The sequence below is a fragment of the Microcaecilia unicolor genome, chromosome 6, assembly GCF_901765095.1.
Source record: "Microcaecilia unicolor chromosome 6, aMicUni1.1, whole genome shotgun sequence".
Lineage (NCBI taxonomy): Eukaryota > Metazoa > Chordata > Amphibia > Gymnophiona > Siphonopidae > Microcaecilia > Microcaecilia unicolor.
In genome coordinates this window covers 191,655,401-192,808,833 of record NC_044036.1, presented here as the reverse complement: position 1 = coordinate 192,808,833, position 1,153,433 = coordinate 191,655,401, and the positions used below count along the sequence as shown (strand labels likewise).

The 1,153,433-nt window shown below is 44.2% G+C and overlaps 4 protein-coding genes across 4 annotated transcripts; 3 read left to right on the top strand and 1 right to left on the bottom strand.

Moving 5' to 3' along the window:
* Positions 1–341,594: 341,594 nt before the first annotated feature.
* BORCS6 (BLOC-1 related complex subunit 6) lies at positions 341,595–425,790 on the top strand. The gene is made up of 4 exons (XM_030206693.1): positions 341,595–342,044; positions 381,805–381,953; positions 407,767–407,850; positions 423,463–425,790. The coding sequence occupies exons 1-4, from the start codon at positions 341,753–341,755 to the stop codon at positions 423,586–423,588; spliced, it is 651 nt and encodes a 216-aa protein (XP_030062553.1). The 5' UTR covers positions 341,595–341,752; the 3' UTR covers positions 423,589–425,790.
* A 27,147-nt stretch (positions 425,791–452,937) lies between these two features.
* On the top strand, positions 452,938–835,200 carry LOC115472284 (cyclin-dependent kinase 17-like). The gene is made up of 17 exons (XM_030206503.1): positions 452,938–452,973; positions 513,950–514,130; positions 530,459–530,606; positions 598,066–598,199; positions 624,252–624,377; positions 639,906–639,962; positions 648,066–648,180; positions 683,962–684,056; positions 703,596–703,658; positions 725,447–725,570; positions 743,922–744,042; positions 762,783–762,880; positions 773,584–773,689; positions 800,200–800,242; positions 811,758–811,848; positions 820,162–820,239; positions 832,815–835,200. Exons 3-17 carry the CDS (start codon positions 530,480–530,482, stop codon positions 832,850–832,852), a joined length of 1,416 nt encoding a protein of 471 aa, XP_030062363.1. The 5' UTR covers positions 452,938–452,973; positions 513,950–514,130; positions 530,459–530,479; the 3' UTR covers positions 832,853–835,200.
* A 9,262-nt stretch (positions 835,201–844,462) lies between these two features.
* GNAT1 (G protein subunit alpha transducin 1) lies at positions 844,463–940,590 on the top strand. Its single transcript, XM_030205538.1, has 8 exons — positions 844,463–844,568; positions 856,621–856,663; positions 862,080–862,221; positions 871,342–871,499; positions 880,960–881,088; positions 906,631–906,760; positions 929,392–929,545; positions 940,400–940,590. Exons 1-8 carry the CDS (start codon positions 844,463–844,465, stop codon positions 940,588–940,590), a joined length of 1,053 nt encoding a protein of 350 aa, XP_030061398.1.
* A 29,723-nt stretch (positions 940,591–970,313) lies between these two features.
* AMT (aminomethyltransferase) lies at positions 970,314–1,152,913 on the bottom strand. Its single transcript, XM_030205537.1, has 9 exons — positions 1,152,714–1,152,913; positions 1,087,476–1,087,643; positions 1,086,771–1,086,851; positions 1,076,730–1,076,861; positions 1,063,446–1,063,524; positions 1,038,367–1,038,512; positions 992,311–992,491; positions 971,962–972,117; positions 970,314–971,029 (listed from the first exon to the last, which is right to left on the bottom strand). The coding sequence occupies exons 1-9, from the start codon at positions 1,152,852–1,152,854 to the stop codon at positions 970,851–970,853; spliced, it is 1,263 nt and encodes a 420-aa protein (XP_030061397.1). The 5' UTR covers positions 1,152,855–1,152,913; the 3' UTR covers positions 970,314–970,850.
* Between the last annotated feature and the right edge of the window lie 520 nt (positions 1,152,914–1,153,433).

The window sequence follows — 1,153,433 nt, the reverse complement described above, 5'->3', positions numbered from 1 at the left end:
CCATATTTTTTTTTTGCAGTTCAGTTTAATGGGCTTACTGGCACGATAACAACTTGGCTTTTGCCAAAGTTATTGCAAATATTTATTAAAATATGAATCTCAGTCCTGTCTTCTCTTCCTCTCTCCTCTCCCCAGCTCCCTTTTCCTCAGCTGTTTTCCAGATGCTTGGCTTCACACCAGCTCAATGCAAACACATTCTTTTGATGCCTCCAATTTTCCAGCCCTCAGTGCCAAAGGCAGCAAGTGCTGTCCAGGTTAAAGGCTAAACTGGTTGCTTTGTCCTCAGCCTCTTGCTACACTCCTCCTGGCAGCATCCACTCCAGGGCTGTTAATAACAGGACTTACTGTTCAGATGGCAACCGAGAGTGTGAAAAGAGCAGATCTGTAGAAGTCCAAGTTCAAGAAAAAAAAGAAAGCCAAATCTGTCACAATCAGGTAACTCTTGACCACAATAAGGTGCGGTGGTATTCATTCCGCATCCTGGAGGGCCAACAATGGGTCAGGTTTTTTTTTTTTTCATTTGTACCCTGCGCTTTCCTACTCATGGCAGGCTCAATGCGGCTTAGGTACTTATTTGTACCTGGGGCAATGGAGAGTTAAGTGACTTACCCAAAGTCACAAGGAGCTGCCTGTGCCTGCAGTGGGAATCTAACCCAGTTCCCCAGGACCAAATTCCACCACTCTAACCACTAGGCCACTCCTCCACTCAGGATATCCCTAATGAATATGCATGAGAGAGATTTGCATAGAATGGAAGTAGTAGGTATACAAATCTCTCATATATATGTTAGGTATTATTATGAAAGGAATGGAAAACAAAAATGAGGATGCTATAATGCCTTTGTATTGCTCCATGGTGCGATTGCACTTCAAATATTGTGTGCAATTCTGGTCACCGCATCTCAAAAAAGATATAGTGGAATTAGAAAAGGTACAGAGAAGTGCGACGAAAATGATAAATGACTTCCCTATGAGGAAAGGCTAAAATGATAAGGGCTCTTCAGCTTGGAGAAAAGACGGCTGAGGGGAGATATGATAGAGGTTTATAAAATAATGAGTGGAGTGGAATGGGTAGACGTGAATCGCCAGTTTACTCTTTCCAAAAATACTAGGACTAGGGGGCAGGCAGTGAAGCTACAAAGTAGTAAATTTAAAACGAATTGGAGAAAGTATTTCTTCACTCAACGTGTAATTAAACTCTGGAATTCGTTGCCAGAGAATGTGGTAAAAGCAGTTGGCTTAGTGGGGTTTAAAAAAGGTTTGGATAGTTTTCTAAAAGAAAATTATTTAAATGGACTTGGGAAAAATACACTGCTTATTTCTAGGATAAGAAGCATAAAATGTATTGTACTGTTTTGAGATTTTGCCAGTTACTTGTAACCTGGATTTGCCACTGTTGGAAACAGGATTCTGGGCTAGATGGACCTGTTCCAGTATAGCTACACTTATGTACTTATTTATAAATGTTTATACTATTTTTGTGTCTGAAATCATTCAAAATGGTTTACATACCAAATATGTCAAAATACAAAAGAAACAGAATGAAATATAAAATCACATCTTATTCATACCTGAAAATTAAAAAAAATTTTAAAACTCTTATGGAAGGACAATAGAGTTGGAATTTGTCTTAACACTGTAGGGCGTTTGTTCCAGCTCAAGGACCAGCTGCTCTAAATGCTTTTAATAATAATGATAATACATAATTTTTATATATTGTCTGGTACCGTGAACTCTAGATGGTTTATAAAGCACAGAACTGAACCTAAGGTATATAAACCACAAAAAAAACAATCAATGAGAGTAAAATCATATAACTTACCTAAAAACCAAGGGGTCCTGTTACTAAGCTGTGGTGAAAGGGGACCTGCACTAGTGTCAGTGCGTGTTTTTGACGCGCACTGATGCCCCCTTTTACCATAGCGGGTAAAAGGAGTCTATCAGCCTTATTTTTGAAAGTGATGGGTGCCTGTATTTCAACCCAAATCGGGAGATAGGCGCCCATCTCACAAAGGTGCCCAAATTGGTATAATCGAAAGCCGATTTTGGGTGTCTTCAACTGCACTGTGTCGCGGGAATGAACAAAGTTGACAGGGGCGTGTCGGAGGAGTGGTGAAGGCGGGAGTGGGGCGTGTATTTGCCGAGCAGAGATGGGCGCCTTTGGCCAATAGTCGAAAAAAATGGGCGTTTTTAGCGAGAATTTAGGTCACTTTTTTGGACCCTTTTTTTTCACGAACAAGTCCCAAAAACGTGCCCTAAATGGATAGATGACCACCGGAGGGAATCGGGGATGACCACCCCTGACTCCCCCAGTGGTCACTAACCCTCTCCCACCAAAAAAAAAAGAACTTTAGAAACATTTTTTTCCAGCTTGTATGCCAGCCTCAAATGCCATACCCAGCTCCATCACAGCAGTATGCAGGTCCCTGGAGCAGTTGTTAGTGGGTGCAGTGGACTTCAGGCAGGTGGACCCAGGCCCATCCCCCCCACCTGTTACACTTGTGGTGGTAAATGGGAGCACTCCAAACCGCCCCAAAACCCACTGTACCCACATCTAGGTGCCCCCCTTCAGCCATAAGTGCTATGGTAATGGTGTAGAGTTGTGGGCAGTGGGTTTTTTGGGGGGGTTGGGGGGCTCAGCACCCAAGGGAAGGGAGCTATGGACTTGGAAGGTATTTTACTTTGTTTTTAAATTGTTACAAGTGCCTCATAGGGTGCCCGGTTGGTGTCCTGGCATGTGAGGGGGACCAGTGCACTACGAACCTGGCCCCTCCCACGACCCAATGCCTTGGATTTGTTCGTTTTTGAGCTGGGCGCCTTCGGTTTCCCATTATTGCTGAAAAACGAAACCGCCCAGCTCAAATCTACACAAATCTGATTGCATTTGCAAGGCACAAACTGTATTATCGAAAAAAAAGATGGGCGCCCATTTTTTTGAAAATACGGTCTGTCCCGCCCCTTTACGTACCCGTTCTCGGACATAGACGCCCATGGAGATGGGTGTTCGCATTTGATTATGCCCTCCTTTGTTTCCCAAAATGAAATGGCTGTGCAGTAAGTGAACCACTTGCTGCATGGCCATTTTGTGTGTGTGTGTGTGTGGGGGGGGGGGGGGGGGGGTATGACACACCGCCACCCATTGAGGTGGCAGTAAGGGCTCCCGTGTAATCTAGCGGAAATCGGGCAGCATAAGGCGATGCCTGAATACCGCCAGGTAAGCACCGGCGCTATAAAAATAGAAAATATTTTTGTAGGCACCGTAAATGGCATGTGCTGGGGGTGAGAACTATCACTGGGGCTCCTGTGGTAGTCCAGCAGTAGCTTCGGATTGGCACATGGCAAGCCTGTTGCCTCACGCCAACCCTTTAGTAAAAGGACCCACAAGTTTTAAATATCTATTGAAGTGCATGTGATTAATTCTACAGGAAGAGAATTCCACAGTTGTGGAGCCACAGCTGCAACTAATTTCTTATGAGAAGTGAAAGTTGAATTTGTGAAAGCAATGACAGATCTGATTTATTGAATACAATTGTCCACCTGGTCTATTTTGAGAACAAAAAGGAAGCAAACTAGCCAGGTAAGTTGGACTCATTCCATTCAAGATTTTGTGAACAAACACAAAGGGCCCTGTTTACTAAGCCATGTTATAGGAGTGTTAACGTTTTTAACGTGCGTTAAACATGTATGTGTATTAACCGTGTACGCGCCTACATGGTTGGCGCACGTGCTAATTGTAGGCATGTTAAAAACATTAACGCGCCTTATTAAACAGGACGTAAAACCTTTAACTCAATACGAGGCTCTGGTAACCAATGTAAAGATGTCAATAATGGAGTTATTCTATCAAACTTCGGTTTAAAAGGAATTATTCTTACATTACATTACAGGTCTTATAAACTGCATGTGCCCAAAAGGGTCAATGTGGATAACATCAAAAATACCCAGAGCATACCCTGGGAAATACACTTTCCCCCCTGTTTACTAAGCCGTGCAGCAATACCAACATAGTCCAGTCCAAAGTGAACGGACTGGGTCGGCATTAGCGTAATGTTTATAAAGTGGGAGTGCCATTTTTTCAGGAAATTCTCTACCTATGCTGTCTGCTTTGTGAACGGCGTGAAAGTAAGCAATGATGGTGGAAGTTAATTTCTACAGATTTTGGATTACAAGGTGCCATTCTTTTTCCTCTTTTCTTTACAGATTCTTTGACTGGCTGACCCTGATGCAGCTAATGAAACGCTGGCCATCGTTGGTCACGGTCTGGTTACTATAACAGCCGGAAGAAAGAGACTAGAAGCTAAGTATTTAGCGGTATTTTTTTGATAAGCACTCATTTGTTGAATTTCATAATTTGCAATAACATTGTTTAGGGAGGTTTTTTGCCTATGATGAAATCCTGCTCCTTTATTTGTTAATTAGGAGCTTCTTGAGGCTTTTTCCTCCATTTCTTTAACTTTAGTTTTTGCTTACTTACAAGAATTTTTAAAGAAACCTTCTTGTATATTTTTATGGCATTACTGCACCACCAGCCGCTAGCACGGCGTAGTAAACAGGGGGGGTTAATTTATCCATCCCAATACCGAGCAACAGTGGCGTAGCCACAGGTGAGCCTGGGTGGTCTGGGGCCCACCCACTTAGGGGCTCAGTCCCACCCAACAGTAGCACATGTTTAGCAGTAGCTGGTGGGGATCCCAAGCTTGGCCAGCTGAAGACTTCCCCCTGATGGTAACAAAAGCGCTACTCTCCATGATACCGACACCTGCGCATGCTCAGTTTTCAGCGCATGCCTGCTGCAGAATGCCAGATGGAAAGAAGTGTTTTCTCACCAGCTGAGATATTTTTTTTTTGGGGGGGGGGGGAGGGGGAGAACACTTGGTGCCCACCCACTTCTTGCGTAGGCCCACCTAAAACCTGTTGTCTGGCAATGCCCCTGCCGAGCAACACCGATCTGTAAGCAAAACGTACTTCTTAAATAAAAAAAGATTTTAGCCGTTTCCTTAATAAAAAATAATTTTGGGACAATCTGATTGATGAGGGAAGAGAATTCCAAACTAAGGCAGCTTTTTATGACACCATAAGTGCTTTAAAAATGAGAGTACAAAGTTTAAATTGAACTCTTGCCTTGATAGGCAGCCAATGAAGTTTAAGAAAAAAAAGGGGTAATGGGTTCATGTTTAAATGTGGAAAAAAATTAGTTGAGCAGCTGAATTCTGAACCAACTGCAACGTATTTCTTTAACCCTTTGAATAACCAATATACACCACATCTACACATACATTCTTGCAGTCGTATTTTGAATTAATTGTAAACAGGACAATGAATTTTGCGTTAGCGCTAAATACACAACATTACAATAATCCAAGACAGAAAAAATTAGAGCATGAACCAATTCGTGTCGATCGCTCACAGAAAAATAAGACCAAATCTGAAGGAGAAAATTAAACTTTACAAATGAAATTGCCATGAGATGGCATATTTGAGACCCACCATATAGAGTTGAGTCCAACAAAATTCCCAAGTTGTTACTACAGTCCCATCTAGTTATAATTCCGCTGATGGAACTGGATAGGTTTTACCTTCCATCCACAGTATTGTGCTCTTTTTTATATTCAGTTCTAACCTATGGACCAGCATTTTTCAAATGGTGTGCCATGACACATTGGTGTGTCACAGTTGATCTCCAACTGTGTCACAGGCCAGCTTAATTGTACCAGAATGGAGTAAGTTATCTCAGTGGTGTTCCTTGTTGGTTGCTACCCGGGGCGGATCGCTGCTACGCACCCCTCCTGGGTGCAGCATCATCCCCCCCAGTGCATCACCTCCAAGCTCCTCCCCGGGTACATTGTTCTTACCTCCTGGGATGCTGGGAGCAGACACCCGCTGTCGGCTCCGCTGGTTCCCTGCTCCCTCTGCCCCAGAAGAGGAAGTAACATCAGAGGGAACAGGAAACCAGCGGAGCCGACAGCCACACAGCTCCTCCCTGCACCCCTCCTGCAGAGTGCACCCGAGGTGGACCACCTCCACCGTCCCGCCCTCAGTACGCCGCTAAGTTATATTGTCTCTAGCGGTCGGTAGCAGGGACTGGGGGCTGAAAAGGGGACAGGGAGAAGTGGCTGGGGCTGAGCTCGGGACTGGTGGGAGAAAAGGGCTGGGGTTTGAAACTGGGGGCTGAAAAAGGGTCAGGGAGAAGTGGCTGGGGGCTGAAGTTCTGGACTGGTGGGAGAAAAGGGCTGGGGCTGGAACTGGGAGCCGAAAAGAGGGGGCAGAGAGAGAGGGAGAGGGGGGGGACAGATCCTGGATAGAAGGGGGAACGAGAGGGAGGGCAGACCCTGGATAGATGGGAAAGGGAGTGCAAATGGTGGATTGAAGGGGCAGAGAGAAAGGGTAGACAGCGGATGGAAGGGATAGAAAGGGCAGACAGTGGATGGGAGAGAAAGGGCAGATGGGCAGATGGTGGATGGAAGGAGTAGAGATAGAGGGGATTGGAATGGAAGGGAGAGAGAGGGCAGACAGTGGATGGAAGGGGACGGCAGAGAGGGCAGACACTGGATGGCAGAGAGAGAGCGAAGACAGATGCTGGATGGAAGGAAGACAGTGAAAAGAAGATGAGAAAGCAGAAACCAGAGACAACAAACTGTAAATAAAATATATATTTTTTGCTTTAGGATGAAGTGTATGGTAGATGTGTTAATAAATGTTTATAAATAGAACATGTAAATAAGGTAATCTTTTATTGGACTAATTTTAATACATTTTGACTAACTTTGGAAGAACAAAACCCCCTTCCTCAGGTCAGGATAGGATACTGTAACAGCACTATACTGTATTGACCTGAGGAAAGAGGTTTTGGCCTCTGAAAGCTAAATGTATTAGTCCAATAAAATGGTATTATTTTATTTCTATATTTGTGTTATTTCTATTTGTTAATTTGTAAAGTGGTGATTAGTATTTGTTAGTTTTTTCAAATTTACATCTGCTGTCTTTATATTTTGCACAGTACTAGGGGACAGTTTCTGTTTCTGTGGTGTTGCATTGTATGCAGAGTCTGTCATCTTGGGGGTTCAGTTTAATTCTTGTCTAAATAGAAAGTTTATGATTACTTATTCTATAGTGGATTAGGGTGTATCTGTGTTTGTGAAAAAGACATGGCTTTCAGTTGGCACTGACTGTGCAGGATCGATGATCTATATACTATTCTGTCTGGTTTCATTTTACAATAGGTGAATTGATGTTCTAGTGCTCACTGCAGTGTTTAAGATGCTTTCCTTTTCCTTGTAGAAATTACTGCTTATGGTATGGTAGAATTGCTCTATAGGTCCTGAGTGTTTTGTATTCTCGGTATGCCTAGTACTGGATTTTGGAGGGGGGGTGTTAAAAAATGACCAGCCCCGGGTGTCAACTACCCTAGGTATGCCGCTGACTATTTGTAAGGGTGGGGGGAGAAGGTAAATGCTGGACTGTATGTGAAGGTGCGGATGGGGGGGGGGGGGGGGGGGGGGGAAGAAGGTAAAATGCTGGACCATGTGGAAGTGGAGTAGAAAATGCTGGACTATATGTGGGGGTGTGCCTTGACAATTTTAGTGCCATGTAATTGTGCTGTGAGACAAAAAAGGTTGAAAATCTCTGCTATAGACAATCATCCATTGGGAAACCTTAAGAAAACAATCATTAATTGAAGAAGGTATAGAAAAATCATTTGGACATCACCCACATACATATAATTCCCCGGATTCTATATAACGCACCTAGAGATCCGTGCTGAAATTGACGTGGATTCTATAACAATGTGCATAACTTAATAAGCTAATGAGCACTGATTAATAGCACTTAACAAGCAATGAGAACTAATTGGCACTGATTAACGTTTAGGTGCACATTGCTAAGCGTATTCTGTAACAATGTGCACTGAACTTTTAACACATGTAGGGCAAAATGGGACGTGGTTATAGGCAGGGTTATGGGCATTTCATGGGTGTTCTGAAATTTACTTGCCTATCTATAGAATATGGCCCAGTGCGCCTAAATCTACATGCTGGGATTTACGCCATATTTTCGTTGGTGTAAATAGATGCACGTAGATTTAGGTGCTGAAATATCAAGTGTATTCTATAAGCGGCACCTAGGTTATAGAATACACTTAGTTGGCGCCAATTTTTTCTGTGCCATATATAGAATCTACCCCAATAGGATGATTTTAAAGAACAGAGTAGACCATGCAATGAACTAAAGAACACATTAAAAAAGTTAGGGGGGGGGAGCCCTGAGGCACTCCACAGTCCAATTTCCAGAAAGACTAAGTTAACCTATAGTATTTATAAGTTCAATTTTTTTTAATCCGAGGAACCACTTTTCCACAGCAAAATAAAAGTGGAACCTCTAGTAGTTTGCCTTGAGATGATCGTAAAATCCTCCTAGGATGATCGAACTGTATCCTCTGTAAGAAATCCAGGGGATTTCCTCTCTGCATTACTTTAGAAAGCATAACCAACAGCTTAATTGACAGCATTCCTTAACAAGGAGCCAACGCAAGCTAAGCCAGTAATGGGCAGGCACTCTTCAAATGTTTACCCTCCCAAGAGTATTCTCGCAGCTACATTTTGGATCATTTAGTACATAAGTGCATAAGCATAAGTACATAAGCATATTTGAAGCATATTTAACTGTTTAGGTCGGACGGTGTAAAAAACGTTAAAGTAGTCTAGCATGCTCTGAACCAAACCTTGCATCATGATCTTCAGAGCTTTCAAATCCAAATATATTTTTATTTACTTACTATCTTTAGGTTGCAAAAAGCTGAATTAGTAACATATGCAATCTGTTCATCACCAATTCCTTTGGCACCAATAACAATTCCCAATGACCTAACTGAATCTACCCATAATAAGCCTCCAAATCCCGATCTTAGGGAGGACCAGAAGGGAATCATGATGTACAGCTCCTAACCCTAAATAAATAGTTTTAGAAGGGTTGATTACCAAACCGTTAGTATCAACAATTCCTATATCACATCTTCTTTCAGTGGACACGGTAGTTGTATGTCATTGTGCATATATGAAAATATCCACTCAACTGCCTAATTAAAGCTCCCAATGGTTTCACATAGATGTTGAAAAGTAAAGGAGGTAATGGGAACCCCCTGAGATACTCCTCATTTCCACCTATACAATCGAGATTGTTTATCCTGGAAGCAAACTTGTCATTTCTTTCCAGTTAAGAAGGAAGTAATCCAGTTCAACACTACCACCAATCCCATTCTGAACATATATTTAATAAAATGCTAGCATTGAACAAATCAACGCCGATGACAAGTCCAATGATATCAACAATACAGGGACCTTTCTATCAAAATACCAATAAATCTGATCTAACAGTCCTCTAAAAATCTACTGATTTGACTATTGACCTTTTTCTCTATTAGTTTAAACAGAGTATCCAGATTAGAAATTGGTCTGTAGTTCTCCTCCTTCTTCAAGACAGGAGTCTCTTGCTTCTTTCGACCTACTAGATAAACATTCTTCAGATAAAGAGGCATTAATCAAGTGAAGAAGCCATCTTATCACATCATCTCAACAAACTGTAAAATAAAAAAGGTCACCTGCATATTCGTTACAGATATCCTAAAAACCTGACCCATTGGTGGTTCTCCTTCTTCCTTAGAGTATACAGAAATGCCAAGTTACATAGTTGCAGGCTGGAGATTTTGAGACAGTCCTGGTTTTGAACTTACACCCAAAACCAGTATGGGATTTGGAGTACCTGATCCTGCTCTTTGAAATCAGTGCTACAGGTCCCAGAACTGTCTGTTTTTGGCGCGTGCCGCACCCTTATTGTACCGTGTCTGGAAAAAAGGGATTATTTTAATGGGGCTGGAAAATGGTTGTGTGGCCAAATGAAAACCAGCAGGCGTCCATTTTCGGCCTGAGACCTTACCACCACTCATTGACTTAGCGGTAAGGTCTCACACTCTACCCGGATGGTAAGCATACAGCGTGTGCCAACTGCCATTTACCACTGGGTAGGGCGGCATGCGGTAGCCGGATGGTAATGCCAATTTGGCGTACACTGGATGCACATAGGCCCTTACACACCTTTGTACAGTTGTAATGCATGTACTACATAATCTTTTACCCCGATGCAGTACACTAATGGAATGTGAATTACAGTGGTGTTAAGGAAACCCAGTGCATACTATCACAGTAAGCTGCAGTGGTTTGCTACATTGGGGATGAAATGTCTCCCTTCCTGTCAGTGTGAGATTAGGAACTGGCTTGCACACTGACAGGAAGGGAGATATATTTTTTAATAATATAATTTTTATTGTCATAAAAATTGCAGCAAAAATAAAACAATGCAGAGAACAACAAAGTTTTTCAGATTTTTGAATTACTGCTCCCCCTCCTTTATAACCCCCACCCCCACCCCCACTGTAACCCTTCCTGGATCCCTCCCCCCAATTCTGCAAAGCAAATGAACAGTACATCCAGACTTGGTGGACTTTTATCCAAGCCCGAAAGTGTACATAATGGCAAAAGAGTAGAGTGTAACTACAAGGATATATTAACAATTTAAAAACCAACTATGCGCCCTGTGTGGCATTGAGGTATTTTTTTTTTTTAAGGCCAGCTGGACTCCCGTCTCTTACTCCCTCCCTGCAAATATTCCCTGGTTGCCCACAGAGCCCTGCAGAACCCTGACTCACTTTTATAAATTCACTGGTGGCTCAGTATGAACTACACACCTCCAACCCCCTTCTAAACCCCCTGATCCAACTCCTTCCAGACTAACTCCATGGCCTCCCCTCCCCACTGGGGCTTTCTGATCCTGAGCATCCTGGCTTGGGCACCCGACACCCCCCTCCCCCCAACAATTATACTTACCTGGTCCAGGTCCAGGGAGGGATCCAATGGTGTCCTTTTCTTCATGCCACCATTTTCTTGGGGGGGGGGGGGGGGTGATCTGAGATGATACTTCTCAGCACTTATGGAGTCTTAGGAGTATGTTTACCAAGGTGTGTTAGCATTTTTAACATGCCTTTAAAGTTAAGGCATGTTAAACGCTAAAGCACCTATACATTTCTATGGGCACATTAGCATTTAACGCGCGTAAACCATTAAAGTGCGCTAGAACCGCTAATGTGCCTATTATACCTTAGTAAACATAGGCGTTAATGTCTTGTCAGTTAAGCAATGGAAGGACTGTGTTTAGGGCATCAGATGGCCTTAATCCGGCCCTGTGAAAGAGGATTTCATTACCCTGAATGACTCCTTTAACACTCACCCCCATAACTCCAATTCTCTCTGCCAGCAGTAGTCATATTTCCTCTTTAGTGTGGACACATGACTCATGTTCCAAGATACACATGAATGGGCACTGATTTTCAGTTTCTCTTTCAAAGTTCTTCTTCCTATGGAAGGGTTCTAGGCCAGTTCCCACTTGGACAGTCCCCCCCCCCCCCAATTCCAATCTGGACAATTCCCACCTAGGACAATTCCCACTGAATCAGTTCCCACCTCCACACCAGGGAGGGCAATTCCCACCCATAACCCCCCAAAATACAAAACACTAGGACAATTAATCTCTTTCCCTTTCACCTTCCAGACTGTTTGGGGTGGGGGTGGGGAGAGACAATGCTCCCCCAAAGCCCTCAAACATTACCTTTTACACATCCCTTTCTCCTCCCACCCCCACCCCCAAACAACACCCTCACCAGCACAGAGAAAAAACATACAAATAAAAATATGGTAATACGAAAAATATGGTGACATAAGAGAAAAAGTTGCGTTGACAGAATAAAAAGATAAGATACAAATGCACATGTGTAACTAACAAAGCATAGCTAACCTAAGCAGTGATGATATAACAGAAATGTGCACATATGTAATACTTGATGATACAAGATAAAAGCAGATCACATAAAAACCACAGAAACGAGTGAATAAAAAAAGAAGTGGTTTATTAAAACAGTTACCTGATTTTTTCAGTTATTGTTTGAAAGTTTTGATTTGTAATGATGCTGTAGACCCAATATGTATGTGTTTATTTTGTAGTTTTTTACCCCTGACGCAGCCTGAGGGCGAAACGTGGCCACGTCAGGTAACTGTTTTTATGTGATCTGCTTTTATCTTGTTGATTTCTCAGTAGGTAGATTAGCGCCTCTTGTTTTTGTTTTTGTTATACCTGATGATATATAAAGCGATACAGAGATAAGCCTGAATTTAAAAACGAGGTGTATTATTGTAAAAGCTCCACTAACAACAACCACATTATCAAACATATAAAAGAGAAGTGACTGACTCACCCGCAAATGCGCAGTAGACACTTCCCTCTCTGTCCCACCCTCACGTCAAGACGTGATGACGTCAGAGGGTGGAACAGAGAGGGAAACGGACGCTGCTGGCCTGCCGCTGGAGAGCCTGGAGACGAAGGAAAGGAACATCGCCAGTGCACCAACCTCCACCCTGCCCCCCATCCCCGACGTCGTCGCTGCTCCCTCCCCCCTCTGTATCAGGCCCCCTGCAGTGACATGACAGCGCCTCTCACCTCCTTCTGGAAGCGCTGCAGCGCTTTCACATGGAGGTGAAAGGCACTCTCATGTCAGTGCAGGGGGCCCGGCATGGAGGGGGGAGGGAGCAGCGGCGAGGAGGGTAGCTGGACATGGGGGGAGGGCAGGGGGGAGAGAGGAGGGTTGCTGGACATGGGGAGAGAGCAGGGCAGAGAGGAGGGTAGCTGGACATGGGGGGAGGGCAGGGGAGAGAACAGGGTGGGGGGAGGCCAAGGGAAAGAGGAGGGTTGCTGGATATGGGGGAGGGCAAGGGAGAGAGGAGGGTCGGTGGACGGGGTGAGGCCAGGGGAGACAGGAGGGCTGCTGGACATGGGGGGGAGGGTAGGGGAGAGAGCAGGGCTGCTGGACATGGGGGATGGACATGGGAGAGAGCAGGGTTGCTGGACATGGATCAATGGAGGGAGGAGAGGGGAGGGCAGGGGAGAGAGGAGGGTTGCTGGACATGTGGGGGAGGGCATGGGAGAGAGCAGGGTTGGTGGACGGGGGGGGGGGGGGGGGGGGAGGCCAAGGGAAAGAGGAGGGTTGCTGGATATGGTGGGAGGGCAGGGGAGAGAGGATGGTTGGTGGACGGGGGGAGGCCAGGGGATACAGGAGGGCTGCTGGACATTGGGGGGGAGGGCAAGGGAGAGAGCTGGGTTGCTGAACATTGATCAGGGTAGGGGAGGGCAGGGGAGAGAGGAGGTTTGCTGGATATGGAGGTGAGAATTACAAATCTTGCCCGTTTTAACAGGCTTAACAGCTAATACTTATATAAGTGACTGATGGTACATTGAAAAACAAACCATGAAGTAATTTAAAATAAATTATACTGCTTATACAGACCAAGTGGCATCTGATGGCAAACTTACAGCAGCAGCAACTCAGACTGATAACTGGCATCACTTAATACCATTGGACTTCCAGCTTTCACACGCCACAACCCCAGGACTGATCCTTCCTATGACCATATTAAAAAAGCAGCGCCACTAACTCAACGAGATGCAATGCATTGTGACGCACCACCAGGACACAATGCAACATACTGACAGGACACACTGGGGCTCATTGGCATTTACTCCAAAAAAGAAAAACAATCATGATGGCAGAAAGAAAAGAAAAAGAAGACACAGTAAAAAAAAAAAGGATGGGGGGAATTGTCCTGGGGGAACTGTCTGGTTGAGAACTCGCCGAATACCTGTGGAACCTGCAGCCAGGTACGGTGTGCTCACTGGTAAGCCACATGCAAATGGTGCATCAAGGCAGAAGTTTATGAACAGCCAGATTCCTTGTGCAGCAAAAGCAGTGATGCCAGGCACTGACAGGCAGAGAGGCACCTCTCATGCACTTTGCCCTTGACCTCGTTTTGTAAGACAAACATCAGCACAGGTGTTCCAGGGCCTCTGAAATGCAGAATCCCAGTTAGGAACATAAGAGTAGCCATACTGGCTCAGACCAATGGTCCATCTAACCCAGTATCCAAAAACCCAAATCTTGGCAACACTTCATACTACAAATCCAGGGCAAGCAGTTGCTTCCCATGTCTCTCTCAATAGCAGACTAGGGACTCTTCCTCCAGGAATTTGTCCAATCCTTTTTTAAACCCAGATATGCTAACCGCTGTTACTACATCCTCTGGCAAAGAGTTCCAGAGCTTAACTGTTCGTTGAGTGAAAAAATATTTCCTCCTATTTGTTTTAAAAGTATTTCCATGGAACTTCCTCGAGTGTCCCCTAGTCTTTGTACTTTTGGAACGAGAAAAAAAAATCAATTTACTTATACTCGTTCTACACCACTCAGGATATTGTAGACCTCAATCATACCTTCCCTCATCCATCTCTTTTCCAAGCTGAAAAGCCCTAACCTCTTTAGCCTTTCCTCATATGAGAGATGTTCCATCCCTACATCATTATAGTCACTCTTCTTTGAACCTTTTCTAATTCCGCTGTATCTTTTTCAAGATACGGTGACCAGAAATGAAGGCAATACTCAAGGTATGGACGCACCATGGAGAGAATAAAAAGGCATTACAGTATTTTCGTTCTTATTCACCATTCCTTTCCCAATAAGTCTGTCACCTGAACAGATTATCTCTCCCTTATCCAAGCACTGGCCCACAGTCAAAACTGCTTATCAGGCTTCTGCTAAATCTAACTCTTCCATCATTCTCACAACCTCTTCCTGGCCTGCAGAGAAAAGGAAAACCAGCCTCCCACCATCCGCTGGATATAGCTACAGAACAAAAATGCCCTTATCTTTCTCACAGTGCCAAAACAAGCAAATCATTAATGCTCTTTTGGGGAGCTGATCTCTAGAACTGGGAGGGGAAATGGAATTTTGCATATTTAAATCATTTATCCTGCTCCGGGCACATCATTTTAATCTCATTTAATCACAAGCTGGTGGACAAAACCAGATTTTATTGCTTGCTTCTAAGTTTCGGAAGAGTTGTTGATGCGTTTTTTGGGCAATAGAAAAATGGACTACAACTCCTAGAATTCTGAGAGATTAGAGTTCAAATAACAGGACTGAACTCACTAAAGAGCTGTTTCCAGGGATTTCCCTGGGAAAGAATGAGGGGCCAATGCAGAAACCTTGCATTAGAGCTGTGTTCTAATGCTTAGAACATAAGAACAGCCATCCTGGGTCGGACCAATGGTCATCTAGCCTAGTATCCTGTTTCAAACAGTGGTCAAACCAGGTCACAAGTACTTGGCAGAAACCTAAATTGTGGAAACTTTCCATGTAGAACCCCAAAGAGTAACAAGATTCCATGTGGAATCCCAAACAGTAGCAACATTCCATGTGGAATCCCACAGAGTAGCAACATTCTATGCTACCAATTCTGGGGCAAACAGTGACTAGCATTGTATCCAGTTTTAGAGGCCATATCTAGCTAAGATTTGAAGCAGTTCAGAGGAAGGCAACTAAAATGGTATGGGGTTTGTGCCAAAAGACGTATGAGACAAGATTTGAAGACCTGAATATATGTACCTTAGAAGAAAAGAGGTATAGGGGAGATACCGACATTTAAATACTTGAAGGGTATTGATATACAAACACGTTTCCAGAGAAGGGGAAGAAGTAAAACCAGAAGACGTGATTAAGGTTGCAGGGGATAGACTTAGGAATAACATCAGAAAATACTTTTTCACGGAGAGGGTGGTAGGTGCCTGGAACAGTGACTGGATTTAGAAACGTGTGGGATAAACACAAGGGGTCCTTATATAAAAAGAGCAGGAGTCAAAGCAAAACTAAATGTGCTCAAGCTTTAAACAGAGCAAAGAGGGGTGTAAACTACCAAGAGGAGCAGGTATAACTTTGGCCGCAATTAGTGTGAATTGCCATTTCTCTTTTACCAGTGGAAGAGTCAGCCCACATATTTTATAGATCAGGAGCAAGGGCAAAGCATGGAGGAAACCTTGGGACATGGATAGAATGGGGGGGGGGGGGGGGTGGAGGTTAGGGCTCTTCAGTTTGGAAAAGAGACAGCTGAGGGGAGATATGATTGAGGTCTACAAAATCCTGACTGGTGTAGAACGAGTAGAAGAAAATCATTTTTCACTCGTTCCAAAAGTACAAAGACTAGGAGACACTCGAGGAAGTTACATGGAAATACCTTTAAAACAAATATAAATAGGAGGCAATATTTTTTCAGTCAATGAATATTTAAGCTCTGGAGCTCTTTGCTGGAGCATATAGTATGTCACGACTGTGGTCGTGATCCCTCTCTGACTCACCTTTGTCTTGATGGTCAGCTGCTGTGCTGGCTACTGTCTGTAGGGTTTCTTTCCTGTGTGTTTCAAGCCTCACTTTGGGTTCTGTGTATTTCCTGCCTCTGTCCTGTAGGGTTTCCACTTCCTCTGTGTTTCAAGCCTCACTTTGGTGTTCAGTGTGTATTTCCTGCCTCTGTCCTCTTTATAAGGAAATGGTGCACTTTCATTCAGTGTCTTTGCAATGCCAAAGGTATCCAGGTTAGTCCGTGCCGTGTGCAGTGTAGCACTTCTGCCTTGTTCTAGTCTGTATGTCTGTGGGCACTTCTGCCTTGATTTCTTCTTGCTTTGTTCATAGCCTGTGTGCCTGTGGGCACTTCTGTCTTGATTCTTTGGTTAGGGTGCCTGTGTACACTTCTGCTTCTGTTCTTGTCGGTCTGTTTGTGTGCTAGGTTCAGCCTTCAGCCATAGTTCTGTTGTTTGTCTGTGTGGGTCAGCTTTGTGTCCTGCCTAGTCTGCCTTGCTTGTTCTAGTCCCCTCTATCTTAGCTTCAGCCTTAGTTCTGTTGTTTGTCTGTGTGGGTCAGCTTTGTATCCTGCTTGTGTCTGCCCTGTTTGTCTTCAGCTCCAGTCCCCTTCCTGCTTGTCTCTGCCCTGTTTGCTTTCAGCTTCTGTTCCTGCCAAGCTTGTCTGAAAATCCTGAATCCTGCTTGAGTATCCTGAATCCTGTTCCAGCCAAGCCAAGTCCATCCCAGCATCTGGTTCCAGCCAAGCCAAGTGCATCCTGAATCCTGTCCAGTCCTGCTTGGGGGGTTTTGCCTCCTGCTGCCACTCGACGACAGTAGGCAAAGGGCTCACGTTGTTCCAGAGTTCGTGACTGTTTGTTTAAAGCCTGGGATTGTGACATAGTAACAGCGGTTAGTGTATCTGGGTTTAAAAAGGTTTGGGCAAGTTCCTGGAGGAAAAGTCCATAGTCTGCTATTGAGACAGACATGGAGAAGCCATTGCTTGCCCTTGGATTGGTAGCATGAAATGTTGCTACTATCTGGGTTTCTGCTAGGTACTTGCGACCTGGCTTGGCCACTGTTGGAAACAGGATATCGGGCTAGATGGACCACTGGTCTGACCCAGTATGGCTACACCCATGTTCTTATGTTATGGCTCATTTTGGGACTAGTGCTTTAACACCAGTCTCAGTCCATAGAGACATCTATGGTTTGTACGTACACATTTACAACAGTTCTAGAAAATAATCAGAATGTTGTCAGCTTTTAGATATTGTATCATCATCATTTATTCCCTACTGGGTCAGACCAATGGTCCATCTAGCCCAGTCTTTGGTCCTGAGGAACTTAGTTCGAGTCCCACTTCAGGCACAGGCAGCTCCTTGTGACTCTGGGCAAGTCACTTAACCCTCCATTGCCCCATGTAAGCCGCATTGAGCCTGCCACAAGTGGGAAAGCGCGGAGTACAAATGTAACAAAATAAATAAATATTGATCATGGATTCGACACAGAAACTGTGGTACGGCCTGCTTCAGGAGTCTAAAAACAAATACACATTACATACAATAAACATAAAATCAAATACATATTGCATACAATAAAATACAACCAATAAGATTACAATAGAAAAGAATATGTATTACTAGAAATATCTATACCAATTTTTAACCTGTCCGACAAAATTTGTACTGAATCGGAGACCAGTTACTTTTACTGTCACTGACACTTAGACAGGTGTACTGCTGGTAACCTAAATATATTTCCTGAAAAACTATTCTCCCTGATTATCTAAAAAAAAAAAAAAAATCCTCCAGTCTAAATTATAGTCACTTAACATTTCCAACCTTATCTAGTAATATCTACTGCTATGGACTATGGTCACTGATCCCTACAGGCCTTTACTACTGTTATGTCCATCTGAAACTCATAGTTAACGTTTCTGAGAGTCGTCATGTAAATTATACTGCTTCACATTATGTACGGTGAATACTGACATATCTCTAATAGGAGCTACATTTTTGTCAACAATAAAGAGAGGAAAGGATGTGTATTTGGTCTGTGGCACCATGGCTTCTGGGTTGAACGACCTGAGCTGGGAAAGAATCTCCTTGTGTTGTAGTCAGGGTAATAGCACTGGCATCCATCTGTTAGCAAAGAAAAACAATAGACTTTCTCACCAGTGATAAGAACTTCTTAGTTTAAGGGAGAGACCTTGGAGAGGGGCATACAATCCCCAGCCATAACAGAAGCAAGGCTAAATCCTACCTCAAGAAACTGAAGTCACTGCCAAAACAGGACGTGTCAGATATTTCTTAACCCCTAAGAAACCCAAGATATCACCAAGCACACAAATCCTATGGCTTCCCTATCCAACAACTTCTAAATTTACTTTTATCATTAAATCTAGGCCCGAGCTAGATCATTCACAAGGAGCCCATGGAAACATTGATGTGTTGAGGTAGATGCCAGGGGTCAGGGCAGAGGAAAGAATGTGAGAAGTGCAAGGGCACAAGTAAATGCAGTCAGAGCCAGATTTATGATTTTGGTGCCATACAGAAGACCAGACAGTAGGTCCCGGAGCATGAGGATCAGGGAAAGACGGTATCAGAGATGCAGAGGAAGGCAACAGAGGTGGCCCTTTGAAGCACAGCCCTGGCAGGCTTGGGAAAAGAAGATGTCATTTGATATAACAGCCTTTGAGGGTTAAGTGACTTGCCCAGAGTCACAAGGAGCTGGAGTGAGAATTGAACCCACTTTCCCAGGATCAAAGTCTGCTGCACTAACCACTAGGCTACTCCTCCACTGGCAACATTCTGTGTGCAGAATCTCAAATAGGGAAAGGGAAATGGGGACTTGATACACTGCCCTTCTGTGGTTTTTACAACTACATTCAAAGCGGTTTACACAGTATATACAGGTACTTATTTGTACCTGGGGCAGTGGATGCTTAAGTGACTTGCCCAGAGTCACAAGGAGCTGGGGTGGGAATCAAACCCAGTTCCCCAGAATCAAAGTCCGCTGCACTAATCACTAGGCTACCACTGCCTTAGGCTGTTGCCTATGCCTAAATCCAGGCTTCCCTGAAAAAATAAATTACAACAGCTGGTTGTTGGTCCATATTATCTATGAACTACAAATAGACAAAAAGTGTTATGCACCATCTGTTTCAAATAATTAAGGGGCCCTTTAACTAAGCTGTGCTAAAAGTGGCCTGTGTTATGACTAGCATGTGGGTTTCACATGTTCTGAGGCCACGTTTAGCACGGCTGTAAAATGGCCGTATTAATCACCGTATTTTTCACACTATAAGACGCACTTTTTCCCCCCCAAATTTGGGAGGAAAATGTGGGTGCATCTAATAATCCGAATGTAGCGTACCTGCTCACTGTGGGGGGGGGGGGGGGGGCGACCAGGGCCGGTCTTAGGCCGAGGCGAGCATTGCGACCGCATAGGGCCTCGCGCTCAAAGGGGCCCCGCGCAGCGCGCCTCAACTCCGCCCAGTGCTCGCCTTCTTGTCGCTTCCCTTCCCCCTCAGCGCGTCCTGCCTTCCTCTGATGTAACTTCCTTTCTGTGAGGGTAGGACGCGCTGAGAGGGAAGGGAAGTGACGAGGAGGCGAGCCTGCCTGCCTGCTGCTCTTACTTACTGCTGGTTCGCCGCGACTTCTGGTATGTAAATTAAAGATTTCAAGGCAGGGAGCACGGTTGCATGAACAGAAAGTCAGGGAGCTGAGGGCGGACAGGCAGGCGGGCGGGCAGGTGGGCGGGGGTTTGAACGAATCACTAGACATGGGGAGGGGAGGAGAATTGCTGGACATGGAGGGGAGGCGAGGGCAGGGGAGAGAGGAGAATCGTTGGACATGGATGGCAGGGGAGGACAAATTCCACTGCAGAGCCACACAGGTTGTGCAAAACTGCTGTCCCCATACAAGAGTGTTGCACAACCTGTGGTCCTCCAACAGATCTCCACCACACTTTTTGCTTCAAAATTTTTTTTCCTATTTTCCTCCTCCAAAACCTAGGTGCATCTTATAGTCCGAAAAATATTTCCCCATAATAGCTATGTGCTAATTTCCCCATTAGCGCATGAGCCCTTATGCTTATTTTTAGGCGGTAAGGGCTCCTGTGCCAACCATGCGTGCGGTGATGTAGTTGCACTAACCAATTAGTGCTGGACACGCCTACTCTCCACCCTCAAATACACCCCCAGTGCTAAAAAAAAAAGTCTTTTTTAGCACACGTGAAGCACATGCTGATCCAAAAGCAACCATGGAACACCTGAGCACATCTCACGGTAGTGCTTTTTAGCCTGCGGTCCGCATGCGTTAGCGCTTACCATGGCTGAGTAAAAGGGCCCCGAAAATGTTAAAATAAATGTGCATATTAGGCGATACTAAGCGGTCTGCAGCATTTGCACCCTTTAGCCACTTCCTCTGCCACCGTTAAGGCAGGGTATTATAAAAAAAATTGAGCTATTTTACTCAATGAGATCTGGTGCTAAATGTGTGGTAAAATAATCCTTCTTAATTTTTTGTTTTAGTTACATTTGTACCCTGCGCTTTCCCACTCATGACAGGCTCAATGCAGCTTACATGGGGCAATGGAGGATTAAGTGCCTTGCCCAGAGTCACAAGGAGCTACCTGTGCTTGAAGTGGGAATTGAACTCAGTTCCTCAGGACCAAAGTCCACCACCCTAACCACTAGGCCACTCCTTAATGGTAGCCCAGGTTGATAATTTCCTCCCTGAATGGCTTTGAAGATTGGAAATAAAAAGATTTTCACCTTTACACTCTGAGCGTTTACCTGCTAATCGTACTGTTTTTGGTCTCTTCTTTTCTATCCACTCCCTGCCTTGGGAGGCCCAGGATCTGTTGATCCTTGGTTGTGAGGGGACCTTATATTTTTTGTTTGCTGGACTCATTCCTCATCTTGGGAGGATCTGAATCAGCTGCCTTTCATTCTCTGAGAGGCCCTTCTACTAAGCTGTGGTAAGAAGGGCCCTGCGCTAGCAGCAGGGGCCACTTTTGCCGCACATTGACGCCCTTTTTACCGTCTCATTTCCGAAATAAAGAGCCCTAAGCACTTTAACCTTTACTTTTAGCGTATGCTCTGGTGGATCCTCCTCCTCTTCTATCCCGCTGTCAGTTGGTGTACCTCAGGGATCTGTCCTGGGACCTCTACTCTTCTCCATCTATACTTCTTCGCTTGGTACTCTGATCTCATCCCATGGTTTTCAGTATCATCTTTACACTGATGACTCCCAGATCTACCTCTCTACACCAGAAATCTCAGCAGGCATCCAGGCCAAAGATTCAGCATGCCTGTCTGACATTGCTGCCTGGATGTTTCACCACCATCTGAAGCTAAACATGACCAAGACTGAGCTTCTTATCTTTCCACCTAAACCGACCTCTCCTCTCCCCCCTTTCTCTATTTCTGTGGATAATACGCTCATCCTTCCTGTCTCATCAGCACGTAACCTCGGGGTCATCTTTGACTCCTCCCTCTCCTTCGCTTCACATATTCAACAGACTGCTAAAACCTGTCGTTTCTTCCTCTATAACATCACCAAAATTCGCCCTTTCCTTTCTGAGTATGCAACCAGAACCCTCATCCACACTCTTATCACCTCCCACTTAGACTACTGCAACTTGCTTCTCACAGGTCTCCCACTGAGCCATCTCTCTCCTCTTCAATCTGTTCAAAATTCTGCTGCACGACTAATAGTCCGCCAGTGTCGTTATGCTCATATTAGCCCTCTCCTCAAGTCACTTCATTGGCTCCCTATCCGTTTCCGCATTCAGTTCAAACTCCTTTTAGTGACTTACAAATGCATTCACTCTGCAGCTCCTCAATACCTCTCCACTCTCATCTCTCCCTACACTCCTCCCCGGGAACTCCGCTCACTGGGCAAATCTCTCTCATCTGCACCCTTCTCCTCCACCGCTAACTCCAGACTCCGTTCATTCTATCTTGCTGCACCGTATGCCTGGAATAAACTTCCTGAGCCGGTACGCCAAGTCTCATCTCTGGCCATCTTCAAATCTAGGCTAAAAACCCACCTCTTCGATGCTGCTTTTAACTCCTAAACCTAAACCTTCAACTGTCCCCTATCCCTGATATGTCCTGTCTGTCCTAACCCTTCTCCCCTTACTTGTCCTGTCTGTCTGTCATAATTAGATTGTAAGCTCTATTAAGCAGGGACTGTCTCTCCATGTTCAAGTGTGAAGCGCTGCGTATGTCCGGTAGCGCTATAGAAATGATAAGTAGTAGTAATTTCTGAACTAAAGAGCCCTAAGCACTTTAGCCTTTGCTCATACGAGAGGAGTTCCATCCCCTTTATCATTTTGTTCGCTCTTCTTTGAACCTTTTCTAATTCCACTATGCCTTTTTTGAGAGACGGCGACCAGAACTGAATGCAATACTCAAGATGTGGACGCACCAAGGAGCAATACAAAGGCATAGTATTTTCGGTCTTATTTACCATCCCTTTCCTAATAATTCCTAGCATCCTGTTTGCTTGTCTGGCCTCCGCCGTACACTGAGCAGATCTTTATTAATGCTTAACATAGGAGCCAATTTTTCAAAACAATTGGGGGTGCTAAACCCAATGGAAATGACCCTTCCCTGGACACAATCAAGGAGTTTGCTCAATATTGGTGGTGCTCAAACACCCACAGAGCTGGCTGCTATATCCCCTGCAGGATGAAAACTAAGTATTGTAGTTATGTATTCATTACACCCAGAAGTCTCTCAGAAATACGCTGTTGATCTTTACAAGGTCCAGAGAAAGAATGTTAATCCACACCCATCTTTATTTCCCTTCTCAGCCCCTCCTCTTTCCTCATCCTGTCACCTGTTTGGTGTCAGTATGATAAAGAGTATCACAGCTCAATCAAAATAGAAACCCTGCTCTGCTTCTGTTTGTCTAGCCAGGCCCAGCGGAGTAACTTATTTCTAGAGGTCACACCTGTCTTCTTCAAGCTGTGACAACGTTATGAATCATTTCTTAGAAGGATAACACATCACTACCTCCTATGACTGCAAACACTGGAAATTTCAGTGCCAGGCTCCAGCTTGGGAATCCACAATTCCAGGAATATCATGTACAGGAATATCATGTATAGAATGTTTGTACGTTTGGGAAGCTCGCCAGGTGCCCTTGGCCTGGATTGGCTGCTGTCGTGGACAGGATGCTGGGCTCAATGGACCCTTGGTCTTTCCCAGTGTGGCATTACTTATGTATTTATTTATTTAGCACATTTATACCCCACCTTTTCCCACGTGTGCAGGCTCAAAGTGATGTACAGCTGAAAGCCCTGCTAAACTGTCAGTCAGTCATCAGTCAGCTAATTAATGAGAGGCAGCATTTTTTGTTCCACCTTACTGGTTTAGGGGACCTTTTACTAAGGCGCGCAGGAGCCTACGCCCATCCAACGTGCACCAAAGTGGAACAACCGCCCATCTACTGCGTGCTCTGGGTGGTAATTCTATTTTTGACGCGCATCCAAAACACGCGGTAGAAAATATTTTCTATTTTCTACTGCGTGGCGCTTACCTGGTGTTAATCGGCGGTTTACGTGCGCTGGCCGCTTACCGCCCAGTTAGCACATTAGACCTTACTGCTAAGTCAATGGGTGGTGGTAAGATCTCAGGCCGAAAATGGACATGCGCTGGTTTTAACTTTTCGGCCACACAAAAAAATGCCTTTTTCCAGGTGCACTGAAAAAATGACCTGCGCGCGTCGAAAACACTCACCTACACCAGTGCAGGTCACTTTTAGGCACACATTAATAAAAGGGCCCCTTACTGAGATAACTTTGTAGCGTGGTGTATATTATATTGTTTTAATGACTGGGCTTTTATGTATGTAAATAAATATTATTATTATTATTAGCATTTGTATAGCGCTACCAGCTGCATGCAGTGCTGAACACCTGATACAAAGAGACAGTCCTTGCTCAAAAGAGCTTACAATCTAAATAATACAGACAGACAAGACAGTTACTGGTGAGGAAAGTAATGGGAACTAAAAAGCAGCAGTGAAAAGGTGGGTTTTCAGCATAGATTTTAAAACAGGTAGAGATGGAGCTAGACGTATAGGTCCAGGAAGTTTATTCCAGGCATAAGGTGCTGCGAGAGAAAAGGAGCGAAGCCTGGAGTTAGCAGTGGAAGAGAAGGGGGACGACAAGAGAGATTTGTCTAGTGAGCGGAGTTCACGGGGAGGAATGTAGGGAGAGATGAGAGTGGAGAGGTAATGGGGGGGCTGCAGAGTGGATGCATTTAAAGGTCAGTACGAGAAGTTTAAACTGAATGCGGAAGCGGACAGGGAGCCAGTGAAGTGACTTGAGGAGTGGGCTAGTGTGGGTATAACGATTCTGGCGGAAAATAAGTCGTGCCACAGAATTTTGGACAGATTGGAGAGGAGAGAGATGGCTGAGCGGAAGACCTATTTATTTAAATAAATCTAATATAATAAAACGCACCGTGAATGTTCTGAAGACAACGTTCTGAAGTCACTCAAACACTCCCTGAAGGGTTCGTGGATTCGTGGTGTGAAGCCAGCCAGGCTGCCAGCCGTCTCTGCCCCGCCCTCGCGTAAAACGTCATGACGTCCAGGGCAAACGTCATGACGTCGAGGGCGGAAAAAAAAAACAAACAAAGCGCAGCGTCAGGGAAGGAGGCGGCGCTCCCAACGTCTCTAGCCTTCCCTTCGCTGTGTTCCGCCTTCTTTTGATGTCATCCTTGATGTCATCCTTGACGTCAGAAGAAGGCGGAACACAGCGAAGGGAAGGCTAGATGTCGGGAGCGCCGCCTCCTTCCCTGACGCTGCGCTGCCGGAACCGCCGCCACGGAGGTAAATTTAAAAAGAAAAAAAAAAAAGGGATGTTGGGGGAAGAGAAGAGGGTGGGCAGTTGAACAATGGGAGCGGGAGGGCAGAGGAGAAACGACAGCAAGGATGCGAAGGGGGGGGGGAGAAGAGGGCGGGACAGGCTAGGACATGGGAGACAGAAGAGCATGGATGCGAGGGGGGGTCATGGAAGGGAGAGAGGGGAATTGCTGGAAAAGGATGAATGGAGGGGGCAGGGGACAGAGGAGCATGGATGGGCATGGATTGGGATGGCAGGGCTCAGGGAGAGAGGGGAATTGCTGGAAAGGGATGAATGGAGGGGGCAGGGGACAGAGGAGCATGGATGGGCATGGATTGGGAGGGCAGGGCTCAGGGAGAGAGGGGAATTGCTGGATAGGGATGAATGGAGGGGACAGATGGGCATGGATAGATATGGATTGCAGGACAGGGCTCAGGGAGAGAGGGGAATTGCTGGATAGGGATGAATGGAGGGGGCAGGTGACAGGAGCATGGATGGGCATGGATTGGGAGGGCAGGGCTCAGGGAGAGAGGGGAATTGCTGGATAGGGATGAATGGAGGGGACAGATGGGCATGGATGGATATGGATTGCAGGGCAGGGCTCAGAGAGAGAGGGGAATTGCTGTATAGGGATGAATGGAGGGGGCAGGTGACAGAGGAGCATGGATGGGCATGGATTGGGAGGGCAGGGCTCAGGGAGAGAGGGAAATTGCTGGAAAAGGATGAATGGAGGGGGCAGAGGACAGATGGGCATGGATTGGGAGGGCAAGGCTCACACTCTCTCTCTCATATACAATGTCTTTCTGACTCTCACTCTCACACACTCTGTCTCACAATGTATCACATTCACTCTCTATGTGCCACACAGTCACTCACACACTCGCTTGGTCTCATACACTCACTCTCACAGAGAATCTGTGTCTCACACACACTCTCTCTCTCGCACACACACACACACACACACACACACACACACTCTCTCACACTGTGTCTCACATACACACTTGCACACACTCTCATTCTCACACACACACTCTCACAAACACACTCACACCCAAACTCACTCTCTCTCTCACACACACACACACACTCACACTTTCACTCTGACTCTCACACAGTCACTCTCACATACACTCTCCCAAACATACACACTCCGAGGAAAACCTTGCTAGCGCCCGTTTCATTTGTGTCAGAAACGGGCCTTTTTTACTAGTATTTATATAAATATATATAAATAAATAATAACCTGGCACGAGACCAAAGAAGACATTGCTATACACCACCATGTCCCTTCCCATTCAGGAAGCAAATAGCATTTTCATACTTCCTCAGTTTGCTGGAGGGAGGGGTGGTCACAACTCCCAGCATCATGGGTGGCAGCTGTGGATTCCCACCAGTAATACTCCGTCACACGAGATTTCAATAGGGGGGTCTCATTTTAAAGCTGCAGCCCTCTGGCTCCAAACCAAAGACTCTCCCACTGAGGAAATGGTTTTAGTTTAGTTAAACATGGTTCCTGGGTTAAACTTCCTGCTGGAATTTCAGAGTCTATCTTCATTCAGCATTGCCACGTTACCTAGTTGAGGGAGTCTTTTGGCCATTTCTGTTTTTGAATGTACCTCCCCAGTGTATTGGGAGAATTATAATCCTGCTCTTCCATTAGAAATTGGCACAATGGACACCAAAATGCATCAAGATGGGGAAATCTAAACATGATAACTTGAGTAAAGTCTTCTTCAAAACTCTGTGTTTCATCACAGCCCTGGAGTCACAATGGCAATTTTTTGATTGCAGAAAAATTATTGTTCATACATCCATAGGAGTCAACTTTTCAAAGTGTTTGGGGGTGCAAAACCTAGACACAGTCAAAGAGTTTGATAAATATTTGGGGTGCTCAAGCACCCATAGTACCACAGAGCCAGCTCCAATGCATACGTCCCTACCATGGTGATTGCTCGTGCCACTGTGGTATTTGCCACACAACCATATTAGCAGCCCAGAATCCCCTGGCTATCCTGCCTGTTCCTCCTTTAACTTCAGGCTGGATGTATGTAGTGTATACAATGTTGGGTAGACATTTAACCAGATACATTGCAATATTGTTCTCTTTTCAATGCAGAATCAGACCCAGGGGTCTCTGTGGGACAGCTGCTTTTTAACATATTTATAAATGGTCTAAAGATGGGAGTAACTAGTGAGGTAATTAAATTTGCTGACGACACAAATTTATTCAAAGTTGTTAAATCGCAAGAGGATTGTGAAAAATTACAAGAAGACTTTATGAGACTGGGAGACTGGGCATCTAAATGGCAGATGACGTTTAATGTGAGCAAGTGCAAGGTGATGCATGTGGGAAAGAGGAACCCGAATTATAGCTACGCAATGCAAGGTTCCACATTAGGAGTCACCATCCAGGAAAGGGATCTAGGCGTCGTCGTTGATGATACGTTGAAACTCTCTGCTCTGTGTACGGCGGCGGCGGCGGCTAAGAAAGCAAATAGAATGTTAGGTAACATTTAACTCCTGGTCAGCTGAATAGCCTTAAGTTGAATAAGCGCTAATATTTAGCGTGAGCAACCAGCTATCTCAGTTGACCGCTTAGTGGCCAGCCCGGTCACTGGCTATGTTGTGTGACATAGCTGGTTAGCGCCAATATTCAACAGCTGACCAGCTAAGTTTAGTGGCCAGAAAGACCTGTGGAAATAGCACATCTATCTTTGGCTGCCATAACTTAGCCAGTCAGCCGATGAATATCGGCTTAACCAGCTATGTTTTTAGCGACCCAAAAACATGGAAATTCAGTATCAGTTGCCGGATATTTATTTATTTATTTTGCACTTGTATCCCACAATTATCTAAAAACGAGTTTCGGTTCAATGTGGTTTACATTTAACAGTTGTCAGAGATTACATTGATTCAAGTACATTTACAAGGTTGTATGATGCTGTGTTCTACAGTGGTTGGCAAGATAACTATTAGTGCGTACGGAATAGCCATTGGGTTTCTTGAGATTATATGCAAGATTTAGTTGATTTACCACCCACGAACAAATCTAATACCACCAGATCTTATTTTAACCTACACTATCCAGACTGTTTTGGCCTCAAATACAAATCCACATATGCCTCCAACTTCCCTTTCCTGGGTACTCGACTGTGGAATGCTTTACCTAAACTTTATTTATTTATTTAGATCATTTATACCCCGCTTTATACCACACAAAGCAGCCTCTAGTTAAATCAACCCAAAATTATCTAAAGTTTAGAAAAGTATTAAAGTCCGTACTATTCAAAAAGGTTTACCCTCCAAATTCAACATAATCAGCTTAATCTCTTTGGTTTCAAATAATCCAGAAACACTTGAATCTACTTTCTTTACTATTCTAATGTTGAATATTATACCAAACTTTAATTTACTGTTTGTACTGTTTAATATGCCATTAATATTGTATTCCTGATTTAGCTTATGTAAGCCACATTGAACCTGCATCCAGTGGGAAAATGTGGGGATATAAATGCTTTTAAACAAACAAACAAACAAACAAACAAATAAATAAATGTCTTGGTTCATTTCTTAAATGAAAATATGTGTTACAGTTACAGGTTGTGTTGTGTATTGTTGTTCCTGAGTGATTAGTGCATAGTTGGATATGGCCTTGGTATTCAATTCCTGGGTTCGCTGCTGACCATGAGAGTTAACCGAGCTCCCTCCTGTATCAGCCCCAAGGTCTTTATCTGCCATCATTGATTGCTTTTGACTCGTAACCACTTGTAACCACTCGCCTCCACCTACCCTCCTCTCTTCCTTCCCGTTCACATTAATTGATTTGATTTGCTTACTTTATTTATTTTTTGTCTGTTAGATTGTAAGCTCTTTGAGCAGGGACTGTCTTTCTTCTATGTTTGTACAGCGCTGCGTATGCCTTGTAGCGCTATAGAAATGCTAAATAGTAGTAGTAGTAGAGGTTACCTTCTGTTGGAGTTGACCATCATTTTCTACATTTCATTTCATTCGGAAACAAAAGCCTATCTGTAATGCTCAGTCCTGCTGCAGTATTCATTGAGGGGTCCTTTTACTAAGCCACGGTAAAAAGTGGCCTGCGGTAGTGTAGGTGTGTGTGTTGGGTGTGCGCCGGACCAGTTTTTACCACATCTATAAAAAATGTTTTTTTTTTAATGGGATGGGAAAAGGATCTGCGGTAAAAATGAAACCAGCACGCACCCAAAACTGGCCTGAGCCCTTATGCCACCCATTGATTTAGCGGTAAAGGCTCACACGCTACACGTGCGGTGACTGGTTGCAAGCGCCAAGTGCCGATTACCGCCAGAACAGGCGCACATAAATAAATCATCCACGTGTTATGGGCACGTGCCAAATCTGAAATTACCACCAGGAGGGTGCGCTGGCCTGGTGATAGTCTCATTTGGGCATGTGCTGCCTGCGCGTAGAGCCTACCGCAGCTTAGTAAAAGGGCCCCTGAGTGCTGCTCGTGTAAAGGACTAAGGCAGGGTGAGTGTTGATGTTCCTGGACTCGGGGCAGAGTGAGCTAGTGCTGAGCCCCTTGAGCAGTTTGCTTAATTCCTGGGAGGTTGTGGAAGTTACAAACATCTTCAGTCTTAAAGGAAACTGGAATTGCTCAGTGGCGTAGCTGGGGGGGGGGGCGCCAGGGGAGCGGCTGCTCCCCCAAAATGGAGTTCTGCCGGCACCGGTGCCTATTTTTTTCTCAATGTGTTGCATTGAAAATGTGCGCTGGCGTCGGTGGAGGTCCACTCTCGCTCCCCCTGTTCAGTCAACCTGGCTCCGCTTCTGCAATCACTATGCTCATTACGTTGGTAAAGATGGGAATTATGAGAATGAATTGAAACCTTAAGCTCAAAGGATGCAGGGGAGTTCTACCCGGTGAGGGGGATCAGCACCAGTCACAAGAGGTTTGCCTGGAAAAGCTATGGAGAAGCAGTATGATTTAAGGGGACAGTTTTCATATGAAAAGGTCTTTTTAAACGTCTAAAAAGCCTTTTATCAAATTGCCCCAGGGGTTATGCATGGAAAAATAAGCTCACAGCCAAGAAGATATGTACATTTATGTGACCAGCATGTAGGCTCGCTCAGGGGCGAAGTTTGGGTGGGACACAGACAAAGCCACAATTTCCATATGCTGTTTATACAACATGAATGTATGCACAGACTTTACCAGTGAACATTTATAGCTCCTCATGTGCAGGCATCAAAATCTGCAACTTCAGTTCAGGCACGATTTCTGCCACTTTGCCTCTACCATTTTATTACACACATAGGCTAAAAATATGTGTCTTGCTGCCCTCCAGGTGCCCTGTTATTCTAGTTTCATTAATTTTACCCTCCACAGGCCTAAAGCCTTACTCTGAATAGCTTATGTGAAGGTGGAATAAAATCATCACTGAGTCGTTGATTGAATTGTCATAGATAGGCATAAATTAACACATCATAAGTACATAAGTATTGCTATACTGGGACAGACCAAAGGTCCATCAAGCCCAGCATCCTGTTTCCAACAGTGGCCAATCCAGGTCACAAATACCTGGCAAGATCCCAAAAAAGTACAAAACATTTTATACTGCTTATCCCAGAAATATTTTCCCTAAGTCCAATTTAATAATGGTCTATGGACTTTTCCTTTAGGAAGCGGTCCAAACTTTTTAAAAACTCTGCTAAGCTAACCGCCTTTACCACATTTTCTGGCAACGAATTCCAGAGTTGAATTACACGTTGAGTGGAGAAACATTTTCTTGGATTCATTTTTAATGTACTACTTTGTAGCTTCATCGCATGCCCCCTAGTCCTAGTATTTTTGGAAACAGTAAACAGATGCTTCACGTCTTTCCTCCAAGCTGAAGAGCCCCAGCCGCTTTAGCCTTTCCTCATAGGGAAGTCGTCCCATCCCCTTTATCATTTTCAATGCCCTTCTCTGCACCTTTTCTAATTCCACTATATCTTTTTTGAGATGCGGCGACCAGAATTGAACACAATATTCGAGGTGTGGTCGCACCATGGAGCGATACAAAGACATTAAAACAGCCTCATTTTTGTTTTCCATTCCTTTCCTAATAATACCTAACATTCTATTTGCTTTCTTAGCTGCTGCAGCACAGTTCTCAGTTTTTCTGTTGAAGCTAGGATGAAGCTTTCTCCAAGTTAAAATGACCCTAGAAAGACAGGGAATATTCAGGGCCATTAGAAGAGGCAGATGAGACAGGTGCCAACTCGGGACTCCAGGCCAGGGCCCAGCCTGTGTCTCAGTCCCACTTACTCACCAGACAACCCCTTGCACAGTTTTGTAATATGACAGTCCTGGAAGGCTGGGAGTAGTAACACATTTATTCATGAGCTGATCGGAAAGAAATAACTTGAAACCTCTGATCTCTGTGGGATGTGGAAAATGGACACCGATTTGCTCTACACATGAGATGAGAACCGTGCCAGTGTGAAAAAACAACTCGATGGGACCTTCCTGTGTAGATAAAGCAGGCTTGTTTTGAACCACAGCCATGGGAGTTGTCTCACTTTTTCCTGTCGTCACACAGGATAAGCTGCTTTTTGGAGAGGACTGGCCATCCTTATTTGGAGTGAGAGATCACCCACAGTCCCACTACACTACCTTGAGAAAAACCTCTCATCCTAATCAAGATGAGTTCTAGTAAAAGGAAACCAGCAACACATATCTTTTTATGTACCTTAGTTGTGAAGGGGGGCAATAATCAGACTGCCCACTTTGCTGAAAACTCAGCGGTTACTAATCAAAGTAATTTAAGTTGGCAGGGGAGTCTTCTGCCTGCTTAAACTGCCTACAAAATTCAGCGGCACTTTACCGGGCAGTGCCACTGAATACTGCGCTAACCAGCCATGGCAAATCCGGGCAGCAGAAGGGAGGTTCGGGGGTAGAGTTGGAGAAGAGCAGAAAGTTAAATACAATGTCAGGGTCTGCATAGCTAGGCACCCTGATACGTCCACATAAAAGGCTGTCCTATCTTTGGGAACTTAGCTATGTGGGTGCTGGCACCTGCATAACTTCCGGGTAGTGGCCTGAATCATGCATCCCATCCAACCAGATCCAATCCACCTCCTGACCCCTCCATCAAAAGCAGACACCCCTGAACATGACTCGACCCCCTCCCAATCCCACCCAAGAGAAGTCCCCATCCCACATCCCAGCAGGCCCCCTGGACCTACCTGAACATGCGCCTATGTGCATAACAGAGGTCATGGTGGCCATTTTTCAGCAGGAACCTCCAGAGGCAGGAATGAGTGGGGTTTGCTCCCACCCAGATGACCTGCTGGGCCACCAGGGATGTTCAAGTAGACCCATGGGACCTGCTGGGAGGAGGGAAGGGGGGCCTACTCATGAGGGGAGATTTGGGAAGGTTCACTCATGGATGGTGGGGGGGGGGTCAGCAAGGAAGTTGGGGCATGTTTGGGGATGCTTTACTTATTCAGGGTTCTGAGAAGGGGATTAGGTCATGTATGGGGCTGCTTTACTTGTTGCAAAGGGGAGTAGGGAGGAGGATTGGAATCAGGGTTAGGGGGAATGAAAGATCACCTTTTGTAGGTCCTGGCTGATATTCAACTGGGACCTGCATAAGTCTTTTCTTACCATCCACACCTCCGGGGTGCCATGAAAATGTGGCACATCCTTTTCTGCTTGTTGATATTCTATAAAAAGTGGTTTATGTATGTTCCTGCTGCCTAAAACTATGTGGTTCCTTTTAGGATATGTGCTGATCTAAGCCTTCCCCCAATCATTTTGAAAAGTTGGATCCTATAAATTCACCTGCTGAGATTTGCTCCTGGTCTCTCTGTGGATAATTTTTTCAGGCAAAATAAAAGTTTATTGTTTTCTAAATCCTACATGACACATGTTCTTGCCTTCTCAGTGATTAGGAAAAAGTGTGCATACTGTTAAGTTCTACCCATGTACAAGGTGGGACCACCTAAAACATGCCATAAGAACAAAGGAACATAATAACATAAGAATAGCCATACTGAGTCAGCCCAATGGTTCATCTAGCCCAGTATCCTGTGGCCAAGCCAGGTCACAAGTACCTTGCAGAAACCCAAATTGTGGCAACATTCCATGTAGAACCCCAAAGAATAGCAAGATTCTGGAATCCTAAAGAGTGACAAGATTCCAAACAGAATCTCAGAGTAGCAACATTCCATGTAGAACCCCAAAGAATAGCAAGCTTCTGGAATCCTAAAGAGTGACAAGATTCCATGCAGAATCTCAGAGTAGCAACATTCCATACTACAATCCCCAGGGCAAGCAGTTGCTTCCCATGTCTGCCAGGGTCCTTTCCACTTATTGCACAATACTGCAGCACAGTTATCAGGGGGATTAGGGGCTAGAGATCATGTTTCCCCCATGTTGAAGAGACTTCACTGGTTGCGTATTGGATTTCATAGGATGTTTCAGATGTTTGCATTCGTTTTAAATTAAAACAGGGATTAGGACCAAAGTATATGTTCAATTTTTTAGTGTTCTATACTCCAGTTAGCAAATTAGAGATCGACACAAGGGGATTTGTTGTGTTTCTCAACATTGAATTTAATTTAATATGGCATTTTGTACCACTTAGCCAAGAAAAAGAAGCACATTTGCACATGGCCAGAATATGAGGTTTTTCACTGGTGACACGGGGGCTTTGGAAACGGGTACTAGAGGCGTTTCTGGAAAGGAGCTAAAGTTTGGTCATGGAGTCAAGAGTTAGGGATGAATAAGATAAATAAAAAATGATGAAATCTGTTCCCTCTATTTATTCAACATTTTTTAATAGCCTGCCTCTCTACAAACCTAGGTGGCTTTACAAAATCACATTAATAACATAGTAACATAGTAGATGACGGCAGAAAAAGACCTGCATGATGTGCTACTTTTTGAGTAATAATAGTGACAAAAGTAACAAGAAAAAAATAAATCATCATCATAAAAATAATAAAATTATAAATGTTTAAACAAAACTTCAAATAAAAGCCTGTTGGTATAAATATGTTTTCAATTCTTTCTGGAATATAAGCAAAGCCTCCTTTTTCCCCTACCTTTACCTTCCTCCCTTCTTGCCCATCTTACCTATCCATACCTAATCAACCACCCTTTACTCATCAGTTTATAGCTACATCCACCCTATGTTACTCTGTTTACCTGATATAATATGTAAGCCGCATTGAACCTGCTATTGAGTGGGAAAGTGTGGGGTATAAGCATTACAAATAAATAAATAAATAATGCAGTCTGTTTGCTGTCCTTCGTTTATATGCTTAGGGACCCTTTTACAAAGCAGCGGTAAGCCCAAGAAGCGTATACCACACGCTAATCTGGAGTTAACGTTGGCCTAACATGGGCACTGGCGGAAGTTTCAGCCCCAGTACACGCCATTTCCTGTGCTGGGGAAAATAGGGCTGTATTTTTTTAGCGCGGCACTAACCCAGCAGTAATCGGGCAGCACTGCGCCCTACCCAGTTACTGCCGGGTTAGTGTGGGAGCCCTTACCGCAGTAAGAGCTATTTTCAGCCTTTTTTTTACCTGCTACGCTAAAAAGGGCCGTAGTCATGACCTTTTTTACCACAGCTTGGCGTTGCTTATAGAATACGCTTAGGTGGAAATGCTTACCATGCAGATTTTCTAGGCACCATAAACAGAATCTGGTCCTTAGTGTATAGCAGTTAACCGGCTGTATCGCATTCAGTGCTTTGATGGCTACGTTCAGCGGCCAAATCGGATCGCCTAAATAGAAGTCACATCTTTGGCTGCTATAAACTTAACCGGCCAGCACTGAATATTAAGTTGGCTGGTTACATCTGAGCCACCAAAAAACCCCCCAAAACCAGGATATTGAATTCCAGTCGCCAGAAACGTCCCTGGGCTCAGTACCAATCAGAGCATTTAGCCGGCCTGCCTTCCACCGGCTGAGTATCGGCCAGTATCAGCAGACTTTCGATAGTGTGTAGTTTGCAGGTGGGGGCACACATGGATGGTGTATGATTCCAGCATGAGCGCATACCACTGGAACCTGGAAATGCACATTTACACCAACTCCATGGCTGGCGTAAGAACTCATGCCAATGCATAAATGTGTGTATATATATATATATATATATATATATATATATATATATATATATATATATATATATATATATATATATATATTTATTTATTATTAGCTGCCTTTATGAAGAGTTTCACCCAAGGTGGTGTACAGCACGTACAGTTTAACATAAAACAGAAAAGACAGCTGAGGGGAGATATGATAGAGGTCTATAAAATAATGAGTGGAGTGGAAGGGGTAGACGTGAATCGTTTTTTTATTCTTTCCAAAAATACTAGGACTAGGAGGCATGCGATGAAGCTCCAAAGTAGTAAATTTAATACAATCACAGAAAATGTTTCTTCACTCAACATGTAATTAAACTCTGGAATTCGTTGCCAGAAAATGTGGTAAAGGCTAACCGCTTAGCAGCGTTTAAAAAAGGTCTGGATGGCTTTCTGAAGGAAGAGCCCATAAACTATTATTAAATTGACGGGGGAAATCCACTGCTTATTTCTGGGACAAGCAGCATAAAATGTATTGAACATTTTTGGGATCTTGCCAGGTATTTGTGACCTAGATTGGCCACTGTTGGAAACAGAATGCTAGGCTTGATGGACCTTTGGTCTGTCTCAGTGTGGCAATACTGATGTACTTATGTTAAGAGCATAACAATAGTAAAATAACCAAGAATAAACTAAATACAATAAATGAAGTAAACTTGAAAACAACAAATTGAAATCTAATATTAGCTTGAAATCAAGATCAGCTTGAACATCATGGACTCTTGGGCAAATGCATTTCAGCTAAAATTAAACAAAGAAAAAACACACTGTCTCATCCTCTGATCCGTACACAGCGCGGATAACCCCACAATTATCAACACCCCAGATTACACCCTCCATTTCTCAGACAGCCTGAAAATCCTCGGCGTTACAATGGACCGCAACTTAACACTAGAGAGCCAAGTGACATCCACAACAAAGAAAATGTTCCGCTCAATGTGGAAACTCAAACGCGTGAAACAATTCTTCCTGAGGGGAACATTTCGCAACCTGATACAATCATTGGTACTAAGCCATGTAGACTACTGCAATGGAATTTATGCGGGATGCAAAGAACAAACCTTAAAGAAACTTCAGACCGCTCAAAACATGGCAGCTAGGCTTATCTTCGGAAAAACGCAATTTGAAAGCGCAAAACCCCTTCGCAAAAACTACACTAGCTCCCAATCAAAGAATGCATTGCTTTGAAAATCTGCACTCTGCTTCACAAAATTATCTACAGTGAAGCTCTGGGATACATGACAGACTTGATCGACCTACCAACTAGAAACACATCCAAATCAACACGAACGTACCTAAATCTGCACTACCCAAGCTGCAAAGGACTCAAATACAAATCAACCTACGCATCCAGTTTTTCCTACATAAGCACACAACTGTGGAATGCATTACCAAAAGCCTTAAAAACTACATACGATCACCTAAACTTCCGGAAAACACTAAAAACTAACCTATTTAAAAAGGCATACCCTACCGATCCAACATAAACGCCTGATAACCACTCGCCCCACCTACCCTCCTCTCCTCTTTCTTCCACACATTAATTGATTTGCTTGCTTTATTTTTGTCTATTAGATTGTAAGCTCTTTGAGCAGGGACTGTCTTTCTTCTATGTTTGTGCAGCGCTGCGTACGCTTTGTAGCGCTATAGAAATGCTAAATAGTAGTAGTAGTAGTAATATCTGCAACACAACAAAACTAAAGTTAGTTAGGAATTCTCTTTTTGGCATTTAATAGCATAGTTATCAATGTGGCCACCTTTAAGACATGTTATTTTCCCCCAAATTCTATAAATGGCGCCTTAATTTCCACAGGGAATCCGAAGCATATTCTATAACAATGCATGTAACTTAATCAGTTAACTAGCTAATCAGCGCTGTCAACTGGATGTTAACAAGCAATTATCAGCACTAATTGGCATTAATTGAGATTTACGTGCGCAACTCGTACAGAGTCAAGAAACTAAATATTGTTTATTGACAGAACTTGAACCATGAAACAAAAAAGTGCAATCAGCAAACAATAACAGGTAACTGATATGTGGATCAATTATAACACTAACTAAACATGTGTTTTCTTTCTAAAATGTACCTGGGGAGATCAGGAAATATAGCTGCTTATGAGTTATCAAATATAACTGTTTTTTTAAAGGGCTTCAGCAAAGAGCTCTTGCTCTCTCTCTCTCTTCTCCCAGGCTGAAACGGGGGCAAAAGCCAGTACAATCCAAATGAAATTAAGCTCCTGGGCCAATCAGAGCCCACACAACAAGTTTTAAAAGTATACTGTTCATAGTACTGTAGATCACTTCTTCACTGAGTGGAACTAAAAGAGGAAGCATTCACTTTTCTGTATCAGCTTTAACATAAAACATGCACCACCTGCTGGCCACTAGAAGAAATACACTTCAGGAATTAATTAAGGCAGTTTTACAGGCTTAAAATACACTGTTCTATCACATACGTGCAGGGATTTATGCCACATTTTCATTGGTGTAAATGTAACGTGGAGGGCGCCGGCGAAATACATGGCCGGCGATGTATTTTTGCGGCGCTGCAAAGAGCTGGCCAAAACCGTATTTTCGAAAAACATGGTCGGCCATCTTTTGTTTCGATAATACGGTTCCGGCCAGCCAAATGCATTGGATTTGGCCGGGGTTTGAGATGGCTGGTTTCCTTTTTTAGCGATAATGGAAAGTTATGTCAGCCATCTCAAACCCGGCCAAATTCAAGGCATTTGGCCGTGGGAGGAGCCAGCATTTTTAGTGCACTGGCCCCCCTGACATGCCAGGACACCAACCGGCCACCCTAGGGGTCACTGCGGTGGACTTCAGAAAAGCTCCCACGTGCATAGCTCCCTTACTTTGGGAGCTGAGCCCCCCAACCCCCCTCCAAAACCCACTACCCACAAATGTACTGCACCCACTAAAACTGCTCCAGGGACCTGCATACAGCCTCTAGGACTTATTGCTGCTGTATAACTTTGGCACACCAGTTCACACCTGAAGACTAATCTCTCTGAAAAAGTCCTTTCTTGGCATAACTACCTTTCCTCGCAGTTAACTGCAGATCAGAGGTTGTGCCCCACTGGCAAAGAATCCCCTGGTACTAAGATTAGCAGTAGGTCAGAGCTGGCACAAGGGTGTACAATGCCCTCTTTCAGCACCATTCAAGGTAAGAACTATGTTCTCTAACATGGGTAACACAGGAAAGGGATCTAAAACTATCTTACAAAAATGGCCACTACCGCATGGACTACAACAGGAAACAAAACAGGGCACACTCTGACCCAGTAAGCAGGGGGAAAAGCACCAAGGGAGTAGAGCCCACTACCCTACACCCACCACAATGCATTGCTGATGTGACTCTGCAGTGCAAATAACAGAAAAGGTGCCACACTCACCCCAGAGCCACATCACAAGCAGGAAAAGGCTGTCGGAGGACAGAACACATTCTGCTATCATGGAGGTGGGTACGGAATTTGAGGCTGGTGATAGAGGCTGGCAAAATATGTTTCTAATTGATTGTTTTAAGTGGGAGGGGGTTGGTGACCACTGGGGGAGTACAGGGAGGTCATCCCCAATTCCTTCTGGTGGTCATGTGGTCAGTTGGGGCACCTTTTTGAAGCTTGTACCTGAAGAAAAAAGGGACCAAGTAAAAGTGGCGAAATGCTCTTCATCGCCGCTTTTTTTTCCATTATGGGCTAAAGCTGGCCATTTCTTAACCCCGCCCATGCCCGCCTTCGCTTCGCTGTCAACACGCCCCCTTGAACTTTCGCCGGCTCTGCGACGGGAAAGCGGCGATGGTGTCAAAATAGCGGCTTTTGATTATACCGATTTGGCCGCTTTTGCGAGATCGCCGGCCATCTCCCGATTTATGGCCAGCGATCCCTTTTGAAAATGAGCTGGATAGTAACATAGTAGATGACGGCACAAAAAGACCTGCATGGTCCATCTAGTCTGCCCTACAAGATAAATTCACGTGTGCTACTTTTTGTGTATACCTTACCTTGATTTATATCTGCCATTGTTAGGGCACAGACCGTAGAAGTCTGCCCAGCTCTAGCCCCGCCTCCCAACCACCAGCCCCGCCTCCCACCACCGGCTCTGCCACCCAATCTCCACCACCTCCCGCGGGAGGGCATTCCAAGCATCCACTACTCTCTCCGTGAAAATGGATGTGTAGTTTTAGACGCTGGGATATCAACTAGGTGTATTCTATATACCGTACCTAAATCTTATAGAATATGCTTAGGCGAAAATGATTTCCATACAGATTTTCCAGGCACCATTTATAGAATCCCCCCCATAGTGGCTAACTGGCTATATCACGCAATATAACTGACTAGCCGCAAATATTCAGCACATCATCGACTAAGTCTGGCAGCCAAATTGGGATAGCAGGCCTATCTTTGTCCGCTATAAACTGAACTGGCCAGCGCTGAATATTCACTTGGCCGGTTAAGTTTAACGTCACAAGAAACGTCCCAGCATTGAACATCCAGGCTCAGCACCAGTCACGGGATTTAGCTGGCCTGTCTACCGCCGGCTGAATATCGGCCAGAATGTAAACATTTAAATTGAAATGGTTTGTAATTCCCTTTCTCCTTACTGAAATTTCTCTCCATATAGGTTTGCATGCAGAAGAAAGGATAAGAACTTATTCTGTCAAGCCGTCATTTACATTTAGAAATTCGGCTTTTAATAGCAAAGACTTTTAATTTGGAACATTATTATCTTGCCTTAGACTTGATAGTACACCTCAGATCCTGTAATGGAAAATCACTCTCCCTTCTCCCTCAAGTTGGAGAACCACACCTAGATTTGCAAACAGTCTGTAGGACTTAGCCCTGGAACTGGGTGAGCCCCTGGTCTCTAATGAGTACCCAGAAGAGGGGCTAAATGTATAGTCTTACACACACACACACATATGCACAAACACACACTTGAGGTGGATGATATCCAACATATGCAAATTTATTTCATGTTGAAAAACAACTTGGCTAGAAATGGTTTCAAGACAAAGTTGGGAAACACTGGCTTAATCACAGTTTAACCTTGGATGCTTTAATGATGTAGTGTCATATCAGAAGACTGCAGAAGTCTAATGTCACAGCTGTTTACATTCAGAGAAAAGTCCAATTTGTGATTTAAATGCTCGGTGCTGGAGTCATTTGGCCTTGGGTCTCACAGCTACCAGGGACACAGCTGATGCAAAGGAATTAGGCACACAAGGCAAACCTTTAGCCCTATATCCAGGGCCGGCAGGTACACACCTAGGGCGTGACTGAATAGATAGGGATGGGCTGGAGTGTAAATTTTAAGGGGCTTCGATGTTAGCTTCAGAACTTAGTACAAGAACAGTACTGGGCAGACTTCTACGGTCTGTGCCCTGAGAATGTCAAGGACAAATCAAACTCGGGTATACATATAAAGTATCACATACCATGTAAAATGAGTTTATCTTGTTCGGCAGACTGGATGGACCTTACAGGTCTTTTTCTGCCGTCATTTACTATGTTACTATGTTAGAATTTGGGAGGCAAAGGGCTGGTTCTGGTACACAAAAGAGACTTCCACCACTTCCCTTCTCTATAGCAAACCTGCTGCTTGGAAGAATAAACAAGCATCAGCACTGCATGGGTCCTTTAAGCCAGGTTTAACTCTGAAGTGCAACTTAGTCTCACCCCTCTCTGAGGCACACTTCCTGTTGGAGGGGAGCAGAACAAATGCATTGTTTCAATATGCATCTGTGCTTTATACTGCAATCTTTGAGCAGGCCCAGGAGGAGGTAGGGAACCTGGCGGTGAGATGGGAAGGGGGAGATTCTAGATGCGCGATGGGGGTAGGGAAGGAGAGATGAGAAGATGGCCAACTTAGGGGTATTGGTGTAGAGGGGAAAAGGGAGATGCTTGACTGGGGGGGGGGGGGGGGGGAGAGGCAGAGTTGAAGATTCACCCAGGGTATCTGATACCCTTGGACTGGCCCTGCCTATATGCTTCCTCTATCCACCCATAAAATCTTGATAATTAAACTAAGAATCATGATCACTCTAACTCCTCCCTTCCTACCATGTTCCTTAAAAATGAATTATTGTATATCATACCCAACTTCTTTTCATGTCCAGTGTTCTTCAATGCAAGGTCCGGGGGCCATTGGTAGCCTCTGGGGTGGCCCTCATTGTCATTCTGGCTTTTTTCTGCTCTGCTCTCTACCCAAGCTCACAATAGAAAGGGGGAAGTGGATGAGAGGAAGAGCCACATGCTTGATGGACTACTACTACTACTTATCACTTTTATAGCGCTACAAGGCATACACAGCACTGTACACCATACACAAAAAGACAGTTCCCGCTCAAAGAGCTTACAAACTAAATAAGACAGGTAAACAGACAGAACAATTAATAGGGAAGGGAATAAAGAGGTGGGGATAAAAGGACAGGGTTAGGAGTCAAAAGCAGTGGCAAAGAGGTGGGCTTTTAGTCTGGACTGGAAGAGAATTTGAGGTTTATCTTCTGAATCTTGTCATGGAAGAACTCAGCTAGGGTCTGGGGAGATAGTGAGGGGGGAGTTGGGGGTGGAGGCACCTTGAGGAGAGAGTTAAGTGTGGTGAAGAGAAGTTGAGGGTTTGAGCCAAGAGAATTAGTCAGTTGGACGTAGTAGTCCTGTTTGGCAAGCAAAAGAGCAGATTGGAAGGCGGTCAACATGAACTTGAAGTGTGTGAAAGCAAGGGCACGAGATTTCAGCCAGAGACGTTCTGCAGAACGGGTACAGGAACATAGGTAGAGGATTTTAGAGGTGAGCCAGAGCTGGGGTTTGGTACGTTTTATAGGACGGGGCATGAGAGGTGCAAGAGTGTCTAAGGCAGAGGATAGAATAGTATTGTAGGAAGAGACGGCATCATTGACAGATTTGGATGGTGCAGTGGTAGAGAAGAGGTTCGAGACATTGGAGGATAGGGTAGCAGGGTCAAATGCCTGGAGATTCCTAGATAAATTGGTCAAGATTGGACGGGATTGGGCAGGAGGTAGTTTAAGTGTGAAGATTATTAGATGATGGTCAGAGAGGGAAAGATCTGAGGTAACAGAATTGGAGGGAGAGCAATTATAGGAGAAGATAAGATCAAGACAGTGACCATTTTGGTGAGTAGGGGAAGTGGAGCATAGTTGAAGATTGAAGGTGGATGTTAAGGCGAGAAACTGGGAGACGTAAGAGTTGGAGGGATCATTAGCATGAATGTTAAAGTCGCCAAGGATGAGGGAGGGGGAAGAAGGATCATGAAAGAAGGAAAGCCAAGCGTCAAAGTCGCTGAAAAAGGATGAAAGGGACTTATCAGGGGGACGATAAATAACAGCTATTCGAAGAGGCAAAGGAGTGAATAGGCGGATGGAGTGGACTTCAAAGGAAGTAAAGCAGAGAGACTGGGGTGGCAGAAGAGATTGAAATTTGGAAGAGGGTGAGAGTAATAGACCAACACCACCACTGCGGCCAATAGGGCAAGGAGTATGGGAAAAGAGATAACCACCATGGCAGAGGGCTGCGACTGAAGCAGAGTCATCAGGGCAGAGCCAGGTTTCTGTTATCGCGAGCAGATGGAGGCTACAAGAGATAAAAAGGTCATGGATATAGGAAAGTTTGTTACAGATGGAGCGGGCATTCCATAAGGCACATGAAAAGGGCAGAGAAGAGAGGGGGGGAGGAGAGGAATAGAGATGAGATTGGAGAGGTCACGGTGTGAACTGCACAAATATGATAAGAGTTGGTGAGGGGGGCCGGGATTGGGATTGATGTCTCCAGCAGAGAGAAGAAGAAGGAGTAAGAGAGTGCGGAGGAGAATAGGAGAAGAGTGGCATTGAAGGCGACGAAGGTGAGATGAACTCAGATAGAATGGGGAAGGTACGATGGAAGGGATGAAGTGATGAAGGCAGAAAGCAAGGAGGGAGGAAGAGGACAAGAGAGATGGTGAGGTAATAAAATGAACGAAAGGGCAATGTATAGCTGTAGTGCATGGTGGCTTCGAAAGGTCCTCCTCCTTGAGGATACACCCCCCAAAAAGCTGGGCTGGTTAGCAGTGTCGTGGCCCCACATGGGAAGATATTAGGTGGCTCTTCTTCAGCTCATTTGGATCCAAAGTGGCCACAACTTAAAAATTAGCAAAGGCCACTGATGTATACATGAATAGGAACTATTTGAAAACTACCCACCCTCTCTCCGAGTTAAAGTACATGCTGATGGTTCTCTGCATTTGTGAGACTATGAAGCAGAAGCATAGCCATGGATGGGCCTGGACCTGTCCATGTCCACTTGTCCCAGGCCCTTGCCCAGCAGTGGCCAGCCTAGCTGGCAGAACAGAAAACCAGCCATGGTTAAGTGCCGGCCGATCGACAGATGCAAGTAGCGCTCCCTCCTCCATTGCTGCTGTGGCTTGCGTCCAGTTGCCCCAGGACCTGCAGCGGTGATGTTATCCTCAGGAGGCAGTGCAGGACCTCCTAGCCATGTGCGCACTGACAGCTCTGCAGTGTCCTGCCCTCCTAGGACACTGACTTCCTGTTTCTGTGAGGGCAAGATGCTGCAGTCCCATCAGCACGCAAGTTGCTGGGAAGTCCCCCACTGCCTTCTGAGGATGACATCAGTGCTGTGACTTCAGGTGAGCTGACGGCAATCACTGGTAAGGGGTTAGTGGGGCTGTAGGGAAGGGAGCTGCCGCAGGAGACAGTAGGATTTGGAGAACTAAATGGAGTACATGGGTGGAAAATAAGGACCCAGACGAAAGATGCTAGGGCACTTGGAAAAGGGATGGGGGAAATAAGGGCACAGAGAAGGTCAAGGAAATAGAGGAGTGGGGGGACGATGTAGAGAAGGAATGCTGGACATGAAGGAAGAAATAGGAAGGGAATGTCTGGACTCAAGGAGCAACAGGGCACACAGAGGACATGTTGGACATGAGAGAAAAATGGGGGGGGGGGGGTTCTGGACCCGGAGGAACAGGTCACAGAGAGGGCATGCTGGACATGAGGGAAGGCATGGGGAACATTCTGGATACAGGGAAAATTGCACACAGAGAGGGGATCATTGCAGACACAGGGAGTGACAGGACACAGAGCATGCTGGACAAAAGGGAAGGAATGGGGGAGGATATGGATAGAGGGAAGGACTGGGCACAGAGGGGAAAGACATAAGGGAAGGAACGGGAGGAGATTCTGGACACGGGGAGAACAGGACACAGAAGAAATGCTGGGCATGAGGGAAGGGATAGGAGAGACTCTGGACATAGGGGAGGGGTCACAAAGGTGACATGCTGGACATGGGGGAGGATAAAAACAAGGACACAGAGGTGGGATGCTGGACACAAGGGAGGATAAGGACAGGGACACAGAAGGGATTGTGAACATAGAGAGAGAAGAAATTGGAAAATGAGTTAAGAGAAGACAGAAGAATGCAGAAACCAGAGGCTAGGACAATGTGATTAGAAAAATAAAATGACCAAAGAACAAAGATAGAAGAATTTTATTTTCTGTTTTGTGATTGGAATACGTCACGTTTTGCAAATGTGCAGAGCTGGTATTAGATAGGGCCTGTCATCATTTGTTGTTGTTGTAGATAAAATGTTTTTCCTGTATTGTGGTATGAGTGGGTGTTTTATTATGTTGATTAGTGTCGTGTAAGCATTCTGGTACTTCAAAGTGTTGTCAACTTTTCTCTCATTCATGGCTACACCGTGGGGTGTGGTTGCTTAACAGGTTGCTACTTTCAAAACTGATCTGATTTTGTCCTCTCCTTCTCTTAATCTGTGTTTCCATGTCCTTTTTTGGCCAGTGTGGTTGTTGTACCAGTTGTCCTACTGTATTCAGGCACTCCTGTTTTTAAAAAAAGTTGTCTAATGACCTGCTTAAATAAGAGATCAGACAAGGAAGAAAGAGTCCGACTAAATTTCATGCATGACATATGTGGGCAGGGCCGGTCCAAGGATATCTGATGCCCTTGGTGATCTCCCCTCAACTTGGGGTGACTCAAGTTCCTACCTCCCATGATCCAGCACATCTACCCTTGCCTTCCCTACCCTTGTCAAGCATTACCCTATTCCTTTTTCTATCGCTCGCCAGATGTCCAGCATCTTATCTCCCCTTCCCCAATCCTCTATAGTATAGCATCTCTCCTTCCCCACCTCCCGTGTCCAGCATATCCCTTTCCCTTCCTAACCACCTTTAAGGTGTCCAGTATCTCATCATCCCTTTCCTTCCCTCCTCCTCCTCCTCCATCCCAATTCGAGAATCTCCTCCGTCTTTCCTTCCCCCCTGCTGGGCCCACTGCTCTACCTCCACCCAACCCAAACTCTGCATGATGTGAGGCCTTGAGCACAGGCCTGTGCCCAAGTCAAGCCATATTCTAACCCCTCCAATGCAAACTTCACTACTCTAGCCAAACATTATCGGTCATCCCATTGTTCTGGCAGATTAGTTTTGGACATATAAATAAGGCACTCTGGGCCCTTTTACAAAGGCATGTAAGGGCCTACACATGTCCAACGCATGCCAAATCAGCATTATCGCCCATCTACTGCATGCCCTGGGTGGTAATTCCGAAGTTGGTGTGCACCAAAAACATGTGCTGCATGCCTACTGCCCAGGTAGCACGTGAGACCTTACCGCTAAGTCAATGGGTGGCTTTAAGGTCTCAGGTCAACAATAGATGCGCGCTGGTTTTCATTTTGCTACAAGTTCATTTTCCGGCCCATTTTAAAAAATCCCTTTTTTCCAAACGCAGTAGAATAAGGATCTGGCGCACGCCAAAAACACGTGCCCACACTGCCACAGGCCACTTTTTGGTGCGCCATTGTAAAAGGGCTCCTCTTGTTTTAGTGTCCTTGTACAAATCAAGGACACTAAAACAAATCAAAGACACTTGTACAAATCAAGGTAAGGTATACACAAAAAAATGGCACATGTGAGTTTATCTTGTTGGACAGACTGGGTGGACCGTGCAGGTCTTTTTCTGCCGTCATCTACTATGTTACTATGTTAGTGTCCTTGCCCCTTACCTATAGATATTTGATGTCCTCTCAAGTTTGCCTTAAATATGCACTATTTTCAGCAGGCATTCCAGCATCTATGAGTGAGGTGATTATTTTAGTGGAGCAAGGCCTGGTGTCGTTCATGGCATCCAGCACTGTCTTGCTAATGTGTTTTATGGCCCTGTTTACTAAGTACGCTAACCGTGTAGGAATATTATGGGCATCTACATGGTTAGCACACGCTAAGAATGTTAGCATGCCTCTAGCACGGTTTAGTAAACAGGGCCCCTAGTTTTTAACTGTTCTGGTCCTCAGACAGATTTATATTTTTAACTTTGTAAACGAAGCCTCGTATTGTTTCAGTTTTGTCTTTTGCATTTGATTATTGAATTGTTCATTGTAAACCGTTTTGATAAATTTATTTTAGAATACGGTATATCAAAATAAATTGCTAGTTGATACTCCTTATCAGCTGCAAGGAGCAGGTAGGATAAAACAGTTCCCTTTTTTTTTTTTTTTTTTAGATCTAGTGTGTGTTTATTTGAGTATTTAATATACCGCCACTTCTAATTACAGGTCACAGCAGTTTACAAAATAAAATAATATAAAAATACAAACTAGGAAAGGAACACCAAAGGGTAGATAGGACAGAAGCATGTAACAGAGAATTAAATCTGCAGCAGACCATCCACAAGCCGCTTATCATATCCTTGAAGAACTGGCCCCCAGCCTACACTGTTCCCCCCACATATGATGCCACCATTTTACCACTCACAGATTTTGCTGATGCTTGGTCTGCTAAATTTGACACCCTCAACAGTCTCTTCTCCCGCTTCCCACAGCACCTGGTGCTGCTTCATCTTCCCCTTCATCTCCTCTTTCCCCGACTGTCCTTTATTGAACAAACAATAAATCATTACAACCATAAGTCTGTGTGAATTTTTCATTTTTTCTTCCCCCCTTTAACCCCTCCCTCCTCCCCAAAACCTCTTGTCTTATTCTTCTTTGTTACAGCATCCTTTCTTCTTGTATATTAACAATTTCAATAGAACTCCCTTCGCTATAGAATTTACATAATAACTTTATGATTAAAGAAGCTCTTACGTGCAGAACTAGTCCCTCTTTATGTTAAATCTGTACATATATGTCAATTTTTTATTAACTATTCTTCCCTACCCCCTCCCGTTTCCTTCCCTCCCCTTTCCCTTACCCGTACTTCCACTCCCTTCCACTCCCCCCCCCCCCCCCCCCCCAGATAAGGGGTCAAGAATTCTGTATACTGAGATTGACTGTCACCAGCTTGTAGCAGATATTACTCCCTCTTTCATTAAAGGTTCCCTAATCGGTTTAGCACAAAACTGCATGCTCGTGGAGCCAAAGCTTGTATGTATGGTTTCCAAACTAAGTAAAACTCTTTTTGTCTTTTTAATTTCCATTGTACTTCTCGGAGTTCCATTAATAGTAACACATGCAGTCTATTACGCCATTGCCAATATGTAGCAGCCTCTTGGTGAATCCAATTGGCTAAAATGCATTTTTTCCCTATTAAAAATTCTCTATATAGCAGGAGATTATGATGGACAGCACCAGTACCCCCCACCGTCTCCCCTCCCAACAATACCTGTTCTGGGCCCACTGATATATGTTGATTCATTATATGTGCCATGAAATTACATATCTTTTCCCAAAATTGTTTTACCACTGGGCAATCCCACATGGCATGAAAGTATGTACATTGCAGCCTCCGCATTTTCCACAGTTTGGTGAATCCTCCCATTTTATACAATCTAAATTTGGAGGTATATGCTCAAAACAACACTCTACCCTGACACTCTCTCAAGTCTGCATTGCTTATTTTCTGTGGGATTTGTCTCATGCTGCATAACAACCTTTGTGCAGTGATGTTTTTTTGTAAGTCCGCTGTCCATTTTTCCATCAGGTGTGGTAGTGTTCTGTGTATAGTGCTGTGCATAAGCCGTTTCTGTATTAAGAAGATAGATATGGGTTCCTCATTGGGCACTTCAAACAGTGTTTCTATCATGCTAGGTACATCAATAGCAAGAGATTGGCGTGGAAGGCTGGCAACATAATGGGATATCTGCTGGTATGCAAATTTATCCATCCACATCATATCTCCTATTCCCAAAGACTCCAATTTTTTAATGCTACCATCAGATTCAATAATATCCTTTAGGAGAATAAGCCCCGTTTGCTGCCATCTTTTAAATCTCTGACCCTCTATACCCAGGAGAAATCCTCCATTCCCTACTATTGGTAATAGTGTGTTGTGGTGCACATCAAACTTCAAAATCTGGCCCAAGTCCCTCCAAACCAGTCTAAGGGGACGAATCACTATGTTCCTCTGTAGGTGTGTTGGTAGTTCAGTTAACTTTGCCTGTAGCACGTAATGGAGTTTCAAAGGGTGTACCCACTCTTCCTCCATCATCCTCGGTGTATAGTGTGCTGTTCCCAAAAGCCAGTCCCCTAAACAGTTCCCTTTTAAGACTGGCTTCCACCTACAGTTCTGAAGACTGCTGCTGTAGAAGCTCAGGTACTGTAAAACATTCTGAGGCAGGTCTTGGTTCACTAAAGATCTATGAGGATTTGTTGGAACCCAATACACGTAGTGGACGATTTCTTCTTCAATCTTTACATGTTCCTGAATAACAAGGCATGTGCTCAGGGCACCTTGCTGGAAAATATATATAACAATAGCCCAGTCTTTCCTTCTCCTCGGTGTGAACAGAAGGGATGCAGAGCCCCCACCCTCTAACACCCAGAGATTGTGATAAAAGCAGTTAGCTTAGCGGGCTTTAAAAAGGTTTGGATAATTTCCTAAAAGAAAAGTCCATTGCATGTTCTGTTTTGCTCTTTTGGGATCTTGTTAGGTACTTGTGACCTGGATTGGCCACTGTTGGAAACGGGATACTGGGCTTGATGGACTTTTGGTCTGTCCCAGTATGGCAATGCTTATCTTCTTATGTTTTTAATGCGAGAGTTTTAATGTGGCAGCTCCGGATTAATATTTAACGCACCCAGGCAGTAACAGTTAACACACGATATTTCATGTGTTAACTCTTTACCGCACTTTAGTAAAGCATCCCTTTGAGATCTCAACACTTAACATCAGGTCTATGGCTGAATGAAGAGCTCATTCCTAAAATCTAGATGAATATATGCCCTGTTGGCTAGTATTTTATACTGGAAAGTAAGGCACCTATGTTCCTGTACTAAACGAGTGGGATGACTACAGATTGATCCTGCACACTCACTCAGTGCTAACAGAGTATTGGGCCTCTTCCACATAGGCAGAACACAGAAAGCATCTCACCAAGGGACCCTTTTACTAAGCCGTGTACGCGTCTACGAGCGCCCAAGTGCCAAAATGGAGTTACCGTGTGGCTCTTGCGGTACTTTCATTTTTGGCATGCGTCCAATATGCACTTCCAAAAAATCATTTTTACTTTCGGACGCGCGCCATGTGGCATTTGATGTGCATAGGTTACTGCGTGAGACTTTACCGCTAGGTCAATGGCTGGCGGTAAGGTCTCAGACCCAAAATGGCCACGCGGCAATTTTCATTTTGCTGCACGTCCATTTTTGGCAAAAATTTAAAAAAAGCCATTTTTTGCAGGTGTGCTGAAAAATTATTCTGCGAGCACCCAAAACACGCGTCTACACTACCGCAGGCCATTTTTCAGCACATCTTTGTAAAACAACCCCCAAGAATAGAACAGGTAACCGAAAATTACAAATTGAAATATGTAGACAAAAATTTAACTGAAACCCCAAGATGCCAGACTCTGCAGCACCAAAGAAACAGAAACAACGAAGCATTTCCCCCTCTGTACTTTTGAAAATATGAAGAAAGCAGATGCAAATTTCAAAAACTGACAAATAATTACAAAATAAAGTGGTCAGTATTATACTATTGAATAATGCATGTTTCATGAATTACTAAACAGTTGGGAAGTAGCTCAGCATCCAGAGTTAGGCTCCAGCTGCTGATGCCTCTTCCTTTCCTGCTCTCTTGGACATAAACTTCCTGTTAGAGGGGTGGGACCAGCACAGCATGCAGCACACAAGTAGTCAATAGCTGCTGCCATGCCACTTTCTGTTTTTTGCCGTAAGCGCAGGTGGCAGCGGTAAGATGTTTCACTGAAGTGGGAGGGTCACAATTGGGGATGAGGAAGTTTAGCCTCTCTAACAAGCGCTAATGTTTCCTGATCTCATCTTGTTGGATTTCCCAGAGCACAAAGTGCACCCTGGGGCTTTTAATACACCAGCTGACTCTTCTGGCACAATTCTCAGTCCCTGACATTATTCTAATCAGAAGTTTATTCTACCTGGGCCTCTGGTCCGTAACATTCCCTGTCCACATATAGTCCTCTAGCATGACTTTAGACCAAGGTGTATTTATAATGGCACCGCAGTTACTTCTTCCAGCTTGTATAGCACATACCCTGGCTTAGGAATGAGATTCATTCCTTTCATGGTATGTGCAGAACTAAACCATTTGGAGATATTGTCCCCACATAGACTGTCTATCCAGACCAGTGGCGTAGCCACAGGTGGGCCTGGGTGGGCCACGGCCCATCCACTTAGGGCTCAGGCCCACCCAACAGCAGCACATATTTAGTGCTAGCTAGTGGGGATCCCAGGCTTCGCCAGCTGAAGCCCTCCCCCTGATGGTGCTGAAAACACTGCTCTCCACTTCAGCAGTCTAAGCTTCCTAAGCTGCTGATACTGGCCTCATTGCATTGGAGGGGGGAGGGGGAGAACACTTGGTGCCCACCCACTTCTTGACTAGGCCCACCCAAAATCTGCTGTCTGGCTACGCCCCTGATCCAGACACTTTTAAATGCTAGGTGAATACTTCCCTACGGCTTCTAATCAGACCCTTCACAAAACAAACACATTATTGTTCTTCCAGTGCACAAACCCTGGATAGTTCCTTAATTATTTAATCCATAGTCTATGACAGCATTCCTCAGCTCAGTGTCTGAAAATGCCACCTCTCATTTCTCTCTTTGCAAATCACTTTGCTTGCATTATTCTATCCATTCCTTCTGCCTCTCCACTAATTGCCGATTTTGCAGTCTGAACTTTTTTGCCCTTTAGCAACAGACTGCTAAACAGTTCCAAAAACTCCATTTCCTCGATCTGTATTCTGAGCACTTGCTGCTTTCCTAATGCATCTCCCAGGCTGCTTGTCTCTTAATGTGAGCTCACTTTCTGTCAGTTTAGGACTCCCAGAGACTACAACTCCCAGCCTTCTCATGAGCTCACTTTCTCTCAGACACCTCCTACATCCTCTGGAGCTTCTTCAAGTGCTAAACTGATGTGACAGATTGTTCAGAACATCAGTAGCAGTCAAATTAAGCTTCAAATAGTTGCATTATTATTACATCTTAATGAAAAGACTTATTAATGGTGATATTAAGATAGCAAATACAGCCTGCTATTCAACCATAATTATATATTGGGGAAGAAACAGGGAATGCTGGTTGCTCTAGGAATTAAAGGGAAAATGACATATTTAGCCACTTTTCTGGCCTTTCAAAGCCATGAACATCAGGAGAAATAATATAAATAGTAAAGTGAAATAATTCAGAAGTAAGATGTAGAAAAGTTTTCTTGTAAGTGTGGCACCATTACATGAGTCTGGGGACTACCTGGAAGGAGGCCCCCTTGGGCAGGCACCATTGGTCCCTGAATGCTTGGTGCCTGGTCCCCTCCACCTAAGGACAAAGAGTGTTAGAGGGTGTGATTTCCCTCCCTTTCCCTAGGAACATCAAAACAAGGATGACTGAACAAGGCTAGTAGGCCATATTTAAAAGTTTATGCAACCTCTCCAGCTTCAGTGCATCCTGGGGCTGTGACTCCACTGCTTCTGAACTGCTGGACTTCCCTCTGCCTGGAGGGTTCCCTGTTGTACCATCTCTCAGCTGCTTCCTCTTACCTGGAAAGGTCACCACTGTGGTTCTGGTCTTTCCTCTAGCAGATCCATCTTCCTTGAAAGAGGTTTCCATAAACATGGGTTGCCTCCAGCTCTCGGGTGTTCCAACTAATAGAAGCCATGGTCTGCAGATCAGCTTACCCGGTGGAAAAAACATCTTTCCTCTCAACCAAAATGCTAAGGACTAGGCAGAGATTAGAAAAACTTAATGTAAAAATCTTCACCAGTTTTTTTAAATATTAGGTTGCTCTGAAGCCAGGTGCTGAGGTGAAATCTTACTTTTTCTGCCATCCCCTTGCTGCCATCTCCTTCCAATATATATCTATATCTGTCTATCTATTTATCATATAATCTTACCCTTAAGCTTTGAATGTTATTATTGTCTGTGGTAAGAGTGTGAAATTTGCATATCCCACCCCTGCAGTTCTCTCTAGTCAAGGTACAATTGTTGCCTGGTTATCCACACATGGATCTTGCTCTCAGAGTTTATTGTATTTATTTATTTGTAACATTTGCATCCCACATAATAGCCCTTTCTTTTACCTTTAGGCCAGCAAGATAATCCTGCATCACCCCAAAACCCCAGGGGAAGGGAGGGCGATAAGGATACCAAATGCTGTTTTAATGCTAATTTTAGATATGTTCCAGAAGTCACTGTTACTTCCACCCAGTTTAGGAGAATGGAATTATTATGACATCAACGCTGAAGTCTTCTCCTAGGCAATAGGAAAAGAGGCTTTGTGATATCACCTCAGCCTTGGTTACCAGAGATTAGAATTCTTCAAGCTTACATTCCGGAGAAGACGGGCAACAGTTTGAATAAGGTTGCCCCTGATCTTGGCCCCTCTTCAACAGTAAGGTAAGAAGTAGAGAATGCTGCATTTTGTAAATATCTTGGATTAATCCAGACGTGTCAAACTCATGACTAATGATGGGCCACTAAAATAAGTGAAATAATAGTTATTGATAAAAGACTAGAGTAAAAGTAAGTTAGGCCATAGTTCCTGTGCATATGCTATGCTAACATGTCTGGTTAAGACATACATAGATGACAACAAGTAGGATCAAGAGAAATGTATTTCAGACCTGCCAAGTATCCTGCATTCAGCTGTAGACTCCCGCATTGTAGGGCCATCTCCCGCCCTCCCGCCAAAGCGGGAATGTCTCCCGCTGAGATGTAATCGTTTTTTCTTACCACTGCTGCTGCTTCTCCCATTGCAGCAGTGGCAGAAAAAAAAAAAAAAAAAAAAGCAAACGTGGAGCCACAGCACTGCCGGTCCTCTGCCCCCGGAACTTGAAGTTGACGTCAGCGGGGGCAGAGGACCAGCAGAGCTGACAGCGCATTCCTGAAGACTGCTGCAGCCCCACATTTGCTTTTTTTTGTCGCGGTTGCTGTACAGAGCAGAGGATGCATCTTGGAGGGAGACTGTCGGGATGAAAAGTTGAAGCCAATGGTTGGTCTCCGTTTCTTCTTCAACAAAGTAAGCAAATGGTAACCTCTGAGCTGCTGCATCCACGTTGTCATCCTTATGCAAATTATGATGGCTCATAGAGGAACCCTTTTATAAAGGAGCGAAAGGGCTAACGTGTGGGTAGTTTGCACCCAATTGACAATACTGCTAGGGTAGCTCATGCACCCAATGGTCATTCCAATTTTGGCAGGCGCTGAATCCCATGGTAGAAAATAATTTTCTATTTTTTACCACGGGGTGTTTCCAGCAGTAACCGGCAACGCCCCCACATTGGCATGTGCTGCATGGTTACTGTGTGGGTTGGGGTGGACTGAGAGTGGTCTGGGCCCCCCGCCTGGCCACTGCCCGATGCCCCCCTACCACTGCAGCTGATGCCCCCCACCACCACCGCATCCTACCCGCTGCACTGCTGATTCTCCCCCGCCCAAGATGCAAATTTCAAAAACTGACATATTTCAATCACTATACTACAGGTTAACAAATACACATATAACAAAAAAATGGAAAATATGATGATACCAATTTGTTGGATCAAATATATTTTTCATTTAGCTTTCAGAGGCCAAAACGTCTTTCCTCAGGTCAGGACAGTATATTGCTATTAAGGTATTCTGTTCTGACATGAGAAAGGACGGTTGGGTCTCCAAACATTAGCAAAAATGTATTAAAATTAGTCCAATAAAGATATCATCTTATTTTCATTTTCTTTATTAACACAGCTAACACACTACTTTATACTAAACTAAAAATAAAATTCATTTTTCCTACCTTTGTTTTCTGTCCGTTTACGTTTTTCTAATTGTGCTGGTCCCAGTCTCTTGTTTCTTCTTTCCGCAATCTCTTCTTAACTCTCTCCAGCGTCTATTCCTCTCTCTCCCCCCCTTTCCATCCAGCATCTGCTCCCTCCCTCTCCCCTTTCCGTCCAGCATCTGCCCCCTCTCCTCCCCCTTTTCATCCATTGTTTCCCCCTTTCTCCCCCCTTTCCATCCAGCATCTGCCTCCTCTCTTCCCCCTTTCCATCCAGCATCTGCCCCCTCTCACCCCTTTCCATCCAGCATCTGACCTTCTCTCTCCTCACTTCCATCCAGAGTCTCTCCTCTTTCTCTCCTTCCTCCATCCAGCATCTGGCCCCTCTCTCTCTTCACTTCCATTCACTCAGGCCCCTCTCTCCCCAGTTCCATCCAACATCTGCATCCTCTCTCCCCTTCATCCAGTGTCTGTCCCTCCTCTCCCCATTTCCATCTGGCATATGTCCCTTCTCTCTCCCTCATCCAGTGTCTGTCCCTCCTCTCCCTCTTTCCATCTGACATCTGTCCCCTCTCTCCTCATCCAGCATCTGTCCTCCCTTCCCCCTCCATCCAGCATCTGTCCCATCTCTTCTCCCTTTCATCCGGCATCTGTTCCCCCTCCCCACTCCATTCTCCATCCATCGTCTGTCCTTCCCCATCACTCATCATCTGTCCTTCCCCATCATCCAGTCACCCTGTACCTGGGGTTATCCTTATTCCTGCTCAATTTATATGTCCCCACTATCACCCCACCTAATCCCCAAATCCTCACTCTTCCACCCTAGCCTCACTTACAACCACACCCTCCCCCTTCCATCCAGTGTTACAGTCTTTTTTATAGCCCCACCCAACACCCAAACCCTCTCCCCCCCCCCCCCCCCCCACCAGACACCCCCACTACTACTGGCACACCAGGACCAGGCTATTCCCACTCCCACCCAATACCCCCCTGCTGTGGCCACCACTGCTGCTGTTTCAGCAGTGGCGGCAAAAATAGAAAAAAAAAGATCGCGGGGCTGCACCATTCCCTTCCCGCTCGCAGCTGACCGGCTCTGCTCTGGAACAGGAAATTGTTAGAGGAAGGCGGGACCGGCAGCCGCGAACAGGAGGAACAGTGCAGGTCCGCGATCTTTATTTCTGTTTTTGCTGCCACTTCTGTAACAGCAGCAGCAACGGTGGTGGCAGCAGGAAGGTAGTGTGTGGGAATGGGGAGAACAGTGGGGAGAACGGCGGGCATCCGAGCAGAGCCTCTGGGTCCTCGGGCACTGCCTGGTTGCCGGAATGGTCAGTCCGCCCCTGGTGTGGGTAGTGTGTGAGCCCTTACCGCTAGGTCAGTGGGTGGCAGTAAGGTCTCAGGCTGTAAATAGACATGCACTAGTTTTAATATTAGCGCAGGCCCATTTCCCGGCACATTAAAAAATAGCAAAAATATTTTAGAAAAAGTAATGCACTGAAGAACAGCAAGATGAAATAATCAAAAATTCCTCCTTCTTTTTTGGGTCCCTCTAGTCAGGTCAGGAAACATCTGAAACATTCAACAACTAAGGGGCCCTTTTGCTAAGCTGCGTAAGCGTCTAGGCGCACCCAACATGCGCAAAAATGGAGTTTCTGCCCGGCTACCACATGGCTCTTGTGGTAATTTCATTTTTGGTGCATGTCCGATACGCGCATTCGAAAAATAATTTTTATATTCGGACACACGCCCATATTTGCCGTCGTCCATTTTCTCAAAAAGTTTTAAAACAGCATTTTTTGCAGGTGCGCTGAAACATGATTTTGCACACACCCAAAACACACAACTAGACTACCGCAGGCCATTTTTCAGCTCATCTTAGTAAAAGGACCCCTAAGTCTCTTTTTCTGGAACAGTTTGGTCTTTAGAAATTTCTTTCTTCTCAGTTGGTAAATAATAAATACGAGAAATAGGTGGTAATGACTTTTCTGACACCAAAAGCACCTCCTTAAGATATCGTATATACATTTCTCTTGGAGAAATAAGTGGTAGCTTTGGAAAATTAATTATACGAATATTGGAACATCTAACTGCATTCTCCAACCTCTCCATGTTACCCCTCAAAACTACTACTACTACTATTATTTAGCATTTCTATAGCGCTACAAGGCATACGCAGCGCTGCACAAACAACAACTTTGACTGCGACTTCTTAGCCGGAACTTTGGGACTCACCAGGAATGACTGTAGCGGGGGTGAATGTAAGTCGGGCATCAAGGATAATTCAGAGTTGAAGCTACACGTTGCCCCTCCTGGCAGTGGCGTTGAAGCAGCCGACAATGCACCAACCACCGAAGACATTGAATCTGACCGCCGAAGGTAAATATCCATTGGGCCTGACGCAGTCGAAGGTTGGGGTTGAGGATCTGACGAGTTTGCTAAACCCTGAGGGGGAGAGTCAAGATGCCGGTAATGATGGTTAAGAAAAAGGGAAGGGTGAGATCTTTGATTCATCTGCATGGGCAAATGTCCATTTAAAGAACCTCTGTAAACAGAAATTGTTGTTTTTACCTCTAAGAGAGTTACCATCCCACTGATTTGGTTTTCTTTCCTGCTGTGTAAACATGCCCTCAAAATTTTAAACAAACTCACCCCATAAAAGGTGTCTGCCTCAGACTTCATGCAAATTAAAAAAAAAAAGGTGTCTGCCTCTCTTCATTGCCTTCACAACAGGTCTCCTGCTTTATTTAGCATTACTGATGCTCCAGACTTCTCTAATGTTTTGGCCCAGCTTGCTTTGCATGATCTCCAGCCTGCTTGCCTAACCTCTAGCCTGCCTCGCCTGCCTTACCTGACCTCCAACCTGCCTCCGCTGCCTTGCCTGATCTCCAGCCCACCTTGCCTGACCTCCAGCCTGCCTTGTCTGTCACCGGCCTGCCTTCCTTGAATGCCTAGCCTCTCTGCCTTGCCTGAATCCAGCTGGCCTTGCCTTGCCCTGTCTTGCCTTCATTCCTGCCCTCATCCCTGTCTTGTCTTATGTCCCTGTCTCAGTTCCAGCCTTATCTTCAGTCTTCATCTTTGTCTTCTGCTTCTGCTAGCCTATCTCTGGCTGGCTTTTGCACCTAGTCCCATGCCTTGTCTTGTACCTAACTCAAGTGACTTGCCTGCTGCCAGTTGGGTTCTGACTAAGCTTCGGGTTGATCAGGTAGTGCTAACCTGGATGCGGTCTACGGGGCTGACCTTCCCTGAGTTGTGATTATCTGCCTTCATTCTTCTATGTTTCTAACATCATGTTCAATATCCTGTGGTATGAGTCACATTGGAATGCATCACACACGGCTAAGAAAGCAAATAGAATGTTAGGTATTATTAGGAAAGGAATGGAAAACAAAAATCAGGATGTTATAATGCCTTTGTATTGCTTCATGGTGCGACTGCACCACAAATATTGTGTTCAATTCTGGTCACCGCATCTCAAAAAAGACATAGTGGAATTAGTAAAAGTACAGTTCCTCATTGATCTAGAGAAATTCATTCGTAAATTACAATTGAAGATATATTTTGAAAAGAAAGTGGATATGACAGATCACATGTCTTTTTGAAACCTAGTTGGACGCCCCCTGTTCCCCTGTGGTCAGGGTATTTAAACAATTAGTCATCAAGGACATCTGACAGATGTTACACAACAAAAAGATACAAACAAAAAAGCAACACTGGGCCTTCAAAACTGAGACAACAGGAGTCTTTATTTCACGGGCCGTGTCGGGTCATTTGTGAAATAAAGACTCCTGTTGTCTCAGTCTTGAAGGCCCAGTGTTGCTTTTTTGTTTGTATACTTTCTATGTATGCTGTATACCCTCTCTGGTTAGTTTGTGTTTACACAGCAAAAAGATGCCATTTGGAGACAACCTTACACAGGAGGAACGGGCATCGATTCACAAGTTAAAATCTCATAATTTGGTAATCAAAAAAACTGACAAGGGGGGAGCCATTGTAGGCCATAATCGAGCTGACTATATACATGAGGTCGAGTCACAGCTGACTGAAGTTCAGGTCCCCTAACAATCATCTTTTACCAGCCTGCTGACATCAAGACTGTGGGGCATGGTGTCGGCAGACTGGTAAAAGATGATTGTTATAGGACCTCCTTGATAAACATTTGTGAAACACGTGCCATGTCGGAGCACTGTACCCTTATTGCCGACTATATAAGAAGCTTTCATCTTTAAGATGAGTATTATTTAAATTTAATCAATTTAATAAGAAAGACAAGCTATTCAGTTTTCTTTATATTGTAACATAAATCAAGCATTTGAGAATGGTGGAGGCTGTCGCGCCGATGACAAAGCGAGTGCATAAGTCTCTGCGTTAGAGTGTGTGGACGCAGTGTGGCACGGCTGAGGTTCATAGTCTAACACTAAAAAAACTTTTCTTAGCTGGACTCAATCGATATTCAAAAAGATAGATTGGATATCTAACAGGGTTTCAATCTCCTCCGGGACATATTAAATGCTGCAGTTGCAAAACTTGCCATATTATCATTCAAAGTAACAGCCATTCAAAGTAACAGGTCTGTTAATCCCACAGACCACAAGATCTATCGCTCAAAAATGAGGACCAACTGTAAATCTGTCAGTGTAGTCTATGTTTTAGAATGTCCATGTCACAACATTTATGTTGGCAAAACTATCAGAAGACTGAACGTGAGGATGAATGAACATAGAAATAGTACCAGCCAGCAATGCATAGGAGCACCTCTGGTGTCCCATTGTCTTGCTGGGTGATAGATGCCGTTTCTCCCAATGAATGGGGGGGGAGGGGAAATATTTTTTTATTTTTATTGCATTTGTACCCCGCGCTTTCCCACTCATGGCAGGCTCAATGCGGCTTACATGGGGCAGTGGAGGGTTAAGTGATTTGCCCACAATCACAAGGAGCTGCCTGTGCCTGAAGTGGGAATCAAACTCAGTTCCTCAGGACCAAAGTCCACCACCCTAACCACTAGGCCACTCCTTGAACAGCGTTGGATTCATCGGCTAGGATCTGTTGAGTCCGAGGGTTTAAATGCTATGATTGAATGGTTAATCTTATTAATTAGACCCAATTAATAGTGTGGGGAATCCTCTCAATCAATCCATATGTAATCCCTAACACATATATTTTGTATCCCGTATTATATCATTCCAAGTAGTGATATCTTATACATGTTAATCCAACATTTAATTTGTTATTTTTTACATGTTTTAATATATTTATCTTTTCGGGGGTCTTCAGATATCAAATTCATTTCCACCATATAGAGGATTTTTCCCCCAAAATTCTTAATGGTGTGTTTCAATTCTTCATTGACCAACCCGATTTTTATGATTTTATTCTTATAAATATTATCTTATACTATCTAGTACTTAATATTACTTAGCTTCAGTTTCAGTTAATAGACAATGAAGCAGCAAATTTTCTTTCCATTCAAACCTCCGCCGACTTGGCCAGGTTTCGTTTGTACTTCGTCAGGGAAGAGGTTTGCATTGTATATTCACTTCCGTGTCCCAAAGAAAATGGCAGCCATTTTCTTTGGGACACGGAAGTGAATATACAATGCAAACCTCTTCCCTGACGAAGTACAAACGAAACCTGGCCAAGTCGGCGGAGGTTTGAATGGAAAGAAAATTTGCTGCTTCATTGTCTATTAACTGAAACTGAAGCTAAGTAATATTAAGTACTAGATAGTATAAGATAATATTTATAAGAATAAAATCATAAAAATCGGGTTGGTCAATGAAGAATTGAAACACACCATTAAGAATTTTGGGGGAAAAATCCTCTATATGGTGGAAATGAATTTGATATCTGAAGACCCCCGAAAAGATAAATATATTAAAACATGTAAAAAATAACAAATTAAATGTTGGATTAACATGTATAAGATATCACTACTTGGAATGATATAATACGGGATGATTGAATGGTTGGCACTTTTTTTATTTTGCTTTTTGCTGATTTGTTCTTTGGCTGACACTGGCACTGGCATTGCGCACGTGTCGGCATCCTTTTAAATGCTGATGCCTTTTTGCACTCCTTGTGCTAGAGTAGGTCACAGAGAACATGCAGGTCACATGTCGAAACTCATACCAGGAAACTGTTGCTACTAGGGGATTCCATTATCAGAGGCATTAACTTTGAAATGCAGTTCAAGGGGCCATGCAAAGTGAAATGCCTTCAGGCTCCTCAGCTACCAGGAGTACCAAGCAAATAATCTTTATAATCAGAGAAGAAACTAAGGAGTCAAACACTGATGTTGTTATCCACCTGGAAACAAATGACTTGTCCAGTAAAACCCTACTTGCCATGCAGAGAGCTTTTCAGGAGCTGGGAGAGGGGTTAAAACTTTGATACTACTACTTATCATTTCTATAGCACTACAAGGCATACGCAGTGCTGTACACCATACATGAAGAGACAGTCCGAGCTCAAAGAGTTTACAATCTAAATAGGATAGACAGACAGAACAAGCAAGAGGCAAGGAAATTAAAGAGGTGGGGACAAAAGGTACAAACAATAGCTTTCTCTGAAATACTACTTACCTTTGGAAAAGGACAGAAAAGATTGCAAAGTACTGAGAATTTCAATAGCTGGCTCAAAGCCTAGTGTCACCAAGAAGGATTTAGGTACATAGGAGGATGGGGCAATACATGGAAAAACAAAAGACTATATTGTAACAATGGGCTGCATCTCACTGTGGCAGGAAAAATAATCCTTGGGGAGAAATTCAGACAATGTATTTCTAGGCATTTAAACTAGAAGACGGGGGTGGCATATGGAGGCAGTTCACTTCAAGTGGTCACCCCCAGCTAAACCTAAAGACAAGATACGACAGTAGAAAAGAAAGCAATGAAAACAACAATCTTAGCAAATCACTTCTTACAAACACAGCAGGAAGTGAGACTAAACAAGAAACTAAACAGAAGATAAAAATTCCACTGAAATGTAGATGGAAAGTGATGACCACAAATGCTCGCAGTCTAAGCAATAAAGTTCATGACCTTCAAGTCCTGATGTTGGAGGCAGACTTAGATGTTGTTGCAATCACGGAGACATGGCTCAATGGTTCCCATGGATGGGATGCAAACATACCAGGCTATAATCTATTTAGGAAGGATAGAGAAGGTCGTAAAGGTGGAGGGGTAGCTCTGTATGTGAGAAATGATATCGCAGAGACTGAAATGATAGGGGCCTAGGGAAAGGAAGAAACGATATGGACCACGTGGGTGTTGTCTACAGACCTCTGACACAATCGGAGGAACTAGATAAAATCTGATCACAGATATTCAAAAGTTGGGAAAGAAGAGAGAGGTGCTGTTGCTGGGAGATTTCAACTTGCCAGATGTAGATTGGAAGATTCTGCGGAATCGGAAAGAAGTAGAGAGATCGTGGATGCTTTTCAAAGTGCTCTGCTCAGACAAATGGTGATGTAACCCATGAGGGAGGAAGTGATGCTGGATCCAGTGCTCACAAATGGGGATAGTGTGTCAAATGTCCGAGTGGGTGCCCACCTGGGCAGCAGTGACCATCAAACAGTTTGGTTTGATATAACAGCTGAAGTGGAGGGCGGCCACTCAAACCTCAAAGTCCTGGATTTCAAGCATGCTGACTTTAGTAAAATGGGGGAATACCTGAGGAAGGAGCTGATGAGCTGGGAGGACGTACGAGAACTGGAAGGACAGTGGTCCAGGCTGAAAGAAGCTATAAATATGGCCACAAACCTTTATGTAAGGAGAGTAAATAAAAGCAAGAGAAAAAGGAAACCGATATGGTTCTCCAAGCAAGTGGCTGAGAAAATAAAGGCTAAAGAGTTGAAACTTATGTGAGCAGCACACTCCATCTGGACGGCACTCCCAAAGCTAAGTACCATCACGTTAAATATTACAGAAGTACTATCAGAAGTTAAAGGCAGGGAGGGAGGTCAGTGCTGTGATGCGCTAGATGGTGTTATGATTATCAGCTGCTCCATAGCTCAATACAAGCACCTGGTTCTGAGCACGGTTTACAAAACAATTTATATATTCTTATCACAGCCACAGCCACATTTCTCATCAGCACAATATGAGATTTATCACATAAATGTTTGATGTCAGTATGAAAGTTATTAGGTTTCTGTTTCTAAGTCTATTGAAATATATTTGAAGAAACCATATGTGAATAGAACCCCAGATTATTTAAATTAAGATACAAATCAAGGTCAGGTGTACACATAAAGCAGCACATATGAGTTTATCTTGTTGGGCAGACTGGATGGACCATATACAGTAGGTCTTTCTCTGCCGCCATCTGCTTTGTTACTATATATTTGTTGGTATCCTGTAGCATCACGTTTAGTCCTCATTCTATATCACTAGAATAATATTGTTTCACAGTTATGATTTTTGGTAGCCAGGTGAAACAGCTCCCCGTTGGGATCACGTACACTGCCCAAGCTAAGTACAATTTCTTGGTATATACATCCAGTGGAGTAACAATATTTTGTTAGAATTTCATATGATTATATTTTCACATTTTGGGAGAATGTAATCAAAGATTTTGATTTGAACTGAATTGAGTATAAATCCTATATAATAATTCTCACCTCCAACATTCTGAGGCTGCCTGGAACTGTGGATCCCTTGGAGGTGGTCTGGATCATGTTGTAGTAGATAATAGTGACGTCACACAACCCACACCAGATTGGCCAGTAGAAGGGAGAGGGGCGGAGCCACGATACAGAAAGTAGCAAATCAGCACAACACGGGGAATGCACAGCAGCAGGAACAGAAGTCTCTCTCACACAGTCACTTTCTCAAACATACACACTCAGAGGAAAACCTTGCTAGCGCCCATTTCCTTTCAAACAGAAACGGGCCTTTTTTTTTTACTAGTTTTATATAAGTTTTCAAAGTCTTTATAGACCAATGATTATACTCTGAACTGTGGTGTGGGAAGTTTTATCCCCGGATATGGGGTGCTTTTAGCTCCCTTTGAATGCTGAGCCACAGTCTGTTGAGGTCTTTTTCCTCCTTTACTCCTTTCAGTTTTATGTGAAAAATTCAAGTTGTCAAAGCTACATTTTAAAAAATATTGAAAAATCCTTTAAAAAATTTTTGTTTGAAAAATTGAAAAGCTGAGTGGATATTTTAGATTGAGTGTATGCCACTTTTTTTTTTTGTTTGTTTTGCACTTTTGAAGTGGTTCTGGTTTTTCACTTTTTACCCATGACATATAGGAAGACATTAAAATGCTTCAACTATTAAGAGTGCCATGATGTCAAGCTTATTACCATTTATAACCAAACTGATAGTATAGGATAGGGCCTGCATGCCAAAAGCAAGGACACCATTCACAAATCTCAGTATGTATAAGAACATAAGAATGGTCCAGACCAATGGTTCATTTAGCCCAGTATCCTGTTTCCAACAGTGGCCAAGCCAGGTCACAAGTACCTGGCAGAAACCCAAATAGTAGCAACATTCCATGCTACCAATCCCAGGGCAAACAGTGCTTTTGCCATGTCCATCTCAATAACAGACTACGGACTTTTCCTCCAGGAGCTTATCTAAACCTTTTTAAAACCCAGATACCTTAACCGTTGTTACTACATCCTCCAGCAAAGAGTTCCAGAGTTTAACAAGTCGTTGAGTGAAAAAATATTTCCTCCTATTTGTTTTAAAGTATTTCCATGTAACTTCCTTGAGTGTCCCCTAGTAAGAAATTGATTTACTTCTACTTGTTCTACACCACCTAAGATTTTGTAGACCTCGATTGTATCTCCCCTCATCCATCTCTTTTCCAAGCTGAAGAGCCCTAACCTCTTTGGCCTTTCCTCATATGAGAGGAGTTCAATCCCCTTTATCATTTTGGTCGCTCTTCTTTGAACCTATTTCTAATTCTGCTTTATCTTTTTTGAGATAGGGCGACCAGAACTGAATGCAGTACTCAAGGTGAGGTCACACCATGGAGCGATACAGAGGAATTATACTATTTTCGGTCTTATTCACCATCCCTTTCCTGATAATTCCTAGCATCTTGTTTGTGTTTTTGGCCACCGACGCACACTGAGCACAACATTTCAATGTATTATCTATAACGACATCTAGATCTTTTTCTTGGTTGCTGACCCCCAAGGTGGACCCCAGCATTAGGTAACTTTGGACCTAATTTTGCTGGTGACGGTCAGTGCTTTAAAAAACATTGACCGCTGACAGCTGAATATTGACCAGAATGTGTGTAGGTTCTGCCTCCTTCAAATTCCGCATGTTAATGATCCAGCACAAGATAAATAGAACGGTTTCTGTATAATTTCAGCCACTTCCAGTATTCAGAACAAATAAATTCTTCTTCCTGACCATTTCCCTGGTTCATTTTCACACCAAGGGTGACAAATGATGGGAACAGCAGACAATGTTGAAGCTTTGTTGCAACATCCGAGACTCGACATGAGTCGTGTTTCAGCCAAGAAAGACCTTCCTCAGGAGTCTTCTATTGGATGTATCAAATTGTTAGATGTCTTCTATAAAACACATGTAATGTCTTATACCTTGCTGTTAGAACTTCTCAAAAGAATTGTGAGCGCTAAAACGCTACACAGTGCAAATTGCTGTGTTTGACTTGTTTGTGTGATTGCAAGGGTTGCTGTTCTGTCTTTTGCCGTGTCATTTTCACACCAGGCATTAACTGGAACATCTGTGTGGTACTTTCTTGGGCACAGGAGCAGTTAATAAGAATATTTATAATCCAGTTGGGATTAAAACTGAGGCACAGGGAGGTAGTATTGTCTAGGATCACCAAGAATTAGACCTGACATATCTCTCTATGTCGTTACTTGGTTTTAATCTACGATTCCACCCCAAGTAACTTGGTAGAACTAACGAATCACACTTACGGCTGACAGCTGCCCAGTACTGTAATTTAGACAGCAAAAAGGGTAATATTTCAATGAATGACACGCCAACTCCAGTCCTGTTCTGCCTCATAGCACCCGGCCGCTGAAATTTTAGTTAGTCCCACATTGCCAAGAATCCTCCTTGATCAGTCTGCACCGATTCAAATATACAAAGCCCTGGGACACCCAGATACCCTACAAACCTACAGGAGCAGAATGTGAGAAGGCTTCTCTTAAAGCAAAAGTGAAGATTGATCAGAAGATCATTGCAAACTTAGAAGAATCATAATTCAGTGCCGTGCTTCTCAACCCTCTCCTGGAGGCACACCAGGCTAGTCAAGTTTCAGAATTAGCACAGTGAATATGCATGAGGTATATAACATATATAAGCAATCCATTGTATGCAAACTCTAAAACAATCCACTAAGATAAGCCTTTGAAGTTATAAAGATAAGATGCTTTGAAATTAACACAAAAGAACTTAACAAACATCTGGGTTTCCAGCACATTATATTACCAGATGCCCATTTATAGAATTATCCACCCTCCCCCCCCCCCCACACACACACCCACACACAGTTCTTCTCCTTGGGTTAAATCCCAGGATGCACTGGGCAGGGCTGTCAGCGCTGAAGAGGAGGGAGTATGCTACCCCTTCCTCTACTACTACTACTACTATTTAGGGTTTATATAGCGCTACAAAGCATACTCAGCGCTGCACAAAGATACAGGGGGAGAGGGGGCCGCTAGACCATCAGGTGGGGGGGGGGGGGGGGTTGGGCTTGTGGCCCACTCAACCACCAGGGTCTTATTCTTTGATTGTGACGGGTGGGTTAGGGGGGCTGGAGATCCATCATATCTGCAGCCTTCGTGCCCCTGTGTCGGGGGGGGGGGGTCAATAGGAAAGCTCCCATGTCGGGGTGGGGGGCTTGGGGATCCTGCAGAGGGCTCAGGGCTCCTGTGGGGGGATGGGGAAGCCTGCTGGTATGCAAATGCATGCTGAACAGAGATCCCCATTCCTCCCCAATGCTCCACAAACCCTAACGCTAGCTCTGAGCTGGTGTAGGGTTTGCTGCAGGAGCAGCGCCAATGTTTGGCATGCTGCCTACAGAGCATTGGGGTTGAATAGGTAATGCCCTGTTTAGCATGCATTTGAATGCTCATTGTGTTCAGAGCCAGCGAGCACATTGTTGCATGAGCTCGTTAGCTCTGATCATCGGGCAGAAGCAAATGCAGGTGATAGTACGGCATTATTGGCCTGTAGCGCCCGTGCTTGCTTCTGATCATTGGCCCAAAAGATAGTGTAAGTGCCATGTCACCACTGCTGTGCACATGGTAAGAACGAGATATGCTATTTTGGATACACAGCGTGGCAATTGCATGCACTCTGGGACCAAGCAGGACACAGGCAGTACGAGAAGGACTGTGCTGTCTCAAACTGGCATCACAACCTTGTCTTCAATAAAATGCTACTGTCAGACATCCTAAGAGCAGTAGTTTGGGACACACCCAGCCAGTCAGGTTTGTAGGGTATCTACAATGAATATGCATGAGAATCACTGAAGATATTTCTAGGTATTCTTCATCACACAGTTGGTTTTGCTGCTATCTGATTCCAGCAGCTCTTCTGCAGTTGGATGACCATCCATTTGCTTTTCCAATATCCATTCAGCTTCCCTTTCTTAGTATTTATTTTATTTTATTTTATTTATTTGTTACATTTGTATCCCACATTTTCCCACCTATTTGCAGGCTCAATGTGGCTTACATAATACCTTAAAGGCATTCGCCAAGTCCGGTAGAGAAACAATACAAGGTGATATAGTCGAATATAGGTACATGTGTTTCAGGTACAATGGGGATCGAGGAGAGGAAGGTTATATTCAGGCTTATTTTCGAAAGTGATCGCCGGCCATCTTCTGACATAAATCGGGATATGGCTGGCGATTTCGCAAAAGCGGCAAAATCGGTATAATCGAAAGTGGCGTTTTTGACAGCATCACTGCTTTCCCGTCGCCTCGCCGGCGAAAGTTCAAGGGGGCGTGTCGGCGGCTTAGCGAAGGCGGGACATGGGCAGGCATGGGCTTGGCTACCAGATGGCCGGCTTTCGCGGATAAAGGGAAACAAAAGCGGCATTAATCAGTATTTCGCCGGGTTTACTTGGTCCTTTTATTTTCACGACCAAGCCTCAAAAAGGTGCCTGAACTGACCAGATGACCACTGGAGGGAATGGAGGATGACCTTCCCTTAGTCCCCCAGTGATCACCAACCCCCTCCCACACTAAAAAAATAAAAATAAAAACCTTTTTTGTCGGCCTGTATGCCAGCCTGAAATGTCATACCCAGCTCCCTGACAGCAGTATGCAAGTCCCTGGAGCAGTTTTTAATGGGTGCAGTGCACTTCAGGCAGGCAGACCCAGGCCCATCCCCCCTACCTGTTACACTTGTGGTGCTAAGTGTTGAGCCCTCCAAACCCCCCTAAAACCCACTGTACCCACATGTAGGTGCCCCCTTCACCCATAAGGGCTATGGTAATGGTGTAGAGTTGTAGGGAGTGGGTTTGGGGGGATTTGGGGGGCTCAGCACCCAAGGGAAGGGACCTATGCACCTGGGAGCTATTTGTGTATTTTTAAAAATTTTTAGAAGTGCCCCCTAGGGTGCCCGGCAGGGGCATAGCCACAGGTGGGCCTGGACGGGCCCAGGCCCACCCATTTTCCCTCCAGGCCCGCCCATCCTTCACACGCTGTCGCTGCCCTTTTGTCCCGCGGAGGCAGCGTTCAGTGTTTCCTTCCTGCCCTGTCTTCTCCCCAGGCTCCGCTGCATTGTCCCTGCCTGCAAGTGGAATCGTTTTCCTTTTCGGCCGTCGCGCTGCGCTGCCATACACACAGGCAGCTTCACTCCTCCCCCGCCGCGTTCATTCTGGCCCTCTCTGATGCACTTCCTGTTAGGGCCGGATGAACGTGGCGGGGGAGGAGCGAAGCTGCCTGTGTGTATGGCAGCGCAGCGCGATGGCCGAAAAGGAAAACGATTCCTCTTGCAGGGACGATGCAGCGGAGCCTGGGGAGAAGACAGGGCAGGAAGGAAACGCTGCCTCCATGGGACAAAAGGGCTGCAACAGCGCGGGAAGGATGTGGATTCGCGGGCCTGGGGGGAAAGTGGCTGAGCTGCTGGGACATGGGAGGGAGAGGAGGAAGGGACTTGAGGGAAGGAAGAGAGAGCTACTGGGACATGGAAGGGAGAGGGACTGGAGGGAAGGAAGAGAGAGCTGCTGGGACATGGGAGGGAGAGGAAGAAGGGAAGGGAGAAGCTGATGGGACATGGGAGGGAGAGGAAGAAGGGAAGGGAGAAGCTGCTGGGACATGGGAGGGAGAGGAAGAAGGGACTGGAGGGAAGGGAGAAGCTGCTGGGACATGGGAGGGAGAGGAAGAAGGGACTGGAGGGAAGGGAGAGAGCGTCTGGGACATGGGAGGGAGAGGAAGAAGGGACTGACGGGAAGGGAGAGCTACTGGGACATGGGAGGGACTGGCGGGAAGGGAGAGAGCTACTGGACATGGGAGGGAGAGGAGGAAGGGACTGGAGAGCTGCTGGACAAGGGAGGAAGAGGAAGAAGGGACTAGAGGGAAGGGAGAGAGCTGCTGGACATGGGATGGAGAGGAGGAGGGGATTGGATGGAAGGGAGAGAGCTGCTGGACATGGGAGGGAGAGGAGGACGGGGCTGGAGAGCTGCTGGACAAGGAAGGAAGAGGAAGAAGGGACTAGAGGGAAGAGAGCTGCTGGACATGGGAGGATAGGGAGAGAAAGAGGGGAGATGGATGAAAGGATGCAGAGAGAAAGGGGAGAAACTAGAAGGATGTGGAGAGAGGGAGGAGACTGAACAGAAAAGGGTAGAGAGATAGACACTGGATAGAAGGAGAGGGAAGATAGAGACACTAGATGGAAGGATCAGGAGAGAGGGTAGATGAGTGGAAGGATAAGGAGAGAAAGAGGGAAGACACTGGATGGAAGGGTAGGGAGAAAAAGGAGACGCTGGATGCAAAAGAAAGAGGGGAGCTGCTGGATGGAAAGAGGGAGAGGACAGAGTAGGGAAAGACTGGAGAATAAGAGGAAGGGGCATGTGGCGAACAAGGGTGAGGAAAAGATTAAAAGCCATAGGTGATGAATGGACAGGAAACCCTGGTAAGAGAAAGACGAAGGAAAGCAGAATCTAGAGACTGGGAGCAACACAATGAGAAAAGGTAAATGGCCATACAACAAAGGTAAAGAAAATAATTTTATTTTTAATTTAGGATAAAGTAATATGGTACCTGTGTTAATAAAGTTTCAGAGACCAATACTTCCTTCCTTAGGTCAGGAGAGGATACCGTAACAGCATTATACTGACCTGAGGCAGGAGGTTTTGGCCTCTGAAAGCTCACTGAAAAGTGTGACTAAATATTTCCTGGGGGAGGGGGGTAGAGAGAAAATTTTGTGCCCACCCACTTTGGGTTCAGGCCCACCCAAAATTGGCAGTCTGGCTACGCCACTGGTGCCCGGTTCGTGTCCTGGCATGTCAGGGGGACCAGTGCACTACAAATGCTGGCTCCTCCCATGACCAAATACCTTGGATTTCGCCAGGTTTGAGATGACCGGCATTTTTTTCCATTATCGCTGAAAAATGAAACTGGCGATCTCAAACCCGGCAAACTCTGGCATTTGGCCGGGCTAAACCGTATTATCGAAAGAAAAGATGGCCGGCCATCTTTTTCGATAATACGGTTCCAGCCAGCTTTAGCACCGCCGCCAAAATAGTTCCCCGGCGACATTCGATTATGCCCCTCATAGTGTCCATTACAATGGGGATCGAGGAGAGGAAGGGTATATAGTGTCCATTACGATCTTTGGTTTTGCTGTGTTGCAGTGTGTAGGTGGTTATGTTGGGTAGGTGGGGTATGCCTTTTTGAACAGGTTGGTTTTTAATGATTTCCTGAAGTTTAGATGGTCATATGCTGTTTTCACAGCTTTCTACCCAATAGGATGTACGATGGGTTTGATAACATATTTTCCTTAAAGCTGCCTCCATTGGCACTTAAAAAAAATAGAAAGACATGTAAGCTATTTACCTACCAACAATATTTATATGTGTTGATATTTGAAAGCAGGAATATTTAAATCCGGTGATAATGAAGGCACAAGACCCAAATTTATGCGCATTCATTGTGGAGATCCTGAAAACCTGACCAGCTGAGGATGTCTGAGTACTGGCTTGAGAACCGTTATATTAGCTTTTTCTTTAGATTAAGGGGAAAACGTCATGGGGGACTTGTGGCATTGATTTATGGTGCTTCATTTTCCTTTTAAGTATTAGCATCCAGTCAATATAATATGGAATTTTTTCTTTGTCGATTGGCTTTTCAACAATCCCAATTTATTTTCTGTTGTTATATTGCCTCCCAACCCCCCATGATGCCTTCTGATCACTGGAATTCCAAAGTTGAACTCATTCTAGACTTAACGGTACAATATTCCCATTCGTGCATTTTGGGAAATTTCAATGCTCATTTTGATTTGAACTTTTGCCAGTGCCTCTGAGGAGGCAGAACAGACTCAGAAGGGTTGGAGCTGCTTACTCTGACAAAGGATTGCCTACATGGTCTTGATTTTTGCACATTTCCATAGCACAATCAAACAGGCCATGAAGGAGAACAAAGTCGAAGAGACATGATGGGGCTCATTTTCAAAGCACTCAGACAGACTTACAAAGTTCCATAGGTTCCTATGTAACTTTGTAAGTCTAAGTGCTTTGAAAATTCGTCTCTTGATGCACTGAATGCCCATCAGCTCTACTGCTTCTCCCACTGCCAGGCATGTCAGCTTGTTATGTTGACTTCCCAGCTCCCACTGCCTCTGCTGCTGGTGACCCCACTGTAGGAGGGGAAAGGGGTAAGAGTGAGGAGATACAGTGGGGTGTGAGTGATGAGGGGATTGGTGGGAAGACATGGAAAGTGAGGCAATATGAGGGAAGTTGCTGTTTTTCTCATGTTATACTATAAGTGGTTTAATGCTATTTTATGAATTTTAACTAATAAATACATAAGAAATCGAGGAAGTGCAGGGGTGACAGAGACTGTGGGGTACGATGAGTAAGAGTGGCAGAGTAGGCTGTGAGTGAGGGAATCAGATGAGGCGCAGGAGGATTGCAGGAAGTGGGGAAAAAAAGTACATGAGATCAGAGGGGCTGTGGTTTTGAGCAGATCGAAGGGTGTGTGAATGGGAAGGAAGAAGAGCATCTTTTCACTTGAGCAGACAAAGTCAGGTTGTGTATTTGAATTCCAGGCCTGCTCCACTTCCCCCTCCCCCCCTTGAATGAGACTGAGCAAAGTAGGCTGTGAGGGCCAGTTCACTCCCATATGACAAAGCAGATGAAAGGAGCTGATAAGAGCTGGTCTGTTCCTTACTGTTTACGGAGGGAGGGAAAGGAGTTTCAAAGGCCCAGTAAGCTCTACAACAATTCAAGTAGAAAAAAAGACCATTACATGAATCATGAGGAGGCTAGGGGTGGAAGATCACTGGGGTAAGGAAGAGGGTGCTGTTTATAGGAGAAGACTTGAGAGTGTGTTTGGGAAAGTTCAACAAATTAAAGCATGGTAAGAAGGATGACTTGGAGAAATTGCTCATGCCATGTCCAAAGATGTCATGTTGACAAAATGATTTATCAAACCATATGAAGGGACACCTCAAGCAATATCACCATTCAGAGCAGGATGTGACTCATTCTGACAGGTCCAAACTTCATGCATCATGTAGAAAGAATGGGGAGAAATGGATGATTGCAATGACCAAGTGTGAGGATGAAAGAAAGAAAAATGGAAGAGAGAGAGAGTGAGCAGAGACAAGGAACAAGAAGTGAGACTTACAAAAAGGAAAAAATAAACAGAGAGACGGGAGGAAACAAGCTAAAGCACATTATAGGCAGAAAAGAAGATATGGGAGAGAAAAGGAAAAGGGAAATGAAGGGATGAGAGGAAGGGAAATAACAGCATTATTCTGAATGAGAAAAAGGAAGCCACAAGAAGGTTGTGAAAGGACCTAGTAAATGACTGCAGAGCATTCAACAAGGTCATTTTGCAGTTTAGCTGCGTTAATCTTTTACAAGGAGTCTGCAGTAATTGCTTGGCTTTCTCCATCTCCTCTTTCTGTAGCTGACTAAACTTGGCCTGTTTTTGCCACTGTAAACTGTACATTACGAGTCGAAGGTATGTTAGAAAAGGATCCTACATAGCATAGCTTTCAACCTCATTTTTATCAGAGAGAAACTGAGGAGTGTTTTTGCAAGTTTCAGAAAGGTTGTATATCCTCCTGGATGTTCTTTATTTTGTAGTAGGAGAATAATCGTATTTTTACAGCTTTCCGATGACCTTTAGCAATTGAAACTATTTACTGTAGTGAGTAAAGTAATACCATTAAAAGCCAAACTAGGAAGAAAAGACATTAACACTGATTTCCAGGCATTGCAGGGAAAGGACTAAAGGGTGTGTGTGTAATAAATCTCAACCTTTAAGGTCATTCGCCTGCAGTAAAAGACAAAGCAGTGATGGAGTTCAAAAAGGCATGAGAGAAAGATAGAGGATCCCTTAGGGGGTATTTTAGAAGTGTTTTGTGTGCAGACAGAGGGTCACTTTTACAAAGTGGCAATAAGCCCAACACGGGCTTACCGCTCACTAAACAGGAAGAATTGCTGGGCTACCGCAGCAGCCTGGCGGTACTTCCCACCCCCAGCACGCCGTCATATCCGGTGCTACAAAAATATGCCACCTGGTTACCGCTGGGTTAGTGCGGGAGCCCTTACCACCACCTCAATGGGTGGTGGTTAGAGGTCCCCCCCCCCGAAATGGCTACGCGGCAAGTGCTTTACCTGCCATTTCCTGCCAAAAAGAAAGACTTACCCTTTTACCCACTACATGTGAAAAACACGCGCCGATGATGCCCCCTTTTGTAGCAGCTTGGTAAAAGGGCCCACAGACACTTAGAAAACTGTCTTTGAGGTCTACACACATTAAAGTATGTGCTGTGAATGCACAGTGCATCATTTTATACAGAAAATATACCCCCCTCTTTACTAAGCCGACGCGGCAATGCCAAGATAGCTCATGTAAAGTGAATGGGCTGTGTCGGCATTAGCGTGTGGCAGCCCCCAGCGCAGCTTAGTAAACAGGGGGGGGGATAGACATTCCTGTAGGCAGATATTGAGATGGAGTTGCATGATAGGTTGACTGAAACTCACCTTGAGCTACTCAGAAAAGGTGTGAGCAAAATCCAAATAAATAAAATAAAACTTCAGACTTAGGTGGAAAAGTTAGGATTGCCTTGGAGCTGGGGTAATTTGAGGCACCCTGTTACAAAATGAATTACCCTCTAAGGGGCAAATTCTTTTTAAAGAATTTTTCGCCCATAAAGACCTTTTTATAGGCCTAAAAGAACTTTTGTAAAAGGACCTCAGAGACTACATACGGTAACAACAAGACACATATTATTACACGACCCACGTGTTCACAAGTTCAGGCACACAGTTGGGGGGACTCATGATATGTGCACAGTTTTAAAATATTTTATTTATTTTAGTAACAATTCATAAGCATCATATTGTACAACCACAGATGTAATGTTAATATGTGTTTCTTCCTTACATGCAGAGACCAATGAAGCAGAGCATATAACATAGTAACATAGTAGATGACGGCAGAAAAAGACCTGCACGGTCCATCCAGTCTGCCCAAGAAGATAAATTCATATGTGCTACTTTTTTATTTGTACTGTCCTCTTCAGGGCACAGGCCGTATAAGTCTGTCCAGCCCTATTCCCGCCTCCCAACCACCAACCCCGCCTCCCATCACCAGCTCTGGCACAGACCGTATAAGTCTGCCCAGCACTATCATTGCCTCCCACCACCGGCTCTGGCACAGACCGTATAAGTCTGCCCAGCACTAGCCCCGCCTCCCAACCACCAGCTCTGCCACCCATTCTAGGCTAAGCTCCTGAGGATCCCTTCCTTCAGCACAGGATTCCTTTATGTTTATTTCATTCAAGCTGTCCTAATCACAGTAAGCATACATTTCCCCACAGTCTTCCCTAGGGGGCACTGCAGTGGATGTCACAAATTGCTCCCAGGTGCATAGCTCCCTTACCTTGGATGCTGAGCCCCCCAAAACCCACTCCCCACAACTGTACAACACTACCCTACCCCTAAGGGGTGAAGGGGGGCACCTACATGTGGGTACAGTGGGCTTGTGGTAGGTTTTGAAGGGCTCACATTTACCACCACAAGTGTAACAGGTAGGGGGGGCTGGGTCCGCCTGCCTGAAGTGCACTGCACCCACTAAAACTGCTCCAGGGCAGGGCCGTGCCGACACGGTAAGCGAGGTAAGCATGGCAGGAGGGCGCCATCCTCTGGGGGGCGCCCCGCCGCACCATGCTTACCTCGCCCTCTTCTCCCCAGATCCTTGTCCTTTTTTTTTTTTTGTTTAAATTTACCTCTCTGGCACGTGGCAGCATAGCGTTAGTGAGGAGGCGGCGCTCCCCCGCCCCAACGTGTCAGTCTCTTCCCTTCGCTCGGTTCCGCCTTCTTCTGACGTCAGAAATGACGTCAGAAGAAGGCGGGACACTGAGCGAAGGGAAGAAGACACGTCGGGGTGGGGGAGCGCCGCCTCCTTCTCACTAACGCTACGCTGCCGCCCGCTGGAGAGGTAAATTTAAACAAAAAGAAAAAGGATCTGGGGAGAAGAGGGCAGGTAGTGTAGCGATCGTTTTCGGGGGGGGGGGGGCGCGCCGGCAGGGCCAACTGCAGGGGGGCGCCGGAGACCCTAGGCACGGCCCTGCTCTAGGGACCTACATACTGCTGTCAGGGAGCTGGGTATGACATTTGAGGCTGGCAAAAAATATTTTAAAAGTTTTCTTTTGAGGGTGGGAGGGGGTTGGTGACCACTGGGGGAGTAAGGGGAGGTCATCCCCGATTCCCTCCAGTGGTCATCTGGTCAGTTCGGGCACCTTTTTGAGGCTTGGTCGTAAGAAAAAATGGACCAAGTAAAGTCGCCCAAGTGCTCATCAGGGATGCCCTTCTTTTTTCCATTATCAGTCAAGGACGCCCATGTGTTAGGCACACCCCAGTCCCGCCTTCACTATGTTTCCGACACACCCCCATGAACTTTGGTCGTCCCCGTGACGGAAAGCAGTTGAGGATGGCCAAAATCGGCTTTCGATTATGCCGATTTGGGCGACCCTGGGAGGACGCCCATCTCCCAATTTGTGTCAAAAGATGGGCGCCCTTCTCTTTCGAAAATAAGCCTGATAGTGTACAAACCCTTTTCCTATAGTTTTAAACTGAAACCTTTTCTAGACGTAGAAACTAAACAGCCCAAAACTCTTGTTCTAAAAGGCAGTTATTTTCTGTTCCTTGGCTGACCTCAATTAAGTGTTAATTAAGGTGTGGGGAAGTAGAATACTTGCATAGGTTGCTGAGTCAGCTTCAAAGAGCCTGTTTAAAAAAGGCCCCTTAGATTCAAAACTATATAAAGAGGAAAGGTCCCACTGAACTTTCTTTCTGAGAAGTTCCAAGAGAAGAGGACATTTCTCTGGTAAGTGAACACTATTTTGCTTTGTGCTTTGGGAACTTAAAGATTGGTGTTTAAAGGAGGAATTGTAGGTTAGTGATAGGCAAAATAAAAATATAAAAGCAAATTTTATCAACTAATCTCCATAGTCTTTTCCACTTAGTTTTAAAAACTTTGTACCACAGCATTAACAGATAGAATCTAGCAGGCACTGCAGGATCTAGTTTAGTATTAAGGGGGAATAAAAAGAGAGAGAGAGAGAGCGGGAAAAGCAAGCAGGACCTAGTTTAGTATTAAGGGGAGAATAAAAAGAGAGAGAGAGAGAAAAGCAAGCATCATTAACTAGTTGCCGTGGAGAGGCATAATCGAACGGGGACGACCATCTCTAAGGGCGCCCATCTCTAAGGATGTCCCGGGAAAGGGGCGGGGAAACCCATATTTTTATTTTATTTATCTGTTTTAGATTTTGCTCACACCTTTTTCAGTAGTAGCTCAAGGTGAGTTACATTCAGGTACACTGGATATTTCTCTGTCTCAGGAGGGCTCACAATCTAAGTTTGTACCTGAGGCAATGGAGGGTTAAGTGACTTGCCCGAGATCACAAGGAACAGCAGTGGGATTTGAACTGGCCACCTCTGGATTGCAAGACTGGTGCTCTAACCACTAGGCCACTCCTCCACTATTATTGAAACAAGATGGGCATCCATCTTTCGTTTCGATAATACGGTCGGGGATGCCCAAATCTCAACATTTAGGTCGACCTTAGAGATGGTCGACCTAAATGTTGAGATGGTTGACCTTAGAGATGGTCGTCCACGGTTTTTGGCCATAATGGAAACCGAGGACGCCTATCTCAAAAATGATCAAATCCAAGCCATTTGGTTATGGGAGGAGCCAGCATTCATAGTGCACTAGTCCCCCTCACATGCCAGGACACCAACCAGGCACCCTAGGGGGCACTGCAGTGGACTTCACAAATTGCTTACAGGTGCATAGCTCCCTTACCTTCGGTGCTGAGCCCCCCAATCCCCCCCCAAACCCACTCCCCACAACTGTACACCACTACCATAGCCCTAAGGGGTGAAGGGGGCACCTACATGTGGGTACAGTGGGTTTATGGTGGGTTTTCAAGGGCTCACATTTACCAGCACAAGTGTAACAGGTGGGGGGGGGGGGGGGGTGGGCCTGGGTCCTCCTGCCTGAAGTGCACTGCACCCACTAAAACTGCTCCAGGGACCTGCATACTGCTGTCATGGAGCTGGGTATGTCATAAGTACATAAGTAATACTACTACTAACTAGCATTTCTAAAGCGCTACTAGGGTTACGCAGCGCTGTACAATTTAAACATAGAAGGACGGTCCCTGCTCAAAGAGCTTACAATCTAATACCACACTGGGAAAAGACCAAAGGTCCATCGAGCCCAGCATCCTGTCCACGACAGCGGCCAATCAAGGCCAAGGGCACCTAGCGAGCTTCCCAAACGTACAAACATTCTATACATGTTAGTCCTGGAATTGTGGATTTTTCCCAAGTCCATTTAGTAGTGGTTTATGGACTTGTCCTTTAGGAAACCGTCTAGCCCCTTTTTAAACTCTGCTAAGGTAACCGCCTTCACCATGTTCTCCAGCAACGAATACCAGAGTTTAATTATGCATTGGGTGAAGAAAAATTTTCTCCGATTTGTTTTAAATTTACTACACTGTAGTTTCATCGCATGCCCCCTAGTCCTACTATTTTTGGAAAGCGTGAACAGACGCTTCACATCCACCTGTTCCACTCCACTCAATATTTTATATACCTCTATCATGTCTCCCCTCAGCTGTCTCTTCTCCAAGCTGAAAAGCCCTAGCCTCCTTAGTCTTTCTTCATAGGGAAGTTGTCCCATCCCCGCTATCATTTTAGTCGCACTTCGCTGCACCTTTGAGGTTTGGCATTTGAGGCTGGCAAAAAAATTAGAAAAAAATTTTTTTTTAGGGTGGGAGGGTGTTTGTGACCACTGGGGGAGTAAAGGGAGGTCATCCCCAATTCCCTCCGGTGGTCATCTGGTCAGTTTGGGCACCTTTTTGAGGCTTGGTTGTGAAAGAAAATGTATCAAGTAAAGTCGACCAAATGCTCGTCAGGGATGCCCTTCTTTTTTCCATTATCGGCCGAGGATGCCCATCAATTAAGCACACCCCAGTCCTGCCTTCGCTATGCCTCCGACACGCCCCTGTGAACTTTGGTCGTCCCTGCGATGGACTGCAGTATTTGGGCGACCCTGAGAGAAGGATGCCCATCTCCCGATTTGTGTCGGAAGATGGGTGCCCTTCTCTTTTGAAAATGACCCTGATAGTGTACAAACCCTTTTCCCATAGTTTTAAACGGAAACCTTTTCTAGAGGTAGAAACTAAACAGCCCAAAACTCATGTTCTAAAAGGCAGTTATTTTCTGTTCCTTGGCCAGGATGAACAGATAGATGTAGAAATGTTAAAGGAAATTAGGAACGCAAACAAACTGGGCAACACAATAATAATGGGTGATTTCAATTACCCCGATATTGACTGCGTAAATGTAACTTCGGGGTACGCTAGGGAGGTAAAATTCGTTGATGAAATCAAAGACAGCTTTATGGAGCAGTTGGTACAGGAGCCAACGAGAGAAGAAAAAATTCTAGACCTAGTCCTTAGTGGCGCATGATCTGGTGTGGGAGGTAATGGTGCTAGGGCCGCTTGATACCAGTGATCATAATATGATCAGATTTGATATTAGCTTTGAAGTAAGTATACATAGGAAATCAAATACCTTAGCGTTTAACTTTAAAAAAGGAGACTATGATAAAATGAGAAGAATGGTGAAAAGAAAACTTAGAGGAGCGACTGCGAGGGTCAAAAATTTACATCAGGCTTGGATGCTGTTCAAAAACACCATCCTGGAAGCCCAGGCCAAATATATTCCACGTATTAAAAAAGGAGGACGGAAGACCAAACGACAGCTGGCGTGGTTAAAAAGTGAGGTAAAGGAAGCTATTGTAAATGGGATACTGAAAAAATAAAATTAATGTCTGCCCCTTTAAGGGGCTTATCGGTGCTCCGGGGTCTGCTGGACAAACCCGGGGTCTGGATTTGTGCCCTGGGTTTCTTCTGACCCTCGTATGGGTCTGAGGGATGTTTTCGGGTGTTTTTTTTTAGCCCACCCGGGGCTTCCTTCACTGGTGCCCAGCGTTCTGCAGGCTTCCCCAGGCTTGCTCCGGCGTTCTTGGGTCCCGTTTCGGGACCGGAGCAAGTCCTGGGGCTGAAGATGGCGGAGGAGAGAGGCACCATCCAAAATCAAGCCAGAGGAGCTGGGGAGAGAGAAAAGTCGGCTGCCTCCGGTGCGTGCGCACGTGTGATTAAGCTAAAACGCTGGTAGGCCAAAAAATGCAGTCTGGGCCTCGATTTTGATTTTTGGCCCGAAGAAAATGAGGAGGAGCATTGGAAGGGGAACTGGACCCTCTGAAAGTGAAAGGACCCCAAGATGGACGTTAGAGGGGTAAGGTAAAAGATCCTATGGCCTTATTTTGACTTAATTGGGGTTTATTTTTGAGTTATTTGGAGTGATTTTTGTCGGGCCTTCCCTGAATTTTTTAGGAATTTTATTTTTATGGTTGGGGGTCTGGGGGGTACGTTTAGTCGGACTGGGTACTTTAAAAATTTTAAAGTTGATTTTGAAGGGGTTTTTGGGGGTATTTTTGGTGCGGAGCATCGTGCGCTGCTCTAATAAAGGTTATTAAAAATCCAACAATGGGGTTTAGGAGCGCACATGTTGCCTCACATATGTGGAAAGTTTTGGGAAATTCCATTAATTTTTAATGGGGTTTTTATGTAAAAATAATGTGAAATGGTGCCTATTAATGGTTTTTAAAAAAATAAAACATGGATGGGATTCAGGAAAATGTGACCTGGATGATGGTATAATTTTTATTAAAGTGTAATGTAATTTACCTTGTATTTTGTATGGAAATCCATTTTCCCATACACTTTAATGGAAAATTGGATTTCAAAATGGAGATTGTGAAAAGTTTCCAAACTGTAAAAGTTGGTTAACATCCCACAAGCTAGCGTCTGATTGGTGCTGCTTGGTCAGATGGCCAAGCTGCAGTCCTGTTGCTAGGGGGGGACGGAGCTGGTGACCAAGGTGGCCAGATGGGTGGTTTTCCCGCCCAATTGGGCGGTTTTCCGCGACCCGCTGCGGGAAATTTCTGACCGCTGTGGATTGCGTTTTTTTGGGCTGCTTTTTTTCCCGGGTGGGTTTTCTCCGCCGGCGCTGCGGTATGGAGGCGTGGTTAGTGACATTGGGGGCGTGGTTAGTGGCATCGGGGGCGGGGCTGGTGACAGCGGGGGTGTGGCTGGTGACATCGGGGGCAGGGGCTGGTGATGGCGGGGGTGGAGCTGATTACGGCGGGGGTGGAGCTGATGACAGCGGGGGCGGGGTTGATGACGGCAGGGGCGGGATGTGAAATTTTGGGCGGGTTTTGACACTGGTTAATTGGCAACATTGCTGGTGACCAGGTCAGAGGAACTGAAAACCCCACAGTGAACAGACCTGTGTGAGAGTTGCTCTGCTAGTGTGTGTGAGAATATTTGGATATGCACAGGGGAGAGAGCTTAAACTAAAGGTTGTCTGACTATAGCAGAGGAACTGAAGACACAGAGAAGGACAGACCTGTGTGAAAGGTGCTGTGCTTGGGAATGAGTGAGAATTGATTTATACAGGAGAGAAAACTTAAGTAAAGGGGTGCTTGATGAAAGCAGATGAACTAAAGACACAGGAGGAGACAGACCAGTGAAAAAGGGGCTCTGCCTGTGTGCTAGAGAACCAGAGCTGAACCAGAGCTGCTGGTGAATTAGAGTGAGTGGAATTTTGTGGAGCAGAGGAGCTAAAGGTACAGGGTAGACAGACCTGTGAGAAAGGTGATCTGCCTGTGCATGTATAAGAAATTTGTGTGAATAGACAGGCTGATAATCACATTGAAAATCAAAGAGGGGCATAATCGAACGTGAACGCTCATCTCCATGGGTGTCTATGTCCGAGAACGGGTACGTGAAGGGGCGGGACAGACCGTATTTTTGAAAAAAATGGCCGCCCACCTTTTTTTTTTGATAATACGGTTTATGCCCGGCAAATGCATCGGATATGTGCGGATTTGAGCTGGGCGGTCTCGTTTTTCGGTGATAATGGAAACCGAAGGCACCCAGCTCAAAAATGAACAAATCCAAGGCATTGGGTCGTGGGAGGGGCCAGAATTCGTATTGCACTGGTCCCCCCCACATGCCAGGACACCAACCGGGCACCCTAGGGGGCACTTGTAAAAAGTTAAAAAAAAAATTTAAAATACCTCCCAAGTCCATAGCTCCCTTCCCTTGGGTGTTGAGCCCCCCAAATCCCCCCAAAACCCACTGCCCACACCTCTACACCATTACCATAGCACTTATGGCTGAAGGGGGGCACCTAGATGTGGGTACAGTGGGTTTGGGGGTTTTTTGGAGGGCTCAACATTAACCACCACAAGTGTAAGAGGTAGGGGGGGATGGGCCTGGGTCCACCTGCCTGAAGTCCACTGCACCCACTAACAACTGCTCCAGGGACCTGCATACTGCTGTCATGGAGCTGGGTATGGCATTTGAGGCTGGCATAGAGGCTGGAAAAAAAGTTGTTAAAGTTGTTTTTTTTTTTGGTGGGAGGGGGTTAGTGACCACTGGGGGAGTCAGGGGTGGTCATCCCCGATTCCCTCCGGTGGTCATCTGGTCATTTAGGGCACTTTTTTGGGACTTGTTCGTGAAAAAAAGGGTAAAAAAAAAGTGACCTAAATTCGCGCTAAAAATGGCCATTTGTTTTTGATTATCGGCCGAAGGCGCCCATCTCTGCTCGGCCGATAAACACGCCCCAGTCCCACCTTCACCACGCCTCTGACACGCCCCCGTCAACTTTGTTCGTTCCCGCGACGAAGTGCAGTTGCAGGCACCTAAAATCGGCTTTCGATTTTACAGCCTAGCAACCTTATAACATTCAATGGCCTTTTTCTTCAGGAAGCCGTCTAAACCTTTCTTAAACTCTGCTAAGCTAACTGCTTTAACCACATTCTCCAGGAACGAATTCCAGAGTGGAATTACGCTCTGAGTAAAGAAAATTTTCCTGTTATTTGTTTTAAACGTACTGCACTCCAGCTTCATCGCATGCCCCCTTGTCCTAGTATTTTTGGAAAGCGTAAACAGACGCTCCACATCTATCTGTTCCAGTCCACTCATTATTTTATATACCTCTATCATATCACCCCTCAGCCGCCTTTTCTCCAAGCTGAAGAGCCCCAGCCGCTTTAGCCTTTCCTCATAGGAAAGTCGTCCCATCCCCTTAATCATCTTCGTCGCCCTTCTCTGCACCTTTTCTAATTCCATTATATCTTTTTTGAGATGCGGCGACCAGAACTGAACACAATACTCTAGGTGCGGTTGCACCATGGACTGATACATTGGCATTATAATATCCTCATTTTTGTTTTCCATCCCTTTCCTAATAATACCTAACATTCTATTTGCTTTCTCAGCTGCAGCAGCACACTGAGCAGAAGATTTCAACGTATCATCAATGATGACTCCCAGGTCCCTTTCTCGTTCCGTAACTCCTAACGCTGAACCTTGCATGACGTAGCTATAGTTTGGGTTCCTCTTTCCCACATGGATCACTTTGCAATTGCTCACATTAAACATCATCTGCCATTTAGACACTCAGTCTCCTAGTCTCGCAAGATCTTTCTGCAACTTTTCACAATCTTCCTGTGATTTGACGCATGCTCAGTTTCATTAAAACGAGCATGCACAGCGACTGACAACAGAACAGGGCGCCAGGCAATGTAAGACCAGCATGCAGCAGGAGGGCGGCAGTAGCGACCATGGGGGGGGGGGGGGGGCACAGAAAGGGCAGCAGGAAGGCAGCGGCATGGAGGTGGGTCAAAATGAGCCCCTCACCTTGGAGTCCAGCCCCCCCTCCCATCTAGGTCTGGCTACACCCCTGATCCCCAATGAGTAGTGGAGTGCCTCAGGGATCAGTGCTGGGGCCCATTCTGTACAATATATTTGTGAGTGACATTGCCAAAGGGTTAGAAGGTAAAGTTTGCCTTTTTGTGGATGATACTAAGATTTGTAACAGAGTGGACACCCCGGAGGGAGTGGAAAACATGAAAAAGGATCTGCAGAAGCTAGAAGACTGGTCTAAGGTTTGCCAATTAAAATTCAATGCAAAGAAATGCAAAGTGATGCACTTAGGGAGTAGAAATCCACAGGAGACGTATTTGTTAGGCGGTGAGAGTCTGATATGTACGGACGGGGAGAGGGATCTTGGGGTGAGGATCTGAAGGCGACGAAACAGTGTGACAAGGCGGTGGCCGTAGCCAGAAGATTGCTAGGCTGTATAGAGAGAGGTATGACCAGCAGAAGAAAAGAGGTTTTAATGCCCCTGTATAAGTCGTTGATGAGGCCCCACCTGGAGTATTGTGTTCAGTTTTGGAGGCTGTATCTTGCTAAGGATGTAAAAAGAATTGAAGCGGCGCAAAGAAAAGCTACAAGAATGGTATGGGATTTGCGTTACAAGACGTATGAGGAGAGATTTGCTGACCTGAACATGTATACCTTGGAGGAAAGGAGAAACAGGGGTGATATGATACAGACGTTCAAATATTTGAAAGGTATTAATCCGCAAACAAACCTTTTCTGGAGATGGGAAGGCGGTAGAACTAGAGGACATGAAATGAGATTGAAGGGGGGCAATTTAACGACTTTGAATAACTTTGTGTCATCAGCAAATTTAATTACCTCACTAGTTACTCCCATCTCTATGTCATTTATAAATATGTTAAAAAGCAGCAGTCCCAGCACAGACCCCTGGGGAACCCCACTAACTACCCTTCTCCATTGAGAATACTGACCATTTAACCCTATTCTCTGTTTTCTATCTTTTAACCAGTTTTTAATCCACAATAGAACACTTACTTACTACTACTTAACACTTCTAAAGCGCTACTAGGGTTACGCAGCGCTATACAGTTTAACAAAGAAGGACAGTCCCTGCTCAAAGGCGCTTACAATTTAATGGACAAAATGTGCAGTCAATCAAATTGGGGCAGTCTAGATTTCCTGAATAGAGGTATAATGGTTAGGTGCCGAAGGCGACATTGAAGAGGCAGGCTTTGAGCAAGGATTTGAAGATGGGCAGGGAGGGTGCTTGGCGTATTTATTTTATTTATTTATTTATTACATTTGTACCCCGCTCTTTCCCACATACAGCAGGTCCAGTGCGGCTTATATAGTAAAAGAAAGCATCTTACATGGTAAAGAATACAGTAAAAACAAGGAAATGTAGGAACAGTATTATAAATTGTGATGATCATAACTACTTACATTATGAAAGGCATTACAAAGGACATGTGAAAAGAACGTAATGAACTAGAATAGGGAAGGTAGACAAGGATATGATAGGTGAAAGGGGAGGAGAATGGGAGGGAAATGGTAAAGGATGGCGGGAAGAAGATGAGGGATTGAGTATAACATTGGGGTCAGAGTAAGCATCGACGTCTTAGCAGGAGTATCGTAGGTGATCTGGTGGAATTAAGCTGGTCCATTAGGGTAAACTTGCTTGAAAAAATGGGACTTTAACATTTTCCTGAAAGATAAATAGTTATTAATAGCTCAGATGGGTCTTGGGAGAGCATTCCAAAGTTGACTACTCAGAAAGGAGAAACTGACACCTTTGCAGTTTGAGAGGTGTAGATTGAGGTATGTTCGCGATGACATTGTTCTATTTCAAATTTCAAATGATATGATCTTATGGATCATTGTATGGACCTTGAAGTATATTCTCTCTTTGATGGGGAGCCAGTGAAGCCTTTCTCGAAGGGATGGGCTCAGGAAGTTTATTCCAGGCATAGGGAGAGGCGAGGTAGAAAGGGCGGTGCCTGGAATTGGTGGTGGTGGAGAAGGATACAGAGAGGAGGGATTTGTCCTGTGAGCGGAGGTTTCGGGTAGGAGCGTAAGGGGAGATAAGGGTAGAGAGGTAATGAGGGGCTGCAGATTGAGTGCATTTGTAGGTTAGTAGGAGAAGTTTGTATGCGGTACCTGATCGGAAGCCAGTGAAGTGACTTGAGGAGAGGGGTGATATGAGCATATCGGTCCAGGCGGAAGATAAGACATGCAACAGAGTTCTGAACGGATTGATGGCTAAGTGGGAGGCCAGTGAGGAGTAGGTTGCAGTAGTCAAGGCGAGAGGTAATGAGAGAGTGGACGAGAGTTCGGGTGGTGTGCTCAGAGAGGAAAGGGCGAATTTTGCTGATGTTATAGAGAAAGAAGCGACAGGTCTTGGCTATCTGCTGGATATGCGCAGAGAAGGAGAGGGAGGAGTCGAAGATGACTCTGAGGTTGCGGGCAGATGAGACGGGGAGAATGAGGGTGCCATCGACACTATCTCCTATCCCATGACTCTACAATTTCCTCTGGAGTCTTTCATGAGGTACTTTGTCAAACGCCTTCTGAAAATCCAGATATACAGTATCAACCGGCTCCCCTTTATCCACATGTTTGTTCACCCCTTCAAAGAAATATAGTAGATTGGTGAGGCAAGATTTCCCTTCACTAAATCCATGTTGGCTTTGTCTCATTAATCCATGCTTTTGAATATGTTCTGTAATTTTGTTCTTTATAATAGTCTCTACCATTTTGCCCGGCACCGACGTCAGACTCACCGGTCTATAATTTCCCGGATCTCCTCTGGAATCTTTTTTAAAAATCGGCGTTACATAGGCCACCCTCCAATCTTCTGGTACCATGCTCGATTTTAAGGATAGATTACATATTTCTAACAATAGCTCCGCAAGCTCATTTTTCAGTTCTATCAGTACTCTGGGATGAATACCATCCGGTGCAGGAGATTTGCTACTCTTCAGTTTGTAGAACTGCCCCATTACATCCTCCAGGTTTACAGAGAATTCATTAGGTTTCTCTGATTCATCAGCTTCGAATACCATTTCCGGCACCAGTATCCCACCCAAATCTTCCTCGGTGAAGACCGAAGCAAAGAATTCATTTAATCTCTCCGCTATGGCTTTGTCTTCCCTGATCGCCCCTTTTACTCCTTGGTCATCTAGCGGTCCAACTGATTCTTTTGCTGGCTTTCTGCTTTTAATATACCTAAAATTTTTTTACTATGTGTTTTTGCCTCCAACGCAATTTTTTTTCGAAGTTCCTCTTAGCTTTCCTTATGAGCGCTTTGCATATGACTTGACATTCCTTATGCCGTTTCTTATTATTTTCAGTCGGTTCCTTCTTCCATTTTCGGAATGATTTTCTTTTAGCTCTAATAGCTTCCTTCACCTCACTATTTAACCATGCCGGATGTCATTTGGTCTTCCGTCCTCCTTTTTTAATACGCGGAATATATTTGGCTTGGGCTTCCAGGATGGTGTTGTTGAACAGCATCCACGCCTGATGTAAATTTTTGACCCTCGCAGTCGCTCCTCTAAGTTTTCTTTTCACCATTCTTCTCATTTTATCGTGGAGGGGCATAATTGAATGAAAACGTCTATCTCCATGGGCGTTTATCTCCGAGAACGGGTCCGTGAAGGGGCGGACCGAACCGTATTTTCAAAAAAAAATAGACGTCCATGTTTTATTCGACAATTTGTGAGCTGGGCGTTTTTGTTTTTCAGTGATAATGGAAAATGAAAGCGCCCAGCTCAAAAATGAATAAATCCAAGGCATTTGTTCGTGGGAGGGGCCAGGAGTCGTAGTGCACTGGTCCCCCTCACATGCCAGGACACCAACCGGGCACCCTAGGGGGCACTTTTACAAAAACAAAAAAAAAAATGTAAAAGAGCTCCCAGGTGCATAGCACCCTTCCCTTGTGTGTTGAGCCCCCCAAATCCCCCTCAAAACCCACTGCCCACAAGTCTACACCATTACTATAGCCCTAAGAGGTGAAGGGGGGCACCTACATGTGGGAACAGTGGGTTTGGGAGGGTTGGACGACTAAGCATTAAGCATCACAATTGTAACAGGTAGGGGGGGGGATGGGCCTGGGTCCACCTGCCTGAAGTCCACTGCACCCCCTAACAACTGCTCCAGGGACCTGCATACTGCTGCCAGGGAGGTGGGTATGACATTTGAGGGTGAAAATAAAAAGTTGTGAAACATCATGTTTTGTGGTGGGAGGGGGTTAGTGACCACTGGGGGAGTCAGGGGAGGTCATCCCCGATTCCCTCTGGTGGTAATCTGGTCATTTAGGGCACTTTTTGGGGCCTTATTCATGAAAAAACAGAGTCCAGGAAAAGTGCCCTAAATTCTAGCTACAAACGCATACTTTTTGTCCATTATCGGCGAAAGGCGCCCACCTCTCCTTGGCCGATAACCACGCCCCAGTTCCACCTTCGCCACGCCTCCGACAAGCCCCCGTCAACTTTGTACGCTTCCACGATGGAGTGCAGTTGAAAACGTCCAAAATCGGCTTTCCATTATACCGATTTATTCGTTTTTGTGAGATAAACGTCTATCTCCCGATTTGGGTCGAAATCTAGGCGTTTTTCTCTTTCAATTATAAGGTGGATAGTCTCCCTTTTTAAAGTTAAACACTAACGTATTTGATTTCCTATGTATACTTACTTCAAAGCTAATATCAAATCCGATCATATTATGATCACTGGTATCAAGCGGCCCCAGCACCATTACCTTCTGCACCAGATCATGCACTCCACTAAGGACTAGGTCTAGAATATTTCCTTCTCTCGTCGGTTCCTGTACCAGCTGCTCCATAAAGCTGTCCTTGATTTCATCGAGGAATTTTACCTCCCTAGCGTGTCCCGATGTTACATTTACACAGTCAATATCAGGGTAATTGAAATCACCCATTATTATTGAGTTGCCCAGTTTGTTTGCGTCCCTAATTTCCTTTAACATTTATGATTTGTCTGTTCATCCTGGCCAGGCAGACGGTAGTACACTCCTATCATTATCCTTTTCCCCTTTACACATGGAATTTCAATCCACAGTGATTCTAAGAAGTGTTTTGTTTCCTGCAGAATTTTCAATCTATTTGATTCAAGGCTCTCCTTAATATACAATGCTACCCCTCCACCAATTCGATCCACCCTATCACTACGATATAATTTGTACCCCGGTATGACAGTGTCCCACTGGTTAGCCTCCTTCCACCAGGTCTCAGAGATGCCTATTATATCTAATTTTTCATTTAGTGCAATATATTCTAACTCTCCCATCTTATTTCTTAGGCTCCTGGCATTTGCATATAGACATTTCAAACTGTGTTTGTTGCTCCTATTTACAGCATGCTTAGTACTTGACAGTACTAATTTGCAATCTTTTGTCTGATTTTTATTTTTATTTAGGGACACCTGATCTACCATGGTCTCTTTTGCAACCTCACTATCAGGATACCCTATCTTCCCTGTTTTGGTGATATCTTTGAAAGGTAACTTATCCCAAACCATGCGCTTTTGAGCGACTGTCGGCCTCCCCCCCCCCCCCCCCCCCCCAGTTTCTAGTTTAAAAGCTGCTGTATCTCCTTTTTAAATGCCGATGCCAGCAGCCTGGTCCCACCCTGGTTAAGGTGGAGCCCATCCTTTCGGAATAGGCTCCCCCTTCCCCAGAATGTTGCCCAGTTCCTAACAAATCTAAAACCCTCCTCCCTGCACCATCGTCTCATCCACGCATTGAGACTCCGGAGCTCGTGGAACAGGTAGCATTTCAGAAAATGCTACCCTAGAGGATCTGGATTTGAGCTTTCTACCTAAGAGCCTAAATTTGGCTTCCAGAACCTCTCTCCCACATTTTCCTATGTCATTGGTACCCACATGTACCAATACAGCCGACTCCTCCCCAGCACTATCTAAAATCCTATCTAGGTGATGCGTGAGATCCGCCACCTTCGCACCAGGCAGGCAAGTCACCAGGTGATCCTCACGTCCACCAGCCACCCAGCTATCTATATGCCTAATGATCGAATCACTAACTACAACAGCTGTCCTAACCTTTCCCTCCCGAGCAGCACTTGGAGACATAATCCTCAGTGCAAGAGGATAGTACATCCCCTGGTGGGCAGGTCCTAGCTACAGGAGTACTTCCTACTTCACCAGGGTGATGCTCTCTTCTAGGAGACCTCCCTCCTCCAAGGTAGTACAAGGGCTGCCAGACTGGAGGTGGGACGTCTCTACAACATCCCTGTAGGTCTCCTCTATGTACCTTTTTGTCCATTATCGGCGAAAGGCGCCCATCTCTGTTCGGGTGATAACCATGCCCCAGTCCCGCCATCACCACGCCTCCGACACGCCCCCGTCAACTTTGTACGCTTCCGCGATGGAGTGCAGTTGAAAACGTCCAAGTTCGGCTTTCGATTATACCGCGTTATTCGTTTTTGTGAGATAAACGTCCATCTCCCAATTTAGGTCGGAACTTGGGCTTTTTTCTCGTTCGATTATAAGCATGATAGTATATTGTATGATTTAGTTAGTGTTTCCTTAGATGGTAATGAAATGTATTTAAAACTCTATAAGAGTACTCCTTGCTTGTTACCTTAATTACAATAACTGACTATAAATGAAGAGTTGTCCTAGGGGTGGGCGGGAAGACTAAACTAGATCCTGCCGTAGTGCCTGTTAGATTCTGTTAATGCTGTGGTACAAAGTTTTTAAAACTAAGTGGAAAAGACTATGGAGATTAGTTGATAAAATTTGCTTTTTATATTTTTACTTTGCCTAACACTAACCCACAATTCCTCCTTTAAACCCCAATCTTTAAGTTCCCAAAGCACAAAGCAAAATAGCGTTCACTTATCAGAGAAATGTTCTTTTCTCGGAACTTCTCAGAAAGGTGATAGAAAAATGGTGATAGAAAGAAAAATGCTGAGGCCTGAGTTGATTCCCACCTAGCTCTCGAGGGAAGTGGAATTACCAGCCTATTATCAGTAAGTGAGCATAAAGTTCGCAAGGGTGTGTATGGAATAGTTAAGTTTGCAAGATATGATGGTGTCGCTAAGTATAGCGCTTTAAATGCAAGGATAAGAACCTTAAATGAAATTCTCAGATAGATCGGGATCCAATGAATTTGGTGTATTAAAGGCGTAGCCTTATCATATCTTGAGGCTCTACAAATTATACGAGTGGCTGTGTTTTGAATAGTTTGTAGGCATTTCAAATTGAGTTTAGTAATGCCCGCATAAATGATTACAATAATGAAGGCATGTTGTAATGTAAGCATAAGCCAAAATACACAATGAGTTATTGTGTATTGTATTTCTGATAGAATGTAATTGTCTTAGATGAGAAAAGGATTTTTTTTACTACATCTGATATCTGATCATTAAGCGATAGACCTGAGTCTATAATCACACCTAAGTATTTGACAGATTGTACCAGGACAATTTGCCTGTCAAACAAAGTAGAGATTAGAGTTGGTATTGAACTATGACCTGTTATCCAACAGGCTATTGTCTTTTCAGGATTTAGTAACAGTTTGTCCTTAAAAGTCAGCTAGCAACCTTGCTGAGACATTCTTATATAGGCTTTAAATCTATGTTTGATAGATCTACATAATGAATCATCAGCATAAGAATATGAACTGATACCCGATGATTGAATAAGCAGTGCTAGTGGACTGACAAATAAACAATAGCGGTGACAGCAACTCTTATGTCCTTATGTTCTTATGACAGCATTTTTTTGACATTAGACCCCCCCCCCTCCTTTTAAAGGTATAGGTGTGGGTCAGTAGCAATTATATTTTGCAGTGATCTGAGTACCACTGCTCTATATGTTAGGTGGGAAGGCTTGACAGGATGCTTCTGCTCACATTGATTGGTGCTTATGAGAATGTAAAGGAAAAAAAAAAGTCTCAATCTGGTCCAGGACCGCTTAGCTTTTTATTTCATTTGCTGTTTCAGTGGAGATGTGTTCTTCTTTCACTGCTACACAGCGACCCGGTCTGGACCAGGACTGCTTGTGACAATGTGCCATCAAGCATCTATTTCTTCTCATATAGACCCCAGATCGGCTGCCATTTTTGGGAATCCAGGCCAGGAGCTGATCCCTGCGTAGTTCTCTCTCTGCCAGAGCTTCAGTCCCAGATACTTCAAGCCACAGCAGGTTTTGTACTGTTGGCTGTGTTTGAAAACTCTCCCATGCCCTTTCTTAGCTTGTCATCTGCTTTCACCCAGAGGTGCATGAGTCTCGTGCTTGTAGCAACAGATGACATGGAGATATTCTGACTCCAGTTGTGGGAATGGGAGCAAGGAGGAGCATAATATCTCAGACTCAGCACCTCCACCCTTCCGTGGAATCCCTGCCAGCTTATAGCAGATAATACACAGGAACACTCAACCCTACTACAAAGATCCTTCTGTTTTATGACTGGAATCAGATTACTGTTTTTGTATTTCCAGAACTAAAAACCAGGGCACTGTGTAATGACCACAATGAGCAATGCTGAGGGTTAGAGTCAAGTTAATTGTTGGCTCCATGTCATTTGGAAAGAGCAAGCTAGGCCTGGTTTTAATCCGATGTGTCCATGCAATCAGAGGCTAAGAGAAACAACAGTAGGGATATAATTAAGGTTACTAACTAGCTCCATGTAATAAAACGCAGAGTCACCCAGTCCTGATTTTACTGTTTCATTGAAATAATCGGTTCCTTAAGACAGAAAGGAGAAGAGATTTGATATACCACCTTTCTATGGTACAGTCAAAGCACTTTACATATTATATATACAAGTACTTTTTCTGTCCCTGGTGGTGGTGGTGGGGGGGAGTTGTACAAGGTGCAATGGAGGATTAAGTGACTTGCCCAGCCTCACAAGGAGCTGCAGGGGGAATCAAACCTGGTTTGCTTGGTTCTTGGCCTACTGCACTAACCATTAGGCTACTCCTCCAGTGCAAATAAATCAGCAAGCCAAAATGACAACCTAAGTGTCCAGCAGCACCCCTGATGTCCCACAATTCTGACACTGCGGGAAGTGCCACAAACGTCAACCCTTCTCATTGAATTGGTTGGATTCTACAAAATCCTGCAGGAGACCAGATGTCCAAGCAAGGTTGGGGAACTGATGCCCTTGGTACATTCCTATCCACTGCCTCTGCAGACTACTACTACTACTACTTAACATTTCTAAAGCGCTACTAGGGTTACGCAGCGCTGTACAATTTAACATAGAGGGACAGTCCCTGCTCAAGGAGCTTACAATCTAAAAGACAAGTGAACAGTCAGTCCGAAAGGGGCAATCAAATTGGGGCAGTCTGGAATACTGAACGGTAAGAGTTAGGTGCCGAATGCAGCATTGAAGAGGTGGGCTTTAAGCAAAGACTAAGATGGGCAGGGAGGGGGCTTGGCGTAAGGGCTCAGGAAGGTTGTTCCAAGCATGGGGTGAGGCGAGGCAGAATGAGCGGAGCCTGGAGTTGGCGGTGGTGGACAAGGGTACTGAGAGGAGGGATTTGTCCTGTGAACGGAGGTTTCGGGTGGGAACGTAAGGGGAGATGAGGGTAGAAAGGTAGTGAGGGGCAGCAGACTGAGTGCATTTGTAGGTAAGAAGGAGAAGCTTGAATTGAATGCGGTATCTGATTGGAAGCCAGAGAAGTGACCTGAGGAGAGGGGTGATATGAGTATATCGGTTCTGGCGGAATATAAGACGTGCAGCAGAGTTCTGAACAGATTGAAGGGGGGATAGATGGCTAAGTGGGAGGCCGGTGAGGAGTAAGTTGCAGTAGTCAAGGCGAGAGGTAATGAGAGCGTGGACGAGAGTTCGGGTGGTGTGTTCAGAGAGGAAAGGGCGAATTTTGCTGATGTTAAAGAGGAAGAAGCGACAGATCTTGGCTATCTGCTGGATATGCGCAGAGAAGGAGAGGGAGGAGTCAAAAATGACTCCGAGGTTGCGGGCAGATGAGACGGGGAGGATGAGGGTGTTATCAACTGAGATAGAAACCCATATTAATTGGGTTGTAAGAGAAGGAGAAGCATAACTGCAGCAAATCATGACACTGGCCTCAAGGAGCAGACGGGAGTACACAGCTTGAAGTGCTAAGTGTTTACTGTCCCTTCTCCTCACAAGTAGAATGGAGTATGAGTGATGGAATCAGAGAGAAAAATAGTGAGGGGAAGAATAGTGAGGAAGGGGATTCGAGGGATAGCAGGAGAGTGAGAGTGTCATGGGGAGTAAGGGGTTTGAAGCAGTTGTGGATTTTGTGGAGGAGAAGAAGGAGAATGAATGAGGAAATGAGAGAGGTTGCAAGGTGTGAGTGAGGAGCTCAGAAAGGTTTTGAATGGACAGTACAAAGAGGGAATGGTGACAAGCTCTGAATGGGCCCCCTATAACACAATCTCTCTCCCAGTAGGGGGGGTGATGGTGGTGGTAGTGGTGGTGGTGGTGGGAGGGTAAACCCCTTCAGAGCTCCAGTAAACAAATCTTGCAAAAGCAAACACATTCTTTCTCCCCTTTTTGGTCCTGGTCTCTGTTTCTCTGTCTTCCCTCCATTTCCCCATGAGCAGTATCTCTTCTCCTCTCTCTCCACTCCACTCTCTCCTTGTCCCTATGCAAGTCAGGGATTTCTTTCTGTTGCTCCCTCCCCCCCGTATGAGTTCAGAACCTCTTTCTGTTCCTCCTACCCGCTTGTGGGTCTCTCATCTATCTCCTACCCTTCCGTGGGTCCAGAATTTCTCTGCTGTCCTCTCCCCCCCCCCCCCACCCCTCCATTAGGATTCTACAGAGTTCCTGTGGTTGACTGGCTGGGCCTTTTCTGTGCTGTCCTGCCTCCTGTGATGTCACTTCCGGTGGACGGAAGAAGCCACAAGAAGTGATGTTGGCTTTTGCCAGTCATCCATTGGGACTCTGGAGGACCACCGGGGGGGGGGGGGGGGGGGGAGTAGCCACAGACTGATGCTGGCCCACATACTGGACACCCAGGTTGGGGGGGGGAGGGAGGTGTCAGGAAAGGAGACAAAGAGGTGACAAGTGGAATGGACAGCAGAGAGCAGAAGGTGGCTCCCAGCACTAGGCAGCCCACTCAATGGTAGCCATGGGGTGTGGGGAGATCTGAGAGACTATGGAGTATGATCAGGATCCCCTCTTTCTCCTTCTCTTTCCATGATCTCCCTCCCTTTTTCTTCTACATTTTTTGCTTTCTGATTCTCCCTATCCTCCCTTCCCTCTGCATTCCTTCTCTCCATCCATCCCCTTTCCCTTTGTCCAAGAACCCTTCTCTATTTCTTTGCTCTGAGATCTTCCCAATCCTTTCCTCTTCCCCTATTCACTATCCCCCTCATTCCTTTCTGCAATCACTTTTCCCAAAAATAAAACCAATAATGAACTGGGCTCACAAGACATGCCAGAAAATGACTTTATTTTTACAACGTTAACAGAAAACAGCACATTAATATGCAGCACATGCCAATGTGGGCGTGCTGCCGGTTACTGCGAGGAACGCCCCCACGGTAGAAAACAGAAATTCTTTTCTATCGCGGATTCGGCATGCGCCAAAATCAGAATGACTGCTGGGTGCAAGCACTATCCCAGTGGTAGTGTAAATTGGACATGCCCTACCCATGCGTTAGCCTTCCCACGCCTTTATAAAAGGGCTTCTCTATGAGCCATCATAATTATCTGCCTTTATCAGTGGTAGGAGGCTGGTCTCTAGTTCCCCGGTCAGGGCTGAGATTTGAGTATCGCAGTCGAAGGCAACTATGTTGCTTTTCCACCTTTCCGATAGGATATTGGTAATTTTGATTACCTTTTGTTCTTTTTGATTTTCTACTTGTCTTTCCTTCCCATGATGTCACAGACTGTGGACTATGTTTGATTTCCTAATTTCAAATAATGTTGTATTTTTGATTGAGTAATATTATTTACTTTTATGTTTTTAGTACTTCCATACAAGTAATATTCTTTCTATGATAACTAAACATTACAATAAAAATAGAAAAATTAAAAAAATAATCTGACCTTTCCTGAAGTTTGCGACAGCTACCTGACTCATTGTCTGTGTATAGTAATCTCTTCTGTCATATTCTGCACTCAGGGCAAGTAACAAAACCACCCTAATAGGAAATGTTAAAAAGCTGCTATCTTTATGGCCTAGTACACATTGCTGCCAAAGGTGTTATACAAAAAGGTAGAATGAAAGTTGTACCAGGCACAAATGATCTAAATATGTGCCATAGAGCCCTGAAAGTGAAAAATGTGTTAACGTCCTATCGGTGAACTAAAAATTTAGGGGTCCTTTTACTAAGGTGCGCTGAAAAATGGCCTGCAGTAGTGTAGGGTGCTTGGAGAGGAGGAGCATGTGGCTTGTACCTGCTCAGTTACTGTTGTGAAGCTCCACCTTCGCATCGACTCAGCCGGGGATCGCCGGCATCCCTTGCACCAGCTGTTCAACGGGGGTTTCCCGGCTTGCCTTGCTGGTTCTGGTTGCTGTGGGGAGATGGCAGCCTCTGCTCCGGGCAACATGGGCGGTGTTGTTGCTGGGCCCGTTGGCATCCTGGGCCCCTCCTTCTTTGAGTGCGATCCGTTGATCCGCTCTTCGATCGTTGATCGCTGCAGCTGGGCCGTTGGGCCTTTTGGATCTGCGCCTCCTGGTTGCTGTGCCTGACGTCTGGGGAGCTGGTCTGGTCGGTTGATGGGCAACTTTCGTCTTCTCCTTCTGCTGCCTGCAGTTTTGACTCGGCAGCTCTCGTCACTCACTCGAAGAGTCATGGCCTTCTCATCGTCGGAGTCTGTACAGGCAGACTCAGAGATTCAGCCTATTCCTGTGCTTCATCATAACGCCTGCAGTCATCATATTTGCGGACCATCTTTATCTGTATTTTTTCTGTTTCTTCCCCTCCCTTCTTCCTCTGTGCCTTTTTCTCTACTGACATTGTAATTGCTTCTTCAGTTCTTTGTAAGCCGCTTTGAGGCTGCTTTCAGTGGTATAAAGCAGGGTATAAATGTTCTGAATAAATAAATAAACACTTGTTTTGGGCGTGCGCAGAATTATTTTTCAGCGTACCTACAAACAATGCCTTTTTTAAATTTTTGACGAAAATAGACGCGCAGTAAAATGAAAATTGCCACATGTCCATTTGGGGTCTGAAACCTTACCGCAAGCATTGACCTATCAGTAAGGTCTTACGCAGTAGCAGGGCGGTAATGGTCTATGTGCATAAAATGCCACTTGAAGCCTGTAGCTGCCGTGCGTCAGAAAATAAAAAATATTTTTCGGACACATGTAGTGGACGCGCGCCAAAATTTAAATTACCGCAAGGGCCATGCAGTAACCAGGCAGTAACTCCAATTTGGTGCATGTTGGACACGAATAGGCTTAGTAAAAGGGCCCCTTAATGAAGGTAAATCACTAGGCATTTCTTTGCCGATGCAGAACCAGGGGTGTCGCTGCTATGGGGCCACGGGTGCCTGGGCCCCCGTAGATTTGGCCCTGGTCCCCCTACCGATGACCCTCTCAACCCCCCGCCCGCTCGCCTGCCCGCTTGCTTGGCGTCGCCGTCGCCTACCTGTGCTGGCGGGGACCCCATCCCCCGCCAGCCGAAGTCTTCTTCCTTCCTTCCTTTCAGGTTTCTGTCTGATGTCCTGCACGTACAGCACAGGTAGGCAACGGCGAGCGGGCAGGCGGGCGGGGGGGTCGAGAGGGTCGGCGGTGGTGGTGAGGGTGTCAGCAATGATGATGGCGGCAGCGGGGGGTGCCGGCGGGAGGGGGGCTAAAATGTGCCCCCTCAGCTCGGCTCTGGCCCCCCCTACCGCTGAAGGTCAGATACGCCCCCGCGCAGAACGCACAAAAAAAAAAACAGCATGTGAGACAGCCTACAATACCTTCAAGCTATTACAGATAGCAACAGATTAGAAACTAGTGTGAAGCACAAAAGCCCCCAGATTCTATATATCACACCTAGAGATCTACACTGAAATCTAAGCATATTCCATAACAATGTGCGTAACTTAATTGGCTTAACAAGCTAATCAGCATTGCTAACAGGTCTTAACGAGCAATGAGTACTAATGGGCAATAATTAGAATTTACACGCACAACTCACTAAGCGTATTCTGTATCACAGTGCATCTAAGTTCTAACACGCACAGGCAATATGGGGGGGGGGGGTGTTTATTGGCGGGGAAATGGGCGTTCCAAAATTTACGCACACTGTTATAGAATATGGCCTTCTGCACCTAAATCTATGTGCCCGGATTTACACCATGTTTTTGTTGGTGTAAATGGAGGCATACAGATTTAGGTGCTACGATTTCCGCCTAAGGGTATTTATTTTATTTGTTTATTTATTAGGATTTTTTTACTGCCTTTTTGAAGGAATTCACTCAAAGCGGTGTACAGTAAGAATAGATCAAACATGAGCAGTAGGCAATTACAGCAGTAAAAATATTCAACTAACAATACGAAGTATGGCATGGTATTTGCAATATGCACAACTGTGGCAAAAGGCGGGGTATAAATGGCCTAAAATAAATAAATAAATACTAAACTCATACAAGGGGAAAATAAATTAACTAAGAGCACACGTCTTGTATACTATTTTACCACCGTACTCTTTTTGATTTTTTCAATGGATTAATTTTTTTATGACATAACACACACATAAATATGTGAGGGGTAAAAGGAGCGATCAAGGAAGACAAAGACGTAGCGGAGAGACTGAATGAATTCTTTGCTTCGGTCTTCACCGAGGAAGATTTGGGTCGGATACCGGTGTCGGAAATGGTATTTCAAGCGGACGAGTCGGAGAAACTTACTGACTTCACGGTAAACCTGGAGGACGTAATGGGGCAGTTCAGCAAACTGAAGAGTAGCAAATCTCCTGGACCGGATGGTATTCATCCTAGAGTACTGATAGAACTGAAAAATGAGCTTGTGGAGCTACTGCTAGTGATATGCAACTTATCCTTAAAATTGAGCGTGGTACCAGAAGATTGGAGGGTGGCCAATGTAACGCCCATTTTTAAAAAAGGCTCCAGGGGAGATCCGGGAAATTATAGACCAGTGAGTCTGACGTCGGTGCCGGGGAAAATGGTAGAGGCTATTATTAAAAACAAAATTACAGAGCACATCCGAGGACATGGATTACTGAGACCGAGTCAGCATGGCTTTTGTGTGGGGAAATCTTGCCTGACCAATTTACTTCAATTCTTTGAAGGAGTAAACAAACATGTGGACAAAGGGGAGCTGGTTGATATTGTGTATCTGGATTTTCAAAAGGCGTTTGACAAGGTACCTCATGAAAGACTACAGAGGAAATTGGAGGGTCATGGGATAGGAGGAAATGTCCTATTGTGGATTAAAAACTGGTTGAAGGATAGGAAACAGAGAGTGGGGTTAAATGGGCAGTATTCACAATGGAGAAGAGTAGTTAGTGGGGTTCCTCAGGGGTCTGTGCTAGGACCGCTGCTTTTTAATATATTTATAAATGATTTAGAGATGGGAGTAACTAGCGAGGTAATTAAATTTGCTGATGACACAAAGTTATTCAAAGTCGTTAACTCGCAACAGGATTGTGAAAAATTACAAGAGGACCTTACGAGACTGGGAGACTGGGCGGCTAAATGGCAGATGACGTTTAATGTGAGCAAGTGCAAGGTGATGCATGTGGGAAAAATGAACCCGAATTATAGCTACGTCATGCAAGGTTCCACGTTAGGAGTTACGGACCAAGAAAGGGATCTGGGTGTCGTCGTCGATAACACACTGAAACCTTCTGCTCAGTGTGCTGCTGCGGCTAGGAAAGCGAATAGAATGTTGGGTATTATTAGGAAAGATATGGAAAACAGGTGTGAGGATGTTATAATGCCGTTGTATCGCTCCATGGTGCGACCGCACCTTGAGTATTGTGTTCAATTCTGGTCGCCGCATCTCAAGAAAGATATAGTAGAATTGGAAAAGGTGCAGCGAAGGGCAACTAAAATGATAGCGGGGATGGGACGACTTCCCTATGAAGAAAGACTAAGGAGGCTAGGGCTATTCAGCTTGGAGAAGAGACGGCTGAGGGGAGACATGATAGAGGTATATAAAATAATGAGTGGAGTGGAACAGGTGGATGTGAAGCGTCTGTTCACGCTTTCCAAAAATACTAGGATTAGGGGGCATGCGATTAAACTACAGTGCAGTAAATTTAAAACAAATCGGAGAAAATTTTTCTTCACCCAACGTGTAATTAAACACTGGAATTCATTGCCGGAAAATGTGGTGAAGGCGGTTAGCTTAGCAGAGTTTAAAAAGGGGTTGGACGGTTTCCTAAAGGACAACTCCATAAACCGCTACTAAACAGACTTGGAAAAATCCAAAATCCCAGGAATAACATGTATAGAATGTTTGTACGTTTGGGAAGCTTGCCAGGTGCCCTTGGCCTGGATTGGCCGCTGTCGTGGACAAGATGCTGGGCTCGATGGACCCTTGGTCTTTTCCCAGTATGGCATTACTTATGTACTTATGTACTTATATCCTATACCCTTCTATGCAGTACTTGGAACTCTCTCATTCAAACCTTTCACTTCACCATTCAGCCACACTACAAATCACTGAAGACCTATCTCTTCAACTAGACATACCACAATGACCCATATTAGGAACTGTAATACAACACAACACCTCTCACTTGATATCCAAATGTTTTCTCCTTATGCTTATTGTTTAGTTCTTGTAGATCATCTATATTCTCTGTATCATACAAACTGCATCTATACTCTGAAATGACGTGCTATTAATCTATCTGTTTAATCTACCAGGTCATCAATATTCTTTAGGTAATGTCGATATCTACAACAAAAATGCTTGAAACAGATTTGCATACACTGTTTCCAGGGATCTATTGTAGTCACCAGCAAAGCACTACTAACAGCCCTCATAAAGCAAAGAGCAGTCAGGAATACCATAGTGTTTGCAAATCTCTCATGCATGTTCATTGTGGATATCGTGGAAACCACACTGGGTGTCAGTTCTCTTCACAAGTTTGTGAGCCACTGGAATTAGGACTTATTCCTTTATCAGTTTTGTCTGACCAGAAACTGAATCTGTTCAGTGGACCTAGGGGTTGATATTCCTTCTTACATTCACACAGTCCTTATGTATAGAAAATCAAGATGTATCAGTTTCTTCTTGGCTTTATCATGGGCTCCGAGTTGTCTTGACAAACACATTTCAGGTGTGGTAAAAAGGACTTTTCTTGTTGCGTCAAGATTCGCTCAGTGAGATGTTACTTGGGCTTAGCTTCGGTTCACACTCTTCTCTATGCTTTTGTCCTATCACGTATTGATAACACTATTTATGCTGGTCTTCCTAAATTTCAATACCCAGTGTACCTGAATGTAACTCACCTTGAGCTACTACTGGAAAAGGTGTGAGAAAAATCAAAATAAATAAAATTATGACATTTACAAACTCTTCAAAATTTGGCAGCGAGAATGCTTCTTACGGCTAGACGTTTTGACTCGGTCACCCCTCTGCTTTTTAAACTTCATTGGCTGCCTATTTTTTTGGCGTGTTCAATCCAAAGTTCTTCTTTTGACTCAAGAAATTCTTCATTCTAGAGAACTTTCTTATTTGTCTGTGCCACATAAACTTTATCTTACCACATCACCACTTTGTATTTGTTCACACCGGAGTCTGCAAACGCCTCTTCGGTACTATGTAAGCCACATTGAGCCTACAAAAAGGTGGGAAAATGTGGGATACAAATGTAACAAATAAATAAATAAAATTGTCTCTTTTACTCTGTAATGATGATCCATTATGTTATTCACTTAATCTATTATGTCATCCTGTTCTCTATTTAATATCAACTGTACCTTTGTACTCTGGAGTGGCAAATGCCATGAAGGAAAATTGTAAGCCACATTGAGCCTGCAAATAGGTGGGAAAATGTGGAATACAAATGCAGCAAATAAATAAATAAATAAATATAGGAGTTAAAGCTTTAACCAATATGATCCAATTGCCCAATTGCCCCCAAAGCATTACAAATATTGTTGTGCAGGATAAATGGATAAAGCAGCCATGCTCAGCATTTGTTAAAAAGGATGTTTGGGCCAATGTTAAGGGATCCTTTTAATATGGTATGCTGAAAATGGCCTGCGGTAGTGTAGGCGTGGGTTTTGGGCACGAGCAGATCCATTTTTCGCGCCAGCAAAAGGATTTTGTTGAAAATGGATGTACGGCAAAATTAAAATTGCTGCACGTCCATTTTGGGTCTGAGACCTTACCGCCAGCCATTGAATTAGCAGTAAGGTCTCTCGTGTTAACTGTGCGGTAATTGCTTACGCACATCAAGTCGGAGTCACTACATGATTTTTGCCATGCGCCAGTAAATTAAATATATTTTCTGGTGCGCATAGCAGGCACGCTTAAAAAATGAAATTACTACATGGGCCATGCGGTAGCTGGGTGGTAACTCTGAAGTGGCGCATGTTGGGTGCGCGTAGGCACCTACACAGCTTAGTAAAAGGGCCCCTAAAAAATTTTTGAAAAGCATATGCTGGATAATCAGACATGCTCAGCATTTGTTCAAAAGGATGAAAAAATTTAATTGCACAATTAATTGTGATTAAAATTTGTAATTATTGCCCACCTCTACTTTTTATTTGTCTCAATAGTGCTGGTGCTCAGTGGCATACCAAGGGCGGGGCGGTGGGGGCGGTCCACCCTGGGTGCACGCTCCTGGGGGGGGGGGGGGGGTGCCGCGCGCCTGTTGGCTCCGCTGGTTCCCTGCTACCTCTGCCCCGGAACAGGTTACTTCCTGTTACGGGGCAGAGGGAGCAGGGAGCCAGTAGAGCCGAGAGCCGCACGGCTGCTCCCCACAGCTAAAGATGCACCCGGGGGGGGGGGGGGTGTCATTTCACCAGGGGGGTCGTGCTGCACCCAGGGGGGGGGGGTGCGCATCGGTGATCTGCCCCAGGTGGCAGCTGACCTAGGATCGTTACTGCTGGTGCTCCTGCAATCTCAGGCACTGCATATAACGTAATGCCTCTGTAGTAACCTTCTGCCCTGTGTGATAAATGCAGGTAGATGATGCTATACCATATGCATTCACCGCACAGCCTTTGCACTTTCTTAACTGTAATTTTGGGGCCCTTTTACTAAGCAGCGGTAAGCTTACTGCAGGCTTACTGTCAGGTTTTCAAGGCAGAAACTAGGTTCGTGAGCCCTTGGGCCACTGCCGAGGAGCAGCAGTGGCAGGCAAAACCACCCCTAAATCAGAGACAAGGCAGAACTCTGACAGGAACAGCTAGACTACACCTGCACTTGACCGCCGTTCCTCAGGAGTTGAGCCCCTGGATGCAGGCGGCCAGCAGGACTAACCGGACAGGGCAGGAACTGGATACCAACTAGGCTGAGCAGAGACTGAGGGTCAGAGGGGAAAGGAATCTACATAGGCAGCAAGGCAGGAAACTGGGCTAGGACTCACAGACAGACAATACTACACAAGGCAGGAAAATGGACAAGCTAAAGGACAAGAACTGAAAGCTGCCAAGCAGCCACTGAAACAGGGTACAAATACTGACAGACAAGAGACAGGACTGAAAGCTGCAGAGCAGCCACTGAGCAAGAGACACAGACAACCAAGAACTAGACACAGAAATACAAACAAGAAACAAGACTAGGAAACAAGCAATAAACCTAAGCTAAACTACACACAGACTAACGAAACAGACAAGGAACTATACAAGAAACCAGACTAGGCAGAAGTGCAACAAAGCAACAATAAACCAGGGACCTTAGACGATGCAAAAGCAAACACAGAAGTTTCCAGGTGATTAATAAAGCCCATCAGCTGCTGAAGTTCAGCTGCAGGAATCACACGGCAGCTACGGGTGCTCTTCAGGCACAAACAAGAGAAGCAAGTCTGGTAGCCTGAAAGATCCGGACCGGGCTGGGCTGAAGTCTGGAATGTGTGACAGTTCATAGCAGCCACCGGTTCTGGCCACCAGAAGGCGAGGTGAGCACAGACAAGGAAACAGTCACAAACGTGACACTTACTGTGTGGCAATTTGGAACTACCGCTGGAAAGTCCACCCCCAGCAAGTGCTTTTTCCAGTGCTAGGGAAAATAGGTCCCTATTGTTTACTGCTGGGTTAGCATGGGGGCTCTTACCATCACCTCAGTGGGAGATGGTAAGTGCTCCCCACCTATGGCCACACAGTAAGTACAATCTTACTGCATGGCCATTTCTTTTTTCGACTTTATTACCCACTGCGGTTAAAAGGCCCTCAGTATGCGGCAAAAACGGCCACTGATACTATTGCAGAGACATTTTACTGTAGCATAGTAAAAGGACCCCTTTTTGTATTACACAAATAGAGAGGGTAATACAGCATACATAGAAAGTATGCAAACAAAAAAGCAACACTGGGCCTTCAAGACTGGGACAATTGAAGTTCTTTATTGATGAGTGACCTGACACGGGCCATGTTTCGGCGTTAAACAACACCTGCCTCAGGGGTCAAAGAATAGTTCTATGACATACACGTGGTGTAGGTTCAATGCCCCAGAAATGAATAGTTGTGATCGCAGTTCGCCGCAGTTGCGAAGGTAAAGCTCTATAGAGAGCCTTCTCGTTTACACCATGTGGTAAGTGCATATTTTATTATACTTTAGTAAAAGAACCCCTTAGGTAGAAAGGCCCTGAAGTAATACATCCATGCATAAAAATGTAGCAAATTTGACATAAAATTATGGAAATTATAAATGAAAAAACAATAATCAATATTCTTAAGATATGCAAACATTTATGAATAGAATACAAATACAAATTTTTTAACATACATTTTTAAAATATTGTATTATTTTTATTAACATTTTTCTTTATTTTGTGCTTTTTATTTTATTTTTCATTTTTTCATGTAGGGTTCCTTTTACTAAGCCAGGCTAGTGATTATCAGTGCACTTAATTCCTATGGGCTTTGTCACATTTGGCATGCTGTAATCATTACTGCGGCTTTGTAAAAGGGGTATTCAATGGGCTCTGTTTACTGACATTTTTAGCACACACCTACAGGGCCTAATGTGGGTTTTTTCCATTTTATTTTATATTTCTTTTTGCAATTTTATAGCTTTTTTTGTTTTCTTGTTTTTTCTTGTTTTTGTTTCAATTTTTTATTTTTTTATTGTTTTAAAGTAGTTTAATATATGTTTTCATCTATTTTAAAGATTTTTATGTTATTTTTATTTTTTATAATTATTTTTATTATTGAATATATCATTTTATATTTTAACTATTTTTTATGTTTTACTATATTTTTTGTATGTAATATTTCATTCATTTCCAGATATTATATTTTGTTATTATTTATTTTGGGCACTATTTACTGGGTGTGTGCTAATTTTTAGTGTGCGCTAAAAAGTTTGCGCACCTACAGTGCCCTTTATATTTTATTCTTATTTTTAGTTTTTCAGTTTTTATTTAATTTTTTTAGATATAAATTTTATAATTCAATATAAACTAAATAATGATATATAATGTACAAAATCATCCATTTGTTCATTGTTTCCCCAAATTTCCTTTTCAGCTGTATGCTCCTCTTTCTCATTTAGATCCTCTGATGACTTCTTTATTTCATTTTGGGTTTCATTTTCATTCTCATCCTGCACTTCAAAGATTGATCATTTCTTTCTTTCTTTCTCTGTGTCTTCTTTCTTGTTCTGCTCTTTTTGCTCTTCTAAATAATGAAAAGATTTTAGAACGAATGATGAGCTGTTGGTGTTGCCTTTTTAAAAATTATTTGTAGAATATTTGAAAAATGTAAAAGATGCACCTATCAAGAGGGCAACTTATCAAAGGGGCCCTTTTACTAAGCTGTGGTAGCTTTAGCTGGTGTTTCTGATGTATGCTGAGGCCCCCTTTTACTGCAGCATGGAAATGGCCGTGTGGTAAGTGAAGCATTTAGGGGTCCTTTTACAAAGTGGCGTAACCTTCACTTTCCACATGGCCGTTTCTTTAAAAAACAGAAAGACCTCCCTTTTATCCACTGCAGTAAAAGGGGGCCTCGGTGCATGTCAAAAACCTATGCTGACACCAGCACAAGCCCCAGCTTGCTGCAGCTTCATAAAAGGACCCCTCACTGCATGGTCATTTCAGGGAGGAGCCCTTAATTATTGCTGCAGTCTTTGTAATCAAGCAGTGTTAGGTCTGTTTAAATTACATTAAAGGCCAAATAACACAACTTAAAGCCCTAACTCTTGCTGAATGCCCCCCCCCCCCCCCACCAATAGCATGTGCTAACGATTAGTGAGCGCTAAACACTAAGGAGCCCATAAGTAGAAATGGGTTTCTTAGCATTTAGCATGCACTAAATCTGTTAGTTCACCTTAGTAAAAGGATCCCTTAGTATTTCAAGTTAGTCACTCTTCTGGTACATGAATAATGCAACATGTGATGAACATCTCAAGCTGTATTATTCATAGTGCTCTGAAGCATGGGCTGCTATTGCACAGCTTAAAGGGGCCAACCAGAAAAGCTTAATGTGTTCTGTTCCCTGACAGCCTTGCACTAGTTCATAACGTGATCCTAAAATGTGTGTAATGTCTTTACTGTTATTCTCATTTCTAAGAACTTCGCTACTGCAGTCTCTCATTGTAAAGATATATGAGCAAGGCACTGTGGTTAATGTAGTTCACAGGCAGTGCAGCCACACTTGCTTGGTTGTGCAAGAGTTGTTACCACTGGTTGTAAGGCTGCCTGGACCTCCCCTCTCTCTCTCTGCCAAACTTGGCTCCTCTGTCTCCCTGCTACCATTTCCTGTTCAGCCTTACTATCTCTGTCCTAAGAGGTCAGCCAGGTATGACCTTTCCTTCATATCTCTAGGACCACCCCTTGCCACCCGATGGCAAGCTCTGTTCCCATTGGCCTCTATCTGCACCCCCCCCCCCCCCCGAGCCTGTAAAAAGCCCCATCACCTCTTTGTCCTTTCAGCCATGAGGTATGCTAACACCATCCAGCCAGGGGCATGGAGATGACCCCATCTCGCTCCAGACAGCTCTGTCCTGCTGAAAATGCCTGTAACGAACCTGGATTTTTTACCCTGTAAATATCTTCTTCTAAATGAGATATCGCACATTGCAGTCACCCAGCTTTGGACTATTTCTACCTGTTCAACTACTTTCCCCTCCCCCTGCAATACAACTACCTCTCTTCAGATCTCCACCTCCCACAGCCTCCAGATTAAGAAGTCTCTGTATCCTGAACATCTATCTGTGAGTAAATTATCTGTGATTTATTCAATAAGAGAGACTTTATAAAATAATAGAGACTTCAGGTGATTGCTGCGCCAGGGTTATGCTCCATGATATTGGGGCTTCTAATTACCAAGCTCCAAGAGTCATGACATAATGTCCTCGTTCCCTCAAAGTGCCCTCACAAATACATCCCTCATCTCAATGTCCCATTACATCCCACCTCCTGAAACCTCCAAATTCCCTCCCCCAAAGACTCCCTGCAAACACATCACCCCTCCTGAACCCCCCCTCCCATTAACCCCTCTCCAGTGTGACTCATTTCAACACAAGCTGCATCCTCATTTAGCCCCCCCCCCCCCCCCCCCAAGGCCTGCCTGGTAAAATCCTTGGTGTCTAGTGGTTTGGGCCAGAAGTAATCCCCAGTCACTCCTACCCTGCTGGTCCTGGGTTCAAAATGATGCCAGCAACCCTTAGCAGTAATCTCACAGTACTACTATTAGAAATCAATCTGCAAATAAGGAGTGCTTGCCCTTTTTTATCAGATTGGCCTTTTTTGCAGTATGCAAAACCCTGCATGTTAGCTTTCAAGCTAGGCCTCACCCTATCTCTGCCCATAAAATACACGAAACAACATGGAAGTTTTACTGTACTGACTGCTTTTAGCGTGTGGTAGCCATTGGCACAGGTTTGCACTAATACCCACTGTAAGGCACCAGTTAGGTCCTATCATTTACATACATGTTACACACGTAATATGTTTAGAATACTTGCACACACATGCATATGTGCAGCCACACGCACAAAGGTGCACACTAGAGATGGGCATCCATGTAACGATATGGGAAAAGTCAATGACGTATCTCATGTCACTGGATGTTATTATCAAATGAAAATGAGCAAGAAAGAACATGAAAATTAATGTTTTCTCACTTGCTAATAATAGTGTACACTCTTTCATGCCTATTGCCAACAGCCTCCCTATGCACTATTCTGTAAATACACACCTATCTTGCAGAGCACCTATTTGCAGGGGGGGGGGGGAGCATACACATGAGTGTTTCATGGGCATCACAGAATACTGCAAATCTGTAGAATTTCGGTGCCCGTAGGCTGCTCTAAGCGCTCGCGCTGAGGGAAGATATGATAGAGAATGAGTGGAGAGGAACGGGCAGACGTGAATCGCTTGTTTACTCTTTTCAAAAATACTAGGACTAGGGGGCATGCAATGAAGCTACAAAATGGTAAACAAAATAAATCGGAGAAAATTTTTCTTCACTCAGCGTGTAATTAAACTCTGGAATTTGTTGGAATTTATTTCTAGGATAAGCAGCATAAAATGTATTGTACTGTTTTGGGATCTTGCCAGGTATATGTGACCAGGATTGGCCACTGTTGGAAACAGGATGCTGGGCTTGATGAACCTTCGGTCTGTCCCAGTATGGCAATACTTATGTACTTATATATATTAACAGCAAGCCACCACCTTCAGGCCTTCCTGCAGGTATGAATTCGGCTAACCCTGGATGGGCCCTTCCCTGTACACAGCACTCCCAGAAGCAGACTCCCAAAATATGCTTAAAACCACTTTATTCCATCAGCAAGGCCAAGACATTTCCTCTTCCAGACATAGTCCTTGGTTACAGCACATATCACCCCTTGTTCCTTCCCCCCACCGGCCACAGTTGCTGGATACAGTTTAAATCATTCACTGCTTCCCCAGCATGGCCTGATTCCTGGACACAGTTTTAAGTCACTCACTGTTTCCCCAGCATGGCACCACTTCTGGACACAGTTTAAGTTACTTACTGCTTCAGGGCATGACTTCTGGACACAGTTTAAATCACTCAGTGCTTCCCCAGCATGGCATGACTTCTAGACACAGTTCAAGTCACTACCTGTCTACCTGTTTCTCCAGCTGGGTCTGACCTCTGGCCACAGCTGAAATCATTCACTGCTTTACAGCACTGCACCTGTCTGCCCCTTGAGTGGAACAGCTGTTTAACTCTTCCTCCAAGCTTCCCTCAGACTTGAAGGTTTGTTATGAAGCCTTTCAACTTTTTCCCATGTACCTGAGCTACAGCAGCAAACTCCATGGGCTCACTTCCCCAGTCATCTTGGGCTTGGATCTCCTATCCAACCTCTTTCTCCACCTCCCATTCCATGGGCTCCTCTCTCTTTATGGTTCCCAGCTGGTCCTCTCCCTCCTGATTATTCCTCCTCAGCCAATCCCCATCCTGGGACTTGTAGTTCCCTTGCTGCTCCCTTTGCTTGCCCCCAGGGCTTTGCAGGGATTCTTGGGAACTATAGTTCTCCTCCCTTCTCCGGCTCTTGGGAAACGTATGCCTCCGTAGGGGCATGGCTTCACAGCCCCTAGGATCCTGAGACTTGTAGTTGGAATCCCGGGTATGAAACCTACCCATCTTGCTCCTCTCCCGGATCCCTTCTTCCCTGACCCTCAGGGGTTCCTCACAATATACAGCTGATATTCTATATAAGAAAGCAGGTGCCCTGTTATACGACTGCTCTTTAACAGGTCCATAAGAATGCTATTAGAGGGACATGGTTCTCTTACCAGTGATTATTTGATTTTTCTTCAATTCTTCATTACTGCAGAGAGAAAATTAATTTGCATTAAGAGCACAATCAATAGCAGAAAAAGATCCTTTGTAGAACAAATGTGTAAGGTCAACATATTTATCATAATCATCATCAACAACTTTATTTGATAAACCACGAAGTCAAAAAATAAAAAAAATCTAAGAGGTGGTGCTTGGTATTTCCAGAATCAGTCTTAAAAACTCAGTGGTCATATTCAAATCCTAAACCTTAATGTATTCAGGAGTCTTTTAAATCTTAACCCCCTAGACCACCAATGATTGATATAGTATCTTATCCCAGTTGTGCATGCCATGGTAACATCAAGACTGGATTACTGCAATGCACTGACTACAAAGGGCCTGCACCAGCTCCAGTTGATTCAGAATGCTGCAGCAAGACTCATAGAAGGTTGCAAGCGACATGACCACATCACACCATTTCTGCAAAAACTTCATTGGCTACCAGTACAATACAGGGCTAAATTTAAAACTCTATGTTTGATCTTCAAGGCCCTGAAAGGGAATGCCCCCGAATATCTGAAGAACAGGATGATCCTCCACACACCGCCAAGGACACTAAGGTCCTCCCAAGGCCTTTCACTAACTACACTCTCTCAAAAAGACATTACACGATGTGATACCCGCAAGCGAGCCTTCTCCGGAGTAGCCCCTACACTCTGGAATGCATTGCCTGAAAGGCACCGCTTAACACAAGACTATCTCTACTTCAGGAAGCAGGTGAAAGCTTGGCTCTTCAACCAGGCCTTTAATGGAAGAAGTAACTAACGTGTTAGTCTCATTCACACACATAAGGAGTGATTCAGGCTACATATACTACAGTAGGAGATGTTTACCCACTCCTACCCTAGCTGAGATAATATTTAAAAATCTCTCTGACATCATATGCAACTTTCTTCAAATCAATCACCTTACTTTCTAATTTTTCCTGCTTTCTTACCCATCTATATGTTACAGCTTTGCCTTACCCTTCACTACCAATTAAAATGTTCTATTATTTATTGTGTTGACATTGCAAGTAGTATACCATGCCATACTCTGTATTGTTAGTTGAATATTTTTACTGCTGTAATTGCTTATTGCTCATGTTTGATCTATTCTTACTGTACACCACCTTGAGTGATTTCCTTCAAAAAGGTGGTAAATAAATCCTAATAAATAGTAGGCCCTTTTGGGGGTCTAGGGCTATTTGGGGGTGGGGGGTGGGGATAGGTAGGGCTTGAGCCTTGTAGGGGGTGCGGAGGGGGCGACTGGAGCCTTTGGGGGGATGAAGCTTGCCCGGGTAGGGGGAGGGGCTGCTCTGCCAGCTGGAAGCTTTGCTGTGTTAAGGAGCTTTGTAATATTTTCGCAATTAGAGCATCGTAAACTTAGCATTAACTGCTTTTTCTATCAAGGGGCATGGGACAGGTGGAGAATACGTGTGGAAGATGTTTGGCAAACAAAGCATTGCATTTATCAGGTTAACTCCCTAATGCAGATGTGAGGGAGTAGTTGATCCAAGGTGGGGTTTCCTTAGGAATATTCCCTCATGGAATCGGAGCCACTTTAAGACTAGGTATGTTATCTTGTCTAGTCAGGAGGCAGGGCTCCAGCTGAGAGTAAGAAGCTAAAGGCCCCATTTACCACTGGCGTCGGTGTGTGTTTTTGATGCGCTGAGGCCCACTTTTACCACAGTGGATAAAAGGGAAGTCTCACTTTCCTACTACTATAAATCATTTCTATAGCGCTACCAGTCGTAACCAGCGCTTCACAATTGAACATGAAGAAATGACAGTCCCTGCTTCCTGCATGAAATGGCTGTGCAGCAAGTGACGCACTAGCCGCGTGGCCATTTCAGGGGGGAACCCTTGAGGTGGCGGTAAGGGCTTCTGCGCTAACCTGGCGGTAACTGGGCAGCAAGCAGCACTACCTGATTACCACCGGGTACACTCTGGTGTTACAAAAATAAATATATTTTTGTAGCACCAGATATGATGGCACACTAGGGGTGGGAGCAGATACCACATGTTCATCTGAATGTTTACGCTCGACCTGCCACACAAAATAGTGAGAACATCCCCAATTGCGGCCGCATTAACATTTACAGCTACTTAGGGAAAAAAATCCCGCGTTCGACTGCAGTAACTGCAAATTTTACCATGGTTTAGGAAAAGGGCCTTTAAGTGTTTTGAAAGTTTGTTTGTGAAAAAGCAAATGAACAAACTTTTGGAAATTGATTTCTATTGATAGTGTTTTGAAAGAAATTTGTGCTTCAGTCGCAAGCCAATGTCATTTCTTAAGAAGAGTAAACCTTAGTGAAAGGGACCTTAGGCGGCAAAGCCATTATAAATTTCACAGGTTAGTAAATCAGCCTTTAAAGTGGAGTGGAGGAGTGGCCTAATGGTTAGTGCAGTGGGCTTTGGTCCTGGCAACCTGGGTTCAGTTCCCACAGCAGCTCCTTGTGATCTTGGGCAAGTCAGTTAACCCTCCATTGCCCCCCCCCCCCACCCCCCAGCTACAAAAACATAGATTGTGAGCCCTCTAGGGACAGAGAAAGTACCTGTATATAATGTCTAGTAGCACTATAGAAATGATTATTAGTAGTAAAATGGCTCCCTCTCTAATGCTATAAATCAAGCTTTTCTTACTCACTTATCCTTCTCTTTCAAGGGTTCAACTTTTCTCTTCTGCCACCTCTTGAAATGTGAAGGCTGCCTGTGAAAGAATTTCATAATCGGTCAAGCACACTCACTGGTCAGGTTCAAATTCAGACTAAACATCTATCTTTTTAGGAAACTTTCTTTCTAACAAATACCAGATCTGCCAAGGAGTCCCCATTTTTGAGAGGGAGATTTTAGTACACGCCCCAGCCATGCCCACTCTGCATTGGCTCCACCCACTCTGGCTTGACCCCGCCCACTCTACCTTATGTCATCTTGAATTTCTTTTGATGTAGACAGGCATAGGGGAAAAAAAGATTTTAAATGCTCCTAGGTTTCAAACCAATTCATGTTTAATATGGGACAGAAATTATATAAATAAGTAAATAAATAAATAGAAACTCTGAATGTTGAACACCTGATTCTCATAACATGACGTCTGTTTTAGAGGCTGTTTACCTTGAGCAAAAAAAAATCTCTGCAAAAATATAACAGTGCTAGGGTGTCCCTATAACCAGCCCTCCAGATGATACACTGGTTACACTTTCTAACAAATTACTACTCTACCTATGAAAAGTTATTCCCTTATTGTACTTCGTCTGTACATCTATATAAAGCTCAAGTGTCCCGTTCCGGGTCCTTACCTGTGCTCCCGCGGCGGGGAGCGATGATCGACGGGGGCCGCGGGCTCCAGTGCGGCAGAGACAAGCCGCCGACGGGGCCAGCGCTTCCGCGGGTCGGCCCGAGGCTGGCGACCCGCGGGAGCGAACGCCGGCCTCAGGGAAGGGAAGGCGCCGGCCAAGATGGCGGCGCCGGCGTCGTCGTCTCCCCGGCCAGAGCTAACCAGCGAGCAAGTCCCGCCCACTTGCGCCGGATTGGCGCATGGAAGGAGGAACTCCGCCTGCGAGGCAGGTCCACCTATCCAGGCCCTCCTGGCCTGTCAGGGCTGAAGGGATTGGCTCCTCTCCAGGGAGGGGATGGACTGGCGGGGGATTTAAACCCCGGAACAAGAAGGGCTCAACGCTTCCGTTTCTATTGTCAGGAGCCGACACAGTGGAGTACGGAGCGTTGCCCTTCAGAGACTGTGTTCCTCTTCAAGCTAGCCGTCCTTGCTAGCCACCTTCAGAGACTGTGTCCTCTTCCAGCTAGCCGTCCTTGCTAGCCACCTTCAAAGACCGTGTTCCTCTTCAAGCTAGCCGTCTTTGCTAGCCACCTTCAGAGACCGTGTTCCTCTTCAAGCTAGCCGTCCTTGCTAGCCACCTTCAGAGACTGCGTCCTCTTCCAGCTAGCCGTCCCTGCTAGCCACCTTCAGAGATGGTGTCCTCTTCCAGCTAGCCGTCCTTGCTAGCCACCTTCAAAGACCGTGTTCCTCTTCAAGCTAGCCGTCTTTGCTAGCCACCTTCAGAGACCGTGTTCCTCTTCAAGCTAGCCGTCCTTGCTAGCCACCTTCAGAGACTGTGTTCCTCTTCCAGCTAGCCGTCCTTGCTAGCCACCTTCAGAGACTGTGTTCCTCTTCAAGCTAGCCGTCCTTGCTAGCCACCTTCAGAGACTGTGTTCCTCTTCAAGCTAGCCGTCCTTGCTAGCCACCTTCAGAGACTGTATCCTCTTCCAGCTAGCTGTCCTTGCTAGCCATCCTCAGTGACTGCATTCCTTTTCTGCGATAGCTGTCCTTGCTAGTTGCCCTTCCGAGACTGTGTTGCTGACTACCCGCCAGGCCGGCCGTCACCCCGCGGTTCCAGCAGTCCTGCTGGCCGCCTGCAGCTGGGGGCTCAACCCTCGGTGAACGGCGGTCGCCGCGGGTGAAGATTCGGGGTGCACGGCGGTCCTCTGAGGTCTTGCGGGCCTCCGGGAACCTAAGGGCTCACCAATAACCGAAACAGGACAGGAAACGGAAGCCATGAGCTCGCCTACGCAGCCCGATCTACGGGACCTGGCCAAGGTACTTCAGCAGCAGCAGGAGCAGCTGAACGCCCTGTCGGGGGCGCTCCAGAACGTATGCTCTCAACTTTCAACGCTTCAGGTACAGAACCAGGCCGCTGCGGTCCAGGGGGCCGCAGCGGCTCCCCGTTCGGGAGGGTTCCGCACGGGACCTCGGTTCCCTGAGCCGGCACGATATAATGGGGCCCCCGGAGGTTGCCGGGGGTTCCTCAATCAGTGCAACTTGGCCTTCCGGATGCAACCGGAGACATTTGCTTCGGACCAAAGTAAAGTGGGATATATCATGGGCCTATGCGAAGGGAAGGCCCTGGCCTGGGTGGCCCCACTTAACGAACAACAGGACCCTATCTTGGATGACTATAATGAATTTCAGCGCCGGTTCCGTATGGTGTTCGACCTTCCTGGGAGACCATCTTCCGTGGCGTCGGAACTGCTGCGAATTCATCAGGGTGAGGGGACGGTGGCCGATTATGCCATTCGTTTCCGGACTTTAGCCACGGAGCTCCGTTGGAACCCGGAGTCCTTGATGGCCATCTTTACGGAAGGGTTACAAGAACGAATCAAGGATGAATTGGCAGGGCGAGAGGTCCCAGGCCAATTGGATGCCCTGATTTCGCTCTGTATCCGAGTAGATACCCGGTTCCAGGAGCGAGCGAGAGCCCGGGCGGAACAGCAGAAGTGGGCACGGGGAACGTCCCGGACTACTAAGGGCCGTCTCCTCGCCGTGGGAACCGGGACTCCAAGGAGAATGGGGAGGAGCCGATGGTGATGGGCCGTCAACGGCTGGCTCTTTCCGACAGGAAGAAACGCTTGTGGGACGGACTGTGCCTCTATTGTGGTGAGGCCGGACATTTTATTCGAGCCTGTCCCTCCCGGGCGGGAAACGTCTTCCCCAAGGCACCTTGAGGGGAGGGGTCTTGGGGCATTCCGCTCCCCTACCGGATTCCCTGATCACACTGCCAGTAATACTACGGTGGCACGAGACTGCGATCCAGACCCGGGCCCTAGTGGACTCTGGGTCGGGGGGCAACTTCATCGGGCACAAACTGCTACAACAGATGGGCTGGCCCACGCTCCCGCGGCGGCCGGCGCTGCAAATAACCTCCATCCAGGGAACTACATTACCACAGCCGGTCACGGAGATCACCTCCTTTTTGGAATTGCAGGTGGGGGAGGATCACCGGGAAGAAGTCCAATTCCTGGTACTATCCCGGACCATTCATCCAGTGGTTCTAGGATTGCCCTGGCTACGGAGTCATAGCCCTGTTATTGACTGGACCGAGGGAAGTATCTGAGCTTGGGGTAGTTCCTGTCGGGAGAATTGTTGTAAGGGCCGGACCGGCAGCTGCCCTGCATTTACTAGTATGCCCGGGGGGGCGCGGATAGAGCTGGGCTCCCTGCCCATGGACTATAGGGACTTTGCAGATGTGTTTTGTCCAATGGAGGCAGACGTTCTACCGCCTCATCGGTCGTTCGACTGTGCCATTAACTTGATGGCAGATACCATACCACCGCGGGGCCGACTGTATACCCTGTCCCGAGGAGAGTCCAAGGTAATGCAGGAATACATCCGGGAGAATCTGCGGAAAGGCTTTATCCGGCCCTCTACGTCCCCGGCCGGGGCCGGATTCTTTTTTGTTACTAAGAAGGATGGCTCCTTGAGGCCCTGTATTGATTACCGGGGGTTAAATGCCATCACGGTAAAGGATCGCTTCCCTCTACCGCTCATTCCCGAGCTCTTTGACAGGCTGCAAGGAGCCCAGATGTTTACCAAGTTGGACCTGCGGGGGGCCTACAATCTAGTTCGAATCCGGCGCGGGGACGAATGGAAGACGGCTTTTAACACCCACGAGGGACATTTCGAGTATCGGGTGATGCCGTTTGGCCTATGTAATGCCCCGGCGGTGTTTCAGCGACTTATTAACTTTGTGCTCGAGGATTTGCTGAACTCCACGGTGATTGTATATCTGGACGACATCTTGGTTTTTTCCAGAAACCCCGCGGAACATGTGAGTCATGTTCGCGCAGTGCTACAACGGTTACGGCAATACCGCCTGTTCGCTAAGCTCAGTAAGTGCGCTTTTCATCAGCGGTCGCTGCCATTCTTGGGACACATTCTGTTACCCGGGGGGCTACAGATGGAGCCGGATAAACTCCGGGCGATTCGAGAATGGCCGCGACCGCTGGGTTTGAAGGCACTACAATGCTTTTTGGGATTCGCAAACTACTATCGCCAGTTTATTCCTCAGTATTCACAACTGATGGCGCCGTTGACAGCGCTCACTAGAAAAAATGCGAAGGTCCGGGACTGGCCGCCCGAGGCGCAAGTGGCTTTTCGCCAGGTAAAAGAGGCATTCAACTCAGCGTCCATTTTGGTAGCCCCGGATCCAGAGAAACCCTTTATTGTGGAGGTGGACGCGTCCGCATTGGGAGCCGGGGCGGTCCTCTCTCAGGTGAATCCCAAGGGCCGGCGCCAACCTTGCTCTTTCTTCTCTCGGAGATTCTCCCCGGCAGAATGTAACTATACAGTAGGGGATAGAGAGCTCTTAGCATTGAAATTAGCCCTGCAGGAATGGAGACATCTGCTGGAGGGAGCGGAACACCGGTTCACGGTGATCACTGACCACAAAAATCTACTGTATCTTCAAGAGGCTCAACGGCTCAATCCCCGACAAGCCCGGTGGTCATTGTTTTTCGCCAGATTTAATTTTCAACTGGTCTTTCGGGCTGCTGCCCAGAATACCCCTGCGGACTCTCTCTCCAGAGCATTTGAGGTTCCAGAGGAGACCAGGGAGATCCATTCCATGTTGGATCTGGCATGCCTCAGCGCGGCCGTGGGAGAGGTCGCTCCTACGAAAGAACTAGTGCCGGCCGCTGATCGAGCAAAGGTAATGCAATGGGGGCATTCGTCCCGATGGGCAGGACATTTTGGGTATCAAAAGACTCTGCGTCTCATTGCCAGACAGTATCAATGGCCTCAGATGAGGCGGGACATTCTTCAGTTCGTCACCACCTGTCCTGTCTGCGCCCGAACGAAACCGGTAATCGGGACCCCCATAGGGAAGTTGCAACCGCTGCCCATACCGGCAGGCCCCTGGACAGAGCTCTCCATGGATTTTATCACCGACCTCCCCAGTTCCCGGGGACACACGGTGATTTGGGTGGTGATTGACCGTTTTTCCCGGATGGCCCATTTTGTTCCCCTGCCGGGACTTCCTTCGGCGGCCGCCTTAGCCCAACTTTTCATTCAACACATTTTTCGACTTCATGGGTTGCCTCTTCGGATTATTAGTGACCGAGGCCCCCAATTCACCTCACGTTTCTGGAGGGCCTTATGTACAGCTTTGGGGGTGAAGACCCATTTTTCATCAGCATACCATCCCCAGACCAATGGGATGGTCGAGAGGACGAATCAGACATTAAAAGGGTTCTTACGAGCGTTTGTCAACAAGCGTCAAGATAACTGGGTCTCCCTACTTCCTTGGGCCGAGTTTGCATATAACCACAGCGTCCACTCGGCCTCGGGAGATTCTCCATTCTTCTTGGTATATGGACGACACCCTCGGCTGCCAGCACCTTTCCCGTCTGGATCTCCGACCCCCATGGTTAATGTAACTCTGACAGAGTTGCAAAGGGTCTGGGAGATGGCCCGAGAACAACTGCAGAGGGCAGCTACCAAATACAAGGATTTCGCAGATCGTCATCGGCGAACCGCTCCCGTCTTGCAACCAGGACAGAAGGTATGGTTAAGCACGAAATATCTCCGACTCCGGGTGCCCTCTCGGAGATTGGAACCTCGGTATATTGGACCGTTTGCAATCCAATCACGAATTGGAGCTGTGACATATCGGTTGCGATTGCCTAGGACCCTGCGGGTGCATAATGCCTTCCATATTTCCCTATTGAAAAGTTTTCGAGGATCTCGATGGCACCCCCAACGGCAGGAGACCGAAGATCTTGAAGCAGATCCCGATCCAGAGTATGAGGTGGAGGATGTTCTGGATTCAAAGAAGCGGCGGGGAAGGCTATATTACTTATTGTCCTGGAAGAATTTTGGCCCCGAAGACAACTCCTGGGAGCCCGCGGCGAATGTACATGCTCCAGAGTTGGTCAAAGCCTTCCACGCCTGGTATCCTTCCAAACCCGGGCCCGGGGGAAAGGGGGCACCCGGGGAGGATACTGTCCCGTTCCGGGTCCTTACCTGTGCTCCCGCGGCGGGGAGCGATGATCGACGGGGGCCGCGGGCTCCAGTGCGGCAGAGACAAGCCGCCGACGGGGCCAGTGCTTCCGCGGGTCGGCCCGAGGCTGGCCGGCCTCAGGGAAGGGAAGACGCCGGCCAAGATGGCGGCGCCGGCGTCATCGTCTCCCCGGCCAGAGCTAACCAGCGAGCAAGTCCCGCCCACTCGCGCCGGATTGGTGCATGGAAGGAGGAACTCCGCCTGCGAGGCAGGTCCACCTATCCAGGCCCTCCTGGCCTGTCAGGGCTGAAGGGATTGGCTCCTCTCCAGGGAGGGGATGGACTGGCGGGGGATTTAAACCCCGGAACAAGAAGGGCTCAACGCTTCCATTTCTATTGTCAGGAGCCGACACAGTGGAGTACGGAGCATTGCCCTTCAGAGACTGTGTTCCTCTTCAAGCTAGCCGTCCTTGCTAGCCACCTTCAGAGACTGTGTCCTCTTCCAGCTAGCCGTCCTTGCTAGCCACCTTCAGAGACTGTGTTCCTCTTCCAGCTAGCCGTCCCTGCTAGCCACCTTCAGAGACGGTGTCCTCTTCCAGCTAGCCGTCCTTGCTAGCCACCTTCAAAGACCGTGTTCCTCTTCAAGCTAGCCGTCTTTGCTAGCCACCTTCAGAGACCGTGTTCCTCTTCAAGCTAGCCGTCCTTGCTAGCCACCTTCAGAGACTGCGTCCTCTTCCAGCTAGCCGTCCCTGCTAGCCACCTTCAGAGACGGTGTCCTCTTCCAGCTAGCCGTCCTTGCTAGCCACCTTCAAAGACTGTGTTCCTCTTCAAGCTAGCCGTCTTTGCTAGCCACCTTCAGAGACCGTGTTCCTCTTCAAGCTAGCCGTCTTTGCTAGCCACCTTCAGAGACTACGTCCTCTTCCAGCTAGCCGTCCTTGCTAGCCACCTTCAGAGACTGTGTTCCTCTTCCAGCTAGCCGTCCCTGCTAGCCACCTTCAGAGACCGTGTTCCTCTTCAAGCTAGCCGTCTTTGCTAGCCACCTTCAGAGACTGTGTTCCTCTTCAAGCTAGCCGTCCTTGCTAGCCACCTTCAGAGACTGTGTTCCTCTTCAAGCTAGCCGTCCTTGCTAGCCACCTTCAGAGACTGTATCCTCTTCCAGCTAGCCGTCCTTGCTAGCCATCCTCAGTGACTGCATTCCTTTTCTGCGCTAGCCGTCCTTGCTAGTTGCCCTTCCGAGACTGTGTTGCTGACTACCCGCCAGGCCGGCCGTCACCCCGCGGTTCCAGCAGTCCTGCTGGCCGCCTGCAGCTGGGGGCTCAACCCTCGGTGAACGGCGGTCGCCGCGGGTGAAGATTCGGGGTGCACGGCGGTCCTCTGAGGTCTTGCGGGCCTCCGGGAACCTAAGGGCTCACCAATAACCGAAACAGGACATCAAGCCAGCAATGTTTGAAAATATAAGTGAGATAAATAAAAACAAATGCTACCAACAATATAAGGATGACAACGTGGATGCAGCAGCTCAGAGGTTACCATTTGCTTGCTTTGTTGAAGGAGAAACGGAGACCAACCATTGGCTTCAACTTTTCATCCTGACGGTCTCCCTCCACGATGCAGCCTCTGCTCTGTACAGCTACCGCGACAAAAAAAAAAGCAAACGCAGAGCTGCAGCAGCCTTCAGGCATGCGCTGTCAGCTCTGCCGGTCCTCTGCCCCCGCTGACGTCAACTTCAAGTTCCGGGGGCAGAGGACCGGCAGAACTAACAGCGCATGCCTGAAGGCTGCTGCAGCTCCGCGTTTGCTTTTTTTTGTTGTTTTTCTGCTGCTGCTGCAATGGACAAGTGGCAGCAGTGGTAAGAAAAAACGATTACATCTCATCAGGAGACTTTCCCGTAAATCACAGGCTTCAAAACGGGCTCTTTCCCATGGATAAAGGAAACATCTTACTTACTCCGATACCAAAAGATGCTAAGAAAAGTACAATAGACCTAACCAATTATCGCCCAGTAGCATCTATCCCGCTCATAACCAAACTAATGGAGAGCATAGTGACGAAACAACTCTCTGAATACCTAAAGAAACACTCAATTCTACATGAATCTCAATCAGGATTTCGGTCAAATCACAGTACCGAAACTGTACTAGTTTCCGCAATGAACTCATTCAAACAAGCAATTGCAACTGGTAATAACATACTCCTCCTACAATTCGACATGTCCAGTGCCTTCGACATGGTTAACCACGAAATACTACTACACATACTAGAATACTTCGGAGTAGGAGGTACAGTTCTCAAATGGTTCAAAGGATTCCTGACTACAAGATCATACCAAGTAACAACGAACGTGGACATATCAACCCCATGAATACCTGAATGTGGAGTTCCTCAAGGTTCCCCCTTATCACCAACTCTCTTCAACCTAATGATGATACCTTTAGCTATACTACTAGCCAACCAGAACCTTAATCCCTACATATACGCAGACGATGTCACGATTTACATCCCGTTCAAACACAATCTAAATGAAATCACCAACGAGATCAACCAAAGCCTACAAACCATGCACTCCTGGGTGGATGCATTCCAGCTAAAACTCAACGCGGAAAAAACACAATGCCTTGTACTCACCTCACAACACAACAAAAACAACTACTCCACCATAACCACACCATACTGCTCCCTCCCCATTGCACAAAACCTAAAAATTCTCGGAGTTACCATTGACCGAAACCTCACACTCGATGCCCACGTGAAGAACACAACGAAAAAGATGTTCCACTCCATGTGGAAACTCAAACGAGTAAAACCTTTCTTCCCGAGATACATATTCCGTACCTTAGTACAGTCAATGGTAATAAGTCATCTGGACTACTGGAACACACTGTACGCTGGCTGCAAAGAACAAAATATTTAAAAACTCCAAACAGCTCAGAATACCGCCGCCAGACTCATATTTGGAAAAACCAAATATGAAAGTGCAAAACCCTTAAGAGAGAAACTTCATTGGCTCCCACTCAAGGAACGCATTGCGTTCAAAATCTGCACGATTGTACACAAAATCATTCACGCAAACACCCCAATCTACATGCTAAACCTTGTGGACCTGCCTCCCAGGAACGGCATACGATCATCCCGCAAATTTCTCAACCTGCACTTCCCCAGCTGTAAAGGACTAAAATACAAGCTGATACACGCCACCACCTTCTCTTACATGAGTACGCAGCTGTGGAATGCATTGCCTACAGCCATGAAACCAATTGACGAAATAACTAGCTTCCGCAAATCTTTGAAGACTCATCTCTTCAACAAGGCCTACTAAGAGAACCCCCCTGCCTCACAACATTACCTCACCAATATTCCCAATTATTAAAGTCCACCTTCCATACCATCCGAATAACACCTTCCTTCTTTCTTCCTTTACTTAATCTCAGTACAATACTAAGTGTTTTTGTCATCATGAATTGACTATACCATAACAAACTATGTAAGCCACATTGAGCCTGCAAATAGGTGGGAAATGTGGGATACAAATGCAATAAACAATAATAATAATAATAAATGCCAGGCCACCCTTCAAGGGTGGGGTGATCACTGAGAGACCCACCCCACAATACCCAGGCTCCCCTGCAACTAGTCACAGAATGTATGACAAGGCAGAATTGGTTTGTAGAGCCTGAGCTGTTTCATTAATACTTGGGGTCCATGGGTCAACTTTAGCAGACAATGGAAAAGGTGCCAGTACTCAGTACCCCCAAGTACCCTTTAAAAAAGCCCTGTAATTCCCACACGTGGCTACCTGAAGGAGGTGAATTCCATGGTTGTATTATATTATTCTCTAGGGGCATAGAAGCAGGCCCAGCCTAAGAGGGCCATTTGGTGCTGGAATTTTCCAGCTGTTGTCTCTGCCACTCATTCCTTCAGAATTCCTAACTGCAGCTCTCTGAACTTAAACCTCTAGTTGAGATTTTGCAAGTTTGGGTGGCAGAGCCGGTAGTGGGAGGTGGGGATAGTGCTGGGCAGACTTATACGGTCTGTGCCAGAGCCGGTGGTGGGAGGCGGAGCTGGTGGTTGGGCGGCGGGGATAGTGCTGGGCAGACTTATACGGTCTGTGCCCTGAAAGGGACAGTTACAAATCAAGGTAAGGTATACACAAAAAGTGGCACATATGAGTTTATCTTGTTGGGCAGACTGGATGGCCCGTGCAGGTCTTTTTCTGCCGTCATCTACTATGTTACTATGTAAGGGCATCCATCCATCCTAGGAATCCCCAGAATGTAATGGAGAACCTGCTTCTGCTTTGACAAGGAGGGCTACACATATCAAGGTTGAAGGTTCATTTTATTTGATATATGAAACTTCCCAAACATATTCATAAATTCTTTGACTTCCCTTCTATATATGAAAGATACTGGCATCAAAAGTAGATTTCTATGTTCTTTGTCATTATATTTTCCCTTCATTACTTCCTTTGGAGCTTGGCCACAAATGTGGTTTTGTTATAATGAAATGAAGCAGTGGGGTAATTGAAGTGTGGGCAAGGAATTCTGGCTTGTTGCCCTTAAAGCTTGGTGAGATCATGCCAGGAGCAGAAATCATATCACTTCTGCTGCTCATTTCCAGATGCTAGGGATGTTGCAATTCGGCATATAGGGAAAGAGGCAATGGGGCTTTTCACAACGTTATAGAGCTGATAAAGGTGCTCATTTTCAAAGCACATAGACTTACAAAGTTACACTGAAACATATGTAACTCAGTGGCATAGCTATGGGTGGGCCTGGGTGGGCATAGGCCTACCCAATCTTGGCTCAGGCCCACCCATCTGCAGCTCCACACTGCTCTCTTCCCCCCTCTCCTCTGCAGCATCCCGGCATCTGTACTCTGGTCTCTGAACCCCTTCCCTCCCTGATGTCGGTACAGGTGTCCTCGGCTCCTGCAGTGATTCATTCTCTCTGCTTGCGCCAACCCTGCAGGCTTCCATCTGCTGTGTTCTGCCAGACAGGAACAGGCAATGACATCAGCGAGGGTGGGACATGACAGATGGAAGCCTGTACCGAATGAATTGCTGCAGGCACAGAGGATGCCTGTACCGACATCGGGGAGGGACAGAGTTCAGAAACAGGAGCACAGATGCCGGGATGCTGCAGAGGACAGGGAGAAGATGTGGGGTAGGTGAAAAAACCCCTCATGTTCTTCAAAAATATCTCCAGGAAGATATATGTGGTGTGTGGTTAGGGGGTGGGTGGGGGGAGGGTCATGTGCATGTGGAAGGGCCCATCCAATTCACCTCTGGGCCATAGGCGTAGACTGGGGGGGCGAGGGGGGGCAATGCCCCCCCAAACGACGACGAGGCGCCGCCGCGCCATTAGTTTTTAAAAAAAAACCACATGCAGGCACCCGCTCCTCTCCGTCCGCTTGGCTTCCCTGCCCTCTCTGTCTGCGTCCCACCTTCCTCTGACATCAGAGGAAGGCGGGACGCAGACAGAGAGGGCAGGGAAGCCAAGCGGACGGAGAGGAGCGTATCCGTCTATCCCTCTCTCTTCCTCCCTCCCTCCGGCGCAGGCAGCAGTCTTTTTCAGCATTCCTGGCAGCGGTAGCGATGTACACGCTGCCTTCGGCTCTGCCCCAAAGCCTTCTCTTCAAGTTCCTGTTCCCGCATAGGTGGGAACAGGAACTTGAAGAGAAGGCTTCCGGGGCAGACCAAAGGCAGCGTGTACATCGCTACCGCTGCCAGGAATGCTGAAAAAGCTGAAGACTGTTGCCTGCGCCGGAGGGAGGGAGGAAGAGAGGGGTAAACGGAGTCACCATCTTGGACCTCGCGGGGGGTGGGGGGGTGGGGAGCAGAGGGAAGATGGATGGTACTGGGAGGGGTGGGGAGCAGAGGGAAGGAGCAAGAGATGGATGGGACTGCGAGGGGTGGGGAGCAGAAGGAAGGAGCAAGAGATGGATGGGACTGGGAAGGGTGGGGAGCAGAGGGAAGGAGCAAGAGATGGATGGGACTGCGAGGGGTGGGGAGCAGAGGGATGGACCAGGAGATGGATGGGATTGGGAGAGGTCAGGCACAGCAGAGGGAAGGAGCAGAAGATGGATGGGACGGAGGGATGGTGAGCAGAGGGAAGGAACAGAAGATGGATGGGACTGGGAGGGGTGGTGAGCAGAGGGAAGGAGCAAGAGATGGTTGGGACTGGGAGGGGTGGGGAGCAGAGGGAAGGAGCAAGAGATGAATGGGACTGCGAGGGGTGGGGAGCAGAGGGATGGACCAGGAGATGGATGGGATTGGGAGAGGTCAGGCACAGCAGAGGGAAGGAGCAGAAGATGGATGGGACAGAGGGATGGTGAGCAGAGGGAAGGAACAGAAGATGGATGGGACTGGGAGGGGTCGGGAGCAGAGGGAAGGAGCAAGAGATGGATGGGACTGGGAGGGTGGGGAGCAGAGGGAAGCCTACTGGAAAGAAGACACTACATAAAACAGAAGACACTGGGACCAAAGCAAATAGAAAAACTAAATGATCAGACAACAAAGGTAGATAAAAGTATTTTATTCATAATTATTAATTGAAATGTGTCAGGTTTTTCAAATGTGCATCTGTGATATTTTGCCTGTAAATTTCAATTACTTCCTCCATATTAGCATATTCATTTGCATATGTATAAATGCAAATGATATGCTAATATGCTCCGCCCATTCTTTGCCCCCCCCCCAAATGAAACAGTCAAACTACGCCTATGCTCTGGGCCCATCCATAATATCGAGTGGCTACTACTCTGATGTAACTTTTGTAAGTGTATGTGCTTTGGAGAAGAGACGACTGAGAGGAGACATGATAGAGGTATATAAAATAATGAGTGGAGTGGAACAGGTGGATGTGAAGCGTCTGTTCACGCTTTCCAAAAATACTAGGACTAGGGAGCATGCGCTGAAACTACAGTGTAGTAAATTTAAAACAAATCGGAGAAATTTTTTCTTCACCCAACGCATAATTAAACTCTGGAATTCGTTGCCGGAGAACGTGGTGAACGCGGTTAGCTTAACAGAGTTTAAAAAGAGGTTAGACGGTTTCCTAAAGAACAAGTCCATAAACCGCTACTAACTGGACTTGGGAAAAATCCACAGTTCCAGGAATAACATGTATAGAATGTTTGTACATTTGGGAAGCTCGCCAGGTGCCCTTGGCCTGGATTGGCCGCTGTCGTGGACAGGATGCTGGGCTCGATGGACCCTTGGTCTTTTCCCAGTGTGGCATTACTTATGTACTTATGTATTACAAGATTCCAAGCAGTGACCACCCACATAAAAGTGTCTTATGCTGCTTTCTCAATATGATATTTTAATAGGCCAAAACAATCTTAATGGTGGAAGAGTATATAGAAATTAGAAAAAGCCTACACCAAACAATTTCATAACCTATTCACCAGTATTCTTTTAACAATTTAAAAGAATTTTTTGGGACCATCAGAAGCGGCTCTTTACTTCAACATCATGCCACTAAGCTTCCTCATCGATCTATTTTTCAAAATGATATTGTCAAAATCTCCTTTTAAAATGTCTTTTCGCACAAGAGGGATGTATATAGTGGAGGAGTGGCCTAGTGGTTAGGGTGGTGGACCTTGGTCCTGGGGAGATGAGGAACTGAGTTCGATTCCCACTTCAGGCACAGGCAGCTCCTTGTGACTCTGGGCAAGTCACTTAACCCTCCATTGCCCCAGGTACAAATAAGTACCTGTATACAATATGTAAGCCGCATTGAGCCTGCCATGAGTGGGAAAGCACGGGGTACAAATGTAACAAAATAAAAATAAATATACAGTGGGGGAAATAAGTATTTGATCCCTTGCTGATTTTGTAAGTGTGCCCACTGACAAAGACATGAGCAGCCCATAATTGAAGGGTAGGTTATTGGTAACAGTGAGAGATAGCACATCACAAATTAAATCCGGAAAATCACATTGTGGAAAGTATATGAATTTATTTGCATTCTGCAGAGGGAAATAAGTATTTGATCCCTCTGGCAAACAAGACCTAATACTTGGTGGCAAAACCCTTGTTGGCAAGCACAGCGGTCAGACGTCTTCTGTAGTTGATGATGAGGTTTGCACACATGTCAGGAGGAATTTTGGTCCACTCCTCTTTGCAGATCATCTCTAAATCATTAAGAGTTCTGGGCTGTCGCTTGGCAACTCGCAGCTTCAGCTCCCTCCATAAGTTTTCAATGGGATTAAGGTCTGGTGACTGGCTAGGCCACTCCATGACCCTAATGTGCTTCTTCCTGAGCCACTCCTTTGTTGCCTTGGTCTATGTTTTGGGTCATTGTCGTGCTGGAAGACCCAGCCACGACCCATTTTTAAGGCCCTGGCGGAGGGAAGGAGGTTGTCACTCAGAATTGTACGGTACATGGCCCCATCCATTCTCCCATTGATGCGGTGAAGTAGTCCTGTGCCCTTAGCAGAGAAACACCCCCAAAACATAACATTTCCACCTCCATGCTTGACAGTGGGGACGGTGTTCTTTGGGTCATAGGCAGCATTTCTCTTCCTCCAAACACGGCGAGTTGAGTTCATGCCAAAGAGCTCAATTTTGTCTCATCTGACCACAGCACCTTCTCCCAATCACTCTCGGCATCATCCAGGTGTTCACTGGCAAACTTCAGACGGGCCGTCACATGTGCCTTCCGGAGCAGGGGGACCTTGCGGGCACTGCAGGATTGCAATCCGTTATGTCGTAATGTGTTACCAATGGTTTTCGTGGTGACAGTGGTCCCAGCTGCCTTGAGATCATTGACAAGTTCCCCCCTTGTAGTTGTAGGCTGATTTCTAACCTTCCTCATGATCAAGGATACCCCACGAGGTGAGATTTTGCGTGGAGCCCCAGATCTTTGTCGATTGACAGTCATTTTGTACTTCTTCCATTTTCTTACTATGGCACCAACAGTTGTCTCCTTCTCGCCCAGCGTCTTACTGATGGTTTTGTAGCCCATTCCAGCCTTGTGCAGGTGTATGATCTTGTCCCTGACATCCTTAGACAGCTCCTTGCTCTTGGCCATTTGTAGAGGTTAGAGTCTGACTGATTCACTGAGTCTGTGGACAGGTGTCTTTCATACAGGTGACCATTGCCGACAGCTGTCTGTCATGCAGGTAACGAGTTGATTTGGAGCATCTACCTGGTCTGTAGGGGCCAGATCTCTTACTGGTTGGTGGGGGATCAAATACTTATTTCCCTCTGCAGAATGCAAATAAATTCATATACTTTCCACAATGTGATTTTCCGGATTTAATTTGTGATGTGCTATCTCTCACTGTTACCAATAACCTACCCTTCAATTATGGGCTGCTCATGTCTTTCTCAGTGGGCACACTTACAAAATCAGCAAGGGATCAAATACTTATTTCCCCCACTGTATAGGTACGCAAAGAAACTTATAGTGCAACTCTCATAATTGGACACTCTCCACCAATTTAGAGCACTCTTGCAAGCTGATCAAAAAGTCTTCCATAGCATATGGTCCAAAGTCTCCAATCCATTTGTCCAAAATAAGTGATAACTATGAAAGCCATCATAATAACTACCCATCAAGTCGCCAGTTGGGGCTAATGCTCATTAAAGCTGTATTCCTCAAAATCAATCCGAGACAATCAAAACAATGAATGTACATAATGGTGTAACAGTCTATAAGTATACTAGTCCCGAGACAAAAGCCCAAATTGTTGCCGTAGCGATTCAAATGAAAGCATCATGGGCTCATCCTGTTCAAGAACTCAATGAAGTAGTGAAATTCCTTTATCCGCCCACCACTGAAAACTGCTGCAATGCGACTCTGGAAGAAGGGCGCCTTATCCAAAATTGAATGGGCATGCAAATGAAAATGCTGGCGAATATAATTCCAGCTGGTGGAATTGTTGGAAATTACTGATTTACCCACACCAGGTTGATTAGATTGAAACCCATATATTTTTTATTGAATATAATTCCATGCCCAATGCAATTACTTCAATAACGAATGCTTTCTCAACCAGGGAGATAAATGCTTATTTTTTACATGAAATAAATAACCCAATGACCAATCCACATGAATCTATCTTTCATGCAAATAATTACAAAACTCCAAGGTGCCATAGACCCAATCCCAAATCTGTCATAAACGACAGGCTATATTATATGCCTTCAAGTCTAATAAACCCCAAACCTCCATCTCGGCAATGAAGCTGCAGATGGTGCAGAGGCACAAGAGACTTCTTCCCCCCCATAAAAAGCACCTCAAAATAGTATTCCAGCTGCGCAAATCACTGGTTTCAAAATAAGAGGCAAATGTGAAGAGGAAAGAGCCACTTTGGAAGAAGAACCATCTTAACAAAATGGATCCTTTCCCACAGTGACAGAGGCAAGTAAGCCCAACGGGAACATAAGATCTTGGAAATCTGCAACAAGGCTGGTACACTAGTCTCATATAAACAGGCTGGATTACTAGGAATGTGTAGACCCGGATACTTCAAAGTTGATTTCGCCCAACGCAAAGGGAAGGTACCCAACCAATCTCTCGCCTGCCCAACCCTTAAGCTGAGTACCTCTGATTCATCTGTAATTATCTAAAGTCCCATATGTAGTAAATCAAGTGCTTTAGGTAAAGTGCTTTAGGTAAAGTGATAGCTGGGTTAACTAATGCAGTCAAATCATCTGCATAAGCACTACTTTAAAATGATGGGCACCCACAGGTACTCCCTGTATTTGTGGGTCTTGCAAACATTTTTGTGCTAAAGGGCATAACTGCATTTAGGCATTCTTCTATAAAATTAGCATCTAAATGCTGAACCCCTGAATTCTATATAGCATGCTTAGAGATCCGTGCCAAAATCCAGGTGTATTCTATAATAATAGGTGTAACTTAATTGGCTTAGCAAGCTAATCAGCATTGATAACAGCACTTAACAAGCAGTAATAATTATTAGAATTTATTTAGTTTATTTATTTATTACATTTGTATCCCACATTTTCCCACCTATTTGCAGGCTCAATGTGGCTTACATAGTACCATAGAAGTATTCGCCAGTTCGGTAAAGAAACAAATATAGGTGATAATATGGTTGAGTAAAGAACATATGTTTCAGTTACAATCGGAATCAAGGAGAGGAGAGATTATTTAGTGTCCGGTACAAGCTTTGGTTGTGATTTACATGCACAACTTGCTAAGTGTATTCTGTAATGAACTGCGCCTAAATTCTAATGTATGCAGTTCAAAAGAGGTGTGGCTATGGGTGGGGAAATGTGCTTTTCGTGACACTCCCAAATTTACGTGCATAGTTATAGAATATGGCCCAATGTGCGTAAATCTACGTGCAGGAACGTACGCCACATTTTTGTTGGTGTAATGGAGGTGCATAGTTTTAGGTGCTGGGATATCAACTAAGCATATTCTATATACCGCGCCTAAATCTAGGCACCGCTTATATATTACACTTAGGTGTAAATATGTTTACCGCATGGATTTTTTATACACCTTATATAGAATCTGGCCCATAGTGAACAAGAGGGAGTACACATGGGTGGGTCATGGGTGTGTCTTCCAGTTGCACGTGTAAGTTATAGAATTCTAACTTACGCATGCAACAGCCAAGTGTAGGCGCAATCATTTATATCTCTCCTCTGTATCCCTAACCCTATGCTTCCTCCATGGTCTGCATTTCCTTTTTGTGTCCCTGTCCCTCCCCATGTCTAGCTTCTCCCTTCTCTCTTCCCTTTCTCCTGCACCTGTACCCCTGGTCCAGCCTCTCCCGCTCTCCTTCCTTCCACTGGTCCAGCATCTCTCCTCCTTCTCTCTCTCCTTGGTCTAGTCTCTCTCTCTTTTCCGTCTACCACCTCCCAAGTCTAGCATTTATCCCCCCACCACCACCGCTTTCTCTCCTCCTCCCCTTTGCATCAGGTCTTTCTCTTTCTCACTTCCCTCTGTTCTTCTCTATAAGTTACACATCTTCACCCTCCCATTTGTTCCTGGCCTTTCCCTCTTTTTCTTTCCTCTTATTCCCCCCTCACTTTCAGCATCTCTCTAAAATCCCCCTCTCCCTGTGCAGGCATGGCATCTATCTATCCTCCTCCCTCCCACCGCATTGGCCCGGCATCTCCTGCGGTCCTTAAAATGTGAATGAAACATGTGTGGTCACCGGTAGAGGCAATGATTGAAACAGGCTGCCTCTGCCTGACCCCAACTGGGCCTTTCCTGTGCCACTTCCCACCTGTAGGAAGTTACATCATAGAGGTGGGATTAGGGTTACCATATGGCTCCAGAAAAAGGAGGACACATTGATCCAGTCTGGGTTTTGCTTCCATTGAAAGCAATGGAAGTAAAACCCATGCTGGCTCAATCTGTCCTCCTTTTTCTGGAGCCATATGGTAACACTAGGTGGGATGCGGCACAGGAAAGGACCAGGAGGGGGCAGGCAGAGGCAGCCTATTTCATTTGCTGCCTCTACTGGCAGCCCGTGTGCATTTTGAGGACCATGGGGAGGGGTAGTAAGAGAGAGATACAAGGCCACAGGGGAATGGGAGGAGGGTTGGAGAGACACTAGACCTGTGGGCAGGGGTGATGATGGTTGGTGGCTAAGAAAGGTAGGGATGCCAGATTTGCAGTGGGGGTTCATCACCACAGGCCTTTGGGTGGCCTGGGCAGCTTGCTGGGCCGCTCAATAGTAGCTACGCCCCTGGCACCAAGGCAGCTAGAAATGTGCACATGTCCGAGTAAAATGAAAGGGTCAGCATACATTCTGCACATAAATACCAACCTTGCAAAAATTTCTTGCACATAAAATTTATGGACAGAACAACATTCCAGTACATGTGTAGATACAATATTTTCGGATTGAACCTGTGCACAGAACTGCCGCCTCCCATTCTGATTTACAAGTTGCATATACTGTTATGCTCTCAGCATAAACAAAAACAAACAAACAAACAAACAAACAAACTTCGCATTAAATCCCCAAAACTGGACATGGCACAGCATTAAATTTCTGGGGATAAAGCTGGCAACAGCCAAATAAATGCTAACCATGCCAGCTGAATATTTACCCCTTAATATGCATTAGAACATTTTAATGTTGCATTAATTCCTAGGTTAACGCATATTAAATCAATTCAGTGCACACTACTTTATATTTTTAAAAGTGTGCTAATGAACTGAATAGAACATAAGCGTAGCCATACTGGTCCTTCCAGCCCAGTACCCTGTTTTCAAACAGTGGCCAAGCCAGGTCACAAGTACTTGACAGAAACCCAAATTGTGGCAACATTCCATGTAGAACCCCAAAGAACAGCAAGATTCTGGAATCCTAAAGAGTGACAAAATTCCGCTCAGAATCCCAAAGAGTAGCAATATTCCATGCTACCAATCCCAGGGCAAGCAGCTGCTTCCCATGTCTGTCTCAATAGCAGACTATGGACTTTTCCTCCAGGAACTTGTTTGAAACCTTTTTAAAACCCAGATACACTAAAATGAGCAGCAATGAATGCATATCCCTAATCCATATGTAGTATTTTATAAAATGCCACCACAAATGAAAACCTGTAAGGCAAGGGTTCTCCACTCAGTCCACAATGAATAAGCATGAGATACATTTGCATAGAATACATAGTAACATAGAGGGGTATAATCGAACATTGCCGGAGATCTATTTTGGCAGAGGCGCAACAGCTGGCTGGAACCGTATTATCAAAAAAGATGGCCAGCCATCTTTTTTTCTGATAATATGGTATAGCCCGGCCAAATGCCAGAGTTCGCCGGTTTTGTTTTTCAGTGATAATGGAAAAAAATGCCGACCATCTCAAACCCGGCGAAATCTAAGGCATTTGGTCATGGGAGAAGCCAGCATTTGTAGTGCACTGGTCCCCCTGACATGCCAAGACACCAACCGGGCACCCTAGGGGGCACTTCTAAAAATGTTTAAAAAATACAAAAAAAAGCTCCCAGGTGCATAGCTCCCTTACCTTGCATGCTGAGCCCCCCAAATCCCCCCCAAACCCACTTCCCACAACTCTACACCATTACCTTAGCCCTTATGGGTGAAGGGGGGCACCTACATGTTGGTACAGTGGGTTTTGGGGGGGTTTGGAGAGCTTAACATTTACCACCACAAGTGTAACAGGTAGGGGGGGGATGGACCTGGGTCTGCCTGCCTGAAGTGCACTGCACCCATTAAAAACTGCTCCAGGGACTTGCATACTGGTGTCAGGGAGCTGGGTATGACATTTGAGGCTGGCATTCAGGCTGGTAAAAAAAGGTTTTTATTTTTATTTTTTTAGTGTGGGAGGGGGTTGGTGACCACTGGTGGACTACGGGGAGGTCATCCCCGATTCCCTCCAGTGGTCATCTGATCAGTGGGGGCACCTTTTTGAGGCTTGGTCGTGAAAATAAAAGGACCAAGTAAACCCGGCGAAATACTGATTAACGCCGCTTTTTTTCCATTATCCATGAAAGCCGGCCATCTGGTAGCCACGCCCATGCCTGTCCATGTCCCACCTTTGCTAAGCTGCTGACACGCCCCCTTGAACTTTCACCGGCGAGGCGACGGGAAAGTGGCGATGCTGTCAAAAAAGCCACTTTCGATTATGCCGATTTCGCCGCTTTTGAGAGATCGCCGGCCATCTCCCGATTTATGTCGGGAAATGGCCGGTGATCACTTTCGAAAATAAGCCTGATAGTAACATAGTAGATGACGGCAGAAAAAGTCCATCCAGTCTGCCCAACAAGATAAACTCATATGTGCTACTTCTTGTGTATACCTTACCTTAATTTGTATCTGCCATTTTCAGGGCACAGACCGTAGAAGTCTTGCCCAGCACTAGCCCCGCCTCCCAAACACCAGCCCCACCTCCCAATCTCGGCTAAGCTTCTGAGGATCCATTCCTTCTGAACAGGATTCCTTTATGTTTATCCCACGCATGCTTGAATTCCGCTACCGTTTTCATCTCCACCACCTCCCGCGGGAGGGCATTCCAAGTATCTACCACTCTCTCCGTGAAAAAATACTTCCTGACTTTTTTCTTGAGTCTGCCCCCCTTCAATCTCATATCATGTCCTCTAGTTCTACCGCCTTCCCATCTACAGAAAAGGTTCGTTTGCAGATTAATACCTTTCAAATATTTGAACGTCTGTATCATATCACCCCTGTTTCTCCTTTCCTCCAGGGTATACATGTTCAGGTCAGCAAGTCTCTCCTCTTACGTCTTGTAACGCAAATCCCATACCATTCTCGTAGCTTTTCTTTGCACCGCTTCAATTCTTTTTACATCCTTAGCAAGGTATGGCCTCCAAAACTGAACACAATACTCCAGGTGGGGCCTCACCAATGACTTATACAGGGGCATTAAAACCTCTTTTCTTCTGCTGGTCACACCTCTCTCTATATAGCCTAGCAACCTTCTCGCTACGGCCACCGCCTTGTCACACTGTTTCGTCGCCTTCAGATCCTCAAATACTATCACCCCAAGATCCCTCTCCCCGTCTGTACCTATCAGACTCTCCCCGCCTAACACATGTCTCCTGTGGATTTCTACTCCCTAAGTGCATCACTTTGCATTTCTTCGCATTGAATTTTAATTGCCAAACCTTAGACCATTCTTCTAGCTTCTGCAGATCCTTTTTCATGCTTTCCACTCCCTCCCTGGTGTCCACTCTGTTGCAAATTTTAGTATCGTCCACAAAAAGGCAAACTTCACCTTCTAACCCTTCGGCAATGTCACTCACAAATATATTGAACAGAATCGGCCCCAGCACCGATCCCTGAGGCACTCCACTACTCACCTTTCCCTCCTCCGAGCGAATTCCATTAACCACCACCCTCTGGTTTCTGTCCGTCAACCAGTTCCTAATCCAGTTAACCACTTCAGGTCCTATCTTCAGCCTGTCCAGTTTATTCAAGAGCCTCCTGTTGGGAACTGTGTCAAAGCTTTGCTGAAATCTAAGTAGATTACGTCTATAGCACGTCCTTGATTCAATTCTCCAGTCACCCAGTCAAAGAATTCAATGAGATTCGTTTGACACGATTTCCCTTTGGTAAAACCATGTTGTTTCGGATCTTGGAACTTATTGGCTTCCAGGAAATTCACTATCCTGTCCTTCAGCATTGCTTCCATTACTTTTCCAATAACCGAAGTGAGGCTTACCAGCCTGTAGTTTCCAGCTTCTTCCCTATCACCACTTTTGTGAAGAGGGACCACCTCCGCCATTCTCCAATCGCACAGAACCTCTCCCGTCTCCAAGGATTTATTAAACAAATCTTTAAGAGGACCCGCCAGAACCTCTCTGAGCTCCCTCAATATCCTGGAGTGGATCCCGTCCGGTCCCCTGGCTTTGTCCACTTTTAGGTTTCCTAGTTGTTCACACATACTCTTTTCTGTGAACGGTGCTAAATCCACTCCTCTCTCATATGTACTTTTGCCAGTCCATCGTGGTCCTTCTCGAGGATTTTCTTCTGTGAAAACAGAACAAAAGTATCTATTTAGCAAATTTGCCTTTTCTTCATCATTATCTATATAGCGGTTCGCAGCACCTTTCAGTCTCACAATTCCCTTTTTAGTCATTTCCCTTTCACTAAGATACCTGAAGAAACTTTTGTCACCCCTCCTTACCTTTCTGCAAATGGCATTGTGGATATCCTAAATACCTGACTGGCTACATGTCCTGAGGACTGAGTCTAGTAGCGCTATAGAAATGATAAGTAGTAGTAGTTGAGAACCCTTGCTGTAAGGAGTGGAAATAGTTACAAAAATAACCCAAAAAAGAATCAAATCCTACTTTGTTCCAGCATGGATCTAAACACTAATCTCTTTACATAATAGATTAATTATGGAAACAATGAACTATAATGCAGCACTTTTTTTTACTTCTAAAATGGCTCATATATTATAATTACTGGTCTAAATCTGCTTTCTTTTATAATAAATACAGAAGTTTTATTTTAAGAGCCTTCCGTGCAAAGCGTGAGTTGCTGATTCAGGAGACACATAAATGACCTATGGAAAGACCAGTTTGTAGTTTACAATGTTAAAATGCATCACCTCTGATTGGCAGAATTATTTATAACTGTAGAGACCCTTAGGGCCCCTATTACTAAGCTGTGTGAAGGCTCTACATGCGCCCAACGTGCACCAAGATAGAAAGAAAGAAAACAGAGAGTAGGGTTAAATGGTCAGTATTCTCAAATGAGAAGGATAGTTAGTGGGAAAGGGAAAGGGGAAGGGGAATACTGCCTTTCTGAGGTTTTTGCAACTACATTCAAAGTGGTTTACATATATTCAGGTACTTATTTTGTACCAGGGGCAATGGAGGGTTAAGTGACTTGCCCAGAGTCACAAGGAGCTGCAGTAGGAATTGAACTCAGTTCCCCAGGATTAAAGTCCACTGCACTAACCACTAGGCCACTACTCCCCAGGGCTCTGTGCCGGGGCTGCAGCTTTTTAAAGATATTTATAAATGACCTAGAGATAGTAACATAGTAGTAACATAGTAAATGACGACAGATAAAGACCTGAATGGTCCATCCAGTCTGTCCAAGATAAACTCATTTTATATGGTATGTGATACTTTATATGTATACCCGAGTTTGATTTACTATTTTACTACTACTATTTAACATTTCTAGAGCGCTACAAAGTGTACGCAGCGCTGTACAAACACAGAAGAAAGACAGTCCCTGCTCAAAGAGCTTACAATCTAATAGACAAAAAGTAAAGCATTTAAATTTAAAATATTTAAGCAGTCAAGCACAAGAGAACAGTTACAGAAGGACTGAAGATGTTGAAGGGTGGTCAGTGTGATTAGATGTAACTCTGGTTGGAGTAGTGGGAGAAGGTGATAGAAGAATAGAAATGGGTGAGGTAAAAGTAATGAGTGGGTTGATAGGGAGGTTATGTAAGACATGTCACTCTAGGGGTGGGTGGGTAGAGGGGTAAGTCTAAAGCAGGAGAAGGTATTCTCTGCAGCCTATCTGTGAGATGGAAAAATGCTCTCTGAAGCTGCTGCTATAAGTTGTTAGTTTTCTCTCCCTGAAAGAGATCCAAGCCACACCCACGAAGTTCAAACTGTTGTGTTCAGTAACACAATCCTGAAATCTTCTGGAATTGCTTTTCCTCAGTATCTCATTATTTGTGATGTGATCTCGATAAGTCACATCTAAGATTTTTCACAGGCATCGCTGGTGAAATACATACAGTTTCTTTCCTGTCTTGGTTGATACCTTCCCAGGTTTCACTGGCATACAATGCAGTTGGCAAAACAATGGAGTGGTACAATTTTGTTTTGATACTGATCGATTTTGCTGACTATATTGAGCGCAGTTGACAAAATGCTGCTGCCATTTTTCCAATTCTACAGTACGCATCTGCCTTGATGTCACCATTGTTTGACAATATACTGCCGATAGGAAAATCGTTCTATATCCTCAAATGGTGTCTTCCCAATAATTATTTGTCTGTGGCTACTAATTCTAAACTGCATATTCTTGTTTTTTTTTTCACTATTTATTATCAATCCTACTTTTCCAGCAGTCTCTTTTAATCTAGTTGTTAAGATTTGTAAACTCTCTCTCCCCCAATAAAGTTGTATCAGTAAAATCCACATCTGTAAGTCGATCCAGTCCGTGCCATTGGACACCATTGTTTGATGTGTTTGTTTCACGAATGACATAGTCTATCACCATGAGGAACTGGAAAGGTAAGATTTATTCCTGCCTTTCTCAGGGCACAGACGGTAGAAGTCTGCCCTGCACCGGTTTTATTTTCCAAATACTAGCGTCACCACCTAATGTCTGCTAAGATTCCATAGATCCATTCCTTCTAAACAGGATTCCTTTGTGTTTATCCCACGCATGTTTGAATTCCATTACCGTTTTCATCTCCACCACCACCTGCAGGAGGGCATTCCATGTATCCACCACCCTCTCTGTGAAAAAATACTTCCTGACATTACTCCTGAGTCTGCCCCCCTGCAACCTCAATTCATGTCCTCTAGTTCTACCACTTTCCCATCTCCGGAAAAGGTTCGTATGCGGATTAATACCTTTCAAATATTTGAACGTCTGTATCATGTCACCCCTGTTTCTCCTTTCCTCCAAGGTATACATGTTCAGGACGGCAAGTCTCTCCTCGTATGGTTTGCAACGCATACCCCAGATGGGAGTATAGTGAGGTAATTAAATTTGCTGACGACAAAGTTATTCAAAGTAGTTAAATCGTGGGAGGATTGTGAAAAATTACAAGAGGACCATACGAGACTGGGAGTTTAAATGGCAGATGACGTTTAATGTGAGCAAGTGCAAAGTGATGCATGTAGGAAAGAGGAACCCGAATTATAGCTATGTAATGCAAGGTTCCACGTTAGGAGTCACATACCAAGAAAGGGATCTAGGTATCAAATTCAAACATATCACCACCGTGGAAAGCAGCCTGCGGAGTACCTCAAGGATCACCACTATCACCAATACTCTTCAGCATGATGATGATCCCACTGGCAAAGTCGTTATCCAGTCGAGGACTCAACCCGTTCATCTATGCAGATGATGTTACAATCTACATTCCCTTCAGACATGCCTTGACAGAAATAACCAATGAAATCAATGATGGCCTGAACATCATGGACTCTTGGGCAAACTCATTCCAATTGAAACTGAACACTGAAAAAACACACTGCCTCATCATCTCATCTCAACATAACAAGTACAAACCCGCAACCATAAACACCCTAGGACACACCCTCCCTATCTCAGACAGCCTAAAAATACTCAGCGTCACAATCGACCGCAACCTTACTCTCGAGAGCCAAGTAAACACTGTAATAAAGAAAATGTTCTATTCAATGTGGAAACTCAAACAAATAAAACCTTTCTTCCCGAGGGAAACTTTTCGAAACCTAATACAATCAATGGTCCTAAGCCATGAAAATTACTGCAACAGAATTTATGTGGGATGTAAAGAACTCACAAAAGAACTCCAGACCGCCCAAAATACAGCAGCCAGACTGAGCTTAACCGAGATTGGATAGCAGAGCCGGTAGTGGGAGGCGGGGCTGGAGGTTGGGAGGCGGGGATAGTGCGGAGCAGACTTATACGGTCTGTGCCAGAGCCAGTGGTGGGAGGCGGGACTGGAGGTTGGGAGGCAGGGATAGCACTGGGCAGACTTATACGGTCTGTGTGTCAGGCCTATACCACGATCTGTGAGCCCCTGTGCCAAACAATGTCTGGCAGCCAGACAGTTCTGATCTTACCTGGAGAATCAGGACAGGAACTTCCTAAGGAAGGCCGGTACTGGACACAGGATGGACAGCAGACAGATGGCAAAAGGCAAGGTCCAGGTCCAAACAAAGGTTCAAGGCAGGCGGAAGGCAACAGCAAAGTCCAGGTCCAAACAGGTTCAAGGCAGGCGGCAAGCAAAAGCAAAGTCCAGGTCCAAACAGGTTCAAGGCAGGCGGCAGGCTAAGGCAAAGTCCAGGTCCAAACAGGTTCAAGGCAGGCGGCAGGCTAAAGCAAAGTCCAGGTCCAAACAGAGGATCAAGGCAGGCGGCAGACAAAAGCAAAGTCCAGGTCCAAACAGAGGTTCAAGGCAGGCGGCAGACAAAAGCAAAGTCCAGGTCCAATCAGAGGTTCAAGGCAGGCGGCAGACAAAAGCAAAGTCCAGGTCCAATCAGAGGTTCAAGGCAGGTATACAATCCAAACACACAGAACTCAGGAATCCACACAAGCAGAAGCCGAAGCAAAGAGTTCTGCCAGCGTCTGTACTTAAATAGCCCCCTCCATCAGGAAGACAACCATCAGCTGTCCGGGGGTGGAGCCTACAACCAGCCCCAGGGCTCTGGATAGGCTGGTCACAGAGAGAGGGCGGAGTCCAGCCGCGACCAGCCAATCCGGACCCAGAAGGGGCGTTCTCCATGCTCCCGGGTCCAGCGCCCGGAAGAGACTCTCCAGCTTGTGAGCGCCGGCGCTGCCAAAATGGCCGGCGCTCTCCAGCCGCCACAGCACTATAGCGGCGAACCGGCACCGTCCAGGAGGCAGGCAAGATTCCCTGAACACGCCGCCCGTAGCCAGCGATACCCCGCTCTCTCCTGCTCGCGGAGCGAGGCATCACTGTGGGCAGGGCGGCACAGGTAAGGGACGTGACACTGTGCCAGAGCCGGTGGTGGGAGGCGGGGATAGTGCTGGGCAGACTTATACGGTCTGTGCCAGAACCGGTGGTTGGGAGGCGGGGCTCGTGGTTGGGAAGCGGGGCTAGTGCTGGGCAGACTTATACGGTCTGTGCCCTGAAGAGCACAGGTACAAATCAAAGTAGGGTATACACAAAAGTAGCACACATGAGTTGTCTTGTTGGGCAGACTGGATGGACCGTGCAGGTCTTTTTCTGCCGTTATCTACTATGTTACTATGTTACTATATTTGGTAAAACACGATTCGAAAGTGCTAAACCCCTGCGAGAAATGCTGCACTGGCTCCCAATCAAAGAACGGATCATCTTCAAAATCTGCACTTTGGTCCACAAAATTATCTACGGTGTAGTCCCAGGATACATGACAGACCTCATAGATCTACCAGCCAGAAACAGAATTGGATCATCGTGATCATACCTAAACCTACATTACCTAAATTGCAAAGGACTTAAATACAAAACAACTTATGCATCCAGCTTCTTCTACATAAGTGCACAACTATGAAATGGACTCCCAAAAGCTGTGAAAACAATCCATGACCACCTAAACTTCAGGAAATCACTAAAAACCCACCTCTTCAAAAAGGCCTATCCCACCGATCCAACGTAAATCCCCACACCCAGCAACACAGCATAACTAATGATCGTACTGGACAATTTACAATCTTCATTCCCTTCGACCCTCATGACACCTGATTCATACCTACCTCATTTGACCACAATATAACCTTGTATTTGTTATCAACCGAATTGGCAAACACCTTTACGGTACTATGTAAGCCACATTGAGCCTGCATATAGGTGGGAAAATGTGGGGTACAAATGTAACAAATAAATAAAATAAATAAATCATTGATGATACGTTGAAACCTTCTGCTCAGTGTGCTGCTGCAGCTAAGAAAGCAAATAGAATGTTAGGTATTATTAGGAAAGGAATGGAAAACAAAAAGGAAGATGTTATAATGCCTTTGTATCGCTCCATGGTGCGACCGCACCTCGAATATTGTGTTCAATTCTGGTCGCCACTTCTCAAAAAAGATATAGTGGAATTAGAAAAGGTGCAGAGAAGGGCGACGAAAATGATAAAGGAGATGGGACGACTTCCCTATGAGGAAAGGCTAAAGCGGCTAGGGCTCTTCAGCTTAGAGAAAAGGTGGCTGAGGGGAGATATGATAGAGGTCTATAAAATAATGAGTGGAGTTGAACGGGTAGATGTGAAGCGTCTGTTCACGCTTTCCAAAAATACTAGGACTAGGGGGCATGCGATGAAGCTACAACGTAGTAAATTTAAAACGAATCGGAGAAAATGTTTCTTCACTCAACGTGTAATTAAACTCTGGAATTCATTGCCAGAGAATGTGGTAAAGGCGGTTAGCTTAGTAAAGTTTAAAAAAGGTTTGGACGGCTTCCTAAAGGAAAAGTCCATAGACCGTTATTAAATGGACTTGGGGAAAATCCACTATTTCTGGGATAAGCAGTATAAGATGTTTTGTACATTTTTGGGATCTTGCCAGGTATTTGTCACCTTGATTTGGCCACTGTTGGAAACAGGATGCTGGGCTTGATGGACCTTTGGTCTTTCCCAGTATGGCAATATTTATGTACTTATGTAAAATGAACTTACAGCCCGAGTACCGCGTTCCTCTTGCGGTAATTTCATTTTTGGCCTGCGTCCGCTACGTGCATCTGGAAAATATATTTTATTTTCAGACGTGTGTAGTAGACACGCGCCAAGTGGCATCTGATGCGCGTAGGTCATTACCACGCATATTCCTTACCGCTAGGCCTATGGCTGGTGGTAAGGTCAGACACGCAAAATGGATGCGTGGCAATTTTGATTTTGCTGCATGTCCATTTTTGGCAAAAATTTTAAAAAAGGTATTTTTGTAACATGCACTGAAAAATATTTCTGTGTGTGCCCAAAACCCACGCCTACACTATCGCAAGCCACTTTTTACCGCAGCTTAGTAAAAGGACCCCCTAGGTTCTGCCCCCAGAAGGAACAGCAGAGACCTCTAGTGACGCTACTAGGAATAGGTATGTGACCTTTTGACTTAGAATACTCGGGTGCCGATGCAGAAAGGTATCGCAAGTAGAAGCGTGTGGTTACCGCGAGGTGTACATGCGCATTACTGGGCACACAGTGAGCAGAGGAGTTCAGCAAAGGAGTTAACATGCTCTACACATTGTGAAGAGTATGAGGGTATGGAGTGGGAAATGGCCAGGGAAGGGGAGAGAAGGGCTCCTTCCGGGTGGCCTGAGTCCGTCAGTAGGGGTGGTCGCAGTACATTCCGGTCCCCAAGGATCCAGCATGTTAGGGAAAGCAGTTGGTCACCTTCCTCAGAGGAAATAGCGAGAGCCAAAGACTACAATTCCCAGCAGCCCCTGAGGGAGACAGAGTAGAGTCAGGGACTACAATTCCCAGCAGCCCCTGAGGGAGACAAAGAGTAGAGCAAGTAAGAATTATTCACACTACCAGTCCCAGAGGGCTAAGGGGAAGGAGGAGACTCTGAATAAGTTCAATCAGGGGAATGAAGAGCAGCTGGGAGGAGGTAGGGTAGAAGAACCCATGGATTGGCAATCAGGGGATGGTGGGGAGAAAGAGAGAGAGGAGAACCTGGAAGAGGAGCCCATGGATATGTCAGCTCTTGCTAAAGCAAAAGGTAGAGAGTTAAGGGGGCAGATGCATGGGTGTAGTTTGGGGGGGGCAAGGGGGGCAGTGCCCCCCAAATGAGCTGCTCCTACCCAAACCTCTTTGGACTAACCCACCACTATCTTCTCTTCTCCCGGCTGCTGCTATGGCAGCCTGGAGGAACCGCAAACTTCCATGCTCTTCTCTTTCCTTCCCTGCCTCTCGCTCGCTCACTCACTCACTCACTCCCCCTCTCTGGCAAAGCATAATGCAAATGTGCGCGGGGCCATACTCCTGCTGTGCATGCTGCTGCTGGCCTCCCTCCTTTTCCCTCACTCGCCTCATAAGTTCCTGTTTTCGGAGAAAGGAGAGAAACCGGCAGCGGCGCGCGCAGTAGGAGTACGGCCCTGCACGCGTTTGCATTATGCTTTGCCAGAGAGGGGGAGGGAGTGAGTGAGTGAGCGAGCGAGTGAGAGGCAGGGAAGGAAAGGGAAGAGCCTGGAAGTTTTTATTTTGTTTTGTAGCAGCGTAGGGTGCGGGGGTGATGGAGAGAATGAGTGAGAGAGAGACAGGAAAGGGCAGGGTAAAGCACAGAAGCTTGCAGTTCCTCCTGGCTGCCATAGCAGCAGCCGGGAGGAGTAGCTAGTAGTTTGGTGCCTATGTCCCTAACCTTGCTTGGGGGGGCGGGGTAGAGAGTGAGTGAGAGGACAGGTGAGGCAGGGAAGGGGAGTGAGGGAGGACATTGATGAAGGGGTGAGGCAGAGATGTTTGATGGAGGGATGACGCTGGATGGAAAGGAATGAGAGAGAGATGGAAGATCCTGCAAAGGGGAGACAGAGAGGGGGAGATGCTGAATGGAAGGGGGAAGAGAACACAATGGATAGGAATGAGAGAGAGAGAGATGGGAGATGCTGCCAAGGGGGGGAGAGAGGGGGAGACGCTGGATAGAAGGGGGAAGAGGATGGAAAGAAACAGGATGGGCAGGGGAGAGAGGAGAATTGCTGGACATGGATGGATGGAGGAGGCAGGGGAGAGAGGAAATTTGCTGGATATGGATGAATGGAGGAGAGGGCAGTGGAGAATGGAGAGCTGCTGGACATAGATGGATGGAGGGAAGGGCCAGGGAGAGAAGGGAAATCGCTGGACATGGAGAGGAGGGCAGGGGAGAGGAGAATTGCTGGACATGGATGGATGGATGGATGGATGGAGGAGGCAGGGGAGAGAGAATTTGCTGGATATGAATGGATGGAGGAGATGGCAGGGGAGAGAGAGAAATCGCTGGACATGGAGAGGAGGGCAGGGGAGAGGAGAATTGCTGGACATGGATGGAGGAGGCAGGGGAGAGAGAATTTGCTGGATATGGATGGATGGAGGAAAGGGCAGGGGAGAGAAGAGAAATCGTTGGACATGGAGAGGTGGGCAGGGGAGAGAGGAGAATTGCTGGATATGGATGAATGGAGGAGAGGGCAGGGGAGAATGGAGAGTTGCTGGACATGGATGGATGGAGGGGAGGGCAGGGGAGAGAATAGAAATCACTGGACATGGAGAGGAGGGCAGTTCATGTGCAGATGTGGGGCTGCCACTTTGGTTTTGTTCGACCATCTGCACAATGAAGCTACCTCATTGCAGAACCTTTATGCACATGTGTCCAGCAAGCTTTCCCTGATCAGCGCACAAGTTCGGCACACTTTGAATTTACATCTATTCATTAGTCTTATATGCCGTCACTTCCATGAAAAAGATCCCACCAGGTAAGCACCAGTGCTAAAAAAGTAGAAATTATTTTTGTAGCACTGGAAATGGTGCACACCGAAGCCCGGCGATAGTTTCGGATTGGCGCATGGCAACCCTTTAGTTAAAGGGCCTCTGTTAGGAGGTTTTTCTGGCCAATGATAGAAAAAACGCTGGTGTTGTTGGGACACGGAATAAGCTCCCAGATCTTGAAATATGTTTTTCAAGCTGAAACTGAGGCCTTTTCCTCCAACAAATTTGAAATGTTTATATAAATAGAGTACTTGAGTACTTGGGGTTCCTCACGGTGAAGAATAAAAGTTGTTCCACTATTGTGCAAGTTGTATAGTAAAATGGCCTTAGTACAGGGGTTCCCAAAGATTTTAGGTTTATGGCACCCCCCCCCCCAAAGATTTTCGGTTCAAGGCACCCCCCCCCCCCCCCAGCTACGTGGGTTTCTGCACTCTCCCGGTCCAGCCATATGGGTCTCCGCAACCCACCAAGCCACATGGGTCTCCACACCACTCCCGCCACATAGGTCTCTCTTTCCCTTTCCGGCAGCCCCCTCCTCTCACACCAGCACACCTTCCCCAAATCCAGCATAGCTCCTACCTTCCTGCAGGTCCAGGATCTTCTCCCCCCCCCCCCCCCCCCACATAGGTCTCTCTTTACCTTTCCCTGCAGACCCCTCCTTTCCCACTAGCACAGCTTCCCCAAATGCAGCATCGCTCCTATCTTCCTGCATATCCAGGATCCCCCCCACCACCACATAGGTCTCCCTTTCCCTGAAGCCCCCTCCTCTCACACCAGCACACCTTCCCCAAATCCAGCATCGCTCCTACCTTCCTTCCTGCAGGTCCAGGATGCCCCCACCCCGCCACATAGGTTTCTCTTTCCCTTTCCTGCAGCCCCCTCCTTTCTCACCAGCACACCTTCCCCAAATCCAGCATCACTGCTACCTTCTCGCAGGTCCAGAATTTTGCCGCTTCCTTTTCCTTCCCCCGCCGCCGCAGTGCTTTTACAGCTTACATTTTCGGGTTGTCCGCGATTTGCACAGGCACCCCGGGGCCTTCCCAGTCTGCCACATCCGTCCCTCTCTGATGCAATGTCCTGTTGCGAGGGCTGGACGTGGCAGAGGGAAGTTCCCGCAGTGCCTGTGTGAATTGCCGACACCCAAAAATGTAAGCTGCAAGCACTGCAGCGGCGGCAGGGCAAGAAACAGGAAGTGGCAGATGCCAGATTTGTGGGAGGAGAAATTAGGGAGCAATATGCCACGGCACCACTGAGAGCGGTGCACCAGGGTGCTGTGGCACACAGTTTGGGAACCTCTGTCTTAGTGCATGGGAAAGACCCGTGTAGGAGAACATTACAGCAAATTGTTACCGCAGCTTTCTAAAAGGATCCCAGAGGGAATACTTTCATGGATTGTAGGAATAGCGTATGAACCATCTTATTGCCTACAAAATGGGAGGTGGTAAGGCACATGCAATAAAAGTTTGTAATGGCTGCACACTAATGGCAACATCACTGCATGCTCAAAAACATTTTTTATAGGGCTGCAAATAAAAAATACCTGACAACTATCAAATGATATATCAAAAAAACTTTATGCCAGGGTGAATGATTTAAATAACTGCAAACAATTTGTAAAAACAAATTAGTGAAATGTGCTCGAAACCAGGGGCCCTTATTGGAGGAGCAGCCTATCAGTCTACTAAATCGTCTCTGATGTTAAACAAGTCTCACGATCAGTAACATAACAAGGGTGGGGCGGTGGGGGTGGTCGGTCCCGGGTGCAGGCAGCAAGGGGGTACATAGAGCAGGTGTGCAGCTGTCTGTTCTGCCCAAGGAGGTTCTCAATCTAACCTCCTTGGCTCTGCTGGTGCCCTGCCCTGCCTCCTCTGACGTTACATCCTGTTCCCGGGCAGGGGTCCGGCACAGCCAAAAGCTGCGTGCCCTTCTCCATGCACCCCCTTGCTAGGAGGAAAGGTCAGGTGATCCATTTCGGAGGGTCTGGCGTGCTTTAGGGGGTGATGCACCAGGGAAGGGCGCAGCGGTGACACGCCCTGAGTGGTGAACAAACTAGGAACGCTACTGCTCCTATTGACCAGTATATTGTGCAATCAACGTCTTGTTGGTTCTTCCAAATTTTTTATGATCCACTGTTGTCTGAACTTCAATAATTACAAGTATATTATAATCCAAAAGTGAATTTATCTTGATAATCCTTTCCTGATGGAGCTCCTTGCTGGTATGGCTGTGATCTTCACTCCTCCATGATTTAAACCCCAAAATCTTGAAGGAGTCTACCCGCTTGTCTATGTTGATGCCCTCTTTTGCCTTGGTGCTTTGCTTGCTAGCATTTTGGGTGCTGAATTTTTTTTGTTACATTTGTACCCCGCGCTTTCCCACTCATGGCAGACTCAATGCAGCTTACATGGGGCAATGGAGGGTTAAGTGACTTGCCCAGAGTCACAAGGAGCTGCCTGTGCCTGAAGTGAGAATTAAACTCAGTTCCCCAGGACCAAAGTCCACCACCCTAACCACTAGTCCACTCCTCGTTTGCAATCTGTCATCTGTGGCTGCAATAATTTGTTTGACTCCTGAAGCAGGTGCATGTGGTGCTGAAACGCAGGACTGCGTCGAGTCATTTTAGACACCATTCTTCAACAAGCCACCTGGTCTGCTCCTCCTTTTTAAAAACTGCCTCATAAAAGGGCTTTCAGTCAAGGAGACCATCCTATCCCAATGCTTCAAGCGGCAGCTGTTTACTAACAGTTAATGCAGGAATCCAGCTTTGCCCTTTTGAGACATGACAGATCCTTCCCTGTGCTCCATCCCCACCTTAACCAGAGCTGTTCCTCCCAGTTTCATGTCTTACTAATAGATGGAGACCTTTGTTCCTCTTTCCAGCCTGTAATTCATTGTCAGAACCTTGAGTCTAAAGTCTGCTCTCTATAGCATTTGAATTAGCAAGAAGTAATCAAGTAGTAAACAAAACATATCCAATGTTATTTTTCAGTCACTATAGTGATATATGCTAAAAGACCTTGTTCACATTTGTTGAAAATGATAAATTCGAGATATGCAGAGTTCTTAAGTTATTCGCTAAGAACTCTGGACGTTATCTTGAAGCTGATGATGAGATGAGCAAGGCACTGGGCTGTGTCTTAGTGTGAAATGAGCCGCGTTGGGTTTTGTTTATATTTGTTTATATTTTGACACGTATACCTCTGTGGCTTGAATTCTGTGGGACTATCAATCTTTGATTTATATTTATGTTGACGACATTACTGTCATGATCCCTGTTTACCAGACCATAAGTCAAGCTACTTTGCTAGTTGATAAATGTTTAGATCTTGGATATTGAATCACAAACTTAGATTAAACACAGAGGGGCCCTTTTGCAAAGCCACGTAAGCGCCTATGCGTGCTCAATGCACAGCAATTCCGAGTTACCGCCTGGCTACCACGTGGCCCATGCGTTAATTTCATTTTTTTATGTGTGGCCACTGCGCGCACTGGAAAACATTTTTATTTTCTGGCGCTTGGGCGGTAATCAGGTGGTAATCGGCATTTTACACACGTAGACCATTACCGCCCAGCGTGAGACCTTACCGCTAGGACAATGGCTGGTGGTAAGATCTCAGACCCAAGATGGATGCGTGGCAATTTTCATTTTGCCGCATGTCCATTTTCGGCAAAGATTTTAAAAAGGCATTTCTTACAGGTGCGCTGAAAAATGATTCTGCGCACATCCAAAACACACATCTATACTACCGCAGACCATTTTTCAGTGCACCTTAGTAAAAGGGCCCCAGAGAAAACTAAACCCCCCCCCCCCCCCCCCCATTTACTAAGCCATTCTAGCGGCTGCTGTTTGGTAATGCCGACACAGCCCATTCACTTTGAATGTCGGCATTGCCACACGGCAGCCGCTAGTACAGCTTAGTACACAGGGGGTAAGTTTGTGCTGCTGTCTAATAACCCTGATCCTTTTTTGGATTATATTTAGGTTATGCAAACCAAATATACTTTTTCTTCTATAATTAAGATTTTAGGGGTTTATATTGATTGCACTCTTTTTCTTGACTCGCATATCAATGTTTCGTTAAAAGCTCATTTTTCTTGCTTAGAAAACCGAGGAGAGTAAGAAGTTTTTTTTGAAATAATAAATTTAGACTCTTGGTCCAAGCACTGATATTGTAGAATTTAGATTACGGTAACCTAACATTTTTGGGAAATGCAAAGCAAAAGTTAAAAAGGCATCAGACAATACAGAATACAGGGCTGAGTCTAATTTTCTCTTTGAGAAAATCAGATAATGCATGAAAGCATGGTCTCAAATCAAAAAAATGGTTCCTTTGCTGCAAAAGTGGGGGCCCAGATCCAAAAATTCATGCGTAGAAGCACAAGCTCATATTACAAACAGGAAAAGAAGCCATGCGCTTCTTAACTCGGATGAGGGGTGCATGAAGGAGTATCAGCTGCACCGCAAGGTTCCCTTGCAGAGAAGTAGAATCTCGGTTCAAAAATATGGCTTCCTTGCAATGCGTGAGGCCGAAAACCAGGAAGAGAAGCTGAGCGCTTCTTAACGGCAACGTAATGATGTCACGAGGGGGCCTGATGGATATGCTGGATGGTCAGATTAGTGGAAGTCAGATAATCGAGACTGTACTTAATTATGATGACTACATTTCTCATTGAAATTCAAAGCAGTTGCTGAGAAAACAGCTAATGGCCTCTATAGGCATTTTAGAGAGGCTACCGCAACAGGCAGGTGTGAGTGGACATCATTCCTGCCCATTTCTCCACTGGACCAGCAGGGCAACGGGCAGGTAAGCACATTACCATTGGTTGGGCGTTTACAGTTCTGGGGCATAGGGGTGAGGGGGACAGGGGAAGAGAAAGGTAGAGGGAGGGGTTTGGGGAAAGAAAAGGAAAAGGATTACGAGACTAGAGAGAAGGCAAAGAAAACAGGAAAAATATATTTACTTTTACTTAAGTAATAATTTTTCAATTTGTACTACTTTCACTCACTTACATCTGATGCAGTTAAAAGTAAAAAGTAAACGCAGAAGCAAGATGTAAATGATGATTCCTCAGTAAACCAAATGATGCAACAAAACTGAGAACAGGATTTTGCAATTTCAAACCTCGGCACACAAACAGTGAATCGTCTCTTCTTAGTAACATAGTAAATGACGGCAGATAAAGACCTGAACGGTCCATCCAGTCGGCCCAACAAGATAAACTCATTTTACATGGTATGTAATACTTTATGTGATACTTTATATGTATACCTGAGTTTGATTTGTCCTTGCCTTTCTCAGGGCACAGATCGTAAAAGTCTGCCCAGCACTGTTCTTGTAGTAAATGTTCTGAAGCTAACGTCGAAGCCCCTTCATATCTATTCAGTCACGATCAGGGCACAGACCGTAGAAGTCTGCCCAGCACTGGTTTTGCTTCCCAATTACCGGTGTTGCTACCCAATCTCCACTAGGATCCATTCCTTCTAAACAGGATTCCTTTGTGTTTATCCCACGCACGTTTGAATTCCATTATCGTTTTCATCTCCACCACCTCCCGCGGGAGGGCATTCCACGTTATCTACCACCCTTTCCGTGAAAAAATACTTCCTGACATTACTCCTGAGTCTGCCCCTCTTCAATTTCAATTCTTGTCCTCTAGTTCTACCGCCTTCCCGTCTCCGGAAAAAGTTTGTTTGCGGATTAATATCTTACAAATATTTGAACATCTGCATCATGTCACCCCTTTTTCTCCTTTCCTCCAAGGTATACATGTTCAGGTCAGCAAGTCTCTCCTCATACGGTTTGCAACGCAAATCCCATACCATTTTTGTAGCTTTTCATCTTAAATTTTGCTGTTCAGTGGAGTTCGCTGTGTGTGTTTGAACTAGTTACTGGTCTCCAGAACAGTGATGATTGGGTCACTTTGAAGCAGAGATAAAGTTGAATCTGGTTATAATTCTTAATGAACAGACATATCTTTATCACATCCGACTGCTGGCCATCCTGCGGAAAATTCCCATTGGAATGAGAGGATGTCTCCTTGTCTGAACTTATGGATTCCCACACATTTGACATTCTCGCATTGATATTCAAATTGTTTGCTATCAGAAGAAAATTTGTTAGAACAACAACAGACAATGATTCCAACTTTTTTTTATATTTGCATGAAGTCTTTATTAACAGGTTAAACATTCAATAAAAAGAAGAAGGGAAGCACCAAGCTACATAGGCCATACTTCTCTGTTATAAGACAATGATAACGACGAAGAAGATAAAATGTAAGTGATGATTTAGACAGCACTGCTTCTAAAGCAGATGTTGAAATGATGATAAAGCATTCTTTGCCATAAGGAAATCAAGGGCTTCTTTACAATGCCGCGCTAGCGATTCCCACGCAGCAAATGAGAGGAAGCCCATAGGAATTGAATGGCCTTTCATTTACCGCACAGGGAACCGGAAGCGAGGCTTTGTAAAAAAAAAAAAAAAAGCCTTAAGTGTTTAAGACAGAGATTCCCCTGATCAATACCTGCAGACTGATGTCATTAATATTGCAGCCTGGCCTGATTTGAAGAAACTTTTATTTTATTTTTTAATCAGACTGATCAATCCACATCCTGCTAGTTCAGATGATGAACCTTTTTAGCTGTGCTGGTTTAATAATGACTCACAGGCACACTCTCATGAGTGACAATTGTTTTCAAGTTTTAGTTTTATTGAAAGCAAAGTGGATTAATGCAGTTCTTTTATTTTTTTACTAAAAAAGTATTATATTAGGGTCTCTTTCATCAAGTCGCGGTAGCGGTTCCCATGAATGGGCTTTGTTCGCATTACCACACCGGGAGCCGCTAGTGTGGCATGATAAGAGACCCTTGGGCAATAACTTTTTTACTTTCACTCAGTAAATTTTTTAATGTGTTGTTCACTGTAGTTTTACTTTAGCATTAAAATTTACATTCATTTTTACTTAAGTACTTCGACCAACTCTGCTCAAAGTAAGTCAGATATTTAGATTTTGCTCACACCTTTTTCAGTAGTAGCACAAGGTGAGTTACATTCAGGAGAGTATTTTTCTGTCCCTGGAGGGCTCACAATCTAATTTTGTACCTGAGGCAATAGAGGGGTAAGTGACTTTACCAAGATCACCAGGAGCAGCAGTGGGATTTGAACGAGGAACCTCTGGCTGTCAAGACTAGTGCTCTAACCACTGGGCTACTCCTCTCTATATATCCACAATGGACATATTGAAACTAAATTAGCATACTTTGGTGACTCAGAATATGTAAATTTATCTCTTGTATATTGTGGATATCCTTAAACCCTGAAAGATTGTGAATTAACCAGGACAGGTTTGAGGAGCTCCAGATTAGGCTTTTGCAAGCTGATTCTCAAAGCCTATTGCTGGCGGTAAGGCCAATTAGCGTGGAAATAGAGCACAGATAAATCTGGGCAGAACACTTAGACGGTTTTAGCGTGGGAAACCACATACACAGCAGAGAGGGCCACACATTGTATTTAAATGTAGCCAAATGTATTTTAATGGCTTCATTTGCTATACCTTCCCAATGCTCAGAGAACAGCGCACAAACAAACCCTTCTCATCACCGTTAAAATAATGCCAGCTCAGAGCTGGTAGTGGAAGGTTTGAATAGAGGATTTCTTTTGATTTCCAGTTTAAAATCTGCCGGTTTTAATCTCTTTTGGAAGTGGAATGAAGCTTGTGCGCGCCAGTACTGAGAAACAAATGTGCGCTGAAACTAAAAGCACACACTGGCGCCTGTTTTCTGTGCTTTCATATAAGTCTTCCAAGTGAAAAAAAAAGTTGAAAACCTTAAAGCGCAGGAAGTGGCGCCAATGTGTGCTTCATGGGTTTGCCTGGTGGATGCACACAAGGGCTGCACTTACTACAAAACTCTGCTGAGCACGTTCCTCCCCTTTGCTTTCGGTTCTACAGTGCGCATACAATTTGAATATCATTTCCTTCGAGCACTGCAGAGATATTTTTCTGCACTGTTCCGGCAGTATGGGATCAGGTTTGTTGACTTTACCACAAGAGTTCTGAGAATTTATTTATAAAAGCTTGGTATACTGCCAAATGTCAAAATAAATGGCTTCGGGGCAGTGTACAATATTTATTTATCGGCCTGTTAAAGCATTAGCATTTTTTCTATTAGAAATTTCCAACATGTACTGCAATGAATAGACACAGTTTCAATCATCCTTTAGGTCTTGCTGGAGTCTGAGCCATGTACCTCAGCCAAGACTTCTCTTGTGGTTTCTTTTGCATTAATTACATAAACAGAGCTTCACACTGAAAAATTCTTACATTTCCTGATATTAGTAGCAGGGATTCATTACCTCATCGGCAGTGGTGTAGCTTGGACTGAATGGGTCTTGGGTGGACAAATTAACATGGGTCCCTATAACACCATCTCTCTCCCAAGGTAGTAGGGATGTGGGCGGGGGGGAGGGGCTTCAAAGCTCCAGTAAAAAAACCTTGCAAAAGAAAACACTTTCTAGACCTATATAGAAAGCATAAGTACTGCCATACTGGGACAAAACAAAGGTCCATGAAGCTCAGCATCTTGTTTCCAACAATGGCCAATCCAGGTCACAAATACCTGGCAAGATTCCAAAAAAGTACAAAACATGTTATGCAGGAAACTGTCCAAACCTTTTTTAAACCCTGCTAAGCTAACTGCCTTTACCACATTCTCTGGCAACGAATCCCAGAGTTTAATTGCACGTTGAGTGAAGAAATTTCTCTGATTCATTTTATATTTACGACTTTGTAGCTTCATTGAATGTCCCCTAGTCCTAGTATATTTGGAAAGAGTAAACAGATGCTTCACATCTACCCTTTCCACTCCACTCATTATTTTATAGACCTCTATCATATCTCATCTCAGCCGTCTTTTCTCCAGGCTGAAGAGCTCTAGTCTCTTCAGCCTTTCCTCATAGGGAAGTCATCCCATCCCCTTTATCATTTTCGTCGCCCTTCTCTGCACCTTTTCTAATTCCACTATATCTTTTTTGAGATTCGGTGACCAGAACTGAACACAATATTCGAGGTGCGGTTGCACTATGGAGGTATTACAATGTCCTCATTTTTCAGCACACTGAGAAGAAGGTTTCAACGTATCATCAATGACAACACCTAGATCCCTTTCTTGGTCGGTAACTCCTAACGTGAACCTTGCATTACATAGCAATATTTCAGGTTCCTCTTTCCCACATGCATCACTTTGCACTTGCTCACATTAAACGTCATCTGCCATTTAGACACCCAGTCTCCCAGTCTCGTAAGGTTCTCTTGTAATTTTTCACAATCCTCTTGTGATTTAACAACTTTGAATAACCTTGTGTCGTCAGCAAATTTAATTACCTCACTAGTTACTCCCATCTCTAGATCATTTATAAATGTTAAAAAGCAGCGGTCCCATCAGACCCCTGGGGAACCCCGCTGACTACCCTTCTCCATTGAGAATACTGACCATTTAACCCTACTCTCTGTTTTCTATCTTTTAATCAGTTTTTAATCCACAATAGGACACGACCTCCTATCCCATGACTCTCCAATTTCTTCTAGAGTCTTTCATGAGGTACTTTGTCAAACGCCTTTTGAAAATCCAGATGCACAGTATCAACCGGCTCACCCTTATTCACATGTTTATTCACCCCTTCAAAGAAATAGATTGGTGAGGCACGATTACCCTTCACTAAATCCTTGCTGGCTTTGTCTCGTTAATCCATGCTTTTGAATATGCTCTGTAATGTTGTTCTTCACCGATGCCAGGCTATAATTTCCCAGATCTCCTCTTGAACCTTTTTTTTTTTTTTTTAAATCGGCATTAAATTGGCCACCCTCCTATCTTCTGGTACCACACTCAATTTTAAAGACAAATGACATATTACTAACAATAGTTCTGCAAGTTCATTTCTCAAGTTCAGTATTCTGGGATGGATACCATCCGGTCCAGGAGATTTGCTATTCTTCAATTTGTCAAATTGCCCCATTACATCTTCCAGGTTTATAGAGATTTCATTGTTTCTCCGACTCATCAACTTTGAATACCATTTCTGGCACCAGTATCTCTCCCAAATCGTCCTCGGTGAAGACCGAAACAAAGAATTCATTTAATCTCTCTGCTATGGCTTTGTCTTCCCTGATCGCCCCTTTTACCCCTCAGTCATCTAGCAGTCTAATCGATTCTTTTGCTTGCTTCCTGCTTTTAATATACCTACAAAAATGTTTACTATGTGTTTTTGCCTCCAACACAATCTTTTTTTTTGAAGTCCCTCTTAGCCTTCCTTATCAGCGCTTTGCATTTGACTTGACATTCCTTATACTGTTAATTATTATTTTCAGTCAGTTTCTTCTTCCATTTTCTGAAGGATTTTCTTTTAGCTCTAATAGCTTCCTTCACCTCTCTTTTTAACCATGCTGACTATCGTTTGGTCTTCTTTCCTCCTTTTTTAATACATGGAATATATTTGGCCTGGGCTTCCAGGATGGTATTTTTGAACAGCATCCACGCCTGGCATAGTAACAGAAATAGAAAGTGAAATACAAGATATCAAAGATGCACATTTCTCAAAGCTGGCATACTCTAATACATTCAGAAAACTTTATTTGTCCACCTTTGTTTTCTGAGTATTGCTTTTGTCTTTGTGTCTCTTTTCTGCTTTTCCTTAACACTTTCCAGGGTCTTCTGTCCTTTTCACATTTCTTTTGTATGTTGACCATTCATCTTCCCTCTGCATCCCTTATCCGCCCTATCCAGCATCTCCCTATCCCTCCCCCTGTGTCCAGCATTGCCTGTGTCCCCTGTCCCTGTGCTTCCTCCATGCCCTGCATCTCATCTCTGTATCTCTGTCTCTCTTATGCCCAGTTTCTCCTCTCTCTTCCTTTCCTCCTACATCTGACCCCCACCCCAGGGCCAGCATCTCTCACCCTCTATTCCTCCCCCTTTTGGTCCTGGGCTCTGTTTCTCTGTCTTCCCTCCATTTCCCTACTAAGTCCAGTAACTCTTCTCCTCTTTCTCTACTCCATCCCCTATTCCTATGAAGGTCAGGGATTTCTTTCTGCTGTTCCCTCCCCCTCTGAATTTGGCACCTCTTTCTGCTTTCCCTCCCCACAGGGTCTGCATCACCCTATAGCAACCCCCCCCCCCCCGGATCCTTCTCTGCTGTCCTGCCTCCTGTGATGTCAAAGGGCCAGGGGCAGGGAGAAGTGTTTACATTGCTGCCTCTGCCAGTTAGCCACCGGGACTCTGGAGGACCACACAAGGCCACAGGCTGATACTGGCCCATGTTCTACACACTCAGAGGGGAAGGAAGGTGTCAGGAAAAAAAGACAGAAAGGTGACATGCAGGACAGAGAGCAGAGGGCAGCAGGCAGCCCCTACCATTGGGCGGCCCTGGGCATTTTGCTAGTCTTGCTCAGTTGTAGCTACATCCCTGCTCATTGGCTTAATTCTAACCACGTACCCTGGACTGTTGTAGTAAGTGTGTAACCTTATCTAGGGCTTTACAAATATTGGCCTTGATATTCACAGTGATTTAACTGGGGAGGAGATGCTTCTGCCTAGCTAAATCACAAGCAGTACTGCGTGCTGAATATTGGCTCTGGTCACCACACCAGGGTTGCCAGGTGGAAAATTTTTTTCCAGCCTAAAGGAGCCCAAAATCCAGCCCAAAACCCGCCCAAACTCAAACCCCGCCCCTGACACCCCCGCCCCCGCGTCATCACCCCCGCCCCCGCCGTCATCAACCCCGCCCCCGCCGTCATCGGCCCCGCCTCCCCCGTCATCGGCCCCGCCTCCCCGTCACTAACCCCGCCTCCCCGTCACTAACCCCGCCTCCCCGTCACTAACCCCGCCCAGAAACGTCATTAACCCCGCCCACCGCGGCCGAAAAAAGCCGGCGAAAAAACCGCAAAAGCCGGCGAAAAAACTGCCCCGAAGCCAAAAAGGAGCCCAAAAAACCGCAACCCGCCGCGGGCAAAAATTTCCCGCGGCGGGTCGCGGAAAACCGCCCAATTGGGCGGTAAAACCGCCCACCTGGCAACACTGCACCACACAGTTAGTGTTAGGGTGGTCTGTGGGCAGAGCCAGGAAGGCACCAATCATATTCAGTGCTGCTACCTGCATAGCTAAATAGCCAGATAGGACCTCACAAAAGGCGGTCCCATTTTTTGCCTGCTTAGCTATATATGTGCTGGCATTGAATACTGGCTGGTACCTGCATAACTTCTGCATAAGTGTCACTGGCCGGATCTATCTGGTGATTTTCAGCAGCACCAGCCGGATAGTGCTGGGGGGTGGGGGGGTGGAGCAAGGTCAGCTCCTGGATAGCTATTTAGCCCAATATCTTGATAATTAAGGATAGCAAAATGCTTGTACTAATTTGTCTGAATACCTCATCCGGATAGTGAGTTGAATACCACTACTATCCGGATAATGACACCCGTCGTGGCTCTATCTCAGGGTTTGCAGAGACAGGGAAGTAGCGTGATCAACAAGACACCTTCAAAGATCAAGGAGATGAGGAATAAAGTTGTTTAATGGTGCATAAGATTCGACACGGCACCATGTTTCAGCGAACAACGCCTGCCTCAGGAGTCTGTACTTGATAAAAGCAAGTTGATGTAACTGATGAAAGAGTGAACCAAATACAGCCTTTAAAAAGGCTTGTAATTGGTAGGAATGCAAGGGATGTGGATCGAGAAAACTTGAATAATACTGCAGAAGAACGTGCCAAATGGGGCACAGTGATATTCAACTGGTGTTTATCATGTACAGACTCCTGAGGCAGGCATTGTTCACCGAAACACGGTGCCGTGTTGAGTCTTATCCACCATTAAAGAACTTTACTTTATTCCTCATCTCCTTGGTCTTTGGGAGTGTATTGCTGATCACGCTACTTCCCTGTCTCTGCATTGTCCCTCGTAGCAGATCCAGTTTCTCCACTTTGGAGGTTGCCTTCTATCTCAACACACCAAGCCAGTTGGGTTTTCAGGACACCCACAATGAATATGCATGAGATAAATTTGCATACATTGGAGGCAGTGTATGCACATGTATCTCACAATTATTCACTGTGGATAAGCCTGAAAACCAGACTGGCTTGGTGTGTCCGGAGGACTGGGTCGAGAACCCCTGCTCCATCAAGAAATACAGCACCGGCCACTATCCGAATACTGCACTAAATATCTGGATTTTTTAAAAAATTGCTGCAGCTGAAAATCAGGCCACAGAAATGTTCAGAACTGAAATATTGTTCATGTACCTTTTTTTATTTTTTTATTATTTATTTAATTTGACAATTTACACGAATATACATATTGTATCAGGAAAAACAGAGATAGTAAAATTCAAATAAAGAATTCTCTTTCATAAACCAAGCAATTATACATCATAATTTCTACTCTTCCTTAGATCACTACATGTGGGGGGTTAGTCTTTTAACCAGGAGAACATAAGATATATATAATAAAGAAAAATGGCCTGACTCATATTCTACCCTCTTATCCCTTGTTAACAGTGTGTTCAAACTATGTTGGATTCACATTGGAGAGCTTTTTCTGTTCCAGAAAAAACTTTAACTGATCTGGTTCAAAAAAAACGTATTTTACATTCAGATATTTGGTTAAACATTTACATGGGTACGCCAACAAAAAAGTGGCTCCTAAAGCCCTGGTTTCTTCCCTCAGTGATAGAAATGCTTTTCTCTTATCCTGTGTAGTCTTTGTAACGTCCGGAAATATCCAAAGCCTTGAGCCACAGAAAATCTTCATAGAATTCTTAAAGTATAGTTTTAATAATGAATTCTTGTCTTGTTCGAAGACAAAAGAAATTAAAAGTGTTTGACGCTGAGATATCACTGACAAAGATTGTTCCAAGAATGCTGTTAAATTTTGTAAACTATTTCCAGCTTCAGCTTCAGTTTCTTCCCTCAATTCCCCCTGACTTTTCTTTTGCAAGAATATATAAAAGATTTTGTTCAATGGAGGTATAAGTGAAGGGGAATATTGCAGAATCTCAATTAAATATTTTCGAAATAGTTCCATTGGAGCAATGCCATCTACCACTGGGAAATTCAAAATCCTTAAATTTAAACGTTTATTATAATTTTCAATTTGCTCTATTTTCCTCATTAGCAACGTTTTATCTTTTATTATAGTCATATTAACTGCTTTCAGCGTTGTTAAATCTGTTTCAATTGACTCAAACTTTGTTATATACTCAATTTTTACTTTCTCCACAATTTCTGTTAAGGTATTTACTTTACTCACTAGAAGTCTGGTCTCCCGGGCAGTATTCGTCACTATTTTTGTCAGGGCCTGAATAGCCTTCCAAATTGAATCCAACGTTACCACCGGTGGGGTTGTTAACTCCAAAGATAATTCCTCTGCTCGGTCTGGGGTGGCGCCGTCATTTTCGGGCCTGTCTCCGTCGTCTTCCGATGAGATCAGGTCCAACATCCCCCCTCTCTCACGAGCAGGACACGGCGGGGTGTTACACTCCGGCGGTGAAAGAGATGTTTCAACAACCTGGAATGGTGTCGCTCCTTCAGCATCATTCACAGCGGCTTGCACCACGCCGGTTCCTCTAGGGCAACTCGAAACAAAACGATCCAGCGTTGTCTGGAGAGGCGTAGAGGTGAGGAGCACCGACGGCGTATTCCTCACCACGCCTTTTCTCTTAGTGTGAGGCATTAGATTTTTTTCCGATTTGTATTTTCAAGGAAAGATAACAACATCCAGCAGCACCAGAGCGTTCAGCCTCGAGTGTGAGTCGCCATCTTGGACACGCCCCCGTTCATGTACCTTTTGACCTGTTGATTGAGCCGCTGTGGCTGGTGTTTTTTTTATTTCAAACACCGGCCACTGTAGTTAGGGGTCCTTTTATCAAGCTGCGGCAAAAGGGGGCATGTGCTAGCATCACCGTGTGTTTTTGATGCACGCTGAGGCCCCTTTTTACCTCGGAGGGTAAAAGGATGTCTTTTTTTCGGCAAAAGAAATAGCTGTGCAGTAAGTGAAGCACTTGCCATGTGGCCATTTCAGGGAGAAGCACTTATCATCACCTATTGAGGGGGCGGAAAGGGCTCCCACGCTAACTTGGCGGTAACGGGAAGCACTGGCATTACAAAAATTGTAAGCATTTTGTAGAGCTGGAATTGGCGCGTGCTGGGGGTGGAAACTACAGCTGGGCTTCTGCGGTACATCCAGATTGGCTTGTGCAACTCTTTAGTAAAAGGGCCCCTTAATAACTTTCTGACTATTCTGAATCAGTATCTGGCACTGAATACCTGGATAAAACAGTTACCCACAGCGTTATCCAGCCTTTTTGCTGTCCTTGAGTTGTCCGGATAACTTTTCATGAGCGTGGAATGAGTATTGCTGCTGTATGAAGACTCTGTGAACTACCCATGCCCTCCTCATTCACATACATGCTTAGACCAATGGCATGTATGCGTGTGTACGGCTGCACGGACGAGAATAACCCCTAAAGTGTTTGATTTATTCTTACTGTACGCCGCTTTGAGTGAATTCCTTCAAAAAGGCGGTAAATAAACCCTAATAAATAAATAAGGGCAGAAAGAGCGGGAAAAGAGAAGAAAGAGAGGAAGAATTGGAATGAGGAGAGAGGCAGAAAAAAGGGAGTTGGAAGGAGGAAAATATTCAGAAAAGAAAAAATGCAATGAGGAGAAAAATAGAAATATTTAAAGAGAAGAAGATTTGGAACAAAACTGAGAAAGGGAAAGAAAAGTGAGGAAGATATGTGAAGGAGAAAAACAGAGAAGGAATGAAAGAAAGAAAAATGTTTATTTTAGGGAGAGACGGCAGCCAGTTGAAGGAACGCCCTGTGCTCCTTCTGGCTGCAGATGTCATTTCCCTTGGATAGAGCCCGTTCCAGCAGTTTCCAGATGGTCCTGCCTGTGGTGCATCTCTTCTCTGCACTGTCTATGGTTTGTTCATTAACAGGGAGGAGACGTCCTCGCTAAGTGCTGGTGCCAGGAGCTGAAGGCCCCAGCTTGGCAAACCCTCCTCGCTCTTTGGCTCTGCTGCTCTCTGATTAGTTTCTCTGTCTTTGTTGGTCAGCCAAAGCCCTGTGCTAATGTATACTACAAGTGTGTAAAAAAGAGGAAAGAGAAAATTACAATCAGGAAAACCAGAAGAACAGTATGAGAGGTGGAGGACCAATTTGATATTGTGTGTGTGTGTGGGGGGGGGGGGGGGGGGGGGGGGGGGGGGGGGGGGGGGGGGGGGGGGGGGGGGGGGGGGGGGGGGTGGGGGGGGGGGGGGGGGGGTGGGGGGATATTCAGAATTACAGCTCTCTCCTCCCCCCCCCAAACACTCTGCTTTTTTTAAATTTCAGTTTGCTTTACATGCAATGTGGTTATAATATAATCACATGGTGCATGAGCATACCATTTCCCCTATATTATCACTTTGATTTCTATCTCTCCGCTCCCCTATTTCAGGATCTTTCCCTTCTCCATATCCTGCCATCCCTGGTCTTCATCTTCTTCTTCTCCACCTGTCCTTCTGTCCTCATTGTCACCCTTCCCTCCCTTTGTTCTTATCCTCCCTTATTCAACCATCTCTCTCACTTGTTATCCCCTTTCCCCTGCCCCTCTTCCTCTCCCTTCTCTCCCACAAAGCTTGCGCTCTCCCCTCACGCCCCACTCTGCTCCCTCCTTCTGCTTATCCATCTCACTTCTACTCTTACTTCCCCTCCATCAAATGCTCTGCTCTTCACTCTCACTCTTCTCTCACCAAACTCTTGCTCTTGCTCTCATGTTGCCTTTCACTCCCTCCCCTTCTTTGCTCCTCTATTCCCAACCTAACTGTCCCTTCTTGCTCCTCCCACTCTTAATTTAAATACTTACATTCAACTATTTATCCAGAATGATCTCTGCTTTCACTCTCATACAGTGGTGTTCTTAGGTCGGTAGCCACCTGGGGCAGATCACCACTGTGCACCTCCCTGGTGCATCACCCCTTCGACGCATCACCCTCCCCCCAGCACATCACCTCCAGGTGGCTCCCAGAGCTGCCAAGGGGTCCCAATTTTTGAGATGGAGATTTTAGTACACGCCTCCAGCTCCGCCCTACTTTGCCTTGGCTCCACCCGCTCTACGTGGCCCTGCCCCCTGTAACACCTCAAACCCACCGCCATTTCAGAATATATTTTATTTAATAGCCTAACACCCTTTTTAATTAGCTTTCAGAGGTCAAAACCTCCTTCCTCAGGTCAGTATAATGCTGTTATGGTATCCTCTCCTGACCTGAGGAAGGAAGTGTTGGTCTTTGAAAGCTAATCAAAAATGTTTTAAAATCAGTGAAGGTATCACCTTATTTTCTATTTTGTGTTTTATTTGCATTTACTGAACTTTATTAACACAGCTACCACATTACTTTATCCTAAGTTAAAATTAAAATTATTTTCTTTACCTCTGTTGTCTGGCCATTTACATTTTCTAATTGTGTTGCTCCCAGTCTCTTGATTCTGCTTTCCTTCGTCTTCTCTTAACTCTTTTGCCAGGGTTTCCTGTCCATTTGTCATTTTTTCTCTCCTTTTCTTTGTTTCGTCAATATTTTTCTGCCTCTCTTCCTGTCCAGATTTAATTCATTCTTACTATCCATTCTTTAATTTCCTTCTTTTTACTTCATCTACCTATGGCTTTTCATCTTTTCCCCATGCCCTTTCCTGTTCTTCTCCAGTCTTTCACTACTCTGTCCTCTTCTCTTTTCCATCCAGCAGCTCCCCTCTTTCTCTCCCCATCCTTCCAGTGCCCCCCTTTTCTTTCTGCATCCTTCTATCCAGCGTCTCCTCTTTCTCCCTACCCTTACATCCAGTGTCTTCTCTCTTTCTCTCCCCATCCTTCTACCCATCTACCCTCTCCTGATCCTTCCATCTAGTGTCTCTCTATCTCTCTACCCTTTTCTGTTCAGTGTCCCCTCTCTCTCCACATCCTTCCAGTCTCTCCCCTTTCTCTCTGCATCTCCCCTCTTTCTCTTCCTATCCTTTCATCCAGCGTCTTTCTCTCCCCATCCTTCCATCCATCCCCCCTCTTTCTCCCTATCCTTCAATGTCTCTTCTGTTTCTCTCCCTACCCTTCCTTCCAGTGTCTTCCTTCTTTCTGCTCTCAGCCAGGATCCCTCCCTTTCTCATCCTTTTCTCCAGCAGCTTCTCTCTTTCTCCAGCCCTTGTCCATCTCCCCTCCTTCTCTTCCCATCTTCCCACTCTCTCTATTTTACCTCCTGCCTCCCGCTCCCCCTTCCACCCAATATTCGTTTCCTGGCCACTGCTTCTTCTCTTGTTGAGCAGCAGCAGCCGCAAAAAAAAAAAGAGCTAACAAAAAAAATTTAAAAAGCAAGCGTGGCACCGCAGCAGCCTTCAGGCATTGGCTGTCGGCTCTGCAGCTGCTCCTCTCTCCGTCCCCAGAGGAGTGTAGCAGGAATCGATCTCAACTTCCTGCTTCAGGGGCTGCGCTTGCTTTTTTAAATTTTTTGGTCATGGTGCTGCTGCTCAACAGGAGAAGCAGCAGTGGCCAGGAAATGAATACCAGGTGGAAGAGGGAGCTACCGCCATGCTGTCTCAGCAGGAGACTTTCCTGCTTTGGTGGGAGTGCGGGAGATGACCTGCCAAAGTGGGAGTCTCCCGCTGAATGCAGGAGACTTGGCAGGTCTGGTCTCCACCCCCCTGGCACATCACCTCCTGGGGGTGCAGGGAGCAGCTGTTGGCTCTGCCAGTTCCCTGCCCTAGACCAGGAAGTAATGTCAGAGGGAGCAGGGAACTGGTGGAGCCAACAGCCATGTGGCTAGTCCCTGCACCCCGTTGCAGCGTGCACCCGGGGCGGACTGCTCCCACCACCTTGCCCTTGGTACGCCACTGCTCTCATATACACAGTCTCTTGCTTTCTCCTCTCACTGTCCCCTCCACACACAAACACTCTCACTTACTGTCTCCGCTCATTGCTTCCTACACTCTCTCCTTTCCCTCTCTTTCCCGGACTCATGTTGCTGATTGACTCACTCAGCTGATTAGAATAATGAGAGGTGTGACACAAGCAAATAATGTTCTCTTAGGGTTGCCAACTTTTTGACAGAGAAAAAACACATCTGGAGTTTGGGGTGATTTTAGGGTCTAGGATGGGTCTTTTTGGAAAATCCTCAATGGAGGATATGTAGGGGAATTATTGTTAATTTTCTTGAGTGGTTTCAGTAGAATTTATTTTATTAAGAAACTTTGGAAGACGGCCTTAAATAAAGGGTCCTTATAAAAACTAAAAGCATAGGTCGGTGAGTAAAGATGTGCTTGGGTGGCACAATACATTTGAACTTGTTTGATTTAACTAGAAGTTTTGTAAAAATGTCATTTTCTCATTATTTCTTGTGGGAAGTTTTTAAAACCAAAATGGAGTTTGGAAGGTTTAGGCAGGGTCCCATGAGAAACAGGAGGAAAATATCTGATTGGTTAATGTTGGCAGGTGGTGCAGCCAAGCCAGGGTTTCCATACAGTGTTGCCAGGTGGGCGGTTTTCCCGCCCAATTGGGCGGTTTTCCGCGACCCGCCGCGGGACATTTTTGCCTGCGGTGGGTCGCGGTTTTTTGGGCTTCTTTTTTTTCTTTTCCGCGGTTTTTCGGGCGGTTTTTTCGGCCGCGGGGGGCGGGGTTAGTGACGTTTTGGGCGGGGTTAGTGACGTTTTGGGCGGGGCCGATGACGGCGGGGGTGGGGGTGTCAGGGGCGGGGTTTGAGTTTGGGCGGGTTTTGGGCTGTTTTTACGCTGGATTGGGTGGGAAAAAAATTTTCCACCTGGCAACACTGTTTCCATAGCAACACTATCTGTAAGTGACTCAGAAGAGCCCTGGAAGTTATATGTGATGGGGATAAATGAAAAAATAGACTTTTACTTCAGCAGATTTAGCCCATATGCAGCAGAGCTTTAGAAGTGTTAACTCCCATTTTTTTGTTCTCTCTCTCTCTCTCTCTTTCACACAGACTCTTGAATAAAAGATTCAATTACTCTCTCTTCTTTAACTTCCAAACAAAATGATGTTTACTTACAGTTTCTTCAGATAACTATTTACATCATACTTGCAGTAGACATGGTAAAACTACTGAATACAAAAATTCTGTCAGTTGGTTATCATACAGCTTGAAGAGAGATTGCTAATACCATCTTATGCTGACACAGACTGACTCACTCTCAGAGCAACTAGAGTGACTCAGACACACCCACAAGACATTACACTATATCCAATGACATCATAGCTCATAGAATTGTTGACAGTTAATGCATGCAGCACGTGTCTTTCACATATTCCTACATACCCCTTCACATGCATTATTGTCCAACAATTCAATTCTTATATATTTAGTTATATACATACAGTCCTAGCTTTTCTCGTAGATTTTCAAAAATTCTTACAGCTAGCGGTTTCGTTAAGATATCAGCAATCATTTGGCCAGTTTGTTTATATTGCAAACTTATTACTCCTTGCCTGGACAATTCTCTGACATTATGGAATTTTGTTGCAATATGTTTTGTTCTAGACTGTACCCTGTCATTTATTGACAACCTTATACAGCTTTGATTGTCTTCAAAAATCTGTATCGGTCTCTGTTGTTCTATACCAAAATCTGTACATAGTTTTTCTATCCACATTAGTTCACGACATGCTTCAGACACAGCAACATATTCTGCTTCTGTGGATGATAAACTTACAATAGTTTGTTTATGACTTGCCCATGAAATAGATGTTTTTCCATACATAAACACATACCCACTTGTGGATTTGTAATCTGAATGATCTCCAGCCCAATCAGAATCACAGTAACAAATCAATTTCTGATTACTATTTTCCGGAATCACCAATTTACAGTCAATTGTACCTTTCAAATATCTTACCACTCTTTTTACAGCAGTCCAGTCAGTCTTAGTAGGCTTGTTCACTCTTCTACTTAAAATTCCTACAGCATTCGCTATATCAACTCTGTAAGTGGTAGTTAGATACAAATGTTTTCCTATTGCAGATCTGTATAGAATATTATCTGGTAATGGTTCCCTTTCAGTTTCATCCCTCTGAAAATCTATGGTCATAGGTGAACCTACTGAGTGTGCTTCCTGCATACCCATACTTTCAATAAGATCATTAATCTTTTGTTTCTGACTTATTAAATAAGACCCATCTTTCTGTTTTTCAATATTCATACCTAAATAGTATGACACATTTCCAAGTTCAGTTATTTCAACATTCTGATTTAAACACTTTACAATGTCTTTATACTCTTTTTCACTTTCACTTGCTATAAGCAAATCATCTACAAATGCTAAAATGTACACACAATGACCTTCCTTTTGTCTAGTATACAAGCATTTATCTGCTTCTCCTTGCTTAAAATCTAAATCAGTTAACATTTCATGCATTTTCTCATTCCAGCATTTTGCACTTTGCTTTAAACCATATAAACCTTTGTTCAGTTTACACACTAAATGATTGTTATTTGTATCTATGAAACCTTCTGGTTGTTTCATATACAAGTCTTCAGATATATCTCCATGAAGAAATGCTGTTTTAACATCTATGTGTTTCACTTGCATTTTCTTTGATGCAGCTATGCTTAGGAGAGTTCTGATTGTTGTGTGTTTCACTACTGGTGCAAATACTTCATCATAATCTTCACCATATTTTTGAAGATAACCTTTTGCTACCAGTCAGGCTTTATATCTTTCTACTTGTCCTTGTGCATTTCTTTTCAACTTAAATACCCACTTGCATCCTATGGCCTTTTTGCCATGGGGTAATTCAGTTAAGTTCCATGTTTTGTTTTTATGCAACGCGTCGATTTCATCTTGTGCAGCTTTTTTCCATTTTTCTGCTTCTTTTTCAGACATTTGATCAATTTCATCCCAAGTTAAAGGTTCTTGTGCATCATCAGAAGTTGTTAAATAAGATAGTCTTTGGGGTGGATTACCTCGATTTTCTCTGGATTAGCGTCTGACATTTTGTTGGTCTGACCTCTCCGTGTCATCTGAGATCGAGATTCTATCTCCAATCATTTCCCCTTCATCAGTGGTACTGTCTTCAGTATAAACACTTTCTATATCTATTTCATTTTCCTGTTCCTCATTAGAATCAGAAAAATTATTATCAGACAATTCTGGTGTGTTAGTGTTTATAATCACCGGGATATTGATTATTGGTTTCTTTTCATATTCTGGATGATAAGGTTCATTTGGAATTTTCCAGTCTTTATCAATTTTTTTATTTTCATCAAAATATGTGATGTGTTTTACACCAACAAATCCAGTGTTTAGATTTAGAATTCTATAACCTTTGTGACCTGAATCATAGCCCACTAGAATTCCTTTTTCTGTTGTGGAATCCAGCTTATGTCTCTTCTGTTTCGGCACATGAGCATATGCTGTACTTCCAAATATTCTTATATGTGACAGATTTGGCTTTTTACTATGCCACATTTCATGTGGGGTGCGATCAGTCCCTTTTGTAGGTAGTCTGTTCTGTAGGTATACTGCTGTGAGAATTGCTTCTCCCCATAATCTCTTTGGAAGATTACTATCAGATAGCATACATCTTGTCATTTCTACAAGCGATCTGAACTTTCTTTCAGCTACAGAATTTTGTTCTGGTGTATATGCAACTGTCTTTATGTGCTGAATAACCTTCTTGTTCTAGAAATGTTTGTATGGTATGTGAAGTAAACTCACCACCGTTGTCAGTCTGTAGAATCTTTGGTTTTTTATCAAATTTATTGCTTACCAAGGCTACAAACTTCTTTAACATATCAGCAACTTGATTCTTTTCTTTTAATAGATAGGCCATACAGTATCTAGAGAAATCATCCACAAATATTAATGCATATTTGTTATTCCCTAGTGATGGAATATTAAATGGTCCACATAAGTCACTATGTATCAAGTCCAGTATTTTACTACTTCTTTTTCCTTTATATGATGGAAATGAGGGTCTTACCCCCTTTTGAGTAATACAATCTATGCATTTTTCCATCTTACCATTACTGGCACTTATTTTTATGCCTGTTGAAAGTTGCTTACTTTGCAGCTCCAAGATCACCTTTGGATCTCTGTGTCCCATTCGACGATGCCAGGTCTCAAGATTACATTCTGTATTCTTCTTTGTTTTTATAAGATGTGATGATTCACCTGTAATGTTTAACTTATAGACATTGTTATTCATATAACCTTCAGCATAAATTTCATTACCATCAGAAATTGTACATTTACTATTTTCAAAATGAATTGAAAAACCTTTCTTGTCTAATGCTGATACACTGAGCATATTACAAACTGCTCGTGGAACATATAAGACATTTTTACAAGAGTTTTTTTGACTCCATCTGATACTATGCATTTTAAATGTCCATTTCCTTTTCCTTTGATCATTGTTGAGCCAGCATTTGCTGTGTGAAGACTACCATCTTCTGGTCTCATATCTGTGAAAAATTCTTTATTATTGGTTATATGTTTTGTGCTGCCAGAATCTAATATCCAACTATTTTTATCTGAAGTGTTCTTCATTATATTAAAAGATTTTTCTGTCATTATACAGCTCTTATTCTTACTGTTGTCATGGTCATAATTTTTTCTTTGACCATGCTTATTCTCCATTGGCTTAAATGAGCTAGAAGGGGTGTGGTTTTTCTTGTTACAGTATTTTGATTCACGTCCCTCTTTACCACATGAATAGCAAATCAGCTTGTTTCTGGGCAGGCTTTTTTCATTATAGCTCCGCCTCCTACTATGCATTGCTGAGAAAAATGTTTCATTCTGGTTAATCTCTCTTGGTGAACAGATCTCCTCTGTTATAATACATTCTTGTCTAAGCTTAGAGACAGCCTGTTCAAAAGATTGTCCTTCAATTGCTTCATTCACTGTCCTGAACACTTCAAAACTTTTAGACAGAGATGTAAACATAAAAGCTCTCTTTAAAGCATCGCAGATAGGTATACCCGATAATTCTAGCTTCTTAAATAATGACATTAAATGTGTTATATGATCATTACATTTTTTCTTCTCATTCAACTTCAATTGAATTATTTCTGATAACCATATAGGCTGTTGTTTTGTATATGAAGTACCATACATGGTTTTCAATTTTTGCAATATTTCTTTTGAGGTGTCTGTTCCATCAATCAATATTGCCTGTTTCTCTGTCAGAGCTTCATATAGCATACTTCTGACATAACAGTCTGCAGTATTCCATTCTTCAAAATTGTCAGCTTTTCTTACTTGATCCAAACATATATTTAGCTTCTTTGCTTCAATAATACATTTAAATCTCATCTCCCACTGAATATAGTTATATTCATTCAGTTGGGGCACTTTGAGAGAACATAGTAATGGTGCAGCTGCCATCTTGTCTTTTGTGTGGAGAGATAAAAAAAAATTTCTTAATGTTTTCTTTTTTTTTTTTTATTTTAGTGGTCTGGGCCCATAACCCAATATGATGGGGAGAAATGAAAAAATAGACTTTTACTTCAGCAGATTTAGCCCTTACGCAGCAGAGCTTTAGAAGTGTTAACTCCCATTTTTTTGTTCTCTCTCTCTCTCTCTTTCACACAGACTCTTGAATAAAAGATTCAATTACTCTCTCTTCTTTAACTTCCAAACAAAATGATGTTTACTTACAGTTTCTTCAGATAACTATTTACATCATACTTGCAGTAGACATGGTAAAACTACTGAATACAAAAATTCTGTCAGTTGGTTATCATACAGCTTGAAGAGAGATTGCTAACACCATCTTATGCTGACACAGACTGACTCACTCTCAGAGCAGTGTTGCTTGCCAGGTGGAAAATTTTTTTCCCACCCAATCCAGCACAAAAACCGCCCAAAACCCGCCCAAACTCAAACCCCGCCCCTGACACCCCCACCCCCGCGTCATCACCCCCGCCCCCGCCGTCATCAACCCCGCCCCCGCCGTCAACGGCCCCGCCTCCCCCGTCACCGGCCCCGCCTCCCCGTCATCGGCCCCGCCTCCCCGTCATCGGCCCCGCCTCCCACGTCATCGGCCCCGCCTCCCACGTCACTAACCCCGCCCAGAAACGTCACTAACCCCGCCCCCCGCGGCCAAAAAAGCCGCACAAAAAACCGCCCTGAAGCCCAAAAACCAGCCCAAAAAACCGCAACCCGCCGCGGGCAAAAATTTCCCGCCGCGGGTCGCGGAAAACTACCCACCTGGCAACACTGTCTCAGAGCAACTAGAGTGACTCGGACACACCCACAAGACATTACACTATATCCAATGACATCATAGCTCATAGAATTGTTGACAGTTAATGCATGCAGCACTTGTCTTTCACATATTCCTACAATATGACATGAAATTACTACTACTATTTAACATTTCTATAGCGCTACAAGGCATTCAGTGCCCGGTGACCCCGGTTTATTTTTGGCTGGTTTAAACATAACCAGCCAAGCCGATATTCAGCACTGGCTGGATAAGTTTAAACCGGCCAAAGATATACCTGTTATTTTGGCGGCCTACTTTGGCTGTCAAACTTACCTGGTAGTGCACTGAATATTAACGGATAGGTGGTTAGATCACGCGATATAATTGGTTAGCGCTAGCTGGCAATATTCAGCAGGAGATAACCAGCGATCTCCCGCTGGAAAGCTGGTTAAATGGTTTTAAATATCCGGTGGTATATAAATACAAGAACAGCATTATACCAAAGAAAAATAAGAATGATGAGCTTGACAGAATTGTGGAGAAGCAAGAAGTTGTGATCACTTGGCACATTCCCAATCCCACAATAAAAAGTTTGGTACAAGAAAACCAGATATTGTGGTAAGAGAAAAGCACAAGAATGGCATTACTAATGGAAGCGTCTCAACCGAGAGACTGTTCTGTATCATGTGAAGAAAGATAAGTTCCTGAGGGGTCCTTTTACTAAGCCACATTAAAAAGTGGCCTTCGGTAGTGTGGGTAAGTATTTTGGGTGCATGCTGGGCCATTTTTTACCGTGGCTGGGGAAAAGGCCGGGAAATGGGCCTGTGCTGAAATTAAAGCTAGTGTGTGACTATTTATGGCCTGAGCCCTTACCGCCACCCACTGACTTAGCTGTAAAAGCTCACACGCTGCCCACCTGGTAACCATGCAGAGTTCGCCAACTGCTGATTACCGCCGGGAACTCCCTCCATGTTAGAAAATAGAAAATTATTTTCTACCATAGGATTCGGCATGTGCTGGGCGCACGCAGCAAGGAAGTGAAAGGAGCAGTTGTGCGGCTGTCAGCTCCGCTGGTTCCCTGCCCCCTATGACATTACTTCCTGTTCCGGGGCAGGGGACCGTCAGAGCCAACAGCTGTGCGACTTCTCCATGCACCCCCAGTTGGTGAGGATGATGCACTTCAGAGGAGGGAGAGGTGGGTGATGCGCTGAGAGAGGGGTCATGCACCAGGGGGAGGGGGGCAACCTAGGTACGCCACTGGTGTAAAGTTATTTCATTTGGAGACACTGACCCCACACATCTAAAAAGTGCTTACAGGTGAACAGGGCTGAAAGCCGAAAGCAGTATCACAGATCCAAAATTTTTAAAATATGACACATGGAAATAAGGAAGCAAACAAATGATTATGACAAAATGTTACATCTGCTATTTGAGTTAGTGATGGAAGCCAACAGACCATTCCTGCCCGATAGTGATGAGCTCTGTGGCAGCTGGTGATGACATTTTGCACATGTCCAGTACCAGCTGGAGCCAGACCCTATCAGCTCCCCTTTCCCCACCTTATCCCTTGAAGTAGCTTAGACCCAACAATATTTCAAATTCCTCCTCTGCTTAGATGACACGTGTTTGTGCCGCATCCACTCTTCGCATCCCAGCATTTGCTTTTCCAATTGCTCTAACTTGGCAATGATTCATCTGTAACAGATTCAAGGCAAGATGGACTCTGGGACATTAGCAGAAAATAAAGAAAACAGAAGGAAAAGGAAAAGAATAACACAAATAACAAAATGAAGAAAATGTTACCTTTGTTGACCCACCCTATTCCTTCAGGAACACTGAAATCATTTTTCTTCTGCTTACAGGGAAGATTACATTATCCAAAATACTGAAGGAAGAATCCCTCCGATATGCAGTGTTATTTAACTGGTCAGAAATGGTCGCTGCCCGGTTAAATAGCATTTTTGCAGCTAACCGCAAGTGTTCAGTAGGAGATAACCGGTTATCTCTGCTGAATATCCACGGCTAGCGTCTTACCACTAAACTGGCATTGGGGCTCATTTTCAAAAGAGAAAAACGTCCTAAAAATGTTGCATAAATCTGCATTTGGATGTTTTTCTCACAAAAAAACGTCCAAACTGTATTTTTGAAACCAATTTTTAGATGTTTTTCAATGAAGTCTGTTCAGATCACAAGGGAGCGCATCAGAGGTATGTTAAGGACAGAATCTTGGCGTTCCTAACACTTGAATGTTTTTCTGCCATAATGGAACAAAACAAAATGTCCACAAAAAAGTGCCCTAGATGACCAGATGCCCACTGCAGGAATAAAGGAATGACACCCCTTTACTCCTTCAGTGCACTGACCCCCTCCCTCCCCGCAAAGATGTAAATGCAACAGTACATACCAGCCTCTATAACAGCTTCAGATGTTATGGCCAGGTTCCTGCAATAGGCTAGCGGTCGATGCAGTGCACTGTAGAGAAGGTAACCCAGACCCCATAGGCGGTCGGTGGCCCAACTGTTTGGGGAGGCTAAAGGGGGTGGGATTAGGGGTGGGGCCAGGGGTGGAGCTTACATCCATAATTGTCTGACAACACAGAAAAAAAATAAGTAAAAATAAAATAGTTACAATTAATACCTTTTATTAAATTTAGATATTAGATATGTATCATATGTCAAAGAATAAAGTGGTTGTTCAAAGCATATACTAACCACAATCGCAACTTTTTTTTTTTTTTTACATCCACTACTCTAGGCTATTACAATAGTGTACAGCGTGGATTGGATGATATTTTAGATAAAATGAAGAAAATGTAGTGTATTGTAGGCATTGATTAGTAATACTGCACTCTTGCTACTCATTATAATTCTAAATGACATAAGAGGAGAACTTGTTTATCTAAAACTCTATAAACTTATACAAAAGGTAATTTGTTTTGTAACAGGTTCTTGTTGTGTCTTGCAAGGCGCAACTGTTAAAGACGCTTGCTCACTTTGCATATATAAACATTTAAATTTAATACTTAAAGCCATACATCAAAACATTGTATAGTGCCAGTAGCTGAAAATTTGTTACTATAATATTTCAAAAGCTACCAATGAACAAAGATTAATTTATTTTCTACACAGTAAAACTTGTAGATGAACCCTTTCACATGCAGCGTGATTCATTAAAACTCGTTTGTGAAGTACTGGGAGCAGAGAATGGAAATTCACCTCATCAGATTTCCAGAAAGCCTTTTCTTCTTGTTTGAATCTTTTTAACTGATTCCTAAATTGTGGAACAATAAAATCCTGCCAGAAAACATTTTCTTTTAAATACACATGTAAATAAAAATGTAAAACAGTCATATTTACAGCAATTTGTTCAACCATTGCATTTGTACGTCTGGATTTCTTATGTTAGTGCTCTATTTATTTGATGTTTTTTTTTTCTATTTTAAGCATCCGAGGCCAGTTCTAAAATTACCTAAACATAAGTTGCCTATAATAATGGGGGAAGGCCAGGAACAGGCTGTATATATGGAAGCATTTCTGAAGAGAATTCCTTCCTAACAAGCAAAATGCACATGATAGATCTCTTAGGGCTTCCTCTTAGCCGAGTATTTTAAAATCATTTTCGCTAGCAGAAAATCTAGATGGTTGCAAAAATGTTCAGTAGCTTGTTTATTCCAAGATGACAGCAAACTCGGCAGGCTTGCTGAGTTAGGTCAGCAGCCTGTTGCTCAACCTGCTCACGTGTGATTTAAAAGGCTGTGGGTGTGGGCGTTATGTCACAATTTGTTTTATCCAAGCTGGCATAAATTCCACGTCACAATTAATTCCGAGATACTGATTTCCACCATGAATTTCAGCCATCAGCAATGTACAGCCCTAGTGGTTTTGTTTACACAGGTGTAGTTTGGAGTGCACAGGTGTGGCGAGTATTAATGATGAAATGGTTCCCCTGTCCCACCGCCAATATGTTTATGTTTATTACAACTTTTGATATACCGTGATTTCCAGCAAGAGGATCAAAGCGGCTTACAACACATAAAATAAACAAAATAAAGGAAAGGAATGCCATCACAAAATAGGCTTTCTTACCCTTTGCCCCCTCTCCCCCTTCCACACACCAAGCAGGCAAACTACACCGATGCTTCCCAATCATTTCATAAGTCATGATTTATGGAGAGCTTCAACATCGAATCAGATTTTGCTTCTGAAAACATTTGATAGTTCAAGAATCCAAGTAAGTTTTTTTAAAGATTTTTTTTATTATGCTGGCTATGTCATTCTTAGTTGTAGCATTTATACAATATAGCGAATCACATTTATCAATGCCATAATCACAGTCAGTGATCGTTACTCGTTACAGATAGGAATTGACAAGGAAACAAAACTATTTGAGTCTCTCCCCTGTCTCTCTCTCTCTGCTTTTATTTCCTCTTCCCCTTCACTCTACCGGAACTTAAGTGGCTGCTGCAGGCATTCTGCATAGGTGCGTCTTCTGACTCTGCTGCTCTCCCGGGAGAGGAAATGACGTTCGGAATACGGAGAGGCTGACAAAGTCAGCGGATGCGTGAATACAGGATGCGAGTGTGACCCCGCGGCTCTCTTTTACTATTACTCGTCGACGTCATACTTCTAATCCGGCAGCAGTGGCAGTCAGAGTTAGCAATGGGAGGAAGGTAGAAGTCATCATGGTTGGGGCTCCCCAAGCCTCTTATACCGGGCGCCTATGCCAGGCCCATAATCCACTCTAAACTATTACACTTGTGGTGGAAAGTGTCAGCCTCCCCAAAACCTACTGTACCCACATATAGGTGACACCTGCAGCCATAAGCACTGTTGTAGTGGTGTGCAGTTTTATTATTTATTTATTTAGATTTTGCTCACACCTTTTTTCAGTAGTAGCTCAAGGTGAATCACATTCAGGTACACCGGATATTTCTCTGTCCAAGGAGGGCTCACAATCTAAGTCTGTACCTGAGGCAATGGAGGGTTAAGTGACTTGCCCAAGATCACAAGGAGCAGCCGTGGGATTTGAACCAGCCACCTCTGGATTGCAAGACCAGTGCTCTAACCACTAGGCCACTCCTCCACTCCAGTAGGTTTTGGTGGGTTTTGAAGGGCTCACCATACAATATAAGGGGGTAAGGATGAGATGTGTACCTGGGACCTTTTATGTGAAGTCCACTACAGTGCCTTCTATGATGCCTCAGTGCTTTGCTGAGGTGTCTGTGTGGTCAGTCTGCTAAGAATGCTGGCTCCCCCATATATCCCAATGACTTGTTTTTTTGTGTGTTTTTCCCTTGGATTTTTCCTTTTCTGAAAATGGTCCTAAAAGATGGACCAACTGAGCACAACAATCATATTTAAATACCTCTGTGATAATTGACATGAAGCTCTGGATTGAAGGGGCATAGGATGAAGGTGAAAGGGGATAGACTCAGGAGTAACTTAAGGAATGGCTTAATAGAAAGGATGGTGAATACATGGAACAGTCTCCCAGTAGAGGTAATGGAGACGAAAACTGTATTTGAATTCAAGAAAGTCTGGGACAAGTGTTCATAAGATCTCGAAGGGATAGTAGATGGTATAGATGGCAGACTTGATAGGCCATATGGTCTTTATCTGCCTTCATTTTTCAATGTTTTTATGTTTGTATGAGTGCCCCTTTCATTCCTTGATGAGCTAATGGTCTAACCAACTCCTTCACAAACATCTGGCTTCTAATGTACCTGAAAAAGGTTTTAGTATATGTGTTTTGGCCTCCAGGGCTAGCACCTTTTCAAATTCTCTTTGAAGATGATCTTGCTCTTAGAGAAAAGATGGCTGAAGGGAGATATGATAGAGGTCTATAAAATAATGAGTGTAGTGGAACAGGTAAACGCGAATTGCTTGTTTACTCTTTCTAATAATACTAGGACTAGGGGGCATGCAATGAAGCTACAAAGTAGTAAATTTAAAATGAATCAGAGAAAATATTTCTTAAACTCTGGAATTCTTTGCTACAGAATGTTGTAAAAGCAATTAGTTAGCAGGGTTTAAAAAAGGTTTGGGTAGCTTCCTAAAAAAAAGTCCATAAGCCATTATTAAAATGGGCTCAGGGAAACTTATAGAATAAGCAGCATAAAATATTTTGGGATCTTGCCAGGTACTTGTAACCTGGATTGGCCACTGTTGGAAACTGTTGGGCTTGATGGTCCTTTGGTCTGTCCCAGTATAGCAATACTTATGTATTTATAATAGCCTCTTTCACCTCACTTTTTAACCATGGCAGCTGGTAAAGTAGTCCGGAAAGGAAACATGCAAATGGAAGAAAAAAATAGCCAATATGGTAAAATAGGGAGATTTGTTTTATGAGTCCAAACTTTGCACTAAGCAAACAATAGAAATTGACATCATAGGGGCTTTCCTCAGTTAACTGGTTTGTTTCTCCACCCCTCTAAGTTGTTCTCGGCTCTCGGTCAAGTTTTACTATTGAAAATTGCACCAGAGTGCTCCTCCCAGAAGTTGCCCTCACACAATAACAGCTTTAGACATGCCAGAAATTTTTGCTTCTTAGTTGGGTGTTCCTTTCTGTGCATTGCATGGAACAGCTCACTGTAATACATTTGCACTGGATTATCATTAGAGGCTGTGGCAAATGGTTAAAGCCATGCAGAACCCTTTTGTGTATTAGACACTAAATAACATAGAAACAAATACACAAAAGGGTTCTGCATGGCTTTAACCATTTGCCACAGCCTCTAATGATAATCCAATGCAAATGTATTACAGTGAGCATGACGGCAAATAAAGACCATATGACCTATCCAGTCTGTCCATCCTCTGTAACCCCTAACTCTTCCTTTTCCTAAGCGATCCCACATGCTTATCCCATGCGTTTTTACATTCTGGAACAGTCCTCGACTGCACAACCTCCACCGGGAGGCCATTCCATGCCTCCACCACCCTTTCTGTGAAATAGTACTTCCTTAGATTACTCCTAAGCAGTGGCGTAGCAAGGGGGGGGGTCGGGAGGGGCGGTCCGCCCCGGGTGTCAGCTCAGGGGGGGGGTGTGCTCCCTGCCAGCTCTCCCCCCTCGGCGCATCGACACCCCCCCCCCCCGACCAGCTCCCGCACCCTACCTTTAAAAAGAATATCGGAATCATAGGCAAGGCGCAGCACCTCGCGCCTGCCCTGCATGTAAAAGAAATGTGGACCGTCGGGCCTTCCCTCACTCTATCTGTCCTGCCCTCCACTGACGCAACTTCCTACTTCCGCAAGGGCGGGACAGATAGAGCGAGGGAAGGCCCGACGGTCCACATTTCTTTTACGTGCAGGGCAGGAGTGAGGCGCTGTGCCTCGCCTCGGATTCCGATATTCTTTTTAAAGGTAAGGTGTGGGAGCTGGTCGGAGGGGGGGGGGGGGGAATGTCATCGTGAATGTCATCGTGCTGCACCCGGGGGGGGGGGGGTGCAACGGCGAACCGCCCCGCCCTGGGTGGCAGCTCCCCCTGCTACGCCACTGCTCCTAAGCCTGTTCCCTCTTAACTGCCCCCTCATTCCAGAGCTCTCCTTCAGTTGAAAAAGGCTCTCTTCCTGTACATAAATGCCCTTGAGATATTTAAACGTCTCTATCATGTCTCCTCTCTCCCTCCACTATTCCAGCGTATACAGGTTGAGGTTCATAAGCCTGTCCTCATAATTTTTGCCTTCAAGACCGCTTACTAATTTTGTAGCCGCTCTCTGGACCGACTCCATAACATTCGCTTTAGACCGTCTCCAACCGGTATAAAGCAAACATTGCAAGCATAGTAAGCTTTGTGCATCTGGCCTTATTCCCTCAGATTTGATCATATTTTGATCCCTATTTCCAAGCAGACCCAACACTTTTTCCCAGTGGGGTGGCTAGGACTGAATAGAGGGAAGAAGATGCACATTTCCTAAAACTGACATATTATAACTCATAAATTCAGGAAAAAATACTTTTTTCTACGTTTGTTGTCTGAGCATTGCCTTGGTCCTGGTGTTTCTCTTATTTTTTATTTTATTTATTTTCAGTACTTGATATACTGCAAGTGATCCCTGAGGTGACTGTTGGGCTCATTTTCGAAAGAGAAGGACTCCCATCTTTCGACATAAATCGGAAGATGGATGTCCTTCTCCCAGCGACGTCCTCCTCCCAGGGACGTCCAAATCGGTATAATCGAAACCCGATTTAGGACGTCCAAAGTTCAAAAGGGCATGTTGGAGTCATAGTGAAGGCGGGACTTGGGCGTGCCTAACACTTGGATGTCTTTGACCCATAATAAAAAAAAAACAAGGACGTCTGTGACGCACACTTGGACGTTTTCACCCGGACATGTTTTTATTACGAATAAGGCACAAAAAGGTGCCCGAAATGACCAGATGACCACCGGAGAGAATTGGGGAGGACCTCCTGTTACTCCCCCAGTGGTCACTAACCCCCTCCCACCCTCAAAAAACATCTTTAAAAATATGTCATGCCAGCCTCTGATGTCATACTCAGGTCCATGACAGCGCATGCAGGTCCCTGGAGCAGTTTTAGTGGGTACTGCAGTGCACTTCAGACAGGCGGACCCAGGCCCATACCCCCCCCCCCCCCCCCCCCACCGGTTACATTTGTGGAGGAAACAGTGAGCTCTCCAAAACCCATCACAAACCCACTGTACCCATATATAGGTACCCCCTTCACCCTTAATGGCTATGGTAGTGGTGTACAGTTGGGGATAGTGGGTTTTGGAGGGCTCAGCACACAAGGTAAGGGAGCTATGTTCCTGGGAGCAATTTATGAAGTCCACTGCAGTGCCCCCTAGGGTGCCTGGTTGGTGTCCTGGCATGTCAGGGGGAACAGTGCACTACAAATGCTGGCTCCTCCCACGCCCAAATGGCTTGCATTTGGACGTCTTTGGTTTCAAAAATTGCCGAAAGTCAGAAATGTCCATGTCTAGGGACATCCAAATCTAGGGACGTTCAAATTTAAGGATTTGGACGTCTCTGACAGTACTTTCAAAACAAAAGATGGACGTCTATGTTGTTTTGAAAATACGGGTTTTCCCGCCCCTGGATTTCGCCGTTTTGCAAGGACATCCAAATCGCAACTTGGATGTCCCTTTCGAAAATGCTCCTCCACGCGGTTTGCAACTTCTATTACAGGTACTTTACTGTCCCTAATGGGCTCATAATCTAAGTTATATATTGTACCTCCTTTTCCCTGTTTCTGTTTTTCTTCTGCTTTTCTCTAGTTTTTCTTAACTCCCTCTAATGTCTATTATCCTTTTTGACGTTTATCTCTCTATGTTCAGCATTCATCTTTTCTGTGTGTCCCTATCTGTCCTTTCTAGCGTTTGCCCCTCTGTGTCCCTGTCTCTTTGTCCCTGTCCCTGTTCCCTCCATCTCTTCTGCGTCCCTATCTGTCCCCATGTTCAGCTTCTCTCTTCCCTTCCTCCTGCACCCCTGACCCTTTCCTCCCTCCCTCCTTCTGTTGATCCATCTTCTGCCCCTCCACTCTCCTCTGGTCGTCCCTCCTCTCTGCTCCCCCAAAGTCCAGCCATCTGCCCCCCCCCCTCAGTCTAATCTCTGTCCCTCTCTGGTCTAGCACCAGTCCTCCTCTACTTCCCTCTCAATCAGATCGGCATAGTAACATAGTAGATGACGGCAGAAAAAGACCTGCACAGTCCATCTAGTCTGCCCAATACGATGGTACATGCTCCATGTCTCTGGCTAGGTGGTGTTGGAATGCCTCATTGCTGAAAGGACAAAGAGGTGTTGAGGCTTCACACGGGCTCAGGGAGGAGCAGATAGAGAGCAATGGGGACAGAGCCCGCCATCGGGTAGCAAGGGGTAGCCCTAGAGGACGGCTCTTTATTGGGGGGAAAGGTCATACCTGGCTGACCTCCCAGGACAGAGATACTGAGAATGACCAGGAAATGATAGCAGGAAGACAAAAGAGCCAAGCTTGGCAGAGAGAGGGAGGAGGTCTGGGCAGCCTCACAACCAGTGGTAACAGTTCTTACACAGCCAAGCAGGTGTGGATGCACTGCCTGTGAACTACATTATCCACAGTGCATTGCTCATGTATCTTTGCAGTGAGAAAGTGCAGCAATGATAGTCCTTAGAACTGAGAATAACAGTAAAAGCATTACACACATTTTAGGATCACGTTATAAACTAGTGTGAGGCTGTCGGAGGACAGAACAATGGCCCACTATCTTTCTTTCCTTTTCTGGTGGCCTTCTGCAAAATACTGACCCTTTATAGGAAACTTGTTGAACTTCAGTCCTGGAGGGCTGCAAACAGTCCAGATTTTCAGGATAACCAGCATGAGAGAGATCTCAGATGTGCATACAATAAAGGTAGTGGACAAGCAGATCCCTCTTAAGCATATCAAATAGGGATATATCCTGAAAATCTGGCCTGTTTGCAGCCCTTAAGGACAAATCTGCTCTATAACACTAAAGTTTCTGGGATCCTTCTGGACCCTTGGGTGCTGCTGGTGCAGGGGTTGAGCATGGATGAAAGACTAAAAGGTTAGAGGTAGTGGTGTAGATTCCACCCAAGCTCCTCTGCCGTGCAGGGGGTCTCAGGGAAGGAGGGGACCTAGTGATAGTCATGCCTGTCCCTGCTCTGGAGGCCCTTTCTGATATTTTGCTTCAAGGCCCTTATATGCTGTCAGCTACCTGCTCTTGCTGAGTGCTGCTCATTCATAGGGTTAACGTATGTCCTCTTTTTGGATGTCTTCAGATATGTCCTCCAGGATTTTTAATTTTTAGGAAAACATCCTCTTTTTCTTTTATGTACCTATGAACAACTCACCTACCTGCATACCCCCTGTTTACTAAGCCACAGTAGTGGCTGGTGGTATGCTAATGCACTTTGAATGGACTGTGTCGGCGTTGCCACGCGGCCTAGTAAACGGGGGATAATGAGAGAAACCATCTCTGGCCTATTAGTCCATCTGGACACATAGAGGTGCTAAGAAAAAGAATGGCCTTACTGATTTGTTAGGAACTGGGCAACATTCTGGGGCAGAGGGAGCCTATTCCGAAAGGATGGGCTCCACCTTAACCAGGGTGGGACCAGGCTACTGGCATTGGCATTTAAAAAGGAGATAGAGCAGCTTTTAAACTAGAAATGGGGGGGGGGGGGGGGAGGCCGACAGTCGCTCAAAAGCGCATGGTTCAGGATAAGGTATCTTTCAAAGATATCACCAAAACAGGGAAGATAGGGTATCCTGATAGTGAGGTTGCAAAAGAGACCATAGTAGATCAAGAGGCATATTTTCAAAGCACTTTGGGAGGCTAAGTTCCATATGTTTCTATGGAACTTTGGGAGGCTAAGTGCTTTGAAAATAAGCCTCCAGGTGTCTTTAAATAAAAATAAAAAACAGACAAAAGATTGCAAATTAATACTGTCAAGTACTGAGCATCATGCAAATAGGAACAACAAACATAGTTTGAAATGTCTATATGCGAATGCCAGGAGCCTAAAAAATAAGATGGGAGAGTTACAATATATTGCACTAAATAAAAAAATCCTATATAATAATTTGCACCTCCAACGTTCTACGTCTGGATGCCTGGGTTCGTAACATCCATAACCACTCATTGCCCCGCCCTCAAAACGTAATGACGTCCGAGGGCGGAACAGTGAGAGGGAAGGGAAGCCAGCCAGCCTGAGAACGTTCAGGTACAAATCGAGGGGAGGAGAGAATTGCGGGAGAATTGCCCCCCTCTCCTCTGAGTTCCAGGCCCCCCTCCCTCCCTGTCCTCCGAGTTCCAGGCCCCCCTTCCTCCCTCTCCTCCGAGTGCTAGCCTGACCTGAGCTGCCTGCCCTCTTCTCCCAGTCCTTTGCCTGTTCCTCGCCTTCCTGCGTGCAGCACAGAATTTAAAAGTTCTTACCTTGGGGTCCGGCGGCAGCAGTGAAAGGCAAGCAGGCACGGCGCTTCAGCCTACCTTCCCTTCTTTCTCAGCTCTGCCTACGGTCCCGCCCTCATTTCCTGTTTCCGCAACGGCGACCTTCCCTCTCCTTGATCCCCATTGTACTGAAACACATGTACCTTTATCCGACCACCATATCAACTTGTATTTGTTATCTACCGGACTTGGCAACTGCCTTTACGGTACTATGTAAGCCACATTGAGTCTGCAATTAGGTGGGAAAATGTGGGATACAAATGTAGCAAATAAATAAAAATAAAATAAATAAATACGTTAGCATTTAACTTTAAACAAGGAGATTATGATAAAATGAGAAGAACGGTGAAAAAAAAAACTTAGAGGAATGGCTGCGAGGGTCAAAAATTTACATCAGGCATGGATACTGTTCAAAAACACCATCCTGGAAGCCCAGGCCAAATATATTCCATGTATTAAAAAAGGAGGATGGAAGACCAAACGACAGCCGGCGTGGTTAAAATGTGAGGTGAAGGAAGCCATTAGAGCTAAAAGAAAATCCTTCAGAAAATGGAAGAAGGAACTGACTGAAAATAATAAGAAACAGCATAAGTCAAATGCAAAGCACTGATAAGGAAGGCTAAGAGGGACTTCGAAAAAAAGATTGTGTTGGAGGCAAAAACATATAGTAAAACTTTTTTTAGGTACATTAAAAGCAGGAAGCCGGCAAAAGAATTGGTTGGACCGCTAGATGACCGAGGAGTAAAAGGGGCAATCAGGGAAGACAAAGCCATAGCAGAGAGATTAAATGAATTCTTTGCTTCGGTCTTCACCGAGGAAGATTTGGGTGGGATACCAGTACCAGAAATGGTATTCGAAGCTGACAAGTTGGAGAAATGTAGTGAATTCTCTGTAAACCTGGAGGATGTAATAGGGCAGTTCTACAAACTGAAGAGTAGCAAATCTCCTGGATCGGATGGTATTCATCCCATAGTACTGATAGAACTGAAAAATGAACTTGCGGAGTTATTGTTAGTAATATGTGATTTATCCTTAAAATCGAGCATGGTGCCAGAAGATTGGAGGGTGGCCAATGTAATGTCAATTTTTTAAAAAGGTTCCAGAGCAGATCCGGGAAATTATAGACCGGTGAGTCTGACGTCGGTGCCAGGCAAAATGGTAAAGACTATTATAAAGAACAAAATTACAGAGCATATTCAAAAGCATGGATTATTGAGACAAAGTCAACATGGATTTAGTGAAGGGAAATCTTGCCTCACCAATCTACTACATTTCTTTGAAGGGGTGAACAAACATGTGGATAAAGGTGAGCCGGTTGATAATTGTGTATCTGGATTTTCAGAAGGCATTTGACAAAGTACCTCATGAAAGACTCCAGAGGAAATTGGAGAGTCATGGGATAGGAGGTAGTGTTCTATGGCGGATTAAAAACTGGTTAAAGGATAGAAAACAGAGAGTAGGTTTAAATGGTCAGTATTATCAATGGAGAAGGGTAGTTAGCAGTGGCGTAGCTAGGGGGAGTGCGCAGGGGGAGTGGTCACTCCCCCAAACAGGCTTTTAGAAAAAAATGGCACCTATGCGCCTCTACTGCCCACTCTCCCCATCCGCATGGTCACTTTACTGCCCTGAAGCGCCGTTCTCGCTCTGGCACTGGCGAATCCCATAGTCAGCCTTCTGCAAGCGTTGGGGCCTCTCCTCAGGCATGTCCCACCTCTGCGGAAAACAGGAAGTTATATTAGAGTAGGCGGGATGCGCCTGAAGAGAGGCCCCGACGCTTGCAGAAGGCTGACTATGGGAATCGTCGGTGCCGGAGGGAGAACGGCGCTTCAGGGCAGTAAAGTGACTGCGCGGACAGGGAGAGTGGGCAGGAGAGATGCATAGGTGCCATTTTTTCTAAAAACTCGGGGAGGGGATGGCGAAGTCCACTGTAAGCAAGGAAGCCCATTTTGTTAATCTGTTTCCATTTCCTCCCCCACCCCCGCGCAGCCAACATTTCAGGTCACTCAAAACAAAGCAAGCAAACTTAAAAGGTGGAAGAGAAAAGAAATAACAATTGAATATCATTAAAACAGTTTCAAAAGTTATTGTAGCTGGTAGAAACTGCAATTCTAAACTCTAGTTTGTGCTCATTTTTCTTCACTGTTCTTATATATAGATGTCCACATTTCAGTGAGGCTATCCTGTTTCCTGGTGGGTTCATCTTAACTGTAGTTGTAATCTGCCTTCGGAAGCCTGGTGCTATAAAGATAATAGAATATATTGAAATTAAATGGAAGAAGAATTAAACTCTCCTTTCATTGGGGCCCATGGAATCACATCTTCATCTGTTTTGTAGACGTTTACCTTTTAGATGCACAAAGGGATTATTCTGTGTTGAATGTGTTTCAGGGGCAAGTAGTTTTATAATTCAAAATACAAATAAATATTTTGTTTCATGCAGATCTCTTTTGTTTAAACATAAATGGGCGATAAGCCCCTAATTCAGTCCATTGGTTTTCTTATATTTTGTTCTTGTGATGACTTATATTGTGCCAAAACTGAAAACTCTTACCTCTATCTGGTCGATAATAAAAGGAACACTAGCTGCCCTAAAAAGTTGTTTTGTGGTTCTACATGAGGAATTGTGATATTGAATAAATGTGTTTGTGCCCCTAGTCATGCATCCTACGTTTATATAATCCTTTCAAGAAATCCAGTTAATTGTTTAACATTAGTGGAACATAGCCACAGAGGCATGGTATGGTTGCATTTTAATATGGTAATACTAGGGCCCAGCTAAGAAACAGGTTATTTTGAGTTAGTCTTCACTGGACCAAACTTGCTTTCCTTGTGCCATCACTATCCAGCAGGGTAGGCAGGGTCTTAAAAGGTGGAGGATAAAGGTTAACATGGGGAGAGAGAAGGGTAAATGCTGGACAGGGTGGGAGAAGGACACAGAGTCAATACTGGACAGGGAGAGGAGAGGGACATTGGAACGCAAAGAGGCAGTGCTGGAAAATGAAGAAATGGGGACACAGGGGCACTACTGAAAAGTGTGGGGGGGGGGAGATAAGGGCTCTACTGAAAAGGAGGGGGATAGGGACACACAGGGGCACTACTGAAAAGGGGAGGAGGAGATAGGGACACAGAGGGGCACCACTGGAAGGGGGAATGGTGAAAAAGGGACGAGATGGGGACAAAGTGGTAATGCTGGAAAAGGGGAGAAGATGGTAACACAGGGGTAGTGCTGGAAAATTAGGGGAAGATGCGTACACAGGGCAATGCGAGAAAAAGGGAGAGATGGGGAGACCAGGTAGGCTTGTGCTAGAAAAGGGGGCGATAAGGAGATCAGGTAGGCTTGTGCTGACAAAGTGGGGGAGATGGGGGACACAGAAATGGCAGATGCTGAACTTGGGGGTAGGATAGGGCCAAGGGACACAGAAGGGAGATGCTGGACAGGACAAACAGTGGTGCAGAGGAAAGAAGGATGGTGCACTTGGAGACAGAAGAAATGTCAGATGGACAAAAGACCCTGTAAAGGCAAATGAAACAGAGAAAAACAGAAAAGAGACAGTGGGACCAAAGCAAATGAGAAAATAAATTGTTCAAACAACAGTAGAGAGGTCCAAGTGCATTTTCTTAAGTCATTTTAGATGTACTGCAGTACAGATTTTGATGGGTAAAACCAGGGACTGAAATTTCATATGAATTTGGGATGTGAGTTCACACTAGGACTGGTTGAAAAAATCTCCCTTCTGGAACTGGATCACTTGGCAGCTCTATACACAGCTATTTGATAGTGGGGACGTAAAATGCAAGATCAGTGCCAAACAGATGTAGAGAAGGAAAGGAAGAAGACAAGAGGCAAGAGAAGAAATGGAAAGGCCAACCTGGAAAAGAATTTGTAAGGCTGACTCATGGAACATGGAAAAAAAGACTGGGACCAGCCAAATTCCCAGACAACAAAGGTAGAAATTTTTATTTAATACTTTGTAAAGACTGAGATGTACCTGCTTTGTAAAATGTACAGGAGAAAATGCATTTCTGTCTCTCTCTTTTTTTTTTTTTACCAGTATTGTACTGTTTATAGAGAGAGAGTGTGTGTGTGTGTGTGTGTGTGTGTGTGTGTGTAGGGGGGGGGGGGGTCTGTATTTCAATTCTGTTGTTGTTTTTTTTTTTTTGTGGCTCCCTATTCTGTATTAGATTGGTAGAATGGAATGTTGTCACAATTTGGGTTTCTGCCAGGTGCTTGTGACCTGGGTTGGCCACTGTTGGAAACAGGATACTGGGCTAGATGGACCATTGGTCTGACCCAGTATGGCTAATCTTATGTTTATCTAGATGAGGGTCTGTCCATGTTCTGCATGTGTGACTGAGGTGAAGGATTCTGCTAGCATGTAGTGTCTGTGTAGGCATGTGTAACAGTGCAGTTTATTCCAGTTTCCCAATAGTAGGTATATTGGTGCTCCACAATTCGGTGTGATGGCACTCTCAATTGGATTAAGGGTTTTCTAACCACAAGAACATATCAAGTGAAATCAAAAAGAAACATATTGTCACCGTGGAAACCAGACTGCGGAGTACCGCAAGGATCACCACTATCACCGATCCTTTTCAACCACATGATGACTCCACTAACCAAGACCCTATCCACCCAAGGCCTCAACCCATTTATCTAAGCTGATGACGTTACATTATACATCCCATACAAACATGATCTGGCGGAAATCACCGACGAAATCAAGCTAAGCTTAAACACCATGAACTCATGAGCAAATGCATTCCAACTAAAACTCAATACAGAAAAAACACACTGTCTCATTATCTCATCCCAATACAATACTTACAAACCCACAAACATTAACACCCCAGGATACACCCTCCCTATCTCAGACAGCCTGGATATTCTCGGAGTAACAATCGACCGTAACCTATCACTAGAGACCCAAGCGAAATCCACCATAAAGAAAATGTTTCTCTCAATGTGGAAACTCAAACGCATAAATCCATTCTTCCTGAGGGAAATATTTCGTAACCTGGTACAGTCCATAGTACTAAGCCACGCAGATTACTGTAATGGAATCTATGCGGGATGCAAGGATCAAATCATAAAGAAACTCCAGACCGCCCAAAACACAGCAGCCAGGCTTATATTTGGAAAAACACGCTTTGACAGCGGCAAACCACTCAGAGAAAAATTGCACTGGCTACCAATCAAAGAACGCATCACTTTCAAAATCTGCACGTCTGTTCATAAAATTATTTACGGTGAAGCACCGGGATACATGGCAGACCTCATCGACCTGCCAACCAGAAACACTACAAAATCTGCACGATCATACCTAAACCTCCATTACCCAAGCAGCAAAGGACTCAAATACAAATTCATCTATGCAACCAGCTTTTCCTACCTAAGCGCACAACTATGGAACGCACTGCCAAAAGCAGTAAAAACTATGCTCGGCCACCTAAATTTTCGGAAAGCACTAAAGACAGACCTGTTCAGAAGAGCATACCCCACCGACCCAACATAAAAATGGCTGTTCACTTGCGACACAATGCAACCAAAGACTGTAACGAACATTACCTGACTCTTCTTCCCCCTTTTCCTCTCTAGGTTCCCTCAACTGTGCCTACCATACATGTACCTCATTCTACCACAATATCACTTTGTATTCATTCATACCATGTATTTGTTCAGACCGTGATCGGCAGCGTCATTGTCGGTTATATGTAAGCCACGTTGAGCCTGCAGGAGGTGGGAGGGTGTGGGATACAAATGTAACAAATAATAATAATAATAAAGTAAGGGTAGTCTTGTTTGGTCAGAACTAGTAGGGCTTTAAATTCACATCCTTTTCCTGTGGCTGTTCTTCTAATTTTCCTGCATCCGTGCTAGTATTTACTGAGAGGGTTATAGGGTGATGACATATTATAATGCTTTAAAGGATTGAACAAATTAATCTGCACTTCCTGCAGGAGAACATATGTGCAAGCTCTGTAGGTGATAAACATGCCCTGTATTGAGCAAGCGCTTTCACTGTGTCCTGGGAGGGGTCATTTGTATTGTTTGGTATCCCCCAATCACTTGGAAATACTAACACACATGCAGTCAAACACATTGAACACTCACTCCATGGAGAAAGGAAACATTTTCCTTTAGAACATCTGCAGAGCTGGTGGAAAAGAAGCTGCTGTTGCAGACTGCAGTCCTGGACCCTGCATGAGTGCTCTGGTCCTTACAGCAACCGATGTGAGTTGCTGAGTATAAAGATCACTAAACTCCTGGTACGTTACTGGGTCTATAAATAAGGGGCAGGAAGGCATGGTGCTTGCAGTGCAGCATACACGTCTTTGAGGCTTGTAAGGTCCTCTCATGGAGCATAGTTGTACCCTTGTCAAAAGAAATTGCAGGTTGTGATGCCTTTGGTTCAGGAAGCAGATAAAAGCCTGGCTCTTCTCCCTTAATATTTAATATTGACTATCCATTCACTTCACACCTGGTCTAACTTGCCAACATGTCCTATAACTTAGACCAGTTCCTCATCTTATTCAAGTGCACATATAATTTGCCTTCAGTTTTGATTAATTGCCGTCAATTTGAAGCTGACTCCTGAGGACAATATAGATTGCCTTTCTCCAGAACATCCTGTTTTCTATTTGTGTGCAGAGGATTTTTAATTGTCAGTCCAGCTTATTGCCTTCTTTTTCCTTCACGCTTTTGTAGCATAATTGCTTTTACTAGGGTCTGACCCTCACATATGGCCAAAACATGATAGTTTCAAAGTAGTCATGTGAGCCTTCAGTTTAGCCATCTATCTATTATATCCCTGTGACTTTCTACTACCTATCGTGTCCTCTCTATAGATACTAAGATGCTTATTACATTGTTTGACCAACGCTGGCATCATATTTATTTACTAGTAAAACAGGCCCGTTTCGGACACAAATTAAACGAACGCTAGCAAGGTTTTTGTCGGAGTGTGTATGTTTGAGAGAGTGTGTGTGAGAGTGACTGTGCTGACTGTGTGTGTGAGAGAGAGATTGAATGTGCGAGTGTGTGTGTGTGACAGAGAGTGAGTGAGACCCTCCCTCCAGCCACCCAGCGATTCTCCTTTGTCCTCTGCCCCCCTCCAGGCACCCAGCGATTCTCCATTTTCCCTTGCTCCCCCCCTCCAGGCACCCAGCGATTCTCCTCTGTCCCCTGCCCCCCTCCAGGCACCCAGTGATTCTTCTCTCTCCCCTGCCCCCTCTCCAGCCACCCAGCGATTCTCGTCTCTCCCCTGCCCCCCCTCCAGCCACCCAGCGATTCTCCTTTGTCCTCTGCCCCCCCCCTCCAGCCACCCACCGATGCTCTTCTCTCCCATGCCCCCCTCCAGCCACCCAGCAAATCTCCTGTGTCCTTCGTGTGTGTGTATGCGTGTAAGTGAGAGAGGGTGGGGTGCACTGGGAGGTTGGTGGTGAACTGAGAGGGTTTTGGTTTAAGAGGGGGGGGGGGGTTGGGGGATGTCCCGTGCTGGCAAAGTGGGAGGAAGTGGCGGGTGGCTTTGTGTGTGGATATTGTTGCAGGGGTGATATATATATATATATAGAGAGAGAGAGAGAGAGAGAGTGTGTGTGTGTGTGTGTAAGTGAGAGAGGGTGGGGGGGCGACTGGGTGTTTGGGGGCGAATGTCTGTGTGTTTGTGATATTGTTTGTGTGTCTCACAGTGACCGAGGGGGGGCCGGGGGGGGGGGTAAATTGAGAGGTTGTTGAAGGGGGCTTGGAGGGGGGTCAGCGTTTGTTGAGGTGTGGAGTGGGTTTTGCCTGTGTTTTGCTGGCTCATATTAGTGTGTTTCTGTTTTTTTTTTTTTTATTGTTTTGGTTTTTGAAGTGGGGGGGGGGGGATTGGGGGATGTCCCGTGCTGTCAAAGTTGGAGGAAGTTGTGGGTGGCTTTGAGGGTGGTGGAGAAATGTGATGTTGTGGCTCGGGGCTTGGAGGGGGATCAGCGTGGGGGGGGGGGCTGGGGGGAATTCATCCTCACTTACATCGTTGGTGTTACTGTGGTTGGCTGCAGCGGACCAAAGTGTGCAGACTCGGTCCTTTTCTCTTTCATGCCCTGTTTCTGCAAGGGCGGGACCAGAGCTGACAGAGAGTGAGAAGGGCCGAGCCTGCAATCTTTGTTCAGCTGTTTCCGGCCGCCGTAACACCTCCGATGTAAGTGAAGATGTCTTTTCAAATTTGGAGGGAGGGTGCCTGGTACTGGAAGGGAGGGAGAGAGGGAGTAACGGAGGGATGATGACCCTGGAACTCGCGGGGAGAGGGTGGGGTCCTCTACGTCCAGAGACAAGTCGTCACGGGAGGGGGGAGAGTATGGGGGGGTTGAATGGTGACTCGGGAGGCAGTTGGTTGGGGAGGAGGGGGAGGGCGGGGGTCTGAAGTCTTAGAGGAGAGGGAGGTCGCCAGGAGTGTGCATTGGGGAGGAAGGTGGGTGAGGGGGCTGTGTGCGGGGGACGGAGTGCAGTGGTGACTCGGGATGGGCGAGGGAGAGAGCACCGTGGAGGCAGGGGGGGGGGGGTGTTGTCGAAAGTGTCGCTGAGGAGGTTTTCCCGGCGTTACTGGCAGTGTTGACGCCGGCTGTTTGTCATTGACGTTTGGGCACGCGGGTTGGGCGCTGGTGTGTCTTGTGCTGCATCCAGTGGTTGGTCACAACTGCGTGTGACGTACCCGGAAGTACGTGACGTCAATACTGGAAATGGGTGCATCCTTACAGAGAGTACGAATGCTTCAGACTTCTCTGCCACGGAGTCAGCTTCAGAATGTTGGAGGTGCGTTTTATTATATAGGAGATTTGTTACATTTGTATCCCACATTTCCCCACCTATTTGCAGGCTCAGTATGGCTTGCATAGTAGTACCGTAAGGGCGTTCGCTGATTCCAGTATGAACAAATACAGTAATGTTTTGGTACAACAAGGTTCAAGTATAACAGACACTTTAGGAAATTTTATAGAGGAAGAGGATTGTAGAGAGGAAGAGTTCTTATGTATTCATTACGAGCTTTGGTTTCATGGTGTTGCAAGGTACCGACATTTAAGTTGGGTTGGTTCTAATGCATGCGTGATACGGTGTATATCCTTTCTTGTGTATTGTGCTGACATTGAGTATCATATCTATACTAAATGATGTTTTCCATGCTATCTCATTTTTTATTATTTATTATTATTTATGCATTATTCTTTGTTATGTATCCTATACAGTTTATTGTAAGCCACATTGAACTCAAACTTGTTTGGGATAATGTGGGATATAAATGTCACAAATAAATATATAGCACTGTCTTCTGACAGGTGGGTTAGGGCTGTTATGGTGTGGTAGGTTTTGTGTTCTAGGGCAGTTCTGGAGTACAATGATCACAATATGATCAGTTTTGAAATTGGCATTGAAGGAAGTGAACTTAGGAAATCAAATATACTAGCGTTTAACTTTAGAAAAGGTGATTACGATAAAATGAGAATAACGGTGAAAAAAAACTAAAAGGAGCAGCTCGCAGGGTGAAAAACTTGCATCAGGCGTGGATGCTGTTCAAAAACACCAATCTACAGGTACAGGACAAATATATTCTGCGTATTAGAAAAAGAGGAAAAAACACAAAACGTCAGCCGGCGTGGCTAAGCAGTAAGGTAAAGGAAGCCATTAAAGCCAAAAAACAATCCTTCAGAAAATGGAGAAGAGAACCAACTGAAAATAATAAGATAAAACATAAGGAATGCCAAGCCAAATGCAAAGCGGAGATAAGGAGGGCTAAAAAGGACTTTGAGAAAAAGTTAGCTTTAGAAGTGAAAATACATAGTAAAAATTTTTTTAGATACATTTAAAGCAGGAAGCCGGCTAAAGAATCGGTTGGGCCGCTGGACGAAAGTGGTGTTAAAGGGGCAATCAGGGAAGACAAAGCCATAGCGGAGAAATTAAATGAATTCTTTGCTTCGGTCTTCACCGAGGAGGAGTTGGGAGGGACACTGGTGCCGGAAAGGGTATTTGAAGCAGGCGAGTCGGAGAAACTAAACTAATTCACTGTAAACTTGGAGGATGTAATGGGTTAGTTCTGCAAACTGAAGAGTAGTAAATCACGAGGACCGGATGGTATTCATCCCAGAGTATTAATAGAACTGAAGAATGAACTTGTAGAGCTACTGTTAGTAATATGCAATCTATCCCTAAAATCAGGTGTGGTACCGGAAGACTGGAGGGTAGCCAATGTTATGCCGATTTTTAAAAAGGGTTCCAGAGGAGATCCGGGAAATTATAGACTGGTAAGTCTGACGTCAGTACCGGGCAAAATGGTAGAGGCTATTATTAAGAATAAAATTAGAGAGCACATACAAAAACATGGGCTGATGAGACAAAGTCAGCACTGATTTAGTGAAGGGAAGTCTTGCCTCACCAATCTACTGCATTTTTTTGAGGAAGTGAACAAACATGTGGACAATGGGGAGCCGGTGGATATTGTATACCTGGATTTTCAGAAGGTGTTTGACAAAGTGCCTCATGAAAGACTCCATAGGAAACTGGAGAGTCATGGGATCGGAGATAGGGTATTACTATGGATTAAGAGCTGGTTGATGGATAGGAAGCAGACAGTAGGATTGAATGGTCAGTATTCTCAATGGAGAAGAGTAGTTAGTGGGGTCCCTCAGGGGTCTGTGCTGGGACCGCTGCTTTTTAACATATTTATAAATGACCTAGAGATGGGAGTAACTAGTGAGGTAATTAAATTCGCAGATGACACAAAGTTATTCAGGGTCGTCAATTCGCAGGAGGAGTGTGAAAGATTACAGAAGGACCTTGCGAAACTGGGGGATTGGGCGTCCAAGTGGCAGATGAAATTCAGTGTTGACAAGTGCAAAATGATGCATGTGGGTAAGAGGAACCCGAATTACAGCTATGCCATGCAAGGTTCCGCGTTAGGAGTCACAGACCTAGAAAGAGATCTGAGAGTCATCGTTGACAAGACGTTGAAAACTTCTGCTCAGTGTGCTGCAGCGGCCAAAAAAGCGCATAGAATGTTGAGTATAATTAGGAAAGGGATGGAAAACAAACACGAGGATGTTATAATGCCGTTGTATCGCTCCATGGTGTGACCGCACCTCGAATATTATGTCCAAGTCTGGTCGCCGCATCTCAAAAAAGATATAAAGGAATTGGAGAAGGTGCAGAGAAGGGCGACGAAAATGATAAAAGGGATGGAACGACTTCCCTATGAGGAAAGGCTAAGAAGGTTAGGGCTCTTCAGCTTGGAGAAAAGGCGGCTGAGGGGTGGTATGATAGAAGTCTACAAAATAATGAGCAGAGTAGAGCGGACAGATGTAAAGCGTTTGTTTACACTTTCAAACAATAATAGAACCAGGGGACACAAGATGAAGCTAGAATATGGTAGATTTAAAACAAATAGGAGAAAGTTTTTCTTTACTCAGTGTGTAGTTGGACTCTGGAACTCGTTGACGGAGAATGTGGTGGCAGTGGCTGGCCTTATGGAGTTTAAGAGGGGTTTGCACAGATTCCTGAAGGAAAAGTCCATCGAACATTATTAATTTTTTTTTTTTTTTATTTGGGGGGGGGGGGGGTTGCCAGGTTCTTGAAGCCTGGATTGACCGCTGTCAGAGACAGGATGCTGGGCTTGATGGACCCTTGGTCTTTTCCCAGTAAGGCGGTGCTTATGTGCTTACCCCCTTGCCAGTCACCACACAAACAAAAGCCCATCTGATTTAAACAAGGTGTCTAGCAGTGGAAGGAATGTGTGTGCTATTCTTGAATATTTTTACTTTGTAGTTAAGAAGACAGGTTGCCTGCTCTGGCCAGCCCAGGGACCTCTTCTGCGTCCTTCCTCCTGATGTAACTTACTGTTTCCTTGTAGGAAGGACGCAACAGAGACAGCCTGTATTAATCATTGCCCACCATAGCACCTGAGCAACAACACAGACACTGCTGTCTAGCTGACACCAACCGGCGCCTATTTTATAAAAGTCTGCTCCCCCTGAGATCAGAACCTGGCTACGCCTCTGGAAGTTAGTGGGGTTCCCCAGGGGTCTGTGCTGGGACCGCGGTTGTTTAACATATTTATAAATGACCTAGAGATGCTGGTGAGGTAATTAAATTTGCTGATGACACAAAGTTATTCAAAGTGGTTAAATCGCGGGAGGATTGTGAAAAATTACAAGAGGACCTTACGAGACTGGGAGACTGGGTATCTAAATGGCAGATGACATTTAATGTGAGCAAGTGCAAAGTGATGCATGTGGGAAAGAGGAACCCGAATTATAGCTACGTTATGCAAGGTTCCACGTTAGGAGTCACAGACCAAGAAAGGGATCTAGGAGTGGTCATTGATGATACGTTGTAACCTTCTGCTCAGTGTGCTGCTGCGGCTAAGAAAGCAAATAGAATGTTAGGTATTATTAGGAAAGGAATGGAAAACAAAAATGAGGATGTCATAATGCCTTTGTATCGCACCATGGTGCAACTTCACCTCGAATATTGTGTTCAATTCTTGTCGCCGTATCTCAAAAAAGATGTGGAGGGGCATAATCGAACAGGGCACCCAAGGGATGAGGAAACCCGTATTATCGAAACAAGATGGGCGTCCATCTTTCGTTTTGATAATACGGTCGGGGATGCCCAAATCTTAACATTTAGGTCGACCTTAGAGATGGTCGTCCTTAGAGATGGTTGTTCCCAGTTTTCAGCGATAATGGAAACCGAGGATGCCCATCTCAGAAACGACCAAATCCAGGCCTTGTTTTGTGGATTGCTTGAACAAAGAAAAGAAGCAACAAAGAAGGAGGAAGATAACATCTATGCAGCCTTAACCCTTGTCCCTGAGGAAAGTGATTGAAACCCCGCGGAGTCGGGCAGTTCCAGGGGAAGGCAACTGATAAATGTTTCAGCAAGGCAAGATAGTTCTGCCTGGGAGGCAAGAACTCAAAAGATAAGTGCACAGTTTTCACCTAGTATATACTATTTTAAAAGTAACAAGTGATTTTATAGCACTGTGGTGATTGGGACGCATAAAAAAATGAGCATATGTTGCTCTCCCAAAAAATTGTTAGAGTTACCTAATGAAAGAAGTGCTATGCCACTTTTTAGCAGCATTATTGACTGCAGTTACAGTGGTTTATATCTGAGGGTACTCTATACACATAAATTATATATCTGCCACATTATACTGGTGTGAACTGTTTTGCTAGCACTTTCTTGAAGTTGGTGGCTAAGAGTCCTGGTTTGTGTACACAAGTTGTTGAATGTTACCAGAGACACTGATATTGTGAATTCGCTTTCTGTTGGTGGACTTCCTGTTCCAGGGCAGGGGCAGCCGCATGCCTGCTCCATGAACTCCCTTGCTGGGAGGAAAGGTCAGGTGATGCGCTTTGGGGGGTGTGACAAACAGCGGCAACCCGCCCCAGGTGGCAAACAAGCTGTCAAGAGCTGTTTCTTCTTTGTTTGAAATCTTTTACACAAGTTTCTGTAAAATGGTATTTGTTGCTGCTTCTGTTTCTGTTCCATTTGAGGCAAACTGGGATTGATAAGTGATTAGTCCTCCTTTCCCCATTGCCCACTGCTTCCAGGCTGACTGGACTGAATGTTAAAACAAGCAGCGCTTCTGTTTCCTCAGACTTTAAAGGAAAATGAATTAAAAGAAATACATCATTAGCATTGTCATTTTATGTCATTTGAAAGCTCCACAAAATGAAACAGCCTGTTGTGCTGTAGTTCTCATTTTGTTTTCAAATAAAGGCACACCCATAAAGAAAAAAAATATACGGTAATACAGAAAAAGACAGAACCAGAAGGAATACAGCAGACCATTAGGTCAAACACAACAGGAGAGCGTTTAAAAGCAGGAAAACAGTTTCCTGTCTTCTCTTCAAAATACCACAAATATTCAGACTGTGATAAATAGGCCTATTGCTCTGACCCTGACCTACCTCTATTTGTTATGAAAAGCAGGAATGTTGTCAATTTATGGTGACTGTCCCTCCTTCACTAGTCAGAGCTGTAAAACTCCTGCGTTGGAGGTCACCTGAGGGCTCTACGCCACAACTAATTTCTCAGATGAAGAGGTGAGCTGCACATTCAGGTTCAATAATGGCTCATAAGGGTGCCAGGTGACTCCATTCCTCCATGACAAATTGATCCAGTAGCTGTTTTATCATTATTGCCTGTATACATTTGCAGTTCTGATTTCCCTATGAAAAAGAGAGCTATAACCAACCATGTAGTATGCGTGTGAGTAGTAGTGTAGTATACGTGGGGAACGACTAGAAGTGCCTCACAGGCTGATCCAGTCCAGCCTTTCCCTATTGAATGCAGGGAGATGTTACATTAATTTCTTGCTTGGGTAGACTTTTCCCTGCCTTCCTTTGGATAAACAAACTAATGGGCAGATGATTGAAAGCCCCGCTCTGTTCTAAACAGCGTGGGGCTTTACAGCCCCTATGATCAGAGATAATAGCATGCAAATTTAAGCACAATCCTCAGGCACAATCCTCCCACATTTGTTTGACAGGTCTAGGCTGTCAAAAACCCAGATTTGTCAAACACAGGGGCTGGAGGTCCATGGGACCACCAGATCCCAAGTACCCCCACCCTGAGCCAATCGACATGGTGAACTGGAGGTCCAGCGGATCTCCAGTCCCCCGGACACAAGTTCGGAGATCTGGTAGGTTTCCAGCCCCCCCTAGCATCCCCTCACATAGAGCCCTGGTGGCTTAGTGAGCGTCAGTCAATCCCCCCCACCTGGTGGTCTAGCAGTCCTTCCCCACCCCCTACCTTCATTGGAGGAGGGAGGCTGCCCCACTCCTCTTCCATCGGCATTGCCTTGAAAATTGCGGTGCCCAGCCCTGCCCAGTGCATCTTGGGATGTGCTGGGCAGGGCTTCATACCATGTAAGGGAGTTTCTCTGTCAGGTTGGGGTTCCTACTCCTGTGGGGGGAGGGGCTGCTGCATTGGGGGGATTGGGGGGCCTGCTAGAATGCAAATGCATGCTGGAAAGGGCTCACCATTCCTCCACAATGGTCTGCAAACCTTAACGCCAGCTCTGAGCTGGCGTATGGTTTGCCACAGCCAGCGAGCCAATGCTTGGAACTCTGGTCACTGATCATTGGGGAGGAATAGGTTTAGCATGCATTTGCATGCTACTTGTGCTAAGAGCCCTGTTTTGCGTGCATTTGCATGCTAGTTGCGTTCAGAGCTCACAAGCACTAACAGCCTCTAGTGCCTGCATTTGCTTCTGATCATCGGCCCATAAATTCATACCAGTTTTGGAGGCTGTATCGTGCTAAGGATGTTAAATGACTTGAAGAGGTGCAAAGAAAAGCTACAAAAATGGTATAGGATTTGCCTTACAAGACATACGAGGAGAGGCTTGCTGACCTGAACATGTATACCTTGGAGGAAAGGAGAAACAGGGGTGACATGATATTCAAATATTTGAAAAGGTATTAATCCGCAAACAAACCTTTTCCGGAGACGGGAAGGTGGTAGAACTAGAGGACATGAATTGAGGTTGAAGGGGGACAGACTCAGGACTAATGTCAGGAAGTATTTTTTCACGGACAGGGTGGTGGATACATGAAATGCCTTCCTACAGAAGGTGGTAGAAATGAAAACGGTAATGCAATTCAAACATGCGTGGGATAAACAGAAAGGAATTCTGTTTAGAAGGAATGGCTCCACGGAATCTTAGCGAAGATTGGGTGGCAAACACAATTGATTGCAGGGCGGAGCTTGTGGTGATTCCACCTCCCAGCGAGCCGATATTTAAATTCAAAGAGAAAGTGTGTAAGAGCATGGAATATACATTCCCTGAAGACGCCTGTAATGGCAAAACATGGTCTCACGTTGGGAATGACACTCAATCTTCAGAATCGCTTTTTAAATCACAAAGCACAGACACGGTGAATGATAGCCACAGCCACTAACAGCACAACACCAATACAATACAATTTACATCGGAAGCCCTCTTTTGTGGATTTGAGATAAGTGGACAGAATTATTTGTTTTCTTATTATATAGAACTAACAGCATTTAACATAGGTGGCAAAGGTAGGTAGGCCCAGTGCTGTGATGTTTTGAAGTTGAAGTGCTGGTTAGTTACCATGGCAAATGGTGTAGGCACAGCAACACATACTGAGCACTGCATAATAAAAATACTTAAAAATAGTATAATAATAAAAAATCCTTTTGAGGTAATGCATATATGTAATTCTGGTGTTAATTGAATAGTTTATTCATTAAATTTTAACTGCCAGACCCTCGACCATTCTTCTAAGGTTTGGAGATCCCTTCTCATCGTTTCTACTCCCTCCAGGGTATCCACTCTATTGGCTATTTTTGTATCATCCGCAAAAAGGCACACCTTTCCTTCCAACCCTTCAGCAATATCTCCCACAAATATATTAAACAGAATAGGCCCCAGCACCGACCCCTAAGGAACTCCACTGCTCACCTTTCTTTCCTCTGAGTGGATTCCATTTACCACCACCCTCTGCCACCTGTCAGTCAACCAGTTTCTTATCCAGTTCACCACTTTCGGGCTTAAGTTCAACCCTTTCAACTTATTCATGGGTCTTCTGTGGGGGACCATATCAAAGGATTTGCTGAAGTCCAAGTAGATTACATCTAGAACACGTCCTTCATCCAGTTCTTTGGTCACCCAGTCAAAGAAGACAATAAGATTCATTTGGCAGGATTTTCCTTTGGTAAAGCCATGTTGCCTCAGGTCCTGTAACCCGTCGGCTTCTAGAAAGTTAACTATCCTTTCTTTCAGCAGTGACTCCATTATTTTTCCTACCACCGACGTGAGACTTACTGGTCTGTAGTTTCCCACTTCTTCTCTGTCTCCACTTTTGTGAAGAGGGATCACATCCGCTCGTCTCCAATCCCGCGGAACCTCTCCCGTCTCTAAAGATCTATTAAATAAATCTTTAAGAGGTCCCGCCAGGACCTCCCTGAGCTCTCTCAGTATCCTGGGATGTATCCCATCCGGCCCCATAGCTTTGTCCACCTTCAGATTCTCAAGCTGTTTATAAACTCTTTCTTCCGTAAACTGCGCAGTATCCAATCCATTCCCAGACGTTCCCTCGGCAGCCAACCGCGGTCCTTCTCCAGGATTTTCCTCCATGAACAGTGAAGAGAACTAATTGTTTAGCACGTTCGCTTTATCTTCATTACTCTCCACATAGCCATTCTCATTATGTTTCAGTCTTGCAATTCCATTCCTATCTCTTCTCCTTTCTCCAATATATCTGAAAAAGGTCTTGTCACCTCTCTTTTACACCTTTAACCATTTTTTCTTCTGCTTGCGCTTTCGCTAGCCGTATTTCCCTCTTCGCTTCTTTCAGTTTAATCCAATAATCTTTTCCGTGATCCTCTCATTGCGTTCTTTTGTATTTCTTGAACAAAGCCTCTTTTGCTCTTATTTTTTCAGCTACTTGTTTGGAGAACCATATAGGCTTCCTGCTTTTCTTGTTTTTGTTTACTTTCCTCACAAAAAGAATATTCGCCATATTTAGAGCAGCCTTTAGCTTCGACCACTGTTTTTCCACATTTCCTGCGCCTTCCCACGCCAACAGCTCCTTCTTCAGGTATTCCCCCATTTTATCAAAATCAGTACATCTGAAATCCAGTATATGTGTCCGCACTCCGCCTTTATATCAAACCATACGGTGTGATGATCACTATTACACAGGTGGGCACCCACCCGGATATTGGAAACACTACCCCAATTCGTGAGAACTAGATCCAGCATCGACCCTTCCCTCGTGGGTTCTGGATTTTCAAAAGGCGTTTGACAAGGTACCTCATGAAAGGCTACAGAGGAAATTGGAGGGTCATGGGATAGGCGAAAATGTCCTATTGTGGATTAAAAACTAGTTGAAGGATAGGAAACAGAGAGTGGGGTTAGTGGAGGAGTGGCCTAGTGGTTAGGGTGGTGGACTTTGGTCCTGGGGAACTGAGGAACTGAGTTCGATTCCCTCTTCAGGCACAGCTCCTTGTGACTCTGGGCAAGTCACTTCACCCTCTATTGCCCCATGTAAGCCGCATTGAGCCTGCCATGAGTGGGAAAGCGCGGGGTACAAATGTAACAAAAATAAATAAATAAAAATGGGCAGTATTCACAATAGAGAAGGGTAGTTAGTGGGGTTCCTCAGGGGGTCTGTGCTAAGACCACTGCTTTTTAATATATTTATAAATGATTTAGAGATGGGAGTAACTAGCAAGGTAATTAAATTTGCTGATGACACAAAGTTATTCAAAGTCGTTAACTTGCAACAGGATTGTGAAAAATTACAGAAGGACCTTATGAGACTGGGAGCTAAATGGCAGATGACGTTTAATGTGAGCAAGAACCCGAATTATAGCTACGTCATGCAAGGTTCCACGTTAGGAGTTATGGACCAAGAAAGGGATCTGGGTGTCGTCGTCGATAATACATTGAAACCTTCTGCTCAGTGTGCTGCTGCAGCTAGGAAAGCGAATAGAATGTTGAGTATTATTAGGAAAGGTATGGAAAACAGGTGTGAGGATGTTATAATGCCGTTGTATCGCTCCAAGGTGCAACCGCACCTTGAGTATTGTGTTCAATTCTGGTCGCCGCATCTCAAGAAAGACATAGTAGAATTGGAAAAGGTGCAGCGAAGGGCGACTAAAATGATAGCGGGGATGGGACGACTTCCCTATGAAGAAAGACTAAGGAGGCTAGGGCTTTTCAGCTTGGAGACGAGACGGCTGAGGGGAGACATGATAGAGGTATATAAAATAATGAGTGGAGTGGAACAGGTGGATGTGAAGTGTCTGTTCACGCTTTCCAGAAATACTAGGATTAGGGGGGGCATGCAATGAAACTACAGTGTAGTAAATTTAAAACAAATCAGAGAAAATCTTTCTTCGCCCAACGCATAATTAAACTCTGGAATTCGTTGCCAGAGAACGTGGTGAATGCAGTTAGCTTAGCAGAGTTTAAAAAGGGGTTAGACAGTTTCCTAAAGGACAAATCCATAAACCACTACTAAATGGACTTGGGAAAAATCCACAATTCCGGGAATAACATGTATAGAATGTTTGTACGTTTGGGAAGCTTGCCAGGTGCCCTTGGCCTGGATTGGCCGCTGTCGTGGACAGGATGCTGGGCTTGATGGACTCTTGGTCTTTTCCCAGTGTGGCATTACTTATGTACTTATGTTCCGTCACCATTTGTCTGAGCAAAGCACTTTGACAGGCATCCACAATCTCCCTACTTCTTTCCGATTCCGCAGTCGGGATGTTCCAAGCCACGTCAAACAAATTGAAATCTCCCAACAGTAGCACCTCCCCTTTCACACCAATCTTGAATATTTTCTATCAGATCCTTGTCTAACTTCTCCGTTTGCGCAGGAGGTCTGTAGATAACCCCTGTGTGGATACAGGTTCCGTCTTCCCTTTCCAGGACGATCCACAAAGCTTGTTCCTTTCCCCAGGTTCCCCGCATTTCAGCCGCTCTGATATTGTCTCTCACATACAGAACCACTCCTCCACCTCTTCGGCCCTCTCTATCCTTCCTAAAAAGATTATAGCCCGGTATGGTCACATCCCATTCATAGGAATCGTTGAATCACTTCTCCATAATAGCAACAATATCCAAGTTTTCTTCAAACATCAGGGCTTGCAAGTCTTGAACCTTTTTCTTAGACTATGAGCATTTGTGCACATAGCTTTCCATGTGCTTAGTGAGTTTAGGTGGTTTACTATATTTACATGACATTTCCCTCTGCCATCATGTTTTGTTCTGGGGGTGACTTTCTGAAATCCCTTGTTTCCTTTTGTCACCCCTACCATCTCGTTTAAATGTCTAGAAACATATTATCCCATAGCACTCATTCTGCTATGGGAAGCCTGTTCAGTTTGTTAAGATGAACTGAAATACTAGTATACCTATTCAATCTATATATTAATCTAGCAGCTGTATTCTATATGATTTGCAGTTTTTTCTGATATTGACACTTAATACCAAGAAACAGGGGCGTAGCCAGACACCCAATTTTGGGTGGGCCTGGGCCCAAGATGGGTGGGCAGAAGAACCCCACTCCATTCCACATGTGATTTGGTCTCTCCTCTCATTTGCATGCCATATGGTCTCTCAAACATCCTCCCTCTCCCGTATACCTTTTAAATAGCAGATTTTCACCAGCAGCAAGCAGCAACTAATACACACTGTTAATGTTGGCCCCACAGCCTTCCCACTGATGCAAATTCCTGTTTCCGCATAGGCAGGAACATGTCAGAGGGAAAGCTGTGGGGCCCGTGTCAGTAATATGTATCAGTCGCTGCTTGCTGCAGGCAAAGGTCTGCTATTTACAAGGTATACAGGAGGGACAGTTGTTTAGAGTTTTCAGCTGGTAGGGCTTGGGAATCCCAGTCAGCCACATCATAGATGTGTTGCTACTTGGTGTGCCTGAGCCCAAAGTGGGTGGCTACTCCACTGCCGAAAAATAGAATTTTACAGTTATTCAAGGTAGGACTAACATTTGGCCTAGTAGTGCAAAAGCTTTTTGGTTGAAGAATGATCTAACTAGACGTAGCTGTCTCATTTTGAATCATATTTTCTTCCATAGCTGGTTAATATGGGAAGAGAAGGCAAGTGAAGAATCAAGCAAGACCCCTAGTACAATGGTTTCAGACTTGACCGTAATAACACTGCCCTGAAATGGCAGCACACAGCACATGATAAAATCAAAGCATGTAGTCTGCAATCAAGTGACACAACGTACATCAGCTTCCCGCAACCAGCTGCTGTGCAAACGTCTGGAGGCAGAATCAGAAGCAGAGTTATTTCTGGCCTTGTGCCAGCTCTACTTAAACTTGCATTTATCATTATCGAGTATGCGAGGAGTGCAGGTACCCAGCAGCACCAGGAGAGTTGTTGAACCCTCTCCTGAGGCTATTCATCATCCTCCCCCTCTAAAAAAAAAAAAGCATGATCTGCTCATGATCTCTCCTCTCTCTATTTGGTTTTCAGGTTCACCCCTCTCAGATGCTTTTCTTCATCTTAGAAAAATAAGGTGTTTGTAGTGAAAATGAAAAGAAAGAACCCAGTTCAGACACAGCAGTGCCCTATTCCTGCACCATAAGTATTGCCACACTGGGACAGACCAAAGGTCCATCAAGCCCAGGATCCTGTTTCCAACAGTGGCCAATCCAGGTCACAAATACCTGGCAAGATCCCAAAAAAGTTCAATACATTTTATGATGCTTATCCCAGAAATAAGCAGTGGATTTTCCCCAAGTCAATTTAATAATGGTCTATGGACTTTTCCTTTAGGAAGTCATCCAGACCTTTTTTAAACCCTGCTAAGCTAACCGCCTTTACCACATTAACTGGCAATGAATTCCAGAGTTTAATTACACATTGAGTGAAGAAAAATTTTCTCTGATTCGTATTAAATTTAGTTTTATTGCATGTCCCCTAGTCCTAGTATTTTTGGAAAGAGTAAACAAATGATTCACGTCTACCCGTTCCACTCCACTCATTATTTTATAGACCTCTATCATATCTCCCCTCAGCCATCTTTTGTCCAAGCTGAAGAGCCCTAGATGCTTCAGCCTTTCTTCATAGGGAAGTCGTCCCACCCCCTTTATCTTTTTCGTTGCCCTTCTCAGTACCTTTTCTAATTCCACTATCTTTTTTGAGATGCGGTCACCAGAATTGAACACCATATTCAAGGTGCAGTCGCACCATGGACCAATACAAAGACATTATAACATCCTCATTTTTGTTTTCCATTCCTTTCGTAATAACACCTCACATTCTATTTGCTGTCTTAGCCACCTCAGCACACTAAGCAGAGTATTTCAACGTATCATCAACGACGCCGAGATCCCTTTCTTGGTCGGTGACTCCTAACGTGGAACCTTGCATTATGTAGCTATAGTTCGGGTTCCTCTTTCCCACAGGCATCACTTTGCACGTGCATCTGCCATTTAGACGCCCAGTCTTCCAGTCTCGTAAGGTCCTCTTGTAATTTTTCACAATCCTCTTGTGATTTAGCAACTTTGAATAATTTTGTGTTGTCAGCAAATTTAATTACCTCACTAGTTACTCCCATCTCTATGGGAGGAGGCAGCAGTACTCTCCAAGCCAGGACAGAGGTCAGGGGCATTCCCTGAATGTGATGCACAGCGTTATCTATAGCAGGACCTGCTCATGGGACTTTTGTGAGAGCAAAGGAACTTGCTCCCACTGTTGTGAGGGATAAGCCAGTGAGACAGGCTTTTGCTGCTCTTTCCCTTTGGCGCTAGTTGGCTCTGTTGCAACAAGAGATCTGATCCGGCAGAGCTGGATACGTCCTGAATCCGCTCTCCACGCCTGAGGTAGAACTGACCCACTGAAGGCTGCTAAATAGTTCCTCCTCCCAGAATTGTGCATGAATTGTATATTTATGCCTCTGTGTGTCTATGTGGTCAAGTACCTGTGAAGGAATCCATGAGTCTCTGTGAACTTGTATGTTAGGGCAGGTCTGAATGTGCATGTATGTGCAATATACTAGGTTTGAGTGTCTTTATGGTCTGTGTGTAATATTTGTGTGAATGTATGTGTTTATGTGGTTGTACATACATTTCATCTGTGTATCCAGGTGTCCACGTTATGCATTTAGGGGTGAATTCTATAAATCGCAGCTAAAAAAAAACTGCTGCCGAAATCCCTCTCCGCTTTAGCACTATTCTATAAGCCGCACCTAAAGTTAGGCACAGTGTATAGAATAGCGCTGAAATCCTGGGGTCATGTGTAAATAAAACGTGGTGCAAATGTCCCCCCCCCCTAAATTTACATGCGAAACCTCTTTATTCTATAATTCCACGCATAGAATTTACATATGGCACTTAAAAAAATTGGCGCTGAGGGGGAAGAGTAGTGGGGGGGGGGGGGGGGGAAGGAATGCCCATTTCCCCGCCCAAACCCACGCCCCTTTTTGCCTGCATGCGTTAGAAGTTTGTCTGTCTGTATTATTTAGATTGTAAGCTCTTTTGAGCAGGGACTATCTCTTTGTATCAGGTGTTCAGCGCTGCATGCGTCTGGTAGCGCTATACAAATGCTAATAATAATAATAGTAGTTACAGAATACGCTTAGCGAGTTGTGCACCTAAATTCTAATCAGTGCCAATTAGTACTCATTATTTATTTATTTGTTACATTTGTACCCCACATTTTCCCACCTATTTGCAGACTCAATGTGGTTTACATAGTACCATGAGGCGTTAGCCACCTCCGGTTAAGTGCTGATATCAGTGCTCACTTGCTTGTTAAGCCAAATAAGTTACGCACGGTATTATGGAATCGGCACCTAAATCTAATCACAATATATAGAACCTGGGTGATAACCCCAAGCCACGCTCATGATCTGCCTCAAACAGCCCATGACCCTCCCATTTGTGTTACCCCTTTTTGAAGACGCACATAAAATTTAGGGGCAGGTCACACATCTAATTTACATGTGTACATATTAACTGATTCCAATTAGTGACAATAATTACTTGTTAAAAAGCCAATTACTGGCACTATTTGGCTCATTCAATTAAATTGTGTATGCACTTGATTAATTAATGCATGCATAATTTTTGGCAACTTTTATGGGGTTAGTGTTTGATTTTCTAATGATCCTTCACTGAGTTAAAGCTTCAGTCATTAAAGCAATGCATCCCCCAGACTCCAGCAATGACATATCACACAAATGTTACCTTCTGCATTTAAGGAGTGAGTCTGTACAATCCAGGCTGACAGACAGGTTTATGCCTGCTTGACAAATGTTTAACAAAATATTGAAGTAACCTTTCCTCCTGACTTCTGTCTGTTTCAGGAGGCAGGTCCCTAGGCAATGCATATTTTATTCCTGCAGGACACAATTCAACTTGCAGATGTGTGGAACATCTGTGCACATTCGCTGCAGAAAAATACAAACAGGGAACAAACTTTACCCACTGGAAGCTCTGCGAGATCACTGTAGCAGAAAAACTTTGGGATGGCGATCATGCTTGAATTATAGAAAAGAATGAAGAAGTTGGGATTACCCAGGAAATTCTCATTCCCTCCAATAAAAAGCTTAATGCTAAAAAGAAAACAGACATCGTGATAAAGGACAAAAACACAAGAATGACATTAATAATCAAAGTGACTGTATCAAATGTACATTGTAAGGAAAAAGAGACCACCACCAAGTGCAATCTTGACCAGTGCAATAGTATTTATCAATATTAATATCAATTTATTGTTTGCATACCGCTGTATCCCCTAGAAGGGTTCACAGTAAATTATCCTAGGCAGTTGCATACTATTGCATAAGGCATTCACCAAACAGTACAAGCGATTAAGATAAAGCTTTTATTGTGTCTCAAGACATATAGAATGGATCAAAGCTGTGCATCGGCCATTAGTTGTCCAAAAGGAAGGTTTTCAGTTTTTTTCTAAAAGCAGAGTAGGAGGGCTCGAGGCGGTTTGTGGTGGGTACAAATACCTGGCAAGATCCTAAAACAGTGCAATACATTTTTATACTGCTTATCCTAGAAATAGCAGTGGATTTTCTCCAAGTCCATCTTAATAACAGTTTATGGACTTTTCTTTTAGGAAGCTAGCCAAATCTTTTTTTAAACCCCGCTAAGCTAACTGCTTTTATCACATTCTTTGGCAACAAATTCCAGAGTTTAATTATAGGTTGAGTGAAGAAATATTTTCTATGATTTGTTTTAAATGTACTTCTTTGTAGCTTCATTGCGTGCCCCCTATTCCCAATACTTGTGACCTGGATTGGCCACTGTTAGTTGTTTTATCGCTTGTAAAAATTTAAATGGTTATAAATTAAAAATTAAAAAAAAAAAACAGGATACTGGGCTCATAGGAGCCAACATTTCAAAATTATTGGGGGTGCTAAACCCACTGGAAATAACCCTTCCCTGGACACATAGAAGGAATTTTCTCAATATTGGGGGTGCTCAAGCACCCACAGAGTCGGCTCCAATGACTGGGCTAGAAGAACCTTTTGTTTGGCCCAGTATGGCCATTATATTCTTAACCAAGAGTGAAACTTGGTTAGCAATTTAAAGAAATAAAATTTTGAAGCCTTTTCTTTTTTTTTTTTTTTTAGGGATTGAATATTTCTCTATCACCCGTTATGAAACAATCTATCCATGGAGATTTATTTTATTCTTTCCTGTCTGTTGTGAAGCTTTTCATTTGGACTGATCTGAGGTGGTGCCCTTTGATTTTAACCTGAAAGGGTAAAATGGTTAGTGGGAGGGGTTTGATTTAGATTGTAAGCTCTTTTGAGCAAGGACTGTCTTTTCTTCATGTTCAATTGTGAAGCGCTGCGTACGACTGGTAGCGCTATAGAAGTGATTTGTAGTAGTAGTAGGAGTTTGTGGGAGGTAGGGTGGGGAGCATTTGCAAAGGCAGCCCTCTGAGCTTTCTTTTTTTTTTTTTTTTTTTTTTGCTCTGAACCTGGGCCGTGGCTGGAATTAAATTGCAGGCCTTCTGGTAACTGCATTATTTCTGCAGGCAACTGAAATGATTTTAGGAAGATTACACTGAAAGCTGACACAAACTTCAGCCCTTCGACCTTCTGGCATTAGAACTGAGCACATCTTCTGAGCAAAATTTCTATCATGGTTTGAAACAATTTGCTGTATAAAGCAAGCCCATAAAGCCGGAATCTCCTACGCATGAAATATCTAAGCTGGAAAGCCCCAGCCATGCACGAGTTGTGGCTGGGAGCCATTCATCCTGCATCAATAGCATATAAATAAAATCACTATTGCTTGTTCTTCCTACTACTCTGGGCCTTCCAGGCGGCTACCATGGCACCGTATCTGACCACGCCCACCGGCTGAGCCACAGCAGTGCTCTTCCGCAGCCAATCAGGCAGCAGGAACGAAACACGCGACAGAGAAAGAATGGAGCACGTGACGGTGCTGATCCGATTCTTCTTGAGGAGCAAATGAAACGGAGCGTAACCCGACTTCTGAATCAGTGGGGCTTGTTCAGGCTCGGTCAGCTGGAGTTCCGACACTACAAATCTTTTAACCCTTTTCTGAGGGCAACTGCTCTCTGGCCAGCACAGTCACATTCTAGGCTCTCTTTTCATTCGCGGAGAGGGAGGGGGCAATGAGCTCTTAATTGGAAAGCTTCACAACTATTGGAAGACAAAGCAAGAGGGAAAGTAAAGACAACACTGAATGAGAGAAAAGTAGAGGAAAAAGAAAAGAAAGTTCCGATAACAAACATGTAATGAAGTTTTTCCTTTTGACAATGAGGAGATGGGGATGGCTGTTTGCTTTCAGGACAAAAGAGCTGGGGCGAACATTAAAAGACTGCTTTTACTACTACTACTACAAATCATTTCTACACCGCTACCAGTCGTACTTTAGGAAAATAAGACCCACAGATCCCTTTATTTGTTACACTGCTCGAGCTTCCTTTTATTACACAAAATAAGATAAATTGGGTGGGGGTTGGGAGAGAGGATGGAGCAGAATAAGGATACAGGCCTTTCTTTATACTTGAATGTAGACACACAGGGAGGTCTAGGATAGACACCTGAGGAGCTGTTCCCAGCCTCACCATTTAACATCCCCTTAGAAGCAGGTGTGCCCTCCAAAATGTGTTTTTAACTCTTGCATTTTCGCTAGTACAGTGTAATCTGCTTAAGTGCCAGTGTCTGGGACCAAAGAAATACATGCAGTTAACCGGAGCATGCACTTAACCATTGTGACCCAAAGAAGCTTGACATCTGATAAACATATGTACAGTCCTGTTTATTATACGTAGAGTATACAGTCTCCGTTAACTGACGTTATACAGTCTCTGTTAACTGACGTTAGGCTTACTTGAAGTAATCAGTCATAGTCCTCTGTACACTATTGTGTCTGTGAATTCCATAGACTACGTCTGCCAGACGGTAAAAACCGTCATAGCACTGACATCCAGTGGCCTCCAGATAGGCCCGCACAGTGTTGAGACTCTCCAGTGCTCTTGCAAAAGTGACAGGAGGTTGTTGAATTTCGTCAGTATGTGCCTCTGTGCTCATTTTATCATCAGCCGTTGCCTGCATGTAGGCGCATATCTCGACATCAGTGCTGTCAGCTGTTTGTAGATCATAACAGCTACTTAGTGATGAAGCTCCTCTTCAGTAACACCGGCTGGGATGTCAATAGCCTGTTCATCTGACGTGTTTGCAACAGCTGCACCTGTTTCGTCCCTCTCCAGATCCTTAGCAAAGCTTGCCCGCTTGCAGCAGTTCACAATGGTTGCCTGTGTAACATGATTCCAGGCTTCTTTCTGCATGTGTAGGGAATCCAAATGGTGATAGATTACGAGCCAGTTCAACAGCACGTTTATCCTTGCCAGTCTGGTCATCCATAACGCTCATCTGACGACGTAGCACAACAGCCTGATAATGTTTTTTGAAATTGGCTATTATGCCCTGATCCATAGGTTGGATCAGAGAGGTATTTGGTGGCAGGAAGACCACCTTGACATTAGACAGCCTGACATCATCACTGGGTGCAGCACAATTATCACAAAGCAACAAAATCTGACGCTTTTGTGCCTGCATTCTAGTGTCTAACTTCTTTAGCCACTGCTTCCAAATTTCCCCAGTCATCCATGAATTTGCGTTAGCCTCGTATGACACAGGAAGTCGCTTAACATTCTTGAAGCAATGGGGCTGTTTGCTCTTTCCAATGATGAGTGGTTCCAACTTCTCACTCTCATCCATATTGCAGCAAAGGAGGATCGTCAGTCAGTCCTTTGACGTTTTACTTCCTGTAGTTTCAGCTTGTTTGAATGCAAGTGTTCCATCAGGAATCACTTGCCAGTAGAGACCGTTTTCATCAGCATTGAAAATGTCACGAGGTGCAAACTCGTTCAAGATGGTAGGAAGAACTGAAACAACCCAATTTTAAGCACCAAAGTCATCAGCGTCTTGTTTTTTCACCATGCTGTTTCTTGAATTTTATGTTGCTCCACTCCTTCCATCTTTCCAAACATCCAACAGTGGCTTTGAATTCAGTTAGTCCAAGACTTTCAGCTGGCTGATTAGCTTTCTCCATAAGCAGTGGATCACTGACAGGAAACTGCTCCTGACTTGAGAAAACCCCCGAAGAAGAGCATCTTCTACATCCTCAGCTTTTCCCGCCCATTTACATTTCCGGTGTGGATTTGTATTGTTTTGCCAGTCTTCCAGAAGCTGATCTTTCTGTTTCAAGATATGTGAAATTTGACTGGGATTGACACCATATTTCTTTAGCAATAGATGCTTGACTTTTTTTTCTAATTTGTTAAGAACTTCTGTTCATTCAGCCAGTGTTAAAGTCTTATAGTTGCACGATGACGACGACGACTCCAGTGCACACTCTAACAACTTTCTTTCGCTTATTCTGCCTGTGGCAGTTAACCAACAAGATTTCAAATTTACTGCCTCTTTGTCATATGCCAATCGGCTTCCATATTCCTTGTGTGCGCTTATGCGGAGTCTTTCCTGCAGAGGAGCGGTCTTAAAGCATGCATATAAGTGAATCTTGCACTTATCAGTGGTGCGCTAAACCGAAGTTTGTCCCCATAGAAATTGATGGCGCCAAAAACGGGACCGAAGTACGGCATGCAGTTAAACAGAGCATGCGCTTATCCGACGTGCACTTAAATGGAGTGCACTGTATTTGCATTTGACCTGAATCAGCAGCATTATCAGCCTGTTTCTGCTGCTGTCTCTGACATATTTAATACCTGAGAATTCACATCAGATATCAAAGTCTGCAGAAAAATTCAAAGGGAAATCTGCAGCATGCACCATTGGCCTCAGAGGGTGACAGGATTAACCCTTTGGTGAGCCCTAGTCAGAGAAGCATGTTGGGCTCCCCACTATGAAAACCACCAGAAATGTATGAACCAGCCTCTACACACAAGTCTCAAGTCTGTCCTGGGGGACCACTAGTCAGTGAGGTTTTCAGATGCCTGAAACAATTCTTCCCGAGGGACACATTCCGCAACATGATACAATCAATGGTACTAAGCCACGTAGACTACTGCAATGGAATTTATGCAGGATACAAAGAACAAACCTTAAAGAAACTCCAGACCGCTCAAAATACAGCAGCTAGGCTTATATTCGGAAAAACTTGATTTGAAAGCGCAAAACCCCTCCATGAAAAACTGCACTGGCTCCCAATCAAAGAACGCATTGCCATCAAAATCTGTACCCTGGTCCACAAGATTATCTACGGTGAAGCCCTGGGATACATGACAGACTTAATTGACTTACCAACTAGAAACACATCAGAATCAACTCGGTCATATCTAAATCTGCACTACCCAAGCTGCAAAGGACTTAAATACAAATCAACTTACGCATCCAACTTCTACATAAGCACACAACTATGGAACACATTGCCAAAAGCCTTGAAATCGACGTATGACCATCTAAACTTCCGGAAATCACAAAAAACTAACCTGTTGAAAAAGGCATACCCCACCGATGCAACTTAAGTGCCTGATCCCTGCAACACAACAAAACTAAAGTACGTAATGGACAAAACGCAACTCTTCCGATGTACATTTCCCTAATGTGGTCATGCCACATGAACTTCATCTTACCACAACATCAGTTTGTATTTGTTCTCACCGGAGTCTGCAAACGCCTCTCCAGTACTATGTAAGCTACATTGAGCCTACAAATAGGTGGGGAGATGTGGGATACAAATGTAACAAATAAATAAAAAATAAATACATATCCACAATGAATATGCATGAGATCGATTTGCATACCAAGATATGCAAAGTATGCAAATCAATCTCATGCATATTTGTTGTGGATATCCTGAAAGACTGCCTGGGGTTCCCCCAGGACAGATTTGGGAACCACTGATAGAGTATATGAAATTATTGCAGTGATTAAAAAAAAAAAAAAAGACACCGAACAAAATCTGCCCCGCTGCATCCCCAGATCTCAGCAAACACTGTCCCCAGCCCTCAGCATGCATTTTCCCTCTTCACTTTTCCAGATCTTGGGAAGTCCTCAGTAAGCACTGTTTCTCTACTCCATCCTAGATCTTAATCACTCTTCTCCCTCAGTGTGCCCAGCCTCTAAAACTCCTGCCACCTATATGGCTGCTCTCTGCTTCTTGCCTTTCAGCTGCTGTGAGCTTGCTTTGCCTGGGACACATGCAGGAAACAGATGATGTCACAGGTACTGGATTAAGGCATATCTTTATCTAGGAGGGCCCTCGTAAACCTTTGGGTCCTAAGCATATCCTTAGTTTACTTGCATCTTAAAACTACCCTGGAATTAAGTGGAGGATGTATTTGGAGGTGTGTTCTGCAAGTCTTTCTGCTGGTCTTCAGTTGCCTTCTTGTTTTTATGCATTTCCCCTTTTAATGAACATTGCTTAACCTGAGTAAAACTGGTGAACCAAATCGTATACTAAAGAAATAAGAATAAGGGAAGAGGAAAAAGCATACAAATAATACAAAAAGGACAGAATACATACAGTGGGGGAAATAAGTATTTGATCCCTTGCTGATTTTGTAAGTTTGCCCACTGACAAAGACATGAGCAGCCCATAATTGAAGGGTAGGTTATTGGTAACAGTGAGAGATAGCACATCACAAATTAAATCCGGAAAATCACATTGTGGAAAGTATATGAATTTATTTGCATTCTGCAGAGGGAAATAAGTATTTGATCCCCCACCAACCAGTAAGAGATCTGGCCCCTACAGACCAGGTAGATGCTCCAAATCAACTCGTTACCTGCATGACAGACAGCTGTCGGCAAAGGTCACCTGTATGAAAGACACCTGTCCACAGACTCAGTGAATCAGTCAGACTCTAACCTCTACAAAATGGCCAAGAGCAAGGAGCTGTCTAAGGATGTCAGGGACAAGATCATACACCTGCACAAGGCTGGAATGGGCTACAAAACCATCAGTAAGACGCTGGGCGAGAAGGAGACAACTGTTGGTGCCATAGTAAGAAAATGGAAGAAGTACAAAATGACTGTCAATCGACAAAGATCTGGGGCTCCACGCAAAATCTCACCTCGTGGGGTATCCTTGATCATGAGGAAGGTTAGAAATCAGCCTACAACTACAAGGGGGGAACTTGTCAATGATCTCAAGGCAGCTGGGACCACTGTCACCACGAAACCATTGGTAACACATTACGACATAACGGATTGCAATCCTGCAGTGCCCGCAAGGTCCCCCTGCTCCGGAAGGCACATGTGACGGCCCGTCTGAAGTTTGCCAGTGAACACCTGGATGATGCCGAGAGTGATTGGGAGAAGGTGCTGTGGTCAGATGAGACAAAAATTGAGCTCTTTGGCATGAACTCAACTCGCCGTGTTTGGAGGAAGAGAAATGCTGCCTATGACCCAAAGAACACCGTCCCCACTGTCAAGCATGGAGGTGGAAATGTTATGTTTTGGGGGTGTTTCTCTGCTAAGGGCACAGGACTACTTCACCGCATCAATGGGAGAATGGATGGGGCCATGTACCGTACAATTCTGAGTGACAACCTCCTTCCCTCCGCCAGGGCCTTAAAAATGGGTCGTGGCTGGGTCTTCCAGCACGACAATGACCCAAAACATACAGCCAAGGCAACAAAGGAGTGGCTCAGGAAGAAGCACATTAGGGTCATGGAGTGGCCTAGCCAGTCACCAGACCTTAATCCCATTGAAAACTTATGGAGGGAGCTGAAGCTGCGAATTGCCAAGCGACAGCCCAGAACTCTTAATGATTTAGAGATGATCTGCAAAGAGGAGTGGACCAAAATTCCTCCTGACATGTGTGCAAACCTCATCATCAACTACAGAAGACGTCTGACCGCTGTGCTTGCCAACAAGGGTTTTGCCACCAAGTATTAGGTCTTGTTTGCCAGAGGGATTAAATACTTATTTCCTTCTGCAGAATGCAAATAAATTCATATACTTTCCACAATGTGATTTTCCGGATTTAATTTGTGATGTGCTATCTCTCACTGTTACCAATAACCTACCCTTCAATTATGGGCTGCTCATGTCTTTGTCAGTGGGCAAACTTACAAAATCAGCAAGGGATCAAATACTTATTTCCCCCACTGTAGGAATAAAAATGAATTAGAAATAAAGATAACCACCTTGAAGTAGTAAAAAACATATAGTTAAGTACAGCAGTGTGAAGCTGCAACTAGAAAGCGAGAGGAAGTCTCAATGTAAACCAATGGATAAGGCAAGAAAAACTACCCCAGCAAGTATAAGACCAACTTAGAAAATAAATCCAAAAAACGAACCAACTACAAATGCTTCTTGAAAAAGAAACCAAAGTGTAAGTAATATTTGATACAGAAATGTGATGTGCAATACTACTATAAAATTATAGAAATGAATCGCTAAAGTAACGAGCCTGTGGGACAGTAGTGCTTGTAAAAATATGCTTACCTTTTAAAATCTGAACTGCCAAAGAAGTACTTTGTGCCACTCAAATGTGTGGGAAAAAAAGAAAGACCCATTAAGTGGTAACTTTTAAACGAACAACCGCAGAGAAAACAGGAATCCTGATCGAGGCACAAGTGTGAAACCAGCGAAAACTAACACGAAGCTTGAAAGTGGAATGCCTCTGAAAAATGTAAAAGTGAGCCTACAAATAAAGATATACTAAACTGAAATAAAATAAAGTGGGTGTACAGCAAAACTGCCAAAAGTGTATGTTAAGAAGAAACACCACTACTACATACGGAGAGAGGGGACAATCAATAATCATAACGAACCTAATCAAAAGAGAAGAATGAATGCATCTCAAAGTACTTCATCAAGAGTGAAGTTTTATATATAAAAAATAAAACATAAATAATGATGTATATAAAAATAAAGAATAAAGAAATAAAAGATAAAAAATAGCCAGTATTTTACAGTGTCATATGATAAAAAAACATAACAAGTAAAACATATGAATACCATAGTGTAAACTGTATGTTTCTTGCTACCAACTAAATCTATGGTACAATCAACCTCGGGACAAGCGTCTTTTTTAGTCAGTCGGCGTCTCCTCCCTACTCTTTTTGACCTGCGGTTTACCGTAGGGCTTTTTTCCTCTAGAATGAGGGGGCATACAATGAAGATAAAAGGAAATAGACTTAGGAGGAGTCTAAGAAAATACTCTTTCACGGAAAGAGTGGTACATGTGTGGAACGGCCTCCTGGTGGAGGTTGTTGAGACAAGGACTGTGTCAGAATTTAAGTGTGGGACAGGCACATGGGATCTCTTAGAAAAAGGAGGAGTTAATGGTTACTGAGGATGGGCAGACTGGATGAGCCATTTGGCCCTTATCTGCCGTAATGTTTCTATGAGGAGCCTTTGCTTAAAATACTAGAATTTTTTGCATGTACTGACTTAAACATCAGTTTTGTGATTGAAACAACGTATAAAACCAGATTTTCACCCATGTATGAAAATATAAATGACTTTTTATGGATTTAAATTCAAGAGACAATGCATTTCATAGTATGGGCCCATGATATCTAAAACTCAGCTTCCTTATGCCTTTGCTGGGAAGATCAAAAAGTCCTTGGTGGATTCCAATAACTGCTAAATTTATAAATTGATGAGAATACAAGTAAGCCTCCCTCAGGGTTTTGGTATGATGCTGACATAAACTGAGGGGAAATAATATTATTGAAAGTTCGGGTACCTGCAAACAGGAAGAAGGAAAAGGATCATATTGACTATAAGTAGATTTCATTGAGGCCATGATTTTGGATAAAGAAACAAGAGATTAACTTTGAAAGGAAGACCACATAGAAGAGCCTACCTGAGCAATGAAGTTATCAACGTTGGCCTTCGTCTGAGAGGTGGGCATTAGTGATGGAGATCGTGGAGAGTTAGAAAAGGATTTCTGAAGATCCTGAATCTTGTTTGTAAAGAACGGTCAAAGATCTTCGGCGGCATAAGACTGGACAATTTTTCTTTTTTCCGAGAATTCAGAGTCTGCTGAAAAATAGAATAGAGATCTTTATCAGCAATATAAGCTTTTTTGGCTTTCTTGAGTTGGAAATTGTATTCACAATGTAACTTCTTACAGTGGTGTAAATCAATTAAAGGCCTAGTCTTTTTCCAGTGCCATCACCTGGAAGTTGTCTGGACAGGGTCATTCAATGCTGGTGCCTGGACAACTTACTGATCACAGATGACTTTTTTTTTTATTCAGTCCTATCTGCCCAGCACTGTTCCCTCTAAGCTGAGTGGAAGTACTCCAACTGCATTGCTGCCAGTGGGGGGTGGTAGTGCTTCCCAGCGAGGGTTGGGAGTGGGCCAGTGAAATAACACAGACAGACAAAAGGGTTGAACATGAAAATAAGTATTTATTCAAAGGTATCCTTGGGTCTGTGCCTTCACAGGGCTGAGACATAGGGTAGGAAAACCTCTGCAGATCAGAAGAACACGCTATTAAGCAGGCATAACACAGTCTGTGACTGTTGGGGTTGCCACGCCCAAAACACAGCCTATAAGTTCTCAGGTTACTTCCAAGGTCCACCTGAAAGCAACATTTGCAAGATTCAGTCCAACAGTAACAATGGCTTACCTCAGCCAGGTCGCAATACTGGGACAGGATGTTCAGCAGCTTATAGTGGGGATTCAAGTCTTCCCTCCCTGGGCCTCCTTAAACCTCAGCCTGGTCCTGTCTTTTATACTTCCTGGTATGGGCTGTACCCCCCCCCCCCCACCCCCACTCCTGGGGCGAGACCAATGCTCTTAAGATGGCCCAGGCTGGTTAGAGAGGGACTTCCCTTAAGAGTGAGAGGTAGTGTTCTATAAACCCCTTCACGATTGTGTTTTTAATCACTAGGGACAGGCAGGTTCCCTGGAGTCCTGCAGACCTTGCCTGTCCTTGACTATTGAAAATGTGATACTGAAACACGACTTACTGGAAGGACAGTAGCTGGAGGACTCCCACTCAGCTGAGAGGGAACAGTGCTGCCCAGTTAGCTATCCAGGCACAAGCACTGAATATTGCCCTCAGCTAACTGGGCAGTTAGGACCAGGATAGTGCAGGGGTGATCAGTGCTGATTTTCAGTGGGACTACTCAGTTAAGTGTCACTGAATAACAGCGGATAGCTGGGCACGCAATGAAGCTACAAAGTAGTAAATTTAAAACAAATTGGAGAAAAGATTTCTTCACTCAATGTGCAATTAAAATCTAGAATTTGTTGCCAAAGAATATGGTAAAAGCAGTTAGCTTAGCGGGGCTTAAAAAAAGCTTGGGTATCTTCCTAAAAGAAAAGTCCATAAGCTGTTATTAAAATGGACTTGGGGAAAATCCACTGCTTACTTCTAGGATAAGCAACATAAAATATATTGTACTGTTTCGGATTTTGCCAGGTACTTGAGACCTGGATTGGCCACTGTTGGAAACAGGATGCTGGGCATGATGGACCTTTGGTCTGTACCAGTGTGGCAATGCTTATGTAACTGGCCAGGAGCCTCTTCTGCCCATTTAATGTGCTTTAAATAGTGACCCCTAAGTGAATATTGGAAAGGAGTTGTACATACCTCCTGCTACCCACTGTAGTAAGACTTAGGGAATAGAGGAGTTTGGCTTTCTTGAGCTGTGAAGTTAGGTGTATCAAGCATTAGAGACACTGTAAATAAAAGCCCACCTTTTTGATGCTGCTTTTAACTCCTAACCCTTATTCACTTGTTCAGAACCCTTATTTTATCATCCTCACTTTAATATTCCCTTATCTCTTGTATGGACTTTCTGTTTGGCCTAATTAGATTGTAAGATCTGTCGAGCAAGGACTGTCTCTTCATGTTCAAGTGTACAGCACTGTGTACGTCTAGTAGCACTTTAGAAATGATAAGTAGTAGTAGTAAATAATCTGAGTTGCCACTTGGTGCCTTTCACTTTGTGTTTGCCCCAGTCACATTGTCCTTGTTTTGCTAAGGACAGATTTCAGTAAATAGTTGGTTCAGAACAGCTAGAGAATGACACAGGGACAAAGTTTATCTCCGTCCCCACCCCATCCCCGCAGGTTCTGTCTCCGTCCCCGCAGGTCCTGTTTCTGTCCCTGCCCCGTCCCCACAGGTTCTGTCCCTGTACTGTCCCCATGGGCTCTGTCCTAATCTGCAGAAACCTCAAACAATTATGATTTTATATTTAAATCTTTTTATGAAAGTATAAAAAGGAATAATATGCTGTGCAACTGTTGTGTATAAACTGTAAATAGAAAACAATAATAACAGCAAGCAGCTATAATAACCCTCCTCACCACTACCCTCTACCCTTCCAACCCCAACAATAGTTTATTTCTACTATCTCAAGGAATCCTAATCCACCTTGTTAAAATGTCCAGGGGTACAAAATACAATCCATTTGTATGCCCTAATGGGGGAGAAATATGCCCTATGAAGCACTGTTATGATTTTTTAATCTGTGGATGAATAAGAAATCAATAATCTCAGGATTGAGTCTAGCTCTCCTGTCTTCCACAGTCCCTCCTGCAATAGAAGATGTCTTCTTAGAAGATGTTCTGGTAGCAGGATGTACAGGATCCCCCATGCAAATTTTGCTAGTTGTGGCCAGCATGTTTACTTGTTTTTCCAAAAAATAAATCAAAATATCGTTGCCTGCATCACTCAAACATAAATAACAGTCCAGTTCATTAACAGGCTTCAAAGTAGAAAATGACATGGGGACAAAATTTGTCCCCGCCCCCATGGGATCTGTCCCTGTCCCATCCCCACAAGTTCTGTCCCCGTCCCCATCCCCGTGGTTACTGCTGATCCCTGTCCTCATGTTATTCTCTAAGAACAGCTCTAAAGTTGCTTATGTACGTGAAGAGAAGGAAAGAGTGTGAGAAGCTGCCTATGGCCTCTCAGAAGATTCTGGTCCTGGCCCTAGTCCCAACCAGCTAAATACTGTTTATGTAAGAGTGTTATATAGACTCCGGTTACACTATGGGCAACAACCCCCATTACATATTATTTCCTGTTCTAAAATTACTACTTATAAATAATTCCATTTTACACATGTAAATAGGCTTTAGACACATATACACAGGCATACCTTTTCTACAATCACCTCCTTGGGACAGGGTCATTTGTTTTCTACCCATCCTGGAGGGTATAGGGGCTCGTGAAGAAGCATCTAAGCACATTAGATGGGTCTCCAAGGGTCCAGGAGGTCTTAGGGATCTGGTGAGAAGACCAGGGCCTAGGAGAAAGATGGTAAGGAGTTGAAATTCTTCTGCTGGAGAACAGCACTGAATACAGCTGAAGCCTGGAGAGCTGAAGAGGGACAAGCTTGGACGAGACACTAAAAAACTGATCTGCTGAAGCATCACAAAATCTGTGTTTTGTGTGGGCTTTTCTTTGATAGATTGGATCCACATGATTAAAAGGTTTGTACAAATTCCTGGAGGAAAAGTCCATAGTCTGCTATTGAGACAGACATGGGAAACAACTGCTTGCCCTGGGATTTGTAGTATGGAGTGTTGCCATGATTTGGGTTTCTGCCAGGTACTTGTGATCTGGCTTGGCCACTGTTTGGAAAACAGGATACTGGGCTAGACAGACCATTGGTCTGACCCAGTGTGGCTACTCTTATGTTCACATTGGAAAATAAGTTCTTCACCCTCACCCTTGCCAGAAACAATCTTTCTAGCCTGAATTCCTTCCCTCTCACCCCCATCCCACTTTATCTGACATATCCCCACATTCTTGTTCATCACCTTCTCACATCCTTCAGGTTTCTCTCAGTTTCTTGAGGTACAGTTATGTGAGTAGAGTTACCAAATAGCCAGCATTCAGTTAAGAACATAAGAAAATCCATGCTGAGACAGGTAAAGTCCATTGAGTCCAGCATCCTGTCTTTGGCAGTGACTAGTCCAGGTCACAAGTTTCTGGCAGACCCCTTTTTAAAAACCATTGTTAAATTAGTCATCCTCCACTCTCAGGTATTGTGGCTATATTGAATGCTAGGTTACAGATTTACAGTAGCAATTCTAGACTCTTTCAGGACTCTAAAGTAAATATCATGTAGTCTTGGTAAATTTTGCTTTTGAATTTGTCAGTTTGATCTGCTATATCTTCTAGGCTTTCAACCCCAAGATTGCAAATATTTTTGATACAATATAGAAAAAATAAAACCAACAAAGGGAGGATCAATGTTCAGGCAAGGGAAGTCTTGCCTCACCACGTTTCAGGTACATTAGAAACAGAAAGCCTGTGAGGGAATCCGTGGTTAATGGAACAGAGTTAGCATGGGTTCAGCCAAGGGAAGTCTTGCCTCACCAATTTACTTCATTTCTCTGAAGGCATGAATAAACGTGGATAAAGGTGAGTATACCTAGATTTTCAAAATGCTTTTGATAAAATTCCACGAGAGATTCCTGAGAAAATTAAAGAGTTATGGGATAGGAGGCAAGGTTCTGGTGTGGATTAGGAATTGGTTATTGGACAGAAAACAGAGGATAGGGTTAAATGGTCATTTCTCTCAATGGAGGAGGGTGAATAGTGGAGTGCCACAGGGATCTGTACTGGGACTGGTGCTATTTAACATATTTATAAATTATATGGAAATCGGAACGATGAGTGATGTGATCAAATTTGCAGATGACATAAAACTATTCAAGGTTGTTAATACACGTGCGGACTGTGGAATATTACAGGAAGACCTTAGTAAATTGGAAGACTGGGCATTTGGAAGATGAAGTTTAACATGGACAAATGCAAAGTGATGCACATTGGGAAGAATAATCTGAATCATAGTTACCTGATGCCAGGGTCCACCTTAGGAGTCAGCACTCAAGAAAAGGATCTAGGTAGCATTGTAGACATTACACTGAAATCTTCTGCCCAGTGTGCGGTGGCAGCGGCCAAAAAAGCAAATAGGATGCTAGGAATTATTAGGAAAGAGATGGAAAATAAGAACAAGAATATTATAATGCCTCTGTATCGCTTCATGGTGCAACCTCACCTTGAGTATTGCATTCAATTCTGGTCGCCGTATCTCAAAAAAGATATAGCAAAATTAGGAAAGGTTCAAAGAAGAGCTATCAAAATGATAAAGGGGATGAAACTGCTTCCATATGAGGAAAGGCTAAAAATGTTAGGGCTCTTCAGCTTGGAAAAGAGACAACTGAGGGGGGGGGGGATATGATTGAGGTGTATAAAATCCTGAGTGGTGGAGAACGAGTAGAAGCAAATCAATTTTTTACTCTTTCGAAAAAGAAAGACAAGGGGACGCTCAATAAAGTTACATGGAAATACTTTTAAAACAAATAGGAGGAAATATTTTTTCAGTCAAAGAATAGTTAAGCTCTGGAACTTGCTTCCGGAGGATGTGGTAACAGTGGTTAGTGTATCTGGGTTAACAAAAGGTTTGGACAAGTTCCTGGAGAAAAAGTCCATAGTCTGTGGACATCAGGGAAGTCACTGCTTGCACCGGGATTGGTTGCATGAAATGTTGCTACTAACTGGGTTTCTGCCAAGTACTTCTGACCTGGATTGGCCACTGCTAAAAGCAGGATACTGGGCTAGATGGACCACTGGTTTGACCCAGTGTAGGTTTCTGTGTTCTTATGACCAGAACAATACATGGCTAACCAGGTTGTAACATTGCGGTGAATATTTTTGGCTAGAAATGGACTGTTTCTTTAGTGCCACAACTGTTTAAACATTAAGTTAAAAGGATGATTCTTTCAGGATGTGATTTGAGGTTAAGCAGAAGCAGTTTAATGTGAGGAGTCTTACTCTGTCTTCCTTCCGCAGTGACAGTTTCTCCTCCATTAATGCTGCTATTGTTGTTGCTTGGAAGGATGAACATCTTCCTCTGCTCTCTGCCCAATCCTTTGAAAGTTAATGAAAGGAAACAATACAGCAACGGGTAGCCAGACTTTGAGCCCAGTGCCAGAGCTCAGAGGCAGAGGTTTAATCTGCTGGAACGCCCCTTGCTCAGCTCCCACACACAGTCGCCCCCTTTGTACGCTGGTTCTACAGAGCTATGCTCAGGGCTCTGTCAGTTTTTAACTTCTGGAGGTGCCAAAACATTCCTAGTTGACAGGTGTAGAAGATGTTCTCAGCCTTTCATGGTTTTTGTAGTCAGTTAATAATCATAACGGCCTTAATGGGGTTTTTCCTTTAAAGAAAAATGAAGCATTATTAGAAGCTCGTTTTGTTACATGTGAAACCCAATTTTGTATGAGTTCGAAAATAGATATTGCCAGGGGCAAGCCGGCCGTGATGCTGATAATCCCTTCGCTCACAACACAAGTTCACGGAAACAGCTCTTCCAGCATCAAACACCAATTTTATTACACTTTTTCCAAAATAGAATACAGACTTAACAAGTAGTGGAGTTAGCCCAGCAGTATCCAAGGTAGTACATTCATTACTACAGCAGACAGCCCCTTTCTCTTTATGGACATTACATTCACCAGGCATCTGAAACAGCTTTTTCAGACCAGGTTTCCCTTGTCTCAAGGACTGCCATGCCTCATGCCAAGTTCCGCTCCTGCTGGGCATTTGCACAAGCAGAGAGGAAGGCTCCTTCCTAATTCCCTTTACACTCCGGCAACCCTCCTCCCTTCCTTACACAGCAAAAAAAAAAAAAAAAACCCACAGGATTCTGCTTGCCCTTGTCTTTCAAACCACAGTCCAAAATTTACCTTGAGCACAGCTCCCACTCTCGGTGCATCTTGCCCAAGAAACAAATGTCCCAAAACATTTCAGGGAAAACCTTGGATAATATCTTCATGAGGTCACACCAGGCCACTCTGTTTCAGGCTGGGTCTCTCCTCACACTTTCCATCAGGCTAGGTTTTGCCACATTCCTAGCGTCCCCTCCTTCCTTCCTTCTCTCCGTTTGTCTGCAAATCCCTTTTCTAGGGCTGGGGACTGCCAGGTGCTTCTAGAACCCCACCCTTCTCCTGGCCCAGGGAGCTGACATCATCAGCCCTCTGACTTTCTGTGGGGCATAGGGCTAGACTACAATTCCCAGAAGACCTAGCCCCATTCCCCAGACTCTAGCTACTGTGGAGTTCCGGAAGCCTATTTGCCCCTTCCCCATTGGTCACAGACATACAGCTTTCTCCTATTACATGATTATCATAATTGAACAAGTACATGGGTGGAGGTTGCAGGCATTTGTAAACACATTGATTTACTATGATGTTTTGTGTATATTCTCTGTTTTACCCCTAGATCTTTGTTGACCTTTTCAGTAATTTATGTTGCTGCTAATGTTGTTAACCATGTTTTTTTGAATTTATCATTTGATAATGTACCATTTTTTAATATGTTTCCATTTATTCATAGTTTATGCTTTCTTAGACTCCTAAGGCAGGCGCTTCAGCGCCGAAACACAGTGCCAGTCTTTTTGGTGTACTTTGAATTAATATAAGGATCATCTGATTTCCCTTGTATTGTTGGAAGTACTTACTGGTGTTTCTCCACTTCACGTTGCTGATCTTCTTATTTTAGGTACAAACACATAAACAAAAAGCTCAGTAATTCTCTGGAACTCTGCATGTGATCTTTGTCCAGCCTCTCCATTTGCATCGGACGTTTGTAGATGACACTCATGTCGCGCATAGGAGCCAACGCTGTGGGTGCTTGAGCACCCCCAATATTGAGAAAATTCCTTGTATGTGTCCAAGGAAGGGTTATTTCCACCGGGCTTAGCACCCCCAATAATTTTGAAAAGTTGGCTCCTATGCATGTCGGAATAAAACATATAAACGGGGATCTTGCCAACCCTCACTTGTTAGCGTTGACACGTAATGTGCAAGTGGCAGGTTTTACAAACCCTCATTTCAAGGGAGACAATTAAGGAGCTGAGCTCCTAATCTCAAACTTTTCCAATCTCCAGGTGGATTTTAACTCCAGCGAGGTAAGCACTAATCCCCCATGCCCACCATCTCCACTCCCCGAGCTCTGCTTTCAGTCTGGGGGAATGCTATGTATTCAGCAGTGCATGTGAGGAGGAATGTGAGAAACTGTGATGCGGAAGGAAATCACTACCTGGTCTTCCTTTTTCCCTCTCTATTCCTTTTTCCCTCTCTCGTGTAATTCTCTTAACTGCTCCTCCTCATCTATGGACCCGTGGCCAGCATTTTTCTTCAAACGTTTATCTACACATCTTATCCCTTTTCTCCCCCCTCTTTCAGCTTAGCCTTTCCGAGAGTTAGGGTCCCCTCCTCAAAAAACCCCACCTTGACCTCTCTCTCCTCTCCAATTTCCATCCTATATCTAACCTTCCTTTTTTCTCTAAAATTCTGGGGAAAATTGTTTGTATCCAATTCAAGCAGCATATTGAGAACACCAACATCCTCTATCCTTTTCAAGCAGGCTTTTGTTAAAATCACAGCACTGAAACTCTTTCTGGCCTTCAATGACTCCATCCTTATTTCTCTCGATCAATATCACTCAGTGGTCGTGGTATCTTTGGATTGCTCCTTGGCTTTTGACTTGGTTGATCATTTACTTCTCTTGCAACGCCTTCACTCTATCGGTATCTCTGGTACTGTACTTTCCTAGTTCTCCTGCTCTCTGGGTGTACTTATCAGCTTAATTTTACCCACTTTACCACTCTTTCCTTTGACCTTCTATCTGGTATTCTACCGGGCTCTATTCTCACCCCTAAATTTGTCAACATTTTTCTCTCTCCTCTTCTATATGTCCCTCTTATCTTTTTTTAAAACTGCTCCACAGGATATAGAGTGGCATTTTCGATATGACATCTAAGGTGGACTATGGACGTTTTGAACTAAACATCCCAAATCCAAATAGGAAATGTGAAAGGGCATTTTCAATATGGCGTCTAAGTTGAACTTTGGATGTTTTGCACTAAATGTCCCAAATCTGACTAGGAAATAAACTCATTTTTAAAAAACATCTATCTTTTTTTCGAAAATACCATTTCAAATAAGGTTTTGTGCTTCGTACATTTTTTTGGCCATAAAAAAAAAAGTACAAATGCAACACATACAGAATCAAGCTGTTGGAATGTAGGCGGGGCCAGCTTTCTTAGTAGACTGGTTCCAAGACATCGCAGCAGAGCAATGGGGCACCCTAGAAGGCACTTCTGTGGACTTCATATAAATGCTTCCAGGTATACATCTCACCATTGCTCCCTTATCTTGTATGCTGAGCCCTCCAAAACCCACCTAAAACTCATCACCCCCAATTGTACTTCACTACAATAGCCTTTATGGTTGAAGGGGTTACCTATATGTGGTACAGTAGGTTTCTGGTGAGTGTGGGATGGCTCACACTTTCCACCACAAGTGTAACAGGTAGAGTAGGGTATGCATCTTTGGGGGTGGGGGGAGGGTCAGTGACCACTGGGGGAGTAAGGGGGTCATTCATGATTCCCTCCATTGGTCACCTGGTGATTTAGGGCACCTTTATGTGCCTTATTCATTCTAAAAACAGGTCTAGATCAAAACATTGACGTTGTAGCCCTAGATGTTTTTATTTTGTTCTATTATTGTTATAAAACGTCCAAAATGTTAGGAACATCCTAAGCCCACTCCCAACATGCTCCTGACATGCCCCCATGTGATTCTGACACACTGCAGATGAATTGCATAGATAAGTGTCTGCACAATAGGTTTTGAAAATACCAATTTGGACATTTGAGAAGAAATTCGTCCAAACGCTGCTTTATAATACTTTTTGTACACTTTTCTCTTTCAAAAACAAGCCCCATGGTGTTATGGCTTGTAAAATGTATTAATCTTAAGTTGCAGGAATGTTTATATCTGGACACAATAGCAGAAATAGTACTTATTTCTATACCAAAGTCATCTGGAATAGACCTTACAGTAGTTGATAATTATAGACCAGTGGCTGGTATTCCTTGGCTAGCCAAGTTACTTGAATTTGTGGTTTATCCTCAACTTTCAGACTTTATATTTTTTAATGATTCTTTACATTTTTCACAACATGGCTTTCATCCAATGTATAGTATTGAATCATTGTTATTGATATTATAATCAGAAGTCAAGGAGATTTTGAGTAGGGGGAAGTAGGTAGTCCTTCAGGTTGATATTTTGGCTGCATTTGATGCGATAGATTATTCTTTGATGTTGTACAGATCCAAGATGGCCGCTACATGCTGAGCTCCAGCAGCCTACCCCCTAAAGACCCCAGATTTCGACTGCCCAGACGCTCCATTTACCTGAAAAACAATTTGGCACAGAGCATGGCAACACCGGAGGCCCTATTCAGCTCAGCTGCATGGTTCTCTCTCTCTAAAGTGAAGCATATACCCATAGAACTGGTGGTGGATGTTCGTACACCTCCTCCAGCGATCAGAGTGGTGCTCTGGTCTCGTAGGATGGTGGAGAAGCGGGGCACAATAAAAGGAACCATGATGGCTGGAGTGGGTTGGCCGTGGGGCATGGAGATGCACCCAGTGGGCGGCAGGAGCAGAGGGGCAATGTCCTGAAAACGTCAGTGACCTAGAGAATGACAGCACTACAGTACCGGAGATTGCAGCATGTGCGGCTGTGTAAGGTGAGAGCCTTCCTGTGTACATGCAGAACTGTTACTATAGGAGTGAGAGACCGATGGATCCACCACTCCTCGGGCCTTTCTCCCTTCCATCACAGTGCTTGGAGCAAGATTTGAGCTGGCGCTGGAAGCTCAAGCCTCTAGCGCTAATCTGCTCCTACTCTGTCCAAGGAAAGGCTACGCAACTGTATTTTCCCTCATTCATGTATATCCATTGCTGGAGAAAGGAGGTTTTTTTTCTCTTCTTTACCAGGAGCACAGACGGTCTTTTCATTCCCATGGAGTAATGGAGGAGATTTGCACTAAGGATTTCTTGTGATACAGATTTCTTATGAGGACAGATTCTTGAGATCCTGAACAGATACCACAACATGATAAGAGCGGATGTCAGATGCCGTGGGATCAGCAAGCCCAACAGAAGCTGTCCGCCATTCCATTCAACTTCCCCAAGCCACAAGCGACCGGGTGAGGAAGCCCCCGCCCACACAGTGGAAGGCAGATATCATGGGATCAGCGAGCCCAGCAGAAGCTTACCGGGAGCCATAGATCTTCCACATGGGATCCTCATTGGCTGCCCACTGTTCCATCTAGCTTCCCAAGCTACAACCGACCATGAGAGGAAGCCCTGCACATACAGCAGGTGTCGGATGTCAAGCGATCAGTGGGCCCAGCAGAAGCCAGTCAGAAACCGTAGCTCCTCCACGTGAGGTCCTCCCTGGCTGCCCACCATTCCAACAAGCTTCCCCAAGCCACAAGAGACAAGGTGAGGAAGCCCCACACATACAGCGTACGCTAGATGATGCGGGATCATAACCCTAGCATGTGCTTTTGTTTCATTGGGGCAGTGATGCATCTGCAGACTTTTAGCCCACATCTAGACCCTCCTGAGAGTTATGACTTGACCTGCAAACCCTAACCTAGCCAGGGATCCACAGCATCTTAGAACATGCAGGAGGTCCTCAGCACCCAGGAGGGAAGCTTTCACCTACAGCGCCTGATGCCATAGTCCTTATGCCGCAGTTTGTCAATATCGCTGACTAGCACGGAGGTGTGAGAGCTTACTCCAACTTCTACTTAAGTGACTTTACCTATTTCCTTCCAGCACTCAGCAGCAAGCTGCTTAAGACGCACGCCAAGGGTTGCTTCTTAATGTGCCTCTTTACGCAGTGACTGGGCAAGAAATTTGAGAAAGGATTGAAACAGGATTTGATTGATCAAAGCATTAGATGTTGTGGTTAAAGTACAGTTCTCAAGTCATTATGTCAGTGTAGTCCATCCCAGTGAGAACTGAATATGGCCGGTATGGGGATTTAAACTTTTTCCTCCACCGAGGTCTGAACGATGCTTAGTCAAAGTACCTGTATCTAAGCTGGGAAAGGCTCCAGGCCCTAAGAGCTATAGATTCACTCTTTTGAATGTGCGTTAAGTAAGAAACAAAGTTACCATCTTATTTGACTTAGGGAAGGGGGATATGATATTGTATGTATTATGGAAACATGGTTGTTAGCAGAAGACATTATGATTCTAAATCATATTTGTCCCTCTGGTTTCCATGTCATCTCCCAGCCCTGCCTTGACAAAAAGGAAAGTGGGGTTCTTGTGATCTTTAAAGACTATTAATTCGGTAAAAAATGAGATCTCAAATATTCCTGGAATTGATTTACTGGCATTGTCTTCTAAAAATGTATGTATCTTATTTTATGCTATTGTGCTCTGGGGACTTTGAGTACTAGCTACTGTCCCCTAATAGCTTAAATTGTGTCCCATCCAACACAGTTATCCTAGGAGACTTTAACCTCCATGTAGATTTCAGTGGCACTGACAGTAAAGCTGCTGAATTTTTAGACATGTTTGAGACTTTAGGGTGGCAACAGATTGTCTCGCAAAACAATCATAACAAGGGTCATACTTTAGATAAAGATTCTACTGCTTTTAGTCTACCAGATAACAATGTTATGCATGTTGCCTGGTCTGACCATGCATTGATAAGTTTTAATGTGAGAATTGGCAGAAAACGGATACATAGAATGACTGAAAAAATTATTGAGAAACGAGATGCATTTGAAATGACCAATTTAAGCTCTTTAGTCAGTTCAAAAATGGTAGGACTTCATGAAAAAATGTTTAGATGATGCTGTTAAAATCGTGGAATATTGTCTTGTCTGATTCTCTAGATGAAATTGCACCAATGAAGCAATTGTGATAAGACAATCACATTTTGTACTTTGGTTTAATGATGGCTTGAGAAAGATAAAAAGAGAAGTTCGTAAATCTGAGTGTGAATGGAGGAAAAAATCCATCTAGTATTTCCCTAGAAGCATATAATTTGAAATTAGACTTACAGTGGTGGAAATAAGTATTTGATCCCTTGCTGATTTTGTAAGTTTGCCCACTGACAAAGACATGAGCAGCCCATAATTGAAGGGTAGGTTATTGGTAACAGTGAGAGATAGCACATCACAAATTAAATCCGGAAAATCACATTGTGGAAAGTATATGAATTTATTTGCATTCTGCAGAGGGAAATAAGTATTTGATCCCCCACCAACCAGTAAGAGATCTGGCCCCTACAGACCAGGTAGATGCTCCAAATCAACTCGTTACCTGCATGACAGACAGCTGTCGGCAATGGTCACCTGTATGAAAGACACCTGTCCACAGACTCAGTGAATCAGTCAGACTCTAACCTCTACAAAATGGCCAAGAGCAAGGAGCTGTCTAAGGATGTCAGGGACAAGATCATACACCTGCACAAGGCTGGAATGGGCTACAAAACCATCAGTAAGACGCTGGGCGAGAAGGAGACAACTGTTGGTGCCATAGTAAGAAAATGGAAGAAGTACAAAATGACTGTCAATCGACAAAGATCTGGGGCTCCACGCAAAATCTCACCTCGTGGGGTATCCTTGATCATGAGGAAGGTTAGAAATCAGCCTACAACTACAAGGGGGGAACTTGTCAATGATCTCAAGGCAGCTGGGACCACTGTCACCACGAAAACCATTGGTAACACATTACGACATAACGGATTGCAATCCTGCAGTGCCCGCAAGGTCCCCCTGCTCCGGAAGGCACATGTGACGGCCCGTCTGAAGTTTGCCAGTGAACACCTGGATGATGCCGAGAGTGATTGGGAGAAGGTGCTGTGGTCAGATGAGACAAAAATTGAGCTCTTTGGCATGAACTCAACTCGCCGTGTTTGGAGGAAGAGAAATGCTGCCTATGACCCAAAGAACACCGTCCCCACTGTCAAGCATGGAGGTGGAAATGTTATGTTTTGGGGGTGTTTCTCTGCTAAGGGCACAGGACTACTTCACCGCATCAATGGGAGAATGGATGGGGCCATGTACCGTACAATTCTGAGTGACAACCTCCTTCCCTCCGCCAGGGCCTTAAAAATGGGTCGTGGCTGGGTCTTCCAGCATGACAATGACCCAAAACATACAGCCAAGGCAACAAAGGAGTGGCTCAGGAAGAAGCACATTAGGGTCATGGAGTGGCCTAGCCAGTCACCAGACCTTAATCCCATTGAAAACTTATGGAGGGAGCTGAAGCTACGAGTTGCCAAGCGACAGCCCAGAACTCTTAATGATTTAGAGATGATCTGCAAAGAGGAGTGGACCAAAATTCCTCCTGACATGTGTGCAAACCTCATCATCAACTACAGAAGACGTCTGACCGCTGTGCTTGCCAACAAGGGTTTTGCCACCAAGTATTAGGTCTTGTTTGCCAGAGGGATTAAATACTTATTTCCCTCTGCAGAATGCAAATAAATTCATATACTTTCCACAATGTGATTTTCCGGATTTAATTTGTGATGTGCTATCTCTCACTGTTACCAATAACCTACCCTTCAATTATGGGCTGCTCATGTCTTTGTCAGTGGGCAAACTTACAAAATCAGCAAGGGATCAAATACTTATTTCCACCACTGTACACTGCTTGATGTTCCCTCCTTTAAGACTTTCTTTCAAGATAAATATAGGAATTCAAATGTTCTATATTGCTGGACCTAGATTGTGGAATTCCCTACCTAATCAGCTCCTAACCTTATGTAATTTAGGCAAATTTAAAAAAGCTCTAAAAACCGCCCTCTTTCAACAAGCATTTGTGATCCCCTTCTAAGAGTAAATTTTAAACCATTTGCATAATGCTGATGCAGATTTGATTATGATGTATGTCTGTACAATGGCGATTTGATTATGATATATGTCTGTTTTGAATACTGTGAAAGCATATTGTATGTCTGTACAATGTCTTTTCGATTACTGCGAATGTATATTGTCCCCTGCTCAGGATTGTAGATGTGCGGGTTATACTTTTTAAAAAATAACAATATATAAAATAAGCCTCCAGCATGGGACCCAACTGGGACTCCAGTAAATGATAAAATTCACTGGAGTAACCATCGGGAACTGCTGATTTTCCCAACTTAAAGAATCCTATAACTTGCTGAATTTCTACAGCTGAGATGGGACTGTTTAACTGGTCTAAATCTGCTTCAGTGATATTTAGGCAATTGTAGTCTTTGAAAATTAAAACAGCCAGCAGTGGGATCAGCCATGCTGGTGCCTCATATAGATGGCTAAAAACTGTTGAAAACAAAGGACTTATCTGTTGATGTTCCTCTATTCCATGATGACAGATACAGGACTGCTCTCACCAATGAAACAACAAAGCACCATTTCCCAACTCGGATCCAAGTTTCACCATATAAAAGTGGTTTCTTCAGGGGTTAATAACTGTTGCGCCCTCAAACACTCCAAGATGTCATCATCGGTGAGAGTAGTCCTGCATCTGTCATCATGGAATAGAGGAACATCAACAGATAAGTCCTTTGTTTTTCACTGAAATCCTATAAAAGTTTGAACGATTTTGAAAGACCATATGGACAAGGACTTTAGCTGTGCAATGATAGATGGCAGTGACTAACAGATGTGTTTTTATACACATTTTTTGTAGTCACATTTTAGTTCTGAGCACATCACATTCATATATATTTTATGCATTTTAGTGTTGATAGTTTGTTATATTCTCTGGAAACAATTAAAGCAGTATGACAGAATCATTTATAACTGGGAAATGTCTTTTCTTTGTTTGATTAAAAACCCAGTCTGTCTTGTAACTCTGTAGCTACTCAGTGAAAGAGAGATCATAAAAAGGAAGAAAAACATAAAGAGAACAGCTTTTGAGTGACAGGCAAGGAACAATGGAAACAAAGAAAGAACGGAATCAATGGGAGCCAACTTGCAGCCCTACATACCTGTTTCAAAGGTGATCAGATTTCATGGCTCCAGATAATCAACAAAATACACTTCTTTAATTAGCGGCTTCCTCAGAAGTACCCTGCAAGATAACAATACAACTTCCAAACACATCAAGCTGGCTCCACCATAGAATAATATTTATACACCTTCAGACTAGCGAAGCAACATTTCACAAAGTCATCCAAAGATCACCTGTTGTGTTTCTTAGGATATATGGTGCCATTCTGACACATCTAAGGCACACGTGAGGAGAGACCCTGAAAGGAAGAAAGAGAGGCTAACAGCGCTCCTTGCTGTGGAGCAGGAAAGCTGATGGGATGGGGTGAGGATGAGAGAGGAACCACACAGGATGCTAACCTGTCTACAGACAACAGATTTCATGAAATAGGTTCAGAAGCAATTTGCAACCTCCCATTAGAATCCAGGGAATTTTTGAATTAAAAAATAAGATATCCTCAGACTTTGAGATTGTGGAGGAGTGGCCCAATGGTTAGTGCAGTGAGCTGAGAACCTGGGGAACCGAGTTTCATCCCCATTGCAGCTCCTTGTGACTCTGGGCAAGTCACTTAACCCTCCATTGCCCCAGGCACAGAAACTTAGAATGTATGTCCACTAGGCTACTTTGGTTGTACCTCAAAAAAGCAGTATATCAAATCCATGACCCTGAACCTTTTATCCCTTAACAGGACTCAGCCTGTGGAGGTAATTTTTTAAGAGGGCACCAAGGTAGGGATGACACATAGGTACTTGTGCCATACCTGCTTTATAATGCCAATATATTTGCCTATGTGCCCTCATAAAATAGCCTTCCGAAAGCTTTTGTATAAAGTTTCACCTGCTCTTTGTATATGTGCCAGTAGGCTGTAGCTCCTGTGATGGCGTCTGTTCTAAGCCATTTTCTCCCTGTTTGGTGCTGGCTACAATGGGGAAGAAGAGAGGACAGATACATACCTACATGTGGGTGCAAAGTTCTGTTCTTGAGCAGATTCAGACCCATGGATCCACTATAGTGCCTTTGGAGGGCCCGACATTCAATGAATTGGACCTTAGTGCAGAGTGGGTGTCTTTGAGCCCAGAAGATAGACTGGTTCCACCGAGATTTGGAAGCAGTTTGTTGGCTTTTGCACTGCCTGCGAAGGGGCAGAAGTGAGCCTCATCGAAAAGGGAGCCAGTGTTTGGAATGCCCCATCCCCCCCTCACCCACTTTTTGAGACGGCTGGGAGAGAAGTTATCAGGGATCAAGGCTTGACACTGCAATAACTTCTGGTGCTGCTGGGTTCAGCACAGCATAGTGCCATCCTTGGTGATTTACAGAAACCAGCAGCAGTCTACTGGGACACCATGTGGGACGCCATCAAGAGGCTGGACCTGGCCTTATAGCAAATTGTGAAGATATCTTCAGGGAAGTCTGGGGTTATCCAGGCTAAGGTGTTTAGATCTATTCTGGAATTCGTTGCCAGAGAATGTGGTAAAGACGGCTAGCTTAGCGGGGTTTTAAAAAGGTTTGGATGGCTTCCTAAAGGAAAAGTCCATAGACCATTATTAAAATGACTTGGGGAACATCCACCGCTTATTTCTGGGATAAGCAGCATAAAATATATTGAACTTTTTGGGGGGATCTTGTCAGGTATTTGTGACCTGGATTGGCCACTGTTGGAAACAGGATGCTGGGCTTGATGGACCTTTGGTCTGTCCCAGTGTGGCAATACTTATGTACTTGCGTACTTGTACGCTGTTAGTAACCTTTTGCCCTGGAACTGGGCAGAAATTTGGTGTTATATAATTACCTCAGATATATGCATGAACAATTTCTGGGTTCTAATGTTTATCTGTTTTCCTAATTTTTCTTTGGTGGCCCCAAGGCGCTGTAAGGACCTTTTTGGGATTTTGCCCAAGACTCTCGGCAATGGGGTCATTTTACTTGTTAAAATTTCCTGTTATATGTCATGTTATATGATGACCTCAAGCAGCATCTGGCTGAGGTAGGGGCTAACTTGAGTCAAAGTGTGTTGATGCTGCAGTTGATAAGTGGAGAAAATGGCTCCAAGCATGAGTATATACCAACAGGTGGCCATTTTGAATATTTGCTGTAAGCTTATTGAAAATTTACTTGTTCTCCACCACATATGATCAAAATCACCTTTCTCCAGACAGCCCCTCTAACATGAGTCCGGTATGTCCCCTTGGATCTGATGAAGTTTAAGAGGTGTGATATACAACCTAAATAAAATCTTGTACTGTATATCTAAATATGACAAACATCTGGTACTTTTGGGAACAGCAGACCAAAGCTCCACCCACTCCCCTTCAGAACATTCCTCATCATTCATTTCCCATAATTGTCAGTAGGGAAGTCCTCTTTGTGTACAAGGTCCATCTAGTAACATATATTGCTGCAACCAATCCCTTTCCTTTATGTCCCTGATATAAAAACTCTTCTAAAGTTGAGAGGACGCTCAAAAAATCCCATTGATGTGTATGTAGGTAATGATATACCTGAAGGAGCGTAAAAATCTTGGGTACTTTTCCCCTGCTACTACATATATCCTCCCTTGGATGAAACCGCCTGTGAAGTACAAAATCAGAAACCCTCTGAAAACTCAAGTCTTGCACCCATTGAAATCTCCTAGTGTCTATACACTCAGGTACAAACCCCAGGTTACCCAGTATATCTTTTATGGGGAAGGAAGCTGGGTCAAATCCCATCATTTTAGCCATACAAAACCAAATTTGTAGAGTTGGGCCAACCAATTTATGCTTTTTTCCAATGGTGGGGAAGATGCACCCCTCTCAAAAATAGAAGTGAGGAGACATGCTCCGCCTCCATGGAACTCCCTTCCATCTGAATCCAGTGCTGATCTTCATGCTCGTGTATCCAATAGTAAACATTACGAAGTTGAGATGCTTGATAGTACTTTTTAAAATGTGGCAAAATGCAAGACCCCCCCCCCCCCCCCCCTGAGTGATTGGTAATTTGAGAATATGTAACATGATTCTGGGCTTTTTACCACTCCAGAGGAATTTTGAAACTATGGAGTCTGAGTGAAAAAGTCCTCTGGAATGGAGCAAGGCAGCATCATAAATAAAAAGAGTAGTCTAGGTAAAAGGTTCATTTTAATCATGTTAATTCGGGTCAGTAGTGAGGGGGGCCAGGTACCACCACCTCCACAAGTCTGCTGTTATGGTTTCTAGCATGGATGGGCAGTGCACTGAATACATCTCTGAAAGGTCAGCTGTCACTTGAACCCCCAAGTAACAAATCCTATGATGCCATTGGAATGGTTATAACTGTCGAAGCTCCTCCCTAAATTTTGCAGAGATATTGAGAGGTAGTATGATAGATTTGGAAGTGTTCAATTTATAGCCTGATACTTGACCATATCTAAGACAAATATCCAAGAAAGCTGTGAGAAACTGCCTGGGATTTTGAAGGAAGAGCAAGGCGTCATTGGCATTTAAGGCCAGTTTATGTTCCATATCCCCCAACCATATTGTCTGGATGGTCCGGTTCTGGCGAATAGCCTCTGCCAGAGGTTCCAGGGAGATTGCAAACAATAATGGGGACAGTGGACACCCCTGACGAGTCCCGCGTCTGTGGACGAAAGAACTCGTAAGGAATCCATTTATCTTTAATCTAGCCTATGGGGCCCAATATACCGCCCTAAGTATACCCACTGGGCCCAAAATTTAAGGCCTCCAACAGGGCAAATAGGAAAGGCCACTCGACCCTGTTAAAGGCATTCTCTGCATCCAAGGCCAATAGCAAGGTTGGAGACTGCAGGTTCACTGCTACCTGCTGAATGACATTAAACTTCAATACCACTTTTTGTAAAACTGATGGAGAGCATGGTGACGAAACAATTTACAGACTATCTTGACAAGTTTTCTGTTTTCCACGAATCTCAGTCTGGGTTTCGTTCCCTTCACAGCACCGAAACAGTGCTCATCACTTTACTTAGCAGCTTTTGGCAGGAAACAGCTCACATCAAAAGTCTACTGTTAATACAGTTCGATATGTCAAGTGCTTTTGACATGGTTGATCACACCATACTACTGAACCTTCTTGACAGCCTAGGAATCTGCGGACATGTTCATAACTGGATCAGGGGCTTTCTCTCTTCCAGAACTTACCAAGTAATCACCAATTCAGATTTATCGCAGCCATGGAAAGCAACTTGTGGAGTCCCTCAAGGCTCTCCGCTATCGCCAACTCTCTTCAATATTATGATGATACCACTGGCCAAGACCTTAAGTAACTTAGGACTTAACCCGCATATTTATGCAGATGACGTTACTATTTATATTCCCTTCAAAAATGACTTGTCCAAGATCTCTAGAGAAGTTAACCGCTGTTTAAATACGATGTACTTTTGGGCATCTTCTTTCAAATTCAAGCTGAATGCTGACAAAACACACTGCCTACTATTATCATCTCAGCACAACAAGTACAGACCTCCCACATTAATTACCCCCACCTTACGTCTTCCCATACTGGATAGCCTCAAAATTTAGGAGTCACCCTTGACCGCTCACTTTCACTCGAACAACATGTTAACGCCACCACAAAGAAGATGTTCTTCTCGCTGTGGAAACTAAAAAGAATAAAACCGTTTTCCCCCCGAGAAGTCTTTCGCAACCTCATACAGTCCATCGTATTATGCCATCTGGATTACTGTAACGGAGTGTTTGCTGGATGTAAACAGCAACTAATTAAGAAACTGCAGACGGCCCAAAATACAGCAGCCAGATTGGTTTGTGGAAAGTCCAACTTTGAGAGTACCACGCCCCTCCGAAAGACATTACATTGGCTCCCTGTCAAACATCGTATCACCTTTAAACTCTGCTCTCTAGTTCACCAAATCCTATACGGTGAAGTACCTGGCTATATGATAGATCTCATCAACCTACCGCTTCAGAATTCGTTCCGACTCTCCTGTTCATATCTTACCCTTCATTATCCAAACTGCAATGGCATCAAGTACAAGTCCACGTATGCTACCTCCTTCTCTTTCATTAGCACTCAGCTTTGGAATTCTTTGCTGAGGACCATAAAAATCATCACAGATCATCTAACTTTCCGGAAATCTCTGAAGACCATGTTGTTCAGAAGTGCTTATCCCACGGCCTCTTCCTGTGTCTCCACTGCTGGAAGCACGTCGATCTAGAGACATTTGGACACATCCCCCTTCCCTCTCCCCTCAAAGTTTCCCTTCACCTTCTGTCCATTCCTACTCTTCCCTATTATCTCTTGTAGGTTTTCTGCTGTATTAGCTTCGTTTTACTGCAGTGGCGTCTGCCTCTGTGGTGCATTGTAAGCCACATTGAGCCTGACACTGTTGGGAAACTGTGGGGTACAAATGAGATAATAAATAAAACACTCTCCGGACGTTATCAGAAGCATTCCTGCCCCTGACAAAAACAGTTTGATCTTTATGTAAAATCCTTCCCACAACTTCATTCAGACATGTGGCTAATACCTTAGTAAGGAGTTTAGCGTCAACATTCAATAAAGAAACAGGGTGGTATGAGCTGCATAATTTAGCATATTTCCTTGGTTTGCGCAGTATTGTGATATTGGCTTGGGAAAAGGAATCTGGTATCGCCCCATCTTCCAGAGCCTGATTGAGGACTCAAACAAAAGGACCTCCAATTATATGCTAGAATTTCTTATAAAAATGGGCAACCCATCCGGCCCTGCCGCCTTACCAGGAAGGGAGGACTTGATCACTACTACTACTACTACTATTTAGCATTTCTATAGCGCTACAAGGCGTACGCAGTGCTGCACAAACATAGAAGAAAGACAGTCCCTGCTCAAAGAGCTTACAATCTAATAGACAAAAAAGTAAGCAAGCAAATCAATTAATGTGTACAGGAAGGAGGAGAGGAGGGTAGGTGGAGGTGAGTGGTTACAAGTGGTTACGAGTCAAAAGCAATGTTAAAGAGGTGGGCTTTCAGTCTAGATTTAAAGGTGGCGAAGGATGGGGCAAGACGTAGGGGCTCAGGAAGTTTATTCCAGGCGTAGGGTGCAGTGAGACAGAAGGCGCGAAGTCTGGAGTTGGCAGTAGTGGAGAAGGGAACAGATAAGAAGGATTTATCCATGGAGCGGAGTGCACGGGAAGGGGTGTAGGGAAGGACGAGTGTGGAGAGATACTGGGGAGCAGCAGAGTGAGTACATTTATAGGTTATAGCCCAAAGCTCCAGCCCCTGAATTGGGGTTTCCAAAGTTAATCTTATATCCTCAGGTAACTGTTTTGAAGCCAGCAGAGAGACGAAACCTCCCTCATGCGGCCTTGTCCCAGATTCTTCTGATGAATATAATTTTGAATAATAATCTACAAAGCAATGAGCTATTCCTTTCCTGTCCACATGTGATATACCACTCTCATCAGTGATCTTCTGTATCGAATTTTAAGCTATCCTCTGCTTCAATTGAGATAATGTGTGAGCCCAAGTTTCCTATGGATCACTTCAACCTCCTCATCAACTGCACAATTCATCTTCCTTCGCAACTCCCCTACTCTATTTGTCCAATAGAAGCATCTTTTTTTTGCATGTACTCCGCTTCCCACAGGGCTTTCCTGATCTCATTCTTCCTACGAGATTGATCTTTTTTCGCCCTCGTTCCCAGTTCTATGCACTCCCCCTTAATACTGCTTTCATTGCATCCCAGAGAGTATTAGCGTGCACCGCCCCCCCCCCCCCATGTCATTGTGCCTAAAATAATCCACCAGACAGCTTTCAAGTTCCCTCACGCACTCCAGCCAACCTAGAAGACATATATTCATGGGCCACGCCACCTCCGCGCTCTCCCTCCTCTCCCCTGCCCCAAGGCCAAGGCGAATGGGTGCATGGTCAAAAACCCACTATATTACCAATGGAACCTGAGTGCACTAGCGCATTTAACTCATATTCCACTAGGAAAATATCAATACATGAATATGTATTATGACTGGCTGAGTAGCACGTATAATTCCATTGTTGGAAGTGATGGGAATGGCATACATCCAGCAGACTAAACTCCTGACACAGATTCTGCAGACTACAAGCGGGGGGACGAGTGGCAACCACGGGGGTAGATCTGTCCATACAAGGGTCCGTAACCCAGTTAAAATCCCCCCGTAATAGGATGGGCAATCTGGACCACCCTTTCAGTTTGGAAATAGTAGTGTTAAAAAAAGTCCACCTGACCCTGTTTGGAGCATATATATTAGCCAGGCAAATCATATATCCAGCCAGCTTCAGTTCTGCCACCACCAACCTTCCTTCCTGATCCTGCCAAATCCTTTGTATCCCCCCCTGTCACTCCCTTCTGCAGCAGTATAGCTACCCCTGCACTATGGAGGAGCCTCCAGAATGATAAGCTTCCCCCACCCAGGAACCCTGTAGCTTCCAGATGTCACCCCTCATCGGATGCGTTTCCTGAATAACATATACGTCCACTTTGAACTAGTTCAAGAAGCATTTTCCTTCTTTTAGACGGGGTCTGGAGGCCTCTTACATTATAGGATAAAATTTGCAGTGTCATCTTCCCCTACCTATGTTCCCAAGCCACTAAAGCATAACCAGTCTCCAACGTATAACAGCAACCTCCACCCCCATATTCAACCAATCCCTCCCAAAAAACCCCACCCCCTCCACTCATTCTCTCAAGCATAAACAATTAAAACTATAAACCAGTAGAACAAAATACAGGGCCTTGCTTGAATCGTCATCATCACTCAGTGAAGCTGACTAGCCAGGTCCCAGAGGAGGTGTCAGGATCCCAACTTCTCTGTGTGGGCCCCTGTCAAGTGTGAGACCAAGACCCTAATGTCTCTTACAGTCTGAGAAAGTAAACGTCTCTCAGTCACGTCACCATGCATGCTCCTGCTCCCACGGAGAATTAGCTTAGAACCCAGGCAACTCAACCAGCCATAACTGGGTTACTCCCCACCTCTCCAGAACCACGATCGGGGTTCAGCGCATCTCCCTGCTTTCATCCAGATATTTTAGGTCGTGCAGTCTCCCATTGTTGATCTTTGCCTCTGACAGGCTAGGAATCAAATGGCAGATCATCAGGGAAGTGCAGCCATAAAAATTTCTGTACTTCCTTAACAGTAGAGAAGATTATCTGTTCCCCCATCCACCAAATCTTTAATTTGGCTGGGTATAGCATGGCTAGCTGAATATCATGAGAATGTAACCGGCATTTAACATCCCTGTAATCATCCATTTTTTTTTATCAAGTTCTGCACTGTAATCTCGGAACACCCAAATAATCTGATCCTTAAACTTCAAGCGGTCTTCCTTCGGATCCGGTTCAGAATAAGTTCTTTATGTCTGTAGTTAAGCAGCTTAAGTAAGTCCTGGAGGGGGTTGTTGATGAGGCACCCTGTGTGCCCGCTCCACCACCATCTCACTTGGTAAGGCAAGAGATGAGTAGAAGCTGTGTAACAAAATCCACTGGATCATTACACTCCGAACCCTCCGGGACCCCCAATAACTGTAAATTGCAATGACTGGCCCTGTTTTCTAGATCATCAATTTTCTTTAGCAATTTTTAATTAATAAGGCCTTGTGCACCAGCATCCTGCAGAAGCAGCTGTAAATTACTATTACTACTACTATTTAACATTTCTAAAGCGCTACTAGGGTTGCACAGCGCTGTACAATTAACAAAGAAGGACAGTCCCTGCTCTAAGGAGCTTACAATCTAAAGGACAAAAAGTGCAGTCAATCAAGATTGAGGCAGTCTAGATTTCCTGGATAGAGGTACAATGGTTAGGTGCCGAAAGCGACATTGAAGAGGTGGGCTTTGAGCAAGGATTTGAAGATGGGTAGGGAGGGGGCTTGGCGTATGGGCTCAGGAAGTTTATTCCAAGAATAGGGTGAGGCGAGGCAGAAAGGGCAGAGTCTGGAGTTGGCGGTGGTAGAGAAGGGTACTGAGAGGAGGGATTTGTCCTGTGAGTGGAGGTTACGGGTAGGAGCGTAAGGGGAGATGAGGGTAGAGAGGTAGTGAGGGGCTGCAGATTGAGTGCATTTGTAGGTTAGTAGGAGAAGCTTGAACTGTATGCGGTACCTGATCGGAAGCCAGTGAAGTGACTTGAGGAGAGGGGTGATATGAACATATTGGTCTAGGCGGAAGATAAGACGCGCAGCAGAGTTCTGAATGGATTGAAGGGGGGATAGATGGTTAAGTGGGAGGCCAGTGAGGAGTAGGTTGCAGTAGTCAAGGCGAGAGGTAATGAGAGAGTGGATGAGAGTTCAGGTGGTGTGCTCAGAGAGGAAAGGGCGAATTTTGCTGATTTTATAGAGAAAGAAGCGACAGGTCTTGGCTGTCTGCTGGATATGGGCAGAGAAGGAGAGGGAGGAGTCGAAGATGACTCCGAGGTTGCGGGCAGATGAGACGGGGAGGATGAGGGTGTTATCGACTGAAATAGAGAGTGGAGGGAGAGGAGAAGTGGGTTTGGGTGGAAAGACAATGAGCTCGGTCTTGGCCATGTTCAGTTTCAGGTGGCGGTTGGACATCCAGGCAGCAATGTCGGATAAGCAGGCCGATACTTTGGCCTGGGTTTCCGCAGTGATGTCTGGTTTGGAGAGATAAAGCTGGGTGTCGTCAGCATAAAGATGATATTGGAAACCATGAGATGAGATCAGCGAGCCCAGGGAAGAGGTGTAGATTGAAAAAAGAAGGGGTCCAAGGACAGATCCCTGAGGAACTCCAACAAAGAGCGGGATGGGGGTGGAGGAAGATCCATGAGAATGTACTCTGAAGGTACGGTGGGAGAGATAAGAGGAGAACCAGGAGAGGACAGAGCCCTGGAACCCAAATGAGGATAGTGTAGCAAGAAGTAAATTATGATTGATAGTGTCAAAAGCGGCGGATAGGTTGAGGAGGATGAGGATGGAGTAGTGACCTTTGGATTTGGCAAGGAACAGGTCATTACAGACTTTAGTGAGTGCCGTTTCTGTCGAGTGTAGAGGGCGAAAACCGGATTGAAGCGGATCAAGGATGGCATGAGAGGAGAGAAAATCAAGGCAGCGGCTGTGAACGGCGCGTTCAAGTATCTTGGAGAGGAAGGGTAGGAGGGAGATGGGGCGGTAGTTGGAAGGGCAGGTAGGGTCTAGTGATGGCTTTTTGAGGAGTAGTGTGACTACAGCATGCTTGAAGGAGTCAGGGACAGTTGCAGTGGAGAGAGAGAGGTTGAGGATATGACAGATGGGGGGGGGGGTGACAGTAGGAGAGATGGTGTTTAGTAAGTTAGTGGGGATGGGATCAGAGGAACAGGTGGTGCATTTCGAGGAGGAAAGAAGGTGGGCGGTTTCCTCCTCAGTGATATCAGGAAAAGAGGAGAAGGAGGCCTGGGTTGGTTGGTTGAGGGAGTGGATTAAAGGGTGAAGAGGAAGAGGTGGCTTGGTAGTGAATTCGAGGTTGATCTTCTGCACCTTGTCGCGGAAGTAGTCAGCCAGTGATTGAGGAGAGAGTGAGGGGGGGTGGGAGCGGAGGGCACTTTGAGGAGGGAGTTAAGAGTGGCGAAGAGACGACAAGGGTTGGAGCCGAGAGAATTAGTCAATTGGGTGTAATAGTCCTGTTTGGCAAGGAATAAGGAGGACTGGAAGGAGGATAGCATGAATTTGTAATGAATGAAGTCGCTATGGGTGCGAGATTTTCTCCAGAGGCATTCAGCAGATTGGGCGCAGGAGCGAAGGTATCGGATGCAAGGGATCAGCCAGGGCTGGGGATTAGTACGCCTTGTGGGACAGGAGATGGATGGTGCAAGGGTGTCCAGAGCAGAGGATAGAGTGGCATTGTAAGTAGAGACAGCCTTGTCGACAGACTTGGAGGACATGATGGACGGGAGGAGATTAGAGATACTAGAGGATAAGGTGGGAGGGTCGACAGCCTGGAGATTCCTGAAAGTAGTGGTTAGTGTTGGGCGGGACTGAGGGGGAGGGTGATGAAGTGTGAAGGTGATCAGATGATGATCTGAGAGAGGAAGAGCAGAGGCGCAGAAATTGGAGGGTGAGCAGGTAGAGGAGAGGACGAGGTCAAGACAATGGCCAGTTTGGTGAGTAGGGGTGGTGGAGCTCAGCTGGAGGTTGAAGGAAGATGTCAGAGTGAGAAACTGAGAAGCGTAAGAGTCGGATGGGTCGTCAGCGTGTATGTTAAAGTCTCCAAGAATGAGGGACGGAGATGAGGGTTCAAGAAAAACGGAGAGCCAGGCATCGAAGTCGGTAAGGAAGGAAGAGAGGGACTTATCAGGGGGGCGTTAAATGACTGCAACTTTGAGTGGCAGCGGGTAGAATAGACGGATAGAGTGAACTTCAGAGGATGAGAAGCAGTGAGACTGCGGTAGGAGGAGAGGTTGAAAACTGCAGGAGGGCGAAAGTAGTAATCCAACACCGCCACCGCGGCCAACTGGGCGGGGAGAATGGGAGAAGAGATAACCTCCATGGTGGCACCTAGAGTGGAGGCCCTGAGTGGATCGGAGTGGACCTGGGAGTCACCCCGGAGAAGGCTGTAAATGATATGCAGATGAGCTGCAAGTCCTCCACAGCACCTGAAAGGCAGCCGGTGGTAGAGCTGGGCACCTCTCAGCTGAGGAAAAGGCTTACCAGGGGTTAGGCCGAAGCCAGCATTCCACCCCCTGAGGGTCGCCTGATCCTTTTCTGCCGCCACTACTCGTTGTTTCGAGTGTTCCACCCACTCTGCTTTTCTGACCACCGAAGTAACCTGTGCATCAAAACTCAAGAAGAGTCCAAAAGGACACCTAATACTTTAGACAAAGTATCTATCTTAAAGATCATAACATCAGGTAGATGAATAGAAGTTGGAATACTATCCCTTTTCAAACTGAACCACAAAAATTTCATCTTCTCAGTATTGAGCTTTAAATGAGATGTTAATGGCCACCGATGAACCTGTTCCATAACTTCTAATAGCCTATGAATGAACAATTTCTTTACAAGAACTGAGGCGGTAAAAGTCTCAAATAGCTGGGTACTGAAACTGTCCATTGAGACGAAATGACAGGTGTCGTTCTAAGACCTCCAAAATTATAGTATTTTAATTTTTTAGGGGCTCTTTTACTAAGCGGCGGTAAGCACTAACGCGTGCTTACCACATGCTAAAAGGCACAACTGTGGGGCGCACTCAGGCATCCTGCGGTAGTTTTGGAATCGGCATGAGCTACCCACATGCTAAAAAATAGGTTTTATCGTTTTAGTGCAAGGGGCGTGTTTGGAGACGGAGAGTAGGCGGGTTGTGCAGGTAAATCGCTGTGTGCTGCACGATTAGCGCAGAGTTAGTGCGGAGGTCCTTTCTTCCTAGTAAATAGGTGGCAGTAAGGGCTCACACGCTAATTAGGAAATTAGCGCATGGCCATTTCACAGCCGCTCTAAAAGTGGCCCCAGTACGGGAAACCCATGCACACATTTTAGCGTAGCTTTGTAAAACATAAAAAAAGAAAGCCTTCCCCACCTCCTCCTCCCTTTGTAAAAAGTTCAAATTATAGTCTTCTAAGCATCAGTTTTGGAAATGCCCTCCACAGTAGAGGAGGATCTAGGAGTAGCTGCAAGCGGAACCCCTTCTAAAGAACATAAGAACAGCCATACTGGGTCAGATCAATGGTCCATCTAGCCCAGTATCCTGCTTCCAACAGTGGCCAATCCAGGTCACAAGTACCTGACAGAAACCCAAATTGTGGCAACATTTCATGTAGAACCCCAAAGAGTAACAAGATTCTGTTCAGAATCCCAAAGAGTAGCAACATTCCATGTTACCAATCCTAGGAGAAGCAGTGGCTCCCCCCCATGTCCATCTCAATAACAGACTATGGACTTTTCCTCCAGGAATTTGTCCAAAACTTTTTTTTAAACCCAGATACACTAACCACTGTTACCACATCATCCAGCAGCGAGTTCCAGAGCTTATCTATTCTTTGAGTGAAAAAAGATTTCCTCCTCTTTGTTTTAAAAGTATTTCCATGCAATTTCATTGAGTGTCTCCTGGTCTTTGTACTTTTTGAAAGAGTGAAATATCGATTCACTTGTACTCGTTCTACACCACTCAGGATTTTATAGACCTCAATCATATCCCTCCTCAGCGTCTCTTTTCCAAGCTGAAGAGCCCTAACCTCTTTAACCTTTCCTTATATGGGAGCAGTTCCATCCCTTTTATCATTTTGGTCACTCTTCTTCCTTGGGAGTTCCCCTCCAATGTAGGGAAGAATTTTACATCATTGTTTCCCCCTCCTCATTTTAGAAGTTACAGTGATTTAGATAACTGTAAAATTGTCTCTTTACAGAGCACTATCCTTATGCAGGCCCTCTTCACTCCTCACTCCTCATCCCTTCCCCCCTTGCAACCAAAAACGTATCCTTTTCCCTCTTTGCTTTCTCTTTCTCAAGTGTGGTTTACTGGTGAAAATATCTAAATATTGCTGACTTCCGATTAAAATTATATACTTCTAAGGATAAAGTACAATTAAGCAGTTTCATAGTTTTTAAACCCAGCTATCCAGAAATTCCTTCATCTTTCTCTCACGCTGTATGCCTGTCTAGATATATAAGATTCAAGAAACGTTACTGGGATGGTATTTTGTGTAAGTATTTTCAAAGGAATCCATAAACTGGGAAAAGGAAAGAATTACACACTAGAGAAGAGACATAAAAAGGCTAAGTGTGGGGTTCTTGTGTTTGTGGTCAGAATACAACTCTGGTCTGGGGCCGGAGCCAGTGTATGTTTTTGCTGTACTATACTATAGTGGAATTAGAAAAGGCACAGAGAAGGGTAACGAGAATGATAAAGGGAATGGGATGAGTTCCCAATGAGGAAAGGCTGAAGCAGCTAGGCCTCCTCAGCTTGGAGAAAAGACGGTTGAGGGGAGATATGATAGAGGTCTATAAAATGATGAGTGGAGAGGAACGGGTAGACGTGAAACGCTTGTTTACTCTTTCCAAAAATACTAGGACTAGGGGGCACACAATGAAGTTACAAAGTAGTAAAATCAAATTGGAGAAAATATTTCTTCACTCAACATGTAATTAAACTCTGGAATTCGTTGCCAGAGAATGTGGTAGAAGCAGTTAGCTTAGTGGGGTTTAAAAAAAGGTCTGGCTGGCTTCCTAAAGGAAAAGTCCATAGACCATTATTAAAATGGACTTGGAGAAAATCCACTGCTTATTTCTAGGATAAGCAGCATAAAATGTATTGTACTGTTTTGGGATTTTGACAGGTACTTGTGACCTGGATTGACCACTGTTGGAAACAGGATACTGGGCTTGATGGACCTTCGGGCTGTCCCAGTATGGCAACACTAATGTACTTATGTACTTACACCTCCTGATATTGAGCAAAAGGCCCATCGCCAGTGTTCAATCCAGATATTCAATGCTGGCCTGTTTCCAGCGACCGGCATTGAATATCCGTTTTTGCAACGCCGGCTAGCACATGACCGGTTAAGTCAATATTCAGACTTACCCGGCCATGGCTTTAACAAGCAAAGATAGGACCTGCTATTTTTGCAATCTTATTAGACCATTAAGCCTGGACAGTTAAGTTCCGAATATCGGGACGTAACCAATCACGCCCCTGGAATGCCCCCAATATTGCCGGCTTTATTTTTGGCGCAAATCGGGCATTGTCAGTGGCAATAACCGGTTAAATGCCATTGAAAATGACCGATTATCTACTGACATGTGAGTTTAAACAGTCGGCGGCCATTCCTGGCCAGTTAACTTGTGCTGAATATCAGCCAACCTGTTTCTCCTGGGATGAAACAGTTTCTTGCTCATCCCTTTGTGGAATGTCTTTTAATTGATATCAGCTTTGGGAACCAGGTATCCTTTATATCATTGCATTTTGTACAGTACAGGTGAAGTATAGTTTCTGTATAAGAATCTGTAGCCACAGCTCCCAGTTTCTTGTGATACTGTGACTGTGGCCTACAAAATCGGCAGGTTTCCTTTCCTTTTCTTTGGGTTAAAAGCTGATAGGGTTTTGTCTCCTATAATGCAAAAGAACAACAACAACAAAAATCAGATCAATATAATGTATTTCATTAGAGCTTGAAGATATCCCTTAGCGGTAAGGTATCACGCATTAACCGGGTGGTAATTATCAGCGAGCGTACACTGCACTAACTGAGGGCGCATTGCCTGCCCTGCTCTTCCCCTCACATCGTGTACACTGCCCTGGTTATTATTTATTATTATTTATTGCATTTGTACCCCACATTATCCCACCTTTTTGCAGGCTCAATGTGGCTTACAGAGTGTTGTTATGGTGCAGTCATTACATTATCTTAAATACATTCAATAATCGGTTGAGGTTTATGGTTTAGATGTAAGGTGCTAGGTAAGGTATTGTGAAAGGTGTTTTGATGCACCTGAGCAGTTTGAGGAATGGTTTATTAGGATGTATTTAGTAGGCTTTGTTGAAGAGATGTGTCTTCAAAGCTTTGCGAAAGCGGTGTTAGATTGTCCATAGTTTTCAGGGCCATGGGTAGTGCATTCCAGATCTGTGTGCTTTTATACGCAAAAGTAGTAGCCTATGCCTGTTTGTATTTAATTCCTTTGCAGCTGGGGAAGTTCAGATTAAGGAATTTGCGGGCCGATTTTTTGGCATTTCTAGGCGGTAGGTCCACTAGGTTTAACATATAGAGTGGGGCATCTGCGTGGATGATTTTGTGGACGGTTGTACAGATCTTGAATTCAATTCATTCCTTGAGTGGTAGCCAGTGTAGTTTCTCTCTTAGAGGTTTCGCCCTTTCGTATTTAGTTTTTCCAAAGATGAGTCTGGCAGCGGTGTTCTGGGCTGTTTGGAGTTTTTTAATGGTCTGTTCTTTACAGCCTGCGTATAAAGAGTTACAGTAGTCCAGGTGACTTGTCACTAATGACTGTACTAGGGTGCGGAAGATGTTTCTTGGGAAAAAAGGTTTTATTCTCTTAAGTTTCCACATCGAGTGGAACATTTTTTTCGTTATATTCTTCACATGGGTCTCGAGTGTGAGGTTTCGGTCAATAGTGACTCCAAGAATTTTCAGATTTTCTGAGATGGGAAGTGTGCCGTATGGTGTGGTTATGGTAGTGTAGTTGTTTGTGTTGTATTGGAAAGTGAGAACTAGACATTGAGTTTTTTCTGGGTTCAGTTTTAGCTGGAATGAATCCGCCCAAGAATGCATGATTTGGAGGCTCTGGTTGATCTCGTTGGTTATTTCGTTTAGGTTACTTTTGAACGGGATGTAGATCGTGACATCATCCACATATATGTAGGGGTTGAGGTTGTGATTGGCTAGAAGTTTGGCTAGTGATATCATCATAAGGTTGAAGATAGTTGGTGAAAGGGGGGATCCCTGGGTAACTCCACATTCCGGTGTCCAAGGTGGTGATCTGTCATTATTCGTTGTTGGTAGGATCTGGTGGTGAGGAATCCTTTGAACCATTTGAGAACTGGGCCTCCGATTCCGAAGTATTCTAACAGGTATAGTAATATTCCATGATCTACCATGTCGAAGGCACTAGACATGTCGAATTGTAGTACGAGTATGTTCTTGCCGGTTGCAATAGTTTTTTTGAATGAATTCATTGCAGACACTAGTACAGTTTCAGTACTATGATTTGAGCGAAATCCTGATTGAGACTCATGTAGAATTGAGTGTTTGGTTAGGTATTCTGTGAGTTGTTTTGTCACTATGCCTTCCATCAATTTTGTTATGAGCGGGATAGAAGCAACTGGTCGGTAATTGGTTAGGTCCATTGTGCTTTTCTTAGCGTCTTTTGGCAGTGGAGTGAGGAGGATATTTCCTTTGTCCGTGGGGAAGAGACCATTTAGGAGTCTGTAATTTACTTGGTTCGTGAGGTCTTTTTTGAATTGTTTGGGGGCGGCTTTTGCTAGACTAGTAGGGCAGGTGTCAAGTTTGCAATGAGTTTTGGCATATTTTCTGAGCCAGTGTGTGAATTCATCAACTGAGATCAGATCAAAGTTGGTCCATGATCGATCGGCTGGATATTCCACGGGTTTGGGGTCTAAGCATTCAAGGATGCTTGTGTACTCAGTGGTATTGCTTAGTATCATGCGTCGGAGTTTTATGATTTTTTCCTTGAAATAGTTCGCTAGGTTGGTTGCTGATGGGGTTTCTATGCTATTCGAAGTGACCTGTGTGGTGTCTAGGAGATTGTTTACAAGTGAAAAGAGTTTATGCATATCCTTGTAATTTGGTCCTATTATAGTTCTGTAATACGTTCTTTTGGTTTGTCTGATTTTGTATTTGTATTTTCTTTGTAACTGTTTCCACTCATTGAGTGTGTGTTCGTCTTTTTTTTTGGTCCAAGCTCTTTCTAGTCTTCTAACCTGTGTTTTTAGTTCCTTCAGTTCTTCGTTGAACCAAGGGATTGAGTTTTTCCTGTGTGAAGTTCTAGTTTGGAGTGGTGCTATCTTGTCTAGAACTGTTTTGCATCTGTTGTCCCATTCTTGTAGAAATTGGGGTGAGTCTGTAGTTGTTGTCCATTCGTCGGTGTATATTTGTTGCCAGAATGTTAGAGGGTCTATTGTGCCTCTTGTAGTGTATGTTCTTTTTTCTTGTTTTTGTTGAGTCTCTTTTGTTTTCCAGAGGAGGGAGGTGTTTGCCTTGTAGTGGTCTGACCATGGTGTGGCTGTCCATTTTGTACCATTGATTGTGAGGTTCGCTTCTGATGAAAATTTGTAGGTTATAATGTCTAATGTGTGTCCTTTCTTGTGGGTGGGTTGCATATTAGGCCAGTGGATCTCCCAGAGTTGAAGGAATTCCTTGCATTCATGTACATTGTTTATGTTAGTGTCTTCAAGATGAAGGTTGATGTCTCCTGCTATAAGAATATTTTGGGAGGACATACAGGTATTTGAGATGAAGTCCATGAAGTGTATCTGGGCATCTTGCCATTTAGCTGGGGGTCTGTAAAATAGGATTATATTTAGTTGATCATGCAGGTTAGGGTGGTTGATTCTGACTGAGGCTATTTCGAGATTGTGGAGGATGGATTCAGCTGTTGTTGTGACTGTGAATTGGGATTTGTAAATTATAGCTATGCCTCCGCCTCTTTTTCCTTTTCTTGTCCAGTGGGTGATTTTGTACCCTGGTGGGCAAAGCTCTAGGATTATTGGGTCCTTAGAATCATGTATCCAAGTTTCGTTAATGAGAAGGAAGTCAAGGTGATCTGCTGTTATCCAATCAGTTATCGGTGTGGTTTTTTTGATTATTGATCTAGCATTAGAGTAGCCCATTTGTATTAATTGGTATTGCTCCCTTGGGTTCGGGTTTGTGGTGATTTTCATCAGTTGTCTGTTTTCTTGATGTGTGGGTTTGGTATTTTCTTTTTTTGATATCCCTCGTTGGTGTCTATGGGTATTAGGTTTGTTGTGGTCTTTATTGTTGTTCTGGAAGGGCATGGTTTGTACGTGTGTGGTTTGTGGTTTGTAGGTTGTGAGGTTGTTGTTATATGTATTGTGGATTGTATGTACGTGTATGAGTAGGATGAAACAGTAGTTAGTTAAGGGTATTTGCTGGGGTTCATATCAGCATTTAAGACTCCACAGCAATTTCTAAACCAACAGTATATAGGATGTAGAGTACAATATGCACCTACGGCACGGTGTCTATAACTGGGTCCCTGTAAGCAGTGCACAAAATATAGCCGTAGAATTTAACACGATATCTACAATAGGGTACGGTATCTATACAGCACGGTGTCTACAGCTGGGTCCCTGTAAACAGTGCACTAAATATAGCAGTAGAATTTAACACGGTATCTACAATAGTGTCCATGTAAGCAGTGCACTAATCTATTTCAGCCAAATTTAGATCAATATACACATTGCGTTCAGAGCAGAGCAGCATCTGATTCAATAAAGCAGTGCACTTATAAGCAAATTTCAATTGCAGTGAAGGTTCATGTAAACAGTGCTTTCAGAGCAGACCGGCATTTAAATCCATAGAGCCGTGTGCTTGGAAGCAGATTTCACTTGCATTGAAATGGGGTGATGCAAAGTCTCATATGCGGTAAACATTGTGTTCAGTTTTAGTTAGAAGTAGTTTTAATCATTACTATAATCGGTGCGGTCAAGCGAAGCAGTTCAATTTAGGTGCAATCAAGCGATGCAATCAAGTAAACACTGCCCTGGTTAGCGCCATGCAATAGAAAATAAAAATATATTTTCTGCCGCGCATATCGGACACACATAAAAAATGGAATTACCGTCCAGGGCACACGGTAGCTGGGTGGTAGTTCCAAATTGATGCTCGTTGGACGCACGTAGGCACCTATGCTCCTTAGTGAAAAGGCCCTTTACTCTCTGTATAACTGTTTCAAAAAGTCCCTGAAAAGAAAGCTTTAATGTCAGTCAGGCTACTCTCAGGCCTAGGAGACAGAAATTCTAATTTTGCCAATACAGAGGAACCCAGGCCCTGATGCTCAGAAGCAAATGTGGACGATAGAGGCCCTTTACCAGCGCACAATGCTCAGAGGCCCTTACCGCGGGAAACTAGGAGCTCAGGAATGAGCAGTGCTAATCGCATGCTAATGTGATGTAGATAAGGTCATTTCCTATTCCCCCAGTGCTCAGAGAACAGCAGAGTTAATAAGGGCACCCCTGCCGCAGAAAAATCTGACTGACGAAGCAGAGAAGCATTTTTTGGCAGTGATTTCAGGGCAGAGCTCTTCACCAGGGGCGTATCTGGACTCCGGCGGTAGGGGGGGGCCAGAGCCAGAGGGAGGGGGCACATTTTAGCCGACCCCCCTGCCATTGCCAGACCCCCCCGCCACCAACGACTCCACCCCCTTTCCCGCCGTCAACCCTCCCCCGCTGCCGTTGCTTACCTTTGCTGGCGGGGGACCCCAACCCCCACCAGCCGAGGTCCACTTCCACCTGCCGCTGCCTTTAAAAATATTTCTTCAGCTGGCGGGGGACCCCAACCCCTGCCAGCCGACCCGAGGTCTTTAAAGTTCTTCTTCGTCCTCTGTGGCCGTGCTGCTGTTGAAAGCTGTTGAATCCAGTTCAGTCGTTTCTGAGATGGGCGTCCTCGGTTTCCATTATCGCTGAAAACCGGGGACAACCATCTCTAAGAATTACCATCTCTAAGGTCGACCTAAATGTTGAGATTTGTGCGTCCCCGACCGTATTATCGAAACAAAAGATGGACGCCCAGCTTGTTTCGATCATACGGGTTTCCCCGCCCCTTCGTGAGGACATCCTGTGAGGACGCCCTCAGGAAAACTTGGGCACCCCGTTTGATTATGCCCCTCTTTGCCATCATCCTGCATTTTTTGCAGCAACTATATACAGGTACATCTTTAGTACAAGTTTTTAATCTTTATATTTAACACAATTCATTTAGTTAACAAAGCTTCCATGCTTAACATTTGTCTATATTTTTTTCAGCTACATTTGAAGATGTGTGGTTACTTCCACTTCGGTTTTCTAAACATTTGAATTTACCAATTAGTTCACCAACATTTAAATATACTAATGTGAGCCCTTGAGCCAAGGCCGAGGCCTAGAATAGGTGTTAGGCCAAGGCCGGGGTGGACCGAGCAAGCGCTACACACACTACTCCAGATACCAAGTCCTGCACACACACGCAGCAACCAACTTGCACCTCCAGAAAAGGGAAGATAGGGCATTCAGGCGGGCATCACGGCCGCTTGGGAACCCATTTATTCAGAGTTCAAGCATGTTGGCCTCACGGCCTAACCGGAACCGACTCATACGTAGGGAGGGGAGAAAGAGGAAAAAACAAGGAGGTCTCCACGGGAACTAGAGCAGCAGCACACCTACGGTGCTGGCTAAGGACACATAGGAAAAGGAACTGACAGACATATCTACAAGAAACACAAGGCAGTGCCCTAGGCAATCAGGGAGAAAAGGAAGCACACACAGAAACACGTTAAGCAGTACCCCACCGCACACAAAGGAAATGAGGGACTGCGAAATAAAGATACTGTAAGCAGAGATCCTCGGCGGACAGCGGACAGGAGAGGGAAAAGTCAGCAAAACGGAGTGTGGTGCATAACACCCCCCCCCCCCCCCCCCCAGCACAGAGAGGAACAGTGCTCAGCAATACAGAAGATAATTACAGCAAAGAAAGGACTGACGGTCACAAAGGAAAACTGCACCAAGCAGACAACTGCCAGAAGCAGGGAAATTCTGCAGACAAAGGGTTAAACCAAGCTCAAACACACAGCTATCACAGGCAGGGAACACTGCAGACAACGGGTTAATCGGAGTACAGGAAAAGAGCAAACAAACAACCCCCCATGGGGAGAAACAAAGGGTCCCGAGCCTGCTACAAGGGCAGGACATACAAATCAGAATACAAACACAACAACAAAGGAAGGGGAACCAAACAAACTGGAACGGAACGAGGTAGGAACTCACCACACAGCACCACAGCCAAACAGAGAGAATCCCAGGTACAGTGTAGAGAGGTAATTAGACACACACTAGAAGCAGCCAGCAAACAGAGACAGAGGAACAGAAACTGCAAGCAAGGTAAGGAGTAATCAAACCCCATGAAAGCACCCTATACTTGGAATAAACTTCCTGAGCCCTTACGCCAAGCCCCCTCCCAGCCCATCTTCAAATCCGTGCTCAAAGCCCACGTCTTCAATGTCGCCTTCGGCACCTAACCTTTATACTTATTCAGGAAATCTTGACTGCCCCAATTTGACTGACTGTACATTTGTCCTTTAGATTGTAAGCTCCTTGGGCAGGGACTGTCCTTCTATGTTAAACTGTACAGCGCTGCGTAACCCTTGTAGTGCTTTAGAAATATTAAGTAGTAGTAGTAGTAGTAGCTAATAGCTCAGACAGCGCGCAGGTAAGGCTTCCTTCAGAAGAATAGGAATAACGCTAAAGCAGGGGTTGTAGGGAAAGGTAAGCTTACGTAGATCAGACTGACATCAGCTCAGCCCCTGACAGACCAATCAGGAGCGATTCCAAGCATTCCCCTGTCTGACTAGCAGAATTCTAACAGAATCATAACATCACCCATATAGTAACGTGAAGGGGCATAGTCCCGAACCGTATTATCGAAACAGATGGCCGGCCATCTTTTGTTTCGATAATACGGTTTGGGCCGGCCAAATGTCAGAGATGGCTGGGTTTGAGATGGCCAGCATTGGTTTTCACCGATAATGGAAACTGATGCCGGCCATCTCAAACCCGGCCAAATCCAAGGCATTTGGTCGTGGGATGGGCCAGCATTTGTAGTGCACTGGTCCCCCTGACATGTCAAGACATCAACCGGGCACCCTAGGGGGCACTGCAGTGGACTTCAAAAATTGCTCCCAGGTGCATACCTCCCTTACCTTGTGTGCTGAGCCCCCCCAAATCCCCCCCAAACCCACTCCCCACAACTCTACACCATTACCATAGCCCTTATGGGTGAAGGGGGCACCTATATGTGGGTACAGTGGGTTTTAGGGGTGGGTTGGAGGGCTCCCATTTACCACCACAAGTGTAACAGGTAGGGGGGGGATAGGCCTGGGTCCACCTGCCTGAAGTGCACTGCATCCACAAAAAACTGCTTCATGGACCTGCATACTGCTGTCAGGGAGCTGGGTATGACATTTCAGGCTGGCATAGAGGCTGGCAAAAATATATTTTTCTTATTTTTTTGTTGGGTGGGAGGGTTTGGTGACCACTGGGGGAGTAAGGGGAGGTCATCCCCGATTCCCTCCGGTGGTCATTTGGTCAGTTGGGGTACCTTTTTGAAACTTGGTCCTGAAAAAAAAGGGACCAAGTGAAGCCGGCGAAATGCTCGTCAGGGCCAGCTTTCTTTTTTCCATTATCGGGCGAAGCCGGCCATCTCGTGACCACGACCCCATCCCGCCTTTGCTACCCTACTGACACGCCCCCTTGAAGTTTGGCCGGCTCTGCGACGGAAAGCAGTTGGCGCCGGCCAAAATGGGCTTTCGATGATACCGATTTGCCGGGTTCAGGAGATCGCCGGCCATCTCCTGATTTGTGTTGGAAGATGGCCAGTGATCTCCTTCGAAAATGAGCTGGATAGTAACATAATAGATGATGGCAGGAAAAGACCTGCACGGGCCATCCAGTCTGCCCAACAAAATTAACTCATATGTGCTACTTTTTGTGTATACCTTACCTTGATTTGTATATGCCATTTTCAGGGCACAGACCGTAGAAGTCTGCCCAGCACTAGCCCCACCTCCCACCAGCCCCGCCTCCCACCACCGGCTCTGCCACCCAATCTCGGCTAAGCTTCTGAGGATCCATTCCTTCTGAACAGGATTCCTTTATGTTTATCCCACGCATGTTTGAATTCCGTTACCGTTTTCATCTCCACCACCTCCCGCGGGAGGGCATTCCAAGCACTCTCTCCGTGAAAAAATACTTCCTGACATTTTTCTTGAGTCTGCCCCCCTTCAATCTCATTTCATGTCCTCTAGTTCTACCACCTTCCCATCTCCGGAAAAGGTTCGTTTGCGGATTAATACCTTTCAAATATTTGAACGTCTGTATCATATCACCCCTGCTTCTCCTTTCCTCCAGAGTATACATGTTTAGTTCAGAAAGTCTCTCCTCATACATCTTGTAATGCAAATCCCATACCATTCTCGTAGTGTTTCTTTGCACCGCTTCAATACTTTTTACATCCTTAACAAGATACTGCCTCCAAAACTGAACACAATACTCCAGGTGGGGCCTCACCAACGACTTATACAGGGGCATCAACACCCCCTTTTTTTCTGCTGGTCACACCTCTCTCTATACAGCCTAACAACCTTCTAGCTACGGCCACCGCCTTGTCACACTGTTTCGTTGCCTTCAAATCCTCAGATACTATCACCCCAAGATCCCTCTCTCCGTCCGTACCTATCAGACTCTCCCTGCCTAACATATACATCTCCCGTGGATTTCTATTCTCTAAGTGCATCACTTTGCATTTCTTCGCATTGAATTTTAATTGCCAAACCTTAGACCATTCTTCTAGCTTCCGCAAATCCTTTTTCATGTTTTCCACTCCCTCCTGAGTGTCCACTCTGTTACAAATCTTAGTATCATCCGCAAAAAGGCAAACTTTACCTTTTAACCCTTTGGCAATGTCACTCACAAATATATTGAACAGAACCGGCCCCATCACCGATCCCTGAAACACTCCACTACTCACCTTTCCCTCATCTGAGCGAATTCCATTATCCACCACCCTCTGGCGTCTGTCCGTCAACCAGTTCCTAATCCAGTTCACCACGTCGGGTCCTATCTTCAGCCTGTCAAGTTTATTCAAGAGCCTCCTGTGGGGAACCGTGTCAAAAGCTTTGCTGAAATCTAAGTAGATTACGTCTCCATGATTCAATTCTCCGGTCACCCAGTCAAAGAATTCAATGAGATTCATTTGGCACGATTTACCTTTGGTAAAACAATGTTGTCTCGGACCTTGCAACTTATTGGCTTCCAGGAAATTCACTATCCTTTCTTTCAGCATCGCTTCCATTACTTCTTCAATAACCGAAGTGAGGCTTACCGGCCTGTAGTTTCCAGCTTCTTCCCTATCACCACTTTTGTGAAGAGGGACCACATTCGCTGTTCTCCAGTCCCACGGAACCTCTCCCGTCTCCAAGGATTTATTAAACAAATCTTTAAGAGGACCCGCCAGAACCTCTCTGAGCTCCCTCAATATCCTGGGGTGGATCCCGTCCGGTCCCATGGCTTTGTCCACCTTTAGATTTTCAAGTTGTTCATACAACTTGGGTGGCAGAGCCGGTGGGGGGAGGCGGGGCTGGTGGTTGGGAGGCGGGGCTAGTGCTGGGCAAGACTTCTACGGCCTGTGCACTGAAAATGGCAGATACAAATCAAGGTAAGGTATACACAAAAAGTAGCACATATGAGTTTATCTTGTTGGGCAGACTGGACGGACCGTGCAGGTTTTTTTTTCTGCCGTCATCTACTATGTTACTATCCAGCTTATTTTTGAAGGAGATCGCCGGCCATCTTCCACACAAATCAGGAGATAGCCAGCGATCTCCTGAACCCGACAAATCGGTATAATCGAAAGCCAATTTTGGCCGGCGCAACTGCTTTCCGTCGCGGAGCCTGCCAAACTTCAAGGGGGTGTGTCGGTAGGGTAGCGAATGCGGGATGGGGGCGGGACAGGGGCGTGCTCACGAGATGGCCGGCTTCGCCCGATAATGGAAAAAAGAAAGCTGGCCCCGACGAGCATTTCATCGGCTTCACTTGGTCCCTTTTTTTTCAGGACCAAGCTTTAAAGAGGTGCCCCAACTGACCAAATGACCACCATAGGGAATCAGGGCTGACCTCCCCTTTCTCCCCCAGTAGTCACCAAACCCCTCCCACCTAAAAAAAAATATATATTTTTTGCCAGCCTCTATGCCAGCCTCAAATGTCATACCCAGCTCCCTGACAGAAGTATGCAAGTCCCTGGAGCAGTATTTAGTGGGTGCAGTGCACTTCAGGCAGGTGGACCCAGGCCCATCCCCCCCTACCTGTTACACTTGTGGTGGTAAATGTTAAGCCCTCCAAAACCCCCCAAAATTCACTGTACCCACATGTAGGTGCCCCCCCTTCATCCCTAAGGGCTATGGTAGTGGTGTACAGTTGTGGGTAGTGGGTTTTGTGGGGCTCAGCACACAAGGTAAGGGAGCTATGTATCTGGGAGTAATTTATGAAGTCCACTGCAGTGCCCCCCTAGGGTGCCCGGTTGGTGTCCTGGCATGTCAGGGGGACCAGTGCACTACAAATGCTGGCTCCTCCCACGACCAAATGCCTTGGATTTGGCTGGGTTTGAGATCGCTGGCATTAGTTTCCATTACCGGCAAAAACCGATGCCGGCCATCTCAAACCCGGCCATCTCTGACATTTGGCCGGCCCCAACCGTATTATCGAAACGAAAGATGGCCGGCCATCTGTTTCGATAATACGGTTCGGGACTACTCTTTGCGGCACTGGTCAAATAGATGGCCGGCCATCTATTTGGCTGGCGCCGTTCGATTATGCCCCTCAAAGTTACAAAACGAACGGCACTAGTGGGAAATTTTCAGTGCAATTAGTTTTGGTTAACAGTTTTTGGCGGGATTGCTGACACTTGTCTTTCAACTTCAGTTTTTTCAGTGTTTCCGCTAGCTCCAGAAATAGCATGCACTGGAGATGGAAATTCCACAGGCACCCAGGTTGGGCTGGCAGCAGTTCCGGGTTGCTGCATGGCAAGCCCATTGCCACACAACAACCCTTTTGTAAAAGGGCCCCTACATGAGCATCGGTATTTTTAGGTGCCAAGCAGGGGCGTATCTGACCTTCAGCGGTAGGGGGACCAGAGCCGAGGTGAGGGGCCACATTTTAGCCCCCCCCCCCCGGCGCCGGCACCATCATCATCGCCGACACCCCCCACCGCCGCCGACCCTCTCGACCTCCCCGCCTGCCCGCTCACTCGCCGTCTCCTACCTGTGCTGGCGGGGGACCCCATCCCCCGCCAGCCAAAGTCATCTTCCTTCCTTTCAGGTTTCTGAATGCATGCAACAGAACAATGTCTTTTTTGCACTGACTACAGGACGAAGAGGACATCGGCTGGCGGGGATTGGGGTCCCCCGCCAGCAAAAGCAAAGGTAGGCGGTGGCGGGGGAGGGTTCGCGGGGGGGGGGGGTCAAGAGGGTCATCGGGAGGGGTCCAGGACGAAATCTACAGGGGCCCAGGCCCCCTCAGGCCCCACATAGCTACGCCACTGGTTTATACAAGCACCTATGCCTAGGTTGGAGATGTATGTATGTAAATCAGAGTACTATATCATTTAAATGTGTAACTCTCCACCCTGCCCACATTCTGCCCAAATTCTACCCGTATGAAAGCCCTCCTGCAAAGTACATGCCATCGAAGAGAGGCATGTACTTACAGAATGTATTTATGTGTTCTTGTATCCCACTATTATCGAAAAACTAGTTTTGGTTCAAAGTGGCTTACAACTGCGTTTTGGTGGCGTTACATTTGTGCTTTGCAGTGTGAAATGGACGTCTGTAGTTTGTGTAGTTATTTCATAGAGTTTGTGGGGAGATAGATTTAGTGGGGAAGGAAGGTAATTGGTAGTTTTGTAGTTAGCTGTAGAATTTTTTGAAGAGATAGGTTTTCAGTTCTTTTCTGAACTGGAGGAGGTTTGTGATGCTTCTTATGACTTTTGGTATTGAGTTCCACCATTTGGAGCCCAGGTAGCTTAAACCTGTTGTGAACAGAGAAGTCCAGTATCTTTCTCTGCATGGAATTTGGACTGTGCATGAGGGGGAGATGAGAAAGTGCCTCTCTCCGCTTGGAGTTAGTTTGGTGTGTATGTGAGGGGAGCAAGCAATGAATGGTATTATAAACTTATCAGTGATCATCCCACCGTATAGCTCAAAACAAACCCTGGGAGAATGGCACTGGAATGTTTCCCATATTTCTACATTATACAAATTTCAGGGAGGGTGCTGGCTTAAGTATGGGAATTTATCTGTGGTCCTTTTCTGTTATGTTACTATTAGAGGCTCATTTTCAAACCACTCAGACTTACAAAGTTCCATAGGTTGCTATGTAACTTTGTAAGTCTAAGTGCCTTGAAAATACACCTCCAAGTAACTTTGTTAAGTCTAAGTGCTATGAAAATATGCCTCCAAGTAACTTTGTAAGTCTAAGTGCTATGAAAATACACCTCCAAGTAACTTTGTAAGTCTAAGTGCTATGAAAATATGCCTCCAAGTAACTTTGTAAGTCTAAGTGCTTTGAAAATACACCTCCAGGCCATAGTCTTGCCACTAAGCAGCAGGGCTGGAATATTTAGCACAGACTTAGGGGGGAAAGCCCCTGTAGTTTCCTGTACAGTTTTTTTTTGCCAATTGGAGTTTTTTTGGTATTTGTTACAATTATAAGTATTTTTTTTGTATTTTGGTCAACCTCATTTTTTGTGATAACATAAATAATAACACCTCCATTCAAACATTTGAGTTTTTACATTTTCTCCCCCCCCCCCCCCACACACACACACACACATATCAGATGCTACTTAACTGAAAAGGAAATATGCATAACCTATTTCCAGTTCAACACTACCATAATGGACGTCACAGAATAAAGTTATTAACAAATAATAAATCTCACTGTTTTTCCCACTCTTATTTTACACCTTCAGGGTGTTCAGCTGTACATTATGCAATCTAGATGTTAATGGAGTTCAAGAAAGGCTCCCAAGTCTTTCTATATATTTATTTATTTATTTATTGGGATTTATTAACCCCCTTTCTGAAGAGATTCACCCGAGGCGGTGTACAGCAGGCACAGTTTAACATAAAACTTACAATTTTGTTAACAGCATCAACAATAGTAAAATAACCAAGAATAAACATAAATACAATAAACGAGGTAAACTTGAAAACAGTAAAATGAAACCTAATAGTTTTCTGGGCAGATTGGATGGGCCATATTGGACTTTATCTGCCAATATTTACTGTGTGTTACTGGACTGGATGGATCAGAAACCACAAAAGAAACCAGGCCTGGGTTAGGATCAAGAATCAGAGGATAAACCAGACATGGATCAGAAACCTGATGAGGAATCAAGACAGGACCAGGAACCAGACCAGACCAGACCACTAAATCCATGAGATGATCCCGAACAGAAGTGTGGCTCATCAAGTGAGTGTCCTTTTGACTTTATATTCAGACCTGGACTGAAAGACACCCATTGCTGCTCCAGAGGGAACTTTTGGCGGCGATACCCTAAGAGAAAGACTTTGCCCTTTTGGGATATTCTATGCTGGGGGGGGGGGGGGGGGGGAGATTAATCATATTGAAGGTCTCAGATACCTGTGCAGGCATATTTTCTATCACTAATATGCAATTGTATTTATTTATATATTTTTAAAATATTTATTTCTCCATTTATTCCCCACATTTTACAATCCAGTTGTCAGTTCGATGTGGCCTGCATTTTGATTTCAATAGATCAGTTACAAAGCTGCTGTAGTAGATGCGGGCTTAGATCAGAATCTGTATTGTTCGGTCATTTTGGTGTGTTTGTTGGAGTTCTGGTTGGTTATGTGGGTTCTCCGACAAAGAAGGTTCTGTAGACGTGAGCTTTCAGGTGTTTCCGAAAGTATATGAAATTATTCTGTAGGCCAGTGAGCATATCTTGAAGTATATACGTGATTTAATGGGTAGCCAATGGAGGTTTTGGAGCAATGGTTTTGTACTTTCAAATCATTTTTTTCTGAATATTAGTCTTGCAGCTGTGTTTTGAGCTGTTTGCAGTTTCTTTAATAATTGTTCCTTGCATCCAGCGTACACTCTGTTGCAGTAGCCTACATGTGACAGGACCATGGATTGGACTAGTGATTGGAAAATATTTCTAGGGAAGTAGTTTTTTTTAATGTGTTTTAGTTTCCACACGATTTGCCATACTGGGAAAAGACCAAAGGCCCATCAAGCCCAGCATCCTGTCCCCGACAGCGGCCAATCCAGGACAAGGGCACAAACATACAAACATTCTATACATGTTATTCCCGAAATTGTGGATTTTTCCCAAGTCCATTTAGTAGCGGTCTAAGGACTTGTCCTTTAGGAAACCATCCAAACCCTTTTTAAACTCTGACAAGCTAACCGCCTTCACCACATTCTCCGGCAACGAATTCCAGAGTTTAATTACGCGTTGGGTGAAGAAAATTTTCTCCGATTTGTTTTAAATGTACTACACTGTAGTTTCATCGCATGCCCCCTAGTCCTACTATTTTTGAAAAGCGTGAACAGACGCTTCACATCCACTTGTTCCACTCCACTCATTATTTTATATACCTCTATCATGTCTCCCCTCAGCCGTCTCTTCTCCAAGCTGAAAAGACCTAGCCTCCTTAGTCTTTCTTCATAGGGAAGACGTCCCATCCCCGCTATCATTTTTGTCGCCCTTCGCTGCACCTTTTCCAATTCCACTATATCTTTCTTGAGATGCGGCGACCACAATTGGACACAATACTCAAGGTGCGGTCACACCATGGAATGATACAACGGCATTATAACATCCTCATTTTTGTTTTCCATTCCTTTCCTAATAATACCTAACATTCTATTTGCTTTCTTAGCTGCAGCAGCACACTGAGCAGAAGGTTTCAACGTATCATTAACGACGACAACTAAATCCCTTTCTTGGTCTGTGACTCCTAATGTGAACCCTTGCATGACGTTTCTATAATTTCGGTTTCTCTTTCCTACATGCATCACCTTACACTTGCTCACATTAAATGTCATCTGCCATTTAGCTGCCCAGTCTCCCAGTCTCGTGAGGTCCTTCTATAATTTTTCACAATCCTCAGAAGCTTAGCCGAGATTGGGTGGCAGAGCCGGTGGTTGGGAGGCGGGGCTAGTGCTGGGCAAGACTTCTACGGTCTGTACCCTGAAAATGGCAGATACAAATCAAGGTAAGGTATACACAAAAAGTAGCACATATGAGTTTATCTTGTTGGGCAGACTGGGTGGACCGTGCAGGTCTTTTTCTGCCGTCATCTACTATGTTACAAAACTAACGAACAGCACTAGTGGGAAATGTTCAATGAAACTAGACACATACAAATGACATCACAGTGTACATCTCAAAAAATAATGCATGGACCTCTCGTGTGTACCTCTTTGCATATAGAAAAAGAGGATGTTAAATAGCTAAAATGGCCATATGTTAAAAAAAAAAAGATATAAAAAGTGTAAAAATAAAGCAGTCTATGAACTGAGCCCACACTCATTATATGAAAGTACTTTTAACTTAGATCCCTGTATGACTGCGAGCAAACTCAGAGTCTTAACCCTGAGCTTATAATTATCCCCACCTCATAAGAATCCAGACCTAGAACCGTGTTTGAACGTATCATTCTCGGATTTTGTTTAGGGCAGAAAGATATGTGAACTGATAGTATTGAATATAATGCTAAAAGTATGGACCGGCAAGGAGGCAGGTAAATCACGGCACTTACGCATACCAGGGTACAAAGTATATCGTAGTGATAGGGTGGACCGGACTGGTGGAGGGGTAGGATTGTATATTAACGAGAGCCTTGACTCAGATAGATTACAAATTCAGCAGGACACAAATCACACCTTTGAATCATTGTGGGTTGAAATACTATGTATAAAAGGGAAAAGGACGGTGATAGGAATGTACTACCGTCCAACTCGCCAGGATGAGCAGGTAGACGCAGAAATGATAAAAGAAATCAGAGACGCAAACAAAATGGGCAATGTGATAATAATTGGTGACTTCAATTATCCAAATATAGACTGGGTAAATGTAACATCTGGACACGCTAGAGAGGTACAATTCCTTGATGAAATCAAGGACAGCTTTATGGAGCAGCTGGTGCAGGAGCCAACGAGAGAAGGAAAAATTCTAGACTTGGTCCTTAGTGGAGCGCATGATCTGGTGAGGGACGTTATGGTACTGGGGCCGCTTGATAACAGTGATCATAATATGATCAGTTTTGATATCAACCTTGAAGTAACTATACACAGAAAGTCAAAAACGTTAGCGTTTATCTTTAAAAAAGGAGACTATGATAAAATGAGAAGAATGGTTTAAAAAAAACTTAGGGGGGCAACTGAGAGGGTAAAAACTGTTTAACAGGCATGGATGCTGTTCAAAAATACCATCCTGGAGGCCCAGGCCAAACATATTCCTCGAATTAGAAAAGAAAGACGGAAGTCCAAAAGACAGCTGGCATGGTTGTAAAGTGAGGTGAAGGAAGCTATTAGGGCTAAAAGAAACGCCTTCAGAAAATGGAAGAAGGAACCGTCGGAAAATAACAAGAAGCAGCATAAGGAGTGTCAAAGCAAATGCAAGGCACAGATAAAGAAGGCCAAGAGGGATTACGAAAAAAAAGATAGAATTAGAGGCAAAAAAACATAGCAAAATTTTTTTTTTTTGGTATATTAAAAGCAGGAAGCCGGCAAAAGAATCGGTTGGGCCGCTGGATAACCGAAGGGTAAAAGGGGCTATCAAGGAAGATAAAGACATAGCAGAGAGATTGAATGAATTCTTTGGTTCAGTCTTCACCGAGGAAGATTTGGGTGGGATACCGGGCGGTGTCGGAAATGGTATTTCAAGCGGACGAGTCGGAGAAACTTGCTGACTTCACGGTAAACCTGGAGGACGTAATGGGGCAGTTCAGCAAACTGAAGTGTAGCAAATCTCCTGAACCGGATGGTATTCATCCTAGAGTACTGATAGAACTGAAAAATGAGCTTGCAGAACTACTGTTAGTGATATCCAATTTATCCTTAAAATCGAGCGTGGTACCGGAAGATTGGAGGGTGGCAAATGTAACGCCGATTTTTTAAAATGTTTCCAGGGGAGATCCGGGAAATTATAGACCGGTGAGTCTGACATCGGTGCCGGGGAAAATGCTAGAGGCTATTATCAAAAACAAAATTACAGAGCACATCCAAGGACATGGATTACTGAGACCGAGTCAGCACGGCTTTAGTGTGGGGAATCTTGCCTGACCAATTTACTTCAATTCTTTGAAGGAGTAAACAAACATGTGGACAAAGGGGAGCCGGTTGATATTGTGTATCTGGATTTTCAAAAGGTGTTTGACAAGGTACCTCATGAAAGGCTACAGAGGAAATTGGAGGGTCATGGGATAGGAGGAAATGTCCTATTGTGGATTAAAAACTGGTTGAAGGATAGGAAACAGAGAGTGGGGTTAAATGGGCAGTATATACAATGGAGAAGGGTAGTTAGTGGGGTTCCTCAGGGGTCTGTGCTAGGGCCACTGCTTTTTAATATATTTATAAATGATTTAGAGATGGGAGTAATAAATTTGCTGATGACACAAAGTTATTCAAAGTCGTTAACTCGCGACAGGATTGTGAAAAATTACAGAAGGACCTTACGAGACTGGGAGACTGGGTGGCTAAATGGCAGATGACGTTTAATGTGAGCATGTGTAAGGTGATGCATGTGGGAAAAAAGAACCCAAATTATAGCTACGTCATGCAAGGTTCCACGTTAGGAGTTACGGACCAAGAAAGGGATCTGGGTGTCGTCGTCGATAATACACTGAAACCTTCTGCTCAGTGTGCTGCTGCGGCTAGGAAAGCAAATAGAATGTTGGGTATTATTTTATTTATTTATTTACAGCATTTATATCCCACAATTTCCCACCCATGGGCAGGCCCAATGTGGCTTACAACAATCTACATAAACACACAGCAAGTCAGGGTCAATTAATGTCCTAGAAGTATAATGGGGAAAAGGCAAAAGTGAGGTAAAGAAAAAGAGAAAGGGCAGCGGTGAGTAATGTGACACCGGGGTAAAGACAGATCAGAAGGTAGAGATGCCTGGCGGGAGTGGTGCATACGCTTTGCCAAATAGAAAGGTTTTGAGGCGCTTTTTGAAAGTAGGGTGATCAGTAGTAAGTTTCACCAGTTTAGGCAGATCATTCCACAGATGAGCTCTAGTGTAGCAGAAAGTTGATTCGTAGGTGCTTTTGTATTTAAGTCCATTATATACTGGGTAATGGAGGTTTAAGTACGTTCGTGCGGATCTGAGGGAGTTCCTTGGTGGCAAGTTGATTAGGGTGTCCATGTATGCAGGGGCTTCACCATAGATGATTTTATGCACCAGTGCGCAAATTTTAAAAGTGATACGGTCTTTGACAGGAAGCCAGTGCAGTTTCTCTCGCAGAGGCCTTGTACTTTCAAATCTAGATGCACCATAAATTAGCCTGGCAGCTGTATTCTGAGCTGTCTGTAGTTTTTTCAGGAGCACATCTTTGCACCCTGAGTAGATGCCATTGCAATAATCAAGACGGCTAATGACCAGTGATTGTACTAAAGTGCGAAAGACGTCTCTAGGAAAATATGGTTTTATGCGTTTAAGTTTCCAAAGAGTGAAGAACATGCTTCTGATGGTAGAAGGCGTATGTTGCTCTAACGTTAAGTTTCGATCGACTATCACTCCTAGGATTTTCAGGGATTCAGAGATTGGGAGGGTAAGCTCAGGAGTAATTAATGCTTGCGGTGCGTATTTGGTATAAGGGGAGGAAAGAATGAGGCAATGGGTTTTCTCAGTATTGAGCTTGAACTGAAAGGAGTCGGCCCAATTGAGCATGGTGTGTAATCCAAGTCTTATTTCCGCATGGATCTCGCTAAGGTCTGTTTTAAAAGGAATAGAGATAGTGATGTCATCAGCATAAATAAACGGGTTAAGATCAAGTTTGGATAAGGCAGTGGCCAGAGGGACCAGCATGATGTTGAAGAGAGTCGGCGAAAGGTATGTAAAACAGGTGTGAGAATGTTATAATGCCGTTGTATCGCTCCATTGTGCGACCGCACCTTCAGTATTGTGTTCAGTTCTGGTCGCCGCATCTCAAGAAAGATATAGTAGAATTGGAAAAGGTGCAGCGAAGGGCGACTAAATTGATAGCGGGGGTGGGACGACTTCCCTATGAAGAAAGATTACGGAGGCCAGGGCTTTTCAGCTTGGAGAAGAGACGGCTGAGGGGAGACATGATAGAGGTATATAAAATAATGAGTGGAGTGGAACAGGTGGATGTGAAGCGTCTGTTCATGCTTTCCAAAAATACTAGGACTAGGGGGCATGCGATGAAACTACAGTGTAGTAAATTTAAAACAAATAGGAGAAAATATTTCTTCACTCAACGCATAATTAAACTCTGGAATTCCTTGCTAGAGAACGTGGTGAAGGCAGTTAGCTTGGCAGAGTTTAAAAAGGGGTTAGACGGTTTCCTAAAGGACAAGTCCATAAACCACTATTAAATGGACTTGGGAAAAATCCACAATTCCAGGAATAACATGTATAGAATGTTTGTACGTTTGGGAAGCTTGCCAGGTGCCCTTGGCCTGGATTGGCCGCCATCGTGGACAGGATGCTAGGCTCGATGGACCCTTGGTCTTTTCCCAGTGTGGCATTACTTATGTACTTATGTACACTTCCCATGTGAAACAAGTCGCCACTGAGGTACAAAGGAGTTATGTTCTTCACTATCTTTAAGGAGTGCTGGATGTTGGAATGATTTGATATTAAGACCTCCACTCTATTCAAATTTATACTAACCTGGCGGTCATTTTCGCAATAACCTCAAAGTCCAACTTTGGATGTTTTGCTGAAAACGTCCAAAACTCAAGTGAGGGATACAGCCATTTTTAAAACAGAAAAACATCTATTTTTTGTAATGGCTATTTGCTAGATGTTTTTGTGCTCTGTGCATTTATGTTTTTGGTCCATTAAAAAAAAAAGGTCCCAAGTGAAAAACGCACAAAATCAAGCTATTGAGATGTAGCACTCTTAGTAGACTGGCCACACAGACATCCCAGGAGAGCAATGGGGCACCCTAGGGGGCACTGCAGTGGACTTCAAATAAATGCTCCCAAGTACACATCTCACCGTTGCTCCCTTATCTTGTCTGCTGAGCCCCCCAAAACCCACTACTCTCAACTGTACACCACTACAATAGCCCTTACGGGTGATGGGGGCAGCTATATGTGCATACAGTAGGTTTCTGGCGAGGGCTCACAGTTTCTACCACAAGTGTAACAGGTAGAGGGAGATATGTGCCTGGGTCCACCTGTCTGCACTGCATTGCACCCACCACTAGAATACTCCATGGACCTGCATGGTGCTGGGACAGAATGTTTCACCCAAATGACCTGCAGTACATCTAAATTCCAGTACTGACGTCCAACATCTATGTCTGCCAAGGTAGAACAATCCTAACCAGCAGCAGCTGAACCCTCACCCTTGGTACTGCCATCGTTCCTCAGCTTAAATCTCGTTCCATGCTTCTTTCAGTCCTGTTTGTTGTTGTGAGCTATTGACAGAGCTCTAGTTACTTCTCCAGCTTGCCACATTCTTAGATTTCTATCCAGTTTACAGTTTCCTCTTGAATTAGTGTGGTGTCCGATATGTGGCAGGAGCTGGGCTCTCTGTTTGGATTGCAGGTGTGCCTCTGATAGGTTTCTCAGAGCTCCTACATCTGCCCTCCAAATGCCTTGAAGATAAAAACACTCTGGCCTTCATCCAAAGTTTAAAATAAACCTCCCCATCTGTATCATACTGTCAATTAAACTAAAACAGACACAAATCTACAAAGCTGGTTATGCTGATAAAAGCAACTGTGAAAATAAGATGAGGGCACCATGTGTTTTTGCTCAGCTAATTTATATGGTTAAAAATGTTGCATTTTTCTATTATTACTGCAGAGTGAAAGTGGCCTGTAACAGCTCAACTGTGTTCCCCCTTTGATTTTGTTTATGGCATCCTTGAACATAACACATGGAGGAGTAACCTAATGGTTAGTGCAATACCCTAAAAACCAGGATCGATTCCCAGTGCAACTCCTTGTCTTATTTCAATAAAGGACTCCTGTTGTCTCAGTCTTGAAGGCCCAGTTGTGCTCTTTTTTCTACTATAGGATAAACAGTATAAAATATATTGTACTTTTTTGGGATCTTGCCAGGTACTTGTAACCTGGATTGGCCACCATTGGAAATAGGATACTGGGCTTGATGAACCTTTGGTTTATTTATTTATTTATTTAGATTTTGCTCACAGCTTTTTCAGTAGTAGCTCAAGGAGTTACATTCAGGTACTCTGGATATTTCTCTGCCCAAGGAGGGAAAAAAACAGACAGAGAAGGTAAACAGCATACATAGAAAGTACACAAACAAAAAAGCAACACTGGGCTTTCAAGACTGAGACAACAGGAATATTTTATAAGACTGAGACAACAGGAATATTTTATTGACAAGTGACCCTGTTGTCTCAGTCTTGAAGGTCCAGTGTTGCTTTTTTTGTTTCTGTCCCAGGAGGACTCACAATCTAAGTTTGTACCTGAGGCAATGGAGGGTTAAGTGACTTGCGCAAGATCACAAGGAGCAGCAGTGGGATTTGAACCAGCCACCTCTGGATTGCATGACTGGTGCTCTAACCACTAGGCCATTCCTCCACTCCAGTATGGCAATACTTATGCCTTTATTTTTGAGGACAGGGTTCTGGAGCCTGTTTAAGGATCACTGACTTAATTACTTATAGTAATTACTTATAGTGCTGGGAAGACTTATACGGTCTGTGCCAGAGCCGGTGGTGGGAAGCGGGACTGGTGGTTGGGAGGCGGGGATAGTGCTGGGCAGACTTGTACGGTCTGTGCCAGAGCCAGTGGTTGGGAGGCGGGGCTGGTGGTTGGGAGGCGGGGATAGTGCTGGTCAGACTTATACGGTCTGTGCCCTGAAGAACACAGGTACAAATCAAAGTAGGGTATACACAAAAAGTAGCACATATGAGTTATCTTGTTGGGCAGACTGGATGGACCGTGCAGGTCTTTTTCTGCTGTCATCTACTATGTTACTATCCAGCTTATAATCGAACGAGAAAAACGCCCAAGTTCCGACCTAAATCGGGAGATGGGCGTTTATCTCACAAAACCGAATAAAGCGGTATAATCGAAAGCCGATTTTGGACGTTTTCAACTGCACTCCGTCGCGGATGCGGACAAAGTTGATGGGGGCGTGTCAGAGGTGTGGCGAAGGCGGAACTGGGGCTTGGTTATCTGCCGAACAGAGATGGGCGCATTTCACAGATAATGGGACAAAAGTATGCGTTTTTAGCTAGAATTTAGGGCACTTTTCCTGGACCCTGTTTTTTTCACGAATAAGGCCCCAAAAAGTGCCCTAAATGACCAAATGACCACTGGAGGGAATCGGGGATGACCTCCCCTGACTCCCCCAGTGGTCATAAACCCCCTCCCACCACAAAAAATGATGTTTCACAACTTTTTATTTTGACCCTCAAATGTCATACCCACCTCCCTGGCAGCAGTATGCAGGTCCCTGGAGCAGTTGTTAGGGGGTGCAGTGGACTTCAGGCAGGTGGACCCAGGCCCATCCCCCCCCTACCTGTTACAATTGTGCTGCTTAATGCTTAGTCGTCCAACCCCCCCCCCCCCGAACCCACTGTACCCACATGTAGGTGCCCCCCTTCACTCCTTAGGGCTATAGTAATGGTGTAGACTTGTGGGCAGTGGGTTTTGAGGGGGATTTGGGGGGCTCTACACACAAGGGAAGGGTGCTATGCACCTGGGAGCTCTTTTACCTTTTGTTCTGTTTTTGTAAAAGTGCCCCCTAGGGTGTCTGGTTGGTGTCCTGGCATGTTAGGGGGACCAGTGCACTACGACTCCTGGCCCCTCCCACGAACAAATGCCTTGGATTTATTCGTTTTTGAGCTGGGCGATTTCATTGTCCATTATCGCTGAAAAGCAAAAACGCCCAGCTCACAACTTGGCGAATAAAACATGGACGTCTAATTTTTTCGAAAATACGCTTGGGTCCGCCCCTTCACGGACCCGTTCTCGGAGATAAACGCCCATGGAGATAGGCGTTTCTGTTCGATTATGCCCCTCTATGTTACTTGACTCCATGGCTAGAAAAGTATTCTTTGGTAGGAGTGTCCTTATACCTTAGTTTTTAAGGACAGGTTACTGGAAACCTGTTTTAGGATCCCTGATTTCATTACTTAACTCAGTGGAAACCAGGCAGAATCCATCAGGTAGGTCTGTGTGCTCCTCTTTTCTATCTAGCTGTGCCATGATTCCGCATCAGTACACGCTATCAATGGAGGGAACCGAGGGTAAAGCAGTTCCTCATCACTCTCACTGAATGGTGTATCAAACATATATGAAGTGATAGAGAAATATCCAAATCAGCAGTTGAAATGCCAGTCCCCAATTTTACAGCTAAAAGCCATCTCCAACATACTCTGGCGCAGCAGAATGTTGTGATCTAAAGAGCCACACAGAACACCGTAAATAAGGGCCAGAGGCCTACTACAGATTGATGCTATGAGGACACTCGGACATGCAAAATAAGATAGCAGTATAGAGCAAATGCTCTCTTTGCCTCACTTGTATTCTGCCTTATTATCAGACAGAACTAAATTGCTCTCATAAACCGGGAACTAAAATATTGATGTAGGCCCCGCTCTCAAGTTTAAGCCAGGCTCTACAGAAACTTATGCTGTTAGAATATTTTATGTGTACATTAGAATATTTTATGTGTACGTTTCACAAACTTGTAATGTAATATATAGTTGTTGGAGGGATTAGTTATAGCTCAACATATGACTACTATATGTCAGTTCAGCCCCGAGGTCTATTCGTAAGTTTTAAATTTATTTGGACAGTCATGCTTTTGTACTTTGCATGGGGACCCACAAGGCACTGCAGCACAAAACCCTCAACCACGAGCCAGCCTTCACGCAGGAAGCGGTCAATCACATTACTTAGTAACGTCCCTCAGCACAGCAAACCGAAATGACAAAGAGATGCATCCACAATTTAGGTAGACGAATAAAGACCACCCAAACACACCTGCAAGTACATGTACTCACTTCTGAATCATAAGTGTACTGCAAAATGGCCAACATAAAAGCATGGGTTTTCTATTACACAATAATAACGTGGATATTGGGAATACCAGCAGCTACTCCTAAAAAATGGAACAAAATACCAGTATGCATCACAGGAAGAAGACGCTCACTCCAACAACTGGAAGAGCCCAATCACAACCTAAACAGCAACAGAGGCCAAACAAACAACCAGCACCATGAAACCAAACTTGAACAACATGCAACAAAACCACAACATTAAAATAGACAAACCACACAGACTACTACAAACTGTGGAAACCACCAACATTAAACACGACATGTATGTTCAGATACCCATAGACTATATAAATGCAAGATCAGCAGTTAACAAGACAACAGTACTAAGAGACTGGATAGACACAGAACAACTAGGATTACCGCACCTCGAGTATTGTGTTCAATTCTGGTCGCTGCACCTCAAAAAAGATATAGTGGAATTGGAAAAGGTGCAGAGAAGAGCGACAAAGATGATTCAGGGGATGGGACGACTTCCGTATGAGGAAAGGCTGAAGAGGCTCAGGCTCTTCAGCTTGGAGAAAAGGCGGCTGAGGGGAGATATGATAGAGGTCTATAAGATACTGAGTGGAATGGAATGGGTTGATGTGGCGCGTCTGTTTATGCTTTCCAAAAATACTAGGACAAGGGGGCATGCGATGAAGCTGCAGTGTGGTAAATTTAAAACGAATTGGAGGAAGTTTTTCTTCACTCAATGCGTGATTAGACTCTGGAATTCGTTGCCGGAGAAGGTGGTTGGGGCAGTTGGCTTAGCGGAGTTTAAAAAAAGGTTGGACGGCTTCCTGGAGGAAAAGGACATACCGTGTTATTGAATGGATGTAAGAATAATCCACTATTTCTTGGATGGGAGGGACGAAATGCTTGTTCTTTTGGCCACTGTCAGAGAAAGGGTGCCTGGCTCGATGGACCCTTGGTCTGTCCCAGCATGGCGATGCTTATGTCTTATGGCTGCGCCTAAAAGACAACCCTGCACTGCTGACCTCTGCCCACCAGGTTACAAAAAAATACATATCAACAGAACCAAAAAGAGGGGAGGCGACTTAGCAATAATATACAAACCCTCCTTCACAGTAGAACCAGTCGCTAAACATGCAACTTCAGCAATCCTAGCATGCAGAACCACTGACAAAACACTAACCGACCAACTGTGCATCATGCTACTCTACTGTCCCTCAGGAAGCTGGACAAACACAAGATGAGTTTATGGATTTCGTATCAAACATCTGCACCAATCACCCAAATGCCCTACTAATAGGAGACATAAACCTGCACCTAGAAAAACAAAGCGATGCAAGCACCAGAACCCTAATGAACTTCTTAAACCAATGGCATTTCATAAAGCACAAGGCGGTTCATCGCACACAAAAGGACACTTACTAGACATACTAGCTCATAGACTCTCAACACAAAACAACCACATACTAATAAACCTCAAATGGGAAGAAGTACCATGGTCAGACCATAGCAAACTCACTTTCACACTACAATGTAAAGAAAGTGGCAAGAAAAGAGAATCAGGAACTCCACACACAATCACAACTAGAGGGAAAGTGGACAACAACGATAAATGAACACAGCAACTTCTCACCCAAAGACAAACACTTCATGAGAAACTGGGATGTAGAAAGCAAAAATACACTAAACAAAACAGAACCACTCAAAACGAAAACAAGAAACGTCCATGGTTTAATGACAACCTACTACATATGAAAAAATTATGCAGGAAACTTGAAAGAGCATGGTCCAAAAACAAAACAGACACAAACAAAACCATGTGGAGAAAAGCGATAACATACACAAACAGCATGAAGAAAGTGAAAGCAGAATACTACAGCACATATACGAACCCCGAACAGACCAACATGAAAAACCTATACGTACGCTTGAACAAACTACTGAAAACCCACAATGTACTGGCGACAACCGAAACACCACTAACCGCAGATGAGCTTGCATAACACTTCAAAAACAAAAGATCAAACACAAGATCAAACCTTGCGAAACCTCAAACAACCATCGCAAACTATCTACAAGACTGCAAAACAAACAACCACACTGCAGCAGACAGAATATGGACCACTTTCACACCACCCCAACTAAACACAGTAAAATCACTACTGACAAAATATGCACCTGCATATTGCCTACTAGACAACTGCCCCAACTACATGATGAAAAACCCACCGGACTGGTTCATCGAGTACTTCACCAAACATACATCACATATGTGTTTAAATTAGGCCAATTCCCAACAGACAAAGGCGCCATAGTACTCACACCTAACCCCAAAAACGCAACTATCACGATCAACTATATCAGAAACTACAGACCAAAACTATGGAGGGTCTTGCAAGACAACTATCTGACAAAATTCTCAAAACTCCGTAAGTCCCAATCAGGTTTCAAGCCACAATACAGCACTGAGACGGTCATAACCAGCCTGATAACGAAATTCAGAAGCATAATATGCCAAGGACAACATGTACTACTACTACAATTCGATATGTCGAGTGCATTTGACCTAGTAGACCATACTATACTAATTACACTACTCAACAACAAGGGAATTAGTGGAACAGTGGCAACATGATTCAATGGCTTCCTAGTGACCAGACCCCTATATTGTCAAGATGTCTAACCAGATATCTGCCCCATGGATCCCCAAGTGTGGGGTACCACAGGGATTGACAATATCACTGATACTGTTCAACATAATGATGGCGCCACTCGGTAAAAAACTGGATCTAATGGGGCTCAACCCATTGATATGTGCAATTTTTTAACGCCCATTTTTAAAAAAGGCTCCAGGGGAGATCCGGGAAATTATAGACCGGTGAGTCTGACGTCGGTGCCTGGGAAAATGGTAGAGGCTATTATTAAAAACAAAATTACAGAGCACATCCGAGGACATGGATTACTGAGACCAAGTCAGCATGGCTTTTGTGTGGGAAATCTTGCCTGACCAATTTACTTCAATTCTTTGAAGGAGTGAACAAACATGTGGACAAAGGGGAGTCGGTTGATATTGTGTATCTGGATTTTCAAAAGGCGTTTGACAAGGTACCTCATGAAAGGCTACAGAGGAAATTGGAGGGTCATGGGATAGGAGGAAATGTCCTATTGTGGATTAAAAACTGGTTGAAGGATAGGAAACAGAGAGTGGGGTTAAATGGGCAGTATTCACAATGGAGAAGGGTAGTTAGTGGGGTTCCTCAGGGGTCCGTGCTAGGACCGCTGCTTTTTAATATATTTATAAATGATTTAGAGATGGGAGTAACTAGCGAGGTAATTAAATTTGCTGATGACACAAAGTTATTCAAAGTCGTTAAATCACAACAGGATTGTGAAAAATTACAAGAGGACCTTACGAGACTGGGAGACTGGGCGGCTAAATGGCAGATGATGTTTAATGTGAGCAAGTGCAAGGTGATGCATGTGGGAAAAAAGAACCCGAATTATAGCTACGTCATGCAAGGTTCCACGTTAGGAGTTACGGACCAAGAAAGGGATCTGGGTGTCGTCGTCGATAACACACTGAAACCTTCTGCTCAGTGTGCTGCTGCGGCTAAGAAAGCGAATAGAATGCTGGGTATTATTAGGAAAGGTATGGAAAACAGGTGTGAGGATGTTATAATGCCGTTGTATCGCTCCATGGTGCGACCGCACCTTGAGTATTGTGTTCAATTCTGGTCGCCGCATCTCAAGAAAGATATAGTAGAATTGGAAAAGGTGCAGCGAAGGGCGACTAAAATGATAGCGGGGATGGGACGACTTCCCTATGAAGAAAGACTAAGGAGGCTAGGGCTATACAGCTTGGAGAAGAGACGGCTGAGGGAGACATGATAGAGGTATATAAAATAATGAGTGGAGTGGAACAGGTGGATGTGAAGCTTCTGTTCACGCTTTCCAAAAATACTAGGACTAGGGGGCATGCGATGAACTACAGTGTAGTAAATTTAAAACAAATCGGAGAAAATTTTTCTTCACCCAATGTGTAATTAAACTCTGGAATTCGTTGCCGGAGAAAGTGGTGAAGGCGGTTAGCTTAGCAGAGTTTAAAAAGGGGTTGGACGGTTTCCTAAAGGACAAGTCCATAAACCGCTACTAAACGGACTTGGAAAAATCCAAAATTCCAGGAATAACATGTATAGAATGTTTGTACGTTTGGGAAGCTTGCCAGGTGCCCTTGGCCTGGATTGGCCGCTGTCGTGGACAGGATGCTGGGCTCGATGGACCCTTGGTCTTTTCCCAGTATGGCATTACTTATGTACTTATGTACTTATGTACAAATGACATCACCATCTTCATACCTTTTCACAACAGCACAAACATACTGCACAAAATTTTTAAAAGGCCTGAACCTCAAGGAAGAATGAGCAACAACTTTCGAACTAAAACTGAACAGAGACAAAACCAAATTCCTGGTCCTATCCAGCCCATACAACCCCACATCCTACCAATACTTCTCAATCAACCAACATACTAAATCGAGACACAACTAAAAATATTAGGAATCATCCTTGACAAACATCTAACATTGGACAAATATCAAATATCAGCAGTTACAACAAAATGCTTCAGAACATTCAGAACTGAAAAGGGTAAGAGACTACTTCCCTAGACACTTGTTCAGGATATTAGTCCAATCCACGATATTATTGCAACTAGACTACTGCAATGCAGCATACGTAGGGTGCAAGGAAAACACACAAACTCCTACAAACAGACCAAAACACAGCAGCAAGACTGATCTTCAAGAAATCAAAATACGAGAGAGCAACCCCATTGCTTCACAAACTACATTGGCTACCAATCAAGGCAAGCCTACTTTTCAAAGCATGTACCCTAATCTTCAAAATACTATTTGGAATGGCACCCGAATATATGCTGAACATGATTGAGTTATCCACAAGAAATGCAAACCCAGAAAGCAGAAGCTACCTACTTCTACATCTACCCAACTGCAGAAACATTACCTAAAAAAATCATCTACACAGCAGGATTTTGCTACCTGGCCTCCAAATAGTGGAACTCAATACCAAAAGCCATTAAATCTCAAATCTCCTTCAATTCTGGAAAGAAATGAAAACCTATCTCTTCAATAAAGTTGTACTGCTAATTACAAAGATACCTACACCTTTTGTCCCCAAATTGACATGTCAAAGAAATGAATACATAACTCCAAAGACTATACCAATAATGACAAAAGCTACCTTTTCTCATCTTCACACTGTAAAGCATGATTGTAACTCCACCAAAATGTAAATTGTAAGCCACTTTGAACTGAAACTTGTTTTTGGATAACAGTGGGATCAAGAATGCATAAAATAAATAAAAATAACAAATTAACAGAATAGGATAAAACTTGGCAGGTAGGGAAAACCAGTGAAAAGACACTGATTTTGAAAATGGGCCAAATATAACCAGGAGTTCCAGAGTGATGAACCTCCCAAAATACAGCCCAGTGCATTCCAGTTCCACTTTTTATAACGTAGAAACTTAGAATGAAGTGTAGCAGAAAATAGAGCATGACAGTTTAAAAGGTGGAATTCCCTACTCTGCCAAACCCCTAAACTGCCCCCACATCCCAAAAACTACCCCTCACAACTGTCATACCACCCCACAAACTGCTCCACCCCCAAAACTACCCTGTTGCAATTCTCCCACCCTACCACAAATTGCCCTATCCCCAAAATCTAGTCCCTGCAACTGCCACACTAACCTGCATACTGCCCTCAGATCCCCAAAATACATCACAACTGCCTTCACCCTTTAAAACTATCCCCCGCAACTGCCTCATCATCCTGCAAACTACCCCACTCCTTGGGGGGGGGGGGCAGGGGTAACAGGAGAGAGAGATGCTGGTCCTGGCGGGGGAGAGTGCAGGAGGAAGGGAGGAGAGAGGGGAGAAGCTAGACATGAGGAGGGGCAGGGACACAGAAAACAGGTGCTGGGCATGGAGGGAGCATGGGGACAAGAACACAGAGGCTGGACATAGAGACTGTTCTGTCCCCATATTCATAGAAGCAGGGTGATTGTTGTTTACATGTGTCCCTGCGGTCTTTAAGTAGTAGGATAGGATTACAAAGTGATGTAATTGTAGTTCTCTTCTGATAGGCTCTTCCTGAGCACCTGTCCCTGTTCCCTATGCCTTCTGGGACTTTTCCTATTGGCTGGCCTTGTCCCTGTGTATATGGGCTATAGCGTGCCCATTCTCTTCCCATTTTTGGGGTTGAGAGTGTGCTTGCAGCATGGTTTTCTAAGAACTGTAAGCTGACTTTGCTGTTCCTGTTGCATACTCCCCTTTCAAGCTAAAGTAAATGACCAAGTTTTTGTTTAAAAGTATTCACAGCATTTACTCCTGCCTCCTGTGGTATACAAGGTGAACTGGAACAGATTCCCAGTTCTGCAAGGCAGAGACTCTTGTCCAGCATATCTAACTGTAAGTTATTTCCTTTTATTTGAATTTGCATTAAAGAACACACCACCCGAACTCTCGTCCATGCTCTCATTACCTCTCGCCTGGACTACTGCAACTTACTCCTCACCGGCCTCCCACTTAGCCATCTATCCCCCCTTCAATCTGTTCAGAACTCTGCTGCACGTCTCATATTCCGCCAGAACCGATATACTCATATCACCCCTCTCCTCGTCACTTCACTGGCTTCCGATCAGATACCGCATTCAATTCAAGCTTCTCCTTCTTACCTACAAATGCACTCAGTCTGCTGCCCCTCACTATCTTTCTACCCTCATCTCCCCTTACGTTCCCGCCCGTAACCTCTGTTCACAGGATAAATCCCTCCTCTCAGTACCCTTCTCCACCACCGCCAACTCCAGGCTCCGCTCATTCTGCCTCGCCTCACCCTATGCTTGGAACAACCTTCCTGAGCGCTTACGCCAAGCCCCCTCCCTGCCCGTCTTCAAGTCTTTGCTTAAAGCCCACCTCTTCAATGCTGCGTTCGGCACCTAACCCTTACCGTTCAGTGAATCCAGACTGCCCCAATTTGACTGCCCCTATCGGACCGACCGTTCACTTGTCTATTAGATTGTAAGCTCTTTGAGCAGGGACTGTCTCTCTTTGTTAAATTGTACAGCGCTGCGTAACCCTAGTAGCGCTCTAGAAATGTTAAGTAGTAGTAGTAGTATTTCCCTTTATTTGAATTTGCATTAAAGAAGATTTTGGTTCAAGAGTTCTGTGTCTTCTCTGGTTATCTGTATGCTAATCTCTTGAGTAGAGAGAGCCTATCAGGAGAGAAAGCAGAACAGACACTCAGGGGAGATGCTGGACTGAGCAAGGTAAGAGATACTGAGTAGAAATGCTGGACAGTGAAAATAGGGATACAGAGAGGAGATGCAAAAATGGGGGGAGGATAGGGACACTGAGAAGGCAGATGTGGAACATGTGGGGAGGATAGGGATAGGGCCACAGAGGGGAGATGCTGGAAAAGATGGATAGGGATGCAAATGGAAAATGGATGGCGGACATGGAGAGAAAAAAATGTCAAATGGATAGAAGACTCTGGAAAGAGAGGTAGGAAAAAACAGAGAAAAGCAGAAAAGAGACTCTGGGCCTGATATTCAAAGCAAATTAAGTGGGCAGGAGAGGCTCTGGCCTGCTTAAATCACCCAACCCTCAATATTCAGTGACACTTAACCGGGCAGTCACTGAATATCAGCTCTGACTACCAAAAAAATGTATTGTGGCAGCCATTTTCTTTAGGCAGCCGTAAGGGGCAGGAATGAGTGGACTTTGCTCCTGCCCCAATTGCCCCAACCTAGGGTTACTATCCAGCTTATTTTCGAAAGAGAAGGATGCCCATATTTCGACCCAAATCGGGAGATGGGCGTCTTTCTCCCGTGGGCGAACAAATTGGTATAATCGAAAGCTGATTTTGGTCTTCTTCAACTGCACTCCGTCGCAGAAACGAACAAAGTTGACGGGGGCGTGTCAGAGGCGTGGTGAAGGCGGGACTGGGGCGTGGTTATCGGCCGAGGAGAGATGGGCATGTTTAGCTGATAATCAAAACAAGAAGGGCGTTTTGGATGAAAATTTGGTCCGCTTTATTTGGACCCTTTTTTTTCAGGTCCAAGTCCCAAAAAAGTGCCCCAACTGACCAGATGACCACCGGAGGGAATCAGGGATCACCTCCCCTGACTCCCCCAGTGGTCACTAACCCCCTCCCACCAAAAAAAAACCCACTTAAAAACTTTTTTTCCAGCCTGTATGCCAGCCTCAAATGCCGTACCCACCTCTATGACAGCAGAATGTGTTCTATCCTGTGACAGCCTTTCCCTGGTTCTGATGTGGCTCTCGGGTGAGTGTGACACCTTTTCTGTTATGCGCACTGCAGAGTCACATCAGCAATGCATTGTGGTGGGTGTAGGTATTGGGCTCTGTGATTCCACTAGCTTGTGTTAAATGCTCACGATGTTGGTAGTTGGTAGGCTCTACTCCCATGGTGCTTTTCCCCCTGCTTACTGGGTCAGAGTGTGCCCTGTTTTGTTTCCGGTAGTCCATGAGGTAGTGGCCATTTTTGTAAGCCAGTTTTAGATCCCTTTCATGTGTTAGCCACGTTAGAGAACTTAGTTCTTACCTTGAATGTTGCTGAAAGAGGGCATTGTACAGCATTCTGCCAGCTCTGACCTACTGCTAATCTCAGTACCAGGGAGACTCTTTGCCAGTGGGGCACAACCTCTGATCTGCAGTTAAGTGTGAGTAAACGTGCTTATTCCAATAAAGGACGTTTTCAGAGACATTAGTCTTCAGGTGTCAACTGGTGTGCCAAGGTTATACAGCAGCAACAAGTCCTAGAGGCCTGCGTGTATGCAGGTCCCTGGAGCACTTTTAGTGGGTACCGCAGTGCACTTCAGGCAGGCGGACCCAGGCCAATCCCTCCTACCTGTAACACTTGTGCTGGTAAATGGGAGGCCTCCAAAACCCACTGTATCCACATGTAGGTGCCCCCTTCACCCCTAAGAGCTATGGTAGTGGTGTACATTTGTGGGTAGTGGGTTTTGGGGAAGGGGGGTTGGGGGCTCAGCACCCGTGGTAAGGGACCTATGCATGTGGGAGCATTGTCTGAAGTCCACCGCACTGACCTCTAGGGTGTCCAGTTGGTGTCCTGGCATGTCAGGGGGGCGAGTGTACTACGAATCCTGGCCCCTCCCACGACCAAATGACTTGGATTGGGACGTTTTTGAGCTGGGCGTTTTGTTATCGCTAAAAAAAACAAGCGCCCAGCTCGGAAATGACTAAATCCATGGCATTTTGGTCCGTACAAACCGTATTTTCGAAACGAAAGATGGACACCCATTTTTTTCGAAAATACGGTCTGTCCCACCCCTTCGTGTACCCGTTCTCGGACATAGACGCCCATGGAGATGGGCATTTGAGTTCGATTATGCCCCTCCACATGTCCGGATTTACCCGGACATGTCCTCTTTTTGAGGACATGTCCGGGCAACCGGGCGGGTTTTTTCCAATCTGCCCGTTTGTCTGGATTTCTGGACAAACAGGCAGGCTGGTGGGCAGGCCGTCCTATAGAAATCCAGACAAACGGGCAGATGACTAGCCTCCCCTCCCCTTAGTTACTACTGCCCTGGTGGTCTAGTGACCTCTTCCGCCTTCGGGGCAGGAAACAGCCCCCTCTTTCCTGCCCTGCATGCATGCATCCTTCCTGTTGGTGATCTCGGCACCGATTCAAAATGGCCGCCGAGAGTTGAAGTGACCTTCAACTCTCGGCGGCCATTTTGAATCGGCATCGAGATCACCAACAGGAAGGATGCATGCATGCAGGGCAGCGCTCCGGGCAGGAAAGAGGGGGCTCTTTCCTGCCTCGAAGAGGTCACTAGACCACCAGGGCAAGTAGTAAGGTAAGGGGAGGGGGGTGACGGGGTGTGTGACAGGGGGAGGGGAAAATGTGACAGGGGCGGAGCGAGGGCGTGAAAGGGTGGGGTGGGTGTGGTGGGGCGGGGCATGTGTCCTCCTTTTGGGGGGACAAAATATGGTAACCCTAACTATCATGGATGGTGTTTTGGGGGCACATTTTTATTTTTTTGCCCAGGGACTATTCAGTCCTAGCTACGTCACTGGTCATGCCATTCTGAAATGAACTCCTCCAGCATGAAACATTCCAGCACAGGCTCTCCAGCTCCAGCCCACTAGCAGGAAATGCTGCCATCTTTGAATTTACTCCCATTTTTATGCAGAAGCCAGAAAAATGTCCAAAACCAAACAAAAATACAGGCATTTCTCCAAATATAGCAATTTCATGTTAAGCATGCTAACTGTCCTATCTACCTGCTCTCTGCCAGAACAGAGTCCGGACCAGGTAATCGTTCATTTTTCTTCTGCTTCATCCCCAAACAGGTTTTACAAGGTTTGGCTCTCTGCCACAATTTTACAGTCTTCTGTCCCAAAAGTAGACAGTGTGGATTTTTGTTGCTTATAATGTTCCTGTTCAGGCACCTTTATGTTAGGTAGATCCCAGAGTATGCCTTGAGACTATATGTTGGGATCTTTCACATAAAGAATTTATTTTTTTGGGGACCACAGCCGGGACTGACAAATGCCAGGAGGCTGAATGCAGCTAGGGTCCTTTTACCAAGCTGTGATAAAAGGGGGCCTATAGTAGCGTTGGAACGTGATTTTGCAGTGCCACACGGCCTTTTCGGGGGGGGGGGGGGGGGGGCTTACAGCCACCTATTCAGGCAGTAAGCCCCAGTGCTACAAAAATACAAAATATTTTTGTAGCACCGGAAATGGCATGCAATGGGGGTGGGAATTACCGTCGTGCAGCAGTAGTCCCAATTCGGCGTGCAACAAAGTGTCTGTAAGGCTATCACCGCTTTGTACAAGGGCCCCTTAATGCATACATGCTGCACTCTCCACACACTTGATAAATCAAACCAATCCAGCACTGGTGTTCTGAACCAAAAAATTAATTGAAAGTCTATACTGGTAAATAGATGGGACCACAACAACAGAACAACAGCAGATGCAGTCACTAAGGCACAGGCAGCAGCAAGGGATCTCCAGCAAGAAGAGTACATCAAATGCTTGTGAATCAAAAGTACATCCTCAGAAAACTTTAAAGGACAGTCCCATCTTGGCTTTCCTGTGTTTTCTCTAGGCTCTGACCATTTCAGATTTTCCCCACATGTGGAGTATTAAACTTACAAAGCTACTAGCAGCACTGCAGGAGGGTTCTCCCCTCTCAACTCCGGGGAAGGCTCACTCTTCCACAACCTTCATATACAAACTTCCTTCTTCTAACTGTAAATCTCTTTGTGACAACAGCTCGTAAATCACTGGCAGGTCTGGTGGTGTGACACTTGCACTGCCTTTCAGCAACTCTGATCAATAGAGGCATTGTACTGCACTGCCTTCTGGGTAAGTGAGATAAGATGTCAACCACAACAGAAGACCTATAGCTCTATGAAAATTAAGTCTATGTGGTGTAAAAGTACAGAGCATGGTTTCAAAAGCAACCCTGACATTTCAGGAAAGCAACAAATACTTTAACAGATCTTCTGAGTTGAGAGGGTGGTCAGGGAGAGAAAGGCAAGACGGACACCTCCCCTGAGGCCAGGCACTGCTGTATCTTGGAAGATTTTACAGAACTCTTTCGGAAAGTAGGATCTACATAGAAGAACTAAAAAGGAAGCTATTGGACATGCAGATGACTAAGGGGCTCATTTTCAAAACAGAAAAAATGTCCAAAAAGCAGCAGATGGATGTTTTTTTTATGCCAAAATGTCCAAATCGCTGTTTTCAAAACATATTAACAAAGAAATGTTTTTCCTAATGAAAAAATTGAGATGCATGCGAAGTTATTTTGAACAAGATCATTTTAGAATACTAATTCAGTCTCTTTTAGTTTCTCAATTTGGATTATTGTAACCGGGTATGTTTAGGATGAAACAAAAGTTTGGTTGAGGAGATTGCAAACGATACAGAATACAACAGTTTGAATGATTTTTCGATTGTCCATATTTGATAGGATCACTTGCAGCTATTTATCGTTACACTGGTTGCCTATTGAGACTAGAATCTATTTCAAATTGGCATGTTTTCTCTTCAAACATGTACATGGCTTGACACCAGACTATTTATATCCACATTTTATATTCATTTATGCTTTGAGAACAAGATGTACTGGTAGTGTAGGTTATTCTTTTCCATCATCAAAAAGTAAAAAGAGATTACACCTCTTTGAATTAGGGTTAGCATTTCAAGCAGCAAGATTATGGACTATGATTTCACCTATATTTAAATCTTCTCAGTCCTATATTCGTTTTAGGAAAAATTTGAAAACCTTCTTGTTTCAGAAATATGTATCTCACGCTAATTACTGATCTCACTATTTTTTTCCTTCTTAAATATTTAAATTTATTATTATGCCCCTTCTTCCCAGTTAAATGAAACTGTCTTCTTAAAGAACTGTAACATGCTTAGAACTGCGACGTAATAGCGAGGTAGAAAACTGATTTACCATTACCATTTTTAAGACATTTTTCCATGTACTGTATCCGCCATGCGTCCAATTGGCGTTTAGTGTCCTCCAAGAGTTTAGTGATATTGACTGCATATATATCCCTAGGCTACACCCCAAGTTGAACCCCCAGGTACCGAAAGCTGGTATCCGTCCAGCATAGGGGAAAAGGAAAACCCCACAATCTTTTAACACAAACTTCCAAAGGTAGAGCCTCCAATTTCTGAAGGTTAATTCATTATTTATTTTACGCATTTATAGACCTCTTAAATCAAAGTGGTTTACAAAAGGAAAACATACAAACCAAAAATACTAGTAACACCAAGAATACAATCAATAAAATACAAATCATGTACTACCATTACTGTGTCATATCCACAACTTGCACCACAACTGTGCCAGCCAAAATTACATAGGTTCAACCTGAAGCCCACAAATTCACCGTACTTGGCAAAGCAATCCAAAAGGGTGTTGAAAGAACCCCGTCGGTCCAGCAAATGCACATGCAAATCATCAGCGAAAGCTGCTTGCTTAAAAACCTGGACAGGCGAGTATAGTCACGCTCTGAAGGGTATAAGACCCGCAATAAATCTATTAAATTTAACACACGACAAAGGTGTGGCAGGCCCCTACCCTCATTGATACATTCCTTTTGTGGATTGTGAAACATCCATCTGCGGATCCCCCACCACATTGAAATCCACAACCAGAGGCAAATTATCCAGCAACATCTTATAACATTTTTTAATAAACTGATTTGGAGCATATGTACTACACAGAACAAACTGCTTATGCCTAACAGAACCTTAACACAACACTACATGTCCCTCAGGATCCACATAAAGATGTTGACAATTCTCCGACCCTTCATGGTCGGTCAATTGTATTTTAATGGAATTCAAACATGCGTGGGACAAGCATAAAGGAATCCTATGCAGAAGGAATGGATCCTCAGGAGCTTAGTCGAGATCGGGTGGCAGAGCCGGTGGTGGGAGGCAGGGCTGGTGGTTGGGAGGCAGGGATAGTGCTGGGCAGACTTATACGGTCTGTGCCAGAGCCGGTGGCGGGAGGCGGGGCTGGTGGTTGGGAGGTGGGGATAGTGCTGGGCAGACTTATATGGTCTGGCCAGAGCCGGTGGTTGGGAGGCGGGGCTGGTGGTTGGGAGGCGGGGATAGTGCTGGGCAGACTTATACGGTCTGTGCCCTGAAGAGCACAGGTACAAATCAAAGTAGGGTATACACAAAAAGTAGCATATATGAGTTTATCTTGTTAGGCAGACTGGATGGACCGTGCAGGTCTTTTTCTGCCATCATCTACTATGTTACTATGTTTATGAAACAGAATTGCCACACCCTTTAAAAAAACTTTTTTTTTATTAGGGATTGAGGCTGTAACACAGTCAGCAACTCACCATCTTTTCAATTTTAAATGTCCCACTGCTGACAGGTGTGTTTCTTGGAGCAGTGCAATGCCAATTTAAGTCTTTGCAAAGTTTGTAAAATTTTTGACTTCTTAATGGGGAGAAAAAAATACCCCCTACACTCCAGGTAATTATTTTAACCATTAAATAATTCCATCAGGGAAGCTAATCTGAGCATGATAACATGATAAGAAGATCCCCATGGTCTGTCCCAGCCAGCAGCCCACCAAGGAAAAGAAATCAGGTACTTGAAAGAAAAAATAAAAACTACGATGTCCCCCAAGGGCTCCACTAAGAATTATTCCCAGGTATACTGTGTCCTCCAACCCCCCTTCCTATCACAACCACTCCCAAACTCTGAACCCGCTCCAATCGTTCACACCCCTCCCAACACCAACCTCAGAAAAATGGCTCTTTAAAGAAACTGATCACTTTCAAATGCCCTTCCCCCAGCCATCCCACTCTTTCAAAAAACAATATTCCTCATCCAACAGACAACCCCCCCCCCTAAGATACAGACACTCGTCCGTCAACCACAATACCCTTTGAGTAGATTCATATCCCCATTACACATCAGTCATAAATGAATAAATACATCTCTAGCCTGCCATTGACAGGCAAAATTGGCAAACATGTAAGACTCAGAGACTATAGAAATGAAAGCCTTGACCAGTAAAAGGCTAAGGGACTGAAAGTCTGTCCAACTCCCACAAGTAGGGACAAGGATGAAAATTGGCAGTATGGTTAGCACTCGGGTATCCCCATACTTGCCAACGTCTCCCTCAGGCAGGCAAGGCGCTGTGGTCCACTACTGCCAAAGGCCTGCTGCTCCACCACAGACCTTCCAGTGTCACCAACCAGTGACTCTGGGCAAGTCACTTAACCCTCCATTGCCCCAGGTACAAATAACCTGTATATGCTATGTAAACCGCTTTGAAAGTAGTTGCAAAAACCACAGAAAAGTGCTATATCAAGTCTCATTCCCTTAGCTGTCTCTCTTCCAAGCTGAAGAGCCCTAGCTGTTTTAGCCTTTCCTCATAGGGAAGTCGTCCCATCCCCTTTATCATTTTCGTTGCCCTTCTCTGTACCTTTTCTAATTCCACTATATCTTTTTTGAGATGCTGAGACTAGAACTGCACACATTATTCGACATCTGTCGCAGGAACGGATAAAGTTGACGGGGGCGTGTCGAAGGTGTGGTGAAGACGGGACTGGGGCATGTTTATCGGCCGAGGAGAGATGGGCGCCCTTGGCCGATAATCGAAAAAAGAAGGGCGCCAGAAGCGAGAATTTGGGTCACTTTTTCTGGACCCTTTTTCTCACGAACAAGTCCCCAAAAAGTGCCCCAACTGCCCAGATGACCACCGCAGGGAATCAGGGATGACTTTCCCTGACTCCCCCAGTGGTCACTAACCCCCTCCCACCCAAAAAAAAGAACTTTAAAAACTTTTTTTTTTTCAGCCTGTATGCCAACCTCAAATGTCATACCCAGCTCCATCACAGCAGTATGCAGGTCCCTGGAGCAGTTGTTAGTGGGTGCAGTGGACTTCAGCCAGGTGGACTCAGGCCCATCCCCCCCTACCTGTTACACTTGTGCTGGTAAATGGGAGCGCTCCAAACCGCCCCCAAAACCCACTGTACCCACATCTAGGTGCCCCTCTTCAGCCACAAGTGCTATGGTAATGGTGTAGAATTGTGGGCAGTGGGTTTTGGGGGGGATTTGGGGGTCTCAGCACCCAAGGGAAGGGAGCTATGGACTTGGGAGGTATTTTAAATTTTTTTTAATTGTTACAAGTGCCCCCTAGGGTGCCCGGTTGGTGTCCTGGCTTGTGAGGGGGACCAGTGCACTACGAATCCTGGCTCCTCCCATGACCAAATGCCTTGGATTTGTTCGTTTTTGAGCTGGGCGCCTTTGGTTTCCATTATCGCTGAAAAACGAAACTGCTCAGCTCAAATCCGCCCAAATCCGATGCATTTGCCCGGCACAAACCGTATTATCGAAAAAAAGATGGATGCCCATTTTTTTTTTTTTCCGAAAATACGGTCTGGCCCGCCCCTTCACGTACCCATCCTCGGAGATAGACACCCATGGAGATGGGCGTTCGCATTCGATTATGCCCCTCCACGTCTCCTTTTCTCTTTCCCTCCTGCAATCTTCCCCTTCTCCGTGGTCCAGCATCTCTCCCTCTCTCTTCCCTCCTGTTTTCCAGCATCTCTCCTTTCCTTCCTACTGCCCCTAGGTCCAACACATCTCCCTCTCTCTTCCCTCCCTCCCGTTGTTCAGCAACTCTCCCTCTCCTCCATCCTAAGGTCTGACATCTCTTCTTCCCTTTCTCCCCACCCAAAATCCAGCATCTGTTCCGCCTCTCCCCCTGCCCATAGTCTGTCATCTCTTCCTGTCCCTTGCCATCTCTCCCTCCACTCCCCTCCCCTCAGCATCTCTCTCTTTCTCTCAACCCCCCTCACCAATCACTACCAATTTGTCTGCTAAAGGTTACTATCAGTGACAGGGTTTCAAACTTGCGGCCTGCCCTAGAACCTTCCCTCTAATGCATCAAGCCCACATGGAAACAGGAAGTTCCTGGGAGGTGGGAAGCAGAACTTGGGTTGCATCTGGGTTTACCCCAATGCATGCAGTTTATTTAGAACTTGCTACCACGCCCAACAGTAATACTAGCTAGGTGGCTTACAGGCTATAGAAAGAAAGATGAGAAAACAGAGAAAACAACGATGGACAGGATATTAGAGGGCGAGCGGGAGAACTACAATAAACATGAAAGGAAAGCAGGGGGATATAGGAGCACACATAAGGGAAGGGAATTTCCCAGGCTGTCAAAACTGCCGCAATCGTAAGAGGTAAATGTTCGAAAAAGATGGGTCATCAAGTCTATTTTGAGTGACTGGGTTTGTAACAGAAGGACACAAACCCCACTGATCATAAATTAGTACCTAACAATAACAATCGGAAATTCAACGTTGGCCAGGAAACATCAATTTTTTTGTCTTGAAAGAGGGGGACAATGGCTCCCACCAAAAAGGCAGTTCTACAAAGTACATGCCCACAGTTACACACCAGTTATATGCATATATCATCAGAATAACAGCATATACATGTGTATGTGTACCCATGCATGCATAAATGCCAAAATTTTGCCTAACTGCTATTTTGTAAATGCACTCATGTCTTCCATAGTGCGTATTTTACAAGTAGGCCTAAACGTAGGTGGAGTCTGAGAACAGCATGAGCAGGACTCACACGTGCATAACTTACAGAATACAATAAATTATATGTGTATCTTTGGCACTTAGGTTCACACACATAAGCTACCTCTGTGGCTGGTGTAATTATTCAGACCTATCTTATGATAAGTAGGGTTACCATATGGCTCCAGAAAAAGGAGGACGGATTGAGCCAGCCGGGTTTTACTTCCATTGCTTTCAATGGAAACCAATGGAAGTAAAACCCGGCTGGGCGCATATTTCCACTCTTACACTAGGATTTTACCTCTGACAAGGGGGAGAGGTGCTTGGGTCTCTCACATAGCTGCACAAGAAGTAGCCATTTCTAAGACGTGTCATTCAGCAAAATTTTGTAAGACTAAGGAATCAGTAATAGCATCCATTTTATAAGTAATGCACACAACCTAGTAACTCATTCTCTTGAGCATAAGGGCTTCTTGTACTATGTGGTCCTTTAAAGCTCGTGTCCTAGAACGTCTTTTCAGTAGATTGTTTACAAGGAATTACAAGCCACCAAGACACAACCTTATGTGCAAAGCATGCTGTGTTAATTCTTTCTTTTGTCTGTGTCACCCTCTGCTGGGAGTTAGGAGGAACTGCTGGAGCAATTATTGGTAAATAGAGCATCTGAGGGCCCGATGCTCAAAGCTAACACCAAGTTACACACAAGCTATTGTGTGCCAAATGCTCTAATGTTTTCAGCGTGGGCACTTAAATGCTTAACACAGACTGCATTTAAATGTGGTCATTTATTAAACCACACCAATTCCCTTCCACCTAAAAAAAAAAAAAGTTTCTCCGGCATGTTTAGTGCCAGAAACTTAACATCAGGTCTGGGGCAGCATTGGAAGTGTTGGTTGAGAGAAGAGGTGTCTAGTGGCACCCCTTCCCTCCCTCCAACTTGACCACCCTGCCCTGGATGGACTATCTCCTCCCCCAGACTTAAAAAATGGCCTTGTGGTCTAGTGGACCCCCCGCCTCCCTTCTGACCCCTTACCCCTTCATCTTAAAAAACAATACTTGGGGGTCCACTTTACCCCCTGGCCACCACTCTCACAGCCTCTCCTCCCCCCTCCCCCAAGTCTCTTAAAAAAAACCCTGGTGTCTAATGGTACCTAACCCTCCCCCAAGGTCCTCAGATCCACTTATCTAAAAAGAAGCAGGAGCAATGCCCACTCACTCGATTCTAGGCGCCATCATCTTCAAAATAGTGGGATGCACCACGTGGAGCCTGTCTACCATATAAGGGGGTAGATAGGATCTACCTGGTGCATCCCAGGATGCACCGAGCAAAGTTGGGCACCGCCACTTTGAAAATGATGGTGCCCGGTCAGTAGCAAGTGGGCATCTTTTGAGGCAAGGGGATCTGGGGGCCTTGGGGAAGGCTTGCAGAGGTTTTGGGTGCCACTAGACACTAGGGATATTTTGGAGGGGGGGGGGAAGAGGAATCGGGATGCCACTAGACACCAGGATTATTTTGAGGGACTGGGGGAGGGAGGGAGGGTCCGAGGATATTTTGGAGGGACCTGGGGGGAAGGAGGAAGGGAGGGATAAGCTATGAGAGTGGGGGTTGGGAGGTCCACTAGACCACCAGGATTTTTTTTTAATATTGGGGAGAAAAAGGGGGGTTGGATATGTGGAGCCAGGGTGGGTGCCACTAGACACCAGGGAAATGTTTGCTGGGGGGGGGGGGGGGGGCAGGAACAGGTATCAGGTTGAGTTGGGTTTTTTTTTTTACTGAACTGTCAACTTTCCTCCTGTCAGTGCCTGGGTGCTGATTGGCTCAGGCACTGACAGGAAAGTTAGCACAGAGTTCTAAGCAGCAAATTACTGCTGCAATTTAATGAGTGACCAAAAAGTAACTTACAAATAGCAGATACTGACAGATAGGCCATTATCACATCAGTCATAGAAAATATTCCTCAAATCATCAACTCATGATGTGATGAAGAGAAGAGGGACTTCTTTTGTGAGAGCAATTATTAATGACTTCATCGGCCTGAATGAAAGTTGAGCTGTATTGTTGGGCTGGTTATGAAAGGATGGCTGCCCTTTCATTCAGTCCCCCTGCATGAGAGCAAAACTGTAACAAGCATAGAGGTTGCAGTGACTCACTGAACTTTCACCCCTTGCCCTTCTCCTCCACTGTCCTCAAAACCACAGTTTGTATCCAGTCCCAACTGGAATTAGCTGGAAAAAAAATACCTAATGTTGATTTAATTAGTAGTTTTCTGCTTTTAAGAACACAACATTCTTTTTATCTTGTTGCAATATGAAAAACTTGAAGCACAAAATGCAGTGCGGGAGACGAATGTACTGCTAACTGCAGGTAATAACCCTGCCGAAGAAAGCTGTACCCAGCACTAGGTGTTGGATCCGCAGAAAAAGCAGTGGTACCACTCTGTACCAAGTGGAAAAAAAGTACTTGAAGTTAAATGTAAAATTCTTTTAAGTTCCGTCCCAGAATAATCGGTTCAAAACTCTGCTGCCCGTCTCGTCTTCCGCCAGGGTTGCTTTACTCATACTACCCCTCTCCTCAAGACCCTTCACTGGCTCCCTATCCGTTTTCGCATCCTGTTCAAACTTCTTCTACTAACCTATAAATGTACTCACTCTGCTGCTCCCCAGTATCTCTCCACACTCGTCCTTCCCTACACCCCTTCCCGTGCACTCCGCTCCATGGATAAATCCTTCTTATCTGTTCCCTTCTCCACTACTGCCAACTCCAGACTTCGCGCCTTCTGTCTCGCTGCACCCTATGCCTGGAATAAACTTCCTGAGCCCCTACGTCTTGCCCCATCCTTGGCCACCTTTAAATCTAGACTGAAAGCCCACCTCTTTAACATTGCTTTTGACTCGTAACCACTTGTAACCACTCGCCTCCACCTACCCTCCTCTCTTCCTTCCCGTTCACATTAATTGATTTGATTTGCTTACTTTATTTATTTTTTGTCTATTAGATTGTAAGCTCTTTGAGCAGGGACTGTCTTTCTTCTATGTTTGTGCAGCGCTGCGTACGCCTTGTAGCGCTATAGAAATGCTAAATAGTAGTAGTAGTAGTAGTAATAATCACAGAACCTGCTGCACAGCAGCTATGAGAAGCTTGACAGAAATGGCTTCCCAGAAAAAATTCTGATTGGTTCATTTAGAACCAATCAGATTTAAATGTAAAATGAGGACATTCAGGGGGTATTTTTGCACATAAAAGGCTACTTATAAAATTATTCCATATGTAAAACTGTGCACAATCAACCCCAAAAAGACACCAGGGAAAACATTTAAAAGCCAGAGGAAAGATAAATCAAATGCATGAACCTGCAGCCTATAAACCTCTATCAATGCGTAAACTCAAAAATTTCATAAATTGAATCATGGTAAAATAGAAGCTCACAGATTGATTTCTTTGTATCTCTTTAATTTGCTTTTGAAGATTCTGGTTTAGGAATACAACTTTATTGAACAAGATAAGTAAAGTAAAAGTTTGTTGTTATTTCACAATTAAAAACATTTTTGTACTTCATTTCTTTTTACTTCACATTGAACTTTATTTGACTTTCACTTAAAGCATAGGACTGCAATGCTTACACATAAATTGAGGCTATAAGTTATGATTGTATATGTAAGAATATGTAGCCCAGTATCCTGTTTCCAACAGTGCCAATTCAGGTCACAAGTACCTGACAGAATCCCAAACAGTTTCCTCAAAAGAAAACAAGGGAAAACATACCATTCCAAAATAAGAAATTGAAACAATGAAAAGGAGTGTTCTAATCAAAACCAAGCATGCGTGACATTAGTGGGAAAAGCAGCCACAGGGCAGGCAATGCAGAGGAGAACAGCACTGGAGGTACGGCTTCTTCTGGTGGGGCTTGGGAACCCCTGCCAGCCAAGGTATGTGAAGTTGCGGCGGGGGGCAGGGAGGTAGGACAAAATGTGCCCCCCCCCCCCCCCGATTTTTGTAGTCTTCTGGCTATGCAGCGGTCCAGGGGAGAGGGACAGCAGCAGCAGCCCTGCCCTGGGCCCAGCTCACTCAGTGGCACTGGTACTGCATGGAATTCTAGAGACCGCACCTTCAAAAAGATATAAACAGGACAGAGTCAGTCCAGAAGAGAATTACTAAAATGGTTAGTGGGGTCTGTTATAACGCATATCGGGACTAAGATCTAAATATACTTACTTTTGGAAGAAAGGTGGGAAAGGGGAGATATCAGAGAGACATTTAAATGGTATAAATAGGTAGAAGGCAGACCTCTTTAAATTTAAAGAATGCTTTAGAATGAGGGAGCACAGGATGAGAATGATAGGGGGCTGACTCAGGAATAATAGAAGGAAATATTTCTTTAAGGAAAGGGTGGTGAATGCATGGAACAACTTCCCAGTAGAGCTGGTGAAGATGAGGACAGTATTTAACTGGAAGAAAGCGCAGAACAAGTACAGAGGATCTCTCAGGGAGAGGAAAGGATTGCATCACTCAGTATTTGGTGTAAAAGGGCAGAATGGATTGGCCATATGTTCTTTATTTGCCCTCATTCCCTGTGTTTTATGTTTCATTTAAGCCTGCTTGAGCACATAAAACGCTGTTCTAAAATACTAAGGAAGTCTTTACACTACATTTGCTGGGGATGGGTGAGAAAAGCCCCAACGTCATTAATAACCCTCAGAAAGGTAAGATATCAAATACCCTCATAGAAAGGGGAAAAAAAGAGTAACACCTGGAGAGCCTTGTATACCAATGCCCGAAGTATGGGAAACAAATTTCTAGATCTAGAGATCACAATGATAGAAGCTGACTTGGGTTTAGGGGTGGTCACGGAGAACCATGACTGGAATATAGTTATACCTGGCTATCTATTCAGGAAGGACAGGGTAGGAAAAAAGGTGGAAGAGTAGCATTATGTGTTAAGAATAATAGTAAAGTGACAAAACTGCAGGACGTATGGGGTAAGGAAGAGGCACTGTGGGTTAAATTGATAAGAGGGAATGGAAAAAGTATTTACATTGGTGTAATATACAGGTAACCTTCGAAGTAAGAAGAAATGAACAGAGACTTAATTGAAGAAATCCACAAAATAGCTAGAAAAGGGGAAGTACTACTGATAGGTGATTTTAATGTCTGATGCTGATTGGACCGTCCCAGCTGTGAGATCATCTAGAAGCAAAGAGATCTTCGATTCCCTACAGGAAGAATTGTTTCAGCAACGGGTAACGGAACTGACATAGGACGGAGCTATTCTAGACTTGGTGCTTACAAACAGGGAGAATATTTCTGATGTTATGGTTTGACATCTAGTGATCACTGAATGGTGTGGTTCAATATTAAGACAAAGGAGGAGAGGGCTTATTCAAGATTGAAGGTCCTAGATTTCAAAAGAATTAACTTTGCTGAGATGAGGGAATTTCTCAAGGAAGAATTAGTTGGATGGGAACAGTTGAAGGAAGTAGAAAATCGGTGGACAAAACTGAAAGGATCAATTTGAAAGGCGACAAACCTTTATGTTAGAAAATTGCATAAAAGTAAGAGGAAAAGAAGGCCACTCTGGTTCCCAAAGGTAGTAGTTGAAAAGGTAAGGGGGAAGAATGTTAGCTTTCAGACGTTACAAGATGACTCAGAAAGAAGATGACAGGTTAAAATACCTCGAAAAGCTAAGAGAAGTTGGGAACGCTGTCAGGAAAGCGGAGAGACAAATGGAACAAAAAACAGCCGATATGAAAATTGGGGGAGAAGACATTTTTCAATGGACAGGAGGAAGTACCCAAATAGCATTGTAAGGCTCAAAGCTGAGGGGGAGGAATACATAAAAGCAGATAAGGCTAAAGCTGAACTTCTTAACAATGATCTCTGTTCTGTGTTTACAGATGAGAGGGTGGGTGTAGGACCACAGAAAACAAATGCTAATGGGATGGATGTATGGTAGACCAGGACCAATTCTCAGATGACTGTGTTCGTGAGGATCTAGCTAAACTAAAAGCTGATGAAGCGATGGGGCCCGATGGGTACTCAAGAAATCTGGAAAAGTTCTGGCAGCTCCACTGTCTGAGCTCTTCAAAGCTTCCTTAGAGTCTGGAGTGGTCCTGGAGAACTGGAGAAGGGCGGATGTGGTCCCTCTGCAAAAGAGCGGAAGTAAAGAGAAGGTTGGAAATTACAAACCTGTCAGTCTGACCTCAGTGGTGAGTAAAGTGGAAGGAGACAGACAGTAATGGTAAATTTTTACTATGTGTTTCTGCCTCCAACATAGTCTTTTTTTCGAAGTCCCTCTTAGCCTTCCTTATCAGCGCTTTGCATTTGACTTTAGGATGTAATGGGGCAGTTGTACAAACTGAAGAGTAGCAAATATCCTGGACCGGATGGTATTCATCCCAAAGTAGTGATAGAACTGAAAAAAGGACTTGTGGAACTATTGTTAGTAATACGTAATTTATCCTTAAAATCGAGCATGGTACCGAAAGATTGGAGGGTGGCCAATGTAATGCCAATTTTTTTAAAAAGCTTCCAGAGGAGATCCGGGAAATTATAGACCGGTGAGTCTGACATCGGTGCCGGGCAAAATGGTAGAGACTATTATAAAGAAAAAAATTACAGAGCATTCAAAAGCATGGATTAATGAGACAAAGTCAACATGGATTTAGTGAAAGGAAATCTTGCCTCACCAATCTACTACATTTCTTTGAAGGGGTGAACAAACACGTGGATAAAGGTGAGCCGGTTGATTTTGTGTATCTGGATTTTCAGAAGGCGTTTGACAAAGTACCTCATGAAAGACTGCAGAGGAAATTGGAGAGTCATGGGATAGGAGGTAGTGTTCTATTGCAGATTAAAAACTGGTTAAAAGATAGAAAACAGAGAGTATTTATTTATTTATTTAGTTGTTGCATTTGTATCCCACATTTTCCCTATTTGCAGGCCCAATGTGGCTTACAATTTTCTGTCATGACCTTTGCCATTTCAGAGTACAGATACAATTGGTAATATATATAGAAACATTGATGATATAATGAACAATCAGGTAAAAAAGGGAGAACATACAAATGGTCAGTATTCTCAATGGAGAAGGATAGTTAGTGGGGTTCCCCAGGGGTCTGTGCTGGGACCGCTGCTTTTTAACATATTTATAAATGACCTAGAGATGGGAGTAACTAGTGAGGTAATTAAATTTGCTGATGACACAAAGTTATTCAAAGTCATTAAATTGCGGGAGGATTGTGAAAAATTACAAGAGGACCTTACAAGACTGGGAGACTGGGCATCTAAATAGCAGATGACGTTTAATGTGAGCAAGTGCAAAGTGATGCATGTAGGAAAGAGAAACCGAAATTATAGAAACGTCATGCAAGGGTTCACATTAGGAGTCACAGACCAAGAAAGGGATTTAGTTGTCGTCGTTAATGATACGTTGAAACCTTCTGCTCAGTGTGCTGCTGCAGCTAAGAAAGCAAATAGAATGTTAGGTATTATTAGGAAAGGAATGGAAAACAAAAATGAGGATGTTATAATGCCTTTGTATCGCTCCATGGTGCGACTGCACCTCGAATATTGTGTTCAATTCTGGTCGCCGCATCTCAAAAAAGATATAGAGGGGCATAATCGAATGCAAACGCCCATCTCCATGGGCGTCTATGTCCGAAAACAGGTATGTGAAGAGGCGGGACAGACCGTATTATCGAAAAAGATGGGCGTCCATCTTTCATTTCGAAAATACGGTTTGGACGAACCAAATGCCATGGATTTGGTCCCTTTTGAGATGGGCGTTTTTTTTTTTTTTAGCGATAATGGAAACTAAAAACGCCCAGCTCAGAAACGTCCCAATCCAAGCCATTTGGTCGTGGGAGGGACAAATGTACAACACTACCATAACTCTTAGGGGTGAAGGGGGCAACTACATGTAGGTACAGTGGATTTTAGAGGCCTCCCATTTACCACCACAAGTGTTACGGGTGGGGGGGATGGGCCTGGGTCTGCCTGCCTGAAGTGCACTGCAGTACCCACTAACAGTGCTCCAGGAAGAGGACTTGTTGCTGGTGTATAACCTTGGCACAGCAGTTCACAGCTGAAGACTAATCTCGATGAAAACGTCCTTTATTTGAATAAGCACCTTTACTCACAGTTAACTGCAGATCAGAGGTTGTGCCCCACTGGCAACGAGTCTCGCTGGTACTGAGATTAGCAGTAGGTCCGAGCTGGCAGAATGGTGTACAATGCCCTCTTTCAGCAACATTCAAGGTAAGAACTAAGTGCTGTAACGTGGCTAACACATGAAAGGGATCTAAAAGTGTCTTACACAAATGGCCACTACCTCATGGACTACCGGAAACAAAACAGGGCACACTCTGACCCAGTAAGCAGACGGAAAAGCACCATGGGAGTAGAGCCTACCAACTACCAACATCGTGAGCATTTAACACAAGCTAGTGGAATCATGGAGCCCAATACCCTACACCCACCACAATGCATTGCTGATGTGACTCTGCAGTGCCCTTAACAGAAAAGGTATCACACTCACCTGAGAGCCACATCAGAACCAGGGAAAGGCTGTCACAGGATAGAACACATTCTGCTGTCATGGAGGTGGGTACGGCATTTGAGGCTAGCATACAGACTGGCAAAAAAAGTTTGTAAAGTGGGTTTTTTTTGGTGGGAGGGGGTTAGTGACCACTGGGGGAGTCAGGGGAGGTGATCCCCGATTCCCTCCGGTGGTCATCTGGTCAGTTGGGGCACTTTTTTGGGACTTGGACCTGAAAAAAAAAGGGTCCAAATAAAGTGGACCAAATTCTTGTCAAAAACGCCCTTCTTGTTTCGATTATCAGCTAAAGACGCCCATCTCTCCTCAGGCGATAACCACGCTCCAGTCCCGCCTTCACCACGCCTCCGCCACGCCCCCGTGATCTTTGTTCATCTCCTTGACGGACTGCAGTTGAGGACACCAAAAATCGGGTTTCGATTATACCGATTTGGGCGCCCACGGGAAACGGACGCCCATCTCCCGATTTGGGTCGAAATATAGGCCTCTTTCTCTTTCGAAAATAAGCTGGATAGTGGAATTAGAAAAGGTACAACTTATTTGGACAAGAATGTGTCTTATTTTTCACCTGCCAGAGACTACTACGCTTTCTTATGAGGTTGTGATCTTACGAGCCTCTTGTCCTAATATCCTCCTTCTGGAGTCCGATAAAAAGTTGTTCAACATACTGTTAGCTGTTGCTCTGCATTTAATTGTCTCCAATTGGAAAAATAATGTGTACCTCAATTATAATGAATGGTGGAGTTACGTTTGTGTGATTAGGAAATATGAAACCATTTTGGCCCATAGACGTCGACGAATTAAGTCTGTTTTGAAGACCTGGGCTCGTTTAGATCACTTTTGTAAGGAGCCGCATAGCACCACTTGATTTTGTGTATCCATACTGTGTGTTTCCGGGTATTGCCATGGCTCTTTGATCTTCCTTTGTGTTTATTTGCGGGGGGGGGGGTTGTTTGCTTTTGTGTTTATTTTTGAGTTTACCTTTGTATTATCGGTATGAAAAAGCCTTTAATAAATATATTTTTAAAAAAAAAAGGTACAGAGAAGGGTGACAAAAATGATAAAGGGGATGGGACGACATCCCTATGAGGAAAGGCTAAAGCAGCTAGGGCTCCTCAGCTTGGAGAAAAGGCGGCTGAGGGGAGATATGATAGAGGTCTATAAAATAATGAGTGGAGTTGAACGGGTAGATGTGAAGCATCTGTTTACACTTTCCAAAAATACTAGGACTAGGGGGCATGCGATGAAGCTACAATGTAGTAAATTTAAAACGAATCGGAGAAAATGTTTCTTCACTCAACGTGTAATTAAACTCTGGAATTCGTTGCCAGAGAATGTGGTAAAGGCAGTTATCTTAGTGGAGTTTTAAAAAGTTTTGGACGGCTTCCTAAAGGAAAAGTCCATAGACCATTATTAAATGGACTTGGGGAAAATCCACTACTTCTGGGATAAGCAGTATAGAATGTTTTGTACTTTTTTGGGATCTTGCCAGGTATTTGTGACCTGGATTGGCCACTGTTGGAAACAGGATGCTGGGCTTGATGGACCTTTGGTCTTTCCTAGTATGGCGTACTTATATCTTTTGGTACACTCCTCTGTTCAAGTGCTGCCCTGTCCCTCCCCTTCTGTTAGGCAGTTTGTGTCAGAGGGGAAGGCAGAGCTGCCAAGGGATTCTGATTTTTGAGAAGGGAGATTTTAGTACATGCCCCCAGTCCCGCCCCACTCTGCCTTGACCCCACCCACTCTCTCATGGCTCCACCCCCTGGCACACCTCAATCCCACAGCCATTGCAGAAAATATTTTATCTACACCAGTGACAGCAGGGATGGGTAAGAGGGAGTGTTTCAATTCACTCTATTATACCCCCCCCCCCCCAATCCAGCATCTATTCCTCCCCAGGGGCATAACCCCAAGTGGGTTTTGCCCCCCCCCCCCCCACTTTGAGCTTAAGCGCACTCCAAAATTGTGGCACTGGTTGAATTGCTGGCGGAGCTGCTTGAGCCCTGCTAGTTGAAGAGTTCCACTGCATGAGCCCCCTACTGTGCTGTTTGTGCAGTTCAGCAATCAGCAGCGTGCTTCAGCCACCGATGCCGGCCCTCTCGCATATACTCAGTTCAGGCATTTGAAAATGGAAAATAAGATGATACCTTTTTATTGGACTAGCCTACCTTTTTCAATTACCTTTCAGAGGCCAAAACCTCCTGAGGCAGGTTAGGTTAAGACAGTGTACTGCTGTTATTGTATCCTCTCCTGATTTGAGGTATCATCTTATTTTCTATTTTATTTGTATCTATTAACCTTTATTAACACAGCTACCATATTACTTTATGCTAAATTCATAATAAATTTATTTTTTTCTGCCTTTTCAAGTGGTATGTTGTCTAACCATTTACTTTTGCCATTTGTGTTGGTCCCAGTCTCTTGATTCTGCTTTCCTTTGTCTTCTCTTAACTCTTTTGCCAGAGTTTCCTGTTCATTTGTCATTTTTCTCTCTCTATGTCTAGATTTAATTCATTCTTACTATCCACTCTTTAATTTCCCTCATTTTACTTCATCTACTTATAGCTTTTCATCTTTCCCTCGCCCTTCTTCTTATTCTCCAGTCTTTTGCTAACTTTATCCTCTCCCCTTTTCCATCCAGCATCTCCCCTCTTTCTCTCCCTATCCTTCCATCCAGCATCTTCCCTCTTTTTCTCCTTATCTTTCCAGTGTCTTCCTCTCTTTCTCTCTGCATCCTTCCATCCACTGTCTTCATTTTCTCTCCCCATCCTTCCAGTGTCTTTCTTGTGCGTCCTCCCATCCAGCGTCTCTCCTCTTTCTGTCCCCATCCTTCCAGCATTTTCCCTCTTTCTCTCTCTCTCCTTCAGCATCTCCTGCCTCTCTCTCTCCATGCCCCTCCTCCCCCTTTCACGTGGTATCTTCTGTTTCTTGGCCACTGCTGCTTTTCCCAATGAGCAGCAGCGGCCCCAGCAAAACAACGCAGGCATGCACTGTCTGCTCTGCTGGTCCTCTACCCCAGAATGGGAAGTTGACATCAGCGGGGGCAGAGGACCGGCAGAGCAGACAGTGCATGCCTGAAGGCTGCGGCTCTGTTCTTGGTTTCTGTTGTTTTGCTGCTGCTGCTGATTGGGAGAAACAGCACCAGCGGTGCAGTGGTAGCAGTGTGTCTCAGTGGGAAAATTTCCCACTTTGGCAGGAGTGCGGGAAATGACCCGCCAAAGCGGGCATGTCCTACTGAATGCAGGATCAGCAGCTCTTGTGTGGCCTGTAGTGAAAGGCCCACCATTGTGCTAAGTGCCATAACTGTTTTGAGCTGGGGGGGATGTAGAATGGTTGGAGCAGGCCCAGAAGGAGGAACGTGCTTATACCAGGGTGGGGGCAGGGGAGTTGAAGGAAGAGAGATGAAATACTGGACACTTACAGGCTCATTTTCGAAAGAGATGGACGTCTATCTTCCGACATAAATTGGCACTTGGACGTCCATCTCTCAGTGACGTCCAAATCGGTATAATCGAAACCCGATTTTGGACATCTCTAGCGGAAGTCCGTTGCAAGGACGTCCAAATCTGAGGAGGGAGGGCGTATCGGAGGCATGGTGAAGGCAGGACGTGGATGTTCTTAAGACTTGGACATCTTTGAGCCATAATGAAAAAAAGCAGAGATGTCCAAGACTAAAACAGATGTTTTCACCCGGACCTGTTTTTATTGAAAATAAGGCACAAAACGATGCCCGCTATGACCAGATGACCACCGGAGGGAATTGGAGATGACCTTCCCTTACTCCCCGTGGTCACTAGCTCCCTCCCATCCTCAAAAAAACATCATTAAAAATATACTGATTGCCAGCCTCAGATGTCATACTCGGGTCCATGACAGCGCATGCAGGTCCCTGGATCAGTTTTAGTGGGTGCAGTGCACTTCAGACAGGTGGGCCCAGGCCCATACCTCCCCTACCTGTTACATTTGTGGAGGAAACAGCGAGCCCTCCAAAACCCACCAGAAACCCTCTGTACCCACATATAGGTGCACCCTTCACCTGTAAGGGCTATGGTAGTGGTGTACTGTTGGGGGTAGTGGGTTTTGGTGGGCTCAGCACACAAGGTAAGGGAGCTATGTACCTGGGAGCATTTCATGAAGTCCACTGCAGTGTATCCTAGGGTGCGCCATTGTTGTCCTGGCATGTCAGGGGGACCAGTGTACTACAAATGCTGGCTCCTCCCACGTCCAAATGGCTTGCATTTGGATGTTTTAGACTTGGATGTCTTTGGTTTCAAAAATTGCCGAAAATCAAAGACATCCAAATCTAAGGACGTCCTTGGTATTTTTGAAACAAAAGATGGACGTCCATCTTTTTTTGAAAATGACCTTTTCCCCGCCTCCGAATTTGGACATTTTACAAAGACGTCCAAATTCCAACTTAGACATTTCTTTCGAAAATGCCCCTCTTAGTGACATAGGGAATGGAAGGGGAGATGCTGGATACCTTTGGAAAGGACAAGTAGTGAGGGAAAAGCAATGAGATACTAGTTGAAGACAAATCCCCCCAAAATCTCTCTGTACAGAGAGAAAAAGACTGGAATTCTTTAAAAAAAAAAAGCTCTCTCAGTCCAACACTATCAAACAACTGGCCTTGTATCAATTAGCATCATTTCATTTATTTGCTAAAAAAAAGCAAACAAATTTTTTTTGATTAAACGGACACTGAAGAGTCTCTTTAAACAAAAAATGTTGTTTGCTTTTTTAGCAAATAAGTGAATTGATGCTAACAGTTTCCCAATTGATAAGAGGCCTGTGACAAAATAAAAAAGAATGAAGGGATGCCTGAAGTCCCTGTATATCTGAGCAAAGGAGAAATAGAATCTCAGATGGACTCAGTTCCCCAGGAGAGATTCCTGCCACCAATAAAGGAAAGGGGCATCTATACAGTCTAAGGGCCTCTTTTATCAAGCCACACGGCAATGCCGATGAAGCCCATTCAAAGTGAATAAGCTTTGTCGGCATTACGTCCCCAGAGACTGCTAGTGTGGTTTGATAAAAGAAGCCCTAAATCAGCAAAAGCCACAGGAAGCTAACTGCTGGGCTTAGAAAGGCATGAGTTGAGAAGAGTGAAAGGAATAACTAAAGGCCCTGTTTACAAAGACATGCTACCATTTGTTGCACACACTAAAAATTAGCATATGTGAACAGTGTAGACACCCATAGGAATATTATGGGTATCTATACAGTTAGCGAGTGCTAAAAACGCTAGCGTGCCTTTGTAAACAGGGCCCTTAACCTTCAAGTGGAGAGAAGGGGGGCACATAGCTGAAGGTTTGCCTAGGGTGTCCAATACCCTTGGGCTAGTTCTGGGAATGATTAGGTTCAGATTTTAAAAATGGCCTCCAACAGGCCTTTTTGAGACTGGAATTGAATTGAATGTAGCAGACTTTGGTCTTGGGGAACTGGGTTTGATTCCTACTTCAGCTCCTTGTGACTCTGGGCAAGTCACTTAACCCTCTATATTTTGGGATCTTGCCAGGTACTTGTGACCTGGATTGGCCACTGTTGGAAACAGGATTCTGGGCTTGATGGGGACTTTCGGTTTGTCCCAGTATAGCAATATTTATGTACTTATGAATCTGTCAAGAGAAGGAGCATGGCACCCAGGTGCAAAACGCAAAATATAATGCTACTCACCAAGACAATTTACAATTGTGCTGCTCCTCTAAGCACGTTCAATTTCAATTATTATTTTTATCAAGTGATAACCACATTCTGCTTTCCAGTCCTGATTCTGCTTTAGTGCCTGGGTGGCAGTAATTATTCTCTCCCCTGTGGTCACAATTGGTCGAGGGATTTGCTAAAATAAGTAATAATTTACTATAAATTATTGTTTTGTTTGAGTAAAAAGAAGCAGAGTGAACAAGCAACCAGACTCTTGAATGGCTTCATAGCACCTCCCCCTGTTACTGTACAGTTTTAATAATTCAGCCCATTCTGCAGCCAGTCAGTCTCTCACAGGATCTGTCTAGCAGCCATAATGGAAGACAAATGTCTTTTGTTTGATAAGGTGGCTATCATCCAAGGAAAAGGACACAATAACCCAACCCCCCCCCCCCCCCCGCCCCCATCTCAGAGCACCACTAGGCTTCCAAAATTCCATCATCCCCTCTCACAATACAGGCTATTGTTACAAAGCCTCCGGTCAGACTTGTATACAAAGCTGAATAACCTCATACAGTGATCAACAACTGCTTCAAGAATTTGAGGAGTAGAGTGTTCTCAGGATACCCATGCCTGACCTTTCACCTCTTGTTGAATAACAAGTGTACATGGTCAGTATCGGGCATCTTTCTTCTTGTCACAGTCAGTGCTTAAAAGAACTTGGGAATATTTAGGAGAGCTTTCTATGATCCACAAACTTCTGGAGGCCACGAGAGACGTGTTCTGTCAACCACAGGCACTTATTAGTAGACAGAAGATTGAGTAAATAGGAATAAATCAATTAAAGCCTTCACTCATTTCTCCCACTGTTTCCCCTCCCCCGTATCAGTGTGCCACTCATTTGAAGTGAATAGGACTCCCTCTCATCCATAGTCATTATTCTCATAGATCTCTAGACATCCAATCTTCTCTCCTCTCTTTCCTTACCTTTTCCGTGCCATTTTTTTGGTATCTATCTGTACTCACTGTCATAATACCTTCAAACCCCCCCCTCTCCCATACACACACACCACACATCTGCTAGTCTACCCTCTTCATGCACTCCCTCCTTTTCCCCTTTTTATTCACTTTTTCCTTGCCATGTAAAACTCATATTTGGTTCCATTCCCCCACCCTCCACACCTTCCATGTGCATCTCTTGTACACTGGCTTGTCCTTCAGGAGTCCTATCACTCCCATTTACATTTCCCTCATCCTTCAATTTTTCCTACATATCTACTTTTTCACGTCCTTTATGTAAGGATCTTTTCAGGTTCCTCATTAACCTAGTAAGCTCCTTCATTCATGGCCATACCTACTCAGTGTAGAAAGTAGGTGTGTACCATTTGTTTACAACATCAACATCCCCCCCTTCTGGGATGGCTCCAACATTTTGGAGGGGTCGGGGTCGGTGCTGGGGCCAATTCTGTTCAATATATTTGTGGGAGATATTGCTGAAGGGTTGGAAAGAAAGGTTTTCCTTTTTGCGGATGACACAAAGATAGCCAATAGAGTGGATACCCTGGAGGGAGTAGAAACAATGAGAAGGGAGGAACATGGTCATGATTATGTTACGCATGGGGACAACGTTCCGTATACCCCACCTGGATAGTAGACTCAATGGTGCGCAGCCAGCTTGATACATGGTTCCTCCTGATGAAGTAATCCATGAAATGCGGTCTCGCATTGAGGGCCAGGAAGATTTAAAGACATGCTGTTGAGCTGATTTTTGCAATTTCTCCGGTAGCCTTCCCATTGCCATATAGTGTTGCTACGCAGACTAGCAGGAATACAGTTTGTGCAATAACTTCCAGCTGAATATTCAGTACTCATTAATAGTTTCTACTTACAATTGGAGCATTGGACACTGAAACAGCCATCATTGGGCTATTAAATTGTGGCCATCTTTGAGTGAGAGGCCGGCGAAAATGATCCAGGAACCTTAGGAGTACTTTAAGTGAGTTAAGTGAGTTAAAATTTAATGCCAAGAAGTGCAGAGTGAAGCACTTGGGGTGCAGAAACCCAAAAGAGAGATACCAATTAGGAGGGGAGAGATTAGTAAACTCGACTCAGGAGAGAGAACTTGGGGTGTTGGTGTCCGAGGATCTGAAGGTGAAGAAACAATGTGACAAGGCGACGGCTGTGGGCAGAAGGATGCTAAGCTGCGTAGAGAGGGGTATAACCAGCAGAAGAAAGGAGGTGTTGATGCCCCTCTACGAGTCGTTGGTGAGGCCCCACTTGGAGTATTGTGTTCAGTTTTGGAGGCCGTATCTTGCTAAAGATGTAAAAAGACTGGACGTGATACAAAGAAAAGCTACAAAAATGGTATGGGATTTGCGTTGCAAACCGTACGAGGAGAGACTTGCTGACCTGAACATGTATACCTTGGAGGAAAGGAGAAACAGGGGTGACATGATACAGACAGTCAAATATTTGAAAGGTATTAATCCACAACCCAACCTTTTCCGGAGAAGGGAAGACGGTAGAACTAGAAGACGTGAATTGAGGTTGAAGGGGGGCAGACTCCGGAGCTGTGTCAGGAAGTATTTTTTCACAGAAATGGTAGTAGATATGCGGAATGCCCTCCCGCGGGAAGTGGTGGAGATGAAAACGGTAATCGAATTCAAACATGCGTGGGATAAACACAAAGGAATCCTGTTTAGAAGGAATGGATCCACAAAATCTTAGTGGAGATTGGGTGGCAACACCGGTAATTGTAAAGCAAAACCAGTGCTGGGCAGACTTCTACAGTCTGTGCCCTGATTGAGACTAAATAGATATGGATGGGCTTGAGTGTAAATTTTAAGGGGCTTCGACATTAGCTTCAGAATTTTTAGTACAAGAAGAATGCTGGGCAGACTTCTACTGTCTGTGCCCTGAGAATGGCAAGGACAAATCAAACTCGGGTATACATATAAAGTATCACATACCATGTAAAATGAGTCTATCTTGTGGATGGACCATACAGGTCTTTATCTGCCATCATTTTGTAGGGGTATTTCCCTGTGTGTCTCACCTTGCTGGTCTGGGCCTGCATAATCTTATGACATCAAGATGGAGTCTGCAACCTATGACCTGCACACCAGTGATTTAGCTAATTCAGCTTTCTGGGAAATCACTAGCAGTCATGTAACACCAAGGACATGCTGTGGGCAAACCAGCCCCCCTTTATCTCCCTGAGAAGCTGAAAGGGAGTGAGACATGGCTCCAGCAGGCCAGGTGAGAAACAGAAAATGCATACCACATTTGAAGGTCAAGAACAACGGACTCTTCTTACCATGCAGTGAGCTGAAGAAGATACAGATTGGGTTCCTGCAGTCACCTGACCGAGAGGTACTGGGAAAAGCGGGAACAACGAGAAATCAGTTAGTCGGAATCCTGGGAAGAAGGTGGAAGCTGGAAAGAAGACCAGAGAGACCTGATAAGGTCCACCATCTTATGAACTGTGTATCGGGAGAAAAGTACCGTTTGGTTCCGCTACCTGCACGGAGTGACCTGTGCCCTCCATGTCTGCTGTAGAGTACCTGTCCTTGCTCTGACTAAAGACTCACTGGAAACTCAGCTTGAGTCTGGGAAGTATCCTGTGCCAACTCCCGAGAGACTGCCATGAAGGTCAGCCTGGTGAGAGATACAGTGATTTATTTCCTATTAGTCTGGGTTTAGTGAGTGGTAATTATCTGAGCAAAAGACTGGTTATAGTCATACTGTGATCAGGAGATAAGCTGCTAATAACCATGCTACCTCGTAAAATAGTTGTAGTATTACCATTCCGTTGTGTAATGTTATCTAGTAACCAGTAAGAATCAGAGTGTTTAGTAGTGTGAGAATATAGTTGGTAATTTTATCAGCCAGTATTTTTGTATTCAGCTAAAGCTTTGCCAGAGTGGTTTATTTTATATACCTCTTTATATATATACCTATAATAAAAGCTAATATGTTCCAGCCTGCTTTCTCAGTTTCATTTCTCTCTATCGGAGGTATTGGCTAGGTTCCAATCCAAGGTCCTCCCCCCCTCCCCTAGACCGAGTACAGAGTATTTTGCTTGCAGATAGTTCTGTTTGGGGACCTTGGACGCAGGTGACATTGGAGGGAGATTTCTCCGACAAGTAGCACCTGTGATAAATACCTACAATTTACTATGTTTTACTATGAGACCCTTACAGGGCGTTGTGGGATTTTTCTGGTGGAATGTGTGTGCTTAAGGTTCAGCCTTTGGGCCCATTCAATATATGTTGGGGGCCATTTCTCTAAATTACTACTACATAAGTATTGCCATACAGGGAAAGACCAAAGGTCCATCAAGCCCAGCATCCTGTTTCCAACAGTGGCCAATCCAGGTCACAAATACCTGGCAAGATCCCAAAAAAGTACAAAACATTCTATACTGCTTATCCTAGAAGTAGTGGATTTTCCCCATTTAATAATGGTCTATGGGCTTTTCCTTTAGGAAGCCGTCCAAAACTTTTTAAAACTCTGCTTAGCTAGCCACCTTTACCACATTCCCTGGCAACGAATTCCAGAGTTTAATTACACGTTGAGTGAAGAAACATTTTCTCCGATTCGTTTTAAATTTACTACATTGTAGCTTCATCGCATGCCCCCTAGTCCTAGTGTAAACCACCTGGTGGCAGAGCAAGGTATTACAATGATGGTACCAAATATGTCACAGTGTTTCCCCAAAATGACTCAACACCAACCAGGGAGTTTAACAATAAAAAGAAAATATTTTTTTATTATTTGAATTATATTTAAATGTTAATGAAATTTTACCAACTTGCAAATTTAACATATGTATTTCAATTAGAGGTTTGCAACACAAATCAGTTTAGAAACACTGGGAGCATTTTCAGATAAGTATAAATATTAGGTACATAAATCATTTAAGCACATTCAATTTTACAAAACACTAGATTCTTTAAACTTTCTTTTCTCGTGTCTTTCAGATTTCCAGAGACCTTCAAGGATCTCAACATGTAAGTTTTCCTCTACTCTTTTTTTTTCTTCTTCTTCTTCTTTTAGTTATCTCTCACTTATTATTCAGGTTTCCTTTACTATTTTCTCTTATGTGCATTTTTAAAAAATAGTTTCAGTCACTTAGCTGCTCTCTTTGTTTTCTCTCTCTGGCTCTCTTGAACGGTGGGCGCCTTTTCTTTCAGGTGATGATCTCCAGCATCAACTTTCTTCCAGTCTTTTCCTAGTAACATGTTCTCACCAATACAGCTCCTTCCCAACTGCCAGCCTGAGCTGTTTGTCACTCTCCTGAGAGTTCCATCAGCATGCGGAACACTCAGCGCATGCACACAGACTACTCAGTTTCACTGCACTGCTCACTGTCTCTACACCAGATCTAGAAGGAGCCAGGTAATCTTTTCAAATTTAACCCATAGGGTAACATTCGGGCTGGCAAAATAAAAAAAAATTTATATAATAAACTTTTTTTCCAAACACCACCCCAAAACCAACACCCCCTTAGACAATCCATATATCCAAGCACACCATTCCATCTACATTTGTCTAATGAATACATCTTCAACTATCCCCAACATTACAATTTCCATGCACTTTACCCACATATACATTTAATTTTTACATGCCACCCTTTTTAACTTCAGTTTTTTTCACAATTTTTTTATGTGGTGAATATGTTTCAATATACTTTTCTTTTACTACAAGCACAATAATTAATTACATGTTACCTCATGTTTGCACAGCCTCTAGCATAAACTGACAATGTTGTTTCTGGGTAACCCCCAGTACTCCCCTCAGGTCAGAGTCACCTCTCAGTTACAAAATGTCTCTTCTTTTTCCTCTTCTTGAAATCATAAGACTTTCTTTCCCTGCACCTTCTTTCATGCTTCTCCGCCTTACACTCTCTGGCTGGATCTCTCTGACTGAAGTCCAATTCTCCATCTGTACCTTTTCGTCTCGCAGGCCAGGAAAACAGCTGCAGTTCTTGCCCTGCAACAGACTCTAGCTGCATCTCTGTCCATTTATTCTGGCCCCTTACTTCTCTTTGCTTTATTGCTTTAGTGTCTTTCCTGATCACAATTTTCTTCAATTTGATCTTGTATTTATTTCCAGATTCTGGTAACTTTTTCTTCAGTACCATTTCTTTTCTTACTGAACTGACTGTCCATTCAATCTCTTCTGAATTTGCTGATTCATTTATTTTCGACCATACTAAATTTTCAGGACAATCGCTCTCAGGATTTTTTTTCTTTACCTTATCAACATCTGCCTGGAGTTCTCTGTTTTCCACAAGGGGTTCAAAAATTTCCTGCCACTCCAACATCTCCTCCTCCAGAGAATTCTGCACCTGGAGCTCTTCCTCTTGCACAGGTTCCCTGTGTGGTCGTATCACCGGAGGATCCTCAATTACCACTTCTTCTTCTGGCAGCTTGATTTCATCAGAGTGAGATAACAATATTGATTTAGGAAGTGATTCCACCAACTCCGGAACTGAGGCTTCTTCATTTCCATTCCCCTCTGCCACTGGCCGCTCTTCTTCAAACACCAGAACCTGTGACTCCACGTCCTGCTGAACACCCAAATTTTCCACAACTTCCTCCTTTTTCCTTCTTTCTTCCTCAACCAACTTTTCAAACGCCCTCTCAATCTTATCTAATTTTTCTTCCATCAGTGCTAGTAGCTGAGCTTTCTTCTGTCTTTGAACCAACTCCTCAGACGAGAGGGTCAGGACCTCAGTGGTCTGATAGACCTGGCACCACTGTGTTCGACTAGACCTTGAAGTATCTATACACAGGAAGTCAAATATGTTAGCGTTTAATTTTTAAAAAGGAGACTATGATAAAATGAGAAGAACGGTTAAAAAAAACTTAGGGGGGGCAACTGAGAGGGTAAAAACTGTACAACAGGCATGGACGCTGTTCAAAAATACCATCCTGGAGGCCTAGGCTAAACATATTCCGCAAATTAGAAAAGAAAGACGGAAGTCCAAAAGACAGCCGGCGTGGTTGAAAAGTGAGATGAAGGAAGCTATTAGGGCTAAAAGAAACATCTTCAGAAAATGGAAGAAGGAACCGTCTGAAAATAACAAGAAGCAGCATAAGGAGTGTCAAAGCAAATGCAAGGCACAGATAAAGAAGGCCAAGAGGGATTATGAAAAAAAGATAGCATTAGAGGCAAAAAAACATAGCAAATTTTTTTTTTTTTGGTATATTAAAAGCAGGAAGCCGGCAAAAGAATCAGTTGGGCTGCTGGATGACCGAGGGGTAAAAGGGGCGATCAGGGAAGATAAAGACGTAGCGAAGAGATTGAATGAATTCTTTGATTCGGTCTTCACTGAGGAAGATTTGGGTGGGATACCGGTGTCAGAAATGGTATTTCAAGCGGACGAGTCGGAGAAACTTACTGACTTCACGGTAAGCCTGGAGGACGTAATGGGGCAGTTCAGCAAACTGAATAGTAGCAAATCTCCTGGACCGGATGGTATTCATCCTAGAGTACTGACAGAACTGAAAAATGAGCTTGCGGAGCTACTGTTAGTGATATGTAATTTATCCTTAAAATCGAGCGTGGTACCGGAAGATTGGAGGGTGGCTAACGTAACGCCGATTTTTAAAAAAGGTTCCAGGGGAGATCTGGGAAATTATAGACCGGTGAGTCTGATGTCGGTGCTGGGGAAAATAGTAGAGACTATTATCAAAAACAAAATTACAGAGCACATCCAAGGACATGGATTACTGAGACCAAGTCAGCACGGCTTTTGTGTGGGGAAATCTTGCCTGACCAATTTATTTCAATTCTTTGGGGAGGCAAAGGATGGGGTGGGGCATATTAGCATATTCATTTGCATGTATCATACATATTCATTATGATTATTCCCAAAAAAGCCAGCTTTCTCCCTTCCTTCCTTCCTTCCTTCCTTCCTCCTTACCCAGCACTCCCTCTTCCTCTCTAGTAGTATTTTCCCATCCCCTTTCCCATATCATGCCAGTGTAGACCTTAGAAATGCATAAGCTCTATATGTAGATCCTTCAAGAGGTAGTGTGTCATGATTTAGGCTGTAAAACCCTTTCTGATGTTTTGGTGCCACCTCAGTAAGGCCAACACACAATCTCTCCACTGCAAAACACTATACACAAACTTGTGCAAATACACACTCATAACCTTACCAAACCATAACAGCGCCAATTCCAAGGACAGGACGAGCTACAACCTTATGTGTGGAAACGCAGCACTGTAATTACACCAGGCTCTAAAACACCAATACACTACCTCGTCAAAATACAAAAGGGGCTGCAAATACTACACGCTAGCAGAATACTGCACCTTGATCACACATGAAAGACACATAACACAACAGATATGGCACAAGGAACTAGAAATCAAAAAATATGAAGGCAAAATACTGAACTGGAAAGTTGCCTCAAAAAGTTAGACTCGGCATGCAGCAATACTAGAAAAATTGAAACTTACATGCAAAATATCACTGATGCAAATTTCCAAAAGCTGGCATATTCCAATTAATAAATTCTGAATAAAATACTTTTTTTCTACCTTTGTTGTCTGAGCATTTAGTTTTTCTATTCACTTTGGTCCCAGTTGTCTTCTGTTTTATGCAGTGTCTTCTTTCCATTTGATATTTTTTCTCTCACCATGTTCACCATCCTCCTGTGTCCTTATGCATCCTGTCTACCATCTGTAGCCCTGTCCCTATCCTTCCTTCAGTTTCAGCATCTGCCTTCAAAGTGTTCCGATCCAGTCCTTAAATTCAGCATTCCCCTCCATCCATAACCAGCATTTCTCCTCACTCCCCTCCCCTCCATCCATGTGCATCTACTTCCTCTGTCTTCCCTCCCCTCCATCCATGTCCAGCATTTCTTCTCTCTCCCTTCCCCTCCATCCGTGTGCACCTTCTTCCTTTGTTTGTTTGTCTTTCCTTCCCTCCATCCTTGTCCAGCATTTCTTCTCTCTTCCCTGCCCTCCACTCCATCCATGTCCACCATTTCTCCTCTCTTCCCTCCCCTCCATCCATCCATGTCCAGCAACTCTCCATTCTCTCCTCCATCCATATCCAGCAAATTTCCTCTCTCCCCTGCTCCCTCCATCTATCCATGTCCTGCAATTCTTCCCTCTCCCTTGCCCTCCCCTCCATGTCCAGTGATTTTTCTTCTCTCCCCTGCCCTCCCTTCCATGTCCAGCAATTCTTCTCTTCCCACCCCTCCTATTGTTTATCTTTCTGCCCTCTCCCAGGTATAGAGGGCAGAAAGATAAACAATATCCATGTCCAATGATTCTCCTTTGTTCCCTATCCTCCCCTCCCATCCGTGTCCAGTGACTTGCCTCAGCCATAGGAACCAACATTTCAAAATGATTGGGAGTGCTGTTTTTTTTTTTTTCTACAGGTGGTGCATTTCCCCCTTCCCCTCCTTGTCCCCCCTCCCCATCCCCCTTCTCCTCCCCCTCCCCTCCCCCTCCCTCTGAGTTCCAGACTAGTAAGTCCATCTTTCACAGTGTCTGCTTCTTCATCTTCCATTTTACTGGGACTGGTGGACCGCTTGCCTATCTGTTTTTAAATCTAAATAAATAAATAATTAGAATTTACGTGCACTATTTGCTAAGCGTATTCTGTAAAGTGGTGCACACAAATTCTAATGCACACTGCCAAAAAGGGGGCGCGCATGGCCATGAGCATGGAAAAAGTGGGTCATGGGTGTTCTGAAAATTTACATGCAGGGTTATAGAATAAACTTGCTCCGCACCCAACTTAGGCGCCAGTATTTAAACCAAAGTTTACTTGGCGTAAATGGAGACGCCTAGAGTTAGGTGCTGACACTGTTGCTCGGTGTATTCTATAAACCCGCTAGGCATATTCTGTAAACTGCACCTAAATCTAGGCGCTGTTTATATAATGCACCTAGGTGGAAATCTTTTCAGCACCGATTTTTCAGGTGCCATAAAGAATCTAGTCCATAGGGGGTAACCATGCGAAATAACTGGCTAGCTGCGAATATTCAATGCATTACCAGCTAAGTTTAGCAGCCAAATAGGAATTCCTAAAAAGCAGTCCTATCTTTGGCTACTACAAACTTAAACGGCCAGCGCTGAATATTAACTTGGCTGGTTATTTGGGCTCAGCGCCAATTACAATACTTAGCCGGCCTGCCTCCCGTGGGCTGAATATTGGCCAAACTGTGTCCTTAGAAACAACAAACTCCCTCAAAGCCGAGAAGGCCCTATGGCTTTCCTGCGAGGTGCAAGAAATATCAGAAAAAATAGAAATAGTCGATCCCAGTGCCAGTACCTGAATAACTAATAGTCCTAAAAAACAGACAGGCAAGCGGTCCACCAGTCCCAGTAAAATGGAAGATGAAGAAGCAGACACTGTGGAAGATGAACTTACAAGTCTGTATTGTAGAGAGCAGGTAAAATGATGCCTGACATGGCCATGTTTTGCCCAGAAGGCAGGGCCGGTCTTAGGCAGAGGCGACGAAGGCGGCCGCATAGGGCCCCGCGCTTAGGGGGCCCCCGCGCAGCGCACCTCAACTCTGCCTCACTCCGACCGACCCCTGATCGGACAACCACATCATGATCCCGCTCGGCCGCTGCCGCTCCACTCCCGCCACGTTGTGGCACGGTGCTCACCCCCCCCGCTGAGCCCGCCGTCAGCAGCCTTCCGCCTCCCCGGACACTGACAGTTGCACCGACGGCCCCGACAGACAGTTGCAGCGCCAGCACGACGGCACCCAGCTCCTGACAGAGAGTTGCAGCGACGGCTCACCCCAGCGTTTCACTTCCCGCTGAATGTCCCGCCTTCTGATGAGGTATTTCCTGTTTGGCGGGCGGGAGTCACTGAGTGGGAAAGCTGCCTGGAGCCTGGTCGGAGGTGAGCCGGTGTGTGAGTGTGATTTAAAAATAAATAAAGACAGTCAAGTGGAGCTCAAGCTGGAGCAAGTTTGTGCCACTGCCATTCAAAGGCAAGCCAGGTATGATGATAACTTTTCTTATAAGGAAGAAGGAAGTTTCAAACCCCTTTTGTGCCATTTTAAAGGTAAATACTTTTGCAGTAGTCTATTATTCTCCCATCAGTGATAAAGTCAAAATTCAGTGTTTTATGAAGGGCAGTGACAGGAAAAGATCAAGAGGTTAGCTAAAGTGGTGCGTGTACTGTATGTGAGGGGTGGTGACAGGGGCAAGTGGAGAGGGCTAGTAGTGTCAGACTTTACTGTTAATTTGCCCAAAGTTATTGAAAACCTAAAGAATCCCAAGTGGGCAGACTAAAAATTGTCCATCTAAAGGTACTTATCTTGCTAAGCTGGCCAGATCATGTGTATTTAGGAGAATTTGAGTTTCCAAAGCAAATAGCATTGTAGCCTCAAGAAAGAGGGGCATTTCTCTAAGCATGTTCAGCTTAGGAGAGGAAAAGAGCACATATAAAATCCATTTCCAAGGAACCTTTTTAAATTAAAAATAGGGGAATTTGAAAGTACTGGATCTTTTCTTAGTATTTTTCCTTTATTCTCCTTTGTTATGAGAATTGGAACTACTAATTGTAGTGGACTTGAACTGAATTTCTGGGGAGGGGGGGTTCATGATAGTATTGGGCTTATTATTTCAATCAGTTTTTTTGTACAAGTTGTACAAGTTTAGCTTCATTTGTCTTTATTTGAAATTGCATAAATAAAAAATTTTCTAAAAATGGAATAATCTTACCAATGGGGTGGATCTAGGATGGGGGCGGGGCTAGGGTGGGGAGGGGCTAGGATGGGGCCCCACCAAATTGGTCTGCACAGGGCCCCGCACTTGCTAAGACCGGCCCTGCAGGGCTGCTTCAGGGGCAATATAATACCTGAAGGAGTTATCCTCTCACTTTCCCCAAGGTAGGAGAACAAGGGTGTGGTGTAGCATCAAAGAAACTGAAAGTCTCTGCTGGGCAAAACACGGCCGTGTCGGGCATCCTTTTACCTGCTCTCTACCAGTGGTGTACTGAGGGTGGGGCGGTCCGCCCCGGGTGCAACTCGTTAGGGGGTGCTGTCCTCCATTGATGTCTTCCCCTTCCCCCAACTGGTGCGGTGTTGCTGCATGTGGTGCTGCATAGGGTGTCCCGGCATCTCCCCTCCCCCTCGACTAGTGCGGTATCGCTCTCCCCCCTCCTCGCTCGCCCCACTCTGCTGGTCTTTAAACTTCGAGGTCTCCTGACAGCATCAGCAATGTGAGTTTTGCCTTCGGCCAGCCCTGGAAGCATTCTCTGTACAGCGTCCCACCTACGCGGGAAGTTATATAGAGGAGGCTTCTAGGGCAGGCAGAAGACAGCATATTCATTGCTGAGATGCTGCTGGCGGGCCTGGAAGCTTGGAGGTATGCAGAGGTGGAGCGGAGCGGGCATGGAGTGAGGAGGGGGAGTGCAATACCGCACTAATCGGGGCGGGGGGAGGACGGAGGGAGAGCGATTCCAGCCAGACCAAAGGGAAAGGGGGGTGGAGAGAAGAGGATGGAGAGATACTGGCCCTGGGGTGGGAGTGCAGGAGAGAGAGAGAAAGAAGGGTGAGGAACATGGGAAGGGGACACAGAGGGCAGATGCTGAACATGGGGCGCACAGGGATGGGAACACAGCCATCAAATACTGAACATGGGGGGAATGGGGATGGGAACACAGAGAGCAAATGCTGAATATGGGTGGAATAGGGACAGGGACACAGAGGGGACAGGGGAGGTTATGGATAGTAGAGATAGTAAGTCAGAGGGAATGACAGTGGACATGGAGAGAAAAAAGTCAAATAGGAGGTAAGCAGAAGATGGATATGGATTGGGAACAGAGAGAGGAGAAATAAAGATGGGGGGGGGGGAAATACTGGAAAGCATATGTAACAAGAAGAGGGAGACACAGGCAGAAGGGAAAAAAAGGCAGGCAGTGGATGGAAGGGGAAGAGAAAGCTGGCAGACGCCATATGGAAAGGGGGAAAGGGCAGACAGTGGATGGAAGGGACAGAGAAAGCAGACAGACGCTGGATGAAAGGGAGAGAGAAAGAGAGCAGATGCTGGATGGAAGGGAGAGAGTGAAGAGAAGACGAGGAAAGCAGAAACGAGAGACAAAGGTAGAAAAAAATATTTATTTATTTATTTATTTATTTGCTTTAGAATTAGTAAAAATGATCCTGCCAACAGAAAACCATGTCTTTTTTACAAACATAGAACACAGATACATCCTCACCAAGTATAGAATAAGTAACCACAAACTAAAACAGAAATATGTAGACAAAAATTAAACTTAACCCCCAAGAGGCCAGATTCCACATACAATGCAACATCACAGAAACAGTGATGCATGTCCCTAGTACTGTGGAAAATATAAAGATAGCAGACGTAAATTTGAAAAAAAAAAACCCTGACAAATACCAATCACCACTTTACAAATTAAAAACCAGAAATAAAACAAAACATAGAAAATGAGATAATACCATTTTATTTGACCAATACTTTTTCAATTAACATTCAGAGGCCAAAACCTCCTTCCTCAGGTCAGTATTGTATTGTAGAGAGCAGGTAAAATGATGCCTGACATGGCCATGTTTTGCCCAGCAGGCAGGGCCGGTCTTAGGCAGAGGCGACCAAGGCGGCCGCATAATCGGGCCATCCTCAGGTCAGGACAGATACAGATACTGCTGTTATGGTCCTGTCCTGACCTGAGGATGGAGGTTTTGGTCTCTGAAAGTTGGTCAAAACTGTATTACAATTAGTCCAACAAAAAGATCACCTTATTTTCATTTTCTATTTATCACCACAGCTACAATACTACTTTTATGTCTTGTTTAGTATTACAATGGGTGTATTGATGTTCTAGTGCTCACTGCAATGTTTAAGATGCTGCCTTTCCTAGGTACACCCTTGTTGTGTGACTCGTGGATTATTAGTAAAAATAATATTTTCATATAGAGGAGGGGGTGTTAAAAAAATGATGGGCCCCGGGTGTCAAATACGCTAGGTACACCACTGCTCTCTACAATAAAGACTTGTAAATTCATCTTCCCCTTGCCTGAATAATTAATTGCATCCCCCCCCCCCCCCCCCCCCCCACCATCAACACCAAATTCCCTGCCCTGTGTCTCCCAGAAGTCAACAATCCAAGCCAGTGGCGTTCCTAGGGTGGCTGACACCCGGGGCGGATCGCCGATGCGCCCCCCCCCCCCCGGGTGCAGCGCCCCCCAGCGAAAGGACGGACACCTCCCCCTGGTGAAAGGACACCCCCCCCCGAGTGCATTTTACCTGCTGGGGGGGGGGGGGTGCCGCACGCCTATCGGTTTCGCTCGTTCCCTGTACCCTCTGTCCCGGAACAGGAAGTAACCTGTTCCGGGGCAGAGGGAGCAGGGAACGAGCAGAGCCGACAGGCGCGCGGCACCCCCCCCCCCCAGCGGCATGCACCCGGGGCGGACCGCCCCCCCTTGGTATGCCACTGATCCCAGCTCAGGGACTCTTTTACTAAGCCGAGTAGATGCATGCGACCAACATGTGTCAATTTGGACGCATGGCCTGGGCGGTAATTTCATTTTTTTACATGCGTCCACTATGCACGCTGGAAAATAATTTTTATTTTCCATCACGCGGGCAGTAATTGGCATTTGAACACGCGTAGACCATTACTGCTAAGTGAGACCCAAAATGGATGCGAGCCAATTTTCATTTTGCCGCACTTCCATTTTCGTCCCCCTCCCAAAAAGGCATTTTTATAGGTGCGCTGAAAAATGGATCTGCGCGTGTCCAAAACACGCACCTACACTAGCGCAGGCCATTTTTCAGCGCACCTTAGTAAAAGGACCCCTCAAGACTTGTCTGTGCTACAGCAAGTCTTCGGATTCTCCTTTGACTCCTGGCTGTTGTACAGGAATGAACAGTTAAAGTGTGCAGGTGAAATGCTGTGAAAAGCCAATGTCATGATTCTACACGGTCTATAGACAATTGTCAAACGTTTGGAAATTTGCTTTCTAGAAGAAATTGTCCATCTAAAAACAGGGAAAATTCTTTGTTCACAATGCATTAAACAGTGTCATCAAGTGGTAAACTAGAGGTATTGCATCTGCAGCTTCACTTTAATCCCTTACATAAGTGAAAATAAAGGTCAACATGGGAATACTTTTTATTGAATACATTTTTAACTAGCTTTCTGGGACTATATTCCCTTTATCAGAGTGAAACAGAATCAGCAGCTAACGGCAAAGGATCAGAGTTCCAGATTACATTATTTTGCTACCTATCACTTCTATGGTGATCGGAAGGAGGAAGGGTGTGGGACAGATGACATCTTAATGGAGTGATGAGAAATATGGACGTGGGTTTCCTTGCCCATTGAGTCATTTTGAGGATCATTTTATCACAGGTTATCAAACTTAAAAAGCAGATATCCATCTGCTGCTAGCCTGGCCAAATATTTCAAGGAAAAAATTGAAACATTACAGAGTTCCTTACCTCTGAAAACTTCTAGCGTAAGTGATTTCATCAATGGCCTGGATCCGGGTCCAGTAGAACACCCAGCTGACCACTCTTTCTCAGACTTCAAACCACTTTCTGTGGATTCAGTCAAGCAGGAGCTCCACAGATTCTCCAGGAAGTTTTGCAAACTAGATATTTGCCCGACTTACTTGCTCCAATGTGCTCCTAATTGCTTCCTTGCAGATTTAACACTTCATATTAACTATATGCTAGGCAGTGGAAAGTTCCCAGAGAATTACAGAAATATCTTACTTACCCCGATTCCAAAGGATGCAAAGAAAAAACGCGACGATCTTACCAACTATCGGCCGATTGCTGCTATCCCGCTCTTCGTGAAATTAATGGAGAGCATGGTGAATAAGCAGCTCAATGAGTACCTGGACAAGTTCAATATTTTGCACGATTCGCAGTCGGGATTCCATCCACTTCATAGCACTGAGTCCGTGCTCGTCACACTCATGACCAACTTTAAGTGGGAAATAGAAGTCGGGAAGAGTATTCTACTATTGCAATTTGACATGTCCAGCGCTTTTGACATGGTTACTTTGGCGCCAGTGGAAACGTATTAGCATGGTTGAAAGGTTTCTTAACATCAAGAACCTATCAAGTGCACTCCAGCTCAAGCTTATCTCCTATCTGGAAGGCAGCCAACGGTGTGCCACAGGGCTCCCCACTTTCGCTGACTCTCTTCAACATCATGCTGGTCCCTCTGGCCACTGCCCTATCCAAACTTGGTCTTAACCCGTTTATTTATGCTGATGACATCACTATCTCTATTCCTTTTAAAGCAGACCTTAGCGAGATCCATGAGGAACTACGACTTGGATTACACACCATGCTCGATTGGGCCAACTCCTTTCAGTTCAAGCTCAATACTGAGAAAACCCATTGCCTCATTCTTTCCTCCCCTTATAACAAATACGCACCGCAAGCATTAATTACTCCTGAGTTTACCCTCCCAATATCTGAATCCCTGAAAATCCTAGGAGTGATAGTCGATTGAAACTTAATGTTGGAGCAACATATGACTTCTACCGTCAGAAGCATAAAACCATATTTTCCTAGAGAAGTCTTTTGCACTTTAGTACAATCACTGGTCATTAGCCGTCTTGATTATTGCAATGGCATCTACTCAGGGTGCAAAGATGTGCTTCTGAAAAAACTACAGACAGCTCAGAATACTGCTGCCAGGCTAATTTATGGTGCATCTAGATTTGAAAGCACAAAGCCTCTGCGAGAGAAACTGCACTGGCTTCCTGTCAAAGACCGTATCACTTTTAAAATTTGCGCTCTGGTACATAAAATCATCTATGGTGAAGCCCCTGCATACATGGACACCCTAATCAACTTGCCACCAAGGAACTCCCACAGATCCTCACGAACGTACTTAAACCTCCATTACCCAGTATATAATGGACTTAAATACAAAAGCACCTATGCATCAACTTTCCCCTATTCTAGCGCTCATCTCTGGAATGAACTGCCTAAACTGGTGAAACTTACTACTGATCACCCTACTTTCAAAAAGCACCTCAAGACCTTTCTATTTGGCAAAGCGTACGCATCACTCCCGCCAGGCATCTCTACCTTCTGATCTGTCTTACACCGGTGTCACATTACTCACCGCTGCTCTTTCTCTTTTACTTTACCTCATTATACTTCTAGGACATTAATTGTTTGACCCCTGACATGCTGTGTTTTTATGTAGATTGTTGTAAGCCACATTGGGCCTGCCCACGGGTGGGAAATTGTGGGATATAAATGCTGTAAATAAATAAATAAATAAATAAATAAATTACATCAGTTATTAAAAGGAAACTGCCTTGCTTTTTCAAAATTACCTCATGGAAAATGCATGCACACATCCTGTTTATGTATTTTTGACTTCAGATACTTTTGTAGGGTGCCTTGTTTTAAAACACGTTTACTTTTGTAACATATTTTTAAGATAGGTCATGGGTTTACCATATGTTGTGCACTCTTCATTGAAGTGATTTACTGGAGTGATTTGCACACAATGGAGATCTTTCTTTGGCAGAGATATCGATGTATTTTCTACCCTGCCATGTTTATTTTAGACTGTTATGACTTCGACTTTGGATATCTTTGTAGGGTGCCTTTGTTAAGTATGCGTAAACTTTTTATATCTTTTTAAGATGATTTATGGGTTTGCCTTATGTTTGTGTACTCTGTAGACGCTAGTTTTACAACCAGCATATGCGACGTTGTTCATTTATTTTTTCTTGTCCCCTTTCTTGATTTTTTAGTCCTGTGTTTTTAGTCTGCCTTAGAATCAACATTTGATATTTATACTTTTTTTATGCAACACATCTAATGCCATTATTATTTAGAATATCATAATGTATGTTCTACACATCTTTTTACATAGCCTAGAACGTAGATACACTAGCTTATACATCTACTAGTAAAAAAGGCCCATTTCTGACACAAATGAAATGGGCGCTAGCAAGGTTTTCCTCGGCTCCCCTGCAGCCACCCATGTCCAGCGACCCTCCTCTCCCCCTGCGCCCAGTGCAGCCACCCATGTCCAGCGACCCTCCTCTCTCCCCTGCCCCCCTCCTGCCACCCATATCCAGCGACCCTCCTCTCTCCCCTGCCCCCCCTCCAGTCACCCATGTCCAGCGGCCCTTCTCTCTCCCCTGCCCCCCCTCCAGCCACCCATGTCCAGCGACCCTCCTCTGGACATGGATCAGCTGTGAGGCATGTTTTTTTCCTCCGGATTCTGAAGTTGGCATCATAATGGCTACGGTGATGTCAGCCTGATCTACTGAGCCTAGCAGACCAACTCGGAATGAGCCACGGTCCCAGGCAAGTCAGAACGCTGGAAGTACATAAGTAATGCCTCACTGGGAAAAGACCAAGGGTCCATCGAACCCAGCATCCTGTCCACGACAGCAGTCAATCCAGGCCAAGGGCACCTGGCAAGCTTCCCAAACGTACAAGCATTCTATACATGTTATTTCTGGAATTGTGGATTTTTCCCAAGTCCATTTAGAAGTGGTTTATGGACTTGTCCTTTAGGAAACCGTCTAACCCCGTTTTAAACTCTGCCAAGCTAACCGCCTTCACCATGTTCTCGGCAACGAATTCCAGAGTTTAATTATGCGTTGGGTGAAGAAAACTGTTCTCCGATTTCTTTTAAATTTACTACACTGTAGTTTCATCGCATGCCCCCTAGTCCTAGTATTTTTGGAAAGCGTGAACAGACGCTTCACATCCACCTGTTCCACTCCACTCATTATTTTATATGCCTCTATCATGTCTCCCCTCAGCCGTCTCTTCTCCAAACTGAAAAGCCCTAGCCTCCTTAGTCTTTCTTCTTAGGGAAGACGTCCCATCCCCGCTATCATTTTAGTCGCCCTTCGCTGCACCTTTTCCAATTCTACTATATCTTTCTTGAGATGCGGTGACCAGAATTGAACACAATACTCAAGGTGCAGTTGCACCTTGGAGCGATACAACGGCATTATAACATCCTCACACCTGTTTTCCATACCTTTCCTAATAATACCCAACATTCTATTAGCTTTCCTAGCTGCAGCAGCACACTGAGCAGAAGGTTTCAGTGTATTATCAACAACAACACCCTGATCTCTTTCTTGGTCCGTAACTCCTAACGTGGAACCTTGCATGACGTAGCTATAATTTGGGTTCTTTTTTCCCACATGCATCACCTTGCACTTGCTCACATTAAACGTCATCTGCCATTTAGCCACCCAGTCTCCCAGTCTCGTAAGGTCCTTTTGTAATTTTTCACAAGCCTGTCGCGAGTTAACGACTTTGACTAACTTTGTGTCATCAGCAAATTTAATTACCTCGCTAGTTACTCCCATCTCTAAATCATTTATAAATATATTAGAAAGCAGCGGTCCTAGCACAGACCCCTGAGGAATCCAACTAGCTACCCTTCTCCATTGTAAATACTGCCCATTTAATCCCAATCTCTTATCCTTCAGCCAGTTTTTAATCCACAATAGGACATTTCCTCCTATCCCATGACCCTCCAATTTCCTCTGTAGCCTTTCATGAGGTACCTTGTCAAACGCCTTTTGAAAATCCAGATACACAATATAAACCGGCTCCCCTTTGTCCACATGTTTGTTTACTCCTTCAAAGAATTGAAGTAAATTGGTCAGGCAAGATTTCCCCACACAAAAGCCATGCTGACTTGGTCTCAGTAATCCATGTCCTTGGATGTGCTCTGTAATTTTGTTTTTAATAATAGCCTCTACCATTTTCCCTGGCACCGACATCAGATTCACCGGTCTATAATTTCCCGGATCTCCCCTGGAACCTTTTTTGAAAATTGGCGTTACATTGGCCACCCTCCAATCTTCCGGTACCATGCTCAATTTTAAGGATAAATTGGATATCACTAACAGTAGCTCTGTAAGCTCATTTTTCAGTTCTATCAGTACTCTAGGATGAATACCATCTGGTCCAGGAGATTTGCTACTCTTCAGTTTGCTGAACTGTCCCATTACGTCCTCCAGGTTTACCGTGGTCAGTAAGTTTCTCCGACTCGTCCGCTTTGATAGTCTCTCATATAACTATAAAGGACATTCCAGGATTCTAATACATATAAGAAATTTTTATTCATTTGGTTGAGTTTGGGGAGAACTGAATGAGATGAGAATGAAAGCTGACTGAAAAGAAGAAAACCTCTGAAGAATCCAACAGAAGATGAATAGATTATGAAAGGGATTTTAAGTAAAAGACAATCAATAGAAATAAAATAAAACATAGAAAAGAGAATAAGATGATAGCTTTTTTATTGGACATAATACATTTTTTGATTAGCTTTCAAAAGTAGCCCTTCTTCGTCAGATTGGAAGTAAGCAAATGTTGGTAGATGACAATATATATAAGTGAAATATCAAAGCATTTCAGGGAACTTTAAAACAATACAGGAACGTAAGACCTTTGAAGTCAATGATTAAATATTTTGACACTCACCAGACAAGACTTAACAAAGATTTTCTAGCCCGTTATAAAGCATAAAATTATACTGCTTTGTCATCCTCTTATCTCCCTGTCCCTCATCCACCCAGCTATCCCTGTCTCTCACCTGACCCACCCTCATCCTGTTAGACTACTACTACTACTACTTAACATTTTTAGAGCGCTACTAGGGTTACGCAGCACTGTACAAATTAATAACTAAGGACGGTCCCTGCTCAGAAGAGCTTACAATCTAAAGGACGAAATGTCAAGATGGGGTAGTCTAGATTTCCTGAGTAGAGGTGTTATGATTAGGTGCCGAAAGCGACATTAAAGAGGTGGGCTTTGAGCAATGATTTGAAGATTGGTAGGGAGGGGGCCTGGCGTATGGGCTCATGGAGTTTGTTCCAAGCATGGGGTGAGGCGAGGCAGAAAGGGCGGAGCCTAGAGTTGGCGGTGGTGGAGAAGGGTACTGAAATGAGGGATTTGTCTTCAGAGCAGAGGTTACGGGTAGGGACGTAAGGGGAGATGAGGGTAGAGAGGTAAGGAGGGGCTGCAGAACAAGTGCATTTGTAGGTTAGTAGGAGAAGCTTGAACTGTATGCAGTATCTGATCGGAAGCCAGTGAAGTGACTTGAGGAGAGGGGTGATATGAGTATATCGGTCAAGGCGGAAGATAAGACGTGTGGCAGAGTTCTGGATGGACTGAAGGGGGGATAGGTGGCTAAGTGGGAGGCCGGTGAGGAGTAGGTTGCAGTAGTCAAGGCGAGAGGTAATGAGAGAGTGGATGAGAGTTCGGGTGGTGTGCTCAGAGAGGAAAGGGCAAATTTTGCTAATGTTGTAGAGGAAGAAGTGATAGGTCTTGGCTATCTGCTGGATATGCGCAGAGAAGGAGAGGGAGGAGTCGAAGATGACACCGAGGTTGCGGGCAGATGAGACGGGGATGATGAGGATGTTATCAACTGAGATAGAGAGTGAAGGGAGAGGAGAAGTGGGTTTGGGTAGGAAAACAATAAGTTCAGTCTTGGCCATGTTCAGTTTCAGGTGGCGGTTAGACATCCAGGCAGCAATGTCGGATAAGCAGGCCGATACTTTGGCCTGGGTTTCCGCAGTGATGTCTGGTGTGGAGAGATACAGCTGGGTGTCGTCAGCATAATGATGATAGTGGAAACCATGAGATGAGATCAGGGAGCCTAAGGAAGAGGTGTAGATTGAAAAAAGGAGGGGCCCAAGGACAGATCCCTGAGGAACTCCAACAGAGAGCGGGATAGGGGAGGAGGACGAACCATGAGAGTGTACTCTGAAGGTACGATGGGAGAGATAAGAGGAGAACCAGGAGAGGACAGAGCCCTGGAACCCAAAGGAGGACAGTGTGTCAAGAAGTAGGTTGTGATTGACAGTGTCAAAAGCGGCGGATAGGTTGAGGAGGATGAGGATGGAGTAGTGACCTTTGGATTTGGCGAGGAACAGGTCATTGCAGACTTTAGATAGTGCCATTTCTGTCGAGTGTAGGGGGCGAAAGCCGGATTGAAGCGGATCGAGGATGGCATGAGAGGAGAGAAAATCAATGCAGCGGCTGTGAACGGCGCGTTCAAGTATCTTGGAGAGGAAGGGTAGGAGGGAAATGGGGCGGTAGTTGGAGGGACAGGTAGGGTCAAGAGATGTTTTTTTGAGGAGTGGTGTGACCACAGCATGCTTGAAGGTGTCCAGGACAGTTGCAGTGGAGAGAGAGAGGTTGAGGATATGACAGATGGTGGGGGTGATAGTAGGAGCGATGGTGCTAAGTAGGTTGGTGGGGATGGGGTCTGAGGAACAGGTGGGGGATTTCGAGGAGGAGAGGAGATGGGCGGTTTCCTCTTCGGTGATATCAGGAAAAGAGGAGAAGGAGGCCTGGGTTGGTTGGTTGAGAGAGAGGGTTATAGGATGAAGAGGAGGAGAAGGTTTGGTGGTGAATTTGAGGTTGATCTTCTGGACCTTGTCACGGAAGTAGTCGGCCAGAGATTGAGGAGAGAGTGAGGGGGGGGGGGGGAGCAGAGGGCACTTTGAGGAGGGAGTTGAGGGTGGCGAAGAGACGACGAGGATTAGAGCTGAGGGAATTAGTCAATTGGGTGTAAGAGTCCTGTTTGGCGAGGAATAGGGAGGATTGGAAGGAGGATAGCATGAATTTGAAGTGAATGAAATCAGTATGGGTGCAAGATTTCCTCCAGAGGCGTTCAGCCGAACGGGCGCAGGAGCGAAAGTATCGGGTGCAAGGGGTCAGCCAGGGCTGGGGATTGGTACGTCTTGTGGGACGAGAGATGGACGGTGCAAGGGTGTCTAGAGCAGAGGAGAGAGTGGCATTGTAAGTGGAGACAGCTTTGTCAACAGATTCGGAGGACATGATGGAAGGGAGGAGATCAGAGATACTAGAGGATAAGGTGAGGGGGTCAACAGCCTGGAGATTTCTGGAAGTAGTATTTAGTGTTGTGCGAGAATGAGGGGGAGGGTGCTGAAGTGTGAATGTGATTCATCCCCTTTATCATTTTCGTCGCCCTGCACCTTTTCTAATTACACTATCCTGCTTATAATCGAATGAGAAAAATGCCCAAGTTCCGACCTAAATCGGGAGATGGACGTTTATCTCACAAAAACGAATAAAGCGGTATAATCGAAAGCCGATTTTTGGACGTTTTCAACTGCACTCCGTCGTGGATGCGGACAAAGTTGATGGGGGCGTGTCAGAGGTGTGGCGAAGGCGGAACTGGGGCGTGGTTATCTGCCGAACAGAGATGGGCGCATTTCACCGATAATGGGAAAAAAGTATGCGTTTTTAGCTAGAATTTAGGACACTTTTCCTGGACCCTGTTTTTTCACGAATAAGGCCCCAAAAAGTGCCCTAAATGACCAGATGACCACTGGAGGGAATCGGGGATGACCTCCCCTGACTCCCCCAGTGGTCACTAACCCCCTCCCAGCACAAAAATGAAGTTTCTCAACTTTTTATTTTCACCCTCAAATGTCATACCCAGCTCCCTGACAGCAGTATGCAGGTCACTGGAGGAGTTGTTAGGGGGTGCAGTGGACTTCAGGCAGGTGGACCCAGGCCCATCCCCCCTACCTGTTACAATTGTGCTGCTTAATGCTTATTAGTCGTCCAACCCCCCCAAACCCACTGTACCCACATGTAGGTGCCCCCCTTCACCCCTTAGGGCTATAGTAATGGTGTAGACTTGTGGGCAGTGGGTTTTGAGGGGGATTTGGGGGGCTCAACACACAAGGGAAGGGTGCTATGCACCTGGGAGCTCTTTACCTTTTTGTTTGGTTTTGTAAAAGTGCCCCCTAGGGTGCCCGGTTGATGTCCTGGCATGTGAGGGGGACCAGTGCACTACGAATCCTGGCCCCTCCCACGAACAAATGCCTTGGATTTATTCGTTTTTGAGCTGGGCGCTTTCATTTTCCGTTATCGCTGAAAAACAAAAACGCCCAGCTCACACATTGTTGAATAAAACATGGGCGTCTATTTTTTCCCAAAATACGGTTCGGTCTGCCCCTTCACGGACCCGTTCTTGGAGATAAACGCCCATGGAGATAGGCGTTTTCGTTCAATTATGCCCCTCTATATCTTTTTTGTGATGCGGCGACCAGAATTGAACACAATATTCGAGGTGCAGTCGCACCATGGAATGATACAAAAGCATTATAACATCCTCATTTTTGTTTTCCATTCCTTTCCTAATAATACCTAACATTCTATTTGCTTTCTTTGCCGCAGCAGCACACTGAGTAGAAGGTTTCAACATATCATCAACGACGACACCTAGATCCCTTTCTTGGTCCATGACTCCTAACGTGGAACCTTGCATGACGTAGCTATAATTCGGGTTCCTCTTTCCCACATGCATCACAAGAAAAACAATTTGTCAGGTGAATTGCTGGATGTGAAAATAAAGAAAGTCATCACCTTTCAAGTACAGTATCTAGAAAATATCAGAACCATACTGTAAATCAGAAACATAAGTCAAAGCTGTTAAGTAAGTATTTAAGTATTGGACATATAGGAGTCCAAACTAGACCATATTTTAAGTGCCAATGGAGAAAGATCTTTCTTATCTATTACTGAGATTTCAAATTGATGAAGTTGGAATACAGATTGGCACCAGAAATGAATATTTAACAGACAGTTATCTTTCCAATTGGATTTTACAGCAACTGCTAATAAAATGTTGAGCAATTTAGAGTCATGTTTATCCAGAGAAGTGTCCAATTCCAGAGAACCAAAAATAATCATTTTCCAGGAGATTGGTTGTTGAATATGTAGAATTTTGGAAATAATGGTCCATGTCTTTTTCCAAAAGGCATGAGTGAGACTGCACTCAAAAAGAAGATGTTTCAGAGTTCCAGGATATGTCTTACATGAGCAACAGAGATTTTGAGGTAGTAGACCTGCAACTGCTAGTTTTTGTGGAGTCCAGATGGCTTTGTGATGCAAAAAGAAAAGCGACTGGATCATGTTAGTGTAGTTCCCCTATGGGTGAGGTATGTAACAGATGGTTAATGTTTGTGATCACGGTGGAAAGGCCCCACACCCAACACTCACCAATTAGGGGAAATACAGGAAAAAGTAGGGAAATTCTGTATTCTGTATTTTATGTAGAGTGCAACCCAGAATTTTGATAAATGTGTTTCCCTTAATGTTGGTTAAGATTTCAAAGTGAAGACAATGTTGCACCTTAGTAGTGAAATTAAAATAATTTATTATGCAAGGTGTTTTTAAAGATTTGATAAACAAGTGTAATAAATTAAATAAACAGCTGCATCAATGTGCATTCAATACATATGGCAAATCTTTTATCTATATCCTCAGAAAATATAAATGTCAGTAATTAATCAACACATTTCTACATGCCAGTTTTCTTCAACTAAACCAATCAGATAAGTATAACTAATACTCAACTTCTCTTTCGTTCAGAATTTATTTTATACTGTTTTTTAAAAGAAATTGATTCTTTGTGGGGGGGTTTTCTAACAGGATCTTCTTCAGTCGGACGCCGGGTAAGTATGTTTTTATATCTTTTTAACACTTTCTTTCATTTACAGAAAACATGGAAGGATACTGTTGTCGACTTTACTAGGACAGTTCTTTTCTCTTTTCTTTTTTTCCAAACGGTGGGTACCATGAAGGGATGCAATGACACGATGATCCCTGGCCAGGGAGCAGGAACCAGGAACAGCACCTACTACACTATGCTTTAAAAATCAATAATAAAATCCTAAACCCTAACTAAAACAAGTAGCCCATTTCCACGAAAATTAAAGGGTCACTTCCCTACCTAGCTTTTCCCAAAAGAAACGTATAATTATTTAACCCTAATCTATTCCCGCCCACTTTTAATTATTCTAAAGGAGAGTGAGTGACAACTTTTTCCAACTCTTTTTCCAACTCTCAGAATTCTAATAAAAATAAAAGTATTTTAGGATTCAAATAGCTTTCAATTTAGGTTATCTGGTGAACTTAATCACTCTTTTCAATGGGCAAGCTTGTAGAATTCCCTTGTCACTCTTTAGAATTCTTCAGAGACCAAATCTATTAAAAAAAAAAAAAAACTCCAAAGAGCATCACAGTCAAAACTTCTGCTAACAACTTGAAGTGACAGCACAATAATTGTATAATTATTCTTAGCCAACCACACTTTCAGTTTTTTTACTGGGGTCTATAGAGCTATTTATCTAATAACCCCCAGCTTGTTAAACAGCTGACAGCTCTCTCTCTCTCACAGCCAGAAACACCGCGGGCTGTTCATAAAGTTCAGTAATTTACATTAGCCACTCTCTCCATACACCCTAAATATACTTAAAATACACAAAATCCTTTTTAAACAGGTTTGTTTTTAACCAACTATCTCCAGACCACTGACACAGGTCTGTACAGTTCAGTGCTTACCTCCCAACTGAACTTACTGACAGTCAGGGTTGCCAGGTGGAAAATTTTTTTCCCACCCAAACCAGCCTAAATCCAGCCCAAAACCTGCCCAAACTCAAACCCCGCCCCTGACACCCCCACCCCCACGTCATCACCCCCGCCGTCATCGGCCCCGCCTCCCCAGTCACTGGCCCCGCCTCCCTCATCATCGGCCCCGCCTCCCCCGTCATCGGCCCCGCCTAGCACATCACTAACCCCGCCCGAAACGTCACTAACCCCGCCCCCCGCGGCCGAAAAAACCGCCTGAAAACCGCCCAAAAGAAAAAAAAGAAGCCCAAAAAACCGCAACCCGCCGCGGGCAAAAATTTCCCACGGCGGGTCGCGGAAAACCGCCCAATTGGGTGGTAAAACCACCTACCTGGCAACACTGCTGACAGTTTGGAATTCTTTAGCTAACATCCCCTGAGCTCGAGCCACCAGCACGAGCCCAACATTCTAAATTCCCCCAGCACACAAACCCAGCGTTTAAAAATTAATGATAATATTAGTACCTGAGTGACGCTTGAGCCCCAAAACTCCACCGGACCCCAGAACAGGTAAACCCCTATAAAGGGGCACTGATCATTTTTATTTTCTTTTATTACCCCAACTACATTAGCTGAGGTTACTGGTCGTCCAAGAAATGTCCAGAAGTCATGCCATTGTTCTGATGTTAGTTTGTGTTCCAGATCTAGTTCCCATGAATGCATGAGGCCAGATTCTGAAGATGATTCTTTTGATATCAAAAATTTGTATATATTAGAGGCCATATGACCAGTACTAAATAGTTTCTCAACAAAGGAAATTATAATTGGTTGTAGTGAAGAAAGTGTCTTCATATTTTCATTTCTGGTAAGGCAATGCTGCAATTGCAACCATCGAAAAAACTGATTAAAGGGTAATAGATATTTACTCTGCAATGTTTCATTGGATAATAATTGATCTATATAATATATGCCTTTGTTATACCAAGTTAACCAGAATATATATGATTTATTGATTTTAATAATGGGATTACCCCAAATTATGGAGTATAATGAGTTCTCACTAGGGGTTTCCATAAATTTATCTAGTTCAAGTAAGCATTTATGAGATGAAACGATAGCAGAATTATCTTGTAAGTATTTTGGTATACAGAAAGGAATATGTTGTGGGTGTAAGTATTGAGACCATAATTCTTTTTCAATTTTCAACCATATAGGTTCATAACTGGAATGTGTAGCAATCCAATAACATGCTTGTTGTGTTATGAAAGCTTTGTGACATGTCCAGAAATCTGGAAAAGCAACACTAGCATGTTCTTTAGGATTTTTTAATGTTTTAAAAGCAATTTTTGGGACTATGGAAGCCCACAAAAATTGTGATAGTTTATCTATTTGTTGATAAACAGTGCGGGGAATAAAAACTGGAATCATACTTAAAATAAAGTTGATTTTTAGCATTACTACCATTTTTATAGACTCCGATCTTCCCCACCAGGAAAGGTGCAACGGGCTCCGTGTATAATCTTTGTTGCACAGTTGTTTGTATTGAAAACTAATAAAAATATTAAACAAGAAGAAATAATTTTCTTTGAATTAGATGTCATAGTAGATTCAAGATCTGGTAAGAGATCTAATCCAAGGTAACAAAAGCCACTTGATGACCAAACATGATGCCCCTGTATAAGTCGTTGGTGAGGCCCCACCTAGAGTATTGTGTTCAGTTTTGGAGGCCGTACCTTGCGAAGGATGTAAAACGAATTGAAACGGTGCAAAGAAAAGCTACGAGAATGGTAAAGGATCTGCGTTACAAGACGAATGAGGAGAGACTTGATGACCTGAACATGTATACTCTGGAAGAAAGGAGAAACAGGGGTGATATGATACAGACGTTCAAATATTTGAAAAGTATTAATCCGCAAACGAACCTTTTCCGGAGATGCGAAGGAGGTAGAATGAGAGGACATGAAATGAGATTGAAGGGGGGCAGACTCAAGAAAAATGTCAGGAAGTATTTTTTCACGGAGAGAGTAGTGGATGCTTGGAATGCCCTCCTGCGGGAGGTGGTGGAAATGAAAACGGTAACAGAATTCAAGCACGCGTGGGATAAACATAAAGGAATCCTGTTCAGAAGGAATGGATCCTAAGGAGCTTAGCCGAGATTGGGTGGCAGAGCCGGTGGCGGGAGGCGGGGATAGTGCTGGGCAGACTTACACGGTCTGTGCCCTGATAAGGAAAGGTACAAATCAAGGTAAGGAATACACAAAAAGTAGCACATATGAGTTTATCTTGTTGGCAGACTGGATGGACCATGCAGGTCTTTTTCTGCCGTCATCTACTATGTTACTATCCAGCTTATAATCGAAAGTGATCGCCGGCCATCTTCCGACATAAATCGGAAGATGGCCGGCGATTTCTTAAAAGCGGCGTAATCGGTATAATCGAAAGCGGCATTTTTGACAGCATCGCCGCTTTCCCTTTGCTTCGCCGGCGAAAGTTTAAGGGGGCGTGTTGGTAGATTAGCGAAGGCGGGACATGGGCGGGCATGGGCGTGGCTACCAGATGGCCGGCTTTCGCCAATAATGGAAAAAAAAAAGCGGCGTTAAGCAGTATTTCGCCGGCTTTACTTGGTCCTTTTATTTTCACGACCAAGCCTCAAAGAGGTGCCCCAACTGACCAGATGACCACTGGAGGGAATGGGGGATGACCTCCCCATACTCCCCCAGTGGTCACCAATCCCCTTCCAAACTAAAAAAATAAAACTAAAAACCTTTTTTCCAGCCTGTATGCCAGCCTCAAATGCCGTACCCACCTCCATGACAGCAGAATGTGTTGTATCCTCCGACAGCCTTTCCCTGGTTGCGATGTGGCTCTGGGGTGAGTGTGACACCTTTTCTGTTAGGTGCCCTGCAGAGAGTCACATTAGCAATGCATTGTGGTGGGTGTAGGGTACTGGGCTCTACTCCCATGGTGCTTTCCCCCCTGCTAACTGGGTCAGAGTGTGCCCTGTTTTGTTTCCTGTTGTAGTCCATGCGGTGGTGGCCATTTTTGTAAGCCAGTTTTAGTTCCCTTTCCTGTGTTACCCACGTTAGAGAACGTAGTTCTTACCTTGAATGGTGCTGAAAGAGGGCATTGTACACCATTGTGCCAGCTCTGACCTACTGCTAATCTTAGTACCAGAGGACTCTTTGCCAGTGGGGCACAACCTCTGATCTGCAGTTAACTGTGAGTAAACGTGGTTATTTCAAGAAAGGACTTTTTCAGAGAGATTAGTCTTCAAGTGTGAACTGGTGTGCCAAAGTTATACAGCAGCAATAAGTCCTAGGGCTGTATGCAGGTCCCTGGAGCAATTTTAGTGGGTGCAGTACATTTGTGGGTAGTGGGTTTGGGGGGCTCAGCTCCCAAAGTAAGGGAGCTATGCACGTGGTGGGAGCTTTTCTGAAGTCCACCGCAGTGACCCCTAGGGTGGCTGGTTGGTGTCCTGGCATGTCAGGGGGGCCAGTGCACTAAAAATGCTGGCTGCTCCCACGGCCAAATGCTTTGAATTTGATCGGGGTTTGAGATGGCCGACATAACTTTCCATTATCGCTAAAAAAACAAACCCGGCCATCTCAAACCCGGCAAACTCCACGGCATTTGGCCGGGCTAAACCGTATTATCGAAAAAAAAGATGGCCGGCCATCTTTTTCGATAATACGGTTCCAGCCAGCTGTAGCGCTGCCGCCAACATAGATTGCCGGCGATCTATTTGGCTGGCGACGTTCGATTATGCCCCTCTATGTTAAACAAAATCAAAATGTGAGCTAATGGTTAGAGTTTAAAAAGGGGTTGGACGGTTTCCTAAAGGACAAGTCCATAAACCGCTACTAAATGGACTTGGGAAAAATCCACAATTCCAGGAATAACATGTATAGAATGTTTGTACGTTTGGGAAGCTCGCCAGGTGCCCTTGGCCTGGATTGGCCGATGTCGTGGACAGGATGCTGGGCTCGATGGACCCTTGGTCTTTTCCCAGTATGGCATTACTTATGTACTTATGTATTAAGGGGTAGTAACTCAGTTTTTTGTTTATTAATCTTGTAGCCTGAAAAATAAGAGGAAGTTTCTACCAGTTTTAAAACTTTTTCTATAGATTGTATAGGATTTGTGAAGAATAGTAGAATATCATCTGCATAGGCTGCTGCTTTGAACTTCATGCTTTGTAATATAATTTTTAATAGCATTTTCTCAGTTATTACCCAAATACAAATAAAATTATGATGTTAATTATATGACTGTATCTGCCTCATATGGTAGTTAGGATAACCTGGTCCTGGAGTTACCCAAGGCAGTCAGGTTTGTCAGGATATTGACAATAATATTCATGAGAGAGATTTGCATACAGTGGAGGCAGTGCTTGTTATGAAATGCTTTGAGTCCTACTGGTCTGTACATCTGTTGTGTTATTTTGGTGGGTGGAAACAGTCATGTGGGCTTATAGGGAGGGAGGGAGGGGAGTACGGGAGGGGAAGGGTTCTTGGCTAAATAGTAGTAGTAGTAGTAGTAGTATGTTCTCTGTAAAAGTTTTTATTGTGCCATGTTGGATTGTTTACTGTTTTTTCTTGTTCTGTATAAGGCTTATCAACGCTTTTAATAAAGATGATTAAAATATAAAAAATAAGTTTGGATGTTACTGAATTCTATTATTCTGTCTCACTGTATATCCAGTTTTGGCACAGTATAAGCCATCACAAGAACAAAATATAAGAAACCCAATGGACTGCATTAGGGGCTTATTGCCCATTTAGTTATGTTTCAACAAATGAGAGCTCTGTTTGACAGAAAATATTTTTATTATTTTGACTTATAAACCTAAAACATGCTCAAACAACAGAATAATCCATTTGTGTATCTAAAAGGTAAACTTCTACAAAACAGATGAAGAAGTGATTCCATTTGCCCCAATGAAAGGAGAGTTTAATTCTACTTCCATTTAATTTCAATATTTCCATCATCTGTATAACACCAGGCTTCCCAAGGCAGATTACAACATTTAAGATGAACCCATCAGGAAACAGGATATCCTCACTGAAATTTGGGCATCGGTATTGTATACAGTGTATTTATTTACATAGTAACATAGTAGATGATGGCAGAGAAAGACCTGTAGGGTCCATCCAGTCTGCCCAACAAGATTAACTCATATGTGCTACTTTATATGTATACCTGACCTTGATTTGTATCTGCCATTTTCAGGGCACAGAATGTAGAAGTCTGCCCAGCACTAGCCCCGCCTCCCAACCACTAGCCCCACCTCCCCTCCCACCACCAGCTCTGCCACCCAATCTCCGCTAAGCTTCTGAGGATCCATTCCTTCTGAACAGGATTCCTTTATGTTTATACCATGCATTTTTGAATTCTGTTACCGTTTTCATCTCCACCACCTCCCGCGGGAGGGCATTCCAAGTATCCACCACTCTCTCCGTGAAAAAATACTTCCTGACATTTTTCTTGAGTTTGCCCCCCTTCAATCTCATTTCATGTCCTCTAGTTCTACTAACTTCCCATCTACGGAAAAGGTTTGTTTGCGGATTAATACCTTTCAAATATTTGAACGTCTGTATCATATCACCCCTGTTTCTCCTTCCCTCCAGGGTATACATGTTCAGGTCAGCAAGTCTCTCCTCATATGTCTTGTAACGCAAATCCCATCAATTTTTGTAGCTTTTCTTTGCACCGCTTCAATTCTTTTTACATCCTTAGCAAGATATGGCCTCCAAAACTGAACACAATACTCCAGGTGGGGCCTCACCAATGACTTATACAGGGGCAACAACACCTTCTTTCTTCTACTGGTCACACCTCTCTCTATACAGCCTAGCAAACTTGTCACACTGTTTCATCACCTTCAGATCCTATCACCCCAAGATCCCTCTCCCCCTCTTTACATATCAGACTCTCACCGCCTAACACATACGTCTCCAGTGGATTTCTACTCCCTAAGTGCATCACTTTGCATTTCTTTGCATTGAATTTTAATTGCCAGACCTTAGACCAGTGGTGGCGAACCCATGGCACGCGTGCCAGAGAGGGCACGCAGAGCCCTCTCCCTTGGCACGCGCGCCTGTCGCTGATCCGCCCACGCTCCCTCCCTCCGAATAGTTCGCCGCCTCCCGCCCTCTCCAACCCAACAAATATCAGGCCGCCTGCCCGTCCTCCCTCCCTCCCTCCCTCCCAGCACCAGGAACCTCCCTCCTCCTGTGAAATTTTAAAAGCCTACCGTTCCTCGGGGTTAAAACAGCGTGCAGCGCCGGCAGCGAAGAAGCGCATGATCTTCGCTCGGCGCACCTTCGGCCTTCCCTTCGGTTTCTCAAGCTCTGGTCCCGCCCCCTCATAGGCGGGACCAGAGCTTGAGAAACCAAAGGGAAGGCCGAAGGCGCGCCGAGTGAAGAACACGCACTTCTTCGCTGCCGGCGCTGCACGCTGCTTTAACCCCGAGGAACGGTAGGCTTTTAAAATTTCACAGGAGGAGGGGGGTTCTTGGTGCTGGGAGGGAGGGAGGACGAACGGGCGGGCGGCCTGATACTTGTTGGGTTGGAGGGAGGGCGGGAGGCAGACCTGGTGCTGGGTGGGAGGGAGGCTTGGTGCTGCTGGGTGGGAGGGCCTGCTGCTGCTGCTGCTGAGTGGGAGGGCAGCCTGATGCCTGGTGCTGGGTGGGAGGGTGGCCTGATGTTGGGTGCTGGGTGGGAGGGCGGCAGGCCTGGTGCTGGGTGCTGGGAGGGAGGAGGGCAGGCCTGGTGCTGGGTGGCCTGATGTTGGGTGCTGGATGGGAGGGAGGGCTGGTGGTGGGAGGGAGGGAGGGCAGCTGCCTGCCTGATGTTGGGTGCTGGGTGGGAGGGTGGCAGGCCTGGTGCTGGGTGCTGGGAGGGAAGCCGGCAGGCCTGGTGCTGGGTGGCCTGATGTTGGGTGCTGGGTGGGAGGGAGGGAGGGCAGCTGCCTGCCTGATGTTGGGTGCTGGGTGGGAGGGCGGCAGGCCTGGTGCTGGGTGCTGGGAGGGAGGCCGGTAGGCCTGGTGCTGGGTGGCCTGATGTTGGATGCTGGGTGGGTGGGAGGGAGGGCTGGTGGTGGGAGGGAGGGAGGGAGGGCAGCTGCCTGCCTGATGTTGGGTGCTGGGTGGGAGGGCGACAGGCCTGGTGCTGGGAGGCCGGCAGGCGTGGTGCTGGGTGCTGGGAGGGAGGCCGGCAGGCCTGGTGCTGGGGGGTGCTGGGTGGGAGGGAGGCCTGCTACTGGGTGCTTCTGCTGGGTGGGTGGGAGGCCTGATGTTGGGTGCTGGGTGGGTGGGAGGGCAGCTGCCTGCCTGGTGCTGGGTGCTGGGAGGGAGGGCAGCAGGCCTGGTGCTGGGGGGTGCTGGGTGGGAGGGAGGCCTGCTACTGGGTGCTTCTGCTGGGTGGGTGGGAGGCCTGATGTTGGGTGCTGGGTGGGTGGGAGGGAGGCTGGGTGCTGCTGGGTGCCGGGAGGGAGGGCGGCCTGGTGCTGGGAGGGAGGGCAGGGGGAGAGGAGGGTGGCTGGACATGGGTGGCTGGAGGGGAGAGGAGGGTTGCTGGACATGGATGGAGGGCAAGAAATGAAGAAGAAAGGAGGAAAGTAAAGAAATGAAAGGAAGACCTGGAAACGGAGTTAAGAGAACAGATAGCAGCAGAATCAGAGACTGGACCAATATGGATAGAAAAACAAAATCACCAGACAACAAAGGTAGGAAAAAATCATTTTATTTTCATTTTAGTGTTTAGAATATGTCCAATTTGAGAATTTACATCTGCTGTCTTATTTTGCACTGGGTATACTGGAGCTGTAACAGCTTACAGAAATGATTTATTTATTTATTTTTTTTTCCAAATCTAACCGTTTAATTTGCTAATCAATACTTATAAGAATCCCCCCTTGTACCGAACCCCCTTTTTCCCTCCCCCCCCCCCCTCAACAATGGAGTTAAAGAAGAGTTTGCCTAACCGTCTCATAAGGTTGCCAAATTTTATGGAATATATGCATCTGACCTTTTCTCATCGCCGTTAGCCTAGACATCACATGTAAGTAATCAATTCTAGCCAATACTTCTTTGGTAGAGGGCATTGTCACCCTTTTCCAGGCTTTTGCAATTGCCATTTTTGCAGCCACTAACATCTGGATCGCCAGTTTATGCGTAAATTTTTTGCTACCCGGGGGCCTAGAGTGTAATAAACAAATTTCTGCTTGCTGTGGGTATTCTATTTGTATAGCTTTTTTCACTAATTCAATAATTTGTGACCAATATTTCTGGGCTTTTGGGCAATCCCACCAAATATGCATGAATGTGCCCCGCCCTCCACACTCCCTCCAGCAGTTTGCTGAGACTCGGGGATATATTTTATGCAGTTTCTCTGGTGTATAATACCACCAGTATAATATTTTATATCCATTTTCTATTGTGGCCTGAGCGATGGAGGGCTTTAACAACTGTCTATAACTACTCTGCCACCATTCCGAAGAGAAATTCTTCTGCAGGGCACCTTCCCATTTCTCAGTGTAATGGTCCTGTGGTGTAGTGAGGAGTTGCAATGCTTTATAGATCCTAGTAATACTTCCTTTATTACCACCTCCCCTCAATGCCCTTTCAAGTTTTGTTTCCGCGAGTTCTAACTCATCCTTTGCCCTACGAGCAATATAGTTCCGCAGGCAGTTGTAATAGACCAGATCCCTATTGGCTAGCTCATATTCCTCCTGAAGTGTTTCGAAGGATTTTATATCTCCATTTTGCCAAACTTGATCTAATTTATATAACCCCTTATATGCCCATTGTTGAAATGTTTTCTCTGATTCTCCTAGCCGGAAGCCCGGGGCACTCCTAATCCCCATTTGTAGAAAGTATCTTCGTTCTGGAAATACCTTCCTGCGTAACTGTAGCCAAGTGCTCAATAGGTGACCTATCCCTCTAGGGATCCTACGCTGGATACTCATTATTTCTTTTTCTGGTTTCCATAATATGTCTCCTAGAAATCGTGTGCCTAGCCATGCCCGTTCCCAGTGAAGCCATTTCTTTACAATCATCGGGTCCCAATCCGCCAATATACGCATTTGGGCCGCCTGATAATAAAGATAAAAATTTGGGACTCCCATCCCACCTTGAGTTGGTGCTTGTAACATCACTGCCCTGCGCACTCTAGGAGGTCGTTTATTCCAAATGTACGCAAACACTTTTCTATTAAGGCGTTGAAAAAAGATGCGAGGTATTGGTACTGGCAGTGCCATAAATATATACAGTAGTTTAGGCAGTAGCATCATCTTTATGGCGTGAACTCTCCCCAACCAGGATAAATTAAATCCCTCCCATCTATCCAATTCTGCAAACATTTCTTTCACCTTTTGTGGGTAATTTGCCTGGTAGATCTGATCTATTTTTGGAGTAATCATCACTCCTAAATATCTAATGCCCTTAGTTACCCATTTAAATGGAAAATCCTTCTGGATTTGCTGGATCTCTAAGTCAGATGTAGTAAGATTGAGGAGTTCGGATTTAGTGGCATTAATTTTAAATCCCGATTTCAAACCAAATTGTGTTATTGTATGCATGACATTCGCTAATGAGATCTGGGGACGTGACAACGTCAGCAGAACATCGTCTGCAAATAACATAATCTTCTGCTCTTTCCATCCCCTTGTCACCCCCGACACTCCCTCATGTTCTCTAATCCTTTTGGCCAATGGCTCAATGGATAAAGCAAACAGAAGGGGCGACATTGCGCATCCCTGTCTAGTTCCCCTTCTTAAATGTAGGGGTTCAGAGTGAGAGCTATTTATTTTTAATATTGCCAAAGGATTGGTGTATAGTAGTTGGATCCATCCCAAGTATCTGCCCTCTATGCCTATTTGTTTTAGCGTCTCGAAAAGAAACGACCACTCCACGCGATCAAACACCTTCTCGGCATCAACTGAAAAGAGGATCATTGGTACTGCCGTATTCTCCTCTGCGTATTGAACAACATGCATCAAACTTCTGACATTATCAAATGTCTGTCTCCCTGTTATAAATCCTGCCTGATCCTCATGTATAAGCCTAGGCAAGATTCCCTGAATCCTACATGCCAAGATTTTGGTGAAAATTTTGTAGTCTATATTTAACAAGGAGATTGGTCTATAGGATCCACATTGGGACTCATCCTTTCCCGGCTTCAGGATGAGGATCACCTCCGCCACCCTCCAGGAATATGGGAGCTCCTCCAAATCTTCAAAGGAATTAATCGCCTTTAATAAAACCGGGGCCAACCATTTATTAAATATTTTATAGAAGCGCGCGGGAAACCCGTCTAGTCCCAGAGCCTTATTAGTGGGGAGGGCCTCTATTGTTTCAGTTATCTCTTCTAGGGTAATATCCTGTGATAGCCTCTGCAGTTCTTCTCCTGTAAGTTTCGGTAGTGCCGTCTCCTGTAGGTAATTTATTATATCTCGAGGGGATGCTTTTTGTTCTGATTGGTATAATTGTTCATAAAATTGGCTAAAGGCTTCCTGAATCTGTTCCGTTTGTGTGCATCGAGCCCCCTCCTGGTCTATAATACCCGATATCCAATTACGCTGTGCCTGTTTCTTAAGTTTGTGTGCTAGCAGTCTACTGGCCCTATTTCCGAATTCAAAATGTTCCTGTTGAACCCGCTGGAGTTGAATAGTGATCTCTGCTAATTGTAGTTCATTTAACTGTAGCCGAGCCTGATGCAACTTCTGTTCAACACTAGGATTATTTGGGTCTGCCTTATGGTCTCTCTCCAGCTTTTCTAGCTGTTGGCGTATCGCTGCCTCTTGTGCTTTTTGTTTTTTAGAAAGGTGTGTCTGAAGTGCTATTAATTTACCTCGCAATACTGCCTTTAACCCCTCCCAAACACTCGTAGGGCGCACCTCCTCCGTATCATTTATCTCAATATATTCTCTTATATATTGTTCTACTTGTGTGATATTTTGTGGGTCTAAGAGAAGGGTTTCGTTTAACCTCCAATATTTACGTTTTTTATGTTCACCCCCCATCTTCAGGGTCAGTGCCACCCACATAAGAGTGGTCTGACCAGCTACATGGCAATATCTCTATTTTCCTTAATGAATCACTCAGTTCTCCATCGCCCATCCAAAAATCAATTCTGGAGTATGACTTGTATTGAGGAGCATAATAGGTATAGTCTCTTTCACCCCCATGATGGGCCCTCCACAGGTCCCGCAAATTCCAACGATTTAACCATGCCCTTAATGCTAGTCTATCACTCTTGGCATACTCCACCTTCCCGCCAGAGTTGTCTACCCGTGGATCCATAGTTAAGTTAAAATCACCTCCCACCAAAAGCTGACCTTTTGCATGATTTTGAATAATCTTCTCCAGGGATTCCAGAAACGTCTTATGCCCCTCATTGGGGGCATATACATTTATCATAGTATAGTATCTATCCTGTATGGACGCTATTATCAATACATATCTACCCTCTACATCTTTGATCACTCTATGTATGACCCAGGCAAATTTATCTGAGAGAGCCACCAGTACTCCTCTTTTCCTTTTTCCATCTGAACTAGATGCGCAATATATCTCAGGATATCTCTTATGGCACATCAGGTGCTCATGATTGCGTTTTAAGTGCGTCTCCTGTAGGAAGACAATGTCCGCCCCCAGGCGAAGCACATCTCCAAATAGCTGTTTTCGTTTTTGAGGAGTATTGAGGCCTCTAACATTTATAGTTATACATTTGCATTCCATCTATACATATTAAACAGGTCAACCTTATGTTTCCAATTCCACCATCTAAAGAGACCCTCTCTCCATACCCTTCCCTTCTTCCCTTGTGCCCTATAATCCCCTCTTCTTAACTCTTGCCCCTTATACCTCCACCCACTAATCCCCTTATTGTTAAATTCTCCCCCCCACCGTTTCAACCTTTGCGCTTCTTCCCTATGGAATTGGCGCTTCATGAGAGGAAGTGCGGTCTTGTCCAACAAATGCTAAGTAAAGAGAAAATCCCAACATTAATTCCAGTCTTAACTTGAATGCAACCAGAGCGTACTGCCTTGCTTCACTCCGTGTGCAGGACCCTCGCTCAGCCCATCCGTTTGGAACCATCGCCTTTTCTTCAGGTTAGGCGCTGAGCTGACTGTTGGCGCTCCAACCTCTTGCGGCCCACCCTTTGCCACTTTGAGTGAGGTCGATTTCCCATAGATGATTTCTGTGGTCTGGTTCTCGCTGGTTCCTCCGCTATTTCACCCTCCGGGATTATCACTCGGGCCTCCTCCAGTGACTTAACTTGGTGTTGCTGCCCATCTTTATAGAAAACCAGCGCAAATGGGTGCCTCCAGCGATAGCGCAGGCCCAACTCTCTCAATTTGGCTGTGAATGGCTTAAGTTCTGCTCGGCGTTTTAGTGTCGCCACTGCCAGGTCCTGATAGACTTCCACCCGGTATGTATCCCATTTAAAGTCTTCCTTCTGACGGGCGGCCTTCAAGATTCTTTCTTTTAATTTGAAGTCTCTGAAGCAAGCTATAATATCTCTCGGGAGGTTATTTCGGGTGGGCCCCATGGTTCGGTGCGCCCTCTCCAGTATCACCTGATCCGGAGCCATCGGGGCCTCAGCAGTCGAGAGTAGGGAGCTGACAATTTGTTGTACCACCGTTTCTGCCTCCTGGTAGGTGGGGGTATCGGGCAGCCCGCGAAATCGTAGATTGCAGCGACGGCTGCGATTCTCCAAGTCCTCAAGCTGGCTGTCGATACGCTGCTGCCCGATTTGCAAATCAATTATTTTTCTGTCCATCACCCCCATATCCTCTGTACAATCTTCCAGTCTGGTCTCGACCTCCTCCACTCTATGCCCAATCTCTGCTATCTCACCCCTTAGCTCCTCTCCCAGAGATTCCAGCTTTGTCCTCACCGCTTTTATATCAGTGCGCATTTCTTTTAACCACGCTCGCAGCTCCGGAAAGCCCTTCTCCGCTTCCTCTACCGAATCTTGTGACAGGGGCTTGCCGGTGTTCGCTTGCTCCTCAAAAAGCTCCGGCGTGTTGTAGACTTCGTCCTCCATATTTGCCATGCGTTTTGGGAGGCCGCTGCCCGAAAACGCGTACTGAGAAAGATTAGGCAGTTCGCCCCGCTTCTCCATCTTCTCGATCGATTCCAATGTTGTTCAGCGTGCAGTTCCTGCTTTTTAAGCCGTTTTCGATCGCTCGCAGAGAAGGATTATTGCTTATTTTACTTCAGGACTATCGGAGCCAGGCTTTCAAGCAGCCATTACCTCCGATGACGTCACTTCCTCCCAGAAATGATTTATAATGAAAAAAAATCATGTTATTTTTTCCTTCTATACTAGTATAATATTTTCAGTGATGTCTGTTTATATGCGCCATGGCTGGTGTAGGGGGTGTGGCTATCATAGGGGTGGAGTCATATGTGGTAACCCCACCCATAATGAGTACCGGCACTTTGCGATAAATAATTCGATTTTGGGTTGCTGTTTGGGCACTCGGTCTCTGAAAGGTTCGCCATCACTGCCTTAGACCATTCTTCTAGCTTCTGCAGATCCTTTTTCATGTTTTCCACTCCCTCCTGGGTGTCTACTCTGTTACAAATCTTAGTATCATCCGCAAAAAGGCAAACTTTACCTTCTAACCCTTCGGCAATGTCACTCACAAATATATTGAACAGAATTGGCCCCAGCACCGATCCCTGAGGCACTCCACTGCGTCACCTTTCCCTCATCCGAGCGAATTGCATTAACCACCACCCTCTGGCGTCTGTCCGTCAACCAACTCCTAATCCAGTTCACCACGTCGGGTCCTATCTTCAGCCTGTCAAGTTTATTCAAGAGCTTCCTGTGGGGAACCATGTCAAAAGCTTTGCTGAAATCTAGTTTTTAGTGTAGAAAAATGAGCACAAAATACAGAGTTTAAAATTGCTGTTTCTACCAGCTGTAATTTTTAAAGCTGTTTTAGAGATATTCAATTGTTATTTCATGATATTTATATTTACATATTTATTGATTTGTTTGCTTTATTTTTTGTCTACTAAATTGTAAGCTCTTTGAGCAGGGACTGTCTTTTTTCTATGTTTGTGCAGCGCTGCGTATGCTTTGTAGCGCTATAGAAATGCTAAATAGTAGTAGTAGTACATATGGGAAGCTTTCAAATAAATTAAGAAGCTGTCCAATAAGTAAAAAAAAAAAAAAAAAAAAAACAACTTTTGTCCTCCACGTTTTAAGGCACTGCCTATCCAATTGGAACAGCTTTAGACTTGTTACAGGTGGCCCAACAATTAAAAAACGACAATGTGGTTGCACTAGCTCATAGGTTTGTTTGCTTTATTTTGAGTGAATGGGGATGACGGCTGCGCTGGGAAGGGGAAACTTATATAGTCCTAATTGGCTTCCTAGCTCACAGTGGACTAGATAGGCTCACTTCCACTCCTGTTTATTAACCCTCCTTGGTTTAACTTCCGCGCGGAAGTCTTAGGCCTCCGCCAACCAATCGCTGCAGCAGCTTTTCGTTTTCCGCGCGCCGCTTCCGGTAGAAGTTGAGCTGCTGGGTGTGAGGCTGGGTTTGGGGGCTTGGCTGGCTGTTCCCCATGGGGTTGCGGACCGAGTGGGTCCCAGTATGGACGCTAATGCTGTCTCACACCACGTGATGGCTGAGGTGCGCCGGCCTGTCCCGCTGGAGGTTGCAGCTCAGGATAAGATAGCGGGTCGCTTGCAGGACAGCCGGAGCCTGGACGGTATCAGCCAGGCGTACGCCAGAAGCCGGGAGGCCAAGGTAGAGGGCCGCAGAGCAACCATCTCCAGTGCCTTGGAGCTGGAGGGCACCGTCAGTCATGAGGGTGACGCGACACACTTCGTAGCTAACAACCTGCAGCTGAAGATCAAGATGAGTTCCCAACAGAGCCTGGACTGTGAGTTGTGGCGGGGATAGAGAATTTTTATAAGGAAGGAAGGGGTAGATAAATGGACCAATGCAATAAGGCGGGGTGTAAAGGAGGCGCTATATCTAAATGGGATTGGAGAAGGATTTGGAGGGAAGATGGGAAGGCAGCTCCTATGTTTGGTCCAATGTACTACTTACCACTTCTATAGCGCTACAAGGCATACACAGCGTTGTACACCATACATGAAAAGACAGTCCCTTCTCAAAGAGCTCACAATCTATCTAATGAATAGAAGTAAAATAAGATACTTTTTTTTAAAATCCATGGTGTCTAGTGACACCCTCCCAGCCCACGTTCCTTACATGTGGGTAGGGGGGAGGAGGGAGTCTCTACACAGGACTGTAGGTTTGGTTCAGGGAGGGAGATTTTTTTTTTTTAATGTCACCCTTACTGTCGGTGCATACACTGACAAGAAGCATGACATTTAATGAGCAGCTGACAAAAGCTGCTGATTAGAGAGTTGCAAGGGGACAAAAATCTGACCTGTTCCCGCTGGAATTTTACCCATTCCCATCCGTCCCCACAAGAATTTAATGGTACCTAAAAAAAAAAAAAAAAATGGTCTCTCTTTGGGTTTGAGCTACAGTGCTGAAGACAAGGAAGGAACAGAAGTTCGAACTTGGAACACACTGGTGTGCACATGTAAGACTTGTCTTTGATTTGCTGGCACTGTGTGCTGAGAGGTCGCCACATGCATGTGCAAGTAGGTCAAGTGACCTCTGATGCTCATGCCTGTGTCAGAGTTGATGCCTGCATATCAGCCCAGGACAGAGAGGATTAATGGAAGACTTTCTGCATCTGTACTTTTAAAGCGAGGAGGAGGCGGCACTCAAGGAACTTGGTACTTGGTATGTGAGAGGCTGTTGCAGTTGCAGCTTATGCTTCTACAGGAACCCAGCGGGAACTGCTTCTATCCTCGTGGGAACCCAGCGGGAACTGCTTCCGTCCCCGTGGGAACCCTGCAACCCCGGAGGGGATTCCCAGAAACCCCATTCTTGTTCAGGTCTCTACTGCAGATTACTGCCGCGATTTTAATGTGGCAGTAATTTGCATGTTAATTGTATCCCACGGCTTTTTCTCAGCGATAATTTTGTGGTAGAGCTGTGGCGCTACCATGAGATTTTCTTCATTTTCTCCCTTGTGACTTTACCACCAACCTCCAAATTATTTTCTAAAATGGAAAACTGCATTTTAGAGATTCAGTAGCCTTTCTTCATCTGCTCCATTGTGACTTTACCACCAACCTACAAATTATTTCTATTTTTTAATTTGCCAGAAGTCTTTATTGATAGTTCAAACAAGTGGGCAAAACATACAACATGTCACTTGCAGCATTATACAATCTTGGCACATCCAATTGTCAGTTAAATGCACAAAATAGAAGGGGGCACAAGGTTCAACAGAAATGCCTTCTCCACAATCCAAACTAGCGCAACATTGCTCAATCAAACTTCTTGAGATTTTTGTTTTCCATTTTATTACCTAATGAGTTAACTGTAATGAGTTACCTGTAACCCTAGTCCCCTCCCCCCCCCAACCCTACTCTGTTATCCAGGTAGACTAATAATTTCCCAGACCATAACATAGTAGATGACGGCAGAAAAAGACCTGCACGGTCCACCTAGTCTGCCCAACAAGATAAACTCACATGTGCCATTTTTTGTGTATACCATACCTTGTTTTGTACCTGTCTTTTTCAGGGCACTGACCGTATAAGTCTGCCCAGCACTATCCCCGCCTCCCAACCACCAGCCCCGCCTCCTACCACCGGCTCTGGCACAGACCGTATAAGTCTGCCCAGCACTATCCCCACCTCCCAACCACCAGCCCTGCCTCCCACCACCGGATATCATTGTGGATATCCTGAAAACAGGACTAGATAGGTGTGTTCCAAGGACTGGACTGAGAAACCCTGGTCTTAAGTGTTGGTTAAACAATATGCATTGGAATTGGAAACTGGGAGGCCCTTTTACTAAGTTGCTTTAGGGCCTACGCGTGTGACGTGCACGCCAAAAACAAGACTACCGCCAGGCTAGCACACCACCCCAGCAGTAATTTCAGATATGACACGTGCTCAGTCCGGCAGTAGAAATTATTTTTTTATTTTCTACCACACGCGGTATTTCTGGCGGTAACCGGCAGTTGGTGTGCGCACTGAAAGTTACCGCGCATGTAGCGTGTGAGCCCTTACCGCTAGATCAATGGGTGGTGGTAAAGGCTCAGGCCATAAATAGGTGCGTGCTAGTTTTAATTTTAGTGCATGCCCATTTCCCGGCCCATTAAAAAAAATGCCCCTTTTCCCAGACGAGGTGAAAAAATGACCAGGTGCACACCAAAAACACGCACCCACACTACTGCAAGACACTTTTTACCTCAGCTTAGTAAAAGGACTCCTGGGTGCTTACCAGAAAACATCTTTTGCATACAAGAGTTAAAAAAAATTGTGCAAAAGGGTTGCGTAATATCTTGGCATGCTTTTTGACTAGAAGATATTCTGTCTCTGAGGTAGCATATTTTCCACATACTGCTGCAGTTTTCATGTTTAATGTTTACTTTATATAGAACAGCATTCTAAATCATCACATAAAACCCACATAAAAGGCATAGGGCAAACTAGGGTTGGGCTTGAGCATTTTTAATACACACCCTTCCTTTCCTTAGCATGGATAATTTTCATAAGTAGACTCATTCATTTTCTTTCAGATTCAAGCCTATGTTTTATCACAGGTAAAAAAAAAAAAAAACATAGCAGAGATTTTACTTAGGCATTCACCACATTTCCCTAGGCCATTATGGTATACCCTTGTGTAATTGAACTTAAATAATGGCTTATGGACTTTTTGTTTAGGAAATTATCCAAACCTTAGCAGGGTATAAAAAAGATTTGGATAATTTCCTAAACGTCAACAAACCATTATTAAGATGGACTTGGGAAAATTCACTTTCCAGGATAAGCAGCATAAAATCTGGGATCTTGTCAGGTACTTGTGAGCTGATTCGCCACTGTTGGAAACAGGATACTAAGCCTGATATACCTTCAGTCTGTCCCAGTATGACAACGCTTATGTTCTTATAAGGTTCTAATAATTACAGGAACAGGAGGATATGGATATATGAATCCCATTTTCATGGCATGGCTGCGTTGTAGAATACTCTGGTTTCTTGTTAGTGCTTTGGAACAGAATACAGGAAATGTGTTGTTCAGGCTGGAGACAAACAGACCCATTTATGGCCATACCCATTTTTGGAAACCTTAGTTTACTTGGTATGATTTATCAACTTTTTGAAGAATTTACCTAAGGCAGTGTACAGCAAAAATAAGCAGAACATGAGCAACAGAGAATTACAACAACAAACACATTCAAGTAACATTATACATTACAGCATAGTGCGCTACTTACAACTTCAAGACAAGACCCACTAAAACATCTTCATAGACTGCATAATCAAATCTTTTTGTGGCCATGACCCCATAATAGAGGCCCTACAATACTCAGACTGTGCAATGTGAAATAAAAGGTTCCCACGTGGCTTCCCATTTATGTATCTGGTGCCGACGCTCTGCTAAGAGCTGCTCCATTTCACAGATATACCACAGTTTATTAAGCTACTTCGCCAATGGAGACAGTGGCGTACCAAGGGGGGGGGGGGGGGCGGTCCGCCCTGGGTGCACGCCGCTGGGGGGGGGGGGGGGGTGCTGCGCGCCTGTCTGCTCCGCTCGTTCGGTGCTCCCTCTGCCCCGGAACAGGTTACTTCCTGTTCGGGGGCAGAGGGAGCATGGAATGAGCGGAGCAGACAGGCGCGGCACCCCCCCAGCAGGTAAAAATGCACCCGGGGGGGGGATGTCCTTTCGCCGGGGGGGGGGGGGGCGCATCGGCGATCCGCCACGGGTGTCAGCCACCCTAGGAACGCCACTGAATGGAGCCACTGAATTCTGCTTCCAATGCGCAGCCGCTATTAACATGGGCCGCACTCATTGCATACCTTACCAAAACAGCATTAGCAGGTGCTAGACCTGGAATATTTTTAGGGAATAAAAAATAAACTGGTGCCCAAGGCAGAGAGAACCCCAGCCATATCTGTAACCTACAATGTATTGCTTTCCAAAAGGCTCTTACTTTTACTCAAGACCACCATGTGTGGCCCATTGTGCCAGCTTCTCCACATCCCCTCCAACAAATGCCCGACTGCGCTGGGTAAATGCGCCAGAGTCGAGCAGGTGTTAGGTACCAGCGAAATATTACTTTAACAGCATTTTCTCTAAGAGGCATGTGAAGAGACACCTTCGTTGAGGCCCTTTCCATGGTCCCCCACTTGTCTTCCCTCAGCTCCAGTCCCAGCTCACGGCTCCAATTCCTCCTATGAAGGGTATACACTGGAGATTTTGAGCAAATATGCTTATAAAGACAGGTTATCAAGCCTCTCGTGGACCTGGAGTCTGCACATAAGTCTTCCAAGAAGGAGTCCTCCCTCGTTACCAGCGAACAAATAGATTTCCCCCCTCAGGAAGTGTGAAATCTGGAGATAAGCAAACCTGTCGTGTGCAATACATGGATACTCCTCTTTCAAAAGAGAAAATGCTTACAGAGACTCCTCGAACATCTGACCCCAGGTCTTCAGGCCCTCCCTGTACCATCTAGTGAACACACCCTGCACATTCCCCGGAGGGAAAAGAGGATTATAGGCTATAGGCAACAAATGAGACAGATTGCTCTCCAGGCATGCAAAAAATGTGTCCCAGTAATAAAAGGTAGTGTAAATCGATGGGCACACCCCTGATCCCAAAGACCTATGCTTTTGGGGAAGCCACACTAACGCCCCAAATGGCCTGGTACTCAATGAGAGTTGTTCCAAATGTACCCACAACTTGTGTGGCAATGCATGATACCACTCTATTGCGCGCGCCTGAGCCACCCTGTAATACCAATAAATATTTGGGACTCCCATCCCACCCTTTTTCCTGTCTTGGTATAAGAATAACCGAGGGAGTCGCACTTTCCTTCCCATATGAAACGCATTATGTGGTCTTGCAGAGTAGAAAGAGTCCTCCTTGGTATCTGCAATGGGAGTACCTGGAACAAGTACAGGAGACGGAGTAATATGTTTATTTGTTACATTTGTACCCCACATTTTCCCACCTATTTGCGGGCTCAGTGTGGCTTACATAGTACCGTAAAAGCGTTCGCCAGTCGGTTGATAACAAATACAGGTTATATTGTGGTCAAAGTGAGGTAGGTGTGTATGAGGCACCGTGATGATGGAAGGGATGAGGATTGTATTTCCTTGTCATCAGTAGCAGATGAATCCATTACGAATGTGTTGTGTCCACCTACCAGCAGGGGGAGATAGAGAACACTGAAAACCATAGTGCCTCTTGGAGGGCTAGCTCCATCTGCCTCTCAGTATTTCTCTATCTCCCAGCAGGGTTGGACGCAGCTTGTTCAGCTCCTTGAAGATTCTGCCTTTGGTGGCTCCTGTGCTTTTGCCAGTTGTAGCAGGGGTGTTGTGGCTAAGTGGAGCCCACTTTAAAGGCACATAGGTTTGCCCTTTCCCTGACTTACCCTTCCCCCTGTGTGGATGCAGGCATATAGGTTCGCCCTTTCCCTGCCTTTCCCACCCTCTTCTGCCTCCGGAGTGCCTCTGTAGCTGTTTACCTCCAACTTTCCTCACAGCATTAAAAAAAAAAAAAAAAACTTCCGGTGACGTCACTGTCCTCGATGGAAGCTTGATCCCGTTGCTCCCGCCCAACCCAGCTAATATAGCAAACTTTAGCGCTTCAAACGTCGAAATCTTTGCCTCTCTTGCGGACTGAAACTTACCTGAAGTAAGGGACGGTACGATGTCTCAAAAATTGAAAAGTTCGGAGGCCAAAGGAGGGGGACGTAGCAGTCAACGCGTGTCTAAAACTCCATCACGCCATGTTTCGCCGCAGCCTGAGGAGGCCTCAGATTTTGAATCTGGGAGATCAGAGGAAGAAACAGGTGCAGTTAGAAAATCGCAATCCGCACGATTGCTCCTTGAGCTTCGAAAAGACCTAGCGCATATGAAGGCGGATATTGTTGAAAGAATTGATAATTTGCGGGGAGAGCTTAAGGAAGTGGGAGCACGTATTGAAGACTTGGAACTGCGTATGGATGAGCACGTGGAATACGTGCAGCAAATGAAGCAGCGAGAGGAGGGAGTTGAAACGCAGCTGACTGACTTACAGTATAAACTTGACGATATTGAAAATCGCAGCAGACGCAAGAATCTGCGATTTCGAGGAGTGCCAGAAACAGGGGCCCAGGAAGAAATCCTGAGAATTGTACAGGAGATTTGTGGGCAATTATTAGCTGCAATGCCTGACACCCCTATGCCAGAAATTGAACGGGCACATAGAGCTTTGGGGGCTCCCCAGAATAATAAACCGAGGGACATAGTTGTCAGGTTTTGGAAATTTGCTGAAAAAGAAATTATACTTGCTCAAGCACGTCAGCAAAAAGAGCTGCGATATAATGAATCTTTGATTACAGTATATCAGGATTTGTCAGCACATACGTTGCAATGGCGTAGAGAGATGAAACCAGTATTGACAACACTGAACAAACACAACATCAAGTACCGATGGTCCTTTCCATTTGCATTATGTTTTGCCATAGCAGGAAAATCCCACCGGATGCGTACTGTTGCAGATGCGAAGCAGTTGCTACAAGAGGCAGGTCTGATGGAAATGGAAGCTGAAGATACTACAGTGGCAGACAAGGCTCGGGACAAAGTTCGTCAATGGCAGCAAGTGTTTAATAAAGCGAAGAAGCCACGACTGGCGGCAGCACGACATGCAACTTGAACTGTGATTGACACAGGGTTGTGCTTTATCTCTCCTTCTCGGGCTGACAAAGCCACCAGGAATACGAGAGGAACACTGTTATTTCTCTTTGTAACTACATCAGGTTTGAAGATAGGTTTCTGGGTGTGGGGGGGGGGACGGGATGGAAGGCCGGGGATGAGGCTGTTGGCCTTGTTGGGAGTTCAGTGTGGTAGAGGGGAGAAGGTCTTTCTCTCTCTGCCACATAGAAAATATTGTTGGGGAAGGGAGGGGGGTGGGGAATATGTTTGTTTCCAGAGCCTAAATGGGGGGAAGTTCTATACCAAACAAGATTTAATGATTATACATATAATTTGCTTTTTTTTTTTTGAGAAAAAACGAAGATGTCTGACTTGAAGATACTTACTTTAAATGTTAAGGGTTTAAATGCTCCAAGAAAAAGACAGTTGATATACCAAGAACTAGCTAGAATGCGACCGCAGGTGGTAATGTTACAAGAAACACATTTGAAGCGTGCACATGAATATTTGTTTCGTCCAGCATATTACTCAAAAATTTTTTTTGCCTCTGATATCGCAAATAGTAAGAAACGAGGAGTGGCCTTGCTTTTTCATGATAGCATACCTATACAGATCCAGCAAACCAAAAGAGACTCAGCTGGCCGTTTCCTGTTTCTCCGGGGAACACTGGAGTCTAGGGAATACACTTGGGGATCTATTTATGGGCCAAATATGGGCCAGGCCTCCTTTTTTAAAACATTGAAGAAAAATGTGAGATCTGTACAGGGAGGCTATCTTATTTTTGGGGGCGACTTTAATGCCACCATGAACCCTGAGATGGACCGTTCGGGGACAGTTTCTCGGGCGGACAGAACACTGGCTGAACATCTGGCTTCCTGTGTTGAAGAGATGGGGCTTTTTGATGTTTGGCGAGATGAACATCCGCTTGATCGAGACTATTCCTTTTATTCTTCAGTGCATGCTTCATACTCTCGCATTGATTTTCTATTTGTTGATAAATTACTGGGGGGACATGTGAGAGATGCAAAAATAGGAAACATAACTATTTCAGATCATGCTCTATGTACAGTATTGCTTTCTGTTCCTAGTGAAGATGGCTCTCATAGGCAATGGACCTTGAATAATAATATGCTTAAAGATGAGCAGATTTGTAGGAACTATGTGAAAGTACTTAAAGAATATTTAAGCTTTAATCTGGGATCTGGTCCCTCCATTGCTGTAGTATGGGAAGCTTTGAAAGCAGTCTCACGAGGACATTTTATGACAGTGGCGGGACGCCTCAAACGGCAGAAAGAATGCCTGAAGCGGTATTGGAGGGACCAGATTGTAAATCTTGAAGTTCAACATAAACGCACAGGCTCCCCTATGATCTATAGATCACTCCAGAAGGCGAGACTGCAGTTAGATGCACTGCTCGCTAAGGAGCTAGATTTTGTTAATGAAAAACTCCATTTACATGCTTATAAAGAGAAAAATAAAATTAGTCGTCAATTGGCACTTAGGTTGCGTAAGCTCAGGGTAGATAGAAATATATTTAGGATCAAAGATAGGGAGGGTAAGATTCTCTCCACATCTCAAGCTATCAGAAGCAGATTTCAGGCTTTTTATGCTGAATTATACACTAATGACCCCTCTATTCAAAATGCTGCTATTCAGGCATACTTAGAGAAAATGAATCTCCCATCCTTACAACAGGATCATTGGGATATGTTGGAAGCTAAGATTGAGGTTAAGGAAGTACTCACAGCTATTAAGTCACTAAAGACAGGTAAATCGCCGTGCATGGATGGATATATGGGGGAATACTATAAAGCTTTTGCCCCATATCTTGCACCAGTGTTGACTGAGGTCCTAAATTATGTACGGGAAGGAGGAAACTTACCCCCTACCATGAAGGATGCGTGGATAGCAGTTATCCCTAAGCCTAACAAGGAGGTGACCGAGTGCGCATCTTACCGCCCGATTTCTATACTTAATGTTGATGTACGTATTCTGGCCAAAGTAATGGCAGCTCGGTTGGTGAATGTCCTACCAACCTTGGTGCATTCAGATCAAGTGGGTTTTCTTTTGGGAAGACAAGCTTCTGACAATATTAGAAGGACGTTGGATGTGCTATACTTGGCGAAGCAAACACGATCCTCATGCTGTTTACTTAGTATCGATGCTGAAAAAGCATTCGATAGAGTGCACTGGGCCTTTTTGCATATGGTATTACAGAGGTTTGGCTTTGGACCTATGTTTAGAGGCTTGATTCAGGAACTATATGCAGCTCCTAGGGCATGTGTCAGAATTAATGGCTGCACCTCTCCCTTTTTTGAACTACATCGAGGTACACGCCAGGGGTGCCCTCTTTCCCCTCTTTTATTTGCCCTGGTAATGGAACCCTTAGCGTATAACATTAGGGCTAATCATGGAATCCAGGGGGTGAAGGCGGGTGCCTGGGAATCAAAAATTGCCCTCTTTGCGGATGATGTTTTGCTGACACTTACCTCTCCCCTGACATCAATACCGGCAGTGTTTGCTGAAATTGAATTGTATAGCTAAGTCTCGGGTTTCAAAATTAATTATACAAAGACTGAGGCGATGGCAGTAGGGATGAAAGAGAGAGAATATCAGACCTGTCGCCAGCTTTACCCGTTAATTTGGGTCACCCGGGGAATAAGATATTTGGGTGTAACACTCACACGCAAGATGGAAGATATGAGTGCAGTCAACTATCTACCCCTAATAAAGGAACTGGGCAAAGATCTAGACAGATGGAATCCACTATATTTGTCATGGTTTGGGCGAATAGCAACAGTCAAAATGAACATATTACCACGATTGTTATATCTTTTTCAGTCTATCCCTCTGCCAATTGATGACCGTATGCTTCGGTCGCTACAAACCAAGCTTCAACACTTTATATGGCAGGGTCGTAAACCTCGACTTCCCAGATCTATTTTGTATGTAGCCCGTAAAGGAAAGGGTGGATTGGGTGTACCACATTTGGGGTTATACCACAGAGCAGCCCAGGCAAAAGCTGCTATTGAATGGTTTCATGAATCAGATCATAAATTATGGATTAAAATGGAACAATTTATGATTCGTAGCCCCTTAAAGTTAGGACAATTACTCTGGTTGGCGCCTAAAAACAGATATCTTCCCCAGTCTCTTAACCCTATCATACAATATACTTTTTCATGTTGGGATAAAATAGAACGTGTGAAAGGATTTCATGACTCACGTTTGACACCTATAGCATATAATGCTACGTTCCCTCCTGGATGCTCCCCATCCCCTTTTATTAAGTGGCGAAAGAATAGGTTGATATGGTGGGGACAATTAATGAAAGAAGAACAGTTTATTACTTTTGGGGAACTAGCAGCTGAGTATGATTTACCTCCACAGGATAGGTATGCGTATAATCAGATTATTCACTTTCTTCAGACGTCATGTCTAAAGAGTAAACTAAGGGGAGAGGTTACTTTGTTAGAGAAAATGTGTGTGGAGACGGAAGAAACTAAGGGATTGATCTCTAAATTATATGGTCATATGAGGGATTCATTAGAGGTTAGCAGTAAGCACCGTGATAGATGGGAAAAGGAACTGGAGGTGACTTATACGCCTGAACTTTGGCAGCAGATGGAGCGGGCATCAGTCCATAGCTCTAAGGCAGTCAATATTCAAGAGAACTGTACAAAGGTTTTATACAGATGGTACCTCACTCCGGTGAGGTTACACCATATGTTCCCAGGGGCATCAAAATTATGCTGGAGGGGATGTGGACAGGAAGGCACAATGGGGCATATTTGGTGGACCTGTAGAAAAATAAAAGCATTTTGGAAGTCGGTGCAAGGAAGGGTGCAGGTGTGGGTGGAGGGACAGATCCCTTGGGATCCGGCGGTGTTCCTATTTAATAGATCTATTGCCGGGCTTAGTGCTGGCAGAAACTTGTTGGCCAAGCAATGTTTCAATGCAGCTCGATTGTTGATTGCACGGATGTGGAAAAAGAATGAATGCCCTTCAATTCGCCGTTGGTATAATCTGGTTAGATATATAAGTGACATGGAAAAGCTACTGGCTAAGGAACATAAAACCCTAACAAAATGGGAACAGATATGGACACCTGTGATACAGTCATTGAAGTGAAAATGTTGGATAGAATTCCTCTTCATGAAGGGGTGAGGGGCGGGGAGAGGGAGATGGGGAGGGGGGTTTTGGAGGGGAAGGGGTAACTTTGAAAAGTTTTAAATGTTACAAGAAAAATTATTGCTGTGATGTGAAGGTTCTCAGTAGAGAAATGTATGTATACCAGATGTTTAATGACAGAGGACCTGTATGCTTTTTTTTATTTGAACAGCTTCAGTTGTTATACATGGATTCCTATAATAAAGATTCTTGTTAAAAATTTAAAAAAAAAAAAAAAAAGTGCTGCTATTTCTGAGGCTTTTCCTGACTGCAGCGTGACTGGAGCTCGTGGACTCTGTCCTTTAGGTAAGAGCTGTACTCAGCTCCTCCGGGGAGGGCCCGCTGATGGCGTTCCGATCGGGGTGATTTTGGCGCGAAGCCACCATTTTGTATTTTATTCCGCTGTTTTTCGGCGATGGCTGCTGAGGGAGTTAAGCGCTGTTCCTGTTGTGGCAAGCGCAGATCAGCAGCGGGGCTCTGTAAAACGTGCTGTATAGACGGTAGAGCCTGGCAAGCGATGAGTCTTCCCACTCCATGGAGTTGGCAGTGGGCACCATCTTGGAAGCGCCGCATGGCTCAACCCTCACGGTTGCGGAGGAGTCTGTGAGCAGAGGGGCGCCTTGAGCTGAGGCAACCAGAGGAGCTCCGTTCCCCGTAGCTCCTAATTCGGAGACAGGAGGTCAGGCTGAGTTTTTCTCCCCTGAGTTTGTGCTTATTTTACATAAAGCCTTCATGCTGAAAAGAGCTCTGCCGCTGGTGTCTGATACTGCGTTGCTATCTGGTCTCCCTCAGACTGATGATGGCCCAGGGCAGATGTCAGAAGTGGATGCCCCTGAGCGTTGGATGCACGCAAAACATAGACGGGTAAATTCCCCGTCGGAGAGTGGCGCATCTCCCCCCCCCCCCCCCCCCCCCCCCCCCCGGTGGTTGGGCTGTGGGGACGCTGAGGGATCTGGCAGGCCTTCGTGGTCTGAGGAGCCAGAGGAAGGTGCCGGTTTGCCACTGGATCTGAATGATCCCACTGCGGTTCGGATTTTCCACCGCGATGAGCTGCCAGCGCTTATCTGTGATGCCTTACAGGCCCGCTCTATTGATGATCCTGTTCAAGGCAAGGCCTCCTCTGGTAATCCGAGGATGGCGAGTACTAAGAAGCCTGCTCGAGCCTTCCCTTTGCATGACTCCATCCAAGAGCTTATTTTTGCTCAGTGGGCTGACCTAGAGGGGCCCTTGAAAGTGGCCAGGGCGATGGGGCATCTTTACCCTCTGAATGAGAAGCACTTGGCCCGTTTTGGGATGCCTAAAGTGGATGCCTTAGTCATGGCTGTGACAAAAAAGACCACCCTCCCAGTAGAGGGAGGGGTCGCGCTGAAGGACATTCAGGATCGGCGGCTGGAATCAGTGCTATAATGGTCCTTTGAGATTTCGGGCCTAGCCTTAAGGGCGTCTGTTTGCAGTTCTTATGCTGCTCAAGCCTGCCTTTCTTGGTTACAACAGGCAGTGGAACAGCTCGTGGATGGTGCGGAGTCCTTCGCTGAGGTTGCATCGCGTATGGAGTCAGCCTTGTCATTTTTAGCTGACGCCATCTATGGTCTGGTCAGAGCTTCAGCTAAACAGATGTCTGTGGCGGTGTCCGCCAGCCGCCTTCTATGGCTACGGCGTTGGGCAGCTGACATGGCCTCTAAGCAAAGGCTGGTGAAGTTGCTCTTTCGGGGACCTGTTATTTGGAGAGGAGTTGGAGAGGATTGTTAAAGACCTGGGGAATGCTAAACCCCAGCGGTTACCTGAGGATAGGCCGCGGCCTTCTTCCAAGGGTCAGGTGGTTCCCTCTTCCTCTAGACCTCGCTTCCGTGAAGCTAGAAGGTATCGCCTCGGGTGCTCTGCTGGGTTTACTCAACGTGCCCGTTTTCAGCAGAGGAACTCCTTTTGCTCGGATGAGCGATCCGCAGCGGCCGGTGCTAGGCCTGGAGTTCAAGGGCAACCCTCTGAATGATGGGGCGCCGGTCCACGCCTCCTTTACAGCTGTAGGAGGACGCCTTTCCCTCTTTCTAGAGGAGTGGACCAAGATTACCTCGGATCAGTGGGTCCTGGACCTGATCAGGTTACAGATTGGAATTCAATGCCCTGGTGAGAGACGTGGTTTTGGAGACCCGATGCGGTACTGCCGTCAAACGGGCGGCGGTAGAGGAAACCCTACAAGTCTTGTTGCACCTTGTGCCTCCCGTCGAACACGGCTGCGGTCGTTACTCCATTTACTTTGTGGTGCCACGAAAAGGCGGGTCTTTTTGGCCCATTGTCAACTTGAAGGAAGTCAACGAATCACTGAGAGTGCGGCATTTTCACATGAAAACCCTGCGCTCTGTAATTGCGGCGGTATAGCCAGGAGAGTTCCTCGCGTCTCTGGACCTAAAAGAAGCTTACTTGCACGTACCTATTTGGCCCCCGCACCAACGGTTCCTCCGATTTGCGGTGTTGGGAAGACATTTCCAGTTTCGGGCCTTGCCTTTTGGCCTCGCCACAGCTCCCCAAATCTTTTCAAAGGTAATGGTGGTAGTAGCAGCCTTTCTCAGGCGAGAGGGTATCCGGGTTCACCCGTACCTAGACAACTGGCTCATCAGAGCGGACTCGGCAAAAGAGAGTCGTCATGTCACAGCCAGAGTGCTCTCAGTACTGCAATCTCTGGGCTGGGTTGTCAATATACCCAAAAGTCACCTGACCCTCTCTCAATCTCTAGAATATTTGGGGATCCGGTTCGACACGGCATCGGGGTTTGTTTATCTACCCGAGCAAAGGCGGTGCAAGCTTCAGAATCAGGTCCGTCTGCTCCTGAGGATGCCTCGCCTGCGAGCTTGGGACATTGTCCAGTTGTTGGGGTCGATGACGGCCACCTTAGAAGTGGTGCTATGGGCGAGAGCGCATATGAGACCTCTGCAGATTGCCCTGCTTCAACGATGGTCTCTGATGTCCCAGGATTGTCAACGCAGACTCACGTGGCTCCCTGCGGCCCGACTCAGTATGGAGTGGTGGCTCTCAGACAGCATGCTGCGGCGAGGAATGCCGCTAGCGCTTCCCAATTGGTGCCTGGTGGTAACGGATGCCAGCCTGAAGGGCTGGGGAGCACATTGCCAGGGAAGCTATGCCCAGGGTTTATGGACACCCGAGGAAACGGGGTGGTCCATCAATCGCTTAGAACTGAGAGCGATATTTCAGGCCTTCTGGCCTTTCACAAAACCCTGGAGGGACTGGCTGTCAGAGTTCTGTCGGACAACACGACATTAGTGGCCTATATAAATCGACAAGGCGGCACTCAGTGCATAGCACTGGCTGCGGAGGCCGCTCTAATTTGCCACTGGGCCGAGCTACATCTGTAGCTTCTGTCAGCAGCTCACATAGCAGGTCAGAGCAACGTGCAAGCTGATTTCTAAGCAGGCATCAATTCGACCCAGCGGTCTGGGAACTGACAGACGAAGTGTTCCTTCAGATCTGTGCCAAATGGGGAAAGCCCGTAATGGATCTTATGGCATCAAGCACAAATGCCAAAGTCCTGTCCTTTTTCAGCAGATGGAGAGATCCTCGCTCGGCGGGGTTGGATGCCTTGGCTCAACCCTGGCCTCCTGTATGTGTTCCCTCCTTGGCCCTTAATAGGGCGGCTCCTCCTGCGAATTCGGCTACATCAAGGAGTGGTGATCCTCATTGCCCCGGATTGGCCCAGGCGGCTGTGGTATGCGGACCTCTGGCAGATGCTAGTGGAGGCTCCCCTTCCTTTGTATCTGGTTTTGAACCTGTTGACACAGGACCCAGTGACCATGGAGGATCCATGCTGCTTTGGTCTTATGGCATGATTATTGAGAGGGCGCAATTGAGAAACAAGGGCTATTCCAACAAGGTCATCTCCACTCTCTTGCAGGCCCTATGCTCGGATCTGGCGCCAGTTTGATGCTTGGTGTGCTTCTAAAGCGATCACACTCATGTGGGCTTCTGTCTCGCCGATACTTGACTTTCTGCAGGATGGTTTACAAAAAGACTTGGCCTATAATTCCCTGCGTGTTCAAGTGGCAGCAATGTCATGCTTTCGAGGGAAGGTCGCTGGCCTCTCCCTGGCTTCACATCTGGACATTGCACGGTTTCTGAGAGGGGTGCTTCGGCTCCGGCCTCCCATGCGGGCCCCTTGTCCGGTCTGGAACCTGGGGCTAGTATTAAAGGTTCTTCAGTGTTCGCCCTTCGAGTCGCTGAAGCGAGCTTCGGAGAAGGATGTGACTCTAAAGACGGTCTTTTGGTGGCCATTGCATCGGCGAGACGGGTATCTGAGCTCCAGGCGCTGTCCTGTCGAGACCCTTTTCTGCAATTCTCAGAGTCCAGAGTAACGGTACGTACTGTGCCTTCCTTCATGCCTAAGGTGGTTTCAGCGTTTCTCCTAAACTAGCCTATCTATTTGCCCTCCTTTACTAGGGAGGAGTTTCCAGAATCCTTTGGGCAGTTGCACCTCCTGGATGTGCACTGGGTTCTGTTGCAGTATCTGCAGATGTCAAATGCTTTCAGGACCTCTGATCACCTTTTTGTATTGTTGTCAGGTCCTCGCAGAGGGTCTCCAGCGTCTAAAGCCACTATAGCCCGTTGGCTTAAGGAAGCCATTTTTTCTGCATATCTGCTGCCTGGCTGGCCTCCGCCTGACGCCTTTAAGGCTCATTCCACAAGAGCGATTTCCTCCTCTTGGGCTGAAACTGGTGCACGCTCTCTTCAAGAGATATGTAGTGCAGCAACTTGGGCTTCTAAGCTTTCTTTTACCCGACATTACAGGCTGGATGTGGCTGCCAGGAGGGACGCGCTTTTTGGAGCACAAGTGCTTGCGCGTGGTGTGGCTTGTTCCCGCCCTATCTAGGGATTGCTTTGATATATCCCATTCGTAATGGATTCATTTGCTGCTGATGACAAGGAAGGGACAATTAGGTTCTTACCTTGATAATTTTCTTTCCTTTAGTCACAGCAGATGAATCCATGATCCCTCCCTGATTGACTCTGTTTTGTGTTCAGTTTTTCCTGCAGACATGTTCCCTCATAGGGAGAAGTTGGAAAACAGTCTTCAGGATTTCTGTTCTTCTACAGGAGGTTGAGTTCGCCCCTCCTTTGTGTTATTGCTCCTGTTCTGGGGCATTCGTTCGCTGTGAGGAAAGTTCATGTTATGCTACTTTGCGGTTTAACACTGCTTTGGAAGCTTCAAAATACTGAGAGGCAGATGGAGCTAGCCGTCCTAGAGGCACTATGGTTTTCAGTGTTCTCTATCTCCCCCTGCTGGTGGGTGGACACAACCCATTCATAATGGATTCATCTGCTGTGACTAAAGGAAAGAAAATTACCAAGGTAAGAACCTAAGTTTCCCTTCTTAAATTTGTACATGATGTAATGGACGTGAGTGACTTGCCTAAGGGTCACAAGGCGAGTCAGAAGGATTTGAATAGAGGTTGACTGAGTTTCGGTTATGGTGCTTTCTGCCACTTTTACTGGATTTTCCTCAGTATCTGGAAAATCTTTGGCTATGGCTCTGATCTTGGAGACATTCCAGTGGACTTGGACTCTTACTAATTTATCTTGATCCCCAGGCAGCAATCATAATGGATAAGCTGTAACCCTCTGTTTCAGTCTCTGAAACATTCTTTCTAGCACTAGTGTGCCTACACTTAGACTTGTTTAAATGCAAGTCACATAACTCGGGATAAGACCATTTTTTATATTCTTTTTCTAAATTTGTGTCACATTTTTTTACAATTAGCCCATGTCATTAAATCTTTAAGCATACCTTTTATTTCTGTATCATGAATATTTTCAATCTATATATTTCTAATAAGTCATTAAAAGTTGTACATCCTGTCTAACTCTGCTTCAGTCTCTCTAGATTTAGGCTCAACCCACTATTAAATTGCATCATGTTTTTCCTCGTCACACTGTCTAGTTTATCCACTGTGTCTGGAAAAACAAATTTTTGGTTTTTTTATTTTTTGCGTTGTCCCTGAATCAGTTGTTTTCAATTTGGGAAGTGTATCAGAATTTCTGCCACTGATTCCCCCTTCTACATGACAGAAAAAGATCTACTATAACTTCCTCTGTATTATCTTCTGCATGATAATCAGGAGGAAGTAGAGAAGACGTGCATCTCTATTTTGGAAAAAAAAAAAAAAATCAGCTTTATTTTTAACTTCAGCCAATTTTCTTTTTATTTCACCTTTTAACTTCATCAATATATTTCTCCATTGTATTTTTCAATCCTGATAGAGAGTGTACTTTATTATGTTGTAAACATTCCTCATACCATTTAAATGCTACTACTGCTTATCATTTCTATAGTGCTACTAGATGTACGCAGCGCTGTACACTTGAACATGAAAAGACAGTCCCTGCTCGGCAGAGCTTACAATCTAATTAGGATAGACAAACAGGACAAATAAGAGATAAGGGAATATTAAAAGTGAGGATGATAAAATAAGGCTTCTGAACAAGTGAATAAGGGTTAGGAGTTAAAAGCAGCATCAAAAAGGTGGGCTTTTAGCTTAGATTTGAAGATGGCCAGAGATGGAGCTTGACGTACTGGCTCAGGAAGTCTATTCCAGGCATATGGTGCAGCAAGATAAAAGGAACGGAGTCTGGAGTTAGCAGTGGAGGAGAAGGGTGCAGATCCATCTCCTAAAAGTTGCCCCAAATATTTTGTTGAAGACCTGACTGACTTGCTACCTAAACTTCATTTTAAGTTCAGGTTCTTTCCCGCCAGGCCATGGTAACATTCTCCTCACCCCCATTCTGAAGAACCTAATGATCAAACCAGATGTTATCTCTAACTATTGCCCAGTGGCTTCAATACCCCTGGCTACCAAGTTAATGGAGAGTATGGTCAACGTCTAGCTCAACAAATTCCTGGCCGACTATGATATTCAGAAAAGTTTAATGGGACCCACTAAACTTTTCTGGCGCTCTTACTCCCTTGGTTTTTGGTCTGTTTTGGTTTACCTTCCGCCATTTTTTGTGGTTTGTTTCGTTTTCACGGGAGATTTGGACCTTTCTTTTGTGTGTGCGACTATGATATTCTTCACCACTCGCAGTCCGATTTCCGTGCACAATATAGCACAGAGACTGTATTGGTCACCCTCTTATCAAACTTTAAACGAGAGCTATCCATTGGACGAAGGTTCTTTTGCTTCAATTTGACATGTCCAGCGCCTTCGATATGGTGGACCATGATCTCTTACTACATCTACTGGACTCTTTTGGCATAGGAGGGCCTGTTTTACACTGGTTTGAGGGCTTCTTGACTACTAGAACTTACCAGGTCACAGTGAACTCCGCCACTTCTGCTCCATGGAAGGCCTCTTGCGGGGTACCACAGGGCTCACCCCTTTCACCTACCTTATTCAATATTATGATGATGCCTTTAGCCTCGGCTCTCGCCAAATTGGACCTCAATCCTTTCATCTATGCTGATGATATTACCATCTACATCCCCTTTCATACCACCATATCAGAAATTGCTAATCTCATTGAAGCTTGCTTCTTCATTATAGAGCATTGGGCTCAGGTGTTTCACTCCAAATTAAACAAGGACAACACTCAGTGTCTCATACTCTCGTCCACCCACACCCAAATAACTGACACAATGCTTCCAGTATTGGGCTCTGCTCTTCCAATTGCCAACAGCCTGCGACTTTTAGGAGTGCTCCTGGACATCCACCTCCAGTTGGATAATCATGTGCACTTGGTCTCCAGAAGAATGTTTCATGCTATGTGGAGGCTCCGGCGCATAAGATGTTTCCTTACCAGAGATCTGTTCCATACACTTGTGCATTGCTCGTCCTCTCTCACCTGGATTATTGCAGCGGAATTTATGCGGGCTGCAAGGCTTCTTTGCTGAAAAAGTTCCAAACAGTTCAGAACACTGCCGCGAGACTCATCCTGGGAGAACAACATTTTGCACATGCCGAGCCCCTGCGCTTCAAACTCCATTGGCTGCCTGTACAGGCGCGTATTACTTTTAAGCTCTGCTCCTTAATCCATAAAATCATCTATGGGATTGCTCTGAACTATATGCTCCCCTTGATCGACCTTCCATCCAGGAACGCCAGTCCTGCTGCTCGGTCTTATCTCCATCTACACTTCCCAAACTGTAAGGGTGTCAAGTATAAGAAGATTTTCACCTCTTCTTTCCGCTACTGGTGCCCTAAACACTGGAATGCTCTCCCGCAGCACCTTAAAACACAAGCGGACCACATCCTCTTCAAGAAGTTGCTGAAGACTCACTTCTTTGCTAAAACTTACTCCCCTATTTACTCTGCTGACTGATGCACCCTTCCTGACCCTCACCCTGCTTAGTTTCCCATTGTTAGCTACTGTTCCCCCTGTCTGTTCTTTGTACACTTTTCAATATTTTTTACATTGTAAATTTACTTAATTTTCTGTAAGCCACATTGTGCCTGCATGAGTGGGAAAATGTGGGATACAAATGAACCATAAATTAAATAAATAAATAAATTAAGAGAGATTTACCCAGTGAACGGAGTTCCCGGGGAGGAGTTTAGGGAGAGATGAGAGTGGAGGGGTACTGAGGAGCTGCAGAGTGAATGCACTTGTAGGTCAATAAGAGGAGTTTGAACTGTATGCGGAAACGGATAGGGAGCCAGTGATGTGACTTGAGGAGAGAGCTAATATGAGCATAGCGACACTGGCGGAAATACTGGGCTCATTGACCTTGTGTAATCTTTTTATGTTCTAAAACTTCTCTAAAATGCATAACTAATTCAAATCTAAAGGATCCTTGTTGGAAGCACAAAGTGGGATTATTTCTGGTGAAATTATTCCACTTATCCAAATATTTATGACTTAACACCATAATTAGTAAGCCGCTGGCCCTGAAAATAGGATCCCAGACTTACTTTTATGGTTTCCCATAATTAATATGCTGAGTGGCATCTCAAAAAAAACACTTTTGCTACCGTTTCCCTTCCCCAGGGAAAGTTTACTGACCTCATCCTTTGGAGTTCAGTTCTGGTTCTCCTCCACTTTGAGTACTGGTCAGAATGAGCCTCCTTTTGCTCAATTCTTATCAGATCCTGACTCACAAGATCTGTAATCTAGCTCCAAGCCAGATTAGTTTAGACCCACTGAGCTCTACAAGTTTCTGTCTTTGGACTTTCCGTGCCCTAAGCAATTTTGAGCTTCCACTCTACATATATATTCCCAAAGATGTCCTTTAAATCAATGTTATATAGAGAGATTTTTTCATACAGTATTCACTTCACCCACAAGATGGCAATGTTGATCATTACAAATAGTTCACAGACCTTTAAACAACAGAGAATGACTTTAAGGAAACAGAAAAGCTGTTTATGTAGCATGTCTGAGCAACAATTTATCTCTCAAAATTTAAAGCAGGGTACCAGTACACACAGACACCAGACTAACATACAGAACACAACACGTATCTCTGGGAAAAAACCCTCAAACAGACCTTTCTTAACTATAACAACTGTTTGTTAATTATGTATTTCACAACTGGGACCCAGCACTTACACTGAGAGAATTCCTGATCATTAAAAAAACAAAAAAACAAGGCTCTTTACTCCTAGAGAGCCACAGAAGGTATCTCAATGCATTCAGAGGAAAGTTTATGACACGACCATCAACAACCACGCCAGTTTTCCTCTCATGAGCCTCTTGTCTGATTAAAAGAGTGTACAAGATTATTTAGGCATTAAAAAAAAGCTTACATCAGAAGGTCAGCTAACATTCAGTTCTATTCAAGGAAATCAATAGGTTAGCAAAATAACGAACGAAAAGAGATTTTGACTGTTAGATAAACATGATTTGAAAACAGAAAGATACATCTTAGATAATGTTTTCTCATCCATAGATAAGAGAGAGAACAATTACTCATGTCTTCTTAGCTAAATCATTCTTTATGCAGCATGTGAACTGGAAAAGAGAACAATTGTCACTAGCACCTTGCCTTAAGTTTACTGTTTTTCATAGGGCCTCTAAACTACAAATAGTCCATTTCACATTAATTTTGCCTTCTAAGGTCAGTGGAAAAGCCAAGAGCAGTACATTTCTCTCATGTAAACTAAAGATAATCTTTATTTCAGACTAGAATGTTAACCTTTAAGTTTTGAAGATCCACAATGTCCAGCTGTATATTGAAGGAGGAAGGAAGCTGCAAGTATGAGGTGGAATATATGGAATTAGGAGATTTGCAATATAGTCTGGTGTGCCTCATTGCAATCCTTTATAAACAAGGGAGAGAAGTTTAAATTGAATTAAGACATTAAGAAACAGTTTATGGTTTTCTAACCAAGAGAAAACTTTACTTAGACATGAGTAGAAAGAGATCAATGGTGTCAAATCTGTGAGTGTAAAAGATTTGTATGTTGTCAATGTAACAGTAAGAACTGCAGCCGGAATATTGAATTGACGTGATTAAGGGTACTACGAAACAATTAAACAAAAGAGGGGCAAGGACAGAGCTTTGAGGAACACCACAATGGTTAATGACTGTTTTACAGAGGGTATTAAGGACAGAGATTGGATAGGTATGATTGAAACCATGAAAGAACAACAGACACTAAACCCATTGAGGACAGATGGTGTAGATAGAAGAAGGTCATAGTTAATCAGATCAAAGGCAGAAGAACGGTCTGAAGAACCACAATTACGGGTGCATTGTGATCTAAAGCAAGACAGATTTCATTGTGAAATGCACTGAGTAGAGTGTTTCAGTGCTATGGGCGGTGTGAAAATTGGCTTGTCTGGGATGTAAGGCAAACATTTTTTCAGAGAATGATGTTAGCTGGCTCAATGCTATCTTTTCTAATTCAGGTTTTTTCAGAATAGGTATAACTATTGAATTCTTCCAAATATCTGGTACTATTCCGGTTTTAAGACTGAGTTGAATATAGGGCAAGAAGTGTGGTATTAGTAAGGAAGCAAAACGCTAAGCTAGATGTCCATGAGGTTGAAAGGTTAGGAAGAAAGGCGAAGGGTATGGAATGTATGAAGTAGTTCTGAAAGTGTTGGGAATATTGAAGGAATCCCATTGGGTGGTGCATAAGAGAGGTATTAGGGCTTAGAGTTGGTGGAGGGACGTGGTTGTAAGTGAAAGACAAAGGTAATGAATTTTATTTTCCCAGGCAGAAATAAATGCATCCAAAGGGGGGATGGGGGAATTTGATTAAGAATCTGAAAAAGGTTTTGAGGTTTGTTGGAGGCAAAAAGTATGGTCTTTATAGTATCGCACACACAGAAAATATAAAGAGAAAAGAAGTGACCACTTACCTGTATTCAAACTTGTATAATGCTGTCAGTGCTGAGAAATACATTATGCAAGTTTGAATACATGTAGTCACTTCTTTTCTCTTTATTTAGAAGATTTTGCACAAAGTTTATTACTGTATCTTAATAAAGTTGTATGCAACCAGTGGAAGTTTTTTGACATATGATAAGGACAGTGCAATTAAAGGCACAGGTTTGAAATAGCTGGCACTATAGGAAACCCTATGCCGTTTGCCTCATGTGAGTTTTGATTTCTTTTCTCCCTCCAGTTTGCTTTTATGATTATATTGGCGAGGTGATTACCATTTTGTCCTTATTATGTTATTTTTTGAGTAAGGAAGTTTTCCTTTTGTTTCTTTTTGCTACATTAATATAGTATTCACATTTGGCAGCGAAGATGGCTAAATAATATTTTATACAGGTACTTTAAATCAGTGATTGAAATTTGCGCCACTTGTGTTCAGCGTTGTGTAACTGAGCCTTAAGTAGGTGTAGCCCAGGATGATACCAGGGGAAGGATTAACGTTTAGGTGTAGTTGAGTGTTTGAGGGAGGCTGAACTGGTAAGGGCATTTTGACTTGTTCATAAAGGGGTAGAGAGTCAGGTGGAGGCAGGAACTTATGAAGGGCCACAGAGAGTTTAGTTGCTTCTGTTTTGGTAAGCATGAATGCAGTTGAGGTTATAGGAGAGTGAATAGAACGAAGGTGGAGAAGAACTTGAAATGGTCCAGGGAAGTAGATAGAAGAAAAACTGGACGGGGCAAAGAAAGAAGAATCACATGTTAACTTGTTGGGAGAAGCCAATGTTAAATAAAGAGAGGTCAGAATACTGGCTAGTAGATGGTAGATTAAAATCTCCAAGAAGCAGAACTGGCAGGTAAGTAATAACTAAGTTCGGAAATAAAGACTGACAGTTCTTCAAGGGAAAGAAGAGAAGGGGAGGATGATGAATAATTAATGCTGCATAAAATGTGAAGGTAGGAGTTGAAAAATCAGATGATAATGGATATCGGAGAGGGCTAGAGGATTGACCACACATTTAAAAATGTGAAAGTGGCCAATGTAACGCCAATATTTAAAGGGTTCCAGGAGTGATCTGGGAAATAACAGACCGGTAAGCCTGACTTCAGTGCTAGGCAAAATAGTGTAAACTTTTATAAAGAATAAAAGTATGGAACACATAGACAAACATGGTTTAATGTGACTGAGACAGCATGGGTTCAGCCAAAGGAAGTCTTGCCTCACCAGTTTGCTTCATTTCTTTGAAGGCATGAATAAACGTGTTGATAAAGGTGAGCTAGATTTTCAGAAAGCTTTCGACAAAGTTCTTCATGAGAGACTCCTGAGAAAATTAAAGAGTCATGGCATTAGGAATTGGTTATTGAACAGAAAACAGAGGGTAGGTTAAATGGCCATTTTTCTCAATGGAGGAGGGTAAATACTGGAGTGCCACAGGGTCTGTATTAGGACCGGTTCTATTTAACATATTTATAAATGATCTGAAAATAGAATGACGAGTGAGATTCAATTTGCAGATGACACAAAACTATTCAAAATTGTTCAAACACATGTAGACTGTGAAAAATTGCATAGATACCTTATAAAATTGGAAGACTGGACATCCAAATGGCAGATTAAATTTAATGTGAACAAATGCAATGTAATGCACATTGGGAGGAATAATCCGAATCATAGTTTCTTGATGTTGGGGTTCACCTTGGGGGTCAGCACCCAAGAAAAAGATCTAGGTATCATTTGTAGTCAAAACTCTGAAATCTTCTGCCCAGTGTGTGGTGGTGGCCAAAAAGCCAACAGGATGCTAGAAATGATTAGGAAAGGGATAATGACCGAGAATACTATAATGCCTCTGTATCACTCCATGGAGTGACCTCACCTTAAATATTGAGTGCAATTCTGGTCACTGTATCTCAAAAAAGATATAGTGGAATTAAAAAAAGGTACAAAGAAGTGGTCAAAATGATAAAGGGGATGGAACTCATATGAGGAAAGGCTAAAGAGGTTAGGGCTCTTCAGCTTGGAAAAGAGACAGGGAAGACAGTATTTTGAGGTTTACAAAATACTGAGTGGTGTAGAACGGGTAAAAGCGAATCGATTTCAAAATGTTCATAGACATGCGAGGAAGTTACATGGTACTAAGCCTAGGTATTTGGCAGAGTTGTTGCATTATATCCCTTCTAGAGTATTAATGTAACAGGATTAAGCATCGTTATTGCTTCCTCCTCATTCCTCGGCTTGTTTAATTTCTACGAGGGAAGGTGTTTTTTTCTTGTATGCCCCATACTTTTGGAACCAGTTGCCACTGTACAGTGGTGGAAATAAGTATTTGATCCCTTGCTGATTTTGTAAGTTTGCCCACTGACAAAGACATGAGCAGCCCATAATTGAAGGGTAGGTTATTGGTAACAGTGAGAGATAGCACATCACAAATTAAATCCGGAAAATCACATTGTGGAAAGTATATGAATTTATTTGCATTCTGCAGAGGGAAATAAGTATTTGATCCCCCACCAACCAGTAAGAGATCTGGCCCCTACAGACCAGGTAGATGCTCCAAATCAATTCGTTACCTGCATGACAGACAGCTGTCGGCAATGGTCACCTGTATGAAAGACACCTGTCCACAGACTCAGTGAATCAGTCAGACTCTAACCTCTACAAAATGGCCAAGAGCAAGGAGCTGTCTAAGGATGTCAGGGACAAGATCATACACCTGCACAAGGCTGGAATGGGCTACAAAACCATCAGTAAGACGCTGGGCGAGAAGGAGACAACTGTTGGTGCCATAGTAAGAAAATGGAAGAAGTACAAAATGACTGTCAATCGACAAAGATCTGGGGCTCCACGCAAAATCTCACCTCGTGGGGTATCCTTGATCATGAGGAAGGTTAGAAATCAGCCTACAACTACAAGGGGGGAACTTGTCAATGATCTCAAGGCAGCTGGGACCACTGTCACCACAAAAACCATTGGTAACACATTACGACATAACGGATTGCAATCCTGCAGTGCCCGCAAGGTCCCCCTGCTCCGGAAGGCACATGTGACGGCCCGTCTGAAGTTTGCCAGTGAACACCTGGATGATGCCGAGAGTGATTGGGAGAAGGTGCTGTGGTCAGATGAGACAAAAATTGAGCTCTTTGGCATGAACTCAACTCGCCGTGTTTGGAGGAAGAGAAATGCTGCCTATGACCCAAAGAACACCGTCCCCACTGTCAAGCATGGAGGTGGAAATGTTATGTTTTGGGGGTGTTTCTCTGCTAAGGGCACAGGACTACTTCACCGCATCAATGGGAGAATGGATGGGGCCATGTACCGTACAATTCTGAGTGACAACCTCCTTCCCTTCGCCAGGGCCTTAAAAATGGGTCGTGGCTGGGTCTTCCAGCACGACAATGACCCAAAACATACAGCCAAGGCAACAAAGGAGTGGCTCAGGAAGAAGCACATTAGGGTCATGGAGTGGCCTAGCCAGTCACCAGACCTTAATCCCATTGAAAACTTATGGAGGGAGCTGAAGCTGCGAGTTGCCAAGCGACAGCCCAGAACTCTTAATGATTTAGAGATGATCTGCAAAGAGGAGTGGACCAAAATTCCTCCTGACATGTGTGCAAACCTCATCATCAACTACAGAAGACGTCTGACCGCTGTGCTTGCCAACAAGGGTTTTGCCACCAAGTATTAGGTCTTGTTTGCCAGAGGGATTAAATACTTATTTCCCTCTGCAGAATGCAAATAAATTCATATACTTTCCACAATGTGATTTTCCGGATTTAATTTGTGATGTGCTATCTCTCACTGTTACTAATAACCTACCCTTCAATTATGGGCTGCTCATGTCTTTGTCAGTGGGCAAACTTACAAAATCAGCAAGGGATCAAATACTTATTTCCACCACTGTATATTCATAAATAAACATGTTAATAAAGGTGAGCTAGATTTTAAGAAAGCTTTTGACAGAGTTCCTCATGAGACGCCTGAGAAAATTAGAGTCATGGGATAGGAGGTAATGTCTTTCTATGGATTAGGTTATTGGACAGAAAACAGAGGGTAGGTTAAATAGCCATTTTTCTCAGTGGAGGAGGGTAAAATCTTATTTGTTTGGAATATTTTGGGGAGGCTGAGTTTTCTTTTTGATTCCCAGGCAGATGACCGGTAGTAGCTTGAATGTTGGCTGCTTGTTCTTGGAATGAATTGCTTTACTTTATTATTGGAGTTCTTTTCAATCTTTGATCTTAGCTTTCTTTCTGAGAAGTTCTGAGAGAAGGCATTTCTCTGGTAAGTGAACACTATTTTGCTTTGTGCTTTGGGAACTTAAAGATTGGGGTTTGAAGGAGGAATTGTAGGTTAGTGATAGGCAGAATAAAAATATAAAACAGCAAACTTTATCAACTAATCTCCATACTTTTTTCCCCCCTAGTTTTAAAACTTGAACTTTGTACCACAGCATTAACAGCCTCTAGCAGGCACTGCAGGACCTAGTTTAGTGTTAAGGTGGGGTGGGGGGGGGGGGGGGGAGAGAGAGAAAATAAAATACAAGCTTTATTAACTAGTTTCCATAGTGTACAACCCTTTTCTCATAGTTTTGAACTGCAGGACCTAGTTTAGTATTGGGGGGGGGGGGGGAGAGACAAAAGGGCCAGCTTTATTAACTAGTTTCCATAATATACAACCCTTTCTAGAAGTAGACATTTTTCCCATAGTTTTAAACTGAAACCTTTTCTAGAGGTAGAAACTTAACAGCCAAAAAAAAACTTTAAAAGATAGAGGGAAAGCTCAAATCCTGTTCTAAAAAGACAGGGCCAGATGCACTAAACCTATTGAGCCAGCAATGTGGGTTTTAAACTGGTTCTAGCCAGTTTAGAACGCAAGTAGTAAACCGGGGATATGCACAAAAGGGCATTTTCCTGTCACGGTAGCAGCCAACGAAAACGGTGTGCAAATGAGCACCTTCAGCCTTCCCTCTGTCTCTCAAGCTCTGGTCCCGCCCTTGCGGAAACAGGAAATGTGGGTGTGACCAGAGCTTGAGAGACAGAGGGAAGGCTGAAGGCGTGCCGAGCCTGCACGCTTTTCACTACTGCTGCCGCTGCCTTCTTAACCCCGACCAGGTAGAGAGGGGTGCTATCCAGTCTTTTGCATTGAGTGTCACAAGTATGATTATCTTCCAGTTGGTGAGTGGTTATATGTGTGTGCCCGATGCAAAGAGCTCCTAGCTCTCAACGTGTCCGTTCTCTTGAGGCTAGAGTAGCAGACTTGATGGAACTGAGGGAGACAGAGAGGTACATAGCGGAGACCTACAGGGACGTTGTAGAGAATTCCCACCTCCAGTCTGGTAGCCCCTGTGCTACCTTGAAGGAGTGAGGTCTCCTAGAAGGAGAGCATCACCCTGGTGAAGTAGGAAGTACTCCTGTAGCCAGGACCTGCCCACCAGGGGATGTACGGTCCTCTTGCACCGAGGATATGTCTCCAAGTGCTGCCCGGGAGGGAAAGGTTAGGACAGCCGTTGTAGTTGGTGATTCGATCATTAGGTATATCGATAGCTGGGTGGCTGTTGGGCGTGAGGATCGCCTGGTGACTTGCCTTCCTGGCGGACCTCACGCATCACCTAGATAGGATTTGAGATAGTGCTGGGGAGGAGCCGGCTGTCTTGGTACATGTGGCTACCAATGACATAGGAAAATGTGGGAGAGAGGTTCTGGAAGCCAAATTTAGGCTCTTATGTAGAAAGCTCAAATCCAGAACCTCTAGGATAGCATTTTCTGAAGTGCTGCCCAAGAAACAGGCAGAGCTCCGGAGTCTCAATGCATGGATGAGACGATGATGCAGGGAGGAGGGTTTTAGATTTGTTAGGAACTGGGCAACATTCTGGAGAAGGGGGACCCTATTCTGAAAGGATGGGCTCCACCTTAACCCATTAGTGCCCAGTGTAACAAATCAATTTGTGGGAACATTGGGCACTAATGGGTTAACTGGGGTGGGGACAGGCTGGTGGCATTGGCATTTAAAAACGAGATTAAGCAGCTTGTAAACTAGAAACTGGGGAAAGGCTGACAGTCGCTCAAAAGCGAATGGTTCAGAATAAGGTATCTTTCAAAGATATCACCAAAACAGGGAAGATAGGGTATCCCGATAGTGAGGTTGCAAAAGAGACCATAGTAGATTAGGTGCCCTTAAATAAAAATAAAAATCAGACAAAAGATAGCAAATTAATACTGTCAAGTACTGAGCATGATGTAAATAGGAACAACAAACATAGTTTGAAATGTCTATATGCGAAAGCCAGAAGCCTAAGAAATAAGATGGGAGCGTTAGAATATATTGCACTAAATGAAAAATTAGATATAATAGGCATCTCTGAGACCTGATGGAAGGAGGATAACCAGTGGGACACTGTCATACCGGGGTTCAAATTATATCGTAGTGATAGGGTGGATCAAATTGGTGGCATTGTTTGTTAAGGAGAGCCTTAAATAGATTGAAAATTCTGCAGGAAACAAAGCACATCTTGGAATCACTATGGTTTGAAACTCCATGTATAAAGGTGTCACGTCCCTCACCTTAGTGACGCTCCCAGGTGTGAGCGCCGGTCCTCGGGCTGTTGGGTGGCCATTGTGAACGGGGCCGCGGGTCGCCGGCTATTCCGGTCACGGCCTGTCCGGTACCGCTGCTCCATCGCTGACCTTCCGGGAAGTACTGTTCTGATCGACGGCCGCGCCAGAGACCTGCCCCGATGGCCAGCCATTTGGGGCAGCGCCGCGGTGGCTGAGAAGATGGCGCTAGCGTTCGCTAGCAGTCTTCGTTACCGGGTACTTGGGGGCGCAGCGTCACCGTGCTATCTCCTGAGTGGCTGGGGGCAGCCGGACTCCACCTCCTGGCTCCGGTGAGAGGATCCCACAGCCGCCACTACTATGACGGTCCCGGTAGTACTTGCCTGCTTCAGCTGACAGTCGAACCTCTGATTGCCAGGACTATTTAAGGACTCTGTTCCTCTGCCTCTTTGCTTTGGCTTCTCGTTTGAGGACGTAGCTCCCGAGCGTTGTCTCCAGACCTCTCTTCGGATTGACTTGTTTGACCTCTGCTTGTTCCTGACTCTCCTTGCTTGCTGCCAGCCCCGACCTCTGCTTGTTCCTGACTTGCCTTGTTTGCTGCCAGCCTGTCTGCTGCCCGGTCCCAGTCCTCTCTCCGCTTGGCCAGTCGGCCAACCCCTGCGGTTCCTGAAGTCCCGTTGGCCGCCTGCAGCTGGGAGCTCAACTCCCGGTGAACGGCGGTCGCCGCGGGTGAAGTCTAGGGGTTGTTCGGCTGTCCTTTGGAGGGCTGCGGTTCCTACCTCCGCCCTCCAGTAGGACCCAAGGGCTCACAGGATTCTCCAACCACCAACCAGGACAAAAGGGGAAAAGAATAGTGATAAGAGTGTACTACCGTCTGCCTGGCCAGCATGAACAGACGGATGCAGAAATGTTAAAGGAAATTAGGAACACAAACAAAATGGGCAACACAATAATAATGGGTGATTTCAATTACCCTGATTGTCCCCAAAGGGATAGTAGAATATAATCAACAGTAATAGCAAAGAAATTCTACTAAGATACAACCGAGTATTGGAGGTGTACAATCGCTAGTAAACATGAAATGTGGAGAAAAAAAGACTTCAGAAATCCTGGAGAATACTCCTTATGTAAGAATCACCTTTCAATTTTCGAGTACTCCTGTTCTTCAATCATTAGTCTTCACAAAAAAAAACTCCACTCTTCTTATTCATGAAATACATGCACATACACCTTCCACAATACTCAATGGTAAAGGCTTATACCAATTATACGCATTCGGTGAATCAAATGTTACTTAGCTTGAATGTTCATAAAGCTGTCAATCCAAACTGTCTTCCACAGCATACAGCGTTCACAAAGCCCAACAGGAGACCCTGTTTCGCCACAATTAGGCTGTTTCAAGGGCCAGAACTTTAGTACAGACAGCTATCTTCCATGTTCCTTACTTCACCGCATCAAACTGCCTCTCATCGGCCGAGGGCTGCTTCCTCTGCGCTGGCCCCGCCTCTTCAGAAAGAGTATCGGAGAAGAGGCCGGAAGGAAGCAGTCGCAGCAGCATACAGACAGCCCTGGCAGCGTGCGGATCCGCTGCAGATAAGCAGCAGAAGAACTAACACCTCTGCCAGACAAAGATGACAATGGAGGGCAGCAGCGTAGCGGCAGGACGGACCCGGTGCCGTGCAGCTTTGCTGTAGTGTTAGACTGCGCTGCCCGAAGGGGAGGGAGGGGAAAGAAGGCCTGCAGCGTGCTGGCGGCGGATCTTCCCAATTCTTTTGGCGTCTGCACCGTTGCTGGGTGGGCCTGAGCCCAAAGTGGGTGGGCCCAGGCCCACCAGTGGCTACGCCCCTGATGTGAAGCGTCTGTTCACACTTTCCAAAAATACTAGGACTAGGGGGCATGCGATGAAGCTACAAAGTAGTAAATTTAAAACGAATCAGAGAAAATTTTTCTTCACTCAAGATGTAATTAAACTCTGGAATTCGTCGCCAGAGAATATGATAAAGGCGGTTAGCTTAGCGGAGTTTTAAAAAGGTTTGGACGGCTTCCTAAAGGAAAAGTCCATAGACCGCTATTGAATGGACTTGGGGAAAATCCACTATTTCTGGGATAAGTAGTATAAAATGTTTTGTACTTTTTTGGGGATCTTGCCAGGTATATTGTGACCTGGATTGGCCACTGTTGGAAACAGGATGCTGGGCTTGAATGACCTTGGGTCTGTCCCACTATGGCAATACTTATGTACTTATTGTAAACCATTCTGACTTGTTCGCACATAAGAGTGGTATATCAAATTGTTTTAAACTATTAAACTACTACTTTTAAAATGAACAGGACAAAATATTTTTCTCTCAGTGAATTGTTAAGCTCTGGTTAGTGTATCTTAAGTTCTTGTGATATGATCCTTGCTTCGTACTAGGAAGCATTCAACTTCTGTTGCCTGTGCTAGAGTCCAGAGAAAGTTTGAGGCACGATGTACCAATAGGACTGTTTCTCTTCTCCTGTCATTTGATTCAGATTCTAGCCTTTCTGCAAGATGGCTAAGAAAGTTTGGCCTTTAATGCTGTTATAGTTCAAGTTGCAGTGCTAGCTTGTTATACTACTACTACTACTACTACTACTTAACATTTCTAGAGCGCTACTAGGGTTACGCAGCGCTGTACAATTTAACAAAGAGAGACAGTCCCTGCTCAAAGAGCTTACAATCTAATAGACAAATGAACGGTCGGTCCGATAGGGGCAGTCAAATTGGGGCAGTCTGGATTCACTGAACGGTAAGGGTTAGGTGCCGAACGCAGCATTGAAGAGGTGGGCTTTAAGCAAAGACTTGAAGACGGGCAGGGAGGGGGCTTGGCGTAAGGGTTCAGGAAGGTTGTTCCAAGCATAGGGTGAGGCGAGGCAGAATGAGCGGAGCCTGGAGTTGGCGGTGGTGGAGAAGGGTACTGAGAGGAGGGATTTATCCTGTGAACGGAGGTTACGGGCGGGAACGTAAGGGGAGATGAGGGTAGAGAGGTAGTGAGGGGCAGCAGACTGAGTGCATTTGTAGGTAAGAAGGAGAAGCTTGAATTGAATGCGGTATCTGATTGGAAGCCAGTGAAGTGACCTGAGGAGAGGGGTGATATGAGTATATCGGTTCTGGCGGAATATGAGACGTGCAGCAGAGTTCTGAACAGACTGAAGGGGGGATAGATGGCTAAGTGGGAGGCCGGTGAGAAGTAAGTTGCAGTAGTCCAGGCGAGAGGTAATGAGAGCGTGGACGAGAGTTCGGGTGGTGTGTTCAGAGAGGAAAGGGCGAATTTTGCTGATGTTAAAGAGGAAGAAGCGACAGGTCTTGGCTATCTGCTGGATATGCGCAGAGAAGGAGAGAGAGGAGTCAAAGATGACTCCGAGGTTGCGGGCAGATGAGACGGGGAGGATGAGGGTGTTATCAACTGAGATAGAAAGTGGAGGAAGAGGAGAAGTGGGTTTTGGTGGAAAGACGATAAGCTCGGTCTTGGACATGTTCAGTTTCAGGTGGCGGTTGGACATCCAGGCAGCAATGTCGGATAAGCAGGCCGATACCTTTGCCTGGGTCTCCGCGGTGATGTCTGGTGTGGAGAGATACAGTTGGGTGTCATCAGCATAGAGATGATACTGGAAACCATGAGATGAGATCAGGGAGCCCAGGGAAGAGGTGTAGATTGAGAAGAGAAGGGGTCCAAGGACCGATCCCTGGGGAACACCAACAGATAAGGGGATGGGGGTGGAGGAAGATCCATGAGAGTGAACTTTGAAGGTGCGGTGGGAGAGATAGGAGGAGAACCAGGAGAAGACAGAGCCCTGGAACCCAAATGAGGACAGTGTGGCAAGAAGTAAGTCATGATTGACAAGTGTCAAAAGCGGCGGATAGATCCAGGAGGATGAGGATGGAGTAGTGGCCTCTGGATTTGGCAAGGAACAGGTCATTACAGACTTTAGAAAGTGCTGTTTCTGTCGAGTGAAGAGGGCGAAAACCGGATTGAAGCGGATCAAGGATGGCATGAGAGGAGAGAAAATCAAGGCAGCGGCTGTGGACTGCGCGCTCAAGTGTCTTGGAGAGGAAGGGTAGGAGGGAGATGGGGCGGTAGTTGGAGGGACAGGTAGGGTCTAGTGATGGTTTTTTGAGGAGTGGCGTGACTACAGCATGCTTGAAGGTGTCGGGGACAGTTGCAGTGGAGAGAGAGAGGTTGAGGATATGACAGATGGAGGGGGTGATAGTAGGAGAGATGGTGTTAAGTAAGTTGGTGGGGATGGGATCAGAGGAACAAGTGGTGCATTTTGAGGAGGAAAGAAGGCGGGCAGTTTCCTCCTCGGAGATATCAGGAAAGGAGGAGGAGGAGGTCTGGGTTGGTTGGTTGAGGGAGAGGGTTGAAGGGTGAAGAGGAGGAGGTGGCTTGGTAGTGAACTCAAGGTTGATCTTTTGCACCTTGTCGCGGAAGTAGTCAGCCAGTGATTGAGGAGAGAGTGACGGGGGGGTGGGAGCGAAGGGCACTTTGAGGAGGGAGTTAAGGGTGGCGAAGAGACGACGAGGGTTAGAGCTGAGAGAATTAGTCAATTGGGTGTAATAGTCCTGTTTGGCAACGAATAGTGAGGACTGGAAGGAGGATAGCATGAATTTGTAGTGAAGGAAATCTGAATGGGTGCGAGATTTCCTCCAGAGGCGTTCAGCAGATCGGGCGCAGGAGCGAAGGTAACGGATGCAAGGGGTCAGCCAGGGCTGGGGATTAGTACGCCTTGTGGGACGGGAGGTGGATGGTGCAAGGGTGTCCAGAGCAGAGGAGAGAGTGGCATTGTAAGCGGAGACAGCCTCGTCAACAGACTCGGAGGACATGATGGAGACAGAGCTGCAGCACAGCCAGTTAATCTGTAAAAAAGGTGGATTTCTCAAGAAAAACTGGTATAGAAGGCTGCCCCTCTAACAGAGAATCAGGTCACACCCACTAAGTTTGAATTTGTGGGGGAGATTCAGAGACAGAGCTGCTAAGTCTAAAATGTACAGACAGAGCTGCAGCACAGCCAGTTAATCTGTAAAAAAGGTGGATTTCTCAAGAAAAACTGGTATAGAAGGCTGCCCCTCTAACAGAGAATCAGGTCACACCCACTAAGTTTGAATTTGTGGGGGAGATTCAGAGACAGAGCTGCTAAGTCTAAAATGTACAGACAGAGCTGCAGCACAGCCAGTTAATCTGTAAAAAAGGTGGATTTCTCAAGAAAAACTGGTATAGAAGGCTGCCCCTCTAACAGAGAATCAGGTCACACCCACTAAGTTTGAATTTGTGGGGGAGATTCAGAGACAGAGCTGCTAAGTCTAAAATGTACAGACAGAGCTGCAGCACAGCCAGTTATAGAGGATGGCTGCATAATTCCTTGTTAGCACACCCAAGTGTGATATTAATAATGTTATTATTACATCAAACTTCTATACCGCTAAAACCACAAGTTCTAAGCAGTTTACAAAATCAAGATACCAAGCTATTTTCTAAAAAGTACAGTATTTCTAAAATAAAGACTGGTCAACATAAACTCGTAATGGTGGATATTCTGTTTGATTTACTAAAAATATGATCTACTAAAGGATCTGGATTATAATCCAGTAACAAAAAATTTAGTTTGCTCAGCATTCAATTTTGTGTGTGTTTTTTTGAAGGCACTGATCAGTTGAATTTCCCATTTCGTTTGGCTTGTCCAAAGTATAAGGCTCTACAAAAGCACCCTTTGAGCCTCTTAAGAAGGCTACCTTTAAAGACTCATGCTGAATTTTTTATTTTTTTTTTTCTGGTGACTATAACTATGGCAAGATGAATTTCAAAAATCCAGGCCCTTTCCTTTAGGGATTTGTGAAAGCAGGAGTTTCTATTTAAACTGTCCCATGCTTTCTGCCCAAAGTCATTTCAGCATTCCTTATGAATTAGCCATTATTTCTTCCTTTCACTGAGGACTGTGGGCAGGATTTTCCTCCTTTGAGATTTTTAAATGTTTGTCGAACTCTCATCACTTGCTTTAGCTGTCCTGATCACTTTTTTGCTGGTGGCAATAAAGGGCTGCCAGCTTCAAGCGACTGTTGCTAGGTGGTTGAAGGACATGCTTTGGCTTATGTCCTGGTAGGGAAGCAGCTATCTATAGGTTTGAAAGCTTATTCCACTAGATGCCTAGCCGCCTCCTAGGTGGAGTCTCCGTGGATTAGATTTGCATACCATTGCCAGAAATTACAGGCTGGATGTGTTTGCCAGAGAAGATGCTTCGTTTGGAACATTGGTTCTTTTAGCAAGTGCTTCCATATCCCTCCCATCTTGAGCATTGCTTTGTTACATCCCTCAAGTTCTTGACTTATCTGTGGGACAATAAGGAGAGAAACGTTTGTGTCTTACCTTTCATTTAGTCCCAATAGATCTGCCAGAAGCCCACCCTTTCTCTTGTCACTAGCGCTTGGGACTAGCAGGCAAATCTAAGTTCTAAAGGAAGATATTATTTTATAAGTCTCTTGTGTGTATGTTTTCTGTTACATATTTCCTTTCCTATACTCTGTTAAGCTATAAACTGTTAAGTGTATAAATGCTAACTTCATTCTAGCTTGGCATTCAGTATTACTTTGACAGTGATCTGCTGAAAATTCCCCTAAATCTTGGACAACTGAACCACAATCAGTTTTGGCCGCTGCCAATATCAGCCTGTACCAATGGTTGTTTAGGTTTGCATGGATTTTCTTGTAGTCCACCCAAGTTGCACCCAAGGATGGGAACCACGGGAAATCTGCAGTATTGGTGACAAAAGATCCATTCTGGACAAAAGATCTCGTGCTGGAGATGGGATAGAGATGGATCTAAACAGGGGCCAGTGGGGATGGGGGCCAAATTTTGTCCCCTTACACACCTCTAGTGTCAACTTGGTGGAACAGCAATATCATTATGGAATGTGATATTTAAGAAAATGGCTTACATAATGGTACTTGTTTACTTAAGTTTTTACTTACTTGCTTAATATGTTTGTTTGTTTATTTGTATCCTGCCTTATATCCAACATAACATACACAAGTGGAGGAGTGGCCTAATAGTGCAGGAGGTTGGAGGCCCTGGCGATTCAGGTTTGATTCCCACTGCTGCCTAATGGTCAGCAGTGGGTTAAGATCTTGGAGAACAAGGTTCAATTCCCTCTGCAGCTCCGTGTGACCCTGGGCAAGTCACTTAGTCCTCCATTGCCCCAGGTACAATATACTTAAGATTGTGAGCCTATCAGGGACAGTGCAAGTACCTGAATAGTTATGTGTAAACCGCTTCGTTTTGTGCTTCAAAAGAGGCGGTATATCAAATTGAGAAACTTAAATTTAATAGCAACACAATAACATACACAATAATATTTTAAAAAACACAACTATACAGGCTAATTAATACAATAATGAAGTGTTAAGAATCTGTTTTTTGGAGGTTTATTATTTTTTTAAATTACAAGATCACTCAAACACGGGTTGGGTGTGGGCATAGTGAGGGGACAGTAGCAATATGAGGAGGAATGGGGAAGAAAATGCAGGGATGACATCGGGATGGGGGTGCGAATGGATCCAAACTCCCTGGGGATGGGGACTAGATAATGACCCTATGCACACCTGTATCTATGACTGCACACCAGCTAATGCTTAAGAACTGGAAAGGTAAAGAAAGGGACTAAGTAACAGAACTGTAGACCTGCTAATGAATTTCCTGTGTATATTCCACTGTCACTCCATCTTTCTCTAGTTGTTTTGTCATGATTACCTGTTATGTCTATTTGCAGCTGGTGCTGAAGTGAACTTGTCACTGACATATTTTCAGCACACATCGGGCCACTATGTCATCATTGGCCAAAAACCTCCTTGAAATTTTTACTTTTTTATCTTCAAAATTAGTGACAATATCAAACTCTGTGTCCATAAAAGTGTAGAATAACACGGTGCAAACCTTTGACAACAAAATAATTAAATCATTAGAATGACTTAGCTTGAGTTATGTGGTTCAACCCATCTTGTTCATCGGATCCTTTTCAAAATACCGACGGCTTTGTCAAGGGAGAAAACAAGGCGCTCTAAAAAAATAAACATAAAAGATGTTGGAAAACTTCTATTAGCAACATCAGAGCCAGGTAGACAAAGCACAATCAACACTCATCATCTTTTCAAGGATAAAATTAGATCAGACACTTTTCAAAATGGCGCCTCAATTTATATAGGACATCGTCATTAATTCCACTAATCAGCAACCAGTAGCGGGTGCTATGGAATTCACAATGGAACAAAAATTAGAGAAAAGCAACCCATTCTACCATTGTATTCAAACCCTTCAGTTCGAGTCTGCAGACGATGAATCCATTGTTATTTGCATTGTCTTAACAGACGATTATGGTCACCACCACAGCGAGGTGCTCCAATTTGAGATATACGAAGGGAGGGGGGAACAGATGGCAAAAATTATAAAAAAAAAAGAACTGGGATATCATATAGGCACATCCAGTGTTCCATCAGCACCAGCTGCGGATTGTGTTCTCTAGAGGATGCAATCTTAAATAACTTTTGAGTCCAGCAGATTTACCAGCAATATCAATTTCGAATTCAACAACTAGTAGTGGCCATTTCAAATGCGGTGAATGTAACATTTGTGAAATCCCCTTGAATGTAGAGAATTTATAAATCCGATATGACCAGAATGTATACCAGTTGCAATCTAGAACTAATTGTCGATCAACTGGTGTAGCCTACATCTTTAGGTGCCCCTGCAACAAATTTTTGTTATCTGTTAGCTGTACTCCAACCCCGTTCGTGAGCCCTTGAGCCCAGACCCCCCTTACTCCTCCCCCAACAGTAAGGAAAGTCAAGGGGAGCCCAGGGTAGACTGAACCACAGTAGCAAGAACCCGCCCTCAGCATACTCACCAAGGACACCAGCTTCGAGGAGAGGTGCAGGCTTCCTCACAGGTAGAGAACACAGGAACTAGCCGGCAGCGACTGGCACTCCCCAAGGAACAGCAGGCACAGTGAAACTGGGGCAGCTAACCGTCTTCACCTGCACTTAGTCGCCGTTCAGTAGGAGTTGAGCTCCTACCTGCAGGCAGCCGGTAGGGCTCAGGGACTCCAGAAACAGCAGCAGAACAGGAGAAGCTGAACCCCACTGAGAATCAGATCTGGGCAGACAGTACCCAGAACAAAACAAAGAAATACAAGCCAGAGGAAAGCTCTGAACCAAAGGGTTAACACACTCAAGCTACAGGGAAGGGGAGGAGCCACAACAGGGAAACGAAGAGAAAGTACACAGCAAAACACTGCTCCGGCACCAGAGGACTAAACCCAGCTGCAAGGAGAACTCATTAACCACCTCCCCGGGAGACCAAGAGAGAAGGGAAACAAAACTCAGCACAAATATAGACACACAGCAAGGGAACACAAAACAGAGAGAGAGGGCAAAGCAGAACTGCCCCTCCTCCACAGCACAAGCTTTGCAATCAGCACAAATACAGACACACAGCAAGGGAACATAAAACAGAGAGAAAGGGCAAAGCAGAACTGCCCCTCCTTCACAGCACAAGCTTTACAATCACAGAGACTACAAGGCTAAAGGCAAGCACAGAGCTCAAACGCCAAAGCACCGTTTACCTGGAGTAGCAGGTAAAAATAGATCCTGGATACTGACGTCTGAGCTGCAGACATCAGCTATAACTCGACTGACCAATAGCAGGTAAGTCCCTCCCAGCTACTCTAGCAGAGAGGTTCCCACCCCTCCCCAGCCTGCTAGCAGAAGCGTAACAATTTTATGTAGGGAAGACAATAAGAAAGCTACAGACTCGAGTTAATGAGCATAAATCTTGTCTTTCCCAGAATAAAGAAAGAGCACCTTTGGTTATTCATTGTAGGAAGATGCAACATACCTTCAGGGATTTGAAATATTTTGAGAGACAACAAATTAGAGCATCTCGCTATGGTGGTGACCATGATCATCTGTTAAGACAATGCGAACAATGATGGGTTTGTCATTTGCAGACTCTTGAACCGAAGGGTTTGAATACAATGGTTGAATGGGTTGCTTTTCTCTAATGTAAAAAACACATTTTTGTCCCATTTTGAATTCCATAGCACCTGCTACTAGTTGCTGATTGGTGGAATTAATGACGGCGTCCTATATAAAATGAGGCGCCATTTTGAAAAGTGTGTGCTATAATTTTATCTATGAAAAGACAAGTGTTGATTGTACTTGTCTATCTAGCTCTGATGTTGCTCATAGAAGTTTTTCAACATGTTTTATTTTTTAGAGTGCCCTGTTTTCTCCCTTGACAAAGCTGGTGGGCGAAACGGGTCCCCATCGGGAGTTTGGGAGTTTGAAAAGGATCCAGTGAGTAAGTTAGGTTGGAGTCCAAGTCGCTGTAATGATTATTTTGTTGTCAAAGGTTTGTACCGTGTTATTCTACACTTTTATGGACACAGAGTCTGAAATTGTCACTAATTTTGAAGATAGAAAAGTAAAAATTTCAAGGAGGTTTTTGGCCAGTGACAACAGTGGGCCGATTTGTGATGAAAATGTGTCGGTGACAGGTTCACATGAGCACCGAGGGTCTTTTGAGGTCTTTTCCTCCTGTTTTATTTTTAAATGAAAAAAAGTCTGAGCAACATATATTGAGGTCTGCAGTTTGTTGAGTAGAACTAATTCATATATTCTGTAGAAGTTTGATTTTTGAAGGTGAATGCTTGCCATTATTCATGCCCCTTAGTTTCTCATAAAGCTGTATACTTTTGTTCAAGGCAGTTTGAAAGCAAAAAAAAATTTGAGGTTTGGCTTTCGGCTAAAATAATGTTACATGAAATAGTTATTTGCCCTGTTTTCGTTTCGTTTTTCAGCCGAAAATTCTGTTCGATTTCTACAAAGACATAAGGCTGACATCCCTCCCATAGACCCTGAGGTACTAAAGGACTTGGAGCAACATACTGAGGATATAGCTCATAAAGTCAATCAAATGATGAAGAGTTTAAATGGGACCATCCAGAATGTGAGTTGCAGTGAAAGCTAGCTGAATTTCTGTTATGTTATTCTCTCACTGTCACTAAATCTTGTGATACTATAATTACTTTAATGTTATGGTTATTATTCTCTCTAAGCCAGTGGAGGTTGGAAAGAATTATACAGAATATCTGTCTGTTTGCAAAATAGCTCTCTGAAAATGTAACAGAATGGGATGAAAGTTGGCACGTGGGGGATGAGAAACAGTAAAAAGGCACAGTTTGAAAATGAGCCAGATCGGGCCAGGGTTTCCGAAGAAATGAGCCTTCCCCCCCCCCCCCCCCCCCCGCCCCCAAATATTTTTGGCTCAGTGCATTTCTTTTGGAAAAGGAGTTCCAACTTTACTTTACATTATATTCCGCTCACACTTCAAAAGGTTCGAAGCACATTATAGTACAATAGTGAAACAAAATATTTACATAGTAGAAAAGCGTTAACAGTAGTCTAATATATTACAAGGTTCAGTTCCCTAATAACTAACACATTTAACTGGTTGTATATTTAGACCTGTTCTTGAGAAGATTATGACAACACATGTTTCTTAAATGCAGTTTTTAAGATTTTACGAAACAGAGCATGGCAATTATGTTGGCATAGAAACTTTAGAGTGAAACAGAACAGTTGGAGAACAGGGCAACACAGTTTAAAAGGTAGCATTTCCTACTCTTCCTTACCCTCAAACTGCCCCCCCATGAAGAATTACACCCCACATCTGCCACACCTCCCTGAAAACTGCCCCATCTTCAAGTACTAACCCCCTGCAACTGCCTTGCACTCAAGAACCATCACCTGCAACTGACACACTGCCCCCGTTCTAGTGATTGTGCAGGATTTCTGCAAGCAGCTGTTGTCGGATGGTGGAGAACTAGCCCCATTGGACATTGAATGGGCACATTGAGCACTTGGCTCTGCAGTGCATAATCGCCCAAGGGATATCATTGTGCGTTTTGCCCACTACTAGGTAAAAGCTTACTGAAAGAATGCCAGGGAACTGTTTTGAAATTTCAAGACGCTCCGGTGCAGGCTTACCAAGATGTTTCATTGTTTACGTATGCTAAATGGCAAGAAATGAAGCCAGCTTTAGACTGTTTAAATAAGGAGAAAGTCAAATATCGCTGGACCTTTGCCTTTGCTTTGCTGTGGCTGGTAAATTACATCACGTCCGAACCCTGGAGGAGCCTTGGATGCTGGTCTTGTGTCTGTTTTGGTGCCTCCATCTGCTGGATCCTCCTCTGCAGTGCCTATGCCGGCTTCTAAGCTGAAAGCATTCCATTGGCAGCATGTATCTGATAACAGGAAGGGCCTTAAGCAGTTTTTGAGCACTTGAGCTTCAGCTGTTCTGGTCTGGCTTCTACCTGGTTGCACTGAGTTTCCTTAGCCAGGTTTTCTTGATTGATTGACTTTTGCTGCCTTATTATATATCTGTCTTTGCTGTTGAACTTTGACATGTTGATCAGTGCAGAGAGTGTGTGGGTGAGTGTGTGCTCCAATTGTGTGGCAGTTGGATGTATGTGTTAGGTTGGGGGGGGGGTCAATGTGAGAGGAGTGTGTCTTGGGAGGGCTCTGGGTGGATGCCTGTTGTACCTCTGTAGACCTCACATGGTGGAGGGCATAGATGGTTCTTTTTTGGGTGGTTGGGAGGGTTCTTTTGCTGGGTGGGTAAGGTGGAGGGTGGATTTGTTTTTGTCATACACAGCTAGTTTGTCTTGCCTTGATAGAAGGTAATTTTTCTATGTTTTTCGTGGCACTTATACTGCGGTGTTTGAAGGGTACTTCTGTAATGGCTGCTTTATCTGTTTTGACACTTAATGTAAAGGGCCTGAATTCTCCGGGACAGAGGCAATGGCTCTATGTGGAGCTGCGCTATCAAAATTTTTTTTTTTTTTTTTTTTTTTTTTTTGCAGGAGATTCACTTTAAACCGGGGCATGAATGGCTTCTTCACTATAGTTTATATCCAGTTGTTTTATGTGCTTTTGAATGTTCTGGCACCAGAAAGAGTAGGGTGGCTATCTTAATATACAAAGCTGTGCAGGCTCATGTCCAAAAAGTTAAGGCTGACCATGGTGGTTGGAACCTTTGTTCTTCGCAGTTGGGCTTTGACCAATATTTATGCTCCAAATGTGGATGAACATTTTTTTTTTTTCAAGCTTTGGCACCTATGCTGATCCCTTTTCAGGTGAGCCAGTTTCTTCTTGGGAATTTTACTCTGCTCAATCCTGCTTTGGATACTGCGGGGGGGGGGGGGGGGGGGGGGGGGGGGGACTTGCGCAATTCACGGCCTCTTAAAGCTTTTCTAGAAGAACTGGAAGTCTATGATGCTTGGAGGGAGGTCCAACCTGCCAATAGGGATTATACTTTTTACTCCTCTCCCCATGCTGGAGACGTCCAGATTACATCGTCTTGGAGGTCTCCAGCATTGTCCCACTGCTAATGGATCTATCACTCTGATCATGCCCTTTACAACTAATTCTGTTCCTTCAGCCCAATCATTGGCCACTTATTTTCAAACTGATTTCAAACTCTGCTTCGTCTCCAAATCAAATTTCCATGTTACCAACTAGTACTTGTCTACATTTTCCATCCCTTCATCTGTAGAACTTAATAGAATTATTGCTCAGATGAGACCTACCACTACACCTCTAGATCCCCTGCCTTCTCTTTTAGTGAAAAAATACCAGTCAGTATTTCTTCCTTTCTTCCAGTTTGTGATCACTCTGACTTTTGCATCCGAGCTGGTCCCTCTTCCTTTTACCCAAACATTAAAGATCCTAAACTTTCCCCTAGTTATCCCTCTGTTGGCCTTTAGCTAATTTGTCCTTTCTCATCAAGATCATAGAATCTATAGTTCACTCACAGCTTACTACTTTTGTCTCTAAAACCAATGTGTTACACCCCAACCAAACTGGTTTCCACTATCACAGTACTGAAACAGCTGTGTTAGGTCATACTAATATTATTCGCTACTTTTCTTGATTAATCTCACTCAGAGCTTCTATTATCTCTGGATCTTTTGACTGCTTTTGAATTAATAGATCACCCCTCTCTTCTTGCTCTTCTACGTTCTATAGGTATAGCTGATTCTGCTTATCAATGGTGTTCTTCATAATTAGAAAATAGGAATTTTACTGTCCATTCTTTTGACACTCAGTCAACTCCATTCCAACTTCCTGTAGGTGCTCCTCAAGGGGTCAATACTTTCTCCTTCTCTCTTCAACATTTTTTTAATGTCCTCTTTTCACTCTAGCCCAGTCTGACATTCAACTGATCAGTCTGATTGACCCTACAGATAAAGAAGATACATCCACCATTAATTCCAATCTTAATCGCTTGGCTCTCTGATAAACTTTTACTTTTATCCTGAGAAATCAAAGTCCTTATTATTTCCTCCTCTGATCAGCTATTTTTTCAACTCCTATTCTTCTGAATGGTTTCCCAGTTCTCCAGATCCATTGTACACATATTATTGGATTTATTGTTGACACAAACCTTACTTTTCAAGATCAGATTAGTAAAGTGGTACAACAGTCCTTTTATAAATTACGTCTTATCAAATCCATCCAACCTTTATTACACCCCCCCCCCCCCCCAGCCCTCAATATTCTGATATATTCATTGGTAACCTCTCAAATAGACTATAGTTACTCTATTTTTCCATTTCTGTTTATTGATTTTTATATTCCACATTATCCAAATGATATTTGTCAAGGGATTTGATTTAAGGTTCATCATTGTATACAGTTAGTCCAGAACTATCCAGGTCATACATAGTTTGAAAAATATGACCATGTCACTCCTCACCTAAAAATGTGTTGCTGGCTTCCTGGTTCTTACTGAAATAACTCAGTTCTCAGTTCAGGGGCTCAAACTCTGGAACTCCCTGCCTCCTCTTCTCGGACAAATTACTTATCTACCCCTTTTTAAAGCAGAGCTTAAAACTTTTCTTTTTAGGGATGCTTATTTTTAAGACCTGCAGCCTTTGGATGCAGCTGTCTTCCCTCCCCCTTTCCCTTTCCTATATACAATTGTAGTTCCTCCCCCTCTCCAGTTGTGTCTTGTGAATGTGGTTATTGTCTATTTTATCTCTTTCCTATCATATAGATTGTAAGCCACTTGGTTGTACTGTTGGTAGTAAACTTGAAACTTATCCCACAAGTAGGTTCTGATCCCAGTGATCGGTGCTGTCATTGAATGTTGGACTTCTTCAGCATGAACAAATTCTTGAGCATTGTCGGGCTATCCTTAAGGAGTATTTGGAGTTTAATCTGAATTCTGGACCATCCTTGGGCGTACTATGTGATGTGTTAAAGACTATTGTTAGGGTTTTAAAAAAATTTGTATGGCCTTTCAGAAGAAACTAAAACTTGGTCAGATCTCACAATGGTGTGCTCATGTAACACAGCTTGAGGCGCAACATAAATCTACTCCCTCATTGAATTTACTTGCCCAACGCCAAAGGACCTGGTTGCACTTGGAACAGCTTTACGAAGACAATATTGACCATCAGTTGTTGGGTTTTGAAGTTAACTTGGAATGAAGGTTGCTCAGGCTTAGCGCTCAGTTCATAAAGTGAAGGATGTGAATGGCAGTCTCCTTGTTGATTCATCCACTATTCAGAAGCGATTCTGTGCATATTACTTTATACTTTTGATTCTGCCATTCAAATGTCAGCTTTTATTTAGATAGGGTTCCCCTTTCCAAGCTTGCTGAGGCTCAAGCTGCATTACTGGACTGTCCGGTGACTTTGGAGGAGGTTTTTTTTTTTTCCAGCAATAAAAATAAGTAAATAACATTTTAGAAAAACCTTGCTTTCTCATAAATCTCTAGAACTTGATGGCCGCCTAAATGAGTTCTATCTTAAGTTTACACCTGAATTGGCCCCTTTGCTATGAGATTTTATCAGCGTGGTCCTTGGTGGTGACCCTTTGCCAGAGCTGATGATGGGGGACTGGAGGAACAAAAAGACAAAACAGATTGCTCTTCTTACCGTTCGATTTCTCTTCCCATTTCAGATGTTAATATTGCGGCAATGTGGTTAGGTGCTGTGCTGCCACCGCTTATTCACCCTGAGCAGGTTTGGTTTATCCAACAGACAGGCGGCAGACAATATTCAGCTTATGATCAATCTTAATTTTATTATGCAGCGAGAAGCGATACTGTCTTGTCCTCCATAGTTTTGACGCTGAAAAAGCCTTCGATAGGCAACCATTCTTAATGCGACTTTGGAAAAATTTGGCATCCCTCCTCATTTGTGGACTTGGGTGCAAGCCCTGTACATGGCTCCTAAGGCTTGTGTACATATTAATGGTACCAGTAAAATGAAACTGTAAACCACTTAGATCAAAAATTCTTCTATGTTCATGTTGGGTAGTGGCATGAGGGAGGGGTGCCCCCTTTCTCTTCTCCTTTTTGCCCTTTCAATGGAACCTTTTACTGCAGCTGTCCGTTCCAGTCCGGATATTGTAGTAGTTGGGGCAGGCCCTCATGATTATAAGATTGCTCTCTTTGCTGATGATGTCTGTAATCCAACCTTTGATTTCTTTTCCTAATCTGATCCTGGAGATGCACGAGTATGGGGTTGTGTCTGGCTTAAAGTCAATATGGCTAAGGTGGAGGCTCTTAATTTATTGTTGCCTTTGGAACTAGTCTCCACTCTGGGCTCCCTTAAGTACTTAAGGGTACACTTTACAATATTAAAATGATTCGCCTGAAAAAGGTCTTATCTATTGAGCGCCTTCCAGGCTGATTTAAAGCATTGGTCTTTGTTTTCTTTATACCTAGTTACTAGGATTTCCACTGTTGCTGTGAATATACTATCTCACCTGATGTATCTTTTCCAGGTGCTTCCCATTGCTTCTCCTCAGAAATTTTTTGTATCTTTGTGTGATGAAATATTTCACTTTAACAAGCTCCCTATATTGTTTTTGTTTTTTGCCGGGCCCATAATAGGGTGGATTAGGTGTCTAACTTTCATTTGTACCACCAGGCTGGTCAGGCTCGTGCTCCAGAATCACTCCTCTAAATTATGGATTCCCTTAGAACAGTAACCTAAGAAAATACTCTTTCATGGAAAGGATGGTGGACGCATAGAACGGCCTCCCAGTGGAGGTCGAGGACTGTGCCTGAATTTAAGAAAACATGGGACAGGCATGTGGGATCTACTACTACTACTACTACTACTATTTAGCATTTCTATAGCGCTACAAGGCATACGCAGCGCTGTACAAACATAGAAGAAAGACAGTCCCTGCTCAAAGAGCTTACAATCTAATAGACAAAAAATAAATAAAGTAAGCAAATCAAATCAATTAATGTGAACGGGAAGGAAGAGAGGAGGGGGTAGGTGGAGGCGAGTGGTTACAAGTGGTTACGAGTCAAAAGCAATGTCAAAGAGGTGGGTTTTCAGTCTAGATTTAAAGGTGGCCAAGGATGGGGCAAGACGTAGGGGCTCAGGAAGTTTATTCCAGGCGTAGGGTGCAGCGAGACAGAAGGCGCGAAGTCTGGAGTTGGCAGTAGTGGAGAAGGGAACAGATAAGAAGGATTTATCCATGGAGCGGAGTGCACGGGAAGGGGTGTAGGGAAGGACGAGTGTGGAGAGATACTGGGGAGCAGCAGAGTGAGTACATTTATAGGTTAGTAGAAGAAGTTTGAACAGGATGCGAAAACGAATAGGGAGCCAGTGAAGGGTCTTGAGGAGAGGGGTAGTATGAGTAAAGTGAAGGGTCTTGAGGAGAGGGGTAGTATGAGTAAAGCGACCCTGGCGGAAGATGAGACGGGCAGCAGAGTTTTGAACTGACTGGAGAGGGGAGAGGTGACTAAGTGGGAGGCCAGCAAGAAGCAGATTGCAGTAGTCTAAACGAGAGGTGACAAGGGTGTGGATGAGGGTTTTGGTAGAGTGCTCGGAAAGAAAGGGGCGGATTTTACGGATGTTGTAAAGAAAGAAACGACAGGTCTTGGCGGTCTGCTGGATATGAGCAGAGAAGGAGAGAGAAGAGTCAAAGATGACCCCAAGGTTTCGAGCTGAGGAGACAGGGAGAATGAGAGAGCCATCAACAGAAATAGAAAATGGGGGGGAGCGGGGAGGTGGGTTTGGGGGGGAAAATGAGAAGCTCGGTTTTGGTCATATTTAATTTCAGGTGGCGTTGAGACATCCAGGCAGCAATGTCAGACAAGCACGCTGAAACTTTGGTTTGGATGCAAGGTGAGATATCAGGGGTAGAAAGGTAGATTTGGGAGTCATCAGCATAGAGGTGGTAGGAAAAGCCATGGGATGAGATTAATGAACCAAGGGAAGAAGTGTAGATAGAAAAGAGGAGGGGACCAAGAACAGAACCCTGGGGTACGCCGACAGGCAGAGGGATAGAAGTAGAAGAGGATCCACCAGAGTGAACACTAAAGGTGCGGAGGGAGAGGTAGGAAGAGAACCAGGAAAGGACAGAGCCCTGGAATCCAAGTGAGGACAGGGTATCGAGAAGTATGCTGTGATCGACAGTGTCAAAAGCAGCGGAAAGATCAAGAAGAATGAGGATGGAATATTGACCTCTGGATTTAGCCAGTAATAGGTCATTGGAGACTTTAGTAAGCGCAGTTTCGGTTGAGTGGAGAGGGCGAAAACCAGATTGTAATGGGTCAAGAATAGCATGTGAGGAGAGAAAATCAAGGCAGCGGCGGTGAACAGCACGCTCAAGTAATTTGGAGAGAAAAGGAAGGAGGGAGATGGGTCGGTAATTAGAGGGACAAGTAGGGTCAAGTGAAGGCTTCTTAAGGAGAGGTGTGACCACAGCATGTTTAAAGGCAGCAGGGACAGTCGCAGTGGAAAGTGAGAGGTTGAGAATGTGACAGATAAAAGGAATAAGAGTAGGAGAGATGGCATTAAGAAGGTGGGTGGGAATGGGATCAGAGGAACAGGTGGTACATTTTGAGGAAGAAAGGAGAAGTGTAGTTTCCTCAATGGTAACTTCAGGAAAGGAGGAAAGGGAATGAGGGGAAGGAGAGAGAGGGGAACGGACTAGTGGAGGGAGAGCTGGTGAGGTAGAGAAAGCAAGGTTTATCTTTTGAACCTTGTTGTGAAAGAATTCAGCAAGGGTCTGAGGAGATAGTGAAGGGGGAGTTGGGGGAGGGGGCACCTTGAGGAGAGAGTTCAATGTGGTGAAGAGAAGTCGAGGATTAGAGCCAAGAGAGTTGGTCAGTTGGATATAATAATCCTGTTTGGCACGTAAAAGAGCAGATTGGAAGGAGGTCAGCATGAACTTAAAGTGTAAGAAATCAGCAAGGGCCCGAGATTTCCGCCAGAGGCGTTCGGCGGAGCGGGTACAGGAACGTAGGTAGCGGATATTAGAAGTCAGCCAAGGTTGGGGTTTTGTACGCCTTACAGGGCGGGTCATCAAAGGTGCAAGAGTGTCTAAGGCAGAGGATAGAGTATTGTTGTAAGAAGAAACAGCCTCGTTGACAGACGTGGATGGTGCCACAGTAGAGAGGAGGATCTCTTAGAAAAAGGAGACATTAGTGGTTACCGAGGATGGGCAGACTGGATGGGCCATTTGGCCCTTATCTGCCGTCATGTTTCTAATGGTTAGTGGTTTGTTCCTCTATCCTACTTAATCTGGCTTTTGCCAAAGCAACGGCTGCTCCATTGATGACTTTTCAGGCTTGGGACTGGATGAGCACCGATTCCCAGTTTCATATTTTGTGCTACACCCCTATCATGTTTAACCCTCTGTTTTTGCCTGAGCTGATGCCTGGTACTTGTCAAATTTGGAATCAACAGGGCGTGGAACATCTGGGACAGCTTTTTGACGATGACTAGCTTATTCCTTTTGAAACATTGGCTCATTATTCCTTATCTCTTACTCATCGCTGTGCCCACCTGCAACTGTTGCACTTTTTTTTTTTGGCTGCTGAGCGGTTGAAAGAGTTTGTGTTCCATGACCCTGCATACGTACAGGATCTATGTGATGATTATTTACAAAGGAACTTGTTTCTGCTTTGTTTTGTTTATTTATGCCTCCAGAGCCCGGTGCCAATTGCCCACCGGCGTCACTGGGAGCAAGTACTACTACTACTACTTAACATTTCTAGAGCGCTACTAGGGTTACGCAGCGCTGTACAATTTAACAAAGAGAGACAGTCCCTGCTCAAAGAGCTTACAATCTAATAGACAAGTGAACGGTTGGTCCGATAGGGGCAGTCAAATTGGGGCAGTCTGGATTCACTGAACGGTAAGGGTTAGGTGCCGAACGCAGCATTGAAGAGGTAGGCTTTAAGCAAGTACTTATCCTGATGCTGACTGGGTTAAAATGGAAGTTACAGGCCATGACAAAGGCCTTTGAACCTTCAGGAAAATGCTCTGAAAGTTCTTTATCGTAGGTATCCTACCATTCCTTAGTGCCAGTAGCAGATGAATCCAGAGGCTACTGGGGTTGTGACCATCTACCAGCAGGTGGAGAAAGAGGGAACATTCCTAATGATACCTAACGTTCTATTTGCTTTCTTAGCTGCTGCCGCACCCAGAGCAGAGGGTTTCAACATATCATCAACGATGACACCTAGATCTCTTTCCTGGTCAGTGACTCTTAATTTGGTAGTTTGGGTTTCTCTTTCCCACATGAATCTCTTTGCACTTGCTCACATTAAACGTCATCTACCTTTTGAATGCCCAGTCTCCCAGTCCCATAAGGTCATCTTGCAATTTTTCACAATCCTCTTGCAATTTAATAACTTTGAATAACTTTGTGTTATCAGCAAATTTAACTACGTCACTAGTTACTCCCATCTCTAAATCATTTATAAATATGTTAAAAAGCAGTGGTCCCATTACAGACCTCTGGGGAAACCCATTATCTACCTTACTCCATTGAGAATACTGACCATTTAACCTTACTGTCTGTTTTCTCTCACTTAACCAGTTTTGAATCCACAATAGGACATTGCCTGCTGTCCCATGGCTTTCTAATTTCTAATCAGCGGGGTGTTGTCCAGGACACGCAGTTTTGCCCTGCTCTGCTCACAGTTGTTTGAGCAGAAAATTTGCACTACTGTATCCTGCTCGGTTTCACATTATTCATGGAGGCTAGATGCAGCTTTTTGACACTGTTGAAGAAGCCAGGCGCAATGTGGACATTTTGCCTACTGATGAGGCCCCCCTGCCCTGTTCTGGAAGTGAATGCTGATTGCTTTTCTTGAGTCGATCTTCCAGTTGAGACTGATCAAATGAGATTGCCCCTTAAGAACATAAGTGTTGCCATATTTGGACAGACTGAAGGTCCATCAAGCCCATTATCCTGTTTCCAGCAGTGGCCAATTCAGGTTAGAAGTACCTGGCAAGATAGCAAAACAGTACAATACATTTTATGCTGCTTATCCTAGAAATAAGCAGTGGATTTTCCCCAAGTCCATCTTAATAATTACATTTGGACTTTTCTTTTAGGAAGTTATCTAAACGGTTTTTAAAAACCCTGCTAAGCTAACTGCTTTTGCCACATTTACTGGCAATGAATTCCAGAGCTGAGTGAATAAATATTTTCTCCTATTTGTTTTAAATTTGCTACTTAATATCTTCATTGTGTGCCCCCTAGTCCTAGTATTTTTGGAAAGAGTTAACAAACGATTCACGTCCACCCATTCTGTTCCACTCATCAGTTTCCACACCTCTATCGTATGTCCGCTCAGCCTTCTCTTCTTCAAGCTGAAGAGCCATAGCCACTTTAGCCTTTCCTCATAGGGAAGTCGTCCCATCCCCTCTATCGTTTTATCAAGGTTTTTCAAGCTCCTACATGTCTGTGATAAACCGCCAAACTATGTTCCCAAGCGATTGCTTCGCTCACAGAGTGAGACACGTTTTGTTTTGCCCTCTGCTAAGGCTCTTCTGTTGGGATGTGCCCAGGCATGAGAGTATTCAAATTTTTTTGATTTGGTTATAGAATAGGTTGCCTTCTATTATAAGATCGGTTTATGATTTATTGGGGTTTTTGAAAGGCTGTAAAAATTTATCTATTTTAATTGTGCTGAGGATCTTTAAGAAACCTGTGTTTGACTGTTTTTATTATTAACTGTTGTTGTGAATGTTATTTTTGAAACCCGATCTAGGCATTGTTGGGAGAATGGACTAAAAAATTGAGTAAATTAATAACTACCTTATTTTATTTTATCATCCTTACTTTAATATTCCCTTATCTTTTGTTTGTCCTGTTTGTCCTAATTAGATTGTAAGCTCTGTCGAGCAGGGACTGTCTCTTCATGTTCAAGTGTACAGCGCTGCGTACGTCTAGTAGCGCTATAGAAATAAGTAGTAGTAGTAGTAACTATTATTATTATTACATTTGTACCCCGTGCTTTCCCACACAATGCAGGCTCAATGCGGCTTACATAGTAATTTGAAATACAAAGTTAATACAATTTTAATAAAACAGTAGTAAAACAATGTAAAGTTGGGCTTAGTGTATGATAAGTTGAGCTAGATAATATATGACTAGGATAAAAGAGGGTAGACAGGATAGGATAGTGTAATTTGGGAGAAAGGGTAAGGAGGGATAAAAATTAAGAAGAGATGGAAAGAGAAGGATGGGAGGTTGGTATTTAAGTCAGAACAGAATTGGGGGTGGAAGTTGGCGAGATTAGGTTGGGGCATTTGGGTAGGCTTGCTTAAAGAGATGAGCTTTCAGCATTTTTCTAAAGGGCAAGAAGTCGTTTATTAATCGGATTGGTCTGGGTATAGAGTTCCAAAGCTAGCTGCCCAAAAAGGAGAAACTGGATGCGTTGTAGGACTTGTATTTAATTCCTCTACAATTGGGAAGGTGTAGGTTAAGATAAGTTCATGAAGAAATAGATCTGTTTCTAGCAGGGAGGTCGATCAATTAATTCATATAGCTAGAGGATTCACCGTGGATGATCTTGTGGGTCATTGTGTTGATCTTAATGTAACCCTATGGATTAAATTTGAAAAGATTACCTGGCTCCTTCTAGATCTGGTGTAGAGACAGTGAGCAGTGCAGTAGTCTGTGTGTATGCGCTGAGTGTTCCACATGTGACAAACAGCTCAGGCTGGCAGTTGGGAGAGAGCTCTATTGGTGAGAACATGTTACTAGGGAAAGACTGGAAGGAAGTTGATGCTGGAGATCATCACCTGAAAGAAAAGGCGCCCACTGTTCAAGAGAGCTGGAGAGAGAAAACAAAAAGAGCAGCTAAGTGACTGAAACTATTTTAAAAAGTGCACATAAGAGAAAATAGTAAAGGAAACCTGAACAATAAGTGAGAGATAACTAGAAGAAGAAGAAAAAAAGAGTAGAGGAAAACTTACATGTTGGGATCCTTGGGGGTCTCCAGTGGTCTGAGGGACAGGAGAGGGGAGACTTTGAAGAGTCTGGTGCTTTGTGGAATTGAATGTACTTAAATGATTTATGTAACTAATATTTATATGTATCTGAAAATGCTGTCCATGTTTCTAGAGACTAAACTGATTTGTGTTGCAAACAGTGGCATAGCCAAGGGTTTGGGCTCAGGCCCACCCAGTAGCAGCACACCTATGAAGTGTCTGGCAGGGATTCCCAAGCCCCACCAGCTGAAAATTCCTGTCCTTCCTGCATACCAGCCTTCCCTCTGATGTATTCCCACCTATGCGGAACAGGAAGTTGCATCAGAGGGAAGGCTGTAGTGCCAACATGAGCAGTGTGTATTATTTGCTGCTTGCTGCCAGTGAAAATCTGCTCTTTAAAAGGTATGGGGGGAGGGGGATGTTTAAGAGGCCATATGTTATGCAGGTAAGAGAGGGAGAGACCAAATCACTCGTGGGACAGGGTGGAGTTCTGCCCACCCATCTTGGGCCAGGCCCACCCAAAATTGGGTGTCTGCCTACGCCCCTGGTTGCAAACCTGTAATTAAAATACATATGTTAAATTTGCAAGTTGGTAAGATTTCATTAGCATTTAAATATAATTCAAATAATAAAGAAAATATTTTCTTTTTATTGTTAAACTCCCTGGTTGGTGTTGAGTCATTTTGGGGAAACACTGTGACATATTTGGTACCATAATTGTAATATCTTGCTCTGCCACCAGGGGGTTTACATTAAAATTTATTCTTTCTTTGATGGGGAGCCAGTGAAGCTTTGCTCGAAGAGGTGATGCACTTTCGAATTTTGATTTGCCAAAAATAAGTCTGGCAGCCGTGTTTTGGGCAGTTTGGAGTCTCTTCAGTATTTGGGTTTTGCATCCTAAAAAGACACTGTTGCAGTAGTCGGCGTGGGTAATAACTGTAGATTCCTTGTGATCAAGCAGATGAATCCATTACGAGTGGGTTGTGTCCATCAACCAGCAGGGGGAGATAGAGAGCACTGAAAAACCATAGTGCCTCAAGGCCAGCTCGCTCCATCTGCCTCTCCAGTATTCTCTATCTCTCCAGCAGGGTGCATAAGTACATAAGTAATGCCATACTGGGAAAAGACCCAAGGGTCCATCGAGCCCAGCATCCTGTCCACGACAGCGGCCAATCCAGGCCAAGGGCACCTGGCAAGCTTCCCAAACGTACAAACATTCTATACATGTTATTCCCGGAATTGTGGATTTTTCCCAAGTCCATTTAGTAGCGGTTTATGGACTTGTCCTTTAGGAAACCGTCCAACCCCTTTTTAAACTCTGCTAAGCTAACCGCCTTCACCACTTTCTCGGCAACGAATTCCAGAGTTTAATTATACGTTGGGTGAAGAAAGATTTTCTCCGATTTGTTTTAAATTTACCACACTGTAGTTTCATCGCATGCCCCCTAGTCCTAGTATTTTTGGAAAGTGTGAACAGATGCTTCACATCCACCTGTTCCACTCCACTCATTATTTTATATACCGCTATCATGTCTCCCCTCAGCCGTCTCTTCTCCAAGCTGAATAGCCCTAACCTCCTTAATCTTTCTTCATAGGGAAGTCGTCCCATCCCCGCTATCATTTTAGTTGCCCTTCGCTGCACCTTTTCCAATTCTACTATATCTTTCTTGAGATGCGGCGACCAGAATTGAACACAATACTCAAGGTGCGGTCGCACCACGGAGCGATACAACGGCATTATAACATCCTCACACCTGTTTTCCATACCTTTCCTAATAATACCCAACATTCTATTCGCTTTCCTAGCCGCAGCAGCACACTGAGCAGAAGGTTTCAGTGTATTATCGACGACGACACCCAGATCCCTTTCTTGGTCCGTAACTCCTAACGTGGAACCTTGCATGACATAGCTATAATTCGGGTTCTTTTTTCCCACATGCTTCACCTTGCACTTGCTCACATTAAACGTTAGCGGCCCAGTCTCCCAGTCTCGTAAGGCCCTCTTGTAATTTTTCACAATCCTGTCGCGATTTAACAACTTTGAATAACTTTGTGTCATCAGCAAATTTAATTACCTTGCTAGTTACTCCCATCTCTAAATCATTTATAAATATATTAAAAAGCAGCGGTCCTAGCACAGACCCCTGAGGAACCCCACTAACTACCCTTCTCCATTGTGAATACTGCCCATTTAACCCCACTCTCTGTTTCCTATCCTTCAACCAGTTTTTAATCCACAATAGGACATTTCCTCCTATCCCATGACCCTCCAATTTCCTCTGTAGTCTTTCATGAGGTACCTTGTCAAACGCCTTTTGAAAATCCAGATACACAATATCAACCGGTTCCCCTTTGTCCACATGTTTGTTTACTCCTTCAAAGAATTGAAGTAAATTGGTCAGGCAAGATTTCCCCACACAAAAGCCGTGCTGACTTGGTCTCAGTAATTCTTGTCCTCTGATGTGCTCTGTAATTTTGTTTTTAATAATAGCCTCTACCATTTTCCCCGGCACTGACGTCAGACTCACCGGTCTATAATTTCCCGGATCTCCCCTGGAGCCTTTTTTAAAAATCGGCGTTACATTGGCCATCCTCCAATCTTCCGGTACCATGCTCGATTTTAAGGATAAGTTGCATATCACTAGCAGTAGCTCCGCAAGCTCATTTTTCAGTTTTATCAGTACTCTAGGATGAATACCATCCGGTCCAGGAGATTTGCTACTCTTCAGTTTGCTGAACTGCCCCATTACGTCCTCCAGGTTTACCATGAAGTCAGTAAGTTTCTCCGACTCGTCCGCTTGAAATACCACTTCCGACACCGGTATCCAACCCAAATCTTCCTCGGTGAAGACCAAAGCAAAGAATTCATTCAGTCTCTCTACGTCTTTGTCTTCCTTGATCGCCCCTTTTACCCCTTGGTCATCCAGCGGCCCAACAGAATCTTTTGCCGGCTTCCTGCTTTTAATATACCGAAAAAAGTTTTTCTATGTTTTTTTTGCCTCTAATGCTATCTTTTTTTCGTAATCCCTCTTGGCCTTCTTTATTTGCGCCTTGCATATGCTGCTGCTTGTTATTTTCAGACGGTTCCTTCTTTCATTTTCTGAAGGCGTTTCTTTTAGCCCTAATAGCTTCCTTCACCTCACTTTTCAACCAGGCCGGCTGTCTTTTGGACTTCCGTCTTTCTTTTCTAATTCGCGGAATATGTATGGCCTGGGCCTGCAGGATGGTATTTTTGAACAGCGTCCACGCCTGTTGTACAGTTTTTACTCTCTCAGTTGCCCCCCTAAGTTTTTTTTTTTTTTTTTTATACCGTTCTTCTCATTTTATCATAGTCTCCCTTTTTAAAGTTAAACGCTAGCGTATTTGACTTTCTGTGTACAGTTACTTCAAGGTCGATATCAAAACTGATCATATTATGATCACTGTTAACAAACGGCCCCAGTACCATAACGTCCCTCACCAGATCATGCGCTCCACTAAGGACCAAGTCTAGAATTTTTCTTTCTCTCGTCGGCTCCTGCACCTGCTGCTCCATAAAGGTGTCCTTGATTTCATCAAGGAATTGTACCTCTGTAGCGTGTCCCGATGTTACATTTACCCAGTCTATATTTGGATAGTTGAAGTCACCCATTATTATCACATTGCCCATTTTGTTCGCGTCTCCGATTTCTTTTATCATTTCTGCGTCTACCTGCTCATCCTGGTGAGGCGGACGGTAGTACACTCCTATCCCCTTTTTTTCCCTTTTATACATGGAATTTCAACCCACAATGATTCAAAGGTGTGATTTGTGTCCTGCTGAATTTGTAATCTATCTGAGTCAAGGCTCTCATTAATATACAATGCTACCCCTTGCAGCTTGATCAAGCTCCTTCAGAAAATCTGCTTGGGGTGGCTCCTGTGCTTTTGCCAGTTGTAACAGGGGTGTTGTGGCTGATGGTGCCCACTTTAAAGGCAAATAGATTAGCCTTTTCCCTGCCTTACCCGGCCCCCGATGTGGAAGTAGACAAATAGGCAAGCCCTGTCCCTGTCTTTGCCCACGCTGTGGATGCAGGCACATAGGTTCGCCCTTTCCCTGCCTTTCCCACACTACTAATCTCCGGAGTTGGAAATTTGCGTCTTTCGCTGTTGCCTCAAACTTCCCTCATAGCGTAAAAAAAAAAAAAAAAAGTCGCATCGCGCTTTGGCGCTGCGAGTCCAAAAAAGAGGTTTTCTTCTGATTGTGCAGCATGACCGGAGCTCGAAGACTCGGTCTGGTGAGGTAAGAGCATTTTGTAGCTCCTCCGGGGAGGGCCCGCGGTCGGGACGATTTTGGCGCGAATCCGCCATTTTGGATTTCCGCCATTTTCGGCGATGGCTGCTGAGAAAGTTAAGCGCTGTTCCATTTGTGGCAAGCGCAAATCTGCAGCGTGACTCTGTAAGGCGTTCTTTTCAGACGGTAGAGCCAGCCTGAGCATGGCGAGCGATGTTCCTTCCCGCTCCGTGGAGCTGGCAGCGGGCGCCATTTTGGAACACCATGGTGCGACCCCCGCTGTGGCGGAGGGGTTTGAGCCTCGAGGGGCGCCTCATGTAGAGGCTAATAAAAGAGCTGTTTCCCCCGGATTGGAACCAGGAGGCCAGGGTGAGCCATTCTCCCCTGAATTTGTTTTATTGCTGCATAATGCATACATGTTAAAAAGAGCTCTTCCGCAGGGGTCCTTCCTGTGGAGTCTGGCCTTGGATTACCGTCAGGCACGTTTTCCCCTGACAGATGGCCGCAAGACAACCGCAGAAGGGTGGATTCCCCTTCAGAGAGTGGCGCACCCCCCCCCCCCCCTGGTCGGGATGTGAGGACTCTGAGGGGTCTGGCAGGCCTTCGTGGTCTGGAGAGTCAGAAGAAGGTGCAGGATTGCCCCCGGATCCAGATGATCCTTCCGCGGTGAGGATTTTCCACCACGATGAGCTGCCAGCGCTTATTACTGATGCCTTGCAGGTCCTCTCTATAGCTGACCCTAGGAGTACTCCGGTAATCCGAGGATGGCAAGTACTAAGAAACCTGCTCGAGCCTTTCCTTTGCGTGACTCCATCCAAGAGCTTATCACGGCTCAATGGGCTGACCCCGAGGGGCCTTTGAAGGTTGCCAGGGCTGTGGGGCAATTATACCCTCTAAATGAGGAGCATTTGGCGCGTCTAGCAGTGCCTAAAGTGGATGCCCTGGTCACGGCTGTGACAAAGAAAACTACCCTCCCAGTGGAAGGAGGAGTTGCCCTGAAGGACATGCAGGACCGTCGCCTGGAGGCAGCTACGAAACGGTCCAGGCCTATCCTTACGGGCGTCTGCATGCAGCTGCTATGCTGCCAAAGCCTGCCTCGCTTGGTTACAACAGGCAGTGGAACAGCCCGGAGATGGAGCGGAGTCCCTTACGGAGCTGGCACCGCGGATGGAGTCGGCCTTGTCATTTTTGACTGACGCTCTTTATGATCTGGTCAGAGCTTTGGCTAAACAGATGGCTGTAGCGGTGGGGGCTCGCTGTCTTCTGTGGCTACGGCATTGGGCAGCTGACATGGCCTCTAAGCAAAGGTTGGTGAAGTTGCCCTTTCAAGGCCTTCTCCTGTTTGGTGAGGAGTTGGAGAAAATTGTGAAAGGCCTGGGGGGTGCCAAACCCCAGCGCTTACCCGAGGATAGGCTGTGGCCTTCTTCCAAGGGTCAGGCGTTTCCCTCCTCTTACAGACCTCGCTTCCGTGAAGCTAGAAGGTACCGCCTGGGGCGTTCTGCTGGGTTCACTTCGCGTGCTCGTTTTCAGCAGAGTAACTCCTTTTGCTCGGACAAACGTTCTGCAGCAGCAGGCTCAAGACCTGGAGTTCAAGGGCGACCCTCTCAATGATGGTGGGCCAAGATTACCTCAGATCAGTGGGTCTTGGACCTGATCAGAGAAGGCTACAGAATAGCATTCCATGCCCCGGTAAGAGACGTGTTTGTGGAGTCCCGATGCGGTTCTGCTGCCAAACGGGCGGCGGTAGAGGAGACCTTGCAAGGCTTGATTCACATAGGGGCGGTTTTCCCCGTGCCTCCCGCCGAATGCGGCTCTGGCCGTTACTCCATTTACTTCGTGGTGCCGCGAAAAGGCGGGTCTTTTCGGCCTATCCTAGATTTAAAAGAAGTCAACAAATCTCTGAACGTGCGGCATTTTCACATGGAAACCCTGCGCTCCGTCATAGTGGCGGTACAGCCAGGAGAGTTTCTCACGTCTCTGGACCTGAAAGAAGCTTACTTGCACATACCAATTTGGTCCCCGCACCAGAGGTTTCTGCGTTTTGCGGTGATGGGAAAACATTTCCAGTTTCGGGCCTTGCCTTTTGGCCTCGCCACAGCTCCCCGAACCTTTTCCACGGTAATGGTGGTAGTAGCTGCTTTTCTCAGGCGAGAGGGTATCCGGGTTCTCCCGTACCTAGATGACTGGCTCATCAGAGCAGACTCTGCAGAAGAGAGTCATCAGGTTACAGCCAGAGTGGTCTCAGTACTGCAATCTCTGGGCTGGGTCGTCAATATAGCCAAAAGTCACCTGATCCCCTCTCAATCTCTAGAATATTTGGGGGTCCAGTTCAACACAGCCTCGGGGATGGTCTTCTACCCGAGCAAAGGCGGTGCAAGCTTCAGAACCAGGTCCGTCTGCTCCTGAGGATGCCTCGCCCGCGAGCTTGGGACATAGTCCAGCTGTTGGGGTCGATGACGCCCACTTTGGAAGTGGTGCCTTGGGCGAGAGCGCACCTGAGACCTCTGCAGTGTTCCCTGCTTCAACGATGGTCTCCAATATCTCAGGATTATTAATGCAGACTCGCGTGGCTCCTTGCGGCCCGGCTCAGTATGGAGTGGTGGCTCTCAGACAGCATGCTGCGGTGCGGAATGCCGCTAGTGCTCCCCGATTGCTGCCTGGTGGTAACAGATGCCAGCCTCAAGGGCTGGGGTACACATTGCCGGGGAAGGCATGCCTAGGGTCTTTGGACACCCGAGGAGTCGGAGTGGTCCATCAATTGCTTGGAGTTGAAATTGATTTTCCAGGCGCTTCTGGCCTTTCAATTGACCCTGGAAGGATTGGCTTTCAGAGTTCTGTCGGACAACATGACAGTAGTGGCCTACATAAATCGCCAAGGAGGAACTCAGTGCATAGCACTAGCAGCGCAGGCCGCACAGATTTGCCACTGGGCCGAGCGTCATCTGCAGTTTCTGTCAGCAGCTCATATTGCAGGTCAGAGCAACGTGCAAGCCGATTATCTGAGCAGGAATCAAATCGACCCAGCTGAGTGGGAACTTGCAGACGAAGTATTCCTGCAGATATGTGCCAAATGGGGAAAGCCCGTAATGGATCTTATGGCGTCAAGCGCAAATGCCAAAGTCCCGTGCTTCTACAGCAGACGGAGAGATCCTCGCTCGGCAGGGTTGGATGCCTTGGCTCAACCCTGGCCTCAGGGCCTCCTGTATGTGTTCCCTCCATGGCCCTTGATAGAGCGAGTACTCCTGCGGATTCAGCTACACCAAGGAGAGGTGGTTCTCATTGCCCCGGATTGGCCCAGGAGGCCGTGGTATGCAGACCTCCGGCGGATGCTGGTAGAAGATCCCCTCCTGTTACCTCTGGTACCGAACCTGTTGTCACAGGGCCCGGTGACCATGGAGGACGCCTGCCACTTTGGTCTTACGGCATGGTTATTGAGAGGGCGCAATTGAGAGACGAGGGATATTCCAGTAAAGTCGTTTCCACTCTCCTACAGGCCTGCAAGCGTTCCACTTCCGTGGCTTATGCCAGGATTTGGCGCCAATTTGAAGCTTCGTGTGCTTCTAAAGCGATTACACCCATTCGGGCTTCTGTCTCGCCGATACTTGACTTTTTGCAGGATGGTTTACAAAAAGTCTTGGCCTATAATTCCCTGCATGTTCAAGTGGCAGCCTTAGCATGTTTTCAAGGGAAGGTCGCTGGCCTCTCTCTGGCTGCTTGCCCGGATGTGACACGGTTTCTTAGAGGGGTAACCCTAGTAGCGCTTTAGAAATGTTAAGTAGTTAGGGTGCTTCGGCTCCATCCTCCCGTGCGGGTCCCGTGTCCTGCCTGGAACCTGGGGTTAGTTTTAAAGGCCCTTCACTGTTTGCCCTTCGAGCCGCTTAGGTGAGCTTCAGAGAAGGATGTGACCTTAAAGATGGTCTTTTTGGTGGCCGTGACATCGGCAAGACGGGTATCTGAGCTCCAGGCACTATCCTGTTGAGACCCATTTCTGCAATTCTCAGAGTCCGGAGTAATGGTACGTACGGTGCCTTCCTTCATGCCTAAGGTGGCTTCAGCGTTTCACCTAAACCAGCCTATTTTCCTGCCCTCCTTTTCTAAAGAGGAGTTTCCAGAAGCCTATGGGCAGTTGCACCATCTGGATGTGGGAAGGGCTCTGTTGCAATATCTGCGCATGGGTTATGACTGGGGATGTGAGCCCTTGTGCCCCGACTGAGCACGGCGAAGATGGAGTGCACCGCACTTGGTCAGGCAGCCAGACAACCCCTAGCATCACCTGCACTTAGCCACTATTCCCCAGGAGTTGAGCCCCTGGGTTCAAGCGGCCGGCAGGACTTCCAGAATCGGCGGGGTTACAGGACCGCAGACCCAGTCCAAAAGCCAGGAAAACAGTAGAGCTGAGAATAGTCAAAACACAGTCCAGGGTCAGAGGCAGGCAGCAACGCGTGGTCAGGAAACAAACCAAGGTCTGGAACACCGAAAATACTGGAAACAGGAACCAACAAGGAACACGGATCTGGACCACAACCTCTATGCAGCAGAAGCCGAAGCAACGAAGGGCTGGAGGCAGTGCCTTAAGTAGGGAAGGAATTAGGCTCAAGCATGAGCAGCTGATCCAAGATGGCTGCCCCATCAGCAGAGTAGCACAATGCCCAAATATGGGCTTCCTTCCTGTTCTCGTATACAATATGGCTGCCCCCTCATGAGCTAGCCAAGATGGCTTCTGTCCTTGATCCAACCAAGATGACGGCTGCCAGAAATAGGAAACAGACCCGTCCTGGATAAACCACATCCAAAATAGCCGGCTATCTCTGCCGGACCGCGCCTCGCCGGCGAATCGGCCGCACAGGCCTGGAACCAGGTGAGGAACGTAACAGCATGTCAAATGCCTTCAGGACCTCTGACCATCTTTTTGTTCTTTTGTCAGGTCCGTGCAGAGGGTCTCCAGCGTCTAAGGCCACTATAGCCCGTTGGCTCAAAGAAGCTATCTTTTCAGTATATCTGCTATCTGGCCGGCCTCCGCCTGAAGCCTTTAAGGCACATTCCACAAGAGCGATTTCCTCTTCTTGGGCTGAAACTGGACTCTCTCTCTTCAAGAGATATGTAGTGCAGCTACTTGGGCTTCAAAGCTGTCTTTTGCCCAACATTACAGGCTGGATGTGGCTGCCAGGAGAGACGCGCTGGCACGTGGTGTGGCTTGTTCCCACCCTATCTAGGGATTGCTTTGATACATTATGTTCAGTTTTTCCTGTAGATACATTTCCTCATTGGGAGAAGTTGGAAAACAGTCTTCAGGATTTCTGTTCAGTTCCAGGACGATGAGTTCATTCCCTCCTTTGCTTTATAGCTCCAGTTTTGGGGCGTTCATCCGCTGTGAGGAAAGTTCATGTTATTATGCTTTGCGGTGTAACACTGCTTTGGAAGCTTCAAATGCTGAAGAGGCAGATGGAGCTAGCTGGCCATGAGGCACTGTGGTTTTTCAGTGCTCTCTATCTCCCCCTGCTGGTTGATGGACACAACCCACTCGTAATGGATTCATCTGCTATGACTAAAGGAAAGAAAATTACCAAGGTAAGAACCTAATTTTCCCCTGTATCAGGTTCCGGAAAGTGTTGAGTGGGAGATATGGCTTCACTCGTTTCAATATCCACATCATATTAAACATTTTCTTCGTGGTGAGTTTAGCGTGGTTATCAAAAGATAAATGGCTGTCTATCGGTTACTCTCAGTATCTTTAAGTTGTCAGATATGGGGAGTTTGACATCAGGGGTGTTGAGAGTAGTTGGGAGATAAGGGGAGTATTGGGAAGAGAGAACCAGGCACTGCGTTTTTTCTTTATTTAATTTCATTTTAAAAGCATTAGCCCAGGAGGTTAGAGTGGTAATGGCAGTATTGATTTTGTTGTGGATTTCAGATAGATTGAATTTAAAGGGGATATATATGGTGACGTCATCGGCGTAAATGAAAGGATTTAGACCATGTTTGGTTAGTATTCTGGCCAAGGGGATCATCATAAGGTTGAAAAGTGTCAGGGAGAGTGGAGATCCCTGTGGTACTCCATATTCTGATGACCATGGGGATGATAGATTTGTAGCTCCTTTGACTTGATAGGATCTGGTAGTAATGAAGTTATTAATCCAGTTGATAATGTTTCCACCGTTCCCAAGTTTGTCCAAGAGTTTGGTAAGGATTGAATGGTCAACCATGTCAAAAGTGCTGGATAAGTCAAATTGTAAAAGGATGATGATGTATCCGTTTGCTATTTCAAGTTTGAGTTTAGATATTAAGGTTAAAAGAACCGTTTCATTGCTGTGGGCAGGTCGGAAGCCCGACTGGGACTACCTACTATACTTGAGCCTACCAATGAAAGTTGTGAAATAAATATCATAAAATGATGAAGAAACAGACTTGGGGTTTTAAACTCACTGCCAGACACACAAAAGATGACAAATGGAGTAAAATTATAAATTTAAATCAGAATTTCCTTCATACCACTACTGTGATTATAATTGGTGATGCACTTTTAGTTTCTGACAAAATTTATTTATCTACTGTACTTGTATCCCACATTTTCCCATCTATTTGCAGGCTCAATGTGGCTTACAAAGATCTGTTATGGCATCGCCATAACAGGGTCAATAATACATAGTAATATAGTAGATGACAGCAGAAAAAGACCTGCACGGTCCATCCAGTCTGCCCAACAAGATAACTCATATTTGATGCTTTTTGTGTATACCCTACTTTGATTTGTACCTGGGCTCTTCAGGGCACAGATCGTATAAGTCTGCCCAGCACTATCCCCGCCTCCCAACCACCTGCCCCTCCTCCCAACCACCGGCTCTGGCACAGACCGTATAAGTCTGCCCAGCACTATCCTCACCTCCCAACCATCAGCCCTGCCTCCCAACCACTGGCTCTGGCACAGACCGTACAAGTCTGTCCAGCACTATCCTCGCCTCCCAACCACCAGTCCCGCTACCCACCACCGGCTCTGGCACAGACCGTACAAGTCTGTCCAGCACTATCCTCGCCTCCCAACCACCAGTCCCGCTGCCCACCACCGGCTCTGGCACAGACCGTACAAGTCTGTCCAGCACTATCCCTGTCTCCCAACCACCAGCCCCGCCTCCTGATCTTGACTAAGCTCCTGAGGATCCATTCCTTCGGCACAGGATTCCTTTATGCTTATCCCACGCATGTTTGAATTCCGTTACCGTTTTCATTTCCACCACCTCCCACGGGAGGGCATTCCAAGCATCCACTACTCTCTCCGTGAAAAAATACTTCCTGACATTTTTCTTGAGTCTGCCCCCCTTCAATCTCATTTCATGTCCTCTCGTTCTAACACCTTCCCATCTCCGGAAAAGGTTCATTTGCAGATTAATACCTTTCAAATATATGAACGTCTGTATCATATCACCCCTGTTCCTCCTTTCCTCCAGAGTATACATGTTTAGTTCAGCAAGTCTCTCCTCATACGTCTTGTAACGCAAATCCCATACCATTCTCGTAGCTTTTCTTTGCACCACTTCAATTCTTTTTACATCCTTAACAAGATACGGCCTCCAAAACTGAACACAATACTCCAGGTGGGGCCTCACCAACGACTTATACAGGGGCATCAACACCCCCTTTCTTCTGCTGGTCACACCTCTCTCTATACAGCCTAACAACTTTCTAATTAGAGAGAGCAAGAGGATCTGGTCAAGGAGTTGTAGAGTAAGACAGTCTGAATAGAAGCTGTTTAGGTGTTGTGTTGTATTTAGTTATGGGTTCTCATGGTAAGCCTTGTGGTAGGCCTTTGCTCTAGCTTGATCATTTTGATTAGACTTGAGGAAGGGTATAGTGCTCCCAAAGCCTAGCCATTATGCTAGTCCATTAAAATGTTAATATAAGAACATAAGCGTTGCTATATTGGGACAGACCTAAGGTCCATCAAGCCCAGCATCCTGTTTCAAACAGTGGCTAATCCAGGCTACAAGTACCTGGCAAGATCCCAAAACAGTACAATACATTTTATGCTGTTTAACTTAGAAATAAGCAGTGGATTTTCCTCGTCCATCTTATTTTATGGACTTTTAGAAAGTTATTCAAACCTTTTTTTTTTTTTAATCCTGCTAACCTCAACAAACCTCCATCTGAGAATGAATGTAATTTTTACTGCAACAAAATAAGGATTGATGTAACACAAAAAGCCAGACACATCACCTTATGATAGGTGAGATATAAATAATTAAATTTGTAGAAAAAGCAGCTGAGAATTTAAAGCAAACAGATGCTGAAAAACTAAAGATGTTGGAACTGTCATCATTTATAAAGGTAATAACCCAGAACTGCAGTGCAAGCTTCCCTAACATAAAAACACATACAGACACACTTGTCAGCTTGTACTGGGTGTGAACCAATGACTTAATGCTACTGTCTTTTAATTCTGTATCTGTGCCTGAGCCATCCCGTCCCTCTGTAAATAATTTAGAATTGAATGGCACAGATTGCAAGTTTTTCCTTCTCCTAATACAAATCTAGTACACGGGTCTTTTGCAAGAGTGCCCGCTGTCTGTTTTCAATGTACCACACCAGAAATGTGAAAAATAACTATCACTGGGAGGCAGCATACACATATACACATTTCTTTTAAAAAACACAGCTTACCCTTTAAACATACTGAATCTTTTTTTTAACATAATGAAAAAGAAAATTGTGCTGTACACTCCCACTACCCTTCCCTCCCAAAGAATGTTTAGAAGCGTTTTTTTTGTTTTTGTTGTTTTTATCTAGATTGTAAGCTCTTTGAGCAGGGACTGTCTTTTTGTGTATGTACAGCGCTGCGTATGCCTTGTAGCGCTATAGAAATGATTAGTAGTAGTAGTTATGTGAAGATTAGTGGTCTCAGTAATGAACTGTGGATATAGGCTGGTTGTGTGATTATTTTCAAGTGCATTTGGATTATTTTGGAATATATTTTCAACCAGTTTGAATATTTTTTAAAAATTTGTTGTGTACTGTGATATATACTTAGTTGAGTTCCAGTTTCTTTAATCTTTTTGATTTGTGGAAGTCTCTCAATTGTTAAATGAGCACAAAAATATTTTTCATTATATTAAATACAGCATTTGAGTATATCATCTGTGAGTACATCTGTTCTACATTTGCTTGGTATTGGCCAGATGTGTGTTTGTGTTCAGCAGTGACCTGCCAATTAAATTATTTTTTCACCATTTTAATGTACTTTTCCCTTGCAGATGACGGCACTCAGTGTTGGCTATATTCAAACTTACAGAGATTCAGTGGATGGTCTTGGAGAATCTGTAGACATGAGTATCAAAGTAAGAGAAGCCACTAAAAAGTTAATGATTTCTGTTGTGCACCATGCACTGGAAGTTGAAATCAAACTAAGTGCCACATGTTAATGCAGCTTGAGGAAGGAGAATAGCTAAGAATAATTGAATGCACATCATTGGTGTTTGTGCGGCTTCATCTCCTGCTGTTGCATTTCCCATTGCTGCTACCATCGCTTCTGAGCCACATTTGAGAGAGATGCTACACTGTTGGGGAGGAAAGGGGAGATGCTGCACAGTTAGGAAGGGGAGAGAGAGGGTACAGGGAGAAATTTTTTAGATGTGTTTAATCACATTAATCAGTGTGTAATCTTCCTATTAATAATTGCTCATTCAGGATTAAGATTTTGTCATGTTCAGGCCTAATTTTTATGCTAACTGAAATTCACCGGGAGATGGTTATGTAATCTTTTCACTGCTGCTGCTCAACCTCAACACTTTTCTCCTACCTCTTTAGCCCCTCCCAACTTTCAGCTTCACTGATGTTAGTAGCATCCTCCTTAGAGTTGTGCATGATGTGCTGTCTTCTGGATACTGCAAGCTACATTCCCAATGACTACCAGACTCTCATAGTGAGTGCCCGTGCCCATGCACACATCACCGCCCATAAATAGACAGACATCACTTTCTGCACCGTAGTGTGTAGTTCTGAGAAATAAATTAACACTTTAACTACAAGGGCTGGACAGCTGTATATTGCATATCTATAAAATAGCGTTCCTAAGGGGGGGCGGTGGGTGCGGTCGGCCCCGGGTGCACGCCGCCGCCGGGGGGGGGGGGGGGGGTGGCCGCGCGCCTGTCCTCTGTTGTTCCATGCTTCTTCTCTGCCCCGGAACAGGTTACTTCCTGTTCCGGGGCAGAGAAGAAGCATGGAACAACGGAGGTCAGGTGCGCGCGGCACCCCCCGGCGACGTGCACCCGGGCGGGGGGGGGGGGGCGCATCGGCGATCCGCCCCGGGTGCCAGCCCCCCTAGAAACGTCACTGCATCTATATACATACATTTATCAGAACTGGGCCTTGTAGTTAAAAACACTGATCTGTGAAAACTGAAGCCTTAAATATCAGTTCATCGTACTTTATGCCATGGACAATGAGGTATTGAATAAGGCTTGTAACTTTGTATACTAATAGTAAAAGAAAAATGTGTCCTAGTTGAAGAGCACTTTTCCAGATCTCGGTCCATTTTTTTTGTCAGTTTCAAGTTATGAGATTAATTTACAAGTTTATTACGGATTTATACCTCACCCATCAAATAATGTCTGAGTGGCCTACAATATTAAAAAGAATGAAAGAGGATAGAGTGAGGAGATAATAGAGGGGAGGAAATAGAATGATCAAAGGAAAGCTGGGGGGGGGGGAAGCACAAAGGAGTGGGGGAATTGCAATGTTTGTCAACACAAAATTAATTTACTGTAGCTTATTCCTGTGCCAAAACTCACTAAGTCCCTGATGCTCAAAAGCAAATGCATAAGCTAGAGGCCAGTAGCGCCACACTAGCACCCGTATTTACTCCTGCCAAATGCTCAGAGCCAACGAGCACATCAAACTCAAGCTTGCTGGCTGTGGGCGCAATGAGCATGTAAATGCATGCAAAAGAGTGGCTCCCACATTCCTCCCCAGTGCTCAGCAGGCAGCATGCCAAACAAGAGCACTCCTCCCAAATCAAGCCCTACACCAGCTCGGAGCTGGTGTTAAGATTGTATCATGCCGTTGAGGAGGAGCGGGGAGACCGGTAAGGGTTGGGAATCACTCCTCCCCAGGATGTGAGGGCTTGGTGATCTGGTGGACCCCAGGCCTCCCACTCCCCAAAAGATGTGAGAGTCTGGTGGTGTTGGGGGGGGGGGGGCACTGCTAGATCACCAGGGCTAGCCTTTGGGGGGTTCCCACTGGACCCACCAGGGTTATATATCTTTTTGGGGGGGGGGGAGGGGGCCTGAAGTCCACCGGACCACCAGGCCCTCACGTCTCTGAGGCCAGGTCACCAGTAGGATGAAGATGCCCAGAACCTACCATTGGGCTATAGGTTTACGTTGGTAGAGCAAAGAGGAGCTGATGATTTCTGAATCTCAATGAATGCAGAATAGAATGAGATTTTAAATGATCATGATCATCTCTTCATTGGATTGAGGTCCTATTCTGTCAAGAACTGTGTGAAAGGTGGTGTGGAATAGCTTCTCTAGAATAAGTGAAGCCTCACAAAAGCGTTTTTCGTGGAAATGTCTTGAAGAATGTACTAGAAGATGATTGGCAACCAGCTGATGATTGTGAGGTCTGGAAGTTTCTTGCCATGAACTGGCATAAATATAGTAAATGCAAGAAGATTTTATAACATCTTGGATAAAGCAGTCCATAATTAAAGAGCTTAGTTCCAAAACCTGTTAAAAACATTTTTTCCAAAAATGAGTTTCTACCGGAAACAAACTATCTTCATAGCTATCCATAGGATGTGTGAAATTGGCACTAAAAGGCCAAATTCTTATGTTGACTAGATAAAAATGTTCGTTTTTGCACTTTAATAAGTTTTGGAACTAAGCTCTTCAATTGCTGTAAAGCTGTCTGTAGGGGCTAGGCCCTGCCTATATAGGTACAAATAGAGCTTGTCTAACAATTTCCTATAGTTCGGACAATGCTTCAAACAGTATTAACTTTTTGCCAAGGCCTACGTTTCAGCAGGATGGTGTCTGTGACCTGCTTTGACTGATGCAAGCAGAGGGCAATCCTTGTATCATGGATTCTTGTTCAAAGAACTTCTGGTCAACCCAACCCAGCCGCTTTGGGAAAGGCCTCAGAAATAATGTCGCAGAGTCCTGTGTTCCAAGAACTGCATCTTTGATAATGTAAAATGAACATTCTTTTGTTTTGTTTTTCAAATCAGAATGAACAGAATAAATTGTTTACCTTCAGGAACACTGGATTTATTAACAGCCTTTATAAAGGGATTCACCCAAGGCGGTGTACAGTAGGTACCAGGGGCGTAGCAACGGGTGGGCCCAGACCCACCGAATCACCAGACCCACCCAGTCTCAGCGCTCAGAAAAATGGGCATCGAGACCTGCTCTGGTACGCAGTGGCGTACCAAAGGCTGGGCGGTCAGCCCAGGGGGGGGGGGGGGTGCTCCGCTCCCGCTGCTCCCACCCAAAAGGCCGCTGGCGCTGCAGTCCCCACCTGCCTGCCAGCTCCGTCAACAGACGACAGCCCTCTTCTCCTGCCACCACCCTGCCTTTAAAAAAAATCTGTGAAGCGGCGTTGCAGGCAGCACCTCCGTCTGCCCTGCGTGTAAAAGAAGCAAATCGCCTCGTCGTCATTGGGCCTTCCCTCACTGTGTCTTGCCCTCCTCTGAGGTAACTTCCTATTTCCACGAGGGCGGGACACAGTGAGGGAAGGCCCGATGATGACGAGGTGCCGCTTCACAGATTTTTTTTTAAAGGCAGGGTGGTGGCAGGAGAAGAGGGCTGTCGACGGAGCTGGTAGGTCGGGGGGGGGGGGCTCAGATGGGCAAGGAGGAGGGGGTCTGAGATGGGAGAAGGGAACTGGGGTAGGGAGGGGGGTGCTCAGATGGGAGAAGGGGGCTGGAACTGGGGTCTGAGAAGGAGCCATCAGGTAAAATGGGGGCCATGCCTGGGGCAGGTGGAAGAATGGGTCTGGGGCTGAAAAGGGGGGCCCTAATGCAAGGCATATGGATGAAGGGGGCTGGAACTGGGGTCTGAAAAGGAGGGTAGGTGGGATAAGGAGGCTATTATTGGAACTGGGGGCTGAAAAGGGGCAGGGGTTGAAACTGTGGGGACTGGGGGCTGAAAAGGGGACAGGGAGAAGTGGCTGGGGGCTGAAGCTCGGGACTGGTGGGAGAAAAGGGCTGGGGGCTGAAACTGCAGACTGGTGGGATTGTGGAGCTGAAACTGGGCGCTGAAAAGGGGGGCAGGTGGGAGATGTGGGTTGGGGCTAGAACTAGGGGCAGATGGGATAAGGGGGCTGAAAAAAAGGGGCAGAGAGAGAGAGGGGACAAATCCTGGATGGAAGGGGGAGCGAGAGGGAGGGCAGACCCTGGATGGATGGGAGAGGGAGGGCAGACCCTGGATGGATGGGAGAGGGAGGGCAAATGGTGGATTGAAGGGGCAGAGAGAAAGGGCAGACAGTGAATGGAAGGGGGAGAAAGAGAGGGCAGACAGGGGCAGATGGTGGATGGAAGGGGCAGAAATAGAGGGCAGATGTGCATGGAAGGGGCAGGGAGAGAGGGCAGACATTGGATGGGACAGCAGAGAGGGCAGACACTGGATGGCAGAGAAAGAACGAAGACAGGTGCTAGATGGAAGGAAGACAGTTAAAAGAAGATGAGGAAAGCAGAAACCAGAGACGACAAACTAAATAAAATATATATTTTTATTTTTTTGCTTTAGGATAAAGTAGTATTGTAGCTGTGTTAATAAATGTTTATAATAGAACATGTAAATAAGGTAATCTTTTTATTGAATTAATTTAAATACATTTTGACTAACTTTCGGAGAATAAAACCCCCTTCCTCAGGTCAGGATAGGATACTGTAACAGCACTATACTGTATTGACCTGAGGAAGAAGGTTTTGGCCTCTGACAGCTAAATGTATTAGTCCAATAAAATGGTATTTTATTTTCTATATTTGTTTTATTTCTATTTGTTAATTTGTAAAGTGGTGATTGGTATTTGTTAGTTTTTTCAAATTTACATCTGCTGTCTTTATATTTTGCACAGTATTAGGGGACATTTTCTGTTTCTGTGGTGTTGCATTGTATGCAGAGTCTGGCATCTTGGGGGTTCAGTTTAATTTTTGTCTAAATAGAAAGTTTATGATTACTTATTCTATAGTGAATTAAGGTATATCTGTGTTTGTTTAAAAGACATGGCTTTCAGTTGGCATTGACTGTGCAGAATTGACGATCTGTACTATTCTGTCTGGTTTTGTTTTATAATAGGTGAATTGATGTTCTAGTGCTCACTGTAGTGTTCAAGATGCTTTCCTTTTCCTTGTGTGACTCGTAGAAACGACTGCTTATGGTATGGTAGAATTGCTGTATAGGTCTGGAGTGTTTTGTATTCTTGATATGCCTAGTACTGGATTTTGGAGGGGGGGTGTTAAAAAAAAAATGACCAGCCCCGGGTGTCGTCTACCCAAGGTACGCCACTGCTGGTATGCATCTGTATTTACCTCTGTCATCAAGGCTGCTGCTACTGCATACTGGTAGCTGTAGCCTGCACACACAGCGCCAGTGTCTCCCCTCGTGGCCCATACACATAGCGTCTATCTCCCCCTGCAGCCCGCGCACATAGCACCACTCTTTCCCCGCAGCCCACGTACACACCACCTATCTCTCCCTGCGGCCCACATACACAACGCCAGTCTCTCCTCGCAGCCTGCACACACAGAGCCTATCTCCCCTCACGGCCTGTGCACACTGGTCTGTCACGGCTCAGGTCTTCCCCATACCAAGAAGACAGTGTGTAAGTACCGAGCAATATGCTCCTAGAAACCAGACTCCTATGTGCAGAATCATCAGGAGCAGTAGACTTCTATAGGAAGCTCAAGGCCAGGTAACAACAAAAAAAAGAGTTTTAATATGTGTATTGCTGGTGGGCTACTGGGTGGGGGTCGGCTTTGCACTACCCAGATTTTTAAAAAAGTGTTTAAATATAAAACTTTTTTTTTTAACCTGGGCATTGTAGAGCTCACTTCCACCCAGAAATCCACCAACATTAAATATAAATGCTGGTGGGTTTCTTTCTGGATGATGCAGGTGGATTCTGTAGTACCAAGAATGTGTGCATCAGGATGGGGAGGGGTAGAGAGATTTGGAAGGGCAGAAGAGATGCCAGACTATAGAGGATGGGTAGGGGGCAGGGCTTGGCTGACGCTAGGCTACTGGGAGAAGTGGGGGGATAGGGTAGGGCAGATTCCTGATTGGGGAGGTATAAAGGAAGGGAGGACTGATGTTGGGCTACAGGGAGAGATGGGGGTATAAAGGGAAGGGTAGGGCTGATGCTGGGCTACAGGGAGAGATGGGAGGGTAGGAAGGGAAGAGTATGGCTGATACTGGGCTACAGGACAAATTCAAATTTTTGGTCCTTTATTCTGTAATTAATGATGGTTGATCTGTGTTCTGTATGTGACCAAAGTAAGAGATTCTTCTGGCATGTGATGTTTGTGGGGATCATATTTCTATTGCCTTTTTAAAGGTGCTGTTATTGGTATTTGAGTGTTCAGAATTGGTGGTTTTAAGGTTTGCAACATAGGTCCTGAATATGTATGTGGTTTATGTTGTTGTAGGACAGCTGTTGGGCAGACTGTTAAAAATTATTTAGGATCCCCAAAAAAACTACTCACACCTATATATACATAGTGCCCACCCATATTAGCTCTGGGCCCACCCAAAATGTGAGGTCTGGCTACACTGGTAGGTACAGTTTAACATCAAACTTACAATTTGTTAATAGCATAACAATAGTAAAATGTACAAGTATAAACATAAATACAATGAAAGAGGAAAACAGCATATTAAACAGCACTGAAAGTCAAATAATAGAGATATAATACAAAGTAAACAATAGTGATGGAATATCTAATTAGCACACAATTAGAACATTTATATAACTTTGCTATGATGCTAATGCTTTTCTACAATACAGCTTACCATATAGCTGAGGGACCGAATTAAGATATATAGATGAGGACAAGATGCGTGGTTCAGAGTCAGTTGGGATAAATAGATGGGTGGCTAAACTAAATGGGTGGGAAGCAATTAGTTGCTAAGAGTCTGATTGAGGGAGGACCATGACTCAGAGCTACTCTCCCCCCTCCCATCTCCTCTGCTCATTATCTTATCACTGAAACCTGATCCAGTACTGATCTCAACAGCTTGAAAGGCTGACCCTAAGTCAGTGAAGAGAGGGAAGCAACTGCAAGCAAGTCCCATCACAGCTTTCATACTGAGTAGTCTCTACACCTCTAGCCTCTCCTCATAGAAGAGCAGACTCCTCACCTAATCAACAAACAAACAAAAGCGACCGGTCAGAGCAGCTGGCAAGAAAATCAATGGCAGGATCTAAGGGAATTTCGAACCGCAGATCAAATTCATCAACTGACGAGGCAGACAACGAAAGTGGCCCAAAACAGCCCAACCAAAAGGCAACACACAGCCACACATCGCCTAACCCAAGGAAAACATACTGAGAAATAGTGCAGGCAGACAAGATCTCAAACAGTCATACACAAACAAAAACCAAGTCACGCACTAACCTCATGCACACACACATATATAACCCCATGATATTAACCAAACACTAAGCCTGAAATAACACACAAGACCAGAACACCAGACCCCACACCAAAGAAAAAAAAGTCTTATCACGCACCCAGTCATCAAAACTCGGTGTTATTAGTAGCCCACAGCGAAAAGAAACCAAAATGAATACCTTCAATCTACTCCTTAACACTGATCCACTTAACACTAACCACCCCTCTTGCAGAAAGTAACATTGTACGCATACTATACAATCATCAAAGATTGATCAGATACACCACACCTCATCAAACTGACAATTTAAACAAAGGAAGAACACCAACATGTGGACAACCACCACAGAATGCAAAGAAGGGTCCAAACAAACTCATCTCAACAAAGAAACGACAACTAATAAAAGTCCACACAACACCAGACACAGAAGATCCATTCTAAACAATCCAAGTGGGCTACATCAATGCCAGATCCGCAGTAAACAAAACAGCAATACTAACAGACTGGATCATGGCAGAAGACCTTGACCTATTCTTCATCAGTGAAACCTGGATCCGCAACATAATCCTAGACCTGTGCCCTCCAGGATACAAAATCACACACTGGACCAGAAAGGAAAAGAGAGGCGGAGGCATAGCACTAATCTATCGATCCCACTTTACCACCAAAACCACTGCCGAGTCCATGACACCTCAACTTGAAATTGCCTCAATCAGAATCCACAACAAAACCCTATGCGATCATTTGAATTGTCTTGTTTTACAGACCTCCAGATAATTGGAACGAAGGCCAGACTGACTTTATGGACTTCGTTTCAAACACATGTGTAACCAACTCCAATGTTACTAGTATTAGGAGACATCAACCTTCACTTAGAAGACCCAAACTCAATCAACGCACAAGAATGTAAGGAATTCCTCCACCTATGGGATCTCAAATGGCCACAAATGCAAGCAACCCACGTCAAAGGGCACACACTTGATCTCACACAAACTTTCAACAGACCAGAACCTAATAATAACAGATATTAAATGGACAGAAACACCCTGGACTGATCACTACAAATTAAATTTATCCCTACACTGGCAGAAGAAGAGATTACACCAAATACAAGAACACACAGCACAAGAGGTCAAGTAGACACAAAAACATTCCGGCAACAGATATACAACAATGAATGGACAGCACAAACAGACTCCATATATTACCTTGTGGAATGGGATAAAAGATGCAAATGCATACTAGATGAAATAGCACCCTTACGAACAAGAACTTCACGTAAGCATAATTTAATACCATGGTTCAATGATGAACTGAAAAAGCTAAAAACACAATCCAGGAAACGCGAACGAGCATGGAGAAAAACAAAAGATGAACACACACTCAATACATGGAAACAATCACAAAGAAAATACAAATAGGCAATAAGACAGACCAAAAGATCATACTATAAAACTAAAATAGGGACAGATTACAAAGACACGAAGAAATTATACCAACTCGTGAACAAACTCCTAGACACCAACTTGGTCACTACATCGAATACAGACATCCCATCTGCAGACAAACTTGCTAAGTATTTCAATGAAAAATTTGCAAACCTACACAACATGCTACCTCGACAACACTGACATCGAAATCTTCCTTAATGAGTTGGACCCAACTACAGGAGAATACCCAGCTGACCGAACCTGGTTAAACTTCGCCCTCCTTACCGTTGATACAGTTACACAGGCAATCAGCTGGTTCTCCAACACTCACTGCAAAATAGATACCTGACCCAACTACCTAATGAAATCCACCCCTGACCACTTCATAGCAGACCTCACATCCCACCTAAACTACATGCTTCAGCAAGGTCTCTTACCTAAGGAAAATGGCAATATCCTACTCACTCCGATACCAAAAGAAACCAAGAAAAAAAACAAATGAAATCACTAACTACCGTCCAGTAGCATCCATTCCGTTGTCAGTCAAACTGATGGAAAGCATGGTAGCCAAACAACTTACAGACTATATAAACAAATTTTCAATATTACACGAATCACAGTCAGGTTTTCGCCCCCTCCACAGCACAGAAACTGTACTACTCACTCTCCTAGCCAAATTCAAGCAGGAAATAGCAATAGGCAAAAACATCCTCCTCCTCCAATTCGACATGGTAAACCATAATCTATATATATATAAAACTCACCCTCAACGTTCTATTGTCTGACGTCACTGAAGCCAAGGTTCGTAAGTTCGAAGCTCTGAAGCCACGAAAATCACAGTCTCGGGGCCCCGTCCTCGCATCAAACGTTATGACGTTGAGGGCGGAGCAATTCACTCACATCGACGGTGGCCAGGGCGGCACAATGGGCCACCCACTGACGACGAAGATGCGTTGTGTGTGTGTGGGGGCAGAGTCACACATTGACGGCGGCCACCCACAGTGGCGCAATGCCGTCACTAACAACGAAGGTGCGTTGGGTGGGTGGGGGGGGAGGGGCAGAGGAAAGCCTTGCTCCAGAAACGGGCCTTTTTTTTAAACTAGTATATTAATAAGATTACTAGATAAGTTCGGGATTAGTGGAAACATACTTAGCTGGATCAAGGGTTTCCTAACCACAAGAACATATCAAGTAAAATCAAACTCAAACATATCATCACCGTGGAAAGCAAACTGCGGAGTACTACAAGGATCACCGCTATCACCGTTCCTCTTCAACCTAATGATGACCCCACTTGCCAAGTCCTTATCCAACCAAGGCCTTAATCCTTTCATCTATGCAGACGATGGACTCTTGGGCAAATGCATTTCAACTAAAACTCAACAAAGAAAAAACACAGTCTCATCCTCTCATCCCTACATAGCGTGGATAACCCCACAATTATCAACACCTCAGATTACACCCTCGAAGGTGGCAGTGGTGGCTCATTTGATGTGCCAGGGTGTCGCGGTACATCCTTACCTGGATGATTGGTTGATCCAGGCTGACTCAGAAACATAGTACAGGGAGGCCACTGCTCAGGTCATTGCTCTCCTGGAGGGTTTAGGTGGTGAATTATCTGAAGGTCCTGTTGTACTTGTTGGTTCAATTCAACACAGCTCGGGAGGATGTTTTTTCTGTCGGAGGAGCAAACAGCAAAGCTACATGCTCAGAAAAGCAGATTCTGCAAGCTACCAACTCCCAAAGTTTGGGACTACTTTCAGGCCTTGAGCTCTATAGCGGTAACCTTGAAGGTGATGCCTTGAGCGGGAGCACACTTGCGGCCTCTTTGGTCAGCCTGTAGCCCAGGTTGGACTCTGGTCTCTCAGGACTTCATGTGCTTGCTGCATTTCTGCCAGGGCATGAGCCAGTCTGGACTGGTGGGACTGTCTGGGTCACCTCCTTGGGTGGGGGGAGCCCATGGAAGCACCTCAGTGAGTGGTGGTCACCATTGATGCGAATCGTCTTGTCTGGGGAACACATTTCCTGAGCTTGGATGACTGTCAACCACCTGAAGACACAGACAGTATGCCTGTCCTTGAAGGAGTTCTTCTCCTGCTTCGGGGAAAAGTGGTCCATGTGATGATGGACAATACTACAGTGGTGGCTTACATAGCTCCAAGTTTCCAAGTTTATTAAGAATGTAGTTGCATCCATCCCTCTTGTAGTCAAATTAATGGAAAGCTTAGTAACTAAACAACTTAATGATTACTTGAGTAAATTCTCAGTATTACATGCGTCTCAATCTGGATTTCATGCTAATCACAGCACTGAAACAGTTTTTATAACACTCCTAACTAAATTCAAACAAATTATCGCAGCTGGCAATAATGTTCTACTCCAATTCGACATGTCTAGTGCGTTTGACATGGTTAACCATGGTGTTCTATTAAACATCCTTGAATACTTTGGACTGGGTGGAAACGTATTGAACTGGTTCTACAAATTCCTAACTGTAAGATCTTATCAAGTGATATCTAAGTCGACCATTTCCTCACCATGCAGACCTGGATGTGGAGTGCCTCAGGGCTCGCCGCTTTCACCAGTTCTCTTTAATTTAATGATGTTGCCACTAGCCAAATCACTATCCAATCAAGACCTAAACCCATATTTACGCCGACGACATCACAATATACATTCCATTCAAGAGCAACTTATCAGAAAATACAGATAAAATTAATACCAGCTTCCAAATCATTAACTCATGGGCTGATACTTTCCTACTTAAACTCAATGCAGAAAAGACTCAATGTCTTAATCTTATCATCGCAGTTTAACAAGACTAATTACGCCAATATTAATACACCATGCCACACTCTCTCTATTGTGAATAACTTAAAACTCCTGGGTGTTACTATTGATCGAAATCTCATCCTTGATTGCCATGCGAAGAATGTGACAAAATGTTTTTTTGCTATGTGGAAGCTGAAAAGAGTGAAACCTTTTTTCCCAAGGGAAGTATTCCGCAAACTAGTGCAATTGTGAGTACTGAGCCACCTGGATTACTGATAACTCCATTTTTGCAGGATGCAAAGAAAAAACCATTAAGAAACTCCAGACTGCCCAAAATACCACAGCTACACTCATATTCGGAAAGGCGAAATATGAGAGCGCCAAACCCCTCAGAGAAAAATTACATTGGCTTCCACTAAAAGATCGAATTGCATTCAAGGTTTGCACCTTAACCCGTAAAATCATCCATGGAGAAGCTCCATCACACGTCAGACCTAATTGACTTTCCTGCACGAAACATCAAAAGTTCATCACGTACCTTTTTAAATCTCCACTACCCCAATTGTAGAGGACTCAAATAGAAATCACTACACGCAACTACCTTCACATACCTCTGCACAAAATCATGGAATAAACTACCGAATGCTATAAAAACAACACATGACTTGACAACCTTCTCGAAGTTATTGAAGACACACCTGTTTGAAGAGACTTACAATTAATCCTCCTTAATGACTTGATTCCATTCTACATCAAAACCAACTAATACTGATCCCTTCTAATTTGAATATGTTAATCACATCACTATTGGTCATTATATCTTACCTGTTTTATTTTGTGTTATGTAAATAATTCTACTGACCTATCTACCTAATTTCTTACACAGTAATATGTTAAATTAGACCCATGCCTTTTACTCTGTTTATGATTGTACCTTTTGCAACATAGTGTAAGCCACATTGAGCCTGCAAATAGGTGGGAAAATGTGGGGTAAAAATGCAGCAAATAAATAAAGGCAGAATACAATTTAAAATTGAAATGGGGAAGACAGACTTCAAACCAGACCAGATTATACACAATAGGAAAGAAAGGGTAAAAGATAAGGTATTCTGCATTGTCTTGTGGCTCTGCAGTGATCTCACCAAGCTTAAAAATCTAGAGAATATAGAGACTTATGGGTTAGTGGAAAAGATATCTTGAGATTTAAAAGTAGCGAGAAATTGGCAGTGTTGCAAATGGTTAGGCAGTGAATTCCAGAGTTCAGAAGCTTGAATAGAAAAAAATGGCATGTTTGGTGAATTTCCCTGTATGATGGCAAGGACAAATCAAACTTGGGTATACATATAGAGTATTGCATACCATGTAAAATGAGTTTAAAACTTGTTGGGCAGATCGGTTGGACCATACAGGTCTTGATCTGCCGTCATTTACTATATTACTATGTAAGATGTAGGAGTTTTGCGGATCTAAGGGCACGGGATGGAACTCCTCTCATATGAGGAAAGGTTAAAGAGGTTAGGGCTCTTCAGCTTGGAAAAGAGATGGAAGAGGGGAGATATGATTGAGGTCTTCAAAATCCTGAGTGGTGTAGAACGAGTAGAAGTAAATTGATTTTTTTTTCTCAGTCCAAAAGTACAAAGACTAGGGGACACTCGAGGAAGTTACATGGAAATACTTTTAAAACAAACAAGACATAAGCATCACCACATTGGGACAGACCAATGGTCCTTCTAGCCCAGCACCCTGTCTCCGACAGTGGCCCATCCAGGTCACAATCACCCGACAAGATCCACGGAGCAAAGCATTTTGTACTGCTTGTCCCAGGAATAGTGGATTTTCCCCTACGTCCATTTAATAACATTCTATGGCCTTTTCCTTCAGGAAGCCGTCCAAACCTTTCTTAAACTCTGCTAAGCTAACCGCCTTAACCACATTCTCTAGCAACGAATTCCAGAGTCGAATTACGCGCTGAGTAAAGAAAAGTTTTCTCTTATTTGTTTTAAACTTACTGCACTCCAGCTTCATCACATGCCCCCTTGTCCTAGTATTTTTGGAAAGTGTAAACAGATGCTCCACATCTATCTGTTCCACTCCACTCATTATTTTATACACCTCTGTCATATCACCCCTCCAGCCGCCTTTTCTCCAAGCTGAAGAGCCCCAACCGCTTTAGCCTTTCCTCATAGGAAAGTTGTTCCATCCCCTTAATAATCTTCATTGCCCTTCTCTGCACCTTTTCTATATCTTTTTTGAGGTGCGGTGACCAGCATTGAACACAATACTCTAGGTGCTTTCTTAGCTGCAGCAGCACACTGAGCAGAACATTTTAACAAATACTTATTCTCTGGAACTCTGTTGGAGGATGTGGTAACAGTGGTTAGTGTATCTTGGATTAAAAAAGTTTGGACAAATTCCTGGAGGAAAAGTCCATTGTCTGCTATTGAGACAGACATGGGAAGCAACTGCTTGCCCTGGGATTTGTAGTATGGAGTGTTGCCACGATTTGGGTTTCTGCCAGGTTTTTGTGACCTGGCTTGGCCACTATTTGGAAAACATGATATTGGGCTAGGTGAACCATTGGTCTGATCCAGTATGGCTACTCTTATGTTATGTAAATATTGTTCAAAATATTGTGATATGAATTTTGAATACCAATAGCAATAGTTTATATGTAACATGATGCATTATAGGCAGCCATTAAGCTTTTTTGAGATGAGGTGCAATGTGATTTTTTGAGACCGTTGGTGAGTTTTATGGCTGTATTCTGAATAATTTGCAATCTTTGATAATCTGTAACCCTGAGGCCTATGTGTAAAGAATTACAGTAATCTAAAGGACAACCAAAGAGTTCATTAATATGTTCAGGGCAAAGGGGTAGATTGGACAGACCTAATTAGATGGCGTTATAGACAGAATGCTACGCTGTTCCGGTGTTGTTTTTTTTGGCACTGTTCTGTACAGCACCGGAGTTTTGATCACCGGGGTATAGGTGCTTTAGAATCTTTATGGTTATACAGCATTCCTCAGCAAAGGGTCTGATACAAAATAATCGGAGGATATAGTTTTGATAAACTTCCATACGTGCTTCAGTGAGTTACAGCAACCCTTTGACTTTGCTCAGTGGAAAGAAGCTGTCTTGATGGCAGCAAAATCAAACATATTAGCCCAATTGTGGGAAAACATCCTTAAGGTGCCCATGAGATAGTATCTGACTCCCCAGTGAATACATAGATTCTCACGGAATATCTGCAGATTATTGGAAAGGTTGTGAAATCAGGGGATTGTACGTCGTATGTGGTGGTCTTGCATCAGAATTAAACCTTTCAGGGACCAAGTTATAGAAGCTACTAAAGCTGTAGTGGGTATACAAATGCATATTTCACCAGGGCTTTGCTTTCTCTATATGGGGCTGTGTTGTTACCCATTTTATCAGTATAAGATTATTTTAGATTGCTTCCTTGCAGCAAAATGTACTGTTGCGAAACAAGTCTGCCTTTCCACCATCAATTCTGGACTGGCTCTTTTTGAAGGAGAGGCTTAGTATATAGGAAGAATACAATACAAAAATACCAAAAATGTTGGCCCATGGTGCAACAATATCTTGTTTCTGCTCCGTTAAATATTAATGTTTTACTTAACTTTGAAATAATTTAGTACATAATCCCTGGGATTCTATATATTGTGCCGAGATTTCCGCACAGCTGTGCTACACTGCGGGAGGGGGGAGAAGGGGGAATCTCTGAAGATTTCAGTTACTTTTCTAAAGTGTTTTTTGTTAAATGCTCAAATTAACGGTTAACCCTTTGTATAGAAAGTCTTGCTTTGTATTCTGACTGCTATTCTGAGTGTTAAGGTACGTGTAACATTGAAATTTAATTTTAAAAAATTACAGATTTAAAAAGAAATGAAAATATATTAAATGTCTGGCTTGAAATGGGTAACTTTGGTTTATTAGTGAGTAAAATCATATAGTATGTTCTTCTTTGTCTAGAATTTCCTGTAATTAGCATTGTTTAAATTGTAGTCTGGGATGTTATGTTCCCTACTTTTAAAGACTTTTGTAGTCTGCACTAAGCCTATTGGCAAGTAGCAGAATAAAAGTTGTATTTATATTCTCTCTTCTTTTTTTCCCCAGGGCATGTATACCCTGATAGCACGGTGTGAAGAGCTGGATGGATCCATGCAGCCCATTCATGACTTGGCAAAACAAATACGGGAGCTTAAGCGGACCCTGGAAATATTTGAAACTCTATGCAAATAACCAACAGTGGGAAACGCTGAATGACTCTTAGTTGGTGCAAGGCACAGCCTGTCAGAAATCAGAGTTTTGAAGATTTTAAATGACCATTCAGCATAGGCAGAAATGGTTTTGCAAGGTGAAATTCTACCATTTCAAATACACAGATTTTTCCCAGCAGTAAGTGTAATGCTTCTCAGTGGTGCCAGAGCTGTGATGAATCTGCACCTAAGCTCTCATGCATTTTTGCTCTGTGACTGCTTTACTAACAGAAGGGCCTTTTGTTTGTTTTGTAGTTATCAACAGTTCAATGAGCAAAAGTTCCTTTTATGAAGTACAGACCAGATTTTAAAAGGATTAATTATAAAATAAAGGAGAAGAATATTACCCTAAAATTTAAAATGTCAATTTTCACAGCTTAGCGTTTTTTTATGGTCCTAAATTGTAGGCAGCAAGACTTAGAGATTTTCAACCAAATTTAAGACTCTAACGCTCCAGTTTACTAAGCCATGCTAGCGTTGACACAGCCCATTCACTTTGAATGGGCCGTATCAGCATTAGCGCACAGACAGCCACTAGTACAGCTTAGTAAACAGACCCTTAAGTGTTTGGTTAAATATTGTCCTATATCTAGAAGTCCAGACCCTAACTCACCTAAGTATCTACAGTTGAAGGTCTGTACTAAGCACCTTTATTTTTTTTTTCATCACCCCAACTTTGCCCTCTTTTTAGGAATCTAAATTTTAGGTATATTCACCCTTGACGGTTTTCAAAAGAGCTGATTTAGGAGTCTAACCCCCAAAGTAAGGTACCTAAATCCTTTAAATGATTCCACATTGAGGGCATCTTGGGTTATATGAGCACTGATCATGGGGCATATGGGCACTAATGGAGGGGTATTGACAGATGGTGGGCATTGGCTTAGAGAGTTCTTGATAGGGGTATACCAATAAATAATCTTAAAATCTTATAAATGATGCATTAACATTGGAAGGATTGTAAATGTGTGGTAATATCAATTGCACATTGCAAGCTGCCACTGTTGTTGGTGACTCTCTACTGGCTGTTTTCTCCCTGATTTTGCCGCAGCTGCTTGGATTGTGGCCCTTCCTCTACAGTGGCATTGATAGTTTGCAGGCCCTATACCAGCACTCTGTTCTGCTTCACTGTTCAATACAGGATCTCCAGCGGAAAATAACAGGTCTGACTATGTCAAAGGTGCTTATAGCTGTCTCAGTTTGATTCATTTACTTTACATCCAGCGACTGAGTTTTCCATGTCTCAAGAAAGATGGAAATAGAACCTGACTTTCCATTTCAGCAGAATAATCACTGCGTTGGCCATAATGGAGTGTGCACAATTGGTAGAATCATTATTATTAATTTATTTAATATGCGCAAGTGAAATGGGAAAATTATGGCCTCACTGTGCTTACTTTGTATCCTTATGAGGTGGTGTGTATGGCTTTTCTGTGATGGTTAAGCAAGGCAAGAAGTTGAGTCAGTGACTGTTAACTGTGGATGTGATTGATGCCAAAGAAACATTCCTGGCTCGAATATCTATCCTGAAGAGTCCTTACCATATACCAGACAGCAACTGCAGAGTTATTTACTGCTCTTGAAGAGAGACCATGCAAGACATGGCCAGACTTGGTTTATGCTATAACAGCTTATGACCAACAACTATATTCTGCTGAAGTAGACACAGTATTCCCTAATGTATCCTATGATACTTTTGTTTATAACAGTTATTACATATAACTAGTGTTGCCCTCGGACTGCAGTAATGTTCACTTGGACTACACAAGATCTAGAGTCTATATTATTTCTACTGGCAGTGGAGGCAGCAGCCTGCTTTAGGGCTGTGCTCACCCAGGTGGCAGCAGAAAGAGTTTGGACAATAACTCATTGAAATGTATCCAGATTTACCAAGACTTTCTGTTCTAGCTGTCAAGAAATGATTCTGGAGGGTGGGAGAAATACATTGTAAAAGATTACCAGCTTTCCTTGCTTTCAGTTAATATTGTGAAATCGGCTTTTCTGACGTAAGAGCTGCTGTCTGGAATTTTGCTTAAAATAAGCTTATTACAGAATACTGTAGAACGGAAGATGACCTTTGGCACTTTATAGCCAGGGGTTGCTGTGTGTACAGACTGAACTTGAAACAATGGACTTTTTTTATTTAGAATATTTGTTGCAAATTAACATTTTATAATAAAATTTCTTAAACGGCTATTTGAAATACAGCTTTCTTTTTTAGAATCCCTCTTACAGTGTGTAAACTTCCAAAGTCTTAAAGCACAAATGCTTTTACTGCTATCTGAGCGCTTACTCACACACACCTCTGTTCCAGTAGTGAAAATGCATTCACTCTAAGCTCACTGCTGCCTGTCTAGATTAGAGAGCATAACTCATTGTTCCCAGTGAGCTAGTTTTCACTCCTGGATTAGATATTCTAGGAGTAATTAATGGTGGATTAACCTGTTACTAAAGCTGTAAAGACAACTTCAGACGTAAGTTTCAAAAGAACAAGCTATTCCACATTTTATCCCAAAGCTGTGTGCAGAACGTGGTCTGAAACCAGAGCTGAGTATTGTATTATTAACAGAAACCTAATCTAATCCAGTGTTTATATACCACCCAATCCAATAGGTCCTGAGGGGTTTACAATCAAAATTTAACAAAACAACAGTATCTGAAAAGATAATCTAAAAATCATAAAACAAAATTATGAGATATATAAACAAAATCCTCAAATTATGTAGACAAAAATTTATCAAACAAGTTAGTCTTCATACTCTTTCTGAAAGAAAAATAAGAAGGAACCAACCTAAGTTCTAGTGAAAATTCATTTCAGATTGAACCTGAAAAGACTGGAAAAGTAGCCTTCCAGTGGCTGTTGTATTTTACACCCAAAGGCGAAGGAGTAAATACATGACTTTTGAACAGCAAATGTTGATACTGGATGAAGAAATGAAACTAACTTGTTTAACCAAAGAGAAATATAGGGTTCAATATTCTAAGCAATTGCTGGGTAAATTGCCTGTTCAGTTCTAACCTCTAATTTTAAACAGCACATAACCCGGTTAGTGGCACTGAAAATAACCAGATAACACCAAATTTTGGGGGCGTTCCCGGGGGGAGGGGGGGGGGGTTGAAATAAGCACTTGCTGATATTAACACTTAATTGGCCAGGTTAACCATGTAAATAGGACTACTTAAAAGTCAGTCCTATCTTTAGGTGTTAATCCATAGCCTGTTAAGTGCTGAATATTGCACTTAACTGGTTATGCATTAGCTAGCACTGGAAATAGCCCAGTATTGAATTTACAGGTTTAATGCCGGTGGCGGTCAGTAAAATGCTGATCGCTGCCGGCTAAATATTGGGCCCATAGATAATGATGGCATATAAAGACCATATGGCCTATCATGTCTACCCTTCCATACTGCTTACTGTCCTTTCCTTTCTTTTAGAGATCCTACGTGCTTGTCCCTATAAAATCTGTTTTACTGTTTTGGGGTCTTGCCAAATACTTATGACCTGGATTGGACATTGTTGGAAACAAGATACTGGGCTTGATAGACCTTTGGTCTGTCCCAGTATGGCAATGCTTATGTTCCTTCATGAGTTCAGATACCATCTTTGTCTCCACCATCTCCACTGGTAGGCCATTCCACACATCCACTACCCTTTCCATAAAAAAGTATATCCTTAGATTACTCCTAAGTCTGTCCCCTTTCACCTTCATCTTATGCACCCTTATTCCAGAGCTTCTTTTCAACTGAAAGAGACTCACCACCTGTGCATTTATCTCACAGATGTATCCCCTCACGCCTTAGTTCCAAAGTATACATATTGAGATCTTTAAGTCTGTCCTTATATGTTCTTTGATGATGATGATGATGATGATGATAGGCTTCTCAGTCTGTAATTTCCCAGATCACCCCGGGAACCCTTTTTAAAAATCGGTGTTAGATTGGCCACCTTCCAATCTTCAGGTGCTATGGATGATTTTAACAAAAGGCTACAGATCACTACCAGCAGATCAGCAGTTTCATGTTTGGGTTCTTTCAGTACCCTTGGGTGCATGCCATCCATTCCAGGTGATTTACTACTCTTTAATTTGTCAGTTTGGCTCAGTACATCTTCCAGGTTCACCGAGATTTCTTTCAGTTCCTCCACATCATCACCCTTGAAAGCCATTTCTGGTACATGTAGATCTTACATCTTCCATAAAGACTGAAGCAAATAATTCATTCAGGGGCCCTTTTACTAAGGTATGTATAACGTGTATAAAATTGGAACTATCGTATGGCTACCGTGTGCCCGGGCCGTAATTTTCAGATAGCCTGAAAATTCTCAGAGTTACAATTGACCGAAATCTCACACTAGAAAGCCATGCGAAAAATACAACAAAGAAACTGTTCCATTCAATGTGGAAACTCAAAAGAGTAAAACCTTTCTTCCCAAGGGAAATATTCCGCAACCTGGTACAATCAATGGTGCTAAGCCACCTAGATTACTGCAATGCAATCTATGCCGGATGCAAAGAACAAATCATTAAGAAACCCCAAACTGCCCAAAACACAGCAGCCAGACAAATATTTGGAAAAACGAAATACGAAAGCGCCAAACCCCTAAGAGAAAACTACACTGGCTCCCACTTAAAGAACGTATTGCGTTCAAAATCTGCACCCTGGTTCATAAAATCATTCATGGCGAGGCCCCGGTCTACATGTCAGACCTCATAGACTTACCAACCAGGAACACAAAAAGGTCAAGCATGCACATTCTTGAATCTCCACTACCCCAGCTGCAAAGGACTAAAATATAAATCAACATATGCATCCAGCTTTTCCTACATAAGCACGCAACTATGGAATTCACTACCATACGCCATAAAAACAATGCACGGCCTAACAAACTTCCGAAAATCACTAAAAACCAACCTGTTCAATAAGGCTTACCATAATGATCCATCCTAAATACCAGACAACGAAACATACCAGAACTGGACAAAACCGAACTCTCTTTACTTGACTGCTTCATCTACTTGTCACAAGTGAACTTTAACGCAATACCACTTTATTTCTCATACCGGAAATGAACTCTCCATACTTGACTGCCTAATTTACTCTGTCACTATGAACTTTAATGCAATACCATTTTGTATTTCTCATCCCGGAAATGGCGATCGCCATTACGGAATAATGTAAGCCACATTTAGCCTGCAAATAGGTGGGAAAATGTGGGATACAAATAAATAAATTTTATTTTTGATGCACGTCCAAAACACACGGTAGACATTTCCTGATGATTAGCGCCCAGTTAATGTGCAAGACCTTACCGTTAAGTCAATGGGTGATGGTAAAGTCTCAGGTCGAAAATGGACGCGTGCTGGTTTTAATTTTGCCGTGCATCCATTTTCAGCCACAAAAAAATGGCCTTTTTTGCAGGCAGGCTGAAAAATGGATCTGCGCACGTGCAAAACACATGTCTACACCAGTACAGGCCATTTTTCGGCGCACTTTAGTAAAACAGCCCCCATTCTAACTGCTGTGGCCTTGTCCTCCCTGAGTACCCCTTTTGCGCCTTCATGATCTAACGGTCTCATGGATTCCCTCATAGGCTTTCTGCTTCTGATGTACCTAAAATTGTTATTGTGAGTTTTTGCCTCTGCGCACGTTTTCTCTTCATGTTCTCTTTTAGCTTTCTTTATTGGTACTTTGTATCTAACTTGTCAGTGCCTATGTTATCTTATTTTCTTCATTTGGGTCCTTTTTCCATTCTTTCAAGGATGTTCTTTTTTTTTGTTGTTGTTGTTACATTTGTACCCCGCGCTTTCCCACTCATGGCAGGCTCAATGCGGCTTACATATACAGGTACTTATTTGTACCTGGGGCAATGGAGGGTTAAGTGACTTGCCCAGAGTCACAAGGAGCTGCCCGTGCCTCAAGTGGGAATCGAACTCAGTTCCCCAGTTCCTTAGGACCAGAGTCCACCACCCTAACCACTAGGCCACTCCTCCACTCCACTTTTGGCTCTAATAGCCAAATACTTGAAGCTGTTCCGGAAAAAGTGACAAAAATGATATGAGGTTTGTGTCACTAAGCGTATAAGGAGAGACTTGAGGAGCTGAACATGTGTACCGTGGAGGAAAGGAGAGATGGGGTGATAAGATAGACGTTCTAATATTTGAAAGGTATTAATCTACAAACAAACCTTTTTCCAGGTGGCAGAACTAGAGGACATGAATTAAGGTTGTAGGGGAGCTGACTCAGGAATAATGTCAGGAAGTACTCTCTTTTTTTTTTCACAAGAGGTGGTGATGAAAACACTAATAGGATCAAAAATGTATGAGATCAACCCAAAGGAGTCCTGTATAGAAGGTATGGAACTAAACAAGTTAGCGGTGATTAGTTGGCAACACCAGTAATAGAAGCAAAGCCAGTGCTGGGCAGACTTCTATGATCTGTGCCCTGATCTTGGCTGGACAGATTTGGATGGGCCAGAGTGGGGCTTTGATGACAACTTTAGCAGTTGGAGAACAAGGCCTGTGCCTGGCAGACTGCTAAGGTCTGTGCCCTGAAAATGGCAAGGACACATCAAGATCAAGTATACATCATACTTTATGTTATGAGTTTATCTTGTTGGGTAGACTGGACCATACAGGTCTTTATCTGCCATCATCTGCTATGTTTATCTTTCACGTCACCTTTTTATTTATTTATTTTTGGCATTGGGCATGGTTTACTTGCTCATAAAGCTTTTGCTAACCATACCTATTCACCCATGGTACTTGTCTGCATTGACCCCACAGTGCAAAAAAGTGAATAGACTATCTTTTTGGTGGACTGCATCCTAGAATTAGTGAGTTTAGTTATTTGAAGTTGTTAAGGGAGTAGAGGCACATAAACTAAGCATAAAGTTCTAAAGAATATTCAGTATATTTGTCGCGTCCCTCACCTGTGGTACGCTCCTCGCGGCCGACCCGCGCTCTGGCTCCACCGTTGTAGGGGAAGCGTCGGCCATGCTGGCTCAGCCAATGCTCTGATTTCCCCCCATCACACCTGGCTTGCCGCCGGCCGGTGTTCCGCTCGTGCCCTGCTGCTGTTGGGGAACGCCGGCCATTTTGGCAGTGCCGGTGGCCCAGGGGGATTGCTTCTCTTCTGGGCACGGGGCCCGGGAACTCAGACGCCCGGATTGGCCACTCGTGGCTTGACGCCGCCTCCTTCTACTGGCTGGACAATCTGGGCTTCCTTGCCTGCTGATTGGTTCCTGTCGTCCTGCCCTGGTTGCCCTGCCTCCTACCAGCTGATACCTGTCTCCTTGATGGTAGGGACTATTTAAGAAGCAGTGTTTCCCCATAAGCCTTGCTTCGGCTTCTACTTCGGTAGGTTTGCTTTTGCTGTTGGATTATCAGTCTTACTCACTACTTGTTGCCTGACCTGACCTTTGCCTGGATCTTGACTACTCTCTGCCTTTTGCCTGGATCTTGGCTACTCTCTGCCTGCTGCCTGACCTTTGCCTGGATCTTGACTACTCTCTGCCTGCTGCCTGACCTGACCTTTGCCTAGATCTTGACCACTCTTTGCCTGCTGCCTGACCTGACCTCTGCCCGGATCTAGACTACTCTTGCCGCCAGACCTGATACCTGCCTGAATCTTGATAACTTTCTGCTTGCCACCTGACCTGATATCTGCCTGCATCCTGACATGATACCTGCTTGAGTCCTGTTCACGTGTGCTCACGGCCTGATCTGGCCCTGGCCAGATTCCTGGTTACTCTCTGTTTGGTGCTTGACCTAACTGCTGCCTGGACCTACTCTGCTCCTTGCTTGTTGCCTGTGGCCGTCTGCCCCCTGCCTTTATCCGGAAGTCCTGTTGGCTGCCTGCACCTGGGGGCTCAACCCTCGGGGAACGGTGGTCCTCAGATGAAGCCACGGGGTTGCTTGGCTGCCCAAAAGAGCGCAGGTTTAAGGCTTCGCCTCTGTGTTCCCATTGGGCACAAGGACTCATGTACACGACAATATTTTATGTTATTTTGTGTTTGCGTCTTAACTGGAAATAATCTGTTAAGGGTTGATAAGAACATAAACATTGCCATACTGGGACAGATCAAAGGTCTGTCAAGCCTACTAGTATCCTGTTTCTAACTTGGGGACAATCCAGGTCACAAGTACCTAGAAAGATCCCAAAGAGTAAAACAGATTTTATGCTGCTTATCCTGGAAAAGCACTGGATTTTCACAAGTCCATCTTAATGGCTTATGGGCTTTATTTATTTTTTTTTCTGTTAGGAAATGAGCCAAACCTTTTTTAAAGCCCTGCTAAGCTAACTGCTTTTACCACATTCTCTGGCAATGAATTCCAAAGTTTAGTTACACATTGAGTGAAAAAATATTTTCTCTGATTTGTTTAAAATTTTGTGCTTCGTAGCTTCTTGGCATGCCCCCTAGTCCTTGTACTTCTGGAAAGCGTAAACAAACGATTCATGTCTGTCTATTCCACTTCATTCAGTATTTTATATACTTCTATCATATCTCCCCCTCGGTTCTCTCTTCTTCTCCAAGCTGAAGAGCCCTCGCTGTTTTAGCCTTTCCTCATTACGGTTTCACCATGAAACAATACAAAGGCATTATAAATTATTTTTGTTTTCCATTCCTTTCCTAATAATTCCTAAAATTCTGTTTGCTTTCTTAGCTGCCGCTATACACTGAGCAGAGGGTTTCAAAGTATCAACAATGAAACCTAGATGTTTTGTTTGGCCAGTGAATCCTAATGTGAAACCTTGCATCATGTATCTATAGTTGGGGTTCCTCTTTCCTACATGCATCTCTTTGCATTTGTTCACATTTAATGTTATCTGCCATTTGGATGCCCAGTCTCTCAGTTTGTACGGTCCTCTTGCAATTTTTCACAATCCTCTTGAGATTTAACAACTTTGAATAAGCAAATTTAATTATTTAATTATTGTTACCATCTCTAGATTATTTATAAATATCCCTTATTCTTTTTTTTTTTTTAATTCTTTATTTATCAATTTTAACATTCATAGTATTTACTTATGAGTGATAATACACAAGTATGAAAATTACAAAGAAACAAATAGAGTCTGCAAATTAACATTGCGAAAATAATATTCATACTAACGCCCACAATTTAGGTAATCGATCCAAGACATTAGGAAATACAATATAATACCAAAACATGTTAAATCCAAAAGAACAGCTTATTTCCCAATCGGGTGACTCAGCTCTACCATACAGTGTTGCATATGTGACTAAACTTGTACATTTACCTCTTCTCTGCTTATCAAAAAATCCTCCAACTGTTTTGGGTCAAAAAATTGATATTGCTTAGACTGAAGTTTTATCCTACATACACATGGGAATCGTAAAAGAAAATCTGCGCCTATAGCATTAACTCTAGGACGTAAAGATAAAAAAATCTTACGTCTCTGTTGAGTATCTCTAGCTAAATCAGGGAAAACTCTAATCTTTGAACCCAAAAACATGGAGTCTAAATGCCTCAAAGAAAGCTTAAGGACTGCGTCCCTATCCATTTCCATCGCAAAAGTTACCAATAATGTGGTTCGTTGAGTAATAACCTCTAAAGAGGACTCTAGGAATGCCGTAAGATTCATTGCATCTTGTTGTAAATTTTCTGGTGGTTTCCCACCAGTTTGAATATAATAGGCACGTGTTATAGGTGGCAACGAAGTCTCCGGCATTCCCAGAGTCTCCATAAAGTATTTTCTAACCATTTGAATTGGTACCACCAAAGGAGACCGAGGAAAATTTATAAAACGCAAAGTCAATCTTTTGGATTGATTCTCCAAATACTCCAGGCGTCGTGAGGTAAAGTTCTTGTCTTTAATCAAGGATTGGCCCAAAAGTTCAAATTTTTCAGTTTTCTCTGTCAATTTTTTAACCTCAGAAGCTTGGGTTATATTAGTTTGTATCTGAATTAATGCTGTCTCTGAAAGAACTTTTATGGTCTCCATATTTTTCCGAATTAAATTTTCTAAAGCTGATTGAGTAGTCGAAGTTAAGTCCCACAGTGACTCTAATGTCACTACAGCAGGTTTTTTAATATTCCCAACCAAAAAATCCGGAAGAGGGGCCTTAGAAGCTTGCTCCAAGGTACTCACTGTTTTTTCTAACATCTGAGCAGCTGTTAATCTTGGACGAGCTTGGGCTCCAGTTGTCGGTTCGTGCAGGCTCCCTCCCTGTTCGCCCGGCTCTTTTTCTGTGGCCCTGGCTCCAGGACTTGCTTCGAACGCTTCACTTCCGGGTTGCGGGGGTGCTGCACGCTCGACGGGGCTCAAGGAAGCCCCGTCTACACTGTTGTCTAGCGCCGAAGCGCCAGTACGGGGAGAAGGAGTCGATGCCGACATGGGACCGGACCCAACACAGAACTGCTCCAGCGTCGTCTGGCGTGACTGGGGCATCCCGCCCGATACATGGGGAGCCTCTCGGACTTTGCCTCTCCTCTTACCCATTTACAATCGGGTAAGGTTCACCACCAGGTTAGCTCACTAGCAGGTCAGGAGTGCGTCCGTTTAGGCTGTTCAACAAGTCGCCATCTTGGATCAAGTGTAAATATCCCTTATTCAAATGCCAGGATGAATGGTATAGCCAATTGTACTAATGCACATGTGCCTGTCCGGCAGAGTAGGCCTGAGAATTCTTCCCCACAATACCACCACACATCTGCTCTGGCCATTTTCAGGTTTGAATAGTTTCCACAAGCCTGCTTCCCAGTCACAGTCATCAAGTGTGTGCATGTGCATAAGACTCCCACCTTCCTGGTTGCCCCTTCCCCCCATCTTGAGAGACAGGCTGAATGGTTCCCATGGCCTGGTAAGAAGACTGGTGGCATGCGCATATCTTTAAGGCTTAGCGCCAGAAACAGCAGTGCCAGTGATTTACAGGAGTCATTTCCCCATGCTCCTTCCTCCTGAAACAGAGCCCACATACACCTCATGGTATTGGGATTTGAATTCCACCCCAAAGGAAAAGGGGTAATGCGAACCATCGGCCTACCTGAGGAACATGCATAGCAATCACTTTTGTTCAGACTTGCCACTGTAAATGTGACCCCTTCAACCCAGGCATTTATCTCCCCATATCCTATTTCTATCTCAAATGTTTGTCTCAAATCCTTCACCTCTATTACTTGCATTACCTTAGGATCATTTAGAGGTGGTCGAAATGGCTTTATTATAGGCATATTTGTTGCAATCGGAATATCCTGAACCTTCTTTTCCACAATAATCTTTAAACAGCATGCTAATGAGTCTCTCTTCCTGATACATCTATTCCCATCCCAAGCAGATTATTATGTATGTCCTTTAACATCTTCTGTCCACTTTGTACCAATGATTGTCATGAAAACAGCATTACACTCCTTATCCTTACAATCAGACTGAGATGGTCCTTTAAGGATAGAGATCCGGGGCTTAGTTATTTTTGTGTCTTCCCCACTAAGTGTAGCAGTTCATCCCTGTGCCTGTGTAGTCCACAATACATAATACCAAGTATTACAGGGTGCATCTAAACACATATACTTGTCTTCCCTGCTATATTTTCTCTGTGCTTTTAAATCCCCACAGTCAGTTAGGTTGCACATATCAAACCTAATTACCTGGGGTTTAGTGGTTTCATTTATTCTTATTGTAAGCTTCACAGACTTATTCTGAATAAGATGAAATAACTTTGGGAAAGTGGTGTATGTGACCATGAAAGCATTAACATGACCCATTAACATCAATATTATGATTACCAATAAGGAAAGGCTGAGACCACTCATGTTAGACAAATTAGACCTTGTACCGGTTAAAGGTAACCAATTCCAAATCATCTCCTTCATCCCCCTTAGGTCTCCCCCAAAACCTTTCCTTATTTAAGCAGCAGAACAAAACTAGTCCTACAAGTTGCAACAATACTATCACTGCTATTTCTTTTTCTTCTATCTGCATTTGAGAGAGGATATATGCACTTTATTCAAGGGAAAGGGACTGTTATAGCCCCTATACTAATGGAAGACAGTCTTCTAATCTTAACAAGCCTAAACAGTTCAATAACTCTATCCCCCCTTTTTCTGAGAAAGTAACAAGGTTGCCAACCCCCTCCCAGTATTTCATATGTAATGAGCCAAAACGTTACCAGTTCCCCTGTGTTGGGTCGGGGTAGTGATAAGTTTCCATGTTCACCCATAGCACACCCATAGAATATGTCCCTGGCCCTGTAGTCCAAGTGTCTATTAATGGTTCACACAGTCTACAAAACCTGGTCACAGGATCTCTGGCAGGATTATCATCAGGGCCTGGATCCCAGCTCAAAGCAGGTCTCTTGTAGGAATTGTTCATGCAGCATTTTTAGTCTTTCTTTTAATCTTTATCTTATCAGTAGAAATCAAACAAAATAAAACATAGAAAAGAAAATAAGATGATACCTTTTTTTATTGGACATAATACATTTCTTGATTAGCTGTCGAAGGTTGCACTTCGTCAGATCGGAAATGCAATGCACTGTGGGTAATGTAGTTCACAGGCAGTGCAACCACACTTGTTTGGCTGTGTAAGAACTGTTACCCACTGGTTGTGAGGCTGCCCAGACCTTCTCTCTCTCTCTCTCTGCCAAGCTTGGCTCTTTTGTCTTCCTGCTGTCACTTCCTGTTCAGTCGTACTATCTCTGTCCTCAGAGGTCAGCCAGGTATGACCTTTCCCTCCTATCTCTAGGACTACCCCTTGCTACCCAATGGCAAAATAATGTATATTTCCGAGACGGCCTCTGTGCATCTTGGTCTGTCACAGGTGCATTGAAGGCCTTGCATGACTAACGATCGGATAGGCGAATCGGAGTCAACATAAGTCCAACTGTTATCAGACGCCTGCCGGCCTGACCTTCCGCTCACCAGACATAAGTAATGCCACACTGGGAAAAGACCAAGGGTCCATCGAGCTCAACATCCTGTCCATGACAGCGGCCAATCCACGCCAAGGGCACCTGGCGAGCTTCCCAAACGTACAAACATTCTATACATGTTATTCCTGGAATTGTGGATTTTTCCCAGGTCCATTTAGTAGCGGTTTATGGACTTGTCCTTTAGGAAACCGTCTAACCCCTTTTTAAACTCTGCTAAGCTACTACTACTACTACTACTTAACATTTCTAGAGCGCTACTAGGGTTACGCAGCGCTGTACAATTTAACAAAGAGAGACAGTCCCTGCTCAAAGAGCTTACAATCTAATAGACAAGTGAACGGTCGGTCCGATCGGGGCAGTCAAATTGGGGCAGTCTGGATTCACTGAACGGTAAGGGTTAGGTGCCGAACGCAGCATTGAAGAGGTGGGCTTTAAGCAAAGACTTGAAGATGGGCAGGGAGGGGGCTTGGCGTAAGGGTTCAGGAAGGTTGTTCCAAGCATAGGGTGAGGCGAGGCAGAATGAGCGGAGCCTGGAGTTGGCGGTGGTGGAGAAGGGTACTGAGAGGAGGGATTTATCCTGTGAACGGAGGTTACGGGCGGGAACGTAAGGGGAGATGAGGGTAGAGAGGTAGTGAGGGGCAGCAGACTGAGTGCATTTGTAGGTAAGAAGGAGAAGCTTGAATTGAATGCGGTATCTGATCGGAAGCCAGTGAAGTGACCTGAGGAGAGGGGTGATATGAGTATATCGGTTCTGGCGGAATATGAGACGTGCAGCAGAGTTCTGAACAGACTGAAGGGGGGATAGATGGCTAAGTGGGAGGCCGGTGAGGAGTAAGTTGCAGTAGTCCAGGCGAGAGGTAATGAGAGCGTGGACGAGAGTTCGGGTGGTGTGTTCAGAGAGGAAAGGGCGAATTTTGCTGATGTTAAAGAGGAAGAAGCGACAGGTCTTGGCTATCTGCTGGATATGCGCAGAGAAGGAAAGAGAGGAGTCAAAGATGACTCCGAGGTTGCGGGCAGATGAGACGGGGAGGATGAGGGTGTTATCAACTGAGATAGAAAGTGGAGGAAGAGGAGAAGTGGGTTTTGGTGGAAAGACGATAAGCTCGGTCTTGGACATGTTCAGTTTCAGGTGGCGGTTGGACATCCAGGCAGCAATGTCGGATAAGCAGGCCGATACCTTTGCCTGGGTCTCCGCGGTGATGTCTGGTGTGGAGAGATACAGTTGGGTGTCATCAGCATAGAGATGATACTGGAAACCATGAGATGAGATCAGGGAGCCCAGGGAAGAGGTGTAGATTGAGAAGAGAAGGGGTCCAAGGACTGATCCCTGGGGAACACCAACAGATAAGGGGATGGGGGTGGAGGAAGATCCATGAGAGTGAACTTTGAAGGTGCGGTTGGAGAGATAGGAGGAGAACCAGGAGAGGACAGAGCCCTGGAACCCAAATGAGGACAGTGTGGCAAGAAGTAAGTCATGATTGACAGTGTCAAAAGCAGCGGATAGATCCAGGAGGATGAGGATGGAGTAGTGGCCTCTGGATTTGGCAAGGAACAGGTCATTACAGACTTTAGAAAGTGCTGTTTCTGTCGAGTGAAGAGGGCGAAAACCGGATTGAGTCGGATCAAGGATGGCATGAGAGGAGAGAAAATCAAGGCAGCGGCTGTGGACTGCGCGCTCAAGTGTCTTGGAGAGGAAGGGTAGGAGGGAGATGGGGCGGTAGTTGGAGGGACAGGTAGGGTCTAGTGATGGTTTTTTGAGGAGTGGCGTGACTACAGCATGCTTGAAGGTGTCGGGGACAGTTGCAGTGGAGAGAGAGAGGTTGAGGATATGACAGATGGAGGGGGTGATAGTAGGAGAGATGGTGTTAAGTAAGTTGGTGGGGATGGGATCAGAGGAACAAGTGGTGCATTTTGAGGAGGAAAGAAGGCGGGCGGTTTCCTCCTCGGAGATATCAGGAAAGGAGGAGAAAGAGGTCTGGGTTGGTTGGTTGAGGGAGAGGGTTGAAGGGTGAAGAGGAGGAGGTGGCTTGGTAGTGAACTCAAGGTTGATCTTTTGCACCTTGTCGCGGAAGTAGTCAGCCAGTGATTGAGGAGAGAGTGACGGGGGGGTGGGAGCGGAGGGCACTTTGAGGAGGGAGTTAAGGGTGGCGAAGAGACGACGAGGGTTAGAGCTGAGAGAATTAGTCAATTGGGTGTAATAGTCCTGTTTGGCAAGGAATAGTGAGGACTGGAAGGAGGATAGCATGAATTTGTAGTGAAGGAAATCTGAATGGGTGCGAGATTTCCTCCAGAGGCGTTCAGCAGATCGGGCGCAGGAGCGAAGGTAACGGATGCAAGGGGTCAGCCAGGGCTGGGGATTAGTACGCCTTGTGGGACGAGAGGTGGATGGTGCAAGGGTGTCCAGAGCAGAGGAGAGAGTGGCATTGTAAGCGGAGACAGCCTCGTCAACAGACTCGGAGGACATGATGGAGGGTGAAGGGAAGTTTGAAGCTAACCGTCTTCACCACGTTCTCCGGCAACAAATTCCAGAGTTTAGTTACGCGTTGGGTGAAGAATAATTTTCTCTGATTTGTTTTAAATTTACTAAACTGTAGTTTCATCGCATGCCCCCTAGTCCTAGTATTTTTGGAAAGCGTGAACAGACGCTTCACATCCACCTGTTCCACTCCACTCATTATTTTATATACCTCTATCATGTCTCCCCTCAGCCGTCTCTTCTCCAAGCTGAAAAGCCCTAGCCTCCTTAGTCTTTCTTCATAGGGAAGTCGTCCCATCCCCGCTATCATTTTAGTCGCCCTTCGCTGCACCTTTTCCAATTCTACTATATCATTCTTGAGATGCGGTGACCAGAATTGAACACAATACTCAAGGTGCGGTCGCACCATGGAGTGATACAACGGCATTATAACATCCTCACACCTGTTTTCCATACCTTTCCTAATAATACCCAACATTCTAACATTCCTAATAATACCCAACAGATAATCAAAAGGCAAATACAACCCTGGCCCGCCAGTCACTTGACCATTAGGTGGATTTAATCCCAATCCAACTCAGGACGAGCCGGTAAGGAGCAGAACCAGGGCTGATCAAGTATTGGCACTTTTGCTTGCGAGACACTAGTTGGTGTAGCGCCGAATCGTTGGTACAATAAACGGAGGAGCTGTAAACGGTGTAATAACTACCGAGCACTAGTCAATCTAACATTCCTAGGGAAATATCATCACGATGAATATCGCTAAACTACTCTTTACTATCTACTCATTTACCCTTATCCACCACATACTAACCACCCCCCTATCGGAAATCAACAGCATTTCTACAATACACCTGCCTTATCGACCATCCAAACACAATACATACCGCTATAACAACCAAAACAATGGAATTATTACCTCACCTGAACAACATCAATACAAAGGAAAAAATGGACATAATAAACCTCCACTACCATCAAATAGACAACTAAGAAAAATCAACATAATCTCCAGTTTAACTGACCCCTTTCAAACAATACAATTAGGATACACAAATACCAGATCATCTGTTAATAAGGCAAGAAAAATAGCAGATTGGATAACTGAAGACAACCTGGATCTATTAATTATCAATGAAACCTGGATTCGCAGTCATAATGACCCAATAGTACTAGATCTTTGCCCTCCAGGCTACAAAATTATTCACTGATCAAGAAATGGAAAGAGAGGAGGAGGCATTGCACTAATTTACAAATCTTATTTTACAGTAACAACTACATCTGAATCCATTACACCGCAACTTGAAATTGCTTCACTTAGGATCAACCACTCTACGTTGCTTGACCATCTAAACATCATTTTGTTTTATAGACCACCGGGAAAATGGCAAGAATGCCAACCACAACTCATGGACTTCATTTTGAATGCTTGTGTATCTAATTCTAATCTTATACTAGGGGACATAAATTTGCACCTAGAAGACCACAATGCAAAAAATACACGAGAATGCAAGGACTTTCTCCAATTATGGGAATTTAATTGGACTAATACTCAAGAACTCGAGGATCACGTGATGTGTGGAGAGGAGCGGAAGCAGAAAAGCTCCTCTCTTAGGCCGAACCCTCCCCCGCATCGCTCGTAAGTGCCGACCCGACCCCTGATACCGAACAAGTTCGATAAGAAGGATCCGCGAGTGCATGGACCAATTTGTCACAAGATTGGAGCCCAAAATGCCACCAAAAACCGGAAAAAAAGAGGCGGACAAGCCCCGCGTTTCGGATCCCAAGATGGTGGCGGGTCCTTCGCTAGACGGGCAGGTGGCGATGTTTTCCCCCCCGCAACTTCAGCAACTAGCGGAGGCTGTGAAATTAGCCCTACAACCAGATCTACAGCAACTCTCAGGGCAGCTAGCGGCAGTGAACCTTCTGGCGGACACGACGAGACGCACAGGAGAGTTAGAACAGCGAGTGTCCGCCACTGAAGACGAGCAGGCCGGAAGGGCAGCAGAGCTTGAAGACTTGAAACGGACAGTGCGAAAACAATCGCTGCTACTGGACGACCTCGAGAATCGGTCTAGAAGAGACAATCTCCGTATAGTAAGCGTCCCAGAAACAGTGCCAGAACGTTCGCTATCCAGCAGATTAGAAAAATGGCTGCAGGCGGAATTTGCGCTGACGGACAGTATCGGAGCTGTATGCCTGGAACGTGCCCACCGAGTCGGTAGGAAGAATAACACCGATCCAAGGCCTAGAGCGGTCATGGTAAAAGTTCATAATTTTTTCCACAAAGTGGAAATTCTGAGAGGAGCGCGAATGAAACGAGAGACACTGACTTTTGAGGGATCATCCGTCAGAATTTTCCAGGACTACTCACTGGCCCTACAAGAGAGACGGCGGGCCTACGGGAGGGTGTGCCAAACGCTGGCAGACTCTAGCCAAAAATTCATGTTAACATATCCGGCCACTCTGCGGATCAATCATCAGAGCAAATGGCATGCCTTCTACTCTCCAAAAGAAGCGCAAGACTGGATGGCTGAGAACTTAAATCTCAACTTAGACCCTAATAGCCACCAAAGCAAGCCCAAGTGAAGTAGAAGGTGAACTGAAGCGAAAGATATTGGGGCCTGGGAGTTTGCCATTTTCCATTGAAGGTATGGGGTAATTAAAATAACATTGGTGGGGGAGGGGGAGACCTCACTTCATTGATCCCACTGTCCTCCCTGTAGACATCAGAAGGGGGATAGAATGGAGACTGGAGGGAAAGCGAAGGGATTGGGAGGGGGGGAGAGGGACAGGGAAAGGGAAAGACTTGGCTGTCAGAAGGAAATGCAGACCACAAGAATAGGGAAGTCATTAGTAATGTCCAGAGTAGGTTGCATGGATGAGATGTGCCCTTTGCTGAAAGGGGGGGCTGGGAGGGTACAGACACCAATATACCCTTGGGCGAGGCTGGGCACCCAAGGAGGCAACAGTCAAGAAGCGCTGGAGTACATACACCCATAGGAAAACCTTAACATTAGGTCTATAAGGTTCGCCTCCTGGAATGTGGGAGGTGTTTCCACCCCGATCAAGCGGACAAAAATTTTAGCGAGCCTTAAGCACCATAAGGTCGATATAGGTTGCCTTCAAGAGACCAGGCTCACACCTGAGGAACATGATAAATTAAAGAGGCAGTGAGTAGAAGAAGTCCAAGCCGTGTCGTCAGGGGACCGTAAAGCCAGAGTGGCAATATTGATTCGCAGGGGGTTGGCCACAAAGTTGGAGGTAATTGAAGCGGACCCAAATGGGCGTTATATTCTTTTTTTTTTTTTTTTTTTTTATTTATAAATTTTACAATTACATTTATGACATTTACTCATAAATTCACATATTAGAAATAAACAACCCAGGAAAAAAAAAAAAAAAAAAAATTAGGCATACTATCTTAATACATTTAGTCCACAATTAGGTGATCCAAGATCTAGGAAAATTCTTAATTTCAGATGAATTAACTCAAATATTAATAATCAAAGCTGAGAGAACCTAGCAGTCGCAGCCGCGATCAAGCACTTAACAATCAAGAACTACTACAACAATTATTCTTTAGAAGTAATAAATTCTAATAGTTTCCCTGGGTCAAAAAACATGTAATTGGTTAAATTTAAGGAAACACAACATTTACAAGGAAACCTAAGTAGGAAAGTTCCTCCTATTCGGAGAACTCTCTCCTTCAACAGCAAGAATTCTTTTCTTCTTTTTTGTGTTTCTCTAGCAAAGTCAGGAAAAATCTGTATCTTTGCTCCAAGGAAATTTGAGTTCATGTGACGAAAATAAAGTTTACATATATTATTGCGGTCTAATTCCAGAGCAAAAGTGACCAGCAGTGTAGTTCTTTCGGTTATAATCTCCATTGAACTCTCCAGAAATTCTGTTAAATTGAGATCAGACTGAGGAGGATTAGGTAAAGTTCCCGTTCCAGCACCAGAGATATATTGCATTTTAGTAATAGGTGGGAAACCCTCAGGAAGGATACCCAATGTTTCTCTGAAGTATTTTTTTAACATCTCTAGTGCTGGAATCAAAGGAGATTTGGGGAAATTTAAAAAACGTAAATTGTTTCTCCTAATCTGATTCTCCAGATATTCCATCTTACGCTGATGGAGGTTATTACTTTTTATCAAAAAAATAACTGAGGAATTCACTGCTTTTAAATCCTTATCAAAAAGTTCCATTTTGTAGTTTGCTCTGCTATTTTAATTGTGGTCGTTTCTTGAGCCTGCTTTAATTCAGTCACATCTCCCCGTAGAATACCTGAAATCTGTTGTAGGCTGGAATTCAGTCCTTGAATTGCTTCCCATAGTTTATCCAACGTTACAGTTACTGGTTTTATCATTATACCACTTCCGAGGGACGAATCGCCGTTTTCTCTCTCAGGCATCAATCCTGCCTGAGACGCTGTTCCTATCGGCGTCGAAGAGGCTGCGGGGTCTCCACTCACAGTCGCAGGGGTCCGACTTCCGGGCTCCAAACTCTGCGCACTCGCTGCTCTCAATTCGTCCCCAGGTCGTGGAGGAACTGTAGCGGGAGGCGGACTAAGCGATACTCCCTCAGCGCTCTGGTCTAGAAGATCTCCCGGACCTCCCGAAGCGAACAGCTGGGCTCCCGGCACTCGTATCCCCGACTCCTCTAGTGTCATCTGTCGCAGGAGAGGTGGAACTGTCCTGCCTGTGGAGGTAGGCAGATTAGACTTTCCTTTCCATTTACCCATTACGGGTTCGAGGAACCTCTACTTTGGCAGAGTTTAGAGGTTATCAGAGGGTAGTTCGCGCACGTCAGCTTTAAGCGCCATCTTGGATCGGTTTCATGGGCGTTATATTCTGATACGGCTATGGGTGCATCAAAGAGACCTGTTAATATTGGGGGTATATGGACCCAACACATTTGACCCAAAGTTTTACCCAAACTTAGTGCGGGTGTGCCTCCCATATAAATCTGCTCATCTCTTAGTGATGGGAGACTTCAATTTGGTGATGGATCCTGGTGCGGATTGCTCTAACCCAGGGGCAGCTTCAAGAAGGGGGCCCAAAGCACATGCACTCTCTTATTTTCAAAGAGCCCTCAACCTTATTGACACATGGCGATGTTTACACCCAGGGGAACGCGATTATACACATCTGTCTAGGGCCCATGGAACGTATTCCAGAATAGATTATATCTTTATTACCCAACCTGCCTTCCCCTGGGTTCTGGCATCCAAGATCAGACCGGAGGAGATAACAGACCATTCGTTGGTCTGGATTGACGTGGAGGTACCAAATTTTTACCGGCAAGCCCATAGTTTGCGATTCCCAGGTTATCTCTCACAAAATAGCGAATTCCAAGAATTTCTTAGACAAAAGTGGGAAGATTACCTTCAAAATAATAGAGAGCACTTAGGTCAGCCTGAAATGCTGTGGAGCGCTGCCAAGGCAGTTATAAGGGGTGAGATAATCGCTTACGTACATGCAAAAAATAAAAAGCAGACGATAGCCATAGTGAGGCTAGAGCAAGATTTACGAAAAGCAAAGGCCCAACATATTAGGCAGCCAACTGCAGAGACAAGAGAGCAGTTGAAAGCTATTCAAGTAACACTTAACGCGTTAATACATGAGAGAGGGCAAAAATACCTAGCCTTCCAGCAATATAAGTTCCACAGGTATGGAAACAGATCAGGAAAGATGCTAGCGCAGTTATTCACTGCATGGGGCCCCCGTCGTCCAATATTGACACTTAGAGACGAGCAAGGGCATATTCAAAATAAGAGTGAAGAAATAGCTCAGATCCTCACCAAATTCTTTGCAACTTTATACAAAGCAGGTAGAGACCCAGATGAAGAGCAGATAAAAAAATTCCTGGATGGGGTAGGGCTGCCGAAATTGACCGAGGGGGAACAAGAGGAATTGGAGGCACCCTTGGAGGCCAAAGAAATACAGGAGGTAATAAAATCACTGCCCATGGGATCCGCGCCCGGACTAGATGGGCTTCCTGGAGAATTTTATAAGGCTCTGCCCACCTCCTTCATCTCAGTGATCAGTGGTTTCTATGAACAGGTGATCGATAATGGCCGGTTCCCAAAACATGAAAACACTGCATCCATTACATTGATTCAAAAACCTGGGAAACCAGCCGATCAGGCAGATTCCTACAGACCCATTTCCCTGATTAACGTCGACTTAAAGATATTGGCGAAGATCCTCTCCAACCGACTAGTTAAGATATTACCAAGGGTAATTGGAGAGGAGCAAGTGGGATTTGTTCGGTCTGGGCAGGCAGCTAGGAATGTTCGCAGACTATTATTAGCTATGGCAACAGCTCAAATATCTGAAACACCAGCCTCTCTGTATGCCCTGGACGCCGAGAAGGCATTTGATCAGGTGGGGTGGAAATACCTATTTACAGTCTTGCGATATATGGGTGGTGGGGGTTGGTTTTATAACGCGATAGCTGCTCTGTACACGGAGCCGAAGGCTTTAGTGCTAGTGAATGGAGTGAGCGCCCAGCTTTTTGAAATTGCCAGAGGTACCAGATAGGGCTGCCCTATGTCCTCGGCCCTGTTCATACTATCCCTAGAACCCTTTAAAGCCTGAGGGCTTTAAAGAAAACAGACAAAATTCCTGGGGTGGGGGTGGAGAGCGCAGTTATTAAAACTCTAGCATTTGCAACTGACTTGCTGATTGCCCACTAGATTCCTTAAATCATATGTTGCAGCTTATACAGGAATTTGGTGAACTCTCAGGCTTCACTCTAAACATCAAAAAGTCCTTGGTCATGGAAGTATACCCAGATAAAGTGCAGCCGGGAGTAGCCAGCCCTTTGACAAGGGCAGATGACAAGATAAGATACCTGGGTACCACCATTCCGCAGAACTTGACGCGGTTGTATCAGGAGAATGTGGAACCTTTGTTTGAGACAACCCGCACTAGACTACGGCTCTGGGAGAATTTTCCATTGTCTTTAATGGGTTGCATTGCAGCTTATAACATGCTGATTGCGCCCAAATGGATGTACACATTCCAGACCCTCCCACTTTTTCTCAAACAAGCAGATGAAAAACGTCTAAATAAACTTATACAGAGATTTTTGTGGAGAGGGCGCAAAGCCAGACTTTCAATTGCAATATTGCAAATCCCACGAGAATTTGGGGGCCTGGGCCTGCTAAGTATGAGATATCTCACCATAGCCAGTGGCATGCGACATATCTCGGACTGGTATAGAGCAACCTCAGATTTCTCGGACACTCCATTGGAGATGACTTTAACTCAAGGAACGCATTTTAGTTACCTGCTGCACATGGGAAGGGGACCTGTCCCCCAGGTCTTGCAACAATCACACATATTGCCTACGGCGCGAGCAGTGTGGAGGTGGGTCTGCAGATATCACCACTTCAAGAGTAAGGTCACCCCCTTTTTGGCTATTTGTGATAATCCGGCCTTCCTGCCAGATACTATCCACGGAGTTTTCCGCAGGTGGCAGGGTAAAGGCCTTGTGCACCTATACCAAGCTTTAACTGCAGAAGGGCAACCAAGATCATTTGAGGACCTGCAGGCACAATTTTCCCTCCATTCGACAGATCGCTTCCACTACTGGCAGCTGAGGCATTATATTAAAAGCCTGCCATGGGAGTGTCTCACGGAGGATGTGCAGGAAGAATTATCGTCAGCCTATTCTCTACAATCTCAGGACAGAGTATCTCTGACAATGCACCATCGACACCTCAGAGATATGGCGGTAGAGCCTGATTATGAGACTCTGTCCAAGAAATGGAACAAAGACTTGGGCACAAATTTGACATCAAGAGACATGCAAGAGTTTATATACAAGATACACAGCTCATCCAAGATGGTCATGTACAGTGAAATGGAATATAGACTAGTAATGAGAACACATATCCCCCCAAGACGGGCATTCCATATGGGAATTTCCCCAGATGGCGCTTGCCCCAAATGTGGAGCAGAGGGAGCGACACTTGGCCATATGTTCTGGGTATGTCCTGGTATCCGAAGATTCTGGAACTCTCTCATACAGTCGACATCCAAGATGTGGGGGGCAACTTGGAAGAACGGTCCACAGATGTTGTTCGGGCGGCCGATACTTGTGTGTCCCGTTCCTAGGGGCTTCAGAAACTTTACTCATAGGACTACACTAGTAGGGAAAAAGTTAATTCTCACTGAATGGATTACAAATAAAGTGCCAACTTTGCAGTAGTGGCGTTGCCTGATGATAGAGTACATGAGATTCGAAAAGAAAATGGCAGACTGCAAAGGGGACCGGAAATTTACGGAGAAAGACTTCCATAAGATCTGGACGCCATTTTGGCAGACCATTCCCTCAGGGGGCAGAGGGCGCATCCTGAACATGTAAGCCGGACATTTGGACATGAGAAGTGAATTCTCTGAGAGACTTTCCCTGGGTGGGGGTGGGCAGGGGTGGGAGGGGGGGAGGGGGGTTTTCTAGGTTAGTAGGAAGGACAACAAACGGCCAAGGTGCAAGTAACTCATGGCAAGACATGGAATGGACTATAGTAGTGTAAGTAATGCTTTTCATTTAGCCAGTTAACTTGTGTTTTAGGTAGTGGTAGATGAGTTCCTTGATAGGATTAAGCTGTTTAGGGGCAATGTAACATTATGTATATTTGAAACTCAATAAACAAATTGAAAAATAAAATACTCAAGAACTCATGTTAAAGGTCACACGCTTGACCTCATCACACACAAATTCTCCACAGATCAAACCCTTATAATAGATATAAAATGGTCAGAGATACCATGGTCAGCCCACTTTAAACTAAACATATCCATGCAATGGCGGATAAAAAAACCTTGTCCAGAAACAAGAACGTAAAACTTATACTACAAGAGGTCAAATTGTTCCAGCACTATTCTGGCAACAGTTCTATATGGACGAATGGACAGTTCAATTAGATTCCAATCAATACCTCTTAAATTGGGACAATAGATGCAATATACTTGATACAATAGCACCATTACAAACAAGACCCTCGCGCAAACATAACTCACTACCTTGGTTTAATGATGAACTGAACAAAACTAAAAACTCAAGTAAGGAGACTTGAACGCGCATGGATTAAAATGAAAGATGAGTGAACATTTAATCCATGAAAAAAAATGCTAAGAAAATATAATTATACAATCAGACAAACTAAAAGTTCATATTACAAATCCAAAATTGGACCTGACATCAAGGACATACATAAGATATTCCAACTCATACATAATGTTCTTGACACCTCACTGGTTACCTCAACTAATACAGATACCCCATCAGCAAACGATCTAGCCACTTCAACGAGAAAATTATTAAATTACAATCTACATTACCTATTAACTCTACTGAATATGAAGAATTCATTAACGGTTTGGACCCAACTACTGATGAATATCCAGCAGACCAAATGTGGATAAATTTTGACTTACTGAAAGAGGAAACAGTCACCCAAGTGATCAACAACTTCACCATGTCCCATTGCAAATTAGACACATGCCCCAGTTACGTAATAAAATCAGCTCCTCAACGTTTCATAACAGATCTCACCTCCTACTTAAATTGCATGCTTCAACATGGATTATTTCCTCTGGATAAAGGCAATATAATACTTACACCAATTCCCAAAGACCTAAAGAAAAAATTAAATGATATAACCAATTATCGCCCAGTTGCATCCATCCCCCTTGTAGTTAGGTTAATGGAAATTCTAGTTACTAAACAACTTACCGACTATTTTAACAACGTCTTAGTCCTACATTCATCCCAATCTGGATTCCGAGCTAATCATAGTACCGAAACAGTACTTATAACACTCCTAACCAAATTCAAACAAATAATTGCAGCTGGCAATAATGTTCTGCTCTTACAATTCAACATGTCCAGCGCGTTTGACATGGTTAGCCATGATATTTTACTGAACATTCTAGAATACTTCAGAATCGGAGGAAATTTACTGAATTGGCTTCGAAGCTTCCTAACAGCAAGAACATACCAAGTGATATCAAAGTCGATTATATCATCACCATGGAGACCTGAATGTGGAGTGCCTCAGGGATCGCCGCTTTCACCGATTCTATTTAACTTAATGATGCTACCATTAGCCAAGTCACTATCCATCCAATCCCTAAACTCATATATCTATGCTGATGATGTTACGATATATATTCCTTTTAAAAACGACTTATCAGAAATCACAGATAAAATCAACCAAAGCTTCCAAACAATGAACTCATGGGCAGATGCATTCCAACTAAAGCTCAATGCAGAAAAGGCACAATGCCTTATCCTTTCATCGCAGTATAATAAAACCAATTATACCAATATAAAAACACTAAACCACAATCTTCCAGTTGTGGACACACAAACTCCTAGGAGTTACAATTGACCGAAACCTTGCCCTAGATAGCCACGTGAAAAATGTAACAAAGATGTTCCATGCAATGTGGAAACTTAAGAGTAAAACCTTTCTTCCCAAAAGAGGTATTTTGCACTTTGGTGCAATCACTGGTACTAAGCCATCTGGACTACTGTAATTCCATCTATGCCGGATGCAAAGCACAAACTATTAAGAGACTCCAGACAGCCCAAAACACTGCAGCTAGACTTGTATTTGGAAAAACGAAATATGAAAGCGCCAAATCCCTGGCTCCCACTGAAAGATCAAATTACATTTAAGATCTGCACCCTGGTTCATAGAGTCATACATGGAGAGGCCCTGTCATATATGTCAGACCTCATAGATCTACCAGCAAGAAATACAAAAAGTTCAACTCGAACTTTCTTGAACCTCCATTACCTCAATTGCAGAGGACTTAAATACAGATCAATATATGCGTCTAGTTTTTCCTACCTCTGCACGCAGCTGTAGAACACACTACCGAATGCCATAAAGACAATGCATGATCTACTAACCTTCCGGAAGTTACTAAAGACAAACTTATTCAAAGAAACTTATAACAAGAATCCTTCATAAAAGACTTGACATCAAAAATGCACCAGAACAAACCAACATTGATTCCTTTATTCTGGTTACTTTAATTACATTGACATTATTGAACGTTTTACATTGTCCTTGATCTTATATACCTGTTATGAATTATTTATTTATTTACTTCTAATTCACTTATCTTTACCATCTAATTTGCTTGATACTCTTATATACCTTAATTGTAACTCTTTTCTATACTTATCATTCCGTTAATGGTTATCGCCATTGCGGCATAATGTAAGCCACATTGAGCTTTAAATGTAACATAACATAGTAGATGACGGCAGAAAAAGACCTGCATGGTCCATCCAGTCTGCCCAACAAGATAAACTCATATGTGTATACCTTACCTTGATTTGTACCTGCCTTTTTCAGGGCACAGACCGTACAAGTCTGCCCAGCAGTATTTCCTGCCTAAAATGTGGGATACAAATGCAGCAAATAAATAAATAAGTATGGTTCTTACATAGGGAGGTGTACTCACTATCAAGGCTCCCCCAAAGGTGAGCTTCCAGCTTTCTTCTACCAAAACTGTGGTGTCTGCCACTACTTGGACACAGCTGGGCCACCCTCTGGAAACAGGATCCAGCATTTTTCAGAGATATGCTACTGGGTGTTTTTTCCCTCCCCATGTCTATGTAAGAACCCCCAAAGCCACCCCATCATCTACTGACACAAACAAGTGAAAAGGTTTTTCCAAGGATGGCAGGGCTAGCACAAGGGCATGGATTAAATCTTCCTTTAAGCATTTTATCCATTCTGCAAGTAGCACATCTAGAAGCGTGTTGTCACTAACTCCTATACATTAGTGTTATGGGGCGCATGGTAATGTGTGTGGCTTTGGCGCGTGACAAAACATCTGGCAGGGAAACGTCCCTTTCAAGGGAATGGTGTACTGGGAAGGCTGTGCGATGGCAGCGATTGCTTGGGGGGGGGGGGGGGGGGTTGTCATCAAGCTGTGTGTGTGTGAGAACATAGTAACATAGTAAAATAGTAGATGACGACAGAGAAAGATGTGTACGGTACATCCAGTCTGCCCAACAAGATAAACTCATGTGTGCTACTTTATGTGTATACCTGACTTTGATTTGTATCTGCCATTTTCAGGGCACAGACCGTAGAAGTCTGCCCAGCACTAGCCCCGCCTCCCCCCACCGGCTCTGCCACCCAATTTCCACTAAGCTTCTGAGGATCCATTCCTTCTGAACAGGATTCCTTTATGTTTATCCCACACATTTTTGAATTCCGTTGAGAATGTCACATGGGCAAGGCAGGTATTTGTTATTTGTTAAAACATGCAAAACTAATGGATGGGCACAATGTCCATATTATTGAAGGCAGCTCAAAAGAGGAGGGCGTGTGATACTCCCTCTGCCTAAATGGAGGGATGGGGAGGGCTCAACTACATCATCAGGTTGGCTGAGGGTTAGAGGTAGGAATCCTTTAGGGCCACCTATGGATTTGTTTGGTGTGTGGGGGGAGGTTAGGGGTGCTAGAGATCCATTGGAACTACAGTCCCTGTGACCCTTGCAGGGGGGGGGGGGGGGTGGAATAACTTCCATATGAAGTACAGCTACCTCAGGCAGATGCTCTAAAAAGAGTGCTGGAACAGCACGGGGCTTTACTTCACCTATGATCAGAGATAATTGCATGCAAATTTAAGCATGCAGTTCTCTCTGATCATGGGGTAGAAGTGCGGGAGGATTGTGCCTGAGCGTGCGCTCAGGAACAATCCTCCCGCACTTGTTTGACAGGTCTGGGCTGTCAAAAGCCCAGACCTGTCAAACACAGGGGCTGGAGGCCCATGGGCCCACCAGACCCCAACTACCCCCACCCAAGCCAAGCGAAATGGGGCTGGAGATCTCATGAACCCTCCCGACACAGGTTCGGGGGGGGGGGGGGGGCTGGAGATCCGGTGGGTCTCCACCCCCCCCCCAACCCCCTCCCCACCATCTCACTGATGTCCCTGATAGCCCAGGGCTGTGGGTAAATCCCCCCCCCCACCTGGTGGTCTAGCAGCCCTTCCCCACCCCCCCTAGCTGCAGTTGGAGGAGGGAGGTTGCCTCCCTCCTCTTCCATTGGGGCTGCCAGCAAAATGGTGCAGCCCAGCCCTGCCCACTGCATCCTGGGATGCGCTGGGCAGTATGGTGTGTAGCCTTGCCCAGCGCATCCCAGGATGAACTGGGCAGGGCTTGTTGCTGTTATTTTGCAGGCAGTGCTGATGGAAGAGGAGAGAGGCCACCGCCCTCCTCCAACTGCAGGTAGGGGGGGGGAAGGGCAGATAGACCACCAGGTGGGGAGGGGATTTATTTTTATTTTGACTTGCCCCTGAAACATATTCAAAACAGAATAATCCATTTGTGTATCTAAAAGGTGAACTTCTACAAAACAGATGAAGATGTAATTCAATGTGCTCCAGTGAAAGGACAGTTTAATTCTACTTCCATTTAATTTCAATATATTCTATCATCTTTATAACACCAGGCTTCCCAAGGCAGATTACAACAATGAACCCCTGGCCATCTGTATTGTATAGAAGAACAGTGAAGAAAAATGAGCACATTTTTGAAGCTGTTTTAGTGATATTCAATTATTTCGTTTCTCTTCCACCTTTTAAGGCGCTGCCTATCCAACCGAAACAGCTTTAGACTTGTTACAGATGGACTAGCAATAAAGAACGACAACGTGCATGCAGCAGCTCATAGGTTTGCTTGGTTTGTTTTGAGTGAATGGCAATGACGGCTGCGCGGGGGAGTGGAAACAGAGATTAACCAAATTGGCTTCCTTGCTTAGAGTGGACTAGATAGGCTCACTTCCTTTCCTGCCTATTGAACCTCCTTGGTCTAACAGTACACGCCCCATCGCACATGTGCTGGAAACAGGAAGTTACGTCAGAGGAGGCGGTATGCCGGCGCCGGAGGAGGAAGTTGTTGCTTTAGGTACTCTGTGTGAATTGCTTTTGTCCGACTCCGCCTCAAATTCAAGTTTGAAGGTAGGATATGTGCATGGGGAGTTTGATAATGAGGGAGAGGTGCTAGACAGCGGGAGATGAGAAAGGGGGGGGGGGGTCTTTGAATATGCGTATGGTGTTCGGTGTATGATCATAGTCGGAGTTCCTGTGACTTGGTATCGCTGGATGTTTAATTGAAGACAAGAATGGCAGAGCTCGCTGTGTTCCTGGCCATGGGAGCGGCTAGAGATAATTACCCACCCCAGGCTGAGAGGTTATCCAGTTCCAGGAGAGGGATTGCGGGTCAGTTGAATTTCTGACTACCCTATTATGCCCTGAATTAAATGGGTAGAATTAGGGAATATCAATCTGATACGTCTTTAGAATGTAAATTTAAAACCAGGACTGCCAAAAAGTCTTGCCTGGAATTGGGTAATCTTGGTAGCTGTGCTGGGAGCAGCAGGGGGTCATTGCCCTGTCCCTTGGGCTTGCTCAGTGTTTGGCAGTCACTTTCTCTTTTGGGCTCTGCTACTGCTGCGTTGCTTCCTTTCCTGATTGCTGTTGTATGGTATAGAGCAGAGCCATAGCACGAAGATTCAGTGGTGAGTAGCCGCAGAGCATCTCGCCGACAGAGTCGGGAGACGACTCGTTTCCTGCTTTAATACTGCTATTTAATATTTCTATAGCAGTCCGAGAGTCACATTAAGATCACTTTATTCTGGCATGATTAAAACAATCTCTGAAACATCCAATTGAATGGGCTCGCCTACAGATTATGTGGTGACTTCTGTTGTTTTTTTCATAGTACAGGAACATGCAGTGATACAACCCTCCCCCCCCCCCCCCCCCCCCCCCCCCCCCCCCAATATCTCTATTAAACAGACGTGATTTTCTATTGTAAGCTAAAATAAAGAAACAAACTGTAACTGTCATGCACAGGTGGAAAACATGACATGCAAGGCTGGTAGACGTTTAGACCCCAGAGCAGAAACCAGGGAGGGGCCCAAAAGCTGGCTTCAACCTATGACTCCTTTAGCTTGAGGCAGGTTTGGTGCCCCCTATAGTATGGGGACCCAGGATAATTGCCCTGTTTGCCACCCCCCCCTAACGCCGGCACTGATCAAATGGCCTCACTGGGTGCTCCACCACCACTTATTATTGGATTGAAAGTGGAGGAATGATTTCAAATTAGTAAGATGTTACATATGAGATGAATGAACCTACACACAGATTGGGTGCCCTACAGTAAACTAAAATTTTGAATGCGATCCAGCTTTCAAAACTGTGTTAAATGGCCACCTCTTAATAGCATAAGAGCCAACTTTTGAAAATAATTTGTGCTAAATTTAATTCAGATTACCCATCTAGATATGGTGAAGGAATCAATAGAAACTATAGTATTCTGCCCAACCAACAGATGAAAACCTTGCTGAGGACTTCTCTGCAGTCATAATTCCCCAAAACCCTGAGAATTCTAGGGTGTGCTGCTGTCCACCTTTTCTTATGTGCCCCCTCCCCCCAACTTAACAAAGCTACTCCTAACAACCACTTTAAGAGTATCCCATAGAATCCTTTCACTAACATTTCCAGTGTCTAAATTGTCTTGGATGGTAACTTTAACTTCTTCACAAACTTTTTTTATCCCCTAATGAATTTTCATTTAATCTCCAAAAACCTTACCTCACAACCCCTCCAGGGTAGTCCAGATTGGAGTATGTTCAAACTGAATTCTTTTAATATCAGTCTATCGCCTTCCTTCACATGTTTCTGTGACTTCATAGCAGATCTGTCTGGGTATATGTAGCTTTGGTATGTGAATAAAATGTGTAGGGGATTTTTTTTTTATAACATGTTGAAGACTTCATATGGCACCTACCTCTAACACTTTAACTCTGATAAAGCTTTCTGATGGAACATACTATACTTGCCTCCCCCTCTAGAATGATCTATTCCTTAGCACAGACAGCAGATGAATCCATCAACCAGCAGGTGGAGGTAGAGATTACGAACTTAAGTGAGTGGTATTGGATGACAAGCCCCTCCATAAGCTAGTATATCTCTGTCTCCAGCAGGTGGTGGGTGTTTCCTTACCAGCTCCTGTATTCTTCTATTTTGGGACTCCTGGGGGGCATACTTCTTTGTGATCACTGCCTCACCCCGTGCCCCCGTTGCCTCCCTGCCTTGCCTGATTGCTGTTTCCTTCCTCACCATATTAAAAAAAAAAAAAAAAAAGAAAACAGTTTCAGGGCTAGTTCTACAGCTACTACTGTTTAAAAAAACAAGAGGGAGCAGGAACAGCATACTCACTACTGATTTTATGCCTGTTTTTCCGGCGGTTTTGCTCTGAAGGGCTGCCTGTGCGGTTTGCAGCGTCGGGTGAGGGAGCTGCTTTATTTTCTGTTGCCATGAGGTGAGTATCGGCATGACGGCTGAGTCGGTTAAACGCTGTTTCCACTGCGGAAAAAAGAGTTCTGCAATGGTACTTTGGTTGGCTGTACTAAACCTTTTGCGACTGAAGCCACACCCATCACGGAGTCCTCTATTTCCGGCGCTGAGGGGAGATATGATAGAGGTCTGTAAAATGATGAGTGGAGTGGAACGGGTGGAAGTGAATCGTTTTCTTTGTCTTTCCAAAAATACTAGGACTAGGGGGCATGCGATGAAGCTACAAAGTAGTAAATTTAATACGAATCTGAGAAAACGTTTTCTTCACTCAACGTGTAGTTAAACTCTGGAATTCGTTGCCAGAAAATGTGATAAAGGTGGTTAGCTTAGCAGGGTTTAAAAAGTGTCTGGATGACTTCCTAAAGGAAAAGTCCATAGACCATTATTAAATTGACGGGGAAAATCCACTGCTTATTTCTGGGATAAGTAACATAAAATGTATTTTCTGGGATCGTGCCAGGTATTTGTGACCTGGATTGACCAGTGTTGGAAACGGGATGCTGGGCTTGATGGACCTTTGGTCTGTCCCAGTGTGGCAATACTTATGTACTTACGCCATTTTGCCTTCTTCCCCCAACGCGGCTTCTGCCAGTCATCTGTTGCTGGTTTTGGAGCCTTTGCCCGCGGCAGCGCAGTTTTCTTCCAATTTGGAGCCCTCTTCTTCTGCTTTGTGTCTGACTGGGGAGGTCCTTTCTACGCCTGGGGGCACCAGGGAACCATTCTCCCCATAATTTGTACTCTTATTACACCAGGCTTATTTATTGAAGAAGACTGTCTCGCATCCTTCCTTGCAGGATTCTTTGCTGCCTGTAAATACCTCTATTTCAGGTTTTGAGCAGAACTGCCTCTTTTTCTGATGGGGCATCTTTGGGCCCCATTTCCCCTTTGCCTTCTATTGCTGTGTTGTCAGGGGACTCTGTGGGAGTATTTACCTGAGATCTCACCTTTGCTGGTCTTGGCCTCTACAGCCATTGCTACAGCTTGTGGCCTGTATGTATCAGTAACCAGCTTTGTCAAAGGAACATTACTGCTGAGCATAGCAAGATGACTTCATCCAATGACATATTCTGTGTTGCAAACTAGCCAGTTATCTCCTGGGAAGATTGGATGAGAGAGACACACATGGCTCCAGGAGTATGTGAGCAGACAGGGAGGTTTGCATGCCTTCGATAAGTTTCATGGCTAGAACAAAGGCGCGCTTCTTGACCATGAAGCTGGCTGGACATTATTATACCATCTGTGATTGGTCCACAGGTATCATCTGATCCTTGGATACCAAAAGTTTGGACTGAAGAGGAGAAGGAGTAAGGCGACAACCGGAAGACTTGCAGGTGGATAGAAGGCACGAGAATAGCCAGAGACTGATTTTCCTAAACACCAGTGAACTGCATACCCTGTAACAAACTCACAAGGTTGGCTCAGCTATAATATACGGCCTTATCTAAAGACTGTGCCCTCTGCATCCAGAATACAGATATCGGACTTTATTCCTGGACTGAGAGACTTTCTGAGGTTTCAGCTTGAGTCTAAGAGGAGGAATCCGCTTCTTTCCCATTGGAAGTCTGCCACAGACTGCAGGGTGAGATACCAGGATTTACTACCTATGGTCATGGGGATAATTAGTCCTTGGCTTTTGTCTGAGACAGATGGGTTGTATGTCATGACTTATGGTCAATGAATTTAGCTGCTAGCTGTATTTTGCATAAGACAAGTTCTCATAATAATCATTAGGATATCAGTATTATGATTGGTTGTGTAATCACTCATATAGTTAGTCCATTAGGATAATCATATGTCATTATCTATATTTTGGTGATAATCTATTTTTATAGCAAGTTATTTTGTATTTTGCTTGGCATTTTGCTTCAGATCTATCTATCTATCTCTCTATCTATCTATCTATCTATATATATATATATCTTTACCTAATAAATAATGTATTCCATCTGTGGCATTGTTCCTTTTTCCAGCACAACTAGCTAGTCATTGGGCTACAGAGGTACGCTTCCCCTAGACACGAGTCCAGAATAATTGCTATTTCCTTGTCATCAACAGCAGATGAATCCATTAACTGATGGGTTGTATCTGCCTACCAGCAGGTGGAGATAGAGAACACTGAAAGACACTGTGACAATGGACATCCAGCCCCTTCTGCCTCAATATATCTCTATCTCTCAGCAGGTGTGGACGTCGCTTTAGCAGCTCCTGGATTTCTGCCTGGGGAGGCTCCTGTGCTTTGCCAGTAGAGTGGGGGTGTTATGACTGGTGGTGCCCACTTTGAAGGCATACTTGGTTTTGTTCCCTGTCCCTGCCTTACCCCATACCCCCATCCTCCCGGAGTCCCTCTGTTGCTGCCTGCCTCCAACTTTCCTCACAGTGTAAAAAAAAAAAGTGTGCGCTTGTACAGCGCAGCTATTCTGAGGCTTTCTCCAGAGATTCTGGTACTGTACAGAGTGACCGGAGCTCATTGACTCGGTCTTCTGAGGTGAGAATGATGTTCAGCTCCTCCATGGAGGTTCTTGCGGACAGTGTTCTGAGGGGGGGGGGGGGGGGTAAGTTTTGGTGCGAAGCCGCCATTTTATTTCTCTTTTTCCGTCCAGGCGGACGATGGCTGCTGAAGGAGTTAAGCGCTGCTCCCGCTGTGGTGAACGCAGGTCAGTAGCGGGGCTTTGCAGTACATGCTCTTTAGACGCTCGTGCTAGTACGGGCGTGGCGAGCGGTGATTCTTCCCGCTCGATGGAGCTGGCAGCGGGCGCCATTTTGGAAGCGCCGCATGACTCGACCCTCGCGGTTGCAGAGGAGTCTGAGTGCAGGGGGGCGCCTCGTTCTGAGGCTACTAGAAGAGCTCCTTCCTCTGCTTCTCCTAATTCGGGAGCGGAGGGCCAGAGTGAGTTTTTCTCCCTGGAATTTGTGCTGCTGATGCCCAAGGCCTTTATGTTAAAAAGAGCTCTGCTGGAGGCGGCTGACGGTTCGTTGCGGACTGGATTCCCGCCTGGTTTTTATAGCCCTGTGGTGGCTGCTGATTTTGCTTCTTCCCCCTGACGCTAAACGTAGATGGGTAAATTCCCCGTCTGAGAGTGGCGTTCCTCCCTCCACCCCCCCACCCCCCCCAATCCAGGCCAAGGGCACCTGGTAAGCTTCCCAAACGTACAAACATTCTATACATGTTATTCCTGGAATTGTGGATTTTTCCCAAGTCCATTTAGTAGTGGTTTATGGACTTGTCCTTTAGGAAACTGTCTAACCCCTTTTTAAACTCTGCTAAGCTAACCGCCTTCACCACATTCTCCGGCAACGAATTCCAGAGTTGTTGTTGTTTTTTTTTTTTTTTTCAGTAAAGGTAGAAAGAAATATTTTATTCTGAATTTATTACTTAGAATATGTCAGGTTTTGGAAATGCTCAGCTTTGCTATTTTGCATTTTTTAGGTTTAATAATTTTTTATTGATGAATGCAGATAGAAAACAATTCCATGCCCATCAGTATCACTCTGGCCATAAACATTTCAAACCTGCACTAATACAGCTGAACTGCTATCATCAACTTTTCTTGCATTTCTCCTCTCTAACCTCCCCCCCTCCCCTCCCCCCTTACGTAGTACTATATTGATTAACATTGGCATATATATGCAAAAGGTTTGTACAGAACTATTAATAAATCTGCATATTAACTTTAAGATGTCTCAAATAGCAACCCGAACATTATGCAACAAAATTTAAAAATAAATATAAACTACTGGTGCCATTCTGTGGTCTTGGTTTTTGTTTCATTGCTCTATTGTACTGTAGTTCTGCCAGTCTGCAAATTATCACCCACTTAGCAGGAGAATCATGTCGCATCTATATGGTGCCACTTTCTCTGTCAACCTACCCCCCCTATACTATACCTACCTCCTCTTCCCTTCCCCCCCCACCAACCCCCCCTAAGGTATCTTCTAGAATTAACCCACCTATAACCCATGCCCTACGAATTCCAGAGTTTAATTATGCGTTGGGTGAAGAAAACGTTTCACCGATTTATTTTAAATTTACTACACTGTAGTTTCATCGCATGCCCCCTAGTCCTAGTATTTTTGGAAAGCGTGAACAGACGCTTCACATCCACCTGTTCCACTCCACTCATTATTTTATATACCTCTATCATGTCTCCCCTCAGGGGTCTCTTCTCCAAGCTGAAAAGCCCTAGCCTTATTTTTTTATTATTACATTTGTACCCCGTGCTTTCCCACTCATGGCAGGCTCAATGCGGCTTACATGGGGCAGTGGAGGGTTAAATGACTTGCCCAGAGTCACAAGGAGCTGCCCTTAGTCTTTCTTCATAGGGAAGTCGTCCCATCCCCGCTATCATTTTAGTCGCCCTTCGCTGTACCTTTTCCAATTCTACTATATCTTTCTTGAGACGCGGCGACCAGAATTGAACACAATACTCAAGGTACGGTCGCAACATGGAGTGATACAACGGCATTATAACATCCTCACACCTGTTTTCCATACCTTTCCTAATAATACCCAACATTTTATTCGCTTTCCTAGCCGCAGCAGCACACTGAGCAGAAGGTTTCAGTGTATTATCGACGACGACACCCAGATCCCTTTCTTGGTCCGTAACTCCTAACGTGGAAGCTTGCATGATGTAGCTATAATTCGGGTTCTTTTTTCCCACATGCATCACCTTGCACTTGCTCACATTAAACGTCATCTGCCATTTAGCTGCCCAGTTTCCCAGTCTCGTAAGGTCCTTCTGTAATTTTTCACAATCCTGTCGCGAGTTAACGTCTTTGAATAACTTTGTGTCATCAGCAAATTTAATTACCTCGCTAGTTACTCTCATCTCTAAATCGTTTATAAATATATTAAAAAGCAGCGGTCCTAGCATAGACCCCTGAGGAACCCCACTAATCACCCTTCTCCATTGTGAATACTTCCCATTTAACCCCACTCTCTGTTTCCTATCCTTCAACCAGTTTTTAATCCACAATAGGACATTTCCTCCTATCCCATTACCCTCCAATTTCCTCTGTAGCCTTTCATGAGGTACCTTGTCAAACACCTTCTGAAAATCCAGATACACAATATCAATCGGCTCCCCTTTGTCCACATGTTTGTTTACTCCTTCAAAGAATTGAAGTAAATTGGTCAGGCATGATTTCCCCCCACAAAAGCCGTGTTGATTTGGTCTCAGTAATCCATGTCCTTGGATGTGCTCTGTAATTTTGTTTTTGATAATAGCCTCTACCATTTTCCTCGGCACTGACGTAAGACATGCTGGTCTATAATTTTCCAGATCTCCCCTGGAACCTTTTTAAAAAATCGGCGTTACATTGGCCATCCTCCAGTCTTCCGGTACCACGCTTGATTTTAAGGATAAATTGCATATCACTAACAGTAGCTCCGCAAGCTCATTTTTCAGTTCTATCAGTACGCTAGGATGAATACCATCCGGTTCAGGAGATTTGCTACTCTTCAGTTTGCTGAACTGCCCCATTACATCCTCCAGGTTTACCATGAAGTCAGTAGGTTTCTCCGACTCGTCCGCTTGAAATACCATTTCCGACACTGGTATCCCATCCAAATCTTCCTTGGTGAAGACCGATGCAAAGAATTCATTCAATCTCTCTTACACATGTTTAGCAAGATACAGCCTTCAAAACTGAAAACAATACTCCAGATGGGGCCTCGCCGTCAATGACTTGTACTGGGGCATCAACACCTCCTTTCTTCTGCTGGTTACACCTCTCTATACAGCCTAGCGTCCAGGCTACAGCCTCTGCCTTGTCACACTGTTTTGTCGCCTTTAGATCCTCAGATTCTATCACCCCAGTGTCCCTCTTCCTGTCTGTGCATATCTGCCTCACTGCCTAACACATACATCTCCCTTGGATTTCTACTTCCTAAGCACATCTGCACTTTGCATTGAATTTTAATTGCCAAACAGACCATTCTTCTAACTTCTGCAGATCCTTTTTCTTGTTTTCCACTTCTTCCAGGGTGTCCATTCTGTTACAAATCTTGATGATATCTGCAAAATGGCAATCCGGAGCACCTAACCGTTCGGCAGTGTCGCTCACAAATACATTGAACAGAATTGGCCCTAGCATCGATCCTTAAGGAACTCCACACCTTTCCTTCCACCACGTGAATTCCATTAACCACCACCCTGTGGCATCTGTTTGTCAACCAGTTCCTAATCTAGTTCACCACTTTGGGTCCTAACTTCAGCCTGTCAAGTCTATTGAAGAGCCTTCTATGAGGCACCATATCAAGTCTTTGCTGAAATCTAAGTAGTGCATGTCCTCGATCCAGTTCTCTGGTCACCCAGTCATGGAATTCAGTCAGATTCGTTTGGCGTGATTTACCTTTGGTAAAACCATGTTGTTTTGGATCTTGTAATGTATTGGATTCTAGGAAATTCGCTATCCTTTCCTTCAGCAGCACTTACATTAGTTTTTCAATAACCGAAGTGAGGCTTAACGGCCTATAGTTTCCAGCTTCTTCTCTGTCACTACTTTAAGAAGAGAGACCACATCCACTTTTCTCCAATCTCATGGAACCTCTCCCCTCTCCATGGATTTATTAAACTTATCGTTAAGAGGACCCTCCAGAACCTCTCTGAGCTCCCTCAATATCCCGGGATGAATCCCGTCCAGTATGGCTTTGTCCACCTTCAAATTTTCAAGTTGTTCATAAACACTTTCTTCCATGAATGGTGCTATATCTGCTCCATTCTCATATATGCTTTTGCCAGTCACTCTTGGTCCTTCTCCAACATTTACTTCCATGAACACAGAACAAAAGTATTTTTTTTAGCACGTTTGTTTTTTCCTCATCATTATCCAAATAGCGGTTCACAGCATTTTTCAGTCTCACAATTCCATTTTTAATTTTCTTCCTTTCACTAATGTGGAGTGGAGGAGTGGCCTAGTGGTTAGAGCACCAGTCTTGCAATCCAGTGGTGGCCGGGTCAAATCCTACTGCTGCTCCTTGTGATCTTGGGCAAGTCACTTAACCCTCCATTGCCTCAGGTACAAACTTAGATTGTGATCCTTCCTGGGACAGAGAAATATCCAGAGTACCTGAATGTAACTCACCTTGAGCTACTATTGAAAAAGGTGTGAGCAAAATCTGAATAAATATACCTGAAAAATTTTTTGTTGCCTCTCCTTACATTTCCAGCCATATATTCTTCTGCTTGTGCTTTTGGCAGATGTATGTGTCTCTTGGCTTCTTTCAGTTTCATCCGGTATTCCTCTCCATGTTGCTCTTGAGGTTTTTCTGTATTTCATGAACGCCAACTCTTTAGCCTTTATTTTATTAGCCACTTACTTGGAGAACCATATCTATTTCCTTTCTCTTGCTTTTATTTACTCTCCGTACATAAAGGTTTGTAGCCATATTTATAGCTCCTTTCAGCCTGGACTACTGCCTTTCCACTTCTTGTATTTCCTCCCAGACCATTAGCTCTTTCTTCAGGTATTCTCCCATTTAACGAAAGCCAGCATGTTTAAAATCTAGGACTTTGAGTTTTGATTGGCTGCCCTCCCCTTTAGCTGTTATATCAAACCAAACTGTTTGATAATCACTTCTGCCCAGGTGGGCACCCACTCGGAAATTAGACACACTTTCCCCATTTGTGAGCATCAGATCCAGCGTCGTTCTTCCCCTTGTGGGTTTGTCACCATTTGTGTGAGCAGAGCACTTTGAAAGGCATCTACAATCTCTCTACTTTTTTCCAGTTTCTTAGAATGACCTTTCCAATCCACATCTGGCAAGTTGAAATCTCCCAGCAACATCACCTCATTTTGTTTCTTTCACAGCTTTTGGATATCTGTAACCAAATCTTTATCTAGTTTCTTCGATTGTGTTGGAGGTCTGTAGACACAATACCCTTGTGGACAGAGGTTCTATCATTTCTTTTCAAGGTGATTTATATTGCTTCTTCCTTTCCCCAGGCCCCTGGCATTTCAGTTGCTGTGATACCATTTCTCATATACAGAGCTCCTCCACCTTTATGACCATCTCTGTCTTTCCTAAATAGATTGTAGCCTGGTATGTTTGCATCCAATTCATGGGAATCATTGAACCATGTTTCTGTGATAAAACATAAGAGTAGCAATACTGGGTCAGACCAGTGGTCCATATACTGTTTGGAAAACAGTATCCTGTTTTCCAAACAGTGGCCAAGCCAGGTCACAAGTACCTGGCAGAAACTCAAATTGTGACAATTGATGATAACAACGTCTAAATTTGCCTCTAACATCAGGGCTTGCAGATCATGAACTTTATTGCTTAGACTGTGAGCATTTTTGGTCAATATTTTCCAGCTACATTTCAGTGACAGTCTGATCTTCTATTTAGCTTTTTCTTTAGTTGTTGGTAAGAAGTGATTTGCTAAGATTGTTGTTTCCATTGTTTTCTTTACTACTGTCACACCTTGTCTTTAGCTATATGTGGACCTGTGCAGCCAGCTGAACCTCAGTATTCTCTCTATCTAGCAGGTGGAGGGACTTCTCTGTGCAGCTCTGGTTTGATCTGGCTACTGGTGTCCTTTTGGGCCTAGTTTAGCACAGACAGGAGTTGAGTGGCTGTTTGCAACTTGTGGTGTGCACCTGGTGGTCCCAGGTCTCTCCTGGTCTCCCCCTAACTTCCCTCCGTCGCCCGGGGCTGTTGGCCTGATCGTGTGTTTCCTTTCTCTCCTGACTAAAAAAAAAAGGTAAGAGACTTTGTTTTTGTTTAATCATACGGAGGAACTAGACGTTCTGCCGAGTCAGTTTTGGGGCAGGCGTTTGTGGAGCATGTTGATTGCCTTCTGAGGCGGCTAAGTGCTGTTCCCGGTGTGGGGGCTGGAGAGCAGCATCTGGGGAGTGTGAGTCCTGCCGCCATCAGCTCGCAGCGGGTGTTCAGCGCAACGGGCGTCAGGCGTCCGGTGAGTCAGAAGCGCAGGGGATAGTTTTGGCGGTTTCCTCGGGGCAGTTGTGCAGGGCGCATTGGCGGGTGCCATTTTTTCCTCTCAGGCGCGACCCACTCCGCACGTGGCGGTTGATAGACAAGAGGTGCAGCGCGCTTCTGTGGCACAGGCTCCGATGGAGGGAAGCAATGTACAGTGAGCAGGGGAGTCCCTCGCAGTTCCTTTTTCCCTGGATTTTGTTTTATTAATGCACAATGCCTTTCTTTTGAAGAAGTCAGGAGCTTCTCTTCAGGCAGCCCATCTCTTCCTCAGCAAACTGGTTGCTGCAGCCTTTCAGTCTTTCCTGCCAAAACATCCCCAGGTGGAGATTTTGGATCCCGAGGCGCTATCTGACACAGATGGCCCGGTTTTGTCTCTGAGCTCTCCCTCAGAATCTTTGGATTTGGCAGATGAGGTCACCCTGCCCTCTGAGGAGGGGGATGATCCGATGACTGCCCGCCTTTTTCACAGGGAAGAGCTTCACTTCCTGATTGTTAGGGCTTTTGAGGTTTTGGCCATTTCCCACCTGAATCGTCAGGGGAAACAGGTCCGGTGCCCTCTATTATGCCTGGCACCAAATGCCCACCTCGTTCCTTTCATGTACATGAGGCCATGAAGATCCTTATTTCAGCGCAGTGGGATACGCTGGACAGTGGGCTTATGGTTGCTTAGAGCTATGTTGCATCTTTACGCGCTACCTTCTCCTGACTTAGACTTGCTGAAGGTCGCTACGGTGGATTCCTTAATCACAGCAGTCACTAAGAAAATCACTCTTCCTGTTGAGGGTGGCATGGCGCTCAAGGACCCTCAGGATCATAAATTGGAGACTTGCTTGAAGTTGTCCTTGAAGTAGCGGCCCTTTCCCTGCAGGCCTGAGTTTGTGGCTCCTATGTGGCATGGGCATGCTTATCATGGGTACAGAAAGCCTCCTCTCCGGAAGATCTTGTGGCTGTTTTGCCGGCCTTGGAGTCCGGGTTAGCCTTCCTTGTGGATCTTCTTTATGATCTTTTGAGGGCTTCGGTGAAGGAGGTTTCCCTAGCGGTCACTGCGCATTGCTGGCTGTGGTTGTGGCATTGGGCTGCATACGTGGCCTCTAAGTGACGTTGAGCAAGGCTTCCTTTTAGCGGAAAGCTTTTGTTTGGGACAGACTTAGAACAGATTGTGAAGGACCTCAGTGACTCTAAGGGCCAGTGCCTCCCAGAGGACAGGTTCAAGTTTGTACGACCGGCAGGACCTAGACCTAAGTTTAGGTATACACGGCGTTACCGTCCAGGTCGCGGGGCCTCTTCTCAGAGAGCAAGGTCTTTTCATAGGCCTCGGCCCTTGCAAGCTGACAGGTGGGCCTTCCTTTCTGGTAACAGAAACCAGCCCGCAGCCAGGTCCGCCCAATGATGGAGCCCTTGTTCATGTCCAGCCAGTTATTGGGGGCAGACTTTCGCTATTCCTGGTGGAGTAGACCAGGGTAACATCCAACGAATGGGTCTTTGGAGGTTATCAGAGGCGGCTACTTGTTAGAATTGGCTCGTCCAATAGTAGACTCTCTTTTCTGGAATCTCCTTGCAAATGTCCCGCCAAGGTGCGGGCCATTCGACACACCCTCCTCAACTTACAATGGCTGGGTGCTGTCCAGCCTGTACCCCCAGCAGAAAGAGGGTGCGGTCGATACTCCATTTATTTTGTGGTGCCAAAAAAGGGCGGTTCTTGGCAACCCGTCTTAGATCTCAAGTGCGTCAACAGATCCTTACGGGTTTGGCTTTTCCACATGGATCGCAGTGATCGCAGCAGTACAGCCAGGGGAGTTTTTGACCTCTCTCGATCTCAAAGAGGCCTATTTACACATTCCAATCTGAACTCCCCACAGGCACTTTCTTCGCTTTGCAGTGCTCGGTCATCATTTTCAATTCAAAGTGATTCCCTTCGGCCTAGCCACAGCGCCTTGGACCTTTTTCAAGGTCCTGTTAGTGGCGGCCTATCTCAGGAAGGAAGGGATTCAGGTCCATCCCTATCTAGACGACTGGCTTGTGCGGGCGTCTTCTTTTGAGGAGAGTCGGCGGGCAATCGACAAAGTGGTTGGGTTGCTTCAGTAGCTTGGTTGGGTGATCAACTTCCCAAAGTGCAGCCTAACGCCTTCCCAAACACTGGAATACTTGGGGGTGTGCTTTGATACCTGAACAGGGATAGTTTCTCTTCCTTCAGCTCGAGCACAGCGGTTACAGGCTCAGTTACAACGCTGTTTCAAACTCTGAACCCGCGGGCTTGGGACTATGTACAAGTTCTAGGTTTCATGGCCTCCACCTTGGACCTGGTAAAGTGGGGCAGAGCTCACATGCGCCCCCTCCAGTGGCACCTTTTGAGCTGTTGGTCTCCGCTCTCGGAGGATTATGAGGTTCGGGTGCCGTGTTCGGCCCGTCTTCACACAATCATGCACTGATGGTTCATTCAAAAGAATCTGGTGTTGAGTATTCCTCTGGTAACCCCGGACTGGAAGATAGTGACCACAGATGCGTCACTGTCTGGCTGGGGGCTCATTACCTGCCACAGACAGCCCAGGGCGTTTGGACTTCGATGGAGGTGTCATGGTCCATCAACCGCTTAGAGTTACGGGCAATTCGTTTGGCCTTTCGGGAGTTTCTGTCTCTTCTCCGCGGTTGCCCAGTTCGAGTTCTTTCAGACAATGTGACGGCGGTCGCCTACGTAAACCGTCAGGGGGCACCAGGAGTGCACCCCTAGCAGGCGAGGCGGCTCTGATCTGCCGTTGGGCAGAGACTTCTCTCTTTCTTGACAGCGGCTCATAAAGCAGGGTCACAGAATGTGCAAGCGGACTTTCTCAGTCGCCACCAGTTGGAGCCGGGGGAGTGGACGCTTTCCCCTCTGGCCTTCGATCAGATAACTGCCCGTTGGGGGATGCTAGAGATGGAAAGAAAATTATCAGGTAAGAATTAATTTTTCCTTTTGTTTTTCCATGTATTGCTCCATCCTCCTATGTACTTAAACTTCTTGATGACACCAGGCTTTGAGCCACCTATTGAAATTCTCTGTATTTTGTAAACTTTTCTTTCCCTTTCCAAAAGAAGGTAGTACTTCAGAAAAAGCTACTGTTTGTACCAAAGGTTTTAACCCTTCCCTCAGCTCCTGGAAAGCTCTCTGTGCTGCATATGGGATATTATTGGTCAGGTCATTCGTTCCCAGGTGGATAACATCAGCGTTAGACTCCTTAGTTTCTTCTCTGATTTTAGTCAGTATTTGCCTGGTACTTCTGGTAGCTGAGCAGCCTGGAAAACATTTCACTTTGCTGGACCCCTTGAACTGTGTTTCAAAGTTAATGCCTAGTTTCAATAGTTTTCTGGTATGAGATTCTTTATTAGTACTTTGGGGGTGTCTTTTCTCTTGGGACACCTTCATTGCTTTTTGTTCCACCTCAGTTCTATATTCTGGAGCATCACAGTGCTGTAATGGAGCAAAATAATTCTGTAGGGGCAACAATTGAGGATGGATGCTTCTGTTCCACATGTCATAGTTTACCTGAGCCTACTGTGGTCCATTTATTCTTAGGTGGTTTTATTCTTTGAGGCAGTGGTGAGAAATTGGTATGATTCTGTGCAGTGATAGAAGCTGCTTTCCAATTCCTGCTTTAGTTTCCTGAGCTCCTTAAGCCTCCAGATGGTGTGCCTTGGAACTAAAGCACCACAGTTGTTACACAGAATGAAAGTCATCTTGATTGGTTGGAATGGGTATGAACAGGTGTACTATGATAGGGTTAACAGTCTGCAAGATTGCCTGTGTATGACTGAGGATTTTGGGGTTGTCTATATGAGTAGACAACCTTGATGTAGATGGGTGAGTCAGCCAAAAAAAGTTCTGTAGCAGGGGCAAGAAAAGACACAATTTGATACAACAATCAAATTCAGCTAGAAACTAAGTTTTCTCCTTTAAATCTAAATATCCCGATAATTATAACAGTTGCAGCAATGTAAATGTGAATTAAACAAGTTTTAAGACTAAAGCTGCTTTTTTTTTTTAACCTAGGACTGACAATGGAAAATAAACCTGGCAAGCTTGTCCACAGTATAGTAACCAAGGTTAGAATACCACAGCAAGAGTTAGCAGGGTGAAGGACAAGAAGCAGTTTTAAAAGCCTATTCTCTTTACTGTCAGAGCAGAAAAGGAGAGAAAGTGTGTTTTTAATTGTTTTGTCTTTTTTTTTTTTTTTTGGGGGGGGGGGGGGTCTGGGTTAGAAGACAGAGAAGTACACCACAATACAGATTCACAGGACAAATTAATTAAACAATAAGTGTTAAAGTCTAGAGAATAGATATGCAGCTAAACCTGCAGCCAGAAAGTTGAGAAATTAAGAATAAAATATCAGAAAACACTTAACAGTATTATGGTTCAGGTCCAGCACACGCTGTGCTGTGTTTCCCTATGCAGAGACCAGCCCCCCTCCTGCTTTGTAGGTGATTTCCTCCTAGTGAGTCAGCCTCTACCGAAAAGGATGGCTGTATGCCTTAATTGAGTGGGTCTGACAACATCTGGGAAGAGCACAATTCTCTGTCAAAAAAAATGACACTTTTAGTAAAATATGCTTTCAAATTAGCTTTTTATGTTCTTCCAATTGAAAAGAAACCAACAATGTGACTCTTAGTGATAGGTTCCTGTGAAGACTCAAGAAATTTAGATATATCTCAACTATCTGGCGAATTCAAAAATATCACAAGCTCCTTCCTCTGTACTTGGCACCTTTGAGGACCTAGGCAAATATTGTGATTGTTAATAATTTGTATTCTCTTCAGGCAATTGCAATATTTCCTTCATATAAATTTTAAAAACCTCTGATGGTGTAAAAAATGAGTACAGAGAAAATTAAGCAGTCTGAAATTATGAGCTTTTGATAAATTCTCAAGATACTCAATATGGAGGTGTAAAGCAAGACTGTCTGTCTTTCGCTGAGGCAATGGTAGCTGCTTGGCTAGAAATAATTTGGGAATCCACCTTATCCATACACATTTCTAGATTGACAGTGCTTGATTCTTGATCATTAAATTTCACAACTACTTCCTCTGTAAATTTGCTTAAACACTGCAAATTCTCCTGCAAAGTTCTCTCAACCCTATTAATGACAGTCATAATATCTTTCTTGCAGATTGTCAGAGACAGAGGAAGAAGTAAACTTTAGAGAAACTGGTGATGGTTCTTTTAATTTAGAAGTCCCAGTATTATACTGAGGAGAAGGAAGTTCTGGTGGGAGAGGACCCAAAGGATCAACAGTGCTCATTGACTAAGTTTGTGGCACCAACTTTCTTCTGCAAATTTGCAGTTAATGGTAAACAGTAGCCATTGCTTGCTGCAAATGATGGTCCATAGGTCCCCTCCTCCTTTTCATTTCCCCATGCTCCTATCTCCAAAGGAGCTTCAAAGGGGCAGGACCTGCCCTTTTGTTTCCCCTTCAGACATGCTGACTTGTACCCATTGAATTCCACAATTTAGTTGATAAAATAGCCAAACGTAGAATCAAAATAATATTTAAATTGAATCCTATTTACTGTTGGGAATGCTAAATCTAATGTGTAATATTTGGGTAAGAAATAAGATCTAATGGACATGTGCCATAAAAATTTTTATGAAACAAGCAAATCAATTTAAAATCCATTCTGGCAGTTACCGGCAACCAATGCAACTCCCTAAATAATGGTGTCACATGATCATTTATTTATTTATTTTTATTAAGGATTGGTTGTGCTGTACAGTTCTGCAACATTTGGAGTCTCTTCAGATAGACCGTATTCATCTCTGCGTATAGGAAGTTACAATAATCCAACTGCGGCATAATCACTTCCTGTATTCTATATTGAGTTGGAAAGTAAAAGGATCGTATTGTTCTCTGTTGTCTGTTTAAAGAATATTCTTCTACTTAAATTGTTTACTTTTTTTTTAATGTTAATTGTGTGACCAAGATGAATCCCAGCATTCTAGATGATTTCTCAAAATTCAGTTTCTCTCCCGTACTAAGAACCAAATTTTGTGGAATTTTAACCAAAGTATTATCAAATATAATAACTTAGTTTTAGATGTATTCAACTTCAGTAGATTTAATGTTGCCCATTTCTCAGTCCTAAAAATGCAGTCAGAGATAGCAGTTTCTGTGTTCAAAATTTCACCAAATAAAGGTGTCGGTATAAAAATATCATCCACATAAGAATGAATAGAACAATGTAGAACTTAAGAAATTACCCAAAGAACTCATAAAAATATTGAACAACAGGGGCGAGAAAGGAGAATCCTAGGGCTCTCCAAACTCCGTAATCCAAGAGTGTACAAAATCCCATTTTCTAACTATGTTTCCAAGGAAGTTTTCAAACCATTCTAGAACTACAACCTCCCACTCAACCAATTCCTAACCCAGTCAATCAGTTTAGTACCCATACTGAGGGCACTCAGTTTATTAGTCATCTGTGTGGATCTGTGTCAATGGCTTTGCTGAAATCTAAATATACCCCCTCTAGTGCTCTCCCTCAATCCAACTCTTTGGTCACCTAGTCAAATAAATTAATCAGATTTGTGTGACAAGACCTGCCTTTAGTGAAACCATGTTGTCTTGGGTCCTCAAATCTATTGGATTACACACAATAATCATTGAGGTCAGACCATAGAACGATGCAGAGGCATAATAATTTTGTTTTATTTTCTGTTCCTTTCCTAATGATTCCTAATGTGCCATTTGCTTTTTTTGGCAGCCACTGTACACTGAGCAGAAGATTTAAATGTGTTTCCACGATGACACCTAGATATTTTTTTCTTGAATGTTGACTGCTAAGGTGGAACTTTGCAACAAGTAGTTATAACTTGGGTTATTCTTTTCAATGTGCATCACTTTGCACTTGTTCATATTAATTTAATTTGCCATTTGGATGCCTAGTCTTCCAGTCTTGTAATGTCCTCTTGCAGTTTCTCACAATCCGCATGCAATTTGAGAACTTTGAATAGTTTTATGTCATTAGCAAATTTGATTACCTCCCTTACTGTCCCACGTTCGATCACCTCACTTATCGTCCCAAGTTCCATCATTTATAAATATGTTAAAAATCACCAGTCTCAATACAGATCCTCTGGTTCTCCATTATTCACCTTCCTTCATTGAGGGAATTTGGCCATTTCACCCTACTCTGTTTTCTATCTTTTAACCAGTTGCCAGTCTACAGCAGAACATTGCCTCCTATCCCATGGCTTTTCAATTTTCTCAAGTCTCTCATGAGGGGCTTTGTCAACATCTTTCTCAAAATCTAGGTACACTACATCAATTTGCTTCAAAAGAAAATGTAACAAATTGGTGAGACAGGATTTTCCTTGACTGAAAATCATACTGACTCTGTCCCATTAAGCCATGCTCGTTTTCATCATTTTTTTCTTTATAATAGTTTCTATCATTTTGCCTGGCATTGACATCAGGCATACTAATCTGTAATTTCCAAGATCACCCTGGAACCTTTTTTATTTAAAATTTCTTTTTATTAAATGAAGAAACCACAGTACGAGAGAGAAAAATAGCAGGAGATAACATACCATGTTCATACGTTCCAAAAATATAATAAGTAATTCAAAATGGAAACAGCTCCCCAAACCAATCCCTGCACCCTCCCCCCTCCTGCATGGACAATGTCAACAATGGGATAGTGGAACAGGTAGAATAATCTATGATATAGGTTTACACAGCCAACTCGTTCAGAACTTTGCTTCTCACCCTTATAGACAACGACTGAACATACACCTCCGAGATAGACAAAATAAATTTCCTTCTTTTGAATGAAATAGGGGCATCCCTTCCTCCAAAGTCATGAATGCATACAGCTTATTTTTCTAGCACCAATATGAAGGTGGGACTGCACCCACCCAGTGTTGCATAATACATTGTTTTGCTGTGATACTAGCTTTAGCCAGCAGCATCTGTTCCCCTTTAGTCAAGAAACTATACTCTGATGCCTTTCCAAATAGGAGGCCCAGCGGTGACAAGTTAAGAACCTTTCCCATCAAAAGAGAACCGAAGACCAAAATCTTTGTATCTTGATACAAAGCCATAGGCCATGGGACAATAATCCCCTGACCCACATTTAGGACAATTTGGAGAGAGGTGCCTGTCTTTGACCCCTGAAAACTTTATAAAAAATCGGTATTACATTGGCTACTTTACAATTTTCAGGTATCATGGATGATTTTAATGGTAGGTTATGAATAATAATAAGTGTTGATTGGGGCATCCATTTTGTGGGGAGAACTGTTGCAGCAATTGGTAATGGGACCTATGTGGTATGTGGCCATAAAGGACTTAGTGCTTATGAATGGGGAGAGTGTTTCTGATCATCTGACAGCCAGTGATCACTGCATGGTGTAGAAAGGGTTCATTCAAAAGTGAAGGTCACTTACTTTGCCAAGGTGGGGGGAATACCTCAAGCAGGAATTAGCTGGATGAGAACATCTGGGAGAAGTAATATAGCAGTGAGTAAAACTGAGAGGAGCTATTTTAAAGGCAACTTACCTTTTTGTAAGTAAATAAAGTAAGAGAAATAGAAGGCTGCTTTGGTTCTCAAAATTAGTAGCTGAAAAGGTAAACAAAAAGAGGTTAGCCTTCATAAACTACAAGAGATCACAGAAAGAGAAAGACAAGCAACAGTATCTGGAAAAGTTAAGAGAAGCTGGTAAAGTAGTCAGGAAAAAAAGGTCCAAATAAATATGGTAAAATGAGGGGACAAGACTTTTTTTTTTAATTAGTTTGGGATAGGAGAATGTACAAAAGTGGCATTGTAGGACTCTAAAGGTAATGTGGAGGAATATGTAGAAGCTGAGAAGGCTAAGGCCAAATTACTTAACAAATATTTCTGTTTTCTGTTCACAGATGAAGGGCCATGAGTAGGACCACAGAAGAACATAAGAGTAGCCATACTGGGTTAGACCAATGGTCCATCTAGCCCAAAATCCTGTTTTCCAAACGTGGGTCAAGCCAGGTCACAAGTACCTGGCAGAAACCCAAATCGTGGCAATATTCCATACCACAAATCCCAGGGCAAGCAGTTGCTTCCCCAAGTCGTCTATGAACTTTTCCTCTAGGAATTTGTCCAAACCTTTTTTAAACCCAGATAATGCTAACTGTTACCACATCCTTGGAAAGAGTTCCAGCCTTATTAATTGAGTGAAAAAATATTTCCTCCTATTTGTTTTAAAAGTATTTCCATGTAACTTCCTCGAGTATCCCCTAGTCTTTTGGAACGAGTAAAAAATCGCTTTACTTCTACTCATTCTACACCACTCAGGATTTTGTAGACCTCAATCATATCTCCCTTCATCCATCTCCTTTCCAAGCTGAAGTCCCAACCTCTTTAACCTTTCTTCATATGAGAGGAGTTCCATCCCCTTTATCATTTTGGTCACTCTTCTTTGAACCTTTTCTAATTCCCTGTATCTTTTTTGAGAAACAGTGACCAGAACGGAATGCAATACTCAAAAATTCTCTCACAGACCACTTTTTGCACAAAAGGTCCAAAATTATTTTGTCTAAGTTGCACAGATCTGTCTACAGACTTTCAGTAACTTCTACATTTCTTTACTTCAGGAAACACACACACACACACACACACAAAAGGAGTGACTCGGGCTGCACATACTGCAGCAAAACATGTTTCCATTTCATCAAGCAGATCAATCCATAGATTGGTGGGTTGTGTCCATCTACCAGCAGGTGGAGATAGAGAGCAATCTTTTGCCTCCCTATAGGTGGTCATGTGCTGCCGGAAACTCCCCAGTATGTTTTCTATCTCAGCAGGTGTGTGGTCACACAGCAGCAGCTCTGGCTAGGTCTCCAAGCCTAATTGTTTAGGTTTTATTGAGTACCTGGGGTTGAGGGCTCTTCTTGAGCAAGTGAAACCTGGTGGTTCCAGGTCCCTCCTTTTCTCCCCCCCTCCCGCTGGCTCCATTTAAAAAAAACAGAAAAATAGACGTCTTTGAGAGAAAAACATCTTTGGTTGCCGCTGCTCACTGGGACTCCAAATCGTTGCAGTTCGGAGCGAGAAGCAGGTAATTTTACCTTTTACTAGCGGGCAGGCGGTTCCACAAACGGTCTCCATGTGGCTATGGCGTCGGATGGCAAGGGCGCGAAAAGACGCTCCCCGGACCGCGTGTGCGCGTCTAACGGGGAAGCGGGGGTTCAAAGGCAGAGATGCCTTTTTGGGCGCATTTTCAGAGTCGGGAGAGTTCCCTGGGTTCTCTGGTGAGGCGGTTTTTCCCGCCTTACGCGCCCATCCCCCGCTGGCTGCCCTCCCGGTTGTGGCCGGCCACGCTGCTCGGACGGCTTCTTCTTGGGCCGCCCTTGAGGTGGGAGACATTAATAGTATGGTTGCCCTTGACTCGGGCGACAGTAAAAAGTTGGCAAAATTAAAGCGCCATTCTTCCCGCGCAGCTGCTTTACGGAGTGTCGCGGCGGACGCCATTTTGGATGCGCAGCGCGCCTCTCCCCTGCTTTTGGGAGCGCAGGTTGAGAGTGCCTCTATGGCCGTTGCCCAGGCTGCAGAAGTGCACAGACTGGGGGTTTTTTCCCCCTGAATTCATCTTGCTGCTGCATAAGGCTTTTCTTATGCAAAACGCTGCCCCTGCTCCCCTGTCTGATAAGGGTGATGAGGCCTCCATGATCAAGCGCCCTCGGGTGGATCTCCAGGCCCTAGGGGACTCTGTCTCCTCTGATGTGGATGAGGGCAGCGTATCTGAGTTCTCCCAAAGGTCCTTAGGGGATTCTTTGGAGGAGACTGATCCTCTCTCAGATGGAGCGGATGACCCCTCTGCAGCGCGGCTTTTTCGCTCAGAGGATTTGCCCAACCTGTTAGTGCAGGCCATGAGCATTTTGAAAATTTCCTTTCTGGAGGAAGGCCCTCTCTCAGCCTCAGCTGGCTCAGCCAATATGCTGGGAACTAAGCGCCCGCCTAGAACCTTCCACGTTCATGAAGCCATGCAGACTTTAATTTCGGCTCAATGGAATTCCCCTGAAGTGAGCCTTAAAGTAGCCAGGTCTATGTCCCGTCTGTATCCTCTGCCTGAGGGGGAACGGGAAGCCTTTCTCTGGCCTACAGTGGATTCTTTAATCACTACGGTGACTAAGAAAACGGCTCTGCCGGTGGAAGGTGGAAGGACGCTCAGGACAGGAGATTGGAGGCGGCCTTAAAGTTGGCCTTTGAGGCGGCCGCCCTAAGTTTGCAAGCCTCGGTTTGCGGCTACTATGTGGCCAAGGCGTGCCTGACTGTTTTGCAGCGGGCTTCCCCCTCGGATTCTTCCTTGAGGGCAGACTGGCCGGCCCTAGAGTCGGGCTTGGCCTACTTGGCAGACTTGCTGTATGATGTCTTGAGAGCCTCAGCTAAAGGTATGGCTCAGACAGTCTCTGCCCGGCGGTGGCTCTGGCTTAAGCACTGGTCGGCTGACCATGCCTCAAAATCTCGCCTAGCCAAGTTGCCTTTTAAAGGCAAGCTGCTCTTTGGGGACGAACTGGACAAGATTGTGACGGAGGGAGGTCAGGGTATGGGCCAGCAGTGCTCGCCATGGTTCCTCCAAGGGCCAATTTCAGGAAGCCTGTCGGTATCGCCCAGGCAAGTCGACCTCCTCTTCCTTCAAGCGGAACTTCTCGCCCAAGCAGCATTCCTTTTGCAGGGACCGCCGTCCCAGAGGTTCGTCCTCCGGCCCTCCCCCAGGGTCTCATACCCAATGACGGGGCGCTGGTCCATGGCCCAGAGCAGATAGGAGGATGGCTGTCCTCGTTTCTGAGAGAGTGGACCACGGTAACTTCAGACGCTTGGGTTCTGGAAGTCATCAGAGACGGCTACAAGTTGGAGTTCTGCTGGCCCTTGAGAGACGGGTTTGTGAACTCTCCCTGCAAGTCTCCAGTCAAAGCAGCGGCAGTGCAGCAGACTTTGGACAACCTGATCCGCCTGGGTGCGGTGGTCCCAGTGCCAGTAGATCAACTTGGCAAGGGACGTTACTCCATTTATTTCGTGGTGCCAAAGAAGGGAGGTTCTGTTCGGCCTATTCTCAACCTCAAGGGAGTCAATCGGGCCTTGAAAATACGGCACTTCCGGATGGAGACTCCGCTTTGTAAAACCTGCGGTGAAAAAAGGAGAATTCCTGGCATCCTTGGACATCAAGGAAGCTTACTTACATATTCCCATCTGGCCGCCTCATCAGCGCTTCCTGCGCTTTGCAGTCCTGGGCCGCCACTTCCAGTTCAGAGCCCTCCCGTTCGGGTTGGCTACTGTTCTGTGGACCTTTCTCCAAAGTAATGGTGATCATCGCGGCTTACCTCCGCAAGGAAGGAGTGCAGGTCCATCCCTATCTGGACGACTGGCTGATCCGGGCCCCCTCTTATGCAGAGTGTCGGAGAGATACGGACAGGGTTATTGCTCTTCTGAGTTCCCTGGGATGGATCGTCAACTGGGAGAAAAGTCAGCTGCGCCCGACCCAGTCCCTGGAGTATCTGGGAGTTCGATTCGACACCCAAGTGGGCAGAGTGTTCCTGCCAGACAATTGGAGCATCAAGCTTCGGACCCAGGTGGACCAGTTCCTAGCATCCTCTACACTTCGGGCTTGGGACTATGTGCAGCTGTTGGGCTCCATGACGGCCACGATGGAGGTAGTGCCCTGGGCCAGGGCCCATATGAGACCACTACAGCACTCTCTTCTGCGGCGGTGGACTCCAGTTTCGGAGGATTACGCTGTACGCCTTCCCTTGGATCCAGCGGTGCGCAAGGTGCTGAGTTGGTGGCTGAGGCCAGACAAGCTGTCTGCAGGAATGCCTCTCACGACCCCGGAGTGGGTTGTCGTCACGATGGACGCCTGTTTGACGGGCTGGGGAGCCCACTGCCTGAGAAGGACAGTGCAGGGGCTCTGGTCTCTTGCAGAGGCGAAGTGGTCTATCAACCTCCTGGAACTCCGAGCAATTCGGTTGGCGCTTCTAGAGTTTCTCCCGGTCCTGGTGCTGAGGCCAGTATGGGTTCTGTCGGACAATGCCACGGCTGTGGCCTATGTCAATCACCAGGGAGGTACCAGGAGCGTCCCTCTAGCCAAGGAGGCCATGAAGCTATGCCTGTGGGCGGAAGCGAATCTGGAACAGCTGTCGGCGGCCCACATTGCGGGAGTCATGAATGTCAAGGCGGACTTTCTCAGTCGCCATACTTTGGATCCCGGAGAGTGGCAGCTGTCGGCTCGGGCGTTCTTGGACATCACGATGCGCTGGGGCTAGCCGAGCCTAGATCTGATGGCGTCCTCGGCCAATTGCCAAATACCGCGGTTCTTCAGCAGAGGACAGGACCCTCGATCTCTGGGAGTCGATGCTTTTCTCCAGCAGTGGCCAGCACAGGAACTTCTCTACGTGTTCCCGCCCTGGCCCATGATGGGCAGAGTGCTAGGCCGGGTGGCAAAGCATCCGGGCCGGGTGATCCTGCTGAGTCCGGATTGGCCCAGACACCCCTGGTATGCGGACCTAATCAGGCTCTCAGTGGACGGCCCTCTGAGGCTGCCAGCGGAGCGGGGCCTTTTGCATCAGGGTCCTGTGGTGATGGAGGATCCCTCCCCCTTTGGTCTTACGGCCTGGCTCTTGAGCAGAAGCAGCTGAGGAGGAAGGGCTTCTCAGACAAGGTCATCGCCACTATGCTGAGAGCGAGGAAGCGTTCTACTTCTACTACTTACGCCAGGGTTTGGCGTACCTTTGCATCGTGGTGCGAGGTAGGCTCTCTATCACCCTTCACTGTTCCAATGTCTTCAGTGTTGGCGTTCCTGCAAGAGGGTCTGGAGAAAGGCCTGTCACTCAGTTCACTGAAAGTTCAGGTGGCGGCTCTAGCTTGCTTCAGGAGCCGTTTGAAGGGTGCTTCCCTGGCTTCGCAGTCAGACGTGGTGCGCTTCCTCAAAGGAGTTAATCACCTGCGCCCTCCTCTGCACTCGATAGTGCCTACGTGGAATCTCAATCTGGTGCTACGGGCCTTGCAGAAGCCGCCCTTTGAGCCCTTGTCGAGGGCATCGCTGAACGACCTGACGTTGAAAGCGGTCTTTTTGGTGGCTATCACTTCAGCCAGAAGAGTTTCCGAGCTCCAGGCACTCTCATGTCGAGAGCCGTTCCTGCGGTTCACTGAGGCAGGAGTGTCAATTCGCCCAGTGCCTTCCTTTCTGCCCAAGATTGTTTCTCGCTTCCATGTGAATCAGCAGCTTTGTCTACCCTCCTTTCATAGGGAGGAATACCCAGAGGAGTACCCTGCTCTCAAATGTCTGGATGTGAGACGACAGCATAAACAAGGAGGTAAAAACCGTCACGGAACCGTGAGATATAGAAAAAAAGTGAGGAGGACGAATGAGGATACCAAAAAATTGTATTTATTCATATAAAATGACCCGACACGGCTGTGTTTCGGCCCAAAGGCCTGCCTCAGGGGTCTTTAACGATCTGGAGTTGTATGATGTGAAACATACACGGTGAAAATATAATATGGCAGCTCTGCTGCTACCTGCAGCGCTTCCACACGGAGGTGAGAGGCGCTGTCAGGTCAGTGCAGGGGGCCCTATACGGAGAGGGGCGGGAGCGGCGGCGGGGATGGGGGTGGGAGGGTGGAGGTTGGTGCGTGTGATGTTTGTTTCCAGGCTCCAGCGGCAGCAGCAGCGGCAGCGTCTGACAGTCAGACTCTGTTTCCCTCTCTGTTCCGCCCTTTGACGTCATCACGTCTTGACGCGAGGACGAGACAGAGAGGGAAGTCTCTACTGCGATACAAAGGCATTATAGTATTTTCAGTCTTATTCACCATCCCTTTCCTAATAATTCCTAGCTTCCTGTGTGATTTTTTTTTTGGCCGCCGCCGCACACTAATCAGAAGATTTCAGCATATTATCTACAGCGACACCTAGATCTTTTTATTGAATGCTGACCCCCAAGGTGGAACCTAGCATTAGGTAACTATGATTTGGAATATTCTTTCCAAGGTGCATCACCTAGAATTTTCTACATTAAATTTCATCTGCCATTTTAACAACCTTGAATAGTTTTATATCATCTGCAGATTTTATCATCTCACTCATCGTTCCTATTTCCATATCATTTATAAATATGTTAAATAGCACTGGTCCCATTACAGATCCTTGTGGCAGTTCATTGAGAGAAATGTTTTCTGTCCAATAACCAATTCCAAACCCACACCAGAAACTTGTCTTCTGTCCCATGACTCGTTAATTTTCTGATGAGTCTCTCATGAGGAACTTTATTAAAAGGTTTCTGAAAATGTACTACATCAACTGGATCACCTTTATCCACATGTTGTTCACACCTTCAAAGAAATGAAGCAAATTGGTGAGGCAAGACTTCCCTTGGCTGAACCCATGCTGACTCTGTCTGTCCCATTAAATCATGTTTGTCTACGTGTTCTATAATTTTGCCCGGTGTTGACTTACCGGTCTGTAATTTCCAGAATCACCCCTAGAACCCTTTGGGGGTGGCCAATGTGGTGGCAATTATTACAATCTTCAGGTACTTCGGACGATTTTAATGACAGGTTACATATTACTACAGCAGATCAGCAATTTCAAGCTTGAGTTCTTTGAGTACCATTGGATGTATGCCATCCGGTCCAGATGATTTAATACTCTTTAATTTGTCAGTTTGGCTCATTACATCTTCCAGATTTCTTTCAGTTCCTCCACATCATTATCCTTGAAAACAATTTCTGGTACAGGCAGATCCTCTTACATCTTCTTCCATAAAGACAGAAGCAAATGATTCATTGTTTCCCTGCTTTGGCTTTGTCCTTCCTGATGGGCCGATGATCAGAAGCACACACAGGCGCTAGAGGCTGTTAGTGCCATACTAGCGCCTGCGTTGCTACCACCCCATGATAAGAGCCCCCCACTTCTACCCTATGAGCAGCGAGAATTGCAAGCTTAAATTTGCATGCAGTTATCTCTGATCATAGGTCCGGTAAAGCCCTGTGCTGTTCCAGCGCTATTTTTAGAGCACTGTTTGGAACAGCGCGGGGCTTTTGATCCCTCGCTGGCTTTCTGCTTCTGATGTACCTGAGTTTTAGCCTCTGCGGCAAGTTTCTCTTCTTATTCTCTTTTAGCCTTCTTTATTAATGTTTTGTATCTGACTTGCCAGTGTTTATGTTGCTTCTTATTTTCTTCATTTGGATCCTTTTTCTATTCTTTGAAGGACATCATTTGGCTTTAATGGCCTCTTTTACTTCACCTTTTAACCATGAGAGCTATCGTTTTCTCTTCTTTTTACCTTTGCAAGTATGTGGAATGCATCTGGACTGGACTTCCAAGATGGTATTTTTGAATAACGTCCACACCTGATTTAGTGTCCTAACCTTAGCAGCCAATCATTTTAGTTTCTTTTTAACCATATTCCTCATTTTATTATAGTTGCACTTTCAAAAATTAAATGCACGTAAAGTAGATTTCCTTTGCAGGTTCATCCCAGATAGTAGCTTAAACTTGATCATGTTATGATCACTGTTTCCCAGGGGACCCAACACCACCACCTCTTGCTCTATGCCCTGCACTCCACCAAGGAGCAGATCCAAAATGGCTCACCCTCTCGTCGGTTCCTGGACCAGTTGCTGCAAGAAGCAATCGTTTATTACATCTAGAAATTTTATCTCCCTGGCATTCCCTGATGTAACATTTATCCAGTCAATATCAGGGTAATTGAGATCACCCATTATTATAGCATTGCCCAGGTTGCCAGCTTTCACCCATTATTATAGCATTGCCCAGTTTGCCAGCTTTCCTAATCTCTGTAAACATTTCTTCATCCATCTATTGATTCTGTCATGGCGGACGGTAGTACAGCCCTACAAGACTACACCTTCCCTTCACACGTGGAGTTTCTATCCATAATCATGATCCATCCAAGATCATGTATGGTGAAGCTCCAGAATATATGCTCAATCTCATTGATCTACCATCTAGAAATGCCATATTATCTGCAAGGTCCTACCTCATTCTCCATTTTCCAACCTGCAGGAATGTTAAATACAAGACTCTTTTTGCATCATCCTTACCTTACATCAGTCCGAAATATTGGAATGTCCTACCAAAAGAATTTAAGGAGCTCGCCAACCACCAACTGTTCAAGAAGTCCTTAAAGACGTTCTTATTCGACAAGGCTTACTCCACTGGCAACTGCACTGCTTAACCTCTCCCACTGGCCATCGCTTCACCCCTGTCATTTACCCTGTGTTATCCGCTGTTCCTACCCCTCCTGTCACTTTCTGTTTCTGGGCCATCGTTGTCTTGTTTTGTATCCACTTGGTTTATTGTAAGCCACATTGCGCCTGCTCATGTGGGTAAATGTGGGGTAGAAATGTACTAAAATAAATAATGATTCCACGCTGCTATCTGTTTCATGTGGAATGTTTATTTTATTTGACTTGATTCCCTCTTTAACATATAGCGCCCACAGTCTGGTTCCATCCTAGTTAAGGTGGAGCCCATACTTTCGGAACATTCTCCCCCTTTCCCAGAATGTGGCCTAGTTCCTAACAAAGCTATATCCCTTATCCCTGCACCATCATCTCTACCACGCATTGAGATTTCGGAGCTCTGCCTACCTTTTGAGTCCTGCGCATGGTGATAAGAGACGGGAGCCAAATTACTTGCTGAAGAGAACATAACATAAGAGTAGCCATACTGGGTCAGACCAATGGTCCATCTAGCCCAGTATCCTGTTTTCCAAACAGGGGCCAAGCCAGGTCACAAGTACCTGGCAGAAACCCGAACTGTGGCAACACTCCATACTACAAATCCGAGGGCAAACAATTATTTCCCATTTCTGTCTCAATAGCATATTATGGACTTTTCCTCCAGGAATTTGTCCAAACCTTTTTTTAGACCCAGATACGCTGTTACCACATTCTCCAGCAAAGAATTCCAGAGCGTAAATATTTATTGAGTGAAAAATATTTCCTCCTATTTGTTTTAAAAGTAGTTCCATGTAACTTCCTCAAGTGTTCCCTAGTCTTTGTACTTTTGGAACGAGTAAAAAATCAATTTACTTCTACTCATTCTACACCACTCAGGATTTTGTGGACCTAAATCATATCTCCCCCCCATCTGTTTTTTCCAAGCTGAAGAACCCTAACCTCTTTAGCCTTTCCTCATATGAGAGGAGTTCCATCCCTTTATCATTTTGGTCGCTCTTCTTTGAACCTTTTCTAATTCTGCTATATCTTTTTGGAGATATGGCGACAAGAACTGAACACAGTACTCGCCATGGAGCGATACAAAGGCCTTATAATATTTTCGGTCTTATTCACCATCCCTTTCCTAATAGTTCCTAGCATCCTATTTGCGTTTTTGGCTGCTGCCTCACACTGAGCAGAAGATTTCAGCATCATATAGACGACACCCAAATCGTTTTCTTGAGCGCTGACCCCCAAGGTGGGCCCTAGCATCAAGTAACGATTCAGATTATTCTTTCCAATGTACATCACCTTGCATTTGCCCACATTAAGTTTCATCTGCTATTTGGATGCCCAGTCTACCAATTTCCTAATGTCTTCCTGCAATATTTCTCAGTCTGCATGCATTTTAACAACCTTGAATAGTTTTGTATCATCTGCAAATTTGATCACCTCACTCGTCATTCCGATTTCCATATCATTTATAAATATGTTGAATAGTATCGGTCCCAGTACAGATCCCTGCGGCACTCCACTGTTCACCTTCCTCCATTGATTGAAGTAACCATTTAATTCTTCCCTCTGTTTTCTGTCTAATAACCAATTCCTAATCCAAATCAGAACATTGACTCTTATCTCATGACTTTTTAATTTTCTCAGGAGTCTCTCGTGAGGAACTTTATCAAATGTTTTCTTAAAATCTAGATACAGTACATCATTGAGCTCCTGGTGCTCCTATTCCTGAGGCACAGGGGGCAGAGTTTGGAGCACCAGCACCATTGACCCCAATAAATGTCTTCCTCAGGGCATGGAGGACCATAAGAGCACCATATGCAAGCACCATACATTGGCAGGGTCGTGTGCACTGAGGTCCCTTTGGTGTTTCAATATTTGTAATAGCTGTTTTTTAAACTGCTTTGATACTAAGGTATAAGGCGGTATATAAAATCCAATCCAAGGAAAAGCAAAGCAGTGCTAAGCTGACAATGTAGAAACTATGTATTGACAAGTAATTATGGGGGCCCCCCTCCACTAAGCATGCTAAGCTAAAATGAGGACTGCACAGATCTGCACCCCTTCCCCCACCAGCCTGGCCAACGCCTTTATAATGATGGGAACTGTGGCATCAGCTCACTAAAGTACATTGAGAAGCCCAAATGCACACCTGCCATAGCCCACTTCCCATTTCCACCTTTCAGCTACAGTGCACATGTTGCACAGAAAGGACACCATGCCACCCTCTGGCCCCATGGCCACCTCAGGTCACACAAAACTTGTGCCCATGTAATGCATATCCACCCCCCTCAGCCCCGCCTGTTGACATCTGTCACAGCCTATGTGAGGAGCATTGCACAACATATCTTAAAAAATAAGGATATGAAGACAAGAAGGCCCATCACCCAACCCTGTTTCCATCAGCTTGTTTTGCAGGCGTTTTGGGATCCATTGGGTGTGTCCAAAGGGAGGAACCCACATTAATCAGGTGCATGTGCGAGTGCCTCTGGGCCTGACGTAAGTACCACAAACACAGCACCCCTATAACACCTCTGTCCCTGATCAAGGCCTGAGGATGCAGCTACCCTTCATACAGTGTGCCTGCAAACCCCTTGTGTTGCACCCACTCCTGCAGATGACATAGAAAGGAATGGGGGAGAGGGGAACCCTTTGGTCACCAGCCACCAATCCAAAAGGGCTCAGCATAATACACACACCTACCTAGCACATTGCAGCTGCTACAGCAAGATAAATAAGAGTAACCACAAACATCCACAGTGGTAATTGAACCCACGTCCCCTGCATTCAGGGAACACAGCCCCTGTGCCAAACACATATCTGACATAGGAGTGTTCAAGGAGGACAGTACACTGACCACATATCGACCTCACAGCATCAGTTGCCCCCCAAATGGAAGGTCTCTCATGCCTTCTAACCCACACTCATTGGGTATAGCAGTGTAAGCTCCAAATGTCAGCATGCTGCCCTGTGAGACATCCCTCTGAGACTGAGGGAACCTGAAATATCCACATTAGGGTGCTCCCACAACCCATGCTGTGGGAGCGTCCATCTATATGTATGCTTCCCTTCCCCTGGGCACCCCCAATGTCTGTCCATGAGTAATATCAGCCCCTGAAACCAGCTACCCCACAGATAACCCCAACCCTAGGATTTCCACCTTCATGCAAAGAACGGCCATGTTCCTTCCTATATAATGGAAATCGACATATAATAAAACATACATAATCATTATAACATTTCTTTATAATAACTCATCTGTGATAAATATATTACTGTGTACTGGCCTTGTGATCCACTTGCTAAACAACATTCAGCTTACTGGACCAAAGGCCTGCTGAAATAAAACACTGACTTAAATTGGGATATAGATTGCAAAGAATGAACTTGATAAGACAGTTCATTCCATGCCTTAGGCGCAGCTATGTAAAAAATTTTAGATCTTAACACTTCTAATCACACGAAAAGAGCAGTCAACGATCATAAGCCGGCATAGAGCTAAAAGGTATAAATGTATTAAATAAATAAAAGAGCATCCTTCAAAGAATGGAGAAAGGATCTGCATGAAGAAAATAAGGCGCAACATAAGCACTGTCAAGCTTGGTGCAAAGCATTGATAAAAAGGCTAAAAGAGAATATGAAGAAAAACTTGCCGTGGAGACAAAAACTCATAGTAACAGGACCTAGATCCAAGATGGCATCATAAACCTGACATGAGTGGAATCTCTGCCGCTTCTTTTCACTGTTTTCCTCAGAATGCTGAAGCGTAAAGAAAGGTTGGCTGTTTCTGCTGCCTCTTGTCAACCTCACACGCCAGCTGCTGGTAATTTGGATTTGTTTCTGCGGAGAACTGGAGTGCCGATAAGGTCTGAGAGCAGCCCACTTGTGACCGCGGTGAGTGGAGACCTCGACCATAGAGCGCTTTCCCCGCAGCCACAGAGCACTACTTCTCCGTTGACAGCGTCTTCCCCTCTGCAGCCAGGAAGTGCAGCCATTCAGTGTTGGAATGACATGAGGCACAATTACATCCAGTGAAGGACCGGGAGATTCCAGCTTCTCTGAACTCCCAACTGGCTACTGTGGGATCATCTGACCCTGTGGGAAGTTCTTTGACTACAATTGGTGACCTTGAGTGCTCTTTCTTTACCAGTTCAACAGGTACAGACTTCACTCTTTCCTGCTTTTCTGGTTGAGAAACTGACTGAAGTTATCCTTGACAATCTATGGCTCTAATTGTAAATATGAGTAAGACTTTGTGTCCCCAGATTCAGATATTGGAGCAAGAAACACTCTCTCTTAAAAAAGAAACTGGAAACTGTTGTTTCCGATATTAAGACTGAAAAAGTAGAGAAACAGGAAAAAGAACTGGATACTGTACAGAAAATTCAAACTGTTCACCGCCGCTGCCTTGATTTTCTCTCCTCACATGCTATTCTTGACCCATTACAATCTGGTTTTCGCCCTCTCCACTCAACCGAAACTGCGCTTACTAAAGTCTCCAATGACCTATTACTGGCTAAATCCAGAGGTCAATATTCCATCCTCATTCTTCTTGATCTTTCCGCTGCTTTTGACACTGTCGATCACAGCATACTTCTCGATACCCTGTCCTCACTTGGATTCCAGGGCTCTGTCCTTTCCTGGTTCTCTTCCTACCTCTCCCTCCGCACCTTTAGTGTTCACTCTGGTGGATCCTCTTCTACTTCTATCCCTCTGCCTGTCGGCGTACCTCAGGGTTCTGTTCTTGGTCCCCTCCTCTTTTCTATCTACACTTCTTCCCTTGGTTCATTAATCTCATCCCATGGCTTTTCCTACCATCTCTATGCTGATGACTCCCAAATCTACCTTTCTACCCCTGATATCTCACCTTGCATCCAAACCAAAGTTTCAGCGTGCTTGTCTGACATTGCTGCCTGGATGTCTCAACGCCACCTGAAATTAAATATGACCAAAACCGAGCTTCTCATTTTCCCCCCCAAACCCACCTCCCCGCTCCCCCCGTTTTCTATTTCTGTTGACGGCTCTCTCATTCTCCCTGTCTCCTCAGCTCGAAACCTTGGGGTCATCTTTGACTCTTCTCTCTCCTTCTCTGCTCATATCCAGCAGACCGCCAAGACCTGTCGTTTCTTTCTTTACAACATCCGTAAAATCCGCCCCTTTCTTTCCGAGCACTCTACCAAAACCCTCATCCACACCCTTGTCACCTCTCGTTTAGACTACTGCAATCTGCTTCTTGCTGGCCTCCCACTTAGTCACCTCTCCCCTCTCCAGTCGGTTCAAAACTCTGCTGCCTGTCTCATCTTCCGCCAGGGTCGCTTTACTCATACTACCCCTCTCCTCAAGACCCTTCACTGGCTCCCTATCCGTTTTCGCGTCCTGTTCAAACTTCTTCTACTAACCTATAAATGTATTCACTCTGCTGCTCCCCAGTATCTCTCCACACTCGTCCTTCCCTACACCCCTTCCCGTGCACTCCGCTCCATGGATAAATCCTTCTTATCTGTTCCCTTCTCCACTACTGCCAACTCCAGACTTCGCGCCTTCAGTCTCGCTGCACCCTACGCCTGGAATAAACTTCCTGAGCCCCTACGTCTTGCCCCATCCTTGGCCACCTTTAAATCTAGACTGAAAACCCATCTCTTTAACATTGCTTTTGACTCGTAACCACTCGCCTCCACCTACCCTCCTCTCTTCCTTCCCGTTCACATTAATTGATTTGATTTGCTTACTTTATTTATTTTTTGTCTATTAGATTGTAAGCTCTTTGAGCAGGGACTGTCTTTCTTCTATGTTTGTGCAGCGCTGCGTATGCCTTGTAGCGCTATAGAAATGCTAAATAGTAGTAGTAGTAGTAATGTAGTGAATTTGAAGAGAAAAGCTGAAACTTTTGAAAATTCGTCCAAGTAATAATCTACATTTCTTAAATTTTCCTAGATTTTTTTCTATTACTTCTAGGGAAATGCTTAGAAGATATAGCAAAGAAATATTTGGAGTGTTAGAGGAATCTATTCCTCTTTTCTCTCAACATATTATGTACGAGTAAACCGGTGGAAGGTCAATTGACAAGAAAAAAACGATGTTCCTTTAGATGTATCAGCAGTTTTAGAGTATTTGGACTCTGAAACAGCAGTTGCATCAACCTTGTTTGACTCCAGATAAAGATTGGTTGATGAAAATGTACTTCAAAAATAAGGATAAGGTCTTCATGGGATTTAAAATTCAAGTTTTCCCAGATGTGTCATGAGAAACTCAGAAGAGGTGTCGGTAGTTCTTATTACTTAAAGCAAGGGTTCTTCACATTGGTGCTACTTTTTACTTACGCTATCAGTGTAAATATGTAGTCCATTACCAATCAAATGTGTGGTTTTTTTTTGAGCCTTCTCATCTTACCGACTTTTTAGTAGCCAAAAGACTCATGGGGGCTAGTTAGTATCACCATTATTATTTGCTCTAAAATGTAATAAGGCATTCTGTAATCACTCAGGTTTAATTTCTTTCCTATAAAATATTTCCACTTGGATCTGCAAATAGTGGACTTGATATCTAATATTTTTATTTTGCTTTTGTATGGAATTTTCTATTTTGAATTATTTGATAATTTTACCTTACTGTACGATTTGAAAACAATAATTACCAAAAAAAAAACCTCATAGTAACTTTTTCAGGTACATCAGAAGCAGAAAGCCTGTGAGGGAAGCCGTGGGACTGTTGCATCATGAAGGATCAAAAGGGGCATTCAGAGAGGACAAGGCCATATTGGAGAGATTAAATGAATTGTTTGCTTTGGTCTTTACGGAAGAAGATGTAAGAGATTTACCTATACCAGAAATGGTTTTCAAGGGTGAAGATGTGGAGGAACTGAAAGAAATCTCTATGAACCTGGAAGACTTACTGAGCCAAATTGACAGTGATAAATCATCTGGACTGGATGGTATATACCGCTCAGTACTGAAAGAATTCAAACATGAAATTGCTGATCTCTTCCCCCCACCCCCTTCTTCCCTGCCTTTCTCATATGCTTTGTGGAATGCCTGCTCAATCTGTAACAAACTTTCCTACATCCACAACCTCTTTATCTCTCATACTCTCCATCTGTTTGCCCTAACTGAAACTTGGCTTTACCCTGAAGACTCTGCTTCAGTCGCTGTCCTGTGCCATGGAGGTTATCTTTTCTCCCTGTTGGCCGTGGAGGTGGTATCAGGCTGCTGATTTCAACCTCTTCTTCCACTTCAGTCTCACAGCTTTTCTTCCTCGAAGTCCACTCCATCCGTCTATTCACTCCTCTGCCTCTCTGAGTAGCAGTCATTTAGCAACCCCACTAATGAGTCCCTTTCTTCCTTTCTCACTGACTTTGATGCCAGGCTTTCCTTTTTTCTTGAACATTCATCTCCTTCCCTCATTCTTGGGGATTTTAGCATTCATGCTAATGAACCCTCTGACTCTTATTCTTCTCAGTTTCTCGCTTTAACATCCTCTTTCAGTCTTCAACTGTGCTCCACTACCCCCACTCACCAGAATGGCCACTGTCTTGGTCTAATATTCTTCTCAAATTGCTCACTCTCCAGTTTCTGTGCCTCAGCTCTTCCCCTCTCTGACCATCATCTGATAACTTTCACACTTAAACACCCTCCTCCTCAGTCCCGTCCAATCTCAACCAACACATTTAGGAATCTTCAGGCTATTGACCCTTCTACTCTGTCCTCCAGTGTTTCAAATCTCTTCTCAACCATTATGTAATCCAAGTCTGTCAATGAGGCTGTCTCTTATAATATTATTCTCTCCTCTGCTCTGGATACTCTCGCTCCTCCCATTCCCCGTTCTGTAAGGCGTACCAAACCCCAGCCTTGGCTGACCTCTAGAATTTGCTACCTGTGTTCCTGTGCCCGCTCTGCTGAATGCCTTCATACATTTCAAATTCTTGCTGACCTCCTTCCAGTCTGCTCTTTTACTTGCCAAACAGGACTACTACATCCAGTTGACAAATTCTCTTGGCGCAAAACCTCGACATCTCTTTTCCACACTGAGCTCTCTCCTCAAAGTGCCTTCACCTCCAACTCCCCCATCACTTTCTCCCCAGACTCTGACTGAATACTTTCATGATAAGGTTCACAAGATTAAACTTGAATTCTCAACCAAGGTACCTCCACCTCTCCTTCCCTTAGCCCATTCTCTCAACCCTCCAACCCCTGCCTCCTTTTCTTCCTTTTCTGAAATCAGTGAAGAGGAAACTGCACATCTTCTTTCCCCCTCAAAACTAACTACCTGTTCTTCTGATCCTATTCCCACCCATCTTCTTAGCACTATTTATTTATTTATTACATTTGTATCCCGCTCTTTCCCACATTCAGTAGGTCCAGTGTGGCTTACATAGTAAAAGAAAGCATCTTACATGCCATAGTCACACCACTCCTTAAAAAACTTTCATTGGACCCTACCTGTCCTTCCAACTATTGCCCCATCTCGTTCCTCCCTTTCCTATCCAAGATACTTGAACATGCTGTTCACCGCCATTGTCTTGACTTTTTCATCTCAAGCTATTCTTGAAGCACTTTAATCTGGCTTTCGCCCTCTTCATTCAACTGAAACAGCACGTGCTTAGGTCTCCAATAACCTGTACCTGGCCAGATCCAAAGGTCTACATTCTATCCTCATCCTTCTCGATCCTATCTGGTGCTTCCAACACTGTTGATCACAGCTTACTCCTTGATATGCTGTCGGATTTCGGGGCTCTGTTCTTTCCTGGTTTTCTTTTATCTTTTCCATCATATTTTTAGTGTATGCTCTGGTGGATCCTTCTCCACTTCTATCCCACTATCAGTTGGTGTACCTCGGGGATCTGTCCTGGGACCTCTTCTTTTCTCTATCTATACTTCTTCCCTTGGTACTCTAATCTCATCCCATAGTTTTCAGTATCACCTTTACGCTGATGACTCCCAGATCTACCCCTTCACACCAGAAATCTCAGCAGGAATCCTGTCTGATATTGCTGCCTGGATGTCTCACCACCATCTGAAACTAAACATGACCAAGACTGAGCTTCTTATCCTTCCCCCTAAACCAATCTCTCCTCTTCCCCCATTCTGTACTTCTGTGGATAACACTCATATCCTCCCTGTCTCATGAGCTCATAACCTTGGGGTCATCTTAGACTCCCTTCTCTCCTTTTGTGCACATATTTAGCAGACTTCTAAAACCTGTCGTTTCTTTATAATATCACCAAAATTTGCCCTTTCCTTTCTGAGCACACTACCAGAACCTTTATTCACAGTCTTATTACCTCTCGCTTAGAATATTGCAACTTGCTTCTCACAGGTCTCCCACTTAGCCATCTCTCTCCTCTTCAATCTGTTCAAAATTCTGCTGCACTACTTATATTCTGCCAGTGTTGCTATGCTCATGTTTGCCCTCTCCTCAAGTCACTTCACTGGCTCCTTATCCATTTTCGCATACAGTTCAAACTCCTCTTATTGACCTACAAGTGCATTCACTCTGCAGCTCCTCAGTTCTCTCTCCCTACACTCCTCCACGGGAACTCCGTTCACTGGGTAAATCTCTCTTATCTGCACCCTTCTCCTCCACCACTAACTCTAGCTCCGTTCCTTTTATCTTGTTGCACCATATGCCTGGAATAAACTCCCAGAGCCGGTACGTCAAGCTCCATCTTTGGCTGTCTTCAGATCTAGGCTAAAGGCCCACCTTTTTGATGCTGCTTTTAACTTCTAAACCTTACTCATACGTAGGGAAGACATTTAGGAAAATAAAAGTCAGAATGATCGAACACCACAGCAATATACGGAGAGGCAATTCATCAGCACCACTAGTGCAGCATTGTATAGATCACTTACACAGTTTTTCTGATCTTAAATTCTTGGTTTTTAAGGTAGTAAGGCTATCACAGTGTGGAGGAAATCTTGACAATCTATTACTAAAGCAAGAACAGAGATCAATTTTTGAATTAGAGACAATCTCGCCCGCAGGTCTCAATGCAGAAATAGACCTTTCAGTGTTTTTATAAAATGTTTTTGATCATATTTTTTATTTCACTACACTAATACGGTCCATGGTCATATCAAAATTGACACATTTCTAACTGATTCATGCTTATATATTGAAGATTATAATTAAAAAATTACACATCCGTTTTTCTGTTTACATTGAAGTTACTGTTCATAGGGGGTATTTGGTTGTGGTTGACAAGGTTTCCTCGGATTACATCAGTAACTCATATTTTTCTTCCCACTTTTTTGCATGTGATTTAATATAGCTGTATATTTGTTCATTTAATTATCAGTTGTGAAAATACTCTGCATTGACTGAACCAATACTATAGATCCGTTTGTTTTACATATTTGTCCATGTTAAGATTTTTTTTCCAACACTTTTAATATTTTTAATGTTCTTTGCAGAATTCTTTTTGATGTATCGTTTAACAGAGATATATGATAGATTAGTATATGTTTTCATATAGGACGACTTGGAATTATATATCCCCTTATTATAAACTACATTTAACTTCTGGTTATTTTATTTTATTCAACGTTCTGCACACACATTTGTAATGACACAATAATCCAAGAGATACGAAGGCGGTAGAACGAGAGGTCATGAAATGAGATTGAAGGGGGGCAGACTCAAGAAAAATGTCAGGAAGTATTTTTTCACGGAGAGAGTGGTGGATGCTTGGAATGCCTTCCCCGCGGGAGGTGGTGGAGATGAAAACGGTAACAGAATTCAAACATGCGTGGGATAAAGGAATCCTGTTCAGAAGAAATGGATCCTCAGGAGCTTAGCCGAGATTGGATAACAGAGCTGGTAGTGGGAGACGGGGCTGGTGGTTGGGAGGTGGGGATAGTGCTGGGCAGACTTATACGGTCTGTGCCAGAGCCGATGGTGGGAGTCGGGGATAGTGCTGGGCAGACTTGTATGGTCTGTGCCCTGAAAAAGACAGGTACAAATCAAGGTAAGGTATACACAAAAAAGTGGCACATTTCTTGGGCAGACTGGATGGACCGTGCATGCAGGTCTTTTTCTGCCATCATCTACTATGTTACTAAACTGTCAGATTGTAAGAACGGACTTTTTCTAATCTCAAAAGGAAAATACGTGATTCTTACCTTCGTTGTATTTATATATTTATTTAATCAAATTGCATTACGTCATGATCTCTGTCCGTTTCTTAAGCACAGCACTGCGCATTTTACGTTTTGTTTGGCGGGTTTTTTCAGAAGAACAGTGACAGCGATCGAAATGATTCTGGTAGTCAGCTTGAAAAGTGAGTAATAGCGATTTGAGCAGCGTATATTCAAACTGCATTTATTTGGATTCCTCCCATATTTTTACATTTGAAAGGTACCGGTTGTTTATTTGGTTAGAGAAAATGAGTGCTGTGTAATTGAAAGGATACATGGGTTTGCGCGGGATTTACTTCCTCATTTGTTAATACTATGTTTTTTTCGAAACGAAGCGCAAGCAAGCAAGTAAGTCACAAGTGCACATTTAAAAAAAAAAAAAAAAACAACATTAGTGGAAACATTAGCATTAAATCATTTGGGATATTGACTATATTTACAATATGGACAGGGTTTTTTACTTTATTATTTTTTAAATTTCATTTTACACATTAGAAATGTTGGATTTTAAAATATATTTTTCCCAAGTGATGACAATAGTTAAAAATTCCTTTTGAATCTAATTATAGTATATTCGAATATCAGAAATAACTCAATATGGCTGAAAAATAGTAATAAAAGGGTTACGCACATTTTGGTTTCTAAGCTCCGTCTTGTTAATTTTACTGCACCAACACGCAAATGAGGGACCACCATCATTACGTCTTTGTTTTGTTATCCTGTTGCAGCTTGACAAGACTTATTGAAGGATTTGGAACCTGACTTCACCACTTTTTTTCATTTTAAATTGGGTAGATATAAATGCATAATGAAACGTACATCTATCATCACTTTGGATACAAGGATTATTGCAGAATGGACATAACCATTTATACACATATAGAATATAGATTTAATTTGATCTAAAACTTCATTCTTTTAACTTGTGATGTGCACGAATCTGTTTCTATCTATAATCTCTGATGTATGTGATAACTCTACACATGCAATGATTACATTAAGAGATATTTCACACAAGGATTTTTATAACAATAAATATGTCTGGAATTGGGATTTGTTTTAACACACTGTTTATGATTTGAGAATGCATATTTCATTTGTATGTACATTGATTTTATAGATGTCATGTTTATGTATTTTTATTTTTTTTGTCAGACCCCTGAGGCAGGCGCAGTTGAGTGCCGAAACATGGCCCGTGTCGTGTCTTTTTCCATTAAAGATTGTACCATTGCTCCAGTTCTTGAGGCCCTTTTGTGCTTTTTTGTGTCATTTGTTAAGTACCCATATTTTATTATTCCCACCTTTATTATTCCCTTATCTCTTATTTGACATGTTTGTCTGTGTAAGCTCTGTTGAGCAGGGATGGTGTCTTCATGATCAAGTGTACAGCACTGCGTACATCTTATATATAGCGCTATAGAAATAAGTAGTAGTAGTAGTAATTAAAATTGTCCGTAGTACCTGAAGATTGCAGGTGGCCAGTGTAATACTTTTTTTTTTTTTCAATGGTTCCAGGGGAGATCCAAGAAATTTCAGACCACTAAGGCTGACGTCAGTGCTGGGGAAAATAATGGAAATTATTGTAAAGAATAAGATTACAAAACACATAGGCAAATGGTTTAATGGGACAGAGTCAGCATGGGTTCAGCCAAGGGAAGTCTTGCCTCACAAATTTGCTTCATTTCTTTGAAGGTGTAAATGTGAATAAAGGTGAGCCTGTTGATGTACTGAATCTAGAGTTTCAGAAAACTTTTGACACAGTTCCTCATGACAGACTCATGAGAAAATTAAAAAGTCATGGGATAGGAAAGAATGGCCTTCTGTGGATTGGTTATTTGATAGAAAACAGAGGGTAGGGTTAAATGGGCATTTTTCTCAATGGAGGAAGGTGAATAGTGGAGTGCCACAGGAATCTGTACTGGAGTGCTATTTTAACATATTTATAAATGATCTGGACAATGGAACGTTGAGTGAAATTATTACATTTGCTGATGATGCAAAACTATTCAAAGTTGTCAAAACACATGCGGATTATGAAAAATTGCAGAAAGACCTTAGGAAACCGGAAGACTGGGCATCCAAATGGCAGATGAAATTTAATGTGGACAAATGCACATTGGGAAGAATAATTCAAATCTTAGTTACCTGGTGCTAGGGTCCACCTTTAGGAATCAGCACTCAAGAAAAAGATCTAGGTGTCGTAGATAATATGCTGAAATCTTCTACTCCGTGTGCGGCGGCTTCCAAAAACAGCAAACAGGATGCTAGGAATTATTAGGAAAAGGATGGTGAATAAGACTGAAAATACTATAATCCCTCTGTGTCGCTCCATGGAGCGTCTGCATCTTGAGTATTGCGTTCAGTTCTGGTCGCCGTATCTCAAAAAAAATATAGTGGAATTAGAAAAGGTTCAAAGAAGAAGCGTGACCAAAATGATAAAGGGGATGGAACTCCTCCTATATGAGGAAAAGCTAAAGAGATTAGGGCTCTTCAGCTTGGAAAAGATATGGTTGAAGGGGTCTATAAGATCTTGAGTGGTGTAGAATGGGTAGAACAAATTGATTTTTCACGCTTTCAAAAAGTACAAAGATTAGCGGATACTCAATGAAATTACATAGAAATACTTCTAAGACCAAATAGAAGGAAATATTTTTTTCACTCGAATATTTAAGCTCTGGAACTCTTTGCCAGAGGATGTGGTAACAGCGGTTAGTGTATCTGGGTTTAAAAAAGGTTTGGACAAGTTTCTTGAGGAGAAGTCCTTAGTCTGTGGTGGAGATGGAGAAGCCACTGCTTGCTCCGGGATTGGTAGCATGGAATGTTGCTACTAATTGGGTTCCTGCCATGTATTTCTGACCTGGATTGTTAGAAGCAGGATACTACACTAGATGGACCATTGGTGTAAAGACCATATTGGTTGATGCAGGTGCAAGGATGCCACAATAATTGGATAAATGTCATTAGTCAAAACTTGAAAACCCAACAGTAAAATTTTAAACTGAATTCTATATTCAACAATCAATCAATGCAACTGCATCAACACAGAAGAAATATGATCAAACCTATTCAATTCACACAAAACTGAGCCACAGAGTTCTGTGCCAATTGAAGAGACATCAAATTCTTTGGTAGCCCTAACAACAAGGCGTTACAGTCAAAATATGGAATTATTGTACTCTGAACAGCAGTATAAAAACTCTGTACTAATAATCTTTCAATCGTCGAACCACTTTGTCTAATAGTCTCCAGAGTCTCTGAGGAGCGCAGCCACCTTCACTGAGGGCCATGGACATATTCCCCCCTGGTGTGTTTTTGGAAATGCTTGATACTATAAAGTTTGAATAGTTTTACATACAAAGGTCTGTTTCACCACTTTGTACAAAAGGTGTTGATATCCTGATATGCAACTGATAAATGTTATGGTGCCACCACTACTAGGCAAGCCCTGGGAAAGGGAGACTGCAGAATCTGGGGTGAGGGGGAGAGAAACGTAGACCTGCAGTCTCCCTTACCACTCCTTTCTCATTTGTCATCGCTGTAAGGCATTGGGGGGGGGGGGGGGGGGTTACGGTTCCTGAGCTGAGGCAAGATACTTGTGTGCCAGGTTTTAGGGCCAGGTTGGCCCCTTATTTGGAAAGGAGATGGTCAAGACAACTGTCTGAGAGACAAGTGCAGGGAATGTTGTTGCTGCATGCATATATGGTTCCATACAGATTCCTGGCCCAGCTTTTCACCAACTGGGGGGCCAGCTGGTTTCCAGGACCGGCAGACAAATATCTGGATTTTTAACTGTGCTCGGGAAGGGTACCACCTCCAGATACCCTATACCCATCAGCTCAGCCATTGTCCCTCTGGGGATTAGGGGAATATCTGGAAAGTAGAAGCATTAAAGGAAATGATCCCCATTGTCAGTACAGTGACTTGGACATAAGACAAAGCAGGTCAAAGTATGGGTAGACCTCACCATTGAACTCTGTAGTCATCTGTCCCTTGGGGGTAAATTATTTGGCCCTTCTGCAATAGCTGATATCTGTTCTGAGGGAATGCTGGGTTGATGGGGCTGCATGGTCTGTGAAAGAAGCATGGGCGGGCACCTGTCATTCTGGTCCTATGCTTCAGACTGGAATCTGCTAGCCCTGGGTAGGGGGCCACGTGCTGATGTGGCCCACAGTTATCCTACTCTAAGCATATCCCTGTCTGTTGCAGATAGCTTGCAGCAGAAGAGCAGCCTCATAACCCCCCTTCATCCTGCAGTCCCACACCCTTTGGATACACTACTACTTAGCATTACATAGAGCTGCTCAAATAAAGGTATGTTGTCTTGCACTAGGCACCTGTCTGTCTACATATCTGTTCAACATGCTTCTTTACCCACAACCAACATGGCTGAGGGTTTGGAAAGACATGCAAACAACAGCTTCTTGTGTACACATTTACAGCAACGGTGTACATTAGTGAGGAGGAAAAGGAATCAACCATGGGGAATATATATGTGAGTGAGGAGGCAAAGGAACCGTTAGACATGTTTATTTTATGTTAATGTTATATTCCCTTCACACCTTGATTAGGTTGGGAGTGGACCACAATAAGAAACCAGTTAAAACCTAACTGGGAACATTCCAATATCTAAGCAAATTTACATGCTAGTACAAATAAATTCAACTAATTAGAGAGTACAATCTTTTAAATATGTGTTTGGCAGGCCAGAGGAAAAGTGTAGGCACCATTCTGGAGCAACGTGCAAGGGATGAAGAGCAGGAACTTACTGCATGCCCCCCCCCCCCTTTGGAATATGGAGATGGGCCTTTAGAGGGTAAGGTACCCCATCTCTTGCCCTACTGAATATGGTGTTCAGGACAGGGGGAAGGTGTCAAAATGCTGGAATTCTGAGGATTGTGAGTTCATTTTTCTGGAAATGACAGTGCTCCCCCTCAACCCTGAGCATGGGTGGGCACATGAGTAAAGTTTAATGGGGTTTACCACACAAATAGAGATGGAGCCAGCTGAAGAGAAACACGAGGTGCATGCTGGAGAAAATCCAGATGGGGACCCCGTGACTGATTTCTGTGGACAACATGGTGCACAGACCCATTCCCAGGCCTCTCCCCGCCCCCCCCCCCCCCCCACCACCACCACCTTATGTATCTACTAACCAAGGACTCCTTGCTTTTTGCAGGGCCTGGCTGCAGGACAGAATAGAGCACAGGCACTAGCAGGTATACAAGAGACAGCAATGGACTTTGAATTAAACTTTTCAGCCTATGTACACATTGGGCTCATTTTCAAAAGAGGACGCCCATCTTTCTACATAAATCGGAAGATGGACGTACTTCCCCCAGGGTTGTCCAAATCGGTATAATCGAAAGCCAATTTTAGACGTCCCCAACTGCACTCCGTTGCAGGGACAGCCAAAGTTTAAGGGGGCGTGTTGGAGGCATAGCGAAGGCGGAACTTGGGCGTGCCTAACGGACGTCCTTGGCCCATAATTGAAAAAAAGAAGGGCGTCCCTGACGAGCACTTGGACGACTTTACCTGGTCCTGTTTTTCTTACGACCAAGCCACAAAAAGGTGCCCACACTGACCAGATGACCACCAGAGATAATCAGGGATCACCTCCCCTTAATCCCCCAGTGGTCACTAACCCCCTCCCACCCTCAAAAAACATCTTTAAAAATATTTTGTGCCAGCCTCAAATGTCAGCCTCAGGTCCATCACAGCAGTATGCAGGTCCTTGGAGCAGTTTTAGTGGGGTGCAGTGCACTTCAGGCAGGCGGACCCAGGCCCATCCCCTCCTACCCGTTACACTTGTAGTGGTAAATGTGAGCCCTTCAAAACCCACTGTACCTACATCTAGGTGCCCCCCTTCACGCGTAAGGGCAATGGTAGTGGTGGGTTTTGGGGGGGGGCTCAGCACACAAGGTAAGGGAGCTGTGTTCCTGGGAGCAATTTCTGAAGTCCACTGCAGTGCCCCCTAGGGTGCCCGGTTGGTGTCCTGGAATGTGAGGGGGACCGGTGCACTACAAATGCTGGCTCCTCCCATGACCAAATGGCTTGCATTTGGTCATTTCTGAGATGGATGTCCTTGGTTTTGATTATCGCTGAAAATCAGAAACATCCATGTCTAGGGACGACCAAATTTAAGGATTTGGACGTCCCTGACGGTATTTTCGAAACGAAAGATGGACGTCCATCTTGTTTCGAAAATACGGGTTTCCCCGCCCCTGGATTGGGACATTTTGTGAAGACGTCCAAATCAAAACTTGGACATTCCTTTTGAAAATGCCACTCCATGTATTGGTTTAAAACTGACATGATGGGACAGTGGGGATACATGTAGCTGTGAATGTATTGGAGACACCCAGTTGTGGCCACCTCCCCTTCCTCCAGGGCTTGCTGATGGGGAGCCATGTTGGGCCCTTAGATGATTCTACCGGCACAGGCGCCAGGTGCTGTGCTTGCCAAACAGGCTTCTGGCCCATAACTTCCAGCTGGCATACTACTGCCAGCAGAAGCTGCAGCTGTGCCAGGAGGGGGTGGGATTGCAGAGGAATGTTGTCCAGTGGATGAGGGACATGCAGGAGGAGAGCTGGCAGAGAGGCCAGAAAATCTGCCAGCTTTCCTCCAGCAGCATCTCCAGGCCTACTCAACAGCCTTTACCTCTGCACAACGCGCACAGCAGACAACTGACCATTCACCTGCCACCAATGAGGCTTGAGAGCTGCAGTGCAGAGACACAAGCACCACCCACCAAACAGCGGAGAATGGGCCCCTTTGCACCGCAGGCAGACTCCTAGGTGACCTGATTTTCATAGGGGAGCCAGGGATGCTGTGAGGACAGTGAGAGTCCCACAAAGGAGGACTTGCACACAGATTTTACTGTCTCCAGGCCCAGGTCATCCCCAGCTGCTCGGGGACGGGGTGGGAGAGGGAACAGGGAAGTACATAATTGGCTTTCTGTGGTTGTTTGTGCTAGGGGGAGGGGAGGGGATGTTAGAGGTGTTGCATAGAAATAAATGATACACGTACCTTCACTGAAAATTTGTATGAGTCGAGTGTGGACCTCCACCTGGTGTGCGCCCCGCTTAGCTCTGTGGGCATGAGGCAGAGGGGGGAGCGCCTCATTCTCTGTGTCTGGTAGCGGTTGCTGGCTTCTGTGGCAGGGGCAATCTCCTTTGGAGAGCCAGGTTATGCAGCAGGCCATGAAGATTTTGGCCACTTTTTCAGGGCTGTAGAAGAGCTCCAATCTGGAAAGGTTGAAACATCGAAATCTGTTTTTGAGCTGTCCAAAGGTCCATTCAGTGATGTTGCAGGTGGTCTTATTGTAGTCCTCCTCTGTCTCATTTAGGGGTAGACTATGGGAGTCATCAGCCATGTTCATTGGGGGTAGCCTCTGTCACCTGTGGGGGGAAGCAGAATCATAGGCATGGGTGTGTGTTGGCCGGTATGATGACCTTGTGGAGGTGGGGTAATAGTTGTGGGTTCTAGAGGTATCTTGAGGAAGGGAGAGTGGGGAAGGTAAGGAGGGGGGAGGGTATATAGTGTTTGGGAATCCCTGTACTGCTTACCTAGGAGTTGGTGATTTCCCCTCGGTCAAACCTGTGGCACCATGGGTGGCCCCTGGGTAGTGAGCACACATATTCACAATCTCCCTTTGGGATCACACACAATCTGCATATTCATTTAGTGAAAGGCTTTTCTATTTCTATGGGTCACTTCGTGTGCCTCTGGGGGTGGAGGTGTCTGAGTGCGATGTGCGTGCAGTCCATGACACCTATCACCGAGGGAAAGTGGTCTATGGCGTAGAAGTGAGCCATATTGTTCTGCAGTGCCTGGGCAGAGGTGGGGAAGATGAAATAGTCCAAGGTGTGGGTGAGGAACACATCGTGGAACTGGGACAGACAGTTGGAGATGGCAGGCTGAGTGAGGCCTGCGTTCACTGCTATCACCTACTGGAAGGTGCCTGTGGTCAGAAGGGTGATGGAGGTGGAATGGCACTGGATTATTCTTGTGAGTCCTGGACTGTAGCAGAAGTTGTAGCTGGTCACAGAGGTGCTGTATGGGTGGTCTTGTGAAGCCGGTACCTAGTCAGGCATTCCTGGTCACTGATTTCCATGAAGCAGGTGCTGGGCCTATGAGAGATGGATATTTATTTATTTATTTTCTGCACTTGATATACTGCAAGTGATCCATGGAGGCGACTATGCGGTTTACAATATAAAAACATTCGGGGGGGAGGGACACGTGATGCTAGGCGAGGGGTAGGACGCCGCAAGACAGAGCTCTGAGGCCCCGATGTAAGATCGCCCCCCTAGCAGCTTAAATCGGCGAATTTGAAATCGGCAAAAGAAGGAAAGATAGACGAGATAGCCCAAACTAGCGAACGGCGGAACTTATAAGGTGGAAAAACATCAATATGTCCTCCAAGGCGCCGCGGAAGGACGGAACACGAGGGAGAACGGGAGAAAACAAAATGGCGGATCCCGGCCCCTCGGGGGAAACAGTAAGTTCCGCTTGGGCAAATGAAATTGCAATGGAGGTTTCGCAATTATTAGAATCCTCCGTAGACCTGAAACTGCAGAAAATCTCTGAGAAACTCGATGTTATGGACGAGAAATTAGAGGTTCTAAAAACTGATCTGACCGGATTCCAACAACGGCTATCGGAGCTGGAGGATAAGAATACCCAGCAGGAGGGTCAGTACAAAGAATGGCAACAAAGGATTACCCAGCTGGAGTCAAAAGTGGATGATCTAGAAAATAGATCACGAAGAAACAATATCAGGCTGGTGGGGATCCCAGAGACTGTAAGGGAAGTAGATCTGCGGGCCGTGTTGGAAGCATGGTTGCCGAAGGTGCTTGAAGCGCAGGAATTGATAAACAACTTAAAAATTGAAAGAGCACATCGGCTGGGTCAACTGAGACCCGAAGCGCAAAGACCTCGAGTGGTAATTTGTAAAATACTAAATTACCACCACAAACAAGAGATTTTGAGGCTATGGCGATCGCAGGGCATGGTGAATTATGATAAGCATAAGGTGTTATGCTTTCAAGACTTTTCGACGGCAGTGGCAGCACAGCGAAAGCAATTTGTAGGAGCATGCACTGAATTACATAACAGACGGATTAGGTTTGCACTGCTCTATCCAGCTAGACTGAGGGTCCAGCATGAAGGCCGGACACGTTTTTTCGACACCGCTAAGGAAGCATTGGAGTTTGCCAAGCAAATAAAAGGAGGCATGGAGCAGTCTGCTGAGGAGGGGGTGCACTGAAGAAGAAGTGGATACCATTGCAAGGTCGAGGGCTTGAGAACTTGCATAGTGTTTTGCCGAAGAGGCAGAAGATATTCAAAGCAGTAGCGGGAGCAGAGCCTTGAAAGCGCTACTATTATTGTGAGACACTTAATATAATGGTTTAAGTTCCATATGAGTTGGGGATTTGTGGGACAGTAAAAAGTTAAATATGTATAATAAGTTATATTAAGAGATAGGATTGAGATTTCAAGTGCAGGTTAATTGAAAAGGGACGCTTCAAATATGTTTAAGGGGGGAGGGAGTTTTCAAGATAAAAATGTTGTACTTTGAATGGTGTGTGTAAGGGGTCCCCCCGAATATGTTAGTGGGAGTAGAGAGTTGGTAAAATAACAGGGCTTAGGGGAGTGGGACCTGAACATTTCGATAAAGAGGAAGCTGCAGGGGGGAGGGGCAGGGCGCTAACGTGTCTGGTTCTTAGAGAACACAATGTGTAAAGTTTGGAAGAGGGAGAGGGAGGGGGGGAGGGAGGGGGAGAGGGAACAATGGGTAGAGGAGAAGGGGTCCTTCAAATTGTTTTTTCATTTGAGATGTATTTGGTTTATGGACTATTATTTTAAAGTTTCTTTTTCATTACTGGAAACGCGCGCTGGAGAACGGCAGGGGTGGTTATTTTGGATGAAGAGAGGGGTGCCTAAGGGCTGGGAGGTACGCCCTCTGATTAACAGGAAAAGGCTGAGACAATGGAAATGGATGCAGTGGAGTGATGGGGTCAGTTAAATTGTTATCATGGAATGTAGGGGGAGTTTCTTCGCCCATAAAACGGAAAAAAATTTTGCAGGCTTTGCAACGCCAGGCGGCCGATATAGTGTTTCTTCAGGAAACACATCTGACAACACAAGAGCATGATAAATTTCAGCAGGGCTGGGTGGGCGCGGTAGTGGGCGCTCCTGCACATAATAAAAAGGCGGGAGTATTGATACTAATTCGAAAGGGGCTGTCAATATCTATAAAAGCGGTTAAGAGGAGTGCAATGGGTAGATATGTCCTGATAGAGATGGAGATGGGGGGAACTCCTTACGTTCTTTGTAATATATATGCACCGAATGTATATGAAAAAAGTTTCTATAGAGAGCTGGTGGACCTGTTGACTCCATATCAGATGGGAAATGTGGTGCTGGGAGGAGACTTTAACATGGTATATGACCCAGAGCTGGATAAGACTAGCAAGGGAGGATTGGGGCCTCGGCATTATCAAAGGGGGCTGCCATTCTTGTGCTCTACATTGGAATTGGTGGACGCTTGGAGGGTACTACACCCAGGCTGTAGGGATTACACTCATTTATCTCGGGCACACTCTTCACTATCTAGAATAGATTATATACTTATATCACGTCCTCTTTTTGCCAAAATAGTGGAGGCAGAAATTGGTCCGAGTGAAATCTCGGATCACTCCCCCATATGGACAAGGTTGGAATTGAGAGGGGACTGGAGTGGGTATAGAGGGTGGACCTTTCCATTTGAGCTGTATAAAGATGCGAAATTCCGGGAAATGTTACAGAGCAAGTGGAAAGATTATGAACACAATAACAAAGAACATAAAGACCAATACGGGCTGTACTGGGAAACAGCAAAGGCAGTCCTGAGAGGAGAAATTATTAACTATAGGGCGTGGACACGGAAGCGAAGAGATAAAGAAATATTACGCTTAGAAAAAGAGGTCCGTACACACAGGCAGAAATATGGGGCTACACAAACGGAAGAACAGAAGTTAATATATTTGACAACCCAGAGAGATTTAAATGAGCTCCTACATGAGCGGGCTAAGAAGTCTATAATGTACTACAAATACCAGTTGTTCCAGTATGGGAACAAGGCAGGAACATTGCTGAGCCGATTGGCTAAAGGGAAAAAAGGGATGACTCGTTTACTACAAGTAAAGCGACAGGATGGCACAGTAGTCAGACGGGAAGAAGACATAGTAGAGAGTTTCCGCAGATACTATGCGGACCTGTATGGGGAGCCATCGGGGGTAATACCAGACAGCACATTGTTTTTGGAAAACATTGACATGCCACGGATATCAACGAAACAGGGGGAGATCTTAGACGCCCCTATTGAGGAAGGAGAGCTAATGTTGGCCCTGCAACAGAGCGAGATACATAAGGCACCAGGACCCGATGGCTTTAGTATAGCTTTTTATAAGATTTTACAGGAACAGGTGACTTTACCGTTATTAAATTTATTTAACTCTATGGCTAGTACCGCCAAGATTCCAGAGACTTTTAGACTAGCCAAAGTTATTGTCCTGCCTAAGCCTGGCAAGGATCCAGGGGACATGGGATCATATAGTCCGATCTCCCTACTAAACTGTGATGCCAAACTGTATGCAAAAATTCTGGCAAATAGGTTGGCCCAAGTACTACCGGACTTGGTGGCCTCTCCACAAGTTGGGTTTGTGAAAGGTAGAGCGGCGGTGGGTAATATCAGAGCTCTTATTGCTTCCTTGGAGAAAGTGAAGGAGCAGCAAAGGCCTTCTCTGCTAATAAGTTTTGACGCGGAGAAGGCCTTTGACCGGGTGGTATGGCACTTCATATTTAAAGTATTGCAGAAAGTAGGTATTGGGGATTTTTTTAGGAGGGCGGTGGGGGCTCTCTACTCGGATCCCCAAGCGTATATGTGGATAAATGGGGTAGGGTCGCAACCGTTTTCGATAAGGAGGGGAGTGAGGCAAGGGTGTCCTCTCTCGCCGCTATTATTTGTATTGTCCTTAGACCCATTAATACGAGAGATTGAGTCCCACCCGGAGATAGTGGGGGTTACCTGGGGTTCTGTTGACTTTAAAATATCTGCATTCGCGGATGACCTATTAGTACATCTCACAGAACCCAAGAGGTCGCTAGGAGCCCTATTGGAATTGTTTCAAGAGTACGGAGACTTTACTGGTTTTAAAATAAACTATTCCAAATCTCTGGCACTCACAGATACAGATAATGTAAAAATGGAGTGGGGGAATGATTTTCCGTTGAAGTGGGCTAGGGAGAGCCTCAAATATTTGGGAGTACAGGTGGCCATGAACACAAAGGCTTTTTATGCTCTCAATTTTACTAAACTATTGGATAATATGAGACTCCGGTTAAAGCACTGGGAGGCCTTGCCGCTAACGCTACACGGGAGGATCCAGTTGTTCCGCATGATGGAGTTCCCCCGATGGCTTTACACATTACAGGTTTTACCGTTACGATTAAAAAATAAAGACATTAAGCAGTTCCATAAGTATTTAAGACAGTTTATTTGGGGGGGGAGAAAGCCTAAATTGCCTTTGGACATATTGGTAGGCCCCTGGAAATTAGGAGGTATAGGGCTCCCAGATATCAAAAAATATAATCAAGCGTGTTTGTTGAGGCATCTGGGGGACTGGTTATTGGATAAACAAGACTTTACCCCGTGGAAATTGGAACAGGTTCATTTCTTGCCATTTCACCCACATTATTTATTACATGAGGCGGAGAATAAATTACCAAAAAAATTTAAGGGAAGTTTGCTATTGGATCCGATGCGGGCGATTTGGCGGGATCTTAATAACTATTGGGGGCTGGAAGGAGATATGACGGATATAGTGCCACTACAGGGTAACCCAAACTTTCACCTGGATCAGAGAACAGGGTGTTTCAAAGGTGGGCTTTACAGGGGATTACGAGGTTGGAACATGTATTGGGGACTAGAGGAGGGCTGTTAAATTTGGGTGCTTTAGGGGTGGGCTTTACTATTAGCCACACATTCGCTTACCAGCAGTTAGCCCATTATATTAGATCATTAAATGCTGAAAAGCTGGCTAGTGGCCATGGGAAAAAAATTAGGGAATTTTTCAAAACAATAACGGGGGAGCGGTTCACAGTATCGAGACTGCATAAGGCTCTGTGGGCGATGAGCCCACAGAAAAAAACTGAAGCAATTACCGCACGTTGGGCACGAGAGATGCAGAAGCCCAGTTTAGCGCTGGATTATAACCAGCTGACATCTCGTATACCTGAGATCTCGATTAATGCGGCATTGCGGGAGTGTCAATATCGGATTTTATATCGAGCATATATGACCAAACTACAGGTATTTAAGATGGGAGGTGTGCCGGACCCACTATGCTCTAAGTGCCGGCAACGTGACAGCACTTTTTATCATGGCCTATGGGAATGCCCCGGTGTGCAAAGATTTTGGCATAATATAATACAATATCTGGAGGGGTTAGTGGACTCTCGAATTAATTGTTCTTTCATGGGGATCATCCTCGATAAACATGAGCTCTTTGTCCTCCAAAGAGGAAGCCAGAGGACACTGGTACGCAAAGCCTGCATGTTGGGGAAAAAATTGATTATGGCGGGGTGGTTGAGTGTGGACCCGCCAGAGTATTGGCATTGGAGGAACAAAATTCATGAGCTCTTAATGCATGAACGTAGGGCGGTAGGAACTTCCCCGAAAAAGAGAGCACAGTTCCTGGAGATCTGGAGACCTTACATTCAATCCCTGACGCCGAGTGCGCGAAGTTTAATACTGAATAGCTTATAATGGGTTTTTTTTTTTTTTTTTTTTTCTCATCTTCGTCTTACTATGTAAGAGGGGCTTAGTTCATGATATGATATATGGGGGAGGGAGGAGGGGGCTGGGAAGATGAGGGGGGAGAGTGGGAGAAATTGATAATCTATTGATGAGGATAATTTAGAAGTTTGAATGCAAGTCTAAGAAGATACTTCAACGCAATATGTTGATTTTTGCGATTTTGTTAAGCAGCATATCATCAATTAAATTTGTTAGATATAACAATAGTAAATACCGCACAATATGAGATATAAGCTGAAGTAAGCATTTTATTTTGCTGCTTATATAACAGTACAAAAGCAAACATTTGGGTTATAATGAAAGGGTTGAAGGGGAGGGAGGGAGAAAAGGATAAAATATTGATGATAGACTTTAATGATGTATAAATACAAGTATGATGTATCATTTAAAATGTCAAATTTAATGGCTGTGTTTTAAAATGTTGACTCATCAATAAAAAACTGTTGAAACATAAAGTCAAGAACTGAAAATTAAAAAAAAAAAAAAAACATTCGGGGGTAGAAGACAAAAGGGGGTACTGGACTAGGAAGATGAACAAGGATTCAGAAAACAAGAAGTTCTTGAGTAATAATTTAAACTTAGAGGTTTGGACATGGAGGTGAGATGGGAGTGAGTTCAGAGGTTGGGGCCTGGAAGCTGAAACTGGTCTCTCAAGAGATAGAAAGATGAAATGAAGGAAGGAAGGAAAGGGACAGTGAGGCAATTACCAGAAGAAGAACGAAGAGGGATGTAAGGGGTAAGCCTTCACCTCCACCAGGGTGCAAGCCACAAAACCAGTAAATCCATGCTTACCATACAAGTGTCTCACCACAAGTTCGACCCGCTGACCCCAGAACCACTGCTGTGCATATCTCCACCTGCTGCACCGTGTGCCCCCACCCTGACACAGTCGTGAGACATACGTACCCACTGCCCAAAACACTCACTCTCCCACCACCAAAACACAGTGGCAGCACAAAGCCCTCACTCTCTTAGCAACAACAACAAACAGTCATGACAGACCCAACAGCACAAAGCATTCGCTTTCCCAGCAACAATAAACAGTCCCCGAAATCGGTATAATCGAAAGCAGATTTAGGCTGGCTCCACCTGCTTTCCGTTGCAGAGCCGGCCAAAGTTAAAGGGGGCGTTTCCACAGGGTATGGAAGGCGGGACGGGGGCATTTTTAAGACATGGCCAGCTTCAGCCGATAATGAAAAAAAGAAGGCCAGCTCGGACGAGCATTTGGCTGGCTTCACTTGGTCCATTTATTTTTAGGACCAAGCCTCAAAAAAGTGCCCCAATTGACCAGATGACCACTGGAGAGAATCGGGGATCACCTCCCCTTACTCCCCCAGTGGTCACCAACCCCCTCTCACCCCCCCAAAAAAAATTTTTGCCAGCCTCTATGCCTGCCTGAAATGTCATACCCAACTCCCTGACAGCAGTATGCAGGTCCCTGAAGCAGTTTTTTGTGGGTGCAGTGCACTTCAGGCAGGTGGACCCAGGCCCACCCCCCTACCTGTTACACTTGTTATGGTAAATGGGAGCCCTCCAACCCCCCCCCCCCCAAAACCCAGTGTACCCACATGTATGTGCCCTCCTTCACCCATAAGGGCTATGGTAATGGTGTAGAGTTGTGGGGAGTGGGTTTGGGGCGGATTTGGGGGACTCAGCACACAAAGTAAGGGAGGTATGCACCTGGGAGCAATTATTGAAGTCCACTGCAGTGCCCCTTAGGGTGCCTGGTTGGTGTCCTGGCATGTCAGGGGGACCAGTGCACTACAAATGCTGGCCCCTCCCACGACCAAATGCCTTGGATTTGGCTGGGTTTGAGATGGCCGGCCTCGGTTTCCATTATCGGCGAAAACCGATACCGGCCATCTCAAACCCGGACTTCTCTGACATTTGGCCGTCCCCAACCGTATTATCGAAACGAAAGATGGCCGGCCATCTTTTTCGATAATATGGTTCGGGACTGCTCTTCGATTATGCCCCTCCACAGCAACTAGTTAATAATGCTTGCTTTTCTCTGTCTCTTTTTATTCCCCCCTTAATACTAAACTAGGTCCTGCTTGCTTTTCCCTCCCTCTCTCTCTTTATTCCCCCTTAATACTAAACTAGATCCTGCAGTGCCTGCTAGATTCTATCTGTTAATGCTGTGGTACAAAGTTTTTAAAATTAAGTGGAAAAGACTATGGAGATTAGTTGATAAAATTTGCTTTTTATATTTTTATTTTGCCTGTCACTAACCTTCAAGTCCTTCTTTAAGCCCCAATCTTTAAGTTCACAAAGCACAAAGCAAAATAGTGTTCACTTACCAGAGAAATGTCCTCTTTTCTCGGAACTTCTCAGTATCTTCCAAGGCCTGCAAGATCTTCCAAGTGTGGGGCACCCCCTCAGTGGGTCTTTTCACCACTCAACTCAATCACAAGGTCCCTCAGTTCTGTTTCAGGCTTTAGGCCCACGACAGACTAGCGACATACGCTTTCCTTATTCATTGGGAAAAATTGTTGAAACTCATGCAAGACCGTGGAACCATGAACCCGATCGCACCTTACTTGGCCGCGTCAGATTTGGTTCCCCTTTCTTCTGGAGTCCTTTGAACAACCGTGGAGATTGGCTTGTTTTCTGACCTTCATCACGCAGAATGAGGGGTCACTTCTACATCCCAACCTCCAGTCTCTGGCTCTCACAGCCTCGATGTTGAAAGCCTAGAATTCGCTTCCTTAGGCCTTTTGGAGGGTGGCTCCTGGGTCTTGCTGGCTTCCAGGAGAGATTCTACTAAGAGAAGTTACTCTTTTAAATGGAGGAGGTTTGACGTCTGGTGTGACAGCAAGGCCGTAGATCCTCTTTTTGTCCTACACAGACCCTGCTTGAGTACCTTCTACACTTGTCAGAATCTGGTCTCAAGACCAACTCCATAAGGGTTCACCTTAGTGCAATTAGTGCTTATCATCGGCGTGTAAAAGGTAAGCCTATCTCTGGACAGATTTTACTTGTTCGCTTCTTGAGAGGTTTGCTTTTGTCAAAGCCCCCTGTCAAACCTCCGCCAGTGTCATTGGATCTCAACGTCGTTCTCACCCAGCTGATGAAAGATCCTTTTCAGCCACTGAATTCCTGCCATCTGAAGTACTTGACTTGGAAGGTCGTTTTCTTGGTGGCTATTACTTCAACTTGTAGGGTCAGTGAACTTCAGGCCTTAGTAGTGGATGCACCTTGTACTAAGTTTCATCAAAACAGAGTAGTCCTCTGCACACATCCTAAGTTCCTACCGAAGGTGGTGTCTGAGTTCCATCTGAACCAGTCGATTGTCTTGCCAACATTTTTTCCCTGTCCCCATGCCCACCCTGGCGAAAGCAGCTTGCACACCTTGGACTGCAAGAGAGCGTTGGCCTTTTACATGGAGCATACAAAGCCCTTCAGACAATCCGCCCAGTTGTTTGTCTCTTTTGATCCCAACAGGAGGGGAGTCGCCATTGGTAAATGCACCATTTCCAGTTGGCTAGCAGATTACATTTCCTTCACTTATGCCCAAGCTGGACTGACTATGGAGGGTCATGTCATTGCTCATGATTTCAGAGCCATGGCTGTGTCAATGGCTCACTTAGTCAGTCTCCATTGAAGAGATTTGCAAAGCTGCAACGTGGTCTTCAGTCCATACAATCACATCTCATTACTGCCTTGAGCAGGATACCCGATGAGACAGTCGGTTTGGGCAGTCAGTGTGGCAGAATCTGGTGTTTAGAATTCAACTCCACCCTCCTAGGCCAGTTTTGGTCTGTGCCAGGCTGCACTCTCACCTAGTTTGTATATAGTTTCAGGTTAATCTATGTTATGTCCTCGCCGTTGCAAGGCCCAATTGACCAATGTTTGTTGTTTTGAGTGAGCCTGGATGCTAGGGATTCCCTACTTGTGAGAATAATGCTTATCCTCAGAGAAAGCAAAGATACTTTCCTGTAGCAGGTATTCTCTGAGGACAGCAGGTTTATTATTCTCACAGTCCCGCCCACCTCCCCTTGGAGTTGTTTCTTTCTAATTTTTTCTTATGTTGTTGAATTAAACTGAGGAGCATGGTTGCGTGACGGGCGGGAAGGTGCTCCTCGCATGCGTGGTGGGCATGGCACGCGTGGCAGAAGGCTCTTGTGAGAATAATAAGCTTGCTGTCCTCGGTGAATACCCGCTACAAGTAAGTTTCTTCGCTTTTCCTGCTCTTAGAAATTGCCCAGTTATTCGTTATTGCATAAAGCCATCTAGATTGTAATGCCACCCTTGGCACGCCCACACCTTCAGCCCATTCTAAAGATGTTTTATTTGAGATGTCTAGCTTAGTATTGGAACACCTATTGCGATTTAGACATTTTTACCACTAAGATGTCCTTCTGGCCCTTTTGAGATGTCTTTCTGCTTTGAAAATGAGCATCATTAAATAATCTGTCCTAGAATTTGAGATCTTGTATTTTTGTTTTAAAATGAACAGATAATTGTGTTGTAGTAGAGAAATCAATTAGTATTTGTTAAATGATTAATTGTCCACAATAATTTTTTTGTATCTATTATATCTTGTCCTATTAAATTGCAGTAATATTCTTGTCATATAAGGATGCAAGCATGAGGCGTTCAGGCATATGCCATTTTTTTGGCCACCTTGCAGTGGACCACCATCAGCAGGCAGGAGAAAAGCACCCAAAGGCAGCGTAAAATTAGACAAGTCTTCTTTAACTAGGGATTCCCTAAACCTAAAGAAAAGAAATTAAACTGCATTCCCTAATTCTTTGTCTTCCTTTCAATTCAAGAATTTATGTATTGTATTCATTACTACTGAATCAATAAAAAAACAGTATTTGAGATTTATGTTCATTTTGTCTTTTTGTTGTTTTATGCCTTTAATAGTCTGGTAAGCAAAATGTGGAAAAATTCAGTATTCATATAGAAGACAGTCTAGTCCAAATTAGGACTGTACATTTAATGTGTTAATAATGCGATTAATGCATTAAATGTTTAATATATGTTAACATCTCACTCCCTGATTGCTCCCTTTATTGGCTTACTTGGGTTACAAAGACCAGCTACTGGGTCCTGGTCCGGATTGGCCCTGCTGCTGTGCTCCCAAGGCGATACTATCAAACCAGAGCCCGCTCGAATCTGACTTATCAGCAGTAATTAATATATCTTCATTTGAACTGACATCTGATCAGAATCAGCTTTTGCATCTAGGCTTGGGTTTTGTTCCCATGACGTGTTATGATTCTTTTGCTACTCGAGTGGGGCTTTATAAAATTTTCAGGAAACTTCATTTGAAAAAGTTTTTTCAGGATCATCCGAGGCATCCAGACATCTCCATTGTTAAACATAAATCCACTTGGATGCCCTTTGACAGTCTGGATCCTTCGATTTTGGCTTTTCAAAAATGTGTCCTGCATGAACTGGAACAGTTGGAAAATCAACTTGAATCAGAGTTTAAAGTACAGAATTTATCTAAACAGTCACGAGATGCGTTGATTTCGCTACAGAACCAATCTGATGTATTGATACTAAAAGCTGATAAGGGTGGTGCGACAATAATATGGGACAAGCAAAAATATCTAGAGGAAGGTTGAAAACAGCTGAGGGATGATACAACTTATAAGAAATTCCCGTCAGATCCCACTGAGAACTTAAAAAAGGAGATAAAAGTATCAGAAGCACTGGAGATTTTGATGTTGACATCGAGGGAGGCACATTTTTTAGTGGAAGAACATCCTAAAATTCCAAAGATCTATTTCTTACCTAAAGTCCATAAAAGTGTACAAGATCCCCCTGGTCGCCCTATTGTTCCCTTATGTAACACTGTTTTAGAGCCACTATCGAAATTTTTAGATGTTTTTTTGAAACCTGAGGCAGTTAAGGTACGATCATATCTTCAGGATACAACAGATTTTTTACGTTGCTTATGTGCAACAGAAGTGTCAGAGGAATCGATTTTAGTAACAGTGGATGTAACGTCACTATACGATTATTCCTCATGCTGATGCTTTACAGATCATAGATGAAGTTTTGGAACAATGTCCGCCCTCTCAGCATATATCTAAATATTTTTTGATGAATCTTGTCCAAATGGTGATTGGTCGCAATTGTTTTTTTTAACAAATTCAGGGAGTGGTGATGGGGGCATCGTTAGCTCCTTCCATTGCCACTCTCTACATGGCGAAATTTGAAGAACTATTTGTATACGGGTTGGAAGAATTCAAGCAAATCCCGCTATGGAAGCGGTTCCTCGACTACATATTTTTTGTCTGGAACGGTTCTATTCAACTGCTGCAGGAATTCATGTTGAAACTCAATGCTTATCAGTGGAATTTGAAATTTACTTTTAAGTATCATTCCACTGGCATTGAATTTTTGGATGTGTGGATATATAAGCAGAATGGACAGTTACATACTAATTTATATCAAAAGCCAACTACACGTAATACGCTGTTGCATTTCTCCAGCTTCCACCCTTATCACCTTAAAAGGAGCTTACCGGTATGCCAGTTTTTGAGGGCTAGGAGGATATGTTCAGAAGATGTAATGTTTGACATTCAAGCATCAAATAAGGCGGCGCGCTTTTTGCAGAGGGGTTATCCCAAGGCAATTATTAAAAAGGCATATTTAAGAGCTAAATACTCTTGTCGTGACCTGCTGTTACAATATAATACGGGACAGGAAGATTTTACAGATTCATTCTTGTTTTGTTCAACATCCCATCTGTGCATTTAAAAGGGGTAAAACTGTAGGGGAAATGTTGTCATATAAAAGGTTGGATTACATCATGGAACCCACGAGTCTTATGGGGCACTTTAAATGTGAAGCTTGCCAATGGTGTGAGCGTACCATTGAAGGAGCAACATGGACACCCCCTTGATCCTCTCGCCCGATTATGGCATGATCACGTACTACGTGTAATTCTCACAATATTGTATATGTTATAATATGCCCATGCTTGAAGCTATATATAGGGCGTTCTAGTTGCCCGATTAGAACCAGACTTAATGAACATAAGTCACGAATTAAGAACAAGATTTTATCTGCCCCGATAGTACAACATTGGCTGGATGAGAATCATCAAATAGAAGATATGAGGTGGCGAATCTTAGATCATGTACAGTTGGGTTGGGAGGGTGGTAATGCTGGATTGCTATTAAATTACAAGGAGCAGATGGATTTTTAAACTCCATACATTGCAACCTCAAGGACTGAACTTAGAGGTAGACTGGTGGTCTCTCATCTGATTGGTGGGAGTAAGAGATATGTTGTCCTATCAGATTCAGAGTTTTACAATCAGCTGTAGCTTATTTAAATGTTAGTATCGGCGCAGGACGCCGCAGCCATTTTTCTCTGTATGTTGGAGTGAATTCAGTGATGGTAAGATCATGGCGTGACAGACTATTATGAAAAAATTGGTAATGATATATGCACAATTAAAAGTAATTATATTCTTTTCCTCAGCATGCCTCTTCCCTGAAGAAGATTATCGAAACCTGGCCATGTTAAGTGTCTGGGATATGTTTTGAACTGTTGATTAAGCTAATCCCCACACTATAAGAAAAGGGTCTTTTGAAATTGAGTGCTCCCAAGGCTGCCAGGGAAGGTGGAGCCATGCACCCACAACCCGGAAGTAACTGCCGAGGTATGAATCCACTGCACTTCAGGTCCGGGACAAGGCTGGAGAGGCTCTAGGCTGCAGCATTGGGGCCTGTTGGAGTGAAGGGCTTATGGACCGCATTTTCTGTCTTTATACCTGCTTCTCTCGGCCCTCCGACTTTGTCTTCAGCACTGCTTCTTTCAGCCGCCCGAAGCCTCTGTAGCATCCTGCCTCCTCTGACAGAAATTCCTATTTCTAGGCGGGATGCTACAGAGAAAGCCTTCAGGCGACTGAAAGGAGCAGCATGCCTTTAGTGCTGTAGCGCTAAAGGCAAAGTTGGAGGGCTGAGAGGAGCAGATATAAGGAGAGAGAACATGGACCATGGAGAGGGAGGGTTCAGGAGTGCAGAAAGATTTGGGAGGGGGAGAGAGAGAGAATGGGGACCACAGAGGGGGGACACAGGAAGATTTGCTGGGAGAAAGAGAGCAGAGAGAGAGAGAGAGATGTTTGAGAGGGACAGATGCTGGAAATAGGAGATGGAAAAAAAGGGAGACTGTGCCTATAGAGTGGAGGGGAGAGGCAGTGCCCATGGAGAGGAAGGGAAAAGGAGAGAAGAGAGACAGGAAGAGATGGTGCTCAGGGAGGGGAGGGGAAGGGGAGAGAGGACAGACAGGTGGATACTATGCCAGTAGAGGGGAGGGGAAGGGAAGAGGAGAGAGACAGGAAATGACGGTGCCCATGGAAGTGAAGGAATGGAAGAGAAGTGAGAGGAGGAGACGGTGCCTAGGGGAGGGGAGAGAGACAGGAGGAGATGGTGCCCAGGAAAGGGAAGAGAAGAGAGAATGGAAGAGATGGTGCCCATGAATGGAGCAGAAACAGGGAATGAGATAATTGGGAAGATAAAATCACCAGACAACAACGGCAAGATAAATGATTTTATTTTTAGTTTAGTAATTGAACTATGTCAGTTTTAAGAACTTACATCTGCTATGTATATATTGCACTGTACAGGAGGAAATGTGAGGGGGGGACGCTTTATGCGATTAATCGTATGATTAAAATTTGTATTTGATGCCTGCCATTTCTAAAAGAAAAAAAAAATTTAAAAATCTTGTAGATTAATATATTTGCCATACTGTACTCTCTAAACCTATGAAGAATATGAATATGAACAGACAGCTCAGAATCAGAAATAATTCACATTATGTTGCACAGTGAATTTGCAAACTAGCAAATTTCCCACTAGCAGCTGCCATATACTAAGTCCAACACAGCCCATTCACTTTGAATGGGCTGTGTCGGTATTGCCGAGCGGCTTAATAAACGGGTGTAAGTCAGTCCACACCTGAACCCAGACTGGGAGGAATGCAATGAATGATATGAAACCAAGTAAGATGGAAGCTGAGAAGCTAAATCAACTCCATCAGCGTTGCTACCAAAGGTAGGTTAGCCATAAGGCGATGTCCTTCACATAAGGCTAAACCAGTGCTGCCTTTTATAGGAATTGAGGTCAACATTATGATCCCCTTCTACCACACTGTGGTAAAAGGGGGCCTACAGTAACGTTAGCTCGTGTTTTTGACACATGCCGGAGCCCCTTTTACTGCAGTAGGTAAAAGGCCGGGGTTTTTCTTGGGGAAAGAAATTGCCATGCAGTAAGTGAACCTCTTGCTGCATGGCCATTTCTGGGGGGGAGCCATTACCGCTACCTATTTAGGTGACGGTATGGGCTCTTGTGCTAACCTGGTGGTAACTGAGTAAGTCCCAGCACTACAAAAATGCAAAATGTTTTTGTAGTGCCAGAAATGGTGCTCGCTGGGAGTGGGAATTACTGCCGGGCTCCGGCAGTAGATCAGAATTGGCGTGTGGCAAGCCTATTGTAAAAGGGCTCCTATGTCAGCTAAATTCACCTTCCACCAGTATATGGCTCACAAATTTCCCTGCGCTTTATGGAACCTGAAGCAGATAGCAGGGCAGGGTTCCAGAGCACAATAGTACAAATGGCAGAAAATGTTTCCATATATAATTCACCCAAATCAATCTCCTTCTTGTGTATCCTCTCCTAGTCAATAATGTTTATAAATACTGTAGTATTAAATGGCATACTGAGTTTGCTGGAGTTAGTTTAGAAGGCTCATTGGTCTTATCAGATTCTAGAGGATGTATCAAATATTCACAACTTCTTTGGCTTATTCTGAGTCAACTGTGTAACACATACCTTCCCTGCAGTTTTAACCTGCTTGTAGAACCTAACCTGTAAGCGCCACCATATTCACAAAAGAGGATCCTCCATCCCCCTCCACTGGCCAAGTGCTTAGAAATTCATTTCTGCTTTTATTACTATACTGTAAACCAGGGGTTCAATTGCTTCCTCTCAATAGCTCTGAACATTTATGGAGCTACTCATCAGAACATAAGCATTGCCGTACTGGGACAGATGGAAGGTCCATCCATCCCAACATCCTGTTTCAAACAGTGGCCAAACCAAGTTACAAATACCTGGCAAAATCCCAAAACATTTTATGCCGCTTATCCTAGAAATAAGCAGTGGATTTTCCCCAAGTCCATCTTAATAATGGCTTATGTACCTTTCTTTCTCCGAGGACAAGCAGGCTGCTTGTTCTCACGACTGGGTGACGTCCGCGGCAGCCCCCACCAACCGGAAGAAGCTTCGCGGGCGGTCCGCACGCAGGGCACGCCCACCGCGCATGCGCGGCCGTCTTCCCGCCCGTGCGCGACCGTTCCCGCCAGTCTTGTTTTTTCCGCGCTGGAGAGAGTCGTGTGTCGCCGCTCTCTCTTGTTCAGCCCAAAAAACCGTCGCGTTTTCGCGAATTTTCTTAGTTTTTTGTTTGTTTCTAGGCGCGTTCTGGCCTTTTCTTTTTCTTCAAAAAAAAAAAAAAAAAGTGTGAACGCGCTTGTTTTCCCTCGTTTTCTAGCGGGGGCATTGTGTTGCGGCCGATTTATTTTTCGAGGTGTGATTTACCGCCACCATCGACGACTTTAATTTCGCCGACGCGATTTTTCCGTCAATGTCCTCGAAGGTCCCGAGTGGATTTAAGAAGTGTGGTCGGTGCGGCCGGCCTATCTCGCAGACCGACACCCAAGCTGGGTGCCTCCAGTGCCTCGGGCCGGAGCACAATATCAAGTCGTGCTCTTTGTGTCTTGGTCTCCGGAAACGGACTCAGGTTGCGAGGCAAGTTCTACGGGACCGTCTTTTCGGAACTTGCGCCGGCCCCTCGATGTCGACGGCATCGGTATCGACGGCCGGTTCTTCGGTACCGGTATCGATGCCCGCGAAATCGGCACCGATGGCATCGACCCCAGGAGCACAGGTCCCGTCGGCCCGCCGGTCCTCCGGTGAGGGTAGGGGTGAGAGGCCGCGTGGGCAATCGGCCCCGGTCACTCCCTCAGCCCATGGCCCTCGGGACCGAACCCTGTCTGACCCGGTTCCTCGAGACCGAGGGGGATCGACCTCCTCCTCCTCCATTCCACCTGGCACCGATGACGGGCACCGCAAGAAATCTAAGAAGCACCGTCATCGGTCGCCTTCGATGCATCCGGCTCTCGGTACCAGCGAGGAGTCGACGCCGAAGCGTCCGCGTTGAGAGGAGAGATCCCCTTCGGTAGTGGAGGTACCGACGCGTCAGGGTCCCAGCACTTCGGTGCAGTCTCCTGGACCCGAGCAGCTTCCGGCACCGACACCTCTACCGGCCCCCCCGTCTTTCCCGGCAGCGGGCCTGGACGAGTGCCTCCGAGCCATCCTTCCGGGGATCCTGGAAGGGCTGATGCGTCAGGCTGTGCCGGCGCCAGGGGTGCTTGCGCCCTCGGCACCGTTGACTGTGGCGCCGGCGAGCTCTAGCCCGGTGCCGAGGCTGTCGACACCGCCGCCGCTTGCGGCGCCGGTCTCGACCGCCACGCAGGTGGAGTCTCCGTCGACGTCGATGGAGGGAGCTTCGTCCCCGCCGGCGCGGGAGTCCACCGCTCGACGACACCGAGGCCTCGATGCCTCGACGTCGAGCCGGGCCCGGTTAAGGACTCAGCTACATGAGCTTATGTCTGATACCGAGGAAGAGGCCTCGTGGGGGGAAGAGGAAGACCCCAGATATTTCTCCTCAGAGGAGTCTGCGGGTCTTCCCTCGGACCCCACGCCTTCACCAGAGAGGAAGCTCTCGCCTCCTGAGAGCCTCTCCTTTGCCTCCTTTGTAAGGGACATGTCTATTTGCATTCCCTTCCCCGTGGTCTCTGTGGATGTGCCGAGGGCTGAGATGCTCGAGGTCCTCGACTATCCATCACCACCTAGAGAGTCCTCCACGGTGCCGTTGCACAATGTCCTCAAAGAGACACTGCTTCGGAACTGGATGAGACCACTATCTAATCCCATCATTCCCAAGAAAGCAGAGTCCCAGTACAGAATCCACTCAGACCCAGAGTTAATGCGGCCCCAATTGCCCCATGACTCGACGGTCGTGGATTCTGCTCTCAAGAGGGCACGGAGTTCGAGGGATACCGCCTCGGCGCCCCCGGGGCGGGAGTCTCGCACTCTGGACTCGTTTGGGAGGAAGGCCTACCAATCCTCCATGCTCGTGACCCGCATCTAGTTGTACCAGCTCTACACGAGCATCCACATGCGGAACAATGTGAAGCAACTGGCGGACCTGGTCGATAAGCTCCCGCCGGAGCAGTCCAGGCCTTATCAGGAGGTGGTCAGGCAGCTGAAGGCTTGCAGAAAGTTCCTGTCCAGGGGTATCTATGACACCTGTGACGTGGCATCTCGTGCTGCGGCCCAAGGTATAGTGATGCGCAGGCTCTCATGGCTGCGTGCCTCTGACCTGGACAACCGCACCCAGCAGAGACTGGCCAACGTCCCTTGCCGGGGGGATAATATTTTTGGTGAGAAGGTCGAGCAGCTGGTGGACCAACTGCATCAGCGGGAAACCGCTCTCGACAAGCTCTCCCACCGGGCGCCTTCAGCACCCACCTCAGCAGGTGGACGTTTTTCCCAGGCCCGGCAGGCTGTGCCCTATTCTTTTGCAAAGCGTAGGTACACCCAGCCGGCCCGAAGGCCTCGTCAGGCACAGGGACAGCCCCCAGCGCGCTCGTTCTCGTCAACAGCGTGCGCCTAAGCAGCCCCCTGCGCCTCCACAGCAAAAGCCGGGGACGGGCTTTTGACTGATCCACGGGAACATAGCCGCCCTCAAAGTGTCCGTACCGGACGATCTGCCGGTCGAGGGAGGTTAAAAATTTTCACCAAAGGTGGCCTCTCATAACCTCCGACCAGTGGGTTCTCCAAATAGTGCGGTGTGGATACGCCCTGAATTTGGCCTCCCTGCCACCAAATTGTCCTCCGGGAGCTCAATCCTTCAGCTCCCATCACAAGCAGGTACTTGCAGAGGAACTCTCCGCCCTTCTCAGCGCCAATGCGGTCGAGCCCGTACCACCCGGGCAAGAAGGGCAGGGATTCTATTCCAGGTACTTCCTTGTGGAAAAGAAAACAGGGGGGGATGCGTCCCATCCTAGACCTGAGAGGCCTGAACAAATTCCTGGTCAAAGAAAAGTTCAGGATGCTTTCCTTGGGCACCCTTCTGCCAATGATTCAGAAAAACGATTGGCTATGTTCCCTGGATTTAAAGGACGCATACACTCACATCCCGATACTGCCAGCTCACAGACAGTATCTCAGATTCCGCCTGGGCGCACGGCACTTTCAGTATTGTGTGCTGCCCTTTGGGCTCGCCTCTGCCCCACGAGTGTTTACAAAGTGTCTCGTGGTGGTAGTGGCGTACCTACGCAAGCTGGGAGTGCACGTGTTCCCATATCTCGACGATTGGCTGGTCAAGAGCACCTCGGAGGCAGGAGCCCTCCGGTCTATGCAGTGCACTATTCAACTTCTGGAGCTGCTGGGGTTTGTGATAAATTACCCAAAGTCCCATCTCCAGCCAACACAGTCTCTGGAATTCATAGGAGCTCTGCTGAATACCCAGACGGCTCAGGCCTTCCTTCCCGAAGCGAGGGCCAACAACCTCCTGTCCCTGGCTTCGCAGACCAGAGCGTCTCAGCAGGTCACAGCTCGGCAGATGTTGAGACTTCTGGGTCATATGGCCTCCACAGTTCATGTGACTCCCATGGCTCGTCTTCACATGAGATCTGCTCAATGGACCCTAGCTTCCCAGTGGTTTCAGGCCACCGGGAATCTAGAAGATGTCATCCGCCTCTCCACCAGTTGCCGCACTTCACTGCTCTGGTGGACCATCCGGACCAATTTGACCCTGGGACGTCCATTCCAAATTCCGCAGCCCACGAAAGTGCTGACGACGGATGCATCTCGCCTGGGATGGGGAGCTCATGTCGATGGGCTTCACACCCAGGGTCTGTGGTCCCTCCAGGAAAAGGATCTGCAGATCAACCTCCTGGAGCTCCGAGCGATCTGGAACGCACTGAAGGCTTTCAGAGATCGGCTGTCCTACCAAATTATTCAAATTCGGACAGACAATCAGGTTGCAATGTATTACACCAACAAGCAGGGGGGCACCGGATCTCGCCCCTTGTGTCAGGAAGCCGTCGGCATGTGGCGTTGGGCTTGCCAGTTCGGCATGCTCCTCCAAGCCACATACCTGGCAGGTGTAAACAACAGTCTGGCCGAAAGACTGAGCAGAGTCATGCAACCGCACGAGTGGTCGCTTCATTCCAGAGTGGTACGCAAGATCTTCCGAGAGTGGGGCACCCCCTCGGTGGACCTTTTCGCCTCTCAGACCAACCACAAGCTGCCTCTGTTCTGTTCCAGACTACAGGCACACGGCAGGCTAGCGTCGGATGCCTTTCTCCTCCATTGGGGGAACCGCCCTCCTGTATCCTTATCCTCCCATACCTTTGGTGGGAAGACCTTACTGAAGCTCAAGCAAGACCACGGCACCATGATTCTGATAGCGCCCTTTTGGCCCCGTCAGATCTGGTTCCCTCTTCTTCTGGAGTTGTCCTCAGAAGAACCGTGGAGATTGGAGTGTTTTCCGACTCTCATCTCGCAGAACGACGGAGCGTTGCTGCACCCCAACCTTCAGTCCCTGGCTCTCACGGCCTGGATGTTGAGGGCGTAGACTTCACTGCGTTGGGTCTGTCTGAGGGTGTCTCCCGTGTCTTGCTTGCCTCTAGGAAGGATTCCACTAAAAAGAGTTACTTTTTCAAGTGGAGGAGGTTTGTCGTTTGGTGTGAGAGCAAGGCCCTAGAACCTCGCTCTTGCCCTGCACAGAACCTGCTTGAATACCTTCTGCACTTATCAGAGTCTGGCCTCAAGACCAACTCAGTAAGGAATCACCTTAGTGCGATTAGTGCTTACCATTATCATGTGGAAGGTAAAGCCATCTCTGGAGAGCCTTTAGTCGTTCGATTCATGAGAGGCTTGCTTTTGTCAAAGCCCCCTATCAAGCCTCCTACAGTGTCATGGGATTTCAACGTCGTCCTCACCCAGCTGATGAAACCTCCTTTTGAGCCACTGAATACCTGCCATCTGAAGTACTTGACCTGGAAGGTCATTTTCTTGGTGGCAGTTACTTCAGCTCGTAGGGTCAGTGAGCTTCAAGCCCTAGTAGCTCATGCTCCATATACCAAATTTCATCACAACAGAGTAGTGCTCCACACCCACCCAAAGTTCCTGCCGAAGGTGGTGTCGGAGTTCCATCTTAACCAGTCAATTGTCTTGCCAACATTCTTCCCCAGGCCGCATACCCGCCCTGCTGAACGTCAGTTGCACACATTGGACTGCAAGAGAGCATTGGCCTTCTACTTGGAGCGGACACAGCCCCAAGACAGTCCGCCCAATTGTTTATTTCTTTCGACCCTAACAGGCTAGGGGTCGCTGTCGGGAAACGCACCATCTCCAATTGGCTAGCAGATTGCATTTCCTTCACTTACGCCCAGGCTGGGCTGGCTCTTGAGGGTCATGTCACGGCTCATAGTGTTAGAGCCATGGCAGCGTCAGTGGCCCACTTGAAGTCAGCCACTATTGAAGAGATTTGCAAGGCTGCGACGTGGTCATCTGTCCACACATTCACATCACATTACTGCCTCCAGCGGATACCCGACGCGACAGTCGGTTCGGGCAGTCGGTGCTGCAGAAATCTGTTTGGGGTGTAAATCCAACTCCACCCTCCAGGACCCGCATTTATTCTGGTCAGGCTACACTCTCAGTTAGTTGTTCTTCGTAGGTCAATTTCTGTTGTATCCTCGCCGTTGCGAGGTTCAGTTGACCTGGGTTCTTGTTTTGAGTGAGCCTGAAACAACTTACGCAACCAGCTTCTCCTACATAAGTGCACAACTATGGAATGGGCTCCCAAAAGCTGTGAAAACAATCCACGACCACGTGAACTTCAGGAAATCACTAAAAACCAACCTCTTCAAAAAGGCCTACCCCAACGACCCCACATAACCCTCTTCACCTACCAACACAGCATGACTATGATCGAACAGGACAACACGCAATCTTCATCCATTCCGACCCTCCACTTATACCTCATACGATCACTATACAACTTTGTATTTGTTATCCACCGACTGGGCAAACGCCTTTGACGGTACTATGTAAGTCACATTGAGCCTGCAAATAGGTGGGAAAATGTGGGGTACAAATGCAACAAATAGACCTCTATCATATCACCCCTCAGCTGTCTTTTCTCCTAGCTGAGGAGCCCTAGCCGCTTTAGCCTTTCATCATAGGTAAGTTGTCCTATCCCCTTTATCATTTTTGTTGCTCTTCTCTGTACCTATTTCTAATTCCACTATATCTTTTTTGGGATGCAGTGACCAGAATTGCACACAGTATTCAAGGTGCAGTTGCATCATGGAGTGATGCTAAGGCATTATAACGTCCTCATTTTTTCTATTCCTAATAATCCCTAACATTCTATTTGCTTTCTTAGCCGCCGCAACACACTGAGCAGAGGGTTTCAATGCATCATCAATGAAAACACCTAGATCCTTTTCCTGATCAGTGACTCCTGATTTCATCAAGGAATTTTAACTCCCTAGTATACCCTGAGTCACTATTGTGATAATTGAAATCACCCATTATTATTGTGTTGCCCAGTTTGTTAGCCTCGCAAATTTCTGATAACATTTCTACATCTGTTCATCCTGGCCAGGTGGAAGATAGTACACTCCTATCACTATCCTTTTCCTGTTTACAGATGGAATTTCAATTTATAGGGATTCCAAGATGTGTTTTGTGTTCTGCAGAAATTTTAGTTTATTTGATTCAAGGCCCTCCTTAACATACAGTGTTACCCCTCCACCAATTCGATCCACCCTATCACTATGATATAATTTGTACCCTGGCATGACAGTGTCCCACTGGTTATCCTTTTTCCACCAGGTCTCAGAGATGCCTATTATATCTAATTGTTCATGTAGTGCAATATTTATTTTTTTGTTGCATCTGTATCCCACATTTTCCCACCTATTTGCAGGCTCAATGTGGCTTACAATGTATCGATATTGGTAGATAATAGATTGGAAGATAACAATTAGTGTTACACAGAGAACCTGAATAACATAATAGAAATTAAATAAGCAGATATAAGAAAAAAACAGTTCTAATTATGGGTAAGGTGGAGATGTGTTACATTTACAATTGCTGATCTTTGTGGTATGCCTTGTTGAAGAGGTGGGTCTTCAGAGATTTACGAAAGTTAGTTAGTTCATAAATAGTTTTTAAGTTGAGCGGTAATGCGTTCCATAACTGTGTACTCAGGTAAGAAAAGTTTGACGCATGCGTTAGTTTGTATTTTAAACCTTTACAGCTGGGGAAGTGAAGATTAAGGAATGCGTGGGATGATCTTTTAGCGTTCCTGGGTGGTAAGTCTACAAGGTCTGACATGCAGGCTGGGGCATCTCCGTGAATGATGTTATGAACTATAGAGCATACCTTGAATGCGATGCGTTCTTTAAGTGGAAGCCAGTGTAACTTTTCCCTTAGGGGATTAGCACTTTCATATTTTGTTTTTCCAAATATAAGTCTGTCTGCAGTGTTCTGGGCAGTTTGAAGTTTCTTGATGATTTGCTCTTTGCAGCCAGCGTAGAGTGCGTTGCAGTAGTCTAGGTGACTAAGTACTATTGACTGTACCAGGTTGCGAAAGATGGTCCTTGGGAAGAAAGGTCTTACTCTTTTTAGTTTCCACATTGAATGGAACATCTTCTTGGTTGTATTTTTCACATGACTTTCAAGTGTAAGATTTTGATCAATGGTAACTCCAATAATTTTCAGGGTGTCTGAAACGGGAAAGGGACAAGTTTGGTGTGTTTACAGTGGTGAATTTGCTCGTATTATGTTGTGAGGTGAGTATAAGACATTGTGTTTTTTCTGCATTAAGTTTCAACTGAAATGCATCCGCCCATGAATGCATGATGTGGAAGCTTTGGTTGATGTCGTTGGTAATTTCCTTTAAATCATGTTTGAACGGGATGTAAATCGTTACGTCATCTGCATATATGTATGGATTGAGGTTTTGATTGGATAATAATTTGACCAAGGGTGTCATCATTAGGTTGAAGAGAGTTGGCGAGAGGGGGGATCCTTGAGGGACTCCACATTCAGGTATCCATGTGGCTGATGTAGTTGAGTTAGATACCACTTGGTATGATCTTGTGGTTAGGAAGCCTTTAAACCAATTGAGAACGTTGCCTCCGATTCCGAAGTATTCTAGGATGTGTAGTAGTATTCCATGATCAACCATGTCGAAAGCACTGGACATGTCGAATTACAGTATAGAAAAAGTATGTTATTGCCAGTTGTGATCACTTGTTTAAATTTAGTCAAGAGAGTAACTAGTATTGTTTCAGTGCTGTGGTTAGACTGAAATCCTGATTGGGAGTCGTGAAGTATTGAAAATTTATTTAAGTAGTTGGTGAGCTGTTTGGTCACCATACCTTCCGTTAATTTGGTTATCAGAGGAATAGATGCTACTGGGCGGTAGTTGGTTAAGTCACTTGTACTTTTCTTTGCATCTTTGGGTATAGGGGTGAGTAGAATATTTCCTTTTTCCTTTGGGAAGAGTCCGTTTTGTAGCATATAGTTCAAGTGTTTCGTGAGGTCTGATATGAATTGTTGAGGGGCAGACTTTATAAGGTTGTTAGGGCATATGTCTAATTTGCATTGAGACTTGGCGAACCTTTTGAGCGTTTGGGAGATGGTATCATCCGATAGTGTCTCGAAGTTGGTCCACGTTCTGTCCGCTGGGTGTTCACCAGGGTTTGGGTCTAGACAATCAAGGAGTTTTGTGTAGTCGATGGTATTGACAGGTATCATGATTCATGAGTCATAATTTTATGATTTTCTTGTTGAAGTATTTCGCAAGATTGTCTGCTGCTTGTGTGTCTGTGCTGTTAGAAGTCACCGGTGTAGTATCTAGTAATTTGTTCACGAGCTGGAAGAGTTTATGTGTATCCTTGAAGTCTGATCCAATTTTAGTTTTATAATATGATCTTTTAGTTTGTTTAATGGTGTATTTGTATTTTCTTTGAAGTTGCTTCCAAGCGTTGAGTGTGGGGTAATCTTTCTTTTTATTCCATGCTCGTTCTAACCTTCCAACTTGTGTTTTTAGTTTTTTTCAGTTCTTCGTTGAACCATGGTATTGAGTTCCTTCTGTGTGAGGTTCTGGTTTGAAGTGGTGCTATGTGCTTCTGCATCTATTGTCCCATTCTTGGAGAAATTAGTTTGAATCTGTCTTTGTAGTCCATCCATTATCGTAGAACTGTTGCCAGAATGTTAACGGATCTATTTTGCCTCTCGTGTTATAGGTTATTCGAATTTGTGTGTAATGATGTCAAGTGTGTGTCCTTTAGTATGGGTTGGCTGCGTATTTGGCCTATGAAGATCCCATAGTTGGAGGAATTCTTTGCATTCTTGGGCGTTTGTTGAGTTAGGATCTTCAAGGTGCAGGTTGATATCCCCTATTATAAGAAGGTTAGAGGTAGAGACACATGTGTTCGATATAAAGTCCATAAAGTGTGTTTGGCAGTCCTGCCAGTTACCTGGCGGTCTGTAGAGCAGGACTACGTTAAGGTGTTCCTGCAGGGTTGGATGACTGATTCTAACTGAGGCAATTTCAAGTTGGGGCAGTATGGATTCGGCTATGGTTGTGATGGTGAATTGGCATCTGTAGATTATGGCTATTCCTCCTCCTCTTTTTCCATTTCTTGTCCAGTGGGTAATTCTGTAACCTGGGGGGCATAGATCTAAAATTATGGGGTCTTTAAGGTCATGAATCCAGGTTTCAGTAATGAATAAGAGATCAAGTTTGTCTGTTGAGATCCAATCTGTTATTGTTGTTTTGTTAACTACTGATCTAGCATTTACATAACCCAGTTGGATTGGTTGGTAGGGTTCGATTTGGGACGAAGATGTGTTAATTTTTATTAGTTGTCTATCCTCTTGGTACCTGGTTTTGTTGTGTCCTTTTTTCCCTTTCTGTTGGTTGTTTCCGTGTGTAGTTGCTTTTCCTTTTAATTGGTTATTATTCTTTTGGCCTGGTGTACTGTAGTTGAGTTGTCTGTAGGGTTTGTGTGCTGTGGGTAGATTGTTGTCTGTGTGGGGGGTTGTCCATGTGTGGTAGATTAGGGGGAGAAAATAGATTTTTAAAAGCAGCTTGTTAGTGTTCATATTGGCATTGGCGTTGGTTAATATGGTACAGTAAGCTAATTAAAAGTAGTGGTCGGCAATGTGAAGCGGTGTTGGCTGATGAAATTTTACAGTCAGTAGTGCAGTATGGTGTAGTGTAATAGGTGCATTTAGAGTGGTCATTGGTTAGAAGTCATCGGTATAAGTTAGTATTACAATTCAGAATGATTCAATACTACTAATACAGAAAAATGCTATAGGATGCAATACAAGCATTAGAGGTCTAGAGTCAGCAAAATGATTTAGACTTTGGTTAGTCTCTGTTTCCACTCTCCTGCATTGTTGTCAGACCTCTGGGATCAGTTCCTTAGGAGGAGTTCTTTTTTGATTTCATGCAGGTGGTTTACTCACGGTTAAATGTGCAGAGGTGTTATTCTAGTCACTGAAAATTGAGACCTTCTTTTCATCTAAAGATCTGAATACAAAGCCCAACTAGTCAACGTTCAGAAGGGTTATTCCAGGCTCTTTAATTCTGAGGACTGTGTCCGTGGTCGGGTTAGGATCTCCGGTGAGGTTGCTATAGTGCAGGGTGAGAAGATAGTCGAATCAGTTATGCACAGGAGTTCCTGCTTCACAAGGATGGTGATCCAAGTTACTCGCTCGATTCCACCTGCGGATGCTATCCTCGTGCAGCCGCATGCTCAGTTCTGGACAACGGGCCTGTCGGGGGTTGCTCTTCTGCGCTCTCTAGCAGCGACAGACAGACGATACTCGGTGAGTGCTCCAAGTTTTAGGTCTGCTCGGGGTGACAGGTCTAGCCCGCTTGGGATCAACCAGTTCGCTCCAGGTCCGCTTCCGGGAGTCTCAAGGCGCGGGCGGTGGTAACAGCAGGTCAGCTGCCCTTATCCACCGGATCTCCGTCGGCGCAGTTCAATTCGCCTTTTCACGGAGATGATGGTCACAGCCTGGGGATGGTAATCCGGCCCTGCGGTGGTAACTGGAGCAGCAGGGTAGCCACCCCTCCGGTGGAAACTTCTAATTCTCCCATCTTATTTCTTAGACTTCTCTGGCATTCGACATTTCAAGCTATGTTTGTTCCTATTTACATCTTGCTCTGCAGTTGCCAGTGATAATATGCAATCTTGAAAATCTGCTTTTTATTTAAAGATACCTGGTCTATTGTAGTGTCTATTGCAACCTGACTATCGGGATGTCTTATCTTCCCTGTTTTGGTGATATCTTTGAAAGATACCTTGTTCCGAACCATGCACTTTTGAATGATTGTCGGTCTTCCCCCAGTTTCTAGTTTAAAAGCTGCTCTATCTCCCTTTTAAATGCCGATGCCAGCAGCCTGGTCCCACCCTGGTTAAGGTGGAGCCCATCTTTCAGGAACAGGCTTTCCCTTCCCCAAAATGTTGCCCATTCCTAACAAATCTAAAACCCCTCCTCCCTGCATCATCACCTCATCCATGCATTGAGACTCAGGAGCTCTGCCTGTCTCTTGGGCCCTGTGCATGGAATGGGCAGCACTTCAGAAAATGCTACCCTAGAGGTTCTGGATTTGAGCTTTCTACCTAAGAGCCTAAATTGGCTTCCAGAATCTCCCTCCCACATTTTTCTATGTCATTGGTATCCACATGTAGCAAGACAGCTGTCTCCTCCCCAGCACTATCTAAAATCCTATCTAGGTAACACGTGAGGTTCGCCACCTTCGCACTAGGCAGGCATGTGACCAGGCGATCCTCATGTCCACTAGCCACCCAGCAATCTGCATACCTAATAATCGACTTGCCAACTACAACAGCAGTCCTAACCCTTCTCTTCCGATGAGTTATCATTATTCTTACTAATCCATCTTCTAACACCTTTATTACGAACTGAACCTGAGACCATAGATTTCCTACCATTAAGTGGACACTGAATCACCCTTATATCTCTATGTGTTCAATAATTTTGTTCATAAGAACATAAGAATAGCCATACTGGGTCAGACCAATGGTCCATCTAGCCCAGTATCCTGTTTTCCAAACAGTGGCCAACTCAGGTCACAAGTACCTGGCAGAAACCCAAATCGTGGCAACACTCCATACTACAAATCCCAGGGCAAGCAGTTGCTTCCCATGTCTGTCTCAATAACAGTCTATGGACTTTTCCTCCAGGAATTTGTCCAAACCTTTTTTAAACCCAGATACACTAACTGCTGTTACCACCTCCTCCGGCAGAGTTCCACAGCATGACTATCCGTCGAGTGAAAAAATATTTCCTCCTATTTGTTTTAAAAGTATTTCCATGTAACTTCCCTGAGTGTTTCAGTGTCATTATTTAAAAAGACGTATCTAAGTAGCAGCTGCTACCCACATAAGTCCCACTAAGCCAGATATTCGGTGGTACTATCCGGACAGTGCCGGAGTAGCCTGGAGCAGACAGCAGTTATCCAGGATGTACAATTTTCAACCCTGCTACGCGGATGACTATCTGGATAACTTAGGACAGCAAAAAAAGCTATGCTTGGTGTATCCAGATGAGCTATCTTGATAATGACTGAATATCACAATTACCAGGATAGTGCTGGGTGCTCACTACAATATCTAGATAATCAGTGGCAGCTACTTTCTGGATACTACCACTGAATGTTTGGCTTTTTTGAGGGAACATTAGTGCAAAAAAAACAAAAAGAAAGAAAAAAGAAAAATGCCCTAAATGTGCCACATGAAATCTGGGCTTGGTGCATGGGAAAATCTTGTGTTACACCATGCGAAGCCCAGATTTTAGCGGACTTTAGTAAAAGAGCCCCTTAGAGAAATATTTTTGGGATACATGAGCAAAACGATTACTTTTGAAATAGGGAGTTGCTGAGTCTGCAGTATTTATTTTTCAGCTGATAAATCAAAGGCATTTCGCCTCTATTTTTTATTATTTTATAAGACTGCATTTCTGAAGTAGGCTGTGAAAATTGTAAGGGCCCTGTTTACTAAGCCGCACTGTTTTTAGCACGTGCTAAAAAGTGTGCACTAACACTAACTCCTTACAGTAGTTTCTATCATTTTGCCTGGCATGGACATCAGACTCATCAGTCTGTAGTCTTCTGGGTTATCTCTAGAACCCTTTCTAAAATCTGGTGTAACAACTGACTATGAAGCCAGTAGTGAAATCATAAAGCACCAGAAGATAAGAATTGAAAAAAATAAAGAAAACAAAAGCACTATAGTGAAAAGTCTTTAATAATGTTAAGTTAATTTGCTGGTAGAAAAGTCACCTGCACAAGCCGGCCACATTTCAGTTTATGCCTGCTTCAGGGGCATGTGATGATATCTTAATAGGGAATCTCAAATTTAATTGTCAAGATTTGAAAATGTCCAGCAATGAGATCTAGTCAATTCCTTTCTGCAGTTCAAAGAATCTATGCTGTGTGAGCCGTGTGGGAAGGCCCATTTGCTCAAAAGATTCTTTGCCACCCACATGCATGCTCTTCAGGGAAGACCCCTAGCGGTACTACTCACTAGAAAATTCCCTCCTTTGCTGCCACTCGCCATGCACTAGCACACGTGGAAACAGTCTTCTGGAAGATTCATGGAATAGTCTAAGACCTATTAAGGTAGACCTGAGGAAAGCTACTGCTTATCCATGGGGGGATAGGTAACATGGAATATTGCTATGTTTTGGTATTATGCCAGATATTTGTGATCCAGTATGACAATTCTTATGTCTTAAGTCAAAGCAGGTTACATATTTGGTGTAGGGATTCCAACCTGTCATGTTTTTCTTTCAGGACTGCTCTGTATTGCACTGAATGGATAGAATGAAGATCATCAAGAGGCGGCTCTCCATGTCCTTGCGTAGTAGCCGGCCTGTGGATGACTCTTTATCAGAGCTGGCTGAGCAGATAAACCTGGATGAGAGTGCTGGGAAAGACAATGGTAAGCGCTCTGGTGCTTTGGTTTCGTATTGCTGGTACTGACATGACAGCTTCATTGTGATTCCATCTGCATGGCCTGTGAGGCTTAATCTCTAATGATTCAGCTTTGGAGAAAGCATATGATTAACATGCTGTAACATTATAATCATTGTTTACATTGGCATGTTAACATCTGGGCCCATTACTTACTAGAGATTGGACCACAGGAACTGAAAAGTCTTCCATTTCTTTACAATGATTTTCTTGCTGTTCTGTTACGGTAGAAATACATTTAATTTTTCTCATGGAATCTGAATTTTGAAGTTGCTAGTAGTTTTGTTGAATTATTCTAGTGTCTATAGTATATTGGCTGGCTTTTAGTATTTGGATGCAAGAGAAATCTAACTGACATTGTTCTTCATTTTGCAATTTCATGTGCTAATGATTGTGATGCAGGAGGTGGTAGATTATAATTTCATATCTGGGTTTGATATTTATTTATTTATATTCCACCTAAACACTAGGTGGATCACAATAAAACATCCATAAAAATTTATACATACTCAATATCAACATTAGACATAAAACAAAAAAAAATGCAAAACTTTCCCACACTGGTGTAAACTTTAACTGGATAAATTTCTGCCTCTTTTCCCTCATTGGTAGCGATGACTTATCTTGGTTAGAAGAAAAAATGTTTATTAAGTTGTTAAATTTAGTAATTGTGAGCACCTTGCTTGTATGAATTAAAGTAAGTTCTCTCTTATGATTAAGTCTAACTACAGTCAAACCAGTTTAATATCACATTCAACGGATTGTTCAAATCATGTGACATTAAGCAGAGTTGACATTTACAGGAATAGACATGTACAGTGTACTAAAAGGAGAGAAGGCAGACCCAGAGGTTTGTTTTCATATTTCAGCTTTTATTCAATGGAGTTGACATGCTATACAGTACACGAAAGGGTGGTAACATTCAAATCAAATACACTGATCTGCAGCAGAAAAAAAATTGTGTGATTTATACGCTGTTAATTAAGAAGTTCTGAATACAAGCTATAACATTGGAAACATCCTCCTGTATATCTGTCAATCTAAAGAAATGATCACTGTTACACTTGCCCAGTCTGTGACTGCTTTCAAAATGGTATGTGCTTTTATTGGCAAAGGTTGTTTTTTCTATTTCATCTTCAACACATTTTGCATCCTCCAGAGCACAGCTGTCATTGCTTTTGCAGCAACTTGCAGCAATTTCTTCAATGGACTATGTTTCTGTTCTGATCATCAGCTATTACAAATTGTTCACATATCACTGAACCATTCGAAATTGCAGACCACTCCTCATCGCTCAGTATGGGTAAAAGCTTATTAGTTTTGATTGTGCCACTAACATTTTCAGGCGCTTGTGATGAATCAAACTGTGCATTGCAAAAACAGTTGTTGATCGTCACCTGGCTAATTGAATTCCATGCAGCATGCTTGAAGTCGATGGCAATTTTGACATCAATGTAAGCTGATCTCTACTGTTCAATTGCATGCAGAATATACTGCACAATTTGCTTTCTGTATTGTTGCTTGAATGCATAAATGATACACTGGTCACAAGGTTGAATCACACTGATTGTGTCTGTTGGCAGAAAGACTAGCTAGCATTGTTGCAGTCAGGTTACTGATGTCAGTGTGCGCAACCACCCTGTCTTCAAATAGTTATTTATTTATTTATTTATTGCATTTGTATTCCACATTTTCCCACCTATTTGCGGGCTCAGTGTGGCTTACAATACATTGTGAATGATGGAAATACAATTTGTTACAGTACGATTATGGGTTCCATTGTGAGGAGTTAGGGGAAGACAAAGTCAAAGTCAAAATATCATTTGGGGAATAGAACAATGGAATTTAACAATGGGGAAATGATAGGGCGATAGAACAAATAGCATGAGAACATTAGGGTAAAACAATTTTATCTGTGGTAGAGTTTTAAGTGTGGTTAGGGTATGGGGAAAGAGAATTCAGAAGAGAGTGTATTGATGCATTTTATTAGTGTGTATGGACTTCATGTGTTTTGATCCTTGTGATACATTTTCTCAAAGAGATGAGTCTTCAATAGTTTTGCAGAAGTTGGTTAATTCGTAGATCATTTTCAAGTTGCGTGGTAGTGTATTCCAGAATTGCATGCTCATATAAGAGAAGGTTGATGCATGCAGTACTTTGTATTTTATGCCTTTGCACTTAGGGAAGTGGAGATTGAGGAAAGTTCGTGATGATCTTTTAGCGTTTCTGGGTGGCAGGTCTATTAAATCAGACATGTATGCAGGGGCTTCACCGTGAATGATTTTGTGAACTAAGGTGCATACTTTAAAGGTGATACATTCCTTGAGTGGGAGCCAGTGTAGTTTCTCACGTAAGGGTTTTGCACTTTCGTATTTTGGTTTTCCGAAGATGAGTCTGGCTGCTGTATTCTGGGCTGTTTGAAGTTTCCTCAATATTTGCTCTTTACAGCCTGCATATAGTGAGTTGCAGTAGTCCAGATGACTGAGTACGAGTGATTGCACTAGGCTGCGGAAGACAGATCTTGGAAAGAATGGTTTTATTCTTTTCAGTTTCCACATGGAGTAAAACATCTTTTTGGTTGTGTTGTTCGCGTCAGTCTCAAGTGTTAGGTGGCGGTCGATAGTGACTCCAAGGATCTTTAAAGTTTCTGAGATTGGCAGATTTAGTTTAGGTGTGTTAATAGCGGTAAATTTATTTGTGTTGTATTGGGAGGTAAGTATGAGGCATTGAGTTTTTTCTGCGTTCAGTTTCAATCGGAATGCATCTGCCCAGGTGTTCATGATGTGTAGACTTTGGTTGATTTCATTGGAGATTTCATTAATGTCTTGTTTGAAAGGAATATATATCGTTACATCATCGGCATATATGTATGAGTTAAGGTTATGGTTTGATAGAAGTTTTGCTAAGGGGATCATCATTAGGTTGAAAATAGTTGGCGAGAGGGGGGATCCCTGTGGTACTCCACACTCAGGTGTCCATGCAGCAGACGTAGTTGAATTTGATGTGACCTGATATGAGCGTAAGGTTAAGAACCCCTTGAACCAGTTTAGGACATTGCCTCCGATGCCAAAATATTCAAGTATGTGTAATAGGATTCCGTGGTCAACCATGTCAAAGGCACTTGACATGTCAAATTGTAAGAGGAGTACATTGGTGCCGGTTGCAATCATTTGTTTAAATTTGGTCATTAGGGTAATTAATACTGTTTCGGTTCTGTGATTTGACTGGAATCCTGACTGGGCATCATGCAGTATTGAGAACTTGTTGAGATAGTTTGTGAGTTGTTTGGTTACCATCCCTTCAGTTATTTTGGTTATTAGTGGTATAGATGCTACTGGTCTGTAGTTAGTTATTTCGCTTGCGTTTTTCTTTGTGTCTTTAGGTATTGGGGTAAGATTTTTCCTTTTTCCTTCGGGAAAAGTCCGTTTTGTAGCATGAAGTTCACGTGGTTCGTTAGGTCTATTATGAATTGTTGAGGAGCTGATTTCATGAGGTTGTTTGGGCAAATATCTAGTTTGCATTGGGATTTGGCAAATTCTTTGAGCGTTTTGGAGATGAGGTCCTCTGACAGTGATTTGAATTCGGTCCAGATCCTGTCTGCTGGATATATTCCGTCTTCTGGGTCTAGACAGTTTAGGAGTGTGGTGTATTTAGTAGGGCTGGTGGGTATTTTAAGTCGTAGTTGTATGATTTTCTTCTTGAAGTATTTCGCGAGGTCGTCGACCCCTGGTATATCTTTGCTGTTGTTTGTAACTGGTGTGGTGTCTAGCAGCTTATTTACAAGGTAGAAGAGTTTGTGTGTGTCTTTGTAGTTTGGTCCGATCATTGTTTTGTAGTGTAGTCTTTTAGTCTGTTTTATGGTATATTTGTATTTCCTCAGAAGTGATTTCCAGGTATTCAGTGTGTGTTCATCTTTCTTTTTGTTCCATGCGCGTTCTAGTTTTCTGACTTGTGTTTTGAGTTTTTTCAGCTCTTCGGTGAACCATGGATTTGATTTTTTTCTATTTGATGTTCTGGTTTGCATTGGGGCAATTGTGTCTAATGTTGTCTTACATATGTCATCCCATTCTTGGAGGAATTGAATGGTGTCTGTGTTTGTTGACCATTTGTTTTGGTAGACCTGTTGCCAGAATGTTGTGGGGTCTATTTTTCCTCTCGTGGAGTATGTTGTTCGTTCATGTTTGTTGACTGCGTTTCTGTGTATTTTTTGCCAGTGGAGGGAGATATATGCTTTATGGTGGTCTGTCCATGATGTGGGTGTCCATTTTGTGTCTGTAAGTAGGAGAGTTGAGTCTGGGTTGAATTTGTGTGTAATGATGTCTAGTGTGTGTCCTTTCTTGTGTGTTGGTTGAGTGTTTGGTGCGTGTAAATCCCAGAGTTTTAAGAATTCTTTGCACTCTTGTGTGCCTGTTGAGGTGTCGACTTCGAGGTGTAGGTTGATGTCTCCTATTATGAGGATGTTTGAGGCCGAGACACATGTGTTGGAGATGAAGTCCATGAGTTGCGTCTGGGAGTCTTTCCATTTTCCTGGTGGCCTGTAGAATAGGATTGCGTTGAGGTGTCCTTGTAAGTTCGGATGGGAGATTCTTGTCGAGGCAATTTTGTTGCATGTTTGTTTGCCTTGAGCTCACTGGAAGGCTTTTGACATTTTTGAAACAGTGTAGATTTTGTTATTTTTCCTATTGCAAGCAGTGGGCACTTGTCAGTACATGATATGATGCAGCCAATTGTCGGTCTGGTAACAGTTTGTAAAAGACACCAGTTCCATCTATGTTGAACACATCATCTGGTCTTTAGCCCTCCATTATTTTTGGCAAACGGAAAAGTCAATCATTCACTGCCTCCTGCTCTACACTGGCACACTCATCAGCAGCAACCTTGAACACGATGTTATGGCATTTTTTTAAAGCATTCAAGGAATCAATTTGAGCATTTCCCTTCAGGTAAGCCCATCTCTTTAGCCAGATGTTCAGAAACCTCAGTTTTGCCCACTGTTTTCCAACTTCTTCCAGATGTTCCCATACAGAAAGCAATTCCTTGAGGTAATCCCCTATCTGAACAAATTTAGTTTTTTTTTAAATCTAGAACCATCTGGTGATCACTGGGTGCCAGATGATCACCTACTATAACATTCAATTCCATTGCTTATATCTCGCTTAAATCAGCCAAGGAATCAAAGTGGGTTACATAAAAAAATAAGAAAAGGAACCCTAATATTTGTCAAACAGGAATATTATTCCAAATTTTTCAAGATTGGTACACAAATTTTATGGATTTGTTATATCGCACATTAACAGATGGAAAACCAAGTCTTAAAAAAGAGGTAGAATGAACCATCATTCTGCCTGAAGGATAAGTTAATAACTGACTGTGAGAAACCATGCAACTACGTGTAAAGATCTTATACACTAAACAAGCCACTTTGAAGTCTACTCGAGCCTTCAATGGTAGCCAATTAAGTTCTCTTAAAATAGGTGACACCTGATCATATTTCTTACATCCAAATATCAATCTAGCTGCAGTGTTTTGCAACAACTGTAGTTGACTTAGCAAATTTTGATGTATACCAGCATACAGAGCGCTGCAATAATCAATATGAGAAAGAATTATCATTTGTACATCACACAAAACTTAAGAATGCATTGACGTGAATTAAAATATATTCTTTTTCACATGGTATTTATCTGACATTAGTTGTGTATCAAGTACAATACCCAATACTCATGATGATGTTTCAAACTTATGTATCTCTTCTGAATTTAAAATAATAGTTCTTGGCATATCCAATAATATATTGCAAAAATAGAGTAATTTTGTTTTATCTGTATTAAGCTTTAGATAATTTTTCAGATTTTGTGTCTTATTTATACAATTTAGTCTCAGTTTATGACCCTCTTTGAATCCAGAAGTTATTGGAGCTAATATGAAAATACCATCCCCATAAGAAGAAACATAAAGGATTCAAATAAGACCCCAATGAAAAATTGGGGACAAAGATGACCCATGCAGAACTCCTTAATTAGGTGACCAACTACTGGAAAAGATATTATTCTTTTTAACTCTATACCTTCTGTTTTTCAAGAAACCTCAAAACCAGTTAAGAACTGTCCCAGACAGTCCTAGTTCACTTAGGGCCCTGTATACTAAGCCGCGCTAACGTTTTTTTGGCTCATGCTAAATGCTAGATTCACCCATATATTCCTATGGATGACTTAGCATTTAGCACATGGTAATCAGTGTGCACTAAAAACGCTAACATGCCCTTAGCACTGCTTAGTAGACAGGGCCCTTAGCTTACTCAACAATGCAACACTGTCTACAGTGTCAGAAGCACCAGATATTTCAAATTGGAGTAGGACAGATGGTATCTTTTGACTTAGAAACCATTTCACCGTCGACACTAAAGTCAACAGCAATGTACTATGCACGGGTCTAAAAGCATATTGTGTATCATGCAAACATAGAAATTTATCCAAATAAATCATTGTTTGAGTTACAACCAAAGATTCAACACATTAGCCATCCATAGTATAATTGCTAGTGGATTAAAATGGAAGGAAATTGTTAAACCTGCTCCTTCTGATTTTGGAATAGGTGTTAGGAGAAATAATTCTAACTCAGAAGGAAATATTCCTTCCCTAAGCAGTGAATTAACAAAAATAGTTAACCAACCTACTACTTCCTTAGGGACACTCTTTAACAAATAAGAGAGGCAATAATCATGCAAATAAGATTTTTTAGTGAGAGACTCTAATTTAGCTAATACCTCGCTATCCTGAATTATTTGAAATGAGGTCCATGTTTGATCAACTGGGATATCACTTCTACTCTCAGTATCATATACAGTAACTGCACCTGGCAGAGAAGATCTAATTTTCTCTACCTTATCTCCACAAAATTTGCTGTGTTTCAGGAATTGCAGTAATCTTTGTAGTATTGGGAAGACCATTAAATATCCTAAAACGCATCTTCATGTTGGAATTATCATCATCTATTAACTTTTTATAATATAACCTCTTACCTTCTGCAATCACTGATTAATAAGTTTTAATAGAAGATCACCATCATTTTTTTAAATCTGGAAATAATGTGACTTATTCCAAGGGGGTTGTTTACTAAAACTTAACTTGAGTTATCTGCAGCAGGGCCCATTTTATTCCTATGGGTCCTGCTGCAGATAACTCGAGCTAAGCTTTAGTTAAAAAAAAAAAAAAAAACCCCTAAGCCTTTTTAAATTTTCTACATGTTTTTTTTTCAATTCTCTTAAATGATTTGAATACCATGCTGGCTTAATTCTCCTTGATTTTAATTTTGCCTGTACATAAGTATTGCCACACTGGAACAGAGCAAAGGTCCATCAAGCCCAGCATCCTGTTTCCAACAGTGGCCAATCCAGGTCACAAATACCTGGCAAGATCCCAAAAAAGTACAAAACATTTTATGCCAATTATCCCAGAAATAAGCAGTGGATTTTCCCCAAGTCCATTTTAATAATGGTCTATGGACTTTTCCTTTAGGAAGCCATCCAAATGTTTTTTAAACCCCACTAAGTTAACTGCCTTTACCACATTCTCTGGCAAAGCATTCCAGAGTTTAATTACACGTTGAGTGAAGAAACATTTTCTCCAATTCGTTTTAAATTTACTACTTTTGCAGCTTCATTGCATTCCCCCTAGTCCTAGTATTTTTGGAAAGAGTAAACAGACGTTTCACATCTACCCATTCCACTCCACTCATTATTTTATAGACCTCTATCATATCTCCCCTCAGCAGTCTTTTCGCCAAGCTGAAGAGCCCTAGCCACTTTAGCCTTTCCTCTTCTGGGAATTGATAAAAGCATCAAAAACTCTCCTATTCCATTCCTTGAGCACTACACCTGGTGTTGTCACCCATAATCTAAGTTATTTTGAATATACGTAATTCCAGAATTTGTCCTCTTCAGTCTTTGTTTGAGGACACAAATTCTAAGCTAATTGTTGTCTTATCGCTTGAGAAGAAAAATAAAGTGTAAACTTAGCAATGTAGTGATCTGTCCAGAGAACCTGTGACCAATCTCCCTCTGCTTAGATGATACAGCAACTAAATCTAGAGTATGATCCTTCTCATAAATTGGACTACTGTTCTCAAACTTATATTGCAAAGATTCTAAAAAACCTAATAAACAAGATGTATCAACACTCTTTTCTTCATCAAGATGAAAATTCATATCACCCAATAACAATATATATGAAAATGTGTAGAAAACTGTGTTATTAAATCAAAAAACTTTTCTTGAACAGAAGACCAACTACCTGGGTGTCTGTGTATCAAAGTTATTCCTAATGAACCAACCATAAAATCTATCTGAGTTTGACAGACATGGAGGGGCATTTTCGAAAGGGACGTCCAAGTTGCGATTTGGAAGTCCTTGCAAAATATTCGAATCCAGGGGCGGGGAAACCTGTATTTTCGAAACAAAATGGACGTCCGTCTTTCATTTCGAAAATATCATCAGGGACGTCCAAATCCTTGAATTTAGCTGTCCCTAGATTTGGACGTCCCTAGACATGGACATTTCTGATTTTTGGCAATTTTTGAAACCAAAGACGTCCATGTCAGAAATGACCAAATGCAAACCATTTGGTCATGGGAGGAGCCAGCATTTGTAGTGTACTGGTCCCCCTGATATGCCAGGACACCAACCAGGCACCCAAGGGGGGCACTGCAGTGGACTTCATAAATTGCTCCCAGGAACATAACTCCCTTACCTTGTGTGCTGAGTCCCCCCCCAAACCCCCAAAACCCACTACCCACAACTGTACACCACTACCATAGCCCTAAGGGGTGAAGGGGGGCACCTAGATGTGGGTACAGTGGGTTTGTGGTGGGTTTTGGAGGGCTCGCTGTTTCCTCCACAAATGTAACAGGTAGGGGGGGATGGGGATGGGTCTGCCTGTCTGAAGTGCACTGAACCCACTAAAATTGCTCCAGGGACCTGCATGCTGCTGCTGTCATGGACCTGAGTATGACATCTGAAGCTGGCAAAGAGGCTGGCACAAAATATTTTGAAATATGTTTTTTGAGGGTGGGAGGGATTGGTGACCCCTGGGGGAGTAAGGGGAGGGTATCCCTGATTCCCTCTGGTGGTCATCTGGTAATTTCAGACACCTTTTTGTGCCTTAGTCATAAGAAAAACAGGTGCAGGTGAAAACGTCCAAGTGCTTGTCAGGGACATCCTTGTTTTTTTCGATTATGGGTCAAGGACGTCCAAGTGTTAGGCCTTCGCTACGCCTCCGACACACCCCCTTGAATTTTGGCCATCCTTGCGACGGAGTGCAGTTGAAGACGTCCTAAATTGAGCTTCGATTATACTGATTTGGACGTCCCTGGGAGAAGGACGTCCATCTTCCAAATTATGTCAAAAGATGGACATCCTTCTCTTTCGAAAATGAGCCCGATAATCTCTAAACCAGGAACAAATATCAATTCAACTAGTCTCAGATCTAAAAAAGCTTTGACTATTAAACACAAACCACCACCTTTTTTCTTCATTCTAGGACTGTTTAAAACGTTATACCCTGAGGAACATAAACTAACCAACATAGGACTATTTTTATCTGTAATCCAAGTTTTGTTTATAGCCAGCCCTACGTTTGGTTCTTCTATCATCTCCTTTAAGATGGTTAATTTGTTACAGATCTAACAACAAGGAACAGGCTGTAACATCACTTCTCACAGTGTAATCTGTTGAAACTTTCTGTAAAGTTCTGTTTCTGAACTCATTCCCTTTACTTCCAGGTTTCTTATAAGGTTTATTGCCAACTATCACTTCTAGTGAATTAATACCACAAGTTTGCTAGTCTATTGGATCAAAAAATAGTTTAGTCCCTGCTTCTACTCTTGATTTCCGTGAGCTTTATACGTACAGGTAAAGTAAAATATTAATTATTCCTCCTCTCAAACAATTCATTAATACCTTTTACCTCTCTCAGGCAGATAGAATATATATTAACAATAAACACTCTCCCCATTAGTAAGCATTAAGTCCAGTTTTGCCCCTTCTCTTGTGGGTTCCATTACCAAATGCTGAAATAGCTCCCCCTGTAGAGAATCCAGGATTTGCCTTCTTCTAAAGGGTCCCGCAATAGAGATAGCTCAATCAACATCTGGCATTATAATGTCACCTGTTAGTAGAACTTCCCCTTTCAGAGCTATATTTTTAATGTCTTCAATTAAATCTCTGTCCATTTCTTCTGTCTATGACGGAGGGCCTGTATTATTTACCCATTTTGATATTTATCAACCCATTTGGGGTTCTTTTTTTTACTTTGTAATCTGCTTTGCACTGTTAGGTTAAAAGTGGAAGAGAAATGGTTTAATACAATATAATACAACAGTGTAAATACATTTGCCATTCCCTCTTTCCATGTAACATATAATTTATTTATTTGTTTCATTTGTATCCCACATTTTCCCACCTATTTGCAGGCTCAATGTGGCTTACAATGTTCTGTTATGGTATTCGCCATTCCAGAGTAAAAGTTAAGTTGGTGTTACATAGAGAATAGGATGACATGATAACATTAAAATTAAGCAGACAGGCATAGAAAGAAACCAATCAGAGTAAAAGGTTAAGTGGTGATGTGTTGCAGTTACAATTAATAATCGTTATGGTATGCCTTGTTGAAGAGATATGTCTTCAGAGATTTGCGAAAGTTAGATCGTAAATTGTTTTTAAGTGACGTGGTAATGCATTCCACAACTGCGTGCCCGTGTATGAAAAGCTGGACGCATGTGTTAGTCTGTATTTCAGTCCTTTACAGCTGGAATGTGCGGGCCGATCTTTTAGCATTCCTGGGTGGTAAGTCAGCAAGGTCTAACGTGTAGGCCGGGGCATCTCCGTGAATGATTTTATGAACTAGTGTGCAGATCTTGAACGCGATACGTTCTTTAAGTGGTAGCCAGTGCAGCTTCTCTCTTAGTGGTTTTGCACTTTTGTATTTTGTTTTTCCAAATATGAGTCTGGCTGCAGTGTTCTGGGCTGTTTGAAGTTTCTTGATGATTTGCTGTTTGCAGCCAGCATAGAGTGCATTGCAGTAGTCAAGGTGACTCAGCACCATTGACTGTACCAGGTTGCGAAAAATGGCCCTTGGGAAGAAAGGTTTTACTCTTTTAAGTTTCCACATTGAGTGGAACATCTTCTTAGTTGTATTTTTCGCATGACATTCAAGTGTAAGATTTTGATCGATGGTAACTCCAAGAATTTTCAGGGTGTCTGACACGGGAAGGGAAAAGTTTGGTGTGGTTATAGTGGTGAATGTATTTGTGTTGTGTTGTGAAGTGAGTATAAGGCATTATAATAATGCCACTCCTCCTCCCTTTCTTACCCTGGCTTTCCTGAACAGATTATAGCCGGGTATAACTGTGTCCCAGTCATGGTTCTCTGTGAACCATGTTTCTGTGATTACCACAAAATCCAAACTGGCTTCTTAGTAGTATATATATTGTCCAAAACATTTTTTGTCAAGGGAGAGCAAGCTGCACCACCTCCTTAAATAAATCAATATTTATTTATTTATTAGGATTTATTTACCGCCTTTTTGAAGGAATTCACTCAAGGCAGTGTACAGTAAGAATAAATCAAACATGAGCAATAGGCAATTAGAGCAGTAAAAATATTTGAACAATACAAAGTATGGCATGGTATACTACTTGCAATGGCAACACAATATGTACTAGAACATTATAATTGGTAGTGAAGGATAAGGCAAATTTGCAACATATAGATGAGTAAGAAAGTAGGAAGAATTAGAAAGTAAGGTGATTGATTTGAAGAAAGTTGCACGTGAGGTCAAAGAGATGGTTAAATATTATCTCAGCTATTTATAAATGACCTAGAGATGGGAGTAATTAGTGAGGTAATTAAATTTGCTGATGACACAAAGTTATTCAAAGTCGTTAAATCGTGGGAGGATTGTGAAAAGTTACAAGAGGACCTTACGAGACTGGGAGACTGGGCGTCTGCACTTGCTCACATTAAACGTCATCTGCCATTTAAAGTGATGCATGTTGGAAAGAGGAATCCGAATTATAGCTACATCATGCAAGGTTCCACGTTAAGAGTCATGGACCAAGAAAGGGATCTAGGTGTTGTCGTTGATGATAGGTTGAAGCCTTCTGCTCTGTGTGCTGTTGCGGCCAAGAAAGCAAATAGAATGTTAGGTATTATTAGGAACAGTGCGTTTTTTCTAGCAAGAAAAGTGCCAGTACTCAAATGCCAGACCACCCTTCAGGGGTGGGGTGATCACTGAAGGACCTACCCCACAATAGCCAGGCTCCCTGCAACCATAGAATCTATGATAAGGCAGAATTGGTGTATAGAGCCTGAGCTCTTTCATTAAAACTTAGGGACCATGGGTCAATTTTAACAGACAATGGAAAAGGTGCCGGTACTCAGTACCCCCAAGTACCCCCTCAAAAAAAGCCCTGATTAGGAAAGAAATGGAAAACAAAAATGAGGATGTTATAATGCCTTGAATCGCTCCATGGTGCGACCGCACCTCGAGTATTGTGTTCAATTCTGGTCGCCGCATCTCAAAAAAGATATAGTGGAATTAGTAAAGGTGCAGAGAAGGGCGATGAAAATGATAAAGGGGATGGGACGACTTCCCTATGAGGAAAGGCTAAAGCGACTAGAGCTCTTCAGCTTGGAGAAAAGATGACTGAGGCGAGATATGATAGAGATCTGTAAAATAATGAGTGGAGTTGAATGGGTAGATGTGAAGCGTCTGTTTAAGCTTTCCAAAAATACTAGCTGCAGTGGGAATTGAACCCATTTCCCCAGGATCAAAGTCCGTTGAACTAATCACTAGGCTACTTTATGGTGCTGGGGACTATGGGGGAGGGATAGAGATGCTGTAGACCAGGAGGGGTTGAGAGAGAGAGAAGGAGAGAGATGCTGGATAAGATGGGGGAAAGGGAGTAGGGAAGAAGAGAAACAGTTGATACCATGGGTGGGAGGTTGAGAGGGAGAGAGGGGAGGATAGATATATTGGATGCCTTAGGAGGGTAGTAGGATGGTATAGAAGGTTTGGTGGTAGAGGTTGGGCACCCCCAAACTAAAAAGCATTCTTCTTCCCCCGCTTTACCAGATTTGAGGTATTGAATTGCCATGAAAATCAGGCTGAGTCATGTTCTCCAGCGAAGCAAGACTTCTGTCTTCAGCATTCAGACCTTGTGGCGTCTGTGGAAATACGTGTTTCTTGGCATGACAGACAGTACTCCAGGCCATTCAGGGAATGAGAGACAGCTTTAGCCTAACTGAGCCACTGATTCTGGTCTGTGCAGATTGACTTGAGGTATCCCTGACACTGATTTTGCAGGAAGGAAGTTGGAAAACAGCTCCTGCCACTACCATATGCAGAGAATGAGAATCAGGAGCCGCACTAGACAACTTTTGTCACTGGGGTTTGGGTCTCTGTGATATATCAAGATACTGTAAATAAATAAATAAATAAAATAAGTTAAGGTATATGAGGTGGTTGCAGCCACTGTAGTCCCTGCTGCTGGGACATGCAAGAACTGAAAGGCAGTTGCGGGCCATGACAGTATCCCAGGGATGCTTAAGCTAGGATCACTTCTCCCTCCTGTTTGATGGAAAATCACTAAATTAAAAGATAACATAAGATGTAGCAGGGCCATAAGGTGATTTAAAACCTATTTCCTGGAACTTGGTTACTGATAACTGGTGCCTTGTTGCTTTTGTAAAACTAATAAGAGAGATGAAAATTTTTGTCACATTGCCAGCTGATATATTTGCCATTCTGTTCTCGTTTGCTTCATAGTTCGATTGATTCGTTGGAGGGTTCTTTAGGATGCTGAAAAGGCCAGGAAGCAATATGAATAGAATTTGCATTGCTCCAGAGGGTTAGGTGTTTAGATTGAGTCGTAGAAGAGCTTGAATTCATTGCAATGACTTGCTCCTTCAGGTGTGTTCTTTTTTCCTGTAGGTATCTCTTCAGGAAAAGGAAACTCCTTGGGGATACTTCAGTCCTCAGTCCCTGCTTCTTTGAAGTCTGGGTGATGAAGTAATTAAATAGTTTGCAGATCTTGGTAGTAACTGAGCAAACACTTTTGAATTTGAATTTGAATTCTCCTTTTTTTTCTGTTTACTACAAAGATAGAAGCAACATTCAGCAAGTGTTTCTGCCATATTGCTGTATGTTGCTATCCTGCTCCTGTAGCATTGCAGTCTTTTCCCACTAACCTGCTGTTTAACTGTAGTTCACTGGCATTTTCCTGCTTGTTTTTCTTTCATTTCATTCTTTGCCTCTGCATGTGCTTCACTTTCTTGTTCAGTTGATTGAAAGAAGCAAAGCCATTTTTTATCTACTTAAGCTGTAAAAATGGTTTAAAGTATGACAAATACAGCATACAAATGTTTTCTTTAGGACTTGTCTTAATAACATAACCTAAAAATACATTTGGAAGCTTGAAGGGGTAGAGCTGGAGATCTGCTGTGTATAACGTGCCCCTCTGATATATTCTCTGTGATTACAACACTATCCAGAGGAAGCTGTGTGCTACAGAAGCCTTCCAATGTAGACATTTCAGGATGTCTGTTATCCCAGACACATGAGACAAAGCATGCCACAAGCACAGCCGCAGCATTTATTGGGATTCTTTGTTGTCAGTGTTTGTATGTCTGTGTGGATTGTATAGGTTTATATTATTTTCTGAATTATAATAGGACTACAACACGCATAAGAATACTAAAAATTGAGATTGAGCCTGTCAGCCACTTTTCTGACTTGCTCTCCGATCCCCTTCTTAGACAGTCAAGGGAGAATTCTATAACAGAATGCCTGGTAGGAGCCTATTCTATGAAGGAATATAGATACCTATCTTCATTTATTTATTTGCTGCATTTGTATCCCACATTTTCCCACCTCTTTGCAGGCTCAATGTGGCTTACATTATGCCGCAACAGTGAACGCTATTATCGGAATGAGAAATACAGAATATTATTGCGTTAAGGTACAGAAAATGTAGTAGAAATTAGAAATGAGTAGATATACATTCATTTCAGCTCTTTGAGAACAAGGATAAAGTATAAACATTCAATAATATCAATGAGATTAAAGTAAACAAATAAAAAAGAGTTCAATGTCAGCTTGCTCTGGTAAAGTTGTGACGATAGTTCATTGAGACAGGTCCAAATGATAAGACTCTTTGAACAGGTTATTCTTTAATAGTTTCCGGAAGGCTACCAAATCGTGCGTTGCTTTTATGGAACTTGGTAATGCATTCCAAAGTTGCGTGCAGATCTAGGAGAAGCTAGATGCATAAATTGATTTATATTTGAGGCCTTTGCAGTTGGGGTAATGGAGATTCAAGAATGTGCGTGATGATTTTTTTGTATTCCTTGCTGGTAGGTCTATGAGGTCTAACATATAAACCGGGGCCTCGCCATGAACAATTTTATGAACCAGGTTACAGGTTTTGAATGTAATTCGATCTTTTAATGGGAGCCAGTGTAATTTTTCTCTGAGGGGTTTGGCTCTTTCGTATTTCGCTTTTCCAAATATGAGTCTGGCTGCTGTGTTTTGGGCTGTTTGGAATTTCTTAATAATTTGTGCTTTGCATCTGGCATAGATGAAATTGCAATAAATCAATTGGCTCAACACCATTGACTGCACCAAACTGTGGAATACCTCCCTTGGGAAGAAAGGTTTTATCCTTTTGAGTTTCCACATTGCGTGGAACATTTTCTTTTTACATTTTTCACATGACAATCTAGTGTGAGATTTCGATCAATAGTGACTCCCAGAAGTTTCAAGGTGTCTGAAACAGGAAGAATACTAACCTAACCAGATATTAATGTACCTAACATTTAGGCATGATCATTCTTTTCTGTGGACAAGCAGGATAGCCTATTATCACAGATAGATGATGACATCTGATTGAACCCTCGCAGAGATGTAGTCCAGCTTTTAATTTTTCTATAAACTTTTAGCAACCTTCCCTGACTCGTGTAAGTGGTATGGAACCTTTCTCTGTTTCCTTTCCTTTGTTTTTCCTCATTAGTCTCTTAGTTTTTTCAGCATTTTAAAGTGTTATTTTAATTTTCTGTGGCTCTCTGACCCACTTAGGCCTAAACTCTCCAGCCAGTTTATTCTCCTGTTTTTCTGAGAATTGAGCCATTTGATTTTGCTGTGGCTGTTTTTCCTCCAAGGTCTCAAAAAACTCCCAGTGGTTAAAAAAAAAAATCATTCTTGGTGCAGAAAGGTCATTACTGTGACTGACCCTTACAACTGGTGCTTGCCGTACCTTGGACCTGACCACAAGGCCTCTAATTTTAAACTCTGAATGCAGAAAAGGACCCTTAAGAGTCAGTAGGTGCTGCACGAGAGATGTTTTGGTGCTTCTAAGGTTCATTGGAGGCATCGATTCCCATGACTCCCGGAGCTGTACTGGACACTGAGAGCATCTGGTATTGAGGAGATCTCTGCCTACTTCAATTTTGGGTGTCGATCTGCCCATCAAGATTGAGTATCCTCAAATTCCACATCGGGGACACAGCAAGATTCAATGTCATCCAAGTTGGCATTGAGAGATTCCAATGTTGTGTGTCGAACAGAGGTGAAGAAGCATCTACATCAGACCTCCTTGAAGGAACTCCAGGACACTAGTATAGAAGAGAGTGGGATGTTTGACCACAGACAAACACAACCTGGAGAGATGAATGTTTAAAATGCTTGTTTATTGATGAGAAAAGACTCGACACAACCGTTGTGTTTCGGCCGTTAGGTCTGCATCAGGAGTCTACAAAACACATATATAAACATAAACATTTGAATAAAAATACAAACAAAGAACTCAAATATTGAGATACTAAACAGTTATAAGGTGAACAAGGATAAGATGTTACAATAATCGAAAAGCATATGTAAAAATACAGTTGTCAACAATAAAATGTTACTCAAATGTTGAATCTCAAATATACATAAGTATTGAATAAAAACACAAACCATATCTAGACGGAAATGCTGAAACATTTGGAGGTAAATGATATTTGAAAATGACAAATAAATATAATAAGGTGTAACAGCAATAAAAATATATAAAAATGCAGTTGTATATGCATTAGTTGCTTTATAGAACAACAATATGTGTATAAACATGTGAAATACTTTTTTTTTTAAAGTAGAATAATGACATTGCATAAAAAATAACAAAAGTTGAATATTAAGTAGATATAGAGATTGTATATATAATGCACGGACATTAATCTCTTTCTTCTTACCCAAATGTATATACGTGTATGCATTGATGTATATCTGTGCACATATTACTTTGACAACCTATGCATATCGTATATATCTGTATACCTTCTCAGGGAAATATAACTTGTGTCTTTTAAATTAAAATAGATAAGTGAAAATGTTGGTGAAGTCATTAAATGGATGTGAAAACAATGGTAATAAACCTTAAAAAAAAGGGGGGGGGGGAATGAAAAAATTAAAACAAAAAATGTTTTTGAAAAATGGGTGGGATGCGGGGAAGGGGGATATAGACATTACAAGTTCATATATAGGAAAATAAATAAGGAAGATAAATGAGATAAAAAAGGAAGGACAACTGATGATGAAAAAAAGGGGGGGATAATAAAAGGACAAAAAAATAAATAGACAAATAAACAAATGAAATGTATTCAAAAAACTGTAAAAAAAATAATAAATACAAAATAATAATGATAAAACAATTGAAATGATGGGAAAAATAAAAAAGGAAAAAGGAAAAGATGGGGGGAAGGGAGGGGGAGAAGGGGGGGGGGAGGAAAGTGAGAGGGAAAAAAAGGGGGGTGGAAAAGAGGGCAATGGATATAGTACTGGAGGATCTAACAGAGAAACAGATGAAATAATGTGATCCAAAAAACATAAGGTGAATATGAAAAGATATGTCAATAAACTGGTCCAAGATATGCATAAATTATGTGGGCACTTATAGATGCACACATCAGTGTGTGTGCCCAGATGACTAACGCTTCCTGAATGGCTGATAGCATAATTTGCTGATATAGACAAGGTGTATGGGTGATTAAAAACATCAAAATGCCTTAACTGGTTACATTGATACTGACCTCGCTAGGCATGTGGTGGGTCTATGACAACAAAAAAGTGAACGATGAATATTGTAGTGTACCGCAGTAGGGGAATATAAAAATAAAGAAAAAACAAAATCAGAATAAGGAAACGGGCTGCAAAAGGAAAGGCACATTGTGAACCAAAGGAGGACATTGCACTGAAATGTGCATGGACATATAAGTAAAATACTGACCTCAAATACCGAAGTACAGCTGATGATTGCGTTAGGAATCGCACGACGTGTAGATCTATAAAGTGGGTCTGTTATAAAACGAAGGAAACAATATTCAGTATAAAAGGAAGAGAACAAAAAAAAAAACTAAAGTAAAACGTCTAATAGAAAAAGAGAGCGTGACGCTGCTGATAACGTAATGAGGAAAGTTAGAGAATCGGAAAAGTTACCTTTAAAAAGACCTTTGCGAAATGACTTGCTCGTAGACAATAAAAATGTCAGCGTGAAGCATGAAAGGATATGTTGTGTGTGGAAGGTCCCTTAAAAAGGTTATTAAAGCGCCAAAACGAATGGAAATTATGTTAATGGCAAAAGAAACTGAAGGTGAAAAAATAAATGAAAAAAATAGAGTAACAAAATGAAGTTGCAAATTTGGAAAAAACAAATATAGAGACGAAGTGCTGTGCTGAGAAGTTAGACCCGCAGTGCAAAGATGAAATTCTAAAGTACTGTCTGATTGATCAGCTGATTGGATGACGTAGTGAATGAGAAAAAGATGACGGTGCTGAAAAAGAGAGACTATATGGAGATGACGGTGCTGTGAAACGAGGAATTTATAAATAGATAGTAGTACTGTCAAATAACGAGAACCAGGTAGGATAATGCTAAATTGAAAAATGGGAAAAAATGTACAAAAGAAAAAAACAAGCAACCATATTAATTGGTAAATGCAAAATGTGAAAGTATAAGTATGGAAATGAAGTAAATATGAAAGTCGATTAACAGAAAAAGGGGGGATAAAATAAAAGACAAATGGTATTGGATGAGAGGAGAAAAAAAAGGAACAGCAGAAGAAAACAAAAGGAAAAACATGGGAGAGGAAGGAAAGAGAAGAGTAACAATGACATAGGAAAATGTGAGAGGGAGGTTCTGGAAGCCAAATTTAGGCTCTTAGGTAGAAAGCTGAAGTTCAGATCTTCCAGGGTAGCATTTTCAGAGATGCTTCCTGTTCCAATTCTCCGAATTCTCAATGCCTGGTTGAGATGATGATGCAGGGATTTAGATAAGGAACTAGGCCACATTCTGGGAAAGAGGTAGACTGTTCTGAAAGGATAGGCTCCACCTTAACTGGGATGGAACCAGGCTGCTGGCGCTAACTTTTAAAAAGGAGATAGAGCAGCTTTTAAACTAGAATAGGAGGGGAAGCCAGGAGCGCATGGTTCGATGTGGAGTATCCTTGAAGGATACTATTGAAACAGGACATTTAGGGAATCCCAGTAGAGAGGTTTCAACAATGCTGAAAGTAAGCCATGTGTGCTTAATGAGAGAGCAGGATAAAGGATGCACATTATCCCCTTCAACTTCTAAGCAGCTTGTAGATCAAAGGAAAAAACACATTTTGAAGTGCCTGTATACAAATGCTAGAAGCCTAAAAAATAAGATGATAGAATATATAGCACTAAATGATGAGGTAGATATAATAAGGATCTCAGAGACTTGGTGGAAAGAGGACAATCAATAGGACACTGATCAAATTGGAGGGGGGGTTGCACTATATGTTAAAGAGGGAATTGAGTCAAAATAAACATTCCAGATGACACAGATTGCAGTGTGTAGATGACATAGTAGATGACGGCAGAAAAAGACCTGCACGATCCATCCAGTCTGCCCAACAAGATAAACTAATGTGTGCTACTTTTTTTTGTATACCTTACCTTGATTTGTATCCGCCATTTTCAGGGCACAGACCGTAGAAGTCTACCCAGCACTAGCCCCGCCTCCCAACCACCAGCCCTGCCTCCCACCATCGGCTCATTATGGAATCATTATGGATAGAAATTCCATGTGTGAAGGGAAGGAGTATTCTTGTAGGTATATACTACCGTTTGCTGGGACAGAATAAACAGACGGATGAAGAAATGTTTATGGAGACTAGGAAAGCTGGCAAATTGGGCAATGCTATAATAATGGGTGATTTCAATTACCCTGATATTGACTGGATAAATGTTACATCAGGGAGTTCCAGGGAGATAAAATTTCTAGATGTAATAAACGGCTGCTTCTTGGAGCAGCTAGTCTAGGAACTGACAAGATGGGGAGCCGTTTTGGATCTAGTCCTAGTCCTTGGTGGCATGCAGGGCCTAGTGCAAGCGGTATTGGTGTTGTGTCCCCTGGGAAACAGTGATCATAACGTGATCAAGTTTGAGTTACTATCTGGGATGAACACACAAAGGAAATCTACTGCAGCTGCATTTAATTTTTGAAAGGGTGACTATAATAAAATGAGGAAAATGGTTAAAAAGAAACTAAAAGGATTGGCTGCAAAGGTTAGGACACTAAATCAGGCGTAGACATTATTCAAAAATATCATCTCGGAAGCCCAGTCCAGATGCATATTTGCAAAGGTGGAAAGAAGAGAAAACATCAGCCAGCATGGTTAAAAGGTGAAGTAAAAGAGGCCATTACAGCCAAAAGATTGTCTGTCAAAGAATGGAAAAAGGATCCAAATGAAGAAAATAAGAATCAACAAAAGCACTGGCAAGTCAGATGCAAAGCATTAGCTGCATCCATCGTCTGAGGAGCTGGAGCGGACGGTTGAGGAGCAGCTTTCAACTTCTGCGCCCTTCTTTTTCGACTTGGCCTGTCCGGTCACTCTCATCTCATCCTACCACGGTTGGGTGGCCGGTTGCCACTGTTCAATCCAACTGAATTAAAACCTTCTCTACCATCAGAGACTGGCACAGACAGCAAAAGAGGGTTCAGCCTACACCTTGACCTCAAAATATCACCTGAAGTCCTTCCTACCAACATATTTATGGACCATTTTGGACTTTTTTCACCTTTCCTTATTGTCTGTTTTTCTCGTGGATGCTTTCCAAAGTGTTTTGCTCAGACAAATGGTGACGGAACCCACGAGGGAGGGAGCAACGCTGGATCTGGTGCTCACAAATGGGGATAGCGTGTCAAATGTCTGAGTGGGTGCCCACCTGGGCAGCAGTGACCATCAAACGGTTTGGTTTGATATGACAGCTGTAATGGAGGGCGGCCACTCAAAACTCAAAGTCCTGGATTTCAAGCGTGCTGACTTTAGTAAAATGGGGGAATACCTGAGGAAGGAGCTGATGGGCTGGGAGGAAGTACAAGAAGTGGAAGGACAGTGGTCCAGGCTGAAAGAAGCTATAAATAGGGCCACAAACCTTTATGTAAGGAAAGTAAATAAAAGCAAGAGAAAAAAGAAACCGGTATGGTTCTCCAAGCAAATGGCTGAGAAAATAAAGGCTAAAGAGTTGGCATTCCAGAAATACAGAAAAACTCAAGAAGAGGAACACGGGGAGGAATACCGGATGAAACTGAAAGAAGCCAAGAGAGAGATACGTCTGGCGAAAGCGGAAGAACAAATGGCTAGAAATGTAAGGAGGGGTGACAAAAATTTCTTCAGGTATATTAGTGAAAGGAGAATGACTAAAAAGGGAATTGTGAGACTAAAAGATACTGCGAACCGCTATGTAGATAGTGATGAAGAAAAAGCAAATTTGCTAAATAGATACTTTTGTTCTGTTTTCACAGAAGAAAATCCTGGAGAAGGACCGTGATGGACTGGAAAAAGTACAAATGAGAATGGAGTGGATATAGCACCGTTCACGGAAGAGAGTGTGTATGAACAACTTGAAAAGCTAAAGGTGGACAAAGCCATGGGACCGGACGGGATCCACCCCAAGATATTGAGGGAGCTCAGAGAGGTTCTGGTGGGTCCTCTTAAAGATTTGTTTAATAAATCCTTGCAGACGGGAGAGGTTCCGAGGGATTGGAGAACGGCGGACGTGGTCCCTCTTCACAAAAGTGGTGATAGGGAAGAAGCTGGAAACTACAGGCCGGTAAGCCTCACTTCGATTATTGGAAAAGTAATGGAAGCGATGCTGAAGGAAAAGATAATGAATTTCCTGGAAGCCAATAAGTTGCAAGATCCCAGACAACATGGTTTTACCAAAGGGAAATCGTGCCAAACGAATCTCATTGAATTCTTTGATTGGGTGACAGGAGAATTGAATCAGGGACGAGCTATAGACGTAATCTACTTAGATTTCAGCAAAGCTTTTGACATGGTTCCCCACAGGAGATTTTTAAATAAACTGGATGGGCTGAAGATAGGACCCGAAGTGGTGAACTGGATTAGGAACTGGTTAATGGACAGACGCCAGAAGGTGTTGGTTAATGGAATTCGCTTGGAGGAGGGAAAGGTGAGTAGTGGAGTGCTGAGGCCGATTCTGTTCAATATATTTGTGAGTGACATTGCTGAAGGGTTAGAAGGTAAAGTTTGCCTATTTGCGGATGATACTAAGATCTGTAACAGAGTGGACACCCCGGAGGGAGTGGAAAACATGAAAAAGGATCTGAGGAAGCTGGAAGAATGGTCTAAGGTTTGGCAATTAAAATTCAATTAATAAATATAACAGAAACCTTCAAAACAATTTTAAACAAAAATTATCACTCTCATTGTTCATATATATATAATTATTTTTAAAATAAAATCCAATAAATTATAGAAAATTTTTTTATGTTGTGCTCAGTTTTTGGTGTATTGCTGTGGACTGATAATCCAGGCTTAGCAGGAACACCACCCTTACATCATAGCACATCCTACCTCCATCCTAATAGTATTGTTCAATAGATGGGCAAAGTCCAAAAGAATATAATAAACTTGATGTTCAAAAAATATATAAATAGCAATTACTTAACTTAAGTAGAGATGTGCAGAAAAAAATCTTCTTCCTGCCAAGTTCTTGTCCACTGCAATGCTTTTTTCAAAAAAATCCCTCTGTGCAAGATGTAAGACCATAAAGGTCACAGTTCAGCAGTTTCAATTCCCTACATGGGCCATGTTTCGCCAGACTAATGGCGTCTTCAGGGGAACTGATCTGAAATGCAGGTTAAAGATTTTATAAAACCTAGCATTTTACCATATCTAAAATAAGTGCAAAACAATCTCACAAAACTTAAAACTTAGAGTGTATTCCATTATAGTGGAAAATTCAAAATGTAACTCACTGTTCAGCAATACCAGGGAGGAGCCCCACTCTGTCCGGTTCACAAACCTACTCGAGAACGCCCACACATGCGCAGTATAAATGTCAGGCATCAGCTGTTTTCAAACGGCGGGAAAAAGCATTAAATGAGAGCTTGCCATTCTATTTCTCTATTCAGGCCACTAGAGGTCACTGTTTGCCAACGAAAAAGAGTTAAATGAGAGCTTGCCATTCTATTTCTCTATTCAGGCCACTAGGGGTCACTGTTCGCCAACGAAAAATAAATTCTTGCTCTTTCTGAAGCAACAAACGAGGGACATCTCCACCCAGAGGTAAAACAATCTGGAAAAGTACAACAAATTTCAAATCTTTGATGTCATGATGTGCCTGTAGCCAATGATCTACAAGTGGAGCTTCATGTTTGCTGTTTCTTAAATTACTCAAATGTTCCCCAATCCGCTGTTTAATCCGTCTTGTGGTGTGCCCAATGTACCATTTATTACATGGGCATACTATCCCATAGACCACTTGTGACGAATTACAATCCATAGATTTATTCAAAAAAAATGGTTTGTTCGTCCAGGGATTGATGACTTTCATCGTTTGCCAGACATGCTGGCAATAGACACATCTACCACAGCTTTTATGACCTTTTGTCTCTGGGACAGGGACAGTCCACAATCCTGGATTAACAGATGACAATATCTCCCCTAAATTATGATCACGCATATAGGCAAATGTAGGTGTTTGGTCAAATCCAAGGGTGGTCAACATAGACCAATGTTTGTTAATAATATTTTTTATTTCATTCGTTTGGCGAGAATAAGGCAGCACACATACTATTCTGTCATTTGTGTAACATAGTTTAGATGGTGGATTGACCAACCACTGACGGTCAGCATTCATTGCTCTCTTAAAAGCTTTTTTGATAATCCTATTGGGGTATGCACGAGCTTTAAGTCTGCTGTATAAATCCATAGCCGAACTCCTAAAACTTTCTTGCGATGTGGATAATTTCTTTACACGCAAAAATTGGCCCACTGGAATTCCATTTTTTGATGCTGCTGGGTGAAAACTTTGATAGTGGAGTAGCGTATTAGAGTCAGTGATTTTACGATATATTTCTGTAATGAGACGCCCCTCTTGCATCCGGATGGTCATGTCAAGAAAGTTAATCGATTGCCCTCCAATAGATGATTCAAATTTAATATTCCTATCTACTGAATTTAAATAGGACAAAAAGCAATGAAGCTCACTCAGATCACCAGTCCAAATAAGAATCACATCGTCAATAAAACGCTTCCATAGTTTGATATTAGAAACAAATCTTGATGGATATAGAAATTTCTGCTCAAAATCTGACATATAGAGGCATGCGATGGTAGGTGCAACAGTAGCACCCATCGCAATGCCATGTGTCTGAAGAAAAAATTGATCACCAAATCGAAAAAAATTTTTCTTAATGACAATTTCTGCCATTTGATTTAGAAGAGTCATTTTATCCAAAGATATTTCAAGTTGTTCCAGATGAAAATTCACCAAATCACAAGCATCAGTATGTGGAATACTGGTGTAAAGAGATATAACATCTAGTGATACCAGTATAGCAGGAGTCTCTATAGGTTCAATATTTTGCAGAATCTGTAATAAATGAGCCGAATCTCTGAGATAGGAAAGGGTTTGAAGCACCCTAGGTTGTATGTAATAGTCCAAATACTGAGAGAGAGGCTCATTAAGAGATCCACATCCAGAAACTATAGGGCGGCCCGGAGGTTGTCGTAGCGTTTTGTGAATTTTCGGTAGAAAATATATAAAGGGTGTACGAGGATATTGTTTGAATAAATATCGATGTTCTTTGTTCGTTATGGTTCCAGCTCGAGCAGACTGCAATAGCATATCATTAACTAACTGTTGAAATGACGGTCCTGGATCATGGTCTAGCTGTTGGTAAAACTTTGTATCCGACAACTGTCGGAATGCCTCAACATGATAGTCAGTAGTATTCTGAATCACTACCCCTCCTCCTTTATCAGCCCGCATTATCTTAATGCTAGTATCTGATTTTAATTCTTTAATAGCTTTCTTTTGTAATGTCGTTAAATTTGGGGGTACAAAATTCAATTTATTCTCCATATTATCAAGATCCCGCAAAACTAGCCGTTGAAATGCTTCCAATAATACATCAGGTGGCCCTGGAGGCAGCCAAGAAGAAGGTAAACGATGAGATGACATAAAAGTTTGGGATTCTTCCTGAATATCAATTTTTTCTTGTTGACCAAAATATGCTCTGAGTTTCAATTTACGAAAAAATCTATAAAGTTGTTTACGGTTATTGAAACTATCATACCATGAAGTTGGGACAAATGATAGACCAAGTTCCAGGACACTCATCTGAGATGCTGTTAAAATCCTGTCTGATATATTGAAAACTACTCTCTTGTCCCCCGTAGTTGTCGCCGGCCTCTGCCTGACTTGCTGAGACCTTGTTGTGCATTGAGTTGACTGGCGGGTTCCTGGGGTAAAAAAGATTCTAAAGATGATGGAGCAGTTATCACAGTAGTTGTCGGAACATTATTCAATGATCTCACATTCATAGATTCCTCACTCGAAGAATCACTTGAGGTGAATTAAAATTCAATGCCAAGAAATGCAGTGATGCACTTAGGGAATAGAAATCCACGGGAGACGTATGTGTTAGGCGGTGAGACTCTGATAGGTATGGACGGGGAGAGGGATCTTGGGGTGATAGTATCTGAGGATTTGAAGGCGACGAAACAGTGTGACAAGGCGGTGGCCGTAGCTAGAAGGTTGTTAGGCTGTATAAAGAGAGGCGTGACCAGCAGAAGAAAGGGGGTGTTGATGCCCCTGTATAAGTCGTTGGTGAGGCCCCACCTAGAGTATTATGTTCAGTTTTGGAGGCCGTATCTTGCTAAGGATGTAAAAAGAATTGAAGCGGTGCAAAGAAAAGCTATGAGAATGGTATGGGATTTGCGATACAAGACGTATGAGGAGAGACTTGCTGACCTGAATATGTATACTCTAGAGGAAAGGAGAAACGGGTGATATGATATAGACGTTCAAATATTTGAAAGGTATTAATCCGCAAACGAACCTTTTCCAGAGATGGGAAGGTGGTAGACCGAGAGGACATGAAATGAGCTTGAAGGGGGGCAGACTCAAGAAAAATGTCAGGAAGTATTTTTTCACGGAGAGAGTAGTGGATGCTTGGAATGCCCTCCCGCGGGAGGTGGTGGAGATGAAAATGGTAACGGAATTCAAACGTGTGGGATAAACATAAAGGAATCCTGTTCAGAAGGATTGGAACCTCAGGAGCTTAGCCGAGATTGGGTGGCAGAGCCGGTAGTGGGAGGCGGGGATAGTGCTGGGCAGACTTATACGGTCTGTGCCAGAGCCGGTGGTGGGAGGCGGGGTTGGTGGTTGGGGAGCGGGGATAGTGCTAGGCAGACTTATACGGTCTGTGCCCTGAAAAAGACAGGTAGAAATCAAGGTAAGGTATACACAAAAAGTGGCACATATGAGTTTATCTTGTTGGGCAGACTGGATGACCGTGCAGGTCTTTTTCTGCCATCATCTACTATGTTTGTTTGTTTGTTTCTATCTAATCAATTTCTGATTTCATTGTACTTGTATCTCCTCTGATCTGGCCAAAGCCTTTCAGTGCATTTTCCCTTCCCTTCCCTTTTTCCTCTGATCCTTCTACCCTCTCTACTGTCATTGTAATTGTTTCCTCAGTTCATTGTAAGCCGCTTTGAAGCTGCTTTAACTGGTATAAAGCGGGGTATACATGTTCTGAATAAATATGAAGAGAAACTTGCCGCAGAGGCTAAAAATCACATTAACAACTTTTTCATGTACATCAGAAGCAGAAAGCATGTGAGGGAATCTGTGGGGCCATTAGATCACAAAGGAGCAAAAGGGGTGCTCAGGGAGGACAAGGAAACTGATTGAATTATATGCTTCTGTCTATGGAAGAAGATGTAAGAGATCTGCCTGTACTGGAAATAGCTTTCAAGGGTGATGATGTGGAGGAACTGAAAGAAATCTTGGTGAACCTGGAAGATGTACTGAGCTAAATTGACAAATTAAAGAGTAGTAAATCACCTGGACTGGATGACATATATCCAAGGGTACTCAAAGAACTCAAGCATGAAATTACTGATCTGCTGTTAGTAATATGTAATCTGTCATTAAAATCGTCCGTAGAACCTGAAGATTGGAGGGTGGCCAATGTGATGCCGATTTTTTTAAAGGGTTGTAGGGGTGATATAGGAAATTATAGACCCAGTAAGCCTGATCTCAGTGATGGGCAAAGTAGTGGAAACTATTACAAAGAATAGAATTACAGAACACGTAGACAAACATGGTTTAATGGGACAGAGTCAGCATGGGTTCAGCTGAGGGAAGTCTTGCCTCACCAATTTGCTTAATTTCTTTGAAGGCATGAATAAACATGTGAATAAAGGTGAGCCAGTTGATCTAGTGTATCTAGATTTTCAGAAAGCTTTTTATAAAGTTCCTCATGAGAGACTCCTGAGAAAATTAAAGAGTCATGGGATAGGAGGCAAGGTTTCTGGTATGGATTAGGAATTGGACAGAAAACAGAGGGTAGGGTTAAATTATCATTTCTCTCAATGGAGGAGGGTGAACAGTGGAATGCCGCAGGGTGCTATTTAACATATTTATAAATGATATGGAACTCTGAACGATGAGTGAGGTGATTACATTTTCAGATGATACAAAACTATTCTAGGTTATTAAAACGTGCGAACTGAGAAATATTGCAGGGAGACCTTAGGAAATTGGAAGACTGGGCATCCAAATGGCAGATGAAATTTAATGTGAACAAATGCAAGGTGATGCACATCGGAAAGAATAATCCAAATCATAGTTACCTGATGCTAGGGTCCACCTTGGGGGTCAGCACTCAAGAAAAAAGATCTGGGTGTCGTCGTACATAATACACTAAAATCTTCTTCTCAGTTTGCAGTGGTGGCCAAAAAAGCACACAGGATGCTAGGAATTATTAGGAAAGGGACAGTGAATAAGACCAAAAATACTATAATGGCTTTGTATCGCGCCATGATGTGTCCACACATTGAGTATTGTCTTCAGTTCTGGTCGCCGTATCTGAAAAAAGATATAGCGGAATTAGAAAAGGTTCAAATAAGAGCTACCAAAATGATAAAGGGGATGGAACTCCTCTCTTATGAGAAAAGGCTAAAGAGGTTAGGGCTCTTCAGCTTGGAAAAGAGACGAATGAGAAGAGATATGATTGAGGTCTACGAAATCCTGAGTGGTGTAGAATGAGTAGAGTAAATCGATTTTTTACTCATTTCAAAAGTAGAAAGACTAGGGGACACTCGAGGAAGTTACATGGAAATACTTTTAAGACAAATAGGAGGAAATATTTTTTTCTGTCAACGAATAGTTAAGTTCTGGAACTCTTTGCTGGAGGATGTGGTAACAGCAGTTAGTGTATCTGGATTTAAAAAAGGTTTGGATAAATTCCTGGAGGCAAAGTCTATAGTCTGCTATTGAGACAGACATGGGAAGCAACTGCTTGCCCTGGGATTTGTAGTATGGAGTATTGCCACTACTTGGGTTTCTTCCAGGCAATTGTGACCTGGCTTGGCCACTGTTTGGAAAACAGGATACTGAACTGGATGGACATTTGGTCTAACCAAGTATGGCTACTTTTATGTTCTTGTGAGCCTCCACTTGAAGAACTTAGTGCTCATTGTAGCAGAGTTTGTGAACACTCCAGCCCCAGAACCATCCTGCACAAGTACCTTGTCAAAGAAAAATCCAGGATGGTTTCCCTGGGCACCCTGCTTCCTATGATTCAGGCAAACGATTGGCTATGCTCTCTGGACCTAAAGGATGCCTACACCCACAAACAGATATGTCCCAGTCACAGGTTGTATCTTAGATTTTAAGTATGAAAACACCCTTACCAGTATCGCATCCACTCTCATGGTCCCATGGTCTTCACAAAATGCCTTGCATTAGTTGCAATGTCACTACCCAGAATGAGCGTGCACGTATTTCACAACCTAGATGATTGGCTGGTAAAGAGCACACCAAAGAAGGATATTCAAGAATTAATGTGGCAAATTATTCAGGTGCTGGAACTGCTTGAGTTCTTTGTAAACTACCCAAAGTCTCATCTCCTCTCAGTTCAGTGGTTAGAGATCATAGGAGTCCTGCTAGACATGGTTCAGGTTTGAACCTTCTTACCAGCTTGAAAGGTGGATGCCCTGGTCAGCATCACCCATTGGATTTGGCAAAGCAACAGATCACAGATGTTGAGGTTGTTAGGCATGTCACACCCATGGCACACCTCCATTTATCAACAGTCCAAAGGACTCTAGCTTCCCCGTGGTACCAGGCCTTGGAGATCTTAGTGGATGTCATCACTGTCACCATGGATTTCAGGGAGTCGCTCTTGTGGTGGACAATTTGGTAAAATCTGATTGTTGGACAGCCATACCAAATTTCTCCTCCACACAAGATGCATCCAACCTTGCCTGGGGGTGGGGGCTCATGTGGATGGCTTCACACTTGGAACAGCTCCACATCAATCTCCTGGAGCTTTAGGCCATTTGAAATGCTCTAAAGGCTTTCATATATTGGCTGATGTACAAAATCATTAGTTAGGTTGCAGTGTACTATGTCAGCAAGCAAGGAGACATGATTTTGTACCTCTTTTGTCAGGAGGCTGTCTGGATGTGGCTCTGGACATCCAGTCAAGGCATGGAGCTTAGGGCCACATACCTATTGGGTAAGAACAGCAGTCTGGTGGACAAACTGAGTAGGGTGATGAAACTGCACAAGTGGTCTCTCAACATGGGTGTTAACTGGGAGATCTTCCGAGAGTGGGTCACCCCCTTGGTTGATCTCTTTGCCACTCATCTCAACAACAGAGTTCCTCAGTTCTGCTCCAGACTGAGATCACACAGCAGACTAGAGTCAGATGCCTTTCTCCTTGATTTGGGAGAAGGGTCTTCTGTATGTATATTCTCCCATACCTCTGGTGGGAAGACCTTGCTGAAACTCAAACAGGACAGAGGGAGCATGAGCCTCATCATGCCCTATTGGCCACAGCGGATATGATTCCCTCTACTTCTATGGTTGGCCTCCGAAGAACTGTGGAGCCTGGCTGACCCTCTTAACTCAGAACAAGGAATTGCTTCACCATCCCAGCCTCCAATCCCTGGCCCTCACGGCTTGGATGTTGAGAACTATCATCTCTTCAACTGCTTGAGGATGTCTCCAGTCCTACTTGCTTCCAGGAAAGATTCCACTGAAAGGTCATGCAATTTCATATGGATGAGTTTTTGAATCTGGTATGAGGGCAAGGCTCTAGACCCTTTCTCCTGTCCTACACAAAAACTGCTTGAATACCTTCTACACCTTTCTGAGTCTGGGTTGAAAACCAACTTAGTGCAATTGCTGTTTACTATCACCGTGTGAAAGGTAAGCCTTTCTCTGTACAGCCTCTAGTTGTTTGTCTTACGAGAGGTTTGCTTTGATGAAACCTCCAATCAGATCTCAGACAGTGTCATGGGACCTTAGTGTCATTCTTACCCAGCTGATGAAAGTTCCTTTTGAGTCACTTGACTCTTGCCACCAAGTACTTGCCTGGTAACATCAGCACACAGGGTCAGTGAGCTTCAGGCCAAAGTTTCATCACGCATATATCTTAAGTTCCTTCCTAAAGTAGTGTTGGAATTCCATTTTAACTAGTCAGTTTTCCTGCCAACATTCTTCGCAAAGCTTCATGTCCATCCTGGTGAAAGCATAGGGCACAGGTTGGACCTCAAGCACAGGTCGGACCTGGAGCATACTAAAGCCCATAGACAGTTCAACCCGAACAGGGTAGTGGTAGCCATCTGTAAACGTACTTTATCCAGTTGGCTAGTAGACTGCATCATCTTCACTTATGTCTGGGCTGGGCTGACTCTGGAAGGTCATGTCACGGCTCATACCATCAGAGCCATGACAGTGTCAATAGCCCATTTAAGGTCAGTCTTCAATGAGAAGATTTGCAAAGCTGCAGCATGTCATCAGTCCACACATTCACATCTCAGTACTGCCTAGAGCAGGATTCCTGATGTGACAGTCGGTTTGATCAGATAGCTCCACCCCATAGGCCCTTTTTTATTCTATTTCAGGCTGGAACCCCCTCCCCCCCCCCCCCCCCAAAAAAAAAAGACAGAACAAAACAGAATTCCTTTACTTGATTTCTTGTTGGCCTTGCCTGTCGCAGGCCCTCTGTTACCTCTTTTTTTGGTTTGTTTTCGGTAAGCTTGGTAGCTAAGGATTTTCATCTGTGGCAATAGGTTGTCCTGGTTGTCTTCAGAGAAAGTCAAGTTACTCACCTGTAGCAGGTGTTCTCCGAGGTCGGCTGGGCACATTACCACATACCCCCCCCCCCCCTCACCTCCCTTAGGAGTTGTGTTCTCAACTTTCTTTATTCTACTGAATGGTCCTATGCATCGAGGCGGGTGGGAAGGTGCATGCACATATGTGGTCGGTGTTGGGGCACTGTTGGATGATATCACCCATCTGTGGTAATTTGTGGTGTGCTGTCCTCAGAGAACACCTGCTACAGGTGAGTAACTTCACTATATCTGCCATAGAGTTGGTGTGTTAGTGCCTAAATATCACAGACATGCATGTAGCTTGTAGTATTCTATAAATTGTGTGTTTAAGTTTGGGTCCTGCCCACGCTCCATTCGTGTTTATACCCACTTTGCATATAATCTCTATGTAAGTTAAGTGGGAATTTGCAAAATAGCATCCAGGTAGCTGTTGATATTCTAACCTAGTCCTCAGGGCATACCTTCTCAGTCACATTTTTGAGAACATCCACTATGAATGTGCATGAGATGTGCACACCAAAGAGGCAGAGAATGCAAAATCTTTCACATGGTTGGGCCCTTCAGAGTGCAAGGTTAGCTGTGGTTGTACAGCACAGCTTATTCTGAATAATACCAGGAGGCAAAGTCCTAAAGAAAACACAATTACAGTGCTCAGATCCTGATTTTGAGTCTTAAGTGGATCAAAATGGCCACCTGAACTTTAAGTAAGTTTTAGTGTGTGTTATAAATGCTTTCCTTTCGTTTCCTCTTTGTATCACTTTTCTGTTTCTTTTTCTACTTTGTTTTAATTGCTACTCTGGGATTTCGCTCTTCGTGATGACTAGAGCCCATCGTGAAGACTGGCAAGCCTTCTTCCTCCCTCAGCATGCACTCCTTCTTCCAGCAGTGCATGGGCTCTTTCAAACTCACCCCGCTTTGGCGGCCTCGCAGCATCAGCGGAGCCAGCGTTAGCTCCTACCTGTCCTTGACCAGGAAAAGTACACTGGGTGAATATGCTGCATTCCTTTTTTATGCTTCCATTGTGTTATTGCACTTTTGTCAAAGGAAATTGCTTCTGACCTTCAATTACAGAAAGTTGTTTTCTACTTTTTCGCTTTGTTATCCTGACCTAGTTGGAATTTATAGTTACCTGGCATGTAGAGTTTTATTGTATTTTGAGGCACAACCTTAACATTCTTGGTTTATTTAGACTCTGTTTTTGTTTCTAGTCTTTTAAACCTAACTGTCAGTGCTCCTCTTGGACTGAAAAAGAAGAAATATTCGGGAAGAAAGTATTTGATATGGCAAAAATGACAAACTAAAAAATCCTGTTTGCACCAATATAACAACTTTGTTATATATTTCAGTTGAGATAATGTCTCCAAATAGGTTAATTTTGCATATACAATAAGGGGAGATATGATAGAGGTCTATAAAATAATGAGTGGAGTGGAACGGGTAGACGTGAATCGTTTGTTTACTCTTTCCAAAAATACTAGGACTAGGGGGCATGCGATGAAGCTACAAAGTAGTAAATTTAATACAAATTTTAGAAAATATTTCTTCACTCAATGTGTAATTAAACTCTGGAATTCGTTGCCAGAGAATGTGATAAAGGCAGTTAGCAGGGTTTAAAAAGTGTCTGTGCTGGTTAAGGTCCCTCCTTTTTCTCTTTTGTGCCTATCTCTTTTCTTAACTTAATTGTAACCCTAGATATGGATAGTTACTTCTTACATGTGAGCTCTGGTATTGCCTTACTTTGTAAAATGTTACTTATTGTTATGTTGTGAGCTCTTGATTGTATTTGTCTCGAAAATCAATAAAAGAAATTAAACTTAAAAAAAAAAAGTGTCTGGACAGCTTCCTAAAGGAAAAGTCTATAGACCATTATTAAATTGACTTGGGGAAAATCCACTGCTTATTTCTGAGATAAGCAGCATAAAATGTATTGAGTTTTCTGGGATCTTGCCAGGTATTTGTGGCCTGGATTGGCCACTGTTGGAAACAGGATGCTGGACTTGATGGACTTTTGGTCTTTTCCAGTGTGGCAATATTTATGTAATGTAGAAATGAACCTCTTTCCTATGCCAGAATATGCTGAAGATGATTCCAGTCTCAGATTCTTTGCTAGTGTTTGTCTCAGCATTGTATTGTGCCAAAGAAAGCTGCCTCCTAGAATTCATAAGGTGTAATGTTCATGGGCAATGTATCAAGATTTGCTTGCAAATTTTTTTATCAGACTGGTGGCACACAATACAATTGAGATAATCTCTGTATCTTTTCCTTTCCAACAAAAGACATATGAGAAGAGAATTGATGATCTGAATATGTATAGAGGGGATGTTTAGATACTTGAAAGGTGTCAGTATACATACAAATATTTTCCAGAGGCAGAGAAGTAGAAGAACATGGACATGGATTGAGATTCTAGGGTGGCAGATTTAGGAGTAATGCCAGAAAGTATTTTTTCATGGACAGGGTGGTGGATGCCTGGAATGTCCTTCTGAAGGAGGTAATGATGATAAAAAAAAGGTGACAAAATTACAAAATCCTTATATGGAAACCTAATCAAAGCAAAAACTTGTTGTTACTTAGATGGCAATTTCAGTAATAGGGAAGTAAGACGAGTACTGGACAGTCTTCTAAAGTCTGTGTCCCAAATATGGCAAATCAGGGTAGACTTGGATCCTCAGGAGCTTAGCTGAGATTGGATAACAGAGCCGGTAGTGGGAGGCGGGGCTGGTGGTTGGTAGGCGGGGATAGTGCTGGGCAGACTTATACGGTCTGTGCCAGAGCTGATGGTGGGAGGTGGGGATAGTGCTGGGCAGACTTGTACGGTATGTGCCCTGAAAAAGACAGGTACAAATCAAGGTAAGGTATACACAAAAAAGTGGCACATTTCTTGGGCAGACTGGATGGACCGTGCAGGTCTTTTTCTGCCGTCATCTACTATGTATGTGACCTGATTATGGTGTGCAGGAGTGAGCTTTGATGACAAGTCTAGGGATTTGGGAAGTAGGGCCAGTGCAAGGTAGACTTCTACATTCTGTGACCTGAGGATAGCAAAAATAGATCAAGAACAAGTATACATTTTTTGTGTCATATTCACCTAAAGTTTGATAGCAAGTAAAATGTTAGTTTGCAACATTGTTGGATTGCTTTATTCAGGTATTGACAATGAATGTGACTATCATCGTGTGACTGCCCTATTTGTCATGTCAGTATTTGATCATGATGGAGTGTAACTTGGCTCTGTCTGCCTTATTGGGCAGATCAGATGGACCATGCTGGTCTTTATCTGTCATCATATACTTCGTTACTATGTTGACATATTCTTGGTCTCTGATAACATTTGTTAGTACTTGAGGATCTTCTCTTTCTTCATTTTTAAAGACAGAGTAAGTTGCTGAATTTTATCCTCTAACTTTAGTGCCTTCATCTGACCATCTCTCTCGCTCCAGACTCTGTGTGGTTTCTTGCCAATAGCACAAGATCTGCCAGTCATGGCTTTTCCAGTCCTTTGAATGGCACTCAGACTGCAGCTGTGTAGCCAGATAAGACAGTTTCTCCACAGAAAAAGTTCAGTTCAGAGGAAACTGTAATCTCTTGATCCCCGCAGTCATATGATGCCATTGAGGAATGGGCACGAGAGCTCCCCTGCTAAGACTCTTTAACATAACCGTGATCATTCTGCCCTTATTAGTGGCTTCCTTAATAATATCCTGCAGTAATTCCTTGTCATTATGCTCCTTAGAACTAATAGACCACATTGTCCTACCTGAGAGATGATCTGTTGATGTTACCCAGAGAGGAATTGAGTCACAAGGCACAAACTGTTTGCTTGGGAATCTCACCAGTGCAAGCAACTCACCCTTCTCCCTTCCTTGAGAGAGGTCAAGGAAAAGAAAAAGAACTCACAGATTATAGTCATTATATAGCAAACGCTTTTGGGAGAGAGTCACAGGTTCTACTTAATTACGAAATTGGAAGACTGGGCATCCAAATGGCAGATTAAATTTAACATGGACAAATGCAAAGTGATGCACATTGGAAAGAATAATCCAAAACATAGTTATCTGATCCTAGGGTCTACCTTGAGGGTCAACACCCAAGAAAAATATCTAGGTGTTGTTGTAGACAATACACTGAAATCTTCTGCTCAGTGTGTGGTGGCAGCCAAAAAAGCAAACAGGATGTTAGGAATTATTAGGAAAGAGATGGTAAATAAGACCTAAAATACTATAATACCTCTGTATCGCTCCATGGTGTGACCTCACCTTCAGTATTGCGTTCAGTTCTGATCGCCATTTCTGAAAAAATATATAGTGGAAATAGAAAAGTTTCAAATAAGAGCGACCAAAATGATAAAGGGGATGGAACTCCTCTCATATGAGGAAAGGTTAAAGAGGTTAGGGCTCTTTATCTTGGAAAAGGAGATGGATGAGGGGCGATATGCTTGAGGTCTGCAAAATCCTGAGTGGTGTAGAAAGAGTAGAAGTGAATTGATTTTTTTACTCATTTCAAAAGTACAAAGACTAGGGGACACTTGAGGAAGTTACATGGAAATACTTTTAAAACAAATAGGAAGACATATTTTTTCGCTCAACGAATAGTTAAGCTCTGGAACTCTTTGCCAGAGGATGTAGTAACAGAAGTTAACATATCTGGGTTTGAAAAAGGTTTGGACAAGTTCTTGGAGAAAAAGTCTATAGTCTGCTATTGAGACAGACATGGGGAAGCTACTGCTTGCCCTGGGATTTGTAGCATGGAATGTTGCCACTATTTGGGTTTCTGTCAGGTGCTTGTGATATGGCTTGGCCACTGATGAAAACAGGATACCCAGTATGGCTTTTCTTATGTCCTTATTGACTGTCCTAACCCACTTAGAAAAGCATTAAGTCATAGGTTAACAGGTCAACAGTTTGCATCGTATATCATAGCACAAAAGCTACTGACGATCATCCTATATAATAAAACGCACCTCCAACGTTCTGAAGCCGAGAAAGTGAAGCCTTGAAGCATTCGTGTGCTCTGTAAGTTGTGTTATGTGCTTTGGTTTCGTTGGTGTTGCATAATTAAAGGCACAAGATAATCGGTGTTTCCCTAGTCCAATCCTGGAGTACCCCTTGTCAGTCAGGTTTTTAGGATATCCACAATGAATACGCATGAACTTTATTTGCATACACTGCCTCCATTATATGCAAATCCCTTTCATGCATATTCATTGTGGATATCCTGAAAAGCTGACTGGCAAGGGGTACTCCAGGACCTGACTTTGGAAACACTGCCATACATGATAAACATAACACCTTAAAATGTATTCTGGCTTGAACGGGGAGCCAGTGAAGAGCTGCAAGCAACAGGATGACATATTTATACTTGGACCTATGGAACAACAAATGTGCAGCAGTGTTCTGAAGCAATTGAAGCTTAAATAAGGATTTTGAAAATAAACCCAAGTACAAGGAATTACAGTATTCAATTCTTGAAAAAATAAGAGCCTGTACAATTTTTTTCAAATCATCCATTGGAAAAGAAAGCATATTTGATGCTTCAGGTCACAGATACTTGACAGAATCCCCAAAAGTAGCAAGATTCCCTGCTATGATCATAGGCATAAGTAATGGCTTTCCCCATGTCTGAACAGAGACCAAAATGATAAAGGGGATGGAACTCCTTCCATATGAGGAAAGGCTAAAGAGGTTAGGGCTCTTCAGCTGGGAAAGCTGAGGAGAGATATGATTGAAGTCTGTAAAATCCTGAGTGCAGGGCTGCTGAGGGGGGAGGGGGGCTGCCCAGAACCCAGATGATTGTATTAACGTGATATTGTTTAATATAATCATCCGGGTCCAGCAGTTATTTATCGTCCCCCTGATAAATCTCTTTCATCCTTTCTCAGCGACTTTGATGCTTGGCTTTCCTTCTTTCATGACCCTTCCTCCCCCTCCCTCATCCTTGGCGACTTTAACATTCATGCTAATGATCCCTCCAACTCTTACGTCTCCCAGTTCCTCACTTTAACATCCTCCTTCAATCTTCAACTATGCTCCACTTCCCCTACCCACCAAAATGGTCACTGTCTTGATCTTATTTTCTCCTATAACTGCTCTCCCTCCAATTCCTTTACCTCAGATCTTCCCCTCTGGAGTTCAACAACTGGAGGTCCTCCACTTTTCCTTTAACCTATTTGACTCTCCTCAGCTTTCTTTTCTGTGTTTATTTGCTTTGCTCTGCCAATGTAGCTTGAGCGGTCTAGAAAGTTTGAATAAACCATTACTAACAAGAAGTTTCATAAATTTATCAGCATAGATGGAAGTTCAAAAATAGATCCAATAACAGACAAAAATATGACATCAAAATGAGTAGTAAGAAGCGAATGTACTTTGGGAATCATATGTAACACAGGAATAAATTGATCTTTATTACATCAATTAATCTCATAAACCTAACAATTATTGTCTAAAATCCCCATATACATCATTCATTCATCCACTCACACAAATTCAAATCTGTAAAACTAATATCAAAAATTTTATTTATCAAACACTATAACATTACAATACCCGGAATGATTGTATCACTTATAATTTTGTAACAAAATATACTATTTTCAATGGCAACGTTGGTGTGAAACTTATTAATTACACTGTCAATCAAAGCACCTTTTCTTCATTACGATCTTCACTTGATCCATTCGTAACCAGATTGTAAACTCTCTGTAGCTGTGTGAAGATCAATCCATTATTCATGTCAATTACCCTCCACAGCAGGCTTAGATCAAAGTTTTATATTTCAACGTAAACCACAACTGATTTACTGTTTGCTATTATGCTGTATGACAGTCTAGTACATAAAATTTCATTCACCGTGACTCCAATCTTCACGGAACTAATGTTGAATCTTTTCCTTCAATTTCAAACTGCTTCTCTGAAGCTGTCCTCTCATTTGTTTACTGAGATAATTTTGCACAGACCCTACACGATCGTGTTTCGCAAAATTTGCGTCTTCAGGGGTCAGTAATCTGAGTAAACAACAATAATAACATACATTTATATTTCACAAACATTATTTCAACCCTTTTGAAAACCAATATTGTAAACTCTTACCGGCTCTACAGGTGGCCAAACATTCAACAATCCTGGATGTGCCGGTGGCTACGCCTCAAAAGACGCCCACACATGCGCATACCAAGGCTTCAAAGAGACTGAGTTTAAATACCCTCTCACAAGTTTAACCACTCTACTTCCTTGTTTAACCCATTAGGGCTTACAGTGTTCCAAAGGTAAATTAGCCTTTGTTCTTTTCTCAATAACATGCGAGGCACATTTCCTCCCCTTTCAAAACTAATTTGACTCAAAACTACAAAACGAAGATCCTGGACTTCATGTTTAACATCTACCCAATGTGAAACAAGTGGGGCTTCCATTCGTTTTGTACGAAGATTACTGAGGTGCTGTGCTATCCTAACCTTAATCTTTTTAGTGGTCAATCCAATATACCATAATTCGCAGGGACATTTTATACCATACACACAATTTGCAGTGTTACAATCAGTATGAGCCTGCAGACGATATATTTTCCCTGAATGAGGAACACTCACTTCATTAACTTGCATAGCATAACTGCAATATACACACCGATTGCAACTTACATGGCCAAAATCTTCATGTCTTACATTGCATGCAGTATTATGCCCTGCCAGTTGTTCACCTAAATTCCTACCTCGAGAAAAAGCAAAACGAGGGAATTGCTGGAAAACCTTATGCATGCCCAATATGGACCAGTGACGTTTCATAATATGTATGATTTGACTAGATGACTTAGTGTAAGGTAACACACAAGTCAACGGATCACTTTTTACCGATTTATATTTCTGTTTGTCACATAATGGTTGCCATTCATTATGATTATTAAACGCTCTCTTAGCCGCTTTTTTTTAAATTTTATCAGGATATCCTCTACATTGAAAACGTGAAATCATCTGAAAAGCTTGATGAGTATATTCTTTACTTGTTTCACATTGGGTAGATGTTAAACATGAAGTCCAGGATCTTCGTTTTGTAGTTTTGAGTCAAATTAGTTTTGAAAGGGGAGGAAATGTGCCTCGCATGTTATTGAGAAAAGAACAAAGGCTAATTTACCTTTGGAACACTGTAAGCCCTAATGGGTTAAACAAGGAAGTAGAGTGGTTAAACTTGTGAGAGGGTATTTAAACTCAGTCTCTTTGAAGCCTTGGTATGCGCATGTGTGGGCGTCTTTTGAGGCGTAGCCACCGGCACATCCAGGATTGTTGAATGTTTGGCCACCTGTAGAGCCGGTAAGAGTTTACAATATTGGTTTTCAAAAGGGTTGAAATAATGTTTGTGAAATATAAATGTATGTTATTATTGTTGTTTACTCAGATTACTGACCCCTGAAGACGCAAATTTTGCGAAACACGATCGTGTAGGGTCTGTGCAAAATTATCTCAGTAAACAAATGAGAGGACAGCTTCAGAGAAGCAGTTTGAAATTGAAGGAAAAGATTCAACATTAGTTCCGTGAAGATTGGAGTCACGGTGAATGAAATTTTATGTACTAGACTGTCATACAGCATAACAGCAAACAGTAAATCAGTTGTGGTTTACGTTGAAATATAAAACTTTGATCTAAGCCTGCTGTGGAGGGTAATTGACATGAATAATGGATTGATCTTCACACAGCTACAGAGAGTTTACAATCTGGTTACGAATGGATCAAGTGAAGATCATAATGAAGAAAAGGTGCTTTGATTGACAGTGTAATTAATAAGTTTCACACCAACGTTGCTACTGAAAATAGTATATTTTGTTACAAAATTAAAAGTGATACAATCATTCCGGGTATTGTAATGTTATAGTGTTTGATAAATAAAATTTTTGATATTAGTTTTACAGATTTGAATTTGTGAGTGGATGAATGAATGATGTATATGGGGATTTTAGACAATAATTGTTAGGTTTATGAGATTAATTGATGTAATAAAGATGAATATAATTGTAACAGTTGTTGAGTATATTATATGAATTCAGTACAACTATTTATTGAAGGATACCCTAGACAACATTGAGGAATAAATTGATGAGAGAGGTTCAAAAACAAAAATTCTTTATTGGTAATAAAATCTGCAAAAGAAAGTGGTTTTAAGAGAGTTTCAAATTATCTATAAAATGTATCATCAAACTACTAGGATTTGAGCTTAGCTATGTAGAAGGTACAAGATATCCCCCCCCCCTCAAAAAAGAACAAAAGAAAAACAGATCCTGTTTTATCAGCTGGTTTCATAACGTAAGTAGCAATTAAACTATTTTTCAGTTGAGTTTTTTTTTTAATGCGAATAGTCCTGAAGTATATAGTGTTTAACATTGACAATAATAGGATCTTCAGAACCAGAAGGAGTCCAACAAACCTGATCACGCAATATAGAGAGATTAGGGCTGCAAGTTCATTGCACTTAACCCTGCGATTAATGTATTAATTATTAATTGCAATTAAAAAAAATAATCACATCTCTGTCCAAGGCCTTTCAACTGCTACTGTTACCTCCAGCTCAGCTAAACTTGTGATCTCATAATCTGTGTTTCCTAACTAACTGCTTAGTGGCTATTTCTAATTGATATCTGTATTCTATGTAACTGATTTTAAAACTGCTTATTGGCTATTTGATAGTTGATAATCTAGGAACTGGATTTAACAAGTGCTTTAAAATCAGTAGTAGTTTCTCTTGTATTTTTTTTTCCCTTCTGCTTCCATTCTGTGTGAAACTCCTCTCCTCCCCCAGCTGCTTTTGTTGTAAGGTAATTGCATAGCACAGGTGGAGCTTCTCTCTCCACGTGGTTTTTGTCTCTACACAGAACAGAAGCTGGACGGATTTGGGTGCTCTCAGATAAGATTATTTTCTGATTCCCCCTACCTTACACTTGTGGCTCTGGGCATTTCAATGCTGATCTAGAGATAGGTTACAGCAAACACATTCCATAGGTCTTACGCTTAAGCCCACCCACCCCGCCCCACAACCCACCCACCCCAAGACTGACACTTCCTATATTGCTTTACCAAATATACTACATATCATAAATTAACCCCACCCTAATTACAACCCCATCATAGTACACCTGTTCATACCCATTTCAACAAATCAAGATGACTTTTATTCTCTGTAATAATTATGGTGCTTTAGTTTCAAGACCAAGCTTCTGGAGACTTAAAGCTTGTCCTATCTGTCTTCAGCTTGCTAGTTTAAAACAGGAGCTCAGCAAAGTAAAACAGGAATTGAATGCACTTAAAGCAACTTCTAGGACTGCACAAAATCATACTGCACAGAATCATACCAAATTCTCACCACTGCCTCAAACAATAATACCACCTAAGAATAGATGGTTCACAATAGGCTCAGGCAGGCTTCGTTATGTGACACAGAAGCATCCGCCCTCACAAGTTTTGCCCCTACAGAATTCTTTTGCTCCACTACAGCACTGTGATGCTCCTGAAAATAAAACTGAGGCGGAAGAGAAAGAAAAAGCAAAGAAGGTGGAACAAAAAGATATGAAGGTACCCAAAGAGAAAAGACACCCCCAAATCACTAAAACCAAAACACATACTTGGAAATGTAGATGGAAAGTGATGACCACAAATGCTCGCAGTCTAAGCAATAAAGTTCATGACCTTCATGCCCTAATCTTGGAGGCAGACTTGGACATAGTTGCAATCACAGAGACATGGCTCAATGGTTCCCATGAATGGGATGCAAACATACCAGGCTATAATCTTTTTAGGAAGGATAGAGAGAGGCGTAAAGGTGGAGGAGTAGCTCTGTATGTGAGAAATGATATCACAGCGACTGAAATGACAGGGAACTGGGGAAAGGAAGAAGCGATATGGATCACCTTAAAAAGAGAGGATAGAACCTCTGTCCATGTGGGTGTTGTCTACAGACCTCCGACACAATTGGAGGACCTAGATAAAGATCTGATCGCTGATATTCAAAAGTTGGGGAAGAAAAGAGAGGTGCTGTTGTTGGGAGATTTCAATCTGCCGGATGTAGATTGGACGGTTCCATCTGCGGAATCGGAAAGAAGTAGAGAGATTGTGGATGCTTTTCAAAGTGCTTTGCTCAGACAAATGGTGTCAGAACCCACGAGGGAGGGAGCGAGCGACACTAGATCTGGTACTCACAAATGGGGATAATGTGTCAAATGTCCGAGTGGGTGCCCACCTGGGCAGCAGTGACCGTCAAACGGTTTGGTTTGATATGACGGCTGAAGAGGAGGGTGGCCACTCAAAACTCAAAGTCCTGGATTTCAAACATGCTGACTTTAGTAAAATGGGGGAATACCTGAGGAAGGAGCTGATGGAATGGGAGGAAATGCAAGAAGTGGAAGGACAGTGGTCCAGGCTGAAAGAAGCTATAAATAGGGCCACGAACCTTTATGTAAGGAAAGTAAATAAAAGCAAGAGAAAAAGGAAACCGATATGGTTCTCCAAGCAAGTGGCTGAGAAAATAAAGGCTAAAGAGTTGGCGTTCCAGAAATACAAAAAAACTCAAGAAAAGGGACACGAGGAGGAATACCGGATGAAACTGAAAGAAGCCAAGAGAGAGAGATACGTCTGGCGAAAGCGCAAACAGAAGAACAAATGGCTAGAAATGTAAAGAGGGGTGGCAAAATTTTCTTCAGGTATATTAGTGAAAGGAGAATGACTAAAAAGGGAATTGTGAGACTAAAAGATACTGCGAACCGCTATGTGGATAATGATGAAGAAAAAGCAAATTTGCTAAATACTGTAGATACTTCTGTTCTGTTTTCACAGAAGAAAATCCTGGAGAAGGACCGCGATGGACTGCAAAAAGTACAAATGAGATTGAAGTGGATAGAGCACCGTTCACGGAAGAGAGTGTGTATGAACAACTTGAAAAGCTAAAGGTGGACAAAGCCATGGGACCGGATGGGATCCACCCTAGGATATTGAGGGAGCTCAGAGAGGTTCTGGCGGGTCCTCTTAAAGATTTGTTTAATAAATCCTTGGAGACGGGAGAGGTTCCGAGGGATTGGAGATCAGCGGATGTGGTCCCTCATCACAAAAGTGGTGATAGGGAAGAAGCTGGAAACTACAGGCCGGTAAGCCTCACTTCGGTTATTGGAAAAGTAATGGAAGCGATGCTGAAGGAAAGGATAGTGAATTTCCTGGAAGCCAATAAGTTGCAAGATCCGAGACAAAATGGATTTACCAAAGGGAAATCGTGCCAAACGAACCTCATTGAGTTATTTGATTGGGTGACAGGAGAATTGAATCAGGGACGAGCTATGGACATAATCTACTTAGATTTCAGCAAAGCTTTTGACACGGTTCCCCACAGGAGGCTCTTAAATAAACTGGATGGGCTGAAGATAGGACCCGAAGTGGTGAACTGGATTAGGAACTGGTTGACGGACAGACGCCAGAGGGTGGTGGTGAATGGAATTCGCTCGGAGGAGCAAAAGGTAAGTAGTGGAGTGCCTCAAGGATCGGTGCTGGGGCCGATTCTGTTCAATATATTTGTGAGTGACATTGCCGAAGGGTTAAAAGGTAAAGTTTGCCTATTTGCGGATTAGATACTAAATCTGTAACAGAGTGGACACCCCGGAAGGAGTGGAAAACATGAAAAAGGATCTGAGGAAGCTGGAAGAATGGTCTAAGGTTTGGCAATTAAAATTCAATGCGAAGAAATGCAAAGTGATGCACTTAGGAAGTAGAAATCCACGGGAGACGTATGTGTTAGGCGGGGAGAGTCTGATAGGTACAGGCGGAGAGAGGGATCTTGGGGTGATAGTATCTGAGGTTTTGAAGGCGACGAAACAGTGTGACAAGGCGGTGGCCGTAGCTAGAAGGTTGTTAGGCTGTATAAAGAGAGGTGTGACCAGCAGAAGAAAGGGGGTGTTGATGCTCCTGTATAAGTCGTTGGTGAGGCCCCACCTAGAGTATTGTGTTCAGTTTTGGAAGCCGTATCTTGTTAAGGATGTAAAAAGAATTGAAGCGGTGCAAAGAAAAGCTACGAGAATGGTATGGGATTTGCGTTACAAGACGTATGAGGAGAGACTTGCTGAACTAAACGTATACTCTGGAGGAAAGGAGAAACAGGGGTGATATGATACAGACGTTCAAATATTTGAAAGGTATTAATCCGCAAACGAACCTTTTCCAGAGATGGGAAGGTGGTAGAACGAGAGGACATGAAATGAGATTGAAGGGGGGCAGACTCAAGAAAAATGTCAGGAAGTATTTTTTCACGGAGAGAGTAGTGGATGCTTGGAATGCCCTCCCGCGGGAGGTGGTGGAAATGAAAACGGTAACGGGATTCAAACATGCGTGGGACAAGCATAAAGGAATCCTGTGCCGAAGGAATGGATCCTCAGGAGCTTAGTCAAGATCGGGAGGCGGGGCTGGTGGTTGGGAGGCGGGGATAGGGCTGGGCAGACTTATATGGTCTGTGCCAGAGCCGGTGGTGGGAAGCGGGACTGGTGGTTGGGAGGCGGGGATAGTGCTGGACAGACTTGTACGGTCTGTGCCAGAGCCAGTGGTTGAGAGGCAGGGCTGGTGGTTGGGAGGTGAGGATAGTGCTGGGCAGACTTATACGGTCTGTGCCAGAGCCGGTGGTTGGGAGGTGGGGCTGGTGGTTGGGAGGCGGGGATAGTGCTGGGCAGACTTATACGGTCTGTGCCCTGAAGAACACAGGTACAAATCAAGGTAGGGTATACACAAATAGCAGCAAATATGAGTTATCTTGTTGGGCAGACTGGATGGACCGTGCAGGTCTTTTTCTGCCGTCATCTACTATGTTACTATGTTACTATCTCTGCTGCCTGTGAGTGCCCTGCAGTGTTCTGGTCTGTGCTGGACCACTATTTAGGTCTGTGGCAATCAGGTGTTTTCTTTGCCCTTATGTGATTTTTCTGGCCATTTATTTTAAAGAACTCCATGTCATACAGTGGAAGTGAAGTCATCCGCCTTCCCCCGGTTAAGAGGATTTGATAATGTAGACTTATGTTATTGAGGAGGATTATTAGGCAGAACCTAGGCACAGAGAGCAATCACCACATGTTGCTTTTTATTAAGAGTATCTAATTTGACATATCTGCCATATGGATTGAATAAACGACATGGATGTTCTAGTAACCAATGATTATTTTGTTCTGAAACTTAAGAAACTGGTCCTCTTAAGAATTAGCCCTTCCTCTCAGCCTGATTATTCTGCGCAGTCAAGGATGCCTTTTGGTGACTAAATTATTTCTGTCTGTCCTCTTGGCAGGGCTGCTGAAGTGTAAGCCTGACTGGCCACATCTGAGATTATACAGCCTAACAATAAATAATTGTCATCAGCTGAACCTGTAACAAAAGAATAGCATTATGCTCTGGCACTGCTTTGCATTACACTGAATTTGTGATTCTTTGTAAAGCCTTTTGAACAACTCAGGTTTCACCCTTGGGCTGGGACCAGTTCTTGCACTTTATTGTGTAGATTGGCAGCATCTATGAACACTGGATCTCCTCTGTCTGTCTCTCTTTCTCAGCTTCAGCGTTTGATATTTTTTTATATTATTCACAAGTTTTTGCTGCTGCATCTCATATGTTGTGCAAGATATAATGCTCGGGAGCACTGAGGGAATTCACAGAGAGAGGATTTCTGTAGGCAGGCATCCCTCTTTTGAATCCTCTTGGGTGCTTAAGGCTGGCTGTGAACTTTGCTCTAGTGTATACAGGCTGTATGGGATTGAAAACTGTGGTGATGGGAATTAGTGGTTGTCTTATTTTTATTAGCTTATAGCATCCCCCCACCCCACCCCTCCCATGGTGAAGCATTAATTCTAATCGAGAAAAGCAGAGACTTTCTCCATTTCAAATGCTGACAATGCTGGAAAATTTGTAGGCTGTTGTAAACAGAATAGGTGAGTAAGAACTCTCTTGAAAATTAGGTTAATTTTAAAGTTAAATGTGAACAAAGGCTGCCTTGATTAATAAAATGGAGAAAAGGGCAAAAATATATTTTTCTATGCAGATACAACTTTTTGACTAAATATTGCAATGTTGGACTAAAAATAATGATTATTGCTAAAGCATCATAACTGATCATAACTGAATAGATATGGATCGGCTGAAGTGTAAATTTTAAGGAGGTTCAATGTTAGCTTCAGAGTGCTGGGCAGACTTCTACGGTCTGTGCCCTAAGAATGGCAAGGACAAATCAAATTCAGGTATACATATAAAGTATCACATATTAAGTATAATGAGTTTATCTTGTTGGGCTGACTGGATGGACCGTTGAGGTCTTTATCTGCAGTCATTTACTATATTACTATGTTACAGTGCTAGTTCAGAACACTAACTTGATTTTCTGAAAAGGTAGTGTGTTTTCTCAGTGCTTGAGATTTCAGTAATTTACAGGAAAACTTTGCTACTGCTTAGTAGAGCAATGTGTCTGGCGTGTTTTCTTATCAAGAAGCAATAGTGACCCTTGCTTTATTCTGAAGTTTTAGAAAATGTGATTGTTATAAGTTGTTTTTTTCCTCTCTTAATATTTCATGTCTAGAAACATTGTAATAAAAATAAGAAGCTTATAGGTTGCAAAGATACAAGACAGTGTAGTAAATTTAAAACAAATAGTAGAAAATTTTTCTTCACCCAACGCATAATTAAACTCTGGAATTCGTTGCTGGAGAACGTAGTGAAGGCGGTTAGCTTGGCAGAGTTTAAAAAGGGGTTGGACGGTTTCCTAAAGGACAAGTCCATAGACCGCTACTAAATGGACTTGGTAAAAATCCACAGTTTCGGGAATAACTTGTATAAAATGTTTGTATGTTTGGGTAGCTTGCCAGGTGCCCTTGACCTGGATTGGCCACTGTCAGGGACAGGATGCTGGGCTTGATGGACCTTTGGTCTTTTCCCAGTATGGCATTAGTTATGTTCTTATGGCCTATATCAAGGAAGTCTCTTAAATGTTTGAAATGAGCAGTACTTTGATAAAGAAACTGTAATCCAAGAGACTTTACGTAAGCTGTCACAGGCAGTTCAAGGAGGATGGTGTACTTAATTAGACTTAATTGTACATCCATACTTCTTGTTGAGGTGCAGCCTTTCCATAGTGCCTATTATCACAGACATGTAGATAGTTTGTTTTATAATATTAAAAACAAAAATATATCTTAAAATATTTGTAGCAAGATAAGAAAAATAAACAGATGGTACAGTACAGTCTTCATTATCTGATGTAAACGGGACCGACTTGTTTTTGAATAAGTGAAAAGTCGGATAATACAGAAAACAATGGTAACCCTCAAACAATGCATGGAAAACATACTTTATGCATGAAGAACAGGCATCGGGTATCTTTAATTTAAAAATATTATTTATTAATAGCAACAAAAATAAATGAAAAACATTGTACAACAGGCAATTTGAGCCAAATAGGGAGCAGTATGCACAGAATAGCAATTGTACAGCACGCAATGTGAACAGAAATACAGTACTGCACAGATACAGAACCGAGCAAGGGAATCCATTTTTATCAACTGCATATAGAGAAATACAGAATCAAGCAGAGCCCTATTTCTCAAGATCACTGAATTGTCTTCTCCAGTCAAAACCAGTATGAAGCAGAAAATCAAGGCAGCAGAACAGAAACTGGAAACCCTCTGGATCTAAGAATGAGAGTAAAAATAGAAAGTGCTGTAAATGTAAATGAACAAACAGGAATACAGTAGGTGTACGGTACTACATAAAACTCATTGTGCTTAAGAATGTTACCATGCTTTTGTTTCTGCAAAAGCATGGCCTTGGATCAAAAATGGATCCCTGGCAGGAAAAGCAAGATCTCGAGTGTCTGCTCAAAACATTTTTGCAAAAGCACGGTCTGAAAATAATTGGGTCTGCCACCTCCGTTGGGCAGCGGAAGCCATGGGCTTTCTACTATCCTGAAGAGGATTGCATGTTCCCTCCAAATAATTACCCCAACCTTGTATCTGCTCATGACAGTTTTACACAGTCTGGGCAGTAGCAAGCTCAATAATTAGAAAGAAACCCAGTATTCAATAGATACAGTAAGATAGTTTATTAGCATCAGTATCTCACCCAAAGGCAGTACAGGCAACCAGGTATTCATATGGTAGAACAGCACGACACGTCTACAGCCTTCTGGAATCTCCTGAAGTCTTCTGATCTAATACCCTCTAGGGTGCCCTTTTTATACCATTTTGACCCTATTGATTCCAATGGACCCTAGCTTTCTCACCAGAGCTCTTAGCCCTTATCAGTTGATAAGAATGACTTCACATGTCCCAAACTCTAAGTATAAACAAAATATGTTTATTTATTTATTTATTAACTTTTCATAACTTTACAAGCATTATACTTGCAACATGAAACACAGATATGATTAATACACAACATCCAAATAGGAATAAAATTATTCTAAAGAAAAACATTAATGTTTCATCATATCTTCCTTTGACCACAATTAGAGAGGAAGGAGTCAAAATTGTTCAGGGGAACATAAAAAAAGAAAAATTATAGGAAAAGGCCTAGCCTTAAATACCACCATAGAATACTTTATGTTGGTTTTATCATTTGACAAGTTTTTTCATATTTATAAATTCTCTCAATTGTGTTGGTACAAAAAACACATACTTTATGTTTAGATATTTTATAACACACTTGCAAGGATAAGCAAGTAAAAAAGTTGCCCCTAAAGACCTGGTTTCCTCTCTCATTTCCAGAAACTGTTTTCTTCTTTCTTGAGTGATTTTAGTCACATCAGGAAATATCCATAATTTCTGTCCACAAAATTGTTGCTGTGTATTTTTAAAATAAAGTTTTAATACAGCATCAAAGTCTTGTTCAAATACAAAAGATACTAAGAGGGTAGCTCTGGTTACAACCTCGGTCAAGGAGTCCTCCAATATCTGTGAAATGTCCTTCAATTCTTCAGCTTCCTCCAAAACAGCTTCTCGATCTTTTTTTGTAGGTAAAAAATAAATCTTATTTATCGGCGGAATATTTTGAGCTGAAAATTTTAAATTCTCCAGAAGAAACTTTTTGAACAAATCATATGGTAACATTCCTACTGGTTTGGGGAAATTAAGAATTCGCATATTCAATCGCCTATTATAGTTTTCTATTTGTTCAATCCTTTGACGCATAGACATATTATCTTTCATCACTGCAATAAATTTTTCATTTGTTTTTACAGCTTCTTCCTGAGAGTGTTTTTCCTGATCTTTTAAATCCTGCTTCAGCTTATCCAAAGATTGGGATAGCTGGCCTACAGTGTTGGCAAGTTTTTTAGTCTCTTGAGTAGAATTTATAATTAAATCTTGCATTTTTTGCATTGACTGCCAAAGCATGTCAAGCGTTACCACTCTGGGCGGGTTCTCCCGCGTTGTTTTACCTTCAACAGCCGACTCCAACTCTGGGATGGGGCCCTCTCCGCCGACCACATCGCCTCCGACTTCCGGGGCTTGTAGTTCGGCAATCCCTTCCCGAATCGCGGCTGGACAGAGTGGAGTACCAACAATCGGGGGAGATAAAGAGGTCTCAACTTCCAACGACGTCCGAGCCCCTGCACTGGCGTCTAGCGGATTTCCTCCTCCCGAATCACCTGGTGGACACCGAATTGCAAATCCGTCCAGAGTTCGCTGCATCGGGGAAGACGTAAGAGCCTGAGAAGGTAAGGCTCTCACCGACCCTTTTCGCTTATGGGGCATTATTTTTTGAGGAAAATCAGGTTCAGCAGCGAATTGTTCTGAGCAGGTTTACAGCGTTCAGCGTATCGGCGCCATCTTGACTCCGTGTTTGAACAAAATATGTTTAGAGCAACATCTGTGAAGAAATAACTTCATCGGTCATCTTGCTCTCTTCAGCTCCCCCTCCCTTCTACTTGCACCTGACCCACTACCAACTTGCATTAGCCAAAACATCTTACTCATGACTTCTTGCAGGTGCCAGTCCCAGCATTGTTGACAAGAGCAAATGCCCCCTCCCTTGCCAGCTCTCTGGGAACTCACTTCAGCTTGTGCTGCAGTGAAATGTATTTTTTATCAGAGATGATTTTTGATTTTAAGAGGCCTAGCTCTTAGCCTGAGCCATTGGCCTGTATTTCACTGAGAGCCAAGGCTAGCATATTTCTACATTCCCCTCTTGCTGGGCCCCTTCAGGGGGGCCGGCACACATGACTACTAGTGTGTGTGGCCATCCTTTCCAGAGGGCTCTTAGAGTCCTGGGGGGAAATGTATAGTGTTGAGGTGACAGGGGTGCTCCGACATAGTGAGGGACAAGGCCATAGCAAGAGTCAGCATATGGATACATAATTTTATGCTGGATGAAAATGCAGTGTTGGGATTCCCCTTTTATCATAACCAACTCAAGGGGCCTAACTATCCTACACCTACCCCCCCTCTGTGGCGGAGTAGGACTTGGAAACATGTGAATTCATTTAAATCTATGTGTCATACAATGGAATCAACAAATTTGAGTGTATGATTGAGTGGAGGAGTGGCCTAGTGGTTAGGGTGGTGGACTTTGGTCCTGGGGAACTGAGGAACTGAGTTCGATTCCCACCTCAGGCACAGGCAGCTCCTTGTGACTCTGGGCAAGTCACTTAACCCTCCATTGCCCCATGTAAGCCGCATTGAGCCTGCCATGAGTGGGAAAGCACGAGGTACAAATGTAACAAAAAAAATCAACTAATATATCATTATTACAGAGCCAATCATTAGTCAAAATATGATTGTGTAAATATAGCCAAAAACTAGTATTAATAGGGCAGAAATATCTCATTGTATCATTCAAAAAGGGTTAATATTGGCCAAATAATGAATAGCTACTGCAGGTTAAACAGCAGTCTTATAATTATGAGTGAGATAATGGCAGAACTCTGGGTGTAATAGGTCTAGATCATATATGAAGGCACTGTTGAGTTATAGTGTTTTTGGAAAATACATAGGAACATAATCTTCTTCTTCCTTTGTTCCAGCAATAAGCCTGGTATCAGCCATAGGGCGTTCATACAGGGCATAGTGGCCTGTAGGTTCTTTCTTGCTTAAAATTAACTGTTGTACTAAACTTTTGATACAGGGTGTTATACAGCAACTGAGAAGTATAAAAGTTTTCCCTAACATGGTGAACATTTGTATAACATTAACAGTGCATAAAACAGCTTGTGATATAAAGGGATAATTCAGTGAAAAGAACAGAATCTTTTGGAAAAGTTCACAATGTGTGGTTTTAAAATGTAAGCAGCTAGAAATCAGGGAATTTAAAGTCACTTAAAATTTCATTGATCTGATGAGTAGACAATTTTGGCATCAGAGGATCTTATAAGGCAGTGTAGGTGGTTCTGGTATTGTGAAACAGCAGTCTGTATACTGTTGAAAGATTCACTCAGGCAGGCAGGGGTTCACATGGAAGACATCTAGGAGACTTCTACCGAAGGCTTCTCGTGGTTTCCAGTTAGTTAAACAGTCCATCTAATAATTGTCCACTACATTAGCAACATGTCATTAACTTAAGGGAGTTCTTTAGATGTCATTCTTTGCACAGTTCAAGGTATATGTAAAAATGTGATTATGTAGACAGAAGCATTATCAAACATGAAACAATATCCTGCCATGACAATGCAACTGTAGGGGCACTGTTCAGAAACTATACCATCCTTATACAATCCTGTTAACAAATTTTTCACATCTCTTATTCCTTCTAGCTAACTTGCAATATCTTTTCTATACATGCTGAATAGTTCACATAACTTAGCTCATTATCAATAGACCTTCTCAAAAGGAAAATAGTCTAACAGGACAGCTGTTTGTTTCTTCGCTTAAATCTGGAATACGTCTTTCTGACATAGGTATCAGGTCAGGAAGTGGTGGCTAATGGTGTAGGAGGAGTGGCAATCGTTGGACTGGTGGGGGGTGTAGTACTTCCAGTGCACCAAGTCTCCAACTGTGAGAGCTTTTGAATGACTGGAGGCAGAGGCAAGGTTTTCATTACCCTCCCCTCTTGATGATTGAGAAATCATCACCTGTACAGAGAATAAGTAGCAGGGTGCCCAATTGATGAAGGGTAGAACAATTTGAAACTAAGGAAGCCAAACTAAACCTAGTTAGCCTTGAAATAAGGTCAGAGTGGCTACTTAAGGAAATAGTTGACCTAATTGTTGACCTGTATAGGAAAAGAAAATATATAATAAAGAATTCAGTTCAATTAACCACAATAGAAGAAGAGTTAACGAGTATAACAGTAGACAGCATATGATAAGTAGTAGTAGAAAACAATTTCAGTAGTATATTTCATTATGTCAAGAGTCCCAAATTGTACAAGAATGTCCTTGAAAGAAAGACTATATAGAGTAAGAGTGCAAATGCAAAAGTGTCCAGATGAGACAGGAGCAGGCCGAACTGGTGAGTCCACACAGTTGTATCAGTCAATTGGTCACATGGGTCAGCTGGTATCAGGTGTGAAGAATTCCACTTTGACCCTAAATTCTCGCTTAGGTTGTTATTCTCTTTACTGGTTTGAGAGAAGGGATCCTATTGAAACACCTCCCCTTTGTAGCCGGGCATACCCTTGCGAGAAGGTGGTCTACTCTGGATGCCATAGACCTCTTTGAAGACCTGGAGTATAATGCAGGCTCAAGTGATGTGGACAATAGTGCTCAACAACAGAGAATGAAAAACAGTCAGAATGGAAGCAAAGGGATGGCCTCCCAGTGGGTTTGTGGGGGAACAATTTCAAACAGCCCAAAAACAAAAGAAAGTTAAAATGTTATAGCATTTCTTTCAGAAATGGTAGAGCAATACAGAATGTAAACAAAAGTGTTGCAAACAAGGCAGGGAGAATAATGACAAACAATGAAATACATGAAAAATCTAGAACCATAACTCCCCATGCAGGATGAAGGTTGGCTGAGTCAAGGTTTGTAGCAGAATTCACATATTGGAATCAGGAGGTACGATATTTGTAGCTTTGCAACAGCGGCAGACAGTCCCTGATCCTAGAAGGGTACTTCGTAAAGGGACAGTTATTGCAGAGTCCCTACCTATTGTGTCTGCAAAGGCATTTATGAAACATGAGTCAAACCATAAACACATGCTTGTACATCTAATAAGCAGACAGTAAGCATGGAACAGAAATTGTATAAAAGCAAAAAATGTATCGAACAGTTTATCCAGTAAATAGAGTAGGTCTTAATAATTCTTCCTCCAATAATGCAGCCGTAGGAGGCAATGTTGAGAGACTAGTGTAGGAGAAAGAGGATACCAAATACATTTTCCTTATTCAAAACATTTCAACATAACTCTGCACCTTCTTCGACATCCTCTCACCATCGTGACATGCGGTAAACTCACTAAATGTTCTGTTACGTGACTTGCCCACAATATGCACTTGTAAAAAGTACATTCAATTGACACATAAACAGCTAAAAAACATTGTAACATCTCTGGAACCTTCTATATCAAATTACCCTTTCTGTAACCGTTCACCCAAACATGATTGGGAATTTGTCAAACATCCATTTTGCTTTCTTATAAATCAAAACGTAACTGAAAAGCTGTATCCCCCTCTGGTGGCTAAAATAAGAAGGAAAACAGTTCTCAAAATCAGAAAAAATAAAGATGGAAGGCAAGCTTTGAACCCAGCAACTTAGTCAAGAGGTGATCATATAATGATGCTGCATTCAGGTGAAGCGGGTAGTGGAGTGAGTGTACGAGTAGAGTATGTACTGAGAAGCACATAACTGACCATGAGGGTGTGTCCAGACACCATCAGGATTGATAAAGGAGCCTTCTAGTTTCCATTGCTTAAGTTGTTACTGAAAATTGTAAGGTAGAGGAAAAGTGTGATGGGGGGGGGGGGTAAGGTGGAATAGGTCAACAGGGGGAGTGGGTGTGTTAGGAGGTGCGGTTATAGGAAGGGGAGAGGGAGGAGGAGGTGTAGAAGGGGGAGCGGAAGGGGGGTAGAGGAAGGGGCGGAAGGGGGGTAGAGGAAGGGGTGGAAGGGGGAGAGGAAGGAGGGGTGGAAGGGAGAGAGAAAAGGGGGGTGGAAGGGGGAGAGAAAGGAGGGGCTGAAGGGGGAGGTGGAAGGGGGAGAGGAAGGAGGGGTGGAAGGAGTGGTGGAAGGGGAGAGGATGGAGGGGTGGAAGGGGGAGAAGAAGGAGGGGTGGAAGGGGGAGAGAAAGGAGGGGTGGAAGTAGGTGTGTTAGGTGGAGGGGTTGTGGAGGGGGAAAAGGGAGGGGGTGTAGAAGGGGGAGAGGAAGGAGGGTGGAAGGGGGAGTAGGTGTGTTAGGAGGAGGGGTTGTGGAGGGGGAAAAGGGAGGGGGTGTAGAAGGGGAAGGGGGGAAGAGGAAGGTGGGATAGGAGGGGGAGTGGAAGGGGGGGTGCGGGTGGAAAAGTTAGCTGTAAAAAAAGTTCAAGTCATAATAGAATAATCAAGATTGTACTGCATTTTAAACATTGCTCTGCCCTGTGAATCAACGAGCTATGAAACATAAAACAGTTAGGAAGCATAAAACTTGAGTAAGATAAGCAGGACATAATTTATGGGCAGACGAATCTGCTCATGGGAAAATAAAGTACAGTGTATCGCTGCATCAGCAAGTTCTGAAATCTTGACACACACGGTGATGCAAACGGAAGTGAAGGAAACTTTTAATTTCTCCTGTAGCAGAAGAAAGTATAGCTGTTGTAAATCAAAAGAGATTTGGACAGAAAGCAGTGAACAGTGAGAATTTATTATTCAGATTGTTTCTAATGAAAAAGAAATCCTTCGTTTCACTAAAAGGAAAAAAATGACGTCAGAAAAAGGAAATGGACAGTCTACACAATATCAGGCACTTTTCCAAAACAGCAATAATTAAATGTGACAAGATGTTAAACTACTCACAGATATATTTTAAGTAAAAGTAGACAAGAAACAAAATCATTACCTTGCAGGGTGGTAAAAATCAAAAGTGAGAAATAATGAGTTTTATCTTGTCAACAGCATTGAAGTTTAAAGGAAGCAGTGCAGTGCTACAGACAAAATGTTATCTGACAATTCATTAGAGACGGGATGAACAGCATTCAATACTGGGCATATTTTCTAAAATAGGCATGGTGTCATATACAAGTATACATGATGAATTACCAAAATGGTTTCTTAGGACCAGAAGTACTTCTTGGGTGCCTAGCTAGTCCAGGGCAACAAAAAAAAAAAAACATTCAACGTCTCCATCGGAATTAAACTGCAAATGAAACTCCGACGGAGTGCATTGAAATAGCTTTTTCCCAAGGAAGTAAATGGCCTAGTGGTTAGAGTGGTGGACTTTGGTCCTGGGGAACTGAGGAACTGAATTCGATTCCCACTTCAGGCACAGGCAGCTCCTTGTGACTGGGCAAGTCACTTAACCCTCCATTGCCCCATGTAAGTCGCATTGAGCCTGCCATGAGTGGGACAGCGCGGGGTACAAATGTAACAAAAAAATATTCCACTGGTATAGCTATGTCAATTAGCAAAAGATCATAATGAAAGATTATTATTTACCCTAGCATATCTTAAAGAATAGCAGCCCTAAATCCAGGCAACCAGCCAACAACCTTGAAGTTTGCTGATAGCTATGGAGTGTGTTTTCTCCCATCTCCTAGCTCTGATAGGGAGGGGGGAAGCATTACAGCATCATAGGCTGTAAAAAAATAAGAGAGAAAACTTAGACTCAGTTAGGTGCAATCAGCCATATCTTTATTTATATCTCACAGAGCCAATATACAAAATATTTGTTTTCTCTCTGGAGCAGGTTGTCAGTCAGGTGCACACCCTGAAAGACAAGGACTGTTCAGCTAACATCTTCCGGACATCACATAAATACTGTTACGAGTTCTGCCTTCCCAGAAATCATGTGACTTCTCCCAAACTAACTTATGATCATATATGGATATTCCTGTAATATTCTGTTATTCTTTATATGTATACATATATGGACATTTCCTACATTATATCATCCTCTCCTCTTATATGCACATGCGCACATGTGACCACTAACTTAGTTCTTATCAGTATGGCTGTGCTCATAGCAAATGACCATGAAACCAGCTAGTACATATCATGAAACACCTGGTGTCTCTTCCACTCCGAGCACATATTTCCATAGCAACATCCTGAGCTCACATGGTCCTCAGTCTCAAGGTTACATCCAATTATATCTGCCATACATGGACTGCAGGGCCCCCAGCTCCTTCCTTGTGTCACCTTGACATGTAACATGCATATCCCATATCCTAAGAAAGCATAGTACAACTGCAGGAACACAAGGTTAGGAAAACTTGGGAGCCTGCTGGCCCATCATATGGATAGCCTGCTAAGCCTTGGTATCCAGCTCCAGCTGAGCCCTGAGATCCAGCTGATTCTTTATACAGGCCATAACCACACAACATTGCAGTATAGGAAGGATTATACAGGAGCAAGAACACTTGCTACCTTTATAACAGTTCTGCTGCATTTTGAAATGACTGCACAATTTAATTAAAAGTTTAGCTAAAACAAGAGCATGTTAGCACAAGATTTGGAAAAAAACAGACATGGATAATACATTAATCAAAGATATTGCAGCAGATAACAGCTTCATGCAATCAGAATATCACTCCATTTGCATAGTTTTTGGATCCCATCTAAGGCTATTTTGCTGCCTCTGTTAGATTATTGTAATTCCCTGTGTGGGGGTGTTTCAGTTAAATTTCAATATTGTCTACAACTGATACAAAATATTGCAGCAAAACTGATGTTTAGCAGAGATTGTTTTGATTCAATATCTTCTTTTATGAGAGATCTTCATTGGCTTCGTTGGCTAACTATTAATAAGCAGATTAAATTCAAGTTGGCTTATTTGGTTAATAAATCACTTTGCGGCTTGACCTCACACGATATTGTGGGTCTTTCGGTTTTTCCAACCATGTGACGGAGAAACTGTTTTTTATGTACTCTACAATTGAGTTATCCCTCTTCTAAAAATATTTGCTTAAAATCACTTCACAAACACACGTTTCCTTTTCAAGCAGTTAAAATCTGGAATGATCTTCCCAGGGAAATTTGATTTACACCATCATATTTTGTGTTTAGAAAGGTACTGAAAACCTTTCTTTTTTAACTGTAATCTGACTACCATAATTGTACGATTTAAAATTAATTCCCTCACATGTGTACTGTAGGCCTATCTTGTTTGTAAGCTGCTTTGAATCCTATGGGAGAGCTAGCAGTATATAAAGCATGTAGAGAATCCCTGAACAGCCCTGAACACCCCCAGCTGCAGACAGGTGTCTTAACCGAAGGCAATCGGTGGACGGTGTGCCAGCAGGAGCCCGGACTGGACAGGAAGCGTCCAGCTGACAAACCGGAGAGGACCAGGAAAGCTGAGCCAGACCAGGAAAGAGCGTCAATAAAGCATTTCTACATAACAACACCAGTGTTGGATTCGTCCTTTGGTCAGCCTCTGCTTTACTTTGTTTGGTCTTCTTGACGTAGAGGCTCTTCTTGTTTTTGTTTTGGCCTCCATATATGATGACCAATGGTCACCACCAACAGATTCCACAGATTTCATAACAGAATGGGACAACAGGTGTACCACCATACTAGACACAGTAACCTCTGCAAAATCCAAAACCATTAAAAAATATGAAAAGTCTCCTATGGTACAACAAAGACCTGAAAGAACTAAAAGCCCAATGCAGAAAACATGAACAGATTTGGAAAAAAACCAAAAACAATTCCACCATCAGCGCATGGAAAGATGCACAAAGAAAATAAAAAAACAAACTTAGGCCAAGAGAAAATTCTATAAAGAACAAGTAGGCCCAGATTACATAGACACAAATAAGCTCTACAAACTCGTAAACAACCTTCTAAATACCAAACCCCTAACAACAGGAAATGACAAGCCCCTACTAACCCAAGAACTGGCCAGTTACTTCAAGGAGAAAATCCTCAACATATGAAAGAATCTACCACAGGCTAACACCAACCTCAAAAATCTACTAAATGTATTCGACCACCCCCCAGATGAAATGCCAGCAGACAGGGCTTGGATGGCCTTCACAAAACTCACCAATGAGACAGTTATACAAGTGATAAAAAAAATTCTCAACCACACACTGCCCTCTTGACACATGTCCCAACCCCTCACACACGCTTCATGGATCAACTCACCTTCCACCTATACTTTGTTCCAAGAAGGCAAATTTCCATGTGAAAAAGGCAACATACTATTTATTTTTATTTTATTTGTTGCATTTGTACCCCACATTTTCCCACCTATTTGCAGGCTCAATGTGGCTTACATAGTACCATAATGGCGTTCGCCAAGTCGGTTGATAACAGATACAAGGTTATATTGTGGTCTGATGAGGTAGGTGTGTGTCAGGCACCATGAGGGTCGAAGGGAATGTAGATTGTTTATTGTCTCGTACAATCATTGGTTATGCAGTGTTGCTGGGTACTACTCATACCAATTCCAAAAAAAAAAAAAATCAAAGACTGACCAAAATAATGGAAGGAATTGCAGCCAATCAACTAACCGACTACCTCAACAAATTTTCAATACTACATGAGTCCCAATCAGGTTTTAGGCCCCATCACAGCACAGAAGTACTAATCACACTATTAGCCACATTCAAACAAGAAATTTCAAAAGGGCAAAACATTCTTCTACTTCAATTCAACATGTCTAGTGCATTTGGCATGGTAGACCACACCATCCTACAAAGAATCCTCAACAAAACAGGAACAGGAGGTAAGGTACTCAATTGGTTCAAGGGATTCCTAACCACCAGATCCTACCAAGTGAAATCAAATCTTCAAGCTCCACCCCATGGAAATCAGAATGCGTAGTCCCCCAGGGCTCACTACTCTCACCAATACTCTTCAACCTAATGATGGTCCCCCTTACACTTTCTAACAAAAGCTACAACCCCTTCATATATGCTGACGATATATCCATATTCATCCCTTTCAAAAAAGATATATCCAAAATTACCACCAAAATTACAGTCAGCATAAACACCTGGAAACTTGGGCTTCAGCTTTCAAACTGAAACTAAACAGGGAAAAAAACATAGTGCCTGATACTTCACCATACAACACTGAACGATTCGAATCCATCAATATCATGGGAATGACTCTTGCTATAGCAGATCACCTAAAGATCCTAGGAATCACCATAGATCGAAATCTATCATTCAACAAACAGGTCACCAACACTACAAAGAAAATGTTCCACATGATGTGTAAAGTCAAACGAATAAAATATTACCCCCCTCTGAATGTTTTTCGCACCATCATCCAAACCATGGTCCTCGCCCATGCAGACTACTGCAATGGAATTTATGCAGGATGTAAAGAACAAACATTAAAGAAACTACAAACAGCGCAAAACACAGCAGCAAGACTCATATACGGCAAAAACAGATTTTAAAAAGCATGACCTCTACTTCAAAAGTTACACTGGCTACCCATCAAACTCACATATCCTTCAAGATCTGTACATTAGCCTGCAGAATAATTTTTGGCTTCTCCCCGACTTACATGACAGACCTAATAATACTTCCGCAGTGCAACATAAACAAGAACACAAGATCCTACCTCACCCTCCATTTCCCCAAGGCCTGAAATATAAAACCACAAACGAAACAAGCTGCGCCTACATCTGCACCAAGAACTGGAACTCCCTTCCAAGAGACTTAAAGCACATGAACAATTACCTACAATTCAGACAACACCTGAAAGCCTACTTTTATAAAACAACCTTCCCATCCCTGATGACCCCACAAACCATGCAACTAGTAGGACAACTTCCATATAGCTATCCAACTGAACTGAATGAGAACCAAAATTGGACCTGGCACACTCGCACTGCATGAATCCGAACATTTAACCTTTTCCCCCTGGAACAAGTAATCTATTATCCTTAACATGTAAATTGCTCTTTCCTTCAGTAAACTGTAAGCCACATTGAACCTACCACTAGGAAGGAAAATGTGGGGTACAAATGCAATAAATAAAATTTCAACAGGCTCAAATTGCCTATTTTTTGTTGTTGCTGATTAGTGTTAATAAACAATATTTTAAAATTAAAGATACCCTATGCCTTGTTAATGCATAAACTGATTTCCATGCATTGTTGGAGGGGTTACCATTGTTTTTCGTATTATCCGACTTTTTCATTTATCCAACAATGAGTCATTCTGGTTTATGTCAGATAATTGAGAATGCACTGTTATTAATAAATACAGGGCCAGACATTTAAATAACACAGAATCCTGCAAAAAGACACTGAAAACCTATATAGCAAACTTACCATACCATGACAGCCGTAACCCACCTGTAAAAAGACAGTGGTATAAATATTACATTGGGTCCTAGAGCACCCAGTATAACTGCTACTGGAAAACTGAAACAAGCTTGCCTGTTACAGATTCCTATACAGACAATACTTGCTAGTAGAATCCTTCACCTCAGTCACACATGCAGAACACAGACAGACATAAAGCCATACTGGGTCAGACGAATGGTCCATCTAACCCAGTATCCTGCTTCCAACAGTGGCCAATCCAGGTCACAAGTACCTGGTGGACACCCAAATAGTAGCAAGATTCCATGCTACCGATCCTGGGGCAAACTGTGGCTTCCCCATGTCTATCTCAATGTAAGACTATGGACCTTTTCTCCAGGAACTTGTCTACACCTTTTTTAAACCAAGGTGCGCTAACTGCTGTTCCTCTAGCAATGAGTTCCAAAGCTTAACTATTTGTTGAATGAAAAAACATTTCCTCCTATTTGTTTTAAAAGTATTTCTATGTAACTTAGTTGAGTGCCCCCGATCAGTTATTTTTTCTCCGCGGTGAGGTGTGGTCGAGATTTTTCTCTGCTCCTTTCTGGCCCGGGAAAGAGTTCTTCGTGTGGCTGTTGCCTTATTTCTTTTCTTTGTTAGAAAATTACAGTGTTAAAAAAAAAAACTTCCTGTAGTTTTTCTTTATTTTTTTGCCCCTTTAAAGTTTCCTTTCTTTTTAGACACGGGCAGTTTAGGCCACGTGGTCGGGTTGTTCCCTTCTTTTCGTGCCCTTTTTTATTTTAACAGGCACGATCGCGTCTTTTGATTTCGCCGAAGTCGTTTTTCGTTCCATGTCATCGAAGACACCCAGCAGCGGCTTCAAACGTTGTACTCGGTGCAACCAGACCATCTCGGGTACCAATACCTATGCTCGGTGTATCCAGTGCCTTGGGCCCGACCATAGCCCAGCCACTTGTAGTCTGTGTCTTCGCATGAAGAAACGGACTCAAGCGTCTCAAGAGGCCCAACGAGAGAAGCTTTTTGGGGCTTGGTCCAGTCCTTCGACATTGACATTGGTACCGAGGTTGGCGGCATCAACATCGAGGGATGCATCGACGTCGGGAACAAAGGTAATGGCTGCAGAGCAACCAACTCGTGCTGGGAGCAGTGAGGCATCGAGTGAGTCTCCACCTGTCTCAGGGCCTCCTGTTATGCAGGCCCCCTGGCCCCGAGGAGACGTGAGGATTTCACATCTTCGTCATCGGTACTGAGGAGTCTCGATGACGGGCGTCGAACGAAAGCGAAGAAGCACCGTCATTGTTCTCCTTTGACACACGTTGCCGGGAGCTCCGGGGTGTCGAGGGATTCGGCACCCGAGAAGCGTCGGCGCCGAGAGGATCGCTCTCCCTCTATTCAGGAGGCGTCGATGCGTCGGTCTAGCAGCCCGGTACCTGCACCCGAGCCTCAACAGATTCTGCCACCGGCTCCTTTACTGACCCCGCAGCCTTGTACGACGGTGGCTCTCGACAAGCGCATAAGGGCCCTGCTTCCAGAGCTTCTGGAAGGGTTACTGCGCCAGTCTGCTTAGGTGTCGGGGGTGCTTGCGCCTTCCATACCGTCTGCTGCAGCGGTATCTGGTCCTTCGTCTGTGGTGAGGTCCCCGGCCACGGTGCTGCCTGCCACCCAGGTTGACTCCCCTTTGACGTCGGGGGAGGAAGCTTCACCGGAGTCCAGGCAGGCGTCGACTTCTCGGCACCACCATCGAGGATGTCGTTCCTCGGCGTCGAGGCAGGCTCAGTTTCGGACTGCTCTGAGAGATGTTTTGTCCGATACTGAAGATGAGCATTCATGGGAGGAAGAGGAGGATCCCAGTTACTTTTCTTCTGATGAGTCCTATGGGATTCCTTCCGAACCTTCCCCTCCACCAGAAAGGAGACTTTCTCCACCGGAGAGTCTATCCTTTACCTCCTTTGTCCGGGAAATGGCTGCGGCTATTCCCTTCCCTATGGAGGTTGAGGATGAGCCCAGGGCTGAGATGCTCGAGGTCCTGGATTATCCTTCTCCGCCTAGAGAGGCTCCAACGGCTCCTTTGCATAATGTACTCAAGGAAGTCCTTAAGCGAAACTGGTCGTTCCCTCTGTCTAATCCCGTGATCCTGAAAAGAACATAATTTCAATATCGGATCCACAGGGTGCCTGGATTGATGAAATCTCAGTTACTTCACAATTCCATGGTGGTGGACTCCACTCTCAAAAGAGCCAAGAGTAGTAGGAACTATGCCTTGGCGCCCCCAGGCAGAGAATCTAGGACCTTGGACTCTTTGGGGAGGAAGGCGTATCAGGCCGCTATGCTTGCTGCCAAGATTAAAACATACCAGCTCTTCACGAGCATCCACTTGCGGAACTCGGTGAGGCAACTGTCTAGCTTGGTTGATGCACTTCCTATGGAGCAGGCGAGCCTTTTCGCCAGGTGGTCAGGCAGCAGAAGGCGTGTCGAAAATTCCTGGCCAGGGGTACATTCAACACTTTTGATGTAGCTGCCCAAGGTGTAGTGATACGCAGACTCTCATGGCTGCGTGCCTCTGACTTGGATCATTCAGTCCAGCAGCAGATGTTCCTCGCCGGGGGGATAACCTTTTTGGTGAGAAAGTGTTGGATCTAGTTGACCAGCTCAAGAAGCACAATGATGCTATGGATTCTCTTTCCCGCCGGGCGTCTTCTGCTACTACCTCCTCATCTAGGAGGTTTTTTGGAGGGAAGAGGAGTGCTCCCTATTCCTATGCTAGGCGTAGGTACACTCCTGCTTCTCGGCAGCCTGTCCAGGCTCAGTCCCAGCATGCTCGTTCTCGTCAACAGCGTGCGGCTAAGGCCCATACTGCTCCCCAGCAAAAGCAAAGGACGGGCTTTTGACTGGCTCCAGTTCAGCATAGCCTCAATAAATGTGTCCGTACCGGATGACTTGCCAGTTGGGGGGAGGTCAATGTTTTTTCACCAAAGGTGGCCTCTTATAACCTCCGACCGGTGGGTTCTTCAAATTGTCCGGTTAGGATAAACCCTCAGTCTGGAATCCAAGCCTCCAAATTGCCCACCGGGAGCTCAGTCCTACAACTTCCAGCACAGGCAGGTACTTGCAGAGGAACTCTCTGCCCTTCTACAGGCCCAAGCGGTCGAACCCATTCCACCAGGGGAAGAAGGGTTGGGATTCTATTCCAGGTACTTCCTTGTGCAAAAGAAAACGCGGGATGCATCTCATCCTAGACCTAAGGGCCCTGAACAAATTTCTAGTCCGAGAAAAGTTCAGAATGGTTTCCCTGGGCACCCTTCTTCCCATGATTCAAGCAAACGTTTGGCTATGCTCTCTGGACTTAAAAGATGCTTATACCCACATCTCGATACTTCCAGCTCACAGGAAGTATCTTCGATTTTGGCTAGAAACACAGCACTTTCAGTACCGTGTACAGCCTTTTGGCCTGGCATCTGCGCCCAGAGTGTTTACCAAATGCTTAACTGTTGTCACAGTGTCGCTATGCAGACTGGGAGTGCATGTGTTTCCTTATCTCGACGATTGGCTGGTGAGGAGCACCTCGAAGGAGGGTGCTCTGGAGTCCATGTGAATAACTATTTGGGTGCTAGAGCTACTGGGGGTTTGTCATAAATAATCCCAAGTCCCATCTCACCCCAGTCCAAAAATTTGAATTCATTGAAGCCCTGTTGAACACTCAGACAGCTCGAGCTTATCTTCCCGAGGCAAGGGCGGACAACCTTCTGTCCCTGGTGTCCATGGTTCGAGCATCTCAGCAGGTTATGGCTCAGCAGCTGTTGAGACTTCTGGGGCACATGGCCTCCACAGTTCATGTAATGCCCATGGCATGTCTACATATGAGATCAGCTCAATGGACCCTAGCTTCCCAGTGGTTCCAAGCTGCGGGGGATCTAGAGGATGCAGTCCAACTGTCCACCAACTTTTGGAATTCTCTTCAGTGGTGGACGATTCGATCCAATTTGACCATGGGGCGCCCATTCCAAATTCCTCAGCCAGAGAAAGTGCTGACGAAAGGTGCATCTCTCCTCGGGTGGGGAGCTCATGTAGATGGACTCCACACTCAGGGAGCTTGGTCCTTTCAGGAAAAAGGTCTGCAGATCAACCTCCTGGAATTAAGAGCGATCTGGAACGCTCTAAAGGTTTTCAGAGATCGGCTGTCCAACCAATTAATCTTAATTCAGACAGACAATCAGGTTGCCATGTACTACACCAACAAGCAGAGGGGCACTGGTTCTCTCCCTTTGTGTCAGGAAGCCGTCCAGATGTGGCTTTGGGCACGCCATCACGGCATGTTTCTACAAGCTACTTATCTGGCAGGCGTAAACAACAGTCTGGCCGACAGGCTGAGCAGGATAATGCAACCTCACGAGTGGTCACTGAACATGGGCGTAGTCCGCAAGATCTTCCGAGCGTTGGGCACCCCCTTGGTGGATCTTTTTGCCACCCAGATCAATCACAAGGTCCCTCAGTTCTGTTCCAGGCTTCAGGCCCAAGACAGACTAGAGTCAGATGTCTTTCTCCTACATTGAGGGACAGGCCTTCTATATGCATATCCTACCATACCTCTAGTAGGGAAGACTTTGCTGAAACTCAAGCGAGACTGCGGAACCATGATCCTGATTGCACCCTTCTGGCCGTGTCAGATCTGGTTCCCTCTTCTTCTGGAGTTGTCCTCCGAGGAACCATGGAGATTAGACTGTTTTCCAACGCTTATCACTCAGAACGAGGGGTCGCTTCTACATCTCAACCTCCAGTCTCTGGCTCTCATGGCCTGGATGTTGAGCTTAGAATTCGCCTCCTTGGGTCTTTCAGAAGGTGTCTCCCAAGTCTTGCTTGCTTCTAGGAAAGATTCCACAAAGAGGTGTTACTCTTTCAAATGGAGGAGGTTTGCCATCTGGTGTGACAGCAAGGCCCTAGATCCTCTTTCTTGTCCTACACAGACCCTGCTTGAATACCTTCTACACTTGTCAGAGTCTGGTCTGAAGACCAACTCCGTAAGGGTTCACCTTAGTGCGATTAGTGCTTATCACCGCCGTGTAGAGGGTAAGCCCATCTCTCGACAGCTAGTTGTTCGCTTCATGAGAGGTGTGGTTTTGTCAAAGCCCCCTGTCAAACATCCACCAGTGTCATGTGATCTCAACGTCATTCTCACCCAGCTGATGAAAGCTCCTTTTGAGCCATTGAATTCCTGCCATCTGAAGTACTTGACCTGGAAGGTCGTTTTTTGGTGGCAGTTACTTCAGCTCGTAGAGTCAGTGAGCTTCAGGCCTTGGTAGTGCATGCACCTTATATCAAGTTTCATCACAACAGAGTAGTCCTCCGCACGCACCCTAAGTTCCTGCCAAAGGTGGTGTCGGAGTTCCATCTGAACCAGTCAGCTGTCTTGCCAACATTCTTTGCCCATCCTCATACCCGCCCTGGCGAAAGCAGTTTACACACCTTGGACTGCAAGAGAGCATTGGCCTTTTACGTGGAGCGGACAAAGCCCTTTAGACAGTCCGCCAAGTTGTTGTTTCTTTTGATCCCAACAGGAGGGGAGTCGCCATCGGAAAACGAACAATCTCCAGTTGGCTAGCAGATTGCATATTCTTCACTTACACTGAAGCTGGGCTGACTCTGGAGGGCCATGTCACGGCTCATAATGTTAGAGCCATGGCTGTGTCAGTGGCTCACTTAAAGTCAGCCTCCATTGAGGAGATTTGCAAGGCTGCAACGTGGTCATCAGTCCACACATTCACATCTCACTACTGCCTCCAGCAGGATACCCGATGCGACAGTCGGTTTGGGCAGTCGGTGCTGCAGAATCTGTTCGGGGTTTAGAATACAACTCCACCTCCCTAGGCCCATTAGCTCAGTATGCAATAGTATTTTTTTTTAAATTAATAGAATGTTAGGAATTTTTTTGAAAAGGAATAGAGAACAAAACTGTTAATATCATAATGTGTTTGCATAGATCCATGGCATAACTCTTGAATATTGTGTGCAGTTCTGGCTGCCATTTCTAGGGGATAGGCGATGTATACATTTTTAAGATAAATAATAAAAGTTTTAGAAAAATGAGAAAAGGTCCAGAAAAGGTTAATAGACACGATAAAAGGCCAAATATATGAGGGTTTGTCAGCTTCAAGGAGAAATGACTGAAAAGAGGATATAATAGAGGTCTTTAAAATCATGTGACAGAGAACAAGTTAATAGGGAATGGTTATCTAGCCTTTCAAATTATTTAAGGTGCACTCCATGAAACTGGTAGATTCAAAACAAATCTAAGAAAGTATTTTTTTTCAGTCAATACACAAAGTTATGTTGAGTTTGATTCTGAAAGTGTTATAACAGTTTGGATTTTTTTCAGGCGTTGTCCATGAGAATGTGAAGATGGGCTCTGACGGGGAGAGTGATCAAGCCTCAGGGACATCTTCTGATGAGATACAATCACCTGTACGAGTCCGCATGCGAAACCACCATAATCGACGGATCTCAACAGAGGTGAGCAAGATCTTTAAATTCAAACTAGATCTATTATTGCAGTTTTAAACTGTTTATAATTGTTTTTATTCTGATTGGCTGACACATTTTGAAATCATCTGTATAGACAGTAACATCTAACCATAAAGTCCATTTATGCAAGTATGTATGGACATTTCTGTACCATAAGAAATTCATGTGCTGCCTGTCGAGACAACAGATGATGCCTTGAAACATGTTGTTCTTTTATAGAACAGATACGTATAAAGACCTAGTCAGAACATCTTTTAAGGTTAAAAAAAATTATTCAACAGATTTATCAAATATAAACTTTCGGTTACCGCACAGCTAGAAAATGCTGAGGGAGAACCAATAATGCACTTGTGTACAAAAAGGTCTTGATTTCACAATAGCTGATCAATCCAAAATGACACCTATTTTAAGCTTATTTTAAAAAGGCAACATAGGATCTTCTAGGGATAATTCTGTAAAGTAGGTGTTAACATTTATGCACCAGTTACATGGGTAAATGTTCATGACTAGATTATTGCAATATCATCTATTCTGGTCTCCCTCAATACCAATTTAGCATATGATCCAGAACACTGCTATCCTCATGCAAGTCGGTTTCATTGGCTACCTATTCTCCTCATGTCCAATTTAAAATTCTTATCCTTACCCACAAAGCTTTATACATTGATACCCCTACCTACCTGTCTTCTCTCATTCATCCCTACATCTTCCCTCGAGCTGTTCGCTTTATTAACAGTTGGGCCTTCTGTCCACCACGTCTGCTACGAACGTACATGAACCAGAGCTTTTCTGTGTTCAGCATCCTGAATCTGAAACTCCCTTCCTCAGGCTCTTAGAGCTTTACTAAAAATGCACCTATTTGGAAAAACGTTTGACATGTCCAAGTGAAGGTAAAAGGATTTTCTGGGATCTTGCTAGGTATTTGTGACCTGGATTGGCCACTGTTGGAAACAGGATACTGGACTTGATGGACCTTTGGTCTGTCCCAGTGTGGCAATACTTATGTACTTATGACTTGCCCAGGGTCACAAGGAGTGGTTTACATAGCATATACAGGTACTTATTTGTACCTGGGGCAATGGAGGGTTAAGTGACTTGCCCAGAGTCACAATGAGCTGCAGTGAGAATCAAACCTAGTTCCCCAGGATCAAAGTCCACTGTACTAACCATTAGGCTACTAAGTGATATGAATCCCATATCCAAAAATACATTCAGGATTTCTACAAAGTCATGTATAGTAAACGTGAGGAAAGGAGGGATTTTGAAAAAAAGATTGCATTGGAGGCAAAAACACATAGTAAAATGTTTGTTAGGTATATTAAAACTAAGAAGCCAGCAAAAGAATCGGTAGGACTGCTACATGACTGAGGGGTAAAAGGGGCAATCAGGAAAGATGAAGCCGTAGCAGAGAGATTAAGTAAATTCTTTGCTTCGGTCTTCACCAAGTAAGATTTGGGAGAGAAACCGGTGCTAGAAATGGTATTCAATGCTGACGAGTCGGAGAAACTGAATGAAATCTCTATAAACCTAGAGGATGTAATAGGGCAATTTGACAAATTGAACAGTAGCAAATATCCTGGACCAGATGGTATTCATCCCAGAGTACTGATAGAATTGAAAAATGAACTGGAGGAACTATTGTTAGTAATATGTAATTTATTTATTTATTTTATTTTGCTGCATTGGTATCCCACATTTTCTCACCTCTTTGCAAGCTCAATGTACTACTACTACTACTACTTAACATTTCTAAAGCACTACTAGGGTTACACAGCGCTGTACAATTTAACATAGAAGGACAGTCCCTGCTCAAAGAGCTTACAATCTAAAGGACACGTGAACAGTCAGTCTGATAGTTGGGTCTGCAGACTGGAACAGTCAAATTGGGGCAGTCTGGATTTCCTGTAAGGTAAGAGTTAGGTGGTGGCTTACATTATGCTGCAATGACAATCGCCATTAACGGAACAGAGTATTGTTATAATTAAGGTACATAAGATATCAAGAAAATTAGAAGTAAAGAAAATAATACATATTGTTAGGTTTTCAAGGCGGAACCTGGGTTTGTGAGCCCTTGGACCACAGCTGAGGAGCGGCAGTGGCAGGCAAAACCACCCCACACCAGAGATAAGGCAGAACTCTGACAGGAACAGCTAGACTTCACCTGCACTTGACTGCCGTTCCCAAGGAGTTGAGCCCCTGGGTGCAGGCGGCCGGCAGGACTTACAGGACAGGGCAGGAACTGGATACCAACTAGGCTGAACAGGGACTGAGGGTCAGAGGGGAAAGGAATGTACACGGGAAGCAAGACAGAATACTGGGCTAGGACACAAAGACAGACAATACAACACTAGGCAGGAAGTGGACAGGCTAAAGGACAAGAACTGAAAGCTGCCAGGCAGCCACTGAAAAGGGTGCAAATACAGGTAACAGCAAAGACTGAAAGCTGCCAAGCAGCCACTAAGCAGGGAACTAGCAAACAAAAGCTAAAGCTAACCTACACACAGACTAACCAAGGAGCAGACAAAGAAATACAAATAAGAAACAAGACTAGGAAACAAGCAATAAAGTACAAGCTAAGCTACACAAAGACTAGACTAGAACTAAGCAAGGATTTCAGACAAGAAACAGAATAACCAGAAGTGCAACAAAGCACACCAACACACCAGGGACCTTAGACGATGCAAAGGCAAACACAGAAGTTTCCAGGTGGTTAATAAATCCCATCAGCAGCTGAAGTTCAGCTGCAGGAATCATAAGGCAGCTACGGGTGCTGTTCAGACACAAACAAGAAAAGCAAGTCTGGCAGCCTGGAAGATCCAGACTGGACTGGGCTAAAATCTGGAACGGGTGACAGTCCATAGCAGCCACTGGTTCTGGCCACCAGAGGGCAAGGTGAGCACAGACAAGGAAACAGTCACCATCATGACACACATCGGATATGCAAAATGTAGGGTAAAGTATATCGTACATAATACGTTAAAGTAACTAAATTAAGGAGTTCGGTATTTATTAATTCTAATATAGATGTGATAGTGAGTCTTTTATGAAGGAATCTTATTATAAGTTTCATTGAATAATTTGGTTTTCAGTAACCCCCGGAAGGCTGCCAGATCGTGCGTTGTTTTTAAGGCAATCGGCAGTGCATTCCAACATTGCGTGCAGATGCAAGAGAAGCTGGATGCATATAATGATTTGTATTTAAGTCCCTTACAGTTAGGATAATGGAGGTTTAAAAAAGTACGTGAGGAATGTTTTGTGTTTCTTGCTGGTAGGTCTATAAGGTCTGACATATAAGTCGAGGCCTTTCCACAGATGATTTTATGAGCCAGGGTGCAGATTTTGAATGTAATTCAGTCTGTTAGTGGGAGCCAATGTAATTTTTTTCTAAGGAGACTGGCACTTTCATATTTCGCTTTCCCAAATATGAGTCTGGCTGCAGTGTTTTGGGCCGTTTGAAGTCTTTTAATAATTTGGGCTTTACATCTGGCATAGATGGAGTTGCAATAGTCCAAATGACTCAATACAAGTGATTGCACCAAGTTACAGAATACCTCCCTTGGGAAGAAAGGTTTCACTCTTTTTAGCTTCCAAATTGAATGAAACATCTTCTTTGTTACATTTTTTACTTGACTATCAAAAGTAAGGTTACGGTCAATTGTGACTCCCAGGAGTTTCAGGGTGTTCGCAACAGGAAAAGTGTGATTTGGGATGTTTATATTGGTATAATTGGTTCTGTTGTATTGCGATGAAAGAATAAGGCATTGTGTCTTTTCTGCATTAAGCTTCAATTAGAATGCATCCGCCCATGAGTTCATTATTTGGAGGCTATGGGTGAATTTATTTGTGATTTCTGATGTCATTTTTAAATGGGATATATATCGTAACATCATCAGCATAGATGTATGGGTTTAAGCCTTGGTCGGATAATGATTTGGCCAACGGTAACATCATCAAATTAAAGAGGATTGGCGAAAGCGGCGATCCTTGAGGCACACCACATTCAGGTTTCCATGGTGATGATATAATCGACTTTGCTATTACTTGGTAAGTTCTTGTAGTTAGAAAGCTACGGAACCAATTCAAAACATTTCCTCCAATTCCGAAATATTCCAGAATGTTCAGTAGAATTTCATGGCTACCAATATCAAATGCGCTGGACATGTCGAATTGTAGAAGGAGAACATTGCTGCCAGCTGCAATTGTTTGTTTGAATTTAGTTAGAAGTGTTATAAGTACTGTTTCAGTACTGTGGTTAGCATGGAATCCAGATTGAGAAGAATGTAAGACTGAGAACTTGTTCAAATAATCAGTAAGTTGTTTAGTAACTAGACTCTCCATAAGCTTGACTACAAGAGGGATGGAAGCAACTGGGCGGTAATTAGTTACAGTGGTGGAAATAAGTATTTGATCCCTTGCTGATTTTGTAAGTTTGCCCACTGACAAAGACATGAGCAGCCCATAATTGAAGGGTAGGTTATTGGTAACAGTGAGAGATAGCACATCACAAATTAAATCCGGAAAATCACATTGTGGAAAGTATATGAATTTATTTGCATTCTGCAGAGGGAAATAAGTATTTGATCCCCCACCAACCAGTAAGAGATCTGGCCCCTACAGACCAGGTAGATGCTCCAAATCAACTCGTTACCTGCATGACAGACAGCTGTCGGCAATGGTCACCTGTATGAAAGACACCTGTCCACAGACTCAGTGAATCAGTCAGACTCTAACCTCTACAAAATGGCCAAGAGCAAGGAGCTGTCTAAGGATGTCAGGGACAAGATCATACACCTGCACAAGGCTGGAATGGGCTACAAAACCATCAGTAAGACGCTGGGCGAGAAGGAGACAACTGTTGGTGCCATAGTAAGAAAATGGAAGAAGTACAAAATGACTGTCAATCGACAAAGATCTGGGGCTCCACGCAAAATCTCACCTCGTGGGGTATCCTTGATCATGAGGAAGGTTAGAAATCAGCCTACAACTACAAGGGGGGAACTTGTTAATGATCTCAAGGCAGCTGGGACCACTGTCACCACGAAAACCATTGGTAACACATTACGACATAACGGATTGCAATCCTGCAGTGCCCGCAAGGTCCCCCTGCTCCGGAAGGCACATGTGACGGCCCGTCTGAAGTTTGCCAGTGAACACCTGGATGATGCCGAGAGTGATTGGGAGAAGGTGCTGTGGTCAGATGAGACACAAATTGAGCTCTTTGGCATGAACTCAACTCGCCGTGTTTGGAGGAAGAGAAATGCTGCCTATGACCCAAAGAACACCGTCCCCACTGTCAAGCATGGAGGTGGAAATGTTATGTTTTGGGGGTGTTTCTCTGCTAAGGGCACAGGACTACTTCACCGCATCAATGGGAGAATGGATGGGGCCATGTACCGTACAATTCTGAGTGACAACCTCCTTCCCTCCGCCAGGGCCTTAAAAATGGGTCGTGGCTGGGTCTTCCAGCACGACAATGACCCAAAACATACAGCCAAGGCAACAAAGGAGTGGCTCAGGAAGAAGCACATTAGGGTCATGGAGTGGCCTAGCCAGTCACCAGACCTTAATCCCATTGAAAACTTATGGAGGGAGCTGAAGCTGCGAGTTGCCAAGCGACAGCCCAGAACTCTTAATGATTTAGAGATGATCTGCAAAGAGGAGTGGACCAAAATTCCTCCTGACATGTGTGCAAACCTCATCATCAACTACAGAAGACGTCTGACCGCTGTGCTTGCCAACAAGGGTTTTGCCACCAAGTATTAGGTCTTGTTTGCCAGAGGGATTAAATACTTATTTCCCTCTGCAGAATGCAAATAAATTCATATACTTTCCACAATGTGATTTTCCGGATTTTATTTGTGATGTGCTATCTCTCACTGTTACCAATAACCTACCCTTCAATTATGGGCTGCTCATGTCTTTGTCAGTGGGCAAACTTACAAAATCAGCAAGGGATCAAATACTTATTTCCACCACTGTATATCATTTAATTTTTTCTTCAGGTCTTTGGGAATGGGTGTGAGTAATATATTGCCTTTATCTATAGGAAGCAATCCATGTTGAAGCATATGATTTAGGTAGGAGGTGAGGTCTGTTGTGAAACGTTGAGGGGCAGTTTTTATTAAGTAAGTATGGCATGTGTCTAATTTGCAATGCGATTTGGTGAATTTATTAATCGCTTGGGTAATTGTTTTTTCCTTCAGTGGATCGAAGTTTGTCCAGATTTGATCAGCTGGATATTCATCAATGGCAGGGTCCAAACAATTAATGAATTTTTCATAATTGTTTAAGTGGTAGGGTGGATCGTAACTTGATAATTTTCTAATGGAAGTAAGTAGCTAATTCAATTGCTGACAGGGTAACTGTATTGGTTGTGGTAACTGGAGTAGTGTCAAGAAGACTATCCGCCTTATTTTCGAAAGTGATGGGCGCCCAGATTTCGACCCAAATCGGGAGATGGGTGCCCATCTCGCAAAGGCGCCCAAATCGGTATAATCGAAAGCCGATTTTGGGCGTCTTCAACTGCACTCCATTGTGGGAACGAACAAAGTTGACCGGGGCGTGTGGAAGCGTGGTGAAGGCGGGACTGGGGCATGTTTATCAGCCAAGGAGAGATGGGCGCCTTCGGCCGATAATTGAAAAAAAGGCGTTTTTACCTCGAATTTGGGTCACTTTTTTTGGACCCTTTTTTTTCCACGAGCAAGTCCCAAAAAAGTGCCCTAAATGACCAGATGACCACCGGAGGGAATCGGGGATCACCACCCCTGACTCCCCCAGTGGTCACTAACCCCCTCCCACCAAAAAAAAGAACTTTAACAACTTTTTTTTCCAGCATGTATGCCAGCCTCAAATGCCATACCCAGCTCCATCACAGCCGTATGCAGGTCCCTGGAGTAGTTGTTAGTGGGTGCAGTGGACTTCACCCAGGTGGACCCAGGCCCATCCCCCCCTGTTACACTTGTGGTGGTAAATGGGAGCGCTCCAAACCACCCCCAAAACCCACTATACCCACATGTAGGTGCCCCCCTTCACCCATAAGTGCTATGGTAATGGTGTAGAGTTGTGGGCAGTGGGTTTTGGGGGGGGATTTGGGGTGCTCAGCACCCAAGGGAAGGGAGCTATGGACTTGGGAGGTATTTAAAATTTTTTTATTTATTTTTACAAGTGCCCCCCTAGGGTTCCCGGTTGGTGTCCTGGCATGTGAGGGGGACCAGTGCACTACGAATCCTGGCCCCTCCCACAACCCAATGCCTTGGATTTGTTTGTTTTTGAACTGGGCGCCTTCAGTTTCCATTATTGCTGAAAAACGAAACCGCCCAGCTCAAATCTGCACAAATCCGATGCATTTGCCCGGCACAAACTGTATTATCGAAAAAAAGATGAACGCCCATTTTTTTCGAAAATATGCTCTATCCCACCCCTTCACGTACCCGTTCTCGGAGATAGATGCCCATGGAGCTGGGCGTTCGCGTTCGATTATGCCCCTCCATGTATGAATTGGAATAGTTTATGTGTATCCTTATATTCTGGTCCAATTTTTGATTTGTAATATGACCTTTTATTTTGTTTAATTGTATATTTGTATCTTCTTAGCATTTGTTTCCATGCTTTAAATGTGCAGTCATCTTTTTTTTTTCCATGCTCGTTCAAGTCTTCTTATTTGGGTTTTTAGTTTTTTCAAGACATCATTGAACCAAGGTAGTGAATTATGTCTACGCGATGTTCTAGTTTGTGATGGTGCTATTGTGTCAAGTATGTTCCTGCATCTATTATCCCAATTTAGGAGGTATTGATTGGAAGTTATTTGTATTGACCATTCTTTCATGTAGAACTGTTGCCAGAATACTGCTGGATCAATTTGGCCTCTTTTGGTGTAAGTTTTATGTTCTTGTTTCTGGACCAAATTTTCTCTCCGCCATTGTAAGGATGAGTTTAATTTAAAGTGGTCTGACCATGGTATCTCAGACCATTTTATGTCTGTTAGTAAAAAGGTTTGATTTAAAGCGAATTTGTGTGTGAAGAGGTCAAGCGTATGTCCTTTATTATGCGTTGCTTGGGCATTAATCCAATTAAATTCCCATAGTTAGAGAAAGTCCTTGCATTCTTGAGTATTCTTTGCATTATGGTCTTCTAGGTGCAAATTTATGTCCCCTAGTATTAGAAGATTAGAATTAGATACACAGGCATTACTACTACTACTACTAGAAATGAAGTCCATGAATTGTGGTTGGCATTCTTGCCAATTTCCTGGTGGTCTGTAAAACAAAATAATGTTTAAATGGTCAAGTAAGGTGGAATGTTTATATTAATGGAGGTAATTTCGAGTTGCAGTGTCATGGATTCAGCATTAGTTGTTACTGTGAGAAAAGATTTGTAAATTAATGCAATGCCTCCTCCTCTCTTTCACTTTCTCGTCCAGTGGGTAATTTTGTAGCCTGATGGGCAGAGATCCAGTACTATTGGGTCATTTTGAGCATGAATCCAAGTTTCATTGATGATTACTAGATCTAGGTTGTCATCAGTAATCCAATCTGTTATTATAGTTGTTTTATTAACAGCAGATCTGGCATTTGTATATTCTAACTGGATTGTTTGGAAGGGATCAGTTAGGTTTGGGATTATGTTGATTTTTCTTAGATGTTGTTGTTGTTATGGCGGTATGTGTTGTGTCTGGCTGGTCGTTAAGGCAGATTTATTGTGGGAATAGTATTAGTTTCCGATAGGTTAGTATGTGATGAATTAGGGTAAGTGAGTAGATGATGAAGAGTAGTTTAGTAATATTCATCTTGATATTATTTCATAAGGGATATTTGTTTGATAGTGCTTGGCAGTTGAAGTACACACTGTAGGGATTTTTCAGGTCTATTTTCTCAGTTGTGTTGTTAGTTCTTAAGTACACAATGTGGGGTTTTTTAGATCAATTTTTTCAATTGCATTGTAGTTCTCAATTATTGATTATGCAGTTAGTAATGAATTCAGTGAAAAGCAATATGATTCAGAGGAGGCAGTAGAAGGTCAGAGGTCAATAAAGCAAGTTATTAGTACAATTCAGTCTTATGCCTCTGTATGAATTTGACTAAACAGTATGCAAAACCAAATAGCAGTAAGATCCGGATCTTGAGTTGCTCCGCTTTAGCTACAAGCCATCAGAGGTTAACTAAATAAGATACAAGTCCATCTGAAATTGGCTAAACAATATAAGTACAGACAGTAATAAAATCCAGATCTTGAGTCTCTCACTTAGCTACAGGTCATCTGACGTCATCTAAACTCGGCCTTTGCTTAATAAGAACAGTTGCTTACATTCCATAAGAGTTATTATTACAGTGGTCAAGAGTGATGGTCAGCAAAGTGTTGGTAATAGTTTAAATGGTGATGAAAGCATTAATCGTTGTGAGGCACTAACTTGTCTTCATTGACACGTTTCAGTCTCACAGTCAGGACTGCAGCGCTATCAAATGAACGTTAACATGCGGTCTTGATGTTTAGGGTAACCATCACTACCGTCCGAGCCAATAAAGTAGTGGTGGATCGTGTTCCCCTCGATGGCGGACAGTGATTCAGCGCGTTATGATATGAAAGTGGCAGTCAATGAATCTCATGCAGGCGCGCCGATCCTCGGTGAATACACCACCCCAGACACGGTGCACAATTCCGAGTCAGGCCCGACCTCATGGCATAGGCAGAGGATCACTGAGCATGGGCCCCACGGAAATATTCACCCGGCGAGGAGCGTGGAGTAGAGGGATCCCTGCCGTAATCCCTCAGACTAAGGGCTAAAAACAACGCTTCCACAGCCGAAGATAGCCAAGATCGGGTCAAGAATCACAAGCGATCGGATCGCTACCCACCTCACCGGTCTTACACGTTTGGGATTGCTGCCAGCTATCAATAGGTAAGATGAGCCTTATTGTGGGATGATACGAGCCAGGGCCGTGCCAACATGGTAAGCGAGGTAAGCACCGCAGGGGGGCGCTTGCCTTCAAGGGCGGTGCTGCCCCGCCTTACCGCTCCCACTGCTCCGCCTCCCACCTACCTTTAAAAAAAATTTTGTGAAGCCGAGTTGCAGGCTGCGCCTCGCGTCTGCCCGGCTGCTTGTAAAACAAGTAAAATCAAATCTCTTCTCCTCGTCATCGTCAGCCCTCACTGTGTCCCGCCCTCCTCTGAGGTAACTTCCTATTTCTGCGAGGGCGGGACACAGTGAGGCCCGAGGATGCGTTGCCTAAACTTCAGTTCTCTGGCTTCCTCCTGCAGTAGCCTCTGCCCCTGGCCAAGTTTTCTCAGTCAAGGTCAGGAAGCGTTTCTGAAAGAGAGAGGGCAATAAAAAACAAAGGCTCAGGGAAAAGCTGCAGCTCCTGCTCTCCACAGGCAGGCAGGGAGAGAGAGAGTTTCAATGATCTGTCAGGGGGAGGGGAGACTCTGGCTGCGACAGCATGGGGCGACAGCTCTGCCTCCCTCCCCTCTCTTCTGCTTCTCACACGTGTCACTTTCCCGAATCCCCAGAGTTTAAGGTGCTGTTGTTTCTACTGCAGGATTTGTTTTCTATCTCTCCCAGGTCTCCCAAAGATTGAAATGACTTCTAGGCTTACTAACAAATGTACTCGTTTTACCTGAAGGCTGCAGGGGATTTCGATGGAACTTGCTGCCTCCATAGGACACAGTGTGTGCCCTTGCTAATGCTTGCCAATGCCAGAGAGTCTCGGGAGGGGAGAGAAGTACACCGTTTCAAAACCTGGGATGGGGGTGGGGGTGATAAGTATCCCCCCTCCCAGTATATCCCTTGAATAAGGCAGATTGAAGGGTTGAAAGGTGAGGACATTAGACTAGGATTCACCAGTTTTCTCTGACCTGTTGTCTTTCTGTGATTTCACAAATTTAAGCAGCTGCATGTGTGATCTATAAAAAGTGTCACTTATTAATATAAACAGCTGTACCTCCGTTTATAACACATCTTAGCAGTCTGCTTTGAAATTCAAAATACTTATGCCTCCCTCCTCCATCCACCCACAGGCACAACACTACAATGTGCCTGGGGGGTGGGGGGGGATCCCCTTTCTGTTGAGCAAGGCAAGGAAGGACAGTGACAATCTGGGTGTCTTAGGGGTTTGTTTGTTTTTTGAGAGAGAGAGAGAGAGACTGTTGTTAACTTTTTACCAGCACACCACTGGAGAGGGGTGTTGTGGGGGTTCTCAGATGGGGAGGGGAAGGAGTTCTCAGATGGGAGAAGGGGGGATTTTCAGATGGGAGAAGGGGGGATTCTCAGATGGGAGAAGGGGTGGGGGTTCTCAGATGGGAGAAGGGGGATGGGGAGGGGGCTCTCAAATGGGAGAAGGGGGCTGGAACTGGGGTCTAAGAAGGGTTCATGAGGGAAAATGGGGCATTTCTGGGTCAGGTGGGAGAATGGGTTGGGCTGAAAAGGGGGGCCCTAATGCAAGGCATGTGGATGAAGGGGGCTGGAACTGGGGGCTGAAAAGGAGGGTAGGTGGGATAAGGGGGCTAGTACTGGAACTGGGGGCTGAAAGGGGCAGGGGGAAGTGGCTGGGGGCTGAAGCTCGGGACTGGTGGGAGAAAAGGGCTGGAGCTGAAACTGGGGACTGGTGGGATAGTGGGGCTGAAAAAAGGGGCAGAGAAAGGGGGCAGATCCTGGATGGATGGGAGAGGGAGGGTAAATGGTGGATTGAAGGGGCAGAGAGAAAGGGCAGACAGTGGATGGAAGGGATAGAAAGGGCAGACAGTGAATGGAAGGGGGAGAGAGAGAGGGCAGACAGGGGCAGATGGTGGATGGAAGGGGCAGAGATAGAGGGCAGACATTGGATGGAGGGGACAGCAGAGAGGGCAGACACTGGATGGTAGAGAGAGAGAACAAAGAGATGCTGGATGGAAGGAAGACAGTGAAAAGAAGATGAGGAAAGCAGAAACCAGAGACAACAAACTGTAAATAAAATATATATTTTTATTTTTTTGCTTTAGGATAAAGTATTATTGTAGCTGTGTTAATAAATGTTTATAATAGAACATGTAAACAAGGTAATATTTTTATTGGACTAATTTTAATACATTTTGGTTAACTTTTGGAGAACAAAACCCCCTTCCTCAGGTCAGGATAGGATACTGTAACAGCACTATACTGTATTGATCTGAGGAAGGATGCTTTGGCCTCTGAAAGCTAAATGTATTAGTCCAATAAAATGGTATTATTTTATTTTCTATATTTGTTTTATTTCTATTTGTTAATTTGTAAAGTGGTGATTGGTACTTGTTAGTTTTTTCAAATTTACATCTGCTGTCTTCATATTTTGCACAATACTAGGGGACATTTTCTGTTTCTGTGGTGTTGCATCTTGGAGGTTCAGTTTAATTTTTGTCTAAATAGAAAGTTTATTATTACCTATTCTATAATGGATTAGGGTGTATCTGTGTTTGTGAAAAAGACATGGCTTTCAGTTGGCATTGACTGTGCAGGATTGACGATCTGTATTATTATGCCTGGTTTCATTTTACAGTAGGTGAATTGATGCTCTAGTGCTCACTGTAGTGTTTAAGATGCTTTCCTTTTCCTTGTGTGACTCATAGAAATTACTGCTTATGGTATGGTAGAATTGCTCTATAGGTCCAGAGTGTTTTGTATTCTCGGCATGCCTAGTACTAGATTTTGGAGGGGGGTGTTAAAAAACCTGCAAATGAATGGAGAAAATAGGCAGAAGCTGGATCCACTGGACAGTCAAGTCTGCAGAGGACCCAGCTTTTACTTACAGATGTAAGGCAAGAAATGAAGAAGAAAGGAGGAAAGTAAAGAAATAAATGGAAAGGAAGATCTGGAAATTGAGTTAAGAGGACAGATAGCAGCAGAATCAGGTACTGGGCCAGCATGATCAGAAAAACAAAGTCACCAGACAACAACGGTAGAAAAAATAATTTTATTTTCATTATAGTGTTTGGAATATGTCCACTTTGATAATCAGGTGCTCAACGTTAAAAGTTTATATTTATTTACTTATTTATGGTATTTTATGCTAGACGGGGGGGGGGGGGGGGGGGGCGCGCCAACTGATAGTCTGCAGGGGGGCACCAGAGACCCTAGGCACGGCCCTGATACGAGCGTTGCTGATGGTGGGAAAGAAGCCTCAATCGATTGATCGGACAGTTGTTGCTTAGAGCTCCTCCTGAGTCAAATTTTAGGGTCTCAGGTTGCAGTTTTTTGTTCTCGAATCGGAGCTCACATTGGAGCTCACATTGGTCTGACCGTTTTAGTCAGACGCCATCTTCACTTTGCTATTTTATCTATAAAATCAAGTGTGGTACTGGAAGATTGGAGGGTGGCCCATGTAACACCGATATTTAAAAAAGGTTCCAGAGGGGATCCGGGAAATTGTAGACTGGTGAGCCTGACGTCGGTGCTGGGCAAAATGGTAGAGACTATTATAAAGAACAAAATTACAGAGCATATTCAAAAGCATGGATTAATGAGACAAGGGAAATCTTGCTTCACCAATCTATTACATTTCTTTGAAGGGGTGAACAAACATGTGGATAAAGGTGAGCAAGTTGATATTGTGTATCTGAATTTTCAAAATGCGTTTGACAAAGTACCTCATGAAAGACTCCAGAAAACTCTGCTGCCCATCTCGTCTTCCGCCAGGGTCGCTTTACTCATACTACTCCTCTCCTCAAGACCCTTCACTGGCTCCCTATCCGTTTTCGCATCCTGTTCAAACTTCTTCTACTAACCTATAAATGTACTCACTCTGCTGCTCCCCAGTATCTCTCCACACTCGTCCTTCCCTACACCCCTTCCAGTGCACTCTGCTCCATGGATAAATCCTTCTTATCTGTTCCCTTCTCCACTACTGCCAACTCCAGACTTCGCGCCTTCTGTCTCGCTGCACCCTATGCCTGGAATAAACTTCCTGAGCCCCTACGTCTTGCCCCATCCTTGGCCACCTTTAAATCTAGACTGAAAGCCCACCTCTTTAACATTGCTTTTGACTCGTAACCACTTGTAACCACTCGCCTCCACCTACCCTCCTCTCTTCCTTCACATTAATTGATTTGATTTGCTTACTTTATTTATTTATTTATTGTCTATTAGATTGTAAGCTCTTTGAGCAGGGACTGTCTTCTATGTTTGTGCAGCGCTGCGTACGCCTTGTAGCGCTATAGAAATGCTAAATAGTAGTAGTAGTAGTAGGTATATTCAAGGGGAAAGGAAGCAGCTTTATGGATCGTCATGGAAAGAGAAGATGGAACCTGTATCCACACGGGTTATCTACAGACCTCCAGCACAAATGGAGAAGTTAGACAAGGATCTGATAGAGGATATTCAAAAGACTGGTATGAAAGGGGAGGTGCTACTGTTGGGAGATTTCAACTTGTCTGATGTGGATTGGAACATCCCGTCTGCAGAATCTGAAAGAAGTAGGGAGATTGTGGATGCCTGTCAAAGGGCCTTGTTCAGGCAAATGGTGACGGAACCCACGAGGGAAGGGTCGATACTGGATCTAGTGCGCACAAATGGAGGAAGTGTTTCCAGTATCTGGGTGGATGCCCACCTAATAGTGATCATCACATCATATGGTTTGATATAAGGGCAAAGGTGGAGTGTGGATGCACAAAACTCAAAGTACTGGATTTCAGACATACTGATTTTGATAAAATGGGGGAATACCTGAAGAAGGAGCTATTGGAGTGGGAAGGTGTAGGAGAAGTGGAAAAACAGTGGTCCAAGCTCAAGGCTGCTATAAATATGGTGACTGATCTTTATGCATGGAAAGTAAACAAAAACAAGAGAAGCAAGAAGCCTATATGGTTCTCCAAACAAGTAGCTGAAAAAATAAGAGCAAAAGAGGCTTTGTTCAAGAAATACAAAAGAATGCAACAAGATGATCACGGAAAAGATTATCGGAGTAAAGTCAAAGAAGCGAAGAGGGAAATATGGCTAGCAAAAGCATGAGCAGAAGAAAAAATGGCTAAAGATGTAAAGAGAGGTGACAAGATCTTTTTCAGATATATTGGAGAAAGAAGAAAATAGGAATGGAATTGCAAGACTGAAAGATAATGAGCATGGCTATGTGGAGAGTGATGAAGATAAAGCGAATGTGCTAAACAATTATTTCTCTTCTGTGTTCACGGAGGAAAATCCTGGAGAAGACCACAGTTGGCAGCTGAGGGAACATCTGGGAATGGAGTTGATACTGCGCCGTTTACGGAAGAAACAGTTTATAAACAGTTTGAGAATCTGAAGGTGGACAAAGCTATGGGGCTGGATAGGATACATCCCAGGATACTGAGGGAGCTCAGAGAGGTCCTGGCGGGACCTCTTAAAGATTTATTTCATAGATCTTTAGAGACGGGAGAGGTACCGCAAGATTGGAGATGAGCAGATGTGGTCCCTCTCCACAAAAGGACAGGGAAGAAGTGGGAAACTACAGACCGGTAAGTCTCACATTGGTGGTAGGAAAAATAATGGAGTCACTGCTGAAAGAAAGGATAGTTAACTTTCTAGAAGCCAATGGGTTACAGGACCCGAGACAACGTGGCTTTTCCAAAGGAAAGTCCTGCCAAACGAATCTTATTGACTTCTTTGACTGGGTGACCAAAGAACTGGATGAAGGACATGCGCTAGATGTAATCTACTTGCATTTCAGCAAAAGCTATTGATACAGTCCCCCACAGAAGACTCATGAATAAGCTGAAAGGGTTGAACTTAGGAATGAGAGTGGTGAACTGGGAAAGAAACTGGTTGACCGACAGGTGGCAGAGAGTGGTGGTAAATGGAATCCACTTGGAGGAAGGTAAGGTGAGCAATGCAGTTCTTCAGGGGTCGGTGCTGGGGCCTATTCTGTTTAACATATTTGTGGGAGATATTGCTGAAGGGTTGGAAGGAAAGGTTTGCCTTTTTGCGGATGACATGAAAATAGCCAATAGAGTGGATACCCTGGAGGGAGTAGAAATGATGAGAAGGGATCTCCAAACGTTAGAAGAATGGTCGAGGGTCTGGCAGTTAAAATTTAATAGCCCACGCTTGGAATAGAGTCTCAATGGTAAGCAGCTAGTATGTGTTTGAACATTAGGTGAAACAATTATAGAAATATAATGGATAAAGTGATGTGTTCATGATTGTTTTTATTGTTCTTATGATGTGTTAGACTTTGGTATGCGGCTCCTCCTGATGAAGGAAGCACGAAATACGGTCTCGCATTGAGGACCAAAATGAGTAAAGACAATCAGCTGAAGTGATTTACTGTGCAAGTATTTTATTTATTTATTTATTTATTGCATTTGTATCCCACATTTCCCACCTCTTTGCAGGCTCAATGTGGCTTACAATATATCATGGATACTGGAAATAAAAAAGGATATACATTTGGTTTTACAGAAGGATTTTGGGTTACATGGTCATGAAGTACAAGATAGTGGCATTACAGAAGACATTATCAGACATTAGAAATACAAGATAGTGGTATTACAGAAGACATTATCAGACATTCGACGTGTTACGACGTTTCTGGGTGTATTTGGAGATTTTACATATTTTGTTCTTTGTGGTATATCTTTTCAAAGAGATGAGTCTTTAGTAGTTTACGAAAGTTGGCCAGTTCATAGGTCGCTTTCAAATAGCGTGGTAACGCGTTCCAGAGTTGCGTGCTCATGTAGGAGAAGGTGGAGGCGTGTATTAATTTGTATTTCAGACCTTTGCAGTTTGGGAAATGAAGATTAAGGAATGTTCGAGAAGATTTTTTTGCATTCCTGGGTGGCAGGTCTATTAGGTCTGACATGTAGGCCTTTTCGACAGCCTTCCATGGGCAGAACGTTGTTCTTGATTTGAGCTATACCCATATTACCTGGGACATATTAAGGGGCATAATCGAACGGAAACGTCTATCTCCATGGGCGTTTATCTCCGAGAACGGGTCCGTGAAGGGGCGGACCGAACTGTATTATCGCAAAAAATAGACGTCCATGTTTTATTCGACAATTTGTGAGGTGGGCGTTTTTGTTTTTCAGCGATAACGGAAAATGAAAGTGCCCAGCTCAAAAACGAATAACTCCAAGACATTTATTCGTGGGAGGGGCCAGGATTCGTAGTGCACTGGTCCCCCTCACATGCCAGGACACCAACCGGGCACCCTAGGGGGCACTTCTACAAAAACAAAAAAAAAGGTAAAAGAGCTCCCAGGTGCATAGCACCCTTCCCTTGTGTGTTGAGCCCCCCAAATCCCCCTCAAAACCCACTGCCCACAAGTCTATACCATTACTATAGCCCTAAGGGGTGAAGGGGGGCACCTACAGTGGGTACAGTGGGTTTGGGGGGGCGGTTTGGAGGGCTCCCATTTACCAGCACAAGTGTAACAGGTGGGGGGGATGGGCCTGGGTCCACCTGCCTGAAGTCCACTGCACCCCCTAATAACTGCTCCAGTGACCTGCATACTGCTGCCAGGGAGGTGGGTATGACATTTGAGGGTGAAAATAAAAAGTTGTGAAACGGCATATTTTGTGGTGGGAGGGGGTTTGTGACCACTGGGGGAGTCAGGGGAGGTCATCCCCAATTCCCTCCAGTGGTCATTTGGTCATTTAGGGCACTTATTGGGGCCTTATTCGTGGAAAAACAGGGTCCAGGAAAAGTGCCCTAAATTCTCGCTACAAACGCATATTTTGTTTCCATTATCGGCGAAAGGCGCCCATCTCTGATCTGCCGATAACCACGCCCCAGTTCCGGCTTCACCACGCCTTCGACACGCCCCATCAACTTTGTCCGCACCCGCGACGGAGTGCAGTTGAAAACGTCCAAATTCGGCTTTCGATTATACCGCTTTATTCGTTTTTGTGAGATAAACGTCTATCTCCCGATTTGGGTCACAATATAGGCGTTTTTCTATTTCGATTATAAGCAGGATTGTGGGATTAATACACCAGAGCGTGACAAATTGGGCTATGGACTATGTGTGAAGCTTTTGAACAGCAGTTTTGCTTCATGATGCTATAAGATAAAAAGATCAGCATCACGGATTAAGTGAAAGCAAGATCTTCGTTCTTTGGACTGTATATAGTATATATGCTATGCAAGTTATAAAATATACTTATGTATAGGGTATACAAGGTTTGATTGATGGTTGGCGAGTGGTTGTGAATATCGAAATTTGTTATGTGGGATTGTGGACACATGATGTTTAATAAATAACAGGTAATACATCAAAGGTATTGGAGTATATTGAATGAATGCAGTTAAAATTTAATGCAAAGAAGTGTAGAGTGATGCACTTGGGGTGCAGAAACCCAAAAGAGAGATGCCAGATAGGAGGGCAGAGATTAGTAAGCTCGACTGAGGAGAGAGACCATGGGGTGTTGGTGTCTGAGGATCTAAAGGTGAAGAAACAATGCGACAAGGCTGCATAGAGAGGGGTATAACCAGCAGAAGAAAGGAGGCTTTGATGCCCCTCTACAAGTCGTTGGTGAAGCCCCACTTGGAGTATTGTGTTCAGTTTTGGAGGCCATATCTTGCTAAACATGTAAAAAGTCTGGAAGCGGTACAAAGAAAAGCTACAAAAATGGTATGGGATTTGCGTTGCAGACTGTACAAGGAGAGACTTGCCGACCTGAACATGTATACCTTGGAGTTCAGGAGAAACAGGGGTGACGTGATACAGACGTTCAAATATTTGAAAGGTGTTAATCTGCAAATGAACCTTTTTCGGAGAAGGGAAGGTGGTAGAACTAGAGGACATGAATTGAGGTTGAAGGGAGGCAGACTCAGGAGTAATGTCAGGACGTATTTTTTCACAGAGAGGGTGGTGGATATGTGGAATGCCCTCCCGCGGGATGTGGTGGAGATGAAAACTGTAATGCAATTCAAACGTGCGTGGGATAAACACAAAGGAATCCTGTTTAGAAGGAATGGATCCGCTGAATTTTAGTGGAGATTAGGTGGTGACACCGGTAATTGGGAAGTGAAACCGGTGCAGAGCAGACTTCTACGGTCTATGCCCTGATCGTGACTGAATAGATATGGATGGGCTCGAGTGTAAATTTTAAGGGGTTTCGATGTTTGCTTCAGAACTTAGTACAAGAACAGTTCTGGGCAGACTTCTACGGTCTGTGCCCTGAGAATGGCAAGGACAAATCAAACTTGGGTATAAAGTATCATATACCATGTAAAATGAGTCTATTTCGTTGGGCAGACTGGATGGACTGTACAGGTCTTTATCTGCCGTCATTTACTATGTTACTAAATTGGAGAGTCATGGGATAGGAGGTAGTGTCCTATTGTTGATTAAGAACTGGTTAAAGGATAGAAAACAGAGAGTAGGGTTAAATGGTCAGTATTCTCATTGTAGAAGGGTAGATAGTGGGGTTCCCCAGGGGTCTGTGCTGGGACCGCTGCTTTTTAACAAATTTATAAATGATCTAGAGATGGGAGTAATTAGTGAGGTAATTAAATTTGCTGACGGCACAAAGTTATTCAAAGTTGTTAAATCACGAGAGGATTGTGAAAAATTACCTCACGAGACTGGGAGACTAGGAGACTGGGCATTTAAATAGCAGATGACGTTTAATGTGAGCAAGTGCAAAGTGATACATGTGTGAAAGAGGAACCTGAACTATAGTTACGTAATGCAAGGTTCCACTTTAGGAGTCACCGACCAAGAAAGGGATCTTGGTGTCGTTTGTTGATGATACGTTGAAACCCTCTGCTCAGTATGAGGCAGAGGCTAAGAAAGCAAATAGAATGTTAGGTATTATTAGGAAAGGAATGGAAAATAAAAGTGAGGACATTATAATGCCTTTGTATTGGTCTATGGTGTGACCGCACTTTGACTATTGTGTTCAATTCTGGTCGCCACATCTAAAAAAAAAATGTATTGGAATTAGAAAAGGTACAGAGAAGGGCAACGAAAATGATAAAGGGGATGGGACTACTTTCCTATGAGCAAAGGCTAAACCGGTTAGAGCTCTTCAACTTGGAGAAAAGGCAGCTAGGGGTAGATATGATAGAGGTCTATAAAATAATGAGTGGAGTTGAACGGGTAGATGTGAAGCGTCTGTTTACGCTTTCCAAAAATACTAGGGCTAGGGGGCATGCGATGAAGCTACAATGTAGTAAATTGAAAACAAATCGTAGAACATTTTTCTTCACTCAACGTGTAATTAAACGCTGGAATTCGTTGCCAGAGAATGTGGTAAAGGCGGTTAGCTTAGCGGTGTTTAAAAAAGGTTTGGACGGCTTCCTAAAGGAAAAGTCTGTAGACCATTATTAAATGGGGAAAATCCACTATTTCTGGGATAAGCAGTATAGAATGCTTTGTAGTTTTGTGGGATCTTGCTAGGTATTTGTGACCTGGATTGGCCACTGTTGGAAACAGGATGCTGGGCTTGACGGATCTTTGGTCTTTCCCAGTATGGCAATACTTATGTACTTATGTGGTAATGGTGGTTAGCGTATCTGGGTTTAAAAAAGGTTTGGACAGGTTTCTGGAGGAAAAGTCCATAGTCTCCTGTTGATACAGACATGGGGAAGCTACTGCTTGCCCTGGGATTTGTAGCATGAAATGTTGTCACGATTTGGGTTTCTGCCAGGTACTTGTGACCTGGTTTGGCCACTATTTGGAAACAGGATACTGGGCTAGAATGACCATTGGTCTGACCCTGTATGGCTACGCTTATGTTCTTGTGACATGTTAATTCTGACCTATATGTTCGTATTCAAAATGGGACTGTTAATGTGACATATACAACAAGAATTGTTAGTTTCAGCTGTATGCAAAGCAGCTATTTTCTTTGGAAATGTCATTATTTCACTCTAATTCCAACCTGCATATAACAAAGCAAATGACATAATCTAGCTACTAGATTAGAAAATTAAACCACAGTCTCATTTGTCCCCTCAAGAAATGTGTCTTTGGAGAGTCTCTCAAGATAGGGAATACAGGATAGCAGGTCAGGTTTCAGTCTTCCTTCAGTTAAATAGTTCAGCGCCAAGACATCAGGCTCTTGCTCTTTGTTCTCAATCCTAAGAATGGATCTCAGGTGAGAAAGTTTGGTTTAATTTATTAAAAACTGATATACCATAATTTACAGAAGAACAAATCGGTTTACAATATATATTATAAAATAATATAACAATATATAAAGGAACTACAACCATTCAAAACAGAGAAACAAAAAGGAAAGAAGGAAAAGAGAGATAAAGGAGTACACTCACCACTGTCCTTGTAACTGCCAGCCCAGTGCTTAAGAATCAGTGGAAAAAGCCTCAGAAAATAAATAAGAAAGCATACAGAGGGAACTTTGGAGGCAAGAGTCTGAGGTTCAGAGAAACAGCACATTGAGAGGAAGTTCCAGGGAAGCATCGTTCCCTCTGAGGCAGATGCACTAAAGCTAAATGAGCCTTTAATGACTCTCCAACGAGGAAAATTTGATCCGTTGCATGCATCAAAGGGCTTTTACCGAGGAAGCCAGCAGCTAACGAAAACGGAATGGAGATGAGCAATTAGTGTGAAAACCCCATTGAAACGACATGCACTAACCTTTTCCGATTGCCTTTACGCAGGAAAAAGACAGGAAATCTAACGAGAGGTCTGGACCACTCGTTAGGACAGCTCTGTGCCAGGAAAAATCATTAAGTGAAAAAATAAACAAACTTTGAGCCAATCCCAGCGCATTAGCAGAGCTAAAAGCGCTGTGATTGGTCCAAAGGACGACAGAAAACACATAAATAAATAAAAATAAAAAAAGGATCGGGAGGGGGCAAGGGCGCTCATCAGGAGCGTCCTGTACGGACGGCCTTGCCCCCCCCCCCCCGCTCCCCCCCACTTTCCGCCGCTCCCCCCACCCCGAAAAAGCAAAATTCAAGCAGCCCCTGCCCCCCTCCCTTCCTCACTACTCTCTCACCTCAGCTCCGCCTCCCGACATCCTCCGTCCTGTGCCCCGCCCCCTTTTGGGGTCGTCGCCGCCATTCCCCTCCTCCATCGGGCCCCCCTCCCTCTTACCGGGCCCGTGCAGCGCCTCTCTCCTCTGTCCGAAGGCGCTGCACGGGCAAGAAGAAAGCTGATGCCTGCCTTCGCCCAGCTTCGATGGCGCGTCTTTCTCCTGCTGGGCCCGCCCCTGTCTGACGTCGGTAACCTACGTAGGTTACTGACGTCAGACAGGGGCGAGCGCAGCAGGAGAAAGACGCGCCATCGAAGCTGGGCGAAGGCAGGCATCAGCTTTCTTCTTGCCCGTGCAGCGCCTTCGGACAGAGGAGAGAGGCGCTGCACGGGCCCGGTAAGAGGGAGGGGGGCCCGATGGAGGAGGGGAATGGCGGCGACGACCCCAAAAGGGGGCGGGGCACAGGACGGAGGATGTCGGGAGGCGGAGCTGAGGTGAGAGAGTAGTGAGGAAGGGAGGGGGGCAGGGGCTGCTTGAATTTTGCTTTTTCGGGGTGGGGGGAGCGGCAGAAAGTGGGGAGCAGCGGGGGGGGGGGGCAAGGCCGTCCGTACAGGACGCTCCTGATGAGCGCCCTTGCCCCCTCCCGACCCTTTTTTTTTATTTTTGTTTTGATTTGGGAGCCATGTGCTTGTGATTTGACTGTGTTTTGACTGTTTGTGGCATGCGCAGAGCAGCTAACATAACGCTTGGCTGCTCTGCGCATGATTTGGGGGCCGATTAACGATGTGTATTGTGATTCTTTGATACATTGTACGTTTCAATACCGATCTCAGCATGTGTGACTTTTTTTTTTGGTGCATTTTTCGTTATTTTAAAATCGTTAGGGACTAACGATTTAGATTTTTTTACGTTTGGTTGCTGCATCTGCCTCTCTGTTCCTTCATTTTCCTCTGATCTTATCAGTTTGTATGGAAATGTATACATTCTAAAAGTATAGTATTCCTATTGATTGGCTAAATCAGGGTATACTAGTATATAATGGCAAATCTAGTGTTGCCTTTTCATGACCAATCATGTATGTAGCAGAGCCAAAGCAATGTAACTTGCTGGTGAGAATCCCGACCACATTATAACCTTGTACTTGTTATCAACCGACTTGGCGATCGCCTTGACCAGGGCCGGTCAAACCCAGTAAGCAGGCTATGCATTGCAGGAGGGCGTCTGCCTTCAAGGGCGCCTGCTGAGGCTTTTGTTTATCTAATCTCTCCTGCTCATCTCAGTCTGGCTCCAAAGCAGGAGCTATCAGCTCTCTGTCCAGTCCTCTCCCCCCTCCCAAGCAGAGAAATATCCTCTTGTTGTGTTTGTCAGAGGACCTCACTGCTCCAAACACATTGAGATTGAAACCAGGAGCTGGAATCCAGCCCAGAGAGGGCTCAGAGACAGCACAGCACAGCCTGGACCCTTGTTTTGTCAGAGACTGCTGTTTAGTGGCTGCACCTGACCCACCCTTTTCCACCCCCACCCCAACACAGCAACTCACAGGACAGGAGGGCTAGATGGCTGCTTTCAATTCCTAACCATCACCAATCTCCTATCTCTCATTCCCACTTCAGTAACTCCTGTTAGTCTGTCCAACTCAGATTGTAGAATATGTTAGTTTACGCTGATTAAGCCTGCCCTAGCTAGATCCTAAGCTGTGCTGGATGGGAAGGCTATTGTGCTGCATGCAGAGTCTAACTCAGTGGCGTAGCCAGATCTGACATTTTGGGTGGGCCCAGAGCTAATATGGGTGGGCACTATATATATATAGGTATGAGTAGTGTTTCCTGGGGTACTACAAAATAATGCTTTCCTTTTTTTACCTTCCCCCCCCCCCCCCCCACCACCATCTATCCCTGTAGCTTGGTATCAGCCCTTCCCTTCCCTTCCCTTCCCCACCATCCATCCCATAGCTAGGCATTAGCCCTGTCCTACCCCCCTGTCCATCCTCATTAAATATAAGATTTTTTTTAATGTCCTGGGCACTGCAGAGCCCGCCTCCACCCAAAAAAAACACCTCCACTTTAAAAAACTTTTTTTAACCAGGGCGCTGCAGAGACTATCCCCACCCAAAAACCCACCAATATGAGAAACAGATAACCTTTTTTAAATTTTAACCTGGGCAATATTAAAATTTATCATTGGTGGGTTTCTGGATGGGGGTGGGCTCTTCACTGCCTAGGGCAAAAAAAAGCATATTTAATGATTAAATATACCTTTTTTGTCTTAGGCAGTGATGAGCTCACCTCCACCCAGAGGCCCCCCACCAGTTAGCATTTTGATTACACCTGTACACATTAAAAATAAAATTACAAAATATATTTATTTTACCTGAACAGCTGCTTGCACATGGTGGCAGGTGCAGAGCACTGAGCTGGCTCCTGTGCCTGTCGTGTGGTGCCAAAGAAAGGTGCTGCTGGGGAGAGGAGAGGGGGGAAATCGATGAGGCTGATTGCATCTAGCGAAGGCACCCGTGACCAGGCACAGTGCAGAGGAACCGTGCCCGTGCCCGTGCCCGTGACACATCTGGCAGCCAGAAGCCTTTCCCATGCGGCACTGCGGGCGCGGCACCGTCTCACCTCACACACTAAGGGAAGCAACTTGAAGCAAGCGAGGTTTGGCAAACCGTTCAGGACTCTGAGTCAGGAGCAGCTTACCAAACGGGACAGGACTTAGTATTTTGCCAGAAAATAGCGGTAGCGGTGCAGAAAGGCTGTTGAGCACTTCTGTGCCTCACTGGGTGAGTGGGCCTGCTCTTAGTATTTTGCCAGAAAGTAGCGGTAGCGGTGCAGTCATGCTGCAGCGCTTAGGTGAGACTTCCATATTAGGACCCGACCCGCGGCGCACCGAACTAAAAAAAAAAAAAAAATCAGAAACATTTAGACAGGCAGGTAGGAGGAGCCTGAGAGGAGGAGGCCCGGGAGAGCTGCTGGCTGCCTAAAAGCAGGTGGGAGGTGGCTGAGACTGAGCCGCGGCAGAAAGGCTGTTGAGCACTTCTGTGCCTCACTGGGTGAGTGGGCCTGCGCTGAGATTGGGTGGGCCTGGGCCCACCCAGGCCCACCCGTAGCTACGCCCCTGGTCTAACTTCTTAGGATTTCAGGTTAATTTTTGAAGAATTTGAAGAGGGGTTATCTCTGTTCTACATGTGTGACTGCAAGGCCAAGTGTCTGAATAGGGATCTGTTTGTTAGATTCTGAAAATTTGATAACCCATTGTTTTTCAGAGTTGGCAAGACTGTCTGTTCTCCTAATTCCTGGTCTGTGTGCTAAGTTATTTTTCTTCTATACTGGTAAAAGGGGTGTGTTTATGGTGGGGCGGAGCCATAGTGATCCCGCCCCTGGATGGGTAGGGGCGCCGACTAATAGACTGCAGGAGGGCGCTAGAAACCCTAGGGCCGGCCCTGGCCTTGACGGCACTATGTAAGCCACATTGAGCTGCAAATAGGTGGGAAAATGTGGGGGGTACAAATGTAACAAATAAATAACTAGGCCCATCTTGTGGTACAAGGTGTCTTCAAGGTCACTAAGCCAATTAACTACAGGCGCTTGGGAGGAGTAGCCTAATGGTTAGATTAGCAAGCTGAGAATCTGGGAAGCCAGTGTTCAAATCCCACTGTGGTTCCTTGTGATCTTCGGCAAGTCATTTAACTCTCCATTGCTCAGGTTCAAACTTAGATTGTGAATTCTCTGGAGTTAGCGAAATACGTATTCATTATTCATTTTGTACATCACTTTGATTTATTTGTTAAAAAACGCAATTTGTCATGTGTAAATAAACATGTTTAACTCACCTTGAAGCTACAAGTACAGAAAGGCATAGGCCAAAACTTAAAAAAACAAATAGCATTTCTAGTATTAGCAGTTGTAAACAAAGAGATTTGACCTTAATCTCCTTATATAATATCCAGAATCATTTGCTTTTAGGATCCTTGTTTGTTTGTTTGTTTGTTTGTTTGATTCATTCAGTAAACAATTCCATATGATGAGATTAAGCTACACTTCTTACAAAGGTAGCAAAATTATCTAAGACTAAGTTTCTCATCTACTAGAGTAATTTTAGTTTAGATAACGTTTTTCTTCTGTTGTTTTATTTAAGAGATGTGCACTGCCATTTTACAATCTGCTATTGTTTCTTATTCAGGATATCAACAAACGACTTTCTCTTCCTGCTGATATCAGGTTACCTGAGGGGTACTTAGAAAAGTTTGCCACAAGCAGTCCACCTTTTGACAAACCTATGAGCCGGCGGCTTCGAAGGGCTTCCCTGGTAAGTTAATCCCACCACACGCTCCCCCACCACCCCCGCTCCCCTCCAAATATCAGTTTAAATATGTAAAATGCTTTTTTTAAAAAATTTTGTTCTTTATAGCATTTTAAATAACATCCAAGAATAAAATTCTGGTTTGTTTTCTGACAGCACACATTTTTAATGCTTCATTAATCTGAAGTCTCATCAATTACAGCCTCACCATGGTATATTTATAATTTTGCGATCAAAGCTGCATGCTCATCCGGCAGGTCGCTCTACTGCATGACTTTCTGCATCAATCCCACAGTTTTTATGATGGTTGCTATTTGAATGTTTTAATGTGGGGCTATTAAGGTGTTTCATTTGTATTGTGCTGACATTGTGAATATCATGTCAACGTTATATGAATGTGCTTTCCATATTGCCTGTAATAATAAATAATTTGTTCTCTGCTGTCATTTATCATAGTTTATTTTATGATTGTTCTACTGTTGCTGTTTTGTTGTGTTTCCTTATCTAGCTAGACCAGTCCAAACTAATGGACTTTATCCCTTCCTCAGGATCAGTCAGACAAGTTTTTGGAGTTGTACATCATACTTCCTGTCTAATTGATCCTGAGGAAAGTCATAAAGCCCATTTCTTAGCATCAGCGCCACTGTCCTGAACCATTGGGTGTTATTTTTATTTTATTTTATTTACATTTGTACCCCGTGCTTTCCCACTCATGGCAGGCTCAGTGCGGCTTACATATTATATACAGGTACTTATTTGTTACTTATTTGTACCTGGGGCAATGGAGGGTTAAGTGACTTGCCCAGACTCACAAGGAGCTGCCTGTGCCTGCAGTGGGAATTGAACCCAGTTCCCCAGGACCAAAGTCCACCACTCTAACCACTAGGCCACTCCTCCACTCCATCCTTCCTACCTGCATATGGAAATAGAGAAAACTGAATTTTGCCAGTGACATCACCAGCAAAGCAGAGGCGCTCCCTGGAACAATCTAGTTACTGCAGGGATCGGTCCTAGGGCCGGCTCTTTTTAACATCTTTGTGAGTGATATTGCAGAAGGGCTGTCTGGTAAGGCTTGTCTCTTTGCAGATGATACTAAACTCTGCAACAAGGTGGACACCCTGGACGGTGTGAATGTCATGAGGAAGGACCTAGTGAAGCTAGAGGAATGGACCGATATTTGGCAGCTAAGGTTTAATCCCAAAAAATTCTTGGGTCACAAGAATCCGAAGGAACAGTACAGTATAGGGGGTGAAGTGCTTCAGTGTGCGAAGGAAGAGCAGGACTTGGGGGTGATTGTGTCTGATGACATTAAAGCTTCCAAACAGGTAGAAAAAGCGATGGTCAAAGCCAGAAGGATGCTTGGGTGCATAACGAGAGGCATGACCAGCAGGAAAAAGGAGGTAATAGTGCCATTGTATAAGTCTCTAGTGAGGCCCCGTTTGGAGTACTGTGTTCAGTTCTGGAGACCATACCTACGTAAAGATATAAACAGGATGGAGTCAGTCCAGAGGGCGGCTACAAAATTAGTAAGTGGTCTTGAACACAAACATTATAGGGACAGGCTTATGAACCTCAACATGTATACGTTGGAAGAGAGGCGGGAAAGAGGAGACATGATAGAGACGTTTAAATATCTCAAGGGCATTTATGTACAGGAAGAAAGCCTTTTTCAAATGAAGGAGAGCTGTGGCATGAGGGGGGGCTTATGACAAAGTTAAGAGGGACTAGGCTTAGGAGTAATCTAAGCAAGTACTATTTCACAGAAAGGGTGGTGGAGACGTGGAATGGCCTCCCGGTGGAGGTGGTGGAGTCAAGGACTGTTCAAGAATTTAAAAAGGCATGGGATTAGTATGTGGGATCGCTTAGGAAAAGGAAGAGTTAGGGGTTACAGAAGATGGGCACACTAGATGGGTGATATGGCCTTTATCTACCGTCATGTTTCTATGTTTCTATTTAGTTTCTCTACTTTTAGCAGGTGGTAGGTTGTGCTGATGGTGCTACTGTCCCTGGCCTAGCCCTCTGCTCTGCTGGCTGTGGCCATATAGCATGGTCGAGCCTAACAGTCGCTCCGCAGCCCCCAGCCGCACTTCTTAGTGCTACTGTGTGAGGCTTTGGCTCAGTCCTGCGGGGCCTTGCCGGAGGGGTATGGGTCCCCATCCCACCACCCCTCTTACCTGTTCCTTCTGTTTGGGTGTATTCTCCACAGGCTCCCCCTGCAGCTCCCAGGTTTTCTAAAAGTCTCACTTGGGCAGCACATATACCAAAAAAAGAAAAATTTAATTCAATTGGCCTAGCTAGTGTTGAATTGCCATTCTATAAATAAATCCAAATCTACAAATGATCAGTGAAATCATTCATTTATTTTTAGATTTGCATAGATTGTTAACAAGGAGAAGGGACCAGCAGGGACATTAGCCTTTTCTAAACTAAGATTCAAAATGGATACATTTTTATAGTTTAACCCACAGATGAAGTAATGAATCCATTCTAGTCAAGGATAACAAAATACAAAGAAAAGGGTTAGACAGACTACAGATGGCCAATTCCAGGACTATGAAATATTGTATTTTCTTTACTATAAACAAGTCAATTGAAACTTGAGTGAAAAAGAAACATTGTTCACTAGGCATGGTTAATCTGTAGAAATGTGTCTGATGTCTGGGGTCTTTCAAACCCTCAAGAGCATTCAGTCAACATAGCTTGGGGTCTTTTCTAGGTTCAGGGAAAAGGCTGATAAGAGAAAGTCATCTCAGCATTTTCTACTATCAAATGAGGATTATTTTTCCTTAAATATTCTAGACTAAAATTAATCATTCTTTCATCAGATTCCACAATTTCTTCCTCTTGTTCATGGATCTCTATAAAGAGCACTATGAACAACCCAAGGTCACTAACCTAACACCATATTATTTAACTGGGCTGGTGTAAAAAAAATTATTTTCTTTCTGAAATTCTAGGTATCTGAGGAATTAACTTTACATTTGTTAAAAGTTATATATTACATACTTATTCAAATATTTAATTCATATTCTTATAAAACAGGCAAATACATTTAAGATTCCATTCTGTCATGAATTTGCCACTCCACAGGTAATTAGCAAAAGCCCTTCACTTATCCGGGAAAAAATTCTATCTTAAGTTCTCCTAAGAAAAGCTGTGACTAGTGCAGGCTTGGTTTGTCCAGACATCTTCAAATGTCTTCAGGCTGTTCGCACATGTAGAGGTATTGAGAATTGGGGTGACCATGATAGCACCATCATGAACTAAAAAAGCTAAAAACACAATCCAGGAAACTCAAACGAACATGGAAAAAAACAAAAGACGAACACACACTCAACACATGGAAGCAAACAGAAAGAAAATATAAATACACAATAAGTCAGACCAAAAGGTCTTACTATAAAACTAAAATAGGGACCGATTACAAAGACATGAAGAAACTATACCAACTCGTGAACAAACTACTAGACACCACCTTGGTCACTACAACTAATTCAGACATCCCATCTGCAGACAAACTTGCTAAATACTTCAGTGAAAAAATTGCAAACCTACGCAACACGCTACCTCACAACACTACCGATATCAAAAACTTCCTCAATGGTTTGGACCCAACCCTTGGAGAATACCCAGCTGACCGAACCTGGTCAAACTTCGCACTCCTCACTATCAAAACACAGTTACCCAGGCGATTAGTAGGTTCTCCAACACTCACTGTAAATTGGATACCTGTCCCAGCTACCTAATAAAATCCACGCCTGACCAATTCATAGCTGACCTCACATCCCACCTTAAACTACATGCTTCAGCAAGGCCTCTTCCCTAAGTAGAATGGCAACATCCTACTCACCCCAATACCAAAAGACACCAACAAAAAACAAACAAAATCACTAACTACCGCCCAGTAGCATCTATCCCACTGGTAGTCAAACTGATGGAAAGCATGGTAACCAAACAACTTACTGATTACATAAACAAATTCTCAATATTACACGAATCACAATCAGGATTTCACCCCCTCCACAGCACTGAAACAGTACTAATAACTCTCCTAGCCAAATTCAAGAAGGAAATAGCAACAGGTAAAAGCATACTTCTCCTCCAATTCGACATGTCTAGTGCATTCGACATGGTAAACCATAACATACTACTAAGACTACTAGATTACTTCGGGATTGGTAGAAACATACTTAGTTGGATCAAGGGTTTCCTAACCAATAGAACATATCAAGTGAAGTCAAATTCAAACATATCATCACAGTGGAAAGCAGACTGTGGAGTACCTCAAGGATCACCACTATCACCGATCCTCTTCAACCTAATGATGACCCCACTACGTAAGTACATAAGTAATGCCACACTGGGAAAAGACCAAAGGTCCATCGAGCCCAGCATCCTGTCCATGACAGCGGCCAATCCAGGCCAAGGGCACCTGGAGAGCTTCCCAAACGTACAAACATTCTATACATGTTATTCCTGGAATTGTGGATTTTTCCCAAGTCCATTTAGTAGTGGTTTATGGACTTGTCCTTTAGCAAACCGTCTAGCCCCTTTTTAAACTTTGCTAAGCTAACCGACTTCACCACGTTCTCCGGCATTGTATTTGGGGGGGGGGGGGAGAGGAAAGGGAGTTACAAGCAATACTCAGGAAGTTCCTGTGGAATGGTAGACACCCTAGAATCTCTAGCTGTGTTGTGTAAGCCCAAAACACATGGGGGAATAGGATTTCTTAATATTAGGTACTTAACTGCTTCCTGTGCTATGAGACATGCGAGGGACTGGCTGGTGGGAAGTCAGCAGTTCACCGGAACGCACCTGGAGGCTTCCATTACTCCGGGGGTCCATGTCAGCTGGTTAATGCACACAAGAAAAACGAGAATCATTGAAAGATCTCGGAGGAATCCGTTCGTGAGTTCGGTGAGAGCGATGTGGAGGTGGCTGTGTCGCAGACACCACTGTTCAGCGGTGGCCACCCCCTTTATATCACTGAACTTAAACCCAGACTTTCCAGATGGAACCTTCGCAAAAACATTTGTTAATTGGCGGCAGAAAGGGATACTATATCTTTACCAGCTATTAAATGAAGAAGAACAGTTGAAGTCTTTTGAGGAGTTACAGAGAGAGAATGGATGGCTTGCATCAGATTTTTATGCATATATGCAGGTACAGCATTACGCCCATTCCCTGGGGGGCAGAAAATTTAACGAAGGGCGTGCAATATATTCTCTCCACAGCGCTTACATTGGGATCACAGAATGTGGTGCCATTACGCTATCATCACCGGCACCTGCTAAATTCTACAGAGGAATTGACTATTGGAAGCTAGCGAAGAGTTGTGCGCAGGAGCTGGAAATTGATTTCACTGGAGACATGCTACAGAGCTTTGTGCTCTCAATTTTGCACAGATCGCCCTTCATCCAGAACTGGGAACAACAGTATAAATTTGCACTGGGGGAGATCACGTGATGCGTTGAGGGCAACGGTTGCATCGTAGCTGTGCTCCTGAGCCCCTCGCTCCTTTCCGTTAAAAACTTAGTGAAAACGAACCCTTAAACGTCGGGGAACCTTGACCTTGACAGCTAAATAGTGGTCGACGCAGGCTGTGCTCCAGATGCCATCAGGCGCAACTCGAAAAAACCAAAAAATGGAAAAGGAAAAAACCGCGCCGCTAAACGCGGACGCTAAGATGGCGGGCGGCATGGCGGGAACTCAATCGGAGTTCTCTGAGAAACAGCTGGAGCAAATATCGGCGGCGGTGGGGCTGGCCTTGGAGCCGAGACTGGCAGTGCTGGCAGGCAAGTTTGATAAGATGGATACGGTTATATCCGAACTGGCGAAGCGCACGCTGGATCTGGAAGGCAGGGTATCGGCGGTGGAGGACACGTGGAGCACGGCTGGGCCCAGACTGCGAGACTTGGAGCTTAAACTACAACAACAAAACGATAAACTCGAGGACCTGGAAAATCGTGCCCGTCGTTCAAATTTGAGGCTAGTGGGTTTCCCAGAGTCTGTTGCGGAGAGAAACCTGGGGCCACTTCTAGAGGGCTGGCTAAAGCAAGAATTTGCTCTCTCTGACAGCAACGGAGCTTTATGTTTGGAACGTGCACACAGGATTGGCAGGCAGCACGTGGAGCAGCCTAAACCACGCGTAGTCATCATAAAAATTCATAATTACCTGCACAAGGAGGAGATCCTGCGTGGCTTTAAAGAAAAAAGAGACTCTTTGAAATATGATGGGCATAGAGTGCTGATTTTCCCGGATTACTCTGCGGGCGTCCAGGAGAAGAGGAAACGATTTCATCCCCTGTGCACTAAGCTGGTGGAGAAAAAGATCCGTTTTACACTAATCTACCCGGCAGTGCTAAAGATACATAGAGATGGCAGATGGAGGGTGTTTGACTCGATCAAGACGGCCTCAGAGTTTGTTAATCAGATGACAGAGGACAAAGCAGACCCATCATGAATGAGTAAGAAGTGGAGCAGACATTGAGATAGTGGGTGCAGGTCGTTGATGGAGTATCAATCTGGTGCACAGGACTTAAGATGCATGCAGTGATGTATGACAGGTCAAGGTTTATAAGTTTGTATATTAGGCAATGTTATAATTGGGATGGTTGTGATCCTGAAGGGAGGGAGCGGGGGCTCTCTGCATTAAGGTGATTTCTAAGATGGGCATAGGCTCATCATTGGTTTATAAATTGCAGAAGGGGGGAAGGAAGGGGGGGGAGGGGGGAGGCTAGAGGAAATTGCGTAAAACAAAGGGTCTGGGTCTTGGGCAGGGAGGGGGGAAGGGAGGACTGGGTGGGAGGGCATTATAAGAGCAAGTGTCTTAAAACTAGACGGAGAGGCCAATTCTGTTTGTGGGATCAAGTAAAAGGGTATCTGGAGGACGGGGGGAGGGCTGGGCCCCTAGTCTCCACACATATAAGTAAGATCTTGGGTTTATGGAGCATAAGACCCAGTAGCTCTGTCTTGTAAGATAGTTTCCTGGAATGTGGGGGGGATCTCCTCTCCGATAAAGAGAACAAAAATTTTGACCCATTTGAACAGGCTTAAGGCTGATGTGGCCTGTCTCCAAGAGACAAGACTGTCAGAGGCAGAGCATAAGAAGTTAAAGAGAATGTGGGTAGGAGGGGTAGAATGGGCCTCCTCGGGAGAACGCAAAGGAGGGGTGGCGATCCTATTTAGACGCTCTTTAGTATACTCAGCTGAAAAAATTCTTCAAGATGACAAAGGAAGATATCTCCTGCTAAAGATGTGTCTCCAGGGAAGGGAGGTTTATCTATTGTCTGTATATGGCCCTACCCCTCAGGTCCCGGGTTTTTTCTCTCATCTTTTAAAGGAACTGCTTCCATATCAAGGCAAACATCTAATACTAGCTGGTGACATGAATGCCTTGATGGACCCTGAAGTGGACTGCACGGGTAGTAGGAACACGGGGACAAGGAGAAAGGGCGGTGAAGAGGTGTTATCGACATTTGCCACATCTCTGGGATTAATGGACTCATGGCGACTGTTACACCCTGAAGATAGGGATTTCACACACAGATCCAGGGCGCATGGGTCTTGGGCGAGACTCGATCACGTGTTTGTCTCTCCCTCGCTTTTCCCTGGGGTAACAGAGGCAAAAATAGAACAAGTGGTGGTCTCAGATCACGCGCCGATATGGGTGGATTTAGAGGCCCCAGAGGGTAGTCCCACAGTGAGACAATGGAGATTTCCCAATTATTTAGTGAAAGACCCTGAATTTATTAAATTTCTGAAAGAGAGGTGGGAGGATTTCTTGCACAATAATGGGCAACATAAGACAAACCCAAAGCTGTTTTGGTGTACTGCCAAGGCCGTCTTGAGAGGAGATATTATACAATATACAGTCACAAGGCGCAAAAAATTGGCGGCTAATATTTTAAATCTGTCTGGTCGTCTACGGCGGGCCAGGCGCGCAATGCTGACGTCTCCAACACAAAACACAAAGGATAACTACCTATCTATACAAGCATCACTTAACTCCTTGCTACACGAACAAACAAAAAGGCAGCTAGTTTTCCAGAATTATAGGTTTCATAGATATGGGCACCGTCAAGGTGGCCTCTTGGCAAAAATGGTTAAAGTCGGGGGGGGGGGGGGGGGTAATAGGACCATAGCTGCCTTGAAAGGGGATAATGGTCAGGTCACAAACCAAACACAGGAGATTCTGAAAATATTTCAAGAGCACTTTCAACAATTGTATGCTAGTGGGAGTTCCCTTGACAGAGAAGAAGTTACTGCACTTTTGGACAGGGCAGGGTTGGAGAAGTTTTCTAACGAGGTGCAGGATTTTCTGGACGCCCCCCTACACCCTAGGGAATTACAGAAGGCAATAAAGGGACTAAAATTGAATTCTGCGCCGGGGATGGATGGATATTCTGGGGAATTTTACAAAGCAATGCAACTTCCCATAATGGGATCACTCCTAGAGTACTATAATGCAGTGTTGGACACAGGGGAGTTCCCACAACACGAGAACACGGCTTTAATAGTAATGCTCCTTAAGCCGGGGAAACTGGCGGAGGATCCCGAATCATATAGGCCTATTTCCCTCATTAACGTGGATATTAAACTGCTGTCTAAGGTGATGGCAAATAGACTGATTAGGCATATTCCAGAGGTAGTGGGCCAGGCGCAGGTGGGGTTCATACCGAAGAGACACTCGGTGTTACATGTGCGCAGAATACTCTTGGCCATGGCGCAGTGTGCAGCCAGGGGAGATCCCATGATACTAGCCAGTTTGGATGCTTCTAAGGCGTTTGACCGCGTGTCATGGGAGTTCCTTTTTCATGTGTTGGAATGGATGAAGGTGCCGAGAGGGTTTAGAAGATTCATACAAGTTTTATATACTGATGTGGGAGCAAGGATCGCTGTTAATAGGGGCAGATCTGAACGGTTCCCTATCTATAGAGGGACACGGCAGGGGTGCCCCCTATCACCTCTGCTGTTTGACCTCTCCCTAGAGCCTTTACTCAGACTTTTGAATGGGTCCAACGAGATAAAAGGGGTGAACCTTGGATCTGAAATTGTTAAAACATTGGCCTATGCCGATGATATTGTGATTGCTCTGACAGATCCGCAACCCTTTTTGGAGAAGGCCCTATCTGTAATTAAGGAATACGGGAGACTCTCTGGCTTCTCATTAAACATTCAAAAATCCTGCGCCATGGCTTTAGATCAGACAATACAACATAAATGGAGGGGGGACTTTCCTTTGAGATGGGAGGGACAATTGAAATACTTGGGGGTCCTGATTCCTAGAGACCTAAGAGTGTTATACTCATGTAATGTCAAACCCTTGGTGCAACTGACAAAACAGAAACTGTCACTCTGGCAGGCGCTGCCCTTGTCTCTCTGGGGGAGGATAGCCCTGGTCAATATGTTGCTAGCCCCTAAATGGTTATACCTATTCCAACAATTGCCGATATTCCTCCAAGGCAAGGAGGAGAAGGGCCTAAACAAGCTGTTACAACAGTTTCTCTGGCAGGGGAAAAGACCTCGCCTTCCGATGTCGACACTGGTCACACCACGGGAGAGCGGCGGGATGGGACTAACTAGCATAAAGCTCCTCTCCGTGGCCTGTGGGATGAGACATATAAACGATTGGTTTAGAGGCACATCTGAGTTTTCCCTGACCCCCGTAGAGGTATCGTGGTTCCCGGGGTGGCATTTTAGTTGCCTTCTGCATGGGGGACGGGGGATGCCACGGGGGGCGCTCCGGCTTCATCCCATATTATCGGCCCTACGGGCTACCTGGAGATGGATATGCAGGAGACACCAGTTCACGGCACGGGTGACTCCCCTCCTGCCCATCTGCGATAACCCGGATTTTCCACCAGGTCAGGGTGGAAGTATTTTTACGAGGTGGGCTGGAAAGGGGGTAATTTACTTGTCTCAGGTGCTCACGGGGGAGGGGAGGGTGAGGTCTTTCACAGAGCTAACAGAATTAATAGGAACGGGCGCGGGTCATCAGTTTGCACATCTTCAACTACAGCATTATGTCGCCTCCCTCTGCTGGACAGACCTCACGGAAGATGTGCAGGAGGTTTTGGCGGAAATGTACACCTTGGGAGCACAATTGTCGGTGCCACTTAAATTTCATCTTCAACAGTTGAGGGACACAGCTACAGAGATAGACTATGCGCGCTTGGCCCGTGGGTGGACAGAAGACCTGGAATGTGAAGTGACAGTAGAGGCATGTCAATCCCTAATAAAACAATTGTATAAAATGAGCCTTTCGATCCCACAACGGGAACGACTGTACAAAATTTTACTTAGAATGTATATAGCCCCGAGGAGGGCTGCTAAGTTCGTCGCCCGGTGTGACGGTACATGCCCGAAGTGTGGTATAGCTAATGCGAATTTGGGCCATATGTTCTGGCACTGTCAGTGGGTGCAACGGTTTTGGGAGGGGATGTTACAAGCGGTGGAGGGCCAATGGGGTTGCACTCTGTTGAGGGATCCCCTTATCATATTTCATAAATACAGCTACTCCTCTTCGCCGCCAGCAGGTTTCAAGGGGTACATAAAGATGGCCGTTTATTTTGGGCTGGCCACCATTCTAAAATTTTGGATTTCGGAGAGGGAACCCTCCCTAACTTATTGGAGATCCCAAATGATCACACAAATGAGACTGGACCGATGTCAGGTCAAAACGTGGGACAGTGAACCTGGGGAACAGTTTTGGAAGCAGTGGGAACCTTTGTGGTTAACTCTTCCCCCAGGAGGACGAAGCTTTATACTGAATTTCTGATAGAGGAGATGACTGAACTAGGTGTTGCATAAAATGTGTCCTCTTCAATTAGGGATATATTATTGGGGTTTGGTCGTTAAATCACTTGCTTAAATTGGGGCGTTAGCAATAGAAAGGGGGAGGGTTGGGAGGGGGGGGAGGGCTAGGGATCATATAATGACTGTTATGCTATAGATGAAGAGCTTCTTAGTTGTATAATGTGGCTTGCAGGCCTTATTTTGCAAAAGGAATGGATAAGCACAAATAATGGCAAAGTCCACTACGGATATAGGCATTACCGTTGGGGTAGGGTAGTGAAGTTGGGAGGGGGGGGAAATTAAATGCTGGGAGCTAGAATCGTATGCAGAAGTTTATATGTATATGAATATTACCATTTTTTTTTTTAAGTACTGTTAAAGTGTTTTATTGCTACCAATAAAGATGATTTAAACATAAATTTGCACTGAGGGTTTACATTGCACCGGTCAGAGCGTGGAAGGCGGGTTTTGGCTCGGGGGCGTGCCCTAAGTGCGGGACAGACCGGGCAACGCTGGGCCATATGTTTTGGCTATACCTAGAAATTCAACAGTTCTGGTCATCTATTCGGGCAGAAATTAGACGATGGTGGAGGCGACAATTGTATGACAACCCGCTGATATTATTTGACATTTATAACATTACAAAACCTGTTCCAGCAGGATTCGTAGGTTTTCTACAGAAAGCTTTGCTGATTGGAAAGAAAGTAATCCTGCTCAACTGGCGAGAAGAACATGCACCCTCCAGAGACTTGTGGAGATCAAAGATGACAGAACTATTGCACCTCGAGATGTGTGGGATAGTTAATGCTAAAGAGAGAGACTCTAGCTCCCTCCAAAAAACTTGGGAGAAGTTTTGGAACACATTACAACCAAGGGCGAAAAAGAAGATACTTCAGAGACTACAGAGGAGAGCAGGGAGACCTGACCACTTGTCAGACTTTGGGGAGAAAGGACTGTTTAAATAAAGGGGGGGAGGGGAAGGGTGGAATTAGTTAAAGTTATGTTAAAGTAAAAGATATGTTGATGTTTGGACTAGCAGCTGCCATTTGGTGCTGTGGTTGGTGTCTACTCCGATTATTATTAATAAAAATGATTTAAACATAAAATGCAGGCTTCCAATACCTTGGCAGTTTGTTAATGTAATTCAGTTGGTAACAGTTCACCCTTAAAGATGAAACCGAACTCTGAGACATAGCTAAAAGGCAACAAAACACAAAGACAAGAAAGAAATTAACAAGACAAACAAAAACTGTGGAAATCCATTATGCAAATTAAAAGCAATTCACTGACATTTTCCTGTAGAAGTTAATTAACTTTAGTTCTTGAAAAGCATGTCTGCAATTAGAGAGGGTACTGGCAATAAGCCTTTATATAGGTCAAAATAAAAGTAGTCTCACTTCCAGTGCTGTAGGTCCAATGGCAGATATAGCTTTCCCTGTATGGGCCACCAAATTGTTGAATTGCCATTCTATAAATAAATCCAAATCTATAAATGGTCAGTGAAATCAGTCATTTATTTTTAGATTTCCATAGCTTGTTAACAAGGAGAAGAGACCAGCAGGGACATTAGTCTCTTCTACACTAAGATTCAAAATAGATACATTTTTATAGCCTAACTCACAGATGGGGTAATGAATCCATTCTATTCAAGGTTATCAAAATACAAAGAAAAGGGTTAGGTAGGATACAGATGGCCATTTCCAGGACTATGAAATATTGTATTTTCTTTACTATAAACAAGTCAATTGAAACTTATTTGTCAAAAAGAAACATTGTTCATTAGGCATGGTTAAGCTTTAGAAATGTGGTTAATTGGAAGACAGTGACGGTGAATAAGTAGGGAAGTGATCTGATCAAAGCATTTCACGTAGGATAATAATCAAATGGCAGTATTTTGGATAGACTGAAGCCTTTTCACAAGAGAAGAATGAAGACCTGAATAAATCAAATTACAATAGTCAAGTCTAGATGTAAGATAGCACAGTAGTCAAGTCAAGATGTAATGTAGCACAAGCCAAGTCATCAATTTAATTACAAACTGACATAAGATGAAGGGCCAGATGCACTAAACTTAACGAGCGAGCAACGTGGTTTTTAAACCGGTTCTAGCCAGTTTAGCGTGCAAGTAGTAAACTGGGACATGCACAAAAGGGTTCTCCGAGCCATTTTCCTGTCACGGTAGCAGCTAACGAAAACGGAATGCAAATGAGCTAATTACTATTATAATGTGAATGCGATGTGATGCACTACTGTTTCTGACCCCATGCACTGTGGAAAACCTAATGGGAGGTCTGCACCTCTCGTTGGGGCTGCTATGAGTGGGACCCATGCAGAGGAGGACACCCATCGCAAAAATCGGAAGAAAAAAAACGTTCAAGTGCCTAACAGTTGGACGTCCTTCACTCAAAAAAAAAAGGACATCCCTGACGAACACTTGAACGTTTTTTTTCTTCAGATTTTGTGAGGGCGTCCTTCTCTTGGATGTGTTTTTCTTATGTGCACGAAAACCGCCGGAGAGAATCGGGACGTGCGAGGACATCCAAATCAAAACTATTTGGGTATCCCTTTCGATTATGCCGCTCCAGGTCTCTCTCAGCCAATCACAGCGCGTTTAGCTGTCTCTGGTGAGACCTGGAGGGGCATAATCGAAAGGGACGTCGTCACCCATCCCAATCCTCGATTCTCTCCGGCGGTGGTCATTTCGGGCACGTAAGAAAAACATGTACAAGAACACCGCCAGAGAGAATCAGGGATCGGGACGTGCGAGGATGTCCCTTTCAATTATGTCCCTCCAGGTCTCTCTCAGCCAATCACAGCACGTTTAGCTGCTAAACGCGCTGTGATTGGCTGAGAGAGTCCTGGAGGGACATAATTGAAAGGGATGTCCAAATAATTTTGATTTGGACGTCCTCGCACGTTCCGATCCCTGATTCTCTCTGGCGTGGTCATTTCGGGCACCTAAGAAAAACACGTCCAAGAGAAGGACGCCAATCACAAAATCTGAAGGGAAAAACGTCCAAGTGCTCGTCAGGGACGTCCTTTTTTTTTTTTTGAGTGAAGGACATCTATGAAACTGTCTTTGGCATGCGCAGAGCAGCCAGCATAACAATTGGCTGCTCTGCGCATGCTCAGCTGGCCGACTGGCTTCCCCTCCTTAGGAAGGAAATCGCATGCAAATGAGCTAACAGTGAGCAGCTCATTTGCATGCGATTTCCTTCATGCATGCCCGTTTTTACCAATTCGCTAAGGGATTGGTAAGGGAAGGGATCTTTCCGTGGAGTTAGTGCATCTGGCTGGAAGTGCATTAAAGCAAGACTTTGAAACAGCAGAAACCTGGGAGGGGAATGAAAGTTATTAATCAAGTTGAACTACTAAATACCAAAGCAAACCAATCATTGGTAGTCCTTGAATGGTAGGTGCAAAGTAAGTCAGAGAAAACGACCCATTATGCATGATCTGATGGTTTTAGAGCAGGGTTTTCAACCCAGTTCTCGGGACACACCTAGCCAGTCAAGTTTTCAGGATACCCACAATGAATATGCATGAGATAAATTTGCATGCACTGCCTCCATTGTTTGCTCATGCATATTCATTGTGCATATCCTGAAAACCTGACTGGTTAGATATGTCCCAAGTACTGGGTTGAGATCCTCTGTTTTAGAGGAATTAAGATTTAGGTGGTGGTCCTGTAACTATTGCACAATAAAATTTGAGGCATCATAGTAAAGAAAAGAGGTCAGGAACATCAGAATCCTGCAGTGAAAGCAGTAATACACATGTGCATGGTAAAGATAGCACTTTTTACTATGAGAGCAGGCTGAGAATAGTTGAACTATTTCTTAAGAACTCAGTTTATTGAACTACCTTTTATTGAACCAATGTAAAAATAATTCAGTGATAATACTGCATTTGATACCCCACGGTTTCTCAGATTCATGTACAGCATTATTATTCATTATTCTTAACATTGTTCCAATAAAGCTTATTGAAGCCTGCAAAAAATTCAGATCAAATTTGGAAACTCTTTTATGTTTTAAATCACTTTTTTTTGTCCGTCCTTCCCTTTGTTTGCCTTTCGATCAGTTAACCTACATAGTAAGGCAATATAGGTGTGTCTCATTTGGTACCTTCCAGACTTTTGTATCAGAAATATTAAGCAAGACCTGCCCTTTTAAATAGTGACAGAAAACCATGTTGTAAAGAAGATCCAATTAATGTGGTCAGCATCCCATAGTGACAAGAGACCCAAAATTCAGATTAGAACACAGAACAGATGGAATAGCTCAGCTGTGAGATTGCTGTATAGCCTGTCACTGATGCAGGGAAACTGTTCAACAAAGAGCAAAGAGACTGAAATTGGTATTGGTTTTATTTGATCTTGGATTGCATTAATGATTGTGTCCTCAGGATAGTGATCCTTTTCTTAATGATATGACTTTTGTCTCAAGCTCTGATCCCATCCACCATCTCTGTCAGTTTCTGAATCGCTTTATTAGATTAGTCACACAGTTGGCGGTATTACTGTCACCTCTGGACCTTGGAAATACACTTATTCTAGTCCTTGGCCAAGTTCCAGTTTCTCACAGTTGCAGTATTTTGGGCTGGGCTTAAACATCTCTTTTTACAAAGAGATCTGGGAGTGAACATCAAAGATTACAATGTTTTTAGTTTTAGCTAGAAGATAATGATCAGAAACTTGCAATTTTTAACTTTTTTTTATATTTGTTCTTGTTGTAGTCAGAAATTGGATTTGGAAAATTAGAGACCTACATCAAACTGGATAAGCTAGGAGAGGTAAGATTATATTTAATTTCTTCATTCCTGTTCATATTGCAGTAACAGTGCATCCATATTATCTGAAATCTTAAATGTTGAACCAGCCAACATGATAGCCTTGGAGAAACCTGGCTCCTGCTGCCATCGCCATGAGCTGAAACAGCCTTGAAAGTCTTGAAGAGACGATAGGCGCTTCTATGGTAATACCTAATGATGAGCAAAGAAAAAAAACTGCCAGAGAGTACTGCATCCTGCCTTCTCAACTAGAGGTGTGCACGGGGGTGGGGACAAAAAAGTCATTATTGCCGTAGATATGGGAGGGGATGGATTGGGAGTGAATGTGGACAGGAGGGTTTGGGGACCAGATTATGTACCCATGCACACCTTGACTCAGAAACTTGATACCAATACATCAGCTAAAAAAAAAAAAAAAATCAAAAGAGAAGCTCACATTGATGAAAACTGGTTCAGCAATTTTGACAATGAAGGAGACCACTGATAAACAAAGTGGTGAAAATATTCATCGAGTAGTTTTGAGCATTTTGGTAGAGTATAATCTCCAGTGAGCTAGTCTCATCTATATGACTGATAATGCAGCTAATATGAAAGCAGTGTTTTGAGATGAGGTCTGGATAGGTTGCACAGGTTATAATCTCAATCTTGTACTCTTTCATGTACTCCAGCCTTGAAAAACTGAATTTGATCTGAATGACCTCACCAGTGCAAGAAGGTGGTTACACTCACTAGGTGAAGAAATGTCAGCTGTTACTGAAGAAAACTCTCAAGCAGTGGGTGTCATCTCAGTGAACAGCATTCTACTGATATTGAAATGTGTGGCAGAGAATATGGAAGAGCTGTATGCAATTGCCACTGAAGGAGGTTCTTGACCAAATAGTGTGCAATTGATGACTCCTTGCTGGCAGAAGTTGTTATGATTTTGAAACCATTTGACAGGGCTACAAAAAAAACTGTTGACAGATACAAAAACTTCACTACATCTGTTGATCCCAACAACATATCAGTTGAAATGGCATCTGACAATTGCAAGCTCAGACTACCATGTGATAACATCATTAAAGAATCATCTTGCAGATCACCTGGGTTGCTGTTCAGTCTAGGAGGGGTTATTTAGGTCTGATGACAGTCAAAACATGGAAAAATGAAGACAGATAATGACCATGTGGTCTATCCAGCCTGTTCATCAATGTCATCTACTATCCTTTCCTCTCTCTTAAAGATCCTATGTATTTGTCTTAAGCTTTCTTGAATTCAGAAAGTTTTTGTCTCCACCATCTCCAGCGAGAGGCTGTTGCACGAATTCATCACCCTTTCTGTGAAGAAGTAGTTCCTCGGGTTTCTTTTGAGTCTGTCCCCTATCACTTTCATCCTATGCCCCCTCATTCCAGAATTTCCCTTCAAAGAGACACACTACCTGTGCATTTATGCCATGAAGGTATTTAAATGTCTCCATCATATCTCCCCTCGCCCGCCTTTCTTCCAAAGTATACATATTGAGATCTTTAAGTCTGTCTCCATACTGCTAAAACCTGTCAATTCTTTCTCTATAATATTGCCAAAATTCATCCTTTCCTTTCTGAGCACACTACCAAAACCCTTATCCACACTCTTTATGACCTCTCGCTTAGACTATTGCAACTTGTTTCTCACAGCCATCTTTCTTCCCTTCAATCTGTTCAAAGTTCTGCTACACCAGTGTTGCTATACTCATATTAGCCCTCTCCTCAAGTCACTTCATTGGCTCCCTATCCGTTTCCGCATACAGTTCAAACTCCTCTTATTGACTTACAAATGCATTCACTCTGCAGCTTCTCAGTACTGCTCCACTCTTATTTCTCCCTACTCTCCTCCCTGGGAACTCTGTTCATTGGATAAATTTCTCTTATCTGTACCCTTCTCTTCCACTGCCAACTCCAGACTCCGTTCCTTTTACCTTGCTGTACCATATGCTTGGAATAGACTTCCTGAGCCAGTATGTCAAGCTCCGTCTCTGGCTGTCTTCAACTCTAGGCTAAAAGCCCTCCTTTTTTATGCTGCTTTTAACTCCTAACCCCTATTCATTTGTACATTACCCTCTTCACCCCCTAACTGTATTTTTTAGCATTAAATCTTAGCTCACAAATTCTGAACCATTCTTCCAGCTTTGCTAAGGCCTTCCTCATGTTATTCACACCATCAGTGTGCCTTTCCTATTGCAGTTTGGTATAATTCACAGAGAGGCAAATTTTACCAAACAATATTGCTAACAAAAATGTTAAAAAGAATGGTGGAACAGTGCCATAAATAGACTGCGAGCACTGACAGTAGATCAAGCTGTAGTTGAGGTTAAAGGCCGACCGAATTTCAGTTTCAGCTGTGTCTCACCACTCTGCCTCCCCCTCCCCCCAATAGGCATTCCCTAGGCCTACCTTATAAAGGCCCTGGTGGTGGTGTGGTGTCTTTAGGGCAGGAGCATCCCCAATTACTCCTGCCCCTTTCGCCATGCTAAGAAATGGTGGCTACCACTTGCTTCTTCTCCTGGATTTATTCATTTATGAATTAGAATTTATGTACCACCTTAAGTCATTCAAGGTGGTGTACAGGAAGAATAAGTCAAACATAAGTAGTAAATAATTACGTCAGTAAAAATATTCAAATAACAATATAATATGAGGGGGATGTTGAGGGGACAGCAGTAATATTATGGGGATGGAATGTGGATGAGAATGGAATAGAGTTGACTGGGGATAGGGGACCATTTTATGTCCCCATGCATACCCGCTTTTAAGGGCCTTCTACAACCTCACTTCTTTACTGAGGCCTTTGGCCTTGTCCAAACCTGACCTTTCCTTTTCCCCTTTTGCCTTTAATTTTTTTTTCTCTCTCTTCCCCTCTAACCGCATAGTCGCCATTGATGGCTCCCTTGTGGTATATCAAGCGCTGTGAAATAAATAAACCTGTGCCACCAGGGGAGGAAGGGATATGATTCTATATCAGGTACTTCCAGGTGCCCAAGAAAATAGGAGGATTCCAGCTCATCCAACTCCTGGTCAAAGAAAAGTTCAGGATGATTTCCCTGGGCACCTTTCTCCCTCTAATTCAGGAAAATGATTGGCTATGCTCTCTGGACTTAAATGATGCATATACCCACATTTTGATACTTCCCAGTCACAGGAGGTATCTCAGATTCCACTACCAGTATCGTGTTCTGCCATTTGGCCTAGCGTCAGCTCCCAGAGTATTCACCAAGTGTCTGGCGGTAGTAGCTGTGTATCTACGCAGACTGGGGGTGTATATGTTTCCCTGCTTAGACGATTGGCTGGTCAAGAGCACATCGCAGGATGGAGCGACAGAGTCAGTGCGGCTAGCTACTCAGGTGCTGCAGCTACTGAGGTTTGTGTTTAATTGCGCCAAGTCTCATCTCCACGCAGTTTGCCAATTGGAGTATATTGGAACCCTGGATAGATCACTGTTGAAAGCAAGATATGGGCTAGATGGACCATTGGGCTGACCCAGTATTTCTATTCTTATTGAAATGCTATAGGTTGTATTTATCTAGCTCTTTACATACTGAGGTCTTTTTCGCCACATTTTTTGGATGGTGTGTCTTTTGACTCACATTGGAATACAGTAGAATTTTTTGTTGTTATTGGTGATTAAAAGCACCCTTATAATGTTGCCCAATTTGCTAGCTTTCCTAATTTTTATAAACATTTCTTCATCTGTTTGTTCTGTCCTGGCAGACGGTAGTACAACCCCATCAGTATATTTCTTCCCTTCACACATGGAATTTCTATCCACAAGGAATCCATGCTGTAATCTGTTTCATGTAGAATGTTTATTTTATTTTACTCAATTCCCTCATGCGTCACCTAGATAGGATTTTAGACAGTGCTGGGGAGGAGCCAGCTGTCTTGGTACATGTGGGTACCAATGACATAGGAAAATGTGGGAGGGAGGTTCTGGAAGCCAAATTTCGGCTCTTAGGTAGAAAGCTCAAATCCAGAACCTCTAGGGCAGCATTTTCTGAAGTGCTGCCCGTTCCATGCGCAGGGCCCAAGAGACAGGCAGAGCTCCAGAGTCTCAATGCATGGATGAGACGATGGTGCAGGGAGGAGGGTTTTAGATTTGTTAGGAACTGGGCAACATTCTGGGGAAGGGGGAGCCTATTCCGAAAGGATGGGCTCCACCTTAACCAAGGTGTGACCAGGCTGCTGGCATCGGCATTTAAAAAGGAGATAGAGCAACTTTTAAACTAGAAACTGGGGGAAGGCCGACAGTCGCTCAAAAGCCATGGTTTGGGATAAGGTATCTTTCAAAGATATCACCAAAACAGGGAAGACAGGGTATCCTGATAGTGAGGTTGCAAAAGAGACCGTAGTAGATCAGGAGGGGCATAATCGAACAGAAACGCCTATCTCCATGGGCGTTTATCTCCGAGAACGGGTCCGTGAAGGGGCGGAGTGAACCGTATGTTCCAAAAAAAATAGACGCCCATGTTTTATTCGCCAAGGTGTGAGCTGGGCGTTTTTGCTTTTCACCGATAATGGAAAATGAAATCGCCCAGCTCAAAAACGAATAACTCCAAGGCATTTGTTCGTGGGAGGGGCCAGGATTCATAGTGCACTGGTCCCCCTCACATGCCAGGACACCAACCGGGCACCCTAGGGGGCACTTTTACAAAAACAAAAAAAAAGGTCAAAGAGCTCCCAGGTGCATAGCACCCTTCCCTTGGGTGTTGAGCCCCCCAAATCCCCCTCAAAACCCACTGCCCACAAGTCTACACCATTACTATAGCCCTAAGAGGTGAAGGGGGGCACCTACATGTGGGTACAGTGGGTTTGGGGGGGTTGGACGACTAAGCATTAAGCAGCACAATTGTAACAGGTAGGTGGGGGGATGGGCCTGGGTCCACCTGCCTGACGTCCACTGCACCCCCTAACAACTGCTCCAGGGACCTGCATACTGCTGCTTGGGAGGAGGGTATGACATTTGAGGGTGAAAGTAAAAAGTTGTGAAACATCATTTTTTTGTGGTGGGAGGGGGTTAGTGACCACTGGGGGAGTCAGGGGAGGTCATCCCCGACTCCCTCTGGGGGTCATCTGGTCATTTAGGGCACTTTTTGGGGCCTTATTCGTGAAAAAACAGGGTCCAGGAAAAGTGCCCTAAATTCTAGCTACAAACGTATCCATTATCGGCGAAAGGCGCCCATCTCTGTTCGGGTGATAACCACGCCCCAGTTCCGCCTTCACCACGCCTCCGACACGCCCCCGTCAACTTTGTCCGCATCCGCGACGGAGTGCAGTTGAAAGCGTCCAAAGTTCGGCTTTCGATTATACCGCTTTATTTGTTTTTGTGAGAAAAACGCCCATCTCCCGATTTAGGTCGGAACTTGGGCGTTTTTCTCGTTCGATTATAAGCAGGCAGGTGTCCTTAAATAAAAATAAAAATCAGACAAAACATTGCAAATTAATACTGTCAAGTACTGAGCATGATGTAAATAGGAACAACAAGCATAGTTTGAAATGTCTATATGCGAATGCCAGGAGCCTAAAAATAAAATGGGAGAGTTAGAATATATTGCACTGAATGAAAAATTAGATATAATAGGCATCTCTGACACCTGGTGGAAGGAGAATAAGCAGTGGGACCGCTAGATGACCGAGGGGTAAAAGTGGCAATCAGGGAAGACAAAGCCATAGCGGAGAGATTAAATGAATTCTTTTCTTCACCGAGGAAGATTTGGGAGAGAGGCCTGTGCCAGAAATGGTATTCGAAGCTGACAAATCGGAGAAACTGAATGAATTCTCTATAAACCTGGAGGATGTAATGGGGCAGTTCTACAAATTGAAGAGTAGCAAATCTTCTGGACCGGATGGTATTCATCCCAGATTACTGATAGAACTGAAAAATGAACTTGCGGAGCTATAGTTAGTAATATTTAATTTATCCTTAAAATTGAGCGTGGTACCAGAAGATTGGAGGGTGGCCAATGTAACGCCGATTTTTAAAAAAGGTTACAGAGGAGATCCGGGAAATTATAGACCGGTGAGCCTGACATTGGTGCCGGGCAAAATGGCAGAGACTATTATAAAGACCAAAATTACAGAGCATATTCAAAAGCATGGATTAATGAGACAAAGCCAGCATGGATTTAGTGAAGCGAAATCTTGCCTCACCAATCTATTACATTTCTTTGAAGGGGTGAACAAATATGTGGATAACGGTGAGCCGGTTGATATTATGTATCTGGATTTTCAGAAGGCGTTTGACAAAGTAATTCATGAAAGACTCCAGAGGAAATTGGAGAGTCATGGGATAGGAGGTAGTGTTCTATTGTGGATTAAAAACTGGTTAAAAGATAGAAAACAGAGAGTAGGGTTATATGGTCAGTATTCTCAATGGAGAAGAGTAGTTAGTGGGGTTCCCCAGGGGTCTGTGCTGGGACCGCTGCTTTTTAACATATTTATAAATGACCTAGAGATGGGAGTAACTAGTGAGGTAATTAAATTTGCTGACGACACAAAGTTATTCAAAGTTGTTAAATCGCGGGAGGATTGTGAAAAATTACAAGAGGACCTTACGAGACTGGGACACTTGGCGTCTAAATGACGTTTAATGTGAGCAAGTGCAAAGTGATGCATGTGGGAAAGAGGAACCTGAATTATAGCTACGTCATGCAAGGGTCCACTTTAGGAGTCACTGACCAATAAAGGGATCTAGGTGTCATCGTTGATGATACGTTGAAACCTTCTGCTCAGTGTGTTGCTGCAGCTAAGAAAGCAAATAGAATGTTAGTTATTATTAGGAAAGGAATGGAAAACAAAAATGAGGATGTTATAATGCCTTTGTATCGTTCCGTGGTGCGACCACAACTCGAATATTGTGTTCAATTCTGGTTGCCGCATCTCAAAACAGATATAATGGAATTAGAAAAGGTGCAGAGAAGGGCGATGAAAATGATAAAGGGGATGTGTCCCAGTATGTAATCCATGTTAAATATGTGTTATCTGATTGTTCATTATATCAACCATGTTCTATATGTATTACCAATTGTATCTGTATTCTGAAATGGCATAAGTCATGACGGAAAATTGTAAGCCACATTGAGCCTGCAAATAGGTGGGAAAATGTGGGATACAAATGCAACAAATAAATAAATACTGTGACAGACCAAAGGTCCATCAAGCCCAGCATCCTGTTTCCAACAGGGGCCAATCCAGGTCACAAATGCCTGGCAAGATCCCAAAAAAGTACAAAACATTTTATACCAGAAATAAGCAGTGGATTTTCCCCAAGTCCATTTTAATAATGGTCTATTGTCTTTTCTTTTAGGAAGCGATCCAAACATTTTTAAATCCCTGCTAAGATAACCGCCTTTACCACATTCTCTGGTAATGAATTCCAGAGTTTAATTACATGTTGAGTGAAGAAACCTTTTCTCCAATTCGTTTTGAATTTACTACTTTGTAGCTTCATCCCATGCCCCCTAGTCCTAGTATTTTTGGACAGAGTAAACAGACGTTTTACATCTACCCGTTCCACTCCACTCATTATTTTATAGACCTCTATCATATCTCCCCTCAGCCGTCTTTTCTCCAAGCTGAAGAGCCCTAGTTGCTTAGCCTTTCCTCATAGGGAAGTCGTCCCATCCCCTTTATCATTTTTGTTGCCCTTCTCTGCACCTTTTCTAATTCCACTGTATCTTTTTTGAGATGCGGCAACCAGTATTGAACACAATATTTGAGGTGCGGTCACACCATGGAGTGATACAAAGGCATTATAACATTCTCATTTTGTTTTCCATTCCTTTCCTAATAATACCTAACATTCTATTTGCTTTCTTAGCTGCTGCAGCACACTGAGCAGAAGGTTTCAATGTATCATCAACGATGACACCTAGATCCCTTTCTTGGTCGGTGGACCCTAAACTGACACATAATGCAATGAAGGGAATTTGTTATCATCTTAAATTCTGAACTTTGTTGTCCGGATTTAGTATTGCACATTTTCCACTACTGCATTGGATCATTTTACCAAAATATTTTATCTACATTTGTTAATGAATGAGTTCACAGCTCTCAGAAATATCTTCTTTAATTAAATTGGTCCTGTTTTGTTTAGGGAACATATGCAACAGTGTATAAGGGCAGAAGTAAACTAACTGACAACCTGGTGGCACTGAAAGAGATTCGACTGGAGCATGAAGAAGGAGCTCCTTGCACTGCAATCAGAGAAGGTGATTAATGCTTGTATTAATAATACCGCACACACAATTCTGGTAGTGGAATTGTGATTGTATGTATGATTTTGTAGCTACCCGCACACACAAACATTGCTGTAAACTTACAGTACGCCTTATTAAAAAGGTAATTGGATATATAATTTGGCAAATACATAGATTTTGTGTACATCCCTTCCAAACTGCATTCTAATGCTCTGCAGAGGCTTATAGTAGGTGCAGAACCTGTGCTGCATTTCATGGCCCTGTAGCCATGTTTTTTAAGCATCCTGATCAATATTCAAGCTTGAGATTTCCAGCTGTCTAAGGATTTAAAAATATCAGTTGCCAATAGACTTCCATAGTTTTCCAGTGTTTAGTGCATGTGGAAGGTAATTTTATAACAGGTCACCTATTTGTGAAGGCTATATAGATGCCAATTTTTAACCTATGTGCCTTTATAAAATGTCAGGAGTAATTTAGCAGAAATCATATCTGTGTGGATATAGGGCTTTAAGTATGTGCATATTGCATATGCATGTATTCTATAAAATTTGTTTGTAAGTTGTAACTCCACCTAACTGTGTCAACTGTGGGTTGCATAACAGTATGCACCTTCATGTCACCATACATTTTGAATGCCTGTAACCCTAAAGTATTTTTATAAAAACTCTTTTACACATAGTAAAACATAATAACATAGTAAATGATGGCACATAAAGACCTGAATAGTCCATCCAGTCTGCCCAACAAGATAAACTCATTTTACATGGTATGTAATAACATGGTATGCTGGGCTTGATAGACCTTTGGTCTTTCCCAGTTTGGCAATACTTATGTACTTATGTATACTCGAGTTTGATTTGTCCTTGCCATTCTCAGGGCACAGACTGTAGAAGTCTACCCAACACTGTTCTGAAAGTTCTGATGCTAACATCGAAGCCCCTTAAAATCTACACTCTAGCCCAACCATATCTATTCAGTTACGATCAGGGCATAGACCGTAGAAGTCTAACCAGCACCGGTTTTGCTTTCCAATTACCGGCGTTGCCACCCAATCTCCGCTAAGATTCCATAGATCCATTTTTTCTAAACAGGATTCCTTTCTGTTTATCCCACACATGTTTGAATTCAATTACCATTTTCTTCTCCACCACCTCCCACGGGAGGGCATTCCACATATCTACCACCCTTTCCTGAAAAAATACTTCCTGACATTACTCCTGAGTCTGCCCCCATCCAATGTCAATTCATGTTCTACCACCTTTCTGTCGCCAGAAAAGGTTAGTCTGCAGATTAATACCTTTCAAATATTTGAATGTCTGTATCATGTCACCCCTGTTTCTCCTTTCCTCCAAGATACACATGTTCAGATCCGCAAGTCTCTCCTATTACGGTTTGCAGCGCAAATCCCATGCCATTTTTGTAGCTTTTCTTTGCACCGCGTTCAGTCTTTTTACATCTTTATTTATTTATTTGTTACACTTGTACCTCGCATTTTCCCAGTCATAGCAGGTTCAATGCGGCTTACATAGTAATAGGAATACAAAGTATAGTCAAAGAAAACAGGCTAAGCTTAGCAGAGTAGTAGGGAATTGTAGATAGGTAATTTAATAAGGGAGAAGGATTAGAGGTGGTAGGAGGAGGTGCTAGTTTTAGGCTAGATTGAGTTAATCAAGGGATAGGGTCAGGGTGAGCATAGGGAAAAATTGGAGGAGGCGTGGCCCGAGTCATTGCCGTTGTCGCAGTATCAGGTGATGAATAGGTGGATTTATAGTGTTAGGTAATGGCGTTTGGGTAAGCTTTCTTGAATAGATGGGTTTTCAGTGATTTTCTGAAGGATAGGTGGTTTTTAATACAGCGAATGGGTCTGAGTAGGGCATTCCAGAGTTGACTGCCTTTGAAGGAGAAGTTGGAATCATTTATACTTAAGCCCTTTGCAACTAGGGTAGTGCAGGTTGAGGTAATTCCGAGAGGATTCCGAAGTATTCCTGGTGGGTAGGTCGATCAAGTTGGTCATGTAGCTCGGAGATTCTCCACGGATGATCTTGTGAATCAGTGTATGAACCTTGAAGTTTATTTGTTCTTTAATAGGGAGCCAATGAAGCTTTTCACGAAGGGTTGATGCATTCTCAAATCGTGATTTACCAAAAATTAGTCTTGCTGCCGTGTTTTGGGCAGTCTGAAAATTTTTCAAGATTTGGGCCTTACAGCCTATAAAAATACTGTTGCAATAGTCCACATGGGTAAGAACGGTGGATTGTACCAAGTTGTGAAATGTTTTGGAGTGGAGGAGTGGCCTAGTGGTTAGAGTGGTGGACTTTGGTCCTGGGGAACTGGGTTCAATTCCCACTGCAGGCACAGCTAGCTCCTTGTGACTCTGGGCAAGTCACTTAACCCTCCATTGCCCCAGGTACAAATAAGTACCTGTATATAATATGTAAGCCGCATTGAGCCTGCTATGAGTGGGAAAGCGCAGGGTACAAATGTAATAAAAATAAATAAAAAATAAACAATTTTCAGAGGGAGATAAGGTTTGATGCGTTTCAATATCCACATCATGTTGAACATTTTCTTCGTAGTGGATTTTGCGTGAGTTTCAAGTGAAAGATGCTTGTCTAGTGTCACTCCAAGAATTTTCAGGTTGTTGGATATGGGGATTGTGACGTCAGGGGTACTAAGAGTAGTTGGGAGAAGTGAAGAGTGTTGGGATGAGAGGATTAAGCATTGTGTTTTCTCTTTATTTAGTTTCATCATGAAGGCGTTAGACCAAGAGGTTAAAATGTTAATGCCAGTAGTTATTTTGTCGGAGATTTCAGATAGATTGGATTTAAAAGGGATGAATATAGTGACATCGTTGGCGTAGATGAAAGGGTTGAGATTGTGTCTGGATAGGGATTTAGCTAATGGGATCATCATAAGGTTGAAGAGGATCGGAGATAGAGAAGATCCTTGGGGTACACCACAAACTGATGACCAAGGAGATGAGATTGTTGAAGTTGATTTAACTTGGTAGGATCTTGTTGTGATAAGGCCTTTTACCCATTTGATGATATTTCCGCCGATACCTAGTTTATCCAGTAATTTTGTAAGAATATGATGATTTACCATGTCAAATGCACTGGATAAGTCGAATTGTAGAAGAAGAATGTTGCTTCTGATTGAAATTTCTTTTTTGAATATAGATGTTAAAGTGAGTATCACAGTTTCTGTGCTATGGTCAGGACGGAATCCTGATTGCGACTCATGTAGAATGGAGAATTTGTTAATGTAGTCATTGATTTGAGAGGTTACCCTGTTTTCCATGAATTTGACTAGTAAGGGAATGGAGGCGACAGGGCGGTAGTTGGTGATATCACTTGTTGATTTCTTGGGGTTTTGGGGTATTGGTGTAAGTAGTATGCTACCATGTTCAGTAGGGAAGGAGCCTTGTTTAGCAAGATATGGCCTCCAAAACTGAACACAATACTCCCAAGTGGGGCCTCACCAATGACTTGTAGAGGGGCATCAACACCTCCTTTCTTCTGCTGGTTATACCCCTCTCTATGCAGCCTAGCATCCTTCTGGCCACAGCCGTCGCCTTGTCACATTGTTTCTTCACCTTCAGATCCTCTGACACCAACATCCCAAGGTCTCTATCCTGTGTCGAGCTTACTAATCTCTCCCCTCCTATTCAGTATCTCTCTTTTGGGTTTCTGACCCCAAGTGCATCACTCTGCACTTCTTGGCATTCAATTTTAACTCTCTAATGAATAAATTACACTCAAGCTATATCAAACTATATCCCGAATTGAAATTCCTAGCCCAGCCTCACACTGCCTGTCAGCTTCTATTGTGGACTCAATATTTTTCAATGTGGAGAAAAAAAGCCTCAGAATCGCTACCCAGCCAGTCCCCCTCAGTGGACTATAAGGCATGAGCTCGACGTACCATCATGTAGCTTTTAAAAAAAACTCCACATGTGTAATCAGTCACCAATTCTCTTAAATGTGCTGTTCTATAATATTATGTGTCCACTACACCATCTATCAATATACTGTATCTTCTTGGTGCAAACTTTAAAGCAATCCAAATATGCATATAGTCTATTGAATGCACATCTAGTAAGTCTTGAAAAAAGAAGCCACCCAAAAACAACTTAGCTCTGTGTTCACGCTCAAGTGTCCTTCTCTCAATGGTGCTTCTCAGTTCATAACCCGACAGGGAGCCCCCGTTTCACAAATGCTGCGTCAGGGGTAATTTCCAAAATCATTTATCACAGAAATGCATCCACTGTCATCACGCTCCGTTTCCTTCTCAGGCTTACTGCAGAACAGAAATTCAATTTTAACTGCCAGACCCTCGATCATTCTTCTAAATTTTGGAGATCCATTTTCATTGTTTCTACTCCCTCCAGGGTATCCACTCTATTGGCTATCTTCTTGTCATCTGCAAAAAGGCAAACCTGTCCAAACCCTTCAATATCTGTCACAAATATATTAAACAGAATTGGTCCCAGCACTGACCCCTGAGGAATGCCACTGCTCACCTTACTACTACTACTACTTGACATTTCTAAAGCACTACTAGGGCAGCGCTGTACAATTTAACATAGAAGGACAGTCCCTGCTCAAAGGAGCTTACAATCTAAAGGACAAATGTACAGTCAGTCAAATAGGGGCAGTCTAGATTTCCTGAAAGGCATAAAGGTTAGGTGCCGAAAGCAACATTGAAGAGGTGGGCTTTGAGCAAGGATTTGAAGATGGGTAGGGAGGGGGCTTGACGTAAGGGCTCAGGAAGTTTATTCCAAGCATAGGGTGAGGCAAGGCAGAATGAGCGGAGCCTGGAGTTGACGGTGGTGGAGAAGGGTACTGAGAGGAGGGGTTTGTCCTGTGAGCGGAGGTTACGGGCGGGAACGTAAGGGGAAATTAGGGTAGAGAGGTAATGAGGGGCTGCAGACTTGAGTGCATTTGTAGGTAAGAAGGAGAAGCTTGAACTGTATGCGGTATCTGATTGGAAGCCAGTGAAGTGACCTGAGAAGAGGGGTGATATGAGTATATCGGTTCAGGCGAAATATAAGACGTGCAGCAGAGTTCTGAACAGATTGAAGGGGGGATAGATGGCTAAGTGGGAGGCCAGTAAGGAGTAGGTTGCAGTAGTCAAGGCGAGAGGTAATGAGAGGGTGGACGAGAGTACGGGTGGTGTGCTCAGAGAGGAAAGGGCGAATTTTGCTGATGTTAAAGAGAAAGAAGCGACAGGTCTTGGCTATCTGCTGGATATGCGCAGAGAAGGAGAGGGAGGAGTCGAAGATGACTCCGAGGTTGTGGGCAGATGAAACGGGGAGGATGAGGGTGCCATCAATTGAGATAGAGAGTGGAGGAAGAGGAGAAGTGGGTTTTGGTGGAAAGACGATAAGCTCGGTCTTGGACATGTTCAGTTTCAGGTGGATATCCATGCAGCAATGTCAGATAAGCAGGCCAATACCTTTGCCTGGGTCTCCGCGGTGATGTCTGGTGTGGAGAGATATAGCTGGGTGTCATCAGCATAAAGATGATACTGAAAACCATGAGATGAGATCAGTGAGCCCAGGGAAGAGGTGTAGATTGAAAAAAGAAGGGGTCCAAGGACAGATCCCTGGGGAACTCCAACAGAGAGCGGGATGGGGGTGGAGGAAGATCCATGAAAGTGTACTCTGAAGGTGTGGTGGGAGAGATAGGAGGAGAACCAGGAGAGGACAGAACCCTGGAACCCAAATGAGGACAGTGTGGCAAGAAGTAAATCATGATTGACAGTATCAAAAGCAGCGGATAGATCAAGGAGGATGAGGATGGAGTAGTGGCCTCTGGATTTGGCAAGGAACAGGTCATTACAGACTTTAGAGAGTGCCGTTTCTGTCAAGTATAGAGGGCGAAAACCAGATTGAAGCGGATCGAGGATGGCATGAGAGGAGAGAAAATCAAGGCAGCGGCTGTGAACAGCACGCTTAAGTATTTTGGAGAGGAAGGGTAGGAGGGAGATGGGGCGGTAGTTGGAGGGACTGGTAGGGTCAAGTGATGTTTTTTTGAGGAGAGGTGTGACTACGGCGTGCTTCCTTTCCTCCGAGTGGATTCCATTTACCACCACCCTCTGCCACCTATCGGTCAACCAGTTCACCACTTTTGGTCCTAAGTTCAGCCCTTTCAGCTTATTCATGAGTCTTCTGTGGGGGACCGTATCAAAGGCTTTACTGAAATCCAAGTAGATTAGTAGGTTAGTAGGTTAGTGATACGCAGAATAAAAATATAAACAGCAAACTTTATCAACTAAACTCCATACTCTTTTCACCCTAGTTTTAAAACTTGAGCTTTCTACCACAGCATTAACAGATAGCCTCTAGCAGGCCGTGCTGGACCTAGTTTAGTGTTCATCCCACTCACCCTCCCCAACACCCACCCACCCCTAGCACAACTCTTCATTTATAGTCAGTTATTGTAATTAAAATAACAAGCAAGGAGTGCTCTTACAGAGTTTTAAATACATTTCATTACCTTCTAAGAAGAAAACATTAAATAAATCAGACATTTTCATATTAGGCTAATATCCTTAATACTTTAGCAAGTTTTAAATTATTGAAAAACTCAAAAATACTAAGATAGAGTCAGCAGTCCAGCAGCGAGAGGGGTGCTATCCAGTCTTTTGCATTTGGTATGATTATCTCCCAGTTGGTGAGCAGTTATATGTGTGTGCCCGATGCAAAGAGCTCCTAACTCTCAGAGAACGGGTCCGTTCTCTTGAGGCTAGAGTAGCAGACTTGGTGGAGCTGAGGGAGACAGACAGGTACATAGAGGAGACCTACAGGGATGTTGTAGAGAAATCCCACCCCCTGTGCTACCTTGGAGGAGGGAGGTCTCCAAAAGGAGAGCATCACCCTGGTGAAATAGGGAAGTACTCCTGTAGCCAGGACCTGCCCACCAGGGGATGTACTATCCTCTCGTACCAAGGATATGTCTTCAAGTTTTGCCGAGAAGGGAAGGGTTAGGACAGCTATGGTAGTTGGTGATTCGATCATTAGGCATATAGATAGATGGGTGGCTAGTGGATGCGAGGATTGCCTGGTGACTTGCCTGCCTGGTGTGAAGGTGGTGGACCTCATGCGTCACCTAGATAGGATTTTAGATAGTACTGGGGAGGAGCCGACTGTCTTGGTACATGTGGGTACCAGTGACATAGGAAAACGTGGGAGGGAGGTTCTGGAAGCCAAATTTAGGCTCTTAAGTAGAACGCTCAAATCCAGAACCTCTAGGGTAACATTTTCCGAAGTGCTACCTGTTCCATGTTCAGGGCCCAAGAGACAGGCAGAGCTCCGGCGTCTCAATGCGTGGATGAAACAATGGTGCAGGGAGGAGGGTTTTAGATTTGTTAGGAACTGGGAAACATTCTGAGGAAGGGGGAGCCTATTCTGAAAGGATGGGCTCCACCTTAACCATGGTGTGACCAGGCTGCTGGCATTGGCATTTAAAAAGGAGATAGAGAGGCTTTTAAACTAGAAACTGGAGAAAGGCCGACAAAAAAGCGCATCGTTCGGGATAAGATATCTTTCAAAGATATCACCAAAACAGGGAAGATAGGGTATCCCGATAGTGAGATTCGAAAAGAGACCATAGTAGATCAGGTGTCCTTAAATAAAAATATAAATCAGACAAAAGATTGCAAATTAATACTATCAAGTACTGAGCATGATGTAAATAGGAACAACAAACATAGTTTGAAATGTCTATATGCGAATGCTAGAAGCCTATGAAATAAGATGAGAGTTAGAATATATTGCACTAAATGAAAAATTAGATATAATAGGCATCTCGGAGACCTGGAGGATAACTAGTTGGGACACTGTCATAACAGGGTACAAATTATATCGTAGTGATAGGGTGTATCGAATTGGTGGAGGGGTAGCATTGTATGTTAAAGAGGGTCTTGAATCAAATAGATTGAAAATTCTGCAGGAAACAAAACACATCTTGAAATCCCTATGGATTGAAATTTCATGTGTAAAGGGGAAAAGGATAGTGATAGGAGTGTACTACCGTCCGCCTGGCCAGGATGAACAGACAGATGTAGAAATGTCAAAGGAAATTAGGGATGCTAACAAACTGAGCAACAGAATAATAATGGGTGATTTCAATTACCCTGCGATTATCCGGAATAGGTAGAATAAGATATCAATAATGCATGAACAATTCTACCTCATACACAATAGGTTTGAGGGCACTCTGACAGGCACACCATAAAAAAAGTGGAGAAAAAAAGATTTCAGAACACTCGGTTCCACCTCGTTTTTAAAGGACACACCTTAGATAGAATGAGGGAACCGTTTATAATCATATGTCTTCACAAAAAAAAACTCCACATAACCTTTCAAAGGAGCACTGTCATGTGCCACCACAAACCTTGTAGGAGACTTAATTCACTTATCCAAGCTTGGAAATTGTACTTAGCTCAAGATGCTGATGTCTTTGCCATTCGATCCAGACCACAATGCTGTATGTTCTCAAAATTCCTCAGATCCCGACAGGGAAGCCCTGTTTCGCTATTTCCTAGCTGCTTCAGGGGAATATTTTCTTTCTTTCTCCTCCAAGCATTTTAAATTTCCATCCGTCTCCAAGACGCCCTGGAACAGAAAATGGCTGATGGCCTCATTTTTCTCTTTACCCGTATATATACTCAGCGTCTGACGTAATGTCTTCATTATCCAATGAGAGGATCACAAAAAAGCCTTCCATTCAATCGCCACATTTAAACCTCCCGGTATAACAGTCTTTAATTCAAATATCCAACGCTGCTCTCTCTGTCTCAGTATCCGCCTAATATCTCCTCTACGTTCTGTCACTCTCAATTGCTCCAATATAATGCATTTTAAATCCGAAAACTGGTGTTGATGTAGAGCACAATGCGCTACCATTGGTTCATAAGTCTTCCCTGCTTGAATACAATGTCTGTGTTCGATCAAAGGTGTCTTTAAACTTCGGGACGTCTGCCCCACATAACATATTGCACACGGACACATTATAATGTATATAACATTCTTCGAGGTACAATCTGTGTTTGACTGTAAAAAATACAAGCGCTTAGAGCGCGGATCTATAAATTGATTAGATTGAATCATGGTGTTACACACAGAACAACGATCACTGGGTTTATGACACCCTTCTTTTGTTCTTCTCATGTTCTCACGATTCCATACATCCGCTGGACACAAAGAATCATTAAGATTCATATTGCGTTGAAATGCAAAAATTACTCTTAAATCATGAAAACACGGATGCACTTGTAACATTGGTAGATGACGTTTAATAGTCATCTTGTCTGAATGGACATTAAAACGAGTTACAAAAGTCAAAACGTCCTCTGATTCATGAGTATCATGACTGGGTAAAAGTAACATCAAGGCATGCTAGGGAGGTAAAATTCCTTGACAAAATCAAGGACTGATTTATGGAGCAGCTGGTAAAGTAGCCGACAAGAGAAGGAAAAATTCTAGACCTGGTCCTTAGTGGAGCCCATGATCTGGTGCAGGAGGTAATGGTGCTGGGGCTGCTTGATAACAGTGTTCAAAATATGATCAAATTTGATATTAGTTTTGGAATAAGTATACACAGGATATCCAATATATTAACTTTCAAAAAGGAGACTATGATAAAATCAGAAGAATGTTGAAAAAAAACCTCTAAGTTATTTGGTCTTCCATCTTTCTTTTTTAATATGCAGAGTATATTTGGCCTGGGCTTCCAGGATGGTATTTTTGAACAGCATCAATACCTGATGTAAATTTTAGACCTTCGCAGCCACTCCTCTGCTACGAAGGTCTAAAATTTACATCAGGCATTGATGCTGTTCAAAAATACCATCCTGGAAGCCCAGGCCAAATATATTCTGCATATTAAAAAAGAAGGACGGGGGTCACGTGATGCTCTGAAAGGAGGCAGACGTGGTTTCGTGAGCTCCGAGGCCCTGACCCCTGAAACCTGAAATTTAAACGATTATATTATAAGGCAAGAGCCCTTAAAACATAAAAACATAGCGGAGAACCTTTATGGAAAAGTTTCTGAGCACTCCAGCAAGAGCGATGGCCAGCAGAAGCACGAAAAAAGAAAAAGACAAACCCAAGGTAGCGGGTGGTGCGGAGGAAGGCCCGGCGCTGAGCGGGAACGCCGCGTTCACAGAGGAGCAGTTAAAACAGCTCAGAGACGTGATGGAAGAGGTGATGGCGCAAAAACTAGACCAACTATGTGTGCGCACCGGGAACTTAGAGTCGCTCCTCACGGACACTGTGCAGAGAATGGGGGAGCTTGAAAAGCGAGTCTCAGACGTCGAAGACGCGTCGGGCCCCACCGCGCGCCAAGTAACAGACCTTACAGCAAACGTGGAGCGGCTGAAGGTTCAACTGGATGACCTAGAGAACAGATCGCGACGGGGAAATTTGCGGCTGGTGGGCCTCCCAGAAACGGTCCCAGACCAAGCGCTAGCGTCCGTGTTGGAAAAGTGGCTAGCAGAAGAATTCACATTATCTGACCATGCGGGCAAGATTTGTTTGGAACGGGCCCACCGGGTGGGAAGATATCAAGAGGGAAAGAAAAACCCGAGAACAGTTATAGTCAAAGTGCACAACTACGTGCACAAAGTAGAAATCTTGCAAGGCTATAGACAAAAACGCCAGGAACTTAAATACAATGGACACCAAGTCCGAATTTACCAGGACTATTCGGCAGCACTGCAGGAGCAGAGGAAAAAATTTACTCCATGGTGTCGGCGACTTCATGAAATGCAAGTACCATTTATGCTAATATACCCTGCGGTACTTAAAGTCAAGAGTGAAGGCAAATGGAAGTTTTGCAGCACAGTCTCTGCAGCACAACACCACGTGGAGGACTTGGAAGACAAGAAAAACAGGCCTGACAGAGGAGAGAAAGAGAAATAATTTACCTAATGTAATGTATTATATGTTTATTGCTATGTTGGAGTGTTAGTAACAATATAGTAGAGAACCCACACAGGGATTCAGAGATTGATGCCTAAGATTGGTTATGGAGGGGCTGCCATGATTATGCTAGAGTTGGGGCCCGGAGGCACGGAAACCCCGATTACCCACCCAGAGAGAGATGGGTTGGGCCACAGAGATGGGAGGGACAATAAAGGGAAGGAAAAGGAACGGGGGAGGGGTGGGACGACAGAGGGGAGCCATGGGGGGAGGTAGGGGTCAGAAGAAGAAGAGGGAGGGCATGGGAAGGGGTAGTTGGGGGGGTAGCAGAACCAGTTTTGTGTGCAATTGGGGCAGCGAAAGGTGGGGCACTTGTAGTAAAGAACATTTGATAAAGAAAGGGCGGGGGCATGAGAGAAAGTGTAAGGACAGCGACCTTAGGAACTTAACGGGAAGATTCCCTGGGAGGGAGGCTGGGCTCTCCCGGGAATGCAGAGAGGATACTATGTCTGCAACACCAGACAAGAGTTTTGAGCAAGCCAAGGGGGAGTGAGGTTCGTGTGATCTCCTGGAACGTTTGTGGGATCACGACCCCAATAAAAAGAACAAAGATATTGGAGGCTTTGAAGCATCATGGGGCCCAGATAGCCTGCGTTCAAGAGACGAGACTCTCCCAAGAGGAGCATGAAAAGCTAAAAAAACAGTGGGTGGGGGAGATGTACTGTTCCCCAGCGGTAGGCAGAAAAGGAGGGGTAGCAATTTTAGTACATAAAGCTTTGGCCTGTCAAGTAACGCCCTTATTCAAAGATAGTGAGGGGAGATATGTTGGAGTAAAGATACACCTGCAGGGCAGAGATAGACTTTTGGTGGCCGTCTATGCACCAACTGGGATGAACAAACAGTTTTACTCACAGTTATTAAGCAAGTGCCAACAGTACCCAGATCTGCCCAAAATGATAGCAGGGGACATGAACCAGGTATTTGACTGGGGGCTGGATCGTACGGGACCAAGGAGAAGAGGGGAGCCTGATGGGCCCACACTGCTAGAATCCTTTTGTCAAGCTGCAGGGTTAGTTGATCCATGGCGGCTGCTGAACATGGATGAGAACGATTATACTCATACATCAAGAGTCCACCGTACACAATCCAGACTAGATTACATACTACTTTCCCAAGAATTGTTCTCGCAGGTCCAGGCAGCAAGGATAGGGCCCGAGGAGCTATCAGATCATGCTATGGTCTGGATAGACCTGGAAGCACAGCCATTCTATCAAACAGCGAGACACTGGCGCTTCCCGGCCTATCTATATTCCTCCCCGGAATTTCAGAAATATCTTCTTAAAAAATGGGAGGAATATAGCACCTTTAATGCCCAGCATGCGGAAGACCCAGTTCTTTTCTGGGCGGCTGCCAAAGCTGTGCTAAGAGGAGACATAATAGCCTATGTGAGCCAGAGAAATCGTCAGATCGCAAAGGGGATCCTAACTCGAGAGCGCCAGTTTAGACAGGCAAAGAGACAATACATTAAAGACCCAGTAGCAGAAAATTATGATTCATTGAGGGCAGCGCGGGTTGCGTTGAATGAACTCTTGCACGAGAGAACGACCCGTTCCCTTATTTACAGAAAGTTTAAACTTTACAAGTATGGAGACAAAGTGGGAGGGCAGCTAGCTCGCCTGGTGAAAGGAGCGCACAGGTCACACTTATATACCGGTCCTGAGAAATAGTGCAGGACAGAGAGTGTCTAGAGCGGAGGAGGTGGCGGAGACCTTCTGGAGGCACTTCTCTGGGCTATACAAAGGAGAACCTGGGGAGCGAAAAGGAATAAGGGACTACTTAGCTCAGTCAGGCATGCCGCAGCTCCCGGCTGAAGCAGTGGAGGGGCTTAATGTGCCATTAACGGCTAAAGAAGTTCAGAGAGCCATCAAGGCCCTAAAGTTACATTCGGCGCCGGGGCCTGACGGCTTTTCGGGCGAGTTTTACAAAATGCTAGGCCCCCAGCTACTGGGACCATTATGGGAATACTATACAGAAATCATAGAGCACGAGACGTTTCCTCCTCAGGCAAATATGGCGTTAGTCAGCCTTCTGCCAAAAAGTGGGAGAGATTTATTGGACCCTGGCTCATATCGGCCGATTTCATTAATAAACGTTGATGTGAAGATTCTATCACGAGTCCTGGCATACCGACTGGCCCCTTTGTTGCCCCAGTTAATTCAGGAGAATCAGGTAGGCTTTGTGAGAGGTCGCCAGTCAGTCCTAAATGTGCGCAAATTACTAGCAGCAGTCATACATAATACAGTGGGAGGCACATCGGGGTTGATAGTTAGCCTAGATGCGGAACGCGCCTTCGACAGAGTGTTTTGGCCCTTTATGTTTGAAGTGTTACAATGGGTGGGGATCACGGGATGGCACTTGCAGGCTATAAGAGCACTTTACACATCCCCAAAAGCTATGCTGATAGTAAATGGGATTAGAACAGAAGAGATGGAGATTCGATGTGGGACACGACAGGGATGCCCCCTGTCTCCTCTGCTATTTGTGCTCTCCTTAGAGCTTCTTTTATGTGAGATTCGGGCGGCGGAGCGGATACGGGGCACACAAACTCAGGGGGCAGTTCCCAAAATACTTGCATATGCCGATGATCTCTTACTGATTCTAGACCCGGCCCTCTCAACACTCCATTGCCTGTTAGAAGTTCTGAAGGGGTACGGGGCGATGTCAGGCTTTAAGCTAAACCTACTAAAGTCACAGGGCCTGCCCCTAGGAGAGGAGGTGAGAGTTGGCTGGGGAGACCGGTTCCCTTTAGGATGGGCGATTGAGAAAATAAAATACCTGGGGGTTATGGTCCCGACTGATCTAGCTAAGTTATATAGAGTGAATGTGTTCCCACTGCTGGCAGAAACCCGTCGATTGCTACAACTCTGGGGCGCCTATCCCATTTCACTTGCTGGCCGTATAGCACTTTTTAACATGATGATAGCGCCTAAATGGCTCTACTTATTTCAAATGTTGCCGCTGTATTTGCGGCGCAGAGAAGAGCGGATATTACATCGCATGGTGCAAGGCTTTTTGTGGAGGGATCAGCGCCCTAGACTGCCGATGGCAGTGATACAAAAGCCAAAGTCTCATGGGGGAATGGGATTGCTGAATATTAGGTACTTGGTAGTTTCCTGTGTTTTGAGGCATGTTCGAGACTGGCTGGCGGGGACCCAGGACTTCACACCGACTGCAATAGAAACATCGTTGGCCCCTGAAGAGCATCTGGGATGGCTGATACACACAACAGGCAGAAAACCACAGCTGGAGATTCGGAAAAATCCGTTTATTAGTTCTGCAAGAGCAGCCTGGAGGTGGCTGTGCAGGCGCCACAACTTTTCGCCCGCAGCAACACCATTTTTGCCGTTGAGAAACAACCCAGACTTCCCAGCGGGCACATCTTCAAAGACTCTCCTCGCCTGGCAGAAGTGCGGGATCCACTATATATATCAACTGCTGAATGAGGAGGGGAAGATTAAAGACTTTACAGAACTGCAGCAGGAGTTTAAATTACCAGCTCAGGACTTCTATGCTTATTACCAGGTGCGGCATTATGCAGCATCCCTCGGCTGGGAGAACCTATGTGAGGATGTTCAAGATATTTTAAGCTCGGCTCTTACCTTGGGCTCTCAAAATGCAGTACCATTAAGATTTTTCCATCGGAATTTGTTGGACACAACAGAAGATCTGGACTATGCGGGCTATGCGGCGAAGTGGGCAGCGGACTTAGCGGTGGATGTCTCGGAGAGTTTGTTTACAGAATTTCTCAGAAGCATCCTGAGACAGACCACCTTTTCCCGAGACTGGGAGCTGCAATACAGGTTTGCGCTAAGACTATATATTGCGCCTAACAGAGCATTCAAGGCGCGTTTTGGATCTACAGGGGCGTGTCCAAAGTGTGGCAGGAACCCAGCTACTTTGGGCCATATGTTTTGGACTTGCCCATTAGTGGCAAACTTCTGGACAGAGATACTAGCAGCTATCCGGAAATATTGGAACACCTCAGTGCCCATGCAGCCTCTGCTTTTATTTGAGGACTTTAAACTAGGAAATCTCCACGTATCGGGTTTGAAAGATTTCCTGAGGAGATCTGTGCTGCAGGGAAAGAGAGTGTTACTACTGAACTGGAGGGAGTCGACCGCCCCAGCTGTGGCGCATTGGAGGGTGCAAATGATTGAGAGACTAAAACTGGAGAGACGGGGAATCAAGAATTTTGAGTCACCGGAGGGCAGACGATTGCGGTTGGTGTGGAGTCGTTTCTGGGACACACTACAGCCCGCAGCCAGGAGCAGTCTCCTTAATAGTTAATGCCTCTGTAAAATAGTGTTGAATGTGCCACACCTTTCTGATGCACTGTCTGAATGTCTTGGGGGGGGGGGGGATAGGGAGGGAAGGGAGGGGGGGGGGGAGTTTGAAACATGCTTTTCCACATTATATGTTTATTGGAGTTGGATTGCAGACATGTTAAGCTGTCAACTTTACCTGGGACCTGTATTTGCAATTGTCACTTTTGTTTTGAATAAAAAAGATTTAAACATAAAAAAGAAGGACGGAAGACCAGATAACAGCTGGCATGGTTAAAAACTGAGGTGAAGGAAGCTATTAGAACTAAAAGAAAATCCTTCAGAAAATGGAAGAAGGAACCGACTGACAATAATGAGAAACAGCATAAGGCATGTCAAGTCAAATGCAAAGGACTGATAAGGAATACAAAGAGGGGCTTTCAAAAAAAGACTGCGTTGGAGGCAAAAATACATGGTAAAATTTAAAAGCAGGAAGCTTCAAAAGAATCAGTTGGACCGCTAGATGACCGAGGGGTAAAAGGGTCGATCAGGGAAGACAAAGCCATAGCGTGGAGTTTAAATGAATTCTTTGCTTCGGTCTACACCAAGGAAGATTTGGGAGAGATACTGGTGCCAGAAATAGTATTCAAAGGTGACGAGTCGGAGAAACTAAATGAAATCTCTATAAACCTGGAGGATGTAATGAGGCAATTTGACAATTTGAAGAGTAGCAAATCTCCTGGACTATCCATCCCAGAGTACTGATAGAATTGAAAAATGAACTTGCGGAACTATTGTTAGTAATATGTAATTTATCTTTAAAATCGAGCGTGGCACTGGAAGTTTGGAGGGTGGCCAATGTAACGCCAAATTTTAAGAAAGGTTCCAGAGGAGATCCAGGAAATTATAGACTGGTGAGCCTGATGTTGGTGCTGGGCAAAATGGTAGAGACTATTATTAAGAACAAAATTACAGTGCATATTCAAAAGCATGGAATGAGACAAAGCCAACATGGATTTAGTGAAGGGAAATCGTGCCTCACCAATCTATTACATTTCTTTGAAGGGGTGAACAAACATGTGGATAAAGGTGAGCCAGTTGATATTGTGTATCTGAATTTTCAAAAAGCGTTTGACAAAGTACCTCATGAAAGACTCCAGAAGAAATTGGAGAGTCATGGAATAGGAGGTAGTGTCCTATTGTGGATTAAAAACTGGTTAAAGGATAGAAAACAGAGAGTAGGGTTAAACAGTATTCTCAATGGAGAAGGGTAGATACTGGGGTTCCCCAGGGGTCTGTGCTGGGACTACTGCTTTTTAACATATTTATAAATGACCTAGAGATGGGAGTAACTAGTGAGGTAATTAAATTTGCTGACAACACAAAGTTATTCAAAGTTGTTAAATCGTGGGAGGATTGTGAAAAATTACAAGAGGATCTTAGAAGACAAAGACTGGGCGTCTAAATGGCAGGTGACGTTTAATGTGAGCAAGTGCAAAGTGATGCATGTGGGAAAGAGGAACCCAAAATTATAACTTCGTAATGCAAGGTTCCACGTTAAAGGGTGGGGGTACCTTCAACCTTTAAATGTGCAAGGAGGTGAAGGAACAAAGGGTTTGAGTTCAAAGCAGAGGAACTGTCATGCAGGAATGAACTTTATTCCGGTATATAAATGTACTTTATTCCAATATTACTACTACTACTTATCATTTCTAAAGCGCTACTAGATGTACGTAGAGCTGTACACTTGAACATGAAGAGACAGTCCCTGCTCGACAGAACTTACAATCTAATTAGGACAGACAAACAGGACAAACAAGAGATAAGGGAGTATTAAAGTGAGGATGATAAAATAAGGGTTCTGAACAAGTGAATAAGGGTTAGGAGTTAAAAGCTGTCTATTCCAGGTGTATGGTGCAGGAAGATAAAAGGAACTGTATGCGGAAACGGATAGGAAGCCAGTGAAATGACTTGAGGAGAGGGCTAATATGAGCATAACGACTCTGGCAGAATATTAGTCATGCAGCAGAATTTTGAACAGATTGAAGAGGTGAGAGATGGCTAAGTGGGAGATCTGTGAGAAGCAAGTTGCAATAGTCTAAGCGAGAGGTGATGAGAGTGTGGATGAGGGTTCTGGTAGTGTGCTCAGAAAGGAAAGGGTGAATTTTGCTGATATTATAGAGAAAGAAATGACAGGTTTTAGCAGTCTGCTGAATATGTGCAGAGAAGGAGAGGGAGGAGTCGAAAATGACCCCAAGGTTACGAGCTGATGAGACAGGAAGGATGAGAATTCAGGGGCGTAGCCACGGGCAGGTCTGGGTGGGCCCAGCCCCAACCACTTTCCCTCCAGGCCCGCCCAACCAACGTCCGCCCTGCCCCCACCTGCCTACCAGCTCCGTCGACAGATGGAGAGATGATCCTCTTCTGCTACCCGGCACCCAGCCTTAAAAAAGAAAAGCGAATAAGCGCCTTGCGTCTGCTCTGCGCTGCTGTAAGGCAAGCAAATCACCTCATTGCTTCGGCCCTTCAATCACTGTGTCCCGCCCTCTGATGTAACTTCCTATTTCCGCGAGGGCGGGACACAGTGATTGAAGGGCCGACGCGATGAGGCGATTTGCTTGCCTTACAGCAGCGCAGAGCAGACGCGAGGCGCTTCTTCGCTTTTCTTTTTTAAGACTGGGTGCCGGGTGGCAGAATAGGATCATCTCTCCGTCGACAGAGCTGGTAGGCAGGTGGGGACTGGGTCGGGGAGGTGGGCTCAGATGGGAGAAGGGGTCGGGGTGGTGTGGGCTCAGATGGTTGAAGGGGACGGGAACTGGGTCTGGGAGGGGAGGGGACGGATTCAGATGGGAGAAGGGGACGGGGTCTGGGTGGGGTGGGGTGGGGAGGTGCTCAGATGGGAGAAGGGGACAGAGTCTGGGAGGGGAGGGACTCAGATGGGAGAAGGGGACTGGGTCTTGGGTCTGAGAAGGGGGCAGGTGGGAGAATGGGGCCATGCCTGGGGCAGGTGGGAGAATGGGTCTGGGGCTGAAAAGGGGGGCCCTAATGCAAGGCGTGGATGAAGGGAACTGGGGGCTGAAAAGGAGGGTAGGTGGGATAAGGGGGCTAGTACTGGAACTAGGGGCTGAAAAGGGGCAGGGGCTGAAACTGTGCAGACTGGGGGCTGAAAAGGGGACATGGAGAAGTGGCTGGGGCTGAAGCTCAGGACTGGTGGGAGAAAAGTGCTGGGATTGAAACTGGGGACGGGGGGCTGAAAAGGGGACAGAGAGAAGTGGCTGGGGGCTGCAGCAACGGAATGGTGGGAGAAAAGTGCTGGGGCTGGAACTAGGGGCAGGTGGGATAATGGGGCTGGAACTGGGGGCCGAAAAGAAGGGGCAGCGAGAGGGAGGGCAGAAAATGGTGGATTGAAGGGGCAGAAAGAAAGGGCAGACAGTGAATGGAAGGGACGGCAGAGAGGGTAGACACTGGATGGCAGAGAGAGAGTGAAGACAGATGCTGGATGGAAGGAAGACAGACGGTGAAAAGAAGATGAGGAAAGCAGAAACCAGAGACAACAGACTGTAAATAAAATATATGTTTTTATTTTTTTCCTTTAGGATAAAGTAGTATTGTAGATGTGTTAATAAATGTTTTATAAATAGAACATGTAAATAAGGCAATCTTTTTATTGGACTGATTTTAATACATTTTGACTAATTTTCGGAGAACAAAACCCCCCTTCCTCAGGTCAGGACTAGGATACTGTAACAGCAATACTGTATTGACCTGAGGATGGAGGTTTTGGCCTCTGAAAGCTAAATGTATTAGTCCAATAAAATGGTATTATTTTATTTTCTATATTTGTTTTATTTCTATTTGTTAATTTGTAAAGTGGTGATTGATATTTGTTAGTTTTTTTTTCAAATTTACATCTGCTGTCTTTATATTTTGCACAGTACTAGGGGACATTTTCTGTTTCTGTGGTGTTGCATTGTATGCAGAGTCTGGCATCTTGGGGGTTCAGTTTAATTTTTGTCTAAATAGAAAGTTTATGATTACTTATTCTATAGTGGATTAGGGTGTATCTGTGTTTGTGAAAAAGACATGGCTTTCAGTTGGCATTGACTGTGCAGGATCGACGATCTGTACTATTCTGTCTGGTTTCATTTTACAATAGGTGAATTGATGTTCTAGTGCTCACTGTAGTGTTTAAGATGCTTTCCTTTTCCTTGGGCTACAGTTCCAGGCTGGAGATTTTGGGACAGTACTGCATTTCTGACCACCCCATTGTTATGGGACTTGCAGCACTGATTTCCATGGGCAGAATCAGGCACTACAAATCCCACACTGATTTGGGTTATATTATTAGTCTAAATCAGGACTGCACAAAAGCCTGGAACTGGGTAATTTGCCATCTCTGTGATGTCTAATTTTTTGTGTTTTACTCTGCAGTTGGTAAGGGGTGGTCTGTGTTCTGCATGTGACTGATGTAAAAGATTCTGTGTGCATGTAGTTCGTGTGGGGATCTATATGAGTCTGACTTCTCTGGCTTTTTAAATGGGAATGTCAGTTTCAGAATTTACCTGTTTTATGAATACAGCTTAGCTTAATCAGGCATTTGCATTTGTTACAAAGCAAAGTTTGAAGGATATGTGCCATTGACATGTTTGCCTTATAGCAGTCATATTTGGTCAAGTTTAAGATATGGGATAAAATCACTATATTTAAAAATGTTGGTGTTCCATGAACCAGGTATGCGGTTTGTGTTAATGCAGGAGAGCTGTTGCACAGACTGTTTACTTAGAAATCCATCATCAAGTGCACTCTAAGGCATTATTAAGGAGTATCCCAAGAAACACTACTCACACCTAGTGCCCACCCATATTAGCTCTGGGCCCACCCAAAATGTCAGGTCTGGCTACGCCACTGCAGCATGGAACAAAGTGGGGAATTTTTAAAATTTGCATTTTATTGATTTTTATAACAATACCATAATATACAATGAGGGGCATAATCAAACGGGGCACCCAAGTTTTCCTGAGGGCGTCCTCGCAGGATGTCCCGCGAAGGGGCGGGGAAACCCGTATTATCGAAACAAGATGGGTGTCCATCTTTCGTTTCGATAATACGGTTGGGGACGCCCAAATCTCAACATTTACGTCGACCTTAGAGATGGTTGTCCTTACAGATGGTTGTCTCCGGTTTTCAGCGATGTTGGAAACCGAGGACGCCCATCTCAGAAACGACCAATCCAAACGATTTAGTTGTGGGAGGAGCCAGCATTCGTAGTGCACTGGTCCCCCTCACATGCCAGGACACCAACCGGGCACCGTAGGGGGCACTGCAGTGGACTTCAGAAAAAGCACCCAAGTGCATAGCTCCCTTACCTTACCTTGTGTGATGAGCCCCCCAAAACCCACTCCCCACAACTGTACACCACTACCATAGCCCTTAGGGATGAAGGGGGGCACCTACATGTGGGTACAGTGGGTTTGTGGTGGGTTTTGGAGGGCTCACATTTACCACCACAAGTTTAACAGGTAGGGGGGGATGGGCCTGGGTCCGCCTGCCTGAAGTGCACTGGAGTACCCACTAAAACTGCTCCAGGGACCTGCATACTGCTGTCATGGAGCTGGGTATGATATTTGAGGCTGGCATAGAGGCTGGCAAAAAATATTTTAAAAAAATCTTTTTAGGGTGGGAGGGGGTTAGTGACCACTGGGGGAGTAAGGGGAGGTCATCCCCGATTCCCTCCAGTGGTCATCTGGTCAGTTCGGGCACCTTTCTGAGGCTTGATCGCAAGAAAAAATGGACCAAGTAAAGTCGGCCAAGTGCTCGTCAGGGACGCCCTTCTTTTTTCCGTTATCGGCCGAGGATACCCATGTGTTAAGCACGCCCCAGTCCTGCCTTCGCTACGCTTCTGACACGCCCCCAGGAACTTTGGTCATCCCCGCGATGGAAAGCAGTTGAGGACGCCTGAAATCGGCTTTCGATTATGCTGATTTGAGCGACCCTGAGAGAAGGACGCCCATCTCCTGATTTATGTCAAAAGATAGGCGCCCTTCTCTTTTGAAAATGAGCTCAAATATTGAATACTAGTAAAAAAAGGCCCGTTTCTGACACAAATGAAACGGGCGCTAGCAAGGTTTTCCTCGGAGTGTGTATGTTTGGGAGAGTGTATGTGAGAGTGACTGTGTGAGAGTCAGAGTGAAAGTGTGAGTGTGTGTGTGTGTGAGAGAGAGAGTGAGTCTGGGTGTGAGTATGTTTGTGAGAGTGTGTGTGTGAGAATGAGAGTGTGTGCAAGTGTGTATGTGAGACACAGTGTGAGAGTGTGTGTGTGTGCGAGAGAGAGAGTGTGTGTGAGACACAGATTCTCTGTGAGAGTGAGTGTATGAGACCAAGCGAGTGTGTGAGTGACTGTGTGGCACATAGAGAGTGAATGTGATACATTGTGAGACAGAGTGTGTGAGAGTGAGAGTCAGAAAGACATTGTATATGAGAGAGAGAGTGTGAGCCTTGCCCTCCCAATCCATGCCCATCTGTCCCCTGCCCCCTCCATTCATCCTTTTCCAGCAATTCCCCTCTCTCCCTGAGCCCTGCCATCTCAATCCATGCCCATCCATGCTTCTCTGTCCCCTGCCCCCTGCATTCATCCTTTTCCAGCAATTCCCCTCTCTCCCTGAGCCCTGCCATCTCAATCCATGCCCATCCATGCTTCTCTGTCCCCTGCCCCCTCCATTCATCATTTTCCATCAATTCCCCTCTCACCCTGAGCCCTGCCATCTCAATCCATGCCCATCCATGCTTCTCTGTCCCCTGCCCCCTCCATTCATCCTTTTTACAGCAATTCCCCTCTCACCCTGAGCCCTGCCATCTCAATCCATGCCCATCCATGCTTCTCTGTCCCCTGCCCCCTCCATTCATCCTTTTCCATCAATTCCCCTCTCACCCTGAGCCCTGCCATCTCAATCCATGCCCATCCATGCTTCTCTGTCCCCTGCCCCCTCCATTCATCCTTTTCCATCAATTCCCCTCTCACCCTGAGCCCTGCCATCTCAATCCATGCCCATCCATGCTTCTCTGTCCCCTGCCCCCTCCATTCATCCTTTTCCATCAATTCCCCTCTCACCCTGAGCCCTGCCATCTCAATCCATGCCCATCCATGCTTCTCTGTCCCCTGCCCCTCCATTCATCCTTTTCCATCAATTCCCCTCTCACCCTGAGCCCTGCCATCTCAATCCATGCCCATCCATGCTTCTCTGTCCCCTGCCCCCTCCATTCATCCTTTTCCATCAATTCCCCTCTCACCCTGAGCCCTGCCATCTCAATCCATGCCCATCCATGCTTCTCTGTCCCCTGCCCCCTCCATTCATCCTTTTCCATCAATTCCCCTCTCACCCTGAGCCCTGCCATCTCAATCCATGCCCATCCATGCTTCTCTGTCCCCTGCCCCCTCCATTCATCCTTTTCCAGCAATTCCCCTCTCTCCCTTCCATGACCCCCCCTCGCATCCATGCTCTTCTGTCTCCCATGTCCCAGCATGTCCCGCCCCCTTCTTCCCCCCCCCTTCGCATCCTTGCTGTCGTTTCTCCTCTGCCCTCCCGCTCCCATTGTTCAACTGCCCACCCTCTTCTCTTCCCCCACATCCCTTTTTTTTTTTTTTTTTAAATTTACCTCCGTGGCGGCGGTTCTGGCAGCGCAGCGTCAGGGAAGGAGGCGGCGCTCCCGACGTCTAGCCTTCCCTTCGTTGTGTTCCGCCTTCTTCTGACGTCATCCTTGACGTCAGAAGAAGGCGGAACACAGCGAAGGGAAGGCTAGAGACGTCGGGAGCGCCGCCTCCTTCCCTGACGCTGCGTTTTTTTTTTTTTTGCGCCGTCGACATCATGACGTTTGCCCTGGACGTCATGACGCTTGACGCGAGGGCGGGGCAGAGATGGCTGGCAGCCTGGCTGGCTTCACACCACGAACGCCACGAACCCTTCAGGGAGTGTTTTAGTGACTTCAGAACGTTGTCCTCATTAGAACGTTCACGGTGCGTTTTATTATATTAGATTACCCATCATTCCCATTATCAATATTATATCATTTCTGCAATTTACTTGGCATCAAATATGCTCTGTGTAGTACTTTGTAACTGTTTTCTAGAATGTGGGCTGCTATTGACAATTTGATCAACACTTGGAAAATTTCATTCTAGTTCAACTCCTCATTCTTCAATTGCAAGTCTTTTTTTCAGGGCCACCATGTGTGTATGGGGATTGTCCATAGATGTAAACAATACCAGATTAGCAACCTTCTCCCTCAAATTGGCTTACTAAATAGCTCCTTAAATTTGGTCATCTTATTCCCCAAGGCTTCACAAGTTTCTGCTGTATAATGTAATACAGGAACTCCTTATTGGACAGATTAAATTTCTCCTTTAATTCAGAACAGCTCAACAATCCCCCCTCCCCCTTCCTTTACAAACTGTCCAAACCTATGAAGAATTCTTCCCATCTCCCACAGTGTAATCCGTGGGGAAACCCTCTGTAAAATTGTATCTGCTCTTTGGAGAAGCCTCATTTGCATGCTGTCACAGTCTGGGTTCTCTAATATACTTTGGGGTGTCCAGTCATTAGCTATCCACCCTAAATAGTGCATTGCCATTCTGACTAACTGAGCCTGTTCAATGAGAACCCAGTATTTTATCTTCCCTGGTTTCTCCGATTCCACTCTGGCTTACATTTGTTACTGTATCATTTTTTGGTTTTGTTTGATATGGTGCCTCCTGCATTATCCATAGTCATATCTTTTGCATTGTATGTCCAAATATCCTCCTTTGTAACATTTTTATAACTTTTACTGAGACCTCCACTAGGAGAGAAAGACAAATAAAATAACCTCAGAAGTATGTTTATTTTTATACTTGCCGTATGGCCCTTTCAGAACAGGTTGGATGCCAACCATGTGTTCAGATAATGATTGATATCAGAAATCAAAGGGAGGTAATTCAACCAAAACAAACTAGAAAAATGAATGCATATAAAGACCATATAGCCCAGTGTTTCCCAAACTGTGCACCGCGGCACCCTGGTGTGCCGTGGCATAGTCGCAGGGGTGCAGCGGGGAAAGATGGGACTTCATTCTTAAGGGCATGTGCCACACACCACACACACACTGCATCTCGGGCCCTGCCACTGCCAGAGTTTGGAGCTGTACAAGGTACATTTTATTATTTTTTTTGGTGACTGCCTGCTGTATCCAACACCGTTCCTGCTTTAACAGTTCCAAGGCAGTGGTTCAGACACGCGCTGCCTGCCACTTCCTACCCCCCAGGTTAGCAGAAGAATCGTTGCCTTGGATCTGTACAACTGTTGGAAGTGCTTCTTGTTTCTCATTTAAAAAAATCAGTGCAGTCATCACACTGGATGGAGCACATTAAGATTAGATAAGATTAATGTTAATTCTGCATTAGTGATGTGATCTTAACAAGTTTAACCTGTTTAATGTCCAGTCTTCCACTGTCTGGATTGTAAGGAGTCTTTCTCATTTTGTACCGCAGGCACTGAAAGTTTAATACAGTGTGCATGCTGGGATTGTAGTTTGCAAGACTACAAATTCATACATGCAGCAGGATAAAACTTGCAGCTAGCTGGCAACCCTAAATACAATTCCAAAGCAGCAGGCAGGCTATTGAAAAGCTTGGTGATGTTTTATAGAATCTGCACAGCCTCAGGTGGGGACTTTATTTCATGGAGAGGAGTTGGAGCTAATGGTAAGCCAGCAGAGCTCTTCTCATCTCAGTGAAAGTCAGCTTTGACTGAGAGGGCTTCTTTACATGCAGAGAACATGAGAATCCTGTAAAAGTTGTGTGATGCCCATCCTCCACCAGTTTACCCAAGTGGGACAGCCCCTGAGCTGCCCACGCCCGGCATTGGGGTCCTGGGCAACCGCGGGACATCATGTTGCCTGCCTCCCTCCTGTGCTCAGCTCGGGGCTCTTCGTCATCCTCCTCTCCCCAGCTAAGCTCTGGTAGTAGGTGGGAGAGATACAACAAACAGTCAAGGGGAGGGTGAGATGCTGCATGGAGAGGGAGAAATGTTGGACATAGGGATGAAGGGAGAGATGGTGCATGGGGCAGAGAGGGAGAAATATTGGACATGATGTGTGGTGGGAGGGTATGTGCGGAGACCTGGGGGGGGGGGGGGGCTGCTGCGAACCAAAAAAGTTTGGGGAACCACTGATATAGCCTAGCCAGTCTGTCAATTCATGCCATCTACTAGAGATCAAGGGGTCCTTTTACTAAGGTGCGCTGAAAAATGGCTTGCGGATTTTGGGCATGCGCTGATACATTTTTTAGCGCACCTGTGAAAAAGGCCTTTTTTTATTTCTGCCGAAAATGAATGTGTGGCAAAATCAAAATTGCCGCACATCCATTTTGGGTCTGCGATCTTACCGCCAGCCATTGACCTAGCAGCAAAGTCTCGCATGGTAAGGACCTATGTGTGTCAAATACCATTTGGCGCATGTCCAATACGCATGTCTGACAATAAATTTTTGGCCAGCGTATTGGGCACATGCCAAAAATGAAATTCTCTGAGGACAAGCAGACTGTATTATACTCACAACTGGGTCAGCGATCCGCGCCACCCTGGAATGCAGCATTTCATATAGTAAAAAATTTGCTAGAGCCTTTTGAGCGGGCTGCGCGTCGCACCGCGCATGCGCCAAGTGTCTTCCCACCTGCGCGAGGAGCAACAGTCTGTTTCTGTAGTTCCTTTCTCGGCCCAGGAAAGAGCCTTCGAGTGTTTTTTCGACTTTTTTCAAGTCTCTTTTTTTGCCTCCCTTTCTTTGTTTTCAAAAAAACGAAACAAAAATATATATATTTTTCCTTTTATTTTCTTATAATTTTATTTCCACAGTAAAGTTTCCTTTCTTTTTCAGTACAGCCGTTTTTAGGCTGCTCGGCTGGGTCTTCCCTTATTTTTGTGTCCTTTTTTCTTGACATAATTGAGTCTTATGATTTAGCCGGTGCTGTCTTCCCTTCCATGTCATCGAAGACACCCAAAGGCTACAAACGTTGTACTCTGTGCAACCAGACCATCTCAGGCACCGATACCCACTCATGGTGTGTCCAGTGCATTGGGCCCAACCATAACCCAGCTTATTGTGCCCTCTGTCTTCGCATGAAAAAGAGAACTCAACTGGCTCGAGAAGCCCAGAGGGAAAAACTTTTTGGGGCTCGGTCCAGTCCTTCGACATTGGCATCGGAACAGAGGTCGGCGGCATTGACATCGACGTCTGGAATGGAGGTAGGCATAGCTGCTGAGAGGCCATGGCACGCTGGGAGCAGTGAGGCATCAAGTGGGTCTCCACCTACCTTGAGACCTCCTGCTGTACAGGCCCCCCGGGACCGTCCATTGTCGGACCCAACCCCGAGGCGACGTGGGGATTTGATGTCATCCTCGTCGGCACTGAGGAGCCTCGGTGAGGTGCATCAAGCGAAGGCTAAGAAACACCGACACCATTCCCCATCGACGCACGGTACCAGGAGCTCTGGGGCGCCGAGGGATTTGGCACCCGAGAAGCGTTGACGCTAGGAGGACCGCTCCCCTTCCATACAAGAGGTGCCAATGTGTCAGCCTCTCAGCAGTCCGGTTCCTGTTCCCAAGCCTCAGGCGACTCTGCCACTCACTGCTCCACTGGCCCCGCAGCCTTCTCCGATGGCAGCTCTTGACGAGCGCATACGGGCCTTGCTTCCAGAGCTTCTGGAAGGACTGTTGCGTAGGGGCGTAGCCAGACACCCAATTTTGGGTGGACCTGGGCCCAAGTTGGGTGGGCAGAAGAACTCCGCCTTGTCCCAAAAGTGATTTGGTCTCTCCATCTCTCACCTGCATGCCATATGATCTCTCAAACATCCCCCCCTTGCATACCTTTTAAATAGATTTTCACTAACAGTGAGCAGTAACTAATACACCTGCTCATGCTGGCCCCACAGCCTTCCCTCTGATGCAAATTCCTGATTCCGCATAGGCAGGAATACATCAGAGGGAAGGCTGTGGGGCCGGTGCGAGCACTATGCATCAGTCACTACTCACTGCAGGCAAAGATCTGCTATTTACAAGGTATGCAGACGGGACAGTTGTTGGGAATTTTCGGATGATGGGGCTTGGGATTCCTACCAGCCACATCATAGGTGTGCTGCTACTGGGTGTGCCTAAGCCCAAAGTGGGTGGGCCTGGGCCCACCCTTGGCTATGCCACTTCTGCTGTGCCAATCTGCTTTGGCGTCAGGGGTGCTTGCACCTGCTGTGCTGTCTGCTGGAGCTGCGTCTGGCCCTCCACCTGCGGTGAGGTACCCGAGCTCGGTGCCACTTGCAGCTTCGGTATCAGCTGTCACCCAGGTCGACTCACCATTGACATCGGTGGAGGAAGCTTCACCGCAGTCCATGCGGGTGTCGGCCCCTCGACATTCCCATCGAGGCCATAGGTCTTCGGCGTTGAGGCAGGTTCAGTCTTGGAGGTCTCTGAGGGAGGTGCTTTCCGACACTGAGGAGGAGCGCTCATGGGAGTCAGGGGAAGATCCCACGTACTTTTCCTCCGATGAGTCCTTTGGGATTCCCTCTGAACCTTCCCCTCCACCTGAAAGGAGACTGTCTCCTCCTGAGAGCCTCTCCTTTTCATCTTTTGTACGGGAAATGGCTGGAGCCATCCCATTCCATGTAGATGTGGAGGATGATCCCAGGGCTGAGATGCTCGAGATCCTGGACTACACCTCTCCACCTAAGGAGGCAGTAACAGCGCCTTTGCAAAAGGTACTCTGGGAAGTCCTTATGCAAAACTGGGCATTCCCTCTGTCTGGTCCCGTGATCCCCAAGAAGGCTGATTCCCAGTATCGGATCCATGGTGAACCTGGGTTGATGAGGTCTCATTTACCCCATAACTCCATAGTGGTGGACTCCGCCCTGAAGAGAGCCAAGAGTTCTAGAGACTAGGCCTTGGCGCCCCCAGGCAGAGAAGCTAGGACCTTGAATTCTTTTGGGAGGAAGACGTATCAGGCTGCTATGCTCGCTGCCCGTATCCAATCTTACCAGCTTTTCACGAGCATCCACGTCCGGAATTTGGTGAGGCAACTGTCTAGTTTGGTTGATGCACTCCCTCCAGAGCAGACCGAACCTTTTCACCTGGTGGTCAGGCAACAGAAGGTGTGTCATAAATTCCTGGCTAGGGGCGCATACGACATTTTTGATGTAGCATCCAGAATCTCCACTTGGGGTATAGCGATGCTCAGACTCTCATGGCTATGTGTCTCTGACCTAGATCATTCAGTCCAGCAGAGGATAGCGGATGTTTCTTGCTGGGGAGGGGGGGGGGGGGAATAATCTTTTCAGAGAGAAGGTAGAGGATCTTGTAGAGCAGATCAAGAAGCACACAGATACTATGGCTTCTCTCTCACCAAGCGCCTTCTGCTACATGCTCCTCAACTAGGAGGTATTTTGGTGGGTCGCGGGGTGCTCCCTATTCCTACTCTAGGCGTAGTTACACTCCAGCATCTCTTGCCAGCCTATTCACGCTCAGCCCCAGCGCTTGTTCTCATCAACAGCATGCACCCAAGGCCCCTCCAGCTCCCCAGCAAAAGCATGGGACGGGCTTTTGACTGGCTCCAGGGAAGCATAGCCGCAATAAAAGTATCCGTGACGGATGACTTTCCAGTTAGGGGGAGATTAATGTTTTTTCACCAAAAGTGGCCTCTCATAACCTCCAACTGGTGGGTTCTTCAAATAGTCCGGTTAGGATACACCCTCAATCTGGAATCCAAACCTCCAAATTGCCCACCGGGAGCTCATTCCTACAGCTCCCTGCACAGGCAGGTACTTGCAGAGAAACTCTCTGCCCTTCTAAAGGCCCATGAGGTCAAACCCATTCCACTAGGGGAAGAAGGACTGGGATTCTATTCCAGGTACTTCTTTGTGCAGAAGAAAACAGGGGGGATGCGTCCCATTCTAGACCTAAGGGCTCTGAACAAATTCCTAGTCCGAGAAAAGTTCAGGATGATTTCCCTGGACACCCTTCTTCCCATGATTCAGGAAAACAATTGGCTGTGCTCTCTGGACTTAAAAGGATGCTTTTATACACATCCCGATACTTCCAGCTTACAGGAAGTATCTTCGATTTCGGCTGGGAATGCACCACTTTCAGTACTGCATACTGCCTTTTGGTCTAGCGTCAGCTCCCAGGGTATTTACAAAATGCCTAGCAGTAGTCGCAGACTGGGAGTGCATGTGTTCCCTTATCTCGATGATTGGCTGGTGAAGAGCACCTCGAAGGACGGTGCTTGGGAGTCCATTTGGATGACTATTCAGATGCTGGAACTACTAGGACATGTAATAAATTATGCCAAGTCCCATCTCACTCCTGTTCCGAAACTGGAGTTCATTGGAGCACTGCTGAATATGAAGGAGGCTCGAACCTACCTCCCCAAGACACGGGCAGACAATCTTCTGTCCCTAGTGTCCATGGTTGGAGTGTCTTGGCAAGTCACAGCTAGGCAGATGTTGAGACTTTTGGGACATATGGCTTCCACAGTTCATGTTACACGCATGGTGCGTTTACATATGAGATCTGCTCAATGGACCCTAGCTTCTCAGTGGTATCAAGCTACGGGGGAATCTAGAAGATGTCATCCAACTGTCCACAGACTTTCGGGACTCTCTTCAGTGGTGGACAGTTCGACACAATTTGACCATGGGATGACCATTCTACATTTTTCATCTACAGAAAGTGCTGACAACGGATGCATCTCACTTGGGGTGGGGAGCTCATGTAGATGGGCTTCACACTCAGGAAGCATGGTCCACCCAGGAAACAGGTCTTCAGATTAATCTCCTGGAGCTCCGAGTGATCTAGAACGCTCTAAAGAATTTCAGAGATCGGCTGTCCAACCAAATTATCTTAATTCAAACAGACAATCAGGTTGCGAAGTACTACACCAACAAGCGGGGGCACCGGATCTCGCCCTCTGTGTCAGGAAGCCATCCAGATGTGGCTTTGGGCGCACCATCACGGCATGTTTCTCCAAGCCACTTATCTGACAGGCGTAAGCAACAGTCTGCCCAACAGGCTGAGCAGGGTAATGCAACCTCATGAGTGGTCGCTGAATATGGGTGTTGCCCACAAGATCTTCCAAGCATGGGGCACCCCCTCGGTGGATCTTTTTGCCACTCAAATCAATCACAAAGTCCCTCAGTTCTGTTCCAGACTTCAGACCCATGACACACTAGCGTCAGATGCCTTTCTCCTACATTGGGGAACAGGCCGGGGAACAGGCCTTCTGTACATGTATTCTCCGATATCTCTGGTGGGAAAGACTTTGTTGAAACTCAAGCAAGACCGCGGAACTATCATTCTGATCGCGCCCTACTGGCCACATCAGATTTGGTTCCCTCTTATGGAATTGTCCTCCAAAGAACCATGGAGATTGGAGTGTTTCCCGACCTTCATCACTCAGAATGAAGGGTCACTTCTAGTTCCCAATCTCCAGTCTCTGGCTCTCACAACCTGGATGTTGAGAGTCTAGAATTCACTTCCTTGGATTTTTCGGAAGGTGTCTCCCAGGTCTTATTTGCTTCCAGGAAAGATTCCGCAATGAGGTGTTACTCTTTCAAATGGAGGAGGTTTGCCATCTGGTTTTTGACAGCAAGGCTGTAGATCCTCTTTTTTGTCCTACACAGACTCTGCTTGAATACCTTATACACTTATCAGAGTCTGGTCTCAAGACCAACTCCGTATGGGTTCACCTTAGTGCAATTAGAAGGTAAGCCTGTCTCTGGACAGCCTTTAGTTGTTCGCTTCATGAGAGATTTGCTTTTGTCAAAGCCCCCTGTCAGACCTCCACCAGTGTCATGGGATCTCAATGTTGTTCTCACCCAGCTGATGAAAGCTCCTTTTGAGCCATTGAATTCCTGCCATCTGAAGTACTTGACCTGAAAGGTCATTTTCTTGGTGGCTGTTACTTCAGCTTGTAGGGTCAGTGAGCTTCAGGCCCTAGTAGTGGATGCATCTTATACAAAGTTTCATCACAACAGAGTAGTCCTCCACAAGCACCCTAAGTTCCTGCCGAAGGTGGTGTCGGAGTTCCATCTGAACCAGTCCATTGCCTTGCCAACATTTTTTCCCCATCCTCATGCCCACCCTAGCAAAAGCAGCTTGCACACCTTGGACTGCAAGAGAGTATTGGCCTTTTAAATGGAGCGAACAAAGCTCTTCAGACAGTCCACCCAGTTGTTTGTTTCTTTTGATCCCAACGGGAGGGGAGTCTCCATCGGAAAACGCACACCTTGGACTGCAAGAGAGCATTGGCCTTTTACATGGAGCGGATGAAGCCCAGTTTGTTTCTTTTGATCCCAAGAGGGAGTCGCCATCAGAAAACGGCTAGCAGATTGCATTTCCTTCGCTTATGCCCAAGCTGGGCTTACTCTGGAGGGCCATGTCACGGCCATGGCTGTGTCGGTGGCTCACTTAAAGTCAGCCTCCATTGAAGAGATTTGCAAAGCTGCAACATGGTCTTCAGTCCACACATTCACATCACACTACTGCCTTGAGCAGGACACCCGACACTACAGTTGGTTTGGGCAGTCGGTGTTGCAGAATCTGTTTGGGGTTTAGAATCCAACTCCATTCCCCTAGGCCCATTTTGTTCTGTTCCAGGCTGCACTCTTAGCTAGTTGTATATAGTTTTAGGTTAATCTATATTATGTCCTCGCCGTTGCAAGGCCCAATTGACCAAACTTTGTTGTTTTGGATGAGCCTGGATGCTGGGGATACCCCAGTTGTGAGTATAATACAGCCTGCTTGTCCTCGGAGAAAGCGAAGATACTTACCTTTAGCAGGTATTCTCCGAGGACAGCAGGCTGATTATTCTCACAAACCCTCCCACCTCCCCTTGGAGTTGTCTCCTCTTTCTTTTACTCTTTATTGAACCGAGGAGTGCAGCAGCGCAGGAAGACACTCGGAGCATGCGCGGTGCGCTCAGAAGGCTCTAGCAAATTTTTTGCTATGTGAAATGCCAGGTCCTGGGCTGGCGCGGATCGCCGACCCAGTTGTGAGAATAATCAGCCTGCTGTACTCGGATAATACCTGCTACAGGTAAGTATCTTTGCTTTACTGCAAGAACCACGTGGTAGCTGGGTGGTAACTCCATTTTGACATGCGTTGGGCACATGTAGACGCTTACGCGGCTTAGTAAAGGGGCCCCCCAGTGTACTTGTCTTGAATTCAGATACAGTTTTCATCTCCACCACCTCCACCAGGAAGGTACTTCATGAATTTACCATCCTTTCAGTGAAGAACTCATTCCTCAGGTTACTCCTGAGTCTGTGCCCTTTCACTTTTATCCTATGCTTATTCCCACCAACACAGTGCAAAATAAAGCAACTAACTTTGGGCCCTGTTTACTAAACTGCGCAATATATGGGTGTCTCTAGCGTTTAGCGCGCGCTAAAAACACTAGCACACCTTAATAAATAGGCCCTTTATATGCTTCTCCAAAGGTTAAAGTTCACGATACTCATAAAAACTTATAGAAATTCAATCCTGTGCAAAATATAGTTGCTATTTGTAAATACCAAAACTAAATTACTAAGAAACTCCTCTCTACTTAAAAAATGCCAAAAACATCAGAATAAAGTTATCATTTTAAAAATGTCAAATTCAAAAAATAATGGTGGGAATCGATGGAGCTAAGTGTGCCCTCCTAGAATCACAAACTTTTTTTTTTTTAGCAAAAACTGCTGCAAAAAAAGTCTAAAAAATCACATTTAAAGTCTGAAAATGTATGTGTTCCGGCAGCCATCTTGGTTTTGCGTTCCAATGATGCAAACACACTAAAAAATGCCTAGGGAGTGCTGATACTGATGCTGAATAACTTAAAAATAACAAAAATGGTAAGATATTTTCAAAAACAGGCTGAAGGATAATGTGGCTTAAGACATGACTAAAATGTATTAACATACTGAATACAAAAACACAATAAAATTGAAATCAAACATAACTAAATAATTTGCTAATAACATTCAAAAACAATATTTGATAAAATTATTTATCACAAAATGACAGACTATGTTGCCTCAAATGATTAATAATCTTTAAAACAGTGTTACAGTAAAACAATCAACAACATATATTAAAAATTATGATGACAGCCAATACACAAAGCATCCAATGAAACAAATTAAAAAACCCTGTGATCATCTCATAAAAATGTGTCCCATTTGGTAATTATAGAAAAACTGATAAATCCAACTTCTGGTTTAATCCACATGGAGGGGCATAATCGAAAGGGACGCCCAAGTTTTGCTGAGGACGTCTTCGCAAAACGTCCCGATGGCAGGACGGAGAAACCTATATTATCAAAACAAGATGGACATCCATCTTTTGTTTCGATAATACGGTCTGGGGCGCCCAAATCTTGAAATTTAGTTCATCCTTAGAGATGGTCGTCCCTAGACTTGGTTGTTTCTGTTTTTCGGCGATAATGGAAACCAAGGACACCCATCTCAGAAACGACCAAATGCAAGCCCTTTGGTCATGGGAGGAGCCAGCCTTTTTAGTTATTTGTCTGACCAACAAATAGTAACATAACATACATAGTAGGTGACGGCAGAAAAAGACCTGTACGGTCCATCCAGACTGCCCAACAAGAAAAAATCATATGTGCTACTTTATATGTATACCTGACCTTGATTTGTATCTACCATTTTCAGGGCACAGACCGTAGAAGTCTGCCCAGTACTAGCCCCGTCTCCCAACCACTGGTGCTGCCACCCAATCTCCGCTATATAGCTTTGATGCATCCAAAATATTTGGCAGCATTCCCAGATCTCCCATTAAGATGCATTCTGTTTTGAATGAAATCTACTAAAAATAATGTTGTAAGTTGCCTTATAAAAAAAAAAGCATAGGTACTAACAGATAAATCATGTTAGTACCTATGCTTTTTTTTTTATAAGGCAAGTTTTTTTTCCTGGCTGTGTGGATTGCATTTGACTATTTGGGTAAAGCTTTTCTAGATTCCTCAATAGGTATGTGTCCTATTTGGCTCTTTTAAACATGTTAGAGAAATCATATATTGTCTTGCATGTGAGAATCTGATAACTGGCTATAAGCACTGAAATAACATTTGTATGATTTTTCAATATTTTCCTGTAACTGCTTGTGAAAAGTTGTTGTGCTTGTGACAGCTCTAACCACTAGCACTTAAAACTGGATATGTCAATAGCATACATTTCTTACAAGGGTGGTCAATAATTTTTAGAGTAATTTCATTATTTGTCTGTTTTTAGCGTTTGATAGTGCATGAGGCAAACACTGTGAACACACATTTTTTATTTTTATAATTTCTTAGCTTAATATTAATTTCATTTTCATTAATGGTGAGTTTTATAGCTTAATTTTATTCTAATTTATTTGCATGTTTTTAAATAAGTATTATTTGTGTACTCTGTATGATTTTAATTTTTGTGTTTGTTTATGTACCCAGTTTTTTACCCCTGATGCAGCCTGTGGGTGAAATGTAGCCACATCAGGTTATTTGTTTTAATAACTGATACAGTGCTTCAACAACTGTATCTGCTTGTTGGTTTATTGTATGTAGTTGGGCCTTCCATAAATGATTTCAAAGGCAAAAATTAAGCACTTAAATAAAATCTGAGCTTCAGTAGGTAACCACTGGACCTGGAAAAAATATGAAATGATCCTTTTACAGATTTTTGCAGATTTGAGTGGCCTTGGAAATTCTTATGTGTGTGAGTCCTTTAAAGCTGCTTGTTACTAGAGAAAGTGAAATTGCATATCTGTAATTGTGGTTCTCTAATAACAGCATCTCAGTGGATTCAAATGCACAGCGACCTCCCGAATACAGAGTTGTATTCTGAGGGGCCCTTTTACTAAGCTGCGTAGGTGCCTACGCGCACCTAACACACGTCAGTTTTGAATTACCGCTCTGCTACCACATGGCCCTTGCGGTAATTTCATGTTTGACGTGAGTCCGATACGCGTACCAGAAACTATTTTTATTTTCTAGCGCGTGGGTGGTAATCAACATTTTACGTGCGTAGATCAATACCACCCGGTTACCACGTGAGACCTTACCGTTAGGTCAGTGGCTGGCGGTAAGGTCTCAGACCCAAAATGGATGTGTGGCAGTTTTCATTTTGCCGCACGTCCATTTTCTGCAAAAATATTTAAAAAGGCATTTTTCACAGGTGCGCTGAACAATAATTCTGCACTCACCCAAAACACGCATCTATACTACCGCAGGCCATTTTTCAGCGCACCTTAGTAAAAGGGCTCCTGAGTCCTTATAGGTTTTGGTTAGGAAGGGTCCTCGGGATTTGCCTGGCCTGATGCAATTGATATCTGCCTGCTTTCCAGGCAACTGGTTCAAAAGCTTCAAAATTCCAAACTATCAAGCTGGGAGGCTGTTTCATGGGACAAGTCTGAATCATATGTTTTATTAAGCAATTGTTATTAGAGAACCATTTTTACGGGTAAGCAATTTCACTTTGTTTTTGTTTTCTCTTCTCTTTAGTGTCTTTGTTAAAGGATCTGAAGCATGCCAACATAGTGACGCTGCATGATATTGTGCACACAGAGAAATCCCTAACACTGGTGTTTGAGTACTTGGTAAGATTGGACTTTGAAACCTGATAACATTGGGAATAAGTAGATGGAATTGCACAGCAGCCATGCCTGGGAACATGTTTGCATGCAGTAAAGGATAAGGTATAAATCAGGAATAAGGATATGACGTACCACTGTATAAAGCATTTGTCAGACCACAATTGTACTACATTTGGGTATCCTCATCAAAGATATCCAAATGTTAGAAAAGGTACACAGTAGCTTACTTATGGTAAGGTTATTTACATCAGGGAAAAAAGGTGTTCCTCCGAGGACAAGCAGGCCTTCGTATTTTCACAGCTAGGTGATGTCATCTGACGGAGCCCAGCACAGACGCTGACTAGCGAGTAATGTAGAAGCTTCTAACAGCTTCCCACTGCTCATGCGCTGGTGCCATCCTGCCTGACATACAAGCATGGTACCTCAGACTTCGTTTTTCTGTGGAGCAGGGAGGTTTTTCTGTGGAGCAGGGAGGTCACTTTTTGTATTCTCTTACAGTGTGCATATTACTTGTTTGCGAGTGCCTTCCCATGTGGGTTTTTTGCGGGGTTTTTTTTCTACTGTTTATTATATTTTACCTCTTTTTATTTTCAAGTGTTTGTGGAATTTTTAAGTTTCCTTTGTTTTTTTGCGAGTGGCTAGGTGGTTAGGTTGTAGCACCAACCTTAATTTGAATGCTGGCCCTTTCAAGATTGAGGAGTTTAATTTAGTTGTGATTCTTTTTTCGATGTCTCACAAGACTGCAGTGACTTCAAAAAGTATGCCCAATGTAATGTGGTGATTTCTGTCACAGGCCCGCACTCTTGTTGCATCAAGTGCCTTGGAGATGACCATGAGCCTTACTCCTAAAGACACAGTTGAGAACTCAGTGGTCACGGAAGGTTCAACAAGAGCATCCTTTTGGTTCCTTGAAGACCAATACATTGACATCGGTACAGGAAGCATCAACCTCCATGGCTGCTTAGACTTCTACATCCACTGAGAGTGCATCAACACTGAGGAGGTCCCCGGGACAGGTTGGCATTGGAGCCGAGGCCAAGTGCGAGCGTGATGTTGTCCTCATTGGCACCAAGGGACTGGGATTCTATGCATCGGGGGAAGCCCAAGAAGCATAAGCACCGGTCCTCCTTGATGCATGATGTCAGGAGTGCCGGTGCATCGGAATCACCAATACCCAAGTAGCGCTGGCACCAAGAGGAGTGCTCCCCCTCTTTGGAAGAGGAGCCGGTACGCAAGTCACCTAGCTGCTTGGTTCTTGTGTCTGGTTCAGCGCAGACACTTCCCCAGACTGCCTCTTTCCTGGCTCCCCCACCATTGGCGATGCTCGCTTTTGATGAGCAGTTCTGAACCCAGCTCAGAAAGGAGCTGGCACAGTTGCTGCAGGTGGAACAGTTCCAGTCCTCCACTGGGACTCGTTTCAGTGCCATTCCAGAGATCCTCAATGCCGGCACATCAAAGGGTGTCAACAATGATGCATACAGTACCACTCTCGAAGTTAGGGTAGGAAGCTTCCCCGGAGTCTAAAGGTAGGGCTGTACCTTGGGGCTCTTCAGGGCTTGGACATAGAACCACTGGGCCGAGGCCAGTGCAGACTCACTCAGCTAAGTCTGAATATGCTGAAGAGTCTGATTGGGGCCGCTCATGGGAGTCAAAGGAGGATCTACATTACTTCTCAGAGGAGGTGTCATATGGAATATCCTCTGATCCCTCCCCTCCCCAAGAGAGACAAAAATTCCTACCTGGGGGACTCTCTTTCACTGGGTTTGTAAAGGAGATGGCTTCTGCCATCTCATTTAAGTTGGAGATGGTGGAAGAGCCCAGGACAGAGATGTTAACTGTCCTGGGTTATAAGTTACCTCCTAAGGAAGAAGTCACTATAATATTGCACCCTATCCTTAAAGAAGCACTGATGAAGAACTGGGAATCTCTCTCAGTGCAGGTCATACCCAAGAAGGCATATATGCAATACCATATCCAGAAGTCTTCTGGATTTGAGAGGGCACAATTGCCACACCAGTCTATGGTGCTCATATCCACTCTCAAATGGGTTAGAAGTTCCAGGTCTCATGCCTTGGCTCCCCCAGGTAAAGAGGCCAGGACACTGGACTCTTGGGAAGAAAACTTTTCAGTCCTTGATGGTCGTTGCTCATATCCAGTGCTACCAGCTCTACATGACCCTATACTTGGAGTCTTTGGTTAACAGTACACTGAGTCTTGCAGAATCTCTCCCTTAAGAACAGGCTGTAGAGCTTTGCCAGCTGGCAAAAAAGCAGATGGCGTGTAGAACATATCTGGCCATGGGCGCTACTGATAATTTTGATGTTCCGACCAGACTCTCCACCATGGGTGTGATGATGTGCTGACTCTCATGGCTGCATGTCTCTGACCTGGATCCAGCGGTTCAGGAGAGACTTGCAGATGTGCTGTGCTGAGGGAACAGTCTGCTTGGAGATAAGGTGTAGGAGGTTGCTGACCTCATAAGAACTTAAGCATTGCCATATTGGGACAGACTGAAGGACCATCAAGCCCAGTATTCTGTTTCCAGCAGTGGCCAATCCAGGTCACAAGTACCTGGCAAGCTCCCAGAACAGCAAAACAGATTTTATGCTGCTTATCCTAGAATATGCAGTGGATTTTCCAAAGTCCATCTTTTGTTTTAGGAAAATGATCCAAACCTTTTTTTAAACCCTGCTAAGCTAGCGTCTTCTGTTAACTGGTATTCAGCATTACTTGAAAGAGCAAGCTACATCACTCAATGACGTTTCACACAGCTAAAATTCACTTCAACGCGCATGCACGGTTTCTTTTGTTTTATTTTGGCGGTTATTTGTTGTAATGAATTCCTTGCAGCAGGGCTCTAGGATTCTTCGCACTTAAGAAGTATATTTCTAATTCTATTTTATCCAGAGATTTTTGTGCCAAATGGTTCCATTTAGGCTCTTTCCATTTTTTGTTTACTCATGTCTTATGTTTCTTATAGCAGTTTTATCTACCAACCTTAGAGTGGGACAGTTTCTGAGTTGCGGTAATTTATTTTATTTATTTTTGTTACATTTGTACCCCGCGCTTTCCCACTCATGGCAGGCTCAGTGCGGCTTACATGGGGCAATGGAGGGTTAAGTGACTTGCCCAGAGTCACAAGTTGCTGCCTGTGCCTGAAGTGGGAATCAAACTCAGTTCCTCAGTTCCCCAGGACCAAAGTCCACCACCCTAACCACTAGGCCACTCCTCCACTAATAGATTTTAAACACTGTGAATGCAAGTCATACATCACTCCCCAACTGGTTTTTGTTTTGGCATTCCTCTTCACTGAGTAAAGTACATTTTTCAAATTGGTTAATTTCACAGTTGTTTATTATTCTTTTTTTATTTCAGTTTTCCGACTTATATCTCACTGCATTTTTAGTTGTATAATATCAGTACTTTTGATTATGATGCCGGTATTAAATATATTTTTCTTGCATGTCATGATTCAGGCATATAAGTACATAAGTAATGCCACACTGGGAAAAGACCAAGGGTCCATCAAGCCCAGCATTCTGTCCACGACAGCGGCCAATCCAGGCCAAGGGCACCTGGCAAGCTTCCCAAACGTACCAACATTCTATACATGTTATTCCTGGAATTGTGGATTTTTCCCAAGTCCATTTAGTAGTGGTTTTTGGACTTGTTCTTTAGGAAACCGTCCAACCCCTTTTTAAACTCTGCTAAGCTAACCGCCTTCACCACATTCTCCGGCAACGAATTCCAGAGTTTAATTATGCGTTGGGTGAAGAAACATTTTCTCCGATTTGTTTTAAATTTACTACACTGTAGTTTCATCGCATGCCCCCTAGTCCTAGTATTTTTGGAAAGCATGAACAGACGCTTCATATCCACCTGTTCCACTCCACTCATTATTTTATATACCTCTATCATGTCTCTCCTCAATCGTCTCTTCTCCAAGCTGAAAAGCCCTAGCTTCCTTAGTCTTTCTTCATAGGGAAGTCGTCCCATCCCCGCTATCATTTTAGTCGCCCTTCGCTGCACCTTTTCCAATTCTACTATATCTTTCTTGAGATGCGGCGACCAGAATTGAACACTATACTCAAGGTGCGGTCACACCATGGAGCAATACAACGGCATTATAACATCCTCACACCTGTTTTCCATACCTTTCCTAATAATACCCAACATTCTATTCGCTTTCCTAGCTGCAGCAGCACACTGAGCAGAAGGTTTCAGTGTATTATCGACGACGACACTCAGATCCCTTTCTTGGTCCGTAACTCCTAACGTGGAACCTTACATGACGTAGCTATAATTTGGGTTCTTTTTTCCCACATGCAATACCTTGCACTTGCTCACATTATACATCATCTGCCATTTAGCCGCCTAGTCTCCCAGTCTCGTAAGGTCCTTCTGTAATTTTTCACAATCCTGTCGCGAGTTAAAGACTTTGAATAACTTTGTGTCATCAGCAAATTTAATTACCTCGCTAGTTACTCCCATCTCTAAATCATTTATAAATATATTAAAAAGCAGCGGTCCTAGCACAGACCCCTGAGGAACCCCACTAACTACCCTTCTCCATTGTGAATACTGCCAATTTAACCCCACTCTCTGTTTCCTATCCTTCAACCAGTTTTTAATCCACAATAGGACATTTCCTCCTATCCCATGACCCTCCAATTTCCTCTGTAGCCTTTCATGAGATACCTTGTCAAACGCCTTTTGAAAATCCAGATACACGATATCAACCGCCTCTGGTGGACTCTGGTCCTGAGGAACTGAGTTCAATTCCCACTTCAGGCACAGGCAGCTCCTTGTGACTCTGGGCAAGTCACTTAACCCTCCATTGCCCCATGTAAGCCGCATTGAGCCTGCCATGAGTGGGAAATCGCGGGGTACAAATGTAACAAAAAAAACCAGCTCCTCTTTGTCCCCGTGTTTGTTTACTCCTTCAAAGAAATGAAGTACTACTACTACTACTACTTATCATTTCTATAGCGCTACTAGACATACGCAGCGCTGTGCACTTGAACATGAAGAGACAGTCCCTGCTCACAGAGCTTACAATCTAATTAGGACAGACAAACAGGACAAACAAGATAAGGGAATGTTAAAGTGAGGATTATAAAATAAGGGTTCTGAACAAGTGAACAAGGGTTAGGAGTTAAAAGCAGCATCAAAAAGGTGGGCTTTTAGCTTAGATTTGAAGACGGTCAGAGATGGAGTAAATTGGCCAGGCAAGATTTCCCCACACAAAAGCCGTGCTGACTTGGTCTCAGTAATCCATATCCTTGGATGTGCTCTGTAATTTTGATAATAGCCTTTACCATTTTCCCCAGCACCAATGTCAGACTCACCGGTCTATAATTTCCCGGATCTCCCATGGAACCTTTTAAAAAAATCGGCGTTACATTGGCTACCCTCCAATCTTCCGGTACCACGCTCGATTTTAAGGATAAATTGCATATCACTAACAGTAGCTCCGCAAGCTCATTTTTCAGTTCTCTCAGTACTCTAGGATGAATACCATCCGGTCCAGAAGATTTGCTACTCTTCAGTTTGCTGAACTGCCCCATTACGTCCTCCAGGTTTACCGTGAAGTCAGTAAGTTTCTCCGACTCGTCCGCTTGAAATATCATTTCCGACACCGGTATCCCACCCAAATCTTCCTCAGTGAAGACCGAAGCAAAGAATTCATTCAATCTTTCCGCTACGTCTTTATCTTCCTTGATCGCCCCTTTTACCCCTCTGTCATCCAGCGGCCCAACCGATTCTTTTGTCGGCTTCCTGCTTTTAATATACCGAAAAAAATGTTTGCTATGTTTTTTTGCCTCTAATGCTATCTTTTTTTCGTAATCCCTTTTGGCCTTCTTTATCTGCGCCTTGCATTTGCTTTGACACTCCTTATGCTGCTGCTTGTTATTTTCAGACGGTGCCTTCTTCCATTTTCTGAAGGAGTTTCTTTTAGCCCTAATAGCTTCCTTCACCTCACTTTTCAACCACGCCGGCTGTCTTTTGGACTTCCGTCTTTCTTTTCTAATTCACGGAATATGTTTGGCCTGGGCCTCCAGGATGGTATTTTTGAACAGCATCCATGCCTGTTGTACAGTTTTTACCCTTTCAGTTGCCCCCCTAAGTTTTTTTTAACCGTTCTTCTCATTTTATCATAGTCTCCTTTTTTAAAGTTAAATGCTAACATATTTGACTTCCTGTGTATAGTTACTTCAAGGTTGATATCAAAACTGATCATATTATGATCACTGTTATCAAGCGGCCCCAGTACCATAACGTCCCTCACAAGATCATGTACTCCAATGAGGACCAAGTCTAGAATTTTCCTTCTCTCGTTGGATCCTGCACCAGCTGCTCCATAAAGCTGTCCTTGATTTCGTCAAGGAATTGTACCTCTCTAGCGTGTCCCGATGTTACATTTACCCAGTCTATATTTGGATAATTGAAGTCACCGATTATTATCACATTGCCCATTTTGTTTGCGTCTCTGATTTCTTTTATCATTTCTGCATGTACCTGCTCATCCTGGCGAGGTGGACAGTAGTACATTCCTATCCACCGTCCTTTTCCCTTTTATACATGGAATTTCAACCCACAATGATTCAAAGGTGTGATTTGTGTCCTGCTGAGTTTGTAATCTATCTGAGTCAAGGCTCTCATTAATATACAATGCTACCCCTCCACCAGTCTGGTCCACCCTATCACCACGATATACTTTGTACCCCGATATGACAGTGTCCCACTGGTTATCCTCCTTCCACCAGGTCTCAGTAATGCCTATTATATCCAATTTTTCATTTAGTGCAATATATTCCAACTCTCCCATCTTATTTCTTAGACTCCTAGCATTTGCATATAGACATTTCAGAGTATGTTGGTTGTTCCTATTTGCATGATGCTTAGTACTTGGCACTAATGATTTGCCATCTTTTGTCTGACCTTTGGTTGTATTTAAAGGCACCTGGCCTACCACGGTCTGTTGTGCAACCTCACTATCCAGAAACCCTATCTTCCGTGTTTGTGAGGTATCCTTGCAAGATACCTTATCCCGAACCATACGCTTTTGAGCGACTGTTGGCCTTCCCCCCATTTCTAGTTTAAAAGCTGCTCTATCTCCTTTTTAAATGCCGATGCCAGCAGCCTGGTCCCACCCTGGTTAAGGTGGAGCCCATCCTTTCGGAATAGGCTCCCCCTCCCCCAGAAAGTTGCCCAGTTCCGAACAAATCTAAAACCCTCCTCCCTGCACCATCATCTCATCCAAGCATTGAGACTCCAGAGCTCTGCCTGTCTCTTTGGCCCTGCGCGTGGAACAGGTAGCATTTCAGAAAATGCTACCCTAGAGGATCTGGATTTGAGCTTTCTACCTAAGAGCCTAAATTTGGCTTCCAGAACCTCTCTCCCACATTTTCCTACGTCATCGGTACCCACATGTACCAAGACAGCCGACTCCTCCCCAGCACTATCTAAAATCCTATCTAGGTGTCGTCGTCGATGATGCATTGAAACCTTCTGCTCAGTGTGCTGCTGCGGCTAAGAAAGCAAATAGAATGTTAGGTCTTATTAGGAAAGGAATGGAAAACAGAAATGAGGATGTTATAATGCCTTTGTATCGCTCCATGGTGCGATCACACCTCGAATATTGTGTTCAGTTCTGGTCGCCGCATCTCAAAAAAGATATAGTGGAATTTGAAAAGGTGCAGAGAAGGGTGACGAAAATGATAAAGGGAATGGGACGACTTCCCTAAGAGGAAAGGCTAAAGCGGCTAGGGCTCCTCAGCTTGGAGAAAAGGCGGCTGAGAGGCGATATGATAGAGGTCTGTAAAATAATGAGTGGAGTTGAAAGGGTAGATGTGAAGCGTCTGTTTATGCTTTCCAAAATACTAGGAATAGGGGGAATGCGATGAAGCTACAATGTAGTAAATTTAAAACGAATCAGAGAAACTTTTTCTTCACTCAACGTGTCATTAAACTCTGGAATTCGTTGCCAGAGAATGTGGTAAAAGCAGTTAGCTTAGCGGAGTTTTAAAAAGGTTTGGACGGCTTCCTAAAGGAAAAGTCCATAGATCGTTATTAAATGGACTTGGAGAAAATCCACTATTTCTGGGATAAACAGTATAAAATGTTTTGTACTTTTTTGGGATCTTGTCACTAATATGTGACCTGTCCTCTGAACTCCGTTTCCAGGGCTTCCTTTCCATTTATTTCTTTCCTTTCTTCTTCATTTCTGGTCCTCAACTTCTGCCTATTTTCTTCATCCATATGCAATTTTTCTCCTCTCTTCCTTTTCCCTCATCTCATCTCCTTCCTCACTCTTCCCTCCCCTCCATCCATGTCCAGCATTTCTTCTCTCTCCCCTCCTCTCCCCTGTCCTCCATCCACCCATGTCCAGCGACCCTCCTCTCCCCTGTCCTCCATCCACCCATGTCCAGCGACCCTCCTCTCCCCTGTCCTCCATCCACCCATGTCCAGCGACCCTCCTCTCCCCTGCCCTCCATCCACCCATGTCCGGTAACCCTCCTCTCCCCTGCCCTATATGCACCTATATACCTAGCGACCCTTCTCTCCCCTGCCCTGCATGCACCCATACCCAGTAACCCTCCTTTCCCCTGCCCTCCATCCACCCAATCCAGCAGTGACCCTCCTCTCCCCTGCCCTCCATCCACCTATACACAGCGACGACCCTTCTCTCCCCTCCATGATCCACCCATGCCCAGCGACGACCCTTCTCTCCCCTCCATGATCCACCCATGCCCAGCGACTCTCTAGTTCTCTCCCCTGCCACCCCCTCCCGAATTGTTAATAGAATTCTCCTCCCTCCCGTCACCGATCTGACTCCTTTAATTCTTCGGGGTAGGCAGTCTTGCCTGCCCGCTGTAAGCACTGACTCAGTCCCCCGCTGGCGCTGCCGGTTCGCGCTTCAAAATAGAGCTCTCTGATTAGATGAGCAGCTCCTGTTAGAAAATCTGCCCGGGAACAGAGAGGAGAGGAGAGAATCAATGGGTGGGTGGGTGTGGATGGCTGGAGGGGGGGCAGGGGAGCGAGGACAAGAAATGAAGAAGAAAGGCAGAAAGTAAAGAAATAAATGGAAAGGAAGCCCTGGAAACGGAGTTAAGCGGACAGATAGCAGCAGAAACGGATACTGGGCCAGCATGATCAGAAAAACAAAGTCACCAGACAACAAAGGTAGAAAAGATAATTTTATTTTCATTATAGTGTTTGGAATATGTCCACCTTGAGAATCAGGTGCTCAACATTAAATGTTTATATTTATTTACTTATGTATGGCATTTTATCCCACATTAAACATGAATTAGGATGTTTTGTGGCTTTACATGAGAATTGTGATTTTATGATCCTTGTTTCATATTGTTGACGGTCTGCATTTTCCATATGGGTGGTATATTGGTGTATTAGGTTCTGCCCAGTGTAATATGTATGGTACAGTAAGGTTCTGAGTGTGTTTTTGCACAAAGTTGTGCATAGTGTTTTGTAGTTACGATTGTGGTTAGTATATGCTTTGAGCAACCACTTTATTCTTTGACATATGATACATATCTAATATCTAAATTTAATAAAAGGTATTAATTTTGACTTTTATTTTTATTTATTTATTTATTTTTTCTGTGTGTTATCAGACAATTATGGATTTAAGCTCCACCCGTGGCCCCACCCCTAACCCCGCCTCCTTTAGCCTCCCCAAACAGTTGGGCCACCGACTGCCTATGGGTTAAATGCATCTGTCCTGCTCTGACTTCAGATTATCTTTTCACATTTTTTTTTTTTTTTTAATGTTTAAATCATTTTTATTAACAGATACATATCATAACCATCTCTTAAAACACTGCTCTTATCATGCAAATACAATAACATTGGTAACTACACAGTTTTGTACATTCACTTTTTTGTCCCGCCCATCTCCCTCCTCCCCCCCCCCTTTTTCCCCCCTCCCCCAACAGCCAAGTTCATACTAATATCTAAAACAGGCTATTTTCTCCAAGGTCTATTGTTTTCTAGCTGCCCAAGTCTAGTTCTCAGTCTTTGATGGATCCGCCGTTGAGCGCTTGGATGTAAAGTATATATAAATCTTCTCCAGACTTTCCTAAAGGAGCTGATATCTTGTGCTGTAGCCACCTTCATTCCGCAAAGTTCAGTGTGTAGAAGTTCTATCATCTTAGTTCGCCATAAATCTTTCGATGGGGGTTTTTCTTCTCTCCACAGAAGTAGTATTACTTTCTTTCCAATCATTGAGGTCCTCTGCAGAAACCCTGTTAATCCCGCTGGGGCAGGTTTTTTGAGATTGAAAATGTCAAACAAAATCAGAGGGTCAGCCAACAGCCGTCTACTCCAGCAACGTGTAAGTTCCACAAAAATTAGAGTCCAAAATTGCCGAACGTGGAGACAAGCCCAAAACATATGACCCAGAGAGGCTTGAGCAGCGCCACATTTCAAACACTCACCAGTACCAAATCCAGCTTTCTTTGCACGGGCCGGTGCTATATAAAAGCGCACCGCAAATTTGTATTGTTGTTCCCAGTCTCGAATAAAAGCTGATCTTTGTAGTATTGAATTTAGGTACCTCTGTAACACATCCTCCGTAATTTCTGCTCCAATATCTTCCTGCCAGCTATTGGCTAATCCACGATAGTCTATATCCTCTGTGGAGTCAAGTAAGTATCTATGGTGATAACGTAAAGGCACTACATTTTGTGACCCTAATGTTAGTGCCGTGGCTAGGACTTCCTGCACATCTTCACTGAGATTTACAGCCCCCAAAGATGTTATGTAGTGTCGTACCTGCAGATAGGCGAAGTAATCAGTCTGTGGCCACTGATGTTCTGCCTGCAGCTCCTCAAACGGCTTTATCTGCCCATCTTCATTTAGGAGTTGATAAAGATAGTGTATCTCCTGTTGCCTCCACCTTACATAGGTCTGCTGCAAAGTTCCGGCTGGGAAATCCGGGTTCAAGTTTAAGGACAGGAATGGAGTGGCCTTCGCTGAGAATCCGTGTCTGCGGCACAGCCACCGCCACATTGCCCTCAATGAGTTAATAAATAGATTCTTCCGTGGCTGACTTCCGGATCTCGTTCTGGTCGTATGCAGTAGCCAGCTAAGGTGTATTTTGGAATGCATTGAGGCCTCTAATTGTACATTTGTGAACTGCTGGCAGCCCACTAGCCAGTCTCTCGCGTGGCGCATGGCACATGCCACAGTAAGATATCTCATATTAAGCAGTCCCATTCCCCCATGCGTTTTTGGCTTATACAAAATGTTTAAAGCAAGCCTGGGACGCCTGTTTTTCCAAAGAAAGCTCCTTAACACAGCCTGCAATTTCCTCTCTTCCCGTCCCCCCAGATATAATGGCAGCATTTGGAACTTATAAAGCCACTTGGGCACCACCACCATGTTATACAACGCTACTCGCCCCGCAAGTGACAGAGGGCAAGACCCCCACAGTCCCAGCAGCCGCGCAGTTTCTGCCAACAGGGGGGCCACATTTTTGTCATATACCGTGTCCAACTGAATGGGTATTATAACCCCCAGGTATTTTATTTGCCCTACGACCCACTGAAATGGGAATGATCCCTTCCACTGCGTTTTTGTGGACTCTGATATTGGGAGTGCCAGAGACTTACTGTAATTTAATCTAAATCCCGATAGTACCCCATAGTTTTGCAGTTCCATCATCAGGTGTCTTACTGATATTTGCGGTTTATCCACTGCCAGTAGCAAATCGTCTGCATATGCTAAGATTTTCAAAACCTCATTTCCCACCTCAATGCCTGCTATGTCCGGATGTTCTCTTATGACATTTATCAGGGGTTCCAAGGTAAGCACAAACAGCAAGGGGGATAACGGGCAACCTTGCCTCGTGCCTCTCTCTATCTTAAATCCTTGTGTTTTCACCCCATTTACTAACAAGCATGCCGCCGGGTCTGCATAAAGAATCTGCACTGCATGGAAATACCACCCCTGTAAGCCTATCCAGTTTAATGTTTCCCACATAAAGGGCCAAAGCACCCTATCAAAGGCACGTTCCGCATCTAAACTTATCACCAAACTCGAGGGTGCCCTGGCAGGGGCTTCTATTAAAGCCGCAATCAACCGACGTACATTCAGCACAGATTGCCTCCCACGGACAAATCCCACCTGTTCAGCTCTCACCATAGATGGCAGCACCGGCGCCAAACGTTCTGCCAGGACCCGCGACAATATCTTAATATCTACGTTGATCAGCGATATGGGCCTATATGAAGCTGGATCTAATAAGTCTCTTCCCGGCTTTGGTATTAAGCTTATCATAGCCTCATTCGCATATTTAGGGAATCTACCATCCTCCACAGCCTCTTCATAAAGGTTAACCAGGGGCCCCTCTAGCTGAACTCTTAAGAGTTTATAAAATTCACTGGAGAAGCCGTCTGGGCCAGGCGCCGAGTGCAATTTTAGTTTCTGGATCGCTACCCCCACCTCTTTAGTTGTCAAGGGTAAATCTAGTTCTTTTATCTGTGCATCAGTGAGTTTGGGCATGTTGGATCTTAACAGGTAGTCTCGAATTTTCTCTTTAAAGTCCCTCTCGGGCTCCCCTTTATATAACTCTTCAAAGTGCTTCCGGAATATTTCCGCAATATCTGCTGGATGGGTAGCAATCCCCCCCGCTCTCCCACGGAGCCGTGTTATGAAATGTGGCTTTCGTGCTCCTTTTACCAAGCGTGCCAACATCCCCCCAGGTCTATCTCCAAACCGCTTAAGAGCATATTTCCGCATTACCATGGATCTCATGGTTCGTTCATGGAGTAAGCTATTTAACTCTGTCCTTGCATTTATAAGATTTTCAAAAGACATCTGTGTGGGGCCCCTGGTGTAGCGCCTTCTCATCAACCTAACCCGCCGTTCTAATTCCATAATTTTCTGCGCTATTTTCCGGTTTCTGAAGCTAGTGTATGCTATCAGGTCTCCCCTGATCACCGCCTTTGCGGTCGACCAGAACAGGCCAGGGTTATCTGAGTGTTGGTTATTATTTGCTGCAAAATCCTCCCATTTGTCTATTAGAAAAGATTTAAACTCGGGTAACGAAAATAGGTAGGCCGGGAAGCGCCACCCCCTGGGTTTTTGATAATACAACTGCCTCTCCAGGTCCACCCATATTAACGCATGATCAGACACCCCTTCTGTGCCTATCTCCGCTGTAAGTATCTGGGGGAGTAGGCCCTGCGCCATCAAAATATAATCTATTCGTGACTGGGTTCGGTGGGCCCGCGACGTGTGCGTGAAATCACGCTCTTCTTCATGCAATAGCCTCCACGGGTCCACCAAGCCCAGTGAGTCGCAGAACTCCGCCAGCAATGTGACCTCATCGTCTCCTCTCACGCCTCTAGGGTTTGACCTATCCAACTGGATGTCCAGTACCTGATTCATGTCTCCCGCAATTATTAAAGGGTCTCTCCCATGTCTCTGGCACTCCGCCATCAGTTGAGCATAGAATTTTTTCCCACCTGTTTGTGGTGCATACACTGCCACCAGCGTACACAACTGCCCTTGCAGGTTCAGGCTAACTCCCACATAATGTCCCTCTTTGTCTGCGAACAACATTTTAGCTTGGGCCGCCAAACTTTTGTGCAGCATAATTACCACTCCTCCCCTTCTACCACTAGAGGGAGACCCGAAAATTTCTCCCACCCAGTGCCGTTTAAGTTTATTCTGCTCCTCCTGTGGCAGGCGCGTTTCTTGGATACAAGCTATGTCTACCCCTTGTCTTTTCAATGTGTCTAATATTTTTGTTCTTTTTATCGGGGACGTGATCCCTCCCACATTCCAGGAGGCTAATCGTATCCCCTTATTACTCCCTTTAACCATAATCATCAACTATATTTCCCCTTTCAGCTAAATCCATTTTAACACCCCTCGGGGAGCCCAGCCTCCCCCCTCGGGTCTCCACCCCCACCTGGTGTCTTCTCTTATTGTGTCGAGCAGCATGATCTCTTTTTCTATAGCTCTGTCTTCTAATTTCCCTCGGATTCTGGGGCTCTAACCTCCCTCTACCCCTTCCCCCCCCTCCCCAGCTGCTCCCTTCCCCCCTCCCTTCCCCCCTCTCTTCTTCCTTGCCCCGTGGCTCCCCCAGTGCCCCGCCTATCATCATAAGATAGGTTCTAGGGGTTCAGTGCCTCCAGGCCCCCGCCCTTACAAGTAACAGTTCTCTTGCAATTTTCACATTTAACATGGTAACAACACCTTACCATAAACCTTGTAAACCAGCAATTCTACTCTTTTTTAAAAACATGTCAGACGTCTCCTTCTTTCTGCTCAATATTTCGTCCATTTTCCTTTATGTCTTGTACACATTGCTGTGCTGTAGAAACATTGTCAAACTGCTTCCATGCTCCGTTCATTTTGATCTTCAGCAGTGCAGGGTACAATAGCATAAATGGAACATGTTGATCATGCAGTTGTTGACAGAGAGGTGTGAATTTTTTCCTCTTCTCCTGCAACGCGGCTGAGTAGTCCTGGAATATTCTGATCTGATGTCCATCATAGCGTACCTCATTGCGTTTTAATCTGTATCCTCGCATAATTTCTGTTTTGTGCACATAATTATGCACCTTTATAATTACTGTGCGGGGTGTCCGTCTTCCATCTTGAAATCGCCCTATTCGGTGCGCTCTCTCTAACCAAACTTTCCCCGCATGATCCGATAGCGCGAATTCAGCTGCCAGCCAAGTCTCTAGCACAGAGGCAAGCACCCGATCACTAACAGATTCAGGCAGGCCCACCAGCCTGAGATTGCCACGCCGCGACCTGTTTTCAATATCATCCAGCTTTGCCGTCAGCGTCTCTACTTTGGCTTCGAGCACGCTTACTTGCCGCGTGGTGGGCCCGATCTCATCCTCCGCTGCTGATACTCTTGCTTCCAGTTCCATTGTTCTTCTGATCGTATCTGTAAGTAGCGCTTCAAATTCCGCGCTCCGTTCGCTCAGTTTTTCTAGCTTTGGTGCCAGCGCTGCTCCGACCGCCTCTGTGAGCTGCCTCAATTGTTCTTCTGTGAACTGCACGCTGCCATTTTGCGCCGGGCCTTCCCCCACTGCGCTCGCTGCCTTCGTTTTTTCTTTGTCCTTTTTAGCGCTTCTGCTGGCCATACTTGAAGCTGTTGTGCCCAGGTACTTTTCCATGTAACCTTCTCCTTCTGGTAAGGTGATTTTATATCGTCTCCTTGCAAGTTTTATAGGTTAATAATGTCTTTAATCGAGCAGGGGCCTCAGAGAGCACAGAATCACGTCCTCTCCTGTTCAGAGCATCACGTGACCGCCTTCTTTTCACATTTTAAATGCTTAACTCTTGATGTCCCTTCTGAGCTGGGGGGGGGGGTCTTATTATTTTCATAATACATCCTTAATATCATTAGTTGCAAGAATGAGCTGATTGGCAATTGGGATAAAAGTGAGGTGAGAGTCAGAGTATGCCAAGAATGCAAACAGAATCATGATAGGAGATATTAGAATTATCAAAAATAAGTGGTGAGGGTGATATAGCACAAGGGTTGGGGAAACGAATAGCTTCACATTTTGCAGAATTAAGGAATAGACGGTTGTCATGGAGCCATTTAGATACAGGACTTAAGCATTGATTGAAAGACGTAGTATCCTGTGAAGGAGTGAACTGAAAGAAAAGTCTGAGGGTTGTCAGTGTAGCAGTATGGGCTGCCACCTAGAGACAGAATAATCAAGAAACATGGGACGAGGGGTATAGGAAGCAAACTTTATTGCTTCCTATACCCCTTCTTGTGGTTGACTGTTCTTCCTTTGATGCGCTTCATTTATTGTTGATTCCCTCTACATTGTCGAAAATAGTTGGAGGCAAGATAGATATTTGTGAGACACCACAAGAAGATGGATAAATAGCAGAAACAGAGAAGGAGAGATCGCACTTGACAAGTCCTGTTGGAAAGGTTGGCATGAAACTAAAGAACAGAATTAGAGACACCCAGAGATTCAAATCAGGTAATATGTAAACCATAGGCAACGAGATCAAAAGTGAAAGGTGAAGGTTATTGGGGGTCAACTCAGGAATAATGTCAGGAAGCACTTTTTCACAGAGAGGGTGGTAGATATCTGGAATGTCCTCCCACAGGAGGAGGTGGAGATGAAAATGGTAATGGAATTTTAAAATGCATAGGATAAAACAAATCTTATATGGAAAGAGAATGGAACCAAACAAACTTAGCGGTGCTTAGATAGTAACATGAATGCAAACTTAACTCTGGTTATTTTTGAACAGGTGAGCTTTCAGGGTCCAACTCAAATAACATAACTTAAAAAATAACAGGCACAGAAAAGAAGAAGAACCTCTACGAGAAGGCAGCACAGACAGGAGAAAGTAGAGGTTGACCAAAAAAGATGATCCACCACAGGAGATGTAGCTTAATCACACTTTATTCAAGTACCAGCACAATCTCTTTTTTGTACAATGCGCTTTTTTTTTAGCGCACAGTTCATTGGTTAATTTTAAGTTTTTCATGTCCAGTTTTTTTTTTATTACTTTTTTATGCTTAGTTTCACATATTTTGTTCTGCATTCCGTTTAGTATTTTTTGTTATTAGAGTTTAATTGTGGCCCCTGAGGCAGCTGGGTTGTTCTGCCGAAACACGGTGTGATTAAGCTACATCTCCTGTGGTGGATCGCCTTTTTTAGCCAGTCTCTACTTTCTCCTGTCCGTGCTTAAAAAAATATCAACCAAAGGTGAATTAACAGGGAACCAGCTAAGCCCCTGTATCCTGTGGCCTATCACTGTCTAATCATCTCAGAGAAATATGGCTCCCCTATCTTCCATGTAAAATTCTATCTTAGCCTAAGTATCCCCTATTATCTCATTCAATCTTTAATACATTTCATTCCTAACACCGCAAGATATCTAATGAGTTATATCCCAACCCCTGTTGGATACTTAATGTGCATGCATAACATACTTTTGGCCATAGACAAATGTGAACAGGAGAAGAGCCCAGCTTTGATGGTAGAGTTTGATGCTGACAAAGTATTTAATAGCGTTAGCAGTCCCTGTCTTTTTCAGATTCTTCAGTATGTCAGACTGCAAGGCACTTTTCTTCAAGCAGTACAAGTATTTTGTGACAATCCAGCTGCAACAGTGCTGGCCAATAGATTATGCATGGACTGTTTTGCATTGGGGAGAGGTATCAGGCAAACACATCCCTTGTCATCTTTGCTATCTATTTTGTCATTGGAGCCTTTCCTGTAGTTAATTAAAATGACTGGGGATATTTAAAGTGTCAAGTTTGTAGGAGAGAAATAAGCCTTCGCATTTTTCTAATGATATTTTAATGGTGTTGACAGAGCAAAGTAAGTCCTTGTCTTGGCATCAAGAGTTTTTCCTGCATTTGAGACAATTTCTGGTCTAAAATTAAATTAATATAAATTAGAGGCTTTCAGGCTTATTTTCGAAAGAGAAGGGCGCCCTTCTTTCAACTCAAATCGGGAGATGGGCGTCCTTCTCTCAGGGTTGCCCAAATTGGCATAATCGAAAGCCGATTTTGGGCATTCCCAACTGCTTCCCGTCACAGGGGACGACCAAAGTTCCCGGGGCATGCTGGAGGCGTAGCAAAGGCGGGACTGGGGCGTGCCTAACAGATGGGCGTCCTTGAGCGATAATGGAAAAAAGAAGGGCATCCCTGACAAGCACTTGGGCGACTTTACTTGGTCCATTTTTTTTTTACGACCAAGCCTCAAAAAGGTGCCCGAACTGACCAGATGACCACCGGAGGGAATCGGGGATGACCTCCCCTGCCTCCCCCAGTGGTCACTAACCACCTCCCACCCCGAAATGTCATACTCAGGTCCATTTCAGCAGTATATGATTTAGATTGTAAGCTCTTTTGAGCAGGGACTGTCTTTTCTTCATATTCAATTGTGAAGCACTGCATACGACTGGTAGCGCTATAGAAATGATTTATAGTAGTAGTAGTATGCAGGTCCCTGGGGGGGGGAGGTATGTATGTGTCAGCGGAGGCATAGCGAAGGAGTGGACGTCCTTCTTTCAAACATTTTGGACGTCCTGAACTGCCCCCCCCCCCCCCCCACAGGGACGGCCAAATTTCAAGGTAGTGGAGTGGAGGAGTGGCCTAGTGGGTAGAGCACTGGTCTTGCAATCCAGAGGTGGCCAGTTCAAATCCCACTGCTGCTACTTGTGATCCAAATAAATAAAGGGGGTGTCAGAGGCATAGCAAAGGCATGGACGTCCTTCTCACAGAAACATCCAGGCATGGACATCCTTCTCACAGAAACATCCACATTTTGGACGTCCTCAACTGCCATCGCAGGGACGGAGGCATAGCGAAGGACGTCCTCAACTGCCGTCGCAGGGATGGAGGCATAACGAAGGACATTCTTCATCCATACTCTAAAAAGGGCTTTTTCCGTTTAGTTAGTGCATCAGTTAGTCCACTGCAGTGCCCCCTAGGGTGCCCGGTTGGTGTCCTGGTATGTCAGGGGGACCAGTGCAGTATGAATGCTGGCTCCTCCCATGATCAAATTAGTTGGATTTGGTCATTTTTGAGATGGGCATCCTCACTTTCCATTATCGCCGAAAACCGGGGACGACCATCTCTAAGGTCGACCTAAGTGTTGAGATTTGGGCATCCCTGACCATATTATCGAAACGAAAGATGGCCGCCCATTTTGTTTCGATAATACGGGTTTCCCTGCCCCTTCGGGGGGATGTCCTGCGAGGACGCCCTCAGGAAAACTTGGGTGCCCCGTTCGATTATGCTCCTCTTTTTGCCTCTTAGTGGTTACATGACAGTTGGGAAGGACCCTTCCCCTTCTCTTGGGTAGAATCCTCATTATAATATTTTGGGGTAGATATACTGGAAAACCTGAATGAGCTCCATAAGTTTAATGTAGTACCCATCATAGAAAATACGTGAGAGCCCTACTTTTTCTTTAAAATATAACCAATTAATTATGTGTATGCATTTAATTGATTATATATTAAGAGTAAGGCCTTCAGTTTTCGCAGTCAAATTAAAATATGTCTTAAGAAGGAGAGCAGAGCAATTAGAAGAAAGGAAGTAAACTCATCAAATGATTTTTTTTGTGGTGATCTTACTCTAGAGAAGTTGAATGAAACAGATTTTCTGCTTCTATCATATGGTTTTCTCATTATGCATCCTGCCACAGAAGTGCTTCACATGATAACTTCTGTATGGTAACATGATTTACACATGCAACAACTATTGATGCTTCTTTCTTGCTCTAATGTTGATGCAAATTGTCTCTATGAAGGTTTTTGCCATATAGCCTGACTCTGGCGTGACTTTCCTGATTGAGCAACATTTCATGAATTACTCCTACTCAAAGCTGAGAATAATTTTTTGCCAGTATATAAATATCAGGGTACCAATTTTGGAATGAAAAAAGCAGCCCTATTTATCTGTAGCATTTTGATTAACACCCGATGATGATTAAGAGATTGGTTGTGCTGTTAGTGATTTGAACCATCTCATTTGTATCTTATCTCTTCCTCTTTCTCTTAAAGGAAAAAGATATGAAACAATACATGGATGATTGTGGAAACATCATGGGCATTCAGAATGTAAAGGTGAGACCCTGAAGGAGCTTTACTTAATGAAATCCCTCTAATTTCTGCTGAAATATGCAACAGGAGTTTGACAGAGTTTATACAACACTGCCCCTCTCCCTTAAGAAAGATCCCTCTATAACTAAACAGGCCACCTTAAGAGCACGGGAAATGGAGCTGAAAATGTGGAGTTTAAAGGGAAGGGCCAGGCAGAGGCAAGGGAGGCCCAGGGAAGGAAGAGGTGAAGCCCCAGTCTATGCCTGTTCTACGTCAGCTGAGTTAAGCCCTTGCTTCTAACTGTTGAACTTTGCAAGTTTGTTGGAGGTTTAACTGGAGCCAGACCTGACAAGTAAAATAGAATTGAAAGGATGTGTTTGGGGCGTGGCAACCCCGTAGCCGCAGAGTGTGTTTGAGACTACCACGAGATGCGGCTTACTGGTGTTTGCCGAAACCGCTGGGGTTTTCTATGTCTCGGGAATAAATACTTAGTTTTGCAGTCTACCTTTTGTCCAGCCGTATTATTTCCTCTGGCCACGCCCAACCCCACTGGGAGTCTTACATGGAAATTAATTGAAACATGAGGGATATTACTCTCAAATGTCAGGCAGCTCTGGATCTTGTTGCATTTTGAATATTTTGTAGAAACATAGGCCATGTTTTCTCAGATGCTATATGGCCGTTGATACATGTACAGTTTTGTATTTCAGAGCCATTACTTGTACCAGTGAAATTAGTACATCAAACATATCTGTTGTTCATTAGCTTATTAATAATAAAGATATTGGATTTAATTACTCACCCTTCCTAGAATGGCCTCCCGGTGGAGGCCGTGGAGATGAGGACTGTGTCAAAATTTAAGAAAGTGTGGGACAGGCATGTAGGATCTCTTAGGAAAAGGAGGAGTTAGTGGTTACTGAGGATGGGCAGACTGGATGGGCCACTTGGCCCTTATCTGCTGTCATGTTTCTATCCTGACTTTTGTATACAGGTCCAAAAGGTACCTCCCTTCTCCAAGGGACTTGTAATCTAAGGGCCTCATTTACACTTAGTGGGGTTAGTATTCAGTCAACATGGTCATAGCGTTTGTTAAATGCTAGCACTGGCATTTAACTTAATCTGTATTTTCAGCATCACTATAAATTATCTCTTAAGGAGCTGAATATCGTTGCTAAATGAATAACTTTTCAGCCCACCCTCACTTCTCTCCTAATCCAATCCACAAATATACAGATAATATCTAGCCATTTACCAAATTAAATGGCCCAATAGGGCAGCTATTCATTCATTGGCATCCTGCAGTTGCATAATTGACTTTGAATATTGGCAGGCTAATAAGTAGATCCCATTGACAATAATAGGGCTTTCATTAAATAATGTGTGTTAAATTGCAGTTATGTACATTAGTAAATCTTACTCAGGGTTATAAAGCATTTTAATGGGAGAAGAAAACTTTTAGCCCTGGCTTCCCTGCTTCTCAGTCTACTGCTCTAACCACCAGGTTACTCCTCGTTTCTCTGTGACATACAAACTTAAATGCAAAAGTGAGTCACATAAGAACATAAGACTAGCATACTGGGTCAGACCAATAGACCATCTAGCCCAGCATCCTGTTTCCAACAGTGGCCAATCCAGGTTATAAGTACCTGGCAAGATCCCCAAACAGTAAAATACGTTTTATGCTGCTTATCATAGAAATAAGCAGTGGATTTTAACCAAGTCCATCTTAATAATGGCTTATGGACTTTTCTTTTAGGAAGCTATCTAAACTGTTTTTAAACCCACTAAGCTAACTGTTTTTACCACATTCTCTGGCAAAGTGAATTCCAGAGTGAAGAAATATTTTCTCTGATTTGTTTTAAATTTAGTACTTTGTAGCTTTATTGCGTGCCCCCTAGTCCTAGTATTTTTTGAAAGATTAAACAAGCTATTCAAATCTACCTGTTCCACTCCACTCATTATTTTATAGACCTCTATCATATCTCCCCTCAGCTGTCTTTTCTCCAAGCTGAAGAGCCCTAGCCGCTGTAGCCTTTCCTTCTAGGGAAGTCATCCTATATCCGCTTCTCTGTATCTTTTTTAATTCCACTATATTTTTTTGAGATGCGGTGACCAGAATTGCACACAGTATTCAAGGTGCGGCCGCACCATGGAGCAATACAAAGGCATTATAATGTCCTCATTTTTGTTTTCCCTTCCTTTCCTAATAATACCTAACATTCTATTTGCTTTCTTAGCTGTCACCGCCCACTGAGCAGAGGGTTTCACATTGCCCCGGGTACAAAATATTGAAAGCCCACTAGGGACAGAGAAAGTACCTGCATATAATTCATTCAGTCATTGGGATTTATTAACCGCCTTTATGAAGAGATTCATAAACAGCAGGTACAGTTTAACATAAGGCTTACAATTTTGTTAGCAGCATAACAATAGTAAAATAACAAAGAATAAACATAAATACAATAAATGAGGTAAATTTCAAAACAGTGAATTTAAACCTAATAATAGAACTACCGTGAGACAGTATAAAAATTATATACTTTTAATAGCACTGGAATTCTAATATTAGAGATATAATACAGTGTTAGCATGATACTAACGATACACCTGTTAACATTGATTTGATGCTAAAGATTTCCTACAATATGGCTTACCATATAGCTGACAGACGAAGAGTAGGTATATGATGGGAACAAGATGTGTGGTACAGAGTCAGTTAGCTAAACTCAAGGCAAGTTCTTTGTATAGTTAAGCAAGAGATAAGGAACTGATCTGTAGCAAGCTAGTCCAGGTGCAGAATGAGTATAGTTAATCACCCTATGTATGAAAGGCTTGGGAGAAGAACCAGGCTTTTCACCTGCTTCCTGAAGTAGATGTAGTCATTCTTCATGTATTGTTACGTTACTCTGTAAGACACATTGAACCAAACTCAATTTGGAATATGTGGGATTTAGAATAAATGGAAATGGAAAATAAGAGAAATTTACCTGGTGAATGGAGTTCTCGTGGTGAAGTGTAGGGAGAGATAAGAAAGGAGAGGTACTGAGGAGCTGCAGATTGAAATGCACTTGTAAGTTAATAAGAGGAGTTTGAACTGTATGCGGAAATGGATAGGGAGCCAATGAAGTGATTTGAGGAGAGGGCTAATATGAGTATAGCGACACTGGTGGAATATAAGTCGTGCAGCAGAATTTTGAACAGATTGAAGGGGAGAGAGATGGCTTAGTGGAAGACCTGTGAGAAGTTTGCAGTTTTCACCTTTTTTTATTGTTTTGGAGTATTTTTCTGACCTGTGATGGATTTTTGGTGACTCTACTCTTATTATTATGTTTGAGAGTGAGTCGTAGTTGTGAGGTCTTTTTTCTCCACTTTTTTGATCTTTTAGAGTGAATTGCTTGGTTTATATTTAGAAACTGTATTAGTAGTTTTGCTTTTGAATTTTTAGCTCTGGTACTTCTTTATTTTGAGGGCTTCCTTCAGACAAACTTTTTCTTGATTCAGTGCATGTAAAGATTGCACTTTCTTGTGGATTCTCTGATGCCCTGTGACATATATTTTCAAACAACCTTTTACTACTACTACTACTACTATTTATCATTTCTATAGCGCTACTCCACTCAGTACATCTAAATGGCTTCACTGAGGATGCACTGTCTCCAAACAGGTGATTTTCCATGTACCATAACAGTAATGGAGCTTACTTTAAAACCAGGGTATATGAAATATGATCTCAGTCTCTCAGATTTGCTGCTAATGCTCACAGTAGTATCAAGGAGCTTCCTTCTGGAGTTCACAAGACGTTACATGTATAGGACAATTTATTTAGGTGTGCTTGGGAATTCTTTTTAATGAGAGCTGTTGTGCCCAAAATGTTGGTAAATATTTTCATATCCTTCTGCCACTTTTTTTCTTTTAACTTTTCTACCCCTGATATCTCACTTGCATCCAAACCAAAGTTTCAGCGTGCTTGGCTGACATTGCTGTCTGGATGTATCAACGCCACCTGAAATTAAACATGACCAAAACTGAGCTACTCATTTTTCCCCCCAAACCCACCTCCCCACTCCCCCCGTTTTCTATTTCTGTTGATGGCTCTCTCATTCTCCCTGTCTCCTCAGCTCGAAACCTTGGGGTCATCTTTGACTTCTCTCTCCTTCTCTGCTCATATCCAGCAGATCGCCAAGACCTGTCGTTTCTTTCTTTACAACATCCGTAAAATCCACCCCTTTCTTTCCGAGCACTCTACCAAAACCCTCATCCACACCCTTGTCACCTCTCGTTTAGACTACTGCAATCTGCTTCTTGCTGGCCTCCCACTTAGTCACCTCTCCCCTCTCCAATCGGTTCAAAACTCTGCTGCCCGTCTCGTCTTCCGCCAGGGTCGCTTTACTCATACTACCCCTCTCCTCAAGTCGCTTCACTGGCTCCCTATCCGTTTTCACATCCTGTTCAAACTTCTTCTACTAACCTATAAATGTACTCACTCTGCTGCTCCCCAGTATCTCTCCACACTCATCCTTCCCTACACCCCTTCCCGTGCACTCCGCTCCATGGATAAATCCTTCTTATCTGTTCCCTTCTCCACTACTGCCAACTCCAGACTTCGCGCCTTCTGTCTCGCTGCACCCTACGCCTGGAATAAACTTCCTGAGCCCCTACGTCTTGCCCCATCCTTGGCCACCTTTAAATCTAGACTGAAAGCCCACCTCTTTAACATTGCTTTTGGCTTGTAACCACTTGTAACCCCTCGCCTCCACCTACCCTCCTCTCCTCCTTCCTGTACACATTAATTGATTTGATTTGCTTACTTTATTTTTTGTCTATTAGATTGTAAACTCTTTGAGCAGGGACTGTCTTTCTTCTATGTTTGTGCAGTGCTGCGTACGCCTTGTAGCGCTATAGAAATGCTAAATAGTAGTAGTAGTAACTTTCAGACTGCAAGTTTTTATATTTTAAAAAATATTTTCTATCTTAAACACTGAGAAACCACTTGGGACTGCCAACAAATCTATGATCAACATGGTTCTATTGTTTTTCTTTTCACCACTATTTCTGGTTTCTTGGCACTCAACTGTTTATCTGTCAGAATAGGGATGAATCACGTGATCATAACCACTTCATTACACATAATTCTCTTAAGGTAATGATCCCAGTAATTTTTGCTGTACAGTGATGTTGTAGTGTTTACAAAGTTTCCAGTGGATGAAGCTTGCCATCTTGTTGGTGAAAAGCAGTGTGTACTCCCGTCCCTTGCCCCTGGGGAGGGGAAAAACACTTCAACCCTAGTGGCTGGAATAAGAGAGACAAACAGACTTAGGTGTAGACGCAAATAGTAAAAATCTTTCTCTGAGGACAAGCAGGCTGATTGTTCTGACTGATGGGTGACGTCCACGGCAGCCCCTCGGATCGGAGATCTTCACTAGCAACAGCGTTTGCTAGCCCTCGCATGCGACTGTCTTCCCGCCCGAACGCGAGCGTGCTCGTCAGTCTTCTTTTTTCCGCGGCTCAGGACGGCTGTTTTTTCGGTCAGTCTGTGCGTCAAGGAGACCCCTCGCGTGTTTCGCCGCATTCTTCCGTTTGGAAGTGTCTGCGATTTCTTCTCCGTCGCGTTCTTTGTCTCGTTTAAAAAAAACCTTTTTTCAAGTTTTTTCCCATTAAGTTTCCTTTCGCTGTCGAGAGCGGCCTTTTTGGCCACCTGTACGGGTTTTCCCTTCTTTTTTTGGTGCCCATTGTCATCATTGCGAATTTTGACTTCGCCGGCATGATTTTTCCGCCCATGTCCTCGAAGCCTCCCAGCGTCTTCAAAAAGTGCACCCAGTGCAGCCGGGCTATCTCGTTCACTGATAGGCACGCTCGTGTCTTCAGTGTCTGGGGGCCGGACATCGTCCCCAGGCCTGCACTCTATGTCTTCTGTTGAAGAAAAGAACTCAGGTAGCGAGATTGGCCCAGTGGAACATTTTGTTTGGGGCCTCGGCCGGTGCATCGACGTCTGCGGTACAGAGGTCATCGACCGGTGCTTCAATGTCTACGGTACCGGGATCATCGGTGGTACTGATGTCGTCGGAGGGTGCATCTTCTTCAGGAGTGCAGGTGAGGACTGTCCATTCCCCTGCTGGTAGCGATGAGCCCTCGAGTAGGTCTCTGCCTGCCTCAAGGGCTCCTGCGGTACAGGCCCCCCGGGATCAACCTTCTTTGGACCCGGCCCCGAGGAAGTGTTTGGATTCGACGTCCTCCTCTTCAGTACTGGGAGGTGCCGGTGCCGTGCTACGTGCGAAGGCAAAGAAGCATCGTCACCGGTCCCCTTCCAGACGCGGTACCGAGAGCTCCGGGTCGCCGGGACAACCGGCACCCTCTAAGCGTCGACGCCGGGAGGACCGCTCGCCCTCCATCTAAGAGGTGTCGATGCGCTCTACTATGGATAACCCGGTACCGCCTCTACGTCCAGGACAGATTCTGAGCTTGTCACCGGTACCGGACCCCTTGCCTTCCTCGACGGCCGCTCTGAACGAGAACCTCTGGGCCATCCTTCCAGGGATCCTGGAAGAGCTGTTGCGCCCTTCTCCTCCGGTACCGGGGGTGCTTGTGCCACTGGTGCCGTTGAGTGAGGCGACGGCTGGCCCCTTGCCCGTGGTGAGGTCTCCACTACTGGTACCGCTTGCGGTACCTGCATCGGCTGCCTCCCAGGCTTACTCCCCGATGACATCGATGGAGGGAGCTTCATCGCCGCTGGTACGGGAGTCTTCCTTTCGACGTACCCACCATGGCCATGTTTCCACGGAGTCGAGACGGGCTTGGCTTCGGACAGAAGTTCATGAACTGGTGTCTGATACCGATGGTGAGGCCTCGTGGGAAGCAGAGGAAGACACCAGATATTTCTCTGACGAGGAGTCTGGTGGTCTTCCTTCTGATCCTACTCCCTCTCCTGATAGGCAGCTTTCTCCTCCCGAGAGTCTATCTTTCGCGGTCTTTGTCCGGGAAATGCCTACGGCCATTCCCTTCCCTATGGTTACGGAGGATGAGCCAAGGGCTGAAATGTTTGAGCTTTTGGACTATCCTTCGCCACCTAAGGAATCGTCCACAGTACCCATGCATCATGTCCTCAAACAGACATTGCTGGCGAACTGGGCGAAGCCGCTAACTAATCCCCACATTCCCAAGAAGATAGAGTCCCAGTATTGGATCCATAGGGACCCGGAGTTGATGCGGACTCAGTTGCCTCACAACTCTGGTGTGATGTATCTGGCCCTTAAAAAGGTCAAGAGTTCTAGAGAGTATGCTTCGGCGCCCCCGGGCAAAGACCCTAGAACCTTGGATTCTTTTGGGAGAAAGGCCTACCATTCTGCAATGCTCATTTCCAAAATCCAGTCATACCAGCTCTACACGAGCATTCATATGCGGAACAATGTGCGGCAGTTGGCGGACTTGGTGGACAAGCTCCCTTCTGAGCAGGCCAAGCCTTTTCAGCAGTGGTCAGGCAGCTGAAGGCGTGTCGTAAATTCCTGGCCAGGGGTGTTTACGATACTTTTGATGTCGCATCCAGAGCTGCTGCTCAAGGTGTAGTGATGCACAGACTCTCATGGCTGCGCGCCTCTGACCTGGAGAATAGAGTCCAGCAGCGGATTGCGGATGCTCCTTGCCGGGGGGATAATATTTTTGGAGAAAAGGTCGAACAGGTGGTAGAGCAACTCCACCAGCGGGACACCGCTTTTGACAAATTCTCCCACCGGACGCCTTCAGCTTCTACCTCAACTGGTAGACGTTTTTATGGCAGAAGGAGGACTGTTCCCTATTCTAGTAAGCGTAGGTACAATCCTCCTTTTCGCCAGCCTGTTGTCCAGGCCAAACCCCAGCGTGCTCGTTCTCGTCAACAGCGTGTGCCTCAGCAGGCCCCTACAGCTCCCCAGCAAAAGCAAGGGACGGGCTTTTGACTGGCTCCAGTAGAGCATAGCCACAATCAAAGTGTCCGTGCTGGACGATCTACCAGTCTGGGGGAGGTTAAAATTTTGAGGTTAAAATTTTTTCACCAAAGGTGGCCTCTCATAACCTTTGACCAGTGGGTTCTCCAAATAGTCCGGCTAGGATACTCCCTCAATTTGGTCTCAAAACCTCCAAATTGTCCACCGGGAGCTGAATCCTTCAGCTTCCAGCACAAGCAGGTACTTGCAGAGGAACTCTCCGCCCTTCTCAGCGCCAATGCGGTCGAGCCCGTGCCATCGGGGCAAGAAGGGCTGGAATTCTATTCCATGTACTTCCTTGTGGAAAAGAAAACAGGGGGGATGCGTCCCATTCTAGACCTAAGGGCCCTGAACAAATATCTGGTCTGAGAAATGTTCAGGATGCTTTCCCTGGGCACCCTTCTTCCCATGGTTCAGGAAAACGATTGGCTATGCTCTCTGGACTTAAAGGATGCTTACACTCACATTCCGATACTGTCAGCTCACAGACAGTATCTTTGATTTTGTCTGGGAACACGGCATTTTCAGTACTGTGTGCTACCCTTTGGTCTCGCCTCTGCGCCCAGGGTGTTTACAAAATACCTGGCTGTCGTAGCAGGGTCTCTATGCAGACTGGGAGTGCACGTGTTCCCTTATCTCGATGATTGGCTGGTGAATAACACCTCCGAGGCAGGAGCTCTACAGTCCATACAGATGACTATTCGACTTCTGGAGCTACTAGGCTTTGTGATAAATTACCCAAAGTCCCATCTTCTTCCAATCCAGCAGCTAGAATTCATAGGAGCTCTGCTGGACTCTCAGATGGCTTGTGCTTATCTCCCGGAGGCGAGGGCCAAAAATCTTCTGTCTCTCGTTTCCTGGGTGCGGGCGTCTCAGCAGATCACAGCTCGGCAGATGTTGAGGTTGCTCGGCCACATGGCCTCCACAGTGCATGTGACTCCCATGGCTCGCCTTCACATGAGACCAGCTCAATGGACCCTAGCTTCCCAGTGGTACCAAGCTGCGGTGAATCTAGAGGACGTAGTCCTGCTGTCCACGAGTTTTCTTAAATCCCTGCATTGGTGGACAATTCGGTCCAATCTGACTCTGGGACGCTCCTTCCAAATTCCTCAGCCGCAAAAGGTGCTGACTACGGACGCGTCTCTCCTGGGGTGGGGAGCTCATGTTGATGGGCTTCACATCCAAGGGAGTTGGTCCCTCCAGGAACAAGGTCTACAGATCAATCTCCTGGAGTTGCGAGCGGTCTGGAACGCTCTAAAGGCTTTCAGGGATTGGCTGTCCCAAAAAAATTGTTCAAATTCAGACAGACAATCAGGTTGCCATGTACTACATCAACAAGCAGGGGGCACCGGATCTTGCCCCCTGTGTCAGGAGGCCGTCAGAATGTGGCTTTGGGCTCGCCGCTACGGCATGTTTCTTCAGGCCACGTATCTGGCAGGCGTAAACAACAGTCTGGCCGAAAGGCTGAGCAGGATAATGCAACCCCACGACTGGTTGTTCAATTCCAGAGTGGTACACGAGAGCTTCCAAATGTGGGGTACCTCCTTGGTGGATCTCTTTGCTACTCGAGCCAACCACAAGGTCCCTCAGTTCTGTTCCAGGCTTCAGACCCACGGCAGACTAGCGTCGGATGCCTTTCTCCTCGATTGGGGGGAAGGCCTCCTGTATGCTTATCCTCCCATACCTTTGGTGGGGAAGACTTTGTTGAAACTCAAGCAAGATCGGGGCACCATGATTCTGATCGCTCCTTTTTGGCCGCGTCAGATATGGTTCCCTCTTCTTCTGGAGTTGTCCTCCGAAGAACCGTGGAGATTGGAGTGTTTTCCGACCCTCATCACTCAGAACGAGGGGGTGCTTCTGCATCCCAACCTCCGGTCCCTGGCTCTCACGGCCTGGATGTTGAAGGCGTAGATTTTGCCTCCTTGGGTCTCTCCGAGGGTGTCTCCCGAGTCTTGCTTGCTTCCAGGAAAGATTCCACTAAGAAGAGTTACTTTTTCCTATGGCGGAGGTTTGCCATCTGGTGTGACAGCAAGGCCCTAGATCCTCGCTCGTGTCCTACACAGACCCTGCTTGAATACCTTCTGCACTTGTCCGAGTCTGGTCTTAAGACCAACTCTGTAAGGGTTCATCGTAGTGCGATTAGTAAGCCGATCTTGGGACAGCCTTTAGTTGTTCGATTCATGAGAGGTTTGCTCTTGTCAAAGCCCCCCATCAAACCTCCTACAGTGTCATGGGATCTCAATGTCATTCTCACCCAGCTGATGAAACCTCTTTTTGAGCCACTGGATTCCTGCCATCTGAAGTACTTGACCTGGAAGGTCATTTTCTTGGTGGCAGTCACTTCAGCTCGCAGAGTCAGTGAGCTTCAAGCCTTGGTAGCTCATGCTCCTTATACTAAATTTCATCATAACAGAGTAGTCCTTCGCACTCACCCTAAGTTCTTGCCGAAGGTGGTGCCGGAGTTCCATCTGTACCAGTCAATTGTCTTGCCAACATTCTTTCCCCGTCCTCATACCCGCCCTGCTGAACATCAGCTGCACACATTGGACTGGAAGCGAGCATTGGCCTTCTACCTGGAGTGGACGCAGCCCCACAGACAGTTCACCCAATTGTTTGTTTCTTTCGATCCTAACAGAAGGGGAGTGGCTGTCGGGAAACGCACCATATCCAGTTGGCTAGCGGATTGCATTTCTTTCACTTACGCCCAGGCTGGGCTGACTGTTGAGGGTCATGTCAAGGCTCATAGTGTTAGAGTTATGGCAGCGTCAGTGGCCCACTTGAAGTCAGCCACTATTGAAGAGATTTGCAAAGCTGTGACGTGGTCATCTGTCCACACATTCACATCTCATTACTTCCTGCAGCAGGATACCCGACGGGACAGTCGGTTCGGGCAGTCGGTGCTTCAGAATCTGTTCGGGGTTTAGAATCCAACTCCACCCCCCTAGGCCCATTTTTTTGTGTTCCAGGCTGCACTCTCAGTTAGTTGGATAATTTAGGTCAATCTCAGTTATGTCCTCACCGTTGCGAGGCCCAGTTGACCAATGTTTGTTGTTGTGAGTGAGCCTGGGGGCTAGGGATACCCCATCAGTGAGAACAAGCAGCCTGCTTCTCCTCGGAGAAAGCGAAAGCTACATACCTGTAGAAGTTATTCTCCGAGGACAGCATTTCTAGTGCACTGGTCCCCCTGACATGCCAGGACACCAACCGGGCACCCTAGGGGGCACTGCAGTGAAGTTCATAAATTGCTCTCAGGTACATAGCTCCCTTACCATGTGTGCTGAGCCCCCCAAACCCCACTACCCACAACTGTACACCACTACCATAGACCTTACGGGTGAAGGGGGACACCTAGATGTGGGTACAGTGGGTTTTGGAGGGTTCGCTGTTTCCTCCAGAAACATAACAGGTGGGGGGGCCTGAGTCCGCCAGCCTGAAGTGCACTGCACCCATTAAAACTGCTCCAGGGACCTGCATACTGCTGTGATGGACCTGAGTATGACATCTGAGGGTGGCATAGAGGCTGGCAATCAATATTTTGAAAGATGTTTTTGAGGGTGGGAGGGGGTTAGTGACCACTGGGGGAGTAAGGGGAAGTCATCCCCGATTCTCTCTGGTGGTCATCTGGTCAGTTCAGGCACCTTTTTGTGCCTTGGTCGTAAGAAAAACACAACCAGGTAAAGTCATCCAAGTGTTCGTCAGGGACGTCCTTGTTTCTTTCGATTATGTGTCGAGGACGTGCTAGTGTTAGGCACGCCCAAGTCCCGGCTTCGCTACGCCTACGATACGCCCCCTTGAACTTTGGCCATCCCTGCGACGGAAAGCAGTTAGGGACATCCAAAATCGGCTTTCGATTATACCAATTTGGACAACCCTGTGAGAAGGACGTCCGTCTTCCGATTTATGTCGAAAGATGGGCATCCTTCTCTTTCAAAAATGAGCCTACTGGTGTCCTTCTATCTGACAGAAACAACTCCTTCTTTGGAGGGTCCTCCTCAGTCTCTCTTCACCATCAAGATTATATACCCCTTTTTAAACTCTGCCAAGCTAACCGCCTTCACCACGTTCTCCAGCAACGAATTCCAGAGTTTAATTACGCATTGGGTGAAGAAACCTTTTCTCCGATTTGTTTTAAATTTACTACACTGTAGTTTCATCGCATGCCCCCTAGTCCTAGTATTTTTGGTAAGCGTGAACAGACGCTTCACATCCACCTGTTCCACTCCACTCATTATTTTATATACCTCTATCATGTCTCCCCTCAGCCGTCTCTTCTCCAAGCTGAGTCACCCCATTCCCGCTATCATTTTCGTCGCCCTTCGCTGCACCTTTTCCAATTCTACTATATCTTTCTTGAGATGCGGTGACCAGAATTGAACACAATACTCAAGGTGCGGTCACACCATGGAGCGATACAACGGCATTATAACATCCTCACACCTGTTTTCCATACCTTTCCTAATGATACCCAACATTCTGTTCGCTTTCCTAGCCGCAGCAGCACACTGAGCAGAAGGTTTCAGTGTATTATCGGCGACGACACCCAGATCCCTTTCTTGGTCCGTAACTCCTAACGTGGAACCTTGCATGACGTAGCTATAATTCGGGTTCTTTTTTCCCACATGCATCACCTTGCACTTGCTCACATTAAACTCATCTGCCATTTAGCCGCCCAGTCTCCCAGTCTCGTAAGATCCTTCTGTAATTTTTCACAATCCTGTCGCGAGTTAACGACTTTGAATAACTTTGTGTCATCAGCAAATTTTATTACCTCGCTAGTTACTCCCATCTCTAAATCATTTATAAATATATTAAAAAGCAGCGGTCCATGTGGATTCTCTAGTGCGTTTTGAAGTTGGCCTTCCATCTGAAACTTTTTCCACACTCAGTACATGTAAATACTTTCACTCCTGTGTGAATGTTCTGGTGGTTTTTGAGGTGGGCCTTCTGACTAAATCTTTTTCCACATTCAGGGTCCTCTTGTCAGTGAAACCTTTACCACATTCAGTACATTTAACGTGGTTTCACTCTCATGTGGCTGTTCTGGTGCTTTGAGTATTCTCTTCTTAATGAAAGTTTAATCATACTTAGTTCATGTATATGGTTTCACCCCAGAGTGCATCCTTTGGTGCATTTCAAGGGTGGCCTCCTGATTTTTTTCCACTATCAGTACACATAAATATTTTCACAACTGTGTGGATTATCTTGTGCCTTCTGAGTTTGTCCTTCTGACTGAAACTTTTTCCACACTCAGTACATATAAATGCTTTTACTCCTGCGTGGTTCTTGTGGTGCTTTCTGGGGGTTCCATTGTCAATGAAGTTTTTTATCACACTCAGTTCATGGAAATGATTTCAACCCCTGTGTGGATTCTCTGGTGGACTCTGAGGTTGTAATTTTTACTGAAGCTTTTATCACACTAAATGCATGGAAACTGTTTCACTTCTGAATGGATTCTTTCTTGCATAATGAGATTTTCTTTTTGAAAGAGACTTATACCAAAGTCAGAGCAAGTATAAAGTCTCTCATCTTTCTGAATTTCCTGGTATTTTGAGAGGTTTGTCTTCCTAAGACACGGTTTCTCAAAGTTGGTAGAAGTGACTGATTCCACACCTTTTTGTGTGGAGTGGAACCGGTAGACATGAATCGTTTGTTTACTCTTTCCAAAAATACTAGGACTAGGGGGCATTTGATGAAGGTATAAAGTAGTAAATTTAATACGAATTGGAGAAAATGTTTCTTCACTCAACTTATAATTAAACTCTGGATTTCATTGTCAGAGAATGTGGTAAAGGCAGTTAGCTTAGCAGGGTTTAAAAAAGGTCTGGCTGGCTTCCTAATAGAAAAGTCCATAAATCATTATTAAATTGACTTGGGGAAAATCCACTGCTTATTTCTGGGATAAGCAGCATAAAATGTATTGAACTTTTTCGGGATCTTGCCAGGTATTTGTGACCTGGATTGGCCACTGTTGGAAACGGGATACTGGGCTTGATGGACCTTTGCTCTGTCTCTTATGTACTTATGAATGGCTTCCTGTAACTGAAGCTTTTCATTCTATTCCTAAAGCTGGTGATTCTCTTAGATGACATTTTGCTTTTCTTATGAAGTTTCCTTCCTAGTTGTAGTTTTTGTCACAACCAGGACATGAACATATTCTGTCATCAGTGTGGTTTATAATATTTGCCTTATTGATGCAGCTTTTTCCTTATTCTGTACTTGTAGACATTCTAGGTGCTTCATTGTTTTTCTGGTTTTGTATTAGCTCCTCCTTCCCACCAAAATATTTCCCACAGTCAGAACTAGTAAAATATCTCTTTTTAATATCAGATTTCTGATTTGATTTCAGAGCTACATAGTCGCTAGGGAATCTCTCCAGTACATTATTATATATTATTTGTTACATTTGTATCCCACATTTTCCCACCTTTTTGCAGGCTCAATGAGGCTTATATATAACCGTTAATGGTGTTAGCCGATTCCTGTCTGAACAAATACATAGTATGAATGAATACAAAGTGATATTGTGGTAGAATGAGGTACATGTATGGTAGGTACAATTGGGGGGAACTTAGGGAAGGAAAGAGGGAAGAAGAGTCAGGTAATGTCCGTTACAGTCTTTGGTTACATTGTGTCGCAAGTGTCCAGGTATTTTTATGTTGGGTCAGTGGGGTATGCTCTTCTGAACAGGTCTGTCTTTAGTGCTTTCCGAAAATGTAGGTGGTCGAGCGTAGTTTTTGCTGCTTTTGGTAATGCATTCCATAGTTGTGCGCTTAGGTAGGAAAAGCTGGATGCATAGGTGGATTTGTATTTGAGTCCTTTGCTGCTTGGGTAGTAGAGGTTTAGGTATGATCGTGCAGATTTTGTGATGTTTCTGGTTGGCAGGTCGATAAAGTCTGTCATGTATCCCGGTGCCTCGCTGTAGATAATTTTATGGACAGTTGTGCAGATTTTGAAAGTGATACGTTCTTTGATTGGTAGCCAGTGCAGTTTTTCTCAGAGTGGTTTGGCGCTGTCAAAACATGTTTTTCCAAATACAAGCCTGGCTGCTGTGTTTTGGGTGGTCTGAAGTTTCTTTATGATTTGATCCTTGCATCCCGCATAGATTCCATTACAGTAATCTGTGTGGCTTAGTACCATGTTACGAAATATTTCCCTCGGGAAGAATGGTTTCACGCGTTTTGAGTTTCCATATTGAGAAAAACATTTTCTTTATGGTGGAATTTGCTTGGGTCTCTAGTGATAGGTTTCGGTCGATTGTTACTCCTAGAATTTTCAGACTCTCTGAGATAGGGAGGGTGTATCCTGGGGTGTTAATGTTTGTCGGTTTGTATGTATTGTAAAGGATGAGAGGATGAGACAATATGTTTTTTCAGTATTGAGTTTTAGTTGGAATGCATTTGCCCATGAGTTCATGATGTTTAAGCTTTATTGATTTCGTTGGTGATTTCTGCCAGATCATGTTTGAAGGGGATGTATAATGTGACGTCATAAGCGTAGATAAATGGGTTAAGGCCTTGGGTGGATAAGGTCTTGGCTAGTGGAGTCATCATGAGGTTGAACCTGGTGGAAGGAGGATAACCAGTGGGACACTGTCATACCGGGGTACAAATTATATCGTAGTGATAGGGTGGATCGAATTGGTGAAGGGGTAGCATTGTATATTAACGAGAGCCTTGAATCAAATAGATTGAAAATTCTGCAGGAAACAAAACACTTCTTGGAATCACTGTGGATTGAAATTCCATGTGTGAAGGAGAAAAGGATAATGATAGGAATGTACTACCGTCCGCCTGGCCAGGATGAACAGACGGATGCAGAAATGTTAAAGGAAATTAGGGATGCAAACAAACTGGGCAACACAATAATAATGGGTGATATCAATTACCCCAATATTGACTGGGTAAATGTAACATCGGAACACGCTAGGGAGGTAAAATTCCTTGATGAAATCAAGGACAGCTTTATGGAGCAGCTCTTACAGGAACCGACGAGAGAAGGAAATATTCTAGACCTAGTCCTTAAAGTGGAGCGCATGATCTGGTGTGGGAGGTAATGGTGCTGGGGCCGTTTGATAACAGTGATCATAATATGATCAGATTTGATATTAGCTTTGAAGTAAGTATACATAGGGAATCAAATACGTTAGAGTTTAACTTTAAAGAAGGAGACTATGATAAAATGAGAAGAACGGTGAAAAGAAAACTTAGAGGCGCGATTGTGAGGGTCAAAAATTTACATCAGGCATGGATGCTGTTCAAAAACACCATCCTGGAAGCCCAGGCCAAATATTTTCCGCGTATTAAAAAAGGAGGACGGAAGACCAAACGACAGCCGGCGTGGTTAAATAGTAAGGTGAAGGAAGCTGTTAGAGCTAAAAGAAAATCCTTCAGAAAATGGAAGAAGAAACCGACTGAAAATAATAAGAAACGGCATAAGGAATGTCAAGTCAAATGCAAAGCATTGATAAGGAAAGCTAAGAGGGACTTCGAAAAAAAGATTGCGTTGGAGGCAAAAACACATAGTAAATTTTTTTTAGGTATATTAAAAGCAGGAAGCTGGCAAAAGAATCGGTTGGACCGCTAGATGACTGAGGATTAAAAGGGGCGATCAGGGAAGAGAAAGCCATAGTGGAGAGATTAAATTAATTCTTTGCTTCAGTCTTCACCGAGGAAGATTTGGGTGGGATACCGGTGCCAGAAATGGTATTCGAAGCTGACGAGTCGGAGAAACTAAATGAATTCTCTGTAAACCTGGAGGATGTAATGGGGCAGTTCGACAAACTAAGAAGTAGCAAATCTCCTGGACCGGATGGTATTCATCCCAGAGTACTGATAGAACTGAAAAATGAGCTTGCGGAGCTATTGTTAGAAATATGTAATTTATCCTTAAAATCGAGCGTGGTACCGGAAGATTGGAGGGTAGCCAATGTAACATCGATTTTTTTAAAAGGTTCCAGAGGAGATCCGGGAAATTATAGACCGGTGAGTCTGACGTCGGTGCCAGGCAAAATGGTAGAGACTATTATTAAGAACAAAATTACAGAGCATATTCAAAAGCATGGATTAATGAGACAAAGTCAACATGGATTTAGTGAAGGGAAATCTTGCCTCACCAATCTACTACATTTCTTTGAAGGGGTGAACAAACATGTGGATAAAGGTGAGCCAGTTGATATTGTGTATCTGGATTTTCAGAAGGTGTTTGACAAAGTACCTCATGAAAGACTGCAGAGGAAATTGGAGAGTCATGGGATAGGAGGTAGTGTTCTATTGTGGATTAAAAACTGGTTAAAAGATAGAAAATAGAGAGTAGGGTTAAATGGTCAGTATTCTTAATGGAGAAGGGTAGTTAGTGGGGTTTCCCAGGGCTCTGTGCTGGGACAGCTGCTTTTTAACATATTTATAAATGATCTAGAGATGGGAGTAACTAGTGAGGTAATTAAATTTGCTGATGACACAAAGTTATTCAAAGTCTTTAAATCGCGGGAGGATTGTGAAAAATTACAAGAGGACCTTACTAGACTGGGAGACTGGGCGTCTAAATGGCAGATGACGTTTAATGTGAGCAAGTGGAAAGTGATGCATGTGGGAAAGAGGAACCCGAATTATAGCTACGTCATGCAAGGTTCCACGTTAGGAGTCACGGACCAAGAAAGGGATCTAGGTGTCGTCGTTGATGATACGTTGAAACCTTCTGCTCACTGTGCTGCTGCGGCTAAGAAAGTAAATAGAATGTTAGTTATTATTAGGAAAGGAATGGAAAACAAAAATGAGGTGTTATAATGCCTTTGTATCACTCCATGGTGTGACAGCACCTTGAATATTGTGTTCAATTCTGGTCGCCGCATCTCAAAAAAGATATAGTGGAATTATAAAAGGTGCAGAGAAGGGCGACGAAAATGATAAAGGGGATGGGACGTCTTCCCTATGAGGAAAGGCTAAAGTGGCTAGGGCTTTTCAGCTTGGAGAAAAGGCGGCTGAGGGGAGATATGATAGAGGTCTATAAAATAATGAGTGGAGTTGAACGGGTAGATGTGAAGCGTCTGTTCACGCTTTCCAAAAATACTAGGACTAGGGGACATGCTATGAAGCTACAATGTAGTATATTGAAAATGAATCGGAGAAACCTTTTCTTCACTCAACGTGTAATTAAACTCTGGAATTCGTTGCCAGAGAATGTGGTAAAGGTGGTTAGCTTAGCAAAGTTTAAAAAAGGTTTGGACGTCTTCCTAAAGGAAAAGTCCATAGACCGTTATTAAATGGGCTTGGGGAAAATCCACTATTTCTGGGATAAGCAGTATAAGATGTTTTGTACATTTTTGGGATCTTGCCGGGTATTTGTGCCCTGGATTGGCCACTGTTGGAAACAGGATGCTGGGCTCAATGGACCTTTGGTCTTTCCCAGCATGGCAATATTTATGTACTTATGAAAAGGATCGGTGATAGTGGTGATCCTTGCGGTACTCTGCAGCCTGGTTTCCACGGTGACGATATGTTTGTTTTTGATTTCACTTGATATGTTCTTGTGGTTAGGAAACCTTTAATCCAACTGAAAGTGCCACCACTGATTCCGAAGTATTCTAGGAGTCTTAGCAATATGTTATATGGTTAACCATGTTGAACGCACTTGACATGTCTAATTGGAGGTGGAGAATGCTCTTGCCTATTGCTATTTCCTGCTTGAATTTGTTTAGGAGAGTGAGTAGTACTGTTTCGGTGCTGTGTAGGGGTTGAAATCCTGATTGTGACTCATGTAGTATAGTGAATTTGTGTATGTAGTCATTGAGTTGTTTGGTCATCAGTCCTTCCATTAGTTTGACTACTAATGGGATAGATGCTACTGGGTGGTAGTTGGTAATGTTGTTTGTTTTTTTCTTGGTGTCTTTTGGTATTGGGGTGAGCAGGATGTTGCCTTTTTCTTTAGGGTAGATACCCTGTTGAAGCATGAAGTTTAAGTGGGATGTAAGATCTATTATGAAGTGGTGGGGGGCAGATCGTATTAGGTAGCTGGGGCAGGTGTCCAGTTAATAATGGCTGTTGGAGTATTGTTTTATTACTTGAGTAACTGTGTCGGTGCTGAGAAAAGCAAAATTGGACCATTTTCGGTCAGCAGGGTATTCACATATATATCTTTGATCTCTCTTCTGGCTTCTTTGCTCTTCCCCTGTAATATATGTAAACTGCTTTGGTTGTACCACAGAAAGGTGGGATATCAAATTTATGACCCTTTATTCTTCACCCTTTCCCAAAGTTCCAGTGGACTGCCCACGAAAACTGTCTGCACTGCTTCTCATGTCCTGATTCCTTCCCGTCCCACTTGGATTTTACCCTGCTCACTTTATCTGTTTTCTCCCAGGAGTAAAAATGTGCAGATTTCAGGTGAGAGTGCTTTTCTGCTTGGTTTCCTATACTTCCCCTGTTAATAGGGACATCTGCCAGTTTTCTCTTATTTCTGCTCCTCAGCACCTTCTCAGACTGTGAGTAACTCACACAATCACATTGCATACTTGCAAACTCTGCCCGTGCTCCACCAGAACTCTAGCACTGTGCACACCTACAAAAAAGTATGTATCATTATGTCAACACACATTTATGTTGATCAGAATTTTATAACCAGTGAAATATATGTGTGAAAATCCTATATAATAAAACTCACCCTCAACGTTCTGAGGACACTGACGTCAGTGTCACTTCCTGCGGGCACTTCCTTCGGGTTCGAAGGGTTCATGGTGGTGAAGCCACCGAAATCACTGTGTCTGGGCCCCGCCCTCGCGTCAAACGTGATGACGTCGAGGGCGGAGCAATGGCGTCAAAGATCGAGGGCGGAGCAGTGGTGTCAGTGGATGAAGGTGGTGTGCATTGACGAGGTGCAGAGCAGTGGCGGTCAGTGGCTTCACAACGCCAAAGGGGTGGGTAGGGAGGGGGGGGTTCGGGAGGAAAATCTTGCTAGCACCCATTTCATTTCCTCCAGGAACGGGCATGTTTTACTAGTTACTTTATAAAATTACCTCCCAAAATTGACTACCTAAACAGCTGAGAATGGAAAAGAACCATCGTATTTTTAGAATAAAATTGGAAGTATTGGGCAACTAAGTTCATTTGAATTATGTAGTCTTTTATTATCATTTAATATGTGCTGTTCTATAGAATGCAGGAATTGTTTGGGATAGTTAGGCAATTTATGTTAGGCAAAATATGAGCTATATAATTTTGTATTTTTTTATCGATTTTTGTTCTTAACTCTCTTGAATCTCAGTGGGAGGAGAGAAGCGGTGAATAAATGGCATTTTAAGTTGATGGAAGGTCTTGATTTGACAACTGAATGTGTGCTACCATTTTTGAGCAGTTGAAGTTGGTGGTGCTGTGAAAGGGATAGATTTTATGAAAGAGGCTTCTTGAATCCATTGAGCAGAAGGAGCTACTGTCTAGCTAGTCTTGAAGCATCTTGGAGCAGATATGAAAGAGAGAGAGAGTTTCAGAGGAGTAGGTCTCAGGTTCCATGAATAAGAAACCTGCTACCCAATATTCCCTCTATGCTATGCAGGAGTCCTCCACCTACATTCCTGCCAGTGGAGGTGCTTTTCAATAAAATATTTTCAATAGCGAGGGGTAGGCAAATTCTGCAGAACTCCAGAGGATCTGCCTTTTCCCAACTATTGAAAACACATATTGAAAGACCACCCTCCCCTGCCAGCAATGTAGTTGGAGTACTCCCAAACAGCCTAGGGGAAACATTGATGATGTCTCAATCTCAGATCTTCCCCATTGTAAGAGGCCTTATCTTATACTGTGTCAGTGTAAGCTCTGTTGAGCAGGGACTGTCTTTTCATGTTCATTTGTACAGCGCTGCGTAAGTCTAGTAGCGCTATAGAAATGTTTAGTAGTAGTGTAGCAGAAAATGAATTCACATTTTTCCTTGAATAATTTCTCAATATTCATTCATTTTATTTACTTACTATATCGCCTTTACTGACAGGCAGACCAAGGCGGTGCACAAAACAAAAATTACAAAAATATGAGGAGTAGAAAGGAAGTACAATCTCAAATAGAAAAGGGATACAAATACATACAAGAGAGAAAGTAGAAAGCAAGAAATAGAGTTAAAGACAGCATAGAAAGGTAAGGCGGAAAGAGGATTGGAAGCTGAAAATGGATATATGATTCTACAGTTGGGTACTGGATTATTTAGTCTGCACTAAAATATGATCAGTGCTGATGTTCTTAATTGTCCATGAAACATGTTCAGTGAGTTTCTGTGCCATATTATGTTTTCTCCTGTTTACTTGATTCCTGCATAGTTTGTAGAATGGCAAAAAGTTGAAGATTATTTACTACTACTACTTATTTCTATAGCGCTACTAGACGTACACAGCGCTGTGATTTGCTACCTATACTAGCCTCATCTATTTATTACCATACTATATCACTCTCTCTGATGAGAACTTAAATGTACAGGGTGAGGCAAAAAAAAAGTTACCTCTTAGAACGTTTTGCTGTTTTCTCAGCAACTGCTTGGAATTTCAATGTGAAATTTCACAGTTTTATTTGTTGTTGTTATCTATGTTTATCTGCAGAGTGAAATAAGATTATCTTAAACATGGTGAAATTACAGACTTTTTAGCGTGACCACCCATGGGTTTTTGCATGTTCAAAGTACCATTATTTTGAAAAAAAACTGGGGTACCAGCTTACTGTTAATGACATTAGTGATGTAGACTTTTACGTGGGGAGCAACGTTGGAGGCCTATCACAACTCGCATACATTCATAAATACACATACACACACAAAGGTAGCATTTGTAGAAACTGCTTTTTTTTTTTACCTTATTGATATTTCTTTGTTTGTCATTTTTTTCAGATTTTCTTGTTCCAGTTGTTACGGGGATTGGCTTATTGCCACAGGCGAAAAGTTCTGCACCGAGACCTCAAACCTCAGAACCTTCTCATTAATGAAAAGGGAGAGCTAAAATTAGCAGACTTTGGTAAGGATGTGCAGTATAGACTGGAAAAGGATTTTTGGTTTGTTTCCACAAACCCAGAAAGATGCAGCTTCATAACTCTAATTCCAGGTATTAGTATGTGAAGTTTAGAAACTAGGGGGTTGTTTACTAAAGCTTAGCTGGAGTTATCTGCAGCAGGTCCTGTAGGAATAAAGTTGGGCCCTGCTGCAGATAACTTGAGCTAAGCTTTAGTAAACAACCCCCTAAAATGGTTAAAATGTGTATAATAGCTCTATATCTTTTCTCACCTTAAAAGCCAAGGATGACGAAAGGTTTCACTTGTACTATGTTATAGCAAAGGCGTATTCAATAAAATATGCAGGAATTTTAATTTTGCCCCTGGACAAATAATATAGGGACAAGAAAAAGCGACTGAAAGGGTAAGAAACCTACAACAGGTATGGAATGCTGTTCAAAAACACCGTCCTGGAGACCCAGGCCGAGCATACTCCACGTATCAGAAAAGGAGGACGGAAAACCAAACGTCAGCTGTCGTGGTTAAAAAGTGAGGCAATGGGCGTGTCAAGATGGTGCTGCATCTGGTCACTTAGCGAAACTCTCCGTGGTTTCTGTGCCTCTTTGTTCGCTATACCGCAGTGTTTAGGAATTATTAAAACATCGGAGTTCTTAATGCCGCATACAAAGAGGAAAGACGCGATAAGGGTGGGAATCCCGCCAACCTCATCCTCAACGCCGCTACAGTCAACCTTGGAGCGATTCCTGACCAGAAGCTCCCAGTTTGAAAATAGAGGGACGGGACCCGCGGTAGAGAGCCCTGGAGAAGAGGACTCTCTATGGGCTAACGAAACATCGTTATCCCCCCCTCCAGCTTCCAAAATACCTCTGTTTTCAGCAGCGGCAGCAGCGAGGAAAGGAGAGTCAAACTCCGCCGGAAGTGCGGGTAGCGAGACCCCTGTGCGGGATTCCAAACTGCAGAGGAAGCTGCTGGAACAAGAGGACCCTGTTTCAACGGGGAACCCAGGAAGAACAACGGAGGTGAATCTAGAGACGATCTAGCTGGTGTTGAAGAAAATGGAAGTTTCCCTACAGGAGTCTCGGGGCGAAGTAAGTGTCCTAACTACTAAAGTTAATGAATTGCAAGGCACAGTGGAGAACATCCAAACTGAACTCTCAGATAGAGTACAAAAAATACAAAAAGAAGTGGATCAACTCTCTGAATTTAAGACATCTGTTGTTAAAGATAAAGTCTTTATTCATAATAAAATTGAACAAATTGAGAACTACAACAGACGATTAAATTTAAGAATTTTGAATTTCCCAAAAGCACCTGGAATCTTACCATTAGATATGTTTAAACGGTATGCCACTGAGATATTAAAGTTGCCTCAAGAAGCGATCCCCCCCTTAAATAAGATTTATTATTTACCCCAGAAGAAAGGAAAGAGGTTGGATGAACCGGGTGCTGCTGGAGATAAATCTCTGGATTTGGAGAATATATCGGCAATATTGGAAAGGTCATTGGATGTTACTTCTCAGCGAGTGACACTATTAGTCTCGTTCGTTTTTGAACAGGATCTCAATGCAATGTTGCGTTTATATTTCTGAAATTCATCTACTCTATTTGCTGGTTCCAAAGTTTGGATGTTTCAGGATGTTACAAAAACTACTCAACAAAGAAGGAAATTGTTTCTGGAGATGAAACAAAAAACTTTGGAAGTGGGAGGAACTTTTCTACTGGCTTATCCCTGTAAATGCATAGTACGGTTAGGATTAACGAAATATGTCTTTTTCTCACTAGACCATTTGAAAGTCTTTTTAGATTCTAAAAGCTTGAATAGTAATGTATAAGCTTGGGAGTGCATGAAGCCTTACTTTTGAATTAAAATATGTAAGAATTCTTCTATTATGTTTGACTGCCCCCCCCCCCCCCCCTCCCTTCTCTAATTGTGGTCTAAGGAAGCAATACATTGTTTGGTTATAGGAAAGAATAATAATAATGACTAATTATGTATTCTTCTTTAATTTTTCCTTAAATACTGGGACCAATCATTATTTTATATTTAATGTTCAATATGGTGCTGTTTTGCTTTGACGTAACATATTACTTGTAATTTGTTTTGAAAATTATAAATAAATAATTTTTTTTTTTTAAAGTGAGGCAATTGGAGCTAAAAAGGAATCCTTCAGAAAATGGAAGAAGGAACCGAATGAGGAAAATAAGAAGCGGCATAAGGAATGTCAAGTCAGATGCAAAGCGCTGATAAGAAAGGCAAAGAGGGATTTTGAAAGAAAGATTGCAATAGAGGCGAAAACTGATAGTAAAAAATTTTTTAGATACGTTAAAAGCAGGAAACCGGCAAAAGAATCGGTTGGCCCGCTGGATGACCGGGGTGTAAAAGGGGCGATCAAGGAAGACAAAGAAATAGCAGAAAAACTAAATGAGTTCTTTGCTTCGGTCTTCACCGAGGAAGATTTGGGTGGGATACCGGTGCTGGACAGGGTATTCAAAGCTGAAGAGTTGGAAAAACTTATTGAAATATCTGTAAATCTGGAAGACATAATGGAGCAGTTCTGCAAACTGAAGAGTAGCAAATCTCCTGGACTGGATGGTATTCACCCTAGGGTACTGATAGAACTAAAAAATGAGCTGGCAGGGCTACTGTTATTGATTTGTAATTTATCCTTAAAATCGAGCATGGTACCGGAAGATTGGAGGGTGGCCAATGTAACGCTGATATTTAAAAAAGGTTCCAGAGGAGACCCGGGAAATTATAGACCGGTGAGTCTGACGTCGGGTCCGGGCAAAATGGTAGAGACTATAATCAAGAATAAAATTGCAGAGCACATTCAAAAGCATGGACTAATGGGACAAAGTCAACATAGATTCAGTGAAGGGAAGTCTTGCCTCACCAATCTGCTGCATTTCTTTGAAGGGGTAAACAAACATATGGACAAAGGTGAGCCAGTTGATATTGTGTATCTAGATTTTCAGAAGGCGTTTGATAAGGTCCCTCATGAAAGACTACAGAGGAAATTAGAGGGACATGGGATCGGAGGTAGTGTCTTACTGTGGATTAAAAACTGGTTGAAAGAGAGAATAGGATTAAAAGGTCAATATTTGCAATGGAGAAGGGTAGTAAGTGGAGTCCCTCAGGGATTGGTGCTGGGACCTCTGCTTTTTAACATATTCATAAATGACTTAGAGATGGGGGTAACTAGTGAGGTAATCAAATTTGTCGATGACACAAAGTTATTCAAAGTAGTCAAATCGCGGGAAGATTGTGAAAAACTACAAGAGGACCTTACGAGACTGGGAGACTGGGCATCAGAGGAACCCAAAAAACTACGTCATGCAAGGTTCAGCATTGGGAGTCACGGACCGAGAAAGGGATCTAGGTGTCATCGTTGATGATACGTTGAAAACGTCTGCTCAATGTGCTGCTGTGGCTAGGAAAGCAAATAGAATGTTGGGTATCATTAGGAAAGGGATTGAAAACAAAAATAAGGATATTATTCTGCAGTTGTATCGCTCCATGGTGCGACTGCACCTCATAATGTGTTCAATTCTGGTTGCCGCTCCTCAAAAAAGATATAGTGGAATTGGAAAACGTACAGAGTAGGGTGACAAAGATGATACAGGGAATGGGACGACTTCCCTATCAGGATAGGCTGAAGTCTGGAACGTGTGACAGTCCATAGCAGCCACCGGTTCTGGCCACCAGAGGGTGAGGTGAGCACAAACAAGGAAACAGTCATCATCGTGACAATGACAGAAAAGATGAACTTAGGTGGTAACATCTTGATGTCCCCTGCCGTAGCGGTTGCAAATAAATAGGGGTGCTCTGTTTTGTGATACCTCGAGCCATGATGCGCCATCGCACACGCCGGATCATGTCCGGGTTTTCCCACCGGACACAGCGGTACTGGTGCCTCAGGGATTCCAGCTCCCTCGTAATGCCGAAATGCCTGCAAGATACAAGTTTGTACACCAGGATTCAGGGGATGGCCCTTCTTGCCTTCACAGACAAAACTCCTTTGGAAGATAAATTGGAGAGACAGATAGCACTGATGGGGGTGTGTGTGTGGGGGGGGGGGGGGGACATTACATAGGCACAGGTGATATGGTAGTTAAGGTGGATATGGGGACAGAGAGTGCCCTTTCTGTGCAGCATGTGCAGTATTGCAGGGATGTGGGAATAGTCATTGAGTGACACTGGTGTTCCTTTCTAGGACATTGCTTATATTTATGGATGTGGATGTGCACATATTCCTATTATTCTTGAATGAGAGACTTCAGTAAGTGTTTGGATTGGTGAGGGAGCTCTTATATGTGGTGCAACAGGGGACCTCATTGCCCATGTCCAGCTGAAAGGGGGGTGGCTGCCATTTCTGAACACATACCTCGCCAAGGGTGTCTCTTATTAGTGTCCAGGCCCTTATAGAGACATTCCTAGGGAGTAGGTGGTGGTGCCATTTTTTATTTATTTATTGAATTTTCACAAAAATACAAACATAACCAGTTTGTAAGGTAGTGGAGGAGTGGCCTAGTGGTTAGGGTGGTGGACTTTGGTCCTGAGGAACTGAGTTCGATTCCCACTTCAGGCACAGGCAGCTCCTTGTGACTCTGGGCAAGTCACTTACCCTCCATTGCCCCATTTAAGCTACATTGAGCCTGCCATGAGTGGGAAAGCGCAGGGTACAAATGTAACAAAAAAAAATACAGAGAAATATATAAAAGGAATAATTGTCAGATTACACGTAAACATTCATTGTACTCTTCCTTAGACCACCAAAAAAGAAAAACGTAGAGGGGGAGTGGTCCATAAAATTTTAAGAAGAATTATCAGTAAGGAAAAAAAGTCCTGCTTCAAATTGGCATAGTCCTGATCTTCATTTACATTAGTTTAAATTTATCGCTGATTCAGTTGTTCCTCTTACTTGGCTAGTTGGATTTTTAGCATCCAGAAAAGTCTTTAATTGAGGTGGCTCGAAAAAAACATATTTAATTCCGGACATACGGATTATACATTTACACGGATATACCAATGTAAAAGTTGCACCCAGTGGTCTCACTTCATCTCTCAATGCCAGGAATTGTTTTTGTCTCTGTTGAGTCATCTTGGTAACATCAGGATATACCCATTTTTTCTGGCCACAAAATAGAGCTGAAGAATACTTAAAATACAACTTCAAAATTATATTCAGATCTTGTTCAAATACCATAGATACTATCAAAGTCCCTCTAGATGTTATTTCAATCACTGAATCCTCTAGAAATGCCGTTAAATTCTGTGTATCAATAACAGGAGGCTCAGAAGTTTCTCCACATTTTTGTATATTACAAAGGAGAAATATCCGAAGGAGATAACTTCAGAATCTCCTGTAAATATTTCTTAAGAAAATCTCGAGGCGTCAAAGCTGGTGAAATAGGAAAATTCAGCATTCTAAGGGTAAGCCGTCGGTTGTAATTCTCTATTTGCTCTATTTTGCGGGCTATGAAGATTTTATCTTTCACTAAGGAATCCACAGTTGTTTTAACTGTATTAACGTCTTCTTTAATTGTGGTAAAGTGGTTTGCAGATTCTCTCTTAGCTTCATCATAAGATTCAGACATTATTGTCAACTTATTTGCAATCGTAGACATTTCTCTTGTGGATTTCGCCACCTCAATAGTCAGTCTCTGAAGCATAGTCCAAATGGCCTCCATAGTCACCTCTTGGGGCATTTCTTGCTCCAGTATATTCTCAACTGCTGCTCCAGGTGAAAAACCGCCAGATAAGGACAAATCAGCGACCTCATCGGATCCAGTTTGCACCTTTGACTCCGCTCTGGCTCCAGCGGGACAAGGAGGGGGATTCAGCGCCGGTGGCGATAGTGTGGTATCAAGGCCCTGGATTGGCATCGCTCCTTTTACGCCAATCAATGCGGGACTCGCCGAACCAGAATCAAATGATAAGCTTCTCACAAAACGATCCAATGTTTGTTGGATTGGGGACGACGTTAGTGCTGCTGGCGGTTGCACTTTTGACATCCCCTTTCTTTTTGTATGAGGCATAGCGATCTAGAGGAATACTCATAAGAGTTACCCGCAAACAATTAGAGAGCGTCCGTGAGTTCAGCTAGGACGCCATCATCTTGCCACGCCCCCATTAAAAGATCTTGGTAAGCACCTTTAGAGTTTTCTGTACCCTTCAGTGACATGGCTGATCCATTGCTGCTGAGTACTGAACAGAATTCATAAATTGGAATTATAGGAGTCAGATGGAATTGGGAAAAGCCTTCTCTGAGTTATCTCTGCAGTACCAGGCAGAACCTAGGGGACAGCTAACTCCCCAATTAATTCATAACATTCACTTGTATTTGTTGTAAAATAGACAACAGGTACACATGTAGGGCACCACAGTCACTGAGCACATGAAGTCAGAGAAAATCAAGATACACATACACATCCCCTACATGTGGTGGTTTACATGTGGAAAAGAAACAGCGGTCAGATGGCTCCACATGCAGATTATATATGTATAAGTAGCGTTGTGCCCACCACTTGCAAGGGCCTTCCTACACTCTCCACATGTGTGGCATTGTTAGCCTTGCAGAGCCACAGTGATGTGTTTCCAGTTCTGTGGAGTGGAGGAGTGGCCTAGTGGTTAGAGCACCAGTCTTGCAATCCGTAGGTGGCTGGTTCAAATCCCACTGCTGTTCCTTGTGATCTTGGGCAAGTCACTTAACCCTCCATTGCCTTAGGTACAAACTTAGATTGTGAGCCCTCCTGGGACAGAGAAATATCCAGTGTACCTGAATGTAACTCACCTTGAGCTACTACTGAAAAAAAGTGTGAGTAAAATCTAAATAAATAAGTATGTTTCAAAGTGGCCCCCAGAGGGCCTTTTTCAGAGAGCACCAACATTGCAACCAGGAGAGAGATAAGTTTTTGTGACTCAAAGATCAACCTCTTGGCATGTCTGAAGAGGGCACAGTGCCCCAGGGGACAGAGACAAGATCATGCTTCCACAAGGAAGGTCTGGGAAGGAATCTTTGACCTTTGCCAGGTAAGCACAAACACCCCCATGCGTCTACATAAGACCTACCAGATACCCAGAAAGCTGGGAGATAGTATCTGTATGGATGGCACATAACTGCAAGAAATGCCATCTGCCATCTAACTGCCAGAAGTGTCATTCTGCATTAGATCCCACATGTCACTGAATATTGAACTCGTCTGGTGACCTACGCTGTACATGAAAACCATATGGTCTAAGAACAGTAAAACCATAGGTGCTATTCGCATGCATAAAAATGCCACACTGAATCAGCCATCTGGCATGACCACCTGTGCAGGCAAGAAAGACAGGCTGAGCCCATTCTGCACTGCAGTCCTCCCCCACCCCACCCAGTACATCACATATGCTGTAATCATAAGTGTAGCAGAACAACTACAAGTACATTGCACTCAGTTTTATATTGTCTTAAATTCAGGATAATATATACAGTACAACACATACAAATATCTGATGAAACAACAAGGGCCAGGAGTGCTGGGCACCTTTCCCCTATCAAAGACTTCCTTCAGGTTTATTTGTTTACTTATTTATTTCAGGCACTTGATATACCACTAAAAAGCCTACACATAGGCGACTAAGCAGTTTACAGTAAAATGTACAGTGGCAGGAGCAGGAATTAATTCTTGGCTGTTAGCATGCCACAGCTCTCACTTTAACAGCTATACCAACATTTGTCTTGAATATGCCATGCTCAGAACCTGATCTGAGGCTAGCAGTGACTGGGAGTCAGGAGTCCACTAAACATCTCTCTCTCTTTCTCCTGCTGTAGATGGGTCAAGATCTTGAGATATTGAGGCCCTTAAAATGCAGTAGAGGGTCTTCACAAGATATGTAGAAGCTGTCCATTCATGGCCAGGTGACTTTCTGAAGGTTTACAGAAGAAACCGATGGATGTTATTTCTTTTAACTGGTTTGTGAGATGTGTGTGTTGTTTCTTTCAGATTTTCTTATTATTTTATGAATATTTAAACCACTCTGACTTGTTTGACAAATACGGTGGTATATCAAATGTTTTAAACCATTAAAAGAGGAAAGTGAGTGTGTCTCACGTCAATGACGGCATCAAAGTATAATGACTAGTACAGGGCCTGACCATCAGATACATGCTCACACCATGCAGCTAGGGCACTGGCCGATAAGGTGTGCGTGCTGCCACTACCTTGGCTGATACTTGGGGAAAGGGAGCTGCCAAAGTAGCAATATGATTGATTACACACTTGTTGAGTGGTAGCCCTCTGCTATCTGAATCAATAACTGCTTGTAATCAGGAAGCTGTAATGGATCAACAGCATTTCCATCCTTCTACATATCATCATCCATGCAGCTGGCACTGTTGAGTACCTGTCCATGGTAGCCAAAAATCAGGCATATGCTATCAAATGAACTACTTGGAAGGAATGCTCTAATCCCTCAGTGAGTGCCCTGATGGAGCCATATAATATCTCTCAATCCATAGCCATTGCAGCTAGTGATATATGGCAGCTGACTTTGCTGCATGCCTACTTTCAAACCAATGATTCTATTGTGCAGTTGTAGCCATTGCCTCCAAGAATTCCATGTTGCAGCCATGCACACAATGGAGCTGCAGCTCAATCAAGGCATTCTACATATCCATCCCAACTCCTCCTCCTCCTCCTGGTGGCATAGAATACAGATTCCCTTACTTATTTATATTATTTATTAGGTTCTATTTATCACCTTTCATTGTCTCTCCAGAGCCACATCTTGCCCTTAATTATTGTGTCTGTAAAATGTCAATAATAGCCATTGCCCTGGCTCATTGTAGCTGCCACAGAAAGGGTCACCTTCAAAATCTCAGCACTGTCTCCCCATGTAACACCCCTCTGTTGATCACTGCTAGAAGCATAATCTCCTCATATTTATGCTTTTATTCAAACAGCTGCCATGGGTGAGAACAAGAAGAGCTAAGAGGAGGAGCAGAGGCCCAAATAGGAAAATACAAGGCCTGGAGACTCTGGAGGTGGAGGTGCTGGCTGAGGAGGAAGGAGAGAGATTAGGGGATCACAAAACCTGTGTCACTAGCTGAGCTGCTGGACTAGATGGGATCATATGAGTTGCTCCCAGAGTTCCATGACCCTGAAGTCCTGCTGCAACTGCAGTCTTTGCAGCATGCTGTGCAGCAAGGCTTCAGACATATGCTGGATTCAGTGGGTTAGAAACACATGCTCTCACAGATGCTCTTAGGCAGCAAAAGGCATGAGGTTTTTCCACTCCCAAGCCAAACACATAAAGCACTATTTATAGGGGTTATACCCTGATTTTCAATAGCACTATCTGTATAATGCCACTGAAATTCCAGGCAAACTTGGCACTATACACAGATGGAGCTTTGAAAATAATACCTGTGCCATCTTCTATTTTTGAAACAGTTCACAGTGCTTCCCTCTCCCCTCTCCCCCCCCCCCCCCCCCCACCCCCACCCCATGACTGCAGCATTTCAGTTTTATATTAATTCATTATGATCCTCAAGAAATAAGAACTGAGGTGTGGCCAGAGATAATGAAGGTAACTCATGGCAAAAGGCAACCCCAAAGGACTGACATGAAACCTTAAAACAGAAAATTCTTGCTACTAGGGGACTCTGTTATCAGAGGCATTAACTTTGGAACACAGTTGGTGGGTCCAGGTTCCTCAGATAGGAGGAATACCAACCAAATACTGATCAGAGAAAAGCATGAGGATTCTGACAATAATTAATACATCTGGGGACAAATGACCCAATGGCATATCCACGGGTGGGTTAAGGCCCACCTGGTTTGGGCCCACCCAGCAGTAGTGCACCTTGTTGTAGCTGGCAGATATCCCCAAGTCCCACCAACTGAAGACTGCAGGCATCTTTCTCCGCTGACAATCTCGATTTCCCCTCCCCCTTTTCTGCACATTTTAAAATTTCTCTTTTCTTCTGGAGGTTTTTGGTAGCGAGCAATGAAGTGAAAAGGGGAGACTGGCTGCACATATGTGAAGATTGCGGCAAAGAGGAGAGAGACCCAAGGGATGGAAAAAAGATCATCATGGGCGTCATGCAATTTGCCTCATTATCTAGAGGGGATTCCCAGACTCCCTGCGACCGAGGCACACTGTTTGAAAAAATTGTAGATGTAACTTCCAACCCCAAATCTTGATCCACTTCTGGACCTAATGTTCTGCAATTTGTGAACTGAAGTTCACGATCTACCAATAAGAAACGCAACTAGAACAGCAAGAACCCTTCACTACCCCAATTGCAAAGGTATAAAATACAAATCATCACATGCCACCAGCCTCTCCTTTATAGGCACACAACTTTGGAACTCACTACCCAAAGACATGAAACTCACAGAAAACTACCTACAATTCAGAACAAAACCTGAAAACACAACTTTTCAAGAAGTCTTTCCCCCCTGGATCTGCCTAATCCCACATCACCATACATCACGAAAAGTTCAGAAATGGAAAACAATAATATTAACCTCTCTCACAATATGCTAATATATCAACCTAAGCGTTTATTGTACTTCTGTATTATGTACTAGACTTCTACAAATCTAAACTTTGTAACCGCCTTTTAGCAATATGTAAGCCACATTGAACCTGCCATATGGTAGGAAAATGTGGGATACAAATGCAATGAATAAGTAAATAAATATCTTTAATTTATATAAAAAATGTAGAATCTTCCTCTGCATTAAAACTTCCAAATAATTTCACAGGAGTGAAATACAGCCATTTGATTTATGTCTCTAGCGTACAGAAGTGCCTGTTAGTTTTTAAAGTCCAGTATCTGATATCTATTTTACCTTGTTTCAAGATTTAATAGCACAAAATATAGGTAGAATTAGCTGACTGACAGCATATCTCATTTCCAATAAGAATTCTTTATAGAAATATCAGTGTTCCTCTTCCTAGGAAGCTGATACTTCAAAGGGACTCAGATCCTCATCAAGCACTGTCTGCGTAACTCTGTTATATTATGTTACTAGGTATTATAACCCACCAAGTCACCTATATGAGATTCAAGGCGAGGTAACAGTTAACAAGTTAGCTGAACATTCATCAGGAATTACAATAAGCAAAATACCTTAAAGAAACAGAAAACTACAAAAGCAATACTAGCAATGGTGATGAGAGATCAAGTGCGTCTTTAGCATCTGCCAAAAAATCAAATAGTCTTTTGAAAGACGAATCTGAACAGGAAGACTATTCCAAAGAGGAACAACTAAGAAACAGAAAGAATGCATAAGAACTGGTTTAAATTGAACATAAGAACATAAGAATACCTATACTGGGTCATACCAATGGTCCATCTAGCCCAGTATCCTATTTTCAACAGTGGCCAAGCCAGGTCACAAGTATCTGACAGAAACCCAAATAGGGGCAACATTCCCGACTTCCCTATGAGGAAAGGCTGAAGCATCTAGGGCTCTTCAGCTTGGAGAAAAGACGGTTGAGGGGAGATATGATAGAGGTCTATACAATAATGAGTGGAGTGGAACGGGTAGACATGAATCGCTTGTTTACTCTTTCCAAAAATATTAGGACTAGGGGGCATGCGACGAAGCTACAAAGTAGTAAATTTAATATGAATCAGAGAAACTTTTTCTTTACTCAACGTGTAATTAAACCCTGGAATTCATTGCCAGAGAATGTGGTAAATGCGGTTAGCTTAGCAGGGTTAAAAAAAGGTCTGGACGGCTTCTTAAAGGAAAAGTCCATAGACCATTATTAAATTGACTTGGGGAAAATCCATTGCTGTTTCTGGGATAAGCAGCATAAAATGTATTGAACTTTTTCGGGATCTTGCCAGGGATTTGTGATCTGGATTGGCCACTGTTGGAAACAAGATACTGGGCTTGATGGACCTTTTGGTCTGTCCTAGTGTGGCAATACTTATGTACTTATTCCATGCTCCCAATCCCAGGGCAAGCAGTAGCTTCCCCATGTCTGCAAGAACTGCTGAATCTGGTGACTGAGGTAACCCTGAGCTACCCTAGGTTACTGATCATGGGAGACTACCTGCACACTGAAACTCCAGACACCACTACAGCTGCCTTCCTTGATACGACGGCAGCTCTAGGATTCATTCAGGTGATCAATCTCCAACCCGTGAAAAGGACTATATGCTAGACTTGGTGTTCTGCAAAGAGGTCGACATCTTGGTACACAAGGCTGATGGCATAGAGATAATGCCCCTATCATGGACTGATAATTTTCTAATCAAATTTTCTATTAAGGACTACATAAAACAGATGGGTCCAATCAGTTTGGAAGGAAATCCGAGACGTGAGAAATACAACTGCTGAAAACTTCCTAGAGGCCTTGTCTTATCCTCATGTGGATGAAAAGATGATAACAATGTCAGAACAGGTGGATACTTGGAATGCATGCTTAGCAATGGCATTAGAAAAAGCGACCCCTCTAAGGAAGGTCCTATGCTCTATAAACAAATATTCCCCGTTGTTCTTTCCAGAACTACGGATCCTTAAGCATCAATGATGTCAACTTGAAAGAAAATGAAAATTTCATCTAGATGACACACATATATTTTTCTCAACACAGAGAACAAGCTGCAAGATTGGTGCCCCAGCACTGTTTTTCTTCCATCAATGTGAGCTGTGCTATATCCATCAGAGAGGCTCCCTCACCATCTGCTTTTACGCTGTCTGCTCCTGGACTATCACTAGCTCCGCCCCTCAGGTGAAGTCACTCGAAGGTGTGAGCTGAAGAAGGGCAGACAAACGCTAGATAAGAGGTTGGTGCCCCAGTGCTGTTTTGCTTCCACCAATGCAATCTGTGCTGTATCCATCAGAGAGGCTCCCTAACTGTCTGCTTCTGTGCTGTCTGCTTCCGGACTATTACTAGCTCCACCCCTCAGGTGACATCACTTGAGGGTGTGAGCTGAAGAAGGGCAGACAAGCACCGGATGGGAGGTTGGTGCCCCAGCGCTGTTTTGCTTACATCATTGCGATCTGTGCTGTATCCATCAGAAAGGCTCCCTCACTGCCTGCTTTTATGCTGTCTGCTCCTGGACTATTGCTAGCTCCGCCCCTCAGATGATATCACTCGAGGGTGCTCCTTAGAGTGGACACTAAAGCTAAGGTTTTGACTGTTACTTTAATCGCGTGTTTTAGTCACTCCATTTTGACACTTATGGCTCTGTTCAGCACCTTAAGCCTTTAGGTCACAGTCAGTGGAATTTTTCACTGTGTCCGACTTGCGCCTGTTATACATTCGATATAGAACCATAACAACATACAGACTCCTAGGGCAGGCACTTTTGCCGAAACACAGTGCTGTGTCGAGTCTACTTCAATAAAGGACCCTTCTTTTACATCATACTCCTGTCTCCCTTGGCTTTTGGAAGAGTCCTGTTGGTCTTGCTACTCCTTCGCTTCTATATTAGTCATATTCCCGTAATTATGGGCCATGGCAAGAATGGAAATTTGGTGCCCCCAAGAAAACAGGTTTCTCCTTTAAGATTTGTTAAAAAATATTTCTGTGCAACCGTTAATTAAGGTGGTAAACTCAACTCTGAATATATTATTGGTAAATGCTAGATCTGTCAGAAACAAACTTCAGATCATTTATGATTTGTTGACTGATGTTGCTCCTGATGTGATGTGTATTACTGAAACCTGGTTGAAACCAGAGGATCTGGTTATCTTAAATCAGCTTTGTCCTACAGCATATCTTTTTTTTTTTCTGAACCTAGATTAGATAGAACTGGAGGAGGTGTTCTAATATCTATTGTAATAGTCTCTCCTTTGTGAAAAAAAAAATCTCACATTGATTGTAGGCCTGGATTTACTATTATTAATGTCTCCTTTAGTTAACATCTTATTATGTTATTGTTCACCTGGAATCTTGCAGTCTAATTGTTCACCTTTCTTCGAACTATTAGCAGATTTAAATTTACCTGTTGTAATCCAGACCCCTGCCCCTTGGGAGGGGACTACTCTTCAGCCTTAGAGAAGTTCTCCTTGCTTGGAGAAAAACTCCTTGGCTGTGTTTAACCTTATACTTATGACTCCTTATTAGACAGGCTGCAAGATGCAAGGCTAAACTTTCAGACATTTATTCCCTGGATAAAATAATTTGGATTAAAGAACACAGGAAGAGATATACCATTAGCCAATCATAAATTTATCACAGAAGCTTATTTATTACAAATAGGAAAGTAGACATCTAATTGCTGCTTTGCCAATTACATACAAAAAGTCTTTTTCCTTTCTTGTTCCTATGGAGAAATTACCAACCTGGAGCAAAAGCGCTATGCAGTGCTAGCAAGATTTCTGTTTCTGTAGCAATAAACCGTTCCTTTTGTACGTTTATCTAACTGTGTGTACATGCCCATATCATATAACTCTGTTACTATATCACATGACCTTATGGTATCATGTCCCAGTTAACATAACTTCCACAAACCAGCCTACCAGACTGTCATTTATAGTTTTCCTCCATTCTCATTGGTTGGCTTCACAGCATGATCACTGCATGAACTTGCTTTTCCGCTCACCTGCTCCACATCTGCTTCCCCCCTTGCATAAACATGTGTATGTGTCATATCGCATACTCAGCTCATTCCATTCTAACCACCTAGATTGCTCCATCTCCTTACACACAATACCCTAGAGATTTCTTCAGACTGTCCCTTTGTCTTGTTTGCTATTAACCACGTATCTATCCAGCATAGCTTATCTCTCCAGCACATGATTGCCCACAGCTGGCCAGACACACCAGGGGAACTTAACAAGCCATCTATTTTTATTCAATACTTCAGATCCTTAGACCTGGTCATGCTGAACCTTACAGGGCATAAATTACAGTACATTACTACACTGTAGAAAAGACCATTATACTAGGTGACTTTAATCTGAAAGTGGATAAGATCTTACAAGATGATATAGTTGCAAGTTTTATTACTCTACTTGATTCCTTAGGTTGGTCACAATATGTTCAGGGACAGTCTCATTCTGGTGGACATTTACTGGATCTTGTTTTCTTAGATCGTAATTGTCCCCCAGGTTCATATAATTTTAAAGAACATAAATTGATTCCTTGGTATGATAATGTTTTGATTCATTTTAATTTTTTTCTAGAAAATTTACCACTATCTAAAGACTTAAAGACCAAATTAGCATCTAGAAGTAATTGTGAATTGTCTGATTTGCTGAAAGCTTTACAAGTGAATTGAGAATTTGAACACTAGTCTATTGACCACCTTAGATGAAAGTACAAAAATCTTATATAACAAAAGAATAGAAGAGGCTCCATCATCTGCTAAGGAACATTTTGCAATTGTAAAGAAGTTAACATCTACAAAAAAAAAAACAAAAAAAAAAACTATTTCTTCCCAAGATTTTGCCAATGGTTTTTGTTCTAAGACTGTGAAGGTTACTTCACAGTTTAAGAACAAATGAGGCCCATTCTTGGTCTGCATTCTCAGCTTTATCAGAAACTGAATATGAAAAGATTTTGACTCATGTTAACAACTCGGCGTGTAGATAGTGTTCATTCATCTTTAGTGAAAACTTTAAAATTTCCTTTTTTATCATTTTTTTAACAGACATAGTTAATGCTTCATTATCTGAGGGAATTATGCCATATGCATTAAAAGTAGTTGCAGTGAAACCCTTACTTAAGAATTCAAAATTGGATCAGATGAATATGGACAATTATCACCGCATCTTTTCATTGCTATTCTTTGCTAAAATAGTTCGATCATGCAGTGTTTCAACAACTAGATAATTTTTTTTACAAGAATGGGGAATTTTAGATCAGCACCAGTTCGGTTTTAGGAAAGATCATGATACCGAGATATTGCTAATTTCCTTACTAGATGGTGTTCAGACAGGATTCGATAACTATTTGCTGATTACTTTAGGTATCTCTTCTGCTTTTGATACTATTAATCATGACATTTTACTAAACAGGCTACAATTGTTGGGTATAGCAGGTAAAATATTGTGTTGGTTTTGATATTTTCTGTCAGATAGAAAATTTTGTGTATTCGAAGAACAGGATAAATCAGAATTGGTTGTTTGTTCAACAGCAGTCCCTCAAGGCTCCTGTTTATGTGCAGTACTTTTCAATCTTTTTCTCATACCATTGTGCATGCTTTTGCATTGCTTTGGCATGCAGTATAATCTATATGCTGATGATATTCAATTTTTGTTGCTTATCGAAGTCTCTTTTGAGAATGCGTTCTCAAAACTTAGACTATACCTGACTAAGATTATCCAATGGATGAAAGGGAATTGTTTAAAACTTGATATTGCGAAAATGCAGATTCTTTTATTATATGGTTCAACAGGAATCGATTCTAAAGTATGTCCATGAAGAAACATATACAGAGTGTGATCTCAAAAGTTTTTTTATAAACTTAAGATTGTGAGACGAATTAGATCTTACATTACCATTGATAACTTTCGAAAAATTGTTGACTTGATTACCTCTACTTCAGGAAGCAGGTGAAAGCCTGACTCTTCTCCCAAGCCTTTAATACATAGGGTGACTGACTGTACACTAAGGAGCCCTTTTACTAAAGTGCACCGAAAAATGAGCTGCACTAGTGTAGGCATGTGTTTTGAGCTTGCCTGTAAAAAAAGGCCTTTTTAAACTTTTTACCAAAAATGGATGTGCAGCAAAATAAAAATTGGTGCGAGTCCATTTTGGGTCTGAGACCTTACCGCCAGCCATTGACTTAGCGGTAAGGTCTCACACATTAACCGTGCGGTAAACATCTACACACATATAATGATAATTACCGCCCAGTTTCTGCTGTGTGCCAGAAAATAAAAAATTATTTTCCAGTACACGTAGCGGACACACGTCAAAAATGAAATTATCGCAAGGGCTACACTGTAGCTGGGCGGTAACTCAAAATTGATGTGTTGGGCACACATAGGCGCCTATGCAGCTTAGTAAAAGGGTTCCTAATTCTGCACCTGGACTAGCTTGATACACACACTGTAACTTACATCAGTTCCTTATTTCTTGTTTAACTGTACAAAGAACTTGCCTTGAGTTTAGCCAACCATCATCATATACCTGCACTTGGTCCCTCAACTATATGGTATTGTAGAAAAAGCCTTAGCATCATATCTATAATGCATGCTTAGTAGGTGTATCAGTACTATGTTAACATTGTATTATATTTCTGGTATTTGAATTTCAATGCTGTTAAACGTGTATATTTTTCCTACTGTTTCACAATAGTTCTGTTATTAGGTTTCAGTTTGCTATTTTCAAGTTTACCTCATTTATTGTATTTATGTTTATACTTGATCATTTTACTATTGTTATGCTGGGTGAATCTCTTTATAAAGGAGGTTAATAAATCCCAATAAATAAATAGGGAAGGAGGGATCTGCTTAGCACACAATATTTTATGATAAAAAAGAAATATTGGTCTTATCTTCCTTAGCAAGTAAGTAGTTTACAGTTCAGCTTTATTTAATATGCTGCAAATAATAATAAAAAAATATCTAAGTTTCTTCAACCTATTTCACTATGTCCTCTGTTAAACATTGGGAATCTAAGGATTGTAAATAGTGCTTTACCTGTAAATAAGCATCTATTACATTTTGCGCATGCATTAAGCCATCTTGTGCACATAAGTGGAATGCCTTACTAGTAATACCCACTAGGAAGTTGGCGTTCTCCCTGAGGGGTAACCACCCTGTGATATATCAATTGATCTGATTGGCTTTACACCAACCCTATATGACCCACAAAAGTTTTATCAAATTACTCCACCTAAAAATGCTTTCTCACACTCTAATGAGTGTAAAAATGAGTATTTTGAAGCCAGTCATGTATCTGACACATGACAAGCTTTGCCATAGAGATCTAAGGCAGGCAATTAATTAAGACCAACCATGGCAGACCTTCCACCCCAAAAGAACTTAGTAAGTATTCGATCAGATAATAATTTATTGTGACTTTTAAAGGTGAAGGGGATTGTTTGCTTCACACAAAGCCATTGCCACTTAGCCCATCAGCGATAAAGGTAAACCCGTTATCTCACATTTTAATGCATTAGCCTAATGTTGTGGAGAGGACGACCATTCTCTTCTAAACTGACAATAATACAATATACAGGAACAGAAAAGATTGCCACCCTTTCTATTCTCTCACCTTCAGCTCTCTGAGCCCCTTCATTCTGAACCAGGAATTGTCTGCCCCACACCATTTGTCTTCCATAACTCTAATAGCATCAGCCTCTATAACCTCAAAATTACTCTATTACAGCTAGCATAACGTTACAAGCTTATGGTGCATGCAATTTTTGTTGTGTATACTTTGATTTTAGGTTTGGCTAGAGCAAAGTCAGTACCTACCAAAACATACTCCAATGAAGTGGTGACTCTATGGTATCGACCTCCAGATGTCTTATTGGGTTCAACAGAATACTCAACCTCAATTGACATGTGGTGAGTATAATGTGCTGAGCTACTCTTTGAAGTGGGTCTTAGAAGGACACTTAGGGGGGATGCTCATTGGGGGAGCATCTTGGGTGGGGGAGTCTCTCATTGGGGGAGATCTTGTTTTGGGGGGGTTTACAGGTAAGTTTGTGGTCTTCGGGATGGTTCTTCAGGAGAGGGGCTCATATATAGGTGGGCTTTCAAAGGAACGTAGTAAATTTGGCAGATAAACCTGCATGGTCCATCCAGCCTGCCCATCAAGGTGGCTAGAGTTGAATCTAGCTCTCTTAACAGGTTCCACTTGTTCATGATTTAAAAACTAGTATACTTAATCTTTGACTCTTGTTGCCCATTTTGGGGCACAGACCATAGAGGTCTACCCAGCACTAATCCTACTTCACAGTTACTGGAATTGCCATAAAAGCCCAATCCAGCCTTTATCCTGATCTGTTTTTGCCATTTACGGGACCCAGATCATAGAAGTTTGCCCAGCATTGGTCATATTTCCCAACCTCTGAAGCTGCCAACAAAGCTTACTGTAATTGGATCCCATCCTTTTTCTATATAGTTTTCCTCTGTGTTTATCCCATACATTCTTGAATTCTGTTGCCATTTTTATCTTCACAACCTCCCTCAAGAAGGCATTCTAGGCATCCACCTCCGTTTCTGTGAAGAAGTATTTCCTGACATTGCTTCAACCTCGACTTATGACCTCTAGTTCTACTGCTTCCCCATCTGTTAAAAAAAAGTTTGCATATTAATACTTTTAAGTATTTAAACATTTGTAATCATACCCCACCCAATCCCTCCTTCCCTCTAGGGTATACATATTGAGGTCTTCAAGTCTCTTCTCATATGTCTTTTGGCACAAATCCCTTATCATTTTGGTCACCTTCCTCTGAACCACCTCTTCTTGTGATGTTTGTAGTGAGATACGACCTCCAAAATTGAACACAGTACTCCAAATGGGGCCTCACCAATGGTTTTACAAAGGCATTAGCACTTCCTTTCTTCTACTGGGTATGCCTCTCTCTATGCAGCCTAGCAGCTTGCTGGCTACAGAGCCACCACTTTTTCATTTTGTTTTGCTGCCTTAAGATCCTCTGACGCTGTCACCCCAAGGTCCCTCTCCTGGACTGTGCTTATCAGCCTCTCACCTCCTAGCAAATACGACTTTTGGGTTTCTACACCTCCTGTGCATCACTCTACACTTCTTAACATTTTATATAAGTCCAGCCTTGTATGCAATGTAAGTTCCACGGAAGTTAAGAGTACATTGCATACAAGGCTGGACTTGTATAATAATTTTTGGAGAATTCGTCAACTGAGATAAGTACTCTTTCCAAGCTTTGGGAAATGTGAAAATTGGGTCTCCTTTACAAGTGTTTGTTGGGGTACATGGCAGTGTTAGTGTGAAATTTGTTATAGTGGAGTTTTTTTTTTGAAGACACATGACTGATAGGCGGTAGAACGAGAGGACATGAAATGAGATTGAAGGAGGGCAGACTCAAGAATAATGTCAGGAAGTATTTTTTTACGGAGAGAGTGGTGGATGCTTGGAATGCCCTCCCGCGGGAGGTGGTGGAGATGAAAACGGTAACGGAATTCAAACATGCGTGGGATAAACATAAAGGAATCCTGTTCAGAAGAAATGGATCCTCAGGAGCTTAGCCGAGATTGGATAACAGAGCCGGTAGTGGGAGGCGGGGATAGTGCTGGGCAGACTTATACGGTCTGTGCCAGAGCCGATGGTGGGAGGCAGGGATAGTGCTGGGCAGACTTGTACGGTCTGTGCCCTGAAAAAGACAGGTACAAATCAAGGTAAGGTATACACAAAAAAGTGGCACATTTCTTGGGCAGACTGGATGGACCGTGCAGGGCTTTTTCTGCCGTCATCTACTATGTTACTATGATACGGTTCCCTCATTATACAAAAGGCGTGTCCTTTAAGAATGAGGAGTTTCCGAGTGATCTGAGGTCTTTTTTTCTCCACTTTTTTTTCATCTTTGCCTGCCATTGTTGCCCTCAAACACGTTGTATATAAGGTAGGAATGTGGGATTGTTGTTGATAATATATTCTACCTATTCCGTATATTTACGGTAATTGAAATCACCCATTATTATAGCGTTGCCTAGCTTGCTAGCTTTCCTAATCTCTGTAAACATTTTTTCATCCATCTGTTCATTCTGTCCCAGCGAACTGTAGTACAGCCCTACAAGAATCCTCCTTTCCCTCACACATGTCTAACATATGTCCTCGATCCCATTCTGTGGTCACCCAGTCAAATCAATCAGATTTGTTTGGCATGATTTTCTTTTATTAAAAGTCATGTTTCCCCGGATCTTATGATCCATTGGATTCTAGGAATTCTACTATCCTTTCCTTCAACAGCACCTCCACAATGTTTCTTACTACTGGCCTATAGTGTCCCACTTCTGTTACCATTTTTGTGGAGAAGGGACCACATCTCCCCTTCTACAATCCTGTGGAACCTCCCCTGGCTCTAAGGATCTATTATACAAATCTTTAAGAGAGCCTACTGGAGCATCTTTGATCTCTTTCAATAGAACAACATAAAAACATAAGCATTGCCAGACCTGAAGATCAGTGAAGCCCAGTATCCTGTTTCCAACAGTGGCCAATCCAGGTCACAAGTACCTGGCAAGATTCTAATACAGTAAATCAAATTTTAGGCTGCTTATCCTAGAAATAAGTAATGGATTTTCCCAAGTCCATCTTCATAATGGCTTATTGGCTTTTCTTTTAGGAAATTATCCAAACCTTTTTAAAACCCGGTTAAGCTAACTGCTTTTACCACAATCTCTGGCAACAGGTTCCACTATTTAAGCAGTATAAAATGTTTTGTACTTTTTGGGGATCTTGCTAGGTATTTGTGACCTGGGTTGGCCACTGTTGGAAACAGGACGCTGGGCTTGATGGACCTTTGGTCTGTCCCAGTATGGCAATACTTATGTACTTATATTGAGTGAAGAAACATTTTCTCTGGTTTGTTTTAAACTTACTACTTTGTAGCTTCATTGCATGCCCCCTAGTCCTACTATTTTTGGAAAGGGTAAACAAGTGATTCATGACTACCTGTTCCACTCATCAAAGTATTTCAGTGACAGTCTAACAGGAGGAGGATGGGGTGGGTTAGGTGAGAGACAGAGGACAGGGAGATATGCATGGTGATAAAAGAGTGACAAGGCAGTAGAATTTCTATGGTTTATAGTGGGTTAGAAAACCCAGATCTTTGTTAAGTCCTGTCTGGTGGGTGTTAAAATATTTGATCTTTCTGTCTTCAAAGGTCTTACGTTCCTGTATTGTTTTAAAGTTCCCTTTTAGTATTCTTATAAAAATTACAAGGACCAGGGGACACTCAGTGAAATTACATGGAAATACTTTTAAAACAAATAGTTTTTCACTCCAGGAATAGTTAAGCTTTGGAATTCACTGCTGAATGGTGTGGTAACAGCAGTTAGTATATCTGGGTTTAAAATAGGTTTGGACAAGTTCCTGGAGGAAAAGTCCATAGTTTGTTGTTGGGATGGACACGAGGGAAACCACTGCTTGCCCTGGGATTGGTAGCATGGAATGTTGCTACTAATTGGGTTTCTTTGAGGTACTTGTGACTTGGATTGGCCACTGTTAGAATCAGGATACTGGGTTAGATGGACTGGTATGGCTATTATGTTCTCATTTCTTCCGGCAACTATATGGGTCTTGTATATAGCCTTAATTTTTCCCTTCCTCTCTCACAACTCGCTTGTTTAGAGCAATATATTTATGTGCTTTCCTGTTGTTTTTTCTTGCTTTCCTTGTCTTGGCTCAGTTGTCCTTTTGATATTTGATAGTTTATAGTCAGTTTAAAGTTTATTGCTATTTGCTACACTGCTCTAACTGACACGCAGAGCACAGTGGTGTACAATAATAAAAATACCAACAATAGAACATAGAAAGAAACCCCATTCAGTGTTACAGTCATACAGAAAGAGGATTAGCAAAGAGAAAGAAACCAATGGGTAGGGGAGGGGAGGGGTGGGGTGGGGTGGGATAGGGAAGAGTACAGAGAAGGTCCAAGTCAACTCCAACCAGAGCTAACCATCATTCTGTCTCTCCATAATCCTGTTTGAATAACCAGGTCTTCAATTTGGCCTTAAAACCTTTAAGTTATAAATTGCTACAGAGTGGTAGAGGGAGATTGTTCCATACGTGGGGGGAGGACAGAAAAAAGAAGGCACTATCCAGCCCTACATTATCTGATTCTCTAACTTGCATTCTATTTTATAGACCCCCATGCAACTGGAACCATAACCAATCTACCTTCATGGACTTCATATCTAATCTATGCATCAAGAACCCCAATGTAATTATTTTAGGCGATACAAACCTCCACCTTGAGGATCCCAAGTCTGCCCATACCCAAGAATGCATGGATCTTTGTGACCTCACCATACCTCCGCCACAACCCACTCACATCAGGGGCCATTCACTTGATATCATTTCTCACAAATTTTCCTCCGACCAAAACTTCATCATATCCAACATTGATTGGTATCCCAACCCATGGTCGGATCACTACAAAGCATCCTTCACCTTGCAATGGCATAAAAAAGGTGAGCCTAAATCTCATGTCCCTACCACCATCCTTACCAGAGGATGGATCGATAATGTCAAATTCTGGCAAAATATCTATGCGAACAATTGGTCAATTCAATCTAACTCTGATCTCTTCCTTACAATCTGGGATAATAGGTGCACAATGATATTGGATGAAATTGCACAACTACGACCCATGACTACACGTAAACAAAACCCATCACCGTGGTTTAACGACTTGCTGAGAAATTTAAAATCACAATACAGGAAACTAGAAAAAGCATGGAGCAAATCTAGAGATAACCTTGCCTTTAATACGTGGAAACAATCTCAAAGAAACTACAAATACGCCATCAAACATGCTAAAAGAGCCTATTATACACAAAAAATCTCAACGTTTGGCACAGACATGAAGAAACAATCTCTTAAACACAGATCCAGTGACATCATCACCTTTAAATCGTCCTTCTGCAGATCAATTGGCAAAATACTTCAGAGAAAAAGTTGTTAATCTTCGTAACTCAATCTCTAAAGATAACTTCACTGTTGACACCTTCCTTGATGTACTGGACCCTGGAATAGATGAAGCACCTGTCGACCGCTATTGAACTAATTTTACCCCCTTACTACTGAAGAAGTCATCATAACCATATCAAAACTCTCTAGATCACAATGCCAGCTCGACCCCTGTTCCAACTACCTTCTGAAAAGCGCCCCTTCATGCTTTATTTCTGATCTCACCTCCCACTTAAACTTTTTACTTCAAAGAGGCTCTTTCCCCACAAAGCATGGTAACATATTACTAACACCTATTCCAAAGAATACAAAGACACCTGCGAATGACATTACCAATTACTGTCCAACTGCATCCATACCTCTAATCACCAAATTGTTGGAAAACAGAGTGACCTCGCAACTTAATGAATATATCCAGAAATTCTCCATCCTTCACAAGTCCCAGTCAGGCTTCCGTCCTGTCCACAGCACTGAAACGGTTCTTCTAACCTTAATATAGTAGTAGTAATATCTAAATTCAAACTTGAAATAGCAAATGGAAACAACATCATCCTCTTACAATTTGACTTATCCAGCACTTTTGACATGGTTGACCATTCCATCCTTACCAAACTCTTGGACAAACTTGGGATCGGTGGAAACATTATCAACTGGATTAATAACTTCATTACCACTAGATCCTACCAAGTCAAAGGAATTACAAATCTATCATCCCCATGGTCATCAGAATGTGGAGTACCACAGGGATCTCCACTCTCCCCGATACTTTTCAACCTTATGATGATCCCTTTGGCTAGACTACTAACCAAATATGGCCTAAATCCCTTCATATATGCCGACGATGTCACCATATATATCCCCTTTAAATCCAATCTGTCTGAAATCCACGACAAAATCAATACTGCCATTACCACTCTAACCTCTTGGGCTCATGCTTTTAAAATGAAACTAAATAAAGAAAAAACGCAGTACCTGGTTCTCTCTTCCCAATACTCCCCTTACGTCCCAACTACTCTCAACACCCCTGATGTCAAACTCTCCATATCCGACAACTTAAAGATACTTGGAGTAACGATAGACAGCCATTTATCTTTTGATAACCATGCCAAATTCACCACGAAGAAAATGTGTAATATGATGTGGATATTGAAACGAGTGAAGCCATATCTCCCATTCAACACTTTCCGGAACCTGATACAGTCCACTGTTATTACCCACGCTGACTACTGCAGCAGTGTTTTTTTAGGATTCAAAACCCAAATACTGAAGAGACTCCAAACTGCCCAAAACACGGCAGCCAGACATTTTTGGCAAATCAAAATTCGAAAGTGCATCACCTCTTCGAGCGAAGCTTCACTGGCTCCCCATCAAAGAAAGAATAAATTTCAAGATCAACACAATGACCCACAAGATCATACATGGTGAATCCCCCGACTACATGAGTGATTTGATCGACCTCCCTGCCAGAAACAGATCTATTTCTTCATGAACTTATCGCAACCTACACCTTCCCAACTGCAGAGGAATTAAATACAAGATCTACTATGCGTCCACTTTCTCCTTTTTGGGCAGCCTGCTCTACCAAGACCAATCCGATTAATTAATGACTACTTGCCCTTTAGAAAAATGCTGAAGGCTCACCTCTTTAAGCAAGCCTACTCTAATGTCCCAACCTAATCTTACCAACCTCCACTCCCAATTCTGTTCTGACTTAGATACTGACCTCATCATTGGTTTTACGTACCCCCACCTCCCCATTCCCCCTTCCCCCTCTACACATCCCATCCTTCTCTTCTTGTTGTCTCCTTTATTATATCCCTCCTTACCCCTTTTCTCCCAACTTATACTATCCTATCCTGTCTATCCTTTCTTATTCTAATCACACATTATCAAGCTCAACTTATCATACGTTATCAAGCTCAACTTTATAATGTTTCACTACCGTTTTGAAATTCCTATTATAAGACTTTGTATTTCGAATTACTATGTAAGCCGCATTGAGCCTGCATTGTGTGGGAAAGTGCGGGGTACAAATGTAATAAATAAATAGTAGACTCTAAGTGATCATGATTAGGGACAGGAAGGAGAAGATGGTGGTCATTTAATGATTGAAGAACCCTGTGAGGTGAATAAGGAATTGTAAGATTGGAAAGATAGGTGTGTCTAACTTGAGAGCTTTGAAAGTAAGTAATGCAACCTTGAAAATTATCCATTGCTCCATTGGCAACTAGTAGTACTGTTTTAACAAGTAAGTGAGTGTGGTCAGATTGACCATTGCATAGTAATGTAATGGCAGTGTTTTGCAGGGTTTGAAGTTTACATTAAATTGCATTGGCTGCCCATTGAAGCGAGAGTGTTTTTCACATTGGCATGCTACCTTTTTAAAACACTACAAGGACTGATCCCCAGTTATTTACTAGCTCATTTCTACTTTGCAACGTCAACCAGAACTGAAAAGGTGTTAGCAGGAAATAAGCCCAAATGCAATGTAATTTCTTCAGGGAAGTGTGTGGTAGTCCGGCATAAACAATATTACAATAGTCAAGACGAGACATAAAAAACAAAAAGTGTGAAAGTCATTGCAATCAAAAAGTTCCTTTCTGTCTGTGGCTCTCCTGTACTTAATTAAGAATTGATTGATCATGTAAACCACTATGATGATGTCTCTCCATGGCAGTCTGAAGTAAAAAGAAACCAGAAACCACTGAGCTAAAAATCCTAGATAGGAAAGAAAACTGTAGATTAGTTTAGTTTAGTTCATTTATATTCCACATATAACTATGCGAACAAGAGGAAAACATACATAATCCTGAACAGAAACTATAAAAGCATACAAATTACATTAAAAACAATAAAAAAAAACTTTCCATCTTCTCCAAAAGTAACTTAACCTCCAAAAACTGCAAAAGTGTGTTTTTAGTAATTTTTTTAATTGGCTGGTATCTGACATCAGCCTGATCTGTCCCGTCAGGTTTCCACAACTCTGGACCCGCTATGGAAAACGTTTTTTGCCTCATTTCTTCAAAATCAATTTTTCGTGGTGCTGGGATGATACCAATAACCTGTATTCATTGATCTTAAGGATCTGGCTGGTTGATAAATCTTAAGAATTGTAATCAGATTCTGACTTCAGGGCCTTATGAATTAACAATAATATTTTAAACTGAATTCTCATTTTGACTTGCAACCAGTGGAAATCCTTCAAAACTAGCGAGATATGTTGAAAATGTGACTGTCCAGATATTAACCTAGCAACTGAGTTTTGGACAACTTGCAATGCTCTAATACTGGACTTTTCTAAACCCAGATCTAGAGCACTACAGTAATCCAGGCCACTAATCACCAAACTCGGGGCAGTCAATCTAAAATCTTCCACAGAAATACAACCCTTCAATCTCCTTAACATCCTAAACTTAAAGAAAGAGATCTGAATCACTTTTTTGATATATGGTTTGAAATTCAGTGAAACTTCCAGAATAAATTCCAAATTACGAATCTCCGATTTCAAATGCACCACATTAAGCACATAAGCACCGCCATACTGGGAAAAGACCAAGGGTCCATCAAGCCCAGCATCCTGTCTCTGACAGCAGCCAATCCAGGCTTGAAGAACCCGGCAACCTCCCCCCCCCCACCCCCCAAAAGAAAATTTAATAATGTTCAATGGACTTCTCCTTCAGGAATCTGTCCAAACCCCCCTTAAACTCTGTAAGGCCAGCTGCTGTCACTACATTCTCACACAATTTAATTGAGTCAGGATCCTGTTCTTCTCCACAATTGCCAAACAACATCACTTCAGTCTTACAATGTTTAAAGTCAATTTATTCTCTATCAAAAGAAAAGGAAAACTGGATATCATCCACGTAAACTCTGTAGTGGATATTGAGAGAACTCATTAAATAGTAACATACTAAATGATGGCAGATAAAGACCTGAACAGTACATCCAGTCTGCCCAACAAGATAAACTCATTTTACATGGTATGTGATACTTTATATGTATACCCGAGTTTGATTTGTCCTTGCATAGATCGTAGAAGTCTGCCCAGCACCGTTCTTGTACTAAAAGTTCTGAAGCTAGCATCGAAGCCCCTTAAATTTATACTCTAGCCCATCCATATGTATTCAGTCACAATCAGGGTGTAGACCATAGAAGTCTGCCCAGCACTGGTTTTGCTTCCCAATTATCGGCGTTGCCACCCAATGTCCGCTAAGATTGAATAGATCCATTCCTTTTAAACAGGATTACTTTGTGTTTATTCCACACATGTTTGAATTCCACTACCGTTTTCATCTTCACCACCTCCTGTGGGAGGGCATTCCATGTATCCACCACCCTTTCCATGAAAAAATACTTCCTGACATTACTCCTGAGTCTGCCACCCTTCAACCTCAATTCATGTCCTCTAGTTCTACCACCTTCCCGTCTGTGGAAAAGGTTCATTTGCAGATTAATACCTTTCAAATATTTTAACGTCTGTATCATGTCACCCCTGTTTCTCCTTTCCTCCAAGTTATACATGTTCAAGTTGGCAAGTTTCTCCTCGTACTATTTGCAACGCAAATCCCATGCCATTTTTGTAGCTTTTCTTTGCACCGCTTCCAGTCTTTTTACATCTTTAGCAAGATACGGCCTCCAAAACTGAACACAATACTCCAAGTGGGGCCTCACCAACGACTTGTAGAGGGACATCACCTCCTTTCTTCTGCTGGTTATACCCCTCTCTATGTAGCCTAGCATCCTTCTGGCCATGGCCATCGCCTTGTCGCATTGTTTCTTCACCTTTAGATCCTCAGACACCAACACCCCAAGGTCTCTCTCCTGAGTTGAGCTTACTAATCCCTCCCCTCCTATCCAGTATATCTCTTTTGGGTTTCTGCACCCCAAGTGCATCACGCTGCACTTCTTGGCATTAAATTTTAACTAAATATACCTAAGGACTCCAGAGTGAATGATTTTCTCAACAGATTATTGTAAATTACTTCACACCATTTATTGTGACAATATATCTTAACTCCTATAAACATACAAATGACTAATTAAAACATTTATTCAGCTATTAGGGCTAAAAGAAATGCCTTCAGAAAATGGAAGAAGGAACCATCTGAAAATAACAAGAAGCAGCATAAGGAGTGTCAAAGCAAATGCAAGGCGCAGATAAAGAAGGCCAAGAGGGATTACGAAAAAAAGATAGCATTAGAGGCAAAAAAAAACATAGTAAAAATGTTTTTCGGTATACTAAAAGCAGGAAGCCGGCAAAAGAATTGGTTGGGCTGCTGGATGACCGAGGGGTAAAAGGGGCGATCAAGGAAGACAAAGATGTAGCGGAGAGACTGAATGAATTCTTTGCTTCGGTCTTCACCGAGGAAGATTTGGGTGGGATACCGGTGTCAGAAATGGTATTTCAAGCGGATGAGTCGGAGGAACTTACTGACTTCATGGTAAACCTGGAGGACGTAATGGGGCAGTTCAGCAAACTGAAGAGTAGCAAATCTCCTGGACCGGATGGTATTCATCCTAGAGTACTGACAGAACTGAAAAATGAGCTTGCGGAGCTACTGCTAGTGATATGCAACCTATCCTTAAAATCGAGCATGGTACCGGAAGATTGGAGGGTGGTCAATGTAATGCCGATTTTTAAAAAGGCTCCAGGGGAGATCCGGGATATTATAGACCGGTGAGTCTGACGTCAGTGCCGGGGAAAATGGTAGAGGCTATTATTAAAAACAAAATTACAGAGCACATCCAAGGACATGGATTACTGAGACCAAGTCAGCACGGCTTTTGTGTGGGGAAATCTTGCCTGACCAATTTACTTCAATTCTTTGAAGGAGTAAACAAACATGTGGACAAAGGGGAACCGGTTGATATTGTGTATCTGGATTTTCAAAAGGCGTTTAACAAGATACCTCATGAAAGGCTACAGAGGAAATTGGAGGGTCATGGGATAGGAGGAAATGTCCTATTGTGGATTAAAAACTGGTTGAAGGATAGGAAACAGAGAGTGGGGTTAAATGGGCAGTATTCACAATGGAGAAGGGTAGTTAGTGGGGTTCCTCAGGGGTCTGTGCTAGGACCGCTGCTTTTTAATATATTTATAAATGATTTAGAGATGGGAGTAACTAGCGAGGTAATTAAATTTGCTGATGACACAAAGTTATTCAATGTTGTTAAATCGTGACAGGATTGTGAAAAATTACAAGAGGACCTTACGAGACTGGGAGACTGGGCGGCTAAATGGCAGATGACATTTAATGTGAGCAAGTGCAAGGTGATGAATGTGGGAAAAAAGAACCCGAATTATAGCTACGTCATGCAAGGTTCCACGTTAGGAGTTACGGACCAAGAAAGGGATCTGGGTGTCGTCGTCGATAATACACTGAAACCTTCTGCTCAGTGTGCTGCTGCGGCTAGGAAAGTGAATAGAATGTTGGGTATTATTAGGAAAGGTATGGAAAACAGGTATGAGGATGTTATAATGCCGTTGTATCGCTCCATGGTGCGACCACACCTTGAGTATTGTGTTCAATTCTGGTCGCCGCATCTCAAGAAAGATATAGTAGAATTGGAAAAGGTGCAGTGAAGGGCGACTAAAATGATAGCGGGGATGGGACGACTTCCCTATGAAGAAAGATTAAGGAGGCTAAGGCTATTCAGCTTGAAGAAGAGACGGCTGAGGGGAGACAGGATAGAGGTATATAAAATAATGAGTGAACAGGTGGTTGTGAAGCGTCTGTTCACACTTTCCAAAAATACTAGGACTAGGGGGCATGCGATGAAACTACAGTGTAGTAAATTTAAAACAAATCGGAGAAAACGTTTCTTCACCCAACGTATAATTAAACTCTGGAATTCGTTGCCGGAGAAAGTGGTGAAGGCGGTTAGCTTAGCAGAGTTTAAAAAGGGGTTGGACGGTTTCCTAAAGGACAAGTCCATAAATCGCTACTAAATGGACTTGGGAAAAATCCACAATTCCAGGAATAACATGTATAGAATGTTTGTGTGTTTGGGAAGCTTGCCAGGTGCCCTTGGCCTGGATTGGCCGCTGTTGTGGACAGGATGCTGGGCTCGATGGACCCTTGGTCTTTTCCCAGTATGGCATTACTTACAGTATGTACTTATGCACATTCATACTGCTGAAGACTGAATCAGAAACTTTGGAACTTGACAACAAATTGCAAAGTTAAACACAGTATCATTCTAAGAGGACCTGTAAGCAATATATATATTATCGTAAGTCTCAATTTATGAGTTCTTTCCACGTGTGCTCAAAGAAATCGATCGTGTACTAATCATGTGATTTACATGAAGACATAGCAGAGATCTCTCAGCCACGTTCAAGTGTTGAAGACAATTGAAGTGATTTGGTGATATATTGAGGATTTTCATCCAGTTACAAACACTTTGTTTGGATTAATACTCAAAGTGCAAGCAATGTTCTCAAAGAATATGAGACAAGTGGATGGTTCAGTATATTTATTTATTTATTTTTGTACATTTATACCCCACGTTTATCCCACAGTTTTGCAGGCTCAAAGTGGCTTACAATGCACTGATAGGGTATTGCCAGATCAGAGGTGACACAGTAAGAAGTTTTGAACAACAAACATTTCAGTGCACACAGCAAGTTGTGCCAATTGTCACACAGAGACAATTTCTTTGAGCACACGTGGAAAGAACTCATAAATTGAGACTTACAATAATATATATATATATTGCTTACAGGTCCTCTTAGAATGATACTGTGTTTAACTTTGCAATCTGCTGTCAAGTTCCAAAGTTTCTGATTCAGTCTTCAGCAGTATGAATGTGGAATGAGTGAGAACTGAATACATGTTTTAATTAGTCATTTGTATGTTTATAGGAGTTAAGATATATTGTCGCAATAAATGGTGTGAAGTAATTTACAATAATCTGTTGAGAAAATCATTCACTCTGGAGTCTTTAGGTATATTTATTTAAAATTATAGACTCTGGTGTTTAATTATTATCCCCTTGTATTTGTATAATTAGATTTTAACTGCCAGATTCTTGACTATTCTTCTAGCTTTTGGAGATCCCTCATTGTTTCTACTCCCTCTGTTGGCTATCTTCGTGTCATCCGCAAAAAGGCAAACCTTTCCTTCCAACCTTTCAGAAATATCTCTCACAAATATATTACTTCAGTTTGTCAAATTGAGCCATTACATCCTCCAGGTTTATAGAGATTTCATTCCGTTTCTCTGACTCATCAGCTTTGAATACCATTTCTGGCACCGGTATCTCTCCCAAATCTTTCTCGGTGAAGACCGAAGCAAAGAATTCATTTAATTTTTTCGCTATGGCTTTGTCTTCCCTGATTGCCCCCTTTACCCCTCTGTCATCTATTGGTCCAACCGATTCTTATGCCGGCTTCAATCACTGTTATCAAGCGACCTCAGCCCCATTGCCTCCTGCACTAGATCATTCACTCCACTAAGGACTAGATCTAGAATTTTTCCTTCTCTTGTTGGCTCCTGTACCAGCTGCTCCATAAAACAGTCCTTGATTTTGTCAAGGAATTTTACCTTCCTAGCATGCCCTGATGAGTCATCCATACCTAAGTGGGTCAGCCCTTTCTCTTATGCCTTTTGTTTTCCTCTGTTGAAATTATCCCAAACTGTTTTTTATCGTTAAGAGCAAGGAATGTCTCCCAATTAGTCCTCCACCTACTGGTGTTCTGCTCTCCATCACATGTGACATGTTCTCTAAAAACAAATGCAAAAATTGAAGACTCAGAAATAGGTCCAGCAGCACATGGAAGATTCCCACAGAGGCAGAAATGCTTTTAAGAAAGCTCTGGAGGAGCCTTCTAAGCTGGGGTACTCAGGTAAAGGCACTGATTTTTATTGCCACGGGGATTAGATGTCAGCTGCATCAAGGGAGACATGAGGTTTATGCAGCTTACAGAGGGAGCCATAGGCGGTCGGTGGCCAAACTGTTTGGGGAGGCTAAAGAGGGTGGGGTTAGGGTGTGGACAGGGGCGGAGCTTACATCCATAATTGTCTGACAGCACACAGAAAAAAATAGGTAAAAATAAAATAGTCACAATTAATACCTTTTATTAAATTTAGATATTAGATATGTATCATATGTCAAAGAATAAAGTGGTTGCTCAAAGCATAAACTAACCACAATCACTCAACTGCAAAACACTATGCACAACTTTGTGCAAAAACACACTCAGAACCTTACACTGAGCAGACCTTAATACACCAATATACCACCCATACGGAAAATGCAGATCGTCAACAATATGAAACAAGGGATCATAATATCACAATTCTCATGTAGAGCCACAAAACACCCTTTTAGGGTGGATTCTGTTCACAATGAGCTCCTTTTATTAATGACCAGATATTTATTTATTATTTATTTTAGTGCATTTATATCCCACATTTTCCCACCTATTTGCAGGCTCAATGTGGCTTACAGAGTTTTGTTATGACATTTTTGTGCTGTACCGGCACAAAAAAAGCACTGTATGTATCCCTCATTGATAAGTCTCTGACTCTAAAGTTTAGCAATTTCATTAAAGCAAATTGTATTTTCACATATCACAAACTCTTCCTATCCAAGCAGAATGTTTTATATAAAAACAAACACACAAAAAAGCAATCAGATTTTCACTTACCAGCTCTGTCAACACTATGTCAGCTAAACTTCCTCTTTGAACGTACAGACTAGTTGGAACCATCAGCCAATGAAATGGCTTTTAGCTGTAGCTATCCCAGGTTATCTGATAATTATGCACACATCATTGCAGTCATGCCCTTCTCTCAGTGTACATGCTCAGAAAAAAAACAAAAACTTTGAACCATTTAAAGATTTTAACAATTACACTATTTATTTTTTATTTCTCCCCAGTCTCACTTGCACACCTCCCTCCAAACCTGTTCTCTTTAATTTGAATGTTGTTCACTTCAAGTTCACCCCAAATGAGAAGTTCTTCCCACACCAAAGACATATATAGCACTGGTTGTATTCTTTTAAGTAACTTCAGCAGAGCATGCCTGCCTCAGTGAGCATTGCTGCGCTGCTTTCACTTCCAGTTCGCCAGGACGACTTGGGCAGGGGAGAACGCCCGTCGGAGAATGAGAAACAGCTGATCCATCCTGCTGCGGCCGGAGAGGCTTAGCCTCCCCAAGCCTCTTATACCGGGCGCCTATGGAGGGAACTCTTTTGTGCCTTCTCTGCCTCCTTCTGTGTGCCATGCTATGTACCTTGTGGTTGAAAGCCCTGATCTTATAGTCCCTCTCTCTTTGCCCTGAACCTGCTGCTGTCATTGCTACCACTAGACTCTGCCCTCCACCCTTTCTGAAAAAAGTTAGGAAGGGGATCCAAGTCACAACACTTATTTTGTTTGTCTGAGATGGGGTGGAGAGAGGGATAGGTAGGAAATCTGGTGCTGAGATCTACATTGAGGGTTGGAGATAAAGAAAGACTGAAATGAGGAGATGGGATAGAGAGAGAGAGAGAGGCAAGCTGGTAAGAGAGAAGATATAGAGGCAGAAAGTTGCTGACAGCAGATAAAGGGGTTTACAGGGTCAGAACAGAGAGAGAGGAGTGGAGTACAAATGAGAAAAAAGAGAGAGAAAGGGAAAAATGAGAAGTGGAAGGTACAGAGGGAAAAGCTTGGGGAGCAAGAAGTGAAGGAAGAAGAAATGAAGCAGAGAGGGATGTGTAGGATTAGGATGCGAGTTTGGGAAGAAAAGTGGCTGGAGGCAAGTAGAGGTGGGGGCTGGGACTAGAGAACAGGGTCTAGTAGCAGGAAGAGGGAGAAGGGATGGAGCAGGAGGTGGAAAAGTGGGAGGAGAGGTGGCTGGGGACAAGTGACTTGAAGCAGGAGAAGTGGAAAAGGAAAGAGCTGTGGGAGAACATGAGAAGAGGAGGGTGTTACACAGGACATTTTGAGGAATGAAGACAAGTAGTGGGGGAAGAATGTTCTCTGTTTTGTTTCATTTTTGTTCTGGTAGTTTCCCTCTGATCAATAACCACCACCTGTTTTGAGCTACATTCATTTAGACTACCCAGTTCCCCCCCTCCCCCCCGTTTAATGATCCATCCCAAGTCACCTAGCTTAGGTATTGCAGAAACAGTCTTTATTCTGAAGTCATGTACGAGAACTCCTCCCAGAATCCTGCAGGCATAGACCTTTATTTATTTATTTGTTGCATTTCTACCCCACATTTTCCCACCTATTTGCAGGCTCAATGTGGCTTATACAGTACCGTAACAGCGTTTGCCAAATCCGATAGAGAGCAGATACATGGTTGTGTTGTGTTCGAGTAGGTAGGTGTATTCCAGGCTCCGCTAGGGTCGAAGGAAGGGAGGTTGTATATTGTCCAGTACGATCATTGGTTTAGTTGTGTGGCCAGATGTGGGGATTTACATTGGATCTGTAGGGTAGACCTTTTTGAAGAGGTTGGTTTTTAGTGATTTTCTGAAGTTTAGGTGGTCATGGATTGTTTTCACAGCTTTTGGGAGTGTGTTCCATAATTGTGCGCTTATGTAGGAGAAACTTGATGCGTAGGTTGTTTTGTATTTGAGTCCTTTGCAAGTTGGGTAGTGGAGGTTTAGGTATGTACAAGATGATCTGGATCTGTTTCTGGTTGGTAGGTCAATAAGGTCTATCATGTATCCTGGGACTACACCGTGGATAATTTTGTGGACCAGGATGCAGATTTTGAAGGTGATACGTTCTTTGATTGGAAGCCAGTGTAGCTTTTCTCGGAGGAGTTTAGCACTTTCGAAACGTGTTTTTCCAAATATCAGCCTGGCCGCTGTGTTTTGGGTGGTCTGGAGTTTTTTTGTGAGTTGTTCTTTACATCCTGCATAGATTCCATTGCACTAATCTGCATGGCTTAGAACCAATGATTGTATTAGGTTTCGAAATATTTCCCTCGGGAAGAAAGGTTTTACGCGTTTAAGTTTCCACATTGAGTAGAACATTTTCTTTGTTACAGAGTTTTTGACTCTCAAGAGTGAGGTTGCGGTCGAGTGTGACGCCCAGTATTTTGAGGCTGTCTTAGATAGGGAGGGTGTGTTCTGGAGTGGTTATGGTTGTGGGTTTGTTCTTGTTGTGTTGAGATGAGAGGATGAGGCAATGTGTTTTTTCAGTGTTCAGTTTCAATTGGAATGAGTTTGCCCATGAGTCCATGGTATTCAGACCTGCTTTGATTTCATTGGTTATTTCTGATAAGACATGTCTGAAAGGAATGTAGATTGTAACATCATCTGCATAGATGAACGGGTTGAGGCCTTGTTTGGATAAGGACTTTGCCAGTGGGATCATCAATATGTTAAAGAGTATTGGTGACAGTGGTGATCCTTGAGGTACTCCGCAGACTGCTTTCCATGGTGATGATATGTTTGTATTTGATTTAACTTGGTATGTTCTGGAGGTTAGAAAACCCTTTATCCAACTGAGTATATTACCATCAATCCTGAAGTGGGCAAGGAGTCTTATTAGTATATTATGGTTTACCATGTCGAATTGGAGAAGAAGTATGCTTTTACCTGTAGCTATTTTCTGCTTCAATTTGGCCAGGAGAGTGACTAGGACAGTTTCAGTACTATGGTGGGAACGGAATCCTGATTGTGAGTCGTGTAGTATTGAGAATTTGTCCATGTAGTCGGTGAGCTGTTTGGTCATCAAGCTCTCCATCAGTTTGACTACTAGTGGGATGAATGCAATTGGCGGTAGTTGGTGAGATCATTTGTGTTTTTCTTGGTGTCTTTTGGTATTGGGGTGAGTAGTATGTTACCATATTCCTCAGGGAAGAGACCTTGTTGTAGCATGAAGTTTAGGTGGGATGTGAGGTCTACTATGAAGCGGTCAGGGACAGATTTAAGTAGATAGCTGGGGCAGGTATCCAGTTTACAGTGGGTGTTGGCGAACCTGTGAGTTGCTTGTGTAACTGATTCAGTGATGAGGGGAGTAAATGTTATTCAGGTACAATCAGCTGGGCATCCATCAGGGGTTAGGTCCAAACCATTAATGAAGTTTTTGATGTCGGTGTTGTGCTGAGGAAGTGTACTACGTAATTTTGTTATTTTTTCATTAAAGTAATTAGCAAGTTTGTCTGCAGATGGGATGTCTGAGTTGGTTTTGGTGATTGGAGTGGTGTCAGCTTATTTACAAGTTGAAATAGTTTCTTCAGGTCTTTGTAACCGGTCCTATTTTAGTTTTGTAGTAGTTCCTTTTGGTCTGTCTTATTGCATATTTGTATTTTCTATGTATTTGTTTCCATTTGTTGAGTGTATGTTCATCTTTCCTCTTTTTCCATGCTCGTTCAATGCCAATCCCTAGGTGTCACCTTACACTGTGATTGAGACTGTTTCTTCTTAGAGGCTATGAATGCTCCATTGATTGACCTTCCCCTTGCCCCCATTCTTATTTTATTCTTCTTGGTAATTAGTTTAGTGTTATTAGATTTTATGTGCTAACCTGATTTCCTGCAGTATATTCTGCAGTCAGGCTTATGGTCTTCAAAAGTTTTATGGGAGTGCGAGGTTTATGGTGTTACAACCAAGATAATTTATACACAAATTCCTTCTAAAATTGTTTGGAGTATATTTGATTGGTTACATTTGTTTTCTGTTCTCTCCACAGGGGTGTTGGTTGTATATTTTTTGAAATGGCAACAGGACGACCACTGTTCCCTGGTTCCACTGTGGAAGATGAATTGCATCTAATATTTAAGATTCTTGGTGAGAAAAGAGGCTACCAAATTGAAACTGTTTTCTTATCTTTAATACTGCCCTGTTAGGGGTAAGCGTGGACAACAGAGAAATGTTGTTGATTAGTGTATATCAAAATTTAGTCCTGACTCTATAAATAGTTTAGTTAATTTAATTTCAAAAACAAGGTGGTATACAGTATAGAATAAAAGCAAGAAAAGAAATGCAATTTATCAAAAATTGCCTAGTCCACTCTAAACGATGTGCTGAAGCTAAAGGAAGAACAAATCAGTCTGCAAGGAGAACATGTCATATGTAGGGATGCATTAAGAGTAAGCATACTGGAAATATAAAATGGAATGCCCATGTATAACACCTTATAAACCAGTAAAGAATTTTATATTAAATCCAGAAGGATATTGGGGTTCATTGAAGTTCTTGAAGGAGATGCATGATTGAATCTCTTGATTCCAGTGATAGGTCTTGATATAATATTTTAAACAAACTGTAATTGATGAATAGAGTACTGAGGAAGTCCATAATAAAGAGAATTCCAATTATCAAGTCTAGTATCAGTCAAAGGCAAGGGTCTTTAAATTTTTTATTTATAACCATTTAAATTTTTACAAGCGATAAAACAATTTGCTGGAAATACAGAGAAAGTAATATGTAGGAATTATTCCAGTCAGGTAATTCTATTCTCCTCCTTAGACCACTAAATAGGGAGAGTGAAACAAGAAAAGGAGATCAATTAAACAGTAAACAGTAAACAGGAAAAAAAACTGTGGTATTAACCTGATTATCCCCAGATATTACTCGTCTAATTCATTATTCCACATTGATCATCTGGTTGGCTTCTTCAAGGCCAATACGGTATATAGGCAAATCATTTCATTGAAAACATACTTATTGTCCAATATTAGTTAGAAATAATACATCTGATTACATTCTTTCTCTTTTAAAAACCAGAAGTTATTTAACAATACATATACTTAAGTCTCTAATTCAAATCCCACCGATTAAAGTAATCCCAGTTTTCACAGGCTTCACTCCTTTTAAAGTAATAATTTGAGGAAAAGGCAAGGGTCTTTAAATCTGAAAGATAAAAGTAAAACAACTGAGTATAGCTGCTGAAGTGCAAAATAAAATGACTTAATAACAGAGGAGATTTGAAAATCAAAATTAAGGTGAGAGTCAGCTTAAAAGCTGGTACCGTTATACAATCATGAAAGGGTTATTTATTGTAGCTATGTTCTTGAGAGTCTGTCACCCACCTACCGTAGATTATTGCTGTCAATGAAAAAATGTGTATTGGATATTTGTTTCACAAAATCAGATTATAGAATACTTTACCAGCTAGTGGAAGAGAGTGGTAGATACTTGGAATGCCCTCCCGCGGGAGGTGGTGGAGATGAAAACGGTAGCGGAATTCAAGCATGCGTAGGATAAACATAAAGGAATCCTGTGCAGAAGGAATGGATCCTCAGAAGCTTAGCAGAGATTGGGAGGCGGGGCTGGTGTTTGGGTGGTGGGGCTAGTTCTGGGCAAGACTTCTACGGTCTGTGTCCTGAAAATGGCAGATACAAATCAAGGTAAGGTATACACAAGAAGTAGCACATATGAGTTTATCTTGTTGGGCAGACTAGATGGACCGTGCAGGTCTTTTTCTGCCGTCATCTACTATGTTACTATGTTTACCAGCTAGTTTAAGATCATTTGAGCAGACCGGTATAGAAAACATCTGAAAAATTATTTATTTCAGAAAGCTTTTTGCCATTGATTTATGTATGTGACCAGATCCAGAAGGCTCCCAGATTTGAGAAACAGCTTCCTCACCATTGTGCAGTGGTCAAATCCACTCTCAAAAGAGCCAAGAGTTCAAGAACCTATGTCTCAGTGCCCCCGGGGTGAGATGCTAGAACTCTGGAACTTTTGGGGAGGAGTAGCCTAATGGTTAGTACAGTGAGCTTTGATCCTGACAACCTGGGTTTAATTCCTACTGCAACTCCTTGTGATGTTCGGCAAGTCACAACCCTCCATTGCCCCAGGTACAAAAGCTTAGATTGTGAGCCCTCTAGGGACAGAAAATGTACATGCATATAATGTGTACAGCACTGCGTACATCTAATGCCATAGAAATGATTAGTAGTGGTGCATTGTGCACACTTAGTAGTAGGAAGGGTTTTCACAGCACTGTGCTTGTATCCCTCATATAGTCCTACTAGCTGTACATGAGCATATGCATGCGGAGGTTGTGGTCACTGTGCCTCCAGAGAAGGCTGCAGAACTTGTGGGCTCGTAGTCAAACAAAAGGAGTGTCAAAAGCACTTGGCTCAAGCAGCCAATGATGCTTTTAATGTGGTATCCAGAGTCTCCAGACTTACCTGGCTGTGTGTTTCAGACCTAGATCCAGCAATTGTAGAAGAAACTGGCAAACATCCCTTGCCAAGGTGATAACATTTTTGGGGACACTGACATCTCAGCCCACTCCTTCTGCAGCCTCCAAGTTTTGGAGGTTCACAGGTGGCGACCAGAGCAGATCCTACTTCTTTCAAAGGCATAGGTATACTTCTCAAGCCTGCCCTTTCTAGGAATCTCAGGGCTCATGTTCTCACCCTCGGCAGTAGTGGACCCAGAAGGTCTAGCCAGCTCCCCAGTCTAAGCAAGGGCTAAACTTTTGACTGGCCCTATAAGAGTACAGCCACAGTAAAAGTGACAGTGGTCCTTTGTAACCTCTGACTGATGGGTTGTTTAAATAATCCAGGGAGGTTACATCCTAAATTGACAACAATGTCCTTCAAATTGACCACCGAGAGTGTCGAGGTTCAGCTCTCAGCGCCAGGACATGTTTGCAGAGGAACTCTCTTCCCTAGAGGCCCTTGTCACCAAGGGGACAAGGGAAGGGATTTATTCTTCATGCCCAGAAAGAAGGGGAAATTTCATCCCATCCTAGACCTTAAGGGCACTGAACAAATATCTGGTTTGAGAAATGTTAAGGATGGTTTCCCTGGGGATCCTGATTCCCATGATTCAGGCAAATGATTGACCATATTCTATGGACTTAAAGGATGCTTACACCCATGTACAGATACATTCCAGTCACAGAAAGTATCTCAGATTTCAAGTAGGGAAACACCATTACTAGTATTGCGCCCTGCCTTTTAGTCTCATGTCCGTTTCCAGAGCCTTCACCAAATGCCTTGCCATAGTCGCAGCATTGCTACGCAGACTGGGAATGCACATTTTTCCTTAGCTGGATGATTGGCTGGACAAGAGCATATCCAAGGAGGATGTTCAAGAATCAAAGCATGGAACCTTCAGGGTTGAGCTACTAGGGTTTCTCATCAACTATCCAAAGTCCAATCTCCTCCCAGTTCAACAATTGTACTTCATTGGAGCCCTGTTAAATATGGTTAAAACCAAGGCCTTTCTTCCAGTTGCTAGGGCAGAAGCCATGACCGCCATTGCCAGCAGGTCACAGCTCAGCAGCTATTGAGATCATTGGGCCAAATGGTCTCCACAGTGCATGTCACTCCCATGGCATATCTCCATTTCAAAGAGATGCAATGGACCCTAGCTTCCCAGTGGTGACAAGTTTCAGGGAACCTAGAAGATTTCATTTCTGTCACTTACAAAGCCACTCTTGTGGTGGACAATTCAACCCAGTCTGGTCATGGGACTTTCAATTCCAATTTTTTCCTTCATATAGGATGCTTACAACAGATGCATCCAACTTGGTGTGGGAAGCTCATGTGGACAGGTTTCACACTTGGTCCGCTAAGGAGACTCAGCTTCACATCAATCTCCTAGAGCTAAGGGCCATTTGGAATGCTCTAAGGGCCTTCAGAGATTGGCTGATGCACCAAATTATTCTTATTCAAATAGACAATCAGGTTGCAATGTACTATGTCAATAAACGGGGAGCACGGGATCATACCTCTTGTGTCAGGAAGTAGTCAGGATGTGACAGTGAGCCCGCAGCCATGGCATGGTATTTAGAACCACATACCTTGTGGCAAAAGACAACAGCCTAGTAGACAGACTGAGCACTGTAATGCAACCACACTGGTCTTAAACATGGACATTGCCCGGGAGTTCTTCCTTAGTGGATCTCATTGCCTCTCATCTCAACAGCAAACTTCGACCAGTTCAAAACAAAAAAACTTCCTTCCCCAGCCCCCTTTAACCAACCCCTATCTCAAAGGCCCCAACAAAACTGGAGTACCCCATAGTTCCTTCAAGACACTCCCTTCAAACAGACCCTCCCCCCAATGCCCCCCCAATGTCAAAGACTCCTCAGCCATTGTGTAAATTTTAATCCAGTTCAGTCTGTGTTGAAAATAACATATTTTTCTCTTGTCAGTGAGGCATTCCATGTTGATCAAAGTCTCCGGGCAAGTCCTTCATTTAGACAACGAAGGTGTAGTATTGCTCTTCCAGTGAAATGCAATCAGACATTTAGCTGCCGCAAGTCCCAGGCACAGCAACTTACTTTCCCAACTAAGTCCCCTATCACTATAAAGATGCAATAGACAGCTGTGTGGGGTACATAGCAAAGTATCCCAAAATCCTCCAGACAGAGATTGCAGTACCCCAACCCAGAAAGAATGACTCAACCAACCTACAATTCCACCAAATATGCTTCTCTAGCATGTGTTAGAGAAACAGTGGGAAACTTGGTCTTCAAATGTACCGGTAATGTAATGTAAACTGGTATCCTTGTTATCCACCAAATCCTATAATATATGTGGATCTAATATCCATTGATCTCTGCCCCCTCTGACATTTCTTTCTTATAGTATAGTTTTGTTGAACCCCATGCTGCAGCCTCCACCAATTCTAATCCCTGCATGAGGTCCAGGAAAGCTCTCCTATGCCTCTTACAATACTGTCTCCCTCCCTTGGAATGATCAAGTCTGGGATCTGATACCATATTAAAATCTCTCCCCACCACCACCTCCCCATGAACAAAATCTTGGAGTGCCCTCTTAAGAGACTTGAAGAATTTCCCCTGACCAGAGTTAGGCACATAAATATTTACAAGGGTCAAATCTTGTCCATTGTAAGTCCCTCAAACAGCTATACACCATCCTTCCTGATCTTTAAACACATGTTGCATACCAAAACCCATCCCTCTCCTAATTAATAGTTCCACCTGTCTGTTGACCTCTTGGTGCCAGATATACCACCACTTACTTTGTCTTCTCTGAAGCACATGGGAGTCTTTCTGAGCTGCAAATCAGTTTCTTGTAAAAGAACTAAATATCCCACTTCATCTTCTCCATTTTCCTGGATTATTCACCCCATTCACATTCCAAGAACACACCCAAATCTCCTTATTTTCCCCCCACACCCTCATCCCTGGTCCCCCCTCCTCCCCCTACCCAGCCAATATGCTGATTCTCCCACACCGTGATCAGCCAACTCTTGAGAAAATGTCAACCCACCCAGAAGGCCGTAGAAATAACCCTAGATCCTAGTTTCAAATATATATGCATATTGAAAACCTATACTCGTAGTCCACAAATACAATTTATGCATACCAATACGTGTTTTCATTCATGCCCTTCCATTCAAAGAACTATCCACTCCCACTTACCAAACAGGTGTTAGGTTGATCTTGAGCCCTTGGGCCTAGGCTGAGGACTAGGGCAGACCAAGCTCACGCTATACAGAGACAATGGACTACGAAGTCCAGCACACCCAGAGACCAGGAAGCACCACCAGAAAGGGAAATAGACCACTCGTACAGGCCGCAAGGCCGAACTGGAACCCAACAAAAGGGAAGGGAAAAAGAATAGAGAGAAGTCCTGGAAAGGACTGGCAATCAGGCCACACACACAGTGCCACACACAGTCACCAACAAAAGGTCACCAGACCAAACACACTGATACAGACAACAACCAGAAGAAGGGAATCCACGCAGAGAGGCAACCCAATCTGTGCCACACAGCTTAAACGAAGGAGCGGCCTATACAGGATCCAAACAAGAGCTACAGCAAGAATAGGGTAAAGGGGAAACCACACAGAAAGACAGCAAGAGCTACACAACTAGGTAAGGAGCAGTCCTCAGTAGGAGCAAACAGCAGGTAAAAGGTTGAGGCAGACTATACAGAGAGACTGCTCAAACTACCCAGCTTAGAAAAGAAGCAGTACTCACAAGACCAGATACAGCAGATAAAGGGTTAAAGCAGACTACAGAGAGAGACTGCTTCAAGCTACACAGCTCAGATGAGGAGCATTGCTCACAAGAACCAAGCAACAGATACAGCAGGTAAAGGGTTAAGGCAGACTATACAGAGAGACTGCTACAAGCTACACAGCCCAGGTGAGGAGCAGTGCTCACAAGAACCAACCAACAGATACAGCAGGAAAAGGGTTAAGAGAGACTACTCAAGCAACACAGCTTAGACAAGGAATAGTCCTCAACAGATACAGCAGGTAAAGAGTTAGTAGGGAAACCCAACAAAGAAGTAAGCTCCCATGGACTCATGCAGCACACACAGCAGGAAAGGGAAAGGCAAGGCACACAGGGAAGCAGCATACACAGAGAAGCTGAACAACAGCAAAGCAATCAGAGGGAGCAGACTTCTACAGACTCAAACACACTGTGTTTGTTCACACTGTGCCACACGCTCAGACTATGCAGAAGCAAGGTAAGTTCACAGCTGAGAGAGAGAACACTAGAGCATCCTATGCAGGCAGAAGTATGCTTAAATAGGGTCAGCCCAGTCCCTGACATGGCCTATCAGGAGCGAGACCCAGTCACTACCCTACCTGTCCCAGTAGGATCATAACAACAGGTCTCTCAAGATGCTGAGCGTGCTGACTTCTTGCTCATACCAATTACCATTTCCCAGGCCAAGTACCTGCAGGGTTCTGGCTCCGATGTTGTTGTCTCCAGATGTGCTGGGACATTATTACATCCCAGCACTTGCAAGGCTGACCAAGACATTTTTTACTTTCTGGAAAAAAAACACCAGCTCTCAAAAACTGCATAACTTCCCTGAATGGACGTCTCTTCTGCAGTGTGGACCAGGTCAGATCCTGTTAAACCCCCAACTTCAGATTCTGCCATAAAAACTCCAGATGTTGATAAGTGTTAGCCAGAATAAGTTATTTAGTTGGAAAACCCACAAAATTCACCACAATATCTTTGAGTGATCCATCCTGCAATGGGCTCAAACTCCTATGAGCTCTCTGAACATAGCTTAAAAGGGGTTACTGCAGGACGTGCTTAGGCGTACAAAGCCTAGGGCAGTGATTCCCAAACCTGTCTTGGAGGCACCCCAGCCAGTCAGGTTTTTAGGATACCCACAATGAATATTCATGAGAGAGATCTGCATGCACTGCCTCCACTACATGCCAATCTCTCTCATGAATAGTCATTGTGGGTGTACTGAAAACATGACTGGCTGGGGTGCCTGCAGGACTAGGTTTGGGAACCACTGGCCTAGGGGACACTCAATGAAATTACATGGAAATATTTTTTCACTCGAAGTATAGTTAAGCTCTGGAACTCATTGCCAGAGGTTGTGGTAACAGCAGTTAGCGTATCTGGGTTTAGAAAATATTTGGACAAGTTCTTGGAGGAAATGTCCATAGTATGCTATTGAGATAGACATGGGGAAGCCATTCTTGGTAGCATGGAATGTTACTCCTGTTTGTGTCAGGTACTTGTGACCTGAACTGGCGACTGTTAGAAGCAGGATACTGGGCTAGATGGAATATTAGTCTGACCCAGTATGGCTATTCTTATGTCCTGTAGTAAGTTTGACATTTGCGTGTGCAAAATAATTTTTACAGTTTTTTCCATGGAGGTGCATGTTGGAGTGGCAGAAAGCAGGCAGGATTAGTGTGTGAGCCCTTACCGACTACAAAATGGGTAGAGATAAGTGCTCATGCACTAATTTTTGTTAATGGCTTTGCACTAATGGTAACATTAACACATGACCATTAATTGAGAAAATAGAAAATATTTCCCAGCTTCGGGAAAAATGGCCTTACTGCATGGGAAAAACCCACATAAAGGTGTTCTAAGGCCAACTTTTCCCACAGCTAGGTAAAAAGACCCCAAAGATATTTTACATTGCCATAGATCTGGTTCAAGATCTTTTTTCTCTAATTCCTTTCAAACAAATGGAAGATTAGAGATGGGTTGGTAATTCAGCGGAATAGAGGGATCAAGAGAAGGTTGTTTGAGAATGCACTTCAGTGTCTGAAATTTATGTATTGTTTAACAATAAAGATCACCTTCTATGAACTGGGCTTTCTTCTACTCATTTGCTTGGTTGTCCTCACTGTGTTTTTGCTTTCCCTGTAAATGGGTTTAATTATCACATGTTTCCAGTCTGTGGTTAAAATATCAGAAGTAAGGTTGTTATTAGTAAATGATACTAAGAATAGAAGAAATCCGGTATGGCTATTCTTAATTAAGGATGTTTGAAAATGATTTGCTGAGTTAAAAATGATCCACTGAGACTAAGGGAAAATTCAGTAGTTTTATTAAAGGCAGGCCATATATGTGAAGGTGGGGTGGGGGGGGGAGGGGGGCAGAGGACCATAAATTGGGATCTGACATTGGTGTAAAAAGGAAAGAAGAAAGAGATTCCCCCTTAACTCAAGAATTTTGGTAGCACACAGCATAATCTCTAGAGCCTGATGCCAGGTCTGCAGACTTGGTTAAAATGGAGAAAATAGTCCAGTAATAGCCCTGTGTGGTATTGTGCCAGAAAGTGGGGTGAGACAATCAGCCATTTGAGAAAAATAAATCTAATTGCTAACTGTGGAGGAGTGGCCTAGTGGTTAGATCACTGGTTTTGCAATCCAGAGGTGGCTGGTTCAAATCCCACTGCTGCTTCTTGTGATCTTGGGCAAGTCACTTAACCCTCCATTGCCTCAGGTACAAACTTGGATTGTGAGCCCTCCTGCGACAGAGAAATATCCAGAGTACCTGAATGTAACTCACCTTGAGCTACTACTGAAAAAGATGTGAGTAAAATCTAAATAAATAAATAACTAGCTAAACATGGCAACTGCTGTCACTCCACCTTTTTGGGGCTGCTTTTAACTCTTAACTCCTATACACTTGCTCAGTACCCATGTCTGTTTTTCATTCCTAAAAAAACAAAAGGAAAACTAGCACTTCCACAAAAAAGCCAAATAAAAAAAAAAAGGAATGGAAATGACCATAGGATACTGTCCAGGGTGTCAAATCAGATTTATTGACCAATCTTATAAGCACACAAAAAGTCTCTATGTACAAGAATCCTTGAGGAGTTCATAGAGAATGCAGTCTCAGTTTATAAAAATACATATGCTATATAGGTGGACTGTTTTTCATTCCTACCATAAGTAATTCCCATATCCCTTATTTGTCCACTTTGTCTATCTTGATTATATAATTTTAACCTCTGTCGAGCAGGGACTGTCTCTTACATGTTTAATATATGTCTAGTAGCGCTATAGAAATGATGATGATTAGTAGTAGTAGTAAGTAGCTGCTAGTGAGGCTATTGCTTGGCATCTGTTGTCACTCCACATGGAGCTGCCAATCAGGCTGTAGCGTGGCATTAGATGTTGCCCTTCAGGGAGCTCAGTTTCTGTGCATGTGTCTTAAGGATATTACTATGGGAGCCTGCCTTTGAGAGAGAGAGGAAGTATACACATAGGCGCCCGGTATAAGAGGCTTGGAGAGGCTAAGCCTCCCCCCTGCTGCAGCAGAATGGATAAGCTGTGGAGTCCAGCTGCTCTGAGGGGATTAAATTGTTGGTTTACCTCCATCCTCACAGCAGGAGCTACAGTGAAAGCCCTCTAGCAGTTGTAGAAATTGGTTTATGGTTTGTTTACCTTACTGCTGGGAAAGCAGGGGGGGTTGGCTGGAGATGTCCTGGGTTGCCAGGGAGATATTTAACGAGGATGACTTCCTGACCTGCATTGAGGACAGATAGCAGCAGAATGGATACTGGGCCAGCATGATCAGAAAAAGTCACCAGACAACAAAGGTAGAAAAGATAATTTTATTTTCATTATAGTGTTTGGAATATGTCCACTTTGAGAATCAGGTGCTCAACATTAAAAGTTTATATTTATTTACTTATTTATGGCATTTTATCCCACATTAAACATGAATTAGGGTGTTTTGTGGCTCTACATGAGAATTGTGATGATATGATCCCTTGTTTCATATTGTTGACGGTCTGCATTTTCCGTATGGGTGGTAGTATATTGGTGTATTAGGTCTGCCCAGTGTAATATTTATGGTACAGTAAGGTTCTGAGTGTGTTTTTGGACAAAGTTGTGCATAGTGTTTTGCAGTTGAGCGATTGTGGTTAGAATATGCTTTGAGCAACCACTTTATTCTTTGACATATGATACATATCTAATATCTAAATTTAATAAAAGGTATTAATTGTGACTTTTATTTTTATTTATTTTTTCTGCGTGTTATCAGACAATTATGGATTTAAGCTCCACTCCTGGCCCCACCCCTAACCCCGCCCCCTTTAGCCTCCCCAAACAGTTGGGCCACCGACCGCCTATGAATATACAAGGAAATCATTGGTGGTCTCTTGTCTCTTACACTGCAAAGTATAAATTAGATATCCTGGATGAGTACGAGTCAGGAGAACCAGGAAAAAGCCGTGCTCTGTGCATTTGGGTGAGGTTCATAAGAAGTGAAACATGACAGAAGATCACATTATGATTAACTCCTCTTTCCTTGTCTTGTGTAGGAACTCCCACAGAAGAGACCTGGCCAGCAGTGTCTTCGGATGAAGAATTCAGGTCTTATAATTTCCCCAGATATAGTCCAGAGCCTCTAATTAACCATGCACCTCGGTAAGACATCTGGGCTATCCTGCACCATATCTTATCTGTTGAACATCAGAAAACATGAGGAGGAAGATTGTGAGCAAAAATCCAGATGATTGTAGTTTTAAAGATTTCCATGTATCAAACTGCAAATATGATAAAAACATCTCTACAAAATACAAAATAGTTTGGATCTCCATCAGGCTTTATCTGCATAACATAGTAAGTGACGGCAGATAAAGACCTGAATGGTCTATCCAGTCTGCCCAACATAACTGAAGAACATAAGAATAGACATACTGGGTCAGTCTCACACATTATCAATTCATGATTAAATCAACAATGAACATGATATTATATACTTGATCATGGTCTTTCTTTGGTATTTCTGGGACATGGACCATATAAGTCGACTCTGTCCTTATGTTCCAATTACTGGAGTTGCCATCAAAGCCCACTCTAACCTATCCAAATCCGTCTTCTCCTTTGCGAGACTCAGACCGTAAAAGTCTGCCCAGCTCTGTCCTCGGTTCCAGCTACTGAAGTTTCTGTTGAACCTCTTCCAGCCCAATTGGATTGCCATATACAGGCCACAGATCTACAAAGTTTGCCCAGCACTGGCCTTAGTTCATCACAGCTGGCGTCACCATCTAAGCGTCACTCACTCATCCACACACATGCAGCCCATTAAGGTATTTTATTTTTTAATATATACCATCCATTTTCTAATTAGAGATCCTCTGTGTTCATCCCACACCTTTCTGAATTCCGTCACCATTTTTGTCTCTACCATCTCCCTCAGGAGGGTATTCCAGGTATCGACCATCCTCTAAAAGAATTTCCTGACATTACTCCTAAGTCTACCACCCCGCAAACTTATAAATTCATCTAACACATGTGAAATTCGTATTTTGAAGACATTCAGATCTTTGAACAGTCTCCATCTTTTCACAACGTTGTTCCTATCTCTATGCCATATCCTGCTGCATATGTTCTAGATTCTCATGTTCAACTGATCTAAAAGTGAAGTTATGTTCTTTTCTGATATTACCGGCTCTCATCTCACATTCCCTAGTCTGATAGGAGCCAACTTTTCAAAATGATTAGGGGTGCTAAACCCAATGGAAATGATTTCTTCCTGGACACAGTCAATGAGATTTCTCAATATTGGGGGTGCTTGAACACCCACAGAGCTGACTGCTATGCCAAGTTTTCTTTTCTGTTCATTCTCCTTCACTTTTGTCACTTCTAAAAGTCCTAGTGTAAATCTTGACCCTGGTCTGTCCCTCCACACTCCTCTTTTCACTATCAGCATCTTAGCATTTCTGAAATCCACACTCTGCTCACATTTGAGGCATGCCATCTTCCCTAGACTAGCTGCTACTGCTTTTTTTACTTCTGTAACATCCTACTCCCTGCTATTCCTGATTTCTTTTTTTTTGTCTATCCAATATATTCTAATTAATGCAACATAAATCATCGCTCTAATGTCACCCTATTATCATATTTTCTGCACTGGTTTCTGGTAAATCATTTTCAATCTACTTTCTCCTCCTGCTTTTCATGGTCTGCCTGTTTCCCACTGTCTTCCATGACAGTGTACACTCTGTCTCAAACTGGTCATATCCTTAGTGACAACCTCTCACTAGATGTTCAAAAAACTACCTCTTGCTTATTTTCAAGAGACTATTTACTTTAGTGTACTCAAGTACCTAAGCACCCTGTTTTTCATTTCTCCTATTCATTTCTATGTACTGTTTATATGTATTCTTTAACTATTGTAAGGTTCTGAAATAGAGCACTGAGTTAGCTACTGTAACTAAATGAATATTTGAAGTGTTTTTAAAGGCGTGAGACCCTGAATTATTCTATATTGTAAAAAAAATGGAAAGACTCATGAAGAGATCCATACAATTTATTTTTGCGTTAAGTAGCCTCCTGATGAATGTTGTGGAGATAGAAATAAAAACAGACATTATGAAAACTTCCAGTAAGCACTGAGGATCCATGGTGATCAATAAGTCAGGGAAAAGCTAGATTGGCTGGGATCTGTCGCATTACACTTTGGTGAAGTTGAGCAGAGACTAGAGTCCTAATGAGCTTTATTTGCTGTTATATTTTGTAACAAATTTCAGGTTTCACATTTACTTGATATAGTGCATATCAAATAAGTAGCTAAGCAGTATTTGAAATGTAAAATTCAATAAATTAATGTAAATAATATTTCCAGAGCTAAAACATTTCAAAAGCTTATTAGAACAGGACTGAGCGGTTGCAGTATTGCAAAGAGGAGGAGGCGATAAGGACAGAAAAAAAAAGAACAGAAAAGATACTTGATCAAGCAACACTGCAGGTCATAAGAACAGGCCATACTAGATCAGACCGATGGTCCATCTAGCCCAGTATCATTCCAACAGTAGCCAATTCAGGTCACAAGTATCTGGCAGAAACCCAATTAGCAGTAACATTCCATGCTACCAATTCCAGGGCAAGCAGTGACTTCTCCTATGTCCATCTCAATAACAGACTATGGACTTTTCCTCCAGGAACTTGTCCAAACCTTTTTTTAAACCCAGATACTCTAACCACTGTTACCAGATCCACTGGTAGCAAGTTCCCGAGCTTAACAATTCTTTGAGTGAAAAAAATATTTCCCCCTATTTGCTTTAAAAGTATTTCATTGAGTGTCCCCTGGTCTTTGTACTTATCAAAAGAGTGAAAGTAGATTCAATTCTACCCATTCTACACCCCTCAGCCATCTCTTTTCCAAGCTGAAGAACCCTAATCTCTTTAGCCTTTCCTCATATGGGAGGAGTTCCATCCCTTTATCATTTGGTCACCCTTCTTTGAATCTTTTCTAATTTCACTATATCTTTTTTGAGATACGGCAACCAGAATTGAATGTAGTACTCAAGGTAAGGGAAGCAATAACAAAGGCCAAGGAGTAGCCGGGTTGGTATTAGCAATAATGCTAATAAACCACTGAGGCAGTGGCGTAGCAAGGGGGGCGGAGGGGGCGGTCCGCCCCGGGTGTCAGCACAAGGGGGGTGCTCCGCTGCTTCCAGGCACCCCCCCCTCCGAACCCAAAATCTACCCCCCCATGGGCGCCTCGTAGAACCCTCCTCCTCCTTCCTTCCCGCCCTTGGCAGCCCTCCTCCTCTCCGCCCCCCCTCCGTGTCATAACCCTTCCCATAGTGGCAGCGACGTCAGTTACTTCCCATAGTGGCAGCGACGTCAGTTACTTGCCAAGAAGGCTGCAGGCTCCCCTCCGGCTTCAGCATCTCCCTTCGCTCTTCACACAGTGAGTGTCCCGCCTTCGCGATGACGCATTTCCTGTTTCCGCGAAGGCGGGACACTCGCTGTGTGAAGAGCGAAGGGAGAAGCTGAAGCCGGAGGGGAACCTGCAGTGCCTTCTTTGTAACGGAACTGATGCCGCTGCCACCACGGGAAGTAAAAGGTTATGATACGGGGGGGGCAGAGAGGAGGAGGAGGAGGGCTGCCATGGGCGGGAAGGAAGGAACGGAGAGGGCAGGGGAGAGAGGAGAATGCTGGACATGGATAGGAGGGGAGAGCAGGGGGAGAGAACAGATTTCTGGACATGGGGAAGAGAAAGGGAGGGCATGGGGGAGAGAAGAGGTCGCTGGAGGGGAGGGCATGGGGGAGAGAAGAGATCGCTGGAGGGGAGGGCAGGGGAGGAGAATTGCTGGACGTGGGTGGATGGATGGAGGGAAGGGCAGGAAGGAACAGAGAGGAGGGCTGTGGGGGAGCTGAGGGAGGGCAGGGAGAATTGCTGGACATGGATGGGAGGGGAGGGCATGGGGAGAGAAGAGATCACTGGAGAGGAGGGGAGGGCAGGGGAGAGAGGAGAATTGCTGGTGGATGGATGGAGGGGGCAGGGGAGAGAGGAAATTTGCTGGATAAGGATGGATGGATGGAGGAGGGGCAGAGGAGAGGAGAATTGCTGGACATGGATGAATGAATGGGGGCAGGGGAGAGAGGAAATTTGAAGGATATGGGTGGATGGAGGAGACGGCAGGAGAGAATGGAGAGTTCCTGGACATAGATGGAGAATTGCTGGATATGGATGGATGAATGGTAGCAGGGGAGAGAGGAAATTTGAAGGATATGGGTGGATGGAGGAGACAGCAGGGGAGAATGGAGAGTTGTTGGACATGGATGGATGGATGGAGGAGAGGAAAGTCAGGAAGGAAATGTACATGGATGGAAGAGAGAAGAGAGAAGAAATGTTGGACAAGGATGGAGGGAAGGAAAGACAAAGGAAGGAGATGCACATGGAGAGAGGGCAGATCCTAGATGGAAGGGACAGGGAGAGAGGGCAGACTTTGGATGGAGGGGACAGGAGAGAGAGGGCAGACACTGGATGGCAGGAAGAGAGAGAGAAGGCAGATGCTGGATGGAAGAAGACAGTGAAAAGAAGATGAGGAAAGCAGAAACCAAAGACAACAAACTGCAAGTAAAATATATATTTTATTTTTTTGCTTTAGGATAAAGTAGTATTGTAGCTGTGTTAATAAATAGAACATGGAAATAAGGTAATCTTTATTGGACTAATTTTAATATATTTTGACTAACTTTCGGAGAACAAAACCCCCTTCCTCAGGCCAGGATAGGATATTGTAAAATCACTATACTGTACTGATCTGATCTGAGGAAGGAGGTTTTGGTCTCTGAAAGCTAAATGTATTAGTCCAATAAAATGGTGGTATTTTATTTTCTGTTTCTGTGGTGTTGTATTGTATGCTCAGTCTGGCCTCTTGGGGGTTCAGTTTAATTTTTGTCTAAATAGAAAGTTTGATTACTTATTCTATAGTGGTTTAGGGTTTATCTGTGTTTGTGAAAAAGACACGGCTTTCAGTTGGCATTGACTGTGCAGGATCGATGATCTGTACTATTCTGTCTGGTTACGTTTTACAATAGGCGAATTGATGTTCTAGTGCTCACTGTAGTGTTTAAGATGCTTTCCTTTTCCTTATGTGACTCGTAGAAATTACTGCTTATGGTATGGTAAAATTGTTCTAGAGATCCTGAGTGTTTTGTATTCTCGGTATGCCTAGTACTGGATTTTGGAGGGGGGTGTTAAAAAATGACCGGCCCCGGGTGTCAACTACCCTAGCTACGCCACTGCGCTGAGGTCAATATTGTTATTTGGTGGCAGCATGATGTTGCCCAATGGGGCCATAAGGTCTTAGGAAGTTTGATATTCAGCCACACTTTCACTAGTTTTTTATAACTTGTAAGCCTCCCCTCGTTTCAGGGATCACTTTTCTCCTGGGGCTCAGCTCCTGTTTCCAATGACCACTGCCGATACAGCACAACTCACACACTTGGTTAATTCAAAACAAAATCCTCTTTATTTCTGCTTCCCCCTTTTAGCCGAGTTCATAAAGTTCAAATCCAGAAGTGCGTAATTCAGTTCGGCTGCTTCTCTTAAATGTCCAATCCTCAAGGGAAAGGAAAACAAAATCCCACAAAAAGAAAACTAGAGCTGCAACTTAGCTCTCCCCCAACAACTGAAGATGCTTTTACCAAAACTGAAAACTGCCCTTTAAAGTTCTTAGCACTTTCAAAGTTCAGTTCTCCCTTTTCACTCAGCAAGGAGCCACAGCAACTTGGCCCCTCACTGTAGCAGTGCTCCTCCCTCTGCACAGAAACAAATACTCTGTGACCTCCCCACACTGCTCTCTTCAAACACAGTAAATGGCACTTATCCTTTAACAGCTCATGTCCATTTGTTCCTCTTGATCCGGTATAGCAGCTTGGGAAGCTGGCAGACTCTCTTCCCATTCCGTGTCACTTCTCCCTTCACTGCTACCTCCTTCCCCTCCTCCGTTCCCTAAAGTCTTTTGGAAGACAGCCTTACCTTCCTCACAGGTGGCAGGGATTATGTACTGATTCTTTACCCAGGCAAATTGGTCATCTGGGCTCTTGCGCCCCCTGCTGGCTAAAGGTGTCTCTGACATTCCCTTACTGCAGCTGAGGGGCCCCGTTCCCGGGGAAGGAATCCCTACCGGGTTTTGACTCCCACCACTCTCTCTGATGGATTCTGGGTAAGGTAGTTCTGGCTTATAAAACTTCCCTGGAGGCATAAGGGACCTCGTCCTCTTACAAACTACTGTATTAAGATTGTTCATAGTCATGGGAACACTGAATGATAGATTAAGCTAGAGATTTTGTTTGATCATTTGCTCAGGATAGTAGAGAACCAAGGAAGAAAGAGACAAAAACTGACTTGGATCATGTGAAAACCTTCCTTTAGAACCACAGTAGATTAAGGTCCTCTGAAATCTCACTGGGCATCAAGACTTGGGGGGTGAAAGTGCTTATGCTGTGACCTGAAAAGCAGATTTCTTCCTTTGCTCCTGCCACAATTGACTTAGTTTTGATATTTGTTCAGCCAGCCCTATATAACTATTTCTACTCATTCATGACAAAGGAACTGTCTAAATGATTTTTACTAGCTTTGTGAGGTGAACAGGTGGCTAAGCCAAACCAAACCAGGAAGTGAACCAAAGAGCATAATGTAGGTCTGAATGCTGAGCAAATCTTCGACAGTCACACATGGTCCAGTAGGCTGACTGATCCTATCACCATGGAAGTTATTTGTGAATTTATGGAGAGTCTTAACATGAAGTTATCCAAGCAAGTGGGCCCTAGTTGGGAATTATGCTAGATAAAGTGGCCCAACTCTTTTCTGTGTTTGAGGGCAGTTGGGCCTGGTCACAAAGCTGGAGGACTTTCTGCTTTCTGGATGCTGCCTCATCAAAAATTGAAAAACTGGAATAGAGTGCAAAGTTTTCCATAGAAAAGCAGGATAAAATCAAAAACAGGTCTTGCCATAATAATAATTGCTGGGCCAGGTTGCTGGAGAAGTTGGAAGGCCGAGACTTGGTGAATTTGTTCTCGAAATATTTTCTCACTCAATGAATATTTAAGCTCTGGAACTCGCTGCTGGAGGATGTGGTTAACAGCGGCTAGCATATCTCAGATTAGAAAAAGGTTTGGACAAGTTCCTTGAGGGAAAAGTCCATAGTCTGTTATTGAGAGAGAGCCACTTCTTGCCCCAGGATTGGTAGCATGGAATGGTACTACTAATTGGGTTTCTGCCAGGTTCTTGTGACCTGGATTGGCCACTTTTGGAAGCAGGATACTGGGTTAGATGGACCATTGGTCTGGCCCTGTGGCTGTTCTTATTTTCTTAAAATGGACTCCTTCTCTTCTGCAGTTGGATAACAACAATGGAGCAATCAAACTTAACAGGGTACAACACACTATTGTTCCAACTCCCATGATAGAGTCTGATTTGGAGCAGTTATCCACTTCTTAATTTTCAAGATAAACAGTGGATCCTTGATATAGCTTCAGAGGCAGATTTACTTCTTCCAAGAATTTTTGGTTGATTTATAGAGCCATCATCGAGGCTTTAGAGACTGAAAAGAACTTGATACAGCGCAGTGTTCAGAATTCTATACAAGGCCTGGCTTGCTTAAACATTTCACACAACAGGACAGCATCTGTCTTTGAGACAGTGAAGGCCACAAAGCATTTTGTATGGTCTTTGGCCTAGAAAGCCTCACAGGACTGAGTAACATTGCTTGGAATGGGAAGCTTGCCGCTGTTGACTGTGGCAAGAGCAGCAGGACAATGACATGAGACAAATTGCTTATTATTTGTGCTAGATTTGTTATGGTAAGTGAAATGCCTGATTAAGAGGGGGGGATTATTCTCCGTTCAGCTAGATGCTGTTCACTATCCTGCATATGATGATCTATTATTATTATTATTATTAGCATTTGTATAGTGCTACCAGACGCACGCAGCACTGAACACCTGACACAAAGAGACAGTCCCTGCTCAAAAGAGCTTACAATCTAAATAATACAGACAGATAAGACGGTTGCGGGTGAGGGAAGTAATGGGTGAGAAGGAAGGAAGGGACAAGGGGAGGGCAATTGAGTAGTGGCTAGGAGCTAAAAGCAGCAGTGAAAAGGTGGGTTTTTAGCATAGATTTGAAAATAGGTAGAGATGGAGCTAGACGTATAGGTTCAGGAAGTCTATTCCAGGCATAAGGTGCCGTGAGAGAAAAGGAACAAAGCCTGGAGTTAGCAGTGGAGGAGGAGGGGGACGACATGAGAGAGTTGTCCAGTGAGTGGAGTTCACGGGGAGGAATGTAGGGGGAGTGGAGAGGTAATGGGGGGCTGCAGAGTGGATGCATTTAAAGGTCAGTACGAGAAGTTTAAACTGTATGTGGAAGCGGACAGGGAGCCAGTGAAGTGACTTGAGGAGTGGGCTAGTGTGGGTATAACGATTCTGGTGGAAAATAAGTCATGCCACAGAATTTTGAACAGATTGGAGAGGAGAGAGATGGCTGAGTGGAAGACCAGTGAGAAGTAAATTGCAATAGTCCAAGCGAGAGGTGACAAGGGTATGGATAAGGGTTCTGGTAGTGTATTCAGAAAGGAAGGGGCGAATTTTGCTAGTGTTGTAGATAAAGAAACGACAGGTTTGGCGATCTGTTGGAAAATATATCCCACCTATCCTGCATATATAAAGAAAGGCTTAGGAAATGGCAAATGTAATAAGAATGATAATTTATTATCACATCAAATGAACACTTATGGCTGTAAATATACTTACTGCATATAATTATCTCACAAACAAAAATGAACTGTTCCACAGTATTGAGGGCCCCTTTTACCAAGCTGCAGCAAAAGGGGGTCTGCGCTGGTGTTGGTGTGTGCTTTTTACGTGCGCCGAGGCCCCCTTTACTGCATCAGGTAAAAGGGAAGTCGCTCCTGCAGGAAATGGCCATACGGCAAGTAAAGCACTTGCCTCGTGGCCATTTCGGTGGGGAGCCCTTATCGCCACCCATTGAGGTGGCAGTAGGGGTTCCCGCGCTTCCATTGCCTGGATACCGACGGGTACATTCTGCGCTACATAGTGCCGGATATGATGGCACGCTAGGGATGGGAAATACTGCTGGGCTGCATTGGGCTTACCGCTGCTTAATAAAAGAGGCCCTTAGTGAAGCTAAAAAATAAAAAATACTGGAAACCATACACACCCAAAAAATTATTGAATCCAGCGACAATAAATACTGTTCTTCAAACAGAAAAAACAATTTTTTAAAGAATTTTGTAGGTTTTGCAACTTTTCATTTTAGAAAGGAGGAAAATGCTTCGGCAGTCAAAGTTAATTGCCATTGGCTGGGCACAACCCACTTGTTTTTCAAAAGCCAAGGCTGCTTTTGACTAAGACCACTCATCGGCTAAAATCCTCCAAAAATTATTATTTCAATTTTGCTTATTCAATTTCAACATTTTAAAGCAATGAAAACGTCTTCTGGCAAATCTGTTCCAAATCTTTTCTTTTTCCCGCCATATAACATCACACAGCGTGTATCAAAGAAGTACTTCACTTAGCTTGAGTTTCCATTCATCACACTCCCAACAGGGACCCATTTCACCTAAACAGGCTTTCTCAGGTGATATTGTTTGTTCAACACTGTGTGAAAAAATATATGTTTTTAAAAGGCAGATAAATTCAGTTGCGATCACAATTTAGCCAACTCACTGCGATGTGCACTCACTGTAACACAGTCTTTCATCCAACATGCTGACTGGCAGATTGCTATCCTTGAAAAATGGCCCCAGTATTTCATTCAAACGCTGACATCTATGTCAATGATGACATCTAATTTATTGATCGTAGCTTTATTGTTCCCTACAAGAACAAATACGTACAACTGTCCTTTCATTCAAACTGTGATAAAAGAATATTAAATGCATCAATACATAAACAGTTTAGAAAAATGCAGAACACAGCAGCCAGATTCATATTTGGAAAACCAAAATACGAAGGTGCAAAGCCCCTACGAGAGAAACTACACTGGTTACCACTCAGAGAACGCATCAAGTTCAAAGTATGTACCCTAGTACATAAGATCATCCACGGCGAGGCCCCAGCCTACATGTCAGACCTGATTGACCTACCACCCAGGAATGCCAAAAGATCATCTCGCACATTCCTTAATCTTCATTTCCCCAACTGCAAAGGCCTAAAATATAAATTAATGCACACATCAACCTTTTCCTATATGAGCACGCAATTCTGGAACGCATTTCCACGTAACCTAAAGGCGACCTATGAACTGACCAACTTCGGCAAACTGCTGAAGACCCATCTTTTCGATAAGACATATCATAAAACCAAAACATATGAAATCCCCACATATATCTAGTAAGCAATGTTAAGAACGCCATACATTACAGAATCATCATGTTTTCTATTACCATTCAACCCAAGACACTCTGTAACACTAGATGTCAACTCTCTGTTCATTTCCACTAGCCACGATTTATTGTAAGCCACATTGAGCCTGCAAAGAGGTGGGAAAATGTGGGATGCAAATGTAATAAATAAATAAATTCATTTAAACCCCTTGGTTTCAATGATTAAAGTCTGTGAATCCAGCGTTGTTTACAGCGCAACAATTGTTGGTCAAGATCACCACCCCTAATGTCTGGAAGAAGTAAATCAATGGCATGGCACTCAAAATCTGTGAACTCATGTTTTTGTAAAATACTGTGAGCAACCAAAGGTGTGCCTTTGTTAGAATTCACTAAACTGTGACAATTTTCATTCATGCGAACGTGTAAGGCACGTGTGGTTTTTCCGATGTAGAGTTTATTACAAGGACATCTGAGCAAATATACCACATCTCGAGATTTGCAGGTCGTTAATTGTCTCAAAACATATTTTTTCATCTACTGGATTTTAAAAATCCATGCATTCTTTTGTGGTATAGTAAATGACATGTGGAGGGGCATAATCGAACAAGGCGCCCAAGTTTTCTTGAGGGCGTCCTCGCAGGACGTCCTCGCGAAGGGGCAGGGAAACCCTTATTATCAAAACAAGATGGGCATCCATCTTTCGTTTCGATAATACGGTCAGGGATGCCCAAATCTCAACATTTAGGTCAACCTTAGAGATGGTCGTCCCCGGTTTTCAACGATAATGGAAACCAAGGACGCCTATCTCAGAAACGACCAAATCCAAGCCATTTGGTCATGGGAGGAGCCAGCATTCGTAGTGCACTGGCCCCCTGACTTGCCAGGACACCAACCGGGCACCCTAGGGGGCACTGCAGTGGAATTCAGAAGTTGCTTCCAGGTGCATAGCTCCCTTACCTTGGGAGCTGAGCCCCCCAAACCCACTCCCCACAACTGTACACCAGTACCATAGCCCTTAGGGATGAAGGGGGGCACCAAATGTGGGTACAGTGGGATTGTGGTGAGTTTTGAAGGGCTCACATTTACCACCACAAGTGTAAAAGGTAGGGGGGGATGGGCCTGGGTCTACCTGCCTGAAGTGCACTGCACCCACTAAAACTGCTCCAGGGACCTACATACTGCTGTCATTGAGCTGGGTATGACATTTGAGGCTGGCATAGAGGCTGGCAAAAAATATTTTAAAAGGTTTTTTTTGAGGGTGGGAGGGGGTTAGTGACCACTGGGGGAGTAAGGGGAGGTCATCCCCGATTCCCTCCGGTGGTCATCTGGTCAGTTTGGGCACCTTTTTGAGGTTTGGTCACAAATGGACCAAGTAAAGTCGGTCAAGTGCTCGTCAGGGACGCCCTTCTTTTTTCTATTATCGGCCGAGGACGCCCATTTGTTAAGCACGCCCCAGTCTCGTCTTCGCTACGCTTCCGACACGCCCCCGTGAACTTTGGTCATCCCCACGACGGATAGCAGTTGAGGACGCCCAAAATTGGCTTTCGATTATGCCGATTTGGGCGACCCTGGGAGAAGGACTCCCATCTTGCGATTTGTGTCGAAAGATGGGTGCCCTTCTCTTTCGAAACTAAGCCTGAAAGTAACATTGTAAAGGACGGCAGATAAAGACCTGAACGGTCCATCCAGTCTGCCCAACGACATAAAATCATTTTATATGGTATGTGATACTTCATATGTACACCCAAGTTTGATTTGTCCTTCCCATTCTCAGGTCACAGACTATAGAAGTCTGCCCAGCACTGTTCTTGTACTGTGGGAGTGGAAGGCGTACCATCCTCAGGGTGAAGCAGTATATCAGCATTGAAATCCAGACGGGTCTCGGTTCTCCTGATGACGCTTATTATAGCGAAACACCATGTGTGTTGAGAACGAAGGACGTTGTTGAGATTGGAAGATTTACCAAATACAAGCCACGTTAAGGATGACGGCATGAGCACAAAAATCTTAACTTCACGTTCACACATCCACTAAGCCCTCAGGCGACTACTGGGCAAGAACTGGTCAACAATGTGATTACAATGGACTGCACCTGCCTGCAGCTAAGTGTCTATTAAGCAATAGCAATGTGTATTCACCTGAATAAGTGGTGCAGTGGATAAAGCACAAGTCTTGTAAGCAATGTGTATTCAAGTGCACTCTAAGATATAGGTGGTAAGGGAGGGCAGAAGTGCAATGATGCCTAAACAGACATATTACCTTTCCAGTAGACTCACCTGAATAATATGTATTTCACTGAGCACTTCTAATACTATTTAAGCATAGTGTGTTTGGGTTGAGGCTCACAGCATAGTAGAAAAGAATACATTTTAACTGCCAGACCCTCGACCAGTCTAACTTTTGGAGATCCCTTCTCATCGTGTCTACTCCCTCCAGGGTATCCACTCTATTGACTATCTTTGTGTTATCTGCAAACCTTTCCTTCCAACCCTTCAGCAATATCTCTCACAAATATAGTAAATAAAATGGGCCCAACACCGACCCCTGAGGGACCCCACTGCTCACCATCCTTTCCTCCGAGTAGATACCATTTACTACCACCCTCTGCCACCTGTCGGCCAACCAGTTTTCTATCCAGTTCACCACTTTTGGTCCTAAGTTCAGCCCTTTCAACTTATTCACGGGTCTTCCATGCTGAAATCCAAGTAGATTACATCTAGCGCAAGGCTTTCATCCATTTCTTTGTCACCCAGCCAAAGAAGTCAATGAGATTGTTTGGCAGGAATTTCCTTTGGTAAAGCCATGTTGCCTCGGGTCCTGTAACCCATTGTCTTCTCGAAAGTTAACTATCCTTTCTTTCAGCAGCGATGCCATTATTTTTCCTACCACTGACGTGAGACTTACCGGTCTGTAGTTTCCCACTTCTTCCCTATCTCCACTTTTGTGAAAAGGGACCATATCCGCTCCATAGTACTCGCATACCGAATAACCAATCATTGAGTAAAACATCTAAAAAGAATTCTGCAGCACACGGGTCTTTCAACAAATGATAGATCTGTACAGTGTTCATTTTTTACATGTAAACAGGACATTCCTTTACTGATTGATTTCTATTAGATTGTAATGTTTTTGGTACAAGGTAAAGCGTTCTCAAAGCAGATTTCTGCACGCAGATTACCAGTTTTGATCAGGAAGTAATGATCTGCGTGCTCCTGGTCGGGTGACAGGTTGAAATCCAGCAAGGTGTAACCTCTGTAAAACTCTGTATGGTCGATCATCAACACACTTTCATATGTTTACTGGTCACTGGTACCAGCTGCATGTAGTCTCTTATGCAGTGACCATGTTCAAAGTCTGATTGAAGAGGTTTCCCGTAGGATCCGCTGAAAGTTTTGCTGTCCACAAATTCCAGGATGATGAGAATGTTTTCCTGGTTGGTAAGGTGAGCTCCAATGAGTATACTGAACACCTTCAACCCCATGCAGTCTTGTTGTTGGCCTTTAGCCGCGCTTCAGCATGACCCCGGTGACAATTTTACTCTTTATGAATAGTGAGGTGGACAGGATCTGCACCTTGTACTGTTCATCGTCCCTCAGTTCTTTGGTCGCCCAGTAAAAAAAGTCAATAAGATTCATTTGGCAGGATTTTCCTCCTTTCTTCTGCTGGTTATACCCATCTCTATGCAGCCTAGCTTCCTTCTGGCCACGGCCGTTGCCTTGTCACATAGTTTCTTCACCTTCATATCCTCCGACACCAACATCCCAAGGTTTCTCCCCTGAGTCGAGCTTACTAATATCTCCCCTCCTATTCGGTATCTCTCTTATGGGTTTCTACACCCCAAGTGCATCACTCTGCACTTCTTGGCATTACATTTTAACTCAACACTTATCTATACTGGGGTATCTAATTGTTCTGGTTTCACTATACCTATGTACCAAACAAACAGAAACCATTTTTTTTATTTTTATATATGCTCTTATAATCAAAAAACCCCTTATCTATGTACAAATTACTTAATATATTAAATCAGTAGTGCTCAGTGATACCATACTACTCTGGCATGGGTTGCCCTTAGTAATATTTGGTTAGCAACATCATAGCACTATGACCCTGCCTTCCTCCTTATAACATACTGCAATCTTATTCTTAATATATCAGCAGGTTATCATTGCACTTATCTTTGAGTTGAATCTCCGGAGTAGATATTAAAAGTGTTGTGCTGTATGTGCCATCAGTGTGTGAAATCGTCTAATCAATCCTTCACCGTTCTCTGTTTTCTTATGTCTCTTAAATTAAATTTAAATTTAACTGCCAGACCCTCAACCATTCTTCTAACTTTTGGAGATCCCTTCTTATCATTTCTACTCCCTCCAGGGTATCCATTCTATTAGCTATCTTCATGTCATCCGCAAAAAGGCAAACCTTTCCTTCCAACCCTTCAGCAATATCTCTCACAAATATGTTAAACAAAATAAGGCTTCTGTGGGGGACCGTATCAAAGGCTTTACTGAAGTCCAAGTAGATTACATCTACATTTGTCTTCTAGAAAAATAACTATCCTTTCTTTCAGCAGCGACTCCATTATTTTCCCTACCACCAACGTGAGATTTACCGGTCTGTAGTTTCCCACTTCTTCCCTGTCTCCACGTTTGTGAAGAGGGACCACATCCGCTCATCTCCAATCTCGTGGAACCTCTCCCGTCTCTAAAGATCTATTAAATAAATCTTTAAGTATCCTGGGATGTATCCCATCTGGCCCCATAGCTTTGTTCACCTTCAGATTCTCCAGCTGTTTATAAACTCTTTCTTCCGTAAACGGCGCAGTATCCACTCCATTCCCAGATGTTCCCTTGGCAGCCAACCGCAGTCCTTTTTCAGGATTTTCCTCCATGAACACCGAAGAGAAATAATTGTTTAGCACGTTCGCTTTATCTTTATCACTCTCCACATAGCCATTCTCATTATCTTTCAGTCTCTTCTCCTTTCTCCAATATATCTGAAAAAAAATCTTGTCACCTCTCGTTACATCTTTAGCCATTTTTTCTTCCGCTCGCGCTTTCACTAGCCGTATTTCCCTCTTCGCTTCTTTCAGTTAAATCTGATAATCTTTTCCGTGATCCTCTCGTTGCGTTCTTTTGTATTTCTTGAATAAAGTCTCTTTTGCTCTTATTTTTCAGCTATTTCCTGCTTCTCTTGTTTTTGTTTACTTTCCTCACAAAAAGATCAGTCTCCATATTTATAGCAGCCTTTAGCTTGGACCACTGTTTTTCCACTTCTCCTACTCCTTCCCACGACAACAGCTCCTTCTTCAGGTATTCCCCCATTTTATCAAAACCGGTATGTCTGAAATCCAGTACTTTGTGCGTCTGCACTCCGCCTTTGCCCTTATATCAAACCATACGGTGTGATGATCACTATTACATAGGTGGGCACCCACCTGGATATCAGAAACACTACCTCCATCATTAGTGTGCACTAGATCCAGCATCGACCCTTCCCTCATGGGTTCCGTCACCATTTGTCTGAGCAAGGTGCTTTGACAGGCATCCACAATCTCCCTACTTCTTTCCGATTCTGCAGACGGGACGTTCCAATCCACCTTAGACAAATTGAAATCTCCCAACAGTAGCGCCTCCCATTTCATACCAATCTTTTGAATATCTTCTATCAGATCCTTGTCTTACTTCTCCGTTTGCTCAGGAGGTCTGTAGATAACTCCTGTGTGGATACAGGTTCCAACTTCTCTTTCCAGGATGATCCATAAAGCTTCTTCTTTTCCCCAGGTTCCCCGCATTTCAGCCACTCTGATATTCTCTCTCACATACAGAGCCACTCCTCCACCTGTTCGGCTGTCTCTATCCTTCCTAAAATGGTTATGGCCCGGTACAGTCACATCCTATTCATGAGAATTGTTGAACCACGCCTCTGTAATAGCAACAATATCCAAGTTTTCTTCAAACATCAGGGCTTGCAAGTCTTGAACCTTTTTACTTAGACTACGAGCATTTGTGCACATAGCTTTCCATGTGCTTAGTGAGTTTGGGTGGTTTTTTATATTTACATGACCTTTCCCTCTGCCATCATGTTTATTCTGGGGGTGACTTTCCAAAATCCCCTGTTTCCTTTTCACCCCCACCCTCTAGTTTAAATGTCTAGAAACATACTGTCTGAATTTCTCCCCAAGGATCCTTTTTCCATCACAGAAAGATGTAGCCCATCATTACAGTACAGCCTGTTATTTTTCCACGTATTACTCCATGCTCCTATGTATCTAAAATCTTCTTCTTTACACCAAGACTCAAGCCACTTATTGAATTCCTCTAGTTTGCGTAGTCTTTCCTCTCCCATCCCCAACTTAGGAATTACTTCAGAAAAAGCCACAGTCCGAACCAAAGATTTCAGTCCCTCCCCAAACTTCTGGTACGCTCTCTGTGCTGTAAAAATTGCTATTGTTGGCCAGGTCATTTGTCCCCTGGTGAATTACCTTGCTCTCTTCTCGGATCACTTTCAGTATTTGGTCTGTACATCTTGTAGCTGAAGATCCTGGAAGACATTTCACTACGTTGGAACCCCTGAACTGTGCTCCTAAGTTTAATGCCTCTGATAATGGAGTCTCTGAGCAGTAATAATTTTCTGCTTTTCACAATTCTGTCATTAGTTGGGGGATGTTTCTGGGGTTGTGCTATTTTTATTGCCTCTGGTTCTACCACAGTACTTCTTTTTTCACTATCATAATGATGCAACGCTGCAAAAGAATTTGACAGGGGCAAAGCTTGGAAGGGCGAGTGTTTCTGTGTCACAGATCTTAGCCTACCAGAGCCTACTGTGACCCATCTATTCCTCTGATGTTTCATTCTCTGAGGCAGTGGTGGTGGTAAATTAGCTGGGAAATGAGTAATCCTGGACGCTTCTTTAATTGTAGTTAATTCCTTCTTGAGTTTCTGATCTCTTCTTTCAAGGCTCATATTTGGAGACAGGACAAGCTCTAAGGTTCCAGATAGTTTGCCTTAGGATTAAAGCAGAACATATGTATTGCACTGAATGAAGGTCATAATGATATGGTTCAGTTACCAGTCAAACCAAGTCTGAAAATGCCCAGCGCAACTCCCAGCTCACAAGGTAAACTTAGGTTCTACTACCCAGCTCGAAACAAAATTGCCCCTCCTCCAGAGCTATGAGTCACCAGATGCTATGTAACCAAAATTGATTGAATTAAGTCTCTGGCAGGGTAGATTCAACAAACAATTCTAATGAAAACAGACACCAGATTCAATGTCACCAGATTAAGTCACAGGTTTAAAACACTTGGCACAGGTTAAAACACAGTTACAATGAAAACACCTTTAAGACAATTCCAGCATAAAAAGATGAAATCACTAGCACAGATATTCAAAACACAATTCTCTAAATCCCTTTAAGACAATACCAGCATAAAAATATAAAATCACAGTGCAATATAGGCAATAGGATAGAGACAGATAAGGAACTTCTGGAGGTCAGACCCTCTGTAAGTGAAAGGACAGGTTTTATTTTGGTTTGGTTTTTTGTTTTTTGTGTTAATAGGATAGAATAAAAAGGGGGTGAAATAGAATAAAGGAGTCAATAGTTTAAAAGGGGTGAAATAGAATAAAGGAGTCAATAGTAGCACTCCCTCCTCTTTCCAGAGCCTTCTCCAAAATGATGGCACCCTGCCCTGCTCAGTGCATATTGAGATGCACTGGGTGGGGGCTTCCCTACCATATAAGGGAGAAACATCCTTATATGGTAGGGAAGCCCCACCCAGCTTATCCCAGGATGTTGTGGGCAAGGTGCCACTATTTTGGTGTCAGTGTCCGGGGGGTGGAAGTTTTCTTCTGTCGGAGGGCAGGGCACCAGACATCCAGCTCCCTGTGCCCTTGTGTTGGGTGGGGGTCGGGTCCTCTGCCAGGAGGGGGCGCTATACCACAAGGGCCTCTGTCGGGGGGGGGGGGGTGTTCAGGGGATCTGGAGGTCCACTGGACCTCCAGCCCACATCAGTATGTTTGACAGGTCTGGGCTTTTTCTTTACAGCCCGGACCTGTCAAACACCTTCTGCGGAAGGATTGTGCTTTGGGGCGCTCCCAGGCACAATCCTCCCGCAGAAATATCCTGATGATCAAAGCTAATAGCAAGCATAAATTTGCATACTATTAGCTTTGATCATAGGGACACTATTGCTCCATGCTGTTCCTACGCTAATTTTAAGCGCTATTTGGAACAGCATGAGGTTTTTGTCATCAGCCCATCTGTGTTGCAAGAAGGAGGGGGTGGGGGCTCAGCAGCTAATCTGATTAAACACCACACAAAGAACTGTTAATGTTCTACTGTAAATAAAGACTCTCATGGCTTAAAGCTGGGAGAGAGGAGGGGGGTGTGCTTTTCTCTATCTTGGGCCCCGATGCTCAAATCTTGAGCACTGTTCCGAACAGCGCCGCAAAAAAATACTGCTGGAACAGCACAGAAGAACAATGCCTTAATGCTCAATGCTGATGAGATGCAAATATAGGCGAGCTTATAGCGTTGAGCATTAGGGAGTTCAGCAGGAGGATTATGCTTGGCGCATGCACTTAAGAGTTCCGCTGTAAGACCAGCTCCTGTGTGCATAAGCCTTGTAAGACCCGTATGTGAAGCACACATTGGCGTCTGTTTTCTGTGGCCTAAATATATATGTTTGTAATTTTTTTTACATGTGCGTTCACTGGGCATGTCTAATTTGTTTTTAGCTTGGGTGCTTGTATATAGACGCAGGGCACAGATGCCAATGTGTGCTTTCAACCTTTCTCACGACCAGTGCTTAAGGGCTTGCATGGACTTCCCTCTGCTACCAAAAGCAATCAAAACCAGCAGATTTTGCAATATGAATCATGAGAGATTCTCTCTTCCAATACACATCGGTAAGACAGTTCTGTTTTGGGCGCTTTTTTCTGAGCATTGGGGCAGAATACAAAATGACCTCATTTACATGAGCTTTGACTACATTATCATGCTACTAGTAATAGTACTTGTGCTGTGTGTCTGCATGCTCATTTGTTGCCACACTGGGCCTCTGAATATTCTGTGCAGGTAAATGTGGGCGCTAGTCTGGTGCTAATGGCCTCTAGCATCCACATTTACTTTTGAGCATCAGGGCATTAGAGCTGTGCTTTAAACATCATGACATCTGTATAAACCAGTCTGGAAAAATAAATTCAGACTTCGCACAAAGTGATGTTTTAAAAGAAAGGTATAAAAGAAACAGCTAATCTGAATGCTAAAAAATGCCTTTTTTTTGTTCCGGAGAGAAAAACTTTTAAGTGCTATGAACATAAAAAGGAACTCCATTGCACACCCTCACTATCTATAGCAGTGATGGCGAACCTTTCAGAGACCGAGTGCCCAAACAGCAACCCAAAATCTAATTATTTATCGCAAAGTGCCGGTACTCATTATGGGCAGGTTCACCACGTAAGACTCCACTCCTATGATAGCCACACCCCTTAAACCAGCCATGGCGCATATAAACAGACATCATTGAAAATATTATACTAGTATAGGAGGAAAAAATAACATGATTTTCTTTCATTATAAATCATTTCTGTAAGCTGTTACAGCTCCAGTATACCCAGTGCAAAATAAGACAGCAGATGTAAATTCTCAAACTGGACATATTCCAAACACTAAAATGAAAATAAAATGATTTTTTTCTACCTTTGTTGTCTGGTGATTTTGTTTTTCTATCCATATTGGTCCTTCGCTGATTCTGCTGCTTTCTATCTGTTCTCTTAACTCCGTTTCCAGGGCTTCCTTTCCATTTATTTCTTTACTTTCCTCCTTTCTTCTTCATTTCTTGCCCTCCATCCATGTCCCCTCCAGCCACCCTCCTCTCCCTCTGCCCTCCCCTCCAGCCACCCATGTCCAGCCACCCTCCTCTCCCCTCTGCCCTCCAGCCCGCCCGCCCTCCCTCCCAGCACCAGGCATCCCTCTCTCCCACCGAGCATCAGCCCTCCCTTCCACCCAGCACCCAGCATCAGGCATCCCTCCCACCCAGCACCAGCCCTCCCTCCCACCCAACACCCAGCAGCACCCAGCATCAGGCCTCCCACCCAGCACGCAGCAGCACCCAGCAGCAGGCCTCCCTCCCACCCAGCACCAAGCACCAGGCCTCCCTCCCACCCAGCACCAGGTAGGCATCCCTCCCTCCCACCCAGCACCAAGCCTCCCTCCCACCCAGCACCCAGCATCAGGCCTCCCTCCCACCCAGCACCAGCCCTCCCTCCCACCCAACACCCAGCAGCACCCAGCATCAGGCCTCCCTCCCACCCAGCACGCAGCAGCACCCAGCAGCAGGCCTCCCTCCCAGCACCAAGCCTCCCTCCCACCAAGCACCAGGCCTCCCTCCCTCCCAGCACCAGGGCCCCCCTCCTCCTCTTCTGAAATGTAAAAGGCGTACCTCGGGGTTAAGGTGGCGTCAGCAGCAGCAGTGAAAAACGTGTTCTTTGCTCGGCGCGCCTTCGGCCTTCCCTTCTATCTCTCAAGCTCTGGTCCCGCCTATGAGGGTGGGACCAGAGCTTGAGAGACAGAAGGGAAGGCCGAAGGTATGCCGAGCAAAGAACACGTTTTTCGCTGCCAACGCCGCCTTAACCCCGAGGTACGCCTTTTAAATTTCGGAGGAGGGGGGGCCCTGGTGCTTGCTTGGTTGGTTGGAAGAGGGAGGGAGGGCGGCCTGGTGCTTGGTGGGAGGGATGGAGGCCGGCCTGGTGCTCGGAGGGAGGGAGAGTGGGCGGACCAGCGAAGGCACGCATGCCAAAGGAGAGGGCTCTGCGTGTCCTCTCTTGCATGCGTGCCATAGGTTCGCCATCACTGATCTACAGTGTCTGCACAAAGTGTGCATGCTCCTTCGAGCTGGCGATGAACGTCATATCCCTTACATGACTCATCCAAGATGGTGGCAAGTAGTGTAAAACTGGAACTGCCCTTATAGTTTCTGTCATCTTGGAAAAGGGGTGGAGTTATATCTTCATCTGACAAACAAGGAACAGGGCCATGATATCACTTTTGGTGACATCATCAAAAGATCCGGAGTTTGGGTGGGACTATGGGAGCAAAGGGTCCCGCATAATTTCTCTTATCACTCCATGATGCAACCTCTTTGTGTTCAATTCCAGTCACCGTATCTCAAAGAGATATGGCAGAATTAGAAAAGGTTCAAAGAAGAGCGACCAAAATGATAAAGGGGGTGGAACTCCTCCCATATGAGGAAAGGCTAAACAGGTTAGAGCTCTTTAGCTTGTAAAAGAGACAGCTGAAGGGGGATATGATTGAAGTCTATAAAATCCTGAATGGTGTAGAACAGGTAGAAGTAAATTGATTTTTCACTCTTTCAAAAAGTACAAAGACCAGGGGACACTCAGATGTAGAACAGGTAGAAGTGAATCAATTTTTCACTCTTTCAAAAAGTACAAAGACCAGGGGACACTCAGGTGTAGAACAGGTAGAAGTGAATCGATTTCTCACTCTTTCAAAAAGTACAAAGACCAGGGGACACAATGAAATTATATGGAAAAACTTTTAAAACAAATAGGAGGAAATATTTTTTCACTGAAAGAATAGTTAAGCTCTGGAAGTCAATACCAAAGGATGTGGTAATAGCGGTTAGAGTCTACGGGTTATGTTCCTGTAAGAAAAGTCCATAGTCTTATTGATGTGGACATGGGGAAAATCACTGCTTGTCCCAGGACACTGGTAGCGTGGAATGTTGCTATTAAATGGGTTTCTGTCAGGTACTTGTGATCTGGATTGGCCACTGTTGGAAGCAGGATATTGGGCTAGATGGACCATTGGTCTGACCTATGATGGCTATTCTTATGTTCTTATATGCAGCACGCTCTTCACAAATCCAAAGATAAGAACTGTGTGTGTGCAAACAGCTATTCTATAAAATAATTCTATTGTATTTTTAATTTTTAGGTTTTTATATATATATATATATTATTTATATATATATTTTTTACATTTTTTAGGAGCCCTCGGAAAATACCACTTTAAGGCAACTTCATTGTTTTTTTGCCTGGTGGCATAGTCTCTCTTCATTGGGTCTTCCCTTTATGTGACTATTTATAAATGCTGTTGCAAACAATGAAGAGAGACTATGCCACCAGGCAAAAAACAATGAAGTTGCCTTAAAGTGGTATTTTCCGAGGGCTCCTAAAAAATGTAAAAAATATATATATAAATAATATATATATATATATATATATATATATATATATATAAACCTAAAAATTAAAAATACAATAGAATTATTTTATAGAATAGCTGTTTGCACACACACAGTTCTTATCTTTGGATTTGTGAAGAGCGTGATTATATTTACCAAAGATTTTGTAGTGTGGAGACTTTAGTGGTTTCAGGCTTATATGCAGCACTACATGTTAACGTGGTACTGTTCAGCACTTCCAACCTGAACTTTAAAATACAGACTTTAGCTAACTCCATCTTTCACTGCTGAAGCCTGTTGCTATTGCCTTGCAATACAAAAATCTCATCAAGGGCTGCCAGCCAGCTAGCCAAGGTTTCCTGGCTGGAGAAGTAGAGTGCAATAGTAACATAACATAGTAAATGATGGCAGATAAGACCTAAACGGTCCATCCGTCTGCCCAATGAGATAAGTACATAAGTACATAAGTAGTGCCATACTGGGAAAGACCAAGGTCCATCTAGCCCAGCATCCTGTCACCGACAGTGGCCAATCCAGGTCAAGGGCACCTGGCACGCTCCCCAACGTAAAAACATTCCAGATAAGTTATACCTAAAAATGCGGAATTTTTCCAAGTCCATTTAATAGCGGTCTATGGACTTGTCCTTTAGGAATCTATCTAACCCCTTTTTAAACTCCGTCAAGCTAACCGCCCGTACCACGTTCTCCGGTAACGAATTCCAGAGTCTAATTACACGTTGGGTGAAGAAAAATTTTCTCCGATTCGTTTTAAATTTACCACACTGTAGCTTCAACTCATGCCCTCTAGTCCTATTATTTTTGGATAGCGTGAACAGTCGCTTCACATCCACCCGATCCATTCCACTCATTATTTTATACACTTCTATCATATCTCCCCTCAGCCGTCTCTTCTCCAAGCTGAAAAGCCCTAGCCTTCTCAGCCTCTCTTCATAGGAAAGTCGTCCCATCCCCACTATCATTTTCGTCGCCCTTCGCTGTACCTTTTCCAATTCTACTATATCTTTTTTGAGATACGGAGACCAGTACTGAACACAATACTCCAGGTGCGGTCGCACCATGGAGCGATACAACGGCATTATAACATCCGCACACCTGGACTCCATACCCTTCCTAATACTCTGGGATGAATACCATCAGGTCCCGGTGATTTACTACTCTTCAGCTTGCTGAACTGACCCATTACATCCTCCAAGGTTACAGAGAATTTGTTTAGTTTCTCCGACTCCCCCGCTTCAAATATTCTTTCCGGCACCGGTGTCCCCCCCAAATCCTCCTCGGTGAAGACCGAAGCAAAGAATTCATTTAATTTCTCTGCTACGGCTTTGTCCTCCTTGATCGCCCCTTTAACACCATTTTCGTCCAGCGGCCCAACCGACTCTTTGGCCGGTTTCCTGCTTTTAATGTATCTAAAAAAATTTTTACTATGTATTTTTGCTTCCAACGCTAATTTCTTCTCAAAGTCATTTTACATGGTATGTGATACTTTATATGTATACCCGAGTTTGATTTGTCCTTGCCATAATCAGAACACAGAACGTAGAAGCAGGGCGTATCTGCGTGGGGCCACAGGGGCCTGGGCCCCCGCAGATTTCACCCTGGCCCCCCTCCCCGCTGTCAACCCTCCCCCGCTGCTTACCTTTGCTGGCCCCAACCCCCGCCAGCCGAGGTCCGACCCGAAGTCTTCATATTTCGTCTTCCTCCGACTCCTCCGTGGCCATGCTGTAAGTAACGCTGCTGATTCGTTGAATCCAGTTCGGAGTCTGACATCGCAGCACGTTGCACGCGTGTACAACGTGCTGCGACGTCAGACTCCGAACTGGATTCAACGAATCAGCAGCGTTACTTACAGCATGGCCACGGAGGAAGACGAAATATGAAGACTTCGGGTCGGACCTCGGCTGGCGGGGGTTGGGGCCCCCCACCAGCAAAGGTAAGCAGCGGGGGAGGGTTGACGGCGGGGGGGGTGGAAAGAGCGGGGGGGGAGGCAAAAATGTGCCCCCTCTCGCTGGCTCTGGCCCCCCCTACCGCCGGATTCCAGATACACCCCTGCGTAGAAGTCTGCCCAGCTCTGTTCTTGTACTAAAAGTTGTTATACAGAGGAAGTCCTCTCATATAAACATAAACTCAATGTGATACTACGACTAAGGTAAAAGGGAAACCAGAATGAAGAGTTAACCCAGTATAAAATAGCATTAAATTTTAACTGCCAGACCCTCAACCATTCTTCTAACTTTTGGAGATCCCTTCTCATTGTTTCTATTCCCTCCAGGATATCCACTCTATTGACCATCTTCATGTCATCCACAAAATGCAAACCTTTCCTTCCAACCCTTCAGCAATATCTCTCACAAATATATTAAACAGAATAGGTCCCCCCCCCACCCATCTTGTTGTTGCTGTGATGACTGTGATTGTGGCTCTGTGCTTGCATGAATGTGATATAATGTTCTAATTTTCCAAATCAGTATTGGAAAGTTCCAGGCCTATTATTCCAGACTTAGTGGCACACTTGCACCCCAGAAAAGCACTTGTTTACCTGAAACAATGACCTCATGGTTGAAGTGCTCTTTACTGTGGTGCCAGTGGGATAATATGGCCTGCAGAGCCACAGCATTTGGTAATTTATACTAAGTGTTGGGCACCCCAAAAGGTTGTTATCTGTGTATGCCCCACAGAGCTATGACGCTGTTCATGATGTCATCAAAAGGGGAGAGCAGGAAGGATATGGTTTTGGTGGTGGAGTGGATGTGGTTTGGTGGAGAGTGGCAGGGCTTGGGCAGATTCTCGATTCTGATTGGCTGGCAACCCAGATGACGGTTTGTCACCTGTCAAAATCAATTATGCAAATTTTATTTGACAAATGCTATGTAAGTATACTGTACTACTAATGTCAGTTTTTATAACGTACATCTGCTATCTTTATATTTTGCACATTACAGAGGAAAAAATTTCTATTTCTCTGGTGTTGAACTCCATGCAAGAGTCTGGCTTCTTCAGTTTAATTTTTGTCTTCATATTTTTATTTTTCATTTGTAGTCACTTATTTTTTCAGGGTCCACTAAATCTCTGTTCTGTGCGTGTGACCAAGGCTGGGTATTCCATCAGTATGGATTTTCTATGCAGCTTTTCTAATAGCTGTATTGATGATCTATACCCCACTGCAATACTTATAGTGCTTCTTTTTCCTAGGCATGGTCCTTATTGTGTGAGTTTTAGCAGTTAATACTGGCATGATTATTTATTCTACACATTATGCCTGGTACAGAGAGAATTTATGTTGCTGTTACTGAGATGGCACCACATTGTATGGCAAGTTGTATGGGGAAGTGTCCTAGCTATGCAGGGAGGGGCCAGGGGGTCAGAGTGTCGTGTGAAAACAATATATATGGGGAGCATAATCATGATGGGGAACTGAGCAGGGAACTATGGCTCAATGAGGGTTGAAGAGTGCAGCTATTTTTATTCCCCCTCCCCCAATCTCAGTGTAACATAACCTTGTATTTGTTATCAACTGAACTGGCAAACACCTCTACGGTACTATGTTGGGGTACAAATGTAATAAATAAATAAATAAATATGCACATACTGAAGCCTGCAGTGCTGCCATCATTGCAGTTATTTGTTGGGGCAGGGCATGGGTGAGATGTAGTGGGGCATATGGTGGATTTTTCTCTTTTGAAAGTTGCCAACTTTAGGCAGGGTAAATTACTACCTTATGGGGCCCAACAGTACAGATCTAAATAATTCTTTCTCAGAGGGGTAATTCTGTGATCCTTGGTGGTCAGCAAATAATCCAGTGTTGTCTTAGAATGGAGGGCTCAAACGATAATGAATGATTGTGCCTGCTGTTTGTCTGAGTATGGGAGTTGAATCCAAACCACACTGTGTGCCCCATTTACCATCACTATTTTTAACATCAGTGACAGTTCTTCATCTCCAGCATTTAGGCACGCCACAAGCTAAAATATTAACTACTAGCTGGGTTGATGAGAGGAAAGAGTGCAGAGAAAAGATACTGACAAAATTGACATTTATTTTCTTTTTTTTAACAGATTAGACAGCGATGGTCTTCACCTACTTTCACAGCTACTTCAGGTAACTATTACTATAAATCATTAGTCCTTTATGATGGCTACTAGTGCAAAAACCTGTTTTTTAAAACAAAAAGTGAAGTAATATAGTAGCTGTGAGTCCACTTTTAAAGGTAATAAATAGAGATAAAAGAAAATAAGATGATATCTTTTTTATTGGACTAACAACATTTTTTGATTAGCTTTCTTCAAATCAAAAATGAGCAAATGGTGACATTGAAATGCATAAGTCGCCCCCTTGCCTTCAGCTAAGGAAATACAGCACACACACACGTTTTACTGTACATGTACTTTTACCCACAGAGAGATTGGGCAGTTTTCAAAAACCCATTTTATATGTAGAAACCTGCACTCAAATCTATGGACAATCTTTAAGGGTCCTGAGAGAAAAATATATTCTGCTTTATGTTCATTTAAATTGTGAAATTACAGTTTTTGATGAGATAATGGGAGTAGACCATAAGGAAGCAAAACTAATCAACTGATTCTCCATCTGGAAAATGGGATATCCAGGTGGACGTTCACATTTCCCTAATATTTTTTGAACATCTCTGCCAAACACAGATCCTTCTGTAAAATGCATATGATACCAGCAAATACACAGGTATTTGCCAGCATATATAGTTAGAGCAGCAATTTTATAAACAGACAAGAGAATAAAAGAGTAGCATTACCCAGCAGTTTCCATGTATAACTGCTAGTGATTTTACATGGAAGTGGCAGGTTTGCAACTTCCTTGTACAAGTGCTGGTATATATAGGATGTCATTTTATAAACCTTCTTGTTGTCACAGACACAGAATGGTGAACTCTTGGGCCGCAGCTGGAACCCGACTGCAGCAGACAAGTCCCCTGGGCTGGCACAAGACAGGCATCAAGGCAAGGTGATCCAAGGCAAGAACTGTAGCAAAGCAGGAACCTAGACAGGAACTAGAGGCAAGGTTGGAACCATGGCAGGGATGAGACTAGGCAAAACAGATAGAACAAGGCAGACACAACTAGGCAGGACAATAGGTCAAGAACTGGATCTGGACAAGGCAAGACTGACAAGACAGGAACCAGATCTAGATGAGGCAAGGTAAGCAAGGCAACAGGGCTAGAACTGAACCCAGACAGGACAAGGCAAGACAATGAAACAAGGTTAGAACTGGTCCAGACAAGGCAGGGCAGGGCAAGAACTGGATCTGGACACAATAAAGTGCAACAGTAGACAAGGCTGGGTAGGACAGAAGCTTGGCAGGAACTCAGAGACAAGGCAGGACTGGAGCTTGGCAAGGCTGGGCCCAAGAGGCTGGGTCTAAGGCTAGGCAAGGCTGGAGCCAAATCAAGACTGGAACAAGAACAAGGCAGGAACTGGAACACAGCAGGATCAAGAGAGACAAGGAGACCTCTTGCGAAAGCCCTGAACAGAGTCCCAAACACTCTAAAATAGGTCTCCGCTGTGACTTCACAGGAAGGTGTCCCCCGATGACTCCTGCTACAGGATCTACAAAGGAAGGCTTCCAGCACAATGTAGAGCAGGAGCAGGATGCCACAGGAATGTCATGGAGGCCAACCGCCAGAGCAGTAAGAGCAACGAGGGGGGTCAGGGCAGGATTTGCAGCAGGGCTGTGACAGTTGTATGTATGTAACATGCTGATTTCCATTTATAAAAGACCTCTTCTAAAATGGTGAAGGGAGGAATTTGGGCAGAGCATGTGCAATATTGTAGCAGGCATAAATATCAGCACCTATGTAGGTGCTTATGTCTTTATAATATAGGTTAAACATAGATGCTTTTTTGCCCTATTGACCTGAGAGCTCTATTATAAAATTACACTGTGAGGGCAACTCTATAACAGGGTGCCCCAATGCTGTTCGAGGTGCACCTATTCTGTAATGGCATCTGGGTGCCTAGATTCCATTATAGAATATTAGCGTAAACACGTATTAATGAGCCTGAATTTAGGTGCAACCATTTATGCATGGTCAAAGCAGGATGGCAAGTTGTCTTCAGGAGTTCAGAGACATTTGTTTCAAGCTGGGTCATTTATTTCCAAAACTACCTCATGTAACTCCCCCTCCCCAGGGCCCTCTGAAAGAGTTTGGTGTAATGGACTATCCCAGCCCCTCCTGTCATGGATATTCTGCAGAATCTGCCCCTCTGAGTGGTAGTGGTGACTGCAGCTGCAAGCCTCTCAGTTTGCGGGGGCCCAGTGTTTGAATGTGGTGTGAATATCAACAGATTTGGGATAAGGGCAGCTCATCTAACACTGCAGCTGTTTCTGCTCTCATCGTACAGGACAGTGGTCATGGTGAGATCCGATGATGCCAAAGCAATGGCATATATTATCAAACAAGGAGGCACCTGGAGTACATAATTGATATAGAAAGCCAGTTGGCTTTGCAGCTGGGCAGAGCAGCATCTTGGGGTGGTCTCAACATTCTCAGTGGGAATGCTCTGGACCTGTGGGGAGTGGTGCTGAGTTCCTGTCTTCTAGAATCTGGTCATGAGAAACTCCTGAGAAAATTAAGGAGTCATGGGGTAGGAGGCAATGTGCTTTTCTGGATTAAGAATTGGTTATTGGATAGAAAACAGAGGGTAGGGTTGAATGGCCATTTTTCTCAATAGAGGAGGTTCAATAGTGGAGTGGCACAGAGATTTGTACTGGGACCAGTGCTATTTAACATATTTATAAATGATCTGGAAATCAGAACGACGAGTGAGGTGATTAAATTTGCAGATGACACAAAACTATTTAAAGTTGTCAAAATGCATGCAGATTGTGAAAAATTGCAGGAAGACCTTAGGAAACTGGAAGACTGGGCATCCAAATGGCAATTGAAATTTAATGTGGACAAATGCAAAGTGATGCACATTGGGAAGAATAATCCAAATCATACTTATCTGATGCTAGGGTCTACTTTTGGAGTCAGCACTCAAGAAAAAGACCTAGGTGTTTTTGTAGACAATACACTGAAATCGTTTGCCTAGTGTGTGGCAGTGGCCAAAAAAGCAAACAGGATGCTAGGAATAATTAGGAGAGGGATGCAAAATAAGACCAAAATATTAAAATGCCTATGTATTGCAGCATGGCGCGACCTCACTTTGAGTATTGTGTTCAATCCTTACGTCTTGGATTGAATGGGCGGATCCACTTGTTCAAAATAGTGGAATTTCCAAAATGGCTATATATTATGCAACTACTACCTCTTAAACTGAAGAGGAAAGACCTCCATGCTTTAAACCGGTGTGTGTCTCGGTTTTGTTGGGGGAGGAAGAGGCCCAGGATCCCGTTAATATATCTGTTGGGCCATTGGCAGGTGGGGGAGGCATGGGCCTTCCAGACATATATAAATGTAATCTAGATTATATTTATATATGCTAGACATTTGGGAGATAGAATTCTCGTTCTGCCTCAAGAGGAGTATAATCATCTCGTTCCAGAAGCCATTTACCCATATCACCTTAATTATTTGCTTCATGCCCCGACCAAAGTTTTGCCGCCCCTAGTGCGGAATAGTATCCTGTTAAAACCCCTTCAAGACATATGGAGAATTCTTACGAAAGCTTGGGGTGTTTCTCCACTCACTTTCCCTCTTTTACGGATTCAGGGAAACGTGCAATTTATCCCCGGCCAAGAGTATATTACTTTTCGGCGATGGGCAGCGTTGGGGATCTCGCGCTTAGAGCATGTCCTCAATCCGGATGGCTCTTTACTTCCCTTAGGGTCATTGGGAGAGGAGATGTCTAGAACCTTGGCGAATAGATTTGCTTACCATCAATTGGGTCATTATGTGCGTTCTTTGGATGGGGGGGGCCTTTATCGGCAACACTTTTGGACCATTTACATTCCTTTTTTGTCATGAATGATCGGTATTGCCTTACGGTATCCTCCCTCCATAGGGAATTGTTGCGTTTGTTTCCCGCTTCCCCTCATATTCGGGTGCGGGACAGGTGGGTAACTGATTTACAGAGGTTGCCGGAGTCATTGGATTTAGCGACTTCTGTGGCTTGTATCCCACAGATAACACCAACAGCAGAACTATGGGAATGTCAGTTTAGAATATTATACCACGCTTATATCTCTCAGACCCAGTTGTTTCATATGGGCATCATTGATACTCCCCTTTGTTTGAGTGCAGGTCCCAGCTCAATTCTTTCTTTCATGCCTTCTGGGGTTGTGAGATGGCTAACAAATTCTGGGCTCAAATTGCTAGATATTTGAGATGGATACTAAATTCAGTAGTTCCCCTTTTGCCAGTTGACTTCCTATTGGATAAATGTGAGGTGGTTCAGGTTCAAGAGGGAGGACGACGGAAATTTTTCCGCAAGGCGACACTCCTTGGCAGGATAGCAGTTCTCAAGGTCTGGACCACATCTGATCCCCCGTCCTTTTGGGGCTGGTGGAACTCGTTACATCAACATATGTTATGGGAATGTAGAATGTTAGGCGCATCCCCTAGATGCCAGAAGGATTTTTTGTCAATTTGGGAGCCATATTTATTTTCCTTGTCTCCTAAGGCATGCAGTTTCATCTTAAACTGCCTGTAGAGCGCTTTGCACAGAAGATCTCGACTTCGGTGCTCTCCCAGGGCTGTATTGCTTTTTTTTTTATTATTCACCTGTTGCTTGACAGCGGTCAACCGTGGGGGGGATGGCCATAAGAGTCCAGGCGGTCCCCCCACGATCTTAGTGATATTTTAGGTGTTAAATTGTCCAGATTTTTTTTTTGTGAATCAGGTGATGCAAATTGTATCTTGCATGTTTTTAATTCACTTAGTATTGTATGGTTTCAATATGTACATAGCCTGTTTCCGTAACAACTGTTATACTGTATACCGCCTACACTCAGTTTTCGTTTTGATTAAGTTGGGTAGGGGTGGCGAGATAAAAGGTACGGAGTCTGGAGTTAGCGATGGAGGAGAAGGGTGTAATTAGGAGAGATTTGCCTAGTGAACGGAGTTCCTGGGAAGGAGTGTAGGGAGAAATGAGGGTAGAGAGGTAGTGAGGGGCTGCAGAGTGAATGCACTTATAGGTCAATAAGAGTATAAGTATAGGTCAATAAGTATAAGTATAGTCAAGAGTATAAATATAGGTCAATAAGAGTATATAGTATATTGTATGATTTATTTAGTGTTTTCTTCTTAAATGGTAATGAAATGTATTTAAAACTCTGTAATCACACTCCTTGCTTGTTACCCTAATTACAATAATTGACTATAAATGAAGAGTTGTCCTAGGGGTGCGTGGGAAGACTAAACTAGATCCTGCAGTGCCTGTTAGATTCTGTCTGTTAATGCTGTGGTACAAAGCTTTTAAAACTAAGTGGAAAAGACTATGGAGATTAGTTGTTAAAATTTGCTTTTTATATTTTTATTTTGCCTAACACTAACCTACAATTTCTCCTTTAAACCCCAATCTTTAAGTTCCCAAAGCACAAAGCAAAGTAGTGTTCACTTACCAGAGAAATGTCCTCTTCTCTCAGAACTTCTCAGAAAGAAAGTTCAGTGGGACCTTTCCTCTTTATATAGTTTTGAATCTAAGGGGCCTCTTTTAAACAGGCTCTTTGAAGCTGACTCAGCAACCTATGCAAGTATTCTACTTCCCCACACCTTAATTAACACTTAATTGAGGTCGCTGGATGAGCCACCTCTCCAGCAGCCAAGGAACAGAAAATAACTGCCTTTTAGAACAAGTGTTTTTGGCTGTTTAGTTTCTACCTCTAGAAAAGGTTTCAGTTTAAAACTATGGGAAAAATACCTAGTTCTAGAGAATATTTCAGTTTAAAACTGTGGGAAAAGGGTTTGTACACTATGGCAACTAGTTAATGATGCTTGCTTTTCTCTGTCTCTCTCTTTTTATTCCCCCCTTAATACTAACTAGGTCCTGCTTGCTTTTCCCTCTCGCTCTCTCTTTTTATTCCCCCTTAATACTAAACTAGATCCTGCAGTGCCTGTTAGATTCTATCTGTTAATGCTGTGGTACAAAGCTTTTAAAACTAAGTGGAAAGACTATGGAGATTAGTTGTTAAAATTTGCTTTTTATATTTTTATTTTGCCTAACACTAACCTACAATTCCTCCTTTAAACCTCAATCTTTAAGTTCCCAAAGCACAAAGCAAAGTGCCATTCACTTACCAGAGAAATGTCCTCTTCTCTCAGAACTTCTCAGAAAAAAAAGGGGGGACACAACCCATTCATCTGGACTAATCTAGCAAGATTCAAGGAAAAGAAATTAATAGCTATGAATAAATTTCACCTTTGATTAATATGAAAATCAGGAACAATTTCTGGAGGGAACTTTCTCTGAGAAGAATTGGGTATAGGGCAGATCAATTTCTAAGAGAAAACAGTTTCCCAAGAAAGATGTTTTAGGAAATCTTGAGCTAATGGTTCAAAAGGAGCTCCCACAAGTAGCCTGAGTATGACATTAAGATCCCAATTTGGGGGTGACTTTCTAATAGGAAGTTCTTGTGTTCATCAAGCTACAAATGAACTTTGATATTTATGGATGTATAAAGATAGATTTTCCATCCACTAACTCATAGTAGATTGAGGTTGCAGATAGATGGAATCATACCAAAATAGGTAATTTAAAAGGTGTGTGGAGACATCCATGTACAAAGAGGTATGCAGTCAATAAGTATATGTGGTGGTCTCTGTCTAGGGAAGTATTACATTTATTCATGGGCCCAAACTTATTACAGCCCCTTATCTGCTGATAACAAGGACAGATTATCAGAATTCTAAAAAGTATAATAGTTTAGCAAAGCAATTTAGACACAGCCATCTGGTTAACAAATTATGTGCCAATACCTTCTGTAGCGCCACAATTATTAGGGCACACCCTACCTCACGGTTCTGTAAACCTTTTAGGGGTAACACTGGACTCCCAGCTGTCATTTGATCTTCATATTGCCTCAATAATTCATAAATTATTATTATTATTAGCATTTGTATAGCGCTACCAGACGCACGCAGCACTGAACACCTGACACAGAGAGACAGTCCCTGCTCGATAGAGCTTTCTAAAACAAATGTTTTGAGGACGTGTGCCTCATTAGGTCAGTTAGATCAAATCTCGATAAGCCTTCTATACAAAAAACTTGTTTATGCCCTGGACCTGAGTAGACTTGTCCATGCAAATTCTAGACTGCAAACAATCCAGAACCTAGCATTAAGATGATTATAGGGGTCAGATGATATTATAGGGTCTCCCCTCTTTTGAAGGAGGCTCACTAGCTTCCATGTTTTTACCGTGCAACATTTAAAATTTTGGTTTTAATTCATAAAGTGCTTTATTCAAGTAAGCCCAAATATTTGGCCATCTTGTAATTCTGTACTGTCCTTCATAAACCCTGAGATCTCAAATTCAAAATTGGTTAGTGATCTTGTCTAATTCTCACGTTCAGTTAAACTCTCACTTGAGAATCTGCATTATTTTTGTTCTGGCACCCGCATTGTTAAATGCTCTCCCTTTGCAGCTCCTGCTGGAAACTAGATTAGCATATTTTAAGAAAGAATTGAAATCTCATTTTTTTAATGCTAGCATTTTCTATGCCTTAAAATCTTGAGTGTCTATGGGAACAGCTTATTTTGCTTTGAAGGTTTTATTTTTTATTTTTTGTTGAACAGTATGCGAATTAAAATATAACATTCTTGAAAGCGAATAAAAACAATACTCAACTAGCACATAAAAGAAGCAAAAGTGCATGCTAAGCTATTATCCTGAACCATAAACATTCAAGGAACAAGGTATGTTGCAAAATATGTCCAGCATGGTATAATAGAACCCTCAAAATGTATGTAGTTTTAGTTAGAAAAAAAAGAGAGAAAAAGAGGGGATACTTACCCATAAACATAGGAATTAAAAGTCAGAGGGGCATAATCGAACGAAAACGTCTATCTCCATGGGCGTTTATCTCCGAGAACGGGTCCGTGAAGCAGGGGCGTATCTGACATTCAGCAGTAGGGGGGCAGGGGCTAAAGTGAGGGGGCACATTATAACCCCCCTACCGCCGCCCCCCCCCCCCCGCCGCCGCCGTCAACCCTCCCCCCCTACCGCCGTTAACCCTCCCCCGCCTACCGCCAACCCTTTCCCCGCCTACCGCCGTCACCTACCTCGAGGTCCGCTCCTGCCGTTTTTTTAAACTATTACTTCAGCTGGCGGGGGACCCCAACCCCCGCCAGCCCAGCCGAGGTCTTCTTTAACTTCATCTTCATCCTCTGAAGATGAAGTTAAAGAAGACCTCGGCTGGGCTGGCGGGGGTTGGGGTCCCCCGCCAGCTGAAGTAATAGTTTAAAAAACCGGCAGGAGCGGACCTCGAGGTAGGTGACGGCGGTAGGCAGGGAAAGGGTTGGCGGTAGGCGGGGGAGGGTTAATGGCGGTAGGGGGTCCAGGGCGAAATCTGCGGGGGCCCAGGCCCCTGTGGCCCCACGCAGATACGCCCCTGCCGTGAAGGGGTGGACCAAACCGTATTTTCGAAAAAAATAGACGTCTATGTTTTATTCGACAATTTGTGAGCTGGGTGTTTTTGCTTTTCAGCGATAATGGAAAATGAAAGCGCCCGGCTGAAAAACGAATAAATCCAAGGCATTTGTACATGGGAGGGGCCAGGATTCGTAGTGCACTGGTCCCCCTCACATGCCAGGACACCAACCGGGCACCCTAGGGGGCACTTTTACAAAAACAAAAAAAAGGTAAAAGAGCTCCCAGGTGCATAGCACCCTTCCCTTGTGTGTTGAGCCCCCCCAAATCCCCCTCAAAACCCACTGCCCACAAGTCTACACCATTACTATAGCCCTAAGGGGTGAAGGGGGGGCACCTACATGTGGGTACAGTGGGTTTGGGGGGGTTGTACGACTAAGCATTAAGCAGCAAAATTGTAACAGGTAGGGGGGGATGGGCCTGGGTCCACCTGCCTGAAGTCCACTGCACCCCTAACAGAAGGAGGGGCTTGTGCCTTCTAATATTGAGCAGTAAGCAATTTAGCTCCATGATAGATCAGTGCTTCATTTGTTAAGAAGAAAGATAGCAGGGTCCCAAAACACAGTGATTTTCAACCAGTGCTACAGGCAACATTGCACTGAGCGCCAAAAACTGTGACTTTACAGTATACCCACCAAATGTGGCCCATAGTAACAATCTCTCCCCACACCTTCTCTGACAAAGAGAGACAGTCTTGAACATTCGATGGAGAAAAATAGGGTAAAATGCCATGTATACATTACTTTAATACAATTTTCTTGCACATTCATAGCTAATAAAATTTTTGCCTATGCCTTCTCCATCAGTTCTCAGTCATGCTCCTCATATTGTACCCCCAATTCTTCATGCCATTTTCCCCTATGAACAGTGTATACTAGCCTAGTGTCTTGTAAGTATGTATAAAGAATCAAGATAAATTTTGTTTTCCCAATGAAATCTTCACATATCTCATCCAGGAAAAAAATCCTTCCTTGTTACTGTATGGATAATTGTCTCTAGGGGGAAGCTGGTAGGTGTTTGCTAATTCAGCTAACAGAATAACAGTGTCATAATCAAACAACTGACCCCAGCAAGAGAGTCCCCTTACACCTCCACCTATGAAAAACACTGGAACCCACGCTAGGAGGAAATAGAGGATTAGAAGCTATGGGGGAAAGACAAGATAGTTGGGTTTGTCTCAATACATATCTTGTCCCAATATGTGAAAGTACAGTGGATAGTAGGGCAAAGACCTTGTGGGAGACCCGTTGCCCTAGGTGGCAACCATTCAAGTTGCCCAGTGGATTAGGGCCCAACATACTGTGCTCAATGGAAACCCATAGTTTATGTGGGTAGCTTTGATACCATTCAGTCACCACCTTGATCTGGGCTGCCTTGTAATAATGGAACAGATTGGAAACACCCATTCCCCTTTTTTCCGATCCCTGTAGAGCAATGAGTCGGGGAAGACGAGGTGTTTTGTAATGCCAGACAAACTTAATCAAATGATTTTGGAGTCTAGTCAGGTAAGCCCTCGGAATCAAAAGGGGTAGGACCTGAAAAAGATAAATAAGCTGAGGCACTATATTCCTTTTTAAGACAGCTGTTCTCCCAAACCAGGACAGATTTAATAAATCCCAGCAAGTCTTGTCCTCCTGTAAAGATCTAAACAAAGGAGGTTAATTGGCTTGAAAAAGGTCTTTAGCTTCCAGGGTTAAATTAATCCCCAAATAACAAATCTCTCAAGGAACCCATTTAAAAGGGAGGGAGGAAAGGTGGCTCTGCATCGCAGGAGAAGAGGGCAAAAGGTACAACTTCCATTGGATATATTGATTTTGAAACCAGAAAACTGGGCACGTCTATGAAGTTCCTGCAGCAAGTTTGGAAGAGATACAAGAGTGTGGGTAAGGGACAACAGGATGTCATCCGCAAAAAGAGATAGCGAAGGCGGGACTTGGGCGTTCCTAACACATTGGCGTCCTCGACCCATAATGGAAAAAAAGGGTGTCCCTGATGAGCACTTGGACGACTTTACCTGGTCGTGTTTTTCTTACGACCAAGGTACAAAAAGGTGCCCAAACTGACCAGATGACCAGCAGAGAGAATCGGGGATGACCTCCCCTTACTTCCCCAGTGGTCACTAACCCCCTCCCACCCGTAAAAAATATCTTTCAAAATATTTTTTTGCCAGCCTCTATGCCAGCCTCAGATGTCATACTCATATAGCAGTATGCAGGTCCCTGGAGCAGTTTTAGTGGGTGCAGTGCAGTTCAGGCAGGCAGACCCAGGCCCATACCCCTCACTACCTGTTACATTTGTAGAGGAAACAGCGAGCCCTCCAAAACCCACCAGAAACCCACTATACCCACATCTAGGTGCCCCCCTTCACCTGTAAGTCTGTGGTAGTGGTGTACAGTTGTGGGTAGTGGGTTTTAGGGGGGGGGGTTGGGGGGGGGGGTTGGGGGGGGGGGGGTTGGGGGGGCTCAGCACGCGGTAAGAGAGCTGTGTTCCTGGGAGCATTTTATGAAGTCCACTGCAGTGCCCCCTAGGGTGCCCGGTTGGTGTCGTGGCATGTCAGGGGGATCAGTGCACTACAAATGCTGGCTCCTCCCACGACCAAAGGGCTTGCATTTGGCCATTTCTGAGATGGGCGTCCTTGGTTTCCATTATCACCGAAAATCAGAAATGACCAAGTCTAGGGACGACCATCTCTAAGGACAACCAAAATTTCAAGATTTTTGCATCCCTGACTGTATTATCAAAACGAAAGATGGGCGTCCATCTTGTTTCAATAATATAGGTTTCCCCGCCCCTCCATCGGGACGTTTTGCGAGGACATCCTCAACAAAACTTGGGCGTCCCTTTTGATTATGCTCTTCTTAGTTACATGGGCATGCCATCTGAGTTGAGGTAATGCATGAAAAAAGAGACATTTGGAATAAAAAGACATAAAAAATAATATGGTTCCTCTTGTACTGGGAGATCTTTTTGGAAAGGTTAATTGTTCTGCCTTTAGGCATCACCAAGCATACCCAGTACATTCACTGCAAGCTCACTCTCTCATATTGCAGTTTGAAGCCAAGAAACGAAGTTCTGCAGAAGAAGCCATGAGACATTCATATTTTAAGAGTCTAGGGGACCAAGTTCTCAAGTTACCTGACAGTAAGTATGTTTGGCTTTGTTTATAAGTTCACATTTTTCAGAAGTCATTAATGATTGCACATAGAATGGTTGACTCATTTTGTATGTAATATAATATCATAACCAGTAGGTTTAATCAGATCCAGTTAGGCATGAAGCATTGGTCTGACCCAGTTTGGCTACTCTTATGTTCTTCATCAAGCAGGAAATAGCAACAGGCAAAAGCATAGTTCTCCTCCAATTTGACATGTCCAGTGCGTTCAACATGGTAATCCATAAAATACTACTAAGACTCCTAGATTACTTCGGGATTGGCAGACACATACTTAGTTGGATCAAGGGTTCCCTAACCACTAGAACATATCAAGTGAAATCAAGCTCAAACATATCACCACCATGGAAAGTAGAATGCGGAGTACCTCAAGGATCACCACTATCACCGATCCTTTTCAACCTAATGATGACCCCACTAGCCAAATCCTTATCCAGCCAAGGCCTTAACCCTTTCATCTATGCAGACGATGTCACAATATACATTCCTTACAAACGTGATCTGACAGAAATCACCAACGAAATCAAGCTCAGCTTGAATATCATGGACTCATGGGCAAACACATTTCAACTAAAACTCAGCACAGAAAAAACACACAGTCTCATCCTCTCATCCCAATACAATACGAACAAACCCACAAACATAAACACCCCAAATTATACCCTCCCTATCTCAGACAGCCTGAAAATCCTCGGTTTTACAATCAACCGTAACCTCACACTAGAGAACCAAGTGAAATCTACAACAAAGAAAATGTTCCACTCAATGTGGAAACTCAAACGCATGAAACCATTCTTCCCGAGGGAAACATTTCGCAACTTGATGCAATCAATGGTACTAAGCCATGTAGACTACTGCAACGGAATTTATGCGGGATGCAAAGAACAAATTATAAAGAAACTTCACACCACTCAAAACACGGCAGCCAGGCTTATATTTAGAAAAACGCAATTCAAAAGCGCCAAACCCCTCCGAGAAAAACTGCACTGGCTCCCAATCAAAGAACGTACTGCTTTCAAAATCTGCACCCTGGGTCATAAAATTATCTACTGCGAAGCCCCGGAGCTAACTGACAGACCTCATAGACCTACCAACCAGAAACACAAGATCAACATGAACATACCTAAATCTCCACTACCCGAGCTGCAAAGGACTCAAATACAAATCAACCTATGCATCCAGCTTTTCCTACATAAGCACACAACTATGGAACGCATTACCAAAAGCCATGAAAACAACTTATGATCACCTAAACTTCCGGAAATCATTAAAAACTAACCTGTTCAAAAAGGCATACCCTACCGACCCAACTTAAATGCCTGTACCCTGCAACACAACGAAACCAAAGCTCGTAATGGAGATATAATAACTCTTCCTCTCTATGATTCCCTAATGTGTCTGTACACACGAACCTTATTCTACCACAACATTACTGTATTTGTTCATACCGGAATTGGCATATGCCTTTACGGTACTATGTAATCCACATTGAGCCTGCAAATAGGTGGGAAAATGTGGGATACAAATGTAACAAATAAATAAATAAGTGTTATCAATACCATCAGGGGTGTCTGCCCTATTGTAGATTTTGGTATCATCCGCAAAGAGCCCTTCAGTAATTTCGCTTACAAAAATGTTAAAAAGAAGCGGCCCAAGAACCGGGTTAGACCAGTGGTTCATCTAACCTAATATCCTGTTTCAAGTCGTGGCCAATTAGGTCATAAGTAGCTGACAGAATCTCAAATAGCAAGATTCATGCTACTGATCCCATTTTTATCTCAATAGCACACTATGGACTTTTCTTCTAGGAGCTTGTCCAAACCTTTTTTTTAAACCCAAATAAACTAACTGCTGATACCACATCCTCTGGCAATGAATTCCAGCACTTTACTATTCGTCGTGAAAAAAAATATTTCCTCCTGTTTGTTTTAAAAGTAGTATCATGTAAATTCCTTGAGTGTGCTCTAGTTTTTTGTACTTTTTGAAAGAGTAAAAAACCACTGGTAACATCCTTTTCCTCAGAATTAGCTCCATTTACAATACCCTCTGTTGCCTTCCACTCAGCCCATTTATGCGGAACCGTGTCAAAGGCTTTGCTAAAATCTGAATACTCCACATCTAGCTCTCTCTATCAGTCCAACTGTCTGGTCACCCAGTCAAAGAAATTAATCAGATGTGTCTGACATTATCTGCCTCTAGTGAAACCATGTTGCCTCAGGGCCAGTAATCCATTGGATTCCAAAAACTTTACTATTTTTTGTTTTAAAAAAACGTTTCCATTATCACAAAAGTCAAACTAACCAGCCTGTGGTTCCCAACCTCTTCCACTTTTGTGGAGAGGGACCACATCTTCTTTTCTCTAGTCCTCTAGAGAAGCATTAAAAAGGTCAGCCAGTGGATGTGTGCCATCCGGCTCCATTGCTTTGTCCACCTTTAGTTTAGCTAGCTCCTCACGAACACAGTCCTCTGAAAATCATAAGTATTGCCATACTGGGACAGACCAAAGGTCCATCAAGCCCAGCATCCTGTTTCCAACAGTGGCTTCATCGCATGCCCCCTAGTCCTAGTATTTTTGGAAAGCATAAACAGACACTTCACATCTACCTGTTCAACTCCACTCATTATTTTATAGACCTATATCATATCTCCCCTCAGTCGTCTTTTCTCCCTAACCGCTTTAGCCTTTCCTCATAGGGAAGTCATCCCATCCCCTTTATCATTTTCATCGCCCTTCTCTGCACCTTTTCTAATTCCACTATATCTTTTTTGAGATGCGGCGACCAGAATTGAACACAGTATTCAAGGTGCGGTCGCACCATGGAGCAATACAAAGGCATTATAACGTCCTCATTTTTGTTTTCCATTCCTTTCCTAATAATACCTAACATTCTATTTGCTTTCTTAGCCGCAGTAGCACACTGAGCAGAAGGTTTCAACGTATCATCAACGACGACACCTAGATCCCTTTCTTGGTCAGTGAATCCTAACATAGTAACATAGTAGATGACGGCAGAAAAAGACCTGCATGGTCAATCCAGTCTGCCCTAGACAAACTCATATGTGTATACCTTACCTTGAATTTGTACCTGTCCTTTTCAGGGCACAGACCATATAAGTCTGCCCAGCAGTATTTCCCGCCTCCCAACCACTAGTCCCGCCTCCCATCACTGGCTCTGGTAAAGACCGTATAAGTCTGCCCTCCCCTATCCTCGCCTCCCAACCACCAACCCCTCTTCCCCCCACCTGCGCCGCCACCCAATTTCAGCTAAGCTTCTGAGGATCCATTCCTTCTGCACAGGATTCCTCTATGCATATCCCACGCATGTTTGAACTCCGTTACCGTTTTCATCTCCACCATCTCCCGTGGGAGGGCATTCCAGGCGTCCACCACCCTCTCCATGAAAAAATACTTCCTGACATCTTTCCTGAGCCTGCCCCCCTTCAATCTCATTTCATGTCCTCTCGTTCTACCGCCTTCCCATCTCCGGAAAAGATTCGTTTGCGGATTAATACCTTTCAAATATTTGAACGTCTGTATCATATCACCCCTGTTCCTCCTTTCCTCCAGGGTGTACATGTTCAGGTCAGCAAGCCTCTCTTCATACGTCTTGGAACGCAAATCCCATACCATCCTCGTAGCTTTTCTTTGCACCGCTTCCATTTTTTTAACATCCTTCGCAAGATACGGCCTCCAAAACTGAACACAATACTCCAGGTGGGGCCTCACCAACGTCTTATACAGGGGCATTAAAACTAATAACATGGAACCTTACATGACATAGCTATAATTTGGGTTCCTCTTTCCCACATGCATCACTTTGCACTTGCTCACATTAAATGTCATCTGCCATTTAGACGCCCAGTCTCCCAGTCTCGTAAGGTCCTCTTGTAATTTTTCACAATCATCCCGCGATTTAACGACTTTGAATAACTTTGTGTCATCAGCAAATTTAATACCTCACTAGTTACTCCCTTCTCTAGGTCATTTATAAATATGTTAAAAAGCAACTGTCCCAGCACAGAGCCCTGGGGAATCCCACTAACTACCCTTCTCCATTGAGAATACTGACCATTTAACCCCTCTGTTTTCTAGCTTTTAACCAGTTTTTAATCGACAATAGGCCAGTACCTCCTATCCGAAGACTCTCCAATTTCCTCTGGAGTCTTTCATGAGGTACTTTGTCAAATGCCTTCTGAAAATCCAGATACACAATATCAACCGGCTCCCCTTTATCCACATGTTTGTTCACCCCTTCAAAGAAATGTAATAGATTGATGAGGCAAGATTTCCCTTCACTAAATCCATATTGGCTTTGTCTCATTAATCCATGCTTTTGAATATGCTCTGTAATTTTGTTCTTTATAATAGTCTCTACCATTTTGCCCGCACCGACGTCAGACTCACAGGTCTATAATTTCCCGGATCTCCTCTGGAACCTTTTTTTAAAAATCGGCGTTACATTGGCCACCCTCCAATCTTCTGGTACCACGCTTGATTTTAAGGATAAATTACATATTACTAACAATAGCTCCGCAAGTATTCTGAGATTAATCCATCCAGTCCAGGAGATTTGCTACTTTTCAATTTGTAGAACTGCCACATTACATCCTCCGGGTTTATAGAGGATTTGTTCAGTTTCTCCGACTTGTCAGCTTCGAATACCATTTCTGGCACTGGTATCTCTCCTAAATCTTCCTCGAAGACCGAAGCAAAGAATTCATTTAATCTCTCTGCTATGGCTTTGTCTTCCCTGATCACCCTTTTTACCCTTGGTCATCTAGCGGTCCAACCGATTCTTTTGCCGGCTTCCTGCTTTTAATATACCTCCAACGCAATCTTTTTTTCAAAGTCCCTCTTAGCCTTCCTTATCGGTGTTTTGCATTTGACTTGACATTCATTATGCTATTTCTTATTATTTTTAGTCGGTACCTTCTTCCATATTCTGAAGGATTTTATTTTTGCTCTAATAGCTTCCTTCACCTCACTTTTTTACCATGCCAGCTGTCGTTTTGTCTTCCATCCTCCTTTTTTAATACGCGGAATATACTTGGCCTGGGCTTCCAGGATAGTGTTTTTGAACAGCATCCACGCCTGATGCGATTATTTTTGACCCTCAGAGCTGTTCCTCTAAGTTTTTTTTTTTTCACTGTTCTTCTCATTTTATCATAGTCTCCTTTTTTTAAACTACTACTACCGCTAACGTACTTACTTCAAAGCTAATATCAAATCCGATCATATTATGATCACTGTTATCAAGCAACCCCAGCACCATTACCTCCTGCACCAGATCATGTGCTCCACTAAGGACTAGGTCTAGAATTTTTCCTTCTCTCGTCGGCTCCTGTACCAGATGCTCCATAAAGCAGTCCTTGATTTCGTCAAGGAATTTTACCTCCCTAGCATGCCCTGATGTTACATTTACCCAGTCAATATCGGGGTAATTGAAATCACCAATTATTATTGTGTTGCCCAGTTTGTTAGCGTCCCTAATTTCCTTTAACATTTCTGCATCCATCCGTTCATCCTGGCCAGGCAGACGGTAGTACACTCCTATCACTACCCTTTTCCCCTTTACACATGAAATTTCAATCCATAGTGATTCCAAAAAGTGTTTTGTTTCCTGCAGAATTTTCAATCTATTTGATTGAAGGCTCTCGTTAATATACAGTGCTACCCCTCCACCAATTCGATCCACCCTATCACTACGATATAATTTGTACCCCGGTATGACAGTGTCCCACTGGTTATTCTCCTTCCACCAGATCCCAGAGATGCCTATTATATCTAAGTTTTCATTTAGTGCAATATATTCTAACTCTCCTATCTTATTTCTTAGGCTCCTGGGAGTACCACACCTCCGTTCCTATTTGTGTTTGTCTTCTGTGGCCCTGCTCCCGTCCCTTCAGCTGTGAACACAGAACAGAAATATTTGTTAAGCAATTCCGCCTTATCAGCTTGTACATATTCTTCCCATTCACCCTTCACAATGCCACTGTTGCACTTGCTGCTATCACTAATATATCTAAAAAATGTCTTGCACCCCCCTCCATTTTATTGTATCAGCTATTATTTTCTTCCATTTGCATCTTTGCATTCCTAACTGTTCTGCCAGCTTTTCTTAGCTTTTTCAGCTATTGTCACCTATCTTCTTCTTTCCGCAATCTCTTGTAGTTTATAAAGGCTAACCTCTTTTTCCTTACCTTTTCAGCTATTACTTTTGAGAATCAAAGCGGCCTCCTTTTTCTCTTTTATTTACTTACCTTATAAGAAGTTTTATGGCCTTACATAACTGGGTGAGAAGGTTCATATAAAGCAGCTCCACATGAGGGCCTATGGTCTGCTGAGGAAAAATTTCCATCAGATAAGCTTCGTAGAGCTAAGAGCAATGTGGGACTCTTTAAAGGATTTTAGTTATTGGTTGTCCAACAAAGTTGTTCTAATTGAAATGGACAATCTGGTAGCCATGTACTACATGAGCAATAAGGGAGAAAGAGAATAACATTTCTTATTTTGGGAAATTGTCAAGTTGTGCAACTGGGCCTCTCACAAAGGATGACACTTGAAGCCGCTTACAGAACCAAATCTTGCAACCATATGAATGGCCCATTGCTACTCATAGACAGGGGAGTGACAAAAATGATATTCTACAAGTGTTGGCACCTGTAATATATCTGTTTGTGTCTCCTCTGAACAGGAAGGTTCCTTACTTCTCTTTGAAGAGAGGGGTACTTGGAAAACCAGGGCCCTTTTTTTTATTTCAAGATACCTTCAGAAAGAAAACAAAAAGGAAAATGAAAAGATGGTCTCCTGGCACCACAAACGTACTGTTAAGTTGCCCATTGGCATGCTGTTTTTCTCCATTTTATTACCTTTTTTTCTGGTAAAGGCAACCTATAGCTAGTGATTTCCATATGCTAGCACTGTGTAACCTGCTTTTGTTTGCAGAAAGTGATATTGCTTAATTTTTGTTTGCAGAAAGTGAAGTTGCTTAATTGTTCTTCCAAAACAGCAGGAGTTGGTTTCCATCAATCTAAAGCTCTACAAAGAGCTGAGGTGGCCTGCATACCAATGCAGACATGGCAGCCACTGCACATGCATGGTTCACAACGTTAGAAAACTTTAAGCTTTTAGAGCTGTTACAAGAACATTTTACTTGCTGGGCTCTGTCACCCATGTCTCAGGAAAAGAGCAAAAGTAGAGGCTGACAAATGCGCAAACCAATAGGGAGATAATCTCAAAAAACAGTTTATTCAGTTTATTCATATCAATATCAAGGACCCGACACGGTCCGTGTTTCGGCGCCAAAGCGCCTGCCTCAGTGGTCACAATCAACTTTCTACAAAAAAACAGGACAAATAAAAACATAATATTAAGAGATTTCAAATAAAATATATCCGCCTTAATAAAATATGTAGCCAAACATATACGGACATTCATAATGTTATTGCAAATTTGTGAATGTATACTGATAAATTATGTAAAAAAAGTTAATATATTATAATTATGTGAGCAGATATTGTGGACAGAGAAACACCAAACAATGAAAAGTGAATGTATTTTTTACTATTAGATCAGGATAAATATATATGTAGATATGTTGATGTTTCATCAGCCCGACCTATGCCTTTCATTTATCAGTTCATTTATTTGATAGTTATTTTATTTGAAATCTCTTAATATTATGTTTTTATTTGTCCTGTTTTTTTTGTAGAAAGTTGATTGTGACCCCTGAGGCAGGCGCTTTGGTGCCAAAACACGGACCGTGTCGGGTCCTTGATATTGATATGAATATTCTGAATAAACTGTTTTTTGAGATTATCTCCCTATTGGTTTGCGCATTTGTCAGCCTCTACTTTTGCTGTTTTGCTTTGACTTTCCGTGGAGGCTCCTCCTGTCTTCTTGGATTTACCCATGTCTCAGGACCACGTAATTTGCTGTGCTCTGATCCTCTGTTACATGTAAGCAATTTTGCTTACATGTAAGCATCTCTTAAAAGCAGCAGGATCGGGGGGGGGGGGGGGGGAGGGAGTGTTTCATGGCTCCGGTAGTAGCACTGAGCTGGTGTGTTCAGGCCCAGAAAGGGTAGGAATACTGCAATACTGCTATCTGCCAATAAGCAGTGCAGAGGAAGCGCTCCTTGAGTCAGCAAGGGCCTCCTGTCCTGTCCATGCTGTCTGTGTAGAAACAAATGGCAAAAGGGAAAAAAGATGGATACAAGAAAAAATAAAAGCAACTGAAAAGAAAGTGTATTAACCATATCTTTCTATTTTTTTCCCTTTAGCTGCCTCTATATTTTCTATAAAAGAGATCCAGTTACAGAAGGATCCAGGCTTCAAGTCTTCCACCTTCCCAGACACAGGTATGTCACTTTACTAACAACCACTTCCTCCTGTGGAGGAAGATGTGGCTGAAACATACAGCCACTTAGAAACAGAAAATATACAGTGGTCAATTTTCTGTGGGCTTGGGTGCCTGACTTAGGAATATAGGAGCTTAATTCAGCCTTTTTGAAAATTAAATAGAGGCACACTTTTAAATTTGAGTTCTTAAAAGTTAGGTGAGCACTATTTCCAGCATTACACATTTAAAGAGGTCATTTTAAAAGCATATCCCATGTAAATAGCAGCTTTTATATAGGCTACTCATGTAAATGGCGATTTCAGAAAGCCACTGTTTATATATAGAGATGGTCAGTGCACAGAGAAATTGAGGGAGCATATTTGGGGTGTGGTTTGGATATACCAAAAAATGTACATGTGTATGTAAAATGTAGCTGTCCACAAAGAGGCCACACGGATTTGCAACAGAGCAGATACAAAGGAGAACCGATCCAAATCCAATGTATAAAATGAGTCCTTTATTTAAAAATACCCAACATGGTCCAAGTTTTGCCCATTCATGGGCTGCATCAGGGGTTGCAATTCTAAAAATGACCAAACCAAAAAGAGATGTAAAAACATACAAGAATAAATTCATATGTTTTTAAAATTTATGTTCAGTGCTTGATATACTGCAAGTGCATAACTACATAAGCATAAGTACATAAGCATCGCCATGCTGGGACAGACCAAGGGTCCATCGAGCCCAGCACCCTGTCACCGACAGCAGCCAAAAGAACAAGCAATTTGTCCCGCCCATCCTAAAAATACTGTATTATTCCCTCATCCATTCAATAACATTCTATGGCTTTTTCCTCCAGGAAGCCGTCCAACCCTTTTTTGAAGTCCGCTAAGCCAACCGCCCCAACCACCTTATCCGGCAACGAATTCCAGAGTCTAACCACGCGTTGAGTGAAGAAACGTTTCCTCCAATTCGTTTTAAATTTACCACACTGCAGCTTCATCGCATGACCCCTTGTCCTAGTATTTTTGGAGAAATTTACTAATAATATAAAATCTGTAGTACTAGTAAGTCAAGAAGCCGAACACGGAGAGGAATACCGGAGGAAACTGAAAGAAGCCAAGAGAGAGAGACATCTGGCGAAAGCGCAAGCGGAAGAAAAAATGGCTAAAAATATAAGGAGGGGTGACAAAAATTTCTTCAGGTATATTAGTGAAAGGAGGAAGACAAATAAGGGAATTGTGAGACTGAAAGACGCTGCGAACCGCTATGTAGATAAAGATGAAGGAAAAGCAAATTTGCTAAATAGATACTTTTGTTCTGGTTTCACAGAAGAAAATCCTGGAAAAGGACCGCAATGTACTGGCAAAAGTACAAATGAAAATGGAGTAGATATAGCACAGTTCACGGAAGAGAGTGTGTATAAACAACTTAAAAGCTAAAGGTGGACAAAGCCGTGGGACCGGACGGGATCCACCCCAGGATATTAAAGGAGCTCAGAGAGGTTCTAGCGGGTCCTCTTAAAGATTTGTTTAATAAATCATTGGAAACGGGAATGGTTCTGTGGGATTGGAGAACGGCAGATGTGGTCCCTCTTCACAAAAGTGGTGATAGGGAAGAAGGTGGAAACTACAGGCTGGTAAGCCTCACTTCAATTATTGGAAAAGTAATTGAAGCGATGCTGAAGGAAAGGATAATGAATTTCCTGGAAGACAATAAGTTGCAAGATCTGAGACAACATGGTTTTACCAAAGGGAAATAGTGCCAAACGAATCTAATTGAATTCTTTGACTGGGTGACTGGAGAATTAAATCAGGGATGTGCTATAGACGTAATCTACCTAGATTTCAGCAAAGCTTTTGACACGGTTCCCCACAGGAGGCTCTTGAACAAACTGGACGGGCTGAAGATAGGACCCGAAGTGGTGAACTGGATTAGGAACTGGTTGACAGACAGACACCAGAGGGTGGTGGTAAATGGAATTCGCTCGGAGGAAGGAAAGGGAGTAGTGGAGTGCCTCAGGGATCGGTGCTGGGACCGATTCTGTTCAATATATTTGTGAGTGACATTGCTGAAGGGTTAGAAGCTAAAGTTTGCCTTTTTGCGGATGATGCTAAGATTTGTAACAGAGTGGACACCCAGGAGGGAGTGGAAAACATGAAAAAGGATCTGCAGAACCTAGAAGAATGGTCTAAGGTTTGGCAATTGAAATTCAATGAGAAGAAATGCAAAGTCATGCACTTAGGGAGTAGAAATCCACGGGAGACGTATGTGTTAGGCGGTGAGAGTCTGATAGGTACCGACGGGGAGAGGGATCTTGGGGTGATAGTATCTGAGGATCTGAAGGCGACAAAACAGTGTGACAAGGCGGTGGCCGTAAGTAGAAGGTTGCTAGGCTGTATAGAGAGGGGAGTGACCAGCAGAAGAAAAAGGAGGTGTTGATGCCCCTGTATAAGTCGTTGGTAAAGCCCCCACCTGGAGTATTGTGTTCAGTTCTGGAGGCCGTATCTTGCTAAGGATGTAAAAAGAATTGAAACGGTGCAAAGAAAAGCTACGAGAATGGTATGGGATTTGTGTTACAAGACGTATGAGGAGAGACTTGCGGACCTGAACATGTATACCCTGGAGGAAAGGAGAAACAGGGGTGATATGATACAGACATTCAAATATCTGAAAGGTATTAATCCGCAAACGAACCTTTTCCAGAGATGGGAAGGCGGTAGAACTAGAGGGCATGAAATGAGATTGAAGGGGGGCAGACTCAAGAAAAATGTCAGGAAGTATTTTTTCATGGAGAGAGTGGTGGATGCTTGGAATGCTCTCCCACAGGAGGTGGTGGAGAGGAAAACGGTAACGGAATTCAAGCATGCATGGGATAAACATAAAGGAATCCTGTTCCGAGGGAATGGATCCTCAGAAGCTTAGCCGAGATTGGGTGGCAGAGCCGGTGGTGGGAGGCGGGGCTAGTGGCTGGGAGGCGGGGATAATGCTGGGCAGACTTATACGGTCTGTGCCAGAGCCGGTGGTTGGGAGGCAGGGATAGTGCTGGGCAGACTTATACAGTCTGTGCCCCGAAAATGACAGATACAAATCAAGGTAAGGTATACACAAAAAGTAGCACATAAGAGTTTATCTTGTTGGGCAGACTGGATGGACCATGCAGGTCTTTTTCTGCAGTCATCTACAATGTTACTATGTAACTGAACCGGGACAGCAAAGAACCACAAGTAACAATTGAAAGCAATCAGCCCCCACCCCTGGAGGAACCCAACAAACCATTTCAAGACAGAAGAACCCAGCGACAACCATCTTAACAACATGAAATGTGTTTAATTGATCAAAGAGAGCGCTTTCATCTACTGAGCTCCCAGTACTTCAACGTGGATTTTCTTTTGTACTGATGGAATTCTATAATCCTTTTGACGTTCAAGAACGTTTTTATAAATTTGTACGTAAATGTAACTTGGCTTTATTTTTCAAAGATCGGCATAAAGTACCAGCTCCTTCAGGCTTATATTTACCTAAGAAATGATCCACTTGGTTCCCACCTGGCCTGGTGAATTCTTATATACAAACTTTTGAACAATTAGTAATCAAGGCTAAAAGTAATTTAAAGTCACAGCCTAAGAGAATTAAGTGATCCCTGAGATGACTATCAGGCTTATTTTCGAAAGAGAAGGGCTGCCATCTTTCGACACAAATCAGGAGATGGGCGTCCTTCTCTCAGGATTTTGGGCATCCCCAACTTCTTCCCGTGGCGGGGACGACCAAAGTTCCCGGGGCCGTGTCGGAAGCGTAGCGAAGGTGGGACTGGGGCGTGCCTAACAGATGGGTGCCCTCGAGTGATAATGGAAAATAGAAGGGCGTCCCTGACGAGCACTTGGGCGACTTTACTTGGTCCATTTTTTCTTACGACCAAGCCTCAAAAAGGTGCCCAAACTGACCAGATGACCACCAGAGGTAATCGAGGATGACCTCCCCTGACTCCCCCAGTGGTCACTAACCCCCTCCCACCCTGAAAAAAACAACTTTAAAAACTTTTTTTGCCAGCCTGAAATGTCATACTCGGCTCCATCGCAGCAGTATGCAGGTAAGGGCGTCCTTCACCCATACTCTAAAAAAAAAAAAAAAAAAAAAGACGTCCTCAACTGCCATCGCAGGGACGGAGGCATAGCGAAGGACGTCCTTCATCCATACTCTAAAAAAAAAAAATAGACGTCCCTGACGAGCACTTGAACGTTTTCACCTGGACTTGTGTTTTTTTAAGGTTGTAGACGGCTATTATACATGCAGCTTGTCTGCATGTATGAAACCGTCTTTGGCATGTGCAGAGCAACCACACATAATGCTTGGCTGCTCTGCACTGGCTTCCCCTCCTTAGGAAGGAAATCATGTGCAAATGAGCTAACAGCAAGCAGCTCATTTACATGCAATTTCCTTCATGCTTGCCTGTTCCTTTCCGAATCGCTAAGGAATCAGTAAGGGAAGGGCTTTTTCCGTTCAGTTAGTGCATCTGGCTGAAGGTAAGGGAGCTATGTACCTGGGAGCAATTTGTGAAGTCCACTGCAGTGCCACCTAGGGTGCCCGGTTGGTGTCCTGGCATGTCAGGGGGCAGGGCCGGTCTTAGCAAGTGCGGGGCCCTATGCAGACCAATTTGGTGGGGCCCCATCATAGCCCCGCCCCCAGCCCAAGCTAAACTTGTACAGAAAAACTGATTGAAATAATAAGCACAATGCTATCATGAACCCCCCCCAGAAATTATTCAGTTCAAGTCCACTACAATTAGTAGTTCCAATTCTCATAACCCCGGGGGGGTCAGAGGTGCGGACACACAATCTCTCCACTGCAAAACACTATACACAAACTTGTGCAAAAACACACTCATAACCTTACCAAATCATAACAGCACTAATTCCAAGGACAGGACGAGCTACAACCTTATGCGTGGAAAGACAGCACTGTAATTACACCAGGCTCTAAAACACCAATACACTACCTCGTGAAAAAAACAAAACAAAAAGGGCTGCAAATGCTACATGCTAGCAGGATACTGCACCTTGATCACGCATGAAAAACACATGACACAACAGATATGAAGGCAAAATAAACTGGAAAGTTACCTCAAGAAGTCATACACAGCATGCAGCAATACTAGAAAAATTGAAACTTACATGCAAAATATCACAGATGCACATTTCCAAAAGCTGACATATTCCAATTAATACATTCTGAATAAAATACTTTTTTCTACCTTTGTTGTCTGATCATTTGTTTTTTTCTATTCGCTTTGGTCCCAGTGTCTTCTGTTTTATGCAGTGTCTTCTTTCCATTTGATATTTTTTCTCTCACCATGTCCACCATCCTCCTGTGTCCTTATGTGTCCTGTCTACCATCTCCATGTGCATCTCCTTCCTTTGTCTTTCCTTCCCTCCATTCCTGCCCAACATTTCTCCTCTCTCCCCTGCCCTCCATGTCCAGCAATTTCTCCTCTCTCCCTGAGCCCTGCCCTCCCATCCATGCTCTTCTCCCCTGCCCCCTCCATTCATCATCCCTATCCAGCAATTCCCCTCTCTCCCTGAGCCCCCTCCCATCCATGCTCCTCTCCCCTGCCCCCTCCATTCCATTCATCATCCATATCCAGCAATTCCCCTCTCTCCCTGAGCCCCCTCCCATCCATGCTCCTCTCCCCTGCCCACTCCATTCCATTCATCATCCCTATCCAGCCATTACCCTCTCTCCCTGAGCCCCCTCCCATCCATGCTCCTCTCCCCTGCCCCCTCCATTCATCATCCCTATCCAGCCATTACCCTCTCTCCCTGAGCCCCCTCCCATCCATGCTTCTCTCCCCTGCCCACTCCATTCCATTCATCATCCCTATCCAGCCATTACCCTCTCTCCCTGAGGCCTGGCATCCATGTCCAGGTCCTCTCTCCCTTATCCTCCTGCTCCCACGTTCAACTGCCTGCCCGCCCTGGCGCCCTCTTTTTCACCCCCCAACCAAGGATGGCTCTTCGTTTTTGTTTTTTTTTAACTTTACCCGCCTCCATCGCCGGAATCCGAGCGTCACTAAAAGCGCTCCTCCTCTCCCGAGTCCCCCCGACGTCTCTAGCAGAACGCAGCAGAACTGGCGCTCTTCCTGATTCGTTCATTCTTGACACTGAGAATGAACGAATCAGGAAAAGCTCCAGTTCTGCTACAGACGTCGGGGGGACTCGGGAGAGGAGGAGCGCTTTCAGTGACGCTCGGATTCCAGCGAGGCGGCGACGGAGGGTAAAGTTAAAAAGAAAATAAAGATCCTTGCGGCGGGAAGAGGCTGACTGAGGCGCGCCGCGCGGGGCCCCCCTAAGCGCAGGGCCCTATGCGGCCGCCTCGGCTTAAGACCGGCCCTGTCAGGGGGACCAGTGCACTACGAATGCTGGCTCCTCCCACGACCAAATGGCTTGGATTTGGTCGTTTCTGCAATGGGCGTCCTCGCTTTCCATTATCGCTGAAAATCAGAAACCATCTCTAAGGTCGACCTAAATTTGCTGATTTGGGCTTCCCACACCGTATTATCAAAACGAAAGATGGGCACCCATCTTGTTTCGATAATACGGGTTTCCCCGCCCCTTGCTGGAGCCGTCCTGTGAGGTCATCCCCAGGAAAACTTGGACGTCCCTTTCAATTATGCCCCTCCATGTGGTTTACAATTTCTATTACAGGTACTTTGCACTGACCCTAATGGGCTCACTATTTGTTATATATTGTACCTAGGGCAATGGAGAGCAAATTGTCTTGCCCAGGGTCACATGGAGCTGCAGAGGGAATTGACCGTGATTCCCTAGATCTTAATCCACTGCTGCTCATCAGGCAGCAGTGGGAAACAAACCCAGGTCCGCAACCTGATGTGCTAACCATTAGGCTACTCCTCCACTATGACAAATAAAATGTATGTATGATAACTTATATGCACAAACAATGTACATTAAAAAAAACATTATCATCAAATAAACTCCAAAAGGAGAAAGCAAACTCAAAAAATATCAAACTTAAAGTTTATCATTTGCCAAAAGACTGGATCCTAGCAAAAGTTCTTCCTCCTGGTTCAACGGACTTATGCGAAACAAGTGGCCCTTGTTGGGGTTTTGTTAAAAGACTGTCTTTATTCCCTGTGCCTCATTGAAGAACTTGATTGAAGGTGCTGACCATGTGTACTCTTCGCAGCTCATTGAAAAGAAATGAAGCTGCTCTATGGGGGAGTTTGGAAGATAAGTTGCAGTTACAGTCTTTCTTTTTGAGTTCTCTGTTTTGACTTTTTGAATATTTCAGTTTTTGTGCACACTAGACTGTCAGGGCTTTTCCAAAAGCAGGAACTTGGATCGTGAGCCCTTGGACCACTGCCGAGGAGCGGCAGTGGCAGGCAAAACCACCCCACACAGGACTAAGACAGAACTCTGACAGGGACGGCTAGACTTCACCTGCACTTAGCCACCCTTCCCCTTGGTGCAGGTGGCTGGCAGGACTTGCTGGACAGGGCCGGAACTGGACCCCAGCAGGATACACACAGGGACTAGAACACACAGGGAGGCTAGGCAGAATACTAGACTAGGACTCTCAGACAGACAAGAGACAGAACTGAAAGCAGCCACTGAAACAGGGAACAAATACTGATAGATAAGGGACAGGACTAAAAGCTGCCAGGCAACCACTGAACAAGAAACACAGACAACCTAGAACTAGACAAAGACATACAAACAAGAAACAAGACTGGGAAACAAATAATACAGAACAAGAAGCTACACAAACTAAACTAGAAACAGGCAAGAACTACAGACTATAACTGGACTAGGCAGAAGTGCACCAGCACCCCAACATACCAGGGCCTGAGGCGATGCAAAGGCAAAGCAGAGAGTTTCCAAATGGCTAATAAGCCCAGCAGCAGCTGAGATTGAGCTGCAGCAATCACAAGGCAGCTACGGGTGCTGTGCAGGCTCAAACAAGCCAAGCAAGTCTGGCAGGCCGGAAGATCCAGACTGGACTGGGCTGACGTCTGGAACGGGAAACAGCACACAGAGACAGAGACAGAACTAACTCAGGAAGAACAGACAGAAACCAGCTCAGAAGCTGACCGCCAGAAATAAGGTGAGTCTGAGAGGGGTCACAACCACAGACATGACATTACCTCCCCCTCAAGGCTCCCGTGTCCCCACGGGAGCTTTCAGGTTTCCATGGGTAACAATGGTGAAACCTACGGAAGAACTTCAAAACTGGACCATGGTTAGCTGGACTGGAACTTGAACTCGGCTGGGACTGAGCAACTTGGCTGGAACTGAAACTTGACTTGGACTCAGCATCATCTTGGCTGGACTTCAAACTCAGAGTGGACTCAGCATCATCTTAGCTGGACTTCAAACTCGGAGTGGACTCAGCATCATCTGGGCTGGAACTCAAACTCGGAGTGGACTTAACATCATCTTGGCTGGAACTCAAACTCGGAGTGGACTCAGCATCATCTGGGCTGGAACTCAAACTCGGAGTGGACAACATCATCTTGGCTGGAACTCAAACTCAGAGTGGACTCAGCATCATCTTGGCTGGCACTGGAACTTGGCAAAGGCTCGGCTAGAAGCACCACTTGAACAGGAATCAAAGGCTCAGTTAGAAGCGCCACTCGAACTGGACTCAGAGATTTGACTGGAAGCGTCACTCAGACTGGAGTCGGAGGCTCGGTTCGAAGTGCGACTCGGACTGGACTCCGAGGCTTGAGTGGAAGCGCCACTTGAACTAGGATTGGAGGCTTGGTTTGAAGCGCCACCCGGACTGGAATCGGAGGCTCGGTTAGAAGCATCCCTCGGACTGGACTCCGAGGCTTGAGTGGAAGCGCCACTTGAACTGGGATTGGAGGCTCGGTTAGAAGCGTTCCGTGGACTGGACTCAGAGGCTTGAGTGGGAGCGCCACTTGAACAGGACTCAGGGCTTGACTGGAACTGGAACTCAGCATGGACTCAACAGCTTGGCTGGAGCTGGAACTCGGCTTGGACTCCGGAGCAATTCGGCTGAGAGCATCCCTCAGGATGGACTGATGGTACGCCTGGACCTCGGGATTCGCATTACGCTTTCTTTCGATGGCAGCTTCCCGAGTATCCCACAGAGCAGGGTCGGAGACAAGTAGGTGGCGATATTCCCAGAGCGGGGTCCTAGGATCAATGGCAGAAACTGGGTTCTCCACAAACCCAAGCTGCTGGATACGCTTCCTCTCCACTGAAGCTTCAGGCCGCTTCTTCAAGAGTGGATCAGACAAAAGCTTTCTACGATATTCCTCCAGTGTCATGAGAAGATCAGGAACAATAATAAAGCCAGAACCGAACTTCACCAGGGAAACAAGAGCAGAAGTTCTAGGCTGGAGGTAGGGTGATCTTGCCGAGCTCATGGCCTTTGCATTCTGTCAGGGCTTTTCCAAAAGCAGGAACCTTGGATCATGAGCCCTTGGACCAGGGGCGTAGCCAGACAACAGATTTTGGGTGGGCCTAGGCAAGAATTGGGTGGGCACCAGTGTTCTCCCCCCCCTCCAAAAAAAATTATCTCAGCTGGTGGGAAAACACTTCTTTCCACCTTGGCAGCAGGCATGCACTGAAAACTGAGCATGGGCAGGTGCAGGTGTTGTGGAGAGTAGCATTTTTGTTACTATCAGGGGGAAATTTTCAGCTGGCGGAGCTTGGGATTCCCACCAGTTACCACTAAACATGTGCTACTGTTGGGTGGGCCTGAGTCATAAATGGGTGGGCCCTGGCCCACCCAAGCCCACCTGCGGCTACGCCACTGGCTTGCACACACAAGTCTACACTTGTAGTAGCTGTATCTTATGCACAGGTTTGAGTACAAAGGCAATTGTATTGACACCCAGGGTTACAATAAAATAAAATACAATATAAAGGACTTCTATTACACATCTTGCCAAAAGGCTTAGGGCCCTTTTACAGAGCGGCAGTAAGCCCAATGCGTGCAGCATTTCTGGGCGGAAAAATAAAACCCCTGGAAATGGCTTGCGCAGTGATAACCTGGTGGTAATCGGGCATCGCTGTGCATTGCCCAGTTACCGCTGGGTTAGCGCAGGAGCCCTTATTGCCACCTCAGTGGGTGACGGTAAGGGTTCCCTGTCGCATGGCCATGTGGTAAGAGTTCTCTCACCGCATGGCCATGTGTGCTGCGGGCGTTTATACCCGCTGCAGTAAAAAGGGCCCTGGTGCATGGGAAAAATGAACCCCACCGCTAGTTCAGGGCCCTTTTTCCCAGAGTTTGGTAAAAGGACCTCTTAGTTCGGTTTGCAAATTTTTTATAAAAAGAAAGAGAACAGGCATCCATGATAGTAAAATGTAGAGGACTCAAATACAAATCATTACACGCATCTACCTTCACATACCTCTGCACAAAAGCATGGAATAAACTACTGAATACTATAAAAATAACACGTGGCTTGACAGACTTCAGGAAATTATTGAAAACGCACTTGTTCGAAGAAACTTACAATAAGAATCCTCCTTAACGACTTGATTATTCAATATCTAAACCAATCACTTACTGATCCCTCTGAATTGATTATATTAATCATATTATCATTATTGGTCATTATATTTTACTGCTTTTTATTATGTGTTATGTAAATCTTTCTACAGACATGTCTTCCTTATTTCTTACATAGTAATATGTTAAATTAGAACAAACCTCTTACTCAGTTCATAATTATATCTTTTGCAATATAATGTAAGCCACATTGAACCTGCAAATAGGTGGGATAATGTGGGGTACAAATGCAGCAAATAAATAAATAAAATGATAATATTAGCATTAAAATGATAAAATATGTAAAAAGTAAACTAGACCTTCAGGAATTTTCTAAATAAGAAGGTTCTAGGCAAGGAATTCCAAGATTTGACTTCCTGATAGATAAAAGATGAAGTAAAAAAAAATCAGCCATAACATATTTGACTCATGGAAGGAAAAAGTAATAAAAGATTACTTCTTGTGTGAGAACGTTTAGTATGGATAGATATGGCAAATAAGTTGGGGCTGTACTGTGTAGTAGCCTAAAAGTAACAGTCCAGCACTCCTGCCCCTCAGTTCTGTCATGGTTTTCTTTTCTTTTTTTTTTTAAACCCATGCTCTTTATGGAACCCAGAAAAATTGCATATCTTATATGCTCATATGAAAGAGAAAAAACAGTTATGAAATCCTCACTAATGCTAACCTTTTACACCAGTGTTGCACTCAACCTTTCATACTTCTCTGCAGCTGTGCAGAATAGCTGATAGCTTCATTAGCATGAATTTAAATATGTTGTGCTGTCTACACAAGGCTTTGCACACAGCTCATGCACCAAACCTATTTTTGCATAAGGCGTCCACAAAAGTGTTTGCTAAAGCTGAGCTTATCAGTGTGCAAAGTCTAACACACTTTATTGCACCTGTTCCCCCAAAATATTTATTGTTTCTAAAGTGCCTTTGTACATGCTTGTAGAAAAGGCATAGAAAAATTAGAGTGAAAGAAGTAAACTTTCCAAGATAACAAGTGGGTTGTAGATGTTACCCCGGTGGGTTTGCAATCAATATAATAATAGATCTCTTCAGCATCCCAGGATAAGCAGCATATGCAGGAGGAAGGGACAATCTTTCTGGCCAAATGTTAAGGCTGCTCACTGCACACGTGAACCCCAGATACCTTCAGCTTTTGGGAGTGCATGAAATTCTTGCATTCATAAGATTCCACATTTTATTTTTTAAACAACAGAATTTTGCCTTCAGCTGGGGATTTAGTGGAATAGGAGCACATTGAACTCTTGGTTGTTGCTTAAACTGGCTCCTTATGATACAGTAACAGAGCATGGACGGAGTTTGATACGTGATCATGTGATGCTATTTGACTGCTATCTATCTGAATTAGGCATATGCCTTCTAAGCCCAGAAATGTAGGTTCAAGTCTCTTCCCTATATTTTTACAAGGCTTTGTTGTTCGCCATAGGAAGAGAAGTGAGCAGGGTATAATAGATAATAGAGCTCAAATGAAGGAGACAACAAATCCTGTCCTGACTAGAGAGATCTTACAAATGGTTATGCTCTTTGACTTGCAACTGGGGTAAATATACTTGTAGTATGGGCAGGGATAACTGAACAAACTGCATGATCTTTTTCTGCCAGCTTCTACTATATTTAATTAATGTAATACATCAAGCTTATCTGAGATATTAAATCAAATTGAAATAATTAAAATATTATATTAGTTTCAGTGCTCATTTTGCAAAATGTCTCCATCCCTGCTCACCCCTGTTTTATGGTTGAGAGAGGTAATCTAAAGCTAAGGCATTGGGAGCCAGAGTTTTCTCACTTCCCCCTTTATGTTACTGACAGTCTTCCAGATTTCTACTAATAAATCTGGTTTGGGCATATATAGTCATCCTGTGATCACATCTTGAGTTTCTGCACAGGCCCCATTATACTCATCTTTTCTGCCTTTCTGAACCCATGGCAACAGCAAAACCAGACTATGATGATTTACTGTATATAATAACTTTGAATGCACTTAGATATACTTCTAATGTATGTTCTGTTCTGGTTTCTCCAGCCAATGGGAAAAATAGGAGACAGAGCATGCTGTTTTAAAACTTGAGAAAATCTGCACCGGACTGCTGTCCCAGTGATTACTGAAGAACAGATGGTTCGGAAACATCATTAAGCTGTTGTGATGTTACTTTGAGGATCCATGAAGCTGACTGAGGCACCCTAGGTCGCTGTATGGAATGTAGTGGAGCTGATGCTGACCTGCAATGACATTCGACGACCTTGTTCAGGTCCAGGGTTTGCAGTATCCTAACTACAGCCAGCTGCATAACACATTGTGTTGTGTCCTTGACAGCTTGCTCACATTGTTCTGTAATGATAAAACACATTGTGGCATTTGATTCCAGTATGATTTGCACAGTCCTAATCTCATACTGCTTGGGTGGAAATGCAATTTCAAGAAGAAACTTCCAAGTGACGTGCAGAAGCAGTATAGTACATTTCTCTGTGCCTGCAGAGCACTGACACAGCACGCGTATCCCAGGTCAACCCAGGGAGGCGGAAAGCATTAACAGTAGTATCAAATGAGCTTATGGAGATAACTTTAGGGGTTATTTTCTTGTCTTTTATCCAAGTAAAGCCATTGTTTTAATGTATACATTAGCTTTTAAAGGTCCTATGGAAATAAGCCAGTAATGTTCAACAGCTGAAGCTATATTTTGCTAACTGCTGGGGATGAGTACTATCTTTCTGTTTCCCATTCATTAAGTAGAGAGCAACAGAATACCTCACAGAGCAAACATCTGTTGTGCAGCAGCAAGCACCCAACCCTCCTCTTCATGCAAAGGCTTGAAGCCTTGTGAGAATAATGTTCTTCATTTTTTGATCATTACTTAAAAGTAAAATTTCTAGCAGCATTTCATTTTATTCTCTAAAAGGAAGCAAAATGAATTATCTCAGTCTTCCAGAGCAAGGGAGCAAAAATGGTAACGGAATTGAACTCAACTGCACAAGTGACAAGAGGAAAATAATATTCAAGTCATCGTCTTCTTTTATGGGTATACTTCTAATTGTTTCTACATCTATGAGTTCTGTAGTGTGATCAGAAGGATCATACCTCACACATCTTCAGTGACACTTTCTGTTGACATAGTGTGAGCAATCATAACTGTTGGTGTCATGACGCATGACACGCACAATGTAGTTTGGACATAAAATTCTGACTACCCTTGTTACCAGACTTCCTCATCATAAAGTGATATTTCAAGATTACCAGCTAGGGAAACTACTTAAATATATAAAAAGACATTATCCTTGTAATTATTATATATGCATGTCCCCTTCTGCCAGCAAGGAGTTAGATGGAATCCCCTAAAAGTATGGTTAGTGTACTTTCTAATAGTATAAAAGTGTGTAAGTACTGCCTCATAACACTGTAGACTTGCATGGGCGCATGACTGATGTCTTGGTGAGCTGTGCTGAAGTGTTGCTTCTCTGATTCTCATTGCACTACCATAGTGATGCTGCTTTGGTGCAGGGACCATGGCAACAGGAGCACATTTACCTCATTTTGTATTACTATTTAACTATTTTTGTTCCACTTTTCCTGAATCTCTTATTTCTGATACCAGAAAGGGCATAAAAATCTCTCTATTCATGCTTCCATTCTGTAAACCTGGGGTTATGGCTGTACGGATCTTACACAGACTACTTTTATAAAGTCCTTCAGCCAAGAAGGTTGGAAAACATAAGATAACAGTCAACTGGGAAAAATAGTGGCTTGATGTGAATGGAGAATTTGGGAACCCAAATACTATCACTGTTCACATTTGCGAAAGAAACAAATACTTAAAAAATGAGTGAGCATGGAAGGTTGGTGGAGAAATTAGCAGAAATACCTGAATGAATACCTGTTCTGGGGACTAGACCCAGTATACTGGGCCTGTAAGTAAACTGTTTAAACATCTGCAAATTTAACTGAGAAAGGCTTCTCAAACCCATTGCTCATCATGCTTTATTGAAGGTAGCCAGACACAGGCACCTGATTCAGTTTTACAAAATTTATCCCTCAAAAATGTATTACTGGAAGCTGATTTAATTCATGTTTTGATTGACATTGGAGAAGAATAAATTCCAAAACTGAGATGGCCTTTATTCAGGTGCACTCAACAGCAAAGTAAAATAAAGTTTAACATATCAAACAATGCGTCCTCTTTCTGCTCTCTTTTATTTTTAATCCGAGAACTCTTTTTTTCTCTTTGTAATTTTTGCCAATGTTTTGCTTGGTTGCTTAACTGTCACTGCGATGGTATATTTTCAGGCAGGTTCCTTCTTGTTAGGTCCCATTCATTATAATAATTCCTATAAAAATGTAAAGAGCTTTATGTTTGTAACTTCTGCCCCAAGTTATTGAAGGTTATTGAGATGGACATGGAGGAAACCATTGCTTGCCCCGGGATTGGTAGCATGGAATGTTGCTACCTTGGGTTTCTGCCAGGTACTTGTAACCTCGATTGGCCACTTTTGGAAGTAGGATACTGGGTTAGATAGACCATTGGTCTGACCCAGTATGGCTATTCTTATGTTCTTATTGATGTGTTTTTACCCTCTGTACTTACTATTCTCCTCTGTCTCATCTCCTTGACAACTCCATTGCATTTTCCACATAGTTCCCCCCATTCTGTAAAGCTCCCCCTTGCCTCTGAGGGGAGCTAAACACTTCAGAGAGGTCAGAAAGCCCTTCCGGCAAAGGTAACACACTCCAGAGTATATCTTTTCTTTCTTTATAATAATGTGAAAATTTATTACAGTAAATAAATGATTACAATAAAATTCTTTTATCCCAGTGTTACAGAAAATTGAATTCTTATTTATATAAATCTAAATTTCAGCATAAGCAAACTAAAATGTCTCTCTGGTTTCTTTCTACAAAATGTACTTGTCAGATTACTGAAGCTTCTCTGTGTCTACTCTCTTAATGTCTTTTATATTTTTTTCTCTTTCTTATCTGGTATGCTTCAACTCTGACCTCTAAGGTCACCGTAACACAGTGGCGTTCCTGGTCTGGATGGCACCCGGGGCGGAGCGCCCCCCCCCCCCCCCGCTAGATGACCCCCCCCCCCCCCCCGGGTGCACACCGCTGGGGGGGGTGCCACGGTGCACGCCTGCTCCTCCGAGTTCACTAAACTTTGTTCGTTCGCTGCAGCTCCCTCTGCCCCAGAACAGAAAGTAACCTGTTCCGGGGCAGAGGGAGCTGCAGGCTGCAGCGAACGAACGAAGTTTAGCGAACTCGGAGGAGCAGGCGCGCGCTGCGGCACCCCCCAGCGGCGTGCACCCGGGGCTGACTGCCCCCCCCCCCTTGGTACGCCAGTGCCGTAACATACCTCTGCTTCTTTGGTATTTTTCCATTATTCATCATTTGCCCTTTGTAACCTCAAATTTCCCTGAATATTTACTACTCATATTTGTCCTTCACTGAAAGTTTCCCTGCATTATGTCCAGAGCCTATTTGAAAACAGACACTTGTTAAATTTTATAGCCTGCCTGTTAACTTGTCCCTGAAAAAGCCAAGAAGACACAGGCTAGCTGTTTGCCCTGCTAGATCATAGATAAGGGAATAAGTTATATATACAAAGCTGGTTGATCTCTGTAAAAACCAGACAGCGCTATATTATGTCATGGAACCCAGGATGGTGAGCCTTGGGCTGCAGCAGACAAGTCCTCTGGGGAGGCGCAGAGCAGAGGCGAACCAGGCACTGAATACAAACAGGATACCAGACAAGTCAAATAGACAGAGCACACTCAAGACAAGCAACAAGCACCACCAGAAAAGGGAAATAGACCACTCAGGCGGGCCTCACGGCCAATCCGGAACCCACTTGTACAGAGTCCAAGTGTGCAGGCCTCAAAGCCGAACTGGAACCGAATCATACCAGAGGGAAGGGAAAAGAAACAGAACGGAATCTCTTGAGCAAGTACTACTCAAGCAGTGCACACACACTGCACTAAACAGAGCCACAAACAATGGGTCAAAAGACCCTACACACAGGTACAAAGAAACTGAAGGGAAAAAGACAACCCCACATAGACTCACATGGTAGAAACCACAAGTAAAAGATAAGAAAACCAAACAGGAAGGCAGCACAGGACTGGGATTAGAACCCTAGCTATAACCAAGTATTGCACAGAGAAGTAGCACAGGGCTGGGCTAGTAGTCCCAGCTAAACAGAAGAACCACCCACTCAAGCACAAACAGAACCAAACACAGAGGACACTCAGGGCTGTGCTAAGTCCATAGCTATAAACGAATAATCCTAACCAAGTCAAACAGAAATCACACCAGTGTTTTTTTTTTGTGCCGGTACCGGCACCTTTTTATTCTCTACCCCCCCCCCCCCCTCCCGACTCAGCTCCCCGACCGGCAGCCCGACTCAGCTCCATTCCTCCTCCCCTCCCCCGGCAGCCCAACTCAGCTCTGCTCCTCCCCCCCCCCCCCCGGAAGCCCGACTCAGCTCCATTCCCCCCCCCCCCCCAAGCATTTAACCTTTTTACTGTGGCAGCGACGTCAGTAAAGAAGAAAGCACTGCAGGCTCACCTCCAGCTTCTCCCTTCCCTCTTCACACAGTGTCCCGCCTTCTCCGATGATGCATTTCCTGTTTCTGTGAGGGCGGGACACTGTGTGAAGGGAGAAGCTGGAGGCGAGCCTGCAGTGCCTTCTTCTTTACTGACGTCACTGCCACGGACAGTAAAAAGGTTAAATGTTTGGGGCGGGGGCAGGAAAGAATGGAGAGGAGGGCTGTCGGGGAGCTGGGGGAGGGCAGGGAGACTCGCTGGACATAGAGGGGAGGGGAGGGGGAAGAGAAAAGATCACTGGACATGGAAAGGAGGGGAAGGCAGGGGGAGAGAACAGATCGCTGGAGAGGAGGGGAGGGCAGGGGAAGAGAATAGATCGCTGGACATGGAGAGAAGGGGAGGGCAGGGGAGAGAACAGATTGCTGGAGGGGAAGGCAGGGGGAGAGAAGAGATCACTGGAGAGGAGGGGAAGGCAGGGGGAGAGAACAGATCGCTAGACATGGAGAGAAGGGGAGGGCAGGGGGAGAGATCACTGGAGAGGAGTGGAGGGCAAGGGGAGAGAAGAGATCGCTGGCCATGGAGAGAAGGGGAGGGCAGGGGAAGGAAGAGCGGTGGACGTGGAGATGAGGGGAGGGCAGGGGGAGAGAGATTGCTTGAGGGGAGGGCAGGGGAGAGAGGAGAATTGCTGGACATGGATGGATGCAGGGCAGGGGAGAGAGGAGACTTGCTGGACATGGATGGATGGAGGGGAGAGAGGAGAATTGCTGGACATGGATGGATGAATGGAGGGGAGGGAATTCAGGATGGAGATGCACATGGATGGAGGGGAGAGAAGGGAGGAGAAATGCTGGACATGGATGGAGGGAAGTGGAATGAAGAGAAATGCTGGATATGGATGGAGGGGAAATTGCTGAATTTAAGAGCTGGATTGGAACACTTTGAGGGCAGATGTTGAAACTGGAGAAAGGATAGGGACAGGGCTACAGATGCTAGAAAGGACGCATAAGGACACAGGAAGGATGGTGAGAGAAAGTATCAAGTGGAAAGAAGACACTGCATAAAACCGAAGACACTGGGACCAAAGCTAATAGAAAAACTAAATGCTCAGTCAGCAAAGGTAGAAAACATTTTTTTTTATTCAGAATTTATTAATTGGAATATGTCAGCTTTTGGAAATGTGCATCTGTAATATTTTGCATGCAAGTTTCAATTTTTCTAGCATTGCTGCATGCTGAGTTTGACTTCTTGAGGTAACTTTCCAGTTCAGTATTTTGCCTTCATATCTGTTGTGTCATGTGTTTTTCATGTGTGATCAAGATGCAGTATTCTGCTAGCATGTAGTATTTGCAGCCCTTTTGTTTTGTTTCTTTTTGTTCCACTAGGTTGTGTACTGGTGTTTTAGAGCCCGGTGTAATTATAGTGCTGCCTTTCCACGGATAAGGTTGTAGCTGATTTTATTGTCTACATTTTTATTAGTTTATAATCAGTCTTCAGGGTTCTTGTTTTGGGCCTAGGGACTTGTGTACTATTTTCAATGCTACATTTTTATATGCTCCATGGCTAGTAAAATGGATGTGGCTACTATGGGGGCGGAGCCATAGATAGTGACCCCGCCCTTAAAGTTGGCACGGTATGAGTACCAGCACTTTTTTTCCTACAAAAAAAGCACTGAATCACACACAGAGGTAGCTCAAGGCTGAGCTAGTAGTCCCAGCTAAACGGAAGAGCTGTCCACTCGTGCCACACAGAGAGGCAGCTCAAGGCTGAACTAGTAGTCACAGCAAGCAGAAAAACCACCCACTCAGAATCAAACAGAGAGGATGCACAGGACTGTGCCAGTAGACACAGCTAAATGGAAGAATGGCCCACTCTTGCCACACAGAGAGACCACTCAATGCTGCGCTAGTAGTCACAGCTAAACGAAAAAGCAATCCACTCAAACACAACCAGAAACCTCACAGAGAGAACTCAAACAGAAAGCATGCAGGAAAAACTCAAGACAAGGCCACACAGAGGAGCACTCATGGCTATGCCATACAGAACTCAAGGATAAGAGAAGCCACTCAAAGGAATCCTCAAGGGTGTGCCACTAGGCACTCAAGGAAAAACGGGAAGCCACTCATAGGAATACACTAGGCTGTGCCACACAGCACTCAAGGGAAAAGGGGAGCCAACTATAGGAATACACTCTAGGCTGTACCATACAGCACTCAGGGAAAAGGGAAGCCACTAAAAGGAATACACAAGACTGTGCCACAGAGTAAAATAACAGACATTAGAGACAAAGGGAAGCAAGCAAACAAACAAACAGGGAAAGCTGCCTTTACATACACAAATCAGATAAGGAGCAATGCTCACAAGAATCAGGAGACAGACCCAGCAGACCAAGCGTTAAAGCAGGCTAAAGGGAAGAGCTGCTTCTAAAACACATCAGAAAGAAGCAGGGCTTACACTGCAATCAAAGGTTTAAAGCAAACAAAGGAAAAAACAACAATGTTCTTACCAGAACTCAACCAGGAAAGGAAGAGAAAAGCAGGCAGAGACAGAGTGCACCCAGCTGCACGGGAGCAATGTAATTAGGGAAGCAGCTGGGCTGGCAACAACCGACTCTGAACAGTGAAAGGTAACAATGGAAACCACACAAGGAAACAAAACAGGTTTAAGCTAGAGAGCCTAGAAACAAGAAAGGAATCTATATAGGTTCAAACCAAAACCACACACAGAACAGGACTTTGCTTGAGGAGCAAAATTAACAGACAAGTAGTCCATACAGGTTTAAACCAGAACAACACACTCACAAAAACAGAAGAGGGCTTTGCTTGAAAGCAAACCTAACAAGAAGTTAATCCATACAGTTTCAAACCAAAACCACTCACAAGGGCTCAGGGCTCTGCCCAAAGACACAGATTAACAAGAAGACCAGTTCCCTCAGAATCAAACAACAGTACAACAAGAAAAAGGAAAATAGACCTGTTGCAAAGGCAACGTAGGAAAGCTCCATGGGTCCTTATAAAGGAGTAGGCTGATGATGTCACAAGTAGAAAGTGAAGCAGAAGCAGGGAGACCAAAGCGAGGCTTGGCTTCAGGGACACCAAAACAAGGCTTGGCTAACAGGAAGAACAACAACAGGAAAAAAGGCAGACTGGAGAGGTCACAGAGCAAGATACAGAGAAACACTAGGTCTGAACATAAGAGCACAGTCACAACCATGACATATTAAACAATTCCCATTCTCCCCTCTATCACCCTAGTAAACCAGCATCTCGTTCCTCTCTCTCCCCTACTCCCTTGCAGTCCAACATCTTCCAATACAATCACTCTCCCTCTTTTTTCCCTTCCTCCAGTTGTCCAGCATCTCTCCCTCTCTCTTCCCTCCTTTCCTCATTGGCCAGCATCTCTTACACCCTCCCCTCCCTATTTTCTCTCTCATCCCTCCCCTTTAACCCTTCCAGTCCATTTCTTTCTTCCTCCCTGCCCATATGGTCCAACCTCTCTTCCCTCTCCTCCATCCTTGGTTCCATCAATTGTCTCTATTTCTTCACCCCTCCCCTCCAACCTCGGGTCCATCATCTCTCTCTGTCCCTCTCTCTTCCTTCCATCTCTCCACTCTACTCTCTGGTCCATCATTTCTCTCGCTCTTCCTTCCCTGCCCTTGAGGTCCAACATCCTCTTCCTCCTTCCCCTTCACCTTCTGCTCCATGAATTCTCTCTTTTACATAGTAACATAGTAGATGATGGCAGAGAAAGACCTTTACGGTCCATCCAGTCTGCCCAACAAGATAAACTCATATGTGCTACTTTATGTGTATACCTGACTTTGATTTGTATCTGTCATTTTCAGGGCACAGACCGTAGAAGTCTGCCCAGCACTAGCCCCGCTTCCCACCCACTAGCCCCGCCTCCCCCCACCGGCTCTGCCACCCAATCTCTGCTAAGCTTCTGAGGATCCATTCCTTCTGAGCAGGATTCCTTTATGTTTATCCCACTCATTTTTGAATTCCGTTACCGTTTTCATCTCCACCACCTCCCGCGGGAGGGCATTCCAAGCATCCACCACTCTCTCTCTGAAAAAATACTTCCTGACATTTTTCTTGAGTCTGCCCCCCTTCAATCTCATTTCATGTCCTCTAGTTCTACCACCTTCCCATCTCCGGAACAGGTTCGTTTGCGGATTAATACCTTTCAAATATTTGAACGTCTGTATCATATCACCCCTGTTTCTCCTTTCCTCCAGGGTATACATGTTCAGGTCAGCAAGTCTCTCTTCATACGTCTTCTAACACAGATCCCATACCTTTTTTGTAGCTTTTCCTTGCACGCTTCTATTCTTTTTACATCCTTAGCCAGATACGGCCTCCAAAACTGAACACAATACTCCAGGTGGGGGCCTCACCAACGACCTATACAGGAGCATCAACACCTCCCTTCTACTGCTGGTCACACCTCTCTCTATACAGCCCAGCAACCCTCTAGCTACGGCCACTGCCTTGTCAAACTGTTTCATCACCTTCACATCCTCAGATACTATCACCCCAAGATCCCTCTCCCTGTCCGTACATATCAGACTCTCACCGCCTAACACATACGTCTCCCGTGGATTTCTACTCCCTAAGTGCATTTCTTTGCATTGAATTTTAATTGTCAAACATTAGACCATTCTTCTAGCTTCCGCAGATCCTTTTTCATGTTTTCCACTCCCTCCCGGGTGTCCACTCTGTTACAAATCTTAGTATCGTCCGCAAAAAGGCAACTTTACCTTCTAACCCTTCGGCAATGTCACTCACACCGATCCCTGAGGCACTCCACTGCTCACCTTTCCCTCATCCGATCAAATTCCATTTACCACCACCCTCTGGCATCTGTCCGTCAAACAGTTTCTAATCCAGTTCACCACTTCGGGTCCTATGTTCAGCCTGTCTAGTTTATTCAAGAGCCTCCTGTGGGGAACCGTTTCAAAAGCTTTGCTGAAATCTAAGTAGATTAAGTCTATAGCACGTCCACGATTCAATTCTCCGGTCACCCAGTCATAGAATTCATTGAGATTTGTTTGGCACGATTTACCTTTACCTTTGGTAAAACCATGTTGTCTCAGATCTTGCAACTTATTGTCTTCCAGGAAACTTACTATCCTTTCCTTCAGCATCGCTTCCATTACTTTTCCAATAACCGAAGTGAGGCTTACCGGCCTGTAGTTTCCAGCTTCTTCCCTATCACCACTTTTGTGAAGAGGGACCACATCCGCTGTTTTCCACTCCCACAGAACCTCTCCCGTCTCTAAGGATTTATTAAACAAATCTTTAAGAGGACCCGCCAGAACCTCTCTGAGCTCCCTCAATATCCTAGGGTGGATCCTGTCCGGTCCTACGGCTTTGTCAACCTTTAGATTTTTAAGTTGTTCATACACACTCTCTTCCGTGAATGGTGCTCTATCCATTCCATTCTCATATGTACTTTTGTCAGTCAATTTCAGTCCTTCTCCAGGATTTTCTTCTGTGAAAACAGAGCAAAAGTATCTATTTAGCAAATTTGCTTTTTCTTCATCATTTTCTACATAGCAGTTTGCAGCATCTTTCAGTCTCACAATTCCCTTTTTTCTCTTCCTCCTTTCACTAATATACCTGAAGAAATTTTTGTCACCCCCTCCTTACCTTTCTAGCCATTTGTTCTAGCCATTGAAGAGCGTTGAGTAATAAATGTGTTAATTATCATTAATTAAACATGTACAACTGTTAAGAGTCCCACAATAAAGTAGATTAATTTCTACATCTGAGATGGAGGTCTATAGACAATCTCTGTTTGTCTGTAAGTGCTATCTTCTCTTTCCAAGGCTATCCACAGTACACTACATCCCCTGCTTTTCAGGCGCTTTGATATTCTTCACACAAAGTGCCACTCCTCCCCCTTTTCAACCATCTCTATTCCTCTAAAGCAAATTTTGACATGGGTATGTCCACATCCCATTTATGTGAGTCACTGAACCATGTATGTGTAATAGTGATCATATCAAAGTTCTCTTTCAGCTCTGGTATTTTGTTACTTAGACATTTCTACTCATTATTTTCCAGCTATTTTGAATTGTCCTGCTTATGTTCTCTATAGCCTTGTATTTGCCTTTCACCTCTTCTTTGTGGCAGATAGGTCAGTTACTAAGATGGTTCCTTTGCCTATTTTCCTGTCATCCTGCTTTTGTTTTTGCTGGGGTGACAGCCCAGGCTCATACAAATAGGCACACTTAGAAAAACTGACATTTAGGAGTTTATACATTTTAGGCTTTCATTTGCAGCTAATTAGGGGTTCTTTGAAGGTACACAAATTGTTATTCATCAGTGTTTTCAATGTGTTTAAGTACTACTGCTGGGTTCCTTTTCACATTTCCTCAAAAGATAAGATTGGAGGGCATCCTAACTGGATAAAGATAATGGGACATTCCTGGCCTTTTTCTACATCTCATATGAATGTCTCTAGGCTCCAGATGGGGCTCTGTAAAATCTCTCTGTACTCAGCACAGAGTGGTTTAAAAGATGTTATATCTGGCAGGGGCTTAACTGTCTGCTCTAGTCTAGCTCTTTCAGCTGAGCACAGCAAATTAAGGAAAACCTGGAACTTTCACATCTGCTCCTGCCTGTAGCTGTCCTTTCCTGGGATTGCTACTACTACTATTAAACATTTCTATAGCGCTACTAGACTTACGCAGCGCTGTACAAATTAACATGAAAAGACAGTCCCTGCTGAACAGAGCTTACAATCTAAATTGGACAGACGAACAGACAGCTAGGGGTGGGGAAATTGCAGTGGTAGGGGTGATAAGTGAGGGTGTTGAGTAAGAGAGTCATGGATTGACCAGTTTAGCCAAGCAGAACAGAGTGCAGCAATTAAACCAATTTAGATCAGCTGACAAGTACAGACTGCAAAATCCTCTTAAGTAGAGCAAGTCGGATTTGGGAGCATAGAGATGAGATGTTCTTTGGTTTTACATTACAAGCAAAGGAGTAGAGAGAAGGCAGTTACCTCCAGTGGCAAGGAATAGAACCAAGGGGTAGGGGAGGAAGCTTCTATCAAAGGAGAACATTTTCTATTTCTCTTGTCTTTTGAAAGGGAGGAGTTCAGGTCTTCTCCCATTGAACTTTTTGTCCTTGGAGGATGGGAGCTGGTGCAAGTGCAGAAGAGAAGCATTCTAGAGAGCTAGAGAAGAAGCTCAAGGAAGATGCTGAGAAAGATGCCAGAACTGTCAAGCTGCTTCTTCTGGGTAATTAAACTCTCTTCCTGTCTCTCATCCCAGCTCCATTCTACTCCTTATCTGCTCATTCCCAGATTCACTGAACTGTCCCTGTCTGCTTCTTCCCAACTACAAGCTGTTCCTGTCTGGTCCTTCTGTTTTTTTGTTAATGGTGATTATATGTTTTCATTCTCATCTGAAGACTGATTAATAACGAGGTAGTTTTGTTCATTCAGTATTACATATTTGTTTCATACTGTATATATATATGATGTTTGGGTGAATCTCTTCATAAAGGAGGTTAATAAATCCCAATAAATAAAAAAGTAAATATAATGTATAGCATATATGTTTGTTTTATTCCCTTGTTCCTCACTCAGAGTTCTAAAAGGCAATTGAATGCATAATGAGAGTAATTGTATAATTTTTTGATTTAGCTCACACTTTTTTTAACTATAGCTCAAGGTGAGTTACATTCAGGCATGTAAGGTATATCCCTGTCTCATGAGAGCTTACAGTCTAACTCCTCTGTTTACTAAGTTACGCGGCAATGCCCACACAGCCCTTTCAAAGTGAATTGGATGTGTCAGCATTAGCGCACGGCATCCACTAGAGCAGCTTAGTAAACAGGGGGTTTTTATACCTGAGGCAAAAGAGGATTAAATGGCTTGCCCAAGATCAAGAGTAGGTATAGTAGGATTTGAACTGGGCTTCTTTGGTTGTCAGCACTGTTCCCTCTAAACTGAGCTGGTGTCCTCCTCCTACAGTCCTTCCAGTGAAGGGTGCTGTATCACTATCATATTTTCAATAGTGAGGAACAGGCAAGCTATGCAGAACTCTAGGGGACCTGCCTGTCTCTAGAGATTGAAAACACAATATTGAAGCACTGCCCCCTAGTGGCAGCAGTGCAGTTGAATGACTCCCGCTCAGCTTAGAGGGAACAGCCCAGTGCTCTAACCACTAGGCCTCTCCTCTGCTTTTAGGCACCATGAACAAGTCTATGTGGAACCTATTCAATGAAGAAAAGTAGGCACCTATATTTCTTTATTCTGTATTCTCTTTTAGGCGTGAGCAGTTCCACCAGCTGTAGAGCTTGTACCTGAATTGTGAAAGTATGTGCACAGATTAGAGTATTTTATAATCTGTGTATGTGTGAGCCACACCCATGATCTGCCCGCCTGTACAATAATATGTACTTACAGAATAACGTGTAGCCGGAAACTTCTGATTTATGCACATATACATTCACACACGTGTACAAATGACCAGAACAATGGCATTTACATGTGTACTTGGTGACAAAATCTAGACTACTCCTTATAGGATTACCCCGATATTTAATTTAATTTGAGATTTTATATTCTGCCTTCACCTTGAAGCTCAAAGTGGATTACAATTAAAATGATAATTGATACGGCAGTATTACAAGTTGTCTGAACACAAGTATAAATACTTCTAACCCATCTAAATATCTCTGCATATTGGATTACATTCAGTGGTGTGCTGGTAAATGTTTAACAATGGGCTCTCTCTCCAAAAAAAAACAAAACTAACTTGTATATAAGTATTATACATTTTATTGATACAAACAATATGTGTAGACAGCAACCAATTAGACAAACAAGAAAGGCAACCGATTTACACATAAAGTTAAAATATACAATATTCTTTAGTATAAATTCCATATGGCCAACTGATTTTCGCATAATTCTTTGATTGATTTTTGCCACACTCTTGTATCTGTAGCCAACCTATGTTTGCTATTCATCCAAGATTTAGCAAATGGCGTTGCAACCCAATCTGCTAACTCTTTTCCCAATACATTTATTGACATTAAATCTGATATATCAGACTATTTCCCCAACACAAATAACAAAAATCCTCATAAACAGATTCAGCCACATAAGTTCTGATACCATGCTCCATCCTCAGCCACACAACCCCTTACATCCCTGTCCAATACAAGCACACAAATTCTGTCACCCCGAAAAGGAACAGCTCCTAATACACCAACTGAATTTAATACTTCCTCCCAGTCCAAATACAGAAACCTTGATATCCATATCCATAATGAATAGAACACAACCCTTACACTCCTTTATTCAGAATGTCTCACTGTATAACTGCATAACCTGACCCTCCTGTCTTCGATTACCCCTTTGTAACACCAATTGTATTTCTTCTCTGTTACGGCGATGCCATAACAGATTTCTGTAAGCCACATTGAGCCTGCAAATAGGTGGGAAAATGTGGGATACAAGTGCAATAAATAAAATAAATCCTAGTACAAGTACACAACTCCTGAAATCCCATCTCCATACATACTAACACTGACACCACTTCCCAAACACCAACACAGAAACAGGCACTCCCGCCCAACAGACCCACACAAATCCTAATACTTAAAAGAAATACACACATCTGACAATCATTCTCACCATCGCAAACACGGATATACAAGCACACAAACCATAACACGCCTACACAGGCACACATGAATCTCCAACTTTTCCCCACAATCCGATAAAACCTAACACCTCAATATAAAAGCACACACCCTGGCATACTTTCTCAACACAGGCACCTCTTTTTTTTCCTCAATTATGTTTATTGACACTAAGCATACTTTACAAAATTTTTGATGTACAACTTAACAAGAAATCATCATGGGCAAACAGAAACAGCTCTTATGAGAAGTCAACAGAGTGTTTTAACAGGCATTTATATATTTCCCACCTTCCCCCTCCCAAATCTCATGTCAATCCCACCCTCCCAACCTCCCAAACTCCCCTACCCTTCCCCTGACCCTTTCAGGAATTCAAAATTCTACTGCGAGCTGTGGGGGTGAGTCCTAGAAAGGGGTCCATGTTGCACAAAAAGTCTTTCCTCGTTTAGAAGATAAGTTGGGGACACTCTGTCTTTTCAGTGAGCACATATGTATCATTGCAGAGCGCCAATGCGCAATCGTCAGACTCTCTGGGTTTAACTACAGTTTCAAGATTATTTTTTTGCCCATAAGCACTGCTCTTTGCAAAAAGGCCTTCATTCTCGCTGGCGCACGCCCTTGGATGTTAAAACTATGGAATAGTTGAGTAGGAGTGGGAGTCCATGACGTCCACCATAGGGCAGAAACATGCAGCGACAAATCTCTCCAGAAAACCCTCACTCTTGAACATGTCCAAAACATATGTCCCAGGTGGGCATCTACGGCTGCACATCCAGGGCAGAGGTCACTGTCCTGGAGCATGGCACGAAAGGCTCTGCGGGGTGATATGTGCAACCTTAGTATGAATTTATACTGTATCTCCCACCAAGCTGCATTTTCTGTCAGATTATATACTGCCATCAAGCTGGCCTCCACCCGCTCAGTCGGAAGGTGAGTGTGCAGTTCCTCGCTCCACTGCTGGGCCACCTTGGTGTAATCAAAGGCTTTGACAGAGTCTTTGAGGTGTGCATGAAAATATTTCAGAGGTACTCTCTGCTGAGCGTGTAGGCCCAATATCTCATTATACTTGTCCCAGATATCTGAGGTTAAAGAGCTTTTAGGCAATGACTTAATATAATGCAATAGTTGTGCATAAGCAAATATATCCTTATTTTCTAATCTGAATTCCTCACAAAGTTCTTCAAATGACTGAGCCTCTCCCCGCTCTGATAGCACATGGTAAAGATATTGGATTCCCTGGGAGGCCAAACATTAAAAGGACAATGTAGAGCTGCCTGCTGGAAATTCTGGGTTACCCCTTATTGGGCACCTCTTCTTTTAAAGACTGCTAAATATGTTTATATTACATGTGATCAATAAAATATTTTTTTCAACTATCTTTACCACTAGCCCTTCAAACACCCAAAATTTCAACATAGGCATTTTCGCTGTACAGTAGTGTGACATAAGTACATAAGTATTGCCATACTGGGAAAGACCAAAGGTCTATCGAGCCCAGCATCCTGTTTCCAACAGTGGCCAATCCAGGTCACAAATACCCAGCAAGATCCCAAATATGTACAAAGCATTTTATACTCATTTTTGGAAAACCTAAATATGAAAGTGCGAAGCCCCTAAGAGAGAAACTGCACTGGCTTCCGCTCAAGGAACGAATTGAGTTCAAGATCTGCATGACCGTACACAAAATCATTCACGCAGATGCCCCACTTTATATGTTAAACCTAGTAGACTTAACCGCCCAGAAACGCCAAAAGATCAGCCCGCAAATTCCTCAATCTGAACTTCCCCAGCTGTAAAGGAATGAAATACAAACAGGCCTATGCTACTACCTTTGTGTACAAAAGCACACAGTTCTGGAACGCATTACCCATGGCCCTGAAAACCATGAATAATCTAACCAGCTTTCACAAAGCTTTGAAGACACATCTCTTCAACAAAGCCTACAAAAAACATCCTTAATGAAACAAATCATTTCTTAAACCACCCAAGTACATAAAAAAAAAAACACCGCTCACACGACCTTACCCAACACCTTCCATCTAAACCCTCTTTACCTTCAGCTTATTATCGACTGTATTTAAAATCATGTAATGACTATATCATTACAACACTCTGTAAGCCACATTGAGCCTGCAAAAAGGTGGGAAAATGTGGGGTACAAATGCAATAAATAATAATAATAATACTGCTTATCCCAGAAATAGTGGATTTTCCCCAAGTCCATTTAATAACAATCTATGGACTTTTCCTTTAGGAAGCTGTCCAAACCTTTTTAAAACTCCGCTAAGCTAACCGCCTTTACCACATTCTCTGACAACGAATTCCAGAGTTTAATTACACGTTGAGTGAAGAAACATTTTCTCCGATTCGTTTTAAATTTACTACATTGTAGCTTCATCGCATGCCCCCTAGTCCTAGTATTTTTGGAAAGCGTAAACAGACGCTTCACATCTACCCATTCAACTCCACTCATTATTTTGTAGACATCTATCACATCTCCCCTCAGCCGCCTTTTCTCCAAGCTGAAGAGCCCTAGACGCTTTAGCCTTTCCTCATAGGGAAGTCGTCCTATCCCCATTATCATTTTCGTCGCCCTTCTCTGCACCTTTTCTAATTCCACTATATCTTTTTTGAGATGCAGCGACCAGAATTGAACACAATATTCGATGTGCGGTCGCACCATGGAGCGATACAAAGGCATTATAACATCCTCATTTTTGTTTTCCATTCCTTTCCTAATAATACCTAACATTCTATTTGCTTTCTTAGCCGCAGCAGCACAATGAGCAGAAAGTTTCAATGTATCATCAACGATGACACCGTTCACTGCCGTTGCCTTGACTTTCTTTCATCTCAAGCTATTCTTGATCAACTTCAATCTGGCTTTCGCCCCCTTCATTCAACTGAAACAGCGCTTGCTAAAGTCTCCAATGATCTGTTCCTGGCCAGATCCAAAGGTCTCTATTCTATCCTCATCCTTCTCAATCTATCTTTTGGCACTGTTGATCACAGCCTACTCCTTGATATGCTGTCCTCACTTGGATTTCAGGGCTCTGTTCTTTCCTAGTTTTCTTCTTATCTCTCCCAGCGTACCTTTAGTGTATACTCTAGTGGATCCTCCTCTACTTCTATCCCACTGTCAGTTGGTGTACTTCAGGGATCTGTCCTGGGACCTCTTCTTTTCTCCATCTATACTTCTTCCCTTGGTACTCTGATCTCATCGCTTGGTTTTCAGTATCATCTTTACGCTGATGACTCCCAGATCTACCTCTCCACATCAGAAATCTCAGCCGAAATCCAGGCCAAAGTATCAACCTGCCTGTCTGTCATTGCTGCCTGGATGTCTCAGCGCCATCTGAAACTAAACATGACCAAGACTGAGCTTCTTATCTTTCCCCCTAAACCAACCTCTCCTCCTCCCCCATTCTCTATTTCTGTGGATAACACTCTCATCCTTCCTGATTCATCAGCTCGTAACCTTGGGGTCATCTTCGACTCCTCCCTCTCCTTCTCTGCACATATTCAGCAGACTGCTAAAACCTGTTGTTTCTTTTTCTATAATATCACCAAAATTTGCCCTTTCCTTTCTGAACAAACTACCAGAACCCTCATCCACACTCTTATCACCTCTCGCTTAGACTATTGCAACTTGCTTCTCACAGGTCTCCCACTTAGCCATCTCTCTCCTCTTCAATCTGTTCAAAATTCTGCTGCATGACTAATATTCTGCCAATGTCGTTATGCTCATATTAGCCCTCTCCTCAAGTCACTTCACTGGCTTCCTATCCATTTCTGCATACAGTTCAAACTCCTCTTATTGACCTATAAGTTCATTCACTCTGCAGCTCCTCAGTACCCCTCCACTCTCATCTCTCCCTACATTCCTCCCCGGGAACTCCGTTCACTGGGTAAATCTCTCTTAATCTGCACCCTTCTCCTTCACTGCTAACTCTAGACTCTGTTCCTTTTATATTGCTGCGCCATATGCCTGGAATAGACTTCCCGAGCTGGTACGTCAAGCTCCATCTCTGGCCGTCTTCAAATCTAAGCTAAAAGGCCATCTTTTTGATGCTGCTTTTAACTCCTAACCCTTATTCACTTGTTCAGAACCCTTATTTTATCATCCTCACTTTAATATCCCCTTATCTCTTGTTTGTCCTGTTTGTCTGTCCTAATTAGATTGTAAGCTCTGTATCTTCATGTTCAAATGTACAGCGCTGCGTATGTCTAGTAGCGCTATAGAAATGATAAGTAGTAGTAGTAGAAAGCGTCCCCACCCTCGTAAAACTACCCTTTGCAACTGCCCAACCCCAAAACCTATCACCTCAATACTGCACTGCTCTGAAAAACTACCCCTTGTAACTGCTCCACCCTCCAAACTGTCCCACCCCCCCAAATTTCCCTCATCCAACTGTACGAAAACCCCACAAACTGTCGCATTTCAAAAACTATCCCCCCACAACTGCTCCACCACTCTAACTGTCCTACATCCAATAAATACACCCCTGCTAACTGTTCCCACCTCCAGAAACCACCCCCATGCAAACTGCCCACACCCAAAAACTACCCCACAACTGCCCCACCATCCTGCAAACTGTCCAAAAAATAGACCCTGCAACTGCTCTATCACTTTGCAAATTGACTGTAACCCCAAAAAACTATATCCCTACCCCCAATAATAACCCCATAACTGTCCCACCACCCTACAAACTGTCCAAACTTCCAAAAAATACCCTTTGCAACCTGCACCACCACTCCAAGCTACCCCACACAGATACAATCTGTGCAATCAATCTAAAATAGATATTTATTCTTTAGGTACATATATATTTTTATATATTTTTTATATGATATCCAAAATATTTCATCTATGGACAAACTATAACTAATGTTTTAATGACCTTTTTAAAAGAGGTAGTGCATCGATCTTAACAAAAGGTGGAGAAAATAAATTACAAGTAGTTCTTTTAAGTATATGTTCTGTATTAACTTATTATAACACACATTTATATTAATCTTTTTTTATCAAAACATTAGAAAATTAAGATCAAAGAGATGTTAATGATTTGACAACATTTTACTTTTTTATAAGACCATGTTGGAGTAGAGTTAGAATTGTGATCATATAAATCTTTTTATCTAAATCTTTTTATTATTATATATTTATTTACCTGTATAAAGATGCACACCATTCTGTATATTTGTTCACATTACTTTTATGAAAGTTTTTTGCTTCTATTTTGGTTTCCATTTAAAAATAGGAATGTTCCAATCGGGAGCTTGATTGTTTTTTTTACCTCCCTTTTCATTTTTTCTAATTCCTTTTTGCCATATTTGTTTTTTGGGTCGTTATCTCTGATATAATAAAGACTGTTGGACTCACGTTTCCAGTGGTGAATCGTCTATTAGTCTCTACTTTTGCCTTCTGTGATTCGTCATCGTAGAGAACTTTTCCTGTTCTATATTTTGGATTTTGGTATCCAGGCTTACCATGACCTTTCAACCATGGGAGAACGTGTTGAGTTTTCCAACAGAACGTCTTCAACGTTTACTTAATACACAACTACCTGAAGATGAAGACACTCTTACAGATACTACTAATTCCATAGTGGATCTATGGTCTGAGGTGATACGGACTCAGAAAGACATTGTTAAAAATGATTCACATTTTGTTGCATTAATTAATTATTGTCGGGCAAAAATGATTCCAAGAGGACTTAGAATCAAGAAAGCCCCAACGATGTTTTTAGATAACCAGGTATTTTTAGATCAGTGGACTGCCATTTTGAACAAATGCTCACTTGACCTAATGATTTTATTAGCAGAAACACCTAAAAAGAAAAGTGAAGAATTGAAATCTATATTAGAAGAGAAAGTACAAATATTAAAAAATAAAGATCCTAATTATGAATCTGTGAATATTGAGGCTAATAAACGTATGGATAATTTTAGACATGACACAAGAGAGATTAAAGAACGTAAGTACAAGAGGGATGAAATAGATTATAAAAAAGGAAATATTTATCCGTATAGTCAGGCTAGAATTTATCCCATAAGAAAGAGAAGCATTAGTAGATCTATTCGTCCATATAATCATATTTCTACAGATAGACATCAAACAAGACCTCCTAATCAAAAAACACCTGAAAGAAATAAAAAAAGAATTAGGAGTGAATCGGTTGATTCTTTTACTTCACCTTTCACTAGTCTAGTGCATCCATCTACCATGACTGCATCTAATCCCTCTTTTTTAGATCAAATATGGGGGTCTTACCCCACCATATCGAACCAGCATACAACATGGCGTCACCAGCCACCTCCTTGGAACCTACAATTCAACAGGGGCAGAGAGAGAGGCTATCCCAGAATAACACAGACCAGATTCCCAATGAGACATTACAGCCAATCGCAACAACGGAAGAACAGCTGGCGATAGATATTCCAGTTTATAATTTATCCAATTATCCTATTTCAGACGTAGAGCATCAGGTCCTCAAGAAAGGCCTTTCTTTTCTCCCAACAGCGAAATACAATGCTTTTCAGACACAGATAGATTTATTTAAATTTACCAGAAAATTGCAAATTTTTCAAATGTTCTCTAAGAACAATGTACCTAATACAGATATTTCCATTGTTAAGAGAAACTCTAAGTGGATGCCACCGGGACAGCCAGATCCACTAATTCACGCATATATGAACTGTGTAAAAAGAGATGTTGCTATGATTGAAAAAAAGAAGAAACAGAGATTTTATAATTTACCTAAAAGGGAGAATGAAGCTATACAGTCATTATCCACCAATAATACCATCGTAATCAAGCCTGCTGATAAAGGGGGTTGTATAGTCATTCAAAATAGAACAGACTATATAGCAGAGATTATGAAACAACTAGAAGATAGTAGATATTATGTTCAGTTAGATACAGATCCAACTAGCAGTATTCAAAAAGACATAGAGGAAGTAATCACTTTAGCATCTACAAGAGGAATATTGACTAACAAAGAGAAAGACTTCCTTACTGTCAAATGTCCAACTATACCTACACTGTATACTTTGCCAAAAATTCACAAATCTTTAACTAACCCCCCAGGCAGACCAATCGTGTCGGCAAATGGTTCGATCTTAGAACCATTATCTGTTTTTGTGGACTCCTTTTTGCATCCTTTCATTCCATCTATGAAATCATATGTCAGGGACTCTGGTCATATGATACAACTATTAGAAAATTTTGATGGAGATTTAACAAATATAACATTAGTCACATTAGATATTGAATCTCTATATACGAATATCCCACAACTCGAGGCAATACAAGTAATTGAAAAATCGCTACAGACAAGAACATCGAACTTACGCATTCCAAATTGGCTCATTATCACACTAGCTACAATTGCATTAACGAAGAATTATTTTTGTTTTGGGGGGAAATTCTACCTTCAAATTTGCGGCACCGCGATGGGATCAGCAATGGCCCCTGATCTTGCAAATCTTTATGTTGACAATTTTGAGAATACTTACTTACAGGATTTTCCTTTTTCAGACAATGTCATTTTTTATAAAAGATATATCGATGACATTTTTCTTCTCTGGCGTGGTGAACAAGACATGCTTCCGGTTTTTTTGGATTGGCTTAATAATAGAGACTCTCATTTGAAATTCAAGATTAATATGGATAGTAATCAAATTAGTTTTTTGGATTTATTAATACAGAAAAAGGACTATGGTTTTGCAACAACTCTATACAGGAAAAGCATGGATAGAAATGCCTTTTTAGAGTATACTAGCTTTCACAATGCATCCCTTAAACGCAATTTACCTTACAGTCAGTTCTTGAGACTAAAGAGGATATGCACGGAATTTGATGATTATGAAGAACAGTCCAGTATTATGAAAAAAAGATTCCAGAAAAGAGGGTATTTGAATAAACATATAGAAAGTGGATATACAAAAGCGAGCCTGAAGACAAGAAGTGATTTATTGGAAAAACAACATGTGAAAAAGAAACCAGATGTCGTTTGCACTTTAAAATACTCTCACTTAGCGAGCGATATCCAAAGAACGATTAGGAAACACTGGCATATCCTGGAAGGACATGAGTGTTTCAAAAACAAAGATCTAGTGGTGGCGTATTCTAGAAATAGGAATATTAAAGAAAAATTAGTTCCATCAGCACTTCCTATAGATCCTTTGGATTGTTTACCCACACTTGCGCTTGGACTTAAACAATGTGGTCGCTGCAGTGTATGTCCACATGCCATAACTACCATCATATTTCAAAATCCGACCAATGAAAAAGAATACAAACTGCACCAGTCTTCAGATTGCAACACAAGTGGAGTAATTTACATTATTGTATGCCCGTGCCAGTTACTATATGTAGGCAAAACTAAACGTGCAATCAAAACACGTATTATAGAACATAGAAGCTGTATTAACAGAGAAGTTATGAGCGCTCCTCTTGTCCAACATTGGAAGGAGAAAAACCATGTAGTTACAGACTTGAAATTTCTTGTGTTTAAAATCATAAGAAAATCATGGCGCGGTGGTGATTTTGATAATCACTTACTGAGAGAGGAACAAAGGACTATTTTTGAATTAAATACAGTCAGTCCATATGGACTAAATGTGGCCTTAGAATGGGTACATTTCCTCTGATTATATTTGTCTATATAAGTTTTTTTAAGTGTGCAATCAATCTAAAATAGATATTTATTCTTTAGGTACATATATATTTTTATATATTTTTTATATGATATCCAAAATATTTCATCTATGGACAAACTATAACTAATGTTTTAATGACCTTTTTAAAAGAGGTAGTGCATCGATCTTAACAAAAGGTGGAGAAAATAAATTACAAGTAGTTCTTTTAAGTATATGTTCTGTATTAACTTATTATAACACACATTTATATTAATCTTTTTTTATCAAAACATTAGAAAATTAAGATCAAAGAGATGTTAATGATTTGACAACATTTTACTTTTTTATAAGACCATGTTGGAGTAGAGTTAGAATTGTGATCATATAAATCTTTTTATCTAAATCTTTTTATTATTATATATTTATTTACCTGTATAAAGATGCACACCATTCTGTACATTCGTTCACATTACTTTTATGAAAGTTTTTTGCTTCTATTTTGGTTTCCATTTAAAAATAGGAATGTTCCAATCGGGAGCTTGATTGTTTTTTTACCTCCCTTTTCATTTTTTCTAATTCCTTTTTGTCATATTTGTTTTTTGGGTCGTTATCTCCGATATAATAAAGACTGTTGGACTCACGTCTCCAGTGGTGAATCGTCTATTAGTCTCTACTTTTGCCTTCTGTGTCTGCCACACAGATACAATGCATGCAGTGCATACTCAGAACACACAACAAAGGTTATATATATATATATATATATATATATATATATATATATATATATATATATATATACACACATATGCAAATGCTCTGCATGCCTTCCCTACTTGTTACTTATAAAGCAGCCTAATTGGAGTCAAGTTTATTAAGTACTTGATGTACCACCCATCAAGGGTTGTCTGAGCGGTTTACATAATCTAAACAAATAGTGTGGGACAGTAGACATCATCATACCCCACATCCTGACACATTCTTCTTCTATTTTAGGAGCTGGTGAGTCTGGAAAAAGTACTATTGTCAAGCAAATGAAGTGAGTATACTCCCATCACACAGTCTTATATCGCTCTCTTGATGGTAAAGGAAATTTCAGAAAGGTGTTTCCTGCCCTATTGTTCTTCAGTGCCTTCTTATTAGAGTAATGGTGATGATTGCATAGAAACATAGTAGATGACGGCAGATAAAGACCTGTACATCCAGTCTGCTTGAAGTGACAAACTCATTACATAAGGTATGAGGTGATACAAGGTGTGTATACCTAAACTTGATTTGTCCATGTTATTTTCAGGACAAAGACCATAGAAGTCTACCTGGAACTGTCCTTGTTCAAAAACCTTTGAAGTTTTTATCGAAGCCCTTGATAAGCTACATTCCAGCCCATCCAAATCTATCTAGCCATGGTGAAGGCACAGATCATAGAAGTCTGCCCTGTACTGGCTTTGCTTCTCAATTACCAGTGTTGCCACCTAGTCTCCACTAAGCTGCTTTGTATCGATTCCTTATTTCGGAACCACAGGATCTTGTTTTTTTGCGCATTCAATTTCAGTTTATTGGTTAGATCCCGGGTGCTAACAGACTGAGTGGTATTGTTTGATGTTGTCACTGGTAAGAGAAGCAAGATGTCATCCATGTAGGATAATAGTAGCTCATTAAGACCCAGGTGTATTGAGGCAAAGGATGACAAAAAGAGATTGAACAGGATAGGTAAGAGAGGAGATCCCTGCGGGATCCTGCATTTAGGAGACCAGTAGTTGGAAAGTTGGTTGTTTTGCTTGACAGAATAGTTTCAATTTTAAAGGAATTCACTGAGCCATTTGATCACAGTCCCTGTTATTTCTATCTGGTCTAGGCATTCAAGTAGCAATGGTCAACCACATCGAACGCCGCCAATATATCGAATTGGAGAAGAATTACTTGGTCACCTTTGCATAGGTGTTGTTTAACATATGTAGTTAGAACTAGCAGCAATGTTTCTGTACTATGTGACGATCTGAAGTCAAATTGTGACCAGTGTAATATAGAACATTTTTCCAGATATAAAGAGAGTTGTTTACTGATGTAGGTTTCTAATACTTTAGTAAAAACAGGTATGCTTCCCACTGGACGGCAGTTTATGCTGTGGCAGAAAATTCAAGTTTTAAAATTATGGGGGAAAGTGTATGGAGACTAGTTAACAAAGTTTGCTTTTATAAATTCTGCCTTTATCAATAAACCTACAATCTCTCTTTTAAACCCCAACCTTTAAAATCACCAAAGCACAGAGTAAAAAAAATATTCAGTTACCCAGAGAAATGTCCTTGTCTCTCAGACCTTCTCAGAAAGAAATTTTGTTCTCCAAAAGATAGTCAAAAATGTAGTAAAATTAATTCAATATAAAGGTATTACCTTATTTTCCCTTTTATGCTTTATTTGTACTTATTAACCATTATTAAAACAGTTACCGCAAGCGGGAACAGTGTGGCCCCATGATATTTTTCACTGTTTTTGCCACCATATTTTTCACTGTTTTTGCCACCAGTGCTGAAACAGCAGCAGCAGCAGTGGTGGCCAAGACAGGGAAGTATTGGGTGGGAGTGGAGAGAACCTGGTATGCCAGTGGCAGTATCCAGTGGGGGGGGGGGGGGGGGGAGGGGTTGGGTGTTGGGGGCCTGAAAAAAAAAGACAGACACTGGATGGAGGGGGGAGGGGGACAGATGCTGGAAGGAGAATGGAGGGGGAGGAGGAACAGATGCTGGATGGAAGGGAGGAGAGATGGGACAAATGTTGGATGGAGGAGGGGCAGGGGGAACAGATGCCAGATGGAAGGGAGGAGAGATGGGACAGATGTGACAGATACTGGATGGAGGGGGAGGGGGACAGACAGATGGAAATGAGAAGTGGCAGATGCTGGATGAGGGGTAGAGAGGGGTCAGATGCTGGATGGAAGGAGAGAGGGAAGAGGCAGACAATGGATGTAGGGAGAAGAGAAGTGGCAGACAATGGATGTAGGGAGAAGAGGAGGGCCAGATGCTGGATGAGAGGGAGAGAGAGGACAGATATCAGATGGAAGAGGGAGAGGAGAGACAGACACTGGATGAGGGAGAGAGAAGGGACATATGCCAGATAGAAATGAGGAGAGGAGGGACAGACACTAGATGAGGGGAAGAGAGGGGTTTAGATGCCTGATGGAAGGGGGAGAGAGAAGATGCGGATGTTGGATGGAACTAGGGAGAGAAAGGGGCCTGAGTGGATGCAAGTGAGGAGAGAGAGGGGCCAGATGCTGGATGGAGGAGGAAGAAAAAGAGGAGAGACTCTGGATGGGTCAGATACTGGATGAAAAGAGGGGAGAGAGGGGGTAGATGCTGGATGGAAAGGGGGAGACAGAGAAGGAGCAGATGTTGGATGGGAAGGAGGGAGAGAGAGGGGCAGACACTGGCGAGAGTTAAGAAGAGATCAAGGAAAGAAGAAACAAGAGACTGGGACCAACACAATTAGAAAAAGTAAACGGCCAAACAACAAAGGTAGGAAAAATGGATTTTATTTTTAGTTTAGGATAAAGTAGTGTGGTAGCTGTGTTAATAAATACAGAAAATGGAAATAAGGTGATATCTTTATTGGACTAATTTTAATACATTTTCGACTAATATTTGGACATTCAACCCTCCTTTCTCATGTCAGAACAGAATACCTTAACAGCAGTATACTGTCCTAAACTGAGGAAAGAGGTTTTGGCCTCTGAAAGCTAATTGAAAAATGTATTTAGTCCAATAAAATGGTATCATCATATTTTCCATGTTTTGTTTTATTTGTATTTGTTAACCTATCTGCTGTTGAGACCCACGAGACTATTACAGGAAGTCTCGGCTGCATGAAAACATGGTGGCGCCGGTGGGCAAGCAGGAAAGAACATGCTCACCCCCGCAGAGGCCACTAGACCACCAGGGCCCTTCAGGTAGGACCGGGGGCATCGGCTGTGGTGGTAAGGGGGACAGCAGCATGGTGCTAGGAGGAGCGTCGGGCAGCAGCTGGGCAGGGGGCCCAGACCACTCTCAGTCCACCCCTTCCACTGTATCTGCTGTGATCCAGAAGACAGAGATAAACACCTCAAAATCCTGACTGAATCCTTCAAACAAAAAGGCTACAACCCCAAAATAATCTCCAATAATGTTGCCTCTTCCCTCAAAACACCCAGGGAAAATTTGCTACAGTACAAGGAAAAGAAAGCCACAGAGAGAGAATCCCCTCGTAGTGACATATAACCCAGAGCTAGAAAAATTGAGAAGAATCATAAAAGATCCACAGCCACTACTCCAGGAGGATGAACTACTGAAAGAGATATTCCCTTCCCCACCAGTGCTGGCTTTCCGACAGCCACCCAACTTAAAACACAAACTAGTGAGAAGCAAGCTCCCAATAGAAACTCAAAAAAAAAGAGAATGGCACACATCCTTGCAATATATTCAGCTGCAAACTATGCCAAAACATTTCACAGGATCCCACAGTCATTCACAAAGGAAAAATATTCAACATAAAGGAATCCTTCACACGTGGGCGTAGTTTGGGGGGGGCGAGGGGGCATTTCCCCCCCCCCCCCAAACAAGCTGCCCTTCTGGCAGTGACAGACTGTGAATGCGACTGCAGCGGCAGCAGCCTAAAGGAAACCCGAGCTTCCTGGCCCTGCCTCTCGCTTACTCTCACTCTCCCCTGCCCCGTCCCCTCAAAATGTCAAAAATGAAACCATGCATGGGGCTTAGGGAGGTCTTGTGCGCGCCACTGCTGGCTGCAGTCTTCCCTCCTCCCTCATGATGTAACATCCTATTTCGGGAGGAGGAAGGAGGGAAGCTGGCAGCTGCACATGCAGGACCTCCCTCAGTTCCGCACACGGTTTCATTTTTCACATTTTGCGGGAGACGGTGCATGTGAGAGTGAGAGTGAGCAAGAGGCAGGGCCAGGAAGTTTGGGGTTCTTTTAGGTTGCCGCCTCTGTAGTCGCAATCACACGGTTTCATTTTTGTTTTGCAGGCAGCCATGGGGACGGGGCGGGGGGAGAGTGAATGAAGGAGAGGCAGGGTCAGGAATTGGTTCCTCGGCTCCAGGCCACTGCGGACTGCAGGAGAAAGTGGTCTGGAGATGTTTCTGAGTGACAAGGGGGAAGTAATGTGAGAGGGGTGGAGCCAGGAGGGCATGGTCCAGAAAGTATAAAAGCTCAGGCACAGCTACTTAAGGAGGCCCAGAGGGAAGCAATGATGCCTGACTGCATATGCCTCCACCACATATGCCTATGTGAACTGCTAATGATTGTACTGGTAACTCTGGGAAGGCAGACCAGAGCCCAGCAGTGTATGCTACTTTGCTGGGATACAGTTGTGCACAGGGGTGGCTCAAGGCAATCTGTTGCTTGAAGCGAGGGATCAGCTGTTGCCACCCTCCAACCACCGCCTCCACTTCCTAGCCCTACAGCAACAATAAGCTGAACAATAAATTTGGAGTCTCTGAGACCCTTGATGTGTGCCTCCAAGGCCCTGCCGGTCATGCCCCCTATGATGCATATCATTCGTCTTTTTATCACAGTAGGAGAGAGGAGAGGCAGAGGCAACTGAAAGTGGCCATTAGGGAGTTTCTGCAAGGAAAGGACACTCTTAGATTTAAGGACTAGTTTTTGTGTTTACTTTTCTTCCCTTACCTGACACCTTAAATATTATTCTGTTTACCTTAACCTACTGTGTGGTCTCAGTTTATCCTGACTCTAAGCCCATCCTCATTCATGTTATCACACAAATAAAGACTTTAGGTATAAGAGATGTTTTCACATTCTTAGTTCAGGGTCAGTTTGATGCCTACCAGAGCATTTTTTCTATCTTTAGATCAACCAAAACCCAATTATTCCTGTACAAAACAGAATTTTACTACTAAGTTCTTCACTTTGTATCTTGTACAGCATAAATGCTTTTAAATCTTTACACACCTAACAGCCTTTGTATTTTGAAAGAATCATTGCAGTGATATACCCAACTGTTGAGTATTCCTTCAATAAAAGTGTTTAAGACGGTGAGGTGGTGAGTTAAGCCATTTTCAGTTGCAGCAGCAGAGCTACGGGATGCCCTTCCTTGGGAACTGCATGCTGAGGAGAATCTCCTCTCTTTTCAAAAACTTCTAAAAGCTTTCTTTTTCTTGTGACCATGGGGTTTATAGCTAGAAATCTACTATAGGATAAAGATCTGATGACGTCTTTCATCAATGTTATGATGCTAAGATGTCTTCTTTCATCAATGCTATGTGGGGTTATGTGCATTTAGGATTTTAATGTTAGTGGACGCTTCTTGTTAAAGATAAATATACACTGTGCGGACTTTATGAGAATCTGCCTGTAACTTATTGAGGTATTATGTCATGGATATGGGCCTTTAGGATAGAGGGTAGAATTTTGGTCTCTTTCATTCCTTATTTCATGTTTTGTACCACCTCTTTCAGAATTATCCACCAAGATGGTTACTCCCTGGAGGAATGCCTGGAATTCATTAGTATCATCAACAGCAACACTTTACAATCTATGCTTTCCATTGTAAGAGCCATGAGCACCCTCAACATCCAGTACACGGATGCAGTCAGGCAGGTAAGTCACTGTAGAAGAAAACAAAATAGCAGACGCCTGTATCTGAAGCTTCATTTTGTGCTACCTAGTCCTTTTTTCCCCTGAAATTTTGATAAATTTATTGAAAAAAAGTATAATACACACATGATAGTACAACAAGAGATATAATATGCAATGAATAGAAACACTATTAGGCCTGAACATGTGCGATTTGCTATGATCCTACCGGGACAGGCAGGGGAGTGACTGGGACTCACTCCTGATTGGCCATGTTAGGGATTGGGCTGACGTCTGAGGCAGCAGACATCAGATTCCAGACCCTATTTAAACATACCTCTCCCTACATAGCATTATCTCTAGCAACTGTGAGCTTTCACTGTCCTGCTTAGTTTGTACTCGTGGCAAAGAGGTTTATTCTCTGTGTTTGGTTGCCTTTTTCCCTTGTCTGTGTTTGTTCAGTGTGTCGGTTGTAGCCAGCTTCATCCATGATTACTTTGGTTCTGTGCAGCTGTGTCTGCTCTCTCTCTCTGCCTGCCTTCCCTTTCCCTGCCTGGCTGTGTGTGCTGGCTGAGTCCTGGTAAGAACACTCTTTCTTTGTTTTGTCTTCCCTTTAGCCTGCTTTAACCCTTTGTGTGCAGTGTTTGTTATTTGTCTCTTGTGAGCTCTACTTCTTTTCTGACTCGTTTAATTAGAAGCAGCCTTTCCCTGTAGCCTACTTTAACCCTTTGTATGCAGTGTTTTTTTTATTTGGCTTTTGTGAGCATTGCTCCTTTTTTGTCATGTGTATTTAGTAGCAGCCTTTCCCTTTAGCATGCTTTAACCTTTTGTCTGTAGTGTTTGTTTTATTTGGCTTTTGTGAGCACTGTTCCTTTTCTGACTTTGTATTTAGAAGTGGCCTTTCCCTTTAGTCTGCTTTTACCCTTTGTGTGCAGTGTCTGTTTTTGGTTCTAGTGAGCTCTGGTCATTTTCTGCCTGGTGTATTTAAGCATTCCCTCTCTTCAGTCTGTCTTATCCTTTCTCGGCAGTATCTGTGGAGATCTGCTCCTGTTTGTCCTGTGAACTAGTAGTAGTCTCGCTCTGTCTCTGCCTTACCCCTTTACCTACTGTGGGAACTGCCTTCTGCTACCTGGGTTACTGTGTAGCCTTTTGTCTGAGTTCTCTCCCTGTGGTTAGTATCTGTATCTGCCTGTTTTGTCTGTCGTCCTTTCCTTTGTATCAGTGCCTAGTACTGTGTGCGCCGCCCGAGTGCCAGTCCATTCTGGGACTTCTCATTGACCTTTCCCCTTCCATAGTGTATGATTGGGTTCCAGTTCAGCCTTGCGGCCCCTACGCTGTACGAGTGGGTTCCCGTTCGGCCTTGCGGCCCATATGAGTCATCTATTTCCCATTTCTGGTGGTGCTTGTTGGTTTCCCTGATTGTGCTGGGCTCGTGGCCCTTGTTGCTGTGTAGCGTCTATTTGGTCTACCCTAGGCCTTGACCAAGGTCTTTCCTAGGCCTCAGCCTAGGCACAAGGGCTCCCGATCAATCTAACATGATCTTAACAAGCAATGAGTACATTAATTTAAAAAAAAACAAAATTTAACAGTCATAAATTGTAAAATTACTAAACTTGTTGTTCCCGGGGCATTTAGGTGGGATTAATATGAGATCTGCAGAATTAGATATGAAATATTTTAGCAGAGGGAGTGTGCTAAACCTTATAAATGTATATAAAGTAGAAAGTATTATGAACAATGTTGAAAAGAAGTCAAAAGAGACCTATCCTATAACATTTTTGTTGTATGTGACTGAACTGCTATGGATTTACAGCCTGTCTCACTAACACAGACTACTCAATAATTACTGTGGATTCGTATTAGATAAATGAAACCTTTGTTAAAGGAGCTACAATCTACAATGATTAAGGTGTATACAATAATTAGCTATATACACACAATGATTAGAAACAATCATAAACAATCATTACATCACTGGACTCTATATCTAAGCAATGCCAAGAGTTCTTAGACCAGTAAAGGAAGCAATAATATACACTATACATATAATCATCACTGGTCCTTACAGCAGCCAGGCTCTTATCATCAGCTGGGGGGGCCCATTACAGCGAAAGCCAGGAGCTTCTTGGACCAGGAACAGATCCTCTGTGCAGTACGTCTACTCACAGATGAGCCCCTACTCTGCTGTGACAAGCCCTCCTTTTTATTAGGCTCTGAGCTCATGTTCAGAGCTAGGGAAAGTTACAGAATGCTTCTATGGAAAATTACAGAATACTTCTCTGTTTAGGTAAACAAGCCATACTGTGGGAGCGTGGTCACATGCTCCCCAACTCTTGGCATTGCTTAGATGTAGAGACCAGTGATGTAATGATTGTTTATGATTGTTTCTAATCATTGTGTGTATATAGCTAATCATTTTATATACCTTAATCATTGTAGATTTTAGCTCCTCTAATAAAGGTTTCATTTGTCTAATATGAATCCAGGTGGCCAGGCTGGACCTGGGAAGCAAGCGCCATCCTCCCCTTCACATACCAAATTAATTAGAGCTGTGTCTTATCTTCTGCATTCCAACTTATAAACAATCATTTTTAAACAGAATTACTTCTAATCAACAATACAGACCCCGAGTGCACTGGTCGGTCAAGACAGAGATGAAAAACAATCTTTAAAATTCACTTCCATTACAGTGACCCATGATTTTTGCTGAGGCTGTTTCATGTTTCTGACATTATAATAGAGATTGCCACCAAAAGTGTTCATTCAAAAGGTTGGAGTCCTTCCAGTTAGATAAGATGTGTTTTTGAGTGATGGTGATTAAAATATTGAAGAGACGGTGATGCTTTAGAAGCAGGTTTAGAGTAGGTGAGTGGGATTTGAAGATGATAATGGATGATAGGATAGGATGATCTATGTTGAAACTTTTGCTGATAGTAGACCATACAGAAGACCAGAATGATTGTATTTTTGGGTATTAAAATAATATATGCAATAAGGTTCCAATTTGTGAATTACAGTGCCAGCAAAGATTTGTTGACAACAACCCTTCAGCATGTAGTTTCCTTGATTGAAGTGAACTTGCTGAATCTATTGACTTCAGTGTAGAAATCCAAAGGTGGTTCCTTTTGTGATTGGGATAGGAGTTGGTTTATACCCTTTTCCAAAAGGAATCAGATGTTGTCCCCGTTGTTAAAGTGATGAGCAATTCATATTTTGTAGAGCGAGGAGGCTACATGTCCATTATAGAATAATGTTTTCAAAAGAGTGTACAAAGTTGGAGGCTCATTTTTTGTAGAACGTATAATATTCAATATTTTAAACAATGATATTATTATTAGCATTTGTAAAGCACTACCAGACGCACGCAGCGCTGAACACCTGACACAGAGAGAGACAGTCCCTGCTCAAAAGAGCTTACAATCTAAAAAATACAGACAGACAAGACAATTAAGGGCGAGGGAAGTACTGGGTGAGAAGGAACAAGGGGAGGGCAATTGAGAAGTGGCTAGGAGCCAATGATATAATTGTAACCATTTAAAAACCAGGCTAGATGAGAGAGAAAAACAAGAGAAAGTCATTAGCCTTTACATCATGTATCTTGTTTATTGTCCAAACACCTTTTTTTTATGCCCAGTCATTCCAAAAGAAAGGGGTTTAGTTAATTTTTAGTCTTGCATTATACCATTTCCATTAGTTTACCTAATTCTAGTAGACAAGTATGTGTATTTATAAGGAATATGTTTTTTTGTGTAGAATATATTGTTTTTGTGTAGAATCCAAGAAGAGAGCAAGGCTTCAACCACTGATGTTGTAATTCACCCGGGGACAAATGACGTGGCTAACAATAGCAAGTTTACAGCACAGAGAGCGTTCCAGAAGCTTGGGGAAGGACTGAAATCTTTGGTTTGGACTGTGGCTTTTTCTGAAGTAATTCCTATGTGGGGGAATGGAGAGAAAAGACTACGCAAAGCAGTGGAATTCAATAAGTGGCTTGAGTCTTGGTGTAAAGAAGAAGGTTTTAGATACATAGGAGCATGGGGTAATACGTGGAAAAATAACAGGCTGTACTGTAATGATGCGCTACATCCCGTGGTGTGCTGGAGACGGCTCACACCAAAGTTTTTGGCATCTTGTGAGCCGGCTTGCCTCTCCTCCCTCCCAACCCCCGCCATGAACTGCAGTCACAGACTCCCAGTGCCAGCTCACCTGCCCGCCCTCAACTCCCCGATAGCCCTCTTTTCCTTCCTGCCGCCGCCCTGCATTTAAATATTTTATTTTACCTCAAGTCATGGCGGTGGCACTGAAAGTAGCAGGCTCAGCTCGCCTCCAGCCTTCCCTTCCCTCTCGGTGTTCCACCCTTGCGAAAATAGGAAATACATCAGAAGAAGGCGGGACACTGAGAGGGAAGGCTGGAGGCGAGCTGAGCCTGATGCTTTCAGTGCCACCACCGCGACTTGAGGTAAAATAAAATATTTAAATGCAGGGCGGCAGCAGGAAGGAAAGGAGGGCTACCGGGGAGCTGAGAGCAGGCAGGTGAGCCAGTGCTGGGGTTGGAACTGGAACTTGGGGGCTAAAAATGGGGGCAGGTGGAGGCTGGGGCAAGTCACTGTGCATGGATGGGAGAGGAGGATAGGGGGCAAAGGAGAATTGCTGGGCATAGAGGGGAGGGCAGAGGAGAATCGCTGGACATGGATGGGAGGGGAGAGAGGAGAATCGCTGGACATGGATGGGAGAAGAGGGCAGGGGAGAGAGGAGAATCACTGGACATGGATGGGAGGGGAGGGCAGAGGAGAAATGCTGGACATGGATGGATGAAAGGGAAGCGAGGAAGGAGATGCATATGGATGGAGGGGAGGGAAGAAAGAGGAAGGAGATGTCTTGCGAGGCCACCCTTGTAAGTCTCGGCAGCCATTTTAAAGAACATGCGGCAGGAGGAGGGTCAGCGCATGCAGCGGGCAGGAAAGACTGGAGATCTTTCCTGTCCTGAAGAATCCACTAGACCACCAGGGATTCTGCGTTCAGGTATGCATTGGTAGTTGGACCCTTCAGTTCTGGGGATCGGGAGGAGGTCTGTAATAGGTAGATGGGGTGGGGAGGATACTGTAAAAAAAAAGTTAAATTCTTAAAATTGGCACTCTTGTGCATAGGGATGTACACAGAGCAAGTATAATAAGGGAATAACTTTTCTTAGGTAGAGAAGTAATTTGTTATAAATTATAATCAGTGTGTCATTTGGAGGGGCTGGTTATAGGGACATCTAACCCTGTTATTGGTGCAGAGATTTTTTTTCTCTCCTGGTAAAGGCCTTCTAAAACAGACATCATGTTATGGGAATCAGGTGCTCAATGTTAAGAGTTTCTATCTATTTATTTATTTATTTATTTATTTACTTACTTACTTATTTACGGCATTTTATCCCACATGAATTAGATTGGAGCCTGGGCGCATTTAAAACAAAAATTTTTCCCAGAGAGAGTAATGCATTGTCCCCCCAGGCTCTCTCCCCGGGTATAGCCAGCTCTGCAATTTGGGGGGGGGGGGGCGCAGAGGTGGACCGGGGAGAGAACCTGTTGTTAAAAATTTACCAGCACACCACTGGCTAAATCTTTCTGTGATGGGAAAAAGGATTCTTGGGGAGAAATTCAGACAGTATGTTTCTAGACATTTAAACTAGAGAATCGGGTGACAAAAGGGAACAAGGGAATTCGGAAAGTTACCCCCAGAATAAACATGATGGCAGAGGGAGAGATCATGTAAATATAGAAAACCACCTAAACTCACTAAACACATGGAAAACACAAATGCTCATAGTCTAAGTAAAAAGGTTCAAGACCTGCAAGCCCTGATATTTGAAGAAAACTTGGATACTGTTGCTATTACAGAGACGTGATTCAACAATTCCCATAAATGGGATGTGACTATGTTGGGCTATAATCTTTTTAGGAAGTGGCGCTGTATGTGAGAGACAATATCACAGTGGTTGAAATGCAGGGAACCTGCAGAAAGGAAGAAGTTTTGTGGATCATCCTGGAAAGAGAAGACTGAATCTGTATCCACACGGGGGTTATCTACAGACCTCTGGCACAAATGGAGAAGTTAGACAAGGATCTGATAGAACATATTCAAAAGATTGGTACAAAAAGGGAGGTACTGCTGCTGGGAGATTTCAATTTGTCTGACGTGGATTGGAACGTCTCGTCTGCAGAATCGGAAAGAAGTAGGGAGATCATGGACGCCTGTCAAAGTGCCTTGCTCTGACAAATGGTGACAGAACCCACGAGGGAAGGGTCGATGTTGGATCTAGTGCTCACGAATGGAGGAAGTGTTTCCAATATCTGGGTGGGTGCCCAACTATGTAATAGTGATCATCACTCAATATGGTTTGATATATGGGTGAAGGTGGAGTGTGGATACACAAAACTCAAAGTACTAGATTTCAGATATACTGATTTTGATAAAATGGGGGAATACCTGAAGAAGGAGATGTTAGCATGGGAAGGCGTAGGAGATGTGGAAAATCAGTGGTCAAAGCTAAAGGCTGCTATAAATATGGCAACTGATCTTTATGCGAGGAAAGTAAACAAAATCAAGAGAACCAGGAAGACTATATGGTTCTCCAAACAAGTAGCTGAAAAAATAAGAGCAAAAGAGGCTTTGCTCAAGAAATACAAAAGAATGCAACAAGAGGATCACAGAAAAGATTATCAGATTAAACTCAAAGAAGCAGAGGGAAATACAGTTAGCAAAAGTGTGAGCGGAAGAAAAAATTACTAAAGATGTAAAGAGAGGTGACAAGTCCTTTTTCAGATATAATGGAGAAAGGAGAAAAGATAGGAATGGACTTGCGAGACTGAAAGATAATGAGAATGGCTATGTGGAGAGTGATGAAGATAAAGTGAACGTGCTAAACAATTTCTTCTCTTCAGTGTTCACAGAGGAAAATCGTGGAGAAGGACCGCAGTCGGCTGCCGAGGGAACATCTAGGAATGGAGCGGATACTGTGCCATTTACGGAAGAAAGAGTTTATAAACAGCTTGAGAATCTGAAGGTGGACAAATACATCCCAGGATACTGAAGGAGCTCAGAGAGGTCCTTAGCTTTACCAAAGGAAAATCCTGCCAAACAAATCTTATTGACTTCTTTGACTGGGTGACCAAAGAACTGGATAAAGAATATGCGCTAGATGTAATCTACTTGGATTTACTCATTGTCAGTGACCTCTGGAAGTGAAGAGAACTTTTAAAAAGGTACGCTAGGAGCAGGGGGGTTGAGACACTGGATCAATGGCTTGGGAGGGGACAGGAGGGAGAGAAGCCGTACCATGGGGGATATCAGTGGGTGGGAGAAAAGTGAGGGCAATGATGTCACTTCCAGAGCCACAAGAAAGGGAAACGGATTGGGATTTGATATTGATTCTGTGATTACAATCAAAGTGATTTACATATTATATACAGATGCTTATTTTGTATCTGGGGCAATGGAGGGTTAAGTGACTTGCCCAGGGTCACTTGCTGCAATAGGAGTGTAGGTAGTCATAAATAACTCTTATTGGAAAACAATTCCCAACAGACTCATTTATTCCCAGGTTCTAATTACAGAACTATGCCACAGCAAAATATTCTGTCTAGGGAAGAATAGAACCTGGTTTAGCACCTAGCCAATGCTTCCAAGAGAGAAACGAAACTAAAGCCAAAGCTGAAATATATTATTATTAGATTTATTATAGACAAAGAAGATATACAAATATAGAATAACTCTGTGGCAAGGCTTAGCAAAATAGAAAAGTTTATATATAGAACTTACTGATAATAAAACAGAACTAGATTGCTACTGAATACAGACTATACACAATGATTCTTATTAGAATAAGAGGTAACCTGATTTGTATCTGAACTACAATTCTTATGCCAAATACAGTCGTTAGCAGCTTATCTCTTGACCACGAGTCTGACGTAACCAATCTGATCTCAGATAACAACCCAGATATATAGAAGTAAATCACTGTATCTCACCATGTGGTCTCTGAGGCAGACTCTCAATGGTAAGTGCAGAATTCTTCTTAGACTCTAGCTGACTCCCCAGCGAGTCTCAATCTTAGATGTAGTGCAGAGTCTCTCTGCAGATAACAGGTGCCTGTCACTCTGTGCCTTATTACAGAGCTGGTATAGCTGAGCCAACAGGTATTTCCACCAGACATGCAGTGCACAAGGTTAGTAATACAGTCTCTGGCTCTCCCCGAGCCTTGCTGGATATCTCAGGTCTTCTTGCCAGGTACCCCTCTTCCGATGGTCTCCGACTCTCGACTGACTTACTTTCTTCAGTTCCCGCTTTCTTAGTCCCTTCTTCCTCAGGTGACCACAAGGAACCAATCCTGATCTTGTCCAACTCTTTCCCTGGGCAAGAAAAGTCCTTTGTTTTGTGTGACCCTGGAATGGATAGTTTCTGGTCTGCTTGCTAGGCTCTCTGGAGCCGTGGTTCCACTCCCTGTTCAGCTTCTCAGGGGTGACTGTAACACAGAATGTCCTTGGATACAGTTTGCCTGTCAGTGATTTTCCATAAACTGAAAAGCTGGATCTTGCTGACACGTAGATGTACAGGTCAGAGGTTATATACTCCATATTGAAGTATTAGTATAGGCCAAGACCAGCAAAGGTGAGATCTCAGAGAAATACCCCTATAGGAGTCAAACCCAGTTCCACTGGTACTTGGGCCGCTATTGGTCTGTTGGTCTACTCCTCCACTCCATTCCATATCTTTCTGGCACAGATTAAGCCTTGGATTGTGCAACTTCTACTCCATGGTGGGAGGTAGCTGTGTGGTGCTTCTGTTCCTGGGCTGAACAGGCTATATGGTGCTTCCATCATTTGTCTTATTATTCCCAATGGCAACAATTTTATAACATCAGAACCTTACATTTCCTGACTTTGAGTGAGAGATCATTTTTATTTTCTTATTATCTTTCAGGTAAGGCATATAAGCATTCAAGTCATGATGTGAGCGCTAGATATCACTATGACTATACCCTTAATATAGTGGCATAGTCATAGTGCGTAGATGTTAAGGATGCCGAATTTATATCGGTGATTAGCTGTATGTACAGATGTGCTAAGGTATTGACCACTATCTCTATATTTTCTGCCTCAGGATGATGCACGGAAATTAATGCACTTGGCAGACACTATTGAAGAGGGAACTATGCCCAAAGAAATGTCTGATATTATTGACCGACTCTGGAAGGATACAGGCATCCAGGCCTGCTTTGATCGTGCCTCAGAGTATCAACTTAATGACTCAGCTGGCTAGTATGAATTTTTGGATGCTAGTTTGGAATCTTTGTAGATTGTGTTTCCTTAGAAGTATAGATTTGGATTTTAGATCTATTACTCACCATTTTCAAATCTGAACTCAAGCTGAGTTACATATTCAAGTATATGAGTTATTTCTCTGTCTAAATTGGCTTGCAATCTAGTTATACCCAAGGCAATTGGAGGGTAAAATGACTTGTGTAAGTTGAAATGAGGAGCCTCCAAGCAAAATTTTGCTGAGGTCCTCTTATGATAGCAGAAATGACAGTGAGAGAAACTCCCCCTCTCTCTCTCAATTCTCCTGTCTGGTCTCCATCCCCCTCAAAACTAAGAGACAGAGCATGGCAAACTTCTTACTTTTTAAAAAGTTGCCATGTCATCTCCCTCAATGTCAGCATCTTCTTGCCTGGTTCCTGTCAGCCAGCGAAGTACATGAATGCCTCAACTCCAGCTGCTGGGCTGAAGTCTCAACTGGCTGTTACTGTGAGACTTCTATATGGCAGGAGAGATGAGATCTTATGCACTTTTCTGGATGCCAGGGACCAGGTAATACTATGATTAGTGTAAGGTGGAGGGAATCAGTGTAGTGATTTTTTAAAAGTAAGTTATATTTCCTAGATTCTGCCTCCACAAGCTGCAGTTCAGGGTTGCCAGGCCTCATTATTGTCCGGGACTCCCATACTATGGGGGCTGCTTGGGCAGAATTTGAGGGGTGTGCAACCCAAAAATGTTCATTTAATATTGTTTCCCATGTGTTTATAGAAGTTTTCATATTGTTCTTTTTTCTTTGTTTTCATTACAGAGACAATATCTTTAGTCATGCACACACGCTTTCATAAAAAATGTACACTCTTCTGAAACATCATGCACTTTTCATGAAGAACACACTCTATTTGCAGAGTGCATGCTCTTCTGGAAGAATGTGCTTTTTTTCCCATAATGCACACACTATTCATACATGCACACAAAATAGGAAAAGAGTGTGTACTATTAACATCACATGAGAAAAAATCTGAAATTTGGGGAAGCTTTTTTTCTGTTTCAGGCAAAACTCCAACATAAAACAATATGGGAAATGTTGTTGGAATGAACTGTTGACATTTTTTACATTTTTGAATATAGAATATTGTGGCAGGTAAATTCATGGTGCCCATCTAGTCAGCCCATTTTTATTTACTATTGAAATACCATAGCCCCTGCTTGGTCCCTAGTTTTATTTTATTTTTTTATAATTTTAATTCACAATAATCAAGGATCCCCTTGTTCAGTAATACAGGTAGAATTAATATTACAATACTCCAAATACTCATACAATTTGACAATTAATATAAGAAATAAAGAGAATCATCTCTAAAGATTTAGAGTCTAGTTACATCAACATTATTATGTAAAACCTTTCTTAGACCTCAAACTTGGATGAAGGGGGGAAAAGAATCAGAGAAGTTATACAAACATATAAAAAATTAAAGGCAAAAAGCTGCTATAAGGCCAAGTTATACATTATTTAATCTGTTTCGAATCTACAAACGTTTTAAGTTGTTCCGGTGAAAAGAAAGTGTATTTAGTTTGACCTAATTTAACTACACACTTGCATGGGTACGCAAGAAAAAAGGAAGCACCTATGTCTAAAGTCTTTTGTTTTAACGCAAGAAACATATTCCTTTTTTGTTGAGTTGATTTAGTGACGTCAGGATATATCCACACTTTGGAACCACAAAATAAAGTTTTGGAATTTCTGAAGTACAATCTTAGAATAGTATTATAGTCTTGTTCAAACACCATGGAAACAATCATTGTAGCTCTGTTCATTATAATATCAGAGGATTGTTCTAGTATATCAGAAATATTTTGTAAATCAGGAATATCTTTTTCAAGATCTTGTACACCTCTTCTGGGTTTAGGAATAAAGTATATCTTATTTACCGGGGGGTTGCCTCAGCAGGAATATTCAAAATTTCTGACAAATATCTGCGAAAAGTATCTATTAAAGTTGCCCCCGCGATAATGGGAAAATTCAAAAAACGCAAATTAAGGCGTCAATTAAAATTCTCAATTTGCTCAATTTTACTCCTAATGTCCATGGAATCTTTAGTGGCCACTTCTTTATACTTATTCAATATCTCCACCTCTTTTTGTAAGGATTATACTTTAGTTGTCAATTCACTTTTAACAGAGTCTACAGTATTTTTCAAGTCTTCAAACTTAGAGTTTAAATTAAGCACATCACCTGATGTCTTCTGTACAGTGGTAGTAATCTGGTCTAACATCACCTTAAGCATTTGTAGGGTCACCTCCGAGTTCAATGCTGTGGGAACCAAACTTCCCTCATCTCCACGGATCGCCGACCGCTTGCCTGGGTCCTCACCGGACGCCCCAGCCAACACATCGTCAGAGTCGACGGGGTATCCCACCAGGGCCGCTCTCGACACCAGACAGGGAGACTTCCTCTCCTGGCAGGGAGTCCGCTTCTCCGAACACCCCCCCCCCCCCCCCCCACAATGGGATCCTCTCCCTGAGGTAACTTGGGAGTACCGGGGAAGTAATGCTCAAGCAATGGTTGAGCTGGAGAGGAAGTTGAGGTAGGTGTAGGCACTATCCTCAACATTCCTTTACGCTTGGTATGAGGCATTTCAGTGAGAGAAAGGAAAGATTTTGCTTAATCACGCACTGAGCGTTTCAACAAACAACCGATACGGCAGCCATCTTGTTCCCCCCCCCCCCCCCCCCCGGTTTTATTTTCACTTACACACAACTAAAAATCCTTTAAGGTAAATTTTCAGGCATATACATTTCAGCCTTCAGAAATCAACTCAATCTTCAGACATAACATACCTACATAGTTTGTGTTTCAAGATTCTGCTGTTAAGCAGGGTAGTCACTGCTTAAAGATGTCCAGATGAATTATTCAGCTAAGTAGATTTTCTGCCACAATGCAGATAGCCTCCAGTACCCACAAATACATGTAACTCTCTTCTCTACCCCTCCCCACAGTACCCCAGGTGTACATCTCCCCCTTCCCGCAATATCACCCAGAGTAGTGTATCTCACTTGCTTTCGTCAAAGCTAATTTGCATATTTTGCCAAGTGGTCATGCCCACTTCCAATCCTATCAGCCAATCAGAAGAGGACATGCCTAAGCCATGCCCACTCTCTGCCCAAGCCCCACCCCACCCCCTTGAGTAACGTCACAAAATATATCATAGCCCCACCTATACCCCACCCCTTTTGCATAATTCTGCCCTAGCCTTGCCTTAGTTGCATACCCCTGCCCCAAACCCCACCCTTTCTATGTATAGGCCTATCTCAAACTCCACCCTTTTCATTAAAGTTGAGGGAAGTGACATCATAAACAAGCCCCTTTTCCAAGATGGCGGTGACAACTGGACATACATAGTAACATAGTAACATAGTAAATGACAGCAGAAAAAGACCTTCATGGTCCATCCAGTCTGCCCAACAAGACAAACTCATATGTGCTACTTTTTGTGTATACCCTACTTTGATTTGCACCTGTCCTCTTCAGGGCACAGACCGTATAAGTCTGCCCAGCACTATCCTCGCCTCCCACCACCGGCTGGCTCTGCCACCCAATCTCGGCTAAGCTCCTTAGGATCCATTCCTTCTGAATAGGATTCCTTTATGTTTATCCCACGCGTGTTTGAATTCTGTTACCGTTTTCATTTCCACCACCTCCTGCGGGAGGGCATTCCAAGCATCCAGTACTCTCTCCGTGAAAAAATACTTCCTGACATTTTTCTTGAGTCTGCCCCCCTTGACATATCACATCACTTCCTGTTTCACACTACTTGGGTGGGATAACCACGCCCCTTTTTCAAGATGGCGGTGACAACTGGATACATCACATCACTTCCTATTTCACACTACTTGGATGGGGGGGGTCTCGTAATGGGAAGTGACATCAAAAGTCCCCAACATTGCACTCTATAACCGCTGAGGCATGTGTACAGCTAACCTTTTTTTCTTACAGGAAAGATAATAGGTATTTATAGCCTTCTCAGACAACTGTTTCTTTTTTAATTTTTTTTCTTTCAAAGGGATACATTTGTTGTTTAACCCACAGCTTTAACATTTTTAAACCCCTAAAGCATGTTTATTTTATTCTGATTGGAGTTTATCTCTCACCTTAAAGCCATTTTTTTTAAAGGCAGAAGTCCGTTCACATTCCTTTTTTCAGAAAAAAATCAGCAGACACAAATCATGGAGGGGGGGTCTGGCTACGAAGGCATTCAATACACACTGCATTGTAAACTCCTTCTTTCTGAACAGCTGCAAAAAAGGCTCTAGTTTTACAATCAATTTTCTCTCCCCTCTCAGCTTTCATCGAGCATGCTGTTTTACAATGTTTTTGTCTGTGTGAGATCAATCAGTCTGCATCCTCTCTCAATCCTCCTCAACCACTCCCCTCCTTTTTCTGCAGACAGCTGTATGTAGGATCAGAGCCTCGCAATGTGGATCAGCAGCATTAGATTTCAATGGCACGGAATCCCCCACAAGCAGACAGAGAAGTGATGCATTTAAATTCTCTGCAGGTCTTGAAAATGATCTATGGAGGGAATGCGAAACTAGGAATGTCCGTGAAACATTTTGCAAAAGGTGATCACGTAATACTTTTCAAAAGGGGTATGAACAGACATGGACCAATGAGATATTTATAATAATGGATGTGTTAAACAGGGGGCAGAAGATACAAGATTATGAGGGGGAAGCCATGGAAGGTTCTTTTTACCCCGAAGGACTATTAAAAATCAATCTTGACACTGACAGGGTCTACCATATTGAAAATGTTTTAGAAGTAAAAGGAAGGGGTCGGAGCAAAAAATGTCTAGTGAAATGGAGAGGCTGGCTTGAAAAAAATTAACAATTGGGTGCTGGCCAGTGAGGTACAAGACATGTAAGGCTGCGCATGAGAACCAACATGGACAATGAGGGGTTCTATATTTCAGTACCTAACTATACCTCTGCGGAACTATTTCTGCAAAACACCAGTTCTAATTTTACAGTATGTTTAGCAAAACCTCTGGATCTAAAAGGCCCTTAGGAAGTGGGTTTGGAGGAAATACAATCCCCACACATGTGGGGCAATGTTACAAAAGACCAATTTGAAGTGTTACTGGTGTGTATGGCTTACAGAAGAAACATTTGTAGTAAGGAGAGATTATTACTCAAGCGTGGAAATACTCAAGCATGGAAGTTTGGAGAGTATGAACGAAGACATCGCTGATTGCTATGATAAGCAACCCATATTACTCTCTTATGACCCTATCAGGCACAGAACTATAATGACAAATACAGGATCACTGGCACTCATCCAAGCAGAAGATGGATTAGCCATCATTTTTTTTCTTACATTTTGTACCCTGCGCTTTCCCACTCATAGCGGCTTACATATTATATACAGGTACTTATTTGTACCTGGGGCAATGGAGGGTTAAGTGACTTGCCCAGAGTCACAAAGAGCTGCCTGCAGTGGGAATTGAACCCAGTTCCCCAGGACCAAAGTTCACCACTCTAACCACTAGGCCATGCCTAGGTTAGAAGAACCTAATGGTTTTACTACTAATGTGAGCTAATGTGGAGCATCAGTTAGTAGCAGATCATTTGGTAACACTACTGTGCTGTGCAGCAAAAAGTAATAAGTTTGTCACCTTCACATATAACAAACCCCATTATGACCCTGTGAACAAGAACCACATTGATACTATTTCCTTTGAAATAAAAACGGATCAGAACAAACAGGTCTCATTTTGCTATGGGAAGGTGATACTTAAGCTTCACTTGTGACCCCGGAAAGCCAAAATATTTTAAAATAGTAGCGATTAAATCTTAACGGTGACCTGACAGCATACAGAGATTATTATGTAGCCCAGGCCGGTCACAGGCTCCCAGGATTTTATGGATCACCTGTTATGTATGGAGCGGGGATCGGCGGTGTGTTTAGTAGTCTCTTAAGGAAAGTGTTACTGTTGGTGAGAAGGGGCACTGAGCTCGTTAAACTGTATGTGAAAAGCACGGCCAGAAACATATCCAAAGATGTAATGGGTCACATCACCACGGCCGTTCTGAATAACATGAATAGCAATGCAGAGCAGGCCAGAACAGGACTAGTGGTCATGCAAAAAGCCCTTAAAAGAAAGAGAGGCAGGCAGACACTTTTAGAAGGATCACCCAAACTGTGTAACATCTCAGAAGCCTAAACTTAAAACTAAGAAGAGAGTCGATGCTATAGAGCTGAAAGATATATTTTGAGAAAAAAATCAGAGCTTTTGTCCACGATAGCTTGGAAGAATGCGTTAAATCAGAATTGGACCTCTTTTAATTGTTACCTACACAAACCAGTATCAAAAAAAGCTTTTATGTGGAAATACAGCCTTTATCGGCCTTGTTGGAAACTGCACCACTTCACTTTTACATAGCCAGTCACAGTGAAGATTATTTGGATTTGAGCAATACATTGTTGTACCTAACCTGTAAGATTGTGAAAGAAGATGGAACAGACATTGCAGGGGTGGCCAAGGTGGCTCTAGTAAATTATCCGTTAGCCTCCATCTTCAGTCAGCCGGACATCATGATCAGAGACAGACTCAAAAGTCAGAGCAACAACTGCTACCCCTACAGAGCCCTCATAGAACTGCTTCTCAATTATAATAAAGACCCTCAAAACTCAGTTTACAAGCAATCTGTTTTATAAAGACTCAGCTAGGAGCCATGAGTTGACAGTCACAATGGCTGTTTCAACAAAAGGGCTCACTTCACAGCCAGAAGGTAAAACTACTGAGAATTTCTGAGAGAAGAGGACATCTCTGTGGGTAAGTGACATTATTCTATTCTGAGCTTGGTAACTTAAAGATTAAGAGAGGAATTGTAAGATATATATTTTGTAATTACATTTGTACCCTGTGCTTTCCCACTCATGGCAGGCTCAATGCAGCTTAGGTATTATATACAGGTACTCATTTGTACCTGGAGCAATGGTGGGTTAAGTGATTTGCCCAGAATCACAAGGAGCTGGCTGTGCCTGCAGTGGGAATTGAACTCAGTTCCCCAGGACCAAAGTCCACCACTCTAACCACTAGGCCACTCCTCCACTCCACTCATATTATTGATAAACACAGTTAGAAATTTAAAATTTAAAAAAAAAGCAAGCAAATTTTATTAGCTAGTCTCCATAGCCTTTTCCCCTAGTTTTAAAACTTGAAGTTTCTGCCATAGCTTAAAGATTAGGGTTTAAAAGAGGAATTGTAGGATATTAACAACCACAATTTTAAAATAAAAAAAGGATCAGAGTATGATCCAAGATGGCAGCATAGCGTTTAATCGCACCAGATGCGCCCAGTTACCTGATTGAAGCACTGTTGGGAGAGGCTCCGGATCCCTGCAGACAATGGAGAAAAGGAAAGGGAAGGTGCGGGAGAATTCCTCAACCTCCACTGGGACCCAACTCCACCACCAGACGACCTTGGATCAGTTCGGGGTTAGCGCCTGGACCCAGGCAAGCCTCTTCTCCCGCCGTCGGAGCTGGAGCGTCAGCGCTGGCCAGCAGTGTCGACGGGGTCTCTTTGAGCCCCGTCCAACGTGCGGCTTCTCCTCAGCCAGGAAGGGACAGCGTGGAGTCAAGTCCGGCAGCTCAGGCTCCAAATGTAAGGGACCTGGGTGTGCAGGGAGGTAACCTGTCCATGCTGGGAGAAACGGCTGGGAGCACCAGGCTGGAAGAACAACTAGCAATACAAACATTGCCATCACAGATAGTGAGTACTTTGACACAGTCTATTGATGCTCCCCTTCCTGTTTTTTCTTCGGGGACTATAGCAAAACCAGCCGTAGTGACAATGGAGTCACTCTGGGACCTGACATTTAACATTCAATCTTCTTTACAAGTATTGATAACTAAAAACACTAGTGAAATTAGTACTCTGGATAGGAGGGGCTACGGCCGGCTCTCGTCAGGATGCTCGTGGAAGGACCCGGGCTTGATGGCGCCCTCCTCTTCGTCCTTGTGGTGAGGCTGGCGGTCCGACCGGAGAGCAGTCGACCGTTGGTTCGGTGTTCTCCGTGCCCGTGAGGGCTGATCGATCCGCTCCTGGTTGAACCGGGATTCAGCCTGGACTCCAGCCGATCCCGTTCCCGAGCAGATCTGCAGACGAAGTTAGGCCCGGGTCACCGGAGCTAGCTGCTCGTGCGACTCCTTAAGCAGCAGTCATATTGCTATATATGTTTATAAATGTTCTCTTCCATGTACAGCACAATAACCACTCCATTCCCAGATATACCCTCTGCCACCGTCTACGGTCCTTCCCCAGGATTTTCTTCAGTGAACACCGAAGGGAAGTATTTGTTTAGCATGTTTGCTTTATCCTCAGTCCTCTGCACATAGCTATTCTCAGTATCTTTCAGTCTTGCAATTCCATTCCTATTTTTTCTCCTTTCCCCAAAATATCTAAAAAAGGTCTTGCCACCTCTCTTTAGATCTTTAGCCATTTTTTCTTCCCACCCTTGCTTTCACTAGTCGTATTTCCCTCTTCGATTCTTTGAGCTTAATCCAGTAATCTTTTCCATGATCTTCTCGTTGTGTTCTTCTGCACTTCTTGAACAAAGTCTTTTTTGCCCTTATTTTTTCAGTATAAGGAAATAGACGTTGAGAAGAAAAGTATATTAAAAACTTTGTGAGAAATATTAAAAATTGAGAAATATTTATATTAAAAATCTGTGAACAGTAAACAGGGAGATTTTTCAGACCTGTGAGGAAGCTGCTCAGCATTGAGATGTATACAATTTGCATCCTGGCTGGGCTTCTGAAGTCTTTTCCTCCTATTTAACAAAGTGACTCTACAATTTACTTATAGAACTTGCACTATAATTGGGTTCTGATATTTTTCATTAGCAAGTTTTTAGCCACACAATTAGTGAGTCTTAAATTACTACTACTACAATTACCTCACATTACCTAAAAATCTAAGCAGATTACAAAAATCCATGCATAGTTAAATATAAAAATTTAAAACACAACAACCTATCAGTTGTATGCCATACATACACGTCAACTATAGTGCACAGTATGTAACTAACTAAAGTACGCCGAAATCTGGGTTTAACACTTTCTAATGTGGAATGTTCCCACACACTAAGCCCAGATTTAACACGGCACTTTTTAGGACTTTTGATTTTATTTTATTTTTTTATTTGCAGGTCGTGCACTGTTTGCCATTAGAGTACGAGACCTGCATAAAATTAACGCAGGAGCACTTACCACCTGTCTTTGTTATCTGTTTAGCATGCACTAACCAGAAGATTCTAGCTAGATAGTACAGGAATGCCCACTCTGCCCATGACACCCCCCCTCTACCAAAATATTTCTTAAAAATAGTTAATGCATGCTAACAACACATTAAGAGCCCCTATGATTGTTACTTACTAAAAATTCTGCTTTTTAATTGAACAGCTATCTGAATGATTTGGAGCGACTGGTAGCCCCCGGCTATATCCCTACTGAACAGGATGTCCTGAGGTCCAGAGTCAAGACCACAGGTATTATAGAGACCCAGTTTGGCTTCAAAGATCTCAATTTCAGGTGGGTCAATTACTGATAATCAGAACTTCCTTTTCTGTATTTCTAGAGAATACTAAAATTATCAGAGGTTAGTAGATATGATTTTGGATTACTTTTTAAAAACTTCCCACATACACTCAAGATTTTTGCCTCTTATAAAGATCTACTGTTACACACTGTATTTGCCCTTAGAGTATGCAGAAAAAAGGCAAACATACAATAACATATTTTTAACAGTGATGACAGGTTAGCTGCTCTTGTATCTCCTTGGAGAATTGGCCCCTCCTCCTACATCCTTATAACAGCGTAACATAAACTTTCAACCAAAAAAAGAAAAGAAAGCTTTGAATCAAGTCCTCAACTCTATATACCCACCCCCCACCCCCACCCCCCCCCCCCCCCCACCACCACCACCACCACCACCATTTATGTCACAGGGGAAGATGTGTAAAGGGTTCAACATTTTTTACATTTAAATTAATTCACTCCATTGTTCTGCTGGCAATCCTGGAAGCCTAGCTAGGGTCTTTAATTGTTTACTGAATGAGGCCAAAGATGTCATTTGTCTTAGTTCCAGCAGAACATCATTCCACATGGTAGGTCCTAACAATGCAAAGCATGCAAAAATGGTTCTCCTCTAGACAGACCTGGTGAAAGGAAGGAACGTCAAGTAAGCTTTTTACTTGAGATCTCAGTAGTCTAGATGCTCAGTACACCTTAAGGGATGTAGAGATTCTTAGTCGAGCATCGTTGTAAAGAGCTTTAAAAATTAATAATAATACTTTTAAACATATTTACCTTATTACCAGAAGATAGTGCAGCTTGATAAGATGGAGAGTAATGTATTCTATTCTACAATGCACGTAATAATGTTTGAGGTAGCCCACAAAATAAAGCATTGCATTAATCTAAGGGGTCCTTTTACCAAGGTGTGGTAGGTCTAACGCAGACCTACCGCACAGTAATATGGCAGTACTGTGAGACACGCCAAGGCGTCCCATGGTAGTTTTGGGTTTAGCATGTGCTAATCCCTTGTCAAAAAATATTTTTGGGCTCAGGAGGCGTGTCTGGGGCAGGGAGTAGGCATGCCTATGGTAATTGGGTAATATGAGCACATTACTGTGTGCTACCTGATTAGCGCATGAGCAGCATGGGAGTAATGGCCACGTGCTAATGGGGAAATTAGCACATGACCATTACAAAAATGAAGGGAAAAGGCCATTTTACTGCCGTGCTAATAGCGGCTGGAGCACATGTGAAACCTACATGCTAGTTGCAGAGCTGGCCAATTTTTAGTGCAGCTTAGTAAAAGGACCCTTAAATACGGTGTAACCACATAACACAGCAAAAATTATCAGGAATCAAAAGATTTTTTAATCTCATGACTAATCTAATTTTTAAAAAGACAGTTTTTTTAACACAGCAGAAATTTGAGCTTTAACAGATCATGAAGAATCCAAAATTACTCCTACATTCTTGATCATTGTTAAAATAGGAACTGGTGTACCTTCAAAATAAAAATTAGAAGGTAACTGTGTGACTTCAAAGTGAGAAAGCCCCAAAATCTGAGTTTTAGACACATTCAAGTTCTGTGTTTTTATTCACCAAATTCTATATGGTTCTGCTTCTGCATATATAATTTTTAATATGTATCATTCATTTAATTGTTATGTAAGCCACATTGAACCAGAGTCACTCTTGGGCTAATGTGGGGTAAAAATGTCATAAAATAAAATCAGTTTTTATGTACCGCTCCATCTCTCTCCTCTCCCCCAGATTTTAAAAAATTACCCTCAAGTATGGAAAAACTCTTTAAAACTGCATTCTCTGAAGATGGAAGGGAATGGAATAAGTCTTATGGTATTGCCCTGTGTTGCTTTGAGATAATATGCCAGTTCTGATACTGTACTTTACATACACTTGTTTTCTGTGTATAACCTGTTATCTAATATAATAATTTGCACCTCCAATGTTCTGAAGCTGACTCCGTGGCAGTGTGGCAGTGAAGCCGTGTAGTGTTCCTGGGGTTCGTAATCGCCCTGCCCTCGCAACGTCAGAAGGAGAAGGAACCAACCGCAGGCAATCGCACTCGCTGTCACTGCCCCACCCTCGGAGGGAAGGGAAGGCTGCATAGCAACCCGCAAACAAATGTTACTCCATCCCAAACAGCCCTGATCCCCTGCCCCCCCCCCTCCAGCCACCCAGCAATTCTCCACACTCCCCTGCCCCCCCTCCAGCCACCCAGCGATTAATCTTGCTCTCTTGATTACCTCTGTCGAAGCGGCCGCGTTATTGAAAGCCCTGCCCGTCTGTAGCCTTCCCTTTGAGTTCTTCCCTCAGAGTCCCACATTCTGACATCATTTCCTCTTTCCATAAGGGCGGGACTCTGAGGGAACGAACTCGAAGGGAAGGCTACAGACGGGCAGGGCTTTCAATAACGCGGCCGCTTCGACGGAGGTAATCAGGGGAGCGAGGAGAATTGCTGGGTGGCTGGAGGGGGGCAGGGGACAGAGGAGAATCACACACAATCTCTCTCTCACAGACACCCCCGCACCCAGTCTCACTCTCTCTCTGTCACACACACACTCACACATTCACTCTCTCTCTCACACACAGTCACTCTCACACACACTCTCTCAAACATACACACTCTGAGGAAAACCTTGCTAGCACCCGTTTCATTTGTGTCAGAAATGGGCCTTTTTTACTTGTATTAAATAAAGGCCCTTGCTTATCCCTACTACTTTTTTAAAGTTTTCTATTTGGCTCCCCTTGGAGTGTCTCCAGATTCTCACAACAGTGTATAAAGCCAGGAGGCCAGTTTTGCCAACTTGCTGGCTCCAGCGTTTCCTCCAGCTGTTTCACTGGGCTCTTTGCAACACCTTCCATGTGATTTCTTTCCTTCTTACAAAGTCAACTCAAACTACTGTCCCAGGTGTTTTCCCTCCCCCAGGTAGCTTGCAGACTGACTTGAATACCTCTTGGGTGGCTACACTCTTCTCCTGGCTATTGCCAGGAGTTGTCTCCTGCAAACGCTTCACTTCTCCGTTTCTTCCTTGGGACTCTCTTTTCTACTCTTCTAAAGAACTGATATTCAATATAGAAACAATGAGTTACAATTTATATAGAACAATAAGAGTTTGTAGTAGATTTGTGGCAGTCTGTATAGGACAAGGTTGTAATTTATATTGACCAATGAGTAACAGATGTCATGATTATGGCAGGTTTTATGTGTTTATATTTGTTTCAGGTAAGCTTGGGATGAATTGGGTGACGAAAGCTTAGTTCAGTTCTATTCATTGTCGTATTCTTGTGCTGTTAATTGATAATTTGGTTGATTAGTTGGTTCAGTGGGGAGGAACTTTCTGAAAAAGTGGGCCTTCAGTTGTTTTCAGAACATTAGTGAATTGTCCTTGAGTTTTGGGTCTTTCAGTAGTGTGTTCCAGAGCTGGAAGCGTATGTTGATTTCTATTTAAGGCCTTTACATCTAGGGAAGTGGAGGGTTAGGTATGATCTTGCTGATTTAGTTGTATTCCAAAGTGGTAGGTCTATTAGATCGGTCATGTAGCCTGGTGATAAGCCAAAAATGATTCTGTAGGCCAGAGTGCAGATCTTGAAGGATATGCATGCCTTGATTGGTAACCAGTGTAATTTTTGGAGAAGGGGTATAGAGCTTTCAAACTGGGTTTTTCCAAAAATGAGTCTGGCTGCTGTATTTTGAGTGGTTTGTCATTTTCTTTAAGATTTGGTCTTTGCATCCTGAATAGATCCGATTGCAGTAATCCACATGAGCCAGAATCATGATCTTGAGTAGATGACTGGGCAGTGGCGTTCCTAGGGGGGCTGACAACCGGGGCGGATCGCCAATGCGCCCTGCCCCCTGCGGCGAAAGAGCCCCCCCCATGGGTGCACGCCGCTGGGGGGGTGCCACGCACCGGTCAGCTTCATTCGTTTCCATGCTCCCTCTGCCCCGGAACAGGTTACTGTATGTTGTAGTTGTTTACACAATTGTTTGATATGAAGTCCGTGAAGATGTGCTGGCTTTTCTTCCAGTTGCCGGGTGGTCTGTAGAACAGTACGCAATTCAGGTGATCAGTCAGGGAGTTGTTATGGATTCTAAATGAGGCAATTTCTAGTTGGGGTGTTATGGAGTCAGCAATGGTTTCGGTGGTGAATTTTTCTCAGTATATTAGTGCTATGCCTCCGCCTCTCTTTTCCAATTTTACTAACAAATAGTTAAGCTCTGGAACCTGTTGCGAGAGAAAGTGGTATCAGCAGTTAACCTGGTTTAAAAAAAGGTTTGGACAAGTTCCTGGAGGAAAAGTCCATAGTCTGCTATTGAGATAGACATGGGGAAAGCCACTGAATCTTGCTAGTATTTGGAATTCTGTCAGATACTTGTGACCTGATCTGGCCACTATTGGAAGCAGGATATTGGTCTAGATGGACATTGTTCTGACCCAGTATGGCTATTCTTATGTTCTTAAGTGTAAGGGGACAGAGAAGAAAGGCAAGAAATAGAAAGGGCATTTCAAGATCATATTGTTAAAATGGCTAACAATCCATTTTGGATCTAGAGGACTTTCCTTCCATTTTAGGAGAAATTATTGTTACTCCCATCTTGAAGAATAATAGGGAACCTTATCATCTTACTTCAAATTATAGGCTGGTGGCCTCTATACAGAAACCAAACTACATGACAGATAAGCTTGTAAACTAATTGATCTGATTATTGTAGTCAACGGGACACTTCCAGAAAGGACCACGTGGACATGAAGAATTTAAAAACACATTTATTCCATAAAAGTACTCAAAGGACTCGACATAGAGCTGTGTTTCAGCTATAATGCCTGTGTCAATGAATCAAAGATGGTAAAAAAAACCTTGTGGTTCTAAACATCAATGTTTTTTTTAACCGTCTTTGATTCGTTGAGACTCCTGACGCAGACATTATAGCCGAAACAAAGTTCTGTGTCGAGTCCTTTGAGTACTTTTATGGAATAAATGTGTTTTAAAATTCTTCATCGTCCTTGTGGTCCTTTCTGGAAGTGTCCTGTTGACTACGCTACTCCGCCCTTACAGCACTTACTTTCCGTAGTGTTCTACATTCCTCCACTTTTGTGGGTACCTTCTAATTGATCGGACTAGACATATCCCTCACCAAGCAAAAATCAAAGTGTCAACACCATCGTTTTACAAAGAACCCGAAACTGGATATTATAGGCAATAGTTACAAAACTGATCAGCTTGTAATCTAATTGATCTGAAATACATCATATTATACAGAAGAAATCAAAATAATTCACACCACTACAAACCCAAACAAAAATAAAATCTATACTACACAAAAAAGAAGACATAATGCACACCATAAAACTCCTCCTAGGTCTCTACTAACTACCACAACAGGAGCTCTACCACAACATTATACCCACACTAGGCAACCTACGCCACACACGCAGACACGCCACCTTCCATCATGGAAAAAAATGATCAAACAAAAGAAGAGATTCATCCACAAATCAAACACAACAGATGACAAAAAAGGGACCATACCAACCCAACAAGACAAACAACTGGTAAAAATTCCCAAAATCACAACAATAGAAGAAAACTACCTACCAATTTGAGTGGGATACATAAACACCAGATCAGCCATGAACAAAATGGAAACTATAAAAGACTGGATTATGGAGGAAGACCTCGAACTAGTTTTCCTCAGTATCGGATGAGTTCCTACCCAGACAGTTTCCTCAACGAAATATGGATTCACAACAATAATAATCTTGGACCTATAATCTTGGACCTCTATCCTCCAGGATACAAAATTCTATACTGGACCAGAAAACGAAAAAAGGGAGGGGGGCATCACATTAACATACAGATTCCTCTTCACAACCGAAAGCATTGCCAAATCCATGACACCGCAACTTGAAATCACCTCGATCAGGATAAGAGGCAAGTCTCTACTTAACCACCTGTGCTGCATCATATTCTACAGACCCCTGGGAAACTGGAATGAAGCCCAGACAAACCTTATGGACTTTATATCAAGCACATGTAAAGCAAACCCAAAACTTGTTACTAATAGGAGGCATTAACCTACATCTAGAAGATCAAAACACAAACTGCACAAGGGTTAGTGCCGCGCAATTAAATTAAAAAATAATTTTCCAGTGCACCACAAATGGCATGCACATGAGCCGGAACCACTGCCGGTGGCTGTGTTGGGCCAGCGGTAGTTCCGGTTTAGTGTGCAGTAAGCCCGCATTGGGCTCTACCGACGCTTTGTAAAAGGGCCCCTAAGTACTTAATGCCCTTTACTAGAACAGTTCCTTAAAGAAGTACAAGTAGATTTGGGCTAAAAATGTAATAAATGTTTTATTTCAGGAGTTTTTTCTTTCCCTTTCTTTTGTAATCCCTCATACTAGACAACTCTCCTGCTTATAATCGAACGAGAAAAACGCCCAAGTTCCGACCTAAATCTTGAGATGGACGTTTATCTCACAAAAACGAATAAAGCGGTATAATCGAAAGCCGATTTTTGGACGTTTTCAACTGCACTCCGTCGCGGATGCGGACAAAGTTGATGGGGGCGTGTCAGAGGTGTGGCAAAGGCGGAACTGGGGCGTGGTTATCTGCCGAACAAAGATGGGCGCATTTCACCGATAATGGGAAAAAAGTATGCGTTTTTAGCTAGAATTTAGGACACTTTTCCTGGACCCTGTTTTTTCACGAATAAGGCCCCAAAAAGTGCCCTAAATGACCAGATGACCACTGGAGGGAATCGGGGATGACCTCCCCTGACTCCCCCAGTGGTCACTAACCCCCTCCCACCACAAAAAATGATGTTTCACAACTTTTTATTTTCACCCTCAAATGTCATACCCAGCTCCCTGGCAGCAGTATGCAGGTCACTGGAGGAGTTGTTAGGGGGTGCAGTGGACTTCAGGCAGGTGGACCCAGGCCCATCCCCCCCCTACCTGTTACAATTGTGCTGCTTAATGCTTATTAGTCGTCCAACCCCCCCAAACCCACTGTACCCACATGTAGGTGCCCCCCTTCACCCCTTAGGGCTATAGTAATGGTGTAGACTTGTGGGCAGTGGGTTTTGAGGGGGATTTGGGGGGCTCAACACACAAGGGAAGGGTGCTATGCACCTGGGAGCTCTTTTACCTTTTTTTTTGGTTTTGTAAAAGTGCCCCCTAGGGTGCCCGGTTGATGTCCTGGCATGTGAGGGGGACCAGTGCTCTACGAATCCTGGCCCCTCCCACGAACAAATGCCTTGGATTTATTCGTTTTTGAGCTGGGCGCTTTCATTTTCCATTATCGCTGAACAACAAAAACGCCCAGCTCACACATTGTTGAATAAAACATGGGCGTCTATTTTTTCCCAAAATACGGTTCAGTCCACCCCTTCACGGACCCTTTCTTGGAGATAAACGCCCATGGAGATAGGCGTTTTCGTTCAATTATGCCCCTCGTCACGTGTGTTAGATTTGCTGTATGCCCTTGTGATCCTTGAGCAAGTCATTGCCCCAGGTACAAAGACATTGAGCCCATTAAACATAGAAACATAGAAAAATGAAGGCAAACTTATTTTGTTCCACCATCAGCTAGTTCTGCTAATACTATTAACCACTCTACTCGCACTAAGTGAAAAAACACCCCTTGGTTTCATCATGGTTTGTTTGTCATTCATTGCCAGTTGCATAAAGCTGAAAGGATTTGGTGAAAATCTCAAACAAATGAGTCATACCTTGGCTGGTTTCTTTAATAAAGTGGTTAAGCTTGCAAAACAACAATAGGGAGTGGAGGAGTGGCCTAGTGGTTAGGGTGGTGGACTTTGGTCCTGAGGAACTGAGTTCAATTCCCACTTCAGGCACAGGCAGCTCCTTGTGACTGGACACTTCCCCAGGACCAGAGTCCACCACCCTAACCACTAGGCCACTCCTCCACTATTCCTTCTCTCCATTCATTGGAGAATACTATTAAACACATTAGATTGACCATATGTCTCTTAGATTCCCTTCCCTCTAGTTGGATAAAATATAATTGTCATGGCTTAACTCCACTTTCCTCCACCTAGTTTCATCTAGTTTATCCTTTGGTTCTATGATGATACGTTGAAACCCTCTGCTCAGTGTGCGGCAACGGCTAAGAAAACAAATAGAATGTTAGGTATTATTGAGAAAGGAATGGAAAACAAAAATGAGGACTTTATAATGCCTTTGAATCGCCTGTACCGCACCGCAAATACTGTGTGCAATTCTGGTCACCACATCTCAAAAAAGGTATAGTGGAATTAGAAAAGATACAGAGAAGGGCAATGAAAATGATAAAGGGGATGGGATGACGTCCCAATGAGGAAAGGCTAAAGCAGCTAGGGTTCTTCAGCTTGGAGAAAAGACAGCTGAGGGGAGATATGATATAGGTCTATAAAATAATGAGTGGAGTGGAATGGATAGACGTGAATCGCTTGTTTACTCTTTCCAAAAATACTAGGACTAGGGGGCACATAATGAAGCTACAAAGTTAAAACAAATCGGAGAAATATTTCTTCACTCAACATGTAATTAAACTCTGGAATTCGTTGCCAGAGAATGTAGTAAACACAGTTAGCTTAGTGGAGTTTTAAAAACGCTTGGATCGCTTCCTAAAAGAAAAGTCCATAAGCAATTATTAAGATGAACTTGGGGAAAATCCACTGCTTATTTTGGGATCTTGCCAGGTACTTGTAACCTTGATTGGCCACTGTTGGAAAGAACATGCTGGGCTTAATGGACCTTCGGTCTGTCCCAGAACGGCAACACTTATGTAAGGATGTACCTGGATTCTTTGCCAGCGAAGAAAGGCTGCCACCATAAGTACATAAGCATCGCCATGCTGGGACAGACCAAGGGTCCATCAAGCCCAGCACCCTGTCACCAACAGCAGCCAAAAGAACAAGCAATTTGTCCCGCCCATCCTAGAAATACTGTATTATTCCCTTGTCCATTCAATAACATTCTATGGCCTTTTCCTCCAGGAAGCCGTCCAACCTTTTTTTGAAGTCTGCTAAGTTAACCGCCTTAACCACTTTTTCCAGTAGCGAATTCCAGAGTTTAACTACGCATTGAGTGAAGAAAAATTTCTTCCAATTCGTTTTAAATTTACCACACTGCAGCTTCATTGCATGCCCCCTTGTCCTAGTATTTTTGGAAAGCGTAAACAGATGCTCCACATCGACCCATTCCATTCCACTCATTATCTTATAGACCTCTATCATATCTCCCCTCAGCTGCCTCTCCTCCAAGCTGAAAAGCCCCAGCCTCTTCAGCCTTTCCTCACAGGGAAGTCATCCCATCCCCTGTATCATCTTTGTCGCCCTTCTCTGCACCTTTTCCAATTCTACTATAACTTTTTTGAGGTGCGGTGACCAGAATTGAAGACAATACTCGAGGTGCGGTCGCACCATGGAGCGATACAATAGCAGAATAATATCCTTATTTTTGTTCTCAATCCCTTTCCTAATGATACCCAACATTCTATTTGCTTTCCTAGCTGCAGCAGCACATTGAGCAGAAGTTTTCAACGTATCATCAACGATGACACCTAGATCCCTTTCTTGGTCCGTGACTCCCAACGCTGAACCTTGCATGACATAGTTATAGTTTGGGTTCCTCTTTCCCACATGCATCACTTTGCACTTGCTCACATTAAATGTCATCTGCCATTTAGATGCCCAGTCTACCAGTCTCATAAGGTTCTCTTGTAGTTTTTCACAATCTTCCTGCAATTTGACGACTTTGAATAACTTTGTGTCATCGGCAAATTTGATTACCTCACAGGTTACCCCCATCTCAAGGTCATTTATGAATATGTTAAAAAAGCAGAGGTCCCAGCACAGATCCCTGAGGGACCCCACTAACTACCTTTCTCCATTGCGAATATTGACCTTTTAATCCTACTCTATGTTTCCTATCTTTCTACCAGTTTTTAGTCCACAGTAAGACACTACCTCCGATCCCATGTCCCTCTACTTTCCTCGGCTTAATGTGGATGCCCTTATTATGCGGCTACTACCATAACTTTTGAAAATGTGTGAGGTGCAGTGGCGAGGCCAAAAGCATGGCCCTGAATTGAAAATGATCTCACAGGATCACAATCTAGAGAAATTTCCTGCAATGAGGCCAAATTGGGATATGAAAATAAGCCTCCTTGAAGTCCAAGGAGGTGAGAAACTCGCCTGCCTGGACTGAAGCTATGACAGAATGAAGAATCTCCATGCGGAGGTGCAGCACTCTGAGAGACTTGTTCCCCCCTCTGAGATTCAGAACTGGGCGACAAAGTAGATAGAATATCGACCCTTGACTTTCTTTCCTTAAGGAACAGGCTTACGGAGTCTACAGTAGTTAGCACTGCCCGACTCTTTGCAGAGCTGCCACAGGGGGACAGCATGAAAAGATCTGTGAGTGACTTTGAAAATTCTAGCTTGTAGCCATAGAGAATGATACCAAGGACCCATTGGTTTGCAGTAATAGTGGTCCACTCCTTGTGAAAGTGGGAAAGACCTCAACCCTGTCTTTGCAAAGAGGGAGAGGTTCTTGAGGAAGTGGAAAAGGGCTTCTCAAAAGGAAGACTGAGGAAAGTGAGGTTTTTGAGTGGAAGCACTAGCCTTTCCCGCTTTTCAAAAATGAGGTGCCTTAGGCTTGTCCTTGGAATCTCCCAGGTCTTTAACAATCTTTTCCAAATCCACACCAAAGAGTAGTTTCCCCTGAATATTCCGCCAGTGTCGTTATGCTCATATTAGCCCTCTCCTCAAGTCACTTCACTGGCTTCCTATCCGTTTCCGCATACAGTTCAAACTCCTCTTATTGACCTATAAGTGCATTCACTCTGCAGCACCTCAGTACCTCTCCACTCTCATCTCTCCCTACATTCCTCCCCGGGAACTCCGTTCACTGGGTAAATCTCTCTTATCTGCACCCTTCTCCTCCACTGCTAACTCCAGACTCTGTTCCTTTTATCTTGCTGCACCATATGCCTGGAATAGACTTCCTGAGCCGGTATGTCAAGCTCCATCTCTGGCCATCTTCAAATCTAAGCTAAAAGCCCACCTTTTTGATGCTGCTTTTAACTCCTAACCCTTATTCACTTGTTCAGAACCCTTATTTTATCATCCTCACTTTAATATCCCTTATCTCTTGTTTGTCCTGTTTGTCTGTCCTAATTAGATTGTAAGCACTGTCGAGCAGGGACTGTCTCTTCATGTTCAAATGCACAGTGCTGCATACGTCTAGTAGTGCTTTATAAATGATAAATAGGAGACATCCCTTGCTATTGTTTGGTGAATACAAATGCATTAAACCAACTCTTCCAGGATTTTTGTCCTTCTTGCAGAGAGCAATATTGATGGGAAAGAGAGTCATCTTGCTGCATTGGCGAGACACCAGAGCTCCTTCTGTACAAACCTGGAGAATACAAATGATTGAGCTCTTAAAGTTGGAGAGGTGTGGACTTTTGGATTTGTCCTCCAGAGAGGGATTGAGTTTTCAGAGGGCATGGGCAAACGTTTGGGATACACTGCAGCCTTTGGCGAGGAGTAGAATCCTAAATTGAATATATCAGAGTTCATGTCATAGTTATGATCTTTACTTGGACCACTTGTGCTGTGGGAGGGGAGGGAAAGGGGGGGGTTAGAAGGGAGGGTTTAGGGACAGGGAAGCGATGGAAGGGGGGGGATTGGAGTAGAAGTGGGGGGGGGGAGCCTGGGGGAGAAAAAAACGCTGAATATTTCCCGATTTATGAATATGTTGAAGGTATTTTGTACTTATATTGTCTATTTGCAGTATTATCTGTTTGTTACCTTTCCTGTTAATAAAACAGAATTAAACAGAAATGATAAATAGTAAGTAAGTAGTAAAGGGCAACTTCGCCAGTTGAGATTTGGTCAACCATAGCCAGTGTCGTGCAGAAATGGCCAAGACCATAACGCTTGGAGAATATCATAAAGAGTGTCTGACAAATAGGATAACCCTGCCTCTAGAGTAGGGAGAAAGTCTAGAGGCAAGTCCAACGTGGACAATTGTTGAATCCACGATAAAGAAGCCCTGGCTGAAAGTTGAAAGGCAAGCTTGTGGTCATGCATATCCTTTAATGCAATGCCACCTTCAATAGGGATAGTGGTATGTTTAGTAGGCGCATAATAAGGGCATCCACCTTAAGCAGAGCAAACTGCTCAAAATCAGACAGCAAAAGGGGATATAATTTGAACATAGCACGAGCCGCCTGGAGGTTAGAATGAGGGTCCACTGAGCTGTAAGCTCCTGCATAGCCTCATGAATATGGAAAGATACAGGAGGTCTCTTAGTACTTGACATAATAGATGGAGGAGGACCAGAGAACTGACCAGCAGGGGAACAAATGTTTAAAGCCTCCATAGATTTTGTGATCAAGGCAACTCTGCTCTCAAAAACAACCTAACTACAGTAGGAATATCACCCCTCTCTGCCTCTGAAATGTCAAAGTCAGGGCCATCAGCAGAACAAGGACAGCCTGAATATACAGATAAAACCTCCTCTGAGTCCCGAGGAGGAACATTTTTCCAAGTCCTGTAAAATGGAAAGTTTTGTTTGGTAGGAAGCTGCTCCCTCAGAAGCAACGTGAGGGGAAGAAGGAGAGGCAGATTGAGCTGACTTTAATAAAAAGGGTAATAAAAGAACAAATTCAGATGAAAACAGCAAGGCAGAGACTTCTACCCTCACAAAACCAACATCCCGGGACTCAGTAGCTGGTGAGGATCCTGCTGACAAAATGGCCACCGAAGCCTCGCAGAGTACAGGAGCCGTTGACGCTGAGTCTGCCAAATCTGCCATCGGAGTGGGGCCAGATTGAATTCCCAGAAATGGAGTACTGAATGCCAAAGTAGGCAAAAGTGGCATGTCCACAGAAGTAAAACAAAGCGTGCAGGATCCGGTAGCCAAGACTTAATAGGCTCAGACATAAAGAATAATAAATATACTCAGAAAACAGCCAACCTTGTGACTCCACAAACTTCCCACAGCACAAACGCTCTAAAAAAAAACCCACCACAGTGGTTGCTTTTTTTTTTTTTTAATAGAGGCAGGAGAAAAAGAGAAGGGATGACTGAGATAAAAGAGGTAGAAAGTGGCAATGGGGGAGCAGGGAGGGACGTAGATCACAGTTTTACACCTGAGGCACAGGATATTCTCAACCCCAAACTCAGCTGAACCTGCAAGCAGAACAGGAGGCCACACAGAAGTCATCACAGTGCACAGGAGCTGCTATCCTGTCTGCTGGAAATAGAGAATACTGGCTTGGTTGCTAAGCACAGGAGCTTATGAGGCACAACTCATTAGAGTTTTCTACTCCACCTGCTGGCGGATGGTCACAACCCATTAATCTGGAATTATCCTTGGGATGTAATGGAACAGAGGCTTGTCTAGGGCCCAGCAGGAGGAATCTGAAGCTTGTCAGGGAGACATAATAGGGATCGGCAGCAGCTTGTTGGGGGAAGCAGGAGGGGGAGAATATAAATTTCCCTTATGCAGGTCCCGGCCTATATTCAGGCTGGACCAGAGCTGAATATTGGCCAGAACCCATATAATTCTCAGCGGCCAGCATGTGTCCAGTTAAAGCTGGATATTTAATGCCAGTGTCCAGGCATGGACTGGCATTGAATATCCTGGGCTGATTAGGCCAGCCACAGATGCCAATAAAAACATTCTTGCCACCGCCTTCTCAATATTGACTAATTGAAATTTATAGTCTTCCAGTGTACAAAAACCACTTTCAGCTTAGGCTGTGTGTCATCAACAAAAGCAGAAACATCAAGCCCTTATCTCATCTAAAGTGTAATTAAAGTTGCTTAGGAGCAGTTCTCTGCTTTCTTAGGCAGAGAAGTTTCCCCTTTAATAATTTAGGAGTCGACTTTTTGATTAATTACATTTGCTACTATATATCCTGGGATATCCGTTCTCTTTATGTGTAGTCCACATTGAACTGTGAGGTATTGCAGGTCATAAGAATAAAATGTTATGTTTTTTTTTTGTTTTTTTTTTTTTGTTTTTTTTTAAGTTTCAAATTTTTTTACATATTAACATGTAATTGGAAATACATTGTATACCTGGTCCTTAATCTAAACAAAACATTAATAATAATTTGCAGATACACAAATTCACCAAATAAGAGCAGGCTATACAATTAATTAAACCACAACTATGATTTCCAGGGGAACGTGAATTAAATTATAGGAGATCTTAAAAGGAAACAAAAAGAATATCGTTTATAGCCTGGCCGGGCTATCTTAAACTTACTACTGTTGATAATCTGATAACATCAATTACTCTACAGGTGCTATGGTTAGTTTTTTCATCGCCAAAAATGCTTTAAGATGTTCCGGTTCAAAAAATATATATTTTACTCCCATATATTTCACCAAACATTTACATGGGTAAGCAAGTAAAAATGTTGCACCCAGAGCTCGGGTCTCTTCTCTATATGAAAGAAACAATTTTCTCCTATCTTGTGTTGTCTTACAAACATCCGGGTATATCCACAATCTTTGACCACAAAAAGTTTTTAAAGCATTTTTTTTTTTTTAGCATTTTTAAAATATAACTTCAACACAGCATTCAAATCCTGTTCAAAAACAAAAGATATCAAAAGAGTCCTTCGCTGTTCAATTTCGGATAAAGATGTATCTAATATTGCTGAAATATCCAATTGTGCATGAGGATCCGAGATTATATTCCCCATTTCAGTTGATTTACTCTTGTCACCAGACTCAGCTTGTTGAGGAATTAGAAGGTAATATATCCTATTTAAAGGAGGAATAGCTGAATCTGGATACAACAGAACTTCTTTTAAATATTTCTTAAACATTTCAGTAGGGCTCATTTCCTTAATCCAGGGAAAATTCAATATTCTAAGATTCAATCTTCTGTTAAAGTTCTCAAAGTGTTCAATTTTCTTGTGGGTTACCATTTTGTCTGCTACTAAAGATTCAGTCACAGATTTTAAAGATTTAACTTCCTGCTGAAGTGCTTCAGTTTGTAAGAACGATTCTTGCTTAGTTTTTTCAAAGGAATTAGTTAAAGAATCAATTTTACTTACTAAAAGAGAAGTCTCTCGAGCAGATTTTGTTACTGTCTGGGTTAAACCTTGTAATATCTTCCATATCATCTGTAGATCAATCTCCGCCGGAGGATTCCCCTCCAAAGAAATATCTTCAGCGTTCGGGGGGGAGTTAGCGCCTTCTGAGGTTTGGTCCAACACGCCTTCCGTAGTGGCTTCATCCTCCTCCCTCCGCCCCGAAATCGCTGGCGGCGGAGGTCGATTATCTGGCGGCGAAAGAGATATTTCCAGTGCTGAGGGAGATATAGCTCCTCCAATAGCTCCCAGGTCAGCTTCGCTCGCCTTTCGAAGGATAGGCGTCGTGAATCGGTCAAGTGTCTGTTGGGACGGGGAGGAAGTTCGGGCCGCTGGCGTCAGACCCCTAACTTCCTTTACTAGCCCCTTCCTTTTAGTATGAGGCATTTCGAGGAAAAACAGAGGAATTAGGCTCCCAACAAATCTACCATGAGCGACTCACAAACGCTCCGGCCGCTATCTTGACACGCCCCTCTTTGGCCTGTCAAAATGTTATGTTTTATTATGTTATGTTATGATAGGCCTTCCTGTTTACTTTTCCTCTCTCACAATTCCATAATCCCCCGCCAGTTTGCTCCACTCTCTAAATGATCACCGCGATCCCTAAACAGGCTCTTTTTTTTTTTGCAGCCCCCTTTCTTTGCCCCTTTTCATTTGAACTGAACTGTCCCTTAAAAAATGTAAATCCACCTTAAAAACCTGGCTTTTTCTTCATGCATTTGACTCCACCTAGGCTGATTGCAATCTTATGTCACTGTGCTTATGTCTTCTCTCTTTTCCTTACTCTCCTCCCCCACCCCCCATTCTTCACCTTCTTTCCCTAGCTCTGCAACTGCAATCATCCCACTTCTTTTGCTTGTCTTGTTTTCTTTAGGTCTTAATTGTTTTCTATGAATAGAATTCCTCTTCCCCTTCCATCCTCAGTAAGCAGGGGAAGCGGGCGGCTTTACTTATCCTGCTATCCAAGGAGAGCCCACATTACAAGTAACTACACTTTCTCATAGGACAAGCAGGATGTGTCAGCAACATATAGGTGACTCCCTAGCCGAGGGTCGCACCGGGCTGATTCTGTGGATGTGTCCATACCTCGGGGCTGCCCTGGTGCTTCTGTGGGACACGAGCTGGATCTGATTAGGAGATAGAGACAGAGTCAGAGTGAAAGTCAGGGAACATGAGCTGGTTTTATTGAACATTGAACCATACAGCCTATAACAGTATGAATGTAACTTAACTGGTAACGGAGCATTGGGCCAATGGAATAATGCTACTTACAAAGTGACTCAAAATCAGTATTATTCCTTTTATACGGGAGTCAGCAACCTGTGGTTCTGAGATACCACATGCTGGTATCTCCAATGGTAAATCATGGCTCAGTAAAAGCTCACTGTGTTGCAAACAAGGAAGAATAACCCTAACTACCCCAAGAATGGAAGAAAGCTGAAAGGAACAGATAAGGGTTGGAGCTTGGATGAAATTTAAGAGGTAAAAAAGATAGGAGGAAAGAGAAAAATGACAAATGGACAAGAATCTGCTGCTTAAAGGAGCTGCCGCAATTACCATCAAGTGGTGATTTTTACTCAGAGGCCTAGAAGACCGAGTCGCAGTGTTGACATAAGATCCGATGTGCCCAAACAAGAGAGAGCAAGAATCAAAGGAGCTGTCGCAGTTACCATCATGTGGTGATTTTCACCCGGAGACCTGGAAGACCGAGTCATAGCATCTGATGTCATAAGAACCTCTTACTATAAGATCCGGTGAGCCCTGCAGTTGCTGGGAAGTGCCTGACTGAGAGAGAGAGTAAGAATCTGCTGGCTAAATTTTCACTGAGAGGCCCAGAAGACTGATTCACTGTATCTGACGTCGTTCTTCTGCAACATCTTACTGTAAGATCTGGTGAGCCTTGTGGCACGTGGCTGCAGGGTATGGCCGAAGGAGTGTACCCAAAGGGGCATGTTTGGCCCCTTGGGAACCTCTTAGGAACACCGAAGGAGCTTGGAATATTGCTAGTACTTTTGAAGTTTTTTCACCCTTCAAACTGTGAGTACTTGCCTATGGGGAAAAAAAGGAAGGGGGATGTTTACAGTGCGGTCTTTTCCTAGGTAGGCCTTTATGTGATTCCTACAAATGTTTACTATTATGATATGGTAGAATTGCTTTCATAGGTCCTGAGTGAGTTTGGTAAGGTTTTGTATTACTTCATAATATGTTTAGTACTGGATTTTAGATTTGGATTTAACTGAGGTCAGAGGGATCACGGCTGGGGTGGCCCCGCTCCGCGCTCCTTGCCTGGTGGACACTTCCGTGGGGTTCCACAATATTTGGTCTTTGCTCTGCGCCACGAGGTCGGGCCTGGCTTGAGACTGTGCACTGGACCTGGTGCGGAACATTCGTCGAGGATCGGCACAACTGCACGAGTTCCATCAACCGGCACTTTCATCTGCTACGGCACTGGAAGTACTGTCCACCATTGAAGGGGAACACGATCCGCATCGATTCATCCGCTTGACTGTAGCGACGGACGCCCTCCCAACCCAAGCATCGTGGCCACGCATTAGCGTCCATTTTGAGTGTGCCGCAGCCCTAACTATCGAATTGAAACAACATGTGAGTATGTAGACAAGTTAATGTTTCAGAACGAATAAAGTGGTTATCATCTAAAAGTCTACTACCACCATTATTCCTGAACACTACAATAACTATACCTGTTATGGGAGTAGCTGCTTTTAGGAAGTAAATTCCTATCCCATTACACAGTGGGAAATAGATGAATAGAAACAGGTTAGTTTCTCATAGCAAGAGAGAGCAAAAGGATTGATCCACAACTGTATTGCTATTTTCTCAACACACATACAATTGCCTCTCATTGTGTCTAACCCCTGCACTGCAGCTTCGAGTCAGTGTGTGTAACTATCTGGAGCATGTATGCTGGGTTAGGACAGGAGTGATCTTCTGTTCCTCTTAGCGCCTGTGGCAGGGAGCCTGGACTTTTAGAAGCCACCTTTAGCACAATACACCCGAGAATGATAGGACATCTTTGACATCTGGCTCTGGACGAGCTCCAGGTAGCAATTGTCTGACCGATCGAGGCTTCTTTCCCACCATCGGCAGCGCCTGCGTCTGCTCACAATAGGACTCATCTTACCTGCTCCAACTTGCATTGTCTGCTCCAGCCTGCATCATCTGTTCCTGCCTACCTGCCTTCTCCAGCCTGCATCGTCTGTTCCTGCCCGCATCCTCTGCCCCAGCCTGCATCACCTGTTCCTGCCTACATCGTCTGTTCCTGCCCGCATCCCTGTCCCAGCCTGCATCATCTGTTCCAGCCCGCATCCCTGTCCCAGCCTGCATCATCTGTTCCAGCCTGCATCATCTGTTCCTGCCTGCATCAGCTGTTCCTACCTGCATCCTCTGCCCCAGCCTGAATCGTCTGTTCCTACCTGCATCCTCTGCCTACATCACCTGCCCCTGCCTGCATCATCTGTTCCTACCTGCATCCTCTGCCCCAGCCTGCATCGTCTGTTCCTGCCCGCATCCCTGTCCCAGCCTGCATCATCTGTTCCAGCCTGCATCATCTGTTCCTGCCTGCATCAGCTGTTCCTACCTGCATCTTCTGCCCCAGCCTGAATCGTCTGTTCCTACCTGCATCCTCTGCCTACATCACCTGCCCCTGCCTGCATCATCTGTTCCTACCTGCATCCTCTGCCCCAGCCTGCATCGTCTGTTCCTGCCTGCATCCTCTGCCCCAGCCTTCATCGTCTGTTCCTACCTGCATCCTCTGCCCCAGCCTGCATCACCTGTTCCTGCCTACATCGTCTGTTCCTGCCCGCATCCCTGTCCCAGCCTGCATCATCTGTTCCAGCCTGCATCATCTGTTCCTGCCTGCATCAGCTGTTCCTACCTGCATCCTCTGCCCCAGCCTGCATCGTCTGTTCCTGCCTGCATCCTCTGCCCCAGCCTTCATCATCTGTTCCTACCTGCATCCTCTGCCCCAGCCTGCATCGTCTGTTCCTGCCTGCATCCTCTGCCCCAGCCTGAATCATCTGTTCCTGCCTGCATCCTCTGTCTACATCACCTGCCCTAGCCTGCATCCTCTGCCCCAGACTGCAGCTTAACCGAGAGGGTTGTAATTTTAATGGATATACCTTCATAATTGCTCACAGCTAACGTTTCTGGACGGCTGCTGCCTTCTAGCCATTATCTTCATCTCACTGTTCTTCAAGATCTTACTGACTCTTTTGCTAGTTACTCTCTACTACTGCTTCTGCATATTGCATTACCCTATTTTGTATTTATCTTATATTTATCTTGTATTATTGAATTGTATTTATCTTATATTATCGGCTACTACCTCTTAATGCCTATACTATCCCCCTCCTAGTTTGCTCTGAACCTACCTGAACCTCCACCCCCTTCAGCTTATTCTGAGCATTTCTGTACCAAAATCTGTTATTATTATGACTCCAGTGCACCTGCTGTTCTTGGCACTATCCCTTACCAATCTGTTTCTCCTTACGAAACCACTTCCCACTGTTGGAGCACATTGTCTTCCCTCTGTATTTCACCATCTCTCTATCCCTCTCTTCACCATCTCTTTTTTCCACCCCCTTTTTCACAGCTCTCAATCTTCAACACTTCCTTCCTTCCATTCATCCCTCGCCTCTTTACCTGAATACATCTTGCCTTCGTCGCTGTCGTCATACCGCTCCTACTGTCCTCCGTAGTCTCCTACTCCTCCTGCTCTCCGCTGGTGACATTAATCCCAATCCTGGTCCCCCTCATCAGCCCTCATCCTATTCGTGTAGGCCTTACTGTAATACCTCCAATCTTATTTCTATTCCTCTCCACCCCCCTTCTTCTCTACCCTTCTCTTGTGCTCTATGGAATGCCCGCTGTGTCTGCAACAAACTCTCCTACATCCATGACCTCTTTATCTCTCATAACCTTCATCTGCTTGCCCTAACTGAAACCTGGCTTCACCCTGAAGACTCTGCTTCAATTGCGGCCCTATGTCATGGAGGTTATCTCTTCTCCCATACTCCTCGCTCGGTTGGCCGTGGAGGCGGTGTCGGACTACTACTCTCACCCTCCTGTAAATTTCAACCCATTCTTCCACCTCAATCTCACTGCTTTCTTCCTTTGAAGTCCACTCAATCCATCTATTCGCTCCTCTACCACTCCGGGTAGCAGTCATTTATCGACCCCCTGCTAAATCCCCCTCTTCCTTTCTCATTGACTTTGATGCCTGGCTATCCTTCTTTCTTGAACCTTCATCTTCTTCCCTCATTCTTGGGGATTTTAACTTTCATGCTAATGACCCCTCTGACTCTTATGCTTCTAAATTCCTTGCCTTAACATCCTCCTTCAATCTTCAACTGTGCACCACCGCCCCTACTCACCAGAATGGCCACTGTCTTGATCTTGTACTCTTCTCCAACTGCTCACCCTCCAATTTCCTTGCCTCAACTCTCCCCCTATCTGACCATCATCTTATAACTTTCACACGTCAACACCCTCCTCCCCAGTCCCGTCCTATTCTAACCAACACATTTAGGAATCTACAGGCTATTAACTCTTCTACCCTGTCCTCCAGTATCTCAAATCTTTTCTCTACTGCTATGTCAACCAAGTCCGTCAATGAGGCTGTCTCTTCCTATAATACTATTCTGTCATCTGCTCTGGACACTCTCACTCCTCCTGTGTCTCGTCCCGTTAAACGTACCAAACCCCAACCTTGGCTGACCCCTACTAGCTGCTACGTACGCTCTTGTGCCCGCTCTGCTGAACGCCTTTGGCTTAAATCTTGTGCCCTTGCTGACTTTATTCACTTCAACTTCTTGCTGACCTCCTTCCAATCTGCTCTCCAACTTGCCAAACAGGACTATTACATCCAATTGACTAACTCTATTGGTTCAAACCCTAGACGTCTCTTTGCTCTCTCCTCAAAGTGCCTTCTCCTCCTACTCCCCCTTCACTTTCTCTCCAGACTCTGGCTGATTACTTTCATGATAAGGTTCACAAGATTAAACTTGAATTCACAACCAGCTCTCCTCCACCCCTTCTTCCCTTAGTCCACTCTCTCAACCCTCTTACCCCTGCCTCCTTTTCTTCCTTTTCCGAAATCACTGAAGAAAAAACTTTACTTCTTCTGTCATCCTCAAAACTAACCACCTGCTCCACTTATCCTATTCCCACTCAACACTATCTCTCCTGCTGTCACCCCTTTCATCTGTCATATCCTCAATCTGTCACTTTCCACTGTGACTGTCCCTGATGCCTTCAAACATGCCGTAGTCACACCACTCCTCAAAAAACCTTCTCTAGATCCTACCTCTCCTTCCAACTATCGCCCCATCTCCCTCCTCCCTTTCTTATCCAAGATACTAGAGTGTGCTGTCCACCGTCACTGCCTCGACTTTCTTTCTTCTCAAGCTATTCTTGATCCACTCCAATCTGGCTTTCGTCCCCTTCATTCAACTGAACCAGCACTTGCTAAAGTCTCCAATGATCTATTCCTGGCTAAATCCAAAGGGTTCTATTCTATCCTCCCCCTTCTCGATCTTTCTGCTGCTTTTGACACTGTTGATCACAGCCTACTCCTTGACATGCTGTCCTCACTTAGATTTCAGAATTCTGCTCTCTCATGGTTTTCTTCTTATCTCTCACAGCATTCTTTTAGTGTATACTCTGGTGGATCCTCCTCTTCCTCTATCCCGCTGTCAGTGGATGTACCTCAAGGATCCGTCCTAAGACCTCTCCTTTTCTCCATCTATACTTCCTCCCTTGGTGCTCTGATCTCTTCCCACGGTTTTCAGTATCATCTTTACGTTGATGACTCCCAGATCTACCTCTCCACACCAGAAATCTCGGCAGAAATCCAGTCCAAGGTATCTGCCTGCCTCTCTGACATTGCTACCTGGATGTCTCACCGCCACCTGAAGCTCAATATGTCCAAAACTGAGCTCATTATCTTCCCACCTAAACCAACCTCTCCCCTTCCCCCATTCTCTATTTCTGTCGACAACACGCTCATTCTTCCTGTCTCATCTGCTCGTAACCTTGGGGTCATCTTTGACTCCTCCCTCTCCTTCTCTCCACATATTCAACAGATTGCTAAAACCTGTCATTTCTTCCTTTATAATATCGCCAAAATTTGCCCTTTCCTTTCTGAACAAGCTATCAGAATCCTCATCCACATTCTCATCACCTCTCGCTTAGACTACTGCAACTTGCTTCTCACAGGTCTTCCACTCAGCCACTTCTCTCCTCTTCAATCTGTTCAAAATTCTGCTGCACGACTAATATTTCGCCAAAGTCGTTATGCCCATATTAGCCCTCTTCTGAAGTCACTTCACTGGCTCCCCATCCGTTTCCATATAAAATTCAAGCTCCTCTTATTGACTTATAAGTGCATTCACTCTGCAGCCCCTCACTACCTCTCCACCCTCATCTCTCCCTACACTCCTTCCCAGGAACTCCGTTCACTAGGCAAATCTCTCTTAATTGCACCCTTCTCCTCCATCGCTAACTCCAGACTCTGTTCCTTTTGTCTTGCCGCACCTTATGCCTGGAATGGGCTTCCTGAGCTGTAACGTCTAGCTCCATCCCTGGCCGCCTTCAAATCCGGGCTAAAGGCCTACCTGTTTGATGCTGCTTTTTACTCCTAACTTGTCACTTGCTCGTAACCTTTATCTTGTCTTCCTCTCTTCAATAGTCCCTTTCCCTATGTGTCCTTCTGTCTGTCCTCCCTTTATCCTTATTGGTCCTGTCTGTCTGTCCTGATTTAGATTGTGAGCTCTTTTGAGCAGGGACTGTCTTTTTCTTCATGTTCAATTGTGAAGCGCTGCGTACGACTGGTAGTGCTATAGAAATGATTTATAGTAGTAGTAGTAGTAACTCATTTTTTTTAGTTGTAGCTGAGTTACATTCAGATATTTCCTATCCATTGAGGTCTACCACTAGTATCATGACACTACTTCTAGAAGTCACAGTGGCCATTTTCAAGATATAGCCACTAGGAGCAGGAGCAAGTGAGCTTTGTTCCTGCCTCCATTGCCCCACTGGACCTGACTGGGGATGGGTGGGAGAAGATCTTGACGTTGGGGGTGGGGAAGAGGGGGGTCTTGTCTTGTCAGGGGGGTGGTGGGAAGAGGGTCTGAACCTTGTCAGGGATGGGGTCTGAATATTGTCAGAGAGAGGACTGGAGGATAGGAGAGAGGTCTTGCCTTATTGAGGGGGTCTGAACCTGGTTAGCGGGAGTGTGTTGTGTCTTACTTTGTCAGGGGGATGGGAGAGAGTGGAAGATATTAGAAATACCAAAAGTTATATAGTTGCTGGTTGGTATTCAGTGCCAGCACCGCTTAACTAACTGGGCAAATTGAAGACTGAATTTTGCTGGCACCCACATAACTGATTCCTTCCTGTCTCTGCCTCCAGCCCACTTCAAAAATGGATGGTCAGAGCTATCAGTGGCACTGCCCAATTAAGTGCTGCTGGATATCGGTATCCGATTTGCAGACTGTGATTTAAATGGACAAGAGTGTCTCCTGCTTGCTTAAATTGCTTTGAGTATCGACTAGTGTGCAGCCCAAACATTTTTCTGTTGTGTTCTTTATGGGAGAGCCTTTCATTTTGTTGTCATGGGAGCAATGTCGTAAGAGTGTGCACTGTTGGAAAGAGGTGCACATTTCACACTTTTTCATGATAGTGCCACATGTGTGATGATTTGCACATGTGCACACTATCGGGAAAGAATGTATACTCTTTGTGAATAGTGTGCATTTTTTCGGCACATGAAAAAACACCCAATTTCTTGGGGTTTTTTTTCTGTTCATTTTCATTTGACAACGAAATGAGAAATGTTGTTGACATTTCCTATGTCATTTCAAAAAAATTCAAATCCTTAATATAAACTGGGTAATACAGACCAGGGGGAGTAAATGGCCAAATGGTTAGAGCCAAGGACCAGGGTTCCAATGCTGCTTCTGTCAAGAATGTTCCTTGTGACCCTGGGGAGCCACTGTGGGGGCAATTCTATAACCAGGCACCTCCATTGAGGCAGAAGTTTTGCACTTATGTGCAAATGTGTCTTTATTCTAAACATTTGTGTGTGTAACAGATATGTAAATAAGGGATGCCTAGGTTACTGAATTGCCTTTCACATGTCCTATTACTTGGATTGTAAACTCTTTGGGGAATGTACTGAATCTTGTATAGCACTGCACACATCCAGTAGTATTATGAAAAAGATAAGTATTTGTTGTATAGCACTGTATACATCCAGTGTATGAAAAGGATAAATAGGTAAACACCAGAATCTAATGTGGTAAGTGCTACTTTTTTTTTTTGCTAGTGTCTATTGTAAATGCACTTCTGTGATGAAAGGATAAATACAGGTACTCTGCAGGCATGTATTCAATAATCTTTCTGCATAAACCACCAGGATTTCTCTTTTCATCATACTGCAATGGCCTTTCCCTTCTATCCCTGTATACTGGCAGCATCTCTTCTTGTCAAACCCACTTCTCCTCTCCCTCCACTCTCTATCTCAGTCGATGGCACCCTCATCCTCCCCGTCTCATCTGCCCGCAACCTCGGAGTCATCTTCAACTCCTCCCTCTCCTTCTCTGCGCATATCCAGCAGATAGCCAAGACCTGTCGCTTCTTTCTCTATAGCATCAGCAAAATTCGCCCTTTCCTTTCTGAGCACACCACCCAAACTCTCATCCACTCTCTCATTACCTCTCACCTTGACTACTGCAACCTACTCCTCACTTGCCTCCCACTTAGCCATCTATCCCCCCTTCAATCCATTCAGAACTCTGCTGCACATCTTATCTTCCGCCTGGACCGATATGCTCATATCACCCCTCTCCTCATGTCACTTCACTGGCTTCCGATCAGGTACCGCATACAGTTCAAGCTTCTCCTACTAACCTACAAATGCACTCAATCTGCAGCCCCTCATTACCTCTCTACCCTTATCTCCCCTTACGCTCCTACCCGAAACCTTCGCTCACAGGACAAATCCCTCCTCTCTGTACCCTTCTCCACCACTGCCAATTTCAGGCTCCGCCCTTTCTGCCTCGCCTCTCCCTATGCTTGGAATAGACTTCCTGAGCCCATTCACCAAGCCCCCTCCCTGCCCATCTTCAAATCCTTGCTCAAAGCCCACCTCTTCAATGTCGCCTTCGGCACCTAACCATTATGCCTCTATTCAGGAAATCTAGACTGCCCCATTTGATTGACTGCACATTTTGTCCATTAGATTGTAAGCTCCTTTGAATAGGGACTGTCCTTCTTTGTTAAACTGTACAGTGCTGCGTAACCCTAGTAGCGCTTTAGAAGTGTTAAGTAGTAAAGTTAGTAGTTGTTATCTCTCAGATTTATACGTTCTCTTACTTTTTTTTCCTGCAGGATGTTTGATGTTGGTGGACAGCGTTCAGAGCGTAAGAAATGGATTCACTGTTTTGAGGGAGTCACATGTATTATATTCATTGCTGCACTCAGTGCTTATGACATGGTGTTGGTGGAGGATGATGAAGTGGTGAGTGTAATGGGAAGGAATTACAGCTTCAGAAAGATCATATGAAGAGCATTGTGGTATGTGATCCTGTTCAGTAGGAACTTTATACAAAAGTCACATAAAGACAGCAGGTGCTTTAGTTTCCAAATACAGAACTTTATTCCTCTTCTTTGCTTGTGGAGGAGTACCCTAGTGGTTAGTGCAGTGGACAGTGATCCTGGAGAACTAGGTTTGATTCCCACTGCAGCTTCTTGTGACTCTGGGCAAGTCACTTAACACTGTATTGCCCCAGGTACAAATAAGTACCTGTATATACTATCCAGTTTATTTTCGAAGGAGAAGGGCGGCCATCTTCCAACACAAATCAGGAGATAGGCGCCCTTCTCGCAAAGCCACCCAAATCGGTATAATGGGTTTTGGGGGGCTCAGCACACAAGGTAAGGGAACTATGCACCTGGGAGCAATTTCTGAAGTCCACTGCAGTGCCCCCTAGGGTGCCCGGTTGGTGTCCTGGCATGTGAGGGGGACCAGTGCACTACAAATGCTGGCTCCTCCCATGACCAAATGGCTTGGATTTGGCCAGTTTTGAGATGGCCGTCCTCGGTTTCCATTATATGCGAAAACCAAGGTCGGCCATCTCTAAGGGTGGCCATCTCTAAGGTCAACCCAAATGTTGAGATTTGGCCGTCCCCGACCGTATTATCAAAACGAAAGATGGCCGCCCATCTTGTTTCGATAATACGGTCGGGGACGCCACTTTAGGGGGCCATCCTTAGAGATGGGCGCCCCCGTTCGATTATGCCCCTCCATGTAAACCACTTTGGATATAGTTGGAAAAAACCACAGAAAAGGCGGTATATCAAGTCCCATTTCCCCTTATTTACAGAAAAACATCTACTTAGCCATCTTCTACTGTACCTGCCTACCATCTGATCTTCATGAAAAATCCAGGGACGGTCAAACTGGCTGTCCTGGCAACAATGACCAAATGAAAGACCTGGGTAGGATTTTAACTCCCCTCTTCTGAAAGATTTTAATTTTTTCAACATTCCTAACAGAAAAAAAATAATATTGATGATAAGTTGTACCTGCCTATAAGCATACACAATGGCCAGGCTAGAAATTTTATGAATGAATAACCAGAACAATGATCCAACCTCCAGAACTATCCTTCTGTAAGTCATACAGCAGCCCTTTCACTAAAATGGGTTAACCACCAATATGCTCTTATTGCAGGAAAAATGGCCTATCACAAGACACAGTAAAAAAAATTTTGGATTAGTTTTGCCATTTGTGCACGCTAACCACATAGAATTTTGGGTGGGGGGAGGGGTGGCAGGGGCAGAGAATTACCAGTATGCTAACTGGTTAGTGCGTCCATAACATGGGAGCCCTTAGTGCCTTTTAAATAGGAGACAGTAATTGCTCCCGCATTAATGTTTTTAAATGGCCATGCACCAATACTGACATTAGCACAAGGCAAATTATTCAACAAATGCCTATTTTACAGCCACACTACAAATGGGCTTGGCTTGCGGGAAAGTCCAACATTAGGGTATGCAAAGCCCAATTACTAGCTCGGCTTAGTAATAGGGTCCCAAAATGTTTTAAGTAAGCTGGAGGTTAGTGACTACTTTGGGGATACTGATGATAATCTATGAACTGGGGTCAGTTGTGAAAGGTTGAGATGTAGAGCATGGCTTTCAAACCTGTCCTAAGGACCCCTACAGCCAGTCTTGTTTTCAGACTATCCCAATGATTTGTTATATGCAAATTTATCTCAAACATATTCATAACGGACTCCTGAGGAAATTAAAAAGTAATGGGATAGCAGACAACCTCCTATTGTGAATTGGGCAGATAGAACACAGAAAGTAAGGTTAAATGGCCAATTTTCTCAATGGAGGAAGGTAAATAGCCCAGTAACAGCTTCCCCTATTCTCCTCCCATTTCTTCTCAGGTTCAAGTCAATTTATAATGGACCTGAATGGAAAACACTCAATCATGTTCCACATGTCCTAGGGTACGTGTTTATGCCATGGTTACCTAAGCATTCCAGTTTAAATCGGGCATGGACGGTGTTTAAAAACACCATCATAGAAGCCCAGACCAGATGTATTCCACATATTAACAAAGGTGGAAAGAAGAGCAAACTACAGCCAGCGTAGTTAAAAGGTGAAGTGAAAGAGGCTATTAGACCCAAAAGAGCATCCTTCAAAGAATGGAAAAAAGATCCGAATGAAGAAAATAAGAAACAACATAAGCAGTGTCAAACTAGATGCAAAACACTGATAAAGAAGGCTAAAAGAGAATATGAAGAAAAACTTGCCATAGAAGCAAAAACTCATAGTAACACCTTTTTCAGGTACATCAGAAGCAGAAAGCCTGTGAGGGAATCCATGGGGCTATTAGATCACAATCATCCTGAAGGAGAACAAGGCCATAGCGGAGACTGAATGAATTCTTTGCTTCAGTCTTTACGAAAGAAATTTTAAGAGATCTACCTATATCAGAATTGGTTTTCAAGGGTGATGATGCGGACGAACTGAAAGAAATCTCGGTGAACCTGGAAGACATTCTGAGCCAAATTGGCAAGTTAAAGACTGGATGGCATACAACCCAGGGTACTGAAAGAACTCAAACATGACATTTCTGATCTGTTGTTAAAATCATCTGTAGTACCTGAAGATTGGAGGGTGGCCAATGTAACACCGATTTTCAAAAAGGGGTGGTCTGGGAAATTACAAACTGGTAAGGGGTTGTGATTACAATCAAAGCAGTTTACATATTATATATAGATACTTATTTTGTACCTGCAGCAATGGAGGGTGAAGTGACTTGCCCAGTCACAAGGAGCTGCACAGGAAATTGAACCCAGTTCCCAAGGATCAAAGTCCACTGCACTGACCACTAGGCTACTCCACTCCAGGTAAGGCTGACTTCAGTGCCAGGGAAAACAGTGAAAACTATTATGAAGAATAAACTTATAGAACAAGTGGAGGGGCATAATCAAACGCGAACGCCCATCTCCATGGGCGTCTATGTCCGAGAACGGGTACATAAAGGGGTGGGACAGACCGTATTTTCGAAAAAAATGGGCGTCCATCTTTTGTTTCGAAAATACGGTTTGTACAGACCAAAATGCCATGGATTTAGTCGTTTCCGAGCTGGGCTCTTGTTTTTTTTAGCGATAATGGAAACTAAAAACGGCCATCTCAAAAACGTCCCAATCCAAGCCATTTGGTCATGGGAGGGGCCAGGATTCATAGTACACTCGCCCCCCTGACATGCCAGGACACCCTAGAGGTCAGTGCGGTGGACTTCAGACAACGCTCCCACATGCATAGGTCCCTTACCATGGGTGCTGAGCCCCCAACCCCCTCCCCCAAAACCCACTACCCACAAATGTACAACACTACCATAGCTCTTAGGGGTGAAGGGGGCACCTAAATGTGGGTACAGTGGGTTTTGGAGGCCTCCCATTTCCCAGCACAAGTGTTACAGATAGGGGGGTGGGCCTGGGTCCGCCTGCCTGAAGTTCACTGTGGTACCCACTAAAAATGCTCCAGGGACCTGCATACACGCAGGCCTCTAGGACTTGTTGCTGCTGTATAACCTTGGCACACCTGAAGACTAATGCCTCCGAAAACGTCCTTTATTGGAATAAGCACATTTACTCACAGTTAACTGCAGATCAGAGGTTGTGCCCCACTAGCAAAGAGTCTCCCTGGTACCAGGTAAGAGCTGGCAGAATGCTGTACAATGCCCTCTTTCAGCAACATTCAAAGTAAGAACTAAGTGCTGTAACATGGCTAACACATGAACGAGATCTAAAACTGGCTTACAAAAATGGCCACTACCTCATGGACTACCGGAAACAAAACAGGGCACACTCTGACCCAGTAAGCAGGGGGGAAAGCACCATAGGAGTAGAGCCTACCAACAACCAACATCGTGAGCATTTAACACAAGCTAGTGGAATCACGGAGACCAATACCCTACACCCACCACAATGCATTGCTGATGTGACTCTGCAGTGCGCATAACAGAAAAGGTGTCACACTCACCCCGAGAGGCACATCAGAACCAGGGAAAGGCTGTCAGAGGATAGAACACATTCTGCTGTCATGGAGGTGGGTACAGGCATTGAGGCTGGCGTACAGGCTGAAGAAAAGGTTTTAACGTGGGGGTTTTTTTGGTGGGAGGGGTGTTAGTGACCACTGGGGGAGTCAGGGGGAGGTGATCCCCGATTCCCTCTGGTGGTCCTCTGGTCAGTTGGGGCACTTTTTGGGACTTGGACCTGAAAAAAAAAGGGTCCAAATAAAGCAGACCAAATTCTCGTCAAAAACGCCCTTCTTGTTTCGAATTATCAGCTAAAGACGCCCATCTCTCCTCGGCCGATAACCACGCCCCAGTCCCGCCTTCACCACGCCTCCAACACACCCCATCAACTTCGTTCGTTCCTAGCGACGGAGTGCAGTTGAAGACGACCAAAATCGGCTTTCGATTATACGATTTGTTCACCACGGGAGAAGATCGCCCATATCCCGATTGGGTCGAAATATGGGCGTCTTTAACGTTTCAATTATGAGGCAGATAGACAAACATGGTTTAATGGGACAGAGTCTGCATGGGTTCAGCCAATGGAAGTCTTGCCTCACTAATTTTACTTCATTCTTTGAAAATGTAAATAAACGTGGATAAAGTTGAGCTGACTGATGTAGTTATCTGGATTTTCAGAAAGCTTTGACAAAGTTCCTCGTGAGAGACTGCTGAGAAAATTAAAGAATCATGGGATGTCTTTGAGGGTCCATAGACCTGGCTTCAGACGCCGCCGTAGCTGTTTTTCTCTTGTCTATGAAGGTCCCCAGCTGGGTAAACAAAGTTGTTATGTTGATGTGTCAGCAATGTGCTTGAGGCCTATTACAAGAACAAGCCTCTGCATGGAAACTGACATGGGCTACGTCAGTGACAAGTCAGGTTCACAATCTATAATAGTGCCTTTCTGTAGGGACACAGTCCCTCCTCTTTAAAGGAATTTAGCTTTAAAAGAAGCTAAAGGGTTTGAAACACTATCTAATGGACAATAGTGTGCATACTCCTGCCCACCAAGACATACACAGTAACATCAATACAAAATATACAAATTCAGAGGTAAAGTAATGCAAATGCCCTTTACAAAATTGTGTGTGGGGGGGGGGGGAGGGAATGTCCTTCTGTGGATTAGGAATTGGCTATTGGACAGAAAACAGAGGGTAGGGTTAAATGGCCATTTTTCTAAATGAAGGAGGATGAATAGTGGGAGTGCCGCAGGGATCTGTACTGGGACCAGTGCTATTTAAGATATTTATAAATGATCTGCATCCAGGATGGCGACGGTCTGATTCCGCGCTATGGACGTGTTTCAAGTTGCGCTCAAGCAGAACTGGAGGGAGTTACCTTGCCTGTCGATGCGATGGGCAAGCGACGTGGGAAAGTCAGGGATTTTCCCTCAGACCCTGGCGCAAAGCCCCCGCTCTCCCAGCCGCTTGAGCACTTTGGAATAATGCCCGGAACTCCATCGACTTCTACTCCAGTTGCTGGTGTCAGCGTCTCGGCGCTGACTGACAGTGTCGACGGGGCTTCCTTAAGCCCTGTCTTTCGTGCAGCGCCCCCTCAACCAGGAAGTGAGCGCTCCCACTTGAGTCCTGCAGCCTCTGCCCAAAGTGGTGAAGGGAGCGAGCAGGGAGGGAACTCGACGGCAGCACAAAGGTCATCTCCTGAACAACCAACTATTCCAGAGCAGAAAGCTGTGACTGTTGTGGATTCTGCGACAGTGAGTATCCTGGAACAAGTTGTTCAAGCGGCTCCCCTGGTATTTAATGTAGGGCAGTTTGAAAAACCAGCTGTAGTGACCTTAGAGTCACTTTGGGATCTGAACTCCACTACCCTCTTTACTTTACAATCAGCTATTTCAAAGAATAATGAAACTATTAAAGTTTTGGCAGAGTCTGCTCTCAAACAATTTCAAATTAATGAGACTCATGCAACTGAAGTAAAAATTCTTTCTCAAAAGTTGAAAAAATGCAACTTGTGGATCAAACACTAATTAAAGAAAGGAACTTTGCTTCTAGAGCACATGGAATACCTGGAAATCAATCCAAAGACTTAACCTACGTATGATTAACTTTCCAAAATCACCTATTCTTTCTCCTGTCCAGATGGTTAAGAAATATCTTGTTGATATTCTGGGAATGACCGAAAACTCATTGCCACCAATTACAAGGGCATACTATATTCGAATTACTGGGCAAGCCCCAGGAAACTTAGACCCTCAGAATGCAATGAATTTAACAGATTTTCTGGAATCTTCTCTGGAGGTGGTCACTCAAAGGACTACTTTGTTAGTGACTTTCGCATTAGAGTTGGATCGAGATGCAGTACTCAGGTTATCCTTAAGGCATTTGAATTCTTTATTTTGGGTTTCAAAAATAAGAGTTTTCCCGGATTTGTCCAGGGAAACTCAAAAACGTCGTAAACTATTTCTTGCTTTGCGCCCAAGGGCTATAGCCCTGGGGGCAAATTTTCTTTTGAAATTCCCATGTGTGTGTAGGATTTTACTCCACACTAAACAATATCAATTTTTTGAACCCAATCAGTTAGATATTTTTTTGAAAAGTAAAGAGAATATAATTGTGAAAGTTTAGACCCGAATGAACACTGTATAGCACTTAGGAGTGAATCTATGGGGCCCAGCGCGGTTTTTGGTTTAATTGGAATGTTTGAGCTTGATATTGATAGCTTGAAATTATAATTTTTTCCTATGATTCTTGGATCATTTCTTACTATTGTGGACGATGGGTGTATTGTTAATTTCCCTTTATTTGTATTTACTATTGAAAGAAAGATTACAAAATGTGTAATATTATTCTGTTTTGAATATTATGTATCTCAAAATGCTTATAAATAAAAAAAAAAAGATCTGGAAAATGGAATGAGTGAGAGGATTAAATCTGCAGATGACACAAAACTATTCCGTTGTCAAAACACATGCGGATTGTGAAAAATTGCAGTAAGACCTTAGGAAGTTGAAGACTGAGCATCCAAATGGCAGATGAAATTTAATGTGGACAAATGCAAAGTGATGCACATAATAATCCGAATCACAGTTACCTGATGCTAAGGTCCACCTTAGGAGTCAGCACTCAAGAAAAAAATCTAGGTGTCATTGTAGACAATATGCTGAAATATTCTGCCCAGTGTGCAGCAGTGGCCAAAATAGCAAACAGGATACTAGGAATTATTAGGAAAGGGATGCAAAATAAGACCAAGAATATTATAATGCCTCTGTATCACTCCATGGTGCAACCTCACCTTGAGTACTGCATTCAATTCTGGTAGCAGTATCTCAAAAATGATAAATGTGATAGTCACATCCAGGATAGTTGGGTTAAGGCAGTTTCAGTTTGAAATACAAGTCCCAGAAGGCATTGCAGGTAGGGAGCCAGGGGGTGAGATGAAGAACCCGGACTGGACTCCTAGCTGCAATTGGGGAAGACATGGGTGTAAGCTGACAGGATGTGTAGAATGGCGGCCACTAGGGGGAAAGAGAGATAGGAACCCTGTGTACAGGAGCTCCTCATTGGTCTGATGCTTACCTCAGCTGGTATGGGTGTGAGGGAAGCTAGTGAAAGGAGAACGATTGGTTGTGAGAGCAGAAGCCAGGGATTGATTAGGCAGGTGGGAAGGAGTCCCAGAGGAGTTCATTTCAGGAGGAGAGAAGCAGTTGCAGGCTGAAAATCCTTGGGCAAGAGAGGTCCTAAAGTACTGAAGCAGGCTGAAATCCCTTGGTGTGAGGAAGTCCGAAAGTATTGAAACCTCCTGAAGGTAAAGGCTGCTTTGTGATTTAACTGGGATGATGACACTGAATGAACTGTTTGTCTTGGGAATTGAACTACTGTTACTGTGCACTGGATAAAGAGCCCAGACTGAAGCTGACTGTGAGCCTGTATTGAATCCTGGTAGGTGCTGGCAGCCTACTGCTTAAAGGGGACTATTTGCCACACACTTTCAGGTGGCTTACATGTGCTTTAAGATAAAGGTGAATGCTGCTGTTGGAACCGTGTATCAGGTCTGACTAGAAACCTGCATGGAATAAAAGCCTTAAAATTGAAGTTGCTGGTGGACATTTGTTTCTTGATTGTACGGGAGCGCTCTCCCTGGTGACAAAAGCAGAATTAGAAAAGGTTCAAGAAGAGCGACCAAAATGATAAAGTGGGTGGAACTCCTCCTGTATGAGGAAAGGCTAAAGAGATACAGCTCTTCAATTTGGAAAAGAAACAGCTTGATTGAGGTCTATAAAATCCTGAGTGGTGTAGAACAGGTAGAAGTAAATTGATTTTTCACTCTTTCCAAAGGTACAAAGAGCAGAGGACACTCAATGAAATTATATGGAATACTTTAAAAACAAATAGAAGGAAATATTTTTTTACCCAAAGAACTGGAACTCGTTGCCGTAGGATGTGATAACAGCGGTTAGTGTATCTGGGTTTTAAAAAGTTTGGACAAGTTCCTGGAGGAAAATTCCACAGTCTGTTATTGAGATGGACATGGGGGAAGCCACTGCTTGCCCTACGATTGGTAGCATGGAATGTTACTACTAACTGAGTTTCTGCCAGGTACTTGTGACTGGATTGGCCACCATTTGAAGCAGGATACTGGGTTAGATGGACCATTGGTTTGATTCAGTAAGGCTATTCTTATGTTCAGAGGAAGTCTTCCACTGACAGAGCTTGGAGATCCTCATGAGCTAGCATATTTATATTTTGAGTTGTGAGGTGCTGGGGAAGGGGTGAAGAGTGGAAGTGTAGGGCAGAGGCAGAAAAAACCTGCGTAACCCCATTTTATCTTGGACCCTATCAAAATCCTGGCCTTTTACTACTACTACTATTTAGCATTTCTTTAGCGCTACAAGGCGTACGCAGCGTTGCACAAACATAGAAGAAAGACTGTCCCTGCTCAAAGAGCTTACAATCTTTTCTCAACTCTAACCATTGCGGAAAACCCCAGTGCCTCTCCGGGCCTGTAAGAAGGTCATACAGTGGGCTCATTCTACCCATCTCACAGGGCATCCTGGAATCCGGAAGAACATGCACTAGATCTCTTGTCATTACTGGTGGCCCCAAAGGCAAGAGATATTCAACAATTTGTTCTATCCTGACCTGATTGTGCTCAGAACAAGGTTCCCCGTACACAGCCCTGGGACCTTCTCCAGCCTCAGCCTATACCCAGAGAACCATGGGCCAAAATATCCATGGATTTTATCACTGATCTTCCAGTCATCTGGGTCATAGTGGACCAATTCCAAAATGGCCCACTTTATTTTAATGTGAAGACTGACATCAGCTACTAACCTGGCAGACATCTTTTTCCAACACATCTTCCACCTGCACGACCTCCCAGCATGGATACTCAGTGATCGTGGAGTACAGTTTACCTCTCACTTCTGGCAGCGACTTTGTTCCTATTGGGGAGTCGTGGAGGGGCATAATCGAACGGGGTGCCCACGAAGGGGCGGGGAAACCCGTATATCGAAACAAGATGGGCGTCCATCTTTCGTTTCAATAATACGGTCATGGACGCCCAAATCTCAACATTTAGGTCGACCTTAGAGATGGCCATCCCCAGTTTTCAGCGATAATGGAAACCAAGGACACCATCTCAGAAATGACCAAATCCAAGCCATTTGGTCATGGGGAGGAGCCAGCATTCGTAGTGCACTGGTCACCCTCACATACCAGGACACCAACCAGGCACCCTAGGGGCACTGCAGTGGACTTCAGAAAAAGCTTCCAGGTGCATAGCTCCCTTACCCTTGTGTGCTGAGCACCCCCAAAATCCCTCCAAAACCCACTTCCACAACTGTACAACACTACCATAGCCCTTAAAGGGTAACGGGGGGCACCTAGATGTGGGTACAGTGGGTTTGTGGTGGGTTTTGAAGGGCTCACGTTTACCACCACAAGTGTAACAGGTAGGGGGGATGGGCCTTGGTCCTGCACCCACTAAAACTGCTCCAGGGACCTACATACTGCTGTCAGGGAGCTGGGTATGGCATTTGAGGCTGGCATAGAGGCTGGCAAAAAATATTTTTAAATTTTTTTTTGAGGGTGGGAGGGGGTTAGTGACCACTGGGGGAGTAAGGAGAGGTCATCCCCGATTCCCATGAGGATTGCCTGGTCACTTGCCTGCTTGGTGCGAACTTCCTGCGTCACCCAGATAGTGCTGGGGAGGAGCCAGCTGTCTTGGGTATACATAGCAAAATGTGGGAGGGAGGTTCTGGAATCTAAATTTAGGCTCTTAGGGCTTCTTTTACAAAGCCGCACTAGCGATTCCCACATGGCAAATGAGAGGAGCCCATAGAAATTCAACAGGCTTCTTCTCATTTGCTGCACTGAGAATCGGTAATGCGGCTTTGTAAAAGAAGGCCTTATGCAGAAAGCTCAAATCCAGAACCTCTAGGGTAGCATTTTTAGAAGTGCTTCCCATTCCACACTCAGGGCCCAAGAGACAGGCAGAGCTCCGGAATCTCAATGTGTGGATGAGGCAATGGTGCAGGGAGGAGGGTTTTAGATTTGTAAGGCACTGGGCAACATTCTGGGGAAGAGGGAGCCTATTCCAGAATGATGGGCTCCACCTTAACCAGGGTGGGACCAAGCTGCTGGCATTGGCATTTTAAAAAAAGAGAAGCTTTTAAAATAGAAACTGGGGGAAGGCTGACAGTCATTCAAAAGCGCATAGTTCGGAACAAGGTATCTTTCAAGATATCACTGAAACAGGAAAGAAAGGGTATCCCAGTACCGAGGTTGCAATAGAGACCATAGTAGACCAAAACCAGACAGAAGATTGCAAATTATCACTGTCAAATGCTGAGCAAAATGTAAATAGGAACCACAAACATAGTTTGAAATGCCTATATGAGAATGCCCGTAGCCTAAGAAATAAAATGGGAGAGTTAGAATATATTGCATTAAATGAAAAATTAGAAAGAGTAGGCATCTTTGAGACTTGGTGGAAGGAGGATAACCAGGGACACTGTCATACCAGGGTACAAATTATATCATAGTAATAGGGTGGATCGAATTGATGGAGTGGTAGCATTGTATGTTAAGGAGGGCCTTGAATCAAATAGATTGAAAATTCTGCAGGAAACAAAACAGACCTTGGAATCCCTATGGACTAAAGTCCACCTGGCCAGGATGAACAGACAGATGTAGAAATGTTATCAGAAATTAGGGAGGCTAACAAACTGGGGAACAAAATAATAATGGGTGATTTCAATCACACTGATATTGACTGGGTAAATGCAGCATCAGGGCATGCTAAGGAGGTAAAATTCCTTGATGAAATCAAGGATTGCTTTATAGAGAAGTTGGTAGAGCCAACAAGAGGAGGAAAAATTGTAGACCTAATCCATAGTGGAGTGCATGATTTGGTGCAGGAGGTAATGGTGCTACAGCTGCTTCATAACAGTGATTATAATATGATCAGATTTTATATCAGCTCTGGAGTAAGTACACACAGGAAATCCAATACGTTAGCATTTAAGTTTCAAAAAGGAGACTGTGATAACATGAGAAGAACTGTGAAAAAAAGAGAAGCAGCTGTGAAGGTCAACAATTTGCATCAGGTGTAGATGTTGTTCAAAAATACCATCCTGTAAACCCAGACCAAATATATTCCATGAATTAAAAAATGAGGAAGGAAAGCCAACTGACAGCCGGTATGGTTAAAAAGTGAGGTGAAGGAAAATATTAGAGCTAAAAGAAATTTCTTCAGAAAATGGATCTGACTGAAAATAATAAGAAACAGCATAAGGAATGGCAAGTCAAATGCAAAACGCTAATAAGGAAGTTAAAGAGGGACTTTGAAAAAAGATTGTGTTGGAGGCAAAAACATATAGTAAAAACGTTTTACGTACATTGGAAACAAGAAGCAAGCAAAAGAATCGGTTGGACCGCTAGATGACCGAGGGGTAAAAGGGGCACTCAGGGAAGACAAAACAGAAAGATTAACTAAATTCTTTGCTTCAGTCTTCACCAAGGAAGATTTGGGAGAGATACCAGTGCCAGAAATGGTATTCAAAGCAGACAAGTCCGAGAAACTGAATGAAATCTCTGTAAACCTGGAAGATATAATGGCGCAATTTGACAAATTAAAGAGTAGCAAATCTCCTGGACCGGTTGGTATTCATCCCAGAATACTGACAGAATTGAAAAATGAACTTGCAGAACTATTGTTAGTAATATGTAATTCATCTTTAAAATCAAGCATGGTACCAGAAGACTGTAGGGTGGCCAATGTAACGCCAATTTTCAGAAAGGTTCCAGAGGTGATCCGGTAAATTATAGATCAACGAGCCTGAGGTGGTTGCCATGCAAAATGGTAGAGACTATTATAAAGAACAAAATTACAGAGCATATTCCAAAGCATGGATTAATGAGACAAAAGCCAACACGGATTCAGTGAAGGGAAATCTTGCCTCGCCAATCTACTACATTTCTTTGAAGGGGTGAACAAACATGTGGATAAAGGTGAGCCAGTTGATATTGTGTATCTAGATTTTCAAAAGGCATTTGACAAAGTACCTCATAAAAGACTCCAGAGGAAGTTGGAGAGTTATGGGATAGGAGGTAGTGTGTTCTTTTGTGGATTAAAAACTGGTTAAAAGATAGAAAACAGAGAGAACGGAGAAGCATAGATGGTCAGTATTCACAATGGAGAAGCGTAGATAGTGGTGTTCCCCAGGGGTCTGTGCTGGGACCACTGCTTTAACATATTTATAAATGATATACTAGTGAAGTAATTAAATTTGCTGATGACACAAAGTTATTCAAAGTTGTTAAATTGCAAGGGGATTGTGAAAAATTACAAGAGGACATTATGAAACTGGAAGACTGGGCATTCAATTGGCAGATGTTTACTGTTAGCAAGTGCAAAGTGATGCATGTGGTAAAGAGGAACCCGAATCATAGCTACGTGATGCAAGGTTCCATATTAGGAACAGGATCTAGGTGTCATCGGTGTGTGGCAGTGGTTAAGAAAGCAAACAGAACGTTAGGTATTAGGAAAGGAATGGAAAATAAAAATGAGCAAGTTATAATGCCTTTGTATCGTTTCATGGTGCGACCACACCTTGAAAACTGTGTGCAGTTCTGGTTACCGCATCTCAAAAAGGATATAGTGGAATTAGAAAAGATACAGAGAAGGGCATCAAAAACGATAAAGGGGATGGGACCACTTCTCTATGAGGAAAGGCTAAAGCGGCTAGGGCTCTTCAGCTTGGACAAAATACATCTGAGGGGAGATATACAGTGGTGGAAATAAGTATTTGATCCCTTGCTGATTTTGTAAGTTTGCCCACTGACAAAGACATGAGCAGCCCATAATTGAAGGGTAGGTTATTGGTAACAGTGAGAAATAGCACATCACAAATTAAATCCGGAAAATCACATTGTGGAAGTATATGAATTTATTTGCATTCTGCAGAGGGAAATAAGTATTTGATCCCACCACCAACCAGTAAGAGATCTGGCCCCTACAGACCAGGTAGATGCTCCAAATCAACTCGTTACCTGCATGACAGACAGCTGTCGGCAATGGTCACCTGTATGAAAGACACCTGTCCACAGAATCAGTGAATCAGTCAGACTCTAACCTCTACAAAATGGCCAAGAGCAAGGAGCTGTCTAAGGATGTCAGGGACAAGATCATACACCTGCACAAGGCTGGAATGGGCTACAAAACCATCAGTAAGACGCTGGGCGAGAAGGAGACAACTGTTGGTGCCATAGTAAGAAAATGGAAGAAGTACAAAATGACTGTCAATCGACAAAGATCTGGGCTCCACGCAAAATCTCACCTCGTGGGTATCCTTGATCATGAGGAAGGTTAGAAATCAGCCTACAACTACAAGGGGGGAACTTGTCAATGATCTCAAGGCAGCTGGGACCACCTGTCACCACGAAAACCATTGGTAACACATTACGACATAACGGATTGCAATCCTGCAGTGCCCGCAAGGTCCCCCTGCTCCGGAAGGCACATGTGACGGCCCGTCTGAAGTTTGCCAGTGAACACCTGGATGATGCCGAGAGTGATTGGAGAAGGTGCTGTGGTCAGATGAGACAAAAATTGAGCTCTTTGGCATAGAACTCAACTCGCCGTGTTTGGAGGAAGAGAAATGCTGCCTATGACCCAAAGAACACCGTCCCCACTGTCAAGCATGGAGTGGAAATGTTATGTTTGGGGTGTTTCTCTGCTAAGGGCACAGGACTACTTCATCCGCATCAATGGGAGAATGGATGGGGCCATGTACCGTACAATTCTGAGTGACAACCTCCTTCCCTCCACCAGGGCCTTAAAAATGGGTCGTGGCTGGGTCTTCCAGCACGACAATGACCCAAAACATACAGCCAAGGCAACAAAGGAGTGGCTCAGGAAGAAGCACATTAGGGTCATGGAGTGGCCTAGCAGTCACCAGACCTTAATCCCATTGAAAACTTATGGAGGGAGCTGAAGCTGCGAGTTGCCAAGCGACCAGCCCAGAACTCTTAATGATTTAGAGATGATCTGCAAAGAGGAGTGGACCAAAATTCCTCCTGACATGTGTGCAAACCTCATCATACTACAGAAGACGTCTGACCGCTGTGCTTGCCAACAAGGGTTTTGCCACCAAGTATTAGGTCTTGTTTGCCAGAGGGATTAAATACTTATTTCCCTCTGCAGAATGCAAATAAATTCATATACTTTCCACAATGTGATTTCCGGATTTAATTTGTGATGTGCTATCTCTCACTGTTACCAATAACCTACCCTTCAATTATGGGCTGCTCATGTCTTTGTCAGTGGGCAAACTTACAAAATCAGCAAGGGATCAAATACTTATTTCCACCACTGTATAAAATAATGAGTGGAGTGGAACAGGTAGATGTGAATCACTTGTTTACTGTTTTCAAAAATATTAGGACTAGGGGGCATGCAAAGTAGTAAATTTAAAAAATCGGGGAAAATTTCTTCACTCAATGTGTAATTAAACTCTGAAATTTGTCACCAGAGAATGTGGTAAAAGCAAGTAAAGTCCATAAGCCATTATTAAGTTGGACTTAGGGAAAATCTACTGCTTATTTCTAGGATACACAAATATAGAAAAGGAGAGCTTATTGACACAACAAGGATATATCAAGAATATATAAATGTAAGTGCGTACAGGAAGCGTCTCATACAGTCACATGGACACTTGTATGTGTCTGGCTTTTGTTGAGCCTATATATTTGTGACAAAGTGTAATCAGGGACTGCCCCCTACCACCTGTGGTGCACGAGAATTGCTTCTGTGAAATTCCTTATACTTAACTCTAAGTGTATGTGCTTAATATCTTATTGTGATTATCACTCTTTTTTAATATGATTTTTGCTCTCAAGTGCACTCACGGGGTTTTGTATCTTTTTTTTTTTTAAAACTTGTTATCCCGTTGTAGTCAAACAAAGCAATTGTTGTACCCCTCGCGCTCCGCTTGTAGAAACTTGATCAGTTTCTACAAGCGGAGCGCGAGGGGTACAACATTTGTTGGAATGAAAGCAACACAGTAACCCGCAGCTTCTATGAGACAATTGAGATAAGTTAAATATATACTTGTCCTTCCCATATTGCTTTGTTTGACTACAACGGGATAACAAGTTTTTTTTTAAAAAAAGATACAAAACCCCGTGAGTGCACTTGAGAGCAAAAATCATATTAAAAAAGAGTGATAATCACAATAAGATATTAAAGCACATACACTTAGAGTTAAGTATAAGGAATTTCACAGAAAGCAATTCTCGTGCACCACAGGTGGTAGGGGGCAGTCCATGATTACACTTTGTCACAAATATATAGGCTCAACAAAAGCCAGACACATACAAGTGTTCATGTGACTGTATGAGACGCTTCCTGTACGCACTTACATTTATATATTCTTGATATATCCTTGTTGTGTCAATAAGCTCTCCTTTTCTATATTTGTGTATGCTACACCATATTGAGGTAGAGCTCAGCCATTTTCTTTTTCTTTTTTTTGTATTTCTAGGATAAGCAGCATAAAATGTATTGTACTATTCTGGGATCTTGCCAGCAGGCACTTGTAACCTGGATTGGCCACTACTGGAAGCGGGGGTGCGGGGCTTGATGGACCTTTGGTCTGTCCCAGTATGAAAACACTTATGTAATCCATTCCCTATTCCAGCACTGCAATGGGCACCAGGACAGCACCCCAATATGCCAACCTTTTATGGCTGAACTGGAAGAGACATTTCTGAATACATACCAGACCAAACCTCTAAAATATTACCGGTACATCGATGACATTTTGTATGATTTGGATGGAGGGGGAAGAAACTCTGAAACAATTTTACTATTCCTTCAATATATACCATCCTACAATCAGATTCAAAATTGACTACTCCCCAGAAAAAGTCAATTTTTTGGACACCACAGTCTCAATCAGTGATGGCTGTATACAAACATCTATATACAAGAAACCCACAGACAGATGCAGCTACCTCCACAACTCCAGCTTCCACCCTTCACATACAAAACGATCCATTATTTACAGCCAAGCCACAAGATACCACCGTATCTGCTCGGACCCAGAGGATAGAGACAGACACCTTGAAACCCTGACTGCATCCTTCAAACAGAAAGGCTATAACCCCAAAATAATCTCCCAAGAATATTGCCTCCTCCCTCAAAACACCCAGGGAAAATCTGCTACAGTACAAAGAAAAAAAAGCCAACGACAGAATTCCCCTTGTAGTGACATACAACCCAGAGCTGGAGAAACTGTGGAAAATCATAAGAGACCTACAGCCACTACTTCAGGAAGATGAATTACTGAAAGAGATATTCCCATCCCCACCAGTGCTGGCCTTCCGACAGCCACCAAATTTAAAACACAAGCTGATCAGAAGTAAACTTCCAACACAGACGGAAAAAGAAAAGGGCACGTTCCCGTGTAACACAGCCAGCTGCAAACTATGCTAAAACATTTCACATGACCCTACAGTCATTCACAAAGGAAAAATATTCAACATAAAGGACTATTTTACATGCTCATCTTCCAATGTGGTATATATCATTCAGTGTAAGAAATGTAACAAAGGATGCTATATTGGAGAAACAGGCCAGATGCTTAAGACAAGATTCAATCTACACAGACATCACATGAAAATAGCCGGTGCCAGTCAGGCCCCCACCCCTGTGGGGCAACACTTCACAAGAACCAGAACACTGCACCAGTGATTTCACAGTAAGAATACTGAAAGGTAATTTTAAAACAATACAGGAATGTAAGACCTTTGAAATAAGAATGATTGAATATTTTGACACCCAACAAACAAGACTTAATAAGGATCTGGGTTTTCTAACTCATTATAAAACATAAAGCTGTATTTCTCTGTTTATTACTCTCCTCTCACCTACCAACACCCATTCTGTTAGAATATCAATGAAATGCTTTGATGTCCCCATGCATACCCCCACCCTCCCACTCTGTCAGACAGTCAAAGTAATGCTTTGATGTTTCTCTCATATATACTATCTGCTACCTCATTTGCTTATTTCCGATCTGAGGAAGAAGGGCAACCTTCGAAAGCTAATCAAGAAATGTATTAAGTTATGTCCAATAAAAAAGGTATCATTTTATTTTATTTTCAATGTTTTATTTTGCTTGATTTCTATTGACAACCTATTCCAGCCTTGAAAGGATAAGCTTTCAATCTGCCTGACTTCCATTTGACACATACAAAACCAGTACTGTTCCAGTCTTGAAAGGTTAAGCTTTCAATCTGCCCGACTTTTACTGACTTCCATTTAAACACTGCAATGTATCATAACATGTCCATGGTCAATACAAAGAGAAACAATCGGGTCTTCCAGTATATGCAATTAAATAAAGGTCTATCAAAACTGTCTGCAAGCTTTCAGTTGAAACAAACTGCACCCGAAACTTGTCATTGGTTTCAACAAAAGCTGAAACCTTGGTTGTCTATGAACCGGTGAGGGCTGCTGGAGATTGTCAGAGCTTGCAATCTGCATCCTTTTGCTAAACCCACAGTATCCAAGCCAGGATATAATTTAAATAATGAAAGACCATATTTTACCTCCAAGCAAAATAGCCTCCACCCACATGGATCACAGCTAATGAAAACTGAAATTAAAATTCACAATGTTTTTACGTTGGCTAACTTGGACTAACAGCTGTTACTCGGAACTCCAGAGAGAGGCTAATTCCTAAGGTGCTTATCATCCCAAGTTTAGTTTACAGACTTAAATTCCAGCTAAAATTTTGTATCAAAAGCATTTATTTGGAGCACTCTAGCATAAATTATTGTGCAAGACCATAACTGCATTACTTGCAATCATAGTACAAAAAAAAAGAAAGCAAACAAAGAGCAGCCCCCCCCCCCCCCCCCGACTACCTTACAATCCCTGGTGGTGTAGTCAAGGCAGGAGCGATGGTCCAGTCACAGCAGCCATTTTGAGAGCAGAGCTCCTACTACATCCATAGACCAACAGGGGATTACAAGATAAGCCTAGGGAGGCCTACCTTCGAAGGGGGGGCACTCGGGGGGGGGGATCCAGGAGGAGGGGCAACTCCTGTTCAGGGGAAGGAGGGAAGGAAATAAATGGGGCAAAGCAGATTTTGGCTTCCATCAAAAGCACGTCATTTTTAGCTGAAACTGAAAAATTGGCCGAAAATTAAAATAACCTCTTGGTCAAAACCAAACCCAGGCAAAAAAGGGATGTAAGGCTAGTTTCGGTGTTGTAACCAAAACCACAACTTGGTTGGCCTCTACCATTTAAACAACGTCTGTGTTCAGACATTCTTACACAAAAGTCTTGACGATGTTTTGTCAAATTAATATTATTACAAAGATAAATATGACAAATCTTGATTGATGTTGATTACATTTCTTTCAGCAAGCTTTTACTGGCATGCTAATTTAACCATTTGAGCTAATGATTCTAGTCAGCATTACTGTAGTTGAATTTAGCCTCGTTTTATGTTTTATTTTATTGTATATTGTGACGTTTTAAAAATTTGTTTATTTGTACTCCACCTAGAATTGCAGATAACGTGGGTTAAAATTGTTTTAATAAATAAATAAGCCCTGTTGTTCTACATTAGCACTAGTAATGTTTAAAAGCTACATTTGAATTTGGATCTGTTACCATTGACTGTTTTGTTTTCAAGAAAATTTATCAGTAAAATGTTTAGTTTTGGAACACCCTTGCTGTGTCTAAACTGTCTCCTTGAAATGCTCTCTGAAGTAGAGAATAAATGTGGGTCAATCTCTTGGCTGAATGTAAAGATGCCAGTAAAGAGTTCCACAATTTTGGATTCTTACCCCTTTTTTGCATACACTACTGGGACCTCTTCCAGATTTCTTTTGACACCAAAAACAAGGGTCACCGGATTTTTTCTGCATAGTCCCCTGCATCCACCAGAGGACCTTAAGGGGCTTATTTTTGAAACAAAAAAATGGCACAAAGCAGCAGATGGACTTTTTTTGCCGAAACATCCAAATCGCTATTTTGTAAACCCATTTTTAAGATGTTTTTTTTATGCAGATCATCTGCAGTACAGCCAAATCAAAAAGGGGCATGTCAGGGGTGGAATTTGGGCATTCCCAAATCTTGCCTGCTTTTCTGCCATAATGAACAAAGCAAAAACATTCAGGGCTAAAAGTTAGAAGTTTTGGTCTATCCCTGTTTCAATCATTAATAAGTGACCAAAAGGTGCCCTCAATAACCAGATGACCACTGGAGGGATTAAGCTAGGACCCCCCCCCCCCTCCACTCCCCCAGTGATCACTGACCCCTTCCCACCCACCAAAGATGTGAAAGAAACAGTACATACCAGACTCTGACAGCTTCAGATGTTATGGTCCCTGAAGTAGCCTGGGAGTTGGTACAGTGGACTGTAACTCTACTCTAATTTTTACACTTGTGGTGGAAAGTGCGAGTCCTCCAAACTCACCAAAAACCCACATATAGGTGACACCTGCAGACATAAGGCTATAGTAGTGGTGTTTAGCATAGGAGCCAACTTTTCAAAATGATTGGGGGTGCTGAAATTTTTTTCTTTTTACAGGTGGTGCATTCCCCCCTCCCCTCCCCTCCCCTCCCCATTCATATCCAACAATTCTCCTCGCTCCCCTACCCTCCCCTCTCATCCATGTCCAGCGAATTCTCCTCTCTCCCCTGCCCTCTCCTCCCTCCATCCATGTCCAACAAGTCTCCTCTCTCTCCTCCCCTCCATGTCCAGCGATTTCTCCTCTCTCCCCTCCCCTCCATGTCCAGTAACTCGCCCCAAACACCACCTGCCCCTTTTCAACCCCCCCTCTCCTCCAAGTGCCAGTCCCCCCTCTCCTCCGAGTGCTAGTCCCAACTCCAGCCCGACCTCTTCTCCCACAACAGTTCTCCGTCCTCACCTTCCTACCACCCAGAATTTAAAACTCATCTTACCTCGCTCAGTCCCGGCAGCAGTGAAATGCGAGCAGGCTCGGCTTCAGCCTTTCCTTCTCTCTCAGCTCTGGTCCCGCCCTCACAGAAACAGAAAATGAGGGTGGGACCAGAGCTGAGAGAGAAGGGAAGGCTGAAGCCGAGCCTGCTTGCCTTTCACTGCTGCCGGCACCGAGCGAGGTAAGATGAGTTTTGAATTTGAGGCGGCAGGAAGGCGAGGACGGAGGACTGTTGTGGGAGAAGAGGTCGGGCTGGGGTTGGGATTGGCACTCACAGGAGGGGGAGGGCCTGGAACTCGGAGGAGAGGGGGGGGCTGAAAAGGGGCAGGTGGTGTTTGGGGTGAGTTACTGAACATGGAAGGGAGGGGAGAGAGGAGAAATCGCTGGACATGGAGGGGAGGGGAGAAGAGGTCGGGCAGGTCGGGCGGGCGGGTTAAAATATTAGGGGTGCTCGAGCACCCATGGAGTCGGCGCCTATGGTGTTCAGTTGGGTACAATAGGTTTTTGGTAAGTTTTGGAGTGCCCTTTTATGTAAAGTTCACTGCTGCAGTCCATAGGGTGCCCTACTGCTCTACTGGGATGTCTGTGTAGCCATTCTACTAAGAATGCTGCCCCCCCCCCCCCCCCCCCCAATACATCCTAATGGCTTGTTTTTGCGAGATTTTCCCCTGGACGGTTTTTTTTTTTCTGAAAATGGACACAAAAGAAAAATACACTGAGCAGCTTTAGACATCAAATCGAAAATGCCCCTCTAAATATAAGAGGCAGGCTTACTTCTATATGGGGACATGAAACTGACCCTCTGCTTGTCTTACACTCTCAACTCTCGCTCTCCTGGATCCTCCTTGTGGAAAATATGGTCACTCCTAAAGGAAAATACCATAACAAATTGGTTCAAGAAAACTCATTTTTTTTAACATGTCATTTGGAGTTTTGGGTAGTGGATCAGCCTGATGCATGGTGTGTGTTCTTCTCCTGGATTGTGTGAGTCTTTCCTATTTTAATGGCTCGCAGATCTTGGCACAGGCATTTACACCAGCTATAGGACTGGTGTAAGTGGTCATGCGTAAATATATGTTCGTTTGCAGCCAGTTATGCTAGTAAAAAAGAAAGTAGACAATATTTCTTTTTAAATAGTATACACTGTTTACTCACTTATCCTCGATGCCCTGCTATGGATTTACCTTCCAAGTGCTGAAAATCAGTGTTAGGTATCTAAGCTTTATATCTGCATTGAGAAGGCCATTGAGGCTGCCTGTATTTACAGAGACTAAATCAAATCTAAGAAGTTATATTTAGCTGGTGGTATAAGGGAGGAAATTATACCCCTGCAGACTCATTGAAATGTGTTATCTGCATCAGTGGCGTAGCCAAGGGGCCCAGGCCCATCCACTTTGGGTTCAGGCCCACCCAATAGCAGCACATCTCTAATGTGGCTGGCAGGGATTCCCAAGCCCCACCAGCAGAAAACTCCCAACTGTCCCTCCTGCATACCTTTTAAATAGCAGATCTTTGCCTGATAAAAGCAGCAACTGATACATACTGTTCACACCAGCCCTACAGCCTTCCCTCTGATGTATTCCCACCTATGCGGAAACAGGAAGTTGCATAAGAGGGAAGGCTATGGGGTCAACATGTGCAGTGTGTATTAGTTGCTGCTCGTTGCCAGTGAAAATCTGCTATTTAAAAGGTATGCAGGGTAGGGGGATGTTTGAGTGACCATATGGCATGCAGGCAAGAGAGAGAGAGAGAGAGAGTCCAAATTACTTGTGGGACAAGGCAGAGTTCTTCTGCCCACCCATCTTGGGCCCAGGCCCACCCAAAATTGGGTGTCTGGCTACGCCCCTTCTGCATATCAGTACCAAGTGAAAAGCAGGGCCATATGCAAAAGCACAGCTGACCCACAGTAGGGCTGGCTCTGCCTGCAGCGTCTAGCCACCTAATGCCCTACTTAGGCAGCTAGAAGCTATTAAAAATCCATCCTGAAGAAACCTAGTGGCAGAGGGATGGAGAAGGCCAGTACAGTAGGCAAGTGCAAATGGGATAACTGAGTGAGAAAAATGGCTCTTTTCTGCTGACAATTTTTTAAACTTTTCCCCTGGTCTTCTATAGAACCGGATGCACGAGAGTTTGCATCTGTTCAACAGCATCTGCAACCATCGTTACTTCGCTATCACATCCATTGTACTCTTCCTGAACAAGAAAGATGTCTTCACAGAAAAGATCAAGAAGGCTCACCTTAGTATCTGCTTTCCTGATTATGATGGTAAGTCTCTGAAGCAAGACATTCACTCCACTGCAACACTGTCTTACACCTATACACATTTATCATCCCTACCATTCCTAGGCTATACAAATACACATAGGTGGTAGTCTTGCTTTGTAGATTTTAAAATCTGATCAACACAAACATACAAGCTATGGGAGAGTTCATTTTAAAACTTTCCCTCTCTTTAACAGTGAGTAATATGCAGGTAAAGGTGTGGCTGAGGTTGTATAGCATCCTGAGTATAATTCGCACATAGTCTAACCCACACTGCTGGAGGCAATGCAGGGAATGAGGTAATTTTGAGCATATGTGGTGGGCCTACAAAAAAAAAAAGGAGAAACTTTTGGGCCCTTGTATGGGATAAGATATTAGAAATCTCATGGGAGGACCTCAACCCTCACAGATGATGCAGGATTTGTGGGTAACAAAGCCCTATTGGATCATGGGGAATTTCTAGGTTTAGAATTGCTCTTGATACTCAGCCTGGAAATTGACACTGTTCAAAGAGGAGTGGGGAGAGAGGGCGGTTCTAGTAGGGAAGGGGTTGGGTGACAGGGACGGGGAAAATTAACTATATGGCAAAAAAAGATGGGCAAGGGTCCTTTAGGGTAGAAGGTGGTGGTACGTTCTGATTTAGAGAACTTTATGCAATATGGTAGTCTATTGGATGGTAGATCAGGCGACCCTCAGGGGGAGGAATGCTGGCTTCGGCCTAACCCCTGGTAAGCCTTTTCCTCAGCTGAGAGGTGCCCAGCTGTACCACCGGCTGCCTTTTAGGTGCTGTGAAAGACTTGCAGCTCATCTGCATATCATTTACAGCCTTCTCTGGGGTGACTCCCAGGTCCACTCCGATCCACTCAGGGCCTCCGCTCTAGGTGCTGCACGCCGGGGCATTTTTCTCTTTACATCTACTTTTCTCTCAGTTACTACTTATGGCTCCAGTACACTTTTTCTTCTTGGCACTGTCACTTCCTAATTTGTTTCTCCATCTTAAACCACTGTACACTGCAGGAACACATTGTCCACCATCTGTATTCTTCATCTCACCATCTCTTTTTTCCTCTTCCTTTTTCTCAGCTCTCAACCTTAAACATTTCCTTCCTTCCTTCTATTCATCCATCCCTTTCTATCTGAGTACATCTTGCCTTCGTCGCTTTCGTCGTACCACTCCTACTCTTCTCCGTACTCTCTTACTTCTTCTCCTGCTCTCTGCTGGGGACATTAATCCCAATCCTGGTCCTCCACATCAGCTCTCGTCCTATCCATGCAAACGATTTCGGAAGTCTCCAATCTCATCTCTATTCCCCTCCTCCCCCCCTCTTCCCTCCCCTTCTCATGTGCTCGGTCTGCAACAAACTTCACCCATGATCGCTTCATCTCCCGTTCCCTTCAACTGCTCACCCTAACTGAAACCTGGCTCACCCCCGATGACTCTGCCTCAGTCGTGGCCCTATGCCATGGAGGTTATCTTTTCTCCCACACTCCCCGCCCAGTTGGCCGCGGAGGAGGCGTCGGGTTTCTACTTTCGCCCTCCTATAGTTTTCAACCCCTCCTCCTACCGCAGTCTCACTGCTTCTGATCCTTTGAAGTTCACTCCATCCGTCTATTCTACCCACTGCCACTCAGAGTTGCAGTCATTTTACCGCCCCCCTGATAAGCCCCCCTCTTTCTTCCTTCCTTACTGACTTCGATGCCTGGCTCTCCGTTTTTCTTGAACCCTCATCTCTGTCCCTCATTTTTGGAGACTTTAACATACACACTGATGACCCATCCGACTCTTACGCTTCTCAGTTCCTCACTCTGACATCCTCCTTCAACCTCCAGCTGAGCTCCACCACCCCTACTCACCAAACTTGCCATTGTCTTGACCTTGTCCTCTCCTCTACCTGCTCACCCTCCAATTTCTGCGCCTCTGCTCTTCCTCTCTCAGATCATCACCTGATCACCTTCACACTTCATCACCCTCTCCCTCAGTCCCGCCCAACACTAACCACTACTTTCAGGAATCTCCAGGCTGTCAACCCTCCCACCTTATCCTCTAGTATCTCTAATCTCCTCCCGTCCATCATGTCCTCCAAGTCTGTCGACAAGGTTGTCTCTACTTACAATGCCACTGTCTCCTCTGCTCTGGACACCCTTGCACCATCCATCTCCCGTCCCACAAGGCATACTAATCCCCAGCCCTGGCTGACCCCTTGCATCCAATACCTTCGCTCATGCGCCCGATCTGCTGAACGCCTCTGGAGAAAATCCCGCACCCATAGCGACTTCATTCATTACAAATTCATGCTATGCTCCTTCCAGTCCTCCCTATTCCTTGCCAAACAGGACTATTACACCCAATTGACTAATTCTCTCGGCTCCAACCCTCGTCGTCTCTTCGCCACTCTTAACTCCCTCCTCAAAGTGCCCTCCGCTCCCACCCCCCCACCCCCACTCTCTCCCCAATCACTGGCTGACTACTTCCACGACAAGGTGCAGAAGATCAACCTCGAATTCACTACCAAACCACCTCTTCCTCTTCATCCCTTAACCCACTCCCTCAACCAACCAACCCAGGCCTCCTTCTCCTCTTTTCCTGATATCACCGAGGAGGAAACCGCCCACCTTCTTTCCTCCTCGAAATGCACCACCTGTTCCTCTGATCCCATCCCCACTAACTTACTAAACACCATCTCTCCTACTGTCACCCCCCCCATCTGTCATATCCTCAACCTCTCTCTCTCCACTGCAACTGTCCCTGACTCCTTCAAGCATGCTGTAGTCACACCACTCCTCAAAAAACCATCACTAGACCCTACCTGCCCTTCCAACTACCGCCCCATCTCCCTCCTACCCTTCCTCTCCAAGATAATTGAACATGCCGTTCACAGCCGCTGCCTTGATTTTCTCTCCTCTCATGCCATCCTCGATCCACTTCAATCTGGTTTTCGCCCTCTACACTCAACAGAAATGGCACTCACTAAAGTCTGTAATGACCTGTTCCTTGCCAAATCCAAAGGTCACTACTCCATCCTCATCCTCCTCGACCTATCCGCTGCTTTTGACACTGTCAATCATAATTTACACTATCCTCATTTGGGTTCCAGGGCTCTGTCCTCTCCTGGTTCTCCTCTTATCTCTCCCACCATACCTTCAGAGTACATTCTCATGGATCTTCCTCCACTCCCATCCCGCTCTCTGTTGGAGTTCCTCAGGGATCTGTCCTTGGACCCCTTCTTTTTTCAATCTACACCTCTTCCCTGGGCTCGCTGATCTCATCTCATGGTTTCCAATATCATCTTTATGCTGACAACACCCAGCTTTATCTCTTCACACCAGACATCACTGTGGAAACCCAGGCCAAAGTATTGGCCTGCTTATCCGACATTGCTGCCTGGATGGCCAACTGCCACCTGAAACTGAACATGGCCAAGACCGAGCTCATTGTCTTTCCACCCAAACCCACTTCTCTCCCTCCACTCTCTATTTCAGTCGATAACACCCTCATCCTCCCCGTCTCATCTGCCCACAACCTCGGAGTCATCTTCGACTCCTCCCTCTCCTTCTCTGCCCATATCCAGCAGACAGCCAAGACCTGTCGCTTCTTTCTCTATAACATCAGCAAAATTTGCCCTTTCCTCTCTGATACACCACCCGAACTCTCATCCACTCTCTCATTACCTCTCGCCTTGACTACTGCAACCTACTCCTCACTGGCCTCCCACTTAACCATCTATCCCCCCTTCAATCTGTTCAGAACTCTGCTGCTCGTCTTATCTTCCACCTAGACTGATATGCTCATATCACCCCTCTCCTCAAGTCACTTCACTGGCTTCCAATCAGGTACCGCATACAGTTCAAGCTTCTCCTACTAACCTACAAATGCATTCAATCTGCAGCCCCTCACTACCTCTCAACCCTCATCTCTCCCTTATGCTCCTACCCGTAACCTCCGCTCACAGGACAAATCCCTCCTCTCAGTACCCTTCTCCACCACCGCCAACTCCAGACTCTGCCCTTTCTGCCTCGCCTCACCCTATGCTTGGAATAAACTCCCTGAGCCCATACGCCAAGCCCCCTCCCTACCCATCTTCAAATCCTTGCTCAAAGCCCACCTCTTCAATGTCGCTTTCAGCACCTAACCATTGTACCTCTATCCAGGAAATCTAGACTGCCTCAATCTTGATTGACTGCACTTTTTGTCCATTAGATTGTAAGCTCCTTTGAGCAGTGACTGTCCTTCTTTGTTAATTGTACAGCGCTGCGCAACCCTCGTAGCGCTTTAGAAATGTTAAATAGTAGTAGTAGTAAATAGTAGATGGAGTTTACAGCCATTGTTATACAATGTTATTGCTATGGTGCAGAGTCAATTGTCCTCTTGATTGTTGTGAATGTTAATTTTAAAAATAATAATTTTAAGGAAGGAGTGAAGTTTTAATAATGTTACATAGAAACACATTTAATCAGTGTGTTAGATGCGTGTAGAAAAAAAAGAGAGAGGAGTTGAAATGGAACTGGATGTATTTCTGTTTCTGGAGGGCTCACAATTACAAAAAAAGAGTTAGTGGGATTTGAACCAGGGTTTCTTGGTTTATAGTCCACTTCACTAAACACTAGACTGCTCCTCACACTCTCTTTCTGCTTTGATCAAAATACCTATATTACCCGCAGCTGTCATACATTCTGATATTCCTTTCCAGGTTTACTTTCAGGGGACAGTGAGTGGGACAGTAATCACTGGGGAATTATAGAGGGGTTATGCCTTAATCCCTGAAGTGGTCAGCTGCTTAATCAGAGCACCTCTATTTTTTTTAAACACTGGACGTGATTGAAACAGGTCTAACTTAGGACATCCTAAATCTAAGACTTGGATATTTCTTCCTGTTCGATTATCGCTATTGGATGTTTTTGGACCCTCCCTAGTCCCATACAAAACACACCTCCTACCCACCCCCAACCTGGCCCCTTGCTATTTGAACAAAATGCCGTGCTAGATGGGGGGGGGGGGGGGTTCCTGCCTTTCCAAAATTTCTATTTGGATGTTTTTGGTAGATGTACATTTTCTTTGGAGCATTTTGAGACATCTATGTGCTTTGAAAATGATCACCTAAGCTATTGTGAGAACATTTTTGCAATATCCAAGGCAGCAAAGAAGGAGTAAGGTGTCTACAGGCATCCCCTTTCTCCACCAAACCTGACTACCCTGCCCCAGATACCTGGCATTGGCCCTCTGGTAGTCTAGTGGCCCCTCTCCTTCTCTCCGTCCCTGATCTTCCTACCCACATGTCAGCCATTTTCCCTGGTAGTCTAATCCCCTCCCCCCCCAAACCAAACCCCTCTTTCTCCGATTAAAAAAAATTAAATCCCTGGTGTCTAGTAACACCCTCCCACCCCCAAACCCTCCCTCATGACCACCTGAGCCCACCCAACACTCACTGTACCTTTACAAGAGCGTCAAGTTTAAGTGTAAAGTTTATTACAAGTTTTGAAATACCGCTTAGAGACGGGCACTATCAAAGTGTTTTACAATATACAAGTTAAAACACAAAGAAAGGAACTACAATTAGGACAGGAAAGAAGATATGTAAAAAAAGAGATAGAGGGATAGCTGGATGGAGGGATGCAGCAGCAAGACAACATCATGAGGTCACAGTCAAAGCAGTGGGCAACGGAACACCATAGGCCTTAGAAAGCAGGTAGGTCTTAAGGTGTGAGTTGAATGAAGACAAATCGAGCTCCAACCAAAGCGCTAGAGGAATGGTATTCCAAAGAGTAGGACCTGCCACATTGAAGATACAAAAGCACACTGAGAAGAAACAAACGGTACGGAGAGATGGAACCTGAAACAAGCACTTTTGAGAAGAGTGAAGCAGCCTTAGTGGGTGGTATGGCATCAGATGTTAAAAGAGAAGTCGGCAGACCATAATGAAAGATTTTGTAGACTAATAAGAGTAGTTTGTAAGAAATGTGGTAGGAGACAGGTAGTACGTGTTCATTGCAAAGTAAGGGTGTGACATGAATGAAGCATTGAGCTCCAGTAAGTAATCGTATTACAGCATTTTGGACCAGTTGTAGGCGATGTATATTTTTCTTGCAGAGCCCCTGTAGCAGGACATTACAATAAATCGAGACCAATGAGAACATGAAGAAGGACATGAAAAGGTGAGGTAGTAAATAGGCGACACACTGAGTGGAATTGTTTTAGTTTAAAACAGCCAAGTTTAGCAATATAGGGGTGGAAAGAAAGTGTAGTATCCAGGATGACTCCTAAGACTCTAACATATGAGACCTGAGTGAGAGCGATACCTGCAATGGTTACAGGGTAAGTCAAAGATTGAAATTCTAGATGAGAGAACAAGATACTGGTGCACTTCCCATAATTTAGAACAAGAGGCTATTTGATCTAGCTTGTCATTTAAAGATTGGATGTAAAAATGGCCACCAACTAAGAGGCTACACCACGTCGAGCTCCCCACTGGTTGAGTCCCTTCTAGTCGCGAGCGGTGATTGGAATTGGGGCCTTCCAACGGAGCAGAAGTTTGGGAGATCGCCTCACCTCCAGTGGGAGAGCCTGTCCAGGCAGCAAACAGGCGGTAAGAGGAGATATCATGAAGGCCCACTCGGCCACGCCGAGAATCAAGCCCAAGGTGGCACCAGTGCCCCAGTGAACTGAAGGGAGGGACACCACCCCCTCCTTCAAAGGAGGAATTCCCCCTATGGTGGCTGACGCCGGGCACTGTTGGGGGGAACCTCTTCATGAAGACTAGACCAGGGTTCTCGAGTACCTCTGCGAGTCAGAAGCCCAAGCCGCTGAGTACCAGACATGAAGAACCCGAGATGGCACTAGCTGCGCTGAAACCCAGAAAGAGCATAATGGCCCCTACAGCGAAGGAGAACTCTACGCGAGAGCCTCAGTCAACTTCAGAGTCTCAGCTGTAGCACCACACCAAGTAACACCCAGGGAATAAGCAGAAGAACAGATGGCCCCACCACCACAGGATCTCATAAGGCCACACTTGAACCAACTGAACCAGGCCACACCAGATACAGATCCCGACCACGCTGGATCCAACTGAGTTGCTGAGCTTCCTCCACAGAGACAGTATTATGCAAGCAGTTGCAAGGAACCACTCAGGAGACAATGGGCAGCGACAGACCCAAGGTGAGTACCCACGTTCTACGATCGACCCATGGGACATCTCACCTAAATCCCTTACCCCCACAGGAGAGGCACCAATTCATAGGAGGCCGAGCAGGGGGAGGCATCAGCCCCGGTCATGAGAAGTCTGTCACACAGGGTCTGTGGGCGAATCCCGCGGACCATTTGTCGAATTGCCATAGAGGACCTGATCCACCAATTCGGGCAATCAATCCCGAACAGAGAGCCAGACCAGATAAGAGGAAGCACCATGGTCCCCATCTTAACACAGGACCCACGATTATTAAAAAAAATGCGCTGGACCTGGTTACTATGGCTGGCCATTCTAGGCTTCTCCAACATGACTTCTTCATCAGACAAGGACCCACCACTTACCACATGTAACCCCAAATACAGTCCTACAGATTGCTCCCCTCCACACCGACCTCAGTTTGGAACAAAAACTGGAAACAGACCAGGGCATACACACTCATCCCACAGGAAAACAGGTTATCTAAAACAGATTAAATGAGACATATCCAACTTGGTTATTGACAACATCACTTGAATTTAGCTTCAGAACAGCCCATAGCACGGAAGTTTTACTGCTAGTCCTAACCTCATATGTCAGATCTCAATTATCACAGGGCAAGTAAACCATACTGCTGTTGACCATGATCTTTTATTAGAAAAGCTGAGTGAAATCGGGCTGTCAGGAAGTGTTCAACAGGTTCCGAGACTTCCTGCATCCATAAAAATAGCGAGTTGTCACAATTCTGAGTGTTTCCCAGGGCTCCCCACACTCACCACTCCTCTTTAATGTGTTTATGTCATCACTTGGGAATATCAGGCTGTTGAAAGACGAAGTCCTACTATCATATGCATACCAGTTTGTATCAGCCGACACCACCTCTATACTACCTAACTGCTTGGAATGCATTTAACACTGGGCCACAAAGACTAGATTGAAGCTGAAGATGAATAAAACCAACCCGCTGTGGTTTCACATTTCAAACATCCTAGTCCCGAGTACGTTAATCACCTACAGGCTTATCTCTAACAGTGGAGAAAAAAAATCAAAAGTACTAGGAGTGATTCTGGATTCCACACTACCCTTTGAACCACAAATCATTTATGGCAAAAGACATTCTACAAGCTAAAAACAGTTCAAACTGTCCAATCTTCTTTTGCCCTGCTAGTTCAGTCACTCGTTCTCTATCATACAGATTACTATAATGTTCTATACTGAGGCCTACCCACAAAATTGATGTTCAGACTCCAACTAATACAGAACAATTCTGTCCGGCTGATCTTCAGATTATGACAGTTTGACAGAATAACACCCTACTTGAAACAAATACTGTCTTCCAACCCAGAAGAGAGTGCTTTTCAATGATACTTGTCTATTTTTCAAGTCGTATACGGATCAATATCAGCTGCCATCATGTTTCTAATACCGATTAGACCGCGAGTTTTGAAACCACTGGGGAAATTCAAAGAGATGCACTTCAGCCCTTTTTTTATTCACACTCTTGTATTCGTTTTCATGGCTCATCTTTTCCTCATAATAGCACAGTAGCATAGTAACATAGTAAATGACGACCTGCCCAACATGATAAACTCATTTTACATGGTAGGTGATACTTTATATGTATACCTGAGTTTGATTTGTCCTTGCCATTCTCAGGGCACAGACCGTAGAAGTCTGCCCAGCACTGTTCTTGTACTAAAAGTTCTGAAGCTAACCTAACGTCGTAGCCCCTTAAAATTTACACTCCAGCCTATCCATATCTTTTCAGTTATGATCAGGGCATAGACTGTAGAAGTCTACCCAACACTGGTTTTGCTTCCCAATTACAGGCGTTACCACCCAATCTCCACTAAGATTCCATAGATCATTCCTTCTAAACAGGATTCCTTTGTGTTTATCCCACAAATGTTTGAATTCCATTACCGTTTTCATCTCCACCACCTCCCGCAGGAGAGCATTCCACCCTTTCCGTGAAAAAAATACTTCCTGACATTACTCTTGAGTTTGCCCCCCTTCAACCTCTATTCATGTCCTCTAGATCTACCACCTTCCCATCTCCAGAAAAGGTTTGTTTGCGGATTAATACCTTTCAAATATTTAAACTTCTGTATCATGTCACCCCTGTTTCTCCTTTCCTCCAATGTTCAGGTGACCAAGCCTCTCCTCGTATCCTATATTGTTTTTGTAGCTTGTCTTTGCACCGCTTCCAGTCTTTTTACATATTTAGCAAGCTACAGCCTCTAAAACAGAACACAATACTCCAAGTGGGGCCTCACCAATGACTTGTAGAGGGGCATCAACACCTCCTTTCTTCTGTCGGTTATATACCCCCTCTCTATGCAGCCTAGTATCCTTCTGGCCATGGCTGTCACCTTGTCACATTGTTTTTATCTTGTTCGGCAGACTGGTCTTTATCTGCCATCATTTACTATGTTACTATGTTTTCTTCACCTTCATATCCTTTGACACCAACCCCCAAGGTCTCTCTCTTGAGTTGAGCTTGCGAATCTCTACCCTCCTATTCGATATCTTTCTTTTGGGTTTCTGCACCCCAAGCACATCACTCTGCGTTTCTTGGCATTAAATTTTAACTATATGTAGATATAGATACTCCAGACACTAATTTAAAAATTTTCCAAAATGTTTATTAATATACAAATTTAATTCCTATTACACTCATACTACACACACATACCTTCCACTGTCACACCTAATTGCAAAGCCTAATGTTAAGAACACAGAAATTATTATCAAAAATAAAGCTTCTATATGTAGAGGACAGTTGTTATCAAAGCCAAGTTGACTGCCGTGTCCCAGGGGTGTTGGTAGACAACAGCCAAATCCCAGAAGCACTTTCTTCAAACAATTATTAGATGGTAGTTCCTGCCCGATGCAAATTAAAACTGTTGTCGCTCTGAGTTATTGATTAGCAATGCATCCTCTTGGCACCATTAACTTCACCACATCCAGATCAAATCATGGCACGGCAACAGCAAAGCTAGCATTAGGCAGCCCTTAGGTCAGCAAGTGGAAATAAAAGTCAGTAGCTCCTCTGCTCCCCAATGCGAGACCGCATTTTGTACATCTTCCTTAGGAGAAGCAAGCAGAATCACTATAAACAAAAAATGAATAAATAAACCTATCTACACAAACCCCACTCGGTCAATATCTAAATCAAACACTATAGCACGGTTCATTTAGTAACTCCTCAAGCAGTATTATCCTACAGTAATGAACATTTCAGCACAGTAATTGTAGGATGGGCATGCCACACAATTAGCACTCATCTTTTCCACATAAGACACATCAATTTTTGCTGTTAAGGTGCGTTAAGTGCAAAAAATCTTTGTGCACTTTAGTAGGACACCTATATATATATATATATATATATATATATATATATATATATATATATATATATATATTTTTTTTTTACAGGACTATTCTGGGAAGTGTGGTGCTCAGATCACAAATGGGGCAGAAGGAGGGGACCTAGCGGCCTAAAATCAATAGAAGGGACACAATGATGAAAGTTCTACTAGGGCACCTAATGCTCTTTTACTGGCCCTGGGTTTCCCCAAAGTAGTCTCCTAGATTTTCCTAAAACCCATGCACTAAAGTGTCTTACATATCTTCCAGTAAACTGTGTGTACTTCCCTGTGCACTCTAGAGAAGTAATGTGACTCTGTGCTTCACACAGGACCCAATACATATGAGGATGCTGGAAACTATATCAAAGTGCAGTTCCTGGAGCTGAATATGAGGAGAGACGTGAAGGAGATCTACTCACACATGACCTGTGCAACAGACACTGAGAATGTCAAGTTTGTTTTTGATGCTGTCACAGACATCATCATAAAGGAAAATCTAAAAGACTGTGGCCTCTTCTAACTTCAGGTACTACTACTACTATTTAACATTTCTAGAGCGCTACTAGGGTTATGCAGCGCTGAAAGACTCCATCTCCTGCACACCATCCCCGCACACATAGAGCAGGGGAGGTCTGTAAAGGTCTTCAGAGGCACTATCTGTATAAAAAACATAATAGCTATACTGAGTCAGACCAATGGTCCTTCTAGCCTAGTATCTTACTTCCAGCAGTGGCCAATACAGGTCACAAAGGTCACCGCATCTCAGGAAAGATATAGTAGAATTGGAAAAGGTGCAGCGAAGGGCGACTAAAATGATAGCGGGGATAGGACAGCTTCCCTATGAAGAAAGACTAAGGAGGCTAGGGCTTTTCAGCTTGGAGAAGAGACAGCTGAGGGGAGACACGATAGAGGTATATAAAATAATGAGTGGAGTGGAACAGGTGGATGTGAAGCGTCTGTTCACGTTTTCCAAAAATACTAGGACTAGGGGGCATGCGATGAAACTACAGTGTAGTAAATTTAAAACAAATCGGAGAAAATCTTTCTTCACCCAATGCATAATTAAACTCTGGAATTCGTTGCCAGAGAACATGATGAAGGCGGTTAGCTTAGCAGAGTTTAAAAAAGGGTTAGATGATTTCCTAAAGGACAAGTCCATAAACCACTACTAAATGGACTTGGGAAAAATCCACAATTTCAGGAATAACATTTATAGAATGTTTGTACATTTGGGAAGCTCACCAGGTGCCCTTGGCCTGGATTGGCCTCCGTCATGGACAGGATGCTGGGCTCGATGGACCCTTGGTCTTTTCCCAGTGTGGTTATGTACTTATGTAAGTACCTGGTAGAAACTAAAGCCTTGACAGATTTTGAGAGAGAGCTTAAAACATTACTATTTGTTGAAATATATGGGTGATTCTAGCTTGTTTGTATGAAAAACAGCTACATGAGATGTATTTTTGTAGCGATTCTTGAACAGTAGATATCAGAAAGTTGCTTGTATCTATGTATAATTTGTGTACAGTATATAATTTGTGTAATGTGATTTTTTTATGCTTGTAAAAGTGTAATCCGCCTAGCACAGTGGATAGTACAAAATATAATTTTTAACCAACTAAATAAATAAGTAAATATTAACTTTCCATGCTACCAATCCCAGGGCAAGCAGTGGCTTCCATCATGTCCATCTCAATAAAAGACTATGAACTTTTCCTCCAGAAACTTGCCAAACCTTTTTTAAACTCAGATATGCTAAATACTGTTACCACAGCCTCCAGCAACTATTTCCAGAGCTTAACTATTCTGAGAGAAAATGTATTTCCTCCTATTTCTTTTAACACTATTTGCATGCAATTTCATTGGGTGTCCCCTTGTCTTCGTACTTTTTGAATGAGTGAAAAATCAATTCATTTCCACCCGCTCCATCCACTCAGAGGCACTATTCATACAGAGCAGCGGCAGTCTATAGAGTATTCAGAGGCACTATTCACATGAGCAGGGGGGCTCATCATCCTGTAACACACCATTAAATGATCACATATACCCACAGAGGGCTCGGTTCACTTTGCAGTCATGTTGCTAACAGTGATAAACACCAGAAAAAAACATAATCATGCCACATGCACCTACAACACCATAAAGCCATGCCCTTACTATACCCTAAGAAATACAACACAGGTATTGGATGTATCCTGCCCAACAGCCAAAGGACAACCTTTGCTCCCCACACATCCACAGTACTTAATTTAGTTTTGAATGGGAGCTCAATATTCGGTGGCAACAGTGAGTGGCTTTTCTTTTAAGCCAGATGCAGTTGTCAAAAAATATATGGCTATTCAGTACCACAATCCAGATGGTGGCTGGTGCTGACAATCCAGATAAGGCTGTCTGTGCTGGAAATTATCTAGATAATGGCAATATACAGTCTGCTGTCCATATAACTTAAGACAGCCTTCTATCTATTCTAAGTAATCAGATCTGGATAGCAGACAAAATGTTGCTACTATCTCGATAAGTTCCAGGACCATCCTGTATTGTTCCGTGGTCATCATGGCATCCTGTTGATCACAGCTTACCGCTGTCCAAACTATGTGGCTTGGTCCTGTGCTGAACTGTTTTAGGGATTAAAAAAATAGATATTACACAGTCTGAAAAAGGGGGAGCATTGTCAAAGAGCCTCAGGGCTCCCCATTGTCTCCTTTGTTGTTTAAATTAGTTTATAAGTTCTCTTACATATTGTTTTGGGTGAGGGTGAGCGCATATTTTTATATGCTGATAACATTCTAATGTTAGTTCCTGTAAGTTCCACTCTTAAGAGAGTTCTTTATGCTATGAAAACTATTTAGAAATGGACTGTAGAACACATGCTTCAACTGAACCAGGCTAAGACAAAATTATTATGGTTTTCTAATTCTAAGACTGATGTTCCTTTTAATATAGCACTGTCTAATGGAACAAATTTAAAATATAGTTAAAGAATCGAGGGTTATTTTGGATTCTTCATTGAGCTTTGAAGCTAGATCAATCAAGTTTGGAAGAAATCTTTGTATGTGCATCAATTGCGGTTGATTAGATCGTATTTTCAAAGATCACATTTTTCCGTACTGGTAATATCTAATTTGGATTATTGTCATTCTTTATATATAAGTTTGAATAACAAATTGTGAGGGAATTAAAAAATGCGTAGGATAAACACAGGGGATGCCTAAAAAGAAAGAGGATGGAAATGCAACTTGGCTGCTGAGGTGCTGGACAAGAGTAGAGAGAACTGAGGCCAATGCTGGACAGACTTCTATGTCTATTTTTTAAATTCTTTTTTATGTATTCAGCATTCTTGAAAGCCAGAATGTATACTATGAGGGGCCCTTTTACTAAAGGGTTGTCACGTGGCAACCCAGAACTATCGTTGGCCTAAAGCAACCACTGGCTGTGGTTCCATCTTGAGCGCACCATTTCTGGTGCTACAGGAAAATAATTCCATAATTTCTAGTGCAGTGTCTACCGGTAACCTGGATGGCGGTAAGTACTCCCTCCCGCATGGCCATGCCTTTTTTTTAGGGTTTTTTTTACCCGCTGCAGTAAAAAGGTCCCTGGCATGTGGCAAAAACAACCCCTGCTGCTACTGCAGAGCCCTTTTTACCGCAGCTTGGTATAAGGACATTGAGCACAGGGAGGGAGAAGGGGGTCAGGATGGAGACTGTAAAAAGGAAACAGTGAAGAAATGGGTTTTGAACAGCAATGCAGTGATTTGAAGGCATAGATGGAGGTTTGAGAGCCGAGTTGGAGGGAAAGGGAATTCCACAGGCTGGGACCGAGATAACTAAAGGCAGTTTCATGTGAGATGGTGAGTCTGAGGAAAAAGGGAGGGAGAGACAGAGCAGGTTACCAGTGAAGGAGTGAAGGCCACAGGAGGGATATGATTGAGGTCTACAAAAGTGAATCGATTTTTTTTTACTCTTTCAAAAAATGCAGACTAGGGTGCATTCAGTGAAATACTTTTGAAACAATTAGGAGGAAATATTTTTTCACTTAACAAACAGTTAAGCTCTAGAGCTCGTTACCTGAAGATAAAAGAAAGAGACTTTCATCAGATTCATTAATACCATGTTGAGGTTGTTGATCCAGTGGGAGGCTTCAAATAAAGTAAGCCCAAGTGATTCTTACAACTAAGCAAGGAAGTTATAAGAATTAGTTGGTTAAAGGGTTGTAAGGTTAAAGGGTTAAAGGGTTGTAAGGTACTTTGTAAGGTAACTATAATATATCCTGAGAAAAGATTACCACTTAGCAGCAAAATTAACCAATCAGTTACCTAACTAAAAACTGAGCTATAAGAAGAAAACTCCTGCTTCTCTCACCCTTGTGGTCCTATAGGTCTCAGAGTTCAGGTGATGTGCAGAATCAACTAGGCTCTAGTAGATGACATGCAAGCTCTGATAGATCAGGAATAGTCCAAGGTCCCTGCTCTATGCAGCTGGTTACTCAGTTCATAGAAAGCCATAGAGCTGCTTCTGAACTTTTTTGTGCAGTGCTCAGCACAGAATTCAGTTCACAGGTATTTGGGGCAAATTAGTCTCTCTAGCTCCCCTGAGAGAGATCTATACACCAGGCAATCTTCTTTCTTTCTTTCTTTCTTTCTTTCTTTCTTTCTCTCTCTCTCTCTCTCTTGTCCAGCATTGGCATCTCTCTCGGTCAGGTGACACATATGGAACAATCACAAACTGTGTACTTCCATCCAGCACAGTACCCACAGTCTTAACAATAAGGCCTTATGAACCTTGCCGTCATACCAGATAGCAAACCTCCTACTTCTGAAATCATGAAACTTTCTCTAGAAGTACTTGAGAGACTGAATCAAGAAGCTTAAAGAATGCATTATTTTGCTCTAAACATCCAGGCTATGAGGGCAAGAGACTGATCTTTATAAGGTGTAGGGGAATAATACCCAGATCAACAGGATACACCTCATCCTTCTGCTCATGAGTATCTATTGTAAGGAAACCATACCCTTACTATCCTATTTATCAAAGAATGTAAGAAAGGAAAGGCTTTCAGAGGTATTTGCAATAATAATCAGAATACAAATAAATCTCACAACACAGCAAATGGTTATACAAATAGCAAAGATATTTACCTGTAACAGGTATTCTCCGAGATCTGCAGGCCTTATATTCTCATAATTGGGTAACATGATTCTGCGTTGCCCAGTTCAGAGCTTGTAACAAGCTAAAAAAACAGAGCATTATAAAACGTGGGAGCTGCTCCATTGCTCATGCATGAGTGTCTTCCTGCCCGCTGTGAAAGCGAGGTTACTACTAAAGTATAAAAAAGAAAAACTAGGGGGAGAAGGGAGGATTTGTGAGAATATAAGTCCTGCTGTCCTCAGAGAATATCTGTTACAGGTAAGTATCTTCACTTTCTCCAAGGACAAGCAGGCCATTAATTCTTACAGTTGCCATCCATGCTCACCAAAAACAACACACATTGGTCAACTGGGCCTCACAACAGCGAGGACATAACTGAGATTACCCTAAAACTATATACAAACTGAGTGAGAGTGCAGCCTGGAACAAAATTAAATGGACCTAGGAGTCTAGACCCCAAACTGATTCTGCAATATTGTCTGCCTGAACAAGACCAGGTCACAGCCTTGCAAATTTCTTCAATGGAGGCTGACCGCATGTGCGCTACCAACATAACCCTAGCTCTGACATAGTGAGCCATGACATGATCCTCAAGCTTAGGCATAAGTGAAGGAAATGCAATCTGTCAGCAATTAGAGATGGTGTATTTTGAGATGGCGACCCCCATCCTGTTGGGATCAAAAGAAACAAAAAGTTGGGCGGAACTGTCTGTGGGTCCTAGTCCGCACCATGTAGTAGACCAATGCTCACTTGCAATCCAAAGGTATGCAAGGTGCTTTAGCCAGGATGAGCATGAGGTTGGGAAAAGAATGTTGGCAAGACAATTGACTGGATTGGTTTAGATGGAACTGCGACACAACCTTCAGCAGGAACTTAGGGTGCATGCGGAGGACTACTCTGTTGTGATGAAACTTAGTATAAGGTGCATCCACTACTAGACCCTGAAGCTCATTGACCCTACGAGAAGAAGTAACAGCCACCAAGAAAGTGACTTTCCAGATGAAGGAATTTAGTGAGAATGATGTTGAGGTCCCATGTCACTGGTGGAGGTTTGACAGGGGGGCTTTGACAAAAGCAAACCTTGCATGAAGCGAAGAACTAGAGTCTGTCCAGAGATGGGCTTACCCTCTACTCGTTGATAAACACTAATTGCACTGAAATGAACCATTACGAAGTTGGTCTTAAGACCAGACTAGGAAAGATGTAGAAAGTATTCAAGCAGGGTCTGTGTAGGACAACAAAGAGGATCTAGGGCATTGCCCCCACATGGGATGGCAAACCTCCATTTGAAAGAATAACATCTCTTGGTGGAATCTTTCCATGAAGCCAGCAAGACCCGGGAGACACCCTCCGACAGACCCAAAGAAGCAAATTCCAGGCTGTGTGGGCCAGAGACTGAATGCTGGGATGCAGAAAAGATCCCTCTTTCTGCACAATGAGGATCAGAAAACAGTCCAATCTCCACAGTTCTTCGGAGGATAACTCCAGAATCAGATCTGCCGAGGCCAGTAATGTGCAATCAGGATCATGGTCCAATGGTCTTGGTTGAGTTTCAGCTAAGTCTTCCCCACAAGTGGAATGGGAGGATAGGCATAATGAAAGATCTGACCCCCAATTAATTTACTATATTTATATACCGCCTTTATCCAAGGTGGAAGGTATCGGACTCTAGTCTGCTGTGGGCCTGAAGTCTGGAACAGTACTGAGGGACTTTGTGGTTTGGTTGAGTGGCAAAGAGATCCACTGAGGTGGTGCCCCTTACTCGGAAGATCTCGTGGGCAAAGCCCAAGTTGACAGACCACTCGTGCATTGCATAATCTTGCTCAGCCATTTGACCATACTGTTGTTTTTGCCCACCAGATAAGTGGCTCAAAGGAACATGCTATGCCAGCAAGCCCAGCGCCACATCCAGATGGCCTCCTAACACAGAAGGCGTATCCAGTGCCCCCCCACCACTTGTTGGTGTAATACATAGCAACCTGATTGTTTGAATGAGCACAATTTGGTGAGACAGCATTTCTACTCTGGGGAAAAAGGCTCAAACCTTCTGTATATCGAGCAGGGTTCCAATGAATTCCAGTTTCTGAGTAGGGCAAAGATGGGTTCGTTTAAAATGAACCCTAGTAGCTCTACATCCGAATAGTCATCTGCATGGACTCCTGAGCACCATCCTCTGAGATGCTTTTCACTAGCCAATCGTTGATGGGACGCATCCCCCTGTCTTCTTTTGCACGAAGAAGTACCAGTAATAGAATCCCCGCCCTTCCTCTCCTGGAGGGCGGAGAGTTCCTTTGCAAGTACCTGCTTGTGCCAAGAGCTGAAGTGGACAATTTGGAGATTTTAATTTAGGGCGTATCTGAGCCGGACTATTTGGAGACCCACTGATTGGAGGTTATAAGGGGCCATCTTTTGTGGCAAAACTTCAGCCTCCCCCCCACCCCCGGCAACTTTGATACAGATACTTGGACAGTGACCATGCTCTGCTGGAGCCAGTTAAAAGCTTATTCCTTGGTTTTGGGAGCAGCTGGGGCCTTAGACAAAAGCAGTTGATGAGAACGAGCATGCTGGGGCTGAGCCTGAGCAAGCTGGTGAGAGGAGGTGGCATACCTACATCTCTGGGGGTAGTAGGCACCCCTCCTTGACTTGTCAAAAGACCTCCTAGATGAGGAAGAAGATGCAGAAGGCATCCGGCGGGAGACAGAAGAGACCGTTTTTACTGAGTTTGTCCACAACCCCTTCAACCTTCTCTTCAAAGAGATTATCCCCCATCCACCAACCTCTGTTGAACCAAACGTTCCCAGTCAGAAGCACGCAGCCATGAGAGTCTGCGCATTGCTGTATTCTGGGCAATGTCAAAAGTTTCATAGGTGCCCCTAGCCAAGAATTTATGGCACGCCTTCTGCAGCTTAGCCAACTGGCGCACTGACTTGGCCTGCTGCGGTGGAAGGGAGTAAGCCAAATCTAGCAACTTACCACAAAGTCCCGCAAGTACATACTCGTAAAGAGCTGGCAAGATTTTAATGGGACAAGAGCACTAAGGCATGGAACATCTTCCTCCCAAAAGAATCCAGGGTCCTAGCTTCTCTGCCTAGGGGCACCAAGGCACAGTCTCTAGAACTCCTGGCTCTTTTTCAGGGCAGATTTCACCACCATGGAATGATGAGGCAACTGGGACTTATCAAACCCAGGTGTACTGTGGATCTGGTACATCGTGTCAATCTTCTTGGGCAGGACAGGGACCAACAGAGGGGACTCTCTGGAGTACCTCGTAGAGATGGACAATCACAACCTCCCTAAGAGGAGATTCGTAGTCCAGGACTTCAAGCATCTTGACCCTGGACTCATCCTCCACCTCCAAACAAAATGGAATGGCCTCAGCCATTTCCTTCACAAAAGAGGGAAATAAGCACATAAATACTTATGTATTGTCATACTGGGGCAGACCAAAGGTCTATCAAGCCCAGAATCCTGTTTCCAACAGTGGCCAATCCAGGTCACAAGTACCTGGCAAGATTCCAAAACAGTACAATACATTTTATGCTGCTTATCCTAGAAATAAGCAGTGGATTTTCCCTAAGTCCATTTTAATAATGGCTTATGGACTTTTAGAAAGCTATCCAAACCTTTTTTAAACCAAGCTAAGCTAACTGCTTTTACTACATTTTCTGGCAACGAAATGAAAGGTTCTCTGGAGATTTTCTCCTTTCAGATGTTGTAGGAATTATCCTCCAAAAAGTACTTTGGATCTTCCTCGGACTCCCATGAGCGTTCCTCATCAGTGTCAGACAGCAACTCCTCGAGAGAGGGCTGAGACCGTGCCTGCCTCAATGAAGAAAAACCATTCCCTCGAGGGGATACCATCTTGATTACAGTTGAAATGGAGCTGCATGCAATACCGACGTTGGCCGCATCTCAAGCTGATTGCAGAACTGATGGGGCTGAGATAGTGGCATCACCTGGATAGAGGGGAAGCTGTCCTCCCGGTGCTTCTTGGGTGACGAATCCTTGACGTCCTCGAGCTCCCAGCATGACTGATGTTGGTACTTCTTGGCCTTTGCCCAAAACTCTGCATCAAGATTTTTCAGTGCCGAAGAGGATGACATCGAATCCTCATGTTGCCTTAGGGTCGGGTCCGATTCTGGACAGTCCTGGGGGCCCTGCCCAGCAGTTGTCTTCGAGACAAGTGGAGACCTACTCGATGCATCACTGCTCCCACTGTCCTTGGGTCTTGTAGCAACTATGCAGACCAATACTCCCAATGCCAACATCGAGGAAACAGACTCAAATATTTTCTCGCGTTGAGCTCATATGGACAGCTGGGTCCTCTTCTTCATCTGAAGACAGAGGACACAGTTAGCAGGTCTATGGTCAGACCTTAAACACTGAAAACAGAAGGAATGGGTGTCTTTGCCAGAGATGGTCTGATTGTACCAGGTATGGTGCTTGAAGCAACTGGGAACTTTCGTTGGACATGGACGGAAAAACTTATGCAGCTAAATCAAATGAATCTGAAAAAGGGGCAAGGCACCAGAAAAAGAAAGGGAAAACCCAGCCGAAGTCAAGGCCTAAATGCTGACGATGGAAAACAAAGAAAATGTAAAACTTTGAAAAAAAAAAAAAAACTAAAAGAATATGGGGGAAAACAGGGAGGGACCTGCAAATGGGAACACCGAAAAAAAGATAAGACAAAAAATGCAGAAAGGCACTAGAGAAACTCATTCCAGACCAAGCAGTGTGCAGAGACAGCAGAAAAACAAACCTCTCCTCACTCTTTCCTCCCCTCCGCCTTGCTCTTTCTTCTCTAAAGATTAGAAACATACACACACACACAGCTGGTCACCTTGACCCAGTGAGTGTCTGTCTGTTAGCACAGAAAACAGTCTGGAAAAGACACAGAGATGAGTATTGAGGAGGGGAGATTGGGGGGGGGGGGGAGAGTTAGCCACTAAGGTTTCTCCAAGATAAATAGAAGGGGAATGGGACAATATACCGCCTTTCTATGGTTTTTGCAACTACATTCAAAGCAGCTTACATAGTATATGCAGGTACTTATTTGTGCCTGGGACAATGGGCAATAAAGGGTCCCTCCAAGGTAAAGTGTCCTAAGTTACCTCATCCAAGGTTTCTGGACTCAGATTCAGCCCTTCCTTTAAATCTTTCTTTCTTTATATTTAAAAAAAACCCAAACAATAAAAACTTGGACACGGCTGTCTGCTTTCCCTTATAGCAGAGTCCTCTTTCCAGATCTTAACCTTCTGGACTTTAGAAGTCAGCAGCCTTGACCATAGAGGTCAAAGACCAGATACACTCTGGCTTAGTTGTGGTTCAGGCTAATGTCTTATACCCCCCGGCCCGGGTCAGCTGTACTCTCCCTCTTTTATACAGGTCTTTGTTTACCATGTCTAATATATTTCCATAGAACATACGTAAACCTATAGTGGAAAAACAGATAGTTCTTGCCCTATTTGGGTCATATCTGTGCCCCATTCCTGGGCATAGTTATTTTAACAACTCTTATCAAGGGAGTCAGCAAATACCTCTAATCAAGGGGGTCAGCCTGTCATATTTCTCAATTACCAGAAACTATGTGCTTCTCTCTGTTCCAAAATTCAGGCAAACAACTTCTGTTTTTTTCCACCAGACCAGACAAAACATTTAGGCCTGTCAGCCCTAGTTTAGTGAAAACAAGCTTAAAAAAAAAATCTAGATTCCAATTAAAAATACCATCCCTCAATTTAAACCTTAACTAGAGAAGCAACAACCTCTGGTTATGTGATATTAATTTGGAAAAATGTCCAACATACAGTAATTGATTCCTGGAAGGATAAATGACTGAGGGCTGGAAACCAAATCTGTCTCAGCCAAGAGAGAGCTACATGACTCATAGCCCCTTAGTCTCTGAGGTTTTTTTTTTTAATGTCTTTATTCATATGACCTGGGGTCATAATGAAACAGGACTAATTAGCAAGTAAATCAGGAGGCCGAGACACAAACTTCCAAAGCAAGGCAACTTTTATTAGCTAGCTGACACAGTACTAAGTTCAGACTCAGGATACTGCACCCCGAGAGTCACCTGACACTCGTTCTTATACAAATTAGTGGTCATGCGCATAAAACACACCATACAACACACATACACATGCGCAGTACATGCACATGCGCAATACATTAGTAGTTCTGTAGTTCTCACAGAGAAAAGATACGTCAGTTTCATAGCTTTCATAGAAATTGTTACTTTGCAAGAAATGTAACTTATTGCAGTGTTTCAGCACATTCACATAATACAGCCTCTGTACATGGATCACGAGACTGCACGGGCAGAGCTAGCTGTCTCCCTTACAAACCTAAATTGCTGACTACTACAACTTGTTATCTAGCTGCTGGTTAACAAATAGATGTTACTAGTAAAAGTTCAAACTGCACAGTTTTAGGTTTTAGTTTAGGCTCATCATAGAAAAGCTGAGGTTTTGGTACAATGCAAAGGTGCAAGTGTGAATACAAAGTCCAAATAGAAAATCCTGCTAGTGCAAAAGTCCACAAAAGTCCAAATGAAGTAAACAGTGCAAGTTTTGCAAGTTCAGTGCAAGTTTTGCCCCCCTACAATAAGAGTCCAGACAATGGGTCATCTCGGTTGTAGTTCAAGGTAATGGTTACACTAGGGTGGGAATGGGGTGTGATTCAGTAAATCAGATCTCAACGGTCTATTCTTATATGCTCATTATTTTGTATCAGTTTGAAATCTTTGTTTAAACTAGAGGTTTAACAGTTTGTTGATTGTTTTTTTTTATCCTGACAAAGATTGATGATCCTTAAAATCTTGAAATAAGCTGAATATGAAGGGAGGGGTGGGAGGGGGGAGTTTGGGTTAGAAATTAAAATTGTTAAACTATTGAACAACAAATATTGAATTAATGTATTTTTATTCATTTCTTCAATAAAAATTGTTTACAGTAAAAAAAAGTGTCTTTATTCATTCAACATCAAATCAACAATACTGATAGATCAGAAAGAAAGGTTCAGCAAGCATAGGCATAATGCGACAGAAACACACTTGACCACAAAATACATTGCACCCCCCCCTTAAACAATTTTTATCTAAATACCCATACCCCACCCCTGAAGTGCCTTGTTCTCCAACTGTCCACTGCTACATACAGCGCAAAACATGATTTTTATGCTTCCCCAGGGATGTAGAAATTCTCAGTTGAATGAGAAGCTACTCTGCCATTTCTCTCATGACAATATGTCACATCATTAGTTGTCTACAATTTCTTCACTAGTAAAGTCACCAACAGTACAAATCGACATTACACTTCAATGAGCCCCTTTTCAAAGATTAAAAAAAAGTCTCTTACTTGAAAGACATGAAAGCGATATGAATTGGGGATATTACACGTACACTTGATTTAATAAAAAAAAGGAATAGAGGAGGGATCCAATTGAAGGTGATAGGAGACAGCATGGGGAATAGCAGGTCAGGTGCAGGTGCTAGTGGAAAGGACAAGAAAAGACTTTGGAGGGGGGATTAAGTAGGAGACAAAGGCACATAGTGGCGACTTTTTGTGGTATATTGAAGGCAGGAGGCCGGAGGGGGAGTCAGTTGGACTGCTGGATGACCATGGGGTGGGAGGCACTCACTGAAGCCATAGTAGAGCAATTAAATGAATTATTTGCTTTGGTCTTCACTGAGAAAGATTTGAGAGCGATACTGGTACCAGAAATGGCATTCAAAGCTGACAAGTCAGACAAACTGAATGAAATCTCTATAAACCTGGAAGATGTAATGGGGCAACTTGACAAACTAAAGAGTAGCAAATGGCCTGGACTGGATATTCATCCCAGAGTACTGATAGAATTAAATTACTAACAATAGTTCTGCAAGTTCAGTTTCCATCTTTAAAATCAAGCATGGTACCAGAAGATTGGAGGGTGGCCAATAGGTAATGCATTTACAGGGACTTCTCTAGCAGCAGTGAAATTGAGGCAAAACTCGGCCTGGCACTGAGGCCACTCAGCGCAGACTCGGAACACTGGACATGTAGTGGCAGAAGTGACTACTTGAGCTTTTCTGACTGTTTCAAGAGAAGGGACTAGATATATTCCCAGTCTATGCCCCCCTTCCTCCCTTGGTTCTGAGAGGGGTTTGGGGGAGCTTGATGTTGAATGTGTGAATGGATGAATGAGTGTGGTTGTTGTGGGAAAGAGGAGGAAAGAGTTAGATAATAAGTGGAATGGAGAGATTAATGGGGGGGGATCTGAGTTTTCTGATTCTGGTGTCTGCTGTGGCGATGGTGTGCTTCCTCAGGGCTTAAGCTATCAGCGGGAGTGCTGATTAGTCAGTAGGGGGAAGGGGGAGTGGGGGGATTAACGGGTCAGGGCAGAAGGGGATACAGGTGGGTTCAAATTCTGGGTTAAATTCTCCAGGAAAGCATAGTATGGCTCATCAGGAGCTGCATTGCCTTCACTGGGACATTATATTATTTCAAGAAACACATATTCAGAGGCAAGAAACCTCCTTGCTAAATCTTAATGGGGGTTGCTCTTCTGTTTTTTTTATTGAAAGAGGTACCCAACAGGGATGCCCACTTTCTCCCTTGCTTTTCACTCATTTTATTGAGCCTCTGGCTCAGAGAATTAGATCACTGATGGATATTAAAGGTGTCCAAGTTGGAGACATGGAACATAAATTGGCGCTCTTTGCTGCTGATGTTTTGTTTTATGTGTGAGCTCCTAGACTTACTTTACCATTGCTTATGCGTGAACTAAATAATTTTGGCAGAACCTGGGCTTCGAGATAAATTATGATAAATCATAAATGGGCGTTTATCACATAACAGGAGAGGGATTCCTTGACTCAGGCCTTTCCCTTTCGGGGCACTCATGGAAGTTTTCACGGAAGGTGTTCAGATCCCTAGTGATATTTCTCAGTTTTTTTTTTTTTTTTTAAATTATATCCCTGTGTTTTGGCTGTTTCATAGGGACCTGGCAGGTTGGCAAGGTAGATGGTTATCTTGGTGGTATAGCAGTTATCAAGATGAACATTTTACCCAGAGTGTTGGTTTTGTTTCACATTTTGCCATTTTTGGTTCCCAAGGCAGAACTGGTGAGGCTCCAACGGGACCTCTCGGGATTCCTCTGGGGAGGGCGTGCCTTGTAACTAAATAGAAAGGCAATGTGGAGTGCAGTAGACCTTTGGGGACGAGGAGTACCCAATCTGCAGGTATTACTGGGAAGCCCAGTTGAAACTTCTCGGCCTGGAGCCAAGGCCGACAAAGTTGCAGAACTTATGGAACAGGAAAATACTTTAGTGGCCGTTTTATGGGCCTCTCTCTCCTCCAGGACCTATAGAGGGGCATAATCGAACACGAACGCCCATCTCCATGGGCGTCTATGTCCAAAAACGGGTATGTGAAGAGGTGGGACAGACCGTATTATCGAAAAAGATGGGCGTCCATCTTTCGTTTCGAAAATACGGTTTGGACGGACCAAATGCCATGGATTTGGTCCTTTCTGAGATGGGCGGGTTTTTTTTTTTTAGCGATAATGGAAACTAAAAACGCCCAGCTCAGAAACGTCCTAATCCAAGCCATTTGGTCGTGGGAGGGACAAATGTACAACACTACCATAGCTCTTAGGGGTGAAGGGGGCAACTATATGTGGGTACAGTGGGTTTTAGAGGCCTCCCATTTACCACCACAAGTGGTATGGGTGGGGGGGGGGGGGGCTGGGTCTGCCTGCCTGAAGTGCACTGCAGTACCCACTAAAAGTGCTCCAGGGACAGGACTTGTTGGTGCTGTATAACCTTGGCACAGCAGTTCACACCTGAAGACTAATCTCGATGAAAACGTCCTTTATTTGAATAAGCACCTTTACTCACAGTTAACTGCAGATCAGAGGTTGTGCCCCACTGGCAACAAGTCTCGCTGGTACTGAGATTAGCAGTAGGTCCGAGCTGGCAGAATGGTGTACAATGCCCTCTTTCAGCAACATTCAAGGTAAGAACTAAGTGCTGTAACGTGGCTAACACATGAAAGGGATCTAAAACTGTCTTACACAAATGGCCATTACCTCATGGACTACCGGAAACAAAACAGGGCACACTCTGACCCAGAAAGCAGAGGGAAAAGCACCATGGGAGTAGAGCCTACCAACTACCAACATCGTGAGCATTTAACACAAGCTAGTGGAATCATGGAGCCCAATACCCTACACCCACCACAATGCATTGCTGATGTGACTCTGCAGTGCCCTTAACAGAAAAGGTGTCACACTCACCCGAGACCCACATCAGAACCAGGGAAAGGCTGTCAGAGGATAGAACACATTCTGCTGTCATGGAGGTGGGTACGGCATTTGAGGCTGGCATACAGGCTGGGAAAAAAAGTTTGTAAAGTGGGTTGTTTTTGGTGGGAGGGGGTTAGTGACCACTGGGGGAGTCAGGAGAGGTGATCCCCAATTCCCTCCGGTGGTCATCTGGTCAGTTGGGGCACTTTTTTGGGACTTGGACTTGAAAAAAAGGGTCCAAATAAAGCAGACCAAATTCTCGTCAAAAACCCCCTTCTTGTTTCAATTATCAGCTAAAGACGCCCATCTCTCCTTGGCCGATAACCACGCCCCAGTCCCGCCTTCACCACACCTCCAACACGCCCCCGTGATCTTTGTTCATCTCCGTGACGGACTGCAGTTGAGGACGCCAAAAATCGGGTTTCGATTATACTGATTTGGGCGCCCACGGGAAACGGACGCCCATCTCCCAATTTGGGTCGAAATATGGACGTCTTTCTCTTTCGAAAATAAGCTGGATAGTAAAATTATGTATCATACCTGATAATTTTCTTTTCATTAATCATAGCTGATCAATCCATAGACTGGTGGGTTGTGTCCATCTACCAGCAGGTGGAGATAGAGAGCAATCCTTTTGCCTCCCTATATGTGGTCATGTGCTGCCGGAAACTCCTCAGTATGTCGATATCAAAGCTCCATCCGAAGGACTCAGCACTTAGAGAATTACACCCACAAAGGGACACTCTGCCCAGCTCACCACCGCCGAAACGGGGGAGGGGAATCCATCCAGCTGGCTGACCCTAACACCGCCAAAGCGGGAGGGATGTAATGCTACCCTACTGCCGCACGAAGCGGGAGGGAGCGCCGGCAGAATTTAGGTTTCAATCCAGCCCCATAAAACGGAGGGGAGAGGAATGCAGCAGCTCACTGTAACACAAAATTGTCTCCTCCAGAAGAATTCAATCGAAAAAACTTGAACACAAAGATCCTCCTGAACAGGAACTGAAGACTAAACTTGAACCTGAAATGCAACCAGAATATAAACAGTACAGATATCTGGGAGGGGCTATGGATTGATCAGCTATGATTAATGGAAAGAAAATTATCAGGTATGATACATAATTTTACCTTCCATATCATCATGCTGATCAATCCATAGACTGGTGGGATGTACCGAAGAAGTACTCACCCAGGGCGGGCCATAGAAATCCCTGACCGCAACACTGAAGCTCCAAACCGGGCCTCTGCCCGAGCAGCCACAGTCAAGCGGTAATGACGAGAGAAGGTATGAGCCGACGCCCAAGTTGCCGCCTTACAAATCTCTTCCAAGGAGACGGACCCGGCCTCTGCCATCGAGGCTGCCTGTGCCCTAGTGGAGTGAGCCTTCAGCTGGATAGGCGGCATCTTCCCCATGGCCACATAAGCCGCTGCAATGGCTTCCTTGACCCATCATGCCACTGTAGGCTTGGATGCCTGCAGACCCTTACGAGGACCTCCGAACAGCACAAACAGATGATCCGACTTCCGGAAATCATCGGTCACTTCCAAGTATCTGATGATGACTCATCTCACATCTAGAAATTTGAGAGCAGGGTACTCCTCTGGGTAGTCCTCCCTATGAAAGGAGGATAGGCAGAGCTGCTGATTCACATGGAAACGAGAAACAATCTTGGGCAGGAAGGAAGGCACCGTGCGAATAGACACTCCTGCCTCAGTGAACTGCAGGAAGGGTTCCCGACATGATAGCGCCTGCAGCTCGGAAACTCGTCTGGCTGAAGTGATAGCCACCAAAAAGACTGCTTTCAACGTCAGGTCTTTCAGAGATGCCCTCGACAAGGGTTCAAAAGGCGGCTTCTGCAAGGCTCTTAGCACTAGATTGAGATTCCACGCAGGCACCACTGAGTGCAGAGGAGGGCGTAGGTGATTAACTCCCTTGAGAAAGCGCACCACATCTGGCTGCGAGGCCAGGGAAGCACCCTTCAGGCGACCCCTGAAGCAAGCCAGAGCCGCTACCTGGACTTTAAGGGAACTGAGCGACAGGCCTTTCTCCAGACCCACTTGCAGGAATGCCAACACTGAAGAAATTGGAGCAGTGAAGGGAGAAAGAGAGCCTGCTCCTCGCTCTGAGCTGTAACGAACTGGTGTCCCAGTGAGCAGCTGCAATAAACGCTGATATAAACGTTGAAATAAACGCCCTTAAAGGACGTCCAAAATTTTTTTTTTTTTTTTTTACGGAGCCAGTGGAAGGGGGGAGAAAAGGAGGGACCTGGCACCACCAGGTTTGCACTTGCTCGAGAAGAGCCCTCAACCCCAGGTACTCAACAAAACCTAAGAATTAGGCCTGGAGACCTAGCCAGAGCTGCTGCTGTGTGTGACCACCACCTACTGAGATAGAGAACATACTGAGGAGTTTCCGGCAGCACATGACCACATATAGGGAGGCAAAAGGATTGCTCTCTATCTCCACCTGCTGGTAGATGGACACAACCCACCAGTCTATGGATTGATCAGCATGATGATATGGAATCCATTTGTCCACCATTTGCTAACATTATGGCGTTCTCTCAAACCTTTAATTAAGGGGTTCTAAGGCACCTTCATCTTATGCTCATATTGGTCTAGACCCAGGATTCCTAGCAGCATTTAGCCATTCTGGTTTTGTACGGACTTTCTAGAGGTGGGTGAACTGCGCCCCTTTGCAGAGCTTAAGGAGAGCTATAATTTACCTGTTTCTGATTTTTTTTTTTTATTTGCAGGTTAAACATTATATACTCCAACAAGGGTGGCTGAGAGATGACCCAGATGATAGTGAACCCTTTGGAAACTTATGGGGTCATTTGGGAAACATCGGGGAAATATTTCCATTCTTTATATATTTATTAGGGGTACAGGTTTCTATAAATATGCTTATATGACTCAATGGGAGCATGATCTTAATGTTGAGTTCACCACGAGTGAATGGAAAGCAATATGTTTAGAAATTAAAAAAGCTTCAGTGTGTGTGCTATACTGTGAATTTCCATGCTAGGTTTCCTACGGTTCCAACAACTGTTGGCGCTGTGGAGATGGCGTTGGTACATTTTTACATATCTTATGGTCCTGTGATCAGATAAAACCCTTTTGGGAGAAGATTGTTTCCAAGATTGCTACTCATGCTGGTTGCCATTTTCCTTGCAACCCAAAGTGCTGTCTCTTGGGAATGGGTAATAGGTGTGGTCTAAAGTGGCAACATCGTCTTAAGAGAATGTGCTTGATGGCTGCTAAAAGCGTTACTGCAGCATTATTGGAAAAAAATAATTGGGATTTTGAAGCTTTCCTTTATTGGAGAAATGGAACAACTTACAGATAAGAGGCCATTATGACCCCACCAGATTTATGGGCTCACTTAAAAAATTTAACCCAGAATTATTTGTGGAGGTGGAGAGTAGGGAAAGGAGTTGGGTGGGGAGGGTTACAATTTCAGAGTTGGGATGTTTAGTACTTATGGTTGTACAAGTATTATGTCTCTACCTGTACTTTTTGTGAGTTTGAAGGGTATATTTCTGTAATTTACATTGGAAATATTTAAAAAAAAAAAACCTTTTTTCAATAAAATTTTAATGTTAAAAAAAAAGAAAAAAACATGAAGCCTGGGGCTGAAAAAATAAGGGCAAAAGAGACTTCTTTCAAGAAATACAGAAGAACAGAAAAGATTATTGGATTGAAATCAAGCAAAGAGGGAAATACGGCTAGCGAACGTGCAGGCGGAAAAAAAATGGATAAAGATGTTAAGAAAGGTGAGAAGACTAGGGAAAGAGAAAATATAAGAATGGAATTGCAAGCCTGACAGATACTGAAAATAGCTATATGGAGAGTGATGAGGGAAAGCAAACTGCTAAACAATTACTTCTCCTCACTGTTCACAGAAGGAAATCCTGGAGAAGGACCTTGGTCAGCTGCCAAGGGAATGGAGTGGATATTGCGCCGTTCACGGAGGAAAGCGTTTATAAATAGCTTGAGAATCTGAAGGTGAACAAAGCTATGGGGCCGGATGGGATACATCCCAGGATACTGAGGGAGCTCAGAGAAGTCCTGGCGGGACCTCTTAAAGATTTATTTAATAGATTTTTAGAGACGGGAGAGGTTCGGCAGGATTAAAGACCAGCAGATGTGGTCCCTCTTCACAAAAGTGGAGACAGGGAAGACGTGAGCAACTACAGGCCAGTAAGTCTCACGTTGGTGGTAGGAAAAATAATGGAGACGCTGCTGAAAGAAAGGATAGTTAACTTTCTAGAAGTCAACGGGTTGCAGGATCCGAGGCAACATGGCTTTACCAAAGGAAAATCCTGCCAAACGAATCTTATTGACTTCTTTGACTGGGTGACCACAGACCTATCCGAAGGGCATGCACTAGATGTAATTGCATTCCAATAAAGACTTCGTTATGGTTCCTCACAGAAGAGTTGTGAATAATCTCAGAGGGCTGAACTAAGGACCCAAAGTAGTGAGCTGGATAGGAAACTGGTTGACTGATGGGTAACAAGGGGGTGTTGGTAAACAGAATCCACTGGAGGAAAGGAAGGTGATTAGTGGCATGCCTCAGGAGTCTGTGCTGGGGCCAATTCTGTTTAATATATTTGTGAGAGATATTGCAGAAGAGTTAGAAGGAAAGGTTTGACTTTTTGCGGATGACACAAAGATAGCCAATAGAGTGGATACCCTGGAGGGAGTAGAAATCATAAAAAGGGGATCTCCAAACATTATAAAAATGGTCAAGGGTCTCGCAGTTAAAATTTAATGGCAAGAAGTACAGAGTGATGCACTTGGGGTGCAGAAACGCAAAAGAGAGATTCCAGACAGGAGGGGAGAGATTGGTAAGCTCGACTCAGGAGAGGAACCTCGGGTTGTCCAAGGATCTGAAGGTGAAGAAACAATGCGACAAGGCAGTGGCCGTGGTCAGAAGGATGCTTGGTTGCATAGAGAGGGGTATAACCAGCAGAAGAAAGGTGTCGTTATTGAAGCTCCACTTGGAGTACTGTGTATAGATTGGAAACCATACCTTGCTAAGGATGTAGAAAGACTTGAAGTGGTGCAAAGAAAAACTACAAAAATGGTATGGGATTTGTGTTATAAGCCTTATGAGGAGAGACTTGCTAACCTGAACTGGAGGAAAGGAGAAACAGGGGTGATACGATACAGACATTCAAATATTTGAAAGGTATTAATCCACATGGGCATTGTCTTGATCGAGCATCTTCTCATTGAGGAGGGTGATTTTTATTCCTTTCAGGATTTACAACAGAGGTTTTCCTTTGCTCACACAGCAGCTGCACCAGTATTATGCTAGCTTGGATTATGGGGCTCTGCATGTGAGGCTGGGTCAGAAACCTTTAAAGATTTTGCATCGAGATGTTTTTGGCCAAATTTCTATATCAGGTTTACATAGAGTTTTGCTTTCTCTTCTCTCTCCTCAGGATTTTGTTCTTCTTAAGGAGGATAGGAGTGGATTTTCTAAAACTGATTAAAGCTATTCCAAAGCAGGTTGGAAATGCTGAACTTCAGGCCTGTCAATACCGAATACTCCACAGGGCATATATATCACACTAGGCTGCTAGAGCAGGTTGGGTACAATGCCCTAAATGTCAGTGGGGGAGGGGGAGAATACCTTATTCCATGCCTTTTGGCGAAGTAGTGGCATTCAAGCATTTTGGAGGTCGCTCCATTTCTTTTTGGTGTAAGCTTGCTGAGGCATATGGGATCTTGGACAAAAGTTTGCGTTTATTCCTGAGAGAAGCTTATGCGTTGGGGAAGAAGTGCATACTTCAGTATTGGATGCAGGAGGTGCCTCCCTCTCATTGGCACTGAAGGAATAGATTGCATGCATTAATGCTATGGGAGGCACGAGCAGTTAGGAATTTCTCCAAAGGGAAGAAGGGCTTTTATGTCTATTTGGAATTGTTATTTGCAAATTATCTCCCATAAGGCCAGAAGTGCTATACTGAACAGGTTTCAGAGTGTTTCCTAAATAGGGAAGGGTGGATTGGGAACACTGGATGTTATCCTTGGCCTGGAGTCATAAGAGTCCATCATAAGGGTCAAAGTAGGTTGGGGGGGGGGGGGACGATCTGTGAAATTTGAAAGGAATTTTGGGAGAGTACAGGAGTCCTCTTACAAACAAAAAATGGGATCATGTTTTATCTAGTTTTGTCTAGATTTGTTCAGTTGTTCGACGTTGGCTTTGTTTGATCCTGATTAAAAATCATTACCATAGTGGGTAGGGGTGGGGGGATGTAATTGTTAACAGTTTGATGTTAATTGTTTGATGTAATTGTTAAAAGTTATATCTTTCTTATATGTATGTTTTGATATTGGAATTTCTGTTTATTTGTTGTTGGATTTGTTTACATTGACTTGTCATCAATAAAAATTGTTGAAACATAAATCTTACACAATGATGTCTCCCACCCGTGTCTGATTTCAAAGGCCGTTTTCTCCCTTCACACTCCTAATGTACAAAGTATCTGACAAAGGGTTGGAGCAGGTGCTTTTTATGCTGGCAATGGAGCCCCTGACCTATATGCTGCGGCACACTGATCAGTACAGTATGCTTTGTGGAGGGGATGTAGCATAAAATTCTTTTATCTTTCGATGACATTTATTTTAATCTTATAATTGAATTCTTGAATTTTTTACTTGCGCTTGAGAAAGTGTTAGAGCTTCTGGATCAATAAAACTAAATCAGAAGTTTTAAATCTTTTGGTGACAGAGCCTGAATTTTTTTTTTTGAGATAGCGATTTTCTTATAGGTGGGCTACAGGTTCCCCAAAGTATTTGGGGGGGGGGGGGGGGGGAATGTAAATCTGATGTATAGTCTTAATGTACACTTTCAGACTAACTATCCTGGACTGGTGCGGAAGCTTACGGCTGAGTTATATCATTGTCACCATTTGCATATTTCATGGTTAAGATTGTCTTGCTCCTAAAGCTGCTATACTTGATTGTAGCCCTTATTTTGTGGGTACACCAGTGGGTTTTTCAAGTTATTTGTCAGTGGCAGGTTTTGTTTCAGTTTCTGAGGCAGGAAGGCAAGACGACATTGCGGTGCCTAACTTTTCATTTTAAGACGGCCGGCAAGGTGGCTGCTGCCATGTGGTAGCACCTCATCCCGAGCTGCCCTTCACTTCTGGCTTCCCCACCAGCCAGGTTGACGTCATGGGCAATCTTGGCGGCCATTGGTCGGGATGCTGGAAGAGAGCCGAATCTCAGCTCTGCAGTGCAAAATTGTGCATAAGAAGCCACCGATGAGACGGGGGAGCCTCTTCTTCAGCAGTGAGCAGCGCATGAGTTTCAATGGTGTTTCTAGCGGTGATTTCTATCAACACATGAGTTTCAGTGGCGATTCCTATCTTCAGTGAACTTTCAGCTGCGCTTGTTTGTTGTCCCCCCCCCCCCCCCCCCCCGTCAACTCCACTAAATTGTCTTGCTGGACTCGTTGGTTAATGCACTTGATCTTGTTGCTAAAAGAGCTTGCTGACCACATGCACCAGTGCTCTCTCTTCCTTGCTACCTGGACAAAAGATCTGAAGAACAGGTTCAGCAGTGCTTGTCATTTAATTGCTGACCACCTGCACCGGAGAGCAATCCCCCGCTAAAGGAACAAAGAGCCAAACAGCAAGCAGAGCAACACAGCAAGTCCGGTCAGCCCTGCAGTGATCTATTCAGCCGAGCATCAGTGGACTGCAACAACCCCCTGAATCAAAGACCCCCCCCCCCCCCCCCCTCACGGTGCTCCTTTGTGCTCAATTCACTGCTGTCTGGGGAACCAGCATGCCTCGCAAGAGCAGTAACACAGTGTCAACGCACCCTCCAGACCATGCTGTAGATGTGAACCCCGACGGGACATCCAGGCCGCAGTGCTCATCCACATGGTGGCACCGTCGTCCAGAAAGAAACAATCTTCTGCTTCCCTGAGCACTCGTACCCTTGACCACGGGGAGTCACTGTCGCCAACCTCCAGCCTCATCGGTTTCTGGGCTTGTGAGAGAATACATAATGGAGGACACCATGCCATGTGCCTCAACAACAGCTGTCTTCCAGAAGTTTAACACCACAGGCAGGTAACCTGAACACATCAGAACCCAGTGGTCATCCTTGCGAGGATGACGGGAATGCTGCCTCTCACAGAGCCAGTCCAGGCTGTCATCCCCAATCCATTCCAGCATCATGTAGAGCAGGGTCGGATCGTAGGTCCCACTCCGTCAGGCGATCGCAATCTCAATGTAGGCAGAGTCAATACAGACCCAGCACCAGTACCAAACATCGCAGATATAGGTCATTCTCTGGAGAAAGAAGGGCCTAGCTCCAGAGACCACCACACATGGGATGGTGGAATTCATCACAGAGCCAGTACGAGATCCTACAGATCCAGAAGCAGCTCTACACGTCATAGATCCAGCACCAGAAGCCGCAGATCTGAATCCAGTTATAGGCACTATAGATCCCCATCCTGCTGCAGACATCAGCAACATTGCAGGCATCAAAGATCACATGACCACCGTAGATCCTTCTCCAGTCCTAGGCATGACCGGTCCAGGCCCCGGAGTGTACAGCGTGGGCACCGCGGATCCAGAGCTTCACCACGTCACAGATTCCCAATCAGAACCAGCCAAACCGGGCAATACAACGCTCAATGTGGATAGACCCTCAGGACACGTCAGGAGGCATCAGTGACCATGGGTCAAGACCCTCCTGCAGGAACTTCCGAGGACCATGCTGTATCCATGGGAGATAGCAACGCTGACCGTCAGACCTCACCCCATGCTATGAGTAAACATCATGCAGCTAAGAGGAAGAAGAAAGGTAAGAAGTTTAAGCATTCTGGACGGTCAAGTTCCACATCATCCTCCAATTTTTCATCCTCTTCTTCTTCCTCCTTTTCCTCTCCCTCCCCTACCAGAGACGAAATGCCAAGAAACGAGCAAAAAAAGGGTGGCCTATTGTCAGATTATACCACAACGATTTCCCGGAACCTTGCGTGTTGGGTGATATCCTATGAACGCATGATGAGCTTCGTATGCTGAAGTAGCGTGACCACATTGATCCAATGCTCTGTTACCTCAAAACAGTCATCAGCATCTGTCATGAGTACGAGGGACATGCCTGGCTAGCATGCGAGCACGTTAGGGAGAAAATGGAAGCTAACCCTAATATGGCTCAACTTCTTCTTTATCGGGCCAAGAGACTCCAGTACATGCAAAGACCTCATGGATGTCTTCCACACAGTAGCCCATGAGTTTGGGGTACCCATTCCATGCAGCAAAACCACAGGATCCAGCTCAGTCATTATCTTTTTGGGAATTGAGATATATTTATCAACCCAGACCACCAAACTACCTGAAGACAAGCTGTACGGACTGACAAAAAATCTTCAATGCCCTGGCGTCTTCTATGATCACACTCTACCAAACACAATCTCTTATTGGCTCGCTCAACTTTGCCAGCAAGGTTATCCTAATGGGCAGGGTGTTTGTTCGCAGACTTGCCTTAGCCACGGCTGGCGTGACGCGCAAGCACCACCATATGCGAACATCCCTCCCCATTAAGCAGGATCTACGCATCTGGCTGCACTTCCTACAGGAATTCAATGGAAAAGCTCTGATCCAATCAGTGACAATATCCAGTGCGAACCTCAACTTTTTACGGATGCCACCGGGACCACGGAGTGAGAAGCATATTACAATGGGGTCTAGTTCGCCGTCCCTTAGCCACAGCAGTGGATCCAGAATGGCCTCACCAGGAACATCACCGTCCTTGAACTATTCCCCATTGTCACAGCAGTTCACGTCTGGGGCGCAGCACTGGCCAATAGAAGTGTCAGACAGTGCAGCGGTCGTAGAGATCAAAAACAAACAGTGTGCTGCCCGCATACTGCGGAGCTTACCAGGCATTTTATACTCTGGTACCCGCAAATTAATCTGACTGCATGGGCAAAAAATGTGCCTGGAGTGGAGCTCTCTCACATTTTCATTTTTCACTCTTTCAACAGCTTGCCTCCTCAGCAAACAAGGATCCAACTCTAGGTCCTGAGCAGCTATGGCACCTAGGAACAACACTGCACACCTACTCATCACCAGCTCATTAGCCGGTTCTACCCTGTGCACCTACCGGAATGCCTTTCACCAAGTCTTCGACTACCTGCAACAGCATGGATGGAGAGGAGGAAGTGTTCCTGATCACCTTATTGCTCGTTACATCACAGATGCTTTTGAGGGTGTTGCCAGGACAGCGGTCATCTCGCTCATCAACGGCTTTGCCTTCTTCGCCAAACTCCGTGGATGGGGCAATCCACAGTCCAGCTTCCTGGTCAGGATACTTTTGAAAGGATGGTCACAGTGCACCCTGCCCAGACACCAGGCATCCTGTGGCGCACAAACTCCTGCATCTGCTATGGTTAGCACTGGGAAATGTGTGCACGGATGACTACGAGGCTGCGCTATTCAGGGCAGCATTCTCTTTGGCCTTCTTTGCTGCTCTACGCATAGGTGAGCTTACTGTGCAGTCCAAGGGCAATCCAACAGGGGGACTGCAGATGGACGACATCTCCATAACACAGGAGCTAGTCGGCCTTCGCATCACCAGGTCAAAGACAGCTCAAGCCAGTAAAGGGCACAACATTACTCTACATGGTGTTCCAAATTTACTTACCTGCCTGTTGAACAACCTCTATGCATATCTAAAGAGGCCAGCCCCCTCATGCGATTCCAGTTTAAGGTTGTCTTTCGAAAAGCTCTCCAGGAAACCGGTCAGTGCCTGGCCGACTACGGGGCACACTCCTTTCGCATAAGGGCAGCTACTACTGCATCCCAACATGGCCTGTCCTCCCAAATGATCAAACAGCTGGGCCGTTGGACGTCTGCAGCATACCGAACCTACATCAGACCATCACCAATTGCAAGCCCTATACAACATAAATAACAATTCCCTTCCTTTTTACAGGTTTCCAAGGGCGTCCATGGGCAGTGTGGATCACTGGGCACTTATACATCGCCAATGCTTACAAGTGCCTGGCAGCTCGAAGCCCTGGTCTACACCTTGGGTTGGAAAACAGAGGCGCGGCGCTTACATGGATCGGGATTCCTGGTATGAGATGGCAACAACTTAAATCTGTCCTCCGGCTGCTGGACACCACACCCCTCCAGATGTCCTGCTCATTCACTTGGGGGGGGGGGCAACGACAATGGACACACCCCATGCAGGTGCCTTATTGCTATGGCAAGGCAAGATCTCTTTTAACTGTCTGTTCTTCTGATAGGTTCCACTATCCTCTGGTCAGACATTATTCCTCGATGGCACAGATCCGCCTGCAGGTTGTGGTCCAGAGGCGTAAGCAAGGTCAATCATAAGATTGGTCTGTGGACAGAACAACTTGACTGAGTGAACATCTGGCACGATTGGGCATCCCTTCTCATTTCCGCATACTTCCTTCCAGATGCAATCTCTCACAGGTAGTAGAAGACCTCCACATTAACGACTTCCAAGAGGCCCATGATAGACACCTGCTGAACAGGATCTGGGGGGGAGGGGTCCCGGGGGCTTGCTTTGAAGGTCCCCGGGTTGTGGCGGAGGCACCTGAAAATGGGAATTGGATGTGCTGGAACAGCAGGCGAAAGGGAGCGCGGCCTGTCACTGGTGACAGACTAATCACCTTGCTGGCTATACACGGCAGGTGGAATGCTGGTCTGGAGTGCAGTTCCAAGGAGGGCCTTGAATCAAATAGATTGAAAATTCTGCAGGAAACAAAACACATCTTGGAATCCCTATGGATTGGAATTCCATGTGTAAAGGGGAGAAGGATAGTGATAGGAGTGTACTACCGTCCGCCTGGCCAGAATGAATAGACAGATGTAGAAATGTTAAAGGAAATTAGGGACGCTAATAAAATAGGCAACACAATAATAATGGGTGATTTCAATTACCCCAATATTGACTGGGTAAATGTAGCATCAGGGCATGCTAGGGAGGTAAAATTCCTTGACAAAATCAAGGACTGCTTTATGGAGCAGCTGGTACAAGAGAAGGAAAAATTCTAGACCTAGTCCTTAGTGGAGCGCATGATCTGGTGCGGGAGGTAATGGTGATGGGGCCGCTTGATAACAGTGATCACAATGTGATCAGATTTGATATTAGCTTTGGAGTACGTATATGCAGGAAATCCAATATTTTAGCATTTAACTTTCAAAAAGGAGACTATGAAGAAATGAGAACAGTGAAAAAAAACACCAAAAACAAAAATAACTTAGAGGAGCAGCTGCGAGGGTCAAAAATTTACATCAGGCATGGATGCTGTTCAAAAATACCATCCTGAAAGCCCAGGCCAAATATATTCCGCGTATTAAAAAAGGAGGAAGGGAGTTAATGACCTGGGAGGTGAGGGGAGCAAGATTGTCCCCGGGGAGGCAGCAGAGGTTCTGGGGAGCTTATTTGAATGTATTATCGCCTTGGGCGCGTAGCCGGGTTCTTAATGGGCTCCCGTGGAGGAGCAGGTGAGGAGATAGGCTTGAGTTAGAGCGGGGCATTACACCCAAGTGGGGGGGGAGGGGAGGGTAGGTAGGTTTGAAGGGTCTGGTGGGTGGAGCCTAAGAGTTAAGGTTCTCCGCACATTAATGGATCTTTAGAGTAGACTAGAGTGGGGAGGGGGGAAGGGGGGGCTCATAATGTCAAGGGGGGGGGGGGGGAAGTAAAATTTGAGAATGGTTGTATGTTTGTATTCAGCAATGATTGGTTTATACTGGTTGTCTATTTTGTGATAAATGAGACTTCTGTGGCGTTCTCAACAAAAATGTTTGAAATTAAATAAGGAGGAAGGGAAGACCAAACGACAGCCGGGCATGGTTAAAAAGTGAGGTGAAGGAAGCTATTAGAGCTAAAAGAAAATCCTTCAGAAAATGGAATAAGGAACCGACTGAAAATAATAATAAGAAACAGCATAAGGAATGTCAAGTCAAATGCAAAGCGCTGATAATGAAGGCAAAGAGGGACTTTGAAAAAAAAGATTGCGTTGGAGGCAAAAACACAAAGTAAAATTTTTTTTTAGATATATTAAAAGCAGGAAGCCGGCAAAAGAATTGGTTGGACCGCTAGATGACCGAGGGGTAAAAGGAGTGATCAGGAAAGACAAAGCCAAAGTGGAGAGATTAAATGAATTCTGCGCTTCGGTCTTCACTGAGGAAGATTTAGGAGAGATACTGGTGCCAGAATGGTATTCAAAGCTGACGAGTCGGTTAAACTGACTGAAATTTCTATAAACCTGGAGGATGTAATGGGGCAATTTGACAAATTGAAGAGTAGCAAATCTCCTGGACCGGATGGTATCCATCCCAGAGTACTGATAGAATTAAAAATGAACTTGGGGAACTATTATTACAAATATGTAATTTCTTTAAAATCGAGCATGGTACCGGAAGATTGGAGGGTGGCCAATGTAACGCCAAGTTTTTAAAAAGGTTCCAGAGGAGATCCAGGAAATTATAGACCGGTGAGCCTGACGTTGTCCAGAATGGAAGAGACTATTATAAAGAACAAAATTACAGAGCATATTCAAAAGCATAGATTAATGAGATAAAGCCAACATGAAGGGAAATCTTGCCTCACAAATCTATTACATTTCTTTGAAGGAGTGAACGAACATGTGGATAAAGGTGAGTTGGTTTATATTGTGTATTTGGATTTTCAAAAGGTGTTTGACAAAGTACCTCATGAAAAACTCCAGAGGAAATTGGAGAGTCATGGGATAGGAAGTAGTGTACTATTGTGGATTAAAAACTGGTTAAAAGAAAACAGAGTAGGGTTAAATGGTTACTATTCTCAATGGAGAAGGGTAGTTAGTGGGGCTTTCCAGCGGTTTGTGCTGGAACCACTGCATTTTAACATACTTATAAATGACCTAGAGATGGGAGTAACCAGTGAGGTAATTACATTTACTGACAACACAAAGTTATTCAAAGTTGAGCTTCATAGGTTGCCTAGACCATGTATTTCCTACATTCTTACTCTTTGGCTACTCCTCATCCTTCTCTCAAGGAAGAGTGTCTGCAAACTCTATCACACTGTACACCAGTGCATGCTCATTAACAGCAAGAGCAAAGCATAGTGCCCTGATAAAACTCTTTCCCAAGATCCGGGCCTCCCTCTCTGTGGATGCCAAGGAGCGAGTCTTGGAACTCTTGGCTCTTTTGAGAACCACTCAGAAGCCACAACATCTTCAGTCTATAGTGGTCAGTCAGCCATATTCTTGTTAGTACACATGTTTTTAGCAGCGCTGGAGCGTTTCTGATCCGTCAGCTGGTCTTGCACTGTTTTCTGAAACAGATATTGCTATAAATATGTACTCGCGCTCAGTACCCTCTGTCATTACATTTCTGCACTTCACTAAAACTTTCAGTATCATATTCCATTCTTCGTGGAATATATACTTAAAGTATGTTTCACCTTTTTAAGCTATTTTCCAAAGGAAAAGAAGGCTGCCAATATTTTTATCACTTCCAGAACCTCACAGTTCCAGGGGCTAATGGGACGACTGTGGTGGTGGTGGCAATAAGGATTTTTTTTTCAGATCCATGCTTATGTGCTTTTAGATAAGACGCACGTCACCTTAACATATTAAATCATATAGCTGTTAATGGGGGCACCTGTCCTGGTTCTACTGTTATATAGCTGCATCACTGTGAGTTTTGAGGCACTGACAGACCCCCCCCCCTCCCAACAGAACCACAATAGCAGCAGCAACAACAGATGATTAACCAACATGAACATGTAGAGAAGGAACTGCAACAGGAAGAAGTGTGGGGGCAGGCAGGCATCATTTATTAGATTTAATATACCATTGTTTTTAGGAGCCAAATCAAAGCAGTTTACATGACAATTAATAGAAATTAAAAGCAGAACTCCATAATACAATAGGAAAGAGACAATCAACCAAAGAAGTAAACAAAATATACACTCATTTGTACAGACACTGTTATCTCACCACTAGGAACTGCCATGATCTCGGTTCGCAGAAAGAAGAAAAAAGAAAAAGGGTCGTAAGACTGCAAAAACTACTTCAAACAAATGTGTCTGCAGCACAACACGAAATGCAGTATAGGAATGTTCTTAACTGAAGATGTTGTGGGCAAGAATTCCATAAAAATGGACCCAAAAAATAAAAGGCAGAATTACTGGTAGAAACCCAGTTAGCTTTAGAAGGATGGGGAAAGTACAAGTCTATTATCATGTCTGCTTTAACATCCAGTAGGAATGACAAGTCAGGACAATTAAAACAGAGCTGGCATCATGTTAATTTTCATTTAGTGTCCACATGTCCTCATCTCTCCAGGCCTTATTTGCCAGTGTAGTAATGAGTGGGTACAAAGGGCATCTTGCTGATGACTGCCTCTAGGGTCTTCTTCCTCACCTCTACCAGCACTGGTGTACCTGTCTTACTATACTCGGCCTTCACATATCCCATGGCAATGTTCTTCTTCAGGCAGGGAGAAGGGCAGCCACTAGTCACTTCTCCTGAGAAATGCAAAGAACAGAGATTAATAAAGTGTTACACGACTGATATCTGTGTTGAAGTTTGTAACCTCACTTTGTCTTTCCATGTTCTGCTCAACTACTCACTGGCTTTCTTTGTAGTTTGTGAGAAAGCTGAGCAATTATTTCATTAAGTCTCTAGAGTACTGAGCACAGAGACCAGGCAGTACTTTCACTTCTTGGCTACTCTTTTGCATGATTGCTAGACTTTTTTAAATTATACTTCTCACATGTGCGGCATTCTTGTTATGCACTGGACAGGTACAATTGGAATAGCAAAGAGGTGCTGAGTGTCTAGCAGCGACACAAGAAAAACAGAAAGCAGACACTGGTGGTCTTCTGTGAAGGAACCACTGCTGAAGTCTTCTTTGATGATCAGTTGTGCTACCTGGGCTAAGCCTTTTTTTGTCCCTGGCTAGCTGTGTTATATTAATACCCCTGATGCAGCCTTAATTGGCGAAACGTGGCCATGTCGGGTCTGTAAGAATAAAGGAACTGTTTGGACCTCCAGTGTCTGCTTTCTGTTTTTCTGGACAGGTACAATTCACTTCACTTGTGTTGTCACCTCTTGAACAATAAAAACTGGCATTTTAGCTTGTAGACTGATGCCAGTTTGTCTTATTTTTCACTAGATGGAGAAACTTCTCAGATGTTCCTACTGCTTGTACTTTGCATTAGTTATTGTGAGGTCTTCAACAGCTTCTCTCTGAGCCCAGCATCAGTAGAACTAATGTTACTCAGAACTTATTTTAATTAGAACTTAATTTAAATAGACAAATGCATAAATCAATTATGTACATGTATATCAATGTGCAAGATTTGAATATAACTGAAAAACTTGTTCCTGTGAACCACTAACCCTCACACCCTCCCACATCTCGTCTTGTTTGCATCAATTTGCTTGCCCCACTTACCTATCACGCTACCCTCTGGGTTCAGGATAGGGGTGTGTTGTCTGACTGGAGGTCCAGAGGAAACCAGCCCCACACGCTTCCGCCCAATCTTTTCTTTAACTTGAGGAATAATGATGGAGGCTCCAGGAAAATCCATTGCAGCTCTCCGACGCTTGCCTGTGGAACCAACACAGAAAGAGATAAGAAAAAGTTCCTTACCTGTAATTGGTATTTTTCCATAGAGAGAAGGATAAATCAGACACACACTGGTGGATGATACCATCAGTCAGAAGAAAAACAACTCAAGCCAATACAGATTTTATTTCCTAAACATGTATGGAGATCCTGGGCAGACACCATCTTACTAGCTCTCTCTATTTCAGAACTTAGAAGTCAACTCCCCAGGTATTGTGTTCAGTTTTGGAGGCCGTATCTTGCTAAGGATGTAAAAAGACGGTTCAGAGAGGGATTTACACCAAAAGACCTATGAGAGACTTGAGGACCTAACATGTATACTCTGTAGCAAAGGAGAGGACGGGAGTGATATAATATTTGAAAGGTATAAATCTACAAAGTAATCTTTTCCAGAGATGGGAAGGGTATGAATGTAGGTTGCAGCAGGCTGGCTTAACCTATGAACCAGGTGAGGCTCTGGTCCAGGGTGCCAGTGATAAAGGGCGCCAAACGCCCGGGCCAGTAATGTCACCGGTGCCTGGGATTTCCTGCTTCTGAAATTTTCTCTAGTGCCCAGAGAGCATGCCTACAGTGGTTCAGCTCACTAGTGTGTGAGCTTGAGCCATGTGGTAACAGGAAGTTTGGGTTCTCTTGCTGTTTAAAGTCCTGTGGGGACTGCTGCACGAAAGGAGGATGAGTGGCTATAGGCTTGGGGGGGGGGGGATTTGAGAGTTTCTGAAACTGGGTGAAGGACTGGGGGGGATATGAGGGAGAGAATATTGAGATTGGGTGAAGGCTGGGGGGGTATATGAAAGAGAGAATGAGACTGGGTGAAAGGCTGGAGAGGGGGATATAAGAGAGAGAGAGAATGAGATTGGATGAAGGGCTGGGGAAGGGGGAATATAAAAGAGAATGAGACTGGGTGAAGGGCTGGGGAGCAGAAATATGAGAGGGATGGGGGGGGGGGGGGGCAAAGAGGAGATCCTGCATGGCTGGTGCAGGGGGTGGGAGGCAGGGACAGAAAGGTGGAGAAAGAGACAGGAGATTCTGGATGGAAGAGTGAGAGAGAAATGCTGCATGACTGGGGGCAGAGAAGAGAAATACAGAGGATATGCTGCATGGATGAGAGGAAAAAAAGAGCGAGAAACTATTGGTAGGGTGGAGACGTCAACATGACCCTTAATACTTTACAGGATAATATGGCACAACGTCTCCATCAACTCTTAAATGAATGGGATTTAATAGATACTTAGTGGTTTCAACACCCCAGGGGGGGTTGAAATGTACATGCTACCTACTCAATAATTGATGTATGGTTGTTGGGGAAGGACTTGGTGTCTTTGGAATGGTATTCTTCTATTGAGGCCTGTGTCTGGACGGACAATGCACCAATTTGTATGGTTCTTCCACTCCTTCAGCCTCTTGGGGGAAAGCAATATTGGAAACTTGATGATAGTATCTTTCTTCACACTGAATATGTCACTCAAGTAAAGACTGCTTTGAAATTCAATGATACCTCTGATATGTAGGGTAGAATTATAGCTATGAGTGCCCACTGCAAGAAGGTTAAAACTCAACAGAGAAAGGAGCTATATCAACAGATATCAGCTGGTGCATAATCATAAATCCGGGCATCTCTTTCCAGATCAATTTTTATTACTTAATAAATTGCACACTGATTTGCACGCATTAGATCTGGAGGAGATAAATGCAAGGTTGGAAACACTGTGAAAGGAATATTTTGAGACTGCTAATTGTTCAGGGAGTAAGCTCAAAAAGCAACAATTACACACCTCAGTAAAAGATTCACAAGTGATGGATTGTAGTGTGTCTGATTAGATACAGAGGGCCTTTTTACAGTTTTATAAAAAAACTATATACTCCTGAGCATCGACCTGCCCCTGATATTATGGACCAATTTTTAGCTTTGACTACTCTGACTTGTTTAATCCTGGCAGAGGCCTCCCGATTATCGAAGCCAATCTCTGAGGAGGAAACTTGATGGGCTATCTAAGACTTTACTGCTAAATTCTAAAAGTCTTAAGTGCGCCCTTTAACAACTGTTCAATAGCTGGGAAGCTGGTACTAACACTTGGCAGGTGTTACAGTGCTTTTTAAAGCCTGGGAAACTAACAGATCAATATGGCTCTTACTGCCCGATCTCACTCCTGGATATTGATTACAAGATCTTTACCAAGATTCTTGCCCACTGCTTGAAGTTATATGCCTCACTTTGATAGGGTGTACTGGTCATATACTTTTTTAACCTTGGAAAAGTGGATATCATGGGGCGATTCTTGTAATGGATCCAGTTGATCTACAAGGACCCCGTTGCTAGTCTATGAATTAATGGGGCCTAAACAGCACTGTCACCATTGCTTTTTGCTCAACAAATCTGGATGAACAAGATGATTCAGGGCATTCAGTGTGGGGGAGGATTCACCAAAAGATTTTACTTTTTGATGATGTGCTTTTTATGCTTTCAGAACTTCATTCCTCCTTGACAGAGGTTCTGTCTAGACTGCAGACATTTGGGGAAGTCTCTGGTTTTTCTATCAATTTTACTAAATCTGAACTATTGAATATCTCCCTGACTCCTTCACAGCAAATAAAAATTAAAAACACATTCCCATTCAAGTGGGAATTCAATCATATTCGCTATGTGGGGATAACTGCAACTTTAGATATGCTATATCAGGCAAATTACCCAATTCTACTAAAATCTCTCTGTGCAGAATTGGACAGATGGCAGCATCTTAATATTTCTTCGGTGGGATTCAATACAGACAATCAAGAGTGGTGCTCCTAAAACTAATATCTTTTTACAGCCTTTCCCGGAGAGCCTTCTTCCATCAATTGCATAAGAAGGTGTTTAACTACAGTGGGGGAAATAAGTATTTGATCCCTTGCTGATTTTGTAAGTTTGCCCACTGACAAAGACATGAGCAGCCCATAATTGAAGGGTAGGTTATTGGTAACAGTGAGAGATAGCACATCACAAATTAAATCTGGAAAATCACATTGTGGAAAGTATATGAATTTATTTGCATTCTGCAGAGGGAAATAAGTATTTGATCCCTCTGGCAAACAAGACCTAATACTTGGTGGCAAAACCCTTGTTGGCAAGCACAGCGGTCAGACGTCTTCTGTAGTTGATGATGAGGTTTGCACACATGTCAGGAGGAATTTTGGTCCACTCCTCTTTGCAGATCATCTCTAAATCATTAAGAGTTCTGGGCTGTCGCTTGGCAACTCGCAGCTTCAGCTCCCTCCATAAGTTTTCAATGGGATTAAGGTCTGGTGACTGGCTAGGCCACTCCATGACCCTAATGTGCTTCTTCCTGAGCTACTCCTTTGTTGCCTTGGTTGTATGTTTTGGGTCATTGTCGTGCTGGAAGACCCAGCCACGACCCATTTTTAAGGCCCTGGCGGAGGGAAGGAGGTTGTCACTCAGAATTGTACGGTACATGGCCCCATCCATTCTCCCATTGATGCGGTGAAGTAGTCCTGTGCCCTTAGCAGAGAAACACCCCCAAAACATAACATTTCCACCTCCATGCTTGACAGTGGGGACGGTGTTCTTTGGGTCATAGGCAGCATTTCTCTTCCTCCAAACACGGCGAGTTGAGTTCATGCCAAAGAGCTCAATTTTTGTCTCATCTGACCACAGCACCTTCTCCCAATCACTCTCGGCATCATCCAGGTGTTCACTGGCAAACTTCAGACTGGCCGTCACATGTGCCTTCCGGAGCAGGGGGACCTTGCGGGCACTGCAGGATTGCAATCCGTTATGTCGTAATGTGTTACCAATGGTTTTCGTGGTGACAGTGGTCCCAGCTGCCTTGAGATCATTGACAAGTTCCCCCCTTGTAGTTGTAGGCTGATTTCTAACCTTCCTCATGATCAAGGATACCCCACGAGGTGAGATTTTGCGTGGAGCCCCAGATCTTTGTCGATTGACAGTCATTTTGTACTTCTTCCATTTTCTTACTATGGCACCAACAGTTGTCTCCTTCTCGCCCAGCGTCTTACTGATGGTTTTGTAGCCCATTCCAGCCTTGTGCAGGTGTATGATCTTGTCCCTGACATCCTTAGACAGCTCCTTGCTCTTGGCCATTTTGTAGAGGTTAGAGTCTGACTGATTCACTGAGTCTGTGGACAGGTGTCTTTCATACAGGTGACCATTGCCGACAGCTGTCTGTCATGCAGGTAACGAGTTGATTTGGAGCATCTACCTGGTCTGTAGGGGCCAGATCTCTTACTGGTTGGTGGGGGATCAAATACTTATTTCCCTCTGCAGAATGCAAATAAATTCATATACTTTCCACAATGTGATTTTCCGGATTTAATTTGTGATGTGCTATCTCTCACTGTTACCAATAACCTACCCTTCAATTATGGGCTGCTCATGTCTTTGTCAGTGGGCAAACTTACAAAATCAGCAAGGGATCAAATACTTATTTCCCCCACTGTATATTTGGTGGAGGAAGTCCCTCAGGATGCAAAGAAGGATGCTTTTCAGCTACAACAACAAGGGGGGAGGGTATGGCAGTACCCAATTTCAAATTTTATTATAGTAGGGAGATGTGGTAGCTGTGTTAGTCCACTTCTAAAGGCAATCAATAGAAATAAAATAAAATAAAACATAGAAAAGAAAATAAGATGATACCTTTTTTATTGGACTAACTTAATACATTTTTTGATTAACTTTCGAAGGTAGCCCTTCTTCGTCAGATCAGAAATAAGCAAATTTTGGTAAGTAACAGCATATATAAGTGAAACATCAAAGTATTTCAGTGACAGTCTGAAAGAATGAGGGAGGGGTGGGCTAGGTGAGAGAGAGGGCTGAGAGGATGTGGGACAGGGAGCTATGCATGGTGATCAGAGGGTGACAAAGCAATGAAATGTCATGGTCTATAATGGGCTAGAAAACCCAGATCTTTGTTAAGTCCTCTGTGGTGGGTGTCAACATATTTAATCATTTTGACTTCAAGGGTCTTGCGTTCCTGTATTGTTTTAAAGTTTCCTTTAAATATTCTCACCATGAAATCATTGGTACAGTGTTCTGGTTTTATAAAGTGCTGTCCCACAGAGGTAACATCCTGGTTGGCACTGGCATTTTTCATATGATGTCTATGCAAATTAAATCTCTTCTTCAGCATCTGGCTTGTTTCTCCAATACAGCACCCTTTGTCACATTTTTTACACTGGATGACATATACTACAATGGAAGATGAGCATGTGAAGGATTCCTTTATATAGAATATTTTTCCTTTGTGAATGACTGTGGAGTCTTGTGAAATGTTTTGGCATAGTTTGCAGCTGAATATATTGCAAGGATGTGTGCCATTCTCTTCTTTATGGGTCTCTGGTGAGAGCTTGCTTCTCACTAGCTTGTGTTTTAAATTGGGTGGCTGTCGGAAGACCAGCACTGGTGGGGATGGGAATATCTCTTTCAGTAATTCATCCTCCTGGAGTAGTGCTTGCAGATCTCTGCCAAAACATTTCACACTTTATAAAACCAGAACACTGTACCAATGATTTCATGGTGAGAATACTTAAAGGAAACTTTAAAACAATACAGGAACGTAAAACCTTTGAAGTTAAAATGATTAAGTATGTTGACACCCACCAGACATGACTTAACAAAGATCTGGGTTTTCTAGCCCGATATAGACCATGAAATTTCACTGCTTTGTCACCCTCTGATCACCATGCATATCTCCCTGTCCCTCATCCTCTCAGACCTCTCTGTTTCTCACCTAGGCCACCCCTCCCTCATCCTTTCAGACTGTCACTGAAATACTTTGATGTTTCACTTATATATGCTGTTACTTATCAAAATTTGCTTATTTCTGATCTGACAAAGGGCTACCTTTGAAAGCTAATTAAAAAATGTATTAAAGTGGTCCAATAAAAAAGGTATCATCTTATTTTCTTTTATTCTATTTCTATTGATTGAAACTTTATTATTAAGCCACACAATTAAAATATCTCACATCTTGGATACAAAATTTGGTGGGACAGACACCTGGCTACATTTATATACCATTTGCTGCTTAAGCAGGCAGGGAACCCTATCTTGGGCTTGACCCTCTGTGGCTTACAGTTTGCACAAAACTTGGATTTAGCTTGCAATTCTCAGCTGTAGCACAATATGACTTACATTCAGGAACGCTAGGTATTTTCCTGGAGGGCTTAATATCACAGTTTGTACAATCTATATATGTTAAGATCAGAACTGACTATGTGTATTTCTGTTGATGCAGTGATGCAATGGCGATATGCTGATACAATAGCTTCAGCTTTCGTGTCAGCTGGAATCTGTTTGTGGCATGAGCTATCTGGACAGCTTCGATGATGCTCTGACCTTAAACAGTTTAAAAAGCTTTTGAAAACAAAATCTCAAGGAGCAGCAGTTGGATTTGAACCCTGTCTTCCCTGGTTCTCAGATCACTGCTCTAACCATTATTAATCCTGCTGGAAAGTCAGTGTGAATGCAGAATTTGTGCAGAATTCCACATTTTTGCACAGAATCTGTACTGGGTGCTAGGTCACCACCCTACCTTGAACCTTGGTGGGCCCTTCCTGGGCAACCAGAAGTTGCTAGCCCAAATCGTCACGCACATATTGAGTGCTGGCGCTGCCATCGGCTAGGTCATTTTGCTGCCGAATGCCACCAAATTCCACTTTCATAGGCATGCCCTACGTAATAATCCCCCCGTCCAGCAATTGTTCCCCGACCAATGCCGTTCTCAGTACCGTTAAAATGTTATGTAACCAGCTAAGGGAGTTTTATTGTCATTTCGTGCCAATACCTTAAAATCTATCCATGTGAATTAGTACCTTGTGCTAGTATTTTATTTTTAGTAGTCTCTCCTGACTTAACTCTAAATAGTGGTTACCTGCTGCAATATCTTGGATTAATGTATTACCCATGTCTGTTTTTACCAAATCTTGTACTAACATGCTCTTGTCTAATGCCATTACTTTATCTGATATTTAGGTAGGAATGAAATGGTTCCAGTTCATCAGGCTTCCTATTTAAAGATTATGTGCTCTTTGTTCAACTCCTCGATCCCCTATATCAAAACAATAGATTTGTTTTTAACTAAATTTTTAATTAAATAGTGCAGTCATTCTTTTAAAGTGAAACTGAATGGTCTTGTGTCCTTGTTCTATTTTTGATAACAGCGAGCTAAATCTCTTTTCCTAGAGATCTGGCTGGTTGCCTAGATTTAAGGTTGCTCAATATTTTTTACTTTTCTTTTCACTCATGTTTACTTTAACAATTATGCAAAGTACTGAATTTTGATAGCATGATCTAACTTATAACTTAACATTCTACGTCTCCTTCTCCATAACAGAGAGCGTATCTGTGAGCTAGCTGGTTAACAATTTGTCACAACATTTATTACTGTTTGCTTTGAAATGCAGTGAGACAAACTGTATGATTTATTGTACAGACTGTCTAGTTTTTTGTGACGTCACTTTATTTCTCTTTTTTATTACAAACAGTCTGAATAATAAAATGCTCACCGTTCACTGGTTTCTGTCCAAGCCTCTTTTGATTAAAAACAGCTGTATTTTCTTTTTCTGGTACAGGAGAAATTAGAGGGGTTTTTTCCCTTCTATTTGCTCTCCTGCATCACTGTGTGTGGGTGTGTGTGTGTAGAGATTTCTGAACTTTATTGTGCAGCGATCTTTCCCTTGACATAGACTGTACTTTATTTTAGTCGGTGCAGACTCGTGTGCCCATAAATTATGTCCTGTTTATCTTACTCTAGTCTTACGGCTGTCCCTATTACTGATGTTTAAATGACATTTGTATACCTTCCAACTGCTTTTTGTTTCACAGCTCGCTGATTCACAGGACAGAGGAATATTTAAAATGCACTACAATTTTATTTATTCTATTACGATTTGAACTTTTTTTTTTACAGCTAACTTTTATTAGATTGGGTTCAAAGCTTGCCATTACTTGTTCTGCAAAGTGGTAAGCACAGAAAGGGGGGGTCACGTGACGCTATGAACAGGAGCAGTTGCTAGCGGTTCTGCTCCTGTCACCCCTTCAGGATTCCCGTGATTCTGGCAGCCTAACTCCTGAAATTGTGCACCGTCGAGGGGAGCTGAGAGCGCTGGGAGGTTTGTGCGCAGCGCTGGGGAGCTGAAGTAAGGCATGGCTGCGAAACTGCTGCAAAAAAGATAGAGCGCAGCAGGGCACACAAGGACAAAATGGCGGTGCACCTGGTCGGCTCGACGTGGGTGGCGGAGATCGCTGCCAAGGTGACAGGAGCCATGGAGGTCATTTTGGATAAGAGACTGAGCCTGATAGATTCAAAGTTGGAACAGCTTCAGAGCAATATGGGGAAACTTGGCCAGGATTTAGCTGCGTACCAACAACGAACTGGAGAACTGGAAGATCGGATGGTAGCGGTGGAGGAAGTGCAGGCCCGCATATAAAAAATGGTTGCTTCATATGAGGGAAAAATAGAGGACCTGGAAAATCGGTCTAGAAGAAACAATCTTCATTTTGTGGGCCTACCTGAATCAGTGGGCGACCGTGACATTCGCACCTTCTTGGAAAGTTGGTTAACACACGAACTGGCGCCCTCGATGGGTCCGCTGCAAATTGAGCGGGCACACCGGGTGGGCCCAAAACAACACAAGGCTTCCAGGCCCCGGGTGGTGATTGCCGCCTCCTCAACTTTCATCACAAATCACTGATACTACAAGCGCTGCGCAGAGGAAAGGAGCTGCGATACGATAATAATAAAATATTGTGCTTTCAGGATTATTTGGCGTCAGTGACACACAGCGGAAGAACTTTTCTCCCGTTTGCTCACAAGATCAAATTTGCCCAGCTAAGCTGAGAATTACACATCAGTCGGTCACCAAAACTATGTTTCAGTGAATGAGGCGAAGATCTTTCTGCGTCTTTTGGGCTCAGCTGAGACCTGAGAGGGAACCTTGGATACTTATCTCATGAGAACACGAGGTCTGGGTGCTATTGGTGGCGGCGTAAGGACCGAATCGCCCTTAAGTTTGTGTTACAGGATTGCTTGTGTTAGGCGGTGAGAGTCTGATATGTACGGACGGGGGAGAGGGATCTTGGGGTGATAGTATCTGAGGATCTGAAGGTGATGAAACAGTGTGACAAGGCGGTGGCCGTAGCTAGAAGGTTGCTGGGCTGTATAGAGAGAGGTGTGACCAGCAGGAAAAAAAAGAGGTTTTAATGCCCCTGTATAAGTCATTGGTGAGGCCCCACCTGGAGTATTTTGTTCAGTTTTGGAGGCTGTATCTTGCTAAGGATGTAAAAAGAATTGAAGCGGGTGCAAAGAAAAGCTACGAGAATAGTAAGGGATTTGCATTTCAAGACGTATGAGGAGAGACTTGCTGACCTGAACATGTATACCCTGGAGGAAAGGAGAAACAGAGGTGATATGATAGAGACGTTCAAATATTTGAAAGGTATTAATCTGCAAACAAACCTTTTCCGTAGATGGGAAGGCAGTAGAACTAGAGGACATGAAATGAGATTGAAGGGGGGCAGACTCAAGAAAAATGTCAGGAAGTATTTTTTCACGGAGAGAGTGGTGGAGATGAAAACGGTAATGGAATTCAAACATAAAGGAATCCTGTTCAGAAGGAATGGATCCTCAGAAGCTTAGCCGAGATTGGGTGGCAGAGCCGGTGGTGGGAGGCGGAGCTAGTGCTGGACAGACTTCTACGGTCTGTGCCCTGAAAATGGCGGATACAAATCAAGGTAAGGTATACACAAAAAGTAGCACATATGAGTTTATCTTGTTGGGCAGACTGGATGGACCGTGCAGGTCGTTTTCTGCCGTCATCTACTATGTTACGATGTGCTTTCCCTGACACTTTTTGTGCTTCTCAGTACATCGTCTCTTTAATTACATAAGAGACCACTTGTTCCGGTATTCTGATTATATGCTCTTCATCTTCATTTTTCCCTCCTTATTTTAGCCACCAGAGGGAGCTACCATAATACAGATTTTCAGTTATGTTTTGATTTATAGTGACTTTCAGTGGAAAGTAAATGGATGAAAAATTTCCATTCATTCTTGGGTAATACTATGTGAACAGATACAGAAATGGTAATTCGATGTTAAAGTTTTTAGCTGTTCATGTGTAATTTGAATGTACTTTTTACAAGTGCATATTGTTGGAAAATCACATGGCAGAACATTTAGAGAGTATACTGTACATTGAGATGGTGAGAGAATGTGGATGAAGGTGCAGAGGTATGTTGAAATGTTTGAATAAGGAGATGTATATGGTATCCTCTTTCTAGTATACTCTTTCAAGCCCTCGTTACTCTGCTCTGTTTACTCTGATGTTTGCCTTCTTCTGAAGCATGATGTGAGGCCGTATATTCTGTAAACAGTGTCACCTACAGCTTTTTGAATTATAATGCTTTTTGTCTGTTTATTAGGTGTACAAGCATGTGATTACAATGTTTCTTGGTCACACTATATGCCCTCTTACAGATCACATTCCTTTGCAGACATTCCTTGCATCGTAATTCAGACCAGTTACAATCTATACTGAAATCTCTGTCTTGCTCTTTCCAGCTGAAATTAGGTCACCAGAGTAGACCAACTTCTCGCAAGGGTAAGCCCGGCTGCAAAGGGGAGGTGCTTCAATAGGAACCCTCGTCTCAAACCCGGTGAAGAAACAACAACCTAAGCGAGAATTTAGGGTCGAAATGGAGGCCTTGACATCTGATACCAGATGACCCATGTGAACAATTGACTGACACAACAGTGTGGACTCACCAGTTTGGCCTGCTCCTGTCTAATCTGGACACTTTTGCATTTGGACTCTTACCTTTACATCATCTTTCCTTCAAGGACATTCTTCCTGTAAAATTTTGGACTCTTGCCATAATGAAATATACTAATGAAATTGTTTTTCTCCTACTTCTGTTGCCTAGTTTTCTACTACTTCGTATCATATGCTGTCTACTGCTATACTGGTTAACTCTTCTTCTATTGCGGTTAATTGTACTGAATTCTTTATTATATATTTCCTTTTCCTCTACAGGTCAACACTTAGGTCAATTATTTTCTTATGTGACCACTTATTCCTTTTATTTCTATTTGTGCTGTTTTTTTCTTCTATAGATATTTTATCTTGTCTTTATGACCTTATTTCAGCTCCTCAGGCATAAATAGGTTTAGTTTGGGTTTCTTCGTTTTCAACCTGTTATACCCTTCATCAATTGGCCACCCTGCGGATTATTATCTGTACAGGTGATGATTTCTCAATCATCAAGAGGGGAAGGAATTGATGTGCTCTTTTCTGACCACTGACATGTCATTCATGACCTATGAACTGCATAGCTATAAGGCTCAAACTTTTCTGTTAAACTATTTTCCTCTTTTTTCTGTATTTGTATTTTTCCCTAATTCTTTTTTTTAATAATATGTGTCTGTCTAATGATTTTACAGTACGGGTTTCTTTGTAGCAGACCTGATTACCCAGAAAACCGCAATGGTAAAGATTTAAAACTATGTGTTGCATTGAATGGAGACACCTTGTGCAGAAGTTGGAAGCAATTTCTCAATCAGTTTTGGAGTAATTTTATGTAGAAAGTTGCAGAAATGTTTTGAGGTCTGTTTGTAATAAGCTAAGCTATATGAACTGTTTCACACATACTGTGAATGGTCACATGGAAGGCGTATAGGTTAGTAGAATAGAATGTATAGAAAAGATATTGCAAGTTAGCTAGAAGGAATAAGAGACGTGAATATATATAGAAGTTTTTTTTAACAGAATTGTATAAGGATTGTATAGTTTCCAAACAGTGACCCCTACAGTTGCATTGACATGGAAGGACACTTTTAGTTGGATAAGTTTTAATATTGTTTCATGTTTGATAATGCTTCTGTTTACATAATCAGATTTTTACATATACCTTGAACAGTGCAAAGAATGAAATCTGAAGAACTCCCTTAAGTTAATGACATGTTACTAATGAAGTGAATAACTATTATATGGACTGTTTAACTGGCTGGAAACCATTAGATGCTTTCAGTAGAAGTCTCCTAGATGCGAAATGATGTCTTCCATGTGAACCCTTGCCTACCTGAGTGAATCTTTCAACAGTATACAGACTGCTGTTTCACAATACCAGAACCACCTACACTGACTTACAAAATCCTCTGATGCCAAAATTGTCTACTTATCAGATCAATGAAATTCTAAGTGACTTTGAATTACCTGATTTCTAGCTGCTTACATTTTAAAACTACACATTATGGACTTTTCCAAAAGATTCTATTCTTTTTACTGAATTATCCCTTTATATCACAAGCTGTTTTATGCACTACTAATGTTATACAAATGTTCATCATGCTAGGGAGAAACTTTATACTTCTCAGTTGCTGTATAACACCCTGTATCAAAAGTTTAGTACAACAGTTAATTGCAACTGCTCTAAGCTAGAAAGAACCTACAGGTCACTATGTCCTGTATGAACGCTTTATGGCTGATACCGAGCTTATTGCCGGAGCAGAGGAAGGAGAGTATTATGTTCCTATGTATGTTCTAGAACGCTATAAGTCAGCAGGGCTCTCACATATGATCTAGGCCTATAACACTCAGAGTTTTGCCATTGCAATACTCAGAATTATAATGCCCCTCCCTCTCTGTTCCACGCCCCCCCTCCCTCCCTCCCTCCCCCTGAGTTCCACACCCTCCTTCCCTCCCTCTGCGTTCCACACCCTCCTTCCCTCCCTCCCTCCCTCACTCCGAGTTCCATGCCCCCCCCCTCTGCTCCGAGATCCACGCCTCTGCGCCTCCCTCCCTAGAGTAAATATAATGAATTACTGCAAAGTTTGTATTTGGCCAATATTAACCCTTTTATTAAGGCCAAAATAAGACATTGCTTCTGTATTAGTATTAGTGATGAGCTATATGTACACAGTCAAGTGCTGACTAATGATTAGCTCTGTAGTAATGATATATAAGTTATTTGCAATATTTACTCAAACTTGTAAATTTCATGGTATATTAAATAGACGTATATGAGTTCATGTGCTTCCAAGGTTCACCATGCCCCAGAGGAATAGTTGTAAGATAGTTAGGCCCCTTGGGGTCCGGCGTCTGCAGTGAAGATGAGCGGTGCTTCAGCCTGCCTTCCCATCTGTCTGAGCTCTGCCTCTGGTCCCGCCCTCATTTCCTGTTTCTGGAAGGGCGGGACTAGAGGTAGAGCTGAGATAGATGGGAAGGCAGGCTGAAGCGCCGCTTGCCTTCACTGTAGACACCTGACCCCAAGGTAACAATTTTAAAATTACAGCCGGCATGCAGGAAGGTGAGGGGCTGCTGCAGGACAGGTCATGCTTGCAGTCGGAGGGGAGGCAGAGAGAGGGAGGGAGGCGCAGAGGCGTGGATCTCGAAGCAGAGGGGGGGCGTGGAACTCGAAGTGAGGGAGGGAGGGAAGGAGGGTGTGGAACTCAGAGGGAGGGAGGGAGGGTGTGGAACTCAGAGGGAGGGAGGGAGGGGGGGCATGGAACTCAGAGGGAGGGAGGGAGGGGGCGTGGAACTCAGAGGGAGAGAGGGAGGGGGGGCGTGGAACTCAGAGAGAGGGAGGGGGGGGCGTGGAACTCGGAGGAAGGGGGAGCTGCAACTCGAAGGGGAGGAGAGGGAGGGAGGGAAGTAGGGGGGCATGGAACTCGAAGGGGAGGGGCTGGAAATTGGATGAGAGGGGGGAGGAGGAGAGGGGGCGATTGTGTACTCACCTCGAACGTTGTGTGGCTGGCTGGTGCTGGCTTCCCTTCCCTCTCACTTCCCATTGGTCCACCCTCTGACATCATTGCCAGCGTGGACCAATGGGAAGTGTGTTACGAACCCAGGCATCCAGACGGAGGTGCAAATTATTATATAGGATATTTATAAATGATACAGAAATCAGACCGATCAGTGAGGTGATTAAATTTGTAGATAAAAACAAAACTATTCAAGGTTGTTAAAACATGTGCAGACTGTGAAAAATTGAAGGAAGACCTTAGGAAATTAGAAGATTGGGCATCCAAATGGCAGATAAAATTTAATGAGGACAAATGCAACGTACATTGGAAAGAATAAACCGAATCATAGTTCCCTGATGCTAGGATCCACTTTGTGGGTCAGCAACCAAGAAAAAGATCTAGGTGTCCTTGTAGATAAGCTGAAATCTTTTGCTCAATGTGCAGCAGCGGCCAAAAAAGCAAGCAGGATGCTAGGAATTATTACGAAAGGGATGGTGAATAAGACCGAAAATACTATAAGACCGAACAATACGATAGCTCTATTGTTCAGTTCTGGTTGCCATATCTAAAATAAAGATATAGTGGAATTAGAAAAGGTCCAGAGAAGAGCGACCGAAAGGGGATGAAACACCTCTCATACGAGGAAAGGCTAAAGAGGTTAGGGCTCTTCATCTTGGAAAAGAGATGGATGAAGGAAGATATGATCGAGGTCTACAAAATCCTGAGTGGTGTAGAACGAGTAGAAGTCAAGTGATTTTTTTATTCATTCCAAAAGTACAAAGACTAGGGGACACTCAAGGAAGTTACATGGAAATACTTTTAAAACAAATAGGAGGAAATATTTTTTCACTCAACCAATAGTAAAGCTTTGGAATTGTTTGCCGGAGGATGTAGTAACAGTGGTTAGTGTATCTGGGTTTAAAAAAGGTTTGGACAAGTTTATGGAGGAAAAGTCCATAGTCTGCTATTGAGACAGACATGGGAAGCAACTGCTTGCCCTGGGGTAGCATAGAGTACTGCCACAATTTGGGTTTCTGTCAGGTAGCTGTGACCTGGCTTGGCCACTGTTGGAAACAGGATACTGGGATAGATGGACTATATGTCTGACCCAGTATGGCTACTCTTATGTTCTTAGGATATAATTTGGACTTTACGCAAGCCACCCAGAAGTTAGAATCAGGGGTCTCCCACTGAGCTGCCTCATGAATATGAAAAGATATAGGAGTTCTCTTAGTATCCGACATTATAGATGGAGCTGGACCAGAGGACTGAGAAACAGGGAAAGAAATGAAACTCTGTTCTCAAAAACAGTCTAGCTATAGTAGGATTATCACCCCTATCTGCTTCTGAAATGTCCAAGTCAGGATCATCAGCAGAACTAGTACAGTCAAAATACACAGGTAAAATCTCCTCTGAGTCCTGAGGAGGAACAGTCTCCAAATCCTATGAAAGGGAAAGTTTTTGTTTCTTAGGAAGTTGCTCCTCAAAGGCAACGTGAGGGGAAGAAGCAGCTTGAGCTGACTTTAATAAAAAGGCTTGATGTAATAAGATAAATTCAGGCAAAAAGGGAAGGGCAGAGCCTTCTATCCCTGCAAAACCAACATCCAGGGACATGAATCACATTCTACATGAATCACAATCGGGTTTCCATCCAGCTCACAGTACAGAAACCGTCCTACTAACTCTAATATCCAAATTCAAACAGGAAATCTCATTTGGAAACAACATCCTCCTTCTACAATTCAATTTATCCAGTGCATTTGATATGGTAAATCACAATATTCTAATCAAACTACTGGATAAACTTGGGATCGGCGGAAATATCATTAATTGGATAAAAGGCTTCATCACCTCAAGATCATACCAAGTTAAATCAACCTCAACTATCTCATCTCCCTGGTCACCAAACTGTGGTGTACCTCAAGGATCCCCTTTATCCCCGATCCTCTTCAATCTTATGATGATCCCCCTAGCCAAAGCTCTATTCAGACATGGTCTTAACCCTTTCATATACGCTGATGATGTCACCATATTCATTCCCTTCAAATCTAATCTAACTGAAATCTCAGACAAAATATCCTTGGGCATGAATATCTTAACCTCCTGGGCCAACACCTTTATGATGAAAATGAACAAAGAGAAAACGCAATGCCTAATCCTCTCATCCCAACACGCCGTGCTCCTCCCTACTAATTTTAACATCTGTGGCACCACAATCCCAATATCTGATAATTTAAAAATACTTGAAGTGACATTAGATAACCATCTCTTGCTCGGAAATCACACAAAATCCACTACAAAGAAAATGTTCAACATGATGTGGATACTGAAATGCGTAAAACCATATCTCCCCCTGAAAACTTTCCGGAACTTGGTGCAATCCACAGTACTTGCCCACACCGACTACTGTAACAGTTTCTTCTTAGGCTGTAAGACCCATATCCTGAAAAAACTTCAAACTACTCAAAACACAGCAGCAAGACTCATTTTGAAAGTGCAACACCTCTTCGTAAAAAACTTCACTGGCTCCCTATCAGAGAACGAATCAACTTCAAGGACCATACATTAATCCACAAGATTATCCACGGTGAATCTCTGGGCTATATGCGCAATCTGATTGATCTTCCCACCAGAAACATGTCTGTAACTTCACAAACTTACCTTAACCTACATTACCCCAATTGCAAAGGACTTAAGTACAAAACCTATTATGGATCCAACTTCTCCTTCTTAAGCAGCCAACTCTGGAATGCCCTCCCCAGACCTATCCGATCCATCAGCGACTATCTACCCTTCCGGAATTCATTAAAAACCCATCTGTTCAAGCAAGTGGAGGAGTGGCCTAGTGGTTAGAGTGGTGGACTTTGGTCCTGGGGAACTGGGTTCGATTCTCACTGCAGGCACAGGCAGCTCCTTGTGACTCTGGGCAAGTCACTTAACCCTCCATTGCCCCAGGTACAAATAAGTACCTAAGCCGCATTGAGTCTGCCATGAGCGGGAAAGCGTGGGGTACAAATAAAAAAAAATGACCAAGACTAATCCTATGAACCCATCTACCCATCACATTTCCAGGAGACAACGACAATGACCTAATCCACTTATCCCACCTAATTTCCCTTTGCTTATCCAATGTCCCATCCCCCTTCCGCCTCTTCTACCCCTCCTCCAATGTTCACCTATCCTTGCTCATATCCCTTCTACTCCCTTCACTCTTGCCCATTCTCTACCTACTTATTTCTTTTATTATTCTGATATATTTAACTTATATTTTGTTTCTTCATCAATACTCTGTAATCCCTGTTACTATGTAAGCCGCATTGAACCTGATCTGAGTGGGAAAGCGTGGGGTACAGATGTAATAATAAATAAATAAATGGTAGTGAGCAAGGAACCCACTGAAAAAATGTCTGCCAAAGCCTTGCAGAGTCCAGGAGCTATTGGCGCTGAGCCCACCAAAACCGCCATCGAAGCAGGGCCAGTTTAAACTCCCGGAGATGGAGTACTGATGACCAAAGTAGGCAAAAGTGGCATGTCCACAGAAGTAAAGCAAAGCATGCAGGAACTGGTAGCCAAGAGCTTACTTACCGCAGCCTGCACAAAACTTAATAGGCTCATAGAGAATAATAAATATATTCACAGAAATCAGCTAGTCTCATGACCTCCAATGCACTGAAGCTCCAAAATCTTCCCATCGTACTCTCAAAAAGAACCACAGTGGCTGCTCTTTTTTTAAAGATAGAGACAGGAAAAAAAGAGAAAGGAAGACTGAAATAAAGAGGTATAAAGTGACAGTGGGGGAGCAGGGAGGGACCTAGACCACCAAGTTTACACCTGAGGCACAGAATATTCTCAAGCTCAAACACAACTGAATCTGCAAGCAGGACAGGAGGCCACACAGAAGTCACCACAGCGCACAGGAGCTGCTATCCCACCTGCTGGAGATAGAGAATACTGCCTTGGTTGCTAAAAGCAGTAGCTTATGAGGTACAACTCATTAGAGTTCTCTATCTTCACCTGCTGGCGGATGGTCATAACCCATTTGTCTGGGCTGTTTCTTGGGTCTTAATGGGAAAAAAAATAAAATATATATATATATATATATATATATATATATATATATATATATATACAAATAAAAAATAAAATGCTTCACTCCAGGAAGTCCAGGACCCAGCCCTAGGTTTCCTAAGGGTGAATACCAAAAGCAAAGTTGAATAAATGGGGTTTGAACATTAAAGGAAGGAAAGGTGCGCTCAGACCTCAAAGCAGGAGAGAGGTCGTTCCAGAGTTTTGGGGCTAAAAAAAAAAATGCAGAGTGACAGGTAGATTTACAATGAGATAGTTTAGAGGAAGAGATGACCAGACGGTGGGAATCGAGCGGAGGGAACAGGTGGGAGTGTGGGGAATGACAAGTGAAGAAAGGTAAGACGGAGAACCAGAATGAAGCGCTTTATGAGTAATACATAGAATGTTATTTTTTTTATTTATATTTTTATTTTACATTTACATGTTAAACATAAATGTACAAGCAATATCTGAAAATTGAAGAAAAAAGAAAAAAAAATCTTCAAGAAATTATCTATCAACTTTGTCCACAACATATTGGATCCAAGTACCAGGAAAGTAAATTACAGAGAAAAAGGGAAAACTCTACATCAATGAAGCAGTAGAGAAACTACAAATACTCACAGCTGATTTACCGCATAATTAACTAATGGGTGTAGCCAAGGCAACCCTCACTCTATCTTTAGAATTAATGAATTCCAGCAGTTTCTTGGGGTCAAAGAATACATAATTAGTCAAGTTTAGACACACTAAGCATCTACAAGAAAATTTTAATACAAGCAAGCCACCTAAGTTGAGAACTCTTGGGTTTAAGGCCAAGAATTCTCTTTCTTTTTTGTGTGTCCCTTGCCAAATCAGGAAAAATCTGAATTTTAGATCCCAAAAAAGCAGCATTTTTATGACGAAAATAGGAACGAAAAATATTATTTCTGTCTGGCTCTAAAGCAAAAGTCACTAGAAGGGTAGTCTGTTCTGTTATAATTTCTAAAGAGCTTTCCAGAAATTCTGTCAAATTTAAATCAGGTTGAGGTTGTTCGTTCAAAGGTTTGAAGTCCCAGTTATATATTGGGCTCTAACTATGGGCGGATAGCCCTCAGCTGGAACTCCCAATATTTCACCAAAGTATTTCTTTAGCATATCACAAGCGGGAATTAAAGATGATTTGGGAAAATTTAAGAACCTCAAGTTGTTCCTTCGTCCTTGATTTTCTAAATATTCAAGCTTATGAGCTTGAATATCTTTTTCCCTGATTACTGTTGAAGCCATATTCTGTAACTGCATAATTTCACCTTCTAGTGTGGTAGATTTATTAAGTTGCATTTTAATCTTGCCAGACAGAGATTGATAGGATTGTCTCAACTCCAAAATCTCTCCCTTAAAGGAGTTAGAAAGCTGTAGAAGGCAAAAGTTCAAACCTTGGATCCTATAGGGACTCCATTGTCACCACAGCTGGTCTACCCAAAACACCATTCCCTCTGGAAGCAGAGCCCTGGATGAGATAGGAGGAAGACTGATCAACTTGCCTTTCCTCCGATGTTAAACTCCCCAGGGACGACATAGCGACGGGTCCTCCCCTCTCAGTAAGAGAAGCTTGCTCCCTTCCAGGCGCTTCAACTTGCTGCATCGCCGTCGCTAAGGAACTGCTTCCGGGTCGTGGGGGGGCTTTGCTAGAGAAAGAACTAAGCGAAGCTCCTTCAATGCTGCGGTCCACCTCCACCACCGCGGAACCCATCAAAGCGGGCACTGGTTCTCCTAGCACTCACACTCCAAAGCTCTCCAGAGTAGCCTGACGCGAAGTAGGGGTTTCCTTCGGGCTCGAGGAGGTAAGAGTCCCAGTCTTCCCCTTTCTTTTCCCCATTCCAACATGGGGAAGAGTTGCATGTTCTTAACATCAGGTATGCTCACAGGTAGTCAGGAGCGCTGAAAACGCCAAACTGCTTCAGTCGCCATCTTGGATCCTTCTTCACACATAGAATTTTAAACCAGGAACAAAATTTTACCAGGAGCCAATGAAGAGAAGGTAGGAGGGGAGAAGCTAAATCAGTTCTACGTGCTTTACAGAGAAAGTGGGCTGCAGGATTCTGTAGAATTTGTAAGCGGTGAAGTTGGGAGACACTCTGGAGTAGGTGACATTAGAATAATTGAGATGGGAGATGACAAAAGCATGCATCAACATACGTAAAGCAGGAAAACACAAGAATTTAGCAATAGAATGAAGGCGACAAAGAGAAAAGAACCAAGGTACTTGAACAGTAGGAAAAATGGAAGGGATAAGGAATGAGTACATAGAAGAAATAACCAAGTCAGCCTACAGCTCTAGGCATTTAAATCACTGTAAAAATAGTTGCCAACCTACCTAGAGTCCAGACCAAGTTGCCCTCTACTGGGGTTGTGCTTTCATCAATGTCATTTCCATAGAGACAGAGTCCAGCTTCTAACCGCAAACTGTCCCTCGCTGCCAGACCTGCCACCTTCACTTCAGGGCTCTGCAGCAGTATTTCTGACAGCTGGACTGCATATTCCGTAGGAACTAAGATCTGAGGGTGTAAGATATTGACACATTGTGGGTAAATTTAAAACAGGGCACCAATGGGAAAAGTCCAAAAAGGCAACTATTTTGTTACAACAACATAGGTGCCTATAGGGGTATAATCAAAAGGAGCGCCCAAGTTTTCCTGAGGACGTCCTCGCAGGATGTCCCGGCGAAGGGGCGTGGAAACCCGTAATATCGAAACAAGATGGGCATCCATCTTTTGTTTCGATAATACAGTCGGGGACGCCCAAATCTTGAAATTTAGGTCGTCCTTAGACTTGGTAATTTCTGATTTTCGGCGATAATCAGAAACTAAGGACGCCCATCTCAGAAATGACCAAATGCAAGCCCTTTGGTCATGGGAGGAGCCAGCATTCGTAGTGCACTGGTCCCCCTGTCATGCCAGGACACCAACCAGGCACCCTAGGGGACAATGCAGTGGACTTCAGAAAAAGCTCCCAGGTACATAGCTCCCTTACCTTGTGTGCTGAGCTCCCCAAACCCACTCCCCACAACTGTACACCACCACCATAGCCCTTAGGGGTGAAGGGGGGCACCTAGATGTGGGTACAGTGGGTTTCTGGTGGGTTTTGAAGGGTTCACATTTACCAGCACAAGTGTAACAGGTAGGGGGGTGGGGCTGGGTCCACCTGCCTGAAGTGCACTGCACCCAGGGACCTGCATACTGCTGTCATGGAGCTCGGTATGATATTTGAGCCTGGCAAAAAATATTTTTTTTTTTTTTTTTTTGAGGGTGGGAGGGGGTTAGTGACCACTAGGGCAGTAAGGGGAGGTCATCCCCGATTCCCTCCGGTGGTCATCTGGTCAGTTCGGGCACCTTTTTGTGTCTTGGTTGTAAGAAAAAAAAGACCAGTTAAAGTCGTCCAAATGTTCATCAGGGACGCCCTTTTTTTTTCCATTATGGGTCGAGGATGCCCATGTGTTAGGCACACCCAAGTCCCGCCTTCGCTACGCCTCCGACACGCCCCTGGAAACTTTGGTCATCCCCATGATGGAAAGCAGTGGAGGACGCCCAAAATCGTCTTTCAATTATGCCGATTTGGGCAACCCTGTGAGAAGGACGCCCATCTTGCGATTTGTGTCGCAAGATGGGCGTCCTTCTCTTTCGAAAATAAGCCTGTGCCTTTATAAAAAAAGGTTGTCAGAATTATCCTGACATGCATATTCACAGGCACAAACTTACAACTGCTCTGAAAAAGGTGTAAATTTGTGTATGCACGTCCATATTTTATTAAATATGTGTACAATCACAACTCCATCTCTGTTCCATCCAAAATAGGTGCCTAAGAACATCTACATGCTGATTGTGCATTCATTGGCATACTCTTTCTGTACACCTAATTATTTATTTGTAAAGATTTATAGCCCATGCATTCGAGATATCAGTAAAATTAGAACAAAGTTCACAGAAAACCATTTTGGACACCATCAAGATACAGTAACTATGAATCAAATACACAATAGGGTAGGGATGCTTAGCACAAGAATAAATTTCCAGAGACAGTAATAAGGGAACACATAAGGGAGAGGGAGTGGGTACTGAACAGCAGCCTTTTGACTCCAATGCATGCAAATTTATCTCATGTACATTTAATGATTTAAGCTTTATTAACTTATATAGTGGAGAACAAAATGACATACATGCGTGTGTAGGAATATCTTAGAATTCTGCAAACACTCTGCTTCAGGACTCATCATTGCCACTCTGGGGGCAATAGATAGAAAGGAGGAAGACTGCCTGTTTACAAAAACTTTTTAAAAAACCCTTCCTACCTTTAAGGGGGACTCAAAGCCCATCTGGCTTCATTTATTTACTTATTATAATGACTTACACAGAAGTATTTCGGCCAGATGGGCTTTGAGGCCCCCTTAAAGGCAGAAAGGGTTTTAAAAAAATAGTTTTTGCAACCAGGTAGTCTTCTTCCTTTCTATCTATTGCCCCCAGAGTGGCAATGATGAGTCCTGAAGCAGTGTGCTTGCAGAATTCTAAGATATTCCTACACAGGTAGAACATTGTTCACCTTGTACAGCAAGAAATCCTGTCACAAGAAGCGCAAAGATATGTACACTAAGACGATTGGTGATAGTACTTAGGACCTGTCAGGCCCTGACAGAAAATGCAATACTGTGTATACGGAGCAAAGGGTAGTGATAGTTGTTGATGCTGTTCTGAGGGGTACAGAGGCAGGCATCTGCAGATCCATGGTGTTCTGGGAGGCGTGCTGTCTGCTGGGTGCCAAGATCTTAACCATTATGGAGAGACTGCAGAGACTCATCAAGCCTGATCCTGCTTGATGAGTGGGCACAGATGATACTGGAAGGTAACCTATGAATCAAATCAGCATTTATATACCACTAAAATCCTCTTTTCAGGGTTCAGTGCAGTTTACATGGGTTATATCACATTACAGAGTAGGGCATGAGGGGAGAGCAGATCTATGAGTAGACCAGGGAGTGACAGTATTGGAAAGGTCAGTCCTATAAATAGTTAGAAGTCAAGGTGCAATAATGGCTGGTCATTTTGTTTCATTTGGAAAAAGGTAATTTCTCCTGAAGATGGGGTAGTTATCTGTTTTGATGGTAGATGGAAGGGAACATATCAAAGGTTACATCATGGCTCTGGGAGAAAAAGTGAACACATAGGAGCTCAGGTGGTGTGGAGAAATTTGTATTTTGGAGATAAATACATGGCTGTATGAATGGTGTTGGCAGAAAATAAAGTGGGAAGTGAACCAATGACTTCAGGACATAGAGACAGATGATGTTCACGAAGTAAACTTTGTTGTAGACTCAACACAGTACTGTGTTTCGGCCACAGGCCTGCCTCAGGAGTCTAAAAAAGATTTTATTAAACCAACATTAAAAAAATTTATATTAAAAACAGAAAAAATATAAACTTCGATTACAAGAACTATCATACAACAGAATATATATGTTTTTTTAATTTTTCAAAAAATATATAATTGAGAACAAACACATATATAACATATCTAATACATAAATAAAAGTAATTTGTACGTTAAAATACAGGCTTGATAAATATACTCATATTTCTAAAAATGTAAAGTAAAGTTCAAATATGAAACTTATATTATGTAACAATATTTGATTGAAATCTGATCATATAAATATCATAAATATGGTTATAAATACATGAAAAATGACACAATACTAAGAATTTGGCAAATGAGTTCTTATATATATTATTAATGGTCTAAAAAATATTTAATAAAAAATGTGTATATATATATATATATATATATATATATATATATAGAAATATATATCTGTCTGGTAGACTCCGTGTGTACAATCCTCCTATATACAATCACCATCTCATAAAGTAACTCATATTCCTGGTAATTTATTTTGAAAATTATAATTAAATTTCAACAGTATATTTCAATAAATTAATGAGTTAAAAAGGTTTAAAGAAGATCTTTTGTATGTTACAATAGAGACCCAGGAAATGTATATGCCAAAAATTAGTGATCAGTTTGTATAAATATTTTTAAAAATATTTTAAAATGTATTAATAAGTATATATATATATAAACTTATTGTTGCTCAATTATTTAAAAGAAGACATTGTAAATAATATTGGTTAAGGAACATGTACAAACAAAAAATGAAAAAATAATATATTAAAAATTAATAATTTGTAACAAATATATATATAGAATAATCAATAATTGATAAAAAATAAACATTGAAAGAAATCATAGGAAATAAAAAATGAAAAATAAAAAATAATAATAAACATAAATGAAGTCCCAGATATAAATACCAATGCAAATGCCAATTTTATATGGTCCATCCACTGCCTAAAAAATCATAAATAAATTGACTATAAATAATTAAAATTGACACAAGACAAATAATATGCTTTATTATTTATCTTTGTCAAAGTGCAGATGAATAGGACCGTTAAAAAATATGGATATACGTAACGATATTGTGACCAAATATTAAAAATTGACCTCATGAAGTTATGTCTTAATATGTATATCTTAATATATAAAAGTGTAAATACGAGAAAAGATGAAAATTTGAACAAACTGACCTTTAACGTGTAAAAATGTTGTTTAAAAGGTTGTCCTTCTTGGGTAATGCACCAAGAGGATTAGCACAGAAATGTCCAATGCTTTTTTGTCTGAGAGTCAGAAAAAAATATGAAAGATGATCAACAATACATAATGATAAACAATATTCATCGAATATCCATAATAATGATAGTAAGAGTAATGAAACTAATACAAGATCCAAAGGATACACGTCAATTAGCCGACATGCTCATGACACCATTTTCATTCAAATCAGTGCCACAGATTTCCGTTTCATTTTGGCGCCAAATCAGTGTATTTAAAATCTACGTCAACAGACAATCAGTTTCGTTATTGAAGAAAGAGGCTACTTGTCGTTACACTAGATTTGATCTTCATGATCTTTAAGGTTTTTTGGAGGGTAAGGTTCCACATTATTCTTTTTAAGAACAATACCTTTCAATGAAGACTAACGTTGATTGCCTTTAGTTGCTATAAATATCACTTGAGGCTTTGGCGTCTTTATAGACCCTTTAAATGTATGTTTTTGGACTCTGTTTTAGAACATTCTACTATCTTGTCACAAAAACATTTCCCATTGAAAACAGAGTAGCAGTCTTGTTTGATATAAAATGTCCACAATATAGATATGTAAGATTTCTTACACGGTTTCATATACACGGTTATTGTTTACATTTTTTTGTTCATTGTTCTTGTCCTGCAGATGTTAATCCAGATACACACATGTATCATTTGCTTATTACGTCAAATTAGCACATCTTTGCAGACAGCATTTATTTTTTATTTTTCCCTTTTTTATTTGTCTCCTTTTTACATCCTCAGCATTTCACATCATGTCGTTGCTCACAAATTGGTTATCGGTATTTTTTCAGAATCTTTATACACACAATCTACAGTATATAGACCATTCAATGATAGATAGACTATTCCTTTGGATCTTGTATTAGTTTCATTACTCTTACTATCATTATTATGGATAATTATTATGGACATGTTGATATCCACTCCTCACAGCTGGTTCGGTTGGTCTTTTTGTGCTTTCCCTTTTTTCTCTTGTTCTGAATACCTCTTTTGGAGTTGCCTTATTTTATCCTTCCCTGTATATTATTTTTGCTTTTTTTCAAAGTTTTCTTTGTTTTACCGCACTTGTAAGCTATGTTTAGGTCTGAGCTCCGGTCAGGTTTGTTCCTTTTCTCTTTTATGATGCTATTCCTTTTGTTTAGCACCACTGAGTCATTTGATTTGGCTACAGCAGTTCTTCCTTTCAAGTCATTGAAGGTTCCCAGTGGCTTTAAGTGCTGCACTCGGTGCAACAGTACCATCTCTGGAAGGACACCCATTCTTGGTGTCTACAGTATTATTAAAAAGCCTTAAAAATTATTTTTAGCCCAATGATATAAAACTAAATGCTACTTACATCCTATATAATAATTTGTAACTCCAACGTTCCATGGCTGGCTGTCTGGGTTCGTAACATCTCCTGATGTCAGCCAGCCTCCAGCGTTCCATTCCCCCTCACTGTCCCGCCCTCTCGTCAAGATGTAATGACATCAGAGGGCGGAACAGTGAGAGGGAAGGGAACACTGGAGGCGAGCTGACGCCAGGGGATGTTACAAACAGAACGGAACGAAGTCAGCCAGCCAGAGAACGTTCAGGTACAAAGAAGAACAGAATCGCAGGGCATCAAGGGCAGGGATGGGAGGGGAGGGCAGGGCAGGGCGGAGCAGAGAAGATGGGATGGGAGGAGATGGGAGGGGAGGGGAGGAGAGGGGAGGAGAGGAGCGAATCATGGCACACGGATGGGAGGGCAGGGAAGAGGAGAATCACTGGACATGGAGGGGAGGGCAGGGAGAGAGAGAAAAAAATCGTTTACAAGACAGCCTTCCTAGGGCCCGTTTCATTGTTGAGGAAACGGGCTTGGTTCCACTAGTATAACTATATTGTAATAGCGTTTAAAACCAAGGATTATTTGCCTTTGGTTTCTGAGGGCTTTTCTCCAAACTTCTAACTAGATCACAGCTGTCTTGAATGATACCAGTATTAGATTACCTATATTAAACTAGCAGACACTGCAATTTTTTTGTTCCTAAGAAAACATTTTTTGTACTCTGAGCTTTGGTGAATTAAACGTTGGGGTTTAAAAGAGGTAAAATAAAGACAACTAGAATTAAAAAAAAAAAAGCAAACTTAGTATCTCCAAATCCTGCCCACCCCTAGCATATCTCTTCATTTATATATAATATTCAATTATTCTAATTAGGATAACAAGAGGGGAGTTTAAAATAATGAAAACTCCCCTCTTGTTACATGTAAACTCTAATTACATTTAACGACTTTTGAGAAGCAAACACTAAATAAATCACAAAATATACCATATAATCCCTAGTATCTTAAGAAGTTTAAACAACACAATAATACTAAGATGTAGACAACAGTCCAGCAGCAAGAGGGGTGCTATCTAGTCATAAGAACAAAAATATAGCCATTTAGCCCAGTATTTTGCTTCCTATAGTGGCCAATCCAGGTCACAAGTACCGGGCAGAAATCCAATTAGTAGCATTATTCCAGAAGAACATGAGTGGCCAAGATGGTGGCACGCTAGTTTGGAGGGAACCCGACTTTCCTCCACTGTAAGGGGGCGTTGAATGGTCTCTGTAGCACAGCTCCGAGGCAGGAGGACGTTCACTTGAGCAACTGATGTCATTTGCTTCCCTCCAGTAGCGTGCGCTTGCTCACGACCCTGATGCTAGCCTCTTCCTTTAAATTCATGTGGTTTAGGGCATTTGAGGTTTTGGCAATGGCTTTCATCCCCTGTTCATTGGAGGGCTTCCCGAAGCTGCTGCGAGCATCTGCCTGAATTTACCAAATTTTCTTGCTGTGAGCATCCGCTCGAATTACAGAACTGTCTTGCTGTGTGCGTCTGCTTGAGTTGCAGAACTTCTTTGCTGTAAGCATCTGCTCGAGTTACAGAACTTCCTTGCTGTGAGCATCTGCTCGAGTTACAGAACTTCCTTGCTGTAAGCATCTGCTCGAGTTACAGAATTTTCTTGCTGTATCTGCCTGAAGGCTACAGAACTTCTCTACTGCGAATGTCTGCCTGAAAGCTTCAGAGCCTTTCTTCTGTGAGCAGCTGCCTGAAGGTATAGAACATTCTTACTGTGAGTGTCAGTCTGAAGTTACAGAACACTCTTGTTGTGAGTATCTGCCGGAAGGCTACAGAGCTTTTCTACTGTGAGCATTTACCTGAAGGCTTCAGTTGCTTTCTACTGTGAGCATTTGTCTGAAGTTACAGAACATTGCTGCTGTGAGTGACTGCCTTTAGTTACAGAGCTCTATGCTGTAAACGTCTATCTGAAATCTACAAAGCCCCTCCTTCTGCGAGTGTTTGTCTGAGTGTTCGTCTGAAGTTACCGAGTCGTCCTGCGCTGAGCTTCTGACTGTATTCCCTGAGCACAGCTGTGGTAAGCTTCTGCCTATATCTCCCCAAGCTCTTCTACTGTGGGCAGCTGTCTGAATTTCCAGAGTATTGACTCCCACCTAACCTTCTGGTCTTGGCCTTGCATCTACCTCTCTCTGGTTGGCGTTCCCCTGGTGGTGGTAAGTCCTGCCAGCCACCTGCACCTGGGGGCTCAACTGCTAGGGAACGGCAGTTGGTCAGGTGAAGTAGTCTGGGGCTCGTCAGCTGTCCTTAGTCTTTCCAGGCTAGGACTCTTGAACTCACTACTCCACACTGGCGTGCAATTCTTGCCCACCCGGTGCAGACCAGACCGCGACAGGCTGCCGAAGCCATGAGTTCTGTCAATAAACCCACTCTTCCAGATCCATCTCAGGCGTTACAACAACAGCAAAGCCAGTTGCAACATTTCTCAGGAGTCTTCCAAGACATTTGCACCCAACTGTCCGCCTTACAAGTTTCTCCTCCTCCTGCTTCTGCACTCCCCGCGCTGATGCGAATTCCCAATACTCCACATTTTGATGGGAACCCTCATGTCTGCAGAGGCCTAATGCACTTTGAACTACAACCTGGGAATTTTCCTACCGATTGTATTAAAGTAATGTACACCGTCTCCCTCCTCTCTGGATGAGGCCTGACCTGGGCCTCTCCTCTTTGGGAGCAACAAGATCCTATTCTTTTGGATTTAGATGCCTTCCTACGACAATTCCGGCTGGTCTTTGATGAACCCGGACGACCCTCCTCCGCTGCTATGGATATTCCGCATCTCCAGCAAGGCTCTCTCACAGTGGGTGCTATGCTAGCTGATTCTGCACACTAGCTGCGGAATTAAATTGGAATCAAGAAGGAATGGTTGCGGTTTTTTGGCAAGGCCTGGCTGGTAGAATAAAGGATGAACTAGCAGGTCGGGAATTACCCTCTAGTCTGGAAGAGTTTATCACCATGTGCATCCGGATCGATGTCCACTTTCAAGAGAGAGCGCAAGAGAGAGAGGCAATTCGCCAGATTTCACAATGGACCTTTCAACAGCAGCTATCTGCTTCCCCAGCTGGAAGACAAATGGTTAAGTCAGAGTCAGCTGAAGAACCCATGGTTGTAGGACGTTCTAGACTCTCAGATGAGGAAGGGCACAAGAGGAGACGAGACAAGCTATGTATGTACTATGGTGACGCTGGCCACTTTGTAATTAAGTGTCCCCTTAAGCCGGGAAACCGGAAGGCCTAAAGTCTTTTGGGGAGATGACTTTAGGCCAACTTGTGCCCTCCCCAACTTCTCTCTGCTGTATACCTGTGCAGCTGCTATGTGGACCCAAACGTATTCTCGTCTCCGCTCTCGTTGACTCAGGAACTGCGAGGAATTTTTTGGATGCATCTTTGGCATCAGCATTTAAAATATCATCTATCCAAGGAGAACACTTACCAGGTCATGTGACCAGTTCCACTGCGCCTCTTCCGTTACAGACTGGCGCTTTGCATCATGAAATTATTCAATTTTATATGTTACCCAGATCTATTCTTCCTATTGATCTGGGTCTTCCATGGCTTCACCTGCACTCCCTTCAGTTTGATTGGAGACATAATGATATCACTGCCTGGGGACCCAACTGTTTCCACTCCTGTCTCATGCCAGTTCTTCCTGTCAATATCTCTCTTCCTGACAACCAGCAATCTTTGCCAGGTCTCCACAGCGTCTACTTCAAAGATGTTTTTTGCAAGAAATGGGCTAATAAACTTCCTCTACATCGAAGTTTCAACTGTGCCATCGATCTCATTCCTGGAAAGATACCCCAGCGTGGGCGAGTTTACACGTTATCTTGACCTGAGATGCAAGCCGTAACAGAATACATACAAGAAAATCTACAAAAAGGTTTTATTTGTCCCTCTACATCTCCGGTGGGAGCTGGATTCTTCTTTGTGGAGAAGAAAGATGGAAGCCTTCAACCCTGTGTTGATTATCAAGGGCTGAATGCTATCACTATAAAAAACCGTTACCCTCTCCCTCTCATCCCAGAGGTGTTCAACCGGTTCCAAGGAGCCCAAACCGTTATTAAATTGGATCTCAGAGGAGCTTATAACCTTCTCTGCATAAAAGAGGGAGAAGAGTGGAAGACCACTTTCAACATACACAATGGCAATTACGAATATTTGGTCATGCCCTTTGGGCTATGTAATGTGCCAGCAGTATTTCAACATTTTGTCAACAAAAGTTTTAGAGACTTGCTCTATACTTGCGTAGTGATTTATCTGGATGATATATTAATATTTTCTTCGTCTCTCCCAGATCACACACAACGTGTCAAGACTGTTTTACGCCTCTGTGACAACAGACTCTATGCGAAGCCGGAGAAATGTGTACTTCATCAAGACACTATACCCTTTTTAAGGTACATCATTTCCGCATCAGGATTACAAATGGATCCAACCAAACTGCAAGCGATTCAGAAATGGCCTCAACCTGTTGGCCTTCATGCCACCCTTCCTGGGATTTATTAACTACTATCGCCAGTTCATTAACTAATACTCCATTATTGTCACCCCTTTCACTGCTCTTACAAAGAAAGAGGCAGACACTAGGAATTAGTCTAGTGAGGCCTGTCAAGCCTTTCAAAAAATTAAAGAATGTTTTTCAGCGGCCCCTGTTTTGACATGTCTGGATCCCCTAGAACCATTTATTCTCGAAGCTGATGCCTCAGCGATTGGGGCCGGAGCGGTGTTTTCTCAAGCTGATGCTATGGGCCGGATCCACCCCTGCTTTTTCTTCTCCAAGAAGTTTACCCCTGCTGAGAAAAATTATACCATTGGAGACAGAGAATTATTAGCACTGAAGCTAGCATTATAGGAGTGGAGACATCCCCTAGAAGGGGTTGGTCATCCTTTCACCGTTATGTCCGATCATAAAAACCTTACTTATCTGCAACAAACCAGACGATTAAATCCTCGTCAATCCAGATGGTCCTTGTTCTTTGTTCGGTTTAATTTCCGTCTTATTTTTCACCCTGCGAAGAAAAATGTAGGGGCAGATGCCTTATCCAGATCCATGGATCCACATTTAGTGCTAGGTGAGCCTCAATTTTTGATAGAATGTAAGGTAGTAGGTTTTTTGAAAGTATCTCCACCTGAAGGTAAAACTGTGGTACCCAAATGGGACAGATGCAAGGTTCTTTTCAGGGCCCACTCCTCTTTAGTAGCAGGACATCCAGGGGTTCGGAAGACCTTGCATCAAGTTTACAGATACTACTGGTGGCCCCAAACAAAACAAGAAGAATGGCAATTCGTCCTTACCTGCCCTGATTGTGCTCAGCATAAGACATCTAATAGTCAACCTTGGGGGCTGCTTCAGTCATTACCCATTCCCAAATATCCATGGGAAGAGATAGCCATGGATTTTATTACAGATCTTCCCCCGTCCAATGACTTTAATGTCCTCTGGGTAATAGTGGACAGATTTACCAGGACGGTACACTTCATTCCCCTGCAAGGGTTACCCTCAGCCAGGAAATTAGCTCAAATGTTTTTTTTCAACACATCTTTCGTTTACATGGACTTCCATCCCGAATTCTGAGCAACAGAGGAGTGCAATTTACTTCTCGATTCTGGCGCCAGCTCTGTTCCCAATTAGAGGTTACGCTAGACTTCACCTCTGCTTATCATCCACAAGCCAATGGAATAACCGAAAGAGTTAACCAAACACTAAAAATATTTCTATGTTTATTCATTAACAAAAAACAACATCTGGGCTATTCTACTTCCTTGGGCAGAGTTTGCTTATAATAATCGCCTCCATGAATCCTCGCGGACTTCTCCATTCTTTGTTATGTACAGACGTCATCCTCATAGTCCACTACCACTTCCAGTGGGCGAAAGAATCAATGTTCCAGTGGTACATCATATCACATCACTAAAATCCAAGCTCTTTGGAAATAATTACATCAGCACCTGCAATCTACTTCACATGCCTTTAAAAGAAGGACATATTGCCTATGGAAACCAGCTCCTGTATTTTTCCCAGGACAAAAACTTTAACTGAGCATTAAGAATTTACGTCTGCATCTTCCTTCCCAATGCTTCATACCTAAATTTATAGGACCTTTTGCTGAGCAAGAACGACTCGGACCTGTAATCTATCATTTCTGTCTTCCATCTACTATGAAAATTCATAATGCTTTTTATGTTTCCCTATTGAAACCATTTCGCTCTTCTAAATGGAATCCAGAACAATCTAAATCTTCTGATCCAAGTTTGGATCCAGATCCAGAGTACGAAGTTGAAGAGATCCTAGATTCCAAATCGAAAAAAAATCGATTATATTATCTTATTGCTTGGAAGGGATACAGTCTAGAGGACAATTCATGGGAATCTGCTAATTTTATTCATGCTCCTGTGTTACTTCGTGAATATCACACGTTTTCCTAACAAGCTTAGACCCCGATGCCTCTTCCAGAGGGTGATCTTGAAGAGGGGGGTACTATCGCATTCCTCACCTGGAAGCGCTGTAGCAGCATGTGGGCAGGGCACTTGGCGGCGATTGGGAGCCTGTCTTTCCTCCACTGTAAGGGGGCATCGAATGGTCTCTGTAGTGCGGCTCCGAGGCAGAAGGACGCGTGCTTGAGCGATTGACGTCATTTGCTTCCCTCTGGCAGCATTCACTTTGTCATGTCCCTGACACCAGCCTATTCCTTTAAATTCTTGTGGTTTAGGGCATTTGGGGCTTTGGCAACGGCTTTCATCCCCTGTTCTTTGGAGGGCTTCCTGACGCTGCTGTGAGCATCTGCCTGAAGTTACAGAAATAAACAAACCTGCTTGTCCTTGGAGAAAGCAAAGATACTTACCTGTAGCAGGTATTCTTCAAGAACAGCAGGCTTCTTATTCTCACAGTCCCACCCACCTCCCCTTGGAGTTGTCTCCTTGCATATTTTTTATTTATTTATTTTTTGCTTTAGCATTAAACTGAGGGAGTCGTGTTTGCACGACGGGTGGGAAGTTACTCGTAAATGCATGGTGGAGCGCAGTTCGCACTCTTCAAATCTCTAGTTTTTTCTATGGCATAAATGCCGGGCCAGGCGACGCGGATCAGCGTCTATCCACTTGTGAGAATAAGAGGCCTGCTGTCCTCGGAGAATACCTCCGACAGGTAAGTATCTTTGCTGTATCTGAAGACTGGAGGGTAGCCACTGTAATGCCAATTTTTTAAAAGGATTGCAGGGGTGATGTGGGAAATTACAAACCAGTTAGCCTGACTTCAGTGCCTGGCAAATAGTTCCTGCACTCAAATAATCATCCGCATGGACTCACGAGCACCATCCTCAAAGATGGTCTTCACCAGCCAATCATCGAGATATGGGAACACATGGACTCCAAGTCTGCAGAGTAACAATGCTGCAACTACTGCTAGACACTTGGCAAAGACCCTGGGAGCTAACGCAAGGCCAAAAGGCAACACGTGGTACTGAAAGTGATGTGTTCCCAGCTGAAATTGAAGATACTTTCGGTGGGCTGCAACTATCGGGATGTGAGTGTATACATCCTTCAAGTCCAGAGAGCATAGCCAATCGTTTTCCTGAATCATGGGAAGAAGGGTGCCCAGGAAAACCATTCTGAACTTTTCTTATACTAGGAATTTGTTGAGGGCCCTTAGGTCTAGGATGGGATGCATCCCCCCTGTCTTTTTCTGCACAAGGAAGTACCTTGAACAGAATCCCTGCCCTTTTTCCCCTGGTGGAACGGGTTCGACCACATAGTCCTTCAGAAGGGTGGAGAGTTCCTCTGCAAGCCCATTATAAACCATAAAATTGTATTTCTCTGTTTATCACCCTCCTCTCACCTACCCACACCCATCCTGTTAGAATATCAATGAAATGCTTTGATGTCCCCATGCATACCTCCTACCCACCCCCACCCTGTCAGACTGTCAAAGTAATGCTTGGATGTTTCACTTATATATACTATCTGCTACCACATTTGCTTATTTCCGATCTGACGAAGAAGGGCAACCTTCAAAAGCTAATCAAGAAATGTATTGTTATGTCCAATAAAAAAGGTATCATCTTATTTTCTTTTCCATGTTTTATTTTGTTTGATTTCTATTGAGGGAATATACAAATCCGCCACCAAACAGGACTGCATTAGAAACTAAAGCTCTTTAAAAAAGTAATATCAATCAAAAAAACATATGAAACATACATTGCATTCAGTGTAGATGCCAAAAAAGTGCATAAATGGATGTGACAAGGAAAGTGAAAACTGAAGTAAACAAATTACATTCAGAAAGTGATTTAGGGAGCTTTTACTAAAGCTTAGCTCGAGTTATCTGCAGCAGGGCCCATTTTATTCCTATGGGCCATGCTGCAGAAAACTCGGGCTAAGCTTTAGTAAAAGACCCCTTAATCTGCATAACAGTGTCTAAAACATCCACAGAAACATTATATTTGTGCTTACTTAAGCGTGACTGGGTAAATGAATGTGAAAAAATACCAAATGTGAATAAATGTGTCCAACATAAAACTGGAAGAACAGTATGTGATTTAACCAGCATAACAATGTCTAAAACATCACAGAGATGTAGTATGTGCACTCACTACATCTCTGTGGGTGTTTTAGACATTGTTATGCGAGTTAAATCACATATTGTATGTTTGTTCTTCTAGTTTTATTAGATAAGGTGGGTGATTTTACTTGTTGCTCTGCGGCATTTTATTTCTCTATTAGGAACAGGATTGCATTGTTTTTGCTAGGAAATGTGGAGTGCTATGTAGACAGTTTCAAATGACAAACTGTTGGACATTTATGCACATTTGGTATTTTTTCATGTGCATATACCCAGTCATGCTTACGTAAGCACAAATACAATGTTTCTGTGGATGTTTTAGACACTGTTAAGCGGATTAAATCACTTTCTGAATGTAGTTTACTTACTTCAGTTTTCACCTTCCTTGTCATATCCATTTATGCACTATTTCGGCATCTACACTAACACAATGCTTTTTTTGATTGATATTACCTACTCTAAGCGCTTTTGTTTTTAATGCAGCCCTGTTTAGTGACAGATTTCTATATTCCCTCACAAAGGATTTTGCATATTGTTGTGGTAAACTTGGCAATATTACCATTTGTTGCTTTCGTACGTTTAGACTATAACCTCAATCGTATACTTTGGGGTTAACACCAGGCAGCAGTATCTATGGTAGCATGTTATTTGTGATTTAAGGGCTATTATTTATTAATATGTTTATCTTATTCTTATATGTATCCTTTCTTAAAATATTTTAATTAATTTCTAATTTTATTGTTTCCATATTATGTTTATGTTTGAATTTTGTTTTATATATTATGGGAATCACTAGATATGTTATGCAACAAAATATATAAAGTTCTTATGGGACGACTTCCCTATGAAGAAAGACTAAGGAGGCTAGGGGCTGAGGAGAGACATGATAGAGGTATATAAAGTAATGAGTGGAGTGGAACAGGTGGTTGTGAAGCGTCTGTTCACGCTTTCCAAAAATACTAGGACTAGAGGGCATGCGATGAAACTACAGTGTAGTAAATTTAAAACAAATCAGAGAAAATGTTTCTTCACCCAACGTGTAATTAAACTCTGGAATTCATTGCCGGAGAATGTGGTGAAGGCGGTTAGCTTAGCAGAGTTTAAAAAGGGGTTAGACGGTTTCCTAAAGGACAAGTCCATAAACCACTACTAAATGGACTTGGGAAAAATCCACAATTCCAGGAATAACATGTATAGAATGTTTCTACGTTTGGGAAGCTTGCCAGGTGCCCTTGGCCTGGATTGGCCGCTGTCGTGGACAGGATGCTGGGCTCGATGGACCCTTGGTCTTTTCCCAGTGTGGCATTACTTATGTACTTATATGTATGTTATGAATGTTTTATTATATTCCAATCTGGAACAACCACATATCTCCTATAATTCTAGGATGGTTAACATGACGGTGGAGATGAGAAAAGGATTTGTGATAGATATTTGCTGCATAAACATTACAGAATATCAGGTGCTGCTTTTCAATAATCACATGAGCTACAATTGTCCTGTGATGATTGTTGGTGAGCCCTTAGGTTCCCGGAGGGCTGGTAAGACCTCCGAGGACCGCCGCGCACCCCGAATCTTCACCCGCGGCGACCGCCGTTCACCGAGGGTTGAGCCCTCAGCTGCAGGCGGTCAGCAGGACTGCTGGAACCGCGGGGTGACGGTCGGCCTGGCTGGTAGTCAGCAACTCAGTCTCTAGGGGACAGCTAGCAAGGACGGCTAGCGCAGGAAAGGACACAGTCTCTGCAAGGGGCTAGCAGGGAGGGCTAGCTGGAAGAGGAGCGCAGTCTCTGGGGGTGGCTAGCAAGGGCGGCTAGCTTGGAGAGGACACAGACTCCGAAGGTGGCTAGCAAGGACGGCTACCTGAAGAAAATCCAGTCTCTGAAGGTGGCTAGCAAGGACGGCTAGCTGAAGAAGACACAGTCTCTGAAGGTGGCTAGCAAGGACGGCTAGCTGAAGAAGACACAGTCTCTGAAGGTGGCTAGCAAGGACGGCTAGCTGAGGAAGACACAGTCTCTGAAGGTGGCTAGCAAGGACGGCTAGCTGAAGAAGACACAGTCTCTGAAGGTGGCTAGCAAGGACGGCTAGCTGAGGAAGACACAGTCTCTGAAGGTGGCTAGCAAGGACGGCTAGCTGAAGAAGACACAGTCTCTGAAGGGGGCTAGCAAGGACGGCTAGCTGAAGAAGACACAGTCTCTGAAGGTGACTAGCAAGGACGGCTAGCTGAAGAGGCCACAGTCTCCGATCCACTGTGTGGGCTTCTGACGAACGAAACGGAAGCACTGGACCCCTTCCGTTTCGTGGTTTAAATCCCCCGCCCGTCCTTCCCCTTCCAGCAGCTGGAGCCAATCCCCCTGGCCCAGGCAGGCAAAGGAGGCCTGGATTGGCCCGCCTGCTCGGCGGGCGGGGTCTCCTGGTCGATGCGCCAATCCGGCGCGAGTAGGCGGGGCTGGCTCGCTGGTCCGCTCCAACGAGGACGACGACGCCGGCGCCACCATCTTGACCGGCGTATCTCCTTCTCCGAGGCTGGCGCTTGCTCCCGCGGATCGCCGGCCTCGGAGCGGCCCACGGCAGCGCCGGCCCCGTCGGCGGCTCGTCCTCGCCGCCCCGGATCCCGCGGCCTCCGTTGGTCCTCGCCCCCTACAGCGGGCCGCCAGGTAAGAGCCCGGGACGGGACAGTATCCTCCCCGGATGCCCCCTTCTCCCTGGGCCCGGGTTTGGAGGGATACCGGGCGTGGAAGGCTTTGACCAATTCTGGAGCATGTACATTCGCAGCGGGTTCCCAGGAGTTGTCTTCGGGGCCAAACTTTTTCCAGGACAATAAGTAATACAGCTTCCCTCGCTGTCTTTTTGCATCCAGGACCTTATCCACTTCAAACTCTGGATCGGGATCTGCGTCTAGATCTTCGGTCTCCTGCCGTTGAGGATGCCATCGAGACCCTCGAAAACTCTTCAATAAGGAAATATGGAAAGCGTTATGCACCCGCAGAGTACTCGGTAGCCGCAATCGATATGTCACAGCTCCAATTCGGGATTGGATTGCAAAGGGTCCAATGTACCGAGGTCCCAATCTACGGGAGGGCACCCGAAGCCGGAGGTATTTTGTGCTTAACCATACCTTCTGCCCTGGTTGCAAGACGGGAGCGGTTTTCCGATGCCGATCTGCAAAGGTCTTGCATTTAGTGGCTGCCTTCTGCAGTTGTTCTCGGGCCGTTTCCCAGACTCTTTGCAGATCTGCCAGAGTTTCATTAACCCTGGGGGTCGGAGATCCAGACGGGAAAGGTGCTGGAAGTCGAGGATATCGTCCATACACCAAGAAGAATGGAGAGTCTCCCGAGGCCGAGTGGACACTGTGATTATATGCAAACTCGGCCCAAGGGAGTAGGGAGACCCAGTTATCTTGGCGTTTGTTGACGAATGCTCGTAGGAACCCTTTTAACGTTTGGTTCGTCCTCTCGACCATGCCATTGGTTTGGGGATGGTATGCTGATGAGAAATGGGTCTTCACCCCCAATGCAGTACACAAGGCCCTCCAGAAACGCGAGGTGAATTGGGGGCCTCGGTCACTTACAATCCGCAGAGGCAGCCCATGAAGTCGAAAAATGTGTTGAATGAAGAGTTGAGCTAATGCGACCGCCGAAGGAAGTCCTGGCAAGGGAACGAAATGGGCCATTCGGGAAAAACGGTCAATTACCACCCAAATCACCGTATGTCCCCGGGAACTGGGGAGGTCGGTGATAAAATCCATGGAAAGCTCCGTCCAGGGTCCCGTCGGTACGGGCAGAGGTTGTAGCTTCCCCATGGGGGCCCCGATCACCGGTTTGGTCCGGGCGCACACAGGGCAGGTGGTGACAAATTGAAGAATGTCCCGCCTCATCTGAGGCCATTGATACTGCCTGGTAATGAGACGCAGAGTCTTCTGATACCCAAAATGTCCCGCCCATCTGGATGAATGCCCCCATTGCATTACCTTCGCTCGTTCAGCGGCTGGCACTAGTTCTCTAGTAGGAGCCACCTCCCCCACGGCCGCGCTAAGGCATGCCGGATCCAACATGGCATGGGTCTCCTTAGTCTCCTCTGGAACCTCAAATGCTCTGGAGAGGGAGTCCGCAGGGGTATTTTGAGTAGCAGCCCGAAAAACTAATTGAAAATGAAATCTGGCAAAAAACAATGACCACCGGGCTTGTCGGGGATTGAGCCGTTGAGCCTCTTGTAGATACAGTAGATTCTTGTGGTCAGTGATTACTGTGAATCGATGTTCCGCTCCCTCCAGCAGATGTCTCCATTCCTGCAGGGCTAATTTCAAAGCTAAGAGCTCTCTGTCCCCTACTGTGTAATTACATTCCGCAGGGGAGAATCTACGAGAGAAGAAAGAGCACGGCTGGCGCCGGCCCTTAGAATTCACCTGCGAGAGGACCGCCCCGGCTCCCAACGCAGACGCATCCACTTCCACGATAAAGGGTTTGTCTGGATCCGGGGCTAGTAAAATGGACGCTGAGTTGAATGCCTCCTTTACCTGGCGAAAAGCCACCTGCGCCTCGGGCGGCCAGTCCCGAACCCTCGCGTTCTTTCTAGTGAGCGCTGTCAACGGCGCCGTCAGTTGCGAATACTGGGGAATAAACTGATGATAGTAGTTCGCGAATCCTAAAAAACGTTGCAGTGCTTTCAATCCCAGCGGTTGTGGCCATTCTCGAATTGCCCGGAGTTTGTCCGGTTCCATCTGTAGCCCCCCGGGTAACAGAATATGTCCCAAAAATGGTAACGACTTCTGATGAAAAGCGCACTTGCTGAGTTTAGCAAACAGGCGGTATTGTCGTAACCGCTGCAGCACTGCGCGAACATGACCCACATGTTCCGCGGGGTTTTGGGAAAACACCAAGATGTCGTCCAGATATACAATTACCGTGGAGTTCAGCAAATCCTCGAGCACATAATTAATAAGTCGCTGAAAGACCGCAGGGGCATTACATAGGCCAAATGGCATCACCCGATATTCGAAATGTCCCTCGTGGGTGTTAAAGGCCGTCTTCCATTCGTCCCCTCGCCGGATCCGCACTAAGTTGTAGGCCCCCCGTAAGTCCAACTTGGTAAACATCTGGGCTCCTTGCAGCCTGTCAAAGAGTTCGGGAATGAGCGGTAGAAGAAAGCGATCCTTTACCGTGATGGCATTTAAACCCCGATAATCGATACAGGGCCTCAAGGAGCCATCCTTCTTAGTAACAAAAAAGAACCCGGCCCCGGCCGGGGACGTAGAGGGCCGGATGAAGGCTCTTCGCAGATTCTCCCGGATATACTCCTGCATAGCCTTGGACTCCCCTTGGGACAGGGCATACAGTCGGCCCCGCGGTGGCATGGTATCAGCCATCAAGTTAATGGCACAGTCAAACGACCGATGCGGCGGTAGAACTTCCGCCTCCACTGGACAAAACACATCGGCAAAGTCCCTATAATCCATGGGCAGGGAGCCCAACTCCATCCGCCCCCCCCCCCCCCCCCCCGGGCTTACTAGTAAATGCGGGGCAGCTGTCGGTCCGGCCCTTACAACAGTTCTCACGACAGGGACTACCCCAAGCTTGGATACCTCCCTTGGTCCAGTCAATAACAGGGTTATGACTCCGTAGCCAGGGCAATCCCTGAACCACTGGATGAATGGTCCGGGATAGTACTAGGAATTGGATTTCCTCCCGGTGATCCTCCCCCACCTGCAAGGTCAAAAAGGAGGTGATCTCCGTGACCGGCTGCGGTAATGTAGTTCCCTGGATGGAGGTGATTTGCAGCGCCGGACGCCACGGGAGCGTGGGCCAGCCCATCTGTTGGAGCAGTTCATACCCGATGAAGTTGCCCCCCGATCCAGAGTCCACCAGGGCCCGGGTCTGGATAGCGGTCTCGTGCCACCGTAGAATTACAGGCAGTGTGATCAAGGAATCTGGTAGGGGAGCGGCATGCCCCAAGACCCCTCCCCTCAAGGTGCCTTGGGGGAGACGTTTCCCGCCCGGGAGGGGCAGGCTCGAATAAAATGTCCGGCCTCACCACAATAGAGGCACAGTCCGTCCCACAAGCGTTTTTTCCTGTCGGACGAGGCCAGTCGTTGACGGCCCATCACCATCGGCTCCTCCCCATTCTCCTTGGAGTCCCGGTTCCCACGGCGAGGAGACGGCCCCTTAGTAGTCCGGGACGTTCCCCGGGCCCACTTCTGCCGTTCCGCCCGGGCTCTTGCTCGCTCCTGGAACCGGGTATCTACGCGGATACAGAGCGAAATCAGAGCGTCCAGTAGGCCTGGGACCTCTCGCCCGGCCAATTCGTCCTTGATTCGTTCTTGTAAGCCTTCCGTAAAGATAGCCATTAAGGACTCCGGGTTCCAACGGAGCTCCGTGGCTAAAGTCCGGAAACGAATGGCATAATCAGCCACCGTTCCCTCACCCTGATGAATTCGCAGCAGTTCCGATGCCACGGAAGATGGTCTCCCAGGAAGGTCGAACACCATACGGAACCGGCGCTGAAATTCACTATAGTCATCCAAGATGGGGTCCTGTTGCTCGTTAAGTGGGGCCACCCAGGCCAGGGCCTTCCCTTCACAAAGGCCCATGATATATCCCACTTTACTGTGATCCGAAGCGAAGGTCTCCGGTTGCATCCGGAAGGCCAAGTTGCACTGATTGAGGAACCCCCGGCAACCTCCGGGGGCCCCATTATATCGTGCCGGCTCAGGGAACCGAGGTCCCGTGCGGAACCCTCCCGAACGGGGAGCCGCTGCGGCCCCCTGGACCGCAGCGGCCTGGTTCTGTACCTGAAGTGTAGAAAGTTGAGAGCATACGTTTTGGAGCGCCCCCGACAGGGCGTTCAGCTGCTCCTGCTGCTGCTGAAGTACCTTAGCCAGGTCCCGTAGCTCGGGCTGTGTAGGCGAGCTCATGGCTTCCGTTTCCTGTCCTGTGATGATTGTTGGTGAGCCCTTAGGTTCCCGGAGGGCTGGTAAGACCTCCGAGGACCGTCGCGCACCCCGAATCTTCACCCGCGGCGACCGCCGTTCACCGAGGGTTGAGCCCTCAGCTGCAGGCGGTCAGCAGGACTGCTGGAACCGCGGGGTGACGGTCGGCCTGGCTGGTAGTCAGCAACTCAGTCTCTAGGGGACAGCTAGCAAGGACGGCTAGCGCAGGAAAGGACACAGTCTCTGCAAGGGGCTAGCAGGGAGGGCTAGCTGGAAGAGGAGCGCAGTCTCTGGGGGTGGCTAGCAAGGGCGGCTAGCTTGGAGAGGACACAGACTCCGAAGGTGGCTAGCAAGGACGGCTAGCTGAAGAAGACACAGTCTCTGAAGGTGGCTAGCAAGGACGGCTAGCTGAAGAAGACACAGTCTCTGAAGGTGGCTAGCAAGGACGGCTAGCTGAGGAAGACACAGTCTCTGAAGGTGGCTAGCAAGGACGGCTAGCTGAAGAAGACACAGTCTCTGAAGGTGGCTAGCAAGGACGGCTAGCTGAAGAAGACAGTCTCTGAAGGTGGCTAGCAAGGACGGCTAGCTGAGGAAGACACAGTCTCTGAAGGTGGCTAGCAAGGACGGCTAGCTGAAGAAGACACAGTCTCTGAAGGGGGCTAGCAAGGACGGCTAGCTGAAGAAGACACAGTCTCTGAAGGTGACTAGCAAGGACGGCTAGCTGAAGAGGCCACAGTCTCCGATCCACTGTGTGGGCTTCTGACGAACGAAACGGAAGCACTGGACCCCTTCCGTTTCGTGGTTTAAAGCCCCCGCCCGTCCTTCCCCTTCCAGCAGCTGGAGCCAATCCCCCTGGCCCAGGCAGGCAAAGGAGGCCTGGATTGGCCCGCCTGCCCGGCGGGCGGGGTCTCCTGGTCGATGCGCCAATCCGGCGTGAGTAGGCGGGGCTGGCTCGCTGGTCCGCTCCAACGAGGACGACGATGCAGGCGCCGCCATGTTGACCAGCGTATCTCCTTCTCCGAGGCCGGCGCTTGCTCCCGCGGATCGCCGGCCTCGGAGCGGCCCGCGGCAGCGCCGGCCCCGTCGGCAGCTCGTCCTCGCCGCCCAGGATCCCGCGGCCTCCGTTGGTCCTCGCCCCCTACAGCGGGCCGCCAGGTAAGAGCCCGGGACGGGACAACAATAAATCGCGCTGACAGGTCTACAAAGATAATCTGTTTCTCCACTTTAAAGATTTATGAAAAAGTATGATAACCCCGGCTTCCTGACACAGAGGGCGAGATCCGGTACCTCCCTGCTTACTGGTGTAATACTGCGCAACCTGATTGTCTGTTTGAATTATGATAATTTGATTGGACAGCTGATCTCTGAAAGCCTTTAAAGCGTTCCAGATCGCACGGAGCTCCAGGAGATTGATCTGAAGATTTGTTTCCTGAAGGGACCAAGCTCCTTGGCTGTGATGCCCATCTACATGACCTCCCCACCCCAGGACAGATGCATCCATCGTCAGCACTTTTTGCAGCTGAGCAATTTGAAATGGTAGTCCAAAGGTCATATTAGATGTAATTGTCCATCATTGCAGAGAGCGCACAAGCTCCGGGGACACTTGGATGACATCTTCCAGACTCCCTGTGGCTTGATATCACTGAGAAGCTAGGGTCCATTGAGCAGATCTCATGTGAAGACGTGCCATAGGTGTTATATATACTGTGGAAGCCATTTGGCCCAACAATCTCAACATCTGCCGAGCTGTGTCCTGCTGCAATGCCCGAACCCTGGATGCAAGCAAGAGAAGGTTGTCCGTACGCGCCTCCGGGAGGAAGGCTCAGACATTCTTCGTATTGAGCAGGGCTCCTATGAACTCCAATGGCTGATGTGGATGGAGAAGGGACTTGGGGTAGTTTATTATGAACCTTAGTAGTTCCAGCTCCTGAATAGTCATCTGCGTTGACTCCTGAGCATCTTCCTCTGAGGTGCTCTTCACCAGCCAATCATCGATAGAAGGAACACATGCACTCCCAGCGACTACAGCTACACATTTTTTAAAACCCTGGGTGCTAATGTGAGACCAAAAGGCAACATGCGGTACTGAAAGTGATGTGTTCCTAGCCAAAATTGAAAATACTTCCTATGAGCTGGAAGTATCGGAATGTGTGTATATGCATCCTTAAGTCCAGAGAGCATAGCCAATCGTTTTCCTGAATCATGGGAAGAAGGGAGCCCAGGGAAACCATCCTGAACTTTTCTCGAACCAGAAATCTGTTCAGGGCCCTTAGGTCTAGGATGGGACGCATCGCTCCTGTCTTTTTCTGCACAAGGAAGTACCTGGAAAAGAATCCATGCCCTTCTTCCCCTGGTGGAATGGGTTCAACCATATGGGCCTTTGGAAGGGCGGAGAGTTCCTGTGCAAGTACCTGCTTGTGTTGAGAGCTGAATGAATGAGCTCTTGGTGGGCAATTTGGAGGTCTGGATAACAAATTGAGGGTGTATCCTAACCAGGCTATTTGGTCCTGGTCGGAAGTTATAAGAGGCCACCTTTGGAGAACCTCCCATCCGGCAAGTTGTCCGGCACGGACACTTTGATAGAGGCTATGTTCTACTGAAGCCAGTCAAAAGCTCGTCCCTTGCTTTTGCTTGGGAGCAGCAGGGGCCTTGGGAGCACTCTGTTGATGAGAATGAGCATGATGGGGCTGAGCTTGAGCAGGCTGGCAAGCTGCAAGAACGTACCTAAGCCTAGAGTAGGAATAGGGAGCACTCCACAACCCACCAAAATACCTCCTGGATGAGGAGGTAGCTGCAGAAGACGTCCGGTGGGAGAGAGAAGACATAGCCTCAGTGTGCTTTTTGATCTGGTCTGCGACCTCTTCAACCTTCTCTCCAAAAAGATTATCCCCCTGGCAAGGGGCATCCACTATTCTCTGCTGGACCGAATGTTGAGAGTCTGCGCATTGCTATACTTTGGAAAGAGATTCTGGATGCCATGTCAAATGTGTCATAAGTGCCCCTGGCCAAGAACTTGCGACACGCCTTCTGCTGCTTGACCAACTGGCGAACAGGCTTAGCCTGCTCCGGGGGGAGCGTGTCGACCAAGTCAGACAGCTGCCTCATCGAGTTCCAAAAGCAGACGCTCGTGAAGAGCTGGTAAGACTGAATACGGGTGATGAGCATAGCGGCCTGGTACATCTTTCTCCCAAAAGAGGCCAGGGTTCTAGCTTCTCTGCCTGGGGGAGCTGAGGCATAGTCCCTAGTACTCCTGGCTTTTTTGAGAGCAGCATCCACCACCATGGAGTTGTAGGGTAACTGGGACCTCACCAACCCAGGTTCCCCGTGGATCTGATAATCTTCTTGGGGACCACAGGGACAGACAGAGGGGATGCCCAGTTCCATATGAGGACTGACTTGAGTACATTGAAGAGAGGAGCCGTCACTGTCTCCTTAGGTGGAGAAGTGTAGTCCAGCACCTCGAGCATCTTGGCCCTAGGCTCATTCTCCACTTCTATGGAGAATGGAATGGAGATGAAGGAGAGACTCTCACGTGGAAGTGAAGTCTCATCGGAGGAAAAGTACCTGGGATCCTCTTCTGATTCCCACGAGCACTCCTCTTCAGTATCGGACAGCACTTCCCTCAGGGATGTGCGAGACCAGGCCTGCCTAGTCCCTAGGCATGTGGACAAAGGGGAGCCGGTTGATATTGTGTATCTGGATTTTCAAAAGGCGTTTGACAAGGTACCTCATGAAAGGCTACAGAGGAAATTGGAGGGTCAAGGGATAGGAGGAAATGTCCTATTGTGGATTAAAAACTGGTTGAAGGATAGGAAACAGAGATTAGGGTTAAATGGGCAGTATTCACAATGGAGAAGGATAGTTAGTGGGGTTCCTCAGGGGTCTGTGCTAGGACCGCTGCTTTTTAATATATTTATAAATGATTTAGAGATGGGAGTAACTAGCGAGGTAATTAAATTTGCTGATGACACAAAGTTATTCGCGACAGGATTGTGAAAAATTACAAGAGGACCTTACGAGACTGGGAGATTGGGCGGCTAAATGGCAGATGACGTTTAATGTGAGCAAGTGCAAGGTGATGCATGTGGGAAAAAAGAACCCGAATTATAGCTACGTCATGCAAGGTTCCACGTTAGGAGTTACGGACCAAGAAAGGGATCTGGGTGTCGTCGTCGATAACACGCTGAAACCTTCTGCTCAGTGTGCTGCTGCGGCTAGGAAAGCGAATAGAATGTTGGGTATTATTAGGAAAGGTATGGAAAACAGATGTGAGGATGTTATAATGCCGTTGTATCGCTCCATGGTGCGACCGCACCTTGAGTATTGTGTTCAATTCTGGTCGCCGCATCTCAAGAAAGATATAGTAGAATTGGAAAAGGTGCAGCGAAGGGCGACTAAAATGATAGCAGGGATGGGACGACTTCCCTATGAAGAAAGACTAAGGAGGCTAGGGCTATTCAGCTTGGAGAAGAGACGGCTGAGGGGAGACTTGATAGAGGTATATAAAATAATGAGTGGAGTGGAACAGGTGGATGTGAAGCATCTGTTCACGCTTTCCAAAAATACTAGGACTAGGGGGCATGCGATTAAACTACAGTGTAGTAAATTTAAAACAAATCGGAGAAAATGTTTCTTCACCCAACGTGTAATTAAACTCTGGAATTCATTGCCGGAAAATGCGGTGAAGGCGGTTAGCTTAGCAGAGTTTAAAAAGGGGTTGGACGGTTTCCTAAAGGACAAGTCCATAAACCGCTACTAAACGGAAAAATCCAAAATCCCAGGAATAACATGTATAGAATGTTTGTACGTTTGGGAAGCTTGCCAGGTGCCCTTGGCCTGGATTGGCTGCTGTCGTGGACAAGATGCTGGGCTCGATGGACCCTTGGTCTTTTCCCAGTATGGCATTACTTATGTACTTATGTACTTATGCCTCAACGTGGAGGACCCATATCCTCAAGAATGGTGTCAAGGAGTCGGCTCCCACTTCGACTCCGGCGAAGCTTCCTCCACCGATGTCAAAGTAGAACCGGCCTGGGTGGAAATTGACACTGGAGATGCAAGCGGTGCCAGAGGCCGCACCACAGGCTGAGGGCCAGGCGGGGCCGCAGTGGAAGGCAATGGCAGGTGCAAGCACCCCTGGTGCCGAAGCACATCGCTACATCAATCCCTCTAAGAGCTCATGGAGCAAGCCCCAGATACGCTCGTCGAGAGCTGCCATTGGTAAAGGCTGAGGGACCGGTGTGTGGTCAGGTTGCCGAACCGCCTGGGATGCGGGAGCAGGAACTTGGCTGCTGGGAGAAAGACGCATCGGCACCTCTTGGATGGAGGGGGCCTGGTCCTCCCGGTGTTGACGCTTTTTGGGTGCCGAGTTCCTTGGTGTCCCGGAGCTCTCGGCACCATGCGTCGAAGGAGATCGGTGTCGGTGCTTTTTGGCCTTTGCCCAATGCACTTCATCCCAACTCCTCAGTGCTGATGAGAACAACGTTGAATCCTCATGTCGTCTCTGGGTCGAGTCAGACGATGGCTGGTCCCAGGGGGCCTGTGTAGCAGGAGGTCTCGAGGCAGGTGGAGACCCACTCGACGCCTCACTGCTCCCAGTGTCTTGGGGACTTGCAGCAGCCATGCCTACCTCGACTCCTGACGCCGATACTTCCTTTGATGTTCACGCCGACTTCGATGTCGACGACGAAGAACTGGACCAAACTCCAAAAAGTTTTTCTTGTTGTTTCTCGGGAAATTTGTGTCCTTTTCGTCAAACGAAGGCAAAGGACACAATTTGCCGGGCTATGGCCAGGCCTGAGGCACTGAATACACCAAGAATGTGTATCAGTACCCGAGATGGTCCGGTTGCACCAGGAGCAACGCTTGAAGTCACTGGGAGTCTGCGATGACATGGAAGGGAAAATGACTCCAGCAAAATCAAAAGTCACGATTGTGCCTGAAAAGAGGGAAAAGTACAAAAATAGTAAACCTGACCGAGCAGGCCTAAATGGGGGCCCACGACGAAAAAACTAAGAAAACTTAAACGTGGGCCAAAAACTAAGAAGATAAGGGGAACTCAAAAAAGTAAAAGAAAAACAAGAAAAATCGCTAAAAACGCAGTAAAGGCTCTTCCCAGTCGTGTGAGGAGCAACGCAGGATACAGTTATTTCCTCTCGCGGAAAGAAATAAACTGAAGAGGAGCAGATGCCTTGCGGGCGGGAAGGCGCTCTGCGCATGCATGGTGGAATGCAGCTCATACTCATAAAGCTCTCAAAAATTTTTATGCTGGCTAATGTGCCGAATCCTGGGCGACGTGGATCGTCTACCCACTTGTGAGAATTGGAAGCCTGCTTGTCCTCGGAGAACACAAGTTTCACAATAGGGAAACACCAGTAGGTCAACATCACCCCATCACCCACAGTCACCTGAGACTACATATATCATATGTAGGTCTACCACAGGGCAAAAAGCTACACTCATGTAGCCCTTAAGTGCATGCTGCTTGAGAGTCCTGGGTAGCGCTTTGCTCAACGGGCGGCAGCTGGCCAAGAAAAGTTCATTGCCATAATGTATTCCCAACCAAGCAGGATAAAGGAGGGCAAATCCAACCTTACACTCCACCAGCTGAGAGCACACTGAGGCAAATGCCCGTCTTTGTTCAGTCACCTTAGCTGAGTAATCTTGGAAGCACAACTGTAGCCCGGACCGTAAAGCCTGCAAAATGGCTTGTTTATGAGCATAGTTCAGCAATTTGAGTATCACCACTTGGGGCCTATTGTGCCCCAGACAGCAAGGTCCCACGTGATGTGCTCGTTCAGCTCACAGCGGTCCCTAGATCAGTGATCTTCAGATAGATCTCTATCTGCAATGGTCTCATTGCAGTTGTTTCAGTGTGATCTGTGAGAGTGCTGTAGTTGAGTGTCCGCGGTCTCCTATGCGCAATCCTCCACCTTACTGAGTCTCTGTTGGATAGTAGTAAAATCCCATGACAAACAGTCTAATTTGTCCTCCATCAGATCTAATTTATCCTCTAGCTTATGAAGCCGCCAATTGAACACGGTCTCTATAGCAGCCTCTGCTGCAATCTCAGCTGTTGTGGGGAACTTGGGGGGCTCAAGACCCCTAATGTATGGGTTACCTGTAAGATTTATTTTCATCCCCCTAATTATTCTGTGTGCTGCTTTCAAGCCTTGCTATCTAGATCAGGTTGCAAGATGGCCTTTTGAAATTGTGCAAGGACAGCCATGTGACCCCCCCCCCCCCCCCCCCCCCCACTCCTCTGAAGCCAAAAACATGTTTACGCATTTTGTGTGATTTGTTGGGCAAGTCATGGGAGAAGGGGAAATGGACCTTTTTATTGAGACAAATGTGTGTGGGGGCGAGAGACGGTTATACAAGATCTTGAGGGAGGGATATACATCACAGAATGGAAAAAAACCTTTTTTTTCTGTATTTTTGCTGACCAGTGTTAACGTCATGTTTAGGGCAAAATACTGTATAAGACAGCTTAAGAATTTTATTGTGAACTTTGTTACAAGCTTTTAGAAGATAAGTACAAGCATATAGACTTGCAATAATTCTTGGGTCAAGATTTTCTGTGTTTCATACAGTTTGAAACCACATTGTATCTGGATGGTGAAAAGGGGAACAATTTGCTAGCTTAACCTCTATGCAGAGGTGGGGCTTTATTTTCCTATTGCAGGAAGTTGGCACAGAAATAGAAAAGTCTTTCTAATTATTTCTTTTCTATATTTCAGACTTTATTACTTGTTTCCAGAATAAACTTTTCTTTTTTTATTTCACTTCTGAGTGAGTATTATTATTTGTTTTTATTAGTGTAAGTAATCAATTGGGGTTCGGCTAAGGTGGGTGCAGACCCCACCGTGCATATGGCACTCACCAACAAGACCGGAGAACTTGGCACCACCGCCATCTTAGAATCCAGCAGCTTATAGCGATCTCTCTCCTTCCGCAGAGACTTACTGGTCATCATCAGAGGAAATACTCACTCTGCCTCAACTGTCTAACAATCCACAACTCAGTATAACTAATCTTAAATAAGTGCACTGTGGGCACAGGGGGATGCAAGGACCAAAAGCGGGAGCTCAGCATACTAGTGACTGCTCTCTATCACGGCGCTCCCGGAAGTCCCACAGTAAAGCTTTTAAAACAAATAAGAGAAAATATTTTTTCATTCAATGCATAGTTAAGCACTGGAACTTGTTTACAGAGAATGTGTTAAAAGCAGATAGAGTAGATGGGTTTAAGACTGAGGGAAAGGGGACTGGGCACAGCACATACATATACCTGGGGGGGGGGGGGGGGGGGGGGTCGGTTTCAGAAGGGTTGTTGTTTATATGTTTAGTTGCTCCATGAAGTAAAGTGAGAAAATCTATACTGGGTCATCCGAGCGTAAGCACAATTTGCTTTTCCTTCTTTTTTGGTTCATTATTAATGTGACTTGGTTGCAAAGGGGAGGTCTTCAGTGGTGAAATAGGGAGAAAGGGTTTGGAGGGGGAAAGAAAGGAGAAGGACTGTCAGATGCAGGTGACCCAACAGAATGTTGGATTGTTTTTTGTTTATTACATTTGTACCTCGCGCTTTCCCACTCATGGCAGGTTCAATGCGGCAGGCAATGGAGGGTTAAGTGACTTGCCCAGAGACACAAGGAGCTGCCTGTGCCGGGAATCAAACTCAGTTCCTCTGTTCCCCAGGACCAAAGTCCACCACCCTAACCACTAGGCCACTCCTCCATTCCACTCATTAGTAAGTTGATGCTTGCACTGGATCTATAATGTGATGTACAAGGTTAAAAATAAAGTTGGAAAAAAAAAAGCAAGGATTTGATCAAACCCTTAAGATGATAAGGGATTAGATATGCAAACAGCAAAAAACAGCAGCCAGACTCATCTTCTGAAAAACCTGGTTCAAAAGCGCTACACTCCTTCTCCAAAAACTACACTGGCTACTGATCAAAGCACGAATATCCTTCAAGATCTGTTCCCTGGTCTACAGAATAATCTTGGGCCTACATGACCGATCTAATAGACCTACCAATCCGGAACACAAATAACTCGGCAAGATCCTACTTAACCCTCCACTTCCCAAGAGCAAAGGCCTTAAATACAAATCATCATACCCTTCTAGCTTCTCCTATGTTTGCAGTAAGCTCTGGAACACACTACTGAAAGACCTAAAAACTCAAGGATACTTACCTATCTTCCAAAAACATCTGAAGGCCACTTCTTCAGAAAGTTCATTCCAACTGAACCAACTTAAACACCTAGATTACCGAATTGGACACTGAACCAAGCCCCATCACCTAACCCAACACAAACACCGTGGTTCAATGAAGAACTGAAAAAACTTAAAACACAAGTTAGAAGGCTAGAACGTGCGTGGAATAAAAAGAAAGACGACCCCACACTAAACGCCTGGAAACAACTTTAAAGAAAATATAAGTATACAATAAGGCAAACTAAAAGATTATTTTATAAAACTGAAATTGGACCAAACTACAAAGACACACATAAACTCTTCCAACTCGTGAATAAACTACTAGATATCACACCAATCACAAACAACAGCAAAGATACACCAGGAGCAGACAATCTCGCGAGATACTTCAATGAGAAAATAGTACAATTGCCCCTCCGAAGGGGCATCACCTTGTCGTGGTGGAGGGGCTTCAGTGTTTCAATGACTCAGAGGGCTATGCTGTATGGTTACCCATATCAGACAGGCCTCTGAGGAGAAACCAGACAAACAGTGTCCCAAACTGGAGGATCCAAGATGGCATTGAGGGAGGACGTACGTTAGTTGAGTTCCCGTTTTACGCCAGAATACCTGAAGAAGTAGGCGCGCTCCCCAGAGAATGGGGAAGAGAAAAGGTAAAGCCGTGGTGTTGTCCTCCTCGAACACGGCTGGGGTTCCCACCACTTCTCAGCCTACTTTGATGAGATTCGGGGTCATAACATCGGGGATATCGGTTCCTGCTTCGGGGAACAGCAAGGCTTTATTGCCGAATCTCAGTGGAGCGGGAGTGACTTTGAGTCCCTCTGTTGGCACGACCCCTCCAAGACCCGGAAACAGTAACGCTTCGCTATGGAGGTCGACAGTGGAAACACCCGAAGTGGGTCAGGATTTTCACGCGACCCGAGGAGGTCCTGGCGCAACATCGACTCCGGATAATAAACCAACTGGGGGATTGGAGAGTGAGTTCTCCCCCCCCCCCCCCCCCCCCCGAAAGATATCTAGAGCGGTTTCTGTGGAGAAATTGGACCTGGTGAAGGCCAAAAAAGTCACAATGGACGCATTATGAGAAGCGCTGCAGAGTGTGAATAACTTTCTTCTTCAGATGTCTAAAATTTTTCAGGAATAAACGTGTGAATTAAAGAATTTATATCAATACTTATCTGACAAAGTGGAAGTCCAAGATATAAAAATAAAGACTTTGACTATGGAATTTTTTCTTTTATTGAACTGTTGAAGAAATATTTCTCTGATAATTTGTAAACATTTTCTGTTAGCCACCCTCCGGTGTCTAAAGCGATTTATATTTCCCCTAAATAATCTTCTTTATCAGAGAAAAGAGATGTGAACTTAACTGATATTTTGGAAAAGCTATATTACTAGTGACTTTCGCCTTTGATTTAGATAGGAATAATGTTTTGAAATTGTATTTCCGAGACATGGTTGATAGTTTTTTGGGTTCAAAGATAAATATATTTCCTGACTTATCAGGGGAATCGCAGACTAGGAGGTGTGAATTGGCTTTTAAGCCAAAGATCATTGCCCTAAGTGGGACCTTCCTAGTGTGATTCCCTTGTAAGTGTTCTATTTCTTTGAATTTTAATAATTACTTATTTGTTGAACCTAAGAAATTACAAGAGTTTGTGGAGTTGAAAGAACAGAAGAAGAACCCTCTGCAGCAACTTCCTTTAGTTACCACTGTACCGGCTGCAATTACCGATTAACCTTCCTCCCTCAGAAAATGTGAATTGTAAGATTAACCATTTTGAGTTTTTCTTATTTTCTTTGAGATTGTTTTCTTGATCTTGGATCTCAAAAAAAAAAAAAAAAAAGAAAATCGTACAATTGCGACTTAAAATACCAGTCAGTACAGTGAATGATACATACCTGTAGCAGGTGTTCTCCCAGGACAGCAGGCTGATTGTTCTCACGACTGGGTTGACGTCCACGGCAGCCCCCACCAACCGGAACAAAACTTCGCGGGCGGTCCCGCACGCAGGGCACGCCCACTGCGCATGCGCGGCCGTCTTCCCGCCCGTGCGTGACCGTTCCCGCTCAGTTGAATGACAAGCAAAAATGATCAAACGCAACTCCAAAGGGGAGGAGGAGGGAGGGTAGGTGAGAACAATCAGCCTGCTGTCCTCGGAGAACACCTGCTACAGGTATGTATCATTCACTTTCTCCGAGGACAAGCAGGCTGCTTGTTCTCACGACTGGGGTATCCCTAGCTCTCAGGCTCACTCAAAACAAGAACCCAGGTCAATTGAACCTCGCAACGGTGAGGGCATAACAGAAATTGACCTACGAAGAACAACTAACTGAGAGTGCAGCCTGACCAGAATAAATTCGGGTCCTGGAGGGTGGAGTTGGATTTACACCCCAAACAGATTCTGCAGCACCGACTGCCCGAACCGACTGTCGCGTCGGGTATCCTGCTGGAGGCAGTAATGTGATGTGAATGTGTGGACAGATGACCACGTCGCAGCCTTGCAAATCTCTTCAATAGTGGCTGACTTCAAGTGAGCCACCGACGCTGCCATGGCTCTGACACTATGAGCAGTGACATGACCCTCAAGAGTCAGCCCAGCCTGGGTGTAAGTGAAGGAAATGCAATCTGCTAGCCAATTGGAGATGGTGCGTTTCCCGACAGCGACCCCTTTCCTATTGGGGTCGAAAGAAACAAACAATTGGGCGGACTGTCTGTGGGGCTGTGTCCGCTCCAAGTAGAAGGCCAATGCTCTTTTGCAGTCCAATGTGTGCAACTGACGTTCAGCAGGGCGGGTATGCGGTCTGGGAAAGAATGTTGGCAAGACAATTGACTGGTTAAGATGGAACTCCGACACCACCTTCAGCAGGAACTTTGGGTGGGTGCGGAGCACTACTCTGTTGTGATGAAATTTGGTATACGGAGCATGAGCTACCAGGGCTTGAAGCTCACTAACCCTACGAGCTGAAGTAACTGCCACCAAGAAAATGACCTTCCAGGTCAAGTACTTCAGATGGCAGGTATTCAGTGGCTCAAAAGGAGGTTTCATCAGCTGGGTGAGGACGACGTTGAGATCCCATGACACTGGAGGAAGCTTGATGGGGGGCTTTGACAAAAGCAAGCCTCTCATGAATCGAACGACTAAAGGCTCTCCAGAGATGGCTTTACCTTCCACACGATAATGGTAAGCACTAATCGCACTAAGGTGATTCCTTACTGAGTTGGTCTTGAGGCCAGACTCTGATAAGTGCAGAAGGTATTCAAGCAGGTTCTGTGCAGGGCAAGAACGAGGTTCTAGGGCCTTGCTCTCACACCAAACGACAAACCTCCTCCACTTGAAAAAGTAACTCTTTTTAGTGGAATCCTTCCTAGAGGCAAGCAAGACACGGGAGACACCCTCAGACAGACCCAACGCAGTGAAGTCTACGCCCTCAACATCCAGGCCGTGAGAGCCAGAGACTGAAGGTTGGGGTGCAGCAACGCTCCGTCGTTCTGCGAAATGAGAGTCGGAAAACACTCCAATCTCCACGGTTCTTCGGAGGACAACTCCAGAAGAAGAGGGAACCAGATCTGACGGGGCCAAAAGGGCGCGATCAGAATCATGGTGCCGCGGTCTTGCTTGAGCTTCAGTAAGGTCTTCCCCACCAAAGGTATGGGAGGATAAGCATACAGGAGGCCGGTCCCCCAATGAAGGAGAAAGGCATCCGACGCTAGCCTGCCGTGTGTCTGAAGTCTGGAACAGAACAGAGGCAGCTTGTGGTTGGTCCGAGAGGCGAAAAGGTCCACCGAGGGGGTGCCCCACTCTCGGAAGATCTTGCGTACCACTCTGGAATGGAGCGACCACTCGTGCGGTTGCATGACTCTGCTCAGTCTGTCGGCCAGACTGTTGTTTACACCTGCCAGGTATGTGGCCTGGAGGAGCATGCCGAACTGGCAAGCCCAACGCCACATCCTGACGGCTTCCTGACACAGGGGGCGAGATCCGGTGCCCCCCTGCTTGTTGATGTAATACATTGCAACCTGATTGTCTGTCCGGATTTGGATAATTTGACAGGACAGCCGATCTCTGAAAGCCTTCAGTGCGTTCCAGATCGCTCGGAGCTCCAGGAGGTTGATCTGAAGATCCTTTTCCTGGAGGGACCACAGTCCCTGGATGTGAAGCCCATCGACATGAGCTCCCCACCCCAGGCGGGATGCTGTGGGCTGTGGAATTTGGAATGGACGTCCCAGGGTCAAATTGGTCCGAATGGTCCACCAGTGCAGTGAAGTGCGGCAACTGGTGGAGAGGCGGATGACATCTTCTAGATTCCCGGTGGCTTGAAACCACTGGGAAGCTAGGGTCCATTGAGCAGATCTCATGTGAAGACGAGCCATGGGAGTCACATGAACTGTGGAGGCCATATGACCCAGAAGTCTCAACATCTGCCGAGCTGTGATCTGCTGAGACGCTCTGGTCCGGGAAGCCAGGGCCAGGAGGTTGTTGGCCCTCGCTTCGGGAAGGAAGACCTGAGCCGTCTGAGTATTCAGCAGAGCTCATATGAATTCCAGAGACTGGGCTGGCTGGAGATGGGACTTTGGGTAATTTATCACAAACCCCAGCAGCTCCAGGAGGTGAATAGTGCACTGCATGGACCGGAGAGCTCCTGCCTCCGAGGTGTTCTTGACCAGCCAATCGTCGAGATATGGGAACACGTGCACTCCCAGCTTGCGTAGATACGCCGCTACCACCACGAGGCACTTTGTAAACACCCATGGGGCAGAGGCGAGCCCAAAGGGCAGCACACAATACTGAAAGTGCCGTGTGCCCAGGCGGAATCTGAGATACTGTCTGTGAGCTGGCAGTATCGGGATGTGAGTGTATGCGTCCTTTAAATCCAGGGAACATAGCCAATCATTTTTCTGAATCATTGGCAGAAGGGTGCCCAAGGAAAGCATCCTGAACTTTTCTTTGACCAGGAATTTGTTCAGGCCTCTCAGGTCTAGGATGGGGCGCATCCCCCCTGTTTTCTTTTCCACAAGGAAGTACCTGGAATAGAATCCCTGCCCTTCCTGCCCGGGTGGTACGGGCTCGACCGCATTGGCGCTGAGAAGGGCGGAGAGTTCCTCTGCAAGTACCTGCTTGTGATGGGAGCTGAAGGATTGAGCTCCCGGAGGACAATTTGGTGGAGGGGAGGCCAAATTTAGGGCGTATCCGCACCGCACTATTTGGAGAACCCACTGGTCGGAGGTTATGAGAGGCCACCTTTGGTGAAAAAATTTTAACCTCCCTCCAACTGGCAGATCGTCCGGTACGGACACTTTGAGGGCGGCTATGTTCCCATGGATCCAGTCAAAAGCCCATTCCCGGCTTTTGCTGTGGAGGCGCAGGGGGCTGCTTAGGCGCACGCTGTTGACGAGAACGAGCGCGCTGGGTCTGTCCCTGTGCCTGACGAGGCCTTCGGGCCGGCTGGGTGTACCTACGCTTACATAGTAACATAGTAACATAGTAGATGACGGCAGAAAAAGACCTGCACGGTCCATCCAGTCTGCCCAACAAGATAACTCATATTTGCTGCTTTTTGTATATACCCTACTTTGATTTGTACCTATGCTCTTCAGGGCACAGACCGTATAAGTCTGCCCCGCACTATCCCTGCCTCCCAACCACCAGCCCCACCTCCCAACCACCGGCTCTGGCACAGGCACAGACCGTATAAGTCTGCCCAGCACTATCCTCACCTCCCCAGCCCTGCCTCCCAACCCCGGCTCTGGCACAGACCGTACAAGTCTGTCCAGCACTATCCCCGCCTCCCAACCACCAGTCCCGCTTCCCACCACCGGCTCTGGCACAGACCGTATAAGTCTGCCCAGCCCTATCCCCGCCTCCCAACCTCCAGCCCCGCCTCCCGATCTTGACTAAGCTCTCAAGAGGTAAAGGCATAGGGTGCAGCCTGCCTGGCCCGGGAAAAACGTCCACCTGCTGAGGTGGATGCTGAAGGCGCCCGGTGGGAGAGCTTGTCGAGAGCGGTTTCCCGCTGATGCAGTTGGTCCACCAGCTGCTCGACCTTCTCGCCAAAAATGTTATCCCCCCGGCAAGGGACGTCGGCCAGTCTCTGCTGGGTGCGGTTGTCCAGGTCAGAGGCACGCAGCCATGAGAGCCTGCGCATCACTATACCTTGGGCCGCAGCACGAGATGCCACGTCACAGGTGTCATAAATACCCCTGGACAGGAACTTTCTGCACGCCTTCAGCTGCCTGATCACCTCCTGAAAAGGCCTGGACTGCTCCGGCGGGAGCTTGTCAACCAGGTCCGCCAGTTGCTTCACATTATTCCGCATGTGGATGCTCGTGTAGAGCTGGTAAGACTGGATGCAGGTCATGAGCATGGAAGATTGGTAGGCCTTCCTCCCAAACGAGTCCAGAGTGCGAGACTCCCACCCTGGGGGCGCCGAGGCAGTATCCCTCGAACTCCGTGCCCTCTTGAGAGCAGAGTCCACGACCGCCGAGTCATGAGGCAATTGGGGCCGCATTAACTCTGGGTCCGAGTGGATTCTGTATTGGGACTCTGCTTTCTTGGGGATGGTGGGATTAGATAGTGGTCTCAACCAGTTCCGAAGCAGTGTCTCTTTGAGGACATTGTGCAACGGTACCGTGGAGGACTCTCTAGGTGGTGATGGATAGTCGAGGACCTCGAGCATCTCAGCCCTCGACTCATCCACAGAGACCACGGGAAAAGGAATGCAAATAGACATATCCCTGACAAAGGAGGCAAAGGAGAGGCTCTCAGGTGGCGAGAGCTTTCTCTCTGGTGAAGTAGTGGGGTCGGAGGGAAGGCCCACAGACTCCTCTGAGGAGAAATATCTGGGGTCCTCCTCCTCCCCCCACGAGGCCTCTTCCTCGGTGTCGGACATGAGCTCGTGCAGCTCAGTCCTCAACCGGGCCAGGCTCGACGTCGAGGCACCGAGGCCTCGGTGGCGTCGTCGAGCGGTGGACTCCCGCGCCGGCGGGGATGAAGCTCCCTCCATCGACGTCGACGGGGACTCCACCTGCGTGGCGGTCGAGACCGGCACCGCAAGCGGCGTCAGCGTCAAAGGCCTCGGCACCGGACTAGAGCACGCCGGCGCCACAGTCAACGGCGCCGAGGGCGCAAGCACCCCCAGCGCCGGCACAGTCTGGCGCATCAGCCCTTCCAGAATCCCCGGAAGGATGGCTTGGAGGCACTTGTCCAGGCCCGCCGTCGGGAAAGGCGAGGGGGCCGGTAGAGGCGTCGGTGCCGGAAGCTGGTCGGGTCCAGGAGACTGCACCGAAGTGCTGGGACCCTGACGCGGCGGTACCTCTACTACAGAGGGGGACCTCTCCTCTCGACGCTGCCGCTTCCTCGGCGTCGACTCATCTCCGGCGCCGGGAGCCGGATGCATCGAGGACGACCGATGACGGTGTTTCTTCGTCTTCTTGCGGTGCCCGTCATCGGCGCTTGGTGGAATTGAGGAGGAGGAGGTCGATCCCCCTCGGCCTCGAGGGACCGGGTCCGACAGGGTTCGGTCCCGAGGGCCCTGGGTAGAGGGAGTGACCGGGACCGATTGCCCACGCGGCCTCTCACCCCTGCCTTCACCGGAGGACCGGCGGGCCGACGGGACCTGTGCTCCTGGGGTCGATGCCATCGGTGCTGATTTCGTGGACATCGATACCGGTACCGAAGAACCGGCCGTCGATACCGATGCCGTCGAAGTCGACGTCGAGGGGCCGGCGCAAGTTCCAAAAAGACGGTCCCAAAGAACTTGCCTCGCTACTTGTGTCCGTTTCCGGAGACCGAGACACAAATTACACGTCTTGGTATCGTGCTCCGGCCCGAGGCACTGGAGGCACCAAGCGTGAGTGTCGGTCTGCGAGATATGCCGGCCGCACCGACCACACTTTTTAAATCCACTCGGGACCTTCGAGGACATCAACGGAAAAATCGCGTCGGCGAAATCAAAGTCGTCGATGGTGGCGGTAAAAATCACACCTCGAAAATAAATCGACCACGCGGCCACAAGGCCGCAACGAGAAGCCCCCGCTAAGAGACGAGGGAAAACCAAGTTCAGCGGGTTTTTTTTGTTTTTTTTTTGTAAAATAAACTAAAGAGAAATGCGAACAACAAAAAAATAAGAAGATTCGCGCGAAAACGCGATCCGGTTTCCGGGGCTGACAGAGAGAGAGAGACGAACACGGCTCTCTCCAGCGCGGAAAAGAAAAGACTGAGCGGGAACGGTCACGCACGGGCGGGAAGACGGCCGCGCATGTGCAGTGGGCGTGCCCTGCGTGCGGGACCGCCCGTGAAGTTTTGTTCCGGTTGGTGGGGGCTGCCGTGGACGTCAACCCAGTCGTGAGAACAAGCAGCCTGCTTGTCCTTGGAGAACACCGATTACGCCGTACTCCTTGAATGTCTACATCCAGACCCTGGACCAACTTCGAGATATTATAGGAGGATCTCATCTCCCAAACGCTCAAAAGATTCGCCAAATCGCATTGCAAACTAGACATATGCCCAAACAACCTCATGACATCTGCCCCTCAACAATTTATAACAGACCTCACGAATCACGTGAACTATATGTTACAAATTGGACTCTTCCCAAAGGAGAAAGGAAACATTCTTCTCACCCCCATACCCAAAGACGCAAAGAAGAGTGCCAGTGAACTAACCAACTACAGGCCAGTAGCATCCATCCCCCTAATAACCAAACTAACGGAAGGGATGGTAACCAAACAACTCACAAACTATTTAAACAAATTCTCAATACTACACAACTCACAGTCAGGGTTCTGGTCTAATCATAGTACGGAAACGGTACTAGTTAGTCTCATGAATAAATTTAAACAAATGATTGCAACTGGCAAGAACATACTACTTCTACAATTTGATATGTCTAGCGCCTTTGACATGGTTGATCATGTAATACTACTACATATCCTCGAGTACTTCGGAATTGGAGGCAACGTTCTCAATTGGTTCAAGGGGTTCCTAACCACACGATCATACCAAGTGACATCCAACTCCATGACATCCATGGATACCTGAATGCGGAGTTCCACAGGGATCCCCCCTCTCTCCGACCCTATTCAACTTAATGATGATAACCTTGGCCAAACTACTATCAAACCAAAACCTCAACCCATACATATACGCAGACGACGTAACGATCTACATCCCATTTAATCAAGATTTAAAGTACATTCCCAATTACATCAACCAAAGCCTACATATCATGCATACATGGGCGGATGCATTTCAGCTGAAACTCAATGCAGAAAAAACCCAATGCCTAATACTCACCTCGCAACATAACACGAACAAATTCACCACCATTAACACATCAAAACTGAATCTTCCAATTTCGGACACCCTAAAAATTCTTGGAGTTACCATTGATCGACACCTAACACTTGAGAGTCACGCAAAAAACACAACCAAGAAGATGTTCCAATCAATGTGGAAATTAAAAAGAGTAAGACCTTTCTTCCTAAGGAACGTCTTCCGCAACCTGGTACAATCAATGGTACTCAGTCATCTAGACTACTGCAATGCAGTCTATGCTGGTTGCAAAGAGCAAATAATTAAGAAACTTCAGACAGCTCAGAACACTGCAGCTAGACTCATATTCGGTAAAACAAAATATGAAAGTGCTAAACCCCTACGAGAAAAGCTACACTGGCTTCCACTTAAAGAACGCATCACGTTCAAAATATGCACCCTAGTTCACAAAATCATTCATGGAGACGCCCCAGCCTACATGTCAGACCTGATAGCCTTACCACCCAGGAATGCTAAAAAATCATCCTGCACATTCCTTAATCTTCACTTCCCCAACTGTAAAGGTCTAAAATACAAACTAACACATGCGTCAACCTTTTCCTACCTGAGCACACAATTCTGGAACACGCTGCCGCGCAACTTAAAAACAATCTATGAACTAACTAACTTCCTCAAACTACTGAAGACCCATCTCTTTAACAAGGTATACCACAAAGATCAACAAATATGAACTCTTATACATATATCCAGAACTGTCTTACAATATTTGCTTGCTAAACAACTATCATGTTTCATCATTATCATGTTACCCAAGATCCTACTGTAATTCTAAATATATATTTTCTTATATACTTCCACTATTCATGATGTATTGTAAGCCACATTGAGCCTGCAAAGAGGTGGGAAAATGTGGGATACAAATGCAATAAATAAATAAACATGCTTATGTGACACAAACATAAACACACTAACCTGTCTTAGATGCAATCTCTTTTGTCAAAAATATCGTAGCCCAGCACCACATAAACTACAAAAAACCTGTCTTAGATGCAATCTCTTTTGTCAAAAATATCATAGCCCAGCACCACATAAACTGCAAAAAAAACTGTGAGAGACTTTCTTGTTCCATTTAAATTGTAACCTGTTTGGGGGTCACGTAGTGCCATGAGGGTGAGCGGTCGCTGAAAGCGGAGCTCCTGCACTTCCTCTTAATCTTACTTGCTAAACAAGCTTAAAGTGGATCTTTTTGTGGCGTGAAGTCTCCTGTGGAAACTGTGAAATGAGCGGGCGAGAGAAGTTGGTACTAAACCGCTAGAACGGAATACGATGGCAGCAAAAATACAGAAAAAGGAGAAGGAGAAGAACAAAAGCTTGGAAGCCAAAACGGCGGCTAATCAGACACAACAGTGTTCCTCGGTGTGCTCAGCGTGGACTGCTGAAATAACTGCGGAAGTTACAGTAGCAGTGGAAAAGGCCTTGGATAAAAAGCTACAAGCTTTATTTGACAGAGCTGAGGCAGCTCACGAACGCCTAGACGGGTTTCATTTAGACCTGGATCAAATGCAACAGAGAATTAACGATATCAAGGACCGCATGGCGGAAACCACAGGACCAGCGGAGGATATGCAACAGAAAGTAACTGAATTGGAACAGAAACTAGACGATCTAGAAAACCGATCACGACGTAATAACTTAAGACTCATAGGATTACCGGAGCGACTGAAGGACTCAGAACTGGCGACTTTTCTGGAGCAATGGCTTCCTCAGGCGCTGCAACTTAATAACCTGCAAAGACCCCTGCAAGTCGAGAGGGCACATCGGATAAGCCCGAGAAGGCAAGCAAATGACAGGCTGAGAGCAGTGATTATGAAAATACTGCATTATGGCCACAAACAAGTGGTCTTAAGGGCGCTTCGCTCTGGCCAGACACTCCAATAGTAGTGGGGGGGGGGGGGAGGAGGGAGTGGGTTAGGGGAAGGGAGGGGATGGGGGGCTGGAGTGCTCCATGGTGTACTGAGAGCTGGTAAAAGAAGGGGGTGGAAGGGGTTTGCAGTATTGCATTTGGGGGGAAAGGAGAGGGGTGGGCTGGGACACTTCTTTTCTGGCGAAAGAGAGTTTAATTGGGCAGTATATCAAAAGAGCAATCTGGGGGAGCCTTATGGCTAAAGTGATGTCCTGGAATGTGGAGGGCATAGCTTCGCCAGTTAAGCGCACTAAGATCTTACAAGTTTTGAACAGACAAAAGGCTCAAATATCTATGTTGCAAGAAACACACTTGAATGTGTTTGAACACAAAAAGCTATGCCGCTGGTAGGTTGGAGACTTAGTGGATAGCCCCACACCAAATAAGCAAGCAGGAGTTGTTATTTTATTTCGAAAAGGGTTGCAATTTATGATGAACCGTAGGATTATAGATCCTAAGGGACGCTACATAATTCAGCAAATTACTTTAAATAATAAACTATTACTGTTGGTTAATATTTATGTGCCTAATCAATATGACAAACGTTTTTTTCAGGATATTATTAAACATCTGCATGCCTTTGACCAGATACTAATGGTCATGGAAGGAGATTTTAATTTGGTTTTTGACCCTTTGATGGAGAGTACTGGATCCTCACAGGTGCGACCGGTGAACTATTCTAGAGGAGTGCCCTGGGTGTGCTCGGTTTTAGATTTGTTGGACTCTTGGCGCCTATTGCATCCTGGAGAACGTGATTATACCCATCTACCTAGGGCACATGGTACACAGTCGCGCATAGACTATTTATTAGTGTCAAAGAGTAGTTCGACAATGTTAGTAAAGGCAGAAATAGGCCCAACTCAAGTGTCAGACCATGCTATGGTTTGGATCTCATTGGATTGGAGTAGGGAATTGAACAGAGCCTTTCGCTGGAAATTTCCTAGAGCCTTGTATTATGACTCCCAGTTTCACTCTTATGTGCAATCAAGATGGAGAGAGTACACAGACTTTAATAAGAGAAGTTTTCAGTCGGACCCAGTAATTTTCTGGGAGGCGGCTAAAGCTGTATTGAGGGGTGATATCATATCTTATTCGGTGCATAAAAAGAGGGTGAGAGAGGCTGAGTTGTTACGTTTGGAGGTGCGGGTAAGGAGAGCTAGGCCGGATGCCGACTACAGCTCATAAGAACCAGTTGTTGGCTTCTCAGGCAGAATTAAATCAGCTGATCCAGTCGAGGGCGCAAAAGTCTATGGTATAATTTCGATATCAGCTGTACAAGCATGCTAATAAGCAAGGAAAGCTGCTTGCGCGACAAGTAGGGGGAAGGAGATGTGTTTCTCAGATTCGGGATGGGAAGGGTATATACCATCACACAAATGAAGGCATTATTATTAAGGTGTTTCAAGATTTCTATGCTAATTTATATTCATCGCCCGCAGATGAAGGCCTCGAAGCGGAATCGTATCTTACGGGGCAGGAGCTTCCTAAGATCATGGGAGCCCAACAAGCCGTACTTAATGCGGCTATTACAGAAGCCGAGGTCAGTTGGTGCATCCAAGATAGTCCACTATATAAATCTCCGGGAGTGGATGGATTCTCCTCTGAATTTTACAAAATTTTGGTAGAGGAAGTGGCAGCTTGTTTGACAGTGGTCTTTAATGTTTTTGTTCAGAAAGGGGAGCTTCCTGATTCACTGAGGAAGGCTCAGATAATTGTGTTGTTAAAGTCAAGGAGAGACCCGAGCACAGCAGCATCATATCGGCCAATATCATTACTACCTTTTGAAGCTAAATTGTTTGCAAAAATCATGGCATTAGAGAACGTTCGGTAGCACGGAATTTGAGAAAGATCTTGTTATCATTGGAACATTTACAACGTAGCCTCACCCCTTCCTTGCTTGATAGATTTGATGCCGAAAAAGCATTTGACCGAGTCAATTGGAATTTCCTGTTTGCGACCTTGGAGGCATATGGCATGGATGGGTTTTTAAAGGTGGCTATTAAAGCTCTCTATCAGGACCTGGTAGCGGAGGTGTCGGTGAATGGACTGTTATCGGAACCGTTTGAGATAGCGAGAGGTACAAGACAGGGCTGCCCCTTGTCCCCTCTTCTTTTCGCTCTGGTATTGGACCCTCTAATACGGGATATCATGGGGGCGGAAGATGTGAAGGGTGTCTTGATAGGTTCAGAGCACTTTAAGATATCTGCCTTTGCGGACGACCTGTTGGTGATTCTGCAGGAGCCCCGAACGTCCTTGTCAGCAATTTTGGAGATCTTTGCTGAATTTGGAGACTTTTCGGGCTTTCGCCTTAACTTAGACAAATTGGAAGTTCAGACTATTCATGTGTCAGAGGCGGTGAAACAACTAAATTGTCCGCTTAAGAAAACTGGGAACTCCTTCATATACTTAGGTATACAGCTGCCGGGAGACCCGGAGCAGATGTACCAGATGAATATTGCCAGATTGTTTTCATTCACTAAACAGCTAATCGAGAGGTGGGGCGGTTTACCGTTATCCTTGTTGGGTCGTGTATCCTTGATCAATATGATTATTTTCCCTATGTGGCTATATTGTTTCCAGATTCTGCTACTATATCTTACTAAGAGAGACTGGAGAAGCTTGATGGGAATGCTCTCTAGATTTTTTTGGAAAAGGAAAAGGCCGTAGATTCGTTTGCACAATATGAAGGATAGTTGGAACAGAGGAGGATTTGGTGTCTTGGATATACAGCGGTATAATAGGGCCTGCTTGCTGAGGCATCTGGGGGATTGGCTGCTGGGAACGACATATTATACACCGCTGCAGATGGAAGCGGACTGGGTTCAACCTTTGCATTTACATTATGTCTTGCAGGCCATGCCCTCAGCTCTGCCATTGCATCTCCGTGTCAGTACCCCAGTTCGACCTCTAAAGGCAGTATGGGGAGACATAGCTCGACTTTGGTCTTTTGATCCGCGCTTCAGTAGACTGCTACCTATTAATGGGAATGGAGATTTCCTCCTGGGTATGGAAAACCTGTGCATATGGACTTGGAGAGACAGAGGGCTTCAAACCGTATAAGAGTTTTTGGACTCCAGAGGAAATATCAGGCAGATGGAGTCTTTGGGTCTTGGCACAATAGAATGGGCAGATAGATTTGCATATAAGCAAGTATCCCATTATATTGCAACTTTGCCCCAGTCCTCACTTAATGTTGATGTGCCCACCAAGATTCGCGAACTTTATGAAATGCCCACAAATGAGCCCATTTCGATATCATTGCTACACAAAAGATTATTGCAGAGCTGCCCTCACAGAGAGTTGGGTCCTCTCCCTCTGAGATGGTCAGAGGACCTACAGAAAGTGGTCACAACAAAATTTTGGTGAGAAGTATGAGCCAAATACCGGGAAGGGCATGTAGTGCTGAACTTAGAGAGTGTCAGGGTAGAGGGATTTTTAGGGCGTATACCTCTCTATCGAGACTGCATAGCATGGGTGGTGTAGACTCGCCCCAATGTAGTAGATGTGGAGGTCCTAAGTACTTTTTATCATGCAATGTGGGCCTGCCCAGTGGTCAAAATTTTTTGGTTAAAAGTGTTTCGTTTTATGGAGAGAATCTTGGGACGGAAAATATCAGTTTTGCCCGAAAATGTCCTGCCGGGGGTTGATGCTCCGCTGGGGGCTGGTACTGTCCATCAAAACTTATTAGTTTATAAAGCATTCCTAATAGGTAAAAAAATGTATCTTAGTAAATTGAATAAAGTCGGATGCCCCTTCTTAATGGCAATGGCGCAATAGATTACATGCATTACTCTTATTGGAACTTTGAGATTCACATTTAAAATTTAAATCACAACGAAAATTCTATTTAACTTGGGAGAGGTATATCCAAACTCTAGCTCCTCGGGCCCGCAGCTGTATTCTTAATCAGCTTGTGGAGTTATCGGGTTCTGGGTGAGGGTGGATAGCTGTGGGAGAAGTAGAGTCACTCATAGTAATTAATAGATGGAGAAGGAATAATATGGAGTGGGGTGGGGGTTGGGGGTCAGGAATTAGGGGGATTAGGGGTTGGGGGGGGATTTAAATAAAAACATAAAAACGTTGATGCTCCATTGATCTTTAACGTTGTAATTTGAAGAATGGATCACAAATTGCTGTTGATTGAATATGTTATCTGTATTGTTTGACGGGTCATCAATAAAAATTGTTGAAGCATAAATTGTAACCTGTTCTATTCTATGTGTAACCAACTTACTTTATAATCATGTAAGCCACATTGAACCTACCGATAGGTGGGAAAATGTAGAATACAAATGCATAAAATAAATAAACAAACTGGCTCCTGGCTACATAGCAAAATCCTTATAGCTTTCGCCAAAATTCTTTTCTCATGGAAGGAGGAGGAATAAGCAGAAAAGTCAGGAAAACAGTGGTCATACCTCCACTCCATCTTCTCCTGTGTACCCGCAGCGGGTCACTCTGCAGTCTGGAACCCCAAACACAGTCATCACTGCACTCATCATAAAGGTCAGCTTCTTCAGGTCATCAGATACACCAGCTTGCAGGACCTGAGCCATGGAGGGACCTATAACCCAGAGGAAAACATTGAAAACTGGGGTAAGTTTTCTGGCTTTCTTGGATCGTGCTCTGCTTGATCTGCTTGATTAATTTTTGTTATTGTAATTTTATATTGCTGGGTTAGCTGTTGGGTTATTTTCTGTATATTTAGTAGAGGGTGCTAAGTTTATTTTTCTTTCTTTATTAGGATTTATTTACCATCTTTTTGAAGGAATTCACTCAAGGCGGTGTACAGTAAGAACAGATCAGACACTTAAGAAGCTAGACCCTGCATGCAGCACAATACCAGAAAAACAGACAGAAAAATATTGCTATACGTTGCAAAATAAGACAGCAGATGTAAATTCTCAAACTGGACATATTCCATACACTAAAACAATGGCATAGCCAGACCTGACATTTTGGCTGGGCCCAGAGCTAATATGGGTGGGCATTTTATTTATATATATATGTATAGGCATGAGTAGTGTGCCCTACTTCTAGCATTTTTCCTCTCCCTCCCTCCTTTCATCCAGCATTTCTCCTGTTTCTCTCTCCATCTGACCAACCAGGGTCTCCCCCTTGCTCCCCTTCCTTCTCCCCAACAGCTTGTCTCTCCCCTGCACTTTTCCATGTCCCCTCTTTCTCCCACCATCTTTCCATTCATCTTTCTCTCTGTACCCCTCATCTATCCAGCATCCCAACTCTTCTTTCTTTCCATCCAGCTTCTCTCCTCTCACCTCCACCCAGCGTGTCCCCTTTCTCTCTCTTTCCCTTCCACCAACATCTTCCCTCGCTCTCCACCTTCTGTCCAGTGTCTCCCTCCTTTCATCCATCGCCTTTCTCTTCCTCCTTTCATCCAGTGTCTCCCCTTTTTCTGTCCCCATCCAACATCTTTGATCTCTCTCTTCCCCACCTCCCCCATGCAACATATACCCTGACACACTTTCTTCCTCCTCCCCTTCCAAACAAAATATTTTTTCTATGCTCCTCCACCCCAGCATTTTTTGTTTTCACGTACCTTAGTTCCCCAGGCACCCAAACGGCTGCTGAGATCAGCCAGGGAGCTCAACTGCATCCCTTCTACATGCTGCCACTGTGAGCAGCCTCAACAAAAGAAGAAAATGAAGCGCGGGGCCGCAGCAGCCTTCAGGCATGCGCTGTTGGTCTGCCGGTCCTCAGCCCTCGGAACAGGAAATTGATATCAGCGGGGGCAGAGGACGGCGGAGCCGACAGCGCATGCCTGAAGGTTGCTGCAGCCCCGCACTTCATTTTCTTCTTTTGCTGAGGCTGCTCACAGAGACGCAACGGCGGCGGTAGCGGCGGAGGATCATCTCAGTGGGAGACTTTCCCGCTTTGGCTGGAGTGCGGGAGATGACCTGCCAAAGCGGGAGTCTCCCGCTGAATGTGGGAGACTTGGCAGGTGGGTGGGCGGGTGGGCCTGAGCCAAGATTCCACCCGTAGCTACGCCCCTGCACTAAAATGAAAATAAAATGATATTTTTCTACCTTTGTTGTCTGGTGACTGTTTTTCTGATCATGTTGGTCCCAGTCTCTAATTCTGCTGCTCTCTATCTGTTCTCTTAATTCCGTTTCCAGGGCTTCCTTTCCATTTATTTCTTTACTTTCCTCCTTTCTTCTTCATTTCTTGCCTTACATCCATAGGTAAACGCTGGATCCTCTGCAGACTTGACTGGAGTAGGTATAGAGTGGATCCAGCTTTTGCCTATTTTCTCCATCCATGTGTAGTTTTTCTCCTTTTTTCCCTTTCCCGCAACTCCATCAGTATGCATCTCCTTCCTCTTTCTACCCTCCCCTCCATCCATATGCCTCTCCTTCCTCTCTCTTCCCTCTCCTCCATTCATGTCCAACATTTTTCCTCTCCCCCCCCCTCTATCCATGTCCAGCATTTCCTCTCTCTCCTCAACTCCATCCATGTTCCTCACTTCCTCTGTCTTCCCTCCCTTCCATTCATGTCCAGCATTTCTCCTCTCTCCCCTCCATCCATGTGCAACTCCTTCCTATTTTTCCTCCCCTCCATCCATGTCCAGCATTTCTCCTCTCCCTTCCATCCTCTGTTTTCCATCTATCCATCCCTATCCAGCATTTCTCCTCTCTCCCTTCCCCTCCATCCGTGTGCATCTTCCTCTGTCTTTCCTTCCATCCATCCCTATTCAACATTTCTCCTCTCTTCCCTGCTCTCCACTCCATCCATGTCCAGCATTCCTCCTTTCTCCCCTCCAGCCATCCATGTCCAGCAACTCTCCTCTCCCCTTCCCTCCATATCCAGCAAATTTTCTCTCTTCCCCTCCCCTCCATCCATCCATCCATCCGTGCCCAGCAACTCTCTCCTCTCTACCCTGCCCTCTCCTCCATCCATATCCAGCAATTCTCCTCTCTCCCCTCCACCCATCCATCCATGTCCAGCAATTCTCCTCTCTCCCTGCCCTCCCACTCCATGTCCAGTGATTTCTCCTCTCTCCCCTGCCCTCCCCTTCCATCCATGTCCAGTGATTCTCCTCTGCCCTCCCCTCCCATCCATGTCCAGTGACTCACCCGAGTCCCCATCTGCCCCCCTTTTCAGCCTCTGAGTTCCAGTTCCAACTCCAGCCCCACCTGCCCACCCTCTTTCTCCCATAAACATCCCCCTTTTCGTTCCTGCCGCCCTACGTTTAAATCTCAGCAGTGGTGATCACAGCAGTGAAAGCAGAAGGCTCGCCTCCAGCTTTTCCTTCCCTCTCAGTGTCCCGCCTTCCTCTGATGTAATTTCCTGTTTCTGCGAGGGCGGGATACTGAGAGGGAAGGGAAGGCTGGAGGCGAGCCTGCTGCTTTCACTGCTGCCATGACTTGAGGTAAAAGATTTAAATGCAGGGTGGCAGGAAGGAAAGGAGGGCTGTTGGAAAGCTGAGGACGGGCAGGTGAGGACCGAGAGATGCCTGCAGCTGGGGCTGGAACTGTGAGCCACCTGGTGGTGGTAAGCATGGCTTGTGGCGCCCTCCAGAGGTCGGTGTCCCCCTGCCATGCTTACCGCGCTTACCGGGTTGCGCCAGCCCTGCTAGCTACCAGGCTCAATGAAAACAGCAATGCTAGGGCAAATTGAGATTTACAATGGCTAGGCCTAAGAAATTAATCAATCTGAAATAAATGCAGACTGATGTGAAGGTGCAGCCTAAAACAGAAATAACAGGTCTAGGAGGGTGGAGTTGTATTCTAGACACCAAACAAATTCTGTAGTACTGACTGACCAAACCGGCTGTCGCGTCGGGTATGCTGCTCAAAGCAGTAGTGAAATGTGAATGTGTGGACCGAAAACCACATTGCAGCCTTGCAAATCTCTTCAAATAGAGGCTGAACCCAAGTGGGCTACTGATGCAGCCATAGCTCTGACATTGCGAGCCCTGGGACCAAGCAAAAAGATACAACATGCTAGCCAGTTGGATAGTGTGCATTTGTCAATGGCTATCCTCAGTCTTTTAGGATCGAAAAAAAAAACCCCAAAAAGCTGGGTTGACTGTCCGTTGGGAAAGGTCCGCTGCAGATAGAAATCAAAGGCTCGCTTGCAGTCCAAAGTGTGCAGTGTGCTTTCACCAAGATGGGCATGCAGTTTTGGGAAGAATGCTGGCAGGATGACTGACTAGTTAATATGGAACTCTACCTTAGGAAGGAACTTAAGAGTGCATGTGGAGAACTATTCGTAAGGTGCCCACTAGAACGGCTGCCGTAAGAGGTAGCAGTTTTTCCTATTGCTTGGCCGTAAGATGACTTTAGAGCCCAAACCATCTAGGGGAAAGCTGACCACTCCCCCCGCAGTGAAGAGGTATTTCTCTGCATGCACCTCGTGGGGTCTGGAAAACAGGATGGTATTGAAGAACACAACGTCCAGGAAGAAAGCCAACCACGGCACTCTGGGCCACACCGGGCCAAAAGTTCAGAACAGCATCAGAACCCATGACACCCAGGGGAAAGTCGAATGCTCCCTTTCACAACGAAAGGGTACTCCTCTGTGTACTGTGGACGGCGCAAATGGCTTAATCTGGGACACAAACCATGCTCACGTGGACAGCTCAATGTGGGACCCAAATCACGCACACAAGGCAAGGGGCTGCCTGTCCACATGCTGTGGCCAAAGTAAGAGGCCCACTCAACCCATGGCATCCAGGCGGAAAGTTGACAGCTCCCTCCCCCGCAGCAAAAATACTCTTCTGCGCACTGTGGTCAACGTGCACAACTTGTCTTTGAGATCTGAATCACGATCAAGCAGCAAGAAGCTGTCCATCCACGAGCAGTGACCCAAGTTTCATCTGGGGATCCCAATCACTCCTGTGCAACGAGAAGAGCTCCTGTACACGATGCAGTGAGACCCGGGACGACCTTCAGCAGTAGGTGACAATTGTGGAACGGCAGCACAGAAATCCAGAAGGAGTGGAACAGCTCCTTCTGCAAGCAAGGGCAAGCTCTTCTGAAGAACAAAGTCTACTCTGGCAAGCTAGTTTGAAGATATTAAGAACCTGATCAAGACACAAGCACCAAATTACAAGTCTACTCTGACAGAACAGAACCTGGTCAAGATACAAGCATCAAATTACAATCATGGAGAAATAAAACTTACTTATCCCTCCACTGGACCACAACATCTCTGAACACCTGGGTGCACAGACACAGTCATGATCAAGATGGATTGGATTAAGCTCACTATAGTATTCTTCCTAATACTGGAAGACCTAGTTCCACCCATGTTGGCCAGCATGGCGCTTGACTACCACCCCTATGCTGCCTCATACAGCTTCCTGCCACACACATACTCTAACTACCAAATTACAAGATGCCTACTTACCAGCCCTGATTTTATGCAACATTACAACGCTAAGGAACAACAGAAAGCGCACACACAGGGATAACTGACGCAACCAATCTCTCAAACAATAGAACTTAACGAGTGAACCACCCTCTGCAACTGTCCCAATTCCTGCCTACTACTTCAATGAAAGAGCCCTCAGAAACAACTCCACTTCGATCAAGGACTGGATAGAACTCAACTCAATAACACAAGACTATCTCTTTGTTTTTTTCATTATTATTTTCCTTTTATTGAAAAGATAACAATAGAACAAAATTGTCAGTGCTCAATACAACCATAAACCAACCCTTCCAAATAAGGCATAAGAACAAATGTAAGTTATAACTCAGCACAATATCCCATACCCTCCCCCTCCCATTCCCCTCCCAGGGTGAATCTCTCTATCCTAGTTAGTAGATGAACAAGAAGTGTCCGGATGTGAGGGCCATTGAACATATAAGTCCCAAACCTTATGATATTTAAGTAGATGTCCTGTGCGCACAGCTGTGAGTCTAGACATCAGATGAATGTAGTCCAGTTTACATAGAATTATCTGAAGGCCAGGAAGAGTGGGGCTCTTCCACTCCACTGCTAAGACCATCTTACTGGCCACAAACACCTGTGTGGCAAAGTGATGGATAGGCTTTATAACTCCACGTGGCTTGAAGTGTAGAAGACAACAATCCATTTTCATATGATAATTAACTGCAGTTACATTAAAGATGAATTTCAAAACAGCAGCCCAAAACGTTTGAGCACGGGGACATGACCACCAAATATGGAACATATCTCCCTCCAGCCCACATTGGCGCCAGCAAAGTGCTGAACCGGAGTGGAACATCTTAGCCAAATGCTGGGGAGTGTAATACCAACAGTAAAGTATTTTATGCCCACTTTCAACCAGTGCACTTGATTTAAATATCTGTTCCCATTGTGTATATTCATATGTTTCGCCCATGGCCCTCTCCCATCTAGATAGATAGTACACAACAGGTTTATGAAAGGAGAGAAGAGCTCTATATAGCCTAGATACACCACCTCTCCCTCCCTCACTCATTAGCCCTTGTTCAAGGAGGGTCTCAGTCAAACTTAGATGAAATCTCGAAGCTGATGGTATTGAAAGGCCTGTGAGGAGAGCCCATATTCTTCACACAACTCATCAAAAGACAAAATTTCACCCTCCTCCCACACCTGGCCCAACTCACAAAGACCTGAGCCTTCCCATGAATGATAACAGGGGTCCAGGGCACCTGGGACAAAATGAGAGGCAAAACGGATAAACATATGCAAAAAATGCGTACGGCCCGGAACAAATTTCTCCCGTATCTTGCTCCAAGTAGCCAAAGGCCACTGGAGCACAGGCGGGGATCCTCTGACAATCTCCCTTAGAACCCGACTAGGTAGCCATGGTATGGCTCTCAATGCGTGAGGATCCAACCACCCTTGCTCAAGCTGTTTCCAAATTTTACTGGTATCCTGCAGCCAATCTGCCAATACTCTAAGATGGGCTGCTTGGTGGTATAAAAAAAGGATGGGACTCCCATCCCCCCCGGACTCTCAACTGATACATCACTTCTTTACGCACCCGTGGTGGCCTTTTCTTCCAAATAAAGGAGAAAACTCTGCATTGTAGGCCTCGTAAAAATATATCAGGCAAGGAAATAGGTAATGCCATAAATAAATATTGTAATTTAGGGAGTATGATCATTTTAACTGCACTGATCCGCCCAACCCAGGAGAGCGTCAACCCCTCCCACCGGTCCAACGCTAAGAAAAGTTCCCGCACCTTGGCGGGAAAGTTAGCCCCATATAGATCCTCTATACAACGAGGTAGATAGACTCCCAAGTAGCGGACATGTCGAGTTGCCCATCAAAACGGAAAGCGAGATTGTAATGTAACTATTTGCTGATCAGTCATGTTCACATCTAGGGCCTCTGACTTATCAAAGTTAATTTTAAAGTCTGAGACTGCACCATAATCTTGCAACACGTCTGAGACTACTGGAAAGGAAACCATAGGCTCCACCAAAGTAAGGAGCACATCATCAGCAAAAAGAATCTGAGATTCAATATCTCCATACCAAGGACCCCTAATACCTGGGTGTGACCGGAAAGTGATAGCTAGGGGCTCCATAACGAGTGCAAAAAGCAAAGGTGACAATGCACACCCGACATGTGCTCTGATACAAGGAAAAACAGCTTGAATATTGACCATTAACCCGAACAGAGGCACTCGGTGTCGCATATATTAACTGTAGCCACTGAAAAAATCAACCCGAGATACCAACCCTCTCCAGGACAGCGAGGAGAAACGGCCAACACACCCTATCGAACGCTTTTTCGCATCCAGCGATAGGAGACGCAGGGGAGTGTTCCTAGCGTGAGCATTATATATCAAAGGAAGGGCTCTACGAATATTATCAAATGTTTGTCGTCCTTGGACAAAATTAACCTGGTCTTCATGAATCAAAGAGAGAAGATACCGCTGCAAACGGGAGGCCAAGGTCTTAAGTGAAGATCTTATAATCAACTCCCAGAAGAGAAATCTATAGGAACTGCATAACTGAGGATCCTTGCCTGGTTTGGGTATAACCGTTATAGTGACCAAATTCCAGGTCTCTGGTAGTGGGTGACCCGCTTCGAAAGAGTTAAACACCTTCAACAGCAATGGGGCTAACAATTTCCTAAAAGTCTTGTAGAATTTATTAGAAAAAAACCATCTGGCCCTGGGGTTTTATTAGAGGTCAACCCCCTGATTGCTTGATGTATTACCTCCAGCTCAATAGGCCGAGACAACACCTGGCTAGCTCCCTCCGTCAACCTCGGCAGATCTATTTTATCAAGATATCTGGCAATAGAATCCACAGAGGGATCATTTTCTGGAGTATAAAGTGTTTCATAATATTCTCGGAACATAGACCACAAATACTCAGGATCAGAATGTATCCCACCCCTACCATCTCTAAGATTAACAATTTGGGTTCGATTAGCATACTGTTTAAGTTTATAGGCTAAGAGTCTATTAGCTTTATTGCCAAACTCAAAGCAAGATTGACGAACCCGCTGAAGCTGCTCAGAGAGATCAGCTAACTGAAGTTCACAGAGTTCTGTGCGAATTTTGTGTGTTTGATCTAAGAGATGGGGTGGTGGTTGAGAGCTATGCTGTTGAAGCCAGCCCTCTATCTGTGCCAATCAGTTCCTTAGGGTTTCCTCCAGCAGAGATCGTTCTTTCCACACATGAGCCTTCAGTGCAATAAAATGTCCTCGCATAACTGCCTTAAAACCATCCCAGAGGATCCCCAGTGAGACCTCCCCATTATCATTGAACTGTATATAATCCTTAATCTGTCACTCAAGCTGAGAGAGGTTTGCCATGTCTGAGAGCAGCGCATCATCTAAGCGTCATCGACGGAGACCACAGCTTATCCCGGAGAAAGTTAACTGTAGCAAGATCGGAGAGTGATCCGACCACGTACGTGGTATTATTTGATGATTATGGACTTGGGCCAGATTGACGGATCCCCCAGCCATAAATCAATCCGGAGGAAAGGGAAATGGGACTTGATATACCGCCTTTCTGAGGTTTTTGCAACTACATTCAAAGCGGTTTACATATATTCAGGTACTTTATTTGTACCAGGGGCAATGGAGGGTTAAGTGACTTGCCCAGAGTCACAGGAGCTGCAGTGGGACTCAAACTCAGTTCCCCAGGATCAAAGTCCACTGCACTAACCACTAGGCTACTCCTCCACTAAGAAGGGAGGAGAAAGAGGGGTGATATGATACAGAAGTTCAAATATTTGAAAGGTATTAATCCGCAAACAAACCTTTTCCAGAGACAGGGAAGCTGTAGAACTAGAGAAAATGAATTGAGGTTGAAGGGGGGCAGGCTCAGACACAGAAATAATGTCAGGAAGTATTTTTTCACAGAGAGGGTGGTAGATACTTGGAATGCTCTCCCGTGGGGGAGATGAAAACGGTAACAGAATGTAAAAATGTGTGGGATAAACACAAAGGAATCCTGTTTAGAAGGACTAGATCCAAAGAAGCTAAGTGGAGATTAGGTGACAACACTGGTGATTGGGAAGCAAAGCCAGTGCTGGGCAGACTTCTACAGTCTGTGCCCTGAAAATGGCAAGGACAGGTATACATATCACAAACTCAATGCTGTTGGGCATACTGCCATCATCTACTATATTACTATACTAGCCGTTGAGCCCGTAAAAACGGGCTAGGACGGGGGGGGGGGAGGGTTGAAAGCCCCCCCCCCCCCGCTGCCGAGCTCGCCGCTGCCCCTCTGAGGTCACCGCTACGTCCCCCCCCCCGGAGTCGCCGCCATCCCTCCATCCGGGCCAGGCCCTCGCTCCACTATTGAAACAGCGCGGGAACGCAGCACACAGCTCAGATGAGCTGCCGTCCTTCTTCTCTGCCTGTATCCCGCCCTCGTGGGCGAGGGCGGGACAGAGGCAGGGAAGGAAGGCCGACGACAGGTCAGCTGAGCTGTGTGCTGCATTCCCGCGCTGTTTCTATAGCGGAGCGAGGGCCCGGCCCGGGTGGAGGGCGGGTGGCGGCAGCGACCATTGGGGGGGGGGAGCGGTAGCGACGGCGGTTTCGTCCCTCCCCCTGCGCAGTAGAGACCCTCTCTGTCCTGCCCCCATCATCACGTATTGACGCGGGGGCGGGACAGAGAGGGTCTTTACTGCGCATTTGCGAGTGAGTTCGGTCACTCGCCGTTTATATGTTTGATATGTTATCATAATGGCTGTTGCGCTCACTCTTTCAAAAAGTACAAAGACCAGAGTACACTCAGTGAAGTTACATAGAAATACTTTTAAAACAATAGGAGGAAATATGTTTTTCACTCAAAGAATAGTTAAGCTCTAGAACTCACTGCCAGAGGATGTGGTAACAGCAGTTAAGAGTATTTGGGTTTAAAAAGATATAGACAAGTTCCAGAGGAACATTGAGGTGGACAAGGGGGAAGCCATTGCTTCCCCAGGATTGGTAGCACAGAATGTTGCTACTAATTGGGTTTCTGTCATGTACTTGTGACATGGATTGGCTACTGCTGGAAGCAGGATATCTGGCTAGATGCAAGATGGCTATTCTTATGTTCTTATGATTACCTCTCTCTCAGAAACCCTGAAGTGTCTCTAGTTTATTTATTTATTGCACTTGTATCCCACATTTTCCCACCTCTTTGCAGGCTCAATGTGGCTTACAATACATAATGAATAGTGGAAATACATTAGAAATAGACATTTAGTGTTACAGAAGGATCTTGGGCACATGATAATGATAAAACATGATAGTAGTATAACAAGCAGATATAGTAGGGCAGTTCTGAGTATATGTGGAGGAGTTGTGTATATTCATATTGGTTGATCTTTGTGTTTCACTCTATATCTGGCATCCAGAACACAGGCCAACCAAAACTGCTTTAAACTGCCACCGAAACTGTCTGAAAGCTTTCAGCCAAAACCAAAAGCTCAAGTTTGGTTGTGTGAATGTGAACTAGCAAGGGCCGCTGAGCATTGTCAGAGCATGCAGTCAACATCCCTCTGCTAAATCAATTGTATCCAAGTTAGAATATAACTTAAAAAGTGAAAGACTATTTTACCTCCATACAAAATAGCTAATGAAAACTGAAACCAGAAGACACAGTGCTTTTACAGTGGCTGACTTTGCACCACATTCAGAGTAAATGCTGATATCATAACTCCACAGAGAGTCTAATTCCAAAAGAGCTGATCATCCCAAAATTTACAGACTTAAATTTGTACTATAAGTTTGTATCAAAAGTATTTATTTGGAGCACTCTATTTACCATATAAACTACTGTGCAAGATCATAACTGCACCACTTATGATTGCAGCTTAAAAAAAAAAAAAGATTAGAGTGCCCCCCCCCCCCTCTTGTGGTCTAGTAGTGTAGTCGGGGCAGGAAGCATGCCTCAGTCATGGCAGCCATTTTGAGATCAGAGCCAGAACAGGCAGGAGTAAGGAGACTGCTCTTGCCCCCAACTACACTGCTAGACCACCATGGATTATAAAGATAGGCCCAGGTGGGGAAGGAGACACTTGGGGGGGGGGGGGGGTCTGGGAGGAGGGTAACTCCTCTGTCAGGCTTCTTCCCTGGAAGCACTGGGTTTGTAAGCCCTTGGACCACTACCGTGGAGCGGCAGTGGCAGGCAAGGTCACCTTCAAAGCAGAGACGAGGCAAGGCTGGACTGGAACCCCGGACTGGAGTTCTGCACTGGAATACACAGGACTGGAACGCACCGGACGGGTGCGCACTGGATTGGAACCCACTGGACTGGTACACACTGGAGTGGAGCCCACTGGACTGGAACTGGAACCCGCTGGACAGGAACACACTGGACCTAGGCTTCACCTACGCTTAGCCACCGTTCCCCGAGGGTTGAGCCCTCAGGTTCAGGCAGCCGGCAGGGCTTACAGGAAAACCAGAACTAGCAAGCAGGAACAACAGGAATCAGGATACAGAAGTGCCCCCAGGCACCTAGGCGAAAGCAAGGCAGACAGGCAGGGAATGTCCGGGTTCCGGCAATAGTCAGATCTGGCCACAAGCAGAGAATATCTGGGTTCAGGCAGTAGTCGGATCAGGCAGCAGGCATCGGGGTTCAGGCAGTAGTCGGGTCAGGCAGCAGGCAGCAAGTATTGGGGTTCAGGCAGTAGTCGGGTCAGGCAGCAGGCAGTAGGCAGCAAGACTATGTCTGGAGCTCCAGTAGCAAGGAGTACTGGCAGCAGACAGGACTAGGCTGAAGCTCCAGAAGCAAAGGAAAATGGGAAAACCAGAAAGCTAAACACAAGAAAACTAGTAAAGCTGTACACAAGCTAACAAGCAAAGCTATGCCCAAGCTAACTAGTCACACGCTAGGAACTCACACAAAACAACACACAGGAGAACTAGTAAAGCTGTACACAAGCCAACAAGAAAAGCTATGCCCAAGCTACTAGTAACAAGCTAGAAACTCACACTGAACTGGACAAGGTAGCAGTGCACAGAGCACTCTAACATACCAGGGACCTTAGACGATGCAAAGGCTGCAGTCTCTAAGTGATTAATAAAGCCCTTCAACACCTGAGGAGCAGCTGCAGCCATCAGTAAGCAACTACGGAGGCTGTCCAGGCACAAACAAGAGAGACAAGTCCGGCAGCCTGGAAGAACCGGACCGGACTGGGCTAAAGTCTGGAACGGGTAGGAACAGCAAGACAAACTATGGCAGCCACTGGCTCTGGCCACCAGCGGGTGAGAGGAGCACAAACCAAGGAGCAGGCAGAGCGCACACAGAACATAGAGAGACTTAGAATACCTAGGTGCAGCACAGAGGAGCAAACAGAGCCAGGCTGGAGACAGAGGTAGAGCTAACTCAGGCAGCACCCCCAGGTGCAGTAGAGTGGAGTAATTAGAGCCATGCTGGAAGCAGCCAGCACACAGAAGGAAAACTACTCCAGAAAGGATAGGCAGAAGCCAGCTTAGAAACTGACCCCCAGAAATAAGGTAAGTCTGAGGGTGGTCACGGCCACAGACATGACATCCTCTTCAGAGGAAGGGGGAATAGAGGGAGGCACACAAAAGGGACAAAGCACAAATTTTCAGCTTCCACCAAAAACATATAGCCATTTTTGGCTGAAACCAAAAACACAGCTGAAAATTAAAATAACCTTTTGGCTGAAATCAAAACCAGGCAGAAAAACGATTTTGAGCCAGTTTCGGCACCATAACCAAAACCAAAGACAAAATTTGGTCGGTCTCTAATCCAGAACACTTCCGTGTTATGCAAAATCAAATGAGAACAATTTATGCTCTTTTGAAGTTGTTGCAGTCAATATTTCCTGCAGGCAACTAAGCAAGAGGAAGTGGCTTTTGCCCTCTAATACAAACTCCTAAGATGGCACTAAAATTCTGCAGTAAAAATCAGCCTCAACATTTATGCTGTGTGTTTTTGTGTGTGTGTAAATTCCTCATTTTAACATTGTGTTGGGTTTTGGTGCCCCTCTGGCAATGCATTCTGGGCCTGGATTCACTCTTTGGAAGGGGGGTAGTCGCTACATACCCCATTTTCCTCTAAAAATAAAGCACAGAATATTCTCAAAATGGGGTTAGATGATTGCTAGGGAGCTTTATAGCAGGGGCCTAGCCAGACCACAATGGGAGAGGAGGCCAGAGTCCAAGGTGGTGGGGGGGGGGGGGGGGCAGGCCACTGTGGCCATGCCACTGCTTTATAGAAGGTAATAAGGCAGAAATCATGGAGCCACGAGTTCCTATTCCAATTCCATGTTCTCCCTCCTACCTATAGTATCTGGCAAATACATCTCTAGAGCAGCACTCATCATTACATCAAGATCCTTCATTCTGAGTTCATCTTTGGATCTCAGACACCCAGTGGCCATTTCTAATGGTAGGTAAAGCAAAGTTACTCACCTGTAGTGGATGTTCTCCGAGGGCAGCAGGCAAAGTATTCTCACAAGTGAAGAACTGGATGACGTCCCCTGCATTCCTATCTCATTAAGCCTTTGGTAGGCCCACACCAAATATGAATGAGTGCCTTCATGAGTCTCGCAGGACCCAAGATTGCATCAAAAAGCAAAGAATGCAACTCCTAGAGGAGATGGGAGGGTATGTGAGAGTACGTGGTCTGCTGGCCTTGGAGAACATCTGCTACAGGTAAGTAACTAGCAGGCCATAGTATTCTCACAAGTGGGAATTCCTAGCTACCAGGCTCATTGAAAACAACAAACGGTCAATAGGAACTTGCAACAGCAAGGCCAACCAGACCAATAACACTAACAACAAACACAGTCCTGTTTAAAGGTGCAGCCCAGAACAGAAAGAATGGGGCTTAGGAGTGTGGAGTTGAATTCTCGACTCCAAACAAATTCTGTAGAACTGTCTGACCAAACCAGCTACTGCATTGAGTGTTCAAAACAGAAGTGAGATGTGAATATGTGGACTGAAGACTATGTTGCCTCTGCAAATCTCCTCAATGAAGACTGACCTCAAATGGGCTATCTTTGCAGCCAAAGCTCTCACACTGTGAGAAGTGACATGACCTTCCAGTTTCAGTCCAGCCTAGGCATAAGTGAAAGAGATGCAGTCTGCTAGGCAATTGGACAAAGTGTACTTACCAATGGCTGTCCCCAACCTGTTTGGGTCAAAAGAAACAAAAAGCTGGGCGAACTATCTATGGCCTTTAGTCTGCTCCAGATAGGCGGCTAAGGCTCATTTGCAGTCCAAGGCGTACAGTGCACTTGCCCTAGGATAGGAATGAGATTTCGGGACATGACTGACTGGTTAACATGGAACTCCAACAAGGAACTTGGGATGAGTGCAGAGGACTACTTTGTTATGATGAAACTTTGTGTAAGGTAGATCAATTACTAGGGCCTGCAGCTCATATACCCATCTCTTTAACAAGGCATACCACAAAGATCAACAAATGTGAACTCCTCCACATATATCCAGTATTGTCTTATTATATTTGCTTGTTATACTAATATCATGCTTTTTCATTATCATGTTACCCAAGATCCTTCCATAATACTAATTGTCTATCTTATTATTTATTTCCACTATTCATGATGTATTGTAAGCCACATTGAGCCTGCAAAGAGGTGGGAAAATGTGGGATACAAATGCAATAAATAAATAAATGAGCTGAAATGACCGCCACCACCAAAAACAAGACCTTCCAGGTCAGGTAGTTCAGATGACAGGAGTCAAGTGGCTCAAAAGGAGCTCATCTGCTGGGTGAGGACAACATCAAGGTCCCATGACACAGTTGGTGGTTTGATATTGGGGGGGGGGGGGTTGTCACAAGCAAACCTCACCTAAATCAAACAACTAGAGGCTGTAAAGAGATGGGCTTACCCACTAAATGGTAATGGTAAGCACTAATTGCACTAAGGTGAATCCTTACAGAGTTGGTTTTAAAACCAAACTGACAGAGGTGTAGAGCAAGAAAAGAGGATATAAGGTTTTGCCTTCACACCAGATGGCAAACCTCCTCTACTTAAAAGTCTTAGTGGAATCTTTCCTGGTAGCCAGCAGAATCCTAGAGACACCCTCAGGGAGTTGAAGGGAAGCAAATTCTAAGCTCTTAATACCCAAGCCGTGAGGGTCAGGCATAGGAGATTGGGATGAGGGTCAGAAAACATTTCATTCTCTACAGTCCTTTGGAGGACAACTCCAGAAGTAGAGGGAACTATATCTGCCTCAGTTAGAAAGGCTCAAACTAAGATCATGGTTCCCCAATCCTGCTTGAGTTTCAGCAGAATCTTAAAGGCAGTCCCCCCAATTGAGGAAAAAGACATCTGATGCTAGCCTGCCATGGTATCTGAGTCTAGAGTAGTACTAGTAGTACCAGTAAAGTTAAATTTGCATTTCATATAGAAAGAGAGGAGCCCCCATCATCCTAACGAAGGTAGCAAAGTGAAATCATAGTGGGACAGGCCTCAGAAGTGGTGCAGAAAAAGATTCAAGAACCCTAGTCGCTAATCAAATTTAGCACACCTCCCCAACCGAAACAGAAAGCAGGCCAGACAAAGAAACCACTATACTGCAAAGGGTGGAAAAAGTGCCAAAACAGAGGATAGGATCCTTACTCCTTACGGGACAGGTCTCTAGCAAGGTCAAAGAGGAAACAGAAGGGAAGACCTGAAAATAGAAGGTCTGACACTTGCAGGATTGTCCAAGTTGCAATTGGAGCCTATGACCTTGGACCCACGAGCAAAAATCCACGACTGACTGTCCTCGAACTACATCAACACTCCAACTTACACTCACCTTCATACATTCACACACTAAACGGCACAATTACCAGTCGACTAGATATACCCTTGAGAAAAAGAAGCAGAGCATAACTGGGTACCATATCATAAACACCCACAAATTCATATACCCTCTTCATCATTCTCATACATTTACACACACACTCCTCCTTTATTTCACAAACTTAGTCCAGATAAACCTCACTTCATAAAATACATTACCCCTAACAACACTTCACTGTCCCCCACGAGTTCATTCTTAGAAGTCATTTAACACGCAACAGATCACTTAGGATCCCCTGAGAAAGTGCAAAACCGAAAGCACTCGCTATTGCACAAAGGAGCAAGAATGAACGTAATGAAATTACTCCTAGGAATCTATTCCTTAACACTGCTCCAAATACCGTTAGCCACACCTACCACTACTACTTATCATTTCTATAGCGCTACTAGACGTACGTAGCCCTGTACACTTGAACATGAAGAGATAGTCCCTGCTCAACAGAGCTTACAATCTAATTAGGACAGACAAACAAGACAAACAAGAGATAAGGGAATGTTAAAGTGAGGATGATAAAATAAGGGTCCTGAACAAGTGAACAAGTGATGATTATAACACCATACCAATACTACACAGCCAATTCAGGATTACCAGACACATCAATCTCAACCAAACCGGCAACAGAACTTACAATAGCAAAGCATTGTTCCACAAACAAACTGCACGACCAACACAAAAAGGCTCTAAGAAATCCAAATCGACATACAAAACAACAACTAATAAAGGTTCCCACTTTCACCATTACGGAAGATCCTTACCTTACAATTCAAATAGGTTACATCAATGCCAGATCAACAGTAAACAAAACAGAAATGATAAAAGATTGGATCACATCGGAAACCTTAGATTTACCCTTCATCAGCGAAACGTAGATCCATGACCAAAAAGATCTCATAATACTGGACCTTTGCCCTCCAGGATACAACATTATACACTGGACCAGAATAGGTAAAAGAGGCGGAGGCATTACCATAATCTACAGATCCCATCTCACTTTAGAAACCACTGCTGAATCAATCACACCTCAACTAGAAATTGCCTCAATCAGATTGCAACATAAAAGTGTAGCTGGCAATCTAAATTACGTCCTATTCTACAGACTGCCAGGCACTTGAAGCAAAGCATATATAACCCTAATGGATTTCATATCGGCCACTTGTACATCTAACTCAAACATACTAGTCACTGGGGACATGAACCTTCATTTAGAAGACCCAAACTCAACTGGTGTCCAAAATTGTAAGGAATTCTTCCAACTATGGGATTTTGAATGGCCACATCCGAATGCCACCCACAGAAAAGGCCACATACTTGACCTGCTAACCCATAAATTTGCAACACACCAAATCATTGAAGTCATTGACCACAAATGGACGGAAATTCCATGGTCAGATCACTTCAAATTAAATCTGATCCTACGTTGGCTGAAGAATGGGCATCTCAAAGCTGATGAAATAAAATCTTACCAAACCAGAGGTAAAGTGGACACAACTGTATTTTGGCAATCAATTTACGACAACAATTGGTCTATTCCATCTGATTCCATCAACTATCTTGCAGATTGGAAATCGAGATATATCACCGTTCTAAATGAATTAGCTCCTTTACGAACAAAAACCTAAACCAAACAAGATCCCGTGGTTCAGCGAAAATGTGAAACAATTAAAATCTAGAACCAGACAACTCGAACGAGCCAGGAGAAAAAACAAAAATGATCAAAATCTAAACGCTTGGAAAGAATCACATAGAAAATACAAATATGAAATCAAAAAATCCAAACGGAACTACTATAATGAACAACTAGGTTCTGACTACAAAGACATGAAAAAGTTATACAATCTACTGGATAAATTACTAGACACAAAACCAGTGTCCTCAACAAAATCAGGAATCCCAACAGCATACGAACTTGCTAACTACTTCAAAGGCAAAATTGTCGATCTACGCAAAAATATGTCACAGGACTATACCAACCTTGATACCTTCCTTAATGAGCTCGACCCACGCTCAGAAGAATACTCAGCTGACCGAACTTGGACAAATTTCGCCTAGATCACACAAGAAACAATAGCACTAGCAACCAATAAGCTCTCTACAGCCTACTGTCAATTGGACTCCTGCTCCAATAATCTAATGACCCCCCTCACCCCCGCTCGATTCATCACTGAACTTATCTACCACCTCAACTTCTTGTTCCAGCATGGCATATTCCCTAAAGACAAAGGTAATATGGAGGAGTGGCCTAGTGGTTAGAGCACTGGTCTTGCAATCCAGAGGTGGCCGGTTCAAATCCCACTGCTGCTCCTTGTGATCTTGGGCAAATCACTTAACCCTCCATTGCCTCAGGTACAAACTTAGATTGTGAGCCCTCCTGGGACAGAGAAATATCCAGAGTACCTGAATGTAACTCACCTTGAGCTACTACTGAAAAAGGTGTGAGCAAAATCTAAATAAATAAATAAAAATGAATAATATACTACTCACACCATTACCAAAAGACACCAAAAAGAAAACTAATGATATCACCAACTACCAACCTGTAGCATCCATCCCACTTACAACCAAACTGAACTGATTGAAAGCATTGTAGCTAAACAACTTACTGAATACATCGACAATTTCTCAATCCTTCATGAATCACAGTCGGGCTTCAGATCTCTCCACAGTACGGAAACCGTCCTAGTAACTCTCCTAGCCAAGTTCAAAATGGAAATCACATTAAGTAAAAACATACTCCTCTTGCAATTCAACTTGTCAAGCGCATTCGATATGGTTGACCACTATATACTATTAAGAATACTCGACAAGATAGGCATAGGAGGGAATATACTCAAATGGATCAAGGGTTTCCTAACCAAGAGATCTTATCAAGTAAACGCAAACACATCACCATCATGGAGTACCGATTGCAGAGTACCCCAGGGTTCACCTCTCTCACCCATATTATTTAATCTGATGATGATCCCCCTTGCTCATGCCCTACACAAGCAAAATCTTAATCCTTTTCTGTATGCGGATGATGTCACCATTTGCATACCGTTCAACTCTAATCCAACAGAAATCTCTGTTGCAATGAAGACTAGTTTAAGCTTAATGGATGCCTGGGCATCGGCATTCAAACTCAAACTCAACAAGGAAAATCTCACTGCCTTATTCTCTCTTCTCACCACAAAACAAACCTCCCTTCAACCATAAAAACCTCAGAATATACTCTCCCAATATCGGACCAACTGAAGATCTTTGGAATTACTATTGACACCAACCTAACCCTGGAGAGCCAAGCCTCTGCTACCACGAAGAAAATGTTCCATGCAATGTGGAAACTCAAACGAATTAAACAATTCTTCCCAAGGGAAACTTTCCGTAACATAATTCAAACAATGGTACTATCACATGTTGACTACTGTAATGCTGTATATGCGGGATGCAAAGAACAGATCTTAAGGAAACTCCAGACCGCGCATATCAGGGCAGCTAGACTCATTTTCAGAAAGACAAGATTTGAAAGTGCTAAACCCCTATGCGAAATACTGCACTGGCTACCAATCAAGGAACGAATAGCCTTCAAAATTTGCATTCTGGTCCACAAAATAATCCACGGTCTGGCCCCAACCTACATGACCGAACTTATTGACTTACCAACTAGAAACATCATCGAATCAAGAACGTTTCTAAACCTGCATTACCCAAACTGTAAAGGACTAAAATACAAATCAACATATGCATCCAGCTTTTCCTACATTTGCACCCAGCTCTGGAATGCATTACCTAGAAACATTAGAACTGTGAACACCCATCTAAAATTCCGAAAAGACCTCAAGACTCACCTCTTCCGGAAAGCCTACCCAGCAGACCCGAACTAATTCATGAACAATGCATCACATCTATCGAACTAAGAAATGAACAATACCCCTTCCACATAATCATATTACTTCATACTGTACAAATTTTACCACCAGTTATAATTAAGTGTACTTCTACCCTTATCCTACTCTGTATTGCTCACTAGAAGCTGTAGTCCCATCCCCTGAGACTTATCAGCCTCATTGGGATTACTTCTCTCTATATGCTACTATATATTCGTCCCAGAGTTGTATTCTCTTTTCCGGAACCTTATCAGCTTCCTTGCACCTACTGCTACTCTATTTTCCACTCTGTATATAGTCACGGAGTTGGTACTCTCCTCTCCGGAACCTGTAAGCCACAATGAGCCTACTGCTATCTGGGAAAATATGGGATTCAAGTGTAATAAATAAATAAACACTAAGGGACTTTGTTGTTGAGATGAGTTTCAAAAAGATCCACCGAAGGAGTTCCCCTTTCTCGGAAGATCTTGTGGGCAATGCCCTTGTTGAGAGATCACTCATGTGGTTAAAGAATCCTACTCAGCTTGTCTGTCAGACAGTTGTCTTTCCAAGCCAGGTATGTGGTTCTGAGTACCATGCATGGCTGGTGGCCCAATTCTATATCCCAACTGCTTCCTGCTTGTTCACTTAGTACATGACAACCTGATTGAATTAGTACTATTTGGTTCAACAGCTGATCTCTGAAAGCATTTATCGTGTTCCAGATTGCCCGCAGCTCCAGAAGACTGATCTGAAGTTCTGTCTCCTGGGTGGACCAGAGTCCCTGGGTTTGAAGCTTGTCTACATGGGCCCCCAAACCAAAAGTGGATGTATCTGTGTTTAAAACTTTCTTGGGTGGAGGAATTTGGACTGGGAGTACCAGGGTCAAACTGAGTCAAATCATCCAGCTGGGCCAGCTCCAGTATAACTAATGATATCCTCAAGGTTCCCAGTGGCTTGACACCACTGGGACACAAGGGTCCACTGGGCAGCCATCAAATGGAGGCAAACCATGGGAATCACTATGGAGGCTATGGGCCTACTAACCTCAACACCTGCTAGCTGCACTGAACCTGAGTAGTGACATTAGTGAGAGCAGCTGTCTGTACCTGAGGCAGGCAGGCTCGAGCTTGAACCGTGTCTAGCAAAGGCTCCAATGTACTCTAATTGTTAAAATGGGAACAGATGGGACTTAGGGTAGTTTGATAATGAGCCCTACGAGCCATCAACACCTGAACAGTCTTCTACACTGATTCTTGAGCTTGCCATCCAGATACGTCCAAGCCACAGAGGGTATCTCAGATTTCAAGTAGGGAAACACCACTTCCTGTCCTTTGGCCTCACATCTGTCCCCAGATTGCTTACACAATGCTCAGTCATAGTCTTTGATATGCTCTTGACCAGCCTATTGTCCAAGCACAGAAACTGTGTAGCAATGCTGCAATTATGACTAGGAACTTTGAAAATACTCTGGGGATAGATGTGAGGCCAAAGGGCAGGATACTATACTGGTAGTGGTGCTTCCCTACTCGAAATCCAAGATACCTTCTAGGACTTTGGATGTATCTGGATAAGGGTACAAGCATCCTTCAAATCCAGAAAGCACAGCCAATCGTTTTTCTGAATCATGAGAAGATGGGTGCGGAAATCATTCTGAACTTTTTCCTGACCAGATACCTGTTCCCTTAGCTCTAGGAAAGGATGGAATCCCCCTGTCTTTTTGAGTACAAGGAAGTACTCAATATATAAATGAAATCACTTAGAAGCAAAAAAAAAAAAAAAAATAATATATATATATATATTTTTTTTTTTGCTTCTAAGTGATTTCATTGCAGACCTTATTTGTGAGGAAGGTTTTTTAGCCAATGATGAAGCAGTCCGGCTCCATAGGCTTTTAATCCAGGAGTTTCTTGAGGCTTTTTCCTATCCACTTTTATTTATTCATTTGTACATGTCATGATGCTCTCTCCTACATTTTTGATAACCTTTATATTGAGCGGTGTGTTGTGACAATATCTGGTTCTCTACCCGGTTTATTGTATTTAGAAGTTTGAGTCTGTGCCTGCCTTGGTTGACTAGAGGGATGTCCCGGCTTAGAGTGAGAGAGCAAAGGTACAGGTTATCTCTGGGACTCCAGGGTAGCTTCCTCTCCAATGAGCTGGAAAGACACACTGCATCAGTAGGTTCTAGCTTTGATGCCCGGTTAGGCACCAGCATCGACAATCATCCAACAGGCAAAGAGTGGGTCTACAAGATGGTTGGTACTATAGGTGGTGCAAACATCCTCGATGCCTTAGTGCCATACATCTGCAGGATACGTCCTAGCTCCTCTTAGAGCATGACCCAGAACCGCTCCTCAAGGGCCTGGTAAAAGCAGGGCCTGTGCCGGTGTGGAGAGAGACTGCAAAGATGTCAGTGCCGAATCAGAAGTGGGGTCCCAGTTTCAGGGAGAATAGGCACATCAGTACTGGTTCTACAGAGCCCCTTCTGTAGAAGCAGTCATCTCAGCACCGATGCTTCTCGAGTACCACCCTGAAGTTCCCAGCACCATGCTTCGAGGAGGATTTATGCTGGTACTTCTTAGCCTCTGCTCAGTGCATGACATCAAGGTATTTTGGTGTTGACGATGATGATGCAGAATCCATGTGTCCCCTCAGCACCAATGTGTCACCAGTGTCCAATGCAGTTATTATTATTATTAACATTTGTATAGCGCTACCAGAAGCACGCAGCGCTAAACACCTGACATAGAGAGACAGTCCCTGCTCGATAGAGCTTACAATCTAAAAATACAGACAGACAAGACAATTAAGGGTGAGGAAAGTACTGGGTGAGAAGGAACAAGGAGAAGGGAATTGTTATGATTGGGGTCTGAACCCCTCTCAAACTTACCTCTTTCCTGTGAGTCAGCTTCTTAGCTGGCTTCTGTTTCTTTTCTCTTTCCTTTCTGAGCTGGCTCTGTCTCTCTGTGCTGGCAGCTTCCAGCAGCATGGGGTTAATTGTTTCACTATACTGCACCTGTGTGTGTGTTGCCTGAGTTGCTCTACCTCTCTTTGGGTGTACTGGCTTCAAGTGCTTCACAGGGTTGCATTGGTGTGGGTTGGGCCTCTCTGGGTCAGTGTGCTTTTGCCTAGGTCTAGGGAGAGTGACATCATCTGGGAGGGCCTTGATAAGGAAGTGGGTTCTTTCCTTCAGAGCCTTCGCAACGTTTGCTTCTGGCTACTTGCTTTAGGTCCAGGTTAGTTTAGTGTAGTCAGTGTGCACTTGTGACGTGTGTGTTTGACTTTCCTGTCTTTCCCTTTGGCTCCTCTGCTTTCCCTTTTGCTACGGTGTGTAGCACTGCTGTTAGTGCAGTGCTGGAGTTTGGTGCTGGGAGCACCCTTGTTAGTAAGTGTTTAGGAAGCACCTTTTGTTGTTGGGGTATTTGGCTTTCCTGCTTGTTTCCTTGTGCTTGCCCCGCTTTTCCTCATGACCTGTGTTTAGCTGCTGTAGCTGGGTGCTTAGGAAGCACCAGGGTGAGAACCCATGTTTAGCTGCTGCAGCTTGGTGCTTAGGAAGTACCAGTGTTAGGTCTGGTATTTGTCTTCCCTTCCTTTTCCCTTGTGGTTTCCCTGCACTTCTGTTAGTGTAGGGCGTAGGGGCACCCCTGTTAGTTTCTATTAGGAGCACTGCTGTTAGTGGAGGGCTTAGGAGCTTTTCTGTTGGTGCTGGGCTTAGGAACACTTTTGGTCACTTTAGGAGTTAGGTGCACTTCAGTTACAGCTTGTTCTAGTCCTGGTCCCTGTGTCGTCCAGTAAGTCCTGCCGGCTACTCGAACCCATGAGCTCAACTCCTGGGGGGCTTAGTAGCTAAGTGCAGGTGAAGCTGTGTGGACCAGTCCAGTGTGCTCCAGTCCCGTGTTCCAGTCCTGTGTCCTCCAGTCCGGGGGACCAATCCAGTGTGCTCCAGTCCAGTGTGTTCCGGTCCGGTGTGTGTTCGTCTGATGTGCTCCAGTCCAGTGTGTTCCGGTCCGGTGTGTGTTCCAGTCCAGGGGATTGCAGTCCAGTGTTCCAGTCCTGTGTCCTCCAGTCCGGGGGATTCCAGTCCATTTGTTCCGGTTCGCTGGGCAGTGCCTGCAGTCCCTGCCAGTGTGCTTACCCAGTGTTGGTTGGTGGGTTTTGCCTGCTGCTGTCGCTCCTCGTCAGCAGCCCAAGGGCTCACGTTTGCTCCAGAGCCCAGCCCCGCGGGCTCTGAACCTGAAAACCTGACAGGAATTGAGTAGTGGTTAGGAGCCAAAAGCAGTGGTGAAATGGTGGGTTTTCAGCATAGATTTGAAAACAGGTAGAGATGGAGCTAGGCGTACAGGCTCAGGAAGTCCATTCCAGGCATAAGACGAGGGAAAAGGAACGAAGCCTGGAATTAGCAGTGGAGGAGAAGGGGGACGACAAGAGAGATTTGTCCAAAGAGCGGAGTTTATGGGGAGGAATGTAGGGAGAGATGAGAGAGGAGAGGTAATGGGGGGCTGCAGAATGGATGCATTTAGAGGTCAGTAAGAGAAGTTTGAACTGTACGGGGAGGAATATAGGGAGAGATGAGAGAGGAGAGGTAATGGGGGGCTGCAGAATGGATGCATTTAAAGGTCAGTAAGAGAAGTTTGAACTGTACGCAGAAGCGGACAGGGAGCCAGTGAAGTGACTTGAGGAGTTCCAGAAGCCATGCGGACCGATGCTCTTGATGCTGATGCATCGGACTTCTGCATAATGAAAATCCATCACGAAGACCCTTCTAGCTTTCTGAGTTCTCTTCTGCATTTGAACACAAAGATCTTATGTTCAGGGCCCACTACATTTTAGGACACACATTATGCTGGGCAGTCACAGACATGGTCCTATTACATTCTGTGCACATCTTAAACCCCATTGACAGGTTTGTGGGGCATCACAGGAAAATAGCTGCAGTGAAATCAAACGGCTCAATTATAGAACAAATGGGAGAAAATCTTTCTCAGGAACTCAAACCCAGCTGAAGCTTTGGCCTACAAACAGTTGCGAGCTACAAAAAAAAAATGAAGGAAAAATAAAAGGGCCAAAAAAACCCTAAGAAAAAAGAGGAAGGGGGAACAACACACAAAAAAGAAAAATCCCACAGTTCTTACACAAATTAAGAGCAGGAAGGCCAAAAATAGCTATAAAAAAAGTTTTACTTGCTGCCACAATGGAAGACGTGTCTTCTCAGCTCTGTGGAGAAATTGAAATTGTGGGTCCCAGTTGGGAAAGCACTCATGCATGCGCAGTGCGGGTCTTCTAAAAGGGTATCTTGAGTAGTGTCCATACCGGGGCTCCATGGGGGGACTTCATCACTTCCCCACTTGTGAGAATGCTATGGTTGGTTTGTCCTCAGAGAAGAGGACCTTTGATCCTACTTAACATTTTTTTTTCATGAATGGTTACCTTGCAGGGCCAGCAGTGAATGGTCCATGACCTCCAGGTCAACATCATGTCCAGAGGCTTTAAATTTTTTCAGTTTGTCCTGTAATGGAAAGAAGAGCTGGTCAGCATGGTTTCTGCATTGAATCTGTATGTTTTGCTAATTCTTTATCCTAAATGCTTGGCACTGAGAGTATAAGGCTAGCCATAACTGGCCAATACTGCAGTAATGAACATCACTTGCTCACAGTGTTCCAACAACACTTATACTTAATGATGATATTTGGATGATGCTGCAGCAGGTAAAAATGACAGCAAAAGTCAGGATAAGCAGGAAACAGTATCACAGCAACTTAGGAAAGAGAAACTGGTCACTGTGTCAACAATAGAAATGTTAAGCCGAACCAAAAAAGCAAAGGCAAAAGCATACAGTCACTGCATCAGAGCAGCAGATCAGGGTAGGCAATGCTGTCTCAAGGGAGCAAAGATGAAAGCAGGTATGATATAAGCTTATACATAGTGTCTCACGACAATTAAATTACAAAATGTCAATTAAATTACAGAAGAAATTTCAACTGCTTCAGAATACAAGTACTAGATTGATTTTTAAATTTAAAAAATGTGTTTGTCACTCCTTTGTACATGAAACTTCATTGGCTACTGGTGCAGGCACATTTAGGGGTCCTTTTACAAAGCAGAGGTACCTGTACTGCCGCTTTGCCATTTGCTAATCAAGTGCTACAGCCAGGCTCATGCCCCCAATGCACGCCATTTCCAGTGCTCAAAAAAATACTTCACATTTTTTTAGCACCAGGGGCTTAACCGCACGCTGTCCGGTTACCGCCGGGTTAGCACAGGATCCCTTACTGCCTCCTAAGCAGATGGTGGTTAGGGCTCCCCTGGGAAATGGCCATTCAACAAGTGTTTCACTTACTGCATGGCCATTTCCATGCCCTGCCCGGAATTTCCTTTTTTCGGCGGCGGTAAAAGGGGGCCTCGGCACACAGCAAACCCGTGTGCCAATGCCACCACATAACCCCTTTTATCCCTTTGATAAAAGAGGCCCTTAGTATTTAAATTGTCATGTTTTATTTTCACTATTCTTTATGGAACAGCCCCTGATTATTTAACTCACGTGATATCCCTTTCAACTAACCAGAAAACATTTCGTTCCATCAGATTGTTATTTGCTTCATTTTCCCCCATGTAAAGGTGTCTGATTTAAAAAAATATTGAGAGCTCTTTCTCTTTTCAGGCTGCTCGAACTAATTATTTTTTATTTTGTAAACATTTGAAAATATTTAGGGCGATATGGAAAAATTAGGGCTTACCTGATAATTTTCTTTCCTTTAGTCGCAGCAGATGAATCCAGGAACTGGTGAATTTTATCCGTCTACCAGCAGGTGGAGATAGAGAACACTGAAAGAAGGCAGTGACCCAGAGAGCCCAGATCCTTCCCTCTTTAGTATATCACACATTCCAAAGCAGAGAAAAGCACACAGAATCCCAACTTTACTCACAACAAACACACTCACTGAAACGCAGTGAATCAAACTCTAACGCATGAAACATGGAACTCTTCTCTTTCTTAGCTCCTGAACTATATATACACAGCATGAAACCAGGGAGGGACCCTGGATTCATCTGCTGCGACTATAGGAAAGAAAATTATCAGGTAAGCTCTAATTTTTCCTTCCTTAGCTTCAGCAGCAGATGAACACAGGAACTGGTGGGATGTACCCAAGCAATCCCTAAACTGGGTGGGAAGCAGCAGCTCCTTGAGAGAGAGAGAGGACCCTCGCCCCAAAACTAGCATTGCTATGGGCCGCCACATCGAGTCTATAATGCTTCACAAACGAGAGGTGAGAAGCCCAAGTAGCCGTCCGGCAGATTTCTAGGACTGAAAACATGGTAGTTTCTGCCCAGGAAGAGGCCTGTGTGGAATGTGCCTTCAAGACTTCCGGTGGAGACTTCCCGGCCAGAATATAAGCAGAGATAATCACTTCCCTAAGCCAGTGTGCAATGGTGGCCTTGGACGCCAGAAAACCTCTCTGTGGTCCCGCTAAAAGAACAAAAAGGTGATCCGAACACCGAAACTCGTTCGACATCTGCAAATACTGCAACAACACGCGCCTAACATCCAAACAACGCAGTTGCCAGAAGGATTCCGGGCAATCCTCCCTCCAGAAGGAAGAAACAGAGGCTGGTTGAGGTGAAACGCCGAAACCACCTTAGGTAGGAATGAAGGAACCGTCCGGAGGGTAACTCCGAACTCCGAGAACTGCAAAAAGGGATCCTGACATGAGAGGGCTTGAAGCTTGGACACTCTGCGCGCAGACGCCATGGCTACCAAAAACACTGTCTTGAGAGTAAGATGTTTTGGAGAGGCTTGCCAAAGAGGCTCAAACGGCACCAACTGCAAGGTCCACAGCACCAGCCCCAAACTCTAGGAAGGGCACGGACTACGCAACGGAGGACGAAGGTGCAAGGCCGCCCGCAAAATATGGCCCACATCCAGGTGAGCTGCCGACAAACCAGCCACACATCCCCGAAAACACGCTAGCGCTGCCTCTTGAACCTGCAGGGAATTGTAAGCGAGATCTTTCTTCAAGCCCTCCTGCAAGAAGGCTTGCATTTGGAACACAGACGCCTAAAAGGCCGACCAAGCAGGGGCCGCGCACCACGCCTCAAAAGTCTGCCACACTTGTGCATAAACTGTAGTCGTAGATCGCTTGCGAGCGTGCAGCGAAGTTGCAATGACTTTGTCAGAATATCCCTTTTTCTTCAATTTTGCCCTTTCAAGAGCCAGGCCGTAAGACCAAAGCAGCAAGTATCTTCCATAACTACTGGCCCTTGATGCAGGAGGTTTGGCACCAGAAGAAGACGGAAAGGAATCTCTACCAGCATCTCTATCAAATCCGCATACCATGGACGTCATGGCCAGTCCGGCACTATCAAAATCACCCGACCTGGGTGGCGTCGAATTCAATGAAGAACCCACCCGATCAAGGGCCACAGAGGAAAGACATAGAGAAGTGATGACAACGGCCACTGTTGCGCCAGAGCGTCCAACCCTGTGGAGCCAGGCTCCCTTCGTCTGCTGAAGAACTGTTCCACCTTGGAATTCTTGCTGGATGCCATGAGGTCGATCCGAGGAGTGCCCCACTTGAGGCAAATCTGCTGAAACACTTCTGTCGCCAGTTCCCATTCCGCTGGATCTAGGGAATGGCGACTGAGAAAAATCAGCTTGTACATTGCTTACCCCGGCAATGTGTGCCGCCGACACGAGCAGAAGATGTCGCTCTGCCCAAGACAGAATGGCTGCCGCCTCTGCGGCCAATTGTCGGTTTGGAGTACCACCTTGGCGGTTGATGTAGGCCACCGCTATCGTATTGTCTGACAGCACTCGCACAGCACGCCCCTCCAGAATTGCGTGGAATGCTAGAAAGGCTTGCCGAATGGCCCTCAACTCCAAACAGTTGATGGACCAACTCGACTCCAGCACTCTCCAAAGGCCCTGAGCATAGTGATGCAGGCAGTGCGCCCCTAATCCCAATAGACTGGCATTGGTGGTCACCAGAAGCCATTGTGGGGTAGCGAGAGGCATCCCCCGCCGCAGATTGGCTTTGGAGAGCCACCAAGACATGCTGTCCCTGGCCTGCGGCTTCCAAGGAAGATGTCGCTGATATTCCTGAGACATCGGAGACCACTGACTGAGCAGGGCATGCTGCAGGGGCCCCATGTGAGATCTCGCCTATGGCACCACTTCAAGGGTGGCTGTCATCAAACCAAGCACCTGAACATAATCCCAAGCCCAGGGGCGAGGCAGCCTGAGCAAATGAAGAATGTGAGACTGCAACTTGAACCGCCTGTCGTCAGGAAGAAAAACACAGCCGAGCGCTGTGTTGAAGGACACTCCCAAATAGTCGAGTGACTGAGAGGGGATCAGCCGACTCTTGGGGAAATTGACGACCCAACCGATGGCCTGAAGAACCTCAATAACCCGGGCTGTGGCTAGCCGGCTCTCCAGCTCGGAATCCGCCCACATTAGCCAATTGTCCAGATACAGATGGACTGATTCCTTGTTTCTGAAGAAACGCAGCCACCACCACCATCACCTTCGAAAAGGTGCGCGGTGTCGTAGCCAGCCCAAACGGCAGTGCCTGAAACTGTAAATGCTGGCCTAGAATTGTGAAGTGTAGGAATTGGTGCTGAGGATGCCAAATTGGAATATGCAAATATGCCTCCTTGAGATCCAGCAAAGTAAGGAACTCCCCCGGTTATACCGCCGCAATCACTGAACGCAGAGTTTCCATGCCTCACTTTCAAGCACTCGTTTACTTTGCGCAAGTTGAGCACCGGTCTGAAAGACCCTCCTCTCCAAGGCACCACAAAATAAATGGCGTACCGGCCTGCACACAGCTTGGCCTTGGGAATGGGCACTACCGCTCCCAATTGCAGCAGGGATGCCAAACATTCACGCACCGCTGCCCATTTCACGGCCGTGGCGCAACGGGATTCCAAAAAGGCGTCTCCAACGGAAGTCGCAAACTCCAACTTGTACCCTGTGCTGACCATGTCAAACACCCATTGGTCCGTGGTGATTTTGGTCCACTCTTCGAAAAAGAGGGACAAGCATCTCCCTATGCTTCGAATTGAAGAATGGACCGGTACACCATCATTGTGGAGCCCGTCCTGGGCCTCCCTGCTTCTGGGCAGCGGATGCGGATCTTTTGTCCGAACGAAAGGAAAAACGTTGCTGAAATTTGGAGCGCTGAAAGGAACCTGAAGAACGTCCAGGTTGGTATCGATGTGTGTCACGAAGCCTAGGCTTCGAAGTGGAACCCTTGAAAGTTGCCTTGACCGATCCTCAGGCAGCCGATGGGATTAGGAAGCCCCCAAATCTTGCACCAGCTTCTCCAAATCTTCACCAAATAAAAGCTTTCCCCAAAAGGGGAAAGGTGTTGTTTAGAAGACATATCCGCTTACCAGTGACGAAGCCATAGCAAGCGTCGCGCTGTCAGTGCCAACAACATCTGTTTGGCGGAGGCCCTCACCAAATCATTCAGGGCATCAGCCAAGAAAGCCAGCCCTGACTCCATGCGAGGCGCCACTTCCACCAGAGCGCCCGCGGAGTCCATGCTGGATTGGACTGCCTGCTGAAGCCAGGCCAAGAATGCTCTGGCCTCATACGAACTGCAAATAGAAGCTTGTAAGGCGAGGGCCGAAACCTCAAAGGAACGCTTCAAAGAAGCTTCTAACCAACGATGCTGCATATCCTTCAATGCCTTCCACCGGGAGGGTGGTCTTCTTAGTGACAGCCGTCACGAGCGCATCTACCCTCGGAAAGGTAAACAGAGAAAGATGAGGCTCCCCCACTGGGAGAGCCGGGACATAGCCTAAGAAACTTTCAGGGCCCTATCCGGCTCCATCCACTGTGCTGTAATGAGGTCCTGAATAGCCTCATGAACGGGAAAAGCCCAGGAAGGCTTTCTAGTGCTGGCCATCTTAACATTAACAGCAGCGGCCGCTACCCCATCTGGGTCTTCAATATTTAGAGCCTGTAAGGCGTCTGTAATAAGCTCTTCCCTATAAAAAATCCAGACCGCAGATTGTTCCTCCTGCTCATCCCGCAGAATCTCTCCCTCTTCCAGGTTCTCCACCTCAGACGGTCTAGAGGAACCCTCCACGCCCCCACCAAGGGACTGAGGAGAATGCGCGCTTAGACAATCTGACGCCGAAACAGAGTGGACCCGCATACGCTTCAGCGCAGAGGTGTCCCCTGCAAGGGAGGATAAGGCTTCTTTCTTCAGGTGCAGGAAACTCATGGGCTGCAGGAACTGCGGACTGAAGAGGCAGTTTGACAGCCACGGGGGAGGCCTGCTTCATTAAAAAGGCCTGGTGCATTAACAAAATGAATACAGGGGGAAAAGGATTCCCCTGCTCCCCCACACCAGTAACAGTGGCAGCTGCAGCCCCTCGAGAATCCCTGGGCATAAAAAACCCCTCAGTGACACTGGCCATCGTCCTCCCGAAGGGCTCCACCTGAGGAACCGCATGGTCTGCTCCGGTGCGTCCAAGATGACGCCTGTGCTGAGAGCAAGTACACGGAAAAATTCAGCGTTGGCCGCTGCACCTGGAGCCCCCAAGCCTTTCAGGCAGGTCGAGCTACAAACTCTGGCCGTATTGCGCCGCTTGCCACAGCGCAATCAGCACTTAACAGTTTCTGCCGCCATAATACAGTCGAAACGGCGCTAGCACTGAGGGGAATGGAATCACGTGACTCACCCTACCACCAGTTATGCTCGCAGTGGACCTCCCAGGAGGAACCACACGGCGGTTCAGTTCCCCAATACCCAGTCCAAGGAGCTCAGGTTTGGTAACGTACTGCATATTTTCCGTTTTTGTTTTTTTTTTTTGCTGTGAGGAAGGTCCAGGCAAACAGTAAGCACAGCACAGAAAGGCAGCAGAGGAGAAAGATCACAAGGGTAATGCAGGGACTTGCAATCAGGTATGCTTTTAAAGTAGGCACCACAAGCCACACAACCCAAGCTCAACTGGACAGACCAGGAGCCTACTTCTTCCCAACAGAATCCAGGAGCTGTTAAGATCCGTCTAACACCTGCTGGAGATAGAGATAAACTAAAGAGGGAAGGACCTGGGCTCTCTGGGTCAGTGTTCCCTATCTCCACTTGCTGGTAGACGGATACAACCCACCAGTTCCTGGATTCATCTGCTGCTGAAGCTAAGGAATATGCTAATTGTTTATTGATTTTCTGTCAATGTTTGTTATTGTATTGTTTTATTTCCTTTTGTAAACCACTTTGAATCAATTTTATTTGGAATTCAGCAGGTTATAAATGTCTGAGATTGAGACAACAAAGCTGAAACAGGAAAAGCTAGAGATAGAAACTGTAGGACTAGGGGGCATGCAATGAAGCTACAAAGTAGTAAATTTAATACGAATCAGAGAAAATGTTTCTTCACTCAACGTGTAATTAAATTCTGGAATTCGTTGCCAGAGAATGTGGTAAAGGTGGCTAGCTTAGCGGGGTTTAAAAAGGGTCTGGATGGCTTCCTAAAGGAAAAGTCCATAGACCATTATTAAATTGACATGGGAAAATCCACTGCTTATTTCTGGGACAAGCATCATAAAATGTTTGTGCTTTTCTGGGATCTTGGCAGGTATTTGTGACCTGGATTGGCCACTGTTGGAAACAGTATACTGGGCTTGATGGACCTTTGGTCTGTCCCAGTGTGGCAATACTCATGTACATAAGACTGAAAAAAATGTAGCCTCCTTTCTATCTGTAGGAAGTCTGGGATGGTCACTTTTTCTGTGGCTATGCTCTCCTGGAGACAGTCAAAAGCTAGGCCCCTGATTTGACTGAGGCACCAGCTAGGACTTCTGCTGCTTAGGTCTGGAGCAGTTCCCTGGTGATTGCTGGGAAGGCTGTGCCAGAAAGGTATGCATATGCATTTGAGAGTAGAAGGGCCTCCCTCTGATTTATGCCTGTATGTCTCCAAGAAGAGAAGGTCACACAAAGAGTGGGCCGAGAGAAGGTTTTCATGGTGTCATTGCTGCGGTGTCCTAAAAAAAATTATATCCTCAGCAGGGGACATTTGCCAGCTTTTCCTGAACAGTTGGTACTAGGTCTGACATGCAGCCAAGCGAGTCTGCACACATCAATACCTAATGCAGAAAGCCTGGACGCCACATCAAAAGTTGCCTGGGCCCAGTGCTTTCAGCACTCCTACTTGGCTACTAGCTCGCAGAGGTCTGGGCAGTATCTGCAAACTCTAACATACTGCACACCAAGTGCCACAAGTAAATGCTCCTGTAGAGTTGGTAGAACTTTGTGCGGCACACAAGCATTGAGGCTTGGTAAATCTTCCTCCCAAAAGAGGTCCTAGCATCTTACTCCAGGGGTGCCGTGGGTCCTAGAACTCTTAGCTCTTCTGAGAGCAGATTCGACCACCATAGAGTTGTGGGAGAGCTGGGTCTTCTTGAATCTGAGTGCCTTAGCTCTTTTGAGCGTAGATTCAACCACCATAGAATTGTGAGGGAGCTGGGTCTTCTCGAATTCGGGAGCTTTCTGTACTCTATACATGGAGTCCACCTTCCTAGGAACTGGCTGCACAGAGAGAGGGGTCTCCCAATTCTTCATCTGTGCCTCCCGTAGGATGTCGTGCCTGGGTACTGTCACGGTCTCCTTGGGGGGGATCCTCATAATCAAGGACATCAAAAATAGCAGCCTTGGGCTCACCCTCAGCATCCAAATGAAATGGAATGGCTCTAGACATTTCCCTCAAAATTCAAACAAAGGAGAGTGCATCTGATTGGGTCTCTCTCTTTTTCTGAGGTGGGGAGGGGTCTGAAGGTAGACCAAAGGAGGCCATCTCCAAGACCTCCTCTGCTTCTATGTCAGACACACAAGAACAGTCAGCACAGAACTCTTCTGGAGAGGGTGTCAGCATCTGCCTCAGGTGAATAGACAGCTAGACACAGACATAAGCATCAAGGGGTGGGTCCTAATCTGAACATTGAGGAGGTTTCTTGTGCCAGTCCCAGAAGTTTACATTGGAGGAGGTGGGAGCAGCACAGGAAACAGTAGTGGCAGGCAAAAATCAGCGGTCCCATTTGTCTTCTTTGGATATTAGCGTGGGCCCAGCAGAGCTGCAATGGGAAGGAGGAAGGAAAACTGTGTTGCGTGGTGGCAGTTGATGAGAGGGGAGAGGAGAAAGAAACAGGCTAATACGGGATGGATGAGGAGGGAGACAGAAATGGGGTAAGACTGGATGGGAAAGGAGAGGCAGTGAGTTTGGGAGGCAGGAAAGTGTATAATATTGTCACAACTGATCTATGGGAAAGATAGGCCAAGCAGGCTTGGTTTGTGCTTTTGATAAGCAAGGCCTGAATAAAAATCAAATTGGCTTTCTGACCCTAAAAAAAAAAAAAAAAAAAAAAGAGAAGTTTCAGTGACATGTCTTCTTGACAGTTGGCAGCTGTCGGATGTCGAAATTTAGCTCTGACAAGAATAACTTAGGTAATGAACAGGTGGAAGTTAAAATGAGAACTTCGTGGTTAAGTGACCTGAAGAGGCACTGGGAAGTCCAGGTATGGAAAGCAGAAGGGGAACTTTCGAACTGAGTGGTGCAAATTTGCGGTTTAGGGATGCAACAGTAAAGGTCAAATTAGATGGAAATAAAGGGGCCAAAAAGAATATTTAAGAACTGACAACTCCAATGCAAAGGGGAGACCATCATAGGCGTTGTCAGGCCTCCCGGCCGCTCCATCTAAAGAATCCCCATAAGAATATATGTCTATATTCTTATAATTGACTGCTTGCTGTGGGTAAGATAATAAACTTTATATTTATCCTATCTCCTGTGCTCTTCTCTCATTCTTTATATTGATAATTGTCTGCATTCTATACCAGGGGAGAAAAGTGCACTTCCCCCCTGGGTGGAGTCAGTGAGGTAATTTTAGAAGCAGCCTTGGGGACTTTCCGGCGTTCGGGACACTTTCAGCTGGTCTGAGGTGTCTTGAGGGCTGAAAATAACCCAGAATTTTGAACAGAAGGTTGTAATTGGGGCTAAGGAGGCTTAGCCTACGGAGCGCCTATGCGTAATTTTTTTTTTAATTTTCTTTATTGAATTTTCTTTAAATTTACAAGATTAACTTATAAATTTGCAAAACAGCACTTCCATTACAGAGATTGTGTTTAAGGGAAAAAGCAAGAAAAACAAAGAAAAAAACTATATAATTACTCATTATCAAACACATAACCTCCGAATGAGAAAAAAAAAAGGAAAACTATTTCAACAAGGAAATGTTAATTTCTGCTTTCTTAGACCACATTTAGCTTTGGGAGGAGGAGTTTAAATGAGGAGATATATATCTTTAACAATTACAAAGCATATGGCCTGATCCGCTTTATCCCGGTATTATAATATTCTTAATACTTCACATAAACTATCTAGGCAGTTTTTTTTATTTTGTATAGAGTGTCTAAGTTGATCTGGATCAAAGAACACATATTTGTTGCCCAAATCTCTATATATAAAAGGCACCTCCAACGTTCGAATGAAACCTCAATCCGGAAACTTGAGGCGATCGAGATATCCGATTTGGCCATGAGTGTCTGCCCCGCCCTCGCGTCACAACGTGATGACGTCGAGGTCGGAGCAAACACACTCAACGAATCAAGGAAGCCCATTGGTTAATCTCTGTTTCCACTCCCCAACGCAGCCATCATTCCCATACACTGAAAACCAAACAAAATCGCCACTGCACCCCGTCTCCCCACCCACACTCCCCCTCACCCACCCTCCCGCAGCCGCTAGATCACCGTTCCGCCGCACCCCCCTCTCCTCTCCAACTCTGGCCATGCAGCAGGACGATTACTACACACGAGGGGAACTGACCCAATCAACTACAATGTAAGCAAGAAGGCCCATTGGTTAATCTCTATTTCCACTCCCCAACACAGCCGTCATTCCCATACACTCAAAACCAAGCACACCTACGAGCTGCTGATACACATTGACGTTTTTTTTCCCTTCTTCCATCTGAAACACATCTAAAGCTGTTTCTACTGGATAAACTGCGCCTTTACAGGTAAAGGACAAAAGGTTTTTGTTTTTGGTTTCTTACTGCACAGCATTTTCATTTATTTGAAAGCTCTGCACACCTTTTTCATTTATTTGAAAGCTACACATCTGTTCATATCAATATCATGAAATCTAAACTACATATCACTAAAACAGTTTATCCAGCCGTTCCCTGTCAATGTGTGTCACTGAAAGAGTATGAGGGAGCTCCAGCTGCCTGTGGGTCACGACAAGACTTAGCTGCTGGACGCCAGAAGCAGTGTCTCCTTAGGTTGACAGTAAATAGCAACCCCCCCCCCCCACCAAGCACCTCGGAGGGAGGAAGGGAGGGGACAGGACCATGGAACTGGGAGGGAGGGGGAGGGACCCTTGAACTGGTAGGGGGACCCTGGAACTGGGAGGCGCACTATGGAACTGGGAGGGAGGGAGGTAAGGTGACCCTGTAACTGGGAGGGTGGGGACCCTGAAACTCTGAGGGAGGGTGGGGGGGACCCTGAAACTGCAAGGGACCCTGGAACTCGGAGGGAGGGGGGATGACCCTGGAACTCGATGACCCTGGAACTCGGAGGGATGGAGGGGCCTCTGGCACAAACTGATTCTCACACACACTCTCTCTCTCTCACGGCCACACTCGCACCCAGTCTCACTCTCTCTCTGTCACACACACACACTCGCACATTCACTCTCTCTCACACACTCAATCTCACACACACTCTCTCAAACATACACACTCCGAGGAAAACCTTGCTAGCGCCCATTCCATTTCTGTCAGAAACGGGCCTTTTTCACTAGTATTTAATACAACATTTACAGGGATATGCTAATAGAAATTTTGCTCCCATGGATTTAACCTCTTCTCTATACGCAAGAAACACTTTTCTTCGCTCGAGTCGTTCTAGTAACGTCAGGGAAAATCCAATTTTTTTGTCCACAAAATGTTTTTAATGAATTTTAAAGTAAAGTTTCATTAAAGCATTTAGATCTTGCTCAAACACAAATGACACTAAAAGTGTCCTATGTGTAGAGACCTCTGATATGGATTCTTCCAATAAAGCTGGGATGTCTTGAAGATTCAGTTCTAATTCTTGATTTTTTTCAGTTGGATTCACCTCCAATTGTTTAGTTACTGGGAGGTAATAGATTTTGTTTATTGGTGGAATAGATGTCTGGGGATAGTTCAAGACCTCAATTAGGCATTTCTTAAAGAAATCAATCGGTGGTATTCCAATAGAGATAGGAAAATTCAAGATTCTCAAATTTAAGCGTCTATTCTCTATTTGTTCCAGCTTCCGAGATACCATCATTTTATCAGTAATCAAGGTCTCAGTGATTTTTTTTTTAAGACGAAAGTTCTGTTTGCGTCTGTGTATTTCGGGCAAACATTTCCTGTTTAACATTCTCAAGCGCTAATGTTAATGAATCTACCTTGTTCACAAGCAAAGCAGTATCTTGAGCTGTTTTAGTAACTGCTGCTGTCAAATTCTGAATAGCTGACCAGATAGTTTGTAAAGTTACCGCTTTGGGAGTTTCAACCTCCGTGTTCGAATCATCTGGTTCCTGGGGCAGAGATCTACCGTCTGAAGCTTCCCGGACGCCAACTTCCAACTCCGCTAGACCTTCTTCACTGCCCCGAAGAATTGCAGGGCAAAGCGGTGGATTAAGATCCGGTGGGGAAAGAGATGTTTCTATCCCTAATGGAGTTGTCGCTCCTCCGACAGCTCCAACCGCGGGATCCACCACACTGGAATTCACCGGGGTGCCCGATATGAATCGCAGAAGCGTTTGCTGATTAGGGGAAGATGTTCTGGTCGACAGTAGTAGACCTTTCACTACCCCTTATCTCTTGGTATGTGGCATTATTGAAAAAGGTAAAAGTTTAGTATAGTATATAAGAGAACTTCAGCGTGCACTGAACTGCAGAACCTCAGGCTCAAACCGCCATCTTGACTCCTCCCCTTTCCCCCTATGCGTAATTTATAATATTCTGTAAGTTACACACATAAGTATGAATCCCACTGTTACCCCACCCCAGTGAACACCCCCATTGCATATACTTGCTAAGGCATTTGTACATGTACCGTGTAAAATACCACTAAGTGCTCTGCTATCACTTATGCATGTAAGTGTACATTCACCCAAAAAGTGCTAGTATTCTATAAATAAAGCATGCATATGGGTGCTTAAATGTAGGCACCCCGTTATAGAATGAGGGGGTTGGTCCTTACTCAAGAAGAATTTCTTTCTCATGCTATGCCAGCAGAAAAGCCTTTATTGGACAAGACCTACGCTGTGCTGAATTTACAAGTACATGCATAATATTCATCCTTCATGCACTGTTATAGTAGTTTGAACTTATGTGGCCAAATAGGGATTTTTATGTGCAATGCAATTCTTTGTTTTGCTCTGGCCATTGCAATCTTTGAACTAATAGGCAAAAGGCAGCCTAGCTCTTGCTTTGCTCTTCAGTTTTCGGCTGCTTGACCCCAAAGTGAGGCTTTCACTGCATATTCTCTAGATTCTACAGAAGGTATAATACAACACAACTGTGTATTGGGATTGGTTATTAAGTACTAGCTCTATGTAATACATGAATCATTTTGGCTGTACCACAGAAAGGCAGTATATCAAAGGTGTTACCCTTATCCCTTATGCTAATCCTTAAGCAGTAATTAAGAAACACAAGTTTGACCAGACCTGCATGAGGGCTGAGTCCTTCTCAGCACAGCCAGCATTGGATACCACATACAGATGCCCTTGCGAGGTATTGGTTACTATCAGGTCATCGATGATGCCCCCTTTCTCATTAGTAAACAGAGTAAGTGTGCCCTGAAACAAAGGAACACCAGAAGACACACTTAGTATGCTGCTGTTGCTATGAAGGCACAGAAATGAAGGTCAACAAAAAGAAAGAGATATATAAAAAGGCACAGATTAATTTTAGGCCAATAAAAGAGAAGGTAATAATACAGTTCTTGATTAGCTTTCAGGCACTAAAACCACCTTCCTCAGGTCTGACAGAGCAAAGCTGACATTAGAAAAAAAGGGGAATTAAAAGCATTTAAGCGATAACCTGAACAGAATAGGTGGCAGAGGTTGATGGATGATTAAAAGATGAAGGGCAGAAGAATTTTATGGCTCAAGGTCTTTTAAGCTCTCTCTTTTTGTGCCAAAGTATCTTATTTGAACTCAAGTCTTACATTCTTGGATTATTTTAAAATTTTCTTTCAGTACCCTAATTATAAGGTCAGTGGTCTGGTCCTGAAAAAAGCGCTTCCATGAAGGTGTCAATTTGATCTGTTTTGTGGTGCATGATTTTGTATTGAAATTAATTGTTGTCCTTAAAATCTGACCCATCTCACCACTATAATAGCATTTTTCCTCACATCTTCTGCATTAAATAATATATACAACGTAAGGGGCTGCTACTCTTGTGCCTCCTCTGAGGATGAAAGTCTTTCCTCAATGGATGACTTTGATGTGTGCTGGCACCATTTGTAGTATGATATATTGCAAAGACTTGTTCCACTCTTTTCCAAATCTCTGTTAGAAACCTATTTTTCTATTTCTACTGTTCATTCTTTCCAACCCAACAAATGTTGGAAAGAATTATAAAAAAGGGGTCAAGAATGTCGGTCTGGAGCCAAAACAACTCTCTGAAAATTAAACGGAATGGGATGAAACTTGGCATGTGGGAAAAACCATACCCCCCTATGAAATGTAAAGTTGGTCACTCAATATAGAATAAAGCCATGTAACTTAATATAATAATGAACTGATAATTGATGCTAACTAGCAATAATTGGCACTTCTTGCCACCAATTAACAGTTATGCATGCAACTGACTCTTGCTGGTATTCTATAAAATATGCACACAAAATTCATAGCACACAACTGCAATGGCAGCTTGGACCAGAGAGGAGCATGGGTGGCTGGGATGTGTCCAGTACTTGCGCACACATTTTATAAGTACATAAGTAATGCCATATTGGGAAAAGACCAAGGGTCCATCGAGCCCAGCATCCTGTCCACGACAGCGGCCAATCCAGGCCAAGGGCACCTGGCAAGCTTCCCAAACGTACAAACATTCTATACGTTATTCCTGGAATTGTGGAGTTTTCCAAGTCCGTTTAGTAGCGGTTTATGGACTTGTCCTTTAGGAAACCGTCCAACCCCTTTTAAACTCTGCTAAGCTAACTGCCTTCACCACTTTCTCCGGCAATGAATTCCAGAGTTTAATTACACGTTGGGTGAAGAAAAATTTTCTCTGATTTGTTTTAAATTTACTACACTGTAGTTTCATCGCATGCCCCCTAGTCCTAGTATTTTTGGAAAGTGTGAACAGACGCTTCACATCCACCTGTTCCACTCCACTCATTATTTTATATACCTCTATCATGTCTCCCCTCAGCCGTCTCTTCTCCAAGCTGTATAGCCCTAGCCTCCTTAGTCTTTCTTCATAGGGAAGTCGTTCCATCCCCGCTATCATTTTAGTCGCCCTTCGCTGCACCTTTTCCAATTCTACTATATCTTTCTTGAGATGCGGCGACCAGAATTGAACACAATACTCAAGGTGCGGTCGCACCATGGAGCGATACAACGGCATTATAACATCCTCACACCTGTTTTCCATACCTTTCCTGATAATACCCAACATTCTATTCGCTTTCTTAGCCGCAGCAGCACACTGAGCAGAAGGTTTCAGTGTGTTATCGACGACGACACCCAGATCCCTTTCTTGGTCCGTAACTCCTAACGTGGAACCTTGCATGACGTAGCTATAATTCGGGTTCTTTTTTCCCACATGCATCACCTTGCACTTGCTCACATTAAACATCATCTGCCATTTAGCTGCCCAGTCTCCCAGTCTCGTAAGGTCCTCTTGTAATTTTTCACAATCCTGTCGCGATTTAACGACTTTGAATAACTTTGTGTCATCAGCAAATTTAATTACCTCGCTAGTTACTCCCATCTCTAAATCATTTATAAATATATTAAAAAGCAGCGGTCCTAGCACGGACCCCTGAGGAACCCCACTAACTACCCTTCTCCATTGTGAATACTGCCCATTTAACCCCACTCTCTGTTTCCTATCCTTCAACCAGTTTTTAATCCACAATAGGACATTTCCTCCTATCCCATGACCCTCCAATTTCCTCTGTAGCCTTTCATGAGGTACCTTGTCAAACGCCTTTTGAAAATCCAGATACACAATATCAACCGACTCCCCTTTGTCCACATGTTTGTTCACTCCTTCAAAGAATTGAAGTAAATTGGTCAGGCAAGATTTCCCCACACAAAAGCCATGCTGACTTGGTCTCAGTAATCCATGTCCTCGGATGTGCTCTGTAATTTTGTTTTTGATAATAGCCTCTACCATTTTCCCCGGCACCGACGTCAGACTCACCGGTCTATAATTTCCCGGATCTCCCCTGGAGCCTTTTTTAAAAATGGGCGTTACATTGGCCACCCTCCAATCTTCCGGTACCACGCTCGATTTTAAGGATAAGTTGCATATCACTAGCAGTAGCTCCGCAAGCTCGTTTTTCAGTTCTATCAGTACTCTAGGATGAATACCATCCGGTCCAGGAGATTTGCTACTCTTCAGTTTGCCGAACTGCCCCATTACGTCCTCCAGGTTTACCGTGAAGTCAGTAAGTTTCTCCGACTCGTCCGCTTGAAATACCATTTCCGACACCGGTATCCCACCCAAATCTTCCTCGGTGAAGACCGAAGCAAAGAATTAATTCAGTCTCTCCGCTACGTCTTTGTCTTCCTTGATCGCCCCTTTTACCCCTCGGTCATCCAGCGGCCCAACCGATTCTTTTGCCGGCTTCCTGCTTTTAATATACCGAAAAAAATTTTTACTGTGTTTTTTTGCCTCTAATGCTATCTTTTTTTCATACTCCCTCTTGGCCTTCTTAATCTGCGCCTTGCATTTGCTTTGACACTCCTTATGCTGTTTCTTGTTATTTTCAGACGGTTCCTTCTTCCATTTTCTGAAGGCGTTTCTTTTAGCCCTAATAGCTTCCTTCACCTCACTTTTCAACCAGGCCGGGTGTCTTTTGGAGTTCCGTCTTTCTTTTCTAATTCGCGGAATATGTATGGCCTGGGCCTCCAGGATGGTATTTTTGAACAGCGTCCACGCCTGTTGTACAGTTTTTACTCTCTCAGTTGCCCCCCTAAGTTTTTTTTTTTACCGTTCTTCTCATTTTATCATAGTCTCCTTTTTTAAAGTTAAATGCTAACGTATTTGACTTTCTGTGTACAGTTACTTCAAGGTTGATGTCAAAACTGATCATATTATGGTCACTGTTATCAAGCGGCCCCAGTACCATAACGTCCCTCACCAGATCATGCGCTCCACTAAGGACCAAGTCTAGAATTTTTCCTTCTCTCGTCGGCTCCTGCACCAGTTGCTCCATAAAGCTGTCCTTGATTTCATCAAGGAATTGTATCTCTGTAGCGTGTCCCGATGTTACGTTTACCCAGTCTATATTTGGATAATTGAAGTCACCCATTATTATCACATTGCCCATTTTGTTCGCGTCTCTGATTTCTTTTATCATTTCTGTGTCTACCTGCTCATCCTGGCGAGGTGGACGGTAGTACACTCCTATCACCATTTTTTTCCCTTTTATACATGGAATTTCAACCCACAGTGATTCAAAGGTGTGATTTGTGTCCTGCTGAATTTGTAATCTATCTGAGTCAAGGCTCTCTTTAATATACAATGCTACCCCTCCACCAGTCCGGTCTACCCTATCATTACGATATACTTTGTACGCCGGTATGACAGTGTCCCACTGGTTATCCTCCTTCCACCAGGTCTCAGTAATGCCTATTATATCCAATTTTTCATTTAGTGCAATATATTCCAACTCTCCCATCTTATTTCTTAGACTCCTAGCATTTGCATATAGACATTTCAGAGTATGTTTGTTGTTCTTATTTGCATGATGCTTCTTAGTACCTGACACTATTGATTTGACATCTTTTGTCTGATCTTTAGTTGTATTTAAGGGCACCTGGCCTACCACGGTCTGTTGTGCAACCTCACTATCCAGAAACCCTATCTTCCCTGTTTGTGAGGTATCTTTGCAAGATACCTTTTCCCGAACCATGCGCTTTTGAGCGACTGTCGGCCTTCCCCCCATTTCTAGTTTAAAAGCTGCTCTATCTCCTTTTTAAATGCCGACGCCAGCAGCCTGGTCCCACCCTGGTTAAGGTGGAGCCCATCCTTTCGGAATAGGCTCCCCCTTCCCCAGAATGTTGCCCAGTTCCTAACAAATCTAAAACCCTCCTCCCTGCACCATCGTCTCATCCACGCATTGAGACTCTGGAGCTCTGCCTGTCTCTTGGGCCCTGCACGTGGAACACATGCAGATAAACACCTACCTGTATAAAGGTTAGACGTGAGCACTTACACCAGCCTTTGAGCTGATGTAAGTGTTCATGCATAAAAATAGGCATGTAAATGTGGATTTATGCCAATATTGATACCGGTGGCAGAAATGGTATTCAAAGCTGACGAGTCGGAGAAACTGAATTAAATCTCTATAAACCTAGAGGATGTAAAGGGGCAATTTTACAAATTGAAGAGTAGCAAATCTCCTAGACTGGATGGTATTCATCCCAGAGTACTGACAGAATTGTAAAATGAACTGGCGGAACTATTGTTAGTAATATGTAAATTATCTTTAAAATCAAGTGTGGTACCGGAAGATTGGCGGGTAGCCCATATAACGCCGATATTTTAAAAAGGTTCCAGAGGGGATCCAGGGTGAGCCCGACATCGGTGCCGGGCAAAATGGTAGAGACTATTATAAAGAACAAAATTACACAGCATATTCAAATGCATGGATTAATGAGGCAGAGCCAACATGGATTTAGTGAATGGAAATTTTGCCTCACCAATCTATTACATTTCTTTGAAAAGGGTGAACAAACATGTGGTTGATATTGATACTGTGTATCTGGATTTTCAAAAGGCGTTTGACAAAGTACCTCATGAAAGACTCCAGAGGAAATTGGAGAGTCATGGGATACGAGGTAGTGTTCTATTGTGGATTAAAAACTGGTTAAAAGATAGAAAACAGAGAGTAGGGTTAAATGGTCAGTATTCTCAATGGAGAAAGGTAGTTAGTGGGGTGCCCCAGGGGTCTGTGCTGGGACGGCTGCTTTTTAACATATTTATAAATGACCTAGAGATGGGAGTAACTAGTGAGGTAATTAAATTTGCTGATGACACAAAGTTATTCAAAGTTGTTAAATTGCAGGAGGATTGTGAAAAATTACAAGAGAACCTTACGAGACTGGGAGACTGGGCGTCTAAATGGCAGATGACGTTTAATGTGAGCAAGTGCAAAGTGATGCATGTGGGAAAGAGGAACCCGAATTATAGCTACGTCATGCAAGGTTCCACATTAGGAGTCACGGACAAAGAAAGGGATCTAGGTGTCGTCGTTGATGATACGTTGAAACCTTTGGCTCAGTGTGCTGCTGCGGCTAAGAAAGCAAATAGAATGTTAGGTATTATTAGGAAAGGAATGGAAAACAAAAATGAGGATGTTATAATGCCTTTGTATCGCTCCTTGGTGCGACCGCACCTCGAATATTGTGTTCAATTCTGGTTGCCGCATGTCAAAAAAGATACAGTGGAATTAGAAAAGGTGCAGAGAAGGGCGACAAAAATGATAAAGGGGATGGGACGACTTCCCTATGAGGAAAGGCTAAAGCGGCTAGGGCTCTTCAGCTTGGAGAAAAGGCGGCTGAAGGGAGATATGATAGAGGTCTATAAAATAATAAGTGGAGTTGAATGGGTAGATGTGAAGCGTCTGTTCACGCTTTCCAAAAATACTAGGACTAGGGGGCATGCGATGAAGCTACAATGTAGTAAATTTAAAAAGAATCAGAGAAAACATTTCTTCACTCAACGTGTAATTAAACTCTGGAATACGTTGCCAGAGAATGTGGTAAAGGCGATTAGCTTAGTGGAGTTTTAAAAAGGTTTGGACGGCTTCCTAAAGGAAAAGTCCATAGATCATTATTAAACGGACTTGGGGAAAATCCACTATTTCTGGGATAAGTAGTATTAAATGTTTTGTACTTTTTTGGGATCTTGCTAGGTACTTGTGACCTGGATTGGCCACTGTTGGAAACAGGATGCTGGGCTTGATGGACCTTTGGTTTTTCCCAGTATGGCAATACTTATGTTTCCCCTTTTCCTTCTACTTCTCTTTACAAGGCCAGCAGCACTGGGCCCAGTCACTCGCTGCTGCCTGGAAGCTTCTGCAAATGGCAGGCCTGTTAACTACTAATGCAACACCTAGCACCATCACTCCAGCTACCCGTGCCAAAATACAGAAGTGGAGCAGGGTTCCAATGCAATCCAAGAAATCCTCAGCTTCTTCTGGTTCAACTGCACCTCCATGACTTCACTCTCTATTTGAGCCGAGGACGTTGACTATTTCCTGCAAGTTAGGAAGTGAAGAGACAATGGGTTGTTGGCTATTTTGTATGTGAGTCTTATTTTTCAAGAGTGGTGTGGATGATGTACGGATGTGTTAGTGCAAGGGTAGGCAACTCCGGTCTTCAAGAGCTGCAGGCAGGTCAGGTTTTCAGGATATCCACCATGAATATGCAAGAGATAGATTTGCATACCATGGAGGCAGTGTATGCAAATCAAGTTCATGCATATTCATTGTGGATATCCTGAAAACCTGACCTGCCTGCGGCTCTCGAGGACCGGAGTTGCCTACCCCTGTGTTAGTGGATAACTGTGTTAGACTTTGGGTAACATACCAGCTTATAATTGAAAAAGAAAAACGCCTATATTGCGACCCAAATCGGGAGATAGATGTTTATCTCACAAAAACGAATACAGCGGTATAATCGAAAGCCGAATTTGGACGTTTTCAACTGCACTCCGTCGCGGATGCGGACAAAGTTGATGGGGGCGTGTCGAAGGCGTGGTGAAGGCGGAACTGGGGCGTGGGTATCGGGCGATCAGAGATGGGCGCCTTTCGCCGATAATGGAAGAAAAATATGCGTTTTAGCGAGAATTTAGGGCACTTTTCCTGGACCCTGTTTTTCCACGAATAAGGCCCCAAAAAGTGCCCTAAATGACCAGATGACCACTGGAGGGAATCGGGGATGACCTCCCCTGACTCCCCCAGTGGTCACAAACCCCCTCCCACCACAAAATATATACTTGGAGTGGCTGAAGAGGCCATTCCTCCATTTTCTCAGATTTATTATTTGCCTACAAAATCACAACAAGATCAAGATAATCAAGAACTGAATGTTTCAGCTCTATTACAATCATCAGATAATGACTCGGTAATACCACCAACATTAATTGCTACTGTAGCTTTAGCTCCAGACAAAAACTGGTTAATGACATTATTCTTTAAAGAAAAAACATTTCTGGGGCAGAGAACTCAAATATTTCCTGATGTTTCCAAAGATACTCCGAGGAAACGCCAACAATTTTTTCTTATGAAACCGGGGGTTCTTCAGTTAGGGACTACGTTTTTTTTTTTTTAACAATTTTCCTGTAAGTGTGTTGTTAAGTATCAGTTGATAAAATGTCTTTTTTGAACCTACCCAACTAACAGCTTTCTTAACAGCTAGGAAAAAATAGAGGGGGGGGGGGTTAACATTGCTTCTCTTGATAAAGTTAAATGTAAGAACCACTAGGGTACTCATGTAAAGCAAATTCCTTTAAGTAATTTATAATTAAAAATTATATTTCCATTGTGTAACATCTTGAGTCCCAGAATAGTGGACTTGAGTAATATGGCAGAAGATTTGCCTATTTTGTTGTGCCAGTATTTTTACTTTTCTGTACAAGTATTATACTTGATTGTAATTAAACATTTTCATACATTTAAAAAAAAAAGCTTTTCTGTTTTGTAAAGCTGGTTTATCTACCATTTAGTGTATTATATTGTATTATATTTGTTTGTTTTAATTATTTGTAGCTCCTAGATAGACTGGTCTAGCTCGTTTATTGTAATCTGTCCTAGAACTGAATAGGTATAGGCGGAATACAAGAACTGCCTGGAGAGGCCACTGTTGGAAACGGGGTGCTGGGCTTGATGGACCTTTGGTCTTTCCCAGTATGGCAATACTTATGTACTTATGTAACTAGCATATCTCCCTTTCCTGTCAGCTGACCCTACTGCTGTGCTGCTGCTGCGGCCTCCTCCTTCCTGCCTGAGAATTGAGAACAATAACAGAAAGGAAACATGGGCCTTATTCAGCCTGTGAGTACATAGTGTCTGTCACATCTTACCTCCTCTGATGGAGATTTCCTGATACAGACTTTCCTCCTGCACACTCACAGGCTGAACAAGGCTTTCTGTTATTACCTCTGGTGCTGCCGAACATCCTGGGCAGAGTTGGAGGCCACAACAGTGCAACAGTAGGGTCAGCTGTTAGGTAGGGAAGGGAGAGAGATGCTGCTGAACTTTGGGGGGAAATCCCTTGACCCTGTGTCTTCCCCTCTGCTGCATCCCACACCTCCTCTGATGTCAATTCCTGTGGGTGGGACATGGCAGAGGAAAGACCCGGGACAGGCCAGAAGTAGCCTATCTTTATGTTGCTCCTACCAACAAGTTTCCAGGACCGGGGGGTGGGGGTTAGGAAGAGTGATGTTAGAGAGGGAGAGCGACCATACTGGGGGCGGGGAGAGAGGAGAGATACTAGATCAACAGAGAGGGAGCTTGAACCAGGTGATGTCGGAGGCTGGAGAATTTGCAACCCTTTAGCACTTTGGCCCTAAGCCATTGCCTCACCTGGTTCAATGGTTAAGCCAGCCCTGCCTGGTACTGAGAGGGTTTATGTTGCTGTTACTGAGATGACACTAGAACTGGACATTATTTTATACTACTACTAATCATTTCTATAGCACTACTAGACATATGCAGCACTGTACACATTATATACAGGTACTTTCTTTCCCTAGAGGACTCACAGTAAATATTTTTTGTATCTGGGGCAATGGAGGGTTAAGTGACTTGCCCAAAGTCACAAGGACCTGCAGTGGGAATCAAACCCAGGCTGCCAGGATCAAAGCCCACTGAACTAATCATTAGGCTAGTCCTCTACTCCTGGTAAGATTGATGAGGAAATGCCCTAGCTCTGTTCTATACCCACTATTCGGTTGAGTGGACAAGAGTTTATATGGTTGTAATAGACTGGACTTAATGTATGTGTGAGAAGTCCTAAAATGCAACTTTTATTAAGGCAAAATGTGTGCTTATATACCTTTATAAAACAGGCTCCCAGATCCAGCCCCAATAGCACACAACACTGACACAGAAATTTACACCTGCTCTGAAGAAATATGTAAATTTATACATGTACAGATATTTTCAAATATGTGCTTAGATCACAACTCTGACCGAACTATGTCCTTAGGAATGCCTACACGCAGATTGCATAAAAGCAGGTGCATACTTTCCTGCTTAAACCACTGATGCTCCTTGTGACCTGGGCAAGTCAGTTTTCTCTCCACTGCCTCAGGTACAAAATCGACTGCAAACCCATTGAAAGCAAATTGTGTATCTGAGTGGATCTCAACTTGAGCTTGGATTTGGAAAAAGCAAGTAACAAATCTAAAATCCCCAGATTGTGCACATCGATAGCTCAAATTAACTATCCATGCACAAGGATATCTTCAGTAAACGTGAAGGAAAGAAAGCAGGAACAGCTGCACTCTTGTGGGATCACCTGGTTCTCCTTCAGTTCAGCAATGTCTCCCACTACTAGGCTCTCCAGAAACTTCACACGGTCTCTGCCCAGAACTTTAGTCTGAAAGAGATAGACAACTCTTTACTGCTGATTTTTGGTTTCTACTGTGTTTATAATATAGCTGTCTTCCTTGATTCCACTTGATGCAGTCTCAGTGTGACTGCTGGTTATAGGAACACTGAACACTTCTACTGGTACAGAGTTTCCAGGTTACTCCAGTTCCAAGAGTAAGATTTTAGACTAGTTCTGGATTTCAGGCAACCCTACCTTGTTGATGCATTAAATGATCTACAGCAAAGATGGGTAGAATCTGGAGCTACAAATACCACACAGTTTTAGGCTGCAAGTTCAAAATCACGATTGGCCAAGAAGTCTTACTCTTGGAACTGGGTAATTTAGCAGCTCTGTTCTGTGACTGGCACATATAGGACCCAGTATGAACAACTGAATATTATTGACAGAGAAGCTCAGATATAGCAAAGGAAAATCTACCTGTCTAAGGAATTGCCATTAAGAATTAGTTGTGCTGCTTTCTACAGTATGTGTTTGGAAGTCAGCGTGTTATACTCTATTTCCCTGTTCGTCTTTGGACCTACATAGAGGCTTCTTTCTGTTTTTCTGTGGTTTTTGGAAACTTGCAGAGCAACACTTGCATGGAGCTCATCAGGAAGACCACACAATTACCTGGAGCATGTGTGACACATCAAAAAGGGAGCAATGTGTCCGTGTGTGCAGATGTGACTCAATATGGCCTTCTTTGTACTGAACTGGCATGCTCCAGCCAGCAAAGGTCACCATCTTTCCACCAAGGCTCTGGTGAAATTCATATAGAGGCGTCCTCTTCTGGGCTTCCTGTAAAAACAGAGAAAAATGATGGCAAGTAAAAGGCCAAAACGGCCCATCCAATCTGCCCATCTACAGCATGTATCTACTCCTTTCCCCCTAAGTGATCCCACATGCCTGTCCCATGCTTTCTTAAATTCAGATACCATCCTTATCTCCACCAGGCAGCTATTAACATGCATCCACCATCCTTTTCATTAAAAAAAAGTATTTCCTTAGATTCCAGAATGAGAGGGCATAAGATGAAGTTAAGAGGTTATAGGCTCAGGATCAGTTTTCCTTCATTTGAAAAAAGGCTCACTTCCTGTACATTAATGCCACAGAGATATTTAAACGTCTCCCTCTCTCTCACCTTTCCATCCCATCTGTCCACTAAAAAATTTTGTAGCCACCCTCCTGTCTATATCTTTTTGAAGGTGCAGTCTCCCGATATGTCACAAAGAAACTCACATGGTTTTCAGTATTTTTTTTTGTTACATTTGTACCCCGCACTTTCCCACTCATGACATGCTCAATGCGGCATACATAGGGCAATGGAGGGTTAAGTGATTTGCCCAGAGTCACAAGGAGCTGCCTGTGTCTGAAGTGGGAATTGAACTCAGTTCCTCAGGACCAAAGTCCACCACCCTAACCACTAGGCCACTCCTCCATTCCAGTATCATCTTTATGCTGATGACTCCCAAATCTACCTCTCCACATCAGAGATTTCAGTAGGAATCTAGGCCCAAGTCTCAGCCTGCCTGTCTTACATTGCTTAAAACTTTATAGGAATAGATATTCTTTTAGATTTTAAATCTTATCAAATTACTCTTTATTAACACAATTATTAACACAATTATTCCATCATTATTTAAAATCCACACTTTTATAGTCCATTTCAGTTGTGTTCAAGCTCTTCCAAAGTTCACAACACACCCTTTTAGTGTTTTAATTTATTGTCCATAGATTCTTTGTACAAACAATTCCTTTCTTGCAGCTCTACACAGTGCTGTGTTTCACCAACGGCGTCCTCAGGAGCTGTCTATTCATCGCATAAGCACAGCGATATATCATTCTAATTCATCCACTGTGTATAAGGCAACTGCAATGGCTGTGAATATATTATTACACCATAAATCTCATATCTCTAAATTTAACATACTAATTTTTATAATTTTCAAAATACTTACAATAAGCAGATTTTACATCCGACTTCTCTTGACACTGTCTCTCAGATAGGAGATCCATTCAATGGATTCATCCCGCACACATCCAGTCAAACAGAAGCAAACAAGTGCATATGCTAGTGAATACTCTATGTCCTCTTTAAATCTTTTTTACAAGTCATTCAAAGCAGCTGTAACTAATCGGTCCATTAAGTAAATTACTGTTGCCTGGAATTAAACTACATTACATTGCTGCCTGGATGGCCCACTGCCATCTGAAACTGAACATGGCCAAGAATGAGCTATGCTCATATTAGCCCTCTCCTCAAGTCACTTCACTGGCTCCCTGTTTCCGCATACAGTTCAAACTCCTCTTAATGACTTACAAGTGCATTCACTCTTCAGCTCTTCAGTATCTCTCCACTCTTATCTCTCCCTATACTCCTCCCTGGGACTTTGTTCATCAGGTAAATCTTTATCATCTGTATCCTTCACCTACACTACCAACGCCAGACTCTGTTCTTTTTATCTTGCTGTACCGTATGCTTGGAATAGACTTCCTAACTCAATCCTTCAAGATCCATCTCTGGCCATATTCAAATCTAGGCTAAAAGCCCTCCTTTCTGAGGCAGCTTTTACTCCTATTCACGTGTACAGTACCCATGTCTGTTTTAATTATTCCCACCATACTTAATTTCCTAATCTTTTATTTGTCCTGTTCTCTTCATTAGAGTGTAAGCTCTGTCAAACAGGAACTGTCTTATATGTGTTTAGTGTACAGCGCTACTTACTACTACTACTACTACTTAGCATTTCTATAGCGCTGCCAGGGTTACGCAGCGCTGTACAATTTTAGCATGGGGAAGGACAGTCCCTGCTCAAGAGAGCTTACAATCTAAAGGTTACAAACTATGTAGCCAGTGTAGGTGACTTACAACTTATGTAGTCAATGTAGGTAGCTTACAATCTAAAGGTTATAAGCTATGTAGGGAAGGTGGTTAGGCGCCAAAAGCAAGGGAGAAGAGATGGGCTTTGAGTAAGGACTTGAAGATGGGCAGGGAGGGTGCATGGCGTATGGGCTCGGGAAGTCTGTTCCAGGCATAAGGTGATGCGAGGCAGAAGGGGCGGAGTCTGGAGTTAGCGGTGGTAGAGAAGGGTACAGATAGTAGTGATTTGTCCTGAGAGCGGAGGTTACGGGTAGGAACGTACGGGGAGAGGAGGGTAGAGAGGTAAAGGGGGGCTGCAGATTGAGTGCACTTGAAGGTCAATAGGAGAAGCTTGAACTGTATATGGTAGCGGATCGGGAGCCAGTGAAGCAAATTGAGGAGAGGGGTGATATGAGAGTATCGATTCACGTGGTAGATAAGACGTGCGGCGGAATTTTGGACAGATTGAAGGGGGGATAGATGGCTAAGCGGGAGGCCAGCGAAGAGAATGTTGCAATAGTCCAGACGAGAGGTAACGAGCGAGTGGACGAGGGTTCGGGTAGTCTGTTCAGAGAGGAATGGGCGAATTTTGCTAATATTAAAGAGAAAGAAGCGACAGGTCTTAGCTGTCTGCTGGATATGGGCAGAGAAGGAGAGGGAGGAGTCGAAGATGACTCCGAGATTGCGGGCTGAAGAGACGGGGAGGATGAGGGCGTTGTCAACAGAGACGGAAAGTGGGGGAAGAGGAGAAGAGGGTTTGGGTGGAAAGACAAGGAGCTCGGTCTTTGCCATGTTCAGTTTCAGATGCCGGTTGGACATCCAGGCAGCAATGTCTGAGAGGCAGGCCGAAACTTTGGCCTGGGTTTCGACTGTGATGTCGGGAGTGGAGAGATAAAGCTGGGTGTCATCAGCATAGAGATGGTACTGGAAACCATGTGATGAGATCAGCGAGCCCAGGGAAGAGGTGTAGATCGAGAAAAGAAGCGGTCCAAGGACAGATCCTTGAGGAACCCCAACAGAGAGCGGGATGGGGGTGGAAGAAGAACCATTAGAAAATACTCTGAAGGTGCATTGGGAAAGGTACGAAGACAACCAGGAGAGGACGGAGCCCTGGAACCCGAATGAGGACAGTGTGTCAAGAAGTAAATTATGATTAACGGTGTCAAAGGCGGCCGATAGGTCGAGGAGGATGAGAATGGAATAGTGACCTTTGGATTTGGCAAGGAACAGGTCATTGCAGACTTTAGAGAGTGCTGTTTCTGTCGAGTGTAGTGGGCGAAAGCCAGATTGAAGCGGATCGAGGACGGCCTGAGAGGAGAGGAAATCAAGGCAGCGGCTGTGGACAGCACGTTCAAGTAATTTGGAGAGGAAGGGTAGAAGAGAGATGGGGCGGTAGCTGGATGGACAGGTGGGGTCAAGTGAAGGTTTTTTGAGAATTGGTGTGACTACAGCATGCTTGAAGGTGTCAGGGACAGTAGCAGTGGAGAGAGAGAGGTTGATGATGTGACAGATTGAGGGGATAACTGTAGGAGAGATGTTGTTAAGCAGATTGGTGGGAATGGGATCAGAGGAACAGGTGGTACACTTAGAGGAAGAAAGTAGGCGAGCAATGTCCTCTTCGGTGATCTCAGGGAAGGAGGAGAAGGAGGCCAGGTTGGGTTGGTTGAGGGAGTGGGTTAAGAAGTCACAGGGAGGAGAAGGCTTGGAAGTGAATTCTAGTAGCGCTATAGAAATGATAAGTATTAGTAGTAAACTGTGAGATTACAAGAGGTTGAATATGAGGCAATATAGTATAGTAAAAGCCAGCCCAAAACTGAAATCATTGTGTTTTTTAAAGGCATTATCAAAATGCCTTCCCACACATCTTGAAGTTTCTGAATATATTCCCTCTAATTATGAAGCACTTTTATCCTGCTCTGAGGTGTTGGTATAAGGCTTAATTCTGGTGTTGGCTCTGTAAGGTCAACCAAACCTCTCTTCTCATTCTCACTGTTGAAACCACGAGAGAGGGCAGACAGCAATTAATTTTTAAACAAATCAAAGTATCTGGTAACCAAAACCAAAAAATATAAAGTCTAAACTTTTTTTTTTTTTTACACAGTATATTTCTACTAAAAGCAAAAGCATACATGAAAATCAGTAGGGGCTAAAATTACTTATTCAAGGGTAGGTGGGGATGAACAAAATGAATCACTCAGATTTAAAACATATCCAAGAACTGTTCACAGCTGTTTTATAAGACTAGAAAATTTGAGGACCTTCTCATGAGAAAGCTTAATTCTTAGAAAGGGATGACAAAAGCAAAAAAAAAACAAATATACTGTCTTCTCCTTCACCACATGTTCTGATAATCTCCATCTTTCAGATTCCCATCTGTCAAGTACTCTTTTATAAAAACTGCCTGTGACAGGGTAAGCATATCCTGCACACAGTTAATGAATATGCACAAGAACATTAAAGAGAAGTTTTCAAATATGATGGCAGAGACCAGCCTATCATAGGCATTGTTCCATGAGGGGGGGGGGGGGGCAAAATGTGGGCTGTGACATCATAATATTAATTTGCATATATACATCTCATACGTATTCATTTTGGTTATCTCAAAACATAGACTGGACAGAAACCCACTATATTAGACACTGAAGATTTATTTTTCACCAAAATGAGCCAGCACCAAGGGAAGTTTGTTTATAGTGCCCCCCACTCACATCCCCATGAATTATCAAGACTAGTGCACACTATCATTCTCCCCTTCCCCTCACACACTTCCCTAGAACATCAGTACACCTCCCACTGGAAAAACAGAATAAGCTGAACTGTTACAAATCCCTAGGCAGAAAATATACCTTAGCAGAACACAACATCACACCAGCAAAGAGGCTCGGCAACCCACCACTCAACCTTCCATCTCCCTACAACATAAAAGGGGCCAGGGATCCTACCACTTCTACCCCTCCCCACACACATAAAACGCAATTCTACAACAGAGGCTTAGGAGACTGTGTGCAAATACAGATGATTTTTACAATCACTCAAAGGACCTTTCAAAAAGATTTGTTCAAAGGGGGGTGTCCTAAGAAATGTATTACACAAGGCTTCCATAAAACTAAAAACAGGACAAGGGAAGATTTATTACAGACTGACAGCAAACCTAAGAACAACCCTGAGATTGTCTGCACTTTTCGTTTTTCATCATTGAGCCATAAATTCAAACAAATCATCAAAAAGCACTGGCATACTGTGCAGACACATCCATGTTTTAGGGATATTACACCCATTTTTGCCCTTTATCGAAATCCTAATCTCAAGAATTATCTAGTACCGTCTGCTCTCCCTTCACTACAAGGACCCATTAACACCAACACCGGTCATAGACCATGCAATTCCTGTTCAGTTTGTGCGAATTCACTTAAGTACATAAGTAATGCCACACTGGGAAAAGACCAAGGGTCCATCGAGCCCAGCATCCTGTCCCCAACTGCGACCAACCCAGGCCAAGGGCACCTGGCAAGTTTCCCAAACGTACAAACATTCTATACATGTTATTCCTGGAATTATGGATTTTTCCCAAGTCCATTTAGTAGTGGTTTATGGACTTGTCCTTTAGGAAACCGTCTAACCCCTTTTTAAACTCTTGAGGTCTTCATTCACCCAACCACTGGTAAACATTATAAACTAAATTTTAACTGTGATTGCAAATCTCAGAACGTGGTGTATATAATTGTGTGCCCATGTAAAATATGTTGGAAAAACTGATCGGATGGTAAAAGTCAGGATTATTGAACATCGTAGTTGCATTAAGAGACAGATCAAAACTGCACCTCTGGCTGAACATTGGATACAGGCTGGAAACAACATTGACGACATTAAATTTTCAGTTTTTCGCACTATCAAGAGTAGTTGGCGCAGGGGCACTAGTGATATAACCCTGTTGAGAGCAGAACAGCGTATCATTTATCTACTGGAGAGTGTAGCACCTAAGGGGCTTAACAAAGATCTTGAATTGATACATTTTCTTTAAGTTCTGTCTCATAAACATTCATATGAACATAATCCATGCATGAGTAGAATTAACTTTGTCCCCTGTATTAATATTTATAGGTATTGGAAATTAGTTGTACAATTGACATGTGCTAACAATTAATTCACAAAACCCGTTGTATTGTTTCTTATTGTTTGTTTCCTTTGTCTTTTGTACCATTGGCATTTGTTTGCTGTCAGACTCCAGCAAACACCATTCGGGCCCTGCCCCCATTTTGTGCTTGCCTTGTTCAGAATCCTTTTACTCTTGTACGCTCAACTTGTTCCTGACCACATCAGGACATCCCACCCTTATCTGTCTCATGCAACTTTTTTATTTTTGTCTTGCATTTTCTCCACACATCACTGTTTTCCCATGACGTCTCACTACATCACTGCCTCTTTTTATATTTTATTTGGCGTGCTGTCGGAATACCGGTTTGTTTGTTCACTTTTCACTGCAGACCATGGACTGCACTGATGTAGGTATGTTAACTAGTAAAAAAAGTTTGTGTGTGTCTTTATAGTCTGGTCCAATTTTTGTTTTGTAGTATGATCTTTTGGAGTGACGTATAGTATATTTATACTTCCTTTGGATTTGTTTCTAAGCGTTTAATGTGTCTTCATTTTTTCTTTTATTCCATGCTCTTTCATATCTCCTAACCTGGGTTATTAGCTTTTTCAACTCTTCATTAAACCAAGGTATCAAATTGTTTCTTCATGAGGATTTTGTTCTTAGAGGTGCTATATTGTCTAGTGTATTCCTGCATCTAATGTCCCAGTCTTGGAGATAATTATTCAAGTCTGTTTGTATTGTCCATTCGTCATTGTAGAACTGTTGCCTGAATGTCGTGGGATCTATTTTCCCTCTTGAGGTATAGGTTATGCGTTCCTGGTTCTGGCGTGTGTTTTTTCTTCTCCATTGTAAGGATATGTTCAATTTATGGTGATCTGACCAAGATACTTCTTCCCATTTTGCATCTACTAGAGTTAGATTTAGATCTGATGCTAATTTGTATGTAATGAGGTCAAGAGTGTGACCTTTGGCGTGGGTTGCTTGTATATTTGGCCAGATAAGGTCACATAGTTGAAAAATCTCTTTACATTCGCTTACATAGGTTGAATTAGAATCATCTAAGTTTAAGTTTATGTCCCCTATAATAAGAACATTGGAGTTAGTTACACATGTGTTCGATATAAATTCCATAAGTAGTGGTAGGCACTCAAGCCAGTTTCCTGGTGGTCTATAAAACAGAACAACATTCAGGTGGTCGACCAAGGCTGTATGATGGATTCTTACTGAGGCTATTTCAAGATGAGGCGTTATAGACTCAGCTGTTATTGTAATGATGAATTGGGATTTATGGATTAATGCTATACCTCCTCCTCGTTTTCCTTTTCTTGTCCAATGAGTGATTTTATAACCTGGGGGACATAGGTCTAAAATTGTAGGGTCATTATTTATTTTTATTTATTTATTTTACAGTGCTTATATCCCACAATTTCCCACCTCTGGTAGGCTCAATGTGACTTACAACATTTGAATAAAAAATAGGTTACAGTAAATGGAAAGGGGTAAGTAGGGTAGAGAGGTAAGGATAAAGAAATGATCATGAAGCCAAGTTTCAATGATAAGTAAGAGGTCGCGGTTATCAGTCGTGATCCAGTCTGTTATTATATTTGTTTTATTAACAACTGATCTAGCATTAATATAGCCCAGTTGGATTGTTTGATAAGGGTCGGTCTGATTTGAAGTTAAATTAAATTTTATTAATTATTATCTTGTATTTTAGGTTTGTTTGGTCCTTTCTTTCCTTTGTATTGATTTTGTCCTCGTGTAGTGGATCTTCCATTAATCTGGTTACAGTTATTTTGGTAAGATATATTGTTGGTGGGTGTACTATTAATATTGTATAATGTAGGTATGCTCTTGGTGACAGTAAGGGGTGTGGTTAGTATGTGATGTATCAGGGATAAGGAGTAGATTATTAGAAGCAGTTTAATTGTTTCCATTTTGGTGTCAGGATTTATGTAAAGTTATTGGTAGGTGTTATGGTAGTAGGTCCTGGTTATGGTTAGATATATTATTTAAAGCAGTTTATATTCAAATGGAAGTTTCAAAGGAAGCATAGATCTTGCGGAAATATCTTACAAATAGCAGATAAACATGGGCATATAGCTTAGAGATAATAAACGTGATCATTACAGTACTAAAAAGGTATGGTATTCAGTTATAACAGATAAACGTGAGCATTACAATACTAAAAAAGGTATGATATTCAGTTATAAAATGGATCTTAGAGAAGCTTAGAGATAGCAGATAAGCATGAATATTACAGTACTACACAAAGGTATGATCTTTGGTCTTAAAATGGTTCTTAGAAAAGCCTAAAGCCTATCAAATAATAAATAAGCATGGATCTCGCATGAACGACAACTTAGGTGTCAAGGGTGTATACAGTTCAGGTGATTAACCAATGTTCAAATGTAGTCACAAAAACCATCACAGCATTAGCAAAGATTCTAAATTAATGTGGTGAGGTCTTCAGCGTATTTGTTTAAACTGTAGGTGTAAAGTGCTGCTTAAATACTGGTATTCGATCCCAGACTATACACTTGAGTCTCTGGCCTCCTTCAAAAGCTGACCGCAGACCTCCACGTGTTATGCAAATAATGTTTTTGATCTCAAAATTGCAACTACTAAGCACAATTGTCTGCAATTAAAGCAAAGAGCAGTTAGAGTAAATAAGTCAGCAATAATTCAAGTGATTCCTCTGGTAAGGTAATACGGTATTAAATAATTGGAGAGAGTAGTATTCAGGTGCAGGGAACAGAGTTTCGGCTGGTAACAGTACAGGAAACAGAATGCAGTAATCAGGTGCAGGAAACAGAGATTCCTCTGGTAAGACAATACAGTGCTGGATGCTAGGAGAAAGTAATATTTAGGAGAAGAAACAGGGATTCCTCTGGTAGTAGTGCAGGAACCAGAGTGCAGGAGAACAGGTACAGGAGCAAAGATTTCTCTGGTGGGCCAATACAATGCTGGATGTTGGATTTTGGGAGAGAGCAATATTCAGGTGCATGAAACTGATATTCCTCTAGCAGTAGAGATCTATCGGTGTTTGATGAGGTGGTTTGAAGGGATTATTCTTGAATCCCGTTTCCAGCTGAAGGGACAATCCAGTGCTGAGAATATTTGTTGAGGGCACCCAGTTTTCCTGCGCGCCGGATTCAAGTTGGGAGCCCTTGTTATGGCGGTCGATGTGTGTGGTTAGACAAGCAGTGGTCCCATATGTTTCTCTTGTTTGTTATTCTGGCTTATCGGGTCGCTGGAGCACTGTATTCCTGTATCTTAATTAGCGGCCCTTTATACGATGGCATGTGTTGGTCGGCTGATCTTATGTTAATTAGACCTTCTGCAAAGGCTACAACAGCTGATTCACTGGGCAGTCTGCTGTCAGCTCAGTTGGGACCTCAGGTTATTATTGGGCTAAGACCGCTCACACTTCCGTTTTCAGGCAAGGTTGTCCGCCTGGTCACGGTGGGATTTCAGGTCCAGACAGGAGGTGTCTGGGTGCAGTGAAGAGTCAAGCTGTTCAGGCAGCGTTACAGCCTCGAGGCTGGGGGGACCCTTGGGTGGCCTCTGATTTTGATTTGCTCCGGGGGGCCCGCTCGTACACAGCTGCAACTGCAGTCTTCTAGTATAAGTCCGATGGTCGGATAATCCCGTATCTGCCGATTTTTAGTAGGGTCTCAAGGCGGTAATGGCTCCAGTCAGGCAAAGTCGAGGTATGGTGGAAGTTAGGGTCGGTCGGGCAACGTTTCATCCACGAGGTCGACGGGAACCTCGGGGACTTCAGGCGGCCTCTGGCATCAATTTGCTTCCGGAGGTCCGTTAGTACCTTGATGATGTCTTAATCCCAGCAGACTTCAAGTTTGGGACTAACGTTCTAATGGCTCGTTCTGGCCCGTTCCGGACGATTTCAACAAGGTCTCTGGAGCGGTGGTAACTTCGTGACCGCTTAGTCAGTCGCCATCTGTGGTTAGCTTAGTGGGGTTTTAGAAAAGGTTTGGATAGCTTCCTAAAAGAAAAATCCATAAGTCATTATTAAAATGGACGGGGAAAATCCACTGTTTATTTCCAGGATAAGCAGCATAAAATGGATTGTACTTTTTTGGGATCTTGCCAGGTACTTGTGACCTGGATTGGCCACTGTTGGTGACACTGCTGGGTTTGATGGACCTTCGGTCCAAATACCAACATAACTACATAACACTTAGTCTAAACCTTAACACTATTCATATGGGTTTTTAAAATCATAATACTATTATCGTTTTTTAAGCAGGTCAGCCATTAAGCATTCTTTTTTATAATCATTTTAGGCTGTTTTGGACACACTATTGCTAATAAGGGAAAGGCTTGTTTAAATTCCTCTTTAGGTATGTGTCCTTTTTGGTGCTGTCTGCTCTTCTGTATTTGGAATGGCTCTGTATAATCATTATCATGACAATATCTTCATTTAATAAAAAGTTATGGAGATGGACGCACTACTTTTCATTTAACCTTCATAGATTCTTTCTCCAAAACCAATGCTCTTCCTTAGCGTCCCTCCGGAACGGACCAGGATTGGACTGATGGGTTGTGTACGCCTACCAGCAGATGGAGACTGAGAAAATTCTAAGACTAGAGAGCCAATGAGAGCCCTGGCCATATGACCCTAGCCTCAGTATTTTCTCAGTTTCCAGCAGGCAGGAGGTGAGCCCATTAGTCTCTCTCTCTCTTTTTCTCTTTAAGATATTAGAGATATTTATAATAGTTCTTCTGTGCCTGGAAGCTCAATTACTACTACTACTACTACTACTCAACATTTCTAAAGCGCTACCAGACTTACGCAACGCTGTAGAGGCCTGACAGGGTTTCTTTTCTTTTTTTGACAGCCTCTGGGGTGTTAAACTCGGGTGTCCCGAGTCCCTCCCCCTTCCTCCCCATCTCCCTTGCTTAGTTGGGAAGGGCTACCCTTTCTCTGGAAAGGTGTACTGCCTTTGGGAGAGGCAGCCATTATTACTTTTAAAAGTAATATAGGAAATAAAGAGCATTAAACAGAACTGCCTTTTTTCTTTCCCCACAGTTTTAACGAGCTCTTGTGGACTGCAAGAATAGAAGTAAATAATTATTTCAGTGCCCGTAGTTTCAGTGAGCGGTTTTCATATTTGATCTGTTTCCTCGCGTTTTGGCAGCAGGGGTAGTTAAAAAAAAAAAAAGGCGTGAAGCATTGTTTTTTTCAGGGCAGAGGGAGCTCCGCTATGGCGGCTAGACTTACCCATTGGTTTTTTTCTTAGCGCCGGAGCGTCACTGCCCTAAGCTTCTGTTACTCGTTTTTGCACTTTTGGGGGTGTTGCTTCCCTTAATTTTGAATTTCATTTCTATGGATTTCTTTTTTTGTTGGAGTCCCGTTTTGCTGCTTAGTCAGCAAATTCTTTTAGGCGGTAAACTTTGTGGGCAGCAGCCATTACAATTTTCTTTCAGTGCCTTGCTTGCCTTAGCAGGCGTCGGGTGAGCTCCGCTCTTCACACTGTTTTGTAAAAAAAAAAAAAAACCCAGAGCGCACATTCTAGCAGGTCCTTCCTGAGTCTCCCTGCAATTTCTCTATTACCTGCATCTCAGGTTTTTTGTACCGGAGCAGTAGCAAACTGGGTTTTGTATTTCCGAGTTCAAGGCAACACTTGGTGGTAGTCATTCTATCTTGCAGTTTTGCTATTTCTTGCGTTCTGGTTCGTGCATGACCAGGCTTGCCCAGACTGGTGTCAGAAGTGGCGATTTGCTTCTTCTTGTCTCCGGGAGAGCTAGCTTTCTGCTGTTTCCTGCATTCTGCTTCATGCATGGCCAGACTAGTGTCAGTAGTGCTTATTTGCTTCTTGTTGCCTCCAGGAGAGCTAGCTTTTCTAGTTACCATTCACATTTTATTTTAGCATTCTGGATGAGTTCTGAATCTCATTGGGACATTTGAATTAAATTTTCAATGCCCTCATTAACGTGTTTTTCTCCTGCAGACATGCCGGTTTGCTGGCTTTCTCCGGTGCACATTCCACTGTAGTCTTTCATAGTACTGAGTGATCTTGCATCCTTTCTGCATTACAATACCTTCTGCAGGTTCTTTAATCTGATTATCCTTTGTCTGTAAGGATGTGACTTCATTTTTGGCTGGATCACATCTCAGGGACAGAACGATTGTTTTTTTCTTTAAACCTAGTTGCTAGGTTTTCCCATGGGAATTGTTTTTTGCAGTCTCATGTGCTGCACACCCATGCTCTTTCTCTTACTGAGTAAGGATATGACTTCATTTTTGACTGGGTCACATCTCAGGGACAGAACAATTGTTTTTTTTCTTTAAACCTAGTTGCAAGGTTTTCCCTTGGGAATTGCTTTTTGCAGTCTCATGAGCTGCACACCCGTGCTCTCTCTCTTTTTGACTGCACTTTGGTTGTATATTTCTTCTCATAACATAGTTGTTTCAATAGTATAAATAACTATATTGTGCAACTACAGCGGCTGGTATTTTATCAAGGGACTATAACCATTTCTGGCAATTCTATTCCTTTTCGTGTATGACATGTTTTCTTTGGGTTCATGTTTAATTTTCTGTTCTCACCTCTCTGGCTTCAGGGGAGGAAGTAATATGTGGATGACACCCTTTGCATATTTCACTATCTGCCCATATGTGGCCAGTGGCCTAGGACCTAACTGGATCATGTGAGGTTTTGTAATTTAGGACCCCTGTTTTACGCTTTCTGCAGCTCAGGAGGGTCTCTATTTACTCTGTCCAGTGGGGAGGCTCTGCCTTACACTTTGTCAAGTTTCGTTCACACGTCTCTTTACAGGCTACCTGTCGCTATCACAGCACTGCAGACACAGTAGCAGACAATTGACAGAGGCTCTTCGATTTTCAAGCTATTTGCCCACTCTCTTCTTTACAGTACGTGCACGGACGTTATGCCTTGGGTCTTGTAGTCCCCAGGAAGGAGAAGGTTCCTTTGTCTTATTTTAGATAGCAAGGCCATCAATCGTGCTTTCAAAGTCTCAAGGGTCGTATAGAGGCCCTTCGATCCGTCATAGTGGCGGTTCGTGCAGGACACTGTTTTAACGGTCTTCGATCTGAAGGCAGTTTATCTGCATAGGACCGGTCTCCAAATCTCTTGTGCGGTTTGCGGTTCTGGGACACCAGTTTTCGGTTTCGGCCTCTACCGTTTGGTTTCGCAGCAGCCCTTCCCACTTTCACCAAAGTTTTGGTACTGGTGGCAGTAGCTCTCAGGAAAGAGGGAATTTTAGTTTCCCGTATCTAGAGGACTGGCTATTCAGGGAAACTTCTTATCAAGACACTCGGCAGGTCTCAGACCGAGTGGCACCCTGTTGGCTAGTAAAAGTGGTCACGAGCCATCTGATTACTTTGCAGTCTCTAGATTATTTAGGGGTTACCTTTCAAACGGCGTGTGGTCATGGGTCTTTTCTTCCCCAGGGCACAGTTCTCCAGCTGCGATCTCAGTTTCAAGGATTACTTCTAGGTCGCGTTTTTTATGTCCCACATTATATTCAGGTTCAGTCTCATGGCAGCGACTATAGAGGTAATTTCCTGGGCCAGACCTTGCTGGAGGTCTCTCTAATTTTCTCTCCTATCCAGATATACTTCTCGGACGGAATCCCTTCAGCAGAGGTGGTCTCTGCATTCCCAGCAGCACAGCAGTCTCTTCTGGTGGTTAAGGTTGGCGAATCTCACTGCAGGTATACCCTTAGGTTATATATAGGAGACAGTTTTATTTAGGCAGGCTACTACATGTTCGGTGGTGTCCTTTGGCAACTTTCCACTCTTTCGATTTCTTGGAATTCAGAGCAATTTGTTTAGCTCTGGAGGAGTTTCGTTCCCTAGTGGCTAGCTAGGAGGTGAGAGTTCTGTCGGACAATTCCATGGCAGTGGCCTATGTCATCCGTCAAACAGAGATGAAGAGTCTTCTCTTCAGATGACAGACGGCGAGTTTCTTGGCATGGGTAAACTTTCACCCTACTGCCATTTTCAGCCTTCCAAAGCGGATTTTTTCTCTCTTATCTCCCTAGATCCGGGGGATTTGACTCTCAGCTCTTGAGTGTTTTCAACTGATAGTAGCTCTATGGGGCACTCCAGTTCTAGAACTTTTTTGCTCTCTCTCTCCTCACAGGTTCCTCGCTTCTTCTGTTGTCAAAAAGACTCGACAGCGGCAGAGGTAGATGTCCTCTTAAAGCAGTGGTTTTCCGGGCTTCTTTATGTGTTTCCTCCATATATTCTCTTGGGTCATTCTTTACATAAGATCGAGACACATGGGGGTCCGGTAGTCCTGGTAGCTCCAAATGGGGCCTGACGGCCGTGGTATGCAGATCTTCAGCGTCTTCCTCGGCGTCTCCTCTACATCTTACTGTTCGCAAGGACCTTCTATCCATAGGTCCGATCTTTCATCCTCACCAGGCTTCTTTTTGTCTTATGGTTTAGCTCTTCTAAGGGCTTCATTAACTAAGAGAGCATTTTCCGCTTCACTAATTGTTATTATGCTGCGGTTGCGTCGTCAAGCCACCTATCCCTCTTTCTTTCTCTCTCATATTTGTTCTTGGTGTATGTTTTTTTTTGAAGCTTGGTGTTCACATGCTGGTTTTGATAAAGCATTTCTCTCTTTTGTCTTCTCCTGCAGGTTGCAGTTCTTCCCTGTTTCTCAGTTCGGATACGGGGTAACTTTTTGTCCCGTCTTTTTGGAGGTCTCTTGTTTTCCTCAAGGGACTTAGTCTCTTTCTCCTGACATTCCGAGAGAAACTTTTTTCATCTTGAAATCTCAATCTTATTCTCCTTTTTGGCTATTCTCTTCTTGTTTCCATTAAGGTTTTCTCTCTCAAGACAGTGTTTTTAGTAGCCATTGCTTCGGAGCTGCAAGTTTCTTTTTGGAATTTTTTCCAAGGAGCAAGTACATCTATATCTGGAGTACTTCTACATCTGGTTTCTTCTTTTCTGTCTACCGTAGTTTCGAGTTTTCATCTTTCCCAATCGGTTTTTTTTCTTCTTGGTCTGGGGTCTTCTTCGGGCGTGGAAGATCACAGGAAATTAAATACTTTAGATATTAAGAGAGCTCTTACATATTAAGAGAGCTGTTACACGCTATTTGGCAGATATTGAGCATTTTTGACACTCAGATCCTCTTTTTTTTTTTTTGTCCTCGCCAGTCGGCGTCAGGGTTTCGTTGTTTCTGACCCACTATATCTCGGCGGATTAAGAAAATGAGAACTTCTATTTGTCTTCTCACCAGGACAGCAGTTCCAGAGAGTGTTACAACATATTCCACAACTTGAGAAGTGGCTTTTTTCCTTGGCAGAGCAATTTTTAGTGCCCTCGGCACACATTTGTAAGCTGGCAACATACTTAGCTTCATTCTTTTTCTGATTGATACAGACTAGATGTTCACTGTCGCCAGGAGGCGGTCCTTGCAACGTGAATATTCTTAGCGGGTTTGATAGGGCCCCTCCCTTAAGATTACTGCTTTGGTACTTCCCATCAGTCCAATCCTGGTCCGGTCCGGAGGGACGCTAAGGAAGGAGAAATTAGATCTTACCTGCTAATTTGCTTTCCTTTAGTCCCTCCGGACCGGACCAGGCCCCTCCCATGTTTGCTCAACTATTCAGATTTCTTTCTTAGGTTTGGAAGTAAGTTCCTTTCTTTACCACACATGGAGTAATTACACAAATAAATTAAAAAAAAACAGATGCGGCTATATATATATATATATTGTGTTCAAGACCGCTTACAAATTTTGTAGCCGCCCTCTGGACCTACTCCATCCTGTTTATATCTTTTCACAGGTGTGGTCTCCAGAACTACACACTGTACTCTAAATGGGGCCTCACCAAAGACTTATACAATGGCACTATCACCTCCTTTTTCCTGCTGGTCATGCCTCTCTTTATGCACCCAAGCATCCTTCTGGCTTTGACTGTCGCTTTTTCTACCTGTTTGGAAGCTTTAAGGTCATCAGACACAATCATCCCCAAGTTTCGCTTTTCCTTGGTACACTAAAGCACTTAACCCCTTATACTGTACCGTTCCCTCGGATTCTTGCAACCCAAGTGCATGACCCTGCATTTTTGGGGATTAAACCTTAGTTGCCAAATATCGGTCCATTCCTCCAGCTTCGCTAGGTCCTTCCTCATGTCATTCACGCCCTCTAGGGTGTCCACCTTGTTGCAGAATTTGGTATCATCCGCAGAGACAAACCTTAGCAGACAGCCCTTCCGCAATATCGCTCACAAAGACATTAAAAAGAGCCAGCCCTAGGACCAATCCCTATGGTACTCCACTGATGACATCATTTTCTTCAGAACAAGATCCATTTACCACTATCCTCTATATCCTTCCATTCAACCAATTTTTAACCCAATCAGTTACTCTAGGTCCCAAATTGAGGGCACTCAATTTATTTATCAGTCGCCTGTGCGGAACGTGTCAAAGACTTTGCTGAAATCCAAGTATACCACATCAAGTGCCCCTCCCACATCCAACTGCTTGGTCACCCAGTCGAAGAAGACAGTCAGATTCGTCTGACACGATCTGCCACTAATGAATCCATGTTGCATTACATTTAGTTCAAGAAATCTCACAATCCTCCTCTTTAGAAGTGTTTCCAATAGCTTACTCACCACCAAGATCAGACTGACAGATCTGTAATTCCCAACCCCCTCCTTACTTTCACTCTTGTGCAAAGGAACCACAACTGCCCTTATCCAGTCCACCGGAACCACTCCAGTTTCTAATGAAGCACTGAAGAAGTCTGTCAGCGGAGCCAACAGAACTTCTCCGAGTTCCTTGAGCACCCTTGGGTGTATCCCATCAGGCCCCATCACCCTGTCTACTTTTAGTTTGGCTAGCTCCTCACGAACACAGTCCTCCGTAAATGGATCTTGATCTACCATATACCCATCCCACAGAGCTAAAGTAATCATTAAGCAGTTCAGCTTTATCCTTATCTTTCACATATTTCTCTCCTTCAGCTTTGAGCCTCACAATGCTATTATGGCACTTCCTCTTGTCACTTACATATCTGAAAAAGGTCTTGTCCCCCAATTTTACCGTATTAGCTATCTTTTCCTCCATGTGCTGCTTCGCTTTCCTGATAGCTTTTCCAGCTTCTCTTCGCTTATTTAGGTATTCTCTCCTGTCTTCATTTTTCTCAGTCGTCTTATAATGTACAAAGGCTAGCCTCCTTTCCCGTATCTTTTCAGCTACTACATTTGAGTACCAGAGAGGCCTTCTTTTCCTCTTACTTTTATGCAATTTTCTACTATAAAGGTTAGTTGCCTTTAATATAGCTCCTTTCAATCTTGTCCATTGCTGTTCTACATCCTTCAGCTGTTCCCATCCTGCTGTTACTTGAGAAATTCCCCCATCTCGGCAAAGTTAGTTCCTTTGAAATCCAGGACCTTCAATCTCGAATGAGCCCTCTCTTCTGTTTTAATATTGAACCATACCATACGATGATCACTAGATGCCAAATGGTCCGCCAGCTTGACGTCAGAAACGTACTCTCCATTCTTAAGCACCAGGTCTAGAACAGCTCCATCCCACATCGGTTCCGTCACCAACTGCTGGAACAATTCTTCCTGTAGGGAATCTAAGATCTCTTTGCTTCCAGACGACCCCGCAGCCGGGACACCCCAATCAACGTCCGGCATATTGAATTCACCTATCAGTAGTACTTCCCCTTTCCGTCTTCAATTAAGTCCCTGTCCATTTCCTCCAACTGTGAGGATGGCCTGTATATCACTCCGATATAGATACATTTTCCTTTCCCTCTTTCCAGTTTAACCCACAGCGCTTCTTCCATACCCCACGTCCTGCAGTTCTGTCACTTGGATATCATTCTTAGCATACAGTTGGGGTGGTATTATGGGAGCCCACAGCAATGACTCCTTGCGGCAATGCGGGTTAAGGGAGGGTTAGAAGAACCTTTCCTTACCTTGGTTATAGCATGTACCCCTTTACCATTTCTAGTTGATTCAGGGGCTACCCGCTCTGTGATAGCTTGTGTCCCTGCCTCTGTTGCTTTATCTGACTCTACGGTAGTAACCACTGGATTTGCTGGAATGGATCAGGAGACCCGATTGACTAAACCATGCTTAATACAATGTGGTAATGAATCTCCATGGGCATCTTTGTTATATGTCCCAAAATGTCCTGTTAATTTATTAGGATAGGATCTCCTGACCCAGTTTAGTATTAACATTGATTTCACACCTTCTTCAGTGCCCTCTTCACTTGCATTGCCATTGAGACATTTTTTCTCAAATGTCTTGTGACTTAAAGACATTTTAAATGCATCCCCACTAGAAGGGCTTGATGAAGTATGGGCTACAGAAAATAACCCATATTGAAATCCTACCTCTGTGAAGAAGGTAATAATAAAGTTAAAAGATCCAGGACAAGGTCCTAAAAGATCACAATACCCTCTTAGCCAAGATGCTATTAAAGGCACAGCTCCTGAGATTCAGCGATTACTAGCCCATGGAATAATTTAGCAATTCGCCCTATAATACGCCCTTATTCCCTGTGGCAAAAGGTGAAACTAAGTAGAGGATTGTACATGATTTGAGAGATTTGAATAAATTGGTTGAGCCAGAATACCCTAATGAAGAAAACCCAGCTACTATTTTACAATCTGCTACTCTGAGAAATTATCATAAAGTGCTAGATTTATCTAATGTATTTTATTGCATAACATTAGCCAAAGAAAGTAGACAGCTGACTGCTTTTCAGTATAGGGGTTCCACTTATCAAGGGGCACGTTTGTTTTCTATGTACATATTACTAATAAGATTATTTGTGCTGTGTTTTCTGTATATCTTTGGGTTTTATTCCGTTTTTGGCAGCAGCAAGGAGTTTACCTCTAAAAGACCTCCTGTGTTGGATTTGCCTTGTTTATATATATTTATTATGTATCTATTTTGTTGTTATTAACTGTAAGGGTCATTTTAAAACCTATATTGCAGTATTTTATAGAAATTCTTTTGTTTACCGTGACTACCTTAGGCATATATCCAGTGGCATTCCTAGGGTGGCTGACACTCGGGGCGGATCGCCAATGCGCCACCCCCCCCACCCCTAGTGAAACAACAACCCCCCCGGGTGCATTTTTACGTGTTGGGGGGTGCCGCGCGCCTGTCGGCTTCGCTCGTTCCATGCTCCATCTGCCCTGGAACAGGAAGTAACTTGTTCCGGGGCAGAGGGAGCACGGAACGAGCAGACCCAACAGGCGCGCGGCAACCCCCCCCCCCCCCCCCCCAGCGGCGTGCACCCTAGGCGGACCGCACCCACCGCCCCCCTCTTGGTACGCCACTGCATATATCATCTTTTGTTTTCCCTATACTTAATAATGCTGTCTCCTTACCTCCTTTATCAATTGTTATCTAAGCCCAAAAGGAGGTATCAAAATTGGAACTTGATTTTTGGAGATACATTAGCTACTTTTTATTCCCATCCTGCTGTCAGTTTGAGAGCCCCATTCATGCCAGCAGAGGAAGGATGTGATTTATATTTAAGATACAATACAGTCTCCAATTTCTAAATTTGCTTAGCAACAAATTATAGAGGATTATATATTATTTCTTGTCTGATCTATGTAAATCATGTAAAGGTCAGCCAAGAATACACCTTTGTCTGCCTTATTAGGATTTGTAGTTTTTACAGCTCAACTTTATTGGATTGGGTTCAAAGCTTGTTATACATTTTTCTGATCCTATGTAGTAGGTTTTATAGAAGGATACCTTTTACATTAATTATGAGCTTTACTTAAAAGGATCTTGCCTGTATTTCCTGTTATGTTACACTCTTGTCTTTCTGATAGAATTTCAACTTTTGCGATGCAGTTTTATACCATATTATCAGCTGTAACTTGACAGTGCAGTTCCTCACAACAGGATTTCCCGAAGTCCTGATGAATTCTTGCAATAGCAGCACTGGAAGGGAATGGATTCTTATCTGCAAATTATAGCAGAGACTTTTGTTTTGCTAATGTGATTTGTGCAAAGAAATGTTTGTCTACTGAAGTACTCAATGTGTTTAGTTCATCAATCTCATGCTAATATATGTGCGTGTGTGTGTGTTACTGTACCTCAGGTAACTGAGATTCTAGAGAAATTGCCCCCCAGAAAAAGTGAATCTAGATCAATGTTTAGATTTAAGAAGTTGTTAAGATTTTTTATGTACCTTGAATGAAAATGTTTTCTGCTAATCCAGAACTTTTCTAGGCAACTGCCTAGTTTGCCATAATTTGTTTAAAATTGTCTTCTTTTTCACTACATAGGAGATACATTGTTAGATTTCCTATTTGGGACCATTATCTGAGTGCAAATGTTCTCAATTTATTGTTTTAAATTAACTGAATTTCAAAGTAGAGTTTTTTGTTTTCTTTACTGTTTCAGCAATAAGGGAGGGATGCTTCTAAATACTATACATATTACTACTACTACTACTACTATTTAGCATTTCTATAGCGCTACAAGCCATACGCAGCACTGCACAAACATAGAAGAAAGACAGTCCCTGCTCAAAGAGCTTACAATCTAATATATTTTAGATGCTCCTAGTAAACACCTGGCATGTAAAACTTTTCTCCCACGTGGAGGGGCATAATCGAACGTGAACGCCCATCTCCATGGGCGTCTATGTCTGAGAACGGGTATGTGAAGGGGCGGGACAGACCATATTTTCGAAAAAAATGGGTGCCCATCTTTTTTATCGATACTACGGTTTGTGCCTGGCAAATGCATCAGATTTGTGCGGATTTGAGCTGGGCGGTTTCATTTTTCAGCGATAATGGAAACTGAAGGCGCCCAGCTCAAAAACGAACAAATCCAAGGCATTGGGTCATGGGAGGGGCCAGGATTCATAGTGCAGTGGCCCCCCTCACATGCCAGGACACCAACCGGGCACCCTAGGGGGCACGTGTAACAATTTAAAATAAAAAGTAAAATACCTCTCGTCCATAGCTCCCTTCCTTTGGGTGCTGAGCCCCTAAAATCCTCCCCCCCAAAACCCACTGCCCACAACTCTACACCATTACCATAGCCCTTATGGCTGAAGGGGGGCACCTAGATGTGGGTACAGGGGTTTGGGGGGGGGCGGTTTGGAGGGCTCCCATTTACCACCACAAGTGTAACAGGTAGGGGGGATGGGCCTGGGTCCACCTGGGTGAAGTCCACTGCACCCACTAACAACTGCTCCAGGGACCTGCATACTGCTGTGATGGAGCTGGGTATGACATTTGAGGCTGGCATACAGGCTGAAAGAAAAAGTTTTGAAAGTTCTTTTTTTTTTTTTTTTTGGTGGGAGGGGGTTAGTGACCACTGGGGGAGTCAGGGGAGGTGATCCCTGATTCCCTCCGGTGGTCATCTAGGCAGTTGGGGCACTTTTTGGGGGCTTGTTCGTGAGAAAAAAGGGTCCAGAAAAAGTGACCCAACTTCTCGCTAAAAACGCTTTTCTTTTTTCCATTATCGGCCAAGGGCGCCCATCTCTGCTTGGCCGATAAACATGTCCCTGTCCTGCCTTCAGCACACCTCCGACACCCCCCCGTCAACTTTGTTTGTTCCCACGACAGATTGCAGTTGTAGGCACCCAAAATCGGCTTTCGATTATACCGATTTGGGCGCCCACCGGAGCAAGGCACCCATTTCCCGATTTGGGTCGAAATCTGGGCGCCCATCACTTTCGAAAATAAGGCTGATTGTGTGTCTTTTCTGACCCTTGTTTTGTATAAATGGGGAAACAGTACACTTAACTGTGCCCTAATCTTATTTGTTATGCAAGCTATTTGTTGTCTTAGGTCAAGCATTGAACTTAATTTTCACAAATCTGCACTGTTGAAAATTGGATGGTGATGTCATTTTTAGTTTTCCCTAATTAGTTTTTCTATTAATTACATGTGCCTGTCTCATGATTTTTAAGCAGAGGCTTGCAGACCTGGTTACCCAGAAAGCCACAATAGTAAAGATTTAAAATTATGTTTTGAATTGTATGGAGAAACCTTGCGAAGAAGTTGGAAGCAACTTCCCAATCATTTTTGGAAAATTTTATGTAGAAAGTTATAGAAATGTTTAAACAAATGAGAAAGTCTATTTGTAATGAGAGTTGAAAATAGGCACGTTGTGTGAACTGCTTAACAGTATATACTGTGAATAGTCACATGGAAGGAGTGCATGCTAGCATAACAGCATGTATAGAAAAGACATTGCAAGTTAGCTAGAAAGAATGAGAAACGTGAATATATGTAGAAGTGTTTGAAAAGGGATATGTATACGAGTTATGATATACTCTTTTGGTTAAGACCAGAATAGCAATTGATTTTATTCTGAACTAACTATAACTAGAATTGCATCAAGTATAAAACCTGAGAACAGCATTAAGCTAATGGCATTTTGTGAAGCAACTGGGCAGACATTAAGTAGATTGTTTCACTTGTTGGAAACTATGAGGGACATTTTCAAAAAGAACATCCAAGTTGCGATTTGGACGTCCTTGCAAAACGGCGAAATCTAGGGGCGGGGAAACCCGTATTTTCAAAACAAGATGGACGTCCATCTTTCTTTTCAAAAATACCATCAGGGACGTCCAAATCCTTAAATTTCACCATCCCTAGATTTGGATGTCACTAGACATGCACGTTTCTGATTTTCAGTGATATCCGAAACCAAAGACGTCCATGTCAAAAATGACCAAATGCAAGCTATTTGGACATGGGAGGAGCCAGCATTTGTAGTGCACTGGTCTCCCCTGATATGTCAGGATACCAACCGAGCACCCTAGGGGGCACTGCAGTGGACTTCAGAAATTGCTCCCAGGAACATAGCTCCCTTACCTTGTGTGCTGAGCCCCCCAACACCCCCCCCCACCTGTACACCACTACCATAGCCCTTACGGGTGAAGGGGGCACCTAGATGTGGGTACAGTAGGTTTCTGGTGGATTTTGGAGGGCTCGCTGTTTCCTCCACAAACGTAACAGGTGGGGGAGGGATGGGGCTAGGTCTGTCTGTCTGAAGTGCACTGCACCACTAAAACTGCTCCAGGGACCTGCATACTGCTGTCATGGACCTGAGTATGACATCTGAGACTGGTATAGAGGCTGGCACAAAATATTTTTAAAGATGTTGTTTGAGAGTGGGAGGGGGTTAATGACCACTGGGGGATTAAGGAGAGGTCATCCCCGATTCCCTCCGGTGGTCATCTGGTCATTTCAGGCACCTTTTTGTGCCTTAGTCATAAAAAAAACACGTCCGGGTAAAAACGTCTAGGTGCTCATCAGGGACGTCCTAGTTTTTTTCAATTATGGGTCAAGGACGTCCAAGTGTTAAGGAGGCCCAAGTCCCGCCTTCGCTACGCCTCCAACACGCCCCCTTGAACTTTGGCCATCCTTGCGACGGAGTGCCGACACGCCCCCTTGAACTTTGGCCATCCTTGCGACAGAGTGCAGTTGAAGACTTCCTAAATCGAGCTTCAATTACACCGATTTGGACGTCCCTGGGAGAAGGACGTCCATCTTCCGATTTATGTCGAAAGATGGACGTCCTCTTTCGAAAATGAGCCCTTATGTGGCCTTTATGACCTCATGCCCATAAACAACTATGAACTCCTCTTTGCTCGGCTCTATTTGTTTTTATTCAAAGCACCCTTATTTATTCTGTTGACACCTTTCAGAAGCATCATGTTATCTCCCATGTGAAACCCTGACTGTGTGAACTCTATTGCAATTGTGTACTGACTGCAAATTTACATTTTCAGAAACCACTTTTGCCACAGTCTTAGGTGATCCTGTTTACAAATATCAGCCTGGCCAGCTGGTATATAAGAATTTCACCCATAAAACGTGGCAAGACCCAATCTATACGGGACCATATAGTATTCAAACAGTGACACCTACAGCTGCATTGCTGGAAGGAGACTTTGGTTGGACTCATTTGTGTGATTTAAGACCTGCTCCATTTACTGGATGAGCTGTTCAACTCTAATACAGCATTTAAACTGTTGGTCTGATTTGAAGGAATATTACTCTTTGTACAATCTTTAATTAAGCTATATTTTGAGTTATAATGATTTCTTTGTTTCTCTCCTTCTGACCCTAAGTCCTCTGTGTTTACTAGGTGTAAACTCATATGTTAATTCTTTTATTCAGTTAGCACAATCAGCTTTAAATTCTTCTGATTTCTATGTTCATAGTACTTTTACTGCTAGTGAAACCTTAGCCACATGTTTTATGGGAGTTGCTTCTAATTTTACTGAAATGAAAAATGTCACCCAGTTTAGAATTTACCCTGATGCTATCACTAATCAGTTTAGTTTCACATCTACTCTGTATACTCTAGGTGCTGTAAAAACACCCACATTATATACCCATTCTCAACCTTTTTCTATCCTTTTGCTTAACATTACTAAAGCAACTGATTGTTTCATGTTTGATAATGCTTCTGTTCACATAATAAGTTATGCACTGTTTTATTTTAACTGTTAATGGTCTGTTCATAGAAAAGAAATTACAAGACCTGTATAAATTAGAACAGAATTTAAAATTTGCTGTTTACAGGAGATGCTTTTATTTCCAATGTTATAAATATTCTTTCCTCTTGGTGGGCTTCTCTGGGATCTGGATTTAAAACATTGTTACTCTCTCTTTTGGGTTTTTGCCTTATTGCTATGTGTCTTTGTTGTTTTGCTTCTTGCCTTATTACCTTTTTTAAGCGCAACATGTTATCAGTTAGTAAAGTTATGGTGCTCCACGCTCCCTCTATGTCACCTTCTAAACCTCTGATGTAGAATGAACTTTTGCCCTTTATTGCTTTGCATCCCCATTCTGAGTAAGATGCCACTCGAGAAGAACCTCACTGAGTTATGGTCCCTTTTTACTATCAGTTCAAGGGCCCAGAAAGAGGGAGATGTATAGAGCTCTTTGGTTTTTCAGATCAGTCAGCTTTGCATAACATTCTTTTTTTTTTTTTTATCTAGTAGGGCAATTAGCTAGCTTGTGTCTTGGTTTTCTCACAGACCATAGACAGGCTTGCTTACCCTAGTAATGGGCCATAAACTTTAACAAGTGTCTGTTTGCTTCAAACAGACTTTGAATTAACACAGAGCCATTTTCAGTGAAGGACCAGTATGAGTGATAGGTAAAGAGGTTACAAAGGGCAAATGATGAATATCTCAGAAAAATACCAAAGAAACAGAATAATGTGAAGGTGACCTTAGAGGTCAGAGTTGAAGAATACCAGAGAAGAAAGAAAATATAAGGCATTAAGTGATTGGACACGTTAATCTGATCGTGAGCCCTTGTGCCTAGGCCGAGGCTTAGGACAGATCTTGGCCAAGGACCACGCAATACCACAGTCACAGAGCCTCACACACTCAGAACACTCAACTAGCACCAACAGAAAAGGGAGACAGACCACTCTGGCGGGCCTCATGGCCGAACAGGAACCCACTCGCACAAAGTCCAAGTGTACGGGCCTCACGGCCAATCGGGAACCCACTCATACACTAGGGAAGGAGAAAAGAACAATGAGGGGTCCCAGAAGGGACTGGAGCACATGCAACTCACACAGCGCTAGCTAGACACCAGAAAAGGATGACAGACAAGAAGCTGGCAGGTACAGACTACGACCAGGGGAAGAGAAAGCCTAGGACAGAACGGGACACAGACTCTATAGGAGTGAAGCCCCACAGGAACACTCTAGGCTGTACCAAACAGTACACCAATACACTAGGCTATGCCACACAGCACCTAAGGGAAAAGGGAAGCCACCTATAAGAATACACAAGGCTGTGCTACACAGCACTCGAGGAAAAAGGGAAAGCACTTATAGGAATACACAGGACTGTGCCACTCAGCACTCAAGAGTCAAGTGAATCCAAACACAACCCAAAGGGTCAAATAACAGACACTAGAAACAAAGGGAACAGCAAGCAAACAGGGAGAGCTGTCTATACATACAGCCGTCAGATAAAGAGCAAAGCTACAGGAATCAGGAGACAACCACGAAAGATAAAGAGATAAAAAGCGGGCTAAAGGGACAGGCTGCTATCAACACTCACGTCAGGAAGAAGCAAGGCTACACTGCCGTCAAAGGTTAAAAGCAAAGGGAAAACAAACAATGTTCTCACCAGAGCTCAGTCAGCACACAGAGACAGAATAGCAGAGCCCCTTCAGGTGCAGGGAAGCAAGGCAATCAGGGAACGCAGCTTAGCTAGGGAAAACAAGCAAGCAAACGCTGGGAGGAACCAGCACACAGAGGCAGAGCAACAGAGCACCACAGGTGGAGGGAAGCAAGGCAATCAGGGATAGCAGTTTAGGAACAGAAACAAACAAACATACACTGGGGACAACCAGCACACAGATAAACTACGAGCAATGAGAGGAGTGAACAGACTCCCATGAAAGCACAGAGCAACTAGCTCAGAGGGTAACAGGCTTCAGCTGACAGGAATCAAACGCTAAAGCAAAGGTTGTAGGGAGAGGTAAGGTTAAGTAGATCTTGGCTTCTGATGTCTGCAGCTACAGACGTCAGCTCAATCCCTGACAGGCCAATGAGAAGCGAGTTCCAGCCATTCCCCTGCCTGTTTAGCAGTGCGGGTTCCAACCACTCCCCTGCCTGTTTAGCAGAATCATAACAGGACAAAATTAGGCTTCAGTAATCTGACAAACACAACTTGTGGCAGTCAGGTTTTGTTAAGCTTCCAAAGGAAAAACACAGAGAGAGAGAGAGATTTTATTTTCCTGATACAAATAAGAATTCAATTTTCTGTAATACTGGGATTAAAGAATTTTTAATGTAACTATTTATTTACTCTAATAAATTTTAGCATTATTATAAAAGAGAAAAATTGAACTCAAAAGTATTTTTCCTTTGCCAGAAGGGCTTGTTTTTTTTTAGTCTCTTCTGTTCAGCTCCCTTTTAGAGGCAAGAAGGGACCTATATACACTTCCCATGCTCGTCTTACATTACAAAAAATTGAAGAAAATATTGAGAGGGTCATTCATTCCCCACAATTCTTCTAACTGGTGCAGAGACATCAATACCCCTCCTCTAGAAAGGTCTCTAACAGTTTGCATCCCCATCTCCTCTCATTCCCTCCTCAAGGCCTCATATTTCCTTATCAGCAAAGTGCATAAAATCTCCAATTTTCACTAGGGCATTAATTCCCCTCACCCTCCCTCTTTCTTCCTTAATTTTTTTCCACAATCTAAATAAGGGATTCAGGAAGACAAAATCTGGACATACTCTCCACGTTCCTACCCACCTCTATGGACCATAAGTCTTTCAAAAATGGATTCTGGGGCCAAGTGCTCCTTTTCCAATGATTTTCCCATAGCTGCCTATAAAGTGAACCTATAGCTTTGAGCACCGCAGCTTTACAATATCTGACCAATTAAGGACAACCTAACCCCCATTCAACATACATCCTAACCCATTTAATACGGGCTTCCTTCTCCCCCCCAGAGGAAACCACTCATTCCATGGCAGCTAACCACTTTCTTGAAAGTCCAATTGGCAACACATTGAACAGAAAAACAAAACACAGAACTACCATCATTTTTAGGGTGGCAATCGTACCCATCCAACTAAACCAACTTGAAAACATGGAATGATTTTTTATTTTTTTTGTAGAAGGATAATTTAGTTGGTCATTACAGATGTAGTAACACAGAAAATTAAGACAACAAGGGTATAAAATACAAACCATTGGTTGAAAACTGTATTGACAAAAAGCATAAATTTGAGAGTCTGAGGTTTTTTGCAATTCATATGGTCAGGTTATCTTGGAGAGTGGATGATAGAGATACCAAGTTGTCTGCATAGAACAAAAATATATATTTGAATTAGACACACTGGAAATATATAGACTCATAGTAACAGAGTAAGTGATGGCTGATAAAGACTTGAATGGTCCATCCAGACTGACCAACAGTTACACTCATTATCAATTCAAGATTTAAATCAACAATGAAAGTGATATTATATACTTGATCCTGGTCTTTCTTTGGTGTTTCTGGGACATAGACCATAGAAGTCCACCCAGCTCTGTCCTTATGTCCCAACTACTACAGTTGCCATCAAAGCCCACTCCAACCTATCCAAACCCCTGTTATTATTTGTGGGACAAAGATGGTAAAAGTCTGCCCGGCATTGTCCTCACGTTCCAAACCACTGGAGTTTCCGTCGAAGCTCTCTCCAGCCCATCCTAAACTGGATCGCCATATGCGGGACTCGGACCGTACAAGCCAGCCCAGCACCAGCCTTAGTTGATGAAGCCAGATTTGCCTTCTAAGTACCACTTGACATGCAACGTAAAATTATGTTTCTTACCTGATAATTTTCTTTCCATTAGTCCCGACAGATCAATCCAGAGACTGGTGGGTTATGTCCCTCTGCCAGCAGGTGGAGATAGAGAAAACTTCTGAGGCTCACTATATGTGGTCATGTGTAGCCACTCAAACCTCAGTATTGTCGATACCAAAGCCATGTGGACCTTTAAATCCCATCATGTTATTCTCCTGTCTTCAGACAAATTAACTAAACCCTGCTACCACCAATGCGGGAGGAACTCATGCAGCTCACAGGAAAACAGAGATTCGCTCCAAGTCTTGACAAACAACAACAAACAAACTGAAACACCAACTGTAGGATGTAGAACACCTTACATCCTACCTTAACTTCATGTTACAACAAGGCTCCTTCCCCAAGGAATATAGTAACATCCTACTTACCCCAATACCTAGACACCAAGAAAAAAAACAAATGATCTCACCAACTACCAGCCAGTTGCGTCTATCCCTCTAATAGTCAAACTGATGGACAGCCTAGTAACAAAACAGCTCACGGAATACCTGGACAAGTTCTCAATACTTCACGACTCACAATCAGGATTTCGTTCCCACCACAGTACTGAGACTGTACTAGTCACTCTCCTGGCCAAGTTCAAGCAAGAAATATCCATAGGTAAAGTATACTCCTCCAATTTGACATGTCGAGTGCATTCGACATGGTAAGTCACAATATATTACTGAGACTCCTCGACCACTTTGGGATTGTTGGTAACGTACTTAACTGGATCAAGGGCTTTCTGACCACTAGAACATACCAAGTAAAATCAAACTCTAATATATTGCCACCATGGAAAGCAGAATGCGGAGTACCCCAAGGATCTCCATTATCACCAATACTTTTCAACGTGATGATGATCACACTGGCAAAGTCCTTGTCCAATCGAGGCCTCAACCCATTCATCTATGCAGATGACCTCACAATATACATCCCCTTCAAACAAGACGACAGAAATAACCAAAGAAATTCATGACGGCCTCAACATCATGGACTCCTGGGCAAACTCATTCCAACTAAACACTGAAAAAACACACTGCCTCATCCTCTCATCACAACACAACAAATACAAACCTGCAACTATAACTACCCCAGGACACATACTCCCTATCTCAGAAAGCTTAAAAATACTCGGTGTCACACTCGATCGGAGCCTCACACTAGAGAACCAAGTAAACATGCAATGTGGAAACTCAAACGAATAAAACCTTTCTTCCCGAGGGAAACTTTTCAGAACCTAATACAATCAATGGTCCTAAGCCATGCAGATTACTGTAACGGAATCTACGCGGGATGCAAAGCACAACTTACAAAAAAACTCCAAACCGCCCAAGATACAGCAGCCAGACTGATATATGGTAAAACACGATTCGAAAGCACCAAACCCCTACGAGAAAAGATGCACTGGCTCCCAATCAAAGAAAGGATCATCTTCAAAATGTGCACCTTGGTACACAAAATCATCTACGGCGTAGTACCAGGTTACATGATAGACCTAATAGATCTACCAACCAGAAACAGAATCAAATCATCAAGATCTTACCCAAACCTACATTACCCAATCTGCAAAAGACTAAAATACAAAACAACCAACGCATCCAACTTCTCCTACATAAGTGCACAACTATGGAACGGACTCCCAAGTACAGTGAGAACAATCCAGGACCACCTAAATTTCAGAAAATCACTCAAGACTCACCTATTCAAAAAAGCCTATTCCAACGATCCAACATAAAACCCCAACACCCAGCGACACAAGATAACTAATGATAGTACTGGACCATCTAATCTTCACCTCTTTTGACCCCATGATACTGTCAGGTTCTCAGGTTCAGAGCCCGCGGGGCCGGGCTCTGGAGCAAACGTGAGCCCTTGGGCTGCTGCCGAGGAGCGACAGCAGCAGGCAAAACCCACCAACCAACACTGGGTAAGCACACCGGCAGGGACTGCAGGCACTGCCCAGCGAACCGGAACACATGGACTGGAATTCCCCCGGACTGGAGGACACAGGACTGCAATCCCCCGGACTGGAGGACACAGGACTGGAACACACACCGGACCGGAACACACTGGACTGGAGTGCACCAGACTGGAACACACACCGGACCGGAACACACTGGACTGGAGCACACTGGACTGGTCCACACAGCTTCACCTGCGCTTGGCCACTACCCCCCACCCCCCAAGGGTTGAGCCCTTGGGTTCGAGTGGCCGGCAGGACTTACCGGATACCGGATGACACAGGGACCAGGACTGGAAACAGAAGTACTCCTAAACTGATCTACGTGCTCCCAAGCCCTAACCCAGCAGGAGTGTTCCTAACAGAAAACTGACAAAAGGACTTCCTAAGCCCTATACTAAACAGGAGTTCCTAAGCCCTGCTCAACAAAGGGACTTCCTAAGCCCTAAACTAACAGAGCAGGGAACTAAATACACAAGCTAACACAGGTGCTACTAAGCACCAAGCTACAAGCAGTGCTCTACAACTCTAAACTAACTAAGGTGCTCCTATGCACCAAACAACCAAAAGAGCTCCTAGCACTAAAAGGGAAGACAGGGAAGGCACAAGGAAAAAGCAGGAAAGCAAATACACGCTAGCAAAGGAGCTTCCTAAGCCCCCACGCTACAGCAGTGCACCACCGCACTAACCTAACCCAGGTTCCACTAAGCACCAAGCTACTGACGTACTTCTCACAGAGAACTGAAGTGCCTCTAACAGCACCAAACCCAGAAGTACTTCTAACAGCAAACTGAAGTGCTTTCTACAGCACCCAAAACCCAAACAGCAAAGACTGCAATGCTCCCAATAGCACAAACACCAGAAGTACTTCTAACAGCAAAATCTGTAGTGTTCCTAACAACACCAAACCCTGAAGTACAGCAACAGAGCTTCCAAAGCCCTACACACAGCAATGCTTCCAAACCAAGAGGGAAAAGCAGGGGAACTACAAGGGAAAAGCAGGAAAGCTAAACACACAAACACCAGTGCACACTACACTAACACTAACCTGGACCTTAGCAAAAACAAGCAGGGAAACTAGACACAAAATCAAAAGTGCACACTGCACCACCCTACCTAAAGCAAACACCACCGTTGCAAAGGCTCTGAAGGAAACAACACCACTTCCTTATCAAGGCCCTCCCTGATGATGTCACACTCCCTAGACCTAGGCAAAAGCACACTGACCCAGAGAGGCCCAACCCACACCAATGCAACACCGTGAAGCACTTGAAGCCAGTACACCCAAAGAGAGGTAGAGCTAACTCAGTCCACCCACACAGCTGTAGTAAAGTAAAACAATTAACCCCATGCTGCTGGAAGCTGCCAGCACAGAGAGACAGAGCCAGCTCCGAAAGGACAGAGAAAAGAAACAGAAGCCAGCTAAGAAGCTGACCCCCAGGAAAGAGGTAAGTTTGAGAGGGGTTCAGACCCCAATCATAACAGATACTTGATCCAAACCCACCTCTTCTGTCCACAACATAACTTTGTATCTGTTACCAACTGACCGGCAACAGCCTATACGGTACCATGTAAGCCACACTGAGCCTGCAAATAGGTGGGAAAATGTGGGGTACAAATGTAACAAATAAATAAATAAATAAACTGCAAACCTGAACTAGATACCAACAAACATGATAAGCAGAAAATTCCGGGCGGGCCTCTGGATTGATCTGTGCGACAAAGCTAGCACTCAGGGCCCCACAGAGAAGCAGCTAATCCCTGAACTATGGTTCCCAGAAGCCCTTGCAAGCAGGAGAGAGGAAGGTAGCCCCAAAAGGGTGGAATGGATTTCCAACCCCAGCAGGGGGAGCAGTGGCTCAGTGCTAGGGGAGCCAGTTACTCCCTTCCCCACTAGAGGGAGAAGGGGAGGTGAAGCTCAGTCCCTTAGCTGCATCGCCGGTATATAATTCCCTCCAGCTGTGAGAGTGGGAGAGATTTCCGAGTGGCTCCCAGCCACCAGGAGGGAGAGGAAACTGATTGAGGGAGAAGCTGCCATGGAGTAGGTGGAGGACAGAAAGGGCCTGCCACTGGAGCTTCCCTGGGGGAGAAGAGTAAGCTGCCATGGAGTGTGAGAATATAAATTTAGCCCCGTCCAGCACATGAAGGCAGTGTGAGAGGCCACAGGGGTGTGGTGCTGTGAGGTAGAAGGAAAGCTGCCAGCCCTGTGTGGTACAGTGTCCTCCTGGGTGCTGTGAAGAGGACAGGGGCATGAGGCATTGGTTTCCTTTGAAGAGACTGTTTGTGAAAGGGTTGAATTATTGGGATGTATAGAACAGCAGGCTGAACTTTGGCTGAGCCCTTCTGAGGGAGAGGGGAAGTAGTGCAAAGGAAGTGGGCCTGAATTGTTAAGGAACTGAATGTTGGCTGGAGTTTTGAACCCGGCCTGAACCCTGTTTGTGAACTGCAATTCAATTTTGAGAGTGGAACTGCATTGAGAATAAAGCACTTTACTCCTAAGTCCATATGGCAGTCTGGTTCTTTGCTGGAAACCTGTGAGCCTAACAGGGCTGCTGGCCCCAACCCAGAGTGGAGGAAGCGGACTCCTTTACATCTGTCGGGACTAATGGAAAGAAAATTTCAGGTAAGAAACATAATTTTACCTTCCATAGCGTCCCACAGATCAAGTCAGAGACTTGTGGGATGTACCCAAGCAATTCTTAAGTAGGACGGGACCTAGAGATCCCAGTTTGCAGAACCGAAGCACCAAAAGCAGCATCAGCTCTTGCTGCGACGTCCAATCGATAGTGCTTGGAAAAGGTATGCACCGACGACCAAATTGCCGATCTACAAATCTCCTCTAAGGACACCAACCTTGACTCCGCCATAGAAGTCGCTTGCGCTCTAGTGGAATGAACTCTTAGCTGCGCAGGGGGATCCTTTCCCAAAGCGATGTACACTGAAGTAATAGCTTCCTTCAACCAGCGTGCCACTCTAACTTTAGAAGTTTACTGCCCCTTTTTACGACCCGCAAAAAGCAAAAACAGATGATTCAAGCAACGGAAGTCATTCGTAACCTCCAAATATCTGACGATAGCTCGCTTCACATTCAAACACCTGAGAGCGCAAAAATCCGATGGATGATCCTCCCTCCGAAAAGAGGGAAGACAAATCTGCTGATTCATATGAAAAGGCGACACAATCTTGGGCAAAAACGAAGGAACTGTCCGCAGTGTCACCCCTGCCTCTGTAAAAGAAAGAAATGGATCCCTACAGGACAAATCCTGCAACTCGGAAACTCTCCTTGCTGAAGAAATAGTGACCAAAAAAACCGTCTTCAATGTCAAATCTTTCACCGACAATACAGACAAAGGCTCAAAGGGAGGTCTCTTCAAAGCCCGCAGTACCAAATTAAGATTCCAAGTAGGAAATACCGAGTTCCTCGGCGGGCGCAGATGATTGACCCCTCGGAGAAAACGAACAATATCCGGGAGAGAGGCAAGAGAAGACCCCCGCAAATGACCCCTAAAGCATGCCAAAGCTGCCACCTGAACCTTCAGAGAATTCAAAGACAGGCATTTTTCGAGGCCATCCTGCAAAAAAGCCAAGATTGAAGCTATCGAAGCCGAAAAAGGAGATATCCCTGCTGCCGAACACCAAGACTCAAAGGTTTGCCACACCCTCACGTACACTGTAGTGGTGGAACGTTTTCTAGCCCACAGCATAGTGGCAATCACTCTGTCCAGATAACCCTTTTTCCTCAAACTTCCCCTCTCAATAGCCATGCCTTAAGACCAAACGGGGATGGATCCTCCATAACAATAGAGCCCTGGTGCAACAACCTCCGATGCACAGGCAGCCGCAACGGGTTGTCGACTAGAAGACGAACAAGATCCGCGTACCACGGACGTCTGGGCCAATCTGGACCCACTAGAACCATTGGGCCCGGGTGACTCGCCAACCAATCCAAAATCCTGCCAAGCATAGGCCACGACGGAAATACATACAGGAGATCTGCCAGCTGCCATGGCTGAAGAAGAGCATCGATCCCCAGAGATTGGGGATCCCTGCCTCTGCTGAAAAATTGAGCCACCTTGGCGTTGGTCGCTCGCGCCATCAGGTCCATAGCAGGAACTTCTCATCGGCTTGTGATCAAAGAAAACACCTGCTCGGAGAGCTCTCACTGCCTGGATCCAAAACGTGCCGACTCAGAAAATATGCTTCGATGTTGAGCGATCCCGCTATATGAGCCGCCAACAACTGAGGCAAGTGTTCCTACGTCCAATGGCAAAGTAACGTCACCTCCTTGGCCAGTGGAACACTCTTGGTGCCCCCCTGGTGGTTGACATAAGCTGGTATGGAAATGCTTGAGAGGTACCAAAAGCTGCGCCTCCAGATCGAATAGGTCTACGAGCTGCCTCCATCTCTGCGAGGTCAATGAGGCCCAGGGAGGGAGGCAACTAATGGCTCAACTGCAAATAGGGCAAAAGGACCGGGGGGGGGGGGGAGTCCATCTTTTTCGCACAGGTCTTTAAATGGCTTACAAGTACCCTCCTTAGTCAACACTTGAAAGAGAAATATGATTCCGCCCTCCCTCCATGTTCGGAACGTCTCTGAGTCTGTACCTGCCGTAAAGTCTGCATTACCCCCTATCGGCAGTAAAGGAGACGAGTGGCGCTCGAAGCCTCTAAGTTTGCAAAGGACAAGTCCATAAACCGCTACTAAACGGACTTGGAAAACTCCAAAATTCCAGGAATAACATGTATAGAATGTTTGTACGTTTGGGAAGCTTGCCAGGTGCCCTTGGCCTGGATTGGCCGCTGTCGTGGACAGGATGCTGGGCTCGATGGACCCTTGGTCTTTTCCCAGTATGGCATTACTTATGTACTTATGTACTTATGTAAAGCCAGCGCCATGCTCGCCATAATGGCAAGAATATGGGGGCGTAGCCCTTTGTGGTGGGTGCTCGCCCTGTAGGAGCATGTAGCCAGTAACTAAAATGGAGAGAGCTCACCACCTTGGTCTCTGCAGGTGAGAATGAAAAGAAGGACGTACCCCGAAACCAATCGGTGATGTGTCTCATACAACCTGCTACTGAAAATCTCTGTATGCTATGTACTCCTAACCCCCCCCCCCCCCCCCATTACTCACCAAGAGATATGTCTGTGTGTATGGTACCCGAAATCTCTTGCCCCTCCAAAGGAATCCCATCAATAACCAGTGCAATTTCCTTTCGTCTTTTCTCAAAATAAACGGGAATAGTACCTGGACCACGTACAGCCATTTGGGGACCAGAATCATGTTGTACAACGCGACCCTTCCCCACAGGGATAATGGAAGACGCTTCCACATCTCTAGCGATTGGCCCGTCTCAGTCCACAAAGGAGCAAGGTTGATCTTATAAAGTTGCATCAGAGAGATCGGGATCCGAATCCCCAGATATTGAAGGTGTTCCGTGGCCCACCTCAACGGGAACCGCCCCGTCCATGTCGCCCTCACTGAGAAAGGGATCGCTAATGCTTCTGATTTTTGTAGGTTCAGTTGGAAACCCGACTAATATCTAAATTCCTCTATATGGTCTAGTGCTGTCGTGAGGGATTTTTGGGGCTGTGTTAAGACTAAGAGGATATCATCTGCATAGGCCAACACCGTGATGGGGAGTTGTGGTAACTGAACTCCTACAACCTCTGGGTCCTTTATAATGTTACGTAGCAGGGGTTCTAAATATACAAGAAACAGGAGCGGGGACAGCGGGCAGCCCTGCCTGGTACCTCGTTGCACCGGGAAGCGTGGAGTGCACGTCCCATTCACAAGAACTCGGGTCCCGGGGTCAGTATATAACGCCTCCATGGCTTGTAAGTACCAACCAGACAGGCCTACGTAACGAAGCACTGCAAATAGGTAATCCCAGTTAACCTGGTCGAATGCCTTCATGGAGTCTAAGCCTGCTAATATTAAAGGTTGACCTGTCGATTCGGCATGTGCGACGGCGAGTAAAGCTCTACATACATTCAATTTCAAGTTATTTGGGAACATTTGCAGTTGGAGGTTATAGAGCAACTAAAAGGACACCTGCACAGTTTGGAACTGGTGCCCGGAGGCTTAACAGACAGCGGGTACTCAGACTGGAGTGCCGCAGCGCAGACACCTTGCTCAGAAGAGGACAGAAGGCTAGGCAAATACTCTATTGCAGCTCCTGAACATTGGGGATCGAACATTTGAGACTTGGGGCGATTGAGGACGGGGCTCCTAAGCATCTCAGACCCCTTCTGACCATCCCTGAATGGGCAGCGGTGGTGAGTGTGGGATAAAGGGGAAAAGGAGTTTGGGGGAGGAGGGAAGGGCAGAGGTGGGGAGGGAGGTGCTGGGGAGTTACTGTGGGCATTGCGATGATTGGAACGAATGGCGGGTGCAGGGAGTGATTGCGGGTCAGAAGCTCTACATACATTCAATCCCGGGTGTCGCCCCCTCACAAAGCCGACCTGATGGTCACCCACCAAAGTCGGAAGATAATGGGCAAGCCGATCTGCCAATATTTTAGCCAGGATCTTTGCATCAACATTTAAGAGCGAGATGGGGCGGAAGGACTCTGGCTGGTCTGGGGGTTTACCTTGCTTAGGTATTAGGACAATTAGAGCTTCATTCGCACCCCTGGGCAGTCTCCCGTCCGCTACAACCTCCTCAAGACGTAAGATCAGAGGGCGCTCAACTTATTTGTTAATAGCTTGTAGTATTCTGTAGAAAACCCGTCCAGGCCCGGGGCCTTGCCCAAAGTTAGAGCTTTAATCATCTGTTGGACCTCCCAGGCCTGGAGAGGGGCACACAGTTGTTCCCTAGCCGCCTGGGACAGTGTCGGGAGGCCCGTATCTTTCAGGTAGTCCTCTAGAGACAGCCCACCCTTTTGTGACTCTGATTGGTAAATCCGGGAAAAGTAATCATGGAAGATTCTCATTATGTCTCTGGGGTGAGATCTGCGGGACCCGTCTGGCACCAGCATCGTGGGGATAAATGTCCGATCTGACCAGGCTTTAACCACCATTGCTAGTAGTTTCCCCGGCCGGTTGCCAAACTTATAGAATTGATATCGGCGGGAAAAGGTCTGCTTCTTTGTACACTCATGAAGTAAGGAATTCAGGGCTACCTGAGCCGCAATGACATTGTCGTAAGTCGTCTGGGAGGGATGGCGGACATGGGTGCGTTTCGCTTGTTGATATTTCCATTCTAACAGGAGTATTCCTTGAGAGATCCTCCTGTTGTGTGCACACAGATAGCTAATTATCTCACCCCTCATGACCGCTTTTGAGGTTTCCCAAAACAGTGTCGGGTCATCTTTGTGGGCCGCGTTAGTAGCCTCAAATAGGTCCCATTTTTGTGTCAGAAACTCATGAAAGTCGCTGTCCCCATAGAGATAGGATGGGAACCTCCAGGATTTGAAATCCCCCAGTTCATGTCCCAACGTTATATCCGCCCAAACCGGAGTGTGGTCTGAGATTGCCATAGGGCTCATGTCTGTCTGGGTCACCTGGGAGAATAACAATGTAGAGACAAGAATGTAATCTATACGAGACCAAGTCTTATGGGCCTTCGAGAGGTGTGTATAGTCTCGCCTTTGGGGAAACAGTAGTCGCCAAGGGTCCACCAGGTCTAGTAGTTTGCATAGGTAGGGTAGCCCTTTGCTCCTAGGCAACGCTCCCCACGCCCCAGCTCTGGGTCAAGAACCTGACTGAAGTCCCCCGCTAAAATCCAGGATGCATTATCATGTTTGAGGCCTAGGTTAATCAGGGTCTGAAAAAACTCGGCGTCGTAGGCATTAGGGCCATATATGGCACACAGGTAGTATTCCCGTCCCATGATATTAAGATGGAGCAAGACATATCTTCCCCCTGAGCCCTTCTCCACTAGTCTAGAGGTACATGACAACCCTCGCTTGATCAAGATGGCCATCCCTTCCCGCCGGTTTCCTGAGGATGAAAAGTAGCACTCTCCCACCCACTGTTGGCGCAGCTTCTGATGTTCCTCGTCAGAAAGTTTAGTCTCCTGCAAGCAGGCTATTGAGGCCCCTTGACGTTTTAAGTGTGACAGGATTTTTGTACGTTTAATTGGGGAACTTATCCCCGCCACATTACAAGTCACTATCCATATGGGTGGGGTCATTGCATATCCCAATTCCCGACTCTGTGCACCAGCATCGTACTCATTACATAGCCCCGGCTGTCCAGCCTCAACCTGGGGCGGTCTCTCCCATCTCCATTCACACGTTCATTCGTCCCATTGTCCTTCTGACCCGCAATCACTCCCTGCACCCGCCATTCGTTCCAATCCTCGCAATGCCCACAGTAACTCCCCAGCACCTCCCTCCCCACCTCTGCCCTTCCCTCCTCCCCCAAACTCCTTTTCCCCCTTATCCCACACTCACCACCGCTGCCCATTCAGGGATGGTCAGAAGGGGTCTGAGATGCTTAGGAGCCCCGTCCTCAATCGCCCCAAGTCTGAAATGTTCGATCCCCAATGTTCAGGAGCTGCAATGGAGTATTTGCCTAGCCTTCTGTCCTCTTCTGAGCAAGGTGTCTGCGCTGCGGCACTCCAGTCTGAGTACCCGCTGTCTGTTAAGCCTCTGGGCACCAGTTCCAAACTGTGCAGGTGTCCTTTTAGTTGCTCTATAACCTCCAACTGCAAATGTTCCCAAATAACTTGAAACAAATTAAGAACCCTCTACCAAACAATAGAACATTTCGTGGCACCAAATAACAGTTTTCTGCTTATGCGTCCTCTGTTCAGGTGTCTTGTTGGTTCAGCCAGTCTAGGGCCATCTCCGGTTGCGCGAAAGATTCCCACGTGCCATTCACTAAGATCTTCAGTGTGGCCGGGTACTGCAATATAAAGCGGTGTTGTTTTTCTGCCAGTTGAGAGCAGACCGGGGGAGAAGGCCCGGCGTTGCGCCGCCAGTGCCGCTGAATAATCTTGAAAAATCCGCACTAGGGAGCCGTCATATTTCGTAGTCTCTCTGGTATTTTTATAGGACCTCAAAATAGCAGCTTTCTGCGAGTAACAGTGGAATTTAGCTATCACTACGCGCGGTCTTGTGTCCCTCACCGTCTTTGGGCCCACTCGATGTGCCCGCTATAGGCGGATCGCGCGGCCCTCCCCAGCTTCCGGAAATGAGGCTAGTAGCCATGTTTCTAATGTCTGTTTCAGCTGCGCTTCCGGCAAGGCTTCTGACAAACCTACAAACCGTAGGTTGTCCCAGCACGAACGATTTTCAAGGTCTTCCACCTTCTGGGCGCACTCCTGAGCCAGCCGTGAAAGTCGTTCAAGCTCACCCGCGTGCTCTTGCTGCCCATCCTCCACTTCTGAGACACTCGCCTCCAACTCCCCGGTACGACGCGTCAGCTCCGACGTCAATGCCATTATCCCTGCGATCTGTTCGGAGAGTTGGGGTCGAGGGCTCGTACCATCGCTTCGGTGAGGTCTGGGATGAGGAGGTCTGCGTTCAGATGAGGTGGCGAGGCCACCGGTGAGGTGGGCGCCATGTTGGATTCACCAACCCACTGCTTCTCATCCTTTTTCTTAGCGCCCTTAGACGTTTGTGCCATCGCTGCTCGGGTCAAATACTTGTCCATGTTAGCAGCAGAGTGTGCCAAAAATTGAAGGTCGCTTGGTCCTTATTCACGGTGACGAGGTCGATTTTGGATGGGACTCCGGGCAGCTCTAGTGAAACGCAACCGCTATCGCTCACGCATCATGTGACCCCCCCCAACCAAGAATCTTATAGTCTGCCAGAACTCGCTACACTTCATTGGGGCCTCAACTATAGCAGCCCCCCCCCAGAAACCTCCCCTCCCCTCCAGGACACCCTAACTCAACCCGCCTATCCACCTCCTTTGACTACTCATGCATACAATTTATTTAAGAGAACTACATCCTGAAGATGTTAAAACAGAAAGATAGGATTCCCAAATAAGCAAATATCATAAGCTTGGGAGAGAAAGGCATCTCAAGCTTCCAAAAAAGGGCCTGGTTTCTCCAGCCCCAAAAGGAAGGGCCATCCCCTGAAAGCCAAACCTGCAAGATAAGCCACGAACCTCAACTTTCGAAATAAAAGAAACTTCCCTTGCGTGACTGACAATGGGGTATGCATAGGTAAGGGGGGAGCTCGCGTGATTTGGCTTCTTTTTAGGAGCCATGAGGGGTCATACAGGGGATAGACGAGGGGTTGGGGGGGGCGGGAGGGGTTGTGGAGATATCTGGGAGGAACAGGGAGGAATAGTGCTTGGAATGGATGGCTAAGGGGGGGGGCTAAGGGCTGGGGGGCCTTCTCTCTTGTTTTTTGGTGAAAATCACATTGTTATTCAAATGCATGATTACTGGACTTATGAGTTCACTTAAAATAGTTTCGTGGAATGTGGGGGGGGTTTCCTCCCCTATTAAGCGAACTAAAGTTTTGCAGGAGTTACAGAGACAGAGAGCTGATGTGGCTTTGCTCCAGGAGACACATCTCTCCTCCGGAGAACATGCTAAATTTAAAAGAGGGTGGGTGGGGTCTTTAGTGGAAGCCCCGGCGGTAGGTCGGAAGGCAGGGGTGCTGATCCTCTTTCGGAAAAGCATCCTGCTTCGGATCAGTTCCGTCTGGGCCGACCCGGAGGGTAGGTGGGGTTTGACTAAGGTGGAGATTAATGGCCGCCCTTTGGTCTTTTGCAATGTTTATGCCCCTAATGTGTTTAATGGTAAATTTTTTCAGGATCTGATTAAGAGGCTGTCTCCGTATGCAGAAGGGGAGCTGATTGTGGGTGGAGACTTCAACTTGGTGTGTGACCCTCTCATGGATCGTTCTACCCCAGGTTGCCAGAGTCCGGGGGGGAGTCATAAAGCGCTGTCTTCCCTATGTAAAGCCCTGGCTCTAGTAGATGTATGGCGGATGTTACATTCGTCTGAGAGGGCCTACACCCATCTTTCAAGGGCACATGGTTCTCAGTCCCGCCTGGATTATTTGCTTGTCTCACATTCTTTATTCTCTCAGGTACAAAAGGCGGAGATTGGTCCATACGCAGTCTCCGACCACGCTTTGATATGGTTGACGCTGGCGGGTCAGTTGAAGGGCATGGGTAATTGGATGTGGAGATACCCCTTGGAGCTGGTAAGAGACCAGAGATTTCATAAACATCTGCTAGATAGATGGGAGGATTATGTTTATCATAATGGAGCTCATAAAGATCAACCAGCTCTGTTCTGGGAAACAGCAAAGGTTGTGTTACGAGGAGATATTATTTCCTACTCAACACATAGGAGGAGAATGAGGGATAAGGAAATTGTTCGTCTGGGAGGTTTGGTCTAGAGGCTGCGGAGAGCATACGGGCACTCGCCTACGGTTTCACATAGAATGGCTCTGTTGGAGGCGCAGAAAGAACTGAATGAATTATTGCATCAACGGGCGACCAAGACTCAGCTCTATTATAAATATCGTCTGTTCCAATATGATAATAGGGCGGGGCGCATATTGGCTAGGATGGTTCGTAGGAAGGAGGGGGTCAATCGGGTTTCACAGTTAAAGGCTAGGGATGGGAGGATGATGAGAGAGGCTGGGGATATTGCGGACACTTTTGGTCAGTTTTATGAGGCGTTATATGCCTCGGATCAGGATGTAGTGTTAGATAGTACTCTGTATTTAGACAACTTGGTTTTACCTAGCCTCTCTGATCGGCAGAGGGAGTGTTTGAATGCACCATTTACTGAGGGGGAACTGATGTTGGCTTTACAACAGAGTGCTTCTCACAAAGCTCCTGGACCTGATGGTTATAGAGTAGAATTTTATAAGCAGTTTTTTGATCAGGTTCAGGGGCCTTTATTGGCTTTGTTCAACTCGATGGTGGCTACGCAGGCGCTCCCTGGTACATTTCAGGAGGCTCAAATTGTTGTGATACCTAAAGAGGGGAAGAGCGTGGTGGACCCTGAATCTTACAGACCCATTTCTCTAATCAACGTGGACGCAAAATTATATGCTAAAATCTTAGCCAATAGATTAGCCTTAGTCTTACCACCCCTGGTTGAGGAGTCCCAGGTGGGTTTTGTGAGGGGGAGGACAGCAGTGAAAAATGTTCGATCTCTATTGACTTCTCTGGAAGTTGTAGCCCGGAAACGCCTACCGTCGCTTTTAGTTAGCTTTGACGCGGAAAAGGCGTTTGACCGGGTCAGTTGGTCGTATTTGTTTGCTGTCTTACGCTCTTATGGTTTTGAGGGTTTTTTTCTAGAGGCTATCAAGGTTTTATACTTGGAGCCGAAGGCCTATGTGTGGGTAAATGGAGAACGTTCGAGATCCTTCCGGATTTATAGAGGGACGAGGCAGGGGTGTCCCTTGTCTCCTCTTTTGTTCATCCTATCCTTTGATCCTCTTCTCCGTGAAATGATACAGCACCCAGAGATTAAGGGTGTACAGATAGGAGATTCCGAGTTCTTGCTCTCCGCTTTCGCAGACGACTTGCTTGTACATCTCACAGAGCCGCGCTCTTCTCTACCGGCTCTCTTGGAACTATTTACTGAATTTGGAGATTTTGCGGGGTTCCGTCTCAATTACAGTAAATCACTGGCATTGTCCTCGATGGAGGACCTAAGGCAGGCGTGGGGCGAGGACTTTCCTCTTCGATGGGCGCCGGGATCTTTTAAATATCTGGGCCTACATATCTCGATGAAAGTCTCAGAATTGTATAGCCTGAATGTCTCTAGATTGTTGAGAGCCACAACGGAGAGACTGCGTGCTTGGCAGTCTTTGCCACTATCTCTTAGTGGGCGGATTCAGCTATTCAGAATGGTGGAGTTCCCTAGGTGGTTATACCTATTACATATGCTGCCCCTTTATTTGAAAACAAGGGATCTGACTCTGTTGACAAAGGTGATTAGGCGTTTCTGTTGGGGAGGTAGGAAGGCAAAATTGCCGTTGCACATGCTGCAAGGGACATGCAGAGGAGGCGGCCTGGGGCTCCCGGATTTGAGGAGGTATAATTGGGCTTGTCTCCTGCGTTACCTTGGCGACTGGATTTTGGCGCGAGATGATTATACTTGGAGGCGGTTGGAAAGCCAATACTATGCGCCGTGTCATTTTCATTTTCTTTTGCAGGCTCCCAGCAAGTCACTTCCTCCTGATTTGCATTCCAGTATACTAGTACTCCCTCTACGGACTCTTTGGAGAGATATGATGCGGATGTTTGGCCTGAGTCGGTGCACCTCAGATCTTCTTCCTATTCAAGGTAACTTGCTGTTTCGGCCGGGTTTGGAGAATGCGGTTTTTCGGATATGGGCGCGACATGGGATAACTCGGTTGGAACATGTGTTGAACCGGCAAGGTTTAATGTTGAATCTGGGGGCACTGGGGTTAGGATATGATATGGGAGGTGCTTTTGCCCATGCCCAATTAAAACACTATGTGGATTCATTGGAGACAGAGGCCCTGGGATCTGGGCACTGTCGTCTTTTGAGGCAGTTTTTCCATTCGGTACAGAGTGAACGTCTTTCTATTTCTGGGTTACACAAAGTGTTAGGGAAGTTTCTGGCGCCCAAGGATCGGGAGCATATTCGATAGAGGTGGGCAGGGGATTTGGAGAGACCACATATCACTTTTGACTTTGATGTTTTGACGGCCAGGATATGGAGTTTGGCGGGTAGTGCAGGGCTTAGAGAGTGCCAATATTGTATTCTCCATAGGGCCTATTTAACGAAGGCTCAGATATTCAAGATGGGGGGAATTTCTACGCCCTTATGTGGGAAATGTGGGAGGGCTCTGGGATCTCTTTTTCATTGTTTGTGGAGCTGCTATAAAGTGAGACATTTTTGGGACTCCATTGCTCAATATCTGGCGGATCTTTTGGACTCGAGAATCATGTGCTCTCCGATGGGAATTTTGTTAGACAAATATGAAGCTTTCCTTTTACAGGGGGGCTCGGCCCGTCAATTGGTTCGGAAGGCCTTTTTGACTGGTAAGAGGCTAATACTGAGCCAGTGGGTGGCGGAGACCCCTCCGGACTTCTGGCATTGGCGAAACAAACTACATGAGTTTATGCTGTTTGAGAGGAGAGGTGTGGGCAGCTCCCCTGGGCGGCGGAGACGGTTTCTAGATATTTGGGGGCCGTATATTCACAGCCTGTCTCCTAAAGGGCGGAGTTTAGTGGTGAACTCGCTTTAGATATATATTGAGGTGGGGCCATCCTTTGTGGTAAGAAGTTGGAAGTCTGGATATCTCTCAACAAGGGGAGGGAGGTAGGTGGGGGGGAGGGAAGGATTTTACTGTTTGTTTTACTGTTCTAATTTTTGATAACATTTTGTTCCTTACTAAATTTCGAGAGTGGTGGAAGTTTGATATGGGTTGGGGGAACATATGAGTTCAAAGTAGACTGTTTTAAAATGCTGGCAGGGGGGGAGGGGGGTTCTATACCAAAACATTGATGATAATGCTCTATGTGAGGGGGGGTTTTCTTGAGCTGTGAATGTGTTCATTATCAGAGTTTACATTATGTTTTTTTCTGGGTACTGTTATCTGTATAATATCATCAATAAAAATTGTTGAAACATAAAGAAACTTCCCTTTCCCACCTATGGTCCAAAGCAGCTACCGCTCCCTATAAACAAGCCCTTGGGGTCAGAGGAACCATCAAGTTCATGGCAGAGACAAACAAAAAAAAAAATCAATCAATTCACTCCAAAAGACCTGTACCTTCTGACAGCTCCATAAGGAGTGAAAAAAAAAAGAGTTGTCCTCTGCAGAACATTTAAGACATTGCATGTTGGGCACCAGCTTCGCATACCAAAAAGCTGCAATTTGGAAAAGTAAGCCCTGTGTATAATTCTAAAATGTGCTTCCTGTAGTGCAGCTGTTACTACTATTTGTGGTGTCTTTTTCAAGGCCAGAATTAGGTCCCAATCCAGCAAAGACGTCCCAAGGTCTTGTTCCCACCTATTTCTCGAGGCAGTGCAAGTTCTTCCCTGCAATTTGGTCACTCAGGGCTCTATGGAGATCAGCTACAGATAACTTCTCCTTAGAAATGGATAGAAAGAATTCTGTAAGCCCTCCCCTATTCATATTCCAAAAGCCGTCTGGCACAGACTAAAAAAAATAGTGTTTTAACTGACAGTAAGCAAAGCAGTCACCCCATTCCCTAGAGTCCAATAGGATTAGGTCATTCAATGGTTTCAACGTTCCCTCTGGGGTGATGATATGTTCTAAGAGAGCCAAACCCCGAGATTCCCACCTGGCAAATGCTGTTTTCTCTCCCCGGCAAAAAATGTACATTGCCATGAATAGGCAGTTGATCTGTTACCTCTGGATCCCCTCCCAACAAACCTACCACAAACTGCCAAGTATCCCTTAGAAGCCTAAGGACACTCCAACCCCAAGAGTGCGGAAGCGTCTGGTAAGGAGCCTGTAACAAGGAAAGGAGATAAGATGAAAATAAAGCCCTCTCAAAGAAATGGGATTGTAGTCCTGGCCTTCAGAAAACTAATCATATAGAGGGTGTAAAAGACATGTCTGGCTACAGAGCTGAATATTGGAGAGGACTAAGACACACCAACCAGTGATACCGGATCCTGGTTTTTTTCCGTGCCCAACAAAATCTAGCAAGCAATCAAACCAAATGGAGAATGTCTTTGTTTAATATCCGTATGGGGAGGGTCTGAAGAAGATATAACCATCTAAGAAATAAGACCATTTTAATCAAATTGATCCGGCCCATTAATGACAGAGGTAGGGGATGCCAGGTCTCTAAACTGACAACACGTCTCCTCCAAGAGTTTAGGAATATTTACATTATATAATTTACCAGTACTCAGCCCCATCTGGATACTAAGATAGTGAAATGTGTCCCTCACCCAACGAAGAAGAAAAGTTTCCCCCCAAAGTCTCCAAATGTCTTCCCCCGAGGGTAACGCCTCCGATTTCTGAAAGTTTAGTTTAAAACCAGCAAAACCACCATATTCAGAGAGGCACTTTAATAACACGTTCAGGAAGTTATACAGAGCCAACAAATACACTAGTATATCATCCGCAAAAGCAGCAAGTTTAAAACTATGGGTTCCCAGATCTACCCCCTTAATCTCTGAGTTGGCATACACATCTCAAATCAAGGTATGTAAAGTAAATATAAACAATGGACAAAGTGGGTAGCCGTGTCGAGTACCACGAAGGATAGGAAAAGCATCAGAGAAGATCCCATTAATCATTATCTTAGCTCTAGGGTTGGTATATAAAAGCTGAATGAAGCGCAAAAAATGAGTTTCAAAACTGTAAGTGTGTAATGCTGAAAACAGAAAGGCCCATCTAACCCTATCAAAGGCTTTTTCAGCTTCAAAACTCACCATTAGAGAAGGTAAAGCCTTCAAATCCCGATATTCTAAAGAAGCAAGAATTTTACACACATTTTTGAAAACAGAACTCCCTTTGACAAAGCACAATTGAGCCTCGTGCAAAAAAAGAGTGGGCAATAACCTCACCATCCTGTTGGCCAAAACTTTAGCCAAGAGTTTGGTCTCCACATTCAGAAGTGAAATCGGATGGTATGAATCCGGCAATAAGGGGTCCTTCCCTGGTTTCAAAAGGACAACAATGTGTGCCATATTCAACTCTCCCGGAAGTTGATCCGATTCTATAAGGGCATTAAACATAGCAGACAGGGGTTGAATTACCTCCTCTCCCAGAATTCGACTCGAAAGCCATCGTATCCTGGTGTCTAAAGTAATGGGCTTTGACTGAGAGCCCAGACCACTTCCTCCTGAGAGATGGGGGCCTCCAAGGCCTCCCACTCCGCAGGTGACAAAACAAGGAATATTTAGTCCCTCCAAATATTGTTCCCCCTTTAATCCTTCATCTGGAGGGGCAGCATAAAGAGTCTGCAGATGTTGACGAAAGCAATCTGCAATCTCTCGATCGATATGAAGTATCCCACCTGTCGCAATTCAGATAGTATTTATCCGACGGGGACCAGTGGTGCGGGATACTAAACATGCTAATAGCTGACCCCCCTTATCCCCATGTCTATATAGACATAGTATGCCAGGAATTTAATCGTCTGTTGGTGCAAGAGCTCATTAAGTGAGGTTTGAGTTTCCAGCAGACATTATCTGCTGCAGTAGCGGTCACACTGTAATGCCTATGGAGCAAATGAATTTGGCACTCCAAGCGGATGATCTCCCGATCTTGTGCTCTGTTCCTATGACTAACATAACTACTTATCTCACCTCATAGTACAGTTTTCACCAGAGTACAAAATTGACTGAGCCACATGCACCACATTGTGCTGTTTGTAATCATTCCATTTTTGCAACAGAAAAATTCTTAAATTGCTTATCTTTTGTTAACCAAAGGGGAAATCTCCATGGAGAGGAGTTTCCCTGTTGTAGCCCTGTATATCACAGAGGTCATGGCAAGGTGCAAACCCTCCATATTTCTAGTTTTTATTTTAATATAGCTATTTTGCATTTCTCAAGCTGGGAGCTGATTCAGACTTGCAAGACAGCTAGAAATGTATTTTTATCTGGTAGTTACCTTTCTAAGGCTGTAGAAATGTGTGGTTTGACATTTGGCCTATGCTAACGTGGTAAGTTGCTCGTCAGCAACTAAGAGCCAAAGACTACTATGACTAAGGACACCTGCTGTATCCAAATAAACAATCAAAAGGAGAAGTAGGTGTGGGTGAAATTGTAGCTTCAGCAAGAGGGGGGGGGGGGGGGGACTAGCATGCTGACTATGCATAATAAGGACATAGGTCAAACCATTATCTGATGAAAACTTATGCTTATACGACAGGCCTTAAACTGTCCATGAAATGAGGGAATAAATGATAGAAGTTGGAAGATGATAGAAAGTGCTGGAACAGGATTCACCATAAAAGGAAATAGAATGTTCTGGAAAGATGCATATTCATTAAGAAGGGTAATTAAGATAATGAAGAAAGAAAGAAAATGTATACAAGAGGAAATAGAACTTAGGATGAGGAGCCTTAGTGTGTCTACACTAGCAGGTGGACATATTGACAGCTCCCAGGGAAAACTCTTGTTTGTTTATTTGCTACATATTATACTGTACTAGTAAAGAAGGCCCGTTTCTGAGAGCAATGAAACGGGAGCTAGCAAGGTTTTCACAGCGGGGGGAGGGTACTGAAGGTGGTACATGTTTGGTTTTTTTTTTTGGGGGGGGGGGGTGACTCGCATACAGAGAGCAGGAGCATGGGCATCAAACTGGATTTCTTCTGTCAGCGATGTTCGTGTTCTCCGTGCTGCAGTGTAAGTGGCCGGTTCTGTCTTCATTGTCCTCCCTTGTTCCGATGTAGTTGATTGTGATTGCATCCTTGCAGGTCATTGATTGGTCCTTTGTGCGTGTTACGTATTGTTCCATGTGGTTCCGTTGCGTAGCATTGTAGCACATCGTTGATTTGTCCTCCGCGGGTCTTTTCCGTTGTCTACCAACGTATTGGCGATGGAAGTCCTTCCTTATTTCATGCACGTCGAACAGGCGAGCAATTCCATTCGCTGAGTGTCAGTGCTCCGCCCTCGACGTCATCATGTTGTGACGCAAGGGCAGGGCAGACACTCATGGACAAATTTTGATCTCAACCACTTCACATTTAGAACGTTGGGAGATTTGAGGCTTCATTAGAACGTTGGAGTTGCGAATTATGTCTGGATGGGGCGGGGCTGAGGGCGGGGCTATGAGTGAGGGTGAGTGGTGCTCAGAGCCTAGCCTACCAACAGTACAGGGCTTCAGTGCCACGGAGTGAGCTTCAGAACGTTGGAGGTGAGAATTATTTATAAAGATTGGGGGTTTTATTTTCTTTAATATCTGAATAATTGCTTATTGGCTTCTTTGAATAAACATTTATTAAGTCTAATACTTATTTAGTAGCCAGAGTTTTTCTTACCTGGGGGAGAAAAGATTTACTCGAGGGTCCATCCTCCAGGAGACCTCCAGAAGGCTACTCCTGTCTCTGAGGCAAGCTGCCATTCCATCCATACCATGGCATGGTGGGAGATCTCACATGGTCCTATTTCTACTCGTACCCAAGTTAAAAGGGTATCTGATATCAAAAGGTAATCTATTCTGGATTGGGAGGAATGGGCTCGAGAGAGATGAGTGTAATCCCTATCAGAGGGGTGGAGGACACGCCATAGGTCAATAAGATTTAACAGGTGACACAAATGAGGAAGGCCTTGATGAGGGAGCATACGTTTCCCCAGGAGTTAATTGATCTATCCAGTTGTGGATCCCAAACGGTGTTAAAAAGTCAACCCCTACCACTAGTGGCATTTGCACATGAGGGAACAGAAGATCCAATAGAGATTTACAAAAGGTCTTATTAAACTGACTAGGTGCATAAACGTTACCGAAGACAACACACTGCCTACAAATAGTGGCCTTACATAGAACCACCCCGCCCTCTGTATCTTTATAGAGCGGCTGTAAGCAATCTAAGACCCCCCACCCTGACGGAACAGAATTGCAACCCCCCTCTGCCTTTTTGTTGACTGCAGAGGATGCTACACAGTGCCCCACACACCAACACTTCAATTTAGAGTGCTCAAAGTCTGTCAAATATGTCTCTTGTAAAAATGAAATATCTACATGATGTCTCTGCAGAGCTTGCAGTATTTTAGAACGCTTAATGGAAGAAGAGATACCTCCCTCATTCCAGGTGACTATTTTAACCATTAGGTTACACCAGTTCATAGAGTAAAGCTCAGAGAGGAAAAAAATGAAAAAGTACTAGCGGGCTGTCCTAGCCTCCAGCCCACCACAATATAATGCACAATAAAGAAGATGTAGTCAAAGCAATGGATCAATGAAGTACTTCCCCAACCCTTAATTGGTGGTGCCCTAAACTGCCCCATCCAAACCACCCGTCCCTGCCCTCCCATCCCAACGTCCCATTCCCTCTCTTCCCATTAAAAACCGCAGTGTAGTAAATAGTCTCAGAAGTGAGACTGACCACATTCCAACATCCGTCCACCCCGACACACATCTACCCTTCCCATATGTCCATGAACCGTTAGCCCTTTCCCAAAGGGCTTCCTGTCATCCCACAGCAAAAAACAACCAACCAAAAATCCACACATCAAAAAAAAAAAAAAAAAACCTCGCTCAAATTCACATATGCTAGAAACAAGAAAAGAGAAGGAGGGGTTGCTTAGAAACAGTGAAAAAGCCAAACTTCCAAGTCCCCCTCCAGCAAATGATAACATGGCAAAAGCATAATAGATATCAGCAGGCGTGGTCACCCTCCCAACTGACACCCTAAAACAAGGCACAAACAAGAATGGCCAGTCCATATTTGTATTTATCTCCACGTCACCCGCATGACCAATGAGTGACCGCCCCAGCAGAGGGACCAAGCAGGTCACTCATACCGGAACACGTCTTGCTACAAGGTTGTAAGAGGAGCGGGAAAAAAACACCCAAACAGCTCAGTTATGTATTGTCAGTAAACAAACCAGAATTTGAGCTCTCAATCAGAGATGGCAATATGAGGCAATATACAGTAACAAAAGTCAGGCCAGCCATGATCAAGTCTCATCTTAGAAACTATCTGAACTGTCATAATACTCCACATATAAAGTGACACCCCTGATGAAGAGGTCTACGATGTGAAGAAAGAAAATAATAAATCAAATCAGCCATGGGTCATGTGCGGTAGTTGGATGTAAGTAAAGCTCTTCATGGAGTTCCTTGGTTCCCAGTCTTTAGTGCCGCACGGTTAAGCCGGGTTAAGGAAGTGTACCGTGTCAAAAAAACAAGGTATTTGCTTGGTAAGTGACCCTCAACTTAGCGGGGTACAGCAGTGTAAATCTAATTTTTTTTCATAGAGGCTGGAATAGATAGGTGCAAAGGTTCGTCTCTTCACTGTTACGCTTGCAGAGTAGTCTGGAAACATAACACCAGAGATCCCTCAAAAGATAGGGTTTTACCTGTGTGGAACGCTCGTAATATTTCCTTGTGAGCGAAGTTAAGCAATCGTAAACCAGGCGAGGTCGGATGGTAGATGGTTGCTGTGTCCCCACAGTCTGTGAGCCCGCTCTATGCGGATGGGATCTGGTATAGCCGGCAGTTGTAACTCCATCAGCCAGGTCTCCAACATGCTTTTCAGATAGTCCCTGGGAGGCCGATCAGGCATAGATTGTTTGACCTGGTCCCATTTTCCAGGTCCTCCAGCTTTTTCTCTAGGGTCTCGAGCTTAGATTGGTGGTGGGCCTGGGTATCCATCATTCCCTGCATTCTATCTTCGAGAACACCAGTGCGCTGCTGAAATACTACTAGTTCTCTGCCAAACTTGTCCAGCTTTACCTCCACTTGCTGAAGCTTTTTCACCAACACCGCTTCCAAAGCCGCAGTTACCTCTGCAGTAATCCCTGCAGCCCATGTCGAGCTCACCGATGAGGCAGGACTAGCCGACGCCACCATTCTATTTTCCATGAGCCAACCACAGTCTTTATCCTTGCGAGCAGATTTACTCGCCATTCAGCAACCACAAAGCACAAAATGTCCACTCATCGCTCCAGTCAAACTAATTTCCGCCAGAAAACTGGTTTTAATCAAAAAAACATAAGTACAAAAGTATTGCCATACTGGGAAAGACCAAAGGTCCATCAAGCCCAGCATCCTGTTTCCAACAGTGGCCAATCCAGGTCACAAATACCCGGCAAGATCCCCAAAATGTACAAAACATTCTATACTGCTTATTCCAGAAACAGTGGATTTTCCCCAAGTCCATTACTACTACTACTACTTAACATTTCTAAAGCGCTACTAGGGTTACGCAGCACTGTACAATTTAACATGGAAGGACAGTCCCTGCTCAAGGAGCTTACAATCTAAAAGACAGGTGTAAATCTAGAGACAAGTGTACAATCTAAAAGACAGGTGTAAATCTAGAGACAAGTGTACAATCTAAAAGACAAGTGTAGAGTCGATCTGATGGGGCATACTATATTTCTCGAAAGGTTAGGTGCCAAAAGCAGCACTGAAGAGGTGAGTTTTAAGCAGAGATTTGAAGATGGGTAGGAAGGGGGCTTGGCGTAGGGGTTGAGGAAGATTGTTCCAGGCATAGGGTGAGGCAAGGCAGAATGAGCGGAGCCTGGAGTTGGCAGTGGTGGAGAAGGGTACTGAAAGGAGGGATTTGTCCTTTGAGCGGAGGTTACGGGTGGGAACATAGGGGGAGATGAGGGTAGAGAGGTAGTGAGGAGCCGCAGACCGGGAGCATTTGTAGGTAAGGAGGAGAAGCTTGAATTGTATGCGGTATCTGATCGGAAGCCAGTGAAGTGACTTGAGGAGAGGGGTGATATGAGTATATCGGTTCTGGCGGAATATAAGACGAGCGGCAGCGTTCTGAACGGATTGAAGGGGGGATAGATGGCTAAGTGGGAGGCCGGTGAGGAGTAAGTTGCAGTAGTCAAGGCAAGAGGTAATGAGAGCGTGGACGAGAGTTCGTGTGGTGTGCTCAGAAAGGAAAGGGCGAATTTTGCTGATGTTGAAGAGGAAGAAGCGACAGGTTTTAGCAGTCTGTTGGATATGTGCAGAGAAGGAGAGGGAGGAGTCGAAGATGACTCCGAGGTTGCAGGCAGATAGGACGGGGAGGATGAGGGTGTTATCAACTGAGATAGAGAGTGGAGGAAGAGGAGAAGTGGGTTTAGGTGGAAAGACGAGGAGCTCGGTTTTGGACATGTTCAGCTTCAGGTGGCGGTTGGACATCCAGGCAGCAATGTCGGATAAGCAGGCTGATACCTTGGCCTGGGTCTCCGCGGTGATGTCTGGTGTGGAGAGATATAGCTGGGTGTCATCAGCATAACGATGATACTGAAAACCATGAGATGAGATCAGTGAGCCTAGGGAAGAGGTGTAGATTGAGAAGAGAAGGGGTCCAAGGACAGATCCCTGGGGAACTCCAACAGATAGTGGGATGGGAGTGGAGGAAGATCCATGAGAGTGAACCCTGAAGGTGCGGTGGGAGAGATAAGAGGAGAACCAGGAGAGGACAGAACCTTGGAACCCAAAAGAGGACAGTGTGGCAAGAAGTAAATCATGATTGACAGTGTCAAACGCCGCGGATAGATCGAGGAAGATGAGGATGGAATAGTGGCCTCTGGATTTGGCGAGGAGCAGGTCGTTGCAGACTTTAGAGAGTGCTGTTTCTGTCGAGTGTAGAGGGCGAAAACCGGATTGAAGTGGATCGAGGATGGCATGAGAGGAGAGAAAATCAAGGCAGCGAGAGGAAGGGTAAAAGAGAGATGGGGCGGTAGTTGGAAGGGCAGGTAGGGTCAAGTGATGGTTTTTTTAGGAGAGGTGTGACTACGGCGTGCTTGAAGGTGTCAGGGACAGTTGCAGAGGAGAGAGAGAGGTTAAGGATGCGACAGATGGAGGGGGTGACAGTATGGGAGATGGTGTTAAGTAAGTTGGTGGGGAAGGGATCGGAGGAACAGTGGTGCATTTCGAGGAGGAAAGAAGGCGGGAGGTTTCATCAGTGATCTCAGGAAAGGAGAAGAAAGAGGCCATGGTTGGTTGGTTGTTGGATGGGGCTACAGGCTGAAGAGGAGGTGGTGGCTTGGTAGTGAACTCAAGGTTGATCTTTTGCACCTTGTCGCGGAAGTAGTCAGCCAGTGATTGAGGAGAGAGTGAAGGGGGAGTGGGAGCGGGGGGCACTTTGAGGAGGGAGTTAAGGGTGGTGAAGAGACGACGAGGGTTGGAGCTGAGAGAATTGGTCAATTGGGTGTAATAGTCCTGTTTTGCAAGGAATAGGGAGGAATGGAAGGAGGATAGCATGAATTTGTAGTGAAGGAAGTCTGAATGGGTACGAGATTTCCTCCAGAGGCGTTCAGCGGATCGGGTGCAGGAGCGAAGGTAACGGATGCAAGGGGTCAGCCAAGGCTAGGGATTAGTACGCTTTGTGGGACGGGAGGTGGATGGAGCGAGGGTGTCCAAAGCAGAGGAGAGAGCGGCATTGTAAGCGGAGACCGCTTTATCTACAGTCTCGGAGGACATGATGGAGGGGAGAAGATTAGAGATACTAGAGGATAAAGTGGGGGGGGGGGGGTCAATAGCCTGGAGATTCCTGGAGGTGGTGGTTAAAGTTGGATGTGGCGGGGGGGGGGGGGGGGGGTGAAGAAGTGTAAATGTGATCAGGTGATGATCGGAGAGAGGGAGAGCAGAAGCGTGGAAATTGGAGGGTGAGCCGGAGGAGAGGACGAGGTCAAGACAATGGCCATCACAGTGAGTAGGGGTGGTGGAGCACAGCTGGAGGTTGAAGGAGGATGTTAGGGTGAGGAACTTAGAAGCGTTAGGGTCGGATGGGTCATCAACATGTATGTTAAAGTCTCCGAGAATGAGGGACGGAGATGAGGTTCAAGAAAGACGAAAAGCCAAGCATCAAAGTCGGTGAGGAAGGAAGAGAAGGATTTATCAGGGGGGCGGTAGATGACTGCGACTCTGAGTGGCAGCGGATAGAATAGCCGGATGGAGTGGGCTTCAAAGGAAGAGAAGCAGTGAGACTGCGGTAGGGGGAGGGGTTGGAAACTACAGGAGGGCGAGAGTAGTAGCCCAACACCTCCACCGCGGCCAGCTGTGCGGAGAGTGTGGGAGAAGAGATAACCTCCATGGCAGAGGGCCGCGACTGAGGCCGAGTCTTCCGGGGAGATCCAGGTTAGGGCGAGCAGTTGAAGGGAGTGAGAGATGAAGAGATTGTGGGTGAAGGGCAGTTTGTTGCAGACTGAGTGGGCATTCCACAAGGCGCTTGAGAAGGGGAGGGAAGAGGGTGGGAGGAGGGGAATAGAGATGAGATTGGAGACATCCCGGAATCGTTCGCATGGATAGGACGGGGACAGGTGAGGGGGACCTGGATTAGGGTTAATGTCTCCCGCGGATAGCAGGAGGAGGAGCAACAGAATGCGGAGGAGGGTGGGGGAAGTCGGGTGGCGAAGGCGACGAAGACGGGGTGAACTTAGGAGGAATGGGGATGGGTTAATGGCAGGAAGGAAGTGTTGAAGGTTAAGAACTAGGAAGGAGGAGGGGGACAAGAGGGATGGTGAGGTGGTGGGGGATGAGGGTGAATAGGGTATTGCCATGGCGGGCAGGGCGGGAGGGCAGCGAGTTCCAGTGGTAGACAGTGGGAGTGGGGGGGGGGGGGGGGGAAAGAAGATTAGGAAACAGGGCAAGGAAGAGAACGTGGACAGGGGCCATAAGTGACTGAGGTGTAACAGGTGACTATGTAGTGACTGAGGTGACTGAGGTGTTAAGCATATAGATAGAGCTGGAAAGCTGGGTCTTGGACTGGCGAGTAGGTAAGTCAATGGCTGACAAGCTAGCAGGCAGGTAGGTAAGTCAATGGCTGAGAGGCTCACAAGCGGGCAAGCAGGTTACTCGATGTTTTAACAGGCAGGCAGGTAGCAGCTGGAACAAGCGGTCAGGAACAAGCTGGGATAGATGGACAGGAGCAAGCTGGAACAAGCCGGGACAAGCTGGAACAAGCAGGAACAAGCAGGAACAGATGGACTTTGTCAGGATGAGCAGACGGACAGGCTGGAGCAAGCTGGGGCAGGCAGGAACAGATGGACTGTGACGAGTTGGACCAGAAGACGACAGAACAACAGGATACGCTGAGATGGATGGGTTGGAACACACTGGAATAGACGGACTGGCACAAGCTGGGTCATGCAGGAACGGACGGACTGGAACAAGTTGGAGCAGGCCGGAACAAGCTGGGACGGACTGGAACAAGCTGGAGCAGGCTGGAGCAAGCTGGAACAACGAGTTGGAACATGTTGGGGAAGGCTGGAGCAGATGAACTGGAACAAGTTGGAATAGACGGACTGGAGCAGGCTGGAACACAGTGGAGCCGGTGGACTGGAACAAGCAGGGGGTAAGCTGGATCGGTGGACTGGAACAAGCTGGGATCAGGAGGACTGGAGCACGCCGGAGCACGCTGGAACACGCTGGAGCAGATGGATTGGAGAGTCTGGATCAGGCGGACTGGACCACACTGGAGTCGATGGACTGGAACAAGCCAGGGGTAAGCTGGATCGGCGGACTGGAACAAGCTGGGATCAGGAGGACAGAAACGAGCTGGAAGACGCTGGAGCAGATGGATTGGAGCAAGCAGGGAGAAGCTGGATCAGGCGGACTGGAACACACTGGAGTCGATGGACTGGAACAAGCAGAGGGAAAGCTGGATCTGTGGACTGGAAAGCAGGGGGAGAGAGCTGGATCTGTGGACCGGAACAGGCTGGGACCAGGAGGGCTATGGACTTTTCCTTTAGGAAGCCGTCCCGACCTTTTTTAAACTCTGCTAAGGTAACCGCCTTTACCACATTCTCTGGCAACAAATTCCAGAGTTTAATTACACGTTGAGTGAAGAAACATTTTCTCAGATTTGTTTTAAATTTACTACATTGTAGCTTCATCGCATGCCCCCTAGTCCTAGTATTTTTGGAAAGCGTGAACAGACGCTTCACATCTACCCGTTCAACTCCACTCATTATTTTATAGACCTCTATCATATCTCCCCTCAGCCGCCTTTTCTCCAAGCTGAAGAGCCCTAGCCGCTTTAGCCTTTCCTCATAGGGAAGTCGTCCCAACCCTTTTATCATTTTCGTCGCCCTTCTCTGCACCTTTTCTAAATCCACTATATCTTTTTTGAGATGTGGTGACCAGAATTGAACACAATATTCGAGGTGCGGTCGCACCATGGAGCAATACAAAGGCATTATAACATCCTCATTTTTGTTTTCCAATCCTTTCCTAATAATATCTAACATTCTATTTGCTTTCTTAGCCACAGCAGCACACTGAGCAGAAGGTTTCAACGTATCATCAATGACGACACTTAGATCCCTTTCTTGGTCCGTGACTCCTAACGTGGAACCATGCATGACATAGCTATAATTCGGGTTCCTCTTTCTCACATGCATCACTTTGCACTTGCTCACATTAAACGTCATCTGCCATTTAGACGCCCAGTCTCCCAGTCTCGTAAGGTCCGCTTGTAATTTTTCACAATCCTCCCACGATTTAACGACTTTGCATAACTTTGTATCATCAACAAATGTAATAAACTCACTAGTAACTCCCATCTCTATATGATTTGTTAAATATGTTAAAAAGCAACGATCCCAGCACAGACCCCTGGGGAACCCCACTATCTACCCTTTGCCATTAAGAATACTGATCATTTAACCCTACTCTCCATTTTCTCTCTTTTAACCAGTTTTTAATCCACAATAGAACACTATTTCCTATCCCATGACTCTCCAATTTCCTCTGAAGTGTTTCATGAGATACTTTGTCAACTGCCTTTTGAAAATCCAGATATACAATATGCTCACTGTTATCCACATGTTTGTTCACCCCTTCAAAGAAATTGAATAGACTGATAAGGCAAGATATCCCTTCCCTAAATCCATGCTGGCTTTGTATCATTAATCCATGCCTATGAATATGCATTGGCCTTTGCTCATATTAATACTTAATTTGTGTATATTTTAACCTCTCCCAGGGAAGGAAGACAAGAACCAATTTAGGTGGGGGTCTCCCAGGTGGTCAGCTTGTGCCATGACTCTGATTTCTCCCTTGCAGATGTCAACAGAAGACCCCCCCTACTCAGGTAAGACCACTATGGGTGTCTCTTTGTTCTAAGACACCTAATGATAAGGAAGTTCTGCAGGATATTATAAAAGAAGCCACTAATAAGGACCTACCAATTGGTGTAATGTTAAACAGTCATGGGTGGGGGGGGGCTCTTGTACCTATACCTAGGTGGCATCGAATGACTAAGGGACTCAAGAGACAACAGTTTCCTCTCAATGGGACTTTCTCAGTAGAGAAACTGTCTTATCTGGATACCCAACTGCAGTCTGAGCGCCACACTGGGGATAGGAAAGACCATGACTGGCAGATTCTCTGCTGGTGGTAGGAGACAGCACAGAATCAGGAAAAAGAGCGAATTAGATCTCAGTACAGCTCTGAAGCTGGTACCAAGGTTAGGAAACTCGAGGATAAAATACAACAGTTAACTATGTCTTTAAGTAAGAAAGATGAAAAGAATACCCCAGGGTATCCTCCACTCCCTCTTCAAGTGGTACCTAACGCTCCTACCAGTTATATGGAGGAAGTATGTATTTTGAGCACTACGCTCTCAGGTAACATTGAAGAGGGATCGGAATCAGTAGATACTGAACAATAAGTTGTATCTATTGGAGCCTTTGACGAGTACCCAACAAGACATAATAAAACAGATATAGCATGCAACTATGTTTTTACTCTCTTGTAAACAAGCAGCTTATGCTGATTCAATAGACAAAAAAACCTCTCTCTGAGTTACGCGAGCAAAATAAAGTAATAGCAGAAGTAAAAGAACATAAAAAAGTAGAAAAATTAAGAAAACAAATATCAAGAGCTTCAGTCATTGTTGCCTAAATACCATAGCACCCCCTATGAAGAGAAAATCTTTAACTACCCCTGCACTGTTACAGACTACATTAGAAGAGTTACAGAAAGAGGTAATAGAAGCTAAAAATAAAACAAATGACCTAAGAGAAGAGATAAAAGGTTATGTTAAGGAATTAGAAGATTTACAATATAATGAATCGCTTTGTAAAGATATATAGAATAATGCACCCCTGCGAACATATGATGCTGAATGGCACTTTGATAAGCTGCAGCAACTGAAGAGTGCCCTGTTGAATGCCCTTACTAGTACCTCCCTAGAAAAATCTAAGCAATCTGACCCTCCTGATTCACCCAGAATCACACTGTGTGATGGGAAAGTAGTTAATAAATCCAAAACTGCACAATTACACTAAGCAAGCTCTACTGGTATGTTCCACCTATGCCCACATCTGTCTACAAAAGGAGGAATGGTGATGGTCCCAGTGAATAGGACTCCTCCAGAAATTTTCCACTTAGCTAAGTCCTTTCCAAATCCTTAGGACAATTCGGTTATATTTATGGAAACAATTAATGGTTTCCTATAATCTTACTTGGGCAGACGTAAATAATCTCCTTAATACCCTGTTCGTTAATAAATCAGATTATGCTAAGATAACTGTAAATAAGGAGGATCGTATTATGTGGCCCACTGAGGACCCTGCCCCAAGACTATACAGACCAAAAAGAAGTTGATGCATATATTGTACATAGGAACCAGTTAACAGCAAACCTAGAAAAGTTTTGTGCACCCAGAATGGATTGGCCAAAATTGATATCTCTAAAGCAGGAGAAAGGGGAGGTGGTGACAACCTTCCATACTCGGTGTGCTCGGTCTTTTACCCATTTTCTGGACTCTCTGATGACGGAACTGGGAAAAAGGATGCTGGCTATGTTTGTAAATGGACTTTTGCCGCCCATAAGATGTTAGAGAATGCAGTCCTTGATTTGCCCACTAAAGATTCCAGTGCAATCTTGGTAGCTGCCAATGTGAAAGAAGTATTAAAGAGAAGGAAGATCAGAAGCAGAGGAAAGAGAATCAAAAACAGAGACTGTTAAACTTGCAGATTTCTTCCCTAGCGGGAACAGCGAGAGATCAGGGGAAGGGAGGGGAGGTGATCATCAAAATAGGAACACAGGATATGGGGGTGGAAGAGGAGCTTATCAGTGTGGACAGCCAGAGCACCTCAAGCATGAATGCCCTTATAATTCCTGTGTTAACTCAGCTACCCCCTCCCTGACAGCCCCTCCCTAACTCTCTCAATCTAAACCTGAAACCAAACCCAGCAACTCGCCAGTTCTTGCCCAAAGCACCAGTGACTGCTTATTATTCAGATGATATGAACATTGATTTTACAGAGAGGCTGGGAAACTCCGGTCCTTATGAATCTTCAATTCCCATGCTCAGAAGGAGCAGAAGTTGAGGGGGAGGTGGAAGAAAGAACCTGCAGGTTCATCTTGGACTCAAGGGCTACTTATTCAGCCCCCCAATACCAGGATGCTCCTACATGGGTGTCCCAAACCTTGGAGAGAGCACAAGTTATACAGTGTGAGGGAATCAGAGGCACAGAAATCCCTCATTTTAACTACCACTCCTAACATTAGATCAGCAAGGACACAAATACCACCTAATTAGTACCTAACTCAAAGTAAATCTACTTGGCTGGGACTTTCTCAGTATGGCCAAGGCTAGCCTTGTACTTTAAAATGCTCCATTTATTTGATGCAGCCAGTTGAAGAAGATGAGTTGAAAGACATACCTAAGGATCTGTGGGCTAGACCAGGTGCTAATATTGGGTTTCTAGAAGCTCCACCAGTAAAAACTGAAGTACAGCCAGACTTGGACCCACCTCGTATTAAACAGTATCAGCTGAAGCCGGAGGCAATTGAGGGGATCAAACCAGCAGTCACATATCCCACATCATCACCTTGCAACACCCCTATTCTACCTATTTGATTCAAGGTCCTCCTTAATATACAATGCTACCTCGCCACCAATCCGATCCACCCTGTCACTACGATATAATTTGTACCCTGGTATGACAGTGTCCCACTGGTTAGCCTCCTTCCACCGGGTCCCAGAGATACCTATTATATCTAATTTTTCATTTAGTGCAATATATTCTTATTTATTAGGTTTCTGGCATTTGCATATAGGCATTTCAAACTATGTTTGTTCCTATTAACATCTTGCTCATCAGTTGACAGTGATAATTTGCAATCTTGAAAATCTATTTGCTTTCTATTTAGACACCTGGTCTACTATGGTCTCTATTGCAACCTCGCTGTCAGGATACCCTATCTTCCCTGTTTTGGTGATATCTTTGAAAGATACCTTGTTCTGAACCAAACACTTTTGAACACCTGTCGGCCTTCCCCTAGTTTCTAGTTTAAAAGCTGCTCTATCTCCTTTTTAAATGCTAATGCCAGCAGCCTGGTCCCACCCTGGTTAAGGCTCCCCCTGCCCCAGAATGTTGATCTGGTGGCTGCACACTGCTCCTTGTACTCTTCCTTGGGCCTGGGCAGCAACTGCAGGCTGACTGTACACCTCAGCTACCCCCACTGGCCTCTAGTAATGGGGCCACCATTAGCACAAGCTACCCCTCCTCAGGCTTGTTACCTTTTCTACAGCTGTGGCACTTACCTTCTCCTTCCTGTCTCAATGCTGCACTGTTGCTGCTGTCACCATTGCAGCTCCTGTACAGCTTAACCAGCAGCCTGCAGTCACTACCAGTTTTGCCATAGTCACCACCTCCCCCCACATCCTGCAAACTCACTCTGGGAAGGAAAAGCATTGTTTATTGTTTACATGGCACTTAATATAACCCCCTAATGAGGAAGTATTCAAGGCAGTTTACAAACTAATTTAGAAAGGGAAAGGAACTCCAGGATAATTTTTTGACCATCATATTCATCCAAGATGTTTAAACTATTATGGAAATTAAAGCGCATAAGATCTTGCTTTCAACCAGGAGTTTTCCAATTTATTGTCCAGACCTTATTTGATAACGCACTTAGATTACTGCAATATTATTTATGTTGGTTGTCAAGCAGAGATGTGGTGACACCTGCAGATGATGCAAAATATTGTGCAAAATTTAGAACTTCTGAATTTGAAAGCTTAGTCTCTACTGGTTGCCAGTTTAATAATCAAACTTTTGCTTTGCCTTTTTGATACTTCATGGATTGGTTCCATAATACATGATATTTATTATTATACTTGACAAAAATTATAAGAGTAATTCTAGGCATTACCAAAAATGTACATATTTGTTGTCTCAGGGAGCCAGAATTAACACTTCCTTATAAAATAGCCAGGTAGTGGAATTAATTACCTCTATACACGTTATCAGTCTAACTGAAAGCAAAAAAAAAGAGAGAGAGAATGCTAAGCCTGCTGCACACTAGAGGAAGCAGAAGGGCCAAGGCATTTGCAATGGCTAGTGATTGTCAGAGTCTGGAAAGGCGACGGGAGCATCTGCATCCTGGCTCAGGTACCCCGTTGCTGCAAAAGATGAGTCAGTGAGGCAGGCTTTTTGGCTCTCAAACTTCAAAACCCAGAGCCTCATTGGCTCACCTCTTAAGTCAGCTCTGTTGTTTTTTCAAATGTTTTGGTTTAAAGATGTTTTCTATTCTGGCAAGTATGTGTTTGTAACATGCATATAGGCTGCAGTGCCTCAATTAACCTAAGTTTATTTATTTATTGCATTTGTATCCCACATTTTCCCACCTTTTTGCAGGCTCAATGTGGCTTACAATGTATCGATCTTGATGGAAATAGTTTAGAAAATAGACAATTATTGTTACATAAAGTTCTTGAATGGCATAGTAAAAAATTTAGACAAGCAGGTAAATGAAAACAGTTCTGAGTATAGGTAGGAGGGGATGTGTTACATTAATATGTGTTGATCATTGTGGTATGCCTTATTACTACTACTACTTAACATTTCTAGAGCGCTACTAGGGTTACGCAGCGCTGTACAGTTTAACAAAGAAGGCCAGTCCCTGCTCAAAGGAGCTTACAATCTAAAGGACGAAATGTCAAGTTGGGGCAGTCTAGATTTCCTGAATAGAGGTATAGTGGTTAGGTGCCGAAGGCGACATTGAAGAGGTGGGCTTTGAGCAAGGATTTGAAGATGGGCAGGGAGGGGGCCTGGCGTATGGGCTCAGGGAGTTTATTCCAAGCATGGGGTGAGGCGAGGCAGAAAGGGCGGAGCCTGGAGTTGGCAGTGGTGGAGAAGGGTACTGAAAGGAGTGATTTGTCTTGAGAGCAGAGGTTACGGGTAGGAATGTAAGGGGAGATGAGGGTAGAGAGGTAAGGAGGGGCTGCAGATTGAGTGCATTTGTAGGTTAGTAGGAAAAGCTTGAACTGTATGTGGTACCTGATCGGAAGCCAGTGAAGTGACTTGAGGAGAGGGGTGATATGAGCATATCGGTCCAGGTGGAAGATAAGACGTGCAGCAGCGTTCTGAATGGATTGAAGGGGGGCTAGATGGCTAAGTGGGACGCCAGTGAGGAGTAGGTTGCAGTAGTCAAGGCGAGAGGTAATGAGAGAGTGGATGAGAGTTCGGGTGGTGTGCTCAGAGAGGAAAGGGCGAATTTTGCTGATGTTATAGAAGAAGAAGCGACAGGTCTTGGCTATCTGCTGGATATGTGCAGAGGAGAGGGAGGAGTCGAAGATGACTCCAAGGTTGCGGGCAGATGAGACGGGGAGGATGAGGGTGTTATCAACTGAGATACAGAGTGGAGGGAGAGGAGAAGTGGGTTTGGGTGGGAAGACAATAAGCTCAGTCTTGGCCATGTTCAGTTTCAGGTGGCGGTTGGACATCCAGGCAGCAATGTCGGATACGCAGGCCGATACTTTGTCCTGGGTTTCCGCAGTGATGTCTGGTGTGGAGAGATAAAGCTGGGTGTCGTCAGCATAAAGATGATATTGGAAACCATGGGATGAGATCATGGAGCCCAGGGAAGAGGTGTAGATTGAAAAAAGAAGGGGTCCAAGGACAGATCCCTGAGGAACTCCAACGGAGAGCGGGATGGGGGTGGAGGAAGAACCATGAGAATGTACTCTGAAGGTACAGTGGGAGAGATAAGAGGAGAACCAGGAGAGGACAGAGCCCTGGAACTCAAATGAGGACAGTGTGGCAAGAAGTAAATTGTGATTGACAGTGTCAAAAGCGGCGGATAGGTTGAGGAAGATGAGGATGGAATAGTGGCCTTTGGGTTTGGCAAGGAAGAGGTCATTGCAGACTTTAGATTGCACAGTTTCTGTCGTGTGTAAGGGGTGAAAGCCAGATTGAAGCGGATCGAGGATGGCATGAGAGGAGAGAAAATCAAGGCAACAGCTGTGAACTGTTCAAGTATCTTGGAGAGGAAGGGTAGGAGGGAAATGGGGCGGTAGTTGGAGGGATAGGTAGGGTCAAGTGATGGTTTTTGAGGAGTGGTGTGACTACAGCATGCTTGAAGGTGTCAGGGACAGTTGCAGTGGAGAGAGAGGGGTTGAGGATATGACAGATGGGGGGGGGGGTGACAGTAGGAGAGATGGTGTTAAGTAAGTTGGTGGGGATGCAGTCAGAGGAACAGGTGGTGCATTTCGAGGAGGAAAGAAGATGGGTGGAGGAGTAAGGGGGAGTAAGAGGAGGTGATTCCCTCCGGTGGTCATCTGGTCAGTTCGGGTACCTTTTCGAGCCTTGGTCTTGAACAAAAAGGGACCAAGTAATGTTGGCCAAAAGCTCGTCAGGGCCGGCCTTCTTTTTTCCATTATCGGCCGAGGACGGCCATCTCTTAACCACGCCCCCACCCCGCCTTCGGTACACTGCCAACATGCCCCCTTGACCTATTTGGGTCTTTAGAAGTTTGCGAAAATTAGGCTTTGGAGTGCTAAAATACTGAGGTGTACATCTGAAAACATAGGGCAAAACTTAAAATAAAAGGTTCTTTCCTCCAAATTTGGAGGAGTGGTGTACCTCCTGTGAACTGCACTAGAGAGAGAAGAGAAAACATGCGCTGACTCGTTTAACCTACCAACTCCCCTCCAATTAGCTTATTACCCTTTATAATTTAATCTATTCTATTAGATTTCTCTTTCTTATTGCAATTTCTCTACTCCCGTTGTTACTCTTGCTTCCCTCCTTCTCTTTTATCCCTCCAGATCCTAATTTCGAACTACTTTCTTCTCGGTCTAAACTTACCCGACCGGAGTGCGAACTAAATTTTTTCCCCTCACAGCCATACGTTAAACTTCGGCCTGTTCCGCTATCTTTGAGTCCTCTCCAGTAACTGGTAGAGAGCCTAAATCCAAATCTGAAGCCAGTTGCCCCAAACCACACCATTCTGAAGTCCAACAGTGAACTCTCGGTCAGAAACTTTCGAGGAGGAGGAGCAGCAGCGCATGCTCTTTGCTCTCAGCACAGAGGGTCTGGGAACTGTAGTTCTCGATTACAGTTGCACGCATGCGCCAAAATCGCGTTCTTCTGAAGTTCTCGTCAGTAAGCGCCGGCGGCGAATACATTTTGCAGAGGAGTTGTAGTAAACAAGCTTGTTATCTCTGGTTTATCCGGTTTAGCGCGTCTCTTAAGTTCTGTCTTCTTCTGCTGATGATGATTTATTTCTCTTTATCCAAGGAGATCAATCAGAAAAGAAGCGGGAGAGAATCAAGTGTCAGTAGCGTAAATGAAGAGGAGAATTCGATAGCCAAAGAGCAGGGAGTATTTGATATACCGCCTTGCACTTTAAAGAGAAAGCAGAAAAAGGAATATATCAAGCGCATAACAGGGAATGAGAAGAGAGAATGGGGAAGGATAATAGCATGGAGCAGTGCTTCCGAACCCAGTCCCTTGGTCAGGTTTTCAGGATATCCGCCCTTGCTTCCCTGCAGTGGCGTAGCCAGACCTGACAGTTTGGCAGAGCCC

Excerpts from the sequence above, each read along its gene's own strand:
- BORCS6 (XM_030206693.1), top strand. The coding sequence starts at position 341,753 with ATGGACGCTAATGCTGTCTCACACCACGTGATGGCTGAGGTGCGCCGG. Across the intron at positions 342,045-381,804 it reads TTCCCAACAGAGCCTGGACT|CCGAAAATTCTGTTCGATTT; the intron begins GTGAGTTGTGGC and ends TTCGTTTTTCAG. Across the intron at positions 381,954-407,766 it reads TAAATGGGACCATCCAGAAT|ATGACGGCACTCAGTGTTGG; the intron begins GTGAGTTGCAGT and ends TTTCCCTTGCAG.
- LOC115472284 (XM_030206503.1), top strand. The coding sequence starts at position 530,480 with ATGGATAGAATGAAGATCATCAAGAGGCGGCTCTCCATGTCCTTGCGT. Across the intron at positions 725,571-743,921 it reads GCTAAAATTAGCAGACTTTG|GTTTGGCTAGAGCAAAGTCA; the intron begins GTAAGGATGTGC and ends CTTTGATTTTAG. Across the intron at positions 811,849-820,161 it reads AGTTCTCAAGTTACCTGACA|CTGCCTCTATATTTTCTATA; the intron begins GTAAGTATGTTT and ends TTTTCCCTTTAG.
- GNAT1 (XM_030205538.1), top strand. The coding sequence starts at position 844,463 with ATGGGAGCTGGTGCAAGTGCAGAAGAGAAGCATTCTAGAGAGCTAGAG. Across the intron at positions 871,500-880,959 it reads CTTAATGACTCAGCTGGCTA|CTATCTGAATGATTTGGAGC; the intron begins GTATGAATTTTT and ends TTAATTGAACAG. Across the intron at positions 906,761-929,391 it reads TGGTGGAGGATGATGAAGTG|AACCGGATGCACGAGAGTTT; the intron begins GTGAGTGTAATG and ends GGTCTTCTATAG.
- AMT (XM_030205537.1), bottom strand. The coding sequence starts at position 1,152,854 with ATGGTGTGGTTTGGGGCAACTGGCTTCAGATTTGGATTTAGGCTCTCT. Across the intron at positions 1,076,862-1,086,770 it reads CTGAACTGAAGGAGAACCAG|GGCACACTTACTCTGTTTAC; the intron begins GTGATCCCACAA and ends CCTTTGTTTCAG. Across the intron at positions 1,063,525-1,076,729 it reads AGGACTCAGCCCTCATGCAG|GACAAACTGAAAAAATTTAA; the intron begins GTCTGGTCAAAC and ends TTTCCATTACAG.